The sequence below is a fragment of the Ambystoma mexicanum genome, chromosome 5q (assembly GCF_040938575.1).
Source record: "Ambystoma mexicanum isolate Mex_15411 chromosome 5q, UKY_AmexF1_1, whole genome shotgun sequence".
NCBI classification, from domain to species: domain Eukaryota; kingdom Metazoa; phylum Chordata; class Amphibia; order Caudata; family Ambystomatidae; genus Ambystoma; species Ambystoma mexicanum.
In genome coordinates, this window is record NC_090933.1 from 1295615667 (window position 1) to 1296769099 (window position 1153433).

Sequence of the window (1153433 nt, forward strand, 5' to 3'; positions counted from 1 at the left end):
TTTTTATGAGGCCCCCCCCCCCCCGGGCCCAGAGTAGTGTTTCTGACTTTATTGGGCTTGCTACCTTATCTGATGCAGAGCGTCGAATCTCGGATGCGGGTAGGCCCAAGGCCTCATCCGCGGACGATCGACCTTTGGAGGGAGTTTTGCAAGTGACATCCTTGCCATCTTTCAACGGTTTGGCCCTGTCGTGTGGTGATCTCGAGCGAGATTGCCCAGAGGACCGGGACTCAGTGGACCTGTCCCTGGGTGTCGAACGTTGTCGATCACTCCGAGTATCGACCTGTGTTTATGTGCTTAGTGGTGTGTGTATTTGTAGCGCTACCGCCGCCGAGTGTAGTCGCCACAACATGGCCGCTGGCCTGTCGTACGGGGTCGGGGCCTGCGCTTGAATAGCTGGAGCTAATCCGTTATCCTTGCCATACGAAAGGAAGGCGTATCTGCCATCGCTAAAAGCGCCTTCCACCTCCATGGCCTCGAGCTGTCTGGCGTAGTGGGTCCAGCGTTTCGTGGAGCGGTCCTATAACGTCTTTGGCTTGAAGAGCCTGCACGCTCAACAAGACGTTTCGACGTGGTCTCTTGGAAGACAGAAGTTACAAACTAAGTGTGTCGTCTAAGCACGGGAATTTGCAATTACACTTAAGGCAAAATGTAAAAGGTGTATTTTGCATAATTATAAGTTATGGCAGCTGGGCGAACAAAGTGTACGAAGGGGAGTATATACATCCTAAAATGGCCTCCCCACTCTCTCCATACTGTCTGGGCCGAGGCACGGGGCAGCCTTCCAAGGCCGAAAGGTCCATCGCGGTAGTCTTCAACGGACAGTTTCTCTGTCTTCACCGGCATGGTGTTTCGAGGGTCTGGGAAAGGATAGAAACACTATCGCTAATTGTAAATAGTCAATGGCTTTACACCAAAAGGAACTCCACTATACACGTCCATCTAGAATGGCGGAAATAAAATCTGAGGGATCCAGACGCGTGAGCGATCATGGGTACAGTGGACGTCACACTAGGGATAGTATTACTGGCAGGCCCCGTCAAAGTCCCTTTTCGAGTTTCGAAAAACAACTGTAATACTCCGCAGCTTCCACTAGATGTCGGCCTATGCACAGCATGTGATCTAAGCAGATTCCATAAGCCTCAGAATATATATATACATGATACATTACTCCCCGTAATCGTATTTCTGATGCTTAGATTCACATGACATGCATAGGCCGACATCTAGTGGAAGCTGCAGAGTATTACAGTTGTTGTTTTCGAAAATCAAAAAAGGGACATCGACAGGGCGTGCCAGTACTACTATCCCTAGCGTGACATCCACTATCCACTGTATCCATGGAGCTTAAAGTGTCTAGGTCCCTCAGATTGTTTTGTTTCTGACTTGAGGTAGCACGAAGTATATCGGAAGTACAGGTGTATCCAAGCAGATATGGATCAGAAAAGCTCAAAAGCATCCATGCACCTTCTCCACAGTGCGGAATGGTGGGCGCATGTGAATCTAAGCAGATACAAGCATCAGAAATATGATTACAAGGAGTAATGTATCCCTTCTGAGGCTTGTGGATCTGCTTAGATCACATGCTGTGCATAGATTAGCAAGCAGTGATAGGAGAAGGTGGTGGGTTGTGAGAAGATACATTGGCAAACAGATGTTTTAAAATTGCTTGTCCCACCATGTATCTGCTTTGGAATGGGTGTCAATGCAGTAGTGTCGAGTGAAAGTGTGTATTGAGATCCATGTAGCTGCTTTGCAAATGCTGTCTAAGGGGACATTTGCAATAAAAGCCAGAGTAGCTCCTATGCTCCTTGTGGAGTGAGCTCTGGGCGTGAGAGGCAGTGTCTTGTTTGACAGAGAATAGCACATTTGTATACATCTAATTATCCATCTGGAGATGGCATTCTTGGAAATGCCGTCTCCCTCTCTGCCTGGGGCTACGGAGACAAACTGTTGGTCTGTTTTTCTTAACAGCCTGGTCTTGTTTACATAGTAAAGGACCGCCCTACTTAGATCTAGTGTGTGGAGTTTTACCTCAGCTGAGCTTTTTTGGTTCTGGAAGAAAGCTGGTAACTCAATGGACTGGTTCACATGAAATTTAGAGATGAACTTAGGAGAGAACCTAGAATGTGTAAGAAAAAACAGTTTGTCTTTATGAATGATAAAGAAAGGATCCTGCACTGACAATGCTTGCAATTCGCTAACTCTTCTTATGGAAGTAATAGCCACTAAGAAGGCAATTTTGTATGTCAGGTGTTTAAGACTTGACTTGTGCAAATGCGCGATTGGAGTCTCCATGAGCTTTGAGAGTACAACATTGAGAACCCAGCCTGGCGGTGGGTTAGAAATTGGAGGGTAGAGTATCTTTACTCCCTCAATGCATGCTTTAATGAATGGAATTATCCCCCACGATACCTTACTCTGAGAGGTGGTGTACGCTGAGAAAACCGCCAGGTGGACCTTTATGGAGTTGACTACTAACCCCGAGTCTAACAAGTGGAGCATATAATTAAGAATGTGGGATGGGGTACATTCTATGGGGTTTGTTTAGACTGGCACCAAATTACAAATTTTCTCCACTTGTCGAAATAACAGTGTCTAATGTTTGGCTTTCGTGCCTCCTTGAGGATATACATACACATCTGTGGTAGGTTCAGTTGTCCGAACTCTATGAATTCAGGAGCCACGCTGCCAAGTTCATCGAGTGAGGTTGAGGGTGCACTCTTAATCCCACCTGTTGAGTGAGTAAATTGGTCTGGCAGCAGAGTTTAATGGGATCGCACATCGCCAGTTTGCGCAGATGTGGATCCCATGGTTATCTTGCCCACATAAGAGCAACTAGGATGAGCGTCACTTGTAGCTTGTGAATCTTGTTCAGCACATTGTTCTTAAGAGGAGTACGGGGGGAGGGGAGGGGTTTGGAGCGTAAGCGCGCTTCTCTGACCAGCTCATCCATAGGGCCTTCCCCTTGGAGCATGGTCGGGGGAACCTGGACGTGAAGTTTGGGAATGGTTTGTTTTCACTTGTAGCCAACAAGTCTGGCATGAAACCTCACTGAGAGAAGAGGTGGTGCCACTCGTGTTCCTCTGGTAGGGGATCTCTGCTCAGCGAGTCGGTTAGAGAGTCGAGTTCCCCCGAAAAGTGTTTTGAGGATAGGAATACCTTCCGTTTGAGTTCCCATCTCCAAATATGTTGAGCTAATTGGGACAGATTTGGAGAACGTGTGCCCCCCCCCCCTGTTTGTTGATGTAAAACATTGTCGTAGTGCTGTTGGTGAGGACTTGCACTGACTGGTTCGCTAGGTGTGTCTCGAATGCCTGAAGGGCCTTGAATACCGCCAGTAATTCCAGCAGATTGATGTGGTTCTGTGCCGTGGCCCGAGTCCACAGACCCTGTGCTGTGTGATGAAGGTGATGAGCACCCCAACCCGGCGAGTGACGAGTCTGTCGTAACTATCACCTGTACTTCTGGATCATGGGAGGGTTTCCCCTTTAACATATTTTCCCTTGTCCACCAGAGAAGGTTTTGTACCCGTGTTGGCGAAACGACCACTAGATCATCCCACTGACCACTTGCTTGAGACCACTGTTTTGCCAACCATTCCTGCACGGGGCGCAGGCGTGCGTGCGGTACCGGGTAAATGCAAGATGCCATCATGCCTAGCGAACGCATCGCTTTCCGTACGCTTATCTGGCGGCCGGCTTGATAATGAGGTATTTGCAGTAAAATACTTTGGATTCTTTCCTCCGACGGGAAGACTAACCCTTCCTTTGAGTTTATTACAGCTCCTAGGAACTGTTTGGTTGTGCTTGGCACTAGGCTTGATTTGTTTTCTCGTTTATTGAGAAGCCCAATTGAAAGAGAAGGTTGATCGTTCTGATCGTTTTTTTAATGTTTTGCCTGCAAATTTGGGGAGTCCCCGATGTAATCAGCCAGTTGTCGAGGTAAAGGTACATTGGAATTGTCTCCCTGCGCAGGTGCGCTGCCACCATCACCAGTACCTTTGTGAATACCTTTGGTGTGGATGCTATTCCGAAGGGTAGCACCTTGAATTGGTAGTGCTGGTTGCTATCTTGAACCGCAAGAATTTTCTGTGCGCTGGGAACATTGAAATATGAAAATAAGCATCTTTCATATCCAATGTTGCCATGTAGTCCCCCCGCTTTAGCAGAGGGATTACTTCTTGTAGCGTAGTCATGCAGAACTTTTGTGGCTCGATATAGGTGTTTGCAGGTCGTAGGTCTAATACTGGGCACATTGTTAGATCTTTTTTGGCAAAAGGAAGTAAGTTGAATAAATACCCTTGTTTACCCGGTTCGCCGGACGACTTCAATGGCGTCCTTTTGGAGTAGAGTTGCGATTTCCTCAAGAAGGATGAGTTGTTCTTTCTTCAAGTGTGTTTTGACGTGGGGGTGGTTTACGGGGGTCGCTGGATTAGCGCCACAAAATAACCAGCCGCCACGGTGGAAGACACCCATTTGTCTGAGGTGATTCCCTCCCATGCTTGGGTGAAGCTTGAAATATGCCCTCCAACTGGAGAGGCATGGGAGGGCATCTGAAGCGGGTAGTCACTGTTTTGGAGTTGTGGCACCAGCTCCCCGGCCGCGGTACCAGCACTGTCACCTTTGGTAACCTTGTGAGGCCTGGCCTTGATTGTTACCCCAGGACGATCCCCGATTCTGACTGTAGCCTGAACCCCTCTGTGAATTTTGTCAGCGAAAGCGACGAACATTATTGTGATTACCTCTTTGGCCTGTGGGTTTATTTGTAAGCTGGCCCAAATACTTTAAGGGGTCGTATTCATCCTTAGCGGACTTTAGGGCATCTTCAATGGCCTTTCCGAAAGACGACGTTGGGCACAACAGGCATATTAAGAAGCGTAGCTTGAGTCTCTTGCTTGAAGCCGGTTTGGCATAATTCTACCCGCATTGTCAGCGGCGTCCAGATTACACTTCAGAATGCAGCTAGAAACTGCTCTGTCTTCTACTACTACCAGGGCCAATTGTGTTTTAAGGGGTTCAGGAGCTGATGACAATGAGGACACCTCATCCCACTTATAGCAGCTATAACTCACCAGAAGTGTGGTATTGTTAGCGATTCTCGCCTGAAAGTCAGCCGAAGAGGCTACTTTCCGCCCCATCGTGTATAGTTTCTTACTTTCTTTGTCCTGTGGTGCCTCCGAAGAGGCCAAGGGTGTTCCTGCTCTCTTTCCTGTTGTTACTACAAGAGAGTCTGGTTTGAGCTGACCCTGATATAGAGTGGATCTGTGGGAGCAGGGCAAAAGAGCTTCTCGATACAACTGCCTGGGTCTGGATAGGTGTCTCCAGAGAAGGCTGGATCCTCCGCTGAATAGATTGGAGGATGGGAATGAACTGCGTGACTGCTCTCTTATCCCCTAAAATGTCCTCAACAAAGTCTTTGTCTTGTTGAGTTGCCTGTGTTTTGATCTGAAAGTGATCAGCTGCTTTGATGAGCATGTAATTTTGTAGTGGCTGGTTGTCTATTGGCGTATCTGCCACTGGGGGGTCTTGGGTGACGTGAGAGAGTATGTTATACATATCTTCCTCCTCATCGTCGTCATCACCATAGTCCTGTTCTCCACCCTCCTGAGCTGTACAGGTGTCTTCAGTGTCGGTATCTGGGTCATACAGATCAATTAAGGGTGGGTCCTGCTGGAATGGAATAGTCAGGGTATCGGGACAAGACCTCTCAGGAGGGGGTTGAGAAGAAGGGGCAACTGCAGGGGTTTGAGAACTAGCGGCACCTGTAGTGGGAGGGTGGTATGAAAGCTTTGGAAAGAATCTGGGTTCTTTTTGAAAGAATCTGCCATAAAGGTCCTCAACATTACCATTGGGCCGAGCTTGGTATGGACATAGGGTCTAGGGGAAAAGCCTGACCTTGAGGTTTGACTGGGAACTGAGGGGAGGGCTGTCCTTTGTTTTTAGTGCTGCTGACAAGGATACCTCATCCTGGGGATGTGAATCCCTCACTTTGTGTGGATGGGAATCCCTCTCCCTGGATGTTAAAGGGGGCCATTCCTTATGAAGGGACTTAGAAGAATGTTTCTTGGACTCCTTCTCCTTCAATAGGCTCTTGGGGACGTGTTGCTCAACCAGATGGGCTATTCCCGACTGTTTCGATTTGGAGGAGGCATGTCTAACTTCGGCTGTGGAGTGACCAGACGTCTCGTCTGCAGACGTGCGGGAACAGATTTAGGCACGACGTCTGTGCTGTCTTTCGACAGTCGCGGCCTTCCTGTGGCGATCGGGACATCGAGTGCCCAGAGGACAGGGATTCAGTGGACCTTTCCCTAGACGTTGTGTGAGGGCTCTTGGTTGACGAACGCATTGAGTCACGGCCCTTGGCTGTGTGTTTAGTGGTAGGGGCATTGCGAGCGCCGAAACTTGGGAACCCAACATCTCCATGGCGCTTTCGCCATCCGAAAATGCGGCGTTGCTGCCATCGCTGTAGGTTCCCTCCACGTACATGGTGGCCTCAGCCTGTATGGCGTGGAGGGCCCAGCTCTTAAACGGTCCTTTAATGTCTTAGGTTTAAAGAGCCTGCAGCTCAACAGTTCCCCTCGACGTGATCTCGTGGGAGGCAAAGATTGCACACCAGGTGCTTGTCGACCCAGGGGAATTTTTTGTTGCAACTTGGGCAGAACTTGAAAGGGGTTCTATCCATAATTAAATGAAATGGCAGCTAGGCGAAGATAATGTATGAAAAGGGGTAAATACATTCTCAAATGTCCTCCCCCCTCGCTCCCTACTGTGTGGGTCAAAGCCGAAGCAGCCCTCCGTCCGTCGATGGGAGTTTTACTCGTCGGTCGTTTTCTTCACCGCTATCAGAGATGTTATCCATAGTCGGTGAACAAAAGATATAAAGGATAGGAAGAGTAACTAACTAATGTGATTAGTCAATGGCATTATGCTGAAATCAGAACTCAGCGATTTATAGTCCGTCTACGATGGCGTAAAAAAAAAAATCTAATACTCCGCAGCTTCCACTAGATGTCGGCCCATGCACAGCATATGCATGTGATCTACGCAGATTCCATAAGCCTCAGATATATATATATATATATATATATATATATATATATATATACACACACACTAGTAAGTGCAGGTTTTCATTGACACAGTAGGACCACAATATATCCTAAGCCAACAGCTCCCTCTAGCAGTGACAACAGGCGAAGCAGCCGCATCAAACAAACATACAGGGACAAACATACATCTGGCCTTTTATTATATTGTTAGATAAAATATGAATACATAGTCAGGGCAAAATGTATTCTTTTGCAAGCCACCCCATAACACGTTACCTTTTAATTGGCCAGTTGAATTGAATAATTTTGCCCTGTCGTGGGTTTGCTCCTATGTACCCCACCGCAATTCTCCTAGATGTCCCTACAGGAACATTTCCCCTGGAACGATTCTACCTCACTTTTAACTTGGCACCCACAGCTGCCTCCTTCTGAATGTCTCCACTGTCTTTCTACAATGTAATTTTGGATCAGGTGCGGCAAGCGGTCAGCTGCATCATCACCAACCATTCCAGGGTGCCTTCTAACCTCTCACCATTACCCTACCAAGAAGCACCACTACTCGAATACAAGCAAGTCTGCACTATACTGGATTCTTGAAAGGTCATCAAGATGTTTCCACCGACTGCTCCATGCATCAACACGCTATATGCCAATACCCAATAAGCATAGAACCTAATCCATGCAACAAGGCAACTGAAGACCCCCTCCCAACAGACATGAAATATCAGAATGCCACATTTCACCAATCAACATATGACAGTCCCAGCCAATGCATCCTTGCACTAGGGGGCACACACACGTTACCCTCTGGACACATCAAATGTCTTGTACACAAATAACCTAACAAAAAAACCGGACACAGTAGCTGAGCAGTTCTGAACTGCATGTGTCAATCTTGCATTGCCCCCGCCCCCCACTACCCATATCCAGACTCCCAATCGATCTTTCAGATTCGCAAGAGTATGAAGCGACAGTGCAAATGTTACAGGAGCATTGTACACTACCCATTAACATAACATTATCTTGATGAAAGCCAGGATTGTGTGGTTTGTATTAGATATCCAAGCATCTATTGCATCCAAGATAATCAACCATGTCCGCAATGCCCACTGCCATCTTACAAGCTAGTGAAGATCCTACCTCCGATGACTATGCGGCAGAATAAAGAAATGCTACAAGATCTTATCATAAATTCATTGTTCTTATGGACTATTGTTAGTTCTAATAAAGGTTGTTTTCTATCAATTAAATTTGACCAAAAAGCCACTGGCTCCTCAAAGAATCAAATTAAAAGTATTGTGCCTGAGTCGCCACATTTTGGGAAAAAGGGACTGAATTTAATAACAAATACGTGCTTCGATTTCCTGCAAACAGGATTTCAAAAAAATGCGAGCACCAGCGTCAACATAATGTGTTTGAACGTACTGAAGGAAAGTTTTGACAGGAGCTCCTCGGATTTTTCTAGCATTCATCGACCTCTCCCAAGCTTTTGACAGAGTGGACAGGTCAAAATTGTGGTCGAAACTGAGGACATGGCATTGCCCAGAAAGCATTTTGGAACCTATAATCAGTCTCCACACGAATACCAGCATAAAGGTTCGGCTAAACAATCAAGGTCTCATTTCGAAGTCCATACCGACCTCTCGTGGAGTGAAGCAAGGTTGCCCCTTGGCCCCCGCCCTGTTTATATCCTTCCTCGGAGACTTCAAAGACAGCCAGGAACAGATAAGGTCTTTTCCTCCAAAAATAGGCTCTACAAGGGTTCCCAGACTTCTGTACGCGGACGACCTGATTCTACTTGATCTAACCCAGGTCGGTCTGCAACGTCAACTAAACAATCTCTCAACTTACATCATTGACAATAACCTCGAGATCAATAAATCTAAAACAAAAATAATGATCTTGCAAAAACCAGGGAGCAAAAAGGAAGATCGTTTTCGATGGCACCTCAACGAGACAAAAATCGAAGTGGTCGACTCATTTAAATACCTAGGAGTCCAACTCGATACCACAAAGAATTCCCGGAACATGCAAGCTACTCTTTGGGCCAAGGCAAAGAACCTAGCCGCCCAATTAAGAGCAGTTGATCGAAAATATGGCAAATTTTCACTTCAGCCAGCAATCAGTTTCTACAAGGCAAAAATCATCCCTTCTCTGACGTAAGGCATGGACGCCACACCCTCAATTCCCTCACATCTCTGGTTAAGACTTGAAGGTTTAATTTGGAGGGCAGTTCTAGGACTACCTAATTCTACACCGGTAGCGCCGATCAGACGAGAACTTGGCCTCATATCCCTGAAAGCAGTGGTGGACCACAGTACTCTACAGCTATATAGGAAAGTCATCCATCCAGATAGCCTGAAAATGTATCACATGATAGCTGAAGAAATTGGAAAAGGCAATAACCGCTTTATGAATAATTGGGCCATGGAACAAAAACAAAAACTCCACCTAATTGCCTGTACGGAAGAGGAACTGAAGAACAATCCAACCAGGATTAAAACCAAACTGGATTGTTGGGACTGGATCACCACCATTGATAAAGCGATTTCTAACAAACTTCTAGTCCACCTGCCAATGAATACAAATAAGCTGAAAGAACCAATGGCTACTGTAAAAGATACCCCAGTAAATCTCTTATGAGAACCTTTTTGAAAGCCTGTTTGAACGTGTTACCGACGCAAGAAATTCTAGCGATTAGAACGGGATCAAAGGAAAAAACCTGCAGACTTTGCCAAAACTCTGAACAGACTGAATCGATAAGGCATCTACTGATGTGCTGCCCTGCTTTGCACCAACCCAGAATCGCCTACTTCAGTTCTCTGACAGCCACCTCTTTTGCGGGTAATGAAGACATCTGGTGGAACCGCATTATCAACGGCGAAAAAGACTCGATGGCACACGGCAGCCACAAAACTTCTGGAATTTGCAATTGAAAAGATAAAAATTAGCACGGACGTCGATTCCTCATCTATAGAAACTTGAGACTGTGGTTCATACTACTGTAAAACTATCCGCAATGCAAAGGGGATTCGCTTTGAGCGGAACCAGTTCTTGTAAAAATCTGATTTCTGATTATATACAAGTAATAAAAAAAAAATTAAAAAAAATAACATAGTTACAATACACTATATTCCTCCCAAACATCCAGATCCGCAACAGGAAATGAAAGGCAGCAATCTCAACCTCATGGCTAAGGAACAAGCAACTACCAGATGTAAAAGTAATTGAAAAGCCATCCACATTCAGAAAAGCACTCAAACAGGTTTTACGTCAATGATCAGATGCTAAAATTCACCCAGAAGTAATCAAATCAATCAATTTTGGTGCAAGTAGAGTGGTACCATTATAGAACACCTTCAGACTGATCAATCTTAGCATACTTCTGGAGTTTCAAGAAAGTCTATTTTGCCATTGAATATCACTCTTGTTGAACTACATATCCCGCCTCCCATTTAGTCTTCATTTGCCCCCACCCTATTCCTTTATAGTTGCTGCTCAAGCACACTGAAGTGACTTTTTGTATGCTTGATGCTCCACCCATTATTGGAACAGGTTAAAATTAAATATCACCATTTAATTTGTCATCCAACATATATTTTGACCAATTTCTGTGGTGGTTACTGCATTGTCTCTCCTACTTGTCCCATGAGCTAGTGCATAAAAACCTAAGGTAGACCCTGTCTTGTATTCATTGCCTACTCTGTAAAACTAGTCTTCTTTAGAAAACCAAATTCAGACCTGTATTAACTATTAGAGAGAAGTGCATACAATAGATGGTGGCATACTTAAAATGAATGATTGTTCTGAACTAGCTACAGTCTGTTTTTTAAGTTAACTGTTTGAAAGTACAACATTTCTGAATTCAAGGATTAGAAGGACAGTCTTTGGTGTGTATGCATGGCTGGAATACACACCTTATCATTTTTCTTCAAGTAGTCCACGCAAGACAGCAGAACCTCCTCGGGCTCAGCCTCTCCCATAAAGCACAGGGAATTGTAGATCTGCTCCTGAACGTCTGCATCCCGGTCTGTTGAGGCTTCAATCAGGGTAACTGTAAGTCCTAAAGAAAAGGAAAACAAAGGTTACTGAACATATATACTTTCAGAAGTCACAGTGTACAAACAGGGTAATCCTTAAATGTTGTATTAAGGTGACAGGCATGCCAAGAGGAGTGTGAGGAACTCGTGGTGACAAGTAAGACAGCCACAAGTGATCACAGTTCAAGGGTGTTTATTGAATGATTGCTATATGCAGGTTGGAAAAACACCTAATCTAAACCTATATCTAAGATGGGAGCAAGCGTCGACCATCAAATGAAAAATAAGGCAGTCGTAGTGGCGTTGTGTCCAAATAAAAAAAAAAGGGCCTATACTAAGTAACCTATTGCCAAATTTCACAATGAATACAAAAAGGGGTGTGGGACAGTTCTCAAGAAAAGAAAGAAGTGTACTAAAATAATATGTCACGGTTGCAGTAGCTTAGGTCTCCCTGCCCCACGTTTTGGACATGGGGTAAAATGGGAGCTTGGAGCACAGTACAGTCCCAGGCTTCTCCAGCACGAGACAACAGTTCTAATGGCAGCTCGCAGGACAGACAGTCGAGCTTTCAGCCATCAGGCTCATCGATGGCCAAGTCTTGTTTTCTTGAAAGTCTCTTGCCTTCGAGGACCTGATGTATTCAACTAACAAAACAAATTAAGTTTTTTTCCATGGGCTTTGGGTGACTGCTTTCACCCACGGGATTCCCCTCTTCTGGGCGCAGATCCCGGATAGCTTTGTTTTCTCACTTTTGAGGGCCTCTCAAAGTTAATTTATCAAATGAAAGTTTGTTTCCAATGTTCACTGGGTGATGGGTTCACCCCAGGGTCGCCATTTTATGGGCGCTGACCCTTCTCAATTGCTTACCATACTTTCATGTAGGCTGATGGCTTCACCCCTGGGTCCCCCTCTTCTGGGCGCTGACCCTTCTTTACTTTCAACCTCCCTTCTTTGGGTTCACTACGGCGTCTCCTTTGCTCACAAATCTTTATGTCTTTTCAAACAGTTCTAGTGGACATCCCACCACCGGGTTCACTCTTTGTCAACGCACTGTTTCCTGGGACTTCACTTCTCTTACTTTCTCATATGGCAGGGTTCATTTCCCTTTCTTTCATACTGTTGTAAATCAAAGTCTTTCGATTGTACAAGGATTTTACTAGACTTCCTGTATGACCACTTTGACCTCTTTTGGTGACTCTCCTACGGCCTTCTGGTACTCGTAATTTCGCTCTGATGTGGATCGACCAGTGTCTCTTTAATTAGCACCCACGTGGTGCCGGTTTTCCCTCTGCAGTTGGCCTCCCCTTAACACTTTTTACAGTTCTTTACGTAGTTCATTAAAGTTGGTTCTAACTTGCCACTTTGCGCTCCTCATTCAACAGCCCGGTTCTGATTGATTCTCCCCTCGACTCACCGGCTGTGAAGAACCTGCTGGCAAGGCTGGTACTACGGGCGTGGTCGCTTCCCTCGCTCCTGCTCATCGGCAGAAGCTTGCCCCATGTACCGCTGAAATCTGCTACAAGACACCTGTTCTATTGTTCGTGGTCATAGGCTCTCTTCCACTGGGGTTCTGCAGGTCTGGGACAAAAAGGGCAAGGTTACCTCTCTCCTCGCCAACCTCTCGATTCCTGCTGCCTTCCTCCTTTTTAACTGTCGCGTGGTAGCCATCTCATCATGCTGTCTGCTGTACTCGCCTTGCTCGTACGGTGCTCTCTGACTCCACCATTTATCCCTGTGGGGATGGGAAAGGGCCATCAGGTGTGTGATTCTGATCAATTACCTGACTTTGCATGACCGTTGTATTCGGATATGTCAGGTAAACGGCTCAGGTGTTAGTCTGTTGTCCTTTGTGTTGTGCAAAAGTGTTCGAGTTAGAACGGGGGCGTGGGCAGTAGTTTGGAATGTCCTCCGTGAGAGGATGGGAAAAGGTGTAAAAGGAATGGGGATACTGCATCTCACCCGTCAGTGTCCCACTCCCCGAGCACACCCCATCCAGGTGATCCTCCCTCACTGGTCCACCCCCAGGAACTGGATCCAATAGCGATGACTGTGTCCTGGCCGCATAGATGACGGATGCTCGAGGTTTAGAAAGGGAGACACCTTCAGGTTTCTCACATACCCTTCCCCTGTGCAAGGTGGATACACCTGCTCTTTGGTCAGTACCGGGCAGAAAACAGGGATGAGAGGTGTCCGTCCATGCACTCTCGCATATTCCACTGATTGGGTTTCGTCGGTAGAGGGAAAGTGGTTGTATCACTCTCTGCAATAACCTATGAACTGGGTGTCGGGGATTATTTTGGATTCTGCAGGTTCTAGGTTTTCCCAGTCCCATACAGGCAAGTTTGAGGATATGCAGGTTTCTTGCCAAGATCTCTGCGGTAGAGAATCTCTAAACGAAGGTGGAGGCTCTTGTAAGAGTGTAGAGAAGATAGGAACATTTCGTCCCAGGATAACTTCCTCAGAGAGCCCTGGAATGATAGCTGATGGTATTTAACAGGATTCACCCCTGATTTCAATGCTCGCTGAGATTTTTGGGTATACTTCGTTGTCTCCATGTACACAAGTCACTCGGACCAGAGCCGCGTGATTCAAGTCTTTTGTGGTAACTAAATTGGCCCGTATAGCAGTCTGTTTACTACCGGAGTCGATTAGGGCCCGTACCAGTTTCCCCATTTACCCAAGCCTTTCCATATATAAACTCAGCAGGGGTTTGACATTAACAGATACTAAAGGATTCCAACTCTTCCTCGGCTTCCTCCCACTCTTCTCCCTTCAAACAGCCTACCTCCAAAGGCTCCTCCTTTATGTTCTTGGGACACTGTCTAGCTAGATGTCCAATTTCTCAAACCAGAGGGGATAGTTTGCTTCCTTTTACTTCTTGTCTTCCATTTTCCTCTTTGGGTTTCAAGTCAATTTTCGCAATTTCTATTTTTTCCTCTCTGTACTGCGTCCTTGCTCTTGTATGATGCCCCCTGGTTTGTCTATTCCTTGGGGATCAGGTCGATGAATGGGTTTATGATCTCTTCAACCCTCCCACTGATGGGCTAGGTGAAAATGTTTAGCCGCATCAGAGGGTTTTGCGCCATCTCAAAGGCCATGGCTAGGGTAGGCCAATTTAATTGAAGGATGACTTTTTGCAAAAAAAAGGGGGGCAAGGAGTTGGTAAATTGTTCTAGGGTGATCATATCCGTCAGTTCATCTAGAGTCTTATTACTAGTCCATAGAACCACAGTGTTTATAATTCATTGGCCCATTTCTAAAGGGGTTTCTCCCGGGTTTAACCTGATGGCTCGTAATTTTAGTTGATACAAATTGCAGGTTTGTCCTACTCTTTTCAATGAGCCTTCCTTGATGGATAGGAAGGAGGCTCCTTGTGCAAGATTGAGTAATTGGTAGGAAGTTTGGAGTTCCTCTTTTAATAGAAGTCCCAGATAACATCTTTAAAGCTTCTCTTCCCAACCCAATAAGTCAGCTTAGCGTTTGAAGTTTAGAAAATCAATTCCCAAATCCTCGCCTTCAAGAAGTACGCCCTGGGGTAAATAAGGTATTGCTTGTAACTCAATTAGTTTGGTTAAATTCTCTTGGGAGTCTGTTTTCGGCCTGTATCTGGTGGGCCGCTTGTTGGGAAATAATATTGGTTAGATAGTAATTTCTACCAAAGGTTTTATGGTTTCCCCCGAGGTGTCTGAATCAGAGAAGAAACAACTCTCGATCCCTTCACGCAAGGTCTCAACATCTTCGGAGTCCTCTGATTCTGAATCTGCCAAAGGAGTGGATAAGATACACTAGTTTGTAACCCCAAGGGTCCCACCACTGATGAAAATGGACTACCCTGAAAAAGAAAGGGTTCAAAGGGAGAGAGATTCAAGGCACTGGGTCTATTGAAAGAGAAAACCGGCCGAACTGAGAATTATCCGGTCCCAAGGCTGCAGGTTATAATGAGAGAGAGGAAGGGTCTCTACTAAAAAATAAGAGTCTTTAAACTAGATCATGTTGGCCAGATGGAATATTTAACTGAGAGGTTAACACCCGTTTTAACGTGGACACACGGTCTGATTCTAGGAGATCGACTATCCTATTTTCCCTTTCTGGTGACACCACAATTATTTGCATGGGTTTTCACATTTTGTCAGTTGAATCATATCCCACCACTGACACCATATGTGAGGAACTTATGGTGACAACAAGTAAGACAGACATAAGTGATCACAGTTCAAGAATGTTTATTGAACAATTAATTCTGTGTGCAGGTTGGAAAAACGCCCAATATAAACCTAAATCTTAGATGGGAGCAAGCGTCAACCATCAAATGAAAAATAAGGCAGTCCTAGATGCGTTGTGTCAAAATAAAACGGCCTAATCTAAGAAACCTATTGCCAAACCTCACAACTAATACAAAAAGGGGTGTGAGATAGTTCTCAAAAAAAGAAAGAAGTCTTCTCAAATAATATGTCAGGATGCGGTAGCTTGGGTCTTCCTTCCCCATGTTTCGAGCACAGTGTAAGATGAAAGCTTGGAGCACAGTATAGTTTCAGGCTTCTCAAGCACGAGACAACAGGTCTACTTTTAATTCACAAGCTTTCAGTTATCAGGGTCGTCGATGGCAAAGTCTCGTTTCACTTTAAAATGTCTCTTGCCTTCAAGAACTTGACGTGTTCAAACAAAAACACAAAAGTTTCCATCAACAAATTAAAGCTCTTTTCCAATGTTCGCTGGGTGATGGGCTCACCCATGGTTCCTCCTCTACTGGGCGCTGACCCTTCGATTGTAATCCAAATTATATCACAGTTCCTTTATCAATCAACTTTGGGTGATAGCTTCACACATGGATCTCCCTCAGTCGGGCTCGGACCCCTCTTGCCTTTTTATATTCTTAGGTGATGCTTCACCCCTGGATCGCCGTCGCTCAGGCTCAGACCCCTCTTGACATTTAACGGAATTCAATTCCCTGGGTTTCTCAAGGTTTACTCTCAATGCAGGATTCATTTCCCTTTCTTTCACAATGCTTGTTTATCAAAGTCTTTTGATTGTACAGGGATTTTGCTTGAGCCTCTGTATAACAACTTTGACCTATTTCGCGGGCCTTCCTACAGCCTTCTGGAACTTGTAGTTTCTCTCATATGGTGTTTCACCAGAGTCTCCAGTTAGCACCCATGTGGTGCCGCTTTCCCTCTGCAGCTGGTCTCCCCATCACACTGTTAACAGTTCATTCAAAGTTCATCAGCTTTGGTTCAAAACTTGGCACTTTGCGATTCTCACAGCCCGGTTATCATCGGTTCTCCCTCGACTCACCGGCTGTGATGAACCGTTTGGCTTTTGGCTTCTCTGGAGTCAAGGCCGGTATCACCGGTGCAGGAGCTTCCCTTGCTCCTGCTTATCGGCATAGGCTTGCCCTGTGTACCGTTGACATCTGCTGCAGGACACTTGTGCTATTGTTCCTGGTCTTAGGCTCTCTTCTCTGAAAGTTCTGCGGGTCTGGGACGAAAAGGGCAAGGTCACTTCTCTCCTCCCCAACCTCTCGATTCCTGCTGCCTTTCTCTTCCTTTTAAACTGCCACATGGTAGCCGTGTCGTGCTGCCTGCTGTACTCGCCTTGCTTTTACTGTGCTCTCTGGCTCCACCTTTTATCCTTGTGGGAAAGGGAAAGGGCCGTCGGGTGTGTGTGTGATTCTGATCAATTGCCTGACTTTGCTTGACCCTTTTATTGGGACCTATTCGGTAAACGGCTTGGGCGTTAAGTCAGTTATCCTTTGTGTTGTGCGAAAGTGTTCGAGTTAGAACGGGGGGGGCAGAGGTTTGGACTGTCCTCTGTGAGAGGATGGGTAAAAGGTATAAAAGTAAGAGGGATACTGCTTCTCGCCAGTCGGTGTCCCACTTCCCGAGGACCACCCCATCCAGGTAATCATCCCTCACTAGTCTACCCCCAAGAACTGGACTGAATAGCAATGGCTGTATCCTGGCCACCTGGATGACAGATCCTTGAGGTTTAGACAGGGAGACACCAGGTTTCTCACATACTGAATTCAAATCAGGCCAATCTCGTTTAAACTACTTACTTTGGCACATAAAGCCCTTTATAGCTCCTCTCCCTTTTACATTAAGCAGTGATTCATGGGGCTAGCATCTTCTAGACCACAACGGTCATCTTACAGCTGCTTGGTGTTTACACACTTTTCAAAGCGTATCAGAGCATTCAGCATGTTCAGTGTCGTGCTGACAGCCAAGTTATGGAATCGTCTTCCATCCGATCTCCCAATAATTGACAGTCTCACTATATTTAGTAAAAAACTGAAACTGTAAGGTTTTAAACGGAGTGATGCATTGGCTACAAGATTTCTGACCGACGTTTGGGTAAGGCACTGTAAAACCTATTGGTAGTAGTGCCACTTTCATCATAAATAGAAAAAGGAACACTGTACAGGATTATGAATGGCTGGCTGGGCAACGGATCAGTGACTTACATTGGTCGATGAGATGCAGGGACAGATGCAATAACCAGATGAAAAAAGTTACTTACCTGTAACTACAGTTCTCCGGCATTAGTATCTTTCTTAGATTCAAATGTTGTTGAACATTGCTAATCAGGCTGGGCATCCTTGGTAGCATAAGGCACTTTAGATGAATCTGAAAAATTGGCAGCCAGTCCTTCAACTCCTCCCCCGTTTATGGGTGATCTTGTCAGACAGTGGAAACTCCCATTAAGAGAGCAGTAGTGTACATCATTGCCCTCAGGCAGTGTGCTCTCTGCCTTCCTGCAAGAGGCCTTGCACCCTTCCGATTGCCAGATGCAATTCTGGCATTACAACCATCTGGCTATTTTGGTCATTGAGAAGCGCCTGCACCAATAGTTCGGTAGGTGATGAATAGCTGGGTGAAGCGACAAAGATTCTTGGTGCTTGCCACATTGTACTTTAGGGCCCTTTTGACATCCAGAGTGTACAACAATCTTTCCACTGGCGTCGACGTATTTGGGATAAAGGGCAGTAACATGAAACAAAGGAACTTTAGACATGAATCTATTATCAGTGCACAGGGACACTGTTCTTGAATAACTTGAAGTATGATTCGTGAATTACTAGGGCTTGATTCGCTCCTACTATTCTGGTTGAAGAAATTGCCACCAAGAGGGTCGCTTTCCATGCTAAGAGCTTGGTGTTTGCCTTATGCATGGGTTTAAAGGGATGGCTCATTAACTTGGAAATTACCGTTTTGCATTCAGGATGAAACAACACCTTTAAACAACTGGATTGGACAATCAATGTTTGTTGCCTCCCCTGGGTTGTACGCAGTTTATGAGGTTGTATTTTATGATGGAAAAAGAATTCCCACAGACTTTTTTTGCCAAAAATCTGTCATATCAGTATTTACACTTTTGTACAATGGTGGCACCTTAATAAATTGCATAATCAGGTCACATATTTTATGTAAAGGACAGCCGTCCAATCCTGCAATCTGTGAGACATTACTTTGGACGGTTACTACTTTTTGATCATTTTAAGCATGAAAAGTTCAGCCTAAAATTCCATAACTTTACAAATATGTGGGATTGATCATAAGGTATGCAAGTATAAAAATGTACATTTGGGACATGTATACTTTTCTGGTAATCTGCAATATTTTGTTATTTCTGTTCCCTATGCAGCAATGAAACCTATGACGTCTTAAAAGAAAGGCCATAAAATGACTTCTAAACAGTGAAATATTTAAATTTTCCCAAAGTCCTACTGCACAGATAAAAAGTCTATAAAGTTTATTTCCCGAAATAGTCTTTGGGTCATTTATTTTTCTTTAACTTCAACTGCTGCCAACTGTCATTTCCTTCAGAGCATGGTGGGGGTTTCTCAGCTTAATTGAAGGTTTTATTGCCCCTTCACACGTTAGTGTGCCTAGACTTCTATTGTCCTAGCCTGGAGCACAGACGAACGTCTGACGAGCATGTGACCTTTCTTTGTCCTGGCCCATTCAAAGGTTTTCAAGCTGGCAATTATCCCTTTAGTGTCCTGGAAGTTTATTGTGTGCCTCCCTTCCTGGGGGGGAATTTCCAGGGCTGGCAAACTCAGCCGATGTGTCTTCATCTTTATTTTCTTGTTTTGAGTCTTGAATTTAAAAGAACCTGTGGAATAAAAATAGCCTGTGTGTGTATTATCACCAGCCACAAGCCCCTTCACATTGCTAGGTAAAGGCAGGCTTTCCTCAAATAGTTTACTTTTTAAATAGGCCATTTTTCTTTTCCCAGTCAGCTAAGCAAATTATTTACATGTGTTGAAAACTGCTAGCATTTCTTCCTTTAAATTTGGTTTGGCATCCGTCTTTCCAATATGTTTTACGCAACAGTCTGGTCAAGGCAAAAGTCTCCATAAAATTGTCACGTGAACATACAGCTCCGATTCCTTTTCAAACAGTGATTTTGACGCTTTTTAGCCAAAGTTAAGCGCTTTTCCGTGTTTGATGCAGTACAGCTTTTGTTGGTTTTCAGGTTTTGGCTGGCACAGCCTGTCATTCTGGAATAAAGCTTGGTTTGATGAGGGACAGTGGGGATATGCATGGGCATGGCAGGGCCTTATTAATCACAGTGGTTGGAGGAAGAACAGATGGAAGTAGTATCAGAGCAGCATTTTTAAAGGTGAAAAAGGGTTTCTTTTCAAAGAATATTTTGGTTTTTGCAGCAAAGCAACGCTGCTTTTTCCACTTTCTTCCTTTTGTTTATGTGGGAACCCACTGGCAATCTCCTTTAATGTGCCCCCTGGTGCAGCCATGTTTGTTGTTGCAAAGCGCAGTTTTGAGCCATGGTGCTCACAGGAGCCAGGGCAGCCTTTTTGTGGCTGTTTCTGCGCAATTGCAGCTTAATGATATGGGGCAATGCCATTGAGTGGGGCAATATATCCCACATCTTATTATAGGAGGATGGATGGTGGGACGTATGGCGGAAAGTACGTTAAGTCACTCCGGCGAGTAAAAATTACTCCTACGTCCCCCATCCCCTTTCCTTCATTCTGTATGAGCGATTATAACTGACAACACCCTGTTCTCTTAGGAAAATAGATTCTGCATCACCGCTTGACCAACTGCTGCATCAGCCTTGGCACTGGTATCCAAGCAGCAGTGCTTGCAAAAAGCCAAAGGCGTGCCCCATGTTGCCGCCCTGCTGATCACCAGCCAGGGAACGTGGCGCTAGAATGCATCTGCTGTCACTTTAGCTCTTACTGCATGGGCATGCATGCCCTGCAGCGGATCCTTACGCTGCACCTTGTATGCCTGCTGACATCCATCGAGCTATAGATGCATTGGAGGCCTGCTGCCCCAACCTGGAGCCTCCAAATGTTACAAACAGTGCTAGAGTCTTGCAGATGCCCTTCGTCTGTCTAGGTAGAATTTCAACACCCTCCTGACATCCAGGCAGTGAAGCATTTTTTTCTGTATCTTCCTTGGGGTCTGGGAAGAATGTGGGAGCACAATCTCCTCGTTGATATGGAAGGATGAAACCACCTAGTAGCACAACCTTGTCCTTGTGAACTCTAGTGTATAGCTCTGAGAGGACTAAAGCCTGGATCTCACTTACTCTCCGAGCAGATGTAAGCCCCACCAGAAGGGCTGTCTTTAAGTGACCAACTTAATGTCCATTGTGGCCATGGGTTGAAATGGTTTATGCACTAAGGCGCTTAGAACTACATTCAGGGTCCGAACGGGATGCAGGCACTTGACCTGGGGGTAAGACTGGTCAACCAAGTGAGATGTTTCTTTACTACGGGATTAGCCGAAGACAGGACAAGAGAGTCGGAGTTCCTATAAGCACCAATAGCAGCCAGGTACATTCTGCAGGTATCAACCAGGACGCCGGATCTGGCGAGATAGGCCAAAAAACCTGGTCAAGGGTGCATGTCAGTGGGTTTGTACCGTGTTCCTTTTCCCAAAAGCAGAATCGTGTCCATTTGCTTTTGTACTGCTTGCGTGTAGCCTGGCTCCTGGCATTTTGGATGTTCTCCAGATTGTCGGTGGACAGCCGCATGTGCTATAGCGTCAGCCGCTCAGGAACCAGGCCACTAGGGATAGCCTCTCTGGAGAGGGGTGAAGCACTACACCTCCCTGCTGTCCTAGTAGGGGGCCCTTCCCGAGGGAGAGTAAAATGTCTGGCTGAAGTAACACGAGGATGACAGAGGTCTTTGGAGCTCCTGATCTTGCTCACTTCCTTGTGCACTAGCGGTGTCTGTGGGAATGCATACGCCCACATCCCGTTCCATGGTATCCGGAGCTCGTCTCCAATAGAGTTGCGTCCCCTTCCTCCCGAGGATGCAAACTGCTGGCAGGTACAATTGTGAGCTGTCGCAAACAGGTCTGTCGTTGGGTGACCTCATCTGCTCAAACCCTCCTGGATGATTCTTCCGTTCGGCTGCCATTCTTATTTGTCGGCAGCAAGGCGGCTGAGCGGGTCCGCTTCCAGACTGGACTCACCCAGGAAAGGGAACCACTGAGAGCCACACTCCCTAGCCGATACCCCATTCACTGATGTCCAAGGTCAACCTGCACAGTTCCGGGGATCTGGAGCCCCTCTGCTTGTTGATATAGAGCATACAGGTTGTGTTGTCTGTCTGGATGGACACCGACCTGCCCTTGGTCGGTTGAAAAGACCTGAGCGCCAACTGTATAGCCATACGCTCCAGCCAGTTGATGTGATTCTGTCGGTCTGCCTGGGTCCAGAGACCATGCACAGAGTGTGCTCCCAGGGTGGCACCCCAGCCGTGGAGTGAGGAATCTGTTGTAATGGTGTACTCTATGGGCGGGGCAGATGGACGGAAGGGTCTGCCCACCAGAATATTCTCTTCCTGTTGCTACCATCTGAGGTCATTGTCCAGGTGTTGAGGATTGAAGATAGGGGCCTCCTGATAGACTGATTCCTGATCCCAGGAATCTGTGAAATGCAACTGGAGCCTCCTCATGCGGAGTCTGGTGTAAGGGATTACCAGTAGACATGCTGCCAGCACTCACAGAAGGTGTTGACCGCCTGGCTGTGGTGATCGCTCTGTAAATGGGAGATGCCAACCGGATCGCTGTCACCTTGTCCTCCCCGTGGGGAACATCCTCTGCTGCTTTATGTCCCACAACAGCCCGGAAACACCAGTGTCTGAATAGGGGTGAGCTGAGATGTTTTCTGGTTGTTCAAAAATCTCAGTTTGAATAGGGTAGAGATGAGTCGGTCCGCTAGGTACCAGTCCTGTTCCAGAGAGAAATCCCACACTAGCCAGTCGTCGAGGTAAAGGTAGACATGCCGCCAATGCATTCATGAGCCTCGTGAAGACTCTCGGAGCCGAATTTGGCCCAAAAGGCAGGACTCTGTACTGGAAGTGCAGACCATTGACCCGGAACCTGAGGAAGGCCCGGTGAGGCTGCACAATGGGAACATGGAGATCCGCGTTCTTCGGTCCAGGGAACAAGTCCAGTTTCCCCCACAAAGTGTCTCAACAATAAGCGCTGACGTCACCATCTTGAATTTATGCAAGGGTAGGTAAAGATTCAGGGAAGATAGATGAAACACCACTCGCAGGCCCGCATGGTGGTTCTTCTGGTGGTTCTTCTGGATAGCAAAGAAGCAGGAGTAAAAGCCCTGCCCCTGCTGGGAGGGGGTGGGCCTGCTCTACTGCTTCGCTCTCGACAAGGGAGCAAATCTCCGCTAAAAGTGATAGTGTGCCGATCTTTGGAAGTGGAGGGGAACTCGGTGGGGGAGAAGGAAGAGGTATCCAGAAACCCCAGACCACCACTGAGAGGACCCAGGTCTTCTGTGAACTTCATCCGCCAGGCCTAACTGTGCAGGGCTAGCTGACAGGCTGAGGAAGAGGAGGGGGACTGGTAGAACCCCTCATGAGCTGTTTTGTGGTGCTTTCTCCGGTGTTGACTGGGAGACCTGTCCGCCTGTCTAACTTTGCGGTCCTGGAACCCGCGGAAGCTGGCAAATGAGCTCCCCTTTTCTGAGCAGGGCTGGGACTGAACGAATACTTTAGTGGCCATTTTATAGGCAGAGACTTTGCTGTCTGGGAGCTAGTCTTCTTTTTTGTCAAGCTCCTCATCGGTTGAGGGATGGAAGAGATCCCCTCCCCCAGCCTCCCCCCCCCCCATCAAATGGATTCTGTCCTGGACATCTTGGTTGAACCTAGTGGCCTTCAACCAGGCAGTACGCCTAATGTCTGTTGCCAGACAGATTTCTCCATTAGCCATGTCAATGTCATATCTTGGGCTACGATTTTCGCCTCTTCCAGACCTGCCTTAAATGAGGCTTGCTTGTCCTTAGGGATATATATCGGGCAGAAAAGTCTGTGCTCTCCCTCCACAAGCGTGGGTTAGCCGCGGCGAGGATAGCGTCTGCGTTGGTCTGCCTGAGGTGTAGATCGGCGTTTGAATAGACCTTCTTGCTATATGAATCAAGGGTCTTTTCTTTCTTGTTGAGGACAGCTGTAGTGGCGGTACTGGCCGAGGAAGCCTTGGGATTGGAACACAGACGCAACAGCAATTAATGATGACAGGGGCTGAGGGTGTATAGAGTAGTATGCGGTCCCCCTCAGTTTGCCTCACTCTAGCATCGAGTTTCTTGTTGACAGTTGACAGGTTGTGTGGAGTGGTGCTTGAGCCAGCCCTTTTTGGCCAACGCTTCCACATCCTTTCGTAGGGGGATGCCCGAACGGGCCTCAGCCTTAATGCTCAGAACTCCAGCTTCAGTGAGCTCCTGTTGTGGCTGGGGGATACCCAGGTATGCTGATAAGCCAGCAATTCGGTCATGAAATGCTTTCGCTTACGAGGGCGTATCCTGCTCCTCCTAGTCTGTGTCTTGCTGATCCACTGCCCATGGGGGGGCGGGGTGGGGGAGGCGCCAGTGAGCCACAGGGGGTCCTCTCTGGTGGGGGGTGGGACCGCACCAGAGTTCCTGTAAGCTGTGTGCTGGGCTGCTGCGGCAGTGGAGCCTGGTTGTGACATGTCTTTAATAATGCCCCCGAGGATTGTGCCCATCTGAGGGAAGTGCATGTCTGACATGAACGTGTCAAAGAACCTGTCCTCACAGGCTGGCTGGCAGCTGTTAGGGAGAATTCTCATTTATGGCTAATTTCCCTCACCTAGTGAGTCCCTCAGCAGCTTTGCTGGATTTCTGCGGTTTATTTTTTCCACCTGGTAAGAGTGTGAGCCTTTTTCCCACTCTTACATGTGTTTTGCCATGTGTATTTCTACTGTTTGTGTGATCTTGAGCTCTGGAGCTACACCACTCCATGAGCCCCACTTTTTGTGTGCGTTACACAACACCTTCAGTGCAGTGACACAGGGTTGTCTTTGAGACGTCCCACTGACTCCACTTTTCTGGGGCTGACTACTGTCCCCCAGAAACAGATAAAGTTCCCATTTACTTTATGTAGTCATTTAAACTGCAGAACCAATACACCGCATCTTACATGGAGTATTGGAAAGGGTTAGTTCCTATCCTTTTTGTCTGTGCCTCCCCAAGCTTTATTTTGCTCCCTTAACCCTTTAACTGCCATGGGTATTTCCCCCCCAGTGCCAGGGCATTTTTTGGCGATTTCGGTATGTGGCCATTCAATGGCTTGTAACTTTTTTGTTACATGAGATATCTCAGCCAAATGTGGCTCCTTTTTTCCCCACATGTAGGCGTCGTACCACCACCCAGGAATCCTAGGTTGCTGTACGGGGGTGAGAGAAAATAAGCAAAAAGGGCGAACATTTTGTGTTTTTTCAAAAAATACCAATAAAATGATGTACAAAGAAGTCTGTTTTTTTCCCTTGTAAGAGCTAGGAACAAATGGTTTGCTGTGCTGAATTCCCCAAATTCCTGGCTTTCAAGAACAGGTTGAGTGGAAACTAAAATATATTTTGATGTGGTTATCAACTGTTTTGTGAGAGGTAGGCGATTTTGGCGATTGCATGGACGGAATGGGAGAAAAGGATATGAAAGCCGAATTTGAGGACGGAAAGGCATATATTTCTGAAAAGTAGACAAAATTCCAAGTTTAGGAAGGGGTGATTTGCGTAGGTCAGGCAAACACTAAGTAGGGGAAAATGCCATATATTGGGGGAAAAGCGGGAAAATGACCAAAAAAAAAGGTATGTGTTGGACATGGTTGGCTTGGCAATGGCTTCTATGAATTTTGAGAAAAGCAATGCTCCACTACATTCCCCTGACTCTTGCAGTTAGGAAAGCACACATTTTTTGTAGTGATTTACAAAACAAGCAATACCACAAGCCAAACACTGAGCCATGGTACACAGGAGTTTTAAGCTCACGGCCTGAACAGACGCACTTAGCATGTGTAAATCGGGAAAACCAATGTGGTGAGGAACGGCAAGCATACATTTTTTGAAAGAGCACAGGCAGACCTTTTCAAGGGTAGGTGACTTGTGCAGGTTACAAAAGAGTATGGTGCCTAAAGCAGCGACTAAATGTAGGTCACATTTGGGAAATGACAGGGCTGTGGGACAAAGGGCACCAGCAAATGGGTCAAAACATTATGAAAACCACACAAACACAACACATGGCCTACCATCCCGCGTTCCCACAGGTGTCCCGATGAAAACGGTACCTCACATGTGTGGGTGCACCTACCTGGCCGCCAAGGGGAAAGCCTAAAACACAAGTAACTCCAAGTCTGTTTTCAGACCGGTATTTCAGACGCTTTGCCGACCGGCACAACATACAGATATGGGCCTCGGGTGTCCAAGCCACCAAGGAAAACAGGGAACCCAATGCATTTCCGAAAAGAGGACACCCGTGGGAATCCGCAGAGGTAAGATTTACGCAAATCGCCCTGGAATTTATTACACAGGCACCCCCGCAAAGTCCAAAATGTGGGAGAAAAAAAAACGCCTTTTCCGTACATTTCGCTCGGCTCACCCATCGAAACACGCCCCCAACACCACATGGCCTACAGTCCCGCGTTCCCACAGGTGCCCCGATGAAAACGGTACCTCACATGTGTGGGTGCACCTACCGGGGGCACAAAAGGAAAAGGGTAACCCACTGGGAAACCCCAAGCCTTTCGCCACTGCCCATTTTGTTCATGTGGGCAACCTACAGATTTCGGCCTAGGGTGTCGAAGCCAGCAAGGGAAACAGGGAACCCCATGCATTTCCCAAAAGAGGACACCCGTGGGAATCCACAGATGGCCAAATTGGAGGGGCGGCCCATCTCATGTAGCCCTCCCCAGGGGCAGATAATTGGGGGGGGCTGTCCTGCACTCCTCCCTGGGCTCAGGCGTCCGTTCCTAGGAGGATATATCTGGTCCCAGGGAGGGCTGCATGACATGGCACCCACTCCATTGCGGCTGGGGGGTGGGGGGGGGGAGGGGTCAATGCCCTATCCCATTAGAAAATTCCCAGACCCTTTGGGGGGCCCCACAGCCCTCCCTAAAAAGCGTTCCACCATTTTCCATTTTTTTCTTTGTTTACTTGCCTTGGCGCAGAGGGGCACATTGGTGTTTCAACCTGGCCCCAGGGTGCCCAAACCTTACTGCCCCACCCAATGGGGGGCCTGTCCCACAATTTTTGGGGGGCCAGTCCCACAATTTTTGGAGGGCCTCTCCCCCCTCACCCCAAATGGGTGGCGGGGACACCTCATGCAGGCCTCCCTGGGCCCCCTACAAACGGCTGCGTGAGGTACACACCCCTCCGTTTGGGGTGGGGGGGGAGAGGGCCCCCAGAAATGGTGGGACAGGCCCCCCAGTGGGTGGGGCAGTAAGGTTTGGGCACCCCGGGGCCAGATTGAAACACCAATGTGCCCCTCTGAGCCAAGGCAAGTTTCGCAAAAAAAAGAAAAAAAATGAAAAATGGTACACTATACTTTAGTGTAGGCTGAGGGACGCCCTAAACTGCCAGGTAATTTTCTAATGTAATGGGGGGGTGACCCTCTACACCCCCCCCCGTCCCCCAAAACCAAATACGGGGGGGGCATCTCATTCAGCCCTCCCTGGGGGCAGATAAGAGGGGGCCATCTCATGCAGCCCTCCCTGGGGTCAGATGCCCCTCCCTAAGAGCAGATATCTGCCCCCAGGGAGGGCTACAAAGGGTGCCCCCATTTCCCCTTGGGGTGAGGGGGAGAGGGCCACCCCCCTTTTCTGTAAAATATATACCTGGTGGCTAGTGGCCCCCCACTCCCACCCAAAATTCCTTTTTTTTGTTGTGCTTTTCGTCGTTTATTTTGCCCCCTTCCCTGGGGGCAGATGATCAGCCCAGTAATTGTAGTCCTTTGTGTAATCTCTACAACTGCTCATTTGCTCTTGAGATAAATCTGGCTGCTCAGCCATTGCTACCACTATAACTGTGTAGTACAGGCTTGTACCAAAGGTGAAATTGTACAACCACTTGTAGTCTTAATCTTGTTTAGTGGTCCCTAAGGGTACTGCACAGGATTCTGCCGCAGTAGGGCGAATATGCCCACTGTCAATCCAGCCCCTGTCTGTTAATGGGGATATCATACCCGGACCCCGGGATGTTAGGATAACACGTAGACTAGGTGACGGGTGTCAGTGGTGCCCAGGCTGTCCTAGGAACCGCATTTCTCCTTTGCTGTTCAGTGGGTTAACAGGCCTCCTTGCTCGCCTGCGACGCTTCACACCATTCAAAATATATTCAGTACATCGTTTTTACTTGGCACTAGATCTTCAAAACGGCGGGCAGACAACCATGGGTGCTATTTAACTCCAAAAGAAAAGCAGTCAGTGCATTCCGTGCCTTAGGGCCACCTGTGTGGTACTTTAACAGTGATAATTGTATTCTAATACAAAGAGAAAAAGTGCCGAATTAATAAAGTAAAACGATAGATTATGTTTATTTAGAATGCGATATGTGAGGTGCACAGTATTTCAAGTTAAAACACTGGCTATCAAGTTGCTAACATGATAAAGGTACCAACATTCGATGCAAAAAAAAGAATAAAAGAAACACCAACTTTACAGAGACCAAACAATGGCGCGCACAATCATGGGCACATAACTCTTGAAACATGGCTACCAAGCGAAAGCAAAGCTACATAGTGATTAACAAAGATCTGACTGTGTATTCGAGTCTTATTTAACACAATATCATAATACTTTATTGGCGTGAACTATTCCGTTATAAATTATACCAAAGTGTTGACAGTTTCATAGGTATTGCAACAGTTGTGCACGCGGGTCACTGGTGGTTTTACAAACTGTTTCCTTTACGACCACAAAAAAAGCTACGTGTTCATTTGGAGTCATTTTCATTTCCTTTTTCCTGATCGGTCTGCTCCATGAACATACTTTACTTCCAGGAGAAAGCAGTTGCATTACACAAAAGCACTCTGCGTCACAGACCAGCTGACTGGCCGCACACTACACGAGACCGCATGCAATAGGATTAAATATGGCTTGCAGTCACAGGTTTGCTTTACATCAGAGCTGACTCAGCCCTGCATGATGCTGTGCTCCATACAATGAGTACCATTACATTTTGAAATAACAAAGAGGGGTAGATGCCAAGATGGTGGACCAGCAACACTAATCCAAAATAGAACCAGCATGCCACCACCAGTGACAGTCCAGTTATCTGTTGTCTTCTAAACTCCTCAAGTGCACTGGAAGGGAAAGAGCTCCCCAGTACCCACTCTCCCCCGAAGCATGACCTGAAACTCAAGAAGAGTGCATCAGATCTGACAACGGCCAAAGCATTGATGCAGACCTAGGTACGTGTGTTCAAAGAGAAGAGCTAAAGCACTGTCCCAGAATATGGTGCAGAGGCTCAGCTACACAGCTTATCGGTGGTCTGCCCGGGTGCAATCCGCAGACCTCCGAGCCCCAGCCCCAAAGGGAGGGGGCGATCCCTGCTGCTGCTTCGCGTAGAGACTGCAATCCTGTAAAGGGATTTTTCAGCAGCTGCATAGCATGCAGATCGTAAATGTGAATGCCTGCCTTTGCCCGGACAAGCAAGCAGTTACCGCAGACCCATCTCCAGAATGTGGTGCTTAATGCTATAAGAACGTGATCAAGAATATACAAGGTCAACTACCACACAAGCAGGAGGAGACAAAACAAGGAGTATTTGAAATCTACGAGAGGACCCTATACAGTAAAGAAATTGGGACAGACCCATACAAATCAGAGCAACAAGAAGCAAAATGTCCCCCCTTTATTTTCACCTACTTTATTTTCCTGCTGTGACTGCCTCCGATGTTCAGTGGGTACAGCGATGACACTTTCAAGACCAGCCTGCGTAGCTCTGCATCAGAGAGCTTAAGGGGGAAATCAGACTTCTCTAGAATCATCACCTTTGTCGAGCACATTCACATACTTCGAATCCCAGTAGGCCACTTGGTGCTACGCATGCAGAGCATACTCCCTGGGACTCGCCAAGTTTTCATCATGGAGCCATCCGTTAACCAACATTCCTACCACTACCGTTGCAGATCTGCCTGCCTTCTTTGCACCTCATGTAGCCCTGCTCTGAGGAACATCTCTGCATCGATTTTGCCTTTGGACTTCCTCTGTTTGAGTCTTTGTTCCATCGAACTGGCTCTCATCATACCATCAGATGGTTGCTGCTATTTTGACTCTCATCCTTCGCCCTTCGTGGATTTTTTCCCGCCAAGAAATCCTAAGAGCTTCAACACTCTTTTATAGGTCTCCTGTCTACATCGCCAATTCCCGAGATAGGCTTTCTAGCAGTTACTGTTTGTTTTGGCATGTGTTTCTTCTGTGGGTAATACATTATTTGAGCTTTCCAGAGCTTTAATTTTTGTCAGTCTTCCATATCACAATTACTGTTAAATGCATGTGCTAAATTCATGAGCAGCACTTCGGCACAAATGCTATCTAAATGACTACTACAAATTGTTCTTGGTGCTACAAAACTAACGCACTGGTCCCAACCATACAAGTGGAATGTCCCATCTGTTTGGAGGAAAGGGTGAGAGAGCAATTATGATCAAGTACTCTGCCCTAGAGGAACTCTGGGCTTTACAATAATTGGTTTGGTAGGCAACTGGGTCTTTTTGAAGATTCCCAACTTTAGATTGCTGACTCTAGATTCTCCTTTTCGATACTTGAGCGCACAAAACAGCAAGCAAACAAGGGAAGTGTACGAGTGCCATGTAATTATGGTGCTGTAAACCCAGATGTCTTATGGGCATAGTAGCACTGTTCAAAATAATAAAGCGCCCCTACAGTATTTATATTTATTATTAGAGCGCTTCCGCCTAATCACTGATCAGGACTGTCATTCATTGGCATTTTGTATTCATTCATTTGTACAAAATAGAATTAAGAGGAAGGAGACAGGACAATAGTTTTTAGTCTAGTGAGGTAGACCGGCAGGGTGGAAGAAGAGTGAATGAAAAGAGGGAGGGAGCGCCAATATTTTGGAGTGAGTAGAGCAACACATCGAAGACGGGAATGGGCACAGGGAAACTAGGGTACAGAAAGAAGAAGCAGGGGCTGAGAAGCCAAAGAATGGGGAGGGAAATAGGAGGAAATGAGGAGACAGAAGATGGAGAAAGGTCAGAGATTTGAAAACAATCCTAAAGTTAAAAAGAAGGTGAGACTCAAGAAAGCCAAGACAGCAAGAGGATAGAAGAGGAAATCGAGGCGCGTGTTGGAAAGGAAAGAAGAATGCGAATCTAAAGCTGGTAGACAGAACATTGTGGTGAAACCTGATAAGCAGGAAGACCAAACCACAGGGAAGAGCAGTAGAAAAGACGAGAGAAGATGAAATCAGAAATAAGAGTCATAGTAGCATACAAGCACAAAGGATGATGGATCTTCCAGATATATATTAAATTAAACTGACAGACACAGTAGCATTAACATGGTGAGAAAAGGACAGTGTACAATCAAAGGTTATGCCTAGATTGCAAGCAGAATCAGAAGAGTAATGGAGCAGGAGTAAAAGAGAACAAAGGCTGGAGGAGCGAGATCAGAGGCAGAAGGGAAGAAGAGAATTTAAATCTTAGAGGTATTCAGATGAAGGATGCGAGAATGCATCCACTTCTGGATTGCAGTCAGGCATGAGGACAGAGAAGTGTGGAGAGAGTCTGAGAAATCAGAGAACAAAGGAGAGATCTGAACATCGTCTGAGAACCCCTTATTTTCATACCAATTTGATGGGGTGGGGGAGTGCAGGCAGTGATTTCCACTTGCCCCACCGTTATTAATTATTCATATTACTACCCCAAAAAGGCACAAACAAATGTACTTCCACCCTCTTTGAAGAACCTACATTATAGGGCTCTTCTACATGCACACGACAGGGCCCTTCTATCTAGCATAGGTGAGCTATTAAACAAGGCCACCAGGAGTTAAAGAATAGATGGAAAAACATAGGCTAAAACTAAATAAACCCAAGACCAAGAAAATAGTTTTTGCTAAACAGGGAAACCTTACAAGTGGTTTCTAGATGGTGAAAGAATTGAGGTAGTAGAATGGTATTCATATCTTGGTCTAGTGTTTAAAAGGAATGGTTCAAGGTCCAAAAACAAAGTTTGTCATATAAAGGCAGCCCTCAGATTGAAGGGACTACTCATGTTTTTCTTTATGTTTGGGGTCCAGAGACTTGATAAATGGGGGTTAGGTATTAAGATGAAAGTTTAATCCTTGATTCTTTATGGTTCCGAAATTTGGGGGAACAATAACAAGTCTCTGGAGATTACTGTAAACCTTTATTCAGCGTGAGCCATCAGGTACAAAATACAAACGTCAAAATATATATACGACATTATAAAATGAGAAGATAAAATCTTTAAAACACAATAATCCAACTATTCATTATTAGACGGGGTCAATAATTGCTGTTCAAAGTCAAAGTAAAGTGCAAGTGCATATTTTACAGTGCAAGTCAGTATTTAACACGTCAATCAATTTGCTCCTCTTATACAATGCCTGACGAATGTACATTGTATACATCGAAACAAAAAGTGCATTCAAGTTTTCTGTCGATTAACAGGGTTGCATGGCTTGCCTATTTGTTGAGATTGCGAACAATTTAAACAGTTGTTTCAGATATTTCCCAATAAGATCTCCAAGTCCCTCACATAGGAGCAAGAAATGGAGGGGACTATAGCAACACTGCACATGAGGCAACTTTTGCTTTGCATCTTGTCCCAGTTAGCAATGAGGGACTTTACGTTTCGATTGGGCACATTCCCGTTAATGTATAATGCACAAGCATATGGAGGTGCTATCGTCTTGAGGTAGTCCTCGTGCCTCCACATTGTTTTTCATCTTCGATTTCGGGCCCAAAAGTCAATGTCGAACACATTGTGCTCATTCGGTTTCTCATATGCCTTCAGTAAACCGTCTTTACAGTTAGGTTCGCATCGGACGGGAGTAATGATGGACTATCCCAGTAGGGATTCAATCCAAGTGCAATGTGCCATTTCTTTACATGCAACAACCATGTCATTGAGAACCCCACCCCCCCAAGGCCATCACATGGAGGGGTGCGCCCGAGTATTGTACCAGGCTGCAGCTACTCCTTAGCCAGAAGAATACTGGTCTCATTTCTGCATCTTCATCAATGAGGCCCATATCACATTCCACTCTTAACGCTGCACTGGGAGTGCTTTGGGGCTGCAGTAGGATACTCTTAAAAAACTTGTTATCTACTAATGAAAGGGAGGTATCATTTGGGTAGTACCAGACTTCAGACACAAACAGGGCTGATGCTTTTGCCTGTGTTTGGTAAACTACCAGGGCAGGATTAATAGCTGCTGCCCATGCTCGAAGTAATACCTTTTCAGGGCACCACTAGTTTTGTGCAAGGTTACCTTGGCTTTTAGGAGCAGAGCAGACCAACTAGTGCTAGATGAAAATCGTATGCCAAGGTGGTCGTAGTAGTGCACCCCAAAACAACGCCTCCCACAGAGATATTCAAGGGTCTGATTTGGGCTCAAGATCACTGGCTTTCTCTTACTAGCGTTGATCTCAAGCCCAAGCCGGTCATATTTTCCCTTGAAACAAGGCAGTGCCAGACACAGCCACATAGAGGCTGTTGACAGCAATCTGAGTTGATCAATGATTGTTTAATATAGATACAAAATAGCAGGGGGGCCAAGACACATCCACTTCCAATGGTTTTGTTACAACCTCAGCCAAACTGCAGCAAACCTCTGAAGTGTTATTAGAATAAAAAAGCTGCACGAAGCGCATCCCACAGTGAGCCTCTAGGGGCGCTGTTGAAGGCTGTCTTTAGGTCTAGGAACAATGCATACAGTTTGGTTTATTGATTAATAGGTGCTTCTGTATGACCATGTGCATCCTAAAGCTCTGATCTACAATGCTCAAACCAGCTTGAAATCCCGCTTGTAGATGGCTCAGCAGGGACTCGTCAACCCAGGTTTGTAAATGATTCAATAGGGTCTTAGCGAAGGTCTTTCCTGCTGCATGCAGAGGGGAGATAGGGGACTCTAGAGACGTTCTATCGCCCCATCTGTCTAATTCCCTCTCTTCCCCTAACACACAAGCGTTCTGCAATGAACTGTCCAACCACTTTCATAACATTGCGCTTAAAAGACATCGCACCATCACTGCAAAACTAGCTCTGCTTGCCCCTTCTACCTCCTGCCTCGCTCAAACCCACCCTTCTTGTCAGCCGTCTCTTCGTTTACACCCATTTCCCAAACCTACTGCCACTTAGTCGACCATCAGGCTCCCTGGAGACACTTGCCCTCCCTCCCTTCTAAAAATGATCCTTACCAGCACCTGTGCAGGTAGCGTTGCCCGCTCCCTTTCATCTGGCATATTCCCAGAGGCCTTCAAAACCGCTCTTGTCAATTTGCTACTCGCAAAAACAGCCCTCAACCCACCCTCCCAGTCAAGCTACCAGCCAATCTCCAAAACCCACTTCATTGCTAAACTAATAGACCACGCTGCATCCAAGCAACTTGGCCTCTTAGTTAATAGGCTCCTCGACCCAGCCCAATTGGGTTTCCGACCCCTCTGTGGAATGGAATTCTCCGTGGTCTCTATCTGGTACGACCTGAAAAGAACTGCTGATTTAGAAGGATACACAGCACTCATCCTCCTTGCTCTATCCGTGGCTTTTGACACCACTGACCACACAAAACTCTGAACAGGCAAATATCCCAATTCATCAAGGGTTACGCCCTCAGCTAGATCGCCTCATTCATTTCTAAATCACTCGCAAACCATTCTCCTTCCACCTTTCTCCTCCGCCCCTCACCCAGTCACAAAAGGGGTCCCATAAGGAGCCTCCCTGTGTCCCAAGCCCACTGCCAGGTCTCATCCGCTCTCACAACCTTACCTGCTACAATTATGGAGCCAACACCCAGACCATGTTCAAAATTCCAAAGACTCCAGCCTCCCCCATTCCAGACTCACCTCTTGCCTACCGACCCATGGATGATGACCAGTCACCTTATTCTGAACCCGGGCAAATCAGAAATCCTAATATTCAGCACATTGGCTCTCATTCCACAGCCTATACTATGACCCCCATGCCTGGGGAATCCCACCTGCCGCTTACACTTCCATTAGAAATCATGGACGAAGACCTCTCTCGTTAAACACATCAACTCTGGATCCAGAATTTGCCACCCTAAAGCAAATCTTCCCCCCATCTCTCCTATCCTCGAGTCTCTACTATACTAGTCATCACCATCTCCTGCCTAGATTATGCGTACTTCCTCCATTTTGGTGTCTCAACACGCCAGCTCAAGAAATTCCAACTAATCCAAGACTCAGCAGCCAAACTAGCCCTTGCTCTCTTGCCCAGAGAACATATCACCCCTGCCCTCAGAGTACTACATTGGCTCCCTATCAGCCTACAAACGACCTTCAAAGCCATGTGCATCACACACCAAACCCTCCAGAATACAGGACCAGAGTTCCTACAGGAAAAGATCATCCATAACCAACCCCTCCACAAACCTCAGATCAGGCTCGGCTTTCCTCCTCGTTATTCACCCTTACAGCGCCACTAAAGTTGGCAGCTCAGCCTTCTTTATCCTAGCTCCCACCATCTGGAACGGTCTTCTTCCGCACATCTGCTGCACCGAAGACGATCTTTCCTTCAAATATATTGTCCAAACCTGGCAATTTCTCACTTTATCCTGAAACCTGTACCTAACCTTCCAATTTACCAATCCTAGTTATCGCGGCAGCCCCAACCTCACTGCACCAGGCTGCGGCTGTTATCGTGGCTGCCCAGACCTCATGCACTGTTCAAACACCAATCATGACCTTGGCTCGCTCAAGCATCACTTGCTGAACACAGGCTCTCATCTCATTCTCACACCATGAAATGCCACAAGATTGATTAGTCACTGCACCCGTCATGCACAAGGAAAACAAGCAAATCGCAATCACAGTCATTGGAACAGAATGACAGCACTGATTGTGATGTCTGGCATGGCACTGTCCTGGAGGAATTTGGTGCCATGGCCACGTCTCAAGCCAGAAGGGGCAGTGTTTTTTTTTCTCATGTATTCTTCACGAGTACAATTACGAACATTCCCTGTATTGCACAGAAAGGACTTGAGGGGTGGCTGGGTATCGTGCCTGGATGAACTATAGGGTTGGCCTCTAATGGTAAAGGTAATAAATTGTGATGGTTTAGTTTTACCATGTGCTCCACCTGGAAGAGCTTGAAAGTACAGCCTGTGCTCAACTAGTGGCAATCTGAAGCATAGCCTGCCAATAGCCTTTTTTTGTCGCAGCTGCAAGAATCAACAGAGAAAGAAACTACCTGATCAGGTGCACACACAAGAAAACTCCATCCGACTTTTCCAGGTACGTATAAATGCACCACTCCGATGGACAATGGCGACAGGCACGGCCACCTGCACACATCAGAATACAGCAACAACTACGAGAAATTTGGTCTCGCGGGTCACATAATTGTTCCGCCTACTTACACCAGAATATGCCCCAACACCTCTGACATCAGTATGCAGTTAAGACCTATGACAAATTCGGGTCAGTTGGACACATAGCAAGTCTCTAGCAATCACACGACCTCCTGTACCCTCTCAGCACTCATCCACATGCCTGACCTCATGGGTCGCTTTCTACCAGAGCATGGCCAGCCTTGCTAAGCCATACCATGGCCAAATGCACACACACATTCTAATCCTACTCAGGGATCTCCAACACTCTGGACTTCGGTCCCTGAGGGCATTCCCACCACTAGCGCAGACACTATAATAATGGTAAAACGCGCTCTATAAATGACAACTACAATAAAAGAAATGTTTACAGCAATTACTGGGTCTCTCCCCCTGGAACCACCAGGGGTGTTTTGAAACCCGAGCTAGGGATTCAGATTATAGGATCCATATATAGGCCATCTCAGATTGTCATCTTATTTCCAAAAATTGAAAATGGGCTTTTCAGCAAATCCTAATGCTATCGCCGGGTTTGCAAGAATGGAGTCTTCGGCATGCAGAAAAAAATACCCTTGATATAGAGGAGGCGACAGTTTCCGTCATGATTTGTCAGGGTCTTTTGGGTAAAATACCAACCTAGGCACCATAAGCCAGGTCAAATTAGTAGTTAAAGCATGGGATAAAAAAGGGCAAAAGAGTTGGATATGTTGGATATGCAATTTATCCAGTTTCTATCTTTGATGTAAATATGGGCAGATTTCAAAGTGCATTCACTATAACTCAGGGTCATTTGGAAGGTAAGGCCTCCTGTGAATAGGGGGTTGCTGTTGATAATGCAGACACATCAATTACTTTCTAACAAGCAAAGGAGCTGGACAAATGGCTTGCATAAGTGCTCTTGTGATCTGGGGCATTAAGATTTGCTACATTCTGCTTTGCCCTTTTGACTGGCACGAGAGCAGGTAATGGCTAGAACCATTCTTTGTGAGGAATAGAATTAGATCTTGTGCCGAATCAATGCCTCTATTAACTGTGACGAGCCACTGTTTTTATAATATCTCAAAATATCAAAACAGCTTTTGCAATACAGTTTCAACTAGCATACCATCACATAATGCATATGTTTTGTTTTATCGGATTCATTTTTGTAAATTATACAACCTTTTACACTAGTATATCTTAAAATTTCAAATTGTAGGTTTTATTCGGTCTGTGTAAATATTCTTGTTAATGGAGAAATCCGAATAAACAAAGGAGAGATTGTGGGAGGGGATTGGGAGCCAAACTAGCAAACTGCAAACGTGTGGTTAGCAAGGGAAGAAGAAAAACAATGAAGGATAGAATCAGAGGAGTCCAATTAAGAGAGGAAAGAGTAGGGTGACCATCAGTGTCCAATGGCACAGAGATCGAGTAGGATGGGAACAGAGTAGCGTTTTGAGTGTCTTGCAGTTAGAAGAGTTAGTGACATAGATCAAAGTAGTTTCAGTTGAGTGCTTAGGACAGAAACCAGATTGGTGGAAGGGAAGGAGTGGAGTTAATGAGACACAGGAGAAAGAGTAACACGTTCGAGGAGTTTAGAGAGAAAGGGAAGAAGAGAGATGGGGCTATAATTAGGAAGGGAAAAGTTGATCTAGAGAGGGTTTTTTCAGAATAGAGTAGAATTGCATGCTTAACATAGAAAGGAAAGAAGAGTAGAGAGAAGAGTTAACGATATGGAAGAATAGATGGATAGGCCTTGGGAATAAGACAAGGGATAATCAGGGGAAGCAGCAGAGTGAAGACTGGAGGGAATCATAGCAGTATCTGTGCCACAAACAGGAGTAAAGGAGGACAAGGAAAGGGGGGTAGGGAGATTGATGCGAAAATGGGAGGATACGAGAAGAGGGTAAGAAGGCGTGCAGTTGTGAAATTTTAGAAGAGAAAAAGTGGGACAAATCGAGAGAGGAGAAAGAAGTGGGGTCAGGAGAAGGAGGGTAGAGCAGATGGTCCAATAGGTGGAAGACACATCTGGGTTGAGGAGAGCATTCTTGGATGAGGTCAGAGTAGTGGGATGTTGTCTTGAAGAAGAGCATGGTCTTATGAAGAGTGGAGCGAAGAGAGAAAGGAAGAAGAATGAAATTTCTTCCAGCGCATTCCGCATGCCTTAGAGGGAGCTATGCAAAGAAATAAATTGGGTGATAGCCAAGGTTGAGGACGTTTTTTAAGTAGGAACAAGGGTCTGAAAAGGAAGAAAATAATCCAGCATAGAGGTCAGAGCATAAAAAAAGGATGGTCACAGCGCCCCGTCAGGAGAGTATAAGGCATACATCGTCAAGGGATGTAGCAAGAAAATGGGAGAAGGTAGGAAGGACAGAGGATTGAAGTTCCTTAGCTTGCAACGAGAGAAGAAAGCTTGATTTGAGAGAGTAACAGGAACTAGTGGAGGAGGAGAAGAATGACAGAAAAGCATGATCCGAAGGATGAAAAGGAGGAGCTGAGATAGTAGAGATAGATTCCCAGGAAGAAGATCTAGAGGAGAGCCTGCAGTGTGAAGCACAAGGAGGAGAGGGAAAAAGATCATGGGAGGCAAGTAGAGGTAGTAAAAAGGGCAGGTGGCAAGCATAGAAAGAAAGATGGTGATTGAAATCAGTAAGTGGAATAAAAGGACAATTCTTATAGAGTTAGTGCATAGAAGTAGTAAGCGGAGGAGCTAGGAAAAGGGAGAATGGAAAGGAGGAGAGAACAGAGTAAGCAGTCAAAAAGAGTGGAGAAGCAAGAGTGGAGAGCGAATACAATTGCAGAAGTCAGTAGTAACTCAATGTTGCAAGCCAGGATACAAGATGAAGATGGGAACAGCATGATTCAGGGCCACCATGAGTACAAGATGCAAAGGAAGTCCGGCATGAGAGTAGAGAAAGAGTGACGCACCGTGAATGAATGAAGTCCATAAAAGTCAAATCCAGCATTGGCCACAAGATTGATGGAGAAACCAGAATGTATCAGGACAGACTCCTGCAGAAGGAAGTAGGCTGGAGGAGGTTGGCAGGAGTATCAGTGGAAATAATCCAAGTTTCAGTAATGCAAAGAAATGGAAGATTTGAACGGACAAAGAGGTCAAGGATGGAGTGGGACTTCTTGCACACAGACCGGACATTGAGAAGACATGGAGGTAAATGGAGCATATTAGAAAAAAGGAAGAGGAATGAGAGTTCGGATTGTGAAAGCTGAAATGGACATCAGAAGAGCAAGAGTTTGTGTGTACAGTTAAAAACATGACAAAAGCTAAGAGAAAAAGATACATTCAAAGGTGAGGAGAGCAAAGGGAAAATACTGTAGGCGTATGCAAACAATGCTAATTCATGGGGGTAAAGGCGGTATAGAGAGTAAGAAAAGTGGTATGGCATAGTGGAAGAATTCAGAGGACAAAAGCAGTAGATGACATAAGGGACCAAACAGAGGCAAAACAGGGCAGATGAGGCAAAAGTTCTTGAGAATGAAACCCTTAAGAAGGGCGCCCAGGATGAGGACATGCAGCACAGGTTGAAATAGAAAAAAGGGATGAGGAGGGGCAGGTTCTTAACCTGTAAGGTAGAGGGAGCACCGGAGCAGGTAGTGTTATTTTTTGAGTAATCGTAAACTCAGACAATTTTGGGGAGAAAAGAAGGCTTCACTTTTAAAACCACTCTGTCTTTATGAAAGGCAGTATGAGGAGGCTTGCAGGATAAAGCCTGTAGCTCACTCACCCTTCGGGCTGATGTTATTGCCACCAAGAAGATAGTTTAGTTAGAAGTCTTAATGCACAAGAATGTAGAGGTTCAAAAGGAGCTCCCATCAAGTAGTTTTAACACCAAGTTAAGATCCCATAGTGGGGATTGAAACAGGATTGGAGAGTAAATATTAATTAGTACCTTTAAAAACTGTACTACTAGAAGAATCCTAAAGTAGGAGACTTCCTCTGAAGTGCGCTTAAAAATAGAAAGTGCTGCCAGATATCCCTAGATGGTACCAATCTGGAGCCCCAGATTTGCTAGATGCAATAGAAAGGATAACACCATACGTGTAATACATGAGAAAGGGTCAACATTCTTATCTATACACCAGCTGCAGAACTTATTCCAGCAGCAGCAGTATAAAGATTTGGTTGCTGCCCTTCTTGCTGAAAGCAAAACCTCCATTACGTCGTGCGGGAGGTCCCAATCCTTGTATCTCAGCCTTTCAGAAACCATGCGTGAAGGCTGAGTCCTGATATCCGGATGGAGAACCCGACCCTTTTCTCGCGAGAGAAGGTCCTCTCTGTGTGGAAGACAAATCGGAGGGCAGATGGACATGTCCAGAAGGTTCAGGTACCACGTCCTCCTGGCCCAGTCCGGGGCAATTAGGATCATGGATTTATTGAACCTTCTCAACCTCCTGATTACTTGAGGAATCGCGGGGATTGGAGGAAACGCGTACAGGAGTGAAAATTCCCAGTTCACCACAAACGCGTCTCCTAGAACTCCTCTTGGGGGAAATTCCCTTGAGCAGTACAGTTTGCACTTCCTGTTGGCACTGGTCGCGAACAGATCCACTTGAGGGGTTCCCCAAAGGGTGAAGATCTCTTGAAGGACTTCCTGAGCTAGTTCCCACGCGTGGCAGTCTGCTCTGCCTGCTCAGAGCGTCCGCCGTCATGTTCTCCTCTCCGGCTAGGTGAACTGCCGACAGAGCGATTCCTTCTTGTATTGCCAAGGACCAGAGCTGCATTGCCTCTCTGCACAGTAATAGTAACCCTACACTTACTCACTTGTTGAGGTAGTCCAGGCCACTGTGTTTTCCATCATTATCAGGACATTCTTTCCCCATACAGAGGTTGATATTAGTTTGGACTCAGATGGAGACCAACGAACGCTGATTGTCAAATTGTTGGTATGGGCTCCTTGCCCCGTGAGTGAGGCGTCCGTCACTACTGTCATCTCTGGCCATGGTTGCCAAAAAGGTTCTCATTTCAAGATGTTCTCCCTACAGGCCCACCACTGAAGATCCAGTAAGAGACTGTTTGGGATTTGTAGGAGATCTGACATCCTTCCTGAGAACTGTGACGACTGGGACCGCAGAGCCCATTCGAGAGATCTCATTCTCAGGTGAGCCTCTGGCACCAGAAAAATGCAGGATGCCTTGAGGTCGAGCAACCTCAGAAAATCGAAGGCCGGTAGATGTTGGGCATTCTGGAATCTTGTCGCCATCTGCAGAATGTCTTGAGCCCTCACCTGTGGTGGCAAGGCTTTTCCCAGGGAAGCATCCAGGACTGCTCCGATAAATTGGAGCCTTTGAATTGGTATCAAATGGGACTTCTTGAAGTTGAAAGAGAAGCCCAGCCTGTGAAGGGAGTGACGGGTAGAGCTGAGATGTTCCAAGGCCTGTTCTGGGGAACTGGCCCTGATCAGCCAATCGTCCAGGTAGGGGTAGACGTGAATACCCATCTCCTGAGACTTGCTACCACAACCGCCATTAGCTTGATGAAAACCCTCGGGCCGAGGTCAGCCCAAATGGCAGAACCAGAAACTGATATGGAGAACCGCCAACTGCAAACCTCAGATACCGTCTGTGCTTGTGATGGATTGGCACAAGAAAGTAAGCATCCCAGAGGTCCAATGATACCATCCAATCCTGCAACTAGACGGCCTGAAGGATCTGAGAAAGGGTTACCATCTTGAACTTGTCCTTGTCCTTGTCCTTCCCGAGGAACTTATTCAAGTCTCTTAAGTCCAAAATTGGTCTCAATCCTCCGTCCTTCTTGGGAATTAGAAAATATGGTAAGTACCAACCCTTGTTCCTCTCCGCTACAGGTACCGGTTCTCTATCACCTTTCTCTAGCAGGGTTAAAATCTCCTGCATAAGGATCGGATCTGGAACCTTCAAAGAGTTGTTCCCCGGTGGATGACTGTACGGTTTTTGCATGCAAGGTAGGCAGTAACCTTGGGCCACTGTTTCCAATGCCCAAACATCTGAAGTAATAGCCTGCCATTCGGTCAGATGCTGTGATAACCTGCCTCTTACTGCAGTCTTTTGAACTAAGACCTCAGAGAGGTTTTGGAGCCGACGACGCAGTGGCTAGGGTAAGGCAGCCGCTGCTGTTGTTGCAGTCTTAGTACTTCTTCCCCGTCCACCACGGATAATCGTCTGTCCTCTTTGAGCTTGCTGTTCTCTGTCCCTTCCAAATGTGGAATAATGGCAAAAGGACCTACCCCTCCAGGGCGTACCTGTGGGGCGGTTTTGAATTTGCCACAGACTTGGAAGTATGCAGATTTTCCAAACTCATCAGCTTTTTTTCCAAATAAATGTGTGCCATCAAAGGGCATGTTGAGAAGCCTGGATTTTACGTCTGGGGCAAATCCTGACTTCGCAACCAAGCAAATCTGCGTATCACTGTACTAGCCGCCATAGCTCGGCTGATACTGTCAACAGAGTTGAGACCAGTCTGGAGGGACTCACACATCGAGTCTTTCCCATCCTTGACATTGTCAAGGAAACCGGCTCGCTCCTCCCCCTCTGGGATATGGTCAGCCGCCATAGACATGCACTCCAAAAGGGTGTGTGTGAATCTCGCTAGCATGCACGTAGTATTGGCCGACTTTAAACTTTCTCGGTCATGGCGTCATACCTCTTGTATTCTCCATCTTGAGGTATGGTGGGGTAGGCATTTTGTCTGCCTGTGGAAGTAGCTGCCTGCACTACTAGGCTTTCAGGAGTAGGATGTTTTGAGAGGTAAAAAGGGTCAGAACTGGAGACTCTCTACTTAGCTGTCTGTTTTTTGCTTACAGCTGGAATAACCTCTAGTGCCTCCCAATTAGAGGCCATCCTCCTTTGCAGGGCTTGGTGAAAAGGGACAATAGGATCCTCCTGTGGCCCTCTATCCAATATGTGTGTGAGATCGTCCTGTACAAAAACAGGTGTGGGGCTCGACCATCCCATATATTCCATGACCCTTGACATTAGCCGTCTGTAGGTTACTTACTGTATGTATGTTACTTCCTGTCCCCATGGTCTGCCCTTTCAAATTTAACCTCAGGAGAGGTGTCAATCCCACTAGCCTCATGAAGACACACTTGTAAGTTCTTCATACGAGATTTCTCTGATACGAGTGCCTCAGTTACTGATGGTGTCCCATACTGCAGCCCAAAGGACCTTTCCTCATCAGAAGACTCCTCGGCCTCTTCATAAATTGAAGAGAGACTTGAAGAAGTCCAACAGTGACAGGATTTAAATTGTCGACATTGATGGTTTTCGATAAAAGCATCGATCGTTTCGATGGATTAGTCGATGGTTTCGACGATTGCGTCGATGGAATCGACACCTGTGGCAGACATGTGAGGTGTCTATGGCTTCTCCACTGAAATCGGTGCCAATGACACTTTTCCGTCCTGAAATAATGGTCTGCTTCGACGTCGGTATTTTAGTCTTTGAGGAGACTTCTCGACTCGACAGATGAGATCGCTCTCGAGGAGACTTGGCAGCCAGGTCCAAAAAGACGCATGGCTCTTGTTCTTCTGAGGTCTTTCGACTGGAGCATCGCCTTTAGGTGTTTGAGGGGTGCCAGGCTGCATTCTCGAAGACCCTTAACATTCAGAGTCTAAACTCCTCCCACTGGGCCGGGGGAACCGGATTTGTTGGGGCGAACTAGACGACAAGGATGATGGCAACCTATGATACCTTTCTTTTCCCATGCCTCAAAGTCGACAAGTGGTGAGAACCACTTCGTGAGCGGGAACGTTTGGATCTTTTACGACAAGGAGAAGTTGTCCTCGACTCGTCAGAGGTTTTACGTTTAGATGGGGTAGAAGGGGATTTCGGGGGTTTACCTGGCGTAAGCTTCCCTCTACGTTCTCTCAAAGCTTTGGCCGTCATCGACAGGCACCCCTCACACTCCAAAGACGGATGATTCGGCCCCCAGCACCACAGTCGGATCCTGTGAGGGTCTGTCATCGACATCTTAGCCCCGCAATCATGGCACTTCTTGAAACCGGATCGAGGAGTGGACGATGCCGAAGATGAAGCCATTTCGTATAGAAACTGGAGATAATAGATTTTCGCAAAAATTCCAGTCAGGAGCGAGGCGTTACGCATCCGAAGCTGAAAGCGTGGAGAAACGGAACTGAGGCCAACGGTCGCTGCGCGTGCTACATATACCTGCAGTGACGTCGACATAGAGATGGAGGCCTCCGAGAGAAATAGAGTAGACCTGCATCGGCGCACAGCGCCCCCTGCTGAAAATGTTTTTCCGAGGCAGCAAAGCTGAGATATTGGAAATATCAAAGATAAGGTATACGTGGGAGGACACAATGCATTAGAAATTACAGTTTTGTTCAAGCAGCAAAATGCCAGAACAAGGAAATACTATTTGAAAAGTTTGAATCAGCACTTAAGGTTTTTTTTTTTTTTATTTTGATTCATTTCTAACACGCACCAAGCAGCACTTACATTCGGGCGCAGATGTTCATTATATGTTATAAATTTGGCTGTGGAGGCTTAGGGTCACCATAATTACTTGGATTCATTTAAATAGGAATGTTTTTAATTATTTTCTAAACTTTGTCAGTGTGGTGCATGAACGAATGCTGACCGGCAGTTGATTCCATAGCTTAGGGCCGAACACCGAGAATCTCCTGTCTCCTTTGGAAGTGAATTTTGTCCGAGGGACACATAGCAGGAGTTTGTCTCCTGAACGGAGGTCTCTGGTGGAGTGATACTGGTGAATTCTCATATTCAGGTATATGGGTGCGAGTTTGTGGTAACATTTATAAACCAGACACGCCACCTTGAATTTAATACGGTCCTCTACCATGTTAAATGTTAAATGTATTTGTACCGCGCACCGTCACCAACGGAATTGGTCCCCAGGCGCTCTGGCGGATCTGTAAATGATAATGGGGGTGAGGGGGTTAGTAAGGTGAAGAGGGAGTAGTATAGTGAGAGGAGTGGTGTTCTGTAGGCAGCTTCAACTCGGTATACACCGGATGCTGAGCTTTGGTGCCGGTATTGGATCGGTGTCAGTCCGCGTGTGCTGTTGCTCCGGCTTATGTGTTGTTGCAGTGTTGTGAAGTGCGTGCGGCTTGTGGTGCGAGAGATGGTTGTGTGAGTTTTTGAGTGAGACAAGTATGCAGAGTTTGAGGTTATATTAGTTAGTGGGTTACCTGACCTTTAGCATGCTAACATTCACAGTATTGTCTAAGCGTGGCACTTGTTGGCCTTCACAATCCTATCTAGAAGCGGCGCAGGCCAATGTTCACCATTCTATCTAAGTGTGGACATGCTAATGTTCACAGTTCTACCTAAGTGTGGACATGCTTATACTCACAATTCTATCTAAGTGTGGGCATGCTAATATTCACGATTCTATCTAAGTGTGGACATGCTAATATTTACAGTTCTACCTAAGTGTGGACATGCTAATATTCACAAGTCTATCTAAGTGTGGGCATGCTAATATTCACGATTCTATCTAAGTGTGGACATGCTAATATTCACAGTTCTACCTAAGTGTGGACATGCTAATATTCACAAGTCTATCTAAGTGTGGACATGCTAATATTCACGATTCTATCTAAGTGTGGACATGCTAATATTCACAATTTTATCTAGATGCGACGCAGGCTAGTGTTCACAAATCTATCTAGGTGTGGACATGCTAATATAGGGAGGTGAGATAGAGTGGCAGGGGTTTTCTGGAGTAGAGTGATTGCTCTACTCCCCACCCATGCCACACTCACGGTTTTTGTTGGTGTCTGTTAGCTGCTGGCTTCCTTGGCGTCCCTTGCGGACACCTGCAGACACATCTTGGGGCTGTCCTTTGCCTCGGGGTCCTTCGCCGCAGGGCTGCTGGGCAGAGGGCTGCCCTAGGGTGTCCTTGATGTGGGGTATGTGGACCAATCCAGGCAGTGGAATGTTTTCCGAGATGTGGAAACGTGGTCTCTTTTGCCCAGGTGGGCGGTTAACCTCACTGCCGCATTCTGGATCTTTTGTAGTCTTGACATTTGTTTCTTAGGGATCCCTGTCATGAGACTGTTACAATAGTCAAGATGAGCCTTTACCAAGGCTCCCACCACCACTGGCTGATCTTGGAGTGTTAAGAAAGGAAGTACATTCCTAAGCAGGCGCAGGGCATAATATACCGCTTTTATTTTTGCCCCAACTTGTGCTTCACTAGCCAGGTTTTCTTGCCAGATACAACCAAGATTTTTTTACCTTCCTCGAAAATGGGATGTTTTCACCCAGGATCGGTGGAGTTATGTGGGTTCTTTCCGCTCTATTTTTCTTTTCTGATCTAAACAGGATTACCTCCGTTTTGGCTGCATTAAGCTGTAACTGGTTGCAAGCCATCCATTTTTTGACATCCTGCATACACCGGTTTATCCTTTGAAATGTCTCCGGCAGATTATATGTCTCCACATAGATCTGCGTATCGTCAGCATAAGAGTGGAAACGCAGACCATGTTTCCTCAGGATGTCAAAAAATGGTCGAATGTATAGGTTGAAAATCAGAGGTGACAGCGCTGAGACTTGGGTGACTCCACATCTCAGTTGTATTAGCTCTGAGAGGAATGCTCCCAGGGCTACCTGCTGAGTTCTATCTTGTAGGAAGTAATCGAACCAATCAACCACACTTTTAGCTGCTCTGCCTATACTTCCAATCCGTTGGAGTATAATTTTGTGGTTGATTGTGTCGAATGCTGCCGACAAATCGAGCATCCACAATATTGTGTTGCTTCCTCTGTCCGCAGCTTCTAACAAGTCATCCTGGACTGCCAATAAGGCAGTCTCTGTCTCATGATTAGGGCGAAATCCTGATTGATGTTTGTCCAGGATGCCTTTATTGTCGACGAACTGCTGAAATTGATTACAAACAATTTTTTCAAGGATCTTAGTAGGCCAACATAAATTGGCCACAGGGCGGTAATTTTTTAGTATCATGGGGTCCAATTTGGGCTTTTTCAATAGCGGTTTTACCACTGCTCGCTTAAGTGAGCAAGGAACATAGCCCTCCCATAGGGATTTATTTACAAGATTGTTAAAAAAGGGGTAAGGTTGGTTGCAAGGCGAATGGCAGTACATGCTGGTATAGGAAAAGCCAAGTCCTTAGTAGGTTTTTGTTTAAGTATTAAAGCTTCTTTATCTTCTTTCTCAATAGGTTGGAATTGAAAGTTCTCCTAATTTTCCTCGCTTTCTACCACTTCTCCCTCTTCTACAACTTCTCCCCATCCTTCCTCAGTTATCAATTCAGTGATACTTTCCTGAATATCCATGATTTTAAAAAAAAAAATATCACTGAACTTATTTGCCTGTTCCTTCGAGTCAGCAGTCGGTTACTGCCATACATTCTGGGTTCCTAAACCTTGTCACTACATTAAACAGGGCTTTTGCCTCATTACCTGCAAGCTTAATTTCTTCTTGGAGGAAATGTTTTTTGGCCACAAAAAGGGCATTCTTATAATCTTTTATTCGGGCTTTCGCCTTTACTATATCTTCAGCTAATTTAGAGGATCTCCAGAGTTTATTCGCCTGGCGAACTTGTTTCCGCATAAGGCCGTGTGCAGGAGTGTACCAAGATTTGGATTTTTTTCTTGTCTTAATTCTAAGTGGGGCGTATTTATCACAAATTGCCCTTAATAGATCTTCCCCCTTAGTAGAACATTCTTCACAGGTCAGATTGGTATCCAGGCATGCCAATTGGTCTTCAATTTCCTTCCCTGGGATTTTTTCTAAGTCGGACATCTTCCGGCACCAAACTGACACACAATTATGTACATGACAACTCTGCCGCTCTGCGACAAACAGGTCTTCAAAAACATTTTACATTTTATTTTTAGACTACCAGGGCTTGCACAAAGGAGCAGGTCTATACACAATTGGGTATTTGTAGGAAGATTGCTGGTTAATGGGTTGCTGATGGTACTCTTGTTCAGAGAAGACTTGACTAGCATTTTGGTGCTTGGCTGCCCTTGTAGGTGGAACCAGACTGAAGCAAATAGATATTTCTCCTTTGTGAAGGGTGCAAGGAGCTAAAACGAGTTTGTCTAACCTCTAGCGTGAACAGGGTATTAGACCCATGTTCATTCTCAGCAAAGGGACTCCCACACTCCTCTTCAATGGGATTTACCAGGTTCTGCAAGAAAAAGCTGGTTGGGAGATGCCAATTTTCACTGAATGCTAGGCATGTGGCACAGATCTGATCAATGTGGTGAAACTTTGGCATGCAGTTAAGGTTACTATTCTGGAGTGGAGTAATAGAGGGGGGGGGATACGTGATCTGTACACACAGGAAGCTGATACTGGGAGAAAATGAGAGGCCAGCAAACAAGTTGCCATCTAGGCCAGAATGCCACGTTTTGATGAATCCAATATGAAACATTTACACAGAGGCTAACCCCACTAAAGTATGGATGATGGAAAGAAAACCTCAGAGTGGTGGCGAGTGCCCCAGATGTTAAGCCCCACTAGCAGGTGGTGGCAGAGTTTTAGGAATTAAGTGACAGGTGCTCTCTAGAATGTAAGGGCACACATTAACAACCCCAGGGATTTGTTTTCTCCAACTGGCCTCACTTAAAAAGAATCAAAAATCGACAACTATCTTTCGGATGCTGGTACAGGTGTTGGCCGAGAGACAGGTTGTCCCCAGATGGAGGTTCACTACAGATCTTAGCACAGAAGGTAAGCATAGAAAAATGAGTAAATGTTATGTGGCAGAAAGAAACCGGAGGATGATTCGGGATATGCTTCTAGCAATAACCAACCACCTCGCCGATTGTGCAACCCAGTTTAGTCTGCAATGGTTGATATATATTACATTGAACCAGAAGCAATGGTGCTGGGTTCGCACTTTCTGCTTGGAAGAGAATTCTGCAATATTTCCTGAAATTCAGCTTTTGGGGTAATCTCAGGTTTATATTATGAATTTTAATCTTTTGCTTCTAGGGAATCAATGCATGTCATGTATTTGGCTTGATAAATGTTCACGCAATGAATAATAATGTATAATAAATGCATTTAGTAAGAACATCAAAGCACTTGCGACCATGAAAATCCAGCATGAAGTGCTATAACAAATATAATGGTATTAAACAATCCCAACGAGAGCGATCAGCGCTGTAGATGTTACAAGACAAGGACTTGGCAAAGAATTCAAAAACTCCCTCAAAGTATAGTGCCACAGAGAGAACAAGGAATGTTCGGTGCCAGATGAGGCCCGCCCATCAGGTACGCCAATAGTAATAAACACTTACTTTTCACACTTGAAACTGCCATTTTCTTGAGCTAGTTCGTGAAAATTGGATCCAAGGACAATCCTTTATGCAGGGGCCATCCTTGGGGAACCCAAATTGTAGTGGATATTTTTCTGTTCAAGCTCCAGCATCCACATCAAGGTGAGGAGGCAAGGATTTCAACACAAGCCATCCATCAACTATAGAAAAAGAAAATCTCTGTAGCAATTTTCTGAGTGTTCACATTGGCCAGTACTGAACCAAGCTCTTCTGTGGGAGAGTGGATAAAACCTTGGGAACACCTGGAAATCTTTAGTCCTTTATAGCTTCAGCGAGCCATCATCTCTCTCACACACACAACCTGCAAGAAAAACAGCTACTGTGAATTCAGTGAAGAGAGTACAAACAAAGCAAAGGCATGCTCATGGACCACACCTCCATACAAAAAGAGCATTGGCAAAATAAACATGTGTTGCTTTTTCAAAGGGAAAGTAAGTGATGTTTGTGAAAGTGCACATATTGTTGAACAAGTGGATCTGTGGATGGAATATGACAAAGCGTTTGAATGGTTTGATAGATGCATGGATGTATGAATAGGGGACAAGTGAATGATGTACCAATGTAGGAGCTAGTACATAGAAATTGATGGAATGGCGACATTTGAGAGAGATGGACAAAAGACATCATGGAAGATTATTATAATTTGTTTTTGAAATATTGTTTTGTATATGGAAACCAAGACTAGGCCATTTCTCCCAGGCATCCCAGCCCCATCCTGTCCCTCCATATGGACAATGTGCACTCACTGTGATGGCAACAATCCTGCAGGACGAACAATGACAACGACTGACTAAATACTAGGCAAGTATCCACATCATAGGTGGGGGGGAGAGGTGCATTAGCTGCTGCCCTCTTTCTACTTTTGAAGGGGCCCCTGAGGGACCCTCGGATGTGGAAGCAAGGCAGAATCACCACACACGAATGGATACGCCAGACACGAGGTTCTGTTCCCAAAATCTAGGGTTTATTGCAATACAGAATTAGTCCCAGTTGGCCAAATGATCCCACAACCCGCGACGTGTGTCTAACAGACCTCGGGGGACGCAAGAGAGTGAAAGACGTACATCAGTTACATATATACAAAAGGAGCACCTTCCAATCAGCAATAACATAGTATGACACATTCGATGCCGCCCCCAATTCATTTCCCTTTGAATTAGAGGCGATGATTGACCATTGTGACAAATGGGACTCCTTAGACCACCATATTTAGTAACAGGTTGCAATCTCCAATTTTACAGATACCATTCTTTATTTGCGAGAACACAGCGTTTCTGTTTTCATGGGCAAGCTGCGCGTAGGTGACTGGCACATACCAGGCCTCACTATCGCTTAGTTTCGATTCTCGCTCTAGAGGTCAGCCCGCTCTCCGGGACCTCACTGTGCTCAGAAAGGGGGGCCATGCAGAAGAACATAATTCAACTCTTTAAATGCTAGTTTCATACATTGCTATTCTTTCAGGAGACTCCCTGGCATTCGTGTACCGATTAAAATGCCTTGCTCCCTGCCTTCAAGGATATGTGAGGGAGCAAATCAGGCATTACTGTCTGGCTTTCCAGTGTAATGTTTCAACATGTTTCTTAGCCTTGGGTCATTGAAGCGAAATAATATCTACAGCAAAGCAGTTTTACATGAGGCAAAGTGGCATCGTTAGAGAGAGCAGAGAGAAAACAAAAAGGTGATTCTGGTAATTTTAAAATGGCCTCACTCTAGTTGAACTAATAGCTACGTAATAACTAATGAGTATATATTCAAAACACTGTAAATGAGGCGACTGGTCTTCGCCCAACCAATTAATCATGCATTTCCTTCCGCCCAAGGGGTGTTTAGTATTTCTGGACTGACAAACCCTCCTCTTGGCCATATGCCAAATGCCTCATCCATACATTGCATCCTCCTCTGACCAAGTATTTGGATCAGATTCGGAATCTGATTCAAATTCTGACTCGTATACACTTGTTGTCTCCTCATTATTATCAATGTCGATTGCCATGAATTCTTTAATGGTTTTAGACTGATTACTATTGTGAGTGCTTGATTTAGTAATGTTTTTTCGTTCCATCATTTGTACACATTCTTCACTAATTTCAGTACATCCTATAGGGAGACAATGTATGCAACAACAACATGTCACGAATATTCCTAAGATTGCTACTAGAATTGCAAATAGCTTCCATCCCCAGGATCGTAACACTTCTCAAAACCAGGAGATTATGTTCAATTCCCAGCCTCCTTCAGGCGGGGCGGAGATCCGAACTTAATACATGCAATTTTCTTATCGCCTCAAAAATCGTGGGGGAGGAGTCACTTACAAATACGCAACACGCTGATCCCACAATTTTGCAAACACTGCCGCGATCAACTAAGATTATATCAAGGGCCATTCTTATTTGCAGTGACATCAATCTAATTCCTTTCTCTTCAAGAGTCATATTATATAATATATCAGTGGTTCCATTTATTGTTTCTTCCAATATCCTAGACAGTCGTCTTATGTTATAAGAGTTTATCGCCTGGCCCCAAAATGGTATGAATGATTTTGCTATGTCCCCTACAATCAACTAGTCTTCAATATTATGGCGAGGTCGTGACCTGGTCAATTTGGTTATGTCTGATGTTTTTAAAAGAAACACCCCAGGAAACAGAAATCCCAAATAACACGCGCCTCCCCAGTTCCTAGGTAACCAAGGATATGCTTTTTCTCCACATATGAAATACACAGAATCTCCCACATATATTGGTTCCACTTCTTTATCAAGGAATGCCATGTTCCTGCATCTGGTAAATGTTCCTACCTGGAAAGAACCCCTTTTCTTTAAACAGAATGGGACAGAATGAGGGTTATAATTCACTGTGTATCAAGGGGGTTCCGCATCCTTATTCCCCTGTGGGTTCATGTGGAACGTGATCACAGAAGTTTTATAAGGTACAGACAATCTATCCTGTGGCATTATTGGTGGTGTAATTAATCGTCTTTTATGGAACATGGAGCAACCCACCGGTTTCATAATCACTTCCTCAAATTCATTCATGTTTGTTTTATCTAGTTGACCAGTTTCACTTTCGTTCCATTTCCCATAGTATAAGGCACTTAGAGAAGCATAACATGCAGAAGTTAAGGGCAGGGGCTGTACATACCATCCTATTCCCTGACCACCATGCTGCGGCAGGTGGGCACAAACCCAACAATTATTTTTTTCTTAAAATTGAGTGTGTCATATTCATTATTAACAGCAATGTGTTGTTCCCATATCCTTCCCTATGTTTCTCTTCCATTGGGGACAAGGTATAGGAAATCACATGGACTGGGCTTTCCGTTGTGGAAATGTTCATAATAGGCAAACGTACTCCAAGAGGGTGCGTTTCTTCTAGGTACCATAAAACTGATATGGTCAATATTGGGGCTAGTATGCTCATTATACACATTATTATGGTTAGACTCAACATACAATTCTTTCGACCATGTCCTTTATTCACCTTACTATGTACTGTGTTTAACTCGCCATCAGCATTGGCGCAGGAGGGGGCATTTGCTGGTTCCGACATTCTTCTCTCGTCCTTCTTCTGCTGTGCTTGTCGTGAATATCTTTTGTTCATGTGCTTCTCAGGATGTTGAAAGAGTTCAATCAATGTCTACAGTCTTTCTATGCCAGTTTGGTATCTGTCTGGATTGCTTTTTCATTTGGCAAGGCCTCCGTACATTTTGCACATTGCTCTAGAATTTCAGAGCAGTTGCCTTTGTACCACGTGCGCCCCATTTGTTCGCTTGCGTTCCTGACACATGGATTTAGCACCGAGGAGATGCTTTTGGTGAGCTGTCTGACTTGCACAACTCTTACGCCACCCTCCTCTAGGCCTCCGGTTCCCACTTCATCCAAAAACAGGAAACAGAGGCAAGAAAATCACAAAGAGATGAAAATGTGATCACTCCTTTTTTCTGCTCTGCAGGTTATACCGATTTGCTCCTGGTATGAGGTGATCGACAAATAGTGCGGGTGCACTTCCGGTCTCAAGCTTGGAGTCAGCCTGGGGCACAATGGCAGATGATGGGTGCCCAGGCGACAATCCAGGCTGTTGAGCAACAGAAGATGGTGGGTGCCGAAGAGGTATGCGCTTGATGTCCGCCAGCAGGGGTGCAGCATCTGCTGGACAACATTGAGGCACTCTTTGCCTTTGCCCTTACGCTTTTATAGCAATCTCATCAGGCTTTGTTTCAGTATCAGGCAACTTCTGTGGCAAGAGATTGGCAATGGCATTTTTCGTTTCTGGAACCGCTGCTGTCTCTTTCTGGTCTTTGCCCGATCAGTTGACGTGTCAAATGGCAATGGGACTTTCTTGGCGTGCGTGGCATGAATCCACGCCTTCCGTCCACCCACGCGTATCGCTGTCTGCGTGGTCAGGAGTATTTGGTATGGCCCACACCACCTGGGTAGTAGCGATGTTTTCCGTTCATAGTTTTGATCAGCACCCAGGTTCCTGGCTCCAATGCATGTCCTGGGCCAGTGTACCTCACCGGTAATGCCTCCTGCACCTGCTGATGAATCAAACGCAGTTTTTTTACAAACAAATTACAATAAATGCTGAGTACAGGGTATTCTACCTCTCTCATTCTCTACGGCTGTGGTGCGCACAACACATTCGCCGGTCTCCCCATTATGATTTCATATGGGGAGAGCACAGTTCTGGCCTGCACTGATGTTCACATACACAGTAAAGCTATTGGTAATGCATCTACCCAACTTAATTTGCTGCCTGCACAGATCTTACTGATGTTGGACTTCAAGATTCCGTTGTGGCGTTCAATAAGACCTGCCGACATCGGATGTCTCGAACAATGGAATTGTTTATCGATCTGTAACCCTGCACAAATCTGCAGTATCACTGCACCTACAAAATGTGGACCATTGTCCGACCATATGACACGGAGCAGATTGAAGCGAGAGAAATACTCTTTTAGCATTACTTAAGCCGTGCTCATGGCTGTGCAGTCTTTTAATGGATATGCTTCCACCCATTTGCTGAATGCACATATGATCACCAAAACATACTTTAGATTTTGGCATCTCTCCATCTCTATGAAGTCAAAGTGAATCACTTCGAATGGCATAGAGGGAGGTCCAAAACTTCCTGTTGGAGTCACTGTTCCCTTTTCCACATTGTGCTGTAGGCATGTAATGCAGTTTTGTACCAGCCTCTCAGCATTCTTTTTTATAAGTGGATTTTCCCAGACTCTGGCTAAATGTTGGACTATTTTCTTCGCACAGATGTGTGTGGGACTGTGAGCCATTGTAACCATTGCGTTTACATACGCATTTGGCAGCATCCAATTCCCACTTTTCTTGTCCACCCAACAACCCTCCAAATCCAGTTCTGCAGAGCCCTTGGTCCATCCCTGTATTTCGTCGGTGGCAGCTTCCGCCTGCATCTCTTTAACAGTTGCAATTGCATTCTCTATCATGCAGGGCACTTCCTCCGATTGTACTGTCAACATTTTGTATTCAAATCAGTGGCAGTCTGTTTCGCAATTTTGTCTGCAAATGCGTTTCCTTCTCCCACTTTACATGTCACCTTTTTTATGCGCCTCGCATTTCACTATTGCCAAGTGCTTAGAACACCAAAGTGCAGACAGTAATCGTACAATCAGAGGGCCATGTTGAATTCTAGCCCTATGGGATGTTAAGGAACCTCTCTCAGCCCATAATTGGCCAAAATTATGAACTACGCCAAAGGCGTACTGGCTATCAGTATAGTTATTCACGCTCAAGTTCTCCGAAATTTCACAAGCTCTTGTTAAAGCAATTATCTCTGCTGCTTGGGCAGAGTTATAAGGAATTCTTTTACTCTCCACAACACTTTTTAATGTCGTAACAGCATATGCAGCAGTTGATGTGCCGTCAGGTAGTTTAAAACAGGAGCCGTCACAAAACAGTTCCCCTCCTGGTTCTTTTAGGGGTATATCACTTAAATCAATTCTCCCTTTTGTTTCTTCCTCAGTAACCATTAAGCAATCATGGGGAGGCAATTCAGTCCCACCAATGTTTTCCCCTGGCGTTGGCATTAATTCTGCTGGATTCAAAGCGCTACACCTCATAATTTGGATGTGGGGCGGGAACAATACAATTTCATATCTAGTCAATCTAGCAGAAGTGAGGTGTTGCGTCTGCGTTCTATTGAGTAGAACATCTATGGCATGTGGCACCATTAAAATTAAAGGGTGCCCCAATACCACCCCTTCTGTTTGTTTCACTGACGCAGCAGCCGCTGCAACAGCTCGCAAACATCGTGGTAGTGCGCGTACTACAGGGTCAAGCGCAGAAGAAAAATAACCGCACAGCCTATTTCTTCCACCTTGTTCCTGTGTTAAAACCGACAACGCGCATCCTGCGCATCCTTCATTCTCATGCACAAATAGTCTAAAAACATTTTCATAATTCGGTGTGCCCAAAACTGGAGCAGAACTCAAAATGGTTTTTAGCGAATCAAATGCTTTCTGACACACTTCATTCCACTGCAAAGGCATCACAGCATTCTTTTTTTGTCAATTCCACCATTGGTTTCACCATCAAAGCAATGTTTATAAACCATTGACGGCAATATGAAGCCATACCTATTATCGCTCTCACTCCTTTCTGTGTCGTTTGAATAGGCATACCAGAAATGCTTTCTATCCTCTCTGGTGTTAATCTTCTCCCTTCCTTTGAAAGTAGGTAACCTAAATAAGCCACTTCCTTCTGACAGTACTGGAATTTCTTTAGGCTTGCTTTATGTCCAAGTGTAGCCAGATGAGTCAATAATAGAACAGTACCTTTTTTACATATCTCTTCCGTGTCAGCAGCAATTAGTAAATCGTCAATGTATTGTAACAACACACAGTCTGCTGGTAATTCTAACATGTCTAGCTGTTCTTTCAATGCCCTGTTGTATATGCTCAGACTTTCAGTATAGCCTTGTGGAATGCGTGTAAAGGTGAATGATCGTCCTCCTAGAGTGAAAGCAAATAAATACCCGCTTTCTTTATGTACTGGAATGCTGAAGAAAGCATTCGTCAAATCGATAACACTAAAGTATTCTGCTGAAGCAGGGATCATTGTCAAAATCATAGTGACGTCTGGCACTAACAGGAATTGGGGATCTACTACTTTGTTTAGTGCACGGAGATCAATTATGAAACGGTACGGTACCTCATTACCCCCTTTCTTGTACACCGGAAGAATGGGGCTGTTACATACACTACCTGTAATTTCTTCAATCACTCCCAATTTTACCAAATCTGAAACAATACTTTTCAATCCTTTTTCTCCTTCTGCTGAAATTTTATACTGCGGAATACGCGGTAGCGTTACTCCTTCTTTTAACGCAATTTGTATTGGCTCTATTTTCAAGCCTCCCACATCATTGTCATTCACGGCCCAAATGCAAGTTGGTACCTCACTCAATTCCCGTCAAAGGTTTCGTCACAAATTCAGAAGTCGGCCTAGTCTGGGGAGAAATGGTCAAAAATACCCCATCTGGTGTACAATGGATAACTGCGCTTAGTTTTTTTTAATAGATTTAATCCTAAAAGATTTTCCCCACAATGCTCTGTTAAAAGAAATGGACAATGTTCAGTAAAAGGCCCCATTGTCACTGCTACTGATTTGGGCTCGGGGTTTATTACTGGGGTACCTATGAACCCTACTGAGATATTCTGTCGCCCTGACAGAATTATGTCTGGAACCAAGTGATGATCTATCGAGCACTTTTGTGTCCCCGTGTCTATGAGGAATCTATGCTCTTCATTCCCGATTTTCATCTCTACGTAGGGTCCTTTTTGATTCAAAGGAAATTGACACTGGTTCCGACCCCTGTCCTGGGCTGTCCTATTGGGGTAACAACACATCATCTGAAGTGTAATCACCACTGTTATTATAGTATGCACCTGTCCAAGTATCAAAAATGTTCCCCCCTCTTCCTCTAGTTCCAATTTGTATACCCTGCTGATTTTTACTTTGAGTAGGAGTAATTTGATTCGGAGCCTGACCTTGATTCGGTGCACCATTCCCTTGATTACTTTGGTGTTGTGACATCTGATTTCTGTTGTGACCATTTGTTCCCGGGTGCCCTCTGTGAGGCCTTCTCCGACTATATCCGCCTCTATTTTGCAAATGTGGACATTGTGCCTGCAAGTGTCCTTCCTCTCTGCAATATGCACATTGGTTTAATCCCAAAGGTCCTCCATGCATAGTCAAATTCCCCCTGCTTTGTGCATCTCCCCTTCCCCTGTTGTGTCCTGCTACATGCTGGAGTAACACCCGTGTTTTCAAATTTGTTCTGTCCTTCGCTTCTCTTTCCTTTTCTATTTACCCGGTTCTCATAATATTGGGCCATGTGCAATACTTCTCCTACCGTTTTTGCCTGCCATAACACTTTGATGTCATTATCAAATTTTTAAATCGGGAGTATTAATCCCCTCACATATTTATCCACAAATAACCTTTTTCCTGCTTCCGTACATCCTGCCCACTGAAATCTGTAAATACTTCTTCAAATCTGTTGAAATAATCTGTGGCCAACTCGTCTTTACCTTGAACACACGCAGTCATCTTGTCCCTTTTTCTCTGGGACCAATTCTTTCAATTTCTGTACTATTTGTGCCGATAATGCTAACATATTTGCCTTTGGCTGTGCACCCACCTCTTTATTTTTATCCTCCAGTATAAAATTTGCCCACGTGGCACCATAGACTGTCTCATCATCTACCTTTCTTATTCGTTTCCATATGTCCGCTCTACAACAGGCTAATGCATTTAAATCCAACAATCCTTGCGGTGGTAACTTCCCAATTAACTTTTTCCATTGTCCCGACAAATATTCCCCCATGCATTCCAACAATACCTGTCTTTCATTGTTCCTTCTGAAGTCATATAGTGACGCTAGCGTGGATGCCCCATCATTCTAGTCTACATACCTTTCCGCCTGTTCTTGCAGCTCATGCTTTCTCTCCTTGCTGATCGTGCTGCAAGTCACTCTCATACATTCATTTTGCTCAATTCCACTCATGGGAGGGGCGGTCGGAACAGTGGCACCCTCTTGGTCGGGAGGTGCGGAGGGGGCAGTGAGAGTGGGAGATATCTGTTGGGGCTGTGGTAATTGCGAAACACTCTGGACTGGCTAGCTAGTGGGCAGTGCAGTTACTGATGTAGCGTGTGGCTGTGCTGGGATTGGGAGGGGCTGAGCAATGGGAGGGGGTTGAGCGGCAGCTACTGACTTAGTCTTTTTAGTCTCACTCCTCAGGCCCAGTTTTGTTTCAGTTACAATGTTGTTTATTAATTTGTCTGAGGAGTGTAGCTCCCTTTGTGGATATATTTTTTCTATGTTTAATTCATCGCGCCGCCTTGTATTTCTCAAACTATTACTCCACTCCTCTTTCTCCTCAGCTTTCTCTGTTTTTTGACTTATGCCTGTTTCTCTCTACTTCTAAATCGGAGCATTGCTTCCCTCCTCCAGTACCTAAGGATAGCAAGTGCCCCAGAGCGTGCTCTCTTTCTTATAAAAACCTTTTCCAGGTTATCTATCCGGTCCATCTCAAAACTCCCATTCCTCGGCCACTGAAGGTCTGTCTGCTTTCTGGTTTGCTTATGCCAAGTTTCACAAAACATTATCGCTCCCATACCATACTTTACATACATATCATAAGCCGGCGTTCCCCCCCGGAGGCGCTACCTGGCCAGTTTCTAAAGATTGTTCGCCGCAGCGGGAAAATCTCGCTAAGGTGGACAATACCCCAGACATGTTTTAACCTTACCCTTGGCTAATCAAACTTAATCTGGGTGTTTGATTTGCAAAATCAACTCTCAACCAATATCAGGATTACTTACGAATCGGGGCACAACTCACCCGATTAATCAATTTGTCTTTTCAAGACACAATTCGTCCGTATACTGACGCAACCAAAGACGTCGTGTCTGCGTATCTCGGCTCTGCCTCGTTTCGGGACCCTCGCCCCCTTATTCGCTGGCCAGGGACGTCGATCCGGGATCAGCTGTGTGCAGATCTGCAAAGGAGTCTCTCATCGCTTTCACAGGGGGCGCCCTGAACACCTCGGCTCGATCGCTCCCGTCCTCGCCGTTCTTACTGCCTTCCTTATTTTACAACGTACACGATGGAACAAGTGGGGGAGGGTCCCAATTCGGGCGTCATCTTGAAGGGGCCCCTGAGGGACCCTCGGATGTGGAAACAAGGCAGAATCTCCACACACGAATGGGTACGCCAGGCACGAGGTTCTGTTCCCAAAATCTAGGGTTTATTGCAATACAAAATTAGTCCCAGTTGGCCAAATGGTCCCACGCCCCACGACGTGTGTCTAACAGACCTCGGGGGACGCAAGAGAGTGAGAGACGTACATCAGTTACATATATACAAAAGGAGCACCTTCCAATCAGCAATGACATAGTATGACACATTCGATGCCGCCCCCAATTCATTTCCCTTGAATTAGAGGCGATGACTGACCATGTGACAAATATGACACCTTAGACCACCATATTTAGTAACGGGTTGCAATCTCCAATTTTACAGACACCCTTCTTTACTTGCGAGAACACTGCGTTTCTGTTTTCATGGGCAAGCTGCGAGTAGGAGACTGCCACATACCAGGCCTCACGATCTCTTAGTTTCGTTTCTCGCTCTAGAGGTCAGCCCGCTCTCCGGGGCCTCACTGTGCTCAGCAAGGGGGGCCGTGCAGAAGAACATAATTCAACTCTTTAAATGCTAGTTTCATACATTGCTATTCTTTCAGGAGACTCGCTGGCATTCGTGTACTGATTAAAATGCCTTGCTCCCTGCCTTCAAGGATATGTGAGGGAGGGAATCAGGCATTTCTGCCTGGCTTTCCAGTGTAATGTTTCAACATGTTTCTTAGCCTTGGGTCATTGAAGCGAAATAATATCTACAGCAAAGCAGTTTTACATGAGGCAAAGTGGCAACGTTAGAGAGAGCAGAGAAAACAAAATGGCGATTGACATTTTAAAATGGCCTCACTCTAGTTGAACTAATAGCTACGTAATAACTAATGAGTATATATTCCTAACACTGTAAATGAGGCGATTGGTCTTCGGCCAACCAATTAATCATTTATTTCCTTCCGCCGAAGGGGTGTTTAGTATTTCTGGACTGACACTTTGAATCATAAAAAACAAGGGCACCACCATGCAATTCAAGAAAGCAATGACAAGCGAGCAGTGGCTCCTTTTAAATTGAAATCAATGCAATAACAGACACGGCTTGCAGTTGGGCAACGTTTTTCAAGACCGGAGGCGAGCATTATGCTCCTATTCCTTTCATTCTCAACCAAAAGAAGCTCAAGCAGCATCAATCAGTAAACAAAAACATCCAACGGATAGAACAAACTGCCTAGTTGTTCGATAACAGCAAACTGTTTTTCAATTCCCATCATCCCAGGGGAGCCACAGGAAACCAGAAAGCCTTCCAAAAGCTGCATACTCCTTTGCACCAATGACAGTCTCTCCGGCCCCCATAAACTTTGAAAACCGGAACCACCTCCTCTTTCTATGCTGCCCGAGAAGCACATCAGGCAAATACCCTCCTTTTCCCTTCATTGCAGTAGCAGGAGAAGAGTAGGGCAGTCATACATGGGATACATTACTCACCGTAATCGTATTTCTGGTGCTTTTATCTGGTTAGATTCACATGCTCTGCATAGTCCGACATCTAGTGGAAGTTGCAGAGTATTACAAGATTTGTTTTCGAAACTCCAAAATGGATGTGGACAGGGCGTGTTAGTAACACTATCCCTAGTTTGACGTGTACTGTACCCATGGTCATTCACGCGTCAAGGTCCCTCAGATTGTTTCTGACATGAGGTTGCAATTACGGTGAGTAACGTATCCCTTCTGGAGCTTGTGGATCTGCTTAGATCACATGCTCTGCATAGATTAGCGAGCAGTTTCTGGATAAGGAGGTGGGAGGTGAGAAGGTACAGCGGCACAGAGATGTTTTGTCCCACCTGTGAATCTGCTTTAGAGTGTGTGTCATTGCAACAGTGTGTGAACGTATGGATGGAATTCCATGTAGCAGCCCTGCAAATGGAGTCTAGAGGGACGTTTGCAATGAAAGCTAAGGTAGCTCCTGTACTGCTGGTAGAGTGAGCCATTGAGGTGAAAGGTAAGACTTTCTTGGATAGGGAATAGCAGATTTGTATGCACATGACAATCCATGTGGAGGTGGCGTTCTTGGATATGTGATCGCCTTCTCTTCCAGGTGCTTAGGAAACAGAGTTTGTCTGTTTTAGAGGTTTAGTTTTGTTCATATAGCACAAGACCGCCCTATGTACATCAAGTGTAGGGAGGCTTCTTTCTGCTGAATTAGATGGAGTTTTATAGATTGATTAACATGGAACTTTGAAATGAACTTCGGTGAGAACCTAGGATGTGTTCCGAGGACAACCTTGTCCTCATGTATTATGAAGAAAGGGTCTTGTACGGAGAAAGCCTGTAGCTCGCCGACTCGTCTTACAGAGGTGATAGCTACTGCAGTCTTCCAAGTCCGTTGTTTTAGGCTGGCCTTGTGCATAGGGCTCCACGGGTGGACCCATGAGCTTGGAGAGCACAACATTGAGATCCCAACCTGCGGGAGGGTCAGAAACTGGGAGGCAGGGGGGTAATAGTCTCTTTAGCCCTTCCATGAATACCTTAATGACAGGAATTTTCCACCAGGACACCTTGTTCTGTGGTGGTGTAAGCGGACAGTGCCGCCAGATGCACTTTGATGGAATTAAATACTAGGCCAGAGTCTAGTAGGTAAAGCATGTAGTGTAGAATTTTAGCTGTAGAACATTCTATTGGGTTTAGTGATTATGACGTGCACCATATCAGAAATCTCTTCCACGTATTGAAATAGCAGTGTCCGGTGTTGGGTTTCCGTGCCTCCTTTAGGATATCTATACACCTTTGTGGAAGATTCAAGTGGCCAAATTCTATGCCTTTAGGAGCCAAGCTGCCAAGTTCATAGACTGAGGGCGTGGATGGAGGGATGCTCCCTTGTGTTGTGTTAGCATGTTGTATGGTTACGGGAGCTTCATTGTTTCGCACATCGCCAGTTTGAGCAGATGTGGAAACCAAGGTTATCTCGCCCACATAGAAGCAACCAGGATTAGGGTTACTTGTTGCTGGTGCATCTTGTGCACCATCTTGCTCAGGAGTGGTGTCGGGGGGGGGCGTGGGGGGGTGGGTAAGTAAATTTCACTGACCAGTTCATCCACAGGGCGTTCCCCTTGGACCCTGGTTGGGGAATACTGGACGCGAAGTCTGGGCATTGTTCGTGTAGGCTTGTGGTGAACAAGTCTAATGGGGGGTGACCCCATTGTGGGAATATTCTAGGATATCTGTCGAGTTGCCCCTCGTGTTCTTCTTGTGGAGGGTGTCTGCTTAGAGTGTCTGCCAGAGAATTGACTTCCCCATGAACATATTGAGATGTTAGAAACATGTTCCGCTTGAGTGAACCACTTCCATATTTTTGGGGATAGCTTGGACAGACTTTGAGAGTGTGCCTCCTTGCTTGTTTAGGTAGAACATGGCAGTGGTGCTGTCTGTGCGGTCCTGCACCGTTTGACCAGTAAGATGCTGCTTAAAAGCTTGAAGACCCTTGAGGAATGCCAATAGTTCCAGGAAGTTGACATGTCTTTGGGCTGTGGCACATGTCCACTGGCCGTGGGCTGTGTGGTGGAGGACGTAAGCCCCCATCCCGAGTGAGGAGTCTGTAGTTGGGATCGCTTGTGCTGGTGGAACACAAAAGGGTTTTCCTTTTAGCACGGTGTCTCTGTACCACCAGTTAAGAGCCTGTACAAAGGTTAGTGAAACAACCACTAGATCGTCCCACTGACCGCTTGCCTGAGACCATTGTTTTGCTAACCATTCCTGCATTGGGTGCACAAGCAGGCGTGCGTGTGGAATCAAATGAATGCACAAGGCCATCATCCCCCAGCAAGCGCCTTGCTTTGCGTACAGTTATCTGGCGACCAACCTTGTAGTGAGGTACTTGCAACAGCATGCTTTATACTCTCTCGTTTGAGGGGAAAGCCAGCTCCTCCTTATAGCCCCTAGAATGGTTTTATTTTGCTGGGGTCTAGACTATTTCTTTTCGTTGATGGAGATTGAAAAGAAGGTCTATTGTTCTTTGCTTATGTTATTTGCACATTTGAGGAGTTTCCCCTGCAACTACCCAGTTGTCCAGATAAGGGTATACTGGGATGAACTTTCTACGCAGGTTTGCCGCCACTCCTGAGAGTACCTTTGTGAATACCCTTGGTGCTGAGGCGTTGCCAAAGGGGAGTACTTTGAACTGGTAGTGTACTCCCGCTATCTTGAAACACAGATATTTTCTGTGCGTACGGAGCACTGAAATATGAAAGTATGCATCTTTCATATCAATTGTTGGCATGAAGTCCCCCGTTTTAGGAGTGGGATTACCTCATGGAGTATGATCACGTGAAACCTTTGGGGTTTGACATATTTCTTCGCTGAGTGCTGATCTAATGCTGGGCGCATGGAAAGGTCTTTCTTTGGCACAAGGAAGTACGTTGAATAAATACCCTTGTTTAACTGGTTTGCTTGGACAATCTATGGCGTCCTTCTCCAGCAGTGCCTTTACTTCTTACAAAAGTATGTATTTTTCTTTTCTTCTGTTGACATTTTCCCATTTCTTGGCAGGCAGTAGGGTGGTTTTTGTAGCAACTCGATACACTAGCCGCCTGCCACGGTGGACAACACTCCTTTGTGCAACCTTATCCCCTCCCATGCGGGGCTGAAGTGTGAAATTCGGCCTCCTACTGGAGTGGCATGGAAGGGAACCTGAAGCGGCCCATCATTGTTTGGGGGCCAGGGGGTGTAGAGCCTCTGAGGTGAGGTTCTGCCCCTTTTATTTCCTCTTAGAAAATTGGAAGAGTAACCTTGACCTTGCGTTTGGCAACAAGACGAGGACTAGCCGACCTGAATGTACCCCAAGGAATGTTTAGCACCCCGACCCTGAAACGTTCTAGAGTTTGAGGAGCCCCGTTGAAGCGCTTGTTTATCAACTGGCCAAGGGATTTGAGAGTATCATAGACCTCCTTAGCACTCTTAAGGGCGTCTTCTACGGTTTTCCTGAATAATACATTAGGCTCCACTGGCAATGCTATTGGCAAGACAAGGGTACATGCTTCATGAAAAATTTGGTAAATTCTCGTTCCGACCAATTATCACATTTTACAGGAGTAAGGTTATTCCGATCCTTACATACGGAAGTGAAACACTACTAAATTTTCCTGAAAAAATATGGCCTACATTGGAAGCGAGTTTCTAGCGGAAAATAATGAAGCTGCCTAAATCTTTCCCAATAGCCCGTGTTCGAGCTGAAGTAGCAGTACAATCACTTTCGTGATCGTACTTGATCTTTACCGAAAAACAACATGGAAACAAAAAGTGCCTGCATTAGAAATCTTCAAGTCAAAATCGAATCCTATAAATGCAAGGGCATTGTTAAAATGGAACCAACAAATATTAATAGCATTAAGAAAGGAAGATGTAACAGAAGAAATGCTACAAATGAGGCCCCAACATGCCAAGAAATAATTAATGTATAATGACTGGATAACCACGAATGAACATATAACCCGGTATAAAGAAAATCAGACAAGTAAAACAGAGATTAGAGCCATCAATGAATTGCCATTGTATCTGTTTATATTCCCTGATAAAGAAATAAGAATGTTCTTTGTGAAATTTCGATTGAACATATTACCTACAAGGGAAAGAATAGTAAGAATTAAACAGCAAGTAAATAAAGCCATCTCTTGTCGGCTATGTAAAAACCAGATGGAAACAGAAAGCTTGTATCATCTGATCATGTCCTGTCCTGCTCTCGAGCAAGAGAGAAATGCATGCCGATCCTACTTTGAGATTGCACATAAGACAATGAACGCGGAGGAAAGATGGGCATAGATAATGTTAAGGACTGAGAAACGGATGATTTATATAATTTTTCATTTTTGGAAGAAGATTATGGATAAAATCGAAAATGAGAATTGATCGATATGTATAACTGAAAGATGTTTTGATAAGACAAAATTAAAAGTTTATTGTAAACTGTATCATTTTAATTAAAAAAATAATAATATTAATTAGGCTCCACTGGCAGGTTTAAGAGGGTTGCCAGAGTTTCTAACAAACCCTGAATATCCGAGGCAGGCGTGGCGCTCGATGAGCGTAACCTCTGCTATGATGCGTCCTGCATCAAGGTTATTTTTCAGGATGCAGTTTGATATCTGCTTACCTTCTGTAATAGTCTTTACCAGACAGCTTCGATTTAGCGTTCCAGGTCATCCAGTTTGTGGCAGCCGTAACTAGCCAGAAGCATAGTGTTGTTGGCAATTCTGGTCTGGTATGCCGCAGGAGGCAACCTTTCTCCCGCAAGTAATTTTTCTTTTTGCTTTCCTTGTCTGGCAGGGCTTCTGCCGACGCCAGGGGAGTGCCTGCTCTCTTTCTGGTGGTGGTGACCCCTGACAAACCTGGTTTAAGCTGACCTAATATACAGGGTGCCAGTGGCATCAACCTGTGCTTCCCGAGTGTCGATAATGAAGTGTTGTGCAGCCTTTAGTAGCAGTTCATTATACTGTAGTTGGTTATCAAGGGCGAATCTGCCGCCGGCTGGTCCTGGTGGGCTGGCGAGTGGATTACGTAAATGTCATCATCGTCGTCATAAAATTAGTTTCGACTCTAAAGGTCCCCTTGAGACCATAGTACAAGTCCTGAGAGGGGTCTTGGTAGGTCCAGGCTGGTGTGCCTAGAGCAGAGGGGCTAGCCTGTGGCTTAAGATGAGACTTTTTGGCAGCGGGTTGCTGTGCTGAGGCCCCTGGCTTTGAGGCATCTTTAAAAGGATGACAGTTTTTCTGGGTGTCTTTGCATAAAGTCCACAAAACGACATCCTCCTTAAGGTTCTATTAAACTGTTCATGTGTATAGTCAGAAGAAGGTGGGAAGCCTAACATGATTGGGGTGGCCTGGGAGGGAGTTTGGTCTTTATGGTGCATAGCCCCTGAGAAAGGAGAGGGGGTGGGGGTTTTAATACAGCCTGTGTGCTCTTTGAGGCCAAAGGCGGTCGAAATTTGCAATTTTTTCAACTACCTCGCTTTAAGCAGGGAAACACTGACACGTTTCTTAATTAACTCCTGCATTTTCGGCATTTTCTTAGGGGATGCAGAGACGCCTTTCGCCCCCTATTCTTCTGCACGCGGACAGATGGCCTTTTTGTGTGCAGTGTTCGTACCGACCTTCTGTTTTGGTTTCGGAGGCCTGTCATGGGGCGAAAGCGTACACGATGCCCACAGGACATAGAACCTGAGGCTCTCTCTGTGGACACCACGTGGGCTTCGACGCTTGACGGTACCGTCGAAAGTCGACATTGCGGTGTGCTCTGGCTGCCGGGTGTCTTCTCCATCACAGAGCGGTCGTCCTGCTTCTTGCAGTGAGGGGGCCTGCACATGGGGTTCCGACGACCCCGGCTTCCCTTCAGTGTCACTCATGACCCCGATACTGCCATCGCTGGAGTCTTCCGCCACGCTGATGGAGGCCTGGGCCTGCATGGCGTGAGCGGCCCAGCATTTAGTGCGCCAATCCCTTAAGGCTTTCGGTCAAATAGTTTACAAGATTTGCAAGCTTTTTCAGGGTGATCCCTCTGGAGACAGTAATTGTGTGTCCCTCCACAGGAATTTTCGGTGGCAGGTAGGGCAAGATTTAAAGGGAGTTTTGTCCATTATTTTTTAAAAGGGCAGATAAGCAAGAAAAATGGAAAGGGGAATGAAAGAATATACATTCTCTAAAGAGGTCAGTATGAAGAACCTACCCCCCTCTCTCCCTACTGTAATGGGCGAGGTCCAAAGAGGCCTGTGTAGGCTGCATCTGGTCGATCAGTCAAGTCGTCAAGGGTGATGTTGTTCGTCGAAAGCAGTCGAGTATGTGCTGCAAAGCGAACAATAGGAAAGAAAGAGTCTACAAGTAAACTTTCAAACTAATTAAAAGGAATCAGACTGGAAGAGCACTCCAAATTTGCAACCGACTTTGATGGCGGAAAAAAAAAACCGAGGGACATCAATGCGTGAAGAACCATGGGTACAGTACACGTCACATAGGGATAGTATTACTAACACGCCCTGTCGACATCCGTTTGAGTTTTGAAAACTAATCTTGTAATACTCCCGCGACTTCCACTAAGATGTCGGACTATGCAGAGAATGTGATCTAAGCAGATCCACAAGCTCCAGAAATATAGATTTATTTTCAAGGAAAAAAGTGTACTCACCTTAACTTCACTTCAACTTCACTTCACACAACGAAACGCAACAGACCCCTTGAAGTTCAGCACATTGGGAAACGCTGGACCGCCTTAGATCAGCATGTTCCCATTGATCTTGCCCATATAATGCCATATGCCCCCCATAATGCCGTTTTGAATGTCATTGTAAATTCCCTCGCTTATAATATCTATTTGCTCTTGGGCTTCACAACTGGGAACATGGCGAGTAAAGCCGGTCCTAAATTTCAGAATGCGCCGAATTCCAACGGTTTTGTTGCGTTAAGTTTACTCAACTTAACTGCAGTTCAACTAAAGTTTTTTCCTTGAATTTCAAGGGTTTTGTTATAGTAGCTTTTTTTTATGCCCACTATATAATTTTCAGCACCACGGCTACTGTACATTTTTCGGCACCACTGCCCATGGCCACGGCTAGTGAGCACAGCCTTTGGTCGTGCACATTGTATATTTTTAAACCCTAACTGGCCACTAACCATGGTCTTTGGCCATGGTCCTGTGGCCACGGCCGGGCCACTATATTGTTTTAAATCACTCGCTGCTCAGTAGCTTTGGTCTTCAGCCCCATTAACACTATGACCTTCGGCTATACCTACTCTATTTTATTTATTTTTTAATACGCTTGGACTTTGGCCTTGGTCAGTGGCCTTTGGCCATGCCCACTTTATATTTTAAACACTACCAGGTTTGGGGGGCGCTGTTGCGCTAGGCGAAGATGTCCGCCTGAACAAGAGCTCTGTGCTTGGAGGCGTTACATCAGCGTAATCCTGCGTTGAATCGTTCCCATCCGACAAGGGGACAGCAGGAACCTGCATATAGATTCCCAATTCATCTACCACCTGAAATTGGCATGCTGATCTAGCCCTGTTCCGGCGCTTTGGCTGACCAGAGGCGGACCGGTGTCCCGCGGCAGCCCGATCCAGCCGGCGCTTCCACAGAGCCTTGCGCCGAGACGGGGGATGCGTGGCCCGTGTTGGGGGAGGGGCCTCCTGCCTCATCTCGGATCGTCTGGCGCTGTTTGCGGCCGTAGCTCCACGGCTCAGTGAGGAGGAACGCCTTCCTGCGGAACCGCTGTGTACGCGGATTGAGGGACCATGGCTGGAGCCGGCGGCTCTTCTGGCCGCGGATGGTTGCGTCTCCTGCTGGCCCGGCACTGAGCTGGCCAGACCTTCCGTGTCGCTGGAGGGGGCCGCTGCCGAAGCGGATGCTTCCCCTGCGCACGATACCTGGATTGGCGGTGAGTCCCGGGGGCTGGGAGGGCCTTATATTAACATCGACACCGACGCTCCCTCCGGAGCGGCCCTTCCTCCACCCCCCCCTCCCCCTGGGGATGTTGAACTGCTTGTGGTGACCTGTCCCTTCCAACTCGAGCGGCTCCCGGACTGTAGGTGCTACGACCATCCTGGACACCTGCCTTCAGGAATAACCGGATCTGCTGTGTCCGGACTTTGGCCCGGCCCCGGGGGGCCACTCCAGGTGTCAATCCCGGCCATAAGGGTCGCTACAACACTATCAATACTGGCAGTGCTGGCCATCTCAACATCTGGATTACTTAAGGGGACAATCCATTTGAACATTCAAGATCCTCAAGCAAACTCATCGGGCTCGAATTGTTATATTAGTGAGGGGGCCCACTCCTCGGAACGGACCCCACAATAGGTGGCGCCGAGGGTGGGTTGGAGCTGGCGCTCTGACCTCAGTGCGCCACTCGCCCACAGCGTCCCCAGCCTCTCTGCCTTGTGAATCTGATCCGAGGGACCATCTAGGATACTGTGTGGAGAGATCTGGTCAGTAGAACAGCAATTTGAACTGCATATATTACCCATTCCATTGGCGCACTGCAAGCCACTCGAGGGCACCTCTTTCACGCGCACACCGAGGGTATCGCCCGCTGGCAATCCGGCACATACTGACTGCTCATTGGCCGGTCCATATCCCCCCCCCCCCCCAGGAACCACCGTCTCAATCCCGCTCCGCCCATCTGACACCCTTCTGAGCCTGTTCTTGGCATCTGTGTCTACAAGGCCCTAAAATCACAGCGTCTTTACCCCTTGCTCTGGACTCCTCGGCTCTGCACCCCGTTCCTGGCTACTACTGGACTGGCTGCCCCCCCAGCCTCTCCATCACTGGTTCTTCTGGGCGCCCAGTCTTGGTTAAAATACCACGATCCAACAGGCCAATCAGTCCCGGTAATGCCCTCTGGGGGCTCCTTCGCCCACACTCACGCCCACTACCAGTTTTCCTCTTTTCTCCTTGCACGTCTTATGCACACACGGGCTCCCTCGGCCTGCAGGCCTGCGCTCAACCTCCATCATGACTAAAGGCGCAAGGGGAGGGAAAAATCAGAGCTCCATTAACATATTTGCTAAGACACCGCCCAAACAGGCGGGGGAAGAACCGGAGCCCACACCCACCACCTCGACCCCTCCGGACTCCATGGTCTCACAGCAAATGATGGATTATATCCGCGAGGGGTTCACCGCGTTAAACTCTAAGCTTGACGATAGGAATGGCACCATATCCTCGATCAAAGCGCACTTTGGATCGAGGAAACTGAAGTTTCATTCTTACATGACACCTGCTGATACGGACTCTGATGTTGCATCCCTGGCTTCTTCCTCCTCCATATACTCCAACCCTTGAACCTTTATTAGCCCAGTTCCTGTTGATCTGTTGTATCCATCACACTTATAACTGAAGCTAAAGAATTATGTGGTGACCTACCAATACAGATTGTAAATTGTCTATGTTTGCCCGTGTTGGGCCACCTTCTGTTCTCTTATGTGTCATCAAGCTAAATAAAAGTTTAAAAAAAAACAAAAAAAAAACACTACAGGCCTTCAGCCGCTTAAAACGCTACCAAGCCACTGGCCTTTTACCCAACGTCACTGTATATACTTTTTCAAAATTACTATTCTATAACCTCAGTTACATTGTAATGAACTACAGATACCCTTGGTTATGCCAGAGTTTATTTGCAGTCATACCCGCGGTTATTGGTAATAACGGCAGGAAAAAAGATTTTTTGCCCTTTGCCCTCCAAGGCACTCACCAAGTGCCCCCTTATCTGTGCCTGCTCCCCCCCCCCCCCATTCCCCTCATAGCCTCCTCACCCCCCCCCAGCCCCCGTCCCCCAAACACCTGTTTCTGTGATGCAGTTTCATCTGTGAAATCAGGTAGCCATGGTTATTCCTTCCATACCCAAGGGAAAGCTTTATTCATTTATTGTGCATTTGTAAGGTGCTAATAAAGCAACAAATTGTGTTTCAAAGCGCCCACAGGGGAAAAGAGGGGAGGGAACATAGGAACAAAGCCAAATAATACACACTGATGAACAGGGGAGGGACGAACCTATTAGGCCTTGTGAGCATTCAGAACGTGCAAGTGCAGGGAGAGAGAGAAGGGACAGGGAAGGGGGGGGGGGTAAGTGCTAGGAGTTCCACAGCAGGAAGTGCCTAGGAGTTAGCAACTATAAGTGCCTGGCAGGGATAGCTAGGTACAGCGTGATCCCCGCCAATATTAAGTGCAGGTGTGTGACTATTAGCCAGTGGGTGCCCGAAGGTAGTGCTGAGATGGGGAGGAGGCTGAAAGTGATTGGGCAGTAGGCCAGGACCCAGGAGGACACATAAGATCCCAGGCCACCAATCTCAGTGACGGTTTGGTATTAGCAATGGAGTTAGAGGGGGGAAGGAGGAGGTGAACAGAAAGTCTTGAGGAGCTTCCGAAATGTGAGGAGATCCGGCTCAAGACAGATGGAGGAGGAGGAGGAGGCTGTTCCAGAGGAGCGAGCCAGCCGAGGAGAGAGATGGGCCACCAGCTCGTTGCTTAGAAAAGCGCCTGACAAGCAGAGAGTGGGAGCCGGAAGAGCGTAGAGATCTGGAAGAAAAGTATTTGGCGAGAACAAGTTGTAAATAGATTGGACCTCGGCCCCAGACAGCCTGCTAGATGATGCAGAGTGATTTGAATTTGATCTTTGCAACAATCGGGAGCCAATTGATGGTTTTTAGTGCTGGAGAGATACGGTCCATAAGGCCAAGGATAAGTCTTGCAGCCCTATTCTGGACAAGTTGGAGGGGACGGAGAGAGGAGGAGGGCAGATTACGGGAGAGGCTGTTGCAGTAATCCAGTCTATAGAGTACCAGCAGTCTAGAGAAATTGAGCTTTGGGGGGAAAAGTGAGGCAAGGAAGGATACCTCTCAGGAGGTGAAGTTGAAAATGGGCCTTCTTGGTGGGGTCCAAGATGTGAGTAAGGAAAGAGCGAAAGGAGTCGAAAATGACTCCGGAGAAGGGGGAGAGCCCCTAGAGGGTGGAAAGAGTGAACAGAGGAAAGAGGGAGTGGGCGTCCCAATGTGAAGATTCTTAGTCTTGCTGGCATTGAGGCAGAGATCATTGGAGGCACACCAGGAATGCATAGCAGGTAGACAGTCTGGGGTGGTAGAGGAAGTAGGGAGAGCATCCGAGGTAAGTTCGAAGAGAAGTTGGGTGTCATCTGCATAACACTGGAAGTGAGGGGAGAAAGTGAAGATAAGGTTAGTCAGCTGAGCAAGATAGACATTGAAGAGCCAGGGTGAGAGGTTAGAGCCCTGTGTAACGCCACAGGTGGAGATAGAGGTAGGAGTGGGAGCCCAGGATGACCTGGGAGGGACATCCAGTGAGGGAGGAGGTCAGCCAATCCAGTGCCCGCTCTGAGATCCCAAGGGTATCAGAGCCAATTAATGAGGATGGAGTGGTTGACCACGTCAAATGCAGAGGAAAGATCAGGAGTTTGTGTCAAGAGATGCAAACAGTTCTTCACGAATGTTCAGAATAGCGGTTTCCGTGCCTCTGGATGCTTGGAATCCAGATTGATGGTTGTGTAGGTAGCCAACAAGCTCAGTATGCTGGGCCAGTTGGGGGTAGACCAGCATTTCAAGGAGTTTCCCCAAGAACATGAGAAAACAGCGGGATGTTCCAAGGCAGCCTTGGCATGGCTAGCATCCTTCCTCACAGACCGTGTAGCCAGAATACACTGGGAAGAGAAGTTCTCACCATCTACCCCCATAAGTACAGGTGTACCACAGGGTGCTAGTATTTCCCCTCTGCTCTTTAACCTTTTTATGAAATATCTGTGTGTACTTCTAGAATCCATCAGCGTTCATTTTACTAACTACGCCGTTGATACACAGCTAGTGTTCGAGCTTGAGGGAGAATACCAACTAGATAAGGAAAAGATTACAACCATCTACAATCTGATAGAAACATGTATGGAAGATAATTGGATGTGCTTGAACAGTAAAAAAACAGAGCTTATGATTTTTGGCTCTGGTCAAGCAAGGGGTAAGCTCAGCAAAGAATTCAAAGAGTTTACCATCAAAGACTCATGCATTGCAGATTCCAAGATGGCCGACGGCACAGAGTAGCTGTGCCAACGGCGCTCCCTGGACCCGTCTGTTTGGAAGGTGCCAACCACCCCCTTAACGGAATTGTTTTTGCATCGTTTGGGCCCCCGTGGACCTCGAGGGAGTGGAAGAGCATTGGCAGCGTGCTCGGTGTCTGTGGTGCTGCAGGAAGCAAGAGAGTAACGCCGGGACCGGCGAGCCGAGGAGGAGCTGCGGAGGCAGCCATCGAGGGCCGTGGACGGTGTGCTGTGAGGCCGGCCAGAGCCTGGGGAGAGCCGCGCCGAGGACTGGCCCCTGCGGTGAGCAATATCGCAGGGAATCGATCTGAAGAGGAGCGTCACCGGCTCTGCGCGGCTCGGCCCTGCCTTCCTCGCTGGCGGTTCCCCGAGCGGCCGGGCGGCTGCAGGGCCCGGCGCCCCCCGGAGGGTGCGGTCTGTGAGCGGTGGCAGCTAGGGGAGGACGAAGCCAGCGGTGAGCCCGGTGGGGTGGACCCTTCGACCGGGAGCTGTGTAGCGGGACGGAGGAAGATTGGCTGAAGGTGAGAGCCCGGGGGCGGCGGTGAGAGGAGGCGCACTTACCCGGCTCCCCCTGGAAGGAGCGGACCGGGAGTGGTGGCAGCCAGGGCTAGACGAGGTCGGCGGCGAGCCCGGTGGTGTAAGACTGTGTGGAGGTACAGAGGCAGATAACATGGAGGTGAGCGCCCGGGGTGGCGGTGAGAGGAGGCACTCTTGGGACGTTGATGATTGGGCCCCGCGGGCCCGGGAGAAGACAGACATGGATTGCCCTGCCTGCTAGGCCCCACGGGGGAGCTTGAGACTTGCTTCCATCTGCCCTTCGAAGGCGGGGAGTCGGGGCCGGAGGGCTTCGGCCTCCCCAGAGGGCTGGAAAGGCTCTGGAGGGCCCGCGAATGGCCATTGGGAGCAAGGTCAGCGCAGCGAGGATCCCTCCCTCGAACGAGCGGCACAGAGTGGAGCCGGGGAGGCTTGTGAGGAGGCAAGGGGCCAGTGTTTCGTAGGTCCCCTAGGAATCGGGGGGCGGATTTTGTCTACGTGGGCGGCCTTGGGGCCAACTTTTTGCCCATGGATACTGTCCCAGGAAGAGGTCAGTGAAGTTTGGCTGGACCGGAGCCGCCCACCTGGAGGAGTAGTGACCGGCATGACCACGAAACTCAGGGGTAGAAGGGGAAAGCACTTACAGGCCTCTGGAGATAGCACGGGTACCCTTCAAGCCATGTGGTCGGCACAAAATCCTGAAGAGGGGTCCGAGGCCTCGGGAGGCACACCAAGAGAAGAACCCGTGCCAAGGCGAGCGGAGGACTTGGCAAATATGCCCAGACAGGAGTTCATTGGAGAACTGCACTCCTTGCAAGTGAATCTAGCTAAGACTTTTCAAGAGCAGTTTCAGTTAATGCGCACAGACCTGAACGAAGCTGTAGGGGAGTTAAAGCAGGAGATGCGACAACTGGGGGAGAGGACCGACATCCTGGAGAAAGGTCTCCAAGAAGTGGATAAAGACAATGCAGCAAATAGTGAAGCTATAGAGAGGCTGGATGTCGCCACCGGGAATCTCGAAATCCAAGTGGAAGACCTGGACAACAGGTCTCGTAGGAACAACATACGGGTCAAAATGCTGCCCGAATCTGTGCCTGATACGACCTTGAAAGTGGTGCTCCAGGGCATCTTCGCAGACACACTGGAAACGGGCAGCCCAGAAACGGTGGAGTTGGACCGAGTGCACAGAACTGGACTCGAGGCCAAGGGATGAACTGGCTGCATTTACTCGATATGCTCAGAAGGAAGCGGTTCTCACAGCGGCGAGATTACGAGAGCCAATTATGTTTGAGGGCCAGCAGATCGCCATACAGACGCTAAGATTTTCACCAAGATCCTGGCCAACAGGCTTGACTCCATCCTCCCGGACCGGATTCATCCCGACCAGGCTGGGTTTATCAGGGGCAGACAAACCGCGGACAACATGCGTCGAGTGGCCCATATAATCGAAAAGGTCCAGAAATCACACACTCCCACGGTCCTGGTGGCCTTCGACGAGGAAAAGGCTTTTGACCGGATGGAGTGGCCTTTCCTTTTTTGAGTAATGGAAAAGATGGGCTTTGGGGGGGACTTTTTGTCGATGGTCAAGGCCAACTACCAGGCGCCCTCCATTAGAGTGATGGTGCACGGGATCGCCTCCAGAAAGATATCCTTGCAGAGGGGGACAAAGCAGGGCTGTCCACTTTCCCCAATACTGAATGCAATTTATTTGGAGCCGCTACTTCAGGCCTTCCGGGAGACGGGGGAGATTCAGGGTGTTCCATTCGGAGGCGAGCAGCATAAGGTAGCAGCCTTCACTGATGACATGCTGCTCATGCTCATAGCCCCACGGGAATCATTGCAGGCTAGTGTGGCCCTCTTAGAGACCTTTGGGGCGGCTTCGGGGCTAAAAATTAACGCCAACAAATCGGAGGTCTTGAATTTAACACTTGGAATAGCGGATAGGGAGAATCTGCGAGCGAATACTAGCTTCCTGTGGTGCTCGGGTGGGATTTGTTACCTAGGGGTGAGAATCACAGCAACTTTGGCAGGATGGTTCCCGGCAAATTTCCCCCCGCTTCTTAAAACAATTCAGAGGGATTTCCAGAGGTGGAGGGTTCGGAGGGTGTCATGGTTAGGGCGGATAGCTGCGGTTAAAATGGTTACACTTCCACAGCTTTTATATCTATTCCAGGCGGTTCCGCAGCCAGTGCCGGCAAGCTACTTCAGGGAGCTGGACACCCTGACCAAGGGATTCATTTGGGAAGGGAAAAGACCTAGGGTGGGAGCCAGACTTTTGATGGCACCGAAGGGTGAGCGAGGGCTTGCATTGCCGAATTTCCGGTGGTATTACGAGGCAACACGCTGCAAATCATTAGGGAATGGTTGAAGGGGGAGGAAGGACCGTGGGACAAATTGTGGGTGCGTATGGATAGGGCCGTGGCGCATCAAAACCTAGCAGAAGTACTGTGGCTCCCGAAGCAGCACAGGCCTCACCACCTCTACGAGAGTTCCATCACCAAACTGATGGCTGATGTTTGGGATAGGCTGGTGGGCTCCGAAGGGATTACCACATTCCCGTCTCCCTTCACCCCCATCTTTGGCAATGGGGACTTCTCCCCTGGCATGGAGAGAGGAGCCTTCACGAATTGGCAGGAGGGTGGCTGTCGGAAATTATGCAATATGTTTTCCGGAGGGGAATTGTTATCGTTTTATGATTGTAAGAGGCATTTTGCAGTGCAAGAAGGAGAGAGGTTGAGGTATGCCCAGATCCGCCATTGGGTTCTACATCCGGAGGTCAAGAAGGCGCCCACAAGAGACCCAACGCCCTTTGAAAAATTCCTGCTCACTAATGATGGGGCGAGAGGCCTCATCTCCAACATCTATAAGATTCTGACTGGCTCTAAAGCGGGGATCCAATGGGCTTACATGCGGGAATGGAACCGGGTCTTGGGATGCGAGGTCAGTAGGGCGGACTGGGAAAGGTTGTGGAGAAGAATTCCTAAACTGGTGAAGGCACCCCACCTACAAGAGGCATGGTATAAGATTATGTTTGGGTGGCATTATACCCCCGTCCGGCTTAATAGGTACTACCCTACTGTGTCAGGGATTTGCTGGACGGGCTGTGGGATGGCGGGCTCCGGGGAGCACATATGGTGGAATTGCCCAAAACTTGCATCGTTCTGGGGGGAGGTACGGGAGGCACAGGGGCTGGCCTTTGGGCTGGGAGACGGGAGGGCTCCAGTACAAATTCTTATGGGAATCCGGGAGGAATCGGGGGCAGGTGAACCTAGAGGAAGGGAAAAAGCTTAAGTTATTACGACTCTTGCCGCTATGCTGTTAATAGCCCAGAGATGGAAAGGCCCAGAGGTACCGAAGATTCAAGACTGGTTCCGAAAGTTGTGGGAGATAGTGGCCCTGGAATGGGAGACTTACGCCATGGATAACAAGGCCCAGAGTTTCACGGCAGACTGGGGGGAATTACTGAAGGTTCTTAAAGACGATTTTAGGGTGATGTGGTGCCCACAGCGCTTGAGGTTGTTGGATCTGCAATGACTGTAAAATCTCGCCCGAACAGGCGATGGGTGAAAGGGGTTAGCTTGTTGCCGGAAGGGAGGGGTTGGGGTGGGGGAGGTGGAATGGAATGTTTGCTTGTTATTTTGTGAAAATCAATAAAAAGTTTTCAAAAAAATAAATAAACAAACACAAAAAAAAAGACTCATGCATTAAGGTGGTCTCCAACGTTAAAAAACTTGGGATGATGCTGGAGGCGTCCTTGGGATCAGAATCCCAGGCAAACTATCTCCATAATGCATATTATAGCAGGCTATACGCCCTTTTCTGACAGAAAACAATGCGGCTACAATAGCCAGGGCCATTATACTGGCATGTCTAGACTAAGGTAATTCACTGCTGCTGGGATCTTCCAAAAAATGCATCAGTAAATGCCAGATAATGGAGAACAATGCAGTCCGGATTGTAAAAGGGATTGGAAGAAGCCATGTGACGGAGGCTAGAAGATCCCTCCACTGGCTTAGAGTGGAGGAGAGAATCCTCTTTAAGTCTATGACTCTAGTGCACAGATGTTTGTACGGAGTAGCCCCATCCTACCTTAGAGCCAAATTCACACGATACATCCCCAATAGGGCCCTAAGATCACAAACATCTGGCAAGCTACAGATACCCCAGGCATCCCGAACTACGGGTGCTAGGAAATCCTTTCCGGTTCGAGCAGCTCAGCAGTAACAACCTTCCAGGTACTCTGAGAGGAGAGCCAAATCTTTCAATCTTTAGGAAAAAACTGAAGACTCATCTCTTCAAATAATGTGCCACTCCCAGTTTCCACCCATCGTTCTGCCCAACTCTAATTTGTCTCTGCGCCCTGATGCCTGCGGGCTACCGACGCATTACAAACAAACAAATAAATAAAGGAAGGGAGTGAGAGATGGGACGGTAGTTAGCCGGACAGGAGGGGTCAGCAGAAGATTATTTTCAGAAGGAGGTCAGGAGGGACGGGGGGGGGCGGGGGTCGCACAAGCAAGTGCTTGAGAGAGGAGGTGAAAGACCCAGTAGCAAGAGAGTGATTGCAGAAGTCACAAAGTGCAGGGGGCAAGGGAGCAGATATTACCCGTAATAGTTCTGGAAGAACAGGGGGAGACCCGTTTATAGGAGATTTAAAAAAAAAGGTAGGCGAGGCGCGCACTCCAAGTCCTGGTCAATTAATCTGTTGCCAAAAATTAAATATATCTGGGTTAAATCCCAAAACAAGTTACTCAGTGTTACCAGGGTTAAATCCCTTCAGCTGCAGTACTGTTATCTGTAGTTGTTCTCCTTCTAGCACTTTCATATCTCAAATAATCTTCAGGAAGGCTGTGTTTCATTTGCAGGTGTTACTAATTAGTCTCAAAGGCTTCTGGTAGTTGTAGGACTTGTGCTATTGTAGGGGTGTCGGTTACTGGTCTTCTGAATTGATAAAACTCTCTCACTACAACTACCAGAAGCCTTTGAGACTAATTAGTAACACCTGCAAATGAAACACAGCCTTCCTGAAGATTATTTGAGATATGAAAGCGCTAGAAGGAGAACAACTACAGATAACAGTACTGCAGCTGAAGGGATTTATCCCTGGTAACACTGAGCAACTTGTTTTGGGATTTAACCCAGATATATTTAATTTTTGGCAACAGATTAATTGACCAGGACTTGGGAGTGCGCGCCTCGCCTCCCCTTTCCCTTGTCGTTTTTCTTTACCTAATGTTTATAGGAGACCTTCATAGAGCAGACAAAGCCAAGTGACCTCGTCCGATGCGGTAGGTTTGTGTTGCCAACTGAGCAGTTTGTGTTGCCAACTCTGTACCTAGCCCACCACCGACTCCCAAATTTCACTTAGTGTCATCTTTCCTCTCCCCTCGCCCAACAGCATTTGCTTATTTTTCGCCCTGCAAATGGCATTTTCCTGCCTTTTCTTTTTCCGAGAACCAAGGGTATACCCTCAGATATCTATTGCATTGAGAGAGAAAAAAAGATGGCAGCTTTTCCATTTCAGAAAAGCCTCATGCTGCAATGCATCATGGGGATATAGATAACATTTTTTAGAGACCGGAGCAAAAGGAACGTCAACAGAGCGATAATACTATCCCTAGTGCGACATACCCTGTACCCATGATTCCTCACTCGTCAAGGTCCCTCCGATTATTTGTTTCTGACAAGAGAGTGAAGGTTTAAAGCGTGGAGTATAGGTAGAGACCATGAGGTGTGAAAGATTATGTTTTTTCCCCGCCAAGAACCTTCAACTTCAAGAGGGGAGGAAGGGCGGGCACATATGAATCTAAGCAGATACAGGCATCAGAAATACGATTACAGGGAGTAATGCATCCATTCTGAGGCTTGTGGATCTGCTTAGAATCACATCCTTTGCATAGATTAGCAAGCAGTACTTTTAGAAGGAGGTGGGTTGTTTGAAGGTAGCGTTGCAAAGAGATATTTCAGCACTGCTTGTCCCACCTGTGTTTCACCCTTGGAATGTGTATCCAGACAGTAATGTTGGGCGAAGTGGTGTACTGAACTCCAAGTGGCAGCTTTGCAAATGGCAGCTAGGAGTACATTTGCTATGAAGGCTAGAGTTGCCCCTGTGCCTCAAGTTGAGTGTGCTCTAGGCTTAAATGCCAATGTTCTCTTAGGAAGAGAATAACAGTTGAATGCAGTTGACAATCCATTTAGAAATTGCTACTTTAGAGATGGGGTTCCCCCTCTCTTCCAGCAGCTACAGATACAGAGAAACAATCTGTTTTGATGGCCTTTATCTTTTGAAGGTAGAACACGACAGCTCTGCGTACATCTAGTGTTTGTTGTATTTTTGAAAAACGCTGGAAGCTCTATAATCCGATTCACATGGAATTTTGATAGGATCTTTGCTGAAAATCGAGGATGGGTGCGTAGCACCACCTTGTCTTTGAGTAGAACTATAAAGGGGCCTTGTACTGAGAGCTTGTAATTCACCAACCCTTCTGATCGAGGTAATGGCTATAAGGAAGGCTGTTTTGTAAATTAAGGCTGGCCTTGTACATTGGCTCGAAGGGGGCCCGCATGAGCCTCGCGAGTACGAGATTGGATTAGAAATCGGGGGGGGGGGGGGGGGGGGGGGGGGTTCAGATACTGTTTTTTTAATGCCCTTCATGAAGGCTTTAACTACGGGCACCTTCCATCACAAGTTTTACTTTGAAATGCGGTGTAAGCAGAGAGAGCCGCTAGGTGTACTTGAGGGAGTTAAAGACTAATCCCCGAGTCAAGTAGATATAGAAGGTAGTTGACTATATTGGACGGTGAACAGTCAGTTGGATTGAGAGAGCGTGTCCTGCATCATAACACAAAATGATTCCATTTGTTGAAGTAGCAGTGGCTTGTGTTAGGTTTGCGTGCTTTTCAGAGTATTTCCATGCACCTTTGGTCTAGGTTTAGGTGACCAAATTCTATGACCTTAGGAGCCAAGCTGCTAAGTTCATCTTCTGAGGGTATGGGTGAAGTGTTGTCCCTTGATCCCCGAGCGAGTATGTTGTGCAGACAAGGTAGTTTCACGGGAGGACACAGGGCCATAATTTGAAGGTGGGCGAACCAGGTATGCCATGCCCACATGAGAGCTATTAGGATCAGTGTTACTTGTTCCCGGTATAGCTTGTGGACTATTTTGTTAAGAGGTGTAGGGGGAAAGAGTACGCACATTTCCTTGACCAACTTATCAGAAGTGCATTCTCCTTGGATCCTTTCTGGGGAAACCTAGATGCGCAATCTTGCCATTGTGTGTTCTCCAGGGTTGCGAAGAGGCCAATTTCTGGGAACCCCGAGTTTGCGAGAGGCTCTCTAGCACGTCTGTGTTTAGTTGCCACTCGTGCTCCGAGGGTAGCATTGTGCTCCTGCTTAGCACGTCTGCCAGAGAATGGAGTTCCCCTGGAACATGTTGTGCCACTAGAAACAGGATGTGATGTAGTGCCCACAGCCAGAATTGTTCTAGGCTAGTTTGGACAGCCCTGCAGAGTGTTCCCCCGCCGTTTGTTTATATAAAACATGGCTGCGGTACTGTCTGCGAGGACTAGGACTGTTTTGTGTGCTAGCAGAGTCTCGAAGGCTTGAAGTGCTTTGAGGACCGCTAGTAGTTCCAGAAGGTTGATGTGTTTTCTGGTTAGCGCCTTGAGCAGTGTGGAGAAAGAAGTGAGCTCCCAAACCGGTCATTGATGCGTCTGTTGTAAGAGTGGCCTTGATCGCTGGTGTGTTGAAAGGCTTTCCCTTTAGCAGATTGCTTCTGGTCCACCACTGTAGCAATTGAACCAGAGTTTGCGAAACCACCACAACCTGCTTGCCTGTGCCCATTATTTCGCTAGCCACTCCTGCATTGGACGCATGCGCAGCCTAGCATGTAGCACCAGGTAGATGCATGAAGCCATCATTCCTCACGGGCTCATCGCCTTTCGTACGATCACCTGACGACCGGCTACATACTGAGGTGTTTGAAACCTGTTTTGAACCCTTTCCTCGGAGGGAAAGGCTAGTCCCTCGGTTGTTTTGAATAGTGCCCCCAGAAACTGATTTCTTTGGCTGGGCACTGGACTGGACTTCTTTTCATTTATGGAGAAGTCCAATTGGAACAACAGATTGATTGTTTAATGCATGTTTTGAAGGCACCTGTGGGGAGAGTCCCTGGTAATTAACCAGTCTATGTAAATGTACACTGGAATGGACTCCCTTCACAAGTGGGCGGCTACCACTGCTAGGACACTTGTGAATACCCGGGGGGCTGATGAAATGCCGAATGGTAGCACTTTGAATTAGTAGTTTTCGTCTCCCAATTTGAATCTCAGGTATTTTTTGTGCACTGGCAACATCAAAATATAAAATTTTGCATCATTCATGTTCAATGTTGCCATGTAATCCCCTAGTTTCAGTAGTGGGATGACCTCCTGCAACATTGTCATCCTGAATTTCTGATGTATGGCATATGTGTTTGCAGGACGCAGGTCCAGCACTGGGCGCATTGTTAGATCTTTCTTTGGAACAAAGAAGTACATTGAATAAATACATTGAATTTGTTCCAGGAATGGTGCCAGTTTGATTGCACCCTTTTGGAGTAGTATTTAGATTTATTCCTTCAGGGTGTTGACGTGTTCTGAGGACATTCTTCCTATTCGAGATGGATGGAGGCGAGGAGTTTCTAGGAACTCCACAGAGTACTTGGCCATTGTATCAAGTACACAGCGGTCTGACGTTATTCCCTCCCATTGCTGGGCAAAGAGTGTTATCTGACCACCAACTGTGGACGTATGGGAGGACGTCATCCTTTTATATGGCAAAACCCTTGGTGCTGGTATTGGTAGGACGATTGACCCTGGGGGCTGTAGGAGGCACTAGACGTGCCCGCGCCCGATTGACCTGGTCTGCTGAATCCCTGTGCCTGAAAGTTCTGGCGTGTGTTGAATACTACATTCTGTATAAAGGGTTATTAGATAGTTGACCCAGGGTTTTGATGGTCTCATCTTTAATGCGATGAGAGCCTGCAGGCATCGTGGCGCAGAAAATCGACACAGAAGGAGGAACATTAAACGCAGGAGAAGTTGTCATGATCCCGAAAGAAGGGGAAAAGATGAAATAGCAGTGTCTAAGGATTTCCTGAAGACTCAATTCCAGCTGTCAGAGAAATGCAAAATGAGTTCCAGAGGTTGCCTGCTTTGACCAGGAAAGATGTTCCAAGTCCATTTGTGCACATACGGTTCCGGCAGATAATCTGCCTTTTGTTTGATGACCGCAATGCTCTGGTAGGATGATGTTCTTTCTTTGTGGTTTCCAGCTGGTCATCAACAGCTTTACCAAAGAGGAGTCCCTCTTCGATGATGGGCATGTTGATAAGGGCTGCCTGTGTTTCTGGCTTAAAGCCAGAGTCCCTAAGCAAAGAGTGCCTCTTTAGGATAGTTCCCCCAGCAATGACTCTCCTTGAGGTGTCCGCAGAATCTAAAACATTTTTTGAATGTTTTGAGACACTTGTATTCCCTTGGTGGCCACCTTGAGAAGGTGTGATCGAGCAGGTTCTTGTACGGATTCTAATTGTTTTACAACGTCATACCACTGGATGCTGCTATAGCTGGCATGCAGGGTAGTATTGTTGGCTATTTCCGGTCATGAATGCACCAGAAGTAGTGATACGCTTGCCCAGTGTGTATAGCCTTTTGCACTCCTTGTTGGGAAGTGCCTCAGAGGCGGAGAGTGGAACACCAGCTCCCTTCCTGGTAGTAGTAACCACCAAAGAATCCGGCTTGACATGTCCTCTGATTTAAAGCGGATCGGATGGTGGCGGGTTGATCGCCCTAGTGAGAGAGCGGGTAGACCGGGATCGAGAGACTCTCCCTGGTCGCCTCCGGTTGTATCCCAAAATGGTGAGCTGCTTTTTAAGCAACTCATTATAAAGCAGTTGGTCTGCCATAGGCGAGGTACGACTGCTCTCGCCTGCTGAGGCGTTGGTTGGATCCGTAAAGATAAGATAAGATCCGGGTCATCATGGTCTTGTAGATGGTTGTCACCATCTTGGCTGGGATCATTCTGGTCGACGACCCACATGTTTTGGTCTGCTTGATCGGACTGCAAATTACCGTGGTGAGGCACAGTTGAATTAATATAAATGGTTGCAAGCTTTAAGCAAGTCCTGGGTTCTTCTGTTCACAAGACCATAAAAGGTGGCAGTCTCGGACATGCCATGCCCATGCTATGCCCTATTCAACTGAGTTTGGACAAAATGTAGGCCCACCACTGGAACCAGGGGTTCGGCCCCTCTAGCAAGCTGAGGTATGAAGATGGGTGATGTGCCACAGCCTGCAATAGGATTTGCTGACCCCACAAGGCCCGCCTGTAACCGCTCCAAGCACGTCAGGAGCAGTATACTCATTTTTGAGGCTCAAAGGATGACACAGGAGCTGGCGAGATCACAGGGGAGGAGGCATCCGCCTCTGATGTAGGGACTGTATTGGAGGAGCCCCGTGATCCACTGGCCACACAGTCAGGTGAGCCACAAGAGTGGCGTGAAGATAAGCAGACGCCACCCTTAATAGCGAAAAGGAGAAATGAAAGTTCACCGGTTTGCATGGCGCTTCTGGCAGGACAAGCTCCTAGACATAGTGGGCCCCCTTGCTAGAATCCCTTAATAGAATCAAGACTTTCAACAGAGGGGCGCTGTCGAGCAGCCGGCTGATGCAGACGTGAGCCCTTGCTGCTTTGCCAGGGCCACTAAAATCCTGCAGTAAAGATCCTAATGGCTGCTCAATTTTTGACCAGATATTGACCAATCTGTGGAGAAATGCTAAGTGATAGTCCAATGCAATCCAAAAGAGCTCTCTTTTGGAAAGATTGGAGGCACACTATCAAGAAGTTGTGTAACAAAACTAAATAAAAGCTTCTCTATGATCGAAAAACCAATTGGATCATAACCCAGATCATTACCAGATATCTGAAACACTTCCCAATTCTTATTGGAGGGTCCACTTCCTTCGATTCCGATTAAATCTGCCCCCTACAGGTAAAATCCAACACATCCGTTCAGTTCAAAATATATGGAAAATGCCATAGGTCTTCTTGAGGCTCTATGTAGATCCTTTTTTTAATGAGATGAAATTGTGCCATGAAATGTTCAGATGAGGATTCTCCAGGAACTATTAGGCAATATTATCTATCATAAGGATTTGAAATTGTTAAGTTTGTTTTTAACGTGTAAGGTTTAATATGTTTAACCAATATACTAAAACAAAAAAAATCACGAGACTACATCTTTACTACAGTTAAAGCATAAGGGGTCTCGAGCAATGGACAAAATTATATTTTATGCAGAAGTTACATTTGTGCAATGAGATGTTCCCCAGTCATTGCTCCCGATCACTGGTTAATGCTGGATGTCCAGGAGCTGCTTTTAGCTCCTGCTTATCCAATCTTAATTTTCAGCCCTGGTCTGAGACAAACAATCCTTCAGCCATTGGAATTAGCCAGCATAAAATTAAGATATTTAATGTGGGAACATTGGTAGGCAGTTTTATCACTTGACAGGCGATAACTTCTTCACTTCAGTTCTGAGTTATAGATTAAACAAATAAAAAACGGTTCAACAGTGAGAAAGATGGGTATCCAGCAGTATAATCTATGAACACAGACTTGTGTGATATCTGTGCCAAGCTCTTGATAAAATCACACCCTTGTTGAGAAGCATTCACAGTGCATTTATTTATTTTTTTTTTAAACATTTTTTTTAATTGTGTGCCTTTAGGAAACTAAGTCCTTTCGCACATAAAAACATGAATACATTAAAATATTATAAGGAACAAGTTACTTACCTGTAACTGTTGTTCTCCAGCATGGGTCTGGCATGGATTCACATGCTCATGAATATTCCCCGTCGTCAGGCTGGGAATCCTCGGTAAAGAAAAAATCAGTATCAGTTTCGTTTCTGATATGTCTTTCGTAGTAGTAACCAATCACTGATCTCTGCGTCATACTGACCACAGCCAATGACTGCCCTCTACCTAAGCCCCGCCTCTGGCAGCCATCTTCAGATTTGGTAGCACGTGAAGTGGCAGTATGACCAAGTGAAGAGCCGCAGAGGGGTAGGCGGGAGGATTCGCATGTGAATCAATGCCAGACCCATGCTGGAGAACAACAGTTACAGGTAAGTAACTTGTTCCTTCTCCAGCATGGGGTCTGGCATTGATTCACATGCTCATGAATATTCCCCGTCGTCAGGCTGGGAATCCTCGGTAAAGAAAAAATCAGTATCAGTTTCGTTTCTGATGTGTCTTTCGTAGTAGTAACCAATCACTGATCTCTGCGTCATACTGACCACAGCCAATGACTGCCCTCTACCTAAGCCCCGCCTCTGGCAGCCATCTTCAGATTTGGTAGCACGTGAAGTGGCAGTATGACCAAGTGAAGAGCCGCAGAGGGGTAGGCGGGAGGATTCGCATGTGAATCCATGCCAGACCCATGTTGGAGAACAACAGTTACAGGTAAGTAACTTGTTCCTTCTCCAGCATGGGGTCTGGCATGGATTCACATGCTCATGAATAAAGAATACATAGCAGTACACACATGCACAACCACGGGAGGTGGCAAAGGCTCAACATTAAGCATTACATCAAACTCAACATTAAGCAATTCTTACCTCCTCACCAGGCTCACCTTAGGCGAACACATTGCGCAGCACTGCTTGGCCGACCCTGGACTCCTCCCTGGAATCCCGATCGACGCAGTAGAATTTCGTGAAGGTGTGCGTCAACCTCCACGTAGCAGCCCTGCAGATGTCCAGCAAGGGCACACCAGATAGGAAAGCCGTGGTAGCAGCGATCGCTCTGGTGGAATGGGCTCTCGGACGGCCAGGCAGCGGTCGGTTTGCCAACCGATGACAGTACATGATACAGCCGGAGAGCCATCTGGAAATGGAGGCCTTTGAGAGAGCCTTCCCCTGATTGACAAGTCCAAAGTTCACAAAATGTTGTGACGTATTCCGAAAACACTTCGTGCGGGCCACGTAAAACTTCAGCGCTCTAGCCACATCCAGCGAGTGGAAAGTCCTTTCGGCCGGCGACGAAGGCGACGGGAAGAAAACAGGCAACACCAAGGGTTCGTTGAGGTGGAAGTCCGACGGCACCTTGGGCATGAAGGAGGGGTGCGTCCTGAGCACTACCCTCGTGTCGTGAAAAGTCAAGTACGGGGGCTTGCAGGAAACAGCCTGGATCCCTCCCACTCTTCGTGCGGAGGTGATGGCCACAAGAAAAGCTGTTTTCCACGACAAGAACTTCAACGGAGCCGAGTGCAGAGGCTCGAACGGAGGTCCCATGAGCTTGGTCAGCACCACGTTGAGCTCCCACGCCGGGGCCGCAGCCTTCACCGGCGGGAACGATCTGAAGAGTCCCTTCATGAATTCTTTCACCAGACGATGAGACCACAAAGATGTCCGCCCTGTGGTTCTGGTGTATCGGGAGATCGCAGCAAGATTAATCTTGATGGACGCGTGCGCCAGTCCAGCCTTGGCCAGCGTCAGAAGGTACGGCAGTACCTGGGGAGCCGTAATCTGTAGAGGGTTAATCTTCTGTGCGTGGCACCAGACAGAGAACCTCTTCCATTTGTGTCCATAGCATTTAAGAGTTGAGGACGCCCTGGCCTTTGCAAGAACCTCTCTGCAGTCGGCCGGTATGTCGTATCCTCCAAACTCTAACGCTGCAGGAGCCAGGCCTGCAAGTCCAGCGACTTCGGGTCGTGATGGAGGATGGCGCCTCCTTCCCTGGAGAGAAGATCCGCGTCCGCTGGCAGCTTGATTGACGGGGACGCTGACAAGTCCAGAAGGTCCGGGAACCATATCTGCCTCGGCCACGCAGGTGCGACGAGGATCATCCTGCACCGTCACCTCTTGAGCTGGTTGATGAGCCGGATCAGCAATGGCAATGGAGGGAACGCGTATAGAAACAGCCCCTCCCAGGGGAGCAAGAAAGCATTGTCGCCCATGCTCCTCGGCTGGGGAAACCTGCTGGCGAACCTCCGGCACTTGGAGTTCGTCGCCGTCGATAACAGATCGATCTGGAGAGTGCCCCACCGTCGGAAGAGGCGGTCCACTAGATCCTGTCGTAGTTCCCACTCGTGGCACGAGCGCAGCTCTCTGCTGAGCGAGTCAGCGATGGTGTTTTTTATCCCTGCCAGATGAAACAGCACCAGAAACATCCCTTGGGCGACGGCCCAATGCCACAGATCCTGCGCCTCCTTGGACAGGGCTGGGGATCTGGTACCGCCCTGCTTCCTGATGTAGAACATGGTGGTGGTGTTGTTGTCGGTGAAGATCCTCACCACCTTGCCCTTGAGGGACGGAAGAAAGGACCCGAGGGCCCAAAACACTGCACGGAGCTCCAGGACGTTGATATGGAGGGACTTCTCTGTCGGAAGCCAAAGGCCTCTCGTGTGCAGATTTTCGGTGTGCGCTCCCCACCCTTCCAGGGAGGCATCCGTGGTCACTGTCTCCTGGTGGCCGGGGGTCTGGAAGTCCATGCCCCCCATCAGATGCGTGCGGGTGCCCCACCACCGGATCGCTCGTCGGAAACTCTCGTCGAGTGTGATCCTCTCCTCGAAGCTGCCCGTCGTCTGGATCCTGCGCGCGTCCAGGAATTCCTGCAACGGGTGCATCCGGAGCCTGCACAGGCGGATGAGATAAATGCAAGAAGACATCATTCCGAGGAGGGACTTGATGGACCTCACCCTGGCCGCCTCCGCAACCAGCATCTGCTGCACCTTGCCCAAGATGGCCCTCTGCCTTTCCTCCGGAGAGGCCAGAAGCGACACTGTGTCGAGCTTCGCTCCCAGAAACAGAGCGTCTTGCGCGGGCACCAGGTGGGACTTGGCGTAGTTTATGGAGAATCCCAGGTCCGTGAGTAGTTGGCAGTCCTTGCATGTGTTCCACGGCGAGCTCCTTCGTCTTTGCTCGGATGAGCCAGTCGTCCAGGTAGGGGTAGACGTGGATCCCCTCTCGGCGCAGCTGCGCCGCCACCGGTGCAAGGCACTTGGTGAACACCCTGGGTGCCGACCTCAATCCGAAGGGAAGGGCTCTGAACTGGTAGCGACGCCCTTGGACCACGAACCTGAGAAACTTTCGGTGTCCCTTTAGGATGGGAATATCGAAGTAGGCATCCTCCAAATCCAACGACGACAGGAAATCACCCTCCTCCAGCTGACCCAGGACGTGTTGGAGGGTGACCATCCGAAACTTCTGTGCCTTGATGAATTTGTTCAGTCGTCGTAGGTCCAGGATGGGACGCCATCCTCCAGTCTTCTTCTTCACGAGGAAGTATCTTGAGTAAACTCCGGAGCACCGAAGCCTCTTTGGGACGAGCTCGATGGCGCCCTTCTTGAGCATCGCCTTTACCTCCAAGAGAAGTTGAAGGACGTGATGTTCTTTCCTGGCCGCCGAGAGTCGACGTGCGGGCACCTCTTTAGAAACTCGAGCGCGTGACCCTGAGCTAGGGCGTCCAGCACCCAACGGTCGGTGGAGATGGACTCCCACACGCTGACGAAGCTCGCCAGCTGGCCTCCCACCGGGGTGCTTCGTAGGGGCCCGACCCCACGGCCGGTTCAGTCCTGCTTCGACGAGGCTTTGCTGCCTTGTCCTCCTTGGCGACGACGGCAGGGTCCGCCTGACTTGCCTCGTCCCCTGTAAGCTTCCTGTGACGACGAACGGGCCGCTTGACGGTAGGTGGAAAATCCGCCGCTGGAACCTTTGGAGGCACCCCGTTTGCCTCCGCCGCTCCGAAAGGGCGGCCGCCATTGCTGGAGAACCCCAAGAGCCAGGGCCGTCTCCGTGTCCGCCTTGATGGCTTGAAGGGAATCGTCCACTGTTTTCCCAAACAGGTTGTTTCCGTCGAACGGCATGTCCAAGACTCTGGTCTGCACGTCCTGACGGAAGTCAGTAGCCTTGAGCCATCCACGCCGCCTAAGGCAAACGCCGTTGCCCAACTGGCAAAATCCAGTGTCAGCGATGTCCGTCGCAATCGTAATGGCGTGGTCCGACGCCACCTCTCCTTCCTGCAAGATCTCTAGGGCTTCCGCCCTCTTGTCTGGTAGGAAGTCCAGCAGGGGGGCCAGTTTGTACCACAACTCCCTGTCGTAGCGGGCTACGATAGCCAAGGCGTTGGCCGCCTTAATCGTCGTTGCTGCCGACGAGATGACTCTGCGTCCCATCGTGTCTAATTTCTTTCCCTCGCCGTCCGGCGGGGAGGTTGACGTAGAGGCCGCGCCCCCCCCCGCTTTCTTCCTGGCCGCCGCGGAGACGACCGAGTCCGGGGTCGGCTGTGCCCGAAGGCACAAGGGGGCCCCGTCCGGGACCCGGTACTTCTTCTCGTACCGATCCCTTCTAGCCGGCGTCGTGGATGGGTTCTTGAGGAGGGCGAGGCCCTCATCCCAAATATCGTCTAGTAGAGGTACAGCGAGGACCGTCTTCCTCTTGGTCTCGCGCCGTTGATAAAGGAAACCTTCCTTCTTCTCTTCCGGGCAGAGCTGGAAAAGCTCGGATGCCCTGGCGATCATGGAGTGAAATGATCCAATCTCGTCGGGCGGGGAAGCCCGGGTGGGAGGTGACGACGGGAGATCCTCGTCGTAAACCTCGTCGTCTGTACCCGTCGCGGCCGTGTCAGTCCCCGTATCATCCCCACGTGTCGTGGACGGGGAGAAGGGCTGAACAGGGCGCGATGGCTGAAAAGGAGGTGGAGGGTGAATCCTTCTTCTCTTAGGGGTAGGGCTCCCAGAAGGGCCTGGCTCCGGGTCCCCCGTCGGGAGCGGTTCCTCCGTTGGTGGTAACGGCAGTCTCGTCCTTATCTCCGAGCAGAAGGGCTGTATAGCCAACAAAATGGCCGCCGAGTTGTCTTGCGGCACTGGTTGAGGGAGATCTGACGGGCCATCAGGAGCCCCGTCGGCATCCTCGACGCCCTCGGCGTCTTCCACGTCGGGGTCCCTCCCGACAGGATGGCCTTCTTCCACGCCAGAGCCGTGGCCTAAGACTTCGATCAGCTCCTCCTCAGAGGTTGAGGCCGAGTCCACGACGACCTCCTGCCCCCCCTTTTTCTTCTCCGTCAGAGGTTTCACGGGGGTCCCGTCGATGGGCACGAAAGAGGACTCCCTCCGCGGTGGCAGGGAGATTCTGGGCCCCGGGGTCGCCACCACTGGTGTAGCCTCCACAGGCTGAGCCAGGGCCGCCGCGACTGTCTCGATAGAGGCCTTGGCCGGAAGGATCAAGGCTTTCACCACCTTAGGTGCGCTCACCGCCTTCTCCTTGGGGGGAGGGTCACCACCTCGCTCCCCCTCCGATGGGGCCTTAGGGCACGACCGGGGTCTCTCCAGGAGTTTCGCCGGGTGCTCGGCCTTCCTCTTACCCGAGCCAGAGCGTTGTCTCATGGTTGATGGCGCCGGGGAGGATGCGCCCTGCCTGGCACCCGTAGAGCCCGACCGTTCGGCGCTCCCGGTGCCAGCGGACTCGCGGTGCTGGGCCTTCTGTTGGACCCCCGTCGCCGGGGCGCCCTCAAAGGTCTTAGAAGACCGCTCGGACTTCTTCTTCTCGCCAGACGGGCTCTTTCCTTCCAGCCAGTTGGCGAGACGTTGATGGCGGTCCTTCATGGTCCGCTCCGACATATTGCCGCAAAACGCACAGTCCTTCTCCACGTGCGTCTTGTCCTCATGTAGGCAGTAAAGGCAAAGGGAGTGTTCGTCCTCCTTAAAGACATTCTGAAGCTGGCATCCAGGGCAGACCCTGAACAGCTTTCCGGGCGTCGAGCTTCCCTTCTCCTGGGCCATGTTCGAGATGGGCCTGAGAAACTTCTGGAGTCTTCCAAAAGCGTGGCTCGACGAAATCTTCACCCTTGAGGGGGGTAGACGAATCCGACACGGGTCCCCGTTGATCGGATGAAGAAACGGTGGAGCTTGAGGCTCTTTTGACCGAAAAATAGAGACATTTTTCTGAGAAAAAACGTGAAAAATAGCACTAACGCTCGAGAGCAATAGCACGAGGATCCCAACACTTGAACGTGCGGTAAAAATCTGAAGATGGCTGCCAGAGGCGGGGCTTAGGTAGAGGGCAGTCATTGGCTGTGGTCAGTATGACGCAGAGATCAGTGATTGGTTACTACTACGAAAGACAGATCAGAAACGAAACTGATACTGATTTTTTCTTTACCGAGGATTCCCAGCCCGACGACGGGGAATATTCATGAGCATGTGAATCCATGCCAGACCCCATGCTGGAGAAATACAAGCAATACTTCAGAAAAAAAAAAGTATACATTCCATTTTAAGCATTACATAGTATACTAAAATTCATTTATTCATACATCCATGTGTCCATGAACTGCAGGTAAACAGTCAATTATAGAAAGGGTACATTGCCTTGATTTTAAGCCATATATGGAAAGCGGGCGCTGTAGTAACATACGATTCCCCACAATAAAACATGCTCCAGAACTGGTCCAAGTTAGAATTAGAAAAGTTGGCATAGCCACGAATATAGAGGGCGCTAAGAGCCTGGCAATCCATGAGGACATGTTGCGCTGCTTCCACCTGGGAATTACATAAGCAGCAGTGGTGCTCTTCTCTTTTCATCCCCGTCCATGCCCCAGTGTATGCCAGAACAGGGAGTATATCAAAATCGGAGGTAGAGTATAAATCTGATGAGATTAGGGAGATAAAGTGTAACAAGATATCTACGGGGAGTGTCTCCAAATAGGCCCTGCTGACAATACAATGCGTACCGGCTCATCTTCGCCAATCTGCTGAGGGATACAATGCGGTCATGAATATGGGATTTGCTACTCAGACGCTCAGAAATAAGGGGACATCGCATATATTGGAGCAGGATAGATTACTATCTAGACAGTGCAATCCCAACATGGTCTACAAATCCTTGAATCATGTGCTTTTGGAGCGGAGACTATCATGGTCCAGAGTTAAGTATAGCAAGGAGGAAATAGATCTCCAATTAAATTTGATTTCAACCCAAAGCTTGGATGCTGCCACTTTCCATCGGGACAAGAGCGATTGTAAGCCCAGCTCTAAACGCAGGGCCTGAACTGGAATGGAAGTGAGTAAATTAAGAATGGAACGCAGAATTTTATCCTCAAGTTTGGGAAGCCACAATACTGCCTTCAGAGGGAAGACTTCTAAGGCATATGAAATAGTCGCTATAATCGACACCTTACATGCCATTACCAGCGCTTCAATGGATCTGCCCCCATTATCGATAATAACCCTCATAATAACCAACCACTTGGCCCAGGTTTTAGTAATTATCCCTTCCTCCAAGTGGGCCAAAGATGAAGAAGCCGAAACCAGCCTGGTAAGGTATTTATAGTCATTGACGGGATCAAGGCGAACACTGTCCAGGACCCAAGGAAAGCTCCCTTTCCATTTCGGCCTTTTGCTGCTGATCATAACCTTGGTCTTAGATAGGTTGATATTCAAACCGTTGATTTTAGAATATGGGGGCAGGGGACGAAAGGGAATCAATTCACCATACATTTGACCAGAATGACTTACTTTTTCGCAGCCTGGTTGTGTACCTAATGTATACGTCCAACTGGCAGCCGGCCTGCAGCACATTTCAGGATCTTACAGAGCTCCCCCGACTAAACCCGCAGATTAGTATAAAATTAAGATATTATGTAGGAACATTGGTAGGCAGTTTTATCACTTCACAGGCGATCACTTCAGTTCTGAGTTATAGATTAAACAAAGAAAAAACGGTTCAACAGTGAGAAAGATCGCTATCCAGAAGTATAATCTATGAACACAGACTCATGTGATATCTTTGCTAAGCTCTTGATGAAATCACATCCTTGTTGCAAAGAACTCGCAGTACATTTATTTCAGACTTCTGAGCTCTTGGGATAGGAGGATGATGGAGTAATAGCACTTCAAGTACATGAACTCCACAGATTCTCAAACAGCTATACCTCCATTTGTGAAGGTCCACGGCACATTCAAAGATGTTACTGTTCAAAACAAAACACGTTTAGATTTTACAAAATATACATTAAAATAGTGCAAAAGATCAGTATATTCGGCAAAGAAGAACACGACACGTTGGCAATGAAAAGACCAGACTAGCATGTAAACCCACAATCTAAGGCCAAGAGCATACTGAAGAGTTATTTGTTCCAGACAGAGGCCCTTGTATTTAACCACCGATTAGCACTACAGCAAGGGCTTTTTTTTTTATCAAGAGGCAAAAGATAGGAAATGATTAAGTGGTGGCTCTGGGTATTCTTGGAAATTCTAAAATCGGGCCAAAACTTTCACCACAGACAGGATCTTGGGTAAGCAAGATAAAAGGCAACAAAGCTGATCTAATATCCGTGCAGATCTGTAGTGCTGCACCTTCACAAAAGTGGCAGCAATGTGAAGCTACGTGCTGATGGGAGCAGAGTTATTAGGAAACCAAGAATTCTTGGAGTCGGGGAAACAATGCTTGAGTCTGCGATTCCTGTGGCATCTACTAAAGGAATTCATGAAGCATAAAAGTTCCCCGAAGTAAAGCCAGAGTAAAGATACAGTGCTTCATACGCAGAACACTTAACGTATAAACCTGCAAATATTGCAAGAATCACAGCAAACTAAGAAAGGTTTAAGTTACTTACCTGTAACTATTGTTCTCCCGCATGGGTCTGGCATGGATTCACATGCTCATGAATACTACCCGTTGTCAGGCTAGGAATCCTCTGTAAAAGAAAAAAAAAAAAAGTTTCACTTTAGAACTGTATATTTCCTCTAAACCAATCACTGTCCTCTGGGTCATAGTGCCCCCATCCAATGACAGTCCTCTCCCTAAACCCCGCCTCTGGCAGCCATCTTCAGATTTGGTAAGCACTTAAAGTGGCAATAGGACCAAGAAGGAGCCGGGGAGGGTTCGCATGTGAATCCATGCCAGACCCATGCTGGAGAACAATCGTTACAGGTAAGTAACTTGTTTTTTTCTCCAGCATGGGGTCTGGCATGGATTCACATGGTCATGAACAACGAATACACAATAGTACACATTACACAACCACGGGAGGTGGCAAGGCTCAACAGAAGCAATTGACACTTACCCCTGGAACAGACTCACCACAAGCAAACAGGTGGCGTAGCACTGCTTGGCCGACTCTTGAATCCTCCCTGGAATCCCTGTCGACACAGAAAAACTTTGTGAAGGTGTGCGTGGTCCTCCACATAGCAGCCCTGCGGATGTCTAGCAGGGGCACACCAGACAGGAACACCATTGTTGCAGCGATCACTCTGGTGGAGTGGGCTCTCGGAGGGCCCGGCAACGGTCTGTTCGCAAACCAATGGCAGTGCATGATGCAGCCGGAGAGCCACCCTGAAGTGAAAGCCTTGGACAAGGCCTTCCCATGGTCCACAGGACCAAAGTTCACAAACAATTGAGTTTAGTTTTGTTTATTATTTGTAGAGCGCACCTAACCCCTGAGGTAACTCGGCGCTTGAGCTTAGGTAAAGTTACAGATACATACATATCGGAAAATAGGACAAAAGACTTGTCGACAAGGGTTACAGGTTGGTCGACAGGCCAGCATAAAACAAAAACGTGCAATGATACATAATACCAAGTGCTAAAGTACAATGGTTTCTGGAGAGCAAGATCGCAATTGCCCTGAGGCTCTTAGTGTTGCTTGGCGAAGAGCCATTCTTTCACTTTAGCTCTGAAAGACCAGAAAGAAGGTTCGGCTCTGATGGTTAGAAGTGAGTTCCAGCACTTGGCGGCCAGCACCGGGAAGCTAGATCCACCTGCAGTTTTTAGTTTGTACTTTGGGATGTTAAGGCAGTGTGAGTAGAGGGCTCTAGTAGGTCTGGCAGGTTGGTTCCTAGAGAATTCGTCAGCCAAGTATTTGGGGACTGAGTTTGACAAGCATTTATGTGTGAGAACTAGCGTGCGCCGTCTGATGGCCGAGATGTGGTTGGAGCGGGGCATGTTTAAGGCTGATCGGAGGGCATTATTCTGTAGGACTTGAAGTTTGTTGAGGTTCCATTCGGAAGAACCTTAAAAAAAACAAAGAAAAAAAAAATGTATTACAGTAGTCCAACTTCGATAATATCTGGGCCCTGGCTAGAGAGATGCAGCTGTGGAGGACAGGTATGGTTTGCAGGCATTAATCAGTTTATTGGTTTATGCTGTTATTGAGGCGGTGGCATTCACGGGTTTCTTGAGGGAGAGAGTAGAGTCCAAATAGACGCCTAGGGTTTGACCTCGTTGGCAACTTTGATGTTGTTGCCATCAATATTGAAAGTCTTGTCTTGTATCGTGTTCAAGTTTATTTAGACGTGCTTGGAATCCAATGATCAGAAGCTCCGTCTTATTGTCGTTTAGACCGAGGCTGTGGGCAGCCATCCAGGCCTGGATTTCAAGGTAGATTTCATTTATCAGTTTAGAGTAATTGCCATAGCATACATACAGTGAGCGTAATGAGGACCTGGGTGTCATCTGCATAATTTGTTTAGGCGACACCCATGTTATCAAGACCATCAGAGGAGCTTTGTGAAAATGTTGTAAAGCGTCGGTGAGACGCAAGAGCCCTGTGGTACTCTGCAGCAGATAGGGACTGGAGCAGCAGAAGCTGATGGTGTGAAGACCCTAGTTGTTCGCTTTGAGAGAAAGGATTGGATCCAGTTAGCAGCGTTTGTTGAAAACGCAGCTGCTGACGTCAGGTGTTCGGTATGGATTAGGTGGTCAACGAGATTGAACGCTGCTGAGAACGCAATAACGGAAGGATGGCCAAGTTGGCTTCATCTTTAGCTTCATCCATTTGGATTTTTAAATCCAAGAGGGCAGTTTCGGTCCCGTGTCTGGGTCTGAAACCAGATTGGCATAGACCTAGAAGGTTATTATACTCCAGATGTTTTTGGATTTGAAGGTAGGCCGCTCTATCCAGAATTTTTACGAGGAAGGGGACTGTTGTAATTGGTCTGTAGTTGGTCTGTATGTTAGGGTCTAGGTTTGGTTTACTGAGGAGGGGCATAACCCATGCCTCCTTGGGGTTGTTAGGGACTGAGCTACTGTTTAAAGGAGGAGGTGATCAATGCAGCAATCAAAGGGGCTAAGTCTTTTGCTCCTTCCTGAATAACTGAGGCAGGACAGATTTCTCCCTGGCACCGTGACGGTTTTAGGCCAAGGATATTTTCTACTTCTTTAGGGGTGACTCAAGAGAAGTAGTAGAAAGGGTGACAGGACGGGGGGGGGGGGGGGTGAAGGTCAGTTAAGATATCAGCGCTTGTGCTAGAGGCAAGGCTGATATTTGTAGTCTCCATTTTGGATTGTAGCAGGGATATTTTGTCAGATAAGGCCTTCTGTATATTGGCACACTATGCTGCATCTTTAACACAGGCTTCTGGGGGTGGTGCTGGGGACTCCAGATCCCTTAGTGTAGTGAAGAGCTCCTTCGTGCCTGATTTTGCATTTAGTATTCTGTTGTTGTAGGTCTCTTTTTTAGTGTTGAGGATGGCCATTTTATAGGTAGACGCAATAGATGCAAACACTTCCTTGTTAGGTGTAGAAGGTGATTTTCTCCATGCGGTTTCAGCAGCTCTTTTAGCATGGCAGAGGGTTGTTAGATTGGCAGTAAACCATTTATTTAGACGAGCTGCTGGTTTAGCTTCATCTTAGTTTGACGGGCGATGTTGTTTAAGGCTTGTTCTAGAGTACCGTTGTACAGGTCAATCAGTTTAGAAGGGTCCAAGTCGGTGTTATTAGGTAGGTCCAGGTTGGGGTGGAGTAGGGGTCGTAAGTTCTCCAACGTTATGTTCCGGTTATTCCTAGATAGAGTTTGTGGGGCAATGGATGAACTGGTATTAGGGTGCACGCTATCATGTACGGAGAAGGAGATGCAGTGATGGTCTGACCAGGCGCTAAGCTCATTGAGGATTGTGGTTATGCAGTGAAGATCAGCCAGCCAGTCCAGAGTTCTGCTCTTATTGTGTGTGGGCTCAAAGATGCAGGGTTTGAGGCCCAGCTGAGAGATAGCGTTTTCAATGGACGTAGCGTTGGTGTCATTAGGGTCATGAAAGCCTAGATTGAAGTCTACAAGCAAGATAATTTGAGAGCTCAGTTTGGTATTTTGAGTCAGTAAGTAGGTAATGTCTTCCTCAAAGGAGGAGATAGAGGCTGGGGGCCAGTACATTTAATGAAGAAAAATAGTTTGGGTCGCTGAGAGAGGCAGTTTAGCCGATAGAAGTTCAGCGGAAGGGAAGCAGGCATTGGGGACTGCTCTGAGGCCAAGGTGGGTTTTGGCTATGAAAGCTACTCCCTCCGACCCCCCCTTTGCCAGTCTCTCTGTCCGCTCGGGTGATATTGTAGCCCTCTCTCTGGGAGGGCTAGGGAGAGGGCTGGACCTGCTGCCTGGTGTAGCTAGGTTTCGGGGTTGGCAAGGAAGTCTAAGTGGTTGGTGGAGATGAGGTCAGCCATATCGAGTGCATGAGCTACCAACGATCGTGCATTGATGAGGGCTCCTTTGATGGCTGGGGTGACTGGGTCTGGAGCACCAAGTCGATAGGTTGTAGGTACCAGAGGACTGGAGTTTTTGTTGGGTTCTGTGTCCTCTACCGGTAGGGCGGACGGCTGGGTGGTATTGGGAATGTTCAAAGTAGGCTGACCACAGGGCCTGGTAGTAGGCTTAATCTTCAGGAAGCGAAACCGCAATCTCTCATTTCTAGAGCTTACTGGGCATGGGACTAGTGGTGTGGGTGGGTAAGCGAAATGTTGGACCCATTCCGCAGGGCTAAGGGTGCAAGTGTCATTATTCTGTGGGGCTGAGTTGAAACCCGTGTGAGGTATGAGTGGGTGAATAGGGGGGTAGGAAGTTTGTGGGTGCAATTGTGTAAAACAGGGGTAGGATGGTAGCGATAGTGAGCGTGACTCTACGTAAGGCGGGCATGTGGACAGGAGTAAGGTAGCCTGGTTAGGGTGCAAGGTCGTTTGAAACAGCAGTATAGAATGTACACAGTGAGAAAGATAATGTGACACCAAGGGCTAAGTGTGTCATATGGTGGAGTACAGTTCAGTGGTCAATGTACCATAGGTTGGCTGCAAGCCACCAAGGGATCAAATCAGTGCAGATAACACTAAGTAAATACTGTGCACTTATCTAAGAGAATTACAGAGTTAGCTAATACCACAATGTGCAGATGCAGTGTATCATAGGGGAATGTTGGTATTGAAAAACATAGTAGGCTGATACAGCGTGCTCCGAGAGCTAATACAATGCAAGTAACACAAAAAGAGCGGGTGCAGTGCACTCAGGGAGCTAATACATTGCTAGTATAGCAGGGGGTGCCCTCAGGGAGCCAATACATTGCTAGTAGTACGAAGAGCAGATGCACTGCACTCAGAGAGCTAATACAATGCTAGTACCACGTTATGCAAAATCCGTGCAGTAAGATAGGCACAATGCTGCACAATATGAGGCTTATTATGTCATCTTGGGACACAAGCAACCAGTCACGGTAGAACTGTACAGTATGATAACCGTAGAGGTGGTTTAAACGGTTAGTACAACCTACGCATATAGGCTACCTATGTAGCGGGCATTCATTGAAGTTGACTCCAGACACAGGACGCTGATGTGATAGACTGGGCGTTGACGATGATGGTCGGTGAAGTATAAAGGAAAAAAACAGGCGCAAAAATAAGTCTTCTGAAAACTCTTTGCACGCGTCACATAGTTTTTCAAGGCACGAGCAATGTCCAGCGAATGCAAGGCACTCTCCGCCAGCGACAAAGGTTACGGAAGAAAACCCGGCAACACCAAAGGCTCGGTGAGGTAGAATTGCGACAGAACCTTTGAAATGAAAGAGGGGTGCATATGCAGTACCACCCTTGATTTGTTGAAAGTCAGGTACGGTTGCTTGCAGGAGAGGGCAGGGATCTCACCTGTATGTCTCCGCCAACAAAGAAAGCAGTATTGCACGAAAGAAACTTGAGTGGGGCCTGATGCACAGGCTCGAAGGGAGCCCGCATGAGCCTGGTCAGAACCACGTTGAGTTCCCACGCCAGGGCAGGAGCTTTCACCAGTGGGAAGGATCGGAAAAGGCCTTTGAGAAAGTCCTTGACGAGTCTGTGAGACCAGAGTGAGGATCTCCCGGGGATCTGGAGTAGTAGGAGGTAGCCGCCAGATGTACCTTGATGGATGCGTGAGCCAGCCCAGCCTTTGCCAAGTACAGCAAGATCGGAGGAGCCGTGACCCTCAGAGGGGTAATCTTCTGTGACCGGAACCACGTAGCAAAACATTTTCCCCCTTATGGCCATAGCACTACATAGTAGATGTTAGGCAGAAACCTGTGCAGTTCCCTTGGGGACCACTGCAAAAGATTTAACACTACAGGTGTTGGCAGTAAACCCACTTGGTAGCAGTCTGTACCACCCAGATTTACCTGGTAGCTGTGGCTGAGCAGTCAGACTTCCCTCAAGAAGAGTTAGGCAGTATGCAAAGTATACACAATAGGCACTCAGATACAACAGCACAAGCAAACACTGACCAGAGCTTTGGTATCAAGGTATATAATTATTTATTTAAAAACACACTTATTGAAACACTCCAGCACTATTATTGTAATTCACTCTAAACACAGTTACTATTATTATATATACACTCCTTATTCCTTATCAGACAAGTCTTAGTTAACATCACTTATTTCCAGACAGAGGTGAGTGCTTAACTATAGATGGCACTCCAATAAGTTAACGAAAAAGGGAGGGAAAAAAGGCATAATGTAGGAAAATACACCACACTAATACTTAGGAACTCTTAAGCAAGGCAGGAAAGTCAAAAGTTACTTGTGAGACAAAGTCCATAGGCCGGGACCACTCTTGGAGAGAGCAGGGCACAAATGCACCCAAGATCACACAATGACAACAGGCTTAAAAAGTCTTGCAGGGAGTCCAGAAAGGTTTTAGTTAGGTTCAGAAAAGTTTAGCCAGGGTGTCCCAGGCTAACCCAGGGTCGAAAGCCAGGGGCTAAATCTACCCTGTACAGTCGGTTGCAAGGGAAGCCAGGTGGAACACGGTACCTTATGTGGAAAGGATCCTCCAGCGGGGGCAGTTGTTCCTGGCAGCGGGTGCAAGTCGCGGCGTCGTCCAGAGGAAGAGAAGATCTCGACGTGGAGGAAAGATGAAGGTCGTTGCACTGCCAGGGAAGAAACCAGCCACTGAGTTTTCCGGTTAAAGGTACTACCCTTTGATTCGTGGTAGTGGTAAAACGTGGTATCCCAGTTGCTGGGGGTGCTTGGCACAGGCAAGGCGGCCACGAGATGCTCCAGGAAGCGAAAAAGGAAGCAGACTGGTTATCCCCACCAGTCGAAGGAAGAAGACTCTCTGGGCTGGAGATCTCCTCTGTCGTTGGGAAAAGTGGTGAGACGGTTCAGCAGGGCTCCAACGGTGGTGTCGTCGTAGCAGGTCGGCTCAGCTTCTCCCTCGTTGGATTCTTAGGTCCTGTGGCGACTTCTGAAGTTCCAGTCCCCAAAGCTCTGCTTTTATGCAGAAAACCCCCATTCACTCAGCCTAGCTGTCACTCAAACATGCTAAGCGGTGAGCCGGCCGGCTCACCACTTGGGCCAATCAGGACGGAGTGCGACTTGAGTTGCCTAGGCAACTCAGTCCAGAGTGCCTAAATCCCCCTCCACCCCTCCTAAGTACCCCAGACAGAGTGGCACCACTTGGGAGGGCTTCTGTGGAGAAGCCCGCCAAAATAGTGGAACAAAGGGCTCAAATTGGGTTGGAGTCACAGAAGCGAACACAAACACCATTTTAGAACCGAGTTCTGGCAAAAAAATACCAACCGGAGAATTAATATTAATTAAATAAACCGGCGGCATGTTCGAGGCTATAGGAATTAAATAATTAAAGTTGGTAGCCTCGAACAATGGGAAATCCCATAGGGATACATTCGCGGTCGAATATAAAAAGTAGTATCCACTGCCACCAGCCAAAACTCGATCAGGGGGGGACGGGGACGTGCCCCCTCGACTCACAGACCCCATGGCAATCGAATTGCCCCAGCCAGTACGTCCACAATATGATGGTTTGTACTGGTTCTGTTCAGAATTTGAGACTAGTAAAGTCAATGGTGACTTTACATGCCCTGGGAGACAGTAGTCAGTCCCAGGGTATGGAGTCTATACTTGGGGGTCACTATGACACCCCTGTGTTACTGCACTGAGGGTGCTGTGTAACACACATCACAAAAACACATGAAGCCCTATGGAGTAAAAGACCCCATAGCCCATTAAACACATCTAGAATCAAAGAAACACACTCAAATCATGTCCAAGAGTGAGGGTAAAAGAGTCTCACTCTTGGCAGGAGAAAGAAAAACCCAAAAAATCCAGGAAAGCTGCTGGGGGACTCACTAGGTTAGGAAATTCAGCCTAAACAGAATTCTCTCTAACGCTCGCCCCCCCAGACTAAGGGACAGGAGGATTTAATCCACTCCTGGATGAACCTCATACCTCTAGTCGATGACATACATCCTAGAGAGTCCATCAGCATTTTGATGGTGACACCCTGACCTGTGCTCAATGGTGAAATCAAACCCTTGAAGGCAGATTGACCATCTCAATAGTTTTGGATTTTCCCCTTTCATTTGCATCAACCATCTCAAGGGTTGGTGGTCAGTCTGAATGACAAAAGTAGAACCATACAAGTATGGCCTAAACATCTTCAGTGCCCACACAATAGCAAAGCATTCTCTTTCGATTGTTGCCCACCTTGTCTCAGGATCCTTCAGCTTACGGCTGATGAAGCAAATGGGGTGCCCCCTACCCTTCTCATCCAGTTGGCTAAGGACTGCACCTATACCTAAGCATCAGTCTGTACAATGAAAGTTTGGTGGTAGTCAGGAGCTCTTAGTACAGGTGCTTGGCACAGAGCTTTCTTCAGGTTTTCAAAGGCCTGATTGCACTCATTCCATTTTACCTTTTTAGGGAATTTTGGAGAGGAGATTACATTCAGTGGAGAAGCTATGGTCCCACAGTTCTCTATGAAATTCCTGTAATACCCAGTGAGGCCTAGGAAGGCTCTCACCTGGGTTTGAGTAGTAGGTGTTGTCCAATTCTGCACAGCTTCAATCTTGCTGAGCAGAGGCCTTATTTCTCCACCTCCTACCTCATGCCCAAGGTAGACCACTTTACTCTGTCCAATTTGGCATTTACTTGCCTTTATGGTCAGATGGGTCTGCTCAAGAGCCTGCAAAACATGTCCCAGGTGGTTCACATGTTCCTCCCAGGAGTGGCTGAAGACTGCAATGTCATCCAAGTATGCCATGCAGAAGTCCTCCATCCCAGCTAGAACTTGGTTTTTCAGTCCAAAATGCATAACCTTGAATTGGTATAAACCAACTGGGGTAGAAAATGCAGTTTTCTCCTTGGCATGGTCTGTCAGGGCTATTTGCCAATAGCCTGACGTAAGGTCAAAGGTGCTGAGGTACTTGGCTGCGCCAAGCCTATCCACCAACTCATCTGTCCTTGGCAAAGGGTGGGCATCAGTCTTGGTGACTGCATTAAGAGCTCTATAGTCCACACATAATCCCAACTCTTTGGATCCTGCCTTTGGTACTAACACGACTGGGCTAGACCATGGACTAGTAGAGGGCTCTATTACCCCGAGATCAAGCATCTTCTTGACCTCACCTTTGATGTGGGTTCTGACATGTTCTGACATTCTGTACCCTCTGCTTTTGACTGGCAGACAGTCACCAGTGAGAATATCATGCTGGCCCCAAGGGGTCAAGCCTGGTGAAAGTGAGAACAGGGAGGCAAACTGATTTAACATAGATTTGCACTCCTCTTGTTGCTCAGGTGTCAGATCTGAAGAGAGATTAACTCCTTTAACCTTTTCGTCCAAAGGTAAGCCTCTAAGGAGGTCAGGTAGAGCTTCACTCTCCTCCTCCTCTTCCAATGAAGCTAGAAGCAAGGCTCTTACTTCAGGTCTAGAGACATAGGCTTTGAGGCGGTTGGTGTGGAAGACTCTGGGAGCTTCCCTGGGTTTGCCCAGATCCACCAGATAGTTGACCTCTCCAAGTTTTCCCACAACCTTGAAGGGTCCCATCCATTTGTCTTGCAAGGCCCTCTGCCTTGTTGGGAGCATAACGAGAACTAGCTGGTTTTGAGTGACCTCAACCACGTTAGCCTTCTGATCATGCTAATGCTTGACCAGAGCTTATCCAGCTTTCAAGTAGTCACTTGCTTCTGCCATCATGTGGGACATTCTCCGTCGGAGACCTATCACATAGTCAGTCACTCTGACTGGCTTGGGGGAAGGAGCACTCTCCAACCCCTCCTTGATCCGGGCCAATGGACCTCTGACCGGATGGCCATAAAGAAGCTTAAAGGGAGAATAACCTACTCCCTCCTGAGGGACTTCTCTATAAGCAAAGAGAAGGCATGGCAGTAGAAGGTCCCACTTTCGTTTAAGGGGTTCCTCTAAAGCACCTATCATGCTCTTCATGGTTCTGTTAAACCTTTCTACCAACCCATTTGTCTGAGGGTGGTAGGCTGTTGAGAACTTGAGAACTCTTTTCCATGTTGAGAACTCTTTTCCATGCCATAAAGCCCTGTACCAGAGCAAGGTCATTGCCCTAACCCAGCCCAACAGACCAGTCTCCTATATTAAATAAATAAAGCAGCCGCCACACTATTGTGCCTATATAAAAACAGGAGTGTCCAGAACTTGCTGTACGCATTGTTTTTTTGTTTTCTTCAGTCCCGACCTCCGATATTAATAAGAGGCCAGTAATGTACTTTCAGACCTGCATACACAGAAAGCGCAACACTTCGTGCCACGAACAAAGGGGCCGGTAATAAACTAAAATGTGACCTGCTGCATTCCTACCGCCGTTTAATTTCACTTGTGGAACAGTCACGCTTAAACCAACCTGGAGGGAAGTTTTTTGTGTTCACCTCTGCTGTCCTGTGTGCCTGTTCTTGCATGGGATTGGCTCAGAAAACCAAACCCTCAGTTACAACAGAAAAGAAGCTCCTCTAACAGGAGAGAGACAGCAGGGAGTTATTCCAAACTAAAGATCGGCCCACACCAGCTGGGCTTTGACAAGCTCCTTGCTACTGCCCCAACAACCTGCAGCAGCATTGCCTTCAGGAGCAAGTATCCCAAAGGACTCATAAACCGGCCGACAGTTTTTTGGGGCCCTCTTCCTAGTATTTGACCTGCTCATATGTGTGAACAGTGCAGGTATGTTGTGTTATCTTTTGGTAGACTGCAGCTACCAAAGATAGCTTTTACTGTTATTGACCAGTTGATATGTTATGGATAGCGCATTGAAAGAAAATAGAAGCCTTTGAAATTGTATCTAAATAAGTGTACGAAAAACAAAAAGGATTTTGAGAGCCAATATTAGAAGAAATAGAGATGAAGTTCTATATTTGTACTGTTCTACATTCTTTAGCCCATTGTTTAGTAACGACGCAGTAAGGGTCGCTAAGACACAGAGTGGGAAGAGAGAGGTACTTATGTCCGGGGTAGTAATCTTTTTACATGTAGGAATTGTTCCACTTGCATTGTAAATGTGGTGTAAGAGTTATATAAAGACCAGAACTGTTTATCTGCATTTCTATGTATTGCCCACAATGAGCCTATATTTGCTATTTATACATACACTTGTTAAGGCAATTTGTGCCAAATAACAATAAAATAAAAATATATATATATTTTTATATGAAGTTGAGTGTTTGCTTCTGAAAATTGAGTACTGTATGTTTTCTTGTGTTGTTGAATTTAAATGTACTAATTCCTAATTGAAATACAGAGAAGTAATGTTGTTGTTGTAACTTTCACAGGTGGGGATTCTTGGAGCTGCTCCCCAATTTCACTCCTGGTGGAGGCGCCGACCATTGAACAGGTGGAAGTAAGCTGTATTTCACTTCCTATGTCTCCCCTAAAGCTCAGCCAGAAGTGCATGTGCGCAATAATGTGTGCACCCCTCTCCTATACAGGTTGCTGATTGTAGAACAGACTATTTTGGGGGATAACAGATATAGCAACATTCTCCATCACCAACCAAGGGCAGAAACACCTTAAAAATACCCCTTTATTAAATGGTTTAAACACACATGTTAAATATATAAAACAAAGCAGCAATGCTACTATAACGCACCAATTGTTTCCATTAATTAATATTTTTGTTTCATATTGGCAGCACGGTCAGATTTGGTCTTCACGTTAACTTGCAAAAACTGGTTTGATTTACAAATAAATTATTGATGGTAACTCCTACTCAATTGAGAAGCCTTTTGACGAGACTGAAGAGCAAGTCTTATCATGTATAAATTAGAATGTATTATTTGGGAACATTGATAGGATGTAACTTCTTCCACCCAAGGACAAGTCAAAGCAAACAACTTGAGGGCAACTACAGGTTAACTGATTCCGGAATTGTGAAGAATTCGACCAGCCGCATATTGAGTGGGCACTTGCCTGGACTTTTTTGAAAATGAAAGATGGGAGATCAACCTCGGAAACTGTGTGAGGCCGTTCGGCACACATTTTCCCTGCTCACCGCACACAACGCATACTCACGTGTACTCGGGCGGACACAGCCTATACGTGCCGTCCACTCCTGTCATTCAGCTGGAGGGGGGAATGCGGCACCTTCCTCTGGCCGTGGGCAGCCTAATTAATATATCAAAGGCTCCATGGATCGGTCTTCCTAGTGTCTCAACTGCTGGTGACAGCGCATACTGATAAGAGTTAATTGAGGCAAGCCTGTTAAAGGGGCTTGTTCGCAGAACAGACAACAGGAAGACGGGGCTAACACGTCTTTGATATGCAATGTGTCAACTTTGATATGCAATGTGTCAACTTGAAGCTAGTTCCTACCCCACTGTGTGAAGGACAGTGAATGGCATGTCTGGGTCCACTATTTACCGTAGGCAACCCCTGCATAGTGGACCCCTTTCAGAGGGAGAAGTATGTGATTCAAGGGAGAGAAGAAGTCTGCTTTCGTCACAAACTTCAAGGGAGACCTGCGCTTTGATCAAGAGCCACTGAGGGCTCAGTTAACCAGAGAAACACTGATCTACAACAGACAGTAAGATGGGTGGGACATAGGAGTACATGTTGTCACCTTTCCTGTTGCAAGGCACTATGGTCCTGACCTCACAACAAAATATGGTTTGTGCGGACCCCGGGTTGGTTCCTTAAATGTAGGCCTAGCCTGCACCAATCACTGGGGCCCATTGGGCTTTAAAAGAAGCTGGATCCCTCACTTAGCAGATCATGTGAAGGCTTCACCAGAAGCAGGAAAGAAGAACTCAACATTGGACCATGGCTGAAGGTACAGTCTACCTTACAGCTTCCGCCATTGAAGGAAGGTCAGGATTTTCAAGAGGGAAGGAATATCCCTCCCCTAAACATCGCCCAATGAACAGAGGGATATACCGAAATCAGAGGACCCGCCCAGCAGCAGCAAAACCGCTAACCAGCCAGAACACAACGTGCCCTGCTAGGTTGTGCAAGCAAGCTTCCTAGGTGGGAAATGCCAGAGAGTCTCTGAACAAAGGACAAGGCCAAACACTCATCTTGGGGCCGTCTGCCTTGAAAGGATGCCACGAGCCCTGCAAAGCATCTAGGAGTGCCACACAAGCATCATCCAGCGTCCATCTTTTAAGGACTTTCGAGGCAGTCGAGTCGTCGAACCGCGACCGGCTGCACCACTGACTTGTCACGCTGCAGTCACTAAAGCCGTCTGAAACGCCTCGACCAGCATTACATATCCGCCAACCAGCACACAGACAATTCTTGACCCCGAGCCGCTGTGTAGGCCAGCCTTCAGCCATTTGTCCAGCCTCGCTTGTCGAACCGCCTGCCGCCTGATATCCACAGCTGTCTCCCGTCTTGAACTCTGCGCAGGAGCTGCAAAGCGTCCTGGGACCGACTCAAAGTTGTCGAGCATCAAGAACATCTCATGCACCAGGTACATTGTGGTTCTGTCCTGGTCCTTCGCCGAAGGCCTCTAGTGACATTTACAACCCCTTGCTCCCTTGGTGCTGGAATCAAATAACCTTGAACAGTTGAGACCAATTGCTTTACCGACTACCCTCCTGTCAGTATCCAGAGTGCATCCCTTTCCTTCATGAAACGGTCTGTCCTCTGTGTTCCTTTACAGGGTGAGATGTATTTTGTAGTGTGCTAGAACTGTCAGTTGTAACAATATTAAAGTAGATATTTTTATACAACCTTGACTGGACAGTCCCTTTTATCATTGGGCAATAAATTGCATTTTCGCTGTGTTGGTGTTGCAACTAACCAACGATCCACAACCTTGCGGAGATAAGCCTGCCGTTATGTCCACGTTGTCAAAAATTGGACAAGAGGGTTTATCATTTACTTTTGTTCCAATCTGTTCGGATTCCTTCTGGTGTACTAGAGGTGAGGGGCTGATGGATGGTTTACAAAACGTTATTCATCCCAGGACCACTGGTGCCCCGGAAGTTGATTAGTCACAGGAATAAACGTGTAGTACACAAAAAATAAACAGACACCCAGCTGTTTAAACGTTTGTAGATATACAGTATGCAAAGCAAACAAATGAATGACAGTAGTATCCTTTTAGGAAAGCTCATGATGGCTTTGCCCCTACATACCAGCATTCACCCCTGTAAGAGCACACCTGTGATCGTTTTGACCTAAACATGCCAATATTTACCCCTTTAAGAAGCCCAATACTGCAATGTTTCCTCTATGCAAAATCACGTGCCCTTCACACCATGCACACACACACGCCAGACACTTCGTCCCACTTCCACGCACACACATTTTAAAGTACCTACTGATTTTTAAAATCAGTCCCACGCCTGGTCCCACCTGCTCAGAGTCAGCTCTTCTTCTCGGCCATGCAGCAGCAAGAATAAGGGAAGTTGACTGACCTGCCCTCTTCGAGTCCCTACTCCGAGAAAGGCCCACACAATCTCACAGCCCATAGGATTCAATTGACATGAACCCAGCTTTTCCATAGCCTAATGTAAGACTGCTTTTTCATATCTCATACGGCCTGTACCCATTTAAGCAATCAAAGATGTTCTTCAAACATACAGCACACTTTAACACAGAAGGTTTGTGTGTTACACTTGCTGAACAAATATTCGTAGGGGCTGCAAGAGCACTGATGTCCAGGAAGCAGTGCTTTCCTGTTCTGGCAGATAAGCAGACCACACATGACCGCTAACAGCCTGTTTTAACTGCACACCAGTAGGTATGAGCTTTGACTTCGGACCATTAGGTGTCATCTGAGAGCAGCCGTTTGATCTCACAAGGGGAAGTGGTATATCTGATAAGGATTCAAGAAGAGGAAATTGACAGACACGAACAGAAGTATCGTACAAGTTCACGCGGTTAAGGCGCATAGAGTACCACAGGGAATAAGAAGTAACAAGTGAGAGAAATGTCTCTTCACAACAGATAGCTGAATGCCATGGAGTACAGTGGAGGCATTCACTAAACGGGATCTCACTGTGAGGTGCGAAAACTCACTCTACATCGTTTTACATAGGAGGCCTAACTCAACATACACTAGCCCTAGTCCTCACTGTTCAAAATAGCAGATATGACAACGCACACGTGCAGGGAAACCATGTTACTTGATACATATAAACCCCAAGCACAACAAGGGGAAAGGAGGAAGTCCGGGAGACTTGCCAGTCCATTGAAGCCAGAGGGGGTGGGGAGGAGTGCAGAGCAGAGGAGGAGTGCAGAGAAAATAGCAGCATAGGACCGAGACTACCAGGCCCAGCCAAGCAGAACTTGTCAGGCCAAGAAGGAGCGGGTTCAACACACTCCATTCTAAACGTAACAGGTGGGGGCTTGCTGTGTGCATGGAGACTGATCGCATGTAATATAGTGTAGAATAGTTTAATGAGAGAGACAGGTTACACTTGCAGTTAAACTAAAACCATCACTTGTTCTATTATTTATCCATTCAAACATGCTCTTTGCCCACATGGCAATCTTGTTCATAGGTGTGATGTTATGTTAGATCTGCTTTTGCTTTAGCTTGTGTAGTGAAAATAAGAACCCTCAGGGGGTCATATTAAATGCATTAACATGATAACTCCTGTGTCAAGTGTATAATTTAGAGTAATGCGTAGAGTGGTATCTCCGAGTCCATGAACTTTACAATTCCTGGCTGTATACATTTAATCATGACAAGCACATGAACCTAGGCATGCCTGTCTTTTAACGCTGAGACACAGCCTGGGGTAGGTGTTGACATGAATATCTGATGACCAGGGGTCTGTTTTCGTAGCCTCAAATGAGGTGGAGATAAGCGGTTCAAGTCACGCCTAATCCCAGACAAGCAAGACATAATGGTAGATACTAATTTACCTTTTTTAATCCAGTGGAACAGAGGTTTTCAACATTTGTGGAATGGAAAGTGTTCATTTTAAGATTAAGCACAACAACTTTGCTGCGGACACCTAAAAAGGCGACAGTTGGTAATGATGCTGGATTCAATCACGCTTGGCATGGTCACTTTTCTCTGGAGCGGGTGTCTACCTTTTAAAATGAACGTTTACATCATCAATGCTTTGGCTATAAAGCACACCAAGGCGCTTTTGTGGTAGAGAACGTGCAACCACATGCAATGTGGACAAGGCAGGTCATTTTACCACAATGACAATTAAGCACTTAGTGTTGAAACAATAGGCAATACTTTGCACGGCTGCATAAGCCATGTATCAGGGGTATTCAAGGGGCGAAACAGTGTTGTAAAGTAGAGATGAAAATGCAGTTTTCGCGATTTAGTGTGACTTGTCCAAATTTCTCTTAAATGCAGGGCTGAAAATATTCACTCGTCACTAGCTACTGGCTAGTGATAATTTACTCTCAGCGAGTCAGAAGAACAAATAACTAACGCCTGGTAATGTTCTTTCTACTGGATGTTCCTCCCACAGGTTCCTCATCTTTGATTTACCGATATCCTACTTGCAGCTTCGGAAACTTCCCACGCTAGGCTGTGACATTGATATTAATAGCACGCACTGTGCCTCTGATCTCAGTTCATGTTTTTCCCGCTCTTGTTGCCCAGCCGCCTTGAGGATTCAATAAAGTCCTAGGCATTGAAAGAGGAAGATCTAATACAGCAAAATTCACCTACAGTCAGAGGGGCAGGTTGGGGGGAGGAGGGAGGGGCTGAGGAATCTGTGGGAAAGACATCCTTCAAAAAGAGCATTACCAGGAGTAAGTGATTTGTTCTTCTAATAGATTGTGTCCTCCCAATGATTCCTCATCTTTCATAAACTCTCATAGAAGTTTGTAGATGTTGGGACTAATCAATTTTGTCATTGACTTATGCTGTGAAGAACAGCTTTCCCACATCCAACGTCCTGTCCCGACAAGGAATTTAGGCAGTAATGCTTTGAGACGGTGTGTAATGAAGACAAGGTTTCGGCATTACAAAGATCCTGCACCGCTACACCTCTTAGTAGGGCTGAAGTGGTTGCCACTCCCCAGGTAGAAAGTGCCATTAAATTATCAGGAACATCCTTACCAGCTAGGGAATAACATTTTGTGATGCACAGAATGAACCACCATGACAAAGTCGGTTTGGTCAGAGCCTGCCGTAACTTATGTCCAGTTTAACTAACCAAAAGTTGGTTGTATTGTCTGATGTTAGCTAGTCTGCTTATATAAAAGCTAAACAATATTTTAGGATCTAATCAATGTAACCTCTCCTCATCCTTGGAATGGTGAGGAGGTGGGTACAAATCTGGGAAAACTATTTTCTGTGTCAGGTGAAATTCCAACACCACCTTAGAAAGAAAGGAGGGACTAGCCTTTCTCCTTGGAAAAAATGGTGAAAGGAGGTTTGCACCACGAAGGCTGAAGTTCACTCACCCTGCAGGCAGAAGTGATGGCCACTAGAAACATAGTCCTTAGAGTCAACAACCTAAGCAGGCAGGAATGGAGAGGCTCAAATGCCCCCCCACCCCCATCAATAAATTCAAGACCAAATTAAGATCCCAAGACGGAACTATGAAGGGGACTAGAGGGAAAATATTTGTTAGTCCCTTGAACAAAAATGGAAATTTTAAAGTAAGATTTGCTCTGGCGTGCGCTTGAAAATAGATAGCGCTGCCAGGTAACCTTTAGCAGTAGACACCTGCAGCCCCTGGTGGGCCAGATGTAACAGGAAAGATAGTACCGTATGAGTGCTATAACTGAAAGGATCAACATCCAGTATAACCAACATGCAGAGATGTTCCAAAGCCTGTTCGGGACAACGAGTTCTGATCAGTCAGTCGTCTAGGTAGGGAAAGATGTGGATCCTTCCCATCAGATTCACTGCCACCACCATCAACTTGGTGAAGACCCTCGTAGCAGAGTGGAGCCCAAAAGGAAGTACTGGTAATGGCAAACCTCAGGCACTCCCTATGCGTGGGATGTTGAGTCACATGAAACCAAGCATCCTGAAGATCAAGAGACGCTATCCAATCCTGGAGTTGAAGGGCCTGGAGGATCTAAGAAAGAGTTACTATCTTGGACCTGTCCATCCTGAGGAACTTCAAGTATCTCAGGTCCAAGAATGGTTGCAGTCCTCAGTCTTTCTTGGGAACCCAAAAAAAGGTAGCGTACCAACTGCGGTATAGCTCCGCTACCGGCATCCTTTCCACAGCACCCTTCTCCAGTAGGGGGCGAACCTCCTGCAGAATGAGCAGGTCTGGTTCCCGAAGAGATTGCCACCCGAACAATCTGGAGGTCTTTTCAAAAATGGAAGGCAATATCCTGGGCTACTGTTTGCAGTGCCAAAGCATCCGCGGAGGAAGTGAACGATGCAGAGACTGCTAGGGCGGTTGTACTGCTGCAATCTCGTGCTCCACAAGTGAATCGTCTTGTCCTCTCTAGGCAAACTGGCCCCTGGCCATACAGACTGAAGAGTAAAATCGAAAGGAACAACCTCTCCAACTTTGAGAGGTGGTTGTCTGGCTTTGCTGAGGTTGGCAGACTGCTGCTCCTCAAGATTTAACAACCGCCTTGGATGCTTGCAATTTCTCAAGATTCTAGTCAGCCTTAGTGCCAAAACGATGGGACCCATCAAATGGCATGTTTCACAGCCCAGATTGCACATCTGGGGCTAATCCCGACTAATGCAGCCACGCAAACGTTGTTGCGACTGTGCCCGCTCCCATAGAATGGCCCACACAATCAGATGTGTCCAAACCGGATTGTAATATTCGGGAATCTTTCTCTCATTTTCCCTTCATGGATATTCTGAGCTGTTTGGACTATCACACCCCACATGGTCATGGTGTACTTTGCCAAAGCACAAGAGGCATTAATGGCCTTCAATGGCATACTTCCAGCCAAAAACTCTTACCCAGAACATCAAACTTTTTGTCACCCCGGTCAGGAGGAATTGCAGGATAGGCAGCTGTCTTTGAATTTGGTGTACTAAACTCTGGAGTAGGACGTTAGGGGAGAGGAATTCTGGTTGAATAGACAATGGTCTCTATTTTCTAACCAGATCCTTAGTGACAGCTTGCATGGGGTCTTGTTTCGACGGGTTTTACAGGATTGTGTTCCTCAAAGCTGAGTGGAACAGCAAAAAAGGCTTGTTGGGGGCATAGGGGGTCCTTTGTCCAGGATGTCTGTTAGACCATCCTGCTATATGGCCTTGGCAGAACGATCGCCAACCCAAATTTTCTGTCACTTTATTCATGACAAACCTGGAAGATCCACTAGGGTAGCCAGCTGAGTCTGAAGTGTCAAATTCTACCTCCAGTGAAGAAGAGCATTAGCATCTTTTAAACAGTCAGCCAAGTCTTGTAAACTGAAGACCTCTGAGATACGTTCCTACAGTACATTAGGTGCACCCTATTTTAGCCCAAAGTTAGAATTGCCATCTTCAAAAATTGAGGCCATAGACTTAAAAAGAAGTCCTTTTTAGAGAAAGACTCAAAAGCCTTCTATGGGCTAGTATGACGTTGATGGCCTAGACAATTAATCCTTCAACAGAGTGGAAGAAGGAGGCAGTACCGACTAGGGGTGTCACGGTATTAGATTTATGACGGTACGATAACCTTATTGCCAAATGACGGTATATCATGGTTATCTTATCACAAACAAAACCAGGCACCCAGGGCCAGAATTGGGCTTTTCAACATACTTTCCACTGAAATGCCTTGCTTCCACCAAACACAAACGCACGTGTGGAGAAGGGGACGGGGGGGCCTGCTGCAACTGGCAAAGCAAACTGAATAGCTTTTCTTAAGTGGTCATTTAGGCTTTTTGCTCCCTCACTGGCTACTGGTGAAGATGAACATGTTGCCATCTTGATAGCCTGCATGCCACAGATCAATGGAGGCTGATGGTAGTATACGCTTTTGCGCATACATACACACACGCACTCTCTCTTTACGTTACAGCCTTTAGTTTACTTGCGGGCCAAAAGGTGTTCAGTAATCACGGACATGTTACCCTTTGATATGGCAGCAGGGAATACCGACAGATGAGTGAATTTCGCAGTGTGACTTATTATATGTAAATTCAATGATAGAACCAGGGAAATCCCCCATTGCCATATGTTTAGAGAACATTATCCATTATAAATATATAAACCCCAAAGCCGCCAGCCCAAAGTAAACCCTTTTGCTTCATAGCACTGTATCTATTCTTCCTATTGCTAACATATTGATTTTGTGTCAGGCACGTGTGGCTTATGGAATGGCATTAAAAACTGCTCCAACTAAAACTACTTGGCAGACGGCACATCCAACAGTGCAAGACCAAGACTGCGCAACACTTGCTTACTGCAGCCTTTCCAAATCAGATTGAAAAGCACACTTAACGGTATGAACGGTATAACGGTATAAACAATGTGACGGTTATTATTGTTCAATTAAGTGGTTCACGGTATCTTTAACGGTATACCGTTATACCGTTACATCCCTAGTACCGACGACGCCACTCGAGGATGCTTCTCCGGCATACTACCCAGGTTCTCATGCGTGTGAGAAGTAGTCTTAGACAACTGCCTGTGTGCCTAGTGAGACGCGATGGGGTCGGAAGCTTTCTTTGGTTCTTTTGAATGACCAGATAAGGCCGCCTTCGAGAACAACTCCTCCCAATCTGCTTTGAGGTAGATTTACTTGGAAAGAATAACTTTTTCCTGTCAGGTGAGGAGTCTGACGAAGATGAGTGATGGCGCTGCTTTGATTTTCGTCATGAAGAGTGCCGTGAATTGCTCCTGGACTACTTTTCCGATCTCTGAGGAGATTCGTCCCATCAAACTTTTTTCTTTGGACAAGCTCCTCTTCAAGAGAGTGAATGAGGGATATTTGGACGCAGCCCGACCTACAGCGTTTTGTCTGCCTCTTCAAGGCCTTGCTTTTCATGGATTGGCACGACCGGCAATCGTCGACTGTGATCCATGTGAAGTCACAGGCTTAAGGTCAGGGAACAGCAAGATTTTCTTACTCAAACACATTCTTAAAGGCTTCCTGCAGGATACACTGCCTCACTTCCTGATCTCAAAACCACCAATATCGAGACTCCAATCTTAAGTAATGCCTTCAGTAGGGACTTATTACATCAGTCAATCACTGGGCCCTGCCTCCTGCTTCCACCTCTTGCTACAGACACTCCATGGCAGGACTTCAATAGAATCTGTTCCCTCTTGCATTTTCCATAACCTCAGTAAAGCCACTACTTGCACATTGTGACTTAACTCCTTTTGGAACTTTCACACTAATGTTTAATTCAAATCATCCAATATGAACACCACAGGGCAACTAGTTGGGAGAACAATGAAGGCAAGAGATGAGCCACAATGCCCGCTGTTGATAATTAATGTCCAGGACCCGATAAAACAAAGTGGGCCTTCGAAGTCACCCTGCAAAGCACATATATCTGTGATGTACGAGAGGCTAAGGACCGCCTCTGCCAGAGGGAGAAGTACATCTCTAAGTTACCACCTTATTAGGCCTCCCCCTCCCTGGTGCCATAGTTTATCACCTGCAGTCAGAGCTCAACCACAGGCCTCGGTCTCATCACTGAACCAGGATAAAAAGGACCCAGCTTTTCTGCTCTGTCTCACCCGGGTCTCCAAAAGTCAAATGATGGGTATCAGACTCCTGTGGACTATCACATGGTCCAAAACGGAACTCAAATCGTTCCTTCACTTCAAGCAGAATTCCCCTGTCTTCTGCACTCAAGGGGCAACAGGGTTGCCAGACACAAAGACATGAGCAGGAGCCCAGGAAGATCACGCCATCTTCGGTGGCTCCACCCCCCCTCATGAATACAAATCAAACCCAATAGAAGTTACTTGTGCGATAAGGCAGAAAATCTTTGTTTTGCTAGCCTCGCCAGAGTGTTTGTACACCAGCGAAAATACTTTCTGGTGGTGCTTGACTGTGCCAGTCCTTGGTCAATGAGGAATATTTAAAAATCAGAAAGGTTTCAGAAAAACAGCAGATGTGTTTCGCCTGCTGCTGAGCCGGGTCTCTTGCTTTTAGCGATTTGAATAATTAATCCATTCACTTGCCACATTAACACTAGAGTGTACATGTATTTGAGCACATTTATAGAATAACAAGCAGCCACAGATAGATCCATTGAATTGAACAGGTAGCTCGGCCTCAAGGAATAATGCAAGAAACATCTGAGTGATATGATATGATATGATAGGTTATTTATAACGCGCTTAATACCCAGAGGTTTCTAAGCGCGGACCCGGGGCTTGAACCTGTGTTGCTCCGTGTTGTCTTACTTCCAAGGCAAGCACGTTGCCGCTGAGCTATCCTCCCGAGATGAGTGCAAACTGCCCCAGCCAAACTACTCCTTAGAACCCACTGAATTGCCCACTATGCCAACCATGGAAAGGGCATTTAAGGACATTTCAGCACAACACACCACTTGGGCTCCCAGGTCTAGTAACATGGCTCGGCTGTTACTAGTTCTTAGCTTCAACAGGAAAAGGAATTGTGAGGAGACAGGAATGAGACACGGACACAGAACTCATGTTTTTTCATTGAAGACTTATTAAAAGGAAAAAGGGGTTGGGAAATGCCGCACTGTCCCTAATCTAGGATGTATTTCCTTTCATTACCAAAACTAAGGGTCCGTCCTGTGTCAAGATGTCCAAAGCAAAATGTCCTGTGTCCAAAATCCTACCCTTGCCCTCACATTCTAAAAGTAAGGCCCGGACAGTGCACAAAGGTTTAAGTTCAAAAGAAAGGTGTAATTCCAAAGTAAAAGAAACAAGTCTTTAAGAAAAATCATAAAATAAATGACAAATTCAACTGAATAAAACGTGGATAAGTGAGTAATGCCCCCTGAAGAATTTCCAGGTAAATGTGTTTTAGAGAACAGAGTAGGAATGAAACATGTTGGGTAGAATGGAATGAATGCAAGGAGTGTTGAATGTATGAACGAAGATAAGAAATTAAACCGTCTTAATAACTAAAGTTTTTTTAAATGGAATGAGATTAGTATTTTTTTTTTTAAAGCTGAGAGAAATTCCTATATGCACTACAGATTGTAAATCCACTTAATACTTTGAATGTGGTAAATATATAAATTGTACTCAGGTAAATATTTATTGAAATAATTTTCTACTGAAAATACTGTATGGACAATTTGTTGTAACATGGCTGATATGCATGCTATAGTCTTGTTTATCATCCTTTGATAGAGGGATTTGAAACTAGTCAATTAACTGTAAACCTTGAACGACATATGACCACCCAAACACATTTGAGTAATGCGAGTATCGAAAAGGAGGGATTGTTTGGTGGGGTCATTAGAAATACCCTCTAGTCTCTATCATATGTTTTCAATTCACTCCAACACAACATTTCCCAATGGATAATGTTCACAGTTCCACGGAATGGCTCTCATCCCCAGGTTTCTCTTCACCAATACAACAGATCAACAAGACAATCAAAGTTCTTTATAGCCCAAGAGGTTAACTCCCGCCTCTTAGGGCAATGTCTCCCTTCCCCGGGTTTCTTCAAACAATTCTGAATCCTAAAGGCATTAGTCTTCCTTGGGATTCTTTGTTCGACAAAACAACTTGGATGCCAAACCACTTGGGATGCCAAACCACTTGGGATGCCAAACCACTTGGGATGCAAAACCACTTGGGATGCAAAACCACTTGGGATGCAAAACCACTTGGGAAACTGGACCCAGCCTCGCAGGACACCTGGTACACTGCCCTGCAAGGTTCTTCTCCATATTCAATGCAAATTGACTCACAAGCTTGCCTTTGCCTGGTTCTCATGTGGTTGCTTGACACTTGCAAACTTGACTTTGTTTTTTATAAACCTTTTTTTTGCAACACGTGGAACACAGACAGCACCATAAGCATAGACATTATGCAATTAACATTTCAACTCCTGGAATGGGGGAACCATAAGCAGACGATCATACACAGAATATTCAGATGACAACATTAGCGGAATATAGAATATCAGCATAGTAGCCTACAACCATACATTCCGTGCTAAGTATATTCGTAACTCTGACCAAATGTCTTTCAGGCGGCTAACACTTAAAAGTAAGGTAATATACAGTTCTTCATTTTCATTTTCCCAAATAACATCCTGCAACCATGCCTCCTGCATGGGCGGCTCTTTCCAAGTCCATCTCATTAGTATCACCCTTTTAGCTAAAAGCAAACCAAGGTTCAGGAATCTGCGCCTGACAGTTCCCATCGTGTCTGTATAGCCCAGAATGCAATTGCGAGTATTTAGCGCCAGTTGTTGGCCCAAGACATCTGAAAGAACTGCAACACCGGTGCTGCAGAACCCATGCAGTCCTGCACATGCAATAAAGTGGCAATCGACGTGCAGCATCTGGGGCACTCTGCCACCCTGTTTGTCTGCAATAGCCCTGTTCTGCATGAGGAATAGTACAGTCTATTAGGCACCTTAAAGTGCATCAGGCGATACTTGGAATACAGAGAGACCCCTTTCATTAAATTACATATAGCCTTCGATTGTGGGTCCGTAAAGTCTACCTTTAGATCCGCATCCCAGTTAGTGCGCGCCTTCGTGACTGTACGGGTTTCCATGCACTGAGTCAGCTTATATAGAGTGCAAATGCTCTTCCTACCCGGCGAGGGGAGCAGTATGTATGACAAACATGCATGCGTAGGCGGTTCCTCAGGTAACATCGGCCATTGTGACATGAATGCAGCTTTCATGCTGAGATAGTTAAGATAGTAGCAGTGTTGCCTAAGTGGGGCCTCATATCATCCCATCCAGCAAAGCGGCTCTCACCGTTCAAATCCCCCAGGCAGGGGATGCCAGCTGCACCCAAAGTCCTCTCAGTACGTGCATCTATTGTGGGTGCCAGCACCTGCACTCCCCATTGCAGGAGCCGTTTGTGCTCTGGGGCTTTATAGCCTAACCTTTTATTGAGTTTACCCCAAGCTTCACATGTCACTCCCACCAGGTCCAACGGGTGAGTAGGGTGATATGGGCTACCCGCCAGTAACGACAGCAACGGGGTGGGATGCACCCATGCCCTTTCTAAGCAGACATGTGTGGAGTCCGTCCCAACCGTCACCCTGTGAACAGCATAGTGCACTTGTGCCATGAGATAGTACAACTCCAGGTCATGGGCATTGAGTACCACCACTTCGTAGGGCCGAGCAAGATGGACCCACTTCATGCGCACCTGCCTGCCTGACCAAATAAACACGCTGCTCAGCTGATTAAGTTCCTGGAAGAGCGCGTGGCCCAGCCACAAGGATATGTTGTGGAACATATATAGTAACACAGGCAAAGCTATCATTTTTTATCAAAGACAGCCACCCTGCTAAGAACATAGGGATATTCCCCCACCTCTGCAGCTTAGTTTTCAGGATTGCGAGGTATGCTTCATAATTCAGTGTCCTCGTCTGGGAGGAGGAGCACCCAGATAGCGGATCAATCGCGCACCCCATCGTCATTCCCCCCCCCATGTCGCAGGGCGCCTGTGTGCCATCAGTCAAAGGTTAAGAGTTCAGATTTGTTATTGTTCAAGTGTAACCCGGAGTGCCTCCCAAACTCCTCCACGGTCTCTATTGCCCCTACCAAATTGCCCCTACCAAATTGCCCCCAGGTTTGCAAATATATAGCAAGATATCATCTGCATACAGTGATATTTCTATCTTCACACCCGCCCTGAAGCTTGCTGCCCTGTGCTTAACGTGGCTCTTGTCTGCTAAAGGTTCAATTACGAGTGCAAACAGCAATGGGGAAAGTGGGCAGCCCTGCCTGGTGCCGCCATGCAGCTGCAGCACCTGGGATAGTTGCCCGTTAGTGCGGGTGAAAAGACGCGCAAAGAGTAGTTCGATCCATGTGATAAACCGTGGACTGAAGCCATAATTGGACAGTGTTTGAAAAAAGGAACTGCCACAATACTGTAATGCCTTCTGCATGTCCAGGGAGACTGCCACAGCAGATGAGCCAGGCAGCAGTCGGGCAATAATATTATATAGCCGTCTAATGTTCAGTGCGGTGGAGCGGTTGGGTATGAAACCCAAACTGTCGGGAGGGACCATGCGAGGTATCAGAGGGGACAGTCTGGTCACCAACACTTTGGCAAACATTTTTGCATCTAGATTTATCAGGGACAGCACTCTATACGAACCGCATTCTTCTGCTGGTTTGTCCGGTTGGAGCAGCAGTATTACGATGGCCTCACGCACTGTTTCCGGCAGTTGCCCCTGCAACAATACGTTCTCCCACATCTGCAAGGGGTGAGGAGCCAGCAGGTCTCGGTATTCCCTATAGAATCCAGCCCCCAGCCCATAAGAGCCCGGCGCTTTACCATTTGGAAGGTCTATTATACAAATTTTAATCTCTTCTAACGTTAGTGGTGCTTCAAGGGCTTCGCTAGTCTACCTGGACAGCAGCATGGTTAGTATGCCATTCAAGTATTGTACGGACTCGGCAGCCCCTTTGGCTGGTATAGCGCTGAGTAAAAGTCATAGAAGATGTTATTTATATCTGCACCCGTGTACACCACTGAACCATCCTGCCTTTTAATGTATGGTATGTGTGTATTGCCAAATTCAGACGTTGCCAACCGTGCAAGTGTGCGACCCGGCCTATCCGCCTCACCATACCACCTAGCTAGCATTGGCTTATCCATACATTTCAATTCCATACATGCCAAATCCATGTTCTTCTGTGGGACTGCTCTCATATCATTGCTGCAGAAGCCGAAGCGCTGCCTCCATACTATTCAATGTACTTCATTTGTTCCGAACTCCATACCCATGGGCACCCCTCTCATATATATTTTAAATGCCTGCCACAGTGTCGCTGTGGAAGAAACCAACCCCACATTGTTCTCAAAGAAGGACACCACATGCTTGTGTACATTGAATGAGAAAGTTGCGTCAAGCAGGGCTGCAGGTTTAAATCGCCAAGGGGGCCGACACCCAGCTCACAGCCAGCAGCAATGTCAATTGCACTGGGGCATGGTCAGAGAGAGTGCGCGTCAGAATCATGAAGTGTTCACAGTGTTGAGTAACCTTCCAGATATCGGCCAGTGTCAATGCATGAATGCATATCGTGAACCGAGGAATGGAACGTATATTCTCTGTCCCGAGCATGCAGTGTTCTCCATGCATCCAGGAACCCCTGTGCTTGTGCATTTGTAAGAATAGCTCTAGCTGCCCTGGAGAGTAATCTCGGGGAAGAGCTGGTGCGGTTGAGTGTTGTGTCCAATATGGCATTGAGGTCTCCACCGCAGATAATTTCTGCCAGTGGAAATGTAGCAGAGTTGGGAAACCTCCTCATAGCAGGCCGGCTCGTCCACATTAGGCCAATACACATTAACCAAGAGAACCTCCCTGCTGTGTAGTATGCCCTTCCAAACTAAACTTTGCCCGATATACTCTCCTGCCAGGACTTCTCGTACAGTTCACTCTATAAAACTTGCAAACTTGGCTTCTGTTATTATTACCTTTCGACATATTGAGTTTTAGACCCCTTTCATTCACTTCACTGGCACTCATCCGTCCTTGATAGCAATCACAACCACTAGAACGCATTCTGGGCTTCTTGGTTTCACCGATCCCCATTGCTGCCTTCAGCCTCCTCATCCTGTTTCTATATACATTCGAACGATAGGCAGTTCTTGGCATTTTATTCACAGAATATTGAAAGAGGTCATCAGTAGTTTTTATAGGTGGTTAAAGGGGTCGGCCACAGTATGCCATAAATGTATTAGAAATGGAGGAGCTATCCCTAAAAAAGGATATGCGTTTTATTCGGATGATGCTGGGTCATACCACGAGGGTCGCCTCCCCCATATGGTCCTCCCTTGCATGGTCAGGATCAGGTAAGGGCTGCTGTCCCCTGGCCACATGGGATAGGCTACCTCCGGGAAAGGAGTGATGACCTCATCAGATTCATCACAGAACGGACAATCCGCCTTCTTGTTACTGGCCACAAAACTCTGGAACTCACTTGCAAAGCAACTCCACATGGAGCGGACCAACAGACTTTTAGGAAACAACTCAAGACAGGACTCTTCAATTTATATGAACGCCACTCCATTCACAGCTTGTAAAAGCTGTGAATGGAGTGGGTCCACTGTACATTCCATTTAGAGACCATACTCGACTACCTTTGTCAGAAAAGGTTTCTCCTTTCAACAGTCCTCTGCAGAGGACCCTGCAGAGGTTTGTGTGCCCCAACTACCTCTCCTTCACACTACGTTTCCTCCCCACTAGCCTTCCGCACTGCTATCTGAGTTTTACACAACACACTTTACCAATCAGATTGACCACAAAGTGAACTTTAACCTTTTCTTGCTGCTATCAACACCCACACTATATCCATTATAGCTCTCCAACGATGAGGGCTCCGACACAGCGTCTCCTCTCCTGAACAGCAAATCCCTACCGGCACACACAAGAGGGATGCATCTGTCCTGCACTCATCAAAACAAACTTATGTAGCTCTGGAAAGACAGATTAATGGAATACACAAAATGTCTGAAAAGAAGGGGCATTAAACGACGCTCACCAAATTCTCCAATCACTGCACATTAAAAGAGTATAGCATGGTCCCCTCTGGTTAAAAAATCTAAAGAAACATATGCGTTATCGTGATCAAATATACGTTTCCCAATGGGGTGGACATGGGCAAAGAATTTATTTGGAGAGATCTAGCTTACATTATGCTGTGGCTCCACACTTGAGAAAATATTCAAGATCAGCGGGGAGACTTACTCGGCATCAGCGCAATTTATAAATCAAGGGGAAAATAATAGCGCCACGAACTCAGATGAACAAGGCATGTAAAGCCCAATCCTGAGATGGCTAGGAATAGAATAGGTGGCGAAGTGCAATGAAGTGGCAGTCTGGGAAGTCACTATCGGTGGGAGCAGTCTGTTGCTCACTATTGCTGGAGGAGCTGCGGCAAAAAGAAATCCGTGTTCCTGGGAGTCTGGGCAGTCACTATCAGCGAGAGCAGCGTGTTGTTCACTATTGCTGGAGGAGCTGCAGCAACAGAAAATCCATGTTCCCGCGGAGCGGAACTGAGTGGCAGTCTGGGCAGGAGCCGAGAACTCTGGGGGGTGGGTGGGTGGGTCGGAGGAGGGGAAAGCATAACAGAAAGGAGCCACGGTAAGACTATACGCTGGAGACGTAACTATACAGAGTGCACAGTGCTATAGTGTATTAAGGAAAGGCGCATTTATTTTGTGCTAGTTCACCGAATATCCATCTAGTAGTAAGATGGTAAGGAGAATAAGCACTTTACTCACATTCTTCCTATGGCCTCGAATCAGAGTCAAACCTCCTCTGCCGCAACTACCTCCAGCGTGCAGCAAATCGGGGGCCCATCAACAGTTCTCAAGTCTAGGAAAATGTTAACAGAGATCCCGACAAGCTCAGCACCATGGAAAGCAGGGAAGCTGCTGAGTGCGCAGAAGTCCAGGTCTATAAGCAGCATAAAGAACAGCTCGGACAGAACGATTAGATCTACAGTCTCAGCGCTCTATTATTACTAAAGCTACCCGAACCAAGGAAAATTTTAATGAGAATAAAAAGACTACTACCTGCTCAAGCAACTTAAGAACAGTGAAAATCACAGCTTTTTCCAGCAGAAAGCCTATACGTAATAAGTAAATAGCGAGCCAATGCTCGACTGCTGTGGTAACTGAAGATACTTCTCCTACTCCATCGATGAGCATAGACGACAATTACTTGCTGCCGAATGTATCTATGAACCTGAAACAGAATACAATTAAAATCCCAAATCAGGATTCTAAGGTGAACAGAGGGAGCCCAAACACTTATCTTTCACCAATGCCCGATTTGGAAAGATTATGTTCTTCCTCCTCCGAGGACTCATTTACCAGCGACTTCTCAAATACTACAAACGAAGTTAGACATTCCAGAGAAGGTGTTTTTGTTTTGAACACTTCTAAATGGGCCGCATTGACAGCTACTATGGATGCCATCTTTGCTTCGTGTAATACACGTATGCAAGAAAAAGACATGAAATGTATTCTGGCCCGAGTAGTAAATACTATTCTAATAAACAGTCAGGGGGTGGCTTTGACTCAGCATAAAGTTGAAGAACAGGGGTGCGATGTATCACGGCTATCTGACTACGGTTCACTCTTGTCATTGGCCTCTAGTTCACCCAATGGAAATGACGTTCTTAATGTAGATATAGAAATTAATTTGGGGATGACAAAAAAAAAACTCCCATTGAAAAAATGACAACTAAATGCAAACGCCAAAAAAATAATCGTTGATGCGTACAAGACGGTGGGAGGGAGATCAAGTGAATAAGAACTAAAGACTAAGACTGAATAGCCAGGCCCTGGCTACAAGTAAATGTAATGGGCTAATAAGTGTTGGAAGAAAAATATTGCTACATACAGTCACAAAATAACGAGAGCAAGGGGAAAAGGTCAATATTACACAAGGCACACTTCAATCAGAACTTGGACAAATGGCTCAGACCTCGAGAAAGAGTCAGAAACGCAGAAGGTTAAGAGTAATGGCAAGACCTCCCACCCACTGGTTAATCCAAACAATACTCGGACGCAGATTGAAGTGGCACATACAATGCCAACAGTAACAGCAAGTAAGGTGTAGAAGGAGCGGGATGGAAATCCCCCAAATATGAACAGAGACAGTTCAAAGTGTTATATGTAAAAGAAGACCAGCAAGACCATCTTACAGACAGCTGGTATAGCAGAATCAATCCTAGACCACAGAAGGTGGTTTCTCATTTAAGCAAAATGCTTGGCTCCCTCCAGAGGCTATACTCATAGCTAGGACAAACAACAACCCTTTTCTAAACCTATTGAACTTACTGTAATTGATACATTTGATACCGGCCTTGCGAATAATAATGGCAGGAGACATTTAAAAAAAAAAAAAAAAATGGATCTGCGGAAGTTGGGAAGAAACAGCAATTGGGCAATCGTAACCTTTCTATCACCCATTATTGGCCAATATGTGTCTGCCTATTGTGAACAGTTTTCACAGATGGGATTCGAAATGCATGCGGATATAAAATCTTATATTTCCATTTCCTATTCAGCAGAATGATACGCAATCCTATATGCAAGGAAACGGTTAAGATTGTGTTCAGAGGATACAAGGAAGACACGTGCACAATACAAATAATTGACAAAATACGTCAAAGTCCAGAATCAAAATAGTGTCATGGAACACTAGCGAGTTTCACTCTTATAACTAATTTGGACAGTTGGGGTCTATTGAATTCAGCAGACATTTTTGTTTTGCAGGAAACATAGGTGGTGGGAGGCGTGCTGATAAGACTAATACGCCGCAAATTCAACCTGCAAACAAGGGGAACCAAGGCCACCCGTTTGGCGGCCTGTGTATTGGAACTAGAACTCATGAGGTAGCCCCTTATGATTGCAGAATTAACTCTAATAACAGCGGCAGTGATCAGTAACTTTCTGACTGCTAAATCTTAAACGCTGATTTTGAAGTTAGACGACCCTCCTAAGAGTAGTTTTACCAATAATTTAGGTTGATAGTGCGTTTATTCTGAAAAGCCTGATTTTTTTTAACAAAGTGGAGAATGAACCCATTAAGGGCTGCGTTGGTGCCCTTGCGAAGCCGGACTGATTGCAGTCCAGCATACTGCAGATCTTGCCCACTTCTCCAATGCACAGAGTAAAAACCCTGCAAACATTTTGTAAGAAGAACCCAGGAGAAAATTGGGCGATGATAACCTGAATTGGATCGATACCCCTTTTTATGAACAACAATCGTGGCTTCTTTCCACATGTTTGGGGAATCATTCCATCGTATTACATTACGGTACAACTGCAGTAGGACACTGGCCCATAGGAGGGGTTAAATCACTAATACCATCTGGGCCAGGGGCGGTGGAGGACCTAGCTCTTTTAATAGCCAGGTGAATACCTTCTAGATCAATGGCCAACATCACCCACAGTTCAGGGCCCCAATATTGTAGTCGAACCTACCTCTTGAGGTCCCTCTACGGCATACAACTCAGTAAAAAAACTCCTCCCACACCAGACCAGAAATAGGGTGATGTTACGAGAGTTGCTGAGCCACCCCCTCGGATCAAGCTCAAGAAAGTTAGCTGTCTGAGAAGATGGTAAAGCTCCGAGCATCACTTCAGCGTCTAATTGAAGTTGAAGCAATAGAGCTCGATGTCCCGTTACCCAGTTCCTGTATATAGATTTACATTTTCTAAGTTTGCACTGGACATCGATACCGGCTTTAATAATTGCCCTAATGTTGCTACGTTAACGCTCTCTTCTTGTTTCAGACCTCTATATTAGGTACATGACTAAAGGGACTCGGGGCACTCCCAGTAGAACTTAGAGGCAGGTATCAGCTCAAGTAATTTAGACTGGAGATAATGGGAGTAAAACCACGGGCACATGTCATCAAATAGATCCTGGAATAAATCCTGTTCAACACATGCACTAAACCTAAAAGCATACTTGGGAACCCACCTAACTGCACGATTCCTGGGATTGATCGTTAAGGTATCAGAGAGCAAATCTCGCCCTGGTCCGTCAATGCCCCCAAAGGTAACACTAAGCCGGGCATGGTCATTGGCTGCGTCCGAGTCAACACAAAAACTATGAAACATAGTCAGAGACGCAGAAGATGTGAATACAAAATCAAGAGTGGATCTGAGCCGACCACTCGCCCAGATGTATCTGGTGGTATATCCGCCCCCAGATTACCGTTGAGGGGAACTAAATCAAAGGACTCAATGCAGTCCCGAATCAATTGTCCACAAACTCTAACAGATTGGGTGAAACGTTGGGATGCCCCCACATCATACAATCTCTCGTCTAAACATTCAGAGTCAAAATCACCCACAACAATAAAACACACATTAGGCAGGACAATATAATCAAACACATTGGTAATTGATGCAAGAAATTCTATTAAAATAGCCGTTTGTGGACTAAAATAAACATTTAAAAAGAATGAATATTTGAATTTTGCGCGAGAGAATCAAGCAAGTTATCTTGCAACCCAGGATATCAGAGTGGCCCACTTTTATATTCACATTATTAGTGTTTGGGGAAACACGCCAAGCACAAAGTAAGCCTCCATATGGGCGACCATTTATGCCTTTCATTGCTGGCTCGTATATCACTGTAAACCCATCGAGTAGGGGAACATCTAGCATAAGTGATTCCTGTATGCAGACGAGGTCTGCCTGAGTGCTAAGAGAACACATTATATTACAGAGTGCAAGGATGAACGGAGGATAGCACAGAGGCAACACGCTGGTCTTGGAAGCAAGACCACGCAGAGCAAAAGAGATTTGAATCCCGGATCCGTGCTTAGAAACCAAACTCGGATATGGTATAAGCCGCGTTATAAAATAACAATTACATAAATAAAATGATTGCAAGGATGCTACAATTCAAAAAATAAAGAAGCACGTTTCGTAGATCTTCTCGATCAATTACTAGACTGAAAATGCTAATTTATGAGGAGAAGGTGATAATATTGAAATAATTGCAGGCCAAATATAAAGCCCTTCTAAAGCATAACAGGTTAAATAAAAACTCAGATATTTGAAGGATGGTTGATAAGAGTTAAGAACACTTAAGGTTTTCAGAAATTATAACGTTTGCACATACAATACGATATATTGAAGAAATCTACCATAAAAAAAAATCAAAGTAACAGAACAAACTTATATAGCACAAGATTACGTAGGACCAGGTCATTTTGCCTTTGACTAGGATGGTATCTATCAGATAATAAAAGTGCTCGAGAGCACCTTGATCTGACAATTTACCAAACATTGTGATCAAAAAAGAACCTGTGCTTTGGGCTAGGTTTTTTTGCCTTGCTTTTAAAATCATTAGAAAGAGTGGTAACATTCCTGAAAGTTGGCGATCCTCGGTCCTTATCCCTACCCTAGAGATGATCCGATGAACTATAGGCTGCTGGCATTGATGCATGCCAGCAGCAAAACATTTGCCAAAATACTTCTAAACGATCTCAATAAGTGGTGCAAGGACAGAGGTTTGCTAGACATAAGCCAGATGGGTTTCCGAAATGGATGCAGTTCTGTGCACTGTATTTGGGCCGTCCCGTTATTGCTTGCGGAGACCAAAAAAATGCCTGGTACACTATTGTATGTTTCCTTTGTGGATTATTCTTGTGTGTTCGACCATGTTAACAGAGCCCGATTGTGGGGGAAATTAACTTCCTGGGGCATAGATCGAACACTTTTACCTTCTATGAAGGAATTATATACTGGTACCCAGGTCTCCGTAAGAACATATCAAGTAGGCACATTAACAAAGCCAACTGACACAAATTGGGTTCTGAAACAAGGTTGCATACTCGCTCCTACACTATACAATCTTTATGTGAGTGATTTACGCAACGCATTTCAGAATTGTGATAACTTTCCGCTGAAATTAGCGGGCCTGCCGGTGGCCTTTCTATGCTATGCAGATGACAGTCCTTATGGACCAGACCCCTTTGAGGTTAAAAAGATCCTTGTATTGCCTAGAGAGACATCCAAAAGTGCATGGTCATGATTTTGGGAAGGAAACAACAAAGAAACCTCAAATTCAGCTGGTACCTCGGAGGGTTAAACTTTATGGTGTAACCATTTATGTATATCTAGGTAGTCCTATCCTTGCATCACCTACCAATTTTGCATATAAGGAGTTAGCACAGAAAGATTTTGGACAGGTGGCAGGTCATCAAAAACTGTGTATAAGAGTTGTGGGGAAAGCATCGAGGCCATGCGTGAAACATACGTGAAAAGCATGGTGCCTGCAATAACGTACGCCCTGGAAACTATCAGAACAACATGTATACTGGCTGGGCCAACTAGAGGGGGGAAGACTATTACGATCGATGTTAGGAGTGCCTCGGACAGTCCCGGTTGAGGCTTTACGCCTCGAGCTGGGGCCGATTTCGCTGAAAATATATGTTGGAAGATCGCCAGATATCTCCTATGTATAAAAACTGTTGATAAAGTGGATGAGAGCCACACTTTGAGGAACATCTTGGTAGATCATACAAAATGGTTAAACAAATCTAGGGATGCCAGGTTAAATCAAGCACACACCGAATTAAGTGCTACTGCTCTTCAGCATTTTAAAACATTGGTTATGCCGCTGCTAGAGGTGGGGGACTTGGAGTATTTCAAGACACAAATTAAAACAAAGTGTAAAGCATTGATCAATGGAGTATTAAACAGAGATACAGAGAATATGCAAAGCTGGGATTATTATTGAATGCCCTGCAGAGTTATCTTATGAAGTGGACTTGTGTGAAATTGTGCAGATTTATAACATATCTGTGTTTAAACATACTCCCGGATTAATAACATATTGGTGCATGGGAAGGGATTCCCCGAGAAAATCTTAAGTGCAGGTTATGTCTCGATCAGATAGAAACAGTGAGACATGTTCTTACTGATTGCGAAATTCTCATGTCTTAGTACAAGAAAAGATACTGTAGATTAACCAAAATTAATCCCGGAGATGCCCATTCTCTTCATTTGTAAATGATTTTCATGGGAAACTCTTTGGTAGTTTCTGCCGTGGTACATCAGATATGGAAACACTTTTTGGGAAAATGATAAGGGATGATCAAAACAGAACAGTTTTTCTGTGTAGGAAGATGTGGTTTTAATGGATAAGGCATGAGCTGAGGCTGTGGTATGCTTTTTGGTTTTGGCGCATTTTTTTTATAAGATGATTGGTGTTATTGTATTTTAACCAATGTTTAGATAGGAAATGTATGTGAAATATTTTAAAACTATGTGCAAAAGGCATAAAATGTAGCACTACATTAAAAGAAAATAATAATTAGGTGGCATTTGAAAGCTGAAAAACAATCCAGGTGGAACTTGTACATATTTTAAGTAAATCCAGAAATAAACCCAGACCTGCAAGAAATGGAACAATCCACTCACTCCTTTAGGTTAAAAAGCATTAGCTCACATGAACAGATGCAAAAAAAAAAAAAAAAAAAAAAAAAAAAAATAATAATAATAAAATACAAAATGCTCAACAATGGAGGTGGCACACATTTAATTTTTTTTTTTTAATTTATTTTTTTGTTTGCATGGTCTGGCTCTGGGAACAGAAATAGTGCCCTGTTCTAGCAACAAAGGTCTGGTATGTAACGAGACTAAAACAATACACAAGCAAATGAAAGTCTGTTGACAGGAACCACTTAAATGCCGAGAGGTATGAATTAACTGTATTTCAGAACTATAATATCTAGCCTTCGTTTAGGCTATGGTTGCAGTATTTCACTGAATAATATTTGCTGATATTGGAAAGCCTTTAGCAAAGACAATTTAATTTATGAACTAGATCTTGATGGTTAAAGTGAACGTCGATTTGACAAACGATAAAAGTGCATTGCTCTCATTTGGCAATTTATCACAGTTTGGACAACACATACCACACTCAGAGCTGTGTAGTTCCCTGAAAGCAAAGTCTGCTTGGATTTCATCATTTAGTTGGTAAATGGCAGCTTTCGTATCAATTAGTAGCTCTCATACAATTACCAAGACTCCCATTACAGGATTCATACAATTCCACTTTCATCCTCCTTATACCCACACTGTTCTAGAGCATCTTAAGAGTAACCATATAGTATTCCCCCCTCACCATACATCTTTTGTAAAATAGTCCTCCGATTCCCTCAAAGCATACTTTATTTTTCGAAAACTGATTAGCAGAGTGTCCTAATTAAAATTGTCTTGAGAAGCAAACATATTTGATTAGCAATTTTGTACTGATATTTTTAACGTCACCAGATGTTATTTGTACCCAAGACATAAAAAATGAGCAACAATAAAGCAATTTCGTGTACCGCTGAAGTAAGACATTAATGAGATGAGGGTCTGTAAAATGTAAATGTCAGCTGCATGAATGGATACAAATAAATAAAAGGTTCTGTGCAAATGAGTGCAATCGGTGTGGCACACGGCATTGGCAGATATAGTGTATGTTTGACCCATCCATATGCAGTGTAAGAAGTTCAGAGGTTTCGTAAATCCAAACGTTCGCAAAGTCGTAGCCTGGAGTTGTGGCAAGTAGAGTAATTGTAAACTTCATGTGGGCAGGGAAGATGGCCCTTGCCAGTCATTGATATCACCCGTTTTCAATATACATTTAGAAATAAACTTTGGGGGGGGGCAGGGCCTCTAAAGATCCTCAAGCCCAAGCCAGGTACGCTCAAGGGCAGCATTCTAGTCCTGCACACCCATGAAAGCACTATTTAATCGCTATCAGTCAGAGTTCCATCTGGGATGCTGATACTTTGTGTTTAAGGGAACCAGGCTTTGCGCAATTATGCTTCCCTTAAATAGAAAAATGACACATATGTCTGCAACTGGAAATAACTATTTTTAGGACCTGGATGTGAGCCTGGAGCAGCAGGGGTGTGGAGGTGTGGCATACCAGTGGAGACTCGTCCTGGGGCACCACCTCGAAGGACAGGGTAAAGGCGGATTGGGCTGGCATTAAAAATGGGCCGCTATTTGCAGATTCCGCTTGTGTTCTCGGCCTCTCCTGCAGGTGGAAATATATAATGCAATCATAATCGTAGAGCAAAGCAAGCTCTGAAGGCGAACTACAGTGCATGGTATTGCAGTAGATCTGTAGCTGTACAGACTGAATTGAACTATTGATCACTACTTTGCATAAACATTTAGTATGCTTTGTATCGTTATTATTTAAGAGGAAAGACTAAGCAGAGCGGATGGCGTAGCAGGCAGAGAACCGGGCATACTAGTTCGCATATTGTAGTTTGCGGTCATATCACTTTCAGGGTAGCTGGTATAAAGCAACAGGGTGATAACATAGAATGTCAAGAGTTTGGGATCAGCTCATGGGTTGATCACCAGTTGCAAAACTGTATGCACCAAGCAGGCCACAGAACTAGGTTTTCCATGTTAAGCATTTGGCCGTGTGATCATGTACATTTTCAAAAGCGTTCACTCGTCAATATGATGCACCACAAAATGAAATATTGTTGACAGTGTGATATTTACATGCACAAACCTAAACTTTACTGAAAGCAGAGACAACTGCAATGTTTTACAATAGCAATAATTAATTACGCATTATGTTTCCGCTTACATTTCTAGCAATGGAACACATACTGGTCTTTGCCAAAGAGGATACAGTTAATATGCTCAATAAAACTTATCTCGATTACTTCTGGGTTGCCACCTTTGAAGAGTGGATGAGATCATTTATGCTGCAATGGTCTCACCGTTAGCCCCGTTTAACTGGCAGTGGGCAGAGAAAAGTGGGTGGAGAGAGCCCCAAGAGAAATGCAGGGTGAGCTCTGCCTTCATTGAACTAAGTCATTTAAAAAGCTAACTGTGCTACACACATGTCAATTTAATTAGCAAACCTACAGAATTGCATAGCAAATTGCTATGCGACACTGCTTATTTTATGCCTTGGTCCCCTGTAGCTTTTCCTATTTATATAGATTGTATTTATATACAGGCAAAACACTGCTCTTTTGATCACAAATGAATGTACAATAGTTAAGACATTAGATCTAATGGGAAGCAGGGAGCTTCTTACAAGGGGGCGAGTTCAAGTGACATTCTGACCAGGGTGTGGAGGGTAGCAAATGGAACAGTCACGGGGGACAATATGGATGAATTTACATACATTAAGGACATTAGACATGGTTCATTGCAGGTAGGCGGCACAGCCAGCTGTGTTAGGGATGTGAATATGAAGGGCGAAGTGCTCGAGTGAAGGCAGAAAAAGTGAGGGACAGAGTCAGGTTAGAGGCAAAGGAAAAATGTTAGCTAGAAGGCAGATGAGAGGTAGGGTAAAAGGGTAACTCAGGGGGAGACCACCAGAGGATGCGGACCAGTATGGCCCCGTTGTGAGGGAGCTCCAAACACTTTTATAGCTTGGGAAAATAATATCACGGGACCAAGAAACAGCGTAGGTGCCCCCACCAGATGCAGCATTAAACCCCAATGTCAGAATGGGGGCAAACGGGTTTGGTTCCGCCAGGAACAAGTGCGCGGGACATTATCCAAACCAGGGCCTTATTACTGCCTTGGTTCTTAATGGCTGTCAAGATTTCCCCGACAGTGAATGTGATGATATCCTTCGTGATGCCAAATAATCAAGTTAGGCCCAAAGCAAAGGGGCCCGGCAATAGCCAGATCACCAGAGGCATTACTTTATAAAGGAACAATAATGAGTTACCCAATCCTCAGAGACCCCAGAGGACGGACCACCAAGCTTGTATTTATAAAAAGGGTCCATTATTAACAATGCCCCAAAAATGTTTAGCATCATTATTAAAATCGAGGAATCGACCCAAGCCTCCCAAGACTCTGCCTCTATTTCAATGTTTCTAAAAGCAATAGACTTCTTATAAGATGTTCGGTCCTTGATGATATCAAGCCTTGAAGATAATGGGTTCTTCAGAGTTCAACAGATAACACTTTAATTTGGCACACTCAACATTAAAGCACCAGGGGTGTGGTCTGCTCTTACTACTGTCCATACTCCATGTGAAGAAGGCCAAAAGATTAGCCAGTAATAATGAAAATTCAAACTATGTGTCACTAAATTGACAGCTAAAAAGCGTTCAAGAGCCTACCAATAGCTTCTAACGATATTCCTCTGCAGGCTCTCACAATCGGCTGATTGCCATTTTAGCCGTGGCTTCAAGGCACTGGGGCAGTCATCAGTCAGTCCAAAGGGAAAGATTTAGCCTGGGGCCTGCACATGAGTTGAATAGGAAAATGATTGCTGCACAAAACTTCCGACACCTCCAACACAGTCCCAGAATGTCACTGGGACACCTACAATGTTAGAGCGATCCAGCTTAGAAGCGAAAGTAAAGTTTCCTGCAGCATCCTCAAGGAAACGGACCATTGACAGCACACAGCGCCAGACGTTTCCAAGACAATCCCCAACCTACTGATTCTGTCCTCTCTCATGATCGGTGTCAAAACCCCACTCAGCGCCCCCGCTCTCCACTCCAGGGAGAGGGAGTGAGGAGTGGAGGAACCCAGGAGCCATGGACACCAGCCCCCTCCCCTCCCCACCCCCCCCGGCTGTGACCGACCCGCAACTGCTCCAGAGCGACCCATGGAGTCCAGCAGCAGGCAACCCACCAACACAGCAGATACAACGCAAGCTAGCACCAAGCTAGCACTATACTGGCTTAATCCCCCCCCCGGCACCCCTGCCGAGTTCCCCCACGCCCGCACAGCCTACCTCCCCCGAGAGGCTTGTTACACACCAGCTCCCCCAGGGCAGTGCACATCATCCACACAAAAGGCGCAGAACCTCGGTCGCCCTCCCCTAACAGAGCGAGGTGAGAAGAGACACACGACCACAAGTGTACTGCCTCATTCGCCAAGGGAGCGATCTCTGAACCACACTGGCTGGAAAGCTGTGCACACCTTACCTAACACCTAATTCGGAGCCCCTAAGCTCCCACAGGAAACTCAAGCCTGCAGGCTAAACTGGAGGCAGCCATCACATACTTCTAGCCAACCCACAAAAGACATCAGCTCCACCACCGTCCCCCGCCCAGTCTACACTTCGCTCCGACGCTAGAACACTGCAGGCGTACTGCCATCTATCCACGAACTCCACTTTCCATGCGGGGCCTCCACCAGCCAAGTAAAGCCAATGGAGAAAACTGACAGATCTCAGAGGAAACTAACCTTTGAGACCGAAACAGTGCCAAAAACCCCCAGGCTCCAGGAAGACCCGGAACCCCAAATGGCCGACTCACACCTAATGGATGAGACAACCGTCGCCACCGACATCAAAGGACTTCCGTTAGACCTGAAAGCAGGCATAGGGAACCTAAATAACAAAATGGATGGACTCTCCTCCAAAGTGGATCTCCTACAGCACCGAATGGATACCCACACTGAGCGCCTGAACGATGGCGCAGTGACCCTGGCGGCAAAAGTCACCCAACTTTAAACCCAATGAAAGCAACCAATGGCAAATGTGAGGAGTTGGATGGCCGGTCTAGAAGAAACAACATTAGGATCGTCGGGGTGAAGGAACACCAACCGCAATCCAAAATGGAGGACTTCATTGAGACGCTCTGCACCACCCTGTTCGGGCGGGAAGCACTCCCACATGTTTGTGGTAGAGAGAGCCCACATAATTGCATCCTCCAAACCCGCTCCGGGCCGATAATTGCAAAATTACAACTATAAAGACCGCAATACCATCCTCAGGCTGGCCAGAGAACAAGGCGAATTACACCACGACAGAGACCAAATACACACTTTTCCTGACTTCTCCCCGACGGTCCAGTCGCAAAGGAGATCCTTTACCTCCATCAAACAAAGGCTTAAAGACAATCAAATATCCTATTCTATGCTCTTTCCAGCTCGGCTGAGATTCCAACACGGTGGTAAAGTCCACTTCTTCCAAACACCGGAAGAAGCAAACGCATTCCTGGACCGAGCAGGCGGCCCCGGGCCGAACCCCAACCAAGCACGGGCGCAGAGGGAAAGATCCCACAGAAACCCATCATAACAAACTCAAGGTCAAAAGGTACAAGAATCAAGCACAAATCGCAGCAATTATACCGAAATAAAAACCAGCAGTGTTGCACTCCGAGGCCGTGCAGCCTGCGAAGCCCCTAGTGCCCCTTGCACAGCAAAAGGCACCTCAATTGTTCATTGTTGATGGGTGGGAATCCAAGTAACGGACAGGCACTGTTGCGGTTCGTACCCTGTTCAAGTGAACAAACGGAAGAGTTGGGGGTTGTCCCTGTAAGGAAGGAAGTTGAAGAAGGGAAATGGGTTCGCACATCTGGACCTCCCGAACCGACCCCCCCGGACCACCGGACAGTACCATGCCCTCTCTCTCGAACACCATGGGAACCTCCGCTACCCAGCAGTAGAAGCCGTCAACGGCACCCGGCGACCCCTCAGCTCAGATGTAACACCACCAACTTAAACCAGCGAGCCAAATAAGTCGCCACATGGAACATTAGGGGAGGAAACCTCCCCTCAAAAACAAGATCGATCCTCCAATACCTGAAAAGACATGACATTGATATAGCCATGATCCAAGAGACACATCTACTGCCTGAAAAAGAACATCAATGGGCCCGACAATGGGGCTGTCAGATACTTTTCCTCATTTTCGTCATATGCCAGAGATGTGGCGATCCTGATTAGCCGTAGGACAGGCTTCCGACTGATAAACACTGAGAAAGACACTGAAGGCAGATCACTTTTGGTAAGAGGGATCGTAGCAGGCAAAGAGATCATATTAGTCAATTCCTACGGACCCAATATCGACGGAGCACTTTTACAGGGTACTTACACACCGCTCTGCACAAACCACCACGTCGATCGTCTGGGGGAGGCGATCTAAACACTGCACTAGACCCATCGAAAGACAAGACACAGACAACGATATCGACCATGTCCAAAGCCAGCCTCCAGATTTAAGAAATATGCAGAGCCTACGACCTCGTGGACGCGTGGAGACACAGCAACTGGGAACAACGCGACTACACGTTCCACTCAGCAGTTCATAACACCAGCTCCAGAATTGACTACCTGTTCATCTCGGCTAGGGGTCCGCTCCAGTGGGGGGCCTGTCAAATCCTTCCCAAAACCTTCTCCGATCACTCCCCGGTAACCCTTGTCTGCAACCCGATCAATCACTAAATCTCGCCTGCTACACTGGCGCTTCAAACCAGGGGCCCTGCAAGACCAAGTGTTCGCTTCAGAACTACGGGACGAAATCTCTTCATTCCTAGAGACAAATATGGGCACAGTGGAATCGATGGGCACGATTTGGGAAGCGCTGAAGTGCTTCATAAGAGGCGTTTTCCTGGCAAAGGAGAACGGCATCCTTAAGTTGATCCGACAGGAACTGGCCTCCAGCGAGGAACGGTTAAAACACCTTGAACTCACAATCTCCACCACGAACGACCCTCGTTCCCAAGCAGATCTTAAAGAGGAGCTGAAAACGTTGAGATCTACAGCAGAGCGGGAATTAAAATTCCTAAGCCGAAACAGCCAAGTCCGTCAATATGGCGAGGGCCAAAAGCCTGGGGCCCTCCTTGCAAGACTACTCAACGCCGACAAGAAGCTGACGACAGTCGAAAGGATACGAGCCAGACAAGGCACGTTAGTACATACAGACGAAGAAATAGTCGAAGAATTCAAAACCTTTTACCAAAACCTGTATTCTTCAAAACACAACTAAAAAAGATACCTCGATGACACTGAGCTCTACTGGGTAGAGAGAGAACTGCGTGAACCCCTAAATGAACCCATCACTTTAGATGAGATAGTAGAAGCCATCAAAACCCTTCCAAATACCAAAGCCCCTGGTCCCGACGGCCTGATTCTATAAAGCCTATGCCAACACCCTTGCCCCCCTCCTAGCTGAGGTGTACAGGAAAGCACGAGACAAGGGATCCCTCCCACAGTCCTCCCGAGAAGCCAACATAATTCTATTACACAAGGCTGGCAAACCCCCAGAAGAATGCGCATCTTATAGGCCCATATCACTTCTAAACCTTGATAACAAGATATTAGCAAAAATACTCACGAATAGGTTGCTCCCGCTGATGCCGGCCCTCGTGCTTGCGGATCAGGCAGGTTTCGTGCCCTGCCGCAGTACGACATTTGGTATCAGGAGGCTATTTGGAATTATCAAAGCCCTCGACCCCTCTCATCAGGCTGTCGCTGTACTGCTCAATGCCGAAAAGGCATCGATTCGGTGGAATGGCCCTTCCTGTTCGCAGTGCTCACCCAGATGGGTCTAGGTGCACATTTCATTAAACTAGTCTCCCTGCTATATAAAACCCCCCAAGCAAACATATTGGTAGGTTCAGCGAGATCTTCCGCAATCCAATTACAACAAGGCACCAGGCAGGGTTGCCCACTGTTGGCGCTAATATTCGCGTTGATAATGGAACCCCTGGTGTCGAACCTTCGTGCCCAGCAACTCCACAGAGGACTCAACATCGGCCGATTATATCCCTCTATGCGGACGACGTAGCACTATTCATTCGGGACCCCAGTGAAAACCTAAACTCTGTTATGAGAGAAGTAATCAGATTTGGAGCACTATCCGGGTTAAAAATTAAAACACTAAATCTGTCATATTCCCACTCACCCCAGCGACCAGAGCTTTCACCAATGATTACCAGTTCGCATGGGAGACCTCGCAAGTGCAATACCTAGGGATACTGATGTCACTAAGCTATCACAACGTATGCCGAGACAACTACGAAGCAGTATTAAAAACACTGCAAGAGAAAGTGAACCGCTGAAAGTCTCTTCCGCTGACCCTATGGGGAAGAGCCTCACTAGTCAAAATGGTGATCCTGCCGAAACTATTATACCTTTTGGTTAACATCCCCATTCTGATCCCACAATCCTTAAAGAAAGCAAAAAGCATGGTCCTCGAGCTACTCTGGGCAGGTAAGCCAGCCAGAGTCGCTCACTCAACACTGACACTCCCAGTATCCAGCGGGGGTCTAGCCGTTCCCGACCTAGAGAGATATTTTTCGGCAGCCCAAGCGCAGTTCCTCAGCCACTGTTACGCAACTCACTGGATCAGACTACACGTGCTGATTGAGCGTGCCCTGGCAACCCCCAACCTGCTGAGGGCTGTTATCATTAGTCAGCTCCCAGTACCCGCTAACACTTTGAATGTGGTCCTTGCGACCTATAGGATCTGGAGGAAGCTTGCACAAAAATGCAAAGTCCAAGTGAGATACTCACCCCTCCTCCCGATAAAATTCATACCCGGGATCCCTCTGACCTCGGAAAAGGTATTTCACCAATGGGTGGAGAAGCTACAGATAAACACTCTGGGTGATCTGTTCAGTGAAGGAACCTTTATTACACCTCAACAAGCAACAGAAAGAGGAGGTGACACAACCCTAGACAAGTTCCTATACTTTAGAACCTGTTACACTCTACAAGCACTATTCCCCTCCTTTCCACAGCAATCCCCCAACTTGGAAACTATTGCATAATGTGATCCAGGCACAAGGAGAAGGCAGACTAGTTTCGTCCATTGACAAATCCATCCTAACAGACACAGTACCTGCCAACACACGCACAAAAACAAGATGGGAGAACTCCGTCCAATTCACAATCCCGGATGAAGATTTGACTTTTATCCTGCGTCAAACACAAAATAATTGCACTCAATTCACGCCTCAAGCTAATCCATTTCAATTTTCTGCACCAGACGTACTTTACCCCCGCTAAAAAGAACAGACAACAACCAGATATACCCGCAAAGTGTGAACGATGCGGTCGCCTTGCGGCTGATTTCATACACTTAGCATGAAACTGCCCTAAACTGACAATTCTGGACCCAGGTCCTTCAAATAACATCAGCAATCGTAGGAGAGGAAACACAGCCGATCCCGACAGTAGCATTACTCGGGATGACAAAGCAGCTCTCACCAGCAGGGAGGAAACTAGCAGGGATATTGTTAACTCTAGCGCGCAGAAGAGTAGCCATGTCATGGGGCCGAGGACCAGCGCCGATGGTTACAATTTGGCGAAAAGACATTCTCTACTGCCAGGACATAGAAACAGACTTCATCAAGACACTGCCCCCAACACGCACGCCCCCCGCGATATCTGGGGCCTACTTGTGACATACCTGATGAACGAGGCTAACGAAAACACATCCTCGACAGAAAGGCACAGGACCCAAGACACTGGGACTTAACTAACCCAATAATGAAAGCCAACGCACTCACTGAGGCATGAGGTGGAAGAAACCACGCACCAACAACCTAAAGGACCGAGAGAGAGAAAGCTCTGGGGGGAGGGCGGGTGTGGGTTTGCAGGAGTTGCATGGGGAACACGCCCCAATGTGGGTGTTTTGTAACTGTTGAAAATAAAAAATTAAGTTCTTTAAAAATAAAAAAAAAAATAGGCCTTGATACATTAGCTGGCCTCTGTGCCACAAGAGAGGTATCTACGCTGACACGTCATGCAGGCCTTTTCTTCCTTGTCAGCCTTTGAGGGGTGACGCATCAGCCCCGACAATGCAGTAGTCCCTGTCAGTTTACAAGTCACAACCTGTTCAGGACTCGCTTTTGCTGCATTCAGAGCTTCAAGAATGTTGGGTGTAGTTGCCGTAAAGTCAGACTGGGATTTTGCCAGCATGTTGATCACCCCTAGTCCAATCTCCCTCATCATTTTCACACCGGTCATAAGTTACCTACATACCTCCCTTAGTTCAATGAAGGCTGTAACCAGACTATGAAAATGTTGGGCAAAAAAAAGAAATATGTTCGGCACTTGATCCCAGCAAGGGCTCGACAGCCAGCACCTCATCAGAAACCTCAAAGATCATTCGCGTAAGAGATGTAGCCCGCCGGACAGCTTGTGGGTGCTCCGACAAGGGGCAACATTCATCCCTTATAATTGATGGAATATGCAGAAGTCTACTAAACTGGCTGCTATCAGGATATTCATTATGGCCAATACGACCAGCCGAGCACCCTGGCCCGGCATAGTTCACTCTGGTAGAGCGGTGGTCCCCTTCACCTCCAGAGACCACCAAACTGGGCGAGCCCAGGCCAACAACAAAGTCAGAATGGACAGATTGGGCAATGTCCCATCTCACCTATGGCACTTCATCCCCAGGAACAGATGGACCTGAAAGACAATTCTCAGCATAATAGCGATCTATAGAGCGCTCTAAAGCCTCTAGAGAGGCTCTGGATGAAAGTTCAAGAATTGTGTTATGGGGGAACAATGGGGCCTTTGTCCAACATGGGCTTTGGCACAAGGGAGTCCAGAAAGTCACCCCCAGGCCTGGAGAGGAGGTTCTGATAACAGTCACGAGCATGTGGGTCCGCGACTATACACAAAGCATCAGACTCTGAAATTGAAGCATGGAGAGCTTGAGGGACTATGCCCTGCCTTATTGGAGGCCAAGATATCCATATCTACAGATGCCACCTCAAAACCTCTTCCGTAACTCAGGGTTAGAATGTTCCTAATATGCAACAATTATTCAATAGTATATCCACGAATCAAGGCTCTGATGGTGTCGTGGCCTGTTCCCAAGAGAGTCAGGGAGAGGCCGACCAGGGCAGAAAAATAAAGTTCTTCTGGTCGTCGTCTCAAATGTTTCATTCATATAATTGTGGGAATTGGGGGTGGATTGTGACATCACATTATTGCAATCGAGAGCGGTGTGGGAAGGTTCATGGACCAAATGATGAATCGCAACATATGGAGTTCTATATGGGTCCAAAGCGTGAGGACCAATCATTTCTGTGTGGGGGAGATTTTTTCTATGTCACACAATCGCAAATGCTAATTTTACTTTCTATTAAAGTTTCCATTTTGAGGGCGTTTCTTTGACAGCGCCTTTTCATGCAGTTCTGTTTCACGTTTTGTTTGAATTTGCTGTCCCACCTACATCTGGGGCCCCGAATAAAATGTACTTCTTGCACCGGTATACACTCCTTTTTGACCACTTTTAAAAAATGTTGGCGATTCTACGAGGTGACCCTCAACATATCTTTGGAGGCCCCAGCGAGATATCTTTGCCGTTCGACCAAGGCGTGAAGAATTCCAGCCGTACTCCCAGAGGAGTGCGGGGCAGCATCCGTTGGCCAGTATGAAGAGCTCAAGAGAACCACTTCCCAAAAGTCTGCCTGGTCTGGTGCCGCCTTCACTCAGACCGAAAGTGCAGGCCTTTAAAAGGGAGACTTCGAGGTCGAAAGAAATGGGGAATCTCCTAAAAGGATACGTGAGTGTACCCGTGCATGAAAGCGGCAGGGGCGGGAGGGACTCTTATGATGTATAGTACGCATCCTTGTTAGAAGTGAAGAGGGCGACTGACCGTGCTATTAGATATTAAGTCTGCCGTTCCGATAGGGAGCGGGTAGACAGTGGCACATCTGCGCTAGAGCAGAGGGTTGCAAAGTAAGAGGAAAAGCTTGTTAGAGTTGCGGGTAGTGCAGGAAATTGGTATAGTTTTTATTTAGGTATATGTGCACAAGTATTCGTTAGTAGCAGCAGTCCCTTTTTCAGTGTTGCAAAAAGTGATCGTAGTGTTTGTTCTATGTGGCTGTGGACTGGGCGGAAGAGGCAGAGCCAAATTTACGTGCAAGTAGAGCAATGCCACGTATTGCGAGCTGCTGATACAGTTGAGCAAACTGATACAGTTCAGGAAGGAGAAGAGTAACAACCATTTTTAACATACTAATAAAGGGCTTCATTGTTAAGGTGGTCAGCCTGCGGAGGCCACTTCTATACTAATACTATTTAACAAGACAGGCCTCTGGAGAAGGCCATTGTGTGTAAGCGTTGAGTGCAAGGTGTGAAAGTGCGGGGCCTGTGGAGAAGGCCAGAGTGGATGAAAATAGGGCGATTGAGCAAAGTGATTAAATTGCGTGAGTGGACTGTGAAGAAAGAGCGACATTTTCAAAAATTTTAAATAAAAGTTTAAATTTGTAAGGGGAAGGAAGAAGAATATTTTAATAAGAAAAGAATAAGGCAAAGGCAATGACATCCTACTGGATGGATGCCCCGTTTAACCATGTGTAGGAAGTTGGCCAAATACCGGGATAAAATATCAAAATACCATTTTGAGTGGGTACACGACACAGTGGGCAAGTGTTCTAAAGGGTGGCCCGGAGAGGGAACGATCGATAAAGATATTCTAGAAAGTATGTACTAAAAAGAGACCAAACATTTTGGGGCTTTAAAAATTATAGGAAGAGAAAGAGAAAGAAACAGAGAAAGGTAAGGAGGAGGAGCAGGGAAGTGCACCACAGCCCTATACAATATACGCATTATTAATACCAGCTGCAGTGTACAGAAATCCTAAACGGGAGTGTGAAGACAAGGAAGAAACACATAAAAAGCAACCCAGGGGCAGTACAAGCGTTATCAGTAAGGCCGAAAAAAGAAAAGAAATATTGAAATGACAAAAAAAAATTAAAAAAAAAAAAAAAAAAAAAAAAAGACTGCACAGAATCAAATTGACAGTGTGTTCAAGGAGGCAGAAAAAGCTATGGAAAGGGAAATAGAGGAGAAAGGAACACGAGAAGGGAACAAATGAAGAGGGGTGGACAGCTGGACGCATTAAATTTAAAATAGGCAAGTGGGGATGGTATCAGAACCATAGTGAAACTGACATGGCAGACGAAGGGCACCCCGTATCGGACTGATAAAACAGCTCTAACAGCGATCAGGGCGAGGACGAAAAACAGACACCCACCCTTTGAAAGATGAGGGACGGGAAAGGAGAAGGGATGAAAGAGAATAAGAGGAAAAGGGAAGAATCATTGGGTGACTGGAGAAACAAGCTTTGCAACAAGAAAACCAGAATAGCAGTAGCAAAGAGACCACAATGCGGTAATAAACAGAGTGTGCACACAAATGCCACTTTTACAGAAAGCAAGGGGCGAGGTTCATTACATACTGTGGCAGATAATGGACAGGGATAATCTAGTTTACCTTTGGCGATGCGAGCAAGTAGATTTATGTTTTTGAGAAAGAGATAGCAGGAATACCATAGGAAATATAAAAAGTCGGTTGGCAGTATTGGTCGGAGAGAGAAGTGACAGAATATGACAACAGGCCGGATACTCCGGGGTGAGGTTAAGCTCCAATATACACAATGGAGCGCCCATTAACAATTATCAAACACATGTTTGGAAGGCTCTGTGGGAGCTCTATCCAAACACATCAGACATGGGTTCTATACTAGCTCGCAAAATGAAGTCCGATGAGGACCCCGCAGAATGTATACGGTCCATACAGGAAATGTGGATGCAGGAAAATAAACAATCATGGGAAGAAAAATTACCTTTGTGTACCATATCCTAGCGAGGAGGCTAGTGGGCATTAGGGCAAAGAGATGGCCTGAGATACAGGCGACAATTGTGATGAGGAGGCAGTGGATAATGCTACTAAGGCAGAAAACAAAATCGGTTCGGAAAAAACTTGCAAAAATACACATGGAGGTAGCAGCATTCACAGGGCCAGTAGTGGTTGCTCAGGCACAGCAAAAGGGACACCCAGTGGCTGCGATGCCACCAGGAGGCTACACAAGTGCCACCCAACCAGCAGTGGGGGGGGGAACAGTACAGATGGAACAGCAACCAGGATTCATAAACATGCAGCAGCCCAGGGTTATGCAGGCAGGTGGGGAGGTGCATACATGGGACAGTATCAGACGGGGAGAGGATACTACACATGAGGAAGGGGAATGACTCCCCGTTTCAGAGTACAATGTTACACATGTGGAAATTTTGGACATGTTGTACGAACATGCCCACTAGTTGCACATAGAGGGCAAAAATAGCAGACATACATGAAGCAGACAACTCAACAGGCGCAGATCATACCGCAACAACGGGAGACACATATGCTGCAGACTACATAGCTAGTTGAGGTAATACCACAGCAGCAGCAAGTGCAGATACAGCCGGCACACAAACAGGGCATTACTACCCAAAGACAAGTGCAGGGACAAAATGGCAAAATGGCAGGAACTCAAGGTAGAGCGAGTGTACTTCAGGCACCAGCACAGACGCAGATACCCGAAGGGGTCACAATATTAGGGCAGAATACTATACCCCAATATACTGGAGTGACGATGGTGGGTCAAACCCATTTGCGTCATCCGCAAACACTTTTTCCCCAATAGGGATGCCCACGGGGAGTGCAAGGGTGTCCTGTTCTAGCAGTAACTGAAGAACCAGAGTAGGAACCAGAGGTAGCAGTTCAGATAGGACAGAGGGGATTTTCCTTTCTTATAGATACTGGGGAAACCAGATGATGCATCAAGGAAAAAGGATTTCCATTATCTAACAAAGGTTTGGACACACAAGGCGTTGGATGATTTTGAAAGTTCCTCTGACAAAAGATTTACCCTCAACAATAGGGACACATCATGTAGTAGCACCTTTGCTGTATTTAAGAGACACTCCCATCAATATTCTGGTGAGGGACTTAGCAAATTGAACACCATGATTTCATTTTCAAAAAAGGGGATGAGTGCTCCACACCGGGAACATACCCAGCCAGGGTGGCAGTACTGATACAGGCATACCACGCACGCAGCGCAATAAGAGGGATACCCACAGGTGTTTGTATATGGAGTACACGTGTTGCTTGGATGGTTGCCAGGGATTGACGGGGGAAGATGTTCCGGCTGTCTAACGAGTTTTTGTTCAGGCCTCAGTGTCTCTCCACAGTTAGCGCAGGCGCACACACACTCTACAGTACTTGGAGGAAGTAGTACGAAAAGACATGATTATACTGGTTGCTACTGATGAGAACAACATGGAATGGCGATCAATATTATGTATTGATCTTACACTGACATTGACGGGAGTAAGTGACAGAGTTGTTTGCAATAAAGGAGAACGAAGGCGATGTAGTGTTCGAACTGAGCCTACCCTGCCCAGTTCCTATAACAGAAAGAGCAGTTCCCCGAATGATCCAGATAGCAAAACAGAAAGCCCAATATTTACAGGAAGATTTGGAAAAGTGCCCAAGAGCTTGTGGACGACAAGAGCTTGTGGACGACAAGAGCCCATGATGTAGGAATACTTAAAGGGAGAGGGGCAGTACACATTTAAGTTAAAAGAAGGAGCACTATTGCCATGAGTAAAGCAATACCCCCATCACAAGAGGCAGATGAGGGTATAAATGAGACACTTCGTGCCCTATGGCAGCAAGGCATAATACAGTTCATCACCTTGCAACACTGTTTTCTTCCCAGTATTTACGCCCCCTGAAAGACATTGAGACAGAATATCCATTTGTTCCAAACCCTGCTACAATTCTTTCGAAGAGTTCCCGCAGAGGCCCTCTTTTTCCACAGTGGTGGACTTAAAGAATGCGTTTTTCTCCATTGCACTACACCCAGACTCCAGGTATCTCACCGCCTTTACCTATCGCGGGACGCAGTTCGACCATACTAGAATGCCTCAGGGGTACTGCGAAGGGCCTAGCATTTTCAACAGAGTGATACAAATGGGCCCGAGCAGCTTACAGGTTGCAAGCACAGTGATACAATAAGTTGATGATTTGTTAGTGTGCAGCACAACAGAAGAAGAGTGTAGGAAGGACTCAGTGAAACTACTGACACTGCTAGCAGACAAAGCTGGACAGGGAGCGATTGCAATACTGTCCAAAAAATAAAAACGTGTACACTTGGATCAGATTGTGTTAGCAGACGGGAGAAAAACCAACACCAGAATGAGTAGAGGCCATACACAAGACTCCACGACCAAAAACAGTGAAAGAAATGCAGCAATTTTTGGGCTTGTGCTACTATTTCAGAGCTTGGCTTTTTGATTACTCTACATACACCAGGCCATTGTTGCAAGCACTAAAAGAAGCACAGATAAAGAAAACACACATAAAATGGACAGCCGAAATGAACGAGAATTTTGATGAGCTGAAAAATTAACTAGCACATGCACCAGTGTTAGCAACTCCCAATCACACGGAAGAATGTCACCCGTTTTCACATTAAGATGAAAAGGTAATGACAGGAGTACTGACACAGAAAAATGGTCATGGACACAAGGCAATAGCATATTACAGCGGGTCACTGGATGCAGCCATGCAGTGGCACTTACCTTGTGAGCAGGTACTTGCAGCTGCTGCATTTGCTATTGAAACGTATTCCACAATAACCATGGGGTGTCCAGTAGTTCTGTACGTGGAACATGCATTATTTGCAATACTGGAGAAAACAAAATCAACACCGACTACCCAGAGGTCTTCAGGGGATGAGGCAATACTAAACAACCGAGCAATAGAGGTGGTGAGGTGCAGAACAATAAACACAGCAGAGTTTATTGCAGAAAATGTAGGAGATTAAGCGTATGACTGTAGCATGCATCGACAGGAGTGAAAGCAAACCCCTAGTTAAGGAAAAAGTGATCGCAGGGGGCGGAGGGCATGACCTTCATTGACAGTGCTTTCCAGTATTGGTCAAACCAAGGGACTAAGGTAGCACTCAAGGTGTGCAGTAGTAGGGTATGCAAGGGAAGTACAAAAAGGTGAGGAGTTAATAGTGCACTCACAAACATGATTGCCAAGTCATTACGATCCACAAGCAGCAGAATTAGTGGCTCTAATTGAAGCACTAAACATGTCGGAGGACCAAGTAGTGAACATCTTCTCGGACTCAGCTTATGTTACCTCTACAGTACACTCAGGACTAGCAAGATGGGAAAGGAGAGGGTTCAAAAGAAGTGATGGTACACCCGCTCAACATGCAGTATTGTTGAGAGAACTATTGGAAACGTGTACCACTCCCATGGAATTAGCATTGATAAAGTGCAAAGCCCTTACAACAGGGCAAGATTTTAGCTCACTAGGAAACGAAAGAGCAGACAGAGCAGCAAAAGAAGCAGCATATCTGCCAGAGGGATCACATGTGCTGTACCCGGACTAGGAAGAATAAATACCCTGAATAGCAGTACTGAAAGTGAGAAAGAAAAAAAATGCAATGCCAGAAAGTTTAAATTCAATAGCAATAATGCAGATAATTGAGTTGCACAGAGAAGCATCAGATGCTGAAAAAGATCTGTGGAAAAGGAGAGGCTGCTCTCTGTCTCCGATTGATCTGGTTTGGCGACATGATAGCACAGGAACGGTTGTCATGCCAAGGAAGTTGTTACAATTGGCGTTGGAACAGCTTCACTATCTTTCCCACGTATCGAAAGAGCATGTAGCTGCAGGGATAAGTGAAGACTGGTTTGTGCCAATCTTTTAATGGTGTGTCCATTCTCACGTTGGTGCGAAGCAGGACCCTGTGTCCACAATGATGCCCGCTCTGCGCCCAAATTCTTGGTGAGGAAGGCGTTCCAGAGGTGGGGGGGATTCCAGATGAAATTTGCTCCGATAATGGGCAAAACTTTGCTAACGAATTAATAAAGGAAATAACTCTCCTGGGGATAAAATAAATTATGCACGGTTTACCATCATCAAGTCATTAGTTTGGTAGTAAAGATGAATGGAGTGCTGAAAATTTGACTGGCTGAGCTTATGCAAATGCTTGAAAAATCATGAGTGCACTTCTTGCTTTATTCGCTTTAAGAAACACGCCGGATTCCAAGATGGGTGCGTCTCTGTGAGGACCGCGACTCCTGAGCTCCTGACCTGCGTATCTTCTGCAAAACCTTAAGCGGCACCAGCCCTCCCCGGCACCCGCAGCTTGCATAGAAAGCTACCGGAGCAGAGCAGGACTTCTAGGTCAGCACGGATCGGCACCCCGAAAAGGTGCGCCAGAGATCAGCTACCCAGCACAGGCACGTCGCGGCCCTCGGAAAAACATCCCCTGGGCCGAGCGGCGGGAGAAGGCATCGAGACCGGCGTGGGAGCCCTTGGAAGTCCTGCGCCCAACCCCCCCAGACGGCAGAGGTCGGAGCCCCAAGGGGGTCACTGGCAGCGGACCCCGCCGGGTAGGTGAATAGGGGCGGCAGGGAGAGCGATTCCAGCATTTGCAGCAGTGCGGCCTCCCAGCGACTTTCGGAGGGGCAGAGGTACAGAGGAAGACACTGCGGGTGGGTTGAGGGAGGCGCCCGCGCTTCGGCTCGGCCTTCCCCGCCCGAACTTGGAGGCTACCCTGACGTGGTGGGGACCCTCCGGTCCGGGGGGAACCGGCACCTCTAGCCCGGATCAACGGCGGGGCGCGAAGTGCGCCATCAAGTAGGAAGAGAGCGCAGGATGGTAAGAGCGCTCGGCTCCCACGTGGAATGGGCCCCTGGGGTGTTGCAACAAGCCATCCGGGCTAAGGTGGGACGCTGCAGCCCAACCCAGCTCCTATACCCTCAGGGGGGCCCAAGGGGCATCCCTTAACTCTGCGCACCTACAGAAGGATCAGGATCCCAAGTTTTGGCAGCATTAGGAGGCCCACCAACATAGCGCAGGTACGAGCAGCACCCCTCCGGGGCCTTACATAAGATCTTGTCAAGTCCCCCCAGGTGAACTCCTGGACAGGCCTCACGTTACCGTGTACCCCACATCAGATCTCAGCCACCGGGGCACGGCGGCCCTCGGAAGGGCGGGAAGCTCAGCTGTCCCAGCTGTGGGGGCCACACTGCGCAGGGACAGCACCAGTGTGACAGCAAACCGGTACACCTACCAGAGACTACAGATCCAGAAATGGCGCGGGGCCCTGCAGTGGGACTGCAGCCTAGTAGGCCGATGAGCACTGCACCAACGCCTCCTATCCTCTGGAGGACCCCCGCAGCGGCAAGACACCCCTCATGTCTCACCTACGGTCTCGCCGGCAGACATGTCGCTCCCCCAAAAGACAGCCACCAGCATAACCAACAGAGCCAGCTGAAAATGTCGAGGAACAGAGTGAAGGACACACCAGCCTCCTTGAAAAGCTCCAAAAAGGGGATGGAAGGCCCTCTCACAAAGATCTGGGCAAAAGAACCTGAGGCAACAGAGGGCCAAGAGATGGGAGACTGGCCCTACGAACAAGCCGCACCCTCCTGCCAGGAGTAGCAAGATAGACCAGTGTCCCAGGTCATGTTCATACAATTCATGGGTGAATTGGTTGATAAGATTACAGCTGTGGGGCAGAAGCAGATGGACAATGTAACGCTCACCTGATTCCCGCAGAGGCGCCGGTCTTGACTGGGTGAATGCCGTATCTTCAAAGGTGATGTGTAACACACGGTTGGCTCTTTGGGCTGGACCTCTGTGCACTGTATGTCTGACTCGAAGAGTAAGATGTCTGCAGATAGAAAATATGGGATTAATGAACTGGGGTTATTGGGTGCCTCTCTCCTCTTCCCTTTCTCTTCTCCTGTAGAACCCCAAAGGTTAACGCCCTCACCTTAGGTAAGTGAACGCCGAGCTCTCCATCTGCCTCGGGGCAGGGTGCCGTAACCAGTTTCTTCACTGGATAAGGGTGCAGGCCTCTTGACCTCAGAGGACTGCTGTCCGTCGTTAACTGCACGAACGGTAAATTCTGGGCACTTCAAATGTCTTAAAAGTCTTTTGTAATGATATCTCTTGTTTTGCAGGGTTCCGGCGATGGCGGATGGCGGGCTGATGAGAGTTGAGGATCGAACCCGCGTGAGGAATAGAAGCGCCTGGAAGCACGTAAGTAAGCGCTTGTAGCCTGCTTCACGATGCGCACTAACTGTCCCTTTTATCTTGCAGGTACAAGTTCGGAGCTTTAGAGAAGCTGAAGGGTGCTGGAATACCCACTCGATTCGGCGTGGGAAGGAGTAATGGCACGTGAGTAATAAAGTTGCCCAATGTCTTTAAACGCACCTTCTTTTCTCTTTCAGATGCGGGATGCAGCGCCGAAGGCCTCCGGAGCGTGCAAAGAGCTGGTAAGCTTTTGTCTTTCAGATGCCGGAATGCAGTGCGAAGACCTCCAGAGCCTGCGAAGAGTAGGTAAGCCTTTGTCTTTCAGATGCCGGAATGCAGCGCGAGGCGTTGGTGACAGCCGATGGACCAGGTAAGAGATGCGCTGCCACTGAAGACCGTAGTGCTAACCTGTTCTTTCTTTGTCTTTACAGGTGCTGCTGAAGACTGGATTCCAGGATGGTAAGCCTTTGTTCCCCTTAGGCCCAGGATCAGAAGCAGAAGACACGATGAGCGTTCTGCTGCAGAGAATGCAGAATAACACAAAGCAAGATTCATCCATCGGGTGTGGTTTAAATAGCCTCCTGTAGTGCTTAAGTGTCTCCTTCCACAGCCACGCCTAGGTAAGAAAAGAGTTCCTGCTTTCCAGAAGAGTTCCAGTGTTCTGAACCTAGGGAGTGGCTCCTGCCCCACCCAACAGGAAAAGTAGTCCCAAACAGAAGAGGATCAGGGGTTCAACTGGCAGGTAAGTAAGCAGCATGGTCTGCTGCAGGTAAGTCCACCCAAGCATTATGAGCCCGGCGCTTCCAGCGCTGGGACTGGGCATCTTTATGAGCCTGGTGCCACTGGCGCCAGGGCAGGGTCCAAAAGGTCCCAATTGGGACTGGCTGGCATTCGGAACCGGGGTTATGGGTCTGCTTCCAAGGGAGTCGGGCAAGTCCTGATCTTTTGGAAGCAGAGATCATGACAGACAAGCTGTGAGAAGATCTGGCAGAAGGATTAAGAGAAATTAAAAGGGACATCAACAAAATTGAAGAGAGTTGACACGAATGAGCGGGCCATCCAAGAGCAGACAGAGGATGCAAGGAAAGTCGACAATCTTCTGAAACACTGGCTGCTGCTACACAAAATCACGAGTTACTGGCTGAAGATCTGGAAAACAGGTCAAGAGTCAAATCCCTGCCGGAGGACATACCAGATCAGGAACAAACACAAACACTCAAATCAATATTTGCAGACCTCCTTGACTGAGTCTGAACCTGAGATGCAATTTGACAGAATCCACAGGGTGTGCCCACGCAGACCGGAACCAGGTTCGAGGCCGGGGATGTCTTGGTGGCATTCCACAACTTTGCCATAAAAGAAAAAGTTCTGGAAAAGGCTAGGAAGGCCGCACACATCACCTACAATGGCCATTTTCTCATACCAAGACCTGGCGCAGATAACTCTGAAGGAGGCGAATGGGTCCTGTACGGTCTTATTTGAGATCACAACAAATTCGCTATAGATGGTCCCACCCGTTCGGCCTGGCCTTCGCCTGGCAGAGCACTCATCACAAGATTACAACTTGCGACCAAGGGCTGGCCCTGCTGGGCCTGGAGGAGCAGCCCACAAAGGCTCTCGCAGGTGCGGAATCTCACCCCAACGCGCACAAACCATGTGAATGGTCTACGGTCAGGCACAAGCGAGCGAGGAAGGGGAAACAGGGTATTGCACCCAGGAAAAACTCCAACAAAGCGGAGGCTGAACCTGAAGCACTGAGGAGCTCCCGAGTCCTTATGCCGAGCCCAAGGAGGGCGCATGTCAACAAAGATGAGTGTTATGTTTCAGGTTGTTAATTAGATATTGTTATGAGGGGGAGGGCTGGGGGCTTGGAATGGGATTGGGTGACCCTGTGTGGGGCGGTTCTGGGCTAGATATAGAGTCCGGCTCTCGTCATCACACTACAAGGGGGGCCTCAGGGGCCTCGGGCCAGCCGGGCTCGCCTGGAAGGGGGGAGGGGAAGAGGGAAGATCCAAGATCTAAGTCAGTTGGACACCCAGTAGGGTGCATGATGCGACTCCCCAGGGTAGGGAACGAAGGGGGATCGGCTCTCACCGGGTCTAAAAGTAAAATTACTGACTCCTCCCATGACTAGCACGGACATATTGAAGCTATTATCATTAAATGTCAACGGGCTCAATTTGCAGGTCAAAAGGAAGAAGGTAGAGAGGTTTCTGAGGAAACAACCGCATATAGTAACTTTACAGGAGAGCCACGTTCATACTAGAGACACGCAGAGGATAAGATTCCGGGGCTACTCGAGATCTATTCAGGCCACACAAGCATGCAAAAAATGGGGGGGGGGGGGGGTTTGATTGCTCTGAAAGATGGTCTGGACTTGGCAATCACGGGGACGTAGAAAGACAACCAGGGGAGATATTTAGCGGTGACCCTTGCGGGAAGGGCAGACCCCTACACGGTAGCGACCCTCTATGCTCCAAACCAGGCTCAGGACCCGTTCATTCAAAACACCCTCACCCGTCTGGGGAGGGCCCACATTCTGCTAACGGGAGAATTTAACCTGGCATGGGACCCCTCGAAAGATAGGAGCTCGACCTCATGGGGTACCCAAGGGAGACCCTCAGGAGACCTCTTAAAGAAAATTCAAGATTTGGCCTTATTCGATGCGTGGCAGGAACTCCACGGGAACACAGAGGGCTACACCTTTTACTCACATGCACACAGGACACATTCACGTATCGACTACATATGGCTGTCAAAGCCCCTGGTTGGGAGGGCAACGGACATGGCAATAGGGGCAATTACCCTAGCTGATCACGCTCCACTTACCCTATCGCTAGCTAGAATCCTGGGCCTATGGAAGTGGAGATATCCGGTCTCGCTTTTCAAAGACCCTATCCTTGTCAGGGAGTTAGAGGTAGAGATAGCCGAGTTCGCTAAAGACAACAACTGCGACGACTCAGCGCCGCAACTATGGTGGGTTGCCCTCAAGGCAATGATTAGAGGGAGAATCATAGCTATCAAGGCCAGAAGAGAACGAGAGATGAGACTGGAGGAGCAACAACTGGAAGCCAAACTCAAAGGAATTATGGCTCAGATGGGCTACAAACAGTCAACAGTCATTAAAAGAGACTACAGGGCAGTGAGAGGGCAGTTGAATCTCATACGAACAAGAGCGGCAGAGCGTAATCTCCTCCGGCTACGCCAAAGATATTATATTAAAGCCAATAAATCCGACCGTCTTCTGGCCAGAATGCTAAGGAATGAGATGGGGGACAAAACCATCCTAAAAATCAAGGGGTAGGGAGGTCATTTATGCACCAACAATACAGACATAGAAAGCGAATTTTGCAAATTTTACACTGATCTTTACAGCTCCAACAATCCGGCTCTCCCTGATCAGGAGGCCTATCTAGACATGACCGACCTCCAACAGATCTCGTCGGGAGATAGGGAGTTCTTGGAGGGCGAGATAACCTCCGATGAAGTTGGAAGGGTAATCAACAACCAATCTCCCAACAAACCCCCAGGCCCAGACGGGTTTGTATCCGAGTTTTACAAAGTACACAAAGAAGTCTTAATTCCCTTCCTTACTAAATTGTTTAACTGTATAGGCACCACCAAGGTCCTTCCCAAAACAGCGGACGAAGCAAAAGTGATACTAATACATAAGAAGGGTAAAGATCTGACTGAGTGTGGGTTCTATTGCCCTATAGCCTTAATAAATGTTGATGCCAAAATATATACCAAAGTACTAGTCAATCGGCTCGACACAATCCTCCCCAAATTAATTCACCCCGACCAGTCGGGATTCATTAGAGGCAGGCAAACATCTGATAACGTAAAAAGATTGACCCATCTTATTGAAAAGACCCAGAAAAGGAAAATACCAGCCCTTCTGCTAGCAATCGATGCAGAGAAGGCATTTGATCGGGTCGAGTGGGGGGGGATTCCTTTTCGCCACTATGGTCAAGATGGGCTTTGGACCCAACTATATCGATCGGGTCAGGGCTAATTACCAAAACCCAATCATCTGACTAGCAATTAATTAATGGCCGAATCTCAGCCCTGATTCCGGTAGGAAGGGGCACAAAACAGGGCTGTCCAATGTCCCCCCTTCTTTATGCTCTACACCTGGAACCATTTCTGGCAGCTGTAAGGGAAGCCGAGGATATAGAGGGAATACCATTCGGAGGCCACGTCCACAAGGTGGCCACCTTTGCGGGCGATATGATTCTGTCATTGACTCAGCCCGTCACCTCTTTGCGTGCAGTGGGTAGGGAGCTAGACCGGTTTGGCCAAGTGGCGGGGCTAAACATTAACACGCACAAATCCGAAGTCCTCTCCCTCTGACCGTCAGACAGTACCAATATAGATGGGTTGACAAATCTTTAAAGTACCTGGGAATACACCTAACAAAAACAGTGGAGGCCCTACACAAGGCAAACTATCCTCCTCTCTTACAGAGGCTCAAAACCAAAATGATCGATTGGGGCCCCTAGCGATTTCTTGGCTGGGACGCATCAACGCCTTAAAGATGGCGATCTTTGCTTTACTACATTACGGCCCTCCCTGCACCCGTCCCAGCGTTCTTCTTCAGAGCCATCCAGAAAATAACCAACTGTTTTGTTTGGAACCAGAAGCACCCGAGAGTAGCGGCAAAGCTAATGAAAGCACTGTCAGCCCAGGGAGGCATGGAGGAGCCGGACTTCAGGGTATATTATCTGGCGACTCAAATCCGAGTCATCAGGGATTGGCAAAGGGACGATAGGGGGAAAGTCTGGAGGGCGATGGACAGAGCGGTGGTGGGAGGGAACCTAGAGGGGATGCTGTGGTTACTGAGGCCGGACAGAACTAACCAAATGTACTGCAGCATAATAACCGCGACAACGGGAGATGCATGGGACCAAGCTGTAAAAAGGGCGCACATCACCTCCTACCCCCCTACCCCTGCCACTACACGCCCCTGCTCGGCAACCCGCAGTTCACCCCCAGCTTATACTCAAGCTTCAGCTTTTAATCCCTGGCACCAAGGGGGTTGCCGGATGGTACGAGACATGTTCATTGGTGACAAGGTCAAACAATTTGAGCAATGTAAGAAGGACTTTGGTATAGGGGAGAGGCAGCAGTTTTCCTATCTCCAGATGAGGCACTGGCTTTCCCATCCATTAGTTAAGAATGCAGGGTCCAGTCCTCTCACCCCTTTCGAAAAGTACCTAGACACAGACTCGGGGGGTGGGGGGGATTGGGGAGGGGTCAGAAGTCAGAAGGGGGTACTGGCTTCCATTTATAAAACATATCAAGCAGGGAGAAGTCCTGTCGAGCAGAAACTATATGAAGAAATGGGAAGAAGACACAGGGACGGAGATAGGGGAACCAGATTGGGAAAGGTTGTGGGCACAGATCCCCACACTTACTAGATCTATCCAAATTAGAGAGATGTGACTGAAACTGATGTTCCAGTGGCACCTAACCCCCGTCAGGCTATAAACTATTCCCCAATACTTTGCGGCTATGTTGGAGGGAGTGGGCTTATATCTGGTGGGAATGTCCAAAAATTGACCTGTTCTGGGAAAAAGTACAGTGGGCGATTACCCAAGTCCTGGGGGTCGGGGAAGGGGTGGAACAGAGGCCTGGACTTAGTAGGTCTAAATGGGGTCCTGGAAACCTTCACAACAAGGGCAGACCGTAAGCTATACATGCTGATGACGACGTCGGCAGCACTGGTCTTGGCTCGAAAATGGAAATCGAAAGAACCCCCACAAGAACATGAATGGATAGCAAAAATGTGGTCATTAGTAGCCTCGGAATGGCTCACTCCTCTATCCAAGGCGAACATTTGCGGTTCATTTCCGATTGGTCCAACTTACTGTCATACTTAAAACCGGGAGCTCGCCGAGCCTGGTACCCCAAGGCCATGGAACTCCTTGGAATAATTCATCCGCAAGAAGAGTCTGATTTGTGAAGGCCTGACACAGTGGGGCCTACTGGGCGGTTGGCCCCGGGGAGTAGGTCAACGATCACATATAGGAGTTACGCCCGGACTACAAACCACGGACACAAGCAAGGGGTGCTCTTGGATCTGGGGAGGGAGGGAGGGAGGGAGGCTTTGTGTTCATGTAATCTTGTTACAATTGCTAATAAAAATGTATTTGAAAAAAAAAAAAAAAGAAACGCCGCCGGGAGGAGATCATCATTTGACTCATCAGATTGTTACAGGGCGGAGAATGCATGCACCAATTCCACTGTTGCGTACAATTTCTAATGAATTCTGCCTTTCTAGGAGGGGAATTTGATCTGTACCTCAAAGAACATAACAAGTTCCTTAAATACACATTGCAGAAAAGGCCTAAAAAGTGAAGCAAACTGACAATTTCCAAAGCAGAATCTCTTTTTCCGGGAGACCATGTCCTCGTGAAGAAACACATGAAATGAAAAGAGGAGCGTTTCACTGGGCCACATACCGTCGTATACTTGACACCAGCTGCAGTGAAACTACAGGGACGCCGTGGATGTGTCTATATAACAAACATTTGCAGAGACAAAAGTACTGTCTCGCAAATCACAACAAGATGGGGAGTATAACCGAGTTCTCTTCTTTTTTCTAACTGCATTGAGATTTTTTTCAGAAACCTTCAAAAGAGGGAGCAGAAGAGGGTTGTACTGTTAAAAAAGAAACCAAAGAAACCAAAGAAAAAGACATTTCCAGGTTTTTGGAGTGCTAGGTTAATATGTTTTAGTATAGCTTTGTGGCTTTTATTTTATATGATTTTCAAAGAAAAAAGTGAAACCGTTGAATGCAAAAAGAAACATGAGCAGTGTGATGAATGGGGATCCACCATGACGCTGAGGAAGAGCATAATTCATTAACAGGCAATGTCTGGTATGATGAAATGATGCGTGTGGGACGTGAGAGAGTAAATGGCACATGCTACGTGTGCTCTCATTCCACACGTGGTAGGGATGTCCAAGGTTCTTTTGCAACAGGCTTTGTCCCATGAGGAGGCAGGATGCCTAATGTACCTGTCTCTTTGCAGAACTCGAAGTTTATTCCAGTGGAACAAAGTAGCTGTTCACTGAGTGAATGAAGGAGAAAACGTTTATGAGGATAACTATGTGAAATTAACACCAATGCTCCAAAATCAGGATACAAAGCGATAAAGTATAAAGAGAGAATTACAAATAGAAGATCATAAAAGAATACAAAACTAAAAGGCGGCCAGAGTGTCCCCTGGTGTAATGGGAGACTGCTGATGCGGATAGAGGGAGCAGTGTGGTATGGGGATGAGGGGGGAATAATGCAATGTCGTGCTGAAGGACTGATGGGTTTTGAGCAAAATGTGGTAGCCAGGGTAAATAGAAACTGGCGAGTTATTTGGGGAAAGTATGTTCATGCCTTAACTTGGTTACATGAAAAACATTAACCAGTTGACATAAGGAACTTCACACAATTCCCTTTGCGTTTCAGGTCAAATGGGTCGATTTTCCAGCGAGCTAATTCGAGATGAGCCAAGGTTTTGCAGAACGCTGCACGAGTGCGGCGAACATCAGCACTGATGGATCTGTGGTGGCCCTGTGGGTCCAGAGCATATGTCCAGCTTCCACCTGACAGGAGTGGAGGGTGCACCCTTGTCACTTTGCACAGCCCTGCACCTGTGGTGCCTCGAAATAGCACTGCCATGAAGATCGCACTGCAGGGGAATATGGCACATCAAGGTGAGCAAAGAAAAATAGTGGAGAAGAAAAAGGGAAAGCAACTACTTCACCAGGAAATGCTTCGACAACCTGGCCGCTATCCAGGATGAGTACCGGCTGTTCTCTTCTGCAGCACCATTTCTTCACCTCATCGCTACTTCCGGGAGTGCAGGCTGCAGCCTAACAGCAACTGTACGGCACCTTTTAATAAGGCACTTACAAAAAATGCCAACACTTACCGCCCTTCTTAGCCAGTGCCAGTTGCAATGTGACACAATTAGAGGATCCCTGTGTGCTAGCACTAGGGGATTCAAATTCCTGAGAAAATTACAGTTTTCGGCGCTAAAGTCTAGCAGTACAAAAATTGGGAAATGGGGTTACCATGCAAATCACTAGCGTAATACCCATGAAGCACCTTGCAGCCTTACCGCCACACAAAAAAAAAAAAAAAAACATTTTTCCTCCTTTATTAATGCGGGTCACCAACCACAAAGCAATCCACCAGTCCTTGCGCGGTCTGCCTGCACCTCGTCTCAGTGCACCATAGCAGCACAGACTGGAGCTAAAGGGAAGCGAAGAGGAAAGCATCTCAACGCATGTCAAGCTGCACATCGTAGGAAACATGACTCAATGAGGCCGCTCCCTACACATCAAAAGTGAACCAGCTCCCTCCTACCCAGATATATGCCCATGTAACTCTTCGGGATACCAAACCGTGCTGGTATAGGTTTATATTTTGCTTTGCTTAGATTGTTGCGATTTGGACTTTAATACACGTGTGCTCTTAAAAATGTTCTATATTTTTAATATACACTAGTGTGAACATCTAATGTTTGCGGATCTCTCTTGATGTTAAACAGTACAACATACCAAACACTCAATCTAAGGCTCAGGGTGTCTGCTCAGCCTCGTTATCAAGTGAGTATGTGGACCTATAAAGAGAAAATCCTTTGCAGATCTTACCAAGATTGGCTTTCCAGAATCATACGCCAGTATTGGTTCTGAAAAACCTCATACCCTCAACAGAGGCAATAGTAGCGCAAGGTCTCCTCACATAGAAAGGTAAAGAACAGAAAACCACAACGTACCGGACACAAAATGTGTGTCATTTCATCATATTGTCACTTTATTTTCAAATCATCATTATAATAATGATGCTGGATGACCTTGTAGCTCCCATTATGTTAATACTTTTATACTGCACCAAAACCTCACCAGTAATAGTATCTGGCGCCCATGTAGTAGATTCAGAAAGAAGCTGTATATTTCGTGACACACAGGCATGAACAGATCCTGAAGGCAGGCGAGGATGCCAGGACCAGGTAATATGGCTGTTCCTCTGCCAACTACAACATCTCGTGCTCTTCTAAATCTCCAATTGAGTCTATGTCCTTAAAACAGGAATAATGTGACCATTTATGAAATTCCAGTCATGATGACTTGACAACTATTGATATGTACGTGCCACGTCACTGAGAACCGTGGCGGTAAAAATAAATAAATAAATTTAAAAAATAGTCAGAACTGCCAGGCAGTCCCCGTGCCGACCCTTACACATACCTGATGGGTCTTTTTGTTCCACCGGGCCTTACATCAGCGCTGCGGGCCCCTCTCCCTCACCAGGAGATATTAAACACTGGCGACGAGGGCGCGAAACAGCCTGCGCTTAGCACTTCATTATCCATTAATACCGGTTTCCTGCAGAATACATCTCCACACACATACTCTGCAGGAGCAGCAGGAACTCACACCAGCACCCCCAGAAGGCACCAAAACAAGGAAAGTGGGGACAGCTACACAGCATCCATAACAGGGGGCAGCCGTTTTCCAGGTGAAAGGGACCACCCCAACCTGCACTATGGGACAGTTGCGCCAGGATAGACATGGCAGAAGGTACACCCGCACCCAGGCCAGGCACCCCATCTCGAATGTCAGCGTTGCTCACCACACCTTCAACGGTACAAGGATAGAGCAGCACTACTGCAGCAAACTAGGCCCTTTTGACCCATGTACAGACCCCTCATCAGTGAGGCCCACGTGGACCATGTGGCTACAAATGTTTGAGATGGCTATGGCCTGCAAAGACGTCATAACACCAAAAAAGATTAAGTCTCACCTACTGTTGAATGTAGGGGACGATGGGTTGCACATCTTCAACTTCCTAGCCACACGGGATGGTACAGGCGTGTACAAGTCGGCGAAACAAGCTATTCAAGCTACACATCAACACAACAGCCCAAAGCAGTGTGGCACAGGAGGATGCCCTTCCACATGCGAGACCTGGTTGCCAAGCAGCTGCACAAGCTCGAGAAAGCAGACGGGAGAGACAGTAGCAGGTCCAAGACCGTGGGTCTCCCCAATGGTCATCACAAGGAAACCGAAACAACCAGGGAAGGTACGCATTTCTATCGACAGGAGTCTACCAAACGCTAGCGTAATCAGGGAAGGACACATTACCCCGACCCTGGATGAGATTGTGACAGGCCGGACGGGATCCCGATTCTTCTCCAAACTAAACCTGAATGGCGGGTATCACCAGTTGAAATTGCACAGAGGCTCACAGCACATTACTACTTTCTCAACACACCTTGGCCTAAGACGGTACAAAAGACTGAACTTTTGGGATATCATACGCAGCAGAAGTATTCCGGCAGATGATCCAATCTGTCATCCAGTGCATCCCAGGGGTCCTCAACATCAGCAATGGCATCCTGGTACATGCCAATAGCAGAGAAAAACACCTGTGCCGATGATGCAGTCCTCGACAGACTAGAGAACGCTGGGCTCACTATCCATAAGGAGAAATGGGAATTCCTGTAGAAAAAGTTAACTTTCTTCAGCTAAGTTTTCAATAGCAAAGAAGGGGGCGGGGAGGGGGTAGGGGGAGTCGGCTGACCCCCTCAAAGTCGCAGACATCAAAGCAGCGATACTGCCACTATGCCCACAGGGATATGCAGCTTCCTAGGTATGGCCACGTATTGTGGCAGGTTCATACCCAGCTTAGTCACCATCTCGGAACCCCTGAGGGAGCTGACCAAATCCAACACCAAATGCGACTGGAACACTTGCTGCCAAGAGGCGTTCGAGCAGATCAAAGAATCACTGTCGGCGGATACGACCATGGCCTACTTCGATGCCACGCTACAAAACAGAGCACTAGGTAGACGCAAGCCCCATCAGGTTGGGAGCGATCCCGGTACAACCATCTCCAACCGCCCCCCCCTCCCCGACGCCTCCAGAGCAACGATACTCGCACAGAGAAAGAAGCCATCGCTGTTCTATGGGTTTGCCGACATTTTCACCACTACGGTCAGAAGTTCAAGGCCTACACCGATCATAAACCCCCCCCCCCCCCTCCCAGCAATACCGATATTCACAGGCTCGGCCCCACATCCTCCAGCAAGGATCGAAAAAGGTCTACTGCACCCTCAGGCAGTACAAATAAATTTAACTTACTGTATCAAGTAGGGGCAGACAACCCCACGTATTTTCTGTCCAGACACCCGAGAGCGGCGACGGCAGTGGTAGTCCGGGAGTCTAAGGAGACAAAAGAACACATCTACCAGATTGTGATTACCATGAAACCCAGACCAGTCAGTCAGCATTGCAGACATCCTGGAGGCAATGAACGCCGACCAGTGCTGCGACATAGTAAAAAATGCAATACTTGCAGGCGAGTGGAAGTCCTTCCTCTGCAACATCCACAATCACACGGTGGCCGCCAGAGACTTCCTGACAGGGGCGTTCACGATCTGCCATGAGCTGTCCATCACACCACCGAAGCCTGAACCAATCCGATCCGCCCGAGGGGCACGCCATGCTGGGAGGGTATTAGTGTTGATTTCTGCGCAGTACAGTCACCATGGACAATTACTCACGCAACCCTGAGGTAGAGATCATGCAGACAACAGTGGTGGAAGCAATGATTATAGCCCTGGAGAAGATATTCGCCACATGGGCTGCCAAAGTACATTAAGAGCGACAACGGGCCCCCCTTTCAGGGTTAGAAGCTGATCACCACATCACCTCAAGATGGCCACAAGCTAACGGTGACGCTGAACGATTTATGAAGACAATAAACAAGGTACTGCGCATAGCGAAGGTCCAGAATAGCCCATGGAAGGTAGATCTATACTGGTTCCTCCGAAACTAGCGGTTGACACCACAAACCTCCACTGACACGCCCCCCAGCAGATTCGATGTATGGGACCGTCCTGAACTCAAGAATACCTCTCCACCCAAGCAAACGGGTGAACAACGTGGACCAGAGGTGTACACACACACCAGAAGAGTGGCCGCCAACGAGCACATGAGCGTTAGACGCCGAGCTAGAGAAACTCGGTACAAGGTGGTGGATCAAGTGTTTGTTTTGCACAACGCCTCAAAGTCGAAGCTAGCGACCCAATATGACCCCAGCCCATGTTGGGAGATCCAGAGGAAAGGGACAATGATAATGGCCAGTCGAGGCCACGAGACAATTGCAAGGAACGCATCCTGGTTCAAACGAGTCCCTGACACCATGTGGAAGGAAGGCCAAGACCAGTCACTGGAGGAGTCGGGCCTGGCCCTGATCCCGTGGTCCAAGCAGAGAAGGACGAGGCAACGGCCAGCCCCATCGCTGACAACAAGGAGGGCACAGTCAACGGACCACTCCAGCTACACAGCCGGTACAACCTGAGGGCTGCCCCAAGGCCCCCGGGTAAGCTGGAAGACTATGTATGTGAATAAGGAGTGAAGGTATAATACTATGCTCAATGAGCAAGTAGTGACTGTTGATATATGTGTTTTGCTTTGGGGAAAGAGGAATGTTATGTATGCGCTATGTCCCCCTCAAGACGTGGCTGTGATAAAGAGCCTGGGGGCAGAACTTCCCGGCAGTCCCCGCACCGAACCTTACACACGCCCGATGTGTCTTCTTGCTCACGCAAGCCCTTACATCAGCGCTGCAGAGCCCCTCTATATGAAACACAACTTTCAGCAGTCCGATGGTCTGAATACTTCTGTTTCACATAGACATTACCCTTTGTAGTAACTGTTCAACAATGGTATACAAAACAAAAATACTTTTCACAAACAGCACATAAAAGCTTGTATCCACTAGCAAAGCTCAACCTATTGGCTTTGTGAATGCACCCCTGCTTGCTTGTAGGTGGTGGATCCATGTGTTCACCCTCTTGGGTTGCTCCATTGTGCAACTCCTGACTTCTCATTTCACTGTCCCTCGTTCCAGTGCCTCCCCTGGTCTAAAAGGATGACTTTAGAGACCATCCTGGGGTCATCTGATGATCAGCGAACTACACTAGAAGTCATTCCCACATCATCATGGTGGCTGATGATTTGGGGACGAGCTTAGGATGACTTAATGAATATGTCAACATCATCCCCATTTTAGAACACTCTTTGTTCCTGATGCTTTTAGGATGACCTACTGATCACTTCAAGAGATTGCACGTTTGTCCCTGATGATATGGGGAGGATTCTTGGATGACCTACCGATTACTTCAAGAGCATTGCCATGAAACAGGTTTGTTCTTGATGATTTGGGGATGACTTAATGATTACTTCAGAACAGTAAGTTTGTAGGATGATATGCAGACCAATACAGATTGTAATTTTGCGTTTGCTTAGTTGCACTTATGCTGAATGATTCCCCCACCATGGCAAGGGTAAAGCTTGAGACTATGTTGGGCCAAAGTGGAAGCCAGATGCCTAAACATAGCATGCACCCGTGAGAATCCTTTGCCATCCCAGTCAAAAGCAGGCACCCATCACCCTCACAAGCCCCAATGTGGCATGGATAAAGCCTGAGACTATGTTGGGCCAAAGTGGAAGAAAGAGGCCTAAACATAGCATGCACCCACTGGGTGAGAATCCTTTGCCATCCCAGTCAAAAGCAGGAACCCAGCACCCTCACAATCAATACATTTCCATGTTGACTTTTTCGGTACACGTTGGTGTAGTCCCACTGTGTGAGACCACACAACACTTATCTGCTTGGTATTAGGTAAGCCCACCTTTTGGTATAGGTCTGAACTACACAGGTTGGCAGTGTGACTGAGCAGCCAGGCCTATCTCAAGAGCGATAACTGTGAGCTGTACAAATGAAATCTGTAAATACAAGTAGCCAAGTACTCAAGGTTTCATTTATAAATAGTTGTTTATTTAATTAACATCAATTTTTAAATAAACGTGCAATTCATGTAACAATGTAAATATACTTTAAAATTACTTTTCAGAATCAGAGCAAGTTAGTGGATAATCTTTGGATATGCTTTATACACAATTGCTACACCCTGGGGTGACTTCAATCACAAGGACAGTAATGGCATTTATGTATCACACTAGGTTGTAGAAAGGGAAGGTTTAAAGGAAGGAAAAAGGTTAAACAGGTTCTCAGTATATGTGAGGACAACTAAATCTTCCAATGAAATCTAGACAAGCCTTTCCCAGCAGTAACAGTCTAAAACAGGTTACTATCTATGAGGGACAAACCATATCAAAGTCAGTGGGTTAGAAGAGTCTGCAGGGAGCCAGAACAGCCAAAATCAATTTGAGACAGTCTTTGGAGCGGAGGTACTTCTTAGGATCAAAAGGCTTGCACAAAGTTAGAGAGTCTGTTAGAAAATCACTTGTCGGGTCACAAGCTGTGAAAACAAGAGTTGGAATCAACTCTAAAAGTAATCCACTGCAATTCCCAACTGAGAAAAGCAAGGCTACAAGACAGTGAGGTAAGTACCCTAAGTCTAAACAGTACCTCTGGTTTGAAGAAGAGTGGTCCAGCTGGCTTCTGTCCTGCTACAGCGTTACAGACCCTGTGTTCCTGAGCCTTAGTTGTGGGGACAAGAGGGAGAACATCTGTAGGGCTCCTGCGGTGGTACTTCGGAGGTCATTGGCAGCTAAGGGCTCTTTTCGGTTTCAGTGCTTAGTAAACAGCACGGTTGCTGATCTCTGGTACCGGTTGGGCTTCCTTCACTCCTTGTGTCTGGTGAGGGGACCCTAGCTCTGGGTCGTCCTGCTTCTGGAGGGTCCTTAGGAGACTCCTGGAGCTTCTAGCAGGATTTCAGACATTTCACTCGACTACGGATTCCTCGACCCACAGCACTTGCAGCAATGAAAAAGTACAGCCAGACAGGGAAGATGGTCCAGTGGAGTTCGTCTCTGGGTTAGTTGGTCCCACTAACCCAAGGGGAGAAGTCGTCCATTCCGAAGCTTCTCTGTTTGAAAAGGGAGTTTCAGCACAGCAGCAGGGCTTCACCAGGCAACTCAAAAAGGTCCAGGAGGATGCAGCAAGCTTCGTTCACGGTTTCTTCGTCGGGTGTTTCTCCCAGTGGTCGACTCTGCCTCTAGTCCCAAAACCCTCGCTTTTTAAGCAGGTTTCTCCCATTCATGCACAGCCTAGGCTGTCAATGACACATCAGGGTCGCTGTCCTGAAAGTACAGCCAGCCAGCCATTCAGGACTGGTTGCATTCAGGCATTCCTAGAGACAAAGAACAGGGGAGTTTCGGGACCCTCCCTCACATCCTGTCCTTCCAGACACACTGGAAACAGAGGCGGGCCTCAGGGCTGAAGTGCACCAAAGGCAAGACAAACAAAGGGCTCCAATCTGTTTGACGCACAGAGTAAAACCCAAGAAAGACCTCACAAACAGAAAATTGCAAAAAAAGAAGATCGGGCTGTTTTTATAAAATGGTCACCCCTGGGTGCTATACTGCAGCTGGGGGTTCAGCCTGCTGTAGAAAAGCACAACGGTAGGAAAAATGAAACCACTGCCACTAGCCATTTAAAAGTAGGGAGGGCAACATACAAATGTTACATGAGAATGTAGGATAAGGAGCTACTAGGTAACCCCCCAGCACTCCACTTAAAATGGTGTGTGCTGGACCTACAAAGAGAAAAGGTAAGTAAAGTCAATTTCACTTTACTATTCTTGGGATCAGTAGTTTACACAAGAAAAGGTATTTTAAACCTTATGAGAAATCTGAAGGATTTCTCAGTGACACTGCACTGAAGGTGCTGTGTGTCACCATACAAAAAGTAGATGCATATGGAGTTTGTCAGACTCCAAAAACAGTGAAAACACATAATCCAAAAGGTCAAAACACATGAGGCAGTGGGAAAAGGGTCTCACTGACTCCAGGGTTAAAATTAAAAAGTCCAACAGTCCAGCAAAAGAGCTAGGGGTCTCTAAGGTTGAAGGGAATCAGCACAGAAATGAGAATTCTCCCCAACATCACTGCACCAATATATGGCAGCATTCACATGCACTCCTTCACACATTATTCAGGTTTGCTTTGCGCAAAATCCAATAATCAACAACCATAACGAAAAGTACCTCCATGATAAAAAAAAACAAAAGAAAAGGATCCAAAAATAAAAGCAGCAATAAACAAACAGAACCACAAAGTCCCATCAACCGAGGTCTCAACTACCCACAACCTACCAAATACAAGCAACAAGTAAACCACACACAGCAAAGACTAAACCCAAAAGACCATGAAAAACACCAATCGAAAGAGGACGCCCACTAAGGAACACAACCCACGCATCATGCCTCGCCACAAGAAAGACAAAGAAGTCAGAAAAGACAAAAGAAATAATAAGAAATCCCAAACCACTCGGGAAGGCACGGACCAGCATGATCCCACAACCCCAAAAAACTCGGCAAACATCTGAGATGGCCCATGGAGACATACAAATAACAGAGCAAAGACAGACTACAATGCTCGCTACCTGTCCCCATACGACAACGTGGTAAACAAAAACAGCACAGCAACAACGAACCGACAGCCAACAAGCTTCATGAATACAGATCCAACCAGGACACAAACGGATGACAACTAATAAACAATCACAACCCGGTCTCCACCATGGACAATACCCCTACCAGAACAACAAACAAATTGGAAACCATCACACTCACTCTACACCCCCTATAGCACCAAGGCTGGAACAGCAGAGGGGTAGCTACCCTATTTACCACCCGGAAACGAACCAACCCCACAATAAACCTTATCGGTCTACTCGACATAGAGACTGACCAACAAAGAACCACCCCACCCAAAAGACTCAACCGGGAAAAACCCACCTGGAACGGAAACCCAACCAACACCACACCGGTCAGAACAAACAATACTAACAACAACACAAAAGGTAAATCCAGCAAACTACACTGCAGCCTCCTCAACATTAGATCCATGGCAAACCACTCAACAGAAATCAATGACCTCCTAAGCGAAGGAGACACAGACGTGCTCTTCCTTACTGAAACCTGGCTATCAGATAACTATAAAGCCATCGCGAACAAAGCAATACACGACAATTATAAATTAATACACGCCAACAGAGAAAACCGAAGAGGAGGTGGAATCGCAACTATACACAAAAAACACGCCTGAGCATCTCGAATCATCACAACCAACGCGGAAGACTATGAATCCCTCCAAATCAAGATAGAGCTCAACGACCAATCCAACATAGTATTCCTACTGATCTACAAACCATCTTCTTACAACCAAACTAACGGACGAGACCGCCATGCTATCAACCCACCACAACAACCTAGGCGAAAGAGATCCCACCGATACAAACATAGATACAACAGAAGACACACTCAACAATTGGATCACCAAAGCAATTAACCAATAAGCACCAGCTAAAACATTCAAAGCAACACTAAAAGAACTGGCAGCAAAATGGTTCACAGAACTGAAAAAACATCCCAAAAAAAAAAAAAAACTGCAAAATGGAGAGAACAATACACCAGACAAGACTAAATAAAATACCAAAGACAACTCAAACTGTACAAAGCGACAGTCCTCAAAGCACAAAAAATGTTTTACAAAGAATTATAAATACTACGCTATAGAATCGGCAAACAATTCACAGAAAGAACTCCATCACCCCTACACACTTTGTGACAGACACTTACACCAGAGTAGGGTCTGTGTAGCAGCTGTAAAGCGGTTACTTTCTCTGCAAGCATTAGCCGGCGAAGGTATATATGTTTAGTTTATTCATTTGTATTGCGCACCAGACCCGAGGGTATGAGGGCGCAGAGGCAACAAGCTTATTCACAGCTTGGTTACAGGTTATTATGCATTACAGTAAATATATTGGGCAATGGAAGGCACAAATTTTTCAGATGTACAGATAAGGCAGAAAAAAAGTTTACAAATTTACAGAGAAGGCACAAAAGTTTACAAATGAACATAATTCACATGGTGTACTGCAGTGGGCTGGATAGTATTAGTGGTCATTGTTCTTTATCCAATGGATTTAGTTGCGTCTGAAATGTGTGTAGGTTTGGGGTGTCCTTAGGGAGGGTGGTAGGGAGTTCCAGTGTTGGGCTGCTTTCACCTGGAAGCTGTTGCCACCCATTCTGGTGCGTTTGAACCTGGGGAATGTTAGCAGGTTTGCGTTGGACGTTCTGGTAGGTCTATTAGAGGTGTATTTGCTTATTCTATCAACTAGGTAGCTGGGGGCAGCGTTGTTGAGGCATTTGTGTGTTAGTGAGGCTACTTTGAGCAAGATTGTATCCGTGGTGTTGAGCCAGTTATGGGTTCTCCTAATGTTAGAGATGTGTTCTCTCTTAGGGATGCTGAGCGTTGCTCTGAGGGCGTTGTTTTGTAGTGTCTGTATTTTGTTGGTGACCTGCTTGCTAGCTCCTACATAGAGGGCATTACAGTAGTCATGTTTTGATAATACAAGGGCTCTGGCTAGCATAATGCAGCTCTGGGTGGATAAGAAGGGTTTGGCTGCTCTTATAAGCTTACACGTGTAGGCCGTGGAGGATGCCATAGAGCTAACCTGATTCTGGAAGGAAAGTGAGTAGTCGATGTATATTCCTAAAGTTTTCACTTCTTTGGCTACCTTGATCGGGTTACCGTCTATAAAGAAGCTGGTGTAGTTGTGGTCCGATTTGGTTAGGTTAGAGGTGGAGCCAAGGATGAGGAGTTCAGTCTTGTCATCATTCAGGCATAGACTGTGAGAAGCCATCCATGCCTGGATGATGAGGTACACCTTGTTAACCAAGGCCAAATCATGGTTGTAATCTCCCGTCAACGGGAGGAGGATCTGTGTATCATCGGCGTAATTAGTGTAGGTGATACCAAGACCATCTAGATCATCAAACAAGGGCTTCGTGAAAACGTTGTACAGTGTAGGGGAGAGGCATGAACCTTAGGGGACTCCACATGTGATGGAGATGGGGTCGGCGGCGGCAGAGGTGGAGAAGACACGCATGGATCTGTTGCTGAGGAAAGACTCAATCCAGCCGATGGCTTCTTGGGAGAAGTGGGCAGCTGAATCCAAGTGGTTGCATAAGATTTTATGATCAACTAGATCGAATGCCGCGGAGAGGTCCAGGAGAAGTAATAGAGCAGTTTTCCCCTTGTCTCAAAGGGTGTCAATTTGAACCTTCAGGTCGATGAGGGCCGTTTCTGTCCCGTGTTGGGCTCTGAAGCCAGCTTGCCGAATACCTAGGAGATGGTTTATTTCAAGGTATTTTTGGATTTGTTGGTAGGCTGTCTTGTCTAATATCTTGAGCAGGAATGGGACGGTGGTAATAGGTCTGTAGTTAGTGGGAATGGAGGGGTCAAGAGAGGGCTTCTTAAGAAGGGGGGAGGACCCAGGACTCTTTAAGGTTGCTGGGAACGGTACCTGAGGAGAAGGAGGCGTTAATGAGTCTGGTGATGAATGGCGAGAGGTCTCTTGCCGCATTGTTGATGATTTGTGGGGGGCAAAGGTCGCCCAGACAGTTAGATGCTTTTAGGCTGAGAATGATTTTTTCCACTTCAAGAGTGGAAACCTTGGAAAAGCTGAAGCGCGTGCGGTTGGGTCGTGGGTGTTAAGGAGTGGGGGCGCGGGGCGGTATTAGTTGGTTTAGCTAAGGATTCTTTCTTATTTTTAATTTTAGTTTGTAGGCCTGTGACTTTATTGTTTAGGGCATTTTGGACACTAGTGCACCATTGTTTGTCCTTCACAAGTGTCACGAGTGAGCACCAGTGTTTCCAGTTCTTTAATGATCGTAAACAGCTCTTTGGTGCTGGAATTGGATTGTGCAATTCTCTGGTTGTAGGACTCTTGTTTGGCAGCAACGATTTCTTTTTTGTAGTTGGATGTTAGTTTATTAAGCGTTATCTTGTTATGGTCTGTGGGAGACTGTCTACAGGCTTGTTCCATTTTGCGTTTTCTAATCTAAGAGCTTTAAGGTGGCTGGAGAACCATTGGTCGAGATGCTTTTTTGGTTTACCTTTTCTTAGTTTTAGTGGTGCCATGGAGTCCAAGGCTGTGCACATGGTTTTGTTGTAGCTTTCTACAAGGCCGTGGGGGTAAGAGGTAGCAGGGAGTTGGTTGAGCCTTGGGAGGATGTGTAGGATCAATTTTTCCACTGTGATATTTTTCTTACTTCTCGTGGGGATGGCTGAGGCTAGCACATTATTGGTGATGGGGATCGAAGCTTCAAGGGTAAAGGAGAGGAGGTGGTGGTCCAACCATGGTTGAGGGGAGTTATTAGTGATGGAGGCCGCGCAGTTATAGTCTGCTACCCAGTCAAGGGTTCTCCCTTTGTTATGGGTGGGGCCAGATACTTTTTGGGTAAAGCCAAGTTCAGACAGAGTATTGTTAATGAGTGTGGCCTGATGATCTTTGGGGTCTTTAAAGCCAAGGTTGAAGTCCCCTAGGAGGAGGCACTGGGAGGAGTTTTTTAGGTTATTGGTTAGGATGGTGCTGAGGTCTTCCTCGAAGGATCCTAAGGGTCCAGGAGGACTGTAGAGTAAGTGAATGGATATCGTTTGGGAATTGGCCGTGGGCAGCTTAACAGTGAGCGATTCACATGAAGGGAGGTGGGTAGAGGAGTCAAGTCTAATGTTAATTTGAGTTTTGATAATTACAGCCAGGCCGCCGCCTCTAGATTCTGTTCTATCCGCACGGAGGATGATATACTTGTCAGGGATGGCTAGTGAGAGGGTTGGACCTGCGGCTGCGTGGAGCCAGGACTCAGTTATGGCTAAAAAATCTAAATCTTCTGCTAGATCTGTAGCATGGGCTATTATAGAGCGTGCGTTAATGAGGGCATATATATATAGTAACTTACACCAGAGCACGGTCTGTGTAGTAGCTGCACAGCAGTTACTCCCTCTGCGAGCATTATCCAGAACAGGTATTTTTATATATAGTAATTTACACCAGAGTAGCCGCACAGCAGTTACTGCCTCTGCTAGCATTATCCAGAACAGGTATTTATAGCAACTTACACCAGAGCAGGGTCTGTGTAGTAGCTGCACAGCAGTTACTGCCTCTGCGAGCATTATCCAGAACAGGTATTTATAGCAACTTACACCAGAGCAGGGTCTTTGTAGTAGCTGCACAGCAGTTACTGCCTCTGCGAGCATTATCCAGAACAGGTATTTATAGCAACTTACACCAGAGCAGGGTCTGTGTAGTAGCTGCACAGCAGTTACTGCCTCTGCGAGCATTATCCAGAACAGGTATTTATAGTAACTTACACCAGAGTAGGGTCTGTGTAGTAGCTGCACAGCAGTTACTGCCTCTGCGAGCATTATCCAGAACAGGTATATATATATATATATATATATATATATATATAGTAACTTACACCAGAGCAGGGTCTGTGTAGTAGCTGCACAGCAGTTACTGCCTCTGCGAGCATTATCCAGAACAGGTGTATATATATATATATATATAGTAACTTACACCAGAGCAGGGTCTGTGTAGTAGCTGCACAGCAGTTACTGCCTCTGCGAGCATTATCCAGAACAGGTATTTATAGTAACTTACACCAGAGTAGGGTCTGTGTAGTAGCTGCACAGCAGTTACTGCCTCTGCGAGCATTATCCAGAACAGGTATATATATATATAGTAACTTACACCAGAGCAGGGTCTGTGTAGTAGCTGCACAGCAGTTACTGCCTCTGCGAGCATTATCCAGAACAGGTGTATATATATAGTAACTTACACCAGAGCAGGGTCTGTGTAGTAGCTGCACAGCAGTTACTGCCTCTGCGAGCATTATCCAGAACAGGTGTATATATATAGTAACTTACACCAGAGCAGGGTCTGTGTAGTAGCTGCACAGCAGTTGCTTGCAGAGCCTGAACCCTACCGTAAATGAGCTTCGAGCAGCTACTGTGTCTAGAATGCCAACAGGCTGCCCCGTGTAATTTCAAAACCAGATGTTTAGAAAATCACGTACTTCCAATATTTAATTTCAACAACAAATGAATAAGTACAATACAAGGAATTACAGCTTCAACGTGCGTTCCTAGAGGTTGCAAAAGGGCTCCTAATAACAATATAACAACAAAGGGGTGAGAACGTCTAAGTTGATGGATGCTAAAAGAAACGCATATAAAATTCACTACAAGAGCTGGATCGCATGCACTCACCTGATGCTGCCTGGAATCTGCGTATGCGCGTTTCCTAAAGGGAAGTTTTCTAGTTCCCATTCGAGAAACGGACCCTAGCAACGTTCACCTGCTCAGCATCACGTGGGCTGCTCTGCATCACGTGGGCTGCTCTCACGTGGGCTACTCTGCATCACGTGGGTTTAAGCAGTCACATCATCTATTTTACAGGAGAGGGAAGGCAAGGCGGTGTTCTGTAATATTCGTATCCCATAAGGATCCGGTATCCGCTGGTCTTCGGCTCATTGCTGATTTGCTGCATTAAGCCTGAGCAGTGGCCCCTCTTCCGAGCTGTCACAGACATAAGCAGCAGAGCACTACGCCAGCGGCCTCCATTGCTGTAATAGAAAAAACACGGTTCATTCTGAGAGAAAACTTTGCATTAAAACGCGAGGCTGTCTTTGAGGAAGCCGCTGATGTAAAGCGTTCTCTCAGAATAATAAACAGTGATTAATCTATAATCACAACGGAACGAAGCTCGGCATTGCATAAACTTTAACTTGTCATTAAGATACGAGGCTTCGACTGAAGCCATTAATGACTCCTTACAGTTCATGAAATGTCGAGCTGCGCTTTGTGGTAGTAACAAGACAGTTAGATCTTATAAAAAGCCTCCCTATATTGTCCTGTCAGTGGAGTATCCAACATTGCAAGATGTGGTGGGGGGGCAATTCCAGGTTGTCTTATTCGTGCCCACAAACCGCCCACCCCTGCCCCAAGCTATTTTTTTGGTAACATTACTAGTGGCATCTCGCATTTTAACACAACAAAAAAAAAAACAGCAGAATCATTACAGATGCAGGGAACTCATCTATTAGAGCTCTGTCCAGGCGCTCTGGGGCAAAATACATTGCACATCTCCTTATTTTCATATGGATTGCACCAACAGACATTACTTCACAGAAAGCACATGCAAGGAGCATCATCAGTCTTTGATACTTGGAGGCGCCAGGCAACTGACTTTAGAATAAGTTGTCATAAGTAAACCAAGTGGCAAATAATTTTGTGGTGCTAAATACCTAAATTGCACTGTTATATATGGAGCAAGTCAGGCTTTAAAAAAAAATAACAGCATGATATATTAAAGCTTTGAAGTGAATCACTTACAGAGCTGCAGATAAGACACAGTCTGATTACATGATCTGCCCAGGATCACACACTTTGGTTAAATTGTGAAACCGGGAAGTGGACAATTTAAGCAACTGAGCACATCTTCCCAGTTTTAGTTCATATAGATATTTATTAAGGTTTCCCTTTGCATTTCATGTGCTTAAATACTAATTTATTGATATCAATGCCTTGGAAACAAAGCACATTACATAACACACTTCCCTTTCATTATTAACTTTACACTATACATCACTATAGAAATATGTTGAGCAATAAGAGGATGGATTTGGTTTTATTGTCCCCATCCAGCATGCAAAGTCACAATAGCATCATGCAGATTAATCTGAGCCTAACAAATCCCCCTTGGGTAAAGCAATAGTCATTATTTCATAAAGCCTGCAGCATTATGCAACCTTCTCACACCTGATCACACCCTGCCATGCACATTCCTAAAGGGACAAAAGTCCCTGCTAATAGTACCCCCTCCCTCTCAGCAGTGCCTAATGGCTCACATTGAAATGCTCTGTTGACACAGAGCAACTTGAGAGCCTCTCTGCTGCTGCCCTGAGCTCCTTGGGACATTGTCCTGCCAGAGGTTTCGGAAAGGGTAAGGTGTCCTGCTGCCAGGACAATTACTTTGCTGAGCAGGAATTACTGAGCACACATTGTCCTGGCAGCGGGACACCTTTCTCTTTGGGCACCCTCATTGAGGTGCCGCACGGGAGTGGTGGCCCACTGACGAAAGTCCCGGTCAGGCTCTAAAAAGAGCCTGTGGGGTGGCAACATGCCCCCCCCCCCGGCTCGGTACGCCACTGTTAATTGATCAGTCAGCTGAACTGCATTGAGTTAAATGAAACTTAGTTGGTTATATGTTTATTTGTAGCTTAAAAAATCACAGCTGTCAACACTTGGTGGGTTATATGATTATTAGTAGCTTAATAAATCACAGCTGCCAACAGTGATGGAAATGGGTACGCAAACTACGCTTGGAAATTGAAGAAATACTCCGGAATACTACCTCCTTAGGGAAATTGACCGGATAAATGGGTTCACTGTAGAGGGTGTGGTGTAGCGGTGCAGTCATCATGGCAGGCAAGTAAAACACATACAAATAATATTTCATTTTACAGGGTTCACATGAAACGCAGATAAATCACACAATAAATGAGACTGACAATATATATATATATTACACATCTCATAGCATAGTGGGAGTATTTGTAGTGTTTCCATTTTAAGAACATGTATTGCCCCTCTAAGGATGTGTCATGACAGCCTCATACCTGACTGGAAGAAGGAGCATCTGCATGCACATGCAATACCCCGGTGGTAGACTAAATGTAATGGCACTCTGTCTCTGTGTCTCATTGTGTAGGGCCTACAGGCCTACCCCTTGTGATCACAGGCCTGCGGCACTGCTAGTTCAAGCAGTGCGTTGTTAAATGTTACCTCTCTAAATCAAGGGGATACCAAATATTACAAGACTATATTAGCTGTAATATTTGGTATCCCCTTCAAAAAAAGGAGGAGATGGCTTCCAGAAGCTGTCACAGTGTAGGCTTATGATGTACTCCCCTCCCCAATGCAAGGCATAGTTCAAGCAGTGCGTTGTTAAATGTTACCCCTCAAAATCAAGGGGATACCAAATATTACAACACTATATTAGCTGTAATATTTGGTATCCCCTTCAAAAAAAGGATGAGATGGCTTCCAGAAGCTGTCACAGTGAAGGCTTATGATGTACCCACCCCCCCCAGTGGAAGGGATAGTTCAAGGAGTGCGTTGTTAAATGTTACCCCTCAAAATCAAGGGGATACCAAACATTACAACACTATATTAGCTGTAATATTTGGTATCCCTTTCAAAAAAAGGATGGGATGGCTTGTAGAAGCTGTCACAGTGAACACTTATGATGTACTCCCCTCCCCAATGCAAGGGATAGTTCAAGCAGTGCGTTGTTAAATGTTACCCCTCAAAACCAAGGGGATACCACATATTACAACAGTATATTAGCTGTAATATTTGGTATCCCCTTCAAAAAAAGGATGGGATGGCTTGTAGAAGCTGTCACAGTGAACGCTCATGATGTACTCCCCTCCCCAATGCAAGGGATAGTTCAAGCAGTGCGTTGTTAAATGTTACCCCTCAAAATCAAGGGGATACCAAATATTACAACACTATATTAGCAGTAATATTTGGCATCCCCTTCAGAAAAAGGATGGGATGGCTTCCAGAAGCTGTCACAGTGAACGCTTATGATGTACCCACCTCCCCCAATGCAAGGGATAGTTCAAGCAGTGCGTTGTTAAGTGTTACCCCTCAAAATCAAGGGGACACAAAATATTACAACACTATATTAGCTGTAATATTTGGTATCCCCTTCAAAAAAAAGGATGGGATCGCTTCCAGAAGCTGTCACAGTGTAGGCTTATGATGTACTCCCCTCCCCAATGCAAGGGATAGTTCAAGCAGTGCGTTGTTAAATGTTACCCCTCAAAATCAAGGGGACACCAAATATTACAACACTATATTAGCTGTAATATTTGGTATCCCCTTCAAAAAAAGGATGAGATGGCTTCCAGAAGCTGTCACAGTGAAGGCTTATGATGTACCCACCTCCCCAATGCAAGGGATAGTTCAAGCAGTGCGTTGTTAAGTGTTACCCCTCAAAATCAAGGGGATACCAAATATTACAACACTATATTAGCTGTAATATTTGGTATCCCCTTCAAAAAAAGGATGAGCTGCCTTCCAGAAGTCATTGGACCTCATTCCGAGTTAGGAGGTAACCATGGAGTAAATAGCTCCATGGTTGCCTCCCAACTCGCTGGAAATGCGGCATGGTGTATGGAGTAATTACCGGTCCCATTCCAAGGTTGGAGGGACTGGTAATTCCCCATTCACCTTTTCCCTTCCCCATTCCCATTTCTGCCCCATAGGGCTCAATGGGAATTGGGAAGGAGGTAATTACGGCACTGTAAATTACAGTACCGTAATTACCTCCGAGGTACCTTTGCGGGTCCCATAATTTACTCCTGCTAAAAGCAGGAGGTAAAGAGGGACCCGCAAAGGGAACTCGGAATACGGAGGTAAGGGATTACCGGCATCGGTGCCCATACCGGCACCGGTAATCCCTTACCTCCAATCTCGGAATGACCCCCATTGCCTTCATTTGGCAGTGCTTCCATCTCCTGTTGTGGGTGGTCAGGTGGTGCTCTCTCTGGTCGTGGGCGACTCCTGTCGATGTCTTGCCTCTGATTTGGCCTCCAGTCACCCTCTAAGTTTCTTTCCGCCCAGCTCCACGCTTCTCTGGGATCCGTGAAATGCACTGTCGTACCGTTGTGGTATATTTTCAGTTGTGCTGGGAACAGAAGTCAGTATTTTAGGTTAAGCGCTTGAAGGCGTTTCTTGAGTGGGTCGAAGGACTGCCTTGCTTTCTGACCCTCCCTGGTGAAGTCTGGGAAAAAGGAGATTCTGGAGCCATTAAATGTTATGGAGCCCTTAGTTCTGGCCATCTGCAGTATTGCATCCCGATCCATATAGTTCAAGAGCTTTGCAATTACCGTGCGCGGACGAACTCCGGGTATTTGTCTGCCCGTTGGTAAGCAGTGAGCACGTTCAACTGAGAAGAATTTTGATAGGGTCTTGGGAGCGAATAGATCCGCAAGCCATTGCTCTAAGAATATCTCCATGCTCTGGCCTTCGGACTTTTCGGGCAATCCAAGGATCCAGATGTTGTTCGGTCTTGCTCTGCCCTCACCCTCTTCCACTCGTTCTTCCAGTGCCTTGAGGCGTGCCAACGCTCCGGTCATTTGGTGATTTACAGTCCTCAGGCTGTCCTCTGTTTCTGATATGCGGCCCTCTGTTTCCCCGGTACGAGCCGTGAGTTTTTGCAGGTCATGGCGCAATAGCGTACTTATACCATCCATCTTTTTTTCCATGGAGGTCCTTGAGTTGGGATATATTGTCATTCTTCGGTCCCAGTGCATCACCAGAGTTGCCCTGCTCCTGCGGGGGAACTTGGGTAGCGATTGTGTGCTGCTCCATTTTGCTCTGCATTGTCGCGTTCTTTGCCCTGTCTTTCCCCATGGTGGTCAAGCCTGTGTTGATTTGCAGTTGCTCCCTTACCTCTCAGCCGATGTTTGTGCAGCTGTTTAGGTCAGTGGGGTGCTCGCTTCGGGCGCAACGATTAGGCAAGGCACTATCCAGTTGTTGCTGTTGGTACAGGATCTCGTGGATGCTGGTCAAGTGGTTCACCAGAGATACTTGTTCCACCTTCGCAGGTGCACTGTCCAGCGTTTATTACCAAATGGTGCTGTCCGTGACCACCTGGCTGCGGTACTCCGAAGACGGCAGAGCCACAAGCCTTGGCTTCTATCTTGCTAGGGAGGTGCCGTTGTAATCTCGAACACCTCTTCCCTCCTTTTGGTTTCTCTTACGGTTTATATGCACTGTCCACTTTGTGGTTTCTTCCCAGAAGTCCGCTGCGTTATCACCTATGCCCTCTTCCTCCTTTGTTTTGTTGGACTGAGGACTGGCTCAGTCGGCACCCTATCTTTCGGGAAGGAGGTGTTTCTATTAGTCTCAGTTCAAATGTGTGTCTTAGACTCGTACAGTGCAGGATTAGGGGCCCTGTTGCCGCTTCGCGCCACGGACAAGCAGGCCAGTACTCCAGTTGCCTCGTTTCAGTTGTCCTCAGTAGTAGTCTTTGATCGGGCCGGTGATATCAGAATGCTGTTTTGCTCTCTCAAATCCCTGCAACTTCTGAAGTGCATGCTGCCAGTCTGGTTGGCGCACCGGTTCTGTACAAGCTCGCCTCCGAGCAGGTGGTCGCCTTTGATAATGGTCGGGGCTCACAAGCGATTTCAAGTGTGTAAACCACGTTTATTGCTGCGTGTTATGGCGACTAGGCGATGTATTCACAGGATATTAGCCTTATTGGGTTCACCTTGGACACTCAGCGCTCAGCCACATCACTACTTTATTGGGAGCTCGGAGCATTGTAGATTCAGTGTGCAGTTCTCATTCCCCTTATAACAGCCATGCCCTCAGCATAGGCAGCTTACCTTCCGTTCTCGGTTGCTTTGTGGAACGTGTGTTGCAATCCATGTGTCGCGTTCCACTTTCAGGGTCCCACTGTGAGCGGTTGGGGTCTAGGGATAATTCTGCTGCGTATCATTGTTGGTAGGCAGTTTAGCTTCTTCGCACCATCTCTGGGTAGGAGACGTGTTTGATTTGGTTGCCCCGCTCACTCCTTGTCGCAGGCGCTGCTCGCTTCGCTGTCGGCCTGGCTCTCCTGCAACCGGAGCGCCTTCAGGCAGCCTTCCTCGGTTCGGCTGCTAGCTCGGGTCGCGTCGTTCCAAGGGGCCCACAGAAGCTTCTGGCAGCCTCAGATGGGACCGCCCCATCGACCGCCAGGGCAGCCGGTAGGAGCTGAGCCTCGCTGGCACTTGGAAATCCCATCGGGGGGGACCCATAGCGCGGCTCACCTCGTTGCTGCAGTGATCAGGATCGTAACGTCGGCTGGTCCTCTCTGTCGTCCTCAAGCAGGGTTGCTCCACCTTGTATCGGAGCAGAGGATGCCAGTGTCCGCCTGCTTTCATGGGCGCGCTTGCCGCCTACTCGCAGTGTTGTTTGGGGTCAGGATCAGTGTTTAGTCTTCCTGATTTAGGCATCAGCGCTGTGATGGTAGTTGCTGTTGCGGGGCGCTTGGTTCAGTGTAACCTTTAAAGTAATGCGCACCTTCCTCTTAGCTCGCAGTCCCGGCGGCCATCTTGTCTGGCATATGAGGTCAGCCTCTTCTGGATTAGTGTAGTGACCCGTTGCAGAAGGGATCCGCCGCTTTTGGAAGCTATTTTTGTGAGTTTAACAACATGAATTGTCAGGATAAAGGCAGGATCTAGCTGGCGGCCTGGGAGCAACAAGGAATCGCGTCCTCATTGCCCACTTGCTGGCCACACACCCCTCCAACCTTGGTGATTATTGAAGGTAAGGTTACCCAGTATATCGGGTGCTTTGTGTCCGTTTACCGTGCGCAGGCCCCATTCGATGAGCCATAAACACATTTGGAGACCCTTTGCACACACCCGTCCATATTTCATTGTGGGCAAGGGGATGTTCAGTGGTCAGTCCTCCAGCGGATCTAACATATCCCTTGGCAGACCTACACCCATTTTGAGGTTAAAATCTCCTCCCCATATACATTGCTCATTACGATTCCTCCTGTTTAGAAATAACTCATCAATAAACGCCTTGACTTTGGCTAAGCTGTCTGCCTCAGCCTTATGGGGGCTGTTATAGAGGTTCAAATGATTAACGGGTCCCCCCTAGAGGTTAAAATACAGAGCACCTGTAGGTAGTCCATGTTAGTCTCCACTACCCTAAACCTACAGGTTAGGGACGCTTTAATCAAAATGGCCAGACCCCCATAACATCTTACTCTAGCATTTTTTTCGCTGAGTTCCCCTACGATGTGTAGCCATCTAACAGTGTGGTCTCCAAGGCCCAGGTCTCTTGCAGGAGAATGACATTGTAGGTTGTTTTTTCATTTTTTATTTTTTTATTTATTTTTATTGGTTTTATGAAACAACAGAGAACCTACGGAGCAAACATGAAAGGGACTCGTGTCCCTATAAACCTTATACAAAAAATAATAGATAATTCCCTGGCGTATACACCCTCCCTCCCTCCTCCCCCTCCACGCCCTTTCAAGGCACAGTCTCTGATCGCTGCTTTCACTTATACTGTTCAATCCGTTGTCGGCAGTTCCGACCGGGCACTAGATCGTCAGCAACGGGTCGATTCCTCTGAATTAAAGTCTGTGTTTTCCAAGTTAACTATTCGGTGGGGCCGAGTCACTGTTCTCTGGGAATTTCAACCTGTGCTTTCCATGTTAGTAAAAGCATTAAAGAACCCGAGCCATTCAGTTTCTAACAGAACGCTGGATCCCTGTATAGCTTCTGTGATCTTTTCCATAAGATAAATATCCCTGGCCAGATCTTCAGAGGAGGTTAAGGCATCATACCGATTAGCTAGCTCAACCCCAATAGTATGCGCCCCTCCCATCTGTGGGGTCAATCTTTCTAAATTAGGGTTGGACCTCCAACCCAAGGGTAATCTGTGGCCAAGAGGTGGATACAAAGGCCCCTGTGCGTGAGGTAACTCGGTGCTTCCCTCCTCCTAACAAATTTGCTCAAGCGGTTCCCTGAATCAGCCACCCTCCCTGTACAACCGTAAAACAAATCCCGAGAGACCAGCCTACTATGGAGACTGTAGCTGTTTGGTTTTAGGCCTCTGGATAAATTAGAGTTGACCAAATAACAAACCATTGTTGCATCCGAGAAGGAACCACTATGCAGTCCCCCTTCATACATTTGGGTTTTTGGCCTACCCTTCCTACCCTTCTTGCCATTAATATAAGGCTTGGGTCAATGCTCGGTCCAATCAGGTTGGTGTTGATCCAATGGGTCGTTTTATTCATTAGTGAAATAGTTGATTCAAATCCACACTTAGGGAGCCCCGGTACACCAATGATAATTCCCATAAGAGGGGCTGCTGCAGCCAGTACATTCACAATGCTCTTCTCCAGCCCTCCTATATCCATGTTAGCCCCAGTGTCCCCTATGAAAGTCCTAAAGCTTAAGTCGGACCTCCCAGTACCCGTAAAATTTGAATGAACAGTTACTGAGCTTAACTGTGTGGTTACTGCCTTATCCTTTGCCAGCATCACCAGCCCGCCAACCTCAGTGACCGGGCCAGGACGCTCACCAGTCAACCCCTCCTCCCCCCTGATAGTATTTTACCATTTGGCTTTGCCCCAACCCCCTCCGTACTTATTTCTGCCACTCTTTTTGTTAGAACTCTGATTGAGTCATCCACGATAGCCAGTGTGTTCATTACCCCAGACTTAAACATCTGCAATGACTCTAGGATGGTCTAAAGGGGCTTGAGCTTTACATCTAGAAGTGATTCCAGCCAGAGCTTATCCTCCTCCCCCCTGGAGGAGGAATTTAGATCCTGACTCAGTTCCCTCTCCGGGCTCCCACCCATATGGCTTTTCACCAATTGATCCGTTACTACACCCCCTCACTGTTAAGACACATAGGCCCTCATTCCGAGTTAGGACTACACCATGGAGTAAATAGCTCCATGGTTGGCAACCATGGAGCTATTTACTCCATGGAATACCGGCATGGTGAATTGAGTAATTTCCGGTCCATTCCAAGGTTGGATGGACCGGTAATCCCCCATTCACCATAGCCCTTCCCCATCCCCATTTCTGCCCCTATAGGGCTCAATGGGAATGGGGAAGGAGGTCATTACGGCACCGTAAGTTACGGTGCCGTAATTTACTCCAAGGTCACTTTGCGGGTCCCGTAATTTACTCCTGCTAAAAGCAGGAGGTAAAGAGGGACCCGCAAAGGGAACTCAGAATACGGAGGTAAGGGATTACCGCCATTGGTGCCCTTACAGGCGCCGGTAATCCCTTACCTCCAACCTCGGAATGACCCCCATAATGATGGGTCCACACAGCGCAAAGTTATAATTAACTCTTTATTGAGTTAGTAACAGCAACGACCCCCAGCCAGGGGAAATCTTCTCAACTGACCTAATGGAATGTGGAGTCCCCCAGATGCTGAGACTCCACATTCCAGGAGGAGATGTCAGTGAACATATTATGACAACAGTAACCAAGTTATGAATGAGATGTATTACACACACAAGCCCATCAATAAATAGACATTTAAATATAATAACTTCTAATATGATAAACTGTAACCTCTAACACTCACCATCCGGTCGCCCATCCCTAGTGTCACCCCTCCCCTTCCACTTTCTTATCGGCCTCCATACCAGGGTGCAGAGGATCCTGAGGCATACACACCCCAAGCAACTGCTCATGTAGAGCCATTGCCTGAACCACTGTGCCCCCTAATGCCCCCATCCCCTCAATACAACTATTTTTTTCAGTGGTGCTACCTTTGGGATTCCCTCCTGAACCTGAAATAGCATCCCATGTGGCTTTTCCAGTAACAGTAATGCGATTCACTATTTTGCTGGCCATGTCTTCCAAATACGAATCAAGGGAGCGTTGCAAAAGATGGGGCTTAACCTTGGCAAGCTCCTGGGCCGTTTTAATTTGCTTCTTTTTTTCCCTTTCTGTCAGCCCCCCCCGGTCTCCGATCATCCCTTGCTTTTCTTTTCACCATGGTGGAAATGCACCTAAGAACAGTAAAATTGAGCCATTATAAAATTGGTTAAAAAGAGTAAACATACCGCTAAAACGTCAATGTCTAAATGGTGACTATACAGTGGGATGTTCCGGCATGCGCCAGTGCATAAGAAACAAATGGTAATGGGTTGTTGGCCACAGAGGACCACAACCGTCCGCGGGACAAATACAGCCACCCGCCACCCTGGATTGATAGCTTAGTAAGGACTGTTCGACTCCAAAGGCAGCCACAACACCCACAGTTACAGAAGGCCACCGGCAGCCAGTCCTCATGAAAAACCTCCGGAGACCCAGAGAGGGGGGACAGGGAACGCCCGATGGCTCAAAGAGCAGCCTTAGTCTGTCTGTCTCCCCCTAACCCCACTCTCATAAACCTAAAACCTGAAACAGTCAGAGGCATTGGATAGCGATAGATTTCGGCAGCAAATCAATACTCAACCAGTAGCACGGCTCTTGGGAGGGATTCTAGCTTGGCACACTCCTCCTTATCCAATTACCGGAATAAGTAAATAGCCACTTAGTTGGCTGGATGTAGAGTAGCAGGCAAAAGTGGAGGGGAGTGCAAATATATTCACGTACAGTTTTTCAACAGTCCAGCTTTCATTTTCCCGCTTTCGGGTTACAGGTTTTCCACACTCCACTATCATGCGGAAGTACCAAAGTGCAGATGGGTGAGGAAACCCGGGTTACCAATGGAGGTCGGCCAATGACTTACTTGCAGACCTTGGTGACTGGAGTAACCCCCTGCATGCCACTCCACCACGAACCACCAATAACCACTTGTGCCTCCACTTCACCTCAGTGCAGCATTCCGCGCTCGTGTTAGGGTTAAATGCTCCTCCTCCTCCACCTCACATGAGCATAGACAGCAAAAACAGCAGTAAATGTGCTAATCATCTTCATACCTAGTTTATAAAGGCTGGAGATTTCAACACCATTTTCAGTACCTCCCTGGGTAGATCCAGCAGAGTTGCTAGAGCTCTTTCATTGTCTGCACAGGAAATTCACAAGGGCATGTATGATTTTGAGCTCTTAGACCTGTGGAGGACACTCCATCCAAGTGATGGGGAATATTCATATTACTCTTCAGTCCATGAAATGCAGTCACGGATTGAATGTATCTTAATCGGGACGGGACTGTTACATAGGTCTCAGGAGTGTATTCTGCACCTTAGGACTCTATCAGAACACCCCCGCTTATTGTGGACATTTCTTCTTGAGGAGAATGTGATTGAGCAACTTCTCTGGCATTTTAAATTGCATGCACTGTCGGATGTAGCATTTAAGAGTGACATCAAGGTGGTTATTAACACCTTTTTTTAAAACTAATATCGGCTTGGTCCCCCTGAATATCTACTCTCTGGGACACAGTCAAGGTTTATCTTCATGCTGCATAGGCATAGAGAATGGAGTCCATAAGGCCAAAAGGAGGAGTTTGAACGAGGTAGAGATCAGACAACTTGAGATTGAAATGGATCAGGTCCAGCAATAACATCCTGCTTCCATGTATAAAAGTTCAACTGGACCAATTCCGCTCACTGGCAGATCAGGAGGTGAAATTAATTTCTGCCCAGATACAGACCCGAAATATGGAGAGGACGGAAGACCTGCCGCTTACTAGCCTTACTGTTGTGTTCTGAAAGAGCCATCACCTCTTTTGTTTTGCTGTAGTCACCACGAGTGGGACGGTTATGCCCAGACGTGGGTCCCGTGACTGGTGGGCCGAGAGACCCAAGCGACTCCTCACTGATGAGGCCTAACAAGACCAAAACATGTTTGTGTATGCTTGTGGTCTCATGCAGAAGGGATGTGAACTAGTAGTTCAGGCTAGACTGCCCCTTTTGGGGTGGGACCAAGCCTGATTTGCATATGGTTTTTCCCCTTTTGTAATGGCTTGGCAGGCAAAGAACAATGGCCTGGAGGGTTGCCCAGAGCAATGCCAGTAGTTAAGATTAATTCTAAACCTTCCAGCCATCACCTCTTTTGTTTTGCATCCTGAACGGGGGCCGACCAACATAGCGACCATATTGAACGATGAAGGGACACTTATGTCAGATCTGAGTGACAGTGTATATGTTTCATACTTCTAGCAAGACACTGTATGCTAGGAAGAATACACAATTCCCTATGGAACTCAAAGCAAACCTATGCGATATACCAATGCACAAGTTAAATCATAGCACCCTATACTCTTAAATGCCCCAATCACGGAAAAGGATATAATGAATGCCATTGCAGCGCTAGCCACCTCAAAGGTCCTGGTATCGGATGGTCTAACGGCTGTATTTTTTAACAAATTTAGTCCTAAAGTGTCCATGCACTTGTTGAAAGTCTGGCAAGAAGCTTTCCAGCAAGGCTCCCTCCCTCCTTCTTCAGTGAAGCCACGATTACGCTAATCCTGAAGCCCAGGAAAGACCCCACTAATTGTGCCTCCTATAGACCCATAGCACTATGTGTGGTGGGACATATCTAGTTGGCAGATATGAACTCTTGTCAGGAAGTTCTGTGGATGAGGGGGCAGATAGAAAAAGGGGGAGGATGGTGTAAGGAACTCATGGTGGCAACAGTAAAGACAGACACAAGTGATCGCAGTTTAAGGATGTTTATTAAAGTGTATGCAGGTTGGAAAAGCGCCTAATCTAAACCTAAATCTAAGACAGGAGCAAGCGCCGACCATCAAATGGAAATAAGGTAGTCCTAGGGGCATTGTGTCAAATGAAAAAGGGCCTATACTAAGAAACCTATTGCCAAGCCTTCCAACTAATAGAAAAGGGTGTGGGATAGTTTTCAAAAAAAGAAAGAAGTGTTCACAAATAATATGTCATGATATGGTAGCCTGGGTCTTCCTTCCCCACGTTTTAAGCACAGGGTAAGGTGGGATCTTGGAGCACAGCACAGTCTCGAGCTCTCCCAGCATGAGACAACAGTTCTGTTTTAGCTTATCAGGAGCCTCGATGGCCAAGTCTCTTTTATCTTCAAAAAGTCTCTTGCCTTCTAGGGTGAGTAAAATAACAGGTTAGTTTTACCCTACTGATGATGTGTTGTTGCAATAGTAATCCTGCTCAGTACGAGAGGAACCGCAGGTTCAGACATTTGGTGTATGTGCTTGGCTGAGGAGCCAATGGGGCGAAGCTACCATCTGTGGGATTATGACTGAACGCCTCTAAATCAGAAACCCCCTAAACCGTAACGATACCGCAGCGCTGTGGAGCCTCGGTTGGCCTAGAATAGCCGACCTCTGGACCGGTGCGTAGAGCCGCTCGCATCAGGACTCGAGTGTGGCCAGAAGGGGGCCACCTCTCTCGCCCGTAGTGCACCGCATGTTCGTGGGGAACCTGGTGCTAAATCATTCATAGATGACCTGATTCTGAGTCAGGGTTTCGTAAGTAGCTGAGCAGCTACCTCGCTGCGATCTATTGAAAGTCATCCTCTGAGCCAAGCTTTTGTCGCAAAATGGCCCTCTCCACGAGGGTCTCCATCCCGTCGCGCCGCGGGGTGCACGGGACACTCCCACCCGCCCTAGGGGCACACCCGCGAGGGGTGTGCGGGCTGGGCAGGGAGCGCTCTCTTCTTACCTTTCCCGGTCAGCTCGGCCGACCAGATGTCCTCGGCCCCGGGCCGGCGTCGGATTGGCGGAGGAAGAGGGGCTGCAGGCCACCCCCAGGGTACGAGGAGGGGGGCTTGCCACCTTCCCTAAGCCCTGTGCCCCCAGACGGTGGGGTGGGGTCGGTGGAGGCGCGGCCGGCTGGCCGCCGGGCCAAATGCCCCGGGCAGTAGGACCAGATGGCCCGAGTGGCGGCCGACAGACCAGATGGCCCGAGTGGCGGCCGGCCCGGCTGGCTCCTGCACTTGTCCCCTCCGGTCGGGTTCCTTAAGACCCCCCACTGCGTGGGGGCTTAATAGTCAGCGTGGAGGTGCCACCCTGCAGCCCCCGGGGCGGCTGTTGCGCTGCTCCCGGTCTCAGTTCCATGGCATTTGTGGGCCGCTCCCGGTCAAGTCCAAAATGGGGTGGCGCATGTGTCGAGCTGGCACCCTGAGTGGGGCCCCCTTCCCTCCACGGGGCTATAGCCGCTCGTAGCATCCGGCCTTGGGTTCCATGGCGTTCGTGTTGCGTGTGTCAAGGGGCGCTCGTAGTGGCCGGACCCGAGTTCCACAGCGTTTGCGGGTCAGTCCCGGAGGGCAAGGCTCTAATGTGGAGGGAGAAGCTCTAAGGGGGGGCCGGGCCAGAGCGCCAGGGTGACCGGGGCTACTTCCACCCTCACCCCCACCCCCTGTCTGGAAGGTCCCCGGGCCCAGCACTGGTCGCGGGGAGCCCCAGCGGGGTCCCCATCGCTCGGCACAGGGAAAATCTCTAAAGGGGCCACGCCGAAGCCCCAGGGCGGCTGGAGGGGCTGGCCCCTGGCCTTACGTGCTTGCATCGCGAGTGGGTTAACCGTCCCCAAGCCCGGCGGCGGTGTCGGGGAGCCCCGTCCCTCCCCGGCGGGAGAAGCTCTAATGTGGCGAGGGAAGCTCTAAGGTGGCCCACCGGGACGGTCATCTCTGTGGTCTCATCGCCTGGTGAAGGAGTTCATGAAAGGACTGTTCCGGTCGGTCCCGCCGGTGAAGGCCCCGGCCCCGGCGTGGGAGCTCAAAGTGGTGCTGACCAGGCTCATGGGACCGCCATTCAAGCCTCTGCATTCGGCACTGTTGAAGTTCTTGTCGTGGAAGACAGCGTTTCTTGTGGCCATCACCTCTGCATGATGATTGGGAGAGATGCAGACCCTCTCCTGTAAACCTCCATACCTGACATTCCACGAGACAAGTGTAGTGCTTAGGACGCACCCCTCCTTCATGCCCAAGGTGCCGTCGGACTTCCATCTCAACGAGCCTTCGGTGTTACCTGTTTTCTTCCCGTCGCCTTCGTCGCCGGCTGAGAGGACTTTGCACTCGCTGGATGTGGCTAGAGCGCTGAAGTTCTACGTGGACCGCACGAAGAGTCTTCGGAAGACATTACAGCTGTTTGTGATCTTTGGACCTGTAAATTAAGAGAAGGCCCTCTCGAAGGCTTTCATGTCCAGATGGCTCTCTGGCTGCATCATGCACTGTCACCGGTTGGCAAACCAACCGTTGCCCGGATGTCCGAGAGCCCATTTAACCAGAGCGATCGCTGCTACCACGGCGTTCCTGTCTGGTGTGCCCCTGCTGGACATCTGCAGGGCTGGTAAGTGGAAGTCGACGCACACCTTCACGAGATTTTACTGCATCGACCGGGATTCTAGGGAGGAGTCCAGAGTCGGCCAGGCAGTGCTGCGCAACCTGTTCGCCTGAAGGTGCGCCTGGTGAGGAGGTAAGAGATGCTTAATGTTGAGTTGTTGAAATGCTTAATGTTGTGCCTTGCCACCTCCCCTGTTTGTGCACGTGTGTACTGGTATGTATTCTTGTATTCATGAGCATATGAATCCATGCCAGACCCCATGCTGGAGAAGGAACAAGTTACTTACCTCTAACTGTTGTTCTCCAGCATGGGTCTGGCATGGATTCACATGCGAACCCTCCCTCGAACCTCTCTGCGGCTCTTCTCTTGGTCCTACTGCCACTTTACGTGCTACCAAATTTGAAGATGGCTGCCAGAGGAGGGGCTTAGGTAGAGGGTTGGGGGCAGTATGACACAGAGACCTGTGATTGGTTACTAGTAGAAAGACAGTTCAGAAACGAAACTGAAACTGATTTTTTTCTTTACCGAGGATTCCCAGCCTGACGACGGGGGAATATTCATGAGCATGTGAATCCATGCCAGACCCATGCTGTAGAACAACAGTTACAGGTAAGTAACTTGTTCCTTACTTCCCTTGCTTTCTTATAGTTCTTAGGTCAAAGGCGTTCGACTGTACAGGGATTTTGCTTGACCTCCTGTGTGACCACTTTGAGCTATCTCGACGACTCTCCAATGGCCTTCTGGTATCTGTAGTTTCACTCAGACGAGGATCAATCAGAGTCGACCAGAGTTTCTCGAAGCAGCATCCACGTGGTGCTGGTCCCCTTCTGTACATGGTCTCCCCTTTACAATTTTCCTTTGAACTTCTTTTACTTTGCCACTTTGCAACTTTCATTCCCACCAGCCCGGTTCTTATCAGTGTTCCCTACGACTTACTGGCTGTGATGAACGGCTTGGTTTTCTTTGCAACTGGAGTCAAGGCCGGTACCATGGTAGCAGGAGTCTCCCTCGAACCAGTTTACCAGCGTCAATACGCTCGGTGTACCTTTGACATCTGCTGCAGGACACTTGGGCTATTGTCCTCGGTTTTACGATTCCTTTTGCAGAGGTTTTGCTGGGTTTTGTCAAGAAGGGCATGGTCGCGTCTCGCCTCGTCTCCCTCTCGATGATTGTCGCCTTTCTCCTCCTCTTGAACTGCCTGGTCTCGATAGCTGTCTCATTGTGCGGTCTGCCTCGCTCGTACTGTGCTTTCTGTGCTCTCTTGCTCCCCTTTTTATCCCTCTGGGGAAGGGAAAGGGCTGTCAGGTGTGTGTGATTCTGATAAATTGCTTGACTTTTGCCGGACCCTGTATTGGGACAAGTCAGATAAACGGCTCTGGTGTTAGTCCATTGTCTTTCATGTTGTGTGAAAGTGTTCGTGTCGGAAAAGGGGGGGCAGTGTTTTTGAATGTCCTACGGAAGAGGATGGGGAAAAGGTGTTGAAGGAAGGGGGATACCACATCTCACCCGTCAGTGTCCCACTCCCACTCCCCGAGGACACCCCATCTAGGTGATCCTCCCTCACTAGTCCACCCACAGGAACTGGATCCAATAGCAATGGCCATGTCCTGGCCACCTGGCCGACAGATCTCCAGGATTTAGCCAGGGTGACACCTTCAGGTTTCTCACAGCAGGTAAACAGGCATAGGGTGCAAGCTTTAATCGGCCACTGAGTGACTACTGTATGTTTTTTATGTTGAAGGGAAAGTGTGAAAGGGAATTGTATCTGGGCAATCACAAACAATGGAGGCTCTGCCAAAACTAGGGTGAGTTGGCAGTTAGTTGACAAGTTGTCCCACTGAGCTTGATCATAACCCTGGGGAGTGGCTTACTCTGAGGGTTTGACAGCTGAGAACTAGGTCTGCCTCCCATCACAGTCTTCAGCTACAACCCAAACAGACTCAGTTTTGGGACACTGAGAATGCTAGGATCCCTCGCTGATTGTTTCAATGTGTCCCTCTTCAGCACACGAGTGAAGCGGCTACATCCCCCAACCACTCACAAAAATACTAGAGCAGCGTCTTCTGATTCTAGAATAGGTCTTTGAAGTACAGGCAAGTCCCAGTTGGGTCCAGAACCTTGCTACGTCCCACCTCATCAAGCTCTACCCCATGAGGCTGATGGGCGGCTGTAAGCCCGGTCTGCCGCAGGGCGTCTCTCTGTATATGGTGTGTGATAGGGCACCGCTGCCACACCAGCTCAGGGAAGCCTTCCAGAAGCTACCCTGTACTGGTGTAGCAGCAACGTCCTATTTAAATGAAAAGTTCCAAGCTGCTGTGTAGGAGCAGAGAGCTTATCACTTAAATAGTGTGCCACTGCCACACCAGCATGGGCAGTATTTCAAAGGCTGTCCCATTCTGGTGTAGCAGCAGTGCCCTATTTAAATGAAAAAAGTCCCGCTCCCGTGCTGGAGAACCCAGAAGAAGAGAAATTTGTTTTTATGAGGAGCAAATCGTAATATATTTTTCATTTTTTTAAGGGGTGGGGTGCAGGGGCCACAGCTCTTGCATTCTTTAGAATGGTAGGTATGTGCAGTGCATGTATCGGACAAATCAGAGCAGGCATATTAACCCTTTGTGCAATCCAATTGGGAATGGGAAATTCGGACCCGTAGGATACAAGTATATCTCTGCAACAGAGACATTAACACCCCTGGCTATATTACAGGGACTCAAACTTACTTTTATCTCTTATTTGATTCATTTTTTATTTGACTTTTTATTTTAGTAGAATTATTTCAGTACTGATTACATTTGAATTTTTATGTTTTGGCTCCATGGGGTGGTGGTTTAGTTCCCCTCTGCATGTGAGTCAAAATGAATGCCCTAAATGATGACTAGGAGTTTAGGTGTCAGGTTCAGTCCTTACCTCTTTGCTTCTTGACTCCTTTATTGGGAAGAGGTAAGGCCTGTCCTTTCAGGTAGCCACCATGCAACCCGATTACAGGATATCAGGTAAGCACTACGGCTACCCCGAGAGCTAAGTCCCAGGGGTAAAAAACCTTGAGGGGGAAAAAAAACAAGGTGCTGAGAAGACGTTCCAGGTAAGTTTGTTATTCCGGGAATTTGTCTTTACAGGAACCAGGAACACATAGAAAACACGAGGTCGCAAGGCAAACTAGCGTTCCGCAATACAAAACAATTGCAATGAGAGAAGCCTTCTGAATTACCTCTATTTATTTCCGGGTATCAGATGTTGCCGAGTACATGAACGAGATGATGTCACCGCGTGGCAAGTGCATCTGGGTGCCATCTTGGATCGGGGCGCAATTTGAAAGCGTTTCCAAAATGAAACCTGATCAGATAAGCACCAAGTAGGCGAAAGCATGACATAAGAGTTGGCAGAGACAGATATAGAATCTGGCTTTTGTTTGGCTGAACTGTCTTTTGTCTTGGTTATCTGCAGTTTAAAGGTTTTGCATTTTGCATTATTCAAATTACCAAACGTTTTTTAGGATCAGACAGCAGGCGACCATTGCCAAACACAGTTGGACATTGCTGACTTTCGCCAGCGTCCAAACCAACCACGGTTGCCTATCCCCAAGTCAATCATTGCCAACCATGGCCCATCATCCCCAATCATAGCTAACCATTGCCAAGCATCACCAATCATGGACAGCGATTGTGGACCATGGCCGACTATAGCCATCTGTTGAGCCAGTAAGATTGTTCTGTGGGTTGAGTACCCACCACAGAGATCTGAGGATCACCTCTAGACGGCACCTTTTATACTTTCACGGTCTATCAAAGACCTTGAAATTATATGAGGTTAATAGTCAAGGTGTACTATTGAAGTGGCAAGAGTACATTTAGTTTATGGAGGGTGTTTTGTCAAAGATTGTGTGAGAGAGACAGGTAGAGAGAGATAAAGACAAACACTTACCATTCCAGGACCCAATATGGCATCTTGAAAATCATCATGGAAGGGATAAACACATGTTACAAATATAATCCCCACCTGTGGAACACAAACAATCACTAGGGCACTCTTGAATGGCTTTAATATGCATGCCAATTAATCTGTTTTTACATGCTGCCTGCGCCTGCTGTATGCATCTCCTTCTTAACAAATGTATGATATACACAGCCTATAAGATAGCTAGACTGGTAATATTGCTGTGGAGAGGATTAATACACTTGCTACCGTGATCTCCATATGAGCAGGAGTAGGTAACATTTTTATTTTATTTATTTCAAATATTTTCAAGGTGAAACATATTCTAATGAGGCCTCACAGCGTTGACAACATTGGCAGCTTCCACGGCCGCAAGGTTGATGATATAGGAACAGTTCCAATTTCTAAGAGTATCATCTGGTATGGCAGACTTTGCTAAACCAGGGGATTACACCAAGAACTGCACTAGAAGCAGCGAGCATGCTTTAACAAGCTTGTGACAGTGGGCTTTGAAAGGGAAGGCTGTATTAATCCTACTCACTGACAAGTAATCTGGCACGGCTTCTGTATTGATCTGCACAAAAGAGGAACACATCAGTACAGTACTCCACTCATGCATATATTCTGAACTAATGATGTGAGACCAAAGGACATGCAGGAGAGAAGAGGTGGCACTTTGCAGCAGCACAACCTCTCACTTATCTCCTGACTCAGGGTCTGAGCCCAGGCCATTGTAAAAGGGAGGCAACATAATGCGTGCCTGCTGCACCTATGCAGCAAAGCAGTATCCCACTTGTGTTCGGAATTGAGGGCTTCTTACCTGCAGATGCTGTAAGGGGTGAGAAGCACAACATGTATGCCTACTGTGTTGATGTTTCTGCACAGCATACTGTGTTGCCCGCATCGCTCTGACCCATGCCACAAGGGCACGCCGCTCGTGGTCGAGGAGGCATGGGAGGGTGTCTCAGGGCGCTGCACAGAAAAGCACAGAGTGGCAGGCAGAGAGGTTGCTCCCATGGGGCTCTCCTGCTTGTGGAGCGAACTACACTATGCACACCAGCCAGGTGTGATAGCAGCATAGGTACTTTATGAAGAATAATACTGTATCTTGTTAACAATAACAAGACTATGGGCCTCATTACGGGTCTGGCGGTAACCCTGCCGGTAAAACCGGCGGGTTGCCGCCAGACCCGACAAAAATTACCAGTACCTGATTTCCCGGTAACACCAAGGTATTACAACCCCGGTGCCCGGGAAATCAAGCGCCGGTAATTCTGTTCGTCCCCATTCCCATTGAGTCCAATAAGACTCAATGGGAATGGGGACCACGGAAGCAACGTCACCGTTAATAACGGTTTTGTTGCTTCCATGAAACTCTGCGGGCAGGAGGCACCTGCCCGCAGAGTCGTACTGTGCTGGGCCGGCACAGTCGTAAATCAACTTTATGTGTAGAAATGCTCATTTCTACACATATCTCTCAGGCATATTACCTCCATGTTCCTCTTCCTTGTCCCAGTACCTACTTTTAAGGTATCAGCCTCTTTGACAGAAACCCAGGTCTGCATTCAGCCACTTGATTTATAAGCACTCTGTGTTCATTTCATTGAAGTCCTGTTAAGCACAATCATTGGCAAAGCCAACAGTTTTGGCTTGTGTATAATATTAGGAACTTGCCGGGCACTGCTCAGAGGCCAAGATATTGCCACCATTTTGCACCTGCAACTACCAATGGGCAGTTAATACCAATATGACTGTGCCTGACAAGTGCCTTTGCCAGGCCTACAAAAAAGCCCAAACTGTTCGCATTTCTAATGCTTGTTGTATCAGTGTGCTCCGTCTTGTCGATGTTCCTGTTGCTGTCTGTCACAGACACACCTTGTACCCACTGACTTTCCTTATGTATTGCTGTTTGTGGTTGTTTTTATTAGTGCCTCTTTTATTGGAAAATTTTATTTGAAAGGTTACATTTCTGTGGCGGTATATGATGAGGATGTATCACTTTGTTGAAATTACTGTTCACGCTCTTTCTTGAATATAAAAAGTGTAGAACCTAATGGAGGAAGTCTTATGTGGTGTGCTAAAGCCCTTCAATCAGGAGGATGGGTGAAATGCACAAGTGTGGTTCATGAACTCATAGATGTGGCACCAGGGACTGTAAAGCTTCATATCTTGATCGGCTGGAGAATACCTGGACACAGTGGCGTACCAAGCGAGGGCTAGGGGGGCTGCCACCCCACAGGCTCTTTTGAGAGCCTGACCGGGACTTTCGTCAGTGGGCCACCTCTCCTGTTCGGCACCTCAATGAGGGTGCCCAACGGGAAAGGTGTCCCGCTGCCAGGACAATGTGTGCTCAGTAATTCCTGCTCAGCAAAGTAATTGTCCTGGAAGCAGGACACCTTACCCTTTCCGAAATCTCTGCCAGGACAATGTCCCAAGGAGCTCAGGGCAGCAGCAGAGAGGCTCTCAAGTGGCACTGATGGGAGGGAGGGCGCACTATCAGCAGGGTCTTTTGTCCCTTTAGAAATGTGCATGGGAGGGAGTGATCAGGTGTGAGACGGTTGCATAATGCTGCAGGCTTTATGAAATAATGAATATGCATACATGCCAACCCTCCCGATTTAGGCGGGAGACTCCCGATTTTTTTGTGAAAAATACTTAAATTTTTCACGTTCTCCCGCCTAAAAGAATTACTTCCCCAATGCATTCCTATGGGAAAATTGTTGTCTCCCGATTTCTCTGTAGAAATCTCCCTCCCAGGTACATCAGAATGTTGGCATGCATGAATATGGCTTTACCCAAGGGGTATTTGTTAGGCTCACATTAATCTGCATGATGCTATTGTGACTTTACATGCAGGATGGGGACAATAAAACCAAATCCATCCTCTTATTGCTCAACATATTTCTATATATGTATAGTTAAAGTTAATAATGAAAGGGTAGTTTCTTATGTAATGTGCTTTGCTTCCAAGGCATTGCTATAAATAAAGTATTATTTAAGCACATGAAATGCAAAGGGAAACATTCATAAATATCTATATAAACTAAAACTGTGAAGATGTGCTCAGTTGTTTAAATTGTCCACATCCCGGTTTCACCATTTAACCAGTGTGTGATCCTGGGCAGATCATGTAATCAGACTGTGTCTTATCTGCAGCTCTGTAAGTGATTCACTTCAAAGCTTTAATATATCATGCTGTTATTTTTTTTTAAAGCCTGACTTGCTCCATATATAACAGTGCAATTTAGGTATTTAGCACCACAAAATTATTTGCCACTTGGTTTACTTATGACAACTTATTCTAAAGTCAGTTGCCTGGCGCCTCCAAGTATCAAAGACTGATGATGCTCCTTGCATGTGCTTTCTGTGAAGTAATGTCTGTTGGTGCAATCCATATGAAAATAAGGAGATGTGCATGTATTTTGCCCCAGAGCGCCTGGACAGAGCTCTAATAGATGAGTTCCCTGCATCTGTAATGATTCTGCTGTTTTTTTTTTTTGTTGTGTTAAAATGCGAGATGCCACTAGTAATGTTACCAAAAAAATAGCTTGGGGCAGGGGTGGGCGGTTTGTGGGCACGAATGAGACAACCTGGAATTGCCCCCCACCACATCTTGCAATGTTGGATACTCCACTGACAGGACAATATAGGGAGGCTTTTTATAAGATCTAACTGTCTTGTTACTACCACAAAGCGCAGCTCGACATTTCATGAACTGTAAGGAGTCATTAATGGCTTCAGTCGAAGCCTCGTATCTTAATGACAAGTTAAAGTTTATGCAATGCCGAGCTTCGTTCCGTTGTGATTATAGATTAATCACTGTTTATTATTCTGAGAGAACGCTTTACATCAGCGGCTTCCTCAAAGACAGCCTCGCGTTTTAATGCAAAGTTTTCTCTCAGAATGAACCGTGTTTTATCTATTACAGCAATGGAGGCCGCTGGCGCAGTGCTCTGCTGCTTATGTCTGTGACAGCTCGGAAGAGGGGCCACTGCTCAGGCTTAATGCAGCAAATCAGCAATGAGCCGAAGACCAGCGGATACCGGATCCGTATGGGATACGAATATTACAGAACACCGCCATCTACCGCTATCCAGTGGTGGAAATGAGAAAAATTTTGGGGGCGGGGGTCCCCACAAGGGCCACGGTGAGGGCGGAGGTTGACCTCCGATCAAAGGAAATGTCCAAAATAATAGTTTTAAACGTCGCAATTTATTTCATGCTGCTGCTTTTCCAAACTATATATCAATTCCACATCCATGGCACGGGTTACTTCACTATGTTAATAATAGTTTTGACCAGTGTTGCTGAGTAAATATTCTTTAAAATGCACAATTTGCATCCCATTTTATAATAATAAACAAAACTCTTCACCTCCCACCCATGCCCCTCCTTGGGTACTATTCAAACAGGGTTAGATAAGCAATGCGTTGCCATTTACAACTATGGGCCACTTTTTCATTGGTGCCCGAGACAATTTTATGGCCCAGTCCAACCTGCACATGTACATGGGAGCAAACCGTACCAGCCATCTGTGCACCTAAACTACCAACAGCAATGTTAGTCTACACTGTGATCTTAACTCATGCAGAGCAGTATTTTAAGCAGGCTGTGAAAGAATCGTTAAGAGCAATTACTCTAGCTAATGGTGAAAGAGCAGATAGTCTGTGGGGAAACCATGATTTAATTGTGTGAACAATTTTTTTACAAAAAGAAGCAATTCAAGTTCTCCAGTGCATTTGCTTAGTTATGAAGTTCATTAGCTATGTAGTCGCGTCTTTACTCTCTCATCAGCTTAGACGAACAAGTGAATATTTCTTTATCGGTCAGATCCTTTTTGTCACTTATGCAACCAGGCCAATCATTTTGAAGAAACCCACCACTGCGATGAGCAAGTTCGTCTTTTCACCGCTTATTAAGCGGGCCCACCATTCCTGTTCATCATAAACTTATACGTTATTAAGCAGCTGGCCTAGCCATGTGGATCTTTCTTTTGAGGGGCCTGTACAGGATAGGAGATGCCTTCTTGTCTCGATTTGATTATCTTGGGTGCAGAAGCGGCATTTGTTTGAGTCCACCTGTCGCCTGATCGCTAAGATCTCGTTTGTGCTGATTAAGTTCAGGTGAATTCTCATGAAACTTGCTCTTAGAGCTTTGTTTGGGATTTTCACGCGGTATGGTATAATCTTGTTTACTTTTTTTGGATTATATGGCAGATCCTTTGTCAGGCTGCATTCAGAGTCTCTATCCAATCCAATTCATTTCTAGGATCTTTTTATTCACTTTCCCTGGATTGGCGAGGAGGTCCTCTTCTGAAATTCCGTTTTTTTTTCAGTTTTTTTTCCACTAAGCTCCTGTTCTTTGATCTCCATTTTGTGAGCATTTGGTTTTCATCGTTCAACATTGCTCTGTTGATTATCTCCAGAATTGATTTCGCAGCCAGTTGAATGATCTTCCTGTATAGCATCAGACTGCTTCTTTCGCCGCTTTCAGGGAGGACAAACTCAGTTCAAGTCGAATCAACACCATAGGAGTCGACTGTGGCAATGACAGCACTGGGCGCCAAAAGAGTCCCTCAAGCTTAATCCATATGGAGTCTGGAAGTGATGGCATCGCTTCAGCTCTAAAAACTATACTTAGGATCACCTTTGATCTAAAGAATTTCAGGATTGGCATTAATGAGAAACGTCCAAACTTTCTGTTCATGATTTTTGTTTGGACTATTAAAGTTCTCATCTTTGCTCGTAGATGGTCTTGCATTGGTGTTTCAGCTCTACTGTTGTTCAGTATTATCCCCAAGTATTTGAAAGTGGTGATGTTTCCAGCCTCTTAACCCCCGTAAACAGTTTGAGACTGTGGTGTGTTTTTCTTTTTACCTTCTTTTTTTTGTTTCGTTGAGTTCCAAGTTGTTGTCTCTCAGGTAGACCTTCAAGTTATCCATATGTCTTTGTAACCCGACAGGGGTTTGGTCAAGCAGTATTATGTCGTCCACATAGAGGATTCTTGGGATTTTTGTATTTCCCAATGACGGCGGGAAGGCTCAAATTAATTCCTGGGAGTCCCTATAGTCAGCGATGTAAGAGTTGCATAAAGCTGGCGCTAGAGGGCATCCTTGCTTCACCCCACGCGCTGTTACGATCTCTGATAACATGCCAGCTTGTTTAGCGTTACTCTCATTGAGGTCTGTGAGTACATGCCTGGATAGGCTGTAAAATTGAGCTTAGGCACCTTCGATGGATCCGTTTTTGCCACAAGATTTCTCTATTCACCCTGTCGAAAGCTTGCACCAAGTCCACGAAGATTAGACCTAATCGTGTTTTGGCTTGAAGTGCTTTTGCCTTCAGAACACTTATTAGAAGAATGTTTGCTGAAGTTCCCCGTCCACGCACGAAGCCCGCCTCTTTACTCTTGGAAGCCCTCCACAGCTGAGGAAGCAAACATTTTGCCAATGGTATCCAGTAGAGCGATTGGGCGATATTGCCTTGGATCATTCTTGTCTCCTTTTTTTTTTTAAAGATTGGCACTAAGATGGCATTTTTCCATGTTGAGGGAATTGCACTGCAGTCTACGCAGTGCTGGAATATCTCGCTTATCAGGGATGCCCAGGCTTCCGGGTGCTGTTTCAGGTTATAATGAATTAACCCATCTGGGCCCAGTGCTCAATAATTTTCTGATCTCGTCTTGTCACTGGCGATGTTCCAGCGCACTTTAACAGATGGCGTGTCAAGGGGGCATTTGTTTCTCAATGATTTATATAATTCCTTGTGTGAAATCCAAGCTTGTTCAGCCACTTTGTTATCAAGTGTTGCTTCATTTGCGCCTGGCTCAATCAGGGTCCAGAAGACTCTGGAGGTTTTGCCACTCAGAATGCGCAGCATTGCTTCCGAGTCTGCTTGGTATAAATGTACACTTTGCTGCCGTATCCAGGCTTTGTAGTTTTTTTTTCTCCTCTTTTGCTTTAGTTATTAATAATGGATTTTTTGTTTTTTTCACCAAGCGTTTGCTTTCTTACCTTTGCCTTACCATTCGCCTTTTAGGTACTAACAGTTTGTTGTACAGGTGGAGCTTTGGTTTTAAGGTATCAGAGCTCTGCAGTTTGTTAACTTTGTGTACTTTGAGGAAGGGCTGATAGGCAAGAACTTCTATGCCTCTTTTTCCCCACTGTTCCTTTGCGATAGTCGTATGTCAAGGAGACAATTTCTTTGTGTCTAAGGCCTGTATTCCCCTTACAAAGTTCCAGGTTATTAACCATGCTTTCCCTCTTCAGGTGTGTGACTTTCCAGTGGGTTGCTAGGTTATGGTCGCTGTTTAAGGTTCTCACGACTTCAAAGTCTTCAATTTGCTCCAGCAATTTTCTTGAGACAGATGTGTGATCTATCATGAGACCCACTCCTTTTCCTTCCCATGTCGGTACAGATGGGTTTTGGTTGTTTTTTATTTTGTGGACGTTATGCTGATCGTATGCATCCATTAGCAGATTCCATTTTCTGCCCCTAAGATATAAAAGCACTCTCGAAAGAAGGTGTGCCTCCTTTGCCCCCTCTGTTACGCACACTGTATTTAAGTCACCCGAAATTATTGTGTGAACGATTTTTGTGGGTGGCGTTGGCTTCTTCAAGGGTGTCTTCTATGGCGTGTAAGTATTTGTCGGCATCAGTTCTGGCCGGGTTCCAGTAAGTGTTGATTAGGAGAATCTTTTAAAATTTAGTTGGATCTTCTTGGGGCTCTTGTCTATTCCGCTAAACTAAGACTGCTTGAATTAGTTCTGTAGCTTGAAGGGTAGAATCTAGCGTTAACCCGCTTCCTGTTCTTATGGCGGTTAGGAGCCTGGAAATAGGCCTACCAACCTCCCCCTTAATTGCTGGTGAGAGTTCCAGGTCATATCCATCGAGGTAAGGCTTTGTAGTTAACCATGTCTCTTGGAGACAGACAATATCAGTCGCCCAGGTTAACATCCGAGATCGTAGTTAAATGTCTGAAACCTCGGGTATTCCATGAGCACATTGAGTTTTTCCTTGGTGCAACTCTTCTGACTTCCCCTAGGTCAAGCCCCGAAACCTCCCTGCATTTCAATGTTGGTGATTAGAAGAATGTATAGTTTTTCTGGACTCTTGATGTACAAATGCCCTGCTTTGGGGGCAGTTGTTGCTCATTTTCCTCTCTACGCCTGTGCTAGTGGTTTCTCGGAATCTCAAGCTCTTTGTTTGCCACTTTTTTGTCTTTTTTTCTCCCGAAGGCAGGGCCTTGTGGGAATCACTTTTTAGCTTTTTCAGAGCCTTGTTGGCGAAGATTCATTAAGGGTCCGTTCATATGATGGACGGCGTTCACAATTTCGAAGATACCCCGTCCGACTGTGGTTAGGCGTCCTTATGTAGGTTCTTGTGCATCTATAGTCTATGTCCTTCAATTTTGTATTACTTGGGCTTTCTTGGTGAGCTTTTCTGCCCATGTATCTTTCTCTCTCTTGATTCATATCAAACTTTTGTCTCTTTGGTTCGTGAATCTCCTTAATTTCATAACCCATCCTTTTGAAGTCCCCTATAGAGTTTCTGAAGAGGCTCCTTATGTTAGTTGCTTCATTATGGAGATAGGAGCACTCTTTATTATCTTCCTCCCTTGGTTCAACAATCAGGATGTCCCCTGAGTGCAGTCTTTTCAGGCTTGCAGTTTGTTCGCAAAGTTGTATAACCTTCCTTCGGTTGAGTACTACATTATTTGTTCTGTTGGAGATCCATTCAAGTCTAAAGACACTGTTTTTACATTTTTTTATTTGAGGGCCGGCTTTGGTTTTCACACCGTCCTGAGCCACTACCCCGTAACCTGTTCCCTTTGTGCTTTCTTTATTCCCTCTAAATACCATCACATTCTTTGCTATTCCTAGCCCATTTTGTCCAAAGATCCCGTAGGATACCTTAGGCCCTACGTTTGAATCCCGCAATGGTTTACGCAAAGGATTTTGCCGGGGTAATGGCTCAAAAGGCCCTAGATCTCTTGCAATGGCCCCATTCTCCCTTGGTTTCTTTTGTGCAGGTTCCATCTCTTGTGACTTCAGATCTGGGATAATGCTTTCCGATACGTAAGCTGCTCTACCCTTGGCTTGGGTTATGATATGATATGATATTTTATTTGTATCGCGCTCGTACACAAATGTTTCAGACCGCGACTAGGCAAGGGAGGGGAACAAGGGAGAACACAGCACAACATAAAAACGATCGTACTAGGCCCAGTGACATTGAGAACGCGCAAGTGCATGGAAAAGGGAAAAGGGAAAAAGTGCATGGAAGGGGGAGAGTGGAAAGTGCAGAAGCCGAGGAGTGCAGATAAATAAAATAAATAGAAAATTGAGGCAAACTGTGGTAGTGCAGCCAGCAAGTGGCAAGTGCTGTGTTTAAGGCAGCAGACTGGGTAAGCCTGAATAAGGGCAGAAAAGAAGAAAAATGGGGGGGCTGTATGGGTACAGATACAGTCCCCAGTGCAAGGGGTGGCCAGGAGGCAGTGCAGGAAGGTGCCAGGGTGAGCAGGTACCTGGACCCAGGGGACAGAGGGTGGCCAGGTGCACAGTGCCAAGAGAGCAGATCAGCAGGGGAGAAGGGGAGCGAAGGCAGAAGCAAAGAGGAAGGTTTTGAGGTGTTTCCGGAACCGGAGATGGTTCTCCTCAGGTTTTAGAGTGGCAGGGAGGCTGTTCGAGAGGGAGGACCCAGCCGAAGATAGAGATCTACCCCTAGTTCGTTTCTTTGAAAGACGACTGATCCTGAGGGAGTTAGAGGTAGAGGAGCGAAGAGCTCGAGAGGGGAGGTATTTGCGGAGGGATAGCTGAAGGTATTTTGGACCCAGGCCCCAGAAAGCCTTGTGGACAATGCAGAGGGTTTTGAATTTAATCCTTGCATCCACTGGGAGCCAATGGAGAGATTTCAAAGCTGGAGAGATACGATCCCAGGGCTTGAGGCCAAGGACAAGTCTTGCAGTCCTGTTCTGGATAAGTTGTAGAGGGCGGAGAGTAGAGGCAGGTAGATTTAGAAAGAGGCTGTTACAATAGTCCAAGCTAGAGAGAACCAGAGCTTGGGATGCCATGAGCTTCTGGGGGAAGGAGAGGAAAGGCAGAATACCTCTGAGGAGGTGCAGTCGGAAGTTTGACTTTTTAGAGACATCAGAGATATGGACCGAGAAGGAAAGTGTGGAGTCAAAGATGACGCCAAGGTTCTTAGCCTCGCAGGTAGGGGTAGGAGGAGGGCCAAGGGAGTGAGGGAAAATGATGGAGATGGTGTGCCGATGAGGAGGATCTCCGTCTTGCTGGCATTCAGACAAAGATCATTGGCGGCACACCAATTTTGAATGGCAGTTAGGCAGTCAGAGATGAGAGAGGGAGAGGAGGTGGCCGAGGGCAGCTGGAAAATTAGTTGAGTGTCATCAGCGTAGCACTGGAAATTTGAGCAGAAAATGGCAATGCAGTGAGCGAGAGTTGCCAGGTATTGGTTGAAAAGCCAGGGTGAGAGGTTAGACCCCTGGGGAACCCCACAGGTGGAGAGGAAGATAGATGATAGGAAAGAACCCAGTTGGACCTGGGAGGGTCGATCAGAGAGGAAAGAGGTCAGCCAGGCCAGAGCCTGATCAGTGATACCCAGATTATCACGGAGACGGTTGAGCAGGATGGTGTGGTTGACCATGTCGAAGGCAGAAGAGAGACCAAGAAGGATGAGGACAGAGGGAATGTTAGAATCAAGGTTGGAGAGCAGATCTTCACGGATATTGAGGCCGCTCTGAAGCCAGACTGGTGGTCATGGAGACAACCAACAGAATCTGAATGAAGGCTAAGCTGAGAGATGGCCAGCTTTTCCAGGAGTTTGCCCAGAAAGGGGGTGATGGAAATTGGGCGATAGTTTGCCGGACAGGAAGGATCAGCTGTGGGTTTCTTGAGAAGAGGATGCAATGGGTTAGTGCCAGTACTTCCTTTTGGGTGCCGGCTGATGTGGCCACTTCGGAACTCTGTTCAGAGGAATCTCGTACTGGTGTTTGTGTTGAACTTGTTGCTGTAACTAGTTCTGAGTGTCTGGTGTTCTCCTGATTTTTGGCTTCCATATAACCCTCCACATGGATTTGTTTTGAATGCATGGATGACATTATTGCTGAGTTGTCTTAAAGGGCTTCATTCATAGCCTCGTATAGTTTACAAAAAGGGGCTAGCGCAATTGTGACCGTTGACATAATGGACATCAAGTCGACTTTGTTGGAAGGGGTATCTCGTGAAACTGGAGTTGAAATTTCACTGAGCCGTCTCCTCGGGGGAGTCATCTCCAAGGTCAACCCATGCTTAAGGGTTAATTCAAGTAATTTTTTTTTTCTTCTTTTTTTTTTTAATGTGGATCTAGCTTTTTGTGATTCTTTATTTTTCAGCCACGTGTGGAGATGCCATACTGTTTTGAGTCCCCTCATTTATCGGTGTCATTCCAAGCTCTTGCCTTGGAAGGCTACTTTCGTTAGACGATGCAGGTATTGTCTGGTTGACTTTTCTCTAAGCCAACCTCGGTCCGCTGGTCCGGATTTTTAGGCCTTAGGCAGGTGGCCATTTATTTTGACGATGGGGGATCCGTTGTTGCGGCCGTTTCGTTTGTCATCTCTGGAATACGATTCTGTAGAATGTCCTTACTTAATTGGCCATCGGACCGTCCTTTTTCTTGCCTGATATAATGCCATTTTATCAATGTTGGAGTTTTGGGCAGGTCCTCCCCGGCCCTTAGCGCTTGTTTTCTGTTGTTGCAACGGGCCTGTATGGGAAGCTTGTCTGCTGAGCTTACTTGTAATGTAGCCCAGGCACTGACACCTGCTGATGTGACAGGCTTCCGACCCTGCCAGCATTTCAGCGTCTGTCAGTTCAACAGGAAGCCTCTCCCCCATTGATTTTTGTTGCAAAAAGATGTTTCAGTGTGCTAGATAGCACTGATTTTTGCTGTAGAGAGAGAGAAGACGAGGTTTTGTTTTTAACGCTTTTGGGCGCAAACACATGTTTACTCGGGGTCTATGAGTCTTTTCTTCTGATTTGTAGCCCGCTGTAAGAATTTGCCTCCTCCCCCACCCTAGCTGTTTTTTTTATTTTCAGAACTTTGGCCGGGCTGAGCTTTATCCCTCAGGGGACCGTCTCCTCTCAGCAAGCGTCTTCGGTTGGGAGGGTTAAGGTAGTGGCTTGCGTAGATCTTACATTTTATGGCTTTTTGCCTTCTTAGGCGTTCGCAAGATCTCCAAGCCTACTTCCCGGGATTGTGTGGTCCTTTGTCTTCAGATGTTAATTGGGCTAATGAGTTTCCTTCTTCCACGGTATCCGCACAATACCACCATGCATTATTCCTTGTCAGCGTATCTGGAGGAGTTGTTAAATCCTCTCTGACCACAATATCGTGGACTTCGATATTTACTTTGATGTTTGTTTTCTTAACCGCAAGCGAGCAGCAGGTAGGAGGGGCTGGGAGAGAGCTACCTCCTGACCTTAGAGCGTCGGCGAGTTGCTTTCTTTGTATTCATGTGGGCACGCTGCCTGCGTTGCCTCAGCAGTCTGTTTTTGTTTGTTTATCGCCTCCCCCCTCCATTGTGTCACACACTAGGTTCTCCCGGGAGACGCAGCTCTTACCTTCAATCTTCTCGCTGCCCCCCTTCCTGATAGGAGTTGCCATTTGCTGCTTGAAGTTGGTGGGGCACGATTCTTCCTCCATAATTCTATGGCGCCCGCTGCGCAGACTTCTGTTTTCGTCCATTGCCGTCTCAGCGTCCACGACACTGTTTAATGCGCTTCCTCTGGATGAATGGAGCATGTAGAAAGACTGCAAACCAAAGGGAACATCTGACTGCAACAGACTGCGCCTCACTCAACATCCACACTACGCCATAAGCAACATTTTCTTTTACTTGAACCACACCCGGCACAGCTCCTGGAGCTCACCTCTGAAAGCAGTTGGGTGGCTACATCGTGTGGGATAGTTTAAATGATAATGGAGGTATTTATTCATGCAATGTTTGTCGGATACAAGTATCAGCCACGTGTGGAGGTGCCATACCAAGTATCCGACAAACATTGCATAAACCGGGTCGTGGCTGAGGACTTTAACTTCCTCAGGTGACCCCGTGCACCCTGCACAGGGTCAGCAGAGGAAGTTACAGTTTGCTTTTCCTGCAGCTGTGACCTGTATCAAAGTCCTGCTGTGTACATATAGGGGGGGCGGAGCCATCGGAGTGCTCATGGCAAAGGAGCTGTTCCGCCCCCTACTCTGTGCCGCCTCCTTTAAGTAACCCAGCGCAGAGCATGGGTTTGGGGTTTGTGGCGGCTGACTCTGGCCGGATCCAGCTACACACCTGGTACGGAATCTCGGATCCGGCGAGAGCTGGCCCAATGACCAGCGCTGCCGTTATCTGCGCAACACGGCTTTCACTGTTAAAACAGCAATGGGCATACTACGACGGCATGCAGTTCCCTTGGCATGATTTCTGTAACTTTACTGCCTTTACGAGGTGAGGGGTTCTGAACATTGCAGGGAGATGTGCCTGACTTTACCGCTCAGTGCTGCCAGGCAGTGCATTGACCCAGCCCCCACCCCCAACCCCCCAAATATTTCTTTCTCTCTGTATAGGACCGACTTCCTTGATTTACCTGCGTTGTCTCACTGACTAGGTGCCTGCCCGTTGCTTTGCTAGTTTACAGTGAAAATGCAAACGCATATCTAGTCTTGCAAGAAAGATAACAATGAGTATTTAGCCCTAGGAAAATAGCCATACTGTAGGCAGAGGTCTTCTATCTGTGGGGCGTGTGATCCAGGACAGCGAGAAAAGAGAAAATACCTGCTCAGTCAGTGCAATGTGATGGGTGGGTCGAGGGAATAAAAGCAGCCTGGACGTGCGCTTTCCTGCATTTGGATCGCGTGTCCGTGCTGCGTTGTTGCTTCCTGCTGGTGCCGCCAGCGTCTTATTGCCTGGTATGGGATGCCGCTTCTCAGCTCACACCGCCGCACCACAGTTGGAGGGAGTGCCGGGAAGCAAACGTTTCAGGCCTTTGTCAGTCCCTCTGCTTCCCTCTCTCCCTTTGGATCCACGAAGACTAACGCGTGGGGAAAGGTGAGCAGGGGGGCCAGATCACTGCAATGCTAGTTCCCCCTGCACCCCTCTCCCTCTATGCCCCCACCTTGCTTGGCCATGGGGGAAGAGGCAAGCAGCGACGGAAGCACGCATTTCCAGTGTTGTATGATATCCAGCTCCCCCATAGCAGATTGCTGGGCTCTGTCCCTGCATACCCTCCTATTTCCTGTACATGTTGCTGTCTGTAAGCTGGGGCTCTCTATGGTTGATATGTACGTTTAAGAAACTGAAACGGGTGCTTGTCTTTTAAAGGACACACACAAAATGACTGCAGCATTCTAGGTACAAGAGCTCTGCAGTTAAGAACCTATTGCCTCTCCGGAACACCCACCTCTAATTTGCAAACAGATGCAACTAGTTAAAGCCACAATGCGTGGAAGTCTTTGAGGAAGTTAACCAAGCACCAATCACTCATGAATCTGGACACATCAGGCAGGAACATCCATAGCAAGCCCACTATAAATTAATGGTTTTGGGTACATACCTGGTTCACAAATACTTGGGGCATACTAAATTTACTTTTTTTATGTCTTCTTTTAGACAACTCTAATCATGGCACTCTTTTTGATTCTGACAATTCTCTGCATTTGAATGGCTGGGGAATTTGAGCCTTTACAATTCCTGGTGAAGTTAATTGTAAATTGCTGATAGAGGGTATCGATGAAAGTAGAAGAGAAATACGTGAAGAAAAGGATTTCAAGGCAATCATGCTTTTGTAGTTAGGTAAGCAATTTTTTTATTTTTTTTGGTTCATCTATTTGATGTTTGGGGGAGGAGGGTAAATCTGACGTCCCTATGCGGAGTCGTTCCCTTTTTTCACACATACAGATGAATGCTGCACAATGCCCACCACATTTACAGCATCTCTTTCCTCTAGAGTAACTCTCTAAAGTATAGAGTGCTATGGGTTGAATGTCCTCGGGGTCCAGGTCAGATTATGTGTGCAGCTAAGACAGAGAATGGATTGGTATTGGCGAATCGCACTCTACTTCCTTAAAGTGAGGTATGCAGTCTTTTAGAATGAAAGTAAAACAATATCGGGTCATCTGTAAGTGAATTGTTTCGATCTTAGCCATCTTCAAGGCCTTGAAATTGAACACTTGGTATGGTGACCAGGTTTGGAAGTTGATTGTGAAAATATCTTGAAACAATTTTCTGATGGTACTTGATGATAAAGGGTTGAGCTGGAGAGACCTGTCAATGGCTGGCGCGTTGTGCTAAATGTTTTTAGTGGTGCTTGCACATCCTGGATTGAATCCCCAAATCGAAATTCCTAAACTATATTTAGATGTTTCTTTTTATACCTAAGATGCAATCCTGAAAGTTTAGTCCACAGGTTGGGGAACCAATCGAGGATGTCCAAGGTAGAGCACGATTTGCAAATACCAATCCGTTTTCTGTCCTATTCATTCAAGGTCTTTATAAGTAGACCATGCGGAATTGGTGACGCTGCTCGCCGCTATTTATAAATTATAGTGGTCACAGCACACTCTCAAGGGTATGTACCCATACACACTTTTATGTGTGCAACTACACTGAGTTGTGGTAGCTGCATGGTGAGGGAGGGAAAGCGCCAAGGAGAGCAAGAATAAGCAAAACCCCAAGTTGGCGGATAGGATCGCGCTTAAGGGGAGTCACCCCAGTGTACAGCTCAGGCAAAATGTTTGTTGTATTGGTAGTCACATTATGAAGTTTCATCTTGCCTTTTTCATACCCGCAGCCAAGAAACAGTATTAAGACAAAGGAAACATTTGATGAAATAACGAAAAGCTATAATTGAGGCTTTAAAAAGAAAGGAAGAGGAGAAAAAGCAGCTACTGGTGGAATCTGGAAAAAGAAGATGCAGTGAAAGAAAGAGAATTATATTGTAAAAGCTGATGGCTGAAAACGGACTATTCCAAAATGTATTCATGGCTGTTCACAAAAGCTGGAAAACCGAAGTCTTTTGGCAGGGATGGCTAGTGTTCTTCATTCCTCCTACATTCCTTCCTCAGAACCTGCCTCTTACTTCACCTGGACAATTGATAGACACAGCATTAAATCTGCAAATGTCTGTGTAATGTTGCAGTTCCTGGCGATGTAGCTGTGCAACAACTGCAAAATATTGGACTATAAAGTAACCCGTCAGTTGTCTGCTACAAATGTTTTGTTGGACAGATATAATTTGACAAGCTGAACTCTATCACCACCTCTCCTTAACAGTGTGTTTTTGTTACAGTATGACAGTCATGCCTGTTTGGTCAATGAAGTGACACCTACATGTTACCACACACCTGTGCAATCTTTCAGATTACGGTTTTTAAAAAAAACAATGGAATTGTAACATCCCCACAACTGAGTTTGGTTGCTATGTCAGCCCCTGCTACCAATCTACAATGTAATTGTAGCGCACATGCTGCTCTGTGAAACTGAAGATGCAAGTGCTCTTGTGTGTAGAACTATTCTAGTTGGTCTGGTGAATTTGTAGGTTGGTGCCAACTTGTAAATGGTACATGTTTTTGTGCTATTGGATTTCTGTTGGGGGGAGGGAGGGGTGTCAGCTAATGTTTTCTTGGGTGTGGTGAACTAATTGCTAGCTGCTCATAGTGATATTGGGTGAAGTGATCGGCAATCTCGTCATGCAGGTAGACCTTTAACAGATTCTATTTAGGTCACTGAAAGTGTTTATTGTAGTGCAGTGATTTGTAATTGTGGGAGTTTATTGGGTGTGATGCCATGTTAGCTAGAGGTGAGATATGAAATGAGGGAGTTTATGTTGGTTCGTGACATTGTGGGGTGGATTTGTAGTTTTGTATACTAAATCAGCAAACCTTAGTTAATGACATTTGAGTGCTCTAGCAAAGAAGGCAAGTAACGGCTGCAAATTCCATGTTTTCCAGTACACTATTCACAAGTCTAACCCTATAGTAATACCACCCATTTTACACACAAGGAATCAAAACCCTTTTCCTAAATCATTTGAAAGAAATATCCTCCTGAAATTGTCTGCAATAATCGTTCACAATTTCAAACCCATCCTTGAAGTTGTCATGAAGTCATCCTGGAGTAATACAAGATCATCACTGGAAGTAATCAGAACTCCTCTTGGAGTAGTTTCTGTGATATTTCGGCATATACACATACTTCAGGATGGTTTCGGATGATCTCCCTGAACTAGCCATGGATGACTCTAGGATGGAGTCACCTGATGACTCAAGAATGATTCCAGGAAGTTCTTCCTTTTTGACTTGGGTCGCCTTAACTGCTCAAGTCACCTTCCCTAATATTCCTATCCACTATCTCTAAGGCATCGAATCAGAGATACTCCCGCCCTGACCCCCCCTCCACCACCTGTACTCTTGCTCTCAATTCTCTCTTCCTTGCATTACCTGTTTTCCCATATTCCCTTCCTCTGCTCAGCACAGATAAATTACCACCCTTTCCCGTTTAACAAGATAATGCAATTTTTAACCCAAAATGTTTTATGAATTGACAAACAACAATTCACATTTGTCCTTCTGCAAAGCCCATACCTGGACTGGTCATCAAATGTGAGCATCTCTGACCTTGCATTGCCTGCCCCCACCCGCTGTTGCCCCTGTGACCCCTTCCATCACTTGCTCATTCCTCCCCTGTACCCCTCCTCATACCTTTACACTGAGCAGGTGGGTCACGCGCTCCTCTAACCACCCGCGCCGCCTCCCTTCAAACTTGCAAAAACAATAACTCGCGAGCCGGTACCTCCGCCTCACGTGACGCCCGCAGCATGACAGCTCTAGCCATAGAGAACGGACTCACTGCAGACTGTCAAAGGGTGCAAATGCGACATGTCATGGTACGCACGCTCCTTGCTGGCGGCCATGTTCAAGTGTAGGCGCTGCCCATTGAATGGAAAGACATTTCTGCAGCACCGAATACATCACAACGTGGTGCTTTGAACATTCTGGAATCTTTTTTAGCCTCCGATATAATTAATTCATTGAAAACCTCATGACTATTCTTTATGCACCGCTCATGTTTATGACGCAGTACGTACAAGACATCAAAGTTTACCACGCCTCTCTCATCTATGATATATGCGTACATATATACACACAACCCTCTTTCTTACGCACTGGTACGCTCACGTCTAAGCTGTCAGCCCTGGTAGCTGCGCACCACAGAGTTCTAATAAATAACTCTTAACTAGAATGTTGCGTACCCACACACTGTGTCACTTAAATGACAGCCCAACCGCACGAGACAATGCTGCGCAAGCTCACTAGATTTTGGGCGGGAAGGAGGCGGTCCTAGAAAAACAAGTGACAATGCAGTGAAGGAAGTTACTAGCATGATGCTAACACAAGGTTACAGTTTGATAGATAAGACTGCCTATACACGTTGCAAAATGTGCAGGTAGTTGACGGGTTGAAAGTAATGTGTGCATCTAGATGTGTTGTCTATAAGGAAGGGGAAAGTAGAAAACTTGTTCAATGTTATCTTGTCCTGCTGGCCATCTGTGCTAGAATGTTGATACAAGTTGTGGTGCTGCCCCTTTAAGGGCACACGCACGCGGCGGAGTGACGTTGCACCCCCGCTGCGTGCATTATAAATAAACGGGGTGTTCCCAGCTGCGGCAGTGTGACCGGGGAGCCCGAACCAAGAACAGCTGTGTGACCGTGTGTCTGTAGGCGGGAGGGGGCTCACGGTACTCGGGGGGGGGGGGGGCGGAGAGACACAACAGTGGCGATGAACGCATGGGATGATCTACAGAGGCACGGCGGTGAGGAAAGTGAAGTTACTTTATTTGTTTTTATGAATTTCACTATTCTAATGCCGCAGAGAGGGCAAAGACAACGCAGTTTGGCTGTCATCTTGGATTGCATACTTGGGATGGTCACAGCTCTTTGATAGAGTGCCTGTGCGCCATCCAGGCTTAATTTTTGGAAATTCCATCAGCAGACAGCTGATACTGCACAGGATGTGCATTTCAAGTCATTTTCTGGATATTTTGACACCGAGTAAGAGGTGAGGAGCTTGGGGAGGCTTGCAGTTCTTTGTCTGTCTTCCCCTGGGCCCTATTCTGCTCAATTTCTGGAGCCACTAGAGTGGCCAGTAGTCCCTTGGCAGTGCCATCTGCCCACTCTGCACATTGCTGAAGGAGCCAAGTAGGAGCTTGCCAACCCCAGCGTTGGAGTTGCTAATCTGCTTTTTGATACTTTTCTGCCATTTAAACTTGCACTGAATTAAAGGTAATACGGCTTGGAAAATCTGCTTCTGCACCTTTAAGGGAGCCAAGAGCCCGCTCTGTCCGCTCGCCTCGCCTGCTCCAGTCATTAAAAACAGATTGTGAAGCAAAGCGTAGCGAAGTAGGAGGCAAGTAGGAGTTTGCCGGAGTTCGCCAGGAGGAGCGCGGGCAAGAATGTCAAAGCGGGGGAATTCCCCCAAATTAAAGCCTTCTGGCCACAATGCTGTCGCACTCTGACAAGGACGCTGGGCCACACAGTGTCACTGAATCCAGCAACATTGCTATTAGGGGTCCCAGATGAGACCACTGTGAACAAGTGGGAGGAAATGTTTCTATCCACAGCATTGGGATTGATAAAGCGGGATATTGCACAGAAATGGGGAGCTCCTGAATGCCCGACCCTGGCCCAATGGTCCGCTGAAATGGACATGTGTGCCGCGAAGGAACACAGAATGTATACAGCACAGGGATGTCTGACAAAAGCTACAAAAATATGGGGAAAATGGGAGGACGGTACAGATTGAGTCTCCTTTAAATGATGCGGGAAGACGGGTGGGATTTTGCCGGGAGTGCAGTAATGTACCACAGAGCTATATGGATGTGAGCAACGTGACATGACAAGTGAGCTTCAATGGGGCCAATTGGTTTAGTGGGGCGGTAGGGAATGTTGTTTGTATGTTGTATGGTTGTACCAAGAAAACAATAACATGTTTTATTAAAAAAAGAGAATGTCAAAGCGGATGAGTCCCGCGGGAACAAGAACACGACTCCAGATAAGGAGGGGTGTGAATGTTCTCAAAGGGGTGGAAGATGGAAGTTTGGACCCCAGCCGGGTTGGGGGGTGACTCTGGTAAGCCCTTCAGAGGATTTTGACTGGATGGAACCGGCCATTTGTGCAGGGGATAGGAGAGATCCATCAATACAACTTCTGAATGGGTACAGAATCAAAGGAGGCCCCAAACCCCAGATGAGAATGTACCTGATACTAACATTGGTGGAAATGTTATGCAAGTGCAGGATACGGACAGTCGCAGTACCACAAATCCGGAAGAAAGTGGAAGTTTACTGCAAATCCTAGAGTCATTGAAGGAGGAGATCAATAAAATAGAGGCCCGGTAAAGGCTAAAGGCAAGCTCAAATACTAGAGCGGGCATAAGTATAAATAAAAGTCCTGATTCAAGACCTCTAGTAATGGGGCAAAATGCTGAGTTGGCCGCACACTTAATAAAAGAACTGTCTACACTTACCCTAAATATTGCACAACAAAAACGTAAGAGTCTGTCCTGTATAACTGAGCAAGTGCGCTTGCTCGATGAGTCATTAAGACAAGCAGATGTAAATGCTGATCTGCAAGCAGCAACAAGTACCCATCAAATTTTGTGTGGGGGGGGGGACATAAAACATTCATTTGATTATAAATCCGTGGCACAACAAACGGGAAATGAAGAAAAGGGGAAAGGCTCACTCCTTGAAAAAGCCTTGGAGCGGCTAGCCCTAAGGTCGCTGGATATGTATAAGGAGAAGGCAGCCTTGGTAGCAAGTCCTTCTAATCAGAGTATGAAGAATAACCAGGCGGAGGATTCTGTTTTTGAGGGAAATATTACTCAAAGCTTGTCAATGTCCTCCCCGGGGCTCTCTCAACAATGTACAGCCTATGCGAATAAAATGAGAGGGAATAGACAATCCCCCTTGAGAACAGAGGATTGGGCCCAGTTACAGCAACTGATGATGGCTTCCCTAACAACATCACTGCTGCCATTTACCAAATTATATGAGGCAATAACAACTAGCCTCCAGGATCAGTCCACCATCATTGTGGGAATATCTAATAAACTGATGGGGATGGAAATGCTTGCAAACAAGCTGGTAGTTAGAATGGATAAAGAGGCGGAAGTCTTGGTTAACTGGCAGAATCACCTCTACGATTTAGCCAGAAGAGAAACAATGGAGAAAACAACTATGATGGAGGCGTTTTTGTTGGATGGTGAATGGATGAGAGCCCAGATCAAGGCCCTACAAAGTTGATGTTTCTGTAAAAGCCCAAAAGAGTTCTGGCCTCAAAGAGCTTACTCCTGTTGTTCAGGAAAAACAGAATGTGACAACAATTCCTAAAGAAGGAAATATCTTCTCAATGTTCAAGTCTTCTGGATCAGTGGAATTGAGACCAATGTCAACAAGTACTTCTAAGAAATGTCGCAAAAACACAAAGAAATCTAAGAATATGCCTCCTGCAATAAAACGGAAATCAAATGGCTCAAGAGCCTTTTTGAGAAATCTTCGCTCTCCGCTTCCAAGTGAAAATAGACCAGAACCAAAAAGAGCTCGGAAGAAGCTGACCCTTGGAGGGGAAATCGAGAGCATAAGCATACGAAACCTTGTGAAGTAGAATTGGAGGAGGAAATCTTAGAGATATCGGAAGTGGACCTAATGGAAGAAATAGACAGAGTTGAAGAAGATGAGAGGTGGAAAGAGGTCAGTAACTCTGAGTGGGCAACTTGAGGCAATGATAAAACCCCTCCAGAAAGAGGTTAAACAAGTAAATGATAAACAGCATGCCACCCCGCTAAAACATGAGCAGAGACAATGTGTAACATTGGAGGATAAGAGAAAGAGGCTGCTAGCCAGTGAAACAACAAAAGTGAAGGAGAAGGAGGGAGCTAGCAGCTTGAAGTCAGTAAGAAACATTCCTCAAGAGCTAAAAACACCAGGAACAACGGGAGAGAAGAAAAAGAATGGCAATACAGATAACCTAGACAAAGAAAAAAATAAGGAAATGAAGAAGGGCTTGCATGGAACGAGTTATAAAATGTATCTGGAGAAAATACTTGGAGGTCCAAATCCACCAGTGTTTAATCGACGAAATTCCTTGCGACTGTTGAACTGCATTGTACCGGCTCATCAGATCTCAACAAAAGAGATTAGTATTGTGGAATTTGTTGCAGATACAAGGACAGACTGGGTCATATTGCATCTTACTACGAAACTGAAGAAAGATCTATTCCTATCCACGAAAGATAAATTCCTACAATTAGGATTTGAGATAAGTGATTATCAAGAACAGATAAAAGCCAATTGGAGAGAAGCGACGATGGAGAGAGAGTTAGTAAAGAAGTATGCAATTGAAAATATCCAAAAGAAAATGTCTCCATGGGAAGAGAGAGCACCGGCACCTGCAAAAGAAAATTTGAAATCTCTAAAATTCACAATTGCTAATCAGGGAAAAAGGGGAGATGCTCCAAAAACACGAAAGGATGAAAAGCTGGTGGAGGAAGAATCATGGGATTGGGTAGCGGGTGAGCTATGTGATGGTCAGAAAGAATAGATTCAAGCCAGGGAGGTAAAAGAGCTGTTAAGGATAGCTTCCTGGAACACAAGGGGATTTAGTTTCCTTTTTTTAGAAAAAATTCCAGACTTGGAATGATTTGATGTGTTGTGTTTCCAGGAGACTTGGTTAAGGGAAATGCCCATAGGGAAATGCCCCTATGTGATGGTTTTGCAGCCTTTTTAAACCCTGCACTAAAGGGGATAAGGGGGCACCCGTATGCAGGGTTATTAACCCTTGTGAAATTAGATTTGGGTTGGAACGTTAGTAAAGTGGAATGTCCAAATCCATATGGACAAATAATGTGGCTGGAACAAATGAGGCGGAGCCAGTTAACTCCACTCCTCATGATTAATGTCTACCGGCGAGATAATATGAATAAGGATGTTAAGCTAATGGAGTCAATCGGAAAAGTGATGGATGAAGCAATGGGAAAAAGAGAGGATATAAAAATAATCATTTGTGGTCATCTGAATATTAAATTACTATGTAAGAAGGAATATCCATTGAAAGAGAGTGAATGGAACACAAGGGAAATAGAATGGATGAATAGTGTAGGTGCAAGGGACATGTTTATGCTTAATGGTCAAACACGGGGCGACATGCCAGCAAAGTTTACGTGAAAGCGGGGGATGCAGGAATCTTGTATTGACTATTGCTTCATCTATGAGAATACAAGAGAGAAGGTGGAGGACTTCTCTATACTATCGCAGAGATTTAGCGATCATGACTTGCTAGCCATTTCCATAAATGATGAAACAAAGGGAGAAGTGAGGAAAAAAATGGGTGATGTGGAAATGGAGGCTAGTGGTAATCGCCTTTGGTTAAATCAGGGGGAGGTGTCACAAATTGCTGGCCGCTATATACACCTGGTTAGAGAGAAACCCCTGTGTGTTGAGTATAGAGGAATCTTTCAAGATTATGGTAAAGCAAGGGGGGGGGTTAAAGCCCAAGAAGCACAAACACATAGATATGATCTGGCTGTGGTGAAAAAGAGACAATTGCTCTGAAAGTCTATCAGGCAGCTAAAGAAAGAAGATGATAGAACAAAAAGAGAGGAGGGTATTAGATTAGTTAGGCAACAGTATAGACATTGGTGTAGCAGTACATGGGCAGTCAGGGGGCAGAACGATGCAGAATGCATGCTAAAAGTGGGCTGTGCAAAAAGTAAAACAAATTTGTGAGGGCTATTTAATAACAAGTGCTCCTTTAGACCTAATAAGATTGCAAGCATGGTATCGGAGTTGGGCTGGGTTTCGCATTATAAAATCTTGTTTGCTGACCCCGGATGGCCTGTAGTTAAGCTGGAAGAGCAACCACTCCGATCTTGGACATTTGAGTTCGATGAATCGGATGTGGAGATGATGATTAATAAACTTAGCTCCTCTCGAGCAGTGGGGCCAGATGGCTTATCCAATCAGGACATTTTCAAAAACGGAAGCCAATGGAGTACATTTTTGGTAATTTTATTCTCCCAAATTATGGCCAATAAAAAGATTCCATCTTCCTGGAGAGAGGCAAACATAGTGCCCATTTTTAAAAAAGGGCATAGGGCGATGCCGAAAAATGATCACCCTTTTAGACTCCCTAGGAAAACTATTTGCAAGCGTCTTGCTAAGAGAGCTGAGATCATGGGCTGAGAAAGTGGTATCCTTGACCTGAGACAGACGGGATTTGTCAAAGGGGTGAGTACCACACTGAATCTCTTTATCATCAATATACTGAAAGAGAAGGCCATGGAATCTGGAACGTGTCTGTATTTAGGTTGCATTGATCTCGAACAAGCGTTCGACTGAGTTATTAGGGCTAAGCTTTGGGCCAAATTGAGACTGTGGAACTGCCCTAAAGATTTGATAGAGGCCATAGGGGCTCTCTACACAAATACTTCAGTCAGAATCCGACTCTCAGGAAAAGGTCATCTATCACAAAGAATCCCCACACACCAAGGCCTTAAACAATGGTTGTGCACTGGCCCCCTTGCTTTTCTGCTTGTATATCACAGACTTGGTGATTCGCAAAAGGAAGTGAATGCTTTCCCACCGAGAATCGATGGTGTGGCAGTGCATTGGATTTTATTTGCAGATGATTTGGTCTTCTTAGATTTAACATCAGTGGGACTCCACTGATTTAGTTCCTATTTGAGGGAGAACGGTATGAGGATCAATGTCGCGAAATCCAAGGTACTGCCTCTGAAATCGGTCTATAAAAAGGAATTGGAGAGATTCAATTGGAGAGTGGATGCAGAACCACTTGAAGTGGTTGAGACCATGATTTATCTGGGGATTGTCATTAATAGACATGTAAATGACCAGGGACAACACACTCACTTAAAATCGAGACTAGCTACTTTAATCAACCAAGGGAAGGTATTTCATAGGAAGTTTGGGAGATATACGCTGCTCCCCGTTCTTGCCTTCTACAAATGATAAATTGCACAGGTACTAACATATGGAGCAGAGGCTATTTTACACCTGCCCTGGGAAATATGGGAGAAACTGGAAGGCCTATTTTGGCAGACAATATTAAGACTTCCCAATATGGTACCAATGGGTATCATTAGGCAAGAATTGAAGCTACAGTCTGTTGAATCATTAGTCTTATGGAAGACAATTGCATTATAGAGGAAGTGTGTATATGAAACATCTTTAGCCCCGTTTGCGATTTTTGACCAAAATAAGGAAGTGGGAGATACATATGTAGCCCAGTGGAAAGCAAAGATGGAATGGATTCTAGAGCAAAAAGGTATTAAAGTGAGTGATCTAGTGGCTAATCCATCCAAGGTTAAAAGGAAACCACAAGAACTGGATTGGATGAGCAGGCTGGATAAATGTTAACAAGTAAAGTTGAATTGCCCGAGAACCTCGGAAAAAAAGGGTTAAACTCACTTTCTAGCTACTTAAAAAAGTTTCCGTCAGATCATTATCATGATTTACTACTGAGATGCAGGTTGAATATTCTAGCAACTGGTGAAGTATAATGGTCAAGGAAAATGGCAGGTATTAAAAATGCGGAATGTAGCTTCTGTAGGCAGAAGGACTCTTTAGAGACACTATGCCACTGGATAACTGCCTGCGATTCCTTAAAAGAAATTAAAAATGTGTACTTAGCGGACAGTTGTTGGGAGGAAACAACCTTGAGCCTGCCTGATTGGTTGGCATGGATATTCATGGGAGAAAAGACCAGTTTGGTGACCATGGTATTGAAAATGATTGAAATTGTTTTAAAAATGAAGAGTGAACTGAATGGAAGGGAATAATGGTAATAATTATGGTTTCCCGCGCCTCCTTTTTTGAAATGTAACCATTGATGTAGGAAATAGATTAGGTTAAGTTTGATGTAATAATGTTAAAGATTTATGTGATTATGGCCACTGTGTGGTTTTTATCATTTTTTTTAAACCAATAAAACATTTAAATAAAAATATAAAATACAAATTGCTGAAGGTGGTGCATGCCTGGTGCCAAATTTCTCATCATTTTGGACGTTTCTGAGGTGCATGGCAGGGTGCACAGGCCTACCATGTGTGTAGTGCTATTAGAAGTCATCTGAAGATCACCGTCTTACGCTTCGTCTGAGGACATGGTGGTGAGTTGCAGCCCCAACCACACATAGTGGGGTGCCTGTGCACTTGCCATCATGAATCAGGACCAGGTAGCACCTCCAGCCACCCAGGCTCTGCCACAACAACCAGGGCCTCAGGCACCAGCGCACCAGCCAGTGATTGGAATTAAGCCGCCAGGGGCTCTACAACCAATGCCTGAGTTTGATATCTCAGGCGCCTCATCCAGTCTGGGACCTCGTTGGAAGATGTGGATCGATCGACTGGACATGTACTTCAGGGCCACGATGGAGACCAATGATGACAGCAAGGTGGCAACGCTTCGGCATTCTTCTGTCCCTGCAGTGCATGAGGTCTTCCAGTCCTTGAAACCCCCGAACAACTCCTATGATGCAACGAGGCTGCTCTGCAGGAATATTTCCTACCACTTGCTAACGTGGACTATGAACGCTTTGTCATGGGCTCTGTTTGCCAAAAAGATGATGAGACTCTTGACACTTTCTACAGCAGGCTGCGCTGGCTGGACCTGCGGTGTGCATGGGACAATCCTGACGCGATGATCTTCAACCATCTAATCCAGGGGTGCGCATCAGGCAAGCTACGCAGGCAAGTGCTGCGTGAACCTGCAGTCGCTTTACCTCGCATCTTGGAACTGGGTCGCTGTCAGGAAATATCGGAGGTGAGAGCGTCCAGAATGGAGGCGGGGGTGCGCTCAGGGAGATCGGAGCAAGTGTGCGCAGTTGGCCGTGGCCAGGGTGAAAGAGGAGCCAGATGCCCAGGGGGGAATAAGTGGGTTCGGGGCACCAGGACAATGGACTCTTGTATGAAGTGTGGATACGATCTTCCACACCCTGCTGAGTGCCCTGCGATGGGAAAATCATGTGGCCGCTGTGGTGCATCGGACCACTATGCCTGGATGCGCAGGGACCCTCTGCCGGTCGTGGTCCCAAGGGGGCCTGTCAGAGCAGGATTCTTCCGGAAACAACGCCCTCCCAACGTGGCCCAAGTAGATCAAGGGGAAGACAGTGCGCCTCTGGAGGACGAAGATGAGGAGGAGAATGTATTCTTCGTATCCAGTGTGGGCATTCTGCGCTCCAAAAACAGGAGACAGCAGAGGTGCCTGGTGAGGGTGAACAAGTCATTGGTTCTGGTGCTGGTTGACACAGGGGCTTCAGTGAACGTAATGGCCCGAGAACACTACGATGCCATGGAATGTCCGCCGAGGCTGGTCACCCCCAAGGGACGCATATTCACGTTTGGTGGAGTGAAGCGTCAATCAGAGCCTGTTTCTATGTGACAACGGTCAGCAGCAACACCCTGCTAAGCTGTGCGGCGGCGGAGACGTTTGGCATTGTCAGCTTTGTCTACTCTGTTTAAGTGGAGGATGTACAGGAGCTGCTGGCGAAATACTGTCATCTGTTTGAGTGCATTGGGAGCATGGCAGGTGACCCGATACTGCTTCCAAATAAAGCCATCAACCGGGAGTGCCATTTGACACCCACCATAGATGACATAATCGCTGAGTTGCAAGGGGCCCAGTTCTTCTCAAAGCTGGACATGAAGGCTGGTTACCATCAGGTGGTATTACACCCGAAGTCACGGTAGATTACCACGTTCACCACTCATCGTGGACTCTAATGCTACAAGCGCCTGAGCTTCGGGGTATCATCGGCGGCAAACGTCTTCCATAACATTATCCGGGGTGCCCTGGCTGATCTAGCCGGAGTATTGAACATCAGTGATGATATCCTGGTGTTTGCTTGATCAGAGGCAGAACATCTTCGTCGGCTTGCTAAGACGTTTGAGTCTATGGGTCTAACATTACACCGGGACAAGTGTGAGTTCCTGAGGACTGAAATTGAGTTCTTTGGCTTTGTCTTAAAAGAAGAGGGTGTGTCACCTGACCCTAGGAAGGTGAAGGACATTGTTGAGGCTCGACCTCCAGAGAACGTCTCAGAAGTTCGTAGTTTCTGGGGATGGTCACATATTGTGGCCGGTGCCTCAGGAACCTGGCATCCCGATCTGAGCCGCTGCGAGCCCTGACAAAGAAAGACGTCACCTGGCAGTGGGGGCCGTTGGAGCAAGCTGCATTTGAGGACATTAAGGGGGCCCTGACAGCGGAGGACACAATGGCTTTCTTTGATCTGTCGCTACAAACGGAGATTGTGGTGGATGTCAGCCCATTCGGACTGGGGACTGTGCTCACTCAGGTCGATGCAAACACGGAGATCCGCCCTGTCGCGTATGCCAGCAAAGCCCTGTCTGAGATGGAGCAGCGGTACTCCCAGATCGAGCGGCAGGCACTGGCTGTCCTGTGGGGCTGTCGCCATTTCCAGCTGTATGTGCTGGGGAGGCCGGTAACGGTGGTTACTTATCATAAGCCACTGTTACCCATACTGGCTGTGTCGTCCTCCAAGCCACCAGCAAGGATCGAGCGATGGATGTTTGCCTTGTTGGAGTATGGAGTATCCCTAGTGTACCGGCCTGGCAACAGCAATGCAGCCGACTATCTCTCAATGCATCCGAGGGGGGAGGAGGCGGATGAGCACGTCTGTCTGGTTGTGGAGACGGCCACACCTAGCTTGGTGCCGATTGTGGAACTGGAACAAGCGGCTGCGGAGGATGAGTGCTTTGGCATCCTCAAGGCAGCCCTCCAGCAGGGCTCATGGAGGTCCATGTTGGACACGCTGGCGCTAAGGACTCTGGAGACTAAGGCGACGCTGGAACTACTATGGAGAGTCTGGAATGAGCTGGCATTCTCTGAGGCTGTGCTATTGCTCCGCGGTGACCGAATCGTGGTCCCCCCATGAAGATCTTGCAGGTGATTGAACTGGCACACCAAGGTCATCAGGGCACTGCCAAAACGAAGGCCCGGCTGCACCAAAAGGTGTGGTTCCCGGACCTGGAAAGGCAGGTGGAAGAGTTTGTAGCGGCCTGTGTGTGGTGCCAGGCGGTGTCACCGGCGCAGAGCAAACCCATCATAGAAACCATGCAGCGGGGCACCAAGCCCTGGGAAGTGGTCCATGTGGACTTTGGTCCACCGGACGGGAAATGCATTTTCTGGTGGTCGTAGACGAGTGGTCCAGATATCCGGTAGTGGAGTTTGTGGAATCAGTGTAATTTGAGAATGTTGCTGTCGCAGGTGAGAAGATCTTTGCGACCCATGGGCTGCCTCAGGTGCTGTGCTCGGACAATGGGGCGCTGTTCCAGGTTGAAAGCTTTGCCAACATGATGGAGGAGTATGGGGTCCACCATCGGAAAGTCACGCCGCTGTGACCCAGGGCGAATGGCGAGGTGGAACGCCTGATGAGGACTTTGAATAAGGTCTTCTGAATTTCTCAGGGCCAGGGTCAAAGTCTGCAAAAGGCCCTCTACAAGTTCCTAAGGGAATATCGGGCTACCCCACATACATCCACAGAGGTGGCGCCGGCTGAGGCAATGTTCAGGCGTTGCCCGAGAGGCTTGTTACCGGAAATGGGCGAGCGTGTGCCCGCGGTCATCAACGATGAGCAGGTGGAAAATGAGAGGAAAGCAAGGACTGAGCACGAGAACATCCGAAGAGGACTTCGCCCCCAGCAGTTCATCCCAGGTGATGAGGTGTTGGTCAGGAACCGGCATCCACACGGGAAGCTGTCACTGACCTACGAACCGAGTCCCTTGGATGTGGTGGCAGTGCAAGGATCGACGGTGACGGCGTCTGATGGGGCTGCCTCCTCTGCAACACACAACACCAGTTTCTTTAAAAGACTGGGAGAAGCCCAGCCGGAGGCAGTGCAGAGAAGGGACATGACGGAGGTACCGGACGAGGGCGATGGCCTGGTCCACCCGCCAAGCTCCCCGGTTCAAGGGAGTTCAGGTGAGGAGGGCCTGTTCCGGGAAGCAGGCAGGAGGTATCCCCAGAGGGTCGCGAGGGGGAAGCCTGCCCACCTAAGTGACTATATTTTGGACGCCTGAACTGGTGGAAATACCCTGTGGACTGCATGCAAAATGCAGGAACGGGGTGGATGTGATTGAAGGGGTCCGCCATTTTGTGTGTGCAGTGTGTTCTGATAGTTTGTAAGTAGCAATCCCTTCTTGTTGTTTGTTATGAAAAAGGAGGAGTGTGGTGCTGCCCCTTTAAAGGCACATGCAAGCAGTGCAGTGACGTTGTACTCCGCTGTGTGCATTATAAATAGACAGGGTGTTCCCGGCCACGGCAGAGCGACCAGGGAGCCCGAACCAAGAACAGCTGCGTGGCCGTGTGTCTGTAGGCGGAAGGGGGCTCACGGCACTCCAGGGGGGAACGGGAGAGACACAACACAAGTGTATCACTGCTCAATAGAGGCGTAGCCAGGATTGTCTAACAAGTAGGGCCTCCATGGAGCTAATGTAATTTAGGCCCACCATAAGGGGAGTTTCCATAAGGGCCCACACACTCGAATGCACAGAAACCGAGAATTCTTTTTGAAATAATTTGTTAAAATGTTTGATTTTGCAGTACACTTTCTGTGACAAATTAGTGAAAAAGCCCAACAGTTTCAATAGATTTTGTAAAGACAAAAAAAAATGTATTAAAATTAAATGACAAGTCACCAGCAATGCCCACTATATGCCAGTACCATGCCGGCATAAACAATATGTGCATGCTGATTGAGCCCCCATATGTCCATGCTGGTGCATTGATATATGCCAGTATCCCTATATCCCTAAATAAGAACATACTCATGTTTGCATTGCCCATAATGCCAGTATAAAATTAAAAAAAAACATGCCTCAGTAAGAAAACATGTCCTTGCTGGCACCACACATCCCCCCCCTCTCCCATATAAGAACATTCATGTCAAGATTCGGATCCCAGGTGAACTTATACTTGTGTCCCCAAGTACCGGCCACAGAGATCTAATATGGATTCTCTAACTAGTCATTGGAATTATAGGTGGAACAGGAAACTGCAGCGCCAGGCCCTCAGTAGCTGAAAGGAAAGCAACAGGCGTTAGGACCCACTCTGCAGTCCTGATACCTTATAAGCAAAACTACTAGAGATATATAGTGAAATGCAGTTCCAGTGTTGATGCCGATTCCGCCCAGGACTAGGGGTGTACCAAATAGTTAATTTACTATTCGGCCGAATAACGAATAGTTGGTCCAGCTAGCCGAATAGTTGTTTTTTAGGTAAACATGTTGCCTATAGGGCAATAGGTTAATGCCCGAACCAAAAACGCAAAATGCTAGTGTGGACCAGTTTTGTGGTCAAAGTGGCCCACTTTTTTGTTCAGTGTTGCTGAATAAATATTCTTTACAGTGCACAATTTGCATTACACTTTATCAAAAAACTCCCACTTGGGTACTATTCAAATAGTGAGTCGGAAAAGGAATGAGTTGCCATTCACAACTGTAGGCCCAGTTTAACCCTGGCCCTCACCGTGTTGTAGAGGGGTGACGGGCACTTTATCATATTTTGAGGCCGCCCTTGAGCGAAGCCCCTCAGCGGCCTTGTGTGGCCCCCACATCATAAAATAAATGTCGGGCGAATGGCTTTGCAGTTTGCACCGATGGCCGACTGAAACACGGGGGGGTCAATCAGTGTATGGCGAGGCAACGGGGGTGCCGAACACCTCAGCTCCCTCACCATGCACTGGAAGCGGTGGAGGGCACTTTGAAAACATTGTGGCCGCCGGTGGGAGCAAAGTCCCCGGCAGCCTCGTGAGTCTGGGGGCCGTTCCCGGACAGTGGAGCACCCCCTTTATCATAAAATAAATATCGGGCTACCGGCCTTGCACCAGTGGCCCGACTGAAACACAGGGGGGCATCTATGTATGGCGATGCCACGGGGGTGTCGAACACCCCAGCGGCCTCACTGTGTGTTGGAGGGGATGGGGTGCACTTTGCACATTTTTATGGCCGCCGGAGAAGCAAATTCTCCCACGGCCTTGTGAGTCTGGGGGCCGCTCGTGGAAAATGCAGTGGCCCTCTTTATCTTAAAATAAATGTCGGGCCACCAGACTTGCACCAGTGGCCCGACTGAAACACGGGTAAGGGAAGGACACTCTATGTATGGTGAGGTCGCAGGAGTGCAGAACATCCCAGTGGCCTCACTGTGTGTTGGAGGGGTGGGTGGGGGGGACTGTCGCTGTTGAGCAGTAGTTGGCTTTGCTGCTACTGCGTCTGCTGGTCTGTTGACATAGGAAGCGAGGGAAGGGAAGAACTGTTCCCTTCCCTCACTTCCGATTTCAACATGCAGGGATGATTCCTTTGTGGTCAGGCTGCAGCAACACTTTCTATGATTGGCTGTCATCTCCTAAACAGAGAGAAGACAGCTAATCATAGGAAGTGGACTTCAGCTTCAAGTCACTATGGCAGAAACTATTCTACCGAAGCGGAAGAGCTGTTTTTCAACCGAACTTTGGCCGAATAGTGACTCAAAGCCAAGGTTCGGTACACTCCTACCCAGGACTAAAGAAATTTGCAGTTTCCAGAAAGTCAGTGTTCCAAAAGAGAGAACAAATTCGGCCAAACAATTCCAGTTGTCAAATCCAGAAAACAAAAACCAAGTCCAAAGTCTCAGAAATCCAGAGAGGTGTTCCAAAACGCCAAAACACAGGGACAATTCAAAACACAATCCATGAGGGACATGCTAGAGATCAAAAAGCCAAAAGTTCAATCCAGGTATACAAAAGCACAAAAAAACGAATTGCTGCTAGCAGGAACGCAAAGAAGCACTGGTGTCACCTTGCAGAGTCTTTAAATACTGTTAGCTCCCGGGTTCATGTTGTCACATGACTTGTTTAGGTCACGTGAGAGCTCAGCTGAAGTGTTTTTTTCCGCAGCATGCGTCCTTGAGGCACCATGGCAACCTCCATCTGCGTTGCGGAAAGCGTTGTGCGGGCAAGACCAAAGACGTAAACAGAGCGGTGGTGAGTGTATAACAAATCATCTCATTGTTTTTGACATTAACACCAGTAATAAATACCAAGCCTCAGTTACAAAACATTGCCTTGTGGGCTGCAGAAAAAATGCACCAATGTAAGAATGCTCATAATGTAGCCTTTGCCTTTAACGTGAGTACAAATTCAATGCCATAGTATGAAATATCCAGGCAGCTAGCCCCATCGTAGTACCCTCCACCTCACCAAACCTCTCTTCCATGTATTAACACTCATCCAGATGGCTTTACTTTGTCCAAAAATGCCAGTAAAATATACCATGCCCTTAACAAAAATGCATTGGCAATGCCAACAGTTTGGGCTTTTGTGTAGGCATGGGAAAGGCACTTGCCAGGCATAGCCATAGTGGTATAACTACCCATTGTTGGTAGCAGGTGCAAAATGGGGCAAATACCAAGGCATCTAATAGCAGTGCCTGGCAAAAGCTTAAAACGTATGCAAAAGCCAAACATTTTGGCTTTTACAATGCTTGTTGTAAACAGGACGTCAGTGGCTTTGCCAATGCTTGTTTTTAATAGGACTTCAGGGAAGGACACACAGAGTGCTTATAAATTCGAGTGGCTGAAGGCAGGCCTGGTAAGACAACAGTAGCATGTTTACAACTCCAATTAAGGCATTAACTCTCAAAAGACTTGTTAATAAGTAAATGACCACACTTCACTGCAATCCTTGTCTTTAGTGAGGATTTATTTAGTTAGTTCATCCAAGAGAAAGGCCCCCAGCTGTGGGCTGTCCTCCTGCTCTCAATCCTCTCTCTGCTGCTCGAATCTGGAACCCTTGCTTAATCATAACAACAAAGATTCTTTGGTAACTAGGTTACATGGCAGCAGCTGAAATGATGTAAGTATAAACACAATGATGGAAGTCTAAACACCTCCTAACACCTCCCTTCCTTTTACCAATATATAAGTGTTTGCCTAAAGTAGATAAACAATTTCATTGAAAATCAAACAGTTAATTATTTACATAGTATCAGATACAACGCTATGTGGAGGAATAAGTAAAATGCAGTAAATACCATGCAGTGCAGTTACAAGGTGTTGTTTACCTTTTTGCAAATTGCTATCCTCTCCTTGTTCCAGACCCCACCCCCTTTAACAAGAACCGAAGATCCCAAATCTTTAACAACTTGTTTGGGCTGGGAAAATATAGATGCGCCTTTGCGCACCTTGGTGGGAAGTTTGATCTTGATCCAATCACCTTCCTCAAGACTGAATTCTCTACAAGCATTTTTCCTGTCATATTGCTCCTTGGATCTTACCCCTGATTCAAATATCTTCTCTCTCACTCCCTCCAGATCTATTCCTACAAATTTTGACCTTCCCATCCAGCCTGGACACATGTGTGAGTTAGGTTTCCTCCCTCTTAATAATTCAAATGGAGATACACCCGTAACACTGTGCGGTGCTAGTCTATATTGGAATGTTCTCTCCATTATGGTCCTGACCCAGTCACCTCCTGTGGCTACCGCAATTCTAATGGCATCCATGAGTGTACGGTTGAAGCGTTCTACGCACCCATTGGTCTGGGGATGATATAATGAGGTAGTTACTTGTTCTATGCCATGGTTACTCAAAAACTCTCTAAATTCCTTGGAAACCAATTGGGTGCGATTATCTGATAAACACTTCCTGGGGAATCCCTCTCTCCAAAATAATTGCTCCAAACATTTAATGATGATACTGCTGGATATATCTCTTAGTGTAAATATTTCAGGCCACTTGGATAATAAATCTATGACAACCAATACATAGGTGTCTCTCCCACCACTGATATTGAAAGGACCTAGTAAGTCTAAAGCAACCTCATCCCAGGGAACCGTGGATGGCTTCCTAACAGTCATGGGTACTTTCTGAATTCTGAGACCCTTATTACCTTCAATGCAATCGCAGCAATTGTTGACCACTTCTTCAGTGTCTTTGTCAAGATTGGGCCACCAAAATTCTGCTCTAACTAAGCCTTTGGTTCTAGGCAGTCCCAAATGCCCAACATGAGCTAGCTCAATTATTAATTTTCTCATTTTGATAGGTACAACCATCTGATGTCCCCTATGTAAATATCCTTTATCAATCCAGAGTTCTTCCTTAACTTTGGCAAACCCACCTAAATCACCAAGATAATTTCTTATTCTGTTCTGCGTCACCAATGTTAAAACTCTCTGGTACAATTCATCCTCAGAACATGCATTGTCCCACTCCTCTTTCTTTACTGACTCATGAACTTGAAATATTTCAACACCTTTCTCACGAGTCAGAGAAAACTCCTCAGACACAATTTCTCTCACTACTGATCTAGATAGGGCATCAGCAACTACGTTGGTTTCACCCCTAACGTGAAGCATGTCATATTGCAGGCCTTGTAGGGACGTCACCCACTTCATGATGCGTCTGGAGACTCCCTCCAGACCACCTTTGGTAAATATTCCTATAAGGGGTTTATGGTCAGTACATACTGTGAATTCTCTGCCCCACAGATATCTCTTGAATTTTTCCACTCCCCAGACACAAGCCAATGCTTCCTTTTCTACCACTGAGTATCTGTTCTCAGGTCCTTTGAGAGATCTAGATGCAAATGCTATGGTGTGTAATCCCTCCTGATCTTCCTGCATTAGGACTGCCCCAATACCATAGTCACTAGCATCCACAAATAGTAATGAATGTCTACTTTCTTCAAACATTTTCAAAATGGGTGCATTAACTATGGCATCTTTAATCTTACCAAACTCTTCCTCACATGATTCATTCCACTTGAACGTAACACCTTTACGAGTCAACATCCTCATATTCCTTGACAATTTTGACAACCCTCTAACGAACTTGCCATAAAATTCAACCAAACCTAGAAAAGACAGTATGTCTGCTTTGGATTTTGGTGCTTCCATCTTGCGAATGGCTTCTATGGCCTTTTCTTTGGGTTTGATCCCTTCACCTGTAATTTCATGACCTAGATATTCAACTTTGTCAGTTTTAAATATGCATTTCTCTAACGATACTGTAAGGCCAGCCTCTTTGAATATGTTCAACACCCTCTCTAACCTTTTATCATGTTCTGCTTCATTTTTCCCACATACTAGCACATCATTCTGGTAGCACATGACACCTCTCTCTCCTCCCAGTAATCTGTACATGACGTTCTGAAATACACTAGCTGCTGAAATCAATCCAAATGGCATTCTTATACATCTGAAAAGGCCAATAGGGGTAATGAACGCTGTGAGATCTCTAGAATCAGGGTGTAATTCTACTTGGTGATATGCAGATTTGAGGTCAATAAGAGAAAATACTTTGGAACCAGACACACCTGCCAATAAATCATCTATTCTGGGTAAAGGAAATTTGTCAGCCACTACATTTTTATTCAGGTGTCTAAGGTCTATGCATATCCGCAGAGATCCATTGCCCTTTCTCACTATTACAATAGGACTAACCCACTCTGAGGAATCAATTCTCTCTATCACTCCTTCACTTTCCATTTTTTTCAATTCACTCTCTACATCTTTTCTCAGGGCCAAGGGAATGGTCCGCAATTTGGCAACTTTGGGAATAGCATCTCTTTTCAAATGAATTTTTTGCACAAATCCCTTCAAGCACCCTAACTTAGTGACACTCATTTGCCCTCTGGCCCCTTCCATAACAGTGCTCAAGACCGATTTTCCACCAGATTTTTCACCTTCCACAGTCAACACCTGTTCTGGGTGGCTTGCTTCAAGTCTTATCTTGAGCTCTGCCTGATCACTCCAGGACAACAGCTCTCCACCTCTGTTGGCCACATGGACAGTCCCTATCGCCTTCCTGTCTTTGAATTGGAGCTCGGCTTTAAAGCACCCTAAAATTTCTATGGGCACATCTCCATAAGCATTTGCTCTGACAACATTCTCCCACAATGTACAACATCCAAATTTCTCCTTCCACACTTGCACACTTATCAAAGTATAATCTGCTCCACTGTCCATGAGCATTGATACTGGCACCCCTCCAACTAACACAGTTGCATATGGTTTCTTTTTCCTGACCTTCCCATCAATGGCATTGACAGAAAAAATAACTTCCCTACCAGCATCATCAATTGATATAAATTCTTGATCTGCATTGACTTCATGTATTTGACCTGAGGCAGTATAAAAATTCCTACAGCATCTAGCCATGTGTCCCCTGACCCCACATTCATTACATACAATGTGTGTTGCATAACATTCTTTGTCAGATGCTTTGTGAGATAGACTCCCACATCTGAAACACCTCCTAGTTGATGTACCTCTAGGATAACCAGAGTCCCTGCCACCCCTGAATGTAACATTCTCACTGGGCGACCCTCTGGTAGATGATCCTTGTCCCCATGCTCTGGTAGAGAGACCTTGGCGACCCTCAGGTCTCCTACCCATTTGCCAAGGGCGGCGCGAAGTTGCCGCACCTCTCTGCATCACTCTCGAAACCTTGTGTATGGCAGCTTCATTGTCATCTGTTTTGGGCTTATCTTGAGATGTATTATCCAACTGAAGCATTTGTATACATTTGTCTGTGTGTTCTATCATTTTCGCTATCTCAATTGCTCTATCAAGAGAGGGATTTCTTTCCTTCCATAACTCCTTCCTGATGTTATCGTTAGAACACTTAATCATGAGTTGATCCCTGACATGCTCATCTCGACAATGGTCAAATCTACATTTGATGGCTAAACCTCTGAGAGCAGTTACAAATTCCTCAATACTCTCTCCAGTTTTCTGAGCTCTCGTCGCAAATTTGTACCTTTCAAGAATTATATTCTCTTCAACACAGTAGTGTTTGTCTAATTTTGCTAATGTTTTCTCATATGGCCCCCCCATCAGGAATGTCTGGAGGTTCTGCTAGTTTTTTGACCACTTCCTGCCCTGCGGCGCCTAAACAGTGAAATAGGAGCGCCTCTTTGCGCTCATTGGAGAAGTTGGGTCCAAATGCTGCCAGTGCATATTTTTGAAATCCCTCCTTCCAGTCTATCCAACGCACTCTAGGCTCACCTGGTGTAGGAAGGAAGAAAACTGGGGCTGGGACATTTGCCATGCTGTGAATTAAAGAATGTCACCCCCAGACAACAAACCCTGCACAGCCACAATGTCACTCAACTGTACTTAATTTTACAAGGTGTGCACCCACCAGGTAGATTCCGGTGTGATCCACAGTTCCAGGTCCGGCGTCCAACTGCACAACCAGTTGCTGTGTGTCAAAGTACTCGACAGTCTCGTTTGTTCGAAACGTATTATTGACACGACGTAAAAATGGCCACCACGTTTTCACGTCCCTTAGTCTACTTGCGTGCTGACGTGACCCCAGGCTGCATCATTCCAAGAATTCCTCGCTCGCTTGGTCGACTATTCGTTCACCTGACAGCTGGGTTCCATTCAAAGATAAACAACTGCAAGCCGCAGCCGTGTGTGTAACGGCAAGACAGTGAGTAATTAAGGCAATGGCAATCCAAATAGTGAGTGACCTCAGGTGGGACCTCTGCTGGTGTTGTCAGCGCAGTCTCTCGTAGTTGCAAATCACAAACCACAAATCAACCTCCTCAGTATTTGTGCTCTGCTCCAGGATTCCTTCGTGGTTCACTTCACTCCCAGGCACTGACTTTTTCCTCAAAATTCGTACTCCGCTCCAGGATAATGGCCGTGTTTCTCGCCGGCTATTACACATGTAGTGTGCCGCTCCGTCCGGTTGCATCCAAACTGTAATCAATATTGCTGCTGCTGGGGGCCTTTTCTCCTTGGCCCAATCCTCGTCGCCAATGTTAATAAGTAAATGACCACACTTCACTGCAATCCTTGTCTTTAGTGAGGATTTATTTAGTTAGTTCATCCAAGAGAAAGGCCCCCAGCTGTGGGCTGTCCTCCTGCTCTCAATCCTCTCTCTGCTGCTCGAATCTGGAACCCTTGCTTAATCATAACAACAAAGATTCTTTGGTAACTAGGTTACATGGCAGCAGCTGAAATGATGTAAGTATAAACACAATGATGTAAGTCTAAACACCTCCTAACAAGACTGCTTTGAACTAACACTGGCACTGGTAAGACAACAGTAGCATGTTTACAACTCCAATTAAGGCATTAACTCTCAAAAGACTGCTTTGAACTAACACTGGCACTAGTAAGACAACAGTAGCATGTTTAAAACTCCAATTAAGGCATTAACTCTCAAAAGACTGCTTTGAACTAACACTGGCAAGCATTTTAAATGCAAAGCCTGATGGTAAGGTTTGATTAAAGCAAACTCAAAGAGATCCCACTAGGAGGTGTTTTGGGCAGGCAGAGAGGCAGAAATGGGTGGGAATGGCTATAGGGATTAGCATGGTCATGGGCAGGTAATGGGTGGGCACATAGCCAAACAACACCTACAGACTCTGTATCCCTCCTCATATGTCATTCCTCCCTATATGTATTCCGATGCAAAAGTGTCGGCTAATAGGTCAAACAAAAAATGTTAATGTTCCAATGCACCCTCTTCCCCACCCTAGTATACACAAGCACACACACGCACATTCATACACATTCAACCACCAGTCAAGCATCCATACAGCTTCTGTGTCATTCAAACAAGCACCCAGAACATTCACACTGCATTCTCACTCACACTTGCACCCATGCAGACCATTCACACTGCAATCATTCATATGCTCAAAATTTACAGACACTCTGGACAATTTAGATAAGCGTGTCAACAAGATCGACGATAGACTACTTAACTTGGAAACTAATCAAACCTCTCTTGACACAGTAGAACTTCAAATCGACATGAGGCTCTGAGAAAGTTTGGCGGTCACTGAAAACTCTTTTAATTTAATTGCCTTTAAGGAAACTTTGTACCTCTCCTTCTAAAGCCAAGGTGCCTCCTGGCGTATGTGCGCTTAATAAATATATGTAACATAACATAACAGAACTTGAAAGGAGGAAATCTGAGATGACACTCAGAATTGATGATTTCAAAAATCGGGAGAGGAGAAACAACCCTTGTTTTTTCAGGATCCAGGAGAAGGAAGCAGAAACGGAAAGAGACCATAAGAGGAGCATTCATGAGGTGCTCAAGCTCCTGTTTGGTAGCAATGGTACTGCTGAGCCCACAATTGACAGGGCTCACGGTGCTTGTGGAGGAGGTGGGCCGCAGGCGCCAGAAGTCTGTACTGGCCTGCTTCCACTACTATGAAGAAAGGTGAGGAACGAGGGTCTGGTCTCTCTTGAATCCTCTAAGATAACTATTTTCCAGGACCTTTCTGCTTTCACCCTGGCAAGGAGAAGAATGTGTGCTCCCCTCACTTAATGGCTCAATGAGAAGGGAGTCAGTTATCGTTGGGGGTTTCCTTTATCTATTTCTTTTGAATATGAGGGTCATACATTTAAGCTGATCACTGAGGATGATATCCAGAGGGTCAAGGGTCAGTTTATGGTCTCCCCTGATGTGCAAGCCCATCATGAGGAGGATTCTCATAGTGATGGATCTCAAAAGGGGAAGTGGGCAGACGAAGTCGAGTTTATTGTTTTAAAATGTTTTTGGGGTTCTCAGGGCTGGTAATGTAATGTAATCTCATTTATAAAGTGTGAATTAAGGCCCAAAAAACATCATATGAAAGGGTCCACTCTAAAACCAAAGGAAGCGAGACAAAACTAAAAAAGATATGTCTTTAAGGCTTTCCGAAAGACTAAATGGTCATTCATGCTTCAAAGGTAGCCTGGTAGCAACTTCCACATACCAGGTGCGAGAGTAGAGAAGGCTCGACCTCCGGCACATGCTCTTCGAAATCGACAAACTCTCAGAAATGTTTGCTATTCTGAGCAGAAGAGCTTAGGAGCAAGCCCAGCTGCAGCATTCTCAAGAAGCTGCAGTCTTTGGACCAAGAAGATTGGCTGGCCACGATATACCTTATTACAATAGTCGATGGACCCAAGAATCAAAGCAGCTACCACCTCTACATTTACCCTGCCTGTACTATTTATATACCGGCCCCCTGGGGTCAACACTTTGTTCTGCTCTGACTTTTCGGCACTAGCCCTTGAATTACAGACTGAACACCCCAACTTAATGATCATGGGAGATTTCAATTTTCCTAACAACCCAGCCCTTAGTGGTCATGGGGAAAAATGTCTCCATCTAATGATTGATCTTTGCCTCCACCAGTGAGTGACCAAACCTAACCACTTACAGGGTAATACTCTTCATCTAGTCTTTGCTCTGGAGCAATTTATTACTCTGTCCTCCCCTAACCCTATTATCTGGTCTGAGCATTATTTGGTTCCTTTCTTCATTCCTCTGCCTGCTCCGATTGCTGCGCAATCTAAGCCAGCCATTCTGAAACAAAGCTGGCACAGGGTTTTAGGCTCGTCCATATTGACTGCCTTGGCCATTCACTGTGGTCAGCCCATATCATGCTACCTGTCTACTTTGGTATCTGCCTTCTCCACCACTGCTGACCAATTGGCTCCTCTTAGGATGTGCAAGCAAAAAGCACGCCTGTCAGAGCCATGGTATACTGATCAGCTACGAGCTGAAAGGCTTTTGTGCAGACAGGCTGAGAGAAAGTGGAATGCTGACTACTCATCGGAAACTAAATCTATATTCCACCAACAACTCACTGCCTACAATAAATCAGTGGTAGATGCCAAGAAGGCGTTTTTTGCCCTCAAGGTTGAAGGAGACCTTTATCAACCTAGGGCCCTTTTCCAGCTTGTTCAGTCCCTTTCTTCTCCTGCGATGACTAGCACGCAAGTAACTCCTTCTCAAGCTGTATGTGACTCCTTGTCATCCTTCTTTGTGTCTAAGATCGCCGCCATTCGTGATAATATTAATAACAATGTAGCGTGCCCTCCAGTCGCTAAAACATCAACTGAGCCCTCTCGCGAAGATAGGACATGGTTCTCATTCCCCACTTTCCTTGAATTGGATATTCTTGCTTCCATTCTTGGGTTGAAATCTACATCTCCCACTGACTCTATTCCGCTGGCGCTGCTGAAGGAAAACTCCAGGGCTGTTATCTCTCAGGTTACTGCAGCCGTAAATGCCTCCTTTAGGGAGGATGTGATCCCATCCACACTTAAACACGCCCTTGTGATCCCTTTGCTAAAAAAACCCTCACTTGATCCAGAGGTGTTAGCGTACTATCGGCCTATTTCTTTACTCCCGTTCCTTATGAAATTGTTTCCTCTCTGCTTTCCACTTTCCTGGAATCTACATCTTATTTTGATTTATTTCAGTCTGGGTTCCGGCCTGTTAGGGGAACTGAATCAGTCCTGAACTCGGTGCTCGACGACCTGGCCCGCTTGGTGGACCATGGGGGTGTCGGCACAGTTGTTCTTTTAGATCTGTCAACTGCGTTCAGCACCATCAACCATCCTACCCTGATCTCCCGGCTCTCTACTGCCGGGCTGTCTGGCAGAGTCCTGGACTGGTGCATCTCCTTTCTGGCCGACCGCTCACAATCAGTTTCACTCCCTCCTTTTCGCTCCAGTCCAGTCTTGTTATCCTGCGGTGTTGCGCAGGGGTCTGCCCTCTCCCCGATCCTATTCAACTTGTATATTAGGCATCTTCTGGCTCTCTTTCACTCCCATGGTGGCTGCTACTATTCCTACGCCGACAACACCCAAATTCTGGTCCATCTTGACCTTAATCATGCCAATACGGCCAGTCGGTTTAGGTTGTGTCTTCAGGAGGTCGGGGAATGGATGTCATCTAATTGGCTCAAATGAAATGGTAGCAAGACGGAGGTATTGGTGGTCGGTACCACCTCGCCTCTTTTTTATTGGACCAATGATTGCAGGCCGGCCTCCCTTGGCCCTCTCCCGGTCCCTGTGGCATCCGTAAAGAACGTGGGGGTTGCTATTTCATCCTCTCTTGTGATGGATACCCAGGTAGCGGCAGTATTTAAGAGAAGACATTTTAAGCTGCGCATACTCCGGAAAGTCCTCCCTTTTGTGCCGGGAAAATGTTGTGCTCCGGTGGTAGCAGCACTCGTTTTGAGTGGCCTAGACTACTGCAACTCACTGTATCTTGCCCAGCCCTGCTATGTGAATCATCAGTTACAGTTACTGCAGAACGCTGCTGTCAGAGCTATCCTTCGGCCCCCTATTGGAGCCCACATTACCCCTCTGCTGAGGCTGCTCCACTGGCTTCCGGTGGGCAAGAGGATATTGTTCAAATCCTTGCAAATGGTACATCAGGCTTTTAACAGCCTTGGGCCAGAATATATTCAAGATAAGTTCCCCCATTACGTACCAACACAGTGGGCCTCATTACACGGAAGGCGGTAATGGTTAACGGCCACCGTTAATGGTAACGGTGACCGTTAACCATTACCGCCTTACTACGAGGTCCCTTAGCGGGTTGGTGCTTTAACGCCTGCTTTTTGCAGGTGTTAAAAACCAACCCGCTAAGGGACCTCGGAGCTAATTACGGCACCGCAAAATTGCGGTGCCGTAATTTGCGCCTTCCCCATTCCCATAGAGCCCTATGGGGCAGAAATGGGAATGGGGAAGGGCAATGGCGGAAGGGGGATTTACCGCCCCACCAACCTTGGAATGGGGCGGTAAATCCCCTTTCCGCCAAGGCGGTGCCGGTATTTTACCGGCATGAGCCATGGCGCTAATAGCGCCATGGCTCACCGCCTTCCGTGTAATGAGGCCCAGTGTCTCCGCTCTCACTCTGCTTTTCTGGTCAAGGTCCCCCGGTTTAGACTGACCCATACTGGTAGCCGTGCGTCTTCGGTGGCTGCCGCCAAGGCCTGGAATGCTATTACCCTGGCATTGCGGATGATAGTTGATCACCTCACGTTTCGGCGTATGCTCAAAACATCTGTGTTCTAATTTGTCATATGGTAGCTCTGTATTCATCCTAGCGCCAGGGTGCCTTCGGGTGTTTTCGCACTCTATAAATACGTCTAACATAACACCTTTGCTCGGGAACTCAGGCAAAAGGAATGGCAGCATCTTCCTCATGATCTTCAGCTTCATGAAACCAGAATTGCATACTGAAACAATTTGTAACTCCCGGGAACCAGAAGACTGAATTTTGATACCAAGACATGTGACAGAATTTCTGGGAACTGGGTACGGGCCGAGAATCAGGTAAAAAATAATTGGTCCAAGTTGCCTGCGATTCAGCGGCACCTGTCACCATGATCTCAGTCTTTTCCCTGTTCAATTTCAGCCAGTTCCTGGCCATCCTTTCCTCCACTGCTGCAAGGCAGTTCCTCAGTTGAGAAGGGGGTCACTTTTGTGTGAGTCCAGACAAAAAAGCTTCTGCGTGTCATCGGAATAGGTATAAAACCGTACCCTGTGCTCCTGAATTAAATCTGCCAAAGGATGTTAGTACAGATTAAAAAGCATTGGGGACAAAGATGACCCCTGAGGGACCCCACACACTAAGGAACTTGGAAAAGATTGAAAAGGATACAATGACACTGCGTGTGTTGTGTAAAAGAAAAGATGAAAACCAGGCAAGAGGTGCACCAGAAAATTCTGCACTCTCCAGGCCCTTCGACAAAATACCATGATCAATAGTGTCAAAGGCTGCAGAGAGGTCAAGAAGAATTAAGACTCTGACCTCCCCACGGTCTTGGAGACGTGCCAGATCATCCAAGATCAAAATCATAACTGACTCCTTACCCCTCATGGGGCGACAGCCAGATTGAAAAGGATGTAAAAGGGCTCTGGATTCTAAAAAGCATGACAGTTGAGGAGTAACAATAGTCCAATAGTCACATGCATGTGGTAGGACTGAAATTGACCGATAGTAAGATACCAAAGCTGGATCAAGCTGGGGCTTTTTCAAAAAGGGAGAGACAAGTGCATGTTTCAATGCTTCAGGGACAAAACCCAAAGTAAAAGAAGTCTACAATGCTGCAGTAAAGAGTGGAATGACCTCTGCCGGCAAAGACTGAAGCATCCGGAGAGGCCGACTTCAATTTCTGAAGGGCCCCACTAACCATATCATCCGTTACGGGCTCAAACTGATCCATCCCCAGGATGTAAACTTCATTTTTGGGGCTGCGCACGAGACATAGGTTCAGAGCCATCTGACCCCTTACTAGCAATACATTTACGAATTGTCTGAATCTTTTCATCAAAGAAGGAGCTAATAAGATCACACTAACATGACAGGTGTATTTGTAAAGCAAACATTCACCCCCGAAGGGGCATCTTGGTGCTAATAACAGATGTTTATTGTTACCCAACTTAATGGTACTCATTTTATCGACCTCAGAAGGATGAAGGGCTGAGTGGACCTGCCGGGATTTGAACCTGTGACCATAAGGTCAAGGTCAGACACAGGCCTCTGTAATGTATGCATTAGTCCACGGAGCCACAAACCCGTGCTTGTAAACACTGTGCTTGTAAACGCGGAGGATCAATAGAGGGAGTTACAGAAGAGAGCACTTTCAATACTTTAAAGAGTTCTCGTGCTGAGCAGCAGGCTCATATAATCCACTCATCAAAATGCAGAGAATTGGTAATCCGAATAGCTTCCTAATACCGACAAACCGACTGCTTATAAATAAACTTGGAAGCAGAATCATATTACCGTCTCCAATTACGCTCCAATTGGTGACATACTTGCTTCATAGCCCTCAACTCAACATTAAACCACGGAGCAGAAGGCTTAGCCCGGGTTTTGCAGCCTTGATCGGTGCAAAAATATTGGCTGCCTCTGCCATAGCATTCAGCAGGGCATTACAGGGATCCTGCTTCTCTTTGTCAATCCAATCTCTGGTGCCTCTTAGAAGGTATTTAGCAGCAGCATCAGGGTACCTTCCCCCAGTGCTGCTGTTGGCAAAGAGTGTTAGGCAAGCAGCCTATAGGGGCGAGAAAGGAGATGGTATAGGTGAGAACAAAATGATCGGACCAAAGAACAGGGAATGGATTAGATACTGCTACAAGGTAGAAAATAAAATCAAACACATTTCCCTTTCGGTGCGTTGGCATACTCAGGTTTTTTGCATATGTGTCAGCAGAATTATTAGGCTTAACATTAAAGTCAGAAGGGAGGGGTGTGTGGATAAGGGGGCCTACGTAGGGTGGGAGAATAATTATGCTACAGTTGGGCAGGGGTGGGGGAGTGATGTTAACTGGGTGGGGCTGGGTGCAAAGGGGTAGGGGGCAGAGTGGAAAGTTGGTGGCTTAGAGGGGGACGGGTGGTGGTGGTGGGTCACTGGTATGGGGAAGTTGTTTCAGGGGAGTTGTTGGACCTGGGAAGTAGTTTTTCTTGGGGGTACGTTACTTTGTGGTCATGAATTTAGGGATATATGGCGATGGCAGGTGTGATTCAGGGTGGAGGGCGGACTGCCTGAGGGTTTGTACATTGAATGTGAGGGGGTTAAGCTCACCCACTAAACGATTACTGGTCTCCAGAGAATTCCAGAAGGTGGGAATGGATGTCTTTTTCCTGCAGGAGATAAGGTTCTCACAGGGGAAGCAAAGGAATGTCCCATGTGGTCTTATCGGACAGGTATATTGGGCTTCTGGTGACGCCAAGAAGAGCAGGGTGGGAATCCATCTCAATAAGAGATTGAGAGGATGGAAGATGTGACGATGTGGAAATGTGATGATGGTAGGGTGCTGCTGGTCTCAAGACTTGTTAAGTGAGTACGGCTCACATTTGCGACGATGTATGCCCCCAACCAAGGGCAATTGAGATTTCTGGGGGCAACCCCTGCGAGGGTGATGAGAGAATGCAGAGCGCATCTGATATGGGAGTAGACCTCAACATGTGGGCTGACCCAAAGCTTGATAGATCGGTTACAGGAGAGGTTGGGAGCGGCGTACCCACGTTGGGACCTAAACCCGCATTGATTAAGTTTGTATTTCATAAGCGTTGTGGGGCAGCACGCTGGGGAGTAAGATTCTTCCGAGTAGTTGGTTCGATCATGACATGGTGTAGCTGGACTTATCAGTGCTAGGGTTGAGTGCTCGTCATTCTTTGTGGAGAGGTAATGAATCATTTTTTTTTTAAACTTTATTTATTTATTTTAACATAAAACAGTCATGAACTTTATGAACCACTAGTAAAAACCGCCCCCTCACCCCACCTCTCTCCCACATCCCCCTTACCCCTTACCCTCTACCCGGCTCGTCCACCCCCTCTACGCTAGTTCATATCTCATTATCTCGTCTAAGAAATAGCATCTTCAGACATAGAATGTTGCATTCCCCACTGTCCCAGTACAGTCCCAACGGTAAGGGCACCCACCCATCAACCCTCCACCATGCCATTTAGTCACTCGCCACTGAGGTCTGCTCCGATCACGCCTCGTTTGCCATGTATTGTCTGAAAGATCCCCAATAGTCCAATGGTCGACTAGTAAGAGGTAGCGTCGAGGCATATCTGTTTTACTTAAATGCACACATTCTCATGTTCTCAAGTCAGTTTGTAAAAGTTGGGGGAGTGTTCCTACCCCAGGTCCTAGCCACAACATACCGAGCCACCCCGACTGCCAAGCCCAACAATCTCTTATCAGCTTGTGACTCCCCTTCAATTAATGCCAGAAGCCATAGCTAGCGCCGGGGAATAGTTCTGTTCCGCAGAGAGCCTTTTTTTCACAGTCCTTTCGATCTCGATCCAGTAGGATCGTATGCTAGGGCATGCCCATGCCATATAATAGAAATCCGCTGCCACTTCTCTGCATCTTTTGCATGCTATGCACCCTTCAGGATAAAATCTGCTAAGTTTCTGTGGGGTACAGTCAGCCTGGTGCAAGAATCTATAATGAACCAACCTATGCCTAGCGTTTAGCGAAATTGTTCTAGTTTGCATACACACCAGCCTCCACTGCTTCTCACTCAGCTCCATTCCGAATGAGGACTCCCAGGACATCTTAAACCCCTGCCTCATTGTTCCATTGTCGCTCCTGATCAACTTGTATGTGGTAGAAACAATCTTCTTGTCTATCAGGGGTTTAACAACATGTTGTTGCACTACGTGTGGGATAGGAGCCCTCGGAAAGTCTGACCATTTCGTCTTCATCAACCCTATAAGCCTATAGTACTGAAGCAGAGTCACTGCATTATGCTCCCCTTGAGCCTGTAATTCATCCCACATTTTGAAACGCCCATCTACCACCAAATTTCCCAGTTTCCATACCCCCAGCTTCTAAAAATGGTCCTTGAATGACTTCTCAGATGTGAGCGGGACACCAGTAACATCATATATTGGAAAGTTGGGATGATAATCCGGAGAGGATTTAAGCAATTGTGCAAGACGTACCCAAGCCCGGCATGTCACTGAGACCGGGTGGACTTCCTCCCTTGGAGTTTGGCCTCTGTTCCCCCATAGCATGCCCATTAGGTTACCCAGAAAAGACACTGCTGCGGCTACCTTTACGTGTGGTACATGAGATTGTGGATCGCCCCACCCCGCCACGCACTGTAACTGAGCCACCAACGTATATAGTTGCAAGTCCGGATATTCCAGGCCACCATATTCATATGCCGCTGTCATAGTTTCATAGGCTATACAGGGTTGTCTACCTGCCCACAACAATCTAATCATCATTTTCTTGACACGGGACCAGAAACTACCTGGGGGCCATAGCAGCACATTATTAAAAACATACAGCATCTTAGGCAGAATGACCATCTTGGCTAAGGCCACCCGGGCTGCCTGGGAAATTGGTAGGCGGATCCATGATTCCACCTTCAGCTCCATAGCCTCCAGGGTTTTTTTGTAGAGTGTCTCCACCTGAGTGGACACCATAATACCCAGGTACCGAAGGCCTTGTGGACACCATCGAAACTCCCCCTCAACCTCCGCTCGCTGTACCCCCGGAGTCAGAGGAAGTATCTCCGATTTGTTCCAATTGATTCTATGAGTCCGGATAATTCCCCGAATCTTACCACCTCTTGTGTCAGTGGGCCTAAATTCCTGTTGGGATGTTTAACATATAACAGAATATCATCAGCGTATAATGAAATAAAAGTGCGCAAATTATTCACCCAAATGCCTTTCTGGATGTGCATTTCCCGGATGTGACATGCCAGTGGCTCCATGGCCAGGGAAAGTAGGATGGTGAAGAAGGGACATCCCTGACGAGTGCCCCGTGTGGGATAAATAGCGTCGGAAACCACCCCGTTTGTGTATACCATAGCTCTGGGAGTTGTATATAGCAATTCTATCCAGTTAATATATGTAAGACCTAGGCTAGAACGGCGGAGCATCTCAAACAGGAAGGACCATTCCACTGAATCAAAGGCCTTTTCTGCGTCAAGGGCCTCTACTGCTATTGGAACTTCGAGGTTTACATTATGCATTAGGTGGAACAGGTGCCTCAAATAAATCTGTGTGGATCGACCCGGAATGAAGCCAGCCTGGTCTGGCAATAACAAGGCAGGCATAGGGGCGTGGCTAAAGAGCCATGTGAAGAGACGTTCTCCCGGAGGAGCTCCCGTTCATCCAACATTGATCCGTAAAATAAGTGTACTTGCTGGCACCAGTGGTGGACGGAAACATAGGATCATGGTCATGAACATATGAAGCCCGATTGGAGGTGGCCGGGCGCCCGCAGAACGAGGCAGAACAGCAGTTCGGGACATAATTGTGATCGTGGAGGTCGCAGACGCCCAGATCCAAGATGGTGGATGCCTGAATAACAAAGAAGCTTGTCGGGCGGGTTTGTCACCGGCCTGTAACATTACGGAATGGAGCACAGAGGCTACCGAATGGAGGGTTTACTGAGGGGAGCCCAACATAGGAGACGGACCGGTCATCTTTAATGCTGCAGCGGAATGCCCAGTGGGTAACAGGATAGAGAAGCACATTGCCCAAGACGCGACCCGCCTCACCTTCCAAACAAAAACGAACACGAGCATGAACGAGCCGCAGTAATAAGAAGCACGCATATGTATATTGCCACCATTCCGGTCGCAACTGTTGCAGCCGAAGTTCGAGTGCCGGTGCAGCTGATACATTGTGGCTCCAGAACAACATACATCGAACGCGGAGTACAGCGCGGCTGTAGAACATCAGCAGGCATTAGAGTCACAGTCCGGGCGAGGAGCGGCACATGGCAACAGACAATGGCGTGAACCCATAAAGGGGTCAGGACAGACATCTGTGAAGTATTCGTGGTCGGAACAGCCTGAGATGCCCTGCCGCAAAATGGCGGATAGGAGGGAGAACAAAGGAGCGCAGTGACCAGATTCACCCTCAGTAAACAGCGTGTTAAGACGAGGCACGCAAGACACACGGTTCCTACAAGACTGCAGTACAAGTCAACATGGCTCAAAGAGAAAACACGCTGGGAGCGACACCGCAAACCTTTCTGTGCTGAAACAGAAACTTAAACGCAACGGTGCTGCCAGTGCCTTCTGTGAAAAAGAAAGGAACATTGCATTTGTCACATAACGTTCAGCAGCGATACACTGTATCTGCAGGATCATAACACTGGCAAACGTCCTCAGTACCTCAGAGCGGCCGGCGGAGAAGGAACTAATGGAGCCAATTTTTGAGGAAACCAAACTGGGCAGCTAACCACATGCCCGTTAACGTGCGTGGTGCAGGTAAACAGAATTATTACTCCCATGGATAGGGGCCCTGATGAGGAGGAGCTCCACAACTGGATCTCACTGTGCACAATCGTGGGGGGGGTGTCGAAATGGATGGTGATTCCCATCAGTAGTGCCTGAACTTACAACTGCCCAGCTGTTCAGTTGAGGAGAAGGTGGTTGACCGTAACACGAAGTTGGGTGCGCACGTGGATGAGCACCTTGGTGGCACACACATGAGAGGAACGGGCAGATACATGACAGACGTCAGTACCCCCGTGTGGACATATAATACGAAGCAACTCGGGGGCTCTGATCCTCGAGTTGAAAGCAGGAGGAAGCAATCATCGCAGCGTGGCACCTTCGGGCACAATCATAAGCGCGCCTAATGATACGAATGTGTTGGCCATTGTGAGTGTCCCGGTGTTGCCCAAGCAGCAGAGAAGGGACAACAAGGGCCAGTCTGAAATAGCCTGAGGAAACCCTCCTGGGTGTGAATAACTGTACGCACTGAATGACGGTGACTTGGACGCTCTGCACAGAACCCTGATGATATTCTGTGCGGCAGCGGAGTACCTCCGAGCGCAATCACATTTGCGCTAAATAACACAAAGGTGCGGCCAGATAATAGGGCAGGAGGGGGTGAATGGACTTGTTGATCGCTGCTGATTTACTAGGGCATGCCACGGAGGAGGCTGGCAGAGCTTTTGAGGTTCTGAGGCCCCCATGCTTGGGTAAGGCCTTGGACATTGGAACGGGGTGTGCGCCCCTCTCCCCTTACTTGTGGAGCATAAGAGGTGGGCGGACCCACAACATACGGCTGCTGCGTCATGTCTAATAAGCCCCCAAGACAAAAAGTGAAGCAACCTACGCTGGACGAATTTGCCAGAACACTGCCGGGCCCGGAAAGTGCCAGGAGCAAAGGCAAAGACAAGCCCCCCGCAGGTGGCATGGCCGCCGCGGGTACAAATCAAGAGGTTCTGGCTGCAATTGCGGACTTGAAAGCAGACTTGAAAGCGGCCTGGGAGGCCAAGCTTGAAATAGTTGTGGCTGAATTGAAAACAGCGTTGGACCTTAAGGTCGGTGAAGTGCAGGAGGAGGTGAATCTACTCCGACAATATGTAAGGTCCCTCTCGGAGCACACAGAGAGCCTGGAGAAAGAAGGGAGTTCGAACTCAGCGGACTACGCCTCACTCAAGTCGGAACTGCATGCTCTGGTGCAAAGAGTGGGCAACCTGGTGAGTAGAACGGAGGAAGCGGAGGGACGCGCCCAAAGGAACAAGATCCGCATTGTGGGTATACCGGAGGGAACAGAGGGCCACAACCCCACAGAGTTTGTCAAAAACATGCTGCTACAGGAGATAACCGGAGGAGTTCTGTCTCAAGGATTTGCTCTGGAACGAGCACACAGGGCTCTGACGAGGAGGCCGCCGCCAGGCAATCCGCCCAGGCCAGTCATCGCCAAGATCCTTAACTATCGGGACCGCGAAAGGATTCTGGAACACTTTCGCAAAGGTGGAACAATCAAGCGAGGGGAGGCAAACATAACAGCCTACCCGGACTATACCCTGATGGTGCAGCAGAGCCGAATGAACTTCGGGGCTGTTAAGAGGAGAGTGAGGGAGGCGGGCCAGAAATACATGCTACTTTACCCGGCGAAATTGAAGGTTTTTCATAAAAACAGAACTTTATTTTTTGACACTCCGGAGGAGGCCATGGGATGGCTTGATACGCAGGGTTGCCCCCAGGAGCCTGACATCCAGACGGAAGAAGGAGGCGGACGAGATAAGTAAAGAGTAATGGGAGCACAGGGAGATGGTGCGGCTTAAGACTATGGGACTTGATTATAGTCATTGATGTGGCCTGTTCGTAGACGGGACCAGAGTAGGATAATGTATTGTGTGCACTGTGACTGTGGGTTTATTAAGGAGCCTTGCGGGGCTAGTCCTCACACCCCCATTTAGTATTAATAGTTAAGTAGCCATTAGGGCGACTTCACCCTACTGAGCTCTGAGCGTACCAGACATGGCTAGATGTGGGGGTGCCTGAGATCCAGGGATGGAGCTGGGCAACAGTTGGGGAGGGAGTTGTTGGGGAAGGGATGGGCAGAGGGAGGGGAAGGAGGTGGGGAGTTCGATGTGTATATAGTTTTGGGGAGTTTGAGTTTAAACACGAGCCTACAGGGAATAGCCCTAGAATTGTATCTATATTGCGCAGGCGGATGGGGTTGGCTGAGAGGGAGGGAGATGGGTACTGACGAGCCATGGGGGATCTTAGAATAGTGACGTGGAATGTCAGGGGACTCAATAGTTATCTAAAAAGGAATAAGGTCATGCTGTATTTGAAAAGACAAAAGATAGATATTGCATTGTCACAAGAGACGCATTTGACACGGGAAAAACTGGAGCTGGTGAGGAGAAAATGGAAAGGCATTGTAGTGGGGTCTTCGTACTCGGCCTATGCTAGGGGTGTACTGGTCTGGGTGGCGCCGCACGTCCCGTTCCAACTGACACAGGAAACGGTGGAAACTGAGGGGAGTTTGGTCATAGTGAGAGGGTTGGTAGAGAATAAAGAGATGTGCATTGTAAACACGTACGCCCCTAATCAAAACACGGCGGAGTACTTCCGGACTATGTGCACCAACCTGAGCTTGTGCGTGGGTGGCGCGGTGATCTGGGGAGGGGATTTCAATCATGTGTTAAACCCCGAAGTAGACAGGTCGGATGACAAGATGGTCAGGCCTGCCCCAGCAGCTAGGGCATTGCAGTCGTTGCTAGACGACTTCGGATTGGTAGATGTGTGGAGAACAAAGCATCCTAATGAGAGGCAATATTCACATTACTCGGCCCCACAACAGCTGCACACTAGACTTGATTATGTTTTTGCCACACCAGGTGTAATGATAGAGATCGTTCACATAGAATATAAAGTGAGGGTCCTGTCGGATCACTCGCCCCTGGTTCTGGGGTGGCAATACTGTCGCCCTAGGGCACGGATTCCGACGTGGCGCCTCCGATATAAGAGATGAGATCATTAGCTATTTTGAGGTGAACACAGGCAGTGTTGACTCGGCAGGGACACTGTGGGAGGCCTTCAAGGTGGTGATGCGGGGTGTTGCCATCGCTAAATCGAAAGGCCTGCAGGATGGGGTCCTGGCTGATTTACAAAGGGTGGAAGAGGAATTAGAAAGAGAACTAAAAAGTGAAAGCATAGACACCGAGCTGGTACTTCAACTACAGCAACAGTGCACGGAATACTGGGAAAGGCTCTGCAACCTTAATTACAAAAAGTATGTTGAGAGACAACATGCGGGTGGAGATAAAACGGGCTGTCTCTTGGCGTGGCTATACAAGAGCGAAACCCCTAGGCCCCCGATTAGGACAATAACCAGAGAAGATGGGGAGGTGGCAGACACCCAAGAGGGAGTCAACAGGGAATTTGCAGATTATTATAGAGAAATATATGAGGATAGAGGAGGAGGCAGCCGGGATGAGATGCTGAGAAGAATTAGATGCACCAATTACTTTGGAGGAGTTGGAGGAGGTTGTTAGGCAGCTACCTACTAGTAAGACCCCGGGAGCAGATGGATTACCTAGTGAATTTTATAAAGCATATAGGGCGGAAGTGCTCCCCCCAATGTTGGAAATGCTCAATGAGGCGTTTGAAGTGGGACGGTTGCCGGAGTCGCTCAGAGAAGCGATCATAATACCGCTCCCTAAACCTAATAAACCTGGGCATAGCTGCGGATCGTATAGGCCGTTGTCGATGCTGAACCAGGACAGCAAGATATTAACGGCCGTCCTGGCGAATAGACTGCGGAAATTAATTAGCAAATTAATACACCCGGACCAAACGGGCCATGTCCCGGACAGGAATATTACTCACAACCACAGGCGACTCCATCGGGTGATCGAATGGGGCTGTGACAATGAAGGAGAAATGGCAATTTTGTCTTTAGACGCAGTAAAAGCTTTCGACTTGTTTAGATGTCGTGGCTGCTGGCGGCCTTGGGAGAGTATGGGATGGGGCCGAGGTACATCAGGTGGGCGGAGATGCTGTATAGTGCGCCGCTAGCCAGGGTGCGAACAGGAACAGTGATATCCGGGAGATGGCAACTTAGCAGAGGCACTAGACAATGGTGCCCCTGGTCCCCGATGTTGTACATTCTGGCGCTGGAGCCCCTGGCACTATACCTGAGGCAGCAATACGATGCGATAGGTATTGAGGCTGGGGGGGAACGGCACCTGATATCTCTATATGCAGATGATTTGTTATTATACTTGAGATACCCGGAAGAAAATCTTCAGTATATTCTGGAGGTGATGGAAAGGTATGCGAAGTTGTCCGGTATAGCGGTGAATCCCCAAAAATCTAGCATTTTCCCGCTGGGCAGTTACAGGAGAATCCCTGTAGAAAGGTTGCCAGTGTTGCAGGTGCCGTGGACTGTGGGCTCCTTCCGCTACCTTGGAATAGATGTGTACCATACGGCGGAGGAGGAACACAGGCGTAATACCGAGATGGCCGTTGGGAAAATCCGCAAATGTATGAGGTTTTGGGAGAAATTGCCCCTAGCGATGATGGGGCGGGGAGCGATGCTTAAGATGGTGGTTCTACCTAGGCTCCTACATTATTTTAGTAATGTTCCACATATGATTCCCAAGAGGTTTTTTGTTCAACTAAATGGTATGTGTAGAGACTTTCTGTGGCATGGTACCCGGAATAGAGTAGCGCTCTGGAAGTTGCAGAATTTTCACGAAAAAGGGGGTGTCAAGCTACCTAATTTTGAGGCCTATTATATAGCGAGTCAATTACAGTTTGTGGCCAAATGGCTCTCCGATGAAGTGACCCCTGAATTTAGATTGTTTGGGCAGGACTGTGCCCCGTTTTACCTGAAAGAAATTATTTGGTTGCTTGAGTCAGAAATAAAGGAGTGCCCAGGGATGATGAGGCTTGGGTGGAAAATGTGGCGACGAGCATGTATAATGATGGGGGACCCGCTCCCGTGTTCCCCGCAGGTACCTCTGGTTGCTTTGGCGGGAGGAGATGAGCAACTGAGGGTGATTATCAGAACCTATTGGGAGTCGGTTGGGCTAGTAACGTTGGGAGATATATGGCAGGATGGGACCATCAGGGAGTTTGAAGGACTTGGAGAGGAGGAAGGACTACATGGGGGCCAGTATGTTACGTATCACAGGTTGGTGCAGAAGATTCGGATAACGTGGCCTGAGACAATGTTGGCGGAGGAACCGGACGCCATTATGGGGATGATATATGACACAGCTGAAGGGGGGGATGAGATCTCTAGATTGTATGAGATGGTAATGGCTAAAGTTGGAAAGGAATTGACACATTTGAGATTGGATTGGGAAACAGAGATGGGAGCCCAAATTGGGGATGGGATGTGGGAGCGGGCCCTGGGATACCATAAGAAAGTATCTAGGAATGCCACATTGCAGCAAATACAGCTGTATGTAACGCATAGAGCGTATATGACCCCGCTGAGGATATCTAAATTCAGGAATGTTGGGAGACAGGCGTGCCCTAAGTGCGATGAGGAGAATGCTGATATGTCACACATGTTTTGGTCATGCCCAGTGATCGAGTGTTTCTGGAGAGAAGTCGCACAAAAGCTAGCAGAGAAAGGGGTCAGGCTCGCCGTAGACACGGCTTGGGTCTGCCTGTTGGGAGGGTTTCGTAGGCCACGAAAACTGAAGCATGTTGGGAAACTGAAAGTCTTGGCGTACGTGCTTGCAAAGCGAAGGATAGCAATGGGATGGAAAAAGTGTCATAAGCCACGGGTGAAGGTGTGGTGGAAAGACTTACAGAAATGGGCGGAGGCTGAAACGGTGGTGTGGCAGGAGGCAAGTAGCACGTCTTGGGAGGAAGAAGTGGGTACCCTGATGGCATGTAAAGCATTGATATCTGGACTATTTGGAACAATGTTAGATCCAGAGGAATCTGATGAAAATGACGCCCTGCCGTGTGTAGCAGATACTGAGTGTGAAGGACAAACAGGTTCGTGAAGGGGGGTGGGAACAGGGGGGCAGTGAACCAAGACTAATTGATGTTAATGTAATGATTGTGGATTGCACTGCGTGTTTGGTTTGTATTGTTGGTTGTATTGAAAAACTAATAAAATTCTTATTTAAAAAAAAAAAAAACAAGGCAGGCATATGTGGCTGCAACTGGTCGGACAGGATTTTTGCTAAGATTTTATCATCAGTGTTGATTAAAGATAATGGTCTATAGGACGCAAGTTGTCATGGATCTTTACCTGGCTTGGGGAGCACAGTCACCAACGCTGATCTAGTAGACTCTGGAAGTACACCCCTAGCCCTAGCCTCTTCGTACATCTGCAGTAATTGGGGAACTAGAATTGATGCATACTCTTTGTAAAATTGAATTGTTATCCCATCCATGCCCGGAGCCTTACCATTGGGAAGAGCTATCCTTCGGCCCCCTAATAGAGCCCACATTACCCCTCTGCTGAGGCTGCTCCACTGGCTTCCGGTGGGCAAGAGGATATTGTTCAAACCCTTGTACATGGTACACCAGGCTTTTAACGGCCTTGGGCCAGAATATATTCAAGATAAGTTCCCCCATTACGTACCAACACAGTGTCTCCGCTCTCACTCTGCTTTTCTGGTCAAAGTCCCCTGGTTTAGACTGACCCATACAGGCAGCCGTGCCTCTTCGGTGGCTGCCGTCAAGGCCTGGAATGCTATCACCCTGGCATTGCGGATGATAGTTGATCACCTCACCTTTCGGCGTATGCTCAAAACATCTGTGTTCTAATTTGTCATATAGTAGCTCTGTATTCATCCTAGCGCCAGGGTGACTTCAGTGTTTTTTGCACTCTATAAATACGTCTAACATAACATAACATAACATAACATAACATAACATAACACCTTTGCTCGGGAACTCAGGCGAAAGGAATGGCAGCATCTTCCTCATGATCTTCAGCTTCATGAAACCAGAATTGCATACTGAAACAATTTGTAACTCCCGGGAGCCAGAAGACTGGATTTTGATACCAAGACTGTCAGGTTGCCCACATCGTTGTGTGGGCGGACCCCCTTTGGGTCCCACAGGACATGACGTCCCGGACGTGACGTCAGGGGAAGGGGAGGGACGAGGGAGGTTCGGCAATTCCGCCGATGCATTTTGAATAAAGGAGGTTGCATCACACCCCGGCTCACGCGTATCATTCCTGCGCAAGCAGGGCCTTCTCCGAGGGGACGCTTCGGGAAGAAGCAGCACCTCAACACTGGCGACGAGCGGGCACGGACTCCCGGTGGCACCGTGCCGAGGTCTGCGGTCGAGCAGTTCAGCGCGTCGGCGCGCCTCGGGCACGACGGCCGACTCTACACGGCCCCGCCTCCCGCATGACAAAGGCCTGGATTCGGCACACGGACGCCCCAGAATTTCGGGAGCACTGACTACGGGCGGCCCCGCCTCCCACGTGACAAAGCCCACGGGCGCCCCAGAATCACGAGAGCACCGACCACGGGCAGCCCCGCCTCCCGCGTGACAAAAGCACAAACTCATCGTACGGCGTTCGCGTGAAGCCGCGCAGGCGCGCCCAAGGGCGGCAAGAAACAGGAGAGTGGCGCCAGACGAAACCTTCCTCTCGCGCCAATCACGACCTCCCTCCCGCGTGCGGCGTGTGGCTGCGCAGGCCAAGACATAAGGCCACACCGCAAGGAAGCGGTGAGGTGGGGAAGATAAAGTCACCACACACAGCAGAAGGGCTGCTGCAGCTGACCAAGCACAGCCCCAGGTGCCACAGCATATCGACACACGTGCCCTCCACGGCAACGCAGTCATGTCGGACACGGCGACCACGCCGGCATCCTCCTCGGGAGGGGTAGGATCGGCGCCTGGAAATGCTGACACAGCACAGAACAACAGCCAGCATGCACACCAGGAGGGAGCAGCCCAAGTCATGCACATGCCCAACCCATTCGAAATCAGAGATACCTCTAATCTGGGGCCCAGATGGAACATATGGCTACGGGACTTCAAGTTCTACACAGGTGCCATAGGATTGACGGATGACACGAGGCTGAAAAACACACTGTTCATGGCAGTGGGACCAGCGGTAAGAGACATTGCGGGGGAGCTGCTGAATGTAGAAACAGTCACATACGAAGAGCTACACGCCAAGCTGTCCGAATACTTTGCACCACATACAAACGTGGATTATGAGCGCCACATGTTCCACACAACAAGACAGGAAAAAGGGGAATCAATAGACAATTTTGTGATGCGCCTCCGCATCAAACTGAAACATTGCGAATTCCACAGATACTCCAATGAAGAGGCGCTCAGGTCCCAAGTAATAGCCGGATCCCTCTCACAGCCTTTTCGTAAGCAGCTCCTACAGAAACAACGATCGCTAGATGAAATCCTGGCGCTGGCCCGCATGGAAGCAGCGGTGGACTCGCAATTGGACAGCCTAGGAAAAGTGTCCATACAACAACACAGCGACAACACCGAGTCGATCAATAAACTATATACCCACCCGAATCAAGGCAACAAACATCCCGATGCCACATGTTTTAAATGTGGTTATGAATACCCACACACAGGGACATGCCCGGCTGCAGGGCAAAAGTGCGCCGCATGTGGGGGAATGGACCACTACAGGGCCATGTGTAAGAACGCCCCAACCCACACAACGCCCAAACATCGCTACCAAGAACGGCGCCGGCCCACCCCACAGAGCCCGCCCAGACCGGCAGTGGACAGCGAAAGACGGCGCGCCAGGAAAGAAGACAGCGACCGCAGAAGCCGTTACACACGCGAAGACAAACGCTCGTCAGAAGACACGAGACGATCACACAGGCGGCGTTTTGTAAGATACGTTGAGACCAGATCCCCCACCAGTACTGACACTCCCTCGTCAGAAGAGGATCAGAGGAGGAAAGGGTACGTGTGGGCCCTACAGGACAACACGGCGGCCACCCAACACAGCCCCACGTTGACACTTCAAGTGAATGACACCCCACTGAAGTTTCTCGTGGATACCGGAGCAACGGTTAACATTATTAGTGAAAGCGCATATCAGTCCTTGACCACACAGCCGAAGATCAGAAAGGCCACGGTAGACATATACCCCTATGGCTCCACGACACCCCTGCCATGCAAAGGCATGATGACAGCCAGATGCACACATAAAGGGCACTCCACAAAGATCCCGCTGTACATCCTCGACACAGAAGCTAACAGCGGATGTATACTGAGCTTCCGGACAGCAGTAGACATGGGACTAGTACACATCCTGTACCAGCTGATGGCCCACAAGTACTTTACAAAACCGGACTCAATCAAACAATCATTCCCAAAACTCTTCACCGGCCTAGGCAAGCTGCGAAACCGGAAGGTACACCTCCACATTAACCCTCAGGTCAAACCAGTGGCCCAACACTATCGAGGCATTCCGTTTAATATCCAGAGACAGGTGGAAGAGGAGTTGGACAAACTCATCAAAATGAAGGTTATAGAACCTGTATCGGGCCCGACGCCATGGGTATCGCCCATCGTCCCCGTCCCCAAGAAGTCACCAGAAGGATCCATACGTTTATGCGTAGATATGCGCAGAGCCAACACAGCCATCAAAAGGGAAAGGCATCAAGCGCCCAGGATCACAGACATGATTCACCTTCTTCATGGGGCGAGAGTCTTCTCCAAGTTAGACCTCACAAAAGGATACCACCAAATCGAAATCGCACCGGAATCCCGCTACATCACCACATTCGTCACTCATCTCGGCCTGTTTCAATACAAAAGACTCAGTTTCGGCATATCCTCGGCCGCCGAGATCTTTCAGGAGGAGATTCACAAGGTCATCAGACACGTCCCCAACTGCCTGAACTATTCGGACGACGTCCTAGTCTACGGCAAATCACAAGAAGAACATGACCTAGCACTACACAGGGTATGCCAAGCCCTGGACGACGCTGGGCTAACCTTAAACAAATCCAAGTGCGAGTTCTCTAAAGGATCTCTGAGGTTTTTCAGGCACATCTTCTCGGATAAAGGCATGAGAACCGACCCGGAAAAAGTAGAGGCCCTTAACTCAGCCACGCCCCCCGTGAACACCACCGACCTCAGGTCGTTTCTAGGACTGGCCAGCTATTGCTCCCGATACCTGAAAGACTACGCAACAGTCAGTAATCCCCTGCGCCTACTCACCCGGAAGGACACGCCATTCACATGGTCGAAGGAGTGTCAAGCAGCGTTCGAAGCGATAAGGAAGGCCATCGCACAGGCAGAAGACATAGCATACTTTGACGCCAGCCGCGACACCAAACTAATAGTGGATGCCAGCCCGGTGGGACTCGGCGCCATATTGACCCAGAAAGATCCCAGGGAGCCACACACGTGGTGGCATACGCCAGCCGGAGCCTGACGGCCACGGAACAGGCCTACTCACAGGCCGAAAAAGAGAGCCTCGCGGTCGTCTGGGCTTGTGAATACTTTCATCTCTTCCTGTTTGGCAAGGAGTTCACCATCATCATGGACCACCAGGCACTACTTACCATATATGGCAGCCCGAAGGCCAGGATGCCACCGAGAATTGCCAGATGGGGCCTACGCTTACAGGACTACAGGTTCCAAATACAGCACCGGCCAGGGAAAGAAGAAAACCCAGCGGATTACCTCTCCCGGCATCCCATGTCCACGACGGCGTCCCAACCGTCCATAGCGGACGCATCCATAAATTACATCATACATCACCTGCAACCACTCCCAGTAGGGTGGCTGGAACTATTGATACAGTCAGAGGCAGACCCAGCGCTGCGAATCGCCCGACAATGCCTACAGATGGACAAGACGACCCTCATGAAACATCAAGCCAGAGGTGAATCGGACACTACGAGGGAAGACATCAAGTGGCTGGACCAAGTCCGGGAAGAGCTGACCGTGGTAGAGGACAACATCATACTAAAGGGTTGCAAGGTCATCATACCGAGAACGCTCCGGGAGAGGATAATACACCTAGCGCATGAAGGACACAGAGGCGTAGTCGCCACAAAGCGCCTCCTCCGCCAGAAAATCTGGTTCCCTCAACTTGATCGCTTGGTGGAAACCATCGTGGGAAGTTGCCACGTGTGTGCGCAAGTGGCACCCCGCCACACCCAAACCCATTACAATCCTCACCGTTGCCAAACAAAGTGTGGGAAGAGCTAGCAGTAGACCTATTCGGACCACTGAACAACGGGACACATGTGGTCGTGCTTATGGACGAACATTCAAGATACCCGGACGCTCAAATAGTAGAGAGCAGTGCCACATCATGCGTCATTCCAGCTCTTGACAGGATGCTCTCTGCCTATGGCATCCCCAAGATCATAAAGTCCGACAACGGTCCCACATTTATAAGTCAAGACTTTCAGCAATTCGCAAAGTACATGGGGTTTCAACATCGACGCATAACCCCCCGATGGCCACAGGCCAACGGTATGGTCGAGAGGTTCATGGCCAACATAAAGAGGACCCTCCAAATAGCCCATGTGCAAAACAAGCCATTCGAACAGGCCCTCAATCAGTTACTACGAGAAACAGGCACACGCCTCACAGCACGACGGGAGTGTGCCCCGCAGACCTGATGTTCTGAAGACCGATCACCACGCGACTACCTGAAGACCCGAGACCACAGGATCTGACACCGCTAGAACAAGAAGCGCAAGCAAATGACACCGCGAGGAAAGCAAAGACGAAAGAGATCACAGACAGGAAAAGAAGAGCTTGGGAGAACATAATGCAACCAGGAGACGAAGTATGGCTCAGGCAACCCAAGAACCGGAAAGAAGAAGCCACCTTTGCACCCACGCCCCTGGTCGTGACACACAAGAAGGGCTCCATGGTCACAGCACAAAGGGATGACCGCTCAACGGTAACCAGGAACAGCTCGCATTTCAAACGAGTCAGACTGACTCCAGCAGGTCAATGGACCTGGGACAGAGATAGCGATGAGGACAGACCACGCGAAGAAGCGTACCAAGGAGACGGGGAAGAGTCAGAAGGCGAGGCGCCACTCCCCACACTCGCCAGGGACGGACCGACCCTGATCAAGACAACACGACCGCAGAGGAGTCGCATGAAGCCGACGTGACTCATCGAGGAGATAGGGTAAGAAGGGAGCCCCTCAACTCACATGTTAAAAAAGGGGGAGATGTCAGGTTGCCCACATCGTTGTGTGGGCGGACCCCCGTTGGGTCCCACAGGACATGACGTCCCGGACGTGACGTCAGGGGAAGGGGAGGGACGAGGGAGGTTCGGCAATTCCACTGATGCATTTTGAATAAAGGAGGTTGCATCACACCCCGGCTCCCGCGTATCATTCCTGCGCAAGCAGGGCCTTCTCCGAGGGGACGCTTCGGGATGAAGCGGCACCTCAACAAAGACATTTGACAGAATTACTGGGAACTGGGTACGGGCCGAGAATCAGGTAAAAAATTATTGGTCCAAGTTGCCTGAGATTCAGCGGCGCCTGTCACCATGATCTCAGTCTTTTCCCTGTTCAATTTCAGCCAGTTCCTGGCCATCCTTTCCTCCACTGCTGCACGGCAGTTCCTCAATTGAGAAGGGGGTCACTTTTGTGTGAGTCCAGACAAAAAAGCTCCTGTGTGTCATCGGAATAGGTATAAAACCGTACCCTGTGCTCCTGAATTAAATCTGCCAAAGGACGTAAGTACAGATTAAAAAGCATTGGGGACAAAGATGACCCCTGAGGGACCCCACACACCAAGGAACTTGGAAAAGATTGAAAAGGATACAATGACACTGAGTGTGTTCTAAAAAACAAAAGATGAAAACCAGGCAAGAGGTGCACCAGAAAAGTCTGCACTCTCCAGGCCCTTCGACAAAATACCATGATCAATAGTGTCAAAGTCTGAAGAGAGGTCAAGAAGAATTAAGACTCTGACCTCCCCACGGTCTTGGAGACGTGCCAGATCATCCAAGATCAAAATCATAACTGACTCCTTACCCCTCATGGGGCGACAGCCAGATTGAAAAGGATGTAAAAGGGCTCTGGATTCTAAAAAGCGTGTCAGTTGAAGAGTAACAATAGTCCAATAGTCACATGCACGTGGTAGGACTGAAATTGGCCGATAGTAAGATACCAAAGCTGGATCATGCTGGGGCTTTTTCAAAAAGGGAGAGACAAGTGAATGTTTCAAGGCTTCCAGGACAAAACCCAAAGTAAAAGAGATCCAGCTCTCGAGCAGCGTTTCCAGCGAGGCTTCAGAGGAGCTGCACGACGTGAACAGTCCTGCGTTTGTGTCCACTGATATAAATGCTTTGGAAGCGCAGAGCGCAGCGCGGAGTTCGGTGGCGAGTTCCAAGTCTGCCCCAGTCACTACAGTGTTTTTTTTTTCTACAGAGGAGCTGCACGACGTGAACAGTCCTGCATTTGTGTCCACTGATATAAAAGCTTTGGAAGCACGGAGCGCGGTGCGGAGTTCGGTGGCGAGTTCCCAGTCTGCCCCAGTCACTAGAGTGTTTTTTTTTTCTACAGAGGAGCTGCACAACGTGAACAGTCCTGCGTTTGTGTCCACTGATATAAACGCTTTGGAAACGCGGAGCGCGGCGCTGAGTTCGGTGGCGAGTTCCCAGTCTGCCCCAGTCACTACAGAGTTCTTTTTTTCTACAGAGGAGCTGCACGACGTGAACAGTCCTGCGTTTGTGTCCACTGATATAAACGCTTTGGAAGCGCAGAGCGCGGCGCAGAGTTCGGTGGCGAGTTCCTAGTCTGCCCCAGTCCGCTGAAGTCCGCTGCAGGCCGCCATTGCAGACTCAAAAAAACTGGGTCCACAAAGCCGGCACAAAACACTGCAACAACGCCGCATGTTGAACCCCTGGACGGCAGCTAATAAAGCTGATGCGTCGAACAGTAAGATAAGCAAACAGATTGTTGCCTTGCCGGTGAACAAAGCTCCCGAGCCCATGGGTGCTGCGGTCACTGGCACACATGGTGAAAACGGCAAAAATGTTGTTGTTGTTGAAGTTAGCCTGGAATTCACACCACGGGCGCTCCCTGATACACTTCCCGATATGCTGCCCAAAAAACATAAAGGCGACGAAAATGACGTTGAGTATGAAGCCTTAGAGCAAGACTTGTCTGCCCCAACAGTGCTACCTGAAGCCGCCTTGTTGTCTCTAAATAATTTGGAACCAATCGCTAATCCGATGCCTGAAATGAGGAAAGCGACAATCAGTCCTGATACTCCTGGCCTCTTCTATTCACCTTTTGAAATTACCGTCGCTGATCTAATGTTGGTATCAACATCCGAATCTATATCAAATGATTCTGATAAAACCAATTTACAATGCGCACAAAGCTCACGGCCCAACACACTGGATATTCCTATCCAAGGCACACAGCCTGCAAGTGCCTCTGCAGCTGTAAATAACTTCATTGATATGACATTATCTGAAGGCCAGAGAGATGAAGCTGATGTATGTGAGATGGAAAACAATTCTGAGGACATCCCTACTTTAGCTGATAAAGGGTCGCAAACGGCTAAAGAGGGGCACAAACTGATGGACGCACAGGCAATAAAAGATGTTGGGTTGGCGCCTAGTGGGAAAAAGGTGCTACATTATCATGCAGTGCTCAACAAGTGTATTCAAGAGCCTTTTGTGAGATGACCACTAAAATTGGTAGACTTGCCCATCAACGACACAAATGAAGTTGAACACCCCGCGCCTCATCAAATCAAGGACACTCTGCCAAAATCTAAACCAGCCAAAAAAACGGAGGCTGTGGCTGCAACGACAGGCACGGGACCTTTATTGCAGGACAAAACAAAATTGTTTTGTCAGACCAACTTACATCAGCCTCCCAAACCAACAGCTATGACGGAAAGCCGGCATTCCCCGGAACGGCTCACTGTCCCAGAATCATCAGCTCTATATGCAGAGGCATTGGCTGAAAAAAACAACAAACATAAAACCCCTGATTCGTTAAAAAGACCGCTGCGTCAGGCCACCATGGGGCGCACAGGCAATGGCTGCCTGATTTCCGCGCTCTGCCACCGGCCGGGTCTGAATCGGGATTGAGCCCCCCCATAGACCCCTCCGAGGCGAAAGAACGGGTGGTAGAGCGGGGTGAACCCCTAGTGCCCCCGCGGAGCGAAACAGCGAGGTCGAGGGACCCAGGGAAAGCGGAGATCCAGGGCCGCGGATCCAAGGCCGCGGGACCAGCAGCGGAGGTGCGTCAGAGGGCCCGGGCGGCGCGTAGCCGAGAGTAGGAGCCGAGGACCACCGCACTGGAGACAGGCAAGGGAGAGCCGACCTCCGACGCCGCGGCGACCGCCCATCCCCGGCGGCGCCAACACAGAGTGAGAACCGGTGGGACCCACCCGGGGGTGAGGACCGCCGACAGAGAAGGCGGGCACCGCGTGGGAGACGCGCCTGACCCGGGGAGTGGAGTAGGAGAGGAGCATAGGCCCGAACAGGCCACGAAGAGGTGAGAGTCCCGGGGCGGACTCAGGGACCCCAGGTGGGGGTGGCGGACTGTCTACGGGGCGGTCAGCAGCCTCCCCACACCCCCACCCACACAGTCAGCGGGGGGAAGCGCTCACACGGCCAACATCGCGAGCGGGCCGCACCCCACCCGCGGTAAGGAAGACACAAGGGGCAAGGAAGGCCCGGAAGACGCCGGGTGTGAGGCCCCCGCCGGGGAACGGCGGGGCGAGTGCCCACCCTGAGAGGTCCCCCAGGCACGGCAGGAGCAGGCGGGAGGAGAAAGAAGTGGCGGATCCCCTCGGCCCCCCAGCCCCGCCACCGGAGAGGGCTCTGGTCCCAAGCAGCACGACATAAGGGCAATCAAGCCTCCCCCCAAGGAAGACACAGAGGGCACAGAAGGCCCGGCGGTCACCGGGTGTGAGGCCCCCGCCCGAGACAGGCGGGGCGTGTGCCCGCCCTTCCACGAGCTCAGGTGATCCCGCGAGGTGACCCTCCAGGAGCCCCCCCAGCCCAAGTACAACCAACGGAGCGTCCAGGGGGAGACTGAATGGACTGGCAAAAGAGTCTACAGAAATACCGCTACCGAGACCCAAGCACACACGGAAGAGACCCGGCCTGTGCCCGGGAGATGGCCCACTCAGAGGCCACTACCCACGCAACGGAGGCAATGGAGAGGGGCTTTGCATCCATATTGCAAGAAATTAGAGACATGCGCTCCGACATAGCCCAGAAACTGGAGAAGATGGACCGACGGGTTGACAAAGTGGAGGACAGACTCCTGCAGGTTGAATCCAACCAATCCTCCTCAACAACCCTGGAGATAGAGACTAACATGAGGTTAGCAGCTCTGGAGAAGAAGGAAGAGGAGAGGTCCAGACAAATGGATGATTTCGAGAATAGGGAACGAAGAAACAACCTCAGGTTTTTTGGAGTTCCGGAGGCAGAGTGGGAAACAGAGAGTGAGCTTACCAGAATGGTGCGGAGCATAATAGCCCTCCTCTTCGACGAGGAGATGACCGCTGAGCTCACATTTGACCGAGTACACAGGGCGGGAGGACGAGCAGGGGGCCCTCGCTCGATCCTGGTCCGGTTCCACTACTACCTAGAGAAAACACGGGTACTGGAAGCAGCCAGGAAGACTCAAGAGATAACGTACAATAATTCGCAGGTCTCCATTTTTCAAGACCTCTCTGCATACACTCTTTCCAAACGCAGGATGTGCCGCCCCCTCACACAGCTGCTGAAGGACAAGGGAGTACGATATAGATGGGGCTTTCCCTTCTCCCTGACTTTCGAATATCAGGGCCAACGGACGACGCTGATCACTGAGGAGGACATTAAAGGAGCCATCCAGGACTATGTGGTGGACCCGCCCCCCCGAAGGGAGCCATCAGGACCGGCGACGGGCGGAGCGGGCGGCCCGGGCCCGGCGAGCGAAAGGAGAAAGAAATCTGGGGCACGGAAATTTAGAAAAATGAACACACCCTCTCCAGCGAAAGAAGCAGAGCGAAATGACTCGGAGGGATGATTACCAAGGGGGTCCCAACCAGCACTGGCGTGAAAGACCGGTCCCCCGGAACGTCCGGAGTTAGAAGACTAACCACAAGGCAGTAACACGGGGACCGCCGAAAGGCAAGAACGATCCCAGAATCATGCTGAACAGCAAGTACAAAAGGGGGCAATTACGGGAAAGAAATTGGGGGGGGGGCTCACACGAAAGAGATTCCGTAAGGATTGCCTGGCCGAAAGGGGCAGGCTGGTGGTCCGGCCAAAAAGCCAGTAATGGCGGAACTATCTGGCTGGACGCCGGGGGAGGGGGTGGGGGTTTATGACCAAGTTGGGGTTTGTTTGTTGGGGATAGGGTTAGAGGGGCTGTTGGGGGTTCATTTCAATAGTGTCCAACCGGTGAATCAAGGGGAGCGAAAAGGGAGAACCGATGCGAAATTGTTGACCAGTATGGCAGGAAACATTGACTATGGCTGACAGCCATCCGGCCCTGGGAGTGGGCACCCTGAACGTGAGGGGACTGAACACCCCCACAAAAAGATCTCTGATTTGTAGAGAGTTTAAGCGGGCGAAACTAGACCTACTGTTTGTCCAAGAGACACACTGGGCTAGGGGGAAGGAGCCCAGGCTGCAGGGGGGTGGAATTGAGGAGGTTTATCACGCTTCCCACAGATCTAAAAAAAGGGGGGTGGCCATATTAATAGGAAGGAGCGTAGGGTTTGAGAAGGAGGCGATCTTGAAAGATCCCGAAGGCCGTTACCTGCTGATACGGGGCACCCTACAGGGGGCCTCCATCACCCTTGCGGTGGTGTACGGCCCGAACAAAAACCAGGCCCAATTCTGGGAGGAAACCAGGGACAAGCTCAGGCTATTCACGAAAGGCCCACTAGTGGTGGGAGGTGACTTTAACATGGTCCTGGATCCCACCTTGGATAGGAAGCGGATGGGCCCCCTCGACCCCAGGCCCGTAGAAGAGGCCATGGCACAGAGCTTCCGGAGAGTAAATGAGGACCTGGGCCTGATAGATACTATCCCGACCCCGAGGACAGGGATCCCCTCCTTCACTTACCACTCTGCTATACATAATTCATTCTCCAGGATAGATTACATCCTAACAGACGACAGTCTTTGCCCGTTTGTATCAGGCTTCAGGATAGACCCAGTCCCCTGGTCGGACCACGACATGGTCCGCATCAGCATCACAATAGGCTGGAATAGGGAAAGCAAAGGGCGCTGGAAATGTAATGACGCCCTGTTAAAGGATGAGGTCATTGCTCAGGAGGTCTTGGACTCCATAACGGAGTTCTTTGAGCTTAATGACAACGGAGAGGTGATCACGCACACGCTCTGGGACGCCTTCAAGGCAACCCTAAGAGGAGTCCTCATAAAGATAGGTGCCCTAAAGAAGAGGGAGAGATTGGCCCAGGAGAAAGCCCTGCGAGAAAAGATAGCCAGGCTCCAGCCAGAGGGATCCCCGACCCAACCCCTAGACCGCGACCGGGTGGCAGCACTGGCGGACTATAGGCTCCAGCTTAAAAACCTCCTCCTACACAAAACGGAGAGGAGTCTTCAAATGGTTAAGCAAAAATATTATGAGAAAGGGGACAAGGCGGACAGGATCCTAGCCTGGAAGTTAAGGGAGGTACAGAAAAGCAGGAGGGTAAAGGAAGTGAGGGACACCCGGGGACTCTTGGGATGTGACTCTCCCCACATAGGAGAGGCTTTCCGGCAATACTATAGAACCCTCTATTCATCCGAATACGAAGGGGACGACACCCAGATAGAAAACTTCCTGGACTCCATACGGATCCCGTCCCTCTCCGGGGAAATATCTGAGGGGTTGGAGGGCCCGATAACCGAGGATGAGGTGGACAAGGTGATTAGTGGGATGAAGGTGGGCACTACCCCGGGGGAAGACGGCTTTTCCGTCCTCTTCTACAAGAGATTTCGCTCCACTCTGGCCCCTTACCTTGCAAGGGTCTTCAATGCGGTGCTGGAGGGTGACATCCTCCCAGAATCTATGATGGGAGCTAGCTATTATAGCAGTCTTACCCAAAGAGGGAAGGGACCCAGCGGATTGCTCTTCCTATCGCCCCATATCACTATTAAACATTGACGTCAAGATCTTGGCCAAGGTGGTGGGGAGGAGAATGGAAGGTATCATGCCGAAACTAGTACATGGGGACCAGGTGGGCTTCATTAGAGGAAGGCAGGGGTCCGATAACATCCGCAAAACAATAGACCTCCTTCACTTCGCCCAATCATCGGACTTGGACGCCTGCGTCCTTTCCCTGGACTCCGAGAAGGCCTTTGATAGGGTGGAGTGGCGCTACATGGAGCTCCTCCTCCGGAGGATGGGTTTTGGTACTTACATTATGCTTTGGATATCCGCCCTCTATCGGGCCCCAACAGCAAGGGTACAGGTGAATGGGACATTGTCTGAATCATTCTCCCTCTCCCGCGGGACAAGGCAGGGATGCCCACTCTCTCCCCTGATATACGTCCTTACGATGGAGGCGTTGGCAATAGCGGTCAGAGCCAGCCCAGATATTAGAGGTATCAAAAGGGGTGAGGTAGAATTTAAGCTCTCCCTATTTGCGGACGATGTCCTGGCCTACCTGGTGGACCCGGTTTCCTCACTCCCCCCCTTCCTGGCCCTGGTCTCTGCGTTTGGTCGCTTTTCAGGCCTAAAAATTAACACGGGGAAATCCGTCATGCTACCAATGAGGACAACAGACCCAGTGCTAGACCCCTTGGTTAGGTTTCACGGGATTAAGGTGGGTAAGGTTGCCATAAAATATCTGGGGGTACTTCTCACCAGGGATCTAGCGAATTTAGGAGCAGCTAATTACAACCCCATGATTGCGGTGATCACTTCAGATTTAAGGAGATGGGGGAAGATGATTCTCTCTTGGTACGGCCGAATGACCGCAATCAAAATGAACGTACTCCCTCGGCTCCTGTACCTCTTCACTGCACTCCCGACTAGGGTCCCAGCACAGAGCTTCAGAGACTTGCAGAACGGGGTACGAGACTTTGTATGGCAAGGGAAAACCCCAAGAACCGGAAGGGCAACGCTGACCCTGCCAAGGGAGGAGGGGGGATTTGGGCTACTGGATTTCCACCTATACTTCTGCGCGGCCCAACTGCGCGTCCTCCTGGAGCACATGAAGGAAGGGCTGGGAACGTACTGGTCCTACCTGGAAGACATGGACGCTCACCCCCTAAAGGTCAGAGACCTCCTATGGGCCCCACGCAAAACGATCCCGAAACACTTAAAATCACACCCGACCCTGGGAGTCCTCTGGGACATCTGGAAAGAGGGCCCCAACACCGCTCATCTTACCACATGGCCCTCTCCAATGTCCTCTCTATGGGGTCACCCTATCAACTTAGGAGGGCAGGGGTTCAGGAACTCTCAGACTTGGTCAGATAGGGGCCTGGAGTGGGCAGGGCAGATGTTCAGAGAAGGCGAATTTCTGCCTTATGAGGACTTGAAAGCTGCCCTCGGACGGGGATCACTCTCAATCTTCGAGTACCTCCGCCTGAAGGGCATCCTTTGCGCCAAAGCATGGGGCCCAAACCTGAGTAGGCAGTTGACCCCTTTTGAGAAGCTGCTAGACTCTGCGACGTCTAGGAAGGGGGCAGTGTCCAGTGTGTATAAACTACTGAATACCTACAACCTCAAAGGAAGAAGGGGCTTCCGCCGGTTCTGGGACGACCTGGCGGGCGAGGAGATCTCCGAGGACGCCTGGGCCAAAATATTCAAGATAGCATTCCATGGAAACCTATTAACCTCGGACATGGAGCATAACTTTAAGGTAATACAGGGGTGGCACAGAGACCCGGTAAAACTGTCCAAAATGTTCTCCGGGGTGTCCCCGAGGTGTCCGAGAGGTTGCGGTCAGACAGGATCTAGAAGCCACATGTGGTGGCACTGCCCGAAAGTACAGTCCTACTGGGAGTCGGTGAGGGGTTGGATAAAGGAAGTAACGGAGGATAGTCTGCCGCTAAACCCTTTAACGATGTTGCTGGGCCTCCCCCCGGAGGACACAGAGCTCCACCGATACCCAAGGATGTGGGAAACCATGCTGAGAGCAGGCAGGGTAGCCCTGGCCCAAAAATGGAAGAGTCCCGAACCCCCATCCAAGGAGGACTGGCTGAAAAAAGTAAAAAACATGTTCTTGATGGACAAATTAACCGCCATGGTGAATAATGATTCCAGCTCATTCCTTACAGACTGGTACGGGGTGCAGCAGTCCTGGGGATGGGATGTACACTGAACTTAAGGGAAGGTGCTTCTCCAGAAAGGAACGGGTCTAGTCCAGCAAGACAGAAAAATACGGACTGGGTCCCCGCGTCCGGGGTTACGGAGGTGTTAAGCCAACCAGAGAAGCGGTCACAATTCGCATCGACCTCGAGGCTCATGAGACGGAGCCACACAGAGAGTCTCCCAAAGACAAACAACCGGAATGGATACAGGGGGGGAGGGGTTCGGGGGGGGCTACTAAGGGAGGGGGGAGGGGTCATTCAGTTCTTTCTTTGTTGTTTGTTACATAAAAAATGCAAATAAAAACTAAAGTTTAAAAAAAAAAAAAAAAAAAAAAAGACCGCTGCGTGTTAACTTGCCTATCGGTCTCTCAGAATTTGCGAAGAACAAGACAAGCACTCCGATGGCGATTGCAAGGAAGCAACACAATGCAAAAAGACCACCGTCAGCTCAGAGCAATGGGCTTCTATCCGAATCCCAAATGCCAAACGAGGAGCTCTCAAATCATTCAAGTATTGGGGCAGAAAATATCTCTCATGCACCCGCAAACAATGTGTTGGCAGCATCATCTTTAGCCATGATTCCATTTGTGAAACTGTATGAAGCCCTAAGAGACACAATTCATGACCAAGGAGCAATGTTATCAAACTTGAACCTAAAATTGGAGCAAATCGAAAATTTCAATTGCTTCCTTAAAAACAAAATACAAGCTGAAGCTGAAGCTGAAGCTGACCTAACTATACAGTGGCAGCAAAGGCTATGTGACCTAACGGCTCGACACCACTGCCAAAATGACAACCTAACTGAAGGCCTCTTGGAAGCTATCAAATGGATGCGAAAAAAGCATGGCCCTGAGGCTGCTGTTTGTACTGGAAAATGTACTAAACATACCAACATAGAAGGATCCAATACGGCGCATGCGGCTGCAGACTCCCAGGCCAATACAAATCAAATCAGCAAGGATTCCTTGTCCAATGGTCGCTCTGTTGAGCTTCAGCAAATCTCAACCATATCTAAACCTGCGGACGGGTCTGGCTGTCCCAAAAGTTTACCTGCTGAGAATATTAAAAATGCAAAGGGATTACAACTACCTCCTAACACCGGTACGGCCAATGACGAGGGAAGTGAAGGAGTCAGAGGAATCGAATGTGTGGTGCCCATCCAAGAGCCATTGTTTCTGCCGGACAAACATTTCTCGTAATTTGGTATTTTTACTGGCACAGCAAGACCTATAATACCAATAGCAAATTCTAAAAATCTGATTGCTATTAAAGAAATTGTAGGCACCGCTGAAGTACGAAAAACAGCAAAGATGGGCAAAAGGCCTGGTAACACAAAGGTAAAGAAATTTATAAGAAATTTATCATCACCACCAAAGCCCAGCCTATTTCAAAGAGACACTGGAGTCAAAACTAAAAGGCACGATTTGGCTATAAAAAAAACCTCTCAAGTCTATAATGACAGCAGAAAGCAAAAACCAGCTCAAAAACGAAGAAGAATTATATCTGACTCTGAAACAAATGGATCCTCTTCCGCACCCTCTTCAATTGATCTGTGTGATCTATCCACATACCCGATAGATGATGATCAAGAGGTGTCCATTGCTTCTAGCTCACATCAACATGCAACAAGGAGGGAAAGCGGTCTGAACTCGAAGGAAACTAAGACGGCTTGTGCGAAAACTATGTCTGAGCTTTTATCCAGAAAGCAGGACACTGCAGTTAATGAACCTGATGAACGCGCAAATGACCAAAGGTTAAATCCGAAATTCACGGCAAATCAACGCAAACAGCGTGTTCACTTTAAAACAAGAGTTCATGCCAACAAAGTCACCAAAAGTCCATTGCAATACTGCAAACTACGATTACAAAATATTCAAAGCGATGAATCGGAAGTCAATTTAAATCGAACAAACATAATGAAACTGTTCAAATGTATCCCATTGTTGCGCACAATCGAATCAGATGACATAAAGATTGTAGAATACGCAACTGAAAAGTATTCAGACCAAGTGCTTCTACACATTGATTCGGCAGGAGTTCGAAACACTGTATTAAGAGCTAGCGAAGATCTTCTATTCTTCGGATTTGAGATTTCTGTTGAACCCGACAAGGATTGCTTCTCACGAGAAGAAAAAGGAACAAAGACTTCCCAACATAACCTGAAGCGCGTTGAAATCTATGAGGCTTGCGCAGAACACAAGTCAAGATCGACCTCTGTCAAACTCACTATCAGCCAAAAAAGGAAACCTAAACAAGCATTGCACGTTTTAGCCTTGACTAACAGATCACAATAGTCCATGTACGATCTTATCTTGGAACACACGTGGATATAAACACCTATTTAATGACTTTAACATCTCTCTGGAAAATGTGTTTATAATCTGTTTACAAGAAACATGGCTTTGCAATGCTCCAACGTGCAATGGGTTTACCTCCTTGCTCAATCCAGCTGTAGGAAATGTTAAAGGGCGTCCAAGCTCTGGTCTACTTACGATGGTGAGAATAACTCAATCATGGTCGGCCCCAGTTTCGATCAATCCAAATCCGTTTGTGCAAGGCACAATTATTCACACGATGGAAAAACGTACTCAGTCCAGGAAGCATCTATTAATAGTCAATGGATATTGGAACCCCGCAAAAATCAGCACAAATGATTTTGTAAATGCAATCTTACAGATAATTGATGAATCTATGCTAGCTTATAACAACCTGTATGTGATCTGCTGCGGAGATTTAAACTGCACCTAGTTCCAGTACGATCAAAATTTGCAGGCCTATAAACTCTTGTCAAAAGATCGTTTAGATGCAAGAGGCACGCAATGGCAAAACGCCATGAGTACACGGGACCTCTTAATGTTAAATGGCTCTGCAAAAGAGGATGTTCCTGCAAAAGCAACTTGGCATCGTGAAACATCCCATAGCATTCTCGATTATATATGGGTCTCCAGAAACATCGAATCAAAATCCATAGATCTACAAATCCAACAAATGAAACATAGTGATCATTGTATTTTGAAATTTGGTTGTATGATGGATGTGACCACATCCGAATCCACCTACAAATTGCCTATAGAAGTGAATGCCGGCGGGAATCGTCTTCGAGTAAACGGAAACCAAATACACAACCTTGGCACTAAGGTTGTGAATATTCCAGCTGGACAGGGAATTGACTATATTCCGCTGTTGACTGATTACATCATTGATGCAAATTCTTCCATGTGTTATGGACAATTACATAAACATCTATACAGCAAAGTCTTGCATGAAGAAAATAAGAAAAAGCGGAGAGATCTGAGAGTAATAAGAAAGGTATGCTGAGGAAAGATGTGCAAGAAGCGGTTAAAGCTAGACGTGCGCTATATCGAAATTGGGCAAAATCTCACTCCATTATCGTTGATCAAGACCGGGCGGAATTAATGCTAAACCTACTTGATACTAAGAACACACGAGAAATTTGGCAGATCCTGAACAAGGACTGTTCAAAACATACACCTACACCAACAAACACAATCTCAGGAGATGCTTGGTTATTGCATTTTTCAACGGTTTTTAAGAAACCGTCATTCGAGACAACGAATATAAGAAATGTGGAGGAAACCCAATGGGCCGTCAAAATGTCACTGGATGAGATTGTGAGAGCAATAACAGCACTAAAAAAACTCACGCGCCGCCGGACCTGATTTGATCTCAAATGTGGCGCTTAAAAAACATCCTCATGATTGGGCTTGCTTAATTGAAAAGTTGTACTCAAATATTGCAGCGTCAAGGAAACTACCCGAATCATGGACCACTGCAATAATGGTTCCAATCCACAAGAAGGGCAACCAAAACGATCCTAACAACTATCGTCCAATTGCCCTCCTTGATATGATTGGAAACATTTTCGGATCGAAACTACGCAAACAACTTGCGAAATGGGCTGAGGACTCCCAGATTATAGACATCCGCCAAACTGGATTCAAGAAAGGTGTCGGGGTAGATGTTCATCTGCTAATGCTTACCATCTTGAAATTGGAAACGCTGAAGGCAAATGGCTAAATTCATCTTGCCTTTGTAGATATGAAACAGGCTTTTGACAGTGTAAATTGCGGTTTACTTTGGGCAAAATTGGCAAAATGGCAATGTCCGGCAAAACTCCTTGAACCAATTATAGCACTTCATACTCAAACCTCTATGAAAGTAAGACTAAATATTGGTGGGGATCTATCAGATACGATTGCAACGCAAAAGGGAGTCAAACAAGGGTGCCCTCTTGCTGCTGAGCTCTTCAAGCTCTTCCTGGCCAACCTGCCAAACCACCTTGCACAAGTCCATTGTTTTCCACCAATGGTTAATCGGATCCCAATCAGATGCATTATATATGCAGATGATCTTGTATTGTTGGACAGAACTCAAATAGGACTATAGCGATTACTTGCATCCCTGCACGAATACATGGTTAGCAATGAGCTAACGATTAATACAGCAAAAACAAAAATTATGTCAATTGGGAATGTAAAAAATAAGAAAGACAAATCGTTTAGGTGGACGGTTGCTGGAGAATTTATCGCCTCTGTAGACTCCATCAGATATTTGGGAATCCAATTTAACAACTCGGTTTGCGAATACCATTGGGTGAAAGAATTGAAAAATAAAATGCAGATGCTTGCCTTGCAAGGAGCAAAAATCAATAGAAGATACGGAAAGTTTTCATTGGAACCTGTCCTCAAATTTTACCAACAAAAGGTTATGCCAATCATAAGCTTTGGTGCTGAGGCGGGGTGGAATGTCAATGACCAAATCTGGCATTCGTTGGAAGGGCGATTCTGGCGATATGTGTTGAGACTGCCACAATCGACATCTATGACGGTACTGTGACATGAACTGTCAATAAACTCGCTACATACAAGAGTAATATGGAACTCTATTGCGGCAATGCGAAAGATGTCTCTAGAGTTTCCGTCGCCAGCATATCAAATATTTGGAAACAAGTACGATCCAAACAGAAAAAACCTACTCAGTCTTTGGTTCCACCGATTAAGGTCATTCTTGAAGGCAGCTGATATTAATAATCAAGAGCTACTAAATCGCCCGCAACATGCCAAGAAGAGATTTGAAAATTGGGCATGGATCATAAATCAAGAATCTCGAAACAAGATGGACTCAATTAAATTCTTGGGAAATGACTACAAAAAACTAAATATATACCCACGATATTTGATCCAATGTCCTTCTCGTCACCATCGAGATCAATTTCTGAGGCTCAGGACAAACAACTTGAAAACAAAGGAAATGCTCTGGAAAAGAAAGGACAAGTCAATAAAAGATAATCTCTGTCGGTTTTGTGGAATGGCTATTGAAACTTCAAAACACTTGCTAATTGAGTGTGAACAGACTGTAATCCAACGATCACTACATATTGGAAAATTTGCTCCATTAGATGACAATATGAATGGGTGGTGGGCCAGATGCATCTCAGGGAAAAATATAAAACTTGTATATGCAACTGTAAACTATATGGACATGATCTTAAAAGTAGATGTCTAATCAACTTCTAATTTGTGCTCGATTGAAAGATTGCGACAGGTTTTTTCTTTCTCCTTGTTTCTTTTCTGTATTGTCATCTTGTATATTTTGGATGTTATCATTATTATTAGAGGGGTGGCTCGGTATGTTGTGGTTAGGACCTGGGGTAGGAACACTCCCCCAACTTTTACAACCTGACTTGAGAACATGAGAATGTATGAATTTAAGGAAAACAGATATGCCTCGACGCTACCTCTTACTAGTCGACCATTGGACTATTGGGGATCTTTCAGACAATACATGGCAAACGAGGTGTGATCAGAGCAGACCTCAGTGGCGAGTGACTAAATGGCATGATGGAGGGTTGATGGGTGGGTGCCCTTACCGTTGGGACTGTACTGGGACAGTGGGGAATGCAAAATTCTATGCCTGAAGATGCTATTTCTTAGACGAGATAATGAGATATGAACTAGCGTAGAGGGGGTGGACGAGCCGGGTAGAGGGTAAGGGGTAAGGAGGATGTGGGAGAGAGGTGGGGTGGGGGGTGGTTTTTACTAGGGGTTCATAAAGTTCATTACTGTTTTATGTTAAAATAAATAAATAAAGTTTCCACAAAAAAATGATTCATTACATCTCCACAAAGAATGGCGAGCACTCAACCCTAGCCCTGATAAGTCCAGCTACACCATGTCATGATCGGACCAATTACTCTGAAGAATCTTACTCCCCAGCGTGCTGCCCCACAACTCTTGTGAAATACAAACTAAATCAATGAGGGTATAGGTCCCATGGGGTGGAGAGTAAAATGTAAAACATCTGTCCTGGGGATGAAACAGGCGCCACACATCATGCAGATTGGGAGAATACAGACAGTCCTGCAGTTCTTCACACCCCAACGGGGGTACGCCGCTCCCAACCTCTCCTGTAACCCATCTATCAAGCTTTGGGTCAGCCCACATGTTGAGGTCTACTCCCACTATCAGATGCGCTCTGCATTCTCTCAACACCCTCGCGAGCGTTGCCCTCAGAAATCTCAATTGCCCTTGGTTGGGGGCATACATTGTCGCAAATGTGAGCCGTACTCCCTTAACAAGTCTTGAGACCAGCAGCACCCTACCATCATCACATTTCCACATCGTCACATCTTCCATCCTCTCAATCTCTTCTGAAGATGGATTCCCACCCTGCTCTTCTTGGCGTCACCAGAAGCCCAATATACCTGTCCGATAAGACCACATGGGATATTCCTTTCCTTCCCCTGTGAGAACCTTATCTCCTGCAGGAAAAAGACATCCATTCCCACCCTCTGGAATTCTCTGGAGACCAGTAATCGTTTAGTGGGCGAGCTTAACCCCCTCAGATTCAATGTACAAACCCTCAGACAGTCCGCCCTCCACCCTGAATCACACCTGCCATCGCCATATATCCCTAAATTCATGACCACAAAGTAACGTACCCCCAAGAAAAACAACTTCCCAGGTCCAACAACTCCCCTGAAACAACTTCCCCATACCAGTGACCCACCACCACCACCCGTCCCCCTCTAAGCCACCAACCTTCCACTCTACCCCCTACCCCTTTGCACCTAGCCCCGCCCAGTTATCATCCCTCCCCCACCCCTGCCCAACTGTAGCATAATTATTCTCCCACCCTACGTAGGCCCCCTTATCCACACACCCCTCCCTTCTGACTTTAATGTTAAGCCTAATAATTCTGCTGACACATATGCAAAAAACCTGAGTATGCCAACGCACCGAAAGGGAAATGTGTTTGATTTTATTTTCTCTTCTAAGAAAGACCTTGTAGCAGTATCTAATCCATTCCCTGTTCTTTGGTCCGATCATTTTGTTCTTACCTATACCATCTCCTTTCTCGCCCCTATAGGCTGCTTGCCTAACACTCTTTGCCAACAGCAGCACTGGGGGAAGGTACCCTGATGCTGCTGCTAAATACCTTCTAAGATGCACCAGAGATTGGATTGACAAAGAGAAGCAGGATCCCTGTAATGCCCTGCTGAATGCTATAGCAGAGGCAGCCAATATTTTTGCACCGATCAAGGCTGCAAAACCCGGGCTAAGCCTTCTGCTCTGTGGTTTAATGTTGAGTTGAGGGCTATGAAGCAAGTATGTCACCATTTGGAGCGTAATTGGAGACGGGAATATGATTCTGCTTCCAAGCTTATTTATAAGCAGTCGGTTTGTCGGTATTAGGAAGCTATTCGGATTACCAATTCTCAGCATTTTGATGAGTGGATTATATGAGCCTGCTGCTCAGCACGAGAACTCTTTAAAGTATTGAAAGTGCTCTCTTCTGTAACTCCCTCTATTGATCCTCTGCGTTTACAAGCACAGTGTTTACAAGCACGGGTTTGTGGCTCAGTGGACTAATGCATACATTACAGAGGCCTGTGTCTGACCTTGACCTTATGGCCACAGATTCAAATTCCGGCAGGTCCACTTAGCCCTTCATCCTTCTGAGGTCAATAAAATGAGTACCATTAAGTTGGGTAACAATAAACATCTGTTATTAGCACCAAGATGCCCCTTCTAATCACAACAATCTAATCATCATTTTCTTGACACGGGACCAGAAACTACCTGGGGGCCATAGCAGCACATTATTAAAAACATACAGCATCTTAGGCAGAATGACCATCTTGGCTAAGGCCACCCGGGCTGCCTGGGAAATTGGTAGGCGGATCCATGATTCCACCTTCAGCTTCATGGCCTCCAGGGTTTTTTTGTAGAGTGTCTCCACCTGAGTGGACACCATAATACCCAGGTACCGAAGGCCTTGTGGACACCATCGAAAATCCCCCTCAACCTCCGCTCGCTGTGCCCCCGGAGTCAGAGGAAGTATCTCTGATTTGTTTCAATTGATTCTATGAGTCCGGATGATTCCCCGAATCCTACCACCTCTTGTGTCAGTGGGCCTAAATTCCTGTTGGGATGTTTAACATATAACAGAATATCATCAGCGTATAATGAAATAAAAGTGCGCAAATTATTCACCAAAATGCCTTTCTGGATGTGCATTTCCCAGATGTGGCATGCCAGTGCCTCCATGGCCAGGGCAAATAGGATGGGGGAGAAGGGACATCCCTGACGAGTGCCCAGTGGGATAAATAGCCTCCGATACACTGTTTGTGTATACCATAGCTCTGGGAGTTGTATATAGCAATTTTATCCAATTAATATATGTAAGACCTAGGCCAGAACGGCGGAGCACCTCAAACAGGAAGGACCATTCCACTGAATCAAAGGCCTTTTCTGCGTCAAGGGCCTCTACTGCTTTTGGAACTTCGAGGTTTACATTATGCATTAGGTGGAACAGGTGCCTCAAATAATTCTGTGTGGATCGACCCAGAATGAAGCCAGCCTGGTCTGGCAATATTAAGGCAGGCATATGTGGCTGCAACCAGTCGGACAGGATTTTTGCTAAGATTTTATTATCAGTGTTGATTAAAGATAATGGTCTATAGGACGCAAGTTGTCGTGGCTCTTTACCTGTCTTGGGGAGCACCATCACCAACGCTGATCTAGTAGACTCTGGAAGTACACCTCTAGCCCTAGCCTCTTCGTACAGCTGCAGTAATTGGGGAACTAGAATCGATGCATACTCTTTGTAAAATTGAATTGTTATCCCATCCATGCCCAGAGCCTTACCGTTGGGAAGAGCCCTGATAGCTTTATGGACTTCCTCTTCAGTGATCGGGGCGTTTAACGCCTCTCCCTGATCCCTCTCCAACCATCCCATAATGAATCATTTTGTAAGGACCAGCTATAGAATTTGAGGGAGCCATTAAGGAATACTTCCTTCTTAACGATATGGGTGAGGTGGATTTGTGCACCGACTACAATGTTGCTAAGGCGACGTGGAAGGGGCCTGGAAGAAAAGGGAGAGAACCTTGCTGGAAAATCGGTTGCACACAGAAATTGGCGTCCTTGAAAGGGAAATACAGGATTAGGATGTAGGAGTGGGTGGAACGGATAGAGGAGGTGAGGGGCAAAAGAAAGGAGCTGAGGTTGTTGGACGAGTGTAAGATTGTTCAAAAACTTCTGTTTTTGCGGCAAAAGTATTAGGAGAAGGGGAATAAAGCGTATGCGCTACTGGCGGCCCGCCTTTGTGGACAGTGGGCTGAAAGATGGGTAACAGTGGTACAGGGAATGGAGGGTCGAGTCAAAACGACTTTTGAGGGGATTGTAGATAGATCTGTTTCCTTTTATCATGGGCTGTATAGGGGGGAGGATCAGGTGGACTCCGGAGGTCTACCTGAATGGGGTCCATCTTCCGGTGATGAAGCCCGATGACACAGCGGGTGTGGACGCTCCTATAACGGGGGAGGAGATTTTGACTGCTATTCACAGATTGCAGTTGGGAAAGACCCCAAGGGAGGGTGGTTATACGCCAGGATTCTTTAAATCGTTTTCTGGGGTGCTGGTACCTTACTTTACAAGGTTGTTTAACAATATCTTGTTGTCAGGGCAGGACCCTCGTTCTTTTGTACGGGCTCTCATCTCAGTGATACCTAAGGAAGGTAAGGATCCCCTTGTGTGTGGGTCTTACCGACACATCTCGATACTTAATGTGGATTAAAAAAAATATTTACCTGAGTGCTTGCCTCCAGGTTGGACGTACACATGCCTTGGCTGGTCCACTCGGATCAGGTGGGATTTATAAGGGGGTGCCAGGGAGCAGATACGATGCAGAAATCCCTGCATCTGACTGGGAGAAGGGGTAGGGGGGAAATCCCACGTTCCTCTCAATCGATCCCGAGAAGGCTTTCGAAAGAGTTGAATGACCCTTTCTTGAAGCAGTGTTACGCAAGTATGGATTGGGGAATAGGTTGATGAAAGGGATTATGGCTTTGTATTATACTCCAAAAGCATGTGTGGCGGTGAATGGGCATTTTTCCAGCTGGTTTGACTTGGGCCGGGGCACAAAACAAGGTTGTCTCCTTTCGCCTTTTCTATTTGCACTCTCTTTTGAATCTTTGTCCCAAAGGTAGAGGAAAGATCCGCGGGTGGAGGGTATTAATGAGGGCCAGGTGGAATACAAATTGGGATTATATGTGGACGACATCCTGCTACATCTTCCAAACCCATTGGTGCCGGTCCCGGCGGCAGTTGATTTGATTTGCAATTTTTTGTAATTGGTGATTTATAACGCGCTTAATACCCAGAGGTTACTAAGCGCGTCCCGGAGATTGAACCTGTGTTGCTCCACGTCGCCTTGCTTACAAGGTGAACGCGTTGCCCCTGAGCTATCCTCCTGAGACTAAATTGTACAGTATTGGGTATACTCAGGATTTAAAATTAATATGGGAAAATCTATTTTGTTTCCTTTTAAACAGGGGGGGGATCAGGATATACAGAGCTGAATCAGTTGGGATTGGAGGTGAGAGAGGACAAGCTCCTCTACCTGGGGGTAAGGGTCACTCAGGATATACAGGGGTTGTATGAGACTAACTAGCCTCCCTTGTTGCAGAGACTGTTTGAAGGCATGGTGAAATGGGATAGACTTACCATATCATGGATGGGACATCTTAATGCCATAAAGATAAACTTCCTCCCCCGACTGTTGTATCTTTTCCAGATGCTGCCCATCGGGGTGCCCGATTGCATGTTTAGAGACGTAAAAGGCTGTCTTCTGAAGTTTTTATGGCAAGTGAGAAAAGCGTGGGTGGTCTATGATGTTTTGGTGTTACCGAAATAGAAAGGGAGTGTGGCTTTTCCTGACCTGCGCTTGTTTTATAAGGCGGCTCAGCTTCGGGTTGTGGTACCACATTTGAGGGACCAGGTGGAGCGTCAATGGGTTGGGTTGGATAATATCTATCTTCGACCAGCAACAGTGGGGGAATGGATGTGCGCACCGAGGGACCGGCTCCCGTAGAGGATAAAGGAGCATCCTATATTGGGAGTCATGTGGAATATCTGGCATAAGGGACCCAAGATGCCCAGGGTTATTGCTTGGCCCTCCCTGTTGAGCCATTTATGGGCTCCTGGGGGGAGGGAGCATATTCCGAATTTGGAGAGGTTCCAGAGTTGGTTCGATGCAGGCTTGACGAGGGCGAGACAGTTGTGGATGAATGGGCAATGTCTCGGAATTGGAAGAGGCCCTCGGCATTGGACGTTTTTTTTTTTCGTACCTGCAATTGAAGAGGGTGATTATGGCAGAGGTCTGGAAGGTGCGGGTGCAGTGGGATCTCACTACGATGGAGAAAGTTCTCGACTCTCGACGGAGATCAAGGGCTTGATCTCACTGTTGTATGGTACCCTGGTAGAGGCAGGTAAGGGTAGTATGGATAGACTTCGGGGTAGGTGGGAAAGAGATCTGGGCTTGGAGTTGGATGGGGCTCTGTGGCACAAACTGTGTTGTAGGGGATTTAAGGTGTTGATTGCCTGCCAGTAAACAACTACATAGGTGGCAGTATGATCCGAGGCATCTTTCTAAAATGTTTGCTGGAGTGAGTCCACTTTGTCGGCACGATTGTGATGTACAGGCCAATTATTAGCTTTTGTGGTGAGGTGTGCGAGGGTGGAGGTCTTTTGGGATGAAGTGCTTGGATGGATAAAGGAGATGGATTAGGTGTCTAGGGAATGTACACTGTTACTGGTGCTGTTTGTCTTGGAGGAAATTGAGGGGGGCTATCAGGGGCTGACACACATGGCACACTGCTTACTGTTTGCGGCTAGGGCTGTGCTGGTGAAATGTGGTCCCTCCGCTTGGTCTTGGTCCATGTTGGGATTGCACTATAGTAGTGCAATCGAGCCAGGACCGAGCGCAGACCTCTACTCCCTCCCCCGGCATGATGCACGCTGTCCAGGGTTATCCGCTCACCCTCTTTGTAGCCCAAGACCATTCTCATAATTTCTTGCATCTTCTACTCCAGGCCTGAGGGGGATTCTCCTTCTTAGTCTCGCAGCCCAAAAAAACAGAGGTTGTTCCGCCTCTCCCAGTTTTCGATGTTGTCCATCTTGAGACGCAGCTCTACCTCCCTTCTTTCTACCTCCAAGAAGCGGGTCTCTGTTTGCGCTTCCAGGATCCTCCTTCGATGCTTGGTTGGCCTCCACCCCCTCTACTCTCTCCTCCAGGGCAACCATCTTTGCAGAGAGATCTGCCACCTTTGCCCCTATATCCATCCGCATTCCTCTTATCTCTTGCAGGATGGCCTGGATATCACTTTTAATCGTACCGATCTCCAACGAGCAGGAGTGAAGTGTACCCTCTCCCTTGACCTTGGCCATCTCATCACCGTCATGATAGAGGTACTTTTCTAGGGTGCCTCTCCAACTCATCCGGTTGCACCCTCCCCAGTCTGCCCAAGGCCCAGAGTCTCACTCAGGCGCTCCCCTTCTTCGCCCTCTCGAGTCTTCAATGTCTCCCCACTGTGAAGTGGGCCACCAGGCCACTAAATCCTCTTCCTGTCTGATTGCCACTTTGTTGGGGCTCTCAGAACCCATCCTTATCTCCAGGCTCCTTTCCAAGTCCGACCTGCTCCCTGCCCCCTCTGCTATAAAGGGATATTCCACTGCATCACTGCTGTCGGGGCTTCCTTGCTGCCTCCCACCACCTTACTCAGGCGTCACTCTCCATTCACCACAGAGCCACTTCCTCCCACCTGCTTCCAGGTGGGTCTCTGTCCCGCGCCACCGTCTCTCAGCCTGCTCCAGGGACTGCCTGTCCAGCAGTCCTCACAAGGCCCTCCTTGTTGCCTATAGCGCATGGACAGGGCGTGTGCATTGGCAATTGCCGACTCCAGATGGGGGGATCACTTATGGACCACTCAACTGGGAGGGTACAGAGACTCTGGCGACTGGAGTTCTCTCCTCTGAACTGCGGGCCAGCACCCACAGTGTCTTAGCCCTTTGGCGGCAGCCATTATTGCAGGAGCCAGATTGTCCACAACTACTCACAACCTTCGGGTCCATTGGCCGCCAGCCGGCTGTCCTTCCTGCTGCCTGCCTCACGGCTGCCACTCAAACAGCCTCTCTGGCCTGCCTGTCCCTTTCGCTGCATGGTCCTGACTGCTCTCCTTGCCTCCAGTCCTCTGCACCCGGGGTCTGTGGTTCCTTCAGAAGGTCCTCCGCCTGGTGTACTGCAGCGGCTCGGCCCATACGGAATCTGCCGTGCCACGGACCCCTCTTTCACCCAGAGGCGGAGCACCCCGTTCACCCCATGGCTCTGGCTCCTGGTCTCTGTCTGCTCCCGTTGCTTCTCCGTCTGAGCCCGCCGCTGAACCAGCCTCACCGACCTCCCCAGTCCTCTTCCAAACTAGTGGCTATTCCTCCATCTGGGGTGGCTCTATGGATGCTGATGTCTGGCCGTCCCAGTCACACAAACTCATGGCTCCCGCCAACGGCCGACTCCTTTCCCACCCAGCTGCTACCAGCCGCTGCAGTGCTGTTCTCGATCATGGGCTGCACAGCACTCTCGTTCACTGGGATTTCTCAAGTCCTCCTGGACACCACCAGTGCCCCAGCAACTCTGGCTACATTTACATTTTGTACTCACCCACCTGGGCATGGTAAAACTAATTAGAGAGGTGAGGCTGAGGCAGCATTAGACTTAGAAATCAGCAGCGTGAATTAAGGAGAAAGTGAACGGGTTTTAAAACGAGGAACTATTATCTCATGGAGTTCCTTTTATTGTGAGCGTGTTGTACGGAGGGCGGATACCATACATTCCAACCATCCCGATTTAGGCGGGAGACTCCTGATTTTTCAGTGAAAAATATTGCTATTTTTCACGTTCTTCCGGCTTAAATAATTCCAGCCCTAATTCATTCCTATAGGAAACTTTCTGTCTCCCGAATTCGCTGACAAAATCTCCCTCCCAGGTGCCTCGGAATGTTGGCATGTATGGCGAACGCTTTGCGCAGTAACACACTTCCCTGTCAATGCATTGAGTGTCCTCGGCTTCCCTTGAGCATGGCCGTGAGACTCTTTCATGCGCCAGTATCCCCATGGCTGACCAAAGCGTTTGAACACTGCCTGAGGAGAAAGCGATGGAGCGCAGCTCCCAGTGAAGACAGGTCAGTGGGAGGGAGAGCACATGCAACGAAAAAAGGGAAACTTGATAAGTATTGATATAAGGGCACCAAGGCTTTACCAACGTGACTGCCATTAGCAGTGTCACATTAAATGGGATTAATTGCGCACTACAAATGTTAAAATGAACTGAGTAATAAAGCAGTAGCATGATCCCCGCTCGAGCTCTTCGCTCCTCTACCTCTAACTCCCTCAAGGTCAGTCGTTTTTCAAAGAAACGAGCTGGGGGTAGATCTCTGTCTTCGGCTGGGGCCTCCCTCTGGAACAGCCTCCCTGCAACTCTGAAACTTGAGGAGAACCATCTCTGGTTCCGGAAGCTCCTCAAGACCTTCCTCTTTGCTTCTGCTTCGCTCCCCCTCTCCCCTGTTGAACTGCTCTCTTGGCACCGTGCACCTGGCCACCTTTTGTCCTCTGGGCCCAGGTACCTGCTCACCCTGCCACCCTCCTGCACTGCCTCCTGGCCACCCCTTCCACTGGGGACTGTATCTGTACCCATACAGTTCCCCACACCCCCATTTTCTTTTTTTCTGCACCTATCAGACTTACCCATTCTGCTGCCTTAAACACAGCACTTGCTGGCTGCACTACCGCTGTTTATTGCCTCTATTATATATTTATTTGTATTCATTATTATTTATATGTTCTCCTCTGCTCCGCACTTTCCACTCTCCCCCTTCCATGCACTTTTCCCCTTTCCCTTTCGTTCTCATTGTCACTGGGCCTAGTAAGATTGTTGTTTTTGTTCTCCTGTTACCCACCCTTGCCTTGTCACGCTCTGAAACACTTGTGTACGAGCGCGATATAAATAAATTATCATATCATAGTAGAAAATACAATGCAATTAAAGCAAAGTCATTAAAACCAAGCATGTGTTACATATTATACATAGCTGCTATGAGAAACCAGTATTACAACTGCGAAGTACTTATCTGCTGTAAGGAGCAGCAAAGTAGAAGGAAGAGCGACTGACTGCAGGGGTTTTAATAGACGTGGACCTGTGCTGATTGGCTGTTCTGAGGGTCGTGACCCTGGCTCTCTGGGGAGCTCCATTTATGTTCTCATTAAAAAATGGTTAAAAACGTTTTTAAAGTGTCTTTTTTCTTTGCTGTTGGACGGGTAAAGATTAATGCTTAATATGAAGCCTCTGGTCTTGACATAAAAGTATCTCGCCTCCCTCTGCATCCCCCTAATATAAACTGCACAGCTGGGATTTGGGCGAAGGTTCAACACGATAGGCCTTGTGTTTCTTCCAAACATATAGCTATCTACCTTTGTATTAGTTTACACCTTGAGACCTAATATGGAGTCAGGGTTCCATTAAGGCATGATTACCATGTGTTGGCCCAACATCATCGCAGTTCTACTCTCAGCAGTGATTTTGCAGGGCTCTAGAACCTTCCATGGAGCTTCCATGGACACCAGAGTCTCCCGCTTGTTGCCATGGAGATCACTACATATCAAACAGTGGAAGTGTAATCTCTGGAAAGGCTCGGTGGCTATGCCTTGAGGGAGCCCCGGGGGTAAGGTTCGGGGACCCGTCGTGCGATGGAAGAGCAGCGCAAACATGCCTAGTCCCTCCCCAGTGCACGCCCCCCATGTTTCCAGCGATTGAGGAGCACGTGTTTTGTGGCGGTCTTGGTACTGGGGGGGGGCTCTCTTCTACTCGTTGTGGATTGTTCCCCCTCTCGAGGTGCGCTTGCCCCCTGCTGCTGCATGGCTGTTGATTGAGCCCTGGCTTTCCGTGCCATGAGGAGCAGCAGTAAGAAGAATGAGGAGCAGAGTTTGAACGAGCCAATCCGGGAATGCAGAAGCAATGGCTACCTACTCTCCGCCAGGAAACTCGGCTCAGGGGCCTTCTCCAAAGTCTATCTGGGCTATGCCACCCACGAGAAGCTTTTGCAGAACTACAAGCTGGCTTCTGATCTACGGAGCAAGCACCATTCTAAGGTGAGAGAAAGGGGAACGTCGGTTGTGTCCCACGTTTGGCGGCTCAGACATGTTTTGGGTGTAAGAGAGAGAGGGTGGCAATTCTAGGAACCAACCCAATTGTGCTGTGACTGAGAATACCCATCAGAGGACTCTGTAAATGGGCTGCAGAGCGTGTTTTTTGAAGGAATAATTGTTACAGGTGTCAACCCAGTTGTAAATACACCACTATAACAAGCATTGACCACACCAGCAGTATTAGCATTTGTGTAGGCATGGCATGGGAATGCCAGGCACTGACATAATTTTATAACCACTCTTTAGGATGGCAAAGCTGGAAAATGGTGTGAGTACTTCGGCATATGGTAGTGGGGCCTGGCAAATGCCTATCTGATACCTACACACAAGCCAAAACCGTTATCATTGCCATTGTTTACTGCTTACAAATCACATGGCTGAAGGCACACTTTGATAAGACATTTGTAATAAATCAGTAGCCCATTTACAACTAAATTAAGTCATTCATCTACAGAAGACTAATTACAAATAGCACTAGTAGGCTCTACACAGCACAAAATGTAATTTTCCTGATTCAGAAAGCTAGCTCAAAGAGATCTCAGAAGGATGTTTCAATGAATTGCATTCTCCGGCAGATTCTTTATCTGATAGGTATCCCCTCCAGTGACAGCTGCTCGGAAACGTTTTCGACAAGAGGCGTAGCGCGTCTCAGCATCGCCCGTCAACTTCATCATGTCTTGCCCGCGCCACTCCTGGACTCCGGATATGACATCGGTAGTACATATATCACGTAACTACGCCCCCACACATCAGTTCCTTTGTTCCGCTCGTGCAGCGTGCTGTTCGTAAAGCGGTTCTTCTGTGACTGAAAGGTTATTTCTCTTTGATGCCGATATGTCAGGCTCCAAACCCTCAGGCTGTAAATGCTGCAAGGAATGTGGCTCGAAGATGTCCATCACAGACCCGACCACTATTTGCCTGTGTTGCCTTGGGGTGGACCACAACGTTGAGCAGTGCGGGTCTTGAACCCGAAGACAATCAGGGAACGACCAACAAAGTTAGTCCTCAGGCGTCCTCCTTCGAAGTCTCTGGCACGATCGGCTGCCATGTCGTCGGGCCCCTATTCCAAAGACCCCATGCCTGAAAAGAGCACAGACATCGCAAAAAGGCAAAGAAGCACTCTCACTTACGAACTGAGTCGCACCATTCGTCCTCCCGCAAAAAGCAGAAAAGGTGTTGATGCAGACATGACTCCGATTCGTCGGAGGAACGGGGTAATTTTTTTTCTGAGTATGGGTGCCCCAAAAGAGGAGTGGGAGGTATTTCAAACCCAAATGCTCTAGCTATTCGAGAAGGCAGCAGCATGTACGACTCCGGCCTCGATGCCGGAGGTGGTCCAGGCACCAGTTGCGCTATGAGGTTCCGGTGCCAATGTAGCCCCATCAGGTTACACAACGTTGATGTTTACGAAGGCAATCACGGCATCCATGACCCTGGAGGTGTCAGCGTCGAGGTGCCCAGTCGGAGCCGTTCCATCAACGTTGGTGATGGACCGGTTGTTCGTTCCGGAATCGAGGATTATGAGGTCGATATTCGACAAAGTGGTCAACCGAGTTCCCTTTGGAATGGAAACGAAGGGTGACGGGGGAACCAATTTCTTCTCAGACCAGGTTGACCAATTGGCCTTGGCCGTAGGGCTGAACGAGGCAAGTGGGCTTGATACCTCACCTAACCTCGACCTGCAGCAGGCACCCCCCTATGGACAACCCAATATAGGAATACAGTGTAGAGGGTCGATTTGGGCCCTGGGCCTTGGAACCTCAGCCAAGCCACTCCATTCTTACAACCTCGCTGACATCTTGGATAAGAGCTGTGGCAGCATCCATGTTCCACAGCAGCCATTGACACTGAGTTGACTAAGAAATATTAACCAGCCAGGGGAGACCTTCCCTTCCTATCAGCTCATCCCACCCCAGAGGCTTTGGTACTCCAAGCCGCCACAGGGAGCTTATGACCAGCTATTTTCACCTCCAACTTACTGAAGTGTTAACGGACACACGTTGGGGTTTATGAAATATACGTTATTTTATATATATATTAAGTAACTGAGTAATAAATATTAAGGGGATATGAATTTTGGCCCTCTGTGTCCTCTGACCTCTCTCCAATCGTACCTCTCACTCAACTTGCTTGCTCCGTTCCATTCTGGAATCTCCTTCCAGCATTCTACACAATATTACACATCCCCCTTCCTTCACACGAACATCTCTTCCAGTTTACTCATGACTCAGCATAGTCATCCAGGTATCTTGGTCTTCGGTAGCTTCTTCCAAACCTCGATGTTGTCATGACATATCTGTATCTTTTCACAAGGAAAGTCCACTCCTAACTTCTCTATTCATCTTCCCAACTTTCCTTCCACTGCTTCCTTCACCATGTCTTGTCAGAATCATCACTCTTTCTTTGTTCCACACTCTACCATCCTTTGTTCTCACAGCATGTTTGAACACTTCCACAACTTCAATTGGTTTGGACCGCTGACTCCCATCCTCCCTCAGCACAACCAGTAATTTGATCCTGACCCAACATCCTACAAGCGGAACCTTGGCTTTCTTTAAATGCCTGTTATCTTCCCGTGACTTGTTACTTAGTTGCTTCTTCCTCATGTTGCCCTTCACAGCACCAAGTTTCACTTCCATACCAGTCACATCACCCATCCAACCAGGAAACAATTTGGTGTTGGTCTTCCTCCCCCTGCTAAGTTAAAAAGGGGACACTCCGGTTGTGCTATGTGGCGTGAACCTATGGGCCACGATCGTCCTCCTCACAACCTCCTTCCAATCTCTCCCATTGGACAACGGCCACCTAGTGGCTTCCTTAATCATTCTATTGTACCTCTCCACAATACCATTCATTTGGGGATGATATATGGAACTGGTTTTGTGAACAATTTATCTTTCATTAAGGTACTCTTCCATTTCCCGTAACCTGAATTGTGAACCATTATCGGTCAATAATTCTTCTGGGTAACCCTCATAACCACACAACTCTTCCAGAAAATTAATCACGCTTTTGGTCATTACATGCAGGGTCATTGTCAGCTCTGCCCATCTAGTCAATACATCGATAATCACAATGCAATAGGTCTGGCATCCCCCACTCCATACAGGCCCTAGTACATCAATAGCTATCTTATTCTATGGTCTCTCAGGTATACATGTAAGACCCATACAATACGTCTCACTCACGCACACTTTATCACAGTTGATAGAAAGGATACAGTTCCTGATGCTTTTTTAAATTTGCGTGTCACATGCCGGCTACCAATAGGTGGTATTCCTTATTCTGTGTTTGGTCTTTACAATTCCTTGGTGACTTTCATGTCCAAGATGTATCTCTCTCCCTGATTCCCTCAGGTGGCACTAATGTATCTCCTCTCATAAGACAGCCATTTTGAACACATAGTTCATCCCTCATGCCCCAGAATCCTTCCATCCCTGCTTCTTGCATTCTTTCTCTGTTTAATGCGCCTTCTTCTACAGTCTTGACAATGAGCATCATTCTAGTATCTTTCGTCATCTCTTCACACCACTCTTGCTTAGATATAGAAGAATCATATATTTCACAAATCGCTTCCTGCTCTTCATCATCATCCCTGGTGTCCACATTGTCATCCTTGATAGACAATCTGCTGCATAGTGTCTCCCTCCCGGAATGTCTGTTACTGTAAAGTCAAATTCGTGTAGCCTGGATATCCATCTTCTTATCCTACCAGATACTTTGTCTAGACGCTTGCCAAAATACCCCCACCAGCGGTTTGTGATCTGTATGTAGTTCAAATCTGACACCAGACAAAACATCTGAACTTGTCTGCAGCCCACCTGATGGCCAGATCTTCCTTTTCAATAGTCATATATGCCTTTTCTGCTCCTTTAAGTAAGCGAGATGCAAATGCTATTATATACACTTTTCCTTCATGGATTTATGTCGAAACCGCTCCTAGTCCCACATTACTTGCATCTGTTGTGATCACTGTGCGTCTCCCTCCCTCATGATTCAGTAAGGCTGGTGCTGTTGACAATGCTTCCTTAATGCTTCCTTAATATATTGGAATTCATTCTCACATTCATCATGCCATGCAAATTTCTTGTTCATCTTTATCATACGCCTTAGTGCAACAGTGTGATCAGGAAATCCTCGGATGAACTTCGAGTAGTATTTGTCCATACCTAAAAATGTTGACCTGTTCCTTTCAGTTTGGCGTGTTCATGCGTTTTATTGCACCAGCCAGATCCTTCTTCGGTGCAATTGCTTCCTTAGAGATTACATGTCGCAGTTATTCCATTTCTTTCTTATTAATTTTTGATTTCTCTTTACTGAGACTAATTCCTACATCGTACAGTTTCTTGAACACTAATATGTTCTTTTTAATTTTTGGCATATACTAGGATATCGTCCTGAAAGAAGATGACACCTTCCTCTTCACCAAAAATGCAATACATGATCTTCTGAAACACAGAAGCCGCTGATATTTGTCCAAACGGTATCCTACGAAATTGGAATAGGCCCTCTGCGATGAATGCAGTCAAATGCCTCAATTCCTTGTGCAGCTTTACTTGCTGGTAAGCAGCTCTAAGATCAAGTGTCGAAAATATGTTTGCAGAGCCTATTGTTGAAATCAACTCTTGTATATTAGGTCGGGGATGTCTTTCAGGAATTACACATTGATTGAGTTCTCTTAAATCAATACACACTCTGACCTTTCCTAAACTATTCCTTACCACGACTAAAGGGGACACCCATTCAGATGCATCGATGCTTTCAATAATTCCATGTTCTTCCAACTTTTTTGGTTCCAGTTTTATCTAATTTATCATGGATATCGGAACACCACGTAGTTTCTGTGCCACTGGTTTGCAACCTTGTTTAAGTAGTATGCAATGCATGAATCCTTTCACAGAGCCAATTTAATCTTTAAATATTTCTGTTTGTATATTTTCTTTGTTCATTTCTGGACTCTCAATTAGGAAAACTGATTCCACCGCATTCGGATCTAGTCGTACCTTTAACAACTTATGATGTGTCCAGCTGAGAAGAGGAAAATCCCCCTTTCTTTGAGACATAAATTCACCCTTTAGCCTGTCTGTCTTTGAACCCCAAGGTTGCTATGAAACATCCGATCAAGTACATTTTTGCGCCACCATAAGCCCTCGGGTTGATGTCCACTTCGTGCAAATATTTTGGTACAGATTTCCTCCATATCACCTCAGGAATTAGTGTCTATTTGGCTCCCGAGTCTACCATCATACCTATCAGGCTTACCCTTAACCATGATAGTGGTTTTTGGACTATCAAGGTCAGCATCCTCTCCTCCTACTGCTGACACACATTCTTAACCTTCGTCACTATCTTTATTTCCAATCCAATTAGTGGCAGAGTTTTTATTCCTGCAGCATCTAGCCAGGTGTCCTCTCCCGTTATAGTTTCTCCAAATTAGTCTTAGAGCAGGGCAGTTCGGACTATTGGCCCAATGGGAAGGACTATCACACCTGTAGCATGTACTTGATGTGGTCCGTCCCCTTCCTTGTTGTCTGCTTCAATTGCGGCAAAATTTTGTGTTATGACCTCTGTCTCTATTAATTGCTTCTCTGGTATCTCTGTTCTCACTGCTATACCTGTTCTCATTGTTGAATCTGGGATCTCTATTGTCGCTGCCACCTTTCCTTCTCATGCTTTGATTACTTACGCTTGCAATCACTTCTCCACTGGGTGGCTGCAGTGTATTAACAGTGTTTGTTTTAACTGCAATTTCTTTCACCATGCTTTACAATGTCTTCACACACTTCTCAGTGTGTTCAACCTCCTTAGCCATTCTAAGCACTATATCTAGACGCTGATCATCTTCGGTGCACAATTTTTCTCACACTTCACTACTGTTATGTTCTAGCAGAAATTGATCTCTAAACCTTTCTTCCAGTTGTTGATTGAATTTGCACACCCTGGTCAACTTCCTAAGAGCCACAATTTATTGTTCAACACTTTCTCCCTCCTCCTATATTTGTTTCCCAAACTTATATCGTTCCAGAATAGTGCTTAGTTTTTTCTCGTAATGTTTGTTCATCTTTTGTATGGACTTCTCATAATCATTCATATCCCCACATTCATTGGCCATCAATTCAGGTAAGTCCTCAAATTTCTCCTGACCATCTTGGCCTAAACAATGCAGAAATAAAGACTTTTTCCTTTCTATGCTGTAATTTGTGCCACACACTATGTGGGCATAGTGTTCAAATGTTTTAAGCCATCTTTTCTATGGTAGTAACGGCTCTCCCACCCCAGGTAAAAACATTGCAGGTGGAGGGACACTGTGTATAGACATTTCTCCTGCACCCCTTAGGGTAGCCGTTCTGATGTGTTTAATAGTGCAGTAGCACACTTTAGGTGCATGGTTATACTATTGCTTTGTTTATTTTGGGCTTATTGGCGTTTGCATGTGGATAAATGTTCACAAGAATGTCTCTCTTTGTTTTCTTCTTTTTTTTTAAACAAAGTAACAACCAAAATAACTGGGACGATGGAGAGGCTCTGTTGGAGCCTGTTGACTGTGCTTGCTATTAAAGGTGCCTGGCCCCTCAAAATGGCTACCTGTTGCATGAGGGCAGTTTGCATTGTTGGGTCCTTTCTTCTAGTGTTTTCCTAAATGCTAAAGCAGCCCCTTTGGTTTTCTAAAATGTGGCATAGCCCTCGGTCGCTTTGCTGCGTGGACCGCATTTGCCTAACTTTGTGCTTTAGCCCTAGTCGCTCTTACCTTACATGTCCACCGCTGCCTGCAGGGATATTGCACTTCTGCTGGTTGCACAGCGTGAGTTCCTGGTGAGTTCCTCGTCGCCACTTGAGGTGTTGACGGACACACGTTGTGGTTTATGAAATATACTTTATTTTTTATGTATATTAAATAACTGAGTAATACATACTAAGGGGATATGAATGTCGTCTCGCTGCGTCCTCCGACCTCTCTCCAACTGTCCCTCTCGTTCTGCTTGCTTCCTCCATTCCATTCCGGAATCTCTTTCCAGCATTCTACACGATACTATACTTACCAATGGACAGAGCGTCTAAAAAGACAGATGCTTAGGCCAAGAAAGTTTTAGCATCAGGGAGCATTACGCTAAAGGCTGTTAATAGCAGTTGTGCATATGCTAAAGACTCGCATATACTTTGGAGGACAATAGCTGAGCCAGCAGATCATCTCCCAACACGGGAGGTGTGGGACAGTTTCTTGGACATGGTAAATGATGGGAAGGAGGTGGCTTGCCAGGCCCTTCTGGGTTTTGATACCGTTGACTGTGTGGGTCATGCCATGGTAATATCCACTGTACTTAGGAGGTTGGCATACCTCCACAGCTCTGGATACTCACCAAACTTGCAGGCCAAACTATTGGACATGGCGTTTGATGGCAAGCACCTTTTTGGGCCAAAGCCCGATGAATCTTTGGAGAGTCAAAACCTGCTGCAAAGTCATTGGAACTTGTGGTACAGCAGCCCGCCAAGCAATCCTTTGCTTTCTCTTCCAGAGTCAGGAGTTATAGGTGATATGTTCCCTTCAGGAGGAAAGCCAGGCAGCTTCATCAGCAGGGGCAGTGGCACCCGATAAACGGCTTTGAGTTCTCCCCACATTTTTCTCTGGTTGGAGGGAGGGTCTCTGAGCACTGGGACAGGTGGAAAGAGATAACCTCTGATGCCTGGGCCTTGCAGCGTGTCATATGGGGATATTGCCTGCCCTTCGTGAAAAGACCACCGGATAGACCACCACCCCTTTCCAGTCACTGCAACAAGAGCTCCTGGAAGAGCCCTGCTTTTGAAGGTGGCAGTAGAAGAGAGAGGGTCTGGCTGGTATTCTCGTTATTTTCTGGAACCCAAGAAAGGGGAGGTACTCCGTCCCATCCTGGACCTCAGGGCCTTTACTAAGTTTCTGAGGAAGGACAAGTTCAGGATGGTGACGTTGAAGGAAATTCTACAGGCTCTAGAACTCCCAGACTGGTTGGTGTCACTGGACCTTCAGGACGCATATTTCCATGTGCTGATCCATCAAAAGCATAGACGATCCCTGCGATTTGTCATTTCGGGACACGCACTACCAGTTCAGAGTGCCCCTTTTTGGCCTAAACTCCATACCCAGGGTCTTCACTGAGCTGATGTCAGTGGTGGCGGCTCACCTCAGGTGATACAGCGTCAATGAGTTACTTTCCCTGGATGACTGGTTTATCCGAGGATGGCCTCCAGAGCAGCTACCGATGCAGCTCGAGGACACCTGCTCCCTGCTTATTTTTTTATTGTATATGGTTAAATTACCTTTACAAAATCCTTCACATTAAAACAGAAAGATACAATGACACATTTCTAAAATAAGCTCTAGAAAATACACATAAAGCAAAAAAACCTAAAAAAAATGTTTACACAATTAATTAATCATTAAAACTAGAAACAAAAGAAAACACTTGCATCAACAAACTAAAATTTGCCCCTTAACTCATCTGTGAAAAACAAAGACCAGGGTGATAGAAGCTCAAAATCTTCACCAGAAAGTCTTGGATCCACCTACTATGATTTATGAAGAGGACACGGAAAGTATCCATGATATGCGTGCTACTTTACACCAGGGTCCAGTAATACGGGAATAGATAAACTACTTTCCTTTAATTTCATAGACTTGAAAAAAGAAGCTACAGCCAAAGTTGTAGAGGCGTTTCTTCCACTTATGCAGCGATGCCAAATAAGACTCATCAGCCTTTTGGTAAGCAGGAAACCTTTTTGCAAGGAAACACAGCCTTTTGTCCGTTAGTACACTACAGAATGAAAACAGGTGTCTCTAGTCGTTCCTATATGACCTTCCTGATAACAAAATCTGCACGTTAGGTCACCCACAGAAATCATACGACACTGTGAGAGAATTTCTTAAATTAGGAGTAAGTTCCATCTTAGTTGCAAAAAGATTTTCCTATGATGCTTATCTGGAAATGTTATGAGATATGAGGCAATCTCGCCCCTCTTTTTATGTTCGTGGGCGAGATGAGCCATTGATGAGTAGGTCGCTGATTTCTCATGTGTCGCAATCCAAATGCATTCCTACAACTGATTCTCTACATTACAGGGGTTAACATGAGGGTGTCTGCGTTTAAATTAATTCTATGTAGAATTCTCTCAGAGATGGTTTTAATTTCAGTGACAATGTTTCACTGTTTCCCAATAGTGTGCAAGTTCATAGTTTCTTGTAGATTGAGGTAGAGTGAGTCACGAATGGGCAAAGGTAATCTCCTAAACAGAGACAACAAGTTCCATTCCCCTCCAGCATGAATAGAAATGATAGAAATGAGACCCAATTCATACCTTATTGCTGCGAGAGGGACACAGGTCGGGACCCCTAAAATTAATCGCCAAAGCTTAGCTTCCCACACAACCAAATTATTTCACTGCCATAACATAGAACAGTTCCTGACCGTAAATTAATTTATGCACCACCTTGCCCACAACAAATTTCAGTACTGGCAAAACAGAAAAGGTACAGAATTTTCGATTTATCGTAAGGGCTTGTGATGTCAACATGGTCGCCTTATGATTTAACACATTCCTACCATTGGAGAAGCCTGGCGTGGCCAAAATCATATAGCCAAGGCATATTATGCGCCAGGCTGATGAGATGACAGTATCTTTCCAAGACCACATTTGTTGATGCTTTTTCAGGCTTCTGTAAATTGCCAAAAAGTGAGTTTTCTTTAGATTGATCTTTAGGCCATTGTCTGAAGCAAATGCCAAAAAGGCCTCAAGGAGTCTATTTGATACGCGATATATCAAATAAAAGAAAATCATCCACGTATGTAAGCCAGGAAATATGCTGGGGACCCACTTTAGGTAGAATTAAAGCGTCCGGTATTAAGAAATCACTTGCATCAGACACAAAGAGATCGAACAGACATGCTGCCACGATACAGCCATGTCTAAGAACGGACCGCCTAGGAATACACAGAGACATGGCACCATCTCTATTCAGTCTTACCCTTACAGGGGAGTTCTCATGGAGGCCTACAATGTAGGCCACTCGGATTCCCCCAATTTTTCAGCTTGGCCCATAATCTGCCATGATCAAAAGCAGAAGATATGTCAATTAAGGCAATGTAGGTACAGGCATCAGGTGTTGAGTGTGCCTGAGAACTAGGCCATTGAGAGATGCTGAATGAGCCTTGTGTAAACCGGTCTGAAATGTTGATAGTCTGGACGTGTCACCAGCCCGTTTCTCCAGGTGCTGAAGTAAAATAGGTAAATTACTATCAGCTTGAAGTAGAGAAATCAGTTTATAATTTGAAGGTTCTGATCTTAGACCTTTTTTAAAAATGGGGACAATGAAGGCAATTTGCAATGTGGAAGGGAATATCTTAGTCGAGATGATGCTTTTAAATAAAATGGTTAGACGATTCGCCCCAGAATGGTGTTGGACAGGCCGTTAGGACCAGCGGCTCTTGAAGATTTACATGCAGTTATTAAATCAAAAACATTATTTACACTAATTATTATTGGGGATTCTGTTACCATTATGTTATTTCAATTTACAGTGACATCTAGTGATTTTACAGGACGCAGATTATAGAGATTCTGGAAGAACGTTGCCCACGTGGATTCGTCAACGGCATTTAACTGAGCAGTGCACAGGCACAAGGTTTGTCCATTAATCAAAGACCAAAACATGCCCACATCTTTCCTCGCGAAGGTTCGAAGGACCATTTCAGCATTCTGCTGAAGCCAACACACTCAACGCTGTTTACAATACATTTTATAGTTTGACTTTACTGATTTGCACATGGCAGATTTTAATTCATTAGGGATGGATTCACACTTTATTGACCTTAGGTCAGACCTCATCCTAGCTTTATTCACAGCCAATTGCTCATCATAAGCATGTTGATTATTCTTTCGCATTGGAGCTCCATGTAGGGATAGAATAATGTGAAACACCAGAAATGAAAGTGTTAATGGACCCTTCATATTTCCCTACATTAAGCATATCAAGCTTCCAATTAAGGGTGGAACATGCCATTACTTCACGGAGCTGAAAAACTAGCCTATCGACATTCAGGGAGATTCGACGGATAGCATTGCCGCCCGGACAAACTCTTAAATCACTGGGACCTTTGGGGTCATTGTGGAAAAGAGCAAAGGGAAGGTTTAGCATGGCTCTCAGAATACAGTGATCGCTCCAATTAGTTGGAGTAATGTAGAAATTAGAGCACAGCTCAAGCATGAGAGAGCCTGTACAGATATAGTCGATAATTGTTTGGCGCGAACACGAAACCAAGTATAAACCCTGTAGGCAGTATTACTGACATGCTCATGAAGAGAATGCAAGTTTAAAGATGCAAAAGTAGAACTCCAAACAAGGTTGTTTTTGGAGTATTGATCGGAAAAACAGTTGCCAGGTTTATAATTGACTAAGTCACGAGCTAGCAGCACAAAATGGGTGCGATGTCTAGCTTTCCACTTACAGAACAAGTTGACAATAGTCAGCAAGAATTCATCTATCTCACCCACCCCTCTATGCCAATAGATGTTGATCAGTTGAAAAGCTCCTGAGAAGGAAATTCAAGCTCAACGGCCAGAAGGTTTGTCGCGAGGAGACCAATAAACCAGCTCTTAGTGCAATGGCTAAGCCACCATACAGTCTGCCCTTACCACTGCATTTTGCTGCCTGAAAAAAAAGATGGTATCCATCTAGGGCAGGACTAGTGGTAAGCCAAGTCTCTTGGATCATTAAACAATGGGCACTTTTCAATTAATCTAAAACAGCGAGATTGGTGCATAGGTGACTATGCCCCCTGGAGTTCCATGATAGTAATTTCAAATCTCTTATTACAACACAGTTTTTTACAATATCGTGTTTATTATCGGTAACGCCAGGCCCCTTGCTTGGTGGGACCCTGGATTGTAAATGGTCTGTCCTCACGGGAAGCAAACTGTTTGTTTTCGGCATACTGCCGTTTAAGATGATTGACAAAGGGTTTCCTTTTTTTTTTTAAACTTCTTTTTTATTATTATTGCGTTAGCTACGAACAAGCAAATAAAGATCAACAATGACAAGAACATAAACACGCTGCACAGCCTCGCCCAGCGCAGCACCGCTCCTTAGCAGCTGCCGATTGCCCTCGGGGGGTGGTGGGTCCCGATCGAGGGCCTCAGGATGCGGGAGAGGCCGTCGGCACGTCTACTCGCTGTCGGCGGCCATCTTGAATCCCAAGGGTTTCCTTTAAAAGTTGGAATATTATAATCATTGACATCTTCCTCACATTTTACCACTGCTAACCCCAAGTTTTACAATAGGTCTTTTTCTGCTAAGACCAGGTCGAGCACCAATTTGGATTGAAGATAAAGGGCGACTCGAGACATCATTTCTTTCAGGAAAGGCAAACCTCTCAATGTCAGCTGAAGAAATGGCATTCAATGTAGATATTTCAGCAGGAATTTGTAAAATCTTCATACGACTGAGGCAAATAGGGATTGGAGGACCCAGGAGACTGGACATTAATATGATGTTATTAGTCTCCAAAGAATGACAATTAGGATTAATGGGAGCCCTGCGAGCTTCGTCATTGACGGGTTGAAAATGAGAGTCGAGATTGAAGACCTCTGCTCTACTATGAGGTGTTGGATTGGGAACAGCTGAACACTCACTTTCCCCATACATCCAGTTCTTACAATTCTGAGCAGCCCTATGACAATCACATGTATGACCAGGAATTGGGTTTAGAGAAGGATACTTTCCACCCTGTATAGACTTAACTCTGTCATTAGCTGCCTTGGTATGTCTCTCTGAGGGAATGTGTAGTGTACCAAACAAAACACCAAGATTGGTATGATTACCGTAGGCTACAGTGGAGTTTACTGGGCTTACCACTGGCAGACATGGGAGGGAATGGGTCGGGGGATGAGAACCCAACTCAGAATTATGATCAGATGTACTAGACACGTTTTTGCCCAAACAATTTACATTCACATTAGTCTGAATGCCAGGACCTGGAGCGCATTGGAGAGCGCTCCCAGTAAGAGCAAAGCCTAACAAAGCATTGCCAACACTGACCTGTCCTGTTGTTAAGTCCTTTGAATGTTGATCGGCCAAACTCTGATTTGAAGCCGAACACAACAGACTCAGGGCAGGAGCTGCAACATAGCTACAATTAATAATGGAAGCATTCGGCGAAGAAATTTTGTGCAAAGTATGGTCTCTTGCAGATGGCAAAATGGAGATCCATCACTCCAACACCTGGCCGTTTAGTGATGGAGAAGCAGCAACAAAGGGGGAGTTAGTGCATTCGGTTTGAGACATCGTCTGCATGCAAGCATCAGTTCCAGAAGTTTTAGACAAGCCAGGTATAGGATGAGAAGATAATAGTCCACCACTGTCACCTTTTGCCTCTAAGAGTGCATTTTTGAGGTAGAGAAGATCTCCATGCACATCAAAAGACAAGTTTGATTGTACTCCAAGAGTGGATTGTGAGTTAATTATAGTAGTCCGCCCTTATTTAACATATGTTATTGGGAGTACAGGGCTGAAGGTCAGAGCCTGATTTTTCAAGCACTGGGGTTAAAATTGGTGCTGTAATTTTAGAATGATTCTTATTGCCATTCAATGAGTCATGTATGGACAAATTGTGTAACCAATTAGGAGAGGAGTTATTTTGTCTCTTAACCAGTTTCTGATTCTTAGATTTTTTCTTTTTACATCCTCGTCCGGATGGACACTCGGTCAATGCACTTTGTTGACTGTGGGATCTGGCAGTTGTGGTGGTGATAACAAGGGGTTAATTCCGAGAGACAACACACCTTGGTACAATTGAAGCATCAGGTGCAGCACAAGTATCTCTAGTAGGAGTGAAAGAAGCAATTGTGACAACCAAAGTGCGATCCAGTTGGAGATCGATATTTGCTGGCTTATCAACCTGGATGTTACAGGAGGCTAAATGGCCAACACGTGCTTCTAGATTTTCACCCTTGGTATAAATTGATGCAAGCATAGAGGAGTGGACCTTTACCTCATTCTAGATGTTGTACAGTTTAACAAAGAACTAATGACCATATTGAGTGCAGACAGACTAGCAGGAGACCGCTTTATGCAATCGTCAGCCTCTCTAAGTGTGTGTTGAATTTCTCCCTCACTGGGTTGGGTGGAATAATCAGGAGAAGAGATTGAACAGGCTCTACGCTTTTCTTGGGATATGAAATCAGTGAGTTCTGTGGGGTAACCAATACATGAGGCATCGCAAGTTTGCTGAGTTACATTCTCAAAATTTTCACAAGCCATCGGCTGAATTATGCAGTCTGAATATTCAATGATACTTAGATCATTCAAATAATTAATTTGAGTTCGATCAATTATGGCAATTTTCCTAGTCGGTACTAAGGTTTTAATTTCAGTGCTATTCCCAGTTAATTTCAGGAAGTAGTCCAGAATGCATTGGCCTGCGATTGGAGACCTAGGAGCAGTAGTGGTTGCGCGGGCAGCTGAGGAGAGGCTTGGACCGCACTTATTGCGACCCTTTTGCATAGGTTTTTCAGAACAGACTTTTGCAGGTGTAATAACTGAAGCAAGTGGATTAAATACCCCAAAATTGTGATTCAGTTCTGCAACTAAATCAGCTTCATTATTACCACCCAATGCAATGTTTTGCGCCCGTGGGCTTCCAATTGCGCCGTTCGTTATTTGAATCGCGCATGTGTTGATTTCTTTCATGATGCTCTTAGGTTCAGATATTAAGGGCACAGGGAGTTGACTACGTAGCCCGGTGTGAAGAGACATTGTTGTAGAAGACGGCAATGTAAGCTTTCAAAATCACAGAATATCAAATGGCTATATAAGACGTTGGCACACTGAAAAAAGAAACGGATGGGGTTAAGGCAGAGCCCTATATCTCCTTGCAGGACACCAAGCTTGGCTAAAGATTGGCTCAAAGGGAGTAACTTGACCCCCAACAGTCACTGGCAAGGCTATGACACTGTAGGAGATAGGCAATCACGGGACACACTGCTCAACATGCTCAAAAAATTGGTTTCACAGGTTCTGTGAAATCTGTATGGTTCAAAGGGTCCAGGCACCAAGCACACACAGACCCTGCAGTCACCTATACAGTAGTGAACATTTTTGATAACACCAAGCACGTCTCAAAGAGAATAGCACACCCCCTGCAGGCACCAGCAAGGTTATAATACTTAGGAGATCAAACAATCACATAGCACAGTGCATCAGGCACCACCAAATTGGTTTCACAGGTTCAATGAAATCTGTATGGTTCAAAGGGTCGATATCGCAAACACAGAAAGACCCCACAGTCACCTATACAGACAAACTTCAGGTAAAGGAGAAAAGGCACCGCGCATAGTCAGCTTACCAAGAGCAGCCCAGCTCAAAGGGAGATCTGAACCCCCAACAGTCGCTGGCAAGGAAGCAGTAACTCAGCAAACAAATGAATTGGTCGCAAATGTTCAGCAGTTCTCTGTCGCCGTGACACACTCCTGAAAACTGTGACTATAGTGTGCAGTTAAATGAAAAATTGAGAAGTCGAAGATCCCGTGACTTTGTGAATCACATCAAGTCTCTGTTCACGGCTCAAAGAGAGGTATGAACTCTCGGCAGTAACCAGAGTTTGAAAGAAAGCACAATATTAAAGTCAAGTGGTCAAGGCTGCTCCGGTATCATGGGAGAATTCTGAGTTCTAGTAGATAATATGGGCTGTCTCAAGCGGGCGCGTAATAGATAGTTCCGGGACCTTTTAGCTGAGATAGATTAGCCTCTCGGCATGCGAGGTTCCAATGAACACAGGAAGCTTTGCGAATGAGCTGAAACACTGGAAACCGTGCTTGGCAAAATCCTCGTACACGCTCAAAGGTACAGCTAAAGTTTCCTAGCGAGCACAATACCGTAGTGCAGGTATTACATTACACCAGGCAGAGCAAATAGGATTACAGTGTACCTGAAACAGTTGGAAATGACAACGTCGATCGTGCAATGTTCCACACGATACAAGTCGTTAGTGATGTAAGTGTTCAGGTTTCACAATTTCCACAGTGAACACAGTAAATACTCCTGCAGCACTCCCTGCTTATCAGTCCGGGCATCTCCCTGAGTGTTCAGAAGTCCTATGTCACACCAACTCAGAAACTCCAATTTATAGGAGCAGTCCTGGACACTGAGGCGTTGAAGGCTTTTCTCCCATAGGAAAGATTCACCAGTGTCAGACATATGGTCACACTGTTTCAAAACCATGACAGCCTGCCAGAGGCTCCCTTCCTCCACATCCAAGGCCTCATGACCGCCTGCATTTTTCTGATGCCAGAGGCTAGGCTGCAGATGCAGTCCCTTTAGTTGCTTTTGAGGGGTCAGTGGTCCCAGTACTTCGACAACATGAAGGACATTCAAGGTGTCAAAGTCGATTGCTGACGACCTCTCATGGTCGGCCAACAGGGAGAGCATGATAGCGGGGGAACCCTTTTGGCCACCGTGGCACCACTCACAGGTGGTCATGGATGCGTCCCTGAAGGGCTGGGGTGCTCACTGCGGGAATCCGCAAGTGAATAGCCTTTGGTCTCCATTGAAGCACCATTGGCACATCAACAGGCTGAACCTTCGAGCATTGAGGCTAGCCCTGATGCCTTTTGTGCCATCTCTCAGGGGGAAGCATGTCCTAATTCTGACAGACAACACAGTGGCCATGCATTTCCTCAACAAGCAAGGGGGAGTGAAGTCTATGCCCCTATGCAGGGAGACCACGTAGCTATGGTCTGGCTGCTGGAGAACAGGATCTCAGACTCTGCAGCTAATCTGGAAGGAGCGGAGAACAGGTTGACAGATGAGCAGGCATCGCATGGTCTCCTACAAGTGGGAAGTGTGCCCAGAAGTTACTTGCGGATCTCTTCACCCTGTAGAGAACACCGACGGTGGATCTGTTTGCCACGAGAGCCAATGCAAAGTGCAAGCAGTTTTCCTCGAGAGAATTCCCTGCTTGGGGGTCACTGGGAGACTCATTCTTGGTGGAGTGTATCTTCTACCTCCACTACGCATTTCCTCCAATACCTGTCATCCCGTGGGTTCTCAGGAGATTGCGGAGATTCCAGGCAACCATGATCTTGATTACTCCAGACTGGATGAGGAGAACGTGGCATTCAGATCTTCTGGAAATTGCCATCTGTCCACTTTGCCGGCTTCCTCGGAGGCTAGACCTCCTATCCCAGTGAGAGGACGGGTACTCCACTCGAACCCGCAATCTCTCAATCTGCATACATGGCTCTTGAGAGGATGAGAAATGATGATTGGGACAGCACTGAAGAGGTACTTGAGGTGTTGCTGGCTGCACACAGGCCTTCCACTAGGTCCTGTTGCTTGTGCAGGTGGAGAATATTGGAGGCATTGTGTAGGGATTGCGAGGTGGACCCGATCTCATGCCCCACTAACACAGTGATAGGATTCCTGCTTTCTCTTCTGGCCTTCAGATAGGCACAGGCAAAAGTTATTTGGAGGCTTTATCAGTGTTTACTGGGTCAAGGCTCCTTTACGATTCTGTTGATGGCCCAATTTTTGAATGGCCTTGTAAATAGGTTTCCAACACTGTTTGTAGTTCCGACTTGGGACATGTATTTGTTGCTTACCTTTTTGATGGCGGCTCCGTTTGAGCCCATGTATTGTTCTTCTATAAGGTTGCTTACCCTTAAAACTGTCTTCCTGGTGGCCATCACGGTGGTGGGGCATGTAGGCGAGCTACAGGCACTCTGTTTCCAAGCGTTTTTGTGTTTCTTTAGAGAGAAGGTCTTGCTTAAAGTCTGCCCTAAATTTCTGCCTAAGGTGGTGTTCGATTTACATATTTCACATAGCATTGGGTTGCCATTATTCTATTCACCGCCTCACCCTTCCAAGGAAGAGTAAAGGCTACACAGGCTTGACCCCAAGAGGGCGCTGAGCTATTATGTGGCCAGGACCGCTGATTCAGGTGTGATGATCAGCTATTCATTGCCTTCTCTTAGTCGAGGAATGGTCTGGCAGTGTCTAAATAGTCAATTTCATGTTGGATGGTCCTCTGCATCTCTGAATGCTATGAGAATGCAGGGAAGGAACTGCCATCAGCCATAAGGGCGCATTCCACTCGGGGCGTAGCAACATCCTCTGCACTGCAAAGGGGCATGTCAGTGAAAGAGATCTACCAGGCTGCGACATCATCATCACCCCGTACATTCACAAAGCACTACAGCCAGGACGTTGCTCGTGGGGCAGACTTCCAATTTGTTGCAAATCCTTCTGATATATACTTTCATCCTGCCTCCGAATGCTGTACTGTTTTGGGAGTCTATCAGATGAGGAATCTTCAGGAGAATGCAATCTATTAAATGAGAAATTACTTTTTGATAATATTCTTTCTATGAATTCGTCTCCCGCAGATTCCTCATCACCCTCCCAGCCCAAAGTTTTCTGTTCTCCGCTCCTACTTTACACTTCTCTTGTGGGACGACAGCATATGGTTGTAATGTTTTAAAAATAATGCATAAGGTTCTGCTGCTCACGATTGAGTACTATTGGTCTGTTGCCCAACAGCCTTTTTTTGAGAGTTCCTCTCAAATAAAAATCAGTTTTTTGGCCTGTTATGGCTGAATACCTTTGGATTATTCTCCGGGGCCACTGAGCATGGGGGACAAAGTTGGGGAACTGAGGTGTGGGGTCAAGGTGATGTTATATATGTACTACCAACGTCACGTACAGAGTCAAGGATGGTGCGGTCGAGACATGATGGAGTCGACGGTTGATGCTGAGACTAATTATGTCTCCTGTCGAAAAAGCTTCAGAGCATCAGATGCTGGACGAGATATCTATCAGATGAGGAATCTGCGAGAGAAAAATCCATAGAAATAACACTAGCAGTGGGTGGGAGGGCCAATAGGGAAGGCAATTGGTGGGTAAATAATTCCAAAACCACAAGCTGTGTGTTTCTCCTCAAATATCAGCTCCCTTCTATATTGTTCGCCAATGCAATAGTGTAAGTCAGGTGATGCTAAAATGCCACCTAATAGCCAAGGGCATTTAGATCCAAGTCCCAGATGTATGTAAAGCAATATGGGAAAGGGCCTTTACATCTATGTGCCTGATGTAAATACAGCATTATAGAAAGGGCCCCTTAGATTCAGTGCTAGATATAATTAAAACCTGGTAGACAGCGACCTTTAGATATAGGTGTCAGCTGTAAAGACAGCACTGTAGAAAGGAGCCTTTGTACCTAGGTGCCAGATGTAAATATAGTCCTGAAGAAAAGGACCTTTAGATGCAGCTGCAGGATGTGACTAAAACTCTGTACAAAGATGCCATAAGTTCTAGGTGTTGAATGTAAATTTAGGACTGCCGAAAGGGCACTGTGGTAATGATTTCTATGTTGGTTCATGTCCGCATGCCACCCGGGTTGACACATCTGTGCAGTTCCTCATGACGCAGCCTCCTGCTGTGTCCTTTGAAAGCGGGAATGGCTGTGCAGCGAGAGCAGAGGAGGGTGCATGTGTTTCAGTCCGGCGGGCTAACGGCATGGCGGATGGGCCCCTATGAGTCTAACTTGTAACTTACCTTGGAATAAACCAGCTCTGGGTCCTTTTTATCACAATTTGGTGATGACAGGAGCAGCGCTTGAGATCCTTACAAACTCAGGTTGGGCACACCACAGATGCCACTGTAGCAACAACCAGCCCTCCCATAGAATTGCCCTCAGGATCCGATGAGCGGGCTCTCGAAGAAGATCAGAAGCAGTTCTACGCTAGAGAGCTGTTTTTAAACTGCTTAGCTAAAGCTGTTTTTGGCCACAATGGAAATTACACCCAGTGAATCGAACTCAATGGCTGTGAGTATGTATAAAAATATATATTGATTTGTATACATTTTTCCATAAACATCAACAATATAACTGATCATGTTCCCTTTCACCTGCCCCCCCCTGTCCTCCCTTCTTCCCCACCAACCCTTCCCCCCATGGATCCAGTTTATCATATACTTCAGTTTCTCCTTTCAACCTTCTTCTCATTTCACAAAATCCCCAGCATTGTTAGCCTCTGTGGGCATAGTGGTTCCCTAAAGTCATCCTGAAGGAAAGCGAGTACTAGTCCCCAGTCTGATCGAAACATTGCTTTATCCCCCTGAATGGAGTAGGTTACCCACGCTAAGGTCACAACGTTTCATATTTTTGATATCCAGTCTTGCTCTACTGGAGGCCCTTTTTGCTCCATCTCTATGCCACCACCAGTAATGCTGCTGCCAAATTCAGAACTGTCTATGCCTTACTTTGCTGCTTGGCCATTGAGTTATTTTCTGTATCCCACATCCCTAGTATACATTCCTCCAGCTCCCTCTTGACCTACTTGCCATAAGTCTTTTTCATCCTAGAATTCCCCGAACCCCAAAACGGTGTGATCTCTGGACAGCTTTACCATATATGGGCCCAGTCCCCTCTGCCATTGCATCCTCTCCAACACTGCACAGGTATCGCCGGGCAAACCCTGTGTGATCTTTCAGTTGTATAGTGCAATTGCACCATTACTATATACCACATTTCTCTTATTTGTAGTGCCCTTGTCAGTTTAGGGATATTTCTCCATAGCCTGTTCCAACTATCTTGTGGTATTGTATACCCCACTGTTGCGTCCCACTTCATGTACCCCTATTTGCTTTGCAGAACATTTTCGGTAAAGATTTTGTGTAGGGATGAAAATAGGCTTTTTTCTCGTGTGTGCTATGATATACAATTCGAACAGGGTTAACGGTCTACTGGCTGTTGCCTTCTTTATCAGATATGATATCCAATGTCTCAACTGGCGATACCCGAGCCTCTCTCCTTTGCCCACTCGAAATGCCTCTTTGAATTGTTCAAAGGATGTTACCTCCTGACCATGCATCATGTCCCTCATCTTACGACATCCTATCGCTTTCCATTGTAAGTAGGCCCCATATTCCCTCCCGGGCCCAAACTGGGTTGTGGAATAGTGGTGTGAATAGCGAACGGAACAAGGTAATCCCAAACAATTTGACTAAGGCATTCCACCTGTCTTCTACCAGCGCTATTATTTTACTCACATGCATATTCCGGAGTCTATCTGACCTTTTTAACCAGTTGACCTCATCTAATGGTGTCCCCACTACCACTCTATCCATTCTGTACCATATCTTCCTAGAGTTCCCTGTCAACCACTCTCTTATCACCCTCAATTGTGCTGCAGCGTAGTAAGTGGAGATGTTCGGAAGTGCAATGCCTCCCTTGTTCTTTGACGCCATTAGTGTACCTAGTGCTACTCTCAGCATTTTGTTTTTCCACAAAAAGGCAGAGATCGTTTTATGTAGTGTTTTGAAACATGTTTGTGGCAATGCAATTGGGAAGGCCTGAAAGAAATATAGGACTCTTGGCAAGATCATCATTGTATTGGTGTTTTCCATAGCCAGCCTTGAAATGAACATTGGGCCTCATTTGTGTAGTTGTGTGTGACAAATCCATGGATGTCCCTTCCTATAAGGCCAGGGTGGTGAGGCTGCTACCGGATTGTCTCCCTGGGGGTGGTAGTCAGCAGGGGGATCTCATGGGAGGGCAAAACCCCTTTTTGACCATTGACAACCATATCGGGAGAATATGGCATCCACGCCAGTCACCTGACCCTACACCCCATGCCTACAACAACCCCACCTCTTCTTCACTTCGTCTCCAACTGTACCATCATATACCATGTATTTTTGTAGCCCAACAAAATAAGAGAGTACTGAGATGAGGAAGATCTCTAGGGAGTTGCAACATCATAACTCACTCGGTAATGGGACGAGGAGGAGGTGCGGAGCAGTACTGAATACTTACCAGAACCACTTCTCATTCTAGAAAGCTGATTGGAAGAAGTCGTGTTAAAAGCAAAGAAGGGGAAGACTACCAGGGGGCGCAGACGTTATGGCTGCCTGAGCCAACGTCTCCCTCTCCAGGCAATGGAATATGGCGATTCATCCCATCTAAATGCATTCCCATAAATGTCTGACAACACGTTTCCAAGGCTAAATATCTGGGGCACGAAACGGCGAAAAACAAAACAGAATCGCGATTGATTTCACGGAAAACGAGGCAAGGAAAGTCCTGCGTGCTACCGCGGAACGGCGATACCAAGATGGCATGTGCTGAAGGCTGGCTACAAGTATCCTAGAGTGGCCACGACAAGAGCCGTGCCACTTGTATCGGAGCCTAGAGAGACGTGCTGAGTGTGCACACCGACCGGTAAGCAGAGTGCTTATTATCACGGGCTGGATTTCACGCTGTAAGGCCCCCCCGCCCACACAAGCGAGGTGCGCTACACATAAGAGGACTCTTCCTTACTAAATAAAGTATGGGCACCAGCACAGAGGCACCAACTTGCCCCCGGAGCCACGTACAAGCACGGCTGCATGCCGATCCACCTAGACCACCTGGGAATGTGGAGAGAGGTGCATGACACTGAGAGCCATGGGGAGGCAGCGCAGAAGAGCGTGAATGTAGCGGCTGCACTGAGAGTCCCACAAAATGAGGGAGAACTTCAGAAAACGCAAAATAGAGTATCATCTGATCAGGTGGCACGCTTCTGGAAGTGCCTCAACATCAGAGCGCTGCAGCCCTACTTCTTCTCAGAAAGCAGTAAAACTCAGTGAGTCACACAACGCCTGTTTCCAATAAATAGAAGGCACTTGTGAAGGGAAAACAGCCCTCCCAAGCATACAAGGCCCCCTGCAAGATACACTGCTACTACAACTGCACTAGAGGGGCATAGGGGTGCACTGGCGTAAAAGATAACACAAGAGGCCACAGTGAAAATGACAAACACTTTGGAGGTGGACAACAAAAAGAAAACGCAAAAGGAAGCAGAAGCTGCGTATCTGCCTAATAAAAAAGTAAACACCCCCAACATTGGAGGAGGCAGCTGGCTTTGCGCTTGGTCAATTGAACAACCACGTGGGGTGCCCTGGGTGATGCCGATCACCGAACCTCTCGCTGCCGGAGCACGGGACCCAATCACACTCTCAAGGTTGAGGACATTTAGCCGCTTCCCAAGAGATATGGAGCAGGACGAGGTGTCACCAAGTGCCACCAAGGCAGACATCTGCCTCCTGCTTTTGGGAAATTCGTTCAATAAAGTCCAGCCTCACAGAAACAGTCTCCGACCTGCAGGCAAGGATGGTGAAAATCGAAGAAAGGATCGAGGCTTTGGAAAACAACCAGTTGATGGAAGACCTGGCAGTGATGAACTTCAAAGCCAGGTTCCAGGACCTACAACAAAAAGAGAGAGATATAGAACTAAAGCTTGATGACCTGGAAAACCGGGAGCGGTGGACGTATATATGCATTATTGGCCTCAGCGAAAAGCAAGGAGAAATCCTGACCGGCTCAGAGAGTAGAGTGAAGGCTCTGGTGGTATCTCTCTTCGACACAGCTGATGCCCCCATCTTAGAATTTGATAGAATCCACAGGGACAGCGGACCCCCGAATGGCCCAAGATCCGTTCTTGTCAAGTGTCATTACTATCGGCAAAGACAGGACATACTCCAAAAAGCAAGAGAGAGAGAACCCATAGAGTTCGAGGGAACAAGTATGACATTTTCCAAGACCCCTCTGCAACCATGCTGAACAGACGAAGAAGCTGCCGCCCACTGACTACTTGGCTACAAGAGCACGAAATTCATTATCGCTGGGGTTTTGCCTTCTCGCTAAGTTTTGAACACGATGGAGGGGGCTATTGCGTTACTTCAGAGGAGTTTTGGAGGGCTTGCAGGCGGGCACGTTAGGAACTGGCGGAGATAAATCCAGAAAACCTGGGGCTCCGGTGCATAAAGCTCTACCCTTGTGGCCAAGAAGAGGCAGAGCCCCAGGAACTATGGCCCATGCGCAGACTACAATGGTGAATAGAAGTGTAACCTTTGAATGGTCTCAAGAGTTTGGGTGTCGTTAAAGCAAAGTCATGTTGCGGTATGGTTCTGCCATCATTTTTTTGTTGTTTTTTTGTTTTTTTCATATATGGTTAAAGTTACGTATGTTAGCCTGGAGAGGGGTTCCTGTAGTGTGACCCTTCTTTCTTAAGGGCGTCTCAGTTTTCGAGAAACGCAGAGGATGGCATTTTATAAGGGAAAAGAGGGAGGGAGATGCATCAGACGAGAAAGGGAGCGCATTTGAACGTCACTAAACTTTCTAGAACACGACCTCACGCTTCATTTAGCCTGCAACACCCCATGCATAAGTCAATCGCTTACATTAAGACAATCCGCCTCAGTGGGGTCACCATGCGACATCTAACACACCAACATGGCATTACCTGACAGCATAACATTCGGGTCCCTCAATGTCAAAGGCCTCAACTCCCTGTGAAAGCGCTTTATGCTAGCAAGAGAATTTAAACTTTCTAAGCTATACGTGTTATTTGGGCAGGAAACAAAATGTGCCCAAGGAACAGAATTTAAGATTGCAAGCACGGAAATATGGGGCACACTATGGGCTTCTGGAGGCCACACGAGGGGGTGGGGGTGTGAATCATATACAGGAAATCAGTGGGCCTTCAAATAGCGCAAACGCACCGGGATGATGAGTGGAGGTTCCTAGTCTTGAAAGGGAAAATAAGATCACGTACAGTCACACTCTGTTCCGTTTATGCCCCCAATCAGAGCCAAACACATTTTAGCGAGTCCCTCTTTGTCTTCCTAGATGGTTGGAAAGAGGGCACTTTGATATGTGGTGGGGATTTTAATATTATAGCGAACCCAAGCCTTGACTGGGATTCCATGAGACAGGGCGCACACCTACTGAGTAGCTCCTCGGGGGAACGATTTATAAGCCAACTGCGAGAAAGCCACTTTATCGACAGCTGGTGCACGATACACTCAAAAGAGAGAGCATTTACTTTTTACCCCCACCTCACTTATTCGTGGATTGATTATTCGTTAATTGGAGCAGAGAACGAGGGTACAATTTTAAGTGCGTCTATTGAGATAGTGGCCTGGACCGATCACAAACTATGTAGCTTGGAATTAGATGTAGGACCACACAGAGCGGAGATGGACATGTAACAATACCCTCTACAAAGACTCACTATTCAAAGAAACCCCCACAGAAGCGATAAAAGACTACTTTGCTACGATTGACAATGGTGAACTGTCATTAAACACAGTGTGGGAGGTGGTGAAAGCCACAATTCAAGGTGTCCTGATTGCAGAGGAGGCATACAGAAACAGGATCAGGTTGAAAAGGTAATGAGAGTTGAAATCCGAGATAAAGCTTAAGGAACTAGATCTCCGAGCGCATCCTGAAAACGGGGAGGAAATCTTAGCACAGATTGGGGAGCTCTGAAAGGAACTGAGGGACGTTTGGCAAGGCAAAGCGCTGCCACAATTGCGATATTTAAAACAGACATTTTATGAATAAGGCGGGAAGGCCCATACTATGTTAGCCAACCATTTGCGGAAACAAAGAGCAGATAGGGCATTGTCTAAAATTAAGAATGTAATGGGGCTAGATCTATCGAGCCCCCGGGCAATCGCGGATCGCTTCTCGAGATTCTATACATCTCTATACACAGCTGAGGGGGAGGGAACTGAGACCAAAATTGAGCAGTATCTGTCAAAATTCCCCCCGTGTGTCGATATCACAAATACACCTGGACATGCTTAATGCCTCAATTACGACCAAAGAAATTCAAATGGTCATCTCTAAGATGAAAGCTGGCTCAGCGCCCGGGCAAGATGGGTACACACCAACCTTCTATAAAGCCAACTCTAATTCACTGACCCCTTTCTTAGTGAAACTTTTTAACTCAATCCTAGAAAAGAGTCAGGCCCCGCCATTGTTCACTGAATCTAGAATAGTAGTTATACCCAAGGAATGTAAAGACACCACAGAATGCGCATCATACCGCTCCATTTTGATTATAAATGTGGATGCAAAGATCTACGTGAGCATTTTGGCCAACCGTTTGGCCCAAATCTTGCCTCAGTTGGTTCACACCGACCAGGTCGGTTATGCAAGGGGTAGACAAGGCGCGGGCAATGTCTGCAAAACCCTTGATCTTATTGCCACTATTGATTAGTGAAGACTGCCCCATTTTAATGTCGAACGACACAGAGAAGGCATTCGTCAGGGTCGAATGGCCCTTCCTGCGTGCGGTCATGAGGTGGGCGGGACTGGATAACCTATGATTATCAGGTGATTCGGCACTATACCGCAAAGCCTCTGCCAAAGTCCTGGTCAACTGAGTGGCCTCTGAGCTTTTTTAGCCTGACACGAGGCACACGACAGGGCTGCCTCTTGTCTCCCCTTTTGTATTACACAGGAAACTTATTCACAGGAATGAAAGAGGGGGGGGGAGAGAGTATAAGCTGGCACTATTTGCAGATGACATCTTAGCCTATATCTCCCTGCCATTGGCAACAGTGCCTGCCCTGTTTGCATCCTTGAGGGAATATGGTGCGCTGTCAGGATTTAGTGCGAACCTAAATAAAACAGTAGCACTAAGGCTGCAACCGAACATGATCCTCCCAGCTCAACTTATAGCAGAATGGGGCTTTCAATTTCACAGAGAGAGAATAAGATACTTGGGTGTGGAGAGCACGAAAAATCAGGCCAACTTATTTGATGCAAACTATAGACCTCTCTGCAGCGTCATCAAAACAGATTTAGAGAGCTGGTCCAAATAAGCGCTTCCCTGGGCTGTACGGTATACATCTATTAAGATGAACATACTCCCCAGATTTTTGTTTCTCTGCCAATCTCTCCCAATAGCTATCCCTGCAGCCTTTCACACAGAGGTCGAGCAGTCCCTTTTGGCTTATCTATGGCCAGATCTGAAACCCTGGGTCTCTTATGCAACCTTGATTCTGCCAAAGGAGAGAGGAGGCATGGGATACCCTGATCTTTATGAATACTATAGGGCCTCCCAATTCCGCATCCTTGCAGACCACCTTTGGGAAAATCCAGAGAATCAATGGGTAGTCTTGGAAAACGATTTATCCACGCCTGTCACCCTAGGCGAATGTCCGTGGGTCCCATATCGATCCATGCCACACAGAATTCGAGAACACCCAGTCTTATCAGTATTGTGGTCTCTTTGTCGTCCCACCCACACTATGAAGGGTATAACATCCTGGCCATCCCCTCTTGGTTGCATTTGGGCTCCCTATATTCGAGAATATTTAATCGATGTAAATCGCTTTCAGTTCCAATACGAGGAAGGTTTGGTAAGAGCGGGGCAGATGTTAAAGTAGGGTGCCTATATCTGAAAGCCAGAGTTAGAGGGTGCACAACATGGCACCACGCTAGCACCATTACTCTACTTCATTACTCAGTCGAGGAGTGTACTGTGAGACCCGCGCTGGGGAGACTCTTTACGAAGGCCCCTTATGGCATTTGAGCGCATCCTGAATGAGCGTAGGGGCTCCAAGGGGGTTGATTGCTCAACTATTTAGCTCACTGCTCAGTAGGGGCCATCTTGCACGACCCACCTCTGAGATTAAATGGGATGAGGAGTTAGAACTACAAAATCAACCAGATGCACGGGCCATCATATACAGGGTGGTGTGGAGCACCTCTATATCTATGCAATGCAAAATGCTCAATGGGAGGCTATTAATGAGATGGCATCTCACTCCACAGTGGCTGTCGAAAATGTTTCCACGCACCGTGCCAGAATCAACATGATTTTTCCATCGCGGAAAAGTCAGCGACGGAAAAGTTTGCATGGGAAATGTACGCACCACAAAATGTTCGTACATTTCCCATGCAAATATACATTGCAAAACCCTACAAACCTACACCCCCACCCACACCAACAACACACCCACACCCCCAACACACCCCCACCCACCCCCCCAAAATACCCCCACGCACACCCTACTTACGTTTCCAAACGCGCTGTGTCCCTGCGGCACCAGTTCCCGATCACTTCTGGGGCCTTTTTTAAAATGTTCCTTGGGTGTGCTGCGGGGGTGTCCCCCGCAACCCCTGCTAACTATACTATACAGTGTAGTGAGCGGGGTGTTGCAGGGTGACACCTCCGCACCGCCCGCAGTCCCTGTTTTTTTATTGTTATTGTGTCGGGTGTGCTGCGGGTTTGTCCCCCGCAAACCCCGCTCACCATACTGTATAGTATGGTGAGCGGGGTGTTGCAGGGTGACCCCTCCGCACCGCCCGCAGTCTTTATTTTTTTTACCTACTTATAATGCATACCACCAAAGGTTTGAACATTTGCTGTTCGAACCTTTGGTGGTATGCATTTTCAGACTTTTTGACAGGTCGGACGTTTGCATACAGTAATTTCTTCCTATTCCCCGTGCCATACTGTTGGAGAGGGTGCAGTGAAATAAGAGACTATTGGCGTCAGTGGTGGGGATGTGCGAGGGTACAAAAGTTTTGGAAGGAGGTCTTGGGGTGGATTCAGGCGATAGAAGGTATTTCTAGGGAGCTGTCCCCATTGCTTGTCTTATTTGGAATTGAAACTGATGGGTAAGAGACAAACACAATCCTATCTCATATGCCTAGAAATGTGTTACTAGCGGCCAGAGTGTGCTTAACAGTTAAATGCAAATGCAGCACTTTGCTGACAAAAGGGGAATGGCTCATGAAAGCACACTCTATATACCAGATGGAAAGTATTACAGCAACCTTGCTGGAATCCCATTCTCACATAGATATGATTTGGCTTTGCTTTCTGGAGTATTACACAGCGCACAGGAATCCAATGAGGGGGACTGGACTGAGTTGAAGGGATAGGCCTTCACTACAGCGCACATGTAGCTGATGATGCCTTTGGATTGCAACCCAGCTGGGGTGGTTGGAAAAAACGAAAGGTAAAAGAGACTCAAATGCATAGGAACAAATGCCTAGTGCGATGTAAAGGTCAATAAGATGAACAGTGATGCTTAGGATGTTTCTCTGATGTGTGGAGGGAGGGGCGGAGGGGAAAAAGGGAGGTAAATATGTATGTTATCGTCATTATTGAACACCACCTATCTGGAGACAATCTGGTCAGTACTGTCTTGCGAATGACATACTCCGGAGTGAGCTCCAACTGGACTTTGTAGATCCTAGCTGGAAAGATACGAGAAATGTAATGGTAGTGTGTTCACTTGTCACCTGGACATTACTCTTGACTTAATTACTACTATCTCAGTGAAATTAACATGAGAATGGTGTCCCTGTTAAACTTGTTGTAAAACCAATAAAATGCGTTAAAAAAAAAGTAAAGAAGGACTTGACGAAGTCTCAAGCTTGCCCTGGAGGAACCGCGAGATGGAGAATGTTCAGGGAAGAAGAAAGGCAGATCGGTGAGGCAATCAAGGAGAAGGTTACAGCCAACGAGGTCTGCCAACCAGGGTCAGGGATCCACCACAGCTTGGGAGTGCATCCAGACTGTTCTTCTTCGACGCAGTGCTTGGTGGGAGGAAGCCAGGTCTGCCAACCAGGGTCAGGGACCCACCACAGCTTGTAAATACATCCAAACGCCTTTTAATGTTGCTACGGTTCCGGGTGAAAAGAAACCAGGGCTGCCAATCAGGGTCGGGGTCCCAGGGACAGAAAAGAAGCCTGAGAAGGACCAACAAGGGAACAGAGTTTTCCCCAACAATTGTTGAACTTTACAAGAAGTCTGAACAAGGCCGGAAAAAGGGAGATATTCCCCGATACTTCAAGGTCTGAAGATTCCAGAACTGTCTTTTGTCCAGGGTAAGGGTGCTACTCCCCTTGGGCTGCAAAGACCATGTCTCATTAATTTTAGAGTGTGAGTGACGGATTCTGACATTGGACATTGGGACACTAGTTCAGTTGAGGCAGGGAATCCCCTCTTAGAGTTATGGTGAGATAGGGTTTTCCTTTCCTTTTTGCACTTGAATAAACATTTCTAATATCACCATGACCCCTCCTTGTCACAGTCTTAGTTCTGCACCCTTGTCGTGCCTTGATTGAATCTAGGAGTGGGCGAAAGTTTGCCCCATACAGAGACTCCAGAGAATCTGTTATGGTTACTCTCGGTAAGGTTATCCCTCATTTTTCCCATATGAAGGAGGAGCTTTGCCTTGTCCGAGCCAGCTGTTCACCTTCGATGGATAGGTTTGGTATTTCTGATTTGCTGATATTTATTTTAAGACCTGTAGCTGCAACAAATTCCCCGATTTCTTGGATCACAATGGGTAACAAGAGATCTGGCTCTATTATTGTAAGGAGCATATCATCCACAAAAGCCATAATTTTGTGCTCCTCCCCCTCTGAATCGAATACCCTGATATGATCTGATGCCCTTATCCAATTTAAACATGGCTCAAGGTCAATTGCAAATTACAGTAGGCAGGCCTCCAGATAAGGTGCGTACTAGGCGTTTTTACGCATGAAAATCTTGTAAATACGACAGCTTTATTATTTTCCTGTGTACATTTACACACAAGTTGTGAGCAGAAGGCAGTGAAAAGGTCAGGTTACTTGACAGAAGCCAGAACGCTTTCAACATTTAAATATATACAGGAGAGATCAAATTGCCAAACATTAGAGAAATAAGGAAAGGTGTATTCTGTCACAATGCAGAAGGCTGCCGCATCGCAATGATTTCCATATGTCGGCTGGATGTCACATACATTTTACTCTCTTGCAAAGGAGAAAAGTCATTTTTACTCTCTTGAAATCACATTTACGCTCAAAGTTTAAAAATAGGGAGTAAAATACTCCCACCTCAAAATCTTATCTGGAGCACTGACAGTAGGGAAAGCGGACACCCCTGTTTGGTACCCCCTTCTTATGGCTATGCTTTGGAAGAGCTGCCTGTGATGCTGGAAATGCATCTGAGGGGCAGGGCCTCTGAATCCTTGTCCTTTTTCTGTTTTTACCGTGTGTTCTGTTATGTTTTCTGCCCCGGAGTCCATGTGGGACTCCTGGCAGTGCAGCTCTCTCTTTTGGTTTGGTGAACAGACCCATGGGATACCCTTATGGCACCCATGGGTAGGGGTACAACCCTGTGCCCCTAGTGTATGTTTTTGGGCACCTGTGGGTGGCCCCAGAGCAGGGTATGGGCTGGTTGCAGCTCCGTGCTGAAATTGACAGGTGCTCCGGGTGTCCTCCATTTTGGGATACCCAGGCCCTGCCATTGGGATCTGTTGATTCCTGATAGGAAACAAGATGGCCCCTGTGGCCTCTTGCTTTCTATTGCCTGTTATCTTGTTTTCCCAAAGTCCTGGGAAGCCCTGTCTCTGTCCCTTCCCCCTGACTGGCTGTTGGGTGGAAGTTCCATGTATGGTATTGTTGTGAAGGCCCAGCTAGACTGACTGGAGCCTTCCAGTGACTGTATGTTGTGGGTACCTCCTGTGGGTGGGACCTGGGTGAATGGAGTGTGTGAACAATATACACTTCTTGTTGTGGTTGTCTGGTTTCTGGCATGAGAGACAAAGACTGAGACAACCCTGCCCGAAACTGGCCTGAATACAGTGTGTAGTGTTGAATGGCTGGGTACTTGTCCCAATCCACATTTCTTGTTGTGAGTGTCTGGAAGGGAGCAGTGTGGCCTGAATGCACTATGTGCCTGATTGGCTGACTGACTGCATGAATGCCCTGCAGTATGATTGGCTGCTGAGTGTGTGCCAGCAGCGTGGATGAGAGAGAGGATAGTATATCTGGGGACCTCTCACCACTGGAAAAGTGTTCAGAAGGGACCTTTGGTTGAGAAGCGACCATTGTGCTCCTAAAGCAGCCAGGGAGCTGAGTCTCCACTCTACGAGTAACTGGAACTGCTGATCCTCGACGTCCAGCTGGAAGAAGAAGACTTGCTGTGGCATTTGCTTCGACCGATCTGAAGGCTGACGAGATCGTCGAGGGCTGACCCGAGAGAGGACCTGGTAAGGCGCCCTCTTCCCGTGCTCCGAGGGACCATCGAGCACCGCTCCATCTTCGCCGAAGCGCCCTGGAAGACAGACCCTCGAAAGGCTGTCGACCCGAGACGGGACCGCTGAGGAGATCGAAGTGAAGCACCCGGACATCGACGCCGTCGAAGTCCATTGCCGTCGACCAGGGTTCGCAGGTTTGTGTAACCGCTGGAGGCCCGTCGAAGTTGTGTTGCCCAGCCGTGGGAACCACTTGACGCCGTGCTGCCGACGACCGGAGCCGTCCGCTCCTTTGCCTAAGAACATTCAATCGAAGGACTCTCTCGACCGCATCGTCGACCGCTTATCCTGCCGGAGAAAGTCGAGGCCGACCAACACGCCGAGGAGAAACCTGCCGGTGGGTTTCCCGCCACCCGACGACCTCAAAGACTCGGACGACTCGACGCCCTTGCTGGGCTCCCGTCTCTACAATCTTTGCGGTCCAGAACTATTGTCATCGAGGTGCCCCGCACACCTCCGCCTTGCAGGACGCCGACGCCCCGACGCCGACGAGCACCGCTCGGCCGAAGCTGCCGCCTCTTCGACATCGTTCTACCTCGTTTGTCGACGGACGTTCGACGCCCCGTGCCTCCCGCTTGAAAGGGAAGGCATTCAAGAAGGGCCGTCGATTCCCTGTCGCCGAACAGCGAGTTCCTCGACGTTTGTCGACGCCTCTTCGAGGAGCTCGACTCCACCAGGTACATTGGGGGGGTAAAAACATTATAGGAGAGAATAAGACTTGCAGAGCAATATATGGACTGGGCTTGTACTATATCTTTCTTTACAGGTTGCCCAGGTGGGGGGATCTCCACACAGAACTGTGCCCAGTGGTAGGGGCCAGTATTCTGCCTATTGCTCAACCATCTTATTTTCTATCCTCTCTCTATTGCTGGTTTCACTCTATTGGTCTGTGTGACATTGTACAGCATCGTTCATGCACTTCAATGAGATCTAGGGTGGTACCACTTTAGGATTGTAAATATTTGTCATTGTAGATTTTGCCGGAGTACAAAGTGAGTTATCATGATGAATGTACATAACCTTAACTATTGATTATATAAAGACTGTGTTCTAACCAATACAGAGTGTGGATATTCCTTTGTGGGGGCTTGGGGATACACTGTACTTAAGAACCAGCCTGCATCACCTCCTGGGAAGCTAGGCCTTGATTGCTCGACCATTGCTACCGAATAGAGAATCTTGGCTGGGGTCTCCTGTGCCTCTCCTCCACCATATAGGGAGCGGAAGTACAGACACCACCCACCGGTCGTTGAGGCCCGTCTCTCACACTGGTGGCAAGCGGTGGGATGCTTATGGTTTTAAGAATCAGTGTATAACCGTGCCACTTACAAAGGATATTTGCCCTTTATTGAATTAAGGTTTAGTTGTGTACAAGGTAACTGCATTACAAACAATGGAGTCTATTGCGAATGGCAAATTAACTCGGATGAGCTTGGAGGCTCTCCAGAGTGCTTGTGAAGCTAGGGAGTTAGACTTTGTGGATAAGTCTAGGGCTGAGCTGATAGCTGCCCTGGTGGACTACCAGACTGATAGTGAAACTCTTGATGAGGGGGGGAATGCAACCAATGAGGACTCTACCCCTGGGGTTTCTGCTGAATCTGTTTCTGGGAATGCCGCCATTCCTGCTGCCTCTGTTCCAAACTCCAGCAATTCCTTAGAGCTTGAGTTATTAAGGATGAAATTGGCCTTTGAATACCGCAAGTTGGAAATAGATGCTGAGCTTAAGAAAGAGGAGTTGGCTCAACAAGTTGCACTCAAAAATAAGGACCTTGAACTCAAGAGCCAGGACACTGAATGTCAAAGGATCCAGCTAGAGAAAGCTAGAGTGGAGACTTCAGCTAGAACCAGTGAGAGTGTCAGGTCCCCAGCCACCAAGTTTATGAAAGATTTGGTTGGTGTATTTGTGGAGGGTTCGGATATCCTCCAATGGATTGAAGCGTTTGAAATGGCTTGTGAGATTCATGATGTGGATAAAAGAGATTGGGCGAAGTGTTTGTTAAGCAGAGTGCCTCAAACTGGGTATGACTGTATTCTGAAGCTGAGTGTGGAAGAAAGGGGTCAGAAAGGACTCCAGTGGGAAGGACAAGGATAAAGAGAAGGGGGCCTCTCAGAAAGCTGAGGAGTCCCCCAAGCAGTCACAGTCGGGTAAACCAAAACCTTCCTCTCCTAAGACCCAAAAATCTAGTGGGGATAAGTCATCTGGGGGTGGGAATAAGAGTAGTGGTCCACCTGCTGCAAAGCAGGCTCCCAGTGGTTCCAGTACCGTAACCCGCACTCCTGGCGCTTGTTGGGACTGTGGGGCTCTGGATCACAAAAGGGGTGACCCCAAGTGTAAAGGTAAGGCACTTGGAGTACAGGCTGTCAGCCTGACCTACCCTTACCCCGTGTCTGAGGTGGAGGCCACTGTCCTCCCCTCCTCTGCCGGGATCACATTTGGTGCTCCGGTGGAGATTTCCTTAGTGTCCCTTGGGGCCTGGGACCAGTATGCAGAAGTACTGGCGACTATCCCACAGAACACCCGTAGGTTTTTGAGAAGTGTCCTCTTGAATGGCCAGCCTTCTACTGGTTTGAGAGACACTGGGGCAAGCATGACAGTGGTGGACAGGACCCTGCTCAGGCCAGAGGACTATGAAGGTGCTCCTCTGCAAACCACCAGGTTAGCTGGTGGGCCTCCCAAATTATCACCTGTAGCCTTAGTCACACTCATGATTGGAGACAAGACAGCAAAGCTTCCGGTCCTGGTTCAGGACAATGTCCCTGCTAACATTTTGTTAGGAAATGATCTAGTAGAGTTGGGGTTGATCTCGGATGGTCTTCCCATGACTGCTGCTGCAGTCACTAGGTCACAGGTGACACCGGGTCTGGCTGTGGGTCAGATACCCGAGCCGAAGGCGAGGCCTAAGGCAAGAAGAAGGAAGACCAAGAAGGCCACCCCTGTGGAGGGAGCACCTTCTCTTCCTGCTGTTCCGACAGCACCCATTGGGATCCATGCTCCGGACGGGCTGGGTCCAGTGGAAAACCCAAACTCAACTCCTGTGGGAGAAGAGACAGAAGACTCTCCTGTGGGAGAGGTTCTCAACCCGGAGGATCATCCTGACCTTCAATGCTTGTTAGCTGAAGGGGGACCCTCCCGGGCAGACTTCTGTAAGGGACAGAGAGAGTGCCACTCTCTCGAAGGACTGAGGAAACAGGCCCTGGCCCAGGCACAAGGAGAGGTGCCTAGGAATTTCCGGATTTATTGGGAGGGTGAGCTCCTTGTTAGTGAGCCCACTAAGCCTGAACCTGGTGCCCACAAGAGGTTGGTGGTACCCCAGGTTTACGGGCCCTTCCTACTGCAGTTGGCGCATGAGGTGCCCTTGGCTGGTCATCTTGGGACCAAGAAGACTAAGCAGAGGCTCTCTGCCCATTTCTACTGGCCACGGATGGGAGTAGAGGTGGAGTCCCACTGCAGGACCTGCCCAACTTGTCAGTTGTCTGGCAAGACTGGAGGCAGTGTCATTGCCCCACTACAGCTGTTGCCAGTGGTTGGCACACCATCCGAGAGGGTGGGCATCGACATCGTCGGTCCCCTTGACCCTCCCTCATGTCTCTTGCTAGCTTCCGGGCAAGAAGAGGATGAGAGTGAGCCCCTTCCTGATTTGCTGCATAGCAACCCTCAGGATGGCTCAGTGGAGGGAGTACATCTCTCTCCAGATTTGACAACAGAGCAACAGAGGGCCTGTAAGGCTTTGCTCCGACAGTACGCCTCTCTGTTTTCACTGAAGCCAGGCCTTACACCGTGGTGTAAGCACGAAATTGACACTGGTGACAGTGTACCTGTCAAAAGCAGGTGCTACCGTATGTCAGATACCGTCAAGAACCACATCCAGGCTGAGGTCGCCAAGATGTTGGATCTGGGTGTTATTGAGCCCTCAACCAGTCCCTGGTTCAGTCCAGTGGTCCTTGTCCCCAAGGCAAGTTCCCAGGCGGGTACCAAGGAATGGAGGTTCTGTGTGGACTACCGAGGAGTCAATGCCGTCACCAAAACTGACGCGCACCCATTGCCCAGGGCTGATGAGCTCGTGGACACCATAGGTGCTGCCAAGTTTGTGAGCACCTTTGACCTTACCTCAGGCTATTGGCAAATAGCTCTGACGGACCATGCCAAGGAAAAGACGGCCTTCTCAACACCTGAGGGACTCTACCAGTTTAGGGTCATGCCTTTTGGGTTGAAGAATGCCCCTGCCACCTTCCAGAGATTGGTCAATCATGCGCTCAGTGGGCTGGAAGCCTTTTGTGTGGCTTACTTAGACGACATTGCCGTCTACAGTTCCACCTGGGGAGAGCATTTGACACATCTGGATAAGGTGTTGCAGGCCTTGAAAAGGGCTAACCTCACTATCAAGGCTACCAAGTGCCAGATAGCTCAGGGGAAAGTTACCTATCTTGGTCATGAGGTAGGAGGGGGTCAAATCCAACCTCTCTCCAGTAAAGTACAGGATGTACAGAACTGGGAGACTCCCACTACTCAAACCCAGGTGAGGGCCTTTTTGGGTCTCACTGGGTACTATCGCAATTTCATGGCAGACTATGGGACCATAGCTGCATCTCTGACAGCTCTAACGTCACCCAAGCAGCCTAGGAAGGTTAATTGGACCGAAGACTCTCAGAGGGCCTTTGATGGCTTGAAAGAAAGTCTGTGTAGGGCACCTGTGTTGAGTGCGCCTGACTACAGCCGACCCTTTATCGTCCAGACGGATGCCTGCGACACCGGAATTGGAGCTGTCTTGTCCCAGTTAGATGACAAAGGGAGAGAACACCCTATCATATTCATCAGTAGACAACTCAAGGGTAGAGAACTTAGGTGGGCTACTGTTGAAAAGGAGTGTTTTAGTATAGTTTGGGGCCTTAGGCGTTTTAGGCCCTACCTTACGGGGTCTACCTTCAAGGTCCAAACAGATCATAAGCCCCTGAAGTGGCTTATGCAGATGAAGGGTGAGAACCCGAAATTGCTCAGGTGGTCCATTAGCCTGCAAGGGCTAGACTTCACCATAGAGCACAGACCAGGGAAGAGTCACGATAATGCAGATGGCCTTTCCAGAAGGTATGTTGACCGTCTGGATGAGGGTGTCTATCCCGTGGGAGATTAGACACCCTCCACCTCAGTCTGGGGGGGCGACTGTGATGCTGGAAATGCATCTGAGGGACAGGGCCTCTGAATCCTTGTCCTTTTTCTGTTTTTACTGTGTGTTCTGTTATGTTTTCTGCCCCGGAGTCCATGTGGGACTCCTGGCAGTGCAGCTCTCTCTTTTGGTTTGGTGAACAGACCCATGGGATACCCTTATGGCACCCATGGGTAGGGGTACAACCCTGTGCCCCTAGTGTATGTTTTTGGGCACCTGTGGGTGGCCCCAGAGCAGGGTATGGGCTGGTGGCAGCTCCGTGCTGAAATTGACAGGTGCTCCGGGTGTCCTCCATTTTGGGATACCCAGGCCCTGCCATTGGGATCTGTTGATTCCTGATAGGAAACAAGATGGCCCCTGTGGCCTCTTGCTTTCTATTGCCTGTTATCTTGTTTTCCCAAAGTCCTGGGAAGCCCTGTCTCTGTCCCTTCCCCCTGACTGGCTGTTGGGTGGAAGTTCCATGTATGGTATTGTTGTGAAGGCCCAGCTAGACTGACTGGAGCCTTCCAGTGACTGTATGTTGTGGGTACCTCCTGTGGGTGGGACCTGGGTGAATGGAGTGTGTGACCAATATACACTTCTTGTTGTGGTTGTCTGGTTTCTGGCATGAGAGACAAAGACTGAGACAACCCTGCCCGAAACTGGCCTGAATACAGTGTGTAGTGTTGAATGACTGGGTACTTGTCCCAATCCACATTTCTTGTTGTGAGTGTCTGGAAGGGAGGAGTGTGGCCTGAATGCACTATGTGCCTGATTGGCTGACTGACTGCATGAATGCCCTGCAGTATGATTGGCTGCTGAGTGTGTGCCAGCAGCGTGGATGAGAGAGAGGATAGTATATCTGGGGACCTCTCACCACTGGAAAAGTGTTCAGAAGGGACCTTTGGTTGAGAAGCGACCATTGTGCTCCTAAAGCAGCCAGGGAGCTGAGTCTCCACTCTACGAGTAACTGGAACTGCTGATCCTCGACGTCCAGCTGGAAGAAGAAGACTTGCTGTGGCATTTGCTTCGACCGATCTGAAGGCTGACGAGATCGTCGAGGGCTGACCCGAGAGAGGACCTGGTAAGGCGCCCTCTTCCCGTGCTCCGAGGGACCATCGAGCGCCGCTCCATCTTCGCCGAAGCGCCCTGGAAGACAGACCCTCGAAAGGCTGTCGACCCGAGACGGGACCGCTGAGGAGATCGAAGTGAAGCACCCGGACATCGACGCCGTCGAAGTCCATTGCCGTCGACCAGGGTTCGCAGGTTTGTGTAACCGCTGGAGGCCCGTCGAAGTTGTGTTGCCCAGCCGTGGGAACCACTTGACGCCGTGCCGACGACCGGAGCCGTCCGCTCCTTTGCCTAAGAACATTCAATCGAAGGACTCTCTCGACCGCATCGTCGACCGCTTATCCTGCCGGAGAAAGTCGAGGCCGACCAACGCGCCGAGGAGAAACCTGCCGGTGGGTTTCCCGCCACCCGACGACCTCAAAGACTCGGACGACTCGACGCCCTTGCTGGGCTCCCGTCTCTACAATCTTTGCGGTCCAGAACTATTGTCATCGAGGTGCCCCGCACACCTCCGCCTTGCAGGACGCCGACGCCCCGACGCCGACGAGCACCGCTCGGACGAAGCTGCCGCCTCTTCGACATCGTTCTACCTCGTTTGTCGACGGACGTTCGACGCCCCGTGCCTCCCGCTTGAAAGGGAAGGCATTCAAGAAGGGCCGTTGATTCCCCGTCGCCGAACAGCGAGTTCCTCGACGTTTGTCGACGCCTCTTCGAGGAGCTCGACTCCACCAGGTACATTGGGGGGGGGTAAAAACATTATAGGAGAGAATAAGACTTGCAGAGCAATATATGGACTGGGCTTGTACTATATCTTTCTTTACAGGTTGCCCAGGTGGGGGGATCTCCACACAGAACTGTGCCCAGTGGTAGGGGCCAGTATTCTGCCTATTGCTCAACCATCTTATTTTCTCTCCTCTCTCTATTGCTCGTTTCACTCTATTGGTCTGTGTGACATTGTACAGTATCGTTCATGCACTTCAATGAGATCTAGGGTGGTACCACTTTAGGATTGTAAATATTTGTCATTGTAGATTTTGCCGGAGTACAAAGTGAGTTATCATGATGAATGTACATAACCTTAACTATTGATTATATAAAGACTGTGTTCTAACCAATACAGAGTGTGGATATTCCTTTGTGGGGGCTTGGGGATACACTGTACTTAAGAACCAGCCTGCATCACCTCCTGAGAAGCTAGGCCTTGATTGCTCGACCATTGCTACCGAATAGAGAATCTTGGCTGGGGTCTCCTGTGCCTCTCCTCCACCATATAGGGAGCGGAAGTACAGACACCCCCCACCGGTCGTTGAGGCCCGTCTCTCACACTGCCCATTTATTATGAATCTTATTGTTGGTGAGATGTAGTTGGCTTGCACCATCTGTAAGTACTGTGTGCCAAATCCCATTTGCTCCATTGTTTGAAATAAAAATGACCACTCCACCCGGTGGAACATCTTCTCAGCGTCGAGAGAGAGCAGGAGGGCTGGAAGACCTTTCTTAGCTACTTTCTTCACCAGGTGACACACCCGTCATGTGTTATCAAAGGTTTGCCTATTTGTTGTATAAACCCTGATTTGTCTGGGTCTAGCAAGTTAGGAAGGATCATGTCAAAGCTGTCTGCCAATATTTTCGTGTATAACATGGGTTGGTAGGATCCATATTGGGTCGGGTCTTTGTTCGGTTTTGGCAAAAGGACCACTTTGGCTCCCTCCATTGTTGGCCTTATTGCACCCGTAGACCTGAAAGAATTGTGTAGTTTTGCCAGTTTGGGAGCCAAGGACGCCCTGAAAATCTTATAGAAGATTGCCAGGAATCCACCCAGAACTTTATTTAGGGGTAATTTCTTAATTGCTTTTATTACTTCCTCTTGCGCTATATCCGCCTCTAGTAGCTCTCTCTCCATAGGAGAGATCTGTTGAAGTGAGATCGATTGTATATAGGACATTTGTTCTGTCGGATTCGACACATCTGAAGTATATAGGGCTGAGTAAAAATGTGTGACGTGTTCACCAATTGCCGTGGTTGCCGGTACCTCTTTTGCCTGCAGATTTTTTATCTTCACTATTGTTTGCGCCATCTGTTTTCTCTAGGCTGTCTTGTTAGGATGCGATCAGCTTTATTTACTTTTATGTAATATCTGCCGCATATTTAATAGCGCTTTTTCTGCCCTTCTTGTTCGCAGTAATTCTAGCAGGCCTCAAACACTTCTGTATTCTGTCTGAATGGTTTTACTCAAGTCTCTTTACATTGTACTCATGAACCCATTTTACTTATCTTCAAGGTCTCTTTCCATTTGTTTCGGTTGTTTGTCTCTCATCGCCTTCATCAATATCAAATCTCCCCTTAATACCACTTTGAAGGCGTCCCATAGGGAGCTCTGGATATATCTGGCATTGAATGGTCTTCAAAGACCCCCTAATCTTATCCCCTAGTGTTACTATAAGGACCTTATATTTAAGGAGCTCCATTGGGAATACCCAATTCTCCGCCCCACTCCGATCCATCGGATGGCGCAATGTTATTAGTAAAGGGGTGTGGTCTGATACATTTATTGTACCCAACCCGTCCACCCTTCGTATCAGCGTTGTGGAGACAGAAATGTAGTCAATGCGGTTGAATGATCTATGCACATGTGAATAGAAGGTATAACCCCTTGATACACCATGTAGTGGTCTCCATGGGCCTCATTACCGATCTTGCGGTCCCGAAATAAGGGTGCCGGTAGCAACGTACTGGCACCCTTTCCAGACCGCCACCCTTTCCGGACAGCCAGACTACAAGATTTCCTGCAGAGGCCAGATCTCCCAGCAGGTTTGACTTTGCCGGGAGTACCGGCACCTGCAGGTATGGTTTTTACACTGGTTCTTCCGCCTCCCCATTCCCATGGAGTCCTATGGAACTCCATGGGAATAGGAGCTTACCAATTCCGTCTCCTGACTTCCCAGTCTGCCTCCGGTCGTAATATCCCAGTGGCACCGGGATGTCAGGTGGCAGGAATGGTGTTACGAGGTTGGCAGCAACCCACCAGCTGGACCAACAGGCTACACCGACCTCATAATGAGGCCCCATGGGTCTGTAACAGTAGACTGGAAAACCCCAGTTCTTTGCAGAACAGACAGATCAGGAAGTTCCACATCCAATGACGTAGTAGTCAGTCAAGATAAATGACAAAGGCCTGTTTTGTCAATAATATAGATAGACAATAAAAGGGGGTTGGTCCCAACAGGAAAATATGTGTAGCATACCAGTGGAATGAGTCACTGTAGACTGTCTCAGTGAATAGCTGCGGAGGTGGGGACACACTATACACAGTGTATATGGCTTGCACCTAGTGTGGTGTCCTTGGGTTGACTCTCAAAAAAGGAGAGCTAGCCCCCTGTGTTAATGAATAACATGTGGTATTCTGTACTCGTGTTAGCTCTCGAACATGAAGGAGCTAAGACACACTGCACTGAATACTTGGCATTTGTGTACATTTCACATATTTATTATTTTTGACAAACAATCAATTAATAATGGCAAATTCTAAATATACAAATTGTTTACAAAAAACAAATATAAAGACCTGAAGCCAGAGTCAGGAAGTTTAGAAGTGAAAGAAAGGAAATCAGAAAATTCAAGACAGTATAAGCTAATATTCAGAACAAATTATTAGCAAAAGAGCAATTTGTACAGCATAGTCTGTACAATTGGTTCAACAACATATTCTGACCAGGACCTTGTCTATAAACAGCAAAACAGCATGAAGTCTCTCGTTGAGTCTGTACAAGTTTTCAACGTGTGAAAATGAGAGAATGTCCTATTGGCTAAAAAATACTACAATAAGGAATCATTGTTAGTAATCAAAACAGTTTAGGATGCCGTTTTTAGTAGGTCTCAGTGTCTGTTGAGTCAACTCGGGGTCTACGTATGGCACTGGTGGTATTCCAGGACAGGTCACAACTCTTGCGTAACTGGATGATGACGCAAGGGTTTTTTTACGTTTCAGTGGTATGATGAAATAGCCGCCTTCCTCAGGACCAATAAAGTGCATAAGATCGAACTGACCCCTGAGGAGAAAGTGAAAAGAAAGAGGGAAGGTTTTTAGAATGTTGGGCTGGCAAAAAAAGATTGAGCGTAACTTGCAAGCATGAGCTCTACACGTAGGCTCCAAAGAGCCAAACATCTGAAAAAAATGAAAAGTACAGAAAAAGTACCAAGAAATAGTAGAATTAATGCCTGGTACACCGAGCTAAGCAGAAAGCATGCGTGTGCGAGGGATAAAAATGTGAATTGAAACTATTTTTTTTTAAAAACAAGAACTGAGCAGGGAGTGCATAAGCGAGTGCTATTCGCAATGTGGTAACCATGGATGTATTGTGCGGCTCAGAGGAGGCAGATGTGAGAGCAGTCTCTCACGTGGAGGATGAGAGTTCATACAGGCCCACATAGGTTGCGGTATAGAGGCATGCAGATAGGTAAAGAACACAAGTGGCAAGAAGTAATACAGCATGGGGTGACTCACAAGTGCAATCAGGTAGAGTGCGTGCGGTGTCACTGCAGGCAAGGATTCTGCTCTGTTGGGAAGGCACAGTGGAGGAGAAGACTCCAATAGAGCTAGAGGCAGCGGCTACTGCACATGTAAAGAGTGGGCTTGTGCGGCAAGCCAGGAACGACATGGAGTGTATATGAATATATGACTCAAGAACACATAGCATGTAGGTATGTATGCAAGTCTGGTTAGATTGGGGTCACAGAATACTGGGACTGGTGATAAAACAAAGCCTACCTTCTACTTGGAGCCAGGCAGGGAACGTGGAGAGAAGGGATCTCAGAAGTTACAGCGTGGCGTGGCAATGTAGTGAAACGGACAGAAAACCAACATCCGCGCGTCCGCTGGACGGGGTGTAAAGACGGTCCGTCTTTCACAAGTCTTCATCTACTAGTAATCAGCTTGTTCAGAAAAGCTTGACCTGAAGAGTGAAAGGCAACAGGGGGCATGGGTGAGCCGGGAAGCTGTATATTCTAGAGTAATGCTGCAGATTGCTGTATAGAGGCATGCAGATAGGTAAGAACACAAGTGGCAAGAAGTAATACAGCACGGGGTGGCTCACAAGTGCGATCGGGTGGAGAGAAGGGATCTCAGAAGTTATAGCGTGGCGTGGCAATGTAGTGAAGCGGACAGAAAACGAACATCAGCAATCTATGTGGGCCTGTATCAACTCTCATTCTCCCCGTGAGATGCTGCTCTCACCTCTGCCTCCTCTGAGCCGCACAATACACCCATGGGTACCACATTGCGAATAGCACTCGCTCATGCACTCTCTGCCCAGTTCTGTTTTTTTTTTCAACAAAACATTTTATTAGGTGTTTACAGGAGGACATACAAACACATCAACTTCACATAAGAGTGCTTCATCACAAGGTATCAATATTACAGGGGTTCAAGTACAGTTCTTCTAGGAACACCCACTACCCCGTCAAGCTCACTTGCTGCGATTGTGAGAGATTATGTGCGGCTCTGTGTTCCTTACTGTGTTAAGGCCTATGTAAGCCAGCGCGTCATGGGAGGGTGGAGGGTCAGACCTGCGTACTTCCCCGCGTATTCCATAAGGGTGCCCAGGTGTTCTGAAACCTTTAAATATTTCCTAGATGCATGGCAGTGATTTTCTCCAACACCACAATGTCCCAACATTTTGTCCACCAACTAGGTAATGACGAGCCTTCAGGATGCTTCCAAAGGCGGGCAATGGCAAGTTTTGCTGCAGTGAGAAGGTGAGTGATTAATTTAGCAAAATGTCCTGTTAATGGAAATGCCTCCTCCTTGGTGTCACCTAGTAAAACTATACCCGGGTCCCAGGGGATTTCCAGTCCGGTGATCAGTTTAATATCCTCCAACCCTACCCGCCAGAATGCTTTAGTTTTTGGGCAGGCCCATAGCAGATGAAACAGAGTACCAGTGTCTGCACATCCCCTCCAGCATCCGGGGGGTTTAACAGGGTTGTTTTTGTTTAGTAATTCAGGAGTCACATAGAACTGGTAGCATACTTTGTATCCCCATTCTCTGTTTGTAATACATTTGCTACTGCTATGTAATCTTTCCCATATTCTGCCCCAATATTCTATTTCTAGTGTGCGCCCCAGGTCTTTTTCCCAGCTGAGCATATATCTCTCCTTCCTAGAAGGATCGGTTTTGTCCAGCAATCGATATAGTGCAGAGATTTTGCCCCTGGGAGCAGACGTAGTCAAGGTTCTTTTCAGTGCTGTTAGTTGCCTCCTTTTTCTTTAATCTCTCTTTGTGATATCCAGTGTCTCAATTGAGCGTAGTGGTAACGCTCAGATTCTGGGACATTGAATTTTGTTTTACATTCTATGAACGTGAGAGGAATACCATTATATAGAAAGTCACCTATTCTCTTCAGGCCGCCCACCTTCCAAGCCGGGAAGCTATTGGGGGGGATACCCGGGGTGAAGTCTGGGTTACTCCAAATCGGACCAGTCATAACCCTACAACTCCACTTGTGCGCTGCTCGTCTCCAGTTCAGTACAGTATCTTTCGTGGCTGAGAGGGGCCCCGAGTCAGCCAGAGTCCGAGTGGAAGCTATGTGTGGGAGGGAGGAAAGAGGACCCGGGCACCATGCATCCTCAATTTGTTTCCAGCAAGGTTGTTTGTTAGGCTAAGTTTGTATGCAGTACCCTCTGGGACCACTACCCACAACTAGGATTACAGGTGTAAGCAAAACCAACCTTTGGTATAAGTCTGTTCCACACAGTTTTTCGTAGCGAGCTGAGCAGCCAGGCTTATCTCAAGAGGGAATGTGAGTTTGCAAGGGTGTTACACAAAGGTCTACAATAGCAAGTATTCAGATAGACACCTGTACTCAAGGTTTCTTGGTAAAACAATTTTTAATTTATTAAACAGTCATTTAGAAAGCATTCACTAAAGGAGGCGACCAATGTCACACAAAAATTATACTACAATACTGATTACTAAGCAGTTGAGCTCCCTTGAAGTCGGAGCAAAATAGCATTGAAGTAGGAGCAAAAAGGCATAAGTTGATCAAATGAATATTACAGTTACTTTAAAACAGTGCAAATAGTTTGAGTTCACCAGAGGAGTTGTTTCAATGCAATAGATAGGCCAAAGTCATTGGACTAGTGTCTTGTATAAGTAAAAACGGTTCTGGTATTTAAAACGGAAAAGTCTTTGCCACGGTTCTTAGAAGTAGTTCACGGAAGAAAGGTTTGTATGTTGGGTCACAATCTGACTAGGCCTGCAAGTTGCCAAAGTTCCACAAACCTTCGCGGTGAGAGGTAAGTTCTCTTGGTCGGGTTTTCACAGTACCTTATATTGAAGAAAAAGATGCAGCTGAAGACTTCTGTTCCTGGCAGTTCCTGCAGATCTCGCTGTTCCTGAGCCTCAGTTGTGGGGACAAGAGGGAGGAAGTTGGGGGACTCCTGCACTGCACGGTGACGGATCACAAAGCTGGCAAATTGTCAAATCTTCGATTATGGTTGCAGTTCTTCAAGCACACAAGCTGGTGTCCTTCTCACTGGTTAATCCTAATCAGCTTCGAGAATGATATCCAGGTGGCTTACGAGTTGTTGGTCCCACCAACTCAAAGGAAGAAGTCATCCTTGAAGGGGCTTCTCTGTCGAGGTGAATGTTGTAGTGTATCTCCTTTGGAGAGGAGATCTCTCTAGTGGGGAGAGAATACATTATGATGTGATGGAATGTTGATGCAGGTTTCTTGCTTGGTTCTAAATTGGACAGTTGGAGGAGAGAGCTGAAGGGAAGGGAGCCCATGAGATGTGGGGTCTTCTTTTCTGATTTATTAACCTAAATAAATCCACATATCTAACTTACCTGTGTCCGCCTCATCTTCATAACAATGGCGACGAGGATGGGATGTGAGGCCATGGAATACAGGTGAAGAGAAGACCCCAGCTGAGACAAGCCGCTCCAGAGAGCCCAGTTTCGAGAGAGACGCCTGTGAACTGGGCCCCACTCCTGCTGCCTGCAGTACTCTTCAGGTCCTTCCTGCGTGTGCCGGCGCGGTGCGAAGAGGCCAACTCCCTTTGAACCGTGTGCGGCCTCTGAGGTGGAACGCTGCCCAAACGACTGCTGTTTCAGAGGAGTCACCTCGCAGTTCGTAGCTGCCTGCTCGGGCTTGTGGGACCGGCTGACGCGATCCGCTGTTGTGATCTCAGCTGCGCAGATCGGCTCGCCACGCGAACTTTTCAGCTTAGCAGGCGCTGTCGATGAGGAGTGGTTGCCGGCGTCCGAAGAACTTCTGGGAGGGCCGCTCCGCTTTCCCGTAGCGTTGAGCGGCCACTGTGCGGAGGTCTGCGTGTCGGCTGCTCCACTTCCCTTGTAGCGTTGAGTGGCCGCCGCGCGCATGCCTGTGTGTGTACGCACCTCCCCAACACACTGAAAAGTAAGTGCCTAAACCTTGCAAATTACCCTGGCGCAGCGTTCACAGTGTTGCCTGCTCAGACGGCTGAGGGAAGGTGTGGGGAGCGGACTCTGAACAGAGTACCGTATTTCCCCTAACGCAGGGACATGTGAGAGAGAATTACCGTCGACCACATAATAGAGGGGCATTCCCGGTTTTGTGAGGAGCCTGATAAAGAGTCATTTGTTGTATCAAAGCAACAATGAAGAGTTAGAAAAAAAAAGTGCAAGATTAGTGACTATTGAGGAAGATGAGCGGGACGTTGCTCTCAGGCAGGTAGACATCAGCCATAGACAAGATAACAAGATATTGTGCAGTGGGGTTGTGGAGCATCAGCTCTGACTGTGTGGACAAGTGAACTCACAGAGAAATATCATAGTAGACAACTGAGGTGGCAATTCAACTGTGCAAAAGTAGTTCCCAGAAGAGGGAGGACATAAAAGCACACACTAAGTGACATTGTACAGTCAGTTGAGATGGCAGCTTTGCCGGGAATATCGGGACCCCCCGTTTTTATGCCTGCCCCAGGCGCAGCAAGAATTATGTGGCCCCAATGGCGCAAGGGTTTTCTGCACTACATGAAAGCAGCTGGCGGGACAGCTTATTCCAGCGAGAGGAAGTTGGCGTTGTTGTTGCATTTTTTGGGTTTCGAGGGTCAAAGAATTTTTGAAACTCTACCACAACTTGTGAGTGACGGAAGCGGGGATGACATTTTAACCCAAAAAGGAGCACAATTATGGAAAGGTACAATTTCCGGATGCGCACACAAGCTCAAAATTAATCTGTCGAAGATTATGTGACTGCATTGCGACATCTGGCTCTTACATGCAAATTTCAAGGAAGTTTCGACGAACATATTCGTGATCAATTCATGACACATTGTCGATCCAACAGGATACGAGAGGAGTTGTGGCTAAAGGATGAGCCAAGTTTAGACGAGGTATTGGACTTGGCGAAACGTGTGGAGCATTCCCTGGCATGTGATGCCAAACTTTCCAAAACTGAAGGAGAGGAGCCCAAAGAAAATAAACTAGAGGTGTTATCCGTGGCCGAGGGAAAGAACAAAAGGAAAGGAAGAAACATACAGTCAAGGAAGAACAATCCGGAAGAAAGGAAGGGTCAAGATTATATGCAGAGATGTGAGAAGAAAGAGGATAGGAAGGACGAAAGGTTGTGTTATCGGTGTGCCAGTGCAACACACTTTGCATCCTCTGTGGTGTGCCCAGGGCGGAAAAGTACGTGCTCAAAATGCAAAAGGAGAGGACATTTTGCATCGTGCTGCAAAAACTACCAATTTGGTCAGACAGGCCAACGGAGAGTCTTGTATGTAAATGAAGAAGAAGATGGAAGATCATCAGAAGACGAAGTTGTGGTGCCATTACAAAATGTTATCGTGACTAAAGTAAATGTTGTTGCAAATGGTGGGGATCTTGAGGATTGTGAAAGACCTTATGCTGTGGTAACGGTGAATGGGCGTAAGGTGTCAATGATGGCTGACTCTGGGTCGAAAATAACTTTAATATCCAGGGATGCCTTTGAGTGCGAGATGAAAGGGGTAGTATCTGAGTTATCAGAGCCTGACATAAGTCCAGGAGGATACAACCAAGATCGTATTGATTTACTGGGTTATGTATGGAGGAGATTCGAATTCAAGGGACGCAGTTGTGATGGCAAAGTGTATGTCACCAAGAAGGAGATCAAATGCTTTGTGCGTATCCAGTGAAATAACTGCCAATTTCTCCCCCTTTCTGTTCGCGGATTCTATTAGGTCAATTGTGCACCTAATGTTATCATGGGTACTTCTGCCAGGGATGAAGCCTGTCTGATCTGGACCTATTAATTTTTGGAGAACCCCGCTCAACCTACAGGCCAAAATCTTGGAGAAACATTTTCCATCATCGTTCATCAATGTAATCGGCCTGTAGGAAGAACAAAGCTCCAGGTCTTTGCCTGGTTTAGGTGTGAGTATGGTTAGTGATTCTGCCAACGTCCGCGGTCCTGCCTTCCACCTCAGTTTGCCCAAAGTAGAGCTCTTACCCAAGACCTCCTCAGTCCCCTTTTGGAATTCCCTCGTTATGGCTGCCAGCAATTCTTGGAGATCTGATTTTGTCATGGACTGTGTTGCCTTTCGCAGCCTGATGCCCCCGATAGGTTAGACAAACAAGGCTCAACTTGTTCACCTTTTCTGATGGGTTGGTTCATAAGCGTGGCAATGTCAGGCTACTTGGAGTTATTTCCACTCCCACTCTTCGCCATGATAACTCCAAGATGCTCTATGATAGGTGAACACTCTGCTAGCCTCCCTTGCATGTTGTTTATCTGAGGCTCATGGCAGCTAGTTGGGGTTGTAGTAGGGGTGCCTGAGTTTCTTTGTGGACCCTTAATGGTTTCGAGCTCCACACCCTCTGTCACTTTTCGTAAGATCCCTTGCTTGACGGGGCTGCAACGCCACTCAGGTCCCAACCGACTGACCCTCAGCCAAACCGGGATGCAGGGGCCTGCAGGTTAGGATCATCGTCTGATCCCGCCTACGGTAATTGCGGTGTATCTGTCCCCCAGCAGTGTTCACTGCGCACCCAGAGGCATGCTCTAGTATAGGTTGAGATATGAGTAGCCGGAGCAACGCTCTGTTATTCAAGGGGGTGTTTATGCAGCTGCTCCCCCAGCAGCCCCTGAGGCTGTTAGACTAGTAGTGTTCACCGTAGTGTGGGACAGAGCGCCTTAATTTTGTTAGAGGGGGCTCCAGGCCAGCAGCTCACTATATTGTAGGGGAACAACATTTTTAATAGAGCCTTACAGAGCGCTTTGTGTTACTCACAGTTTCCGCAACATTGTGTTAGGCGAATTCTTGGATGGTCGGGGGTCTCCACTGCGGCACAGGATGGCATTCTGCCGCAATGTTTGCAGTCATTTGAGGAGGGAGGGAAGGGAGACCCCCCTCACCCAGCGATCCTCCAGAGGGACCCCGGGTAAAAAGTTAGGGGCCCATCCACTTGCACTTCAGTGCCCCTCCTCGTGAAGTGCTTCACCGAGATGCGTCTCGGTCTGCACCCGAAATTCGCTGTTTGCCTCTGTGATCAGGGCAGGAGCCGCTATGCGGCTGCCAGGAGACCGACTGCATCACAGGCATTTCAAAGGCCACCAGGTCCAGATTCTGAGGTGAGTCGACTGAACTCCAGACCAGGTAGTTGCCAGGCAAGAGGCAGAAGAATCCCACAATCCTTGCATCCGTTACCATGGGGGCAAATCCTCTTGTGCCACAGCTGGGAGAAGGTACACCGCTGTGCCTTCAGGGATCGTCCACTTTGATCTCCGACTGGCTTCCATGGTAAAGGGCATTGCTGCGTCGCAGGATGGTAGCCCGGAGTGGAGCGGTATGTGCCCAGTTCGCCAAGGGTTAACTATCCCGATTCAGCCATCGGAGCCCCCGGGGATGATGTATACGTTCTGAGGAAGGCAATGCAGCCGCAGGCTACTATTTGCTGCCAGTTGGAAGCAGAATAAACACCTGGCCCGTTTCGGTTAGATCGGCTCCTCCCCCATTCGACTGCTTGTGGTCGCAGAACTCCAGGACGCTACACGGTGTCAGGAAAGGAAGAAGGCGATGGATATGGCAGGGGAAATGTGCACAAAATACACAGTAAACAACCTTGAATATAACAACGTGCATTCAATACCCAAGACTCGTGTATACCACTATATGAAAAGGAATGTAGGGTAAGCACTTAGAACCTCCTTATGACTGAAAGGAAAGTCGGCAAACTCCTTACCCACTATGCTATTACAGATACTGACAGCGCTAAGCCCACGTAGAGGGCAAGCAGGGACAGAATCTGTAAGCTGACACTCTAGACGGTACTGAATAAAGAATTTGGAAACAGTACTCACAAGGACCGGAATGACCACATGAATGCCAGTACTCACGAAGACCGGAAAGACCACTTGGATGTCCGTATTCACGAGGACCGGAAAGACCACTCAAAAGTCAGTACTAACCCACAACCCTGTAAATCAAACAAGAACCCAGAAGGCAGTAAAGGCAAAGAGTGAGGATGACTAAATACCTAAGCCCAAGTCAAGAGGCAAGAAGGAATGGTACAGCGTGGAAAACAAAAGATAATTACACAGGAGCTAGTTACAACAGCTTCCCACACCTAATAATAAAATAGGAAATAAATGTAAAAGTGTAAAGGAAAACATGGCATGGATCCCAATAGAAGGCAAGGATCAGGAGCAGTGAAAACGATATCAAAAGGGAAACTTTCCCACCCATCCAAGGTGAAAAGGCAGGAAACTAAACCTGTAAAGGAAAGATTAATGCAACAAGTCTTTCAGTAGCAAAGGACAATTTCTAGGAAACAGTGAACACAGGCAATTGGGCTACAGCAAAAGGAAAGCTCAGAGAAAGGCTGCCTGCAGACAGAGAAAGGGAGAAAGGGATTTCCAAAAGGCAGAAATCAATTAGGCATACAAATACGAATTCCAGGACAAGGAACAAGAAACACTAACTAGAAACTGGGCACAAAAACTAGGAACCAGGAACAAGGGACCAGTCAAGACAGGAACGCTGCAACAATGACCAGCGCTGGACTGAAGCAAACTGAGGCTTTTAAAGCTGCTTAACGAGCACACCCCTCGGGCGTGTCGCCTGCTGCACCTGCAGCCACAGGTGTTGCCTATCCTCCACCCAGCCTTGTCCTGCAAGGGAGGAGGTGAGGCAGTGAGCCAGGCATTCTGGGAAGCATAGTCATTTGATTAAAGTAGCAGTAGCATGCTGGCTGCCAAAAACCTGGAATGGATCCGGAAGGGAAGTAATTTGGGAAATAAGGTTTTAGCGCTCCCAATTCATCAGGACACTGTAGCATAAGGTTCGGAGGAAATGTCCAGTAGGGAAGAAACCCCAAAACATGCCCCCAAGTGGCGGGAACGGGAGCGAAGGGAGCGAGCCGTGACACTATACCCCCTCCCACGGCCGACTCCAGGCGGCCGTTACTCGCACAAAACATCTTCTTTCCATGACAGGAGCGCTTTGTCTTCAGAAGTGGCACTGACGGAAACGATGACCCACGGGCAGAAGCAGAAGGACTGGAATGAATAGAATCAGGCCGCAGTCTATAAGAGCCATAGGTGGGTTTTCGGTGAGGAAGAGACTCATGGGTCGAAGAAAGGCATGAAGGACTTGCAGGACCCGAAGGAGAGTTGGAAGGTCCAGGAAGCTTAGTCACTGGAAGAGGATATGCATACATCCTTGAGGAGAGAGGCAGGCTGGTGCTACATGCCTTAGACAACGGTAGAAGTTCTGTTAGCCTCACTGCCGAGAGTGGACACACAGGAGGTGAGGAAACAGCAGGTTTCAGGAAATGTTTATGTTCGGAAGAGGAAGGTGGCGGCTGAGGTAGAGGTTCGGATACTCTGTCATCCATCTGGGTAAAGGTTTGTGGTTGAAAGTGACAAAGATTCGCCTGCATAAGTTCCATGCCTTGGAGATCTGGAGATCCAATGGGTTGTACGAGGCTGGCACTCCCATTGACAGTCATGTAGCCAGTCAAGTAGCCACCTTGTTGCACGTGGGATACAACCGCAGGAACGTTTGGCATACTGATAGGAGTGTTAGACACAGTACTCGGAACATCAGGCATACTAGCAGCGGGAGCAAAAACAGGCACATCTTGAACTGCAGCAGACATTCCCCTCCTTTGGCTACTAGCACCCAACTGGCGCTGCAGCTGGAGGGCCGTGCCCGTCCCTTCCCTCAGGCTCATGTGGGATCCGGCAACAAAAGGGTTGTCAATCGGTTGATCCAAACCGGACTCCAAACGCGGACCGTCCAGCCCGCTATCCTGGTCGGCTACTCGTTTGGTGACTGGGCCGTGGTGGATGGCATCCGTTTCTCTCTCGTAATACTCCAGGCAAGTCCAGCGGCCTCGCATGTAAGGCCCTCCCGAGTCGTGAGCCGGCTTGATGTTTCTGAAGAGAGAGCTGGCAGAAGTCTCAGGCTCAGATGTTGCATATTCGGGAGGCGCTGATGCTACAGTCAAGTAGTTGGGAGAATTGTTTTGTGTACAAGGCAGACATTCTGGTGATCCCCCTGAAGCATAAGAAGGGCAAGATGGACGTTCATCAGTAAATGGTTGGGATTCAGGAGGAATCTCTGGAGCAGAGGAATATGCAGTAGGATCTGACAGTGTAGACAGGTACATCTCCGATATTGGCAGCGAGGCTGAGCAGGATACAGGTCTCTCATGAACTGAAGCCAAACTAGCAGTAGGCTCTGGGACCGAAGACATGCACTTAGAATGTACTACCGGAGGCTCCATGGCTGAAGGATAATCTGCTGGATGAGTCACTGTAGCCGAAGACAAACATGCCAGAGGAAATTCTGAGGCTGAGGGCATGCAAGCTGGAGCCGTCTTGTTAGCTGAAGACAAACTTGTCAAGGTCTTTGGCTCTGACTGCGTACATGGTGAAGGCTCTTGGGTGTCTGGCAGACATAGCACTCTTTTATTGATCGAAGATACGTGTGCCAACGATGACTGCAGAGCTGTGGACAGGATTATTGAAGAGTCAATGGTAGTAGGAGGACAGTCTGAAGTCCCAGAAGTCGACAGACATACTTGTGGTTCAGGAATGGAAAGCCCCTTTAAGGCAGTTGACCCCTTGGCACCAGTAACCAAAGTCTGAGCTGCACCCCTGCCGTCCCTCTCCTTAGTGGATGACACAGAGTCTCTTCCTTTGTAGAAGTCAAAATCAACCAGAGGAATCACCATAGTAAAGTCTCTGTTAATCAGGATTTCGTCAATTGACCATTCCTGTGTCTTAGCTTCTGAAAGTGGCTGATTAACAATCAACAATTCAGGGATCGCCTGCCGGGTTTTTGGTTCAGTAATCTGTGGAATGAGTCCATCAAAACATGAATTCTGCACTGTCTTTGACTGCTCGTAGTGACCGAAATTGGCAGAAGGAAGAGCGAACACAGAGGTAGCATCGTTTTCCACATCAGCTTGAATGTCTACTTCAGTCTCAGCAGCTAGATCAAGGGCAGAACCTAAGCCTACAGTTGTGACTGATTCTGTGTATGCCACCATTGTGGATTGTGTTTGGAAATCAGAAGCATGTATGTGTTCAAGCTCAGAGTTATGACAAACTGCTACACAGGAAGCTTCAGGTAAAGGAGTGGCTTGTGAATCTTCAGTTAACAGCAATTCCTGACAAACGGTAGGACAGTTGTCAGAACCTGTGCCCTGAATAAGCGCTGTGCTTGAAAAAAGACTTTCACTCCCAATAGATCTTACATATTGACAAGTATCATGATTTACAAAAGTCTCCGCACTCAGGGACTGAACAGTATTCACTTCATCAACGGATAAAGTTGGAGGTGTATTCAGAAAAGACTGTAACATCTTATTCTCCTCTTTTAAGGAAATGTATTCTTGTTTTAACGCCTCAAATTCTGCTTTTAGCATGTCCCGCATTAACTGTACATCCCTATCAGTAGGCACAGGGGAAGGCATGGTGGCATCAGGGCTGGATCCTGCCCTAGCCATCTGGAAGTGCATTCATTGTATATTGTCATCTACTGCTTGCAGGTCTTGTGATCTATACTCTCTCTTACCGACGTGGTCTGTGTTTCTTTTAAGCAGACTATTGGCATCAGACCCCTTGGCATTAGTGACCACAGTAAGAACCTGTGCAGAGGAGTAAGCTGTAGACTGAGGGCAGAAAACAGAAGATATGCAAGGAACCCCTCCATTCTTCATGCTTGAATCATGAAACTGTTCAATCTGAGGTAAAGCACAACCGGAGTCATGGGGTTCAATAACAGAGGTACTTGTGTGTATAAATTCTAGCAGTGTGTTGTTTTCCACTGCTAAGGCTTGTGCGGACATAGACTCTGGATCAGAATTAAAGACAGAGCTAGGATCAGGCAATGTACGATGGGCCACCCAGTGGGAAAAATACTTTGCACGTAAATACCCATTCGTGTCAAGGAGTTCATTTAAGTCAGGAGCAGAGATTCGATTTTCACGGGTAATTGTAAGGGAAGCTTTCTGTATAAACTTGTTAGAGGCCTTGCTGCCTTTCCTTCGTAATCTGGCCATGTTCAAACGGGAACAACGGCTGGTCATTCTGTCAGGAAAGGAAGAAGGCGATGGATATGGCAGGGGAAATGTGCACAAAATACACAGTAAACAACCTTGAATATAACAACGTGCATTCAATACCCAAGACTCGTGTATACCACTATATGAAAAGGAATGTAGGGTAAGCACTTAGAACCTCCTTATGACTGAAAGGAAAGTCGGCAAACTCCTTACCCACTATGCTATTACAGATACTGACAGCGCTAAGCCCACGTAGAGGGCAAGCAGGGACAGAATCTGTAAGCTGACACTCTAGACGGTACTGAATAAAGAATTTGGAAACAGTACTCACAAGGACCGGAATGACCACATGAATGCCAGTACTCACGAAGACCGGAAAGACCACTTGGATGTCCGTATTCACGAGGACCGGAAAGACCACTCAAAAGTCAGTACTAACCCACAACCCTGTAAATCAAACAAGAACCCAGAAGGCAGTAAAGGCAAAGAGTGAGGATGACTAAATACCTAAGCCCAAGTCAAGAGGCAAGAAGGAATGGTACAGCGTGGAAAACAAAAGATAATTACACAGGAGCTAGTTACAACAGCTTCCCACACCTAATAATAAAATAGGAAATAAATGTAAAAGTGTAAAGGAAAACATGGCATGGATCCCAATAGAAGGCAAGGATCAGGAGCAGTGAAAACGATATCAAAAGGGAAACTTTCCCACCCATCCAAGGTGAAAAGGCAGGAAACTAAACCTGTAAAGGAAAGATTAATGCAACAAGTCTTTCAGTACCAAAGGACAATTTCTAGGAAACAGTGAACACAGGCAATTGGGCTACAGCAAAAGGAAAGCTCAGAGAAAGGCTGCCTGCAGACAGAGAAAGGGAGAAAGGGATTTCCAAAAGGCAGAAATCAATTAGGCACACAAATACGAATTCCAGGACAAGGAACAAGAAACACTAACTAGAAACTGGGCACAAAAACTAGGAACCAGGAACAAGGGACCAGTCAAGACAGGAACGCTGCAACAATGACCAGCGCTGGACTGAAGCAAACTGAGGCTTTTAAAGCTGCTTAACGAGCACACCCCTCAGGCGTGTCGCCTGCTGCACCTGCAGCCACAGGTGTTGCCTATCCTCCACCCAGCCTTGTCCTGCAAGGGAGGAGGTGAGGCAGTGAGCCAGGCATTCTGGGAAGCATAGTCATTTGATTAAAGTAGCAGTAGCATGCTGGCTGCCAAAAACCTGGAATGGATCCGGAAGGGAAGTAATTTGGGAAATAAGGTTTTAGCGCTCCCAATTCATCAGGACACTGTAGCATAAGGTTCGGAGGAAATGTCCAGTAGGGAAGAAACCCCAAAACATGCCCCCAAGTGGCGGGAACGGGAGCGAAGGGAGCGAGCCGTGACACACGGCTCCCGGCCACCATTTTCATGCTCCAGGTCCGAACGGACTTGGGGCTTGCGACGATGGTTCGTTGTGGGACAACGGGGGTACCCCGAGGCTCTCTTTTCTGTCAATGGGTGCTATGTCCCTTCATTACTCCTTATGTACATTCTTGGAGTCGTGCGACAAGTTTTACTGGTTGAAATGCCGTTGGTGGCTGAGATTAGGCAGGAGCGCTTACAGAGCCATGCTACCAGCGACAGCGCCAAGCAACACCCCCCATGTTTAAAAAAAAAAACTTTTTAATTCACATTTCTATCCCTCGCACACACATGCTTTCCACATGCATGCCTAGCCCATTAAACCAGGCATTAATTCTGCTATTTCTTGGCATTATTTTTTGCTCTACTTTTCATTCTTTTCATATGTTTAGCTCTTTGAGCCTATGTGTAAAGCTTGCGCTTGCAAGCTACACTCATTTTTTTTGTGCGAGCCCAACATTAGATAGAAGGTTCTATTCTAAAAAGCTTCCCTCTTTCTTTTCACTTTCTCCTCAGGTGACAGTTCGATCTTACGCAGTTTATTGGTCCTGAGGAAGGCAGCCATTTCATCATACCGCCGAAACGTAAAAAAACTCTTGCATCATCATCCAGTTACGCAAGAGTTGTGCCCTGTCCTGGAATACCACCAGCGCCATACGTAGACCCCGAGTTGACTCAACAGACACTGAGACCTACTAAAAACTGCATCCTAAACTGTTTTGATTACTAACAATGATTCCTTATTGTACTATTTTTTAGCCAATAGGACAGACTCTCATTTTCACACGTTGAAAACTTGTAGAGACTCAATGAGAGACTTCATGCTGTTTATAGACAAGGTCCTGGTCAGAATATGTTGTTGAACCAATTGTGCAGACTATGCTGTACAAATTGCTCTTTTGCTAATAATTTGTACTGAATATTAGCTTATACTGTCTTGAATTTTCTGATTTCCTTTCTTTCACTTCTAAACTTCCTGACTCTGGCTTCAGGTCTTTTTTATTTGTTTTTTGTAAACAATTTGTACATTTAGAATTTGCCATTTTTAATTGATTGTTTGTCAAGAAGAATAAATATGTGAAATGTACACAAATGCCAAGTATTCAGTGCAGTTTGTCTTAGCTCCTTCATGTTTGAGAGCTAACACAAGGACAGAATACCACGTGTTATTCATTAACACAGGGTGCTAGCTCCCCTTTTTTTCAACACAAAGACACCACACTAGGTGCAAGCCATATACACTGTGTATAGGGTGTCCCCACCTCAGCAGCCATTCATTGAGACAGTCTACAGTGACTCATTCCACTGGTATGCTACACAGATTTTCCTGTTGGGACCAACCCCCCTTTTTTGTCCAGGTTTATACCCCAGTCCAAGACAGAGTAGAGGCCTACCTTCCAGTTTAGCAATAATACAGATAAAACAGGGACAGCCATAAACACCAAGGTCTCCACGCTCTCGTCTTTCTCAAGCATGGCAACAGTTTAAAAACAGAGAAAAAAATAGGTTTTGAAGTATTGGAAAAGTGACACTAAGCCAACAATTGATGGCTGGCTACAAGATATGACTATTCTGTCAAGCAGAGAGAAAACAAGCTATAAACGGGTGAAAATAATAGATAAATACCTTGAAATTTGGAATACTTTTAATGATTTATATGTGTGATGTCTTTCAGGTTCTCTATTATTCCCCTCACCCCTTCCGTCCCTTGTTTACTTATTTATTGTAACCTTTTTTTTCTCACTTTCCTCTTTTACACTGTTCTTTGTTCCTGCTTTTCTCTTGCCCCTTGTTTCTGTCTACTGTGTCCCCTTTTAATTTTCTGAACACAGTGACTTTTTTGTAAATGCTGTTAAATAATCTGGGCGTTATTTTTTCTTACATGATTCCTGTTCTGCTTAATAATTGTTTTATTGTACCGTTATTTTCTCTTATATTGTTCATGTTAAAATTTCAATAAAGAATGTACAAAAAAAAACAGAAAATACGGCACAGCTGACGTTTCATTACATTACAATCATTACAATCTTGATTATAAAAACCTACGGGGTTTGGGATTGGCTAGGGGAATTGTTTACACATGCAATGTATAAGGGTTAGTGTTTTCATTCGATCTAGATATCTGATGGCCCCATCTTAGACCACTCCTAAAAAGATACAGTTAAAAAAGACATCCTCATAATAACAAACTATTGGCTACTGCCACAGTTACAAGACAGCATTGTTTCGGAGCGTTGAGTTGTTGTTATTGCCTTTACCAACCTTGACTACTTGGCTGGTCATCAGCACATGAGCAAGAATAGTGGTAGCGCAGCGGCAACAAGGTGCTGCTTCTCCCAATTAAATAAGATACTATCTCTGATTTCCTAGGCCACAAGCCAGAACTTTAGCTTTGAACTTGGCCCAGCCCGGTATCATTCTTCTGAGAACATGAAGGGAGTGAAGGTCTGAGCCTATCAGTGCCTGGAGTTGATGAATAGTTACTGTTCTCCAACTATCAGTCACTTGTGAGGAGACCACGTTTTTAATTATTCTGCTTGAATTTTTCTAGGATTTTAGCCCATTTTAATGCAGGTGGCCTTTTCCTTCCTGGCCACTGGAAACTTATTCAAGCTATTTGTCTTGCAATATTAAGCCTTAATGAATGAGCACCTGCCTTTCAAGGGCTGCGTGTTGCTTTACTTAATCTAAGAGAAATGTGTTTTACGCTTGGGAATTATTATCTTCTGTTATCCTCAGATCTATTCCAAACCTCCCTTTTCCACAGTAATGTTGGCAGGAGTTGTGCAGCTATTGTGTGGTGTGCTTGGAACTGTATATTCAGCTAATCCAGTTAGTCGATGCTCCCTGCAGCTCTGAGGTGTCTTTAATGCTTTCCATTCACTCGAACGTGGCTGCGCCGTCCATTTGATCCGAAATGGCTACTTGTTACTGTTGCATTTCTATATCAAGCAAGCTTTGTGTGTATCTCATTTGCCTTGCGTTTCAGCGTATATATTGATTATGATATGTTTTCTAGTGTCTATTGGTACAGGTAACATTCTTTTTTTGTGCAAATATATTTTTATTGATGTTTACCAGAGTGCAACAGAAGCAATTCACAGAGTATTTATGAAAAACATTTACATCAACAAAAATTCACTCTGTATATTCATTGTTTCAACAACTCTGTGCATCCCCTTAAGTGTCCTCCCACAAACCCCCCAACACCTCCATATGCACACTTTATAGAGGGAAAAACTGTGGAAGAAAAAGAAAACTGTGAAAAACGATCATAAGATGTCTAATATCCAAAGGAAAGGCTGGAGGTCAAAAAGGACCATAGCGGACAGTCACCCCCCCCCGCTCAAGTGGCAGGGCGCACACAGGGTATTCCCACCAGACCCAGCCAGCGATCCGTTGTTTACCATGGTATGGCTATTAGTTCTGGCACACAGTATGTTCAAGTAATAGTGCTGGACTTTTCAAGCACTGTATAAAATCCAAGGAAGGGAAGACACTCCATAGCCACCTTAGCATGTGATTCAAGTAAAAGTGATGTTAGACTCTCCATATGATAGAGCTCATAAGCCTTACAAGCCCATTCATATTTTGTCGGCATAAAAGTCCTACTTCTAGTGAATCATAAGGCATGCTCTCGCCACCAACAACAGGTTCCGTGGCATATGGAACAATAGCACATGGCCGTCCCCCAGATCCTCAAGAGCAAACAAAACTAAAAAGGTTGACGGCTCTCGCTCAATCCCATCTATTGCCTTGATCCAGACCAACACCTCTTTCCAGTAGCCTGGGGACAGTCCCACCACATGTGCCAATAAGTAGCAGTTCTACCACAGTTCCTCCAGCATAGCAGACTTGGGCATGTGTCCGATGTAGCTTCTATGCCCAAGTCCCTAGACCATGTTTTTTGTGTATTAGGTGTTTGCAAGTGACCCTGGGTAACAAGTGCAGAGTATACCGTTGAGATAAGGCCCAGAGTGGATGTATGCAAAATCAAGACCTGCTTAAACTGTGTTAAGGGGCGTTTCAAATGATCTGCCCAATGTTTATCAGAGAGCGATCCTTTCAATTGGAAATAAGCCATGTGGGGGGATAGGGCCGACATCCAAAGCCTCTTCTAGCTCTGATTCTTGCAGAAAAAGGCCTTCTTGCTACCGCTGCCCCACTCTAATTAATCCTGCCTCATATATGCTTGAAATTGTAGAGGCTCTGCAATCGTATCTCTAATGGGAGGGGCCCACAAGCAGCTAAGAGGGGAAGGCCAGGTTGTGATACCCTGCATATCCCAAGCCTCGCTCCACAGATGCCATTGGGTTCTCAGGACCGGGTGTATCTGAATTTTGCGAATCATTGTACTTTTAGGGTTCCAGAGCCTTTCGCCTAAAGTTACAGGAGAAAATATATCATTTTCTAGGCTCACCCACTGTTTCCCTTTAGTTTCTCTGTGATCCACCAACACCCGAAATTGGGCCGCGTGGTATTATTTGTATAGATCTGGGTATCCCACCCCCACTTTATCTGTTGGTAATACTAGCGTGGTAATACTAGTTCTTGATAACATCAACACTTTTTTCACCAATTACGCTGATGACACTCACCTAATGATCAAATTGAGTGGTGACTATCAGAAAGATAGTAAGCAATTATCCATGGTCTACAACACTGTAGAACAATGGATGGACACAAACTGGATGTTTCTAGATGGCAAAAATAACGAGCTTATTTTTCTTGATCTTTGGATCACTCTCAGCCAGAATGAAGCTAGACACATCCTACAACTCATTTACGATAAAGGACACCCTAATACAAGTCCTGGGTAAGGTCAAAACCCTTGGTATGATGCTGGAAGCATCCCTCGGGTCTGAAGCACAAGCCCAATATATAAAAAAAACGTGTTCATACCACCTCAGACTGCTAAAAGCCATAATACCATACCTATCAGAAGACAACTGTGCTACCATTGCAAGAGCTATTATATTGTCACGCCTTGACTACGGCAATGCACTTATCTTAGGTTCCAACAAACAACATTTACACAGCTACCAAGTCATCCAAAATAATGCTGTAAGAATTTATAAAAAAAAAAAAACAGAACCCAACACATCAGTGAAACCCGAAAATACCTCCACTGGTTAAAAATTGAAGATAGGGTCCAATTCAAGGCTTTGACACTCGTGCACAGATGCATCTTTGGAAAGGCTCCGGCATGCCTAAAATCTAAACTATGCCTACATGTTCCCAACAGAAACCTGAGATCGGCCAATCAAGGTATGATCGCAGTGGCCATCCACAAGCGCAAAAATTGAGCAGGAAAATCCTTCCCCGTCATAGCCGCCGGCTTATGGAACAACCTCCCTGTTCACATACGGATGGAAACTAATTACTTGCACTTCTGCAAATTATTGAAAACCCACATTTTCAACTAAAAGTATCTTAGTTCTCCCCCGCTCTCAGCTGTCGTCTCTTGACTTGTGCCATTTATGTTCCCATGTTGTCTTGCTCTGTACATGTCTCTGCGCCCGAAGCTTAAGAGCTACTGGTGCATTGCAAATCAATAAATAAAATAAAATATGCTATGTGCGGTCTCTTGTTAGCCCATAGAAATGTCAAGAATGCCTTCCTTACCTCTGTAAAAAAAAGAGGGAGGTAACACTATTGGGAGGACTGGAAAGAAAAATAAGATCCTTGGTAAAAGTTTCATTTTAATGGTGGTTAAGCATGCCGTCCAGAAAAACAAAAGCTTTCTGTATTCTACCCCACAGTGGAGAAGAATTGGCCCCATATAAGTCCTCAAAGTTGTTGGGGGAGAGGTGGTCTTTCCACCCCCTTACCATTCCTGCATGGACAGATCGCGCTTATGGTAGAGGGGGGGAGACGTGCCCCCTAGCTCCTACGCATAGTCTGTATTTATCACCTTCTAATTACTAACAAAAGGAAAAGACGTAACAAGCCTTATTGAAGCTCAGAGACTCTATCTTGTGACACACTAGACGCCATCTTTACTAGGCCCGAAAGTGATTTCTAGAAACCTGTCTCTCCACTGCCCAGCGCCTCGTACAAACCGTCGAGGCCACCCCCGCCTCCTGCCAGCTCCGCACAAGTCCTGTTCCCACGGAAGTGCAGCCATTCATTGATGCAACAGTTAGTATCACCCAGGGGAAGATGAGCTCACTGCACTGTGTGAGACTAGCACAGGCCCCAGCCTAAGAACCCCTCCATCTCCACTAATCTGCCTGTGCCCGCTCGATCCCCGCCCCCCGCCCCCACCAAGCTATTGTCCACCAGGAACATGCCCCTCTGCTGTTTGATCTAGTTACACATCTGACCCCTCGTAGTGACCAGAGGAGGACACCCACCATAGCCCTAATTTCATGCACCAATATATCCTGCACAGAAACACATGTCCATCCGTATCATGAGGCAAAGGTTTATGGGTGCCCAGATGCAGAGGGGAGAATGTCTATATAACTTGTCAGTGAACTCTGAAAGCATCCCCATTCATGCCAAACTTTTATTATGATTGCCATTTGTCTCATGCCCTCAGATCCTGTTAGTGTAGATTATACAGCTAGCAATGTAGCGCTATACCAACATGACCTTCACCCCACGGAGATGAGCCCAGCTGACCCACATGCTGTAGGATCGACACCCAAGCAACAGCCAATCCAGCATGGTCATCTCTTATGGATGTATAATGTATCATTGTGTCTCACCAATTGCATTGCAGAGTTGTGTACCTATAGTATGGCGTCACTAGTGACGCAGTCTAACCTTATAATGTGCTGCCCGTGTAATGTTTGGCAGAGTGCTCTCTGGGCAGCAGAGTTCTCTGCATGCACAACTTATCTTACATAAACTTTGTTCCACTTGCAATCCATCTCCTGGTCTCATTCCCTAGCGGGGTATGTACATGATTTGGGTTTTTGGATATTGTGTTGGGGAGTGGGTGCCTTCAAAGTTCTGAGTAAGAACCACCCACAAGTATTTAATCCCCTCTGTCCTTAACTGAATGCTGTGATGTTTCAGGCATGTAGTCAACTGGGAGGAACGCTCTTGTCAGGAGGAGAGCCATCGTTTCTGAAAGGTTAACCTTAAAACCAGAACGTTGGCCGTAATCAGCGATCTGTCCAACAAGGTCCGGTATGGACTGTGTTGGGCTCCCAATATACGCAAGAATGTCATCTGCAAATAGGGCTATTTTTTGTTCTCCGCCCCTAGTCATACAGCTGCAAATCTGGTTGTTTCTATCGAATTGCTTTCACTAGGGGCTCCAGGGTAAGGGCAAAAATCAGCGGGGATGGAGGGCAACCTTGTCTCGTGTTGTTACTCAGATACATTTCCTCCGAAGCTACAGTCCTGCACAACACAGGTTTCGAATCCAGATCCTGCGCCTAGAAACCACTTGCTGGTATTAAGCGTGTTATAAATGAACAATAAAGTAAAAATAAAAATAAGGGATGTTTCATTTTGCGAGAGTGACCATGAGCATCCATCCCAGTGCCACCCAGCCGCTCGTATCTCATGCCCCTTCACTGCTACCTATAAACCTTCCCCTCCCAGTTACCCCTTGTGTGCTTCATCCCCTCCTGTCCCCCACATTCCCATCCCAATACATTTGAGTAGGGGAAGACCACCCAACCTGAGTGGAGATACCCTGAAAAAAAACATGGCCATCACAAATGGACCCCTGACACGCTACATCACATTACACACAAAAAGACGGCAAGCAGCAGGCTCCTGTACCTACTGAGGCAAACTCAACTTATGATATAAAAAGCAATAGGTATCGTAGGCCGGGTCGGCTGACAGTGGGTCATTATACATAAAGAAGGACCCAGAAGGTTCTCTACCGTCACATTGAAAAAAATTAAAGCCCATGGATCCGGTTCACTCCTCACCAAGTATTGAATTTACAAAATGTCCTTGAGTTTTTGGAACGTCCTCTGTGCGGACTTGGCTGCAATGGGGCCTTGGATTTATCTGGGGCCTGACCATTGCCCCTGATCTCAGCGTTACGGTCCTCCGCCAACAGCTGGGGGAGTGCTCCATTGACTTCATCCTTAGAGTCAATTCTGTAATCCTTGCCTCTGTGGGAAAATGAAAGTGAAAAAGGGAACCCCCAGCGGTAGCGAATACCCTGCTCCTGAAGCCAGTGTGTCAGGGGTCGAAAGTCCTTTCATTTCTGGAAGGTCATTGCTGAAAGATCTTGATAGATTTGAATGCGTGATCCTTCAAACAGAATTTCTCCCTTCCCCCTGGCGATCTGGATAGTGTCCATTTTGTGCTTAAAATAATGACACTTGACAAGCATAGAGCGCGGACCATTTTGGGGGTCCGCTCCCCAATTAATTCTATCAAAACTAACCTCGGGAATTGGAGTGTCTGTGAACAAGCTCCCAATGAGGGCCTTAACCTGGCGCTCTAGGGCAGCAGCTGTTTCCCCTTCTGATCCTTTCATGCCCATTATACGAATGTTGGACCTGCATTCCCAGCTCTTGAGATCATCCACCTTCCGGTCTAAGTCAAACTTCTCTCTGTTCAAGGTCCAGCAGACGGGCATCCACTCTCATCTCCATCAGATTAGCGGACAGGTGATGATTCTAAAGCGACTTAGTTTTGTCCTCGACTTTGTCCATCCATCCTTTGAGCTCTGATACTCTGACTGTTATGCAAAACTTCACCATTCAAATCTCCACAAGTAGCATTCTGATGTCCGCTTTAGTAGAGGGTTCGTGGTCATCCCCCGTGGGAGACAGCATGACTTCCGATGTTGTGGAGGCCGCCATGCCGGGGGTCACTGAAAGTTCTACATTGTGGAGGCTGTGACCATTTGGAGCATTTGCTGTAGTATCTCCCAAAGCCGTCAGGTCGCACCTTGCATCACTCTATGTATGGCCCAAGGTGTACTCCTCGAGAGGGGCCACACCCACCCCCCTCCCTTCCCAATGCGGGCCTACTAAAGTCAGGTAGGACCTCTGCTAAACATATTGTCTGCTGTGGGGGTATCCTCAGCCTGTCGTGGCCAGCCCCTGATGCAGAAAGGCCCCCCCTCTGCTCTGTGACCACACGTGGCTAGGTACTCCGTAGCAGTCCTAGCAGGACAGAAATTCAGATAATGAAGCCACAAGGCCCTCCCTTCCCAGTTACCACATACACTTCCGCTCTCAAATAGATCACAGAGCCGTTACCCAGGGAGAGAGAGAGTCGCTGTGGCCTGGACCTTGCAAAATACAGAGCCGACCCTGGGGAAGAGTCGGGTTGGGCCTGGTTACACTGTAAGTCCTGTGTTGGGACGTGCCTCACCTACCTTGGGGTACCGCACATCTGGCCGTGGTCTGCTGGGCCCCGGTGTGCTTATTTTTCTAACTGTTTTTGTGTTCTTATGGTTAAATAAACCTTACAACACATATAGAAAAGAGATAAAAACATACATATACATAGATGAAAACTCATTACATAAGCAGTACATATTTATACAAAAAACTATTACAATAACATAAAATCTCATATTTATGTGATTATCTAAAACATACCATTAAAACTCAGTATTACATCACTCAACTTGCTACCACTTTTAGAGGCAAAACATCTACTAGATATTACATTAATTTTGATGTATCATCATTTCCTTTTCTGATAATCATAATGTAAATGATGACACCACAGTAAGAGGTTTTTGTAGTAGCTCCTGTATTTTTATCCACATGTGGTATACAGCAAAATGTAATGGAATTGACCTTCCAGAAAATATAAAAGACAGTTTGGTAAAGAGTAAAATTCACAATTTCGTATTTTTGAACTAGATAGCCTTTCCTATAAATATCCAACAACCTCGAGCAACTAGTGAGTAAGTGTCTGGGGGTTTAAACCTCTTGGTTACAGAGTCTACAATATCTTTGGTGGTACAGGATCCCCGACCAAGCCCCAATACAGGATAAGGTAGGAAGTACATTAATATCAAGGACATTATGAACCTTCTCACCTTGTTATCATATAACTTAATGAGATAAGTGCAAGGCGTATCCACAGGCAGACACTGCATAATATATGAGACACATTTTTTAATATTTACCCAAAAAGGAGATATTAGCGTTACGGTCCCAAATTGCAGCTAGATTTATACATTTATTTTCCTTAACCCCAGTTGGGTCATCCTAGAGAGTTATGAACCAAATCTCCTCAAGAAATTGGTTAACCTCCAAAACCCCTTTTCCTTTAGAGGATTATTACCCATGGGTCCTGTGAGTAATCCACCAAAATCCACAAATAGAGACTCCCTATCTTCCTTCTTAGCCAACATTCAGAGATAGAAGATGCTCATTCTTATATTTAATTGAGTGCCTAGTGATAGTAAACCAAATTCACAATGGGCCTCATTATGAGTCCGGCGGTAACCGAGGCGGTAAAACCGCGGTATTCCCCTAATTGGAGTATTTCAAGGCAACCCCAGAGCTCTTCTCCATAACCTACCTTCTAGCTTTTTTACCCACATTCTTTATTTGTAAGAATCTCGAGTCCATAATCTATACAGGGTACAATACAGGTTTTATATAATTTAACTAATGCTTCAATTGAATATCCCATCTCATGTCTGATCATATTAAATATTGCTACAAATCTTTTTCCACTTTCTGCCGAACATAATTTACCAATGACCTTATACTTATAGCGCTAGAGATATACAGCCCCAAGTATATATATGAGTCCAACTACTTCAATTGTTTCATTGTCCATAATCCATCTGAATGTTCTTTGTCCTCTTTTGTTTGGACCAATGATCATAATTTAGTTTTTTTATAATTAATACTCAAGTTGTCATACTAAAGTTCCAACACAGCCTATGTATACTACGCTGTAGTCCATTTGGGGTGCAGTCAATCAGGAGGGTATCATCCGCATAAGCAAGGCAATTAATCATTTCTTTACCAAATTTAGGTGGAAAATTGCATGTATCCCTCATATACTGTCCCATATCCACAACATAAAGATTATATAGTGTCGGAGCTAATGGACAGCCTTGCTGAAGTCAGGATTTTTTTAACTGTATCCGATATGAGTGCCCTCCTGATTTAACGGCACTTGAGTCACTATTTCCGTATAAAGTTCTTGGATAAAATATAACACTACTGGGTTCAAATTCCAATCACAGAGTTTAGACCATAGTATCTCTCTATCCGCAGTATCAAATGTGCTCTTGTGATCTGTTATACAAATATAGAGGTTGCCATGTTTTTTCTTTATACTTTGACGCATGAGATATGTCCGTGTCCGGAGGTTATACTGGGTTCCCATCGCTTGTCTAAATCCAGTTTGGAACTTGGGAAATAAATATGATTTTTTTATCCTTGTTTTTAGTTCGACTAATAGAATTTGGGAAAATATTTTTTAGCATGCATCTATCATTGCCCCTCTAAAGCACTCCCTTGTGCACCCTCTTCTTAAGGAGCCCTCTGCGACCCCTCTTTCCCGGCTAACTATCTCCATCACTCCCTTCCTGGGCAAGCTCCTGGAGAAACTGGCCATCTCCCAGCTTAATCTCCACACTGAATCTGTTGGTTGCCTCTATGACCATCAGTCTGGCTTCAGAGCCGCCAGAAGCATGGAAACTGCTCTCCTGAACATCCGTGAAGACCTGCTCTCCAACATCGACTCCAACACCCCTTGTGTCCTCATCTTGCTTGATCTCTCTTCTGCCTTTGACACTGTCAACCATGCCATCCTGCTCAACCGCCTCCGTGATAACCTGGGTATCACCGGTCAGGCTCTGGCATGGCTGACTTCCTTCCTCTCCGATCAACCCTCCCAGGTCCAACTTGTCCTTCCTCTCTGATATCTTTTTCTCTACCTGCGGTATCCCCCAGGCTGTTCAACCAATACTTGGCACTCCTTGCCCACCGCATCGCCGCTCTCTGCCCCAATTTTCAGTGCTATGCGGATGATATCCAGTTCATTTTCAGGCTACCCTCGGCCTCCTCCTCTCCTTCTCTCATCTGTGACTGTCTGTCTGCTATCCAGGTGTGGTGTGCAGCCAATGACCTCTGCCTTAATGCCAGTAAGACTGAGATTCTACTCATCGGCACACCCACTCCCTTCTTCCCTGCAGCTCTCTGGCCTGCCTCTCTTGGCCCTCTTCCTGCTCCCACCTGCAAGGCAAAACACCTCGGGGTCATCTTCGACTCCACACTCTCCTTCTGTCCTCACATCTCTGACTTCTCTAAGAAGTCCCACTACCATCTGCACCTCCTCAGAGGTATTCTTCCTTTCCTCACCTTCCCCCAGAAGCTCACTGTCTCCAGAGCCCTGGTTCTCTCTATGCTGGACTATTGTAACAGCCTCTATCTAAATCTGCCTGCCTCTACTCTCCGCCCTCTGCAACTTATCCAGAACAGGACTGCAAGACTTGTCCTTGGCCTCAAGCCTAGGGATCGTATCTCTCCAGGACTGAAATCTCTGCACTGGCTCCCAGTGGCTGCGAGGATTAAATTCAAAACCCTCTGCATTGTCCACAAGGCCTTCTGGGGGCTGGGGTCGAAATACCTTCAACTCTCTCTTCCTAAATATCTTCCTTCCCGAGCTCTTCGCTCAACCGCCTCCAACTCCCACAGGGTCAGCCGCTTCTCCAAGCAACAAGTTGGTGGTAGATCTCTCTCTTCGGCAGGGGCCTCCATCTGGAACAGCCTTCCTGCCTCCCTGAAACTTGAGGAGAACCATCTCCGAGTTCTGGAAGCACCTCAAAAACTTCCTCTTTGCTTCTGCTTTCTCTCTTCTTCTCCCCGGCTGATTCCTGGCTGAATCTGCACTGGTTACATGGCCTCCCTCTCTGCTCACAGGCCGGCCCTGCCAGTTGCTCACCTGCACTGCCTCCCTGGCAACCCCGCACTTGGAGACTGTTTCTTTATCCCTACAGTCCCCCTACCTGCACTTATGCCTGCACTTACCTTGCACTTGCCACTAGCTGGCCGTTTATTTATTCTTATCCTTCTATCCCATGTACTGCACTTCCCCTCTCCTTGTACCCTCGCACTTTTCCATTTCCCCCTTCCCATGCACTTGCGCGATCTGAATGACACCTGGCCTAGTAGGATCGTTATCTGTCTTCCCCTGTCCCCCCTCCCTTGCCTCGTCACGCCTTGAAACACTTGTGTATAGGCGCATTATAAATGCCATATCATATCATATCATTGCCAGAAGTCAATAGTTTTCAGAGTTCTCTCTAACACCCTTTTTGAAAACAGGTATCAAGATAGACGCCTTTCAACTAAGAGGTATGAAACCTGTGTTCATAATAATTTCAAAAAGATGTTTTAAGATTGTACCCCAATATTCAGGTCTATATTTATAGATTCAATTGGGTATTCCATTGTGACATGGTGCCTTAGAAGCCTTCAATTTCACAATTACAGTGGAATGAAGTAGAGGGGCACACTAAGTTCTGAAGATCCCTAATGTAGTTGGTTCAAGTGTTACTAAATGTTTATTTGTTTTCAATAATATTCAGGTGCACCAAATGCTAATCCTGTGCTACAGGATCAATGTCTACAGAAAGTGAAAATGAGTCTCACCTTAACCAATGTGACTGAAGCTCTGTCCACACTTTTGAGCATCAAATCAATGCAAAATATGCCTCTCTGTGTTTTTCTTCTGTTCAATTTTATAAAATAATTTCTTACATAGACTTCTTCAAAACATTGGGCCTCATTACGAGTCCGGCGGTAACCGCGGCGGTAAACCTGCCTGGTTACCACCGGACTCGTATTACCATTCCCCCTCCGTGACTCCCGGAATTACAAGGGCATTACAGCCCCGGTGTCCCGGGAGTCACGGAGGCGGAATGGTGTTAATCCCCATTCCCATTGAGTTCCATAGGACTCAATGGGAATGGGGAAGTGGAAACACCGGCACCATCTCGTGATGGTGCTGGTGTTTCCACGTCTGCCTGCAGGCGGGAGGTGTTCAACCCGCCAGGTCAGACCAGGCGGGAAGATCACCTTCCGCCTGCAGGGGTCGGGATCGGGCGGTCCGGAATTAACAGTGGCGGCGGGTTTACCGCCACTGTTAATTCCGGACCACAGGACCCGTAATGAGGCCCATTGTTATTATTATATACAATACAATGAAATTCAGATGATCAAGCAACCTTTATCATGTATATTCAATCTATTTCATTTTAGTATTAATTGCAACATTGTAGAAATAATACATTTCTCTTGCGATAATTTTACAATAGAATTTTGAAATTCAAACAATTTCTTTCCCAAGTGAGAACATATCTGTTCAAATGTCCATTTGTGTGAGATCAATATAGATATACATATGAATAAATGATTTTCCGGGTATATCTCCATGTCTCCTGCACGAAGCGTTTCGGGCTTATTCGCCCTTCAGCAGGTGTGGACAGATTCATACGTTTATGTGAATTCAAAAAATAAATAAAAAATATCTATTTTACTCTTTTCGTTACCTTTGCTTCTTGTTATGATTAATACTTTTCAAGGGTTCAAACTCTAACCTGTTCTCCTGTAAGTTGGAGTAATATCTCCTGACTGTAACTGAATCTATTCCAGTTTTCTTGTATTATCAGTTTTTATCTGTTTTTTTGACGGTCGGCAATCCGATCTGAAAACAAGTCACAGTTGCTCACATGAGTATTGTAATGCTGGAAGGGCTAGAAATTGGATCAGTCGTTAGGTCTTAGCGCTGTGTCCCACTTCTAAGACCTGATTTTTACTCGTGCTCATATATTTTCATTTTTATTTTTCATGGTCTTTGCGCTCACCTCTGTGAAAAGGTTGATTGAGATTGCACTCTATGATATCTACAGTCCGTCTGGTTCTAACATGAGAAAGATGGCGATTAGGATTCCCATGGTCTGGTCTCTAATACTTCCTAACAGAATCCTACGCATAGTAAACCCCTTTCAGTTCTGTGTTGTTATTCCCTGATGTTTCTTTCATAATGAGTAGAAATGTTGCCTAATTGTTCATTGCGTTAAGTCGTTCTATCTCATATTTCTCTTCCTTACCTCGTATCAGCTCTTCGCTTTCTTCAACTTGTGCGTTCCGCACGTTTTCTCGCTGTCATCCAGTAACCGTTGCTGTGGTTATCTGATTGTTTATCAACTTGCTCGGATGTGGGTGCCGAACTTGTAAAAGAACTTCCTTGTGGAAGCTCGAGGAGCGCCATCTTTGAATGGAGCTAGTTTACCGCTAACAACAAATAGAGCTATTACTTTAGACTTTACAGCTGAAGAAGCTACCAAACTGTTGGGTATAATCAAAGACACCAACCTCGACCTGAGTTCTTCAGACAAAACAGAAGAATTGATAAATCAGTAAGAACGTCTGATACGACGTGAAATCAGTCAAAAGTTGCATGCTACCACACTGGCACAGTATTACAAGGCACAGCGAATCCCGCGAGTCTTAAGAATAGAATTAGAACCAACTCTATGAAAAGAGAACCCGGACTTGGTAAAAAGATGGAGGTACATACAAACAAATGTTCATTAGATCTAATACTACTCACAATTGAAGAGTTTTCAAAAACGTTATCCAGTTTAGACACAGAACTTGAAACACTGAAGACACTGAAGACAAAATTACTTAAATCCGTCACAAAAGAAGAGTTAACATTGATACTAGAAAACACAAACAATAAACTGGACAATTACAAAAAGGAAATAGAAGCCAAGAAAATATGAAAGTTCAGAAGGGACACCCTGGATTATAAACCCAACATAGTTTATTCCTGGAAGGAATACTACCATCAGAAAGATTGATTAAAGAACGGAAAAACCCCTTGCAACAAAAAGACACCAACCAAAGGAAGTGCATCATCAGAGGCATCCAGTGTGGAATCTGAAACTCCAGAAACTGTACAAGAAACAACTACTCAGGTAGATGATCAAATAGCATCATCGTCCCGACTCTCAAACGGCTTCTGAAAATATTTCTTCTTTTTAAGACCGCACAAAACGAGAAGAAGGGTGAAGTAAAAACCCATCAAGGAAAGTAAACTTCACTGAGAAGAAAAACTAGTAATTAACATCTCAAACCACAAACTTACTAATTGAAGAAAGCACCTTACAGAAAGGGATTTAATTTGTTCCACATTACAGTAGCTCACTTCTCAAAGAGAAAATGAATTTCTTCAAGTTAACTCGCAAAATGAGATTAAAAATATTCTTTGATACATGTGAATGGGGCAACGTCAGAGAGGAAAATAAACACCTAGAAATGAAACCCAAAAGTACTTTCTTAGCACCTATTCATAATCCATTACTGGAAGTTTTCCAGAAACAGGTACTTAAAGATTTTGAGAAACTCAATTTAAAAAAAAAGAACTAAATCGAATTTCACCATGAGAGAACAACAGGTAATAGACAAATTATGGAAGAACCCGAATTTTGTCATAAAACCGGCAGACAAGGGAGGCGCCCTAGTTCTGATGAATGCTACACAATACAAAATGGAGATTGAGAGACAATTGTCAGATGAGAACACCTACTTGGAAATCTATGAGCACCCAACAGAAAAAGTATGAGAGATCATCAAGACGGTACTGGAAGAAGCAGAATCAGATGAATTGATCAGTCACCACATTAAACACTTTCTTACCAATCTATAGCCATTCATTCCAATAATATATATATTACCCAAGGTACACAAGAACCTGATGAATCCACCAGGCAGACCTATCTTTGTAGCTAACAACAGTCTGCTAGAACCACTAGCCCAATAAATAGATCGAGCAATACAACCACTAATTCATAACTTCAAAACATACATAAAAGAAACAAATGATTTTTTGAACAAACTTAAGAACATGGAAATTGATGAAGAGAACGACTTTTTATTCACCATGGATGTGGTGAGCTTGTACACAAACATCACCCACAAAGGGGGACTTGAAGCCATGGAGTGGCTATTATTATCCTCTATATCTAATTGCAAAGTGGATGAGGTATGTATCCTGAAATTACTGAAAATCGTACTACAGAATAACTTTTTCATGTTTGAAGATAGATATTTCATTCAGATACCTGGTACTTCTATGGGGGCAGCAATGGCCCCAAGTTATGCTAATACATATATGGCATACCTGGAGGAGAAAAACATTTTTTGTGACACAAAATGGACCAAACATCTCACATTTTTAGTCAGATTCATCGACAATCTGTTTGGAATCTGGAATAGTTCCCAAGAAGATCTATCAGAATTATTTCAGCACCTGAACAGAATGGCACCCAGGATACAACTGACATCTAAACCCAGCACAGAATCAATTGAATTTCTGGGCGTAAAAGTATACAAGAAGCATGGCAAATTGGAAACCACAGCATTCACCAAAAGCACAGATAGAAACAGCCTACTCCATGTGAGTTGTTTCCATCCCAGGAAGATAAGCGAGATTATACCGTTTAGCCAATTTTTACGCTATAGACGGATCACTTCAGAACAAGAGGAATACATCCAGAAAACTGGAGAACTGAAAAAGAAATTTGAGAAGGAGGATATCAACAAGCCAATATTAATGCAGGAGTGGAAAAAACAGGGAACATAAGGAGATTTGACACATTGATACCTAAAACTCATGAACAAGAAGAGAAATCACCACCAGGGGGCGCAGAAGCTCGGCTGCCTGACCCGGCGTCTCCATACCTCAGGCTGATTCAAACCCTAATAAATCAGTACTTACAGCAATTTTTCTTAACCTCACTCTCCGTTCCTGCATTTCTATCCTTGGGGCACCTCCGGACCAAGTTTCTCCACTAATCGGACCTCCCTTCCAGCTCTGGGACTCTGGTCTCTTCCTCTGCGGTGAGGCCTCTTCCTGCTCTCATCCCGCGTGGGCGTGCAAGGCCTTCGTTTGCTGCTCCGGATTTGCTTCACCCGCTCTCTCTTCTGTCAGCGGGACCTTTCTTAACACCGGTCCCTACAGCATCTGCGGAGATACTGCAGCCTTCCTGTTCCAGCTTCCACCTCACACGCCTTGCGGAGCTTGGCCGCCATGCCCGCTTCCCCGTCCTCTGTGAGCCCCTCGACTCCACCGGGTCCTCCCCTGCCGTCACCGGACACTCCTCTTCCCTCCCTCGACTTGAAGGGATTGCTGGACCGCCACCTACTGCCTTTGACATCTTCTCCCACTCCCTCTCATATTGTTGGGTCGCCACCACAACTGGGACCTTGCTGCCGGCACCGGACACTCCTCTTCCCGGCCTCGACTTGAAGGGAGCGCTGGACCTCCACTTCCTGCCTTTGACTTCTTGTCCCACTCACTCTCATATTGGCGGGCAGCCACCTCAACTTGGGCCTTCCTTTCAACACCGGCCCTCTGCATTTGTGTGGCGTTTCGGCAGTGCCTACTCCAGGCCAGCTACTCTGCGTCTGAGGGGCGCTTCGGCCATGCCTACTCTGCTCCTGCTACACACGTCTCGCGGACACTGGCTGCTGTGCCTTCAAGGGAGCGCTGGACCTCCGCCTGCAGCTCCTGACTTCTTCACCCGCTCTCATACGCCTCAGCCTCAGGATAGCTCCACTTCTACCCGTGCCTTCCTCTAAGCTCTGACCCTCTAAGTTTGTAAGGCACTTCGGCCGTGCCTTCTCCAGCTCCTGTTTCTCAGCCTCGTGAATACGGGCTGCTGTGTCTGCTGCTCCTCCACCGCTGCTGGCCTCTCGCCTCCGTAGGGCCCTCCCCCAACGGCACCGGTCTCCTTGCCACCTGCCTCATGAATGCATCGCTGCTGGCTCCTCTGATCATTAATCTCCTGATGTGTTGCTGTTAGCCTCAAACCCCTGCCTCCTCTGGGGCTCCTTTGATTTACGGTCCATCTGCTTCCACCTGGTCCCTTCCCGTCTGCTTACCCTTGCCTCCACCAGGGCTCTTACTCCCCACGGACCTCCTGCTACCACCTGGGCCCTTCTGTTCAGTGGTCCGTCTGCTATCACCTGGGCCATTCCTGTCTGCTGGCCCCCTGCTACCTCCATGGTTCTTCATCTACCACGGACTGCCTGCTACCACCTGGGACTTTCTGAACTGTGGACCACATGCTACCACCTGAGCCCATTTTGTTCTGTGGTCCGCCTGCCACCACTTGGGCCCTTCCTGTCTGCTGGATTCCCTGCCACCTCCAGGATTCTTCATTTCCCATAGGCTGCCTGCTACCACCTGGGCCTTTCTGAACTGCGGTCCGTTTGCTTCCATCTGAGCCCCTCCTGACTGCTGGCCCCTATCACCACCAGGACTCTTATTTTCCCATGGTCCCCCTGCTTCCACCTGAGCCCTCTGATCTGAGGTTCTACAGCCCTCCTGGGCTCTGGCCTACTCTAGGCCCAGGCTGCTTTATTCGGGGCCCTTCTGGACTGCGGACCCCCCCTGCCACAATCTGGTCCACCTGGTCTGCTCCTAGAGCTATCCCTCTTCCCATTGATGCCCTCCTCCTCCCTTTCTCTCTATCTCTTCTTCAATACACCCTCCCCTTTCCCTTTACTCTCTCTTCATCACAGCACTCTCTTTTCCCCTTTGTAATGCGCATTTCCAGACTCCTCTCTCCTCGTCCTCATTACTCTTCCCCCTCGGCCCCCCTTGTTACCCCACTCCTCCCTCTCCTACCTTCCTTTCCCCTTTTCCTCATGTCCATTCCCTTGCTCAACCCCCTACCCCATTCATCCCACCCCCTTCCAACCCTCCCTCATCGTCCTAATTTTGTCTACCCCCTTATTGTCCAACCCTCCAGTCTCATCAACATTGCTCTCTGGAACGCTAGATCCCTCTGCAATAAGACTGCAGCCATCTTGGACATGTTCTTCCGACTTAACCTTAATTTCCTCTGTTTAACTGAAACCTGGATCCCCCTTCACAACTCTACTGTCCACGCCTCTATCACCACCTCTTCCTCCTCTTCTCTCATATCTCTCGTTCTTCTGGTCGTGGCGGTAGCATTGGCCTCCTCTTCCACCCTAAATACCTTTCTTCGACCTCCTCACTGCCTCTTCCCACCTTCCCATCCTTCGAATACCTATACAAATCATTTACTTCCCCTCACCCTATCTCCTTTCTAATTATCTACTGACCTCCTGGTCCCCTCTCCTCCTTCTACTATGACCTCAACCACCTCCTCTCTCTTATCTCTCCCTCCCCCTTACCCCTAACTGTACTTGGCGACTTTAACCTTCACCTCCCTACTCCCCCTCAACCTTCCTATCTTCTTTCCATCCTTGACTCCTACCTCCTCTCTCCTCTCCCTTCTTCTCCTACTCACTTTTCTGGCTCCACTCTTGATCTTATCTTTAATTCAACCTACTCCTCCTCCTCCATCTCTACCTTACCCAACTATCTCTCTGACCATGCTTTACTCTCCTCCCTTAATCCCCCTCTCCCTCCTTCCGCTCCTGTACCCTCCCCCACTTCCTTCTCTCGATGTGACCTCTGCAACTTTAGTCCTTGTCTCTTTTTCAACACTTGCTCTTCCTCTCCCCCCCCCTCTGACTTCTCTTCTCTCTTGGACAATGATGCTCTATCCTTTCTGTTCTCTATCTCTTCCACTCTCGATCAACTTTATCCTCTCTCTTCCTTCCGACCCACTCGCAAACCCTCTCAACCCTGGCTTTCCCCTCACCTTCTCTCCATGCTTCGCCTCCTCCATCGCTTCGAGCGACGCTGCCTCAAATTTCCCTCTCTATCTAATCAAACCTCCTATTTATCTTACCACTCTCTTTATGACTCCTGCCTTAGCTCTGCTAAACGTTCCTACTATTCTAACCTTCTCCACTTCCAAGCCTATCATCCCTGCTGTATCTTTCAAACCCTCTCTCGTCTTCTCTCCCTGCCCACTCCTGACCCCTCAGCTACATCTTCCCTCTCTCCTTCTGACTTCGCTGATTTCTTCTCCTCCAAAATTCTCTCTCTTCGCCAAAACATTAACTAATCTCCTTCCTATTCCACCGTCTGCCTTCCCCCACTATCCTTCAGCTTGCATGTCTGCCTTCTCGCCTGTCTCCCCTTCTGACGTGTCCCTCCTCCTGTCTCAATCCCATCCTACTGCGGCCCCTTCCGATCCTCTCCCCACCCTTCATATCCCAAAGATTTACTCTCTTCTCATTCCTTACTTAACCTTCTTCTTTAACATCTGTCTCTCCTCTGCTACTTTCCCTCCGCTTTCAAGCATGCTACTATCATAACTTTTCTGAAGAAGCCTTCTGCCAATCCTCTTCTTGCTTCAAACTTCCGTCTAATCTCGCTTCTCCCATTCTTCTCTAAATTACTTGAACGCCTACTCTACTCCCAGTTCTCAGCTTTTGTCACTAACCTTTCCCTCCTTCCCCCCTCTCAATCTGGCTCCCGACCTAAACACTCCCCCAAAATTACTCTCATTTATGTTCTCAACTCCCTCCTCACTGTTTGCTACTCTAAGCAATCCTCTGTCCTCATCCTCCTTGACCTCTCTGCTGCCTTTGACACCGTCGATCACCCCTTACTTCCCAACACTCTTTCCTCCTTTGGTTTCAAAAGCTCTGTTCTCAACTGGCTCTCCTCCTACCTCTCCTCCCACTCTTTTGCTGTCTCTTGGGGCGGTCGTACCTCCTCTACTCTCCCCTTGGACTACGGTGTACCCGAAGGCTGTGTTCTTGGCCCTTTTCTATACTCTCTTTACACCTCTCTTCTTGCCCCCATCATCTCTTCCTTCTGTATTTCTCACCCTTTTTATGCTGATGACACCCAGCTCTTCCTTTCCTTCTCTTCCTTCACTCCTGATATCCACCTTAATTTCTCTTCCGGTTTTACTGCCATTAAAAACTGGATGTCATCCCACTTTCTTTCTCTCAACACTGATAAGACTGAGTCTTATTCTTTCCCTCCAACATTCTTCCCCCTCCCTCTCCTCCTCGGTTTATTCACTTTCCCGCCTCTAATCTTCCCATCTCTGCCCATGCCCGCAATCTAGGCATTCACTTTGACTCTTCCCTCTCCTTTTCCCACCATATTTCTCTTACCTCTCTCGCTTGTTGCTACCACCTTTTCAACATTCTGCTCCTCTCTCACCTTCCACGCCACTAAACCTTTAATCTCCTCCCTTATCTTCTCTCGCCTCTTCTATTGTTCTTCTATCCTTTTGGACTCTCATCTCGCCCCCCTCAAATCCCTCTACCACTTTGTTAGACCAGAAACGACCCTATAGTATGTATAGTATGTTGCCAGAAACCAATCGCATCATGTGACAAACATCGCGGACAGAGAATCGTCATTGTAACCAGAGGGCGTCCATTTTGTGCTATGTCGGCCATTTGCTTTTTTACTTTCTGTCAAAACGCTTTGCAAATGTATTCTATGCTTCGAACTCGCGCACAGTGCGAGGCCACGGCTTGAACGCTGCAACACTAACACAGACAGAAATGTCAAACTGTGCAGAAATACATTGTTTTTCTCTCTCACTAAGTTTGTTTGTTTGTTTGTTTTATTTGATAATGCGCTCCAAGCCCTTGGTCAGCTGGGCGCAACGATACAAGTAGACTTGAAGCTTAGTTACAGTGCATTACAAAACAGAGGTAACTTACAACAAATGATACAAATGATACAGTACATATAGGATCATAATGGGAAGCATTAGAAGAATACAGTCTTAACATATGTATGACATGATCAGCTAGATAAGGGTGAATATCGTTACATATCGTTGTTGTGCAGCCATTTGAGAGCGTTACATCTAAATCTAGTGTAGGGTAATGGGGCGTCTGAGGTCAGGTGGGAGTATGTTCCATGATTGTGCAGCTCTAACAGGGAAGCTAGATCCACCCACCGTGGTAAGTTTGAATCTCGGGACTTCAAGTAAGAAGGTGTTGGCAGATCTTGTCAGTCGGTTTGAGGGTCTCCAGTTGATTCTTTCAGCTAGGTAGGGGGGTGCTTGATTGTTTAGGCATTTGGATGTGAGAGAAATAGTTTTAAGGAGGATTCTGTCCTTTATCTTTAGCCAGTGGGCCTCAGTCTGGTATTTGGAGATATGCTCTCTACGTGGGATATTCAAAGCTGCTCTTAGGGCATTATTTTGTAATCTCTGGAGTTTGTCAATGACCGACTTATTTGCACCTGAGTATAAGGCGTTGCAATAGTCCAGTCTGGACATGATAAGGGCATTGGCCAAGGTGAGGCAGCTGGCACTGGACATGAATGGTCTGGCAGCACGGATGAGTTTACACGTGTAAGTGGTTGTAGAGGTGAGGGAGTTCACTTGCATTTTGAGGGTGGGAGCTGGTCGAGGTAAAAACCTAGAGCTTTAACTTCTCGCATAACCTTAATAGTATTATTGTCAATGTTAAATGAGGCATAGTCCGGGGTGAGTTTAGTTAGGTTATGGTCTGATCCGAGGAGCAGGATTTCAGTTTTATCGTCGTTCAGGCAGAGGCCATGGATGGCCATATATGCCTGAATGAGGATGTATATTTTATTCACCAAGGCCAGGTCCACTTCATAGTTGCCCGAAAGGGGTATGAGGATCTGGGTGTCATCTGCATAATTTGTGTAGGTGACACCCACTCTATCCAACTTGTCGAATAATGGCTTGGTGAAAATGTTGTACATAGTGGGTGAGACACAGGAGCCCTGTGGGACTCCACATGTAATTTGGATGGGATCAGCACAGGTAGAGGTGGAAAAGACTCTCATGGTCCGGTTGGCTAGAAACGATTGGACCCATGCTATAGCTTCCCCTGTGAAATTGGCAGAGAGCTTGAGGTGGTTGCATAAAACTGCATGATCAACCAAATCAAAAGCTGCTGACAAGTCCAGTAGGAGTAGCAGCGCTGTTTTCCCACTATCCTTGAATTCCTCAATTTTAGTTTTAAGATCTATCAAGGCTGTTTCAGTGCCATGGAGAGGGCGGAAGCCCGATTGTCGTGAGCCTAGTAGATGGTTAGCTTCTAAGTAATTTTGAATTTGGAGATAGGCTACTCTATGGATGATTTTTAGTAGGAAAGTAGTCCTTGAAGTCGAACAGAAGCCGCATCTAATCAGCAGACCAGGTGCCGGGTTGTCTTGCAAACGCTGTAGTAAAAAGCAGTTAAAACATGAATTATATTCTTTTAGCGGTGCTCCCTCGCGGAGAGTGGTATTTTCTGCTTCAGAACAGTCTGACCCTTAGCTCGTGAACAAGACACACAGATAGTGTAATAAGGAATGTTTTCCCTGCTGAGAACACAATATCTTTGCTGAGCTAGAAGCTCCATGTTCCCCATAACAGAAAGCTGTCTCTGCTGCCTTTGCTAGAATAACTATGTTTAGACCGAATGAAGACTTGTCACAACGTGTCATAATTGTCATAATTGTTAATCACTGAACCCTAGCCAGTACGACATGTTGTGGGCAGATCGAATTGTTTCGTAAAGATGATTGTCTAATGTATATATATTGCTGCTTGAGCGTTGCTCGCTCTCTCGCATCTCACGAGGTCTGGGAACATACGTCTTGAGGCGTTGAGACCCAGTCGGCCGACTGAGAATACTTTGAAATAACCCAGACTTGTTTGGAAAACGAACCTTATATCTGAGGTGTCACTTGGATATATGGTTATTGTGCCTTAGTTTCCATTTGTTGTCCTTATTGTCTAGCAAAGAAGTGAACAGGGACCCTTTCACTAATTCTCCATCGTATATGTTAAAGTTGAAAAAGGCAAAAACGAGTCGAGGACGAAGCCGTCGAGCCGGGTTCGGAAGGTGTTCGGGGCGCCCCTGTAGAAGTGATGAGAGACTCCTCCGCAGATCTGAACACAGCCGATCCCTGATCGACGAGCAACGCCCAGAGAGCATCAAGGTGAGGGTCCTGGAACGAGTCAGATTGAGCCAGACACGCAGTCATGACGATTCTTGGTTGCATTTGTATACGGGCGAATTGCGTCCTGAGTGACGAAGTCCTGATAGTGGTTGAGAGTTGCTCTTGCAAGATGAAACGCCCAGGGTAAGAAAAGGATAAGAATTAACAATTCCTGGGAAATTGTCTTCCTGTTTAGTGAGTTTTTTTCACTGTGGTAGACAATCTTTGGAAACTGGCCAGGTCGCGCCACCCAAAGGGTTGCCGGCACATGAAATGTACATAAAATACGGTATAGGGGCAATAGTGTTTAATGCAATTTGGCATAGGCAGACCAGACGTGTATCAGACCTTCAATGGCCTAATAATGGAAGCTTTGAATTAGCACGTATAGAACACCTAGAATCAGTATTGCTACGCAAGAAGGCCCGACCAGCATCATTCGACGTAGTAAGAGACTGGAGGAAGGAAGCTAATCTCCGATTGAGAAGTAGGGAGAAACACGCGCACAGACATAAAACAAATGAAGAGAAAGCGTTAGAGCATGACCAACATCAGCAGACAGAAGCCATTAGGAACATGGACAGGGCCTTCCAATTAGATGTACAGAAAATATATCATCAGCAAGATTTGCATACATCAGATGAACTAATAAATAAAATATTGAATGAGCGAAGAAATGAACATCAAAGTACTGACCCAGTTGCACCTCCTCCTTATGTACCTCTCATTCCCGTTAATCCATCCGCACCTGCAGTAAGCAGTTCCTCTCCCCCTGTGCCTGTGACATCATTTCCTCCACCGCCGCCAGAGCATGAGTTAGCCGCGTTAGCGGGCAGTCCTACAGAGATGGGGCCTGTGCAAGGAAGCATTAGACTGACTCGTACTACAATTAGCAAAGGAAGGAAAGAAGAACTGAAAGAGTGGGCCGAAACGTATATGAATGATGACAATGAAGTGGCTGTGCAGAGTTCCATATCTGATCATAGAGGCCTTGGTGAAACCCAGGTATTGTTAGAATGCATGGGGAACTATCTTATGCAAATATGGAGTGATTTGACCAATAAAGTGGTACCGCAATGGTTGCGTGATTTGATTGTTCTTTCGAATTTGCGAGATAATGCGACGAAAGTACGAGATCACGTAAGCCGAATATTTGTGTTTAAGCAAGAACTTGATCAATTGCATAAAGAGCTATTGAAAAAAGATAAACCGCATATGTCGTATGTCCAGCAACGGTTTTTGCCACCGTTGAAACCTATTAGTGAAGAGATGCGAATTTGTACGCGAGATGCGCTTAGATGGATTACGGATGCCGCCATTTCCCCAATTGAAGTGCACAATACATTTAGTCAGTATACACCAGAAATGCAGAGAAAGGTATTACAGGTTATGGTAGAGTACCTACAAGATGAATGTATGAAGAATAAGATATGTTGTCCCGCTGATTTAATGACCATTTATAATAGAGCATTTTCGCCTGAAACTGGAACAGCTGTTTTTTTCCTTGATTTATCTTTGTTGCTTAATAGACGAACGAATGGAGAATCGCCTAGTTTGCAATTACCCATGAGGGAGGTACCTCCCACATTTGTCCCAAAAGTAGAGGTTGCTGCCGATGGAGAAGCTCCAGCACGAACGATAAAAGCACATTACATTGCACAGTTTGTACATGTCCCTTTTTCTAGGCAAGAGGTAAATACTATAAAGCAGACGATCCTTGATATTAGGAAGAACCCATCAGGATTCTATAAGGAAATTGAATCTGTTTTGAATTCATCTGTTTTTACATTGAGTGACATTGATTTATTGTTCCCCTAATTCTTCCTGTAGACATATGGAAACAGGTTAGAAATATAAATGACGTGCCGATATTAGGTGATACATGGGAGAATTTGACTAGAATTGATAGTGAGAGAAAGGCTGGAGAAAAGCCACCACAGGTAATGTTGGCTTGACCATTGCGAATAGTAGAGAAATTGAAAACTCTGGTACCCGAAAAGAGAATAGTTTGGGATAAATTGACTGCTTGTTTGCAATGCACAGAGGAAGGAGAGACAGATTATTTTAATCGATTTGAAGAAATATTTGCAGACTTTAGTGGTCAAGATCTAAGTATTGAACCTGGGAAGAGATTGTTTGTTGATAGATTTGTGCAAGGGTTATTGCCGAAAATTCAAAGTTTAATAATGACATCTGAAAGTGCATGGCAAGCAAAAACACAAAGTGAAGTACTACATATGGCCCATTATTATGAGAACAGAGTACATTCGGAAAAGGATAAGGAACTAAGGGAAAAGGGGAATTTGAAGACAAGAGTATTGTTACAGCAAGTAGCGAACAATAATGGAGGCGGTGGGAACACACCGTCCAGAGTCCAATTTGCATTAACGTCCAATATACAGGGTGGTCCAATAGGCATTAATCAATGTGCCTATTGTAGACAAGAAGGCCATTGGCAGGCACAGTGCCCACATATACAGAATAGAAATGGGACTTTACCGAGAAGACAGAATAGAAGTCGTCCGGGAATACAAGGACAGAATAGAAACCACAGAGTGCCACAATTTCAGAATAACCAGCGTAATCAGAATCAGAACCAGAATCAGAACCAGAGCCAGCAACAAAACAATACAAATGCTGGGAATGTTTTTGACAATCAGATCAATGCATATTACTCTGGCGACTTTACATCTGACGATGTATTGTTTTACTAGGACAGCCCAAGACAGGGGTTGGAACCAGTATCTATTCCTGTAGACCAGAAAGAGCCCTACGTAGAAATGAATGTTGGGAATAGGGAACACATTTATTTAGTGGACACAGGTTCACAAAAATGTTCGATTGACCATCAGCGGGTTCCAGATATACCACTGTCAGGGCATAAGAATATCTCAGTAGGCTTCTCAGGTACACCAGTAATTAGTCCAGTGTCACAACCAATACAACACTAGGTCCATTCACAGAGTCTTGGCCATTTCTTGTGATGAAAAATTGCGGCGAACATTTGTTGGGATTAAATTTGTTGAAAAAATTGAATGCAGTAATTTTTGTTCTCCGGGTGGAGTGTATTTGACAATCTCGCCACAAAAGACTACTGTATCGCAATTTGTATCTAAGCCACTACCGACTGAATTGAGTAAAGTACCGGCTTGTATATGGGCAGTAAACAACAATGATGTGGGTTGTTTGAAAGTAGAGCCAGTAAAGATTGTTTTGAAAGAAGGAATTACATTGCCGCGTATTCCGCAATATAAAATTTCAGCTGAGGGAGAAAAAGCATTGAAATGCATTGTATCAGATTTGATTAAAAGAAACGTAATTGAAAAAACTTCTGCTAGTACTTGCAATAGTCAGATTCTTCTTGTTTACAAAAAAGGAGGTAACAAGATACCTTACCGTTTTATAATTGATTTACGCATAGTAAATAAAGTGGTTGATCCGCAATTTCCATTAGTCCCGGATGGGACTACAATTTTGACTATGATTCCAGCTTCTGCTTCATATTTTAGTGTCATTGACCTGAAGAATGCCTTTTTTAGTATCCCAGTGCACCCCGATAGCAGATATTTATTTGCTTTTACTTTAGGAGGACGTTCATTTACATTCACACGAATTCCGCAGGGCTACACTGAAAGTCTGAGTATTTACAGTAGAGCATTAAAGGAACAATTAGACATGCTAGACATGCTTGAACTACCGACAGGCTGCATATTATTACAATACATCGATGATTTGTTGATAGCAGCAGACACAGAAGAAATATGTAAAGAAAGTACTGTTGCATTATTAACACATTTAGCAGCACATGGACAAAAAGCATCACTTAAGAAGTTCCAGTATTGTCGAAAAGAAGTGGCCTACTTGCGCTTCCTCCTTTCGAAGGAGGGAAGGAGATTGACACCAGAAAGAATAGAAAGCAACTCTGATATGCCTATTCCGAATACGCAGAAAGAAGTCAGGGCTTTAATTGGCATGACTTTATATTGTAGGCAGTGGATCACACATTTTTCTATGATTGTGAAACCAATAGTGGCATTGACAAGGAAAGATGTTACCTTACCTTTGCCATGGAACATGGAATGTCAAGAAGCATTTCACCTGCTTAAAGCTGCATTATGTTCGGCTCCAGTTTTGGGCACGCCAAATTATGAAAAGAGTTTTAAGTTATTTGTGCATGAAAATAATGGATGTGCTTTGGCTGTTTTGACTCAGGAACAAGGAGGGAGAAATAGACCATGTGGTTACTTCTCTTCCACGTTGGATCCTGTTGCATGTGCTTTGCCGTGCTACTTGCGAGCTGTTACTGCAGCTGCTGCGTCAGTAAAACAAACGGAGGGGATGGTTTTAGGTCACGCTTTAACCATCATGGTACCCCATTCAGTGGACGTTCTTTTAAATAGAACGCAGACGCAACACCTTACATCAGCCAGATTAACAATGTATGAAATAGTTCTATTTGCACCGCATATCCAAATAAGAAGGGGATGTGCTTTAAATCCGGCCGAGTTAATGCCCCCTCCAAATGAAAAAGGGGGTGAAAAACAATTCCCCCATGATTGCTTAATGGTTACTGAACAAGAGACAAAAGGAATAATTGACCTAACTGACAACCCACAGAAAGAGCCAGATGGAAAACTGTCTTGTGACGGTTTTGTTTTAAATTACCAGATGGCACATCAACTGCTGCTTATGCCATCACTACACTGAAAAGTATTGTAGAAAGCAAAAGAATCCCATATAACTCAGCACAAGCTGCAGAAATAATAGCTTTAACAAGAGCATATGAAATCTCTGCAAACCTCAATGTAAACATATACACTGACAGTCAGTATGCCTTTGGGGTAGTACACAATTTTGGTCAATTATGGGCTGAAAGGGGTTTCCTGACATCATACGGAACCAAAATCCAACATGGCACTTTGATAGTGAAACTGTTGTCAGCACTTGCGCTTCCCAAGCGATTAGCGATAATGAAATGTGAAGCACATAAAAAAGTAACATGTAACGTGATTTACACACAAAAATGTATGTCGAAAGATTAGAAGATGTACCTTGCATGATAGAAAATGGAATTGTAACAATTAAAGAAATGCTATCAGAAGCTACTGTAGATGAAATAAAAAACTGGTCTGAGGGCCCAGCAGAATTAGACTCTGAAGGTTGTTGGGTGGACAAAAAAAATAATAGATTCATGTTACTAAATGCCTATGTGCTGGCACTGGTCACTATGGCCCACAGTCCAACACACATATGTGCTAAAAATGATACAACACTTGGATTTGTATGGCAGAATCCACACATTAGAAAAACTGCTGAAAGATTGGTTCAGAACTGCATGACTTGTTTTCAACATAACATTGGAAAGGTAACAGTGACACCAGTAGGCAGTTTTGGCCCGCCGGCTATGCCATTTGAAGTCATCCATTTTGATTTCATAGAAATGGAAAGGTGCCAAAACTATAAGTATGTTCTCGTAGTGGTCTGCACTTTTATCAAATGGGTAGAGGCCTATCCCCTGAAAGATTGTACAGCTATGTCCACATCTAAAGCCATGCTAAAGGATACTTTCCCCGTTTCGGCCTGCCCCATGTCATATGGTCAGATAACGGCCCGCACTTTATTGCGGCCGTGATAGTGATAGTGATAGTATAGCCTGTACGACATGTTGTGGGCGGATCGAATTGCCTTCGTAAAGATGATTGTCTAATGTATATATATTGCTGCTTGCGCGTTGCTCGCTCTCTCGCATCTCACGAGGTCTGGGAACACACGTCGTGAGGCGTTGAGACCCAGTCGGCCGACTGAGAATACTTTGAAATAAACCAGACCTGTTTGGAAAATGAACCTCGTGTCTGACGTGTCACTTGGATATATGGTTATTGTGCCTTAGTTTCCATATGTGGTCTTTATGGCCTAGCCCTCTGCCATCCGAACCCTCTGTCTCCTTGCTCCTCACGCTTTCTTACCTTGCTTGGCTTCCCTTTCACTCCCAACTTAAATTTAATTTCCTCTGCCTTGTCTTCAAATCTCTTCACAATATTGCTCCCCCTTATCTCTCCTCTCTCCTTTCATTCTACACCCCTTCCCACTCCCTTGGATCTGCCGATATCTTCCTACTCACTGTTCCCCCTCCCCCATGTGCCTCTTCTCGTTTCCGCTCCTTTCAGCTCCTGGCCCCCTTGCACTGGAACTCCCTACCTCTCTCTATCCGCTCCATCCCCAACTTTTCCTCCTTTCGTTTCTCCTTAAAATCTCTTCTTCTCCACTCCCCTCCCTGATACTCTCATCCCCTCTCCCCCCTTTTTATCCTCCTCTTCTTACCTCTCTCTCCCTGGTTCGTTTCCTCTTAAGTCCCCTCTCCTCTTCTCTCACCTTCAGCTTATTCCACTTCCTGTTCACCACTTCCTTCCCCTCTCCATCTCCTCTTGCCTAATTTATTTCACTGGCAAATTGTTCTAATTGCTGTGTTACTGGTTTGACTCATATTTTGTAATGGCTTGTATTCTCAGGCTTTTGAATATAATGCTTAGCTTTCTCAGACAAGCTCTGAAACATGACTGATACTTTATCCTTAATTACATCTTTTGGGCAGAATAAATCAAAGAAGCTTGTATATCGCTTGATATTGTTCACAGACCATTGTGTTCTATTACCGGACAGGTTAACCCAAACACCTCCAACTATCTTTGCTTTCCGATGTGTTTCCGAACATAGAGTACATTTGTTTACCACATCATCACTTGCTGATGTGGGTATAATTTGCAGTTTTCCCATTTATTGACACATTGTAAAAGAAACCAAAATCTAATCAATCCAAGAACGACTGTTCCTAGCACACCAAGTATATGGATGGCCATCAAACTCCCATTTATCCAAATACAATTGGAATAAACCGTTTGTGTTTATAAATATATCCCAAGGGTCCTCTCCACTTAACCACTCCTCCCCATCTGATATATATGTCACATCATTGTGATGAATCACTTTTTCAAAACTCTCAGCAGTAAACTTTTGGGAGAATCTTGCATAATTAACCCCTTAACTACTGAGGGATTTCGCTCCCCGTGCAGAGACTTTTTTTGGAGATTTCTTATGTCGCATTCAATCCCTTGTGACTTTTTTTTTACTAGATATATTGTGGCCAAGCCTGGCCCCTTTTCTTCCCACAAATCCTACTTTGCTGTAGGGGGCGGGGCAATGAGAGAAAATAACAAAAAAGAGAGCACCTTTTGTGTTTTTTCAGAAAATGCCAATACAATGATATACAAAGAAGCCTGTGTTGTTTTACTTGTAAGAGCTAGGAACAAATGATTTGCTGTTCTGAATTCACCATTTTCCACGCTATGAAGAACAGGTTGAGTGGAAATGAAATAAACCTATTTTTATAAGGTCACCATCAGTTTGGTGAGAGATAAGCAATTTTTCCCTTTTTTTCCAATAGGACATGCGTGGGCGTAATGGAAGAGGAGGGTAGGAAAGCTGAATGGAAAGACAGAAAGGCATACATTTCTGAAAAGTAGACAACATTCCAAGTTTAGGAAGGGGTCAATTGCGCAAGTCAGGTGTGATGCTAGAAATGCATTGGAGGGACAGGGCCTCCATGTCCTTGTCCTGTACTCGCTTATCATGTGTGCTCTGGGTTATTTTCTACACAGGAGTCCATTTTGGGACCCCTGGCAGTGCAGCTCTTTCTCTTCTTGGTCATGGTGAACAGAGACCCTTGGGATACCCTTATGGCACCCATGGCTGGGGGTACAACCCTGTACCCTAGTCTCAGGTTTGACAGGTTGATCAAGTACAGTGTCTACACAACTAGCCCCACTAGCCCACTCCTCACCTGATGAATCTGTTGGAGACGCAGTAGATTCGTCTGTAGAACTTTCCTTCTTCTTTTCTCTCCAGGTGGTTCTTGTGGACTTGGTTTCGATCTTGTTCTTGGATTTGAAGATAGAAGGACGGGCTCGCCTAGAGTCCACTTTGCCAAAGAGGCTATGTGCCCGGCAGCGGGAACTCCAGGGAGCCCACCCCAAACCAGGGAAAAACCGGATGAAAAAACCCTGGTAGATCTTGATATGGATGGTAGTTGATGCAGTCCGTAGAGAAATCCAGTAAGAGTGAAGGCAAGAGTAGTATTGCCTACAAGTACCAGAATGCACTGGTTGTTGTCGTAGTAGGCGATTACCTGTTGTCCGGGTAGAGGTCCAGCTGGCGTGCGGATAACACGCGGATATAGTGGGACACAAGGAAAGGACTGTGTGTTGGGAACACACCGCTCCAACGGTAGACACCACTCACAGAAAACAATGAACGCTGGGGAACCGCCCAGCACGGGAGAGAGTACAGCAGTAGAAGGAAGGGCTGAGAGAGATGCAAACAGGTTACGGCGACAGACGCCGCATAAGCGGAGAGGAAAGTAGTCCAGAACGGAAGGAGGCAAGGAGCCGTTCGAGTGGGAAGCAACGCACTAACAAACGACCAACAAGGTAGGCAGAAACCGGGAAGGGAACACAAGAGGGAGCGTAATGTTACGCTCACCTGGTTCCCACAGGGGCGTCGATCGGACCCGGACAGCTGCGGTCTCCACCAGCGTGATGCGTAGTGAAGAGATGACAGTCTGGGCTGGCCCGCCTAATCTTGTCTGCTGGACTCGTAGAAGTATTCTCCTGCAAGTGGAGAAAGGAATTTAGCCACCCGTGGACTTTAGTGATGGCCCCCCCAACTGTTCTCGTTCTCCCCACTAATCACCTCCGATATCCCCTCTTGGTAACCTCACCTTATGTTTTTAAATGATGAACTCTCCATCCTGCATGGCATGCAGGGGCGCGTAGATACCAGTTACTTCACTGGTTTGAAGGTACTGGAGGAGTTCCGGAGGAATATTGACTCCAGTGTCTATAAAGTTCAAAGAGTTCAATATGTCCGATGTTCACTCTTGTTCCACTCCCACGTTAGGTTGCAGCTGGGTCCAAAAGAATATTGCCTGGAGGCAGCTGATGGCGTTCAGGTAAGAGTCTGTATTATCAAACACTGTCCGGTAAAAGTTGCATGAGTTTAACTTGCTGTTTTCTCTCCCTTTATAGGTACGGCATAGAAAGATGCAGCGAATTAAAGGATAATACCACCTGTGGTAAAGCAGGTAAACCTATGGTGGCAAAGAGATTGTCTTTGTCGGTTTTCTCGGCTCACCTTGTTATTCCTTTTGTTTTCCCAACAGGTGCTGGGTTTCAACGAAGAAAATGATGGAGGCAGCGCCGAGTTGAAAGATGCGGTGGACTGGTGAGTATAACGCGGCGCTGCTGTTGGCGAAGCGACGCGTGCTGAAATAATGTCCTTTCCAGGCTCGGAGATGTGCTGGGTCCGGATTCAGGTAAGGAATCAAATAATGTCCGTAATCTAACCTCTTCTTATTTCTTTGCCTTTTTTCTAGGAACTCCGGATTCGAGGCGGGTGTGGCAGAAGACTGGATGCTGACTTGCAGACACGGTGAGCGTTACGCTGCTAGATGCAGAATAACACAAAGCATGAGCTGCAGTTCGGGCGTGGTTTAAATAGCCTGCAAAGTAGTCCCAGGTAAGAAGTTCCCCAGAACCACACCTGAGTAAAAAATAGTCCCTGTAATAAAATAGTCCCATCCAGGCCTCACGTTGGCTTGGACTCATTTGCAGCATGGTCTGCATAAGGTAAGTAAAGTCTATGAGCCTGGCGCCTATGGCGCCAGGACTGATTTCTATGATGAGCCTGGCGCCTAAGGCGCCAGGACTGACTCCAAACCGCCCCCAGCCGGGGCTGTTTGGGTTTTAATGAGTATCTGGATGCCTGCTCCCAGGGATGATGGACTTGATCCGGATGCCCAGGGGTAGGCATCATGACACGTAAGCAAACTTACTCGCGGGAACAAAGTAAGTAAGTTGCAACGCACAGGTGCTTCTCATCTGCTGGTCTTTAAGGCGGCTAATGCTGGAAGACTAGAACGTGCTGTGCGTTGCATGGAATAATTCAGTCCTTCTTCCATATCGACCATCTCCTCCATACTTTCCATGGGCGATATGTGACAGTATGACACCTTCTCAGTAGACATCCTCCTGGTTTTCTCGGGTGCATTCGATGGAACTTCTGAATGAGACGAGGTGCTGATATATGTCTAATAGGTTCCCAAGAGCTCTCAGACATTGGGTACACCTTCCATAGTACCAGATACTGCAAGGTCCCATTCTTGTACCTGGAATCAAGGAGTCTGGAGACTTTGTATTCCTTGGTGCTTTCTTTCTGCTGGAATCCGATTGTCTTTTTTATTTTTATTTTGTGTAAGTCTTCTTTGTATTCTTTCAGTAATGAGGTGTGAAATACCGGATGAATTCTTTGTAGTTTGGTTGGCAGAGCCAAGCGAAAGGCTACCGGATTGATTTTAGCCGTGATCTGGAAGGTTCCAATGTAACGGGGAGAGAACTTGCCTCGGCGTATCCACCTGGGTAGGTATTTGGTTGACAACCATACTTTGGTACCAATTTCCCATTCAGGGCTGGGTTGTCTCTTGAGATCCGCCCACCTTTTGCTCTTATGAAGTGCCATCTCAAGATTGGCTTGTGTCTTCCTGTGAAGATCTTGCAGAGTATTCATGAGCAGATCAATGGAGGGTACATTAGAAGAATTCTGACCAAACAGAGGTATGTGTCGGGGATGGAATCCATAGGTGCATGAGAAGGAACTCATGCCTGTAGAGGAATGTCTGGTGTTGTTGTATGAAAATTCTGCCATGGGCAGAAGCTGATACCAATCACTCTGTTCTTGATTACAAAAACACCTGATGTACTGTTCTAAAGTGGCATTGAGACGTTCGGTTAGTCCATTGCTTTCCGGATGAAACCCAGATGAAAGGGATCTTTTTATTCCTAGAGATTTGCATAGAACAGTCCAGAATTTTGATGTGAATTGTGAGCCGCGATCTGATACTATGGTCTGGGGTAGCCCGTGTAATCTGACCACGTCTCTCAAAAACACCTCTACAGTAATGCCTGCTGTGGGTAACGCTTTTAAGGGTGAGAAATGAGCCAATTTGCTGAATGAATCAACCCTGACCATGATGGCTGAGTACCCGTTAGAAACAGGTAAGTCTACAATGAAATCAGTGGAGATGTGTTGCCACGGACCTTCTGGAGACGTTTCCTGTTGTAGAAGACCCATGGGTTTGCAATATGCGTACTTATTCTGTACACATACAGGACATAAGACGACATAGTTCCTGACATCTTTTGCCATCGTGGGCCACCAGAATTGTCTAGAAACCAATTCTAAAGTGGCATTTTGTCTCTTGTGTCCTGCTAATGGTACGTCATGACTCAAGGCCATTGCTTGTTCTTGTAAGTCGGTCGTAGGCAGAAACAACAAACCTTTTTTGAATAACAGTTCTCCCCTTTGAGTCATACCCTTGTTTAGAGGGTCCTTTTCCTTGCTCTGGGCGGATTGTACTTGTTGCAGAAAAGTGTTAAGGGTATTAACAAACCGCTTCCCTGCTAAAAGGATCTCCTGACCCTGATAACCTCCAAAGTCTCCTTGACTGCGTGAGAGAGCATCAGCAAGAGGGTTGTCCTTTCCTGGTAAGTATGTCAGAACAAAGTCAAACTGAGAGAAAGAATAGGCCCATCTGGCATGTCTGGAATTCCGACATTCCATCTTCTGGAGTACCTTCAGATTTTGGTGGTCAGTATGAACCTGAAAAGGATGAATGGTTCCTTGTAATAGGATTTTTCGCATGCTTGCCTAATAGCCAGGAGTTCTCTTTCCAAGACAGAGTAATTTCGTTCACTTGGGCTAAGCGTACGAGAGTAGTAGGCGATGGGGTGTTCCAATCCATCCTCCTTCCTTTGTAGAAATGCTGCCCCAATTGCACCGCCTGAAGCATCGGTTTCCACAATGAAAGGTAAGGACTGGTCTGGTTGTCTCAATATGGGAGCAGTCACAAAAGCTGTCTTAAGTCTTTGGAAAGCTTGTTCTGTCGTTTGATCCCAAATAAATTTAACACCCTTCTTTAAGAGATTAGTAATGGGAAAGATGATTTCTGAAAAGTTGAGTATACATTTACGGTAAAAGTTGGCAAGACCTTAAAATCTCTGTATGTCCTTTACTGATGTGGGTACCGGCAATTGAGTTATTGCTTGTGTTTTGGAGGGGTCCATTTGCACACTGTCTGCTGAGAGTATAAACCCTAAGTAAGGTACGGTTGTAGCTTCAAAGACACACTTCTCAGGTTTTGCCAACAGACTGTTCATTCTCAACCTGTGTAGTAACTCCTGAACATGTTGGCGGTGTTCTTCCAGAGTGTTGGAAAAAACGAGTATATCATCCAAATATACTACAACCGAAGAATATAGGACATCTGCAAATATTTTGTCCATAAACCGTTGGAACTGGGAGGGTGCGTTCACTAAACCAAAGGGCATGACTCTGTACTCGTAATGTCCAAGAGGTGTTCTAAAAGCTGTCTTCCACTCATCTCCTTCACGGATTCTCAGAAGATGATACGCTCCCCTAAGATCTAATTTGGTGAAAATTCGGGCTCCTTGGACAGCCTCTATAATGTCTTTCATCAATGGCATGGGATACCGGTCTTTTATGGTTAGACTGTTAAGTCCTCGGTAATCGATAAATGAGGCTTCATTACGAGTTGCCCAGTAATAGCGGGTCCATTTCCGGCATGCCGGAATGAGCGTGTCCGTGCACGTATGTACCCACTAACAGCGGGTGATTACGAGTGCGCGAGCATGCGCGTTCCCCCATGCCGGTAGTGGCAATACTGCCATGCCGGTAAAGTGCCACCAACCCCCTTATACCGGGATCGCGCTGCACGGCCATAGCGTTACCGCTTCATACCAACACCTGAATGCCGGCACGGTGATACCGGCACGGTATCACCGTGTGCGTAAAAACCGGATCCGGAAATTACGTCATCGCGCAGGAACGGGAAATGGACCGCCGGCCATCTTTAAAAAAACAGTACATTGCCATCCTCCATAACCACCGCTACACCCGTGTTGTTGAGTGCCACAACTCAATCAGGATGTCGAAGGCCACCAGAAAAAGCACCCAAAGGAAGAGGAAGCAGCGTTTTTGTGATGCTAAACTGACAATGCTGGCAAACACCCTCGAACAGCATGCTGATATCATCAGAACAGACACAGACTTTAATCATGCGGCCCAAACCCGAAAAAAAGAGGTGTGGCAGGAGGTTGCTACGAGGGTATCGGCAGTGGGGAGCACCACAAGGAGCGTACGGGATTGCCGAAAGCGCTGGGACGACCTCCGCCTCTGGGTCCGAAAGATCCTGTCGGAGAACCGGAGGGCCGCAATGGCGACAGGCGGTGGCACACACTCCCCTGTAAAGCTCACCGCATAGGAGGAGACCGCAAGTGGATTCATTGACCCGGAATCCATAGAGGGGATAGGAGACCAGGAGTTTGGCGCAGAAACTACAACAGAGGAAGGTGAGTGAACCATCACATCCACGCAAAACAAAACATGATGTGACAAGTGATGTTGAAGTCAAATTAGGCACGCCAATGCATGTCCCAAGGCGACATCAACAAATCAGTAGAATAATGAGTGCCACCCCCTGCACCACACGCATGATGAGTGAAAATTCCAAACCCAACAGAGGTGCAACATGACCCAACCATGCCCATGCCCCCCCCAGACACAACAACAATGCAATGCCACCAGCCATGCAATGATTGCCAACATGTCCCCTCAGTACACCAAATGCCACACAACAGAAATTAAATTGTACCTGTATGTATGAAAATATCACACCGCAAAACATCACAGCTGCCATTTGGCAACATCACTGATGACCTGCATCTCTTCTATCTCCCATGCACCAACGAGGAAGGTGGAACAGAGGACAGGGGTGCGAGCACATCCAGTGCATGCAAGGGGACCAGGGCCACTGCCACCCCCTCGTCCAAGAAATTGCCTGCAGCCACACCCAGTGTGCCACGCAAGGCATCAACCCTGCAGGGGGCACCTGCTGCAACAGTGGTAGCTGCTCCGCCGGCCACCACGGACGTCGTGTCCAAAGAGTTGGCTGAAGAGGCAGGGGTAATGTCCGGAATGCCCAGCCCAACGCCCATTGCCAGCACCCTCCCACCTGCAGAGACTGAGAGCCAGGATGACCCATGTCTGCATGACTCCGACCTTGGAGAATCGGACATTGGCATCTTCGAGGAGGACACTGCCCAGGACGAGGACCCCATGCAGGTGCCTTCCACCACCCCGCCAGCCACCACCCTGCCTTCCACCACCCCGCCAGCCACCACCCTGCCTTCCACCACCCTGCCTTCCACCACCCCACCAGCCACCACCCTGCCTTCCACCACCCCGCCAGCCGCCACCCTGCCTTCCACCACCCCGCCAGCCACCACCCTGCCTTCCACCACCCCGCCAGCCACCAGTACACCTGCGGCTGAAACCCCCTTCGAGGTCCGTCTGGCAAGGGTAGAGGCCCGCCAAGAAGAAATGCTCCAGATAATGCAACAACAGGTCGTCGCTGGTGATGAGGTCATGAAGGCCATAGCCACGGCCATTGCTGCCAATACAGCTGCCGTAGAGGCGTCCACGTGTGCATTCCGGGAGTGCATGGGATCACTGACCCAGGCCCGTCTTGCAAACATCACGCAAGTGCAGCAGCCACACCATGGCCCAGCCAGGGGACTGATAATAGACACCTCAACCACGTCATCCCCTTCCACCTCGGTGCAATCAAGCCCTGTGCGCTTAACGCGCAGGAGTGCACGCCGCTCGGCCATGGCACCCCCAGACCCAAAAGTCCCAAAGAAATGACATTATGGGAAATGACAATATGTGAGGAACTACAATGGTGAAGGCAAAACTGTTTGTTGCACACATGGGGACATTTGGGATCTGTGGGGTGGGTGAGGGAGTTTGTTGTCCTATTCACTGGGGTATGTGGGGTGGGTGAGGGAGTATGTTGGCCTATTCACTGGGGTATGTGGGGTGGGTGAGGGAGTATGTTGGCCTATTCACTGGGGTATGTGGGGTGGGTGAGGGAGTTTGTTGGGGGGTTCTGGGAGGGGGGAGTGGACACAGTTCTGCTGTTACAAATAATACACAAGTTGTGTTGAGAAAAATCCATGGCTGAACATGGTTATTTTTCGTGTTCATCCATTTAATGTGTTACGGTGTTCAGTGCCCAACCACCAACATTCCCTTTGTGCATGTTCACATTGGCCCAGTGTCTGACTGACAAGTCATTCATCGTCCCTGTGTTTCAAAAGTATTCATCAATTAGTGCTTGGCGTACAGCATGGCCGTCCCGTGCATCACATACTGGCAGGGGGGCTCCTTCGCCTCCGTCTCCATTCCCTTTCATCCTCACCCGGCCCATGCATGTCAATGTCAGGTGGCAGTGGTACATTCCTTCGGACGCACATGTTGTGCAGCATGACACAGGCCATGGTGATCTTTGCCACCTTCTCAGGCCTATATAGCAGTGCCCCACCAGACCTGCTTAGGCAGCGGAACCGCGCCATCAACAGGCCAAAGGTCTGCTCAATCACAACACGGGTACGAGTGTGCACACGATTGTACTCCTCTTCATATGTGTTCTGTGGGTTCCGCACAGGGGTAAGTAGCCACGGCCTCAAGGGATATCCTCCATCACCTGCAAGCAGATACAAATAGGTGTGTGTCACTCTGAACTGCCACCTTCAGGGAGCACGGTCATGGCAGCAGCTATTTGGTGTGGGCATGCACATGTCCCTGTACGTGTACCAAATAGTCACCTATATGGAATGTATACTGTAAAGAGGTGTGGAACACTGGATGGGGTTGAATAGATGATGCAGGGTGTAATCATGCATGCTGAGGCAGATGTGCTGTGGCAGTGCGACAATGTTTAGCCTCCAATTCATGCAGTATACTCTTTGCTATGCATGGTCACACTGGCCGCATTGGCACAGTTGCCATCCTATTCAGTCATGCATTGCTTGCCATCACCATGGTGCCCTGGTTGTGCCTCTTACTTGTTGTCATCCATTTGCATCATTTGTGATATGTGCCCCAGTGATGTGTCATTTTCAGTTTGGCTGTGTCAGGTGAGGAGTGTTTAGCTCTGCATTCATTCTCCACTCACTGGCTATTGCCAACCAGGTGTACTATTAACCCCCCTTTCCCACCCTAGTGGAGTATCCCCCCCCTTTCCCACCCAGGTGCAGTAGCCCCCCCCTTCTGCATCCGCACACATGAGTACCCCACAGCATGGCCATGGGCCTGTTGTGCAACTCACCGAGCAGCCAGGCACATGGTCCAGCATGTCGCTCCATGTGACGGGGTAGCGTGGATTTGCACAGTACCATGGCATCATGTGTGGATCCAGGAAATCGGGCACTGCATTGGGTGATGATCTTGCTGGAGTCACATACTATTTGCACATTGATGGAGTGGTATTGCTTGCGATTGCGGTACACCGCCTCTATGGCATGGGGGACTACCAATTCCACATGGGTGCAGTCGATGGCACCAACACAATTGGGCATGCCTGCCAGTGCATGGATGGAAGCCTACTTTGGTTTCGGCTATCTCCTGGGGAGTCCGTGGTAGGGATATGTGGGTGCTTGCGTGCTTCAGGAGGGCATCCAGCACTTGGTTCAGCATGCGTGAGAATAGTGGTTGTGAAATGCCATGCAGCTGGCCCACTGTGTGTTGGTAGGTGCCTGTGGCCAGGAAGTGTAGCACAGACACCACCTTTAGTAGTGGGCGGATGGCAGTGCGTATTTGTATGTGGCTGGTAATGTCGTTCTGTATCATGTCCACTATGGTGGTGATGGTGTCACGGTCCAACCGGTACAGTGTGTGGATCTGCTCGGGGTTAGGTTGAATGGGCTGGGTCTGGTGCGAGGGATTGGTGGCTGCCTACGAGGCGCTGGTGGCTGCGCTGGTGGTAATTGCTGGCCCTGTCTCACCCTCCTTCTCCTCCTGCGTCTCCTCTGTGCTGCCTGTTCTTGCTGCTGTAGTTGTTGTTGTTGTTGTTGCTGTTGTTGCTGTAGTTGTAGCAGTATAGGCATGTCCTCCTGCGCCATGATTGCAAATGCTAGTGGTAGCATTTTGGTGTAGGAAGGGGTGTGGTGTGTAGGTGTGCTCCTTTTGTACTGGGCCACTCTACATTGCCTACACCTGTGGGGGGGGTTGTGGTGTGTGGGAGTGCTCAGTTCATACTGGCACAGCCTCCATTGACTCCACCTGTGGCAGCTGCCTTGTATCTTGGTTGCTGTTTGCGGGTGGTCCGCGATGCCTGTTTTGCCGGCATCATGCAGCCCGTTATTACTGGGTTCGCGATATGCCAATATTTGCATGTTTGCGTGGGTTGTAATTGGCACCTATTACCGGCATGCCAGTATTTGCTGCCTGAAGAGGCGCGTGTACGCGCCTATGTCGCTATTTGCAGCACAGTATATGACGGTGCCGTTAATACCGGGTTTGTGGGTCAGAATTCTACGGAACGTTAAATGATGCCGGTATTTACATACCGCCATCATTTTTCCCTTACCGGCATACCTCGTAATGAGGCCCATGGTCTTAATTCTGTCGTCCCTTTCTTTGAAATAAAGAAAAGGGATGCCCCTGCGGATGAGGTGGATTCACAGATTAGTTTGTTCTTTAGATTTGTGGCTAAGTATTCCTTGAGGGCCTCCTTTTCAGGTAGTGACAAAGGGAACATTCTTCCAAACGGTACTTCTGCATCTGGAACCAGTTCGATCTTGCAATCCTCTTTTCGATGAGTTGGAAGATTCCGTGGTTGAGTGTCTAAAAACACATCAGTATATTCTTGGTATTGGTCATGTATCAAGCTGACACTGTTTATGGATCTGTGTACCATTGTTTGTACTTTCGGCTTTGCAGGTTCTGGAATCAAACAATGTTGACAGCAGTAATGGGATAGAAATTCAACCGAGTTCCGACTCCAGTCTATGCTTGGGTTGTGTCTTCGAAGCCATGATATGCCCAAGATAATAGGAAAATGTGCTGGTCTTATCAAATCAAAGGATAGATATTCATGGTGATTGGACATCTGAACCCTTAATTCCTGTGTCTCTTGACTGATGGGTCCGGAGGTTAATGGGGTACCATCAACCCCTTCAACTGGGATAGGTCGTATCTTGGAGCGCCTTGGTATCTGATGCTCCAGGGCCCACTTATCGTCTACAAAGTTACCAGCTGCCCCACAATCCAACATGGCTAGACATTCAACAGGATTTCCAATGTTCCAGTCAATAAGAATCTTGATCACCATTAGACTGTTGCTGTCAATTACAGAGGGTTGAGCCAATGCACAGGGATTCATTGTACTTTCCCCTTCCTTTTCCCTGTTCAAGGTCGGGGTCTTTCGTTTCCCTGTCTTCTGGGAGGTACTTCGGGACAGTCCCGTAACAAATGAGTATTGGAGCCACAGTACATGCATAGCCCGATATCTTTGCGTCTCTTTCGTTCGCATGCAGTAAGCGGTCCTCTTGCTGTTCCTATCTGCATAGGTTCTTCAGTTGGTGTCTTTTCAGGTGTTGGGGTAGGCTAGGTAGGGCATAAAAAGAACGGGGTCTCTTTTTCTCTGCTCTTCTTTCGGTTATACGGTAGTCTATCTGCAAAACCAAGGCCACTAGTTCCTGGAAAGACGCAGGCCTGGCCACTCTTGCCAATTCGTCTTTTAAGTCTTCATGCAGACCGCGACAGAAAATGGCCTGTTGAGCCATCTCCGGCCATCCGGCTTCGGTTGGTACTTTCTAAAAGTTGGTTCCTTGACGAATGTCCAGTAGATTCTCAAAAGTTGAATAGAAGACTTCGGGTCTTTCGAATCTTGTTTTCAAATGTGTTACAAAGGTGCCATAGTTGTTTAAGGCTGGATCTGAAGCGGTCACCAAGGGAGTTACCCAGGACAGGGCGTTACCTACCATATTGGAAATCAGAAATCCCACATTAGCCCTGTCCAGCTCATATGTTTTAGGGCGAAAGGTAAAATGTATTGTACAAGCATCGAGGAATTCCTTCACCTTTTTTGGTTTGCCATCAAATTTTCCACAGGGTAGGGAAATGGGAGGCAAGTCTCCCTTGGTGTCTTCTCTCTGTTGAACTTGCTGTCTCAAAGCGGCGTTATCGCTCTGAGGTTTTGCATTTCCACAGTTAGATCCTGTATGGCATTGGCCATTTCCTGATATTGCTCGAGGCTAGCCATTTTCTTCTGGCGTTGCAATCTCTCAGGTTTGACAGGTTGATCAAGTACAGTGTCTACACAACTAGCCCCACTAGCCCAGTCCTCACCTGATGAATCTGTTGGAGACACAGTAGATTTGTCTGTAGAACTTTCCTTCTTCTTTTCTCTCCAGGTGGTTCTTGTGAACTTGGTTTTGATCTTGTTCTTGGATTTGAAGATAGAAGGACGGGCTCGCCTAGAGTCCACTTTGCCAAAGAGGCTATGTGCCCGGCAGCGGGGACTCCACGGAGCCCACCTCAAACCAGGGAAAAACCGGATGAAAAAACCCTAGTAGATCTTGATATGGATGGTAGTTGATGCAGTCCGTAGAGAAATCCAGTAAGAGTGAAGGCAAGAGTAGTATTGCCTACAAGTACCAGAATGCACTGGTTGTTGTCGTAGTAGGTGATTGCCTGTTGTCCGGGTAGAGGTCCAGCTGGCGTGCGGATAACACGCAGATATAGTGGTACACAAGGAAAGGACTGTGTGTCGCGAACACACCGCTCCAACGGTAGACACCTTTCACATAAAACAATGAACGCTGGGGGACCGCCCAGCGCGGGAGAGAATACAGCAGTAGAAGGAAGGGCTGAGAGAGATGCAAACAGGTTACGGCGACAGACGCCGCACAAGCGGAGAGGAAAGTAGTCCAGAACAGAAGGAGGCAAGGAGCCGTTCGAGTGGGAAGCAACCCACTAACAAACGACCAACAAGGTAGGCAGAAACCGGGAAGGGAACACAAGAGGGAGCGTAAGCAAACTTACTCGCGGGAATAAAGTAAGGAAGTTGCAACGCACAGGTGCTTCTCATCTGCTGGTCTTTAAGGCGGCTAATAGTGGAAGACTAGAACGCGCTGTGCGTTGCATGGAATAATTCAGTCCTTCTTCCATATCGACCATCTCCTCCATACTTTCCATGGGCGATATGTGACACCTAGTGTATGTTTTTTGGCACCTGTGTGTTGCCCAAAGAGCAGAATATGGGCTGATGGCCACATCCATGCTGAATGTGACAGCTCTGAGGATCCTCCATTTTGGGATACCTAAGCCCTGCCATAGGAATTAGTGTATTCCTGATGGAAGGCAAGATGGTCCCTGGGGCCTCTTGGTTTCTATTGCCTGTTACCTTGTTTTCCCAAAGTCCTAGGAAGTCCTGACTCTGTCCCTTCCCCTGACTGGTTGTTGGGTGGAAAAACCATGTGTGGTATTGTGGGGAAGTCCAGGCCAGACTGTCTGGAGCCTTCCCAGTGACTGTGTGTTGTGGGTACACCGTTGGGGTGGGACCTAGGTGAACAGAGTGTGTGACCAATATGCATTCTATGTTATGGGTGTCTGGTTTCTGTGTGGGTGACACAATGAATGAGACAGCCCTGCTTGAAACTGACATGAATGCAGTGTGGTGTGCTGAAAGACTGGGTGATTTCCTTGTTATGAGTGTCTGGGTGGAAGTGAATAGCCTGAATGCCTGTGAGCCTAATTGGCTGCCTGCCTGCATGAATGCCCTTGGGTGTGATTGGCTGACTGAGACTGGCTCAGCCAGAGTGAATGAGGGACAGATGTGTATATGTGTGGACCTCTCACTTACCAATTTGTTCAGAAGCTGAAGTCGAAACTTGAAGCTCATCCTTGAAGCCCAGCTGGAAGAAGAGAAATTGCAGCTGCATTTCCTTTGACGAAATCTAAAATCTGTCGAATCTGTCGAGGACTGACCTGAGAGAGGACCGGAGTAGGAGAGCTCTCCCCAAGCTACGAGGGACCACCGTGCAAAACCTGCTGCTCTTCATCAAGGTACCCTGGAAGCCAGTTCCGAAAGGCTGTCGACCGTAGAAGTGGTCCGCCGAGAATCCAGAAGAGAAGTGCCGGGAGATCGAGGCCATTGAAGTCCATTGCCGTCGACCGGGATTCGGAAGATTTCCATGACCGCTGGAAGCCAGTTGAGTTGTGTCACCCAGAAGCGGGGACACCTTGACGCTGTGCTGCTTGACGACCGGAGCCGCAAAAGCTCCACCTTTCCCTAAGAACATTTGAACAAGGGCTCCCTTGCCATCACCGTTGACCACTTTGTCCTGCCGGAGAAAGTCGAGGTCTCCGGCTACAGAGGAAAGTCCGCTGGTAGGTTTCCCGCCACCCGAAGACAACAAAGATGTCCAGAGGACACTGACGGAGGGAAGATCCGAGGACCAGCCTGTGGTCGAGTCCCGATTGCTGGAGCTTTCCCGAGGTACGTGCTGCGGCTGCAGCACCGACAGGCCAGAGGACCGCTGATCAACTTTCCAACACCAGACGCCCGCTGCCGGTCCTCCATCCATGACCGAGTCTTCTTTGCAGCACCGAACAGTTTGCATCGAGGTGGATTGCACGCCTCATCTTCCCAGGACTTCTATGAACGGTCATCGAAGAGCACCGCGAAGGTCAAAGCTGCTGTCTTGACGCCTGTTAGGAAAGATTTCCATTTATGTGTAATTTTTCTCTCCAGTTGTGTACCCTCCAACTTTTTGCTGCTGTTTTAACACCATAGTCTTACTTTGCCAGTGAAGTATAGCCTTCAGCTGCACTCCACTGGGCTTTCGCTCCCTTTGTAATAGGGAAACTGCCTTAACTTTAAAGACAGTGGGCCTCATTACGACCCTGGCGGAGTGGGTTTACGCCAGCGGTATTCGCGGCGGACCCGTCCGCCCTACTACGAGTTCCCGTAGCGCCATGGAGCGTTTTCCGCCTGGTTTTTCCGGGCGGAGAAATCCATGGCGCTACGGGACCTTGTTGTTAATTACGCCACCGTATTTTACGGTGGCGTAATTAACGCCTTCCCCACTCCCATTATACCCTATGGGGCAAAAATGGGAATGGGGAAGGGTAAAATGGGAATGGGGATTTACCGCCCCGCCAAGGTCGGAATGGGGCGGTAAATCCGCCAACCCCCATGGCGCTATCGGCAGCTTTCCGCCGTGCTCCATGGTGCATTTTGCGCCACGATTTCCGCCAGGGTCGTAATGAGGGCCAGTAGTCAGTACAGGGAGACTTTGTTTCCCTTAGTCCTTTCCAATGTTGCAACTTTTCTGCAACATGTTACAAGTGCACAGTGTACCTTACATTAGAGACCGCTTGTGTCTTCCTTTCATTTCCAAAGACCCTAGACTCCCTCAAAGGATTATTTAGTAGAAGTGCAGATGTGCCTTGAACAGGGCTGGTGGCAGCTTATCTTTTCGCACATTTTTAACCCTTTCGTGCCATGCATACTGCGTTTATCGCGGTTGGCACAGGAATGCGGCCTGACTCCAAAATGGCCATGCCACAAGGTTCTTTGTCCTGTCCTTTGGCCATCTTGCCCCTTTGCCTTCCCCACATCGAGCCGATCCGAGTCAGTCCTTATTTGGGCATGCATTTTCCCACGAAACTCCAAGCTTTTGCGGTCTTCTGCATGAGTGGTGTGTGTGCTTCCAGGATGTGGGCTGAACTGTCTAGTTCCAATACACATCCTGGGAGCCAGAGAGACTGGTTTGCTGTTAATGACTGGGACCACCGAGGCCTGTGATTGGTCCACATCTGGTTTGCCTGTATGTGAACAGATCCATTGGGTCCTCTTCGTTTTGGCACAAAGGAGATGCTGCGTAAGAGAAGGCCCCATAAACCCACACCAGGTCGATCTCTTGAGTTCTCATGGAACCTAGGGTAGGATCCAAGTATCCTGAAACTAAGAAGCCTAGTCGAGGAACCGCTGGTATCCCGCTGGAAGGTTTGGCACCCTGAGCCCGCTGTTGTCCTGCTGGACCCCTCTGATCGAACTAGAAGGTCTGCAAAGACGCTTTGACTCATTGGAATAGTGGGACCAAATATTCTCGGCACCTTCATCAAACCCTGCAAGTAAGCCTTCTCGGAAGTGTCCCTGGGCCAACCAGTGGGCTGACCAGCTTGCGCAGGACCTTTGGTCTGACACCGCCGCTGTTTCGAGGAGACTCTTGAAACTTGGTACATCGCAAGCTCTGTGTGTCAAGGCACTCTCACACTGAATTTCGTACACTTGGCATTCCCAGGTCTGTAATAAAGAGAGAGCGCCCGAACGGGAGTACACACAGTTACCGTGTCGCCCAGTCGTGGTGAAAAACTTCACAGGTGCCTTGCTGCTATGCCCCCCTGTGCCCTGAAGCCTGCTGCAGTGAAACTGGCCTGATCCATCCACCAAGAGCGGAGAAATCGCCACTGTCCCGTCAGGGAATCCTCCCTGTAACTTTGCAGCTGAAAGCCGCAGCGCCGCACAACTGCAGCATTTGAACCTGCAACAGAAGAGGACTCAACTGCCGAAGTTTGTTCCAGAGTGCGTCGGGGGCCGATGAGTACCTGCAAACCTTACCGGTGGCAACTAGCGCATCCATCCACTTTTATGCACGAGTGTCCCCTGAAGGCCACTCACCTTTCTACAAGTAGCCTGTGCTACCGCCCCATTCCCAACTCCTGGAAACTGTTCTGCCCTCTTAGAGTGACCCTCCACGAATAGTGGGAACTTATTTTTCATTGTGACACCCACCTTCCTGAGCTGATACCGCCCCTGCAAGAGACCATGTTTTCGACCCTTCTGCACTAATGCGTGCACCAGCATTTAAAAGTACATTGAACGCTAGGCTCCTCTCTTCGTAGGGACTGGAATGCCTCTCAGTTAGGGTTAATTTAATGAAGAATTGACTAAAAACTATTTGCACTGCTTCTTTCCTTCGCTTTTAGGTTGTGGACCCATTCTGTGATTTTTACCCTTTAGGCCATTTGGTATTGTATATATGTTTTATAGTAGTGTTGTATTGGTTTCATGTATTAGTATTGAATAATTGTTTTGTGTTGAAGTTCAAAGGTCTTGAATAAATGTACATGTATTTTTAATATATATATACCTGACTGGGAGTGATTTGTAGTTTCCTTTACTCTGTGTGCTCATTGAGATCTTTCAGTCGATTTGCAGTGATTTGCCTGCGGCTGAAAGTACTGCGGGGGAAATGTTTGCATGAGAAGGTTCTAACTACCAAAAGTTTGCACCTTTCTCATGCGAACACACATACAAACTCCACTTACCTTGTCTTCACGCTGGGTTCCTGCAGCGCCAGTTCCCTTTCACTTCCGTGATCGGGAACCGGCGCTGCAGGGTCCTTTTCTTTTCTTTTTTTTTTAAACAGAAGGCTGCAGGGGTGTCCCCCGCAGCCAGCCCTGCTCACTATACCATAAAGTATATTGAGCGGGGCGATGCAGCCCCCGTTTTTTTTTTTTAATGGGAGGCTGCAGGGGTGTCCCCCGGAGTCCCCGCTCACTATATAAGTATAGTGAGCGGGGCAATGTGGGGGACCCCCGTGCAGCCCTCATTTTTTTTTTTTACAATGCGACCACTAAAGGTTCAAACATTTGGTGTTCGAACCTTTGGTGGTAGCATTTTTAGAATTTTTGGTCGTTGAGACCATTCTTTTCTGTGAAAATCGTCCTAAACCGTCCCCTGCAACCCCCGCTCACTATACCATGAAGTGTAGTGAGCGGGGCGATGCTGGGGACACCCCTTCAGCCCCCGTTTTTTTGATTTTTTTATTTTGTAAATGTTTTTTTATTTTGTATTTTTTTTAAGCGGAAGGCTGCGGGGGTGTTCCCCACAACCCCCGCTCACTATACAATGAATTATAGTGAGCGGGGCGATGCGGGGACACCCCCGCAGCCCCCGTTCTTTTTTTACAATGCTACTACCAAAGGTTCGAACATTTGGTGTTCGAACCTTTGGTGGTAGCATTTTTAGAACTTTTGGTCAATGCGACCATTTATTTTCAGTAAAATTGGCCTAGACCCTTTCAGTCACCCTCCCCCTCCTGAGACCTAGTCTTGACCACTGCCAATGCTACCTTGATTGATCTGGCTTGTCCAGAAGGTTACCTTGTTCCAAGAAACTAGGCTGGCCTTCTGAACCTCTGCCCACCAGGTCAGAGTTCAGAAATCCATTTTAACAACGCCAGTGTTCCGCTTTTCTTCGAGGATCCAGACGCCCTCTGGCTCCCACTTTAAAGAGAGTCTACCCTCGAGGGATCTGCCAACAAACAGTCAAAGAAACTCTTCCATCTCAGGTACATTGGGGTGGTTGAACGTTTTGGCCAGGAAGCAAGACTTATTTAATATTAATGGACTGGGTTTGTTAATACTTTAATTACGAATATTTGCCACTGACTGTACCTATTGATTGTAACATTATATGCGAGCCAGCGCTTCCACCACTTCACTGTAACCGGAAGCGGCAGTAATGATATACTTCTTGTATGTATATGTATATACTTGACACACCCTGTAACCAAGCTTTAAGTTATTGTGTCCTACTGTGCCCAGCTATCTAAGGGTTTGGCGCGCAATACCAAATAAATAAACAAGCAAACAAACAAGCAAACAAGCTGCCCAGGTGGGAGGGGGGGATCCTCACTCAGAATTGTGTCTCTATAGCTAAAGAAAGAATTCTGCCATTATTTAACTTAACTTGCCTTCCTTCTTTATGATCTATGTTGATACACCTTTCTGCATGATTTGTATGATACATAATAAATGTCAGCACTTGATGTATTTTAAAGGAATCTATAGCTAAGTGTGATACCACATAGAAACTGTATATATTTGTCATATTAGAATTACCAGAGTACAAAGTGTGTTATTTTTTTTTATTTTTTTTATTATTGTTGTTTTTGATGATACATCTTTACAACATCCAATTTATCTTCAAACATAAAATTCAAGTCTCAGAATACATAGGAGACGTGTTTCTTCGATATATGACATAATTATTCTTAGAATATAAAATATTTCAACCAGCATAATAAAACTCAATTTAAAAATCAAAATGCAAACACATCAGGTCCAAACAGTATCAGGAAAAACTATCAATATACTTGGGCTCACTTAGGTAATAAGTTTACAAATTTCACATCTTTTTCTATTCTTTATTACAATTCTCAACCATATCTAGTTTTTTTTCAATAATTTGTAGGAGTTTAACTAGTGCAAGTATAAGTGAAATCCTGTTTCCCCACATGCATTCTACCCATAGCGTTTCTCGGGTAATTCCCATAATACCAAATAGGAATTTGCCCAAATATTTTTGTCTATCTGCCTCAAAAGAAGTATAGTATAATACTAGATGTTTCAGGATTCATTTACATCGATCACACAAAATCTACAATTCAAGTTATGCTGCTCGTTTTTGTTATGTTTCCAAAATTTCATACGGTCTTTTTTTAACAGTAGATTAAACTTAAATCGCATGTACGTTACTCTTATCAGATTACTAGGTACCTGCCTAATATATAGTAATATTGGTTTTTGGTTATGCCTAAATTTAGAGTATTCTTCATACATTTTATATTGTCCAATTAAATCAGATGTATTCGCCCAATCATAAATATATAGTTTTTTTTTTACTATTTGAGGCAAGGTAGCTAGGTCTGTTGTGCTTTGCGCAATCAAATCCAATACCTGTTGTATCTCCTTGTAAAACTTCTGTAGAGAATCAGGTTTGCCCCTCTTAATCATAACTGCTAAATCTTCATATAGTGAGTTTTCCATTGGTTGGAGAACTTTAGCAAAGTTTGCCAACCTGCGCCATCTCATTTTTGATGCCAAAGATGTAAGCCCCAGTTCATGAATTATTATGGGATTTGGCATCGAAAGGGGCAGATGTAAAACCTTTTTCCAAATCATTCCCTGTAAGGAATTTAGAATATGCCCCATCGCTAGTGTGCATAAATCTAATCCATATAGTATGATTGCCTCTACTTTAAGCAGGTAAAACTCTATTAGTGGGATAAGAGAAAATCTACAGAGCTTCCGATGGATGATCTTCATTTGTGCTATAAGTGGCAATGCTTTAATTGATATTGCTTTATGCCATTTTTTCAGTGAGTCAGAATTCGTTAAATTATATCCCAAATAAATCAACCCTAGTGAGCGAGGAATCATGTTTCCATTGATTAACCATTTAAATGATGTTGTTTTCCTTTTGTTAGAGAAAATCATTATATTCGATTTTCCAGGGTTGACTGTCAAGTTGTGTTTTTCACAGTAGCCATAGAACAGATGTATTTTATTTTGTAGTCCAAATGGCGTGCGATCTATAAGGATGATATCATCGGCAAAAGCCAGCCAATTTATGCTTAGATGTCCTAGTTTTGCGGCAAAGGTATTCGAGTGTTCCCACAACTTGTCTATATCTGCTAAATACAAATTAAACAGAGTAGCCGCGAGGTTACACCCTTGTTTCACCCCAATAAATGTATTTATTGGGTCAGTTAGCCGGCCCGTACCATCAATTCTTACGCTATAGCTGGTGTTAGTGTGGAGCATGGCTATCATTGTTATTATATGCACTGGGATCTGCCAATTGTGCATCTTTGCCCAAAGTATTTCTCTAATCACGCAGTCAAACGCTGAGGACAGGTCCACCAATGCCATGTATATTGGACCATTGAGATCTCCTCTTGAGCTCTTTAATAAGTGTGCAAGAATAATTGCATTCAATTGTGTTCCCATACATTTTCTAAAGCCTGTTTGAAAGTGTGAGAGGATGCGTAAAGACAATATGGATGCATTCAGTTCTCTAAGGAGTAAACTGGCGAATATTTTTGCAGGAGTATCTATCAAGGCAATTGGTCTAAAGTTTTTTGGATCAGCTGTACCTCCTTTTTTATGTAGGGGAATAATTAGAGCAGATGTCCAAGAATCTGGTTGTTTTTTTGTTTTAAAGATAGTATCAAAGCTGCGCATTAAGTGAGCTGCCCAAAATTTTGGGTCATCTTTCAACAAGCATGGAGGAATTCCATCCGGGCCGGCTGCTTTTGAAAACGTTAGACTCATAATCACTCACTCAATTGTTTCGACGTCCCATGGACAACTGTCGGGTAATAATGATACCTCTACAACGTACTTAAGTGACCTGAACTTATCTGGTAATACATATTTACTACTGTAAAATTCAATCCATAGGTCACCACTCACTGTAGAGCATTTCTCTGCCTGGCTTCTTTCCATAGGATCTCTTAGTATAGCCCAGATTTCACGTGTTTTCCTACCTATCATGAGATTAATCATATTTTGATTTTTTCTCAGATAGGCATTGAATTTAATAATTCCTATGTCCTGTTTATATTTAGTCATGATTAATTTTTTCCTATACATTACTTGGTCAAAATGGATGGTGTAGTCCCTTGCCAGATTTCTAATTTCAGCATTTTTCTCTCTTTTTCTTTTCATTATGTCCAAGTTATAACCTCCAACTGAGACTGTAGATGTGTCTTGCTTGTTTCCAGTGACTATCTGACTAAGATGGTAGTGAATCATATTCTCATTCATGCGATCTAATGATCTACATTCTACCGTTGACAACTGGTTGGGATTATATTTTAATATGTCACGACTGACTAAACTGTTCAATGACCTACAGGTTTTCAAGTTCCACCTTATTGATAGCATCTGTCTGTCAGATTCAGGTAATACCAATGGTTTATACATAGTATAAATACCAAATTTACAACTCATAGTACATGTCAAAATCGAGTGGTCACTCAGGGCAGACCTTTCTATTGTACAGGGCGAAGCCATCGTGGCTAGGGTTTTTGAGGTGACAATGTAATCAATGGAGGAGTTATATATTCCCCTACTCCAGGTCACTTTTGACCCATAACTTACAAAAGGAATAACTTGCATGTCCCATTCTTTAAAAAAGTCTGACCACAGCTGGCCCCTCTCACACGACAAATTTATATACTGAATATTTTGACCTTCATTTTCCAAATTATTTTGTAGGAGAGTGGAATTGAAATCCCCACCCACAATAATTTCGATGTTGGGCATTTCGTCCACCACCTCCAACAATAAAGCATTCAGTCTTTCAAGAATACCATCAATGTATGCTCCATTTGAGTTCCAGTATAAGCCTATTATCAACAATGGAGCATTCTGATTACTCCTTGACATTACAATAACTGCTAGCATCTCCTCGGAGGAATATATCTGCCTTATTTCCACATTATATACCAAGGAGACATAAATGGCAAGGCCGCCCTTTGGACGACCAAGTTGGCCCTTTTGAGCATGACTGAAAAAGCTTGTAAAACCCTCCATAGGAATATCTGTAGTGGCCATGGTTTCTTGTAGGATAATGATTGCTGGGCGATTCTCGCAATCTAGCATCCGAAACCACGACTTTAAGTTTTTAAAGCCACAACAATTCCATGATTTTACTAAAAAGGAATTGTTTTATGATTTATCATCTCCTGGGGTCTCTTTAAGGATTGATTTCATCAAAGGTTCAAGCCATGCTAAACTTTTTATGATTTGTTCCACAGACTCTGCTTGTGAATTTACCTTTGCCTGCAACATTGTAAGTTGATTGTCATTATATTCACTTTTTATATTTTGCTCGCTTTCTATTTCTTGAAATTCGAGGAACTCAATTGCATCATCCATCGAATGGAAGTCAAATAACTTATAACCCAGAAACTCCAAGTCCCCATAATGGGCCCGAATCAGTGAGGCAATTAGAGGTGATTTAAATTTACATATCATCCGATAATTACATGAGGATGGTAATTTTATCCAATCGATATCATTTGATACCAAGTTACGAAAGGCCGGGATTTGGCAAAAAATCTTCATTACTGCACCTCGATTTAAACTAGGATTGTCAAGCACTGCTTTATCAGCCCTCCATCCTAACACAGATTTCATTTCCAAGGGAATACCTTTTGGGTAGACTACCTTTCCCAGCTTTTCTATCTCATTGTTTTTTTCCTTTTCCTTTTCTGATAGTGCTGGGAGGGGTGGCTCTTGCGCCCCTTTCATGAGATAAACATCTTTCTCCAGGGTTGGCAAGGAGTTGCCATCGTCGTTATTGTCTTGAACGCACCTCTCTATATTCTTTGTACTGGAAGCCTCCTTCTCTACTATGCCCTTTGATTCTTTGGACACCTGGACAGTCATTGTGGTAAGTTTTTTATCAATTTTATCAAAGAAGGTTTGTAGTTGTGTTTGAATTAGCAGAGGGGAGTGATCCTGCAACCCACCCATATTAGATATCTTTAAGCCAGGACTTACATGATGTGGCATTACAGGTGCCTGGATCAAAGGGGGTAATATGGCATCTGCTTCGACAGCCTGTGAGTTTTTCTCTTCCAAATATAGCAGTTTTTCTTTGCCCAATTCCTTTATCTCAATGCCCATATCATCTAATTGCCTTTGGCCAAGACATAAAACAGAGGAATTAGGACTGCATGATTTTATATTTTTAGTTTTTTTTGAGTTTTTTTTGTTTGTTTTCCTATCGGCACTAGTGGCATAGTAGATACACCCTTTCTTTTCTGAGCTCTTGCAAATGCTTTTTTTGCTTTCCTAGACATAAAAAATGTGGATTGTTGTAAATCACCTTTTTCAACGTCACTGATAGACTTATCCACGGTTGATACTTGATTCACTATGTCAAGGTCAATCAAGTCTGTCAGAGCCGTGGGAGTATCAGATCGTTCCGGCAGTTCTTCTGCTGTTGTCAGTGGAATTCCACCTTCATTACTCATTAACTCTGATGGTATTAGTTTTGCTGCTACTATGATATTTTCCAGGACTAGTATGCGATCATGTTGAAGTTTTGCAATTTCAAGGTACTCAGGAGCAAGAGATAAGGTTTGACTGACACCCAATGGTTTCTGCAGATTTTCACCGTTCACCGTTAAGTCTATATTCACATCTGTTTGAGAGGATTGGTCTTGCTGAGTGAGATGGTTCTTCTCAGCTTCCTTGTGCCCCCGCTGTTTTATAATCAGCAATTGCGATGCCCAGAAGTTGTTACACTTTTCTTGGGATGTCTTGACCCCTTCGATTCTACATAGTGTGTTCATAATTTCTGCATTAGATGTACTTAACGCATGGATTGCGCCATGAGTGTACTCGTGGCCTTTATCAAGGAGGTTCAGAATTCTCGTTAAGACCGGAAAATTCTGGAGCTCTTGATCATTTAAATCCACAAGAGTATCCTCAAGTGGAAAAAATGGAAGAGAAGGGTTTGGACGATGTAATGGATTATTTCTTCCCTTTTGCTGATTGGTGTCCCCACCCAAAACCGGAGAATGGACATAGCTGATGTCCTCATGGTTGTTTCCAGACTCATAAGTAGGTGAACTAGCCTTCGGTGTTGTATTTTTTTTTAGTATCTTCTCATCCTTTTTTAAATTCTCTTTTAACTCTTTCAGGTTTACTTCTATTGCAGCATGAAAATGAACCTGATCCCTAAAGCCATGAGAACTTGCCGCGGGTGTAGACGGCCCATTAGACAGTCTCATTCGGCTGTGTAATTCTGCCAGTACTGCAGGGGCTACGATGCCGGCAGAAAAGACACGTCTGCAACCGCACCCAAAAGCGAGTTGTCATTAATGGGTATGTTGCAAATCAGGTTCTTTGGGTGTGTGGAAACATCAACCGCCTCAGGGCAGGAGAACTTTGAAGAAACCGGTATTACTAATGATTCATCTGTCATCACTGAACCTCTATACGCTATAGGAACACCCAGGTGAATCCCAACTTCTGATTTCACGTACCCAGGTTGTGTCATATCTGCATTAGTATTTCCTATATTGCGTCCTTTTTTTTTAATTTGATTCACAGAGTCTTCATAGTACTTGTCCTCTGAGACATTTCCCTCATTTGAGGCGGCTGTTGAATTATTTAAACACCGTTTCCCACTACGTACATTTTTTACCATGGTTGACTATTTCTCCAAGTAGTGCCACACAATTAGTTATACTTTACGGGAATTCTCGTGCACTCCTACACCAGGAGTGTAACCACACAAGACTACAGAGAGAACAGTCAAAAACAGAAGGTAAACAAAAAAAAAGAAAGAAAAAATAAATAAATAAATAAAATAACTTTCCCCTAATTCTGTCTTTCTTGCAATCTAAACTTTGCAATGTGGTGATTACCCCAACTAGATGTAAAAAAAGAGGCGAATTTTTACCTACAGATATTCACACTCCCACACCTCCACGCATCCAAACAGCCCAACAGCCACTTGTAAAGCCCACTTCGAATGCGCGCGCGCGAATGCGCGCGCGCTCCCTAGATATTGAAAGTGAGGCTTGGCTGGGCGGAGCAGGCCACGGGCGGGAGGCGGGGACAAAGTATCCTTGATGACTGTAGGGAGAAAAGAAAGGAGAGGGGGAGGACTCGGGTAAGTAATGTTACTGTGTACAACCACAGTGTGCCGCGGCGAAGCCGCGGTTCATTCAAGTAAGAGACAAGGAGCAGATAGAGTCAAGTTCCTTAGTTACTTGTTAGAGAGGATCGTAACTGTAACCACGTTACGGCACGCCTGTGATTCCTCTTGCAGACGGCTCAGTCCACGCAGGATTTTCCTTCGAAGTCCTCAGCAGTCAAAAAGTCAGCAGCCCAACGACAGCCCAACAGCCACTTGTAAAGCCCACTTCGAATGCGCGTTATTGAAGTGTGTTATTGAATTGTGTATATATTTCTGAACCTTATTTTAATATAAAGAACCGTGTTAGCACATAACATAGTGTGTGGGCATTCCTTTGTGAGGGCTTGGGGACTCATTGTACTTAACAACCAGTCTGCATCACCTCCTGAGAGTTTACGGCTTGGTTGCTCATCCATAGCTATCATATAGAGAACCTTGTTTGGGCTGCACCGTGCCTCTACCGTGCCATATAGAGGGCAGAAGTACAGATACCCCTCTCCAATTTTTACATCAGGTAACAACTATGTAGGTATAATTCACATAGTTTGGGGAAAAATTGGAAAAATGACAGAAGAAAAGGTATACTGGACAAGTTTGGACCTGTAAGGTAATGGCTTCTGTGAATATTGAGAAAAGCAATGCACCGCTACATTCCCCTGACTCTCCTAGTTAGGAAATCACACATTTTTCGTAATATTTCACAAAACAAGCAATACCACAAGTCAAAAACGGAGCCCTGGTACACAGGATTTGTATGCTGACAGCCTAAAAAGACGTACTTAGCATGTGAAAATAAGCTAAACAAATGTGGTGAGGAATGGCAAGCATACATTTTTTGGAAGAACGCAGGCAGACATTTTGCAGGTTAGGTGACTTTTGCAGGTTACAAAAGCTTACAGTGCCTAAAGCAGCAACTAAATGTAGGTTGCATTTGGGGAATGAAAGGGTTGTGTAACAAAGTGCAGTAGCAAATATATGAACACGTTATGAAAACAAAGAGAAAACAACAAATGCCTTCCCACATTCCCACAGGTGTCCCGACGAAAATGGTACCTCACATGTGTGGGTACACCTACCAGGGCACAAAGGGAGAAGGCTAAACCACTGGTACAAATGCCAGAGGGAAGACTGGATTTGGCTTTGTGGACAACCCACAGATTTGTGCTTGAGTTGTTGCAGGTCTGACTTGTGCAAATTGCCCTAGAATCGCCCTAGAATGTATTACCCACAAGGCCTGGCAAAGTCCATAATTTAAGGAAAAAAACACAATTTTCAGACATTTGCCACCAGTAAACCACCGAAACACGCCACCAACAACACATGTCCTACCTTGCCACATTTCCACAGGTGTCATGACGAAAATGGTACCTCGTGTGTGAGTGTACCTGCCTGGACGCAATGGGAAAAGGCTAAACCACTGGTATTCCAAAGGGTTTCGGGAGAGAAAATATTTTGAATTTTGGTCTCGTGGACAACCTACAGATTTGGGTCTGGGGTGTCGCAGTCACCAAAAGAAACAGGGAACCCCATGCATTTCTGAAAAGAAGACACCTGTGGGAATCCACACAGGTCTGACTTGCGCAAATCGCCCTCAAATGTATTACCCACAAGGCCTGGCAAAGTCCAAAAGTTAGGGAAAACCCCCCACCATTTTCACATAGGAGACAGGTGCCCATCATCACCTCCGACCATCCTGGAATTCTGGCTGGCCTACGTTATAGCTTTTCCCTCCGGGAAAGGACGGCGACCCTACCGGGGCTCCCTGGAACCGCTGTTGGACTTGGGGACGGTCAACCCACATGGGAGACAGCCGCCCAAGGCCAGTGACATCACCCTCGAACATCCCGGAGCGCTGACTTGGCTGCGTTACAGAATTTCCCTTGGGGAAAGGAAGGCGACCCTGCTGGGGCTCCCTGGAACAGCCGCTGCACTTGGGGATGGGCGCCCAATTTGGGAGACAGCCGCCCAAAGCCAGAGACATTACCGCCCACCATCCTGGCGCTCTGGATGGCCTGCTTTACAGCTTCTCCCCCCAGGAAAGTTCGGGGACCCTGCCGGGGCTCACTGGGACTGCCGCTGGACTTGTGAACGGTCGCCCAACATGGGAGACAGGTGCCCAATGCCAGGGGCAGCAGCCCTGATCGTCCTGCAGCTCTGGCTAGGCTGTGTTACAGATTTTCCATCCGGGAAGGGATGGGGAACTTGCCGGGGCTCCCTGTGACCACTGCTGAACCTGGGGACGGTCGACCAACAAGTGAGACAGGTGCTCAAGCCTGGAGGCAGCACCGCTGGCTGTCCCGGAGCTCTGGCTGGCCTGCGTTATAGCGTTTCCTTCCAGGAAGGGATGAGCACCCTGCCAGGGCTCACTGGGACTGCTGCTGGACTTGGGGATGGTCACCCAACATGGGAGACAGGTTCCCAAGGCCAGGGGCATCAGCCCTGACCGTGCTGGAGCTTTTGCTGGGCTGCGTTACTGCTGGTAGCCATTTAACTTAGGGACGGTCCATCAACAAGGGAGACAGGTGCCCAAGGCCGGTGGCAGCAGCCCTGCCCTTCCTAGAGCTCTGGCGAGGCTGCGTAACAACGTTTCCCTCCGGGAAGGTATGGGGACCTTGCTGGGGCTCCCTGTGACCGCCACTGCACTTGGGAATGGTCGACCAACAAAGGAGACAGGGGTTCAAGCAGGGAGGCAGCACTCCCGGCTGCCCTGAAGCTCTTGCTGACCTGCGTTCCAGCTTTTCCCTCCAGGCAGGAATTGGGACCCCGCCGGGGCTCCCTGGGACCGGTGCTGAACTTGGGGATGGTCACCCAACATGGGAGAAAGGTGCCAGCGGCCGGGCACATCACCTCCGACCATCCAGGAGTTCTGGCTGGCCTCTGTTACAGGTTTTCCCTCCAGGGAGGGATGGGGACCCTCTCGGGACTCCCTGGGACTGCCGCTGAACTTGTGGACGGTCGATCAACAAGGGAGACAGGTGCCCAAGCCGGGAGGCAGCACCGCCATCTGCCTCAGAGCTCTGGCTGGCTTACGTTACAGCATTTCCCTCTGGGAAGGGATGAACATCCTGCCGGAGCTCACTGGGACCGCCGCTGAACTTGGGGATGGTCGACCAACAAGGGAGACAGGCGCACAAGGCTGGGGGCAGCAGGCCTGACAGTCCTGGAGCTCTGGGTATGCTGCGTTACAGCTTTCCCCTCCAGGAAGGGATGGGGTCCCTGGCTGGGTTCCCTGGGACAGGTGTTGAACTTGGGGATGGTCGCCCAACATGGGAGACAGGTGCCAAAGGCCGGAGGCAGCACTGCCGGCCATCCCGGAGCTCTGGCTGGGCTGCGTTACAGCTTTTCCTTTGGGGAAATGACGGGGACCCTGCTGGGGCTCCCTGAGACTGCCGCTGGACTTCAGGATGGTCGCCTAACATGGGAGACAGGTGCCCAAAGTCAGGGGCAGAAGGACCAATCGTCCTGGAGCACTGGCTGGCCTGCTTTACAGGTTTTCCCTCCAGGGAGGGATGGGGACCCTGTCAGGGCTTCCTGGGACCACCGCTGAACTTGTGGACAGTCGACCAACAAGGGAGACATGTGCCCAAGCTCGTAGGCTGCACCGTCCGCCGTCTTGGAACTTTGGCTGGCCTGCGTTACAGCTTTTCTCTCCATGGAGGCGTTGGCACACTGCTAGGGTTCCCTGGGACAGCTACTGAACTTGGGGACAGTCGACGAACAAGGGAGACAGGGGCCCAAGCCGGGAGGCAGTACTGGCTGGCCTACGTTACAGCTTTTCCCTCCAGGGAGGGATGGGGACTGTCCCGGGGCTTCCTGGTACCGGCGCTGAACTTGGGGATGGTAGGCCAACATGGGAGACAGGTGCCCAAGCTCGGAGGCAGCACCACTGGTCGTCTTGGATCTTTGGCTGGCCTGCGTTACAGCATTTCCATACGGGAAGGGATGAGCACTCTGATGGGGCTCACTGGGACTGTCGCTGGACTTGGGGACGGTCAACCAACATGGGAGACAGGTGCCCAAGGCCAGGGGCAGCAGCCCTGACCGTCCCTGAGTTCTGGCTGGCCTGCGTTACAGGTTTTCCCTCCAGGGAGGGATGGGGAACCTGTCGGGGCTCCCTGGGACCGCTGCTGAATTTGTGGATGGTCCAACAAGGGAGACAGGCACCCAAGCCCTGAGGCAGCTTCGCCGGCCGTCCTGGAGCTCTGGCTGGCCGTCGTTACAGCATTTCCTTCCGGGAAGGGATGAGCACCCTGCCTGGGCACACTGGGACTGCCGCTGGATTTTGGGACATTCGCCCAACATGGGAGACAGGTGGCCAAGGCCAGGGGAAGCAGCCTTGACCGTCCTGGAGCTCTGGCTGGGCTACGTTACAGCTTTTCTCTCCGGGGAGGCATTGGGACACTGCCAGGGCTCCCTGGGACCGCCACTGAACTTGGGGACAGTCTACCAACAAGGGAGACAGGCAGCCCCGACCATCCTGGAGCTCTGGCTAGGCTTTATTACAGCTTTCTCCCTCCTGGAAGGGATGTGGAGCCTGCCTGGGTTCCCTGGGACCAGCGCTGAACTTGTGGATGGTCGCCCAACATGGGGACAGGTGCCAAGGGCTGGAGGCCCGACCGTCCTGGAGCTTTGGCTGGGCTGCGTTACAGCTTTTCTCTCTGGGGAAGCATTGGCACACTGCCAGGGCTCCCTGGCACTGCTGCTGACCTTGGAGACAGTCGACCAACGAGGGAGACAGGTGCCCAAGACGGGAGGCAGCAACCCTGCCCGTCCCAGAGCTCTGGCTGGACTGTGTTACAGATTTCCCCTCCAGGGAGGGGTGGGGACCCTCCAGGGGCTCGCTGGGACCGATTCTGAACTTCGGGATGGTTGCCAACATGGGAGACCGGCACCAAGGGCCTGGCACATCACCCCCGACCATCCAGGAGTTCTGGCTGGCCTCTGTTACAGGTTTTCCCTCCAGGGAAGGTTGGGGACCCTGCCGGGGCTCCCTGGGACTGCCTCTGAACTTGGGGACAGTCAGCCAACAAGGGAGACAGGCGCACAAGGCTGGGGGCAGCAGGCCTGACCGTCCTGGAGCTCTGGCTACGCTGCATTACAGCTTTCCCCTCCAGGAAGGGATGGGGTCCCTGGCTGGGTTCCCTGGGACAGGTGTTGAACTTGTGGATCGTCGCCCAACATGGGAGACAGGTGCCAAAGGCCGGAGGCAGCACTGCCGGCCATCCCGGAGCTCTGGCTAGGCTGCGTTACAGCTTTTCCTTTGGGGAAATGACGGGGACCCTGCTGGGGCTCCCTGAGACTGCCGCTGGACTTCAGGATGGTCGCCTAACATGGGAGACAGGTGCCCAAAGTCAGGGGCAGAAGGGCCAATCGTCCTGGAGCACTGGCTGGCCTGCTTTACAGGTTTTCCCTCCAGGGAGGGATGGGGACCCTGTCAGGGCTTCCTGGGACCACCGCTGAACTTGTGGACAGTCGACCAACAAGGGAGACATGTGCCCAAGCTCGGAGGCTGCACCGTCCGCCGTCTTGGAACTTTGGCTGGCCTGCGTTACAGCTTTTCTCTCCATGGAGGCGTTGGCACACTGCTAGGGTTCCCTGGGACAGCTACTGAACTTGGGGACAGTCGACGAACAAGGGAGACAGGGGCCCAAGCCGGGAGGCAGTACTGGCTGGCCTGCGTTACAGCTTTTCCCTCCAGGGAGGGATGGGGACTGTCCCGGGGCTTCCTGGTACCGGCGCTGAACTTGGGGATGGTAGGCCAACATGGGAGACAGGTGCCCAAGCTCGGAGGCAGCACCACTGGTCGTCTTGGAACTTTGGCTGGCCTGCGTTACAGCATTTCCATACGGCAAGGGATGAGCAACCTGCTGGGGCTCACTGGGACTGTCGCTGGACTTGGGGACGATCAACCAACATGGGAGACAGGTGCCCAAGGCCAGGGGCAGCAGCCCTGACCGTCCCTGAGTTCTGGCTGGCCTGCGTTACAGGTTTTCCCTCCAGGGAGGGATGGGGAACCTGTCGGGGCTCCCTGGGACCGCTGCTGAATTTGTGGATGGTCCAACAAGGGAGACAGGCACCCAAGCCCTGAGGCAGCTTTGCCGGCTGTCCTGGAGCTCTGGCTGGCCGTCGTTACAGCATTTCCTTCCGGGAAGGGATGAGCACCCTGCCTGGGCACACTGGGACTGCCGCTGGATTTTGGGACAGTCGCCCAACATGGGAGACAGGTGGCCAAGGCCAGGGGAAGCAGCCTTGACCGTCCTGGAGCTCTGGCTGGGCTACGTTACAGCTTTTCTCTCCGGGGAGGCATTGGGACACTGCCAGGGCTCCCTGGGACCGCCACTGAACTTGGGGACAGTCTACCAACAAGGGAGACAGGCAGCCCCGACCATCCTGGAGCTCTGGCTAGGCTGTATTACAGCTTTCTCCCTCCTGGAAGGGATGTGGAGCCTGCCTGGGTTCCCTGGGACCAGCGCTGAACTTGTGGATGGTCGCCCAACATGGGGACAGGTGCCAAAGGCTGGAGGCCCGACCGTCCTGGAGCTTTGGCTGGGCTGCGTTACAGCTTTTCTCTCTGGGGAGGCATTGGCACACTGCCAGGGCTCCCTGGCACTGCTGCTGACCTTGGAGACAGTCGACCAACGAGGGAGGCAGGTGCCCAAGACGGGAGGCAGCACCCCTGCCCGTCCCAGAGCTCTGGCTGGACTGTGTTACAGATTTCCCCTCCAGGGAGGGGTGGGGACCCTCCAGGGGCTCGCTGGGACCGATTCTGAACTTCGGGATGTTGCCAACATGGGAGACCGGCACCAAGGGCCGGGCACATCACCCCCGACCATCCAGGAGTTCTGGCTGGCCTCTGTTACAGGTTTTCCCTCCAGGGAAGGTTGGGGACCCTGCCAGGGCTCCCTGTGACTGCCTCTGAACTTGGGAACAGTCAGCCAACAAGGGAGACAGGCACCCAAGCCCAGAGGCAGCACCGCCGGCCATCCTGGACCTTTGGCTGGGCTGCGTTACAGCTTTTCTCTCCGTTGAGGCATTGGCACACTGCCAGGGCTCCCTGGGACTGCCTCTGAACTTGGGGACGGGCAACCAATAAGGGAGACAGGTGCTGAAGCAGGGAGGCAGCACCCCCGGTGCTCTGGCTGGCCTGCGTTACAGCTTTTCCCTCTGGGGAGCGATGGGGACCCTCCCGGGACTCCCTGGGACCAGCAGTGAACTTGAGGATTTTTGCCCAACATGGGAGACAGGTGCCAAAGGCCCTGTCTCACATCACCACTGAACATCCAGGAATTCTGGCTGGCCTCGGTTACAGGTATTCCTTCCAGTGAGCGATGGGGACCCTGTCAGGGCTCTCTGGGACCGCCACTGAAGTTGTGGATGGTCGACCAACAAGGGAGACAGGCGCCCAAGCCCACAGGCAGCACTGCCAGCCGCCCGGAGCTCTGGCTGGCCTGCGTTACAGCATTTCCTTCTGAGAAGAGATGAGCACCCTGCCGGGGCTTACTGGGACTGCTGCTGGACTTTGGGATGGTTGTCCAACATGGGAGACAGGTGCCCAAGGCAAGGGGCAGCAGCCCTGACCGTCCTGGAGCCCTGGCAGGCAGCGTTACAGCTTTTCTCTGCAGGGAGGCATTGGCACACTTCCAGGGCTCCCTGGGGCCGCCACTAAACTTGGGGATGGTAGTCCAACATGGGACACAGGTGCCCAAGGCCATGGGCAGCAGTGCTGACTGTCCTGGCACTCTGGCTGGGATGCGTAGCAGTTTTTCTCTCTGGAGAGGCACTGGCACATTGCCAGGGCTCACTGGGACCGCTGCTGAACTTGGGGACAGTCGACGAACAAGGGAGACAGGTTCCTCAAGCCGGCAGGCAGCACCCCCAGCCGTCCCAGAGCTCTGGCTGGCCTGCATTACAGCTTTTCTCTCCAGGGAGGGATGGGGACCTACCCAGGGCTCACTGGGACCAGCGCTGAACTTCGGGATGGCTGCCAAACATGGGAGGCATGCGCCAAAGGCCGGACACATCACCCCACCCATCCAGGAGTTCTGTCTGGCCTCCGTTACAGGTTTTCCCTCCTTCGGTCCAGAGAGGCATGGGGACCCTATGGGGGCTCCCTGGGACCGCTGCTGAACTTGTGGCCGGTCAGCCATCAAGGGAGACGGGCGCCCAAGTCCAGAGGCAGCACCGTCAGCCGTCCCGAAGCTCTGGCTGGCCTGCGTTACAGCATTTCCCTCCGGGAAGGGATGAGCACCCTGCCAGGGCTCACTGGGACTGCCGCTGGACTTGTGGCCAGTCGACCAACAAGGGATACAGGTGCCCAAGACCAGGGCAGCAGCCTCAACCGTCCTGGAGATCTGGCTGGGCTGCGTTACAGCTTTTCTCTCTGGGGAGGCATTGGCACACTGCCTGGGCTCCCTGGGACCACTGCTGAACTTGGGGACAGTCGACCAACAAGGTAGACAGGTGCCCAAGCCGTGGGGCAGCCTCCCCGGCCGTCCCGGAGCTGTGGCTGACCTGCGTTACAGCTTTACCCTCTAAGGAGGGATGGGGACCCTCCCTGGGCTCCCTGGGACCGACGCTGAACTTGGGGATGGTCGCCCAACATGGGAAACAGGCGCCAAAGGCTGTGCACATCACCCACGACCATCCAGGAGTTCTGGCTGGCCTCTGTCACAGGTTTTCCCTCCAGGGAGGGATGGGGACCCTGCCAGGGCTCCCTGGGACCGCCGCTGGACTTGGGGATGGTCGCCCAACATGGGAGACAGGTGCCTAAGGCCAGAGGCAGCAGCCCTCACCGTCCAGTATATCTGGCTGGGCTGCGTTACAGCATTTCTCTCCGGGGAGGCATTGGCACACTGCCATGGCTCCCTGGGGCCGCCGCTTAACTTGGGGACAGTCGACCATCAAGGTAGACAGGCGTCCAAGGCCGAGGGTAGCACCGCTGGCTGTCCCGGAGCTCTGGCTGGCCTGCGTTACAGCATATCTCTCTGGGAAGGGATGGGGACCCTGCCGGGGTTCCCTGGCACAGGCCCTGAACTTGGGGATGGTCTCCCAACATGGGGGACAGGCACCAAAGTCCGGAGGCAGCACCGCCGGCTGTCCCGGAGCTCTGGCTGGCCTGCGTTACAGCATATCCCTCCGGGAAGGGATGAGCACTCTGCTGGGAAGTTGGGAAAGTTGCTGTATGTTATGTTTCGCCTGTACGAAGAACTTCGGTGAAGTTACTTTGTTTCGGTTGCCATTCTGTGTAGACGCAGGACGCCTATGGAGTCTATGGTGGAAGACCTGTTCTAAAGTACATAAATGTGAATGGCTAGTAACATAAATATAATTACCTGGAATGTCAGGGGCTTGAATAATTATGTGAAAAGAAATAGGGTATATTCCTACCTGAAGAGATGTAAAACCAATATTGCTTTGCTGCAGGAGACACACTTAACAGTGGATTAACATGCTTTGCTGTCCGGTAGATGGAGTGGGTGGGTGTTTGGGTCCCCGTACTCTGCATACGCCAGAGGGGTCCTGATCTGGAGAGCGCCCACAGTAGTTTTTCAGGTCACACAGGTCAAGACTGACAACGAAGGCAGAATGGTGTTGGTACAAGGGCTCCTGAAACACCTAGACACATGTTTGATCAACACATACGCCCCCAACCATAACACCGAAGGGTTCTTCCAAACGCTATATCCAAGGCTTAGCCCCTAGAGGAACAGCAACATTATATGGGGGGTGATTTTAGTTGTATTCTAAACCCAGCATTGGATAGATCTGACACCACACTTTGCAGACCTACCCCACCTGCCAGATGTTCTCATTTGGCCTGATAGACATCTGGAGGAAACTGCACCCAGACATCAAGTACTTTTCCTATTTCTCTGCTCCACATGCAGTCCATATCAGGATAGATTACTTCTTCATTGGTCAGGAGATTGCTGATAGATTTATGCCGAGTACAGAGGCAGGGTACCGTCAGACCATGCGCCTCTCTGACTGCAATGGCAGTATGTTCCCCCTAGACACCCAATTCCCACGTGGAGACTTAGAAGCAAATCCTTACATGACATCCCCTTCCCCAACCACCTTAAAAATTGCATTGCTGAGTACATCGAACATAACTCGGGCAGTGTCCCCAGTGCAGGAACCCTATGGGAAGCCCTTAAAGTCATTATCAGGGGCACCGCCATGGCCAAATCCAGCATTGTTCAGGCTATGGTAGGCAGAGAGCTAACCTCCCTGGAGGGCCAGTTACAGAGGTTTGAACAGTCCCACAAGGGCCAGAATGGTGAGGGCTCAGGGGCAGCGACGTTAAGGGAGAAGTGCATAGCATGTTGGGAAAGACTGGGCATACATAATTACTCCAAGTACATCGAAAGACAACATAAGGAGGGGGACAAGCCGGTTAGGTTGCTAGCCTGGTTATATAAAAGAGAAGCAAACCAGAGTCGCATCCACTCGATAGAGGTGCAGAATGGCGACTTATGTCATACCCAAGTGGCAATTAACGCGCCCTTCAAAGAATTGTACAGCACCCTTTACCAGGAGGGGTCCAAGGTATCACATGCACATATACGGGAAGTGTTAGATGAGATAAACCGCCCTTGCTTGAGTCAAGAAGCGATTGACAGTTTAGAAGCACCCATCACACTGGAAGAAATACGATGCACGATTAGATCATTGCCTACGGGTAAAAGCCCAGGTTCGGAGGGCTTGCCCGGCGAGTTCTATAAAGAATACGTAGATGATCTGGCCCATCAGCTCCTGAACGCATTCACTGACCCCCTACGAGGAGGGAGTCATTCCTCACAGCCTTAGGGAATCGATTACTATTCCCCTCCTTAAACCTTGTAAATCACCAACGAAGTGCAGCTCATACAGGCCCCTATCCATGCTTAGTCAGGATAGTAAGATCTTGACGGCTACACTGGCGAACCGGCTGAAAAAGGTGATCCACACGATCATCCATCCCGATCAGACTGGCTATTTGCCAGGTATATGTATGACCTGGAACCTGCAGAGGCTACACCACGTCATAGATAGCACTGCATCCTGGGAGACCCCCTGCACAATAGCGACGCTTGACGCTGTTCAGGCGTTTGATTCAGTGAGGTCAGAATGGCTCTACGCAACATTGCAAAGGTTTGACTTTGGGCACACGTACATAAGATGGGTACGAATGATTTATATTCAACCAGTCGCAAGAGTTAAGACTGGTAGACACATTCCGGACTCATGGAAATTTAAAAAAGGTACCAGGCAGGGGTGTCCGCTGTACCCACTGTTTTACATCCTTGCCATGGAACCGATAGCTCAGTATTTGAGGACAGAATACCTTGCAGAGGGTATCGTTTTTTTTTAAATACATTTTTATTGATTTTACAACATACAAAACATAACCATCACACCCAACATTTCCGGTTACTTGTTACATAGCATTCATTTACGTGTTATTTGTTACTGTCATCCGCCCTCACTCCCCTTTAACTCGACCTTCCTCCTCAGTTCCACAGATTTCTATTCTCAGGGGGCTAGTCCGCTTCACTGTTCCCGGACGTGTCGCATTCGCTGGATTCGACAAGGGAGGATCCCAACAGTGTGGCAACCATTTGTCTCCGTGCCATAAGTGGTCCCACTTCTTCCGCCCCCCTTACTAGCTTCTTCATACCATGCTATGGTATCGGCATCTGCCCATTTCAGGAGATCATTCCACCATACCTCTAATCTGGGTGTGTGAGCTGCTTTCCATCCCATGGCTATTGTCCTTTTGGCCAGAATGTAAGCCATGTCCTTGAGTTTACAAACATGTTTTAAGTTCCGTGGTCTGGTAAATCCCCCCATCATGCACGCTCATACAGATTCCACAACTAGCTTAATCCCCTTCTCAGATAGTCGTAGCTTGACTTCTCCCCAAAATGTTCCCACCTCTGGGCAAGCCCAGAACATATGGATCATCCCGGCATCCACCTCCCCGCTCTTGGAGCATTTTTGTACACCTGTGCTCCCAAACCTGGCAATCCTTTGGGGGGTCATGTATGCCCTGTGGGTGACATATAGTTGCATCTGCTGCAGCCTAGCATTCCTGGACACCTTTTTATGATATCTCTGGGCTCTTTCCCACTGTCCATCTTGCATGGGTTCTCCCGCTTCCTCTTCCCACTCTCTTCTCAATTGGAGCAACTCCTTACTCACTCTGGACATTACTAGTTCGTAGATCCGAAATATTTTGTGCCCTCCCTCCTAAATATCATACATCGTCTCTATAGCAGCATCAGGTTGTTCTGCTAGTGCTGCCTCGGAACATGTCTCCTTTACCCCTTTAATTATTCTAGTGTACGTAATGTATTGCCCACTCTGTACCCCAGTATCCTCCACTAACGTTGGAAAGTCCAGTGCCTTCCACTCTTGCCATATATCTCCTAGGGTCGCCAGGTCTACCGGTTTCCAGTATTTGCAGATCCCTTTCCTTAGTTGCTCATCCACCCCTCATAGCGCCACGAGTGGCGCCTGCGGGGAGCTTGGGGCTGGGTTTCCCACCGCCCGGTACGCTTTGCGCCATGTCTTCCAACCTAGTACCGGCAATCCTGAACGTCCCTGCAGCTCTGATTTGGGTAGCCATATCAGTTCTTTTAAGAAATAGGGATCGCATTCACCCCTCAGTAATCTAGATTCTGCTGTCTCGTCTTCCGACAGCCACCTAGTGACATATTGTAGCAGCCCTGCCAAGTGGTATATATAAAAGTTCAGCAGATTAATGCCCCCTCTGTCATACGTATTCTGCAATTTCCATAGGGCTACCCTATTTCTGGAGTTGTGCCATAGGAAACCCCTACATAGGCTATGGAGTTTAGTGAAGAAGCGTTTGGGCAACATGCATGGGATGTTTGCGAATAAGTGTAGTAGCCTAGGCAGGACCATCATCTTGAGCAAGGCCGCCCTCTCCACCATGGCTAGGGGGAGCTTTGCCCAGAACTCCATACTGCTTCTGATACCTTCCACCGCCCTCTCTGTGTTATATTTATGCTTGTCTGCGATCAAGTGGTATATATTAATTCCCAGGTATCTGAATGTTCTGGTCTGCCTGGGTATCTGCATGATAGGTAAATTCTGCTGTGGGACTCCTGTGTACCTCCCCAGGGGGAACATGCATGACTTTTTGGGGTTCACTGCTATGCCCGAGAGAGTCGCGTAGTGCTCCATCACCTCCAGGACATATTGCAAGTTTTCCTCTGGGAAACGCAGGTATAGCAGCATATCATACGCATACAATAATATCAGGTGCAGTCCCCCTATAGTGTGTACTCCTATTTTTCGTACTGCTGTCTTAGACAGATCGCTAGTGGTTCTAGTGCCAGGATATACAGCATTGGGGACCATGGGAATCCCTGTCTCGTGCCTATGCTGAGCTGCCATTTATCCGAAATTATCGCCCCCATTTTAACCCTGGCTATTGGGGAGCTGTACACCATTTTCACCCATCTCAGGTACCCTCGTCCCATCCCATACTCTTTCAGGGCCGCTAGCATCCATGGCCACCTTACTGAGTCGAAGGCTTTCACTGCATCATCGAGACTATTGCTATTTCGCTCGGGTCACCCTTTGCCTGTTCTATGATATGCTGTAGCCTTCTGTGGTTGTCGGTTATACTTCTGCCTGGGACGTAACCAGTTTGATCGGGGTGTATGAGTTTGTTTATTACTCTTTTCATTCAGTTCGCTAACACTGTCGTTAGAATTTTGGTATCCTGGTTTAACATGGATAGGGGTCTGTACGGCCCACAATCCGTGCTTGGCTTATCAGGTTTGAGGAGCGGAATGATTACCGCCTCCCTTAGGGATTCCGGCAGTCTCCCCTTCTCAAAAGCCTCGTTTAGCATTGCCAATAGTGGGGGGAGCACTTCCTGTCTATACGTTTTATAACATTCACTGGGGAGTCCGTCTGTCCCGGGGGCTTTGCCCGTAGGCAGGTGTAATACCATTGTCTCTAATTCCTCTAAAGTGATGGGGGCATCCAGATTCTCCCTTTCTTCCTCACTCAATTTTGGTAAACCTATGTCTTCTAGCGTCTCTTGGGTCTCCTGCTCTGCAGTCTCCCCTGCGTCTTCATAGAGGCGTTTGTAAAATCTATAGAATCACTTGTTCACTCCCTCCTGGGTGTTCCAGACTTGACCTTCTTCTCCCTGATAGCTGGTCTTTGTGTCTCGTTCTTGTATAGCCATGCGAGCAGCCTCCCCGGTTTGTTCCCCCCCTGCATGTTGCCTTTCAATATATTTTTTATAGTTCAAATTACAAAGCCTCTCCCAGAGCCCACCACATGCCTGTTGTAGTTGGCACACCTGCTCGGCGTCCTCCTGTGAGGTACTCCCTCTTTTCGTGATCCCTTCTAGTTTCTTTTCTGTCTCCTGTAGCTCTCGCTCTATGCACCCTTGGAGCCCTCTAAATTTAGATATGGCCACCCCCCTAACTACCACCTTAAAGGCCTCCCATAGGGTTCCCTCAGACACCACACTCCCTGTGTTGTTGTCAAAATACCCGATTATCCCCTCCCTTAAGTCCTCTCGGAATGCAATATCCTTCAGTGCTTCGGCCCTAAGCCTCCACGTTTGGATTCTGGTTCTGGGGGGCTTGTGTCGTCATGTCAGGACCAGAGGGGAATGGTCCGATAGTATTCGCGCCTTATATTCTGAGCCCGTCATTTCCCCAACAAGTTCCGGAGTGGCGAACAAATAGTCCAGTCTCGTGTACAGGTTGTGTGGGGCGGCATAGTGTGAGTAGTGCCTATCGTTCGGGTGTTGCTGCCTCCATATGTCTTCTAGGCCAAAGTCTCTCAGCAGGGCCTGTAATGTTTTCGCTGCAGGGTGGGTTTTTCTAATTTAGTGTCTGACCTGTCCATTTTGGGGTGCAGTGTACAAATGAAGTCCCCTCCCCATATGACCGCGCCTCCTATGTGGGGGCTGATTTTACAATATAGTGTCTTGAAGTAGGCCACTGTGTCTTGGTTGGGGGCATATGTATTTATGATGCACAGTTCTCTGTTCTCTAGCAGCCCCCGCATCACTACCATCCTCCCGTCTGGTTCCACCGTGGGCTGAAGCAGTTAGAAGGGCACGTGTGGTGCCACCCAAGTGATTACCCCTCTGGCGTAGGCTGAATATGCCGCACCTATGATGGTCCCTCTCCACTTTTTCTTAATCACCTCTTGTTTCTCTCTGGTGAGGTGGGTTTCTTGCAACAGGGCTATGTCTACTTTTTGCCTTTTCAGATACATCATTACTTTATTCCTCTTCAGGTAGCTGACATTCCAGGTTACTATTCTAAGATCTCCCATTGTCATCCATATCTTATCCCTTCTTCCTCCCTCCTTGTCCTCCTCTTCCAATTAGCTTGGCCTGAGTGTAAGCTCGTTCCCTGTTCATTTTCAACATAAACTCCCCAACTAACCCCCCACCCCCAGGTCTCCCCAACTAAATTCACTGCACACAAGCCCATTCCCTCCCCAACCCCCTCCCTTCCCTTCTCTTTCCTAACTGTAACCCAGCTCCATCCCTGGATCTCAGGCTATCCCGCATTTGGTTCTTTCCTTGGTTATACCGATCTCAAGAAACCAGCAGGGGGTTACCGGTCTAACGGCAGCCTAACTAAGCTAATTATGGGGGTGTGAGAGCGAGCCCCTCGGGTCTCCTGCAATTTGCGCTATTTCGCCCTACCTGGGCTCTCATATATATGCAATCCATCTCATATCTATCACAGCTGGCTTCGCCCTATCTTACATCCCAGTCCCAGTGTCTGGTTCAGCGGCACCTCGTAGACTGCCGTTGCTATTTTACTTATCTGCTCCGTCTTCTTTCTGGTTGTCTGATTCCGACGGGAAGTTCTGGGCATCCAACCACTCTGTCGTTTCCTCGGGAGTGTCGAAGAACAGGGCTCTATTATTGTGGTACACCTTCAGTTTCGCCGGGTACATCAACATGTATTTGTAGCCCGCCTCTCGCAGTCTTTTCTTCACTGACCCATAGTTCATTCGTCGTCTCTGCACCAAGAGTGTGTAGTCCGGGTATGCTGTAATGTTCGCCGATGCCCTTTGTATCGTGCCTCCTTTCCAGAAATATTCAAGGATCTTTTCACTATTTACATAGTTCAGGATTTTGGCGATTATTGGTCTTGGGGGAGCACCTGGTGGTGGCCTCCTAGTTAAGGCTCTGTGTGCTCTTTCCACTGCAAAGCCTTGGGTGAGCGCCACTCCATCTATTTCTTGCAGCAGCATCGTCTCGACATAGTCCGTCGGGTTTGATCCCTCTGCCCCTTCCGGTAATCCCACGATGCGTATGTTATTTCTCTGAGAACGGCCCTCCTCTTCTTCCGCTCTATTTTCCAGGTTGCGCACCCATTGTCTCAGGATGTGGATCTCCGATGTGTGGGACGTACATGCTGCTGTGTTTGGGGTCACTTCTTTTTCAAGTTCGCCTGTGCGTTCCGCTACCGTTCTTACATCTTGCCTAAGTAGATTCACTTCCTACTGGACTGCTCCAACTTTGATTTCCAGTGCTGCTTTCAGTTCCACCATGGCGGACTCCAGTTTGGTTTCCCACGTTAGTTTCAGATCGGCAATCGCTTCCAGGATCTGCTGGTCATTTCATGCCTTGGTAGCGTCTATGGAGGGGGTCTTCTCTTTACTCCTAGCCCCTTCCGTCGGCTGAGGGGTCCTAGCAAATTCCTCCAGCGTGGGTTGTTGCGCTTTGGTCTTGGTCTGTTTGTTAGCCATCTCACTGTTGTCTTACGACGCAAATTAGGCTGTCGAGGGTGTGGCTTCCGGTTTTACGAGGCAGTTTTGTGGTCAGCCGAGGTTCCAGCGGAGGGCTGCGGTTTGGCTCCTGTGTGCTATTTGTATTGACTTTCAAGTGGGTTGTGCTCTCCCACGTCCCTGGTTGCTGTTGGTGCATCGGCCCTTGTTAGGCCTTATCGCTGCCACCCCACTTGAGATTCAGTGTTCTTGTGCCGGCTCTGTGTCGGGGTCAGCGGTTCTTGTTTGCAGTCGCAGTGTTTCGCTCTAGGCGGGCGCCTTGGCCTTGTCCCACTTCTTTAAGGCCCTGTTGGACCTCACTGTCGCTGCTGTGTTTATCCGGGTGGCAGCTGTTTTTGCCTCCCGGTTGTGTGCTGTGCCGTGGTTTGCCCCTCCGGTGCACTCCCACGGGGCACCAGTATTGCACCTCTGCTTTGCCCAAGCCTATTACAATTATACTGCAATGCGGGGCAGTCTTGCGTTGTCTGGCTCTCGGCCTGATTGCCATCACATTAGTTTATTATGTTGCTGTGTGCCCCCTGCCACACTGTGTCCTCTGGGTGCCTGCCGTTATGATTCTGCGCCCTTCCTGCTCACGTTTCCGATTAGATTGCGGTCCGTCCGCAGCGTCAATATGCGCTCCGATGTGCTGGGCAGGTTGGGCCCCGCCCACGTCCTTTGTTCTCAGCGGCGCTCTTCTAGGGCTTCGTGCCCACTTGTTTATAGTGTTGGAATGTTCAATTGCACAAATTCGTGTGTCCCTGTTGCGGCCTGCGTCTTCCGTGCCTCAGTTCGTGGCTAGGGTAGCATAGTTTCAATAATGCAGCACCATGTTCGGCAGCCATCAGCGCGGGGTGGCTCCATCTGCACCGCTTCAGGTTGATTGCTTGCTATGGCCAGGTGCGCTCATAAATTGGTGGGACCGCTGTAATGGGCGGCCGCACCGTATGTTCTTGGTCTGTGTCACACTGGAAGCCGGGGCTTCCCTGGGTTGTTTGCTTGCTGTGGACAGGTGCGCTCGTAAGTTGGTGAGCAGCCGCACTGTATGTTCTTAATCTGTGTCACGCTGGGAGCCAGGGCTTCTCCAGTAGTGCTGGCTGCTGCAGTGTCCGTACACCCCACGTGGCGCGCGGTGTAAGCGCACCGCAGCGGGCTCTGTGCGGCTCCCGCCGCTGGATATCAAGTCCGCCCTCCACTCCGTTCCTCCTGCGGGGCGTTTGTGGTCGATCCCGCTAGCCCACCGGGGTCACTAGGGCTGGTTGGTGTTCTGGTTCTCCGCTCCTTCAACGTCGGGGTGGCACACACCGTGATCCCTGGCGTCCTCCCTCTCCGGGGGCCAGCAATATATGCTCCTCGCGAACAGCCGGGCTTCCCTTCAGCTGTCGGCGAAGCACTTTTTCTCATTAGTGCGTCCTCCTCTGTGACAGGCGGACACAGGCAGCTGTTAGTGCCTTCTCCTGAGCTGGCTCCTCTTCGATCGGTGGCCAGGGTCCGCCTTCATTTAGGCTGCGGTGCGGTGCTTTGTTTGCTTCTCCTACGGCTTCCAGCCTTCTCACGGAGCGTTCCTTTGTTCCCCGGCGGCCGCCATTTTCTTTTCCTCCCTCACCAAATGTTCAGATCTTCTTTGGCCCGCAGTTCACTGCCCGTGCTCCTATCCTCCCCAGGATACCAACTGCTGTGTGCCCGACACTGTTATGTTCCTGTGGGTATCAGTTTCCTTGTCACAACTGCCTCCGGGCATGTATATTTTCACGGATTAGAAACGAATCGGCAGGAGCTCCTCGGGACCTCGTCTTGCTACGTGACCATGTAGCCACGCCCCCCAGCGGGCATAGTTATAGATGGCGTAAGCCACCTAATATCAATGTACGCTGATGACACCTTATTATAAATTTAAAACCCAGAGGACAACTTACAGCTGTTCATGGAAGCTCTGGCGCTGTTTGAGGTATTATCGGGGATAACAATCAGCATAGATAAGTCTTTCCTGTTCCCGTTAGCAAGCTTATCCAAAAAGGGGTGGAACTTGTTCCCGGTTTTGTCACTGCAGTGGACGGTGGACACGTTTAGACCTGGGAGTCAATATATACTTTGACCCAGAGTCAGAACATGTCAACAACACCCTGGCAGGTATCAAGAACTCTGAGGTTCTGGAATAAACTGCCCCTATCAGTAATGGGTAGAGCGGCTCTTCTGAAAATGGTCTTCTTGCCTAGGATTTTGCATTATTTTGTAAACGTCCCATGTTACATTCCCAAGGCCTTCCTCAAGACGTTAGACTCTGTATGCAGTGGATTTATGTGGCAACACGGTAGGTACAGGATAGCGCTGTACTCCCTACGCATGAGGAAGGCGGAATCAGGGTCCCACACTTTGAGTTGTATTACTTAGCGGGACAGCTGCAATTCGTGGTGGACTGGTTGGTGGATGACCCCAGACACACAGATGCTCCGGCGTACAGAATCACACTTCTACTTAAGGGAGTTGCTATGGACTAAGAGGCCTTGTGCTCACCATAGGTCACCAATAGTGTCTTTAGGGGTGCAAGTGTGGGACAGGGTAATCAAACAGATAGGATTTACAGACCTGATCTAAGCACAGATTCCCTTGATATCAGTACTATCGACCTCTACACAAGAGCGATTGGGGATTTGGAGCACAGTGGTATTGCCACATGGGGGATCTAATACAGGACACGTCTTTCATGCCCTTTAGTGAGTTAGTTGAACACACCGGTCTGCACCGCGGCCAATATTTAATACACTGCATTATTAAGAGGGAGATCATAGACCGCTGGTCCACATTTGGTGAGTTAATGGAAAAGCACTCAATAGTAGACATCCTATACGACATCACAGAGGGAGGACACACCATATCCAGGATGTATGACTTATTGCTAACGGGAGGACCCCCCCACAATATTAGTAGTGAGATGCAAGTGAGAGGAAGACCTTGGGATCCCTTTCACAGACACACATTGGAAGGAAATTCTGGGATACCACAAGAGAGTGTCCCGGAACGCTAGATTACAGCTGATTCAGCTGTTTGTGATGCATAGGGCATACATGACCCCCTTGAGAATTTCACGCTTCCCTAGTGCGGGAGTACAACGCTGCCCAAGGTGCAATACTGAGGAGGCGGGTATGCTACACATGTTCTGAGCATGCCCCACAATGCAGAAATATTGGGAAGAGGTAGCAGCCAGAATGTTCCGGGAAGGGTTGATATTGGATGTACTTTCCCCCAGAGCATGTCTGCTGGGTCGTTTCTCATGTCCCAAACGTGCGAAGCACATTTATAAGATGAAAGATCTGGTGTATATACTAGCCAAACGCAGAATTGCAATGGCATGGAAAGCCCCGAGGGGTCCTAATATAGAGGATTAGTGGCAAGATTTGAAGAAATGGGCACAGGCTGAGACAGAGGCTTGGAGTGGGCGGGGCAATTTGACCTATCGGCCGCAGGTGAAGAGGTGGCGGCGTGGATGCCCCCCCCCCACTTGAGATCCAGTGTTCTTGTGCCGGCTCTGTGTCGGGGTCAGCGGTTCTTGTTTGCAGCCGCGGTGTTTCGCTCTAGGCGGGCGCCTTGGCCTTGTCCCACTTCTTTAAGGCCCTGTTGGACCTCACTGTCGCTGCTGTGTTTATCCGGGTGGTAGCTGTTTTTGCCTCCCGGTTGTGTGCTGTGCCGTGGTTTGCCCCTCCGGTGCACTCCCACGGGGCACCAGTATTGCACCTCTGCTTTGCCCAAGCCTATTACAATTATACTGCAATGCGGGGCAGTCTTGCGTTGTCTGGCTCTCGGCCTGATTGCCAGCACATTAGTTTATTATGTTGCTGTGAGCCAACCCGCCACACTGTGTCCTCTGGGTGCCTGCCGTTATGATTCTGCGCCCTTCCTGCTCACGTTTCCGATTAGATTGTCAGGGCCGTGTTGGGGGTACTGCGCTTGGGCACTGACTGCTGTCTTGTTCAGGGCAAATCAACCGGCTGCCCCGCGGTTGTTGCAGGGTACACTGTCCCCGCTGTTGCTCTTCTTACACTCCCGGTGCGGACCGCTGGCGTCCCCGCAGGCGCCCCACACCAGTTGTGCCTCAGGGCCCCACCGCCAGTCCCGGTCCGTCCGCAGCATCAATATGCGCTCCGATGTGCCGGGCAGCTGCGCCCCCCCCCACGTCCTTTGTTCTCAGCGGCGCTCCTCCTAGGGCTTCGTGCCCACTTGTTTATAGTGTTGGAATGTTCAATTGCACAAATTTGTGTGTCCATGTTGCGGCCTGCGTCTTCCGTGCCTCAGTTCGTGGCTAGGGTAGCATAGTTTCAATAATGCAGCACCATGTTCGGCAGCCATCAGCGCGGGGTGGCTCCATCTGCACCCCTTCAGGTTGATTGCTTGCTATGGCCAGGTGCGCTCATAAATTGGTGGGACCGCTGTAATGGGCGGCTGCACCGTATGTTCTTGGTCTGTCTCACACTGGAAGCCGGGGCTTCTCCAGTAGTGCTGGCTGCTGCAGTGTCCGTACGCCCCGCGCGGCACACGGTGTAAGCACACCGCAGCGGGCTCTGTGCGGCTCCCGCCGCTGGATATCGCGTCCGCCCTCCACTCCGTTCCTCCTGCGGGGCGTTTGTTGTCGATCCTGCTAGCCCGCCGGGGTCACTAGGGCCGGTTGGTGTTCTGGTTCTCCGCTCCTTCAACGTCGGGGTGGCACACGCCGTGATCCCTGGCGTCCTTCCTCTCCGGGGCCAGCAATATATGCTCTTCGCGAACAGCCGGGCTTCCCTACGGCTGTCGGCGAAGCACTTTTTCTCATTAGTGCGTCCTCCTCTGTGACAGGCGGACACAGGCAGCCGTTAGTGCCTTCTCCTGAGCTGGCTCCTCTTCGATTGGTGGCCAGGGTCTGCCTTCATTTGGGCTGCAGCGCGGTGCTTTGTTTGCTTCTCCTACGGCTTCCAGCCTTCTCACGGAGCGTTCCTTTGTTCCCCGGCGGCCGCCATTTTCTTTTCCTCCCTCACCAAATGTTCAGATCTTCTTTGGCCCGCAGTTCACTGACCGTGCTCTTATCCTCCCCAGGATACCAACTGCTGTGTGCCCGACACTTTTATGTTCCTGTGGGTACCAGTTTCCTTGTCACAACTGCCTCCGGGCATGTATATATTCACGGATTAGAAACGGATCGGCAGGAGCTCCTCGGGACCTCGTCTTGCTACGTGACCATGTAGCCACGCCCCCCAGCGGGCATAGTTATAGATGGCGTAAGCCACCTAATATCAATGTACGCTGATGACACATTATTATATATTTAAAACCCAGAGGACAACTTACAGCTGTTCATGGAAGCTCTGGCGCTGTTTGAGGTATTATCGGGGATAACAATCAGCATAAATAAGTGTTTCCTGTTCCCGTTAGCAAGTTTATCCAAAAAGGGGTGGAACTCGCTCCCGGTTTTGTCACTGCAGTGGACGGTGGACACGTTTAGACCTGGGAGTCGATATATACTGTGACCCAGAGTCAGAACATGTCAACAACACCCTGGCAGGTATCAAGAACTCTATGAGGTTCTGGAATAAACTGCCCCTATCAGTAATGGGTAGAGCGGCTCTTCTGAAAATGGTCTTCTTGCCTAGGCTTTTGCATTATTTTGTAAACGTCCCATGTTACATTCCCAAGGCCTTCTTCAAGACGTTAGACTCTGTATGCAGTGGATTTATGTGGCAACATGGTAGGTACAGGATAGCGCTGTACTCCCTACGCATGAGGAAGGCGGAATCAGGGTCCCACACTTTGAGTTGTATTACTTAGCGGGACAGCTGCAATTCGTGGTGGACTGGTTGGTGGATGACCCCAGACACACAGATGCTCCGGCGTACCGAATCACACTTCTACTTAAGGGAGTTGCTATGGACTAAGAGGCCTTGTGCTCACCATAGGTCACCAATAGTGTCTTTAGGGGTGCAAGTGTTGGACTGGGTAATCAAACAGATAGGACTTACAGACCTGATCTAAGCACAGATTCCCTTGATATCAGTACTATCGACCTCTACACAAGAGCGATCAGGGATTTGGAGCACAGTGGTATTGCCACAATAGGGGATCTACTACAGGACACGTCTTTCATGCCCTTTAGTGAGTTAGTTGAACACACCGGTCTGCACCGCGGCCAATATTTAATACACTGCATTATTAAGAGGGAGATCATAGACCGTTGGTTCACATTTGGTGAGTTAATGGAAAAGTACTCAATAGTAGACATCCTATACGACATCTCAGAGGGAGGACACACCGTATCCAGGATGTATGACTTATTGCTAACGGGAGGACCCCCCCACAATATTAGTAGTGAGATGCAAGTGAGAGGAAGACCTTGGGATCCCTTTCTCAGACACACATTGGAAGGAAATTCTGGGATATCACAAGAGAGTGTCCAGGAACGCTAGATTACAGCTGATTCAGCTGTTTGTGATGCATAGGGCATACATGACCCCCTTGAGAATTTCACGCTTCCCTTGTGCGGGAGTGCAACGCTGCCCAAGGTGCAATACTGAGGAGGCGGGTATGCTACACATGTTCTGGGCATGCCCCACAATGCAGAAATATTGGGAAGAGGTAGCAGCCAGAATGTTCCGGGGAGGGTTGATATTGGATGTACTTTCCCCCAGAGCATGTCTACTGGTTCGTTTCTCATGTCCCAAACGTGCGAAGCACATTTATAAGATGAAAGATCTGGCGTATATACTAGCCAAACGCAGAATTGCAATGGCATGGAAAGCCCCGAGGGGTCCTAATATAGAGGATTAGTGGCAAGATTTGAAGAAATGGGCACAGGCTGAGACAGAGGCTTGGAGTGGGCGGGGCACTTTGACCTATCGGCCGCAGGTGAAGAAGTGGTGGCATGGATGGCCCTGCTGCAAAGTCTTTTTGCTCTGGTAGCCACAGCAGCACCCCAGGAGGATATACCCCCATAAACACTATGGATATGATGGATACTGTTGGCAACCTGCGCTCAATGAAACGTTAATACAAGTTACAGGCTAGTACGCGGGGTGATTTGGGGGGGTCAGGGAGGGAGGGGTGGGTCAGTTTGGGTAAAGGGTTTTAAGATGGCTTGCTTGTTTACTGTGGACAATCTACAAGACTGTTTCATTGAATGTATATCTTGTGTGTAAGTTAAAATCAATTAGAGCTCGTTTAAAAAAGAAAAGAAAATGCTCTTAGAAGGGGCTAGGTGATTTTCCACCTTAAATCTATTGAATGCCTACCATCAAATTCAACTTCATAAAGAATCGAAACACCTCATGTCATTTACTTCCCCTTTTGGAGCTTATCGATTCAAATGCATGCCGTTAGACTTGGCATCAGCGAATGCAGTTGTTCAAAGAATTATGGGGAAGCAATTTCGAGGGAACCCCAATGTCAATTGTTTCCAAGGCGACCAAGCCCAACATGTTCGGTGTATGAAATAGGTCCTCAACTCCTTAAAGGATGCAGGGCTCACGGGGCGAGGAGAGGAAGATGCCATATGGTCTCTTGGGACCGGCATATTGGGGGTTGGGGACGGCATGAAAAGGGGGAGTGGGTATTTTGATACACAAGAGACTGAAATTGGAAGTAGAGAAAGTCTGGAGGTGTGATGCAGGGAGGACTCTGCTAGTGACTGGTCTCAAGAAGGGGACCCGGATAACCTTCATGACACTATATGCCCCCAATCAGGGCCAACTGCTTTTTCTCCATGTTGGCGAGGGTCTTGAATGAAGGGGCAGGACACTTGGTGGTGGGTGCAGATCTCAATATGTGGGCAAACATGCAGCTAGATAGAAGGGCAATGGGGCATAGTGGGACCGGAACCCCCTCGTCGGCCGGAGATGGGCTGCAGGGGTGTTTGGATTCACATGGATTGTGTGAGGTTGCACGTCTTTCAACCCCAGCAAAGGGGGTTCACTTTTTACTCTGCGCCCAATGGGTCCTATACTCACATAGACTACCTTAGTATTCCGAGGGAACTTCTGGTGCCGGCTTTGGGAGCAGAGATCCATCTGGTCTTGTGGTCAGATCATGACATGGTATCATTGGACTTGTCCTGGGCTGATCTTGCCCCCCCGCAACTCAGTTTGGAAGTGTAACAAGTCTTTGTGGAGGGACCCCGTTTTTTGTGTGAAGTTGGAGGGGACGATACAGGGGTACTTTGCTTTGAATGACACAGGGGAGATGGACCAGGGTACGGTCTGGGATGCGGACATGGTGACATGAAGGGGCATGCTGGTCAGGGAGGGAGCACGTAGGAAGAGAGAGAGGACCTTGCTGGAAAACAAGCTGCGGAAGGAGATAGGGACATTGGAGAGGCAGGTACAGGAGACGGAAGTGGGGGTAAGGGAACTGATAATGGACGCCAGGGGCAAGAGGGAGGAGCTCAGGCTGTTGGAAGATGGCAAGACAATCCGAAAGCTTCCATTTCTGAAGCAAAAATACTATGAAAAAAGGAATACGGCTGACACTTTGCTGACAGCGCGATTACGCAGACAGCAGGCTGACAGATGGATATCGGGGGTGGGGGGCCCCGGGAACGTTCTTGGACCATCAACGAAAGGGGTGGTTGAGACCTTTGCAGACTTTTACGAAGACCTATATAAGGGGGAGGACCGACCAGAAGGGGAAGGGATGTGAGCCTACCAGGGAGGTCTGTCGTTACCAAGGCTGTCCCCTGAAGAGGCTGAGGGTATGGACACCCCCATTACAAGTGAGGAGATCTCGCTGGCAATCCATCATATGCAATTGGGAAAGGTGCCCAGGGGAGGATGGGTACACAGTGTCTTTTTATAAGACGTTTGCTACTGTCTTGAACCCCCACCTGGACAAACTATTTAATGTTATTTTGGAAACTGATAAAGTGCGGAAAACCTTTGTGCAGGCCCTTTTCTCCGTGATACATAAAGAGAGTCGGAACCCACAGGCCTGTGGTTCATACCGTCCAATTTCTCTCCTCCATGTCGATGCATAAATATTTGCTTGGGTCCTGGCATCAAGACTAGACCCACATATACCTCGGCTGGTGTACTTAGACCAAGTGGGATGTAGGACAAGGAGAACCCCACGCTTCTATCTGTTGATGCAGAAAAAGCCTTTGACAGAGATGATTGGAATTTCATGAAGGCAACTCTGACTAACTTTGGATTTGGTCCCAGGTTTCTGCAAGGATTCCTGGCTCGGTACTCGGACCCGGTAGCTAGTGTCTCCGCTAATGGTAAGTTTTCACGAGGGTTTGAGTTGGGTCGAGGCACGAGACAGGGTTGCCTCCTCTTGCCGACTATGTTTGCTCTCTCCCTGGAACCGCTGGCTCAGACTCTATGGGATAAACCCCGGGTGGAAGGTATGTTGTCTGTGGGAGGGACAGAATATAAACTGCGCATGTTCGCCAGTGACATTCTCCTACATCTTAGGAATCCTATGGCTGCGGTCCCGGCAGTGGTTGTGATTGTCCAGTGATACGGGGCCCTCTCAGGTTTTAAAATAAATACCAGGAAATCCATTTTGTTTCTGTTGCACCAGATGGGGGTGGAGGATAGTCAGAATCTGGCCAGTCTGGGAATGAGGGTTTGAAAAGGAGCAGCTGCAATACCTGGGTAGAAAGGTGACAAAGGACATAGGGGACTTATACAAACGGAACTTCTCCCTCTTTTGGTGAAGCTATTTAATGATCTGGAGAAATGGGGCAAATTGCCAATGTCATGGCTGGGGCGGCTGAATTCTATTAAGATGAACTTTCTCCCTATAATCCTGTATCTATTTCAGATGCTTCCTATTCATGTCCGAGACACCATGTTTCGCAAGGTTAAGACACGACTCCTGAGGTTCCTATAGCAGGGGAAAAAGGCAAGGGTGTCGTACAAGGTCCAGGTGCTCCCAAAGGAAAGGGGTGGTGTGGGCTTCCCTGATATCTACCTGTACTATAAGGAGAAGCAACTTAGAGTCCTGGTCCCGCATCTACAGGAAATAGGGCACTGTCAGTTGGTGGGCCTTGTCAACGTCCTTCTGAGACCGGCGACGGTTGAGGAATAGGTATGGGTGCAGAGGGACCGACTCCCAAAGAGGGTGAGGGTACACCCCATCTTGGGGGTTATTTGGAATATATGGTGGAAGGGCCCAGATATGAAGGGTGTCACGACTTGCCCATCTCTGCTAAATCACTTGTGGGCCTCGCGGGTGAGGGAACAGATCCCGAATTCAGAGAGATTTCAGACCTGGCTTGAGGCGGGGCTGACACGGGTGGGCCAGCTGTGGAGGGAGGGTCAGTTCATCTCATTAGTGGATTATGAGAAGGAACTGGGAATAGGAGAATTATCTGTGTTCTCATACTTGCAGTTGAAAGGGGTACTTACGGTCAAACAATGGAGGGGAATGGTGGAAAGAAGGTTAACCCCTTGGAAAAGGTCCTGGACTCGAGTTTGGAAATGAAAGGTCTAATTTCCTCCTTGTACGGCAGCCTGGTGGAAGTAGATAGGGGAACGACTGAGGCTCCGGACCAGGTGGTAGAGGGACTTAAGTCTGGAACTAGATGACGTGCTATGGCATAGAATGTGCAGTAGGACCTTCAGGGTTTCAATAGCATGCCAGTATAAGCTTCATGCGATTAAACTGCTGCATAGATGGTAGTATGACTCGGTCCGTCTTTCGAGGATGTTCCCGGATTTGAGCCCCCTTTGCTGGCATGGATGCGGGGAGCAGGCCGACCACTGGCATATGTGGTGGGGTTGTGACAGGGTCCAAGTTTACTGAGATGAGGTTCTCGGGTGGATCAAGGAGTTGGATGGAACTCAGAGAAAAGTCACCATTACTGGTGCTGTTAGGCCTGGAAGGTAGCAAAGGGGAATATATAAATCTCCAGCATTTGCTTCATTCTCTGTTGTGAGCGGGAAGAGCATGCTTAGCGATGCACTGGAAGAGACTATTTCTCCCATGCAGGAAGGAATGGATAAACGTGGGTAGGAACATTTATGTGATGGAAAGGATCACACCTGCGATACACGAGAAAGGAGGGAATCTCGAGTCGGAGTGGGCTGATTTTCGAGGCAAGTAACCAAATACTAGGGGACTGGGGGCCTGGAAAGGCACTGGGGATAATGTGGTGAATATGGGAGGAGGATGGCAGCATACAGTGTGCAAAGGCGAAGACGATTTACGGTAAAGGAGTTTGGAAGAAAATCTGGTACTAATGTGCCCTCGACGAGACGGACCTTAATATTCCCTGCTTGGCTGGGTGAGATGATGAGTTAATATGTTCAGAGGCAGGGGGGATGATATGGGAGGCCATTGCCAAGTTGTTCTTTAAGGCTTGTCTTATGTTCTTTCATTTGGTCATATGGTGTACTGTTTTTGTTCTTGAAAATGTCAACAAAGTTTAATTAAAGAAAAAGGATGCAGGGCTCACTCTCAAAAGGGAAAAGTGCCTCTTTAAAGTATTAGGAGTGACGTACCTTGGGCACGTAATTAATGACAAAGGCATTTGACGCAAACCAGATTTAGTAACAGCCGTAAATGATCCACCAACACTTCAAGACAAAGACAGGCTAGAGCTTTTTTAGGGTTGGCTGAATTTTATATGAATTTCTCTTCAAACGTCACCCCCCCGACAGAACTTCAAACAAACACGCGGAGGCTTTCAATGACATCAAACAACAAATTGCTTAGGCTCCCTGGGCATGTACAATCCACTAGAACCTACATGCCAATAACATAGGCTTAGGTGCTAATCGCCCCTGTTTGAACCCAGCTCGACACCACCACCCACCTAGAACAACATGGCTGCTGCTCCCAAACCGCTGAACTGCATACTCGAACCAGTACACCATTGCACAATGCCAAGCGCATCGTTGCCCTTACTCTAACCTGAAGCACCTCATTGCACCCGCCATCTTTGAACTGCCTCTTCAAAGTAGCTTTGATCCGTTCAAATCGAACCGCGAATAGTCATCAGCCGCTTAATTACCGAACCAACGCTGTTGGCCCTCTCGAGCCGCACTTCTTCCAACTGCAACAAACTTGAGGTTGACCCCAGCTCAATGCCTGGTCCACCTCTGGAACAAGGCCGCTGATCCAGTCGTACCCAAATTGAACTGCTGGAAGAGCACCCAAAAGCCTGGTTCATTGCTGTTGAACTGCCAAGTAACCTAAGAAGATACTACTGACTCTTAACTGCCCCCTTTGTGACGAATGGGTCCTAGAGACTGGTTAAGTCACTAAATCCCTTATCTTCAGGAAACATATCCTTTTACAAGAACATGGTTTTCACTTACATTACACCCCTGATTCATTACCCAGAGTTCTGCATTGTGCTATCTTTGCTTATTCTCTGCTCTTTTCTCAGGGGTGGGATTTGTGTAGTGCCTGTCTATTTTGTTTTTTGACGATTGTGTGTTTTATTAACATATATGTATATTTTATTGAATCAAATGAGGAGTGTTCGCAATGTGTGATGTGGGAGTGTGGTGCTGTATCCCAGTGACATCCCAGAGCATTGCTAACATCTAAGAAAAATAAATTGAGGGGAGCAAATCCTTTGACCAGTTTTCTACAAGATTGCTGGTGTGACATCTCTAAACGTGTGAATGCGGATTCCTACTTGCACATGGAGGCCACCATTTGGTTCAATCCGGCCTTGAAAAGTCAAGGGAAAGTTTTCTTCTGGCCAGAATAGTTCTTGGCGGGAATAAACTATTTCCGTGATCTGATAGACAGAGGAAATTGGATCCCGTACACCCAGCTGAGTCGAACTCACAATATGGCTGATTGTTCATTTGCTGAGTACAGGAAACTGAAGGCTGTTGTTACTGCTTGCCTTGGTGGGCCTGATTTTCTGAATCAAAATATTGCCTGGTCTACACTACAGTCATGTGGGAGCGCTACTCATCCGGCTGCTACGATGTACGGATACTTAAAATCATTCCGGAAAGCAGATTCAAGTCTGCCAGTAATCTGGGCGGATGAGTTAGGAGAAGAAATTGATTGTATCTGTTGGCAGCGCTGCTGTGAGAATACCCAGTTGGTGAGTCTGGATTGGGGTCTTAGAGCATCACAAACAAAACCGCTCTTTAGATCCTACTGGACACCTGTTAGGTTATTTAAGAGGCAACTCATGGACAATGAACTCTGTTGGAAGTGCAAGGGTGCAAGAGGATCCCTCAGTAATCTGATCTGGTTTTGCCCTAAAACGAAGAAATTCTGGGAGTGTGTATGTGAGAGGTTGGGGCTGGTTTTGCGCTGTACGATCCCCCTCTCAGCCACCTCATTGATTCTAGGGGACATATCAGTGATAGATGACATCTCTTTTGGGCAGATGACTTGGCTACCTCGTGCCAGTATGGTTGCTAAGAGGATCATATTGAGATCATGGAAGTCAAACAACTCCTTTAACATCAATGAATGGGTGGACAAGCTTTTAACTATTTCAACCTATGAGAAAGCCATGTACAAGAAAGCGGGTGATATTGAGAAATTCTGGGACATTTGGAACAGGTTCCTTGAGGTTTACGGTTAAATTCAAAACCCTTATACAGGATGAAGTGTCTCTGAATCTGATTAATATACTAACTTACTAACTAAAAAGTTTCTTATATAGCGCAATCACTCACCCGAAAGTCTTAGGGCGCTTACATAACATGACAGACATATAACATAAATTGAAGGGAGGGAAGAGAAGTAGCCGCGATGGCGACTAACATGTCCTGAGAGGTAACCAGTGATCTTAAGGGATCCAATGGAGATTAAACATCAAAAAGAAAGGTTTTAAGACATTTTTTGAATTGTTGCAGTGTGGTGGACTGTTTGAGATGAAGAGGGATTATGTTCCAGTTCTTGAGGCCCCAGGACCCAAAGCTTGCTTCACCCACTTTCTTCAAAAGGGTACGTGGTTGTGCCAATAGCAAAAGACTGTTTGAGCGTAGCATACGTTTAGGAGTCGCTGTCTGTAGCCTGGTCTTTAGGTAATCCGGGGCTTTACCTGAGAGACATTTAAAAACTATAACTAGTCCTTTGAATTTAAGCCGCTGCTCAATAGAGAGCCAATGTAACTTTTTTCGATGCTCTGAAATGTGAGTTTGGCGACTTAGGCCACGTACAGCTCGAACAGCTCCGTTCTGTATAGTTTGGAGACTCCTAATGTTTCTTTTTGAGGTGCCTATCAAGAGGCTGTTGCAGTAGTCTAGCTTGGTATTAACTATGGCTGCTGCAATGGATGCTCTATTAACTTCGGACAGATATGGTCTTATTTGCAATAAGAGATGTGTAAAAAAGCTGCAAGATGACTTGATGTAGGATACGTGCTTCTGAAATGTAAGATAGGTATCAAAGTATACTCCCAGCCTTTTTACAGAATCTGATACATGAATGTTGTTACCGCCAATTACGAAGGCTGTATAGTCTGGGTCCATGTTTTTATGCCTAAAAGGTGTACTGATGACCAGCAACTCTGTTTTTTTATCATTGATTGCAAGAGAGTTAAGAGCCATCCATTTTTGAATGGTATCATAAATTTCATTTACAGAAGCCAAATCATCCTTGTAGACCTTGTTTAGTCGTCGGCGTAGTTAGCAAATTGTATGCCCATTGATTTCAGCAAATCACATAGGCATTTGATGTAGATATTAAAAAGTAATGGGGATAAGCAGGATCCCTGAGGGACATCACATATCAGAGGAATTGTTTGGGATTTAAAAGATCCCTTCACGACACACGCATTCCTAGGACCCAGAAAAGATTTTAGCCATCGTACCGCTTCAGGAGAGTATAGGCCGGTTTTTTGGAGTCTTTCAGCTAGTAATTCATGGTCGACCAAGTCGAACGCAGAGGAGAGATCCAGCAGAAGCAGTAAAGCAGAATTACCCTCCTCTAGTATCTCTGTTATATTGGCCTTAAGGTCTAATAGCGCCGTCTCTGTTCCATGGTTGGCTCTAAAACCAGACTGTTCCCTTGCAAGAATGTTATTATTTTCGACAACTTTCTCCAGCTGGATATAGGCTATTTTATCCAATATTTTAAGTATAAAGGGAACATTTGTGATGGGACGATAGTTCTCAGGTAGCAGAGGATCAAGATTGTCCTTTTTAAGTAAGGGGGTGATCCATGCCTCCTTTATGCTAACAGGAACAACAGCTTCCTGAAAAGAGCGGTTGACAAGTTCTGTTATCCATGGGGTAAGAGAGTTGGCAAATTCCTTAAAAAGTGGGGTGGGAAAGATATCTCCTTTATATGATGTAGGTTTTAGGCCCTCAATAATCACTAGGACCTCTGATTCTGTCATGCTAGTAAAGGAAAAAGGTGTTATATCGTGATGCAGAAGTTCTGGCAGAGATGGTAGTGATGATTCAGTTAAATACTGAGACTCAATTTTATCCCTAATATGTCCTTGATGGAGTTCAGTTTTATGAGTAAAGCTATCAAGTATGTTTTGACACCATTCATTGTTTATAGTGATCCTATATTCGGTGTTGGGATTTTTGAATTTGTTAAGGACTGTAAAGAGTTCTTTAGATTTTATTGCAGCTTTTTCAATTCTGTCATTAAGAGACAGTTGTTTGGCCTCAAGCACAAGACGTTTGTATTCTCTCGCTGCGACTTGATAGGTCAGTAGGGCGGAGGGGATGGGTGGTTGCGCCACTGGCGTTCACATTTCCGTTTGTTTTTCCTAGCAGTGATTATATCGGGGGTGAGTTGAAGTTTGAAGCCTTGCTTCTTCTTCCTTTTTTCCTGTCGGAGGGGGGCAAGAATATCAAACGCCTTGTTAGTTGCGTTTCTAAAGGCAGTAGTAAAATCTTCCAAAGATAAGTTACCTCCCAGGGGGGTAACATGGGCTGTATGGTAGATTTAAATGTCTCAGCTGTCATATTTTTTATATTACGTGATTCACTTATACTACTAGTTTTTTTCGGGATAGGATAAAATTTTAATGCTAGTGCAAAATGTACCAGGAGGTGGTCGGACCAAGGGCACGGATCTATATTAGTTACACTAGGTGTGATACTCCTAGTAAGTATCCAATCAAGAGTGTTTCCAGCTTTGTGGGTTGGTTTATCCACTGACTGTACAAATCCTACGGAGGAGAGTGTCTGAAGAAGAGATTGGACTTCTTGAAGGTTATTTGCCCATAGGTTGAAATCTCCTAAAATAACAGCCGCAGTATTAGTTTTACATATACTTCCTATGAGAGCTAGCAATTGTTCCTCAAAAAGAGGGGTTTCTCTTGGGGGTCTGTAGATAATTATTAGGCTTAAAGAGTGAGTTGTATCTGTGTTAAGTTTGAGTTGAATAGCTTTGCATGATTCAATATTATTGCTATATTATTTATTTTCAAAGTTTGATGATTGTTATTTTCTGATTTTGGATTTGTTGGTTACATTGGCTGATAAAATTGTTCTATGGTTCTCTTTCCTTTCTCGATTTCAGGCTTCCTTTCTTCCTTCTATTCTGTTTTACTTTCTTCTTGAATTCTTTCAGTTATAGATTTAATTATTGCGTACAATGTTAATTATATGCCAGGATCATTTAGGTTTGTATTTTTATGACTATTAATGATATTTGTCACGTTTGTATAATTTGTCTTGAAAATAAAACATGTAATTGCAACAAAAAAAACATGTATGTATTTTTCATAGAACCTTGATTGAACATTCTCTTTATTTTGGACTCATATGCTTTGCTGTTTAGGTCGCTACTCAATCACATTTACACCTCTCTTGAGAGTATAGCCTTCCCTTGGCCCACGTTACCACAAAAGGTGAAGGAGGTATATCTCTTAACTGTGCCAGTTTTACCTTTTATGATTGTGTTGGCTCTTGGTTTATAGCAGTGTGAGGTCTGAGTGGGCATTTTAGCCTCTACTCATCCTTGTACTTCTGCTGGGTAGAATCTAATTAGTCACAACCCATTTAAAAAAATGTCTTTGGGGAATTCTGTTCACAATTCATACAGACCACAAACCCCTCATCTTCGCTTTATCAGTTTGAATCCCCTCAGAATTAAAAGGTGGGCCTTAGCACTGCAAGAATTAAATTTAAAAATGAGTTACCCCCCATGATTAAAACATTTAGATGCAGACTGCTATCTTGTTTTCCCTTAATGATAACGATCCCGTAGAAGATTCATGGGCAGCAGTATCCCAAGTAACTATTGGATCCACCATTGACAGGTGTACACGGCGAAAGGACGATGAAGAAGATGAAGAATTCCAGATGGTTCACAAACACATTACCACTGGTTAGTTTACTCAGCAAGGGGAGGTTAGTGTGCAATTCCACCAAATACACCTAGAATTGTGGGTTGAATGAGATATAATATTCAGAGGAGAGAAGGTGATACATCTGAAGGGAACGCATCCCCAAATTAAACAAACTGCTCACCAAGGGCACCTTGGGAGAAGTTTAACCATGCAATGTGTACAGAAGTTGTACTCGTGGCTGAAGATGGATGCCGAAATAGAGGAAGCAATGTAATGGTGTTTACTCTGTGCTGAAAGTGATAAAACGGATATACACAGAGTAGTTCCCCTTCAACTATTTCAAATTCCCACAGTCCCTTGCACTTCATATTGTTGGACCCATTGTGGGCATGCCCCTTGATAGCAAATTCATTTTCACCCTAATGGATTATCACTCCGAATGGCTATGTTTGTCTGGTCCCAACTTGTTACAAAAAAAGGCAGAGGGAACCCATCTACACTTCTCACAGATAATGGATTGCAAATCAGATCAGCGGGATTCAAGGAGTTGATGGAGACAACAGGGGTGAAGCAAGAAACCACTCTGGTGTACTGTCCTAGACAAATCAGAATGATAGTGAGGTTCAATAGGGTCATCAAGGGGACCCTTCAGTTAGTTCACATATCAGACCTGAAGGCAGGAGATCTTATGAGGGACATGATCTGGACTTAGCGCCCACACCACATTCAAGCACGGGGGTGCAGCCACGTATTGTCTTGAGAGGTAGGAAACCAGTATATGAGTTCGCCCCTGAGTGGTTGCGTATAATGAGGCCTGTGAGTGGAGATTGCAGAAGAGTAGGGAATGGCCAAACCAGGTGTAAACGCTGGTTTGAAAAAATGAGGAACATCTGTAGAGAAAAACGTAAAATAGGAGCTCTTTGTCAGGATCAGAAACATCAGGTTAAACAGGGGTGGTAGTCATCGCCTTTTCCCAAAGAGAAAAGTGTGTAAGGTAATGGGGACTGTAGTACTCCTTGAAGATGGCAGAAAATTGAGTCAAAGCCAGTTAGTGAGGTGTCACGGGAGAGAATGTGCTGTTAATCCTGCAAGGTGTAATGAGCATGAGAAGGATGTTGAATGTATTCCAATTACTAACCCAAACCGTGTCAGACAAGGGGTGAATGGTATAATTATTCCTAATTTGGGAGGTGGTAACCAATGGTGAGTGCAATATTGATAGTATTTCTAGTGCTAACTCGACAAAGTCCATTGGACAAAGCGAGTAACAACAGAGGGGCAGAAACTCTAGCCAACACAAGATGGAGATCCTCAATGTTTGTGCAGTGTTGGGTGGTTTGATTAAAAGGGACAGTGGGTGGGGTGAAATCTGTGCTGGTCCAAGTCCTTGCACTGCCCGGGTTGACGTACTTGTGCAGTTCTTCGCACTCGCTGGACAGACGCCTCCTGTGTCCTTTGACAGTTGTACGGTGAGAGCAGAGGAGGGTGCCAGTGTTTCAGCCTGGTGAACTAACTGTAAGGCGGATGGGCCCTTACGAGTCCAACTTGTAACTTACCGTGCAATAAACCTTGTCCACACTTCAACTGGCTTTGGGTCCACTTTATTACAGGCACTTTAGATCCAATTGCTGATGTAAATGCATTACCAAAGTAAGAGATTTTCGATCCAGGTGTTCGATATAAATATGCAACTGTATAATGGTGCCTTTGGATCCAGGTATTGAATGTAAATATTGCACTGTAGAAAGGGATCTTTGGATTCAGATGTGGGATATAAATATGAAACTGCAGAAAGAGCCCTTTAGAACCAGGTACCTGCTGTAAATATAGCACTTTAGACAGCAGCCTTTAGATCTGGGGCAGTTTCGATGTGTGGTTGCAGAGATCATAATGGTAAGGTCACCAGAAACATATCACACAGATAATGACTGCATATATTTCTGTTTTGTTTCAACTTTCTCAGTTTCTGCTCTGTCTTCTCTAATTCACACTCTCCCTGTGTCTTCCAAGCTCCAGGTATCTACCTGGTTTCCGTATGTATACTTAACACCTTATAGCTGGCTGGCTCCCTGCGTCTGATTGGCTCCCTGTAAGTGCCTCTGATTCTGTCTGTCTCTCTAAACCTGCTCCGGTCTCTTCTCTCTTTTGTCTGGTGTCTTCCCTTTGGTTCATAAGCATGCTACTAATATGCATATTCTTATGAACTCCTCTCTTGTACTGTCTGTTTATGTTTAATTTCTGCCATATCTCTTCTGGAATTTCTTTCTAAAATTCTGGAACATGTAGTTTATTCACAACTTTTCTTGCCTCTAAATTTCTTCTTCCCGTTGTTTCCATCGGGTTTCTGACCTTTTCACTGCAATGCAACTGCTCTTCTTCATGTTACAGAATCTCTCTTCTTTTCTCTTCTGGTCAATAATTCATCCCTACTTGTTAGAATCTACATGCTACTTTCGCCATGGTGGATCACTCTATATCTGTATGTGCACTTTCTTCTTTAGGGCTCCCTGGTACTGTATTTCACTGGTTTCTGTACCTATCTTTCTGGCTAGACTTACTTTTTATCTTGGGCAGGTTAATTTCTCAACTATGGTGTTCCTAAAGGTACTGTTCCTTTAATCTTTTTGCTTCATACTACATCTCTTTTTGATATAATTTCTTCTATGCTGATGATTCCCAAATCTTCTCCTCTTTTTCTGGGTCTCTTCGTTCTACCCTTTCATCCTTTTTCGCTGATATCCAATCATGAATGCTTACTCTCTCTTCATCTCAGTCCTTCTCCTTCAGTTGTTCCTGCTTTTTCTCCTTCTCCCTCTCTTTCTCCACCCTCTGTCTGTGTTATTTCCTCCCAATTAGCTAATCCTTATCAACGTCATCTCGTAATCTTGGAGTCATCTTTGAACTTTCTCTTTCTTGTTTACTTCATTTCTCCCATATTGCACATACAGGCCACTTCTAAATTCACAATATTTATCAAATACAACCCTTTCCACACCAGCAAGCATCTGATCACCTCCTTATTTTCTCACAACTTGATTACTGTTCTGCTCTTGTTGCTTTTCTGTTATAGGCTCTGTTCCCACTCTGCTCTATCTTCAACCCTTCTAATTGTCTTCTTTTTCATTTATCACCACTGTTTTTAACAGCTTCTTCATTCATCCATTTGTTGGTTTTTGTTTTGCTCTCTTCTGCCTTTTCATTTCGTTTGAATAGTTTTTAAATATGTTTACGGTCGAGCTCCTTCTTAACTTTCGTCCTTGATTACTTTATACTCTCCTCCACGTTGTCTTAGCTAAGCGTTCTCAGTTTGTTTTATCTGTTCATCATCGCCCTTTTGCGCAATTTGGTTTCAGTTCTTTCGCTTTACTCGCACCTAAACATTTGAATTCTTTGCCTCTCCACGTCTATGCTTCCCCTTCTCTGGCCATCTTTCCCACTTATGGAGCAGCCTCGTCTGCTTCTTCTTAATCTTTATTGATCTTGTAATATACCTTCATTGTAAACTAAGAAATATGATTTGTATCGTGTTTGATATGTACAGCTCTGTGCTGATTGCCCTATATGAATTCAATGAACTAAACTAAACTTTGCCTTTCTGTGTACCTGCCTGGTTACAATAGCACATCCCCTAATCTACTTCTATGATTGTATCTGCCTGACCACTGTTTGAGTGCCTCTTTCCTTCTCTCTGTATCTGCCTGTGTCTATATCCTGATGTCACACTGCATCTGTTTGTGGCTGCTTGGCTTCATGCATCGGCTTGTAACCACCTGGTTTATTTCTTATTGCATCGCCCGGCATTGTTGTTTTTTCACAGGTAGCAATAAAGATGGTAGCAACCAGTCAGGCTCCACCGGAATATCACAAGAAGTTTCTTCCAAGAGAAATCTTCTCGCTCAACGCAACATACAAACACGTGAATGTGGTGAGTCTGCTCATACATTAAAGAGGGGAGGCCAGGGGACGTGGGCTGTAGAATATAGAGCACCTGCAAGCTAAGTGAATTTTAATGTTGTAAAATGGGACCAGTTCTAGACGGGCCACAAGCATGTATCCCACGCCTGCACACACATGCAATGTTGGAGCGGATGAACAGGGCAAGGGCCGGCACTCTGACTCAGTCACTGTTTAGTGTGTTTGTGTGTCCAGTCATAGCCCATATTGCAATGTGTGTCTGGGTTGATACAATATACAAAAGACAGGAACACTAATAATGTGTTTTAGCTGTGTGTTCACTGACCTACGTTGGAGCCGATGTCTGCACAAGGGGCTGCAGAGTCAGGCAATGACAGCCTGCCAAGATCGATGCATGAGGGACCCTTAAACTTGCACACACCTTTCCAACCTCAGTTGCCTCCATCCTTGTTGGCATCATGCTGAGAAATAAATTGAGGATGGCCGGGCTAGAATTTGCACTCGCTGATCGCCATTGGCAAGTGATAATTAACTCTTGTTGAATATGAAATGGTGTGCTGTGTATGTGTACAATTGAAGTGGCGAGTAACCTTTTATGTCCAGCTACCAGCTTACAAGTTGCCATTTTTACCTTTGCCTGTGGCCTTGCACCAGTCATGTGCAACACAAGCTGGTCTTAACACTGCTCAACAACAGAGTGAACGATTGCAGTTCTGCTGCCTTGATGCTCATCGCCCACTTCAATTCACAGGTGAGCGGGGATTGCAAGCACCTTGTGCCTGACCAAGCAAACACAGGTTAAGTCAGTCAAGTAGTTTCAAGAGCTGATCATGCAGTGCAAGCCGGTCGAACTAGCTATGTTGGTTAATCTTGAGGGAAGTTGTCCTATCTCTAACCAGCATGCTGGATGTGGAGAGGTTCCACCAGCTCTCTCAGGCTGGTTCCACTCATATTGAACCACTCATATGGAAAAGCCTGTAGTCATAACAGAGAGGATCATGGAATGTAAAACCTGATGAAAGAAAAATAACTGATTAGTTACTGACGTGAGGATCTATCATAAAATGACACATGTCCGCGGGTATAAGCAAATACAGCAAGGTATTCTAAGCAGTGGATAGTACCCAAGTCAAGTGATAAATCATGGTTGAGACTGCACCATCTTTGCAATGTCCGCGCCATCGGACATACCTGACATTCTTGATGGAGAAGTATACCTAATTTCTCTGATAGAAAGAGGATCAAAGCAGATAACAGTTCACGGTACAAAGTCAGGATTAAAGGGCTAGTGGTAATGGTATTATATGACACTGGCACATCCATCTGGAATAGTGATAGGACAATTTATCAAGCCAAGGCCCTGACCACAACTCATCATGTCAGCAGGAATGAGAACTTATGTGCATGCAATCCGTTCCTATTAAGAGCGCAATTGAATTTATTTACTTTTAATTATTGTTTGCTTGTTAGGCACCTATACATCAAGTAAAATACTGTTTGAAAGCGCCCACAGGGCGAGGGGAGGGAACAATTGAATGAAATACATTACAAAACACAATAATTAATAGGAGCAGTGGAGGGAAAAGGAAGAGAGGATGAATCTACTATGCCATGTGAGTATTCAGAACGTGCAAGTGCTGCAAGGAAGACGGCAGAGGGCATAAGTGCTGGGGAGTCTGAGCTCATGGGTCAGTCAAGACGAAGCGCTTGGGTTGTTGGGTGCTACACAGCCTGGGGCCACGTTAGGAGTAAGTGTGAACTTACAGGGCGGAGAGTGTGCCAAGGCAAGTGCTGAGGGTAGACAGGAGCTGGGCCAATTGGGTGTGGGAGGTCAGGGGCCAAGAGGATGCATAAGGGCCCCGGACACCAATCACAGCAAGTGTGGGATTAGCAGAGGACAGAGGAAGGGAAGGTGGTCTGATACCGCACTGGTCACCTGGCTACCCTCTGATTTTAGGCTCAGGCCCCTGCCCACCCAGTTGCAAACCAGCACTGCCTCCCGGCAACCCTTGCACTTGGGTCTGTATCTGTAACCCTACAGCCCCCCTACCTGCACCTTTGGACACCTGCTGTCTGTATTTACTCTTGCACCTGCCACCTGCTCGACGCACTTCTTGTTACTGTTTTGATCCCATGTACAGCACTGCCCCGTCCCCATTCCCCTGGCACTTTTCCCATCCCCCCTCCCCTGCACTTGTGCGATCACGATGTCACTTGGCCTAGTAAGATTGTTGTCTCTGTCCTCTCTCTGTTCCCGCGCCTTGAAGCATTTGTGTATAGGCGCGTTATAAATGCCATATATCATATCATAAAGAGGAAAGTCTTGAGGAGCTTCCGGAATTTAAGAATATCCTGCTCAAGGCTCAGAGTCAGGGGGAAGCTGTTCCATAGAAGGGAGCCAGCTGAGGAAAGCGATCGACCACCTGCCCTCTGTTTAGCAAAACGCTTTACACAAAGGGTTGGTGCCAGAGGAACATAGTGGTCTAGAAGGAGAGTATTTAGTAAGATAAAGTTGAAGATAGTGTGGTCCCCGGGCCCAGACAGCCTTGTGGATGATGTAGAGGGATTCGAATTTAATGATGAGGCTCCCCATCAAGGCCATATTTGGGAGCGATACATCACCCCCTATGGTAGTGTTTTGACATATTTAAATAAAATCTGGCCGGTGGGTGTGCACTCGTAAATTTGAAAAAAGTTAATAATATTAATTTTGTAATCCACTGTGTTGGATTGCCATACTGACCATAGATATGTGAAACTGGTCTGAGAAGGAAAGGTGGGAAAATGGTGAAGACTAAAGATAAAAGAGGAGGGAAGTGAAAGGAAGGGGATGGGTAAGGAGTAGTGGCAAAGGGGTGCATGGATGCATGGAGTGCAACACCCTCATAATGGAAAAAAACGAAAATGTTGCCAAAATAGAAATAGAAAATGTTATTTCATTTTCAGGGCATTGAAAAAATGGATGCACTTCTGATATACAACCAATCCCGGCTGTTATCAATAGGGTCTGTATGGGCCTGAAGATTCTTTAGTTCTGTGCAAAGATCATCTTGTCCAGTAAAATGAGCTGTTTCCCAATTCACTCTACTCCCACCTGTTAGCCTAACTATTGAAGCCCAAGAAAGTGGTGCAGATTATTCCTAGGGGAGCCCAGCAACCACCTAAAAGGGGCCCAGTCTCCACTCGACCATAGGACTCCTCAAAGGCTTGCTGGCGGGATACAGTGACTGTTTCGACAGCAAGCTCAGGGCTATATCCTCAGTAGAGACCCTGCGTACTGAAAGGCACCCTAACCTTGAAATGCCAACACAGTCACCCACTTATCTCTACTATAGAACTGACATGGCCATTCAGACTGAAGGTTCCTTCAGTGCTCTTAATTAGGCACACTGGAGCTTACATCATTGGCTGAGAGAATCCCTCTCTGCACCTCAGTAATGTGAGGAGGCCTTTCTGTAGAATAAAGCGCTGTGCAAGCAACAAGCTTATAACCGTATATGGTATAGTCATGTAACAAACACAGCCACTGCACAGGAGCCTGAGCCATGCAGTGACTTTCTGAGTGCCAGGTTTGCAACATAATTGAATGGATTGGCTGGAATAAATGGATAAAGAAAAGCTTGCTGAAATGTGAGGCTTTTTTTAGCAAAAAAAAAGGTAATCGGATTGTTTCTTTTTTATGTAGAAAGTTGTCCTTTGTTAACCACATCCTGCTTGCTGCCTGTCGAGCTCACTACCAAGGCCAGTGCCACATCAGGAGGCCTTCTATGCTGCCTCGTGGCACTTTAATGATGGCTGCCACGTTTTCCTATCTGTGATTGGCTCCCCACTTCCACCAGCATCTGCCTCCTTGCCTGCCATTGGCCACCTGCAATACTTGACATATGGTGGACCGGCATGCTCTTAGCCGGTCCACCCCTCCAAAGGCCCACTTTCTAAGGCCCTGTCTGCTCCCTGTCCGTTGCCTGGTCGGGTCTGTGGGCTCTCTCCTGCCCCCACCCCCAGCGTGCATAGGGAGACTGTGGTAAACTCCATGTCCACCAGAAACACGGTAAGCAATCAACCACCCGCAACTTCTCTGAAAGTTAGTTCCTTTAACTAACCCCATCGATCCTTTACTTAACACTGGACTGTCCGACCTCTCACTTTCACCTTTCCGGACTCCGACTATGCACGCTTTGCCCAGTAACTGAGTGTATTTCACCTGCCCTGCTAGAAAAAAATTGTATTTAGTCTTGCCCTGTGCTGCATGCATTTCACCTGCCCTGTTTAAAAATCGAATTTAGCATAGCCCAGTAACTGAATGTATTTCACCTGCCCTGCAAAAACATTATATTTAGCTTTGGCCCTGCACTGCATGTATTTCACCTGCCCTACTAAAAATTGTATTTAGGTTTGACCCTGTGCTACATGCATTTCACCTGCCCTGCTGAATATCAAATTTAGTTGTGCCTTTTGGTTACTTGTGTTGTTCACAAGCTGGTGCTCTTCCCTCTGTCTCCCCCCTCCTTTGTTCCACCCACTGCTCCCCACCCCCTACCACCAATGCATCAGTTGCTTTCAGCCTGGTACGTGTCTCTCCCCTCCTCTACTTCAGCCAACCATGTTGATATCTATCTCTCCTATCCTCTCCAACTGCTTCACTTTCTCCTATCCTTCTCCTATCACTAAAACTGGTCGGAAGAAACTTAAGAAGGACATACTGTGCTCCAACCCAGGACTTCCTAATGCAGACACCTATGTCACGGCTTCCGCCAGAGAGACTATCACTGAAATCCTCCTCTTCGTTAACGCACCTGATCTATGGACTCTCTACATGGTTGGCTTGCTCTCTCCTATCGCCTCTTCTCCCATTAATGGTGGCACTCGCTGGGAGGTTCTCCTTGACCTCTTCGCCATTTCAAGAGTCATCATTAATGTTTATCTCAATGGAACCATCACGGTTCAGGGTCCTCAACCCAACCTTCTTCTCTTCGACAGGCTCATCCCCACCTCTCTAACTTCACCTGTGCCTCTGGCCAGGCTCGCTTGCCTTTCTGTGCCTTCCTCCTCCTCTGTACAGGTTCCACTGCCCTGCCTTACTGTCCCCACAGCCCTCTTGCCACCCTCTGGGGGGACCCTGTGACCTCCCCTAGGATGACCCTCAAACATGGCAGGCTGCTGCACATTGCCACTCTCAACACCCTCTCTGCCATCAAACCCTCGTCTGACATTCACAACCTCCTCTAACTCTTGGATCTTGATGTGCTCGCCATCACTGAGACCTGCTTCAAGGATAGTTTCGTCACAAGCTTTGACACACTCCTCCCTGAAGGCTACAAAATCCTCTCTGCACCCAGGCCTATGAAGACTGGTGGGGGAGTGGCGCTTATCTTCACACAATGGATACCTGTGTCCATCATCCATACTCAAGCCTACTCCTCCTTCGAGTGACTAGTCTGCAGACTCTCACTATCTCTAAAATCTTCTCTCATTATGGCCACCCTCTATCGGCCACCAGGTCAGATCACTCTTTCCCTTTCTAAATGGGCTGACCTGGCTTCCTCCTTACTCCTCTCCTCTTCTCAACTCATCCTGTTGGGTGATCTTAACATTCATCTGGACTCTCCTGACTCCTCAGGTCCTTTCTGCAACCTCTACGACTCTCTTGCTGTTTCTATCCTTCCGTCTGGCCCTGCACACACCGCGGGCCACACCTTGGATGCCCTCATCTCTACTGACATCCCTCTCTCTATCCCTCTCACTACCTCCCTCTCCTGGACTAACCACTCTCTTCTCTCAACACACTTGAAGCTCTCCTCTCTTCTTGCAGCAATACATCTGGCATAGCCACTTGGCTTCAAAGTCACCAGACCCATGAAAAAAGTGACAGTGACTGCGTTTGCCTCCTCCTACTTTCCTCCCCCCACTCCTTTGGCTGACTCGCACCCTAACACAGCCCTCGCTAACCTCAATCTCTCTATCTCCAACACTCTTGACATTCTTGCCCCTGTCATGAGGGTCCGGCTGAAGCCTTCCAAAAAGTGCAACTCTTGGTACGACTCCGACCTGGCTGCCCTTAAACGCAAGTGTAGGGCAGCTGAGCAGAAATTAAATGCGTCGTGTGAACCATCGGACAAACTGGCCTGTCGCCATTATCGACTCCGCATCCGCACCAAGAAAAGAGTCTTTATTTAAGCCTGCATCTCCGCGGCATCAAACAACACGGCCAAACTTGTCAAAGTCTGCAAGGAACTGGCCAATCCTGCAGCAGCCTCTTCCTCTGTCACACCCACCCAGGGCCTTTGCTCGGCCTTGGCTGCACACTTCACCTCGAAACCCAAGACATCCTTTCCTCCCTATCTTCCACACCACAGCATACACCAACACCGCAGCCTTCCTTGGCTCCTCTCCTCTTAACCTCTCTTCTCTTTCAACCATCACACCGGATGAGGTCACCAGACAAGTCAGATCTATAAAGGCTTCATCCAAACAGGTGGAGCCCTGCCCCTCCAAAACCATTAAAGACAATATCGACTCCTTCTCCCCAGCCTTGGCTGATCTATGCATTCTCTCCTTTTCCACTGGAGCCCTGAAGCACTCCCTTGTGCACCCTCTGCTTAAAAAACCCTCTGCCGACCCCTCCATTCCGGCAAACTACCGCCCTATCTCCATCACTCCTTACCTGGGCAAACACCTGGAGAAACTCTCAGCTGACCATCCACACTGAATCCATTGGTTCCTTTCACAACCATCAGTCTGGCTTTAGAGCATCCAGAGGCAAGGCAACTGCTCTTCTGAACACCCGTAAAGACCTGCTCTCAAATCTTGACACTTAACACCCCCCTCTATCCTCATTCTCCTTGACCTCTCCTTTGCCTTCGACACGGTTAACCACGACATACTGATCGCACATCTCTGTGACACCTTGGGAATCACAGATCAGGCTCTGGCATGGTTAACCTCCTTCCTCTCCGACCGCCCATCCCAGGTGGAACTCAGAGCCTTTCACTCGACTGTCGCTATCTCAACATGGGGCGTTCCCCAGGGATCTAACCTATCCCCCTGGTTCTTCAACATCTATATGGCTGCCCTGGCACGTGTGATTGCCACTTTCACCTCTAACTTCCAGTGTTATGCGGACAACACGCAACACTATCTTTCAGGCTACCTTCAGCCGCCTCCTCCTCGCTCATACCTGACTGTCCGCTATTCAGCCTTGGTGTGCTGCAAACGACCCCTGCCTCAACACCACTAAGACTGAGATTGTTTGCATTGGGACCCCTGCTCCCGCTTTCCCACTTTTGCTCTGGCCGGCCTCCCTTGGCCCTGCACCCGCACCCTCCTGCGGAGCAAGAAACCTTGGGGTCATCTTTGACTCCACTCTCTCCTTCTCCTCCCATACTGCAGACATCTGTAAAAAGTCTAACTATCAGCTTCACCTCCTCACTTTCCCCCAGAGACTCACTGTCTCCAGAGCCCTGGTTCTCTCCAGGTTGGACTATTGCAACAGCCTCTTCCTCAACCTCCCTTCTTCTACCCTGCACCCTCTGCAACTCATCCAGAACAGAACTGCAAGGCTTATCCTTGGCCTCAAGCCCAGGGACTGCATCTTTCCGGCGCTGGAATCCCTTCACTTGCTCCCCTTGGCTGCAAGGATAAAATTCAAGAAGCTGTGCATTGTCTCCAAGGCTTTCTGGGGCCTGAGACCTACCTACCTGCAACACTGCCTACCTAAATACTATCCCTCACGAGACCTGCGCTCATCTACCTCCAACCTTCTGCGAGTGAGCCGGTTCTCCAATCAGAGATTTGGAGGGAGATCCTTATCCTCAGCAGGTGCCTCCCTCTGGAATAAACTCCCTGCCGCCCTCCGTCTTGAGCCGGACGGATCTCCTTAAATTCCGAAAACTCCTCAAGACTTTCCTCTTCTCCTCCTTCTCTCTCCCTCTACCCTGCTAACCCAGTTCTGTTTTTTCCCTCCCTCCCTCCTCTTCCTTACAGCATGCTGACTGGCCGCCGGGTGTACCTCAGAGTCTCACTGGTCCCTGGCACCCCCGCCAGTCCTCTCTCGCACTTGCCTCAGGGCCCTACTCCCTACCCTCACTCAATGCACTTGAGAAATTAAACCTAGAGAGAGGCTCTCTCTGCACTTACCCCAGTCTCAACCGACCGGGTGCACTTGATCCTTCCCCTCCCTGTGACCCTCTGTGCACTTGTTCGATCTGTACGCACTGCGCTTGAATATAGTCTGTCTGTCTCCCCTATCTTCACCCCTTAATTACACTGTTAAATGTACAGAATCACTGTCATGCCTATTTGTTGTCTCCCAAACTGTTAAATGTAAGTTCATGCACTTACTCTGCCTGTGCAGACTATTATCGTCTCAGAATGTCAAGGGTTCTGAGCGACTGTTTATTTTCTCCCCATGTTCCCACCCTCCTTGAGCGCTTTGAAACACTTACCTGTGTATAGGCGCTATACAAATAAACAATACCATACCATACCATACCATACCAATGTAGAATATGTCCACAAACTCAGCCTAACGTCTTTGGTTTGTTTTCCAATTACATTCATATTACAGAGTCTATTCTGGACAAGCGGGCACATCTGGCCTCCTGACTGGACAGTCCCCAATTACTATTCCAGAGTGTGCCCCATGGAAAAATGGAGAAGGTCATCTGTAGTCAAAAGCCACCATGAGGTGGGGCATGGCGTGCTAGCAGTGGAATGAGACATGAGGTTTACATGTCTCTGCTGCCCATCCTCTGTTTCTCTGCAAATAATCTCTACTTTTTCTGCACAATCATTTCCTCTGTAAGCTGAAGGTGCCAAAATCCAGCAGCCCCCCCAAATGGGGAGACAATGGAGCCCTGATTGAATGAGTTTTCACTACTCCGATCCTCAATGCGACTTCTAAGACATCTGCCGCTGCATCGCAAGCATGATGCCGTGGATAACGAGCTGGGCCTGTGCTACAATGATCCCAGTGGTCCGAGTGCAAAAGGGGATCTGTGGCTCCCCTTATATCAGAAGGACCTGGAGCTGGAGGCTTGCTCAAAGACAGGTAAGTGGAAGTGCTGTGCAGTCTGTGGAGCTTGAGAGAGGAGTTGTGTAGTGGCTCATTGATGGCCACAGTTGCCCCTGCTTTTTACTCCCTTATTACAAAGGTCAGCCATGAAGGTGAGATACAGAAGAAAGAAGGAAAAGTTGGCTCAACAGACCCCTTCAGTGCTCTGCATATTATAGCGTTAATTTCTTTTGTTGAATTTACTAAACTCCTAGCGAAAATAGAATTGGATAAAAAAACACACCTTCGGTTTCTTTAGAAATCTGGAAAATACAAAAGTAAATAAGTCAGTGCCTCTTCAGATTTCTGTTCCAAACTGCCTAACCTCCCTCCTCTAACTCCCTTAGTGTCAGGGTCCTGGGAAGGCTTTGGTCAAGAACCAGTCTGGAGACAAAGAATTATAGGTGCCTTAGATTGCAGGAGCCTGTGATGGATGGATGAAACCATTCACTACATTTTCTTCCAAATAGGTTTTTAAATGCTAATTTTCCTTTTCAGTAAGTGCATATATTCGGCTGCAAGGAATAGGGGCTGCAATTTCCAGATCTATTTTGCAATCAAAAGGTCTGCGAGGCAGCGATTCTCCTGCTTCCATCTCATCAAACACACTCCAGAATTCCTCATAACAAATTTGCAACTGACCTTTCACTGCACCAATACTAATCCCAGGAGACCCTCCTTCCTCTAACCAAAGAGCCTCACTACCATTGCCCTCTTCCCTTGTTAACTGCTCATGTCGGGACTCCCCACCAAAACAGTACAAGGTACAGTAATTTGAGTCAAAGGTTATCACCTGCTTTTCTCAATCTACCAAGGGATTGTGAAGAGTAAGCCTGGGCATTCCAAAAATCAAAAGCAGCTGTGGTGCATCTATCAATTCCCACACTAACTCCTCACTGTGACCTCCCTTAATTTCCATCCACACGGGAACCGTCTCATGAGTGATTGGTCCTGAAGAGAGTTGTGAGCCGTCAACCGCACGCCCCTGTTCTGGATTGGATTTTAAAACCACAGGAATTGCTAATGATTGTTAAACGAAGCGTTGCGTGGCCGCTGAATACCTGATTTTCCTGGTGATTGATGTGAAGAGGCATCGAGTCTGTCGACAAATGCTGAAGCGATGAACTAGCAACGCGGGATACCAACTCAACACCCTCCTGGTTGACTGAAACAGGTTTTGGCTGGACTGGCTCCCAACGCCATGAGAAGGCTATTCTCTGATTTGCGTGGTGTCAGGTCAGTGCAAGCACTGGCAGAGACTGCCTCAAGATAGTCCAACAGTCAAGGGCATAACAAGGATCCTTGAAGGTGCAGAGAACTGGTTCCAAGAGGCAGGATGACAAGCTTCCACTATGGTACAATGAACTGGTTCCAGAAGGCAGGGTACCAAACAGAGACACAAGGCAGGGCAATGACAAGAGGCAGGTAACCAGGACAGAGGCCAGAGAGGGAGTCTGATAAGGGACCCCAGAAAGAAACTGAGTGTAGCGGAGCCAAGACAGAGAACGGAAGGCAATGGCCCTAACCCAGAACCCATGGCAAGGGGGTCCTATCCAGGGGCCCAGGGGAGAAATAGGGACCAACCCCACCAAAGCACAGGACCGAACTGAAGGCAAGAAAGGGAAAACCAAGGCAAAAACGAACAGCAAGGACTAAGTTCGGAGCCGGAACGCGATCTGGGATCTGACCGCATTGAGATGCAGTGTGTTGCTGAAGGCGGAACTGTCAAGGAGTTCCCCCCTTCTCACCTGGGTCCGTTCTTTGCTGGAGTCCTTGGTCGATGCCTTCTTGCGGACGGACCTGGTCTTGAATAAGGCTGCCCGAGTCTCTTCCGACTCCAGAGTGCGTTCAAGTTCCGGGATGCAGGGGTCCAGGAGGTAAGAAGAAAGGGAAGGGCTAGGAATGGGTTTAGAAGTGACAGAAACCGGGAAACAATACAGCGCGCTACGGAGCACATGTCTGATCGCTACCTCGCAATAGCATTGAGACGCGCGGAGCCGCGGAGGGCGTGGTCTATTAATAGAATACGCTACGTCCAGCGCGTGGAGCGAGAAAGGGGTTTCACGCTGGACGGCCATGTTGGGAGTATTAGGGAGTGCAAGCCCCATTGTGACAAGGACCAGGAAGCCCAGAAGGGGCGCGTTCTGCAGTTCATGACAGCATGCCTCCTCCGAAGACCCTTTCCTCCAGGTTTGCCCGGGTGTATGAGGTGAAATCTTCTGAGCAGCCGAGGGGCCTTGATATTAGAAAGTGGCTCCCAGGTTCTTTTACTAGGAGGATATCCTTTCCATTCAACCAGGTATTGAAGCTGACCCCGTTTATACCTGGAATCGCAAATTCGGGATACTTCATATTCCAGTTGGTTGTCGACCAGCAGAGGAGGAGGTCTGCAGGATTTCCGGGAGGATGGAATGTAGGGTTTTAATAAGGATGTGTGAAAAACTGGATGAATTTTCTTCCATGAGTCTGGTAGTTTGATCCAGTATGAGACGGGATTTATAATTTCCTTGATGGGAAATGGACCATAGTACCGGGAGGCCAATTTGTTTTACCGTAGATGTCGGGGTAGTAATTTTGAGGACAACCAGACTTGGTCACCAATTTCATAAGAAGGGCCTGGTCTTCTTTTAGAATCTGCATATCTCTTGGTCTGTGTTCTGGCCTTCTCTAAGTATTCCTTGGCCTCCTGGTGTACGTTGATGAGGGTTTCGATCCAGGAGTCGACAGTAGGTACCGGTGTAGAATGAGGGAGAAAAGAGGGTAAAACCGATGGATGGAACCCTTGACTGCAATAAAACGGACTGGTCTTAAGTGCTGAATGATCGAATTCAGCCATGGGTATCAGGAGCGACCAGTCATTCTGAACCTTGGTGGCGAAACATCGAAGATACTGCTCCAGGGTCTGATTGGCACGTTCTGTGGCCCCGTTGGTTTGGGGGTGATACCCTGAAGAGAGGGCGTGTTGAATTCCCAAAATGCGACAGAGATGTTTCCAGAATTGTTAGACGTATTGAGGTCCTTGATCAGATATGATCTGGGAAGGGAGTCCATGCAGACAGAATATGTGTTCCAGAAAGATTCCTGCTAGTTCGGAGGAGGATGGTAGTTTACGCAGGGGTGTAAAATGAGCCATATGTGTGAACAAGTCAATGGAAACCATGATGGTAGTGTACCCTCGGGAAGGTGGTAGTTCCACAATGAAGTCTGTAGTGATGAATTCCCATGGCCTTGTTGGCAGTGTAGATTGCAGTAGAAGACCCGCCGGTCTCTTGTTATCATGTTTATTTTGACTACAAATAGCACAAGCTTGGACGTACCGCTGTAAGTCAATGTTCATCCTAGGCCACCAGAACTGTCTTTGTATGAGGCAGAGGGTATTGGTGATGCCACGATGTCCGGAGTGAAGGGTATCATGACAGAGGTTTATTATTCTCTGTTGTAATTTCTGTGTAGGAATGACCAGTGCATTGTCCTTGAATACATATCCTTCCTTAACTTTTAGATTCCATTGGTTCTTCCTTGAAATATCCTTCCACAGATCAGAGGATTGGGTTTGCGCTCGGATTTCTTCCAGGAGGTTGACTGCTTGAGCTACAAAGATCGTGGGGGAAACATCTTAGGATAGGCCCTATCGTCAGTGGTTACATAGTCAGTACGTCGAGACAAGGCGTCAGCAATCACGTTTTGTGATCCGGGAACATGAGTGATGTGGAACTGGTACTGGGCAAAGAAGTAGGCCCAATGCGCCTGACGACTGTTCCTACACTCCAATGACTGTAGAATTTGAAGATTCTGATGGTCCGTACGGACCTGGACTGGATGTCTAGCTCCCAGAAGTAGATTTTGCCACTCAGTGAAGGCTTGGCGGATGGCTAACAGTTCCTTTTCCAGGACGGAGTAGTGTGTTTCACTAGGAGTCAGGGTTCGTGAAAGGTAAGCAATGGAGTGTTCCAGCTTATCTTCTAATTCCTGCTTCAACACTGCTCCTATGGCGTAATTAGAGGCATCCGTTTCCACTAGAAATGGTTGATTTATGTTGGGTTGGGCTAAGATAGGAGCTTGTGTAAACTCTGCCTTCAAACGTTGGAATGCCGTATCTTGCGGTGTAGACCAGATGAAAGGGGTGTCCTTCTTCAAGAGAGCAACGATCGGTTGGACAATCTCGGAAAAGGTGGATATGAACTTTCGGTAGAAATTGGCAAGCCCCAGGAAGGATTGAACTTGTTTCACGGACGTGGGAGCAGGCCATGCCAGAATGGCCTTTACCTTTGAAGGGTCCATACCAATTCCTTCTGGACTGAGGATAAATCCTAGGTAGTGAACAGAGGTAACGTGAAACAAGCATTTTTCGGGTTTGGCTAAGAGTTTGTGTTCACGGAGCCATTGTAATACTGCTTTTACGTGCTCTTCATGCTTTAGAGGGTCCTTGGAAAAGATTAATATGTCATCCAGATATACAATGACGAAGAGGAATAACATGTCAGAGAACACCCTATCCATAAAACGTTGGAAGACTGTGGGGGCATTAGCTAGTCCAAAGGGCATGACTAGATATTCATAATGGTCAAAGGGTGTTCTAAAGGCGGTTTTCCAATCGTCCCCTTCCCGGACACAGATCAAATGATAGGCACCCCGGAGATCCAACTTTGTGAATATTACCGCACCTTTCACGGCTTCCAGGATATCCCAAATCAAGGGTAGTGGGTACCGGTCTTTGAGGGTGCATTGATATGAGCCACGATAATCAAGGCAGGGTCTGAGTTCCTTGGTATCCTTCTTGGGAACAAAGAATAACGAAGCACCAGCTGGAGATTTTGAAGGTTTTATGGTGCAATTTTCATGGTTGGTATCCAGGTATTCTCTGAGGGCCTTTTTCTCGGGTTCAGAAAGGATGAACATCCTGCCGAAGGGAATCACTGCTGAGGGATCTGTATCTATTGCGCAGTCTTCAGGTCTGTGTGGGGGTAAGGCCTGGACTATGGCAGTCGAAAACACATCAGCGTATCCTTGAGAGGCCTCAGGGACTTGTATGATATTGGAAACAATGAGTGGTGTTTGTTGGTCTCTAGGCGGTTCCTTAGCGGAAGTTAAAGAGGGTTCCAGGAATAGACAGTGAGACATACAAAACTCTGAGCCTAGGAATAGTGATCCTGCTGTCCAGTTGATATACGGATTGTGTTTCTGTAACCAGGGCATACCCAATACCATGGGGTAATGAGCTGACTTAATGATGTCGAACCTAATCAGCTCTTGGTGATGGTTTATTGAGAGCTGGATCTCCTTGGTCTGCAGGCTTATGGGCCCTGAAGTGAGGGGTCTTCCGTCGATGGCTTCCACTGGCTGCATGGTGCTTCGTGTCTCGTACGGAATCTGGTGACTAAGAACCCAATCTTGATCAATGAATATTCCCATAGCTCTGCAGTCTACCAAGGCCAGAATGGAATAGGTCTTACTCTTGGAGGGTGATAGGAAGGCCTGTAGTATCACCAATTTGTTTTGTCCAGGAGAGTTCAAGCATGGAATTGATGTGGAGCAAACATCTCTCTCCCGAAGCTCTGCTCCATCTAGGATCGGGAGCTGGCGTTTCCCGAACGCCGAGGGGGGGCTAGAGGACATTCCCTAACCAAATGTTTATCCATGGCGCAATACATGCACAACCCCGTATGAATCCTTCTCATCCTTTCTTGCAGAGATCTGGGTCCACGGAAGGCTCCTATCTGCATGGGTTCTGGTTCAGTGACTGAGCCTGGGTTTCTGTCCGTTTTGGTGGTGCTCTCAAAGGACACCTTGGGAGGATTTCCTCTGGATTTCTTCTTTTCTGCCTTCCTTTCCTGGATACGGAAGTCTATTTGCATGGCAAGGTCCATTAGTGCCTGGAATGAGTTTGGTCGAGCCACTCTGGCCAACTCATCCTTAATCTCATCATTCAGTCCTCTCCTGAACAGGGTGAAACTCGCCTCAGAGGACCAATCAGCTTCCTTGGCCAGTTGTTTGAATCGGGTTACATACGTGAGCATATCCTGGGAACCCTGCTGAAAGTCTAACAGACGTTCCTGGGCACTATAGACCTGCTCTGGGCGATCAGACATGTTTTTAAGGGCCTGTATGAACCCGTCATAGTCATCTAGGAGGGCATTGCCGGAGTTAACGAGGGGCGGAGCCCAGGTTAAGGCATTCCCGGAAAGGTGAGAAATTATGAAACCCACCGTAGCCCTGGGAGTCGAGAAATAATAGGGCTTAAAAGTAAAGTGGACCAAACATGAATCCAGGAATCCACGAAGGGTTTTTGCCGACCCATCCTATTTGTCAACAATGCCGCCCAGCAAGACACTTTCTTTTGTGGCAGAATCCCAGGATAGGACTAATTGTTTGAGAGCAGCGTTTTCCGCTTTTAGATTCTGTACCTTGGTTGATAGTTCTTGCATGCGACACATCAGGTCCTGAACGGCAGCTTCCATGTCAATATCGAGTTCGGTCGGGTGGCGTCTCGAACAGTCAAGGAGTTCCCGCCTTCTCACCTGGGTCCGTTCTTTGCTGGAGTCCTTGGTCGATGCCTTCATGCGAACGGACCTGTTCTTAAATAAGGCTGCCGGAGTCTCTTTGTTTGTTTGTTTATTTATTTCTATTGCGCACCAGACCCAGGGGTATTCGGGTGCGAGGGCAAAAAGAGGGTTGCTCAACTTAGGTTGCAGGATACAAATTAAACATTGGGGTACAGCTGCGGTTACAGTGCTGTAGCTATGTATTGTCAAAGAATCACAGAAGTATATACAGTAAGTTTACAAGAATGCAGGTATTATTACAGAGTCACAGAAGTATATACAATAAGTTTACAAGAATGCAGGCATGGCATAAGTAGGCAGAGCAAATATACAGAATACATATGAGATCCCAGATGTCAGAAGGGTGAGGTTAGACATCATGATCTTTTAGCCATTGAATCAGGTTGGATCTGAATTGCCGGTAGGGGAGATCTTCCCTTGGAGCAGGGTGAAGGGAGTTCCAATATTGTGCTGCTTTAACAGCGAAGCTACTCCCGCCAGATTTGGTGAGTTTGAATCTGGGTACTAGCAAAAGGTTGGAGTTAGATTTTCTAAGGGGGCGAGAGGCTGTTTGTCTCTTCCGTTCAAGAGTCAAGTTGTCTCTTCCGAGTGCGTTCAAGTTCCGGGATACAGGGATCCAGGAATCCGGGAAACGAGGAAGGTGCGCAACTAGCACACGAGTCCAGGAGGTAAGAAGAAAGGGAAGGGCTAGGAATGGGTGTTTAGAAGTGACAGAAACAGGGAAACAATACCGCGAGCTAAGGAGAACACGTCTGGTCGCTACTTCGCAATAGCATTGAGACGCGCGGAGCCGCGGAAGGCGTGGTCTATTAATAGAATACGCTATGTCCAGCGCGTGGAGCGAGAAAGGGGTTTTACGCTGGACGGCCATGTTTAGAGTATTAGGGAGTGCAAGCCCCGTTGTGACAAGGACCAGGAAGCCCAAAAGGGGCGCGTTCTGCAGTTCATGACAGGAACCCGGATAAGGGTCCGGGTCCAAAACGAGGCTTTGCCCACAAGCCCTCATTGCCAAGTGGAATGTGCAGGCACGGGCGGTCTGGCACGGACGTCCGCAAATGCGCGATCATTGCTGCACCCAAGGACCCGGTGTCCCGGACCGAGGGAGCTTCTAAGAAGTGCCACCGGGGTAAAGCCTCCATATCGGGGTCTGTGGGACCCGGCGACCCTGCCTCCCAAACCCAGTGAGTGGCGTAACAATTATTTGGCCAAACCCCAATCCATAAAAGTCCCTGTGGCCCCCGAATCCAACATAACTGGGTGCCTACCCTTAATCTTTCCACCCAGGTACAAGGATACAAGGATACGTTCAAGGTGATGTGAGGGACAGCAGATTGTATTGTGTTAGCCACCATCTGGGAGTAGGGGACAGGCATGGGCATCCTCTGTCAAATTTTTGGACAAGTGCTCTGTTTTGCCACAATACATGCAAAGTTCTTCTCTTACTCTTTTCTCTTGCTCCTCCTTAGACAAGGGACCTCTTGGTTTAGATGGGATTTCCTTAATCTCAATCGAGGATCTAAACTCCCGACTCCCTAGTGCCCCCTTAGGTCTTTTTACCCTGAAATTCTGACCTCAGAAGAAGCTGCTTATTGGACTTGCTGCTTGGAAGACTGCTTTATCCTAGAGTTCTTTGATTTAAAAATAAGCAAACTGTCAATGTCCCCTTTGAAGAGGTTTTCAATTTCCGTATCCTAGATTTGAAACTCAAACTAACCTATCTACTATTTCTCTTATCTACTTATTCCAAGACTATGCTACCAAGGTAAGCTAAATTCTCTTTTCCTATCTATTTTAAAACCGTTACGCAATCCTGTAGTTTTCCTTTTCCATCAAGGTGCAAGTGGGCAAATATCTAGTCAATTATCCGTGCCTTCATGGTTTTGTGTCTTGATAACTTGCAGCTCCCAAATCTGTACTGCCAGTCTTAGTATGAGAGCTCACCCGTGCTTGAGCAGAACTACAATGCAACCCCTTCAGACTATGGGCCTCATTACACGGACGGCGGTAAGGGTTAACGGTCACCGTTAATGGCAACGGTGACCGTTAACCCTTACCGCCGTACTACAAGGTCCCTTTGCGGGTTGGAGGAATTAACGCCTGCTTCTTGCAGGCGTTAAGTACCAACCCGCTAAGGGACCTCGGAGCTAATTACGGCACCGCAAAAATGCGTGCCGTAATTAGCGCCTTCCCCATTCCCATAGAGCCCTATGGGGCAGAAATGGGAATGGGGAAGGGCAATGGCGGAAGGGGGATTTACCGCCCCTCCAACCTTGGAATGGGGCGGTAAATCCCCTTTCCGCCAAGGCGGTGCCGGTAATTTACCGGCATGGTCCAGGGTGCTAATAGCACCCTGGATTACCGCCTTCCATGTAATGAGGCCCTATGTGTGAGATAAGCATGAGGGTTTTCCTCTTTTTTTAAACTTTTTTTTTGTTGGCAGAGGTTTACAACAAACACATACATCAAAGCGGGCGATACATTCAATATACACAAGGAACGTAGTACAACAACTGCAAGAGCAATATAGTAGCAAGTGGAGGAATAATACATTATGATGCACCACAACATTTAGGGACTTCACTGTGGGACCAGGGACGAGCCACTCTCAGATGTGCTCTCCTCTTGGCTTTTAAGGTAGCTGTTGAATGCAGCCCATATGTTCTTGGGGCGAGAGTGAGTAGGAAGCATAGTAAGGTACTCTTCTTCTGTCCGGTCCTGGCGTCTGCGTCTGCGGAAGATGCTGAGCCACACAGATCTCTCAAGAACGTTTGATCAACAACTGCCTTAAACCCAGTTGAAGAACTAATACTCCCAAGGGAAAAGGGGAAGTGGAGAAAATAACAAACGACAGACGCCTACTCCTGGTGGACTGCAATCTGTAGAAGGAGACATTAATGTTTATTAATTAAAACATACATTTAATTTACTCAATCTCTAATTATCAAATAATTCAATATCTAAACCCATCTTTCCAATCTCCGTAATAAACTTGGAGATTATTTAACTTCTTTTTCACAAAGACTCATTGAGATTATTATCTTGCATAGTCAATGTTCAGTTTCAGAAAGTCTATGTGAATTTAAGAATACATTTTGGTTCCTTAGCAATATTGCTCAAAATAATGAGTTCAATAATATGAAACCTTCTTTAGGTAAGCAGGAGTTCACTTTAGAGTGTTCATTCATTCAAATGCATTTCATCCTTTCTCAAGCACATTGTATTCCTGTTCAGAAGTTGCTTCAAATTTTAGTTAACAAATGCACAATTAAGAGTTCAGATGCAATTTAAATCTTTGACATGAGCAAGAAGAATGAATTCAGATCCTGCTTAACCTTTGAAGCACATGTGCAATGCTAATGAAATCCGATGCTTTTACTTTTGACATGCACGCTGTAAATGAGTTCAGATGCTGTTATAACCTTTGACACACATGCGCAATACTAATGAAATCAACTGCTTTTGCTTTTGACATGCGCACAGTAAATGAGTTCAAGTGCTGCTTTATCCTTTAAAACACATGCGCAATGCTAATGAAATCAACTGTTTTTGCTTTGGACATGCGCACTGTAAATGAGTTCAGGTGCTACTTTATCCTTTAAAACACATGCGCAATGCTAATGAAATCAGCTGCTTCTGCTTTTGACATGCGCACAGTAAAATTAGTTCAGGTGTTGACTTATCCTTTAAAACACATGCGCAATGCTAATGAAATCAAATGTCTTTACATTCCACATGCGCACAGTGAATGAGTTCAGGTGCTACCTTACCTCATGGCGCGCATGCGCAGAGATCGAAAAAATGATGAATTTACAATTTTTACGAACTGGGGTAAATAACATCAAAACCTTATATTAAGGTTTTCCTTAAACAATCTTCACTCACGAGTTTGTTCTGAAACTGGCAGACTTGAATTCAGTTCAGATACGAGACGCGGCAAATTAAACACGGACACTTCTCCTTCGCGCATGCGTGAAACGAAAATGAATGCTCTGTAGCGCTGATCAAAAAGAACTGCGCAGTTAAGATTTCAAACACTTCTTCCTTCAGTACAACATCGGAACTTCAATCAGTGTCATTTAAACTGAGTCATAAAAAGCCAAGCATATTCTTGAAGGAAAATGAAACTAATCTAATTACCCAAACTAAATAAATACCTAACATGAATAGAATGATTAAAATAAAGCAGCTTTTCTCCAGCTTGAGAAAAAGCGACGCTCCCACCAACTTATCAGCTGAGCTTGTCCCACGTTGATCAGCTTCACAGGAAACAATATTTATCTCAGTAAACTTCACCAGAATCTCATCAAAAGACCTTGAAGCAGGAACTTAATCAAAACAGGACCTTCCCTATTGAAGGTGAACAATGAAAGGCAGTTTAGAATTGTATGGGAGGTCAGAGGTTCATGAAACTTCCAATCAGGAATCGGCACTACTGCCACCATGTTGGTTTGGGGAGTTAGCACTCTGATGAACTGAAGTTAAGATCAACAACCCAAAATTAGATTAAAACAATAAATTATTAAAATCTATAATCTAATTTCATTTACAAAGTACACCTACCTAACCTGGGACCTGACATCTTCACAGTTTCGGGACCATGTAAGCATGTTTAGCCACTTCTGAAATGTCGGGGGGGAGGGACTCTTCCAGCTTTGGAGTACACATTTCTTGGCCACCATACAGCTTATATTTAGGAATTAAGCCATGCGTCTAGTGTCGTCGGTTTTCCATACCCCAAACAAGATAACCATTGGGTCAAGATTGATTGCAGTACCTGTGATATCAGCAAGTGTTCCCAGGATTCTCTCCCAGAATTCTCCTAGTTTATGGCATGACCAAAACATATGTAGATGGTCCGCGTTCTCCGCCCTGCAGCGGGAACAGGAATGTGTGGTGGTGTGGGCAAACTTAGAGATCTTGAGAGGGGTTTAATACTCTGTTGAGTACTTTATACTGCATGGCTCAGTAGCGGAAATTGAGGGAAACTTTATTGGTGTGCGAGCACATCTTTTCCCATAATTGGTCAGAGACCACAAGGCCCACTTCATCTGCCTATTCACCACGTGCCCTGGAAGTCTGGGCTGGGGCGCCCACGAATAGCATTTTATATAACGAGGAGACAACACCCCGGGCGCCGCTCGAGTTGGCAATGTATGCAATCTCTGGGGTGTCAGGGGGCTCGTTAGGGAAAGCGGGCCATGTGGCACGGAATGCAGCACAGAGGCTATAATACTGCAGGATCTCCAGCGCAGACCCAGAGTGGCCCGGCTTCCATGTCTGTGGGTCTATAAATCTTCCATCGGGATAGAAGTCAGTTAGTGCCTGGTAGCCTAGAGTTCCCCAGTGCCGAGCCAGGGCTGTTTCGTGTGTAGTTTCCAGCCCGGGGAACCCCCATACGGGGAGCCGTTTATAATAGGGGAAGGATTTCACTGTTACTTTCAGCAGTCGATCCCAGGCACGCAAGGTAGTTCCGACTGGGCCAATGGGTGAGTCGGGTACATAATGCTGATGTAATATGAGGGTCATTATATTAACTCTGGTTGCCGCCAGGATTTCCAGCTTGACATGTGGGCGAGATGGGGAGCACAGATACCTGTGAGTGGCGTATTGGGCCTGTGCTGCCATCCAATATAATGTTAGGTCAGGGGCAGTAAATCCCCCCCTCTCATATGGAAGGGTCATATCTGACCATTTCTTGCGCACCGCACCAGAGTGCCATAGGAACTGTGCACATGATTTGTTTAGTCTCATGAAGTATTTCCCCCCGGGCCAGATGGGTATGTTACTAAAGGTGTAGAGCAACTTGGGAAGCAAGACCATCTTAATGAGGGAGAGCTTTCCCGCGAATGACAGTGGGAGAGAGCGCCACTGTGCCATTTTCGACTCGGCTAGCTGTGCAACGGCCAGGTAGTTGTCTGCCAGCAGGGTGGTCTTGGATAGGGACATCTGGACTCTCAAATACCTGATCCCACCAGGGGACCAGCGGAGTGGGTATTCAGTGACTGTTTGTTGGGTAGAGGTAGTGAGCGGAAAGACCTCGGACTTGGAGTAGTTGATTGTGAATCCCGGGAAGGTACCTATGCGTGTGATGTCACCTAATACGGGATCAAGATGGGTGGCGGGGTCCCTATTGTATAATAATACATCATCTGTGTAAAGGGACATAATCTCAGGGGTGTCTTTCAATCGTATTCCCCTATGGGAGTGACGTGATCTGATGTGGTCCGCTATTGGCTCTATCGCTAGCGCAGAGAGGATCGGGGAGAATGGGCAACCCTGTCGGGTGCTTCTGAAGAGTGTGAACAGAGTGGATGTCAGGGAATTGACCCGGACCCTAGCCACTGGAGAGGTGTATAGTAATTTAATATATCCAATCATATTGGGGCCGATGCCCATTGTCTCCAACACCAGCCACATATACTTCTATGAGACCATATCGAATGCTTTTTGGGCGTCGAGAGTAACCGCAACAGCATTTGAGTCCTGGTCGATTCGAGCCATCACATTGAACAACCGCCGGATGTTGTGGGAATTGGATCTCCCTGGTACAAAGCCCGCTTAATCTTCATGGACCAGGTACGTCATAATCGGGAGGAAACGGTTTGCTATCGCCTTAGCAAATATCTTGGTGTCTATGTTCATAAGGGAGAGGGGCCTGTATGAGCCGCATTAATCGCCAGGTTTGTCAGGCTTAAGCAACACTGTTATAACGACTTCACGCAAGGAGGGAGGAAGGACAGACACACGGAGCAACTCGTCCCAGAACTACAGTAGTTTGGGAGCTAGTATGGCGATCTGCTCCTGATAGAATTCGGCTGTGAGCCCGTCAGGACCAGGCGCTTTACCCTTAGGAAGATCTGAGATGGCTCTGACTATCTCATCCAGTAGGATCGGAGAATCCAGCTGGTCCCTGGTGACGAGGAGATACATTTTTTTTTTTAATTTCTTTATTGGTTTTGAACAATATAACAACCCATAAACATTATCATTTGTAGCATTTTACCACTCATCAACAAGATTACGCATTCTCACCCTCTCCTCCCTAACCCAAGACCATGGCCGACTTAGACCGTTCATATCAACCGGATTGATGGCTATGACAGTCCGAGCCATCTGGGGTATCGTCCATAGTGTTAGGGTGAAGCAATGGCACTGTCAACGCTATCCCGCGGTGCAGTTCTTCACTGGAGTCCAGCCTCTGTTCGTGGATTGCAGTTTCCCATGCACCGGTCTCAGCCACTATCCACTTCGTAAGGTCCCCCCACCACTGCGCCTCGATCGGGGCTCTCGGTCTCTTCCAACCCATGGCTATGCGTCTTTTCGCAGTAATATAAATCAAGTCTTTAAGTTTGTTTAGAGGCTTATTTTGTGGTTACGTTTGCATCTGCCCAAGATGCAGGCAGCCGGGTTATGCACTTCGAGTTCGACGTCTGCAGTTGCCACTCTTCCCTGTACCTGTGTCCAAAAGTTGCGTATCTCAGGGCAGCCCCAGAAAATATGAGTCATTCCCGCCCCGGGCTCATTGCATTTGGGGCATATCTGGATCTCCGCCGCCTTAAACTTTAATATGGCGTCAGGTGTTAAATAAGCCCTGTTGGTGATGTATAATTGGATTAGTTGTAAACGGGCGTTCCTGGAGACCTTTTTGTGGTAATGGGTCATTTTCTCCCATTCCTCACCCTCGAAGTCCCGGCCTAGTTCTATTTCCCACTTTTCTTTACTTTTGAGCCTGTTCCTAGTCGTGCCTTGCATTAGGGCTTCGTAGAGTCGCGAGGTTTCGTGGCCTCCTTCGGCGGTGTTCAACAATGTTTCTATGACCTCATTTTCTGATGCTATGGTGGTGGCCGCTGGCCATCTGCTCTTCATGGCCTGTATTACTGCCCTATGGAGCAAGAATTGTCCAGTAGGTAGCCCCGTGGTCTCAGCGAGGTTGGCGAAAGATATGATTTCTTGGTCCTGAACCAGGTCTCCCAGGGTAGCTACACCACAGGGTTCCCACTGAGCACGCGTTTCTAGCAGGCCCCACGGATGATTGGCCATAATTGCTGCAATGGGGATATGTGGGGAATAGGGATCGGCGGACCCCACTGTTTTGCAAGCTCTTTTCCAGAGCTGAATTCCGAGTTTGGCCAAGTATGGGTAGCGCAGCAGGGTTCCATTCCCGACCCGGAGTAGATCCCTGAGAAGCAAGGTGGGCAATGCTGGTTGGAGGAGTCTGGTGTCCGTGGTGATCTCGTCAGCCATCCACCGCATCACGTGCCTTAGTAGGCTTGCGAGGTAGTACAGTTCGAAGTTGGGAACGTTCATTCCGCCCTTTTCATAGGGTCTTTGGAGTGTCTCTAGCGCCACCCTGTGCCTGCCACCCTGCCAGAGGAACCGCCTGCATAGTTTATTGATATCTCTGAAAAAAGAGGGGGGGGGTGTTGAAGGGGACATTCGTGAAATTATGTAATAATCGGGGGAGTGCAACCATTTTGAGGAGACCCGCCCTCCCAGCCATCGAGAGCGGGAGCTTACCCCAGAAGTCCATGGACTTTTCCAGGGTGTCTTTTGCTTTTACCGTGTTGAGGATATGTTCCGTGTACGGATTCCGGTGTATGGTGATTCCCATGTATCTAAAGGAAGTCGCTTGCCATTTTAGGTCTAATGCTGGTAGGAATCTAGGGTCCTCCCTATACAATGCTGCAAGTGGGTAGAGGCAGGACTTATCCTTGTTGATTTGGATTCCCGTGTATTTATAGAATCCGTCTACGATCTCTAGAATGTAGGGCAGGAGGTGTTCGGGGTTGTGTAGGTATAATAAGGTATCGTCCGCATACATGGAGACGAGATGGGTCACCCCATCGATCACAATGCCCCCATCTCCATATTCATGTCTGAGGTATGCGGCTACGGGTTCAGTGGCAATGATATATAACATTGGGGAGAGCGGGCATCCCTGACGGGTGCCTCTGTGAAGGGACCATTTGTCAGAGAAAGTCTTGTTTGTTCATACTCTAGCGGTTGGGTTGGTGTAAACTAGCTGGGTCCATTTCAAGAAGGCCGGTCCTATCCCCATTTTAGCCATGGTGGCATACAGCCACTCCCAACGCACTGAATCGAAGGCCTTGGTGGCGTCCAATGACGCGACCGCATATTTCTGAGGCCTCTGTTCCGTGCTATAAATGACATGGTGTAACCTGTGCAGGTTCTCAGTTATGGAGCGCCCGGGCACATATCCCGTTTGGTCCTGGTGGATCAGGTGAGGGATCACCCTTCTCAGTCTATTCGCTAGCAGCGAGGTTAGAATCTTGCTATCAACGTTTAACATGGAGAGAGGCCTGTAGGAGCCGCAGTCCGTTCCGTCCTTACCGGGTTTCAGGAGGGGAATAATTACAGCTTCCCTCATGGAGTCTGGGAGGGCACCACGCTCGAAAGCTTTGTTAAACACCTGCGCCAGCAATGGGGCCAGGGTCTCCTCGTACGACTTATAAAACTCCCCGGGGAGGCCATCAGTGCCAGGGGATTTTCCAGATGGAAGAAATCTAATGATTGCCTTAACCTCTTCAGGGGTGATAGGCTCGTCTAGGGTCTCAGACATTTATGAGTCCAGCCTGGGAAGGTCGATGCTGTCTAGGACATCTTCGATGCCAGTGTTGATTATGGGCGGGGTCTCGGAGTACAGTTTCCGATAAAAATCCGAGAACACAGAGTCGATTTCAATTTGGGTGTGCACGGAGGAGCCGTCTGGCTTGAGTATTTGGCAAATGGGTGTCCTGGGGATTTCCCTTTTGTATAGCCAGGCTAGGAGTTTACCAGGTTTATCACCTAGGGCATGGGTTCTCTCAGTGTGTTTGGTGTAGCTTAGCCCACCCAGGGATTCCCAATGCATCAAACAGGTTTGTTTTAGGTCGGACATTTTCTGTAGGTGTTCAGGGGATGGGTCTATCCTGCCTTCCAATTCTCCCAGCTCCCTCTCAGAGTGTTCAAGAGAGGATGTAATAGACCTTTGAGCTCCGCCTATGGCTGCAATCATCTCACCCCTCATGACCACCTTGTATGCCTCCCATGCAGTGCCAATGTAGTTAACGCTATTCAGATTCCTTTCCCAATAATCCTCAGATCTGTCTGCTATGTGTTCCCGGAAGGCCGTGTCATGGAGGGCTTCAGCCCTGAGTCTCCAGGTGGGGATAGGGGGTCTGGGCGGGAATACTTCCCAGGTGGCCAGCAGTGGGGAGTGATCGGCAGCACCCTTGGCAGGTACTGAGCATCGCCAAACATTGCTTGTTGCTCTTGGCTAATGAAAAGATAGTCTAGCCTAGTGTGGACAGCGTGCAGTGGGGAGTAAAAGGAGAATTCACGCTGGTCTGGATGTTGTTCTCTCCACAAGTCTCGGAGTTGTAGGTGCTGTAACAGCATGGATAGTATTTTGGAGGAGAAGGGCAGGTATGTTTATCATCCGACCTGTCTTTCGGTGGGTCTAGGGTGCAGTTGTGGTTGCCTCCCCATATAACGGTGTTATCTCCGTAAGGGCTGAGTCGTGAGTATAGAGAATGAAAGAAGGGTGTTGCGTCATGGTTAGGTGCGTAAGTGCTGAGTAAGCATATCTTCCTGCCTTCGATTGTGCCGCACGCTAGTGCCATCCTGCCTTCATCATCTGTTTTAGAGCTTACTAATCTGAAGGGGACAGAAGGGTCTATCCAAATCAGGACTTCTCTGGCATAAGAGGAGTAGGAAGATCCTATCAGAGTTCCTCGCCATGTCTTGGCCAATAGCTTCAATTTGTCCGCAGTTAGGTGCATTTCCTAGAGCAGGACTATCTTGGCTTTGCATCTTTTGATGTAGGCGAGGATGCTGCGTTGCTTAACAAAGCTATTCATGCCTCTGACATTCCAAGTTATGATTTTTATCGAGTTAGCCATGGGAGTCAGAGGATGCAGTGTCTGTTTCTGGTTTGCCAAGAGGTTCCGCAAATGACGGGCGTGTGCGAAGAGTCCCCTCGTGGTCTAGGTGGTTGTAGGATGTGGGTCCGGACTGTGGTGCCTTCGTCCCTTGTCTTTTGTGCCGATAACTGCGAACTCTTCCAGTGTAGGGACAGTGTTTCATCTGTGCTGTCTACAATGGTCGTTGGTGGTCTTGGTGTTTCCCCGTTCAGGCACTTAACTTCTGTGCCAACTCCCGTTCCCCCCCCCATAACTTTGAACTCCCCAAACATAAAACCGGTCGAGCGAGGTCCACCTCGCTACGACAGTTCCGTTTCCGCTCCTTTAGACCGATCACCAGTCGCCTGGTGCCCTACGGGCGGGTATCTATGTACCCTAAAAAAGAAAGAGCTTCAGGGGGTAGAAGAGTGTTCGCTTCGGGCGTCTCACTGTGTGGAATCTATCCAGCTGCGGTATGTGTAGCTGTTACTTCGTAGGGCCCCTGAGGGTCAATTGGTCAAGGTGTAGCCGTGGGGGGGTGAGGGTCAGCGTGGGTGACGCTTCTTCACTTCGATATCAGGGATCTGTTCGCTGTCCATCCAGTCCCGAGCTTCCGTCGGGGTGTCGAAGAGGTAGGTTTTATTGTTGCGTATCACCTTCAATCTGGAGGGGTACAAGAGCATGTAGCGCAGCCCGGCAGACCTCAATCTGGCTTTGGTGTGTATAAATTGTGCCCTCTTCAATTGGACCTGGTAAGTGTAATTCGGGTAGATGGATATTTTGGCTGAGTCTCTGCAGATTTGGCCACCTGATCGCGAGAAGGCCAGGATTGTCTCTCGGTCCCTGTAATTGAGTACCTTTGCTATCAATGGTCTGGGTGGGGTCCCAGGGGGAGGTTTCTTGGTGAGGGATCGGTGGGCTCTTTCTATCGTGAAACCCTGGGAGAGTTTCTCTGCACCTATTTCCTGTAGTAGGAGGGTTTCAATATAGTTTGTGGGGTCCGATCCCTCAATGCCCTGCGGCAAGCCAAAAAGGCGGATGTTATTCTGGCGTGCACGCCCTTCTGCCTCCTGGGCCCTGTCTTCAAGGTTTTTCACTCTTTGCTGAAGTGCATCCACATCTTTGAGGAGCACAGTTTTAGCTTCTGTGTTTTCGCGAACTTGGGCTTCCAGTGTGTCAGTTCTGTTGGCCAAGGAACGGACGTCCTGGCGTAGGAGGCCCAGGTCTATGGCCACTGCGTCTATTTTGTGTTCCATGGTCGTTCGGAATAGTTTAATGGCTTGGAGGATCTGAGTGTTGCTTGGTTCAGTTGCTGCTCCTGAGGGGTCGGGCAGCTCTTCAGTGGTTGTCGCGTACATGGTTCCAGACGCTATAGGCCCCCCCGCCGTGAAGGTGTCAATGGTGGTCTGGCGTTGCTTAGCCCTTGCCCCCTTAGTGGACATGTCAACTGGTCCGCTGGCGCTTCTCTGTCCCTGGCGCGGGTTTGGAGTGGCCAGTGTGTGGTGGGGCTGTGAGGCCGTAGATTTCCCAGTGCCAATGATAATGGTAGAGCTATTTGGCCAGCCAGGTCAGGCTGGGAGCCTAGGGAGAAGGTGGCAGAATAGGCTCGTGGTAAGCTGTGGTATCAGTCCAGATGAAAAGCTCATATGCAGGGGCCCAGCTGTGTCGTCTGGAAGTGTCCCCGGGGGGGGGCGCCTCACAGGGCCCCCGGGATGACAGGCGATGGTGAGTAGCGCTTATCACTAAGTTTATGCTCTATTCCTGCTGGGCGCCCCGTGTGGAGGGCCGCTATGCGCGCGCTGGGCGCGGAGGGGGAGGGTGGCTTGCGTGGACCAGCGGTATCTGCCGGTGCACTGCAGATGGACTTGTCCCCCCCCCCCGCTCACCTCGTGGGTACTGCGACGCCTGGGCTCTCGAGTTCAAGTCGCAGAAGAGGCTCCAAGGGTTGCTTTCGTGTCAGACTGGGCATCGCGTCCCGGGTGCTCCTCCCTGCACACTCTGCTGGTTGAGTGCTTTGCTGGTCCCAACTCCGGTCGGGGCTGGGCCCCCCTGTGTAGCGCGGATGTCCTCTCCGCACCGGTGGCTCGAGCGCAGCGGTTCGGATGCAGTCCTAGATTTCGGGCTGCTGCATCGATCGACAAGACGGAGCCGCCATTTTGGCTCTGATCCGCGGGATCGTATCGTACGGCTTGCAAGGCGAAGCAGGTCTCTCGGGGCCATGGGGATCGGCCCGCAGGTGCAGGAAAGTATCAGCTCTCGGTGAAGAGGTTTGCGGGCCCCCGGGGTCTATAAAATGAAGGTCAATGCAGCTTATGATATTCGCATCAGTCAGAGCGCACGGAGCGAACGTCTTCTTCACATGGCGGTTAGCCACGCCCCCCCGACGAGGAGATACATGTTGTGGGGATCTGATCGAGGAGATCTTTCATATGTTGTTCACCATATTCGGGGGGTAGGGAATATAGGTTTGTGTAGAACTTGGTGAAGATATCCAATATCTGCTGGTCCGACCATCGTGGGAGGCCTTGTCCGTCCTTGACGGTAGCAATCTGGGTCTGGCCCCATTCCCCCCTTGTTAGATTTGCTAGTGTTTTACCGGGTCTATCGCCCTCCCCATATTTTCGTGCAGCCTGTGGGCGGCTAAAGTATTGGACTTCTCTCGTGGCGTGTGTGTTAAATGTCTGGAGTTCCTCGCTAATTAGAGCGAGTTTTACAGGGTCGGCCGCTGTCGAGCAGTCCTGTTCCAACTCACGCAGTCTGGATTCAGAGCGACTGAGGTCAGCCCTTATCGTTTTCAGCACTCCCGCTTCCCTAGATATGGACATTCCTCTAATATATGCTTTAAAGGCATCCCACCAGACACCTACGAAAGTAGCCTGAGGGGTATTACACTCAAAAAAGGACTCAATATCCGCCAATATGTCAGCCATGAACACTATGTCCCTGAGGGCAGCGGACTTGAAACGCCATGTGCTAAAAGTCGGGACGGGTGTTCCCAGTCCTACTGATAGGGTAATTGGAGCATGGTCAGACACCAAGAACAGATCGATTCTGGAGGAGCTATCGTGGACAGAGGAGTAATAAGAATATTCACGTAGTTGAGGATGCAGTACCCTTCAAGCGTCTCGGATGTTAAGTGTTGCGCAGTGTATATGTAATCTGCGTACCGCACCTGGCAAAGACCTGGGTGCGGTACCTGCCCTATCCAAACTAGCGTCTAGTATCAAGTTCATGTCACCTCCCCAGATGATCTGAATTCCCACATAGCCCAGCAGTATAGAGGCCACAGTGTCCACAAAATCAGGGGTATCTACATTGGGTCTGTACGTGTTTACTAGAAGGTACTCTCTGTTTACTATTGTACAGTGTAATACGACATATCTACCTTCGGGATCTATGTAGCTCTTGTGTACTGTGTGGAGTAGGATGTGTAGTACTTGTTAGGTCCCCATGATGGTGCCATGCTCATTGCCAGGCAACCCTTAGAGTGCGTTTCTTGCAGAAGCAGTATCTTACTACCGTGTCTATGGGCATACGCCATGATTTTGCAGGCCTTGGTGTGGTTACTCAGTCCTGGATATTCCAGGACATTATGGTAGTGGGCATTTCACTTGACTAGGGCAAATCCCTGCTCGTTTGTCGTAACATGTGTTTGCAGTTTGTGTTGTTACTCTTGATACGCTCTAATATAACGTGATATGCTGGTCCGCCTCTGCCATTTCCAATATCACTTCCCAAAACAATACCTCCCTCGCCACACTTCTATAGCCGGCGGCATCCATACCCTCCCTCTTCACACCGTCACTAACAAACCCCCAGGAACAGGTGTCAGTGGGCCAATCCCAACATGGACCGACCGCACTCCTAGCCCAACGGGGGCTCATAACAAACAAGGCTTCCAATGTAGTTATTGCAACTGCAGTGTGGTGCGCTGTTTCCGTGTTGCCAACCAAAAAACCAAACAACAGTACTGAAGTACCACAGAGGTACGTGAGTTCGGCTGTGAAGGACATTAGGACACGGTTGTCCCCTCCCAAGGGCATGTGGGCCAGTAGACAGGATTGATGCAGCTGTAGTCCTGAACCAGCAACTTCGACCAGCCAGCCTAAGAAACACAGGATGTATAGGAGTATAACCTAGTATCACCTTGTGACTGGTATGGCTGTCACTAGGAGACTCCACTGTTGACCTATGTGGCATGGTGAGTCCAGTGTCGGAGCGCTACATGCGCCCGTGGGGAAAAGCAAATATACCAGATGCTGAGGGATTCTAGATGCCAGGTCATTAGGGAGATCAGGAGCAGTTGAGGTGCGAGTCAGTCATTGTCCATATCCATGTGGTCCGCAGCAGGGTTGTTGAGCGGTATCTGTGCCTCTATGAACTTCACCGCTTCATCGGGAACCGTGAAGAAGTAAAGTTTCTGCCTGATGGTGAACTTCAGCTGTGCCGGGAACAGTATTGCGTAGGGGATGTTCCGCTCTCGCTGCATCTTCTTGATCCTGAGCAACTGGCGCTTTTCCTGCAGTACCCCCACTGAAAAGTCAGGGAAGATCCTGATTGTTTGAGAGCCAAAGTGCAGTTCCCCCTTCTCACGTGATAGACGGAGGATCAGGCCCCTATCTCTATAGTTGAGAATTTTGGCAATAACAGGCCTGGGGAAATCTCCAGGTGCGGGCGTAGTGATAGGGCACAGTGAGCACGCTCTAGCGTGAAGAAGGGGGACAGAGCGGGGTTGTCAAGCAGCTCTTTTATCAGATCTTCAACCGCCAGTTCCATGCGACCCTTCAGAGCATTCTCAGGAACACCAATTATGCGTATGTTGTTCCTGCGCGATCTTGATTCCAGGTCGTCGCATTTAACCTTAAAAAGTTTCATATCCCGGCTAAGGGCACCAACTGTGTCTTAAAGGGTGTGTAGGCTATCCTCATTGGCACTAATTTGTGATTCTGCTACCGTGATCCTGGTGCCTGCATGATCTATTTGGGATTTGAGTGATGCGACTTTGGCATTTATATTGTCTAATTTCTTGTGAAAGGAGGTGAAATTCTTGGTCATAGATTCCATCATTGCTGCAAGGTCAGGTGCCGGGGCAGTTGGGGGCGAGGCCGGTTCTTCTTGATTGGATGATGTATGGCCCTGTCCTGATCTAGGCGTCGCCTTAGTAAACTTATCCATGGCTCCCGTTTTATTGGCGCCCCGGGATCTGTTAGACATGTCAATGAGATTGAGTGTGTGATATCGGCAGATGGTTGGTGTCCAGGTGTTGCGGCTGACCAGGCGGGGGCTCAGGAGTATCCTGCAGCAGTAGCAGAGGTAGAGAGCGTACCACAGTGAAAGCTCAGGGATACCATAACAGGCACGTGAGGTTGGTGCGCTGATTGTGTATCTCCCAGCTAGAACGATGGATGTTTCGGTATGGTAATGCAGTCTGGGCTGTAGATCATGCTTCGAGCGATGATGGCGTGGATAGAGGAGGTCAAGGGAGGTGTATGAGTAACTTCGACCCCTCTGTCGGCCTTGCAGTGTGTTCCGTGGCAGGTAATGCAGCTATGGAAAGGCAGTAGACAAGGGCGTGAGGTATGGCCCTCGGAAAAGTGAGTTATAGGCAGTCCCGCTGAGGTTTAGGGCCTGCAATAGTCAGGGATCTCAGGGCGTAGTGCGCGGGCACAGACCGCCACACATTCGCCAGGGTCCAGCCACTGTGATGAGGAGGCAGCCCCCTTGAGTTCGGCGGGCAATGGGATGCCTAGGGCCTGGTGGTGGGAGTTGTATGGAGAGGTGTCAGAACTACTGGGGGACGCCCGGGGGCGGAGACAGGGAGAGAACAGGCACCAGCTCAAGTCCGGGCCCCCATTACCCACCTCTCAGCCTCCGGGGCGGCTGTGCCCGTGCCTCGCGCGAAGTCCGGCAGGAGGCCAATGCAGGGGCAGATACGGCAGTCACTCTGCACAGGGGGCCGCAGGAGGAGCAGGGGAGCAATCCGGCAGCGGCTCCTTATGCGTCCTGATGTCGTTGGGTGATGTTTGCCTCCAGGCTTGGGCCCCCCCCCCGGTGCCGCTCCCAAGGCCGTGGAGGGACCACACAGGCTGCAATGCGGGAAGGTGGATTTCAGGGGTGGGTTTCCTGCAGTGGTGCCCCTCCAGGGGCCGTTGCATGTTGCAGCAATATCGGAAGGCCTGGGGCCCACCGCGCGGTGCATCGGCTCATCGGGTCCACCCAAGCCCCTCTGTGGGTGGACGCCAGGCCGCACCGGGGGCCACGGGAGGAGCGGGAGAGCAGACCGGAGCGGCTCCTCCCACGCCCGGACCCTGTAGGGTACAGGCGAGCGGACACACAGGACGGTGAGTGTCAGGGGTGGGTTCCACGGAGGTCGCAGGTGCAGAGGATGAAGCGCGGCTACATCTCACTGCGGCACAATGAATATCTGCCTGCTGGGGTAGCCCAGGTGCAGTAGCGGGCGGCCGCACTGCAAGGCCACGCGGCTCCAGCCGCCAACAGGGCCGCACACGGAGCCAAGTTACAGGCTGTCGTAGCGTGGGTTCCTGGCACCGGTTCTCGCCCAGATTAGAGGTGGGCATGCAGCAGGGTGTCAGCTATCTGCTGTGGAAGTGATGGCCGGGAAATTACAGTATGCTCGTCGATAATTCCGGATGGATATTGGCAGTTCACGGAGTTCCAGAGCTAGGCAGCCATTGCTTAGGCTGCTCCCGACCCTGCAGGACATGGAGAGTGCTGTGACAAGGTTCGCACATGTGCAAAACTCCCTTAAGAAATCATCAAGTTTATTCCCAGCGGAGCCACGGACTGTCTATATTTACCGTCTCTAGTCCTTGCACTGTGCAGCCTAGTGGCCTTAAATCACACTATGCTCCACCATCAGTACCAGAGCGTTGCCCACAATGATCTACCCATAAGTGATTACCGACAGCTGAAGTTGCTGCATTTCTTGTTTGTATTTTCACCTAAACTCCATTTTACACATTCTCCCTTTGTTCCTTGTTATATTCAGTTTGCTTTTATACAGTGTGCCACTTTGGCTCTGTCTCCTAGTGGCCCAGCACCCCCAGGGCTGCAGCCTTAGAACCTTGCTATGTCGATATTCTTAAATATACTCACTAAGTATCTTGAGATGGCTCATGCAGTCCTTGCTTTGTGTGACCTAAAAATTACATCTGGTTCTAAGCAATCTCCCAGAGGAGTTTTCTGGTAATAAACATACATTGCACAAAACAATTACTTAAAATAATACAGCTGTCCTCCATTGGCTAACTCAATAAGGCCAACTGATTTGCGTGGTGTCAGGACAGTGCAAGCACTGGCAGAGAAGGCCTCAAGATAGTCCAACAGTATTGATCAAGGGCATAACAAGGATCCTTGAAGGTGCAGAGAACTGGTTCTGGTACAAGGCCCAGGGAAGGTCAGGGGGCAGGGGGTCCTGCATCAAGACGCTGCAAATTCGGGGGGTGAAGGACTCCGGTGGCGGGTAAGCTGTGGGGAGCTCCGGAGGGAGTAATGGGAGAGAGAAGACTGGCATAACAGGGTAAGGAAGTGGAGGAGGGGGTTCAGAAGGGGCCAGACCTCGTAGGCCCAGGCGGGGACGGGGCAAGGGGGGGTGATCTTGGAACGTGGAGGGAAGAGGTAGGGGAGATATCCCAGATATAAACGTGGGTCGGGACCACAGGGGAGTCCCAGTGGACGTCTTTGGAATACAGATTCAGATCTGGGGAGGGGCGGGGGCAGGCAGGGAAAGAGGGGTTGGGGGAATTCATTAGTTGGAGGGTGAGAATGGGGGGGACAGGCAGGGGAAAGGGGGGAGACCTGGTGACGGCTGGAACATTAAGGTATTCAACGTCCTTGCACATAATGTCCGGGGTATGAATACCTCGCTCAAGCTGAAGAAAATAGAAGCATTCATCAGGCGGGTAAAATCGGATATCATTCTATTTGAGGAAACACACATAAGGAGGGGGGACAAACACAAAGTCTGGTTGAACAATTTCTCGCGGATATATCAAGCCAATGCCCAAGGGCAGAATGCAGGTGTTCTGATTGGGCTCAGAACCTCCTGCAACATGCAGGTGGATCGCTCTCAGGCGGGCCCGGCGTGTAGGTATGCCTTTGTGCGGGGTCAGTGGCGGCAAAGGGCAATAACGTTAGCATCAGTATATGCACCCAACACGGGGCAGGACGGGTTTCTACGTAGGCTGGTGAATAAACTAGGGAGGTTCGCAGTGGGAGTGGTACTATTAACAGGGGATTTCAACCGAGCATGAAATCCAAGTATGGACAGGGGCAAAGGGTGGTGGGACCGTCACGCGCTCCTCGGGACGCACTAAACAATATGACCTTATTAGATGTCTGGCGGACGGTGAAGGGGAACGAGAGGGGATACACATGCTGCTCACATGTACATCAGTCACTTTCTAGAATAGACTATATATGGGTAACAGCAAGGATGATGGGGGGGATGCGGGAAGTGAGTATTGGGCAGATCCTGCCATCAGATCACGCCCCGATTGTAGTGACGATCAAGGATAGGGAAGGGAGCAGGTCGATGTGGGGATGGAGGTTTTGAGGGGAGTTACTGAGTGATGACCAGTACTGCGAGGCTATAGTGGATAAAGTGGAGGAATACTTTGCCATTAGTGACATGTGAGAGGTCACTCAGGAGGGGTTGTGGGATGCTTTCAAAGCTGTTATGAGAGGGGAGCTAATAGCACTTAGGACGCAGAAGGAAAAGCAGTGGAGGGAGGTTGAGGAAAAACTGGAAGCCCAGATGCAGGAGAGCATGGAAGGCTTGGTGGCAAAACGAACAAGGGCCCTACAGCGAACGCTGACACACATCCGTGGCCAACTGGAACTTATGCGGACACGGAGGGCAGAGTGGGTATTGCTAAAATCCATGCAGAGATATTATATAAGCGCCAACAAGAAAGACAAGCTCCTAGCAAGGCAGCTGAAGGTGGATGAGGCGGCACAGCCGGAACTGAAGATCGCACAACTGGAGGGCAGGGTGGTGACAGAGACAAAGGATATAATAAAGGTATTTGCAGACTATTATGAGACTGTAACGCTCACCTTATTCTCGCAGAGGCGCCGGTCTTGACTGGGCGACTACCGTATCTTCAAAGGTGATGTGTAGCACCCGGTTGGCTCTTTGGGCTGGACCTCTGTGCACTGTATGCCTGACGTGTAGAGTAAGATGTCTGCAGATAGAAAATATGGGGTTAATGAACTGGGGTTATTGGGGTGTCCCTATCTCTTTCCTCTTCTCCTCTCCTGTAGACCCCCAAAGGTTAACGCTCTCACCTTAGGTAAGAATGCCGAGCTCTCCATCTGCCTCGGGGCAGGGTGCTGTAACCAGTTTCTTCACTGGATAGGTAGCGCAGGCCTCTTGACTTCAGAGGACTGCTGTCCGTCGTTTACTGCACGAACGGTAAGTTTCGAGTCATTCAAATGTCTTTAAAGTCTTTAGTAATGATGTCTCTTGTTTTGCAGGGTTCCGGCGATGGCGGATGACGGGCTGAAGTGAGTTGAAGATGGAGCCCGTGTGATGAATAGAAGCGCCTGGAAGCACGTAAGTAAGCGCTTGTTGCCTGCTTCACTATGCGCTCTAACTGTCTTTTTATTTTGCAGGTACGAGTTCGGAGCGGCTGCAGGGTGCCGGAATACCCACTGGATTAGATGTGGAAAGGAGTAATGGCACGTGAGTGTTAAAGTTCCCCAATGTCTTTAAACGCACCTTGTTTTGTCTTTCAGATGCGGGATGCAGCGCCGAAGGCCTCCGGAGCGTGCGAAGAGTTGGTAAACTTTTGTCTTTCAGATGCCGGAATGCAGTGTGAAGACCTCCGGAGCGCACGAAGAGTAGGTAAGCCTTTGCCTTTCAGATGCCGGAATGCTAACCTGTTCTTTCTTGTCTTTATAGGTGTTGCTGAAGACTGGATTCAGGATGGTAAGCCTTTGCCTTTCAGATGCCGGAATGCTAACCTGTTCTTTCTTGTCTTTATAGGTGTTGCTGAAGACTGTATTCAGGATGGTAAGCCTTTTTCCTTAGGCCCAGGACCGGATGCAGAAGACACGATGAGCGTTCTGCTGCAGAGGTTGCAGAATAACGCAAAGCAAGATTCATCCACCGGGTGTGGTTTAAATAGCCTCCTGTAGTGCTTAGGTGTCTCCTTCCACAGCCACGCCTAAGTAAGAAAAGAGTTCCTGGTAAGAAAAGAGTTCCTGCCTTCCAGAAGAGTTCCAGTGTTCTGAATCTAGGGAGTGGCTCCAGCCCCACCCAACAGGAAAAGTAGTTCCAAACAGAAGAGGATCAGAGGCTCAACTGGCAGGCAAGTAAGCAGCATGGTCTGCTGAAGGTAAGTCCACCCAAGCATTATGAGCCCGGCTCTTCCAGCGCTGGGACTGGGCATATTTATGAGCCTGGTGCCACTGGCGCCAGGACTGGGTCCAAAAGGTCCCAATTGGGACTGGTTGGCACTCGGAACCTGGGTTATGGATCTGCTTCCAAGGGAGTTGGGAAAACCCTGACCTTTTGGAAGCAGAGATCATGACAGTACCCCCCCTCAAGGCCCCTCCCAAACCGGGCTTCTCCGGGGGTTTCGGCTTGTCAGGAAATGTTCGGTGAAATCTTTTGATTAGGCGAGGAGCGTGGACATATTCAGCAGGTTCCCAGGATCTCTCTTGGGGGCCGTAGCCTTTCCAGTCAATTAGGTAGAATAGTTTAGATTTGGAGATCTTGGAGTCCAGAATGCTTTTGACTTCAAACTCGAGTTCTCCATCCACTAGGATAGGTTTTGGAGATTTGGTTAGTCGGGTTTGAGGTTGCAAGGGTTTTAATAGGGAGACGTGGAAGACGGGATGTATCTTCATGTGCAGGGGCAAGTCCAACTTGACCGCTACTGGGTTTACTATGGTAGTGATGGAATAGGGACCAAGGTATCTTGGGTTGAATGTGCGTGGCCCTTTTAGAGATAGATATTTGGTGGATAACCAGACTTGATCCCCTACTTGATAGTGAGGGGCTTCCTTCCGATGTTGATCTGCTCCTTTCTTGTATTGTTCTTTAGCCCTTTGAAGGTGAGAAACAGCTTCCTTAAAGGCTTGGGTGATTGTAGAATGCAGGTAGTCTACTGCTGGTGTTTCAAGATCTTGGAGGGGATCCAACTCCGAGGTTCGAGGGTGACTGCCGTACAAAAGAAAAAACGGGGTTTTCCCAGTTCCCGAATGGACAGAGTTATTGTAGGCATACTCGGCTATCCAAAGGATATCTTTCCAAGTTTTTTCAGTTTGTTGCAGCATGCAGCGTAAATACTGTTCCAGAGTTTGATTGGTCCTCTCGGTTTGTCCGTCGGTCTGAGGGTGGTGACTGGTCGATAGTCTCACATCAATTTGAGCCGACCGACAGCAACTTCGCCAAAAATGAGAAATAAATTGACTACCTCGATCCGAAATTAGAACCGAAGGAAAACCGTGCAGTCGGACGATGTTTTCGAGAAATTCTCGGGCCAGAGTTGCTGCTGTTGGCAAGCCTTTGAGCGGAATGAAATGCGCCATCTTGGAGAATAAGTCCACGATTACTAGAATCGTATTGTATCCGGAGCATGGAGGTAGATCGGTGATGAAGTCCATAGAAAGCGTATGCCAAGGGCGAGGTGGGATGTCAATAGGGCGTAAGAGGCCTGCTGGTCTTTCCTTTTGACTCTTGTTTTGGACGCATACTCCACAGGACATTATAAAGTCTCTGATATCTTTTTTCCAAGACGGCCACCAGAAGTAGCGCTTGATCTTTTCTGAGGTCTTGGCTATACCGGGATGACCTTCCATTAAAGAGTCGTGATAACAAGAGATTACTTTTTTCTGTAAATCTGTGCTGGGTAGGTATAATCGTTCTTGGAAATACAATAAGTTGTCCTTTACTGCAAAGTCCTTTCCCTGCAGATGCCAATTCTGTATGTCTGCTGGAGTTACAAGTTGCCTGGCTTTATCCTTAACTTCCTCTATGGATTCTGTGGCGATTACACCCAGAATTCTTTGTTCGGGAATGATTGGTACAGGTTTAGGGTTGACCAAGTGTTCTTCCACTCCCATCCGAGAAAGGGCATCGGCTTTACCGTTCTTTGTACCAGGTCGATAGGTAATTATGAAGTCAAACTCGGCAAAGAATAATGCCCAACGGAGTTGTCTAGAGGATTGGGCTTTTGCGGTCTTCAAATATTGCAGGTTTCGGTGATCCGTAATCACAGTAACGGTGTGTCGGGCCCCCAGCAGATAATGCCGACAAGCCTTAAAGGCAGACTTGATAGCCAGAAGTTCCTTGTCAGTAATCGTGTAATTGATTTCAGGAGGCGAGAATTTGCGGGACCAAAATGCCACGGGATGCAACTGATTGGTTACCGGGTCCTTTTGTGATAGAACTGCCCCCATGGCAAGGCTTGAAGCATCAGTTTCCACGATGTAGGGGAGTTCGGGGCGAGGGTGTTTTAAGATTGGTGCAGAGATAAATTTAGTCTTCAAATCCTGGAAAGCTTGTTCCGCCTCGGTAGACCATTCAAAACGTTTGTTTTTCTTTAACAAGGCAGTGATGGGCTGGACTATTCGAGAGAATTCGGGGATAAACCTGCGGTTAAAGTTAGCGAAGCCTAACATGCTTTGCACACCTTTTACGGAGGATGGTGATGGCCATTTGAGAACTGCATCGACCTTCTTTGAATCCATACGCACTCCGCCAGGTGATAATATGAATCCCAAGAATTCAACTTCAGTCACGTTGAAAACACATTTTTCCAACTTAGCGAAAAGTTTGTGTTGACGCAATCTTTCGAGGACCATTTTCACGTGTTTCCGATGTTCAGATTCCGATGAAGAATAAACGAGGATGTCGTCAATGTAAACAACAACACATACATCTATGAGCTCTCTGAGGACATCGTTCATAAAATATTGAAAGGCGGCCGGGGCATTGCAAAGTCCGAAGGGCATGACCTGATATTCAAATAGCCCATACTTGGTGCGGAAGGCCGTCTTCCATTCATCGCCCTCTTTTACTCGTACCAAGTGGTAAGCTCCTCTAAGATCCAGCTTTGTATATATGCATGCTTTTCTGACTTGGTCCAGGAGTTCAGGGATCAAAGGTAACGGATATCTATTCTTAACGGTGATCTGGTTCAGGGAGCGATAATCGATACAAGTTCTAAGGTCTCCTTCCTTTTTTGGAACGAAGAACAAAGCTGAAGAAGCAGGGGACTTGGAAGGACGAATAAACCCATTTGCCAGGTATTGATCCAGGTATTGTCGAAGGTGAAGGTTCTCAGGCTCGGTGAGGGCATAAATTCTACTACAAGGAGGAGTAGATCCAGGTATCAGGTCTATCTGGCAGTCATAAAACCTATGAGGAGGTAGAGAGTTAGCCTGATCCTTCCGGAAAACATCTTGGTATTCTAGGTATTCGGGAGGTAACTGGGGAGTCTCTGAAGAAATTGCGGCCAGTGCAACACCAGGTGGAGGGTGACAAGTAGAGACACATTCTGGAAACTGGACCGTTCTTGCTCGCCAATCGATCAGAGGATTGTGTTTCTCTAACCAAGGTATTCCTAGAATAATCTGAAACTGAGGGGCCTTGATCACATCGAACACGATCTTCTCATGGTGTCCATCTTGACTTACTAGCGTCACCTCTTGAGTGGTATGCGTTACTGGCCCGGAGGCTATCTCCGTACCATCCACCGTAGTAATGACGTCCTTTACAGCCTTGGGACAAAGAGTTAGATTCATCCTCAAAACCATTTCATGATCCACATAATTGCCGATGGCACCGCTGTCGACGTAAGCTTCAATTGCATGTAATCGATCCGGATTATCAGGGCTAATGACGACCATAGGTATCACGAAATGCGAGGTCACGGAACTGGTTTTCACGCTCGGCAAGAGGACCTCTATTCTTGTCGGGCGAGGTCGTTTCCCTGCTCAGAGTTTGTAACTTTGGTAACTGCAGCTCCTACTGCCTTCTTGGCAGGTTTCACCGGACAGTCACGAAGAAAGTGCCCTGGGTTTCCGCAATATAGGCATAATTGCAACTGTTTCCTCCTTTCCCGCTCCCTTTGTGTTAGAGGACCTTTCAGACCCCCTATTTGCATGGGTTCCCCGGAGTCTACTCCTTTGGAAGGAGTTGGCGGTTTGGAAAATACTCGAGCATCAAACTTGGAACGATCGGCCTTCCTGTTCTGCAGCCTGTGATCTATTTGAACGACCAAGTCTATATAATCCGAACAGTCTTGTGGGGGATTCACTACTTGGGCTAAAACGTCTTTGAGCTCTCCACGTAGACCTCTATAAAACAGCGTAATCCTTTTGTCCTCAGGCCATTGAGTTTCCACTATTAGTCTATTGAAAGATGCAATATAAGCCAAAAGGTCTTGATTACCCTGTCGCAACGAAAGAAGCTCATTGTCCAAGGCCTGCCCCTGTGAATGTCTTGCGAACAGTTTTTCCATACTAAGCTGAAAGGCTTGAAAATCATGGAAAACCGGATCATCTTGATTAACTAGAGGGATCGACCAGTCTGCCGCATTGCCACTAAGGTACGAAAGTACAAAAGCTACTTTTGCTTGATCAGTTGGAAAGGCTGCTGGCCGGCATAAGAAGTGCAACCGGCACTGATTGATAAATACTGCAAACCTCTTTGGGTCACCAGAAAATCGTTCGGGCGGAGCCAGAGGTACATTCCCGGTTAGGTTGATCTGCACTGGATTCATAGAGGATGTTGAAGGAAGATTTGCCCCTGATGCAGGTAACGGGGTCTGTCCGGCTTGTGACTGTAGCACTTGTCTAGCAAGATTGTCTGTTCTCTCCTTGGAAATAATTAGTTCCCTTCTTAGAGCATTCGTTTCCTGACGAGCTGCATGCACTTCTGCCCTTAGTTCCCCAAGTAACCGGGCTAGGGGGTCAGTATCCGAGGTTTCCATAGCGCCTGGGCGAGAGTTTTGCGGTAGGCTTTGCGTTCTGTAACGCTCACCTGATTCTTGCAGAGGCGCCAGTCTTGACTGGGCGACTACCGTATCTTCAAAGGTGATGTGTAGCACCCGGTTGGCTCTTTGGGCTGGACCTCTGTGCACTGTATGCCTGACGTGTAGAGTAAGATGTCTGCAGATAGAAAATATGGGGTTAATGAACTGGGGTTATTGGGGTGTCCCTATCTCTTTCCTCTTCTCCTCTCCTGTAGACCCCCAAAGGTTAACGCTCTCACCTTAGGTAAGAATGCCGAGCTCTCCATCTGCCTCGGGGCAGAGTGCTGTAACCAGTTTCTTCACTGGATAGGTAGCGCAGGCCTCTTGACTTCAGAGGACTGCTGTCCGTCGTTTACTGCACGAACGGTAAGTTTCGAGTCATTCAAATGTCTTTAAAGTCTTTAGTAATGATGTCTCTTGTTTTGCAGGGTTCCGGCGATGGCGGATGACGGGCTGAAGTGAGTTGAAGATGGAGCCCGTGTGATGAATAGAAGCGCCTGGAAGCACGTAAGTAAGCGCTTGTTGCCTGCTTCACTATGCGCTCTAACTGTCTTTTTATTTTGCAGGTACGAGTTCGGAGCGGCTGCAGGGTGCCGGAATACCCACTGGATTAGATGTGGAAAGGAGTAATGGCACGTGAGTGTTAAAGTTCCCCAATGTCTTTAAACGCACCTTGTTTTGTCTTTCAGATGCGGGATGCAGCGCCGAAGGCCTCCGGAGCGTGCAAAGAGTTGGTAAACTTTTGTCTTTCAGATGCCGGAATGCAGTGTGAAGACCTCCGGAGCGCACGAAGAGTAGGTAAGCCTTTGCCTTTCAGATGCCGGAATGCTAACCTGTTCTTTCTTGTCTTTATAGGTGTTGCTGAAGACTGGATTCAGGATGGTAAGCCTTTGCCTTTCAGATGCCGGAATGCTAACCTGTTCTTTCTTGTCTTTATAGGTGTTGCTGAAGACTGGATTCAGGATGGTAAGCCTTTTTCCTTAGGCCCAGGACCGGATGCAGAAGACACGATGAGCGTTCTGCTGCAGAGGTTGCAGAATAACGCAAAGCAAGATTCATCCACCGGGTGTGGTTTAAATAGCCTCCTGTAGTGCTTAGGTGTCTCCTTCCACAGCCACGCCTAAGTAAGAAAAGAGTTCCTGGTAAGAAAAGAGTTCCTGCCTTCCAGAAGAGTTCCAGTGTTCTGAATCTAGGGAGTGGCTCCAGCCCCACCCAACAGGAAAAGTAGTTCCAAACAGAAGAGGATCAGAGGCTCAACTGGCAGGCAAGTAAGCAGCATGGTCTGCTGAAGGTAAGTCCACCCAAGCATTATGAGCCCGGCGCTTCCAGCGCTGGGACTGGGCATATTTATGAGCCTGGTGCCACTGGCGCCAGGACTGGGTCCAAAAGGTCCCAATTGGGACTGGTTGGCACTCGGAACCTGGGTTATGGATCTGCTTCCAAGGGAGTTGGGAAAACCCTGACCTTTTGGAAGCAGAGATCATGACAGAGACCCTCTACACGACAGGCAATCCAGACCAGAGGTCCGCAGAGGATTACTTAGCGGCGCGTCCACTCCCACAGGTCTCTGCCCAGGAAAGGGAATTACCAGACAGCGAGATAAGGGAAGAAGAGGTAGAGGCGAGCAGCGCCTCCACTCCCACAGGTCTGCACCCAGGAAAGGGAATTTCTAGACAGCGACATAAGGGAAGAAGAGGTAGAGGCGGCTATCAAATTGCTACCATTAAACAAAGCGCCTGGGCCAGTAGGGTATCCAGTAATATTTTACAACAGCAGGAAATGAGTGCCAAGACTTACCAAACTATTTAACGCAATGATAAAAGAGGGGACAGTCACACAGACAATGCAGAGGCCAAGGTAGTGGTGTTTAGGAAGCCAAATAAATATGGGATACAGTGTGGGTTGTATAGACCGATAGCGCTAATGAACATGGACGCAAAGATTTACACTGGAATACTGGCAACAAGATTGTCTCAACTGCTGCTGACATTGGTGGATCCAGACCAGTCTGGGTTCATCCGGGGGAGGCAAACGTGGGATAACACGAGGCGTATCATGCATCTAATAGAGAAGGTCACGATCAGCCAGGTCCCATCAATACTGATATCGCTAGACGCTGAAAAGGCATTAGATCGGGTGGAGTGTTAGGCAGAATCCTGTGCAGTGCCCTTCGGGACCACTATACATAATTAAGACTACAGGTGGCAATACAAGTTTTACCTTTGGTACAAGCCTTTACTACTATGTTAAAGTGGTAGCAGTAGTGGAGCAGCCAGGCTTATCTCAAGAGTATATGAGCGGTAAACAAGATTAAACAAAGGGACCACAATTACTGTGGCTCAAGCAAACACTGACTCAAGGATTCAGGTAGAAAAATATAAGTACATTTATTTTTAAACCATTTGTTATAAACACAACACTTCTATTAAATTCAAAACCACACGTAAAATACACTACAACTAACCAATTCACTTTGTACGGTATAACTCAAGGTAAGTACCCAGTGTTTGAACGGACCGGAGTTATGAAACAAGTAACGTTACCGTGAATACAATTGCAATCTCTTTTTGACAGTTCGGTCTACTAGATAAACGCGTATCCGCGGCAAGAAATGCTACCGGGACAAAAACACACTTAGCACCTGAGATACCCAGAGGGAGTTGGGGGAAAAAATCACAGGCAATATTTTAGTTAGGCAGACAGAATCGAAGAACACTCATAGACAGGAATTCAAGAGTGAAAGGGCCGGAGCCAGCGTCAAGTGGAACCGGGTTCCTGATGTCGAGGATCACACAGTCAGACAGTTCACGATTCAACGTAGCCAAGAGTACTTTGATATTGTCAATGTTCGGAAGCAAAAGTTATAAGAAGGACAAGCCTTAAGGAAGAGAAATAGGGATTCACCCAAATTCCTCAAGTAGGACACAGTACCTTGTTCTAATTGAAGAAGCTGCCGCCACGGCAGTTGTTCCTGGTAGTTCCCAGCAGACCCACGTTTCCCGGACTTCAGCAAGAAGGAGGACGATGAGGGGGTCTACACCACACAGGCATGAGGCCGGCGGCAGCGACAACGAATAAAAGGTGCGCTCCTTAAAAACAGGTGAGGCTCTTCAGGTGGCTATCCGGACCACTACAGCAGTGTGCAGCGATTTCGACCATGAAGGAAATCCTCTGGCTGTAGAAGATGAGCTGGTTATCCCCACCAGGCTCAAGGGAAGAAGACTCCGGACTGGATCTTCTCTTAATCGTTGAAGGGTAGATAGCTCAGGACTGCACCAGGACTTCACTGAGACGGGATAGTTGCAGCAGTCGACCTCTCCTCCGCTTCTCTTTGGTTCCTTGTAGTTCCAGTGGCGACTCTCTGACTTCCAGCCCAAGAGACCTGCCTTTTAATGCGAAAATCCCCCATTCACACAGCCTGGATTTCAATCACTCAGCAGGGGGGTTGTCCAGCCCGGACAACCACCTCAGCCAATCATGGAAAAGTGTGACTTGGGTTTCCTAGGATACCGTGTGCAGGGGGTGACTACGCCCCTCCCTCACATTCAGCCCACCTAGACAACCAGGCGCCTATAGGAGGGCTTCTTGGCAGAAGCCTGCCAAAAGACAGTGTACAAAGGAGGCAAACCTGGTTTGCTGCGCAAAGTAAAACACAAGAAGGAGGTTAACAAAAAGAAATGGCAAATAAACCGCAGCAGAGCCAAAAGAAAAAGTATTTGGTGAAGCGGGCTTAAGTTCGAGGCTAATACAATAGCCTACAATATTACCACGTTCATATAAGATAAATGTGGTAGAAAAGTTAGGGTAGATACCACTGCCACCAGCCAATTCTAAATGTTAAAAGAGCAAAACAATGCTCTCGGAGGTACAGATAAAAAGGGCTAAGGATTAACCCCTTCCAGTACTCCATGTAAGATGGTGTGTACTGGATCTGTGGTTAAATGGACTAAGTAAAGTTAATCGCAATTTAACCCTTTTCTGGGGGACAGTAGTCAGCCTCAGAAATGGAGTCTGTGGGAAGTCTGAACAACAACCCTGTGTCACTGCACTGAAGGTGCTGTGTGACACACAAAAGAAGGGGGCCACTGAAGTGGTGTACTCCAGGGACCACAATCATAAAAACAGGTAAAAGACACATAGCAAAACATGGGTAAGAGTGGGGAAAAGCTCACACTCTTACAAGTGGAAGAAAAATAACTCCAGAAATCCAGCAAAGCTGCTGAGGTACTCACTAGGTAAGGGAAATTAGCCATGAAATGAGAATTCTCCCTAACATGGAGCTACCTTATATGTTGAACGTTTTAGAGCGGATGGGGTTGGAGGATAGATTCATACAAATGATAAGAGCAAACTATAAACACCCGGTAATGCGGGTATCGATCAATGGCCAGCTATCCTGGCCCATACAGATCACAAGGGGAACGAAGCAAGGCTGCCTGCTATTCCCGCTGCTACACACAGTATACATGGAACCCCTACTCAGTGCTTTAAGTGGGCCGGGGCCTGCCGGGGCTTGGCCCCGGCAGCCTCCAGAAAATGGGGCTGAGTCAGGGCCCTAACGGGGCCCCCGGTCCCACACAAAATTGGCGGGACGCATTATCCAGCTGCAGCCGTGACGGGAGATGCGCCCGCCATTATGTCAGGCAAGCAGACAGAAGTGCCAGCCAGCCACAGCGACGCTGAGGCTGGCTGGCACTTCTGTCAGTCAGTGTAACTTCCTCTGATGACCCCTCATCAGGGTCATCAGAGGAAGTTACTGTCACTTTGTTTGCCCTCCCCAGGTCACTGACCCTTGCAGGCTCCGTGATCTAATATGCAGATCAGATCACAGAGCCCGCGGGTTCGCAGAGGGTGAAAGACGCCTCGGGCTCTGTGATCTATCTGCTCTGAGCAGAGATCACTGAGCCCGAGGCGTCTATCTCCGTCGACAAAGCTTTATAAAAGATGCCTTGAATTGTGTACGTTTCAAGCCATCTTTTATAAACGTAGAAATATTTCTATGTTTATAAAAGACGGCTTGAAACGTACACAATTCAAGGCATCTTTTATAAAGCTTTGTCGACGGACAAAGCCATCTTGGGTTTTGTCCGTCATCAACGCTTTATAAAAGAGGCCTTGAATTGTTTACGTGTCAAGCCATCTTTTAGAAACATAGAAACATGTTACAAATGTCTATGTTTTATAAAAGGTGGCTTGAAAAGTATGCAAACCATAGTAAGGTAAGCACACACGTGAGCGTAACTTACTATGGTTTATGCACTTTTCAAGCCACCTTTTATAAACATAGAAATATGTAACATTGCTACGTTTATAAAAGATGGCTTGAAAAGTACACAAACCGTAGTAGTACGCATATAAACATATAAATGCTCACATACATTTATATATTTGTTTGCACACCTTATTATGATTTGTGCACTTTTAGGCCATGCCCACAATGAAAGCCACGCCCTCAAACGAGGGCCCCCCCCTCAATTTCTTACCCCACTTAAAGCACTGCCCCTACTCGTGAAATTACGATTGAACCCGGAAGTGCAGGGGATACCATTTGGAGGAGAGGTACATAAAGTAGTAGCATTTGCAGACAACATGATGGTGGAACTGACAGAGCTAGAAATATCCATAGGGGCGCTGGTGGCAGAGCTGGGGAAGATGGAACAACCGGCGGGTTTAAGATTAACATGCAGAAATCAGAGATATTAGGTCTAGCACTATCGTCGGAGCAGCGCGCAGCTCTAAAACAATGCTCTCCCTTTGCTATGGCTAAGAGTGGCGTGCGGTACCTGGGGGTGACCTTGGCGGAAACCTTGACACAGGTCTATGAGAAAAACTACCCTGCGTTATTATGATTAGTGGACAAAGATTTGAAGAGGTGGACCCCGTTAAGGTTATCATGGCTGGGTCTCATTGCGACCGTGAAAATTGTCACTTTGCCAAGAGTCCTATACTGTTTTCAAGCACTACCGATAGCAGTTCCTAAGGCTTTCTTTGTGGCATTAAAAAAAGTGATGTCGAGATTTGTCTGGCAGAATAGACGCCTGAGAACAGCACTACGCACCCTAATGGCCCCCAAGGATGGGGGCGATTAGGCCTCCCAAATTTTGCTAAATATTACAAGGCGGCACAATTGAGGGTGGTGTGAGGGAGTGGTTTTCGGGGGATGAAGTGAAGCCATGGGTGCAGATTGACAGGTCAGTAGTGGAGAAACTCCTGGGTGAAATTCTCTGGCCGCGCAAGCAGGATAGAGCCCAATTCATCCAAAAAAGCCAAATAGTTTCAGTGATATGTGACATATGTGATAGACTGTTAGAGCGGGGAGCCCTCTCGATGAGACGTCGCCCTTCACACCACTCTTTGGCAATCCGCAGTTTACCCCGGGGAGGAGCAGGGGGCGTATCGGGTGTGGCGGACGGTAAACCGCAGGAAATTGGGGGATATGATGCTGAAAGGGACATACGCTTGTTTGAAGAATGTAAATAGCATATAGGACTGAATCAACAAGATAGGATGGTATACTATCAGATGAGGCATTGGATTATGGGACCAGGGATCCGACAAGCAGTGGGCAGGGAATTGACCAATTTCGAAAAAAAGTACATTACCACACACTCAGGTAGCAAACAACTAGTGTCCACCCTGTATAAACCTCTGCTGGAAGAGGAACCGCTAGAAAAATTGAGATATAGGACACAGTGGGCAAGTACTCTAGCCGGGGACATACCAATAGAGACATGGAGGAACTTGTGGAGTAACATACCCAAGCTGACTAGAGCAATACAGGTCAGTGAACCGTGATATAAAGTGATGATGCAATGGCATTACACCCCGGCAAAATTGCATACAATGTATGAGAATAGTACGCAGAGGTTGCTCAGCCAGCGGTGACTGGAAAGACTGGAAACACATATGGTTGAATAGCCCAGTGTTACAGGGATGCTGGATGGACGTCAAGTCTCAGTTAGGCCGAATGGTTCATTATGGGGCGGTTCCAAATGACAGAGAATGGATGTGTGGGCTCATTGATCCCGGGGGTTCGGGGACCACCAGATAAAAGCCACAAGAAAGCCTTCATGATGATGGTGATTGCAGCATGGCAGGCCATAGCCAAACATTGGAAGCAAAAAAAGTCACTATCAGCGATGGACTGGCTACAGAGGGTATGGGCACTAATAGCGATGGAATGGGCTACCTACCGACTACAAGGGGAAGGGAGAAAGTTCTGCCAGGATTGGGAGATGGTGCTTGAATATCTACAAGGAGATTATGTGAAATAAACTTGACCATACAACCTGAAAATATTGAACATAATATAATCAGCAAACAAAACGAGGTAAGGAGGATGAAACGAGACAGGAAATGGAGGGAAAGCCGTTACTGGGGGGGGGTGGCGGTAAGGAGGGAGGGAGGGTTGGGGACAGTTGTTGAGTCAAAAGATGTATGATGCAATACCTATGACTAAAGGTTTAATAAAAATAACATTTAAAAAAAACGTATATTATTAAAAACTCTAAAGCAGCTCATGTGCTGGCAGCACTGGATGAATACATTCTATTTCTTTTTTTTCCAAGCTTTATTCATCATTTTTCACTTTTTATTTTTGAAAATGAAATTATTATTGGTTTTGTAGAGCCAGAAATTACAGGAAGACCAGAACGTGATTACCACAATAACATGCTTCAAAAAATAGACCTTTCATCTACTATTAATCCCCCACCCATGCTCACTCCCCCCAACACATTCCCATCTTTCGTTTTACCCGTAGGGTTTCCAGCTCACAATAACAGCTTCCGCAAAGAGAGGTCCCATCAACAGTACAACCACAACAAGGCGCTCAATCTATAGATTCGATTGCTTGAGCTGGGACCGGGTGCGACCTCCAAGACTGGCTTCCCCTTCAACTCACACTCCCAAATCTAGTACAAAATTGCAGCCATTGCCCCATCCATCCCAGAGCTTCCCCCATGGATTGCTGCTGTAATCTTTTCCATGAGATAAATATCCCTTGCATTGTCTCTTCCAAGGCCTTGCCAAGTATGCCCTGGCTGCCAGCAGCAAAAAGTGTGTCGTATGAGGCAAGGTGTACCATTGTCCTTCTTGGTTGTCCAAACCAAACAGTATCAACATTGGTTCGAACACACGTTACCTCTCATCCACCTCCTTGATCCATCCCAAGATCTCAGCCCAGAACTCTGGAACCTTTGGACCTCTCCACCACATGTGCCAATAGTCCGCCCTGTCCCTGCATCCATGCCAACACAACGGGCTCACAGAAGGGAACATTCTCGAGATCTGCAGCGGGTCATATTGCCACTGGTGCAACAACTTCAGACTGTGTAGTTTATACTGGCAGGCCACCGATGTCTTAAACGCCCTCCTACACATAAGCCTCCAGCGATGTTTGTCCAACTCCAGACCCATGTCCCTTTCTCACTTTTGCCTGAGTCCCTCGACCGATCCCCTAGAAGTCTCCACAAGCGCCCTATAGAGTAACGTGATGAACCCCTTCATGCCTGTGTGTGTCGATAACCCTCTCGACCGGTGTGAGGTCACTTTGGATCAATTCCCTTAATTTCTCTGCCATGAAGACCCCTTTCAGTCTGGGATAGAGGAAGACGGGCAGCTTTCCGTTATCCAAACCAGTCTCCAGCTCCTGGATCCCTATGAAGCGCCCCTTCACCCGCAGTTGACCGACTCTGGCTTGCCCTGCTTCAAAGCACTTTTGGTATCTCTCCGGCTCGGATATCTCATCCCTCACAGGAGGAGCCCAAATGTGACTCATCGGTGAAGGCCACGTGGTGAATCCCTGCATTCCAGCTCCCTTTCTCCACACCTCCCAATAAAACCTGAGGATCGTGTGTTCCCTAATTCTCCTTGGGATCCAGAGCCACTCCCCCACCATTGCCAGACTCAAGTGATAATTTTCTAGATAAACCCACTGTTTGTCAGGGTCCTCCCGCAGGTGTGGCCCCATTGCTCTCAAGTGGGGGGGGATTTGTAGTACAACATCAGGTCCAGCAGCCCCACCCCTCCCCGATCCTTGGGCAGTATCATTTCCCACCTTCGGCTTCTGTTTTTGCCATAGAAAACGTAGCATCTGGGCCTAAGCCTCCTGCAAGAGGTTCTCCGGCGCCCGTATGGGTAAAATCTGGAACAAATACAACACTTTTGGAAGAAAATTCATTTTCAGGGCATTCAGGCTCCCCATCCATGAAATTTGCCCTTTGCCCCATTACACCATTTAGCTAAACAATTTGTTAAACAGTGGCGGATAATTGGCCCCGCTCAGGTGCCCCCCGGCCTAACTATGGTGACTCCCAGGTACGGTATGCTTTCCAGCTGAATCTCCATCCTCAGGGGCTGGAGTGCCTCTACATCCCTCTGTCCATCCCCTGCAAAAGGAAATATGACTGACTTTCCCTTGTTGATTTTGAACACAGAGAAGCACCCGTACTCCTCTATTAAAGACATTGCCACCGGAGTTGAACTCTGTGGGTTCACCAGGTGCAGCAAGACGTCATCTGCATAGAGCCCCATCTAGAATTCCCTATCCCCCACCATGATGCCCTCCACCAGAGGGCGCCCGCCACAACCGCTCAGCGAGCGGTTCCATTGACAGTGCAAATAGAAGTTGTGAAAGCGGGCATCCTTGCCTCGTACCCCTCCTCAGGTTGATAACCCGCGAGTCTCCCATTGGCCACTACCCGTGCCAACAGGGAGGATTACAATGCCTGTATCCTCTTCAAAATCTGTTAACCAAACCCATACTTGTGCAGTACTCCATAGAGAAAACCACAGTCTACCCTGTTGAATGCCTTTTCAGCGGCGCGGGCAACCAGCGCTGGGTTACCCCGCTCTTCTTGCCGTGACCACCATCAAACGAAGCATTTTATGTAATGTATAGGCCCCCTGTCGGCCCCACCCGATGCAGGAGATGTAAAGGAACTCTCCCCCTCAGCTCTCTCTGACCTCCACAGGCTTTTCCCTCGAAATAGCTCTCAAAGCGATTGGGTGGAATGCTCTGCAAGCTCTACTCAGGCGGCATTCGGCAGAGCTCAGTGTTTACACAGCCATCTTGGGCCGCACCCATTTGTGCTCTCTCAGTATTTCACTTTTAATCACAAATAAAAGCATATGGCTGGTTCAACAATCAAACAACAAATCAACTACTTCATCAGTGAGTAATTGAAATACAACTGAAACAAAGTGCCACCAGTATCAATGCAGACAGTACATTGCTATGTCATCCTAACAGTTTGTAGTGCCGAAAAACGTGCGGTTTGTGTGTACAGTGTTCCTTAGAACACAGGTATTGCATGATGGGTAGCCAAGCTGCATGAATTTTCTGGTATGAGTCAGTAAGGATTGCAGTGATCATTTCCATTGCGACTAATGTCCAGACTCTGACGCACCACTATGCAACTATCGGGCCTTCCAACTGTTTCCAAGACATGGCCACGGTTAGTCTGGCCGCTCTCAAGAGTTGTGTCACCCCCCATGCCAATGTACTGTGCAGTGTGTATCCCACCTTCTCGGCTGAGTCCCCCAGAACTACTACTCTAGTGTCCTAAGGAAGGTTAATTCCTGTGAGTTCTCTGATGTGCGAGAAAATCTCCTTACAGTATAATTGAGATCGGGGCAAGACCACCACAAATTACTGAGTGTTCCTTTCTCCCCACATCTCCTCCAGCATCTGTCCGAGTACCCAGGATTGATCTCATGTAGGCGACTGGGGGACATGTACCATCTACACAGAATTCTGTTCCTACATTCCTTCAAAGCTGTACACCGCGATGCTTTGTGAGCCCTTTCCCATATATGTGACCATGATTCTGTCTGAATATCTATTCCCAACTCGTCTGCCTCTTTGCCATATAGGGTACAGTCTCTGCATCATTCACTTGGCCGAGCAACCTATAAAATGTAGTTGTGCGCTTTGAGATAAGGCCCTCTACCAGAGTTAACTCTATCCCCTTGGGGTAGCTCATTCCCTTACTTTTCACTTCCACATGTGTGACCCAATGACGGATTTGACCAATCCTAAACTGTTCTTCTTCATCCACCAGAAACCTGGTTTTCGTCACTTCAAGGTCAAAGGGGTGGAATCCACATACGTGTGGGCTAGGCAGAGTTTCCCCACCATTTCCCACTTTGCAACGGGTCGGCTTGTCAACCCTGGGCTGAAGCGAGGGTTCTCCAGTATCAGCGATTGGGGGGCTATTCCCACTGGGATTCCCAGTTTTCGCATTCCCTGGTCCCAATACCATAAGGATGCCTTGGTTATGCTTAACAATTTCCCTCTGCTCCCCCGGGACCTGGGTATGAGGAACGGGGTATTGGCCAATGGGAACCTCGTAGCCTCTTGTTCCAGCTCCACCCACTTCTTGCTGTTTCCCTCCCTCCAGTCGCATATAGAGCCAATCTGTGCTGCCAGAAGATATCTTCTGAGTGAGGGTATCCCCAGGCTTCCCTGCCAAGGTGACCGCAGCAGCACCTTTTTCGCTACCATGGGCCTCTTCCCTCCCCAAATAAACTTAAAGATCTTCCCCTGCAGTTGGGAGAGAGTTTTTGCCGGAATCCTGACCAGAATAGCATGAAACATATATAACAGTTTAGGAATAAGTGTCATCTTAACTGATGGTACCCTCACTAGCCAAGAAATGTGCAGGTCCTCCTCACAGTCCCTGAATAAGCTAGGGAAGTTTACTTTATAGAGCCCCTTTGGTCGGGATGTCAGGTAAGTATTGAGGTATTTTATTTTGTCAGTCACCCAACTAAGACGTAGCGATGGGAGGATATTTTGTAAACCCTCATCTGGTCCCCCAGTATTCATACCCACTGATTTTCTATAGTTGATTGAGAACCCTGAGAGAGACCCGAAGTGATCAGTTACCTCTAATGCCCAGGGAACTGAATGAGACGGATCTGTCAAGTAGTCAAGTATGAAACGGATGTCGTTGGCGTATAATCCAACTTTGTGTTGACAAGCCCCTACTTGGGTTCCCTGTATGCCCTGATCTTCCCGTATTAGGTGAGCTAAGGGTTCCATGGCTAGGGAAAATAGTAGTGGGGCAAGGGGCATCCCTGTCTCGTTCCCTCTTAATATGAATCAGGTTTGTATGAATCTTGTTGACTCTCACTCGCAGCAGTTGGGGGTACAAAGCTAGCAAAAACCCATTTGCAATATTGTGGTCTGAAACCAAAGTCCCCTAGCATCTCCTGTAAGTAGGTCTTAGCCATACTATCGAAAGCTTTATTTGTGTCTAGGGACAAGACCACTGCCTTCTCTTTAGTATGCCCCCCCACTTCTATTAAGTTCAACGCCTGTCTAATATTATCTAAATGTAGATCTGCCCTGTATAAACCCAGTCTGATCTTCATCTTCATCAATCAGCTAAGGTTGAATATCTGCTAGCCTATTTGCCAGTATTTTCATAAAAATCTTCATTGCTGTTGAGCAATGCTATAGGCCTATATGAAGGGCATTCGGTCGGGTCTTTACTGGTTTCAAAATAAGGGTGGTCCTGGATCCCCCCATCGTACCTGAGACCTTTCCACTTTTCCCAAACAAGTTAAATATCTTCATCAGGTGGGGTACCAGACTAGCCCGAAAGCTTTTATAAAAGGCGTTGGGGAACCGATTCGGCTCTGGGGCCTTGTTAGGTTTCTAATAACCGTATCTATCTCGAAGGCTGTGATTGGTTTGTCTAACTTGGCCTTCTCCTCTTCTGAGATTCTGGGTAACCGCAGGGTGTCAAGAAAGGACCTAATTGCACCTTTGTTAGCCCCATCCTCCCTCAGGAATTCTGTAAAGGATGACTCAATTATTTGGGCCTTAGCTTGTTCCTCCCAGCACTGGTTCCCCTCCCCGTTCCGCAGGGTTTCGAGCCTGTGGCGTGTTTGTGTGAATTTCAACTTTGCTACTAATATGTTATTCACTTTATTCCCCTTGGTGTAGTATTATTGTTTGACATGTAAAAGGGATTTCGCCGCTGCACCCGCTTGAAGCGCTTCTAACTTAGCCCTTGTCGCCCTAAGAGCCCTAAGTGCTCCTCCGTTTGTGTTACTTTTCCCTCTCTCGCAGTTCCACCTCTAGCGCGTGTCTCACATGGGCCTTCGCTTGTTTCAAGGCTGGGGTTTTCCCTATGCACTCCCTCTGGAATACTACTTATCCTGCATCCCAAATCAGACCCAGATCTATTTCCCCCCTATCGTTCTCTCTAAAATAATTCTCGATTATCTCACCCATTTTGCGTTTTAGCGCTGGGTCTCGCAATACTGCACTGTTTAGTTGCCATGGGGCCCACTCCATAGGCGGTGCAGCAATTCCCTGTAAGGTGAGTGTCACTGGAGCGTGATCTGTGAATTACATGGTTTCTATCTGTATTGCTGAGGTAAAGCTCACCAGAGTTGTTGCTATCAAAATCATGTTCTCGAGAAGGACCTATGTACCGATGAGTATAATGTGTAGTCCCACTCTCGCCATGATAGAACCACCAATCCTTTATCATATCCACTTCCCTCAACATGCTTGTTAGTGCCCTAACATTTCTGAGATCCGTTTGAGAGGCTGGATATGTCTTGTCCCATTGTGGATTGACCAAACAGTTGAAGTCCCCCGCCCTATGATCAGTGCCTCCTCTCTAACCCCCAAGATTACGGGTACCAGGTCTCAGTAGAATTGATCTTGATTATCGTTCGGGCCGTATAGCCCCACTATCGGTATCAGGTATCCGTCCAATGAGCCCTGCAAGACTAAGTATCTTTCTGCTGGATCCCTCCCTTTCTAATCAGTATTGCAACCCCCTCCTCTTGACCGCAGCACTACTGAAATACCTCTGTGGGAACTCCCTGCTCTTAAGTCTCTTCTCGTCTTGAGGTAATAAGTAAGTCTCTTGGAGGATCGCCACATCCCATCCCAACATCTCCAGTCTTCCTAGGATTGTCTTGCGTTTCATGGGCGAGTTAAGGCCCCTAACGTTCCATGTACCCATCCACAGTATCAGTGTCTCCTGAACTAAGTCAGCCATACTGAGTCCATTCCGAAGGCCCTGCTATTGGGCGGTAAGTCTAGTCCTTTGGCTCCCCTCCCCAGTACCGTTTCTGTTTGAATTCTGGTATGCATCTTACAAATCATTTTAATCCAAACAACAAACCACTCAACAACCTACAATTCTCTCGCAGTGTATACAACCTGGGCAAACGTATGTTCTCCAATCGAGACATTTTCCAACCACTCCGGGACCCACTGCTACCTCCCATACCTCCTTACCCCTACCCAAAGTCCACCCAGACAACCACATTTAGTACCTTTCCGCGACTATTCTACCCCCTGCCAGAACCTTACATTTAATCCATTCCCCTTTCGGGCTTCTTTCCTGGTTCTGTGTTAGGCACCTATTTGACCCGCTCCCTCATCCCTCTTACTATGGTCGCAACGCTGTCAAGTTCAGGTTACAGCGTTGATGTGGGCTTCCTGTTTATTCTCCCTGGCTTTGCTCTTACTCGTAGGCCCACGTAGCCAGGGTTGTTTCCTCCCCTGCTGCTGCGACACATCCATGTGATCTTCTGGATTTTCTCCCTCCTGTTCTCTGTCTCCTCCCATCAGGCTTGCTGCATCCTCTTCCTTGGTTACTACATACTTCTCGCCTTTCACCTCGAATAGTAACTTGCATGGGACCTTGCATATCACCTGTGGGGGATACCCCTGTTGCGCAACCAGGACGTTACCACGCTCAGTTTCTTGCGTCTGATAAGTGTGGTTTGGGAGAAGTCCTGGAACAACTGTAAGTCTGCTCCCCGAAAGTGCACCACCTTCTGCATCCGGGCCTCCCTCATCGGCCGTTCCTTCTGTCCGAAGAAGTGGACTGTGGTAAGGATGTCCGCACAGAGCGTTTTTGATCTGGAATGCGTGTATACTATGTGTGTCCCGTCTCATATCAGGTTCTCGCCTTCCAACAACTCCAGTATGGTGCGTAGCAGGGCTTCCACATATGCGGGCAGTTCTCTATCTTATACTTGTTTAGGGATGCTTCATATACTGATATTATGTCTCGATCGATTTTCAGCATCCTCCTGCTTGACTGCCACCACTTCAAGTCGTTGCTCTAGGGCCTCCATCTTCTCCGAGAGCACAGCTTGCTCATGGGCTTGTTCCGTTGCTAAGGTTTCCAGTTCAATTGTTCTAGACTCCACTCCGGTCGTGCGAGATTGTAAGTCCTCTACTGTTCCTGCCAGCTTGTCGATCTGCCCCAGTATCTCTTGGATGAGGTCCCGCTTCACCTCCACCAGCATTGCCTGAATATCCTCCTTTGTGACTGGCGTTCCAGAAGGTCCCTCTTTCCCCGACCCCTGTGAGGCCGGTGCATGAACCTGCGCACTGATATTTTGTGGCTTCTTGACTGCTCCTTCCTTGCCTGAAAGCATTTGTTTTATGTTATCCGAGGCTGATGCTCTAGGCTTCTCTCCACCTGACGCCATGTTCTCCACCTGATGATTGGACCAGAGTCTCCCCTTCAGGTGGTCCGTGCAGCAACACTACTGAGCCAACTTCATTGCCGCTTGACTGGCTGCTGTCTAGTCTGGGCTTCCTATGTGCCCCTGAAAGGCTCCCTCATGCCCCACGTCGCGAAAAGATTTGGCCAAGGGAGACTGGTCTGTGGAGTAGCAGGCAACACTTTGGCCCTCATTACGGGTCCGGCTGTAACCGTGCTGGTAAAACCGGAAGGTAGCTGCCGGACCTGTAATGATTTACTGGCTCCTGACTTGCCGGAAACACTGGGGCATTACAACCCTGGCGTTCCGTGAAGTCAGGCGCCAGTAATTGTAAATCCCCATTCCCATTGAGTCCCATAGTACTCAATGGGAATGGGGACCCCACAAGCACTAGCACTGTTAATAACGCTGCCGGTGCTTCCGTGAAACTCTGTGGGCGGATGCCGTTCCGCCCGCCAAGTCTGACCCTGGCGGGCTGGACGACACCCGCCCACAGATTCGTACTACACCGGGTCGGTAACAACGGTGCTGGCAGGCTTACCAGCACCGTTATTACCGGACCGGCATGGTCATAATGAGCCCCTCTGTCTCTGGTCCCAGGTAACTTGTCTCTTGCCTGTCCTCCCCTGTGGGCAGTTCCAGCTGAGCCTCTCTACTAGCTTACAGCTAGGAAAGCACCCTCTATGCAGCATCTTGGCTCTTGGGGGGGAAAGGCAGATCTAGAAGCCCCTCTGCAGGTGGTCAGTAGCCCCTTGTCTCAAGGGCCCGGGTGACTCCACCCCAACTCACTTTTGATCGCTTGCCCTGCTGCCTCCACTCCGAGCACCACACTCTACTTGCTCCAGCAGACTTCTTCACCTCCCTCTCCCACTCTTGCTTGTAGCGGGGAGGAGAAGGAACGCTGGCATCCTCCTGGGTGTTATTCAGAGGCCGTGCGGGGCTCCCAGTTCTAGTGCAGAGGACCCCCAGGTCTCCCGACCCCAGCAGGCTCTACAGTGCTGCAGGGTCAGCCCCCTGTATCATGCAGGGGCTCTACAGCACTCGTCTTGGGGTCGCCACCACGGTACAGACAAGGAGAGGGAGCATGCTCTCCCTGCTCCCCATATCCAACCGGGCTCACTTGTCAAAGTCCGCCGCTGAAGTTATCGCTGCACATGCCCCTGTCACTGTGCGCTCCCGTCCCTCCGCAGCGGTCAGAATCTGGTCTCTCGCCTCCCCCAGGGGTCACTCCGGACTTCACCAACACTCTGCTGCACTTCCCAGATGGGGGGTCTGATTGAGTCAGCCAGCTCCACCCCACCGCTTTACATCCACTTCGCCATCGCAGCAGGCTCCGTGGTTTCCACCATCTTGACCACGAGTCTCATGGAAGCCGTTAGGGATGCCTCATCTGCATGGATTTAGGGAGTTTTCACTCGGTGTGGGTGGGTCTCAGGGCTCCCGGGCAGGTCACCAGCCGTTCCCCCTCCTCATATCTCACAGCGGCTACATCTGCACCACTCGCCACTTGGCCAAGACATCCTATTTCTAATAAAAAAATTGAACCGGTCCCGTGCTGCCGACCCAGGTGGGATCTGTAATTTGGTTATGCTGGAAAACCCAGAGTTATGGGCCGATATTCTAAAAACTCTTTTTGATCGAGTAATAATTACGGGTCAGTTACTATTATCTTGGACCTTATCTTGTCCCAGTACATAAGCAGAGTAGGAGAGACAACCCTAGTAATTATCGCCTTCTGTCCTTGTTGGATGGCCCTGGGAAGATTTTTGCAGGTTGAATCCTAAGGCAAATCGAGAAACAGATTTCTAAAGAGAAGTGATCAAGTTTCAAGTGTGAATTCTAAATAGGGCTTTCATGTCTACATACTATCTTCCTTCCCAGGGACTGCATCTCTGCAGCCCTGAAATCTCACTACTGGCTCCTGGTGGGTGCAAGGATCAAGTTCAAGACCCTCTGCTTTCTGGAGCCGGGGCCTGCACTGCATTCAACACTCTCTTCCTAAATGCCTTCCTTCTCGAGTCTTTTGCTCTGCTGCCTCCAACTCTCTGAGGGTCAGACGCTTCTCAGGCAGAGAATAGAGTACAGATAATTTTCCTCTGCAGGTGCCTCCCTCAGGAACGACCTCCCTGCCCATCTCACACCTGAGCTGGACCACCTGGGAAGCAGCTCAAGACTTTCCTTTTCTCCACTTCTTTCTCGCTCCCTACGCTGCTGACCTATCTGCCTGCTGCACTGTCTGGTTGCTTGGAACCCCCAGAGTCTCATTGGGTACCAGGCTCCTATATGACGAGTCTCCCCTGCACTGCCTTCGGTCCTGTCGGGCAGTAGGGGCTGTAACTATAACCTCTACAGTCTCCTGCCTCCTTGCATTTACCTAAAGCCACATTGCCCTGGATGCAATTGCTGCCCTGATCGCACTTTCCCCTTCCCCCTCCCTTGCACTCCTCCCGTCCCCTTCCCCTGTTCCTTGCGCTACCGCACTTGTACGATCTGAATGATATAAGGCTTAGTAAGATCGTTTGTCTTGTCTTCCCTCCGTACCCTCCCTTGTCTTGTCATGCCTAGAAACACATGTGTACAGGCAGGTTATAAATGACTTATCATATCATATAATTATGAATTCCCTAATCCATCAATCAGTAAAGAAAGTGGCTGCACCCCTTTATATATTATATAGCGATTTTGCAAGTCCCTTTAACAGTTTTAATCGTGCAAAACTGGAAAAGATGGGTATGCCGAATTATCTTCTTAATGCATGTCATTTATTACATCAGCGGACAAAGACGTGGGTGAGGTTGAACAGTGCCGGGGACATGACCTCCTTGGTAGATATAGAGAGGGGAGTCTAAACAGGGCTGTGTCTTGTCCTGGGTCCTATTCAACCTTTAGCTGGTGGATCACGATGAACAACTAATTAGTAGGGACAAATGTGTTCCCAAGCTGCGCAGCGAGAGAATATCCTACTGGGCGTATACAGATGATTTGGCTATCGTTGATGCCACGCATGTTGACTTGAAGAAAAGCGCTATGAAAATGATGAAATATGCAAAAGAAAATGACTTAAAGATTAATTTTGATAAGTGAAGGATAAGTCAGGATGTTCTGGCCGTTGGCATGCCTTCCCCATGTTTCAGCACGGGGCAAGGCGGTTTACTCAAGCCAAGTACACATCCTGGCTTTCTTGACATGAGAATACAGTTCCCATTCCAGCATTCAGGCCTTCTGTGCTCAAGTCTCTTTTCCATCAAAATCTCTTGATTCGGAGGGCCTGATGTACAAAACAAAATAGAAAGTTATTTTCTTCGTATAATTGTATGATTTGGGGTGTCTCTCCCTGGATCCCCTCAGCCGGGCTCAGATCCCTTTATTTTAAGATTCCAAGAATATGCCTTCTCAGGTGACTCATTGTTCATCCCGGATCCCCCTCAGCCGGGGCTCAGACCCTTTCTTCACATTTAATTAGTCTCCCTCAGCCGGGCTCGGACCAATTGCAGTTCACTTTATACTTATCGAAGACTTTTGAATGTGCACAGGGTTTAGCTTGACTCGTCACAGGACACTGCGATACAAAGTTCCTTTCTTTCAATGCAGTTGCCAATCAGTTGGATACCTAACAGAGATCTTCGAATGAGCACCAACGTGTCCTGGCCACCTGGATGACTGACAACACAAACTGTTTCCAAACAGGAATGACTAGTAAGTCCATGTGTACTTAATGCACATAGCAGTAACTGCTAGTTACACAATTTGCCAGATTCCAGAGATGTGCCGGTGCTTCAGTGACAAGTCAGATGCCTCTCCACCATATCCAGATTTCATTGCATTCCATGATTCCATTTCTCCATTGCACACCACGAGGAGTGCATATTCCAAGATGGCCGCCCAGGGGTATGATGTCCCAGTACCCACCATACACTAACCCACCCTTTTGATGCCAGGCTCGGATTGGCCACTAGTACCTTCATTTACACCAATCCGGCACCAGCAGGCGTAAGCCGGCCCACCTCACCAAGGCCCAGGAAACAAGTCTGCTTCCTGTCCTTAGCCTGTCACTAGCCTTTCATGCCATCCGCCAGAAATGCTGTTCATCTTGACGCTGATTCTGTATTAAGGTAACAAGATCCGCGACAGCTGCCGGCCACGTTTAGATCACGTTACCTTTGAAACTGGAAGCCTGCCGACTCGCCTAAGTTGTGACGCACACCTTGTGCAATCACTACTGTTGAACTCCCACATACTCACCGCCAAGCCTTCTGCAAGAGCTATCCCTGCCGTAAACAATAAGCTGAAATCTAACTACAACCTACCTCATTGCCACCAAATTATTAACTTCTACTCTCTTCGCCTACTATCCTCGACCATTATTAATTGCGCCCACTGGTCATCTAGAATTGCCTCCAGTACCTATGGCGTGTGTAATGTCTCATGCTTCCATTAAGCAACTCGCTTTTGACTCTAACATAATACCGCCCCTTGCCTTCCTGTGATTCTCCATTGACTTTGCGTTTTGCCCTAGATAAGATTGTATTGTGAAGCTGTGTACACAGAGTCTTGGTATAAGTTTTATTATCTATACAGTACGTACTATTCGCCTGATTGTAACCACCCGCCAAGAACGTGTGTGCTACACTTTGCCATGCCCAGGTAACATAGTCGATCAAAATCACTAACCGTTTCTCCTTAATTCACCCGACTGCCTCTTTATTCCACTGTGCACCCTTATACTATGTACTGATTGCACTGATTGCGCGCACTCTGCCAAGTGTATTTCTGTGCCCATTTCAAGCCTACTACTAAATGCTCTCATATTGTACTGTGCCTACTGTACTCACCTATATCTATTATGCCAGACAACATATGCACTATACAATGTCTTCTTTGCTAATTTGATTGCACCACTTACTCCAGTTCAATTGCTAGTCCCGCCATTATTATTTTTTTATTTTTTATTTTTATTAAACATATAGCGTAAATAAATACAAGCTTTTGTTTTATGAAAATAAAAAAAAGGTTGTTTTTTTATGTCTCAATTACAAGGCCAAACGATCTCCATGGGATTTCCTTTTGTTTCTGGATCAGTTCATTCCAAGGAATTCTAATTTTTTTAAATTTATCTGGTCTTTTTCCTCTTTGGTTTGGCCTCGACTTTGACATAATCCGTAGGTTATGCTTCTTCCACCATCGTGACTTCCTTTTCCGTTCATAGGCGCGGTGCTTGTTTGTTTTCCAGTTTGGTCAACATTGATTGTAGGAATATACCAAGTGCTCACGTAATCTTTTGACGCCATTATTGAATATTTGTTTCCATGTATCTTGTATAATGAATGTGCTGAATACTGTGCATCTACATACCTGCACCTACGCATTGAATGCATGCCCCTCACACGTATGCCCAGTACACGGTTCATGACTATATCCTGCATATGGACTCCTAAATTCCATAGACTGCATTGGTCCTATTTGTATAATATTTGTGACTTGAAATACGTGCCTGTACTCAGGTTCCCACCTGACTGTATTTGATAGTATATTTAAACTACCTCTGGGTCTAGGACACCTGTCTTTGCTCACGGCACACCCTTTACCATTCTCTTTTATACCTTGCCTCTTCGTTAAACATGCTGGGACAAAGCATTACCTATCTCAATATGGTGGCCACAATACCCCTTGCTACCAGTACCTCAGACTATTCCAACGAGACCCTTCTAGCTAAGGCTGAAACAGTCCCGCACAGCCTGCAAAATATGGCCTTAAATAACCCTAGCCCTGCCCCTCTTAAATATCTCCATGTTATGGGTCCAGGAGACTATGCTACTCTCCCATGTACCACGACCAATAGAAATCTTAAACTCCATGCTAGACTCTCCAAACTGCACGAACCGCTTACAAGATCTCTACGACCAACAAATAAGAAAACAAAAGGTCACCTTAGTATGAACCTTAATATTACCAACCGGCTTATTTCCTCATCTGATCACTGTGCTACTGCACCTCAGACAATGACATCAAATCTCAAGCCTATGGTCCCCAATAACCCTACTCCTCTCCAGATCTCAGCCAAAACAGAGGATCACTCCCTCTTGGACTTCCTCGCTATAACAGAGTCCTGGCTACATAATGCCGCAGGACCCTCGCTTATGCTAGCTATCCAAGACGGATACACTATCTCCAGACAAGATAGAGATGGAACCCGAGGTGGAGGAATAGCCATCATATCTAGAGAGAGTCTATTAATCTAGAGAGAGTCTATTATTGAGACTAGTCCCCCACCAAACTCTGCAATCATGTGAAATCATCTCTGCTAAACTCCCTCTAAACAACTCCCAATCACTTACTATGCACCTAATCTACAGACCTCCTGGTCCCCTCGGGACATTTGAGGAGGACTTGCATAGCATACTTGCCAGCAACCTCAAACCTACCTCCCAACTACTGTTGCTAGGTGACTTTAATTTAGGATTTAATGATCCAGCAGACAAGTATGCCCTGGAAATAGCCAATACCCTTAATGCACTTGGCCTGTCACAAAAAGTTAACAAGCCAACTCATGTTAACGGTAGAACCTTAGACTGGGTAGCCGATTACAATTGTACAAGTACTATTACCTCTATAACACCACAACTATGGACTGACCACTCACTTGTGTCCGTCACATTATCAACTACCAGACCTCAACATATGGCCTTATAAAAGGCGCCACCTTGTCTAACTAGAAATAAAAAGAACATCACAGCGGACAATGTGATTCCTGCTATTCTCCCTACCCTAAATTAATTGTCTGATAACCTTGACCCGAGCACCCTGGTGCATGAATATAACAAAATCATGCTTACCACATTGGATAAAATTGCCCCACTCAAACTACGAACAAGCAAAGCCAAAGCCCACCTCAACAAGTGGTTCACTCCACAATTAAAGGACCTACGTCTACTGAAAAGAAAGTGTGAAACTACCTGGAGACTTTGCCCCTCCAGTGAGAATTAAAATAAGCTAACTACTACCTCGGCGCACTATAAAAATGAAGACTGCCTGGCAAAACGGAACTCTTATAATGAACGCATTGCCAAATCTAATTCAAGTATGAAAGAATTATTTACCATACTAAAAGAACTAGAGTCCCCGATCCCTATACCTGACATCTGTAACAAAAATAAGATCTGGTGCTCAGATATTCAACAGGCACTAGCTAATAAAATAAACACTCTCCAAAATAAAATAAAACTAAAGAAAGACTATCTGAACTTACTACAGCCTGCTATCTCCCTCCCACCTAGCGATATACCTACTGCTCAGACTAATAGATTCCGCTTCACCAAAACATCTGTTTTAGAGGTAGAAAAAATAATGTTATCCCTCTAATTGCAAAGGAGATATCTGCCCTGCACAGATTATACAAGATGCTGCCAGAGACCTCTCCATTTATCTCTAAACTGATCAATGCTTCATTCTCCTCCGGCACCATCCCGGCCAACTTAAAACAATCCTGGGTTCTCCCACTCCTAAATAAGCAAACTTTAGATCCACTTATTGCCACCAACTACCGCCCCATCACAATGGTACCATTTCTACTTAAAATACTTGACAAAAGTCGCATATACTCAGATTAAAAAATACCTTGAGTTGCACAAGCTCTTAGGGGGTCAGACAATCTGGCTTCCGCCCTTTATATGGGACAGAAACTGCCCTGATTGATTTGAAAACACAGATTGATGAGCTGAGAGATAAAGGGAAGAGAGCATTGCTCCTACTACTTGATCTCTCAGCTGCATTTGACCTGGTGGATCATAAGGTCCTTTGCAGGCACCTGGACTCAGCAACCCACATTTCCACAGCGGCTATCAAATGGATAGAATCATTCCTGAGTGATAGAACCATGAGAGTGTTCTCCCCATCGGCAGCAGCGGAACCCACCCCGATCCTGTGCGGTGTACCTCAGGGCTCATGCGTTTCTCCTACTCTATACAATATATTCACCAAACCTTTGTTCGATGATCTGGACCTTCTGGGTATCACCTACAATAACTATACAGATGATACACAGATTCTCCTCCCGCTTTCTAGGGATCATGCTTAGGACCTGGCGCTGGTGAATAGGGTCTATCTCATCATCCAGGCATGGATGGCCACCCACGGTCTATGCCTGAATGATGATAAAACAGAGTTGATAATTCTAGGTACTCCCTGTAACATTAATAAACTAGGTCATGAATACTCGTAATTTACCATTGATGGAAATATCATTAGTTAGAGTATCTAAGGAGGTAAAAACCCTTGGCTTTTACCTTGACTCAACTATGTCCTTCGATAAACAAGTGAAATCTCTGGCCTCTACCACAGCATACATGTGCAAACTTATCAGAGCAGGTAAGCCATTTCTTTCAAATGACAGCATTATCCTGGCTAGAGCATTAATTCTCTCTAGGTTAGACTACTGTAATGCTCTTTACAGTGGTGCTAACAAAGCCATTATCCAGAGATTATAGGCATGAACAAAACAGTACACATGGCCTCGACTAGACGTCAACACAAGTGGCTTTCTACCCATAATAAAATACAGCTAAAAATTGCCTCCTTGACACATAAAGCTTTAAACAATGCTGCCCCTAGTTACTTAACAGACAAACTGATGAGAAGAACATCCAGTAGGCCAACAACAGTTAGTAATACGAATTACCTTGTGATACCGAGATTTAGACTTACCAAGATTGGTGGTAACAGTTTTCCTGTGAAGGTTGCCAAACTCTGGAACTCCCTGCCCCACGAGCTGAGAGTAGACCAACCTTAGCCACACTTTAGAAAGAGATATATCACTTATCGCAACTTGTCTGAAGGCTAGTTAGATTGTCACAATTGCCTACACCATGCTGACGTTGCCCATCATTGTACATTTTAGTTGGAACTGAACTGTGTATAATTGAATTGTATATTATCTGAACATTTATACCTATATTTTGCCTTGTAAGTAATTTTATCTGTACATTTATGTTGTTATATTGTGAACTACTTTGAAACTTTGTAAGCCTTGCACCTTCTTATTGCTGCACCCTGTTACCTCTGGGTTTGGTGCGTATTAGAAATAAAATAAACAAACAAACAAACAAACATTCAAAGACAAAAATAAAATTGCTTGTGGAATTTAACTGTCTGACTTGTGTGGTGAACTTGGGTGACTATATCAGCATTAGACCTGTATATACACATACACGCAAGGCAAATAACTCTCATGGTACATTAGTTAAGTACAAATACAAAATAAGGATATTTGATGACCCAAATATTATACATTATGTATTGAAAGACAAAGTATTGATTGATGTTCTGGTTTGGTTTACATCATTGGTTCTTACGCAGTAAACACAGAGGAAATCTAGATGGTATGGAGGGCCCAAGCCATCCCTTTATAGGCTTGATCAGGGTACCCCATGGATTCATGACATCCACTCACTACTCACTGTCTGTTCTCCATGAGTCTACATGGGTATTACAACTGCAATGAGAATATTGAATTGTCTCCTCTCTCAGATACAACTCTACGAATCTTTCAGGAATGACCGTCGCAGTTATCTGATACTTGAACTCGCCTCGCAGGGGGATCTACTTGAATACATCAACGTTGCCTCTAACCGCCGGATATACCCTGGGCTGGAGGAGGCGGATGCACGCAGGCTCTTCCGGCAGATCGTCTGTGCGGTAGCCCACTGCCACAACAACGGCATTGTGCACAGGTGAGGTGTGTAGAGATGGAGCTAGAGGGAAGGTTCTGAAGCATTTACTTGCACATGTAAGAGTCAGAATGTTTTGAGTTTGGTGTCAATGCAGTTCAATAAAATGCAAAACCAAACAATACAAGTTACTATATTGGCATATTAGTACAGCCATAATGGCAAAGCAAATATAAGGGGAACATGTGTACATTGTTTTTCAGCTGTGACAAACTCACATTTTAGGAGCAGTCTCGCGAGGATAAGGGGATTGTGCGGGCCAGGGATTCCCACAAGCACCATGAAGAGCAATCTGGAAAAAAATACACGGTTGATCTTGCAGGGTCCTTCCAGGCCTGCCCAATCTCCTCTACCAGAGAGTGTTCCAGGTAGACGGTGATAAGAACACAGACAGATCTGTTCATCATGGCAGAGAATTACAGATAAGGCAACAAATGCTGTCCTGAACATTTCCCCATGTGGGATAGCTCATTCCCCTGTTTGGATATAGGAGGTGAGTAGTCTGTACTCTCTGCTGTTTCTCCTGGAGCAGGGCAGGTGAAATCGAAGTTGGTGTAGACAGATTGTATATCACTGATGTAGCGGTAGGAAAGCACCCCCAAATATAATTTCACAGCAGGGCAGCGTTGGGTCCCAAAGACATCCATTACACTCTCATACAAACTGGAGGTGCTCACCCATCCAATTAAGAACAATCCCCCAGGCCTGCAGTCGAGTGCAGAGTTGTACAGCGTTTTAACCACTTCTGGCCTGAAATTCTCATTCTCCATCTGGGAAGCTAATAAGGCGGCTAGTTGGAACCAGGGGAAAACAATTGAATGGCACCTGGGAATACTAAAAGTAATAGAGAAAACACATGCGAGAAGGAGGGTAACTGGGGCAAAACCAATCCCACAAGTCCAAGGAAGCAAGGAATGTTCCAACCGATCTTAAGGGTTATCTATTGCCCATTTAAAGTAGCTCACAACCCTATACATCGGAGCAGGGACATGCAGGGATTGCCATAGTCAGGAAGGTGGTTCAGAGAGGCGAAGTTGCATGTGGAGTACCAGAGAAGAGGAAAAACCAGGGCCGCTGATGGGCTGCCACTGAACTTCTGGGGAAAACTATCATGCAATGAGTGATGAGAATCATCAGCCTGCTGAGGGCGGTATCTCAGATATCTCAGACCCTGACAAATGCAAGAGAATGAGGGAAACAATTTGTTACAATCCTACTCTGGGCTATATATCAACCTCTGGCAGGAGTCAGGGACCAGATGAGAAAACCAGGACGGCGACCTCTGGCTGGTTTATTATAATAACCTCAGCCTGGAAACAGCCTTGGCAAGGGTTAATAAATAAGCTAACTGTAAACCAGGAAAGGAAAGTAAGAAATACTTTCTGGTAGGCAGTTATTCTTATTATTTTATTATTATTATTATTATTATTATTATTATTATTATTATTATTATTATTATTATTATGGTCTTTTTTAAGCACAGACCTAGCTTCGAGAAGCAACAGAGCACTTTACAGAGGTTTACACCATTACAGATACATAACATAATGGAGTGCTTTACAGAGGTATACACCATTACAGGGAGAGCTGATACCAAGCTGTCTGAGTTTTCTTAGCTATGTGTGTCTTGAAGGAGAGGTGTTTGTCGATATGGAACCTGAGGGCCTTGGCGCAGGAGGTGAGCTCGGGTGTGAAGCCCTCAGAGTTCATGGTTGATAGCCAGGTCTGTAAGTCCGGGTGTTTGGTGTTGTTGGTGAGGAGTAGGCATTCGGTCTTGGATGGGTTGAGCTTCACGTATGCACTGGAAATCCAAGACTGGATCAGCGAGAGGCAGATTTTGAGCCTATGGATGTCCTTGATAGAGTCTATCTTGAGGTATAGCTGTGTGTCATCGGCGTATTGGTGGATGTGGAAGTTATGTGTGGCTAGGAGTGCTCCCAGATAGAAGATTACTGGGGAGTGGATGGAACACAGCGGGACTCCAGAGGTGACGGTAGCATTGGTGAACTAGAGTAGTGACGAACCACCACCTAGGTTCACATTCAAGCGAGCTAAAAACCTACAAGACCAATTAGTCCACTCGAAATTTGTTAAACCCGCACCACAACTTGGTCTCTGGGACCTCAGGACTACTAATGGTCACGATCCACGTGGTAATTGTACCGCATGCAAGTTTACCAAAAAGACCAAGCAATTTTGCTTTCGATGGCCAGACATGGACCCTTCTGAACCTCACAAATTGCCAAACGAAATAGGTGATCTATTGCATACAATGTCCCTGCGGTTTGAGTTACGTGGGACAAACAATCAGGCCTGTGCACATAAGAATTTGTGAGCACAGGTCTAGGATATATTGCAAAAACCGAAGTGCACCACTAGTAAACCACTATGTAGAGTTCCAACATTCAGCAGATGGTATGACATGGTGGGTCCTTGAAGTAGTCAAGAGAATCCTCTCATGTTTTGGGCAGTTTACTACAAAAGGGAGCACATTGGATACATAGGGCCTCATTATGAGTGTGCCCGTCACGGTAGCAATGGTGCTGGTAAGCTACCGGCACCATTGTTACCGGACCGGCACACTCCGAGTTCTGCAGGCGGGTGCCCTCCTGGCCGCCAGGTCTGACCTGTCGGGCAGAACGGCACCCACCCGCAGACTTTGACAGATGCACCGGTACTGTTGCACACACAGTGCCGGTGCATCCGTCCTCCCCATTCGAATGGATTGTGTCCTCCCACGTAGTCCTCATCTTAGATATATCCTTACCTTTAGGTTTCGCCTGAGAATATTTCCTCTCTCCAGCCGAGGGCCCTCCAATCGAGGCGGCGACGTCGATGTCCCTCGGCGGCCTCCATCGAGCACTGACGTCATCCGTTTTATAAAGGCCTCGAGCGCGCCCGTTGGCTTCAGTTCTGTTTTTCCGCTAGCTTCGCTTCAGATCGAGATAAAACGGCGCTTCAGTCACAGCGAATTATGTCGTCTTCTTCTAACCCGTCTACTCCGAAAACGGGTTTTAAGAAATGCCTAAGGTGTGGAAGAAAAATGTCGCTGACCGACCCTCATCGTAACTGCCTCTGGTGCCTCGGGTCCGAAAATCGGATCGACGACTGCAGTTCTTGTCAATATATGACCCATAAGGCCTTGAAAGTAAGACGAGGTAAACTGGCGGTGGGGGAGGAATCCTCCAAGTTTTCTTCAAGAGGGAAGAAAGACTCGGCTGAGTCTTCCGCGAAATGCCATAAAAAATCGAGGAGTAGATCAAGGAAGTCCTCTTCTTCTTCGTCCAAAAAAGCGAAGAAAAGACGACACTGATCTCCCTCTTCTTCTTCTTCTTCCTCGACTACATTGGAGGAAGTTATTACTTGTCCAACAAAACATGACTCCCCTAAAAAGTGGGAAGCATTTAGAGCATAAATGATGAACATTTTTGAGAATGCAGCCCAGACCCCCTCAAAAATGTCTGTTGAAGCTTGTGTCTCTACACACAAAAAAAGTGACAGGGGAAGGTCTAAAACTAGGAAATCCGACAAGAAATTGTGGAGGGTGTCTTCTAGGGACTCTTCCCAAACACCTAAAAAGAAAAGCCTTCCAGTGCATAAACAGGAGGCAGAGCTTAAGAAAAAGACATTAGATGTTGATACATCATCGAAGTCCTCGACAAAAACATCTTCGAAGCCTCCATCGAAGGCTGTCGAGTATAAGGGGTCGACAACCCAACCGAAAAAGGTTACGTCGAGTACTTTATCGATGACCTTGAAGACTCCTTCGACGGTGTCGATTGTTTCGAAGGCTCCTTCGACGACGTTGATTGCCTCGAAGATTCCTTCGACAGCATTCGTAGCGCCTTCGAAAACATCGAAGAATGTCTCGATAACATTGAAGGCAACGGCCACGACTTCGACGCCATCGACGCTTCTGTCGACGTCGACACCAATTACAGGGTTGAAACCTATTCCTGAGAAAGTATTTCACCCAGAAAGCAGACATGATTTTTCAAAACTATGTCATCTATATATGGAGAAATGTCTTCAGGAAATGAGGAGGATGAAGAAGAAGATGAACCTGAAGTTTCATCAGCAGGGGTAAAATATGGTGCAAGGGAGGTCCCTGAGGAATTAATTGATCCTCAATCAAAAATGCAAGACCTGTATGAATGTGTACAGTCTGCAAGTGGACTAGATAATCCCCTGAATACAAATTTGAAAAACCAGATCCAGCAGAACATGCTGATTTGGGCTATAGAAAACTTATGAACAAAGTAACAGAGTTTATGGGATGGGGTAGGAACTCATCTGTATACCAAGATGATGATATGACAGATATTTTGACTGGAGGTCCTCAACCAGATCCCATATTTCCCTTTCATATTGCCCTGCAAAGGAGAGTAAATGCAGCTTGGGAAAAACCTAAATCCATTCCAGCAGTGAATAAAACATATGTGGCAAAATACAGACCTTGTAACTCTGATCCAGAGTATTTGAGTAAGCATCCATCTCCTGAGAGTCTGGTGGTTCAGGCAGCCACATCAACAAAAAATGCTGCATACCCTACAATTCCCTCTAATAGGGATGACAAAAAGATTGATGCATGGTCAAAAAGGTTTTTACGTCAGGGAGCATGGCTCTAAAATCCACAAATGTATCTTGCACTCTGGGTAGATTCACTTATACTCTGTGGGACTGCATGTCAGCGGCAGCTCAACACATCCCGGAAGGAGAGCAACGTGATGGTTTCCTGTCCATAATTAAGGATGGCAAGGAGGCTTCGGGAGAATGTCTTCAAGCAGGTTTGGACACTGCTGACAGTATCAGCAGGTCCATGGCGTCTAGTGCAGTGCTACGCAGATTTGCGTGGCTAAGGAAGTCAGGTTTCGCACCAGATGTTCAATCCAGACTTCTTAACATGCCATTTGACAGCTCGAGGTTGTTTGGCAGCAAGGCGGATGAAAGTTTGGAGAAGCTGCAGACCTCCAAGGCAGCGGCAAAGTCACTCAGTGCCGCTATAAGACAACCTCAGCAACGCCCCTACACAGGCTCATCTTCCTGGAGGGGTTGTCCCTTTCGTTTTTACTCATCATTTGGGAGAGGAAGGGGACAGGCCAGTCAAAGAGGGCAAAGGTAACGTCCTCGGGGTGAGGAAGAGGTGCTAGATCTGCCCCAGCAGCGGCATCTGTCCCTTCAGCCGCTGCTGGAGCTGCCGCAAAACCACTCTGAGGTTTTGACTCACAAGACCCCAGTGGGAGGCAGGATCTCACAGCATCTGAAAGAATGGCGGGGCATTACTTCAGATGCTTGGGCGCTGGAAACAGTATCCCAAGGTTACTGCCTTCCCTTTCTAAAGAAACCTCAGAATCACCCACCGGAATACAACTCTACCAAAAATCCAGACCCGCTCCTGTTGCAGGAAGTTTTTACCCTGCTACAGAAAGGTGCAATAGAACGTGTCCCTGTAGCGGAAAGGAACAAGGGTTGGTATTCCCCATATTTCCTCATTCCAAAGAAGGACGGAGGACTGAGACCCATCTTGGACTTGAGAAACTTGAACAAGTTCCTCAGGAAGGACAAGTTCAAGATGGTCACTCTTTCTCAGATCCTTCTGGCTCTCCACATTCAAGACTGGTTGGTATCATTGGACCTTCAGGATGCTTACTTTCATGTGCCAATCCATCTCAAGCACAGAAAGTACCTGAGGTTCGCGATTGGCAATTCTCACTATCAGTTTCGAGTTCTGCCATTCGGGTTGAACTCCGCCCCAAGAGTTTTCACCAAGTTGTTAGCAGTAGTGGCAGCGAGTCTCAGAAGAGGGGGGATTCATATCTACCCCTATTTGGACAACTGGATGATCAGGGCACGTTCCCCAGAACAAGCCCGGGGCCATCTATCCAAGACTTGCCACTTCCTTCACAAACTAGGGTTTTCTTTGAATTTAAAAAAGTCAAACATGATACTATCACAGAAACTCCAGTTCATAGGAGCAGTCTTGGATACTTGTTCGGGCAAAGCCTCGCCTCTCGAAGAGAGAGCTCACCACATTCTGCAGATGGTAACAAAATTCCAGAATGCCCAGTACCTACTGGCCTTCGACTTTCTCAGGTTGCTCGGTCTCATGGCATCCTGCATTTTTCTGGTGCCAGAGGCCAGATTGAGAATGAGGTCTCTTCAATGGGCTCTCAGGACTCAATGGTCCCAGCTCTCAGGGGAAATGTCAGATCTTTTACAAGTTCCAACCAGGGTGGCACTGGATCTACAATGGTGGGCTTGCAGACAGCACATCCTCAGAGGGGAATCTTTTTGGCAACCATGGCCAGAGATAACAGTAGTGACAGACGCCTCCCTTACTGGATGGGGAGCTCACCCCAACGAGTTGACGATCAGCGGTCGTTGGTCTCCATCGGAGTCCAAACTACATATCAACCTATTGGAGCTGAGGGCAATCAGACTAGCACTGAAGGTCTTCCTGCCAGCTGTACGGGGAAAGAATGTCCGGATAATGACGTACAACACATGTACTACCTCAACAAGAGAGGAGGTGTAGGGTCACTACCACTGTGCAGAGAGGCAATGCAGCTCTGGTTCTGGGCAATACAAGAAGGGATCTCTCTATCTGCCATTCACCTAGCAGGAGAGCAAAACATAGCGGTGGATGCTCTGAGCAGGCAGAGCACAGTCTCCCACGAGTGGGAGTTAGCTCAGGAAGTCCTTCTGGAGATCTTCACCCTTTGGGGAACCCCTCAAGTGGATCTGTTCGTGACCAGTGTCAACAGGAAATGCAAACTGTTTTGCTCAAGGGAATTTCCCCCGAGAGGAGCTCTAAGAGGTGCATTCGTAGTGGACTGGGAGTTTCCACTGCTATACGCGTTTCCTCCAGTCCCTGTGATCCCTCAAGTAACCAGGAGGTTGAGGAAGTTCGGGAAAACCATGATCCTAATTGCCCCAGATTGGGCCAGGAGAACGTGGTACCCGGACCTTCTCGACATGTCCATCTGCCCTCCAATACGTCTTCCAAAAAGAGAGGATCTTCTCTCGCAAGAGGGAGGTCACGTTCTCCATCCAGAGGTCAACATACTCAACCTTCATGCATGGCTTCTGAGAGGTTGAGATACAATTTGGACCTTCCATATGATGTTATGGAGATCTTGCTTTCGGCCAGAAGGCCAGCAACAAAATCTTTGTACCGGGGTCATTGGAATAAGTTCAGTAACTGGTGCAGGGAGAAGAATGTGGATGCCTTTGAATGTGATATTCCAATGGTATTATCTTTTCTGTTACATTTAGCTAATCTGGGGCTCCAGGTTAGGACGATAAAAGGATACGTAGCAGCGCTATCTATCTTCAAGCGCTCGTCAGAAGAAAAATCTTATTTTAAGATACCTTTAATAATACAATTTCTAAAAGGTCTAAACAATGTTTTTCCACCAATACCTTTTCAATTTCTTGTGTGGGATTTAAATTTGGTACGACATTTCTGACATTTGCACCCTTTGAGCCTTTACATTCTTGCACGTTAAGGCTTCTTACTCTAAAAACGATACTTCTAATTGCATTGACATCAGCCCGCAGAGTAAGTGAGTTGCAGGCACTTTCGAGTGGTCCTCCTCACACCATCTTTCATAAAGATAAAGTTGTCCTTCGAGTCAAGCCCTCTTTTCTGCCAAAAATAGTTTCAGACTTTCACCTGTCACAGAAAATAATTCTACCTACGTTCTATCCTCCTCCTCACACAAGTAAGGAAGAGGAAGACTACATAGGCTAGATACTAGAAGGGCTCTTAGCTTTTATATCTCAAGATTGTCAAAAATACGTCAGTGTGAACAACTGTTTGTGGGATACACTGGTCGTAAATTAGGACTACCTGTAACTAAACACACATTATGAAGATGCATAATCCTAGCCATAACAGAGTGTTATAGGCTAGCTGGAGAAGATCACCCTGAGGGTTTAAGAGCTCATTCAACTAGGGGCATGGCAACTGCAACAGCACTTAAAAGGGGTGTCCCTGTACAAGATATTTGTACAGCAGCCACATGGTCATCCATGCATACTTTCATAAAACATTATGTTTTGGACTCTCAAGGAGGTCTGTTTGCCAAATCTGTGCTACATTCAGTACATGACTAAAAAGATATCTGTACTCCCGCCTCCGACTCTATCTAAGATGAGGAATACGTGGGAGGACACAATCCATTCGAAGAACAAGTTACTTACCTACTGTAACGTTATTTTGATTGGATGTTTCTCCCACGTATTCCTCATCGACCCTCCCAACCTACCCCACAGTACAGTTTACGTGGTTTACACTCTGATTTCTTTTGAGGCTGGGGTCAAAAGAGGCACGCTTTTAACAATGGTCATGGACTCTGATATACGGAAAAAAACAGAACTGAAGCTAAAGGGCGCGCTCAAGGCCTTTATACAATGGATGACGTCGGTGCTCGACGAGGGACATCGATGTCACTGCCTCGAGTGGAGCGCCCTCTGCTGGAGAGTGGAAACATTTTCCGAGGCGAAACCTAAAGGTAAGGATATATCTAAAATGAGGAATACGTGGGAGGAACATCCAATCGAAAGAACGTTACAGTTGGTAAGCAACTTGTTCTTCCCATTGAGTCCTATGGGACTCGAATGGGAAATGGGGAGTTTCTTTTTCCGCCTGAAAAAAAACATGACTCCGGCGGTAGCCTGCTCTTTTTACCGGCACGGCTACCGCCAGAATCATAATGAGGCCCATAGACTTGATGCCTACCACAGGGGCCTGTATGATTGACTATCTATCCTGCCTCCCATTTTGATTTTTATTCACCTATCTTCATATAAACTATGATGGGTTGATAGCACTACTCATACATCATCCAGATGATCACTATAACTGTGGTATCAAAGAGTGTAGGAACAACTATATCAATCCACACTTCTATGGTATAGCGACTCTGCATCCATGCATGCACCAGTCTCAACTCGCTCAGGGCATATGCACTGTGGTTCTACAACTTTGAACCTCTCTGAAGTGTACAATATAATAGTTATGCTCCACAGACATACTGCTCCAACCCTGCAGCATCACGCACTGCCCATGCACAGCGACTGGCACGAGCAGAATTCTCATCTGGCATGCATTAATGCCACAGTTGTGCTGCATTAACTTATGTACATTCTTTGATCACAACTTAAGCTCTGTGGACACATTATGTAGTCCACATGGGAGTGCCTACACGCAAATAGGAATATTATCCAAACAGACCACACACGTGTGTTTAAGAAAAACAAAATCTGCTTCACATATATTTTTTTTTTGTCTTAGGGCGATACTAATCAACTTTGTATGCGCACCACTACGCTTTCTTTTATTTATTGGTATCTTTTGAAAATGCCTGCCTAGCTTGATCACAATATGCGCACTAGTAAAAGGAATGGTTCGGTCAAAAATTTCCCATATGCCCTTACGCGGTACTAGCAGCTAGAAGCAACATATCAACCTTTACGCTGGCCTAGTGCCTACTTGATGGAACAGCCTTGCGGTTCAACATGCGACAAAAGTGCTTCTTTGAACGAAAACCAACACCAAAACCTAAACGCACACGAAAACAGACATCAGGGAGCTGCCATTTTGTGATAATCCTATCATTTCCCCCATCGCCCTGGCTGACCTGCTTTTGCGGCACTAAATCATATCCCCCGCCCCTGAGCCTGACATTATCAAAACATTCATATTCCCCGCCTCTCTCCGTGACGTTCCTGTGCTGCGTAGGCAAACGCGCCCAGTCGTCTTCTACGCGACTTCACACAGAACCCGGAAACCAACGCAGATCAGCTCACAACACAGCGCGCCACAATTCGGAATATGAAACTGTACTTTAAAATCAAACAGCAACACGGTAAATTTGGTAAAGTACATTTATTTGACATTAAATGTTTATAAAATATTCAGCAATTGCCATATGAACTCCGAAAGTCATTTATTTTCTTTTATCTCTATCCGCAAATCCGTAAAATGTTATCGTGAGTCAAGCGCTGTTCCTTTATGGTATACATGGTGTTGGTTTTCGTTCAAAGAAGCACCTTTGTCGCATGTTGAACCGCAAGGCTGTTCCATCAAGTAGGCACTAGGCCAGCGTAAAGGTTGATATGTTGCTTCTAGCTGCTAGTACCGCGTAAGGGCATATGGGCCCTTGGCGATCGTCCCATAAGATCATCATAATTGTGCAGTTGTTTACATTAAGCTGCAGCTGGCGGTTGAAGAAACCATCTGCCAGGGTCTGAAACTGGTGGCAGTGGCAAAAGGAAAGTATATACCTGTCTTGAAAACGCAAAATTTATAATTAGTCTCACCAGCCGATCTTTAATAATATTATTCATTTTATTTATTACGGCCGAGCTGAAACTATTTGCTTTCAAGGATAGTGCAATGGAGTATGTTCGGCTCTAAAATCAATGCAAAAACTAACGAAATAAATCGAGGTTAGTACACAATGAGAAACGACTTTTTGTCTACATGCGTGTGGAATGTGGACCTGCATGCCCATGTGCCCGCTACAAGGACGATCCCACAAACGTTTTCAAAGCTCTTCATTCATTCATTTATTCATGCAACCATTCATTAATTCTTCATTATGGTATAAAAGCGTCTAAAGAGTTACTTACATGATATTTGCAATTTCAATTGTGTCTCTGCGTAATGCAGTCAGTAAATCCCACTGTGCTCTTGACAACGATTTTTCGTATACTGAACTAACATGAAACTCGGACTAGTTTAAGAATTTTCTGCCTTATCGTCTCTTACGTTATTGCACCCCTCACCCCCCTTCAAATGAAGTTCTTTCGGCATGGTCCCTGTCTCTCAAGGTCAAAAAACAATAGAACCTTATACTGCCAGTGCGAGTTGTGGGCCTCTTCAGGGCGCGAGCTGAAAATCAAAGCCGCTGCCCTTCACTAGAAATGAGCATACATTCTTTCTTTGCAACATCCCGTAGTAAAGCTATCTGTGAGAACTTGAAGTTTCAAATCCATCTATGTAGTGCGCCTCAATGTGCAAATGCAAACTGGCTTCTCTCCCATCTGCAACGGCTCGCTTGGCGCGTTCTAAGGCCCCCAATTATGTCCTCGTTGTCTGCGAGCTTTGAAGCCCCAAAGAACCATAACTATTGAGACTTTTAATTTATGGGGGAAGGTCAGGGAAAGTATAAAGTACCCGAGGAGTTTAGTTGAAAGTGAGATTTATTGTTTCTTTGTTTTATTATTTGCAATACGCAAGCCTCCCCTCGGTTAACAGTGCCCAGCATTTATAAGAGATTGCGAAAATTAGTTACATCAACAAAAATATATACATACACATATAGACAAGGTCAGCAATATGAGGTGAATAGAGAGAGAATTCAAAGATGACACCCAGGTAGTTCGGCACCCAGGATGGTGAAGGTAGGGGTTAGGGTTAGCGTACTTTGTATGCACACTGTACAATAACATTTATTTACAAAAAGACAATCGTATTACAATTATTTAAACCGGGATTTGTACTTCACAACCAGCTCTCCTTTGGGTGGACATGGCACAGTGGCAATGTTGGGTGGCAATGTATCAGTGCTCTGCACAGAAACGTTCAAAATTCCATATCTGTGCTTCTCTAATACAGCAACAAAAAGGCTTTTGACAAAGTCGAACTCCATTTCCTCATAGACTGGTTTGATCACCCATTGCTTACTTCTTTTTGAAAAGGCCTTAGTGTAGCGAGGCATCCTTACATTACCATTAGTCCTAGATTGTTCACGGCCGAGATTCTCGTTATGGGCCAGGACGGCAAGTAGAGTCCTATGTCTCATGCCCTGTATGCTGAAATGCAAGCGCTTTGGCCTGTACTTTAGGCACATATTGTGGAACACCTCCAAACCTCCTGTGTGACAGAATTCTGTCAGTCCCCTCAAATCTCTTGATAGAGTTTTATTGAAAACAATCTTCTCAATGGCTTTGTGTGTCGGTGAAGATGGATTCAACCACTTCTTCTTCCGTGCCTCCACTGGGGACAAAGGGCCATGTTCACATTGGTGGAAATGTAGGTTTTCTGACCAGCGGTGCACGTTGGTACAGTGGTGCATCAGTGACCGCCATTTTTCAAGTAGTATTTCCACTGACCCTTCACAAGTTTTGGAGCTCCACCAAAGATGGTTGCTGATAGACTGTGACCACTCTAAAATACTTTCCAAACCTTTTTTTTTCCCTGCAGCCGAGAATTTCTTATTGATTGATTTAGCAAGATGCCATACGTCAAATTGATGTTTAATATGTGGGAACTGCTCTCTCATTGTCTTGGCAATTGAAACGTGTCTGTCCGTGGCTATGAGGTCGATGTGCATTCCCCTCGATTGCAGATATTCCACTGATTTTATAAAACCAAGTTTCTCCATGGCCACTGAAGATGTACATCGTGTTACCTGCACGACCACCGAACTCACAATTTTCTTACTATCCATGTCCTGAAAGTGGTAGGTGCAGTACTTGGCAGAAAATCCAGGGCTGTCGCACTGTCCATCGCCGGCTAGCCTGAATCGTTTGCCTTCGAATGTACTTGCTAGAGACAATTGTTCAATTTTCCAAGCATCACTAATGGCCGGAAACAGATAATCATGTTGGTATTTGTAGTACAGCGTTTTTGAAATGACATGGAGTCCCACAAACTGAAAGAAAGACTTTAACTTTCTAAAACTGGAGCCACTAAAAAGTGATGCAGTTGCACACAGTAGATTGCCTGCTGGCAGTTTCCCCAGCATCGGTTGTGCAGACCATGAGAACATATGATGTAATCTACAGGCGGCATGTATTGTGACGTTACTGCCTTGTTTTTGACGAGTCACATGAATCAATGGCTTCCCACATACTTTCCCTCTGACGGAATGCCCACATTTCAGCATACTTATAATATCCATCAAACAACTGTCGAATACTATGTATTTGGCCTCTTTCATTAGAATGTCATCCGGCGTCAAAGTTGTTTCGGCCTGTGACGTTGAGGACATTTCACCACATTTGAAAGAAATATCGCTGCTATCAAGATCTGATGCGTCAGTGAATGCTGCTGCTGGTTCATTCTCTGTCATTTCAACATCTGCTACTTCAACATTGATGGGAGAACACAACAATGTCGACAGCTTTTTTGGTGGCAATGTTTTGGCGGGTGTAGATTGTGTAAATTGATCTGCGACTACTTCAGAGCTATCTTCAATACATCCAGTATCATGTTGTTGCAGTGGTGCGGTCGTACTTTAGCAATGATCCAATACAACTTTGCTGGATTCTCCGGACACATTCATTTCATTTTCTGTACATTGGACATGAGCATCCCGAGTCTCAACACGCCGCGTCAGAATTAATAGTTCCTCCATAGCCTCCATAGTGTAAATGTTCTGGCAAGCAACATCTCTCATTCACTTCACTGTCTGTGTATGTATAGTTCGTAGACCCACGGGTAACTAGAGGACAGATTGGAAAAGGGATGTTCAGTTTAAACACAAGATAAAGTATAGTACAATTGACTATAAAAAACATAAAATAGTCCCCAGCACAACATTTTTTCTAAAGTTATGAACTGTTTGTAACTAACCTTATTTTTGTTTCTTTTCTTTGCAACTTTTTTGACTCGACCTTCAACATCTGCACGTTGTTGCTCCGATACGTATCCGCATGTCTCCCCTTCCTCATGCGCTGCAACGACTATATTTTCTGTATCCGCATAGACAGCACGGAATGAGGCTCCATCGACTGCCTGAAACATAGTATTTTCATTACTGTGTATCAAAATATTGTTAGCATAAAACACACGTGAGGACGAACACACATGTACATCTCAATAGCCAAACACGATTTAAACATTGTGTGGAACAATCAAACGACAAGTATTCGAGCTCTGATGACCTAGTTCGATGGAGCTGTCAGTATCCATACCTCTGGCTCTGCATGGACTGCCACGAATGATTGTATTGAAGAGGAGGCATCAGCAACTCCCTGAAACACAGTACTTGTGTTAGTATGGTTTTCAATATTGTAAACATAACACACACTTGGGGTCGACGGCACAGGTACATATAAAGAGATAACCACAAATGTTTCATTGTCTAAAAGAATCAAGGATTATTTAAAAATGATCAGATTTAATCAACTTATTTCTCCAATTTCTTTACATCTGCATCATCTAAATGGGATCTTGTGATTGTAGTGGAAGCTCCATAGTCTCCCTGAAACACAGTACTTGCGTTAATAGGGAAGAAAGTATAGCAAATGGAATCACGTTATATGATCACGCTCGATGGAGCTGTCAGTATCCATACCTCATGCTGCTGAAGAATATCTAGGGCTGTTGTCAATGTGGTGCGCACTTCCAAAAGCTGTTGCGCCGATTCGTATCCGCATGGTCCCGCTTCCACCGGAATTACTTGAATGTCAGGCTCTGCATCAAGTGCGTGGGTTGACGATTCAACAACTGCCTGAAACATAGTATTTGCATTAGTAAGGAGAACAATATTGAAAACACAACACACGCTTGGGGTCGACCGCACAGGTACATATCAACGGCTAACCACAAATGAAACATGGTGTAGAACAATCAAATGACAAGTGTTCCAGTCCTGATGATCACAGTCGATTGAGCTGTCAGTATCCATACCTCGTGCTGCTGAAGAACATCTAGGGCTGTTGTCAATGTGGTGGACGCTTCAGCATCTCCCTGAAAGACAGTACTTGCATTAGTATGGATAACACTAATTATAACTGAAAACAAACACCAGGGGATGACAACTAAGGTGTATATCAATTGGAAAGCACTAACCAAACAATTGGTAAAATAATCACACGATACATACAAACTATTACTTGACATGCATAAAACAAGTCTGTAGCGGAATAGCCAAGTATGATTATCTGTTACGCGCTAGAAGTGGTTGATAACTGCGAGCACGTGACGGAATTAGAATGTTCTTGCTTCAGATTGAAGGGATAGTCAAGAAGTTGTAAAGGTAAATTATTGTTTGATAATGAAATGCCAATATTTAAAATTGCCATGTAAGGAGACAGAATACTTGAGTAATGCGCAATATAGCACAGTTCCCTGTGCCCATATATAGATTTTGTTTGTGGGTTATGAAATCTAAAAATAATATATTGATAAATGTCATTATTCAAAAAGCTATACACTCATATTAATGTTGAGAGTATTACAAATTGGAAACAACACCTAAAATATCAATGAATCCATTCGGCTACCTACACACTACCGCAAGGCCTAAAGCTAAAAACGGACACTTGACTCACCAGTGGCGGATTGTGGACGAATAGAGTGGGAATAGCGTTTGCGAGCAATTTTCGTGTCGATCGCCATTTATTCTTCTTTGTTACCCAAGATGTGATGTACATGTTCGAGGGAAAGTGCCGGCTGCAGATGCGGTATCGATCACCCCTCTTGTCCTCAAAGACTTGTTGGACTCTACTTTACAGCTCATCCAGTGGATATCCGCAATGTCTGACCCATTCTCTTATTCGATCAACAGTTTTCGGGAATACATGCATTGTTGTGCCTTCAGATTTAGCATGGGTCTTCGAAGGGCAACCGCTAATCGAACAGGCAGTAATTGTTGAAAATTCTGAAAAGTAAATATCAAAATTATTATAAAACCTTGATGAATAAAAATGTCATAAAAAAGTAAATGAACCATACCATGCTCAATGCAAGGTTTGTTTTGGTTGCCTGAAGTATACCAGTTCATCATGTGCGGCTTAGTATTTGCATAAGTTACAGACATTTTTTAAATTATGTGACTAAACTCTGAACATGTGACTCGTCCCTTGGATGTTCTGTCTTGCACGAAAAGGAACCATGCTTACATTAAAGACTGGACCCCCGAAGGATGCAATTCGATGACAATTGACACAGATGAAAATAAATAGATCTATTGATAGCATGACAATTGAAACTCAAGTCAATAGCAATGAGACCAATGACCATAGCTCTATTGGGTACTGTAATAGCAAATAGATTGAAATGTACAAATGACCGAAATATGACTTGGATACATGGCCTTACCTTGACCAACAAACAGTTGGATTCAGCAGGCCGAGCAGTATGTTGCAGGAGAACAGGTAGATGGCCACAGGTAGCACACTGACGAGTTTGCTCGAAGCAGTCACAGATAGCACGGCGACAAGCAGATTAGTATAGATCTCAGTGCTTCTCAGGTAGAAGGTTCAGGAGTTGACTTGCAAAGCACAAAGATGTTCTCATGAGACATATCAAGTGGTTTATAAAGTATTAGAAACAGGGGTGTGTTTGTGAATGTATGACGTGTGTAGGTCGTGGTATTATGTTTATTGCAGGGGGGCGGCCTGCCTCAGGGGAGGCCTGTCTGTAGACACGGGATCTGAGGAGGCCATGTGAGCGATGGCCCCTGGGCATGGGATACCTTTTTTTTTTTTTTTTAATTCTCTTTATTGAATTTTTCAACAACTTTAACAATCCCCATAACTCCTCCCTCCCTCCTTTCCCCCCTCCCCCCGGTGCTGTTCCAAAGTCTCTGTAGCTCCCTGTCACCACAAAGTATCTAGTCAGGGTTATTCCAGGTCCAGAAGTCTTAAACGTTGCGGGCACCACGCAATCCTGAAATCGTCTCTGAGAAAGGAAAGGACCTCACCCCACTTGCCCGCAAAGTTTTGTATTGTGTTGTTCATTGCATAGGAGGCCCATTCCATCGCTACTATCCCCCAGACTTTACGCAGCCAGTCTTCAAACATTGGTATGTTCGAGCTCTTCCATCTCTGGGCTATGATTGTCATTGCTGCCAGAGTGAGCATCACCCTCGCTCTTTCCCTGCCCCTCGAACCCGCCGTCCCTTCTGCTGGCCTCAAGCCTAATAGTGAACATTCCGGGGGTATGCCTCCCTCTGCCCCAAACACTTGTTCCATCGCCTGCTTGATGTCTCCCCAGAACAGGACTATATTTGGGCATCGCCACCAGATATGTTCCGCAGTGCCCTCCTGGCCCCATCCCCTCCAGCAAGTTCCCGACGAGTTCGGGTAGATCCTACGCAGCCGAGCTGGGGTATAGTGCCAACCATATAATATCTTATGCCAGGCCTCCCGGGTTTGTGAGGCTCTCGCTAGTTTGGGGACCTTCCTCCATAGATTTTCCCACTCTGTCTTCTCTATTTCCCTGCCCAGAATTTTTTCCCACCTTCCCATGTATGCCCATCGCGGCCTCGGGGTAGCCTCATGCAAGATCTTATATAGCTGCGAGATAAGGCCTTTCGAGCCGTTGTTGGTCATCAGGAATTTCTCAAAAGGGGTCGGTGATATAGTGGCCGCCTCCTTATTTAGGGGGTATAGAAGCCAGTGTCGCAGCTGTGAGTATCTCAGCCGTTCACCTTCCCCCAGTGCGAAGTCCCTTTTACAATCTACAAAAGAACTGATCTCCCCTCCTATAAACATGTCCCGCATCCAACTGCATCCTCCCTCCCGCCAGTTCTAGAATGCCCCTCTTTCCAACCCCGGGGTAAAGTTTTTATTATTGAATATGGGGGTGAAGGGGGACGGGTAGGTTGTAATTTCCTTCCGTTGGATTAGTCTGTCCCAATTATCTGCAACTAGTTTGGTGATCAAGCTAAGGTACATATGGCCCGGACGGTGCTGTCTGGGTAGCCACAGCACCTCCCCCAGTTCGTGTCGCGTGACCGCTCTGTCCATCTGGACCCAGTGTTTTCCTTCCCCCTCCCGCAGCCATTCCCTAATCACCCTTAGTTGGGCAGCTTCGTAGTATTGACGGAAGTTGGGAAGAGCTAGTCCCCCCCCCCCATTTCTCGGGGCCATAAGTTGCATCCTGCTCACCCTTGCCCTTTTTCCCTCCCATATAAACTCGTTTGTTGTCACCTGGAGCTCCTTGAAGAAGCTGGCCGGGACTGCTTGAGGGATAGCTTGGAAGAGGTAGAGCAACCTCGGCAGGGTAACCATTTTAAGTGCCTCTAGCTTCCCCAACCAGGAGATCCGCAAGTTCCGCCACTTAAGGAGGTCTTTCTTAATTCTTTGCAGTAGTGGGGGGTAGTTTGCTGTATACCATCCACATAGAGCCGGAGTGATTCTGACCCTCAGGTACGTAATTCCCCCAGGTCGCCAGGCAAAGGGCATCGTCCTCCTTAACTCCTCCCTCTCTTCCCTCGCCAATGTCAGGTCCATCAATTCGGACTTGTGCATGTTAATGCGTAGTCCGGATGCTTCCCCAAAGTCTTCTAGTAGTAGCCTGGATTGCATACTCGACTCTATGGGATTAGTCAGGGCAAGCAACATGTCGTCCGCGAAGGCCGCCACCTTGTGCTGCATGCCCCCCAAACGGTATTCCCTGTATTCCTTCAGATTCCCGAATTGCCTGCAGGAGGGGCTCCAAGTAAACTGCATATAGCAGAGGTGATAGGGGGCATCCCTGTTTTGTACCTCTTTGGAGTTGGAATGATCTAGTTAAGGCCCCATTAACCACCACCCTCGCTCGCGGGCCCTCATAGTTCGCCTTGACCCTCTGTAAATAAGCACCTCCTAACCCCATTTTTTCCATGGTTTTGAAAAGTAAGGACCACTCCACCCGGTCGAATGCTTTTTCAGCGTCTAAGGACAGAAGTGCTGCCGGTGTACGAGTCTTTTCCGCCTTTTCCACCAGCTGGGCCACCCTTCTAATATTATCCGCTGTCTGCCTCCCCTTCACGAATCCCCCCTGATCCTGATGGATCAAATCCGGGAGGAGCCCCTCGAGCCTATTCGCCAGGATCTTAGTGTAGATTTTTGCGTCTACGTTAATGAGCGCTATTGGCTTATAGGAGGATCTTCAAGGGGGTCCTTGCCCTCCTTCAGAATCAGAGAGATCTTAGATTCTTTCATGGACGGGGTGATTTGCCCACTACCTAAAAAAGAGTTGAAAAGGTAGGTCAAGTGTGGAACCAGCACTCCCGCAAAGGTCTTATAAAAGGACGCAGTGTACCCATCAGGGCCAGGGGCCTTACCTGCGGGCAGCTTCCGAATAACCCCCCTCACATCCTCCTCCGTTATCTTTTGTTGTAGACCAATTTGGGCGTCCCCCTCAATTTTGCGCAGGTTAACCCTTTCCAGGAATTTCTCTTGGGCTTGGCCGCAGGGGTGCTGTGAAGCATACAAGGTCTTGTAAAATTCAGCCATGGCCTCTTGAATATCTTCTATTCGAGTAACCCTTTGCCCCCTATCTGAGTTTAGAGCCGTGATTGTGTTTCTAGAGGCTGCTCCCCGAAGGAGGCGAGCCAGCAGGGCGTCCGCCTTATTCCCTCTTGCATAAAATTTTTGCCTCACAAAAAGCAAGGCCCCCTCTGCTTTTTTGGTCCGAAGGATCCCCAATTGTCCTACTGCCCTCCTGTAGTCCTTCTGGTTAATCCTGCTGGGGTTCGCCGCTACCCTGCCTCTCGCTTCCTCAACTTCCGCTTCTAGCCGGGACTCCAAGGCCTGTAGCTGTTTCTGTCTCTGTGCCTTAACTGCTATAATTTCCCTCCTCAATGTGGCCTTAAATGCGTCCCATCTTATGTCTTCACACGTGTCCCCTTTCTTGTTGTTATCGAAGAACTCTCTCATCTTGCCCTCTATCTCCTCTCTTACCACGGGGTCCCTCAGCAGGTGTTCCGGGTATTTCCAACCCCACATCCCCCTCCTCCTCTTTCCCAGTTCCAGCTGCATCGACAACATTTTATGATCTGCTATTCCCATGGGCCCAACTTCTATCTCTTTGACCTTACCCACCAGATTGGCCGAGATCCAGATGTAGTCAATTCTGGACTGGGTCCCATGAACTTCAGAAAGGAATGTGTAGCCTTCCTCGTCCCCCTTCAATTCCCTCCAAACATCCCTCAACCCTACGCTCTCCACTTTGTCCCGGAGTTCCGCCGAGGCTACCGCCCCTCCCCCACAGCTTTTAGTCCCTCCAGACCTGTCTTTAACCTTGTTCCAAGCTATATTCAGGTCCCCCATTATGATTATCTGGCCTCTTGCCCAGTCACCTATTTTCCCCATGAGATCGCAGAGGAAGGAGTCCTGCCCTGTGTTGGGCGCATAAATCACCCCTATTGTAAACATCTCTTCCGAAATTGTGCCTTTTACCCCAACAAACCTACCCTCCTTGTCCCTTAGGGTGTCCTCCAAGCGGAAGTTCACTGTGCCCCTGATGGCCAGCGCCACCCCCCCCGATTTCGTGGGACCAGACGCCTGAAACACCTGATGAAACTCTCTCAACCTTAAGCGACTCTGGTCCTTGCGAAGCAGATGTAATCCCAGAAGGTCTGGTTTTCCCCGCTTCGTAAATTGCTCCAGCTTTTTCCTTTTCAGTGGGGTATTTAGGCCCCTAACATTATGCGTTACCCACTTGAATTGTAATTAGACACTTGTCCCGGCCATTCAAGAACCCCCAACAGCTCCCCACTCCCACTCATTTTCCCCATGTCTGTTACCCGGGTGCGTGGATCACTTCTAGTTCTCCCCTCGTGCAGCACCTGAGGATCCCTCCCCCCCTTCTTCCCCTCTCCCTCGCCCCCCTCCCAACCCCTAATGACCTTAAAACTTGGTCCACCCGCCTCCCCCCCCTAGGCTTCCTCGCCCTTGGTGATCCCATGATGTTTGCTCTTAGCACCCTCATCCCTCCTTGTAATCAAAACAGCCTTTGTGTCCACCACCCCCTGAGATTATTCAAGTACCCGATTAGTTCTCCTCTGGTCCAGCTCACTCCATCGCCGCTGGCTCCGCATCAGCTCCCTTCCTGGGGGGCATCCGCCGCACAGGCCTTCTCCTTTTCCCCTCTCCGACCGGGATACCTTTTGAAGTGTACATGCTGTTTGGCACATTGGCCGTTTGCGCCCGTGACAGCCCCCCATGCCAGCGCTCATCCCCGGGTGCAAACCGCCTTTGATAGAGGGGGTGGGATGGATGGGCCTGGGGCGTGCAGGCAAGTGTGTGGGAGCGAGGGGCCATCAGGCCCTTCTCATCCTTTACTTCTCAGTAGAAACTCGTACCAAGTGCCTCCAGTAGTGGGTTCGCCCCTTGCCCTTATGTGATGTTAACTTTGGATGACATTTGTGTAGATGGGAACACTGAGCAGGACACGGGGCATCCATTTTTGTACCCCCTTTCCACTCCACCTTGGTGACCAGGCCTCACTGTGCAGAGCACATGGCCCCCACCCTCGTTCCCACTCTGACTGGAAAACTCCAGAGGTATTTGCAACAGCTAATAAATGTAAGACATCACTCTTCCTCTGAGATCACGGTCCTGCATGTGAACCAGCCTGAACTAAGCACATAGCTTGTTCATCTCCACAAACGTGTCATTGCCCACGCACCCTCGCCAGTGGAAACTTACTGCCATTCAGACCCTGTGTCCCTGCAAGGTATTCTCTTCATGTGCCAGACCACTGACCACGCCATGATGCCCACCTAGCAGATCCCCAACTAACATTAGACCCCTACTGCAGTATATCGTTGCCTATCAATAACAAATGCCACATACCGGAGATTCTTGTGAGCACAGACCCACACTTCAAACAGTGTATTATAGTGGTCAAGACCCTTGACCTAAGGCCTGTATAATCCAATGTTAATTGATAGTATAGATATATGTGTGACTTTTATAGAGACATAACCGACTGAAAGACTTTGAACAAGTGTTATTTAGTGCATGCATTATTGATAATATATTATGTTAGCTTAGATAGTGACCACCCCGCTTCACAGCGACCTGAACTTCACCCATTCCGAGCACAGATGTCTGACGTCCATCCTTGGATGGGGACACACTTGATTCATTTAAAAAATCGAAACAACCGTTGTTAAAATATATGTGGTGTTTTATTTTGTATCTTATTTTGATGACACAAAAATACAAAACTTTACACATTGTACAGTTCAGGTTGCAGCACAGCGAGAGAAAATCCCCTGTACTGACCGCTGTCACTCGGGAACGTTTCTCTTATGGCACGAACGGCACAGGCGGGTATCACTCTTCGAACGCGGTGTCCAAGCCTCCCGTGAAGCCACCATGTAAAGAAACGCTAGGCCACCAGCCTGTACCACCTGTGAAAAGGAATGAAACAAACTGTTTTTAAATGACCAAGATAAGTTTAATAAACGTTTGTTGTCAATGACAATTCTTGTAACTAATGGCATTCTGCTTGGACAAATGCTATCTAGACACTGCACACTATTGAACGACTTTCGTGCGTTACAATGATATGTATATGTAATTTTGGATATAGTAGAAGACCATGAAATAGGAGTGGCATGACAAGCAGAGTATACTTACTCGTTACTCGGATTACGAGGACGAACAGTTGCGCGAAGTTCGTGCATAAGCACCATCATTATTCTCAACACGGACCGTGTGAGGCAGGCTGCCCTGAAGTCTGGCAGCTCGGTGATGCATTGCGGTCGTGGCTCGCCTTCCGAAATGTAGGCCACGCATCCCGAGTTTTCACAGCAGCATCAGTTCTCGTCCTCGGTTGGCATTAGCTTGCACCGATTGCATGTGCACCAGGTGGACACACCGTCCATGCGACTAGGTCCAGGCTCTTCAGCTGTTGAATCGTCCTCCCAACTGCCGTCCGAAGACCCATCGTTTTCGCGTGTCTCCCTTTCCAGTAGTTCCTCCTCGGTATACTCGGGCTCGTACATGTAGGGCATTATTGTAGCCACTGTGTGTTAAACAAACTAAAATAATTGATAGCGTTGGTACTGGTATGTGTTCACACAGGCTACAAGCGGTGAATGTAGCTGACCAGAGCACAGAAACGAGTCACAGAATACTCAAAGTAACACAGAGAGAGGAATGGAATCGAATATCTGCTGCTGTGTGTTGTGAAACGGTCTGTTTATACTTATTGAGGAAAGAGGCGTCCTGCCATTTCCATGGCGACGCGTCATTAGCTGAAGCGCAGCGAATGTTGACACGAGACGTGCTTTGACGTTGTGAAATGGGCGGTACGCGTCTGCTGATGACAGGCTCAGGGGTCGGGGGATATAATTTAGTGCCGCAAAAGCAGGTCAGCCAGGGCGATGGGGGAAATGATAGGATTATCACAAAATGGCAGCTCCCTAATGCCTGTTTTCGCGTGCGTTTAATGGACGAAAAGTCGGGTAATGTCCAAAGGAAATTTTTCTAAAATCGAGCGACTTAGGCTTAAAAACACATGGCCGACCCGTAGGGTCAATAAAAAATTTTGACCGAACCATTCCTTTAACCAATCACAGGCGGACACACGGCTTGCATAAACTGAAAGCAAGTAACCATGACAACTTTATAACAAGACGGCACACAGCCACTCATGGCTACGTGCCTTTGCAGCACTAGAACTCGCGTCAGGCTGCCATGACAACGTGAGCTCTTTCACTCAGAATGGACACGCGTTCAAACGCCAGCATTTGTGAAGCAAGGAAGCCCCCGACATGATTTGAGATACATATGGCGGCATTTCTAGTCGTATACAGAAGCATTTATTTGAACAAATCTCCATAGGACCAGTGAACTTGCACATGTGGACACTGCATACGATCAAGAAAAAGTTGACACGCTGACATAGTCATACCGCCAGAATTGTTCCACAAGGTATGTGCCTATGCGTGCAGGCTTTGGTTTTTTTAAACGTTTTATTTTTATGCCACCTAGTGTATTTGATGGTGGTACGACGGACGGAGCAACGGAGACTCTCTACCAGATAAGCTATCCAGCTTGTAGCAGGCACCTTTAAACAGGAGGCTCTTGGACCACCATACTTTGCTTCCAGCATCCATTTCACCCAACCTGTGTCTGCCTTGATAAAGACTACGGTCGAAACGCGTGTCGGCTCTTTGTTTCACCCACATGGCTACCATTGCCAGAATTTGTCACGTGTTACTGAGTGCATATTAAACATGTACAGAAACAACCTTTGACTGATGTGTCTACATTCCTCAACCACGCACGCATAACTAGTGCCTAGATAACCTCTCAGGAAGTGGACATCCACAAACTGCCAGCGCCAATTACCAACAAGACTTGTAAAACTCCCCCCCAGTATGTCAATGTTGGATTATCTCTGAATTTGTTCATAGCATGTGTCCACGGTGTTAATATGCAATGATCGTCTCCATTGCCTGGATTATGAAAGATTTTGAATTGTGCTAACGTATCTTTCATAGACATTTTGCGATAGAGTGTTATCATGTTCCAAGCTATGCGTGCATTTATGGATATTAAGCTTAATTCATAGCGAATGCACGCCGTAGGAGTCCCCTTGGGTAATCATAATACCTTCATCCAAAAGATATTTTCTAGAGTGGCCCATAATTCATAAGAACATCGTAGAGCACACTCAGCTCCATATGTTAGAGCTGGTACAACTTTTTTTTATTTTTTTAAAAATGTTTTTGTTATTTATATAAACCAAACAACATACAAAACCAAAACTCAACAGGGAAACAAAAAAGGGAAAAGGTATCAACAGTAAAATAATGTATGTAATTTCCATCAAACACTGCTGTGTTAAAGCCAGCTTATCCCTGCTTCCCTTGACCCTCCCCCCAACTTGAGCCTACTCTCCCATTCCCTCCGCTGTGGTGTCTTCCCGAGGTTCACTTCCTTCTATATCGCTAGAGGAATCTTGTTCATGCGGCCAATCCTGGGTAGTCCCATGCAGTGTGGCTATTAGGTGTCTCCATGTCATCAAAGATCCCGCTTCCTCCTCCCCCTCTATTGGTCACCTCATACCACACCGCTGTTTCCGCCTCTGCCCATTTCAGGAGGTCCCGCCACCACACCGCTATTCTGGGTCTGTGGCTCACCTTCCATCCCATGGCAATTCTACGCTTGGCCAGTATATAGGCCAGTTTCTTGAGTTTGCTTATATGTCTCATGTTGCGTGGTCTTGTGAAACCCCCACCATCCATTCCCACACTGATTCCACATCTAGCTGGATTCCTTCCTCGGCTAGTCGTTGGGTAATTTTGCCCCATAATTTCCCAATCTCTGGGCATGTCCAGAACATGTGCACCATCCCAGCATTTACCTCTCCGCATTTGGGGCAAGATTGTGTTCCTGTGTTTTTGAATCTAGCGACCCTTTGGGGGGTCATATATATGGGTTACGTATAGTTGGATCTGCTGCAACCTTGCGTTCCTGGACACTTTTTTGTGGTATTTTTGGGCCCTCTCCCACATCCCGTCATGCATGGGTGCTCCTACTTCCTCCTCCCAGTCCCGCCTCAGTTGCAGCACCTCCTTCCCCACCTTGGACATCAGGAGTTCATAGATTCGGGAGACCTCATGCCCTCCCTCTGAGATATCATATATTGTTTCAACAGTTGCATCTGGCTGGTAATCCAGTGCCAACTCTGGCCACGTTTTTCTCACCTGCCGGACCACCCTGGTGTAGGTAATCTATTGACTGGGGTGTACTCCGGTTCTCTCTACCAACTCGTCAAATTCTATGGTCTTTCCCTCCTGCCATAGGTCTCCTACTGTTGCAACACCCACCGCTTCCCAGTGTTTCCTGATCGTCTCCCGCAGCTATTCGTCCACTCCCTCCAGCGCCACTAGCAGCACCTGAGGGGAGCTCAGAGTCGGGTTCTCCAAGGCCCACCTGGCCTTGCGCCATGTCCTCCATCCCAGCTCCAACAACCTTGCTCGCCCTCTCAGTTCTATCTTGGGCAACCATATCATTTCTTTCAGGAAAAACGGGGAACATTCGGACTGTAGCAAATTGGACCCAGCCGTGGGGTCCTCCTTTAACCATCTATCCATGTGCTGCAATTGGCTAGCCAGGTAGTACATCTCGAAATTGGGTAATTTGATACCCCCCCTGTCATGTTTTTGGTATTGTGCCATATGAAGCCTCTGCATAAGCTTTGCAGTTTACTGAAGAATCGCTTGGGTATCATATAGTGGATATTAACAAAGAAGTGTAATAGCCTGGTCAGTGCCACCCTTTTCAACAGTGCTACCCTCCCTACCATGGCCAGGGGGAGCTTTGCCCAGAATCTCATGCTCTTATCCAAGTTTGCTACTGCCTTTTCTGTGTTGTGTATGTGTTTGTCTTCCACCTTGTGGTATATATTTACCCCCAAGTATCGAAAGGTGCTAGTCTCCCAGGGTATCTGTAACACTGGTAGGTCTAGGTCCTCTCTCCGAGTCCTGCTATATCTGCCAAGGGGGAACAAACTGGATTTCAGGAGATTGACCGCAATCCCAGAGAGTGTCGCTAATCGCTCCATCACCTCCAAGATATATTGCACATTTTCCTCTGCGTATCTTAGATATAGCAGTATATCGTCGGCATACAACGATATGAGGTGTGGTCCGCCCTTTGTACGGATTCCCACAGTTTCATATTGCTATCTCAGATATATCGCTAGGGGTTCCAATGCCAGGATGTACAGCATTGGGGACCATGGGCAGCCCTGTCTGGTGCCCCTGCTGAGCTGCCATCTATCCGAGATGATCGCACCTGTCTTGACTCTGGCTAACGGGGAGCTATGCAACAATTTAGCCCATCGTAAGTACCCCAGCCCTATGCCATATTCTTTCAAGGCGGCTAGCAACCAAGGCCATCTGACCGAGTCAGAGGCCTTCACCGCATCTAGCGAGGCTATAGCCACTTCCTGCGTGTTGCCTTCTACTTGTTCTATAACGTGGTGGAGCCTCCTTAAGTTGTCAGCTATGCTTCTGTGTGGTATGTAACCGGTTTGGTCTGGATGTATAAGTTTGCCTATGACTTGTCGCAATCTGGTTGCCAGTACCGCTGTAAGAATCTTACTATCCTGATTCAACATGGAAAGCGGTCTGTAGGATCCGCAGTCTGTGCTTGGTTTGTTAGGCTTGAGGAGTGGGATTATAATAGCCGCTCTGAGGCATTCTGGCAATCTCCCCACTTCCAGCGCCTCATTTAGCATATCTAGCATTGGGTGGAGTACTTCCGCGCTATACATTTTATAGAATTCGCTAGGCAGTCCATCCATCCCTGGGCCCCTACTGGTGGGCAGCTGCTTAACCACTGCTTCTAGCCCCTCTAGCGTAATCGGTGCATCCAAATTCTCTCTTTCCTCTGTACTTATTTTGGGCAAGCCTATATCCTCCAATATTTCTGTGATCTCGCTCCTCCCCCCTTTTCCTGTGTCTTGGTACAGATGTTGATAGAACTTAAAAAACCCTTCATTCACTCCCACTTGGCTATCTAGCGTTTGACCATCCTCCCCTTTTATCGCTCTAATAGCCGATCTGGGCATTTCCTTTTTATACAGCCATGCCAGCAGCCTCCCCGGCTTATCTCCAGCCGCGTGTTGTCTCTCCGTATATTTCTTAGAATTTAGATTACATAATCTCTCCCAGAGTCCCCTACATTCCTGCTGCAGTTTACTTATGGCTTCAGCGCCCCTTGAGAGTTGTCCCCCTCCTTCATGGCCGTCTGGAGTTTCTCCTCTGCTTTCCATAAGTCCCAAATTATGTCCCCCTGGAGTCCTTTAGATTTCGATATTGCTGACCCCCGCACCACCACCTTAAAAGCCTCCCACAGGATGCCCGCTGTTCGTACACTACCAGTGTTTTTCTCAAAGTATTCGACAATATCCTCCCTAAGATCCTCCCTGAATACCATATCTTTCAATGCCTCGACTCTGAGCCGTCAGGTGAGGATCCTTGGTCTGGGAGGCAGGTACTGCCATTTTACTATCAATGGCGAGTGGTGTGAGAGGACCCTCGCTTTGTATTCTGCCTGCACCATTTCCTCCGTAACCTCTGAGGAGGGCAATCACGTAATCCAGCCGGGTATATAGGTTTTGTGGGGCCGCATAATGCGAGTAACTGCCCCTCCTAGATACGGGCAACTTTACTGTATAAGGTCTTAAAGTATGCCACATTATCCTGGTTGGGTGCATATGTGTTAATGATGCTCACCTCCTTATTTTCGATCAGCCCTCTTATCGCTACCATCCTCCCATCTGTGCCCTCTGTGGACTGTATTAGCTGGAAGGCTACATGTGGCGCAATCCAGGTGGCCATGCCCCTTGCATATGTCGAGTAGGTTGCCCCAATGGTGGTTCCCTTCCATTTTCCCCGTACCATTTCCTGCTTGTCCATTGTGAGGTAGGTTTCCTGATGTAGGGCAATGTCTATTTTCTTTCTCTTCAGGTACATCATTACTTTATTCCTTTTTAAATAATTGTGAAGTCCCCTGACATTCCAGGGTACTATTTTAAGGTCACCCATTCTCAGCAGTATCCTGTTCCACCTCTAACCTCCGTTGTCATCCGTATCACGCGCAGGAGCACGTGGGTGTATGCTCGTTCCCTTTCAACTCACACAACAAACTCCCTAACTTCAGCCCCACCCCCCTCCCTTCCCTGCCCCAAATGGTGCCCATAGGCTCGTTCCCTAACTGTAGTTGTGCTAACACACCCCCTGATTCCCCTCCCACCCTCAGCCCAACCCGGCCTAGACTCGAACTCCCCAGCCCCCTCTGCCCTCCCCCCTTCCTTTCCCATCCCCAACTGATGCCCAGCTCCATCCCTGGATCTCAGGCTACCCCGCATCTAGCCCTTTATTGGCCTCAGCCCATACTCGGGACGCAGCAGGGGGATATCACTCTAATGGTAGTTCCACTAAACTACCTACTAGGGGTAAAGTCGTGCTTCCTTCTTATCTCCTGCATTAGTGCTCATGATATACCGCATATGCTTGACACATGTTTGACGCTGCTCGTATGTATATTCTAGTACAAAAAGTCACAATGAAGAGTTTGATAAATGGTCCATAATGTACTTAGCTCACATGCCTAGTATACCCCTTCTAGTCTACACCGCTACTACAACTGCATCTGTGCCAAGGTTAATGATTACATGCTGTACTTATCTCTCGCTATACATATCCAACAATATGGCTTGGAAGGGACAAGGATGGATCACTTCTCTGTCTCTCTCTCCTTCCGGTTTTCCGCCCCCAATGGGCAGTTATTCGCGTCTAGCCATGCATATACTTCCTCCGGGGAGTCAAAAAAGAGAGCCTTGTTCTTGTGTAGCACCTCCATCTTTGCTGGATACAATAGCATGTATCTAAAGCCTGCGTCCCGTAATCCCCTCTTGGTCGCCACGTAGTTCAAGCGTTGCCTTTGTACCTGGAGTGTGTAGTCAGGGTATGCGGTGAGGGTTGCGGAGGCCCTGCTTATCGTTCCTCCTTTCTGGAAATGTTCCAGAACCTTTTCCCTGTCTTTGTAATTCAGGATTTTGGCAACGATTGGCCACGGGGGGGGGGCCCCGGTGGTGGTCTCCTGTTCAAGGCTCGATGCGCTCTCTCCACCGCGAACCCCTGGCTGAGTTCCCCTCCTGTTATTTCTTGCAATGGCATACTTTCAACGTAATCCGTCGGGTCCGCACCCTCTTCGCCTTCCGGGAGCCCTAGAATGCGTACATTGTTTCTGCGCGCACGCCCTTCCGCTTCTTCAGCTCTGTGTTCTAGATTGCGAACTTGTTGCGACAGCGAGTGAATCTCCTTCGTGTGGGTCGTGCAGGAGCTTGTGTTAGCACCCACCTCCTTCTCTAGACTCCCCGTGCATTCCGCCAGCGCCCGGACATCTTGTTGCAAGAGGTTCACATCCATGCTTATTGCATCGATTTTAGATTTGAGCGAGGTCTTCAGTTCCGAGATGGCTGTATCAATCTTGAGCCCCCAAGAAACCTTTAGTTCGTCTATGGCAGCCAGCATTTGTTGGTCATTGCGGCCGGTGGCTCCTGCTTCCTGTGCGGACAGCCCCTTCGACTTGGTCCCTTCCATAGTTGGCGATGCTTTTAGGAGGGACTGTTTTCCCTTGGCTTTGAGCTGCTTAGATGACATTCTGCTGTGCGTGAGGGGGATTATCTGGTACTATCATATGGGGTGAATGCACCTCATTTAACAGAGGTTAGTTAGATCAGTGCAGGGAGCGTCTGCGTATTTTATCCTTGAGAGGTAATGTCCTCCTATGCCTTTTAGTCTCCCTTCTGTGCAGCCGAGCCCCGGGGGGACCCCAGGTCGCAGTCCAGGTGTGCCCAGGTGCCCTCACTTCTGTGTTGCCGCCTTAGGTTATGGCTCTGTATGTCTCCTCTCAGCGTTGTTTTCCCCCTTCTGTGTGTTTTACATCAATTGCTGGCTCCACTGGACTGTGTGCTAGCTATGCTGCGCATGGTACAACTTTCTGTTTGTAAAAAGGAACTAATGGTTTTAAAGAAAACTTAACATATGTTTTGTTTAATATGGTTGCTTGTACTGCTAGCTGTCGACACTTACTTTTAGCATTTTCAATCCAAGGGCCGTAATTTACTGATGAGCTGATCTTCATGCCCAAGTATCTAGTGGATGTTGCAATCTTGAGGGTTTCTTTCTCCAAGTACCATAGACATTTTGTGGAGGAACGTGTTTAAGTTTTCCTTAGATCTTGTGGAGACCAAGTTTCTGACTTATTCGTATTGATGCATAAGCTGTTTTTGTTGACATATGCCTCAAGGACATGCAGCTTCCACTGGAGCCCTATTGATGTTCCATCAAGCAGAATTAAGTCGTCTGCATAAAGAAGCCAACTTATATGGGATCCATGAATCTTTGGTGGGAACGACAAAACAATATCAATAGTTACACCAATATCAGACAAAAACTAATTAAAGATGGTTGAGGCCAGGAGGCATCCTTGTTTTACACCACAAAGCGTTCTTATGGCAGATGATAACGTTCCCGCACAATTTAACCTGATCCTCACATCAGTATTGGAATGTAACTCTATGATGGCCATTAGCAAACTTAACAGGCATTTCCATTTGTGCATTTTGGTCCACAAAGTCTCTCGATCGATACTATCAAAAGCGTGTGAAAAGTCTATGAAGGCCAGAAAGGCCTTTCCCCCAGTTCTTATGGCTTCCATTTTCATAAGGTTGAGTATAAGCAAATTCAAGCCATAGCCCACCACTTTGACGAAGCCTGATTGTCTAAGATCCGCGTGCTGGGTTTTTGAGATCCACTCATGAAGTTGTTGCTGCAAATGAGTTGCGTAAAAATGTGCCCATCACGTCTTATAGAACTATCATCCGATAGTCTTTTGGATTGGCTCTTTTGCCTTTTTTGACTATCGGCACAATCACCGCACTTTTCCAAGACTGTGGGGTTGCACAACTCATGCTGATTTTTGTGAATAGTGTGGTACAGAATTCAGCCCATCTTTCAGGGTTCCTTTTAAATGTATAATTGGTCAGTCCATCAGGACCAGGAGCCCTTGAGCAACTCACCTTCTTGATGATATTCAAGGTGTCATCTTTTTCAAATTTGAGGTCCCATTGATCTATTTTAGGAAGCACAGGTTCTTTAGTATCCCCTTTCTTTCGATATAGTTGATTGTAGTGGAGCACCCAATCAGTTTCTGACACCATGTTGGTCTGGATTGCTGTCTGTGACCCACTTTCTTTGTTGATCATTCTCCAAAATTCACAAGAGTTTTTATCTTTTAACTTGGCCTTCATTGTCTTAGCATCAGGTTGTAAAATCACAGCTTTGTGTGATTTAATACAGTTCTTATATTTTTGTTTGATATTACTTTTTTTGGCATAGTATGTTGTTATATCTGTCCTCGCGAGTTGCCTGATTTCTGTTTGCATTTGTCTTTTTCTCCTTAGGACCTCTATATGAAAAGAATGTTTTGATTTGAAAGTTGCAGTTTGTAGGCCTTGGTTTTTCTCAACAATTTGTGACAAGAGGTGTTTGTTTGTTTGTTTATTTTATTGTCGATATTCAAGTTTATTATTTTCCTCAGAATAAGGTTTGGCAATTAGATTCACATCGTCATCATTCAAACGAAGTCTGACTCTGTTAGATTCCACTATTACCTTCTAGTTCCATTTCAAAGTTTGCTTCTTTCCAGGTGCAACAATGAGAATCTTAACCATATTGTGGTCACTTTGTGTTTTGTGGATCACCTGTAAGGAAATTACAGATTCATGCACATTGTCAGACACAAAGAAGTAGTCTGTTTTTGGCAATTTCTACTTCATGTTGGATTAGCAGGGATGTCGCCTGTTATGTTTCCATTTAACATAGACATGTTTCTCGATTCCATCTCTAAACACCATGACTCCGCTACTTGCGCAATTGCAGACTTATCATTATTATTAAGCTGTCCAGGATTTATACAATTAATATTTAGGTCTCCACACAAGATAATTCTTGGTGAGTTGTCACCTTTGTTAATCTCATCTATTAATGAGGAGACCTGATCTATAAAGGCTGTAGTCCCTGCGGCTAAGTGTTGCCAGTATAGATTAATGATGTATATAAAACCGGATCCTAACTTCAGTTTTCCTACAAAGTCAACAGCTGCTAGTTGAATATATGAAGATATCGATCATGAATTAATAATTCTATAACCAGAGCTTTTTCCTAAGAGGGTTAAGAGACCAGTCATTGGCCTCCCCATTGACTGCTTTTAATTGCGCACTTTTATTATTTATGTTTTTCTGATTTTGGGGTTCCTTTTCGAGTACTCTCTTCGACAGCATGAAATTAGCATTGAGTCTGCGACTTGCTCATTAATTCAAAACTGTATGATCCTCAGATCTTTTTATCATGAAGGAGTTGTTTGCACTCGATAATTCTATTACCTCTTTGTTTATCGTATTCTTTGTCTTAGCATTCGCAAGTCTTTCCAATTTTTCTCCTAACGTGGTGAATATTGGACTCATCTCGCTATATTTCTGTTTCTACTGAAGCAACAAATGGTACCAAAGTGCAAATTCTCCCTGAGCATACGTCCTCTATGAACTTTACTTGTCCCAAGTTTACTTCATTTGGAGGCACATTTTTTTGACTTAGTTCCAGTTCAGCCATCTGAATTTGTTTATCATCTAACGTCTCATCGTTTTCTTATGTCGACAGATTTGTTAGATCAATTGAAACTTCATTGATAGTTGATATTGGACCTACCTTGCCTACCGATTCATTAGTTTGATCTCTTGGTTGGCTCTTTTTCAGTTTCTCTGCTGTAAAATTACTTTTGTCACAGTTCGCTGTGACATTTACAATTTTAATATTGCGTAAGAATTTCCTAGAGTTAGTGCAAGATCAAATTTTCCCTTTGCTTTGATTTTTGAATTTTTTAACTTCAGCTAGTTTAGTTGCCGTTCCCATTGCCTTCGAGTCATTTTGCTTGCTCTTAGCATTAAAAATGGCAAATGTGCCTACAGTGTCTCCTTTGGTAGGTTCACAGGCAATCAGTACAGAATCTGGTAAGGAGGCCAATCCTCCAATGTCCGCTGAAGTAGTTGGTTTCTGATGATTTGTGTTGGCAAGATTGTCTCTTTGTAGGGTGCTTTTCACGGCGCTGGTGAATGAAGAGACCACCCTCACTTCATTCACAAAATTTATGGCATCCCCATGTTTATTCAGGACTGGATCCGCTTGCACTTCAGCAGCAGTACTGTGAATCAGACAGTTGATTGTTTTCTTTGCTAGTTTCCTTTTGGAGCACTAGAGATATTTCAGGCTGCACGTGGTTGGAGTGAGGCTCAAAGTTACTCAAGCCACGATCTCCATCCTCTGTATTAATAGGAATGTAGGTTTCCATCATATCTGGAAGTCTTCTGGTGTAACCTTCTGTGTAAATTCCATTGCTTCTTCCGACCTGCTTCATTTGGCACATTTCAATATTAGCACATAAGCAAACGTCTTTCCCAGATTTGCACATGTTCCATGATGTAGATGAGTTAGGTTTCAGCAAAGCTAATGCTTCTTTGGCAACATCTGCAAGCAACTTTTTATCTAGGCTATTATTACGCTTTTGCTCTGCTAACACATTTAGTGAATGATCAATTCTTTTATTCATGTCAAGGTGTGTTTGTATGCATTGTTTTCACATTCCATGAATTCATTAGTGCAACCAGCGTAGTCAAATCCTTGACTTTATCGTTCAGTTGTTCATAGAGTTTTACAAATGGGGAGATGTCAATTGACATTGAAGACATCAGTGTTGGTTGCAGATCTTGTATGACTTTTTTTGCAGTTTTGTCCCATTCAGTTTCCGAGATGTCCCTTCTCGCATTTACTCTAGAGTGTACACGTCTTATTTTTGGGTATTCACGGTTCATTAGGGACCAATCTGATGATGAGACATCGGAGAATGAAGTATTACTTCTTGAAGTCACGTTATGCTAATGACGCCCTGTAAAGTCTGTATCATCCAGGGCCAGTTCCTGCCCCAGTGGATGCACTGATTCTATAGAGTCTTCTTGTTTTCTCTTGTTTTTCTTAATTTTCTGTTGAGAGTATGTTAGGTGAGGGGCTTTCCTCAATCCTTCTCTGTTTTCAAGCCCCACTTTGCCACCTGTTCATGGATAGTCCTTCGGACATTGTGGTCATATTAGCCTTTTTTTGCCATTCAAACTTCTTATTGTCCAATGACTCATCTCTGTTTCTGAGGCTTCTCACATTATTTATTTGTGTAAGATCATGCAAGAGTTTGTTATCTACCTCAGTTGAGTTTCTCCTTTCTCCTTTTTTCGTTTGTCTCAGCAAGTGTGTGGGTCTTGACATTGTTGGATAGTATCAGGGATTTATAATGTGTTAGCATGATCTCATAAGATTGTGAGCAGCAGGTATTTTCCCTTTGTTCGTGGGGTGAAAACACATAATTCTCACGTTCAATTCTTGTCACAACAGCCTCCTCTTCAATTATTTTCTCCACCATTTCATTCGTGTACATACACACCTGCACACAGTTCATCCAATTTTCGGTCTTGTAGTCTGTGGGCAGTGATTGCTCTCCCATATGCAAGGGTACAGTCATGTTAGCCCCCAGATGTATAAGGGACATAAAAGCAGGCTTGTAATGCTCCATTGATGCAAGTTTGGGGACTAGACTTGCTACAGTTAATTGACGTGTTGGTTCATAGTGTGCATAGTCTGATAATGCACATAGCACGTTTTCCTCGCACGAGTCGCAGATCAGCACCTGATTTGCACGCCAAGCAAGCACGCGTAATTGTGGAATCGTAGCAAGTTTATAAAGCAGTTCATTACGCGCATTGGGTGCTGCTGGTTGCCAATTCATCATATAAGTACTGCCGCAGCTGTGTAAGACGGCCACGTTATCATCATCAGAATTACACCTCTTTGGCGTGCACCAACAGGCGTCATGACCATTACAAACACCATTGGAGCTATTGTGTTCTAATTCCGTGTTTCCAGACACATGCGCGATAGATTTTTTGTTCAGCTCTAAGCAAGTTCTAGGTGGAACACAAGAGAATACTCTAGAAGCTCGACACCGCAAGCTGGAAGTATGACTTACATGCCTTGTCGATTGGCGAGCCTGCTCCACCTGTTCCACCTGCTCGGCTTGCGAAAGCCCACGTCATAGCTGAGATCTGGTTTGCGGCTGATGGTTAGACGCCTTAACCTTTTCTCGCACACACGCAGAGGACATCTTTTCCATGACACTGCTCCACAAGCCCCAAGAGCTCAAAGACTCAAAGGACTCTGCTAGACTCCGCGACCTCTCCGCGGTGAGTCTAGAGTTTTAGCAGAGCACACTGGTCACTGGTCACACCTCCAGCAGTAAAAAGGGTAAAGGTATTGCACACTCCACGCTCCTCGTACTCAAAAGACTCTCCCTTTTCCTATCTCCTCCCCTCCTCCCCTTACTTTCTTCTATGCACTTACTCTATCAGAATTGTCCCTGGACCTAGTATGATAGCAACCTTGTCTGTCTCCTCCCGCCTCCTCTTACTTGTCCTCCCCCCCCCAGCACTATCTGAAATGTCGTCAGGCATAGTACGATAGTCACTTGTTTTGTTCCCCCCCTCCCTTTCTACACCCCTCTCCCTCACCTTTTGTTTTCTCCGGCACTACCAGAAATGTCGTCAGGCCTAGCACGGTATTCGCCTGTCTGTTTCCATTTCCTTCCCATTCTCCCCCTCCCTTCCTTATCTATGTCTTAGCTCTTGCATGAAATGTCGTCAGGCCGAGTATGATAGTTAATTTCACATGCTTACTTTTCATGGCCTGTAAGAATGTCATTGTATTTTCCCTCCCTTGCCTTGAAGCACTTTGAAACACATTGTGTATAGGCGCTATATAAATATACTGTCATATCATACTTAGGTGCTCATTAAAACAATAAATAAAGTCTTCTGCCTGACCCAACCACTAAAGAAAACACAACTTAAAGTAAGCAGTATAACCTGCTTCTATAGTTCATGTAATCTTGACATCTTCTCGGTTTGTGAGATATTTCTTCTTGGCTTTACTAATGATTGTCTTCTTCCAAAAAAGAGTTCACAACAAAACAATAGGTTTTTCCAAACACCCGCAAAGTCTCAAGTTCCAGAAAATATTAAACTCCAGAGGGTTGCTCTGAGTTTCTTTCCTCGCCAGCTCATTCACTGTTGTGAGGGGAGGAGTCATTCCTCCTTCGTGTGCTTGGCTCAGCATTGAGGCTTGGGCTCCCCGCCCACCACGTGCTCTGCGTGGTTGAGCCTCCAGCCATGAGCATGCATTCTCTTTCCTGGTCTTGCTGGGGTATTCCAGCTTGTTGCCTCTTCGAGGGCCTCTGTCTCCTTCACCAATGCTGCTCTCCGTAGCAGCTGATTCCGCAGAGAAACGTAGCCACAGTTCCGCCTGACGTGCCTACGTCATAGGCTTGCCTCAGCAGATCTCTTCTCCTCCATTCAAGGCAGACTGCCTTTTTATCTGTAGCCCGTGACCAAAGGAGGCGTGTTGGACTGGATCAGCTGTCATGTCCTCTTGATAACCATCATTGCCTTCAGCCAAACGTCAGTACCTGTCATCAAGATTGATTTGAGTCCCATGATTAGAGGAAATGTCTTCTAATTGAATTCACATGTATGCAGATATTGTTTCCTTTATAGGGAGTTCCACACAGGAATGGGATTCCTTGTTCCCTGGGGAGGGGGGGGTCGCTCCCAGTGAGTGCCCGCTTTCCCAAACCCCTTTGGAGGGTCTTGCTTAGTGGGCGCCCCTGCCTAGCCTCAAAGGGGGTGGCTCCACCTAGCGGAGAATGGATGAATACCTCAACATTCTCTATCTGACAAATTAGAACCTGAATGAGGGTTCTATAACTGCCTTTCATCCAGCTGTCTTCTGAACATGTCCAAGTTGTGTAGTTTTCTTCTGTTTTGGGTCATAGTTGCTATATTCCATGCACCAGGTTCAGAGTTTAAATTTGGGAGTCAGCGTGGAAGACTGTGAGCAGTATGTTTGGTGCAGCACAGTGTTTATTAGGGCTGCTCACCCTTATTCAGAGTACATTTCACTGTCAAATTCGAAGGAGATTAAAGCATATTGGTGGGGCATGTAACTGCTCGAATGAATCCAAGGGGGGATTACTCATCAAGGTTCTGGTGGACTTTTTGTCTAAATAACCCCCACTCTGCTACCCTGCAACTTGGAGTGTACCTCATAAAAGTGGTATCAGGGTCTCCACACTCCTTCAAGGGATTTGGGAGCAGCATCTCTGTGTGTTTCAAGAGACTCACGTCCCTAGGGTACACGATCCTCAAGAGAACAATGACTAGCGTTACAGCACATAAGTGACATGTGAATGGCGGAAGTGGGTTTCTCCCCTTCACGATAATGTCTTCATGAGCACTAGCAGGTTTTCTACAGGGCTCATGGTAGTGTTTTGTCCAAGAGCATCTTACATGTAGCTGGGTGCCCTTAAACTACTGAACAATAGTATCAGACTGTTCAGCAGTAGCATGATGTTCAACCCTGGAGTGGGGAGCATTATCTGAGGGAGTTTTCCTTTATCCTTCAAAACTCTTTTTTTTTGGACAACTTTATTTAACCATTTATCAAAAGAAATACATATCATTCCAAAACAACAATTATGATAACAGGAAAACTACAAATAAAATGAAAAAAAGCATTATACAAGTCGATACAAATAGTACAGAATAAATAAGAAAAATCAATCAACTATCTCTACTAATCGTAACAAACATAATTTGAAATGATAACCAGCCAAATATCCTTCAAAACTCTTAATGACCAGTGAGACACGACTTTGGCATATCAAAGTATTCGTAGCTAGCTAGGGACAGTTAGAAATAATGTTTAGGATATCATTCCAGAATTTAAGAAAAATTACCACGTGCCTCTCAGGAGCCAGCATCTTATCACTAGCTTCTGTTCAGTACAACCTTGTGCCCCCGGGTAATAAACATAGGCGTTCCAGACATGCAGCTCCGGTTAGGCCGGCAGCAAGGAAAATATGAAGGGAATAGGGGAGAGCAGACAGAAAACTCATCAGTGTACTTTCCTTTACATTTTGCTGTCAAATCTCAGGAGTGTCTGATTTTATTATTTCATCCCTTTGCTGTTTCCCTCTTGGTTTGCTAGGAGTACAGCAGTAAATTGAGGGGTTTCTGAGGCCAACAGCTTTTGTGGAACTCCAATCGTTGGGACTAGGCATGATGAAAGGCCCACATTGAAAATTGTTGCTGGATCTGTCATGTAAACCAAGACCACCATGAGAGAGTCCGAAGAGAAAGGGAATGTTAAAAGAGGCTAAAGAGGAATTAGCAGCCTCCCATAGGTAAAATCAAGTTCTCAGGCAGAAAGTAGAGGATCTATGTTTGACTGTAAATGATTTAAAGGCATACGGGTCCTCCAGAGTTTGATTTGTCATCTGTGGCGAAATCTGCAGAGTCCTCACAAAGACCCTACCTAAAGCCTCCTCCAAGGTCCTGATCCTGACCCTGTGGGTGGTCTGAGCTGGGAGGATCTCCTGGGAGGAGAAGGGTCCCAGGGTAACGGTAGGACTCGGTTGGGAGAGGTCAGTGTTTGTCTTCCTCAGAGGAAGAAACGTCAGTGATGCCAGAATCTGTAATGGAGGTTTTCTTTCCCAAAGCTAATTATCATGAGGGTGGGGAAAACTGTCATAATCAATAGTTTATTTTGAGTAAGACCCCCCTCACAAAGTCACTCACATTTATGGTGGTGAAAGCTTCTGTGATCAAGAGGGGAATATTAAAGACAAATCTCAAAACATGAACATCTTAGATTCTGAAAACTATAACCCCAGTTAATCGGAAACATTCATTAAGTCCTTATAAAACTCCTTTAGAAGAGGTAATTAAGGATAGAAAGGAAGGAAAGGGGGAAAGGCGTAAGAAACCCCCTTGATCCATCGTTGTAGAAAGGCGTCTGTTGCCGCGGCTGCTGGATATGGTTTCCAGCTGTAGAATTCCGGGAGCTGAGTGCTGAGGCGAGAAGCAAATAGGTCCCAGGAGAAAGGCCCCATGTTTGCTGAAGGCGCATAAAGATCTCTCTGGCGAGTCTCTAGTCACTGTAGTTTACAAAGTGGCAAGAGTGCCAGTCTGACACCTCGTTTCTTAGCTCTGGAAGGTATTCCGCTGTTACGGATATCTGGTGTATCAGACAGAAATGTCAAAATTCCTTGGCTAGTTCTGCCAGAGGTTTCGATCTAGTGCCACCCAGAGGATTGATGTATCTCACGGCAGAGATGTTATCCATCTTGAGTAATATACAACAACTCACTCTGCCTCTGGCGAAGGACTGCACTGCGAAGGAGCCTGCTAGAAGCTCCAGGCAGTTTATGTGCATTTCTAGCTCCTGGGGGGACCAAGATCCCCCCGTGTCCACAGAGCCGCATCTTGCTCCCCAACCTGAACGGCTTGCATCCGATTCTATCACTATGTCGGGAGTCGAACCGAAGATCGCTCTGCCGTTTTAGATTTCCATGTGTGTGAGCCACCAGTTGAGCTCTGTTCTTGCTTCGGGCGAGAGGGCTATACGCTGTGAATAAGAAAGGTTGTGTCTCAGATGCTGACCTTTCAGTCTCTGTAATTCTTGGTAATGTAGCGGGCTGGGGAGTATTGCCTGCATGGATGACAGGAGACCTATTACTCTCGCTAATTCCCAGAGGGAGATTACATTTTTCTGTAGGAGTCTGCGAATCTCTTGGCGAGTAGAGTGCATCTTGGGAGTTGGCAGACAGAGCTGCGAGTTCTGAGAGTCCACTTTGAACTCCAGAAATTCCAGGCTCCTCGAGGGCGTGAGGATCAGTTTTTCCCAGTTGATGAGAAAACCTTGGTCGTGAAATGGGTCTATGGCAAGCTCTGCTTGATGCCTTGTCAGATCCTCGGTCTGTGCCATGAGAATGATGTCGCTGAGGTATGTTATAAGCCTCACACCTTTCTCCCTGGGATGTGCTACCACCGGCCTTAGGAGTTTGGTGAAGGCCCAAGGTGCAGAGGAAAGCTCGAAAAGCAAAATCGTGCATTCCCAGTCCTGATCCTTCCATGTGAACCTCAGGTAACTCACATGCGCAAGGTGGATGGGTATCGCTAGATATGCGTCCTTTAGGTCTAGGCGAATGAGCCAACCGCCCAGTCTCAGAATATCCCTGAGCATGTGAATTCCCTCCATTTTGAAATGGCGGTAAACAATAAAATTGTTCAAGGCTCTGAGATTCATAACAGGGCAAACTTTTCACTTCCTGCGCACCAGGACTATTGGGCTGAAGAATCGGCCACGGTCTGAGCATGGAAATATGGCGTCCTTTAGGTGTAGACTGCAGACTTCGCTGTCTAATGTTAGGGCGTCTGCGTGCGACATTACAATCTGTGCCGGGTGGTGCGCCTGAAAGGGCTGGGAAAATAATTCTAAGCGAAACCCCCTTGCAGGGTCTCTGACCCAGGCATCGCCTGTTAAGGAGCTTGCGCGAACAGAGCTATCCTGCCTCCTATGGGCGCTTGCGCTGCATTGTTTACACTGACCTGGATCCTTTTGTGCTGTGTATTTTATTGCCCTTCTCCAGCTGCGCCCCTTCCTCTTCCTCTGGATAGGAAAAAGGTGTCCTCTCTGTCTTGCCAGTAGGTATGTGGATCTCTTGATTGATGGGACCTTCTGTCAAGGGAGTAACGGCCGGAGGAGCGGCCCCTGCCTCGTCTGGCCCAAGAAAAAACTTTTGTAGAGAAAACTCTTTTAATTGAGGCTTGTGGTTTGTTTAAAGCGGTGAATGTGCCGACAATTTTTGACATTTCACTGACGAAGGGATCGCCGAATAAAAGCCACTGTGCGGTTGGACCTGATTCAGTGGTGGCAAGCTCTCCAAGTTTAGGGTCTATTTTCATAAGGATACCCTTCCTGCGCTTGGTTGAAATAGCACAGTTGCCATTACCGAGCTAGAAGAGGGCTCATTGAGACCACCCCGATAGAGTGGTTGGGTCAATTGGTTTCCCTGTTTCTAGGGCTTTCTCAGCAAGCCCATGATTTTTGCTAAAGGACCTGTAATGTCTAATACTTTGTCCTGGTAAGACCTCCAAGCTCTGTCGATGCCTTTCTTGGGGTCCTTGCTGTTTTTGCCTAGGAAGGTAATCATTTTTGCATCCAGCTCAGGAGTTACTGCTACCTTCCCTGGAATTTCGGGATGGGGACATTTCCGCTTTTAGCTTGGCCCGAACCTCTTTATCCTGGGGCTGGCGAAGCCTGTCTGTGATGTACTCCATAGCCCTGGATGATGGAGCCCAGTTTGATGATCTGGGGTGAATTATATCTTCAGGAACAAACATTTCTTCAAGAGCAGATTGCTCACCAGGCTGCTGTTTGGGAATGGGGGCTGCTGCATTCCCAGAAATGGTGGGTCTTGACCCTGATTCCTGTTCCTCCTCATCCTCTGTGGATTGGGGAGTTTGATCATCATTGTGATCATCATCATTATGATTCTCATCATCATCCGTGCCCTGTTGATACTCCTCTGGGCTTGAGGGTCTAGCACCCGCTTTATCCTCCTCCCGGTGAGAGAGTCTTGGTTCATAAGGGGTCTCCTTACTGTTCAAAAAGTCTTTCTTGAGCCTTGAGAAGACATCTGTGATGGCGGTGGTGGCTAAGGTCGAGACTGATTCTGACTTGCTTGGGGGATCAAAGAGTCTTCTTTCCTTTTTCGAGCTGGTGTACTTCCCCCTTCAGGAGCGCTCTTCCTCTTCTGAGCTCTCTCTTTCACCTGCGGGGATGCTCCCTTTAGGTGTGCCTCCATATTGTCCAGACGTAGTTGGATAGGCATGTCTGCCACTGCTTTTTTAATGGTAGTCTCCACTGAGGAGACAAGCACTCTTTTAAAGCTGTCTGCCAAAGCCACATCCTGCGCTTCATATTCCTCCTCCTCCTCCTCCACTGACCATTCCTGATCAGTTTGGGGGGTGTACTGTGCCACCATATATATTCTTATTTAGTTGATATATAACCCTTTCTTTTTTTTGTCAGTATAGTTGTCTGCCAGTAAGGCTATGCAAGGTGATAAAATAAGCGGTCTCTTTTTTTTTAATGGAAATATTCAATACATTTGAAGAGAAATCCTTTCTTACAGTGTCTCCGCCGCTTGCTGAACGTTAGATTTGTTTGAAATCAAAGGAAATGCATCAGCGAGCGCCGGAGGCAAGGAAAGGACCAAGCAGGATGTGCTCCCTCTGCTCGTATTGCAGCCGCAGAGGACGGCCTCAGCTGAGGTAAGGCACGTATGCACGGCCTTCTATCCCCAACATGAATGTGAGAGACTGGTGTGGGGAGGAAGGCTGCGAGCAATGGGGAAGTAACAATCACGCGGAAGCGTGAAACAGGAGCCGGGAACTCTGCAGTACACTGCGAGACCTCCGGCACCTGCTGGTGCCGACGGAATGAAAGTACAAAATAGCTGCCACACTCACGTGTAAAATGCGAGCCCTCTTACACCAGCTGGTGCCGGTAGGAATAACAGGACAACAGCTGATGTCGGAAAAGGACGTGGGACCACAGCGGCAAGCAGCAAACACTGAGAAAAAATAATATTATCACAAAATGCAGTGGAATGACTGCTACAAGGAAATTGACAGAACTGAAGTGCTAATGCTCCGGACAGCATTCAGAACAAACAACAATATGCAGTGAAACTCCAAGATGAAAAATTCCACTTACCTCTTGCTGTGAACAGCAAAGAAAGAGCAAGCGGTCCCGGGATAGCGCCTATTTGGAGGGTCTGCCTGTACCTCATTGGTTGTCGCAGTCACATGCTGCAGTGGCTAGTTATGGACTTTGGCTAAGCGTTATGGGAAACATAGTTTTTTAGAGACATTTATGGGTGTGTTTGTTTAGTATGTTGCAAAGTATTGGTTTATATGGGATTTCTGCACCCATTCAAGTTAACAATGTTACTATACCGCAGGTGTAAAAATCTTGCTGCTGAGCTTCTATATTGATTTAAAATAAAAGAAAGGGAAGCCTACGGTGTTGACATAGAATTCCTAATTACCTAGTTCAAAGTAAGCCTGAAAAAGTCTGGCTCTTCAGAAGTCCAAAAGCGAGCTTCACAAGCTCCACGATACAGTAGTATCTGAGGTTTGAAGGACGCCAAGCCTTTGGATTGGTCTCCTCATATCTGGTTATGCACGTGATGACGTAGGCCGTGAAAAGACGTAACGGTACGTCCGTGGTGGCTATCTTGGAGGAGGACAATCAGTGATTTTAACGATCCCTCGTCCCACAGCGTGGACACAGAGTACGATATGTTCTGGTGAGATACCACCATGTCCAAAGGGGTTGCCAGAAGCGCCCTGGAAGTAAATGACTAGTGCGATCTCCACACAGTAAGTTGTTCCTAACAGTACACCCCTATCCAAGCCCCCTCTTAGTACCCACTGGGCTAGGCGCCCCCCTTACAGGGGGAATTCTGTAGCAATCCAGAAGAGTTAACCTCATAGCCACTGGAGTAATCACTTTTTCAATAGGAAAAAGTCCAATTAACTTTGGTTTCCACTTATTGCCACATTAAGGAATTGGATATGTTTAGTGGATAGCCAAAACTGATCATGTATGTGATACAGAGGGGCTTTACATCTCTTTGCATCTGCATATCTCTTGGCCAGTTTGTGTACATTTCTAATGTGCATTGATGCTTTTAAGAAACCCTGATTGAATAATCTTAGTCTTTCTGCAGTTGCAGGGATGCTGGTGTCCAATTTCTTGGATTATCCCCCCAGCAACGCTCTCCACCCATCCATCCCTATACTGACGTATTCGCTCAACTGTGTCTTGATGAATGTCCTTCTCTCAGAGCCCATTCCACTTCAATCCATGATCTCACAATGCACCTGAATCTAGATATTTTCGCTGTCACAGAATTGTGGCTTTAACCACTGTGTCACAACCCAGACAAACAATAAAGGAAGAACACTGGACTGGTTGGCAGACCTCAACTGCTCTACCACCATCCTTCAAAATACTCCCAACGCATGGTCTGACCATTACTTCATCTCCTTCACCATCCAAGGGAATACACCGACCATTCCAACTCCCCACATTGCCCCGCAAGTCCTTAACAGGAACAACCGATACGTAACGCTCCAAAGCCTAGGTCCTCTGATCCAGAACATCCTAGACCCAGCCAACTTCAAGGACTTGGACTCAAACGAGCTAGTTAACCTATACAGTAACACGCTGCAGGCTGCTGTGAACAGCATAGCCCCCATTAAATTAGCCAAAGCCAAACCAATTGGACACCTTAACAAATGGTTTACGCCCAAACTAAAAATCATCCAGAACGCCAAAAGAGTGGCAGAATCCATTTGGAGAAAATCGTCTAACCCTACTAACAAGGCGCTATTCACCGCAGCCGCTGCATCCTACAAATCTGCTATCCTCAAGGGTAAAAAGGAAACCTATGACAACCGTATTCTCAATGCCGAATCCAAGACTAAAGAGTTCTTCAGTATTCTCCGAGAACTTGAGTCCCCAGCACTACCATCAGAAACCTGTGTGAGAGACGCAGTCTGGTGTGCTAATATGCAGAAAGCACTTGCAGACAAAAATGCTATGGTTCAATCCAAAATTGAGCAAAAAAAGAACAGCCTGGCCAAGAACGCCAATCCTACCTCCCTTCCACCTATCAGCACCCCAGATTGCCCACCCTTTTCCTTCTCACCGGTCTCGGCCAACAAAGTGGAAAAGATAATTAAAAGCCTCAAACCATCAAGATGCCCGGGTGATCTTTACCCAGCGGCAATCATTCAAGAAGGTGCCAACGGTTTGGCCCCATTTATCTCGGCATTAATCAACTCTTCCTTCGAGACCAGCACAGTACCAAACAAACTTAAGGAGACTTGGGTCATGCCCCTTCTAAAAAAAACAACCTTGAACCCAATATTCCCACTAACTATAGGCCCATCACCACCGTTCCCTATATCCTTAAGATTCTAGTCAGAGTGGCCTACCTCCAAATCCAGAAACATCTGGAGGATCACAACTTACTGGGCCTTAGACAATCAGGCTTTAGGCCAAGACATGGAACGGATACAGCCCTCTTGGACCTTAAAATCCAAATGGATGAGGCTAAGGACAATGGTAAGCTTGCCATGCTCCTACTGTTAGACTTATCAGCGGCATTCGATCTTGTCGACCATCAGATCCTTACTGATCACCTGTCTACAGCAGTTGCCTTTTCCAGCAACGCCTCTACCTGGATACAATCATTCCTGTCCAATCACACCACTAGGGTCTTTGCTCCCTCTGCCTCAGCGGACCCAATTTCCATCCACTGCAGTGTACCACAAGGCTTGTGCGTCTCACCAAAGCTCTACAACATTTTCACCAAGCTCCTTTTTGACAGTCTTGATAACTTGGGTGTTTCATACACAAATTACGCCGACGACACCCAGGTTCTCATCACATTCTCAGGGTGCTATGAAGATGATTGTAAAAGGATTAACGAGATTTACTTGGAAATCCAGAGATCACTGCCTCTGCCTCCACAACGAAAAAACTGAGCTCTTGATCGTCAGTTCCCAAACCCGCCTGAACAAACTAGACCCCCGCTATGCTTCAATCAACATCGATGAAAACCCAATCAAAGTGGCTAAAGAAATCCAAACCTTGGGGGTATACTTAGACTCCACACTCTCCCTCAAGCAGCAAGTGAACTCCACTGCGTCCTCCATGGACTACACTAACAAACTAATTAACGCTTGCAAGTCATTCCTCTCGCCTAGTAGCTGCATTACCGTAGCCATGGCACTAGTGTTATCCAAGATTGACTACTGTAACACCCCTTAGGCACCTCCGAAAGGAACCTCAACAAACTTCAGGTCCTTCAAAATAATGCCTTAAGAGCAGAATTAGGTATACTGAGATCTACGCACATCACTAGTTACAGGTACAGGCAGGACACCCACTGGCTACCAGTACAGGATAGAATTGCCCTTCGCACGCTAGACATCACCCACAAGTGCCTCTCAAATACCGCCCCCAAATACCTGGCAGATAAAATCAACAATTGTCAACCAACTAGACCAACTAGAGCCATCTACTTACACTGCCAGACCGTTCCTATATTTCTTCTAAAAAGAGCAGGGGGAGCGAGCTTCCCGGTGCTAGCTGCCAAACAGTGGAATGCCCTACCCCTTAGCCTCAGATTGGAACCTTCATTCTGGACCTTCAGAGCCAAAGTAAAGAGTTGGTTCTTCCGTAAGAAACAGGAGTGATCAGCTACCTCACCTTGTGTGCCCTTATGCCTGCTGTCACAATAGCTGCTTGGTATTGTAACTGACTCCCTCATCTTCGACCCCCATATAACCATGGGCGACCTGCACTTATTTCTGCTGTTGTTTCCTTTTCCCTTGCTGTCTAAACTGTCTGTAACTCTTTTATAAGCTTTAAGCGCCCAGTTACCTGAGGGTTCGGTGCGCGGTACAAATAAAGAAACAAAACGAAACAAAACCTCTGGTCCCATCCTCTCTTTGGCCATTCCCGCAAACTTTACCATCCTAAGAGCGGATAGATTCTCGGCACCTCGAGGTGGGGTTGCCATTATTACCAAATCATCCCTGCATCTCAGACAGATCGACACGCCAACCATTTCCGGATACAATATGCTCCTCACTAAACTCACGATCAATCCTAAGACAACCATCAACCTTCTGCTACTATACCGCCAACCTAACTCTAACACCAGACCAGAGATTGACCTACCGCTGCTTCTTACCCCTCTCATTCAGCCAACCACCAAACTCATCATACTAGGAGACGTCAACCTAGGCTTCAGTGACCCTTCCGACACCAAAGCCACCGCCATAGCTAAATCACTTGCGGATATGAATCTCCAAGAACATGTTGCAGCCCAACCCACAACAAAGGGCGACCAATTTGCACATTGACCTCTCAGCCATCAACCCAGTTTCCTGGTCTGACCACTCACTGATAGAATTCAGCATTTCCCTCCTACACCAGACGCCTAAACCCACCTCTCCCACCTTACCCACACTGATGCGTAACACCCACAAACTTGCTGCATCCACCCCAGGTTCCATGCTGCAGTCACTTCGCGATGCTGCAGATACCACTTGCAACGATCCCAAACTCCTCGCTGAGCTCTATATGCAGAGCCTTCAAACTGCTATAGATCAGCATGCCCCACTCAAGCCCAAAATTCTTAAACCCCACCCACCAACCAATACATGGTTCCCGGATGAGCTCACCTCTGGCTGAAGACAAAAAAGAGCTCTTGATCAACTTTGGAGAAAACATCCCACCCTATCTAACCTTACCATCTAACCTTACCAACCTCTCCAGTATCTACACGCACACCCTCATCACTGCCAAAGCGAGCTCCTACAATGCACGCATCACCAACGCCATCGCCAACGCCAGCTCAAATACAAAAGAACTCTTTGCAATCCTCAAAGACCTTGAGCACCCAGTCCTCTCTAACTCTATGTCATGCTCAGATAATGAGTAGTGCTCAACATTACAATCAGCCCTCTGATAAAATAGACATAAAAAATAAATAGTTCCAAAGCTTCTAATTAATTGTTTTGGAATCTAATTTTCCTTATTCAAGTGCGTGTATCCCAAATAACGGATATCACTATCTAATTTTCCCATTGAAGGTCTGAATGTAAACATAGATTGCATCAAAAAATAAGTACATTTCAATACATGGAGATGTATCATAAGAAGAAAAAAGGGAAATAAAAAACAGTATACAATAAGCCCAACAAAGTAGTTATTTTGAAAATGCAAATAAACAAGTGTTCCAAAAACCAAACTAAATTAGAGATTATTGAAAAAATACATACAGACAGATCAAAACAAACATGAGTTTACATTTTTTAAGAGCTAGGTGTACAACTTTTTCTAGCCATTTAACTGTTTAACTTTTTCTCTTAGCAGGTCTGCCTACGTATACGAAGACATCATGATTGTTATTGCTGTTAAGTTTGAAAGGGTATCTAAATTTGGTATGCAAATACCCAAAGTACATTTCGGCAAGCAAGCCACCTGCTGGGCTTTAAATATCAGGAGCCTTCCTCAGGGTGAGTTTATACCACAAAAACCCAATGTATTTGGTGGGTAATCAAAAAGGTTGGACTGGCCGGTAGTGACCCTTAGAGGGTGCGAGGCGTGTGGAGCTGTGGTTCAAGCTTGTGCGGTCAGTGGTCAATTTTTCAACCTGATTCATGTGGGAATGGACGTTTCCATCTTGCTATCAAATGCTTCAATTTAACTTGCTAGGGTTTATTGCAGCCGGAATAGTTTTATCCACAGAATGTTTTTTCCTGTCCCCTTACGGCAGATCAGGTGGATCAACGTTCTGAATGTTCTGGGCAGGAATAATTCTTATTTCTTTTAACACGGTTGTCAAGAGTGCAAGCATCAGCTATCCATGGTCTCCTCTTCATTTTACTAATGCCGTCCGTGTCTTTTCCATAGCGTGCACAGCGTTGAACATTAGTAAAACGGAAAGTAAAACCTCCCCACCTGACTACCCCCTTCTCGCAAGTATCCCACATTGAGGGCATCAAAACTATCCAAGCCCTCAAGCCTTTCAATTGCAAGGCCGACTTCTGCCCTGCCCGAATGATTAAACTCTGCGTCATTACTCTCTCCCACTTCATCACTAATTTCATCAATGCCTGCTTCACCACAAGCTCAGCCCTGCCTGTTTTAAGGCCACCTGGCTCACACCCATCCTCAAGAAACCCTTGCTCGACCCCACCGTCCCTACCAATTTCCACTCCCTCACCTATGTGCCTTTCCTTCTCAAGATCCTGGCCCGCGGGTCTACCACCAAGTTCAGCACTACCTTGAACTCCACAACCTGCTACTTGACCTCAAAATCCAATTAGACACTATCCGAGACTCAAACATCTTAGACTTGCTTCTACTGCTTGAACTCTCTGCAGCGTTCGACCTGGTGGATCCTCATTTGCTCCACAATCACGTAGGTGCTAATTTCCATTTCTCACTGGCACCTGCTATAAAATAATTGTGGGAAGCTTGAGGGGCGAGTGACCTACCTCGCTAAGCAATCCCTCTAAACAGGTTTGAGAATCTTTAACTAACACAAACAGTGCTTGCGAGAGGAAATTGGTTTCAGGGTGGGTACTGAACTCTATCAAGTGGGTCTTGCTCTTCACAAGCGATGCACTGACTAAGAGTTTTCAAATTAACTCGTTAAGTAGTCAAGTTATAATCACAAAAATATAAATTTTATTTGAATGCACATGAAAAATAAAAAATTTCATTTAGTTGTGAAATTTACGCTGGTACGTGGAAAAGACAGTTGCATACAACAAATGATTGTGTTGCGTAACATGCGCAAATTAAAGTGACAAGTGCTGTGCAAAATTGATTCTCAAGTTAAAACTCACATCAGGCATTCAAACCAAAATTCTACTCACTCTCTCATTCTTATTAGCACATACTCATTCATCCCAACATGTTTCTTTCCTCAATACTTTGGGAAATTCTTCAGGGGTACACTGTCTTGTGACTACGAAACAACATACAATTTAGTGTATCGCGACCAACATGGTCTAAGAATGCAAAGAAATAACTGATTATTAGTCGTGATGCATTCTTCAGTTCTGGTCCTAAAATGAGGACCTCAGTTTTTTTTTAAACAATTTTTATTATGTTTATTAACAACACTCCAAACACTACAAACATTGAGGACATTCGCATATGAGTTTCACATCTTTATGTTCACATGTTGTGCATCACAGTCCTCCCCCCTCCCGCCCCCTTAACTCGAGCCCCTGCTTCGATGCCACCAGCTTGCATATCTCCGGGCTTGTCTTCCTCGTTAGTCACCCTCCTACGTCTTCACTAAGATCGGCCAGGGAGGGTCCCACCATCGTTGCCACCAGTTGTCCCCATGCTATCAGGGGTCCCGCTTCCTCCTCCCCGCCCCTACCGGTTGCTTCATACCAGGCTACTGTTTCTGCATCTGCCCACTTTAGAAGGTCAGCCCACCACGTCTCTATTCTGGGTCGTTGGGCTGCCTTTCAGCCCATTGCGATTCTCTGTTTGGCTAGGATGTAGGCCAGGTCTTTCATTTTACTGATGTGCTTCAGGTTGCGTGGTCTGGCAAAGCTCCCCAGCATGCCCAAGCTGACGCTACCTCCAGTGTGATCCCTTTATCAGCCAGGCGTAGCTTAACCTCTGTCCAGAACCTACCCACCTCAGGGCAAGCCCAAAACATGTGTGTCATCCCAGCTTCCACCTCCCCACACCTTGGGCATTTCTGTGTCACTGAACTTCCAAACCTGGCTATTTTGTTAGGGGTCATAAATGCCCTGTGAGTAACATATAACTGAATCTGCTGTAGCCTCGCGTTTCGGGACACCTTCTTGTGGTACCTCTGAGCCCTATCCGATTGTCCATACTGCATAGGTTCTCCCACCTCCTCCTCCCAGTCCCACCTCAGTTGGAGCGGCTCCTTGCCCACCCTAGACATCAGTAGTTCGTATATGCGGGATATTTCGTTCCCACCCTCCGAGATATCGTACATCATCTCCATGACCTCATCGGGTTGCTCGGCTAGCACTGCCTCGGGCCACCTTTCACGCACCCATTTGGTAATTCTAGTATAGGTGATATATTGGCTTTTGTGCACCCCACTATCCTCCATTAATCTCTGGAAGTCTAGTGCTGCCCCCTCCTGCCATACATCTCAGAGGGTCGCAAGGCCCATCGGTTCCCAGTATATGCGAATCCCTCTTATCATTTGCAAGTCCTCCCCACATAGCGCCCCTAGCGGCACCTGCAGGGAGCATGGGGTCGGGTTTCCCACTATCTGCCATGCTTTGCTCCATATTTCCCATCCCAGTGACAATAATCCTGCCCTTCCTTGCAGCTTGGATTTAGGCAACCACACCACTTGTCTTAGAAAAAGGGGGCAGTGTCCTTTCTACAGTAATCTGGCTTCGGTTGTCTCTTCTTCGGACAGCCACCTAGCCACATACTGAAGCTGTCCCGCCAGAAAATTCGGTAGGTTTATGCCCCCCTGTCACATGAGTTTTGTAACTTCCAAAGGGCCACCCTATTCCTGGAGTTATGCCATAAGAAGCCCCTGCCTAAACTGTGCAGTTTCGCAAAAAAACGTTTGGGGGTATATACGGGATGTTCGTAAAAGTGTAGCAATCTCGGCAGGACCGCCATCTTGATCAAAGCCGCCCTACCCACCATGGCAAGGGGTAGCCTGGACCAAAGCCCCATGCTATTCTTTATGCCTTCCACTGTCCTTTCCGTGTTGTATCTGTGTTCCTCCTCGGCCGTGTGATATATGTCAATTCCTAAGTATCGGAATGTCCTGGTCTGCCTGGCTATCGGCAAGACCGGTAGGTTCCTATGCGGGGCCCACCTGTATCCCTCCAAAGGGAACAATGATGACCTCACTTGACCGGGAAATCGTGTGCTCCCCTGAAACACATTGAACATTGGTGTAAATACCCCATATGTTCAGCACATCACGAGGTTATGCAAAAGAGCTGGCGCACTCTAATTTGTTTATTTTTTATTCGTCATCATTGTGACTTTTTACACAAAAAAAGAAAGAATCTTTTGAAACAATTAACAATTTAAAAAAGGAGTAGACGAACAGTACGCCTTTTATCACAAATACAACATCTAAAATATATACAAATTCACATCAACATAGTTAGTCAGAAGTGGATTGCAAAACAGAATGAGAACCACACAGGCGCCCAGTTTTACACACAAACAGAAAATTAAAAGACCACATTTTGTCTAATCCTTAGTACTAATCAGTTGTAATTCTTTCATAATAAGACTACTTCAGAAGTAAGACATGTCTTGTTACCTTGTACCAATCTTTGCCAGAACATTTCCGTATTCAAGATTCTTATATCATGCACAAATCTTTGTAATCTTTTCACTCTGACAATCCATGCTGCTGCATTCTAATTGCACAGGTTGTTACATTTATTAAGAAAACAGGAACAAAGACAGAAACAGCAATTTCTCTTGTGTACTTGGAAACCAGTCCCAACTGTACTCTCATTAGACACAACTGGTCTGACAATCTATAGCAGCTAGATCATGGGATAATGGATAGATAGATCTTTAAACAGCTAATTTGTAAAGGCCCGGTTAATTGGTCTCATCTTAACGCTCTCAGCGTAACAATTTGCACAGCGTGGCTAGTGCATCATTAATACGGGCGATCACCCTTATTCCTATTGTGCGACAGGCTTAACAATTATGGAAGTGTGGGTAGCCGCTCCATCGCTTAAGCTCAAAACAAGATAAGCTGCAAGCTTTGTAAGTCTATTAAAATGTTTGCGGCCTCACCAATCTAAGTGGGTGTGCCGCCATTGAAAACGTGGCAGGGCAGAAATTCGCTCGAGCCTTCCTGTTGTGAATGCTGCTTCAGCTTTGCTGGAGTTATTACCGGCGTATTCCAATTAATAAACGCTGCTCGTTCCCTGTTGAGCAAACAATCTATGTGTTAAAGCCAAAAGTCAGGATATCTAACCTCATTACAGCTGCTACAGTGATTTCTATGAAATGGACAGCCCGAACGCACTGGTTTACCTAGAGTTCAGGTAGTTGCCTGCTTAGTTGCTGTACTCTGAGTGCCAGCGGGGCTGGGAGGCGTTGTGTCGGGGACATGGAGATATGCCACGTTTGTTTTTCCTTCCCTTTGACAAGCAGTGATGTATGCCTTACTAGGCAGAGAGTGCCATCAGTTCTGTAAAACATTTGAGGGTACTGTTTAGTTAGGTATAGGAACCACGTGGGCGAGCGAAGTTCCTAGGAAATGCAATTTTGCTAAACACTCGGTGCTTCCGATTAAGAGATACGTGTTTTCGGTCCTCTATCCCACTACATTTGGAAAAGGCTTGCAGAGGTTTGCAGGTGTTAGTCCTTTATCTATTGTTTATAGAGGGCGTACCCTGTCACATTGTCAGTGCGCATTTGCCTTGGATAAGGTCCTCTTTTTAGCTCTAATGGAAACGTGTCTGTAATATAGACCGTAAGTCTATTGCAATCATGATGCAGATGGCTGCGGGTAACCTACACCGGTTTCTATGCTCTGATTGGCTGGAACAGTCCATCCGTGGCACTGAAAGGAGTCAAAAAGTGATCATCACATGCTACTAAGTAATGAATTGTAGTTCTCCTTTAGGAGCGCCTGGGTTGCATCTCATGGAGGCATCTGGAATGGTAAATAAGGAAGTGCAATGGTGCCAATGTATCAATTTGGCAAATTATTGCCTAATGTTTGTCTATGTAGTTGACACAGGTCTCTTGACAGTCACTCTCCAGAGTCGGTTCTTCAATGGATCTCACACAGTGAAATTAGGTCGTTATTACACCATCAAGTCCAATTTTTCGTTAATGCCTTTCTCGACACTGTTTGTTAGAAATTTTGGTTGTTGTTCTTTCCTAAGGAGCGTCCTTTTATCACAGTTAGAATCCATCCTTGTTTTCAATTTATTGCAAAATCGACCATCTCATTTGGTCCGGTTGGTGTACCTGTTCGATCCAGTGTCCCACTAGGGGGGCATTCGGCATACGATTTTTTAAGCAGATTTTGTGTTCACTGATTCTTAATTTGATCTTCCTTTCTGTTTTCCCAATATAGATTTTATTACCGGGGCACCAGATGCCGTATATCACCATTGATGAATTGCAGTTTGTACTTTTTTTCTGTTTCTAAGGTGTAACTAAACCAACGTCAATTTGGGTACTTTTTGTGGTAGAGGAGCAACACGTACACTTGCCACATGGGTAGTGGCCCGTAAATTCTGGCACGCCCCATTGTTTAGACAATGGTTTTTGTTTTGTTGGAATTGAGCTGATGTCATTTCTTGTTATGTACTGCTTCAGGTTTTTGCTTCTTTTAAAAGCTTCTATCGGTCTGGACAGTGGTTTCATGCCATTTTCTAAGATGTTCCAATATTTTTGTAAGTATCTTTTTAATAGCATTAGATAGATGGATGTATGTGTTCACAAATACAGGTTTTTCTTCTTTGTTTTCATTCTGCCTGGTCTTAGTATTCTAAAAGGGCATCTCTTGTTATTTTTGGCCCTTTTTAGTGCTTGAGTGGTTAGCTTGGGGAGATATCCTCGCTGTTGTAGTCGTTCATTCAACTCCTTGGCTTCTTTTGAGAAGCCATCCTTGTTGGTACTGTTTCTCTTAAGGCGTATGAATTGCCCTAGTGGGAGATTATCCATCACGTGGCAGAGGTGGAAGCTATTGTAATGCAGCACAGAGTTTCTGTCAGTCGGTTTATGAAAGGCTTTCACAAAGAGGATTTTCTTGTCTTTTTCTACCGCAATGGTGATGTCCAAGAAGTTAAGTTCTACTGCGCTTGTGTTGGACGTAAATTTAAGAAATTGGTCTTGTGTTGATCCATTTACAAAATAGTTCTAATCCTGCATTGTTCCCGTTCCATATTACAAAGATATTGTCAATGTATCTTCTCCAGGCGCGTATGTTTTTGGCGTACGGGTTATGAATGCTATGGATTTTGTTTAGCTTGAATGCTTCCATGTAAAGGTTTGCAACCCTGGGAGCCTATGTCGGTCCCATCGCTGTGCTGTGTATTTGTTTGAAGAAGTTCCCATTGAAATGGAAGGAGCTTTCCATGAGGGTCATCTCTAAACACTAGAGTACAAAGGACACTGGAGTCGTTGTCGTTGTGTGATCTTGAAGTAATTTTTCTTCCAGCATTTCGATGGAAACCCTTTATGGGATGCTGGTATAAAGGGCCACCACATCCAGCCCAAGTAGGATTTCAGAGTCTGGTTAAAAAACCATCCCTTCGACTTATTTGATAATTTGCATTGTATCTTGTATGTATGATTGCATATTCTGTACCTGGGGTTGCAAAAAGGTATCAGCGAAGCGAGACAAGGGTTCTAGTACTGAATTCATCCCAGAAACAATCGGTCTTCCCAGTGGATCTACCATTGATTTGTGGACCTTTGTGATTTGTCTCTGATAAGGAAATCTGCCTCTTTGAGGGAGACCCAACCTCTTTGTTTTGCTTTCTCAATTTGGAGTAATATTATTTCTTGTAGTTTGGTCGTGGGGTCATCAATGAGAGGTTTGTAACAGTTGCGATATAATAATAGTTTGTTATATTCTCTTATGTAAGCTTCCCTATCTTGTAGTACGATTGCACCTCCATTGTCTGCTTTACGGATTACAATAGTTCTGTTTGACAGCAAAGTGTTCATTGCTGTTTTTTCAAGGTTGCTGATGGTGTTAAAAAAATTCTTGCCTCCTGATAATTTCTCTAAACGTGCCACATCACAAAGCAGCTGCAGCATGGATTAAATAATTTCTTAGTGAACGCATCTACAGAGTATCCATTGGGGGGACGCCGCTGCTGACCATATCTCTGTCCCCATAGGAGTGCCCCCTCCTGTCTCTCCCAATACAATGCAACACCTACACCAAACCCATATTTGACCTCCTCTACTTCCTCGGTATAAGCTATACCAATTTCGTGGATGATGCCCAAATTCTAATCCCCATCTCTGGAAACTGTCAGGATGATACCGTAAATAGGGTATACAGCACTGTAAATCCTGGATGGCCAATCACAACTTGTGCCTCAATGACAACAAGTCTGAGATCCTAATTGTAGACATCTCTCATTGCCTCAAAGGTCTAGCCCATGCCTTCTGTTCCTTCCATATCGATGGCGCCACCATTCAGGTTTCAAAATATGTATAAGCACTTGGTATCCACCTAGATGAGGAACTCTCCATGAACAATCACATCAACCTTTCCTCCACTGCCTACAGTACCAAGCCCATCTCCTTGAGCAGACAATTACTATCCACCGAAAACTGCCTCACGCTCTCCCGCGCCATCATCGTCAGCAAACTTGATTACTGCTATGCCCTCTTCATGGGTACCTCCACAAAAAACATTGAAAAACTGCAACTCCTGCAAAACAAAGCCCCTCGAGCAGCCTTGGGTATCAAGCGCTCGTACCACATCTCGGCTACCAGACGTAATGTACACTGGCTCCCCATCAAAGCCCACATTGAATTTAAGATCTTATCCTTCACACACTTATGCAAAAACAAAGAGGCCCCACTCCACCTCAGTGACCTTTGTAGTCCTGAAACATCATGCACGCCACTTACGATCCTCTACCAGTCTGACTCTCGATACCCCACGATTCAACCGCAAAAGAGGGGAAGGCACCAGCTTCCATGTCACTGCTCCCTCGCTATGGAACGCCCTTCCCTCCAACATCAGAAATGAACACTCTCACTCAGCCTTCAGAAAATGTGTCAAAACCTGGCTCTTCAACAAATACAATGAACACCAGCTCTCTCTGACTTTGCTGTTTACCTACCATGTCTGACCATATGCACTATGGTCACTTGTACACACGCTGTGATACCCGAGGGTCTGGTCGTTACATAAATGTAATAAATACATAAATAAATATAGCTTTCGTTTTGAATTTAGCTGGATATTTGGTAAGCCTCTGTCTTTTTGCAAATGTAGCTTTGCATTAGAATATAGCTTTTGTACTGAATTTAGCTGGATATTTGAGTTAGCCAATGCTTTTCAATTTAGTGAGACATTTGAGTTAGCCACTGTTTTAAATGTATCTGTGCATTGTTTGTTGTTTGTTTTATTATTTGTAATGCGCACCAGACCCGAGGGTATCAGGGAGCAGGAGGCAGCAAGAAAGTTTTAAGCTTTGGTTACAGTGCTGTACAGTAGTAAAACATATAAATGCAGTTTAACATACAGAAACCACAGAGGGCAAAAGCCTCACAGAAGCAGGCAGGCGAATGGTCAAATTATACAGTGGGACAATATATACAGTAGAATACAATGGGACAGTATATACAAGCGAAAAGTGGACGTGTGTAGGTCAGGTAGTTAGCGGTCGTTCTCCTTGATACAGTGAATGATGTTGTGCCTAAAATGTGAATAGGTCTGGTCTATACTTAAGGCCGGTGGGAGAGAGTTCCACAACTGGGCTGCTTTCACCGGGAAGCTGCTGCCTCCAGTTTTGGAGAGTTTAAATCTCGGCACATTAAGGAGATTCAAGTTGGCCGTTCTAGTGGGGCGGTTGGAGGAGTGTCTCTTGAATTTGTCTATGAGGTAACGTGGGGCAGCATTATTGAGGCACTTGTGATTGAGTGATGCAACTTTGAGAGAAATGTTGTCCTGTGTCGTAAGCCAATTGTTTGCTCTCCTTGTGTCAGAGATGTGCTCTTTCCTCGAGAAGTTTAGTGCTGCTCTGAGAGCATTATTTTGTACGTTCTGAATTTTGTTGGTAATATATTTATTAGTGCCTAGATATAGGGTGTTGCAATAATCTAATTTTGATAGGATTAGGGCTCTAGCTAGAGTGGTGCAACTGTTGGTGGATAGGAAAGGCTTGGCTGCTCTAATTAGTCTACATGTGTAGGCTGTAGAGTAGGCCATAGAGTTCACCTGTGTGCTAAAGGACAGGGTGGCATCTAAGTAAAAACCTAAGGTTTTAACTTCTTTAGCTACTTTGATAGTGTTACCATCTATAAGAAAGCTTGTGTAGTTATGACTAAGTTTGCTGATGTTAGAGGGATTGCCGAGGACCATAAGCTCAGTCTTGTCATTATTCAGCCATAGTCCGTGAGAAGCCATCCATGCCTGGATGATGAGGTATACCTTGTTCACCAAGGCCAAACCCTTGTCATAATCTCCCGTCAGCGGTATGAGGATCTGGTGTTAGGGAGAATTCTCAGTTTATGGCTAATTTCCGTTACCTATAGAGTCCCCCAGCAGCTTTGCTGGATTTGATGGGTTTGTTTCTTTTTACCTGCTAAGAGTGAAACTCTTTTTCCCACTCTTAGGCACTTTTGCTATGTGTGTTCTAGGCTATTTTTGTGTTTAATGCCTATGGGATCTTTCTCAACCCCATAGGAACCATCTTTATTCACATGTGTTACACAGCACCCTCCGTGCAGTGACAAAGGGGTGTCGTAGTGACCCCCAAACATAGACTGCATACCCTGGGACTGATTACTGTCTCCCAGGGCATGTAAAGTTCCCATTGACTTTACTAGTCAAATCCTATGAACTAAACCAGTACAACCGATCTTACTATGGAAGTACTGGAAAGGGTTCATAGCTTTTCCCCTATGTTCATTTTCGAGGGGGTACCCTAAAGTCCCTCTCTCAAAAGTTTCTGGCGGGTGGCAGTGATTACTACCATAAATATTCGACCGCAAATATTTCTCTATGGGATTTTCCCATTGTTCGAGGCTGCCACATTTTCTGACAGCCTTTAACATACCGCCGGTGCATTTTAATATTAACTTTGCTCCGGTAAGTTTTATTTGCCAGAACTTTAATATAACTTCTTTCTCGTGTCTTTCTCTAAACTCCTAACCCAAGTCGGTGATCCTTTGTTCGTCCGTTTGGCGGGCTTTTACCGAGAAGCCCTCCTTTCGGCGCCACTTAGTCTGGGGTGGGTCCATTGTGTGGGAGGGGGAGTAGGACCCCTGGACTGGGTTGTCTACGCAACCCATATCGCACTCTATGCTGATAGGCTGGTGGGTCTCCCTGCCAAGATGACCACTCCACTGTGTGAGTGACAGCTAGGCTGTATGAATGGGGATCTTTTAGCATAAAAGCAGGGTCCTGGGATCTGGAAGAGCAAGACGTTGCCACTGGAACTAAGAAGCCGAAGAGGAGAGAAGCCAAATACATCTGCAACGACTGAACCACCGTTGAAGCCCTGCTGCAGCGGCTCACAACTTTTCTCCACACGACGAGAGAAGATCTTCACCTGCAAGAGCCTTCTTCCCTTGAGCTGGTGGGGCCAACCAGTTTGCCAATCGCCATCCCGGACCTGCCTTGGTCGAATCTCCTGTACCCTGTACTCGGAGGCCGGATAGCCAGGCACCAGTCCACCCGGACCGCGATTTAAAGGAGCGTACCTTTTATTTGTCGGGCAGCACCGCGGCTGGTTTCATCCCTGGGTAGTGCAGTAACTCGAACCTTCCTCCACGACGAGAGCATCTCTTTCTCTGCTGGATCACCCGAACTGCGGGAACTACCAGGAACAAACGCCACCGTAGGAGCCACTTCTTCATTTAAGGTACATTGTTCCGCCAGGCAGCCCTTTCTTTGCGGTAGTGCTAAAGGTGTTTTAAATCCTTTACCTACCTGTTGGGTTGGCCGCCCCCTCTCTCTTGACATTGTCTTTTCAAACTTTTGCAACCACCATTTCAAATATCGTTAACCAAAGACTTGACTGCAGCTACGAGAACATTTTGCTCCTGGGCCCTTGCCCTGTACCACTAACTCTGGCACAGGCCTACTGACTCTGGTCACATTTCTTAGACCTGCCTTCTCGAGATTGATTCTCCATTCGAACTGTGTGGTGCATCCCTTTCTTATAACTACTCTTTCTTCCCACTGCATAATCATTGTGACATGCCATTCTGCTCAGTTTTCATTCTAAGTATTGCTTATCTTGATGCACTGTCTTGCTGAACTGGTTCACAACTAATGGGAAGTGTTGCTAGGGTGTATAAGAACCTATTTCTGAATAACTTGTGCTTTCCCTCCCTTGTGAGGAATTGTTAGAAGATCCCTTGTGTGTAGTTTTCACTGGATCATTTTGCTCAGTTTTCACTCTGGTTCACAGGTCTATAATTCATATAGGAAGTGTATATATTTTTCTTTAACGTAATTTAACTTGCTTGATATGTGTGATGCATGTGTTTGATTAGAAGTGTATAAAATAAATATATATCTACTTTTTAACTACAAAGCTTTGGTCAGTGTTTCCTTGTTCCATAGTCTAATAGGCCTAATGTGTAAACCCTGAATACTGCTCATCTCCCTCTTGAGATACGTCTGACTGCTCAGCCACAGCTACCAACTACATCTTTGTGGTAGAGACTGATACCAAAGGGGATTTATTGCTCTCACCTGTAGTCCTAATCTGGTGTAGTGCTCCCTAAGGGAACTGCACTCGATTCTGCCTAACACTGGTGTACAAGCGTGAGGATAAAAGTATTGGATTTACTTTTTAGAGTTCTGCTAGTGCTTTGGTTCAAATAACCACAAGGCTAAATATCACAACAAGCTTGTTTTAAACAAATTATGGAAAGTTACAGCCAGGAGACCCTCCTTACTAATACTGCTGATTATTTAAGGGATCTGTGTAGACAGAAAGGTCTTCCTGTCAAAGGCAAGAAACAAGAAATGATTGATAGCCTGTGAGAGACGCAAAGTCTGGATAGTGGTGCTATAGGGCCCACTACTCCAGCAAATGTAGCAAACAGTAATGAGGATAATGTTGAAGATGTTATTTCTGAGACAGATGAGGAAGAAGAGGATACCAATGTTACCCCCTCTGGTCCTCTGCCTGCTAAAAGGCCTCAGCCTGCGGCTACTGGACCCTTACCAGGTCCCACATTAAGTCCTGAATTTATCTCACTAGAAAAAATTAGACTTGAACTTGAATTCAAAAGAATTAGTGCCCAAACTGAACAGAGACATCATGAAATAAGGCTCAAAGAAATGGAGCTCAACCATGAGCTTGAGATGAAGAAATAGTCTTTGGAAAATGCTTCTCTCCCCGAATCTTCTAGATCTTCCAGTCCAAAAAGACCTCGGATGCCTAAAGAGATTGTGGGTATGTATGAACCTAAGTTGGATGTATTAGATTGGCTGGCTATGTTTGAATATAATCATGGGCTCCAGGATATCACAGGCAATCAGTTGATCCCCTGGTTATTCCCTAGGCTCCCCCCTGTTGCATCTGATGTGGTAATGGAGTTGGGGGAGGTGGATAGGATGGATTATGAATGTGTAAAGCTAGCTTTGATAGCCTGATTTGGGAAGTCTCCTTCCCAGTACCTTAAGAGGTTTAGGACCCTCAAAAAGCATGATAGTACCCCTTGGGCTACTTTGGTGAATGAGTGTTTGAAGAACTTAGAGGGATGGATTAAGGGTTATAGAGTTAACACTTATGAAGGAATGAGAAATCTTGTCATAATGGAGTCTATCTATGATGCCTGCTCTCCTGAGCTCAGACAGCACTTGGCTGATTCAAAAGAATTAGATTCTAAGAAGCTAGCTGAGGCTGCTGACTTGTGGGTTGCCAACAGGGCCACTCACGAGGATTCAGGGGTAACTCAGAAAAAGGATGAGGGGAAGCAGCCAAAGAAGGACAACAAAGAGAATTCAAATAATTCCAATTCCAAAGAGGGCCCCAAACAAAGTTCTAAGGGTAAGCCACAAGGGAAACCAAATCAGGCTAGTGTACCTTCTGGTCCCAGACCAGAAGGAGGTCAGAACAAGCCACCATTAATAAAAACATTTGGGAAATGTTATGTTTGTGGCTCTACTTACTGATCATGTGAAAGGGGATCCCAGGTGTAAGGGTAAACCTTCAGGGGTCCAAACTGTCTCCTTAGCCTTCGCTCCAGAGGAGGAAGTACATATGGCCAGTGGAAACTTTCAACTACTAGCTGATGATCCCATTGGAGTCTCAGCTAGTGCATCTTTAGTATCTCTATGGTTGTGGGAACAACAGAATTTAGATGTATATAATTCTAACCCTCCTAATACTAAAGAGTATTATAAAGGCAGTGTCCTAGTCAATGGTCAGGAGAACCCTGCCATTAGAGACACTGGGGCCAGCATAACTGTGGTGGACAAATCTTTTTTCAAGGTGGAAGATGGTGCTAAGGCACCCAAACGCCTCACCAAGTTAGCTGGAGGGCCTGTGCAGATGCTTCCCCAATTACCAGCTCTCATCCAGTGCAATGAAATGACTGTCAGGATACCTGTGAGTGTACAATCTGAAGTACCAGGAAAGGTGCTGTTGGGCAATGATCTGAATGACCTGGGAGTAGTGTCAAGTACTCCCAGACTTCCTAGTAAGAGATAGCAGGAGCTTACCAGACCTGTAAGGGAGAGGACCTTGAGGGGCTCTCCTCAGGAGATGATAGAAAAATAAATCACTTCTACTCCACTGGAGTTACTAACTGCTATTTCAAAGCAACCAGAAGCAAAGAGGAAACCCAAGGCTTCAAAGAAGAAACCAGCAGGAGGCACTCCAGTGCTACCAACCAGGAAATCTCCTAGGTTGTCAAAAATCACACCTGTGATTCCTCCTCCAGATGTGGCTGAGAGTGAGGTACACCCCTGTGTGGTTGAACTAGAGCCTGAAGATTCAGATCTAGTAGGAGGCCAGGAACTCCTTGGAGATCTTGACCCTGTGGACCACCCTGAGCTGCAGTCTTTACTGGCAGAAAGTGGACCCCAAAGGGCAGACTTCAGTAAGTGACAAAGAGAATGTCCAATTCTGGAAGGTCTTCGCCACCAGACAGCTGCTCAGCTTGAAGGGCAAGAGCCTCGGAAGTACAGGTTACACTGGGAAGATGGCCTCCTCTATAGTGAACCAACAGAGTCACTCCCTAGGGACTACAAAAGACTTGTAGTACCCCAAGCAAACCGACTCCAATTCTTGCAACTAGCCCATGAGATACCTTTGGCTGGTCACTTGAGCTTCAAGAAGACAAAGGAAAGGCTCTCTCTCTACTTTTATTGGCCTAAAATGGGGGCTGAGGTAGATAAGTATTGCAAGAGTTGCCACACTTGCCAAACCTCTGGTAAAAGTGGCTCCAAGAACGTGGCACCTCTAGTGCCTCTCCCTGTGGTGGGAGTACCATTTGAGAGGGTAGGAATCAACATTGTTGGCCCACTCGATCCTCCAACTTCTTCAGGCAACAGGTTTATACTTGTTGTAGTAGACCATGCTACTAGGTTCCCTGAAGCAATTCCTATGAGGCTGTAGCTAAGGCCCTCCTTGGTATTTTTACCAGGGTTGGGTATCCTAAGTAGGTAATACCCGACAGGGGGTCAAATTTTATGTCCCACTACATGAAGGCCATGTGGAAAAACTGTGGAGTTACCTAAAAGTTCTCAACAGCATACCACCCTTAGACAAATGGATTGGTAGAAAGGTTTAACAGAATCCTGAAGAGCATGATAGGAGCTTTAGAAGACCCTCTTAGGAAAAAGTGGGATCTTCTACTGCCATGCCTTCTCTTTGCATATAGGGAAGTCCCTCAGGAGGGAGTGGGTTACAGACCCTTTGAACTTCTCTATGGCCATCCGGTCAGAGGTCCATTGGCCCTGATCAAGGAGGGGTTGGAGAGTGCTCCTTCCCCCACGCCAGTCAGAGTCACTGACTATGTGATAGGACTTCGGAGGAGAATGTCACACACGATGGCTGAGGCAAGTGATAACTTGAAAGCAGGTCAGGCTCTAGTCAAACATTGGCATGACCAGAAGGCCAATATGGTTGAGTTCGCTCAAGACCAGCTAGTTCTTGTTATGGTCTCAACAAGGCAGAGGGCCTTACAGGACAAATGGATGGGACCCTTCAAGGTTGTGGGGAAACTTGGAGAGGTGAACTATCTGGTGGACTTACGCAATCCTAAGGAGGCTCCTAGAGTCTTTCACATCAACCGTCTAAAAGCTTATGTCTCGAGACCAGAACTGGGAGCTGTGCTTCTAGCTTCAGCTCAGGAGGAGGAGAGTGAACCTCTACCTGACCTCCTCAGAGGAAAACCTTTGGATGAGAAAATAGAAGGAGTTAATCTCTCTTCTAATCTGACACCTGAGCAACAGGAGGAGTGAAAAGCTTTGTTGAATCAATTTGCCTCCCTGTTCTCTCTAGCACCAGGCTTGACCCCTTGGGGCCAGCATGATATTCAAACTGGTGACTGTTTACCTGTCAAAAGAAGGGGCTACAGGATGTCAGAAAATGTAAGAACCCACATCAAAGGAGAGCTTAACAAGATGCTTGATCTCGGGGTAATAGAGCCCTCTATTAGTCTATGGTCTAGCCCAGTTGTGTTAGTACCAAAGGCAGGATCCAAGGAGTTGAGATACTGTGTGGACTATAGAGCTCTAAATGCAGTCACTAAGACTGATGCCCATCCTTTGCCAAGGACAGATGAGCTGGTGGATAGACTTGGTTCAGCCAAGTTCCTCAGCACATTTGATCTCACGTCAGGCTATAGGCAAATAGCCCTGACTGACCATGCCAAGGAGAAAACTGCATTTCCACCCCAGTTGGCTTATACCAATTTAAGGTTATGCCTTTGGATTAAAGAATGCACCTGCTACATTCCAAAGGATGGTTAATCAGGTTCTGAATGGGATGGAGGACTTCTGCATGGCATACTTGGATGACATTGCAGTGTTCAGCCCTACTTGGAAAGAACATGTTGACCACCTAGGATATGTTTTGTAGGCTCAGGAACAGGCCCACCTGACCATAAAGGCAAGCAAATGTCAAATTGGTCAGAGTAAAGTTGTCTACCTTGGGCATGAGGTAGGAGGTGGTGAAATAAGGCCTTTGCTCAGCAAGATTGAAGCTGTGCAAAATTGGATAACCCCTTCTACTCAAACCCAGGTGAGAGCCTTCCTAGGCCTCACTGGGTATTACAGGAATTTCATTGAGAACGATGGCTCCATAGCTTCTCCACTGAATGTAATCTCTTCTCCAAAGTTCCCTAAAAAGATCAAATGGAATGAGGAGTGCAATCAGGCCTTTGAAAGCCTGAAGAAAGCCCTTTGTCAAGCTCCAGTTCTCAGAGCTCCTGACTACCACCAACCCTTCATTGTACAAACAGATGCTTCCAATATAGGTATAGTTGCAGTACTCAGTCAACTGGATGAGAAAGGTAGGGAACACCCCATTTGCTTCATCAGTAGGAAACTGAAGGAACCTGAAACAAGGTGGGCAACTATTGACAGAGAATGTTTTGCCATTGTGTGGGTTTTGAAGAAGTTTAGACCATACTTGTATGGATCTACTTTCATCATTCAAACAGACCACCAACCCTTGAGATGGTTAATGCAAATGAAAGGGGAAAACCCCAAACTGCTAAAGTGGTCGATCTGCCTTCAAGGGTTTGATTTTGCCATTGAGCACAGGTCAGGATGTCACCACCAAAATGCTGATGGTCTCTCTAGGATGTTTATAACTGACTAGAGGTAAGAGACTCATCCAGGAGTGGATTAGATCCTCCTGTACCTTAGTCTGGGTGGGGTGAGTGTTAAGGAGAATTCTCAGTTTATGGCTAATTTCCCTTACCTTTAGAGTCCCTCAGCAGCTTTGCTGGATTTGAAGGGTTTGTTTCTTTTTACCTGCTAAGAGTGAGACTCTTTTTCCCACTCTTAGGCACTTTTGCTATGTGTGTTCTAGGCTATTTTTGTGTTTAATGCCTATGGGATCTTTCTCAACCCCATAGGAACCATTTTTATTCACATGTGTTCCACAGCACCCTCCGTGCAGTGACACAGGGGTGTTGTAGCGACCCCCATACATAGACACCATACCCTGGGACTGACTACTGTCTCCCAGGGCATGTAAAGTCCCCATTGACTTTACTAGTCAAATCCTATGAACTAAACCAGTACAACCCATCTTACTATGGAAGTACTGGAAGGGGTTCATAGCTTTTCCCCTATGTTCATTTTCGAGGGGGTACCCTAAAGTCCCTCTCTCAAAAGTTTCTGGCTGGTGGCAGTGGTTACTACCATAAATATTCGACCGCAAATATTTCTCTATGGGATTTTCTCATTGTTCGAGGCTACCACATTTTCTGACAGCCTCTAACATACCGCCGGTGCATTTTAATATTATCTTTAATCCGGTAGGTTTTATTTGCCACAACTTTAATATAACTTGTGGTGATCCTTTGTTCGTCCGTTTGGTGGGCTTTTACTGAGAAGCCCTCCTTTTGGCGCCACTGAGTCTGGGGTGGGTCCGTTGTGTGGCAGGGGGAGTAGGACCCCTGGACAGGGTTGCCTCCGCAACCCATGTTGCACTCTATCCTGATAGGCTGGAGGGTCTCCCGCCAAGATGACCACTCCACTGTGTGAGTGACAGCTAGGCTTTATGAATGGGGATCTTTTTGCATAGAAGCAGGGTCCTGGGGACTGGAAGAGCAAGACGTCGCCACTGGAACTAAGAAGCCGAAGAGGAGAGAAGCTAAAGACATCTGCAACGACTGAACCACCGGTGAAGCCCTGCTGCAGCGTCTCACCACTTTTTTCCACACGACGAGAGAAGATCTTCACCTGCAAGAGCTTTCTTCCCTTGAGCTGGTGGGGCCAACCAGTTTGCCAGTTGCCTTCTCGGACCTGCCCTGGTTGAATCTCCTGTACCCTGTACTAGGAGGCCGGATAGCCAGGCACCAGTCCACCCGGACCACGATTTAAAGGAGCATACCTTTTATTCGTCGGGCAGTACCGTGGCTGGTTTCATCCCTGGGTAGTGCAGTAACTCGAACCTTCCTCCACCACGAGAGCATCTCTTCCTCTGCTGGATCACCCGAACTGCAGGAACTACCAGGAACAACCGCCACCGCAGGAGACACTTCTTCATTTAAGGTACATTGTTCATTTAAAGTACATTGTTCCGCCAGGCTGCCCTTTCTTCGCGGTAGTGCTAAAGGTGTTTTAAATCCAGAACCTTTACCCACCTGTTGGGTTGGCTGCCCCCTCTCTCTTGACATGGGGCCTCATTACGAGTGCTGCGGTAACCACGGCGGTAAAACCGTCCTATAGGACTCAATGGGAATGGGGTTCATGGAAACACTGCAGCATCTCGTGATGCTGCCGGTGTTTCCTCGTCTGCCTGAAGGCGGGAGGTGTTCAACCCGCCAGGTCAGACCTGGCAGGAAGATCACCTCCCACCTGCAGGACTCGGGATCGGGCGGTCCGGAATTAACAGTGGCAGCGGGTTTACCCCCACTGTTAATTCCGGACCGCCCGACCCGTAATGAGGCCCATTATCTTTTCAAACTTTTGCAACCACCATTTCAAATATCATTAACCAAAGACTTAACTGCAGCTACGAGAACATTTTGCTCCTGGGCCCTTGCACTGTACCACTAACTCTGGCACAGGCCTACTGACTCTGGTCACATTTGTTAGACCTGCCTTCGCGAGATTGATTCTCCATTCGAACTGTGTGGTGCATCCCTTTCTTATAACTACTCTTTCTTCCCACTGCATAATCATTGTGAAATGGCATTTTGCTCAGTTTTCATTCTAAGTATTTCTTATCTTGATGCACTGTCTTGCTGATCTGATTCACAACTAATGGGAAGTGTTGCTAGGGTGTATAAGAACCTATTTCTGAATAACTTGTGCTTTCCCTCCCTTGTGAGGAATTGTTAGAAGATCCCTTGTGTGTAGTTTTCGGCGGGTCCTTTTGCTCAGTTTTCACTCTGGTTCACTTGGTCTACAATTCATATATGGAGTGTGTATATTTTTCCTTAACGTAATTTAACTTGCCTGATACTTGTGATACATGTGTTCGATTAGAAGTATATAAAATAAATATATATCTACTTTTTAACTACAAAGCTTTGGTCAGTGTTTCCTTGTTCCATAGTCTAATAGGCCTAATGTGTAAACCCTGAATACTGCTCATCTCCCTCTTGAGATAAGTCTGACTGCTCAGCCACAGCTACCAACTAAATCTTTGTGGTACAGACTGATACCAAAGGGGATTTATTGCTCTCACCTGTCGTCCTAATCTGGTGTAGTGCTCCCTAAGGGAACTGCACTGGATTCTGCCTAACATCTGGGTATCATCGGCATAATTGGTGTAGGTAATACCAAGACCATCGAGATCATCGAAAAGGGGCTTCGTGACTATGTTGTACAAGGTAGGTGAGACGCAGGATCCTTGGGGCACCCTGCAGGTTATAGGGATGGGATCTGCTGATGTGGCCTGTGAAAATACACGCATGGTCCTATTGTTAAGAGAGGATTGTATCCATCCTATGGCTTCTTGCGAGAAGTGTGCAGCAGACTCCAGATGTTTACAGAGGATATTGCGGTTAACTAAATCAAAATCTGCTGATAGGTCGAGGAGTAGTAGCAGGGCGGTTTTGCCATTGTCTCTAAGAATGTCAATTTGGGGCTTGAGGTCTAACAGCGCTGTCTCAGTCCCGTGTTTGGGTCTGAAGCCGGACTGACTAACTCCCAGGAGGTGATGCTGTTCTAAGTATTGCTGGATTTGGAGGTAGGCTATCTTGCCAAGGATCTTGAGAAGGAAGGGAACTGTGGTGATGGGTCTATAATTGGTGGGTATGGAAGGATCCAGTGATTGTTTTTTAGGGAATGGGAGGACCCAAGACTCCTTGAGGTTGCCAGGGACAGTAGTGAATGAGGCATTAATGAGTTTAGAGATAAATGGTGTGATGTCTCTGGCCGCGTCTTTAATAATTTGGGATGGGCGTATGTTGCTTGACAGTTCGATGGTTTGAGGGTGAGAATAACTTTTTCCTCCTCTGAGATCGATACTTTAGCGAAGTTGAATGAAACGATGAGTAGGTTAAGGAGTAGTTTGTTGTGAGGGAATCGATGGGGGAGTGCTGTCTAATGGGGTGGAGAGGCGGAGGGTTTCTTTTTTGTTGTTGATCTTAACCTGGAGGGATGCTACTTTATTGCATAGGGCTTTCTGGATACCAGTGCACCAGCTTTTATCCTTCGTACTGGGGTGTCCTATTTCAGCCCCAGGTGTCTGGGGCTGAAATAGGAGTTTCCAGTTCTTTGAGGACTGTAAACAATTCTTTTATGCTGGAGTTCGCTTGGGAGATTCTCTGATTTTACGAGTCTTGTTTAGCAAGTAGGATTTCTTTCTTGTAGAGGGATGTTATCTTAATGAGGTTAGCCTTATTATCATCTGAGGGTGAGTGTCTCCATAGTTGTTCACTTTTTCTTTTTTCAAGTCTGAGAGATTTAAGATACGGGGAGAACCAGGAGTTAAGATGCCTTTTGGGTTTACTCTTTCATTGGAATATAGCTTCTGTTTGGAATTTAGATGGTTATTTGAACTAGCTACTGCTTGCTAATCTAGCGAGACATTTAAGTCAGCCACTATTTTATAAATGTAGCTGTGCATTAGAATATAGTTTTTGTTTTGAATGTAGCTTATTTAGTAATGGTGCCAATGCTTCAGTGATTCATCTGACGGAAGGGGCCTGAACTACCGGCAGGTCAGGCCGTGGGTATTTCACAGCCCCTACCAACAGACTCGGAGTGAGCCGGAACGTTACTAGCACCTTATTTCAGGACCAGCTCATCTATAATGAGGGCCAATATGGTGCTGGAAGGGGTGTTCTGCCATCTAGGAAGAGTTGTCTCAACCCTGGTGGGATATCCGTGCAATTCTCATTTGTGAATAAAATAGTCACATCATACATCTATCTGTAAACGGTAGATGATAGTCCAAGGTAAACAGTTCTATTGTTACATAGAAAGAGTCATAGGAACATTCAGTGCTGGTAATCATTCCTTGCAGTTAATTATAATTAACTTGTGAAGACTTTTTGAAAGTAATTCCACAACCACTTCCGGTAACAGATCTTCGTAACTGTCTAACTAGCGGCAGACACACCTGTCACTGATGCATCACTTATAGTGTACAGATATCATGGTATCAAACGTCCAATGGAAAAGGTTGCATGTGTAACATTTCTTCTTCAAATGATCGAGGCCCTTGTTTTTTATTTTAGCAGAGCCAACATTTTGAGAAGGTGCACCAGGATCATCCACAATGTGAGTTTGTGACACAACTCACATTGCTCCTAAGCACACATAATTATGTGCAGCCTACACAAAAAAAGCAGGGATCGCTCAAAACAGTAATCCAACCCCCGGGCTATATGAGGGGGAGTATGTGAGGGGGAGATCCCTCCTCACTGCACGGGGGCTGGATTACCTTCATTTTCACGTTACGCACGCCGACATGAAAGTGAAAGCATTTTCACTGCGGCAGCTATTTTTGGCTGCCGCGGTGAAAACACAAGGTGAGTGTCCACCTTGCTCTGCCTTAATCTCCGGTTGTATTTCAAGCCGGAGATCAAGGCAGTTGGCGTTGCAAAGGGGAGATTGTCCCCTTTCCAATGATACCTTGTGTGACAGCATTGCCGGTCACGGAACTGGCGCAGAGCGCTTGATCCGTGGCCAGCAATGCCCACTAGACGCCCAGGGATCTGTTTTAGAAGCGGGGGGAGGTGGGGGCTGCTTACAGTAAGCGTCCTCTCCCCCCGGCCCCCAAAGCATGGGGGCACATATGGATAACCCTGAGGGCAGATGGCTGATCATCTGCCCCCAGGGAAGGGGGCAAATTGAAATGAACAAAAAAGCCAGCAATGCCCACTAGACACCAGGGGTTTTGGCACACAAAAGGGTGGTGGCCCTCCCCTCCCACACCAAGTGGAAAGGGGGGCCATCCCTTCTAGCTCTCCCTGGGGACAGATTTCTGCCCCAAGGCAGGAGTACATAAGGTGGCCCCCCCATCCAATTGGACGGTGGGTGAGGGCCACCAGGAAAGTGTGGACAGGCCCCCCAAAGGATGGGGCCTGCAGTTTAGGGTCCCCCTGGGGCAGATGGGTGCCTATCTACCCATAGGTAATGGGCCTTAGGAAGAAAAAAATAAGGGCAACAAATTGATGGTGTAGGGGGAGTGCCCTCCCCCACTAGACCACCAGGGATATGTTTTTATGGAAAGGGGGGTGTCCCTTCCCCCCTCCAAAAATGGACTGGGGGCCATGGTATTCACCCCTCCCTGGGGGCAGTTGTCTGCTCCTAGGAAGGGGCATCTGACCCCAGGTAGGGCTGCATGAGCTGCCCCTCTCTTATCCGCCCCCGGGAGGGATGATTGAGATGGCCCCCCTTTCATTTGGTGTGGGGGGGGGGAGAGGGCTTCCCCCTTTTACTTTGGAAAATTCCCCGGAGGTTTAGGGTTGCTTAGCCCCCTTAGAGTGTAGTGTACCATTTTCAATTTTTTTCCTTTGTTTACCAAACTTCCCGTGGCACAGATGGCCACATTAGTGTGCCAAGCTGCCCCCAGGGGGCCCAAACCGTACTGCCCCACCCACTGGGGGGTCGATTTGCGCAAGTCAGACCTCTGTGGATTCCCACGGGTGTCCTCTTTTCGGATATGCATGGGGTTCCCTGTTTTCCTTGGTGGCTTGGACACCCTAGGCCCATATCTGTATTGTGTGCGCTTCTGACAAAATCCTGAAGTTCAGCTGTCAGACAAGACTTGGGGTTAGCCGTGTTTTAGGCTTTTCCTTTGGTGCCCAGGTAGGTGCACCCGCACATGTGAGGTACCGTTTTCATCGGGACACGTTGTGGGAACACGGGAAGGTAGGCCATGTGTTGTTAAGGCGTGTTTTGGTGGGTGAGTCGAGTGAAATGTGTGGAAATTGGGGTTTGTTTCACCACATTTCGGACTTTGCCAGGGTTTCTGGGTAATACATTCTGGCCCTATTTGCGCAAGTCAGACCTCTGCAGATTCCCACGGGTGTCCTCTTTTCGGAAATGCCTGGGGTTCCCTGTTTTCCTTGGTGGCTTGGACACCCTAGGCCCATATCTCTATGATGTGCGCTTCTGACAAAATCCTGAAATTCGGCTGTCGGAACAGACTTGGGATTAGCCGTGTTTTAGGCTTTCCCCTTGGTGCCCAGGTAGGTGCACCCACACATGTGAGATACCGTTTTCATCGGGACATATGTGGGAACGCGGGAAGGTAGGCCATGTGTTGTTGGCGGCGTGTTACAGTGGGTGAGCCGAGTGAAATGTGCAGAAATTGGGGTTTTGTTTGCCACATTTCGGACTTCGCCGGGATTTCTGGGTAATAAATGATGGGCCGATTTGCGCAAGTCAGACCTCTGTGGATTCCCACGGGTGTCCTCTTTTCGGAAATGCATGGGGTTCACTGTTTTCCTTGGTACTTGGACACCCTAGGCCCATATCTGTATGGTGTGCACTTCTGACAAAATCTAGAAATTCAGCTGTCAGAAAAGACTTGGGGTAAGCCGTGTTTTAGGCTTTCCCCCTGGCGCCCAGGTAGGTGCACCCACACATGTGAGGTACCATTTTCATCGGGACACGTGTGAGAACATGGGAAGGTAGGCCATGTGTTGTTGGCGGCGTGTTTCGGTGCGTGAGTCGAGTGAAATGTGCGGAAATTGGGGTTTGTTTCGCCACATTTCAGACTTTGCCAGGGTTTCTGGGTGATACATTCTGGCCCTATTTGCGCAAGTCAGACCTCTGCAGATTCCCACGAGTGTCCTCTTTTCGGAAATGCATGGGGTTCCCTGTTTTCCTTGATGGCTTGGACACCCTATGCCCATATATGTATGGTGTGCGCTTCTGACAAAATCCTGAAATTCAGCTGTCGGAAAAGACTTGGGGTTAGCCGTGTTTTAGGCTTTCCCCTTGGTGCCCAGGTAGATGCACCCACACATGTGAGGTACCGTTTTCATCGGGACACGTGTGGGAACGTGGGAAGGTAGGCCATGTGTTGTTGGCGGCATGGTTCGGTGGGTGAGCCGAGTGAAATGTGCAGAAATTGTGTTTTTTTCACCACATTTCAGACTTTGCCAGGGTTTATGGGTATAAATTCTGGGCCGATTTGCCCAAGTGAGATCTCTGCGGATTCCCACGAGTGTCCTCTTTTCGGAAATGTATGGGGTTCTCTGTGTTTCTTGGTGGCTTGGACACCCTAGGCCCATATCTGCATGGTATGCCCTTCTGAAAAAATCCTGAAATTCAGCTGTCGGAAAAGACTTGAGGTTAGCCGCGTTTTAGGCCTTCCCCTTGGCGCCCAGGTAGGTGCACCCACACATGTGAGGTACCGTTTTCATTGCGACACCTGTGGGAACGTAGGAAGGTATGATATTTGTTGTGTTTGCGTGGTTTTCATAACATTTTGACCCATTTGCTGGTGCCCTTTGTCACACAACTTTTTAATTTCGCAAATGTGCCCTACATTTAGTCGCTGCCTTAGGCACCATACACTTTTGTAACCTGCACAAGTCACCTACCCATGAAAAGGTCTGCCTGTGCTCTTTCAAAACATGTATGCTTGCTGTTCCTCACCACATTGGTTTTCATGATTTACACATGCTAAGTACGTCTGTTCAGGCCGTAAGCATAAAACTCCTGTGTACCATGGCTCAGTTTTTGGCTTGTGGTATTGCTTGTTTTGTGAAACACTACAAAGAAATTGTGATTTCCTAACTGCAAGAGTCGGGGGAATGTAATGGAGCATTGTTTTTCTCATAATTCATAGAAGCGATTGCCGTACCAAGCCAACTATATCCACCACATACCTTTTTTTCTGTCATTTTCCCGCTTTTTCCCCAAACTATGGAATTTTCCCCTACCTAGTTGTTACCTGACCTGTGCAAATCACCCCTTCCTAAACTTGGAATTTTGTCTACTTTTCAGAAATGTATGCCTTTCTTTCCTCTATTTCGGCTTTCCTACCTTTTCTTCCATTCCATCCACGCATGCCCAATTGGCAAAAATGGCCAAAATCGCCTACCTCTCACAAAACGGTTGATAACCACATCAAAATAATTTTTTGCTGTTTCCACTCAACCTGTTCTTGGAAGCCAGGAAATTGGGGAATTCAGCACAGCAAACTTCCTAGCTCTTACAAGGAAAAAGAACACAGGCTCCTTTGTACATCATTTTATTGTCATTTTTTGAAAAACCCAAAATGTTCCCCCTTTTTGGTTATTTTCTCTCACCGCCCTACAGCAACCTAGGATTCCTGGGTGGCGTTATGGCCGCCTACATGTGGGGAAAAAAGGGGCAAGATTTGGCCAAGAAATCTCATGTAACAAAAACGTTACAAGGCATTGAATGGCAGCATACCGAAATCACCAAAAAAGGACTTGGCACTGGGGGGGAAATCCCCTGGCACTTAAAGGGATAAACAATCACGAAACAACCACATCACTTCTGTGCCAAAGTTGCTACACTGGCTGCTATTCAAAACACAAATCATATTCAAAACAATGTGCATAACACACCGAGCAATCCACGGCCAAGGAGCAGAATTCCTGCAAATGAAAATCACAATTTACCAGCCTGTCAGAACACTCAGATCCAGCAACGACATCCGCCTGGAAACAAAATCATACACAAGGAAAACACTTGGTGGAACAGTATTCTCTTCCCTACTTGAAAAACTTGGAACTCCTTCCCGAGAGAAAACAGAAACACGAAAGACCATCTAAAATTCGGAAAACTCCTAAAAACCTGACTGTTCAACTCAGAACCGAGCAATAAATGAATGAACAACAGCCACACCCCTCAGAATGAGCTCACAAATCACAAGAGAGAGGACTAAAGCATACCACGACAAGTGCATGGAGCAGGACAGACTTCTGAGTGGGAGGGAGACCCAGGTCTCCATAGAATGCCATAACTGAGTTTAAAGAGGGAGATGGGAGGGCCCTGGGTTCAACCACAGACATAGGAGATAATAGTCTAATGAGAGAGAGTGACGAGCGAACATCAAAGCACGGGGACCAGGTAGACTAAGAGCATAGGGAAAATGTCCAACCAGCCCCATCCCGATGCATCCCAGAAGGGGCTGAGGACAGAGGTGGCAGGTGCTCACCAGTATAGGCCAAAGGACAAAACGGGTGCAAAACCAGGGGGTCTGGGGTCTGGGGGGAAGAGGAGGCACTGCCTCTAGATAGCCCTGCAGAACAACCCACAAACCTACACAGAATAAAGGGGGAGACCCTCCGTCCCCCTAGAGCACCACAATATGCGACACTAGCTGAGACGTGTATCACAGGCGGCCATAGCATAGGAGGTACGATGGAAGGCCACCACTAACCAAACCCCACTAAAATTCTCATCCCTCTGCTCACATGTCTCAAATTCTAAAACATAATACAACCATACCACAAACACTTCACAACACTGCAAAAATGAAACAAACCACACATAGCCTCGCACAACAGCACACGACAGCTACCGACCAGAGAAAATCACACCCACGCTCAGCAAACGGTGTAAACCGAACTGAAGCTGCCAACAGCACACCACAGCTCTACTGAGCCTTTTCCCGCTAAATCCTACTAACTTAATAGCCTCTTGCTTTTCAGATGTGCCAGAGAGCCAGGGGACCACTCCGGTGGTGATAGTGCGTTGCATACATATCCTTTAACATAACATAACATCTCTAATGGTCTCCTCCTAACACGTTGATTTACGATCTAGCATGATTGGCTGCATTTTATCCTGTACTTCCCGTTGTAATCCCCAAAAGAATAGCCAATCCGATTTGCCCAAGATACCTTTAGAGCAGAGCATCTCGAATTTCAATAGAACCTTGATATACATCTTTCAATGTCACATCATTAACATTAAATGGGTTGGTGTACATCCTTCTTTCCTTCCGGGTGCACCTTGTAACCAAAGTTTGAACTACAGGTCGGGTAATGGTTGATTAATTCACACCCCCAGTTGTGTAGTGTTTCTCGCCATGCTCTAAGAGTGCTCCCTATGGTTTGGTGTGATTTTAGATGTCTCAGTATCAGGTTCCTTGGAAGATGTAGAATTTGGGGAAAACACCATGGGTGTACCTATTGCGCCTCAGACATTTTCCATTCGGGAGTATCTGAGGGCTCAGTAGCAGCTGGTGAATTTTTTAATTGGTGGGGTGTAAATATTTCTCACAAATATGCATGAGCGACCGAACATAGCGAGGAAGCACAAACTAAACAAGGGGGTATTGGAGTGGTGCTGCCCCAAATTTTTTTTTTAATAATGTGTTAAAATGGTGCATTATGCAACACATTTCATGTGAAAAATTGGGTAAAAAGCCAGATAGTTTGCAATCGGTTTTGTATGGTAACACAACATGAAAAAATACAATAGATGCAAGTCACCAACAGTTCACAGGAGTAGTTCCCAACACATTTTCATGATGCCTTTCCCCACAGTATATGCCAGTACAAAATAATTTCCACACTGGCTCTACCCATACATTTCCATGCTGACTGCACCTGTACATGCCAGGATTCCCATACAAGAGAATACTCATGTTTGCTTTGTGCATAATGCCAGTAATGATACTATAAACTATGTCCAAGCTGGCTGTGCCAATATATACCAGGATGTGCTCTTAAGAGCATACTCCTGTTGGGTTTGCCATTAAAAACGGCATGCCACAATAAGAAAACATGTCAGACTCCTAATAACACTTATGTTTGCGTAGATGCCTAGTAAAATGTCCATGCCACAGTAAAAAATGTCTAGATTGACTGCACCAAAATGCCATTCTAGACACGTAATAACACTTAACATGCTTGCTTTATCAAAAATGCCCAGTATCAAATGTCATGCAACAGTAAGAAATTGCTGGACTGGCTACCACAAAATGACAGCCAAGCCACATAATAGCACTAATCATGATGCTTTCTTTATCATATGTGATAAAGCAAGCACCATGATTAGGTTATTAGTGTTTTTCTAAGCATCTGTCACAGATGCCTAGTAATAAATGTCATGCCACAGTAAGACATGGCTAGACTGGTAACGTGATAAGGACGGGTTTATGAATACAAGAATAAAAGTCATGTTGGTCATGTTGGTGCTAGTTACATGGGACAGGTGTAATTATGTGTAATAGAATTAACCGATGGAGGTGGTGGTTTATGTCACGTGGGGAGGCTGAACGGAATTGTACAGGTCTTAAATGGTTTTGTTAAATCATGCCTTCCAAGGTTGCAGCGTGCTTTGTTAGGAAGCTCATGGTCAATCAAACTGACTAAATGTATTGTTTGGAAAGATTTTCTTTGTTCACTTTTCCCTCCATAGATTGAACACCCTTGCTCTTTCTTGTTTTGAACCCCGTACTGACATTTTGGAGGTAATTAAAGCCTTCTGTTTACTCCCCTTGCCTGTTTTAATCATTCTTATGGTGAAACGGACTAGTCCCTAAGACTAAAAGTACTGAGAGACTATGGGGCTCATTACAAGTGTGCCGGTCTGGAAAAAATGCTGGTAATTCTGGTTTTGGCATTTGTTCCAGACCAGCACACTTCAAGTTTGCCACTGGGGCCACGGATCTCCTGAGAGGCCTGACTTTTCGGGAGGTCAGGCCGCTACCAGCAAAGAAATACTGCAATTATCGTAATTGCAGCAATCCCATCAGGACTCCATGGGAGTGTGAAATTACAGACACTCCGCTGCCCTTAACATCCCGGTAATTCAGGGATATCGGGCAGCAGAGACGATAAGCGGGATACCGGAAAACTGAGAATGAGCCCCTATGTCTCTCTCTTTATGAATTCTTGTATTTTTACAATTGCACACATCACCTTACAGTGCAGTTCAGTTAGGATACTTTGTATCCTCATAACTTTTTGATTTAATGGCTTTTCTGTTACTTTTAAAATGTGCATAGGAGAAGATGGTGGCAGCTGTGATCATTTTCTTTTGGAAATATTTTATTGATTTTCAATATTCTTCACATATACCGCCCTTGTGTCCAGTAAACCATATTAAAACAACAATCTTTGACATGTAGACTTTTCCTCCTCCTCCACCCCAACCATCCCCGATACATGATCAATTTTACATCAAGCCACATGTCGGCCGATGGTGGTTCTTCCATATCTGAAAATTGATCATTTGGCCTGGTAACCTTATCCAGTATTTATAACTCTCTCCTTTTGTATTCTCTTCCTTTTTATACAGTTCACAATATTTGATCCCTCTCTGAGATCTGCTTTTAGATATGTATTCTGATCCAGCCTTATCTTTGGGGTTTAATCTTCTCGACTTACTGTTCTCTTTTAATATACTTTCTTGGCCCTCACTGATACGAATAGGAGCATTCCAATGATGATCCTCATTTGCTTCTTCAGTTTTTTTCTTTTTTTAATTTCTGCTTTATTACATTTTTCAAAAACAAAAGAGCACATTTCACATCACGTAAACAGGAGTTTCTGATAACAATGATAAACAATATTCCAACATAATCGTAACAACCTCTATCTTTCTACTAACCCCACCTCCACAAAGTCACCACCCACCCCCTCCCACTCTAATAACTACATTGGTATGGCTCTCACCTGTTCATTCTGCCTTGTCTACTTTTTGGAGGGTACATTGAAGTCTGAGACCCGCTTCACCCAGGTTACAGCATCGATACATATCATGTAAAACCTCTGGTACTCTGGACGTTGTGTCAGTCTCCTCTATGTCAAATCGGAATAGGGTGTCCTCAAGCCTGTGGAATATATTTGCCCCTAAAATTCTGGGCTGTTTTGATCCATTCTTTCTTACTGTTCCAGTGTGCAGCCAGACATGCCCTTCCCTCAAGGAGTAAGCCATGGACCATTTTCCATAAACGTATGTATTCTCCCCCGAATTCTTGTAAGCCAAACAAAACCAGCATTGGTGTTTTCCCCCCCGTAATCCCTTCCACGTCCCTAATCCAGCTCTGGACCTCGTACCAATGGGATTGCACCACTTCACATCCCCACCACATATGCCAATAATCAGCACTCAACCCACAATCATGCCAACACTTGGGACTCACACCCTGGTACATTCTGGATAGCCTAAATGGGTCATATTTCGATCTATGCAACAGTTTTATGGCATGTGTTTGTACTTGCAGGAGATCGACGTCTGGAAGGCACCCAGACACTGTATCTGCACGTTTGAAGGTCCAGCTCCATCCCCCGGTCTACCTCCCACCTCTGCCTCAGCCTATCGGAAGAGCTTCTTCTTGTCTCAATTAGGGCCCTGTATAAAACTCCACTAAGACCTCTGGTGTCTGACACAGTATCCAAGATTTTCTCAAAGGGTGTGAGCTCCCTCTGAATATTTTCACTCCATATCTCATTTGTTAGATCCCCTTTCAACTGTAAGTACGTGAAGACTGAGAGTGAACCTATTCCCAGGGCCTCTTCTACCTCAGTTATTGTGATGAACCTGCCATCTCTCCACATTTGCCTGACTCTTTCTAGTCCTGACTCAAACCAGGTTCGGAACCTTTCTGGATTCGGGATAGCGTCCCTCACACACGGCGCCCTAAAATGAGCCATTGGTGAAGGCCATTATGTGACACCCTCATCCCTGCTCCCTATCGCCAGATAGTCCAGATGGTTCCCAAATTGGGATGTTCACATATCCGTCGCGATAACTGAGCTCTCAGGACCAACACCAATTCTCCCACAGTAGCCGGTCGTAGGAGATGATTGTCTAGTCCTACCCATTAACTTTCTGTGTAATCTAAGGTGAGGAATCAGAGTCCTAAGCTGAGCAGCCTTATAGTACAAGTGAACGTCCGGCAATCTCCCCCTCCGCCACTGTCTTTGGGAAGACTCAAGACCTCACCGGAAACCCTTGGTCTTCATCCCCTGCCACAAAAATCGCAAAAGCGTCCCCTTAGTTACTTTGAAGTAGGGGTCAGGAATCTGAATAGGCAGCATCTGGAACAAGTAAAGTATCTTAGGAAGTACCACCATTTTTAACATGTTCAAACGCCCCAACCAAGAAATCGTCCGCTTGTCCAATTTCTCTATGTCTTTCTCCAATACCTTCATCAGAGGGAGAAGTTTGCATCATAGTATCCCTTGAGTTCCTTTGTGATGTTAATACCCAAGTAACATAATGTTCCCACGTTAACCTTTATGCCTAGGGGTCAAGAAACGCACCAAATCCCATGCCTGTTCCTGTCCAATGGGAAGAGTACCGATTTGCCCACTTTCATTTTGAACCCTGCCATGTGCCCATATTGCTCAATCAAACTACCCGCAGCTAGGACGGAGGACAATGGATTTACCACATGCAGGAGCATGTCATCCGTGTACAGTCCAATTTTATATGTTGTCCTTCTCACTAAAGATCCTTCTACTTTATGGTCCTCTCTCAACCTATGGGCCAGCAGTTTCATAGAAAGCACAAAGAGAGCCGGGGAGAGCCTGGTCCCTCTGCCCAAGTTGAACCAACAAGAGTATCCCCCGTTTACAGCCAAACGTGCCCTCGGGGTGGAATAAATCACCAACCCAAATTTATTAAGGACTGTTTCTAAGAAGGCCCAATCAACCCTATCAAAGGCCTTCTCGACATCAACGGAAAGGAGAGTGGGATCACCCGGTACACCCTGAGCCTCGTTTATCAGGTGCAGTGTCTTCCTCATAGTGTCTGCTCCCTGACGCCCTCTGACAAATCCCACCTGGTCAGAGTGAACCAGTCTCGGTAAGTGTCCCTTCAGTCTGGCAGCCAGGACCCTAGCATATATCTTAGCGTATATATTTAGGAGAGAAATTGGGCAGTATGAGCCACAAGTCCTAGGGTCCCTGCCCTCCTTTGGAATTACCGTAATGAGGGCCTGGAGGATTAAATCTGGAGCCCTACTGGATACCATAATGTCATTGAATAGCACTGTGAGGAAGGGGAGCAGGACCGGCATAAAGGACTTGTAGAATCCCGAGGTGAAACCATCTTCCCCAGGTGCTTTCCACAGCCGGAGGCGCGCTATAGCATTCTTAATTTGTTCTCCGTTAATTGGAGCATCTAAGGCCCCTGATTCCTCCTCAGATAGCAGTGGGAGGCAAGACTCTCCTAGGTAATTCTCAATCGCTTCAGTATGGATGTTCCCCTCACCTATATAACACCTCATAAAACGAGGCAAATACCTCCTGCACCCCTTCTGCTGTGACCTCTGCAGTCCTCTCCCCCCCCTCTATCTCTGAGACCCATCTCTCTGTCCGTTGTCCCCTTAACCTTGCAGCAAGAAGGGCGTCCGCCTTATCACACTTTTCATCAAATTTCTGCTTCAGGAACTGTACGTTGCTTCTTTAGATGGAATATTGGCCGTCTCTTTATGCCAACTACTTTGATTTCTATCAGCTTGGCATTCGTCACAATCATCAACTTTTTTTATATCAGTTCAGTATTAAAAAAGAAAACTGGTTTCCAGCAACAGGCAATTCCAGAGCGCTCAGGGGTCACAGTGCAATAGTGAACTCACCGGGTTTTGCGTGCGCATCTGTTTGCACTGCTGCTTCCAGCTCGTCTGCATCAGTTCTCCTATGCGGTCCGGCTACCTCTCCTGCACAGCTTCCTTTGTCCTGTGCTGGCTGCTTCCGGAGCCCTCGCGGCTTCCCCAGCGATCCGGTGCTCAACTGCCACTGCTAACTTCTTCACAGTGGGGAGAGTTACAACTAGGGGCGCTTTCCATTGCGCGACATCTGCATCAGCCCTCACGTCCTCCCCAGCGCTCAGCTGAGCGTTTTACAGTGGGGAAAGTTAGACAAAGGTACACTTTCAGCTGCACGACCTCTGCAGCTGAAATCTCCAGCCCATACGACCCGCTCAGGACCGGCATCAATTTCTCTCGCAACTCTGGCCTGACATCGTGCAGCGATTTCTTCCACTGCTGCTTCTTTGAGGCTTCAAAACTCCTCCAAACACTACTACCACTGTCCTGCAGCTGCTTCAGCTGCCTCGCCTTCCTCCAGCTTGGTCTCATGGCCTGCACATGAGGGGGTCTTTTATGCCTCTCAGCCACCCTCAGGTGTGGGTCAGCAACCTTAATGATCAGCTTTGCACAACCTTGTGCCCCTGCAGCCCTCTTTGTCATCCCAGTACTCTGGGAATTTTGGGACTTGAAGTCCACAACATAAAGGTTAGTTTCATCAACAGCTTCTATTTTACAATAGGCATTTCGGAGACTGGGGTCTTGGGGGAAATTACCTAAGGGGGTCTTCCATTCCTCCTGACCTGTTTCCCCTCCCGTGTGATCCTCCCAGCTATTACCGCCCCCAGGGTCAGGATCAGAATGCGTCTGCCTTTCCCTGGCCACATGAGAGGGGTTCCAGGCCAGGTTTCCTGGGTGAATCACCTCTGATTAATCACATTCGCCACAAGCAGCCGGTATAAGCAGATGATCTGCCTCCTGCTCCATGATACAAGACATAGCAGTGCCCTGTCTCCTGTCTTTCACCTTGCATGCACAGCGCACATTATGATTCTTTGATCCTTGTTATAGAGGATGAAGTGGCTCAGTAACCAACAAAGCCTGCATGAATGTACCAACTGGCATGAAATATCAGCGATATACCTTTATCATTATACAGTAGCCTATAGATGGTTGACCTGCAACAATTGGATTTTATTTCAAACTTTAAACAATGGATAGTAATGTACACTAAGTTGAAGTTAATTATAGGAACTATGCATGTATCATATACATTTATTTGTGCCTATATGAATCTTAACAATCTTTTGTTTTATATCTAGTTGTATGTTTTATTACCTTTGTAGTGAAGGCTCAAATTTAGGAGATTTAAACTGGAATGGAAACCTCTTCTCTTCCATGCAGGGACCTAAAGTGTGAAAACATCCTGCTGGATGACAATGGATTTGTGAAGCTGACAGGTGAGAAATGGCATGTCTACCTTGAGTCTATCATCTATTTTTCTCATTTGCTTTACGTTAGAGCCCCCTCCCCTGGCTCTACCACACTGCTCCCCCCTCAACACAAAGCAACACGGTGCCCTCTGCCTCACAGATACGCAATGTGAAGCCAGTCCACCTTCAATGAAATGCTGCGATGTTAAGTTACATCTAGTGTGTAACTTAACATTGCACTGCATACTCCTGACAGTGAGCTTCAAAGTGCAATATTTATTTATTAGACAATTTATTCTAAATTTCTACACATGCCGCTGTTCCTCTACCTCTGAGCCCGGATGCAGGAGCTTGAAAAGGAGGGAAATCAAGATAATGGACAGGTTTCAGAAACGTGATCCTGCAGGAGAGCAGGACTGGAAGCAAAGATTGCTCCTTGAAGGTCCAGGAGTGGCACATCCAGGTAGCAGGGAACTGGGAGTGGTGAGTTCTCTGATCTCCTGAGGCTTTGGTGCCAAAGCCTTGGTGTGCAATAATGAATAGCCTTGCAGATGCTGCCGTGCGTAGGCAGTGCTGAGGCCAGTTTTAGAAATCACACCCATTGTACGAGACAGTAGAACTGATGATAGATCAGGAGTCTACAGTCAATCTAGGCCATTTGTCTTTGGGCCATCATGAACCAGAAAGAGGGTCACACCAGTATTACGGTTAAGTCTATGTAGCCAAAATAATGTGGACCACAAACCGCGAGACGCACATTTTGGTGACAGACTTTGGGTAGCACTGTGGGCACATTTGTAGATCCATTTCTAGTTAGTGGTGAATTTTTAAGCACACTGCACAACTAATAATGGTCATAAAAGGAATTTAAAATCAGTAGTACAGTTGTTTCAGAGGTTCATCCTTTCCCCTCCACAGAATTTTTACACGGTTTTAAAAAGCGAAGCCTTCTGGGCCACATATATTAGTGACATCTTGAAAGGATCCACAGGTCAGACCATTTTATGTGTAACCCCTGGCACCAAATGGGGCCTTTAAAAGAGGGTTAAGGAGAAAAAGTAAATATATATATATATATATATATATATATATATATATATATATGAAGAAACACAAGACACAAAAGGGTTTTAAAGGACACTTTTATTTATGTTGAAATGTGTATGCTTAAGTGGTTTAGATGTTAACCTAACCTGATTCATGCTAGCATATACTACGGCACTCACACTGAGCTGTACACCGTGTTAGCTACTTCTAGCTCGCCTTTGCCTCATATATTATATATCAACATAATATAATTTGACATTTGGAATACTATATATTCATTGCCTAAATATAACATGTACAAATCATGTATGCCTATATTTAACATGTATGCTTTAGTATCACTTGCATTGCTGTTAGGCCCCATCTGGGTCCCCTTCCAGTACCCTTTAACCTCACTCCTAACATCTACATTCCACTCTTGACCAACTATGAATAAGTCCGACTACCCACCGCCAGGGATCAGGCCTACTCCCTTCCTACCATCACTTAAACGTAACCATCTGGACGCCTCAATTAGACCTACTAAATTTCTTCCAAAGCTATGGCCAGATTCCAAGACCCCTAACAGAGCTCCTCTGATTACCGTCAACCCACTATTGCCAAATAACCATTGCACCAACGGCCAATCCCTCCAGCCCACACCCATTAGACTTCCATGCCTCACTACAGTCAGAAACTACAGGCTCCGCTCTAGATTCGTAACAGACAACATACATGTGTACAATGTCTCACTTAAGAAATTACTAACGACCACTCTCAAGAACCCCCCTGCATATAGTAAAGACCCTACTTAAACCGGGAACAACCACAGTAAGACCCCAAAACAGGCTATACTGAGTGTCACTCCCATCAATGCCACGACCAAAACCATTAAGGGAGCATTAATAAATGCAAGATCCATGGTAGCCCATGCGACTGACATTGCTGACTTAATCACAGCCGAAAACTTCGACTTCTTGGCCATAAGCGAATCCTGGCTGCATGCGGCAACAGGACCTTCACTCTCACTTGCCGTAACAGTTGACAGGCCTGACTCCGGAGGAGGGGGCATTGCCATCATATCTAAGACGAACCTAGACCGAAGATTAGTCACAGCACACTCATTCTCTTCCTGTGAACTACTCACAGCCAAATTACCAATGTCAAATACAAGCACCATAACAATCCGCCTAATCTATAGACCTCCAGGGCCCCTCGGATCATTTGATGACATGTCGACTCTGCTGTCAGACAACACTAAAACATCTTTGCAAATAATATTACTAGGAGATTTCAAATTTGGATATAACCACCCCAATGATCACCAAGCATTAACAATAGCCAACGCTCTTATGGAACAAGGCTTTAACCAAAAACGTACCTGTTAGGAAAGATTTAATTTTATATGTAATTGTCCCTCCAGTTGTACACCCCCAAACTTTTTGCTGCTGTTTAAACACCTTAGTCTGACTTTGCCAGGGGAGCACAGCCTTCTAGTGCACTCCTCTGGGCTTTCGCTCACTTTTTATGGGCAAACTGACATGCCCTTAAAACAGTCAGTACTGGGAGATTTTGTTTCCCTTAGTCATTTTCCAATGTTGCAACTTTTCTACAACATGTAACAAGTGCACAATGTACCTTACAGTGCACTTGGGTTTCATAGTCAATTACAAAGACCCTAGATACTCTCGTAGGACTTTCTTGGAGAGTGCAGATGTGTCCTGGATAGGGCTGGTGGCAGCTTATCTTTTCATAAAATGTTAACACTTTCCTGCCATTTAAACCTCGTTAACTGCGTTTGCCACAAATAGGTGGCCTGGCTCCAAAATGGCTATACCCCATAGTCCCTATTTAGTCATGCAGTTTCCGCGAAACGCCAAGCTTTCGCGGGCTTCTGCATGCCTTGTGTGTGTGCCTCCAGGATGTGGGCTGGGGTGTCTGTCCCCAATACACATCCTGGGTGCCAGAGAGTCTGGAGTGCTGTGAATGCCTGGGACCACTGTGGTCCATGATTGGTCCACGTATGGAGTGTGTGTTTGTAAGCCGATCTCCCATTGGGTCCTCTCTGTTTTGGTGTGAAGGCAACTTTGGATAAGAGGAGGCTGAAAACACCCATACCATATCGATCTCTGGAGTTCTCACTGAACGAAGGATAGGATCCAAGTATCCTGAAACTAAAAAGCCGAGTCGACGAACCGCTGGTGAACCGCTGGAATGTTTGGCACCCTGAGCCCGCTGTTGTCCCGTGGGACCCCTCTGCAGCTGGTCGTCCTAGAAGGTCTGCTAAGACGCTTCGCCCCATTAGAATAGTGGGACCAACTATTCTCGGCACCTTCAACAAAACCTGCAAGTAAGCCTTCTCGGAAGTGTCTCTGGGCCAACCAGTGGGCTGACCAGCTTACGCAGGACCTTTTCTCTGTCCCCGCCGTCGTTTTGAGAGGCCCTCGAAACTTGGTATACTGCTAGCTCTGTGTCCCCGGCACCCTCACATCGAATTTTGAACACTTGGCATTCCCAGGTCTGAAGAGTGCACCAGGACCGGAGTAAACGCGGTTACCGTGTTGCTCGTTTTTGTTTAAAACTTTATTTTTGGTATTTTCAGCAGGTTAGACCCCCAACAAAAGGGGAAAACAAGAAAACACAAACAGTAAACATGGAGGAAACATGTGCCACATTGTCCGCATACTCCCCCCCCACATCCCCAAATAAGCGATTGTGTAGGCACTGATCATCATCGGCAGGCTCCTCGGCCCTCATAGGCTGGGCTGTGTGCTATTATGATTCCGTTGAGGTACAGGTGACGTCTCCCTTGAGGAGATGCTGTTCTCGATGTTCATCAGGTAGATGAGGTAGGGACCCCAAATGTCAGGGGGACCGGCATGTAAGGGTAGAGTTCTGATGAAGTTCGATTCTGTGTCCTGGCAGTAGAAGATGTCTTTTAGCCATTGTTGAACAGTCGGTGCAGATCCCTTCCCCCACGACATTGCAATCCTCCTGCGCACCATTAGCAGTAACAGTCCACCCAGCTTGGGGGTTGATGGTGGGATGTGTTTGGTGAAGCCGAGGAGTGTGACCTTTGGGTCGGGCTCTAAGGGAGAGCTTACAATTGCTGCTTTCTTTTCTAATACCGACTCCCAGAATTGATATATGGTTGGGCAGGACCGACCATGCGAGGTGGACGAAGTCTGCCACTGGGCCACCGCACCGGCCGCAGGTCGGGGGGGTCGAATGGCGGTAGGAGTGTATTCTCGCGGGAGTGTGGTATGCCTGATGTATGAATTTTGTGTGGATCTGTTTATATCTAGTGTTTAGCGATACCTTCTGGGTTTGTGCAAGAATATATCCCAATTCCTCGTCTGGTATTGACGTCCGGAGGGATTTTCCGATCTAGTTTTGGGTGTTGACAGGATCAGGGACGTGTCTGTCAGCAGTGTTTTATATATCATCGATACCAATCTCCCCTCCCCTTGTGACTGGATCACCCCGTGGAGTAACTGCCAAGTTGGGGGTTGTTGCAGGAAAGAGGGTAGTATAACTTGCAGAGAGTGTCTGAGACGGAAGTAGACAAATGTGTCGAGGGCGGTGGAAGCCCCTCGGGTTTTAGCCTGTTGGGGTGTGAGGAAGACCCCTCGGTGAATAGGTCGCCCATGGTTTTTAATTTTAGCTTGTCGGTCCAGTTTAGATAGACTTTCTCAGGGGAATCCCGGGAATTAATCTTATCAGGAGGAGCAGGGGAAACCTGGTCTGGATCTCGCACCTCTGCGCTATTCTTTTCCAAATTGCAACGGTAGAGAGCACTGTATTTGGAGTGGTGTGGGAAGTGTGGATTTGGACAAAAATAACAGCCGTGAGCAGGTTGGGCGACGCGAGAGTGCGCTCAAGTTGGACATGGGGACAAACAAAATGTGTGGCGTACCAGTGGTCCAAGAATTGGGCTTGTGCCGCCCAATAATAACGTTCTAGATCTGGAAGCGCCATGCCTCCCTTCGTCACAGGCTGAATCAGTGACTTGTAGGCTATTCTAGCTGGTTTACCCGCCCATATTAGTTCTAAGACCAGGCTCCTCAGGTTCCACAGAATTCTCTGGGGCACCAGGAGGGGAGATTTGCAAAAAGATACCGGAGTTTGGGGAGTAGTACCATTTTGACTAGTGATACCCGCACCCAGAGTGTGAGGGGTAGTGTCTTCCATCTGTTAATTTTCCCTCAGAGGGATTCAGTTACTTTCCCATAATTATCTTGGAAGAGGTTTATGTGATCTCTGGCCATTTGGATGCCCAGGTATCTTACATTTGTGTATTCCCATTTGAAGCCATAGTCGTCTGGGAACTCCTGCGTTTCAGGGGTTAGTGGGAATATGATTGACTTACTGTGATTAATTCTTAGACCGGAGAAGTTACCGAATTTGATGATATCTCGTATTATCGGGTTTAGGTTCTCGACCGGGTCGCGAATGTAAAGGGCAATGTCATCGGCGTATAGGGATATTATTAATTTGTGTTGGCCAAAGGATAGGCCCCTGTGTATGTGTTTTGCTCGGAGGTCGGAGGCGAGGGGCTTCATCACAAGTGCAAACAATACAGCGGATAGGGGGCATCCCTGCCTGGTCCCCGGCTGGAAGTCGATCTCAGACGATCTAGTTTTACCCAGAATCAAATGTGACCGGGGCTGGTTGTATAGGAGGGCTGTCAACCTGAGAAAGAGTTTGCTGAGGCCCATACGTTCAAGGACCTTAAAAAGGAAAGGCCATTCGATAGAATCAAAGGCCTTTTCTGTGTCTAAAAGGGCTGCTACCGCCTGCTGCGTGGGGTCTAGTGCTTCCATGACACTAAACATACGTCTGATGCCAAATGTAGTATTGCGGCCTGGAACAAATCCAGCCTGGTCTGCGAGCACCAGCGCGGGCATCAGGGGAATGAGCCTGGTGGCAAGGATTTTGGCTAGTATCTTATTGTCCAGATTGATTAATGAGATTGGTCTATATGAGCTGCATTCCTCTGGGGGTTTGTTGGTTTTATGCAGAAGGATCAAGTTAGCTTTGGGAAGGGTCGGGGGCAAGGAACCAGACTCGAGAGCCTGCTCAAAGACTTGCAACAGTAGTGGGGCAAGGATGGGGCGAATGCTTTATAAAACTCTTCGATTAATCTATCAGGACCAGGGGCTTTGGTATTCAGGAGTCCTTTAATTGCCTGAAGGATTTCTTCTAACGTGATGGGTTGATTTAGTGGTTCCCTTAGAGTAGAGTTTACCCAGTATAGTTCTATTTCATCTAGATAGCTCATTCGTTCCTCTTGACTGGCGGTGAAATTGGACCTGTATAAAGTCTGGTAGAAAGCGCGGAAGGTTTCTGCTATTTCTTTGTCGGTGTGTGCTAGTGTACCTTGTGGATCTCGTATCTGTTCGCTCATTGTGGGTTTCCGGTCCGCAGCTATCAGCCTTGTGAGTAGGGCGCCCGATTTTTGCCCTTCTCCGTACTGACGAATGAGGTGTCCTTGCGAAAGGAATTTCAGTTCACGGTCTGCTGTGGCTCTGAATTTCTCCAGTTCCTATTTCAGTGAGGCTAGATCATGCGGATCGGATGACATGATAAGTAGGTGTTCTAGCTCCTTTAGACGGATCTCGCATGAGGAGAGTTCGCGTCTGATAAGTTTCAAAATTCCCTGTTCTTTGGTTAAGCAGATCCCCCTGACATAGCACTTCAGGGATTCCCATAACGTTCCGGCTGACGATACGGAGCCCTGGTTGAGTGCGAAGACCTGGTCCTGTAGTGAGCCCGGCTTAAATCTCCAGTGTCGTCTCCCCTCTGATGGGTCCGGTGGGGAGCATTCGATCGTGACTGCTGAGTGGTCTGACATTGATCTGGGCAGAATTTGGCACTGTTTCCACTGGACTCGGCTGTGTGCGGAGACCAGTATGTAGTCAAGGCGGGAGCTGGTTTGGTGAACCCAGGAGTGGAACGTGTAGTCTCGAGACTCTTCGTGTTGGCGTCTCCATATGTCCACCAGATCATATGCTTTGCAGATTTCGAGGATTTGGAGGGCTGCTTTAGATGGAGTAACCGACGAGGGGTGAGACCTATCTAGCCGTTGGTCAAGTGTGGTATTCATGTCGCCTCCCAATATAATTGTTGCAGACCTCGCATCTCCCTGGTGTGTCATTACCCAGTTGAAGTTGTTGGGTCCAGCGCCATGGTTCACCGCCATCCGTGTAATGAGGCCCTTAGTCTTGACCGCCTACCATAGCTACCTTGATTGGTCTGGCTTGTCCAGAGGTTACCCTGTTCCATGAAACTAGGCTGGCCTTCTGAACATCTGCCCACCAGGTGTAACGCTCACCTTGTATCCACAGGGACCCCACCCGACTGGACTGGAGCGCTTCTGGGTTGGATTCACCTCCCCCGGGGACCCGCGCTGCCGTGGGTCTATTCTGGAAGACAGGAGTTCAGTTTTAGCCACAATCACCTTCTCTCAGGGGCCGCCTCCCAAGTGTTCCCCTTTCGACCCCCTTAGAGCCTTCCTCACCTTGTATTTCGATAAGGTGCACTCTCCGTCCTGCTGTTCTATGCAGGGGCGCGTCGTGGCTGGGCACCTTTCGCCCAAGTTACTTCACTGGCGTGGGCCCGGGAGTCCAGGCTGGCTGCGACTCCACTCTTGAGGTTAGTCTTTAGTTCTAAAAGAATGTGTTTCCGCAATAGTTGTTGCCCTGTTAACTTTCTCCTTCTCTCGTAGATGCAGAAGGGATGATGAAGACGTCAAGCTGATGGAGAGGGCTGTGCTCGAGAAGGTAAGAGAATCCGTGAAGCGCGGGGCTATGAGCGTCCTTTGAATAAGGCTAACCTGTGCTATTCTTCCTTGCAGGTCGCCGAGAAGTTCCTGGAAGAAATGCGGCCAGATAGAAGCGTAGTATGGAAGATGTCCGGACCGTAGTTGAATTCCAGGAGAGCTTCGGTAGGTAAGCGGAGTTTGAAGGCGATGGAATCGGAAGACGAACGCTTACTAATTGTCCTCTTCTCGTCTCTCCTCTCTAGGATGTTGCTTGCGGAAGAAGACGTGCTCCAGGGAAGATTCCGGAGCGATTGAGAAGCTGGATGGTGAACAGGTAAGGAGGAATAATGGTGTTCTTCTTCTTCTCCCTGTAGGTGCAGACCAAGGATGCTGCGAGCAGGGTCTTGGTGAACGTCACGTTGCGAGTGCAGAACAACGCGAAGCGCGTGCCTCAGCTCGTGTTAGGGAGAATTCTCATTCAATGGCTAATTTCCCTTACCTAGTGAGTCCCCCAGCAGCTTTGCTGGATCTCTGGAGTTTATTTTTCCACTTGGTAAGAGTGTACCCCTTTCTTTCCACTCTTATCTGTGTTTTCCATGTGTATTTCATCTGTTTTTGTGATTGTGGACTCTGGAGTAGCCCCCTTCTTTTGTGTGTTACACAGCACCTTCAGTGCAGTGACACAGGGTTGTCTTTTAGACTTCCCACCGACTCCATTTCTGAGGCTGACTACTGTCCCCCAGAAAAGGGTAAAGTTGCCATTAACTTTACTTAGTCAAATTACCACAGATCCAGTACACCCCATCTTACATGGAGTACTGGAAAGGGTTAATTGTTAGCCCTTGTTATCTGTACCTCCTAGAGCATTGTTTCGCTCTTTTAACATTTAGACTTTGCTGGTGGCAGTGGTATCTACCCTAACTTTTCTACCGCGATTATACTATATAAACGTGGTATTGTTTTAGGCTATTATATTAGTCTCAAACTTAAACCCGCTTGACCAAATGCTTTTTCTTTTGGCTCCAGTCGGGTTTATTTGCCATTTCTTTTTGTTAAAGTCCTTCTTGTGTTTTACTTTGTGCGGCAAACCAGTTTTGCCTCCTTTGTTCACTACCTTTTGGCGGGCTTCTGCCCAGACGCCCTCCTCTAGGCGCCTGGGTGTCTAGGTGGGCTGAATGTGAGGGAAGGGTGTAGTCACCCCCTGCACAGGGTATCCTAGGAAACTCAAGTCGCACTTTGCCATGATTGGCTGAGGTGGTTGTCCGGGCCGGACAACCCCCCTGCTGCGTGATTGACAGCCAGGCTGTGTGAATGGGGGATTTTCGCATAAAAGGCAGGTATCTTAGGCTATAAATCAGAGTCGCCACTGGAACTACAAGGAACTGAAGAGAAGCGGAGAAGAAGTTGACTGCTGCAACTATCCCATCCCGGGATGCTGCAGTCCTGAGCTATCTACCCTTCGACGACCAGAGAAGATCCAGTCCGGAGTCTTCTTCCCTTGAGCTTGGTGGGGATAACCAGCTCATCTTCTACAGCCAGAGGATCCTCTTCATGGTCGAAATCGATGCACACTACTGTAGTGGTCCGGATGGCCATCTGAAGAGCCTCTCCTGTTTTTAAGGAGTGCACCTTTTATTCACCGTCGCTGCTGCCGGCTTCAGCTCTGTGTGGTGCAGACCCCTCCAGACGTCCTCCTTCGGATCGAAGCTCCAGGAAACCGAGGGTGTACAGGAAACTACCAGGAACAACTGCTGTGGCACTAGCTCTTCCTTGAATAAGGTACTGTGTTCTGCTCGAGGAATTTGGGTGAATCCCCTTTTCTTCATCTCCAAGGCTTGCCCTTGTCTTCCCTCCTTCTTATAACTTTTGCTTCCTCTGTTGACAATATCTAAGTACTCCTGGCTCCACCGAATCGTGAACTATCTGACTGTGTGATCCTCAACAACAGGAGCCTGGTTCCACTTGACACTGGCTCCGGCCTATTGACTTTTGAATTTCGGTCTACGAGTGTTCTCTGATTCTGTCTGCCTTGACAAAAGTATTGCCTATGATTTTTGCCCCCAACTCTCTCTGGGTATCTCAGGTGCTAAGTGTGTTTTTGCCCCGGTAACATTTCTTGCCGCGGATACACGTTTCTTTAGTAAGACCGAACCGTCATTACTGTCAAAAAGTGATTGCAAGTGTATTCCCGGTAACGTCTTTTGTTCCATAACACCGGTCCGCTAAAACACAGGGTACTTACCTTGAAGTATTCTGTACAAAGTGAATTGGTTAGTTGTAGTATATTTTACGTGTCGTTTTCGAATTAATAGCAGTGTCGTGTTTATAACAAATGGTTTAAAAATAAATGTACTTATATTTTTCTACCTGAAACCTTGAGTCAGTGTTTGCTTGAGTCACAGTAATTGTGGTCCCTTTGTGTAATCTCTGCTACTGCTCATATACTCTTAGATAAGCCTGGCTGCTCTGCTACTGCTACCACTTTAACATAGTAGTACAGGCTTGTACTAAATGTAAAACTTGTATTGCCACCTGTAGTCTTAATTGTGTGTAGTGGTCCCTAAGGGCACTGCACAGGATTCTGCCTAACAGCTTGGGCGTGGCTTAAATAGCCAGCAGTTATCCCAGGTGCCTCCAGGGCGGACCACGCCCTAGATGCTAGACTGCATGATGCAGTTCCACGCCGAACCTTGTGGGGGCAGCCATGTTGGTCCATTCCCCAATGGAAACTCCACCTGCCATATGAGCCTGGTACCAGAGGTGCCAGGACTGTCTCCAAGACAGCCGAGGGGGGCATGATTGGGCTATTGGGGCCTTGCAGGAACACTGTGGCGAGGGCCAGAGACCCCATGTTCCCAGGCCAGGGGCTATGGTCGTGACAGCACTCCCCCCTAAGGCCCCTCTCAAGGTGGTTCTTCTGTCTGGTCCCGGCTTGGTGGGGTACTCTTGGTGAAAGCGCTGTATCAGACGTGGGGCATGAATGTAGTCACTGGGCTCCCATGTTCTGTCCTACAGACCATATACTTTCCAGTCCACTAGATAGTCGAGCTTCGTTCTAACGTACTTTGAATCTAGGATGTCTTTTACTTCAAATTCTGGCTCTCCATAAATTATCACAGGCCCTGGTAGGGTAGTTACTCGGGTTCCAGGCTGAACTGGTTTCAGAAGGGATACATGAAACACCGGATGTATCCGCATGTGGGTTGGCAAAGTCAGCTTTACAGAGGCTGGGTTTATGATGGATTCGATGGGGAACGGCCCTAAAAACCGTGGGCGCAATGTCCGGGTTCCCTTAAGAGGCGCATGTTTAGATGCTAGCCACACCATGTCCCCTATTTGGTAGTCAGGGGCTTTTTCGCGATGCTGGTCCGCGTATTTCTTCTGGTGAACCTTGGCTTGGTACAAATGTTCTATGGCACTCGTGAAGGCCTGCAAAATGGTTGCGTGTAGGTTCTTGAAGGCTGGCATTTCCAGAGTCGTCGGAATCTCCAGTTCTGACGTGCGTGGGTGTCTGCCATACACAGTAAAGAATCTGCCCGGTACTGCTGTGTAGTGAATTGTTATAGGCATACTCAGCGATCCACAATAAATCCTTCCAATTCCCTTCCACTTGGTGAAGCATGCAGCGCAAGTATTGTTCGAGCGTCTGGTTCGTCCTCTCAGTTTGACCCTCCGTTTGGGGGTGATGGCTAGTGAAAATCGGATGTCTATTTGGGCCATCGAGCAACACTTCCTCCAGAATTTAGACACAAATTGGGTACCTCGATCCGAAATCAAGACTGATGGGAACCCGTGCAGTCGTACCACGTGTTCAAGGAAGGTTTTAGCGATACCGGATGCTTTTGGTAGACCTTTGAACGGGAAGAAATGGTCCATCTTGGAGAATAGGTCTACGATCACTAGGATGGTGTTATAACCTTGACAGGAGGGTAGGTCGGTAATTAAGTCAAGTGATAACGTGTGCCACGGAGCCAGCGGAATGTCCAATAGTTGCAGGAGCCCAGCAGGTCTCTGCTTTGACAATTTATTTTGAGCACAGATACCACAGGAAGTGATGAATTGAATAACATCTTTGCGCCACGTTGGCCACCAGTAACTTCGTTTCACCTTGGCCACGGTTTTGGCAATTCCCGGGTGGCCTTCCATGAGGGAGTCATGCTACTCCGAGATGACCTGTTCTTGAAGTTCTTTTATAGGCACAAATAGCTGATTCCTGTAGTAAGGCAATTGGTCCTTAACGCTATAGCGTTCTCCTTTTGAACCCCATTCTCGTAGTTGCTCCTGAGTTAATACTTGTCAGACTTCATACAGCAACTCATCTTGAGTCATGGTGGTTGTAATGCCTAGGAGTCTGTCTCCCGGAATGATGGCCACGGGGTCAGGAAGTGTATACACCAGCTCATCGGCGCCCATGCGTGAAAGGGCATCAGCTTTGCCATTTTTGACTTTCACACCTGGTCAGAAAGTCCTGATCATGAATCCTATAAGGCCTAGAGCTTTACAGGACAAATGGTCAGGCCCTTACACAGTGTGGGAGTCGCTGGGTGAGGTCAACTATTTAGCGGACCTTGGAAGGGCTGGACAGGCTCCAAAAGTGTTCCATGTGAATAGACTGAAGGCTTTCATCCCAAGAGTTGAAATCGCTGCACTGCTACTGGCTTCAGATGTTGAGGAAGAGGAGTCAGAACCTCTCCCTGACCTATTCCAAGGCAGTCCTTCAGACAGCTCCATTGAGGGTGTCCACGTGGCCTTTCACCTGACTTCTGATCAGCAAACAGAGGTGAAAGGTTTGCTTAGGCAGTTTTCCCCCTTGTTCTCACAGTCCCCTGGTTTGACACCTTGGTGCAAACATGACATTGACACAGGAGACAGTGTGCCTACCAAATGTAGGGGATACAGAATGTCAGACAAAGTAAGATCTTACATTATACAAAATGTTGGATCTTGGGGTGATTGAACCCTCTAGCAGTCCTTGGTCCAGCCCAGTGGTATTGGTTCCAAAAGCAGGTACTTCTGAGTTGAGGTTCTGCGTGGATTACAGGGCTCTGAATGCTGTCACCAAGACAGATGCACACCCCTTGCCTAGAACAGATGAGCTGGTGGATACTTTGGGTGCCTACAAATACCTCAGCACATTTGACCTCACTGCAGGCTATTGGCAAATAGCTCTTGCAGAACATTCCATGGAGAAGACAGCTTTCTCAACCACAGAGGGTGTTTACCAGTTCAGGGTAATGCCTTTTGGGTTCAAGAATGCCCCTGCCACTTTCCAGAGGCTTGCTAATCATGTGTTGAATGGGTTGGATGAATTCTGTCTTGCATATCTGGATGATATAGCAGTTTTCAGTGCCACCTGGGAAGACCATGTGAAACACCTCAGGATTGTGTTACAGGCCCTTCAGAAGGTCCACTTGACCATAAAAGACCAGTAAGTGCCAGATTGGACAATGATCAGTGGTCTACCTTGGACATGAAGTAGGTGGAGGGAGGATACAACCTCTACCCAGTAAAGTACAAGCAGTACAAGACTGGCCTACCCCCACTACTCAGACCAAAGTGAGAGCCTTTTTAGAACTCACTGGGTACTATAGATATTTATTTTTTAATTATTTTTGTTATTTTATTTTTATCCAGTTCATTACAAACTTTTAAAAATATACTTTCTTAATTCTTCTTATCAGTATTTAGCTACAAGGTCCTGAAGGGCCATTGTCAGTCTTATGTCATAAACATGTTTTCCATCATTAGCATGGGCAAAGGTTTCTGGCTACGTCATGTTCCATTAGTCTCTTTTCTAGCGCCTCCAGAAAAAACACCAACGCATATAATAGTTTGTGGTCGGTTCCCTCAGACATCACCTTCCACCAATCTTTGCCGCTCAAACAGGATCTTTCAGACAGCACTTTCCCCAACAGTGTAGATCTTAGAGCGGTTAATTTGGTGCAGTATAGTACGAGATGTTTCAGATTCTCGTTTGCACTTTCGCAAAATCTGCACAGAAAGTCCACAGCTGGGGTTCCATGTCTCAAGTTCTCAATATCCTTTGTTTTAAATAGGTTAATGCGAAATTTCATAAAAAACCTTTTCTTAATGGCACAAGGAAAAATTGCAAAGTATTTCGGCAACGTGTTGTACGCTCTTGCTTCAGGGGCCGACAAATACATGCATGGGTGGGCTTTTCTTGTTTTGCATGTTTCACACCATTCTTGTTCCCACAATTCATTTTTAACTTTGTTTGGGTTCTGTATCAAGGTTTCTTTGTCTATGTTTAGTTGTGCCAGTAACTTAACACAGAAGTTCTTTCATTCTTCCTGGATAGAGTCGGAGGTTAATGTTGTTCCATGTGATTTCAAGATCTTGAATTGCGGCAGGTCGTCTGCTCTAATTATCTTTCTGTAGAGTACCAAGGTATTCCAGATCACTCTGGCATTGATTGATATCAAGCCTAGTTCATAACGTGTGCAAGCGTTTGGAGTACCTTTTGGAAGTTGCAAAATTCTGTTCCAGTATGTGTTTTCGCACCAGGACCATGTTTCATATGCACACCCCAGCATGGCTTTGGCTCCGAAAATCAGTGATGGTATGACCTTGGCTCGATAGTATTCCAGAGCTGGTTTTATTGAGAATTTGCTGTATTTTTTATTTATGATCGCCCCTTGGGCTGCCAGGAGTTTGCATTTTCTTTCAATCCTTTGAACCATTGGCTCATCATTTATATGAGAGCTGATTATGGCGCCCAAATATGGTACCTGGCTGGCACAATTGATTATTTTGCCACCAATGGACCATTTGAATTTCTTCTTTTTGGAGGATTTTGATGCAATTAGATTTTGAAGGACAAGGATCTCAGTTTTTGCTGCGTTTATGACCAAACTGTTCTTTACTGTGTTTGCTTCCAAGGCTGTCAGTTTGCGCTGTAGTCCGATCGGTGTGGCATCTATCAGTACAATGTCGTCAGCATATAGTATATAACTTAGTTGGGTTCCGTTTATCTCCGGGGGAAATGCTCTTACTTCCCCTATTTCTTTGCCTGCATCGGCAATGTAAAAATTGAATAGGGTTGCTCGCATTGGGCAGCCCTGCTTAACACCCCTAGATGTTTTTATTGCCGAGGACAACGAACCCTTGTGATCCAGCCTGATTTTTATTTCCGTTTCTGAGTACAGCTCTTGTATTGCTTTAAGGAGACTCAGTGGGCATTTCGGTCTGACATTTTTGTCCAGAGTAGTTTGCGGTTAACACTGTCGAAGGCATGTGCCAGATCGACAAAGGCCAGATATATCCTTTTTTTTTCTTTATTGCCTCCATATTCAACAGGTTTATCAGGAACAGGTTGAGGGAACATCTAACTCCCTTTATGAAGCCCTTTTGCCAAATGTCCTTCACCTCTAATTCATGGATCCATGTTGTTAAATGGTTCAGTATCTGTGTTGCAAAGATTTTAGCAACAACATCTAGGAGGGCTATGGGTCTAAAGTTTTTCGGGTCAGATCTAAGGCCTTTTTTTAAAAATGGGCACAATCACAGTGCTTTTCCAGGATTTTGGCACCCTCCCTTCTCCTATGATGTTACAGAAGAGGTTGTGACAGAACTCTGCCCATTCCTCAGGGTTCTGCTTGAGCATCCAGTTTGTCAAGCCATCAGGGCCTGGTGCTCTCCAAGAGCTTATTCTTTTGATGTTTATCAAGATATCGTCTTAACAGATCTCAAAGTTCCAAGGACTATGATACTCAGTACACAAATACGTTACTTGTCCTTGTTTCTTAAAGAGCTCCGAGTAATGCACAACCCATTGACTTTCAGTGACCGCAGATGCCTGTAGAGCTCCCTGGGAGGCAACCACATTATTTATGATGGCCCAAAAGGATCTAGTGTTCTTGTGGGTTAGGGTCTTCAGCATCTCCTCGGCATCTCTTTGAAGGATTATCATTGTTTGAGGATAATTCTGGTCCTTGTTCTTCTTGATCTCTCTTAGAGATCTTCTTAGCTCTCGTTCTCTGGTCACAATTTGATGATCATAGACATGATTGTGACTGAAGCTTTTTTTGCGTAATTCGGCGTGATGTTCAGTATATTTCTCCAGTAGTCTAGGGTATTCTATTTGGTCTCAAGGCTTGGTGATACCCCTTGGCTTGAGCATTTTTGATATCAATGTTATATTTTCACCGTCGATGCACACTTTGTTTCTTCCCGGCATCACATTTCATATATTTCATGGCAGACTATGGCACCATAGCTGCCCCTCTGACTGCTCTCACCACTCCAAAGAAACCCAAGAAGGTAACTTGGTCTGGAGAGTTGTGAGAAGGCCTTCAATGGCTAAAAATACTCCTTGTTCCAGGCCCCTGTCTCAGGGCCCCTGATTACCAAAGACCTTTTATCGTGCAGACAGATGCCTCTGACACTGGGATAGGAGCTGTACTATCACAAGTAGATGAGAAGGGTAAGGAACACCCTATTGGCTTCATTAGTCGCCAGCTTAAGGACAGAGAGCTCAGATGGTCCACAGTAGAGAAAGAATGTGTCTCTGTTGTGTGGGCCCTAAGGAAGCTGAGGCCCTACCTCTATGGGACCCACTTCACTGTGCAAACTGACCATAAGCCCTTAAAGTGGCTAATGAACATGAAGGGAGAGAATCCAAAGTTGCTCATGGGGTCCATAAGTCTGCAAGGCTTTGACTTCTCTATTGAGCATAGTCGAGGTGTCCAACATAGCAATGCTGATGGGTTGTCCAGAATGTTTAACCTACCTGAACATGAGACTCATCCAGGGGTGGATTAAGTCCCCCTGTCCTTAGTCTGGGAGGGGCGACTGTTAGGAAAGATTTCATTTTATATGTAATTTTCCCTCCAGTTGTACACCCCCAAACTTTTTGCTGCTGTTTAAACACCTTAGTCTGACTTGCCAGGGGAGCACATATAAACTATAGGTTTATAGTCATATAATCGAATGTCAAAATGTCGAAAGTCATAATCTCGAAAAAGAAATGTCGAAAACAAAAAAGTCGAATTTCTTTTTATTACGTTTTTTATTCGAAATGGGGGGTTCTCCCCCCCAACCCCCCTTTTTAAATTTTTTTTTGTTTTACCTATTTTTTTTATTCCCGGACCCCAAAAAAAATATATATATAAAAAAATAAAATATTCGACTTTTTTTTTCTCGACATTGTTTTCGAGATTATGACTTCGACATTATTGTTTTCGATATTTTGACTGCACACCTTCTGCTACACTCCTCTGGGCTTTCGCTCACTTTTTATGGGGAAACTGACATGCCCTTAAGACAGTCTGTACTGGGAGACTTTGTTTCCCTTAGTCCTTTTCCAATGTTGCAACTTTTCTGCAACATGTAACAAGTGCACAGTGTACCTAACAGTACAGTGCACTTGGGTCTCATAGTCAATTACAAAGACCCTAGATACTCTTGTAGGACTTTTTTCTTTTTGAGATGTGCAGATGTGTCATGGACAGGGCTGCTGGCAGCTTATCTTTTCATATAATGTTAACCCTTTCCTTCCATTTAAACTGCGTTAACCGCGTTTGGCACAAATAGGTGGCCTGGCTCCAAAATGGCCATGCCACAAGGTTCTTTGTCCTGTCCTTTGGCCATCTTGCCCTTTTGCCTTCCCTAGGTCGATCCGACCCGGCTCAGTCCTTATTTGGTCATGCAGTTTCCTGCGAAACAACAAGCTTTCGCGGGCTTCTGCATGCCCTGTGTGTGTGCCTCCAGGATGTGGGCTGGGGTGTCTGTCCCCAATACACATCCTGGGTGCCAGAGAGTCTGGAGTGCTGTGAATACCTGGGACCACTGTGGTCCGTGATTGGTCCACGTGTTAGGGAGAATTCTCTGTTTAGGCTGAATTTCCTAACCTAGTGAGTCCCCCAGAAGCTTTGCTGGATTTCTGGAGTTTGTTTTTTTCTCCTGCCAAGAGTGAGACTCTTTTTCTCCCACTCTTGGACATGATTTATGGTGTTCCTTTGACTGTTAATGTGTTTTATGGGCAATGGGGTCCTTTACTCCATAGGGTCTCATGTGTTTTTACTATGTGTGTTACACAGCACCCTCCATGCAGTAACACAGGGGTGTCATAGTGACACCCCACCATAGACTCCATACCCTGGGACTGACTACTGTCTCCCAGGGCATGTAAAGTCACCATTTGGCTTTACTAGTCCCAAATTATGAACAGAAACCAGTACAAACCATCATATTGTGGACGTACTGGTCAGGGCAATTTGATTGCCCTGGGGTCTGTTAGTCGAGGGGGCACGTCTCCGTCCCCCCTGATCGAGTTTTGGCTGGTGGCAGTGGATACTACTTTTTATATTCGACCGCAAATATATCCCTATGGGATTTTCCCATTGTTCGAGGCTACCAACTTTAATTATTTAATTCTCATAGCCTCGAACATACCGCCTGTTTATTTATTTAAAATTAATTCGCCGGTTGGTATTTTTTGCCAGGACTCAATTCTAAAATGGCGTTTGTGTTCTCTTCTGTGACTCCAACCCAAGTCGAGCCCTTTGTTTCACTTTTTGGCGGGCTTCTCCACAGAAGCCTCCAAAAGTGGTGCCACTCTGTCTGGGTACCACAGGGGGTGTGGGAGGGGGTTTAGGCACCCTGGACCGAGTTACCTTGGTAACTCAAGTCACACTCTTGTGTGATTGGCCCAAGTGGTGAGCCGGCCAGCTCACCACTTAGCATGTTGGATTGACAGCTAGGCTGAGTGAATGGGGGTGTGCTACATAAAAGCAGGGCTTTGGGGACTGGAACTTCAGAAGTCACCACAGGACCTGAGAATCCGACGAGGGAGAAGCTGAGCCGACCTGCCACGACGACACCACCGGTGGAGCCCTGCGGAACCGACTCACCACTTCCCGACGACAGAGAAGATCTCCCGGCTGGAGAGGCTTCTTCCCCTGACTGATGGGCACAACCAGTTTACCTTCTTCTCTTCGCATCCCAGGCCGTCTTGTGGTCGAATTACCCGTGCCAAGCACCCCGGCAACCGGATAGCCACTTACCACTGGACCGCGAATAAAAGGACCGCTCCTTTTACCTGAGAACTCTGCAGCTGGTTTCTTCCCTGGCAGTGCAACGGACTCCTGTCTTCCTCCCCGACGAGATCCTCTCTTCCCCCGGACGAAGCACCGACTTGCATCCGCTGCCAGGAACAACTGCCCCCGCTGGTGTATTCTCACCACTTTAAGGTACCGTGTCCGCCAGGCCTCCCTTTCTAAAGATTGCTACAAGGTAATAATAACCCCTTAACCTTCTGGACTGGGCTGGCCGCCTTGACCTTCTAACTGGTCCCTTTCTTTGGTCCAACTCTTTTTGAACCGTTTCAAGACTTTTGTGCACTGCAACCGTGTGACCTTGGACACATTTCGTTTTGATCCCCTTAAAGTGGATCCGGCCTACTGAACTCTAAACTCACGGTTTTACTTTGCCTTCCTCTCTTGTTGTGTTCTTGTAAAAGTGTTGTGATCTGTTTCAATTAATTCTCTGCTTTTCTCTCCCTTTTAAAACGAATTATCAGAGTGCCATCTGCGTTAAGCGCTCACCGCTGTCTGAAAATAAGTGGGGCTTTACTTAAGACTTGTCTAATATTCTTCTAAGGGAGTGTATATCTTTTAGTGACCGTGTTTTTGAATTGCTTACTATTAGTGCCTGTGTGTTTTTCTAGATGTGGTTTTAAATAAATAATGATATCTCTTTTACACCAAGCCCTGGTCAGCGTTTACTTGTTCTACTGTGTTCTTTTGACCTATTGTGAATACTCTGTATACTGCCTAACTCTTCTTGAGGGAAGTCTGACTGCTCAGCCACAGCTACCAAGTGAATCTATGTGGTACAGACTGCTACCAAGTGGGTTTACTGCCAAACACCTGTAGTCTTAAATCTTTTGCAGTGGTCCCAGAGGGAACTGCACAGGTTTCTGCCTAACACCACGTATGGAGTTTGTGTTTGTGAGCAGATCTCCCATTGGACCCTCTCCTTTCCGCTGCTAGTGCGAACTAGCGACCTATTACCGAACCTTGGAATCACCTCTGCCTTCTAGTGGAGGCCCTCCTCGAATATTGGCAATCTATTCTTCATTGCCTCACCCACCTTATTGAGCTGCTAGAGACCCTTGAAGAGACCCCATTTTGCCCATTGGAACAACCGCATGCGCCTACACTACATGCACTATTGAGCATAAGGCTCCTCTCTTCTTAGGGTTTGGACTGCCTCTTAGTTAGGTGTGTGTTTGATGTTGAAGGGGACTAAGGACTATCTGCCCTGCCTATTTTCCTTCCCCTCTAGGTTGTGAATATACTTTGTGACTCTTAAGCCTTTAGACCCTGATGGTCTTGTATATAACGTGTATTGATTGTGTTGTGTTGGTTTAGTAAGATTGCTCTGATTCTTTTACTGTGTGTTGAGTTACAAAGGCCCTGTAATAAATGTGTTTACATTTTTGATATATACACCTGTCTGGGAGTAATTTGTAAGTGTCCTTGGTCTGTGTGCTCATTGAGGTCTTTCAGTCACCCTCACCCCTCCTGAGACTTGGTGTTGACCGCCTACCAGAGCTACCTTGATTGGTCTGGCTTGTCCAGAGGTTACCCTGTTCCAAGAAACTAGGCTGGCCTTCTGAACATCTGCCCACCAGGTCAGAGTTCAGAAATCCGTCTTAACAGTACCCAACCTACCCATGACAAAGGGAGGGAGGACCTTAGACTGGGTAGCTGAGCTAAATTGCGATATAGCAATTACCTCTATCACACCGCAATTATGGACAGACCACTACCTGCTCTTGATTACGCTTTTAGCTAATATTCAAAAAAATCAAATCTTCCCCCATAGCGCCACCCTGCCCCACGAGAAATAAACATCATGCCACATGTGATCCCTACCCTAAATTCCTTAGAGAACATCAGAGATCCAAATTTGCTAGTGGACATCTACAACTCTACAATGACTAAAGCCTTAGACATCATCGCCCTCGTTAAAATGCGTCAAGGAAAACCAATAGCTCGCCAAAACTCATGGTTCACCCCTGAATTCAAAACTCTATGCACTGAAAAGTGAAAACTAGAAACCTTAAGGAGGCACATCCCTTCTCCAGAGAACAAAACTAACCTGGTGAACTTTTCGTCTAAATATAAAGGTGAGATACTTTGAACTAAACAAGAGATGTACAATAATAGAATCAACCAAGCTAGCTCTAGTACTAAAGAGCTCTTCATCATCCACAAAGAAATGGAAACCCCTAACTCTCCTAAAAGATAAACTTTGGTGCACGAATATTCAGAATGTTCTCACTAATAAAATCGCTACACTGCAAACCAAAACTGCTGACAAACGTTGGAATCTCCCTAATACAGTTACGTCAGACCCCAGCCAAAAGTCATCTACCAAACCATCCGAAGGTTTCAAATTTTCTAAAATCTCCGTCCCGGAGGTACAAAAAATTATTGCCTCCCCGAAGCCATCAAGGTGCTAAGGCGATAGTTGCCCACCCCAAATTATCAAAGACGCCGCCAGAGACTTGGCGCCATTCATAGCCAAATTAATGAACGCCTCATTCACTTCAGGTATTGTACCTACTAACCTAAAGGCATCCCTACTATTCCCACTAATTACAGGCCTATCACCACGGTCCTTTTCTTATTGAAGATCTTAGACAGGGTCGCCTATGTGCAAATACAGGACTACCTAGAGGCTAACGAGCTCCTAGGGATTCGGCAATCTGGCTTTAGACTGTCAACATGACACTGAAACGGCACTGATTGACTTAAAAAGCCAGATGGACGAACTCAAAGATAAAGGGAGAATCGCACTACTATTACTGTTGGATCTATCGGCCGCGTTTGACTTGGTTGACCACAGAGTACTTTGCAATCACCTTGCTACAGCAGCTCACTTCTCCCAGAACGCAATTATATGGATTGAATCCTTCCTAAAGAATAGAACTATGAGAGTTTTTTCATCATCTGCAGCTGCTGACCCAATTCCCATTATTTGTGGAGTAACCCAAGGTTCTTGCGTGTATCCCACTATGTATAATATATTCACAAAGCCTCTATTTGACAAGTTGGATCTTCTGAGTGTCACCTACACGAATTATGCAGATGTCACCCAGATCCTCCTACCCTTAACGGGTAACTAAAATACTGATGTGCGGCTAGTGAATAACATTTATCTAATCATTCAGGCATGGATGGCTACCCATGGCCTCTGCCTGAATGATGATAAAACTGAGCTCCTGCTCCTAGGCTCATCTACTAACCTAAACAAACTAAACACAGACTATACCTCCTTTAACATAGATGGGAACAATATTCCAGTGGCAAAAGAGGTCAAAACACTTGGTTTCTACCTAGATTCCACAGTAAATTTAAACAAACAAGTCAACGCTACTGCCTCAGCCACAGCCTACACTGGCAAACTAATAAGGGCCTGTAAATCATTGCTTTCCACCGAAAGTTGTCTTACACTAGCTAGAGCTATGATCTTGTCCAAATTGGCCTACTGTAACGGACTCTATCTAGGCGCTAGTAATTATTTTCTCAATAAACTACAAATCATGCTAAATAATGCTCTTAGGACTGCGCTAAGCAACCCAAGGAGAGAACACATCTCAGAAATCAGAAGACAACACAGCTGGCTATCCATCAAGGATAAGATACAGCTGAAAACTATGTCTCTTACATTTAAATCCTTGAATAAGGCCGCCCCACCCGACCTAACTGAGAAATGTACCATCAGATCGTCTTCAGGGATCACCAGTTCCACCAATACCTCCAGTCTGGTAGTACCGAGGTACAAACTAAAAGAGTCAGGGGGGAGTAGCTTCCCAGTCATGGCTGCCAAGCTATGGAATACACTCCCACCTGCCCTCAAGACGACCCAATCCTTCACTAGCTTCAGGAGAAAATCTATCACTTGGCTAACAACGAACGACCTACCAAGATAACAGGAGTCCAACATGCCTAAGGGTCCCCTAAGACTCTAACTCTGCATCAGCATCCATCTCCTAACCATGTAATCATTCTGTAATTGATGTCTTCCTTATATGTAACTCCTATTACTTGTAACTCACCTATTACTAAGTGTATGCTACTATATTCTGTATTCTACATTGTGTGACCTGTTTAAATGTAACCTTGATCTATAAGTGCCCAGATACCACCGGGTTAGGTGCGCTATAGAAATAAATAAAACAAACAAACAACCAAACAAACAAACAAGACATTTAAAGGAGGAGTAGGATTGAGTGGGTATGATGAAAGCAGGGGCCCATTCAGGAAAGACAAGGGCCACTCCGCCTCCGGACCGGTTTGGCCTGGGCTTGTAGAGGATCTTATAACCCTCAGGAAGGAGAGTGTCAAAAGCAGTGACAGAGCTTGCATTGAACCATGTCTCGCCGAAAGCAAGGACTTCAAGGTCAAACTCTTCAAGGAGGTGACAGATGTCAGAGGAGTGTTTGACAGCAGAGCAAGAACTGAGGGTAGCTAGGTGAAGCTGGTTGCCACCTTTAAAGGTCTTCTGAGGCGGGGTACAAGGGTGAGGTACACACATCGGTGGGGTGAAAGAAGCCAGAGGGGTGCCAGCCGAAGGAATGGCAAGAGAAGGGAGGAAGTTGATGTGAGACAGAAGACGGCTGTCAAGAAGGAGGAGGTTGGGCTGAGAGTCCTGGGCCATGATAGTGCCATTCTGGTAGACATTAATGATGCACCTAGATGATAGGAAGTGTGCCAAGAGAACGTCTCATCTGATTCCACCATTAATGGGAGAGGAATAGAATGGGGAGTCCATAGGTCAGGAGAGGGGACAGTAAAGAGGAATGTCAGTAATAGTCTGCCTGGAATCAGGATTAACTTAGATGTCAGCAATGGGCAATCCTGGGTTGGAGACCAGGAGTGCTTTCTTAAATGTTTTCCTTCCAGACTTCGAGAGAGGGGTAGGAAAGGCAACAGTGTAGCAATTAGAATAGATAGGAGAGATAGAGAGCACCATAGTTACGGGGGTTGTAGAGCAGATAAAGGGACAGCGCAATGCACGAGGAACTCACCAGGCATCCTAGCAGCAAGTCAGGTGAAGAGGTGAAGCAACAAATGAACCAGTAAATCAAGAGTAATGAGGAATAGGGCCTAGGTTACAAAAGGCAACAGAGAGCAAGAACAGTTTACAAATGTGGAGGCACAGCCAATAAGGAGAGCATCCAGAAATGATAGTGAAGGTAAGATAAAAAGGCCTTTCAATTGACACGGCAGTGTTTTACAGATAGAACTCTGATTGATATTCACACTAAGTAGAAAAGCCTAGCATGTTAGCACAGCCCAAGGAGTTACAGCAACGGGATTAGATTCATCAAGATGCAGCATTTGAAAAGAGCCAGCAGATCTAAAACACATCTAGATTCGAATTTCAGGAAATACAGTAAAAATGCAGCATTTAAATAAAGCCAGCAGATCTAAAACACATCTAGATTCGAATTTCAAGAGATACCGTCAAAATGTAGCAATTAAATAGAGCCAGCAGATTCATAAAACAATCCCACATTCAGAAGATGCAGGACATCTTAAATTGGCATTCAGAATAAGGTTAAAAAAAGCCTCAAAGTTAAAAAGCTGGGAGTGATCAGTAAACGACACACAGGTGTGACTTGCTTCAGAGCACGCTAGTATGCAAACGATCGAACGCAGGCCCATAGTGGAACACGCAGGGTAAGAAGAATATAAAGTCAGGTAGCTGCTTTTCTTGTTAGAGAGAAAGGTTTATGGTGCAGTGCAGATAGGTAGCAGAACAGTTTAAACACCTCATACATTGTGCAGGGTGAGGATAGAGGAGACTTGCAACATGCTGTAACTCTTTCGGTGAGGTTGTAGGTGAGGAAGGAGGCAACGTGAGTGTTTCGGCATCCGTGAGGAGGAGGGAATAAGGGGCTCACAGAATGGCAAGGACAGAAGGCAAGATGGAGCGCTTTGCCGATTACAGGGCACAAGGCCCGACTATGCAAACAGGGGCGGGGGGTGCAAGCATGTGCAGGGATAAAGGACACAGCAGAGGGAGGGATACGCACAGACACAACAGCCTCGGAATTGAAATCAGTGAATTGCAAGCAGGGATGGGGACAGGAATAGAGCGCCCAGCATATGTGCTTACCTTCCGGCCAACGAACGGGGTGAGCAGGCATGCAACAGTAGATGTCAGAATCCAGATGGAGGGGGAGAGACTCCAGGACTCTGCGGCCACGGCCGGACAGGCCAGACAGGGCTGAGTTGAAGGCCTTAAAAGTTGGCCTTGAAGAGGGGGCTGGCTTTGCCTGCCTGCTCCCTCAATTGGTGTAATGTTGGAAAGCTAGGCCAATCACGTGCAAGATGAGGTGGGCTCCAGGGCACAGAGGGAAAACAGTCTGCAAAGGGCAAGGGCAGTCGCCATCTTAATGTAACACACACATGCACCATCAGCCCCACTGGGCTTACCTTCTGATGTGAGGGGAGTGAATCTCCTCCTTGTAAAATGTACGAGCTGCGTAGTAAAGCGATATATCTTCCGCTCAGAAGAAAGCAGAAGATGCTAGCTCTTATTTCCAAATCCCGGATGTGGCACCAGTTATAGTGGAGGCCCTGGAGGGTGCAGCCATTGCAAACCCATTGACAACAGAAGCCAGGTTGGATAATTGTATGGTTGCAACTACTGGGCCCATCTATGATTCAGCTGTAAGGATGGATGATGTGATCGAAGTTGGCTCAACAAGCAAATTCTAATGGGTCACAGATCCGTTATGGGGAATACTCTAAAATTACCACCTTTTTTCAGAAAATTGGACCTCGGCAGTAACTGAATCCTTGCTAATTAATCCATCAACTTCTTTGCAGACAGAGCCTCAGGGTAACCTTGATATTTCGGATGGAGAAATTCTCAGCATCTGTCACGAAGACCTGGCAGATTTACGGAATCCAAATGCTCCTTTACCTTGCAACCAGACTGACTTGACCAATCTCCAATGTTGTTTCACGGATCCATTCAGTATAGCTGATTCTTGCTACCTGCAACTCTGCCACTCTTTTTGCTGCAAATTATTGATGGCTCTCAGCTGCATTCTCCCCGTGCCTCTGCAACAATCACAGCTTTAAACTTCCCCCTGAACTCATTAGTCAGACTTGACAAAAATATAAATGACAACTTGAAAGTACACAAAGCAGCACTGGCTACATTGAACTCTAAAGTGATGTTCTTAGAAGGATATATTTTCTCACAAATTAATGGTTGCATTGCACCTTCCTTTAGACCTATGTCACCTAATCCTAATCCCTACACAACCAATTACTTGTTCAAGCCAGAGTTAGAATACAAGAGATAATCAAAGCCATTTTTGGAATGAGAGATGCTGCGATCCTTGGCCTGGAGAGTGGTACTGACACAAATGACAATTTAAATGATTCTCTTTTTTACTAAAGAAGGAAAAGAAATGGGCATGATAAAGAGCAGAAAAACAAATCAAAGAATTTGAAATCATCCCCTACAAATAACTGCGAATCAAGGAATTCTTTTTTTGTAACATACAGCTCCCATTAGTAGCTGATGAAGGAGCTCCTGACCTAAAGACAAGATATACTAAACATAAAAAGAATAAGGCCAAGAGCCGAAATCCACATTACCTAATCCAACAGGATCAAATGAAGCTCGGCAAGGGGAGTCAAATGGTGAGAACAATGGGCAATGTGAGCCTATTTAGGATGTGGAATTTGATCTGTTATATAATATATCGACCTATTACCATGATGAAAGTGTGGTATAAATTGTTGAGGACCATTAATTGCGTAGGCAAACAGAAATCCTGTTTCCTCTGCAATAGCTTGTAACTCTGAATTTTTAACGCTGGAACAGAAGAGGAACTATTTATCATCTACCTCCTGTGGCAAGTTGGAAAAGTTCCATAAAGGACTGCTTAAGACCAAACTTGTCCAGCTTTCCTTTGCTTGCCTTGCTCTAGATAGGGTTTTAGTATCAACTGTGGTGACAAGGAATAAAGAGACTGACCAAATGGTGCCATGATGATTGCTAAACACTTTTATTGAAAAGAAAGATAAAACTGTCTGTCATTAACTCTAATGGGATGTCCCTACCTGAACTAAAGAAACTCGGGTGCTCATCAGGAAGTCTGTGAAAGTCCAAATCAAAGGGCACCATCCCAGTCTAAAAGCTCCTACGTAATCCCTGTCACTACAATCAACAATATTAGTACCCAGCGAGGGACAATCAGATTGTATCAAACGATTTGATTAGCCCTCACCGGTTTGCAGCAAGACTCACCTTCTGTGGGCCCAAGCTCTGCATCCATGGACTTCCTTTCTTTCTTTGCCAGGTCATCATGGTTAGGGAGATGGAACTACATTTAGTCCCTTCTCCCCGTTCCATGGCAGCCATTTTGTTTGTTTATGTTGTTTCCCCTATCTTTTTAATGGCTGCATTGGAAATGGAGAACCGACTACGTGTAGTCCCTTCTCCCCGATTCCTACCAGCCATTGTTTTCCTTTCTTTTCTCGAGTTCAGAAACGGTTGTTACACTGTGTCATAACTCAAGAAAAGTGGCTATTAGCAGCCCGGTAAAACGTACAGTGGTACTTATAGCAATAGAACCCTTGGAGGGGGGAGCATTATTGATCGGGTAATGCACCCGTGGCTACGTTATAACCGGTAATGCCTCCCTCCTCGTGTTCTATGGATTTAATAAAGTTCTGGTTCTGCACGTGACCGAGGAGAATGACTCCCTTCTCCTAGACGTAAAGTGTCCCAAAGGTGCCAAGTTTTCTTAAAGTAAAGGTCAAAGGCGTAGCCAGGGTAGGGCTTGAGGGGGCAAGGCCCACCCAAAATCTGTAAATGCCCGCTTAGCAATGCTGTGTGGGCATTTACAGATGTTAATGTCACTGCAGTGGACCCAACTACTTTAGCTGCAGGCCCTACATGTTAGACAACTCTGGCTACTCCTCTGGTAAAAGTTCCATTAAAGTTCTGGGATATTTGTAACCCACAAACAAAACAAAAACAGTTCTACATGATCCTTGTGGGGCTATTAGCAGCCCGGTAAAACGTACAGTGGTACTTATAGCAAATAGAACCCTTGGAGGGGGGAGCATTATTGATCGGGTAATGCACCCGTGGCTATGTTATAACCGGTAATGCCTCCCTCCTCGTGTTCTATGGATTTAATAAAGTTCTGGTTCTGCACGTGACCGAGGAGAATGACTCCCTTCTCCTAGACGCAAAGTGTCCCAAAGGTGCCAAGTTTTCTTAAAGTAAAGGTCAAAGGCGTAGCCAGGGTAGGGCTTGAGGGGGCAAGGCTCACCCAAAATCTGTAAATGCCCGCTTAGCAATGCTGTGTGGGCATTTACAGATGTTAATGTCACTGCAGTGGACCCAACTACTTTAGCTGCAGGCCCTACATGTTAGACAATTCTGGCTACTCCTCTGGTAAAAGTTCCATTAAAGTTCTGGGATATTTGTAACCCACAAACAAAACAAAAACAGTTCTACATGATCCTTGTGGGGCTAGGAGAATGATTTCCTTCTCCTAGCTGGTTCTCCAATTTTCAGCAAAATTTGTATTTCCTTTACAGAGGTTTCCACACATTCTACTTTCTTTATACTCTGTATTCTGCCCACTGGGCTGAAGAAGAGGCTGCTCTTGGACTGCCAGCGCTCTTCTTCTGAGGAAATGCTTCTTGCAGACTTTAAAAGACAAAGACCCTGTATCTCTGGAAAGATGTAAATCCCGTTAGGTTTCGAATGGGGACAGACTATTGACGGGATGTGGCGTTGACAGTTAAACCTCAGAAAGACAACCTCTTACATTGTCTTGGGCGTGTCCCAAAAAATACACTTTTTCAATAGCACAGGCGATCTTCGAAGACCTGGTATCTTCCATGTGCGACTGCTAACTGTTCTCACCGCTGATGTTCCAGGAGACCCTTCAATCCAGGAGTTGCTCTAGTTGACGAGGACTTCAAAAGGATTGGATTTTGTATCCCTTGGGTTGTAGTCTTCTGGTTGTTACCCTCGTCTTAAAGTTACTCTCCCTTTCTTGTATATAAGTTTAAGGAAGATTATTGCTGTAGGATTTAGCCCTTGTGGGCCTTTGTTCAGTTTCTCACTGCTTCTGGTATTAGCCTTCTCACCGTTCTTCTGGCTCCCTCCCGGACTCTAAATGATCCCCAGTTTTCAACTATTTGGGGAACACGATTCTCCGGTTCTGCCTGGAACCGTCCCTTGATGTTCGATTTATTGTGTCATCTTCCAATATGGGCCTGATTGTCTTTGCAACTCTTCTCTATTGTTGGTACTAGATATGGACTTGCTTGTCCATTTGTTACAAGTCACATAAGCCCCATAGTGCTGGACGCTTCTCATCCACTCGCCTACACGGCTTTGCGTTTGCTAAGGGTTTGCAGTCTAGGCACAGTTGTTGGACCCAACGGACCACCCACTACAGGTCACGCCACCATCCCTCCATCTTCCAGCTTCTACTTTCCCAGCACCCTGCCGACTGGCCAGATGGTTTTCGGGTGTCCCACAGTCAATCTGCTCTGTTTATTTCCTCTTATTTACTGTGGGCTCACTCCCATACCACCCTACTTCACACTGTCAGAACACCAGGGCGTGGAACTGATTCTTCCTTGGCTCAGTCTCCTCTCACCCTCTGTTTTCCGTCTTCGGCTTTTACCGCTACTGCTCTTGACGTCTTGCCAACATGCAAGATACCTTCTCCAGCTTCTCCAGACTCTGCTACTACTGATGCCATCCTGCGGGCCTGCAAGACGTTATTGACGGTTCCCTTGAACCACCCCTCTAGCTTCAGCTTCTACTTCTCGACTTTTCTCTTTCTTCTTCATCGTTTCTCGCTGTTTGCTTTGTATATCCAAGTCATTTCTGACGCGGCATCAGCTAAATTGTCAACACCCGATTGAATAGTCCTTGTGCTTCCCGGTAACGTTCTTGGATTTTTCTTTATTCCAGTTCTTGTTGTCGGGAGAATATCCAAACTAGTACAGTAGAACATAGTTTCTGAATTAACTATATTTTAGAAGGCTTCAGTGACGTGGTTCTGATATAATGTTGGAATGTGACCAAGGGTTTTCCCCTGAGTTACGTCCTTGTCCCCATTAGGTCCTCCAACATTTTACCACCCCTATGTAGACTCTTGGTTAGCGGCCTCACTTGGTTAGCGTCTGGCGAAGTGAGATTGAATAATGCGGCGAGCCCCTCTGCCGTCACCCCAACTTGACATCAGAGAGCAGATACGAGCTGTGCAAAGTCTGGTGCTCCCTGTGGGCATTCCTTCTATGCAATTGGGAGTTTGAGCTTTCTGGAGGATGGGCTGCTAACCCGCAAGATGGTGCCTGCCGGCGTGGCCCTAACGAGACAGCGAGATGTGCGGGTCCAGAGTGGTGATGTGTGGGCCCAGAGCAGTGATGCAAGGCAGATGATGTCTGGGTCTGCCTCGTGCTAGCGTTTGGTCTGCCGGGACCTCTGAGGTGTGTTGAGTCCCGGCAGCGGTACGTGTGGCCATGGAGGGCAGTGATGCTGAGTGGTCAGCCATACAGGCGAGGGGGCGGCTAGAGGTTCCTTGCCACTGTGGGTGGCTACAGGTTTGGAGCACAGAGCGGAGGCCGCCTGCCGGGACCTCCGCTCTGCAATTGACAGCGCGGCGGACCCTGCTGTGTCGCAGGCGTTCTACCTGATGCAATACCCAGGCCGAAGAAGAGTTCAAGAATGTGTGCGCTGGGCTTGGGCTGTGTGTCACAGATCAGCGCGCTGCGGCCCCCAAGAGGTGACTAAAATACTCAGCTACCAGACTCTGGCTTTGGGGGGAGTGCGGCTGGCCCTGTTGCCAGGAATGTATGTGCACCCGGCACCTGCAAGGGAATAGCCTGCTCTGGAGCCCACCATTACAGACCCAGTAACGTGCTGACATTGATGCGGTTATGTGGAACCCTTCCTGGACCATCTTAAATCTGAGGTTGCCCTAACTGCCCTAACTGCATTAGGAGGCATTTTGCGAAGTGATAAGGGGGCAACAAGCACAGATCCTGCCTGCCTACTACTCTGCACCCATAGGAAGCATAACAAGAAGTGACAGATGGCGTCTCATGGGGTGCCATTCTGGGCTGCGACAAGGAGGATGGAGTACAGTACGTGGGGCTCTTGAGTGGTCCCCTCCTAGATTCCGACTCCTGCCTGCAAGATGGCTAGAACTCACAAACGGGGAAAGCAAGGAGACATCCCACAATGCTGCAGCCAGCCGACAAGAATAGATGCAGTGAGGTGGTGACAGCTCAGGTCCACGGTGCGGATCCGCTTCTGGCCCTTCACACACAGATGTCCACCAAGATGGACTTACAAGAATTACTGGCGGAAATTTCAAAAGGGAATTCACAAAAATACAGAGGAACTCTCTCACAAGATGTTGGCACTAGATAAAAGAGTTCTCGGAGACAGAACAGCGTCTCTCTGAGGTGGAGTATACGCTGTGTGAGCAGTCGTACGAGGTGGGGGGATGCGCCAACAGAATAGAGGCTTTGGAGCCACGCTGTGATGCCCTATAAGATAAATAGGAAGATGAATCGCTCCTGCAGGAACAACATCTATCTCTTCAGCTGTGCAGGATGATGAACTTCCAGACTTAGTGGTGGGCCCTTTTGCTTCCTTTTGGACTTTCCTGATAATTCAGCCATTAAATTGGACAGACTCATCAGACGAGGGCCTGGACTTCCTCTGCCCTATTCAGACCTCCGGACGTGTTATTCCAAGTGCACTTTTTCAAGTTGAAGGAACGCATAATGACTGCAGCTAGGTCTTTTCCGGCCGTCACCTTCCGTAATATGTCCCTTTCCTTGTACCAGGACTTAGCATCCACCACTCTGGTGAAACAGAGAGTGCTGAGGCCATTGATTGAATGGCTGCGGAGTAAGGAGGTGAACTATAGATGAGGGTTTCTTACAGCACTCCATTTCTTGTTTGTTTGTTTGTTTGTTTGTTTGTTTGTTTGTTTATTTATTTAGTATGGCGCACAAAACCCAGAGGTAACAGGGCGCAGACAGAGAACATGAAGGTAAGATTACATAAAAACTTGGTTACAGGATAAGGCATACATGAATAAGAGGTTTAACATTACATTGTGTAGACTGTACATATATACATATAGAAAATAAATTGCTTACATATTTACAAATTTGATGCTGTGCATAGAGGCGTCAGGTTTGATTGAGGGCATAGGCATGTGGGAGGGCTTAGTCATGGGGATCATTGGACCGTAACCAGGTGAGGGTGTTTCTCCTGAAGCAGTAGTAGGATTGGTCTGTCCTAATGTTGAGTGTGAGGGCATTCCAGTGTTGGGCTGCCAAGACAGGGAAACTACTGCCACCGGTTTTCTTTTGTCTGAATTTGGGTACCTGCAGGCAGTGGGAGTTAATCGATCTGGTGGGGCGGGTGGAGGTTTTTTTTAGCTATTCTGGCTGCGAGATAGGGGGGGGCTGCATTGTTTAAACATTTGAAAGTGAGTGATGCTGTTTTGAGAGAGATGTGGTCGGAGATTTTGAGCCATTTGCTTTCTCTCCTTTTGTTGGAGATGTGTTCCTTGGATGGTAGGTTAAGGGCTGTTCTGAGTGCGTTGTTTTGTAATGTCTGTAGTTTGTTGATTATGCATTTGTTGGCTCCTAGGTACATGGCATTACAATAGTTGAGTCTGAATAGTATTAGGGCATTGGCGATGATGATGCAGCTAGCTTGGGTGAGGAAGGCTCTGCTTGCCCTGATTAGCTTGCATGTGTAGGCGGTAGAGGATGCTAGTGAGTTGATTTGTTTTTTTAGTGACATGGTTGTATCTAGGTGAAAGCCTAACGTTTTCACTGTTTTGGCCACTGTGATGGTGTTGCCATCAATGTTGAAGGCCTTATATTTGGGGCTGAGTTTTTTTATATTGGTGTTGGATCAGAGGAGTAGGATTTCGGTTTTCTCATCATTCAGGCATAAGCCGTGTGTGGCCATCCATGCCTGAATGATGAGATATATTTTGTTTACCAGGGCCGTATCTGAGTCGAAGTTGCCCGAAAGGGGTATGAGGATCTGGGTGTCATCTGCATAATTTGTGTAAGAGACACCCAGTCTGTCCAACTTGTCAAATAGGGGCTTGGTAAAGATGTTGTAGGGCAGCTGAGGCCAGGTGTTCGCACAGGACTGCGTGATCCACCAGGTCGAACGCTGCCGACAGGTCGAGGAGGAGTAGCATAGCGGTGTTCCCTTTGTCGTTAATCTCGTTGATCTGGGTTTTAAGATCGATTAGGGCTGTCTCAGTACCGTGCTGTGGTCTGAAGCCCGATTGATGAGCGCCTAGTAGTTTGTGAGTTTCAAGATATTGCTGAATTTGCAGGTATGCTACTCTGTCTGTTATCTTTAACAGGAACTGCACCGTGGTGATGGCCCTGTAATTGGTGGGAATAGCAGGGTCTAGGGTTTGCTTCTTGAGGAGAGGCAGGACCCAAGATTCTTTGAGGTTACTTGGTATGGTGATGGAGGAGAAGGATGAGTTGATCAGTTTGGTTATAAAAGGGGCTAGGTCCCTGGCCGCATCCTTGATTATTTGGGGAGGGCAGTTGTCGCCTTTGCAGTTTGATAGTTTAATTGAGGCTATAACTCTTTCTGTTTCTGGGATAGATATTTTGGTGAACCTGAAGGGATTCGGGCCTAGTGGGTTGGTTGCTTTAGTTTGGTTGCTGGGAGGTGCTTCGTTAGTGGTGAGGGAGTCTTTTTTTGTGCAATTTTGGTTTGGAGAGTTTTGATTTTATTAGTTAGGGCATTTTGGACGCTGGTGCACCATACTTTGTCCTTGATTATGTTGTCGGGTGGGGGTATGGGGGATTCTAATTCCCTTAGTATAGCAAATAGTTCCCTGGTGTTGGAGCTAGATTTTTCGATTCTTTCATTGAAGAGATTCTTTTTAGTGAGTAGGATTTCTTTTTTGTATTTGGTCGCAAAGAGTTTAAGTAGTGATTTGTTCTCTTCTATGGGGGAGTTGCGCCATTGCGTTTCTAGTTTCCTTTTGTGCAGTCTAAGTTCTTTCAGATGGGGGGTGAACCAGGCGTTCAGGTGGGCTTGCTGTTTGCTCTTTTGCAGTTTAAGAGGGGCAATGATGTCTAGTCCTTTCTTTATGGCATTGTTGTAGTTTTCTACTGGCCTTGGGCCAAAATACCTTCAACTCTCTCTTCCTAAATATCTTACTTCTCGAGCTCTTCGCTCATCCGCCTCCAACTCCCTCAGGGTCAGCCGCTTCCCCAAACAACGAGTTGGGGGCAGATCTCTTTCCACTGCAGGGGCCTCCCTCTGGAACAGCCTTCCTGCCTCCCTGAAACTTGAGGAGAACCACCTCCGGTTCCGGAAGCACCTCAAAACCTTCCTCTTTGGCTCCGCTTTCTCTCCCCCTCTCCCCTGCTAATACTACTGAAACTGCTCTGAATCTGCAACTGGGCCATTCACCGTTCTCGGCCCAGCCACTCTCCCCTGCACTGCCTCCACGGCAACCCCTGCACTACGGGACTGTGTCTGTATCCATACAGCCCCCCTTCCCAGCACTTGTCTGCACTTACCTCGCACTTGCCACCAGCTGGCCCTTGTTATTTATCCTGTATGCTGTATGCTAATAACTCTGTACTGCACTTTCCCCTCTCCCTTTCCCCATGCACTTTTCCCTTCCCCTCTACCCTTGCACTTGCGCGATCTGAATGACACCTGGCCTAGTAAGATCGTTGTCTGTCTCCCCTTGTTCCCCCCCCTGCCTCGTCGCGCCTTGAAACACTTGTGTATAGGCGCGTTACAAATGCCTTATCATATCATATCATATCATATCACATTCTGGATTTAGGTTGTCGGGAAGAGCATTGTATCAAGGGAGGTGGTGGATTGTTTGAACGCTGAAGGGGAGTGTCGTTTGAGGGATGGGGAGGCAGCAGGTGGGTTGGCTGAGGTGTAGGGGCTGAGTTCGGGCCCCAGTCAGGAGGTGTCACAGAAATGGATGAAGGTGGGCAGGGGGAGGAAGGTGAAGGGTCTGGTTCGAAAAACCTGAGAAGAGTTGAAACGAGCATGGCTGGGGATTAAGGTTGTTGTTGGTTTTGGGAGTGAGTTCTCTTGGCTCATGATAAAGGTTGAGAGACAATATGGGTCCAAAAGGAGGGGTTTCCGAGGCAGTGGGGGTACAGATTGAGGGTGTTTTGAGGTACCTTCCAAGTCAGGGTGATAGATTTAAATTTCTGGTTGAGAAATGTTTACTGGTTGGATGGAGGAAGTGGGGTAGAGGTATGGGGGTTAAGTTGCAAATGTTTACTGTGGGGTTGGTATTGGGCACGCACTATACATGGGTGGGTAAATCGGCACGGAATGGTGGGGCAGGGGTCTGCTGGTGTCAGAAAGCACCAAAGTATTAACTGAAAAGGATACGGTACTTAAAAGGATACAGGTGGTAGGGTCTTCCGGATCCCTGTTCACTCGTTTTGATAGTTGTGAAGTCAAGTTAAGACCTTCCAAATGATACAACTCTCTGACTGGTAAAACAGGCAGAGCGATGGATCACTGGAAAGGGCGTGGGTAAGGTATAAGAAGTCAGCCTAGAACAAAATAAAGTATCATGAATAACTGTCCCAACCTGGGTATGATGGAATAGGAAATGTTATGGATGCACACACTGACCTTGAGTCTAGGGCAGATGAATCCAGCAGAGTCTCTTGCGGAATCCAAGGTAGAACAAACGACAAGGAAGGGAAGGTTAGTAAGGGAGACTTATCCCGAACGGAACGAGGCTCACGCTAGATACCGGGTTGATGCACCACAGGATAGCGTCCAAAGTACTGTTCACTGTCACCTTCCACTTATCCTTGAAAGTTTCCTTCCCACGTAGTGTAAAGTATAGAAGTGAATCAATCCCCCTGTTAATAACACAGGTGCAGGAGTTGGAAATAGCGCTCCTTTTAGGGTATAAACAAAGTACACGCGGTTCTGGACAGCCGCGACGAAAAGAGCGTGTGCGTGTGGATTCACACGCGATTAGGATTCAGGCAGTCCAGGCCAGCAGCGCTTGAAGATAGCATATGCGTGTGGATTTACACGCGAGCAGGATTCACGCAGTCCAGGCCAGTCGTACTTGAAGATAGCGTGCGCGTGTGGAATTACACGCGAGCAGGATTCACGCAGTCCAGGCCAGCAGCGCTTGAAGATAGCGTGCGCGTGTGGATTTACACGCGAGCAGGATTCACGCAGTCCAGGCCAGCAGCGCTTGAAGATAGCGTGCGCGTGTGGATTTACACGCGAGCAGGATTCACGCAGTCCAGGCCAGCAGCGCTTGAAGATAGCGTGCGCGTGTGGATTTACACGCGAACAGGATTCACGCAGCCCAGGCCAGCCGCGTTTGAAGATAGCGTGCGCGTGCGGAATTACACGCGAACAGGATTCACGCAGCCCAGGCCAGCCGCGTTTGAAGATAGCGTGCGCGTGTGGATTTACACGCGAACAGGATTCACGCAGCCCAGGCCGGCCGCGTTTTGAAGACAACGTGTGGATTTACACGCAACCAAACAGCTCCAGGAATCAGCGTGTGGCGGAAAACACGCTATAGATGGCCAAAAGGTAGCTGTAGTAATCAGCAAGGATGCAGACCGGAGGTTCACCTACACAACGCCAAATGATTCGATCAGAAGCAGCGAGTGAAGTTTCCACGCTGCTTAAATACGCAATGCCGTAGTTCACGTGACAAAGCAGAATACACGTGAGTTAGCGACGTGAAAAGTGCAAACGTCGTTTTCCCGGCAACGTGTCGAACAACCGCCATTTGGAATAGAACGGTCTAGCTGTTCTACGAGCGTAGGAGGTAGGACCACGTCCAGCATGCATGACAGTGCCATCCCCCAAAGGGGCAACCTCTCCCCTTCTCGTGTGAAAACGCTTCAATAAAGCAGGAGCATGAATATTAGAAAGAGGTTCCCAGGATCTATCTTCGGGACCATAGCCCTTCCAGTCCACCAGATAAAACGGCCTACCAGAACGTAGTCTCATATCCAGTATGTCCTGTACCTCGTATTCATCCGAACCCCGCACAGAAATAGCAACAGGCCGCACAGGCAATCTAGTAGCTTCAGAACATGGTTTAATGAGTGACACGTGGAATACGGGATGCACTCACCATCGTTGTGGTAAAGCCAGACGGACAGCAGCCGGATTAATTACTTGGAGCACTATATACGGACCAATGTATTTAGGCAATAATTTCTTTTTGCCCGGAATTCTCAAGTGCTTAGAGGACAGCCATACTTTCATACCAGCCTTGTAGACGGGTGCGGGTATTCTATGAGCATCGGCATAGAACTTGTCGCGTCTTTTAGCCTGCTCCAATTGCTGCTTCACCTTCCTCTGTAATTTCTTCAGATCACGAAAGGTATGGCCTGCGGCAGGAGTATCCAAAGACAAGCTGGAATCCAAAGGTATTGATCGAGGGTGCTGTCCATAAAGCGCATAGAACGGTGAAGTGCCTATGGCACTATGATAGGAGTTGTTATAGGCGAATTCAGCTGCCGGCAGGACCGTGAGCCAATCCGATTGGTACTGCAGACACAGACACCGCAGATATTGTTCCATAGTGCAGTTGACTCTTTCGGTCTGTCCATCAGTTTGAGGGTGATAAGCACTGGACATCCTATCATCAATCAGTAATGCAGAGGTTAGTGCTCTCCAAAAGCGTGACGCAAACTGTGAGCCCCTGTCTGTAATGATTACTGACGGTAGACCAAAGAAACGAAATATATGGTGGATGAATAGGTCAGCCAGAACAGCAGCAGTTGGTAAACCATTACAGGGAACAAAAAGAGCCAATTTAGTGAAATAATCCACTACAACCCATATGGTATCGAACTCCAGGTTTGGTGGGAGTTCTACCACAAAGTCCATAGATATCATGTCCCATGGTTTGTTAGGGACAGGTAGGGACTGGAGTAAACCCACTGGTTTACCAGGAGTGCTTTTACATTGGATGCATACAGAACAAGTAGATACATGATCTATGACATCTTTTGACATGGACGGCCACCAGCACCATCTTTTGAGTAGTTCTAGTGTCTTCTTCCGTCCAGGATGGGCTGCGATCAAGGAATCATGATTCCACTTGAGGGCTTTATTCTGCGTTGAAGACGTCGGTAGGTAGAGCACTCCTTGTGTGAATGGTAAACCGTTATGTACGTCCAGATTCATATCCTGGATAACTTGTGGATGACTTTTCACCCACTCTTGTACTTCGGTTTTTAAGGATGGTTGAACAGAACAACTACATATTACATGATCTGCCAACAACTGATTCTGTACTTGTGCTTCTTCCTTCGCCTCTTCACTCATACGGGACAATGCGTCCGACTTAACGTGTTCTCGGGCAGGACGATATGTGACCTGGAAATTGTATGGGGCAAAAAAGACATGCCATCTGGCCTGTCGGGCCGTAAGGCATTTCATGGATTTAAATGCTTGAAGATTTCTATGGTCAGAGTACACTAACACCTGATGTTTGGCCCCAAGAAGATGGTGACGCCATTCTCGGAAGGCATCCTTGATAGCCAGCAGTTCCCGCTCAGTGACGGTGTAGTTCCGTTCATATGGGGTAAGTTTGCGAGAGAAGAAAGCCACTGGGTGCTCCTCCTTGGTTTCTGTGCAAACTTGTGAGAGTACCGCTCCAGTAGCGACACTGGATGCATCCGCTTCAACGATAAACTGGCGATCTGGATCTGGATGTTGAAGCACGGGTGCAGTGGTAAATGCCTCTTTCAACTTTTCGAATGATGTTTGGGCATTTGGGTTCCAACAGAAAGGAACTTTAGAACTAGTTAAGGCCGTCAAAGGGGCTACTGTTTTGGAGAAGGAATGAATAAATCTGCGATAAAAATTCGCAAAGCCTAAGAAAGATTGTAATGACTTGACATTGTGCGGAACCGGCCAATTCAATATGGCCTTCACCTTGGAACGGCTCATTCGAGCACCTAGATTGGTAATGTCATAGCCCAGGAATTCCACTTCCTGTGAATGAAAGACGCATTTCTCGGCTTTCACATAAAGATGGTTCTCCCTGAGTCTTTGTAGGACTGTAGAAACGTGTTTGACGTGTTCCGAAAAAGATGATGAATAGATCAGGATGTCATCCAGATAAATCACCACAAACTGGTCCATTATGTCCCTGAATATATCATTCATGAAGAATTGAAAAGTGGCGGGAGCGTTGCACAGACCAAAAGGCATCACTAAATACTCGTAAAGACCATACCGCGTCTTGAAAGCGGTCTTCCATTCGTCGCCTTCACGAATGCGAACTAAATTGTATGCTCCTCGCAAGTCCAATTTGGTGAAGTAACTGGAGGTACCTAATTGATCCAATAGAACGTTTATCAGTGGTAAAGGATATTGGTTTTTTATGGTAATGTCGTTAAGTGCCCTGTAGTCAATACAAGGCCTTAGATCACCCTCTTTCTTCGGAACAAAGAATAGAGGAGACGCAGCAGGTGATTGTGATGGCCGTATGAAACCCATCGCTAAAGCTTTGTCAATGTATTCTTTCAACACAACGTCTTCTTTTGGGGTCAGTGAATATAAACGACCTGTAGGGATTTTGGCACCAGGAATTAGTTCAATAGGACAGTCGTACTGTCGATGGGGAGGCAATTGTTCTGCCTGGCCCTTGTCAAAGACATCAGCATACTCAGCGTATTCGCATGGTATGGTAGCGTCGCTTTGATGTACCACGCTGATAGTTGAAGCTCCCACCAGAGAGGCCAATATGTGTTGCTTGATTGACACCTCTTGACTGGTGAAGCAATGTTCATTGCAATGATTCGAAGGATACTGGAGCAATCCCGAAACCCAGTCAACGGCGGGATTATGAAGGGTTAACCATGCAAGACCAAGTATGATCTCGTACTGCGGAGCAGCTATGACATCGAAGATGATTTCTTCCGAATGGTTATTCGATAATGTCATCTGAACAGATACCGTCTCCTGGGTTACCATACCCGAAGTCAAAACAGATCCGTCCACGGTATTAACCGTTTCAGGTTTGTTTTTGTTTACAAGGGGTATGGAACAGTTCTTGGCATATGTGATGTCTATGTAATTGTTGGTGGCTCCGGAATCAACCATGGCCTTGGAAACCAATTCTCGTTCCCCACAACGTAACGTCACCTCAACAATTACGGGTGCGTGTTTAGGAATGGTACTGGAGTCCGATGAAACACTCGACATAGGGACTCCTGCTATTGTCGAGTTTTGGCGTTTCCCGAACGCTTGATGGGTTTTTTAGGACATGTCGCCAATAAATGCTCGGATGAACCGCAATACATACATAAATGGTTCTTTCTTCGGTTCTCTCGTTCTGCATTGGACAAACGGCCTCTCACGACGCCAATCTGCATGGGTTCGGGGTCGTTCGAGAGGACTGCCGGTGTCTCTGAACGCCCCGAGGCTTGCATGAAGGGCTTTTTCTCTCCTTTCCGAGCATTCCTTCGGGCATCGATTTGTAAAACTAAATCGAGCAGCTCTGTGAATCCCGTAGGAACCACCGGAACTGTAGATAAGGCATCTTTCAGTTCTTCTGAAAGACCCTTGTAGAAAACAGCCGTTTTCTTGCCGTCAGGCCATTGAGTTTCGGCCGTTAGTTGATTGAACCGGGCAATGTAAGGCAAAAGAGGTTGATTGCCTTGTTGTAGATTAAGCAACTCCAGATCCATGGCTTGAGTAGCATAACGCATGTCAAAAACTTTACTCATAGCAGCCAAGAGATCGTCACAGTCGTACAACAAAGGGCTATTTGTTTCCAACAAAGGGTTAGCCCAAGCAGCAGCTGTGCCCCCTAAATGGGAAAGCACGAATGCTGCTTTTGTGGTTAGGTCAGGAAAAGATGTAGGACGGCAAAGAAAATGGAGTCGGCACTGGTTAACAAAGGTTCTATAGGTTTTGGGATCACCAGTGAACCGTTCCGGAGGGGCCAAGGGAAACTGAGTGGGCATAACCACATTAATAGTTTCCTGTGGGGGTGTCATGGTCCCAGATCCAGATGCAGTGGCCATTGGAACCTGTGCTCCTTGAGGAGTACCGTGCATGGCGTCTTGCATAACGTCCATACGGTGCCGTAACATGTCCTGTGCCGTAACCATTTCATTTCTCAAATCGCTGATCAACTGAGTCAAAACAGCTAAAGGATCCGTACCCTCCATGGCTTCTGATTCTGTCAGAAAGCACCAAAGTATTAACTGAAAAGGATACGGTACTTAAAAGGATACAGGTGGTAGGGTCTTCCGGATCCCTGTTCACTCGTTTTGATAGTTGTGAAGTCAAGTTAAGACCTTCCAAATGATACAACTCTCTGACTGGTAAAACAGGCAGAGCGATGGATCACTGGAAAGGGCGTGGGTAAGGTATAAGAAGTAAGCCTAGAACAAAATAAAGTATCATGAATAACTGTCCCAACCTGGGTATGATGGAATAGGAAATGTTATGGATGCACACACTGACCTTGAGTCTAGGGCAGATGAATCCAGCAGAGTCTCTTGCGGAATCCAAGGTAGAACAAACGACAAGGAAGGGAAGGTTAGTAAGGGAGACTTATCCCGAACGGAACGAGGCTCACGCTAGATACCGGGTTGATGCACCACAGGATAGCGTCCAAAGTACTGTTCACTGTCACCTTCCACTTATCCTTGAAAGTTTCCTTCCCACGTAGTGTAAAGTATAGAAGTGAATCAATCCCCCTGTTAATAACACAGGTGCAGGAGTTGGAAATAGCGCTCCTTTTAGGGTATAAACAAAGTACACGCGGTTCTGGACAGCCGCGACGAAAAGAGCATGTGCGTGTGGATTCACACGCGATTAGGATTCAGGCAGTCCAGGCCAGCAGCGCTTGAAGACAACATATGCGTGTGGAGTTACACGCGAGCAGGATCCACGCAGTCCAGGCCAGCAGCGCTTGAAGATAGCATACGCGTGTGGATTTACACGCGAGCAGGATTCACGCAGTCCAGGCCAGTCGTACTTGAAGATAGCGTGCGCGTGTGGAATTACACGCGAGCAGGATTCACGCAGTCCAGGCCAGCAGCGCTTGAAGATAGCGTGCGCTTGTGGATTTACACGCGAGCAGGATTCACGCAGTCCAGGCCAGCAGCGCTTGAAGATAGCGTGCGCGTGTGGATTTACACACGAGCAGGATTCACGCAGTCCAGGCCAGCAGCGCTTGAAGATAGCGTGCGCGTGTGGATTTACACGCGAGCAGGATTCACGCAGTCCAGGCCAGCAGTACTTGAAGATAGCGTGCGCGTGTGGATTTACACGCGAAGAGGATTCACGCAGCCCAGGCCAGCCGCGTTTGAAGATAGCGTGCGCGTGCGGAATTACACGCGAACAGGATTCACGCAGCCCAGGCCAGCCGCGTTTGAAGATAGCGTGCGCGTGTGGATTTACACGCGAACAGGATTCACGCAGCCCAGGCCGGCCGCGTTTTGAAGACAACGTGTGGATTTACACGCAACCAAACAGCTCCAGGAATCAGCGTGTGGCGGAAAACACGCTATAAAAGGCCAAAAGGTAGCTGTAGTAATCAGCAAGGATGCAGACCGGAGGTTCAGCTACACAACGCCAAATGATTCGATCAGAAGCAGCGAGTGAAGTTTCCACGCTGCTTAAATACGCAATGCCGTAGTTCACGTGACAAAGCAGAATACACGTGAGTTAGCGACGTGAAAAGTGCAAACGTCGTTTTCCCGGCAACGTGTCGAACAACCGCCATTTGGAATAGAACGGTCTAGCTGTTCTACGAGCGTAGGAGGTAGGACCACGTCCAGCATGCATGACAGCTGGTCCTGGGTGAGTCATGACTAGTGATTAAATGGATCTGGAGGGGGAGGATTATGTCCAGATGGCCATCATGGAATGTGAAGGGGTTTAACTCCCTAGTAAAAAGAGATTTGGTTCTCAGGAAATTATGTGAAATGTCCCTGTCCATAGTATTTCTCCAGGAAACTCATGATTGTGCAGGACGAGAAGCGGCTGCGTACAAAATGTATTCCCTAGACAGTTTACTTCAGGGGGCGTAGCAATATTACTGGGTGAGCTGATCCCTCTGTCCAGGGTGAAGGTTTCATGGAATCTCCAGGAGAGATATGTGTGAATCAAGGGTCTGAGTTTTAGGTATAGGTACTGGATAGGCAGGGGGACATCATAGGATATGTTAACCTCACACTACAATACAGTACACTATACAATCTCCTTGCAGATCCTCACCCATACATGCACACGTGCCCCCAAGAAACAATGCAGTGGTTAACAAGGCATATTGGTATGCACCAGTACATTTAACAGGAAAGAAACACTAAGCTCTGGGTATGGCTGCTGGAGTGTCCCTTGTTGACACCCCGCCTGCGTGCTCTCTGGACTGGACAGAAGGAGCAGTTCAAATGCTGTAATGAGAGCCAGTATTAGTTCACATGAAATACAGCTGCACGTGGCTTACAGCGTGCGTGTCCCAAGCTGAGGAGGGGGTCATGGGATTCTGAGTTAGTGGCACGTGAGTGATAGGTACATGTGCCTGGACGTGATCTCGAGCACAAGCCCCGTACATGCGCATCTCACCAACGTGCCCCAGGGTTGTTTGATTCTTGTAGTCTTTGGCCCTGAGGTTGCTGGGAAATGTAGTTTTATAGGTAGTTGTCCTGCAATAAGGGCAGAGAAGCCACTGATAAGGCCTGATAGTTTTGTAATGCTTTTGTCTCTGGTTTGTTTGTCTTTTTTGTTGCTGTGGGCCTCTTGAGCCCTCTCTCCCGGCTACACTCACTCCATGCACACCCTGTACACTCACTCCATGCACACCCTGGCCCCCAGTCCTGACAAAAGGACCCCCAAGAGATCCCACAATGTTCCCCTATCGAGAGAAATGTGCTACCAGAACACATAGTGACCAAAGTTGCCTCCACCCTTTACCAGGCCATATCCTCCTTTGCATCACATGAACTCACTCAACCCAAGGCAAGATGGGAAAGGGAAGTGGGTATCTTTGAACTGAAAGACTGGGTGGAGGTGTTGATGTTTCTCAGGGAGGTTGCAATTTCATCTAGACTCTGTCTAGCGCAACTAAAGATACTTCATAGAGTGTACTATCCACGCATCTGACTCTTTAGTTGGTGTCGAACAGATAACCCAAGTTGATGGCGATACGCTGGAGAGGAAGGCAACTTTTTTCATATCCTGTGGGAATGCTTGCAGATCTGTCGTTTTTGGGGTGCATGCCTAGATTGATTGTCAGCAATTGTTGGAGCAGAAATACCATGAAACCCGAAGTTGTTACTGTTTGGTTTCCGGGTGGCATCCTCTTATGGCTGTTTTGAAAAACTGTTTTGTCTACGGCAATCTCAGTATCATTGAATGCAATTGTTACGCACCCGCTAGGCTCTCGGCCCCACAGAGAGAGTTCAAGGGCTTGGCGGCTCTATCTATGGAGCCTGCTCCACCTTACAGATGAGAAGTCCCGTTGGTCTCAGGTCTAGCAACAAGGATTCCAGCACTCTGGGGTATCCCGTGCAACGGGACGTTTATCGTCCATCTCCACGTGGTTCCCTCATCTAGCACAGTGCGTGATTCCAAGCCTCACTGGTTGGCTAGGCAACCAGCTATCACCGGTCTCGTTCTCATCCCCAGGGATAAAAGCCAGGAAGCCACAACGCTTGCTGTGTCTCAACTCGCGTGTTGCCTCGCTCCTGAGCTCTGCTCCTCCTTCTTTTCTCCGTTCACCTTCTCTGCGTGATTCTGCCTTGAATCCTTGCTTGTGCTTCCTCTGAGCGCTTTCTCTTTGCTCCCCTTCTGCCTTGTGCTCTCCCCTGGCTGTTCTGCCCTTGCCTTTGCTTATGTGGCCCTTGATCTATGCCCGTATCCTCTCCTGGCTTTTCTAATCTTCAGAGACTCATCTGTTATTTACCAACAGCACTGTCTTGTACCACGCTACTCTGGGGTATCCTTCCTTGATGCAGGGAGAACTGCCCTAGTCTATGCCTCAGAGGTTTTACTTATCAGACGGCAGACATAGGGTGGTGTTCCCATGTCACTAACACGTCCCTCTTGCCGTGGCGCTTCCAGTCAAGAGGACCACAAGATCAGGTATGCGCCAGCGCTCGATACTCCTTGACAGATTGAGATGTCTACCATCTGATCCACTAGACATGGATGCTATCCAAGAATTTAGGGATGAAGTAAGAGCACTGCACCAACAAATAGCCTCACTTATACAAGAAAGTCAGACCCAGTGGACACCGTAATCCAGAATACTGTAGCACCAATTGCAGAAAGCACCATGGCCCATTCAGTACCAGTGAACTATGATGACAATCCCCGTTCTCTCACCGAATTCTGTAATCACTGCAGAGTACAGTTCTTGTTTCACCCCATGCCACACCCCTGGAGTATCTCGCAACTCCTTCCTGACCACAGAAGCCAAATGTAGTTGACTCATCCCACATTGGTTGGCACGGGCTCCTGATTTGTACTAACAGGTAACCTTGAGGCAGCCAATGGGGAGAAGAGGGTTAGGGAGAAGTTGTGGATAGGGAAGGGGGTGCTTAGGGTAACCGGAGAGAGGGTTAGGGTTCGTGAAATGGATGGGTACAGGGGTTTGAAAGGGAAAAGCATGAATAACATGAAACATAAGCAATGATAGTAACCCTCTTGACAGTTGGGTCTCTTGGAGGGAGGTCTGCCTGACCTCCCTCCTACTCAGCAGAACATAATCCTTCGAAGGGATTGTGTCCTCCGACGTATTCCTTATCTATGATATTTGTATCTCCAGCTTGCTGGCCTCGGAATTTTATTTTTTTTTCCCAGTAGAGGGCGCTGTGCGTCGACGTCCGTCGAGTAGGTGTTCCTGGACAGCCACCGTATCGACGCCGACGTCATCATGCCTATAAATGGCCACGCGCAGCGTCCGTTGCTCAGTTCCGTGTTTCCGCGCTTCGTGTGCCTCGGAATACCGTTGCTCAGTTCGTCAGTCGAAATATATTCATATTTCCTCGAGAAAACCGACTCGTACTCGATGGCTTCCTCCTCCGACCTGACGACTACTCGGTCCGGTTTCAAAAAATGCAGAGACTGTGGGAAGAAAATGTCGTTGACGGATCCTCACAGGATCTGTTTGTGGTGTCTGGGAATCGAACACCAGTGTTCGGAGTGTGAGGAATGCCTATCCATGACGGCGAAAGCCTTGAAGGAGCGTAAGGGGAAGCTCGAGAGAGGTAAGTCAGTTTTAACTTCCTCAAAAGTTTCCGCGGTAGAGTCGAGACATTCGTCTCCTCACCGTCGAAAGCATTCTCGGTCTAGGTCTCGAAGTGGCTCCCACCACTCGTCGAGGTCTAGACACTCGAAAAAGAGATGTAGAAGATCTCCTTTGTCGTCGTCTTCTAGTTCCCCTGAAAGAGTAAATTGCCCCACAAAACACAACTCTCAGGCTGAGTGGGAGGAATTCAGAAAAAAGATGCTAAGCGTCTTCGAGAAAGCGGCCTCGACCCCCTCGAAGTGAGCTGAGGGTGATACCCCGGGTGAAAAGCCCAAAAAATCTAAACGCCGCAAGTCGAAACACCCGGCGAAAGAGTCGACCCGAAAGCGCCATGAGCCATCGGGAAGTAAAGCATCTTCGACGCCATCGTTGAAAGCCCCTTCGAAGCATAGATCGGCGCCATCAACGCCATTATCGAAGGGTTCTTCGACGCATCCGTCGATCGAGTCGACGCCGGCGTCGACGCCGACATCGACGCCGATAAAAGAAAAACCCATGGCTACTCCACAGCCAACGGTTACACCGAGAGCCTCCGACACGACGTCGAGAACGTCATTGACATCCTCGAGCAGGATTCCGATCCTCTCGAGTTCTTCAAGGCCTCTTCCAGTTTTCTCGACGCCTTTGTCGGCGCCATTGAGGATTTTTACATCGGTGTCGACGACATCGACCTTTTCAAGGCCACTGATGATGGCTCCCTCTGCTTTAGAGATGGGTTTTATAACATTTCACAGGCCAGAGCATCCCCCCTTAACTTCAATTTATGAAGAAAGGGAAGATTCTGATCAAGAAAGACCTTTTGGGCTGCAGAGGACCACATCACCTGAACCAGAGACTTTTGCCTCTGAGGAAAGAAGGTTGAAAGACCTTCAGGATGCATTATAGGAAGCAAGTGGCCTAGACACTTCCCCAGAAGTGGAATTTGTCAAACCAGACCCAGGGGAACATGCTGAAACCCCTTATAGAACCCTAATGTCAAGAATTATGGATTTCATGGGTTGGTCTGCGCCTTCACCTGTTTTTCAACAGGATGACCTCACAGATATTCTGGATAAAGGTCCACAGGAGGATCCTGTGGTTCCCTTTCATTCTGCTTTACAAAGAAAGATTTTAACTAACTGGGAAACTCCTGAAGTTGTCCCTGCGGTTAACAAGAAGTTGTCAGCGAAATATAGGGTATCTACTGCTGACCCTGAATACCTATCTAAGCACCCTACTCCAGAGAGTCTTGTGGTCCAGGCTGCAACTTCATCAGGCAGTACTTCTGCTTACCCCACTGCTCCTCAGTGCAGGGATGACAAACAATATGATGCCATGGCTAAGAAAGTCTTCTCGGCCTGTAGCATGGCTTTAAAATCTATTAATGCGACTTGTACGCTCGCTAGGTTCAGCCACACTCTTTGGGAGTGTGCTTCATCAGCGGCTGACTGCCTCCAGGAAGGAGAAGAAAGGGACGCATTTTTAAATATCATCACAGATGGTAAAGATGCAGTGTGTGAGTCCCTTCAAACTGGCATTGATTCTGCTGACAGTATCAGCAGGGCCATGGCGGCAAGTACCACAATCCGCAGGCATGCGTGGTTGAGAAAGTCCGGCTTTGCTTCTCACGTACAGGCCAGACTTTTAAATATGCCCTTTGACGGCTCTTCCCTGTTTGGTAAAAAGGCAGATGACAGTTTGGAAAAACTGCAAACATCTAAAGCAGCAGCCAAGTCACTAGGAGCTGCAATCCGCCAAACTAATTTTCGTCCCTCAGGATCCTCTTGGAGAGGAAGGTCCTTTCGCTATTATTCCTCATATGGAAGAGGCAGAGGATGGTCGGCTCAAAGAGGCCAAGGAAAATTTACCCTTGGTGGACGGGGTAAAGGAAAGAAAGCCGCATCAGCAGGAGCAGGAGCCGCTTTACCTTCGGCAACTGCATCAGCCGCTCCCAAACCACTCTAAGGTCTCCCATCACAAGACACCTGTGGGGGGCAGGTTAATTCACCATCTGACGGAATGGCAGGCTATTATGTCAGATGCTTGGGCATTGGAGACAGTTGCCCAAGGTTACTGCCTGCCTTTTCTACGCATCCCTCAGAGCCATCCACCTCTGAGGGATGCGTAGAAAAGGGAACAGCTCTCTGAAAGTGCCGGATCCGCTCCTCTTGCAGGAATTGTAGACCTGCTAGAGAAAGGTGCCATAGAACTGGTACCTGTAGCGGACAGGAACAAGGGCTGGTACTCCCTCTACTTTCTCATACCAAAGAAAGACAGAGGACTGAGACCCATCCTGGACTTACGAGAATTGAACAAGTTCCTCAGGAAGGACAAGTTCAAGATGGTACTCTCTCTCAGATCCTTCAGGCCCTCCAGCTTCAGGACTGGTTGGTATCTCTGGACCTTTAGGATGCTTATTTCCATGTCCCAATCCATCCCAAGCACAGGAAGTACCTGAGGTTCGCAATTGGCAACTCTCATTATCAATTTCGAGTTCTGCCATTTGGGCTGACCTCCGCCCCGAGGGTCTTCACCAAGCTAATGTCGGTTGTGGCTGCAAGTCTAAGGAGGGAAGGGATTCACGTCTGCCCCTACCTGGACGATTGGTTGATCAGAGCAGTTTCTTCGGAACAAGCTCGGATCCAACTAGATTATGTCTGCCACTTCCTTCACAAGCTGGGCTTCTCCCTCAATTTAAAGAAGTCACAGATGATACCATCACAGAGACTCCAGTTCATTGGAGCAGTCCTGGACACGTCCATAGGAAAAGCCTTGCCACCAGAGGTGAGGGCTCAAGATATTCTGCAGATGGTCACCAGGTTTCAAAACGCCCAATGTCTCCCAGCCTACGACTTTTTGAGGTTGCTAGGCCTCATGGCATCCTGCATATCCCTTGTGCCAGAGGCTCGCCTGGGAATGAGATCCCTTCAGTGGGTACTGAGGACTCAGTGGTCACAATTCTCAGGGAGGATGACAGATCTCCTCCGGATTCCGGACAAGGTAGCCCACGACCTTCAATAGTGGGCCTCTCCAGAGAACATCTTGAAAGGAGAACTGTTTTGGCAACCATGGCCGGAGATAACAGTAGTCACAGACGCCTCACTCACGGGGTGGGGAGCCCACGCCAATGACTTGACCATCTGCGGTCGTTGGTCTCCATCGGAGTCCAGACTACACATCAACCTGTTGGAGCTGAGAGCCATCAGACTGGGACTGAAGGCTTTTCTGCCGTCTGTACGGGGGAGAAACGTCCTGATAATGACGGACAATACAGTGGCCATGCACTACCTCAACAAAAGAGGAGGCGTAGGGTCACTGCCACTGTGCAGAGAGGCGATGCAGCTCTGGTTTTGGGCAATTCAGGAAGGAATCTCTCTATCGGCAATTCACCTAGCCGGAGAGAAGAACTTGACAGCGGACGCTCTGAGCAGGCAGAACACAGTCTCCCACGAGTGGGAGATAGCTCAGGAAGTCCTTCAAGAGATCTTCGCCCTTTGGGGAACCCCTCAAGTGGATCTGTTCGCCACCAGTATCAACAGGAAGTGCGACAGATTTTGCTCAAGGGAATTTCCCCCGAGAGGAGCTCTAGGAGACGCGTTCGTAGTGGACTGGGAGTTCCCACTTCTGTACGCGTTTCCTCCGGTCCCTGTCATTCCTCATATGATCAGGAGGTTGAGAAGGTTTCGGAAGACCATGATCCTAATTGCCCCGGATTGGGCCAGGAGAACGTGGTACCCGGACCTTCTGGACATGTCCATCCATCCTCCAATTCGTTTACCGTACAGAGAGGATCTTCTCTCGCAGAACGGAGGTCAGGTTTTCCATCCAGCCATCAAGACCCTCAACCTTCACGCTTGGTATCTGAAAGCTTGAGGTACAAGGATTGGGACCTTCCAGAAGACGTCATGGAGGTGTTGCTTTCGGCCAGAAGGCCAGCAACTAAAACTCTATACCGCTGCTGTTGGAATAAATTTTGCAGCTGGTGCACAGAAAAGAATATCGAACCCTTTTCATGTGGTACACCTGCGGTGTTATCCTTCTTACTTTATTTGGCAAATTCAGGCCTTCAAGTTGCCACTATTAAGGGCTATCTCGCAGCGCTATCGATCTTTAAGCGCACTGCAGAGGAGCCATCGTATTTCAAAATTCCATTGGTAATACAATACCTGAAAGGTCTAACTAATGTTTACCCTCCAAGACCATTCCAAGTTCCCTTATGGGACTTAAATCTAGTTTTAAACTTCCTAAAGGGTGCTCCTTTTGAACCACCCCACTCTTGTTCATTGAAGTTTCTCACCCTCAAAACTGTTTTATTGGTAGCATTAACATCTGCTAGAAGGGTTAGCGAGATACAAGCCCTATCTTGTAAACCTCCTCATACAATTTTTCACAAGGACAAAGTCGTTCTACAGGTGAAGCCTAACTTCCTCCCAAAGGTAGTTTCTGAATTTCACATTACTCAGAAGATTACTTTACCTTCATTCTATCCTTCTCCCCATCCGGGGAAAGAGGAAGAGAGACTATACAGGCTGGACCCTAAGCGAGCCTTGAGTTTTTATATCAGTAGACTTGCTAAAATTAGACAAGCAGACCAACTCTTTGTAGGTTACGCAGGACATAAATTGGGATTACCAATAACCAAACAAACCATTTCCAGATGGATTATTTTAGCCATTCTGGAATGCTACAAACTGGCAGGGAAAGAGCCCCCTCAAAATCTAAGGGCTCATTGGACCAGGGGTATCGCAGCCTCCTCAGCTCTTCAAAGAGGCGTACCAATTAGAGACATATGTGCGGCTGCCACATGGTCGTCCGCACATACCTTTACCAAATTTTATAGCCTGGATTCCTCCTCTAGTCAAGAGACTAGATTTGGCAAAGCTGTGTTACACTCTGTTCATTCTTAAAGAGTAATATGGCATCTCTTACTCCCGCCTCCAATCACATAGCACTGCTATGGGAGTCTATCATAGATAAGGAATACGTCGGAGGACACAATCCCTTCGGAGAACAAGTTACTCCTTACCTGGTAACGTTCTTTCGATGGGATGTTCCTCCGACGTATTCCTTATTGCCCCTCCCATCCATCCCCGCAGTAACATTTCCCTTGTGGTTGCAGCTTACGCTCCTTCAAGGGTAGTAACCATTCATGCAATAACTACCTTACTCTACAAAACGGAACTGAGCAACGGACGCTGCGCGTGGCCATTTATAGGCATGATGACGTCGGTGTCGATACGGTGGGTGTCGAGGAACACCTACTCGACGGACGTCGACGCACAGCGCCCTCTACTAGGAAAAAAAAATACATTTCCGAGGCCAGCAAGCTGGAGATACAAATATCATAGATAAGGAATACGTCGGAGGAGCATCCCATCGAAAGAACGTTACCAGGTAAGGAGTAACTTGTTCTTCTTGATTAGGAATATGTTCTTATAGTACCAATACCTTCAAACATTCATTCCCTAATAAGAAAGACTAACATAAGCACATAGCATCCATGAGACTCCCGAACAAGCATTAGCACATGCCATGAGACAAGAAACAGCAAATCATGACATTAGTCGTTAACATAGACTCACAGGATACCCCCTTCCTTCCCTGAACTTCTTAATGCTGTCCACCAGAGATAGCTTCCACAGTTCATATACACAGACTAGGTACGTGGTCTCCATGCCTTTCCATGAGAAGACGTGACCAAGCAGCAACAAACAAATATAGCGTGCCCTGAAAAATCAAAGTTGACACCCAGAGCGTTCCTGGAAAAATGTTCAATGCATCCCACACAGCTTTCACTGATTAGCGTTCATTGTATAGAAGCACTGTTCCTCACACACACAACGCTACAGCACTGTGGTTACCTTTCCCATTCCCCTCCCCCTCCCTTGTCAGGCAAGCCCAGTATGCACTTAACTGAGGCCTGGGGGGGCCGAATGGCACTGCCCCAGGCAGTAGAGCTCCTACGTTGAGCGGGGCGAGCCCGCAGTCTCCGTGATGCCTGCCGTGCCTCCACGAGGTAGAGGGAGAGAGCAGCGACTCCTCCTCCACACCTTCTGCTTTGCCGTTCACCCCTCTTCACCGCCTGTGCCCGTGTCCTCCAGCACGCTGTCCTTCTCTTTCGCCAAAATCACCAACAAACAGCACGGGCCTGGGAGGAGTTTATATAGAACAAGACCGCATGCGTGCACTCCAAACCCCATGTCATCATGGGAAACTGAAGTCTTCTGGGTCCCGCGGCCCGAAAGTGTGCCAAGACCCACTTTCTCCCCTCCCCCTCCATCGCACTTCCTGTCTGCGCACTTGCACGACCTTGAATGCACTAGGCCTAGCAAGATCACTTGTCCTGTCCGCCCTCTGTCTCCCCCTCTCTAGCTTGAGTGTGCCTTAAACACTTGTGCATAGAGGAATTAGTGATGACCCACCACCAATTAATCTGAAATGTCGCCAGGCCTAGTACGGTAGTTTATTGTTCTGTATGTCCTTCTCCCTCTCCTTCCCCCTTCTCTCCTGACTCTTTGTCATGCACTTGCACTATCTGACAAGTCGCTAAGCATAGTTCGGTAGTTATGATTGTATGCTCCGCCCCCCCCTCTCTCATTCCCTCCTGCCATGCACTTGCACTAGTAGAAATGCCTCAGGCCTAGTATGCTAGTTATTTTTTGTTAGATCATTCAGAAACTTGAAGGCCTAAGAATGACGACTGTATTCCCTTGTTTCCTTCCCACCTTGAAGTGCTTTGAAGCACTTCACTTGTGTATAAGCGCTTTACAAATAAATAGTTACAATTATGGTACCCCCTCCTCCAGGCCCCTTCCCAGGACCCAGCTTATCTGGATGAGCATGATAAAAATGTCTTACCATGCACTGCCTCTGAAGGCTCCCAAGAGTCGTCTTCTGGACCACAGCCCACCCAAGAAATCAAATACCAGAGTTTCTTGTAACGCCACTTGGAGTCCAAAATATATTGCACCTCAAACTCCACCTGACCATCCCGCAACACCCCAGGATATTTCCGTGTAACCACACCAGGAGCTGCGGTTTTAACCAAAGAAACATGAAAAACAGGATGTATCCTCATATGAGAGGGAAGGCACAAGCTAACCGCAGTTTCAGAAATACATTTCACAATTGTATAGGGACCAATAAACCGAGGCAAGAATGTACGAGATCCAAACAGCTTGATAGGTGGAGTGGACAACCACACACGATCCCCCACCTCATATCTGGGACTCTCCAGTCTCTTGCGATCGGCTTTGCTCTTATAGGCCACCTTTGCTCTGTCTAGATTTTGGTGTGCCCTCTCTCTTATGCCCAGAAACTCCTTAGTATGTTCCATTACCACAGGAATCTTATCATAAACTGGAAGCTCCTCCGGCAGCATCTTACAATCTTGTCCCTACAAGCAGAAATGTGGAGACATAGATAAGGAATCATGCTTGGCATTGTTGTTACAGAATTCTAACAGCCGGGGGCGCTGTTGAGCAGCCTAGAAAATGGCTGCCTAGTCGTGGAGCTCTGTGCCCAACAGTATCCTATCAGATACCATTGGCGGCGTAACACCGTATCCTGTGCTGGAAGTTACAGCGGTGTGTAGCGCTGCTCTTGAGCTACACCCACGTCTAATCCCGAAGGAATTTGGACACCGGGGACCCTGTTTACGGCCCTCTCCTCAGGGCCGGGGAGGCCATGCCGGGCCTTCCTCGTGTGGCGCTGTACCTGGGATCCCGGGCCCTGATGCTTCCTTTGCCTTGCCTGCGGCGTTACTGGCGGTGTATCCGCCCCCTCCTCTCTTGGTCCCCGGACAGCTGTTGACTGCCTTGCCACGTCCCCCTGTGTGACGGAGGACTGCCGGCACGATCTACCAGGAGGCGCGGCGGGAGGACCTTCGTTGGTGCGACCCGCGGCCTCCTCCCCGGCGGCGCTTCGGATCACGCCCGGCGCTGCGGGCGACTGGCCGTAGTGCCCTGAATCGCGCCTTGTCTGTGGGGCCTATCGACCGCTGCAGTGCCTTCCCTTCACTCTAGCCGGATCACTGGAATGTGAGGTAAGGAGCTGGGGGACTGCCCAAGTACACCTGCGAACGCTGCATTGCTAGGTTCCACGGTCCCAACCTCCCACACTAGCCAGCCTTAAGCAGCATTGAGCCCTGCCTCCCTGGCTCACCATGCACTAGGGATAGCGCGGCAGAAGACGACCAACGATAACGCGGCTGGAGGAGAACCTCGTCCCCCCTCCAGCGCAGGCCCGCTTAGCGCCTACACAGTGGCCTCCTTTGATACAGGATCAGTCTCAGCTGCGGGACCTCACCCTAACCATAGGGAATCAACATACCTACCTGCCTCACCTCACGGGCCCCTGTCAACCCGAATCCCGCGCCTGGGGCCCAATCTGCATCCCTCCTGTGCTCCTTCTGTTGGGCCTTCCTTGTTCTGTGTTCACGCCTGCTACTCCCCGGATGGCTGATACAGCGCCCTGCTCCTAACTCCGAAGCGCCCGTCTGGACCCCTCGCTTAGTCACAAACAGGAGGACCTAGCTTGAGGTGCGCTACTGCACGGGGCCGTCCAGACTGCGGCCTCCACCCACGCCCTCTGACTCTGCTGCCCGCGGGGCCTGCCTGACCCACCCTGTAACCGCGCAAGAGGCAACCCATTTCGCTTAATATCACCTACTTTGGGATGCCCAGCAAATCCTGTGGGACACCCAAGGCTGAGATTAAGGACAAATTCACCAAACCAACACCCAGGGTGGAACAGAATACCACCTCCTCTAATGCCGCCGACAATGATGAAGTCGATGGCCAAAAACTTTGCCTCCTTCCATGAGAAGTTGGACGATATAAATGCTAATGTGGCCTCGCTCAGGTCGAAACTAGACCAACATGGCACCAGGATCACCGAGACCGAAACCAGAATCGGGGCAACTGAAGACAGCGTACTTACACACCAAAACACAGTGTCAGCGTTGGTCCGCGACATGAAGAGTGTCAAGCCCAAATGCAACGATCTTGAATTGAGGTCCCAAAGGAATAATATTCGCATTGTGGGGGTTCCGGAGTCCGCACTGAAGGGCCGTATGGAACTGCCGGTTGAATCCCTCAGAAAAGGATCTACTGGGTGACCCTCCACTCTCACCTTTCTTCACTATCGAGCGAGCGCACCGCTCTCTCGCTCCCCGCCCTAAGCCGGGTGATTTCCCAAGGCCGATAATAGTAAAAATCCTCAGTTATCGGGATAGAGACCACATTTTGAGACTGGCACGGGAGAAAGGCGAACTCAGAATGGACTTGGAAGTCATCACAATCTTCCAGGACTTCTCTGTGGGGTCCAGGCGGAGTGCAGACAATTTAATGGGGTGAAGAAAATCCTCCGCGACAGAAACATCGATTATGCAATCCTGTTCCCGGCACACCTGAAATTCTCCTTCCGTAATAAACTGTACTTCTTCACGGTTCCTGACGAAGCAGTCAAATTCATTGAAGCACAAATTCCATTGGAGGCGCCTCCTAATGATGTGATGAACAATGACTGAGGTCGCTATACTCCCAACGCACTGGCGATGACTGCACCTCTCTTTTGAAGACACTATCCTACAATAATTTTTCACTGTAACACAATACTTTGAAATATTGTCGCTTCCTATTAGGCGCCTACGCGCCACTCTACTTGCTTAATTGGGTACACGGCAGTGGCGGCCCCCACTGCAATTGCAATTTCAATGTTGTGGTTTTGTTCTTGGTTCAGCCCCAGTTGGGCAAACGGACTGAAGCGGCTGGTCTGGTCGTGGCGCCCTGGCAGTTATGCTAAGGGTCGTGCACACCGCGCGTTGCCAAGTTGGGGACGGCACGCAGATGGGCGCTCTAGGGGTGGGTATCATCACACTGCTAGTTCACAGCGGGCGGTGAGGATGGGGGGTGGTGAAGTTTGGGGATGTTGCGTTAAAACTGGCAGGAGGGAGAGGTCCGGTCTGCTTCCATGGCGGGCCACAACACATATGATGGTAATCAGAAACAGATCCTTGACTGCAGTCAGAGATGGTTCCTTTGTCTGGGATGTTCCATAAAGTGTCGCCATGGCTATTAAAATGTTAACATGGAATGTACGGGGTTTAACTAACTTCACGAAGTCCCGTAGGATTACTGCATATGCACAGAGACATGGGATTAAGATACTCCTATTGCAGGAAACTCATGCACGGAAACACCTATCATCTAACCTGGCCCAGACCTGGGGCCCCAACAGATTCTATACTCAATACTCCACTCAGTCCAGGGGAGTCTTGACTCTTATCCACAAATCTGTCAAATTCACGCTCCACACAGCCCACATCGACACAGACGGCAGGTATGTGATCCTTCACTGCACTTTGGACAATGAGGACTGCTTGATAGCCAACTCATATGGTCCCAACACTGATTCCCCCGAATTCATAGATGCAATAGCGGATATCCTGACAAGATATGTAGAAGTTCCTATTATATGGGGGGGAGATATGAATCTTATACTCGACAATGTCCTGGATAGAACAACCACCTCACGCAGGGTCACATCCCGTGCCGCCAGACAACTTCTAACACACATGAATACCCTAAACCTACACGATGTATGGAGAACGTTCCACCCCCAGGAAAGAGACTACACCTTCCACTCAACGGTACACAATAGCTCCTCAAGAATTGATATGTTTCTATTGTCGGGATGCCGGGTGGGTAAGGTGACGAGTGTTGAGATTCTAGCATGTACACTCTCAGATCACTCTCCTGTATTGCTACAGATGCAGCTGGGTAGGACCATCTCTGCACGACCCCCTTGGCGCTTTAAATCTAACGCGCTATCTGATATTGTCTTTAAAGCTGAGATTCTGTCTGATATAAACGCCTTTTTTGAAAATAACAATGCACAAGACACCACCGAGGGGACCCGTTGGGAGGCATTTAAGGTATATATCAGGGGGATGTGCATCTCAAGGGAGGCAGGGGTCCTCAAGTCCATCAGGCAAGCCCTAAATAATTCTGAAGCGAAGCTTAAAGCATTGGAACAGGAGCATGCTTCTGCACCAGCCCCGGCGACCCTTGCAAAAATTAGAACGGAACTGGAGGTATTTGAATCTCATGCCCTCAGCGAGGTGCGGTACTATGCTCGTCCTGTAGCCGCCCGAAGATATGGTGAGGGGGACAGACCCGAGAGGACCCTGGCTAAACTAGTACGGTCGGAGAGGGGCAGAACGAGAATAGATAACAAGGCTCACAACACTGGTCCGACCAATCTATCATTGATATCTTTGCTAGCTTTTATGCCACTCTATATGGCCCTCAGCCGGAGCACACTGCCCAAGACCTGGACGATCTATTAGAAAACATCCCCATGACCCTCATCTCCCAAGGCACTAAGGAACAACTAGATGCCCCAATCACCCTAGATGAGATAGTCCAGGTAATCTCTGACCTTCCCAAAAACAAGGCCCCCGGTCCAGACGGGCTCACATCTGAGTTTTACCAGGAGCATGTTGCTATTCTGGCTCCCATACTCTACGGGGTCTGGGCTGAATCACTACGGTCATCCACCCTCCCTCCCTCCTTGAGAGAAGCCCTGATCACCGTCCTCCCCAAACCAGACAAGCCCCCGGATGAATGCGGTTCCTACAGGCCCTTATTGCTTATTAACACTGACATGAAGATATTTGCCAAAATAATTACGAATAGGTTCCTTCCATTCATGCCCCACCTAGTCCATGCAGACCAAAACGGATTTGTTCCCGGCCGCTCCACGGCGCTTAATATCCGCCATATATTCAATGTGATGGCCAGAATAGACCCGGAAGCGGACGCAGTAGCAGTCACACTGGACGCACAGAAGGCGTTTGACATGGTCTCCTGGCAGTACCTGTGGGGCGTGTTGGAGAAAATGAATGTTGGACCTAATTTGATCGCCTACATAAAACTCCTGTATACAGGACCTATGGCCAGGGTGTTGGTCAATTCCAATGTCTCCTCTCCCTTTGCGTTACATAGAGGAACCCGCCAGGGATGTCCGCTCTCCCCTAACCTTTTTGCGCTCGCCATCGAGCCTATGGCAGACCATGTTCGAAATAAGCACACCCGTAAGGGCATTCGTCTACAGGATGCACCAGAAATCATCTCACTATATGCTGATGATGTGTTTGTATATGTCAGAAACCCTTCCACATATCTAGATCCAATCATCCGAGACATACCAAAAATTGGCACGTACTCTGGCTTTACCATCAACTATTCTGAGTCAGAAATATTCCCTCTCACCGGGGCGACCCAACAGCCATCATGTGAATTCCCCCCGTGCTGGACCCCAGGTGGTATCAGATACCTCGGCGTGCAAGTATCACTAACCAAAAGCTCTCTATTGGTGGAGAATTATGAGGCCACGGCACAGCTTACTGAGTCCAAAATGCTCAAATGGCGCAATCTTCCGCTGTCCCTTGCCGGCAGGCTATCCCTCATAAAAATGATCGTGGTTCCCAAACTCCTCTACATTTTCGCTAACGGCCTGGTGTGGCCCGGGAAGCACTATTTCAAGAGGCTCCACTCGGCGTGTGCCCAATTTCTATGGCATTCTGGGGCCGTACGCAAAAAATGGCAACATATGACCTTACCCTACGAAAAAGGTGGTTTTGCAGCCCCTAACCTTACACTGTACTGGATTGCGGCACAGGCCCGGCATGCCACACACTGGTAGGCACACATCAACCCGCCCCCACATGTCAAATTGAAGAAACTGGCTGGCGAAGGGAATAATATCATGACCCTAGTGTTACACCATACATACCAGACGGATTCCCAGGCGGATCCCGTCGCCACCACTATTAGAGCGTGGAATATCATTCTCAACTCAAAACAGGACCATCGCCCGTACTACAAATGGCTTCCCATATGGCAATTCCCTGGGCTCTCTCCCACACACGATCAGCACTTCATCTGACATTGGGGAAACCTGGGCTACCGTGCACTCACCGACCTATATCCGGACGGTAAATGTATTACTCCCCTAACGTGGCGGCCTGAACATTCCAACTCACCGCTGGAGCTACTACAATACTTTAGGCTAAGGGCGGCAGTCTGTAAAATGTGGCCCACCTACCCAAATGAGCCCCCGGACTCCCCCGAGCTCCAGTACATCTCAAACTCCGCAGGAAGTAGGGGAATTATATCCTCCCTGTACAAAATGCAGCTGGGGAAACTAGAGGACGTATCCCCCAAGCCACGGGAAGCCTGGGCCGGGGAGCTAGGGAGGGAAATTACCGATGAAATGTGGAACAAAATGTGCGCACATACGCGCAAGCTCTCTCTGAGTGCTAGATTTCGCTGCATACAATACAAACTCCTCAACAGACTGTATTACACACCGCTCAAAATTGCAAAATGTTCTCACACCCTGACCCACACATGCCCAAAATGTACGTCTGAAGAAGCTGACCATATACATATGTTTTGGTCCTGCACCGCGCTAGGCACGTTTTGGCGGGATGTGACGAAGGCGCTCTCAGAGATAGTTGGATCCGCGGTGGACCTTGACCCATTGGCCTTGTTGTTTGGGGTCTGGGCTGGGGAAGGAGAAAAAAAAATGTCAAAATTCTTAAATGTGAGCACTATCGTTGCCAAAAGATGTATATTGCAATGCTGGAAGCGCCAATCTCCCCCCGAGTCTAAAGATGTGGTTGAAGGCCCTTACTTGGGTACAAACATGTGAAGAAGAGTATATTGGCTCATTACCCACTCCATCTTGCCCCAAGAATGTGTGGACTGAATTCTGTAGCTACCTAAACAGCAGAGATGAGGTGGACTGGCACTCCACCCCCCTGCCGGAGCTGCCCGACTCTCCATGGGAACTGAACACTTCATGATCTCCCCATGCCATGGTCCCCCCCCCATTCTGTGCTACTTGCAATTGATCTCGTTGTAATGCCTGAATGCCAATAGTGATTACTGTCTCTCTCTGTGTAATATATACTGTACCTGTCCTAACCTTCTGCCAATAAATAAAAGTTTTTAAAAAAATAATAATAATTCTACCAGCCACAAGGGCCGGACCAAAGATGACATGCCATTTGCCAGAAAACACCTCAAATATTGCTCCATCATCTCATTAATCCCCTCGGTCTGACAATCAGTCTGAGCATGGTAACTGGAAACGCTCCCACTCAATAATCATGCTGTTGTTGCTCTCACCCTCCAAAATATGCTTTGTTTTACAAAGTATTTTCTGCTCCTGAGGATATACCGCTGCAAATACTGAGGTCCTTTGATTGTGAGATCCGGTTATGTCTGGACCAGCCAATTTCTCATGGACAGGTTTATTCCCTTAGTGCTCACGAACAAGAGGAATTACGGAAATACATTCAAGATTGCCTCAAAAAAGGATACATGCAACAATATTGGTCACCTGCGAGGCACCCCTGTTTTTCGTCCCAAAGAAGAAGTTACATTGAGACCCTGTGGGGACTATTGTTTGCTCAACAATATAACAGTTAAGGACAGATATCCCATGCTCCTTATTCAGGTTATTCTGGATTCGCTACATGAAGCCCATGTATTCGCCAAGATCGATCTACACAGGGCCTACCATTTGGTGCGTATCAAGGCAGGGGACGAGTGAAAGATCGCGTTCAATTAATCTCGAGCATTATGAACATAAGGTTATGCTTTTTGGTCTATGCAATGCCCCAGCTATCTTCCAACATTTCATGGATTCAATCTTTTCCGACTAGTTGGGAGTGAACATGTGGATTTATCTGGATCACATCTTGATTTTTTTCATCTTTATTGGAAGAATATGGGACCCATGTTTCTGAGGTCCTCAAATGACTACTGGATAACCATCTATATGCCAAAGAAGAGAATTGTTAGTTGCACAGAGAGAAGATCGAGTTTCGGAGTTACGTCATTAGCCCGGAAGGGATTCATATGGATCCAAAGAAAATTAAGGCTTTTCAGAAATGGTCCTGCCCTCGTGACGTAAAGGCAGTCCAACAATTTTGGGAGTTTTCTAACTTTTATCATTGTTTCATTCCCAACTTTGCCTGATGTACCTGTGAAATCACTCGTCTTCTGTGCAAAGGCCAGATCTTCCTGTGGACTGATCAAGCCGAAAAGGCTTTTGTCGACATAAAAAAGAGCTCCTGAAAGCACCAATATTGCAGCACCCTAATGAAGATCATCCCTTCACTGTTGAAGCTGATGCTTCTGCTTTTGCAATCGGTTCTGTGTTATTGCAGCACAACACTACAACTGGCCATAAACACCCTGTTGCTTACTTTTCCAGACAACTCACCTCCAGTGAGCGGAATTAAGCTGTTATTGAAAAAGAACTGTTAGCCATTAAGGACAGTTTCCTGGAATGGAGGCATCATTGTATAAGTTTGTACGGACCACAGAAATGTACAGTATCTCCGTACGCTGTCATGTACCAACAATCGCCAAGCACAATCTGCCTTGTTTTTTTCGCAATTCGTTTTCAAGAGAACTTTTATACCAGGATCTCAAAATGTCAAGTCTGACGCCTTATCATGTTCCATGGATGGAGGCTCTGCTTGTTCTACTGCACCCTCTCTGCTGTTACCCTCCAAACACTTTCTATTAGCAGCACAGTCATTCCTCGAGTCAGTCAAGGAGGTACAAGCCACGGACCCCTATATAACCACTCTCCAAAGGACCACACAATTCTGTACCCATGAGGGACTATGATTTTATGCTGACAAGCTCTATCTTCCTACGACAAGAAGTGATCCTAAAAGGTTTTCATGATTCTCGCTCAGCGGCCCTTAGGGCTCATCCCTCCACTCTTGATTTGGTATCCAAGCATTTATGGTGGCCTAACCTGAAATCTAGTGTGGCCTTCTATGCTCCTACTTTCCCTACATGTAACAAGCCTGCGGGTCTTCTTCATTCCTTGGAGGTACCTCTGTAACCTTGGCATACCATAGCTATGAACTTTATTGTTGATCTTCCGACCTTTAGAGGTTATACCTACATTATGGTAGTAGTAGACTGCTTCATTAAGCTGGCCCATTTTATCCCGCTGCCTTTCATATACCTGCAGCCTTACTTCACAATATTTAGTGACTCCAAGGTCTTCCGGAGAAGATCATCACAGATCGTAGTCAGCAGTTTGTGTCCCATTTCTGGACAGCCATTTGCCAGGTTCTTGGGGTATACAAGCCTCTCAGCTCTGGGTACCATCTGCAAATTAACGGGCAGACTAAACAAACTAACCAAACTCTAATGACGCATCTACGATGTTTCACTGGAGCCACCCATAACGATTGGGCCTGACCACTTGGACACTGCAGAAGTAGCATATAACAACACTAAATACTCAGCCATCCGGTGTGGCCCGTACTATTGCACTTTTGGTCAACATCCCAAGATATTACCTATGCCTTCTGTTACCACCACTTCCATTCACACTGGTCAAATTACTGCATAATGCTCACAAGACTGCTACAGGCATGATGAATAAGGCTAAACTTCTCCACGAACATAATGCCAATAAACAGAGAACTACAGCACCTACTTACCAGATGGGTGACAACGTATGGCTCAACACCAAGGATCTCCCCTTGCATACCTGTCCTCTGAGGTTTGCCCCTCGCTTTATGGGACCTTTTAGCATTGTGAAGAAGATTTCATTGGTGGCTTTTCATCTTCTATTACCAACCACCTTGCGAAATCATCCCGTCTTCCATGTGTTCCTGCTGAAACCTTACCAACCCAATACTTTCCATCGTTACAATCCTCTTCAAAAGGTCCCATTCTGGTTGACGGGGAACCTGAATATGAAGTGGAAGTGATATGTGATGCATGTCTCAGTTGTGGCCGTCTGCAATACCACATTCACTGGAAAGGCTAAACGCCCAGATGACCGCACATAAAAACCAGTGACTCAGGTGTTTGCTCCTCGCCTCCTTTGCCAGTTTTACTGTTGTAATCTTTGGAAACCTGGAGCACTTCCTGTCCTGGGTTCCAGACTCCTCAGACAGAGCTCAAGGGCTTGGCGGCTCTGACCCCACTGGCGTCTGCCCCGCCTTCCTGGTTCTTTTATCACTGTTCCTGCTTACCTGCAGATGAGAAGTTCTGTTGCTCCAATGTCTACCGACGAGGATTCCTGCACGCCAGGGATCCTGTGCCGTGGGACATTGAACGTCCATGTCAAAGATTTGGTTTCCTTGTCTAGCATGGTGCATGATTCCAAGCTTCGGTGTCAGGTTGCTAGGCAACCAGCTATCAACAGCCTTGCTCTCATCCCCAGGGATGAAAGCCAGGAAGCCACAACGTTTGCTGCGTCTCAACTCTCTTGTTGCCACGCTCCTGAGCTCCGCTCCTTCTTCTGTTCTACTTTCTCCTTCTCTGGGTGATTCTGCCTTTAATTCTTGCTTGTACTTCCTCTTAGCTTTCTTCACTTTTCTTCTGCATTATGCTCCCCCTGGCTGTTCTACCTTTGCCTTTCCTTCTGTGGCCCTTGGCCTAGGCCTTTTTGCTCTTCTGGGTTTGTACAGTGGTACCCCGGTGCAGTGCCCAGCACTGTCCTTGTATCACGTTAATCCGGGGTATGTCTCCCTGGTACAGGAAGAACTGCCCTAGTCTCTGCCTCAAGGTTTTATCTATCGGACAGCAGGAATAGGGTGGTGTTCCAGCATCACTAACACATCCCTCCTGCCCTGATTCTCGCTGTGGCACTTCCAGTACAGTGGGTCACCCAGACCTCAGAGGAGAGGACATTATCTCGCGCCACCACAGTCCTCCCCTCACGGGATCCAAAAACACAGAACACCATCTGTCATCACAGCCTCTGAATGGCCAGACAACCCCACGGGAGACCAGAGTGAACCGGGTGACCTTTTCAGGGTGTTTTCGGATGCAGACACACATGAAGAGCCAGAGCTGGGTAAATTGACATAAGATGCACCTGACACAGATCCAGGCGTTTGGGAATCAGTCGTCATTGGAAAGCAGAAGCGCGACTCCCCAGGGGGAGCCTCCCCTCCGGACGATATTGTCTTGGTTCCTTCTATTATCGCGAAGTCGGCAGAGATTTTCAAGATGCAAGCAGTTTCAGACGAAAAGGCACCAGTCCTCGTAGTTTTGGGACAAGACCCTGGACAGTAAACACAATCCCTATATTAGATACACTTTGGGAAGCATGGGAAAAGATTCTGGCCACCCCCCTCTCCACACCAGCACTACTGGCAAGGCCAGAGAAAAAATATAAGGTTCCCAATTCAGCACTGGTCAGGGGAGACTACGCAAGCCGAGCGCTTCAATTCAGGATAGAGATGCAGACTAACCAACCCTACTAACAATTTGCCTTTCTGGATACACCTCTCAAACTTCAAACCAAACACAACCAAAACATACAGCACAACAAACCGCACAAACTTCACTACATCGCAACAACAAAACAAAAACACACATAGCCTTGCACAACAGTACACGACGACTACCGGCCGCAAACACCCCAGGCCCAGCCAACGGACCCACCGGGTTGAGGCTGCCAACAGCACATCACTGCTCCCTTGCACTTTTCCTGCTTCCTCCCACTAACTCAACCTCCCCTCCTCTTTCAGAGCCACCAGAGCGCCAGGGGACCACTCCGGTGGTGATATTGCGCGGTACAAATGTCCTTTAACATTAACAGTCAAGAGGACCACATCATCAGGTACGTGTCAGTGCTCAATACTCCATGACAGTAATATTGCCAAGCAGTGGGATGCCCAAGAATGTCCCAAATATAGCCAGCGGGTGGCAGATGTGGACGTCTGTATGTCCCTGGAAAAAAAGAGTATATACGGCACGGGGGAGCCCCATCAAGGCACTGATAATTTGGGGGGAAATGGGAGGAGGGTGTTTAAAAGTCCAACTGAGTGTCATATCTCTGAAATGTAAATATATATAATCTTTGGGGTGGGATAGCAGGGGTATATCTGTTCTGTAAGCTATTGATCAATCAAGTTCACAGTTGGTTTTATTTTCATCTTAAATGTGGCCTGGAAAGCTCTTAAGAGTTGGCCACAAGGAGGGATCCTGGTAGGTTTTAGGAATAGTCTGCAGGTCAATAAAGCTACTTAGTCAGATCCTAAAACTTATATCTAGACAGTTTAATTAGAATGGGATGTGGCCTAATACCCATGACAGAATTTTTCTTCACTAATTACCATATATTAGAATCCTCTAGGTATGTCTCAAGCATCTCTAGTTGAAGCTATTGTTGAGGTGCTTGATAATTGGCAGTCGACACGTAATTCTAATAGCATTTTCATTGCTGCAGCCCTCAACTGCTACTGTCAGGATCCAGATGAGGACCCTCTGAAGTTTGCTTTTAGTGCTGCAGAGGTTGCTCTTAGTTGTGGTGGGGACTGAATGTCCCTGATGTGCACATGGGGACTTTGAAATAGATTTGATGGGAACATCAAAGGAGGCACCCCAGCTCACTTTACATGGTCTTGCGGTAGCTCTGTGTCCATTTTAGGTTACATATTTGCATCTTTGGCTATCTTTCAAGAATTTGAAGTGTTTGAAGTTCTTAATATGGCAAAAAGCGATCACCTTACTCAAAACTCTCTGTGCATAGGAACTAGAGATTAATTCTTGACCTAATAGGCTCAAGTGAAATGTGCGAACTACTTTGGTTTTGAACTCAAATTTGGAAAGCTCATTTGGGGATACCTCCAATGCAGGGCTGGATTGTATTTGTACACTAGATAAATATGTGGGACTATTAGTAGAACTCTATGAACACTCCCAGTTGCATCCAAGAACTATGTTTTGTTGAAAGCATGTCTTCCACCAGGAAATTCAGAGAATAAAAGAGCGCTTCATTCTAAATTGAGAGCGCTCGTTCCTAGTAATACCCATTACCTGAAACAGAGACAAGCTAATTGGAAATGATTATTTAAGAACTGTTCATGCATTCATAAAAGCCATTTGATCCAAAAGGATTCCGAAAATATGATTAGATACATTTTTGGAAATTAATTAACCAAGAATCTAGTATACAAGCGAAAATCCAATTAAATCCCATTACTGAAACAGATTTGGTTAAACATTTCCAGGCCATATACTCAATGGAAAATTTACCAATCCATGCAGTGAAACGGTTTGAGGATCGCTTTGGGTTTTGGACTTTGCAATCAACAGTATATATGAGTTGATTTTTAAAAGCAAAAGGTCCTGTGCTCTAGACCTGGATGGGCTAGCCAATATAACCTTAAAAGGTAATCCAGCCCTTTGGGCCCTTATTTTAACATCTTTGTTCAAACATATTTTGAATAACTGAACTACCCTGCCTCCTGGAAAACGTCCTTCATTGTCCCTATTTACAAAAAGGGTGATAGTTCTCTACGCCGTAATTATCGTCCGATTGCACTACTTGATGTGCCTAGTAAAACCGTTGCACATCTGTCAAGTTGGTCTTAAAACAACTTGACAGATGGGCAATTGAGTCAGGGAGATATGGTAGACATCAATCAGGTTTTATGTGAGGTTTGGGTACCTTGCTAAATGGATTTATTTTTGCATCTCCTTGAAGCCAGGACAGTTAGCAAAACTCAGCCTGTTTATATAGCATTTGTTGATTTTGCCATTGCATTTGATTGTGTTAATCGGTCATTGCTACAGTGTAAGTTGCAGAAATGGTGTGTATTTATACCTGGCAGATATTTTAAAGTTTTTGCATTCTTATACAATGATTCAAGTCAGATTGTTCAGTGAAGGATTTATGTCCTCTCCTATCCCTAATGGCAGGGATCTAAGACAGGCTGCGTTTTGGCCTAAAGCATATTCAATGTATTCATTTCAGACATAGGGGAGGCCCTGACAAACACTTGTTCTTTTCCTTCTAAACTTGGGACATCCTCTGTGGGTTGGTTGGCCCATGCGGACGACTTAGTGATCCTGGATGATACTCATATTGGGCTTCAACAGCAACTTATTGCCCTTGAAAAATATGTTGGGGCTAATGATTTGGTCCTTAATCCAACACAACTAACGTATGAATTATGTGTCCATCCATAAGTAAGATTAACTTTTTATGGAGACTTGATTAATCTGCCCTGGGGGCTGTTTCCTCTATAGTATATTTGGAATTCTATATAGATGGGACTGGTACAAAGAACATTTTGAATATAAATCTGAGACAGAAGACAGTTATGTTGGCAACGCAAGCAAAAAGGCTTTGGTTGTTTCTCTGTACTGCCGATTCTAAAGTTTTATAAATCTAAGGAAGTTTCGGCAATAACGTATGGTGCGGATTTGTTAGTCTCTTGCAAAAAAGTTGGTTGGAAGAATCTAGAAGGCTTGTTTTGGAGAAATGTATTAAAGTTACCGAAAGTTAACCCTCCTTTTTTGGTATCAGGTAATATTGTCCCCATTTATAATGTTGCTATACATATAGTCGTTGGGAAGCAGCATAGGTGACATTATATATGGGGACAATATATGGGGTAAATGGGAGCCGGGTTGTGGGGGTGTCCCCTGCTCCCTTTAAAAAATGTGTGGGTTGCAGGGGTGTCCCCCACAGGTTCCATATGATAATGTTGCCGCATAAAAACGCTGCCATTCTTGCATGGCGACATTTCTGCAGGGACATTATCACATGGAACCCCTTTTGTAGCTGCTTGGCCACTTTTCCCGCCACAGTTGGTTTAATAGCACCAATATGTCCTTGGGTGAATGTGTGCTTTATAATTTAATTTCACATAACATATATGGAATGCAAAGTGAGAGGTTGTCCTTAAAAGGACTAATTGCCTTTGGACTGAAAAAAGAACTTCAAAACTGAATACATTTTGGCTGCCACTCTAGAGAGGGATCATCTGTGTAAAGTTAAGTATTAGTTACAAATATAAGTAGTGGTTTGAACAGGTGAAGAGATATGTTGGGTCATGGTACTATTGCCTGGAGTAGCATCACGCAGTTAATAGCACCGCTGAGAGTTTTAGCATAGTCTGGATGTTTGCGCAATGAAAAGTATGTTGTACACATGTATTTGATTCATTAAGAATTGTCTGAAGTGCAGATCATCTGCATTCTCCTATCTTTCAATGCCTAGGCAGATTCAGGTGTAATGGGAGAGGGAAGAAGATTTCAACTAAATATCTAATACTGGAGAATAATACATCACCAGCTCCGAAATGTAAAGAGACTGAAAGTCTTCCATGCAGGCTCTTTTGAAACTGTGCATGTTTCTGAATTGAAAGTAATCAGTTCATGTCCAGGGAAAGCCATATACATACACACACACACCAAATCCTGGTTTAACGAAAGTCACATACACATGTCTATAGAGAACTGCACCCACATAGGAAACATAGTGTACATGTGGCTACAGAACAAGAAATATAGTTTGCATAGGACAGTATTTGCCAATGCAAATTTACACGAGCCAATGCAAACAAGTTGTCTTTTGCATGTAAGTGGATTAGCACATAGCCCTAAATGTCTGGCCTATATGTCGAGTGGCCTCTACATACCTAAAACATTTACTACCTTCCACCTGCACTGGGGAGTTAGTGCATAGATATATTTAAATGTAAGTGATGTCAATTTCTCCAGCACCATACTTGTCTCGATGCTGGAGAAAATCAATTGCTTCAGTCCCTCTCTGTATGTTCTTTTCCCTGAATTGTGGGGTGGGATTGTTTTAATGGGGGTGTCAGATTGGCGTGTCACTTATATGTTAGCCACTAGCCAAAATTATATAAAATACACTACACTATGGCAATAACCAGCGCAACAAAAAGGTCATGTTTACTTAAATGTATTTTAATGTACATTGGAGCGAAACTTACCATAGCAATGTTTCCAGTACTTTGTTCCACCAACAGGTAATCCCTTCTACCAACTTGTGATTGAGCTAGTTGGCATAGATAAAGTCATTTTTAAACTTATGTAACTGATGATTGATCCAAATGCACTTTTCTTTGAAAATGTGGGAGGTGGGATGAACCGACCGTAAGAGTTCTATTATGCTAATCTCAATGATGACCATGCTGTTTTTTTTCTTCATGAAATAAAATAAAACATTACCAAACAAAATACACTACAGTATGCCATGACTAACTTGCTCTGTATGATAGCATGATGTCTGGTGGTTCACCAGTCTGCATGTAAGAAAGCATATTTGAGGTATTCTTGGTTATTCAGTCATTGATTTTCTTACCTTTGCGCGATGGAGTTGAAAATAAAAACTAAAGAAAAAAACAAGGTTATTGCTGCTAGGGTTATTTAACAAAATATTTGTAGAGTTAACAACCAAGAAAGGCTTCTCATCAGCTTCAAACAAGGGCATGCTAGAGTAAGGCACATCCGGTTCTCCGAGGTTGGAGGGGGGTAATTGAGAGGGTAGTGTTAGTTTCTTCACCTCCTTTGCGGATTCTATTCATGTGGGGAAGTAGTATTAAAGAAACATGAACAAATGTCCAGCCAGAGGTCAATTGGGCTTTCTTGCTCTAGTTCCCATTTCACACTGCTCAGTTTTTTCCTAACGAATTATCAAGCCAATAGTCAATAAAGACGAGAGAAGTATCTCACAAGTATCCAAGTTTGGCCTCTGTCTGAGTCTGATCCAACGCCACCGACGAACACTGATCTTTGTCTTCAGGCTGCATGTTTTCGGTGGTTAGTTCTGGTTGCTCTCGGCACTGCTTTTGGTGGTGCTCCGGCACCTGACACAATCATAGAGCTTCTTCCAACTGTGCAGGCAGGTGTCAAAAATCCTTAGCACCAAAAACTGCTTGTAGGTCTTCGAAGCCAGAGGTAGGTGTTAGCCGAAACTCTGTTCTACACCCCACTGTCGGGGATTTATCCAAGGGTTCACCCTCACCTGGGAGGGTCTAATATGGACTACCTGCCCCTCGGTGATGAGCCAACAACTCTTTCACCACTCACCACTAATGACTGCTCTGAATCAGCCTGGACTGCAGGAACCTGCCTGTTCACTAGGTAAAAGGGAGTTGATTGATCTTCACCCTCCTCCTCAGGTTTGATTTAAGTATCTTCCTCTTTAGCTGGTACTTAGTTTCTCCAGCTGCCTCGTAGAGTTTGACTATGACCAGCACTGTCAACCTTCCCTTTAGTGGCTCCCTTCACAGACTGTAACCCCTTTTAACCAAACAGCTTCCTGTTAGATAATACACGTTCTTCGTCAGCACAACCTCCTATTCGCAGCTTCCTATTTCCTACTCTAGCCACCTGTCTTCGCAATATTCCTCTAGCTTGCCACTCTCTTCCATTTACGCCTCTCCAGCTCCTACTCAAACACCAAACACCTCAGATGTGGAGACTATCCAGGGCTGCATTTCTGCCTTGATTTACCCTCCCCCAAGCAGGAGTCTAGGAAAAGTTTCTGCACCGTGGTGGTGCAAGCTGGCTTTCTTTTGGTTTGGCTCATATGCTTAAAGTCAAGTGGTCTGTGAGAGTCTGCGCGTAAAGTTATTTTAAGCCCAGCCGCCATTTTGAATTTGTAACTATGGCTATGTGAGAGCTGCTTCTGGAAGTTGTGGTGAGTTTGCCTGTTTCTTTTCAACAGCCTCTGGTTTGTCAGTGTTTACAAGATGAGGCAGAGGTTGTAAGTTCCAGGGTAGCCTTTCTGCTCTGGAAAACATCCTTCTGTTGCAGGAGAAATTGCTCTGTGTTGCTCCTGCAGCATTTGTTGCAATGGTCAGACAATGAGAGATACAGAATGTATCTGTGGGTGGTCGGTCATTTTTTCGAAAAAATAATGTCGAATGACAATTTTTTCGAGAAAAAATAATGTAAAAAAAATGTCGAATTCCGTTTTTTTAAATTATATTTTTTTTTGGGGTTCGGGATAAAAAAAATGGGTAAAACAAAAACAAAATTAAAAAAGGGGGGTTAGGGGGGAACCCCCCCATTTAAAAAAAAAAATGCATTCAAAAAAAATTCGACATTTTTTTTCTCCACATTTTCTTTTCGAAAAAATGACTTTCGACATTATTGCTTTCTACATTATGACTATAAACCGTATCTGTGCGAGTCCCGCGGACCGTGCTGAAAGTGGCTTTGTTCATTGTTTGCGTTGAAACAGTATTGGCATTTTATGAATGCTTTATTTGCATGTTTTCTACAGTGCCACTGCAGAGGAAATGAAAACCCCCATTTAGATAAATTAATGTATCATAATTACCGTCAGGAATCCTACCAAAAACTTGACATGAGTGCTGAGGATAACCTTGAATCTTTACAATGAGACTATTTACATAATTGGCAGTAGTTTGGTAGTAAATCCACAGAATTACCATCCAATTTGAATACAGTTATACCACACGCTCCCCTGGACATACCACAAGAGTACAAATGTTGGTAAGGTGGTGTAATTACCCATTTGTGTAGTCAATAGGACTCCAAGGGGATTTATTCTGAATTACCGACATTGGTAATTTCTCAGTGGAAGTTCCAATGATTTTTGCCCGTAAAGTGGAGGATGTACCTCCAGCTTTGTATTGGTAGTAACATCACCCACTTTACAGCTGAATCCTGTATCACGGCAGTATGGTAACCAGGCTATAAAGTGATGGTAAGCATAATTAATGTCAATGCAGTGACGTTTTTACTGCACCGCTATACTCGTAATGAGGACCAATGTCTCCTCATTTCTGAGCCTTGCATTTTGATCCCAGTTGACCGATTTTGGGTGTCTGGAAGGGATCACCTCTCTGGCACTGTCAGTTACTGAAGCCCTTCCTATAGATATCAGTGCAGTCCCTAGGTAAACTCATGTAACAAGTTCCTAGCTTACCCAGGGAATACAGCAAGGGTGGCATGGGGAACCCCAGCTACCTCCTCCAGGCCCAGCATCCACCTGCTTGGGATGGCACCCTATATCTATGACAACCCCACAACCCATTCCCAGAGTCAAAAAAGTGGCCCATGTCACACTTCAAATGTAGATGGTTGCCATTGATGGGCATCCCCACCTCCTACAGTATACATTACTGTACAACACTAAGCCATAACCTCTTTGGGGGAAGCACCTTTCCACTGGTGTGGTAGAAGATGGTAGACCTCATGATGGAAATCCCAAGAGTGGTGAGCCATACCTGGATTTCGGCAATGGAATACCCAGCACTGAAAAGCTTCCTTAGCTCGGCACTCATCTTCTGGGTAAATGTGCTTAGGCATTTCAGGGACAGCGGGTACACCAGGAACAGCAGGTGGCATAGCTCACAAGTTGCAAGACCATCTCCATAATGTGGTCCGTTAAGTGGTCCTTTAGGTGAGGAAGAACGTCAGTCGGGGGGGTACACACGCCACGTAAAAGGCTGCAGTTTAATTGTTTATATGAGTAACCAAATCCAAAATGTGTCGTGCCGTGGGCCAAAACCTTGTACATGGGCAGCACAGTTGCTGTCAGTGCCACACCATGGAGAAAGTGGAGAAGTGCATTTGATTTCTCTTTAGGCAGTAAAAATACATGAATCAAATAGAGGGAACTCAACAGGACAGGTGCCGTCAACAGGCAAAAGGGGTTTTGCACATATGCTGATAAAACAGATCCTAATGCAGATACTGAATCCCAGAGACTGTATGTATTAAATTAAGGAACCTGACCAGCAAGGGCACTCATCTAAATAGGCCCTTACACACTTAGTTATCCATCCTTATACTTTGAGACTAGTTACTCCTCTAATTTTAGTTGATACCCCTTCCCTGTATGTGGATACCCTACCCAACCCTCTGCCCTTTGCTAATAAAAGGGTTGAACATGCTTACTTGTCTCATGTGTTCTGTTAGTCCCTTCGTTAAGACCCCCATAGATGAACGTGGCGGGTTCGTACAGTTGTGACCTCATTTCAATCAGGCCATAGCAATCACAGGTAAGACCAGCCATGTTGTGGTTCTGCTCGGTCATTGTGATACTCACAATTATGATCCTTCTCTTCACACTGTGGATACAAATCAGGGATTCAATGTGTGAGTGCATTGAAAGGCTAGGAACCCAGAAATACTGGGTGATATCCTCCGAGTACACTTGCGCACAGTGTACATCTGCAGTGGATGCAATGCAGGACTGTCATTCTTCCTTAATCATACTGATTGTGTCAGGTTCCTGCCGGCACGGGCAAACCAGTTTGTTTATAAATTAAGCCGTTCTCTGGTGATTGGAATGGCGGTGTGTGGTGGCATGAAACCCTTATGAGAACTTTGTTGTGAGGTTCCCGCATTTGTTTATATGCTCCTGGGAGCCAGAATGTGTGGATGTGAGGAAAAAGCCTGCAATGACAGCATCAATGTGAATGTTTATAATCTGTTGGCTCTTTATGTTTCAGACTTTGGCTTTGCCAGCCAGTACTCCATGCGGCAATCCCTGATGAATACCTTCTGTGGCTCTGTTGCCTACACAGCCCCGGAGATCCTCATGACCAAGAAGTACAACGGGGTGCTGGCTGACCTCTGGAGTCTGTAAGTACACGCTCTTGCAGAATCATTGTCACCAACTGGAGGCCTTGGGTACAGCGCAACCCGAAGCTTCTCATATAGTCACTGTCAGTGGACAAGCATGGCAGTGCCAATACATCTGACGTTATAAATATAGAGGGTACTGCTCTTTTATGTTTACAATGCCAGATACATGTTTCACCCACTTACCACTAAGCAAAAAAGCGTGTTCTTAGTCACAAACTTTACTGGAATTGGCCTGGATTTCCTTGGGTTGGGAATCTGGGGAACAATATCTCTACAGATTCCCCAATCCCGGGAAAGTCACACAAGTCTGACGTGACAGTGATCGGCTGTGCTCAATGCTTGGATACTAAGCCTCCAAGCTTATAGTGTTGTCTTTGTTTGTTATTGCATTTGGGCAAGATTAACGTTAGATTGCCGTAAGCTATTGATTCTGGCATGTCCCTTGCGCAGTGGAAATGATGGGTCATTAGAAAGAGCCGGGGTGCATAACGCTGCGTGCTGTGGGGGAACAATGGCCACAAGCATGGTTATCGTATGATGGATTTTCTTTCACTCTGTTTCTTTCAGTCTTAATAGTAGAGTTGTAAAATACAGATTTCTTTTTAGCCTTTTATATATTAGGGTTGGTTGTCCAACTCCAGGCCTCAAGAGCCCGAATCCTGACAGGTTTTCAGGATATCCTTCATTAATATGGATGAGAAAAAATCTGCATACGTTTAGAGTCATTATTTGCAAATTTATCTCATGAATATGAATCTGGAGTATCCTGAAAGTCTGACATGTTTCCAGCCCTCGATGACTGGAGTTGGACAACCCTGCTTTATATGCTAGCAAGCACAAGATTCAGTCAGTAGAGGGAACAAGCTACAATCCCAGAAGAGCTGACACAGCCTTTTCAATCTTTCAAGGTTTAGAAAATGAGAACCATTAAGTTGTTTCATTGTAATGCCTGCAGCTCTCTAAAGTTTACATACTGGCAGGTTGCCCTTAATTAAATAGAAACTAGTCATGTGTATTGCACATGGGAGATTTTTCTTTGTCAGTGGCATGGAATGCCGACATTGAGGTGCTGCAGCGGAGCCTTTCATCACACACAGAGCAGGTACTGCGGTAAGCAGCAGCTGAGTGATCTGCTATACTCAGTCCAGACACTGCACTGCAGTGCCAGCAGCTGTGCTAGCTTCTCAACCACACGTGCTGAATCCCGGTGGCTAGAACGTGGAGGGTTACCCTAATGGGCAGTTCAGAATGACTGGCCCTGTGCCTCACTTCCTCTGCTCGTTATCCATCTGTGAGCCGGTGGGGCAGGGGGTGGACAAGTGGAGAATGGTGCCACTCTTCTTGCAAGCCTCTAGCTAGCAATACCTGGAGCTGCAGGTTGTTTACTTGCATTCACCTGCACCCTTGTGTTTTGGTTCTATTGATTTCACTGAAAACAATAAGTGCGCTTTACAATCAAGGAGCACAAGAGCTTGGAGGAAAAGAGGCCATTTCAGTTCAGGATAAAGGCTCAGTGGACTGGGGAGGACAAGTGGCTCCATATTACACCATGCTCGACCTCTCCATGCAGGGTATGCATGTAGGGGGTTTCCACAGCTGCCAGAAAAGAAGTAAAAACCTAAATGGGTCCAAATGGTGAATGTTAAAGTGCATTGTCCATACATGGGGATTGCAAGGTAGCATGACATAAGGGAAATTAACCTATACCATCAATTTCTTAAGATTGAAAAAGACAAATTGGAAGATTTAAAACAAAAAACACATTCTTTCAGAAGTGGGCTGTGGGAGATGAGAAGTGAGGTAAGGAAGGTGCAAGAAATGTGCTGAAAATCAGGCAGCACATTCTGAGAGGAGCAGAGGGGGTGGTTGGGGTTAATGGAGAAAGAGTGTTCGCAGGCGTTACTGGCTGGCTTATGGGGGAGGAAGTCCGATTCTGAGTTTCTGCTATCTGGGCCCTGCCCTTCAAAGTGACTTCGCAGAGACCTTGTCTGCAGTAAACTCTGCCCAAAGCTGCAAACGCTGGCGATAGAAAATGATGATGGGTTTGAGCAACCATGGCACAATAAAGATCACCCCTGCTAACTGTGCAGGGAGTATTCATTCTATGAAAGACTAGGAGGCGAGCATTATGCTTCAACTTACTACTCTTCAGCAGTTTCAACAAACTATATCAAAAAATCAACAACAAAGAAATGTCCCACATGACTTTCACTTTTAAACTACAAATCCCATAGTCTCTGTAGTCCTTCACACTCCAGCTCAGCTATGACCACTTCCTGTCCCTGAACTCCTCCTCTCTTTTACGTGCTCTGAATGTTCTTTAACCATAACTTTTCTTGTCCCGCCAACCGAGCGAAGACTTCCTGAACTCCAACAGATTAACACTTCAATGGCTGTATTCTTGCCTTCTTCTCGCTAGCCGACTCAATCAATTGTTCTTCTGCTCTTCCCCTAGGGAAACATAAATATAATATCAGGGTGGAGTCTAGCTTGTCATCATATCATTACACAACCACATACAATATGATTAACAAATAGCTGTGGGTGGGAACTAATGCTCGCCTCCTAGTCTTTAATAGAATTAATACTCCCTGCGCAGTTAGCAAGGGTAATCTTTATTCTATGACAAGACTGGAGGCAAGCGTTATGCTTGTTCAAAGCTGTCCCAAAACTGTACTCGCCATACTTTCAGCTGGTTTAAAATAAAATTCTGTGAAGGTACGATCATTCTCCCAGTCTGCTGCTGATATTATATCCTGTAATGGAACTCCTGTCCTATATGCTCTGGACGCCATGGCCCCTCTCACTGAATGAGCACCATACTTCTGTAAATCAATACCTGCTGCTATCATTACTTCTCTGACCCATCTTGCTATGGTAGCTGTCTTTATCGCATGGAAAGGCTTCCTACGCACTATTAGTAACTGCCTCGTACTTATTGCTCTATTCTCTGCTGTCCTGGTTTCATATTCTTTGATGCAGCTTGCTACGCACCATTTGATATTATCTGGAAAATACGGATAATGCACTACGGAGGTGCTTGATTTAGTCCTTTGTACTACTACAAAGGTCACTCCTTCTGGACCAAATGTCCTTATACTAACTTCTAATGCATTAATATCCAACACTCTCTTACAGGATATGAGACATAACAGCATCGCTAGCTTGCCCGACAACTGCTTGAGAGATAAATATCTATTAACCGGCCAGCTTTCTAATAATCTCAGCACTACCGTCACGTCCCATAAGACTGTGTATCTAGGTGCTGGCGGAGCTTTAACCTTAGCTCCTCTGATGAGCCTACACACTGCCGGGTGTTCTCCTGCTGGCACTCCTTCAATTGGTACGTGTCCCGCAGAGATCGCTGATCTATACACTCCTATAGTGCGAAATGCTTTCGCATCTTGGAGGAGCTGCGCTAGGAAGTTTAGTATCACTACTACAGGTGCAGAGATGGGATGAACACCTCTCCCTCTACACCAACTAGTCCACTTGGCCCAAGCCGCGTCGTAGCTCCTCCTAGTCGATGGAGCCCAGGATTCGGCAATGAGTTCTGCAGCCTGCATCGAAATGCCTGGCAGTTCCCATCGTTTCCTGATATCCTGCACGCGATGAGCGGGAGTGTCCCTCTCACTCTCAGAGGATGACACTGCCCAGGTGGGTCCGTGAGCAGTCGCTCTCCCTCTGGGAGGACCCTCGGCTGATCTATCAAGCGTTCCATCAGTATCGGGAACCATACTTGAGCTTTCCACAAAGGCGCTACTAGTACTAGCTCCAAACTCTCCCTCCGACACTTCGCTAGCACTCTGCTCAGCATCATGAAAGGAGGAAACGCGTAATGCGGGCTGCCTGCCCAATCCTGCAGGAATGTGTCTGTACCTTTTGCGTCTGGATCTAGCTTCCAGCTGAAATAGCTGGGAGTCTGTGCGTTGAGGCGAGACGCAAACAGATCTGTGTGTAACGGGCCCCACTTCTGATCCAGTATCTGAAATACTGCTGGGTCTAGCCTTCAATCGCTGGAGTCCGTGAGGTAACGGGGAGTTCCAATCTGCTACTACATTCAGTGCCCCGGGCAGATACTCCGCTGTCACTGACGTCCCTGTCTGCAGGCAGTAGGGCCAAAAATCTTTCGCTAGCTCGGCTAGCATCCTGGACTTCGTCCCCCCTAAGTGGTTTATGTAATGTACTGCCGAAATGTTGTCCATCTTTAGCAGGACGCACAACTTCACCTTGTCTCTCGTGAATATCTTTATTGCAAAGGAGCCTGCCAGAAGTTCTGGGCAGTTTATGTGTAAACTCAACTCCTCTCCACTCCATTTTCCCCCTGTCTGCAACTCTCCGCACCAAGCTCCCCATCCTAGACGACTGGCGTCTGACTCTATTATGAGGTCCCGCCGGTCTCCGAATATGGCACGCCCATTCCAGGCGTCCATATTCTGCAACCACCATTCCAGATCTGTGATAGACTCCTGATCCAGTGGTATCGATTGATGATATCTCAACCCTTGTTGTAGGTGTCTTATCTTCAACCTTTGTAAAGCTCGATAGTGTAGGGGATCTGGAAAAATGGCTTGTATGGAGGCTGCCAGGAGGCCTACTATTCTCGCTAAGACTCTCAGAGAAATCACTTTCTTCCTCAAGCATGCTCTGATCTCTCTCTTGATATCTCGTATCTTCCTTGCTTGTAGTTCCAGGGTGGCTTTCCTCGTATCTAGAATGAATCAGAGGAAGTCCAGCCTCTGCGCTGGTTTGGTATCTGACTTCTCCATGTTTACTAGGAATCCCAGTGACTGCAACAGGTCTAGTACACACTGTGTCTGATACTCCAACGCTCCACGATCTTCTGCCAGAAGCAACAGATCGTCTAGATATATTATCAACCTTATTCCTTTCTCTTGGATAGCCGCGGCTACTGGTTTCATCATTTTCGTGAAAGCCCAAGGCGCTGACGCAAGCCCAAATGGCATCGTCCTGAATTGCCAGAGCTGTCTCTTCCAGTGAAAAGCTAGGAACCTTCTGAAATGCTGCTGTACTGGAATCGTAAGGTAGGCATCCTTTAGATCTAATCTGGTCAGCCAGTCTCCCTCTCTCAGAGAGTCTCTGAGCTGATGGATCCCTTCCATCTTGAAATGATGGTAAACTATCCATCCGTTCAACTCCTTTAAATTTATTACTGGGTGTACCTTCTCCTTCCTGTGAACGAGAAACATGTTGCTTATGAAGCTCGGGCACTGGGGCACCTTTCTATGGCTCTTTTCTTCGCTAATGGTTCTAATTCGGTATTCAGGGCTACTTGCTCCGCTCTCGCTAGTCGTGGGCGCTGGGGTACTCTGGTATGCACTGGGGACTGTTTAAACTCTAACTGCAGACCTCTGACGGTTTGCAAGATCCAGGCATTGCTGGAAAGCGCGCGCCAGTTTTTCCAGAACATACTTGTACTCCCTCCCACTGGAGGGTAAGTTACAGCTCTAATCTGGACTAAACCCCTGGCCTCATCCGAAGCCTCGTCCTCAGGGGGCCTCTGGTATTGCGACCTCTGGCTGGAAAGAACGTGTCTTGTTGCCTGTTCTCCCAGTACTGGGCTCTGTGATTAGGGGGTCTTCTGCCTCCTTGTTGGCAACCGGCCGAGCGACCCCTGTAACGACCGGTCCAGGCAAAAACGCTTTGTGGGAAGATCTTACGTATGGATGCTTGCGCCTTCTCCAATGATGTGTATGTGCCTACAAAGCGGCCCATCTCCTTCCCGAAAGTTTCACCAAACAAGAGTCTCTGGGCTGACTCCCCAGCCTCGTAGGATGCCAGGTCACTGAGCTTCGAGTCTACCTTCATTAATAGCCCTCTTCTTCTCTCGGAAGCTATAGCGCAATTCGCGTTCCCTAGAAGGCAAACCGCTCTTTGAGCCCATCCTGCTAGGGCTTCCGGGTCCACTTCTTCACCTGTGTCCCTCGCCCTTTCTGCTAAGTCCATGATCTTAGCGAGTGGACCAGCCAAGTCCAGTATCTTTTCCTGGCAACTATCCCTTTATGGGGTTCCTTACTGGTCTTTGAGACAAAGGTAAGCATCTTGGGGTCCAATTCGGGAGCCTCTGCCACTTTCCCTGGCAGGTCTGGATGGGGCATTCCGCCTGGAGGCGCTGTCTCACCTCCTTATCTAGTGCTTTTCTCAGTCTTGCTGTCATATATTGAGCCACTCTTGGAGATGGCTGTCAGTCGGAAGATCTCGGATTCCTAATACTCTCCGGATCGAACATATCGTCCTGCTCCTCTTCGATGTTCTTCTCCTTGCGGGTCCTTTTACCCCCGCTGGGCTTTGCCAATTCCTCCACGACTGGCTCCTCCGGCTCTTGAGGGGGTAGGCCCCCTTCCTCTGGCTCTTCTTCCGAGCCTGGGTCTTCATCTCCTTCATTCTCTTCCCCAGGAGAGGGGGTTGTGAGGTCCGGCACTGCCTGACGCTGCAAATATGCTTTCTTAAGCTTCACAAAGGCATTGTCGACCTCCGGGGCCTTGTTATCCGCCCCTTCCCTAGGGCCGTGGGGGTCTGCAGAGGATTTTCTCTTGCGGGCCTGGTTACTCCTCTTAGACCCTGCTCCAGAGGGTTCAATGGGCAAGCTGTGTGTCCTTTTGGTGCTTTCTTTAGGCTGGTGGAGCATCGCTTCCAGCGTATCCAGCCTTTCTTGCAGAGGTTTCACCCCTTGAGCCACTGCATCTACTAGGGAATTACCCAGCAACTCCTTAAAACTGGCAGCTAAATCTAGAGGCTGCTCCTCCTCACTCCATTCGAACTCCGACATGTTAAGGGGTGCTGTGTACCTTAGTACCTGTAGGAAGGTGTCTTCGCTGCCCACAGGTATGGATCTGTATACTCTCACTTATATTCCCCCTTTTTTTTCTATATATATATATTTTGTTTTGTTTTTTTATTTTTTTTATCTGTGGCTGCACCGGACTTCTTAATTTTGATTGCCTGTGATGGCTTATAGTCTCTGTCCACTTGTTGCGAGGCTGCCGCCTCGAGCGTGTGCTTACTCGCACTTTCTTTCTTGAACGAGCAGTTTACTCCCTTCTTCAGCTTCCGTCACGCGAGCGTGTGATTCACACTGCTCTCCCCAACGTATGGCGGAAGATCTGGAACTCTATGGATCCTGTTAACTTATAAACGTTAACTGATAATCGTTCGCTCGTACTGCTAGAGTCTCCGGGTGCTGCGAGCCGCGTCGCCTAATGAGTGCGCGTGCACCTGGACAGCTCCGCCTCTGCGAGGGAGGGGGTCGGAGTACAGCCAGTCAGCTCCTTTCCCGTGCTGACCATGTAGGGTGCTTGGCTCCTCCCCCGCAAGGGTGGGTGGGGGCCTGTGCCGATGCAAGCTTGCTCTGCTCGAACTGAGTTATTGTATTATGGAAAGAGCTCCGCGGCTCCGCAGGGACCCCTGAAGTGCCGGAAATGCAGCACGGGGCCTCAGAACCTGCCGACGGAGCTTTCGGTTACTGGTGAACGACCGTGGCTAATTACGGCGGCTTTGCTCTGAAGTCCGAAATGCTCCTGGTACGGACTACGCGCCATACAACTCACACGCTCAATCCTCCGCGACGCCCGAGGCTGAGCTGCGCTCATACCAACAGTCCCAATAACTGTCTAATTCATAAATAAAAAGCATAAGGCTCTATGTCCACTATATATAATCTCAATCTAAGCAATGCTACCTAAATAAAAACTTCACCTTAACTTACTACAATGCTAAAGCAAATACCCATTAGCTGGGAGGTAAAGAAATGTCACTTATCTGCTTGAAGAGCAGTAAAGGAAGAGGAGGAGCTCAGGGACAGGAAGTGGTCATAGCTGAGCTGGAATGTGAAGGACTACAGATACTATGGGATTTGTAGTTTAAAAGTGAAAGTCATGTGCGACATTTCTTTGTTGTTGATTTTTTGATATAGTTTGTTGAAACTGCTGAAGAGTAGTAATAAAGAAGTTGAAGCATAATGCTTGCCTCCAGTCTAGTCGTAGAATTGTGAAATAGTCGGTCCCTGCGACAAAGTGCAGAGTAACTGGCAGTAAAGCAGCACGTGTTTCCAGGCAGGCAGTATCTGACCTGTTACACTTGTGAATGTGAGGCAGTAGAGTTCTGTCAAAGAGACACTTCTCCTTGGCGGCACCGGCGGGGATGTCAGAGCTCCTCCTGCTGCTGCAGGAGCATAATGGCAGGTGTCTTGTCCTGCATCCATGAGTACGCTAAACAGTGAGCTTGCCATGTGAGTGTGCTGGAACATTGGTCCCTCCTGTTAGCCTTTTAGGATCAGTACAACGTTTCCCTCTGTCTCCAGGGCGTTCACAACGAGGACTTCTTAGCATGGGTCTAGGTGCCTCGAACCAGAGATATGACATTTAAGGGCAAGGCGTGCTTTTTATCAGGCCAAATCCGGATCCAAGTGCCCTACACATTTCCTCTCTTGCCACACGTGGGAGGTCTATAGCCATGTGTTGTGTTCTGTGGGGCTAAGATCGCTCTGTGACAAAGAGAATTGCTGAAACATATGTCATTCTTCTTCATTGTATCATTGTATGTTTATTTGCATTTGCCTTTCATACTGCCACACACAATCCCTCTGGGACAGGGCATGGGCACTGCCAATATATATCCGAAAGTCCCCAATACAGGGATTCCGCACTGTCACACAGGAGCAGAGACTGCATTAATGGTAGACAGAACTCTACAGTGCTGCACTGTTTCCACAAGCAGAAAGAGAGTCTCCCTCATTCAAGGAACCAGCCCTGGCTACATGTTCCATATTAGTGTGTAATACGCTTGATGTCTGGTTTACCCAACATCTGGTGGGGCGAGGAATGTCATATGTTCATATGTGTTTAGTAAACAAGCTAGTTTCATGTCACTTCCCACATCTGACCCAACTGCAATTCTTCCACTACCCCGTTGGTCACTAACTCACTCACTCCTGGTCTTCCTCTTCCCGGTATTCGGATCTAAAGATATTATTCAGGCCATCTGTAAATTAAAGTCAGCCTCTCCTTTAGATCCCATTCCACTTTCAGTGGTGAACACTTGTATTGTTGAATTTGCTCCTCTGTTGACTAGGGAAATTAACCATTCGCTAAATACTGACTTCATCCCTCCAGTTTTGAAGCATGCTTTAGTCCTTCCCCTCTTCAAAAAGCCCCCTCTAAATGTTTTGCTCCCTTGTTAACGAGTCCCTGGTCACTCCTCTGCTCTCCTCTTTTTTGGAAGCATCCTCTTTCTTCAACTCTATTTAGTCTTCATTTCATCCCGGACGAGACACAGAGACTGTATTGGTCTCAGTTATGGATGACTCGAATATGCTCACTAATCAGGGTGGTGTCAGCGCCCGGATTTTGCTACACCTATCTGCGGCATTCGACTCCATCGAGCACTCTATTTTAATTGAAAGACTGATGACTGCATGTATTTCCGGCCCTGTGCAGGCTTGATTTCGTTCTTTTCTGGCAGACCACTCTCAGTCCCTTTCTCTCACCCTCTTTCGTCCCCCCCCCACCTCGGTCACATGTGGGGTCTCCCAGGGCTCGGCTCTATCACCCATTCTCTTTAACATCTATATGCAGCTACTGGCTTGTTTTCCTCATCAAATCCTTTGGCCTCGGCTGTTTCATCTGTGCGGATGATACTCAGATTGTGGTTCCCCTCAACCTAGCCCTTTCTGAGGAGTCTATCAACACCAGGAACTGCTTGGCCGCCATTGGCGATTGGATGAGTCGAAACTGGCTCAAACTGAACGGTGATAAGACCGAGGTGCAGGTCCTTCTTGTGGGTGCCCCTTCATTGACCTTGGCTTGGGCTCCTGAGCTGTGGCCCTCTTTGCTTGGTCCATTTCCTAAACCAGTCAATATTGTCAGGGACAATACCAAGCCCAATTTAGTCTACATGCCTGCGTATATCCCTTGTAGTTCCAAAAACCTAGCATATTGATCAGTTAATCCCAACGGTCAACATGCTAGGGGCCTCATCACAAGTCTAGCGGTAAAACTTAAAAGTTGTCGTAAGGGAATTAACGCCGCCAATGCCGCTTTGCCGGATCATGAGCCAGCACAAATACCGCTGACTGTAAAATCATCCAGCGCTATTACAGCCAGTGCCATTTTTCAGCACATACTGGAACAGTGGTATAGTTAAAGATGACCAATTGCTTTTCTTGCTTGAGTGCCTAGATGAACAGATCGCAAAGTGGTTAGATGTTAACCCACAGGGAGTGATCTTACTTGCAGGTGACTTGAATGCAGACTGTAATATATCTAAAAATGAACTGCAAGAGGTTTTGGCTAAATTCAGAATCGGGCCAAAGGTGGACTCCGATAAAAAAAACTAGTGGTGGATTGTGGATTGACTTTGGGTCAAGCTGGGGATTGAAACCTTTGTTTAATTCAACTGCCGCTTGGAAGGAAAGCCAGAGGGGCCAGTTACATCATCGACTATATTTTTATGAACCAGCATGTTATTGATCTTTGTGGAAATATGGTGGTTACAAATTACGCCTTTAGTGATCATGCCATGCTGAGTTTAGAGCTACCTTGGGTGAAACAGAGTGTACATGTGGTATACTTTCCTATGCAAATTGAAGTTAGGAATAACTGTTCCCGTGTAAAATGGACTCCACACAAACTCGATCAGTTCAATACAGTTTTGGTTCATGATTTTACTGCTTTGACCTATGAAATGAAAGCCTCTGTGTATTCGGTTTCATCTTTTAAAGATTATGTAGACAAAGCACTACTTCGAAGTAAGTCTCCCTCCTCATATAATGGTGAATGTTTGAGTAACAGACACGCATATGATCATGAATTAAAAGAAACAAAGGTAAAACTCAGAAAGGACATTCGCCTGATTCGAAGAGGGCATGAGAGCATAGATGCAATCAAGTCCCAGGTAAAACATAGGAGACAAATATACAAGAATTGGATAATTGCTCATAGAGTCCTAATGTCTCAAAAGACGGGGAAGCCATGATCAATGCAATGACCGGGTGCAACTCACGTTTATATTGGTATATCATTAATAGAACCCATGACACTCAGCCTTATACCCAATTAAATCCAATAGGTGCCAGTATATGGACAGACTACTTTGAAAAGATGTATAGGAAATCCGATGTGAAGTGGGTAGCTCACTATGGTAAAGAAGTAATCTGGTTATTAGATACATCACCTGAAAATATTGGTAAATTGATAAGGAAAGCAAAATCTACCTACACCCCAGGCCCCAACAATTTGTCCTTTGCCAACCTAAAAAGTAACATCGTCCTATGGTCCAAAATCCTACACATACTGTTCACGGATATTTGTGAAAAAAAGTTGTTACCAGACTCATGGAAAATGTCAAACGTGTTGCTTATCTATAAAAAAAGGCAATCGTCTTAGTCCTTATAACTACAGACCAATTACTCTCTTAAACATAGAATCAAAAATCTTCGCAGCTTTGATCCTGGAGAGACTGACAGCGTGGATAGACACAAATTCAATCTTAGATTGCAGACAGATTGGCTTTAGAAGTGGGGTGGGGACCGATGCCGGTGGTCTTCTAGTATCCCAAGTTTTGAGCCTTAACAAATTAAATTCATTGGAGAATCTGTATATTGCCTCTATGGATCTCACAATGGCATTTGACCTGGTTGACAGGCCCACCTTGTGGAAAACCTTAGCATCACTAGGGATAGAGAGTGGGTTATTGGACATGATCATCCACCTATACTCTGAAACAGCCATGAAGGTGAGGCTGAACAACAGGGGTCTTCTGTCCAATCTAATACCAACCCAAAATGGCCTGAAACAAGGCTGTAGATTAGCAGCAACCTTTTTTAATGTATATGTCTGTCAGGCGGGTAAGGTCCTGAATAATGGTGGTCTAATTGCCCCGAAGATCAGTGGGTAGAATATGCCGATGACTTTCTTTTTATAGATGGCTCGAAGATCGGCTTGCAGAGACTGATCAAAGCCTTTGAGGCAATTATAGTCGAAAGGAAATTGACAATCCAGGAAAAACTACAATCTTCCACATGGGCGGCAAAAGAATGAGACCTGCTGTGCTAACATGGGGTTCTTGTGGAGAGCGAATCAAGAATCAAACAATTTTGGGATTCTTGGGTTACTCCTTTTCAAGTCAACAATCGCAAATGGTACCGAAAAACAATCTCCTCATGAAAGCTAAAGAATCGATGAACCAAATTAGGGCTATCGAAAGGAAGTAAGGGAAGTTTACCTACGCCACTTGTATCCAATTTTATTGCTTAAAAGTGATTCCTAGACTTACATACGGATCATAATTTCTATCCAAAGAGATGGGTGTTTACTTAAGACAATTAGAATCGATGATATGGCGAAAACACCTTTACTTCCTTCCGAAATGCATACCACTAGAATTGATCCGGTATGAACTGGGTCTTCAATCAATTACCAGCATAATGTATGAAATAAATTAGCCCTACGGCGAAAATGTTTAGTTGCAAAGGAGGACTCTCTTTATTATTATCTAAACATTGAGCTAAAAGACACTTTTATGTATTCCCTGAAACAGATCTGTGTGCAAACTCTTACCAATCTGGGTCTCTCTCTTAAAACTTTAATTAGTCATCCGGGGAAGGTGAAAGAAATATTTAAAGCATTCGATTGGCTTGAGAATAATGCTGTTATATTAAATTCAGATCTATACAGACAAGCAATATCATTTTGGAAATGGTTTCCTAGACCAGAAGGGTATCTTGTGAAATATCCCTCGAGATCTTTCAGGAATAAGACTTGCGCTTCAGGTTCAATGTTTTAAATACTAACCAGGTTCTTTATATACGGGGTATGGTGGCCGTTTCTGGCAAATTCTGTAGATTTTGCAAGCAAACTGATATGGAAGAAACTTTAATGCACTTGCTTTTGGTGTGCCCCAAACTTTTGCAACACAGAATTGAATATTTTGCCAACTTTGTTAGAGATATATCGTTCGTAGATAGAGACAAATTGTGGGGTGAAATGTTAAATGGGAACTTGGTTTCTTTAAAAGTTTGAGTGAATGATTATCTGCAAAAGATATGTTCAGTAACTTGAATAATATCCAGACTGTGTTGTCAGTATCACCGCGCAATATGAGATTTTTAAAGTTCTGATGTATTGTAGTTGGTTTTGATGTGCTATGTTTTATTACATTTGATCTATGTTATTGTATAATGATTAATTTTATGTTTTATCAAATGTTTTAGTAAATGAATTTTGTAAAGGTTTATAAAAACCAAAACAATGAAACAAACAAAAAAAAAGTAAGGGTATACGTGTTTGCTGTCGTCTCGGCCCTGTTCTGCGCCATGGCATGCACAACCCTGCGAGTAGCCCCCTGGATACTGTCCCTGATGGCCTGCAGGTGTGGTGGGTGGGTGCGGCCAATCTTTTCCATCTCCTGCTGTCTGCGCTCCATGTCCTGGAGCCTCTGCAACAGCATGCTGCGTGTAGAAGTGCACTGTGGGGGTGAGGGGATCTGCACTGGCACAGGGTTGGATGCACACAGGCCAAAGACCAACAGGTCATGGGTCACACATCCATTGTTACAAGCATGATGCTGGCCCCACATACATCGTCCCATGTCCAACCATGGCCATTTGCCCATATGTGTGGGGTCACACTCTGTACCATAGCAATTGTGCCTTGCATGCCACACATATGGTGAACCTTACCTGACAACATTTCCTATGTCCCCTACAGGCACTCACACATAGCCAGAGCTATCGGAGGAGGAGGATGAGCATGCAGGTCCATCAGGGAGTGCCGATACCAAGCCCTGAGGTCTGCCACCACCAGCCCGCAAGGGCCCACACAGGCCACAACACCGTACCTGGGCAGGCCCAAGGCAATGCCTGCACCACACGCCACCAGTAGCAGTGCACTCACACCGGCAGCCAGAGGCCCGGACAGTGAGGCCACGCCTGCTGCCAGGGTGACTGATGAGCTACAGGGGGACACCAGCCTGGTAACATCACCTGCTGAAGGGCCACACTCCCCTGCGAGCTCTACACACTACCCGTATCAGCACTCCCCCGAGGGCTCTCCACTCCGCCAGCATGCACGGTCACCAGAGCCGGACGTGGATACTTCCACATTGGGTGGGGCAGCTTATATCTGGCATGTGTAGGTGCCTTTCCCGTCTTACTACGTGTGAGAGAAAAAATAAAATAGCAGACAACACCCCTTGTCAGGGAAAGAGGCACTGAGACCCGGCTGCAAGAGTTCAAAGGATGGTTTATTTCTCCAGCTAGGAAATAACCCAAAAAACACTAACACATTTACATCAGTGCCAACATTTATATTAGTTAAAGTAACTCTAACAGAAAATACTAAATGGACCCGATTGGCCAGACGGTGTGGTGCTCTAGGTGTGGGTAGCATCTCTTCCTCCTGGTTGGCTGAGTAGCTGACGGACGTCAAACATCTTGGGCTCCATGCAGGTCAGGTCCGGTCACTGTGGTCACTACCTAAGCTAGTATTGTTTCATACTAAATGACAAATTATTTAAAACATTTTATGCTACTTGTCACATTTCTACATGAGTTACACACAATGATTATTGTCAGTACAATTGGGTAATTCGTGGCTTTAATTGAAGGCCTTGACCTTTATTGTGCATGTAAAAGAATCAGGCTATGTTTCGCATCTCTTTCTAGGTTTCAAATTCATCAGTGCAAGTAAAAGCATATATAAGAATAAAAATGCTTAAGGTTAGTAGTGGGTGTGTTGGGTGGGTTTCGCAGCACAGGCGAGGGTCTGGCACTTGAAAGAAATACCTTACAGGGGGTGCAGGGTCAGGATGGCAATAAATTGTTTACGAGGACGAATCGAGCAGAAAGTGCTTAGCTCATCTTGGTTCACATGCCGGTTCTCAGGCGAACAGTGATCTCAGAGGAAGAAAACTGTAGCATATTAATTGTTGCAACTTTCTCCAGCTTCAGTGTGAGAATGGAAGCGCAGAGCTTTCCTTCGCAGGGGAGTGCAAGGGTGGGGGCCAGCCAGCTGCCTGTGCGCTTTGTGTGTGTGTCTCTGTCCTTGGCTGCTGCGGTGGAAAGGGGAGCTGAGCATTGCTGTACTATTGCAGTGAGGCCTGTCTATTCAAGATGGAGTCGAAAAGGGGCACAAAAGATGGATGCCCCGTGTCGTGCTCAGTAGTCCCATCTATGCAGTAGTTAACCGTAGTTAACTTTACATAAGGGCAAGGGGCAATTCCACTACCGGAGGCACGTGGTCCAAGCTTTGTACTGAGGAGCGTGCAACGCGAGGGGGCCTGAGGACCCCTCGCTCCCATACATTCCCCCCTTTCGTTACATCTAAAGTAACAAACGACTTTATCTCGTTCTTTCCGTTATCCCTTCGGTAGCGCTCAGCTTCAGCCACAGCCTCATCCCAGGCAGGTGTACCCTTTATTGGCATCCATGCTTTACACACACTTCTTAAACTGTTACCTCTTCTTGCATATTCTTCTGGGGTGACCATTAAGTATATCCCACCATCCCCATCTAAATCTATCCATACCTCGTTATACCACAGCAAGTTTTTTGGTTCTCTAATGGTAGTGTAATGTAGATTATCGACCACGTCCCCATACTGTCTATAGATGGCAGTCATCCTATACTGTGGTGTGGTGTATTCTCCGGTTTGTACTTGGGCATCTATCATGGTAGCCACCGTTGTCTGTCGGCCCACTGTTACCATCATCATTGCTGAATTAGGCATATTATTTTCACAGCATCTTAGTCCCAGTTGGCACACACAGAATATTAGGAGAAGAAAGACTATGATGGGAATGAGTATCTTTGCTGCAATGTTCACCCATGATGGTATCCAGCTGAACAGATTATCGAACCACGTGTTGTTGTCTACTCCACCTTCTGCTCTCATTCTTTCTCCTAAATTATGCACTGCTGTTATCACATGTGACAGTGTCCCGTTATCAGCATCGGAAGTTGGTACGAACGTGCAACACGCCACCCCAATTTTTTTGCAAACACCACCGTCCATCGTTGTGATAAGATCTAAGACATATATGTTTTGCATCGTCATCAGGCGCAGTGCACAGAGCTCTATTTTTATGATGTTGAATCCTTCTTCAGTGTCGTTGGCCAGCTGGATGAGCTCCCAGCGTGTTATCTGCAGCCATTTCGCGTTTGCCCTTGCTTGAACGCCTGGTGCTAGGAACGATGCAAAGAATGTTTCTGCAGATGAGAAAAGCTTATACTGTTGTGGGATTTTAGCAAGGAGTTCTGATGATTTGGCCGAAATATAATTGGATCTTTTGCTGCATGATAACTTGGTTTTCAAAGTTTCATCTGACAATAGTTCGTATGCTGGGGGCTCTGTGATTGTCTCATCGGGCGCTGTCGATGGTTCAGCCGATTTCCCTGCTGCCGATGTGTCAGTCGATTGGCCTGCTGTCGATGTGTCAGCCGAAGGCCTTGCTGTAAACTGGACGTGGCTCTCTGGTATCACCATTAGTGCTGAGTGAAGTGTGGCTAGGGCACAAGTATCCCTCCAAGATGCTGGGAGATGCAGGTAAGCTTGTTTGCCACAGATCCAGTATATGTCCATTAATGCAGCAGTGCCTTTTTTCATGACTGGCATTATTAAAGTCTTATTGCACTGCCGCACAGTTCCCATGTTCACCTTCCCTTCTCCATGGAAGCAAAGTTTGTGCGGAATTTCCTTTTGAATCTTTATGGGTCTCTCCAGGGGTGTGACCCATGTCAGCTTGGTGATATGTTGTGTCCAGATGGGGATGCACGTTTCTTTTGCCCATTCGTATGTTTCATCTGGCAGCCCTCGAAGCCTCTCAGCTTTGCATTCGATCGTTTCATCATGCCACTTGTCATCTGCATATCTTGTGCCTTTTATAACGAAAAATGGTTCCTGGAGGCAGATTACTCCTTGTCGTCTGCTGGTGCAAGTTTGTTCGTTTTCCAATTTTTCCATAGTGACTGTGTGTGCTTGAAATGTCTTTTTTATTCTACACAGCATCAAATCAATCAAACATTGGGCCTCAGACCAGGGTACTTCCTGTGGGATTAACATTTTTGGGGTTCCAGTTGCGTGAGGAATAAGTGAGCACACGTAACAACTTTCGTTACTTGCTTGCTTTGCTGCGGTGCTCATATCTGAATACCATTTGTTTGATTGGTCAGGGTGTCAGGGGTCCTCTATTTCATCTAACCCCAGGTTATGATAAATATCGTATCTGTTTTTTCCCACCCCCCTTTTTCTCCTCCTTCTGTTTTTTAATTGGGTACTAACTCGTGAATATTGCAGCGGGAATATTCTAGACCATGCTTCGTCTATGTTGTTCATGGTGACGTGTGTATTCAGTAGTGGTTTCTGGTGCAGTGTGTGTACGCATGCTTGTATTTCTGGAATTAGTTAACCAATAGTAATCATCATTTACATTCCATCCAAGCTCTATTTCCTTGGCTCCAGTATTATTCAACAATGAAATAGCAGTTTTGTTTACGTGCATTTGTTCAAGGGGCAAAATTATATTTTTATCATTCAATTCAATGTTATAAGTGTCTTTCAAAATAGTCGTTGCTTCAGTCCATATTAGTTTAGACCCTGGTTTTGTCATATCAATTCCGCTTCCCCCTTTGTTCATTTCAGTTGCCACATATAAAACAACATTATACCAAATAAGATACAACATCATTATTGCAAATAGTATGGCAGCATATTTTATAACACATTCCGGCGTGTGCATTCTTCTTCCCGTCACGATTTCGTGCGGGTTTAAATGGTGATCCTTGCATGGTTGGTTTCTGAGTTGGAACAGTGCTAGGGGCAGACAATTTTTTTCAACGTGCTGCATAATTTCGATAAGTTCCTTTTGAGCAGCCCGTTGATCCTCTCCACAACTCCATTGGCCATTGGATGATAAATCGAACATAGTTTGTGTTTCACCCCCAGAAGGGAGGTCACTTCTTTGAAGAGGTCATTTACAAAGTGCCTGCCGTTGTCTGAACGGATCACGTCACAGATTCCCCACCGTGAGAATACTTCTCGCACAAGGAACTTGGCAGCACATTTTGCGCCAGGATGGGAACAGGGGCCCGCTTCCACCCACCGTGAAAAGGGGCATACCACCACAATCAAGTATCTTGCCCCGTTACATCTTTCTCCCATATCCGCGTAATCGATATGTAGTTCTCTAAATGGACCTGTAGGCAAAGTGCCACGCAGAGTTCGCAATGTCATTCCTGAATTGTAAGTTTGGCATGTAGTACATTCAATCACAAATTTAGTCAAGTATTCGTGTAGATTAGGAACAAACCAATCCTCTTGAATATCTGAGGCAATGTGTTGTTTTGCAACGTGAGCTGGAAAATGCAGTTGTTGGAATGCTACTTCTAATAATTCTACGGGCATCACTACCTTGCCTGTCGTTTCCTGTCTCCAAATGAGATCTGTGGCTGATTGCTTACACCCTCGTTTGCCCCACAACTCCTGCTCTTCCGGTGGGGCCCTTCTCTGGAGTTCTATCAATTGTGCTACGGCCATGTTATTGTACGCATCTGCTGGTTGTTCTGCTGTGGTTGTTTTTACAATGTACTCTGATGTTGGTGTCTTATTGAAGTACGAGGCTTCTTTAGCTGCTGCGTCGGCTGTCGCGTTCCCCAATGAGACGGCGTCTGTGTTATGGGTATGGGCTTGGCATTTAACCACCGCTACTACCGATGGTTTTGCTAAAGCTTCTATTAGTTCATTTAGCAACGTGGCATGTTGTACAGGGGACCCGTCTGCTCTTCTGAACCCTCTCCTTCGCCAACGTGATAGCCCTGAGTGAACTGTGGTGGTAACATAAACTGAATCTGAATATATGGTCACGGCACAATCTTTGGCTGTGTGTAACGTGCTGATTAGCGCAGTCAGTTCGGCTGCTTGTGCAGAGTAGTGTGAGGGGAGGCGTTTTTGAACAATCACTTCATATGTGTCTTCTTCCATGCGCACTACCGCCATCCCCACATGTTTCTCTCCTGTCTCTGAATTTATGGATGCTGACCCGTCTATGAAATACATTTCTCCTTCTGTAAGGGCGTTTTTGCTTGCTTTGGGAATGTCATCGCCCTCTCCCTCGTATGTGCTACAATCGTGTTCCTGTAAATCCTCAGTTGTGCATGGCTCTGTAATGAATGTAGCTGGGTTCACTGTCTTGCATCTGACCACATGTACATTTGGACTTGATGTTATTATTTCATAAGCAGAGGCTCTCTGTGTTGTGAGGGTAGATTTTGATCTTTCTAAGATAGCAAATAACGAGTGTTCCGCATATAGCGTCACTGAACATCCCATTACGATCGTGGCACTTTTCTCAATGGCAAAGGACGCTGCAGTACGCTAATGGTTTGTGGCCTAGCGATGTCTTTTGTGTCAATACTACTGTTCCATTGCTGTGTGAAAACAGGAAAAATTCCCTTTCATAATCTGGATTTGCAAGGACTGGGGCGTCTGAAATAAGGTCTTTTAGTCGAGAGAATTGAGCAATTGTCTCCTGTGTCCATTTTATTGGGGCTTTGTTCTTTTGTGCTTCTTTTAGTGCTTGTAGCATTGGCCGTGTGTATGCTGCGTAATCGAGGATCCACGCTCGGCAATAGTTACATATGCCAAGAAATTTCTGCATGTCCTTCACTGCTTTTGGTATGATAATGTGTGGAATGGCTGCTGCTCTGTCTGGTAATATTCTTTTTCCATCTTTAGATATTTGCTGGCCAAGATACACAACATCAGCAAGGCATTATTGTAACTTTCCTTTGTCCACCTTGTATCCTTTGGCAGCCAATACGTTAAGCAGTGTTATCGAGTCTTCTCTACACTCTTCTTCTGTTTTACTGCAGACGAGTAAATCGTCTACGTACTGTATAATGGTGCTCCCTACATCTATGTTGCCAATGTCTTCTCGTAGTACTCTGTTAAAAATGCTTGGGCTCTCGCAATACCCCTGTGGGAGTCTGCGATGTTCATATCTGCTGTTTCCTAATGTAAAAACTGTAAGGTATTGCGACTCTGGTGCGAGTGGCACAGAGAAAAAGGCATTTTTCAGATCAATGACAGTGAAGCAAGTTGCCTCTTTTCGTATACTCCACAATATTGATGACGGGTTAGGCAGTAAAGGGAACTCTTTTTGGATGACATCATTGAGTGGGTGGAGATCCTGGACCATTCTCCATGCCCCTCCTTTTGCTTTCTTAATCGGAAAAATCGCTGTGTTGTATGGGGAAGTTGATGGCAGTAAGATACCTTGGCTTAGGAGTGCATTCACTGTTTCTCTAATACCTTCCTCTGCTTCTTTTGATATTGGGTATTGTTTCACTCTGGGTGGGAGGGCACCTGGTTTCAGTTTTATTTTTATGGGAGTTACCTCGTGCAACAATCCTACATCGTGTGGTCCTGTAGTCCAAATTTCAGGTGCTACCCTTGCCATGTCTTCTTCAAATATTGTCGGTGGGGCCTTTATGTTAGCCATGAGTGGGTTGTGTATTTCTCTGTATTGAATCATAATGTCACATGGTATGCTTATTTCCATTATTATTTCTCCATCCCCTTCGTAATCAGTAAACAATTCTTCATCAGTAATATCTTTTAGCATTATGTTTGGCTCTATACATAGCACACTTCTCCACTCGCGTCCTTGCGTGTCCAGGCCTATGACCACAATGAGTTTGTTGGAAACTTGAACTGCCTCAATGTCTATAGACATAATTGTGCCTGGCACTACATCTGTTGGTGTGATTGGGCGGAATATGAAGTCGGATGGTATTCTCCACTCTTTTTGTGTTATTTCAAGCACTACTCGGGCTAATACCTGTATTCCATAGACAAACATGTCCATGTCAATGGGAATCCCTCTTACTGCAACTTCCTTTGTAATCGTGCTTATTATCAAGAGTGTCCGTACGGGGCATACCCCTGGCGTCGAGCACACTATTCCTCTTTCAGTGAAGGCTATGGTCATGTTTAAGTTACTGAGTAGGTCTCGTCCCATTAAATTGATTGGCGCATCTTCGTAATACAATAAGGGTGCACGCACTGTTTTTCTCCCCACTGTTACATCAAGATCTTTTGTATAAGGAACGTTTAAAATAGCCCCAGAGAACCCCTGCATCTCCAAATTTCTTCCCGAGAGCTGAAACCGCCCTTCTGTGAGGCATGATTTTTCTGCTCCAGAGTCTACCATAAAGATAAACTGCTTGTTTCCTATCTCTGCCGCCACTAGTGGTTCCTCATTTGCACTCTGTGTGGTGGATAGGACTGGACACGCAAGTGCTCCCCGTGGGCTGTCCTAGTCTTGGTATCTTTGCTGACCTGGCATTGAAAAAAGGTTATCACCCACGACCGTTACGCCGCAAAATGGTGCAGGGGCACCGTTTGCGGCCGCTGCAAAAGGGTTATTGTTTATGTTCCCTACTGGGTTTTGTCTCGCCATGGGCTGTAGTGCGTTGTGCTGTTGTGGCTGCTGCTGCTGTTGCTGCTGTTGTGGGGCTTGTTGTCTCTGTTGCATTTGGGGGTCATGGCAGTATTGATCCTGTTGTTCACCCCTCCCCATTGGAGCTCCATAAGGGCTACCTGGGTGTGGGCAACCCCACCCCTGTTCATTGTTCATGGGCTGTTGTTGCTGCTGTTGAAAATACCCTGATGGTCGCATTCTACAATCTCGTGAATGATGTCCCCATCTTCCACAATTCCAACACGACCCCTGTTGTCCTCCCCTTGGTCTTTGCCCACCATATCCTCTGTTTCCCATTCCTCCGTATCCTCCACTTTACCCGCGGTGCCCACCTCTTCCTTGGGCCGGCCTGTTCTGCCACTGCGATCCTTGGCATGGCTGTTCCTCTCCGTTCCACTGTCCCTGATCTTCTCCAACCCACTGCGCTGCTATCCCAACGGGGCTTCCTCCCGTGTTTTCCTCTCCTTCGTTTCCTCTGTCTGCTGTAGCACTGGCAGTAATGGCGGCAGCCTTCACTAATTTCGTCCGTACCAATTTTGCTTCGTCAGCCAGCCTCTTTTGCGTGACTTCCTTTTCCTTCTCTTTGATCCTCCTCCAGTGGTGTACAATTATGCTCTGATATTCAGGCCACCCTTTGGCTTCGATCCCAGCTATTTTGTCCAAGGCCTTCTGCACCTCTTTCGGCAACCCCTTTTTAATGATAAAATAGAATAAAGCTGTTGATTGATTCCATGCCGTACCAGTTTCACTTCTCCATAAATCTTGCACTCGCAAAATGAATTGCGCATTATCCTCGTTCTCCTCCATTGTACACTGCATCACTGCATGTAAATCTGGAACGTCTGGAAAGGCACGCCGCAATTCATCCCACACTTCTGCTTGAACATTGTTAAATGGTGATCCATCGTGTCGGTCACAGCTCATCGTTACTCCCAGGAACCCTGCCCTTTCCCAGATTGTGTCTGCTTGGTCCCCGATTGCTGAAACTAATAGACTTTTTACATCACCTATGGCTAACGGCACGCCTGCCGTGTTCTTCTCAAATACATGTATCCACTTACCTGCCCCTCCCGTCAGCGGGGGAAGGAGTTTTAACAGGTTGGTTTTGTCCATTTGGGCCCACGGAATGTAGTTTGGCCTACCTGCTCCTTTATGTATCAGTGGCATTTGTAGTTTTTGTTTCTTTCCCCTTCTGCTTGTCTTCCCTTTTTTCGTTTTACTTACCAATATGTTTCCTATCCTCCCTGTTGGTTGTCTTAATCTACCTTGCCATAATGGTGGCGATAGTGTGTCTGGGTAACGGCGGTTTGGCAGTGGGGAACCCTCCGCGACAGCTGCCTCTTCGTATTCATCTAAATCGTCCCATATTTCTTCTATTTCTGACTCTAGCTCGTTATTATCCTCCCACTTTTCCTTGGGTTCACTTCCTTGTCTTTCACCGTGCTCTCCACTTTGTTGACTCTCTGGTGTATCTGGGCATATAATTCTCACTGGCTTGTTATTCAATTGGAACAGGAACTGTCCTGACTGCCACTCTTGTTCTTGCCTCTGCTGCAATGACGTCCCTTGTGATACTATAGACTGCCCTGATACCGAGGCTGCTGGGGTTACATTGCTTGCTGCCCCTATCGGGGGTGTGAGATCTGCCAGTGACAGCGGGGGTACCTCCCCTCCCCCTGGCAGCATTTCCCCTTTGTCACATAAAGCTCTTAACCGTGTTATTTCCATTTGTGTGTGTGCTAGCTGACGGTTCAAATCACCTGTAAAACGTGCTATGTCCACAGGAGGCGCACTCGTGGGGCCATACAGGCCTCCTTTGTCATATGGTGGAGGTTCGGGGGCTGTTGCCCTGCTCTGGGCAGTGGCGGTAGGTGGTATATACAGGGGTTCACTAAACCCTACCGCTTGCCTAGTCATTAAGGGATAGATTTTTGTTACTTCATTTTCGGTTGTAGTTGTTGAGCATTCCCCTTTTGGTGTCCCGCCTACTTCTTCAGGGTTTTTCTGCTTTTCTGTCATTCGGCTTGTACCTACCTCTGCCGTGAGGGGAAACTTCCTCAAACATTCGCCATAAATCTAACACTTCTCTCCGGTTCTGTAACTGTTTCCCTTTGTATCACGCTAGCAAATGTGTTGATACTAGGTCCAACACTCTTTTGTCAAATGATCCTCCTTCTGGCCAAATTGGTGTAACCCTGTCTCCCTTTATCTCAGTGATCCACTGATCGTGATACTTCTGTATCCTGTCGCTATAAAGTGGAAGGTGCTGGCAAATATGTGCCAGTGGTGTTACTCCCCCATGGCAATGTTTCTTTTCCTTTATTGTGTATTTCAGTACCTTTTGAATCTCTTCCCACCTCTAACTTGGTATATCAGTTACAATATGTAGAAATAATACGTTCTTTATCAATGCTCACAATTACCATATGTCACATTAGCTTTCTGAGAGGTGTTACCTGATCACTCCTCACAGTTTATTTCTTCTGCTTTACCTTATCTCAATCACAAATTACTTGTATTAAAATACTTTAGCGTGTTCAACAGGACATATACAAAAAAGCAGACCAACAAACATATAATCATGCAACATACACATGCACTGCCTGTGCGCGTTTGTTCTTTCCCTATTCCTGTTACTGTCCCGGTTTTTTCTTCTTCCCTATACTACCTACTATTTCGCATTCACTCCCCACCTCTTTCACCTCTATTATGCCTCAAAATTTCTTACTTTCACGGAAAAAGAATATTCTAAAAACTACTCCGAGCCTACACAAGACCCCTATTATTTTTCTCTTTATCTCTATTCTGCACTTGGTCGGGACAAATGCTATGCGGCGCCGCCGTCTACCCGCTTTGGGCTAGGATACCACTTCTCTTCTTCTTCTCACTTCTTACAACACCTAATGGCCATATAAAGGATAGATCAGAAAAGCCTCACCGTCACTCACGCAGACCCTATTCTTGGCTACCTTCCCTTTGTTGCTAATTCCCTTCTTCCCGTATTTCCCCTTACCTTCCTTTGGGGTCTTTGCAACTCGGACTCCACATGTTCAGTCAGGTACTCCGAGGGTCGCCGCTCACGGCTGGACCTCGCTCAGGTCCGTCCCCCAACCAAGCCGTGGCCTGCCTTGGTGAGCAGCTTTTTCGATCGGGTATTCGTCAACCGGGAACCCTTGACCCTTTCTTCTTGGTGTGCACAGTCTGGTCAACCGCGTAGGCGATGGTTCTGCTGGGGGGCGCGCTGGATCTCGCTGCCGGGCGGCGCAGGCCCCAAGGCACCTCTCTAAATCACGTCGCGGGGGTCACCAAAAATGTAGGTGCCTTTCCCCGTCTTACTACGTGTGAGAGAAAAAATAAAATAGCAGACAACACCCCTAATCTGGGAAAGAGGCACTGAGACCCAGCTGCAAGAGTTCAAAGGATGGTTTATTTCTCCAGCTAGGAAATACCCCAAAAAACTCTAACACATTTACATCAGTGCCAACATTTATATTAGTTAAAGTAACTCTAACAAAAAATACTAAATGGACCCGATTGGCCAGACGGTGTGGTGCTCTAGGTGTGGGTAGCATCTCTTCCTCCTGGTTGGCTGAGTAGCTGACGGACGTCAAACATCTTGCGCTCCATGCAGGTCAGGGTCCGGTCACTGTGGTCACTACCTAAGCTAGTATTGTTTCATACTAAATGACAAATTATTTAACACATTTTATGCTACTTGTCACATTTCTACATGAGTTACACACAATGATTATTGTCAGTACAATTGGGTCATTCGTGGCTTTAATTGAAGGCCTTGACCTTTATTGTGCATGTAAAAGAATCAGGCTATGTTTCGCATCTCTTTCTAGGTTTCAAATTCATCAGTGCAAGTAAAAGCATATATAATAATAAAAATGCTTAAGGTTAGTAGTGGGTGTGTTGGGTGGGTTTCGCAGCACAGGCGAGGGTCTGGCACTTGAAAGAAATACCTTACAGGGGGTGCAGGGTCCGGATGGCAATAAATTGTTCTAATGGGGGTGGGTGGCTTGCACGTTTATGAGGACGAATCGAGCAGAAAGTGCTTAGCTCATCTTGGTTCACATGCCGGTTCTCAGGCGAACAGTGATCTCAGAGGAAGAAAACTGTAGCATATTCATTGTTGCAACTTTCTCCAGTTTCAGCGTGAGAATGGAAGCGCAGAGCTTTCCTTCACAGGGGAGTGCAAGGGTGGGGGCCAGCCAGCTGCCTGCGCGCCTTGTGTGTGTGTGTCTCTGTCCTTGGCTGCTGCGGTGGAAAGGGGAGTTTAGCATTGCTGTACTATCGCAGTGAGGCCTGTCTATTCAAGATGGAGTCGAAAAGGGGCACAAAAGATGGATGCCCCGTGTCCTGCTCAGTAGTCCCATCTATGCAGTAGTTAACCGTAGTTAACTTTACATAAGGGCAAGGGGCAATTCCACTACCCGAGGCACGTGGTCCAAGCTTTGTACTGAGGAGCGTATGACGCGAGGGGGCCTGAGGACCCTTCGCTCCCATACACATGCAGGCTTGTGTTCCTTCATAGCCCTACATCCCCTACCCGGGTTGCACTCGCGAGGGGGAGGTGGCTTTGCCCATGGCACTGTCATGGCTCTATGGGGCACTGCTGTGCAACCAGCAGTGCTGCACTGTGGTGCACAGTGATTGGCAGGCTGGGCACATGTCGGCGTATGGGACATCTACTTCCCTGTGACTTGTCTGCCATGCTGACATGGGGCAGGCCTATTGGGGCCGCAACATGCTGGTGTGACTGTTGCACAGTGTTGTGGTTGCTCACGCACCTCATTCTCGCTGGCACAGGGTGCACCAGTAGGGGTGTGGTGCGCATGGAATTAGTTTGGTTAACTTGCCTGACCTTCCTGCTGCTGTGAGGCTTAGTGGTGCCCTTGTTGACCTGCCCCATGTATGATGTGGAGGGTGTATGATGTGCCACCCTGTCACTCTGCCCTGTTGGCTTGCCCAGCTTCTGGGTCTGCTGACTTGTGTCCCTGTTCGCTTGGGCCTCTTATGTTGGGATGCCATGTGTGCATGCATTGGGGGGGGGGGGAATTCTCACCTCCTGCCTCCTGGCTGCTGGCACCAGCCTCCGAACTGCCGACTCTCTCGATCCCTTCAAGATCCACCATCATGCTACATTTCTCCTCCCAGGCGGGGAAGATCAGTGGCTCGACAGTGCCTCCTCCTGTCGTCAGCAGTCCCCATACCCTGACCCAGATGCCTGTCCTGCACTGCCTAGTGGTTTTGCATTGGCGACTGCTATAGAGTTCATAACAGTGTGAGATTACCTCATCTGTGAGGACAGTAATCGCACCCTCTGTGAATTTAGGGTTTAAGAGGGGATTTTCGGCCACCTTGCCTCTTATCCCCTCCTGTGACATATTTGCTGCTTACCAGGAACGGATGGCCTCAGGAGGTGGAGATATTTAATGGACTCTGTTTTTAAAAATGGCCGCCGCGATGCTTCCCTTTCCGCCGGTGATGCAATTTCCACCAGCACTATTAGTGCTGGTGCTAATAGCACCAGGATTGGCGGCGGTAGCGCTACTAGCGCCGCTTTCTCTGCAGTAGTTTTTTTTTCGGCACATTTACTGCTGGGTGCTAATAGTGTTACTGCCGGGGGCGCATTCATGCCATGTTTTGATGCAGTGCTAATTCGGCTGCACGACCCAGCGGTAACGCTATTGCCACCCCTGCGGTGATTGCGCTAGATTTCCGTTAGACTTGTGATGAAGCCCCTAGGTATCTTATATTCTCCTTTAACAATAAAGCATTTATCTACTGAAGAATTTTGCAGATTAATTTTTTTAATGTATTTTTATTGAATTTCCAATTATAACACAACATCAACATTATTAACATGTCCCAACAGCCTGCCACCCCTCCCCTCCATCCCTCCGTCGGAGAGCCTCTTCCTCTTTTTCAATCCAGACAATCGCTTCATGCCGTAAATAGGTCCAAAATCTGTATTTTATGTGGGCACCACTGGGCCAAAAAGTCTGTTTGTAAGTATGCCAGCACTGATCCACACTCCTGCAAATAAGAACATTGTCAATAGGATTTATTGATTATTTTCATCTGGGCCCTTAAAGGTTTTGCAAATAACAAGGGGGGTCCTGGGAGACCCTCTGCCAGACATTAGTCCTGGTTACGAAAGCCTTACCCAGAGTCTTTAGCTCACTATCTTTCACAGAGGAGAAATATCCAAAACATATCAGTCTTTGTCCTGCCCTGGGGCAGTCCAGCACCGAAATGCTAGGCAATTCTCTGTGGTTTTACCTTCGGTATAATTGTGGTCTCAAATATTTTTGCTTTCTTCTTTTTATGCACCAGAAAGCCTAGATATTTTAATGGTGCAACATGTTCCATTTTTTTAAAATCAACTCTCAAGGAACATTTTGCGCACCTTACATTGATTGGAAACACCAACACTTTAGATTTTCTGCATTTATTTTCAAGTTATTTTGAAGTGCATAAGAATGGCAAGTATCCAATTGCGTCTGGAGCCCAATCGGTTTTGCATCAAGCAACACAATACCATCTGCATAAGACTTCAAGCAAGACATGGGTTACCACATTTTATGGGTAAGCAGTGGCATTCTTCCAACACCTCACCCAGATCAGACAAGTAGAGGTTAAAGAGAGTATGCGCTAGGACCCTTCCCTGACGTAGGCCTAGTGTAGTATTTATCTCGCTTAAAAGATGGCCCAGCTAGCTCAATCTTACCATGCTTTTTGTGTCGGTGTGCAACATTATTAGCATTCTCAGGAAGTCTGGGCGATTCCCCACCTCTGCAGTTTATGCCACAGTAGGAACCACACCACAGTGTCAAAGGCAGCACTCAGATCTAAAGATGCCAGGAATACCAGTGAATTCTCCTTCTGTGAATCTCTTACATGGAATAATGACACAACAAGTCTATTAAATTATGCTCTCAGCTCTCGCCTAAAACCTGATTGTTCTTTTCTTATCCTACTTACCAATCCATCAGGTTTCTTAAGACTAAGGAGGCCAACATTTTGCTTGAGACGTCCAGTAGTGCAATAGGGTGATAATTGTGTGGGTCCCTTCGATCACCGCATTTTAAAAATGTAATGTTTTTTATTATATCACAGTAAACTGTCCATACATAACATTCAAAGATCCATAAAGCATAATAAGCATAATAAGTATAGAACATATCACATAAGGAGGCCACCAGGGGGCGCAGGCAAAGATGGCTGCCGGACTCTGAAGCTCCGTCCCCAGCCCTGAAGTGATTGTAGTGATATTGTGCTCAACGTTCTCGCTTGCGCCCATGGAACCCTGATTTGGGTGTGGGAACACGTTGTGGTTCAAAGATGCAGTGAACCTTGCCTCGTTTTGCTCTGAGGACCTCAGACAATGGCCCGGTCTCTCTGGTGCTCGTCCGGGCCTGCTGTGCCTCGCACTGACAGCGGAGTGTCGGGAGACCTCGGATCCAGGAAGGGGTGCCGTTGTGGAGTGACTGCTCGCTCCCCATCTGAAAGCGGCGAGAGCAGACTTCCGTGAGGCTCTTGGAGGGCCCCCTCCCGCCCCCAGCAGAGGTGGAACTCCGGTGAGGCCGACATGGGAGCGCGCCTCGCCGGAATCTTAATGTGGCAAGAAGGGCCTGTGGTGGCGGCCCAAACAACAAGCGGACATCAGGTGAGGGGGTGAGGAGTGTCCAGGATCCCTGTGGGACTCGCAGGCAGCGCCACCCACCCAACACACAGCAGGACATCCAAAGGGCTACTGCCCAGTGAGGCACGCTGTGCTACGTGACCTACAAATGGGCAGAAAAGAAAGACAGAGGCACTGTGAGGGACTTGTGAGGCGCCTGCTGATGTCTGACTACGGCCTGTATTTCACGGAGACCACTTACACGCTACAAGTGCAGACCCCATAGAGGACGTGGCCACGTGGGCCTGGCATAACCCCCACACCCAGTTCAGGACATGTGAGATAGGGTGCTTATAACAGACACAGGCCCGGCACAGGAGATCTCGAGGCACAAGGAAGGACCAGAACTTCCCTCCCTGGAAGCACCCCAGGCACAAGCAGTAAATGGGAGACTGAGGGGCTCCCAGGGGGTCAGAGGGAGACCGCATCACAACCTGGACATCTTGGGGCCCCAGCTCTGTCCCTTCCCCGCCGTGTGGGGGGCAGCTGGTGGCACAGACCACCATACCTAGACACTGAGGAGTTGGGTCAAATGCTGCCCTTGCACTGGGACCTACCGGAGGACGCCCCCTCCCACGCTGTAACACTCTCCCGGCCTCATCTGTCCCTGCCCGCCTGGATTTGGGACCCAGAGCCGAAGGACACAGAGGTGGATTGGTGACACCATATCCTGGACCCCGGACTTTAGGGTAAGAGAGTGACTAGACAATATATGAGCTGGAGGGTGACCCTGGCTCAGTTCCACTTTTGCGCCGAAGACAACACGATGGAAGCAGGAAGCTCACACCCAGCGTCTGCAGAGCTGTCCTCCATTAAGTCAGATATACAAATCATTCTGGAGGAGATTAGGGGGATGAGAAGGGACATGTGGGCAAGAATTGCCGACCTGTTTGCCAAGGTGACCACGTTGGAAGACAGAATGGAGGTATTTGAGGTGAACCAAACATCCACAGGGCTACTGGAAAGGCAGATGGAGGCCTGCTTCATGGAAATGGAACGCTGGGAGGAGGAGCTGCGTCTTAAGGTGGATGACATTGAAACCCGCGAGAGGTGAAATAACCTCAGGATCTTTGGACTGGTCGAGGAGGAGGGGAGATCCCAGAGGGCTTCGAGGGCAAGGTGCAAGATATATTCAGGTTGACTCTTGGCACGGAGGATGGTGATAAACTCATGATAGATAGAGTTCACAGAGCGGGCAGAGGTGCAAGGGGGCCACGGACAGTCCTAGCACGAATGCACTATTATGGAGACAAAATGAGGGTCCTTGAGAGAGCGAAGCGAATCAGGGAAATAAACTATGGAGACTCCACAGTGACAATCTTTCAGGACCTCTCCAAATGGCTGCAGGAAAAGGATGGGGGTACCCATTTTCACTGGTGTTTGAATGGGAGAGGAAGAGGCACCACCTGGTGGCAGAAGAGATCCAAAGTATTACAGAATAACTGATTGGCACCCGAGGAGCCCTTTCCTTCTTGTCTTCTTGCTTTATTGGGGGAAAGGGAATCGACCGGCGGAGTTGACGTTGCTGTTTCTGTTTATTTTGTTTACGTCCTTTTACGATGTCAAATACGGGTGCTGCCCCATGTGGTAAGGGCACATGGCTAGCGGGGTAACAGGTTACCATGGAGGAAGGGAGGTGGGCAATAGGATGTACACCAAGGAGATTGAGTGTTCTTTCCCCTTGGCCCGTTGCTAGTTTAAGGTCTTAAGAGCGAGAGAGTTGCTACATAGGGTATTCAGGGTAGGAGAGGAGCCCCTGCTGGTCCGTCGACCATCTCTGGCAAGTTTGGGAGGTGAGGGAGGATGCCTCAATTTAGGAGCTGGCTGGGAGGGATGGGGAGAGAAGGGTTGTGGGGGGAGGAAAATCAGGGTGGGAATGAGGAGAGGCGACACATGCTACGCTATACATACGTTGAGAAGCCTGCGTGCCTAGTTGGACATGGGAGATACAGACGAGAGAAGGGTGAGGAAGGGGTATGGCTGAGGAATGAATCGGTACCCTGAATAAGCGGTCCCACACCGGTAATATGTTTCGTAAACAGAAATTAATTAATGGTCCTCTTCCTGCAGGAAACACATTACCAGAGGGTGCGGATTCATCGATCAAAGGAAGGGAGATTGCTGGGAATTTCTGGGCCTCTCATAAAACCTCCAAGAAGGAAGGGGTGGGGATATTACTGGGAAAGTCATTTGCTCTGGAGCGGTTGGAGATCAGGAGAGGCTTTGCAGGGAGGTTTCTGGCTATCAAGGGTACCCGGGAAGCTGCACGAGTTACGCTAGCTAACCTCTACGGCCCTAATGTTGGATAACTGGGGTTCCTACGGCAGGAGTTCAGAGTAATGGACGAATGGGCATAGGGGGCGCTGATCCTGGGGGGGATTTTAGCTTGATATTGGACCCCCAGCTGGACTGGTGACCAGCAAAATTTCCGGGACTGAGGGAGCCCATGAGAGACAGTCTCACATTCAGGGACCTCCTGGAGGATCACTTCTGGGTGCATGTATGGCGCAAGGCTTGGTCGGCAGCGGGGGGCTACACCTTCTTTTCACCCACTCACCAGTCATACACGAGGATCGATTTTTTTTTATTGGTCCCCAGGGAACAGGAGGAGGAGGTGGGTGTCCCAAAGGTGGAAACTATCACATGGTCAGACCACGAACTAGTGACGGTGGTCTGGCGGCTACCAGATCCACAGCGGATTTACAGGTGGAGATGCAATGATACATTGTTGAGGGACCAGGTATTTCGAGACTAACGACACTGGGGAGACAACCATGGCAATGGTATGGCAGGCATCCAAGGCCACGTTCTGGGGTTTACTCATAGCAGAAGGAGCCTGCAAGAAGCAGGAAAGGGCGTTAATTGAGAATCGGATCCGTGAGGAGTTGAAGGCAATGCGTCTGCAGCTGAACCAGAGAGGGGTGGACAGAGGGTCCTTACTTAGCGATATGAGAGACAAAAGGCAGGAATTACATACAGTCCTAATTGGGGAGGTTGTCAAGAAGATGAGGTACACTCACCAGAGATGCTATGAGATGGGAGACACGGTGGGGACCCTCTTGGCTCGTAGGGTTAGGGGCTGTAGAGTGGAAAGGAAGGTTGCTGGTATCCGGGATGGTGGAGGATGGATTTCCAGGGGAGGAAAGGTTGTAGCGAACTGCTTCGCAAGCTACTATAAGGACTTGTATACCAGGCCAGCGGATGAATCGGTGGAAGATATTCAGTACTACCTGGCTAAGTGCGACCTGCCCAAACTTACGGGTTCTGGAAAGAGAGGCCTTGGAGAGGGAGATAACTGGTGAGGAGGTCCTGGAAGCTATTAAAGGGCTGAGGGTTGGGAAGGCCCCAGGAGAGGATGGCTTCACGGCAGATTTTTATAAGCAGCACCAATCTCTGCAGGCAAAACCCCTGGCCAAATTGTACAACTGTATTGCGGGAGGGAATACGATACCCCTGACCTTCCTACAGGCTTGGATAGCTGTTATACCGAAAGAAGGGAAGGACCTGGTTGAATGCGCCTCGTACAGGTCTATATCTCTCCTCAACGTAGACGCTAAGATCTTCACCAGAGTTATGGGGACGCCTCTGGATTCATGTCTCCTCCGATTAATTTGCCCGGACTAGGTGGGCTTTGTGCTGAATAGGCAAGGAGCGGACAGCATGCGTAAGACTCTCCATGTTATGAGCTCCCGGACGACGCAGGAAAAGGGGGTGCTCTTGTTGTCCCTTGATGCCGAGAAGGCATTCGACTGGGTGAGCTGGGCCTTCATGGGGGAGGTCTTTGTGTCTCTGGGAATTGGTCCAAGATGGATGGGGTGGCTAGTGGCAACGGGGTACATGCCAGGAGTTGCCCTCTGTCCCCACTGATTTATGCATTAGTAATGGAGCCATGAGCGGTCTCGATCAGGGGCAACAGGGAGATCAGAGGGGTAGAGGCGAGCGGGATATGTTGTAAACTGAGCCTTTTTGCAGATGATGCATTACTTTATGTCTCTGATCCGTCAGACTCAGTTCCCTATGTCATGAAGAGTCTGGAGGAGTATGGGAAGGTGTCTGGTTTTAAGGTCAACCTGGGCAAATCAGTGGCGTTCACCATCGGGAACCTGTCAGAGACGGAAAGGAACTATGTAGCCGGGATCCCATCTAGGGTGCAGACAGAGATGTTTCGGTACCTAGGGGTTCCGCTGACACGTGGCCTGGGGGACCTTTTTTCTGTGAACTTTATCCCCCTGTGGGCTGCAGTGAAGCGAGACCTGGAAAGGTGGGGGGGCTTGGGACTGTCCTGGATAGCAAGGCTTAATGTGATCAAGATGGTGATTCTCCCCACATTTTTATTTCTTTTCCAGATGCTCCCGGTAACTGTTCCCATGTCGTTCTTGCTTGGGGTAAAGAGTGTCCTGATGCGGTTCTTCTGGGTAGGGAGGAAACACAGAATAGCCTATGATACACTATCCCGACCCAAAGAGGAGGTGGGAGTGGGATACCCAGACTTGGCAGTCTACTACAAAGCAACTCAAATGCAAGTTTTGGTGGACCACATCGCCCCGGACCCAGGGAAACAGTGGGTGGCAATAGACAACAAAGTGTTGGCTCGGGTCACGTTGAGTGAGTGGTTGTGGGTCCTTAGATCACGCATTCCGAACAGAGTCCTACGCCACCCAGTCCTGGAGGTTCTGTGGTCGGTCTGGAAGGAGAGAGGGGGAACAGATGGCTTACATCTTGGGTGTCACCCTTGAGCTGTGTCTGGGCGCCTCCACTCCCCACATCTGGGACGGATAGAGGAACGACTGGCATTTCAGCTATGGTATGAGGCGGGATTCAGTAGGGTGGGTCAACTATGAGTGGGTGATACTTTCATATCTCTGGGTGATTTGGAGGAGGCCCTGGGTCTGCGTGGACTATCGCTTTTCCGCTTTCTGAAACTAAAAGGGGCCTTGTCAGAGGAGAGGAGAGGTGGGGGCTGAATCTCAGAAGAGAACGGATTTTGAGAAATTCTTGATAACACAGCAGGGGTCAAAAGGGCGGATAGCGCGATTGTACAAACTAATATTGTTGGCAGCTCAGAGAGAACCCCCGTCCTCGAGAACCAAGTGGGGGCGAGACTTAGGTGAGGATATTGGGGATGAGTTGTGGCTTCGAATGTGTAGGCGGGCCCATCAGTCCACCATGTCTCTTCAGTATATACATCAGGCCCTTAAACTCCTGCATAGGTGGCATTACTCTCCGATGATGATAGCACGGATGAGAGATGGTTATGACCCACGCTGCTGGAAATGCCGCCAGGAGAGGGGCGACTACATACATACATATGTGGTGGGGCTGCCCTAGGGTGAGGGTCTACTGGGAGGAGGTCCTCTCTTGGATTAAGGGGGTTGACGGGATCCTAAGGGACCTCTCCCCATGGCTCGTCCTCTTTGGGGTAAAAGTTGGTGAAGTTGGTGAAGATGGTGAAGAGGAGCAGGGTCACATGTTTCACATCATGCTTGTGGCTGCGAGGTGCTGCCTGGCCCAACTGTGGAAAACTCTGCGCATGCCTGTTGAGAATGAGTGGGTGACTAAGATCCGTGCCATTTATGACATGGAGTACCTCACCAATCTTTTGGCGGAGTCTAGGGTTAATATATGTCCCAAAATATGCAAAGCCTGTGCTGGCGGCACCAGCTTCCCAACTATGCCCGCCACCTATAGGAACGCCCTCGCTCCTCACATCAGGCTAATTTACTCTCGTGCGGTCCTTCGCAAGGCCATCGAAACCAGCCTTTTTGTATGAATCAGCACGTATTTCCTGTATCTTACTCTGTATTTGCAACTAAGTAACCTGGTACGTATCTAATTCTGTATGTATAACCATGTACCCTGCACTAAGACTACTTATGATGGGAGACATTCCTGTAACCCCGAATGAAGCCGTCTTATGTTCCTCGTATAGCGCCTCGATGCCTGTGGGCTGCAGTGCTTTCATAAATCCAAATAAATAAATAAAGATCGAGGTAGACTGGCGCCCCTTTTTTGAGAAATACGGGCGGCCGGCCAGAGGGGCTGAGTAACAGAAGGAGGGTTGGAAATGGAAGGGGGAGATTGTATAGTGGGGAGACTATGCCGGTTGAGGGTCAATCTCAGTGGTTGACTGAAATAGGGATATTTGACCCTTGTGTTCAGGTGTGCTTTGGGACAAAACCCAGCCTCAGGATGAGAGTATCACTGAACTGTCCAAATTCAGGAGTGAACTTTCGATTGGAAATGCATTGCATGGGGGGGGGATTGCTTAGAGGGGGTGTTATGGAATATTTCAATGATGTTTGGTGTCGTATGACTAAAATGCTAATAAAATTGATTTTCAAAAAAGAACATATCACATAAAAGAAATTTGAAGAAAGAATGAGAACACCCACATACCAAACCAGCACACCCCCTAAAGAATTCCGCCCCCAACCAGTCCCAGAACCTACAGTACACACATAGACAAACAGAACACAATGTTGGCACATCACCAAGTTTCTGAATGCTTTACAGGCAGCATTTCAAACAAGGTGTTATACATTGAGAGCAGGCCAAATCCGTCATACAATCCTACACATCACACATGGCTAAAGCGTCAGAGTCGGAACTGTCATGTGTGACCTAAATGGCCTGAGACATCCAAAATTCGCTCCATCCAGAGCTCTAGCTATAGCAGGAGTACCACCATTTCATGGCAATGCCAACCACAGGGATGATACAACAATATAATTGACAAATGTGACTAGACGTATGTATGGGTCAACTAGATCCCAACATTTATCAGCTAGAGGGGTGTGGGAGATCCATTTATAGCAGCTACGCTCAAAGGCACAGATCTTGGACAACAAGACTGACCATAATTTCACTGTGGGGGGCATCTACCTTCCAATTGAGAACAATGAGCTCATGGGCTGCGAACATCATGATATGCATGAGTTTATGCGTTAGTAGATTCTCATGCCATTCCTCCTCATCAGCACCAAATAACATGGTTCTAGGCGAAGGTTCTAATCCGGAACCACATATACGCGATATGTGCCTGTGTATTGTGTCCCAGAATGAGACAATACGTGGCGATGTCCAGAGTATGTGTCCCGTAGTGCCCATACCCCCACAGTGTCTCCAACATGATGGTGAGGGGACCAGACCAAGCCTATGCTGTGTAATCGCGTAGATGTATAATACACACATTGAATTATCTTGGATTGAATTTTTCTATTATTAAGATTAAATGACACAACTTGAATTCTCGCAAAAGAATAGAAATACACCCACTATCAAGTGTAATACAAAGGTCATCAGACCATGTTGACGCCAGGGCAGTGTTTCTAGCTAGGTTATTTGGAATACACACGCTATGGTATGTGCAGAGTCATGGGAATTGTGAAAGTTCTCAGCCAAATTCCGCCTGAAAAGTTGATGGTTTACTGACACAAAATTTTCGTCATAGAGTGGGTATTAATTACTGCTAGTAGTGCCATGTAGTGAAGTCAGTCTGCATCCGCGAGACCCAATATAGATTTGGCAGCAATAAAGGCTAGAGTTTTCGACTCCCAATACACATCCATGACTCTTATATGTTGCCAATCCATTTCCTGATTTTGATGAAATCTACCATTTAACCCATATGAGAGTATGGCTCTAATACTAATTCATGGTGGGGCAATGCGTATGTTGCTCCCTGCCATAACGGGCATTTTATGCCATTGAGAGAGCGAGGGGCCAATAATGGGATGTGCCTTGAGATGATTTGGAAGTTTCGATGGAGGAATGGCTAGGATGTCATGTGGTGAGAATGGATGAAGTAAGGATTTGGTCACCCTTCTTGAACACAGGTATAATGTATATGCGGTGCCATGACTGAGGGATTCTATTTTCATTGACTATGGGCCTCATCACGAGTTGGACGTTAGGCCTGAAACCCGGTGTAAAGGTATTAGAGCCATCAATACCGCTCTGCCGGATCAGGACCCTGCGCAATTAACACCGAACCCAGAAGGTACCAGCGCTATTACAGCCAGCGCACTTACAGCTGGCACTAATAGCACCGACAGCACTCAGGGCTATTACAGCCAGATCACAACTCGGTATTAGCGCTGAAAACCGTCGCTAATACAGCCGAGAAGCACCTCCAGCCTACAGCTGAAGGTAATTGAACCCAGGTGCCATAAATAAAGCCGCAGGTGCACACAGTGCAAACCACAGGCCGCCATAAGACATAACCAGGCCCAAAACACTGCTGCCAACACCATGCAATCATTACTTGCTGGAAGCTGGGACAGGTAGCTGCTCATGCTGCGCGTGGAGTTCGAGATGCAGGCCAACCAGGCCAGGGCACAGAGAGTACCGGGGACACAGGGTGGAATGAAGAGGAGGACGAATAGGAGGAGAATGGCACCAGCAAGGCGAGCACACATCCCCAGGACCAGGCCCTCACCCTGGGCACTCAGCGACGCCCAGTTGGTTAATGAGTACCGTCTTAACAGGGAGACAATCATGGAACTGCTGACCACAATCCAGGACGTCATTGGGAGCAGGATCAGGATCCGCAAAGCGGTACCCCCACTGCTGAAGCTGTTGGCAGTCCTGCAGTTCCTGGGGACCGGCATCTTCCAGCACTCTGTCGGCATGATGCGTGGGATGGCACAGCCCACATTCAGCGCAGTCCTGGGCCAGGTGCTTAATGCCCTCCTGCGCCATGTCAACCGACACATTGCACTGGCCACCACCCAGGCGCAGGTCAATGACATGAAGGCACGGTTTTATGCCACTGCACAACTGCCAAATGTGATAGCAGCCATTGACTGCATTGGTGACGCCACAGGCCCTTGAGGCCACACACAGGAATGGAAGCACTACCACCCCTGCAACATGCAGGTGACATGTGGCCCTGACCTCATCATCACCCACTGCTGTGCCCACTACCCAGGCTCGACACACGACTCCATGGTCCTACGCAACAGCACACTGCCAGGATACATGGAGAGGCATGGAGGACAACAGACCTGGATAGTGGGTGAGTACAAACGCAGCCACATATGCACAGTGAGGCACAAGAACAGAAAGGGCAGGAGATAGCCACAACTAAAGGAAGCACTGCATGTCAAGAGGATGCACTGGCAGTGCCCAGGCAGCACCTGCACCTACGAAGGTGGGCATCCAAGGGTGCATGCACATGTTGTAAACACCTGGCCACACACATGCTGATGGACACACACCACTGCCATCATAATGACACATCAAACCACATGAACCACAATGCATCTTGAATGTGGCATACCCAGATCCACACTAGATCCTCCTGGAGCGCGTTTCAAGGTCGTCCCATTTGGTTTTCACGACTTTCATGTCTTTTGCCAGGATTGCCACGGTGTTTTGGAGGCTTTGCATGGTGTCTTCCGTCGCACCAATCCTTGTCTCGGCCTCTGTGAAAAGCACGGCTTCCTTAGCAAGCTGTGACCTCATGGATGCAATGTTGGCCGTTATGTCATCAACTTTCTCATCTCCTTGGCAATGGCTTTCATCATGTGAGTAAGGTCCGGAGGTGGATTTATGTTTGATTGCATTTGTTCCAGATGAGAGCTAGTTGAGGGCTTGGGTTTTCACAGGGAGCAACTTTGGCGAATGTGTCCATGGTCCCAGTCTTCTTCCTACTGTCTGTGCCTCTTGTCATGGTGGGTGGGCGGGTTGGCAAGCGCGGAGGTGGCACCCGGATCTCATGCAGGGAGCCCCCATTGCCTGTCACCTCTCCTTAGGTTTGAATCAATGCCCACAAATGAGTGCAGAGTCCCTTGAGGGTAGTAACTTGCTCGGCCCATTATGCACCGGGCCCTGGGGAGTCCGGGGTCCAGCTAGGGAACCTGGGATTGGCAGGTCGCTTCGGTAGTTGGGCAGGTACACCGGCGTAGTTGCTGGGTTAGCTGCACCCCTTCAGTCACTCTGCAAACCTCACAGAGATCTGGGTAGGCCGGTGGGTTTGGCGGAGCGTCGCTGGGCTGTGGATCAGGTGCCGGCCAGTGACCTTTGCCAATCCTTGTGTATGCAGGTCCTTGGGGCTAATATTTCACTCAGTTTCCGCAGGCTGTCAGTGTAGTGGCACCAGGCGGATCCTAGGGTAATGCTTGCTCCTCCACCGGCCCCTCAGAGTCTCAGTTGGTGCGCTCAGTTTCTCACAGGGCATGGGGATGGCCGGGGAGGGCCGTTGAACAGTCCGCTGTAGTGCTGGCGCCCGGATCCCAAAATGGCATTGGTGAGAGGGTGATATAGGGAGCTGCAGGCGGAGTCCCCAGGCCTTGGGGCTGGCCACTCACTGCAGCGGCATGTGGTTGGATTTGCCTTCTCTGGCCTGGCCGGGGCTCTGGGTGTTGGGCACCGCCGTGTCACAGCTGTGGGCTCCCCTCCGCTGCGCACTGTCCCCGGGTGCGGACAGTGCGTGTCCTCAGGAGCGAGGCAGAAGTTGCGTCAGGCCGCAGTCCCTCGATGTTTCGCCGCATTAGGGGTTCATCAGCTCCTCCCACACCGGAGCCGCAGGAACTTACATGGACGCAGCAGGTTGCCTGGTCCACGGTTTCTCCTGTCACTGGTGCAGATTGTTCCCCACAGTGACGGGTGCTGATGCCCCAAGTTAGAGTGCACAGCATTCAGTAGTGCTGCCACCTCGTTCAGTTTTTATTCGGGCCATTAGCGGTGCTCCCACACTAAGCAACCATCTTGCTGGCTGCTCAGCAGCGCCCCCCCAAAATAGTAATTCAGCACTAGGCTATGTTTTCGTGGACAATGCTTTATTCGAGGCTTGTGCCGAATTCACTGTTGTACAGAATAACTGGAGTAACCACAGTATGGTAGTTGCGAAATTTGATATAAACTATACATGTGTTGGTCACAGCCCCTTAAACGATCTCACTGTAAACAATGGTGGGAACAGACTGATAACGGGTAATGTGACTAGATTCAACCAAGATCTGTCACGTATGAGGTCAGCTACCTCTTACGAGATGAAAAGGGACTGCTTTGGAGTGCAGCATTATGCAGAATCCTTAGCCAAACCTTAGCCAAATGCCTGGATAAAATATCTACCTATGGGCCCAAACAGAGGAAGGATACACCACCCATATTCACAAATATAATGAGCACTAAGTTCAGATGAGACGGGAATTGAGAAAAGGAATAAGACACACAGGGAATAGTTCAGCCGACCAAGTTGAGAAAAATGGTAAAGTGCGAGCCCTGAAACAAAAATATGAAAATGTTTGTAAATATCGCAGAGCAATCCTTTTACAGGGTGATGCTGAGCATATGCTCAGAAATGTGATGGAAAACAATACTCGCTCTTTCTGGGCCACTTAAAACGCCCTGTACCAATCCCAGACACAGGGTCAGCTGAACGCAGTATCGGAGAGTGTTTGGGTCAAACACTTAGAATCCTTGTACTCTTTGAATTCTGTGCATTTGGGGGATTTAGAGTACGAACAGACACAAAGAGTATTATCTGGAAATGGACCCCGGCTCAATTAGTACACTGATTAAGAAGGCAAAGGCCTCGGGGGCTTCTGGGACCAAGTGGTATCACGAACGACCTTCTAAAGAGAGACCTAAATACATGGTCAGTTGTGTTTTCCTTTTTGTGTTTGAGTATAATGGAAAGCGTCATGGAGGTCAGCCTATGTATTACCTATCTACAAAAATGGAGACAAACGTGACCTGAGAAACTATAGGCCCATCTATCTCCCTGTTGGATGTAGAGAGTAAAATCTTTGCAGATTACGGCACCTAGGGAATGGGCTGCCTCAACAGGGAGATTGGATAGATTTCAGACGGCTTCCATCGTCGACACTCAACAGATATCAGTGGGGTTGTTATTAGAAAGTTCCAGGGCCACGCAAAAATTCAGTGTGTTTATATCCTCAATTGATTTATCAGTGGCTTTTGATCGAGTTGGTCGACCAAGACTCTGGGCAAAGCTGACAAAATGGGGCTTGCCCCAGGGCTTGTTAAGATTGATCCTTAACCTGCATGATAATTCAGGTATATATGTTTGCTTGGATCAAAAAGGAAACCTTTCCTGCAGAATACCCACCAAGACAGGATTGCGACAGGGATGTATGTTGGCTCCATGCCTCTATAACCTATATGTGTCAGACATAGGAGAAGTCCTAAATCCAGATGCCTTGATTCCACCTAAGTTGGGGGCGACAGAAATGACTTCACTAAAGTCTCCATACTAGAGGTTGAAAAAATTATACTTTCGCTCAAACCCTCCAACTGCCGAGGAGATAAATGTCCTGCCCAAATCATAAAAGACGCTGCGAGAGACCTATCACCTTTTATCTCTAAGCTCATTAACGCGTCATTCCCCTCAGGTACCATGTCATGTAACCTCAAGGAATCTTGGGTCCTCCCACTCCTGAAGAAACAAACACTGGACCCTGCTATACCTCCGAACTATAGGCCAATCACAACGGTGCCATTCCTCCTAAAGATACTAGATAGGGTGGCGTACCTACAGATTCAGAATTTCTTGGAGCAGAACTAACTCCTCTGCACCCGGCAATCAGGTATCAGACCACAGCATGGGACCGAAACAGCACTCATTGACCTTAAGGCCCAAGTTGACGAGCTGAGAGATCAGGGAAAATGTGCCCTACTACTTCTTCTGGATCTGACAGCAGCGTTTGATTTGGTGGACCATAATGTTCTCTGCAACCACCTAGAGTCAGCAGCGCATTTCTTGCAACAAGCTATAGCTTGGATTCAATCTTTTTTAAATGAAAGATCTATGAGAGTATTCTCCATATCAGAAGCAGCTGATCCCATTCCTATCATGTGTGGTGTTCCACAGGGGTCTTGCGTCTCCCCTACCATGTATAACATATTTACCAAGCCCCTCTTTGACGATCTGGACTGTCTCGGTGTCCCCTAAACTAACTATGCAGATGACACCCAGATTCTCATCCCATTTACAGGGGATTACAATAAGGATTTGGCCTTGGTGAATAGGATATACCTCATCATCCAGGTATGGATGGCACTCCCTGGTCTATGCTTGAATGATGACAAAATGGAACTCATCAACCTGGGGACCACACCCAACATTAACAAACTTGGCCATTACTATACCTCCTTTGATATAGATGGCAACACGATTAAGGTTGCTAAGGAGGTGAAAACCTTAGGTTTTTACCTTGATTCCAGCCTTACTTTGACAAACCAAGTGAATGGAATGGCATCATCTACGGCTTACACATGTAAACTAATTAGATCTGCTAAACCCTTCCTCTCAACAAGCAGCTGTACCACACTGGCAAGAGCACTTGTGTTGTCTAAGTTGGACTACTGCAACGCCCTATATATTGGATCCAACAAACACATCACCAAGAAAATTCAAATACTCCAAAACAACGCCCTGAGAACAGCGTTATGAATGACCAAAAGAGATCATATATCAATAGCAAGGAGACAATCTAACTGGCTCTCTACTATCGATAAAATCAGACTCAAAACTGCCTCACTAACATTCAAGTGCCTTAATAACGCAGCACCTCGTTACTTGACAAAGAGGTTCAATAGAAGACTTAAGCTCCGACCTACCAGAGCGGCCTACACTAACTGTCTTGATAGTCCCCTCCTTCAAACAGATGACAATCGGCAGCAATAGCTTCCCGGTCAAAGTTGCCCAACTCTGGAACTCCCTCCCACCCATCCTTAGGGCGGACCAAACTTACCCACACTTCAGACGAAATATCATTAACTGGCTTAAAACCAATTATCTTTAATCCCTGACTAGCCACTTCCGTTCAACCTCCTCTCTCCCCAATGGAACAACATAGCTTAAATGTTCTACTTACAGCTACAACAGCACACATCTGTAACTTATCCCTTGCATTTCCCCTGTCCCTGTACTTGGTATACTACAATCTACACCACATGCTTGTTGTGACCGATATTGTAATTAACATGGTACCTTTGTATTGTATCTCATCCTTGTATATCTGTGAAATATTATCCTTGTATATCTGTGTAATATCTTTGTAATCCTGTAAACTATGTTATATTTTGGATCGTACCTTGTAACTATGTAAACTGAAAACGTCCTTGTCCTCGCATCCTGATACCCTTGGGTCAGGCGCGTGTTACAAATAAATAAACAAACAAACAAACGCGGCTGTCCTATGCTGACGATTTCCTTCTTTTTCATTGCTCCAAAATTGGAATGAGGAGGCTGTTGGGTGCCTTTTCTAATTATGCAAAAATCAATGTTCTTATTATAAACTCTGCTAAAACTAAAATCTTGGAGCTCTCAAAAGGAAGGAAAGGGGGCCGGGAAATTGGAAGTTTGAAGATCAGTGCGTGTGTGTTGCAACAAGTCTAAAATTTTGGGGTTTTTATTTTTCTGCAAAAGCCCAAATGAAAGACACACAAGTACTACTCGGTACGAAAGTGAAGATGTTGACCAGCCAACTAATACAGGTAGACAAAAGATCTGGAAGATTTTCAATCAAAGCAGGGATCCAATGCTGCGAAGGGAAGGTTGCACCAAAGCTATAATACGAACTACAATTATGGACAGAAAAGTTACAAACCTGTCTAGACCAAACAGAGGGGAAGATTTGAGAAGGGTATTGAGGGTCCCCAATTTTGCTCTGGTTGCCGAAATTCGATACGAGCTGGGTCTCTTACCTCTAAAGGTCCGGGCACAATGGCAGAGCCTGTCACTATACCAGAAAATTATATCCTCCAACTCTGATAATTTGTAAATGGTCCTTCATCTCACCTTATTAGCAGAAATGAACTCCCGATTTAATTTCATTTGTCGGTAAATTGAAAGCTAACTGTGAATTCCTGCTAAATGAACTGGGACATGACAGCGGTTCTCTTATGTTGAACCCAGAGAAAGTCAAGAATGCCTTGCACAAATGAGACTGGGGGAACACCACTCATGGGCAATGTTCCCTCTAAGCTTTACGCATGTGCGCTTGACCAGCTTCCTTCTAGGTGCCGCTCAGAAGATTTTTAGCAGCGCACACAGACAATTCTGACCTATTCAAAAATATTTAATAAGGCACAAGCCACAGCAATTACCTGAAATGTTCTTTCTCTTAAAATAAGCAACTAGTCTTGATATTCTGCTCATTTGCATTACACTAATATGCACCTAAAATCCCTAACAGCAAAATACAACACAAGAGGTTAAAAATTAATATGAAGAACTGGCTCCATGAACAGAAGAATCTAACCAAGATATGCCTGAACACATTAACCAAAACATTTCCCTCCCCACCCATGACTCCTAAACCTGACTCTACCACACTTTTACCTTATGACTCTAACTTCTGCCCCAGATTACATTAAGATACTACCGGACAACCATGACTCTTCCTCTCTTGGCTCTGCGAAAGGTTAGCAGACGTGTAACTACATCCACTTGTTTTATGTTTGTTGTAACATGAATAACGTTCAAGCGCCAGAATTTCTGTTACTCATTTGTAACTCATTGTGCCTTACCAAAAGCATCACCCACACTATATAATTGAACTACCAGCTCAAATATCGGATACTGACTGTAAATAAGCACGCTACTTGGATGTGTAACCAAATCCCATACTTTCTCTTCTTTGTACATATGTCACGCAAGTGCTTTGAAGCGGCCCCATTGTAAGTTAACGCATTATAAAAAAGATTTAGAAAAGACAAATGTGATGCTCAGCGTCTCCTACTTTAGCATTACTAACATCATGTTTATTTATTTAAATTTATAGAGCGTGCAAACAGCCCTTCGGCATCGCCCTATAAGTAGAGAGCATCATTGCAATATCATTTACTTAGTCTCCATGGGATAATGGGTATGGACTATGCCTGGGATTACTCGTCCATAGTATCAGGGCACCGGATATTCAGAAAGGAGAATACTTTTCACACAATCTGCATCGTTCCCAAGTGTTCAGAGTTCCTTTGGGTATAGACCTTCACACATTATATGGTAACAAGCTTCTATACAAAAAGAGTTTCACTGAGCACTTGTGTAATCCTACACAATGATATAAGGGTGGGGTATGTTGCAAACAATCTTATATGCACTGCAAAAGAATTGTGTACATGCAGAGTCATGACATTCTTAAAATGCACATCATATGTTGAGGCATTTAAATATGACTGCTTGCAAAGTATTGTGGGTCTGCAAATATCCCAGTGAGTGTTTACTACTACAATCCCTCACTTTTTACCGTGCTCTATCAACTAGTATTGGAGGCAAGCAAAGGGGCCGGGGAAGGGTATGGGTGGAAGCATCTCTCCTTGTGGGTGATGAACAAAGCACCACCTTTCAAAGACCAAGTCAGATGTTTTGGCAGTACGCTCAAGGCAATGTGTTGCGTGTTTGCTAAAGGATAGGGAATTCTAGTACCCATCTAGACAACAGCACCTTCGTTTTCTTTCTATGCCCAACTGCTGAGGGCTTTTCAATATAACCATGTGTTCTGTGTGTGCAGTCTCTAGCATCTCCCTGCATCTTATTTAATTGATCACAAAGAATTACAGAAGAGGGATCCATAGTTACAAGAGAAGGCACTCAATCAGTTGTATCTCTGATGAATTGATGCAATTAACTTAAAAGGCATATATGTGTGATTTTCTTCAACAGGGCTCCATGATAAACCTCAGTTATGCTCTTGTTTGATTTTATCTAGGCTGTGGTGCGGAAGGGTGGGCAAAAGTATACACTTTATTATGTGTTCTGTCATTTCACTCCCTATGTCAGTAATACAAGCAGGGCTCTAATCGGATTTTGCTCCCTACTTGGAGTCAAATGATATTTCAGGGAGTAAAAAAGTAATTCGCTTTGCCAATAAGGATACTTTCTGCTTATTAAAATATGTTCTTTCCCCATAAAATTCCTTTTGAGATCAGGCATTAATATTATTAGAGTTCCTTCCTTCCTATACTACTGCTCTACTGGTCACAAATTAACAAGGGAGTCCTGGGAGTCCCTCTGCTAGACATTAGTCCTGGTTAGGAGAGACTTACCCAGAGTCTTTAGCTCACTATCTTTCACAGAGAAGAAATATCCCAAACATATCAGTCTTTGTCCTGCCCTGGGGCAGTCCAGCACCGAAATGCTAGGCAATTCTCCTCTGAACAAGAGTGCCAACAGAAACCCCAGACACGTGTTTCGGTCTGGTTGGACCTCATCAGTAGGGAGGATCTGTGCCTCTCTAAGAATAGTGAGCAAGGGGTCCACGTCTGGATTCCCCTAGTAATTTAGGGTGAGACCCAAAGTTATTTAAATATGCAAATTAACAAGGGGGTCCTGGGAGTCCCTCTGCCAGACATTAGTCTTGGTTACGAGAGACTTACCCAGAGTCTTTAGCTCACTATCTTTCACAGAGAAGAAATATCCCAAACATATCAATCTTTGTCCTGCCCTGGAGCAGTCCAGCACCAAAATGCTAGGCAATTCTCCTCTGAACAAGAGTGCGAACAGAAACCCCAGACACGTGTTTCGGTCTGGTTGGACCTCATCAGTAGGGTGGATCTGTGCCTCTATAAGAATAGTGAGCAAGGGGTCCACGTCTGGATTCCCCTAGTAACTTAGGGTGAGACCCAAAGTTACTTAAATATGCAAATTAACAAGGGGTCCTGGGAGTCCCTCTGCCAGACATTAGTCCTGGTTAGGAGAGACTTACCCAGAGTCTTTAGCTCACTATCTTTCACAGAGAAGAAATATCCCAAAAATATCAGTCTTTGTCCTGCCCTGGTGCAGTCCAGCAACGAAATGCTAGGCAATTCTCCTCTGAACAAGAGTGCCAACAGAAACCCCAGACACGTGTTTCGGTCTGGTTGGACTTTTTTCTTTTCTCATCTAAAGCCCACTACTATTGTAAAGTGCCTAGAAGGTGGATTGATGCATTTTCTGTTGTTCTTCTTGTACGGGGTTTCTGTTTGAAGCCCCTGTCGCACCTCAGGCACAGGAATCCCAGTAGAAAGTAGACAGCCGCAGAGGAAAGCTGTGGGGGGCATGGGCTGTGCCCAGACTCCGCCCACAGTCCACAGGGAGTGGGCTTGCTCTCTGTTATGGCAAGGCTGGGGCTCGTGACTCACTCTTTCCATGGCGTGCTGTGGGCCCTCGGGCCGTGTGGCTTTGCTGTAGTTTGCTTGCATTTGTCACGTGGTTCCAGTGTCTGGGGCCCTGCATGTTTGCTTAGCAGGCTGTGGCGCCACTTGCACCACTGAATGGAATGCTCTCGAATACCATAGGACTGGAAACACTAGTTTGTAACAAAGCCTTCCAACCCTCCCCATTTAGGCGGGAAACTCCCGATTTGCAATTGAAAAATATTGCTATTTTTCATGTTCTCCCACCTAATAATAATTTTAGCCCCAATGCATTCCTATGGGGAAATGTGTGCCTCCCGCTTTCTTTGACAGCATCTCCCTCCCAGGTGCTGCGGTATGTTGGCGTAGCTGCAAAGCGATTGTGAAGGATAAGGGGAGAGCCAGCAATAGCCTGCTAAAATTACCTCGCACTTTAATAAGCATGGACAGAGCAACGAGATCTATTTTATTCCCAGGTGCCACCAAATATTGCCAAAACATTGGTATTGTAAAAGAGAAAGGAGAAAGGGGGTTCGGAAGCAGTGTATGGCGTTGACATGGCAACTGACCAACGCTTGACGATGACATTTCTAAAGCACTAGCTGGGCCTTGTTTTTTCATGTGCTTACGCCATTCAATGTGCTTTACTATTATCCATCTTAATTACTCATTTTCGTCCTTCAGTGGACAGGCTGAGGTGCCCAATTGGAACATTTGACCTGCAAGTCACAGTCTGATCTCCGCAGCAGGCGCTCAGTCGACGGAGCAGTGTCGGCAGCTCATTCAGGCTCTATTGAAGTCTGCAGCCCTGAAAGATAACTGCCCTACTTACAGAAAAGCTGATTTCTCAGATCCAGGCAAGGAAATGCAGATTTAAATCTGTTGGGAGGGGTAGGAATGATATTATTTTCTGGCAGGAGATGATATTATACATTTTATGGGTCATTTGTACAGCGCCGATGCAAAACGAGCCACTTCAAGGCGCATACTAAATTAGTGCATTCACTGTAAAATGTTGCTCATTTGTGAGCGTCCTACAGTATATTTTCTATTGCTCATCATCGGCACCCTCTATCAATGGCTTCCTCCGTTGCTCTATTCCTCTTCTCATTCTATTGCACACAGGCACCCCTTCTTTAAAACTTGCCACTCTCCTCCTTGCAACCTGGTGCCTAAAAATGCAAAATGCAAAGAACAATAGGAAACGCCAAAACGACTGGCATTGCCAATGCTTGTTTTTTCTGGTGGAATTCATATTGCCGCCTCGCGTGGAGTCCCTGCAGGTCATGGGACTGATCACATGTCCCCCAGACTGCAACTTCCTGGCGCCTGCCTCTTCATCTCGAGTGTTTTCTCCTTGGACTGCATTACCATGAGGGTCCTCTCAGGCCTGATGAAGTGACCACCAGCCTACCATACCGTCAGTGTTCTGAAGTGGAGCCACCACAAACTGAATATACAGCACAGAGTCGGCCCCGCTCATCTGCCAGCCCTGGTGCCTCGTGTAGAGGCCCTGCCCCGGTGGTGGCACTTAAACTGCTCTGTGGTACGCATCCTCGTCTCCAAAAACGTGGAAAGGGGTGCTTTTTTGAAGTGTAAACACAGAGGTCTGCTTCCTTGAAACCCTAACGAAAGGGTGGTTTTTGTGCATACTGCAGGTTGGCACTAACCAGGGCTTTGCAGTACCATGATGGTAAAAGCCGCAGCTGGTCAGATCTGCAGAGAGTTAGAACTAGAGGGCTGGGGGGCGCTGTTGCGCTCGACGAAGATGGCCGCCTGCTGATTAGCTCCGTGCCGCGAGGCGCTCCTTCAATCGAAATCCTCCCGTTTGCCTCGGCGCTTCAACACGTAATTGACAGAGGGGGAAGCTGGTGTGTCTGGGATCCTGCTGGCCTCGTCCCGTCTTCCTAACTTCTTTTGCTGCGGAGCTGTTGGCCCCTACGGGAGCGCCGGGAGCGGGTGCTTCCTCCGATCCCCCACAGGGCTCCAGGGGATCGCGGCCGTGTTCCGCGGCTTGCGGCCTTCCTTGGGGGGAGGGGCGTCCTTCCCGCCCTACGCGACCGCTCTCTACAGCCTTCGGGAGGAGCGGCTGACCGGATCCGAGAGCGTCTCGCTCCGCTGCCCCATCCTAGGCGGCGTGCTGATTTGAATCGTGCCCCCAGTCCGAGGATCCGAGCGGTGAGTGGGGCCCCTGATCCCTGCGGCACGCACCGCATTGGTTGGCGGCCTTGGGCGGTGTGGAGTCACGCCTGAGGCAGAGTTGAATCCCTCGCATGGTTTTGGGCGCGGCGCCTTGGCCCTGTGACAATAAGCACTTTCCGCCTGCATCCTGATACTCTGTGGGGGGGGGCCGGTTCCTCCGGAACCATCTCCCGGCGAATCCTATCTTCGGCCGCGCCGCTCCCTGGGCCTGTGGAGGCGGCTCGAGACATCGGCCCCCCTCCCACTTGCCTTGTGCTGCGCACTTTACTGTACCGAGGGGTGCCCTGACCCCCGGTTCTGCTGTATGGAGGCACCACCGATTTGGTCCATACCCGCCTTATTGCTCTACTAGAGGACTAACCACCTGGCTGTTCCATCTCATCCTCGGCCGCGCCGCTCCCGGGACCCATAGGAGCGGCGCGAGGCAGCGGCTCCTCCCCGCTTACCTAATGCTGCTCATGTTCTGTACCGTTGAATGCTTTGACCCCTGAGTCCACTGTACGGAGGCACCACCGATTTGGACCATACCCGTCTTACTGCTTACTAGAGTGCTGACCACCTGGCTATCCCATCTCATCGCAATAGCTACGAGAGGCTCCTCTTGGTTCTCTTACTGGTTACTGTCTCCTTGGCCCTTGCCTCCTCGGGTTCTCGGGGGAGTACGTGTGGTTCACTGGCCGCCACATACATCGGCTGCCCTGGCGGCCCAACATAGATCGGTCTCCCCCATCTGAATTTGAAACACCGCATCTCGTGTTGCCAGCTGACTGTGGCCTCACACATACCTGGCGCTCTCTCTTGGCGTCCCTCTCGTCCCCCTGTCCTCCGTTCCACCGGACTTGTCTTCACCTTTTACTGACACCATGTCAACAAGGATGGGAAAGAAGCAATCCTCTATCAACATGTTTGCGAAGCCTCCGGGAGGATCTGGCGCGGAGACACCTGCACAGGAACCATCCACTGCACAAGAACCGGAACCATCCGAATCTCAGAAAATGATGGAATACATTCGCGAGGGGTTCACTGCGATCCATAGTAAACTAGACGACATGAATGGTACGATATCCTCCATTAAGGCACACATGGAGAGGACTGATGGTCGCGTAACTGAGATTGAGTCACGTGTGAGCACCGCTGAGGACGGTCTGGGCTCCCTTCGGGCAGAGGTTTCCACACTATCCGCACGCGTAGCAGAGGTGGAGAAGAAAAATGAGGATCTTGAGTCTCGCTCAAGACGCAACAACCTCCGCATAATCGGGGTACCAGAGGATGGCATACAAGAACCCATGGAGGACTACGTGGAGAGCTTGCTACTTCGACTTCTTGATTCCCCAAAATTCTCCTCACAATTTGCAATCGAGAGAGCCCACCGTGCACTTACGGCGAAGCCTAGGCCTGGCGCTCCTCCTCGCCCGATTATAGCCAGGGTCCTTAATTACCGCGACCGTGATGCCCTGCTCAGGGCGGCGAGAGTCAAGGGAGACCTTTTGTTGGGCGCGGCCAGAATCCATCTATACCCGGACTTCTCGATGGCGGTCCAGCGTGAGCGTAAATCCTTCCTGGCGGTGAAGAGACGATTGCGCGAGCTTCAGGTTAAATACGCTATGCTATACCCCGCCAAACTCCGGATCGAGCACGCGACCGGAGGAGGCCTCAAAGTTTATAGATGAACATTTTCCCGGCTGAACTATACTCACAACGATCTCCTCCATTGCTTATGCCTTGCTCCATTGGTCCACACGCTGTACTTTTGTTCTACCACAACATGCTCTCACTGCGTGGTCGCCACCATTGAGCCCTAACCCAGGTCTCGGTTGGTCTCACGGCGTCCCGTCATTCTAGTTGCGGCACTGCGTGGACTCCTGGGCCGGAGGGTTGCTGCACATCTCGTCCTGTTGGCGTTATGACTGTGAATGTTTATGTCTCTGTTTTTTCTCTAAGCGATGCATTTGTTGGTGTTGGGTTGTGATGCAGTGGGAACTGGCTGCTGATCTGAGGACGTTACTGACCTCTCCGTCAGTGCGTCCCAGCTATCCACCACAATACACCCTTTGCCCGCTCGATTATCCTGAAACACTGTGGTAATCCCTAGTTCCTGATATCCGGTCTGTACACATACACCATCCCACTCTAGCTGTTCGGATGGTTGCTCCATATTATTTCGCTACATTGGTCATTATTGATGGTCGTGCCTTCTCCCCCCCCTCCGCGGGTTCATCCCCGTATGTGACTTGCTTTCATTGCCAGGCATTAAGTTTATCCTCATATTGCCTCAAGGTTCGGAGCATCGCCGCCAGGCCGACGTACAGGCCCCCCAGGCGTTGATGCCAGTGTTTTTGACTTTGTTGGTTGTATATGGGTTGTTCATCTCTCTGATTGGGGGAAGGATGTGGGAGGGGGTGGGGGGTAGGGGAGTTAACGTTAAAAAAGGCTTGGTAACTGCAGAGAAGGTAGAGTTCAGGGAACCTGGGTCTCTAGACCATTGCAGATCTGACGGCAATGGGGCCCGCTTATGGGGGGCACTGTTCCATCCACCGGTGTATTTCTATGTCTGCTTTGAGTGTGTCGAGTGAGGAAACCCTTACATTCCTGAGCTGGAACGTGCGGGGGCTGGGGAACTTCAAGAAAATGAGATTGCTACAACTCCAAGCTGAACGGCATGGGACTAAGATCCTGTTTCTTCAGGAGACACATGCGGTAACTGATCACTGTGAGAAGTTTGCTAAAACATGGGGACCACAGAGATACTATACTTCCTATTCCACACAAAGCCGCGGGGTTATGACCCTTATTCACAAGAGTATTAGATTCATCCCCATTGCCACGACAATAGACCCTCTGGGCAGATATGTCTTACTTCATGGCATCCTACAGAATAGGGAAGTGGTCCTACTGAATATCTACGGTCCCAACATCGATGATCCTGAATTTTTCACACATCTCACGTCCCTCCTAGATGGCTTCCCGCTGGTACCTATTCTCTGGGGAGGCGATTTTAACACAATATTCGATTTGGATCTCGATAGATCTGGTTCTCGTCCCCGTCACCTCACTAGGGCCGCATATTCTACACTATCTTCACTCCCTCGCCTGGCCCTGTTTGACGCATGGAGGCTTCTTTACCCCGACTCCCGCGCCTTTTCCTTCTATTCCTCGGTACATGATTCCTTCTCCCGGATTGATAGATGGCTAGTGTCTGACATACTCATAAGGTGCATCTCAAGCTTGTCGATTCTCCCCAGGACTCTCTCCGATCATTCACCAGTAACTATTACCCTATCCTGGGGCTCAGATCACGATCGTTCTAGACAATGGAGGATGAAACCACTCTCCCTCCTTGACCCGGTCTTCAGTTCGGAGCTGGAGTCGGCGATTGTGGAGTTCTTTGAGACCAATACCGGCTCCGTCTCATCACAAGCCACCCTCTGGGAAACTTTTAAAGCCTACATCAGAGGCATCGCCCTCTCTAAAGAAAATGGCATCCTTAGAACCATCCGAAGAGAGATTGCTGAGAGCGAGGCCACACTATCCGTGCTGGAGGCCCAATATGCATCAAATCATACTCCTGATACCCTTGCGTTGATCGGCACGGAGCTGGACTCCTTCCGCGCTCTTGCGGACCGAGAGCAGAGGTTTCTCGACAACCCTGGGCTGGCGAGGACGTATGGTGAGGGTGAGCGCCCATCTCGTCTTCTGGCTAGGCTTCTCCGCCGTGAGTTTGGCGCTCCTCCCATTCCTGGCGTTGAGAGACCTGATGGATCCCTTGCCACTTCCCCCGGTGATATCAATTCGGAATTCCTCTCCTTCTATCAATCCCTTTATGCCAATGCGGATAATGCCACTATAGCAGAAATAGACGTCTTTCTGGATAAGCTCCCCCTGTCGGTTCTTTCCTCCGATACCATCGGTGCCCTTGAGAGTCCATTCACTTCCTTGGAACTCTCGGAGGCCATAGACTCCCTCTCATCTGGCAAATCCCCGGGATCGGACGGTATACCGGTTGAGTTCTATAAGCGCTTCAAGTCTCTTCTGCTTCCTCGCCTGGTCGCGCTTTGGGAAGAATCGTTGGAGGTGGGCCAGCTCCCTCCTACGCTCCGCAAAGCCACCATAACTGTCCTGTTAAAACCTGGTAAATCCCCACGCAATACGGTTCTTACCGTCCACTCTCGCTAATCAATTGCGACGTCAAAATTTATGCTAAGCTACTTGCTTTACGTCTGGCCCCATTCATGCAACATATCATTCATCCAGACCAGGCGGGGTTTATTCCGGGACGCTCTACCTCCCTGAATCTTAGGCGCCTCTTCAATATTATAAGCAGGGTGAGCCCTGACGTTCACGCTGTGGCCGCCACGCTTGATATGAAAAAAGCTTTTGATTCCGTCTCTTGGAGGTATCTTTGGCGGGTACTTAATAAATGTAAATTCGGCCCCACATTTATCTCCTGGGTCAAGCTGCTATATTCAAACCCCGTGGCCAGAGTCCGTACCGGGGACCGGTGCTCTTCCCTCTTCCAAATAGCTAGAGGTACTAGACAAGGTTGTCCCTTCTCTCCATTAATCTTCGCTGTAGCGCTGGAGCCGTTCGCGGATATGCTTCGCCAATCTCATTCCCATAGAGGTTTGCGCACTGCCGGGGTTTCAGACATAGTTTCCCTATATGCTGACGATGCTCTCCTCTTTATTCGCTCTCCTGAAATCAATCTTGCCCCAATACTGGAGGATGTTGTCCTTTTTGGCCGCATGTCTGGCCTGACGGTAAACTGCGCTAAATCAACTCTTTTCCCGCTCACCCCCATCACTCTCCCCCCTCCCGATACTCTTGGATTCACTTGGGCCCAAGCTGAGTTTACCTACTTAGGCATAGTGGTGTCGCGACATATCGATTTGGTTTTCGAGAAGAACTATCGAGTATACCTCACAAACCTAATGCAAAAAATTCAGGGTTGGGACAAACTCCCGATTTCATTGGCAGGTAGGGTGGGAATACTAAAGATGGTGGTACTCCCCCAGCTACTGTATAGATTTGTTAATATCCCGCAATGGCCGGGAGCTGAGTTCTTTCGGACATTGACACGCACCCTCAATACTTTTCTCTGGCACTCTGGTGCAGTCCGCCTCAAGTTTGAGACCCTTGCTTCTCCCATGGAAATGGGTGGCTTCGGTGCACCTGACTTTCTCAAGTACTGGCTGGCAGCCCAACTTCAACACATCGCACACTGGTTCAACATATCTGACCCCCCTCCCCATGTCAGACTAGAGAAGTTATCGGTTGGTGACCGCGATATCAGATCCCTGGTGATCGCACCTATGCCAATAGAATCGGGCTCATTAGACCCGTTGAGGTGCACATCCCTGGCCTTATCCAAAACATGGCAATTACTGGGCACCACCCATCCCTTCCATGGTAACTTCCCGATCTGGAACTTTCTCCCGGGAATCCCACAGGTCCCCCCATCGGTTGTTCGCACATGGGCTGAGGCAGGATTCGAATTGCTCCGAGACATATTTGTAGATGGTAATTTCATAGAATGGCCTGACCTTCCGCCGTCCCTCAGACAGCGTCCCTCAGTGTGGCTTCAATACTCATCCCTCCGTAGAGTCCTCAAACATAAGTACCCATGCTTCCCAGCGTTACCGCCGGATGAGCCGGCGATCACTGAACTGACCTCTCCTTTCCCTATGAGGGGGAAAACTTCCAGACTATATACCCTGGTACAATCCAGATCGCCCCCTTCATTTTCTAAATTAAAGCTCGCCTGGGAGGCTGATCTCGGAGTGGAAATGACCGAAGACCGTTGGTCCCAAATGTGCTCACGTATCCAGAGGGTCTCCTTCAACTCCCGATTCAAGCTAATTCAATTTAAACTACTCCACAGATACCATTACACCCCAATCAGACTACACCGTATTTCTAATAGTCTCTCCCCTAGATGCCCTAGATGCGGCCACGATGGAGCTGACTACTTCCACATGATCTGGTTATGTCCCCGCCTTACCCAATTTTGGGACGCTGTTTGCTCTACCATCTCGTCTATTCTTGACCACCCTATTTCCCCTACCCCAATGAAATGCTTATTCCATGACTTTCCAGACCTGCACCGAGATTCTAGGAGACTGGCCGGCCTCTGCATGCTTCTGGCTGTGCGGGCAATACTACTTTGTTGGCTCAGGCCTACCACCCCGACTCACGCACAGTGGCTCAGAGCAGTCACTTGGGCCTCCGATACGGAGGAATCATGGGCGGTACAACAGCCCGCCTGCTCTAGACCCAGAAACATCTGGCTCAAGTTCCGATTATTTATGTCCCCCCCTGACACCGACTCAGGTCCTACATCCCCAGCAGCCTCTTCTCGTCAATCCCCTGCAGCCCCTTGAATGGCCCTCCACCGGGTCTTGCATTGTCCTGCTACTCTCCATTGCCCGCGGGGCGCGCCCCGCCACTTGTTGTGTGATTCTGTGATGTTTTAATTTCTTGATTTTATATGCTCTGTTGTTGCTCACCTGTATCTGTGCTACCAAGCTGAATAAAAATAAAAGTTTAAAAAAAAAAAAAGAACTAGAGGGCTGAAGTCCAGTGGCACCTGATACAAGTGTGGCATTGGCACCTGAAGCTGAAAGAGTGGCCCTACAGCTTCGGGATTGTTGCTGGAACCAAGAAGGTGTGAGTGAAGCTGGGGAAGGGAGCTGGGTGCCTGTAAAGCAGGTTGAGAAAATAACCTGTAATGCTGAAGACTGCGGAAGCTGAGAGGAAGTCAGTCTTGGGGCAATGGCAGGTTATATTTGTGGCAGTAAGACAGACGCAAGAGGCAAAGAGGCTGCCCTTTCCTTGGAGCATAGAAAGGAAGAGTGCCTTGCCAACCTATAGAGGTCAAAGTGTCGCGTCGTTATATGCCTAACAATTCTAAAATATAAAACTGAAGCGGAAGTACCCGAACTGTGGTGGTGTATAATACTCTCAGTGGAGGTCACATTTAAGTGGTTTGGAGTAGTGGTATACTGTGGGACAAAAGTGACTGTACTCATAGTGCCAATAGTAGAAGGGGGGTTGTTAAGAAGGAAACAGCAACCCAGAGAGAAGCATCCTGACAATTACACCAAATGTACTGCCGAGGTCCTAACCAATTGTAAAGTTGTAGAAGAAGAAGTTCTATATCTATTTTTTTGAACTGTGGTAAATAATCTTGAAAATAAGAGATATCCAGGATTGCCATTGGTGCTATTTTCTTGGCGGAAATTGGAAAGGGGCTTTTTCAACGGAAAATTGAGAATTGTTACCAGTGGATTTTTGTTTGATGAACTTTTGTTTTACATTGGAACTGACAAGAACTGGTTCATGACTTTTCTTTTCCTTTGAACATTTGGGAAGTTGACTTTAAAACCCTGGGGAAGGGATTCTCCCAGGACAGGTGAAGGTCTTCCAGATATTGTTCAATTCTTGTTTGCCATCTTATGTTATTTTATTATATTCTTTGAATGTTTTGTTGTTTAGTGTGAGGGCCCGTTTACCTATGTTAAGAGTTGTTCCCTTAGCCTTTAGAATAGGTAGGGAATTCCCTGATAGAGTAGGGCAAGCAAGGCTTTATTTGCAAACCTTTTCTTTAATAAAATGTCTACATTTTTAATTAGAGGCAGTTGTCTGCCTCGCATTACTGACACCTCACAATAGGCATGGGCCTATGGTAAAGAGACACAGAGGCGGGTGGTCAGAAGAAGGCAGCAGCCGTCCCATTTCCTTGGGCAAGGCCCAAATGTAGGTCTTGGTTGTTTTGTGTTTTCTTTTGAGTATTAGGGAGAGAAGTAGGTTAGAATAGGATTTCCGGAAAGCAGACTTTGTTTGTTTTTAGCCATCTTGATGTTCTCACTTGTATAGGGTAGCGCTTAGTATCACAGAGTTAGGGAATTATAAGGTCTTTTGAATCAGAAGAGAAAATACATGTCTTGAAAATCATGCCTCCTTGTCCGTCTCCTCATTCTGGCCTGCCACAGAGTCAAACGGCAATGGCGAGTTGTTCGTCCCCAGAGGTCCCATATTTTATAAATGCCTGTCTTGATCCATTTAACTTTGTATTCCAGTTCTGTACGGCCGGGGTCCCCCGCGGAGCGTCTTCCCTGTGGATTATAAAGATCTCACCCATTTCCACCACTGTATTTTTTAATTCGGAAGCCACCTGGGTTATGGAAGATAGAGAGAACTGCCTGGATGGGCATTCATGTATAGACAAAATATTCAGTCATTCTTTGGGCAGGTCTGTAAATCTTCAATTATGACCCAACCAGGCCAACTCCCTACATTCTCTGAAAGTTGCTTATTTATACACTTTAGGAGAGAGCACACCATGGTCATTTTTTATGTTAGGATACAAAAAATACATTGTCTGTCTTTGTTAGGAGAATACATTTGGATATTTCTCCTTTACTCTTACCACCCCACAGAAACTTCTAAAATACATCTTCTATTGATCTAAGCATTTTGGGGTGCAGGTCTAGTGGCACTATGCTAGAAATATATAGCACTCTGGGTAACAGGGACATTTTAATGCTATTAACTTTGCCCCAGAAGGATACCTTCATTTGAGTCCATCCCTTACAGTCCGCTCTGAATTTAGCTATAACTAAATTAATACTGTTCAGTAGCACAGCCTTGGTGTTGCAAGTAACCCTAATGCTGAGATAGGTGTAGCACTCTTCTACCGATATTTGATTTAGATTCTTAAAAGGACCTCTATGACAGGATAAACAGACTGGGAAAACCTCTGACCGTTTCTATTAACTTTAAACTACAAAATCTCGCCAAAACCTCTTGTGATGCTGGAAATGCCTTTTGGAGAGCCAGGGCCTCCAGTCCTTGTCCTACAACTTCTCTGTGTGTTATCCTTATATATTCTGCCACTGAGGTCCAGCCTGAACCTCTGGCAGTGCAGTTCTTCATTTTATATTTTGGTCAACAACACCCTTGTGGCACCCATGGGGGGTGGGGTACACCCTTATACCCCTTATGTGTGTTTTTGGGCACCTGTGTGTTGCCCACAGAGCAGGGGCATGGGCTGGTGTCAGTTACATGCTGACTTGGCAGTGGCTCTGAGTATCCTCCATTTTTGGGATACCCAGGCCCTGCCATAGGAATCAATAGATTCCTACACAAAGGCAAGATGGCCACTGTGGCCTCTTGGTTTCTATTGCCTTTTACTTTGTTTCCCAAAGTCCTGGGAAGCCCTGACTCTGTCCCTTCCTCCTGAGTGGCTGTTGGGTAGAAACACCATATATGTCTCTGTTGTTTCCTTTCCCCTTGACTGGCTGTTGGGTGGAAATACCATATATGGTTCTGGGGCTGCCTCCTGTCAGACTGACAGGAGCCTTCCCAGGTGTTGTGTGCATACCCTAGGGGTGGGACCTGTGTGAATGGAGTTGGGAGTTAACTCACATTCTCTGTTGTGGGTATCTGGTTTCTGTGTGTGTGTGTGTGTGTGTGTGTGTGTGTGTGTGCGTGTGACACAGGGGATGAGACAGCCCTAACTGAAACTGACACAAATGTAGTGTAGTATGCTGAAAGACTGGGTACTTGCCCCAATCCACAATCTTTCTTATGGGTGTCTGCGTGGAGTGAATGCCTGTGAGCCTGATTGGTCGCCTGCCTGCATTAATGCCCTTCTGTGTGATTGGCTGACTGAGCCTGGCTCAGCCAGAGTGAATGAGGGACAGATGTGTATATCTGGGGACCTCTCACTTATCAATTTGTCCAGAAGCTGAAGTAGGAAGAAGCTGTTCCTTGAAACCCAGCTGGAAGAGAAGTCTGCTGCTGCATTTCTTCAATGTGATCCGAAAGCTGTCGTGTCTCCCAAGGACTGATCCAGAGAGGACCTGCAAAGGAGACCTCTCCCCGAGCTACGAGGGACCATCGCGCAAAGCTGCTGCTCTTCATCAAAGTATCCTGGAAGCCAGTCCTGTGTGCCTGCCATCCGGAGAAGAGATCTTCGAAGTCCAGAATAGGAGTTCCGGACATCTCGAGCCAGAGAAGTCCATTGGTGTCACCCAGGGTCCGCAGGTGTGTTTTGTGACCTCTGGAAGCCATTTCAGTCTACCAGCCAGAAGAGGGGATACACTGGCATAGTGCTGCTGGACACTCAGAGCTGCGAAAGTTCCAAGATGCCTAAGAACATTTAAAATGACATCCTTGCCATCACCACTAACCACTTTTTCCCGCCAGAGAGAGCCCAGAGTCATTGGGTGCAGTGGAAGGTCTGTCGTAGGATTTCCCACCACTAAAAGCTAACAAAGACGTCCCGAGGGTCCAGACTTGGTGAGAGTCCGGTGTCCACTCCAGTGGTCGAGTCAAGATCGTCAGAAGCCGTCCAGAGGTCCGTGCTGTGGCTGCAGCACCGAAGAACCGAAAGTTGGAAAACCGCAATATTCCGAAACCCGACACCAAAAGTGACCTCTGCACGCGTCGCCGCCAGAAGTCATCGAAGGGTCCCAGGGGTCTCACTTTCATCTGCCAAGTCTTTAAGGAGCCCACAACAAGTTTCATTGTCACAGGACTTCCACAGTCAAAGAAATTGCCGCCCAAAGGAGGGCTCTGTGAAGAGTAAGACTGCTGTACTTCAAAACAACTTTGGTTCCTTTCTTTCTTGGACTCAGCATCCCAGTGGCTCCTTCTTCCAAACGGCGTCCATCCTCAGAGGGAATCATCGAGTAAAGCCAAGAAACTCTGCCACTTCGCCTGCCAAGGAACCAAAGGTACTCTGACGACGAAGCGCATCTTCTAGCCTCAGGAGTCGTCCAGGGGTCCCAGATATGTCTTGGATCCCGTACTCCTATGGCCTCTCGGGTACTTTGGTAGAGCCTTTTAAAAGAAAGCCCAAGGTTATTGAACATTATTGAACAAGGCTGTAAAAGACAACATGAATTACTCCCTAACATTTCCATTACAGGTTGCCCAGGTGGGGGGGAAACTCACTCACAATTATCTATAGTATTCTGCCACTGTTCATAACGAACCTGTCTTTCTTCCCTATTCTATGCTGTTACACCTCACTTACGAATCCAACTGCAGTTAGTGCACCTATTACTGGATTTACGTATTGTGTGGTACCACATAGAGTGTATATATTTGCCATTTTTTGAGTATTCCAAGTACAAAGTGTTATTATTTAAATATATATCTATTCCTGAATCTTATTTTATATAATGCAGCTGTGTTATCACCTAACATAGTGTGTGGACATTCCTTTGTGGGGGCTTTGGGGAAACACTGTACTTAAAAACCTGCCTACATCATCTCCTGAAAGCTTAAGCCTGGCTGCTCGTCAATTGCTACCAAATAGAGAAACTTGCTGGGGTGCTTTGTGCTTTTACCCTATCATATAGAGGGCAGAAGTACAGATACCCCCCTCCAGTCTTTACACCTCTTAATAAGTTGAACAAAGCGGCGGAGGAGCTTCTCGGTCATGATCCAATAAACACCAGTTCATCCACATACAGAAGAACCATGGACATGTATTCTTTGCATTTTAAACCAACATTGTCATCACGCGCCCTTATCGCTTCTGTGAGGGATTCCATGGCCAAATGAAATAGGTAAGGCAATAGTGAGGACATCCTTGATGCATGCCTTTCTGTCATATTAATTCCCTTGAGAGTAGCCCGTTAGAAGTCACCTGAGCACAGGGTTCAGCATTTAGATACTTCTGAAAAGGAAAGAGCCACACCCCAATTATACAAGTGGATAGCTTAAATAATTCCACCCCATCCGGTCAAAAGCCTTCTCAGCATCTTTGCTTTTACTTACTACTTAATTATTAATATACCTCTTCAATTACCTAAATATAACAATAGGTTAGCTGTTTTCGGCACTAACCTTAAAACCTCTGTTACCCTGTGATTCATTCTCAGCTACCTTTCTCATTAAACTGTGCACTTTGGAATGCTAGCTCCATAGTCAGAATATTAGACTGAGTGTTTTAGCAATAAATCTGGATTGGTACTTGGTCTACGTTTCACAGAAACGTATATACGTCAATGTGACACTTCTAATTATCCTGCTTTGACCATCTATCCATTCTTATGTATCCATACTCTGCATAATGACCGCAGAGTTGGGATTCTATACAATCCTACTTGGTCCAAAGCTTACTTTTCAATGGAATTATCTTGTGTTCTTTCTTGAATATCAATGTGTGTGCTGTTGAATTCTGTTAGGGGTTGTAGTTATCTATCGTCATCCTATGAATTATTTTTGAGGCGCTTCATCTGTTGTTATCCTTGGTCACACTGTCCCATGTCTGTGCTTTCTACTTTGTATGCGCTCCCTCTCGTTTGCTCTCTTCCAACTCATATTAAAACGCAGCCCACTTGATCTCACTTTGGCTGCAAATTACATTATCAATCTGACTTCCATCTCTAACATGTGCATCCCTCCTGTAGACCAATATTTAATCTACTCTACTCTACTTTTTCTCAGCCCTCTTTTTTAGTTTTGGCTATTAGGTGGCGCTGAAAGTGCTACCTTAAAAGCCAAAACTATTGTCAGTAACATAAGAGCTTCAAATATGAGCTTTGAATGAATGGAGATGGCATTTGAGGAGGGATACAATGTTGTAATCCCTCCCATTACCTGCCCCTAGGCAATGTATTAAGGAATTAAAGAACAACTACCGAAAGAAAGAAAAAATATGGCTAATACTTAAAGATACGTTCTCCTACAAGAATGGCAAAGAGGCACTGGCAAACTATAAACGGGGATTTATCTCAGCCGAGCCTCTGGTACTTCGTGAGCAGATCAACTCCTCTAAGAACAGGTCGAAGGACCTATTTGCTTTGATTAGGAGCCTGACGTTACCGGCATGCATATTGTCTGGGCTCCCGCCCTCTCTTGCTCTGGCAAATGAATTTAATGAGTTTTTAATGAAAAAATAAACCTTATACGCAGGCAACTGGATTCTCAATCTAACACAGCTGTGGTCTTTAATCAATTCCATCAATTCCAAGATTCTCAGAGAAGGGTTATTCCTCAAGTCTCCTCTTTTTCCTTTTCCCCGGTTAACTCCAAGGTGATTGAAGACCTAATCTCACAACTTAAACCCACAAACCATGACTATGACCCAATCCCAGCATATCTGGCAGTAGCACATACCTCTTATTTTAGCGGCTTTATGACAGAATTTGTGAATGCTTCTCTAGCACAGGGAGTTGTGCCCCAAGATCTGAAGAAAGCTGTTCTCACACCCTTGTTATAAAAATCTACTTTGAATCATCAAGACCTGGGAAATTGCCACCCAATTGCAGGCCTACCCTGGACTGCTAAGGTCCTGGAAAGGATTGTCACCACACAGCTACAGAGATATTTAGAGGAACATTCCATTCAGTCTGGCTTCAGGCCCGGTTACGGGACCGAGACAGCACTACTAGCTGTGTGGGACAATATCTTGAGGGCAGCTGATAAAGGGGATCTGAGTATGTTAATTATGTTGGTTCTGTTGGCAGCCTTTGACACAGTCGACTTTGAGCTACTATTGACTAGAATTCTCGAAGTCGACCAGGTGTCAGAGGCTGCCTTGAAATGGTTCTCCTCCTTCCTGAAAAACCAGACCCAAGTAGTCAAGCTGGGAGGTTACTATTCTGAAGCTCTACGAGTATTATGTGGAGTTCCACAGGGATCCTCACTCTCACCAATACTGTTTAATATCTACCTCAGGACAGTGATGGATATCTTCTCCAGGTTTCATCTGAAATACCACTCATATGCAGATGACACGCAAATATATGTCAGACTAAAATCAGCACCAGAAGCAACAGAGCATGTCTTGGCCTGTGCTGAAGCCATAAAAGACTGGATGGTAGAAGGTAGGCTCCAGTTAAACCCTACTAAAACCGAGGTTATAGTATTTGGACCAAAGTACCTTCTTGACAAATACCATGCCTCTAACCACTGTTATCTTTGGTTCTGCCACATCCTTCTCCTACAAAATCAAGAACTTAGGCTGCATCTGTCCAATAACGCCCATGTCTCGGAAGTAATCAAATCTGTTTACTTCCAGATTAGCCTCCTGAAACCTATTCTTCCCCTGGTTTCAGAAACAGACCGTGCTACGATTAGAGGCACTATGGTAAACTCAAGATTGGACTATTGCGGCACACTGCTGCTTGGATCTCCGGATTGTCAACTGCAAAGGCTCCAGGTAGCTCAGAATGCAGCCGTTGGATTAGTGTACACTCTCCCAAAAAGAGTTTCCATTTCCAAGTACAGTAGAAAACTGCACTGGCTTCCAGTACGTCAAAGAATCGAATTTGGATTATTATGCCTGATCTTTAGGTGCGTTCAGAGAACTGCACCGAAGTATTTGATATCAAAAATTAAGATCTATCTACTCTACGTTCCTCTGATTGATTGATTGATTGATATTTTATTTCTATCACGCTCATACACAAGTGTTTCAGAGCGAGACAAGGCAAGGGAAGGGGAACAGGGGAGAACGAAAACAACGATCTTACTAGGCCCAGTGACATTGAGGATGCGCAAGTGCATGGTAGAGGGGGAGGGAGAGAAGTGCATGGAAGGGTGAACAAAAGGAGAGTGCGGAGCAAGGAGGAAAAAAACCCCATAAATTATAATAAATAAATAAATAAAAAGGCAACAAATAGTGGGAGTGCAGCCAGCAAGTTGCAAGTGCTGGGTTTAAGGCAGCAAGCTGGGTAGGTCTGATAAGTGCAGGAAGAAAAAAAAGGGGGGGCTGTATGGGTACAAATACAGACCCCAGTGTAAGGTGTGGCCCGGAGGCAGTGCGTGAGGGTGGCAAGAGGAGCAGGTACCTGGGCCCGGAGGAAAGAGGGTGGCCAGGTGCATGGTGCCAAGGGAGAGTAGAATCAGCAGGGGAGAGGGGGGCGAAGGAAGAAGCAAAGAGGAAGATCTTGAGGGGCTTCCGGAACCGTAGATGGTTCTCCTCAAGTTTTAGAGTGGCAGGGAAGCTGTTCCAGCGGGAGGCCCCAGCCGAAGACACAGATCTACCCCAGCTCGTTTCTTTGAGAAACGACTGACCCTGAGGGAGTTAGAGGTAGAGGAGCGGAGTGCTCGAGATGGGAGGTATTTGCGGAGGGATAGCTGAAGGTATTTTGGCCCCAGGCCCCAGAAAGCCTTGTGGACAATGCAGAGGGTTTTGAATTTAATCCTTGCATCCACTTGGAGCCAATGGAGAGATTTCAGAGCTGGAGAGATATGATCCCAAGGCTTGAGGCCAAGGATAAGTCTTGCAGTCCTGTTCTGGATAAGTTGCAAAGGGCGGAGAGTAGCGGTAGGTAGATTAAGAAAGAGGCTGTTGCAATAGTCCAACCTAGAGAGAACCAGAGCTTGGGAGACAGTGAGCTTTTGGGGGAATGAGAGAAAAGGAAGAGTACTTCTGAGTAGGAAGTTTGACTTTTTTGATACATCAGCGATGTGGGCAGAAAAGGAGAGTGTGGAATCAAAGGTGACACCAAAGTTCTTGGCCTCACAGGTGGGGATAGGAGGATGGCCAAGGGAGGCCGGCCAGAGAGTGAGGAGAAAGGAAGGTGATGGTGTGCCGATGAGGAGGATCTCAGTCTTGCTGGCATTCAGACAAATATTGTTGGCGGCACACCAATCTTGAATGGCAGTTAGGCAATCTGTGATGAGAGAGGTGAAGGAGGTGGCCGAGGGTAGCCTGAAAATGAGTGTCGTCCGCGTAGCACTGGAGGTTTGAGCAGAAAATGGCAATACAGCGGGCGAGAGTAGCTAGGCGTTGGTTGAAAAGCCACAGCGAGAGGTTACACCCCTGGGGAACACCACAGGTGGAGAGGAAGATAGATGATAGGAAGGACCCAAGTTTGACCTGGGAGGGTCGATCAGAGAGGAAAGAGGTCAGCCAGGCCAGAGCCTGATCGGTGATGGCCAGGTTATCACGGAGACGGTTGAGCAGGATGGTATGGTTGACCGTGTCGAAGGCAGAGGAGAGATCGAGTAGGATGAGGACAGAGGGAATGCTAGAGTAAAGGTTGGAAAGCAGATCTTTACGGATGTTCAGGAGAGCAGTTTCTGTACTTCTGCCCGATCTGAAGCCGACTGATGGTCATAGAGACAGCCAACAGAATCAGAATGAAGGATTAGCTGAGAGATGGCTAGCTTTTCAAGGAGTTTGCCCAAGAAGGCAAAACCTTCTGGTAAAAATCTTCTGGTGGTCCCCTCCTCTGAATTCCTCTCTCGAGGAGACCAATGCTTTACCATCAGGGGCCCCAAACTCTGGAACGTTCTTCCAGCAGAATTGCGGAATATGTCATTATCATCCTTTTTCGAAAACAATTAAAAACATACCTGTTTCAGTGATCAATTGGGTTCTGTGACTGTGCCTCGATAAGAGCAAAGGATCTTAACACCTGCGCCTAGATGCAGTTTACTGTTTGGTTCCAAAAGGATGTGCGCACTATAAATCCCTAATCTAATATAATGTAATTCCTATGGCTAATCCCACTAATTTCTGCCCATCTCGGGACTCTTTGATTTTGAGTGAGCTCTATCTACCATGGAGGCAGCCATCTTGTTTTTTCTACAGAGCCGACATTTTGAAATGTAGTTGTTTACAGTTTTATGTTGGTATATTACATACAATTTAGATGTTACGTTTTGATAACAGTACTTTATAAAATTGCACACAATAAGCAATCCATTAGACACATTTTAATAAAAAGTAAATATTTATCAAAATTATGTTTATAATTGCAAAGATTGTGTGTATTGAACGTTCGAAACGTGTTAAATTGTTCAAACCAATTCTACCTTCTTGTTTTGCTAAGTCTCTGATTCATTTGTGTAATTTTACAAGGCTGCAGCACACGTTTCAATTTTCCAGTGCTTTTTTTAAAAACAGCAATGCAAGCCAAGGTCTCTGCCTAGAGTAGCTTGCTTTGCACTGTCACAGTCACTTCCACCCAGGGCCTGAGGTCGACTGGGAGCAGGCCTTGGCCCCCACCCACCCTACTTTCACTCTCTCTGCCCCCACCCATCTTACCCCTACTTTCTCTATCCCCTCCCACCCTACCCCCACTCTCTCTATCCCCACTCTCTCTACCCCCACTCTCTCTACCCCCACCCACCCTACCCCCACTCCCTCTATCCCCAGACACCCACCCTACCTACCCCCACTCACTCTATCCCCAGACACCCACCCTACCTCCACTGTCTCTACCCCCACTTTCTCTACCCCACCCACCCACCCTAACCCCACTTTCTCTACCCCCGCCCACCCTACCACCACCCTAGCCCCACTCTCTCTACCCCCACCCACCCACCCTACCCCCACTCCCTCTACAAACACCCACCCACCAACTCCCCAACTCTCTCTACAAATCCCACTCTCTCTACCCCCACCCACCCTACCCCCACTCTCTCTACCCCAACCCACCCTACCCCCACTCTCTCTACCCCACCCACCCTACCCCTACTATCTCTACCATAACCCACCCACTGTACCCCCACTCTCTCTACCCACACCCACTTACCCTATCCACACTCTCTCTACCGACACCCACCAACCCTATGCCCACGCTCTCTAACCCCACCTGCCCATCCAACCTCCACTCTCTCTACCACCGCCCACCAACCCTACCTCCACTCACCCACACTATGCCCACTCTCTCTACCGATATCCACCCACCCTACCCCCACTATCTCTACCCCCACCCACTCTACCCCCACTCTCTCTACCCCCACCCACTCTACCCCCACTCACCCTCCCTACTCCCACTCTCTAGCCCCATCCACCCTACCCCCACTCTTTCTACCCCCACTCTCCCACCCTACCCCCACGCTTGCTAGCCCCACCTACCCTACCCCTCACTCTCTCTACCCCAACCACCCATCCTACCCCCACTTACCCATCCTACCCCCACTCTCTCTACCCCCACCCACCCTACCCCCACTCTCTATAACCACACCCACCAACCCTACCCCCACTCTCTCTACTCCTACCTCCCAACCCTAGCCCCTTCTCTCTCTATGCTCACCCACCCTACCCCCACTATCTCTACCCTGAGCTTCCCACCCGACCCCCACTCTTTCTACCCCCACCCACCCTACCACCACTCTCTCGACCCACACCCACGCACCCTACCCCCACACACTCTACCCCACCCACCATACCACCACTCGCTCTACCCACACACTCTACCCCACCAACCCACCCTACCCCCACTCTCTCTACCCCCTACTCCCATCTACCGACCCGACTCCCACTCTTTACCCCCAGACACCCACCCTACCCGCACTCCCCCTAGCCCCACTCTCTAACCCCACCTACCCACCATGCACCAGCTCTCTCTCTCCCTGCACCCCCCCAACCCCCACTCTCTCTACCCTCACTCACTCTACCCACACACCCCCACCATACCCCTACTCTCTCAGCCCCACCAACCCTACCCCCACTCTCTCTATGGCCAAACACCCTTCCTACCCCACTCTCTTTAACCAACACCCACCCTCCTTAATCCCAATCTCTCTACCCCCACCCACCCTACTCCCACTCTCATTGCCCCCACCGACCCTACTCCCACTCTCTCTATCCCCACTCACGACCACCACTCTCTCTACATCCACCCTGTCTACATCCACCCACCCTACACCCATTCTCTCTACCCCCACAAACTCACTCTACCCCCACTCTCTCTACCCCCACAAACCCACGATCATTCTCTCTACCCACCCAATCCCCACAAGCCAACAAATCATTATAAAATCCTACATATCATTATTTTTTAAAACAATATTTATAAAACGCACCAAACCCATAGGCATCAGGGCATCAGCCTTGGCCGATTTCTGCAATCACTGTTTCGCCACTGGATCTTTCTCCTTTCTCCTCAAGCAGTCCCTTGTGCACCTCTTCCTAAAAAAGCCTTCTGCCGATCCTGCATGTCCAGCACACTTTCCCCCGATTTCTATCTCTCCTTTCCTGGGCAAACTCCTGGAAAAGCTGGCCATCTCCCAGCTTAAACTCCACACTGAATCTGTTGGCTGCCTCCATGAACATCAGTCTGGCTTCAGGGCAGCCAGAGGCATGGAAACTGCTCTCCCGAACACCGGCGAAGATCTGCTCTCTAACCTCGACTCCAGCTCTCGCTCTGTCCTCATCCTCCTTGACCTTTCCTCTACTTTCGACATGTTCAATCATGCCACCCTTATCATCCGACTCTGTGTGAACCTGGGCATCACAGATCAGGCCCTGGCGTGGCTGACCTCCTTCCTCCTTGACCGTCCCTCGCAGGTCCAACTTGGGTCCTTTCTCTCCACCATCTCCCTCTCCACATGTGGTGTTCCCCAGGGCTCTATCCTCTCACCATGGCTCTTCAATGTCCATCTGACCCCTTTGGCCCACCTGATCTCCACCTTCTCTTCTAACTTTCAGTGTTATGCAGATGACACTCAGCTCTCTTTCAGGCTTCCGTCAGCCTCCTCTCCTGTTACGCTCACCTGGCTCCCACAGGGGCGTCGGTCGGACCCGGACAGCTGCGGTCTCCACCCACGTGATGCGTAGTGCAGCGATGACTGACTGGATCTGCCCTCCTAATCTTGTCTGCTTTACCCGTAGAAATATTCTCCTTATATTCTTGAAAGATGAGCTCTCCTTCCTGCGTGGATTTGCAGGGGTGCGTCGATTCCAGTCACTTTACTGGTTTAAAGGCTCGGGAGAGTTCCGGAGAGTATTGACTCTGAGGTTCCTGGTGAGGACCAGTAAGTATTAAGTTCATAGAGTTCAATATGTCCGATGTTCACTCTTGTTCCCCCCTTCCTTTCTTGTCTTGCAGCTGGCTCGTGAAAAGATGCTCTTGTGGCAGCTGGTGGCGCTCAGGTAAGAGTCTGTATTAACCGGCGCTGTCCAGTAAATGTTGCACGAGGAAAACGTGTTGTTTTGTCTCTCTTTACAGATGCCGCACGTGAAAATATGGAGAGTCACAAAAGGATGCCTCCGGTGGTAAATCAGGTAAGTCTATGGTGGTAAGAATTATATTTGTTGGTTCCCTCGGCTTACCTTGTGGTTTTCTTTTGTCTCCTAGGTGCCGAAGTTCAGCGAAGAAATGATGGAGGCAGCGCTGACCCGAAGGATGCTGTGAAGACTGGTGAGTATGGCGCGGCGCTGCAGCTGGAGGTGCGGCGCGTGCAGAAATGATGTTCTTTACAGGTCCGGAGACAAGATGGATACAGAATCAGGTGTGGAATAGAAATAGGTTCGTTTTCTAACCTTGTCCCGTTCTTTCCTCTTTGTTTTAGGAGCTCCGGATTCGAGGCGGGCGTGGCAGATGACTGGATGCAGGCTGCAGGCACAGTGAGTGTTACGCTGCTGGATGCAGAATAACGCAAAGCGTGTGTTGCTGGTCGGGTGTGGTTTAAATAGCTTCAAAAGTAGTCCCAAGTAAGAAGTCCCTAGAACCACACCCGAGTAAAAAATAGTCCCTGTAGAAAAATAGTCCCTTTCAGGCTTCATGTTGGATTGGAGTCATTTGCAGCATGGTCTGCCTGAGGTAAGTAATGACTATGAGCCTGGCGCAATTCCTACTATGAGCCTGGCGCCTAAGGTGCCAGGACTGAACCCAGATAGCCCCTAGCCGGGGCTGCTGAGGTTTTACTAAATGTCTAGATGCCTGCTCCCGGGGCTGATGGGCTTGGTCCGGATGCCTGGGGGTAGGCATCATGACATCTCCTCCCTCGCTCATTCCTGTCTGCATATCCGCGATTCAGGATTGGTGCGTCTCCAACGATCTCTGTCTTAATGCCAGTAAAACCTTGGTGTCATCATCAACTCCACTCTCTCCTTCTCTCCTCATATCAAAGACCTTGGCAAAAAGGCCCACTTCCACCTGCACCTCATCAGAGGTATTCCATCTTTTCTCACTTTCCCCCAGAAGCTCACTGTCTCCACAGCCCTGGTTCTCTATAGGCTAGACTACTTCAACAGCCTCTTTCTCAAACCGCCTACTCTTCGCCCCCTACAACTAATCCAGAACAGGACTGCAAGATTTAACCTTGGCCTCAAGCCCGGGGACTGTATCTCTCCAGCCCTGAATTCTTTCCACTGGCTCCCGTGGCTGCAAGGATCAAGTTGAAGACCCTTTGCATCGTCCACAAGGCTTTCTGGGACCGGGGCCTGCACTACATCCAACTCTCTTCCGAAATACCTTCATTCTAGAGCCCTTCACTCAGCTACCTCCAACTCTCTCAGGGTCAGATGCTTCTCCAGGCAGAGAGTCGAGGGTAGATCTCTCTCGTCTGCAGGTGCCTCCCTCTGGAACGACCTCCCTGCTCTTCTCAGACTTGAGCCGGACCACCCGAATTTCCATAAGCAGCTCAAGACCCTCCTTTTCTCCTCTGCCTTCTCTCTCTCGTCCCTTGCTAACTGACCTGTCTGCTACCTTGACTGGTTGCTTGGTTCCCTCAGAATCTCACTGGTTACCAGGCTCCTCCACAACCAGTCTTCCTTTGCACTGCCTGCAGGCCTACGGCGCACTTAGGGGCTGTAACTGTAACCCCTACAGCACCCCTGCCTCCTTGTACTTACCCAGAGCCGTGTTGCCCTGGCTGCACTTACTCAGAGCTATGCTGCCCTGATCGCACTTGCCCTATCCTCTCCCTTGCACTTTCCCCTCTCCTTCCCCCTGCACTTCTTGTTGTCGCACTTGCCCAATCCAAATAACACAAGGCCTAGTAGGATTGTTTGTCTTGTCTTCTCTGTGTCTTCCCTCTCTTGTCTTGTGGCACCTAGAAACACTTGTGTACAGGCGCATTATAAATGCCACATCATATCACATCATATAGTTGCGAGCAAAGCAGTTCATCACAGAATAATACTAAGGTGTGAAAAGTCTTAGAGAAGATGTTCCGAAGTTGGGGCGTCCTGAGTGAACAGAAGAGTCTTAAGATTCTTAAAGTGTTTTCGGAAAACCCAATATGATAGTTCAGATCTCAGTTCATGTGGAAGGGCGTTCCAGTTTTCCGTGGCAATAACTGGGAAGCTCGAGCCCCAAGAGCTTTTCAGTCTGTATCTCGTGGTCACCAGACGGTTGGTAAAGAATTACTCTGTGGGCCTTGTTCATTTAGCCGTCAGATGTTTTTGCGAGAGGTATCTGGGTGCAGTGTTGGCTATGCATTTGTGCGTGATGGCCAATGTTTTGAACATAATCCGCTGTCGTATAGGGAGCCAATGTGCATTTTTCCTGGCCAATGTGATGTTCTCACACCTGGGGATGTTCAAGGCAGCCCTGAGAGCATTATTCTGAATGATCCGCAGTTTACTGAGGTTTCGGTCGGATGTGCCTGCAAAAAGGTTGTTGTAGTTGTCCAGTCTCTACCCTATGAGCGCCCAAGCAATTGCGAGGCAGCTATCAGCAGACAAAAACGGCCTGCAGGCCTAAATAAGCTTCATAGTGTATTCCGCAGAAGAAGCAATGGTGTTGACATGCCTGTTTAGTGACAAGGTAGCGTCTAGGTAAACGCCTAGCATTTTAACCGCGCTGGATACTTGTATTGTTATTCCATCAATGGTAAAGGATTTGCATTTGGTGTCAAGTTTGTTTACGGTGATTTGTGAGCCTGCCAGGAGGATATCCATCTTTTCATCATTAAGGCATAACATGTTAGGAGCCAGCCAGGCTTGGATTGTGTGGTAATTAGAGTTCAGTGCATTGGAGTGGGCAGTGTAGTTAACCCTACGGGGTAGGAGTATTTGCGTGTCTTCTGCATAATTTGTATAGGAGATACCCTGGTTATGTAGGATGTCGAATAGTGGTTTGTTGAAGATGTTGTATAGGGTGGGTGAGACACATGAACCTTAGGGGACGCTGCAGGAGATGGGGGTTGGCAGGGCTGAAGCTGTGTTAGAGAAACCTCTGAAGGGTTTGTTAGATAGGAAGGAGGAGATCCAGGCGCTGGTCTGTTCTGAATTGTGAGCTGCTGATGAGAGGTGCTGACATAGAAGTTGGTGATCCACAAGGTCGAAGGCTGCTGACAAATCCAACAGGCATAGCAGGGATACCTTGCCAGAGTCTTTGTCTTAGTCCATTTGTTTTCTTCGGTCTGACAGGCTGATTGCGTTCCATGACTGGCCTAAAGCCTGATTGTCGTAAGACCCAGGAGGCTGTTAGTTTCAAGGAACGACTGGATTTGGACATAAACTGCTCTGTTCAGTATTTTAAGGAGAAACAGGACGGTGGTGATAGGGCGATAGTTGGTCGGGATATCTGGGTCTAGAGTGTTTTTGTTTAGCAAGGGGAGTGCCCAGGCATAGTAGGTTAGTTGGGACTAGGCATGAGGCGAAAGAGGCATTAATCAGAGAGGTGGTGAAGGGTGCAAGTGCTGCAGCACAGTCCTTGATCATGGCTGCCGGACAGATGTCTCCTTGGCAACTTCAAGGTTTGAGACCTTTGATGATTTGTAGGGTTTCAATTTCCGTGACTTGATTGATGTTAAATGCCTGGGAGGCTGATGGAGAAAAGGCTGCTCTATCGGTGATGGTTGAGGCTAGGGAATTTTATTTATTAAGATCTTTTTCTGTAAGGAGGTTAGTTCATCAGGCAAGGCATTCTGGATATTGACACACCAGGTGCTGACTTTATTGCAGCTGGATGTAGGAGACGTGGGTGTTTCTAATTCGCGTAGAATTGCAAAATGCTCCTGTGAACTGGAGCTAGCATTAGATATTCTTATGTTGCAAGTAGATTTTTGTCTAGGAGGAGAGCGTTTTTATATGCCTTTGCAGTAATTGTGAAATGGTCTTTGTTAGTTTCCGACAGGAAGTTCCTCCAAGCGGTCTCCGCCTCACGTTATTTTAATCGTAGGGCTTTGAGGTCAGGGGTGAACCATGAGTCACGGTGTGATAGGAGTTTGGCATTCCGCTAAGTGAGTAGGGACACTGTTTTACTGGCATTAGCAATGGTCAAGTTGTAGATTTCAACCAAGGTGGCCAAGTCATCTAACAGGGAGCAGGGGAGATAATCTCATCTAGCACCGGGAGGATGCTAGTTGCAGTTATGTTCCTAGAGTTCCGAATTAAAGTAGGGAGCTTGAGTTCGACTGTAGTAGATGTTTATAAATGCTTATCATATTATATCAATCACGTTGTGGTCTGACCAAGGACAGGTTGCATTAGACGTAATAGTGATGTTGCAGTTCGAGTCCGCTAACCAGTCAAGTATATGTCCATTAGTATGCGTAGGGCTGAAGATACTGAATATACATTGAGTGAAGCCTAATATTGTTAAAGCGTTGGCTAAGGATTCCGTATTGCAGTTATTTTAGTCATTAAAACCTAGGTTTAAATCCCCCAAGAGAATGGTTCTAGATGAGGGTTTTATTCCTTTTCATTATACACCCCATCTAAAACAATTACAAATAACCATTTTCCCCTAACTCAACATGAATTGCTTTTAAAAGCGCACAATTGCAAGAGTCAATGAGGAGTTTGGTCCATCAAACAATTCCAAAACCAATCTGAGGACGCGTTTTCCGGCTGGGTCACAAACCGACGAAGATGTTGAATCCTATGCGCAGAAAGGGCAGTACACAATGTTACCAAGTGTCTCAATGACTGCCGAGTCTTTTTACCACAACATCTACAATTCCATTCCTCCGGAGGCCTACCGCTAATTCTGCCCCATCTATCAAGAATCCCCAGCAGGTTGAAACAAAAGCGCATAAACACTGTTCAGTATTCGGGGTCACAAAATTTCATAACATATTCCGGCAGGGTTTGAAATAGACTGTACTGGTTTGCCAGCTCAGAATTCAATTTGTATTTACACAATAGGTCTTGGTCACCACTCCTTTGGTCCAACTTTATTTTCTGGTAGACCTTACGGGGGTTCTCCACAAAGCTGCTTGTTGAAATTCCCACTTTAGCCAAAATTACATCACAAGCCTGACAGAAATCCTGTAAGGGGCCAAAGACCCCTATATCTTGGGCCCTCTTTAGGTCCTCAAACAAAGATTCCATTGGGGGGACCAAGATTTTACTGTATATCCTCAACTTGGCAATCTGTACCACTCGCTGCCTGGATAACAGACCTAATTTATGTCTACTCAATCCAAACGGAGTAGCAATTGGTAGTTTTAACAGTTTCTTCTAGAAGGTACTTTCTAGATATTCTACCGACCCCAAGACCAGATTCATGATCTACAGCCCATATACAAAAATGGTAAAACCATACCCTTATAATAATTGATTAACGTGCTAAGGGTATAGCTGCAATATTTTTTTTATATTTTCTTACATTGGGTGAGTGATTGGGCCTTTTTTTTACTTAGTTTAGCTTGTAATGTACTAAACGTAACCCTATTTGCGAACATAAAAGCCAGATATTTAATTTCGTTAACAACATTCACTGAGTTTCTCATTTCCGAGAAACCATGGCCCACCTGCTTTAATTTTCGATTAGAAAAATCTAGAATCGCCGTTTTACTGGCGTTGATGATTAAGTTGTTCTGCCGCAAATAGTGTCAAGAGTATTTATTGCTCTCTGTAGAACCAAGGGCGTCCTGTCAAATAACAGGACATCATCTGCAAAGAGCAGTATATGAATTTTAAAATGGCCCAGTCTCTGTGGTTAACTTTCACAAGTCTCGAGGCTCTCAAGAATATCGGATAAATATAAATTAATGAGAACTCCTTATCTTTTTAATATATATTCTCAGCTACATTGCTGATTCTGCTTAGCTATTGGTGACGCAGAATCTACTTACTAGCAATCTCTCATTTCTTCTCCTTTGTATCTTTTTACTACTCTCAATAAACTCTTGGCTTTTTCTCTTGATCTTATTGTTCTTCTTCTCGAATATGAAGACTTTGCCTCTATTCTTGACCTCTGAAATTGAAGATATTAGGGATTACTTTTTTCCAAATGATACCGCTTTAGCACCCACCTCTACATTTGTGACATGTGATCATTTTTCACATATTGTATCTACATTTCTGAATCAGAGGTTGCCTCCTTGATTGCGGGCATTAAATCTACCGCAGCTGCTTTTGACCATAGTCCTGCTCTATTGACTAAATCATTTTCTGTTCTCTTTTAACTTCTCTTGTTATACTGTGCAGGTCTTACTTTCACTCTGTGTTGGGAATCAAAGGCAAATGAAGACTGCCTGAATTCAAAGTGAGAGGTGCCAGAATAGGGCCTTTTCCCGCTTCACTTGTATTGCGCTTCTTCAATTGCTATGAATCAGGTGCACCTGTGGGATGCAGGTAGAAATCTGCACACAGGAGAGACAGCACTCAACACATGGTTTGATAGTTTGATATTTTTATAGTTTATTTATATATCGCCTATACACAATGTGTTTCAAAGCGCATCAAGGCAAGGGAGGGAACAAGGGAAAATACAACGATATTCTTACGGGCCATGAACAGTAAGGATGTGAAATTAACTATCGTACTCGGCCTGACGACATTTCAGATAGTGCAAGTGCTAAGACATAGATAAGGAAGGGAGGTAGAGGGGGAGAGTTGGAAGGAAATGTAAACAGACAGGCGACTACCGTACTAGGCCTGACAACATTTCTGGTAGAGCCGGAGGAAAACAAAAGGTGAGGGAGAGGGGTGCAGAAAGGGAGGGGAGGAAAAAAACAAGCGACTATCGTACTAGGCCTGACAACGTTTCAGATAGTGCTGAAGGGAGGGGGGAACAGTAAGGGGATGGGTGAGCGACGGACAAGGTTGCTATCATACTAGATCCAGGAACCTTGAGCATTGTGCCACAAAATAAACCATCTTAAGAACAATAGTGGGACGTGAGTATATTTCACCCCAAACTGTAAATTGACAGCAGGAAAATCTGAAACTCTCCAAGGTAAAAACACTCTCTGTATTCATCATGGAGAAATGTGCCTTCCGCACTGGAACTGTATATCCTCAAATAACAGGGTCTAAATGTGTAAAAATCATAATTCTGCTAACCAGAGAACATGCCTCTGTTACAGAAATACACTTTAAAGTGGCAAACATCTATGTTTCTTTATATTGGCGTACACTTTGTCATTACAAGGGAAGTGAATAGGCCTTTTAGGCATACAGAAACATATGATCCTATTAGTTGACTCAGGGCAATAATTGATAGTGTCCCAGTGAAATCTTTGATGAACTCATTGCTTCACTTGAATACAGGTTCCCATGGGAGGGAGGTTAGGACTTTCAGGGTGGAACGATTTATTGTGTGATTTAACCATTTAGAACCCATGAAATTCCCAGGCCAAACGGCCTTGTGAACAGGCCTTCCGAGTTAATGAGCAGCACACACCGTTGAAGTCCGTTTAAGAACAAGATCTTCTTACAAATACACACTAAAATACCAACTGAAATTAAATTCATGGTTTTTGCAGAGACTAAGATCTGAAGTGACCAGAGGTTAAGGACTCTGGCTAGACTTCAAAGAATACATTATTGGGGGGCATCCGAGATTACAAGCATGATGGCCGTAGGGTGACAGAGCTCCGGTGCAGGCAAGCTTCTTTATGCCGCTGTACCCTGCCCAGCCTGCCGGAAAATCCACATAACGTCGGATTGGTGGAGTATGTGAGTGGAAGACCACCATGTGACATGACTTCCCGACAGCCGCTGTGTTTGCCGAGATTGCAGGTGAGAGGACCCCGGCGGCCTGTGCCCATGCTGCGCTCTCCGGCGCTGGTACTGCTGAGGCCCGTACTACAGGGACCCCGCTGATCGTGACAGCTCTATGCGGTTCCTACACCTGGCCCATGTGACAACATCTGGGGACGGGCCGTACCCCATGTGTGGCGGCTGAAATGACGCGTCTGAATGAGCAGTAGCCCGCTGCCCGACTGAGAGGTTCTTGGCGGAGGAGGAGCCGAATGCCGGTTCAGCAGCTGGAGCGGAAGTGGTTGCTGTGGGCGGGAGCCGGAGCGTTGGGGTTTGCGCACCCGTGTTGGATCGCAGAGATACGTACAAGCAATCTGCCCCTGTTCATGGAGCCGGCGGGTCTATGTATTCATAATGGTGCCTGCTAATCGTCGCTCCCTAGACCCTGCAAATTGTCACACTGCCTGAGGCTCTGCTGCTGTGCGAGCGCATACAATAGCTGATGGTATCCTGAGCTGCTGCCAATGACATGGAGATGAGACGCAATGCCGGCGGGTGAGAGCAACTATTTTGTGTTGGTGATCTGAGCTGGCAGCGCCGAGGCCCACTTGTGGACACACAGCACAATACACGTTAATACCATTGCCTGCATCCTTGGTCACTGGAGGCTGTTGGCCTCATGCCTGTCACCAACTTTCCCATTGGGCTTGGTGCCAATATGCTGCCTGCGCATGAGCAGCTGGCAGTGACGCCTGACTTCCAGCTTTTGGTACGAGTGTCCCACTCTAGTTGGATGATGTTTAAAAGTGCACTTATGGCATTGTTTTGCACGTGATCACTCAGGATACTTGCTGTGGGAGATAAAAGACAGGAGCCCCCAGCGCCCGTACACTTGCACACTCTAATCACAGCAAATGGTGCAGATACGGACCTACTGCATTGCTTATGAATGGCGGGGCACAGTTAAAACAGGACACAACTGAGGGACATCCACACAGCTACCCATCCCTCACGCTTAAGTGATTGTCCGAATTAGGGGGGTCGCCTTCTCCACCTGCCTGTACAATCCTATGACCCATGTCCTAACCACTAGGCTGCTCTGGTGAAAAGCTCTGCTGGGTTGGAGCCTTCTTTTTCCCGTCTGCTACGTAGGTGTCATATTCTTTTTCCCATCTTCTACGTAGGTGTCAAATGCTCCTTGGGGGGTCTCTGTGGGCTGCCGTCTCTCCAGCCCTTGGTGGGTCCTCCTCTACTCTACGTCTATCTAGCATGTCACGGCCCGCTTCGGTCTTAATCGCTGATGACGTCGCAGGTACAGTTGCGGTTGGTACACCACTCCTCCGCTCATCCCGGAAACAGTCTAGGATGGAGATCCAAGCATAGCTACAAGCCATCTTGGCAGAGATGAAGGTCATTGGGCAGCGGACTCAGGACGAACAGTACGGTCCAGGACATCAAACGTGATCTGCAAGACATCCACACTAGGCTGAATGCACAAGCGGACTGCACCACAGACAACGAGCAGCGCATCAGCTCGCTTGAGGATAATCATACTATGGCTGCCACTGACCTCGACGGCCTCATTAAAGAAGTGCAATGCCTGGGTGCTAAATTGGAGGACCGGGAAAACAGGTCCTTCCGGAACAATCTACGTTTGGTCGGCCTTTCAGAACACGCAGGGGGGTCAGACCTGGAATCCTTTGTCTACTCCTTTTTTCAAGAGAAGTTCCATATCCAGGACCTGAGGCTATACATAAATGAAAGGGTGCACAGGGCTCCGATCCCATGGCACACGGCTGCCGAGCGTCCTCGTGTTATTAAAATGCGTCTGCTCAATTTCCAGCATAAGCTAGCCATATTGAAAGCGTACTGGGCCGCTGGGATGGGGCGCGTGGAGGGCGCATCATTCCGGCTGTTTAACGACTATTTGAATATGACAGTCTTCCTGCACCTACATCCATTCTACACCATTTGCACCCCCCAAAATGTCAAGCGCAACCACATATTAGTGAAACAATGGTCTAGTGACCTCAAGATCACTCTTGATTCGGGGGATCTGTGTGACTTTTTCGATGCCATCCCTGCGATCTCTTTTAATGTTAAGAACAGGGAGATACAATATAAAATGATTAAGAGACTGTATTACACGCCCAGCAAACTCTATAAGATGGGTCTTATACGCACACCCACATGCTGGCGGTACTGTGGGGGTTGGGCACCATGGGGTATATTTTGTGGTCCTGCCTGCCGATCAGTTCGCATTGGCGAACAGTGCATAGTCAGATTGCACGCACGCACAGTGGTGGGCTTGAAATGGCCCCCGAACCTATTCTATTCGGGGCTAGGTGGGAGGAATGGCATGAAGACCCCATGGTCTGCAAATGTACACATGTCATACTCTTTTCGGCCTGCAAGCTCTTCATCCTTAATCTGCCTGGGCCCCCTGTTAGCCAAGCTATGCTCACTGGAGCAAACACCTATCGGGATTTACACAGGCCGATCAGTTCTGGGAAATCACTGACCCCTATGCATAACTTTTGGGGTACGCTGGTGGATCTGAGTGGGAGGGTTACCACTATCGCTTTAGCTTTGCCTCTTTCTCACCCCCCTAAATGCCTGCCCACCTCTGTATATACCCCCACCCTGTTTGGGCGCCTCAACGATAAGCCTGGTCTCACCTTGTGTGGTACTAGATCCTTAAGACCCAGCCATTGAATCGTAATCATGACTCAATCGGTCGCAGTCGAGTAGCCTCACTGGAGGCTACACTCCCCCCCCTTTCTCCACTGTGGGATTGGGCGTGAGCGTTTTCTCTGCTGACCTGATGACTTCATCCACCAGAAGCCCTTGCAGCAGATTTTTATCACCTGCACCTGCGGTGAGCTGCAAGTCCACACAGCCTCCCTGATGACGTGTATTGGCACAGAAACCGGTCGGAGGAGTACACCAGTGGCCTGGAATGTTATGCAGAGAATGAATTGGAGTGCGCACCTTTCCTTGTTTTTCCATATATGTATATATATTTCTGAGGCTTGTGGAATCTGCTTAGATCACATGCTGTGCATAGGCCGACATCTAGTGGAAGCTGCGGAGTATTACAGTTTGTTTTTCGAAACTCAAAAATGGGCGTCGACACAGGGCGTGCCGGTAATACTATCCCTAGTGTGACGTCCACTGTACCCAAGATCCCTCACGCGTCTAGGATCCTCAGATTGTTTTTTTCCGCCATACTGGTCGGAAGCATTTTGCGGAGTCCCCTGGCCTTAGCCATACTTGTGCTAAAAATTTAAAAATAATAATCTATTGACATCCTTCCCCACCCCAACGTCGAACTTCGACACTCGACGTCGGCTGGAGAAGAAATTGACCGTCGGCTGCTGCACGACGGATTTGGGCCTCAGAAGGCCGCTGTCCTCGGCCTGGGCCTTGGAAGGCCTCTGGCCTCGGCCCTGCAAGTAGGGAGAGTGGGGGGTGGTACATACTCTACACTCTTGGTATATTAGGTACACCTTATACATTTCCTACACTTAACAGCCTGCTGCCTCAAGGTGCGTATGGAGGGTACCCCTTTTTAATTCTGCCCCAAGTGCAATCGCAAATACCCTTGGGTCGACAGGCACACCACGTGCAATCTCTGCTTGCCGAGGGACCACCCCGAAGCGAACTGCAGAGCGTGTAGTAGGTTTAAACCTAAGACACTTAAGGACCGTTCGACGAAGCGTTGGACCCACCACGCCAGGCAGGCGGCCATGGCAGTGGAGGGCGCCTTCAGCAACGGCAGCGACGCCGCACTTTCGGACGGCGAGGGCATTACGGCGTCGAAAGACAGCCGAGCGCAGGTCCCCGACCTCGGAAGGTCGTCCGGCAGGGCGGCTATGGGGAAGACCCCCGGCGACACAAGCGCTTCACATACTACACACACTAAACACACTAAGTCCAACCGAGACTCGACGATGTCGAGTTCTCGGAAAGAGGCACAAACAGAACGGTCCGATTCGGTGTCCTCTGGGCGCTCTCGATCAAGATCGCCGCATGACTCCAGGCAATCATCCACTCTTGCCAAGAGTGCCTCGCTCCCTAGGCTAACAGAAGTTCGATCGTCGGAAGACGAAGACGACTTCCACCCCCAGGCCGCGCTCCAGGAGTCGGAGCCCGCAGTTAAAACCAGCAAGGCCCCACGCTCGAAGGACAGGGACACCACCCCCGATCCTCGACGCCAGGCGTCGAAAAACTCCGGAGCCACTAAAGGACAGGGAAAACATTTTTCCACTCACGGGGAGGGGGGAAAACAGCAGAAGAAACAACCTTTGCACTCTTCCACACCTGTGAAACACACCACTCCCCCTAAACAGACGGACAAAACCAGGTCTGCGGATATGTCTAAAACCAGCAAAGCTACTCAAGATAAATCCCATAGACTTGCTGAGAGAGTCATTCCTAGTTCCAAAAAATGGTCCAGTGAAGATATAGATAGGGTCATGTCAAGAATGTCTTCTTTGGCAGATTTTTATGATAAAAATCCAGAACATTTCCTCTCGTATGATCCACAGGGGGCAACACCCTCAGGCTCTACTGATCCTATCCCCCCGAGTAAAAAGCCCCGGTTTGAAACTCCGATGAGGTCAGAACCCTTCGAGGTACAACCATACGCAAGACCATACTCACTGTATCAAGAAGAGGCTTCCTTTTGGTATGATAGAAGAGCAAACCGGGACGGGCTACTATGGGGATGATGAGGACCAGGAAGAGGAAGAGGAGGACCCGGAAACATACAGAGTAGATTCCCTGGTAGAGAACGAAGCCCCGGTTACCGACTCACCGGTCGATCACCAACCCCTCCTAAACGAGGTTCTCGCACGCGCAGCAGAACATTTCCACTTGACACCCACGGTGTCCAGGAGGAAAGGGACTTTGCAGAAGAGTTAGTGGGAGAAAGGAGGCCTGTTGCCCAGACCATCCCTATCCTTAAGTCCATTCAGCGGAGAATAGATCCGTCCCTGGTGAACCCGAACCTCACCAGAGCAGTCAATCCCAGGGTTGAAAAACTTTTCAGGGTGGCCCAGTCTGACCCTCTCTATATAAGAGGACATCTGAAGCCAGACTCCCTAGTGGTCACCAACACTCGTAAGAGGGCTGGAACACCCTTGTCATCGTCCAAAGCTCCTCCCGACAAGGAGAGCAAAAAACTATACGGTTTCGGCAGGAAAGTAGCCTCAACGTCCGCCTATCAAGCAAGGATTGCAAACTCCACCACCCTGTTGGCCAGCTACAACTGCCATCAGTGGGAAGAAGTCGCGGCACTCATAGCCTCTGCTCCTGAACCTTTAAAGGGCCAGTTAGCTCGGATTTCCGCAGAGGGTAGAGCCGTGTCTGGTTGCATTTTGAAAGCAACCTTCGACGCCGCGGACAACGCAGGCAGATTGATAGCGGAAGGCACTGTTATCAAAAGACATGCGTGGTTACGGCAGTCTGGTTTTAAGGCAGAAACCCAGGCATCATTGTTGGACAAACCGGTGGAAACCGATCTGTTGTTTGGTAAGGCGGTCGAAGACGCACTGAAGAATGCCAAGGACGAATACGAAACACTGAAGTCCCTTGGCCAGTTAACCAATAAACCCCCTAACCAGAGAGGGAATAGTAATTTTCGTCGCCCACGCGGCCAAAATTCCCAGAGAGGATCTACCTATTCCCAAGGGCAGGGTACACAGTGGAACAACAACCAACAGTCTACCCAGGGTTACGGCAGGGGTAATAGGAGAGGTCGTGGTAAAGGCAGAGGCAGCCCCAACAAGGGAGGCGGCACGCCTCTACCAAAGCAGTGACGCTCAGTTCAGGGTCCCTTCTCACGCAACCCCAATAGGGGGACACATTTCCAACTTCACCCAGGCTTGGGAAGGGATCACATCAGACAGATGGGTGCTGTCAACAGTATCCACAGGATATTGTATAGAACTACTGCAGCGTCCCCGGAACCATCCTCCACGACAAAGAGTACACTCTTTAGAACATCAGAAGATTCTCCTCGAGGAGATCGCCATTCTGCTAGAAAAGGACGCGATAGAACTCGTCCCGGGACACCAGGTAAACAAGGGTATTTATTCAACTTACTTCCTTGTGCCAAAGAAAGATTTGACAATGCGCCCAGTATTGGACTTACGGCCTGCCAACAAGTATGTCAAGCCCCAAAAATTTTGTATGACCACGCTACAAGAGGTAATCCCCCTCCTAAAAAAGGGGGATTACATGGCAACCTTGGATATGAAAGATGCTTATTTTCATATTTCCATGTTCCCAGCGCACAGAAAGTATTTGCGCTTCAAGGTGGACAGCCGACACTACCAATTCAAGGTACTGCCCTTCGGGATAGCTTCATCACCAAGGGTATTCACCAAGGTACTGGCGGTGGCGGCTGCACACCTACGCAGGGAGGCAATCCCAGTGTACCCTTATCTGGACGACTGGCTCATAACGGGGGAAACCCCAGGAATTTGCAGGACAAACATTCAAAGGACTATCAACCTCCTTCACGAGTTAGGCTTCTCAATCAACGAGAAAAAGTCAAGCCTAGTGCCAAGCACCTCAAAACAATTCCTAGGAGCAATCCTAGATACCCAAGAGGGGTTGACCTTTCCTTCAGAAGAAAGAATTCGGAATATACTACTGCAAATTCCGCATTATCAGTCCGGTCAACAAATAACGGTATGCAAAGCAATGCGTTTACTGGGCATGATGGCGTCATGTATTTACCTGGTCCCCCATGCGCGCCTGCGCATGCGTCCCATGCAGGAATGGTTGGCGAAACAGTGGTCTCAGGCAAGTGGTCAGTGGGACGATCTAGTGGTCGTTTCACCAACACTGGTACAAAGCCTTCACTGGTGGACAAGAGAGAATCTCGCACAGGGGAAACCCTTTTACGATCCCAAGGTACAGGCAAAAGTCACTACAGACACATGCCTGACGGAGTGGGGAGCTCACCATCTCCACCACACAGCTCAGGGTCTCTGGTCTAAATCAGTGGCCAAGAACCACATCAACCTGCTAGAGCTTCTGGCAGTATTCAGAGCGCTTCAGGCGTTCGAGCCCCACCTACTAAACCTGTCAGTGCAAATCCGGACGGACAGCACAACAGCCATGTTCTACCTGAACAAGCAAGGAGGGACTTGCTCGCCAAATCTCTCCAAGCTTGCCCAGAAAATCTGGATATGGGCACTCAGACGGAACATCTTCCTGTCATCACAACATTTTCCCGGGGAGCTCAATTCCCTAGCGGATGCTCTGAGCAGAGACTCCCTCCCAGAGGAACACGAATGGGTTCTACACAGAGAGGTCGTAGAAAATATCTTCTCTCAGTGGGGTTTCCCCACTATAGACTTATTCGCCACAGGCGAAAACAGACAATGCCCAGGATTTGCATCCAGGTTCCCCCAACCAGACTCCCAGGGGAACGCCCTGTGGATGAACTGGTCAGGGATGTTTGCGTACGCTTTTCCACCAACTCCTCTCATCAGGAAAGTGGTGAACAAGATGAACAGAGAGTCGATGACGCTCGTCCTAGTTGCTCCCATGTGGGCAAGACAACCGTGGTTTCCACACCTACGCAGGATGGCGGTGTGCGAGCCCATCAAACTTCCAACCTGGTACAACCTACTGTCCCAGCACCAAGGTCAAACAGTGCACCAGCAACCCAACTCAATGAACCTGGCAGCATGGCTCCTGAGGTCATAGAGTTTGGACATCTCAATTTGCCACAGAGGTGTATGGACATCCTAAAGGAATCTAGGAAACCAAACACAAGGCACTGTTACTTTGACAAGTGGAAGAGGTTCGTTATCTGGTGCCAGAGTAGATCAATCAACCCGGTTGATTGCACTGCTTCCACTATTGTTACATACATGCTCCACCTGCTGGATGCAGGATTGGTTTTTAACTCACTGAAGGTACACCTGGCAGCCCTGTCGGCTTACACCACTTCCCATAGCAAAGTTTTGTGGTGGAAAGTACCAGTAGTTAAAGCCTTCATGGAAGGAGTAAAGAGACTTCACCCTCCTATTTCAAACCCACCACCAGGGTGGGACCTTAATGTGGTGCTAGCCAAGCTCATGGGCCCCCCTTTCGAACCCATGCATAAAAGCAGTCTCAATCACCTGACTTATAAAACGGCCTTCTTAGTAGCTATTACTTCTATAAGAAGGGTCAGTGAAATTCAGGCTCTATCAGTGCAGGATGCCTTCTTTACTGTCCATAAAGACAAACTGGTTTTACGCACACACGCTAGGTTCTCACCTAAGTTTATATCTAAATTCCATGTAAACCAGTCCATCGAGCTTCCGGCTTTCTTCCAAGACCCACAAAGCTCGGCTGAGGTGAAACTACACACCCTAGATGTGCGTAGGGCGGTCCTCTACTATGTAAATAAAACCAGACCGCTAAGAAAAACAGATCAACTGTTTGTCTCCGTAGCCACAGGCAGAGAGGGGGATCGCGTCTCTAAAGGTGCCATCTCGAAGTGGATTATTAACTGTATCCAGCTGTGTTACTCACTCTCTGAAAGAACTCTGCCTTTCACGCCAGGAGCCCACTCTACCAGAGGCATTGGGGCCACTCTGGCTTTCATTGCAAATGTACCCCTTGACACCATTTGCAAAGCAGCTACTTGGAGCTCTATTCACACTTTTACTCAGCATTACTGCATTGACACCCATTCCCAGGCAGATACACAAGTGGGACAAGCGGTTCTAAGACACTTATTTGCTCATGACCCTTCTCACATCCCACCTCCTTCTTCAGGTACTGCTCGCTAATCTATGCACAGCATGTGATCTAAGCAGATTCCACAAGCCTCAGAAGGGATACATTACTCACCGTAATCGTATTTCTGATGCTTGTATCTGCTTAGATTCACATGCGACCCACCCTTCCTCCCCTCTGAGAGAAGGCGCATGATTGCTTGTAGTCTTACCTTTCTGTCTATCTGCTTGGATTATCTGTACTCACGCTACTCCTCATGCTACCTCATGTCAGAAGAAATACAATCTGAGGATCCTAGACGCGTGAGGGATCTTGGGTACAGTGGACGTCACACTAGGGATAGTATTACTGGCACGCCCTGTGTCGACGCCCATTTTTGAGTTTTCGAAAAACAAACTGTAATACTCCACAGCTTCCACTAGATGTCGGCCTATGCACAGCATGTGAATCTAAGCAGATACAAGCATCAGAAATACGATTACGGTGAGTAATGTATCCCATATATATATATATATCTATATATCTATATATATATATATATATATATCTCTGACTATGTAAATGGATGTTTTTGTATGAGAAATAGTGAGATTCTTCCGGGGAGGTTATTTTAGTTTTAGTGTCGACAAGCTGCCTGTGTCTGTGTAATAGTGTGGTGACTTCTCCTACATAACGTTTGCTAACCATGTTTAATTCATTTTATTAACTTAATTTAACTTTTGATCGAACCATCTGTTTCTTACCCAGAATTGGGATGTGGGACAATATATTAGGGGGCATTAGATCAGGGGTGCCCGCTTAGTGTAGAAGTCTCAGACTCTGATGGGGTTACACTGGTTACTGTACCCTTATCACTAGCCCAATCCTCACCTGAGGTTTCTGAGTTGAATTCCGATGGCTCGTCGGAAGAGGCCTCCACAGTCCGTTCTCTCCATGCCCTGGTAGTCTTCTTCTTCTTCTTCACTGTCTTGCCCTTCTTCTTGAAGAGATAGGGACGGACTCCCCCGGAGGCCACTTTGCCTGTAAGGCAATCTGCCCGGCAGAGGGGACCAAAAAAGAAAACCCTTGGCTAAACAACCCTGGGAAGATCTTGTAGAGGTGACTGTAGTTGGTGTAGTGCAGGTCTTTAGGTAATTCTTCTTGAGTATCACTTCCATAAAATGGACCACAGGTTCCAGCATGCAACAGGGTACTATAAGCTCCAGTCATAAATGGTCAGGGTAGAATCCAGAGGGAAACGTAGCTCTCAGAAGAGTATACACTGTTTGCAAAGGTTGGCGTGAAAGACACAGCCGCGAGCGACGCAGAAGTACCGAGTAAGAGCCAACGTAGATGAAACAGCGGTAACAAGAAGGGGAAAGCAGACACTCTGAATGAAGCAGGCAACGTAGGAATAGCTGTGTGCGCCTTAGAACAACACCAAGGACAGGAGCAAGCCGCACCAAGCACGGAGAGGAGGAGCAAGGCAACAACACCGAGAGGAAGAGGAGGACTTCAGCGGGAAACAGGAGCAGGAAACAAGGGAAAGTAAACATACCAGGGGCGTGGCTAGCCAGCCATGGGATAGGCTGGTTCTCACTGGAGCTCCTGCTGATCCTACAGTAATCCTAAGAAGCGCACACGAAAAATGAAAGCGGATAGACTATGAACGGACCCACAGCTGTGGGAATACCTGGAGCACACAGCACACGACTCGGATGCTGGAACTGAGGGGGGGGGAAAGAAGTCGGTCTGAGAAGAAAAACTGAGGAGACTCGCAGACGCCCTGACAAAATGGGCGTCACGCGAGAACAAAGAAGATGAGACCCAGGAGACGCGCAGGACTGGAAACATCCCCAATACAGAGGTGCATAGCCAAGAACACACAGGGTACAAAGTACCTCTCTGGCGGATGCAAAAGAAATACCATAATTTATGGATATGACCGAATGTATAAGATGCCGTGGCCATTGTCAAGAAGCCAGTAATACGTGCTGCTGGGGAACACCAAACAGCCTGGTGAAAGGTCTGTAACGGGATCCACGCATGGAATCTGCAGTGTGTGCCCAATAACCCCACTACGGGCTAATCAAGAAATAATAGCAGGTGGCCTCAAGCATGGGCGGAACGAGTGTATGCTCGAGACATAAAATGAAGTATGACCCCAGAGATAACATGCAATAACCGGAGCCCACGGACAGAGTGCCAGGTGACGGGAGCCTCAAGAATCTGCAAGACAGAGGAGCCAGGTACAAGCACGATAAGGGCGGCTCGCCAGATATAAGCGAGGCCACAAAAGAGGGGACACAGTCCGGTGGACTAAAGCAATAACAGAAACATCAGCCCAAACTGAGTACGTGAAACCCGAGCAGACAGGAAACAGCAGCCAAGGAACTGAGGGGTCAGAGCACCGGGGGTTGCAGAGTGTACTGGAAGGTGGAAGGCAAAACAGGGATCCTGGTTGAAGAGCCAGAGAAACGGACTGCAACTGAGGCAACCTAATAGACCAGGAAGCCTAGAATGGCCTCCAAAGTGCCCAAATCTAAAGGCAAACAAGCAACGATGGAGGACTTCACCAAACCACCACAGTCCACGGAGGGGGCCAGGAAAAAGGACAAGAACCCACCACCAGACAACACACCAGAGCGCAATAATCAGCAGATTCTAGACGCAATCGCGGACCTGAAATCAGCGTGGGAAACTAAACTGGAAACAGCGATGGCTGAACTCAAAATATCATTGGACCTTGGTGCAGGAAGATGTAAACATACTGAGACAGGACGTGAGGAAAATGGCGGAACGCACAGGTGAACTGGAGAAGGCATCAAACTCAAGCACAGCAGCCTGTACATCGCATGCCTCGGAGATCCATATACTGCGACAGCAAGTAGACAACCTGGAAAGCAGAGCAGAGGAAGCTGAAGGGCGGGCCCGAAGGAACAATATACGCATTATAGGACTACAGGAAGGCGCAGAAGGCCCAAACCCCACAGACTATATAGAGACCATGCTTTTGCAAGAAATAGAGGGAGGGGCACTAACCCAAGGTTTTGTGGTCGAGAGAGCGCATAGGGCTCTCACGAGGAAACCACCACCAGGTGCCCCTCCAAGACCGATAATTGCAAACATTTTGAACTATCGGGACAGAGAGAAGATCCTGGAATTCTTCCGAAAGGGTGGAACAATACAAAGGGCAGCCACATCCATCACGGCGTACCCAGACTATACGCTCCAGGTGCAGAGGAAACGACTGAACTACGGGACTGTGAAGAAGAGATTGCGAGATGCGGGCTACAGGTGTAACGCTCACCTGATTCCCGCAGAGCCGCCGGTCTTGACTGGGTGAATGCCGTATCTTCAAAGGTGATGTGTAACACACGGTTGGCTCTTTGGGCTGGACCTCTGTGCACTGTATGTCTGACTTGAAGAGTAGATGTCTTAGGTAAGTGAACGCCGAGCTCTCCATCTGCCTCGGGGCAGGGTGCCGTAACCAGTTTCTTCACTGGATAAGGGTGCAGGCCTCTTGACCTCAGAGGACTGCTGTCCGTCGTTAACTGCACGAACGGTAAGTTCTGGGCACTTCAAATGTCTTAAAAGTCTTTTGTAATGATATCTCTTGTTTTGCAGGGTTCCGGCGATGGCGGATGGCGGGCTGATTTATTTATTTATTTATTTTATTTTATTTATTTGTTACACGCCCAGACCCTCAGGTGTCACGGCGAGGATATAAGATGCCTTAGGAATTAGTCATATTCATACATTACATTAGTTGCTTTACATGATATAGGTTACAAACATATTCACAAAAATATACAGTGGCCTAGGTATTCACAGCAGTATCCGGTGGGAGGGGACCTATCTTTGGGTGCTAATATTGGTTGAATAACCAGGTTTTTAGCTGTTTCTTAAAGGTCGTGAAGGAGGATGCTTTTTTGATGGTGGTGGGTAGGGTGTTCCAGTGTTTGGGGGCTAGAGTGGTGAAGCTGCTGCCCCCTGCTCTTGCGGTTTTGAATCGGGGGGGGTCCAGGAGGAGTTTGTCATTGGATCTCAGTAGTCTAATATTAGTTTTAGGATGCAGAATGTTGTTGAGGTAGATGGGTCCTTTTTTTGTGATGCATTTGTGGGTGATGCATAATGTTTTGAAAATGATGCGGGCTTTGATGGGGAGCCAGTGGGCATCTTTCCTGGTCTTGGATATATGGTCTGATTTTTTTATACCTAGCGCTGCCCTCAGGACTTTGTTTTGCAGAAGTTGCATTTTGGCTAGGTTGGTGTTGGATGTGCCCAGTAGTAATACATTACAGTAGTCCAATTTCGATAAGACCAGTGCTCTGGCCAGGGTGAGGCAGTTAACTGGAGTCAGAAATTGGCGGCTGAGTGCAATTAATTTGGAAGTGTAGGCCGTGGAGGAGGAAAGTACATTGATCTGTTTAGTCATGGTCAGGCTAGCATCGAAGTACACTCCCAGTGTTTTTACTTGTTTTGATACTGGAATATTGGTGCCGTCGATGTTGATGGTTGAATATTCTGGCTGGAGGGTTGCTAATTTGGCTGGAGCTCCTACGATGAGGACTTCCGTCTTCTCATCGTTAAGACATAGGCTGTTTAATGCCATCCAGTTTTGTATGATGACGTAAATTTTATTGATGGTTGAAGTGTCCTGGTCATAGTTGCCTGTAAGGGGTATAAGGATCTGAGTGTCATCCGCAAAATTTGTGTATATGACACCCATATCGTCGAGTGCTGAGAACAGGAGCTTGGTATATGCGTTATACAGCGTGGGGGAAAGGCAAGAGCCTTGGGGCACTCCTATGGGGACTGGGATGGGGTTGGCTGCTTCTTTGCCTATGGACACTCTGGAGGTGCGGTCAGTTAAGAATGATTTCACCCAAGCAGTGGCTGCCCCAGAGAAATTAAATTCACGGGCGAGTGAATTACAGAGTTTGTCATGGTCCACCAAGTCGAACGCAGCTGAGAGGTCCAACAGCAGGAGAATGCAGAGTTTCCCTGAATCTCTAATGGCATCCATCTGGATTTTGAGGTCCAAGAGAGCTGTTTCAGTACTATGGTTGGGCCTGAAGCCTGATTGTCTGGTACCGAGGAGCTGGTTAGATTCTAAATGGGCTTGAATTTGGTGGTAGGCTAGTTTGTCGATGATTTTGAGTAAGAATGGGACCGTGGTTATGGGGCGATTGTTGGTTGGAATGGTGGGGTCTAGATTTGGTTTTTTTAGAAGTGGTGTAACCCAGGCTTCTTTAATGCAAGTCGGAACTGTATTGGAGTTGAATGAGGCATTGACAAATTTAGTGATGAGGGGGGTCAGGGTGGGTGCACAGGCTTTGACTAGTTTGGCTGGGACAGTATCACCTTTGCAGTTGGATGCTTTTAGTTTGGAGATAGTCTCGAGTACGAGATTGTGGGTGACTGGTGTGAATTGGAAGGGGGGGTTGGAGTTGTCACTGGAAAGGGTACAGGGATTAGAGGAGGGGGGGGGGGTTTGTAGCTAGGAGTAATTTTTTGGAGTTGATTTTGTTTTGTAACATAGTGATTTTGGAAGCAAGAGCATCTTGTATAGTGGTACACCATTCTTTGCTTGTGTTAATGGGAGTGTCGGTCGGAAGTGGGTTTTCAAGTTCTCTGAGGATAGAGAAGAGCTCTTTGGAATCAGATGCTGCATTGCTAATGCGAGCATTGTAGGCGTTAGCTTTATGTGAGATGATAGCTGATTTGTAGAGGGTATTTGCGTCTTTGAATGCTTTAGCTGAGTCTGGGGAGGGATGTTTATTATGGGCATGCTCAAGAGAGCGTTTTTTCCTTCTAAGGGCGATTAGTTCCTCGTTGAACCAGAAGTTGGATTTTTTATTGAGGCGCCTTAGTTTGGAGGTTACCGGTGCTATGGTGTTAATCGCTGTGGAAAGGCATGTGTGGTAGTACTCAGCGATAGTAGTTGGGTCATTGCTGAGGATAGATTGGGTATCTAGCAATTTATTCAAAGTGGGATCGAAGTTCTCAGCTGTGAGCTTTTGAGAGTTGAGGATCAAACCCGCGTGAGGAATAGAAGCGCCTGGAAGCACGTAAGTAAGCGCTTGTAGCCTGCTTCACGATGCTCACTAACTGTCCCTTTTATCTTGCAGGTACAAGTTCGGAGCTTTAGAGAAGCTGAAGGGTGCTGGAATACCCACTGGATTCGGCGTGGGAAGGAGTAATGGCACGTGAGTAATAAAGTTGCCCAATGTCTTTAAACGCACCTTCTTTTGTCTTTCAGGTGCGGGATGCAGCGCCGAAGGCCTCCGGAGCGTGCAAAGAGCTGGTAAGCTTTTGTCTTTCAGATGCCGGAATGCAGTGCGAAGACCTCCGGAGCATGCGAAGAGTAGGTAAGCCTTTGTCTTTCAGATGCCGGAATGCAGCGCGAGGCGTTGGTGACAGCCGATGGACCAGGTAAGAGATGCGCTGCCACTGAAGACAGTAGTGCTAACCTGTTCTTTCTTTGTCTTTACAGGTGCTGCTGAAGACTGGATTCCAGGATGATAAGCCTTTGTTCCCTTAGGCCCAGGATCAGAAGCAGAAGACACGATGAGCGTTCTGCTGCAGAGAATGCAGAATAACACAAAGCAAGATTCATCCATCGGGTGTGGTTTAAATAGCCTCCTGTAGTGCTTAGGTGTCTCCTTCCACAGCCACGCCTAGGTAAGAAAAGAGTTCCTGCTTTCCAGAAGAGTTCCAGTGTTCTGAACCTAGGGAGTGGCTCCTGCCCCACCCAACAGGAAAAGTAGTCCCAAACAGAAGAGGATCAGGGGTTCAACTGGCAGGTAAGTAAGCAGCATGGTCTGCTGCAGGTAAGTCCACCCAAGCATTATGAGCCCGGCGCTTCCAGCGCTGGGACTGGGCATCTTTATGAGCCTGGTGCCACTGGCGCCAGGACAGGGTCCAAAAGGTCCCAATTGGGACTGGCTGGCACTCGGAACCGGGGTTATGGGTCTGCTTCCAAGGGAGTCGGGCAAGTCCTGATCTTTTGGAAGCAGAGATCATGACAACAAGTACATGCTGATATACCCGGCAAGGCTGAATGAAAATGCTCCACAAGAATATGACCCTCTTCTTCGGCACCCCAGAAGAGGCGACAGAATGGTTGGATGGTCAGAGATGCCCGGACAGAGCAGACACGCAGAAGGAGGATGGAACAGAGAAGTGAAGTAATGCTCTGGATGAAGCGGTGCTGTATGATCTGAGATAATGGGACTTGATTATAGGATAGGGCACACGAAAGTAGGAATTATCTGGGTCTAAACAACAAGCAGATTAGAGCACGAAATATATAAGATAAAATTACAGGAATACAGTGAAACCGCTTACATACCCCAATAGTTTCGTTTAGAGAGGTAACTGGTAGTGTGGTAACCACCCCGCTGAGTCCCTAGTACCGGCAAGCCGACACAGGACTAAATGCGGGATCGCCTGAGATCCAGGGATGGAGCTGGGCAACAGTTGGGGACAGGGAGGGATAAAGGAGGGGGGGAGTTGAGGGGTTTGTTGTGTGTTTTGTTAAAGGACGAGCTTACGGATATGTGCGCATGGGACAAAGGGAGGGGTCAGGTACAGCTGAAGAATCGGGGACCTTAGGATATTGACCTGGAATGTTAGGGGGCTTAACAGCTATCTGAAAAGAAACAAAATCATGATGTACATGAGAAGGCAAAAGATAAATGTTGCCTTGATACAAGAAACACAGCTCACAAGAGAGAAACAAGAAGTAGTGCAGAGGAAATGAAAGGGGACAACCATAGGCGCAACCTACTGCACCTCATGTCCCGTTCCAGCTCCTACAGACCACAGTGGACACAGATGGGAGGATGGTGGCAATACGGGGGTTGATTGAAAATAGGGAGGTATGCATCATAAATACATACGCCCCGAATCAAGACACAGTGACCTATTTTAGAACTCTATACAAGAAAATGTGCCCGTATCTGGGGTGCGCGGTTATATGGGGAGGAGACTTCAATTGTACACTGGAACCAGGGCTGGATAGATCAGATGTGAAAAGGGGCAAGCCCAACCCTGCCGCCATGACCCTAAAGGCTTTGCTGAGAGACTTCCAGCTGGTAGATGCCACAAAACCTGCACAGGCGCTTAGACTACATGTTTACCTCACAGGAGCTAACAAGGGAAATAACACAATCAGAGTACAAAGCGAGAGTCCTTTCAGACCACTCGCCACTGGCTTTGGTATGGCAATATGCACCTCTAAGGGCCAGGATCCCCACATGGCGATTTAGAGCTGAAGCACTGAAAGATATAGTGTTCAGAGAGGACCTGAGAGATGAGATTATAGAATACTGGGAGTGTTGCATCGGCTTGTACTCTATGGGAGGTGTTTAAGGTGGTGATGAGAGGAGCGGCTATAGCTAAATCCAAAGGGCTCCAAGGTAGCATACTACAGGAACGGCAGAGGACAGAGGTGAAGCTAGAAGAGGTACTCGGTGGGGGAGGTAACTTGCAGGAGGATACTGATGTCATAAGCCAACTACAGCAGGAGTCTGCAGGGCACTGGGAGAGATTGTGTAATCTAAACTATAAGAAATACATAGAGAGACAACACGCTGGGGGAGACAAACCTGGAAGATTGCTAGCGTGGTTATATAAAAATGAGACCCCTAGACCAGTGATTAGAGCAGTGAGGGGGGGTGAGGGACAGATACTGGACACCCAAGAGGGTGTGAACGGGGAGTACCTTGAATTCTATAAGCGTCTATACAAAGACAACAGCATGGGCGAGGGAAGCGAGATTGAGGAAACACTAGAGGACATAGGCCTGCCGAAGCTAAGCGCAGAGGAGTGGGAGGACCTAGATGCTCCAATTACTCTGGAAGAAATAGAAACAGTGGTTGAGCAGCTGCCCACCTGTAAGACCCCTGGATCAGATGGGCTCCCCAGCGAATTCTATAAAATGTATAAGAAAGAAGTACTCCCCCCACTGTTGGCAATGCTAAATGAAGCCTTTGAGACGGGTATATTGCCAGAATCCCTCAGAGAGGCGATCATTATCCCGCTCCCCAAACCCAATAAACTGAGCATGGACTGTGGGTCGTATAGACCATTCTACTGACGGCCGTATTGACAAATAGAAGGACACGGGTTATAAGCAAATTAATACACCCTGACCAGACAGGATACATCCCATGTAGAAGCATATCTGACAACCTGAGGCGACTCCACCAGGTCATAGAGCATACAGAAGGGGACACGAGTGAGATAGCGATTATATCACTAGATGCAGTGAAGGCCTTCGACTCTCTCAAATGGCCCTGGCTAATGGCAGCCCTGAGGGAATATGGAATGGGACCTGGGTACCTTAAATGGGCAAAATTGCTATACAGCGCACCACTGACTAGAGTCAAGACAGGTGCGATTATCTCAGAAAGATGGCAGCTTAGCAGTGGCACTAGGCAGGGTTGCCCTTGGTCCCCGATGTTGTATATCCTAGTCTTAGAAACCCTGGCATTATACTTGAGACAACATTATGAAGAAGTAGGGATCCACACCTAATGTCATTATATGCAGATGACATGCTACTATACTTGAAGTACCCTGAAGAAAATCTCCAATACATCCTGGAAGCAATGGAGCGGTACGCTTCGCTATCCGGCATTGCAGTCAACCCTAAGAAATCAAGCTTTTTCCCCTTGGGGAGGTATGTGGGGTACAGCGAGAACAACTGCCGGTCCTAAAGATACCTTGGGTGACGCGCACCTTCAGATACCTGGGCATAGATATATATCACACGGTTCAGATGGAATATAAACACAATACCATAAAAGCGATAGGGAACATTGAAAATAGTAGGAAGTTCTGGACCAAGCTCCCGCTAGCCATGATGGGGAGAGGGGCACTGCTAAAAATGGTTGTATTGCCCAGGTAGCTACACTTTTTTGGGAGCATACCATATATGATACCAAAACGCTTCTTTGTTAAATTACAGAGCATATGCAGGGGCTTCATTTGGCATGGAACTAGGAACAGGATTGCCCTGTGGAAATTACAAAACGCATATGATAAAAGGGGTATTAATCTACCTAACTTTGAGATGTATTATCTTGCTAGCCAATTGCAATACGTGGCCAAATGGCAGACGGAAGACACAACGTCGGAGTCTAGGCTATTGAGATTAGAATGCGCCCCGTATTTTCTGAGAGAATGGATCTGGCTGTCCAAACCTGAACTCAAAGAGCGCCCAGGGATGCTGGAACTGGGATGGAAATTGTGGCTCAAAGCCTGCCAGGTCATGGGGAACCCAACCCCATGCTCGCCGCAAGTACCATTAGTGGCACTGACCGGTGGGAGTGTGCAATTAAGGAATACGATTTGCAAGTACTGGGAGCCTGTGGGGGTCGCAACAGTGGGAGACATATGGCAGGAGGGAGAAGCAAAGGAATTTGGGGAGCTGGTGGCGGAAACAGGGCTACATGTAAGGAAGTATATCACTCATGCTAGACTGATAAAGAAGATGGGGGGGACATGATCCGAAATCACGCTGGCAGACCTACCTAGCGAGGCCATAGAAACGATGTATGACGTAGCAGAGGAGGGGAATGAGGTGTCTCGGATCTATGAGCTGCTGATGTCCAGAGTGGGGAAAGAAGTGACCCAATTAAGACAAGACTGGGAGGGGGAAGCAGGTGAACTCATGAGTGATGGGGCATTGGAGCGGGCCCAGGGGCATCATAAAAAAGTGTCCAGAAATGCAAGGTTACAGCAAATACAACTATATATAACCCACAGGGCATACATGACTCCCCAGAGAATAGCTTGGTTTAAGAACGCTGGAAGGCAGACATGCCCCAAATGCGAGGAAGAAGACGCAGGGATGATACACATGTTTTGGGCATGTCCTGAAATATGGAAGATTTAGGGAGAAATAGCCCACCGACTGCATGAGAAAAAGATCAAGCTAAACATGGAATCGGTATGAGCATGCTTAATAGGGGGGTTCCCTAGACCGCGTCAATTGAAACATGTGAACAAACTTAAGGACTTGGCATACATACTCGCCAAGCGCAGGGTAGCCATGGGATGGAAAGCATGCAATAGACCAAGGGTGGAGGTTTGGTGGAATGATTTACAGAAATGGACTGAGGCTGAAACGGCAGTATGGAACGAGACAGTAAATAGGGGAGGCGAGGAGGAAACAAGCACCCTGACGGCCTGGAAACATTTAGTGGCCACACTGTTTGGGTCTATCCAAGAATGTTTAAGTGATCAAGACATCTCTGAAAATGCAGGTGGGGAGGTTCTCCCGGAGGAGAGGACAATAGAGCGCGAAATAGAGTAAGCTCGGTTTGGGGGGATAGTAAGGGGTATAAAGCAGTTAACTAAATGATGTGAAAATTATGCTAACGTATACAGATAAGTTTTACTGAATCTGTTGAAATGTTGTATGTTTGTTGTAAAAACCAATAATTTTTTTTTATTTAAAGTAAATGTACCAAAACACGAAACAGGAGCACTGTTTCGACACACAAAGCGTTTGAATGCACAAAAGTTGCAAGGCACCGGCTGCCTCAACTGGAGGTCAATTATAGCCTGCCGGTGTCCATAGTGAAAGACTTTTCTGGATGAACGTGTAGAACGATTAGACCTTCCTCCATTTCGCCCACATTCTAGTATTTCTTCCATCTGTCCCACACTCTCCATGGGCGAATCGTGACAAGAAGCCATACAATTACCAAAATATAGCTTACAAGCCACTCTGTTTTTAGTGTAACTTTAAGCAATCTATGGTGATTCCTCTGATTAAAAATGCTTTGTTAGACTCCCCTTACACCTCTAATTATCATTGTACATCTCTGCTTCTCTATCTCTAGAAGATTCTTGAAAGACTAGTTCTGTCATCCCATCTCAGTTGATGTACTCTTTGGTCTCCCTTTCATTCATGGCTTATACAAGTTCCTTCCATTGAAACTGCCCTTATTAGGTTTCTGATTTCATGCTGCACAATTGCAGGGTTCCAAATTGCTACTATTATAAAATAGAGCCTGGTCAGCTTGACACCAACAGCTTTTAGGAGCTATTTAGTAACCTGCTTCGAATCTCGAAGTTTCTGTTAAGCTAGACAACAACAGCTTCTAGGAGCTAAATTGCTACTACTTCTAGCCTAGAAGAGCCGGGTTAGCTTGACACCAACAGCTTCCAGGAGCTAAATACCTCTTACTTCTAGCCTAGAAGAGCCTTTTCAGCTTGATACCAACAGCTTCCAGGAGCTACTTAGCTCCTGCTTTGAGCCTAGAAGAGCCTGTTTTGCTTGATACTAAAATCTACCAGAAGCTACCTTTGACTCCTCGGACCAACTGGGGCCATAAAAAGCATAACTATGTGACGTTAAGACTGCATGTAAGGAATGTTAGTAAAGTTGCATGAGGATAAAGGGAGAGACCATTTAAAGAACAATGAGTCATGTATAGTGGACAAATGGTTATAGTACGCATCTGCTGTGGAAGTTAGCTTAGTGATTTGCTTTGGTATGTTATATGTCACTTGTATAGTGTCTACAAGTGCTTTGTGTTTGAACGCACTTCGGATGACCATAGTCAGAGATGTAAGAGGTGATGAATAGATTTCTAAAATGCGTGTGTGTGTTTTTAGCCAGCAAAAAGATGGGTTGGGAGTGGGACCTCAACATCCACCTGGATGCTTCTAATCCCGCCTCTGGGCTTTTCCGCAACCTCTGCGACACGCTCTCTCTCTCTATTCTGCCCTCTGGTCCGGCACACTCTGGACGTTCTCATCTGCTCATACATCCCCCTCTCTAACCCTCTCACCACTCCTCTCTCTTGGGCTGACCACTTTCTACTCTCCTCCCACCTGCAACTCTCTATCCCTCAGGCAAAGCCCACCCCACCAGCACTGCCACCTAACTTTGCGGTCATTCGGCCCATGAAGCGTGTGTCAGTGGATGCCTTTGCCTCTACTTTCTCTACTACTCCTACTACTGCTGCTGACTCACAATCCTGCGGATGACTCACACTCGGACACAGTCCTCTCTAATCTGCATCTTTCCATCTCCAACACTCTGGACATCCTTGCCTCTGTCATGAGAATTCGGCTGAAGCCTAACTCCAAGTGCAAGTCTTGTTATGACTCTGACCTCCCGGTCCTGAAAGGCAAGTGCAGGGTGGCTGAGAGGAAGTGAAGGGCTTCGGGCGCATTCTCTCACAAACTGGCCTGCCGCGTGCTCCAAAGGCAATACAGACTCTCTGTCCTGTCCAAGAAGAGGGTCCACATTCAAGCCTGTGTCTTTGCGGCCTCTAGCAACACAGCCAAACTCATTAAAATCTGCTAGGAACTTGCCAATCCTGCTGCAGTCTCTACCCGTCCTGTTCCATCCCAGGCCCTCACAGCTGTGGCCTCTCACTTCACCACTAAAACTCAGAACATCCTGTTCACTATCTCCTTTTCCTCTTCCTCCCCCTCTTCCTCTCTCGACCCCCCTTTTGTCAACTCTCCCTCTCTTCCTCCTTTATACTCTTTCTCTCTGACAACACCTGACAAGGTTTCTAGATAAGTCTGATCTATGAAAGTGTCACCCAAACAGGTTCTCCCCTGCTCCTCCAGAACCATAAAGGACCATATTGACACCCTCGCACCATCCTTGGCCGATTTCTGTAATTACTCTTTCTCCACTGGCCGTCTGCCGAACCTACCTTTCTGGCAAACTATCGCCCGATCTCTAGCACCCCTTTCCTGGGTGTACTCCTGGAAAAGCTGCCCATCTGCCAGAATACTCTCCTCACTGAATCTGGTGGTTGTCTCCATGACCATCAGTCTGGCTTCAGAGCTGCCGGAGACACAGAAACTGCTCTCCTGAACACCCGTGAAGATCTGCTCTCTAACCTTGATTCCAGCATTCCTTCTGTCCTCATCCTCCTTGATCTTTCCTCTGCTTTTGACACGGTCAACCACGCCATCCTGATCAATCGACTGCGTGAGAACCTGGGCATCACGGATCAGGCCCTGGAGTGGTTGACCTCTTTCCCCTTGGACTGCTCCTCCCAGGTCCAACTTGGTTCCCTTCTCTCTGCCACCTCTCTCTGCAACTGTGGCGTTCCCCAGGGCTCTATCCTCTCATCCTGGTTTTTCATCCTCTACTTGGTCCCGTTGGCCCACCTGATCTCTAACTTTCAGTGTTATGCAGATGACACTGCGCTTTACTTCAGGTTTCCCTCAGCCTCTTCACCTCTCTCGCTCATTCCTGACTGTCTATCCGCGATTCAGGATTGGTGCGCCTCCAATGATCTCTACCTTAATGCCAGTAAGACTGAGGTCCTTCTCATTGGGACCCCTTCTCCCACTTTCGCTCTACCACTCTGGCCGCTATCCTTGGGCCCTCTTCCTTTGCCTTCCTGTAAGGCTAAAACCCTTGGTGTCATCTTCGACTCCACTCTCTCTTTCTCTCCTCACATCTCGGACGTCGCCAAGAAGTCCTACTACCAGCTGCACCTCCTCAGAGGTACGCTCCCCTTTCTCACCATCCCCCAGAACCTCACTGTCTCCAGAGCCCTGGTTCTTTCTAGGCTGGACTACTGCAACAGCCTCTTTCTTAATCTGCCTTCCTCTACTCTCTACCCTCTACAACTAATCCATAACAGGACTGCAAGACTTATCCTTGGCCTCAAGCCCAGGGACCATATCTCTCCAGCCCTGAAATCTCTCCACTGGCTCCCAGTGGCTGCAAGGATCAAGTTGAAGACCTTTGCATTGTCCAAAAGGCTTTCTGGGCCGGGGCAAGCACTACATCCAATACTCTCTTCCAAAATACCTTCCTTCTCAAGCCCTTCGCTCAGCTATCTCGAACTCTCTAAGGGTCTGAGGCTACTCCTGGCAGGGAGTGCGGGGTAGATCTCTCTCCTCTACAGTTGCCTCCCTCTGGAATGGCCTCCCTGCCCCTCTTAAACTTCAGCTGGACCATGTGAAGTTCCGGAAGCAGCTCAGAACTTTACTCTTCTCCTCTGCTTTCTCTTTCTCCCTCCCCTGCCGAACTACCTGACCTACCTGTCTGCTGTACCGACTGGTTGATCGGCTACCCTCAGAGTCTCCCTGGGTACCAAGCTCTTTCCTGATCAGTCACCCCTGCACTGCGTCCAGGCCTACTATGCACTTAGGGTCTGTAACTATAACCTCTACAGTCCCTTTTCCCCTTGCACTTCTCGTTCTCACACTTGCATGATCTGATTGACACAAGGCCTAGTAAGATTGTTTGTCTTGTCCTCCCTCTGTCTTCCCACCCTTGTCTTGTTGTGCCTAGAAACACTTGTGTACAGGCACGTTATAAAGACTTATCAGTTAATATCATATCATAGTTATCAGGTGAGAGAATGGATGACATGACAGATTGTCAGGGGAGTGGGAAAGTCAAAAGGGCCAGATTATGTGACCGGCAGGTCCGAATTTTGTGTGGTTCTCTGCTGTATTCTATTGGAGAAGGTGATGCATGTTTTGGGTGTGTGTAATCGAGTAGTGTTTATTGAGAGGTATGCAGGTGAGTGGGCAGTGCCCATGTGGAATAGGTTATGTTTCGTTGTGGTGCCGTGCTCGACGTTCCATTGAAGAGAGACTGACACCTGGTTGGAAAAGATCCTGTGGAGCTTATCATAAAGGCTTGACTGGTGTGTATACAATAGGGGTGAATCTGAAGGCAACCTGGGGGAGAGAAGGGAGGATACTCAGATGGGTGTTGCAGGAGGCAGGGGTTTTGGCTAGAAGGATGGGTAGGGCGTGTCCTCACATTGGTGCAAGATTAGGTGGAGGTGACATGTAAGGGTGAGGTCTGACTGGGGCACTGGGGGCTTTTCTGGTGTGCAGGTTGGTGCCTTTTATCTTGGAGCTGAGCAACATAGCAGGAGCAGGCGCAGTGTAGCTGTATTGCTATTCGCAACGGGAACCTGTAACCATTATGGGATGAAAAATGCAAACCTAACCCAGAAGCACTGTGGGAAGAAAACGCAATGAGGTAGAACAACACAGCAGCGAGATTGAGAAATGCAAACCCAACACAGAAGCACTGTGGGAAGAAAACGCAATGAGGCAGAACAACAACATCACAGCGAGATTGAGAAATGCAAACCCAACACAGAAGCACTGTGGGAAGAAAATGCAATGTGGCTGAACAATACAACAGCTAGATTGAAAAATGCACACTACAAAAATGTGTAGTACTAGCTCCTTGTTACCAAGCGGTAACTCCTGCTTAGTGGGTGATGCTGAATACCCAGGAGCTGCTTTTAGCTCCTGCTCAGCAAATTCTTATTTTGAACCCTCTGCCTGTCATCATAAATGTTCTTCTTTTCTTTTTTTGCTTGATCTTTGTGCACCTTCGATTCTATTGATCACCCCACTTTCTTTCTTTCTCTCTCCTCTCTTGGTATTTTTGGAGCTGTGCTATTTTGGTTTGCAAACTACCCACACAATCACTATTTCCGGGTTTCTTGCACAGCTAGACTTTCTTTTCATGATGAACCTTCTGTCCCAGCAGCTTTATGTGATATTGTCATCCTGTCCTCTTTTCTTCCTTTTAGGATGACCCTGGAAAAGGCCATCAATGTAGTGACACTAGGTGGAGGTTAAATAGGAGGATGTTTTCTTTTTCAGGGAAGTTGAACACATATCAACCCCCTAACATTGTTTCAGAGAAACATCAGGCCAAAAAAGCAACCAGGATTTGTGCATAGCCTCCCTCTCCCTGTCGATCGTAAACCTTACCCTCCCCCTATCTTCATAAGCTGTTGCCAATCATTTCCTATTATTTCCCTTCAGTCATACCACTCTAGAACTTGGACGAGGAAGAGGCGACTAGGTATTGTACACACTAACATGCAGGTACAGCACTCTGGTACTGAGACGAGGAAGAAGCCTAGAAACTATTGTGAGGGTCAGGCATGTCCAGAGAACACCAGTAATTGTGGTCAGGCAGTTGGATTGTAGGCTCACAAATACAATCTGATAATAGGTCACAAGTGCATAAAAGGTGGAGACGCCAGTAAGGAAGGGAAAACCAGCAGGCGACATGCTGGGATGGGAGAGACGAGCCTGAGAGGGGAGAATTCCTCCTCAGAAGGGGACTGCCGAGGAGGGTTCTGCCTGGAGGCCAGGACGCCGGCTATTGGCAAGGAGGGACTGCAAATCCCAGGCCCGAGTGGGCTGTCAGAGGGTCAAAGCTGCCAGAATCCCCTCTGCCTGGTGCCCACAGCTGGAGCTGTGGGGCACGGAGGACTCCTGAGTGCTGCAGGCCACTGGTAGCGCCCGCGAGTGAAGAGCAGAGCTAGCAGCAACCCACAGCGAGATTTGCAGAAGGCGAGCGCTGCTCGTACAGCTACAGAGAAGTGTGCGCAGAGCCGAGAACAAAGAATGGAGGAGCCACTGAGGACCGATGAGTGAATTAGAGGGACTACTCGTACCGGGGCACTCCTGGGGCTACCAAAGGTATAGGGGAGGATTGGTCCAAAAGACCCCCTTGCCTACATCCCCTCCCCCGGTGAGGGCCATGGCTCATCAGACGTCCCCTCCTTACCACCAGGGCCCAGGTGGTGGATGGCTCACCTGCTGAAGACATTGCCCAAACATATTGAATTTAGCTAGGCCTCAGGAACCATTTTGTCTAATAAAGATGGTGTGAGCTCGGCGCACTGCAGCGCGGCCCCCACCTTTGGAGAGTTTCAATTATCCCTGTTGCCGCAGCTCCCTGGCAGATCCGCTGTGAGCCCGTTCCCACAAACAAGACGGACATGAGCTAGTGTAAGATACCAACACTGTAACATTTCACCTTCCGCAGTGTATCACTGCTCCCAACATGACCCGGCCAGCAGAGCCTGGGTGGAAAAAGAACTGTAAAATGGCCCTCGGATAAAAGCAAAAGTTCCCAAATACTAATGCCAAAACTACCTGCGATGGGCGCATTTTCTCCACAAACCTCTTTGATTAGAAAACCTGTAAGATGAATGCATCTTCACATGGCATTAGCAACGAAGCACCCATACCACTGCAGTTATGTACAAATAGTAGAAGCGTCCCGGGGGGTTATTTGTTATGTGTATCATTGAAAAGTTTACACCCCACGGTCCCGCGCCATAACCGAACTAATGCTGCTAGAGTGCAAAGGAAGACAAATGCAACCATACTGAGGGCTCATGTGAAGGACGCGCGAGAATGCACCCTTCATGTGTGTATGTCCAAGCCCTTTATGTGCCACTACCGTCACGTACGGTGGCGAGTCGTTTTCTATGTGCTCCACCAACCTCACTACTACCTCACTTACTGCAAATGTATATGCAAATAACAAAATGTTGTAGTTGTTAAAACATAGTGTACAAATAATGTGCTCGGATTGGTTATATTTGAGAGGCATTTAGCAAAGTTAAAATGTAAGCTTTGGAATGATTCAATGAGTATTGTATAGTATTCGAATGTTTATGATGCTTTCACCTAAAATCGGCAACACACGAGGAAGATACCTTTGTGAATATGTGCAAGGCCATTCCCCCTCCCTCCCTGCGAAGCCTGCCAGACGAGAGAGCAGAGGCCCGCGCCGCGCTGCTCCACCTCCCCCAACTAGGCTGGAGCCGCTTCAAAGATTTGTAGTTCCCTCTGCAGCACCCAAGGCCACGGCCCGCCACCTGCATTATTTACAGCCCAGCAGTAAACCTCCACCTGAATACACAAATCCAGAGGCGCCCTCTCTTAAACCCCACAACCCACCGGATCACCTTAGGTTAATGGCCCCAGTAAAATTAGGACACCCAATATTATGGCAACATTACAGCAACACATTCATAACGACTTCTAACAAGACAGGAGGACATGTACCGTCTGTCCCATGCCCTGAGACCCAGCCCCACGACCTATGGTACCCGGTCAACAGGACACTGGTAACCATGTACTGATGAATCGCCATCAAACCCCCCCCCCCCCAAGGTGCATTCCTCCTGTGTTGCATTAACCTGTTGCATAACCTATTGGGAGATTTACTAAAGAGGATAATATTGCAAATGACTGAATGACTGCGGTATGCATGGCCTAGGGCAAAGAAGTCAGGAAAAGACATTCATCTCTGACACTGGCCACAATGGCACAACAACACCGCCCAGATGGACCCAGCTGACCCGCCAGGCCCAGCCCAACCCACGAGGCTGACCAGTGACGTCCTCCAGCCAAGACCAACCACATCACAGCAGCACCTCTAGCTAGTCGTCGCCACCCAATCCCATTGAACTTGTGCCCCCTATAGTGTGTAGGTTTTTGATGACGTTTTTTGTAAATATATACGCCTGTCTTTGCTATTGTCAGACAGAGCGCTCTCGGAGTTTGCAGAGTTCTTTGCATGCCCTATTCTGATTGATAAACTCCCATTTAAGCTCACCCGCACTTTGTCTTGGCCTTATTCCCATTCTGGGAGAGTCCATCATTGTCTCTCATTTCGGGGAGGATCGTGCTGGTTGGGGACGCTTGCGTTCAAAGGGCATATGGTGTTGCCAGATGAACGGAAATATGTGTGCAAGCTGGGAACCGAATGTAAGGGGCATTTGAACACTACGAGCAAACGCTGAACTTTAAGTAAAGGAATTTTGAATATAAGGAAAGTATCATTGAATACCGAACTAAAGTAAAGCTTTGCAAGCATTAATGAATACCAAACTAAAGGAAAGCTTTAATAAGCCTATGAAAGTAATGAAAGCATGCGTGAACACTTAAAACAAAGAATTAAACGTTATGAATAAAGTGAAAAGCAAGTGATGAGCACTTATGAAGATTGTGAATGTAAGGTGGTGGAAGAGAGAGAGCACCACAGAGTGGATTGTGTAGAAGAACACACATGTCAAAGCCAATAGACTGTCAAGGAGAAGCCAAAGTGAATTTGAACCAAAGCCCAGGTGCAGTGAGAAAGACACCTCTGTGGGCATGAGAACCTAGGGTTATCGTTTGTGTGACCTGTAATGGGTGGACCGTGTGGTCTGACAACTGTACCTAGACCCTGTCAGGAAAAGCCAATGAAAGTAAAGATAAAGAATCTCCACTTGTGAATTAGATTGCTGAAGTGAATGTGGAAGATAGCAATCTGTACAAACTTAGTGAAGAGTCTGAAGGATTGTTAAATCGACCTGGAACAGTTCTTGAGAATTAAGAGACTTGAACTGATTATGCGTTGGCAAGCTGGAAGAGCTGACGTCTTGGGACAGGGTAACCCGAGACATTGTGAACTGTGTTGTCGCCTTCGGGAAGGGAACCCTGAGGCCATTTTGGAATTGTGTTGTCGTCTTGGGAAAGTGAACCCTAAGACCTATGCCTCCAGATAAGGGTCGTACTGGGCCTTTTTACACATGAAAATCGTGTAAATACGACAGCTTTATTATTTTCCTACATACATTTACACACAAGTTTAGAGCAGAGGGCAGTGCAAAGGTCAGGTTACTTGACAGAAACCAAAACGCTTCTTTTGATTTGTATCTACATGGATGTAATTGCAAGCCATGGAGAAAAGCCTCTGAAACTGAATGTATTTCTCTGAAGACTTTCAAAAAAAGACACTGCACACTGACAAAAGGAATGGTTTCTTTCCATTCAGCTTCTGCTGTGTTGTAGTGTGTAGATGCGCATGATGCAAACAGAAGCACTGTGCATATGTATTTTCCTAGAATTGTAGGGTTGTATATAATTAATAAGATGGAAAACTAAGATGCAATTGAGAATTAATCTTTTGTAAAAAAGTATGCTTTTTTTCCCAGTGAAAACAAACCAGTATTGCACAATTGTATTTTTCAGAGTCTCTGTGATGTATACATAATCCTGCAGAGGTAGATCATGTTTACACTTACAATTTAATTTACTCTCTAATTATAAAAACATTGTGTACAATTATGAGAATGCACGGTCTAGTTTACATCCATTCAAACTTGCAGTCAATAGGGTACATTACTATAAATGGTCAGTGGCAGCAGAGTCTTTGCTCAAGGTTGAGTCATTACACCAATGACAGGTGTTATAGCTGCTCAGATCTTCAAGACTACAATTAAAACATCCAAAAACCTGACTCTCCAGGAAGTGCAAGCGCTGTTCAAAAACAAACAAATGAAGGTTACATTTGAAATTGAAATAGAAACTCAGCAAAACCTGTTGCCGTGATAATCCAGATAGGTATTTAACTTTATATAGTGCTTCATACATGGTTCCCCCAAAATATAGGAACTGTGATTATTATACATCAGTCGATACTCAGTTTACCGACCTATGAAAGATGTTAGCCAATAAGATAGCTCAGCCGGTTGAGTGCTTGCTGTTGCGATCTGTGTGTAATCTGTCGGTTGCACGTTTGAATCCCGGCAAGGCCAACGCAGGTTTGGTGATAATTGTGATAAATATGTTCTATGTACAGCGCTTTGCCAAAAGCACTATATAAATAACAATTTGACCATGAGATTAGGTTTATAATTTAGCATGGAGTCCTTGCCTCTCTGCACTTTTGTATCATAACATTGACATACCATTGCCAATGTTATTGCCATTGCCAATGCCATTGGTAAATTGTGCTACATACTGTTTCATTGGTTTGTCTCATGTTTGTAATTATGCTTCTATTTTATTATCCTTTGTATTCTTTTTGTTATAATATAAAGCGCTTTGGCGTAAAGCGCTATATATACTTAATAAATACAAATCCAAATACATTAGGTAGTAATAGCTCCAGGAAATTAGGACTTTCTTTAAACATCAAAAGACAATTCTGCTATCGAAACTCAGAACACATATGAAAATGAATGTTTGCTTTACTATGTAATTGGCTAGGGTTTTGTGTTTTTAACATTTAAATATAAAGAGGAGAGATCAAATGGCCAGACCTTAATGGAATAATGAAAGGTGTATTCTGTCACAATGCAGAAAGCCGCTGCATGGTAATGATTTCCATACTCTTTTTGAACACGTCGGCTGGATGTCACATACATTTTACTCTCTTGCAAAGGAGAAAAGTCATTTTTTTCTCTTGATATTACTCTCAAAGTTTAAAAATAGGGAGTAAAATACTGCCACCTCAAAATCCCATCTGGAGCACTACTAAGATCCATTGTTGAACTGCGTTGTTTTTCCGTGCGGAAGGGAACACCGAGAACTTTTTGGAACTGCTTTAAACTTGGGGAAGGGGAGCTGGAAAGTAAGCATAGAACTGGAAGAAGTTCAGAACTTAATTTTGAACACTATTTCTTTTGTTGCTGACATCCCTACACATTGTTTAGCTTTAGTCGTGAGGGCAAGCCTAGGTTTTGGACACAGACAGACATTTAAGTTGAAATTCCTGACTCTGACTATCCTCAGTTTATTTAGGGAGAGAAATCCCACCTTAGCATCGGGCAAGTTAGGCCATACACATTGCTGACATTTAAGTTAGTAAAAGTATTTTGTTTGAACCTGGAATCTGCTGTCTGTGTCTTGCTTCTTGATGCCTTCTCACATCCCCCCTTTAAACCCTCACCAGTCGGCAGTGATATTTTCCTGCCTCTTCCTTTGCTTTCATTCTGTCTTTGATATTGTTTCCTACGACTGAGCTTCCTTTATCAGAAGCGGCTCACAATATTGGGTTTACTTTTGATGCCATTCTCTCTCTTCAGAAACAGATTCTTGCTGCAGAAGTTGAACATTTCTCTGCTACTGAACTGCTCATTGAAACTCTGGTACTCTCTCACCTGCTGTTCTCTTAATGTTGATCTACCTAAATTAGTTTGTGTCTCGCAATTACTCCTCATCTATTGCCCCTCATATAGCATGTCTCCTTTTGTTAGCTCTTCACAAAAGATTTGAATTTCATCTACTGTACATTGGGTTTTAATGTGGACATGCTCTAGCTCACTCGTATCTCTCTCTGCTCCACTCACTTTACTGTAAAAACATTTGCCCCACAGCACTCCTGTAAAGTCTGTTGTATGATTTTTATTAGAAAAAATAATAAGTTGTTAAAATGGTTAAAGATGGATATTTTTGTACCATGTTGTACATACTGTGACCCCTTTTACTCAGTTTCGTGTGCCCAATTTTCCAAGCATGTAAACAATGGTGCAAATCCTGGGGCAACAACCGTGCCACTGTTTCTTTTTTAAATTCCCTGCAGTGCTCATACAAATCAGCCCTACTAATTACTATTGCACTCACCATCTAGTAATAAGTGACATGTCATTGGAGGCACCAAAAGGACGTGCTTTTGGCACCAAAATGTTCAAATGTACTGAGCGTTCTGTATTTTTTGCACTGGTGCATGTGCAGAGCACTGCCCTCTGCTGGTGCACCCCATTCGTTATATCTGGCCCCTGGTGAGAACATCCAGTTTGGCTGTAGGACACCAGACACTGTAAAACTCTAAAAACTGATGGTGTCAGGTGGACCTCCCCAGTTCTATGTTTAGGGTATGGAGTTACCACCATTAAGCTTTCATTGGCGCACCCAGTGTCCACACTAAAATGTCGGAACATATACTCTTCATAACTTGTTAAAGCTAAATCGATGTGTTGATGCTGGTCTGCAACATCCATTTTAAGACCTCCTGAGCTTTCCTCTACACACCTGCTTCTCACTCCTCAGTCACCCTCCTGGCTCATCACTCTCCATTCCTATTCCTAAGGTTTCACACCTAAGTGAGGAGGAGTAAGGCGTTAGGAGTAAGAATGCAGACTGATGGGTGAGGAGGACGACTGAGGGCCGTGAGGAGGAGTCATGAGTTTGTCCTAAAGTGAGCGCAGTAAACCTGGGCAGAGTTTATGTGAGCAGCCCAACCATAATATAAAAAATACTTTTCTCAAAGAGTCTTAGCGACAGTGTGGGCCTTCTGGTCCTTTGTGCCATTGGCCTCGGCGGAGAGATCAGTTACTATAGGAATTTTTTGTATCTCTCGATGTTAGGTAAGATTTTCATTGTAATGATAAATCTTCCTGACCAGGGTCAACCCCAGAACGTTTTGCTTTACTGGTGGATTATTTTTCATTATACCTCAATGAGTGGGAACCTTTCTACACACTCTGTTACTCTTTTTATGGGTGTCATTTCATAGACTCTCCATAGTGGCTTTTTAATGTTATTCGCTTTGACAACTTTTGGCACATACAGCCTATTGTTGGGTTGCCCTTTGGGCTCCCCTTTTAACTTTCTCTGGCTAACCTTGTGAAAACTACAGTTCCTAAGGGTAGAAAGGATCTTTCGATCCCTTTTACATTTTATTAGGTGAAACCAGCATACCTTACCTTATGTGGAGTGCTGGGGAGATACAATGTTTCCACTTATCACAATAAAGCTGAAACAATTCTGTTACACGTACAAGCTTACCTTGAAATGGCTGGTGGCAATGATACCTTTTACTAATTCAGTGCACCTTTACCGCGGGCTGTTTGACAAGCTGCGGTAAAGTCACCCAAGGGTGTTCATTTTACCAAAATGGGCCCTGTCGTCTTTTTTTTGCCATTTTAGTGTTTCTTTTCCTTCCTTCTTCCTTCTCCTGACATCCAGGATGGGAAATTCCTTTGTGTGATTTTTATCTTCGCCGGGAGTCCCATGGACTCCACAGCCCTTTGTCTTCCTCCTTGCATGAATGGGGACAAATCCCAGTGGGGGTCTGACTGTCCTGATTGGACAACCAGAACTTTCCCTTGTTGTAAAATGCAGAGAGAGAATGCAGAAGTTGTGCTGTAGTTCCTGTTAAATACTCCGAACCTGGAAGCTGAAGACAAGTCGACCACTGGGACCAAAACCGAAGAGGATGATGAAGGAAAAGCAGCTGAGAAGATTTCCAACTTCTCTCTACTGAATTTTGGAAAACTAGTCTGTATGAAAGGCGTCAAAGCTGCTTTCCCAAGTTATATTACTACGCAATAGATTGTGTACATTTTCCTTGTTACCACTTCGGCGATATTATCTTGCCAAATTTGAACCTACAATTCTCTATGGTCTCGATATTTCACTCCAGTAATTGGGCAATTTGCTCAACTGTATTCATTGAACAATGAAACATCCACATATTCAAAAGAGAAAAAAAAAATGAAAACCTATAACATCGCCCTATAGACAAACCAAACTCAGACATTACTTATTCAGAAAAACTGCTCTAACACTCGACCATCCAGCTTGTGGCAAAGGCAATTGATACATACCAGGTCCATTGGATAAGTACTTTTGTGACGTTGTGCGTATTTTACTAGATGGGCAAGAGACTGCTAGGTGGTGCATTTAGAACAATCAATACCACACATCTCGGCTTCCCTAGCCATTTGAGCCCTCTGAAATGTGCTCCACATCCATTTTATTGTCTTCTGGATCAAAAGATCCGCTAGTACAAATCAGTTAATAATACGTTTTTTATTTATATAGTACTTTCACCAAAGTGCTGTACAAAGAGCATTTGTATATACTATTATTATCACCCAATCCAAGTTGGTTCTCATTTAACAACCTCGGATGAAGCTGTTTTGAGTTAGCCTGGCTGGGATTTGAACACTCGCAGATCTCAGCCGCAGCCCTTAACCCACTGAGTTACATTACCAGCTTATAAGTAAAAGACTGTCAGAAATATTTCTTTTCTCATACAGGGCTCCCACCTTTACAGTACCTCAAAGGTAATGGAGCACCAGGGCTATTACAGCAGAAACCTGCATGGTTCGTGTTTACTCCTTTTAGCCTCCATTGTATCTGCTATGATAGGATACTACAGTTAAGCTCCCAGCTGATTCACACAACATAGTCTCAGCAATTCAGAGGATGTAAGGCTGGAAAAGATGTATTAAGTAAAACATAGGAAACAAACATTGTCTACTGGAAAACTATCACGGTCACAGTTAGTATGACCCCCAATGCTCCCTCTTCAGGGAGTACCTTGGGTCATCAATGGCTCATCCCAGGAGAAAAGAACCAAGTTCATTATTACATTGAGGTGGATGAGTAGGAGGATTCACATCAGGGTCCCACAGGGTCTGTTTTGTACATTAACTTAGAGTCACTCATTTCATAAAGTTCCTTGTTGAAAGTTGGTGTTTGGAATTTGTACATCATAGTCTTAGTTTTAGAAGGAGCTCCATAATTAATATTTTAAGACACAAAGGGCCTCATCACAAGTTGTGCAGTATCCCAACGGTAAATCCACCGAGATATTGAGCAATGCAGTTAGCGTTATCGGCGCTATTAGGACTGAATCACAAGTTGCGGTACCGCAGTAAATCCCCATTTATTTTGGCCCAAAGTATTGATTTCAAATAATTATTATTTGCGTGTACAGCTAATAAAACGAAAAGTGTATTTATTATTTTTGGTTTGAGGGAAACAGAACTAAACCTGAAGAATATGGCACTCCAGGGTATATTGACTGACCAGAATTTAGTGTCATCAACCAGACTCTTGGCACTGGAGAGAAGGACTTGAATTGTCCGATATCTGAACAAACTTGAGTTGAATTTTATGAGCAGACATATTCTTTGCCTCATAAGTTTGGTGTAAGCGGGGGTGACGATCTGGGTTATGTAGAGGAGGGTACCTGTCCGTGGGGTGGGGAGGACATTGTGTGGGCCATCAGTAAACTTAAACCGTCCCGTGCCCCTGGTCCTGATGGCATACCACCCTTTGTTTTGAAAGAATGCCCGCAGACCTGGGCAGCTATACTAAAACCACTGTTTGATTAGATTTTTCTGACTCATCTTATTCCAGACTCGTGGACCCAATCGATCATCCTACCCATTTTGAAGAAAGGGAATGCCTTAAATCCTAATAACTACAGGCCGATCGCCTTGATTGATGCGATAAGCAAAGTTTTTGCAATCCTTCTTTTGAGGGATCAAGCGCAGTAGTAAATATGAACAACTTATTAAGTCAATTCCAGGTTCGATTTAGGCCTGATTTGGGTACCCCACTTAATGCAACGATTCTGGCCCATGTTAGACATCAAGTGCACCATACCCAGGTAGGGAACGTATTTCTGGCATCCCTTGATTTTACCAGTGCCTTTGATGGAGTCATCAGATCTAGGCTATGGCAGAAACATCTGGAAATGAATGTGCCTAGAAAACTGGTTCAACCCCTTGCCCTTCTCCATACCAATACGTCAATCCGCATATGCTTGATTAAGGAAGGATCCTTGTCTAGAGATATGAGAACATATGTAGGGGTGAAACAGGGTTGCACCCTAGCACTGATTCTTTTCAACATGTATGTGTGTGACGTAGCTACCATCTGGTAAGGTCCTTCCATCGGACCAACAAGGCTAGGTAACATCAAGTTGGATTGGATGGCCTTCGCTGATGATTTTATTGTATTTGATAGAACCCCTAGAGTTTGAGATGCAAATTGAATATATTTTATGACTACGCTTTGGCCAATAACCTACTTCCTAATGCCACCAAATCCAAAGTACTGGTCTTCTCTAGGGGGCAATACACCTAAAACCAGAGAATGGGTTATGGGAGAGGTAAAAGTAGAGCAAGTCATAGAGTTAACCTACCTGGGATACAAGCTTTCTAACAAGGTCTCTACTGAATTTTGGAAAAGGCGTCAAAGCTGCTTTCCCAAGTTATATTTCTACGCAATAGATTGTGTACATTTTCCTTGTTACCACTTTGACGATATTATCTTGCCAAATTTGAACCTACAATTCTTGCTCAACTGTATTCATTGAACAATGAAACATCCACATATTCAAAAGAGAAAAGAAAAAAAAAAAACGAAAACCTATAACATCGCCCTATAGACAAACCAAACTCAGACATTACTTATTCCATTATTAATATCCAATTCATTTGATTTGATAGAACATTTTTAAAATTGTTCAAACACAGAATATTATTCAAGGAAAGCTCTAGAAGGAGGTATTGGGTTTGTCTATGGCAGTGCCTAATTCTGTCATTAGACATGAACTTTGCCTAACTTCCTTGAAGGCTCGGCTTAGGTGGAGACAACTATCCACCTTTAGAAAAATACTTGCTCTCCTAAGAATTCTCGATATGAGGCATTGCATGTAGCAATGGAGGTTGAGACCGTTACTTCTCTTAAACAGTTTAGAAATAGGATGATTGGGGTATTTGTCTCTATGGGGCTCTCTGTGCTTGATTCGGTACGGGGGCCTGGTGGGGTTAAGACTCGTCTTTTTTCGAGCAGACTGGGTCGAAACTTTGGAGGGTGTATCATACTATGCTACGTATGTGGAATACTCGAGGTTTGCACACTCTAAATTAAGTTTACCCCTTTACCTTCAACGTTTTCCGTCTGAGACAATCTGCACAACATATATGGGTTTTAGACTCAACCAGTTCCATACTGTCGAGAGAATAAAGCATTGGCAAGAGCCTGGTATGTATCCAGGGTACAACTTGGATTGTAGATTCTGTAGTGGCAATGAAGCATATGAAACCTTGAAGCACCTTGTGACGGTATGTCCGTATTTTGAAAATAAGCAGATGCTATGCTTTAAAGAGCTAGGTGGCTCCACGGATGTGTTCAGGAACATGTTCTGGTGTCGACTCATGTGGGGTACTAATGTACCTCTTATTCTGTATTTGAACAATTTTAAAAATGTTCTATCAAATGAATTGGATATTAATGGAATAAGTAATGTCTGAGTTTGGTTTGTCTATAGGGCGATTTTATAGGTTTTAGTTTTCTTTTTCTTCTGTTCTCTTTTGAATATGTGGATGTTTCAATGTTCAATGTTTTAATTTTTCTTTTATGATAAGTGATCTTTGTTCTTTAATTTATTTACTATGTTGTGTAAGGTTTCCTGCAAACCAAAAATGCAACAATAAAAAATAAAAATAGAAATACCAAATCTACTCCACATATTCCTTATATCTGGGCCAAGACCTCCTTCCAGAACACCTAGATTTATTTATTTTTATTTATTGAGTATTTATAAGGCGCACTGCACATAAAAAAGTGTTTCTAGGCGCCGATCAGGGGACATGTCCACCATATGTGGAAAAAGTGCCTGGTGCAGCTGTACACCACCAACACCTAGCGGAGAGCACAGGGCTCATCAGGGCTCTGGGTGAGCTACCAGTGACACATCAGCTTAAAACTGTTCTATTTAAGTTGAACTGATTTAGAGGATTTACCGGCCCTTGTCCATATATTTTATCAAGCCAGGTCATCTATAAGCCTACCTGTATCCTCTTCCCATTTGCTGTTGAAGTTCAATATCTTATATAAGGAGGAGACCTTGCTAGCTGGAGGATCCCCTATAAAGAGATCCTCAAACTCGGACTATTCGTGTTTCACCTGAGCAGCCACTTTCGGCCCCAGTGTCTGAGCTGTAAATACCCATGTCTATGAGCTTCCTCTACCATATAGGCTCGTTTGCATTGCTCAAAGGTGAGAGGGCGTGGATCCACAAACCAACTGGCCTAATCTTAGTTAGCTTCACTCTGTCCAACGAGTGAATCAACCAGTATTCTGCCCCAGGGGAATTCTCTGTTCTCCCATATATGTGCGAGGGGAAGGTAATTATGGTATACCTACGGGCGTCACAGTAGTCAAGCTTCATTCTAGTTGTTGGGATCCCATGTTCCGCTTATTTCCTCGTCTCAGGAGCGCACCAGCACCATTGATGCAGAGGGGCCCCAAGGGTGTCTTGCTCAATGCCTATCCAGTGTTTAGGGCATTGCAAGGCTGCATGGCTGTATAATAGTGGAGTAAGTTGAGCCGTGTATAAATAGCTTTCAAGGTCTGGAACCACAATTCTGCCTTTGTCTTTTTCTGCCATAAGTGTCCACCTAGCGACCCTGGGGAATATTTTTGCCCAGATAAATCAAAAAATGTGAGATTGTAGATCCTTAAGCATCAGCCTCAGAATCCAAACCAGCAGTGCTTGGAACATATAAAACAACCGCAGGAGCAGGGTCATCTTGACCGCAGTCATTTTCCCCATCCAAGATATTTCGGAGCTGCCCCACCGGGTCAGTTCCTGTTTAACTGAGGCGAAGAGTGGCAGAATATTAGCCACGTATAGGTCCGCATATTGTACAGTTCAATGGACGCTCACGTATTTTAGGGCGCACGAAGCCCATGACAATGGGAAAGCGGCCTTCAGTCGGACAGCCGTTTCAGATGTATCCAAGACATTAATAATGGTAGACTTTGTGTAATTCATTTTAAACCCGGAAATCCTGCAGAATTTCTCTAACAATTAGACTATGTGGGGCAGTGAGGACCGGGAGTCCTGCATTTAGAAAAGGAGCTCATCGGCGTATATTCCCATTTTATGCTCATATCCAGCTATATCTTGTCCACGTATGTCTCTGGAGGAACGGATCAAGCGCGCAGTGGCTCCATGGGCAAGGTGAACAATAGCAGGGACAGTGGACATCCCTGATGGTTGCCCTTCCGCAGGCTCACTGGATCTGATAACATACCATTCACTTTGATCCGAGTAGACGGACAAACAAAATTAACCAACTCTTGCTTGAGAAAGATGGGGCCGAATCCAGTCCCTTCTAGTACTTTTTTAACGTATTTCTTTTGGAATTTAAGTAAAACAACATTAAATCACCCCTCAAACCCCCAGCAAAAGCAGTGATCTCGATTCTTTCCACATCTGTGGTAGTCTATGGGATTACATTCAGTTACATAATGTCCAATATTCTCAAATTGTGTGGGTACCCCTGGCGTACAAAGGTCCCCCTTAAGGAAGTCCAAAACCATTGCCCAGTCTTGTTGAAACTCAGATTATATGTCATCCATTCCTTTGCCATACAGCCCCACAGTTTAAATAACCAGTCCCTTGTTGTTGGGGTCCCTTTTTGTTTCCAACATTTTGCTATAACCAACCATGCCGCTATTATCATTAACATGAAGGCTTTGCTATGCGCCGTAGATGGTAGGAGGAACCCTAGATCGAACAGGCCACACATCCATTCCCTTGGTGTCAAAACTGTATCGAGGGCTACCATTGTCTTTATCTGGGCTGTGACCTCCTCCCAGAATTCCACCATGGCTAGACACTCCCACCAGATATGTCTCCAATCCCCTCTCATACCACATCCCCTCCAGAGGTAGCCGGATATATTGTGTGCAACTTCTCTGGGGTATAGTGCCACTGAAAAATTATTTTATACCAAGCCTCTCTAATCTGGATGGATCTCGTCGGTTTAGGAATATTTGCCCACAAATGTTCACAATATTCTCTTGGAATATCGATCCCCAGTTTTTTTCCCCATATTTGCATATATCCCCATGTTTGGCCTGACTCCTTTTCCATCAAAATCGAATATAGCTTTGACATCAGTTGTCTGTTTCCTGTGTGTGTGGTGATGAATTTTTAAAAGCTGGGAGTTACCTTCCCCCCTGAGTTGGCTATCCAATGTTTCATTTGATAATATTCCATTCTATCCTTTTCAGAGAGTCCCACTGTGGTGCTGGAAATGCATTGGAGGGACAGGGTCTCCATATCCTTGTCCTTTATTGCTTTATCATGTATGTTCTGTCTTGTTTTCCGCGCAGGAGTTCATTTGGGACTCCTGGCAGTGCAGCTCTTCCTCTTTTTGGTCATGGTGATCAGACCCTTGGGATAGACTTATGGCACCCATGGGTGGGAGTACGACCCTGTACTACTAGTGTATGTTTTTGGGCACCTGTGTGTGGCCCCCAGAGCAGGGTATGGGCTGGTGGAGCTGGTGGAGCTCCATGCTGAATTTGACAGGTGCTCTGAGTATCCTCCATTTTGGGGATACACAGGCCCTGCCATTGGAATCAGTTGATTCCTGCTAGGAAACAAGGTGGCCCCTTTCTATTGCCTGTTACCTTGTATTCCCGAAGTCCCGGGAAGCCCTGACTCTGTCCCTTGCCCCCGACTGGCTGTTGGGTGGAAGTTCCATATATGGTAGTGTGGGGAAGGCCAGTCCAGTCTGGCTGGCGCCTTCCCAATGACTGTATGTTGTGGGTACGCACGTGGGGTGGGACCTGGTTGAATGGCGTGTGCGACGAATACGCATTTCATGTTATGGGTGTCTAGTATCTGGTGACTGAGACAGCCCTGCCCGAAACTGGTATGAATGCAGTGTGGAGTGCTGAATGGCAGAGTGCTTGTCCGAATCCACATTCTGTGCTGTGAGTGTCTGGATGGAGAAGAATGGCCTGAATGCACTGTGAGCCTGATTGGCTGCCTGACTGCATGAATGCCCTTCTGAATGATTGGTTGCCTGAGTGTGACCCAGCAGAGTGAATGGGAGATCAACAGTATATCTGGGGGCCTCTCACTGATGGAAATCGTTCAGAAGCTGAAGTTGATACTTGATGCTTAACCTTGAAACCCACTGGAAGAAGAAGGATTGCTGCTGCTGTCCTTCGCTAATCTGAAAGCTCCCATCGCCGACCGGAGCCGCAGTGCTCCTTTGCCTAAGAACATTGAAACTGTAACGCTCACCTGATATCCCCGGGGGCGTCTGGAAGGCTCTGGGATCAGTATCCTCGGATACGTAGTTGCTCAGCGCGGAATAACGAATCTGCAATCACAGAAGGGAGGATCTGTGATAACTGTCTCTAGCGGGTGAACCTCCCACCTCCCTCTGACCGACCCCTCTCCCACTGAGCCTTTCTCACCTTAATTGTTTGTAGGGTGAACTATCCGCCCTGCATCTGATGCAGGGGCGCTTGGCGTTTGTTGGTGATCTGCCTGAGTTTCTTCACTGGTGCAGTGCGCCTTTCTCCGGGTCCTGGTAGGCAGGCAGGTTGGTTAATTGTAAGTCTTAGTTCTGTTTTATGGTGGAATTCCCTTAATGTCTTTATCGTCTTTTCAGGTGCGAAGTCTTGATGCTGTTGTGCTGAATGAAGAGGCACGTTTTAAGGTAAGGAAAAGCGCAGAGTTCCTTATTGTCTTTTGAAGCTAACATGTGTTCTCTTCTTCTTCTCCTCACAGGCTGCTGCGGTGCTCGAGTGGATGAGAGCACGATGAAAGCTGACCACAGGGATACGTCGAGGTAAGTTAAGCGCTTTGCAGGCGTTAAATATTGAAGGCGAGCCTGAATATCTCTCCTTTCTCTTGCAGGGTGTTGCCGTGGACTTCCGGATGGAAGCACTGCGTAGCATGATGGAATTCAGGTAAGAATGATGGCATTCGATGTTTTGGAAGCGCACGCATTCTAATATTGTTTTTCCCTTTCTTGCTTTGCAGGTTGCGATGTTCGAACGGGAGCTGTGGCCGCGGGATGCTGTGATTCCTCAAGCTAGTACTCACAGGTGATGTTTCTTCTTCTCTCGGTTTCCACAGGATGCAGCCCGGTTGAGATGCTGAGCGAAGGATGGTATATTCTCAGGTAAGACAAGTAATCTTGTTCTTGTTCTTGCAGGTTTACAGGATGCTGAAGACCACGCTGCTAGTTGCAGAATAACGCGAAGCGTGTTCTGCAGCCTGGGTGTGGTTTATATAGCCCATGTAAAATAGTACCAGGTAAAGTAGTTCCAGGCCCCAGCCACACCCAAGACACTAGACCGCATGGTTTGGTTCATAAGAACTGAGCCATGCGGTTGCTTCCATGTTGGATTTAAAGGCCCATGTACATAAATGAAAGCAAGTCTGAACATTAACTCTTTGGGGCAACAAACTCTCGTCGTCGAGGTGCACCGCACGCCTCAGCCTGCAGTATGTTTTCGACCGATTGTCAACGAGAACCGCAAGAACCGAAGTTGCTGCCACAACAACAGTGTTCATCCTTCTCTTCACCGACTCTCGATGACCGTGGCTCCTGCCTTAAAGGGAGTCCACTTAAGAAAGGCCCGTCAACGACTCATCGCGAAACCAGGTACTTTGGGGTCGTGGTGCCTTGTAGAAGGACTCAAGGCTATATTGAGCATAATTGGACTGTGCTTGTCAAATGCGTTTTATTTACAGGTTGCCCAGGTAGGGGGATCCTCACAAAGAAAAGTCTCTAGGTAACGACAGTCAGTATTGTGCCATTGCTCGATTTTATTTGCATTCTTTCTGTTGTCTATCGTTGATTCATCTTACAATCTGATTCGTATGCTATTTGGGGCTGTTAGATGTGGTGCATTTTAAAGGAATCAATAGTTAAGAGTGGTACCAGATAGACCTGTATATATTTGCCATTTTAGAATTATCGGAGCACAAAGTGTGTTATTGTATGTGTACATAATCAAAGCCTTGTTTATATAAAGACTGTGTTTTCACTAACATAGCGTGTGGACATGCCTTTGTGGGTGCTTGGGGACTACACTGTACTTAAGAACCAGCCTGCATCACCTTCTGAGAGCTAAGCCTTGATTGCTCTTCCATTGCTACAAACAATAGAGAATCTTGGCTGGGGTGCTCTGTGCTTAGACTCTGCCATATAGAGAGCAGGAGTACAGATAACCCCCCTCCAGTCTTTACACCCATATACTGTTTACATTCCATAAAAGTGCTAATGGCTGTCCCATGCATCATATCCCACAACTTTGTACACCCCACCTTCCGCCATTGCCTAAACCCTCCCTGAATGGACCCTGGTTGGAATTGAGGGTTCTCCAATAACGGGGTGAATGGGGACAGGCACGTATATAAGTATCCCTTTTCAAGACGGCGATCCCATATATCACACACCACTGCCAGAACCTGACTAATCCGTGTATTTTGGGGTCTATCTTGTCTATGTAGCCAGAGAACCCTGTCTGGGGGGCATCCTGCCCCCCTTCTAGTACTTTTGTCAGATATGTCCAATCTACGCGGTCAAACACTTTTTCCGCGTCAATAGAGAGTAGGGCCATTTCCTGCTTATGCCTGTGTGCCCATGCCATAAAGTCAATAGTGCAACGGATGTTATCAAATGTCTGTTGTCTCGGGACAAACCCTGTTTGGTCACCATCCACCACACCGGGTAGCACTGTAGCAGGCGCGCGCCAAGTATTTTGAGTAGTTGCGTGGATTATAGTTCAGAAGTGCGATTGGCCTACAAGAAGAGCATAGGGTGAGGTCCTTGCCAGGTTCGCCTATTAATGTAAGTGTCGACTACCCCACAAAGCTGTCTTCTGAGAGTTAATGACTTAATCAGAGCTGTAAATCCGCTACTGGTGTAACAAGCATTGGAAATGCCAACATTTTGGACTTTTGTGTAGGTATGGGATAAGCAATTGCCAGGCACTGCCTTACTTGTATTAACTCGCCGTTGATGGTAGCAGTTGCAAAATGGTGCGAGTACCTAGGCACCTAATAGCAGTGTCTGGCAAATGCCTAACACTTAAACATATGCAAAAACGGTTGGCTGTGCCAATGCTTGTTTTTAACAGGACTTCAGAAAAGGCCGCGAATAGTGTTTATAAATCAAGTGGCTGAAGGCATTCCTCATTTTCTTAATAATTCCGGTTTAGACAAGTTACATCAGTTCTACAATTTCATGTCCCACCAAGAGATCAACCGCGTGTTGTGTCCACATCAATTCTACTTTGAGTACTCCATCTACTAACTAATTTGGATCTGCCATGACCTGGCGGGTGAGGCCCCGGAGGTGGGATGGAATGTAAATTGAGAGATGCATTTTGAGGGGGATGTCAGCAGGCTGTAATTGCTTTGTTTAGTTATCCCCTCCTAAATTTGCAGCAGTCAATGAGTACCTAGCAGATTCTTTAATTCTAAGAAGGCACTGGCGATCATTATTGCAGACTCTCTCACATAGTCATAGATAAATTGATTCTAACAGCAATCCCACAAATGTCTTAGAAGGCATGGCCTAAATCTCAAAAGCACACAGACAGACAAGCACTGCTGGGTTAAACCAACATCCGTGTGTCAACACTCAAGTCAGGCTCGCACAAACGCCATCCTTCCCTTAGGAGTCTTGGCACCCGTACTCGTATGTTTTCGGGAACCGCGACTCCCACGAGGTACAAGGGTTAGGGTCTGTTGGTTTGGATAGGTTGGGGGGTTTAGGAAAACCGGGTAGAGGTTATAGATGGGTAGGGGGCTCTCCAGTAAGCTCCTCGACTCCGCAGTTGCCTCTGTGCACCGTGATTCTCAATGGTCCACAATGCACCACAGATCATATATACACATGTACAGCAAGCCTATGGTGTTCCTGCACACCTTAGCACTCCCCTACTGTGACTGAGCACGCATTCCTTCATGCATGGCTTCCTCCTAAACAACAGCACATACTACTCCCTTTCTCCTAACCCAGTCAGTTTGTGGTTTATCATAAAACATGCAGTTAGACATAAGCAGACATCATTATTTTCAGCTGTGAGTTGTCAACACCACACGGCTACTCAGCTTGGCTTCTGTATACCTTTCGTCCATGCTGCACTTATGCAGCGTTCTATGACAGCGGCCGGACAAATTCGCAACTGCTCTGCAAAACAAAACGATGAGTAAGTAACATGTTACTCTGCTGGATAGCATTCTAACCCAGGACTTTGAAGTCAGATGTGGACTCAGAGCTGTGGTGACATAGAATGACAAGTCTGACCAGGACTTTATAATATTGGCTGTAAACTTTTATTTTCCATAAAATAACAATCCTATCTATTGCTAACTAAAAGGTGGTTTCCCTACTTCAACCAAACTAAAGCCTGGGTCTGTCAGGAAGTCTGTGAAGTCCAAATAAAGGGTATAAGGCCTGGTCCAAACTTCTAAACTATCTCTACCACTGAAACACAAAAGTCCAAAAGCAACGAAACCATATCCCAGGAGAATGCCTCCCTTCTCGTGATGTTGTTTAGGAGGAAACCATGCATAAAGGAATGCTCTGTCACAGTAGGGGAAGTGCTAAACTGCGCAGGAACAGGAACACCAGAGGCTTGCTGTATTAGTTCCAAGTACTAAACTCAGAGCGAGCGCCTGTCTCTGTTCTTATTTTCAGCGTGGCAGTACTTACCTGGCTCGTAGCGGGGCCCGGAAGGACTGGGTTGGGGCATGGCCCCTCTTGTGCCTCCCCACTGGAGCCCCGCTGCGGTGCAATCGTTCTCGTGGCAGTCTAGCACAAGCATGCATGCCTGTGCTGGTCTGAGGATCCTCCCTGCCGTTGTGATGAAGCGACGTGCTTCCTTTGCTTTGATGTGTGTTTGATTGTCCATGTTGTCCCCCAAAATAGCTTTCTTTCACTCCATGGCTGTCCCAGCCTGCCTGCACTGCTCCTGTGCCATCCCTGAAAGCTCAACACAGAAGTTAGTTTTTTAATGATTAGTTCCTTTTTCTCAGTGGTGCTAGCTTACACATTCTCTCCATTTAGCAATCTTTGGATTGCCCATCAGGTCACAAGTCTATGCAAGAGTTAATATTCTGTTTTGCTTACCTTTGATTGGTTTTACTTTTAAATCATTGCTGTGTTCTTCGCGTTTGGTCTTGCATAAATAGTTTATGGTTTTGTTAAACCTTCAGCAATTTGCTTGTTTTACCATAGGAATATGATTTTGAATGAGGGAAAGTTGTTTCATAGAAAGAAATGTGGATGATGTAACTAATTCCTACAATATTAAGCCCCTCATACACAGCATGAGTGCTTCCCAGTGGCCAGCAAGTCTGGTAAAAAAAAACCTGGACCGTTTGCCCTCCTGCGTTGCTCCATGGGTCGGCCATCCTATTCAAATAGAAGCCAACTAGAGCTAGTTTATATTCAGAGCAACTATAATTTGTCATTTTTCTTCCTATTGCTGCTCTTCTTCAAATGGATCATATTTTGTTTTCTTACGCAGCGGAGTGATCCTATTTGCGATGGTGACCGGAAAACTCCCCTTTAAGGAGCGCCAACCCTACAAAATGCTACACCTGATCAAGCAAGGACTGCTCTTCAATGGCCCAGTATCACCTGGTAATGGCATAGGCTTCTCTACACAAACTGTTCAAAATCTGTTTAATGTACAGTGTTCAACCCCATATTGAATTATCTGCAACAACTCAATGTTATGCAAATGCTTGTTTGACCTCTATGCACCACAACACCCCAAAAGAAATGTACTGGTCTTTTACATTACTAAATGTAGATTCTTGGTGTGTTTCTCTTGCCTGGAAATGGGCTCCTTCAGTTCTCTGGCAATTCACCAAATATTGAATGGCCAAAGAATGGGGTAAGTCTGATGTGGTGGTTACATTGTGAAATACGATATAGAGAAATACATTGGAAAACTGAGCAAAGGTTTAATACCAAATGCAAATTCTATCAAACATTAGCACCCTGAACTAGGTGACAGCTAATTAGCCAATCACGCTGCTCTGAACACAGGCTGTGTTCACCGGTACAAGCTATAGTTTGGAGCCATCTCAGAGCGGCGTTTAGTCATACCACGGCGGCTGCCATTCACCCCTTATGTCTTCAGCGCCTCCATCAGCACAGGCAAGTGCAAAACACGGGTGCTGCAGCAATTTGTATACTAGTGTGGGAGAAAATTGGGATGTGAACAGTTTTACTGAATTCTTTGATTGCAGCCGTTACCTGATCCTAACCCTAGTGGTGGTAACATGAGGGAGGACACATGGGAGGAGACGGCTATCAGGGGTAAGTGGTGACTCCGCTAGCAGAGATGTTAATGTTAAAGGATATTTGTACCACGCACTATCACCACCGGAGTGGTCCCCTGGCGCTCTGGCGGTTCTGAAAAAAAGGAGGGGTGGGGGACTTAGTGGGGATGAGCTGGAGAAGTGCAAGAGAGCAGTGATGTGCTGTTGGCAGCCTCAGCCCGGATTTCCGTTGGCTGGGCTTGGGGTGTTGTACTGTCGGAGGGCATTGTGTGCTTTTGTGTGGGTCTATGCATGCTTTGTTTTGTTGTTGCAGTGCGGTGAAGTTTGTGCGGATTGCTGTGTTGTAAGTTTGTGGTTGTGTTTGGTTAGAATTTGAGAGGTGTATGCAGAGGGTGAAGTTGTTAGTGGGTTGGTTAGTTGGTATTCAAGGCTTGAAGTGAGGCGCAAATTCCGTATTTCTAATCAGGTGGGGTGTTAGGCGTCTCTGTGTCTACGTCCAGCTCGGTGGCTGTACGACACTCACAGCCCTTTCCAGTATGGTATCCGTTCATATGTATAACCTTGCCCAGGTTGGGCAACCGGCTGCCTACGTGGCCCCTGTTTGTATGCGGGCAGGCCGGCTTTAGTGCGTCTCTTGCAGTCTAGCCCAGAAAGCATTCCTACTCTGGTAGGAGGATGGGCATTAGTAGGCCCGGGTTTACTCCCTCCATGTGTTAAGGCCTGCTCGGCATTCATCATCTTATTCGGTTGCTCATTCAAGTTACTGCTTATACGCCCTTCGGTATGTCGAAATGCTAATGCTTGCACTTATGTCCTGGGGCGGAGCCTGCCTGCATTCACCACTCTCTTTGGTCCATGCCCCAGCCAATATCTATAGCTTAATTAGTGTGGCAAGTTCTAATGTTCACCCAACTTTATAGAGGTATGATCTATTGTATATTTATCGAGCGGGTGAAGGTTGTTCACTGGGAGTTGGCTAGGGACGCTGGATTCTGTCCTTATGGGTGTCGCCTCTCTTGTTGTATTAAGAGTTTCTTTATTCTGTTCTAGATGTTGTCATTGTCGTCCTAGATTAGTTCGCTGGGAGTTGGCTATGGACGTTGAATTCTGTCCTTATGGGTGTTGTTTGTGTCCTATTAGACATAGGGCCTCATTACGAGAATGGAGGTAATGAAAAAAGGAAGGCGGAATGGTAATACCGGCATCGTTAACGGGTCCGGGGCATTACGACCCAACATCCCGCCAAAACCGCCACCGCCCATACCGCGCCCCTTCATACCGGCATACGCGCGTACACGCGCCCCTTCGTGGAGTAAATACCGGGATGCCGGTAATAGGATGACATCACAACTCACGCGGGCATGCAATTACTGGCAACGCGAAGGTGGTAATTAGGGTCTGCACGATGGCGGCCATACAGGCATTGCGGACCACCCGTACACAGCAATCTGCAATCAAGGCAACTGCCACAGGTGCACACAATCACCACAGGTGGAGTCAATGGAGCCTGTATAAAAGGAGTACACCCACACACCACACCCCTTCCTACACCAAAATGATACCACTAGCTGTTGCAATCATGTGGCTGGAGGACATGCCTATGCTGCTACAACTACAGCAACTACAACAACAACTACAGCCACAGCAACAGGCAGCACAGAGGAGACGCAGGAGGAGAAGGTGTCTGAGACAGGGCCAACAATTACCACCAGTGCAGCCAGTAGTACCTCGTAGGCAGCCACCAATCCCTCGCATCAGACCCAGTCCATTCAATCTAACCCCTGAGCAGATCCACACCATGTACCGGTTGGACGGGACACCATCACCACCATAGTGGACATGATACACAACGACATCGTCAGCCTCATAGAAATACGCACTGCCATCCCCCCCGCTACTAAAGGTGGTGTCTGTGCTCCATTTCCTGGCCACAGGCACCTACCAGCACACAGTGGGCCAGCTGCATGGCATTTCACAACAACTATTTTCACGCATTCTGACCCAAGTGCTGGATGCCCTCCTGAAGCACGCTAGCACCCACATATCCCTACCACGGACTGCCCAGGAGATAGCCGACACCAAAGTAGGCTTCCATGCACTGGCAGGCATGCCCAATTGTGTTGGTGCCCTCGACTGCACCCATGTAGAATTGGTAGTCCCCCATGCCGTAGAGGCGGTGTACCGCAATCGCAAGCAATACCACTCCATCAATGTGCAGATGGTATGTGACTCCAGCAAGATCATCACACATTGCTGTGCCTGATATCCCGGATCGACACATGATGCCATGTTGCTGCGTAACTCCACGCTACCCCGTCACATGGAGCGACATGCTGGACGACGTGCCTGGCTGCTTGGTGAGTTGCCTGACTGGCTGATGGCAGTGCATCAGAGTTGTGATGTGTTGGGATGCATACTCCACCAGGGAGGGAATGGGGGGGATGAATACTCCACCTGGGTGGGAATGGGGGGGATGCATACTCCACCAGGGTGGGAATGGGGGGTGGGGGGATGCATACACCACCTGGGTGGGAATGGGGTGGGATGCATACTCCACCTGGGTGGGAATGTGGGGGGGATGCATACACCACCTGGGTGAGAATGGGCGGTGAGTGGAGAATTCACGCAGTGCTAAACACTCCTGACCTGAACCTCCCAACCCGAACATGACACATCACTGGCACACATTGGACCAATGCCGTATATAAATGACAACATGTAAGAAGCACAACCTGGCCACCATGGGTATGTGAAGCAATGCATGACTAAACATGATTGCAACTGTGCCAATGTGGCTAGTGTGACCATGCACAGTGTATTATACACAGCAAAAGTATGAGGCAAAACATAGTCCTGCAACCACAGTACATCCGCATCAGCATGCAAGAATTCACCCTGCATCATCTATACAACGCCATCCAGACTACCACACCATATTGCAGTATAGAATGCATCTAAATAGTACTTGTGCATACGTACAGGGACATGAGCATGTCGACAGCAAATAGCTGCGGCCATGGCTGTGAATCCTGAAGGTGGCAGCTCAGAGTGACTCACATAGACCTATTTGTATTCGCTTGCAGGTGATGGAGGATATCCCTTGAAGCCGTGGCTACTTACCCCTGTGCGGAACCCGCAGAACAGCCATGAAGAGGAGTACAATCGGGTTCATACCCGTGTTGTGATTGAGCAGACCTTTGGCCTGTTGAAGGCGCGGTTCCGCTGCCTAAGCAGGTCTGGTGGAGCACTCCTTCATAGGCCTGAGAAGGTGGCAAAGATCACCATGGCCTGTGTCATGCTGCACAACATGTGCGTCCGTAGAAATGTACCACTGCCACCTGACTTTGACATGCATGCACCGTGTGAGGATGATGAGGATAAATACGGAGGAGAAGCAGCACCCCTGCCAGTACGTGATGCACAAGATGGCCGTGCAGTACGCCAATCACTGATTGACGAATACTTCTGACCCACAGGGACGTCGATAGATATGTGTCAGTGGCACATTGTACACTGGGTCCATGTGGACATGCACACAGGGAATGTGGGGAGTTGGGCACTGTGCACTGTCATGAATTAAATGGATACACACGAAATGTACAATGTCCAGGCATTGAATGATTTTTCACACAATAGGTGTATTGATATCAACTACAGAAATGTGCTACCCCTCCACAACACCAAAACTCCCCATACCCCTCAATGAAATCACTATACCCCCCAATCAACTCCCAAAACCCCAAATGAACTCCCAAAACCCCCAATGAACTCCCAAACCCCCCCAATGAAATCCCCCTAATACACCCATACACCACCGACACCATCTGACCCACTCCCATTGTTGTCCCACACTATTTCCTTGATTTCTTGTTGTCCGGGGGCAGCATTTCTGAGTGCCTCGCACTCCGTCTTGTTGGACGCACAGGGCTGGAGGGTGCAGAGGAAGCGGGTGCAGAGGAAGCGGGTGTGGAGGATGGGGTGTGGTGGATGGGGTGGAAGCTGTGGTGATTTGCACGGCTGGTGCGGGTTGTGGCTGCTGCATGTGCAGCAGGATAGAGGTGAGGACCTGCGTGATGGCCCCCAGACTGTCTCGCATCATCAATGCAGAGGCATTGACAGCGGCTGTGTTCGCAGCTATGGCCTGGGCAATCTCACGCCTCGTGTTCTCCCCATCCGCAACATATTGTCGGAGAAGGTCCAACATAGAGTCCTGTCTAGCCTCCACCCTCGCTAGCCGTGCCTCAAGGTTGGTGGTGGGAGCAGCAGTGGTTGAGGGTGCTGCCACCGGGCCTGCATTGGCAGTGCTGTCCTCGGGGAGGGTGCTGAGGTCCGAATTGTGTAGTAAAGGATCTGCACTGCTGCTGGTGGGTGAGGGCTGAGTGTGGGGTTGGGGGGTGGACACGGGGCTTGGGGAGTGTGGACATGACACATGGGTTAGTCCATCCTCGTCCACATACTCCTCCACTGCAGTTTCTATGTCACTCAGTGGGGCAGTGGCTGCTGCCTCGCCCACCGAACTTGTTGCTGCCGAAATTGTGCCACTGGCCTCGCCTTCCACTGGTGTTGCCAGCTCTGTGTTAACGGTGTCAGGCGTTGATGTGGGGCCCTCATGTGCGGCCATGGCCTGGGCACTCGCCCTGGGTTTCGGTGTGGATTGCGAGGCTGCCCAGGAGGTGGTCTTGCCCGTGGGAGTAGTCTTGTGCCGGGACGTGGATGCCCTTGTGGCTGTTTCCTCACTGGTATCCTCTCCATCGGTGCCTGTGGGGGGTAGAAGAGATGCAGGGCATCAGTGATGGTGTTACATGCAAGATGCATTATATGGTGTTGTGGAGAATTTCATTTAACATGCATTCATATCTTACAGGCGTTACACACAGGGTAGTATGAAGGGGGCATTTTGGCATTTGCTGTGACGTCTCAAAGCAGGGATGCTGCATGGCAGGTGGCATGCTGTTGTATTGGGGTTTGTGTGATGTATTACATGGGCACGGTCCGTGTGTGTTGGCTGTGTGTTGGCAATGGGATTGGCACTCAACATGCAATTCAGTGGGGCAGGGTTTGGGCCTTCATCTGGACAAGGATATGTTTATGTGTGTGTTGGGACATGCATTGCCTTGCCTAGACTCTCTTCAACATCACTTGTGCTACGTCATGGTTTCCCCTACTGGGATCTGCAGACTCACCTCCATCTCCAGATGTTGCGGCACCCGTCTGCATCTCCCCGAAGCCCTCGATGGTTTCCATGTAATAATGTCGCCACAAAAATATCGCCATGCAAAAATATCGCCGAAAAATGGTCGTTTTTTGTGGCGACATTATTGCATGGAACATGCGGGGGACACCCCGGCAACCCCCACATTTGTTTTTTTTTGTTTGCCCCTGTCACCACATACATGGTCACCCAAATAATATCGCCACGACATTTTCCCAGCGATATTATTTACGGCGACCATATATGTGGCGATATTAATACCTGATACCCCTCGATGGACTCCATCTGTATGCAGGTACTGCACGTCACCTCCCAGCATGAACGTTTGGTGGGTGAGTGGGGACCCCCGCCTGTGGCCATGGCCTCCCTCCTATTGCTGGCCAGGAAGTTCCGTACCCTGAGGCGGAGGTCATCCCACCTCTTTTTACAGGCTTTCACTGTCCGTGGGGTGGTGCCGACTGCCGAGACCTTGCGGGCTACCACCTCCCAGATCTCCTTTTTTCACTGCTGCACCTCCCTTTTCAGGCTCTGCTGGTTGATCTCCTCTGCATGGGCGGGAAAGGGTGTCTGCCAGCATGTTCAGTTTGTCGTCCGAAAAACGCTTTTTGCGCAGGGGAGTGGGGGGGTTGATTTCCTGGTAGCCTTAGGCATGTTGAAGGGATTGGCACTGGTCTTTCCTGAACACAACTGGTGGTTTGGGAGGATTGCAATGGATTGTGTTTTTAAAGATGGCCGCCGGCGCATTTCCCATTCCGACGCAATGACGTTACTGCCGGGTCCGGTATTACGAGCCCGGTATTAGCATGATGTTATTACTGGGTAGATATTAAGGGGTGCCTCCTAGGCGGAGGCGGTATCAGCGGGTACCGTGATGGCGCTATCGGGGTGTTGGAGGGCCTTTAGCGCCATGGCGGTATGGCCATTGCGGGCATGGGGGTTCGCGCATGCTCGCGCACTCGTAATCACCCGCTATTAGCAGCGTCACACGGGCACGGACCCGCTAGTTCCTCCATGTCGGTAATGACCCCGTTTTACTGCGCTTCTCGTAATGAGGCCCATAGTGTCGTCTCTCTTTTTGTAGTAGGAGTTTCTTTATTTGGTTTTAGATGTTGTCATTGTCGTCCTATATTTGTCATCCTTTCCATTGTGTTTCTTGTTCAGTGGTTTTGGTTTTTTAGTTTGCATCTGTGATGGATGCCAGGTTTTTATTAATTTCCTGAATTGTAAGTGGTCTGTGATGTTTCTTATTTCTTTCGGGATGTTGTTCCAGGTTTTTGCGGCTAAGTGGGAGAATGAGGTGCCCCCAAGTTGTTTCTTAAGGTATGGTTTTTCTTCCAGACGGATTTCGTTGCTTGATCTGAGGAGTCTTGTTGGCTTGTAGATTGTTCGTTTCTTGTGCAGGAATTCAGCTCCTTGTCCGCTGATTGCCCTGTTAGTTATGCACATTGTTTTGAAGGTGATGCAATGTTTGACTGGGAGCCAGTGCAGTGTTTTAGGGCTGGAGTGATGTGGTCCCTTCTGGATAGTTTGAGGAGGAGTCTGGCTGCTGCGTTTTGGATCCGTTGTAGTTTCCTCAGGAGGTATTCTGGTATTCCGAGATAGAGGCTGTTTTCATAGTCCATTCTTGACATGATTAGGGTGACGATTGTGATTGTTTTGTGGGTGAAGGGGAGGAAAGGTAAGATTATTCTTGCTGTGTGAAGGAGGAAGAAGCATTTCTTGATTATTGCATTGATTTGTGGTTCTAATGTTAGGGTGTTGTCCATCAGGACTCCCAGATTTTGTACTACCATAGATGGAGTTGGTGTGGTTCCCATTTCTGTTGGCCATGGAATATAGGTGGTGTTGTCTTGATTTTTGGATATAATCATGATTTCTGTCTTTCCTGGGTTGATTTTCAAGAGGAGGAAATTCCCTGATACCCAAATACCTAATGGCACACTCAAAGAACAGACTATGAAAAATCTGCTAAACAACATAAAGTTGGTATATTGGGGGTTCACGGTGTAAATATCACAACCTCTAATTGTAATGATTCCGCCTTATGTAAACGTTCCAAACCCAAGGGAAAATCACAAACTCCTTTTACAACCTTCCATAAAATTGACGTCTCTCAGTTCACAAATCAGTTAAAGTTAACTAAAGATAAAAAGACCAAAAACATTATGGACTTCAGAACCCATAATGCTTGTGGTACTGGGTAGAGGAAGAGGGACTCAGAGCTGATGAAGATTAAAAGTGTCATGAAACATAATGAGCAGTCTAGTTGTAACAAAATGCAACTGAGCGGGACATTTAAATTCAGGTCTTAGTCACAGGTAAAGGGAGGAGACGTTGATGAAATGATAGAAGTGGCAGCAGAATTAGATGTGGGTGATAGAAGAAGCAGCAGCTGAGGCCCGACGCAAGAGAAGCAGCACGGCCGTGCAGAGAAGGTGCTGCTGCAAGCCGCACTAGGGAATGTTGTACCGTGTAGGAGAAGAGCTCCCAACATGCTGTACACTGATCCAGGCGAGAAGCATGTCCGTAGACCTTACAGAGCTGTCAAAGCTTCCCTGGAGGAGTGCGCTTACTGCGGAATTTATACGGGAGCTGGAAGCAGTGCAGGCAGACCTGAAGCAAACCTCTGCAGTACTCTCGAGTGAACCGGAGACACAAAGCAAGACCAGTCAGTTGTCTTGAATTGCCATGTGACCCCGGGGCGTTGCGAGTCAGACCTTTAAATGGTACTAATGATTTTGAATACCGAAAAATGGAAATAATACAAAGGCAACCAGGGCGCAATAATCCTAATACGGGATACCAATTAGGGTATATTTGTAATACGCAGTGCCAGAAGCCAAGACGTAACAGAAGAGTGAAACACAGGCAGCCAGGGTGCAATACTCCTGATAAGGAATACCAATCGGGATATTTGTAACCCACATTCCCAGAATCCAAGAGGCAACAGTAGAATGAAACAAAGGGCCTGATTACCTGTTTGGCGGTCCGGAAATAAGGGTGCCGGTTGCAAGGTACTGGCACCATTTCTGGACCGCCAAACTACGGCTGAGTTTTCACCGAAGCACCGGCACTGTTAACAACTTCAGTGTACCAATTCCCGTGGAGTTCAGGGATCAGGATTTAGCATTCAGCCGCCGCTTATGATATCCCGGTAGCACCGGGATGTCAGGCAGGGGAAACAGTGTTATGGGGTTGGTGGTAGCCCACCGTCTACCAGTGGGTTTTAACACTGACCTCGTTATGACGCCCATAGGCAGCAAGGGGGCAATACTCCTGATAAGGGTTGGTTATATTTCATTATTTCAATTTTTGTATGTCGCCTAACTAAAAGACCAATTTCTTTTTGCCAATTTTAGGTGGTCTACAAAAATGGAAATAATGACATTTCTCTCCCATCCACCGAAGCCACACCCCTACCCCCAACACTCTCTTCCCGTTTTTGGTCCAAATCGGGGGTTTCACCCCAGATCCTCCTCCCTCAGCCCCCACCCCCATCCCCTCCCAAGCCCCCCGAAACTGACACAAAAACACACACACATATACATGTACACCCAACACATACACAAACACACACACACAAACTTACCCGATCTCCGTCGAGGCCGCTTCTGGGTTCTGGCGTGCCTGTCAGCCCTTTGCGCACTTGGGCTGACAGGTCGATTTAGAAAGACCGCTCGGTGCGGTCACAGAGCGGTCTTTCTAAATTGTTTACTTTTCTTCGATTTAAAAAAAAAAGGTCTATTGACTTGATACCATAAGGGATACCAATTGGGGGATATTTATAACCCGCAGTGCCAGCAGCCAAGAAGCTGCTTAAGAGTAATACAAAGGCTGCAGGAACACAATTCTCCTTATATTAGACCTTTATGGTGAGAAACCTATAACCTGCATTGCCAACAGCCAAAATGCTATAGAAGAATAACCCAAAGACAACAAGGGCACCACTTCCCTTTTATGGAATACCAATTTGGGGAGCTCTGTAACCCACCTTGTCAAGAGACTATAAAGAGAGCCAGTTATTGTTCAAACCTCCTCACATAGGATACTGGTGTGGAGAATCGTGAAACAAGCATTACCATTGAACACAATTGTAGTACTAGGAGCTTTTATCCTGGCAGGCAAGTATACCAGGAAAGGGACCAATAGTAGTTAGACCTAGCAGGTGAGTCTAGCAGGAAAGAAGAAGATGATTTAAAAGCATTTGTGGTTGTGGTAATAAGAGGTGTTAGAAAGAACTTGTTTATTTAATTTCCTTTGGCGAACTGGTGAATTACTAAATGTAAATGCTGCGCTATCCTGACAAAGGTGTTTTCTTTGAAGAGGAAGTATGATGTGCTAATGATGAATTGGCCTTTTGAAGGAAGAAGTGTGCTTTGATTTATGAACTTGTGTTATGAGGAAGAAATCTTTACTTTGTCAAGCAGAAGGCTGTGGAAAATAATAGTTGTTTTTGATTTGCATCCAAGCATTTGTAAAGGAGACATTTTATTTGCCAAGTGGAAGGATACAGTGAATGGAAAAGACTTGTGTGCTACCTTGAACAGAACTTTGTTATTTCAAAGAACTTTATTGAATCCAAACCTTACTCAAGGTATTGCTGAATTGATACAGGGGAAGGGAGTCCAAACTTGGTCACAAGGAATACTTTCTAAAACCTTTGAATTTGAATTGTTATGTTGTATTGTGGAACTATATCCAGAAACAACAGGGAGAGCTTATAAAGCTAAGCACGGTACAACCGTGTTTGTCCTTTTAACCGTTAACGGGATCACATGGGGTAACACAAAAACAACGGTTTTATAGGAAAAAATAGTATTCGAGGTGCATCGAATGTATGCCAAACAAATAAATGAGTTGAAGTGCTCACACTCAATTACATGAAAAGGAGGGCCACCTGGCTCGGCGTACCTAGCCCTAAGGAAGAACACCCTGACCCTAACGGGGTGCCTCTCCCTGGGTTACGCGTGATGTATCGCCTACTAAAAAGATATAGAGGAGAGTACTGTCCCTCAACCTTCTATACTGGTGGCGGTGTCTGAGAACAGACACAAGTAGTCCAACAGGGACATCTAAAAAGTGGTAGACTTCAGCAGGTTGGGCAGCCAGCAACAAAACTGTATATTAGATTTTGGGGCTGCTAAAATGTGTGGATACAACCTACCAAACAGGTCAACTGCTTATATTCCATCCAGAATGTAGGAAGGTACCAGCTCGATACAGCACACAGATCTTCCGGAGCCCAGCAGTTACAGCTTAATAGGCACATTTTCACCCAATTGTGCGGGTTTTTTTGATCCTTCCTACCGGCATGATGCTTTAAACGAACCAGTGTCATCCCTCGCCTCCTAAACAGACCTTATGTTTAGAGATTTCGGCGAAGAGGAGACACCAGCATCCCCTTGTTCAGCATTTACCTGAACATTTGGCAATTTTGCTTGCATTTCAAGTCTCGGTCCTGAAGAAGATGGTTTGAATCTCCCATGCCATCGAAACCGGTCGACCTTTCTTGGTCATGAGGGCTCTCATGACCTACCCGTGATCTCTTCCACACCAACTTTAGAGACTGCACTCTTAAATAAATTGCTTACTGTAGCACACTCACCTTAACAGAGCGAGCTGCACCACCCTTTTTACAGGAGCCATTTTTTTAGCCCTACAGCCCTACGGCTGGGTTTGTTTTTATTGCACCCTCCAGTGGTGTCTCCAGCAGCACTGCTTCAAACTCCAACCACAATGTCCTACGGGAATCATTAAAGTTATACATTCAGGATGAAATATAAGCAGTTGACCTGTTTGGTAGGTTGTATCCACACATTTTAGCAGCCCCAAAATCTAATCTAAGCAGTTGACCTGTTTGGTAGGTTGTATCCACACATTTTAGCAGCCCCAAAATCTAATATACAGTTTTGTTGCATGCTGCCCAACCTGCTGAAGTCTACCACTTTTTAGATGTCCCTGTTGGACTACTTGTGTCTGTTCTCAGACACCGCCACCAGTATAGAAGGTTGAGGGACAGTACTCTCCTCTATATCTTTTTAGTAGGCGATACATCACGCGTAACCCAGGGAGAGGCACCCCGTTAGGGTCAGGGTGTTCTTCCTTAGGGCTAGGTACGCCGAGCCAGGTGGCCCTCCTTTTCATGTAATTGAGTGTGAGCACTTCAACTCATTTATTTGTTTGGCATACATTCGATGCACCTCGAATACTATTTTTTCCTATAAAACCGTTGTTTTTGTGTTACCCCGTATTGTGGAACTAAACATTGCCAAACATTCCTTGTATAATTTTGGTGTATGCATTAGTGTTAGGGTCAGATACTTTTTGGACACCAGGTCATTTTGCTTTAGTTTTAATTTGCCAGGCAGGGACATTTTGGATGAGAGCAAAGTACTTGACATGTCTAGCACTTTCCTTGATACTTGAAACCCTGTATGCACAACTCGGTTGCAAGCCCAGCTTGGTATTTGCACTCTCCTTTATCCTAGCATGGCAGTTGTAATAGGCATTCTTTCCTCCTAGTATGGCCCTCATTACAAGGTTGCTGATTATGCCGCCAGTAGTACCGGCGGCCTGCCGGCAACAACAGCTTACCGTTTCCACCGCCTGATATCCTGGTAATATCGGAATATTACAGGCGGCCGCGGAACGATAAGTTACCATTCCCATGGAGAGCCATAGGACTCCATGGGAATGGGAACACAGAAGCACTGTCACCGTTGTTAACCGCCATTGCTTCAGTGAATTTACTGCCGGTAGGGGCCTTAACTACCGGCAGGTCAGGCTTGTTGGTGGTTCACAGCCTCTACGGCAAACACGGAGTGAGCCGGTTCCGAAAAAGTGCTGGTAATGTTGTTAACCGCACCTTATTTCTGGACCGGCTTACCTGTAATGAGGGCCAATGTGTCTTGTTTTCAACCCTTTCTTAACCCTGTCTCTGGTAAGCGGAATATTGCACTATATTGTGGGTCAGATAACAGGGGATATAGGCTGTGAATCAGTGGTCATCTGAATTTGACCAACAACTGCGGGTGTCACTGAAATTTCTGTAACAGCGGAGGAGCAGATATCGGGTGTGCCCATCCAAAGCCTCTGAATAGGCGTTACAGAACCTTCAGCTATGAGACGAACCAACCCCCGCCAGCCATTGGACACTATACTGCCATGGAGCAGACAGAGTTAGGTACGCACCTGGTTCCACAATAAGCCACCCCTTGTCTCACACCTTGCGAGAATGGGTTCAGGTTAGTCTAGACAAGCGCCACTTCCTCCTAAAGGAGTACAGCTCACTTCATGTTTACACATTACTCGCCCAAAGCCTGTATGTTTCTGGATAAATGGCACGATTATACACAGAAGGGGTCATCTAAGCGCTTTCCACAGGAAGGCACATTTGACTTAGACAAAATTACAAAGCTGCGCAAGGCATTAGAGAAGAAAAATGCACGAATACACCAACAGCAGTGGGTAACCTATCTAGAGTGGTACACCGAAGCTACCAAAAGAAAGTCCGAATTGAAGACCCCAGCCCTGAAAGATACCCAAGAGAAGCTTCAGGAGCAAGTTAAAACAATAAAGACTGGGTACTCCAACCTACAGGTCCCTTCCCATAAAATCGGGTACAACCGCCTACACCCTTACATCCAAGGGCCACCCCAGCCGAGAAAATCCCTTTAGGATATTCTGGACTCTTACAATCCAGCCATATTAAACCCTGCACCAGGTTCTCATCCAGGCAGTCCCAGGTCTACAGCTAGTCTGGATTCCACCCAACCACCGTCCTATCACCAGTCCACCCTGCTAGGCCCCATGACTGGCCAGCACTCAGCTGCACTGTGAGCATACATTTCAGAGCTCTTTGAGTCACCATCTACCACCAACACCAACTCCCAGACCTTTGAATGGTTCCCAGGTTCCCCTGCAACTACCAGCACGTACATTTCGGCTTACGCAACTCCCTGGAGGAGTAGATACCTTGGTCACAGTACCTGCACCATCGAGTGCCACTGGCCTGTATAATATTGTTCAGAAATTCCCTAAAATACGAGAAGACCTCGTCAAGTTCCAAGAGGTCGTTGTAGACTGCTACTGTCTGACGTGTGCCAATCTAAACCAATTATTGCGAGCAGCTCTGCCTACTGATATCTTTACTCTGCTAAAAGTGTGCTCCAACTGGCCAGCTGAAGAGCTCCCTACTTGTGGGCTAAAGGCATTCCCTGATAGACTGGTACAAGCTATTTTTGAAATCTGTCCCTGGAAGACGGATTGGTCAAAGAATCAACACTTGTAAACCGGCGAAGGGTGAATGTTCTGCAGAATATCTTGAGTGCCTGAAACAATGTTTTTGAAGATCAATATTCTGGAATCATTGATGCAGCTGTAATAGCTCCCCAGGCTGAGGTTGCCTAATTTGTTATGGAGTTACAGCCGAAGGCATTGGACAGTATAAAATCAGTCCTAATAGGCTGGGAGGGAAACAACTTATCTGAGCATTTTCAGGAGAAGATCGAAAAGACAGAAATAAATTACTGAAGCCAAGCTTATGTCATTACAGTTAGAGCAATTACAACCTTCTCATGAAAGGGGAGGGTTCTGCTCTATGCCTGAGGGACAGGGAAGGGTGAAAGGTGCTCCTCAGCCACATGAATAGGGCTAGGGTAATGAGAAATATCACACAAATGCTTACAGCAACCAGTGCAATAATTGTAAAGAGTTTAGGCACAGGAAAGCTGAATGTCCGAATCGGCCTCAAAATGACAGTCAAGACGGTCAGCCAACTACGCCAATCAGGTTGGCTGTTCCTCCGCCATCCTCCACAGAATGAACATTAGGATTGCCAAGGGGCTCCTGAACTTGTTGCACCACTCATACTGCGTAATCCTGCTGCTCCCTATGTTGATTGTTCTATTGCTGGTCAAGTGGTATCATGTTGGTTGATACGGGAGCATCACGCTCAACAATAAAGGTTTCTGAATTTCCTCATGTGGTGCACTCTGATGAAATTGTCAATGTTGTTGGGATTGGAGCTATGCTGATACTGCACCCTGTGTCTCCCCTTTAATGGTCACATTGGGTCCTATTTAAGGTAACCATGCTTTCCTGTTGAGCCCCTGTTAATTTGTTAAGGTTAGATTTGTTGCTAGCTGAATTGCTCAATTTACTGTTCCCTTGCCGCCATATTACTTGACATCCCTACCCACACAGAACACAAGGTTTTGTCGGAATCGAAATTAAGATTGGATAAGCAGAAGCTAAAATTACCTCCTAGCCGTAACCAGCATTAACTAGTGACCAGAGCTACCACTGGGGAACAAGGAGCTAGTACATAGCGTTCCTCAAATAAATTCAGCAAAAGATGCAAACATATAATTTTGTCCATTATTATGACCCCTTCTCTTTTAAATGTGGTGTAGATGTGTCATTATGTTTGTTTACAGATTGCCCCAAACACAGAGTTAAATTCACAAATGCGTGTTTGTTCTGCATCAGTTGGTCTGGGGAGCCAACAGTAGCTCCTGGTAGCGGTTGGTGTCAAGCTAACCAGGCTTTGCTAGGCTACCAGCAGAAGCTAAATAGCTCACAGCTCCCCTAAATTTTGAACCCTATTCTGGCTGTGCTTTAGAAGATTCCCCTATTCAACCGTGGTGACTGAGCCAGCGCTTCCTTGCTGCAGCAGGAAGTTTTGGACCGAGTTCTGGCTAAATTGTGGTCTACCTATACAAGTGAAGCCAGTTATATGCTCAATGCTGAGCCAGTTAAGATCACCCTGAAATCAGCCAAACCTCTGCCTTGTATGCCTCAGTATCCCATATCTACACAGGCAGAAGATGGTATCCACCCTGTAATAGAGTCCCTGCGTGAACAGGGTATTAATGTACCTACACAAAGCCCCTGTAACATTCCGATTTTGCCTACCAAGAAACCCGGTAAAGAGGTCTGCCATTTTATACAAGACTTGAGGGCAGTTAACGCTACTGTCCTGCCAGTCTGTCCTGTGGTTCCCAATCCAGCCACCAACTTTAACTTTAGATTTTTATCCTGTTTTTTTCTCTATCCCGATCGACCCTGACAGTCAGTACCTGTTTGCGTTTAAATATAAATCTGCGCAGTACATGTTCACACGTATTCCAATGGGGAACGTAGAGAGCCGCACCTTGTTTTCCCAAATCCTGAGGAAGATCTTGACTCATTAGTGTTCCCAAGAGGATCCACACTAGTGCAGTGTGTAGATGACCTGCTCCTAGCCTCCCCTCCTTGAAAGCCTGCGAGCAAGACTCCCTTACTCTGTTGACAGAACTGGCTGAAAAGGGTCACAATGCATTGAAATACAAGTTATAGCTTTTCTTACAACATGCACGATATTCGGGTCATGAGATTTCTGCTGCAGAAAGACACCTGTCCCAGGATCGTATTGTGACGATCAGGAAAGTTCCAAAGCCTCAGAATAGGAAGTAAACAAGAGGTTTCCTCATGATGGTCAGTTACTGCCGAAAGTGGGTTGCAGGGCTTGCCACCATAGTAAGCCCCTTCAGACCCTCATGCATGATTCGACCCCAGAACCCCTGCCATGGTCCCAGGATGCCTTTGGCACCATAAAGCAAGCGCTCGCAACAGCCTCAGCTTTGGGTCTGCCTGATTATGGGAAGCCATTTGTGTTGTACTGCGATGAGTGCAAGGGTTTCCCACAGGTCGTGTTAACTCAGTTGCATGGTGGTAAACATCAGCCTGTGTCATACCACAGTGTAGCTCTAAACCCAGTAGCAGTCGGACTCCCGTCTTGCATGCGGGCTGTTGCTGCTGCTGTCCTGTTCAAAGAAAAGACTGATTAATTGGTACAAGGTCACCATGTCACAGTTTCTGTACCCCACTCTGTTTTGACCGTGCTGCTTAAGGGAAAGACAAAACATGTGTCTAATTCCTGCTTCACCAAGTATGAGAAACTGCTTATATCTGCTGCCAATGTTATGTTGAATCGCTGTCCTGTCTTGAACCATGCCTCTCTGTTACCGACTTTGCAGTATGGGACACCGCATGATTTCCTTATCATTGTCGAAATGCTTCTGTCACCCCGAAGTGATTTGTTAGATGTCCCACTGCAGAACCCTGACCCGAATCTCTTAGTGGACGGCTCTTGCCTGAGTAGCTAGGGTACAGGAAACCTTGTCTCTGGTTACTCTGCATCTGCACCCTATGCCGTCCTCGAGTCTTATCAGTTGCCTACTGCTAAATCCGCCCAGGTCGTAGAACTCGCCGCCCTCACACAAGCATGTACCCTGGTATGGGAAAGATCAGGCACAGTTTACACTGACTCCACGTATGCTCACAGTGTTGTGCATGATATCGCTGTCCAATGGAAGCAGCATGGGTACCCCTATACTTATTAGAAAGAATGTGCCAGCCCTATTTTTTATTAGTATTGTCATAGTATATAGTTGAAAAAACCACTTTTACAAATTTGACATTTCATAATCAATTACATACAGATTATCACATTACATCATGTTTTATCAAATAAAATATCCAAATTGTGTCGAAATAAAAGGAACGTTTTTGATGATTTTCTTTTTGATCATCACATTTGGATAGTTTAAACGTTAAAATAGTTTAAATAAAAATTATTTTAAAATTATTTATAATACGGAATCACTATATACCAGATATAGCATCTCATTATTTTAAATTGCATCGGCTAAGGGTGACTCAACAATTCATATGTCGATTGCAAAATACATTCAATAAAAATAATACATAAAAACCAATTTAGGACTAGTATCCAATATGTTGATTAAATCACATACAATGATTAATAAACCGATACGGGCATTTCTTAAGACTTTGACAAATCTATACCCCTGTACTCAGTAAACTCAATTTACAAATGAGAATTGATGTATATCCAAAACCAATACAACGCCAGAATTTGCGAAATGTTATCACCCCACATAACAAATCAAGATAGAATTTAGATTTGATTGACACATTTGCTCCAAGAAGCTGTAATCTGTGTGTGTCAAAGTATAGATATACTAATATCCAGTGTTTTAGAGTTTCAGTTTCGGCAGGCAATGGACAGAACCCGCCAATGGAGGTCAATACTCATACTTTCATTACTGCCCCAGTGCTTTGATCTTTCTCGCGAAGGGAAGTGATTGAACCGAAAGTGCATATATAGTGCTCTTAATTTACTGTAAGGAAAGCATTTGATGAATCTATTAATTGTTTTCTTCTTTCTAGGATAACAGGCATATTCTTTATGCAATTAATATGTACTCAAACAGTTTATAGTTTTAATCCAATCATACGTATACAATTATTTTTAATGTTCTCTGTGCGATTGATTAGCTCATCCTGAAGTGGACCTTGCATCAGCAGACTGAATGTATTCATTGATTTACCTGGTTTATCTTTAATCATCAAATGCATGTCTTCTTAGAGGCAAGTTTTAGGGGGGAGTATTTTAAGAGTCGTCTCCAATCAAATCTGGATGACAGTGATACCAGGCCTAAATCATGTATTATTAGTGCGTTGGGCAGAGACTTGGCAAAACTCAGAACTCCTTTCCATAATCGACGATGTAGCAAGTTTAAAAATTCAATTCATGTAAGTCTATCAGATGGGCTCGATCTTCATTGTATAGTATTCAATGATAGGAAGTAGTGAACACTTGCAAAGTTTTGAGAATAGACATTTCATTTGAGATAGTAAAGGTCAGAGTTTTGTTTCCAAGGAATCTTTCCACATCTGCTTCGAAGCAGAATTACAGAGTTTATAACCCAAGTAACGGAAGATAGGAACCTTTTCAATTGTTTCCAAACCTAGGATCCATTTAAATGTTTTATGCTTCTTTGGTCCAGTGTAGACTATGATTTTTGATTTGCTAGCATTAGCTTTAAGGTTGTTCTTTAAACAATATTGCGTAAATATTTCCAATTTTATTTGCAAGCCCATAGGGGTTTTGTCAAAGAAGATTAAATCATCTGTGAAAGCGAGCCAGTGAATTCTCAATCTGCCCAGTCTCACCAATGAGTTTTTCTCGTGTTTCCACATATCGTCCAAATCAGTTAAATATAGATTGAATAGCATAGAGGCTAAACAACATCCCTGTTTGACTCAAGTAGCAGTCTGAATAGCCCTAGTTAGTGACCCCTCTTGAGTTAGTTGAATTCTGTATGTGGTTTCATGGTATAAGGAAGCTATCAGTTGTACTAATCTAGTCGGAATTCCCATCCTCAATAATTTGTTCCACAGGACTTGACGAATGAAACAATCAAATGTGGATGTCATGTCAAGGGATGCTATATAAATGGGGCCCATATGATTGTGTTTTACAGTTTCCAAAAGATGTGCCAATTTGAAGCATTTAATGGAGTACCCATCCTTTTTCAGAAACCAACTTGGAAGTGAGATAGAGAATTTGATAGTAGCAAGACTTATTCGAGCTCCCTCAAAATCAGATATGCAAATACGTTAGATGATGTGTCTGTCAAGGCTATAGGTCTCTAATTTGCCGGATAAGACAAATCTCCTTTTTTGTAGATGGGAATCACAAGAGATTGGGACAAGTTTTCGTTATCGATTTTGTGCTCAAGATCAAATCAAATTTTATTTTCAGAATTGAGGCCCATAGATTAGGATCTTTTTTGATCACGTATGATGGAATGCCATCTGGGCCTGGTGCTCTCGAGGAGTTAAGTTTGCTTATTGCCTATAGAATATCGTCATCATTCTGAGGACAAAAGCCATGAATGCTTAAGTATTCACAGGGGTTAGTTACGCTCTCAAATTGATCTGGTAGCTTGTATTTCTTTCCGAAGAATTGTACCCAAACTACTTCAGAGATGTGCGATTCTGGATCATCCTGTCTTTTACCAATGGTCTGATTCATGGTTGACCAAAATGCTCTAGAGTTTTTATTACACAGATTTATTATCATTATCTGGTTGTCCTTTGTGTGGGTGTTTATCCTAACTGATTTTAGGAGATTTTTGTGGGTTTGAATAATCCATCGATTCCCCTCTCTGTATTGGTTGACAGTAAGGCCCTGTTTAAGAAGAGCTTTGATTTTTCTGTTCTTGTCATTTTTGAAGCGAGCAACTTCAAGGTAATAGGCATGCTTTTTTAGTTTAACAGGTCTTGATTTATTTATGTCAATAGTTATTTTCAGGGAGGGGGCGCATGCACGAGCCGGGCATGAGGGACTAGAAGAGCCAGCTCTCGGCGGCCTCGACCAATAGGCTGAACAAATAGCACCCTGGTCACTAGTATCCACGAAAGACCTCAACGATTGTGTGGCGGAACCAGCAACACACTGCATCCTTCAAGCCCGACAGAAATCGGACCCTGAAAAGGGTAGAATCGGGTGGGCAACTGCCAACGGTGCAATAACCGCCATTTTTTGGGCAAGACCGAGGCGGCAGACAACCCATCCGCCTACGACCCGCTGGCGCCTGTGGAACCCGGGGGGCGGGCCCGCAGACCAGCTGCGTTCCTCCAACTGTCGGCGGAGCTGCATCGAGAGGGGAGGAACGGACCTCCCGACTCGACTGAAGGCCTCTGCAACGATCACGCCGAACAGATACTGGCGACGGGGGCGGGAACGGCTCACTGGCTGCCAAGCATCACCCGGGGCCAGGGCCCTCAGCCAGGACAGCGGGGCACAGGCTAGCCAAGGGCCCCCCTGCCTGGGTCCCCCGGGCATCTGAAGTGCAATCTCAGAGGGCCAGCGCGCATGGTAACAGTGCCGCTCACGGCCAGCGGGACCGCTTGGAGTCCCGCCTCCCTGGACCCGCCTCCCCGGCCTAAGCGGCTTCCTTCACCACAGGCTCAGCGCACGAAGCGCCAACAACCATCTGCTATTCGCTCCTAGACACTGGAGAGACGCACCACCAGCCCCCCCCCACTCCAACAAGATCCCTCATCACTCCACAGCCTTGAGGAACAGAGGTAAGGCCAGACTGTAAGCTGGAAGCATACCCCCCTCCCTCTGCTGTGCCTTCACTTTGACCCCAGGAGACCAATCTCTCCCCCAGACCAGCTACAGCACAAGTGGCTCCATCGTGGGTCTTCTGCCGACCGTCTGCACCTCTGAAGAGCGAGAAATGACCTCTGTCTCCCTTGCCCCCTGTCTCTTACACTCTCCACCCAAGGGGAACACAGTCTACGACCGCGGCTATCACCCTCGAATAGACACAACGGCGGACACCCCCCACTGTGTGTGCAACGTCTAACCAGGCGCAACAGGCGAACCAAGAGCAAGGGATCTACCCTTAAGAGACTAGAGGGAACCCCATTGACACTCTGCCATCCAGAGCAAAGGTCGAAGGCGCAGAGGGTGGACGCAGGAAAAAGAAAACCCCCAACTCCAACACCAACCCTCGTCAAGACGCTTATACGACCTACCTTGACCCCACACCTCACTGAGCTCGTCGACCGGCGCTATGGGCAAGGATAAGACCAGAAGACAAACCCTACAAAGTAAAATGGACCTCTTCACAGTAGGGGCCCCTCCCCGTCTTGGGACACAAACCCTGGAGGAGGAAGAACCCAGAGAAGACACTCAAGACCCTCCTGTCTCACTGACCGACCTAATGAGAGCGATTGGTGATTCGAGAACGTCTCTGGAACTCAAAATTGGAGGGCTAGCCACAGAAGTGTCCCTCCTTCACCAAGACCTACGCAACCTATCGTCCAGAGTCGGCGAAGCTGAACAAAGAATATCTAACACAGAGGACACTGTCCGCCAACTGGAACAGCAACTAGCCATTATCTCCAAAAAAGTTAACCAACTCGAATACCGAGGACAGCGAAGGAAGGGCGCGACGCAACAATCTCAGGATTCTTGGGATCCCAGAAAAAGAAGGCCCCAGTGCCGAACTGTTCTTGGAAGATTTGCTGGCACATGTGTTCGCCCCCAAAAAAACTGTCTGAGTTCTTTTCCATTGAACGAGCACATAGAGTGCCCACCGGGCGACCCAACCCTGGAGCCCCGCCAAGAACAATAATTGCACCCCTTTTAAATTTTTGAGATCGAGACGCTATCCTCCAGATGGCACGGGCCTCGGGCCCAATCGCATACAACGGATACCGAGTAGGGTTCTACCCGGACTAAACAAAGGAGGTCCAAAAGGCCCGCCAGTCTTTCGACTCAGTAAAGAAGAAACTCCAATCTCTGTCAATCAAGTTGTCATGATCTCTGCTTCCAAAAGGCCAGGACTTACCCAACTCCCTTGGAAGCAGACCCATAACCCAGGTTCCGAGTGCCAGCCAGTCCCACTTGGGACCTTTTGGACCCTGCCCTGGCGCCAGTGGCGCCAGGCTCATAAATATGCCCAGTCCCAGCGCTGCAAGCGCCGGGCTCATAATGCTTGGGTGGACTTACCTGCAGCAGACCATGCTGCTTACTTACCTGCCAGTTGAACCCCTGATCCTCTTCTGTTTGGGACTACTTTTCCTGTTGGGTGGGGCAGGAGCCACTCCCTAGGTTCAGAACACTGGAACTCTTCTGGAAAGCAGGAACTCTTTTCTTACCTAGGCGTGGCTGTGGAAGGAGACATCTAAGCACTACAGGAGGCTATTTAAACCACACCCGATGGATGAATCTTGCTTTGCGTTATTCTGTATCCTCTGCAGCAGAACGCTCATCGTGTCTTCTGCATCTGATCCTGGGCCTAAAGGAATAAGGCTTACCATCCTGGATCCAGTCTTCAGCAACATCTATAAAGACGAGAAAGAACAGGTTAGCACTACGGTCTTCAGTGACAGCGCAGCTCTTACCTGGTCCATCGGCTGTCATCAACGCCTCGCGCAGCATTCCTGCATCTGAAAGACAAAGGCTTACCTACTCTTCACGCGCTCCGGAGGTCATCACACTGCATTCCGGAATCTGAAAGACAAAAGCTTACCAACTCTTCGCACGCTCCGGAGGCCTTCGGCGCTGCATCCCGCATCTGTAAGACAAAAGAATGTGCGTTTAAAGACATTGTGTAACGTTAAATACTCACGTGCCATTACTCCATCCACGCCGAACTCAGTGGGCATTCCGGCATCCTTCAGCAGCTCCGAACTGGTACCTGCAAAATAAAAGGACAGTTAGTGCGCATCGTGAAGCAAGCAACAAGCGCTTACTTACGCGCTTCCAGGCGCTTCTATTCCGCATACGGGTCCATCCTCAACTCAATTCAGCCAGTCAACCGCCATCGCCGGAACCCTGCAAAATAAGAGACAGCATTACAAAAGACTTTTAAAGACATTTGAAATACTCGGAACTCACCGTTCGTGAAGTAAACGACGGACAGCAGTCCGCTGAAGTCAAGAGGCCTGCGCTACCTATCCAGTGAAGAAACTGGTTACAGCACCCTACCCCGAGGCAGATGGAGAGCTCGGCGTTCACTTACCTAAGGTGAGAGCGTTAACCTTTGGGGTTCTACAGGAGAGGAGAAAAGGAAAGAGATAGGGACACCCCAATAACCCCAGTTCATTAATCCCATATTTTCTATCTGCAGACATCTTACTCTTCGAGTCAGGCATACAGTGCACAGAGGTCCAGCCCAAAGAGCCAACCGGGTGCTACACATCACTTTTGAAGATACAGTAGTCGCCCAGTCAAGACCGGCGCCTCTGCGAGAATCAGGTGAGCGTTACACAAGTATGCCGTCTTCTTCCCGGCAATTCTCAAAGTTCATTACGAGGGCACCACCCACCTGTTCTACAACCCCAAAGAGGCATGGGAATAGCTCGAAATGCAAATCCTCAATGGTCCTGGGGCCCGACACTCGCCTCCTAGACCGCCTGGACAGAAACCCAGGCCCAGACAGCTCTCACCCCCATTAACCCTGGTGGGTCCGGAAGCCGAAATGCCACAGCATCCCGTCGAAAGCACAACTGAGAACGGATGAAGCCTATACACCATAGGGACCAACCTGCGACGCAGCACTATGGGAACTCTAACTTCGCGGCCGCCGCCCTCTAGGCGGTGAAATCACTACCCCAGTCCGGGTCATCCCGAAGAAGTTTTACAGTTTAAAAGTTCAATGTTTGGGCGACAGGTGCTTCCAGTTGGTGGGGGGAAGTACAGGGTGGGGGGAGTTCCACGGGTGTTGGCAATCGGAATCACAGAACAAGAAGGCAAGATATTCAGTCCTCACAAAAGACCCACCTGCTGGGACCGAGATACCCGCATTACCCAGACACAAGCTACACAGTCACATAGTAGCCTCCGGGCGACTCCCTGCAAGGGATACATCTGGGTACCCCAGGTCTACACTACGCCCCCATTAGCAGCGATGGACCCAGGCGTGGGAAACACCAGGCAAAGCTCGAGAGAGCACTACATACGGCCCAAGAGACTAACAAGGCATCAGATCCTTTTTGATGCCTCACAACGAGACCCACGCCTTTATGGCAAACACCGACAAGCTGTCCTTATTGACCTGGAATGTCAATGGCCTGAGTTCCAACGTGAAACGCAGACTGGTGCTCCAGTACCTCAACCGATACTCACCAGACATAGCCTTCCGCATGGAAACACATCTGATCGGAACCGGTAACGGCTTCTTTAGAAGATCCAAGAGTGCCCCTACAGGTCAGGAAAGTACGGACCGACTCCCGGGGCCGATTTGTGGTGCTGCTTGGTGACATTAGGTGTGAAAGATGGGGGCTTGTTGCGATCTTCGCTCCCCCCACACTTACGAAGGAACTCCTTGGCGAACTGCAGAACATACTGCTGGAGGAAGACGCAGACTTATGGGCTCTAGTGGGGGGACTTTAAAGAAGTTATGGAAGTCATGGCTGACAGGTCCCATTGAAGGGCTGGAACTCGACTCGCCCCTACAGCTCTGTACACTTTTGCCGAGACATTAGGATTGTCGGACACTTGGCGATCACTGCACGACAATGAGGCCGGATTCTCGTTTTTCTCCAGCGAGCACAAAACACTTTTGAGAATCGACTATGCCTTCATTCCCCTTTACATATCCCACAGACTTGTATCCGCTGTGTTCCTGGTAAGAGGTATTTCGGACCACTCCCGGTTCCTTATAACTATGAAAAATGCGTTCCATCGCCCAGACATCACCTGGCGCCTGAATACATACCACTTGCAGCTTCCCGAAATTGCTGAAGAGCTAGAGAAAAAGACTACGGAATACTTTGAAATAAACGAAGGCTCAGTGGAATGCCCGACGTCGATATGGGAAGCATATAAAACTGTCCCCCGAGGAGAGGCTATCTCCGCGGTATCGGCCTACCGCAAACGACACGCCCAAAAGATCGAGGAGGCCGAAAAACGAGTATCGGAGTGTGAAGAACAACTCCTTGCGCATGGTACCCAAAGCTCAAAGGAAGCCCTGATAACAGCGCAGGAAGCCCTCAGTAACATAGCCCTGGATAACGCACAGGCTGCCCACTGGCTAGTCCGGAGCCAAATTTACGAGAAAGGAGACAAGGCAAATAAGACCCTTGCCTGGTTGGAGAGACTGGAACAAACTAAAGGGTACGTGCGAGCCATCAGATCCCCTGAGGGAGAGCTGCTAACTGCAGACTCTGACATATTAGAAACATTCGCCGCCTACTACGAGAAACTCTACAGCCCACCAGCTGGGACCCCCATACCCGCGCCCTCTAACTTTCTCGACCGAATTGAGGTCCCGAAACTCTCGCCACAACAAACAGACCTCCTAGACACCGAAATCACCGAAAACGAAATCTAAGAGGCGCTTGCACAACTCCAACCTGGAAAGACCCCGGGTCCCAATGGTTTGCCAACAGAGACCTGGAAATGCCTCGGCAGCACGCTAATGGGATAATGGGACACATGCACCGCATGTTCCTCCGAAGTAAAGAACAAGGTGCACTCCCTCCGGACCTCAGAAGGGCAAGCATAGTGGTCATACATAAAACTGGAAAGCCCCTGGAAGAATGTGCTTCCTACCGTCCCATCTCGCTGATTAATGGAGAGCCCAAATCCTTGCCCGGGCACTGGCTAACAGACTGCTCAAGGTGATAGAGACACTTGTCCACCCAGATCAATGCAAATTCATGCCCAACAAATCTACTCGCATGAATTTACGCAGAATCCAACTTGCCCTAGACAGGGCCTCGGAGATACCGGGTCCTCTGGCTCTCCTGGCGGTTGACTTTGAGAAAGCATTTGACTCTGTGGGGTGGGAGGCCCTGTGGGAAATCATGGCCCGAATGAACTTTGGGCAAAGCTTTATCTCCTGGGTTAGGCTCCTATATGCATCTCCAGAGGCTACCGTGAGGGTGAACGGCAAGACCTCTAGACCATTCCTCTGGGCCGAGGAACCAGACAGGGATGCCACCTCTCCCCGCTCCTATTCTTGCTCGCTATCGAGCCACTAGCAATCGAACTCAGATCGAATAAAATATGGTCCTGATTTGCCTGGCCAGGGGCAGGGGAAGATCGGCTCTCGTTATATGCAGACAATCTCCTTATATATCTTAGTAATCCGGTCACCTCATGTCCGATTGTATCCCACATCCTCAAGGAATATCAAACCTTTGCTGGTCTGAAGGTGAACAAGCTCAAAACTATTTACTTCCCGATCCAAGGCGGCGAAGCTGCGATTCCCGAGACTTGCCCCTACCACGTCTGTATCAGGGAGTTTAAGTACCCGGGCATACGCATTGGTCCGACCCTAGACAGATTCCTCCAACTCAACCTACAACCCGTACTAGATAGGTTTAGCAAGGATGTCTCCCACTGGCAAACGCTCCCCCTATCATTACTGGGCAGGGTAGCTCTGTTTAAAATGATGACACTCCCAAGACTCCTATACATTCTGCAAAATGCTCCGTTTCCCATCCCCCATGAAACCTTTGCACTCATAGACAGGAACCTACGCACGCTGCTTTGGGGAGGGAAACATCCCAGAATCGCCCTCACTACACTCCAACACTCTGTGTGGGAGGGAGGCATTGGACTACCATGCGTACGCACGTACAACTTAGCAACACAGATAGGGGTGGTAAATGAATGGCTATATGCTGAGCCCACACTACCACACATCCACAATCAAACAGAGGCTATGCTCCCAGCGCCACCCATGCAGGTCCTACACGCCACCAACAACCAATTCCCGAAAATAACAAGAATGTCACGCCATATCCGCCACGCCTGGAAGGACACACATAAACGCATCAGCTGGAGGGCAAAACTAACACTAGCCCAACCCATATGGCACAACGCACACCTCCCAGAAATAAGGAGAATGGGCTGTTTTGGGGAGCATGAGGGATCACCACACTGGCACACGTGATCCAAGAGGGACGCCTGCTAGGCTTTGATACTCTGCAAGACAAATTTGGTCTGGCACCTATGGACCGGTTCCGACATGCACAGCTCTCTCACGCCATACACACCCAGTTTCCAGACATAACCACCATACCTCCTTGCTCCCCCATAGAGACCAACATTGTCCCGCAACTTATCCCTTCCAAAGTCACCTCCACGCTCTACCAGGCCCTTAACTCCTTCGGAGCCAAAGAACTTGATAAACTGAAATAAAGGTGGGAAAGAGATTTGGGCGATCTGGAACCAGAGGACTGGATAGACACACTAATGTCCCCCCGAGAGATAGGTATCGAAGCTAAACTTAGATTGATACAACTCAGAATACTCCACCGCTCGTACTACTCTCGCACAGCCCTGATCAGATGGCGAGGGACCGGAGATGAGACATGTGTCCGATGCAAACGGGAGACGGGCACCTTCTTTCACATAATCTGGGACTGCCAAGTGCTACAAGCCTTCTGGGGCGAGTACATCGATACAATCTGCACTGTACTAGGAACGCCTATCCCAAAAGACCCCAAAATGACACTCTTGGGTCGACCTTACTAAGCATGAAAAATCCTTCCTGGGGGTGACACTGGGTGCTGGGAAAAGACTCATCGCCGCAAACTGGGGCTCAGCGGACCCAATAAGCGTGAACCGTTGGATCAACGAACTAAGTATGTGTACGTGCGCATCTTTGGAGCGCCGTATCTATAATGCGAGGGGCTGCCCCCGAAAATCTGAAAAGATATGGGGGAAATGGCTGGACGTTTACTGAGGCACATCCCCTCCCTACCCTCCTCTTCCCCCTCCACTCCCCCACCCCCTCCTCCTCACCCCTCTCCTAACCCAAAGTTATGAGATGTAACTAGAACTGCCACCTATTACCTGTTCTGCGGATATATCATTGATATCCATATGACTTTGTCGCCTTCTACTGACAATACTGCCGCGTTTTTCTGATGAATGCCTATGCTTATGTTGTTTTGCTGTTAAAATCCAAATAAACAGTGTTATAAAAAAAAAAAGTTATTTTCAGGCAATGAAGCATCATTTTGGATAATACATTTTCCATCTGATTTTGATAAAGATTTTGATTAGTTACGATCTGAGAGGAGAGAATTTCCATTTTTAATCGCTTGGAGAATAACATTGCTAGTTTATTATTATATTTAACAGAAATACCAGGACGGTCTGTTTCAATAAACGCTAAAGAGGGATTTATTTCAAATGTTAGTGTTTTAGTCAAAAATACCATTTAAAGAGCATATGATTACCAACTCCAGGGTCCACAATAGTCACAGGGCCGCAACTGGATCTGATGTTAGAGGATACATAGAAATAGTCTATGGTGGAGTAGGAGCAACCTCGATGCCAAGTATAATTCGGAAAGGGATCAGTATTGTTTAAATCTAGAGTAAGAGTACCATTTAATTCCCCTTTGTGAGGATTTAGTAGCAAAGTCTTCAGGTAAATAGCCATTATTTATTTTAAGACCCTCTAAGCAATTAGAGTTGACATCACCACCCATAATTATTTCATAATTGAGTAAACGAGCAGTTCCTCATATATTATAAACGATTATATGAGGACGTAGGAGGAGACATGGGTCAAGAAATACTGGAAATAATAGAAGATATAGGGCTGCCCACCTTGGATGACTTAGAACGCGCAGATCTGGAAGCCCCTATCACCTCAGATGAACTGGAGGCGGTGATCCAACACCTGCCCACATGTAAAGCGCCCGGGTCGGATGGGTTACCCAGCGAATTCTATAAAGAATATAAGCAGGAGCTACTCCAGCCACTGCTTGCCATGTTCAACGAGGCCTACAAGCAGGGGGAACTGCCTGAGTCCCTCCGAGAGGCGGTGATCATCCCGCTCCTGAAACAGGGCAAGCCGCATGGGGAGTGCGGTTCTTATAGGCCCTTATCCATGCTTAATCAAGATAGCAAAATACTCACGGCAGTGCTTGCCAACAGACTCAAGCGAGTAATTGGCAAGTTGATACATCCAGACCAAACAGGCTATGTCCCCGGCAGAAACATCACAGACAACCACAGGAGGCTACATCATATTATTGATCAAACTGAGAAAGACCCGGGCGAGTTGGCCATCGTGTCGCGGGATGCGGTCAAAGCCTTTGATTCGGTGAGGTGGTCATGGTTGATGGCGACCCTGAAAGGGTACGGGATGGGACCGGGATACATTAGATGGGTCAAGATGTTATATAGCTCCCCGATTGCAAGGGTCAAAACAGGAGCTGTAATTTCAGACAAATGGCAACTTAGTAGGGGGACCAGAGAGGGATGCTATATATACTTACATTGGAGCCGCTGGCAATTTGCCTTCGGCAGCAATATGGAGAGGTGGGGATTCATACGACAAGAGGCACACACCTGATATCATTGTACGCAGATGACATGCTCCTCTATCTGCGCTATCCGGAGGAGAACCTGCAATATGTGCTGGAGGTGATGGATCGCTATGCCACCCTCTCGGGCATATCGGTAAATCCCGGGAAGTCTAGTGTGTTCCCCTTGGGGAGGTATAAGAATATCCCACTGGAAAATTGGCCCATTCTCCAGATACCCTGGCACACCGAGACGTTCAGATATCTGGGCATAAACATATACCACAAGATAGAGATAGAGCACAAACACAATACGGAGAAAGCAATTGAAGGTATTAAAAATAGCATGGTGTTTTGGTCCAGACTACCCCTTGCCATGATGGGAAGAGCAGCACTGCTCAAAATGGTGGTTTTGCCCAGACTCTTGCACTTTTTCCTGAATGTCCCGTACCTGATCCCCAGAAGCTTTTTGTTAGACTTCATGGCCTGTGCAGGGGCTTCATATGGCACAACTCTAGGAATAGGGTGGCCCTGTGGAAACTACAGAACTCGTGTAATAAGGGGGCATAAACCTGCCGAATTTTGAACTATATTACTTGGTGGGACAGCTATTATATGTGGCTCGGTGGTTGTCCGCAGAGGATTCTGCGGAAGCTAGGCTCTTGCGGGGAGACTCCGCCCCTTACTTCCTAAAGGAGACAGTGTGGCTGCATAAAACAAAAGTGGCGAATATCGGGAGACTCTTGGTGTTGGGCTGGGAGGTCTGGCGCAGGGCATGGAAGATGGTGGGTGACCCAGACCTGCTCTCTCAGCAGGTCCCGCTGGTGGTGCTATGTGGGGAAGACTCCCAACTGTTCAAAGGGGTCCGCAGATACTGGGAACCGGTGGGCCTAGCCACCCTTGGAGACGTATGGCAGGAGGGGGAGGCTACAGGAGGAGACAGGTGTGCATAGGGGCCAATATATCACTTACACCAGGATCATGAAACGGGTGAGGGGGAGGTGGCCTGAAACGGTGCTTGCGGAAGAACCTGATGCCACCCTAGAAATGATGTATGATGTCTCAGAGGGTGGGCATGAAAGATCTCGGATATATGAGCTCTTGAGTGCAAAGGCGGGGAAGGAGCTGCTCCAACTGAGACTTGACTGGGAGGAGGAGGTGGGTGAACCCATGACAGAGGGACAGTGGGATAGAGCCCAAAGGTACCATAAGATGGTGTCCCGGAACGTGAGACTCCAGCAGATCCAGCTATATGTCACCCACAGAGCTTACTTGTCCCCCGGAAGAATAGCTAGGTTTGGTGGCTCGGCTATACAGAAATGCCCCAGGTGTGTGGAGGAGGAGGGTGGGCTGTTGCATATGTTCGGGGCTTGCCCGGAGTTGAAGAGATTCTGGGTAGAGATAAAGACGAGAATGGCCAGTTGGGGGGTGGTGCTTGATGTGGGGTCGGCTTGGGCATGTATGCCTGGGAGTTTCCCTAGGCCACAAAATCTAAAACATATTAGCAAGATGAAAGACCTGGCCTATATCTTGGCCAAGCGCAGAATAGCAATGTATTGGAAAGCGGCCCATCGGCCTAGAGTGGAGATGTGGTGGGCAGACCTCTTGAAGTGGGCAGAAGCAGAAACTGCGGTCTGTTATGAAGCGGTCGCTAGGGGGGGTGAGGAAGAAGCAGGCCCCCTGATAGCCTGGAGACAACTGGTGACCTCGATTGCAAACTCCCACCAGGTCAATCATGAATCGGAAGACGGGGATGAGTTGACGATAATTGAGATACCTGAAGATGCTCAAGTAGATGGCACGGACACGACGGCTCGAGTTTTTGGGGAGGGAGGGGGAGAGAGAATAACATTGAATAATGTGATGCTTTATTACTGATCATGAACGTCCTAAATGGTTGTAATGTTTGGTGTTTGTGTAAAATAATAAAAATAAAATTGTTTAAAACAAATATATAATTATTTCATAGCTGGAATGATCAAATGACCCATTGTTCCAAAATATCATCTTTGTTGAAATTCTAGTAATGTGTATTTCAACGGGTTCCAATAGATATTAAGTAATAATATAGATGCTTTGGCATTTTCCATTAGTTTGATTTTAATGGCTAACAATCCATCAGAAGAATGAATTAGTTTGTTTTTACTTTGAAGGTTCCTATTTATCGCTGGGGAGTGGACATTCATTTGATTTATTTTTGTTATTATCCTCACAGTCTATAGTCTCAGATATAACAGAACTATTAAAATTGGAATCAGTATCACCTCTAACTATCTTTTTGTCGAGTTTATCCGGTTCATTATTGCATGCATTACTGCTCCCACCTGCTCTGGCCACTGTTAAATGAAAGGGACACAATCCCTCTCAGTCCTTCACTGCCAAAGGACACACGCTAGCAGATAGTTCCGCTAATTTGAAGGCCTTAAATGGGCTCCTGGTTCCTAATGATACCCTTGCTTGTGTTGCAGTCCAACAGTCACTGATTTCCTCCCTTTACAGCCTGGCCATACCAAGCTCTCAAAGCAGAACAGGTGGACTGCAGAAATTCCCGTTGGCGTTCCGTAGATGGCCACCTGGTGGCACCCAGGGTACTCCACCCCTACATGGCCTGAGAGGACCATGGCATTGCTCATACAGGTGAAAATGCCACGATTAATAGAGTGTTGCCCCTGGTGTTGCATGAATAGCAAAGGAATATTGTGAAAGATGCGCCAAATGTTCAAGCATAATGTTGGGTGAGCGGTCAGAGCAAAGCTATCTGCATATCCAGTACTGGAGGGTCCCTTCTTAAACGTGCAGACAGATTTGATGCAGCTCCCCACTTGCATGACTTTCTCATACTGCCTGTTGGTGTGTTTTCTGGGTGGGTTGAAGCCTACCCCTGCAGGAGGGCGGATGAGGTCACGGTTGCAAAGAAATTGCTTGCTGAAGTCATACCCAGATTTGGACTTCTCCTTGTTGTAGACAGTGATCTGGTTACCCATTCTACTGGCCAGATTGTTAAAGAAGTGTGCAAGGCACTAGGAATCTCACAGCAGTTTCCCTGCCCGTAACACCCCAGTCGAGTGGATTTGTAGAATGCTAAAACAGCGACCTCAATTTGAGGCTTCACAAAGTGTGTCAGGAAAAAGGTCTAAAATGGATGCAAGCACTGCCCCTAGCTATGTGCAATAACCCCCAGTGCACGTTTGTCCTGTCTGCCCACAAGATCCTTACAGGGTGTCCCATGAGAGTAGGAACCGCACCCCCTGCATCCCCACTCCCTCTGAGTCTGTACCTAGAAGATGAAAATATACTTACGTGTCGCACATTGGTCATCACTGTTCACTCTCTTCATGCCCAGGTGTGAAGAAGTGATAGGGGACTGTAACTCACCAGGGAGGAGCCTCTTGGATCATCAAACATCAGAGATGTTCAGACAGGAAAAAAGGGAATGGATGAGAGGGAAAAGGCAGCACAGAGCACTATGACGATAGAGAGGAAAGGGCACTGAAAGGAAGAGTGCCGAGGGGGATGATTGATGTGGATGGTGGGGAATCACAGAGGAAGGAGGGGCTAACAGGTCCTTTTTTTATGCAGGAAGTGGATAATACCTCACATTGCAACACTGCCATATACCCTGTCAAAAAAGTGACGGTGAGCAATAGGAGAATGATCCAGGATCTCAGGCCAGTTAATGATGTAGTACAGAAAGAATTTCCTCTAGTTCGAACCCTGCCACCATTTTGTGCAGTATACCCAAAGAAGCAATGCACTTCACAGTGATCGATTTAAAGAACGCCTTCTTTTCAATATCCTTGCATCCTTGCACAGTATCTCACAGCATTCACACATGGCGGAAAGCGCTAACAGTACACTTGTTTGCCCCAAGCATATTCAACACAATATTACACAAAGGCTACTAGATTTGCAGTGACAGTGAGCAAAACTGTTGTAAAGATTCCATCACCCTGCTACAACTCCTGGCCCGCAAGGGGTACCAGGTTGACAAGGCCAAACTCCAATACTGCCAGCTTGAGGCGCTTAACTTAGTACAGCTCATCTCAGGAGACGGAAAAAAAATAATACCTGACAGAGCAGCAACTGTGCATGCCGCGCCCAAACCTGTTACAGTAAAAGACATGTAGAAATCCTGGGGTTATGTAAATACTGCAGGGTGTGGATTCTGGACTATGCAGCATGCACGAGACCGCTCTTACAGGGTCTCAAGGAAGCACAAAAAGGCAACCATAAACTAGAATGGGCAGCAGACATGGTACAAAATTGTAATGATTTGAAAGAAGTGATCCCCACAGCCTCAGTTCTCGCCAGCCCAGATCAAACACAAGAATTCTTTATATTTTCACATGAAAACGGCACACTTATGACCGCTGTGCTAACAGAGTAGAGCCCAATGGGCCACAAGTCATTGGCCTATTACAGCAGTACACTGGACTCAGTTATGCAAGGGCAGTTCGCATGCGATCAAGCTCTTTCTGCAGCTGCCTTCGCCATTGAGAAAAGCTCCACAATTGTGATGGGATGCTCAGTTACACTGTACGTGGAGCATTCAGTATTTGCGATCTTGGAAATATCAAAGTCCACCCTGACCACCCAGAGAGCATTGGCATACAGGATTATTATCTCCAAAGTCCAAGTCCAAAGATTCAGTACAATGCAAAACAGTAAATCCTACCACGTTCCTGATGGAAGTGTGCACTGACGAAGACTTGCAGCAACAAGACTGTGCCACATATGAAGGCGAAGAGGATGACATCCACAAAGTGAGAGACTGTCCACTAGATGAGGTGGAGGTACTCTTTGTTGATGGGTCAGCAAGAATTGACCAGGACACAGGGCAAAGACATACAGTTGCAGCATTAGTTCACCTCGAAGGAGGGGAATATGAAACATTAGTAATGAAGCGGTTACCCATGCACTATTCGGCACAAGCAGCGGAGCTTCAAGCAGCTGAGTTTGTAGCACTCATTGAGGCGCTATGTGCATCACAAGGATGCCATGTGACCATTTATTCAGACTCGGCATACGTCACTGCAAGAGTGCATGCTGGGTTGTCACGTTGGAAAAGGAGAGGGTTCCGCAGAGCAGCCGGTTCCCCAGTACAACACGCTGCACTTTTAAACACACTAATTTCCGCACTGTCACAACCTTCCATAGTAGCGGCCGTCAAGTGCGCCGCACACACTGGTAACACTGACAAAATAACCTTAGGAAACGTTGCAGCCAAAATGGCACCCTACATTCCTGTCCCAGTAATTTTGGAATACGTCACAGCCACACCATCACCTGATCGACAACCAACATCATACACAGCGCTGCCCATCGCACAATTGATTGAACTACAGGGTAGAGCACCAAACATGAAAAATAAGTATGGTCCAAAAGAGGGTGTAAACAGTCCCCCACGGACCTACTCTGGAGACAAGAATGCACTGGCAATGCACTGGCAAGGCAGTGTTGCCTGTAGAGCTCTTGGCAATAGCATTCAACCAGTTACACCACCCATTTCACAGCATATTGTGGCAGACATGCAGGAAGATTGGTTTATACCAAACCTTCAGGAGCACTTCACGAATATGATTATACACTACACCACCTGTCAAAACTTTCAGCACTGGCATGATGCTCCGGAAAATACGAGGCACAATGCCCCGCTCTATTGGACCGTTCCGTGAGTTACACATACAGATTATGCAGATATGGGAGAAAAATGCAACAGTTCACAAGACCTAATAGTTGTAGTGTGCTCTTTTTCACGATGGGTTGAAGCTGGACCTTGTGCACATCCGGATGCCAAATGCATGTCAAGATCACCAGCATAGCCTGTAGACCATCCCCCCTCCACTCCTCTATTAAGCACACTCATCAGGGGAAGAAGGAAGACTGGACCCTGTTATTTCGTGTTTGACGCTCTCACCACCTTTGCCATTGCCATCTGCCTAAGGAACTAGCTGGGACCTCCAATATTGCCAGCCCTTGTGGCCACCTCGCAGCTCCCAACATGGCCGCCAGTGAGCCCACAGACAATCTGCTGAAAACGCGGGCCAGTTGCAGGGGTGTGGTTGCTATATAAACCACACTCATATTTTCTTCCCCGCTTTGCATTTCACTGTGATCCGCAGCGCAACGCTTACTGCAGATTCCCCACTCCTCCCAGTTGGCATCCAGCATCAGCTCCGTTACCTGCGACCTGCAGAAAAGGGGAAAGAAACAGGAGTTTTCCGCTGGTTCTCTGCTTCTTCCCACAGGCATCCTGCAACATCTGTGGTATTCTGCGGCCTGCAGAATAGAAGGGAACAGTGAGTTGGTAACCACAGCAGGAACAAAGGCTTTGGAACACTTCTAGGACACTCCTGCTTACCGCACTCACAACCTCCGATGCTCCAGACCCTTGCAAAGGTACAGTGCAGCAAAGGAGAACACGGCCAAAACCACAGAGACTGTAAGCAAGCAGAGTGAAAAGGCATTAACGTGCAAGGCGCAATTAAAAGTTAACTACTGCAAAACCACAGAGACTGTTAGCGAGCAGAGTACAAACCAACCACAGCAAAACCACAGAGACTTTTAAGCAGGCAGAGTACAAATGCAACCACAGAGACTTTTAAGCAAGCCAAGAACAGGGACATTAGGTTAGCAACCACATCCTTGAGCCACAGCGGGTCTGGGCAGCCCCAGTGAAGTAACTGGCACAGATGTTGCCAGGAACCACCCTCACATGCACAGTGCAACAGGTGAACCCAGTCTTCCTGGAGAGGGGGTGATAGCAGGGTTAAATCACAACAGAAACACTGACCCATATCGTTTCTGCCCTAGGTTCTTCATATTCGGTACCACTCCAAACATTGCAACATCCAACAACACATCCCACTCCTTTGACCTCACACTTGCGTGGAGATTATTTGGTTCTACACGGGTGTGGGGCGGCGAGTAGGCCACTGATTTGCCGAAATTGATGGTAACGCCTGATACTCTCCCAAATTTATGAACCTCAGCGAGTGCTGGCTCCAATGAGGCGGAGATGTCTGTTAAAGATAACAGTACGTCGTCAGCGTAAAGTGCAATCTTATGTTGGGAGGGGCCTACCTGGAGACCCTTGATCTGACTGTTTAGACGGATTAGTTGGGCAAGGGGTTCCATGGCTAGGGCACAAAGTAGGGGGGAAAGTGGGCATTCCTGTCTAGTTCCATATGTCAAAGGAATCGGGTCGGATAGGAGGCCACTGACTCTAAGGAGGGTCTTTGGGGCTTGATAGTTAGCTAATACAAGCTTTTGATAGGCAGAACCAAAGTGGAAGGACTCGAGAGTGAGTCGCAGGAATGCCCAATCCACCTTGTCAAATGCCTTGGTCGCATCTGGAGTGAGTAAGGCGAGCTTCTGCGAATCTTGTTTCACAACGTCTATAAGGTTCAGGGCTCTGCGAATATTAACCCCAGTCGACCTGTTAATTATAAACCTGGTCTGATCTGGGTCGATAATATCAGGGAGGACGCCTGCCAAACGATTTGCCAGGATTTTCAAGTATGTATTGGCGTAGAGGTTTAGTAGTGATATAGGTCTATACGAATTATTATCTCTGGGGTCTTTCCCTGGCTTAAGAATGAGGACCGTGATTGATTCTTGCATAGTAGGGGTGATCGTTCCCGAGGTAGCAAAGGAATTAAATAGGGTTGTCAGGGGCGCTACAAGTTGAGGGCGAACATTTTTGTAGAAACGAGTTGTGTATCCGTCTGGGCCTGGGGCTCTGGGTTTTAATAGCTGCATCGAATGTTTATTTTGAAATGTTTTAACATTCAGCTCCTGCATTTTGCATTCATGGTTACTAATGGTATTATTAACCTCCAGAGAGTGCCAACATTGTCGGGTAATTGCCCTGCTGCCTGGGTTATGGAACAGTGGCTTTGCTCTGCCCTTTACTTGGGCAGCAACAGTGTCGGCCCATCCTGTTGTACAATAACACTGCAAAAAAGGAAATTATATGCTATGAAGGTACTTTACAACATCTGACACAAACATTGCCTGTAAAACACAATATCATGTCAAATATGTGTTCTTCAAGAACGTTACGCGTGTCCTAGATAAATGGGGATCTGTAGTGAAATATTTGCTCCTTATCCACGAGTTCTGTAGTACTCGTAAAAACAGGTGATCAGACATGTGTTTACTGATCCACCTTACTATGGGGTAGGAAGTGGGGAAAATGCCTGCAAGTGCATCTCAATATTACATCCAACATAAAGGCGATAATGGTGCTGGTAGAAATACCTTTGGCAATAATGCCGCCATTCCCCAATAAAGTTCAATGGTACTTCGAAATGGAGGAAAATTGTAATCACATAATTGGCTGGACGTGCCACTATGACCTCTGGTGTTAACGGTAAATCCATTTGGAGGGTATAAGCAATGCTTATATCACCAAACTCATAATGAGGCTGGTTGTGTTCAAATTCCTCCACTGACTATACAAAGCATACAGCTACATTTCCTAAATTAGTACATTGGACCTTAAAACCTTACTATTAAAGTTATGATGGAGACTAAGTAGCATCCAAAACTGTTAGAGCCAATGCCGTGTGGTTCTGTGGTACAGAAATGCACATTTCAATTAATCCACAACATTTGATCATTTATCACATGGTAAAGAAATATATGGATGTTCAAAATTGACACCCTATCTACAAGGACTGAACACATTTCACGGCAAGTAAAATATTGGGTTCCTGAATGTCCTATTGGGAAGCCCTATAATTCTCCCAAGATCCCAACGACCAGGCCAGCCTAGGAGGGAGAGTTCCACATGCTTATTTTATATAAATATATTTCTCAATTATACATTCTTCATTTCTTCTTTCAGAATTGTTTTTGTATGCCTTTTGAATTACCTTCTTTAGCACAATTACTTGTGGATTTATTCTTTTTCGTAATTCCTGTTTCCTCTTCAGCTTCTGTCCCTTTCTTTGAGTAGTTTTTTGGGGGGCTCTTGGCTGGTTGTCCTTTTTTTCTTTAGTTTCCTTTTTGGGAAATGTGGTCCGACAAAACCCATAGATTTCCTTCAGTGTTTCAAAATTCACTCCTAAATCAATGAAAGGAGAATATTTTTATCTCAAAAAGATCTTTTTCTAGCAAATGTTTTCCTGATAGGCAACATTAGAAAGTTATTGCCACATTTTTAGAGGATGGAGCTAGCTCCAGAGGCTCACAGGAACTCTGCCTAGTTGCCAGGTCTTGACATCATAATTCAGTATTTCTTCCAACTGAAAGTTCCCTACTGTCCGTCTGTCCCTCAATACTACCTTTACTAAGGGTCAGACTTCTCCAGGTCCTAGAAAGGCACCAGTGTTCAGTTACATGGGAGAACTCCTGGCAGCTTGTCTATGTCACATTTAAGAGCCCCATTTCTGTTTCATAGTCGACAGCTTGCAGTTCCAAAATACTACTGCATATGTGCCTCTCTAATAGTAGCAGTAGGACAAATATTTACTAAGGGTGGCAATTGCTATAACATTCAATGTGACAGAGCCTGTTTTGCTATCATCCTTTCTGTTCCTTCTTCTTCAGGCCCGGAGAAAGACAAACAAGAAGGTGTCAGCATTTTATCGTCCCCACAAAAGAATCATGATCGACTCATAAGCACAGCCTGACCCTAGCAGCTTATATTGGAAGTACAGGTTCAGATTCACAGCCTGAACATAGTGCCTTCAGGCCTAGAATCCAGGGTCTTCAATAATTGATGCTGGGGGGTATGCTCCCAGGATGCCAGGCTCATGGCCATTCAGGACATACTTCCTCCATCTCACGGCTACCAGCAAAGTTCTGGCCAAAAGTCTCATTTACCAACATGAGGGAAAAATATCCTGGTTTACAGTGCCACACGCTTCGTCCTCAGTTCACTCCTGCACCAGACAAGAAAGAAAACAAGACTATTTTCATAAATTCCTAAGCACGCCAAAATAGAATTGCACTCCTCCAGACCATAGATGAATGTCAACTTGCATTTACTACTCCAAAAATAAATCCAGACAGGAGTTAAAATGCAAAGTGTTGAAAAATGGTCATGTGTATTGCAAATGGCAATACACAGGCAAATAACTACCAGGGGCTGTGCAAAATGCAATATGTGACCAGTTTCTCATAATCATAAAACCATGGCTCAGTATTTCATGGCTCAAACATTATTTCAAAACCACTTTTGTTTCTATTGAGGTAACAATACCAGAGGTCCATCTTCACCACCAGGGGCCAAAAAGCATAGGACAGCCAAGCCATCTCCCTGATAGAAATAGAAGGGGCCAGCAAAGCCAGGACCAAGAAACAACCATTCTTCTTCCCTGTGCCCAAACTCTAGAACAGGGGGTTCCTACTAGGGATCCCGAGAACACTATTCATACCATGTTTTCACACTAACCAATGACTATATAAAATTGACCCTTTACCCTCACTCTATTTAAATGTATTTTTTGTCAATATGCTAAAAAGCTGGAGTGGACTTGGCTCTTGAGGACTGGACGTGGAGCCTGTTGCTCTAATAAGATATCCCATTGCATCTGACGTGGTCCCATTCCCTACTCCAATTGAGGACATTGAAAACCTTCCAGTTTCGTCAATACCTGCTTGCTCCAGATTGAGCTTCCATAGACTATGCATGTGGTCATCCCCACCTTCCCTTGACAATGTTACTGTTTTGAATAATTGCTTACTCAATGCTCTGTACCATGTATCCAAACAGTATCTTTGTGCCTAAGTACCAAAGTATCAAATGTATGTGCTACACTATGTACTGCACTCTGTTTCTCCGTGGGGCTAGGCTAGGCCTGCATTCTGTGGAACCTGTATATATTATGATCTCTTCTCGGTCTTGTATCCCCTTCTCGCAGACTGCAAGGATCTGATTCGGAGTCTCCTCCAGTGGAAGCCCGGTGCCCGCCTCGGCCTACAGCAGGTGGCCACACATTGCTGGATGCTTCCTGCCACGACCTACGGCCATCAAAAGAGACTGCTGTCTGTGGGGGTCCAAACTGACCAGAGCACCTCTCAGGAGCAGCAGCAAAAAAAAGGTTACATTGTTGTTCTCTGCTGAAAGCGCAATAAAATAACCATCAAGTACATTCCAACCAATATGAACAACAAAGAAAAGTGAAAATTAAAAAAGTGGCAGCATGTCCCTTGAATGAAAAACCCACAACCCTAACAATATCTAGGCACCACTTAACCGTGATTGCAGGTCAACAGCTTGTTATTTTAGGGGGCACTTCTGACTATATAGGAGGGATGGGGCTGCGTAACCTTGTAAACTTTCCAAACCAGCAACTTCAGGTGAACCAGTGATAGTCTACGCACTCTCCCCATTTCTGTGGGAAGTCAGACTACTTTATTCTACTCCTTCAGCAAGGCTTTGCTATGTTTAACAAGTCCCCGACACCATGGTGGTCCTGGATAGTCTCTGTACCAAAGTGCTCACTGCACATAGGCTCCAACATTGCCACAAGTTCACCAGTCATCTTAACAGCCCAATTGCCCCTTTTTGTTGAGTTCTTTTGTACCACTGTCTGTCAGAGAAAGGTCCTAAGAAGCTGTGCTTTGATTTTACCCTTGTGTGTTTGGTTTGTTCCTGAAAGCATTTAGTTCTTTAGACATGCCAGAAATGGGATCCTTAATTGGGTGGTTTTACTTTTACTGTTTTTCTCTTTTGGTGTTTTGGATGGTGAGGCTTTTTCCACATTGACTGCAAACAATTCTTCAACAACAAATATCAAAATATGTTTCAGTTGCACAAACACACATTCATCATCACAGATTTTCATGCTCTTTGGTGGAATACTTGGCCTCCGTCTCATGAGGCAAATGTCGAAGAGTTGTCAACAAGGTGGGACTAGGAGACCAGACAAAGGTCCATTAAAAGAAGCCATGAATGTTAATGGATTTCATTCCTTCCTTAGAGAGATGCTAGCCACACTCTTGCTTTGTCTGAAGAAGGGTGAGGGTTGAGGATTCCTCTAGCCCCTGCACCCTACCCAGTTCAACCTGAGCGCCAGAATGTGGCCACATGTTTCATGCCAACACCGTTGGGTTGCTGGAGCGGAAGGGTAGCCAGGGATTGCACCGCCACTTGGACTGCTTGTCTCCAGTCTGGGTTTTCTTTCCGTCTGTCTTCACATTACTGCCTCATAACCTTTGTGATATCAGTGCGTCCCAGTTACATTTTGGGTTTGCAAAAAGCAAATGCAATGATCCTCTAAACCCTGTCCCTTCTCCAGAGCCTAACCTTTCAAGTAATTCCCCATGTTGGTGTCCTATAGACGTCAATTGGAGAAAAGTGATATTACTGCATGTGGTCGTGGGTTTGTGTGGAGGCAAGTTCCTCTACACAAAGTCAGATGTATTTTACTTAATTACAGTACTGAAACGCTAAATTAAGTGGTGGAGTGAAAGTACCACCAATTTTTATTGCACTGCAACCTCTTAATGAGACCCTAAAGACGCAACAGCCTGTACTTTACATATGCCATTGGAAAGAGTCTCTGAAACCATTCCCAGAGCGAGCGGGCATCTTGTACTCTGTTAGGTGATGGGCAAGGTCTTTCTTCCCTTACATGAGGTTTTCGAATGGATTGTGTCCGCCCACGTATTCCTCATCTTATGATATTATATCTAGGCAGCTTTGCAGCTTCAGCAAAGATATTTCTCTGCAGAGGGTGCTGTATGTGATGCCGTTGCGTTGATGTACCTCGAGGGCCTCCGTCGAGCGTCAACGTCATCGTCAGTATAAATAGCGCATGCAGCGCCCGTTGGCATCCGTTCCGTTTTTCCGAAAGCTTTTGCTTCGAGTGTTTAACGGCGCGCTTCAGTTTTCTTCATGGAAAATGTCTTCATCTTCGACTCCTTCGACCCCTAAGTTTGGTTTAAAAAATGCTACGACTGCGGGTCGAAGATGTCTGTTACGGATCCTCACCACGTCTGCCTGTGGTGTCTAGGTTCCGGGCACCTTACCGATGACTGCGGGTCCTGTCAGGCCATGACGGTGAAAGCTCTCAGAGAACGCAGAAATAAACTGGCGGTGGGGAGGGTGGCTTCAAAGTCTTTTTCGAAGAAAGAAAAAAAGTCTGGCGAGTCTAGAGACTCCTCCTGGCATAAGAAATCAAAGAAGTCCCAATCAAGGGGTCGATCGAGGCAGTCTTTGTCTCCTTCAAAGAAGGCGAAGAAGAGACGCCATAGGTCTCCCTCTTCATCATCCGATTCCTCTACTGAGGTAATCAGATGCCCGACAAAATCAGATTCCCCAAGAAAATGGGATGCTTTTAGATCTGAAATGATGCAGATTTTCGGGAATGCGGCCACAACCCCCTCGAAAGAATCGCGCAAGAGCCATGCCCTGGTCGCTCCTTCGGACTACTTCAAAGCCAAGCATGAAGCCGGCGATACATTGAGAGAGTGCTCAACCCGACAGGAAGTCGTCGAAAGTATCGACTCATGAACCAAGTCCTTCTTCGATACCATTGAAGAAACACAAATCGTTGAAGAACTCGACGACTTTGTCAACTCCACTGGAGCCAAACATATGGACGCTGAAGTCGAAGGCGATACCGAGTAAACCAGTGCCATTTTCGAAGCCATTTTAGATACCGTCGACGGCCACTTCGACTTTGTCGAAGCCTTTGCCCATTCAGGGTAAGGTTTACAAACCTGTTCAGAAAAAAATCTTTTTAAAGTCCATGTCCTCAATATATAAGGAAGCACAGCCCTCTGAAGAGGATTCCCCTCCTTTTGGGTTACAATTTGGCCCCTCGACCCCTGCCCCGCCTCTGTCCTGAAACAAATGTTCTCCTCTACCTGTGCAGGAGAACATGCAAGAGCCTTACTAAATGACTACCTCACCTCTGGCATCTTCCCTGCAGCTTTCGGGATAGCGCATGTCAAGCCACTTCTAAAAATGACATCCCTTGACCCCCTTGACTCCAAAAATGACAGGCCGATCTCAACACCAGATTTCCCGCGAAACTCATTGACCAGACAGCATACTCCCAGCTCAACTCCTTTGCAGAATCAAACTGTCTCCTTGACCCCACACAATCAGGCTTTAGACCACGACATGGAACAGAAAGATCTGGGATGATCTCAAGGTCACTGCAGACTCTGAAGGCTGCGCGGCACTGATTCTCCTGGATCTCTCTGCAGCCTTTGACACGGTTAACCACTCAATCCTCCTTGACCGCCTTCACTCCCTAGGAATCTGTGGAACTGCTCTCAAATGTATTGCCTCCTTCCTCAGTACACGGAAAAAAATAACCCTCCTCTCCCCTTTTGTCTCAACTGCTCGCTCGGTGAACACTGGAGTACCCCAAGGCGCATGCCTATCTGCTCTCCTGCTCAACCTCTATACGACCACTCTACCAGGAATCATCCGCATGCACAACATCTCCTGTTAAAACTACGCCGACGATACCCAAATTATCCTAAGAATTCCCAAGTCATGCACCAACCCCAATCCCAACCTTGAAGCTTGTCTATGCGATATTGACCGATGGATGACAATAAACCACCTCCTTTTGAACCCTAATAAAATTGAAATCATGGTGTGCTGCAATACTGCCCTTCTTTCACATCCGTTCCCATGGCCCCCGTCGCTTGGCCCACCTCCCCAAGCCCTCCCACATAGTCAAAAACCTAGGCTGCACTGTGGACTTAGGCCTAACCCTCTCCCGTCAGATCAACAACATGTCAAAATGCTGTCACTACCACCTCAAGCTTCTCAGACGCATTTTTCCCTACCTCTCCTACCCGAACAGACTTGCTTCAGTTATGTCTATTGTGATGTCGATACTGGACTATGCCAACTCCCTATACCGAGGAGCCCCGGCATATCAACTCAACAAACTCCAAAGAGCCCAAAACGCTGCCGCAAAACTTCTCCTCGCCCTCAGTCAAAGAAACCACATCTCACCAGCACACCGAACTCTCCACTGGCTCCCAGTTGGACGAAGGGTCCCCTTCAAGACCCTATGCATCACTCACCGAGCAGTGCACAAGACCGGCCCAATGTACCTACAAGAAAAGATAAAAACCTACCTCCTATCTCGCACCCTAAAATCAAGCACTCTGTCAAGATCAGAGGTTCCGCCTTCTCAACCTTGGCCCCAACTCTGCGGAACTCACTCCCCCCCACATAATCGACACACCCAAGACCATATGACCTTCTGCAAAGCTCTAAAAACGTGGCTCTTTCCGTAATGCCAACTATGACCATCTTAGGCGACTGAGTCCTTGCAATACGATGACAATGCTCAATGAGATCCCGAGCAATGACACCACTGAATACGCTTATTAAGTCATTATTAAACAAACACACACTTGAAATCCGGAATAGCAAACTCCTTAGATCATAACTCCACCCAAACACTCACCTCCCATATCACTATGCTTACTCTTTACTGTACACCAACACACAATTAGAGTGCAGCTACACCCCTTGATCAATTTCGGCCTAAGTGCTCACATACAAACATTACTCCATGAACACCTCATCACTCTAATAAAACGCAGCTACATCCCATGACAAACCGGCCTAGCTGCATACATAAGCGTCCTACACAGGCCTAACACAGCCAGAACCCAGTATTGGTGTCCACCCGCCAGACTGCACACATTCAGCTGATATCAATACGACCACACCTAATGCTAGGATGCAGCTACCATCATGCAATTGCATCTGCTGCACACATAACTGGTGCACCCAAGCACTCTATGACACTGTACTCTCTGAACTGACGTGGACTACGGTCCCAAGGGCGTTCAACCTACCAGTGCTTTGAGGTCATACCAATGATATATAGAGTGCTATATAAATGCCAAATAACATAACATAACATAACTCAGAATGCGTCTGAAGAGCTCATTAATCAAGAGTCCCAAATGAGAGACCTTTATGATTCTCTCCAGTCGGCTGGTGGTCTTGACACCTCGCCAGAACTGGAATTTGGCAGGCCTGACCCTTCTGAACATGCGGATTCCACCTATAGAAATCTCATGAATAGGGTCACAGAATATATGGATTGGAGCCAAGCTTCCCCTACGTATGAACAGGAAGATATGACAGACATCCTAGACCAAGGACCCAATTATGTCCTTCCACAAAGCCCTTCAGAGGAAGGTGAATGCAAATTGGGAAGCCCTGGAATCTGGAACTGCAGTTAACATAAACTGTGCTAGGAAGTACAGACCTTCAAGCAGCGATCCAAAATACCTGACCAAGCACCACACACCTGAGAGCTTGGTAGTTCAGGCTGCCACATCAACCAGGCAATCGGCCTACCCCTCTACCCCCCCAAATATAGATGACAAAAAGGTAGATGCCTGGGCACATAAGGTTTTCACATCAGGCAGCATGGCCTTGAAATCTACAAATGTCACTTGTACTCTCTCAAGATTCTCTTATATCCTTTGGGACTGTATTGCCATGGCGGCTGATCACATCCCGGAAGGCGAAAAAAGAGACAGCTTCCTGGCTATAGTTATGGATGGTAAGGAGGCAATGGGAGAATGTCTCCAGTCAGGATTGGTTACTGCTGACAGCATCAGCAGATCCATTGCTGCTAGCACTGTATTACGCAGATTTGCGTGGTTGAGGAAGTTGGGGTTTAGACCGGATGTGCAGGCCAGACTGCTCAACATGCCCTTTAACGGCTCAAAGTTGTTAGACAGCAAGGTGGATGAGAGTCTGGAGAAGCTGCAGATCTCGAAGGCAGAAGCTAAATCCCTTAGCGCCTGCATTCGACAACCTCAACAACCCTATTCAGGCTCATCTTCCTGGAGGGGGTAGTTCTTTTTGTTTATATTTCTCCATTGGTAGAGGAAGAGGACAGGCCGGACAAAGGGGACAAAGAAGATTCCCTCGTGGTGGAGAAGGAAGGAGTGCTAAATCAGACCCAGCAGCGGCAACTTTACCCTCAGCCGCTACTGCAGCTGCCTCTAAGCCACTCTGAGGCCTTGACCCACAAGACCTCGGTGGGAGGAAGAATTTCTCAGCATCTGAAAAAATGGCGGGGCATTACTTCAGATGCTTGGGCACTGGAAACGGTTGCCCAAGGTTACTGCCTTCCTTTTCAAAAGAGGCCTCAAGATCATCCACTGGGATCCAACTCAGTCGAAATTCCAGATCCGCTCCTTGCGCAGGAAATTTAAACCCTGCTAGAGAAAGGTCCAATAGAACATGTACCTGTGGCTGAGAGGAACAAGGGCTGGTATTCCCCTACTTTCTCATTCCCAAGAAGGACGGAGGACTGAGACCCATCTTGGACTTAAGAAACTTGAACAAGTTCCTCAAATTAAAGATGCTTACCCTTTCTCAGATCCTTCAGGCTCTCCAACTCCAAGACTGGTTGGTTTCATTGCACCTTCAGGATGCTTACTTTCATGTGCCAATCCATCGCAAGCACAGAAAGTACCTGAGGTTATCGGTTGGCGGTTCTCATTATCAGTCTTAAGTTTTTTTTTTTTAAATACTTTATTTTTGGGTTTTACACACACAAATATACACATTTGCACCAACCGGGTGCAGTCATAACAGTTCAACTTACGAACTTCACTGCTCTAATTCCCCCCACCCTTGACGCTCAACTTAACAGTTATTCATTGTTTACTTGTCCCCAATGGTTTAAACTATCACATGCGGCTCTGCTGGTCAATGCCCGTTTTCTCTCATTGTTTATATAGCTGAAGACTGTGAATCGGAGGTCTCAACTCTGTTTAGCAAGTATGTTATGTATGGACCCCAGATATCTGGAGGCCGTGCGTGCAGTGGTAATGTCCTTATGAATTCAGTGTCCATTCTTGACAATACAAAATATCTTTTTTCCAGGCTACGAGTGTAGGAACTGGGTCACGGCCCCATGACATAGCAATATTCCTGCGCGCTAGCACCATGAGAAGGGCTGCTAGTTTCCTTGATGCGGGTTGCAGGTATTTGGTCAGTCCTAAGAGAGCCACTAACTGGAGTGGGAATATCTCCTCTCCTACTATGTCAGCTGTTGTTTGTAGAACGGTAGTCCAGAATTGATATATCTCGGGGCAGTCCCAGGCGAGGTGGAAGAAGTCTGCATTTGCAGCGTTACATCTTTCGCATTGTGCTGACATTTCTGGATGGTGTCTATGTTTTTTGGCTGGCGTGTAGTAGGTCTGGTGCATGAAATTAAAATGGATTTGCTTAAGGCGAGTGTTTATAGTGACTTTTTGAGTTTGGCGAAGGATGTAAGCCCAATCCTCTTCAGGTATTGTGGCTTGGATTGCTGTTTCCAACTTTAACTTCACTCAGGGATCAATTTTTACTGTGTCTGTTAGTAGGGACTTATATAACAACGATACTAGTCTCCCCTCGCCTTTCGCCTGAATTACATTATGTAGTAAATCCCATGTCGCTGGCTGTTTGGGGAACGATGGGAATAAGGCTTGTAGGAGGTAACGCAGCCTAAAGTATATGAACGTGTCTAATGAAGTGGTACCTCCCCTCTCTTTAGCCATCTGCGGGGTTATGAAGGTGCCTTCAGGGAAGAGGTCTCCCAAAGATTGGATGTTGACTTTGTCTAGCCATACCAGAAATACTTTTTCAGCTGTTAGGGGATTCCTGGAATAAATTTGATTGGTAGTAGGAGGGAGAACCTAATGTTTACCCCGTATTTCCGTGCAATCTTCTTCCAGATTGCATACGTGGATAGGACGGTATTTAATGTATTGTGTGGTACCGGAATGTGGCTGATGATGACGGCTCTCAGCAGGTTAGGGGATGCGAGGGCCCGTTCCACCTGTACGTGCGGGCGGATGAAGTGTATTGTATACCAGTGGCTTAGAAATTGTGCCTGGGCTGCCCAATAATATTTCTCTATATCTGCAAGTGCAAGGCCGCCCCCCGATGTTGGTAGTGTTAGTGTTGTGTAAGCGACCCGTGCTGGCTTTCCCGCCCATAGTAGTTCCAGGATGAGGCTTTTGCCTTTTTGGAAAAAGGATCTTGGGAGAAGTAACGGAATGTTTGTGAATAAGTAAAGGAGTTTGGGGAGAATAACCATTTTGGTCAGTGAGGTTCTGCCCCAGAGGGTTAGTGGGAGTGACTTCCATCTGTGAACCCGTTCCTGCAGGGCACCTAGTGTTGCCTCATAGTTATCTTTATAGATGTCGTTGTGACTAAGGGACATGTAGATTCCCAGGTACTCAACCTTTGCACTTTCCCACTTAAAGCCATGAACGTCTGCGTACTTAGTGGTGCTCGGGGTCAGTGGGAATATTACTGATTTCTAATGGTTGGTTTTAAGGCCAGAGATATGACTGAACTTGATCACTTCCCGCATTATTGGGTTGAGGTTAGTTTGGGGGTCGTTAACAAATAATGACATTGTCAGCATATAGGGAGACCACTAGTTTATGGGGACCCAGCGTGAGACCTCTGTGCAGTTGGTAGGATCTTAGTCTTGAGGCTAGGGTTTCCATCACTAGTGCAAAAATGAGGGCTGATAGGGGGCAACCCTGTCTGGTCCCGCGTTCTAATTTGATGCTAGAGGATCTCATGTTCCCCACTGTGACATAGGATCGTGGGTCATTTTAAAGCAGCGAGACCTAGGGCCAATCAACTGAGTCGAATGCCTTTTCGGCGTCAAGTAACACAGCAATTGCCTGCAGTGTTGGATAGAGTGCTTCTATGACGCCGAATAGCCTTCTGATGCCGTATGTTGTACTGCGCCCTGGGATAAAACCAGCTTGATCGCCAAGCACCAGTGCTGGCATGAGAGGGAGTAGGCGTGATGCTAGAATTTTGGCCAAAATCTTGGTGTCCAGGGAGATCGGTCTGTGGGATGCACATTCCTCAGGGGGTTTACCTTCTTTGTGTAGTACTATCACATTGGCTTCGCGTAGTGTGGGTGGGAGAGTCCCTAGTTCTATGGATTCTTCGTAAACTTGAAGTAATAGGGGGGCTATGGTGGACGCGTAGGCTTTGTAGAATTCTCCTGTAAGCCCATCGGGACCTGGTGCTTTGGTGTTTGGGAGAAGTTTGATTGCTTCTAGAATTTCTTCTTGTGTTATGGGTGCGTTTAGGGGTTCGCGTAGCTCGTTGACTACCCATTACAATTCGGTGTCGTTGAGGAAGTTTTGCAGTGTCTCAGGGTTCGTGCTACCCTTGGAGCTATATAAGTCTTGGTAGAAATCACGGAACACGTTAACTATTTCCTCTTCTGTATAGACTAGGGTTCTGTGTGTATTTCTGATACTTTCCATGTGGGTAGGTTTCTTGTCAATAGTTAATAGATGGGCCAATAACGCTCCCGGTTTCTGCCCCTCACCGTATTGACGGATCTGATGCCTACGTCCTAGGAATTTCAGCTCTCGCTCAGCCGTTTCTTTAAACTTTAGCAGTTCTTCTTTTAGGTCAGCCTGGGTCTGTGGTTCATTAGAGGTAGTGTACTTGAGTTCGAGCTCTTTCAGGCGTTGTTCACTATTGGCCAGTTCGCGACGTATTCGTTTTAAAATGCCATTTTCTTTTGCCATGCACACTCCACGAATGTAGCCTTTTAGTGTTTCCCATATGGTGCTGGCAGAACCGACGGAGTTCTGATTTACCTCTAAGAATGTTGTGATTTCCTGTTGCAGCTCAGCAGCAAACACAGAGTCTGCTAGTGAACCTGGCTTGAATCTCCAGTTGAGACCTGGTGCTGTAGTGCCGGATAGCATGAACTCTAGTGTTACCATCGAGTGGGCCGAGAAGGATCGTGGGAGGATTTGACCCAGTCCCCAGCTGAATGAGCTGTGAGTTGATGCCAGGATGTAGTCTATGCGGGAACTGGTGTTGTGGACGGCTGAGTGGAACGTATATTCTCTCGCGTCTCGGTTGGAGTGTCTCCACGTGTCGATCAGATCAAAGGTATGGCAAATCTCCTTGACCTGAAGGCTCGCTTTGGATGGCTTGCCAGTCGTGTTATGTGATTTGTCGATTCTTGGGTCCATAGGTGTGTTGAGGTCCGCTCCCCAGATAATCGTCACTGAGTTGACCCTTCCCAGCTGTGTCATGACCCAGTTGAAGTTGTTTGCCCCATCTGTATTGGGAGCGTATGAGTTCACTAGGATTATTTCTTTCCCCGCCAGGATTCCTCTCACCAGAAGGGCCCTTCCCTCTGTATCTCTCTTTGATTCGATCAAGCTGAAATTGGCTCTCTTGTCGATTAGGATTGCTACTCCTCTTGCATAGGATGAGTATGATGTGAAGTACCTATGGCACCCCCAGGACCTGGCCCAGTGTTGTTCCGATGTTGGTAGGAGGTGTGTCTCTTGTAGCATGGCCACGCTGATTTTGTGTCTCCTGAGGTATTGGAGTATTTTCCTGGTTTTTGTTGGTTGGTTGCCACCCCGAATGTTCCAGGTGGCAATTTTAAAAAGTGTTACCGGGGGATGGGTGGATGGTTGATGATGGGCGTGTCGTGGTCAGCAGGCTTTGATAGGAGCGTGGGCATGTGTGCGAGTCTGTTGGATCTTAATGTCATCCGGCTGGGATTCTGTAACGTTGGTATGATGGTGTGTAAGTGAGCAGTTGATGGCGTCTTCTTGTTGCTTTGGTCCCTCCCTTGCGTGGGCAACCCCCAACTGGCCCCCGGTGAACCTTCCCTTATAAACAAAACAGTCAACATTGCTGCGCTCAGGATGCTAGTGGCCTTCCAAGAGGTGAGCAGGCTCCCTTGAGTTATAGACTATTTACTTCTGTGGTAATTGTTTTCAAGTGATGGTGGTGGCTCGTGGGGGTCTCTCCTCCTCCGATCTCTGCTTTGTGGTCTCGCGTTGTTGAGGGCGGGTCTGCAGCCGGCTCGGTCTAGATAATCGCTGGCTTCCTCAGGTGTATTGAAGAATTGGGCTTTGCCCTTGTGCTGGATGCGGGGTTTCGCAGGGAAGAGCATCGAGTACATTATTTGATTGTCCTGTAGTCAGCGTTTTACGGCTGTGTATGACTGTCAAGACCTGTTGGTCGTGTAGCCGATGAAACCTCCGTCCCCAAGTACCACTCGAGCAAACAGGAAATTACTGCCCGAGCGGTCCTTGAGGCCACAGGTGGTGAATTTCGTCAGCCGGAACCAGGAATGCCGGAAGATGCCCCCTATGACCACTGTAAGGCAAACACGAAGTTAGGTCATAAACACAGAACCCGAGACTTGTATATGAATATGTAAGAAGTCTACAATAGGGCTTACCCTTAGGAGCTGGTCGGGACCCAATGTTGGTGTAAGGATGTTATCGGGGGCAGCCGGCAAGGGTGACGACAAGATGACAGCTTGGTAATGCACTTAGTAGGATGAAATCACCACCTGACGTAGAAGCCAGAAGCTGTGAGTCAATCAGTTGAAAGGAACGTGATCCAAGAACAAAGTTCATAACAAAAGGGCAATCCAATAGCAGTCCGGGGACAAAAAACATGGTCGAGTCCAGGAAAAAAGGAGTAAGTTCCAGGCAAAGGTACCGTGAAGGAAAAAGCCAAATCAGAGTCCAAGAATCAATCCGAGGTCAGTGGTTGTCATGATCTCTGCTTCCAAAAGGCCAGGACTTACCCAACTCCCTTGGAAGCAGACCCATAACCCAGGTTCCGAGTGCCAGCCAGTCCCAATTGGGACCTTTTGGACCCTGTCCTGGCGCCAGTGGCGCCAGGCTCATAAATATGCCCAGCGCTGCAAGCGCCGGGCTCATAATGCTTGGGTGGACTTACCTGCAGCAGACCATGCTGCTTACTTACCTGCCAGTTGAACCCCTGATCCTCTTCTGTTTGGGACTACTTTTCCTGTTGGGTGGGGCAGGAGCCACTCCCTAGGTTCAGAACACTGGAACTCTTCTGGAAAGCAGGAACTCTTTTCTTACCTAGGCGTGGCTGTGGAAGGAGACACCTAAGCACTACAGGAGGCTATTTAAACCACACCCGATGGATGAATCTTGCTTTGCGTTATTCTGCATCCTCTGCAGCAGAACGCTCATCGTGTCTTCTGCATCTGATCCTGGGCCTAAAGGAAAAAGGCTTACCATCCTGAATCCAGTCTTCAGCAACATCTATAAAGACAAGAAAGAACAGGTTAGCACTACGGTCTTCAGTGACAGCGCATCTCTTACCTGGTCCATCGGCTGTCATCAACGCCTCGCGCAGCATTCCTGCATCTGAAAGACAAAGACTTACCTACTCTTCACGCGCTCCGGAGGTCATCGCACTGCATTCCGGCATCTGAAAGACAAAAGCTTACCAACTCTTCGCACGCTCCGGAGGCCTTCGGCGCTGCATCCCGCATCTGTAAGACAAAAGAAGGTGCGTTTAAAGACATTGGGTAACGTTAAATACTCACGTGCCATTACTCCATCCACGCCGAACTCAGTGGGCATTTCGGCATCCTTCAGCAGCTCCGAACTGGTACCTGCAAAATAAAAGGACAGTTAGTGCGCATCGTGAAGCAAGCAACAAGCGCTTACTTACGCGCTTCCAGGCGCTTCTATTCCGCATACGGGTCCATCCTCAACTCACTTCAGCCAGTTAACCGCCATCGCCGGAACCCTGCAAAATAAGAGACAGCATTACAAAAGACTTTTAAAGACATTTGAAATATTCGGAACTCACCGTTCGTGAAGTAAACGACGGACAGCAGTCCTCTGAAGTCAAGAGGCCTGCGCTACCTATCCAGTGAAGAAACTGGTTACAACACCCTGCCCCGAGGCAGATGGAGAGCTCGGCGTTCACTTACCTAAGGTGAGAGCGTTAACCTTTGGGGTTCTACAGGAGAGGAGAAAAGGAAAGAGATAGGGACACCCCAATAACCCCAGTTCATTAATCCCATATTTTCTATCTGCAGACATCTTACTCTTCGAGTCAGGCATACAGTGCACAGAGGTCCAGCCCAAAGAGCCAACCGGGTGGTGCACATCACTTTTGAAGATACGGTAGTCGCCCAGTCAAGACCGGCGCCTCTGCGAGAATCAGGTGAGCGTTACAGAACGCAAAGCCTACCGCAAAACTCTCGCCCAAGCGCTATGGAAACCTCGGATACCGACCACCTAGTCAGGTTACTTGGGGAACTAAGGGCAGAAGTGCATGCAGCTCGTCAGGAAACAAATGCTCTAAGAAGGGAACTAATTATTTCCAAGGAGCAAACAGACGATCTTGCTAGACAATTGCTATAGTCACAAGCCGGACAGACCCCGTTACCCGCATCAGGGGCAAATCTTCCTTCAATATCCCCTATGAATCCAGTGCAGATCAACCTACCTGGGAATGTACCTCTGGCTCCGCCCGAACGATTTTCTGGTGACCCAAAGAGGTTTGCAGTATTTATCAATCAGTGCCGGTTGCATTTTTTATGCCGGCCAGCAGCCTTTCCAACTGATCAAGCTAAAGTAGCTTTTGTGCTTTCGTACCTTAGAGGCAATGCGGCAGACTGGTCGATCCCTCTAGTTAATCAAGATGATCCGGTTCTCCATGATTTTCAAGCCTTTCAGCTTAGTATGGAAAAACTGTTCGCAAGACATTCACAGGGGCAGGCCTTGGACAATGAGCTTCTTTCGTTGCGACAGGGTAATCAAGACCTTTTGGCTTATATTGCATCTTTCAACAGACTAATAGTGGAAACTCAATGGCCTGAGGACAAAAGGATTACGCTGTTTTATAGAGGTCTACGTGGAGAGCTCAAAGACGTTTTAGCCCAAGTAGTGAATCCCCCACAAGACTGTTCGGATTATATAGACTTAGTCGTTCAAATAGATCACAGACTGCAGAACAGGAAGGCCGATCGTTCCAAGTTTGATGCTCGAGTATTTTCCAAACCACCAACTCCTTCCAAAGGAGTAGACTCCGGGAACCCATGCAAATAGGGGGCCTGAAAGGACCACTAACACAAAAGGAGCGGGAAAGGAGAAAACAGTTGCAATTATGCCTCTATTGCGGAAACTCAGGGCACTTTCTTCGAGACTGTCCGGTGAAACCAGCCAAGAAGGCGGTAGGAGCTGCAGTTACCAAGGTCACAAACTCTGAGCAGGGAAACGACCTCGCCCGACAAGAATAGAGGTCCTCTTGCCGAGCGTTAAAACCAGTTCCGTGACCTCGCATTTCGTGATACCTATGGTCCTCATTAGCCCTGATCATCCAGATCGATTACATGCGATTGAAGCTTACGTCGACAGCGGTGCCATCGGCAATTATGTGGATCAGGAAATGGTTTTGAGGATGAATCTAACTCTTTGTCCCAAGGCTGTAAAGGACGTCATTACTACAGTGGATGGTACGGAGATAGCCTCCGGACCAGTAACGCATACCACTCAAGAAGTGACGCTAGTAAGTCAAGATGGACACCATGAGAAGATCGTGTTCGATGTGATCAAGGCCCCTCAGTTCCAGATTATTCTAGGGATACCTTGGTTAGAGAAACACAATCCTCGGATCGATTGGCGAGCAAGAACGGTTCAGTTCCCAGAATGTGTCTCTACTTGTCACCCTCCACCTGGTGTTGCTCTAGCAGCAATTTCTTCGGAGACTCCCCAGTTACCTCCCGAATACCTAGAATTCCAAGATGTTTTCCGGAAGGATCAGGCTAACTCTCTACCTCCTCATAGGTCCTATGACTGCCAGATAGACCTGATACCTGGATCTACTCCTCCGTGTAGCAGAATTTATGCCCTCACCGAGCCTGAGAACCTTCACCTCCGACAATACCTGGATCAATACCTAGCAAATGGGTTTATTCGTCCTTCTAAGTCCCCTGCTTCTTCAGCTTTGTTCTTCGTTCCAAAAAAAGAAGGGGACCTTAGAACTTGTATAGATTACCGCTCCCTGAACCAGATCACCGTTAAGAATAGATATCCGTTACCTTTAATCCCTGAACCCCTGGACCAAGTCAGAAGAGCATGCATATATACAAAGCTGGATCTTAGAGGAGCCTACCACTTGGTACGAGTAAAAGAGGGCGATGAATGGAAGACGGCCTTCCGCACCAAGTATGGGCTATTTGAATATCAGGTCATGCCCTTCGGGCTTTGCAATGCCCCGGCCGCCTTTCAATATTTTATGAACGATGTCCTCAGAGAACCCATAGATGTATGTGCTGTCGTTTACATTGACGACATCCTCGTTTATTCTTCATCGGAATCTGAACATCGGAAACACGTGAAAATGGTCCTCGAGAGGTTGCGTCAACACAGACTTTTCGCTAAGTTGGAAAAATGTGTTTTCAACGTGACTGAAGTTGAATTCTTGGGATTCATATTATCACCTAGCGGAGTACGTATGGATTCAAGGAAGGTCGATGCAATTCTCAAATGGCCATCACCATCCTCCGTAAAAGGGGTTCAAAGCATGTTAGGCTTCGCCAACTTTTACCGCAGGTTTATCCCCGAATTCTCTCGAATAGTCCAGCCCATCACCGCCTTGTTAAAGAAAAACAAACGTTTTGAATGGTCTACCGAGGCGGAACAAGCTTTCCAGAATTTGAAGACAAAATTTATCTCTGCACCAATTCTAAAACATCCTCGCCCCGAACTCCCCTACATCGTTGAAACTGATGCTTCGAGCCTTGCCATGGGGGCAGTTCTATCACAGAAGGACCCAGTAACCAATCAGTTACATCCCGTGGCATTCTGGTCTCGCAAATTCTCGCCTCCTGAGATCAATTACACTATTACTGATAAGGAACTTCTGGCTATCAAGTCTGCCTTTAAGGCTTGGCGGCATTATCTTCAGGGGGCCCGACACACCGTTACTGTGATTACGGATCACCGAAACCTGCAATATTTGAAAACCGCAAAAGCCCAATCCTCTAGACAACTCCGTTGGGCACTATTCTTTGCTGAGTTTGACTTCATAATTACCTATCGACCTGGTACAAAAAACGGTAAAGCTGATGCCCTTTCTCGGATGGGAGTGGAGGAACATTTGACCAACCCTAAACCTGTACCTATCATTCCCGAACAAAGAATTCTGGGTGTAATAACCACACAATCCATAGAGGAAATTAAGGATAAAACCAGGCAACTTATAACTCCAGCAGAAATACAGAATTGGCATCTGCAGGGAAAGGACTTTGCAGTAAAGGACAATTTATTGTATTTCCAAGAACGATTATACCTGCCCAGCAGAGATTTACAGAAAAAGGTGATCTCTTGTTATCACAAGTCTCTAATGGAAGGACATCCCGGTATGGCCAAAACCTCAGAAAAGATCAAACGCTACTTCTGGTGGCCGTCTTGGAAAAAAGATATCAGAGACTTTATAATGTCCTGTGGAGTATGCGCCCAAAACAAGAGTCAAAAGGAAAGACCAGCCGGCCTCTTACGCCCTATTGACATCCCACCTCGCCCTTGGCATACGCTTTCTATGGACTTCATCACCGACCTACCTCCATGCTCCGGATACAATACGATCCTGGTAATCGTGGACTTATTCTCCAAGATGGCGCATTTCATTCCACTCAAAGGCTTGCCAACAGCAACAACTCTGGCCCGAGAATTTCTCGAAAACATTGTCCGACTGCACGGTTTTCCTTCAGTGCTAATTTCGGATCGAGGTAGTCAATTTATTTCTCATTTTTGGCGAAGTTGTTGTCGGTCGGCTCAAATTGATGTGAGATTATCGACCAGTCACCACCCTCAAACCGACGGACAAACCGAGAGGACCAATCAAACTCTGGAACAGTATTTACGCTGCATGCTGCAACAAACTGAAAAAACTTGGAAAGATATCCTTTGGATAGCCGAATATGCCTACAACAACTCTGTCCACTCAGGAACTGGGAAAACCCCGTTTTTTCTTTTATACGGCTGTCACCCTCGAACCTCAGAGTTGGATCCACCCCAAGATCTTGGAACACCAGCAGTAGACTACCTGCACTCTACAATCACCCAAGCTTTTAAGGAAGCCGTTTCTCACCTTCAAAGGGCTAAGGAACAATACAAGAAAGGAGCAGATCAACACCGGAAGGAAGCCCCCCAATATCAAGTAGGAGATCAAGTATGGTTATCCACCAAATATCTACCTCTAAAAGGACCACGCACATTCAACCCAAGATACCTTGGTCCCTATTCCATCACTACCATAGTAAACCCAGTAGCGGTCAAGTTGGACTTGCCCCCTCACATGAAGATACATCCGGTCTTCCACGTCTCTTTTTTAAAACCCGTGCAACCTCAAACCCGACTAACTAAATCCCCAAAACCTATCCTAGTTGATGGAGAACTCGAGTTTGAAGTCAAAAGCATCCTGGACTCCTAGATCTCCAAATCTAAGCTATTTTTCCTAATTGACTGGAAAGGCTACGGCCCTCAAGAAAGATCCTGGGAACCTGCAGAATATGTCCACGCTCCTCGTCTAATCAAAAGATTTCATCAAACATTTCCTGACAAGCCAAAACCCCCGGGGAAGCCCGGTTTGGGAGGGGCCTTGAGGGGGGGTACTGTCATGATCTCTGCTTCCAAAAGGCCAGGACTTACCCAACTCCCTTGGAAGCAGACCCATAACCCAGGTTCCGAGTGCCAGCCAGTCCCAATTGGGACCTTTTGGACCCTGTCCTGGCGCCAGTGGTGCCAGGCTCATAAATATGCCCAGTCCCAGCGCTGCAAGCGCCGGGCTCATAATGCTTGGGTGGACTTACCTGCAGCAGACCATGCTGCTTACTTACCTGCCAGTTGAACCCCTGATCCTCTTCTGTTTGGGACTACTTTTCCTGTTGGGTGGGGCAGGAGCCACTCCCTAGGTTCAGAACACTGGAACTCTTCTGGAAAGCAGGAACTCTTTTCTTACCTAGGCGTGGCTGTGGAAGGAGACACCAAAGCACTACAGGAGGCTATTTAAACCACACCCGATGGATGAATCTTGCTTTGCGTTATTCTGCATCCTCTGCAGCAGAACGCTCATCGTGTCTTCTGCATCTGATCCTGGGCCTAAAGGAAAAAGGCTTACCATCCTGAATCCAGTCTTCAGCAACATCTATAAAGACAAGAAAGAACAGGTTAGCACTACGGTCTTCAGTGACAGCGCATCTCTTACCTGGTCCATCGGCTGTCATCAGCGCCTCGCGCAGCATTCCTGCATCTGAAAGACAAAGGCTTACCTACTCTTCACGCGCTCTGGAGGTCATCGCACTGCATTCCGGCGCTTCTATTCCGCATACGGGTCCATCCTCAACTCACTTCAGCCAGTCAACCGCCATCGCCGGAACCCTGCAAAATAAGAGACAGCATTACAAAAGACTTTTAAAGACATTTGAAATATTCGGAACTCACCGTTCGTGAAGTAAACGACGGACAGCAGTCCTCTGAAGTCAAGAGGCCTGCGCTACCTATCCAGTGAAGAAACTGGTTATAGCACCCTGCCCCGAGGCAGATGGAGAGCTCGGCGTTCACTTACCTAAGGTGAGAGCGTTAACCTTTGGGGTTCTACAGGAGAGGAGAAAAGGAAAGAGATAGGGACACCCCAATAACCCCAGTTCATTAATCCCATATTTTCTATCTGCAGACATCTTACTCTTCGAGTCAGGCATACAGTGCACAGAGGTCCAGCCCAAAGAGCCAACCGGGTGGTGCACATCACTTTTGAAGATACGGTAGTCGCCCAGTCAAGACCGGCGCCTCTGCGAGAATCAGGTGAGCGTTACAGTGGTAGTCTGTAATCCGTAATCCGTAATGCGCCCAACAGGATCAGCTGTGAAGCGCTGGAGGGCAGTCAGCGCGTCACTTTTGAATGCTGACTAATGATCACGTGACTCTCATCATTCGTCACGTGATCGAACGTGCTGAAGGAGGAGCTTCCAGGTGCCGGCAACGGAGACGTTGTAGAATGTCCGTGGCGCGTCTCCATGGCAACTGCCAACGCCGGAATGGAAACCAACGCCGGGATGGGAAATGAGGCAAAAATCGGCATCGCTGACCTTGTCCCACCCTTTGCCGGCAGGCCTGCAGGGGAGAGTATGTCCTGGCATGTATTTTGGTGGTGATAGTGGGGGCTGGATTCTGGGATGTGTCCACGGAACGCGTGGATGAAGATGGGGGCGTGACAGAGCCCCACCTCAAAGGCCCAAGACCCAGTGGGCTGGAAGGGTGTTCCCTATGGAACCGAGCCACCAACAACGGGGCATGGACATCAGAAGATGGAACCCAGGACCTCTCCTCAGGACCATATCCCAACCAGTCCACCAAGTATTGTAACCTCCCTCTAACAACCCGGGACCCCAGAATAGCGCTAACCTCATAATCCTCTTGGGAAACCATAGGGACAGGACCAGTAGCGGGAGCAATGCGTGTAGCATCAGGACAAGGCTTGAGGAGAGATGTGTGAAAAACGGGGTGTAATTTCCATGAAGCGGGGACGTTGAGTCGATAGACCACCGGGTTCAGGACCTTGGAGACCCTATACGGGCCGACAAAACGGGGCAGTAGTTTACGACAACCCAGTATATGGAGGTGTCGTGTAGACAACCATACCGGTCACCTTGCTTATATGACGGGGCATCTTTCCTTTTTTTGTTAGCGGCGGTACTCATAGACACCTGGGCCTCCCGGAGATGGACAAGGGTTTGGGAATGGATGGATGCGAGATCTCTGGCACAATCATTTGCCGCAGGGGTACTGGTACACAAAACAGGGGCACTGGCAAGATCCGAATCAGAAAAGGGTAGAGTATGTGGATGTTGGCCATAGAGTGAGAAAAAAGGGGAAAAACCAGTGGACGAGTGCAAGGCGTTGTTATATGCAAATTCCGCAAAATGAAGAGAATCAAGCCAGGTATTCTGGAATTACAAAGTTAGACACCTTAAGTACTGTTCCAAGGCCTGGTTTACTCTCAGTTTAGCCGTCGCTTTCTGGATGGTAAGCTGAAGAGAAGCGGGCATCTATACCTAGTAGTTTGGTAAGAGCCAACCAGAAACGTGACGTGAACTGAGACCCCCTATCTGACACAATGAGACTCGGCAAACCGAACAGACAGAAAACAGATTCAAAGAACATTCGAGCCAATGAGGGAGCAGTAGGAATGCCTTTGCATGGTAAAAAAACGGGCCATTTGTGTGTACGAGTCTACTACCACCCAAATCGTGTCGTAGCCTTGTATACGTGGTAGATCGGTTATCAGGTCCATGGACACCGTATGCCATGGTTTCGGGGGTATAGGCAATGGCTGTAGCAGTCCCAGCGGACGACCTTTCCGAGTCTTGCATTGTGCGCATGTAGAGCAGGTGTTAACATATGTCTCCACATCTCGCCGCATCGATGGCCACCAGCACCAGCGTTTTAACAACTCCAGAGTACGTCGCTGACCTGGGATGCCATTGATAGGGGCATTGTGGGACCACTCTAAAACCTGGTTGCGAGAGTCCCTGGTGGGGAGGAACAGTTTTCCTTGAACAAAAGGCAACCCATCCTGCATAACAGTATCCCAATCATCCAATACCTGGGGATGTTGTATAACCCATTGGCGTAGGCGGAGACGGAGTACAGGTACAAACAACATGGCCTTTACCCAGGAGAGTTTCGGGATATGATGGGAGAGGAACCCCCCCAGGCGAACGGGACAGGGCATCCGCTTTACCATGGGACAACCCCGGTCTGTGTTTGACAAGGAAGTCGTATGCGGCAAAAAAAAGGTGCCACCGAACTTGCCTACTATTGGCGCATTTCAGTGACGCTAGGTCCTGTAAGTTTTTATGGTCTGTGTAGACGATGGTCTGATGTTTTGCCCCTAGAAGATGGTGTCTCCAGACCAAGAAAGCGTCTCTGATGGCCAGGAGCTCCTTTTCAGTGACCGTATAGTGAGTTTCAGTCGGTGTGAATTTCCTGGAATGGTAGGCCACCGGGTGTAGTGCTCCGGTGGTAGGACAAGGCTGAGACAGGACGGCCCCTAAGGCAAAGGAAGAAGCATCTGCCTCTACAATATACAGGAGTTCTGGATCAGGATGCTGCAGGACTGGGGCCGTGGTGAACGAGGTTTTAAGGGAGTCGAAGGCTGCTTGATGTGCAGCGGTCCATATAAATGATACTACAGGACTGGTCAATGCGGTTAATGGTGCCACAATGGAGGAAAAATTTGCGATGAACCTCCGGTAAAAATTTGCGAACCCTACAAAGGGTTGTAATTGTTTCAATGTAACAGGTACCGGCCAATCTGTGATAGCCTGGCCTTTGGATCGGTTCATTGTTAGCCCCCCGGGTGAAATATGGAAACCCAGGAATTCAACTTCAGCTGTGTGAAACAGACATTTCTCAGGTTTAGCGTATAGCGAGTTCTTCCTGAGTCTTGTGAGTACTTCTCTGACGTGAAGGACGTGTTCGGCCAATGTTTGGGAGAATATCAGTATGTCGTCCAGATATGCCACGACATAAACATCCAGAATATCACTAAATATATCATTTACCAACCGCTGGAAAATGGCAGGGGCATTACAGAGGCCAAAAGGCATCACCATGTACTCATACAATCCTTGGCGAGAGCAGAAGGCAGTCTTCCACTCATCACCAGGGCGCATGCGGACTAAATTGTATGCCCCACGGAGATCCAGCTTGGTATAGATGGAAGCATTGGTCAACTTGTCTAACAGGGTAGAGATGAGTGGGATGGGGTAACGGTTCTTTATGGTGATCGCATTCAGGCGTCTGTAATCTACACAGGGGCGGAGATCTCCCTCTTTTTTCGGGACAAAGAAAATAGGACTGGCCACGGGTGAAGAAGAAGGCCTGATATGACCTAAGTGTAAGGCGTGGCGAATGTATTCTTTAAGGGACGTTTCTTCAGATGGTGATAGTGAATATATGCGTCCTTTGGGAAGCGATGCCCCATCAATCAGATCAATATTTCAATCATACGGTCGGTGAGGGGGCAGTATCTCGGCAGATGTTTTATCAAAAACTGAATGGAAATCATGGTATTCTGGGGGTACTCCTGACAAAGTGGCTCCCACCGTATGGGTTGTTTCGGGTGGGTCGTTATCCCCTACAGGGACTAAATGTAGGCCCCCAAGTGCCCTCGCAGGGTTGTTGAAGTCTTCTTCCAGTAAACAAAAATGTTGGCAAATGTCCGATTCAAAAGAAACCTGACCCGTACCCCAGTCGATGAGTGGGGTATGCCTTTTTAACCAGGGAAGGCCTAGGATTATCCCGAACTGTGGTGTGGATATCAGATCAAAGGACAGTTGTTCTTTATGGTTACCCTAAATAATCACGTCCATCTGGGCGGTCTGTTGTTTGATCGGACCAGAAATGAGAGAGGACCCGTCCACAGTTTGGACTGGCTCGGGATGTGTCTTGGTCACTAGTGGAAGGTTCAATGCTTTGGCCAGAGATATATCAATAAAGCAACCAGTAGCCCCTGAATCAATAACTATATGTACTGTGTGTGAACACTCCCTATCAGGATGAAGCACTGCCTGAACAACCACTGGTCTTACTGGGCCGAAGGTAGGAACCCTGGGGTTGTGAATCGAGCTCGTCTTGTCCCCCATACTCAAGGAAGAGCTTTCTGAAACCCCGAAGACTTGTTCTTCGGGCGTCGTGGGCACTCTTTGACGAAATGACCACTGAGTCCACAATAGAAGCATGCGTTGTCGGTTCTCCGATGCTCTCTTTCGGTCTGAGTGATGGGACTTCGTAGACCTCCTATTTGCATGGGTTCACTTGCGCCATCTGGCGGAGAGGGCAAGGGTTTACCTGAAAAACCAGATTCCGCTCGACGTTTCGGTCTTCCGAGCGTCTACCTGGAGAGTTAGGTCTACTAGTTCGGGATATGCGTCAGGAAGAGAAGGGATGACAGAAATAGCGTCCTTCATAGTGTCACACAGACCTTTGTAAAATACCACAGCTTTCTTGTTTTCGGGCCATGAAGTCTCAGCTGACAATTGGTTGAAGCGTGTGATGTATTCTATTAAGGTTTGTCTACCTTGGGATAGTTCTAGGAGCTCTAGATCCCAGGACTGGGCTTTGTACCTGGTATCGAATACTTTGGCCAACTCGCTCACCAGGAGATCAAAATCGTAAAGGGCTGGGTGGTTGTTCTAAAGAAAAGGATTAGCCCAGGTAGCTGCATCCCCGGTCAAGTGGGATAGCAAAAAGGCAGCTTTTGTGGTGGAATCATGGAACACCAGTGGTCGGCAAAGAAAGTGAAGTTTACACTGATTAATAAAGGTGCGATATTTTCTGGGATCTCCCTGGAACTTCTCAGGGGGTGCCAATGGAAACTGGGTAGGTAACACCACGGGAGTAGGTGGTGTAGGGGGTACAGAGGAACCCGGAGTTGGTGTTGCCTGATCACCAAATTCAGCATCAGCCGGTAACGGGTTGCGGGTACTTTGGATGTTATCTAAGCGATGATGTATCGCGGTTGTGGCAGCCGCCACTTCGGTTCTAAGGGATGCAACAGCTTGCATTAGAGCAGCCACAGGGTCCCCGGCAGCGGGTTCCATCGTCTGGACGAGCAAAAAAATGGCTTCACAGTCTGTCAAGACTTGATGGTCGTGTAGCCGATGAAACCTCCGTCCCCAAGTACCACTCGAGCAAACAAGAAATTACTGCCCGAGCGGTCCTTGAGGCCACAGGTGGTGAATTTCGTCAGCCGGAACCAGGAATGCCGGAAGATGCCCCCTATGACCACTGTAAGGCAAACACGAAGTTAGGTCATAAACACAGAACCCTAGACTTGTATATGAATATGTAAGAAGTCTACAATAGGGCTTACCCTTAGGAGCTGGTCAGGACCCAATGTTGGTGTAAGGATGTTATCGGGGGCAGCCGGCAAGGGTGACGACAAGATGACAGCTTGGTAATGCACTTAGTAGGATGAAATCACCACCTGACGTAGAAGCCAGAAGCTGTGAGTCAATCAGTTGAAAGGTACGTGATCCAAGAACAAAGTTCATAACAAAAGGCCAATCCAATAGCAGTCCGGGGACAAAAAACGTGGTCGAGTCCAGGAAAAAAGGAGTAAGTTCCAGCCAAAGGTACCATGAAGGAAGAAGCCAAATCAATCAATCCGAGGTCAGTGGTAGTCTGTAATCCGTAATCTGTAATGCGCCCAACAGGATCAGCTGTGAAGCGCTGGAGGGCAGTCAGCGCGTCGCTTTTGAATGCTGACTAATGATCACGTGACTTTCATCATCCGTCACGTGATCGAACGTGCTGAAGGAGGAGCTCCCAGGTGCCGGCAACAGAGACGTTGTAGAATGCCCGTGGCGCGTCTCCATGGCAACTGCCAACGCCGGAATGGAAACCAACGCCGGGATGGGAAATGAGGCAAAAATCGGCGTCGCTGACCTTGTCCCACCCTTTGCCGGCAGGCATGCAGGGGAGAGTATGTCCGGGCATGTATTTTGGTGGTGATAGTGGGGGCTGGATTCTGGGATGTGTCCACGGAACGCTTGGATGAAGATGGGGGCGTGACAATGACCTTCTTTGCGCCTGGACAGCTTGGGAGAAATCGGAAAAGAACTGGATGTTATCTCCCTCGTATTGGAGGTCTCCTTTTTCTCTGGCCGCTCGGAGTATCGCGTCACGGTCTTTGTAGTTTAACAGCTTTGCTATGATCGGGCGTGGGTTCGTTCCCGGAATTGGTCTCGTGCTGTGGACTCTGTGCGCTCTTTCGATAACAAATAGCTGGGAGAGGGTCTCAGCTCCAAAAAGTTCCATGCAGATCTTTTCCACGTGTTCTTCCATTCAAACCGAAGCTGTTGCTCTCTGACCCCAACAATTCAAATGTTATTTCTACGAGAGCGACCCTCCAAGTCTTCATTTTAGGCGCTCACTGCTTTAATTTGGGACTCCAACAAGGATACCCTGGAGGTCAGGGACGTTGCACCGTCGTCCAGGTCTGATATACGCTGTTCAACCGCATCTAATCTGTCTGCATGCTTGTCCAGACGATGTTGGAGCTGATCGACCTTTGAGGACAGTGTGTCCAGTTTAATGCCTAGGCCCCCGATTCCAGCTTTCAGGTCTAGTAGGATTTCTCTGATATCGAAGTTCTGCGCCTCCTCTTCCATCTGTGAGGTTTCTTGTGTGGGTGACTGCGATCTGCTGTTGGGGTTAGTCGCTTTGGTGGAAGAACTGGCTTCGAAGTTTAGTTTCCTTTGGGATTTGTCAGTTTTCCCCATGTTCAACACTGGGGTAGTTACTATTTGCACTCAGGCCTCGACCAGCTGCAGGACTGAGGGTAGTCCCTTGGTGTGTACTCCAGCATATGGCGATTTATTCCAGCGTTGTAAGCAAGTTGTAGGGGCTGGCTGCTAGACCTTGTGTGTTCTGGTTTGTTTGTATCCAGGTTGGATCCAGGGATTGCACAGTACCCCTGTTGCTGGATGGTGCAGAGTTGAGGCACTTAGGTCAGTCGTACTCGGAGCTGTCCGTTTTCAAAGTGTGGCCGTTCAGGTGTTTGGAACGTGTTGCCCGACTATAGCAGTGGGTTTTGTCTGTATGGACTTGGTCTGGTTTCAGTGAGTTGTGGGTCGTGCCTCCTGGGTTGTGGCCAGTTCCACTTTCTGTTTATGCAGGGCTTAGTGTGCCTGAAAGCATGGTTTTCTGCTCTTGCACAGTTTGCTATCCTGTATCTTTGGTTAATGGGCAGGGCGTTGGTTTTGCCTGTTCGTGGTTGAGGCCTGGCTGCAGGGGCCACCTCTGTGCTGTGTCTGAGGGATGGGCTGGTTACGAGGTTGTTTCACTGTTTGTCTCTACCGGGGAGGAGGGGCGCCGACTGTGTGGTTTATAAGCGCGAGCGGCCGTGTGGGTAAAATAGGATTTGATGGAAGAGGGGCTCCACCGTCGCTGTATGATTGTTTGTTGTGGTAGTAATGGTGTTTGGCTTTACAGGGGACTCGCGCACGCCGCCTCTGCCCGGGGGAGGTGGGCCGCGGCGGTCACGGTGCAAAGCGTCCTCACAGTCACCCGCAAGTGTTAATGGCCTGCCAGCAGATCAGGGTACCCATAAGGTTGGCCGCCACGGGCATCAACTAGTTGGTGGTTTGAGCTGTCGTCTGGTGAGCCCCACGCTCCCCTGAGTGCGGATCAGGCAGGAGTGGGAGGAGGGCACGCTCCGCTGCCTCCGTGTGATTCAGATGGTGTTGTTTGTGGTGGTGTTATGCCTTGCAAGGGGCTCACGTATGGTGTATCGGCCCCCTGAGGGGGTTCACACTGGCCCACCGATCCTGCTGTGATGGGCACCAGCTGGATGGCACTGCGCTTGGTCGCACTGGGAGTCGCATTTCGCTCTGGAGCGCTCCTACCTTGATTTCTCCCAGGGTCCGCCCGGGCACCGCAGCGCTGTCTCTCCGCTCCCCAGTTGGCCGACGGGCGGGGCCCGGCGCAGGCCGATGACGGGCTCACGCCACTCCCAGAGCTCGAGCCGTGTCCGTTTCCCGGCCCTCGATGCGTTGTTCTTGTCCCAGCCCACGCCGGCTCCTCCTGTGATAGTTGTCGGCAGTGTTGACACCTTGGCCCTGCCGGCGGGAGCTCCAGTGCACCGGGGGGCAGGCAGGCCTCTGTTGGCTGCGCCGTCAGGGCCTGGATTTTCAATCGTTAGCTACGATTTTAGGCTCTATGTGCGCAGTAGTGTCTCCCGCATATTTCAGGCAGCCAGGGGCAGTCAAATGGTGTGCCACAGAGTGGGATGTTTCAGAATTAATTGGGAGCTGCACAGAGCTCTTTAGGGAGCCGCCATCTTGGTCGGCCCTCTAGCGCCCTCTTATCAGTTTTGAGTTCTGCCATTCGAGCTGACCTCCGTCCTGAGGGTTTTCACCAAGTTGATGGCGGTAGTCGCAGCAAGTCTCAGGGCAGGGGGGATTCACATCTACCCCTACTTGGACGATTGGCTGATTAGGGCTCGTTCACCCGAACAAGCCCAGGAACACCTCAGTATCAACTGCCACTCCCTTCACAGACTGGGCTTCTCACTCAATTACAAGAAGTCCCATATGATACCATTCCAAAGACTCCAATTCATCGGAGCAGTCCTGGATACTTCCTCAGGGAAAGCATCGCCTCCCGAGGTGAGAGCTCAACCCATTCAGCAGATGGTAACAAAAATCCAAAATGCCCAGCATCTTCCGGCCTTCGATTTTCTGAGGTTGCTCGGTCTCATGGCATACTGCATTTTCTGGTGCCAGAGGCCTGATTGAGAATGAGATCTCTTCAATGGGCTCTTAGGACTCAGTGGTCCCAATTCTCAGGGAATATGTCAGACCAACTGCAAGTTCCGAGCAGAGTTGCTCAGGACCTTCTATGGTGGGCTTGCAAAGACAACATTCTCAAGGGAGAATCTTTTTGGCAACCATGGCCGGAGATAACGGTAGTGACGGACCCTCACTCACGAGGTTCAGAGCCCACACCAACGAACTGACAATCAGCAGTCGTTGGTCTCCATCGGAGTCCAAACTACATATCAACCTGTTGGATCTGAGGGCAATCAGGCTAGCACTGAAGGCCTTTGTGCCATCTGTATGGGGAAAGAAAGTCCTGATAATGATGGACAACTGTAACTAAGCTCTTGCAAGTAACAACGCCTCAATGCCCCTGGGCTGTTTGCGCGCTATATAAATATAAATAAATAAATAAATAAACACAGTGGCCATGTACCACCTCAACAGGAGAGGAGGTCTAGGGTCACTTCCACTGTGCAGAGAGGTAATGGAGCTCTGTTTCTGGGCAACACAAGAAGGAATCTCTATCGGCCGTTCATCTAGCCGGAGAGCAGAACAGGGCGGCAGATGCTCTGAGCAGGCAGAGCACAGTCTCCCACGAGTGGGAACTAGTTCAGGAAGTCCTTCAAGAGATCTTCACCCTTTGGGGAACCCCTCTAGTGGATCTGTTTGCGACTGGTACCAACCGGAAGTGCGAACTGTATTGCTTCAGGGAATTTCCCCGAAGAGGAGCTTTATGGGATGCGTTCGTAGTGGACTGGAAATTTCCACTCCTGTACGCGTTTCCTCCAGTCCCGTCATTCCTCGCGTGATCAGGAGGTTGAGAAAGTTCAGAAAATCCATGATCCTAATTGCTCCAGATTGGGCCAGGAGGACGTGGTACCCAGACGTTCTGGACATGTCCATTTGCCCTCCAATACATCTTCCACAAAGAGAGGATTTTCTCTCGCAAGAATAAGGTTGGGTTCTCCCTCCAGTGGTCAAGACACTCAGCCTTCACGAATGGTTTCTGAGAGGCTGAGATAAAAGGATTGGGACCTCCCGGATGATGTAATGGAGATTTTGCTTTCAGCCACAAGGCCAGCAACCAAATCCTTGTATCGGTGTCATTGGAATACATTCAGTAACTGGTGCAGGGATAAGAATGTGGATCCATTCCAATGTGGCACTCCTATGGTGCTATCGTTCCTGTTACATTTAGCCAATCTGGGGCCCCTAGATTGGAACAATAAAAGGATACCAAGCAGCGCTTTCCATTTTTAAGTGCTCCTCTAAAGAGGTCTCCTATTTCAAAATCCCCTTGATTGTACAATTTCTGAAGGGACCTACTAATGTGTACCCTCCAGTCCTATTTCATGTACCTGTTTGGGACTTAAACCTTGTATTAAAATTCCTGTCATTTATCCCATTCGAACCTTTACATTTGTGTCCTTTAAGGCTCCTAACATTGAAAACAGATCTAAGTATCGCAATAAAATCAGCTCGTAGGGTAAGTAAGTTGCAGGCTCTTTCTTGCAAGCCTCCTCATACTACTTTCTATAAAGATAAAGACATCCTCAGTGTAAAACCATCATTCCTACCGAAGGTAGTCTCTGACTTCCATCTGTCGTAGAAGATAAAGCTACCAACTTTCAATCCTCATCCTCATTCAGGCAAAGAGCAAGAGAGACTACATAGGCTAGACCCGAAAAGGGCTCTAAGCTTGTACATTTCAAGAATGGCAACATTTTGCCAGGATGATCAACTTTTTGTTGAGTACACTGGCCCCAAATTGGGCCTGGCAGTAACCAAACAAACTATATCCAGGTGGATCATACTGTCCATTGGAGAATGTTATAGACTTGCGGGAAAGGATCCGCCCAAAGGGCTAAGAGCCCATTCCACAAGGGGCATGGCAACTTCTGTGGCTCTCCAAAGGGGTGTCCCAATAAATGACATCTGTTCAGCGGCCACTTGGCCGTCCATTCACACATTTGTCAAACATTACTGTTTGGATTCTTGCTCCACTCAAGGAGGAATTTTTGCTAAGGCCATACTCTATTCGGTCCATGACTAAATTGATTGGTACTCACACCTCCAAATTGTCACTGCTTTGGGAGTCTATCCTAAGATAAGGAATACGTGGGAGGACACAATCCATTCGAAGAACAAGTTACTTACCACTGGCAACGTTCTTTCGATTGGCTGTTCCGCTCACGTATTCCTCATCGCCCCTCCCAGCCTACCCCGCCATTACACTCTGTGCTTTCTGAGAGCTTGTGGTCTTGGGTACGCCTGGTTAATTCCTCGAAAAAGGGTAACAGAAAAACAGAACTGAAGGCAACGGGCGCTGCATGCGCTATTTATACTGACAATGACGCTCGACAGAGGCCCTCGAAGGACATCAATGCGACGGCATCGCATACAGCGCCCTCTGGCGAGAATTCTTTTCTGAAGCAGCAAAGCTGGCGAGATATAATATCATAAGATGAGGAAAACGTGCGAAGAACATCCAATCATAAGAACGTTACCAGGAGTAAGTAACTTGTTCATCTCTGATCCTCTTACTGGAGTTCTTTGGTAGCCTGTTTCTGTAAAGTTTGCTAATAGAACGGCTAACCGGGAGCATACATTTCCGAGGCCCAGTTTGGAGTTGTTGACTACCCACTTGATCAAAAAAAAGAGGGACCTGGTTCTTTCTACAGTCAATCCTTAGTTAAAGTCTTTAATCTAAGAGGCTGCATTATTTGAACAAAGAGGTCTACTTATTTGGTTGCTTGGAGTTGTGGATGGCCAAAGTGCGGGCTGTGATGGCCTTTTACTTCTAGCTTTGTATAAATGTATGCATGTGCACCTACAGGAGGCATCTGTCTTTTTCTACTGCATCATCAGGTCGTTTTGCTTTCTGTGACTTCCAATGTGGTCCCCAGTTGGACATCGGGGCTTGTATAAGTAACTACGATCAGAGTTCTGTGTAGTTAGGGTCAATGTATTAGAAAACCTGTTGGCAGTAGACCATTCTTAGTAGCATATTCAGTGTTACAGATACCGCCCAAAGATACCTTGGTGGTTGCATGATGAAGGTTCTGCAAGGCAGTACAGCTTCTTAACCTTGGCATAAACTTTATTTCTATTTAACTCCCTTGGCCCCCTTCCTGCCCCTACCTGCAAGGCTAAAAACCTCGGGGTCATCTTCGACTCCACACTCTCCTTCTCTCCTCATATATCTGATGTCTCTAAGAAATCACACTACCAGCTGCACCTCCTCAGAGGTATTCTTCCCTTCCTCTCCTTCCCCCAGAAGCTCACTGTCTCCCGAGCCCTGGTTCTCTCAAGGCTGGACTACTGTAACAGCCTCTATCTTAATCTCCCTGCCTCCACTCTCCGCCCTCTGCAACTTATCCAGAACAGAACTGCGAGACTTGTCCTTGGCCTCAAGCCCAGGGACCGTATCTCTCCAGGACTGAAATCTCTTCACTGGCTCCCAGTGGCTGCGAGGATTAAGTTCAAAACCCTCTGCATTGTCCACAAGGCCTTCTGGGGCCTGGGGCCTAAATACCTTCAACTCTCTCTTCCTAAATATCTTCCTTCACGAGCCCTTCGCTCATCCATCTCTAACTCCCTCATGGTCAGCCGCTTCTCGAAGCAACGTGCTGGGGGTAGATCTCTCTCCGCAGCAGGGGCCTCCCTCTGGAACAGCCTGCCTGCCTCCCTGAAACTTGAGGAGAACCATCTCCGGTTCCGGAAGCACCTCAAAACCTTCCTCTTCGCTTCTGCCTTCTCTCTCCCTCTCCCCTGCTAAACCTGCTTAACTCCCCACTAAATTCTACACTTAACCTGCATCTGGGCCACTCTCAGCGACCTCGGTCCAGGGCCCAGCCACTCTCCACTTGCACTGCCCCCCTGGCTCCCCCTGCACTGTGGGACTGTCACTGTATCCCTACAGCCCCCTACCCAGCACTTGCTCTGCACTTACCTCGCACTTGCCACCAGCTGGCCCTTTTTATTTATTATCATTTATTATTTTATTACGCCACTTACCTTGTACTGCACTTTTCCCCCCACCTCCTCCCCCTGCACTTTCTCCTTTTCCCCTTACCTCTGCACTTGCACGATCTGAATGACACCTGGCCTAGTAGGATCGTTTGTCCGTCTTCCCCTTGTTTCCCTCCCTCCCTGCCTCGTCGCGCCTTGAAACACTTGTGTATAGGCGCGTTACAAATACCATATCATATCATATCATATCATAACCATGCTATGATGCTTTGTGGTGTTTTTAAATATTAATTTTCAGTCTGTCAATATATTTTATATATCCATCTTTGGCTGAAATGCAATGCCTGGCTAAGCCTCTCTACGGGTATGTACCAGGAAAGGCTAGAAGTTGTCTTCATAGATGGAAAGGCGAGTGGGCCCATGCAGTGTGCTGACAGAGATTCCCTTCACAGATGGAAAGGCGAGTGGGTCCATGCAGTGTGTTGGCAGAGATTCCCTTCACAGATGGAAAGGTGAGTGGACCCATTCAGCGTGCTGGCAGAGATTCCCTTCACAGATGGAAAGGCGAGTGGCCCCATGCATTGTGCTGACAGAGATTCCCTTCATAGATGGAAAGGCGAGTGGGTCCATGCAGCGTGCTGGCAGAGATTCCCTTCACAGATGGAAAGGTGAGTGGACCCATGCAGTGTGCTGGCAGGGATTCCCTTCACAGATGGAAAGGCGAGTGGGCCCATGCAGTGTGCTGACAGAGATTCCCTTCACAGATGGAAAGGCGAGTGGGCCCATGCAGTCTGCTGGCAGAGATTCCCTTCACAGATGGAAAGGCGAGTGGGCCCTTGCAGTGTGCTGGCAGAGATTCCCTTCACGGATGGAAAGGCGAGTGGGCCCATGCAGCGTGCTGGCAGAGATTCCCTTCACGAATGGAAAGGCGAGTGGACCCATGCAGCGTGCTGGCAGAGATTCCCTTCACAGATGGAAAGGCGAGTGGGCCCATGCAGTGTGCTGACAGAGATTGCCTTCACAGATGGAAAGGCGAGTGGACCCATGCAGTGTGCTGGCAGAGATTCCCTTCACATGTGGAAAGGCGAGTGGGCCCATGCAGTGTGCTGGCAGAGATTCCCTTCACAGATGGAAAGGTGAGTGGGCCCATGCAGTGTGCTGGCAGAGATTCCCTTCACAGATGGAAAGGCGAGTGGGCCCATGCAGTGTGCTGGCAGAGATTCCCTTCACAGATGGAAAGGCAAGTGGGCCCATGCAGTGTGCTGGCAGAGATTTCCTTCACAGGTGGAATGGCGAGTGTACTCATGCAATGTGCTGGCAGAGATTCCCTTCACGGATGGAAAGACGTGTGGGCCCATGCAGTGTGCTGACAGAGATTCCCTTCACAGATGTAAAGGTCGAGCGGGTCCATGCAGTGTGCTGGCAGAGATTCCCTTCACAGATGGAAAGGTGAGTGGACCCATGCAGTGTGCTGGCAGAGATTCCCTTCACAGATGGAAAGGCGAGTGGACCCGTGCAGTGTGCTGGCAGAGATTCCCTTCACAGATGGAAAGGCGAGTGGACCCATTCAGTGTGCTGGCAGGGATTCCCTTCACAGATGGAAAGGCGAGTGGGCCCATGCAGTGTGCTGGCAGGGATTCCCTTCACATATGTAAAGGCGAGTGGGCCCATGCAGTGTGCTGGCAGAGATTCCCTTCACATATGGAAAGGCGAGTGGGTCCATGCAGTGTGCTGGCAGAGATTCCCTTCACAGATGGAAAGGCGAGTGGGTCCATGCAGTGTGCTGGCAGAGATTCCCTTCACAGATGGAAAGGCGAGTGGACCCATGCAGTGTGCTGGCAGAGATTCCCTTCACAGATGGAAAGGCGAGTGGACCCATACAGTGTACTGGCAGATATTCCCTTCACAGATGGAAAGGCGAGTGGGCCCATGCAGTGTGCTTGCAGATATTCCCTTCACAGATGGAAAGGCGAGTGGGCCCATGCAGTGTGCTGGCAGAGATTCCCTTCACAGATGGAAAGGCGAGTGGGCCCATGCAGTGTGCTTGCAGATATTCCCTTCACAGATGGAAAGGCGAGTGGGCCCATGCAGTGTGCTGGCAGAGATTCCCTTCACAGATGGAAAGGCGAGTGGGCCCATGCAGTGTGCTGGCAGTGGTTCCCTTCACAGATGGAAAGGCGAGTGGACCCATGCAGTGTGCTGGCAGAGGTTCCCTTCACAGATGGAAAAGTGAGTGGGCCCGCAAGGTGAGTGGACCCATGCAGTGTGCTGGCAGAGGTTCCCTTCACAGATGGAAAGGTGAGTAGGCCCATGCAGTGTGCTGGCAGAGATTCCCTTCACAGATGGAAAGGCGAGTGGGACCGTGCAGTGTGCTGGCAGAGATTTCCTTCACAGATGGAAAGGCGAGCGGGCCCGTGCAGTGTGCTGGCAGTGGTTCCCTTCACAGATGGAAAGGCGAGTGGACCCATGCAGTGTGCTGGCAGAGGTTCCCTTCACAGATGGAAAAGTGAGTGGGCCCATGCAGTGTGCTGGCAGAGGTTCCCTTCACAGATGGAAAGGTGAGAGGACCCATGCAGTGTGCTGGCAGAGGTTCCCTTCACAGATGGAAAGGTGAGTAGGCCCATGCAGTGTGCTGGCAGAAATTCCCTTCACAGATGGAAAGGCGAGTGGGCCCATGCAGTGTGCTGACAGAGATTCCCTTCACAGATAGAAAGGCGAGTGGGTCCATGCAGTGTGCTGGCAGAGATTTCCTTCACAGATGGAAAGGCGAGCGGGCCCGTGCAGTGTGCTGACAGAGATTCCCTTCACAGATGGCAAGGCGAGCGGGCCCGTGCAGTGTGCTGGCAGAGATTCCCTTCACAGATGGAAAGGCGAGCGGGCCCGTGCAGTGTGCTGGCAGAGATTCCCTTCACAGATGGAAAGGCGAGCGGGTCCATGCAGTGTGCTGGCAGAGATTCCCTTCACAGATGGAAAGGCGAGCGGGTCCATGCAGTGTGCTGACAGGGATTCCCTTCACAGATGGAAAGGGGGACGGGCCCGTGCAGTGTGCTGACAGAGATTCCCTTCACAGATGGAAAGGCGAGCGGGTCCGTGCAGTGTGCTGACAAAGATTCCCTTCACAGATGGAAAGGCGAGCGGGCCCGTGCAGTGTGCTGACAGAGATTCCCTTCACAGATGGAAAGGCGAGCGGGTCCGTGCAGTGTGCTGACAGAGATTCCCTTCACAGATGGAAAGGCGAGCGGGCCCGTGCAGTGTGCTGACAGAGATTCCCTTCACAGATGGAAATGCGAGTGGGCCCGTGCAGTGTGCTGACAGAGATTCCCTTCACAGATGGAAAGGCGAGCGGGCCCGTGCAGTGTGCTGGCAGAGATTCCCTTCACAGATGGAAAGGCGAGCGGGCCCGTGCAGTGTGCTGGCAGAGATTCCCTTCACAGATGGAAAGGCGAGTGGACCCAGGTGAGTGGACCTATGCAGTGTGCTGGCAGAGGTTCCCTTCACAGATGGTAAGGTGAGTGGGCCCATGCAGTGTGCTGGCAGAGATTCCCTTCACAGATGGAAAGGTGAGTGGACCCATGCAGTGTGCTGGCAGAGGTTCCCTTCACAGATGGAAAGGCGAGTAGGCCCATGCAGTGTGCTGGCAGAGATTCCCTTCACAGATGGAAAGGCGAGTGGGTCCATGCAGTGTGCTGGCAGAGATTTCCTTCACAGATGGATCGGCGAGCGGGCCCGTGCAGTGTGCTGACAGAGATTCCCTTCACAGATGGCAAGGCGAGCGGGCCCGTGCAGTGTGCTGGCAGAGATTCCCTTCACAGATGGAAAGGCGAGCGGGCCCGTGCAGCGTGCTGGCAGAGATTCCCTTCACAGATGGAAAGGCGAGCGGGTCCATGCAGTGTGCTGGCAGAGATTCCCTTCACAGATGGAAAGGCGAGTAGGCCCATGCAGTGTGCTGGCAGAGATTCCCTTCACAGATGGAAAGGCGAGTGGGTCCGTGCAGTGTGCTGGCAGAGATTTCCTTCACAGATGGAAAGGCGAGCGGGCCCGTGCAGTGTGCTGACAGAGATTCCCTTCACAGATGGCAAGGCGAGCGGGCCCGTGCAGTGTGCTGGCAGAGATTCCCTTCACAGATGGAAAGGCGAGCGGGCCCGTGCAGTGTGCTGGCAGAGATTCCCTTCACAGATGGAAAGGCGAGCGGGTCCATGCAGTGTGCTGGCAGAGATTCCCTTCACAGATGGAAAGGCGAGCGGGTCCATGCAGTGTGCTGACAGAGATTCCCTTCACAGATGGAAAGGGGGACGGGCCCGTGCAGTGTGCTGACAGAGATTCCCTTCACAGATGGAAAGGCGAGCGGGTCCGTGCAGTGTGCTGACAGAGATTCCCTTCACAGATGGAAAGGCGAGCGGGCCCGTGCAGTGTGCTGACAGAGATTCCCTTCACAGATGGAAAGGCGAGTGAGCCCGTGCAGTGTGCTGACAGAGATTCCCTTCACAGATGGAAAGGCGAGCGGGCCCGTGCAGTGTGCTGGCAGAGATTCCCTTCACAGATGGAAAGGCGAGCGGGCCGGTGCAGTGTGCTGGCAGAGATTCCCTTCACAGATGGAAAGGCGAGTGGACCCAGGTGAGTGGACCTATGCAGTGTGCTGGCAGAGGTTCCCTTCACAGATGGTAAGGTGAGTGGGCCCATGCAGTGTGCTGGCAGAGATTCCCTTCACAAATGGAAAGGTGAGTGGACCCATGCAGTGTGCTGGCAGAGGTTCCCTTCACAGATGGAAAGGCGAGTGGACCCATGCAGTGTGCTGGCAGAGGTTCCCTTCACAGATGGAAAGGCGAGTAGGCCCATGCAGTGTGCTGGCAGAGATTCCCTTCACAGATGGAAAGGCGAGTGGGCCCATGCAGTGTGCTGGCAGAGATTCCCTTCACAGATGGAAAGGTGAGTGGACCCATGCAGTGTGCTGGCAGAGATTCCCTTCACAGATGGAAAGGCGCGTGGGCCCATGCAGTGTGCTGGCAGAGATTCCTTTCACGGGAAAGCCACCTAAAACAAAACGCTCAGGGCCTCCTTGTTGGCCTCATTATGCGTTTGCCAGTAAATAGGTGCTAAATCAGCCGAGTTTCTGCCAAACTTGTTTATCATTACCACCGCTAGGTTCCATGGCACAGAATTACGAGTGGTATTATGGTGGTTCACATCTTAATTTTTGGCATCCATAGGACTCTATGGGACGTTTTGATGGAGTTTCCGCAAGGGGTCAATTCTCCACTAGTTCTCGGAGTTGCAGTAAAACTGGCAGTCATTCTGTTAGATCCATATATTTAATGTGACTTTTTTACCACACCACTAATCTTGAGTTAGGGTAATAATGTAAATGCAGCAAGTGGGAAGGGTCTGCACGATTAAGAGTCATTCAGATGTTAATGTTAATGTTAAAGGACATTTATACTGCGCACTATCACCACCGAAGTGGTCCCCTGGTGCTCTGGAGGCTCTGAAAAGGGAAGGGAGGGGCGGTTAGTGGGAAGGAGCTGGAAAAGTGCAAGAGAACAGTGATGTGCTGTTGGCGGCCTCAGCCCAGTGGGTCCGTTGGCTGGGCCTGGGGTGTTTTGCGGCCGGTAGTCGTTGTGTACTGTTGTGCGGGTCTATGTGTGTTTTTGTTTTGTTGTTGCCATGTAGTGAAGTTTGTGCGGTTTGCTGTGCTGTAGGTTTGTGGTTGTGTTTGGTTTGGAGTTTGAGAGATGTATGCAAAGGGGTAAATTGTTAGTGCAGTTGATTAGTTGGCATCTTCATCCCGACTTGAGGCGATGGGTTTCTGTATTCTCCCCAGATGGGTTTTGGTAGCACCCCTATGCACCTGTCATGATCGGAGTCCATCCAGCCTTCAAGGTCCCTTTTACATCTACCCCCCTCCTCCCCCTGCCTGCCTTGCAGCGCTACCTATCTTCCCTTCCCACTCATACAGCCATTGCACCTGCCTATGCCTACGTATCCTGACAATTCCAACCACTGTGGTACCTGGTGGGTACTAAGAGACGAGTGCGTATGTTGGGTGGGATTAGGTAGGGTTTGTTGATTCCATCTCTGTGGGTGTCACCTGTGTTACACTCTACCCAGTGAGACTCGTCTGGGTGCCGTGGGAGCTTCCCAGTGGGTTCTGGGAGCTGTCCATGTCTGGTTTAGTCTAGTCATCCTTTTTTCTTTCTGTTTCCGTTTTCAGTTTGAGTCTGTGGTGTTGAATAGCCAGGTTTTTAGTAATTTCCAAAATGTTAGGTGATCTTTGGTGTTTCTTACTTCTTTTGTGATGTTGTTCCAGGTTTTTGCAGCTAGGTGGTAGAAGGAAGTGCCTCCAAATTTTTTCTTGAGGTATGGTTTTGGTTCCAGGCTGATTTTGTTGCATGACCTGAGGAATATAGTAGGCTTGTAGATTGTTATTTTCTTTTGTAGGAATTCTGCTCCTTGTCCGCTGATTGCTCTGTGCGTAATGCACATTGTTTTGAAGGTGATGCAATGTTTTATTGGGAGCCAGTGTAGTGTTTTTAGGTTAGGAGTGATGTGTTCTCTTCTTGATAGTTTGAGGAGTAGTCTTGCAGCTGTATTTTGGATGCATTGTAGTTTCTTCAGGAGGTATTCTGGTATTCCGAGGTAGGTGCTGTTTGCATAGTCGACTTTTGACATGATGAGGGCGACGATAGTGAGCGTTTTGTGCGTGAAGGAGAGGAAAGGTAGGATTCTTCTTGCCGTGTGGAGGAGGACAAAACATTTCTTGACAGTTGCAGTAGATGGTGATGGTGCGGTTCCCATTTCCGTTGGCCTTGGGATGGCGGTTTCGTTTTCTTGGTCTTTGGATATGATCATGATTTCCCAGGTACCTGGGTTGATTTTCAGGTTGTTGGCAGTCATCCAGTTGAAGACTTCTTTTAGACATTCGATTAGGGTTGCGTGATCGGCTTGGGTGTCTTTGATTTTGTAGATGATTTGAGTATCGTCAGTGTAGTTGTAGCATGTGATGTTGTATTTTTTGAAGATTCTGATAACCGATGTCTGGTAGATGTTGAAGTACAGTGGTGATAGTGAGGATCCGTGTGGCACTCCGCAGTCGTTAACTCTTGGAGTAGATTTGAAGGTTTCGGTTCTGTCCACTAGGCATGATTTAGTCCAGAGTAGTGCTGTGTCAGTTATGCCTATGTCTTCTAGTCTTTTGGTTAGGGTGTCATGACTAACCTGTGTCGAAGGCTGCGGAGAGGTCGAGTAGGATAAGGGCTGAGGTTAGGTTTGAGTCTGCGTTAGTTTTTAGGTCGTCCCAGATGAATAGTAATGCTGTTTCCGTTCCTCTTGCAGGTCTGAAACCGACTTGAGCTTGCTCTAGCAGGTGATGTTTTTCTATGTGTTATTGGGTTAATTTATACACGTAGGTTTCCAGGAGTTTTGCCGGGTAGGGTATGTTGGAGATAGGCCTGTAGTTGGAGAGGTCTTCTACGTTGCCACTTGTGTTTTTCAGAAGTGGTTTGATATAGGCTGATTTGAAGATCCTCGGTACATTTCCTGTTGCTAGTGATTGGCTCAAAAGGTTTCTATAGTATTCTGCTGCTGTTCCTTGAGCGAGGATTGATTTGTAGATGTCCGTGGGACAGGGATCCATGGGTGATCCAGCTTTCTTGCTGTGTTTTACCAGCATTTCGAATGCCTCTGTTGATATTTCAGGAAAGTTTTTGAGTTTGTGCTAAGGTTCTAAGATAAGATCGCTCGGTGGTGTGTTGTGGTAGATTGGTAGGTTCTGTATGGTTTGTTGGATGTCATTGATTTTATTTTTGAAGTGGTCTGCCAGGTCGTTGCACAGTTTCACTGAGGGGGGTTGGGGTGTTGTCACAGCCTGGTGGGTTTCTCATCTCTTTGATTATGTAAAACATTTCTTTTTGAGTGTTGGTGGCATTGGTGATTCTGTCATCATAATGCTTTCTTTTCGCCTTTTGAATTTCTTTCTTGTATGCACGGATTTGTCTCTGGTACATTGTTTTTTTGTCTGGGTTGTATTCTTTCCTCCATTCCAGTTCCATCTTTTTGTTTTCCTTTTTCATGGTGCTTAATAGTGGAGTGAACTGTATGGAGATCATTCAGTGATTCTCCATTTTGCAGGCCCATTGAATGCCATAAGCTAAGTGCACTATTCCTCCATGCGGTAATACTTTATGGGTAATGCTTTATGGATAATAATGCAATGGTAATGCTTTTAAAAGCAGGTCGTTTCAAAGAGGTTTGGCAGAGGGATGAAACATGCAGTATTTGGATATAATGCATATTTTACCATTACTCTTAATGAGGCCCTCAGACATCAGAGCCAGGTTCAGCGTGGTTTGAGCAATGTGCAGTGTTCTAATTCTGGAGTGCTGTTCAACTCGCGAGGCATGCGCGTAGGAATACACAAATGTGTCTCTGAGCTTGTGTGCCGCTCTTCCGAATGTTTCCGACCAGCCCAGCCTTTGCCAGCAGGTACATAGAGCTCCCAGGAACCTTGAGCAAGGGTATCCTAGGTGCTGCTGAGAAGACAGTAGGAGAGCATTCTACAGACAATAAAGCCAAGAAAGAAATGTGGGGACACTGAAACACTAAATACTGCAAGCTGTGGTAAGTCAGACTCAGGAGGTGGACAAGGGGTCATATTTTCAACTTTTACGACCTGTCCTATCCCTTCCATGCACTTTTTCCCTTTTCTCATTCCCATGCACTTGCACGTTCTCAATGTCACTGGGCCTAGTAAGATCGTTGTTGTTGTTGTGTGTTGTTCTCCCCTGTTACCCTCCCTTGCCTAGTGGCGCTCTGAAATACTTGTGTACGAGCGCGATACAAATAAAATATCATATCATATCATACTTGTAGAATGATTCTTTGTTCTAGCTATGGAAAATAATGAAGTGGTGCTTGTTACAACAGAAACAAAAACAGTCCTCCGTCCAAACCCTAATCAATGGTCTGTTAACATAAATGTGAGCCAGAAAGGTATACAAGGGTCATTCGCCTACTCTTGCAATGGTGGTTGGTCTCAATGCATGATAATTCCAAATTACATAAAATTGCATAAAAGATAAATTTACATCTTGTTACATTCCGTATTAGACCAAAGGTCACTATTAAAATGTACATATTAAATTGATAAAAAGAATTTCATGATAGCAAATCAGAATTTCTTATTAGTATAATTTAGTAACATTTATACTATAAAGAGAAAGAGCAGTCACAAAGCTTATTTTTCTTTAACTGCTATCAGCCCAGCAGCACCAAATAACTTTACCATGGCGATCATCAGGGAAGTATCATAGCCTCTTGCAGCCCTATCCCAAAATTCTTTAGATGAGATCCCATGATACTTCATGCACAAATGAACGAACAATAGGATCCTTGTAACCTGCAATGCCGAACACTTCATCACAATGTGCTCTCTGTTTTGTATGGTATCCTTCTCTTGACACAGAGAGCAACTCTTGTTGTCCAGTGTATTACTGGATCGAATTTCAGCAATTGTTCCCGTCAGAATGATATTTAATCTGAACCAAAGAAATTGTGTCAGAACCACTCCGTGGTCATTGTGGAAGCGATGGCGCCTCCTATGCAGCACTGCTCCATTATAGCGCAGACCGCTTTTGTTTTGCCGGTCTAGTGTTTCACCAAAGATAGCGTCCGACGCTGATCACGCTATGTCCCCATTCATCAGAACACTGAGCCGTGGAGCCGGCTTTGTGTCTCAAAACAGGTCATTTGTTTTTTTCCCTGTTGGACGTTCCCTATGTAATTGCTTCCTTAAATGGATATCAACCTGGAGATCCCAGAAGGGAGAATCATTAGATGGAACCAAAAAAGTTCTATATAATGATAGAACTTTCCACAGATACCAGACTCGCAATGATGCCAAACCCAGCTCAAATCTCACTGCTGTGATAGGAACACAAGTGGGAAGACCAAGGTCCCTCGTCCAAAGAATTGAATCAAAAGCGTCCCATTCCACCATTCACCTCTTGTCCATACAATATCGAGGGTATGATCTTTAGTGTAGAATATTGAATTAGAGGGAGAATAGTAAAGCAGCAGTACCTAGTCAGGATCCACTTGAGTTGAACCGCATGTAGGATTAATCTGATTTTTTAGCCGAGTCAATAGCAGCTGCTTATAGGGATGTGAGTCAATATTGAATCCCAAATATTTAATTTCAATAGAGGGAACAATTATAGTGGTTTCAAGTCTCCAGGTAAAAGCATACGGCTTTCTACTATTCTTGTATAATCTGATAAAGTTTGTTTTCCTATCATTTCTGATTAAATCATTAGAACAAGCATAAGTTACTGTGGCATCAATCAGACGCTGTAGAGCTATATGCGTTTTGTCAATGAGAACCACATCATCTGCATAAGACAGCCAGCTTGTCACAAGCCGACCAAGTCTAATAGGGGCAAAAGCCACTGGTTCCAAATGAGTATCCAGATCAGAAAGGTAGAGGTTGGCCAGAGGAGGCCAGCACGCAACCCTGACGAAGACCTGGATGAGTCTCCAGGGTATCCGCCAGGCTCCCCTGCCCATTCAATCTCAACTGTTTTGAAGTACTCTCAGCTATCTTCATAAGAATAGAGAGTAACTATTCAGGGATAGACAAGTTCTTCAATTTTTCCCACTGTTCTATTAACAGTATCGAACGCTTGTGAGAAATCAATTGCGGCCATGTATACTGGCTTTCCTTCAGCACTAGAAGCTATCTCCTGAAGGCAGCTTAAGATGATGCCATTCGTTAGGGTATTCATAGCCTTACGAAATCCTGTTTTCTGTTTTACTCAGTATTTTGGCTGAGGTTAGCCATTTCTCCAGATGTTGAAGGATGATGGCTATGAAAATTCTACTGTCAGGGTAACTAACCGGATCTGCTCTATCACTTTTTTTTTCTTAGATTGGAATGACAACTGCTCGATTCCAGGATAGGGGAAAGGATTTTGTCTCCAATATATTCGTAACAAGTACTTGGAGCACAGCCGACCATAGCTTCAAGTCAGACTTCAATATCTTATTACTCAAGAGCCGCAGAAATAGCTGCTTTCCTAACCACTGACTCAATCTCCCGAGGATTGATTTGTAACAGTCAGTGGCTGTCCGATAGTTTTATGGGCGGAAACATGGACGATAATCCTGTATAATCTCTTAATATGGCTAGCCCAGAGATCCTCACTTACAGGGTTAGTTTGTAAATTACTCTGGGTATCATGTTTCTCATTTACCATAGACAAATAGTTCTTGGTGTTATTGGTCGTGATTATTTTTAAAATCAACTTTCTCTCCTTTTGCTTACGCATATGTTTGCGCGCTCTTAGCAGGTTCTTCTATATTTGCTTAGCGCGCTTAATTTCTTGTGAATACAATCAATCTGATAAAATAGCATGTTGCAGAATTCTTAAGGTTTTCCTGAGACCGCTCTTTTTCAATTGAATTTCCCTATCATAAGCGTTCCTATATTTACCCTTTACTTTAGTGCGTGCATTCGTATCTTGTTCACATTTCTGCTTAAAATGGAAAAAGTTCAATGGAGTAAGCATTACATGCTTTTCTTCAATTGTAAAATCATCCATTGTTATTTTAACCGTATTCGCAAAGTGTGGTAATTAACAATCTTTTTCATAATTCAATGACCTCTAATAGGCACTGTCAGGACAGTCTGAAAACCTTGAAGAGCGTGAGTTCATATCAAATAATGCTAACAAATTACTATGACAGCTTTATGCTTCTTCAATGACATTAAAAGTTAGGCATGAGCAAAAAGGGGTCTTGAGAGAACCAAATAGTCAATATAGGAAAATGTGTTACTTTTCCAAGTGGGTATACTTGGCACATCCCCAGAAATATGACCATTAGCGATTAGCAGATCCCATGCCTTAAATAGGCCAAGCCATTTCCTCCCATTACTAGCAGTTTTACCTCCACCTTTTTTTATCGCCTGGCCATCCTATCCAATTGACTTTGTAACATTGAGAGTTTATATCGCCTGCAAGTATCATGTTAACCCCACCCATATCAACCATAATCTGTTCAAAGATGTCAGAGACTTGCATAAGGAAATTATCAAGTTCGCTCTTCATAGGGTTCCAATATATATTGAGAAGAAATAAAGGATTAAATTAATTTCTCCCTCTCAATGTAACCTTCACCACTAGCAAACCGTAGATCACATTTGATATGACCTCAACTGACTCAACTACAGAGTTTTTCATTAGGATTAACAAGCCCCCTCCTGACTTGGAAGAGCAATCTGTTGGGCAAAAAATAACCGTTGATGTGGAGTTCCTTCATCAGCCATGTCTCTTGTAACATGCCAATTTTCAAAACATAGTTGTTTAGCCTTCTTATTTTCCTTAAAGCTGTTATGGCCTCCACACCAAAATACCCAATTGTTATTGTCAATGGATGGGCCACCTGCCAGTTCCCCTCTTTCCAAGGCTTTTAGAATTATTTGATAGGGACCCAGGAAACCATCTCCTGTCATTAACGTCATAATTTCTCTTCCGCACTATTGTATCCATCAGGTGTACCGTGCGTTCAGGGTTTGACATATTCTTGCAAGTAATCTTTAAAAGTACGCCTGTTCTCCGTGCTCATCTCCCGTGATTTTTATTATTGTATATAATGAGTTTTCCAATATTGGGACCATGTCATAGCCCATAGCTCTTAGTTGCTGGACTTCGGCTGTCAGCATTCTGGCAATTATCTTTGACTGTACTGTTAATTGCACCAGATCACTTTGGGCGTCATTGATAAAGAAAACCCGCTCTAGATCCTTGGTGGACAGTAAACAAAGACACAGGATTTCATGAAAAAGACAGAAGCCATTTCTTCTGTTTAGAATCACCTCTTCACATCATCTCTGAATCCCAGTTCCAGAAGAAATTTGCATGGCGAGTTCAGTTGTAGTAAGACTTCGTACGTTTTGTCCATGGTAGGCATAGGTATGCTCTGTTTAACAATTGAAGAATATAGTGTTTTAGAATTAGTTATTTTGTATCTCAAATTCCGATCTATCCCGCTGAGAGAGTTAGAAGATACATAGCCTAATTGTCCCGTAATCATCATAGGGCTTAGGTTTGACCCCGAAATTGCTGGCTGTTTGTTATTCAAACAGATATGTGTTTGCGGGATTGTTTGCACCTCTTTCATAGTGGCGACAGCTACGGATGAGCTTAGGTTAATCAGGCCTTTTATTACTCTTAGGGCCCCTTTTTCCAGAATATCCGTGCCATTGTTTGCTGCGCCACATACCTCTTCCGTTGTGTTACAGGATGAATATTCAATCTGTAAGAGCTACTGCCAGTGAGAGGGCCAATACCGCCATCTATACCACTACGTTCAACTTGCGTACTTATGTCTCTTGAGGTCAAAGCCCCACCCCTCTTCTGATCTACTACATAACAAGCACTCAATATGAGAGGACAGCTGCTAGTTCGAGAACCAATGTCATGATCTGAACCACCTTGTTCGACCTGCGTGTCTAAATTTATTAGCACCAAAGTCATTGGTTCATGTTGGGTGGGCACCTTGACATGTATTTTCTAGGTTTGCCCATATTAGCCAAGCATCTAAGTCGCCAACAGGCCTTTATGCTAAAGTGCACAGCGCAATGAAAACACATTCATATTTAGTGTAACGCAGGCCTTCTTGCTATAATGCACAGTGCGATATAAACACTTGGAATACAGGCCTTCTGCACAGTGCGAGGTAGACACCTGAAATATACGCCTTCTGCCTTCTTGCTATAACGCACAGTGCAAGGTAAACACTTGTAATACAGGACTTTGAGCTATGATGCACAGTGTGAGGTAAATACATTTATATTCAGTGAAATGCACAGCACGATGGAAACATTTAAATGCAGGCCGCGAGATTTGCTTTTCCATGTTTAGATGAAATACATTAGAGTTTTGGCTGTGCGCCAGCGACCTTGAATCTGGATACATTGTACTCTGCTTACATAAGCAACCCCATCAATTGCAATTTAGGATCTCTCCGCGAAGAGAGCCAATGTTCACACAAAACATAGATAAGTGACAAACACTGCAAACTACAAAAAGCAGGCCTTCTGTAGTTCTATTATAAGGACAAAGCCATGCCGTTTGCCATGCTTTGCATCTCGAAAGTGCTGTGAGCAAAATTATAATTACTGGCAAAATCCCTAAATGCCATTCAAGGACAGAGGATTGACCTTGACTGGTCAAGCGCTCTGGGACATACAGCTAAAAATAGAATCTTTGGCAACATTCCTAGTTGCCACTGAAGGACAGAAACCATGTCTTTTGCCATGCTGCACACATAGATAATACAGTCAGCTGAAAATCTATTATTGGCAAAATTCCTAGCTGTCACTGAAGGAAAAGAAACAGCAGGTGTGGAAAGGCATGAAAATAGGGACTTTCCAGAGGGTGTATAAGGGAGTCAGTTCAGCCCCTGCCCACTGTTGTTCAGGCGACAGAGCTGGCAGGAGGAGGCAGACACAGATGGCTGGACAGAGATGAAGAGCAGAAAAGACTTCCCCTGATGGGAGGGGCGATTCATCTCCTAAATCTTTTTCTGGAATTCTGAAGCCTTAAACTGGGTTCTGGCTATTTTGATTTATTTTGAGCAGAACTCTACTTTCTTTTGAGCTGTTTGAGGAATGATTTTTACTTTTCCTCAAGGCACCTTATTCAGCTCACAGCCTAAGAGCCGACACCTTATCCTGGATTGGCAATATGCTGGTACCAGTAAGTCCAATGGACATTTAATTAAGTTGTGTTTCTTTTCTCTGAGCATCCAGTTTTTCCAGCTCTCCCCAGCTCCCTACCTTATGTGGAGGCTTTCTTTATCCTGCATTTGATATTATTATTAGTGATAATAATAATACATTTAGCATTAATATTGCGCTACAAACCCTCAGGTATCTGAGCGCTGCTTATTATTACCCACGGTGTGGTGCTCATTTATTGACCTCGGAAGGATGAAAGGCTGAGTTTGGCCCTGCCAGGATTTGAACCTGCGTCAGCAGGCTTTGCACAGATGTCAAAGCAAGCGCTCTACTCGCTGTGCTATCAGACCGGCTAACACATATCACATTGAGAAAGGTATTGAGGTATTGATTATGCCTAGTGTTGTTATTAGTGCTATCGGACCGGATATCACATTGAGAAAGGTATTGCGGTATTGATTATAGAGATTGCCTAGCATGATCTGTGAGGTTGCCTATCACGACCTGGTGAGGCAGGTAGTTGGTTTTTAAGGTGACTTTGATTTCCTAGAGAAGGTTGATCAGTCTTAGTCTTGATTGATTTGAGGTAGAGGCAAATCAAATGACAATGGTTCAGCTTTTCCATTTATCGTTTATTGCATCTTAAGTGTCTTGTGTATATTGAGGATAATAATGATGATGTTTCTTTATTACATGTTTCTCATAATTAAAAAGATTTATATTTGTACATGAGAGTGTAAGACATATTAATTGAGTGTTCATTACTGAGTGATATCAGATGATATAGAACATGATTATGAAGTGTGGGGCATCTGTTTGAACTAAGGTGTAATGATGTGTTATACAAGGTACATGTCTTTTAATATGCACCAAGGGTTCATGGATGGTGTGATTAGTGGACTATCGAAATACATTTATGTGACATTGCTAAACCTCTCCTGTGTTGGCTATTGAGAGCAGCGCCTACTGCAGGGGTTGTTGCCTTCTTTCGTCTCTGTTGCACAGTGACAGATACATGCTTTTCCCTACCCCTAAAACAGCCCCTGCTGGGGTGGTCATTGACACTACCTGGGGGTGGAGGCAAGGCACTGGAGTTAGAGGTGAGGCAAATCTTGTCAACCTCACCGCCAAACGTGGTTGTTGTGGCTGCTGACTCAGAATTTTTATTAACATTAGTATGGATTTTTGTAGTCGTTTTAGATTGTATCAGTGAGGCGGGAAAGATATAGTTCTCAAGAACTTTTTACCACTTTGCTTCGTCATAGTGGCTCCCATTCTTCGTTTTACACTTTGCCTTTGCCGGGAGTTTTTCAGTGCTTCTTAGTTCCTGAGATAGTGATGTTCTTATACTGATGATGTTTACGCAGCTTCCTCATTATTTGGAACAGACTACATAGTAGAAGCAGGGAGGGCATCTCTAGAATCGGCCAATGATTCTACATTTTGGGTATCTTCAGAGTCCTTTTTGTAACTGTTTTTCATGACAGAAGCAGGGGCTTTTTTGGTTGTGATAATGTTTCAATGCCCTCCAGTTTCAGCTTAATTTTACTCAGCTGAATAGTGTGTGCCACCATTTCGAACTTGATATTATCATACAGTTCTCAGAAGGAACTGAGAACCAAATTGAGGGATGAAATCAATGAAGATGTTAATTACACCGTTTCCCCAAATTACCTAGGCGTATGGTGTAAAGTTTGATTCACTACTGATGATTCTGGAGCATCTGACAAAGCTCCTAGGGAGTTAATAGACTCATGATGTTCTGTCAAAAAGTGTATGGCTCTAGCAGTGACAACTCCATCCTCTCACATAGGATCAAATAGCTCCATCCCTTTGGTGCAGTTCGAAGCAGCTTCCATTGATTCAATTTGTTTTTTTGTTTTTTTTAAACTTCTTTTTATTAGTGGTCACAACAGATACAACATCGCCATTTCCACATCATATTCAGTACATCATACAAGGGTACATCTCGTAATCACAATGGTGTAATATAGGTTACATGGAGGTTTCATCATCGGAAAGCATTTCACACAGATACACTCTGAAAGGGCCCCAAATGTCTTTCGGTCAACTTGTACTGGGATGGGTCAAGACATATTGCTCCTCACATTCGTTAACCTACGTCAGTTCACGAAGAAAGGTGTTCATGTTTGGCAGTGTGGGGCTTTTCCAAGCTTGTAGGATACATTTTTTTGCCACTGCACATGTGACATTGAATAACCTTCTAATTTTTTCGAGCACTTGCCGATGTCCCCAAATAAATATTTTTGAGGAGTCAACTGAGAGGGTACCTGTGTAATTTCTGCCAGCATTCCAGCCACCATTCCCCAAAACCCCACCAGAGCTGGGCACTCCCAATACATATGAAAGGGCCCCGCCTGCGGCGAGCCACATTTGGGGCAGTCACCAGAACAATCTGTTGCAAATTTAGCTACCTTAGCCGGTGTATAATGTAATCTATTCAGGATTTTAAACTGAATCAGGCGCAGGCCAGCATTAAGTGACACCTTGTTTGTAAGCGCACAGTATCTGGGCCATGTCTCCTCAGTTATAGGCGTTTGCAAGTCTGATTCCCATTTATCTTTGGCCCGGTTTGTCGTAGGAGTGTGGGTCTGTACCGATACATACAGTTTGGAAATCCTTAGCCCCCCTTTTGTTTTTTTTAGTTTTTAAAAATTATTTTTATTCAGTTTGTTACAAACTTTTAAAAAGAGGAATAGAAAAAAAAAAGCGACAAGACATAAGACTAACAGACAAGGATCGCTTCATGCAAGATTTCCGACTCTTTGGTTGAGTAGAGTCAAGTTCGATTAGCAGTTCTTAGATGGATTTTGGGTTCTCTAGCACAATGCCAACTACACCCCAAGGTCGGGATGTACTAGCTTGGTCAGTTGTGAAAGAATGTCCAGGGCACACAGTCTCCTTCTGAAAGTTTCCCAATCTCGTTTTCAGCAAGTTGATGAGGGGGAAGGTTATTTTGTTGTTTGCACCTTCAAATATGGCGGCCCACCATTGTTCACCATCCCAAGTAGATTTTTTTTCAATTTTGGCTCCAAACAGATTTAGTCTCCTGTCTCGAGGGGCAGGGCAATAAAGCACTAGATGTTTTAAATTTTCGTCTGTCTTATGACATAGTCTACACTTTATGTCATTGACACCACATGTTTTCCTTTGTTTTAGTATTTCTTTTGTTTCAAGTTGGTTCAATTTGAATCTCAGGAAGAAGTCCCTTAGGGATCTGTCCGGAAATTTGATCAGATACTTAGACAAGGTGATATAAGCTTTTGCTTCGGGTGGTACCAGCTTCATGCACTTGTGCATATTTCTTTGATGTAATGTGTGTATCCAGTCCCATTGCCAGAGTTTTCTTTTCACCTTGTCAGGATTCCACCAGAGCGTGTCATTTGAAGTTTCGAGAATTTCGATTAGATCGTTGCAGCTTTTCACCCAAGTTCCTTGTATCGATTGCTCACTTTTCTCGAAGGTTTTGTTCAAAATCTGGAATTGTGGAATGTTGTCCATTCTGTACACTTTCCTGTATAGTGACAACGAGTTCCACAGGACCTTTGCAGTTATGGATGTTAAGCCCAACTCAAACCTAATGCAAGCCAACGGGGTTCCATTCGGTAGATGTAATATTCCTTTCCAGAAGATGTATTCACACGAGTCATGTGAGTCAGTTTGTACGAACATCCAAACAAGGTCTCAGCTCCATCGATTATTGACGGCACCACCTTGCTTTTATTGAATTCCAGTACCGGTTTAATACTGAATTTTCCATATTTGTTGTTGATCCTTACGCCCTGGTTAGTAAAGTTTTTACATTTAGAGTGGATTTCTTTTGTCATGGGATCATCATTTCTGTGTGGACTTATCATCACACCAAGATATCTAGCTTGGTTTACTTTCCTAAGGTTATCGTTGCCAATTTTCCATTGAAACTTCTCATTAGTTTTTTTCCGGCCACATAAGTTCTTTAGTTCCAAGATCTCTGTCTTCGCAATGTTAATTTCGAGACCATTTTCGCTGGTGTATTCTCTTAGAGCTTGCAGTTTTTGCTGTAGGCCGATTCTGAGATCTAAGAGAACAATATCGTCGGCATATAGGATCCAGTTTATTGGGGTCCCGTTCAATCTGGGTGGAAACAATATGATTTTATTCAGGGCTTGTCCCACATCAGAGGTGAAAAAGTTGAACAAGATTGCACCCAAAGGGCATCCCTGTTTGATGCCACGTTCTGTGGTTATTGGTTTAGACAGGGTGCCAACACGATCAAGCCTGATTTTTATGTTGGTATCCAGATATAGTTCTCTAATCGCCCGAATAAGACCCTCGTGACAGTTTTTCTCTTTTAGCTTTTTTCCGTAGCATAGCCTGGTTTACTGCATCAAAAGCGTGTGCTAAGTCCACAAAGGCTAGATATATGTTTTTTGTTTTTGATGGCCTCCATTTTTAGTATGTTAATTATGATTAGGTTTAGGTTACAGCCAACGCCCCTTACAAAGCCGGTTTGTCTAATATCATAGTTTCCAGATGTCTTAATCCATGCTGTCAGTTGGATTTGTAGCTGTGTGGCAAAGATGTTTCCGATTACATCCAATAAGGCGATCAGTCTATAGTTCCTTGGATCACTACGAATTCCTTTTTTGAAAATTGGAACTATGACCGCACATTTCCAGGATGCTGGAATTCTCCTTTCTCTTAGGATGAACTCAAATAAGGTGCCACACATATCGGCCCACTCCTCAGGATTTTGTTTTAAGCCATAATTTGTTAGGCCGTCAGGGCCAGGAGCCCTTGAGGAGTTTAGCCTTTTGATCTTCCAAATGATGTCATCTCTGGTTATTTTGATGTTCCATGGTCTGTCTTCGTCGAAAGTTATTTGTTCGCAGATGTTCTGATGTTTAAAGAGAGTGGTATAGTGTTCGATCCATTGTTCTTCATTCACCATTACACTTGTTAAGGCAAATTGCCGAGCTTCAGTATTGTTTATAATGACCCATGGTTTTGTTCCTCATGCTAGCTTGCATGAGCTCTGCATCATTTTGGGACATAATTGCCTTATGTGATTGTATCCGGTTTTTATAGTTTCTTTTTAGTTTTTTGATTTCCTCTTTAATCGTAATACTTTTCCTAGCTTTTAGAGCTTGTATGTTACTACGTAACTGTCGCTTCTTGGATACAATTTCATGATCGTAACTGTGTTGGTCTGAATTGACATTTTTTGTTAGATGTTCTCACTTCTTTGTATTGATCCAGAAGGGGAATATAATTCATGTCACGACTTTCTTCAATTACATCTTTGATGGTAATTATTTTTTCTGCATTTAGTCTTAATCTGCTGCGGCCAGGTTCAACTTCCACGTCATGGTTGTACTGGTCGCTATTCTCTTTTTGAGCGAAATTACTCATCACGAAGGTCACTAAGTTATTATCGCTCTGAGTCATGTTGATTATTTTCAATGACAATATTTTATCCGCTGTACAATTAGAGGGAAAGACATAATCAAGGATGGATTGTTGTTTCTCACGTTTCCATGTAGGCTGAGCAGGCGTGTCACCGGGAGTGTTACCGTTTAACATTCTCATTTGTCTCATTCTCATTTCTTGTAACCAGTGATCAGACAGCAGCTCGAGTTTGTTATTTCGAGCTCCTTTTGTCGCTTCTTTGTTGTTGTGTATGTTTGTATGCATGTTCAGGAAGTCCAAGTTCTCCAGCATGGGTCTGGCATGGATTCACATGCTCATGAATATTCCCCGTCGTCAGGCCAGAAATCCTCGTATAGAAAAAATCAGTATCAGTTTCGTTTCTGATCTGTCTTTCTTAGTAGTAACCAATCACTGGTCTCTGGGTCATACTGTCCCCAGCCAATGACTGCCTTCTCCCTAAGCCCCGCCTCGGGCAGCCATCCTCAGATTTGGTAGCACGTAAAGTGGCAGTATGACCAAGTGAAGAGCCGCAGAGGGGTAGGCGGGAGGGTTCGCATGTGAATCCATGCCAGACCCATGCCAGACCCATGCTGGAGAACAACAGTCACAGGTAAGTAACTTGTTCCTTCTCCAGCATGGGGTCTGGCATGGATTCACAGGCTCATGAATATAAGAATACATAGCAGTATACACATGCACAACCACGGGAGGTGGCAACAGGCTCAACATTAAGCAATACAAAAAACTCAACATTAAGCATCTCTTACCTCCTCACCAGGCTCACCTTAAGCGAACAGGTTGCGCAGAACTGCGTGGCCGACCCTGGACTCCTCCCTGGAGTCCCGATCGACGCAGTAGAATCTCGTGAAGGTGTACGTAGCAGCCTGCAGATGTCGACCACGGGCACACCAGACAGGAACGCCGTGGTAGCAGCGATCGCTCTGGTCGAATGGGCTCTCGGACGGCCGGGCAGCGGTCGGTTTGCCAACCGGTGACAGTGCATGATGCAGCCGGAGAGCCACCTGGAAATGGAAGCCTTTGAGAGAGCCTTCCCTTGATTCACAGGTCCAAAGTTTACAAACAACTGTAATGTCTTCCGAAAACTCTTTGTGCAGTCCACGTAGAACTTCAGCGCTCTAGCTACGTCCAGCGAGTGCAGAGTCCTCTCAGCCAGCGATGAAGGCGACGGGAAGAAAACTGGCAACACCAAGGGTTTGTTGAGGTGGAAGTCCGACGGCACCTTGGGCATGAAGGAGGGGTGCGTCCTCAGCACCACCCTCGTGTCGTGAAAAGTCAAGTATGGTGGCTTGCAAGATAGTGCCTGGATCTCTCCCACTCGTCGTGCAGAGGTGATGGCCAGGAGAAATGCTGTCTTCCACGACAGAAACTTCAACAGCGCCAAATGCATAGGCTTAAATGGGGCCCCCATGAGCCTAGTCAGCACCACGTTGAGCTCCCACGCCGGGGCAGGGGCCTTCACCGGCGGGAACGATCGGAACAATCCTTTCATAAATTCCTTCACCAGCCGATGAGACCACAAGGACGCCCGTCCTGTAGTTCTGGTGTATCGTGAGATGGCGGCCAGATGTATCTTGATGGAAGCGTGAGCTAGTCCAGCCTTGGCCAATGACAGTAGGTACGGCAATACTTGAGGGGCCGTAATCCGCAGAGGGTTAATCTTCTGTGCACGGCACCAGACAGAGAACCTCTTCCATTTATGTCCGTAGCACTTGAGAGTTGAGGACGCCCTGGCCTTTGCAAGAACCTCTCTGCAGTCGGCCGGGATGTCGTACCCTCCAAACTCTAGTGCTGCAGGAGCCAGGCCTGCAAGTTCAGCGACTCTAGGTTGTGATGAAGAATGGCGCCTCCTTCTCTGGAGAGAAGATCTGCGTCCGTCGGCAGCTTGACTGGTGTGTACGCTGACAAGTCCAGAAGGTCCGGGAACCAGATCTGTCTCGGCCATGCCGGTGCGACAAGGATCATCCTGCACCGGGACCTCTAGAGCTGGTGGATGAGTTTGCGGTGCATCATTTGTTGACACAATTTCGTCTATAATTTTTCACATAGTTCGTCTATGAAAGCCCACGTCCCGGTGGCTTTATGCTGCCAATAGATATTTACTATTAGTAGCGGTTGGGATGGATTTGTCTGATGGCGCTGTCTATCACTGTTACTTGAATGTAGGATGATTTATTGGTTGATTTTATTATTCAGAGTCCAGATTGTTTTTTAACTAAAGTTAGTAACCCAGACATAGGGTGACCTTTTTTAGGTTTTAATGCTGGATTCATGGCTATTTTGTAGTCGACGCTAATTGGTGTTATAGATAGCCATGTCTCCTGTAAACATAAGACATCTAGATCCGTTAGGACATTTAGTTGATTGTGAAAGAGATGAAAATGGCCTCTTGTGTTCCATGAGCCTATTCTTGTTAGTTCATCCCTGTCAAACCTTAAGCATTAGCTGTTTTTGTTTGCATTTAATGCACCGGCTATCCAGCTCCAGTTATCTTCTGCCTGATTTATCGTCCTCAGTGGAGTTTCTTTTGTAGTATTGCTCTCAATATTGTCACACGGAATTGTGATTTTTATGGATCTTCTTGGGACGAGAGATGGTTCAGCTGTTGGTTCATTGTCTTTAATAGACTTCGCTGCTTCAAGATTCTCGGCGACGCATAGTGTTAAGCGCTCGTTTTTTTGTGGGCGCGCTTTAGAGTCTCTTTCTGTACAACCTCTATTATCAGTAAAGCATCCATCCGGCGTGTGGAGATCTGTCTTGTCCACGGTTTCCACGGTCCATTCGATAACTTTAAAGCCTAATTCAATGAGGGCGTATTCACCTTCAAGTATTAAGTCTTTGATGACTTCATCATGAATGTGCAGTAGGACTCGATCCGTTTGAGATTCGGTTAGAAACTCTACTGTTTTTATGTCTTTAGAGAAGATGTTTTTCAATCGTTTAATGTGATGGAAAAAACCTAGCACGTTAGCTCTGTTTAAGATTAATCTGTCATAAGAGTCGTATGTTCACTCCAACAGTATACTATAATTTGAAGGTAGGTTTTTTTTGTATCTTTTCTCTGGAATTTTTTATATGTGCTGCAGCTCGCGTCTCTTCATTCCGACTCCTGTCAGGTCTTTTCTGCAGATACCTATAGGTGTTGGATTGATTTTGCAACAGTGTTTTCACAATTTTTTCGGGTTCAAAATCCACTCTCTTTATCTCGGTTTTTGTTGTTTCCTCGTCGATTGATGTGGATTGCACCATCATTGCTTTTTTTTGTAGGGCTTTTCTTTTTTCTTCCAAGGTACAGAATTTGAAATGCATTGGAGGCTTTAACACAGGTGTTGGCGGTTGAGGCATTTCTTTAGGTTTCGGAGAAGCCTCAATTTCCACCAATCTTTGTGATTGTTTTTTTGTTGGTCTTGTTGGCATATGAATGGAGGGATGTCCACTTTTCTCAGTAGATGGACCAGGATAGGACACTTGATGTTCAATTTCTGGGTTCAGCCGTTCGTCATAATCAGCGTATTCCTCGTCACTTATTTCATAAATTGATAAATCGAGCAGCTCTTCACCGCTTTCTTCGTCATTTTCTTGAATTTTGCTTACCACTTGGCTCCTATCAATTTTGGTGGTGATTGCTGGTTCAATGGAGTCCACAGAAGGTAAGTCGCTTGTTGTTCCTGCTGAGTGCACAGCTAGATTTAGCGATTTCAAGTTCCTTAGAAATTTTAGAGAACCATTCCCATTTTGTCTTTTTGAGCATGGGACATTTTTTTTTTCTTTTTACACTTCCCATGTTTTTGTGACACATCTTGTTGAGGTGTCTGTAATACTTGATTTTTCTTTTCAAATATGGGATAGGATGGTCGGATCTTTTCGAGTTCTGTTCCACCACTCGTAGCTTCTGAATTCGTGATGATCTCGGTAGAAGTTCTAGCTGATTTCTCGCCATTCGTGTTCTCGTGGTTGCTGGTGGCATCCAAGCTGTCTGCAAGAGCATGGTCAGTTTGGTTATTGTCTGTTATTACTTTTTTCCTTGTTAGTCCCGTCATCGTCCTCAATCACAAACGATTCTGTGGCAGCAATTTGCGTTAAAGTCCCGGAATTATTACACTGTACACGTTCCAATCTGATCGTTCTTGATCCAGTCCCTTGCAGTTGGGAGGAACATGCTGTTTCGTCAACCAAGGTCTTTGGAAGTGGATTCCACTCAGTGGCCACGTTGGACTGTTGTGTAGCATCTCTTTCATTTTTACATGTACTGGGGCGTTTTCGTCCAACTCTCTCACTGATAGAATGATTGTCAGTAGGCTGAGATCCTATTGCTATAGCAATATTCTCCAATTGAGTCTTTTTAAGAATCGAGAGGGCTTCTCTTGCTACCTCTGCTAACAATGTGTTGTCCTCAGCTGAGCATCGCAATTGATCCTTTAATAAGTCGTTAGCTTTCTCCAGAGCTTGGAGATCTCGAGCTCAGAGATCGTACTAGTGCTGTTACTGCACGCGAGAGGTATATTAGATTCTACATGTTTTACCTAATCTAAATTGTTTAATTTTACGTTAGCAGAAAGCTGTCTTAGAAAGACATTTTTAGAATTGAATTTTAACCACATAACGTTTAATACTTTTTTAACCTTTTTCGAGTTGCTGTTATTTTTGCATTAGAATTGGTTGAACTAGTCGAGTTACATTGTTGTTAAAAGGCGTGTGTTAGTTCCTCCGAGATTCTCGGCACACACGAGTAAAGAGAGGCACGGAACTCCAAATCCCATCTGGATTGTAGTTTCCGCGCTCTCCACTTATTTCGTCCTCCGGCACGAACGCGCCTGCGCGAACGAAACTGCAAGTCTGTGTGGGTAAAAACGCCCGACTACGCCGGTATTCCCTCAGAGATCGTACTAGTGCTGTTACTGCATGCGGGGGGTATATTAGATTCTACTTGTTTTACCTAATCTAAATTGCTTAATTTTACGTTAGCAGAAAGCTGCCTTCGAAAGACATTTTTAGAATTGAATTTTAACCACATAACGTTTAATACTTTTTTAACCTTTTTCGAGTTGCTGTTATTTTTGCATTAGAATTGGTTGAACTAGTCGAGTTACATTGTTGTTAAAGGGCGTGTGTTAGTTCCTCCGAGATTCTCGGCACACACGAGTAAAGAGAGGCACGGAACTACAAATCCCATCTGGATTGTAGTTTCCGCGCTCTCCACTTATTTCGTCCTCCGGCGCGAACGCGCCTGTGCGAACGAAACTGCAAGTCTGTGCGGGTCCGTGCAGAGACGTGCTGACGTGCTTCCCGCTCGGACTCCCGACTCCCTCGGTACCCAGTGACACCATAGAAAATGCAAAGTAAGACTTCTAGCTTCTCACAAAAACATGTACCATGCATTCATAATGATGCTTTGTCTAACCTCACGTCCAACAGTCGCCCTGTTGCACCCTCCCCACTTACCATAACTCTACTGAATACACGCTCTGCAGTGAAACATGTATTGGATATACATGATTATATTCAGGAACACAACTTAGATGTCATGTGTCTCACTGAGACATGGCTCACTGACTCACATGGGCCCACTATAGAACAGATCACACCACCAGGCTACGTCTTTCTTGGAAAACACCAAGAAGGGACTGTAGGAGGAGGAGTTGCCATTTTATGTAAAAAGTCACTAGGTTTTTATGAGGCAAATATCGAATGCACTGGGAGTGATATTATTCACATCAAGATGACTTCTAATCCGAATTTCACCCTTAATCTAGTTCTTCTCTATAGGCCCCCTGAAGCTGCCGACAGTTTCAATGAAGACATTGTTAATATTATAACACCTATGATGACCACCAATACGGGTCTGGTCATTTTAGGAGATTTCAACCGTTGGAAAGGGGACAAAAGGGACAAAAAAGCACTGGCCTTAGAAAAAATGCTTAATAATCATCAAGTCATAATTCAAAATGTGGAACCTACACATAATAAAGGCCACATATTGGACTGGATTGGTACCAACAACATACAGATTGGAGACATTGTGACTAGACCATGCATTTGGTCTGATCACTCTTTTATCTCATGTACTTTGAGGCTTCCCGCTCTAGCACATAGAAAACATGTACCTACATATAAAGTCAAAGCCCGAAATTTTAAAAACATCACTCAGCCTATTTTGGCTAAGTGTATGCAAACCCTGATTACTAAAACAACTGACTCCGATGATCCGGAGACACTTATAAATAACTACAATCAGGAGATCACCGAAATGCTTGACAAATCCGCACCAATGAAAGATAAATTGGTTAGAGATTTACCAAATCGCCACAAATGGTTCTCCTCTTCCTTAGCAGAACTCAGAGCGAGTAAAAGACAGGCTGAGCATACCTGGCATAAAGATAGATCCACTATTAACTTGTCAGATTGGAAACAAAAGGAGAAACAGTACAAAGTAGAAATTATTGAGGCTAAGAAAACCTTCTATAACAACCAAATCAGCTCAGCTGGAGATGAGACGAAGGAACTTTTCCGCCTTTTTAGATCCTGGGAGAAACCAACTGCTTGTTGCCTCCCTATAAAACCGACTAATGATGACTGTGAACGGGTACAGAAGGCTTTTGCAGCTAAACTATTAAAAGCCCAAGACAAAATTAAATTAGAAGCAATAGCAGCCCTGTCCTCTGCACAAATACATATCCCAATAACCGCTGAGACACACCATACTTGCATACAATCGCCCCAAACTCAGTCAGGTTCTATATCAAGCAGGGATACTCAACCAGGTCCTGTTTCAGGTTTCTTCTTCTGAGAATCCACTGCTGTTGATATTTTGAATATCCTTAAGTCTATGCACCCCACTAACTGTCCGGGTGAATTACTTCCATCTAAATTCATCTTGGAACATAAGGAACTTTTCGCACCTTTTCTCTGCAGATTTGCAAACGCTTCCTTCCGAACAGGTGTGATTCCCCAATCAATAAAGAACGTAGCAGTCTCACCACTGCTAAAAAAAGCAGGTCTCGATCCCACTGATGCGGCAAACCTTAGGCCGATCACCAACACCCTGTTTTTCTTAAAACTTATTGATAAGATAGCAACCATCCAGCTACAGGCCCATGGCCAGACGGCTGGCATCTTGCATGCTAAGCAGTCAGGTTTCAGAAGCCATCATGGCACAGAAAGTGCGCTTCTGGACCTGCAGACATATATGCTCTCTAGACTAGAAGATAGCAAGTCGGGGCTGCTGATGCTGTTAGACTTATCGGCAGCTTTTTACTTGCTAGATCACAAAATCCTACTCGACAGAATGCAGACTGTTGGAGGCCTCTCCGATAATGCCATAACTTGGCTGAGGGCATTCCTGGAAGGTTGTCGGTCACAGGTGCATTGGGGAGACAGTTCCTCTGGGTCACAAACTATAACATGTGGTGTGCCCCAGGGGGCATGTCTTTCCCCACTGTTGTTCAACATCTACATCTTTCCTCTCTGTTACGAATTAGATCTTTTCCATACCTTTTTCTGTAACTATGCAGATGACTTCCAGCTGGTCCTCAACATTACTGGTGATTACGACATAGATCAATGTACAGTAAACGCGGTTTATCAACTGATCAAACAGTGGATGTCCACCAACTGGTTATGTCTGAACGCTACAAAGACAGAGCTCATGATCTTTGGCCCACGCCAGGCACAAATCAAGCTGGGACAGGAGTACACTGGTTTTACGATAGATGGTAGCTTCATCAACACTGTGCAGAAAGTAAAAACCTTGGGCACATACATGGACAGCAGTGTAGACTGCGAAGCACATGTTGCAGCCATTACTGTTAGCACTAATTACTACCTCAAAGTGCTTAGGCAAGTTGCGCCACTAGTTTTGGTCGAAAACCGTATCAAGCTCGTGAGAGCTGTTATCTTGCCTCGTATTGATTACTGCAATGCACTCTTAGGTGGTGCAGGTAAAGCAGAAATCCAGGAGTTACAAAAAATTCAAAATAAAGCTATTCGCATCATTTTTCAAATGAAGCGTTCAGAACCCACTACTGTAGCCAGAAAAAAATTGCATTGGCTTCCTGTAGAACGCAGAATTCAATTTAAATTGATAACTATGTGCCACAAATGCATCTTTGGCAGTGCTCCTGCTTACCTCAAGGACGTCATTGGCATTTACCAGCCCAAGAGAAACCTCAGGTCAGCTGAAGGCTATCTTTTGGTACAGCACCGAGTGAAATGCTCCCGAGGCTCTGGAAGGGCCTTTCACACCCAGGGAGCTAAGGCATGGAATGCATTGCCCATATCCCTGCGCAAGACAACAGATCTTCTTGCTTTTCGAAAACAATTGAAAACGCATCTCTTTTATTAGAGTAATCTCCTGCGGTAGTCTCTGTTCACTGTACTATGCTCTCTCGGCGCCTGGATGCCTACGGGCTTTGGCGCGGTATAAGCACAATAACAATAACAATTGTGCGTCTGCATTTTCATTTCTCGCATTTCAAATTCGATGTTAACAGTTTTTGAATTGATTAAGGCTATTTATGTGTTTTGATCACGATAATTATCGTTGAATTGTTCAGGGCCGTTGCTAGTGTTATGGACAATGATATTTTTGGTATCATTTCTGAACTAATCATCTCCGCTAAGGAGCTTGTTGAGCAAGGTATATGTTTTGGTAGGTTAGATTGATATGGTTTTGCATTAGTTAGTCTTCTTACTTTAGGAAATTCTCTTTCAGCAATTGAGGAATCAGTGGAATTGTCCTCAGAAGAGGAGGAGGCGTCTTGTTCACTTCCACTTTTGTACATCTTGGTGCTCAGAGCACTTTTTGTTGGCGCTTCTCTATTAAGATTAGTTAAATCAGTTGTCTGCACTCTTTTCTGTGAAGACATTATGTCTCTTTGTGCGCTCAGGTCTAGTTGACAGCGTTTTGTTGCTCCACATGTAGAACCAATTTGTTCTTTTATAATTTGATTTGTTATATTGATGTCATATATGTTGTTTGAGCCACTGAAGTTGTTATGATGAGGATACTTGTCTGTCATTGCTGGGTTGGGAGTGTCAAGTGATTCTCCGTTTTGTACTTTTTCATTCAAAAATCTTAGGTCTCTCAGTAATTGATCAACAACTGCCAATGAATTTCTTTGTGAATCCATTGGCCTAGAGATCTGCGCAAGCACAGGCTTATTCAGCTCACTTGTAAGTATGTCACTGTTTGTGTTTGCGCCATTCCATATGGCACTGTGTATGTTGTCATCTAGGAGTAATTTATTTTGGTCCCTTTTGAGAGTTAGTGTTGGGTCGGTTTGGTTTACATGAGTTTTTCAGAGGGATTCCGCTGTCTTCTGCTACCTGAATTTCAAAAATCACAGAATGTGAGCAGTCGCATTTTGATGCTGTTATTTTGTCCTGCTCAACATCACGACAGGAACAGCAAAATCCGAAATGCTCTTTCGAGCTGTCCTTTTTAGCAGATACTGGCTCATGGCCAAGATCATCGAAGCAGGAGCCCTTCTGTATTCCTAGAGTGGCTACCGCTCCATGTGCAGAAGTCAACTTGTTCGGTGTCGACAAGGACACCCGAGGGGTGGGTCGAGAAGCTCGCTCTGCCCACCATGGGTTCACTGAACGCTGGAGCCGCAGGAGCAGCGGGGGAGCAGAGGCGGCAGTGAGTCCGGGGGGCTCCCCGACAATGCTGACACCCCCCGGCGAGTCCAGGAGGCGCCCGAAGGGACCCCCGGCTGCCTCCTCTGCCTCCACCGAGCCACCAGCAAGCCCCTCCATCCCAGCGGAAAAGCCGCAACCGCACGTCCCCAATCCCTCCTCCAGCCGCGCGGCGCCGGGTATCGAGTCCGTCAACAGAGCCTCCAGGCCCCGCGTGGGCCCAGCAGAAGTCCCCAATCCCGCCTCCAGCCCGCGGCGCCGGACATCGAGTCTGACAACGGAGCCTCCACGCCCCGCGTGGGCCCAGCAGAAGTCTCCACCAGCCCAGGACCACCCGTGACAACGGCCACGCAGGTCAGTGTTAGGGATGGTGCTGTGATTGCCTTTCTGTTTGACTAAGTCCTCTTGTCTCACTGCATCGTGTGGGTGGGTGTTTGGAATTGGTGTAGCGTTGAAATTAATAGACTGAGGTCCCAAGCATTGGCTGCGTTGGTCAGCTGTTGAGTTACAACGTCGATGTTGCAGCCGAGTCTGTGGTTGCATTGTCAATGCCGGGATCGATGCAGTTCTTTGCATAGTTTTCCTTACCGAGTTTTGTGACATATCACGTTGTTGGGATAACATAGATGATGGTAAAGGGGGAGGGGGAGCAACCGAGTTATTGTTCAAGGGATCCATTTGGCTTACCCTGTAGACGGTAGACTGATAGACTGATTTTGCTCACCCCACGAACACCACAAACATTCTGCTGCACTCCGCTACGCTTCGCGTTTGTAGTGAGTACTTAAGCAGAGAGCTCCTCCTTCCACAACAGCAATGGAAAAAACACTGTAGCTGCAGCTCCTCTAGACACCACAAACACTCTGCTCCGCCCCCCTTTTGTTGTAACCAGTTGTAGGCATGGATGTGGGGGGGTTAATCAGGGAAGAGCAGCCACCACTCCTGAAACGCAGATCTCATCCGATAGTATTGCAGTGTTTTGAGTGGCCCTCCACCCATCGCTCTTGTAAAGTCTTCCAGAGTCGCAAACTTCCCATTTATGAACATGTCCCCCACCTTCATCTCTCCATTGGGGTCCCAGGTTTCCTGCATACCTGCATCGAATGTCGGGGGGATGTTCGGTAAATGCCATAGGGGAACCTCTGGCTTATAGGGTGTCTCTAGTTTCAGTCTCTTAAATACCGCACCCCAGACACGAACCATGCAACTAACCGGGTCGTATTCGCATGTGTCCTTATGTCGTGTGTTAAAAATAATCGACTGTATGTCCGTGGGGGATGTGATGTGCGTTTCTATCCATGTATGGGGCGATCTATTAGCTTCATCATACCAATATTTCGCAAATTGTGCGTGAGCAATCAAATAGTAGAGCTCAAAGTCTGGGGCGGCAATGCCTCTGGTGCAGTACGGCTCTGTCATTTTTTCCCACCCTATTCTGGCTGTTTTCCCATTCCAAAGAAATGTCACTACCATTGATCGTAGTTTGGCAAAGAAATCCTTACCAGGCCATATGGGAACATTTACAAAGAAGTATAGTAGCTTAGGGAGACCCATCATTTTAAGAATTGCGATCCTGCTGTGGAGAGAGATGGGGAGGTGTCTCCACACCTGTAATTTGGTGTTGAGCGATTGTAATACATTGTCATGATTGTCAATATAAAGGGTATGTCTGCTCCTGGAAACCAGAACTCCTAGGTATCTGATATGCTGCTCTGACCACTTAAATCCACAGGTCACAGCTGGGCTTTTATAGTAGAGGGGGTGAGCGGGAATATTTCCGACTTAGCATTATTTATGGTATACCCAGAGTATTCAGCAAATTCGTTTATATCTGCCATTATGGGTGCAATGTTTTTTTCGGGCTCCCAAATATATAATAGTGTGTCATCTACATATAATGAAATTAGTTGGGTGGAGCCTTTCATTTTTATTCCCTTATCCCCGTGTCTCAATCTGACGGCCGCTGCCATGGGTTCTATGGTTAAAGCAAATAATATGGGTGAGAACGGGCAGCCCTGTCTGGGTCCCCTGCCCAGTTGGAACAGTTCGGAAATGGTCCTATTAGTGCACACTCTGGCCCCAGGAACGTTATACAGCAATCGAACATATCTGATGAAGTTAGGGCCTACTCCAAATGTTTCCAGTACCGAGAGGAGGTAGACCCATGAAACTGAATCAAATGCCTTTTCGGCATCAAGGGACACTGCGACTGCGCTTCTATCCGGATCTATCTGTGCCATTATACCAAACAACCTGTGCAGTTTTAAGGCAGTAGACCTTTGGGGGATAAATCCGCTTTGGTCTGGGTGGACCAAAGTAGATACAATGGGTAACATCCGATTCGCCAACACCTTCGCGAATATCTTAGCGTCGGCATTGATGAGCGAAAGGGGTCTGTAAGATGACATATCGTATGGCGGACGTCGGTGCTTGGGCAATACAGTGTAGGGCAGTATGTTTTTCTCTAGGGCTTCCTCCCAAGTTTTCAGCATTATAGGAACTAGCTCCGCACGGAACTCCTTATAGAATTCGGCACCTAGCCCATCTGAACCCGGTGCCTTACCTGATGAAAACTCTTTAATTGCTTCAGTAATTTCCTACACAGTGACAGGTTGGTCAAGCACCATTTTATTTTCAATCGGGAGCTTCGGGAGGTCGAGTGTCGCCAAATAGGTCTTTATTTCAGTGTAGGTCTTTCTATCTCTGTTTGCATAGAGTGCCTGGTAGAATTTAACAAATTCACCATTTATGCCTTCCTCACTCGTGACCACCTCATTTTGTGCCGTTTGGATACTAGTAATTGGGTTCAGTTGCCTTTCATGTTTTATCAAGTTGGCCAGTGTTCTCCCAGCCTTGTTCCCTTCCCCATATCTGCGTGTCCTAGCAAGGGCCGCTCTATATATCGTATCTCTCTGACAGCCAGATTATCAAAGTCCCTAAGGAGTTTGTGTATTTCAGCGAGAGTGTCCCTGTCATGTGTGCGACTGTAGGTTTCTTCTAAATTGTTTAATTCATTCTCCACCTCCTCAGGCTCCCGCCTCACGCATTTCAAGAGACCAGTGGACTTCGATATCAGGACTCCCGTGACCCACACCTTGAAGGTTTCCCAAATTGTAGAGACCAGATCAACCGTCCCCATATTATCAGTGAAAAAGTCGGCTGGCTATCTCAACATGCAAATACTCAACCACATTTGGATGACTAAGTATCCCACTGGGCATTCTCCATCTCCTTACCGATCTGGGGGGGGGGGGGGGGGGGATTCGCAACCTAAGTTCCAGCAACACAGGGGAGTGATCAGATAGCATACGGGGCAGGATTTCACAGCTCTTCAATGCCTCCGACATATTTGACGACAGAAACCAATAAACTATACGTGACTCACTGTCATGCACAGAGGAGTAGTATGTGTATCGCCTAATATCAGGGTGCAGTGCAAGCCATGCATCTATCAGTGACAGTTGTGAAAGAAGTTGACCCAGTGTTAGTACCGTTTTGGTGGGCGCCCTCACTATAGTAGCGGATCTATCTAGTGTGGGGTCAAGAGCCACGTTGAAGTCTCCTCCCCATATTATGATGGACGTGTCCAGCGTGTTGAGGGCCTCATATACTTAAGTAGAAGTCTGGATTGTCAATATTCGGGCCATACGTATTGACCAATGTTACTTGTTTGCCTGCTATTTCCCCCCATACCAAAACATATCTTCCCAGTGGATCCATCTTGTGTCCCTTGGTCTGAAACCCCAGGGAGGGGTGTATGATTGTGATCACTCCCCTGGACTGGGAGGAATGATCTGTGTAATATCGTAGCTTGCCCCATTTGGGCAAAATGGTCACGTTAACAGATCCTGGTGCATGTGTTTCTTGTAACATCAGAATCTGGGGGCCATGCCTGGTGACATAGTTCCCAACCTTCCTGGCCTTCATCGGGTTGTTTAACCCCCGATCATTCCAGGATAGTAAATTTATCTTTAACCCATCACCGGAGCTTCATATGTGTGTATTGTGGCGAGCCATTGTCTCCGAAAGTTCTTGTACCTACATGACGAGAGTAGCACCAGTATCCGTGAGACCACATTCTATTAAACCTTGAACACATACTTCCCCAACCTTCCCTCCAGAACTCCAGCTCAAAGAAACTTTTAACCACCAACTGTCTTTCCAACGTGAGCCGTAATAATTCGGCTTCAGAGTGTCCACCTCCCTCCCACATTCCCCCCACCCACCCACATCATCTACTCCCACCCGATGATGTTCCCTCACAAACTTGTGGAGTTCTCCAGGAATAGCCATGTTGCGTCACATGGCCATCAGATCTGGGCCCTCCGCCCTATTCTAGAGTAGCATGTGGGGCCGCTCTCTTAGAACAAATCAGCACGTCAGCTAATATAAAGGATATAGAATGCTTTGTACGCCTGCGGCCATATCGTGTCTCTAGTCTGCAGGTCGGGATCCGTTGTTCCGTTCAGGTCTGCGCTCTATGGGAGGCAAAGGTATGGAGGTCTCCACATAGGCCATGGCCTCGTCCGGGGTTTCAAAGAAATTTGCTCTTCCTGCGTGTTGTATTCTCATTTTGGCTGGAAAGATCAGGGCATACTGAATTTGGCGTGCTCTCAGGATTTTCTTGACTGGTTCATATGACCTTCTGCTTGCCTGTACCCCGGCCGCAAAGTCCAGATATATGTGTATGGGGCTCTCCTTGTGCAGTGTGCCATGTTCCCTTGCCAGCCGCAGGATTGCATCCCTGTCCCTATAATTGAGAAAATTGGTAATGATCGTGCATGGTGGTGCTCCAGGCTTAGGTGGTGGTGCCAGCGTGCGATGCGCTCTTTCCATCAGGAAGTGCTCCGAAAAGGATTCCGATCCGAACAGGGACTTGAGCAGGACCTCAACTTGTTTCTCCATTTGCCCCTTTCCGAATGATTCAGAAACACCTACTATTCGCACATTGTTCCTTCTCGATCGTGATTCGAGATCCTCGCATTTATTCTGTAGTCTGGACATATTTTCCTTCAGCTGGGTAATGTCCCGGCTGTGGTGTGCAATGGTATCTTCACTGGAGCCGATTCTATTTTCTGCTTCGGTAATCCGTGCACTTTCCATGTCCACTCTGGCTTTCAGCGACCCAATAGTGGCCACAAAATCATCCAGCTTGACATTGACTGCAAGGAATCAATTTTGCATTATAGTTGTTAGCCGGTCCTCACGGTCAGTGGTTTTAGCCTGTCGTCGCATTAGAGTTGGTGTGTATCTCTGCGGTGGTAGTCTGGGTCTGGCTGATTGTGTTCGTATATGTGTCTATGGGTCCTTTCTTCTTAGTGCCTGAGGTTTTCGTGGTTTTCCCGGATTTCATCGGTTCACCCATTAATATGCTGCAGTTTCAGGTAGCGTAGGGCTTGTGAGGTGCGGGTTGTGTCCAGCTGTGTGGTTCACTCACCCCTGCGTATGATTCCACCACTCCCTATGGTTTGTTGAGGTCCTTTTGATATAGGGTTAGCAGGAGCTTAAAAGTTCTGTTTTTAGTTAACACAACTGCTTGGGTGATGTTATTCGGAGTTCTAGGTCCGCAAGTGGATTGTGTCCACCCATGTATAGTATTGTTGTAGTATAGAACTTTTGATCACTCAGCTGTTCCAGCTCTCATCCGGGTCACCTACGCCCTCTATGGTGGTCGCTGCACTCCGGGCAGTTTCCGTTTTAGCTTAGGCGGTTGTGTACCACAGCCTTATGGTCCTTCGCAGCGCGATCAATGTTGGCCTTTGCGTGTCTCCACAGTGGGCTGGTGCGTTAGAGGGTTATTTTCTCTGGTTCAAGCCACCGCCCGCTGCCGTAGCTCTGTAGTTGGCACGGCCCGGGGTTAAATGCTGTGTTCTGGTTTTGTTGATGATCAGGCTCAGTCTCTCTTATGCCGCGCCACCTCACTACTGCATGCCAGTCCCACTGCACCGCAGCGGTGAATTGCCGGGTCTATGGTGTGCGTGGCCCGTTTGAGCTCTCTTTGTGCATGCAATCACTATGCCTGCGTGATCTGCGCTTGTGTGGATTACGTGCGCACAGCGTATCTATGCTTTTACAGAGTGCAGTCCATTAACATCTCGAGGAGCCCCCGCTCTGCCAACTACCCAGTGGTGTCCGTGTAGGTTAATGTTCGCATACATATATCCCAAGTTGCCCTTTCTGACCGTTTGCTTGGTGTTTAGTCCGTACTAAATGTACTCACTCAGTGGGACAAGGCTCCTCGTTTGTGCCCTCCTACGAGTATTGCTCTTCGCCGTTCCGCAGGGCCCCAGAGTTTCTGCAGTGTTACGGGGCACTCCGGCACCGAGTCGTCCCGGCACCTGTTGCAGCAAGCAGTTCGGATCAATGTGGGGGCCGGTCTGGTCGGTGCCACGTGCCGTGGGTTATTATTCGGCCCGGTCTTTTATGGGACCTACGGCGTTGGTTTTCCTGCGGACTCCCTCCTGGCTTCTTGTTGTTGCGTGATGTTCTGCTCCATAGTGTTGGGCAATGTAAGGATTCCGGCTCTTTCCATGGAATGGCCCATGTTCCGGAGCGCTTCGTTGCTCCAAGCTCCGCCTACCTGCGGCCCTTAAATCTGTAGCGTACCCATCCTCGCAGAGATTTCTCGCGGTTCTCAAGGACGGTCCGTGTTTTCGCCCTGTGACGGGGAATTTTTCATGCGGTCCTATCCAAGGAGTTCTTGGTCGTAGCTCGCCAGGATTTCTGTTCGCGCTGTTTATTTAACTCAGCTTGAGCTCCGTAGGCGGCTACTTCAGGATGTATTTAGGTCAGGATATTCGGTCGGGCGGGAGCTCCAGAATCAGACAGCCATTTCTCCAGTGCACAACAGCGCCCCCCTTCAATTTGTTTTTTTACTTTGAGACAAAGCTGTAATAGATCCTACTTTTACTGCACGTATTCTCTGTGGAGTAACTGAGATAGGGAGGAGTGATAGAGACACAGAGATCAATGCTGGGATCAATGGCTGAATAGCGCAGGTCGAGCCAGGCGCATCAACTGCATTAATGTCTGTTATGTTTTCGGAGGCAGTCAAAGCAGAATTTAGCTGCATAGATTTAGTAGGGGCAGAGCCCGGTGGTTCAAGAATGGTCTCCAGTTCTTGAAGAAAAACTTCATGGTATCTAATGTGGGGGGATACCAATGTGTCCATGACTGCATTATTGTCAGTGTTAGATGGTTTATCGTGCTTGTTAGAAACATGCAAGTGACATTCTTCAGTTACAGTCTTGTTATGCAAATTATACATTATTTTAACTGTTTGCGATTAACAACAAGATTATGCCAGCACAGGGAACTCACTCTTAGTCACAAGTTGACGTCAACTGCGGTCTCAAACCGCCCCCTCACTCGCCTCAATCCCGCCGAGACTGCAGTGACTGCTAAAACATGGCTAGCTCTCGGCTAGTAGGCGTGCGCTACGCGCTATACTGCATATTTTGAGTCCTTCCCAGCAGGCAGGCAGGTAGCACGTCGAACACAATCCTCTAGGTAAAAGTAAGCGAGCTCTGCAGCACCGCTCCAACAGCAAGCTGCTGTGACTGCTAACACTTCCACCATTCGTGCAAGGTGAGTGTGCTTTGCCCCAGCTGCACCTAAATCCGGCCCAAATCCTGCATTTAAATATTGTAATCGGGCTCCAGGCCCTGTGTAGAAGGCATCCGCATCTGGTAGAATCCCCGCTCCCATTTCCGCATTTCCCCGTGTTTGGCCTACCTCCCGCCCCCCAAACACCCACACCGCCCCTGATTGGCTGATCCGGTCTGTCTTGCAGACCTAGTCGACGGCACCAGCCCGCACTTGCGTCTTCCACCATCCGTGCGAGGTGAGTGTGCTTTGCCCCAGCTGCACCTAAATCCGGCCCAAATCCTGCATTTTAAATATTGTAATCGGGCTCCAGGCCCTGTGTAGTAGACATCCGCCTCTGGCAGAATCCCCGCTCCCATTTCTGCATTTCCCCGTGTTTGGCCTACCTCCCGCCCCCCAAAATGACCCACACTGCCCCTGATTGGCTGATCCGGTCTGCCTTGCAGACCTAGTCGACGGCACCAGCCTGCACTCGCGTCTTCCATCATCCGTGCGAGGTGAGTGTGCTTTGCCCCAGCTGCACCTAAATCCGGCTCAAATCCTGCATTTTAAATATTGTAATCGGGCTCCAGGCCCTGTGTAGAAGGCATCCGCCTCTGGTAGAATCCCCGCTCCCATTTCCGCATTTCCCCGTGTTTGGGCTACCTCCCGCCCCCCAACCCACCCACACTGCCCCAGATTGGCTTATCCGGTCTGCTTTACAGACCTAGTCGACGGCACCAGCCCGCACTCGCGTTTTCCACCATCCGTGCAAGGTGAGTGTGGTTTGCCCCAGCTGCACCTAAATCCGGCCCAAATCCTGCCTTTTAAATATTGTAATCGCCCGCTCCCCGGCTCCATTTGCACAGAAGCTCGGTGAGTAAGCAGACCCCTCCAGGAGCACCAGCTTTCTCTCTTTTTTGATATTAATTTAAGGTCCCCGAGGCCTCTCTGCGCCCCCTGCAGCCCGTGTCCACCCGCTCGCTCTCCCTGCTTTCCCCCTTCCCTCCCGTCTCCCGACCCGCCCAGGCCCGCTCTGATTGGTCCCCCGACACTTCATCACTGGTCCTCCCAGGGCAGCCCTCTGCCGGGCAGCCCCCTATGGCTAAGGGCCCCAAGGCCAAGGGCGGCTCCAACAGAGGCGGCTCCAGGAGGTGTCAGCAGGTGTCCACAGGGGGAAGCCAGTGGCCAGCTGTCAACCAGCAACTACAAGGACCTGTAAGGTAGGAGTGGCCTGGGTCAGGATTAGAGCAGCTACTCTACCCCAGACTCCGAGCCACTTACCAAACCCAAAGTGTTTTTCATTGCTTTGTATGAGGTTTGGATTGCACTGATAGGCCTCTCTCCCACTATACAGGTCTCTCAAATTTAGCAGGGGTTCTGTCTCCTGACTGCATTGTATGAGGTTTGGACTCCACTGGTGGGCCTTCTCCCACTATACAGATCTCTCAAATTTAGCAGGGGTTCTGCCTCCTGACTGCATTGTATGAGGTTTGGACTGCACTGGTGGGCCTCTCTCCCACTATACAGGTCTCTCAAATTTAGCAGGGGTTCTGTCTCCTGACTGCATTGTATGTGGTTTGGACTGCACTGGTGGGCCTCTCTCCCACTATACAGGTCTCTCAAATTTAGCAGGGGCTCTGTCTCCTGATTGCATTGCATGATGTTTAGGTTGCACTGATAGGCCTCTCTCCCACTATACAGGTCTCTCAAATTTAGCAGGGGTTCTATCTCCTAATTGCATCATATGATGTTTAGGTTGCACTGATAGGCCTCTCTCCCACTATACAGGTCTCTCAAATTTAGCAGGGGCTCTGTCTCCAAACTGCCTCATATGATGTTTAGATTGCACTGATAGGCCTGTCTCCCACTGTGCGGGCCTCTCATATTTAGCAGGGGTTCTATCTCTTAATTGCATTGCATGATGCTTAGGTTACACTGATAGGCCTCTCTCCCACTATACAGGTCTGTCAAATTTAGCAGGGGTTCTGTCTCCTGATTACATTGTATGATGTTTAGACTGCACTGATAGGCCTCTCTCCCACTGCGCGGGTCTCTCAAAGTTTAACAGGGGCTCCGTCTCCAAACCTCACTGTTTGGTGTCTAGATTACACTGGTGGACGTCTCTCCCCACTTTGCAGGTCTCTCAAACTTAGCAGGGGCCCTGTCTCCGAACAGCACTGTGTGATGTTTAGATTGCACTGACAGGACTCTCGCCCACTATACAGATCTCTCAAATAATCTGACTGCGCTTAGTTCAGTACCCTACCAATCCCGGAAACCCTCCACTACATAACCCAACTAAATCCCGTACCAGCGGACCGTTAACACCGTAACCCCCCCCACCTCCACCGACAGTGCACCCTTAGGAAACATACCCTACCCACCTACAGGAAACACTGAACCAGAGAACACCCCAGCGTATTCAGAGAAGGAAAACCGAGGTCACTGCGACCGCACAGCACAGCATAGAGGACCAACTACCACACCACACCAGCACCTAGACTGAAAAATGGCCCATACCAGAAAAGGACGCCGAGAAAGAGAACAAGATCGTGCAACAAGAGACGCGAACACACAACACCGACAGAACCCACAATAAACAGCCCCACTGGAACAAAACACGCCTACAACAGTCACAACCGGAGCAAAATCCACAAGAGAAAAATCCTTATACCTCACACCTTACCTCGCAACAACCACGGTACACCGACACCCCAACACGGAAACCTCTAAACATGCAAAGAATTTCCTGATACACGCGGAAAAAAGACGGGGACACTCAACAAGAGAGTGGGTGGGCTCCGACCCCATTATCCCTTACATTACAAGAACAGAGGGTCAACATCGATTTCCACTACATCCCGCACAACACGGCGAAGTACCAACAACCAGCAACACCACCAGCCACCCAACAATCAGACCCAGTGAAGAAACCACCGCTGATCGTCATCCGAGAAGCATCACAGCAGAAACACCAAGACTAATCAGCCCTGTTATCAACTTACTAGACCGCTTCAATAAAGAAGCAGCTGTCGCCGTTCTTCATCCTACCAACTTCAATGCGGAAACACCACGAGCAGACAAATTCAAACTCGAGCAACAAATAACCTCAAAACAAAATCTCACCCAGAGAATCCACTGTAATCTAATAAACGCAAGGTCAATGTCCAAACACTCAACGGAAATATACGACCTCCTGTCAGAAGGAGGCATAGACATCCTATTTGTAACCGAAACATGGCTAGAGGACAACTACAAGATCACTCTCAACAACTGCCTGCCTGAAGACTTCAAATGCACCAAACAGAAAATCCAAAAGAGTGGGGGGACTAGCGATCATCCACAAGGAACAACTGGCCATCAAAATGGAAGATCCACTAAACATCGATAAATGCAAATTTTTAATACTACGACTTTCAGTAAAACCCAAAACCCACCTGAAGTTCATACTGATATACAGACCCCCAACCTACGATGCGACTTTCGTAGACGCTTTCACAGAAGCAATCACCACCTTAGCCATCAAGTACAATCATCTGATCATCCTCAGAGATTTCAACATCTGGTTCGACGAAGAAACCACAACCACACAAAAATCCTTAACCGCCCAACTAGCAGCCATGAACCTACAACAACTAGTCAAAGGAGCAACCCACTCAGCAGGGCACACACTTGACGCAATCTTCGCCAACAAGGACCTCATCATGACAGCACCCCCAATTCAAATTCTTTGGAGCGACCACCTCATTATTCCGTTCATAATCACAACGGTCGCTCCGACAAAAAAGCAACAAGAAAAACAACCCATCATGATGAAAAGAAATTGGAGAATCATAAAAAACTCCAACCTAACCAAGCTCCTAGAACTCAGCAAACCGCAAGCATCAACCGTGGAAGAAGCAGACCTAGACAAAAAAGTTGCCATAGTTCATACCTGGATCGCAACAACCCTTGACGACATCGCCAAAGAAAAGCCCTTCACCCCGACACGCAAGAAAACTACAGCAAAATGGTTCACCCCACTACTCAAAACCATGAAAAGGAAAAACCGAAAACTAGAATCTGAATGGAGGAACAACAACACCACTGCAAACAAATTGAAATTCCTACAACAGATCCGCGCATATAAAAAGAAAATACAAAAAGTGAAGACGAAACACTACGACAACTGAATCTTCAGAGCACCAAACGCTCAAAAAGAACTATTCAAAATCATAAACGAAATAGAAAACCCACCGGCCTGCAACAACACGCCAACACCATCGATGAAACTTTGCGAGGACCTCGGAGACCACTTCAAAAACAAAATAACCTCCATCCAACGCACCATACAAAACAGACCAAGTGTACACAGCTCAAACCCCACTGACACAGACGAGGAACACGCAAACAAACTACGAAACTTCCCAGAAATATCAGTTGAGGCTTTCGTCAAACTGGTAAACCAAAGCAACAAATCAGGCTCTGCTGAAGACCCTTGCCCCCCGGACATATAGAAAACAATTCTCAAACAAGGAACCCCCATGGAATACCACAGAAACCTCCTCAACCTCTCAATCTCAACAGGTAAAGTACCGCAGGCCTTCAAATCGGCTTACATCAAGCCGCTACTCAAAGACACAACAGGAAACGTAGAGGACTTATCTAACTACAGACCCATCTCCAACATACCCTACATAGCCAAACTACTAGAAACGTATGTCTACCAAATAACCCAAGAATTCATAGAAGAGCATTGCCTACTAGACCAGGCACAAGTTGGCTTCAGACCTATGAGAGGAACAGAATCGGCTCTCCTCTCAATATGGGACGACCTAAAAACAAACGCAGACTCAGACAACAGCACCGCCCTGATCCTCCTTGATCTGTCTGCAGCCTTCGACACTGTCAACCACGCCATCCTCATAAAGAGATTAGAAGGACTAGGGATAACAGGCACTGCCCTACTATGGATCAAATCCTTCCTAACAAACAGAACAGAAACAATATGGATGAAACCTTGTAAATCCAAACCCAGAGTCTCCACGTGCGGAGTACCACAAGGATCATCCTTCTCCCCGCTTCTATTCAACATCTACATGTACCTATTAATCAAACTCATCAAAAAACACGGCCTCACATGCTACAACTACGCCGACAATACTCAAATAATCTTCAACATACAAGACACCCGAGAAGAAAACACCACACTAGAGAATTGCCTTTGTGACATATTCAACTGGATGAAACTCAACCATCTCAAAATCAACCCGGACAAAACAGAGATAATGATTGTCTCAAAAAAGGGAGGAGACATCAACTACATCCCCTGGCCAAGAGAGCTCGGCACCACACCCGAACCATCATCAACTGTAAAAAACCTAGGGGTCCTGATGGATAACAACCTCACTCTGGAGCCACAAGTAAACTCGGTAATCAAGAAATGTTTCTTCCTCCTGCGAGCAGCAAAAAGGATCCTACCGTTCCTGTCATTCGCCAACAAAACACTTACCATCATCGCTCTGATCATGTCCAGAGTGGGCTATGCCAATAGCCTATACCTGGGCATGCACGAACGACCTCTAAAAAAACTGCAACGCACACAAAATGCAGCAGCCAGACTCCTCCTCAAGCTACCCAGAAGAGAACATATCACACCGGCGCTAAAAATACTACGCTGGCTACCACTGAAACAACGAATAAAGTTCAAGGCCATGTGCATCACGCACAGAGCAATACACAAACAAGGCGCAGAATTCCTAAGCAACAAACTACGCCTACACCAACCGACAAGAACACTAAGATCAAGCACCGACATACGCCTGGAACCAAAACCCTACAACAGAAAAAAACTCGGAGGATCGTCTTTCTCTCACCAGGCACCCAAAACATGGAATGACCTACCCAAGAATATACGGAATACAACAAACCACCTAGCATTCAGGAAACTCCTCAAATCATGGCTCTTCAAAGCGTAACCACGACGGAGACGCACTAGAATGCCCAGACATTAAAACAATGACGAAATATCTCCAACCTCGACCACTCTCAAATTGGACAAACACTCAAACCAAATAACCAACCCGTCGACAGAGCATAAGACATCATGGAAAATAGCCAATAAGGAAGGCTGCAGAGACTGACCAAATACCTAGACCCAGACAAAGGCCCCAAGTGACTCCCCCACTCATACGTACCGGACGAACACATCCAGACCGGTAGACGCATCTAGATAGATGTTGGCCTGCGTCGCATCTGGATAGGATCGTTTGAAGGAAACCATGCCCGCGCCCAGGAAAACGTGAATGCTAGCATGTGCCACGCCTAGAATTGTGAACACCGGCCTGCGTGGCGCTCGGATGGAGTTGTGAATGCTAGCATGCCCAGACCTGGACGGGTCTCTAGACACTAGCCTGCGCAGCATCTGGATGGGGGTGTGAGGGTTGGCAAGACCACACCTGGATGAAGTCCTAAACATTGGCCAGCGCTGCGTCTGGATGGGAGTGTGGGGGCCGGCGGGTGTCACACTTGGACAGAGTCATGAATGTTAGCATGGTAAAGGTCAGGTAACCCACTAACCAATATAAGTTCAAACTCTGAATACTTATCTCTCTCAAAAAACTCACACAACCATCTCTCGCACAACAAGCCGCACGCACTTCACAACAATGCAACAACACATAAGCCGGAACAACAGCACACGTGGACTGACTCCGATCCGATACCCGCACCAAAGCTCAGCACCCGGTGTATACCGAGCTGAAGCTGCCAACAGAACACCACTCCTCTCACTATCCTACTCCCTTCTTCACCTTACTAACCCATCCCACCTTTACCGTTTACAGATCCACCTGGGGACCAATTCCGTTGGTGACGGTGCGCGGTACAAATACATTTAACATTTAATATTTAACACTTGGCTAGCCCTTTGCATAGGAGGTGGATCTTTTGACAGAGTAGTGAGGAGGTTGATGAGAGCAGGCATCCCCGTTTGGAGAGGAGACTGGGTTTGATCCCAATGGCTGCAGGGAGAGGTGTACCTACCCAGCCTGAGAATGAGAGAGAACAGGTGATCCCAGTAGCCAGTAAAATCAGGGAGGTTCCTGCAGACCAGGTCAGTTGAGGGCAGACCCTACAGGTGGGAGGAGGAATGAGATGCTGAAAACCCACCAAAGGGCACACAGGCTACGTCAGTGGTAGAAAGGAGGGATTGTCATGGGGCCAAACCCTAGAACAGTCAGGTGGTCAGCAGATGAGGACCCACTCACCCTCGTAAAACTGTAGGAGAACAGACTTGTTGTGGAAAAAATCAACTCCTGTCTTAGACTGCTGTAGGAAAACCTAAGACTTTGCCCAACCCATGACATTTTGGCCTCAGGGCTGCTACAATGGTCTCTGCAAAAGTGGGTTTGGGAACCCCTTAAACGCTCAACTCGGACAGAAATACCAGAGTAATCCACTGGGCATTGGAGAGGATCCCAAGCAAGCCCAAGCCAAGAACTTTGTAAGAGACAGATTTTGGGTGCACGATTCGTTATTGACGAGTTACCTTTTGTTTTGGTTATGACCCTTTTTTTTAACATGCATCCTCTTGTCAGCTTCTTTATGATTCCTCCTCATATGGTCTGTGACACAATCCTGTTTCATCAAAACTACATCCAAATATTGTGAGAAAACCAATGCTCTTTCTGACCATGCTGAGGGAAATCCTATTCGGAAATGTGATCTGTTATATCAGAATCTATTCTTCTAAATATGTTTGACTGTTTAATATGTACACGTGCACAACATACTAAATAAACAATTGTTCAGTGTGGAATACACTATGAAACATAAATAGATGCCATTATGGATGGGTTCAGAGATTAACTTGTGCAAGATTGTCTTTTTAGCAAAACATCTCCTATCCATGGGACATTGCATTCAACACGTTTCCAATCAATGGACATTGTATTATACACTATTATACACTATGCCAATTGCTGCTCTTGGGATGAGTTTTTGCTGTGAATGATGACCATATTTCATCAAGGCATACATTAATGTGCTGTTTGATTGGAATCTGCCAGAACTGCAGACATGGAGTTGATTGTTGACTTATTAATTGAAAGCATGACGTTGACACCAGTCGCCCCCATGCCACAATAAAGCTGTAATTGGGATGGTGAATTTTAATAGTGACAGATAAAGTTGTGTGGGTGTGTAGCCCACCTGTAACCATGTTAGCGCTACTACTCTCAGAAGCTCTTTAGCTTCAAGAACTTTAGTAATGTCTTAAGGAATTGAGCTGAGTGCATGACGGACAGCATAACATTTAACAGAGGGCAATAGTGTGGCAGTCACTCATCCTGCTTCCGCTGCTCCTTATAGGACAACCTCACTGAATCCAGCATGTTGTCATGAAGGACTTAGTTGATTAGTATTTGCAGCTATACTCACCTTTGCTGAAGAACACATGTTTGGGTCCTGCAGTTGACTCAGGAAAGCAAAGTCAAAATGTAAACAGTTACTATCGTAGGCCTGAGATGTGTCCCCCTGTTCTTCCAGAAGCTGTCTGTACTGTGGGTTGTTTTGGCAATTTATTCAACATGTTGTGCTCTTACTTTCAGATGAGAAGATCCCCAACATTGTGCCATCACCAAAATCAGGTAGTCCAAAAAGTGAGAGCTCATCAACTTCAGAGAACTCCAAACGAGCCTCATTGCTATCACTGTCCCCTCGGCATGACACAGGAAGAATGACAGACTTGATGTCGAAAACCTCGGGTCCTACCAAGCAATGCCAAGTTCAGCTTCCATCACAAAGCCAACAAGAAGACGTGAAAGGCAAGACCCGCAGGTTCTTCCTATACCATTCTGGCACCGGCTCATCACTGAAACCTCTCCGTAATCTACCCAACCTGCGGGCACAGGGCTCTCCACCACACCTGTCCAGCTCACACTCGGCCATTAAAATGCCAAAGGACAAAATAACGACAGGGCCTGTGGTGAACAGTGAGCAGAGCGAGCAGCTCATCTCGCTCTTCCCCATTGCTGCCATCGGCAGGGGCCTGGCACCACCACGGAGAACAGACAGAGACCGCACCAGGCTGACATCATGGGCACCTAGGCCTAACACCTAGAGGACATCCCTTGTCATTGTAAGCACTGGTCAGAATTGCATCGGACCAGCAAGTCAAGGAAACAAATAAAGCCACCTGCTGCTCCACTAAGCTCCTTTTGTTTATGTCATGTTATTGCTTTGGGACATGCTGCATCGTCCCATGCCTTGTGTTCTTCCCCCGTACAACTTACTAGATTAAATGTTTTTTGTAGGCCCACCTGTGTTTGACCTGCAGCACTATATGAGACCACATATCATTGAATTACTGCTGCATTATCACATAGAGGTAATTGTACAGATTGTAAAATGGGTTATAAAAAAAGAATTATAATTACTGCTAATGTATTAGCTAAGTAAACCATTAAGGCGGTGTCTTTTGTATTGCCATGCTAACGCAATAACGGCAGTTGTACCCATCCAAAACCCTGGTGCCTCCCATTGATGGTCACTTGTTTGTCTCATGGTGTTTCTGCTATGTTAGTAGAATCTTGTGCAGAAACCAATCTTAGGTCATACGTCATTCACTAGATCGCAATGGTAACCTATTTCCCCCAGAAAGACTGGGATCAGGATGACCAGCATGGGAAGGTTTTAGGGTTTGAAATTACAAAAGCAATTCAAGTGTGTGAAGGTCCGTGTATATGATATCATACTATCAAGGTAGATTTGATATTACAGGAGATGTGAATGTGCAGCTTGTAATGCAACGTATGGGGTAACATATTTCAAACATATTACATTGGTGAGCATAGAGAAGCAGGAAGTTGGCAGTGTGAACATTCTGTCTGCACATACAATGGTGTGCGGTTGCAGAGCAGTTAATCTGCAATATAAGGAGAACATCTGGAGAACGTACAGAGCAGGTGTTCCATAGATTAAAGAAAGGTTGCCGCTTAATCACAAATCGTGGAATAGTCAAAAAAGTATATTTGGCTGCATGGATGGAGGTGGATACTGCGACATCAAATAAAGCACACAGTGAGGATTGTACCAATCAGCTCATACAGAGAGTAGCCGTGACGCAAATTAGATAGTACACTGACATCACATTCTTGATGTCTGGTATAGACAAGGATTTGATAGGAAACCGGAAGTAACGTTTTGGAAAAGGTTTTGCAATGCATGTGTTGATATGGTTTTAGAATTTTGTCCGGAGGTAAGGCCAATTAGATAGGCATTTGTAAATTTAACGTTCGCATTGAGTAGACCTCCATTTTGTGTCTTTCTATACAATTTAGTATTGTGGGCAGCACAGACCTTTAGTTTGTTGGAGATTTGAATATCATTTTCAGATGCCATGCCCATACTAGATCATTTTGTTTGGTGTGTTGACGACCCAGGTTGTGTGCTTCGAGTAGGGATTGGTCAGCCCCTGTCTCATGACTAACCCTTGTCAACAGCATGAACATCCCACAGAGGCCACAGACTGAGCTTGACATTGAGGTTTGGTTACTTTTTTTCCCCAGAATAGAGAGATCTGCAATATTGTGGTTAGACAATTAACGGGAGAGGCTGTGGGGTGGCTATCCATCTCCCACCCTAATAATCTTGTGGTTGATGATGCATCAACCTCAGTACTTTAGTAATCCTGTAGCAGAGTCTGGAATTGTTCAGGCAGAAATGTATGTGTTCATGCAGCTAAAAGCTCACCTATGGCATCTACCCAAAACTGAGAAAGTTAGGAATCAGTATTTGTATCTGTGATACAGCACTCCTAGTATTTGTTTAACCAATAAATGTGTGATTTTCTCCTACACCTAGGTGTGAGTCTGTTTTATTGGGTGGGAGGCACTATTTAACCCTGTGGCTGATTATGGAAAGGAACCCTCACACCACACTGTGTTTATTAGCATCCAAACACAGTTTATGCTCTATAGAGAGAAATCTCACGTTCTGTGTCTGGATCATTTGTGCAGCATGTGACTAGCATCTGCACAGCCTTGCATACAGGTTATTCTCCATTGTGGGACTAGTTAGTTCCAAAATAATCTGTTACTAGTACAAGATAGAGTGGTGGGCCAATAAGCAATCCTAGTTGAACAATACTTTGGACAACAATGCACCTGCGACCCAGGCCTCGCTACGCCTCCCATTTACAAAGATCTCCCTGTTGTGTCCCACTCCACATTGTGACGAAGCAAATGTGCTCTGGAGTTTGAGACTAGGCACAATTGCCTACTGTGAAGGCATCAAGGAGTAGACACAGACAACATATTCAAATTTGGTTTCAAAAGTTTTATTTAACTTAAAATGTAGGATGGAATGAGACCCAAAGTGCCCTATGCTAAGGTGGGAGTTCCCTACCTAAAGAAAACGAAGAATAGTCTCTTTCAGGATGTCCAAATCATATGTCTTGTCTGTGTCCGAAACCTACACTTGTCCTTGCTACTAACTGTATACACAGTGTAGGGATGTCTGCATCAATAAGCATAGTGTTCAAATGAAAGTTCAGAGCTTCTTCCAGCTCCTGCCTTCGGATCAGCTTCCCCTTGCCCAAGTTCAAAGTAGTTCACAAAATCTTGGAGTTCGGTTCCCCAAGAGTTCAAGTCTTCCAGCTTTCAAAATAACATAGTTCTCTGGGACACTTTCCAGCTCCTTTAAAGGGGTAGTTCAATCAAAAATGTTATTCTTTTAAAAGATGGGCCATAATAAAAAATATACATAAAAAATATTTTACAAAAATGTCCCTATGTAAATTTTTCCGCAAATTAGCATTAAAGTGTGTACTGTAGGGGCATCCATTTTGTGAAATGAATGAGCTTCCCTCTGCTTTCGCAGCAATAATCAAGCAAAAGCCCCCTACTGCAAGCTTTTGCCTATTACAGACCGGAGAATAGCCTGCCAGCGTTGTATTGATAATGCTTAAAAAGAAAGTAAATACAATTATGAATATTTCATCGCCCACCGATGCGGGTGGTGGAATGTTAGTAATTGCTGATACTCTCATTTTAAGTTTCCAGGGCATCCCCAGCGGAATATTAGTAATTGCTGTGACTTTCGTTGGAAACGTAAAAGAAAGTTACAGCAATTATCAATACAACGCTGGCAGGCTGTAGCCTGCCAGCATTCTCTGCTCTCTGGCAGCAATAAGCAAACGCTCCCAGTAGGGGGCTTTTGCTTGATTATTCCTGCAAGAGCAGAGTTAAAATAAGCACAGGAGACTCACTCATTTCCCAAAATGGATGCTTCCTAGTGCTTTAAATGTATGACTTTGAGCCTCATTTACCGAAAACTTTACATAGGGACCTATAATAAAATGTTTGAGTGAACTACCCCTTTAAGATCGATCTCTTGTACTAGTTCGCTTGGACAGTTCTGTTTCTTAACTTCAATTTCCCATTTCAGACTGTTGCAAAACAGAAACTTCTTTAAACATATTTCATTGGCTTCTTCCATGTAGGGCATTCGGTCTAAGCGCAGTTGTCGGACCACACGGTCCACCCGTTACAGGTCACACAACCGATACCCCTTTTTACTGTTCCCATCAACAGTTGGCCACTGTTTCCTCCAGACAGTGATGTTTTGTTGATTTCCCAGTGTCACACTCTTCAGAAACTGTACCATGATTTGCTTAGCCAATATGCACTTTGTTATACTTTTCTGTAGTCCTCTGGCTCTTGCCACCACAGGTTTCCTCTTAGCCTGCAATTCCTGAGCCCCTCTTAACGTTGGGTCACATCTTAAGTTCTCCTTTTCATACCCTTCTTGATATTTTCTTGACCTTGTCAATACTTGTTTCATGGGCCCCTTTTAGCTTTCGGCCAATACTTGGTTTCTCACTTCATACTTGGTTTCAGCACTTACCCTTGGGCTCCCTTTCCCAGACTATCTCAACTTAGTCCTCCTGCCCACTGCACTCCCCCCCACCTTTCCCCTGGCACTTGCTGCTTCAGCCCAACCAGCACTTGGCCACCCCAACCCCTCCCTGGGGACACCCCACTTGTGCACTTCTCCCTCTACCCCTTCCCCTTGTACTTATTACCTCGCTCATGCACTTGCACGGTAGGATTGTCACAAGACCAATATAACCGTTTTCTTTGTTGTTGTATTCTTTGATTTTCCATGTTCCGCCCGTTCCCTTTGTCTTGTGGCACCTGGAAACACCCGAGTATAGGCGCCATACAAATATCCAATAAATAAAAAATAAATACCCTTCTTGGTATTCTCTTGACCTTTTCAATACTTGTTTCATGGGCCCCTCTTAATTTTGGGCCAATACTTGGTTTCTAACTTTCATACCCTTCTTGGTATTCTCTTGACTTTGTCCACACTTGTTTCATACAATAAATTCCTTGATTTCTGTCTCATGTAATACTTTGCTTTCACTCCATCTATGAGTATTCAATTTGTTGTGTACTCTGTGCGGCATTCAAAAGCGCTTTCAATCAGTTTCAGTTCACTCAATATCTTCCCAGCTTCCCAAGACTCTGCCTCTCCCTCGCTGCCTCTGCAGAGAGCACCGCTCGCTCTCCTAGCTTCTTGCAGAGCCGGCTGGGGTCAATAGGAGTTCCACAGCTTCCACAAAGAAGACCCGCTCCGGAAGATAAAAGGACTGCCAGTCTCTCGCACAGCCGACCCCGGCCCTGGCATCTCTTTCTCCTGCACGCCAACGCTCCCGGCATCTGGGTCTCCGGCTTCCATTCCTCCAGCCCGTTCCCCCTTCCCCAATGCGGCAGGCATTTTTATATCCACAGGGTGTGTTAAGTGACCCCAGGTGTGTGTTATTGAGTTCCATTACCTGACTATGGAGAACTCCATAAGGTGGACATGCCTGGTTGTTCCACTGGTATGCCTCCACAGCTCTCTTCTTAATCTCAGTACCAGAGTGGTATTTGGAACGGTCTGATTTAATAAAAGGAGCATTTATAAATCTGTTTCTTCTCTGATATGTGTGTGTATCAGTAAAATGAGAATGTGTCCTCCTAGTTGGTCTCGTCCTCGTCCCAGTACTAAGATGTTGTTTCTGGGGCACAGTTTGGAAGGTGGATAGAGGGCGCATTGTGAAAAGAGAAAGGGGGATACCATGTCTCACCTAAGAACGCCCTCTCACTGCTCCCTCCACTCAGGTGATCCTCCCTCGCATATCCACTCCCAGAGTCGGGATCCAAAAGCAATGGCCATTCCCAGGCCACCTGAGAGGAAGATCCTTGGGGGGGGAGTGAGGACGCCCTCAGGTTCCTCACAATACTCTTTGCTTCACTCACAAGGATCCCTGGGTTAAATGTTGCTCAGTAATATCCAAACGAAGCAGATATTTAAAATGAATCAATCAAAAATGATCACATAAAATAAGTGCAGAATGGATACAGAATTACTGGGATGAAAAGTGCGGTGCATTTTTAGTCCAACTAAAGACCGTCAGAGCTCTTGAAGATACAAAATATTAGAGGAACCCTTGTGCTAATCAGCAGCTCCATGATGCAGAACAAGTGCATTATGGTGACAAATCTGATATCAAGACCACCATTTTGTGGGTGTGTGTGTGTGGAACTGTTTACATTAGGGTGCGATTTGTTTTTCACTTTCGTGTTGTATTATAATGTGGCAAAATGATATAATCGCTAGACTGAAAATATTCAACTATCCCATGCCTTACAACGGTTATCTCTGGCAGCTGACTCGTGCAGGCGAGGTAAAACGTGCACACAATGATTAAATGGAGGTTGAAAGCTGTAGTTCACCTAACCACCAATGAATGACCTCAATGTGGATAACATGCAGCCCAAGGTACGCAGTGAAATTGGGAAAGAGCCACTCCACTCACCTGCAGTACCGGTAGGGGGTGAGGGCACTGAATGAAGCGGAGCACCAGTAACTAGACAGAATACAACCTCTCTCTTTATACTCTGGTTCCTCTCCTGAGCTGTGTTCAATGTCAGAGCCCATGCATTCACTTTAGGGTGCATGCACGCCTGCCCAGTCTCTTCCTGAGCTGTGCTGAATGTCTTGAGCTTCCTATTACATCCAGTGTGCAAGTATGTCTGCCTAGCTTCCTTTGCAGAGAAACTGTGTCTTTGTGTATGCACACACCCAAGCACCAGCTGATTCATTAATCAAATGAAGGAGACAATGGGCCTCGTTACGAGTGTGGTGGTCCGGAAACAAGGGTGCCGGTAAGCTATCTTTCCGGACTGCCACACTACAAGTCTGCCTGCCGGGGTCGCCGCACCCGGCAGTTCTGACCCTGCTGGGTGCAATGGCGCCAGTAGGCAGAGTTGACATGGAAGCACTGGCACTGTTAGCAACGGTGCTGGTGTTTCCGAATCCCCTCTCTTGTGTAGTCCGATAATGGGGACTACCGAATCCCCTGCCTGACTTCCTGCTCCGCCGGGATTTGTAATGTCCCAGTGGCACCGAGAAGTCAGGAGGCAGATTCAGTGTTTTGAGGTCAGCAGCAACCTGTCGGTAGCACCAGCGGGTTACCGCCGACCTCGTAATGAGGCCCAATGTACTCACTGCTGTTTATTTTCTCCTTACAATACAGGTGATGATTGAGGAAAACTTAATATTTTAGCACAACCTACTCGTGCCCTGCTTACATTATTTCCCACATTGTGAGGGTTACACAGAGAAAGAAAATTACATTTCCATAATGGAATTGTGGGTAGTGTGAACATGGTCTTATTCTATGGTCTAGTGGGGTGGTCAAGGGGGTCAGGGAGGCGCTAGTGGATGTTTCCGGGCTTGGTATGGGGAGGATCCCTTGTCAGCCTAACATAGCCATGTAAAAGTGGTACTAGCGCTTTAAGGGCCTGATCAGAAGCTACAGAGCATTTTGTCCCCTGCCCAAACCAGATTAAAAAAGGTGTAGGCCTGGACCTCATAAAAACTATCATCACAACGCTGAAACCTCTTACTGCGGCTCCCACTGTTTAAGTGTTTCTGCTAGAGCTTGTAAAAAATCCAGGATGGTGGACGGGCTTCCGCTACAGCTTGTAGAAAATCCAGGATGGTGGACGGGCTTCTTAAAGCAGCTGTCTCCCCACCACGTGCTACAGCTAAGCGGGGAATGCAATTACAGTCCAAACAATCACATAGACACAATACTAAGAATACACAAGTATAGGCCTTAAAGCCCAGATTGGCCCCAGGGGAGGATCCACTCATGCACACAAGGAGTATTTCGAGAAGGTTGTGACAGTAGTTTGAAGCAGGTTAACGATTCAGTAAAGTGGTTGAACAAGAGCGGGGAAGAAGTGGAGGAAGTTGGAGACGTAGGTGGGGGGTAGAGAAGAGACCTCAGGAGGTGATTGTAGAAAAATACAGGAGATGATTGGAGGGAAACATTAGTAGGTGGGTAGAGAAAGAAATCAGGTGGTGGTTGGAGGAAGACATCAGGGGCTGGGTGGAGGAAGGCACCCTGAGGTGGCAGGATAGAGACGCCAGGAGTAAGAGGTAGAGAGCAAGGAGAGAATCTCTAAGGCCACCAGGGTAATAGCTAGCGAGAATCTGCAAAACCACACAAATATCCAACAAGCAACCCAAGCAGCAAAGGTAGAGTCAGGTTTATCTTCGTACAGCTGTGCAGAAATAGAGAAGGAAACTGGCAGAGTATCCCTTTTGCAAAAATGTGGCACCCAAGTACAGAAACCTCTTATAGGGTTTTGCACAATGGGGTGTATATAGGAAATCAGTATGGTACATTCAGTCAGTTACATTAGCAATGAAATTCATAACAGAGCATCTGCTGGCCTTGAGGTGCCTAGCTTTACAGCACCATGTTAGGCCTGTACAATTCCATTCTGCCTAACCACGTGACCGAATTGCCAACTGCAGCTGATCTTTCCATCATATGTAATAGAAGCTGCAATGATGACCAGCACCAACGTGACCCTACTATCGGATCCCAGGAAAGGAAAACCCAGCTTTCATCACATCTCACTGGGCGTGCCACTGCCCTGGGCAGAGGTTATCATCTTAGCCACATAGCCTTAGGGGAATTTAACTGTGCGATAGAGAATCATAATCATTTAGAGGTTTCACCATATCATCTCCCCAGCTACGGCTTCTACCATGGCCTTGATCGAAGAAAGGGCCAATTCAGAGCAATTACAGCAATTGGTATCCATTGTGGTATCTATTTCAAGACACACCACCACAGTTTCCTTTCTACTTTGTCCCATGGAAAATTAAAATCTTTACATTCTGATCCACAAGTTAGAGCAGGGAGGACTTTTGCCTTATAAAACTTCATAACAGTAAATGTACTTCCATCTTGAACTCTGCAGGCAATAAACATTGTGTCTGTAATCAACACAAAGTCCACATCACTTTGTAGGTCCTCTCTGAGGTGCACGCAACTGTCATTCACAATAAACCTTCTATTTCCATTCAGCATCAAGCCTTTAGCTACTCCTTCCCAGCCAACTCGACCATTGATAGCCAGCACACTACTAGGTTTCACCTTGTCAACACATTGGAGCTGCAAACGTTCTTTTAGCCACCACATACAGTTGTTCCTCATTCCGATCCACACATCATATCTTATTTTAGGAACAATTACGACATAGCTTTGGGGTTCTTTCGGGACTTAGATCTCCCACACATCTGAGTTGAACACCCAGTCCCATTTGCAGCATGCCCAGATGCCAGGTGTTGCTCAACACATTTGGGATTGTATCCCTCAAATTGGTCTATAAGCGCTAAAGTAATATTTCACCATCTCTTTTTTTGTTCACTTTATTTTATTTGTGTTTGTAAAGAGAACAAGACATTTCAAGAAAACAATAGAAACAAGTGTAACCCACAATAATGTCAACAATCTAGGTCACCCCTACCTAAACCCCCCCCTTTCCTACTCCTATCCTACCCCCCTCACTCCACCCACCTCCCTCAACCCCCCCTTCTGAGCTCAAACACATTTGGTGGTGCAGTTCTCCCTCATCAATGTCTCGAAGGATATAATCCCAATTATGTCAGTCTGGTTCTATGTCATTTCATCGCAGGATGTTTTTTTGCTGAGTTTTTTACTGAAGATTTTTCAACGAAAAAATCTAATTTTTTATTTTTGGGGGTTTTCACCCCAAACCCCCATCCACTTTTATTGTTTCTATGATCCCGAACACCCACACCCCAAATATTTATTATTCCAACCCCCCTAAAAAATGAGATGAGTTTTTTTTCGTTAAAAAATTAATTGTAAAAACCCTGCGAAAAAACATCCCGCGATGAAAGGACGTTATACCATCAGTCTCACACCCTTGCCGGCTCCCTCCAGTGCCTCTCTCTTTATCCTTACGATTCAAGTTCCGTTAATTTTTTTTTTTATTCGACCTCTGTTGTTTCCTTTATCCAATCCCCATTCAAGCAATAAAGAGCACCACTCTGTTTGAAACTCGTCCATCCTATCGTTCACTGCCGCTGTCAGCCTTTCCATTATCATCATATTGTGCACTTTCCCTTACCAAATTTCTTTCGAGGGGAGCGTTTCATTTTTCCAACCCTGGGTTATGGCCAGTCTCCCTGCCCTCAACATTGCCTCCCACATCTTAGGGAGTCTGTAGTCTTCCCTGTCTTTTTGAGGGACCCCTAGTAGAGATTGTAGCGATCCAGGTCTAACCTAATTCCCGTGATCTCTTCCATCCAACTCAGCACCTCTTTCCAAAACACTTGCACCTTGGGGCACCACCACCACATGTGGGTCAAAGACCCCCGACTCCCACACCCCCTTGGGCCCATGGGGGAGGCACCTGCAAACATCCTGGACAATCTCAGGGGATCTCTATGCCAGCCCATTAACATTTTGAAGTTGTGTTCTATCGTGGAGGTGAACAATTCACCCTGGAAAGCAATTTTGTAAATATGTGCCTAATCTTCCCCAGATATCTCCTCCCCCACTTAATCTACCCATTACCTCTGGAATGTCTGTCTCCCATGCAGACACATCTCATTCATGGCGTTGTACAACTTAGACAATATACCCATGTTGTGGATGTGTCAATGACGTGTTCCACTGCGGTTAACTCTCTTGCCACCAATCAACCCCACTTTGGGTCCGTCAATGTACCCTTAATGCAGAGATATTTGAAAACTGAGATTGAGTCCCTTCCCAGTACCTCCCGAACTGTCGCAAACTCCAGGAAGATTCCCTCTCTGAACAGCTATCCCACCCGTTCTAGGCCCACATCTAACCACCTCTGTGATTGCACCAGTACTTGGTGTCCCAAGTCAAATGGAGAACATGGGGGAGGGCCACGTTGTATACCCTTTCGTGTGTTTGTATTCACACTATACTGTCCAAACAAAAACCAGCATAGGGTGGGATCTTAGTATTTATGGGATTTACTTGTTTGCAGACCAAAAGTAGTCCCACACCTTCAATGGGTGTGCCGCTAGGTCCTCCAAGTAGGTCCAATAAGTCCTCAGGTCGTTCCTCATGTGTTCAAGCAGTACCCTGAGTTGGGCCGCCTTGTAATATAGAAGGATGTCCGGGAACCCAAGCCCCCCCTTATCCCTTGGAAGAGTCAGGGTTGCCATTTTTACCCTTGGGGTCTTATTTTTCCAAATGTATCTACGGAGCTCTCCTGTAACTTCTAAGAAGAACTTCTCTGGAAGCTGCCTCGGGTTGGCTGTGAAGAGGTATAGCTGTCTGGGGAGCACGTTCAGTTTCAATGAGGTCATCCTACCGTACCAGGTTAATATTAGTCGGTCCCATCTCTTAAGGGCAGACGTCAGTTGGGTCTGGAAGGGGCCATAGTTCACCTTGACCATCTCCTCCAGGTCCCTTGTGATTTGAATTCCCAGGTACTGTATGCTCTTCTGGCCTACCCTAATACCTTGGTATCTCCTTTTTGAGTCGAGAAGGGGGCTCTGCTCTAATATTGGCATTATTCCTGACTTCCATATGTTAATTTTAAGCCCTAAGAGGCGGCCGTATTCTGCGATCTGGGTAATGAGTGCTGGGAGGGAAACTTGAATGTTAGTGAGATAAGCCAGTATATCATCTGCAAAGAGCAAGAGTTTGCACTCAATCCCCCCCCCCAAAACAATGCCCTTGATTTGGTAATTTGCCCGAATCGCTATTGCCAGGGGTTCCATGGCTAAGGGTGTACAGCAGTGGGGATAGGGGGCATCCCTGTCTTGTACCTCTGGTTAGTTCAAAGGTGTCTGAGCCCCCCGTTAACCTGGACGCTTGCCCTGGGCCTATTGTAAAGTTCTGCCACCCATCTCAGGAAATTCGTTCCCAGCACCATCTTCTTCAGGACTTTCATCATGAAGGGTCATTCGACCCTGTCAAAGGCCTTCTCTGAGTCTAACGAGACTAAGCAGGCATCTTGCCCCTTCGATTGTGGCCCATGGATCAGGTTCATGGTCTTCCGGATGTTATCCCATCCTTGCCTTCCCCTAATGAAGACCTCCTGGTCTCCATGTAAAAGAAGCGGTAACCCCACCTTCAATCTCGTTCCCAGGATTTTCGCCAAAATCTTTACATCCCCATTGAATGGGGAGATAGGGCGGTAGGAGGAGCATTTGGTGGGATCCTTTCCCTCTTTAGGGATTGCTACGATCGTTGATATCAACATCGTAGAGGGCAGGGCCTCCCCTCTCAGGCATGCATTAAACACCTTAACCAGACACAGGGCTATCCAGGGCCCTAATCATTTGTAAAATGTCATCGAGAAGCCATCCTCCACAGGCGCTGACCCGGACTTCATCCCCTTGATGGCCCACAGGTGCTCCTCCACCGTAATAGGGTTCTCTAAGCTCACTACCATTTCCTTGGGTAGCACCGGGAGGGGCAACCCCCCCAAAACCTTGTCTATCTGTTCCTCTCCCCCATCCATTCAGAGGTATAGGGGGTGCTATAGTATGTTGCAAATTCGCTCCCGATGCTTTTAGTGTCATAGACAGATCTTCCCTCTTCTGTCTGAATAGCCCCTATGGTTCTACGCTTTTTCTCCTCCCTCATTCTCCAGGCAAAGATCTTATTCACCCTGTCCCCTTTCTCATGATATTTCTGTTTCACAAATATGAGTTTTCCTTCCGTGTCATGGGTCAGGATGTCCCTTAATTGTGTTTTCTAACATCAGAGTTCCTTTGCATCTGCGGGTGATATATACCTTCCGTTGGTGCCCCCTGACTGTATCTGCTCTATTTTCTGACTGAGCTCTCTCTCCTTCTCTCCCCTTTCTTTTTTTTTCCTAGAGCCTATACTGATCAAGATCCCCCGGATCGTCGCCTTGAAGCCTTCCCAGAATGATTGATTCCCCACCTTTCCAGTATCATTGAAGAGGAAGTACTCCTTGATTCCCGTAAGTAATTCCTGTTGCACCTCCCTATCCTTTATTAGGGAATCACTGCATCTCCAGCTCCCCCCGGGGCCCGCTTGGCCTCCCCATTTCCACTACAGCTCTCACCTTATGGTACACCATATGTGGTCAGACCACGGGATTGGGGCGACGTAGGATTCTAAAATCTGTGCCTTCAAGATCGAGTCCACCGGGACCAGGTCTATATGCGAGAAGGAGTCATGTACCGCAGAGTACAAAATATACAGCCTATCCCCCTCCAGCAATGGCTGGAGAGAGTCGCACAAGCCCAGCACATCATTTGCCTTTTTAAAGCGTCCCGAATCACCCGTATTAGTCCTGGGAATCTGTCGCTCCACATCCTCTTACAGTCTTTTATAGGGTCCATCACCATATAAAAATCTCCCCCGACCACAAGTTGCCCCTCCACAAATTCAATTATTTTGTCCCTGACCTTCTCCCAGAATTCACATTGTCCCACATTTGGAGCATACACAGAGTCCAAGGTAATCTTGGTACCATTTAGCTGAACTTTCACAAACACATACCTCCCATTTGGGTTGGCTAGGACCGATTCTACCAGAAAGCCCAGTCTGGATGATAGCAAAATAGCCACCCCACACCTCTTCTTGACATCAGAGGCCGTAATCCGCTCCCCCACCTCCCAGGAGCATAGTATAGAATATGATATGGCATTTGTAACGCGCCTATACACAAGTGTTTCAAGGCGCGACGAGGCAGGGAGGGGGGAACAAGGGGAAGACAGACAACGATCCTACTAGGCCAGGTATCATTCAGACCGCACAAGTGCAGGGGTAGGTGAAGGGAAAAGTGCAAAGGGAAGGGGAGGGGGAAGTGCAGTACAAGTAAGTAGAATAAAAATAAATAAATAAATAGGGCCAGCTGGTGGCAAGTGCAAGGTAAGTGCAGACAAGTGCTGGGAAGGGGGGGCTGTAGGGATACAGAGACAGTCCCGCAGTGCAGGGGATGCCAGGGAGGCAGTGCAAGTGGAGAGTGGCTGGGCCCAGGACCGAGGTCGGTGAGAGTGGCCCAGTTGCAGATTCAGTGAAATTTCAGTGTAGAATTTAGCAGGGGAGAGGGACAGAGAAGGCAGAAGCCAAGAGGAAGGTTTTGAGGTGCTTCCGGAACCGGAGATGGTTCTCCTCAAGTTTCAGGGAGGCAGGAAGGCTGTTCCAGAGGGAGGCCCCTGCCGCGGAGAGAGATCTACCCCCAGCTCGTTGCTTTGAGAAGCGGCTGACCCTGAGGGAGTTGGAGACGGATGAGCGAAGGGCTCGGGAAGGAAGATATTTAGGAAGAGAGAGTTGAAGGTATTTTGGCCCCAGGCCCCAGAAGGCCTTGTGGATAATGCAGAGGGTTTTGAACTTAATCCTCGCAGCCACTGGGAGCCAGTGTAGAGATTTCAGTCCTGGAGAGATACGGTCCCCGGGCTTGAGTTCAAGGACAAGTCTCGCAGTTCTGTTCTGGATGAGTTGCAGAGGGCGGAGAGTGGAGGCAGGCAGATTAAGATAGAGGCTGTTACAGTAGTCCAGCTTCGAGAGAACCAGGGCTTGGGAGACAGTGAGCTTCTGGGAGAAGGAGAGGAAGGGAGGAGTACCTCTGAGGAGGTGCAGCTGGTAGTGTGACTTCTTAGAGACATCAGATATGTGAGGAGAGAAGGAGAGTGTAGAGTCGAAGATAACCCCGAGATTTTTAGCCTTGCAGGTAGGAGCAGGAAGAGGGCCAAGAGAGGCCGGCCAGAGAGCTGCAGGGAAGGAGGGAGTGGGTGTGCCAATGAGTAGAATCTCAGTCTTACTGGCATTAAGGCAGAGGTCATTGGCGGCACACCATTCTTGGATAGCAGACAGTCAGAGATGAGGGAAGGAGAGGAGGAGGCCGAGGGTAGCCTGAAAATGAGCTGGGTATCGTCCGCATAGCACTGAAAGTTGGGGCAGAGGGCAAGGAGTGACAGATACTGGTTGAAAAGCCAGGGAGAGAGATTAGATCCCTGGGGAACACCACAGGTGGAGAAGAAGACGTCAGAGAGGAAGGACCCAAGTTGGACCTGGGAGGGTCGATTGGAAAGGAAAGAAGTCAGCCACGCCAGAGCCTGACCAGTGATACCCAGGTTATCACGGAGACGGTTGAGCAGGATGGCATGGTTGACAGTATCAAAGGCAGAAGAGAGATCGTGCAAAATGAGAACACAAGGAGTGTTAGAGTCAAGGTTGGAGAGCAAGTCTTCACGGATGAGCAGTTTCCATGCCTCTGGCAGCTACTGGCACTACTCTACTGCCAGTGAGTTTCCTGGAAGCACATCCAGTCCAGTCGGGCCCTCTTGAACTCAGAGTACCAGTGACCTTTTATTCAGCGAATTAAGGCCCCGAACGTTGAGGGAGCCAATGATTATTTCACCCAGGCCAGACATCGCCTCTTTTCCGAGGCTTTGCATTGCCACCCCCTCCTCCGAGACTGCTCCGTAGTTGAGCCCCTGCTAACTTGGCCCCTGCTTTGTGCCAACCTTTGAGAACGAACACCCCTTGAATGATACCAACAACTGCTCCTCCTAACCCCGCCCCACCACCCCGTCCTGATTCATCTTCTCAGACAGGATTAAATCACAAGAGGTCCTCCTAAACCGCAGACCAGCTTAACTAAGCTCTATTTCTCAAGCCCCCTTGTTTTGTCCCCTATTTCATCCCATAACAACAACAAACCAAACTGACCTCCCACCCCTGCCAAACAAACAAAAAACCTTAATCCACTGACCATGTTTCCCCAGATCATGTCGGACCCACTGGGGGGGGCTGAGTTTCTCAGTTCTCCTTGAACGCATCTGGTTTCCAGACCCTAACCCCGCACCACCTCAACCTCACCCCCATATACCTATTCTGTATTGATCATATATTTTGGTAACGCTGACACCTACCCCCACCGCGGTTGAAATTGTAAGACTCTGAGGGATGCAAATCAAAGACCCGCCCCTGTAATAAGACATCCCACAGTGAAGGCGCTCCCTCTCCACACTGATCTACACACATATCCTAGACATGCATTAAATAATGATCATCATTATACCTTTTAAGTATATATAAGAAGCCTACAAATTGAACACGTGTGTTTATACTATCTCACTTTGGGTCACTAGCGAGAAGGGTGTGGGGGTCTTGTCCCTTAGGTAGCCTGCAGGGGTCGGGATTGATAGCTGACTGGTCTAGCACATCAGAGCGAGAAAGGGGGTGGAGTGACACATGTTAGTTTAGGACAGAATATACTGTGACTGGGGTCTTGTTTTATTAGGAGGCACTCTAGGGTGATCAGCAAGGAAGAGTCACACTTATGGTACATCAAAAGAATAGCTTTGGAGGGGCACATGGTTGAACAAGCAGTAATTTTCCAGCAGCGGGGGTGAGATGTGCAGGAGCACATTTGTTGAGATGGATGAACAACTACAAGTCATGGTTTGGCCCTATCACACACAAAGGGACTTGGGAGGCTTGGGAGGCACAGGAGGAAAAAGGTCGGGTCTGTCGGTGCTCGCTGTGCGCAGCGCTGCTGAGGGGGAGGGGAACTTTGCAATGCCAGAATGCGGCCTAGTCCAAAGTTGGAGTCAAGGGTACACAAAAGTGCGTCTAGCAATAGCACCACCTCTGCTTATGTCAGGGCCTTTCTTCGCCATGGCTACAGAACGACGAAGGAGGCGTCCCCCATGAGTTCAAGAGCAAGGTGTCACTTTCGCATAGAATTTTGGGTGGGCTGGGGGCTCAACCGACCCACTCCTTCCTTAAATTAGCAACAACCCCCAACAAATGGCCCCATGAAAATATAGGTCAGAGTGCAGCTATTTCTCACCAACAACCCCCCTGGATGCGCTGTTTGACTTACAGTCAGTAGTTCTTGCGTGCCGATTATCTTATCGAGCCTAGGTCTCATTCCTTTTGTTGGACGCGTAGTTATGCAGCTATTTGAGCAAGTGTTTGGTAAGGCAACTGCAGAACCCCAAAGTTGTTTTCATGCTGTTATCCATCTGACTTTTCCACAATCAGTGAAGGTCCCACAATAGCTCGATGAAACTGGGAAGTGTGAAAGCACAGCGTTACATTGTATGGCATTCTCAAAAAGGCACTTGTTTAAAAAAAAAATTGACAAAGAGGATAGATTTCAAAAGACAAATTGGACGCTTTATTTGGACACTTTATATAAACATTGTTGAACAAAGAAATTGATGGTAATCATTTGAACCAGGAAGTGAACTGTTCCACGAGCTCTGCTTTAGGTGGACAGGGCACGTTTGCAATGTTTTGTGGCAATGTATGTGTCCTCGGAACATAATTGTGCGTGATTCCGTAAGTATGTTTGTCCAAGACAGTCATAATAAGATATTTCACAAAATCGAATTCCATTTCCTGGTATATTGGCTTGACCACCCATTTTTTGCTTCTTTTTGTAAAGGCCATTGTGTAACGAAGCATCCCAAAGTTTCCCGCAGTCCTATATTACATCCCGTCAATGCCGAAATGAAATCTCTTGGGCCTGTACTTTAGGCACATATTGTGGAACACCTCCAAATCTCCCGTGTGACAGAATTCTGTGAGTCCCTTCAGATCTCTTGATAGAATGTTATCAAACGTGATCTTCTCAAGAGCTTTGTGTGGAGGTGAAGATGGAATCAACCACTTCTTCTTGCGTTCCTGCTCCGGCGACAAAGGTCCATGTGCACATTAATGGAAATGTTGGTTTTCTGCCCAAGAGTGAACATTGCAACAGTGGTGCATTAGTGACCGCCATTTTTCTAGTAGAATTTCCACAGACCCACCACAAGTTTTGGAGCTCCACCAAAGATGGTTGCTGAAAGACTGGGACCACTGTAAAATATTTTCAGAACCTTTTTTTTGCCTGCAGCAGAGATTTTTTTTATTGATTGATTTGGCAACGTGCCATACATCAAATTGATTGCGAATATTTGGAAATTGCTCTCTCATGGTCTTGGCTATTGAAACATGTCTGTCTGTGGCTATGATGTCAATTTGCATTCCCCTCGATTAGAGATCTTCCAGGGATTTGATGAAACTTATGTTTCTCCATGGCCACTGAGGAATTACATTCGGACACCTGAACGACCACCAAATTCACAATGTTTTTAGTTTCCATGTCCTGAGAGTGGTATGTGCAGTACTTTGCAGAAAATCTGGGGCTGTCACACTGTCCATCTCCAGCTAGCCTGAACCGTTTGTCACAGAATGTCCTTGCAATTGACATTTGTTCAATTTTCCATGCTTCACTAATAGAATAAATAGTCACATTGATATTTGTAGCGCTGCGTTTTAGAAAGGAACTGGAGTCCCACAAATTGACAGAAACTGGACAACTTATTAAAAGTAGAGCCACTGAAAAGTAAAGCTGCTGCACACAGTAGATTTCCAGCTGCCACTTTCCCCAGCATCGGTTGAGCGGACCATGAACATTTTGCATGGAGCAGATCACAGGTGGCTTGTATTTTCAAGTTAGTGGCTTGTGATACATGAGCGACATTCAACTATGGCTTCCTGCATACTTCCCCCCTCACTGGATGGACACATTTCAGCATCAGTATTATCTCCATCAGGCAGCTGTCGAATACAATGTATTTGGGCTCCTGTATTAGACTATCGTCCTGCATGAATGTGGTTTGTGACTCAACTGTGGTGGAAATATCGGCCGAACAGGACGCACTGTAGTAGAGATCCTTGGCAAGTTCCTCGGTCAATTGTGTTGAGGCTTCAGTCTCTGGTAATTCAGCTAGCGTTATTTAAACACAAATCGGAGAAAACATCAATGTCGATTGTTTGTTGAGTGGCCCTTTTTTTTTGTTGGTGCGATTGTGTCAAGTGGTCTGCGAGTAATTCAAAAGCATCAACATTATACTCAGTTTTGTCTTCATCTTGTGGAGTTCTCGCATTGTAGAAATGGTCCAACAACACTTTGCTGGCTTCTCCGGTCACATAACAATTCATTATCTGGCCATTGGGCATAAGCATCTCGAGTCTGCTTATTCAGTTGAACACGCTGCGCCTCAAATAATAGTTGCTCCATGGTGAAATCAGTTTGGCAAGCAGCATCTCTGGCTTCAGTAGCCGTCTGTGTCATCAAATTTCGTTTACTTCTGCGCCTCTAGGAGATGGGTTGTGAAAACATGTTCAATGTAAAACCAACATACAGTATATAGCACTTTAGGTTTAAAATAAACCATGTTATGATGTTTACCTGCCCAAAACACTTTTTGTAAATCACACTTGTTTGCTAGTTACCCTTGCTTTCTTGATTTTCTTTGAAACCGTGTTCTTCACTGCAACGACTGCACCAGCAAGTTGTTCCACCAACTTGGCTCCATGTGCCTTCTTTTCTATTTCCCGATCTTGTATACATGCCTAGAATAGAATATTGATTTTTTTAAAAAGTCAATCGTATTTGAAATCAAATTATTTCCTTGCAGACACGGCTTACATAGATACCCTCATACACTGTATTTCATTTAGTCAAAATATACATTTCGAATTGCACCTGATTGATGGATAGTGTACTCGATCAGAGATCACTGTGCGAAACCCACTGATTGTAATGTTGCACTCAAGCGTTTTGCAAAAGATGCTCGTTTATAATAATGTCACTGTCTAAAAGTATTAGATGTACGATATACTTTCTTTCATTCAAGGGAACTGTCAGTACGCATACCTCAGGCTCTGGATCAGCTTGAAAAGATGATGCAATTGTAGTCGAAGTACCAGCATCATCCTGTAATACAGTACTTGTTTTAATATGGATGAAAAAAGTGAAATTGAACACACACAATGGGATGCAGACAATGGTACATTATGTATACAAATGACAGGATACATAAACTTTATCATATTATCTCAAATTCCATGCATAAAACATTTCCGGGACTGAATAGCTAAATAATACTACCTGGTACGCGCTCAAAGTTGTTGTTGACTCCGGGAAAGACATGGATGCAGATTCCTGCTCCTTCATATTCAGTGCATTGTCATGGAGTTGTAAAGGGAAAATAAGATTTGATTTAGAAATGCTAACCTAAAAAACTGACATGTAAAGCAACCGATTATGAAAAGATTATGCTCATTTCCAAGGGCACTATAGCATAGTTATCTGTGCCCATAAATCGTTTTCTGTGATGCTCCTAAAACCAAGGACAGATGTATAGCAAAATGGGGTTTAGTTATAAAGCAATACAATCTTGTAAATATGAAAAGTATTATAAGGGACATTTACACCTAAAACACCAATCCGTCCATTTAGTTACCTGTTCAGTACCCCAAAGCCTACAGCTAAATCAGGAACCGTGACTCACTGCGTGCATGAATAGAGTCGGAATTGCATTTGGAAGCAATTTAGGAGACGTTCTGAGTCGATGCTTCTTTGTGTACTGCGATTGGTTGTACATATTCGTGGCAAAGTGCAGGCTGCAGATGCGGAATCGATCACCCCTCAAGTCCCTCAAGCCATCATGGGCTCTACTTTCAAGCTCTTCCGGCGCAAATCCACAATATCTGACCCATTCTAGTAATTAGATCCATATTCCTCGGGAATACATGCATTATAGTGGCTTTAGGTTTGTAATGGGTCTTAGAACGGCAACCGTAAACCGTACATGCAGGCATTGTTGGAAATTCTGTAAAAAAAAAAAAAGGTCCACATCATTAGAAATGTCTTACTTTGCATAAAAGCGTGAGAAAGATGGAATTATATCATACATTTTTCTATGCAATCTATTTTTTGGTCACCGAAGCAAAACCTGTGTAGCGTACCCAGCTGTATTATAGCATAACTTTTATAGACAATTCATTGATGTGACGCAAATTGTAACATGTTACTCGTCCCTTGAATGTACTATCATGCATCAAAAGGAAACATGCTTATAGACACTGTCCGCGAAGGATGCAATTTGATCCCAATTGACACTGATAACAATTGCTATATATCAATAACATAACAAATTAAACTCAAGTCAATGGTAATAGCAATGAGATGAATGAACATTACACTACTGGGTACGTTTGTTCGAAAAATAGATAGAAATTTAAAGATCATGGAGATATGATTAGGTGACTTGCCCTTACCAAGACCAACAAACAGAGTCAGCAAGCAGAGTAGTTAGTAGCAGGAGAACAGGGAGATGTTCACAGGTAGCACGATGAGGAGCTGACTCGTAGTGGTCACAGAAGTTCTCAAGTAGCACGTTCACTAGTTGACTTGCAGTGCTCAAAGACGTTCTCATGATAAATATCAAGTGGTTTATAAAGAATTACAAAAGTGGGTGTGTATGTGAATGAATGACGTGTATATGGTGTGGTCTTATGTGGATAGCAGGGGTGCGGCCTGCTTCAAGGGGAGCCTGCCTGGAGACACAGGGTCAGGCTAGGCCATGTGTACAATGGCCCCTGCGCTTAAGATACCTTTCAAGTGTACATGGTGTTTGGCACCTTGGCCGTTCCCACCCCTGCCAGCCCCCTTTGGCAGCATACACCCATTGGTGCAAACTGCCTTTGATAATGGAGGGGGGGATGAATGGGCATGAGGTGTGCAGACATGGTCCAGAACAGCGCTGAAGAGAGACACACTTATGTGGATTGCAGTGGCGCGGCCTGCTTCAGGGGAGCCCGCCTGGAGACACAGGGTCTGAGGAGGGCATGTGAACAATGGCCCCTGGGTGTAAAATACCTTTGAAGTGTACAAGGTGTTTGGCACCTTGGCCGTTCCCACGCCTGCCAGCAACCATTGGGAGGGCATGGCCACAGGTGCCAACAGTCATTGATTCTGGAGGGGTGGATGGAGGGGCCTGAGGCATGCAGGAACAATCCGGAACACTGCTGAATGGAGACACACCTATGTGGATGGCAGGGGCACAGCCTGCTTCAGGGGAGCCTGCCTGGAGACACTGGATCTGAGGAGGGCGTGTGAACAATGACCCCTGCGCTTAAGATACCTTTGAAGTGTACATGGTGTTTGGCACCTTGGCCGTTCCCACCCCTGCCAGCCCCCATTGGTAGGTCATGGCGAAGGTGCTAACAGTCATCGGTTCTGGAGGGGTGGATGGAGGGGCCTGAGGCATGCAGGAAAGGGCCAGAACACTGCTGAATGGAGACACACTTATGTGGATTGCAGGGACGTGGCCTGCTTCAGGGGGGCCTGCCTGGAGACACTGGGTCTGGCTAGGCCATGTGTACAATGGCTCCTGCGCGTAAGATACCTTCGAAGTGTACATGGTGTTTGGCACCTTGGCCGTTCCCACCCCTGCCAGCCCCGATTGGAAGGGCATGGCCACAGGTGCTAACAGTCATTGATTCAGAAGGGTTGGATGGAGGGGCCTGAGGCATGCAGGAAAGGGCCAGAACACTGCTGAATGGAGACACACTTATGTGGATTGCAGGGACGTGGCCTGCTTCAGGGGTGCCTGCCTGGAGACACTGGGTCTGGCTAGGCCATGTGTACAATGGCTCCTGCGCGTAAGATACCTTCGAAGTGTACATGGTGTTTGGCACCTTGGCCGTTCCCACCCCTGCCAGCCCCGATTGGAAGGGCATGGCCACAGGTGCTAACAGTCATTGATTCAGAAGGGTTGGATGGAGGGGCCTGAGGCATGCAGGAAAGGGCCAGAACACTGCTGAATGGAGACACACTTATGTGGATTGCAGGGACGTGGCCTGCTTCAGGGGTGCCTGCCTGGAGACACTGGGTCTGGCTAGGCCATGTGTACAATGGCCCCTGCGCATAAGATACCTTCGAAGTGTACATGGTGTTTGGCACCTTGGCCGTTCCCACCCCTGCCAGCCCCGATTGGAAGGGCATGGCCACAGGTGCTAACAGTCATTGATTCAGAAGGGTTGGATGGAGGGGCCTGAGGCATGCAGGAAAGGGCCAGAACACTGCTGAATGGAGACACACTTGATTGCTGAAAAAGTGAAACAACCATTCATAAAAGTTCAGTGGTATTTTATTTTGTTGCTGATTTTGATGGCACAAATGTACTACACATTATAAAAACTTCGGGTTGCAGCAGTGTGGGAAAATCCCCTGTACTGACCGCTGTCACTGGGCAAAGTTTCTCTAATGGCACCAACGACACAGGTGGGTATTACTCGTCGAACGCGGTGTCCAAGCCTCCCATGAAGCCACCATGTAAATGAACAATAGGCCACCAGCATGTACCACCTTTGCAAGAGAAAGATACAAACTGTTTTTAAATGAACAAAATAAGTGTATTAAACCTTAGTTGAAAGTGTATCCCTTGGCATCGTTGCCAGTACAAATGTTACTTGGACACTTCACAATATTGAACGACTATGCATTCCATTACATTTGGGACACAAAGAAATATTGCTTCATGGTTGGATATGGAATAAACATAAGAAGACCACTAAGATTTCCCCAAATTGCGAGTGATGTATAGAATTGCAAGACTACATTCATTTGGCAGTGATAGATCAAAGTTATGACAATATAGGAGACAACCATGAAATGTTAGTGGCCCAAGTGACATCACAACTAGACTACACTTACTCGTAACTTGGATTGCGAGGGCGAACTGTTGCTCGAAGTTTGTGCATAAGCACCATCATAATCCTCAACATGGACCATGTGAGGCAGGCTGCCCTGAAGTAGGACAAGCATCCAGAGTTTTCTCGGCAGCAGCAGTTCTCCTGCTCGGTTGGCATTAGTGCGCACCGATTGCAGGTACACCAGGTGGAAACCTGCGACTAGGCTCAGGCTCTTGATCTGTTGAATCGTCCGTCCAACTGTCGTCCGAAGCCCCATCGTTTCTGCATCTTTCTCTTTCGAGTAATTCTGCCTTGTAATACTCCGGCTCGTACTGGTAGGGCTGTATTGTTGCCATTATGGGGCAAAATAAAAATGGATAGTAATGGTACTAGTATCTGTTCGCACGGGCTATGAGCAATGAAGGTAGCTGACCAGAGCACAGAAACGAGGCACAGAATACTCAAAAAAAGACAGTGAAACGATTGGAAAAGCAAATCTGATGTCTGATGAGAAGCGGTCTGTTTATACTTATTGAAGAAAGAGAAGTCCTGCCATTTCCATGGAGACACGTCATTAGCTGAAGTGCAGAGAATGTTGACATGAGACGTGCATTGGCGTTGTGAAATGGCCTGTACACATCTGGAGCGGGGGATACGATTTAGTGCCACAGGGCAGTTCTCCTTAGGGCAATGCGGCAACAGATAAGATTAGCACAAGATGGCCGCGCCCTGCTGCCTGATTTTGCATGTGTCAAAAAAGAGGAAAGCTACGGTAAGGTGCATAGAAAATGTTGGTACCATCGATCAACGTATGCTTAAAAACACATGCCCAAACCCTCGGGACAATAATATTTTTTAGCGCACTATTCCTTTAATGCTTAGTCGAATATATTAGATTCAATTCTGAGTCAGCCTTTCAATTCAGTTTTGAGTCCGCCTGACACGTGTTTCGAGCAACTGTTCTTCTGCTGAGGCTGTGTTATTGCATAGCATGTTATATCCAAAACATTATGTATATACGCAAAACACACCAGTACAAAACAAACCAAGTGGCACCAAGGTTGCATGCCAATCAATTAATATGTTCTAATAATCGGTTATACAGTTGGTAAACACATTACAATGCGATAATAATTCATTGCGAAATATATCCAAACACAAAGGAATTACAAATGCACTTCTTATGTCTGAAAAACATATATACATGCTGGTCAGCTAAAGTATAGTTCAAGTGTCTATACTGTAATCTTAATTAAAGTAACATGCACAGATCACCAATATGTCAGGCCATGCCACTACCGTCGAGCAAAAGTGACAATTGCGACATCTTAAAACATAAAAAATGTGAAAGAAAAATTATTACCTATATATCTTCGCAATTGCGGTAAGGCAGATGTCTATAAACGATGTTGGCCGTGCCAAAATCAAGTTCCAATCATATTCCACAACTTCGTTGGACCGATCATCAGAGTGAAGAGCCAGGGAAAAGCAAAAAATAAGAAAAGAAAAAAAGATGCCCAGGTAAGGTAATTGTATCACACAAGTACTTCCCACATGCTAACTTGTGTGGTCCCCCAACGGGAGCACTTCTTGGACTCAATCCTACCTGAACAGAAGCCTTTTGGCAATGAGCAACGCTGTCCAGAGCCGCTTCACTCCGTTCCAAAGGATACATCAACTATTCAAAAGGCATTGCCCATCACTTCTAAGCCAGGTGAATATGCCCGACTGACCGCCATCTTGGTGGGATCTTAACTCCCTCATTCATTATACAGATACCATTGTACATCCTCAATACATAAAACCTGATAAACTGAAAACATGACCAATACCAATCGGTAACTGAGCATATTTGTATACCTGGTAGTCATTTTATACCCTGTGCCGTTCCATCTGATATAATTGACTGCTCAGTAACTACGCGCTGCTCGTCATCCAAACATGCCGTTGTCATGGCAATGTGACACTGTTGTCCTTGCTAATTACCATACTTACTAATACTCACATATTGTTATTAACATTCATTAGATTCTTAGCAATTGCATAGATAATTGATGTAACGATTACTTAAATTCCTGATCGATCCGTAAACTTCACGCTGCTCCTCGTCAGAACATGCCGTTGTCATAGCCATATAACGTTGTTGTCCTTGCTAGTTCCATACTTGCTAGTACTCACAAACGTAATTTTATACCCTGTGCCGTTCCCTCTAATATTATAATCCACCGCTCAGTAGTAACTTCACGCTGCTCCTCGTCCGAACATGCCATTGTCATGGCAATGTGACGCTGTTGTCCTTGCTAATTCCATACTTGCTAGTCCTCACAAATTATTAACACTTATTAAATTCTTGGCAATCACATGTAACGTTCCCTTCCCAGATTGATCAGTAAACTTTGCGCTGCTCCTCATCCGAACATGCCATTTTCATAGCAATGTAAAACTGTTGCCCTTGCTAGTCCCATACTTGCTGGTACTCACATAAACCGTATTTATCCTATTGTATCATGTCACCTGGGCTTACCTCTGAAACAATTAGCCACGCAACAGATTCGGTGAGACACATTCAACTCTGCATTCCTAAAACTGCAAATAATGTATTGCCATCCATTAATTGTTGCATTATTGGATTGATTACGAATACATTCATATCATTTTAGATACAAGAGACACTGAAAAATACTGCATGATAGTGTGTACCAAAAAACACAGATAGTCCAAATATTACAAAGGATCTAAGTAACCCAACATTGATTCCCTTTAAGTTGATCATTGAGATCTCACTCTTATTTACTTATAAAGGGATTGATCTCTACTCAATTAAAGCTTTAAGGAGAAAATCTGCATTTAGTGGTATTTTACAAAACTTGAAATGCCAATCATAAAAATACAGACAATTTGTGATCAGTATTTAAATCAGTAAATACTGTTCTATATTGGCAAATTAAAGGTGCTTCTAACTGTATAATTTTTAGTTCTATATTTCCCCCTCTTGGTGGTAATGTTACCATAGCCATTCCTACAAAGCATATCTCCTTCTTATTGTCCATTTGATGGATATTTTGCCAATGTGTGGCTAACGGAAATGTTGCTTCTTGATTAGCAATGGTGGATAAATGTTCACGGATCCTAATCTTCAAGGGCCTGATAGAGCTCCCAATATAGTAAGAACCACAGACACAATTAATACAATACACCACATATTTCGAATTATAATTGATAAATGAATCAGCATAATAGTTGCCCATTGTTCCAAAATGCATAATTCTGGTTTCCATAGCATGAGGGCACATAGAACAACCCCCACATGTGTAGAACCCTTTACTCTGTAATCAATTTAACCAGGGGTATTGCTAGCTCTGGAAAGGATCTGGGGCTAGGCTAATGTTGGGACTGTCGGGACATGGGGCTAGCTAGACTTTTGGTTGTATCTCCTGAGCTTCTATCCGGGGCTACAACCAAAAGACCAAGGGTTATAGCACCCTCAGCGCCTCCTAGCAACGCCTCTGGATGTAACCAAGTTTCGCTACTCTTGGGATTATACATAAAAGAGGGACACAGTATGTTCTTGTGTGTACGTGCTTTCCTGCATATGATACTCGGATTTGGACCCAACCACTTGAGTAATGCTTTGTTCAAGTGGAGTAAGTGCCAGTGTCTCTTGACCACAGTGTACATCGTCTGGCTGTCCGCATTATATCTAGTAATAATTCTCAATGTATTAGATTGATTAGTGGAGGTATGTACCTTTGTAGTTAACAAATCAACTATCCATGCGGTTCACTTCTTTCGGAGCCTTATCCAGTAATCCTTGCTGATAGCATCTAGCCAAAAATCTTTTACTAATCAATTCACATGCTGACATAAAATCATCTCTACTGGTGCAATTTCTTCTTGCAAAAATGAATTCACCTTTTGGTATATTCAAAATCACTGGCCTTGTATGACGAACAAGTTACCATATCTGGTAACGTTATTTCGATGGGAGGTTCCTCCGACGTATTCCACATCTAGGACAGGTAATGTCCACAGCTGTGCTGCTTCGGAAAATTTTCGGCAGAGGGCATCCTGCGTCGATGGCGTCGAGCCGCCATCCCTCGAGGGCCTCCGTCGAGGGTCGACATCACCAGATGTTATATATAGGACGCATGACGCCCATAGCCTCAGTTGTAATTTTTTCCCAGAACGTGAGGCACCAATCTCCTGCCAGTATGACTGCAGATAGCCTTGCGGAAACGTAAGCTGCAATCGCATAGGAAATTCTCCAGAGGGGCAGGTTGGGAGGGCGATGTGGAATTCGTCGGAGAAACATCCCATCGAAAGGACGTTACCAGATATGGTAAGTAACTTGTTCTTCAAGGGGATTGTGTCCTCCGACATATTCCACATCTATGACAGACTCCCAAAGCAGTACCAAACTATGGAGGTGGTAAAAGAATTTACAAATTTAGAATACCCAATAAAATGGCGGAATAAAGAAACGCTTTACCAAAGGCCAAATCCTGCCCGTGGATTGAATCCAGGTCATAATGTTTGACAAAGGTATGTAAAGAAGCCCATGCGGCTGCTTCACAAATATTCCGAATAGGAACACCCCGCTGAAGGGCAGTGGAGGTAGCAACGGCCCTACTAGAGTGAGTACGTAATCCTACCGGAGGGTCCTTACCCGGCAGAAAAGAAGGCCGCACCCGAAGGACAACCCTGTCCTTATGGAAAACAGTAAAGGGTGCCTTGGCTGAAAGTGCCTGCAACTCACTCACTCTGCGAGCAGAAGTAACCTCAACTAAAAACACCGTCTTGAAAGACAACAGTCTCAAAGGACAAGAGTGCAAGGGCTCAAACGGAGCACCCATCAGAAACCTCAAAACCAAATTCAAATCCCAAACCGGCACCTGGAAAGCGGACCGCAGAAACACATTAGTCAGCCCTTTTAGAAACTGCGAAATCAAAAGGGATCTTAAAGTAAGAACACTCTTCAGACGAGCGCTTGAATATGGACAGGACCACCAGGTAACCCTTAATGGTACCCACTTGAAGGCCCTTGTGGGCTAAAGAAAGCAGAAAAGACAAAACCATAAGAATGGAACATTGGAAAGGATCAACATTCTGTCTCCTGCACCAGTCGCAGAACTTGCGCCAACGGCAACGGTACAGGGACTTTGTTGCTGGCCGCCTGGCTCTAAGCAACACCTCCATCACATCATCCGGGAGGTCCCAATCCTTGTATCTCAACCTTTCAGATACTAAGTGTGAAAGTTGAGAGTCCTGACCTCTGGATGGAGAACCTGACCCCCCCTCCCTCGAGAGCAGATCCTCTCGGTAAGGAAGACGTTGTGGAGGGCAGATGGACATTTCTAGAAGGTCCGGGTACCACGCTCTCCTGGCCCAATCCAGAGCCACAAGGATCACGTGGGTCCCGAACCTCTGCAACCTCCGCAACACTTGAGGAATGACCGGGACTGGAGGAAACGCGTACAGCAGCGGGAATGACCAATCCACCACGAACACGTCTCCTAAGGCTCCTCTCAGAGGAAATTCCCTTGAGCAGAATCTCTCGCACTTCCGGTTGACACTGGTGGTGAAGTGATCCACTTGTGGGGTTCCCCAAAGGGCGAAGATCTCCAGAAGGACTTCCTGAGCCAACTCCCACTCGTGAGAGACTGCGCTCTGCCTTCTCAGTTTTCGCGGCCGCGGCCGTGTTTTCGTCTCCGGCCCGATGAACTGCCGAGATCGAAAGACCTTGTTCGATGGCCCACAACCAGAGTTGCATTGCCTCCCTGCACAACGGGAGTGACCCTGCCCCCTCTTTTTTGTTGAGGTAATGCAAGGCCACTGTGTTGTCCGTCATGACCAAAACACTTTTCCCCTGTACAGTTGGCAGAAAAGCCTTCAGGGCAAGCCTGATGGCTCTCAGATATAACAGGTTGATGTGGAGTCTGGACTCCAACGGAGACCAACGACCGCTGACGGTCAGCTCGTTTGTATGCGCACCCCATCCTGTGAGGGAAGCATCCGTCACAATCGTCACCTCCGGCCATGGTTGCCAAAACGGTTCCCCCTTCAGCAGGTTCCTCCCGTCGGCCCACCACAGAAGATACTGTGCGACCGAGATCGGAATCTGAACGGGATCCGACATCTTGCCCGAGAACTGGGACCACTGCAGTTTGAGAGCCCATTGCAGAGATCTCATCCACAGTCTGGGCTCCGGCACCAGAAAGATGCAGGATGCCATGAGGCCCAGCAACCTTAGGAAGTCGAAAGCCGGGAGACACTGGGCACTTTGAAACTTGTCCACCATCTGCACAATGTGATGAACCCTGACCTGGGGAGGCAAACACTTCCAAAGGGACGTGTCTAGCACAGCACCGATGTCCTGGGGCTGTTGGGAAGGTGTCAAATGCGACTTCTTGAAATTCAGGGAGAAGCCAAGCCTGTGGAGGGTGCGGCAGGTGAGACCGAGATGATCCAACCCTTGCTCGGGAGAGCGCTCTTGGATCAGCCAGTTGTCCAGGTAGGGGTAGATGTGAATCCCCCCTCACCTGAGGTACGCTGCCACAACCACCATGAGCTTGGTGTAGACCCTCGTGCGGAGGTCAAACCGAATGGCAGGACCCAAAACTGAAAGTGAGAGTCACCAGCCGCAAACCTCAGGTACTTCCTGTGCTTGGGATGAATCGGCACATGAAAGTACACGTCCTTGAGGTCGAGAGACACCAAACAATCCTGAAGTTGAAGGGCCTGGAGGACCGGAGAAAGAGTAACCATCTTGAACTTGTCCTTCCTGAGAAGTTTGTTCAACCAACGCAAGTCCATGATGGGTCTCAACCCTCCGTCTTTCTTGGCAATCAAAAAATATGGGGAATACCATCCCTTGTTCCTCTCCGCCACAGGCACCAGTTCTATGGCACCTTTCACCAGCAGGGATAGTATTTCCTGCGCAAGGAGCGGATCTGGACGCTTCAAAGAGAGCTTCCCCAGTGGATTGTCGTGAGGCCGCTGAAGGAAGGGAAGGCAGTAGCCGTGGGCTATGGTATCCAGAACCCACGCATCTGAAGTAATGGCACGCCATTCTCCGAGATGCTGTGCTAGCCTGCCCCCAACCGGCGAACCATGGGACATGGCCTCAGGACTGAGATGTAGCGGCTGCGGCAGTGCCTGAAGGCAAAGAGGCAACTGCCCGAGCGGCTTTGGCACCACAAGTTCCCCGACCACCACGGGTACTTTTTTGCTGCCCCCTTTGACCGGCAGCCCCTCTCGATCTACCAAAAGAGGACTAATACCAATAGGAACCTCCCCTCCCCATTGCTGTCCCCTAGGACGAAAAGGCGGAGGTTGTCACACTGCAGCGCTCAAAGACTTTGCTGCCGCTTTGGAGGTCTGCAACCTCTCAAGGCTCTCATCAGCCTTGCTGCCAAACAAATGAACGCCGTCAAAGGGCATGTTCAGAAGACCGGATTGCACATCCGGGGCCAACCCCGACTTCTGCAACCACGCAAATCTGCGTATCACGGTGCTCGCAGCCATGGACCGGCTGACACTGTCTGCCGTGTCCAAACCCGACTGAAGGGATTCACACATAGCATCCTTGCCGTCTTGCACGAGGGCCAGAAAACCATCCCTTTCCTCCCCCATCGGGAATATGCTCAGCCGCCAAAGACGCACAGTTCCACAGAGTGTGTGTAAACTTTGCCAAGGCACAAGTGGAGTTGACCGATTTCAACGCCATACTCCCTGCAAAAAATGTCTTCCTTGCCCAACCATCAAAGCACTTGTCGTCCCTATCAGGAGGGATGGTAGGGTACGCAGCCTGCTTCGAGGTGGCTGTAGCCGCCTGCACCACCAAACCACCAAACTCTCCGGAGTAGGGTGCGCTGATAAGTAGCAGGGGTCACTACTGGATGGGCAGTATTTTTTCGGAAAAGACTTGTTAACTGCCGGCAGACTTTCCGGAGCAGTCCAAGTCGCTGCCACCCTCCTTTGCAAAGCCATGTGAAACGGCAATACCGGGTCAGTGGACGGACCCTGACCCAGGATATCTGTCAAGTCATCCTGATCAAATGCCACAGGTGGGGGGGGGGGAGACCACCCCAAGTACTCCGTCACCCTTGACATGAGACGCCGATAGGAAGATTCAGCATGCGCCCCAGGCTCAGGCCGGCCAAACTCCACCTCCGGAAAGGTGTCGAGGCCACTGGTGTCATGCAATGACTGATGGAGATCCTCCATCTGACTGTGCCTAGACAAAAGGTCATCAGGGACTTCAGGATGCACAGGCAAGCCCAACTCCTGATCAGACAGTTCATCAACCTCTGAAATTTCCTGCAAAGGTTGGAAAAAAGCCAATCTAGGAGGAGGAACAGAATAGGGCTCAAAAACAGGCAGCACAGACTTACTGCTAGCCTTCCTCGGAGGTTCCACAGCCCTCAGGGGCACCTCTGGCAAATCCTCCACAAACGGCGTCGAGGGCGCTGAGGGAATCGTCGTCGACCGAGGCGCCGACGACTTCTTCGAAGGCTTCACAGGTTTCGACGGTCCTGATGGCGTCGAGGACCGGGACCTGGCACGGCTATAGCGATCGCCCTTGTCCGATCGGGACCTCGGCGGCTCCCGATGATAGCGCCGACCGCCCGAGCCCAAAGCCGTGCGAGTGGTGGACCGAGCCCGTTCCCTGCCGGCTTCTTTCGAAGGCGCGGACAGACTGTGCCTTGCGACTGAAAAATCACTAACATCTGTTGGCAGAATGAATCCCATTCAGCCGGCGACGAAGACTTGGTGGGACAAGTCAACAGTCTGGCGGAGTCAGGACGGGGAAGGCGACCGGTGCTGGCGCTTCCTAGAATGTCTCGACGAGGCAGAGGAATGGCGGGAACCACTCCTAGACCAAGACCCCCTGGATTGTCACCGACGCGGAGAGTCGGCCCTCGAGTCATCGCTCGAAAGCCCAGCGGACTTCGATTTACGGGGTTTGGACACCCTACCTACCTTTAATTTCCCCTTACGCTCCTGCAAGGCCTTACATGTCAGGGACTGGCAGTCCTTGCAGTCGTCGGTGGCGTGGCTTTTGCTGAGGCACCAGAGGCAGATGTTGTGCAGGTCTGTGATGGACATTTCGAACCGCAGTCCCGACATTTTTTAAAGCCCGACCTCGGGGTAGTAGAGGAAGATGAAGACATTGTTTGAAGAGAAGAATCGAGCGTGCCGAGATTCCGAAGCAAACACGTTTGTGGAAAAAACAGAACTGACGCTACGGGTGTCGTGCGTCCTATATAGAACATCCGGTGACTTCGACCCTCGACGGAGGGCGGCTTGACGCCATCGATGCAGGACTCCCTCTGCCGAAAATTTTCCAAAGCAGCACAGCTGTGGACATTACCTTTCATAGATGTGGAATATGTCGGAGGACACAATCCCCTCGAAACCTGCCCGCAGGGAGTACTGCATTGACTGATGTACTCTTTCTAAAAGTCCTGGTCTCAAAGCCCTTGGATGTTAGAGACATTTTTAAATCTAAAAAGTCAATGCAGGTATCACTAAATGCATGTGTGAACTGTACTCCCCAATCATTAGTGTTTAAAAAATGAACAAAGTTCATCAAACATTCTACTGTACCAGACCACACCATGATCACATCATCTATAAATTGTTTCCACAAATGTACATATGGTAGAAACTCCAAATTCACAAACACACATTTTTGCTCAAAGTGATGCATACATAAATTTGCCAAAGGTGCGCAAAGCTAGTTCCAATTGCTATCACAATCAATTGTTTATAATAAACATTATTGAAGAGAAAAACATTCTCCAGGGTGAAAAGCAATAATTCTTTGAGCATTTCTATACGTACATACAAGAAAGCCGAGTCTTTCCAAAATATGTAATTGACACTTTCAATGATGATCTGTTGACGTGTAAAGGGCTTTCACATCTAGTGTAACCAATAAGAGATCGGGACGAACAGGTAACTTTTAGCACTATTAGCGCCATGGCTGCCTCCAAAATCGGTCCGGGTCCGGTCTGGTGGAGGGGGGACTTACCGGGACATTCCGCCCTAGGCGGACCCGGTAAGTCCCCATTCCAAAAGCCATTCCCATTTGAGCCCGCATAGGGCTCAATGGGAATGGGGAAGGCGCTAATAACTGTACCGCAAATTGCGGTACCGTTATTAGCTCCAAGGTCCCTTAACGGGTCCCGTCCAGAACGGCTGGTCAGACCAGCCATTCCTGGTGGGACCCGCTAAGTGACCTCGGAATTGGGCGGTAAGGGATTACCGGCACCGGTCTCCCTTATTGCCCAACTTGGAATGAGGCCCTAAGTCTGAAATTCTTATATTGCAAAACCTCACCGGGAACAAAACATTATTAAAAAAAGATATGAACAAGTTAAAGATAGTGGCAGCCAAAGGATAACCCTGCTTATGCCTTTATGTGTGTTTATTTTAGCAGACAGCGTACCAGACATGTCAAGCCGAATCCTGATGGAAGTTTCCGTGTGCAGTTCACGGATTGCACTAACGAGACTCGATGGGCAGTTCCATTTGGCTAGTTTTTCCCACAGCAACTCTCTATGCTATCAAATGCTTGCGAGAGATCTATCATCGCTAGGTACAGCTTGGTGTTGAGTCTGAGGGTCTCCATCTTCAAGATGTTCAATATAAGTAGATTTAAACCGCAGCCCACCCCCTTTACAAAGCCTGCTTGCCTGGGGAATATGTGGTTAGAGTCTTTGGCCCATTTCAAAAGTTTTCGTTGGAGCAGTGTAGCAAATACTTTCCCCAGAACATCGAGAAGCGCCATGGGTCTGTAGTTTTTCGGGTTCGTGCGGTCCCCTTTTTAAATATTGGCACCACAACTGCACTCTTCCAAGAACTAGGGGTTGCACGAGCCAAGACAATCCGCTTGAATAAAGTGACGCAGAAGTCTGCCCATAGATCCGGATTGCGCTTAAGCGTATAGTTTGTTAAGCCGTCAGGCCCCGGGGCTCTGGATTCATGTACACTTTTGATTATCAAGAGGATGTCTGTTCTCTTCAACTCCAGGTCCCACTCTGTTGTAATTGGCGGGGCGCAATTTGTCAGTGGAACTTCTTTGGTAAACAAGGCTGAGTAATGCTCTACCCATGCATCTTCAGTCACTGCAATGGCCTGGATGGCATTTTGAGGCGCTAGATTACCATTGATCAATTTTCAAAATTGAGCCGATTTCTTTCCCTCCATTTTGAGAAACATTCTCGGCGTCATTTTGCAACATTATTGCTGCATGAGACTTGAGCCAATTCATATAATTTTGTTTGAGTTTCCTTATTTTTTGTTTTGTGTTTTCGTTCATGGGCCCCTTAAGCTTCCTTATTTCTTGTCTCATGAGTCTTTTCCGTTGCAAAACAGACATCGAATTTATGTTTTCGTCTTAGTTCGCAGTGACGTAAGTTGTGTTTATGTTCTGCGAAGTTCAACAACAGGCGTTGATATTCAAGACCTTTTGTGTCTCTCATGAAGTTGGCAGTTATCACCTCCACTTCACAGTATCCAGGAGATTTAAGCAGATCCTACTAGACCCAGTGCCGACGGCATGAGGCCAGCAAACACTTGCATGTTTGTTCGAGTTTTCAAGAGTAAGCTGTACCATTTCGTAGTCACTATGTGACATTTCAAGTATATCTAGGTGAAGAACTCTCCTATGAATGTTTTCGCTGACGAATATATAGTCTAAAATTGAGGTTTGCTTTAACCTTCTCCAAGTGGACTTAGCTGGAATATCTCCCACCGTGTTTCTATTCAGCATGTGCATTCCTCGAGCTTTAGGCGCTAGATGTCTTTTCTCATTTAGACATATGAGATTTAAGTCACCACATAGGATCAAGTCGGGCGGCTGAGACTTTTCAAGTAGTCCGTCAATCCTTGTTGATACTAAATCTGTAAACTCATTAGCTTCTTTTGCTTGATGGTTCCAGTAGACGTTAATAATGCATAATTTATCAGTCTTGCAATTCACTATATTGTGGTTAGCTGAATATAAGGCGATACATTGGCTGATTCAATTATCCTAAACCCCAAGGCCTTTCTGACAGCCGTCAGTAAACCAGCCATAGGTCTTCCCTTAGGTTGGCATATCGCTGGCTTGAAGGCGATTTCAAATCCTTCAAGTACCAGTGTTTCGCTTAACCATGTCTCTTGTAGGCAAATAAGAGACAAGTTTTTTTCCCAAGGGGTATTGAACAGGTGGCGGAACCCTCGGGTGTTCCATGATGCCAATGTGATGATGCTTCTTGGCTCCACATCCTGGCGTTAGATGTTTGATACTTTATTTAAGGTGGGGCTGCAAGCCAGGACCAGTCGGACACACTGTGTGTGGGATTAACAGCAGGCGAGCCATTAGTCATTGGTAGGCTATGGGTTCCCCTAATTGTAATCCTTATTGGTTTATCCTCATGAGGCAACGCCACACAATCCTCAGTCAAGTGAAGACCCATTATTGGAGCCTTTGTTATTGGGGCTGTTGGCCTCGATTCTTGCTTTTGCTGTTGTTCGCAATTTGTCTCTGGCTCAATTATCGAGTTGTTCTCTTCTTTTGTGGTCGGCAGCCACGCACTAGGGTCAACCCTTAATATGTCGAACCCTAATGACATCAGCACAGGACCAGCGTCTAGTAGAGCATCGGCAATCAGTTTTGACTGCAGATGTAAAATGACAGCATTGTTTTTTTTTCATTGAAAAATTTGACAATTGTAAGGTCCTCGGAGGCGATTGCTCTCAGACTTGGTATCAAGTGACATAGCCAAATTACATTATGCTGATTTAAGATTAGATCGTCAGAGGATACAATACGTTCCATTAGGAGGCGATGTAAACCTTGCTGGGGATTGCTCCTTGAAGATCCCATCTTTTTCTCTCCAGATCGAACATTTCTTTTGGCAGGGCCTTGTCTGTTCAGGTGCTCTTTAAGATTACGGGACCAGGCAGGCACATGGCTTTCAGGGTTATTGACCCTAGAGGGGCTTTTTAGCGAAGGCATCGCGGGTACACTCGGCTCAGCCAGTAAAACCTTGGTGCCCTGTTTGGATACTAGTTTACTGGGACCTTGTGCGTCACGGGAGATGTTAAATTTTACTTCCAACAATTTACGTTTATCTGCCAAGGTTAAGAATTTAGGGCAGTGGTCCACGTTTCCAGTAGTACGGGCACACTGAGGTTCGATCAATTGGCAAACTCTCATCTGACTTTTTTTGTCATTAACTTACTTGGGTCCTACCGAAGTTTGACACACTGCAGGGGTGATAGGTTTCATGACAATGTCCGGGACCGAGGTGACAGTCGGTTGTTGGTTATTCAGTGGCGTGATCGGTGGCGAGACTTGACTCAGCATTGTCTCTGTAGGTGTGTCAGGCACCGCTACAGCTAACACTGTAGGCAAAGGCAGCTTACCGGAAGGGGCCGTCTTCGCTGTATCGGAACAGACCATCTTCGCTGTATTAGATTCAGAGGGATTCACCGGGGAAACCTCAGCAGCCACTGACGCCAATGCCACTGAACCAGGCACTAGCGACGTAGATGCGTCAGTGGCGTTACAGGGTATCTCCACATCCTCGTAGGTCGATACATTCAGCAGCGAGTCAGAGACATCGCTAATGCACATGTGGGAGTCTTCTAAGTCTATCGGTAACTCCTTGGAGACTTTCGCCGACTGCTTACTTTCAGTTGGTTTACTTTTTGATAGCAGGCCGGTTACTGTGACATTCACAGTTTTCAAGTTGCGTAGAAATTTTCATGAGTTTGTGACAGCTCTCTTCGCTTTCCATGCTGGTAAGTTTTTCGTTTTCTTACTAGGGCCACTTACAGCGTGTTCAATACTTTTGTTAGTTTTAAGTGCTTCAGACGCGTTCTTAAAGATGTCATATATCACAGCCGGAGGCTCGGCAGTATCCAACAACACTCTAGGTGGAACTGCGGGCCCCATCTCCTGGCAAGACATGCTTGTAGATGTTGACGGTATTTGAGGGTTTAGTAAAGCTGGATTCGACGCATTTTGAGCCTCTATTACAGCTTTCGCAAAACCACTTTTTGCTGTGAAGTCAAGGTCCATTTCCGGGATAGTAACAATCAGACTGGACTCAACGCTGCCGATTGAAACAACCGACCCAGCCTGTATAAGTGGAGCTGCTGCTGGAAGCTGTGGGCCAAGTGTGCATTCCGTGGGATCCAAGTTTTTTTTTGCTAATGGCAACGGTCCCACAAGTTGCGAGATGTTGGAAGAATTGTTGTGATCTGAACTGGAACTATGCCGAAGAGTGTCTGAAACTGAGGCCGGGCTACACTTCTGACACTTAGAGACAGTTGATGGGCCGTTCAGTGTGGTGTCTTTTTGGAATATGTTCAGAGCTTCTTTGGCAACCTCAGCCAACAGTTTTTTTTATCAATGTTGGCGTTCTTTACATTGTCCAACAAAGCTGTAAAGGTGTCATCAGTCTTCTTATTTAGCTCTTGCAGTACCGCCTTACAGCAAAGAGACTCTTGATCGATTTTACACATATTTGTTGTCAATATGTGTATAGCCGAAGCCATTTCTTTCAAGTTTTCATTGAGGTGCTCGTACATTTTAAGGAACAGTGCAATGGACATACACATGGATGACATAATTAGCGCCTGCAAGTCTTGAAAAGATTGAGCAATTCTTGGTGCATCATGCTCAGACTCACCACAGCGCGCACTTCTTTTTTTGCGAGAAATCTGTCGTCTGATCTTAGGAAAAGGTTGTTCCATGAGAGAGGAATCAGAGGACACCCGCTGTAACTCTTCCTCGTTTGCTGACACAGATATGTCACTCTCGCTTTGTTCACATTGCAGCGCTTCCATTGAGTTAGTTGCATTTAGTTGATCATTCTGGTGCAGGCTTTTTGCTTTTTTGTTTTGGGAGCATCTAAGACTAGGTGAAATGCTTTCATCCATTCTTCGGCGTTTGACAAGACAGCAGGGCACTGTACAGTTTCTGTGGTATAATAGTAGGCGAGGACGCCTTTTCAACGGGAAACACTCTGGGCAGTGGATCTACAATCAGTAGACTGTCTATCGTTGATCCTATATCGCCTTTCCGTGTTCTTTGTTTGTTAATGCGAGTGAGGTCAGCCAGCAGTTTGTTCACAACCTCAAGTGAGCTTCTGCGGGCCAAATCAACTACACCAGCGTTAACCCGGGGGGGTTCGAGATCCCTTGGCAGTGGCGTCCAGGGGGGCGACCGCTAGATTTGTTTGCTGATCTAGCTCAAGGTCGTCAGTGCATTTAAAGACTACATCATCATCTTCACAGATGGAGCCGCAAGCGGAGGCGCAGTGAAAGTCTGAGTGTGGCTTCACCTACAGATCCCATTGTAGATATTGCACTGAAGAATCGCCCATGAGGGAAGTCTCCGCCGGGAGATGATCTTAAAACAGTATTTTTAGACATTCAGGTAACGCCATTACAACCAGTCGCTGAGGGAGAAGAGCCCGGGTGACAGGGCACGATACACATTTGGCTCGTACCAGTCAATATAGCAGAGAAAGTTTCAGCGACGGATACAGTACATTCCGTGGCGCCTTGCCTGGAATCTGTCAGTGGCGTTACGTTACTGTTACTGACAACGGCCACAACGTTGCTCGCAGGATTCCCACTCCCCCCTGAAAAGGCCAATCCAGTCAGTGCACTGCCCATGAGCACGACCTTACTTACGGTCGAAGTGGGCAGGGAGAAACAGACGGGTGTGAGGTGATTTGGAGAGGCGTTTCCAGAACTATTGCCATCATTGTTGCCAGGAGGACCCCCCATATCAGCCTTCCTACAACTAGATGCAACTCTTGGTATTAGGTCACAAACGGTCATGTCTCTTACTTGGGACTCATCCGAGAGTTCAGCGATGTCTATGGGAGGTGCCGGCTCAATAGTAAGAACACAGTCCAGGCCGGTGGAGCAATCGTGGACAGGAGGGGATACACACACCGTAGACGCTGGTGGCAATGGCGCCCCTGCCTCCAGACGCCGTTGGGCACGAGTTTTGGCGGCATGAACAATTTTCATTGCCGCATAGACGTGAGCGTCCTCAAACTTTCTTGGACTCCTTCGACTCAACACCGACTCCGCGCCCGCTCCGCGGAGGAATCGAGTCTTTCTGTGTACGCAGGCACGCAGGTACGCCCACAGGATAGAGACAGTGTAGACAGACTGCAGGGCTCCACACCAGTAACTCCTTCGACTCAACACCGACTCCGCGCCCGTTTTAAAAAGAAATCAATGAGTGCATGTGATCGACCTAGTATGATATGGCTTTTTCCTCTTTTTTAAAAGTTTTTTTTATAAAATACAATTTTTTTTTTTTAAATGTTGATTGCTAATGTTTCCATGTGATCTGTACATGTTACTTTAATTAAGATTACAGGATAGACACTTGAACTATACGTTGGCTGACTAGCATGTATATATATATATATTTTTCAGACATAAGATGTGCAATTCTACACCATGGTACTATGGGATGGCTTAAATTGATAGGTTCCGATGTTTTTTTGCTTTTGGCTCTTAGAGATGAAATTGGGATTATCCTTCTGTATTAGCAGTTAGTGTTAATGCATGAGACCCTGACTTTTTCTAAGTGCCCTTTTGTAGATACGTGGTTGAATACAAGAGCGCATAAGGTACATCAGTCTTTTTGGATGGGTAGATTTGATGTGACACATCTCATGAGAACCGCCATTAATAGTATGCAATAAATTACACAAGTAACTTTTTATTCTCTTTTTCTCTTTCTTTGTGTTTATTTTGTTTTATCTTTCATTTCTTTTTGCATGGTCTTTTCATTAGATGTTTGGTTTATGAACAACTAATTGTAATTCCTTTGTGTTTGGATATATTTCGCAATTAGTTATTATTATCACCACATTGTAATGTGTTTACCAACTGTGTAACCGATTATTGGAACTTGTTAATTGATTGGCATGCAACCTTGGTGCCACTTGGTTTGTTTTGTCCTGATGTGTTTTGTGTATATACATAATGTTTTGTATATAACATGCTATGCAATAACACAGCCTCAGAAGAAGAGCAGTTGCTCGAAACACGTGTCAGGCGGACTTAGAACTGAATTGAAAGGCTGACTCAGAACTGAATTGAATATATGTGACTAAGCATTAAACAAGATTTTGGACATATGCGCAGTGTAAATGTATAATTGTTTGTATAGGTTGGCAGGCTGGGCCCCCCAAAAATTCCAAACGGACAGTATGTATTGCACGCCGTCACTGCACCCTACTCCCAGTATAGTCCCTGGGCTCCCCCATCAGCTCCCATCACATTCGCTTGGGTCCCTCATCCCACGCCTACCCATTCCCTGGGCTCTCCCCACCCCAACACACACCCTGGGCACTCCCCACTCTGCTGCCACCACTATCGCATGGTTCCCATCCATCCTGCTCCCACCACAGTCCCTGGGCTCCCCCCATCCCGTTCCCAACACAGTCCGAGGGGCAGTGGCGGCTGATGAATTTTTTAAGCAGAGGGGCATTACCATTTCCCCTAAAAATGCCATAGCGACCGAACACAGTGAGGGAGCCCGAACCAATCAAGGGAGGTTCAGGGGGTTTCCCCCTGTGAATTTATTTTTAAAATAATGGGTTAAAATGTTGCATTGTAGAGCAAAATGGGTGAATAGCCCAACCCAAAAAAATGGTAAATAGCCAAACAGTTTACAATTGGTGCTGAGGTACCTGGGGGGCAGGCATGACATTTTTTACTGGACATCTATGATAGATCTCCAGTAAAAAGATACCATCCCTGTCCCCTGGGCCCCACTGGGCCTAACACAATCAACATGATTATGCGTGTATGCAAGGCGCTGGGGTGCCAAGGGGGAAAGCATGGTATTTTTGGCTGGACATCTATGATAGAAATCCAGTAAAAAAATACCATCCCTGTCCACTGAGCACCACAGCGCCTCAGAAGTAGAGCTAATTTTGGTAGGTGGGTAGGGGGATTGTGCAACAAAGGCATTTCTTTTAGAATGCCTTTGTTGTACAACCCTCATTCCCCCCCCCCTCTATCCACTACTTGCCATATAAAATTAAAATGAACATAAACATACCTTCTGCATTGGCCTGCGTGTGGGTGCTGAAACGCCCTGCTCCAGGCTGCTCTGTCCGTATGTGCGAGGAGGCGCAGGAGCTCCCCATCACACATACAGACAATCAGCATTTCCAATGAGCTAAGCAATGCTGGTGAAGCAAAACGCACCAGCCTTGCATGGCAGTGTGAGCATGTGCGGCTGGGGAACTGAACTGTCAAAGGGAAATAGTGTTTCCCTTTGCCAGTTCAGCCAGCCCAGGCGCACTCCCTCAGCTGGAAAAAGCAGCTGAGGGAGTGCTCATTGTTTCACTGGGCTGACTCCTTAGCTCCTCCATAATGGATGACGGGACCACTGGGTGTGCACCCCCTCGCCATTATGGATGAGTCGCCAGGCTCGGACTGGCCTATAGTGCCATAGGGCAATGCCTGCACCAAAAATGCAAAATGCTAGTGTGGGCCAGTCAAAATGGGCCACCTTTTTGGCCAATGTTGGCAAGTTTGATGAGTTACTTCACTATGTAATTAGTAATTTTGACCATTGTTGCTGAATAAATATTCTATAAATATAACAATTTACTTACATAACACAAAGCACCCCCTTGGGTACTATTCAAACAGTCTGTGACTAAAGGAATGAATATCCATTTACAACTGCGGGCCACTTTTTCATTGGTGCCCGAGACAGATTCATGCTTCAGCCTGACCATGTGCGCCGGCCCTGCCCATTTCTTCCCATTATTTTTTTCTTTTTAAATATTTCATGCTGGGCTGTCATGTCTCGCCAGGGAGACAGCCATGGCCCCCTGCGGGGGCGTGCCCCTCAGTTTGAATACCGCTGGTATAAGTGCTTGGGTTTCCAGCCTTCTCTGCTCCCGTGTTCTTCCTATTATTACAGCAGTGTTACCCAGCAGCTATACAACACACATACAGATTATTTAAATTATTTTGGAAAACAAGAGAATGGCACAAGCAGCAGAATAAATTTTAACTAGAGAGGATGATATTAAAGCGCTTTTTGCACCTCAGGGCTCCACGCTTAATCCTTTCAAAAGACTCAATTCAGAAAAAGAAGATCTAAGATTTAAGTTTATCAAGTTAGAACGACTCAGTATTAAAGAGATTAACAAGTTTTGGGAAATGACCACACTTAAACCTTATTTAGATGAACATAAAATTCTGCGTGGCTTACGAATCCTAATATTACCCGATTTTGAAGACCCCCTGGACAGTGATTAGGCCACACAATGGGAGGCTAATCTTACTACAAGTTCCAATAATATGATTATGCTGCTTGTAGAACATGCAGAAAGAGCACACACTCGGATTGAGACCCACATTGATCTATTAATAAAGGAAATGTAATCGTTTGAGGCTCCTAGTGCCAAAGAAAAGAACTTCAAAACCATGTACACTATACTTAGGCAACATCAAGATGAAGTCAAATTACGAAAGTCAAGAACATTTTCTCGAGATGATAGAGATTATCGGGACAACAGAGTTTACACTTATCAACCTAAATATGATGAGGTATCAAGATCACAAAGTTGCAGTGTGGTATCTTCCCCCACGTGTTCAGACATAGAGAGTGATTCAGACAGACAGACAACAGGTATTACCAATATTGAGTCTAGTGAGGCTAATACGTTAAATATCCTGGACGCAGCAGGGACTACACGTTTTTTTTAGAACAGATCAGACGGTTCAAAAAGGGAAACTGATGGGCATGAAACAAGTAAGGTTTCAGATCTCCGTCGCTTCAAATATCTCAACTAGAGGCACAAACCAAGGGGCACCATGCAAGGCCAACATGGTCGGCGGAAACGCCCCACCTTTGCCTCGCAGAGTTACGAGAGCGTCACATCAGCAACAACTTTAGACACAGAACAGTTAGATCTGGTCTGCAATTTAAGTACATATTAACTCTCTCCAGAAGAGCATGCAGTTCTCAACAAGGGACTGTCATTTGCCCCTTCGGGGTTCAATAATTTTGTATAGATACAAATAGACCTGTTCAAATTCATCCGTAAATTAAAAATACATTTCTTTTCTCTACCCAGTTGCCTAACTACACAGCCAAACCTACTGTACCGCCACCATCAGAAATGTCATTACAATGTTAACCACGCCTGTATTGACGTCTTTAGAAGATAGAAGTCAGGAGCATGAAATCAGTGTGCTAGATATGCTTAGAGATTTGAATATCGAGCAAAAGTATTTAAACATTAAAGAACTTACAAAAAAAATCAAGATTTACTTCTGTATTTCCTAGTGACAACATTATTGATACATTTTATCAAGCAGTGATCAAGGATATTCATGGCGGCTTGGCTGATAAGGCAAAATTGCAAAAAATATTTGAATCTGAATGCTTTAGAAACATTAGCAATCAAAAAACTAGAATCTAATAACGAACTAATAATCAAGGAAGCGGACAAAGGAGGCAACGTGGTTGTTATGAATAAACAAGACTTTATTCAAATTGGACTTACTCATTTGAATACAGCAGGATGTTATCAAACTTTGCCTGCTAATCCTCTTAATGATCTCAAGGCATCAGTGTTGACAATGATACAACATTGGCATTCCAAAGGGATTTTGACAGGCATCGAAAGACAATTTTTATTGGTAGATGGACCAACCATGCCCACCATCTATTTTCTCCCTAAGATCCATAAGGGATTTGGATGTGTTCCAGAAGGGAGACCAATAGTTAGCGGGAGAGGAGGTATTTTAGAACCATTATCTATCTATATCAATGAATGTTTGCTACCCACAATTTTGCAGACACATTGCAGGGCTAAAAACCTCCGAGTCATCTTCGACTCCACACTCTCCTTCTCTCCTCACATCTCTAAGAAGTCACACTACCAGCTGCACCTCCTCAGAGGTATTCTTCCTTTCCTCTCCTTCCCCAGAAGCTCACTGTCTCCAGAGCTCTGGTTGTCTCTAGGCAGACTACTGCAACAGCCTATTTCTAAATCTGCCTGCTTCTACTCTACGCCCTTTGCAACTCATCCAGAACAGGACTGCGAGACTTGTCCTGGGCCTCAACCCCAGGGATCGTATCTGTCCAGGACTGAAATCTCTGCACTGGCTCCCAGTGGCTGCGAGGATTAAGTTCAAAACCCTCTGCATTGTCCACAAGGCCTTCTGGGCCTGGGGCCTCAATACCTTCAACTCTCTTCCTAAATATCTTCCTTCTTAAGCTCTTCGCTCATCCGCCTCCAACTCCATCAGGGTCATCACTTCTCAAAGCAACGGGTTGGTGGTAGATCTCTTTCTTCAGCTGGGGCCTCCCTCTGGAACAGCCTCCCTGAAACTTGAGAACCACCTCCGGTTCCGGAAGCACCTAAAACCCTTCCTCTTTGCTTCTGCTTTCTCTCCTCCTCTCCCCTGCTGAATTCCTGGCTGAAACTGTACTGGTTACCTGGCCACCCTCTGATCTTGGGCCCAGGTCTCCTCACCCGCCAGTTACACACCTGCAATGCCTTCATGGCAACCCTGCACTTGGGGACTGTTTTTCTGTACCCCTACAGTTCCACTCCAGCACTTGACACCGAAAGTCTGCACTTACCCTTGCACTTGCCACCAGCTGGCCTATTTCTATTGGTTATTTATTCTATTACTCCCTGTACTGCACTGTCCCCACCCCACCTCCCACTCTGCACTTTTCCTCTTCCCCCTTCCCTTGCGCGATCTGAATGACACCTGGCCTAGTAGGATTGCTGTCTCTGTCTTCCCTCGGTTCCCCCTCCCTTTGCCGCGTCGCGCCTTCAAACACTTGTGTATAGGCGGGTTATAAATGCAATATCATATCATCATACCCATGTATGTCAGAGATACAATGCATATTCTACAGATTTTTCTCAAGTTACCTATTTGTCCCGATCTCTAACACTATATGTGAAAGCCCTTTACACATCTATAGATCATCACAGAGCAATTGAAAGTGTCAATTACATATTTCGGAAAAACTTTGCTTCCTTTTATGTACATATAGAAATGCTGAAAGAATGATTGCTTTTCACCCTGGAGAATAATGTTTTTCTCTTCAATAATGTTTAGTATAAACCATTGATTGGGATAGCAATGGGGGCTAGCTTTGCACAGCTTTGGCAAATTTATTTATGCATCACTTTGAGCAAAAATGTGTGTTTGTGAATTTGGAGTTTCTACCATATGTACATTTGTGGAAACGATTTATAGATGATGTGTTCATGGCGTGGTCTGGTACACTAGAATGTTTGATGAACTTTGTTCATTTTTTAAATGCTAATGATTGGGGAGTACAGCTCAAACATACATTTAGTGATGCCTGCATTGACTTTTTAGATTCAAAAATGTCTCTAATATCCAAGGGTTTTGGGACCAGGACTTAAGAGTACATCAGTCAATGCAGTACTCCATGCGGGCAGTTGTCAGAAAAGGCCAGCGATTTTATATATACCAAAAGGTGAATTCATTTGCGTAAGAAGAAATTGCACCAGTAGAACAAGTTACTTACCAACTGGTAACGTTCTTTCAACTGGATGTACCTCCAACGTATTCCTCATCTTTGACACGTAATGTCCAGCTTCGGCTGCTTTCGAAAACTTTTTCAGCAGAGGGCAGTAATACGCACGGCGCCCGTTGGCCTCAGCTCTGTTTTTCCCCTCTCTTTGTTTATCAGAAGTGCCCATAAGCACAGGCAGGACGGTACTCAGCCTTGTTGGAACGAATGCTGTAATAGCTTTGGAAATTCAAAAGAGGGGTAGGTTGGGAGGGCGATGAGGAATACATTGGAGGAACGTCCAGTCGAAAGAACGTTCCCAGTTGGTAAGTAACTTGTTCTTCGAATGGATTGAGTCTTCTAACGTATTCCTCATCTTTGGCAGACTCCCAAAGCAGTATCCTTCATAGGAGGAGGGTGTAGAATTTAAACATGCAGAATTTTCAAAGGGCAGAATAAAGGACTGCCTTGCCAAAAGCGACATTTCACCCTATTTCACCTCCAGAAACCTGCCTGAAAGACAAATCCTGGTGCACCAACATCCAGAACGCCCTCAACAATAAAATTCTAAGACTCCAAACTAAAATTGAAGACAAACGGCAACAACTCTTCAACAATAAGGTCACCAACCTTAGCATACCCACACCTAACACTAGCGCAGGCTTCTCGTTTAAGAAAGTCACCATCCCGGAAGTTCAAAAAATCATCACCTCCCTAAAACTCTCTAACTGTAAAGGAGACAGCTGCGCGGCACAGATCATAAAAGATGCAGCCAGAGAGCTCTCCCCCTTCATTACCAAACTCATCAACCTATCCTTCACCAATAACTCTATCCCCAGCAACTTAAAACAATCATGGGTTCTCCCACTCCTGAAAAAACAATCCCTCAACCCGGCCATACCCACCAACTACAGGCCGATCACCACAGTCCCCTTCCTACTGAAAATCCTGGACAGAGTTGCCTACATCCAAATTCAGGAATACCTGGAATCCAACCAACTGCTAGGAATACGTCAATCTGGCTTCAGACCTCAACACGGAACTGAAACCGCCCTTGTTGATCTCAAAAGCCAGATTGATGAAATTAAAGACAAAGGCAATGCCGCAATCCTACTCCTACTAGACCTCTCAGCGGCCTTTGACCTGGTCAGCCACGAAGTCCTCTGTAATCACCTTGCCACCGCAGCCTACTTCTCCTCCCCTGCCATCACATGGATACAATCCTTCCTGGCTAACAGAACCATGCGAGTCTTTTCCACTACAGCTGCAGCAGACCCCATCCCCATCACATGCGGGGTCCCACAAGGATCCTGTGTATCCCCCACTTTGTACAACATATTTACCAAGCCTCTATTTGACCAACTGGACTGTCTGGGTGTCACCTACACAAACTACGCAGATGACACCCAGATACTCGTCACCATCTCTGGTTACCAAGAAGACACCACCCGGATCAACAAAATATTCTCCATCATTCAGGCATGGATGGCCTCCCATGGCCTCCGCCTGAATGATGAGAAGACAGAGCTCCTAATCGTCGGCTCCCCCAACACTCTAACTAAACTCGACCCTAGCTATAACAACATCACCATCGATAGCCATGCCATCCCCATAGCCAAAAGCGTAACAACCCTTGGTTTCTATCTAGATGCCAACACCAACCTTAGCAAACACACCAATATGACCGCCTCAGCCGCTGCCTATACCGGCAAGCTCATTAGGGCCAGCAGACCTTTCCTATCACCCAACAGCTGCCTCACCCTTGCCAGGGCCCTAATACAATCCAAACTCGATTACTGTAACAGCCTGTACCTTGGTGCTAATCAATCCGTACTCAACAAGCTGCAGGTAATACAAAACAACGCCTTGCGCGCAGCCCTCAACATTCCCAGACAAGAGCATATCTCTGCTACTAGGAAAGCCTGCAAATGGATATCCATATGCCAACAAAATTGATCTAAAAACCATCTGCCTCACGTACAAATCCCTCAATCACCTAGCACCACCATATCTAGCTAATAAATTCACCCTGAAACCTGCCAACAGATCCACCAGATCCTCCAACACTCTTTGCTTATCAGTGCCCAGGTTCCACCTAAAAAGAGCTGGAGGGGTAAGCTTCACAGTGCTTGCCCCCCAACTCTGGAACTCCCTACCGCTCAACATCAAAACTGTCGAATCCTTCCAGATCTTTAGGAAGCAGGTCATCAGCTAGCTTCTAAACAAAGAATAACGCCATTAACACCAGACCCGTGCGGTAACTGGCTTAGTCACTGTATTTATATTGAAAACTGTATATTGTACGTACTGCATTTGCTCTTGTTTACTGATCACTGTATATTTATGTATATATTATAAACTTGTACGAAGTATGCAACACTAAGATACTTCTTAACGCTGTAACCAAATTCTTAAGCGCCCTTCTACCACTGGGTTTGGAGCGCCATACAAATAAAATAAACAAACAAATAAACAAACAGAGACATCCTGAGCATGGGAAGTATCCAGAGAGTAATGGTTGGTAAACGTGTGCACGGATGACCACGTTGCAGCATCACAGATGTTCTTAATCGAGACACCTCTCTGCAGGGCAGATGAAGTGGCCATGCCTCTGGTGGAATGAGCATGTAAACACTCGGGAGGGTCCTTTCCTCCCAGTCTATAGCATTTTAAAATAGCTAAGATGATCCACCTAAACAAGTTCTGTTTGGAAACAGTCAGACCTAGCCTGTGTCCTGTATACCCTACAAAGAGCTGGTTGTCCAATCTCAATTTGGACATCCCGGAAATATAGAAGCTTAACGCTCTCCTAGGATCCAACCGATCTACCCTTTCCTCCTCCTTAACAGGATGCAGAGGAGGATAGAACGCCGATAGCACAATTTTCTGCCATAGGTGAAACTCCAAAACAACCATAGGCAAAAAGGAGGGCTTTACCGTCAACACAACCCTGTCCTTGTGGAAGATAGTAAAGGGTGGCTTGGAAGAAAGCACTTGCAAATCGCTCACTCTTCTCGCAGATGTAAGAGCAACTAACAGGATTGTCTTTAAGGTTAACAACCTCAAAGGACATGCGTGCAATGGTTCAAAAGGAGCACCCATCAGGAATTTTAAAACCAGGCTGAGGTCCCATTCCAGAACCTGAAATGTAGAAGGTGGGAACACTTTTGTAAGTCCCTTAAGAAATTGAGAGACCAGAGGGATCTTAAAATAGGAACACTCCTCTGAAGAGTGCTTAGAGATGACAGCGCTGGCAGGTACCCCTTGATGGTACCAACCTGTAGACCTTTATGAGCCAAAGAAAGCAGAAAGGATAGAACATCCAGTGTTATACACTGTAAAGGATCAACATTCCGGTCTCTGCACCAGTCACAAAACGTATTCCAACAGCAACGGTATAGGGACTTCATTGCTGGTGTTCTAGCCGAAAGCAACACCTCCATCACTTCATCCGGAAGGTCACAATCCCTGTACCTCAACCTTTCACAAACCAAGCGTGAAGGTTGAGGGTGTTGACTTCTGGATGTCACGCATTCGAAGTGCCATCCAAAGTGGCTGTTGGGCTGTGCGTGTTGCTGTTCCCTGCTTTTGCTGCCCTGCTTACTGTCTCAACTCACCGTCTGTGAGGAGAAGTGACCTCCCTGTCTCCTTTGCCGCATCACTGCCTAAGACTTTGCACAGCCTAGGTGTACCAAGATTCAACTCTTCCTGTGACTCCGCCCACAAGCCTGCTCTTCTATTCACATCACTTCCTATATTTAGTAAGGTGCGCATGCATCTGAAGTGCCATCCAAAGTGGCTGTGGGGCTGTGCGTGTTGCTGGTCCCTGCTTTTGCTGCCTTGCTGACTGACAACTCGCCGTCTGTGAGGAGAAGCAACCTCATTGATTGACATCATTAGTCAAAGAGACGGTTTCAATTCATGAGATCCAACCAAGTTTAAATAAAGTGGGAGTTTCTGTCTCCCAGATTACCCATGGGAAGGTGCCATTGGATAGCCCCTCTGCTCTTACCGACCTTATTGATTTATATGGAGATTCTATTGAGCTGAAGGGGATCCAAGAGACGCCTGTCCTAAATAGTTGCCCAGAAGAGGCTTCTATAATAGCCCTAACGCGTAAACAAAAAAGAGCCATGGCTAGAGCAGAAAAACGTAAAGTAATCGATAAAAGAATGAAGGGAAAATCTGAAAAAAAACTAAACAACCAAACACTAGACAAAACAGATAAACATTATACACACATGAAAGATATATGTAATCTATCTGGTGGAGACACAATTATCGATTTGAATCAATTGAATGGAGAATCAAAAGCACTGCTTAATCTCTCTGAGCCAAATCAACAGGCTCATCCAATGAAAAAGCCTTCACTTGATTCAAAAGATCCACAAGGTACTAGGGGTATGACAGGACCAAACACACAGAACACGGTAAAGGTGACAAAAAAAGCAAGTATTAAACCTAACAAAGGGGCGGCTCCACTTACCGAAGAAAAAAAAATTGAGACACTAGCATCTGCCTTGGTGCTCGCAATTCCTACTCAAAAACGATCAGTACCATCAAATTTTTACCCTATGTTGGGTACTACGAAAACCGAGAAAGTAATCATCGGTACAGCCTGCGACCAGCGTGTAAAAGCCCAAAACAGTGAGGAGGTGTCTGGGGGCATGCCCTCTCATGGTATTTCAAGCCTCCCACTCCCTTCCAACCCTCCACGATACCCTTCCTCGATTCCCCATGAAGTCTCACCTTAGGGTCTGGATGGATGAGTTCTCCATTATGGTTCTGATGCAGGGGCGCGTTGAAACCCAGTTACTTCACTGGATTGAGGTTTGATGGGAGTTCAAATAAGCTTCACTATTCAGGTCAGGCGCTGTAAGAGTTCTGTAGCAAGTTCAAAAGTTCAAGCTTAATAATAATGTTCATTGTCTTATTGCAGCAATCGCTAACGCTTATGTCTTTTTCCCCTTAGGGGCCGGGGTTCGGAATGCCAGAGATATGGCGCCGACCCGAAGTGAAACGTGCAGTTCCAGTAAATGACAGGTAAGTTCTGGATGAGCGTTCGGGTAATGTCTTTGCATTCGCTCATTCAATGTCTTTGTCTTTTTTCCCCCATAGGGGCCGGGGTCCGGAATGCCAGGAAGCGGCAGGACCCGAAATGAAATGGGAATGACCCAACAGGTAAGTCTTAGAAGGAAACTGAGCTTTTCCTATTCCCTTCCTTCTCTCACCTTGTGTTCTTGTCTTTTTCTCTCTAGGCTCTGGGAAGTGGCTGCGGATCCGTATGATCGCTGCTGAAGATGGAGGTGCCCAGGAAAGGTGAGTGAAATGCAGCGCTGCAGCGATCGAAGCGAAATGCTTTTAAAATGAGGTCTTCCATTTCAGGATTGTCAGAGTGATGTCTCTGTGATGCAGCTTTAGCAGGTAAGGTCTTCTTTCTCTCCAATTCTCTCTTAGCAGGTGACCCAGGATGCTGACAGGCGTGGCTGAAGTCCAGATGCAGGAGCTGACACGGTGAGCGTCCAGCTGCGAGGAGCAGAACAACGCGAAGCGTGAGTTGCTGATCGGGCGTGGTTTAAATAGCTTTGGAAGAAGTTCCAGGTATGTATCCTTCCACCGATCAGGTATGTATCCTTCCCCGACCACACCCAGGGGAAAGTAGTCCCACAGGTAAAGTAGTTCCATTCAGGCCTCAAGAGGGCCTGGATGTAGCAGCATGGTCTGCATCAGGTAAGTGCACATTAAAACACTTGAACACTTGTCTAGCTTTATGGGGTCCAACATGAGCCTGGCGCCTAAGGCGCCAGGACTGTGTCCAAAGGGCCCCCGCTTGGGCCCGCTGGCACTTCCCTGGGGGGAATGATGCCTGCCTCTGGGGTTGCTGGGTCGGACCTGGCTCCTTAGAGGTAGGCATCATGACAGCTCAGGAATGTTTGTTATCAGTGAGTAGGCGGCAGTATCAGGCCTTCTCAGGGAAAGAGGATTTGTTTACAACACACGGCAGAGCCACGGTTGCAAAGACAGAATATTCTAGGAGAAGCTGAAATCAATTAACCCCTAGTGAGAAAGCTTTACCAGGTCTGCACTCTGCTGGCTAGTGTCTATAGTGCTTCAAAGATTGGCTATCTAAGCGCTATATAGGTGCCATAATGCTCCAAACACTCAAATACAGGTCTCTATAAGCTACCAAACTGGGGCCTCAACGCTGCCTTTCTATGCACAATGCATAATGTAACCTTCCATCCCCCCTAGGCCTGCACATTCCTTGTAGCTCACTAATGCGTAATGTAGGCGCCAACACATTACTTTCAGTATTTAGCACATACTTTGAATAAGCTATTAGTTTTAGCTGTTAATGCAGCCATCTAAGGCCCTAATATGCAAATATGGCACTTTGTATCTCATGACATTCCACCCCTTTTCAAAGTGTGGGCGACAAGGCTGGCTAATATCCATCAACTTTGTATGTAGTGCAGTGATAAATGAGGAAGTTAAACACCTTGGTGCTTTGTAAGAGGTTCAAGCAAACAATCTTCTAGCTGTTAGTCAGCGTGGCATGCAAGGTTAATAACAACCCTACCTAAACAAAAAGAAAATGTATGCAATGTGAGTAGTGACATTTATCCTAGCCAAAACCTGGCCTACACAAATTATCATATAACTAATCATTAGTTAACAAGCAACATGCGTTTTAAAACAGCAAGGCAATCCGGTGTTTTCTAATCTAAAATGCGCTATTGCATTTATGTATGGTCTCCAACTCTAAACCTGGCATCCTTCCACTCTAAGGGCCTGCCCACCCCCCTGTTCCCAGGGCATCCAAACGTGACTATGGGCTGTGTGATTAGACACCCCCCCATGTTAGTGGAACCCAACCAAAAACCATCTAATTTCATGAGCAAGATTACCACATGGTTAACACATGGGCACCAGGTTTCTAACAAAAAAACTAATTTGCATCAAAACTCAATATTGCACTAGCAATCAAACGAACAAATCAACTGAATGACTCAAAATGTCTACAATAAAATGTAACTCCTTGCATCAGTGTGCTGGAGACAGCCGTCCCCATAAAAATATGAAACTGGTTGGTTTAACAAAAACCGTGTCATAAAATGTGTATCAAGTCAGCCATTGTTTAATTTACCCGCCGTAAGGCTGTAAAAATATCCTTGTGTTCCAAACACTACCATCTCTAATTAGAGCTCACACACTTGGCAGCATTTCTTCAAAGCAAAAACCTTAACAAACGCACAGATAACTTTTGTGCGCACTCATTTTATCTCAAAATATATTACGCTCCTGCTCGCTCCAACAATTCATAAATCATACTCCTGGCTACATGCCACAAAGTAATTTTCTAAAAAACAAACAACTCTGGTTAAAGCAATTGAGCTGGAAGAGCAGAACATTTTGTTTTTCACAAATTCATCTCAAAATGCATTTAAAAAACAATTGTTCAACATATTGGTATTCAAGGGCTGTTTCACACAGCTGTTTGTGTCACATTATGTATAGTCCACTACCCTTTCCGGTGACTTTCTCCACAGTCCTCTAGACAAGAAAGGGAAAACATATCGACCAGGTTATTAAAACCATCAACTGAATCATTTGAGAATGTGCCGCATCAAGTGTCTGATAATATGCCAAGTCCACACCGTGACAGTTCTGTAAAAGTTATTACTCTGTTGGGCACTTTTCGCAGGTTGTAGAACACACGTCAGTTGCATTGAGTGCGGTGCAGGAAGTGTTCAGTGTTTACATGGCACCCCGTAGTTACCCGTTTTCTCTGAGAATGCATCTGCTTGACTGATCTGAAGCACCCGAAAATTGCACACGTTTAACCCCAATCATGACACGCTACTTTCTTGTTTTTTTTTGCCTAGGCAAAACACAAACACAAATGTTAGGATTTCATAAAAGTACAATATCATTGTTATCCACCCCTTTCCTTAATACTTCCTCCGCCTTCAGAAGTCTCATCAAGTGCCTACACACTTTATCATTGCTACCACAATTATTTGTCACCCTTCTGCGTGTTACTGCAGGCTTATTTGCCTTCAAACATACGGGGTGTAACGGCCTAATCACAAACTCATTTGTGCAATGTGATTATAGTTGGTCAATGGTACCTCAAATTGATCTGTGATTTCTGCAAAAGCAATACAATAAGTACCCAGATCACACTTCTCAATGGATTAATGCTTTTCTGTGTCATCAAAGCGATCACGAATGTCAGGCGCCAAGCGCAACTTGCTTCCAGTGTCTCATGATCTTGATTTAGGTTGCCCTGCTGGCATCACTCCATTTTCAAAGGTAAAGTCTTTTAGTCCAATACTGCCTGCAGTTGCTTGCACAAGCAGCCTCGTTTATTTTTTATTTTTTTTCAGTTCTCCATACAGCTAGTGTCTTTAAAGCGTCTGGTTTTCCACTTGTCAGTTTCCCAAAGGGTGTCTGCTGATTTCCTGGGCCACCCCTTGAGAGCGATAGTCTGAGTCAGTTTCTTTATTTTCTTCAACAAGTCATTCATTCTTGCACTAAGCCGTGAGGCTTCTGGATCATGGCTAATGTGCAGTGTTCATGTTATACTCCAAAGCCCAGTTCTGCATGTTGTCTCTTGCAAAACGGCTACCTTTGTCAGTTTTGATTCCATCTGGAACGCATAAGTCTCATCAGTTACTCCAGCCCTGGCAATGTAGCTTGCATTTTGCTGGCTGTGTTTTTTCACTTCTCAAAGCGCCTAGAGGTTTCTTCTCCAGTGCACAGCGCTTTACTTCACTTCACATGGGGCACTGGGATGCAGCTTGCATGGCAATGTCTCTTGAAATGGGCAGCTGTCTTTTCTTAGCCCATTCACAGGTGCACAGTTTGCCCAAATGTTCAAATGCGTGATGCGCCCAGCCTGCTAGTTGCTTGCAGCATTTCTTTTTCTTCCAGTGTGGTTACTGGGCGAATTCTTTGCCATCTGATCAGCTCCATTATTGCATGCCAATGTCAGAAAGCATGCGTGCATGCTTGATTAAACCAAAAACAATAAAAATAAAATAAAAAAAGAACCTGACCCCCCTCTCGCGAGAGAATATTCTCCCTTTGCAGAAGACGTATTGGAGGACAGATAGACAAATCGAGAAGGTCTGGGTACCACGTTTTCCTGCCCAATCCGGGGCAATGAGGATAATGCGTTTCCAGAACCTCTGCATCCTCCCGATTACTTGAGGCATGACGGGGACTGGAGGAAACGCGTACAGTAGAAGTAATTCCCAATCCACCACGAACGCGTCTCCTAGAGCTCCTCTCAGAGGAAATTCCCTTGAGCAGTACAGCTCGCACTTCCGGTTGACGCTGGTCGCGAACAGCTACACTTGAGGGGTTCCCCAAAGGGTGAAGATCTCTTGAAGGACTTCCTGAGCTAGTTCCCACTAGTGGGAGACTGTGCTCTGCGTGCTCAGAGCGTCCACTGCCGTGTTCTCCTCCCTGGCCAGGTGAACCGCCGACAGGGAGATTCCTTCTATAGCCCAGTACCAAAGCTGCATTGCCTCTCTGCACAGTGGTAGTGACCCTACACATCCCCTCTTGTTGAGGTAGTGCCTGGCCACTGTATTGTCCATCATTATCAGGACATTCTTTCCCCGCACATAGGGCAGAAAGGCCTTCAGCAATAGTCCGATTGCCCTCAGCTACAAACGATTGATGTGTAGTTTGTACTCCGATGGAGACCAACGACCGCTGACAGTCAAATCGGAGTGAGCACCCCACCCCGTGAGTGAGGCGTCCGTCACTACAGTGATCTCCGGCCATGGTTGCCAAAAGTGTTTGCCCTTCAGAACATTGTCCTCGCAGGCACATCACAGCAGATCCTGGGAGACTCTGACCGGAATTTGTAGGCGGTCCGACATCCGTCCCGAGAACTGGGACCATTGTGACAAGAGAGCCCATTGGAGGGATCTCATCCGTAAACGAGCCTCTGGCACCAGGAAAATGCAGGATGCCATGGGGCCGAGCAACCTCAAGAACTTGAAGTCCGGAAGATGACAGGCTTTTTGGAATTTTTTCACCATCTTGAGAATGTCGTGAGCCCTCACCTTGGGTGGCGAGCACTCTCCCAAGGAAGTGTCTAGAACAGCCCCGATGTACTGGAGTTGTTGGGAAGGCGGCATATGGGACTTCTTGAAATTGAGGGAGAAGCCCAGTCTGTGAAGAGAGTGCCAGGTAACGTTCACATTATCTAAGACTTGTTCAGAAGGACGCGCCCTGATCAGCCAATCGTCCAGGTAGGGGTAGACTTGAATCCCCCCTCTAATGAGATGTAAAAGGTTGTAATTTGGATTGCAAAGTGGAACAAAGTTCTCCCTCTATTTTGGCATTAGGGCAGAAAAAGTTGCTGAGGTATTTGGCCTCTAAAGTGTGAATGGTGATTTAAACATTGCGATTCAGCCCCAGTGTGCTAGCGAGTGGGGGGTCTGACATTTAAACTGGCGAAGGTTCGCCCTTTTGAAACTGATGCTTTTAAGGGTTGGCATTCACGAATACATAGTGGGAATGAGTCGAGTTGTTGGGAGAAAGCGTAACAGCTCTGTTGAGTCTAAAGAGGTTTTGTTTTTGGCAACTGTAAATCCTATGTGTTGGTGGAGCATTCTGTTTAATGGGACACACTAAATTGGCTTTATTGCATTTAGCTGTGCCGTGCTTCCAATGGGTGAGAGACTCACTAAAGAAAGTGAGTGAATGGCATTTGAATTTCGATTTTGTGCATTGATTTGGAATTGCAGAATCAGTTTGCAATGGTTTGGGGGGAAAGACAATTTATATTTTCGAAATTGCACCAAGAGTATTTGAATGTTCCCCCTCTATGCCATGGATTTGCTGTTAATAAATGTTGATATTAAGTGATATATGTGTTGGACATTATAGTGACATGTTGGCTGTAATACATGGTGATAAGGTTGTTGATAAATTAACAGCCCACAAGCAGAACAGAGTGTGGGTTATTCATGACATTTTTAAGCGCAATGATTTGTTTTGGTCTGGCAATGGTACAACCGATTGAAAATTCGGTGCGTGATAAGGTAGCACAAAGATTCAGTGGGTTGAGGATTCTTTTGAAAGATCACACACTGCATTGGAGTGAGCTTGTAAAGCCGAACTACAAGGTTACGAGGAAAAAATATGCTTTTGAATGGGACATTGATCAGCAGCCTGCCTTTCTACAGGCTGAAAGACGCTTTGCAGAATTACGCTAAGTTGAATCTAATGACAAAAAGTGCCTCTTTTGCAAATGAAAGTTTGTGTCCCGAGCTTGTGGCTTGAAGACAAATTGCACAGACATTCCTGTCATGGGCTGGGTGTGTGAAATGGCTATGGGAGGAAGGCAGAAAAGCACAGAATGCCGCGCATTGTCCAGTGAAGTGGTGTTTTCAACAGCGCACATATGGGAGTTTTTCTGTATTGCTGGAGCATGAGCTGAGAGCAGTAATTCTGGATGAATTGTCTGAAAAGAGTGCCTCCATTTAAAGTCATACCAGTTTATGAGTTATGAGCATAAGAACGAAGAAACGGGCTTGACTTGCACACAGCGCTGCCATGCACAGGAAAGATAAACAATGGCCGGCAGTTGCATTCCATTCCCGTCGAAGAAACACTGTCAGTGTGAGCAAAGAAGGAGGTGGGGGTGCAAGCCAGAATGCTGAAACTGAAAGCGGTATCTTCCGTGATTGAGAAGGGGAAAAAAAGAGCACCATTTTCATAGCATAGCAAGTGATCCCAAACCAACCAGGAGGGGTTCCGGAGAGGGTCCCTTTAAAATAAATATTTTTAAATAATTAAAATGGTGCATACAGCCCACTTTCTGTGAAAATACGGTTTTATAGGGTAAGTCTTGAAAAAATCCATTACATGCCACGTCACCAACCATGTACAGTACAAGAGCCCTTTTCAAAAAGACCGAAAAGAGTGGTCTTTCTAAATCGAACTGTCGGCCCCTGCGATACACACGAGTGCACGCAGGGGCCGATGGACACGCCAGGACCCGGAAGCAGCCAGGAGGGAGAACGGGTAAGCGGGTAAGTGGCTATGTGTGTGTTTTGGTGGGGGGTGTTGGGAGGGGAGTGAGACGGCGGGACCTAAATCCAACAAGATGGGTGGGAGGTGTGGAGTAAAAAAAATGTAATTATTTTAATTTTTTTAGGCTGCCTAAAATCGGCTGAAAAAAAAAAAATCAGCCTTTTGGTTAGGTGACCTACACAAATCGAATGACATAGAACCATATTTTCATGATACCTTTGCCCACTATATGCCAATTTTCTGCCAAAGTAAAACAATATTTTCATGCTGTATGTGTCCATACATGTCAATGCTGGCTGAACCAATATGTGCCAAGTCATATGCGCTTTACCCATAATGGTACTATAAGAAAACATGCCCATGCTGGTGCTACCAATATATACCAGTATACCCATGTAAGAACATACCCTTTAATGCCAGTAAAAAATGCCATATCACAGTAAGGAAAGTGCAGGCTGGCTGTGCTAATGTAGGCCAGTATGGCCATGTAAGAACAATAATCATGTTGGCTTTGCCTTTAAAGAGTGTTAAAAATGCCATGATGTCCAAACTATTTGCACCAAAGTAGGCCTGTATGGCCATGTAAGAACACTCATGTTGAATGTGCCCTGAATGCCAGTATAAAATGCAATGCCACAATAAGACAACATGTATTTGCGTGCTGCACAAATTCCCCCCGGCCCCCAATTCAAGATCACTCATAATTTGCCATCAACCCTGAGATTTCCTCCAGAGAATGATCATGTTTCAGGAAGAGGGTCAGGAGATGCCCTTCACCCTCCTCTTGTCGATTCTTGAATCAGGCAGAGAGGAGGGCCAGCATTTTGACCCCACCCGTTTCCAGAGACAGACAGGGGTGGGGGGGTCAAAAGGCCCACAATATCCTTCATGCGAGGGATTTAACAGCCCACCTGCAGGATTTCATAGTCCATGACATCACTGATGATCTCCCTAATGCGTTCAGAGGGTTTGGGGTTGTTTGTACGACAGATATTGTTCCCGGCAAACTGTTCGAAATTACATTATCCGTCCAAGAAACAACCCCAATCTCTGCCAACATTCACCCAAAATGCCCCCTCCCACTTCGCCACATACTCAGCTCCAGGTCCACAGCAACCCTGCAGCGTTAGATCTGTCCCTCTAACGTGGATTGGACCCGACACAGCAGGATGCCCTTTTCTTATATTTTTTTCATTTTTTTTCAGTCCCCTGCCTCCCATGCCGAGGAAGCAGGGGACAACCCAGCAACCCCCAAAGCCAAACATACTGAACATGGGGAGCGGGGGACACCCCAGCAACCCCCACTTCACATGTTCTGTATGTTTTATAATCAATTGAATGGTACTGACCGAATTCAGCCAAATGTACCATTTGATCGATTATAAATCGGTCAGTTAGGCTAATACTGTTCAGAGAGCTCTACATGAGTAAAGGCATGAGTGTTTTATTTGCCCACCTTACTCATAAGTGCTGTGTAGGGCATAAGGGATACATACCAGTCCTTGTATTTGCAAACAATTAAAAGGCTTTTTTTGCAAACACATTTGTAGTATTATGGAGCGAGTTAAAAATCACTCACTCCATGATGTAAATACTTTTTTTTGCTGGGTTACCTTTACTTTAGAGACGTAGAGGGTAGCAAAAATTAAGATGTGGCACCAGCTTAGTGTCCCTTAAGTGTAGGTCTCCCCTGCCATTGAATCAAGGTTTGGGAGCTGAGCGACTGTGCAGCTGAGACTAGAACTTCTGCCTCAGGTGCATGCGTTGTATTGCGGTTCAAGCACTTCAGTGATATTTTCTCCTTCTTACTCCTCTATTTTATTCTCTGCTGCCTGCTCTGGGTTCATTGACATGATGAGACTTCTTGGGGCAAGAATTCTGACCTCTCTGTCCAAATCTCATTCCCTTTTTAGGTTTGCTCTTCATTTTCCATAATTCAGCCCTCATTTTGTCATTCGTATACTTCAAACCCCTCATTCATGACTCCCCAACTCTCCTTGCACTTTCCTCGATTCTTGTTCTCAGAAAATAAGAAACACTGGGTGTTATTATCCTTGAATGCAATGGACTTATTGAAGTTGATGAATGCTATGGATTAAGGAAAATTATTATGCAAAAATAGGGACTGGAGAAAGCAGTATATAAAATGGTTTAAGGTTCCCCCCTTACTAGGCAGATTGACAATGTGAGGGCAGCGACAATAACATCAAGAAACGCCAGAGTTTACATTTGCATTTAAGTTTCACTAACCCCTTATTGTGTAAATCAAATTGTCAGCGTGCAGCAGCTGCACTTTGGCTCCAAAGAGAAACTTCTCTACTGGGTAATAAAATATTTTTTTTAAAATGTGCGTTGATGTTTTTGTTGACATAATGTGTGATGACCATCCTTGATAACAACTCCATCCTTTACTGTGAGTTACACACATCCTTACTAATAGTCTGCCAATGGGTCTGTTTGCTGATCTGTTCTTGAATCAGCTTTTCAAGGGTTTCATCCCGGGTGTTGGTGGTCTCAGAAGGAAGAGCGGTTAAAAAAGGCACAAGGCCCCCCTCAAACTCAATTTTGTTCCTGGGGGAAAGTACGAGCATGGCCAGAACAGCGGCTGCACAGGCTCTCCTGCCCAGTGGGCTCACTTGGCTTTCAGAATGGGCCACATCCTACTTCCTTTCAATATCCGGAATCAAAGCATCACAGGTGACATCTAGAAACCAATAATACTTTTATTACTCTAAACCCCTGACACATATATCATCTTGTAAGCAATCCAATGGTGTTGGTCCTCCATTGGCAATTTTCAGAGTTGTTTTTTGAAGCATGCTGGATAATATGATCAGGTCGGAAATGCGGCAAGACGTAACCAAAATCTGCTATGTTTTCAGAAAGAGTAGCAGGCTTTGTTCCATCTAATCAATTGCCCACTGACTAGGCTGCATCACATTTTCAGAAGTTAAGGCAATTTGTGAGCCCATTCCACCATAAAAGTTATCTGTAATTGGCCATTCATTCATAAGAGAGATCACACTTGCGCATGACATAAGGTGTCCACCCCTCCACTCCCTAAACGAGTCACACTACGGAGGTAGTCCTGGAGAAGATCTCTTGATGATCACTAGCTTAAGGAACCCAAGACAGACATGTAAAAGCCTTGGACTTGTTTCAGTTTGTATGCCCACATTCCTTTGAAGCGGTTACGGCTCGAGCCCGGCTTTGGAGTCTGGTTTAGGAAGCAATCCCTCCTCTTCCGCAGATGGACTCTGGTTTCCTTGCGATTTCTCGTCCATAATCAGCCTGTCCTCATCAATGTCCAGGCACCGCAGTTTCTCTTCCACCTCGTTGGGAATCTGCACCTCGTTCAGATTCTCCATTCCAGGCTCTGGCTCGTCACCAATCAGCACCTGGTTCAAAGAGGAGAAAAGATTATTCGACAACTTGGTGTCATAGTTTATCATTGCCAAAGTAGCACAAACGAGAATCAGAGTTGTTATAGAGTGAAGGGGCACGTTCTATGATGCTAATGAACAATGTGAACATTCACCGATTATTCTCACGGGCCCATCCAATGAGTCAGACACAAACCTAGCACAAGTAACAAAGGAAATTGTTAGGACTGTAAAGCTGGCCCTTAAAGAGCGACATTAGACTTGAAATGGAAGATGGTATGAATCCTCCAACCTAGACCAGTCTTCTTTCACAGGAAACAAGGTACGACTGAGCTTGTATACAAGAGTGGACTGGCCCATGAGGCAACATACGAAGACTTTCGGGAAAGCCTGGGAACTAGCCCTTTCTCTGGGTGATATGAAGAAAACAGTTGGAAGGAGAAAGCATGCTTCCTGCAGTTGAAAGGGTTGGGTGGTGCATGGAGAATTAACAGTATGGCATTAGTAATATCCTATGTAGATTACACAGTAGTTCCACTGACATGCCTAGAATAATTGCAATTGAGGAGCGCAGACAGGGACACAGTGGCTTAAGTAAGTAGTGACTCGTTGATGCAAGTTGATTAATTTGTCAGAGTAAGGTTACAGAAGCGCAGGCAAGTGGTTTGCGCCGATATATACCAAATGAGCAGATGTTTGGGAACAACTCTTACAGGAGGGGGATAAACACTTGTAGGTATCAATTCATGAGGATCTCCCTTTTTACAATACTATGCAAACTTCAGCATGGCCACATTAGCGTATTACACAGGGGGCATGTGTACTGGTGCAGTGTTTGGGAAAAAAGGGTGCTCAGAGCAATAAGATTGGAGAGCATCTGTCATAAGAAGGGCTTCCATGTCAATCAGGATTTGTTGTCCTACTGTTGTCTTCCCATGTGGTTATCATCTACTAGAGAGCCAGGTCCCTGCTTTCCAAACAGATCCCACTTGGAAGCGGCTCTGCTGAGGCACATCCAGCACGAAGATGACTGGGGTTGAGGAAACAGAGGGTATAGTGAGAAACCAAAGGGTGTCTCCCCTACTAGTCCCCGGGGATCTCTCTCTCTCTCGGGTGGCCAGGGCACGGCCATCGCCTTTGGAACCAGACCCTGGGGGTGGACCAGTGCGGGAGGATCACCTGGGTGAGGGGTCTTTGGGGAGTGGGGGTGAGGCGACCAATGGTGCGACGTGGTATTCCCCCCGTTCCCGTACACACGACTTAAGCAGAATTGCATGCAGTACCCTCTGGGAACACCACACACAATTAGGACAACAGGTGACAATTGGGACTACAGGTGTAAGCCAAAACCAACCTTTGGTATAACTGTACCACACACTTTGTGGTAGCGAGCTGAGCAGCCAGGCTTATCTCAAGAGGGAATGTGAGCAGTAGTTGAAGTTACACAGAAGTATCACAATCATAGTAGTTCAAGTAGACACTTACACTCAACGTTTCTTGGTAAAAAATACTTATACATTTATTTACACAATCATTTAGAAAACATTCACTAGTAGAAATCAACTTAATATGAAACACCAATGCACTACAGTAACAAGTCCTAAGTTGCAGGTACAGTTTGCGCTCCCCTGAAAAAAGAGCCAAATGATACTTCAATTACTTTCAATGGGAATAGAAAGACATAAGTTTGTACAATGGATTAGAAAACACTTCTGTTAGGCAAAGCAAAGGATTAGTGTACCAGCGGGTCAGTTCAATTCAATAGGCCAGGCCAAAGTCAATAGTCTAGGGTTCTTTGATAGAACTGATCAGTTCTGGTAACACATGGAGAAGTCTTTGTAAAAGTTCTCAGAAGTAGTTTAGACGAAAAAGAAAGATATGCTGGGTCACAAGCTGATTAGGCCTGCAAGTTGGGACATTTTCACGAACCTTCACCGCAAGAGTTAGGATCTCTCTACCGGATGGCACTGTACCTAAAATTGACCAAAAGATGTAGCTGAAGACGTTGGTTCCTGGCAGTTCCTGCAGATCTTGCTGTTCCTGAGCGTCAGTCGTGGGGACAAGAGGGAGGACATCGGGGGACTCCTGCACTGCACGGGATCATCGTCGGAGCAAACAAAATGGAGTCACTTCAGTTCAAGTAGCCGTTGCTTCAAGACACAAACTGGTTTCCCTCTCCCTGGCTAAACCTTAACCAGCATTGAGAATGGTATCCAGGTGTCTTCTGAGCTGATTGGTCCCACCAACTCAAAGGAAGAAGCCGTCCTTGAAGGAGCTTCTCTGTCGAATGTAGTTCTGGCAATTCGGATTTGCAGCAGGGCTTCACCGGGCAAACCAACGGTCCAGTGGTTGCAGCAGCCGTCCTCTCACAGCTCGTCTTCGGTTCTTTTGTTCCAGTGGTCGACTGCCTTTCAGTCCTGGAGACTAACCTTTTAAACAGTTTTCTCCCATTCATTCCAGCCTAGCTGCCACTCACCCAGCAGGGTGGCTGTCCTTGCCGGACAGTCAGCCAGCCAATCACGCCAGAATGTATTTGGGTCTCCTAGGAGACTAAGCACAGGGAGTTTTGGGCACCTCCCTCACTTCCTGCCCATCCCAGACACTCAGACGCCAAGGGTGGACTTCAGTCCTGAAGCCCGCCAAAGGCTCACGAACAAAGGGACCAAACCTGGTTTGGCGCACAGAGTTAAACACCAGAAATACCTTTCCACAAAGAAACGGCGAAAAAAGATGACCAGAGTCTGTTTTTACAGAGGGGTCTTGGATGCCATATTGAAAAACATGGCGGCCCTGATTGTTAGCTACCAGTGTTCGCGGTCGGGAAAAATCATGGTAGTTATAAAACCACTGCCACCAGCCATTTCAATAGGAAAGGGTAGCATTTGAATGCTACAAGAGTGTTTAGACACAGGGGATACAAGGTAACCCCTCCAGCACTCCATTGTAAGATGGTGTGTGCTGGGTCTATGAATTTAGAAAAGATTAGTGAAGTCAATTTCACTTTACATTCTCTGGGAAACAGTAGTTTTATCCCAGAGAAGGTATTTAAACCTTTGGGAAGTATAAAAAGACATCCCTGTGTCACTGCACTAGTGTGCTGTGTAACACACATGAAAAGATGCCTATGGAGTTATCTTAAAACTCCAAAAGTCAAGGAACACAAATGTAAAACACAAATCAAAATACAGGAAAGAGTGGGAAAAAAAGGCTTGCACTCTTTTCAGGTAAATAAAATCAAGTCCTCAAAATCCAGCAAAGTTGCTGGGGGTTTCTAAGGTGAAGGGAATTAGCACATTTATGAGAATTCTCCCTAACAATGACCCATCCTATTTTATAGGTTTCTGCAATGTCTCAACTCCCCCGTCCCCTTTTTTCACAAACACTGAGCTGAGTGACAGGCGACAGAGTAAAAAGGGGGTGACCCTTACATATCTCATTGGATATGTGCCGCTAATCGGGTCAGGCAAAGTCAGGCACTGGACTTTAAGTGCATACAAATGATACCAATTAGCTCTCCCCACAAGGATAAAAGGCAGAACATGGAGACATACACTGAGCAAGGTAGAACACGAGCAAGAGCAGAACCTCCGGGGCGAAGGAAAACCTACTGGAGGAGAGCGACGGACAGGGGGACGAGAGCAAAAGGTTGAGGACCCCAAGAGCTCCCTGCAGGAGGTCATTGCCTCCAAAAGACTGTGAAAGACACGTGGAGAAGGCTGTATCCCAGATAAGAAGACTGCATTGTGTTTCAAGGATGCCAGCGACCCTCCCAGGTGAACGGCAGAGTTGGGGAGCTGAGGCCAAGCCTGTGGTATTAACTTTGATTTGTGAATTCGAACTACAAAGACAAGAAAGGAATGCACACAGCCGGCGAGTTGGCGAGCGACATGAAAGGCCGGTGTGTGTTAATCAAAGATTGAATTTGCAACAGTGTATCGCACAATTGAAGGCTGCACGTGTGTATGAGACGCGAAGGAAGGCAGAGCTCTGGTGAACTTTGAATTACAGATAGCTGTGAAAACAGTGATACCGAGTAGCGGAGTGGTCCGGCGAAAGGAAGTAGCCCATTCGAAAGTCTCAGTGAAAGCTGAAATGTGTTTTTTTATGAAGCAATAAAGTGAATGAACTATAAGAAGTGAAGTGAGCAAAATTTACCCTGGGAGAAGGGGGAAAGTAAAAGGTGAATGTTGAACATTTGTGCTTATGACATCGAACTACCCAGACCAAGACACTGGGGTACATAACACGAGAGTGTGAATTGAAGGGAAAGTCGAAGTGGTCCTGCAGAGGTCTATTGTAAAAGCCACTCACATTCAAAAGTCTTTGACATCAGGAGAAGGTCCGAGCCCGACCGAGGGAGACCGGAAGTGTGATAACACTGCTCCCACCTAATTATCCGGAGCTATATCAAGAACCACTTCCACTCGCCCCACCAGAGCTCAGTACACCAACCAGCTACACATACTGCGCATCAAGAGAGCCACAGCTGGAGGTCTAGGCTTCTCATATATTGCACCAAAACTTTGGAACACACTCCCTGACACCCTTAGAGCAGAAACCTCCATCTCAGTCTTCCGCAACAACCTCAAGAGCATTTTCCTCAACACGTAATGCGACTTCCTACCTTATTCCTGTCATTTATATTGTAATATAAACACAAATGTAATATAACTATATTGTAAATTGTATATATATTGTATCACTGCTCAAACTGATCATTATGTAACATACGCATGATTCATAACTCTGTAACTAAGCATTGTACTGTAACAAGTGCCACAATGTCCTTGGGCTGTTGTGCGCTATATAAATACGAATAAAACAAAAACAAACAAATAAGGTAGGGGAAGGGAACCCCTAAAGGATTTCTATTATTCTTGGGGAAGGGAACCCCTGCAAGTGTTGTGTTTGAAAGGTCCGAGCCCGACTGACGGAGACCTACGTGAACTTTTTGCTTTGAAAGGTCCGAGCCCGATTGAGGAAGACCAGTGTGAACATTTTGTTGAACTGTGTTTTGAAAGCTGGAAAGAGAGACTTTAACATGGAAGGTCAGGCGGGCCTCGATCCACGTTTGTGAACTGCCTTTGTTTTGAGAACCTGAGCCAGAATGTTGTCATCCTGCCCACGGGGACCGCCTTACTCCGTGTTGTCCAATGTGGGGAGGAGAGCTTACTCAGCCACATTTATTCTTTATAGTCTAACACTGATTTTCCTTTGCATATATATCCTCTTTTACACACTTTTTTGTATACAAGATAGAGCAGGCATTAGGTTTTGTTAGTGTGGCCATTTTGATTTGATGGATTCAACTAGGACTGTTTTATTTATTATTTGATGGTCGAGACTACCCCCATTCTAGCTGTAGGGTATAGCAGGAGTATTTCCAAACCCTGAAAATGAAATAAGGATTTTACAAATTATACCTTTTGTGTCAGTCAGTGTAATACTTGTGATACCATGCCTCCCTTACAGTACCTCTCCAGTTTCAAGCACAGCACATAGTCATGTCAGGCTGGCAGTTGCCAGTAAATCACAAGTCATGGGGCCATGTTAAGCTGACAGTAAAGCACAGCTCACAGGCTATGTTAAGCTGGCAGTAAAGCACAGCTAGTGGGCATGTTAAGCTGGCCGCTGATTTTCAAAACCTACTTTAACACTTTAGGATGGCGGCACCATCCGAAGCATAGTGTTGGTACCCTTAGGGATGACTGGCTCATTTTTCAGCATAAATAAAATAAAATAGCAAGTTAATAATAATTATATTTTGCAGGAAGTGTATCTTATCCTAGTGGAAAGTTTTGTCTCTTCTTGTGGAGTGGCCTGAGAGCTCCTGTGTATGAAGTGGACATGTACGTGGACTGGGATGCTTGGCCTTGACAGGTTTGAATCCGAGTAATCCTGTACACAGAGAAAGTTCTAAACATGCTATCAAATGCGGGTCTGGTGTGGATGGAGTCATTCCTTTCAGACTACTCCAGTGGTAATATTGACCACAGTGAGAAGATATATTCTGAATTTGATTTAACAAGGGAGAGAGGTTGGACAGAGAGATAAATTGTTGAACTTCTGGGGTCAGGTTACAGGGTTACAGACACTTTGCACAAGCGCAAAGTTGTAATGTAAAAACATTGGGGTCATATTCAAAAACTTTGCACTGTTACAATTGCCATTTTACATGGTATAAGCACTAGGGATAAAATTGCCCTAGTACAAAAAATACACTTTCAATGCATTTTTGAAAGGGCAAAGTTTACCCTAGTGCCAATACCATTCCGCATTAGGACTAGGGTAATCTTTGCCCCGTTACAAAAATGCTTTGAATGTGCATATTCTTTCCACTAGGGACATTTCTGCCCTAGTGCTTACATCATGAAAAAGCATTGGCAATCCCAACAGTTCTGGCTTTTGTGTAAGCATGGGAAAGACACTTGCCAGGCACAGCCGTAAAGGTATTAACTACCCCTTGTTGGTAGCAGGTGCAAAATGGTGGCGTGCCCCCAATGAGAACTACTCTCTCATCATACAGTTTTTAACTTTGTTTTGTTCTACATCTTAAACACACTTTGTCTATATATTAGTTAAGATGAATCATTCACTAATTTAGTTTATTTAGATGTTCCTCCTATAGGGAGACCTTTTCTATCCCCCAGAAGGAGTCTTTTCCACTCAACAGCCGAAACATCACTGAACGCAGCACTGTGTGTGTCTAGCAGTCCCCACCAAGAGCTTTTTGATTCACCCCCTGACGTAAACCTATGGTTAGGTCACAGTCTGTCTGGCATCTCTGACCTTGCAGAGGTCTAGAGAAAGCAGTTTGACATTGAGCATTCTCCCAATAAGCAAAAGTATGAGTACACTTTTTGTATCTGATGATTTATGTTGCATTACAATGGTACCTAGATATGTGAAATTTGAACATGTATGGTAACCTTTTTGTATATATGCTGTTGCACTGATTTATGTGTTGTTTGTTTTATGACAAATGAATAATGACAAAAGAAGAAGTCAAACAGAAAAATTACAAAAAACGGTTGAAAAAGTAGATTCACAAGCTAAATAATAAATGCTCTGTGACCTTGATCGACTACAGTGTGACTATCTGCAAGTAGACGGAGACATCCTTGTCAAGATCGATGTAAAATGATGCGGGTATGGTATGAGCTCTCCTCCCCACAATAGAACTCACAGTGTAAGGTGGTCCCTGTAGGCTGAATGACACACTCTGCCTCGGTTTCCAACACAATAAACCATTCGAAAAACATGGATCAAGACCCACTTGGCCTTCCACGTTAACGTCTCCTTTCCTGAATTCCAAAATAATGTTTCAAGCAAAAATTTCAAAGGTCCCCCCTCTGCCGGGCTCAGACTTCGGACGATAAAGTTCAACACAAACTTGCAAGGGGGGCTCCCTTCCCCAAGCTTATTTCACCTGGGGTCTCCCTCTGTAGGGTTTGCACCACTTTCAAATGTCAGACTTTCGAATGTGCGTGGCTAACTTTTCAGACCACTGCAGGACCACTTCGACTCAAGGTTTACAGTTCAACTTTTACGTTCCCGTTCTCTAGGAGTTAAACTTCTTTATTTCACGTTTGCTGTTCATTCGCTTTATTGCTTCAAACAATATACCTTTCACAGAGACTTTTGAGTGGGTTACTTCCTTTCACCAGACCACTCTGTTACTTAGCATCGCTGATTACGCAGCTGCCTTTTACTTCGTTCATCCACAGGTCTGCCTTTCCTCGCATCTCATCCACATGCATGCATCCTTCACTTGCGATATAATGTTGCTACTTCAAACTTTAACACACACCGGTCTCTCAGGTCGCTTGCCAAACTTAGAGGCTGTGTGTCTCTTTCTTGGTTTTGCGATATCCAATTCACAAGTCAAGGTTAGTACCACAGGCTTGGCCTTGCCTCCCCAACTCTGCCGTTCACCCAGGCGGGTTGCAGGCATCCTTGAAACACAATGCAGTCTTCACTTGTGGGATTTGGCCTACTTCACGTGTTATCTGCGGCCTGTCAGAGACAATGACCTCAGGTAGGAAACTCTTGGAGTTTCCGAGTCGCTGCTCTCACCCCCTTGGTGTGTCGCTCTGCTACAGTAGGTTTGCCTTCGTCCCAGAAGTTCTGCTTGTACTCGTGTTCGACCTTGCTCAGAGAGCGCCTTTGGGTTCTGCCTTTTATTCGTGTGAGGACAGCCAATTGGTATCAGGTACATGACTTTGCCTGACCTGATTAGCGGGATATGTCCAGTACGATGTGTGAAAGTTAATGTTGTTACTCTCAGTCCAGTGTTTGTGTAAAAAGGGGATGGGGGGAGGGGAGTTGGGACCTCAGTGAATCCTAAAAAATAGGATGGGCTGGGTAAACAAAATGGGGGGTTTGGAGGGAACACTGCGTCTCACCATCGGCTGAGTCACCCCCACTCCCCGAAGACCCCTCACCCAGGTGATCCTCCCGCACTTGTCCAGCCCCAGGGTCTGGATTCAAAGGCGATGACTGTGCCCTGGCCACCAGAGAGAAAGAGAGAGAGATCCCCAGGGACTAGCGGGTGAGACACCCTCTGGTTTCTCACAGACCCCATTGATACAGGCGGATATCCCTGATCCAGAAAGTTATCAGAGGTGGTTTGAGGCAGGGTTGTCTAGAGTTGGACAATTGTGGGTTGATGGGAGATTCATTACTATACAGGAGTTAGGGACCGCCTTAGGTTGGGATGTTATCTGTATTTACAGCTGAAGAGAGTTTGGTGGATAAATGGAAATTGTCTATTATAAAGGGATATCACACAGGCAGAGAAGATACTAGACTCTCACAGTGACATGAAGGGGCTCATTTCTATTCTATACACATCATTGGTAGATGCAAGTATGGGGAATACTGATAGGTTGCGTGCCAAATGGGAAAGGGTCTTAGGAAGGGAAGTTGATGAATGTTTGTGGCAGAGAATGTGTAGCAGAGCGTTTAAGACCTCCGTAGCCTGTTGGTATAAACTACATGGTGTCAAACTACTACATCAGTGGCAATATGACCCGGATCGACTTTCCATGATGTTCCCAACAATAGGTCCATATTGCTGGTATGACTGTGGGAGACCTGCAAATTATTGCCACATGTGGTGGGAATGTACAAAGGTGCAGATCTACTGATCCGAGGTGCTAGGGTGGATAAAGGAGGTGGAAGAGGTGGAACGTAGTGTGATGAATCTGATGAGGTCATCACTCCTTTCCCAGAGGTAGCCTCCTCTCATGTGGCCAGGGACGGCATATGCTACCTGATCCTTGCTCTAGGGGCGGCTATTTGAGCGAGGACCACACGAGGGGAGGTGATCCTCATGGGAGGAGGTTGGCGTCATCGGATGAGACATGGTATTCCCCTTTAGAGATGCCCCATCCATTCCTCATGCTCTAATGGCATATTGTGGTAGCCCCCCCCAAAGCCCACAAGACTTGCTGATGACTTCCACCCATATCCTGTAATGACAAAGACTGACTACCCATCTCATATGTATGAGTCCTTTAAAGATACTGGGACGAGGAGGAGGAATGGAGTTATGAAGATCACTACAGCCCACAAGCCCACCTCGCGCTCCAGTTTTTGGAAGGAGTGGCGCCGTGGCGGGAGCTTTAAATCTCCAACAGCTGACGAAATTGAGAGTGAAGCTGACAGGAGTAGGCGGCTCCCGTTGGATAAAGAGATAACTCAAACCCAGCTACTTGCAAGGCGCGCAGAGGTGAAAGGAGCAGACAGAGCTATGCGAAGTGGGAGGACGCTGGAGCGACCGCACATAACCGGTGAGCCCAGCTGGGAAAGGTGGGACGCTGGGGGCGCTACAGGGCAGTACCGCGCACTGTGAGAAAGGGCTGCAGAGATGGTAAATGTGACTAAGAAAGTGTTGCTGACTAGCTGGATATCAGAAGAGTGGCAAACGCTGAAGCCTGCAATTAAATATAAGTCTAAGACCCACAATTTTGAATGAAGTGAACTGTGTGAGAAAGTCCTAGCAGGGTAGTATACGAGGCAAAGTCAATTGTATGAAAAGGATGGTAAGGAAAACCCATAACCTTGGGATTGTGAACCAAATGAACTATGTGAGAAAGTCCTGGCAGGGGAGTATACCAGGAAATGTCAATTGTGTGAAAGGAATCCTGAGGAAGAATCCATACCCTTGGGATTGTAAATCAAGTGAACTGTGTAACACAATTCTGGCAGGGGAGTATACCAGGCAAAGCCAATTGTGTGAAACAAACCTTAAAGAAGACCCATACCATTGGCATTCTGAATTGAATGAACTGTATAAAAAAAGTCCCGACGGAATTATACTAGGCAAAGTCAACTGCGTGAAACAAATCTTAAGGAAGACCCATACCCTGGGATTATACATGTAAATGGCAAATATCAGGAAAAGGAAGTTATCTTCTTGAGTTATAAAGAATTTGATTACATTTTGGAACTTTTGGTTTTGCTGGAAAGAAACCTGGGGAAGGGAGACCATTCCCAGGACTTGTGAACACCATCTAAGTGGAAGCCTTTTTGTTGGAAACTTTTATTTTGTTGAACTTGAGCACTTTTCAAGCCAAAGACCTTACCCTTAGCACCTTAGAGTTATTATCCGAGGGCCAGAACTAGTTTTTGAACACAGGACATTTTGCTTTAGACATCTTCAGATCGGACAGACCCTTAGTTTTCGTTGAGGTAGTGAAATACCTCTTTGGTTGAGGTAGGAAAATACCTCTTAGAGCAGGGACAGCAAAGCATTTTCAAGCCCTTTTATTATTTGAATAAACCTCAATAACTGAAATACCTAGGGGTGAAGTGGCATGCTCGGCGACTCTATTGCGCTCCCTGAACTACGACACCTGATATATCAGATACAATTAACCTAGTAATTAATTGAAGTGCAGCATGCTATCAAAACCACAGGAAAAAAATAAAACATTCAGGTTAAACACAGCTAAGGCTTAATGTGGTCATGTAATTGTGCTTGAATTATCTTTGTGAGTTATGCGCTTGATTTAATAAGGTGCTCAGTGCACTCTCCAAGAGTGAGTGATTGCCCAGGATCACATACTTTTGGTAAGCCAGGATTAGAACTCATGTTACTTGGTTGCAAAGTCCACAACATGCCTGCTAGTCCATTAAAGGCATTGCAAAACTCGGCATACACCTTGAGCTTTATGAGGCCAAGGGCTCATAATACGGGGGCTCCAATAGGACCACATTTTCTATTTTCCACATGTGTGAATATACTCCATGGGGTAAATGTCCGGTATTTATCCCAGCCAATATTTTCTATATACCCCTTGAGGTAAATCTTGCAAGTGATTCCAACCTGTAAATAGGTCGCATTTTAAAAATTGCAAGTTGTGGAGGGCTTTCCTTATGATAAGGTCAGGGAACTCAGAAGTAACTTTGTATTTCTTTCTGCATCGCTGAGTAATTTATTTCTACCACAATATCTTTATTTATTTTATTGTGCATTGTAAGGCGCTTATACATCAAGCAAATTGTGTTTCAAAGCGCCCACAGGGCAACAGGGACGGAACATGGGAGTGAAAGGCAAATATAATAGCAATGAAGAGAAAGAAAGAAGCGATCCAACTAGGCCTTGTGAGCATTCACAACGTGCACGTGCAGAGAGAGAGGAGGGATGAGGGAGGGGGCGAGTGCTAGGGGTTCCACAGAGGAAAGTGCTAGGGAGTACGTTTGCAAGCAGCTGTTAAGTGCCTGGCAGAGATCACTTGGTAAGAGTGGTCAACTGCCAATACAATAAGTGCAGGCCTGTGAGACAGCCCAAGCCAGTGGGCAACCAAAGGCAATATGCAGGGCAGTCCCCAATTCCCCCACCCCTCCTTTAATACTGGACCTCATTCGACTCTCAGCGGCAATAAACGTCCTTGAGCAGTTATATAGAAATATGTGAACACGTACGTCGGAACTATATCAACAAATATGCAACCTGTAATTTGTGGCCAACTAATATTTTAAGCAGTTAGACATGAATCTGTTTCATCGTTAGCTGACCACCTATTTTAAAATGTATGTCTATTTGCAAGTGCTTATTTATGTAAACCTGCAGCAATGCACTAAATGCACAAGGTGGCATATAAGTGTTTTCTAATTAGTTAATGACTGAACCTCAGGGAGCTAATGTACATGAAAATGATCTGAGAAAGCAAGAGTATTGATATATGATATGATATGGCATTTATAACGCGCCTATAAATAAGTGTTTCACAGCGCAACCAGGCAAGGGAGGGGGAACAGAGGGAAGACAGAGACAACGATCTGACAAGGCCAGGTGACATTGAGATCGCGCAAGTGCAGTGGAGGGGGAAGGGAAACGTGTAGGGGGGAAGGGAAGGGGAGGGGGCAGTGCAGTACATAGGATAAAGTAAAATAAAGACAATAAATAAGAAGTGCGGCCAGCTGGTGGCAAGTGCAAGGGTTAGTGCAGACATCAAGTGCTGGTAGGGGGCTGTAGGGATACAGAACACAGTCCCCGAGTGCAAGGGTTGCCAGATGGGGCAGTGCAGGTGTGCAACTGGCGGGAATGGGACCTGGGCTCGAGATCAGATGGTAGCCAGGAAACCAGTGTAGTTTAACTTTCAGCCAGGAGATCAGCAGGGGAGAGGATGAGAGAAAGCAGAAGCAGAGAGGAAGGTCTTGAGGCGCTTCCGGAACCAGAGATGGTTCTCAAGTTTCAGAGAGGCAGAGAGGCTGTTCCAGAAGGAGGCCCCAGGAGAAGAAAGAGATCTACCACTAACTAGTTTCTTGGAAAGCAACTGACCCAGAGGGAATTGGAGGTGGATGATCGAAGAGCTTGAGAAGGAAGATATTTAGGAAGAGAGAGTTAAAGGTATGGAGGCCCTAGTCCCCAGAAGGCCCTGTGGACAATGCAGAGGGTTTTGAACTTAATCCTCGTCGCCACTGGGAGCCAGTGCAGAGATTCCAGTCCTGGACAGATGCAATCCCTGGGCTTGAGGCCAAGGACATGTCTCGCAGTCCTGTTTTGGATGAGTTGCAGAGGGCGGAGAGTAGAGGCAGGCAGATTTAGAAAGAGGCTGTTGCAGTAGTCCAGCCTAGACAGAACAAGAGCTCTGGAGACAGTTAACTTCTGGGGGAAGGAGAGGAAAGGAAAGGAAGAATACCTCTGAGGAGGTGCAGCTTGTAGTGTGACTTCTTAGAGACGTCAGAGATGTGAGGAGAGAAGGAGAGTGTGGAGTCAAAGATGATCCAGAGGTTTTTAGCCTCAAAGGTGGGAGCAGGAAAAGGGCCAAGAGAGGCCGGTCAGAGAGTGACAAGAAAGGAGGGTGCAGGTGTGCTGAAGAGGAGAATCTCAGTCTTACTGGCATTAAAGCAGAGATCATTGGTGGCACACCACTCCTGGATAGTAGACAGACAGTCAGAGACGAGAGAAGGAGAGAAGAGGTGTCAGAATGGAGCATGAAAATGAGTAAAGTTGGGGCATAGAGTTGCAATCCAGTGGACAAGAAGTGCCAGGTATTGGTTGAACAGCCAGGGAGAGAGGTGAGACCCCTGGGGAACACCACAGGTAGAGATAGAGGAGAGGAAGGACCCAAGTTGGACCTGGGAGGGTCAATTGAAGAGGAAAGAAGTCAGCCAAGCCAGGGCCTGATCCGTGATACCCAGGTTATCACGGAGACGGTTGAGCAGGATGGCATAGTTGACAGTGTAAAAGGCAGAAAAGAGATCAAGTAATATGAGGATGCAGGGGGTGTTGAAATTAAGGTTGGATAGCAGGTCTTCACAGATGTTCAGGAGAGCAGTTTCCATGTTCCGTGCTTCTGGCAGCTCTGAATCCAGACTGATGGTCATGGAGACAACCAACAGATTCAGTGTGAAGATTAAGCTGGGAGATGGTCAGCTTTTTCAGAAGTTTGCCCAGGAAACGAGTAATGGAGATTGGGCGATTGTTAGCCAGGCAGGAAGGGTCGGCAGAGGGTTTCTTAAAATGAGGGTGCAGAAGGGAGTGCTTCAGGGGGGAAGGGAAGACTCCAGAGGCAAAGGAGTGGTTGCAGAGGTCAGCCAATTCACTATCAAGTGTCAGTTGCTGCTCATTGTGGCAGCTTAAAATGTGATGCCAGTACTTCTCTCGCAGGTCCCTTTAACTTGTGCTTGGAGAACTGCAAACCTCCTAGCTAGCTGGTGTGCCATCCTCGTTCCTGGTTTGTTAAGAGTTGCAACATTCTTTATCATGCTGCTGAGAAAATCAATTTTATTGCAGAAGTCTATAAAAAACAAGCTTTACATTGCCAACAGTTTTAGGTTTGAGTAGGCATGATATAGGCACTTGCCATGCACTGCCATAATGGTACTTTATAGCCATAAGGAGGTACCAGCTGTAAACTGATGTCAGTACCTGGGCATATGCTAGCAGTGCCTGGCAGGTGTCTACCTCATACCTACACACAAGCCAAAAATGATGTTTTTTCCAATGCTGGTTTTTAAACAGGACGTCGGTGCAAGCAACAGATGCAAGGATACAAATTCTGTTATAAATCACTGGCTGAAGGCTCTCTTGTTTAAGACATGTGTATTACAGCAGTAATATATTTACATCTCCAATTAAGCCATTTGCATCCCCTCTCGCTCCTCCATATGCCAAGGCCATCTTTTCAGCTTATAGGTGGTGTGTGAGCACCGCCAACAGCCCAAACGAATAAGTGGGTGGCAAATTAACAGAAGGACTGTACAATACCTCGAAGTGACACGAACGAACAGCAACATAAAACCAGTCTCTTTTAGGATATAGGTGTGTACTAAACCAAAGCGGTTCATTCACTTGATTGGCAGTAGAACATGGTTCTATTCTACTACGGTGTAATAATCGACTTGTAGTGTTAGTTTCCTTTCATAGGAGCATAAGTACTAGAATGCAAAGTGCTGTAAACTTCATAAACAAAGCTAGCTCAAAGCCCTACGCCTAAAAAGCAGCAACTTGAGATTTCTAAAAACTGGCTACTACCTAAAAGATCTAAAGACACTCCAAAGAAGATTGAAGGGGAGGCCCTGTTTTTAATCATTTTTAATACCGAGGATGCACCTTCCTATATTACCCCGATGAGATTAAATTTGCATTTCAACAGCAGCCAAAGAAAAGGTCATCATACAAATGAAATATACCTCTTTGAACTGTTCACTTATTTCGTTTGTTTTCTTGAATTCAGGTAAATATTGAGAAGCCGGTTGTGAGCAGTGTGGGGTTTGCCTTTGTCATGCATATGTGCAGATGACAAATGCAGCACAAAACAAACAGGTACAGGATAATAACAAGCAAGTGCAACCCAGAACAAGCCTGCGTTGGGGTGCTCAGCTCCAGAGGCTTTCACTCCAGCCTTTGGTCCTAGGGGGACTCGTCTCCTCTTTAAAATAAAAAAAACGTGCCCTCAATTTTCCAGCAGAGATGGCATGTAAATGTCAAAGGCTGCGCCATAGCAAGCCCCGGTAACATAACACTCCACTGTTTGAAGTGACAGTTTAACATTCATCTGCATGTTGCTGCCGAGCACCCCAAGCCCCATATGTTATATAAACACCCTCTGTCTCCTCAAGATGCTAGTGCCAATTAGCAGATTTGCAAGGTGTGCTACATAGCTTTACTTAAACATAAACCGTTATGCCGTATTACACTACATTTTTAATGTGCTGCCAGTTTCCTGCATGGTATATAGCGGCGCCTGGCAAAAGCTTGAAATGTAAGCACAAGCCAAAATTGTTGGCTTTGCCAATGCTGGTTTTAAACAGTACTTCAGTGAAGGACATGCATAGTGCTTATAAATCGAGTGGCTGAAGGCAGGCCATTTTTATTACACTGGCAGGCATTTTGAAATGGTACGGCTTGATTAAAGCAAGCGCAAAGAGTTCCCATGAGGAGGTATTTTTTGAGGTCAGAGGCAGGAATGGTTGGGAATGTCCAGAGGGATTAGCACAGCCATGGGAGGGCAATGGGTGGACACGTAACCAAACACCACCAACAGACTGTGTCCCTCCTCATACGTCATTCCGGGAAGGACCTCTTTTGGTTCCCAGCCCCCCTGTTCCTCCCTACCTGTACTCCAATGCAATAGTTTCGGTTTATAGGTGTTGCAAGCAACACCAAATAGCCTAAACTAGAAATGACACTTGCCACAGTGCAAATGTTTTTGAATATGGCCCTAATGTTTTTTGCACTGGGGCAAATTTTACCCTAGTGCTAATACAGTGCAACTTTTCACTCGCACTGGTGCAACATTTCTGTAAATTTGGCCCCCGATTTTCCCTAGCACAGGACAAGAGAACAGCTTCCATTTCACCTTTTTATGATTGGACATATAGGAATGAAAGGAAACCAATGAGCAGCAGCACCTGGATCAGCTTCTCGCATGCAGCAAGCACATCCAGCTCCTTCTCCCATTTGTGGAATTCACGCATGATCAGGTACGTCCCCTTCTCCTTCACTATGTGTCTTCCTTGCTTTGTAGATGTTAGCTGCAGAGAAGAACAACCAAGCATCATTTCCAGGGATCAGAGCAAGTAAGTTTTTAAAGATATGACATTGGCAACCTGAAGATCTCGTACAGGGAAGAGGCTAGCTAATTACAAAAGTGGGAGAGGCCAGAATTGAAATGTGTCCTCTCCTTCATAATCCCTCCTCATCAAACACGACATCAGTACACTAGGCATGTTTTGCTGTTGCTGCATCAGGTGGCCCATGCCAGGGAGCAGCTACACCAGACAGTCGACCACCACGAAGGAATGGAAGGATGTTTGACGCCTGCACACTCTTGAAACATCCATTGCAATTCGATTATCTGCGGATAATAGAGGGCAGGATCGTCCTAGATGCACTCCTGAAAGGATGCCATCAAACCTATGTATAGAACGTGGTTACTTTCAGCTCTGCTCGAGAAACTAGATCCTATCACCAGCTATCATTACATGTCAGACTCAGGGTCTCTCAAATGAAGCTCTTGAATAGATGAGCAGCGGGATAGATACTACACCTCAGAGCCTGTGAAAAGGATGCAACCTGGAATAGGCTGCCCTGCATTAAGGAAACCTTCAGATCCTTCCAACTATCAAATGCCATACTAACCTACCTTGCTCAAACTCATTTGGATCCCACCTATTACAACATTCAAGTGTCAAGGTTGAGCTTGCCTAGGGGCAGTTTGTTCTGCAGTGGGCACGCCCTGTGTGTTAGCACTCACTCACTACTGCTTGGGAACAGTCCACTGTTGAAGGGTTCTAAAAAGGCATCATTTCTTTACTTGCCATATGATTTGTATATTTATATATCCTACTTTAGTGTTCTTACGTTGCACTTCTGAGATATACATTTTAAATGTCTGTGGGGATTGGTATTTGTGGTGTACCCCCCCTGCTGTGAGCAGTGTGTGAATTGTTGAAACAATACCTCCTAAAGGCCGGTGCAATGACCACAGGAGAAAAAAATATTTACTTCTACCCTTCATGATATATGTGTGGGTAAGCCCCTATGGAGGTTGTGATGTCTTTAGGGATTTGGCTAGTTTCCTCCCCAATGTGTTCAGCTTAGAGGAGCCCTGTGAGCAGGATGGTTCCATGCTCCATTCATACCAAGACACATTGCATGCAGCGAATTATCCTATGCCACCAACTCTCCTATACTGGCTACTATGGATGTCTGTTTGCCCCTGGAGGTGGGCCACAACTAATGTTCACAAGTGTTTCAAAACCGTGGCAACTTCAACAGCCTTTTGCTTCTCTGGGTTTACCAGTGGGAGTGACCCCTGCTTGTAGAGGGACTACTGTATGAGTTGAAGTGAGCTCAGTATTAGGACCAAGGACAGAAATCCATCTTTTCAAGAATAGAATCTATATAATTGCAGAAAATGCTTGGAACAGGCATCTACTGATCAAATGTGCCATTTACAACAATATATTAACATTGGAAGAGTGGATACAAGCCAATCGACCCGGACTCAGGTGTTCACAGTGCCCCATTATGAAGCAATTTCCATGGTGTTTCCATTCCTTATGTGAGTGTGCTGAGCTTGGCACCGCTTTCTGGATAGCCCATCGCCCACTTAGCCCATCGCCTACTCAGACAGTAAGAGGTAGAACGGATGCACTTTGTGAAGGCAGTGGATCACATACCAGCATGACTGCTTCTATGAGCATCTTTCGGATATCCGGGTCTTTCTCCCGCTTCTTGTCTTCTGGCAGGTACTGCAGATCTGGAGGAAGCTCTGAAACCAACACAAAGAGCTTAAGCGGTGAGGAGGTACTACGCAAACAAAATATCCCAGAACAAGAACTGGACAGTATCATGCCGGCTTAATCCATTTTATTTCTTACAAAAATACATTTATTTGAAAATACAACTCAATGGGAGTTTTTTCAAAAACTGCAAACTCATTGAAATATATATATGAGCAAACATTGAGAAACCAGAGGTTTTCTCACTCAATAGTCCCCAGAGATCTGTCAACCAGGTGGGCAGGACATGGCCATCGCTTTTGATTCAGTTCCTGGGGGTGGACCAGTGCGGGAGGATCACCTGGGTGAGGGGTCTTCAGGGAGTGCGAGTGGGACACCGGATGGCGAGATGCGGTATCCCCTTGCCTGTGACACCTTTACCCCATCCTACCAGGTAGGATATGTAGGAACTCTTTCCTCCTCCCCCTCTTTTCCTACACAAACACATTCACACGGACAGCCCGCTCTGGGAGAAAACAGACTAACACCCGAGCAGTATACCTGACGTGTCCCAATACAATGGTCAGGCATGGTCAGGCAATTACTGACCGACACTCACACCTGACTTCCATTAAGCTTCCCCATGCGGATAAAAGGCGGAGCATGAAAGCACATTGAGCGAGGCAAAGCACATGAGGAAACAGCAATTTCGAGATGGTAGATGAATGAGGGACCGAAGATGGCGAACTACAAGGTGTTTGCAAGTAGGGAAATTCCCTTGACCTTTCTGGAAAGAAACCGCTATGTTCAAGAGATCCCGACATTGGACAACTTAACGCTTGGAGACAAGTCTGAAGAATCCTGCATTGTGCGTCGGAGGAACCCGCGCTCTTCCTACATGACTAATCGAGTCGGGGAGAAGCAGCAGCCGCTCTGGTACCGTCCTTGGCTCCAAGAACAAAGTAGCGACAGAGAAATCAACACAGCCGCTGAGTTTGGGAGACCGATACAAGACTGGTCACCGTTGAAGCCAAGGTTGCAAACAGCAATATTATATACTGATCGCTGGAACAAACATTGTTAAAACGCGTGTGACGAAAGACGCGAGCAAAAAGTTGAACTGCTGATGAATGTAGGAACTTTGAAAGGATACGATATTGTTGACAGAGTGGTCGGGCACCGCGTGTGTGCTCAATCGAAGGTCTCTGTAAGGTATCCAGCCAGCTGAGAGGTGGCAGAAATGAAAGTAAAGAATTTTAAAGAGAAAGATTTTGTGAATCTAAGTGGTCCTGCGGCTGGTGAAGCAAAATCCTGCACACAATCGAAAGCTTACATTTTTTATATAGAAAAGAAAAAATTGGAAAATAACATAAAATGGTCCGAGCACGATCAATTAAGAACATTGTTAAAGTGGGTCTGAGCCCGGCGGAGGGGGACCCAGGGTGAACAGTAAATCACCTGAGAAATTGTGCATTTGAAAATCCTGAGAGAAGTGGGTCTGAGCCAGACGGAGGGGGACCCGGGGTGAACAGTATATGAACCGAGAAATTGTGCATGTGAAATCCTGAGAAGAAAGGAACTTTGGTGTTTGTCGCATCAGGCCCTCCCACATAAGAGACTTTGAATGGCAAAGAGTCTTTGGCACCGAGAGCCCTGATGCTGAGTTTTTTAACTGCATCCTCGTTCCAGAGAAGCCAGAGTGTGTGCTAAGCTCGAGTGTGCCGCCTTGTCCCGTGCTGAAAACGTGGGTAAGTGGAGCCAGCGGCTCAATTATCCTGACATCATTTCTTGAAAACTTTTCTTTTGCATAACATTGTTTTCCACGCGATTTGTATTTAGAAGTAAGGATTGGCAATAGGTTTATTAGTACAGACCCTTTAATTCTGACAAAACGCCACTAGGACTGTGTTATAATTATTTGATGGTCATGGCTTGTTCCCATCTTTACATTTATGATTAGATAGGCGTTTTACCAACCCATTTGAAAGTTCAATAAACACTCTTGAACTGTGATCACTTGTGTCCGTCTTACTGTTTGATACCATGCCTTCCTTACAGAACCTTTTGAGTGCTGTGACAAGGCCATTAATCTGGGGAATAGGGTGGCTCACCACAAAGCAGTCAAGAGCCAGTCCTGGCTCTAAGGGGTAGGGCAACTTGGGGGAGGAGGGGTGGACCCAACCCTAACTCCTTTCCCCTGGTGCCAGTTTATATATTGGCAGCACATATTTGTCTTACACCATGCCCCTACCTCAAGATACTCGCAAGTCTTTTTCTCTTCTTTGCAGAGAAGAGGAAGTGATGAAGAATGTAACAGAGCAACAACCCATGAGAACCAATGTTAATCATTGTCTACCATCAGCAGGGGGTCTGTGACTAAATGGTCAGCCAGAAGCCCTCCAGTCTCCCGAATTACATTAACGGCAGAGAAGGAGCCGAAGCCAGGAATGAGCACTGCTACATAGTCAGCAGGAAGTGGCCCACAAAGCCTTGTATCTCTGCCAGGGAGTGGCAGTGCATCTCAACAGTCACAGGCACCCATTATAGACCCCCAGAGACACTTTGGAGGGATTCACTCTCTCATCACACAGGACTTACCCGTGGGGCCACAGGAACAAAGCCCCATAACACAAACTTGAACATTGATCCTTCTGTGCCACCACTGAAATTCGGTGGCTCCATGTGGAGGAAGTGGGTGGGGCTTAGACCCACATTTGTCACATTTGCTGTCATTTCCATGTCCAGGAAGGGGAAGACAGGGCCAGATTGGCCAGGGACAGAGACCCAATCCTAGGAAGGGGAGGAGAATGAAAGAGCCCCACAGGAAGCAGGAAGTGTGGGTTGTTCGGGTGAGGTCAGAGAAGATGGGGTTGCTGGACCAAGAGACCAGCAAGAGGAAGGAAGGAGCAGCAGTTTGGAGGCCTTTATTGGAAAAAGGTGTGTTATTGGCTTAGTGGGTAGAAGTGAACTGTAGTACGAGTGTGCATGTTTGTGTGGCATGTGAATAGAAGTGGTTATAGGTCAAAGTTTCGACTCAAAAGGGACAAATGACAAAAGGGCCGAGTCAATTTCCCCCCACCCCCTAAACCCTTTTTTTTGGTGTAAAAACACCTTTTTTAACCTATACCAAAGCAATAAAAAAAATATACATAAAAAAAATTTGATCCTTTTGTCATTCGAGCCTTTTGAGTCGAAACTTTGACCGGACACCAACAGAAGTTAGTTTAAGGAGTGAATGTGAATTTAATGTTACTGGATGGAAGGAGGGTGTTTGTGTAGCAGGATGGGAGGAGGGGAGTAGTGGGAGGAGAGTGGCAGTAGTCAGAGGAAAGTAGTGGGAGGTGAGTATTTGTAGTAGTAAGAGGAGAATAGTAGTAGCAGTGGGAGAAGAGTGGTGGTAGTATTGTAAAGAGAGCAGTGGAAGTAATGTGGGAAGAGTAGTAGTAGTGTGGGATGAGTAGTTGTGTGGGAAGAGAAATAGGGGAGGAGTAATGGTATTAGTACAGTGGGAGGAAGGAGAAGAGTTACCATCAAAGGGTGGAAACAGGAAGAAGGTGGAATGAAACATTTGAGGGACAGAAGGTTGATGGGGAGGAATGGAGAAGAGGGGGCAGTTAGAGTAGAAGGGCAAGGCAACGGTGGTCGTGAGTGGAAACAGGAAACTCGTACAGAGCAATTGCAAGGCACAAGCCTGCTCCCCATTAGATCATGAACCCATGGCGAGAGTAGGGAACCAGCACTTGTACATCATAGGTCAAAGCAAGATATTATACAGTAGGGGTTACCGATCCGTAGCACTAACCAGGGATACGATAGCCTGTGTTAGGGCGGAAATCTCACAAGAGACGACAGAGAGAGGGACGGCCCTAGAGCCACTCCCCAAAAACAGTACCTTGAAGTACCAGTCCATAATTTAATTGAAACACCTGCAAAAATCCAGACTGTAAACTGCTGAGAAAATCAAAGAAAATAATTAAAACCATTGAAACTTTTCGAGGATCACCCCGAGACAGTGCATGTTGGCCCCAGAGCTGTATGGTGATGATCCCTAGTCACCCTACCTTGGTCCCCAGCACATGGCAGTGAACAATCACAATGGCACAGCACATGCCAGTCTTGAGGGAAGAACTCAATTTCCCTAAATAAAGGAACATATTTCAATAGGATGGTAAGGGATGGACCAGGCTTTAAGTAGGGCCCAATAAGGAGATTTGATCGGCAATTTTAGGGACGAGAATAAAGCTTTTCCCCTGGGAAACTAAATATGTATTGTCCGCTACAGTTAGTGTTTAGGAGTAGAAAACAGTCAAGAACATTAGGTGAAGGGAGAGAACCAGCACAAAGAAAGCCAGAGCAGGTAGGTTCTAGTTGGCCCTAGTCAGGCCCAGATGGTGGGAAAAACAATGAGAGGGGGATTATGAAGGTTATTATGAGATCAGAGAGGTGGGGCAGTAAAACATAGTAGGAAGCCTATGCCCAGCCAAACCCCATGGGCCCCTCTCTTGCTCTCCTTGCTGAATACATGCACTTACCAGGCTGCTCAAGAGACTGAAAACCATAAGGTGTTGTGGTGTATGGGACCCAGAAAAGCCAGCATCAACTTCATACCCAGAAGAAGGGGTGCAGTTAAACTGGGAAGTCCTCAGTACCTGCACCTTGGCAAAGGTTCATTAGAAAAGGGGAGGGTCTATGAGGGGAATAGGACTCGATCCCATTTAAGGAGTAGCATTCTGACATTTGTTTGCAAGGATCCCACTTTCATTTGAGTTTCTCCATTCTTGTACTAAATACTCTAATGAAAATTGGTGAACTGCAATATGGTTTTGGCGTCCTTCTTGGTCCCAGATAGAACCCCGTGACTCTATGTATATTACATTTACACTTACTTTATTGCATTTTTAGCATTTGCCAGCATTGGATCTTTCACGGATTCAAATGCTTTTTTTAAAAAAATCTTTATTTAATACAGTGTCAGATGTACAACCTCAAAACACATAGTTAGGCGAGAGCATTGCGACACTGTTTTGCATCAGCATAAATTGTTCAAATAAGATTATGGAAGACCAGTACAAAGTAATCATTATTATATCTCGCAGCACATTTTACTGATCCACATTCGTTTTCTGCACGTATTTGCGGAATGGTTCCCATATGTCCTTAGGCCAACAGTTGGGTACAGTCGATAAAACATAATCTTCCTCCCTTTTGTTGGAATAGGTCAATTCTCTAATCCATTCATTGACATCTGGGGAAACTCTGGATTTCCAATATTTCTATATACATTTCTTGGCAATCAAGCAACTGTTACGCTCACCTGGCTCCCACAGGGGCGTCGGTCGGACCCGGAATGCTGTGGCCTCCACCCACGTGATGCGTAGTGCAGCGATGACTGACTGGATCTGCCCTCCAATTCTTGTCTGCTTGACCCGTAGAATTATTCTCCTACAAGTGGAGAAATGGATTTAGCCACTTGTGGATTTAAGTGATAGCACCCCCACTGTCCTCCCCTCTAATCACCTCTGAAGTGCCCTCTCAGCAATCTCACCTTATATTCTTGAAGGAGGAGCCCTCCCATCCTGTGAAGTGCGCAGGGGCGCGTTGAAGACCAGTTACTTCACTGGCCTGAAGATATTGGAAGAGTTGTAGACGAATCCTGACTCCAAAAGGTCCTGCCGAAGAGCCGTAAGTATATACTTCGTAAGAGTTCAAAATGTCTGGAATTCACTCCTGTCCAATTCCTCTTTTATCTTGCAGCTTTGACCCAATAAGAAGATTGACAGCTGAAAAGCCCTCTGGTAAAAGTCTGTTACCCAACACTGTCCGGTAAATAATGCCAAGGGTTAAACTTGCTGCTTTCTCCTTTTCTCACAGGTGCGGCATAAGAAGATGTGGCGTGGTGATGAATAATACCTCTGGCGGTAAAATCAGGTAAGCATATGGCGGCTAAAAAGATTGCCTCTGTCTGTTCTCTCTGCTCACCTTGTGGTTTCTTGTCCCCCTTAGGTGCCGGAATTCGGCGATGTAAAGATGGAGACAGCGCCGGACCGAAAAGATGCTGCGTGGAACGGTGAGTATGGCGCGGCGCTGTTGCTGGCAATGCGACACGTTTAAAACAAAGTCTTTCCTCAGGTTTGAAGATGCAATGAATCCGGGATCAGGTAAGAAATCAGGTAATACTCTTGTTCTAACCTTTGCTTCTTTCCTTCTTTCTAGGTGCTCCAGGTTCGAGGCGGGCGTGGCAGAAGGCTGGATGCTGCTGCTGGCACGGTGAACGTTACGCTGCTGGATGTAGAATAACGCGAAGCGTGTGCTGCTCTTCGGGCATGGTTTAAATAGCCTCCAAAGTAGTCCCAGGTAGGTATTCCTCCCCGACCACACCCGAGTAACAAAATAGTCCCTACGGTAAAGTAGTCCCTTCCAGGCCTCACATGGGCTTGGATCTTCTTGCAGCATGGTCTGCATCAGGTAAGTGTGCACTTATGAGCCTGGCGCCAGTACGGATGTCCAATATGAGCCTGGCGCCATTGGCGCCAGGACTGAACCCAGACAGCCCCTAGCAGGGGTTGCTGGGATTTCTCAAGGTAACATGAAGCCTGCTCCCGGGGCTGATGGACGTGGTCTGGATGCCCGGGGGTATGGATCATGACAGCAACCTAAATTAAACAGTCTACAGGATTTTCACAGGTACCTTCCCAATGTTCCCCAACAGGTATTTAGGGGGCGAGAGTGCAGGGGGGATTGTAGTAATATCCTATATGGTGTTAGCCACAGATCGCCAGAACTGGGCAATCTGTGGCCAGACCACACCGGAATGTCACAGCTCGGGGGGCTTCACATAAAAGCCAATACAGCATGTACTGCCCAGAGCAACATCTTTCTTTAATCTGCAGTCCAAGTAAAATAAAAACGCATGCCTTCTTCCCTGCCTCCCTTCCTCCCGGTGTCCCTCCTACCTGCCCGCCTCTCAACACGCCCACCCCCCCTGATTGGCTCCCCTTACCTTATCTCTGACCCACCCTGGGCAGCCTCTGCCCAGCAGCCCTGCGGCTAAGGGCTCCCAGGCAAAGGGCAGCTCCTACTTGGCAGCTCCGTTAGTGTCTCCAGGTGTTCGCATGGGACGCCAGCAGCCAGTCACCTTCCTTCCCACTGCCCTGCCAACCCCCCTCCGACCTGCAGGTGGTTCACTCCCTGCTTTTTTTTAGCGTGACTGTACTGTTAAGTACTATGAAATTGCATTGTTAAAACTAGGCCTTTCCTCCCCCATTAAGGAATCTCAAACTTAGGTGTGTCTCACCTGTCTTAACAATAATGTGCTTTTTGTGAGCTCCTTAATCCTGTGTGTCGTCGTCTTGTCCTATTGCCCAACTTGCTTGCCTCTCAATGTCTTGTCTGCCTACTCTTCGTCCTCGCTAGTGTCTCCCCCTCTCCCTTTCACCTCTCTCCTCTCACACCCACCCTATGGTGCTCTCTCCTATCTTTTCTAACTGCTTCTCTATTGCCTATCCTGCTCTCCTCACGAAATCTGGTAGGGAGAAGTTTAAAAAGGACATCCTGGTCTCCAACCCAGGCCCCCCTATCACTGACACCTACACCAGTGCCTGTTCCAAGGAAACTCTCACCGACATCCTCTTTGTCGTGCCTTCGCCAGACCTATGGACCGTTCATATGGTCTCTGTGCGCTCTTCTTTCGCCTCTTCTCCCATTAACGGTGGCACCCGCTTTGGACGCCTTCGTGGCCTCCTTCCTCTCCTCTAAGGTCATCATTAATGTTTACACTAATGGGACCGTCTTGGTCCAAGGCCCTCAGGCCAACCGGCACCTTTTTGATAGTTGATTTCCCGAGCCTCATCAACTTCCTTTCTTCTCCTGCTGTCCCCCCTCCCCTTTCCTTGGCTACCTTGCCTTCCCCCTCCCTCTCTGCCTCCTTCAACACCTCCACAGGGCATACATCTGATCTGTACCCCTCCCCGGAAGTCCTTCCAGGAGGGCAACCTTCTCCACATTGCCACTCTTAACTCTTGCTGCGCTGTCAAACATTCCTCTGATATCCGCCGCCTTCTTGAAGGCATGAGACATGGTTCACGGCCAGCTCTGTCACCAGCTTTGACACGCTCCTACCTGAAGGCTACAAGATCCTCTCTGCGCCCAGGTCCAACCGCTCTGGTGGGGGTGTAGTCCTGATCTTGCCTGAGTGGATTCCTGCCCCTGTCACTCCTACGCAGGCCTACTCCTCTTTTGAATGGCTCGTTTGCAGGCTCTCTCGCTCCCCTAGCCATTCCCTTACTGTGGCTACTATATATCGGCCACCTTGTCAGGTTGTTCCTTCCTCTGCGAGTGGGCGGACCTCTCCTCCTCACTCCTGGCCTCGACCACTCAACTCCTCCTTCTTGGAGACTTCAACATCCACCTGGATGCCTCCTGTCCCCCCTCTGGACTCTTTTGCGACCTCTGTGACTCTCTCTCACTCACCATTCTCCCCTCTGGCCCGACTCATTCTGCAGGACACACTCTCGATGTTCTGATCTCCTCAGATCTTCCCCTCTGTCCCTTTCTCCACTCCTCTGTCCTGGAGTGATCACTTTCTCCTATCCTCCCACCTCACCCTCCCTACCCCTCAGGCCAAGCCACCTCCATCACTGCCACCCACCCTCTCGGTCATCCGATCCATGAAGCGCGTGTCAGTTGAGGCTTTCACCGCCACCTTCTCACCTCCTCATCCCCCTTTGGCTGACTCAACCTGAAACAGCCCTCTACACGCTCCACTCTTCAATATCTGATACTCTTGATATCCTTGCCCCCGTCATGAGAATCCGCCTGAAGCCCAAATCCAAGTGTAACTCCTGGTACGACTCAGACCTCGTCACCCAAGTTCAGGGTGGCCGAGAGGAAATGGCGTGCTTCAAGTTCATCCTCTGACAAAATGGCCTGCCGCCTGCTGCAAAGGCAATACCGGCTCTCCGTCCTCACCAAGAAGAGAGCTCATATCCAAGCCTGCATCTCTGCGGCATCTAACAACTCGGCTGACCTCTTTAAAATCTGCAAGGAACTGGGTAATCCTGCCGCAGTCTCTACCTCTCCTGTCCCTTCCCAGGCCCTCTGCACGGCACTGGCTTCTCACTTCATTTAAAAAACTCAGGACATCTTGTCCTCACTCTCCTCCTATCGCCTCCCTCCCTCTATTCCCTGCTCTTCCTCTGGCCCTCCTGCAGCCAACCCCTCCCCCCTCCTTCTCCGCCTTTCCCCTTGTTCGGGAGAATTCTCATAAATGGCTGATTTCCCTTACCCAATGAGTCCCTCAGCAGCTTTGCTGGATTTCTAGGGTTTATTTTTTTCACCCGGTAAGAATGTGAGCCTTTTTCCCACTCTTACATGTGTTTTGCTGTGTGTATTTTCACTTTTTGTGTGATCTTGGGCACTGGGGCCTCACCTACTCCATGTGCAGTACTTTGTGTGTGTGTTACATAGCACCTTCAGTGCAGTGACACAGGGTTGTCTTTGAGACTTCCCACTGACTCAATTTTTCTGGGGCTGACTACTGTCCCCCAGAAACAGGTAAAGTTGCCATTAACTTTATATAGTCACTTTAAACCACAGACCCAGTACACCCCATTCTACATGGAGTATTGGAAAGCGTTAACTCTTATCCCTTTTTGTCTGCACCTCTTGGAACCTTGTTTCGCTCCCTTAACATTAAGACTTGGCTGGTGGCAGTGGTTAACTACCCTAACTTTTCTACTGCGATTATATTATATAAACGTGGTATTGTATATTAGCCTCGAACATAAACCCGCTTGACCAAATACATTTTATTTTGGCTCCGGCTGGGTATATTCGCCATTTCTTTTTGTTAAAGTCTTTCTCGTGTTTTTCTCTGCGTGCCAAACCAGGGATGACTCCTTTGTTTGTTGTCTTTTCGCAGGCTTCGGCACAGAAGCCCTCCTTAAGGCACCTGATAAGTCTAGGTAGGCAGGATGTGAGGGAGGGATCTTCGGACCCCTGCCATGGGTTCCCTTGGTAACCCAAGACGCACTCTTGTCTGATTGGCTAAGAAGACTGGCCTTGTCAGGCCAGCCATCCTGCTGTGTGATTGACAGCCAGGCTGTATGAATGGGGGAAAACTGCATAAAAAGCAGGTCTCTGGGACTGGAAAGACAGTCACCACTAGAACGAAAGAACCAATGAGGAACTGGAAGAAGAGGACCCCTACCACGACTGAACCTCCCGGTGAAGCCCTGCTGCAGGTCTGAATCGCCAGAATCCGACGACAAAGAAGATCCTCCAGGAAACTTCTTCCCTTGAGCTGGTGGGACCAACCAGTTTGCCCAAACTACTAGCCAGGACCCCTCCTCTGGTCGAATTCGCTGTACAGAGCTACAGTGGGCTGGATAGCCAGGAAGGTCGGACCCTGCTTGGGTTTTAAGGAGCGCACCTTTTATTTGTTGTTTTGCTCTGCTGCTGGTTTCTTACCTGGGTGGCGCAGGACCCTCCAGTCTTCCTACTTCATGTCAGTCCGACAGTCGCTTCAGGAACCGTGAGCCTGCAGGAATCACCAGGAACGTCCGCCTCAGCTACAGCTCCCTCCCCATTTTAAGGTACTGTGTAAATCCGGTTGTCCGTTTCGGTCAGCTGCGGTGAAAGTGTTTGAAATCTTTCTCCAATCCGAGGGCTTGTCCTTCTCTTCTCTTTGAACTAACTTTTATACCAACCAACCTTGTCCGGAATCTGTGCCACAAACTTTACCGTGAATTACCTTGAACTGTGTGATCTTGAGCAAAAAACTTTAGTCTCTCTTGTTCAATTGCCCCGAGAACTTACCTGTTGGTTTTGCCTAATTTCTAATAACTTTGTCTTTCCTTCCCTTTTAAATTGCTGGAGTGCCATTTTGCTCCCACTTCAATTTGTGAGCTTAACTTGTCTGGAATTTAAGGGAAGTGGTGCAGTGTATTAATGATTGTGATTTTTAACTTGCTTAGAATGGTGAAATGTTATACAACTGTTGAGTGCATAAATATATATTCTTTTACTTAGAAATCTTGAGTCAGTGTTTGCCTGAATCATAGTAATTGCTGTCCTGTGTGTAACTATTTGTACTGCTCACTTACTCTTGAGATAAGTCTGGCTGGTCCGCTACTGCTACCACTATAACTGTGTAGTACAGGCTTGTACCAAAGGTGAAATTGTACTGTCACTTGTAGTCTTAATTGTGTGTAGTGTTCCCAAAGGGTACTGCATATAATTCTGCCTAACACCCCTTTTCTCTGCAGACAAGGTTTCTAGACAAGTCTGATCTATGAAAGTCTCGTCGAAACAGGTTCACCCCTATTCCTCCAAAACTATCAAGGACCACATCGACTTCCTGGCTCCTGCCCTGGCTGATTTCTGCAATCACTCCTTCGCCACTGGAGTCTTCTCATCCCCCCTGAAGCACTCCCTTGTGCACCCTTTTCTTAAGAAACCCTCTGCCGACCCCTCCTGCCCGGCTAACTATTCGCCAATCTCCATCACTCCCTTCCTGGGCAAGCTCCTGGAGAAACTGGCCATCTCCCAGCTTAATCTCCACACTGAATCTGTTGGTTGTCTTCATGATCATCAGTCTGGCTTCAGAGCTGCCAGAAGCACGGAAACTGCTTTCCTGAACATCCGTGAAGACCTGCTCTCCAACCTTGACTCTCACATCCTGTGTGTTCTCATCTTGCTTGATCTCTCTTCTTCCTTTGACACGGTCAACCATGCCATCCTGCTCAACCGCCTCCGTGATAATATGGGTATCACTGGTCAGGCTCTGGCGTGGCTGACTTCTTTCCTCTCCGACCAACCCTCCCAGGTCCAACTTGGGTCCTTCCTCTCCTATATCTTTTTCTCTACCTGTGGAGTCCCCCAGGGATCTAACCTCTCTCCCTGGCTGTTCAACCAATACCTGGCACTCCTTGGCTACCGCATCGCCGCTCTCTGCCCCAACTTTCAGTGCCATGCAGATGATACCCAGCTCATTTTCAGGCTACCCTCGGCCTCCTCCTCTCCTTCCCTCATCTCTTGACTGTGTCTGCCATCCAGGAGTGGTGTGCCGCTATTGACCTCTGCCTTAATGCCACTAAAACTGCGATTCTACTCATCGGCACACCCACTTTCTCCTTCCCTGCAGCTCTCTGGCTAGCCTCTCTTGGCCCTCTTCCTGCTCCCAACGGCAAGGCTAAAAACCTCGGGGTCATCTTCGACTCCACACTCTCCTTCTCTCCTCACATCCCTGCCGTCTCTAAGAAGTCACACTACCAGCTGCACCTCCTCAGAGGTATTCTTCCTTTCCTCTCCTTCCCCCAGAAGCTCACTGTCTCTAGTGCCCTGGTTCTCTCTAGGCTGGACTATTGTAACAGCCTCTATCTAAATCTGCCTGCCTCTACTCTCTGCCCTCTGCAACTTATACAGAACAGGACTGAGACTTGGCCTTGGCCTCAAGCCCAGGGATCATATCTCTCCAGGACTGAAATCTCTGCACTGGCTCCCAGTGGCTGCGAGAATTAAGTTCAAAACACTCTGCATTGTCCACAGGCCCTTCTGGGGCCTGGGGCCGCAATACCTTCAACCCTCTCTTCCTAAAAATCTTCCTAAATCTCTTCCTTCTCGAGCTCTTCGCTCATCTGCCTTCAACTCCCTCAGGGTCTGTCATTTCTCCAAGCAACAAGTTGGTGGTAGATCTCTCTCTTCGGCAGGGGCCTCCCTATGGATCAGCCTTCCTGCCTCCCTGAAACTTGAGGAGAATCATCTTCAGTTCCGGAAGCACCTCAAAACCTTCCTCTTTGCTTCTGCTTTCTCTCCCCCTCTCCCCTGAATTCCTGACAGAAACTGCACTGGTTACCTGGCCACCCTTTCTGATATCGGGCCCAGGCCCCGCCAGTTGCCTTCCGGCACTGCCTCCCGGGCAACCCCTGCACCTGGGGACTGTTTTCTGTATTCCTACAGTCCCCCTACCAGCACTTATGTCTGCACTTACCTTGCACTTGCCACCAGCTGGCCGTTTTTATTTATTTTATTTATTCTACTATCCCATGTACTGCACTTTTCCCTCTTCCTTCCCCCACGCACTTTCCCTTTCCCCCTTCCCATGCACTTGCGCAATCTGAATGACACCTGGCCTAGTAGGATCGTTGTCTGTCTTCCCTTTGTTCCCCCTCCCTTGCCTCGTCATGCCTTGAAACACTTGTGTATAGGTGCGTTATAAATGCCATATCATATGTAGGGAGTCAGCAGCCGCTTCACCGGATTTTATGCATTCACCGTTAGCCAGTGGTGCAAATTTCACTACACGCGCCTACGTATAATGCAGTTGATTGAGTATCTTAAATTGTATTAGCCTGAATCGGACATTTAGGGAGACTTCTTTTGTCATGCGGCACCAGCGTACCCATTGCTCATCATGTATTGTTATGCCCAAATCTCTTTCCCATTTCTCTTTGGCTTTATTGATGTGTGCTTGATTGGCCTGACATGCTTTGTATAGTCTGGACACTAGTCGCTTAGGGTTCTTACTGGTCACTAACATTTCTAGTGGTTCGCAGCAAGATGGTTCTTGGGGGAACGAGGGCCAGCGTCTACGAAACACTGTTCTCATTCTAAAATATTGGAGTATTCTAATTGGGTTATTGCCCAATTTGGCCGCAAAGTCTTTGAGTGTGACAAACGTCCCGTCGGGGAAGAGGTCATGTAGCGTCAACTCCTCTCCGGCGTCCCACACACAATTTGGATATCGCTGTCTTATGTCGGGGGAAGTCTGAGGCATTTCCATAGGGGAACCGATCTGCAGTATGGTGATGTCACCCCAACTCTCTTAAATAGTCTCAACCAACCATTGGGCCTTGTTATAAGTTTGTTGATCCGGTAACAACGGTACCGGTAAGCTTGCCGGTACCGTTACCGGACCGGCAAACTACAAGTTCTGCTTCCCCATTCCCATTGAGCCCTCTTGGGCTCAAATGGGAATGTTGCGCATTTTATTCTGGAGCCGTGAATGGGCAAATACCGGGTCCGGTGGGGCCGTAATGACCCGCTAAGTGACCATTTGCGGGCGCTGAAATAAAAAAAAAAGATACCAGCGGCAGCTGTGCCCGTTTTACCGGCACGGCTACCGCCGGTCTCATAATGAGGCCCATTTACTGTTGTACGGACCGTGTCAAATGAACACGAGTCAGTAGGATGATCTGCAAGGATAATCAATTTGAAGTTAAAGGTCAAGGCGCTATATCAATCCAGGGTTAAGTGTAATGGGGTGTAATAAGAAGCTTACCAATAGCCAGCATACTGCGGCTTTGAGACAACATAGTAAAGTTCAAAGTCAGGGGCCAACAGGCCACCCTGTTCCAATGGCTCGGTCAAGCCCTCCCATTTCATACGCAGAACCCCTGTTCCCCATGTGTATTTGATTACTAGGGAGCGAAGTTTATCAAATAAGGTACGTCCCGGCCATATAGGAATATTGCAAAAATGATATAGCAATTTGGGAACTACGATCATTTTAAGTATAGAGAGCCTGCCATACCGTGATATAGGAATCCTTGCCCATAGTTGCAGTTTTTTCGCCAGTATGTCTCACTATGCCTCGTGGTTATCTGCGAGTAGTGAACAATGTGATCGGGAGACCAATATGCCAAGGTATTTAAGTTTGTGTTGGACCCATCTGAATCCCATTAAGTCTGTCTGAATGTGTGTGGCATTGGTCAATGAGAACAACTCTGACTTTGCCTTGTTGATTCGGTATCCGGAATGTGTTGAGAAATTGCGGATCTCTTCCAACAATGGAGCCAAGTTTACTGTCGGGTTACGGATATATAACAGTCGTTGGCATAGAGGGATATCATTTGTGGTGGGCCCCCGATATCTAGGCCTCTGTGACTATGTTTGTGTCGTATTATACATGAAAGGGGCTCAATCGTCAATGCAAAGAGTAGAGGGGATATTGGGCAACCCTGCCTCGAACCGCGGCCCGTGTGGAAGGCGGGAGAGAATGTGACACTGGTGCGAACTTTGGCAGTTGGGTTAGCGTACAGTAGTCGTATAAATTGTATAAAGAGGTCCCCCAATCGCATCTGTTGAAGTACTGCAAAAAGAAACTGCCAAGAGACAGAATAGAAGGCCTTCTCCGCAGCGAGCGAGGCGGCCACGGCCTTGGCACTCGGGTCTATTTGGGACATGAGGCAGAACTGTCTACGAATATTAAACGCTGTAGAACGTCCAGGGATAACCAGCCATAGATTCACATGCTGTTTGAATATTCCCCATTGCCAGGCTGGGAATCTTCAGTATAGTAAAGCAGTTTATGTTTACATTTTAAAACTGCTGGGGGTGGTGTTACAGCGTGTCGTCTAAGGTGGGCGCCGAGTAGTGGAGATCTGAGGCAGGCAACAGTGGTGCTACGACAGGGGCCATAGCGGTGCCCAGCGAGTGGAACAGCGTGAGGCGTGTGCCTTTTGCCGGTCCAGGTGACGCATGGACACAGCCCCGGGGGTGTGCTAAAGTGATGGCCCGGTACCAGCGGAGAAAGAAGAAACTCTGAAAGAAGCAGAGAGCGGAGCCAGAGCTGCCGTGACCCGCATGGTAAGAAAGGGGTCGGCGGGGGCGGAGTAGCCGCCTCGACTGATAGTGCTTGAGCAAAGCAAAGGCTGGGCTCGGTGGGGTGGCTGCACTCACATCACAGATCAGCATGTGCTGCGCAACGGTGTGCTCCAGCAGTGTCTGGGAACATACCTGGTGGTGGGGCATACGGGAGGAAAGAGTAAGATACCGGCCCAGCAGAGTTGATATTACAATGCCATTACAGCAGCAAGGAGGGTCCCGCCAGTCACAATAGGGAGTAATAAGCACTCCAAAATGGAGGCTTTCACTGGCACACCCCACCATGAGTCAGTGAGAAGCCGGATGCTTGGGAGGGGGAGCAGACATTAGATGCCTCAAAAGTTCTGGAGTTGCTGGTGGCACTGAAAGACAGCGTAGACTTCATGTGTCAAAAGCTGGACTTTTTATCCACGAAAGTTGACACCATGATGGCCCAAATGGAAAAATGGTCTGGCAGGGTCACGAAAGCAGAAACCTGAATAAGTGAGGTGGAAGATACTATGGTTAAACAGAGGAAAGACTTGGATGGGGCCCTCATGGGGATCAGAAGACTGGTGGCCAAGTGCAAGGACCTTGAGGGGATATCTAGAAACAATATCTGCTTAACCGGCTCCCCGAGACCACCAACATCAGGGGCAGCATGGAGTCCTTCGTCGAGCAACTGCAGTCGATAATCCTGTATAATCCCCCAAAATTGCAACACTTTCTGATAGCGATGACACACAGCTCCCTAATAGGAGGCCCTCTCCCGTGGCCCCATCCCGTCCAATCATCACCAGAGTCCTGAATTACCTAGCCCGGGACACACTTCTGGCAGCCGCCAGGGAAAAGAGAATCCTTCAATACGGCTCTGCCAGTCTAGCAATATTCCCAGACTTTATCCTGACTGTTGAGGCGGCCAGGAAGAAGTTACAAAAAGCGAAGGACATCCTACGGAGGGCAGGCCTGTCATATTCCATATATTACCCTATCAAGCTGAGAGAGAATGCAGAAGATAAGGTTCACTATTTCACAGGTCACACAGCGGAGGTGGACGTTGCAGAAAGGAAATTCAAGGGCTTGAAGAACGTTAATACAGCGGCCGCTGTGGAAGCAGGATAGCTAGACGATATCAGTTGAACCCCGGCCACAAACAAAACATGTAAAGTAAATCTTCATGCAGGGTCTTGAAAGGTTTGCTGCAAGTGTGAGAGGATGACTGCAGTCCTGCCTTGCGGTCTTCCACGTATGGAAGGCAGCCTAGCAGCCCCTAGGGGCGTGTAACGCAATATGTTGGCATTATTTATCCGAACTGGGAAGAGGATACGCTGGTTAGGTTCTGAGACCAGCGCAGGTGGGGGGACTTGGGCCCATGCCCCCTGTATAAGACGTCATGGCTGGGGGAATCCGCCGGGTTTACAAGAGGACAATGGGGAGTTGTGGGATTATGCGTTTTGGCAACAGTGAACACCATCAATATTGGTATCAATGTTAATACACACAAGGCAAGGGCAGAGAGATTCCAGTTCCTAAAAGACAATTAACACAAAGGCAATGGTGCTAATGTGTTGGAATATCCGGGAAGTGAGAGGAAGTCCCGCCCAGTTGCGTAGTATGCTATAAAGCACAGTGTACATATCCTTATGATGCAGGAGATTCAGCTGTATGCAGGCAGTAGGAGTAGGAGTAGGATGGCTCTGTTATGGAGTGAGCACATGGAGTACTTCTCATTTACGTCAGGCTCTAGGGGGGTGGCAATGATCATACACAGGGCACTGGGTTTCAAACTTTGACAAACTGGACGCACTTGGGATCGCATACACCAACTACGCGGACGATACCCAAGTACTCCTCCCGCTCACAGGACTATACCATCAGGACGCAGCCACCCTCCAGAACACATACGCCACCATCCAAGCATGGATGGCCACTAACAGCCTATGTCTCAACGGAGACAAGACTGAAATTCTCATCCGGGCGCAAAAATCCACTCTCACTAACCTCGACCCACTTTACACCAATTTCTGCATAGACAATTGTGTCATCCCAGTTCTACCTTCTGTAAAAACACTAAGAGTCCATATCAACGCCTCTCTTTCTATGGACAAACAAGTCAACTCCATTGTTTCAGCCTCCGCCTTGAGCACCAAGCTCATTAATGCCATCAAACCTTTCCTAACCAAAGATAATTGCCTTTCTATTGCCAGAGCCACCACTGGAGCCAAACTAGATTATTATAATGCGCTATTGGCTGGCACCTCCAACTCCAATCTCAATAAACTCCAAACCACACAGAATAATGCTCTAAGAGCAGCCCAAAATATACCTAAAAGGGACCACATCGCGCGAACCAGAAAGGCAGCACACTGGCTTCCTGTCAAAGAGCGCATTACATTCAAAATACTTATCACCGCACACAAATGTATCAACCTGTCCGCACCATCATACCGGTATGATACGCTAACCAAGTATCTCTCCACCAGAACAACTAGACAATGCAACTCCAACCAACTTAAGGTCCCACGCATCAATCGAGCTAGAGCAGGTGGAATAAGTTTCCTCTACATTGCCCCTAAGCTATGGAACGCACTACCTAGCACACTTAGAGCAGAAACCTCTCTCTCTGCCTTCCGAAAAAAGCTGAAAACCACCTTGTTTAACTAATTCCCTCTCCTCATGTTGTTTACGCTCTTCTCCTCCTCTCCTCTCTCCTCTTCCTCTCCTGTAGCTACTTCTCTTCTCTTGCAACTAAGAAATTATTTCAATGTATGTACAACTAGTCATCTGCATATCTTCTGTTTTCTTCTCTTGCAACTAAGTAATGACTTCAATGTATGTAAAACAAGTCATTTTCATTTCTGTAACAAGCGCCACGATGCCCATTGGGCTGCCTGTGCGCTAAACAAATGCGAATAAATAAATAAATAAATAAATAAACTGCACACGTCTGAGACTGAAGGGCGTATGCGGTTTGTTGATGGGCAAAATAGCAGGAAAGAGGATAGTACTCTTACATACTTATGCCCCAAATATAGATAATACCGTTTTTTAAGACGCTGCCAGAAGGCTGCATCAATATAGCGGATACCCGATCATATGGGGGTCTGGCATGGTTTCAATTTTACCATGGTTCTTAAGCTTGGCCGATTGTCCATTAAATATAGAGCCAAACCTGGCTAGACATAGCACAAATGCATGCGTTTACTGATGTATTGCGCCACTTCCATCCCCTGAAGCAAGAATACACATTATTCTGCAGTCCACAATGCACACTCACGAATCGACTACATCAATAATACTATGCAACGGTGTCCAGTCATAATTTCGAAAACAATTTCGAAAGTAAAAAAAGTCGAATCAAAAATGTCGAAAAAAAAATGTCGAATTGTTTTGTTTTTTTTCGATATTTTTTTTTTGGCTCTAGTTTCTGTGAAAAAAATAGGTAAAAATAAAAAAAAGGGGGGTTGGGGGGGACTTTTTGACTTTGAATATTTTGTATTCGAAATTATGTCTATGAACCCTATGCAACAGCTGGGGGTGGTTGAGTCATGCAAGATTCTGCCCAGAATGTTTTCCAATCACTCCCTGGAGGCGTTGACTCTCAACATCACTGACCGCCCAGTCAATAAGCGCCCATGGAGGTTTAAGAGTGAAGACTTGCTAGAGGAGGACTTTGAGCAAGGTATCAGGCAGGATATGAAATTCTTTTTTTAACAAAATCTAGCTTCGTTTGAGTGTTTCTCTGATGTATGGGAGACATTTAAATGCTTTATCAGGGGATTGTGCATCTCAAAGGAAGCCAAGGCCAAAAAAGGATTAGGAGGGAGCTGGAAGATACGATTAGAAAACTAGAAGTGGCATATGCGGAGCATCACAATGGAGGGGTGCTTGTAGAGATAGGTGAACACCTGGGGGCTTGTCGGGAACTAGGCAATAGAGGAATCCAACAGGCCAGAAGCTACGGGGACAGTGATAAGCCTGGCCGCCTGCTGGCAAACCCGATACGGCATGAAAAAGGGCAGCATACAATCAACACTGTGCTCAATCAAGCCAGGGTAAGATGTTTAAATGAGGGAGACCTCCATACCACATTCCAAGGCTATTGGCAGTCTCTATACACAACCAGAACGCAACCTAATGCTAACAATGTAGCACCCATTTTTAATAATAAAGTTTCCTTGCAGCAACTAATCTATGAGCAGGCAGTGCGCCTGAACGCTGAACTCCCTTCAGAAGAGATTACTGAGGAAATCAAATCCCTCCCCAATGGGAAGGCTACTCGAATGGACGGCCTCAGTACTGAATTCTATAAATCCTTAGTAGAAATAGTGTCCCCATATTTGAAGGAGCTATATGATGACTCCCTGGAGTCAATGTAGTCCCGTAGACCAAAAGGATTGCGCTCATAACGCTTCTCTTGAAACCGCACAACTCTCATTACTGAACACCAAGAACAAGATCGTAAACTGCTTCAATTCATGGGCAAGTTGGTTAGCCCAGACAAATCCAGATGCATCCCTGGCAGGGCTATACAAAATAATCTGATGAATTTGGTGGTGTCATCACCACTTTCCCGGCGGTATCCTTTTGTCATGTGACCAGGGGACGGCAGCCGCTACCTGATCCTGACCCTGGGGGCAGCTATATGAGGGAGGATCGTGAGACTTCCGGGTGAGTGGCAGGGCACCATTGGAAAAGGCATGGTATTCCACTTCCTCTCTTGGGGATTCCCTACCCATACCTGATGCCTTAATGGCATATTGTTACACCTACCCTCTATCCCCTAGGGGAAATACTGAAGGCCTTCCAACAAGATCTGACTTGCACTCCACAACTCATGACAATGAGCCTCATCACAAGTTGGGCGGAGCAGTAAAAATGTGGCGGTAACGCTATTACCATGTGGATTCAGCTACAGCTCTGAGCTGGGGGTAAATATGCAGACTTTCCACCTATTTTTGGCACAATTACTGCTGCGCTATTAGCGCAGCATAAATGGGGACTTACTGCTGTACCACAACTCGGGATCCGGCGCTAACAGCACCGGACCGAGTTGCGGTAACGCTATTTGCGTCAGGCAGAATTCCCGGTGGATTTACCACCCACTCGTGATGAGGCCCATTATCTCCTCCGACTTGCCACACAAGTTAAATAAAACTAAATTGCACCTAAAGACTTCTAAAAACACTCACCCAGACTTTCCATATAAAACATCAAGAAAGGACTTCCATTTCCATAACTGCAATAATACTGGGACAAGGAAGATGAGTCGAGCGGTGAAGGGTGGAAAAGACGCAGAACACAATTAGCGCTCTAGTTGTTGGGAGCGTGTACCGATAGCTGGGAGATTTAAACCACAGCAGCTATCTGTCGAGAGTTGCTGGAGAGAGCAAGCTGTTTCTCTCAGTGAGGACCGGGAGACCGGGGGGCCACGAAGAGTGCTGCAGAGCCGTCCAGCTCAAAGAGGGATAAAACGGAAAGCTGTCCATGAGAGAAGTATGCTGCAAGAGTGCCAGAAGCCTGCTCAGGACTCCTGGGTGACCGCAGCTGTGCAGCGGCAGAGTTTGCCCACCCGGTGCCCAACACAAAGCAGATGGGTCCAGCAATCAAGAGCCGCGGAATACAGAGAAGCTGAGGAACGAAGGCAGCGAGGAGAGATGCCAAACAACAATCACTGGCTTACCGTGAAGGGAACGGAGCATGCCAGGAAGAACCCGTGCATATTGGCATATATGCTAGGGGAGAATAATTATAAAGAAAGCAAAAAAGGCAATTGAAAGAGAAGGAACTTGTGAACATTTTTCTGAAAGGAAAAGCAAACAAAAAGTAAGACACGTTCACAAATGTTTATGTGCATCAGGTAACCTGATAAAATAAAGAACCAAGTTGTTTTGTGTATTAGTTGTATTGTGAAGGAAGAGAAACTCAAGGAACTGATATCTTTGAATATACAACAGAAGGAAGAGAAATCCAGAGGAAGGCAATCACCCTCTGGAACTAGGAACTCTACAATTCTGGAACTTTTGTGTTGGAGTTATGCATTTATCCTTTTGAACATTTATCAATCACTCAAGGCCAAAGACATTACTACCCTTTACACCTTAGAGCTTATTTTATTAGCATGGACAAAAGGGACATTTTTGTTTCTGACATCGACAGATCCGTAGGTCTGATTTTAGGCAGGGAAACACCTCTAGTACAGGGACAGAGAGCCAATTCCCCACCCCCTTTTTATTTCAATAATAGTCTTTGACCAAAAACCATAGGTCGCTGTGTCCGTGTCTCATTCCTGGTTCCTCACAATAACCTTCATAGACGTTTTACTCTGTTCATTGGGGCAGACCCTGATACCCCCATTGCCATGCTGGATTCCGAAAAGTAATTCGACATGAGTGTCCTTTCTTATTTCAGGTGTTGCACTAGACTGGGCTTGGAGCAGGTTTCATAAGTATGGTCAAACCCTATACTCTTCGCCTAAGGCAATGGTAAGTACTAATAATAAGAAATCTGCCCCCTTTTTACTCCAAAGGTGGAGCCGAAAGGGATTTCCGCTTTCACCCCTCCTGTTCGCACTGAACAGGAGGGGCGCTCCTGTGCCTCTGGCGTGCTGGCTGCGGACATACCACTCAAATAGGGAGATGACATGATTTGCTAAGTCATTTATAACGCGCCTGTACACAAGTGTTTCTAGGCGCGACAAGACAAGGTAGGTAGACAGATGGAGGACGAAACAACAATCTAAGCTTAAGAGACCTCAAGCAATATCCCCAGAATTAACTCCCCACCCCCCACCCTCTCCCACCCCCAGCTCAAAATCTACCAAGCCCAACCGGATGTTGGGGATAAATACAATCAAAACATTGGGACCAAGTAATACGTCTTGACTGACGAGGTGGGCTCAACAAATAAAGAAAGCACAAGTGGTGGAGACCATTTTTTTATTTTTATTGTAACATTAGTTTTGAAAAAGAAAAATAAAGTTTTTGTCACAACTAACATATTTCTTCCTTAGCATCGAGCTAACGGCCAAACATAAACCATGAAATTATGGAATTATAACTATATGAAGTCCGACATAATTTTATCCATGAAATTTATAACTCCACAAGTCAATTGCTGATTTACGCCGGAAATAAAGTAGCTCCACCACTCCTCCATATTGTCATTTTTGGGCACGTATTTTCCAATATGTAGCACGTGTAGGGCAGAGTTTGCTGTGCAGCCAATCACCAAATGTTTCACGGATTCAACAGCGTCCTTGCAAAAACGACAGATTATCTGTTATTTTGCAATCCCGCTTCAGAATCAAGATCTCTTTAGTTATATAAAAATTCAATCGCAATCTGATGAATTGATCACAATGATAACGTGAAAGAAATTTGGACAGATATTTCGGGAGCTCACCGATTTCATGTGAAGATAGTCCAAAGTCACAAGCTGGGCCTTACAGGAGGAAACCATTCAGGTCTCGGTGCATCACACTCTTCGTGTAGGAGAACCACGGACCAGTCCAGCAAGAAGGACTCCACTTTGTCATGAGACATCGCTCCTAATTTCTCATATGTGAAGAGCCCACAGTTCAGCACGCCACTCTTTTTTAGATGGAACAGATGATCTTTTCCCTTTCTGGGCTAGGGCTAGTCTCCTGGCCCTCAACACAGCCTCAATCACCTTAGGAACACAATCTTAATAGGCCTTGTGTCATTCAGATCGTGCAAGTGCGAGGGGGAGAAGAAGGGAAAGCACCATCGGGGCAGCATTGCTCCGAGTAAGTTTCAGCCGGGAGAGCCGGCTCTGGGTAAGTGCAAGGAGTTGGGGGACTGTAGGGGTACAGATACAACCCCCAAGTGTACGGTTGGCCCGAAGGCAGTGCAGGTGCTAACTGGTCGTGAAGGAGCCTGGTGCCGAATGGATTCTGAGGGTAGCCAGGCATCCAGTCAGCGCAGCAGACAGGTGGGTCAGCAAAGGAGAGCAAGAGAGAAAGCAGAAGAGAAAAAGGAAGTTCATGAGCTGCTTCTAGAACCTGAGGTGGTCCTGCTCGAGTTTGAGAGGGGCTGGAAGGCCATTTGAGAGGGGGCCCTGCAGAGGAGAGAGATCTACCTCCCATTCTCTGCCTGGAGAAACGTCTTACCATCAGAGAGTTGGAGGTAGCTGAGCGAAGGGCTTGAGAAGGAAGGTGTTTAGGAAGAGAAAGTTGGATGTAGTGCGGGCCCCGGCCCCAGAAAGTCTTGTGGGCAATGCAGAGGGCCTTGACCTTGATCCTTGCAGCCACTTGGAGACAGTGGAGATATTTCAGGGCTGGAGATACGATCCATGGGCTTGAGGTCAAGGACAAGCCTTGCAGTCCTGTTCTGGATTAGTTGCAGAGAGTAGAGGAAGGCAGATTGAGAAGACAGCAGTTGCAGTAATCCAGCCTAGAGAGAACCAGGGTTCTGGAGATAGTGAGCTTTTGGGGGAAGTGAGAAAAGGAAGAATACCTCTGAGGAGTTGCAGCTGATAGCGGGACTTCTGTAAGGACATATTTCTCTTTACTGCACCTTTCCCTCCAGCTTTATGGAACCCCCAAACTGTTTGCATTTATTTTTTATTCTGTCCTGCTCTTTTTGCAGTGCAGTGAAGCCTTAAACTTCACTACACTGGCTTTTGCACATATGTTATGGGGAAACTGACATTTCCTTCAGTTTGTCAGTACTGGAAAACCTTGTTTCCCTTAGTTGTGTTACTACATTTGGTTACTTTGTACCATCTGTCGTAACTTTTATCATTGTAAAAAGCAGCTTACATTGCAGTACAATGGGGTACACTTTTTGTTTTGCCCATGACTAACAGTCAGAGGATTTTTGGTTACTCTAGGTGTGCTAAAAGGATAAGCTGGTGGCAGCAGTTAATTTTTTCCCACTTTTGGGGGCTTTTCGTTTTAGCTTTACCACGTTTACTGCGTTTGGCTACTAACTGTGGCTACAGGTCAAATGAGACCTTTTGCTTGTCCTTTTGCCATCTTGTTCTTTAGCCTTCTTCCTGGCCTGTGAGGCCTAGAAAATCCTTATAAGGACTTCCAGTGCCCGGGAAAGCAGAGGCTATTGGCAGGCTACTGGAGGGCTGTGCGTGTTTGCTGGCAGGATGTGGGTCGGGACTGTCTGGTTCCAATCCGCAAATTAGTGTCAGTGTGTCGGAGTGGTATGCATGAGTGTTCCAGCCAGTGATCCTGATTGGACTACTGCTGGGGTATGTGTGTGTATGGGCTAGTCCGGTCATTGGCTACTGGCAGTTACCTGGCTTTTAGGATAAGAAGAGGACCCCTGTACCCATTATTCAGAGATCCTGGAGAAACCTGAAGGAGCCAAGCCCTATCCAGCTGCGAGACCTGCGAAGAAACCGGAGACACGCCTGAAACAGGCCTGGCGACCAACTTCTGCCGCTGTCCTGGAGGAGCCCTGTCTTGCTGAAGATCTTTAGCAGTCCTGCGAAGGAGCTGCAACCCTGGGAGTGGAGGGAACATCCATTCCTGACGTCTGCTCGGTATCCTGCAAAGGAGAGCCTTCGTAAGTGCCCCAGGACCATCCTATGGCTGACCAGCTACGATTTTGGGCTACCGTGCTGCCGGCGTCACGTTCCGAGTTTCGACCTGGAACTTGGGAGATCCTCAGCTTGCCCTACGAGACTGACCTCAGCGAAATTCCGGCATCCTAGCATCAAGGGGACAAGAGATAGGAGGGAAGGTCTGACTGCAGCAGTTCCGTCCCTTTGCGTTGCCGTGCTGCGGTGGCCACCGTCCGAAATCCCGTGCCTGACCCCAGTCCAGACAGGGGTCCTTCATCGAGTTGTGCTGCATTCTTCATTCGAGAGTCCTTGCAACAGTGAAAGACACCAACTGGAGAGAAGCTAGAACCCGCAACCCCTGTGAATTGAGGACTGCGACTTTCTGCGGGGAAAACAACCTCAGACCCTCTTCCTTTGTCCTGCCAGGTCTGGGGAAGAATCGGAGTACGGGGGTAAGTTACAGTGATTCTTACCTACCCATAAGTCTATGGGTTTATAATAAACTATATTATAACAAATATTGGCTTTGCCATTGCTTGCTTGCACAAGACCTCTGAAAGTTGGGGCTACTTCTGTTAGCTAGTTTAACTTGTGCTCCGACGATTAGAACCCATCACTGGAGCCCAGAGACCGTATCTGCATTTTTTCCTGCTTCAAAGATTCTGTGGAACCTTTACCTGACCTATTGGGCAAAAGGCCCCAGACAACCTAGGGCTAGACAATTTAAGTTAGGGATCGTTCTCTGTGGACCTTGAGTGCATCATACTAATCTTACCTTTTCTTTGCAGGATTTAGTATTAAATATTATGCCCTTTAATAAGTGAATGAATACATTTATCTATTTTTACTAGTGTTGTGCGATAGCTCTAGTTGCGAGTAGTCATTTTTCTATAGTGTGTTTTGGCCAATAAATGATCATTGTATTTTTATACATCCTTTCTAAGTGTAATCTTTGACTCCCATTGTGCGACCTCCTTGTGGACCCTTTACAAGCTCACCACCTCCGAAGAACTTAGCGTAGACCGCCTGCCATTGCTATCTGAACTGATTTGGCTACAGCTCCTCACAGTTGTCCCTGTCACAATATAGGTTGGCCTTCTGTACATTTGTCCACCAGGCCAGAGTATAGAAAATCAGTCCTAAGAAATTTGTGTACAGCAGTGGGATGACCCTCTCCACATAACATCTGGGTGTTTTGTGAAAAGGATCAGTATTGGATACCACAGTGTAGAGCACTGGTGGTGTATCCAGATAATACTTAAAACAGAACAATATATTTTTGATTGCCTTGTAGTAACAGTCACCTACTGTAATAGATAGCATGGAAGCAATCACTTTCACCACTTTAAGTTCCTCCCAAGTGGATCAATTGAAAAGGTTATGTGCTGACAGGGGCTTGACAGTTTCTGGCACTAAAGCAGAGTTAATTGTGAAAATTCTGGATTTTGAAAGGAATAAGGTTGAGCTTACCCTAGCAAATGTTCCTGACAGTGAAGCTGGGGCTGGACCCAGCACCAGTAGTGGAATTTCTGCCATTGAAGTGGTTGATGAGGACGGGGGACGAGGGGGGTTTCGGAGTGCATGCCCTGGAGTTCTGCCTGTAACCACCTCAGATGCCAAGGCATTTTTTTTTATTTGACTAAGGAGAAACTTAGGCTTAAAGAAAAATTGCTTGAGTTTAATGTGGCCAAATTAGAATTTGACAAAGTGGAAAGACAGAGAGACAGGGGTCACCAGCTGGAGCTTGCCAAGATACACGCTTCACAAGGTTCTTCCAGATCTGGAGATGGTTTTGGGTTCTCTTCACATCCTAGGTTTCCTAAAGATCTCTTGAGTATGCATGAAGAGAAAAATGATATAATGGATTGGCTTGTAAGCTTTGAGTATGCATGTGAGGTACAAGAAGTGAGTGATACTGATGGGAGTGCATGGTTGATCAGCAGACTGCCCCATTCTGGCTGCAGTGCCATTATGGAAATGCCAAAGGCTGATAGACTAGACTTTGTAAAACTGAAGCAATCTCTGACCCACAAGTTGGGATGACTCCTGTCCAATATTTGAGGAGGTTTAGAGAGTGTAAAAGAAAATAATGTATGACATATGCGACTTCTGTTGCAGATTCCTTGAAAAACCTGTGTGGCTGGGTAGAGGGCTATCAAGTAACCACCTTTGAGGTTCGATCAATTTGGTCATGCTTGAACATATTTTTGTCTCTTGTTCTCCAGATCTTAAGCAGCATTTGGCGGACTCAAAGGAGTTAAATCCAAAGAGGCTAGCAATTGTTGCTGACTTGTGGGTGTCACAGAGTGTCCCATAAGGACACGCCTGCTTCATGTAAGCAGGAGGAAGGAAAGAAGCAGAAAGAGAAAGAGGGGGAGGGGGTACTGATAAATGTATGTCCAAGAAGGCCCACAAAATGTTTATGAAAGTGAAATCATCCGAGTCAAGTCAGGGTAGTGGGTCTAACCCTTCCAAGCATGTAAGTGGTTGGTTTATCTAAGCCTCCCTATGTGTCAAGTTCCGGTGGGACGTGTTACACTTGTGGAGCAAGTGACCACAGGAAGGGGGACCCCCAAATGTAAGGGTAAGACCTTGGGGATCCACTCTGCCATTCTGGCCTTCTCTCAGTATGAGGATGAAGAGATGGCATAGGTAGCCTTCCCTTTAGACTGCATCCCCTCAGAGGAAGAATCTGAAGTTAGTCTAGATTCCTTGGAAACTAGTAGTGCTGGAGCATTGGCTCCCATCCCAGTTCTGTTGCATAGTTATACTTCTTCTGAGGATAGTGTTCGGGTGGTAGGTGCAAGTACCTCTACTGCTAGAACACTATGTAGCTTCCTGGATGGTAAATCCACAGGTTCTTGCCACAGTTCCTGTGGGGGATACTCAGTTGGCTGGTAGGCCAGCTCTCAATGGTCCAGTAGCACCTGTCATTTATTTATTCATTTACCACATTTGTTATACGCCCAGACCCAGAGGTATCACGGCGTAGTTACAGACAAGGGTAAATACAATCTTAATATTAGAGAGATACGCTTAAGCAAGGATAAACATTATGAATAATACTTATGAGTTTTGAATAGTATCCTGGCTTTGATGGGGAGCCAATGGTTGTCTCTCCTGGTTTTAGAGATGTGATCAGATTTCTTTATGCCTAATGCCGCTCGGAGGGCTTTGTTCTGCATAAATTGGAGTTTGGGTATGTTAGTTTTGGAGGTACCAAGGAAGAAGATATTGCAGTAATCATTCAAGCTGTGAATAGAGAAATGGTTAGGGCATCTGTCAATATGAGGGGAGTGGTTCCTAGAAGAGTGCTGGATGAACCGAGTCTTCAAGAGTTAGGTCCTGATAGACCCTCACCAGACCCTTCAAGCATTAGGTTCTCAGAATCAGGCTGTCTTAGCCAAGCCTAAGAGAATGTCTAGGCATAAGGGGAAACCCATGGCCAGGGGGGTCAGAAACAGAGGCAGAGGGAAGGAGATATTTTCCCTTGCCTTACCTACAACATATGTTGAGGTAGTTGGAAGAGTCCCTATTCCAAGTTTGAAAGAAGGACCCAGAGAAAACCTTGAATCTTATGGGCCTCCTCAGCTGCCTAGTATACAGGTAGAGGAGAGTTCCAGGAGAGAGAGGAGTATGGGCCAACAGAAAGGAAAACCATCATGGTTAGGCTTATGGCGAAAAGCCTGCTTCCAATGGGAAGATTCTCCTCCAGTGAAGCAAAGGATTCAAAAGGAAGGCGGGTTACTGCAAAGTAAGCCCACCAGAGAAAGCCTTGAGAGGTTGGAGGTTACTCAAGTTTTGAGGCCCTTCCTCCTACAGTTGGTGTGTGATATTCCGCTGGTGATGCATCCTAGTGTCAGGATATCACCAGTGTGGTCTAACACACATTTGTGCTGGCCCATGATGGGGGTCCCAGAAGAAAACCACTGTAGGAATCTCACTCTGTCGCCAGGTTAACAGGGGTGAGACAGGAATTCAATTGCTCCCGATTTCAGTTTTAAGAGTAAACTCAATGCCACCAGAGACAGGACTAATTTGATTAGCCCTTTGACTCTGGAGACCTCAGGCAATAGGTTACATTGCTGATCACAATCCCATATGCCCTTGTGCCACCCCACAGGGAATGACTGCCAAGCCAGTCATTGACACCCTACTACATGGCAGTCCCAGAAGTAGCTCCTCTGCTGTGCCGAGTAGCGGTCAGACCCAGTGGAGGGATTGCAAAGTGACCTGTCAAGTGTCAATGAGCGGTCTTCCACAGGAGGGGAGAGAGAGAGAGAGAGAGAGAGAGAGAGAGACAGAGAGACAGAGAGACAGAGAGACAGAGAGACAGAGAGACAGAGAGACAGAGAGAGAGAGAGAGAGAGAGAGAGACAGAGAGACAGAGAGACAGAGAGACAGAGAGACAGAGAGACAGAGAGACAGAGAGACAGAGAGAGAGAGAGAGAGAGAGAGAGAGCTGTCAGTTCTCCCCTAAGTTTGATTGGAGCCTTAAGTGAGCCCCAGAGAAGGATCGTTCAAGAGAACAACAATGGACATTGCTATCTGTGATGTTCACACCTACTTCAAATAAAGGAATTAACTAAAGCCTGTGTGAGTTCTAGTAAATCATTGAACTCATTGGAGCGAGTGCCGCTGCTTGCAGGCAGTAGAGGTTCGGCCGCGTGGTAAGGCAGGCAACTGTCAGGCTGACTTATGCCTTTATTGTGCCTATAGCTGAGCATGTCACTGTCAAACTTAATCTGTACATCCCAGAACACTTGTCAGTGGTCTGGGCCTTGCCATGTTTCACAACTATTCCAAAGGCTTTGGTGGACCTGGACAGGTTGCCATGCAGTTTCCTAGGAATGCTGTGGAGGATTTTTTTCTTGAGAAAATGAATTTGAGCCCTGCTTATGGCAATAGAGTGGGAGCCAGCGAAATCTGTGCGTCTCCCTCCCCTGTGCCAAAGCAGCACTTCTAATGGCTTCAGTGAGGGTGACCTAGTGTCTTCTCACCTGACCCCACATCTGCAGGGTGATCTGGAGATTTTGCTGAGGCAACCTCCCCCTTGTTGTCACTGACACCCCCTATCACAGATTGGTGTAAACCAGACTGTATTCTGGGAGTGAGTGAACCCACCACGTCTGGGGATTGTGGTGACTCAGAACAAAGAAGAGGTTCTGTCAGTTGGTGTGAGATCCACCCTATGTTGGAACAAAGAGTGCTTGTCAGGTCAAAAAGAAATGGTAAACACAAGGAACCATAAAAAGAAGGATTGCGAAGGTGATGGTGTTCAAGGTAATCGTTCAAGAGAACAACAATGGACATTGCTATCTGTGATGTTTACACCTACTTCAAATAAAGGAATTAACTAAAGCCTGTGTGAGTTCTAGTAAATAATTGAATTCATTGGAGCGAGTGCCGCTGATTGCACGCAGTAGAGGTTCTCCCCTGCCTGTTTCTTTTTTGTTTTTATAATTAAACGCGGGCCGGCCGCGTGGTAAGGCAGGTAACTGTGTCAGGCTGACTTATGCCTTTATTGTGCCTTTAGCTGAGCACGTCACTACCAAGCTGGACATTCTTTCTGCAAATATATATATCAAAATATTCCAATCTTCTCCCTGCAGAGTATTTCTGTATAGTCATATGAATGCCATTGAAGCTGGTATAGGCACACAAAGCACCGCGAAAATCCTGCTCTGCGTTAACATTATCATACGAGAAGGGGCGTCTTCTGGTCCCCGATATGCAGCAATACATCTGAGCGGTCAGGCTCAATACGCAATTTGCTTGTTCGGGGACCACAGCGACATTCTGCACACTCACACAGTTAGAGAACTGTGCCACCCTTCTCCACCAGGTGCACTCGCAAAGGGATCAGTTAATGCCACCAGGAGAGTGTTTAAGTCATGATGAGTCACCCGCAGAGCATGGCATAATGTCGCTGAGGCAGCTGGGGCAGATTTACCGTACTTACCACTACTCCCACTTTATAACACGGCAGGTTTGCCTATCACATTTGAGAGACAAATGCACTCGCACTTTGATAGACTGGCACTATCAACTATCAACTATGGGCGACCTCTTTAAGGAAGGGGAATTTCTAACCAGTTTTGTACGATTGGACCGAGAAAAAAGGTCCGACCGTACAAAACGACTGAAAAATGCTACCACCAAAGGTTCGAACACCAAAAGTTCGGACCTTTGGTGGTAGCATTGCAGGTAAGTAAAAAAAATAAAATAAAGACTGCAGGGGTGACCTCCGCAACACCCCGCTCACTATACTGTGTGGCATAGTGAGCGAGGTGTTTTGCGGGGGACACCCCTGCAGCACACCCGCAAAAAGAAAAAAAACGGGGGCTGCAGGGGTTTCCCCCGCAACACCCGGCTCACTATACTATAAAGTGTTCGCATGAGAAAAGTGCAAACTTTTGGTAGTTTGCACCTTTCTCCTGCGAACATTCCAGCCGTGGCAAAATCAGCCGCGATCAGATCACAGATCAGATCAGAACAACTCTGCGCGAGAGGTACAGTAAATAGCATAACTATCTTCCTGTACTATAGGTTATAATAAGCACTAATGAAAAGGTTTCCATGATTACCCTGGGAACGCAAGATCTCAAACTGCCAATGCGATTGCCTCTCAGGACGTCGAAACTCATGCAGTGGCTAATATAACAGGATTCAGAGGTCCAGGGGTTCACTTGAGTCGCCGGCTAGAAGGAGGTGGGACGCTGTGCTGGAACATCCTTTCACCGACTCAGAATGGAAATGGGCACGTGTGAGGGGTCAGAAATGTGCGGCGGATAACTTGGTAAAGGTTTTTCACAAGAAGCCATTTTATTAACCCAAAAGGGTTTGATAAATGCCTCACTATCTCTACCCATATGAGGATTTTCCCTGCCTATCAAAATATACTAAAGGAAAACACTATATAAAAGGAATCTGTCCCTCACACTTCTAAATACAAACTCAAAGGAAATATGGAAATTCAAATGTAACAGAAATAAAAGTTCACCTAAGACTTAATAGCTGTATATCCTTGTAATCTGCTTTGGCTACCCTTCCACAGATCGATTCAAAACAGTATTTTAACTCAAAAGTTCAAAATAAGCAAGTTTTGATCACAAAGTTCTCCTTGCTCCAAAAGACTTTCACTTGGAATTCAATCAACAGTTCAGTTAGATGACAAACCTTTTCTCTCCGTTTATAACAAAAGTTCAACACAGCATCTTCTTCTTAGGAAATTGAGCACTTTCACAATCCTTCTGTACATGATTCCACAACACACTCCACTCATAGCAAAGAGTCTAACACAACTTCTTCCTTTTAAGAAACAAAACACTTGTATACTGCTTCTGCATCAACAGCAAAGCTTTGTGTAAAGAAGGCATGGCATCAACAGTAAGACAGACACAAGTGAACACAGTTCAAGGGTGTTTATTGAACTTCAAAAAGGGTATAATAAACGCCTATCTAAACCAAAATCTACAGATGGGAGCAAGCTACGATCATCAAATAATAATAACGCAGTCCTATTGATGTCTTGTCAAAATAAAAGGGCCTATACTAAAACACCTATTGGCAATCCTTACCTCTAAATACAAATAGCGTGGGGAATAATGTTATGAAAAAGGAAGAAGTGTTCAAAGTGATATGTCAGGTTTTCAGGCCGTTGGCCTCCCTTGCCCACGTTTTCAGCACGGGACAAGGCGGTTCACTCGAGCGTAGCAGAGTATCTGGCTTCTTTAGCACAAGGTTATAGTTCACTCATCAGCATCAGGGCCTTCGGAGCTCAAGTCTCCTTGCTTCACTCAAAGGGCCTGATGCAATCAAACAACAAGTTATTTTCCCCTCTAGATTTTCACAAATATTCACATCGGGTGAGTCACTATCCACCGCGGATCCTCCTCAGCCGGGCTCAGATCCTTTTAGCATAAAGTTCTGCACAGGCTTCCCTCTGCCGGGCTCAAGCCTGTCTTTCACCTTTTACTTTATCTCACAATGTTCGTGGGTTCTTCTTTTTTGGGTGACTCACAGTTCACCCCTGGATCCCCTTCTGCAGGGCTCAAATCCCTTCGACAAAATTTGTCAATTTAACATTGTTTATCGAAGACTTTCAAATGAGCACAGAATTTGGCTTGACCCGAAGTCTTCGATTTCACAATTCTCTTTCTTTTAATGCACACTTTTAGTTAGATAACAGACTTTCAAATGAGCAACCACGTGATGCTGTACCACTCTGTCTATGGTATCAGTTCTTAGCTTCAAAGTTAATTCACTCATCTGCTGTCTTCATAATCTTCTTCATACAATGTTGCTGCTTGCATCCTTGGTTTCCACACAGACCGGTCTGGTATCAGTCTCTCCCAATCGCTGGCGTGGCTGACTTCACTGGTGCTGCTTTGTTGTAGGAGCAAGGACAGTACCACAGCAGCAAACGCTCCTCCCAGCCTTGACTATAGACCGGGAGAGCCTCGGGTACCTTCAACATACAATGCAGAATTATTCAGCTTTAATTCCAGGTCTTAAGTTTCCAGTTCTCGAAGGCTCATGAAATATGCAGTCTTTCAGTGAAAAGGTCCAGGGTACTTCCCTCCTTGCAATCCTGTTCGGTCTTGTATTAAACTGCCATCCTGGAACTGCTGCTTTCTTGTGTGCTTTGCCTTGCTCAGAGTGTGCTTTCGTGTTTCGCCTTTTATCCGTGTGGGGAAGTGCGATGGAAGTCAGGTGTGTGTAAGGAACAAGTTACTTACCTTTAACTGTTGTTCTCCAGCATGGATTCACATGCTCATGAATATTCTCTGTTGTCAGGCTGGGAATCCTCAGTAAAGAAAAAATCTGTTTCACTTCTGAACTGTCTTTCTCCTAACAACCAATCACTGGTCTCTGGGTAATACTGCCCCCAGCCAATGACAGCCCTCTACCCAAGCCCATCCTCTGGCAGCCATCTTCAGATTTGGTAGCACGTAAAGTGGCAGTAGGACCAAGAGAAGAGCCACAGAGGGGTAGGCGGGCGGGTTTGCGTGTGAATCCATGCCAGACCCATGCTGGAGAACAACAGTTACCGGTAAGTAACTTGTTCCTTCTCCAGCATGGGGTCTGGCATGGATTCACATGCTCATGAATATAAGAATACATAGTAGTACACACATGCACAACCACTGGAGGTGGCAAGACTCAACATTAAGCATTTCAACATCTCAACATTAAGCATCTCTTACCTCATCATCAGGCTCACCTTCAAGCGAACAGGTTGCGCAGCACTGCTTGGCCAACTCTGGACTCCTCCCTGGAATCCCGGTCGACGCAATAGAATTTCTTGAAGGTGTACGCCGACCTCCACGTAGCAGCCCTGCAGATGTCCAACAGGGGCACACCAGACAGGAACACTGTAGTTGCAGCGATCGCTCTGGTCGAATGAGCTCTCGGATGGCCAGGCAACGGTCGGTTTGCCAACTGGTGACAATGGGTGATGCAGCCGGAGAGCCACCTGGAAATGGAAGCCTTGGAGAGGGCCTTCCCTTGGTTCACAGGGCCAAGGTTCACAAACAGCTGTGATGTCGTTCGAAAACACTTTGTGCGGTCCACGTAGAACTTCACTGCTCTAACAAAATCCAGTGAGTGCAAAGTCCTCTCAGCCGGTGACGGGAAGAAAACAGGTAACACCAAGGGCTCGTTGAGATGGAAGTCCGACGGCACCTTGGGCATGAAGGAGCGGTGCGTCCGCAGCACCACCCTAGTCTCGTGGAATGTCAAGTACGGTGGTTTACAAGATAGGCCCTGAACCTCTCCCACTCATCATGCGGAGGTGTCGGCCACAAGAAACGCTGTTTTCCACGATAAAAACGTCAGCGGCGCCGAAGGCATAGGCTCGAACGGGGGACCCATGAGCCTAGTCAGCACCACATTGAGCTCACACGCCGGGGTCGAAGCCTTCATCGGCAGGAACAAACGGAAAAGTCCTTTTATGAATTCCTTGACCAAGCGATGTGACCATAACGACAACCACGGAGTTCTGGTGTAGCGGGAGATAGCTGTCAGAAGAACCTTGATGGAAGCATGGGCCAACTCTACCTTGGCCAGCGGCAGTAAATACAGCAGCACCTGCAGGGCCATAATCCTTAGAGGATCGAGTTTCTGTGCGCAGCACCAGATGGGGAACCTCTTCCACTTATGCCCGTAGCATTTCAGTGTAGACGAAGCCCTGGCCTTAGCAAGCACTTCCTTGCAGTCTGCCAGGAGATCGTATCCACCAAACTCTAACGCTGCAGGACCAAAACACGGCCCGTAGCTCCAGAACGTTGATGTGCAACGACTTCTCCTCCGTTAGCCACAGGCCTCTTGCGTAGAGACGACCGGTGTGTGCACCCCGTCCCTCCAGGGATGCGTCCGTCGTGACCGTCTCCTGGTGCGGTGGAGGTCTGGAAATCCGCACCCGCCGACAGATGCGCTCGGACACCCCACCACCGAATCGCTCGACGGAAACTCTCGAGGGTGATCTTGTCCTCAAAGCTTTTCGATACCTGGATCCATAAGGCGAGGAACTCCTGCAGCAGTCGCATCTGCAGCCTGCACAGGCGCTTGAGATAAATGCACAACGACATCATGCCGAGGAGGGACTTGATGGACCTTACCCATGCGATCTTCAGGGTCAACAGCCGTTGTACCTTGCCCAGTATGGCTGCTATTCTCTCCTCCGACGGGGACGCCAGACACAACACTGTGTTGAGCCGGGACCCCAGAAACAGCGCATCCTGCGATGGCACCAAGCAGGACTTCACAAAGTTCATCGAGAACCCCAGTTGCATGAGTAGCCGGACGGTCCCCACTGTGTGTTCGACGGCGGTCTCCCTCAACTTCGCTCGGATGAGCCACCCATCCAGGTAGGGGTAGACGTGGATCCCTTGCAGACGTAACTGCGCCGCCACTGGCACCAGACACTTGGTAAAAACCCTTGGTGCCAACTTCAATCCGAAGGGAAGGGCCTTGAATTGGTAATGCTGCCCTTGGACCACGAAGCGCAGAAACATGTAGTGTCTCTTGTGGATTGGGATGTGGAAATAGACGTCCTCCAGGTCCAGCGACGACAGGAAATCCCCTTCTTCCAGTTGTCCCAGCACGTGCTGAAGGGTGACCATCCGAAACTTCTGGGACCTGATGTCATTGTTGAGGCGGCGGAGGTCTAGTATGGTCTCCAACCGCCAGTCTACTTTCTGACGAGGAAGTACCTGGAGTACACTCCAGAGCCCCGGAGCCTTTTTTCGGACGAGTTCTATTGCACCCTTCTTCAGAAGTTGGGGGATGTGGTTTTCCTTCCTGGCCACTGGTCGTTGAAATTCCATGGTGTGCCCGTGGGCCAGGGCATCCAGCACCCAACGGTCGGTGGAGATGGACTTCCATACACTGATAAAGTTCGCCAGCTGGCCTCCGACCGGGGTGCGCGGGTGGGGGCCCGACATCATGGCCGGTTCAATCCTGCTTCGCCGTGGGGGCGCCACCTTGGGGACCTTGGCGACGACGGCGACCTCTTCCGGACTTGCTGCAGCCCCTGTAAGCTTCCTGAGCTGACGAGCGGGACGGTTGATGGTAGGATGACGAGCCGCCACCAAAACCTTTGAAGTATCCCTGGGCCTTTTCATCCAGAGGCCCGAAAGGACAGCCGTCGCTGCCGGAGCGTGCCCAACGCCCATGCCGTCTCGGTATCCGCCTTGATGGCCTGAAGCGACTCATCCACTGCCTTGCCGAATAAGTTGTCCCCGTCCAAAGGCATGTCCGACACCCTTAACTGTACATCCTGGCGGAAGCTAGTGGCCTTCAACCAACCCGCCGATGGAGGCAAACGCTGTTGCCCATCTGACGGAACCCTGTGTCGGCGAGGTCCATGGCCACCGTGATGGTATGGTCCGATGCCACCTCGCCTTCTTGCAGGATCTCCAGCGCCTCTGCTCTCTTGTCGTCGGGAAGGAACTCCAGGAGACGAGCGATCTTGAACCAGGGCTCCCTGTCATAATGGGCCATGATGGCTAAGGCATTGGCCGCCTTGATCGTCGTGACTGGTGAAGCCCTGCTGCAGTCCTGAGCTATCTACCCTTCAACGACCAGAGAAGATCCAGTCCGGAGTCTTCTTCCCTTGAGCCTGGTGGGGTCAACCAGCTCATCTTCCACAGCCAGAGGATCCTCTTCGTGGTCAAAATCGCTGCACACTGCTGTAGTGGACCGGATAGCCATCTGAAGAGCCTCTATTTTTAAAGGAGCGCACCTTTTATTCACCGTCGATGCTGCTGGCTCCATCCCTGCGTAGTGAAGACCCCTCCAGACGTCGTCCTTCTTGTCACCACGACCAAAGCACCAGGAACCGTGGGTCTGCAGGAAACTACCAGGAACAACTGCCGTGGCACCAACTTCTTCCTTGAATAAGGTACTGTGTTCTGCTTCGAGGAGCTAGGGTTAATCCCTTTGCTCTTCATCCAAGGCTTCCCTCCTTCTTATAACTTTTGCTTCCTCTGTTGACAATATCCAAGTACTCCTGGCAACGTTGAATCTTGAACTGTCCAACTGTGTGATCCTTGACAACAGGAACCCGGTTCCACGTGACACTGGCCCTGGCCTATTGACTCTTGTATTTCTGTCAACAAGCGTTCTCTGATTCGGTCTGCCTTGACAAAAGTATTGCCTATGATTTATGCCCCCAACTCTCTCTGGTTAACTCAGGTGCTAAGTGTGTTTTTGCCCCGGTAACATTTCTTGCAGCAGATACGCGTATCTTTAGTAAGACCGAACTGTCATTACTGTCAAAAAGTGACGCAAGTGTATTCCCGGTAACGTCTTTTGTTTCACAACAACGGTCCGTTAAAACATAGGGTACCTACCTGGAGTTATACTGTACCAAGTGAATTGGTTGTGTGAAGTGTATTTTACGTGTGGTTTTGAATTTATAGAAGTGTTGTGTTTCATAACAGATGGTTTAAAATAGATGTACTTCTATTTTTTACCTGAAACCTTGAGTCCGTGTTTGCTTGAGTCACAGTAATTGTGGTCCCTTTGTGTAATCTCCGCTACTGCTCATATACTCTTGAGATAAGCCTGGCTGCTCTGCTACTGCTACCACTTTAACATGGTAGTACAGGCTTGTACCAAAGGTGAACTTGTATTATCACTTGTGGTCTTAATTGTGTGTAGTGGTCCCTAAGGGCACTGCACAGGATTCTGCCTAACAGGGAGGTAACATTGATACCCTTACTCACAGATTTGAAAAACAGTTAAGGTTATGGGATTGGAACGAACATTTTAACCACCTTGAAACTCTGAAGAGCTATTCGTTCGTCCCTGACGTATTATATACTTTCAGGAATGTCCAACCTTATTTAAGGTCATGTCCTTCCAGTGGATTAAGGAGGTTCATACTGCTCCTGCGTATCATTCGCCTGCCCATTATGAGTGTATTAGGCCCCTCCCCCTTTCAATAAGATAGGAAGATCGTTTCTGTCAATTATGCCATATTAAGTCAAATGCTGAGACAGCTAAACACGTTATGACAGAATGCCCCAGGATGGGGGCAGACCACGTGAAACTCCTGGGCAAGTACACTCACAATCTAGAATCCATTCAAGATGAAGCCTTCTGGAAGCGATGTATCAACTCCTTAAACGGTGGCCTCATTTGTTTAGAGTATGGAAGATTGTGGAGGAGCGATTATGCCAGATGTTGGATGTAGTGAGGGATGGCTGATAAGCCCTGAATGGGGTGATGTGGTCCCTGGACATGTGTGAAAGTAACTAAACATTTAAAACATAAAACAATGTACTAATGAAGTCTAGCACATGTATCATCATTGTTATCCTATGCCATTGTGTATGTCGTATTTCTTACTCCACTCAGCACAATATGTTGAATTCTGAATTTTAATGCTGCGTGACAGGTAAACTACACGGTCACTTATGCTCATCTGACTGCACTTTCGTCGTTGTTGACGACACTACTTTCACCTCTACGCTGTGTATGCCTTTTGTGCTGCTGTGCTTATCGCATGCCGTCTATTGGCCAAAGGAGTGACTGCTCTCCATTGTGATTGTATTATTGAGAGAAGCACAAGTTGTTAGGGAGAATTCTCAGAAATGTGCCCATTCCCTCTACCTTAGAGACCCCCAGCAACTTTGCTGGATTTTGAGGACTTGATGTTTTTTTTTTCACTTTATTTTTATTGAAAGTTTTCAACAAGAGAAACAGGTTCCCCCAAAGACATTAAATCAAGAAAAATAACAGATTCCACCTGACAGCTACTCCCCCTCCCCCCCAAACTTCAGGTTGTCTAGGCCTCCAAGAAACACTGGTGCAAGAAGCTAAGAGCAAGGACGAACCACCAAGCGCATCAGTATAGTAGGCCAAGCTGGTGACTGGGGTCCCCGTACATATTAAAGCTCATGTTCCTTGGTAGCAGCATCAGTTGTCCCTCCCCTGTGACAACACATAGAACCACAAAGCAACTCATAATTTCAAGGCTTCACAGTCTGTACTAAGAATAACCACAGTCCATTCCTGCAAAAAAGAGGACATAGTATCGTTGGCAATAGCAGAGAGTTTCTCATACTCAAAAATGGCAATTAGCTTAGTGAACCATTCTGTCTTAGAGGGCGCTGTGGGACTCTTCCACTTCTGAGCAAGAGCCAGTCTTTCCGCCCTCAACTTGGCCCTCCATTACCTTCGAGAAGGAACCCACCTCTTTATCAGGTAAGGGAGTGCCCAGAAGGACCTCAAGCGGATGTAAGGAAGGACAAGTCCCCAATATATCTTTTATCCAATTAAGGACCTCCGCCCAGTAAAGGCAAACAACCGGGCACTCCCACCACATGTGAAACCAGGTGCCTTTATTGGAACACATTCTGGGGCACCATGGAGACACTTCCACAAACATCTTAGAAAGGGCCACCGGAGGACAATGCCAGGAGTGCAAAATCTTAAAATTATGCTCCATCGCCGTCGTATATAGCCCTCCAGGAGACACTGCCCTAAACACAGACTGCCACGTTTTATCGTCTAAGGACAAGCCCAACCGCTCCTCCCAGATATGCTTGAAAGATTGCCTTCCTGTTAAATCAGAAGAAATAAGCACATTATAAATCTTAGAGAGGGATCCCTTCCTAGATTTGGCTTCTGCGAAAACCCTCTCAAACGGGGTTAATGGGACCGACAGGTTGGCAACCCAGCGCGTCTGGGTAAGGATTCCCTTCAGCCTCAGACACTCAAAAATCGTAGGTGGCTTGTCCTCAAACCCCTCCAACAGCTGGTCATACTCCAAGAACGACCCATCCCTGAACAACTGGGCAGCCCTCTCCAACCCCTGGTCGGACCAGGACTGCGTTTCTCGGAACCCCTTCCTGCCCAGATAAATCGGAGGACCCCACAAGGACGACAAGGGAGAAGGCCTGGATGAGAGAGGCCTATTGTCCCTAGAGGGCTTCCAGACCGACCACAGAACGGCAAGAACAGGATGGGACTTGACTGTCCCTGGAATCGAATTCGGGGAGCCCACATGAGGTCCCTGACTTTTCCTGGATGAACCTGAACATCTTCCACATACGTCCAGTATGTTCGCAGATCGTCACTCAAGTGCTCCAACATAACCCGTAATTGAGCTGCATTGAAATACCCTCTAAAGTCCGGCAAACCAAAACCTCCAAAGGACTTAGGGAGAGTCAGGGTAGTCAATCCCACTCTGGGTCTCCTCCCATTCCATATGAAACGAAGGACACGGGATTGCAAAGAGGCAAAGAAGGAATCCGGCACTATACAAGGAAGAGACAAAAAATGATATAGGAGTCGCGGGAGAATATTCATCTTAATCACCACCACCCGACCAAACCAAGAAAGGGTCAAGGGGGCCCACCTTAAAAGATCACTCTGGATTTTGGCTTGGAGGGGAGGGAAGTTGAGCTCAAACACCCTACCTAGATCCCTAGGGATGGTAACGCCCAAGTATCTGATGGAATCCCGTTCCACTCGCACCCCATACACTTCCTTCCTCCCCTCTAGTTCCAGACCCCCCCACCCCCATAGGCATTATACAGGACTTAGACAAGTTTACCTTTAGCCCAGAGAAGGACCCGAACCGGCGGATCAGACCCAACAGCCGCGGTAGAGCCACACAGAGGTTTGTCAGATACACTAAAATATCATCCGCAAACAAAGATAATTTAAATTCATGGTCCCCACATCGTACCCCCCCCCCCCCCCCCCCCCGAGAGTCCTTCGTCAGCCCTAATTGCGAAGGCAAAAGGCTCCATTGCCAGCATGTATAACAGAGGAGAGAGGGGACATCCCTGCCGCGTACCCAGAGAAAGCGAGAATCTCAGTGACATGCAACCATTAACCAACACCCTAGCTGAGGGACCATTGTATAACGGGGCGATCCACTTGCAAAAATTGTCCCCAAAGCCCATTTTCCGCAACACCCTCCCCATGTATAGCCACTCAACTCGATCAAAGGCCTTTTCGGAGTCCACAGACAAGAGATAGGCCTCCTTATCTAGCCTCAACGACTCATACATTAGCCCCAAGGTTTTCCTCACATTATCCGACCCCTGTCGGCCAGGAGCGAATCCAACCTGGTCGCCGTGAACCAGGGAAGGGAGATATCTGGACAGCCTATTCACCAAGAGTTTAGCCAGAATCTTGACATCTACGTTAAGCAGTGAGATGGGCCTATAGGAATGACATTGCTCGGAGTCCTTCCCATCCTTCAGCAACACTACAATGAGAGCAGACATCAGAGGGGGGGCAGGGAACCAGAGTCCAAGGCAGCGTTAAATATCTTAGCCAGAAAAGGGGCTACCGCGGAACAGAGCGTCTTATAAAACCGGACCGTGAGATTGGGAGTTCCAACATGTCAACACCCTCTGCGGAAAGGCGAGGGATGTGCAGCGACTCCAAGAATAGATCTACACCGGACCCGTCCCCAGAATATTCTGACGCGTAAAGACCCTCATAATAATGCCCAAACTGCGCTGCTATCATATCATCCTGCAAGACTCCTTCCCGCACCTGTCCCCCTAATCCGATTAACCCTCCTGCTGTTTCGTAGCTCCCTCAGGCGCCACGCCAAAATCCAGTCCGCCTTTTCCCCCCGCTCCATATACCGCTGTTTCAATAATGCCAGTTTTCTCTCCGTTTGTCCCACTAGCAAGGCAGACAATTTAGCTTTAAGACTCTGAAGCTCCTCCCATTTTCCCGGCGCCGTCCGAGATCTTAACTTTCCTCCCGGCTGAATGCTAGCAATTCGCTTCCTCAGCTTCAATTCCTCCCTACCCCGCTCCCGCTTTCTTCTCGCGCCCATCTCTATGAGCACGCCCCTTATGGTGGCCTTAAATGCACCCCACACTCCCTGGACATTGAACTCCCCTATGTCGTTAAGAAGGAAATATTCCCTAATTGAACCTAGTAAAGACTCTTTAAGCTCCTTATCTAGCAACAGGCTATCATTGCATATCCACCTCACCCTAGCCGCAATGTGGAATCCACCAAAAGGAGATCTATCCTCGAGAACGCTTTGTGTACCACAGAATAAAAAGTTAAGAGGGGGTCACAGTTCTCCTCTACGGATGTGCGTCTACCAAACCCAACATTTCATTGGTCCGCCGAAATGAGTCTGCCAACTTCCTCTGAACCCGCTGGTCAGGGCAGGGGGAGAGGGATTTTCTATCCTTAGCCGGACAGAGAACCATGTTGAAATCCCCCCCCCCCCCCCCCCAACTATCAGTGCACCCTCCGCAGAGCCCCGAATTTTCTCCCCTACTTTTTCCCAAAAGAGATCCTGCGCCTCATTCGGGGCATAAATCCCTACCAGGGTAAACAACCTGCCCTTCACTGACCCCTTAACCATTATGCAGCGCCCCTCCGGATCGGACTGATGGGCCTTTGGAACAAAGAAAGCCTTGGGGGAAATCAACACAGCGACACCCCTCTTCTTGGCCCCATACGGAGAGTGGAACAATGACTGAATAGCTTTAGATCGCAACAATGGTTCCTTCCCCTTAACCCAGTGGGTTTCTTGGACAAACAAAAAATGCAGCTTAAGCCTAGAGAATTCCCTCACCACTGGGGACCGTTTCGTAGGGGAATTCAACCCCCGCACATTCAGGGACCCCAACATCAACCTCTGCAAAGAGTCACCCATTTGATTGGCCATATGATGTTTTCCCTCCCACAAGAGGACCACTCTTAAATGTCCACACTCCCTGCTCACTCGCACCTGAGAGACCAAAAAGGGACCCCTAGTACCCCTACCCCACAGAAACCCGGGCAACCCTGGACACACCCCCCCAAACCAAAAGAACAATTTGCAAACCTCCCCTTGCCACCCTACTGCCACCCGAGAACCACAATACCCTCTCACCCCCACCCCTGAGCTGCGGCATCTCACCGCCGCACCACCAGGCCACCAGAAATCGCCCCCACAACATGAAAGCAATTAACATTGTGAGCCCCGCCCTATCATAACCATTAATAACTCCCAAACACCCCCACCTGATGTCACCTCCCTCCCACCCCAAACACCTCAGCAAAAGCTAGAAACAAAGCAATGAACAAACAGTCCAAGGAGCAGTCAGGCCCAAGGAGAGACCACCCAAATGGCCCCTCAGAACTCCCTCCAAGAACCAGCCCAAAAGGTTACAGCGATAAATTCAGGGCGTAGGCTGCTCCGGGGACGGGGGCGCCACTTTCCTGAATTTCCTGTACCCCTGCACACGCGGCCGACCCGCAAAACCTGACGGGCCAGGGCGATCTCCCAACAGCTCCCGTGAGACTCGCTGAATGTCCGCCTCTGAGGAAAGAGAATACTTATAGCCGTCCAGCTCAAAGGCAAGAGAGAATGGATGGCCCCATCTGTAACGGACCCCCTTAGACTGCAACCATCTCGTCAGTGGGCCACAAAGGTGCCGTCGAGCCACGGTGAGCGCCGAGAGATCCTGACAAATCTTAATTTGAGCTCCTTTCCAGTCGATAAGACCCTTCTTACGTGCCAAGTCCAGGATCTTGGCTTTTTCAACATAGTAATGGAATTTCACAAGGACCGTACGAGGCTCCCCCGCACGTCCCCCGGCCCTGTGGGCCCTGTCGATTGTGGGCTCACTGGTATGCTCGCCATCAAAAAGAGTACTCACAATCGCCTTGACCCCTTTCACAATGCCCACTTGAGACTCCCCCTCCAGTTCCAGCATACCAAAAAACCTCAAGTTGGAGCGACGTTCCCCATTTTCTAGGTCGTCCAGCTTGAGTAAATCTTTGCCTGTCTGTGGTGGTTATGAATATAATACACTTTACTGAGAATGTGTTTACCCAATTGCTAACATACAGAACTTAACAGTACACAAGTTCTCCCCCATCTCTAACATCCTTACTTTCCATTTCGTCTTCTGAGAACTCCTCAGGACCAGCCAATGGCAGCAGCAGGAAAGGAAGCAGATCAACTGAGTCACTGAGCAGCCATTCATGATAGGCTAGGGAGAGAGATGAGTACCAGTATTAATATCTGCTCAGTCTGATGGTGTTTGGAAGAACAACAAAATGCATTTCACATCATTTGTACCTACTGAGGCCAAAAGACTGTGCTTACAGAAGTGTCATACTGAGGAAGATAAGGCAGAAAACAGCACCGAAATAGACTGCTACATTGAGGCAGGTTAACACGACACGTCTCCCCAGCTTCAACAGTCTCTTTCTCTCATCTAAAACTACCAACCATCCTACAGCATTTCATAACACACACTCTATCTCCATAATTTCCTATGCCACGAATCGCTGCATCCCTGCAATTTCTCACACCCTACAAGTTGCCAAAATAAACACAAAAACACAACCTCTGCCCAACCTCAACCCCAATTCTCACAATTACCTTCCTCACACCATGTATTCCTACCATATCTTACCCCTTATCAGAGAAGATATACACTTGATCTCTTCAGACTCTTGTGCAAACCTTGGACTTCGGGGACTGGTATATTTCAATTCCCGCTTGGTTGGACGGCGAGTCTGGCTCAAGACTTCGGCTGACGGCCAAGCTCCTATCATCACCGAGTGATTTGGCATATGCTCAACATTCTCATGTCTGCTGCCTCTGCTGATCCTTTCTTCGTGCCTGTTGCTCTTCACCGCACCTCAGTTTCTCTCTTGCTTTTACTCCTTTCACCTCCACTTCTCCCTTCACCTCTGCTTCTCTACTTCCCATCGCTGCTCATGTTTGACCTCCGCTCTTGCCGTTCTCTTTGCCGCTCCTCTCTGTCAACTCCACTTCTCTCCTCCCCTCACAGCTTTTGTTTTCGTTTCCGCTCCCCCTTCTCTTCATCATTCCTTTCTTCTCCTCTGCTCGTGTTTTCTACCATTCACTTCTCTGTTTCTCCTCTCACCAACAATTCCCATGTTCCCTTCTCTGCTCTTCTCCGCGTGTCACCTCTATTGCTCGCCTACTCTTTTGGTCACCTCCATTCTCCTCTTCCCCTTTCCGCTCCTGTTTTCGTCTCATTACTCCACTTTTACCTCTCTTGCACTTCTGCACAACCTTGTTCAAACTCCTCCTCTACAACTCCTCCTCTACAATTCTATCTCCCACATCACCTCCCCTTTCCTGTGTGCCTTGATTTCCCATCAGCGTGGGCCAGTGAACATGAAATACTTTGGAGGGCCTGAGGTACGTACATAATCGCCTATGGATTGGGGATCCGTTAATGGGACTACAAACTTCCCAGCTGCTGCTAATGGGCTGGCTATACGCCTAGTGGCTCCACCACCAGAGGTTACTTCAGCCGCATACAGAATGCTGGCTTCAAACAACGGACTGCCGTGGCCCTTACTACATCACAGGACAGACTTTTCTCTGACCTATAAAATAGGTTTGAGCTTTGTTTTTCCCCCCACCTGTGAAGTTTAGCAAGGAGAGCTCGCGGACAGACTTACATCTCTGAGCAAACAAACTATATCCCTAGGCTGAATTTATTCCACAAGTGCTGACAATAGCGACTCAGCAGACAGCTTGTGTTTTCCCTCCAACTCTGTTTAATTGTCTGCATTGTGAAACATCCTTACCCTGGTCATTGTGTCTATTGACAGTATTCAGTGGCACTGATATGAGACTAGCATTGGGCTGGTGAGCCTGGGGGATCCTCTGTTTAGCCTTCCTGGGCCTGCAGCACAGAGAGTATGGCAGCCCACAGGGTCACCTCAACTCCATCCCCGGCATGGGAGTTCAGCAGACCCCTTACTTGCTATTCACATGACACCATGCTACTTCCCTTTACTCTCATCCACTATCAACCCCTTCCATACAACACTTGCTGTGTAGCAGAGGGATCAAGCGTAATCTTTAGATCCCTCTGAGGTGTCGCACCTAGAGGACACTCTTTTCTATACAAACACACCTTTCAAATATTCCTCCATCAAATGTCAAAAGCTCACCACACGTTTTTAGGGTTACTTTCATGACATCACCCCGACCGCATACCTGAAGGATCCCCTCTGAAAGAATGGCCTACTTCCAAAGCAAGTAAATTGTGACCCTCACTTTACTTTCGGCCACGCGTCTTTTCCATACCATCTGTACTCTATACAATACATTCCAAACTGTACTACTCACCCAATACTTCATCCCCAATTCTTCTCAGATTTAATTCACTTTACTCCAACACATGCTTAAAAAATGACCACGCATATTACATACTGTCCACAGTTTGATAATTGCAGGATAAGACATGGATGTGGCAACATGACTGAAACGTCCACAATATTAAAACAAGGTGGGGGGGGGTTCTGGGAAACTCTCTACCAGCACCAACACAGCCCATTGACTTGTTCTTGGGTGGATGGCCCCTGGGAGAGTCTCAACCAAGTCTTTAGCTCACTGTTCTTTTCACAGAGAACACATTTCCCCGCATATCAGTCTTTGTCCTGCCCAGGGGCAGTCCAGCACCGAAATGCTAGGCAATTCTCCTCTGAACAAGAGTGCCACAGCAACCCCATACACGTGTTTCAGCCTTGTTGGGCATCATCAATATGGGGTTTTCCACAATATTAACACCCATAACCCTTCTCTGCCGAGTTACAATTACTTCTCAAAACTGATCTTAGTGCTATCAAAAGTAGGTTTGAAGGTCAAGCCTGTGATGGACCTGAAAAGACTGAACCAATACATTTGTTGTTGGCCTTTCAGGGAGAAGTTTCTACAGAAGATAACCCAAAGGTAAGCCTGGATGTCTTCTTGACAACACTAGATGTAAAAGATGTCAACTTTCCTTCTACTGTGACAAGGTCACCTATCTGTCACCAGTAGAGAAAAGATGAAGAAATCCTGAGGGCAAGGGGGAGCCACTGACTTGTGGATGCCCCTGGAGGTGTAAGGAGGATTCCCCAAAGTTTGTCAGTTTCTCTTTCCTTGGATGATCAAGGCGCACAGCTATTACCAAGCGTAATAAGAAGATAGCATGTCAGATGGGTGCTAAACATGACTATGCATGGGAAAAGTATGACTGCTTAATTAGGCCCAGAGACCATCCCTATGGCACTGGAAAGGAAACCTTGAAAAAAGAGACCCCGGGATCATTGTTTTACACATTCATAATCAGCAGGTACCCATTCACTTCCAGTGGCATACAGTAATTGTATGACAGATAACAAAATCAAATAAAGTGAATTATTGTGTTCAGTGCAAAGGGACTGTCAGCAGGAAGAGGGCTGCTATGATAACGCTGCCAATATAACATAAAGGGCTTTTGTAAACTCAGAAAGCCGAAGCATGGTGTGATTGATACTATAAAAAGATGCAACCACAGGGTAAACAACAGGGGAAGAGGTGGGACCATTAAGCCAGGGCCAATTGTTCGGACAGTTTTTATGAAGTCCATCTAAGGGCTTTGTAAAATCATACAACTGAGACAGTACAAAACTCCACTCCTAGTATAAGGCTGTAGCACCTGAGTATTTGGTAGTGTAGACAGAGCAGCCAGGTTTATCTTAGGGGGGAAGAGAAGGCTGTTGCTTGGTACAAAGAAATTGTAGCATACATATGGTCCAAAGAAACACTGAAACACTATGTATTGTTAAAATAAAGGGGTTATATAAATACAAGTAGGCCAAGAGGAATCTCGGGAAAATAAGCACTTTCACATTATATATAAAAACCATTATAAAAACACAACACAATGCTTTAAAGTACACAGTCCAAAGCATAGTCCCTTTTCAGAAAATATAAGGGGAGACCGTTGCAGAATAGAAGGGAATTATTGAACCACTGGAAACTGTTTGAGGACACAGAGGATCGAAAGGGAGAAGGGGCGACACACGACAGTAGTAAAGAGACAGGTTCATGAGAAAATGGGAAGAACGTGGAGGGGAGAAAAGGAATATATCCGCTAGCAACTCGCCCAGTGGAAGGGTACACTAATCCGACATATGTATCAACAGGCCAGATAGTAGCAGCACCAGCCACAGCCCTGCCTCCACATTATGTCTTACCTCCAGAGGTTGCTGCCCACACCGGGGAGAGCATACGAGATCTAGAAATAGCACTGGCATCAACACGGACAAAGTTGGCTAGACTAAGGGCAGACACACCCGTACCACCCATGATAGCACCGGTGCAACCAGTGGGGGATGAATGGAAGTCGGGAGAATAGACAAGGCATCCAAAAGAACCGTTCACGTAGAGCATGACAGAGAGCCAGACAGCTTGGGCTATGAGAATGTAAGGTCACTGAGAGGAGATGATGAAGACTGGAGTGAATTTGATAAGACCGAGGAGGAAGGGGATGCAGAGCAAGCGCCAGAGCGCACACGAGGCTAGAAAGTTTGTGGGACGGAAGATTGAGGGAGAGATTTGGCAGCATAGCGTTAGCAAGAAAAAAGGGAAGTGCAACTAAAGGGGGGGGGGAGCAAGATGAAATGCAAATGTCACTGATACACAAGGGAGCAGGGAGGCCGCACTACGTACCATGGGCACAAATGGACAAGAATAACCTCCTTACAGCACTTCCACCACTCACGCGTGGGCGGGGAAATGGATAAATGCTTTTGAGAAGAACACAGTGGGGGTGCTTTTAGCAATATGGGACATTACAAGCTTGTTAGTAGCCACAGTTGAGAACCAAGCCGAAAGTGTCTGGGTGAAAGCGGGGTACCCCAGGGTACCCAGGAGTAACACTGAGCAATGATGCCCATGATGGAGCCTCATTCAACAAGGTAAGGGCCCGGTTATGAGATGTGCTGTGGCGGACATTCAATCTATCATGCAGTGTACTATAGGGGATGACGAAGACGCTGCTCAGTTTATTCTCAGGGTCCAAGAGATATGGAGGGCAGAAACGGGCAACGCTTGGGACCAATCAACCCCCTTTTTCTATTTTATAGTGACACAGGGCCTACCCAAAGAAGTGCAGAAGGCACTGGATAAGATATATACAGGCAAAAGCGTGGCCCGGAATTCAAAGCATTATAGTACAATAAAAGAAGCGGCAGGCTGAGGAAGCGAAACTGGTCCAAAATAAGTTAGTCAGTCAAAGTAGCTGTGGTGGCAACAGGGCCAGCGCCGTCAGAGGAGGGAAGGTACGCCCCTAACGCGGCAAATGCAAGACAGTGGGGCGGCAACCTGCAATTCTCAGGGCCACAGTGGCAAGGAGGGCGAGGTGGGTTTGGAGGGTCAAGGGGAGGTGGGTTTGGAGGTCTGCGGCCAACGGGAGAGGGAACATGGCAGTGCTGGACATACGGGAGGTGGGGGCACTTCACCAGCGAATGTCAGAGTAGGCAGGGTGTAGGATACAACTACAATCAGCAGAATCATGGCCCTCCACCCCAAGGGAATCCCGAGGGGCCACCTCCCAGAATTACCTTAATACCCTATGAGATCCACCAAGATTGCACAAAGCTACGCCCGCAAATTCCTGGCCCCTTCCCACCGCAACACCCGCAGCAGGCAGTACAGCATTATCAACCCCGCCCTAAAATGTAACAAGCGGAGAACAGGAACACCTTCGGCAGCGTACCTAATGGAACATTGGCCCTGTTTCAAGGCACTACAGTAATAGATGGAAACCCTTTTTTGTTCCCAGGGACAGATACATATTCCGACTAGGGCAGCCCACTGGGAGTGCTTGCGTGTCCAGTCCTGTCAATGACCCTAAATCCAGAAGAGAAACCGTTGGTGGTGGCAGAGATAGGGAACAAACAATTCATCTTTATGGTGGACTAAAGGGCCCCCCTCTTATACTCCGAGAGCTCTCCTGTCAACTTGCTTGGTGGGGATCTGCTAAGTAGACTGAACATGACAATCTCATTCACCGACAGCAGACTTCCGGGTGATGCGTACACACGTTATTCAATAACACGTGACGCCTCCGGCAGCCATCACATGACCCATAACCTATTTCACAACAGGTGTTGCATACGGGCACTGCGTATCCAGTTTAGGAGTGCGGGAGAGCTAGGACGAAGCCGGCGCATGAAAAGCAGCCAGGTAAGCCCGAGAATCTAGATGCCGCACCTATAAGTGCAGGGCGCGTTTGGCCCGCAGCTTTGCGACACGCACCAAACGCTTCGGGGAATGGGTTAGAGCAACCCCATAGTCCTGAGTGTTTGATAACACTAAGACCCTATGTGTCGAAACATCTCGGCACTAATAGAAAGTAAAGGCAGTCTTGTCCTCTCTCCCCTCTTCCACTAGGATCAGGATTCACTACCTGCCTCTGAGGGACATCAATTGTTTGAACCTAGATGAGACAACAAGGTCAATCCACTCTCAATATTCAGGTTAGTAACATCACCGGGTCTCAATTGACATGATATGAACTTCAGAATTTTGGCTACCTTTGATCATTACAAACATGATGCATAGATTACCAATAAAAATTGCATGCTAAAACATGCACAAAAGGTTCTCTTGATAGTCTTTGTTTAAGTGGATCAGAGGCAAATATGTAGAACATCACAGCAATGATTATGATAAGAGGTAAGAATCATACTACGCTGTGCGTAGTATATTTAGAATATGAATAGCACTAACAGAACTGTTCATTCATAAGCCATTAACTGGCAGTGAATAACCAACGGTGACATGTATATATTTTTCTTTTTTACACAGGGTCACCCGTCTGCCCCAGCCCCAAGACACACAAAGGAGGTGGTAAAGTAAAACTCCTGCCTTTTCAAAATTCAACATTTGGTATGTAATGACTAGATCTACCTTCTTGTTGAAATAGCAAAAGACTGTCCTGAAGAAAGTGGCCACACAAGTTGCCGCTGAAACTGGTAGACAGTAATTGCTACAATTTATAGATACCAATTTAACTTTCTGTATATGAGCAATTTTGTACTTCACTCCACTAGACACAGTAATAATAAGACCTAGGAAAACGCTTAGTGGAGTGTGTATTGTCTTTATGTTGGTCTGTAACACATTTTTCGAGTTTTTGTAATTTGCGTTTGTCTCTCTCTTTAAAACCTCGGTGCATGTCGTTTACACACAATCCCTGGGTCATTAAAGTCATGTATAACCCAGTGGATGTTTGTATACTTAACCACTAAAGCACCAATCTTTTGTCTGGCTATTTGTCTCTTCCAATACAGACACATAGTGGAAGAGAGTGGTTGACGGGCATGTTAAACAAGGCTGACAGGGTAATTCATAGAATTTCGCACAAAAGTGGTGCACGCGGCTGACGCACAGTGTGCGCGTGCGAATGTCTGCGCCAGCCGCGTGCGCTAAAATAGATTTCTGCGCACAGCGTATTCATGGATTTTAGCCTCCAAAACCAGCCGTGGCGCAGAGTGGCGCAGCGACCCTGCAGCAGCGCCAGTTACGCCCCCAAGAATGCCCTTGCGCAAGGGAAAGCCATCAAAATTCCCAATTCAGCGCAAAGGGCTGCGCTAACCCTGGACCAGTTTACAGGGCTGCCAAACAGCAAAGCCAAGCGGGGAACGTGTATAACTGGGGTGCGCGTGAAGTCTGACACGCCATTTCAGCAGGGTACGTTTATAACTGGGGTTTGCGTGAAGTGTTACACGCGAAAGGGCCCTGTGCGAGCGGGGTACGTGTATTACAGGGTTTGCGGGAAGTCTCACACGCGATTTCAGCAGGGTATGTGTATTATGGGGTTCACGTGAAGTCTCACACGCGAAAGGGCCCTGTGCGAGCGGGGTACGTGTATTATGGGGTTCGCGGGAAGTCTCACGCCATCTCAGAAGGATACATGTATAACTGGGGTTCGCAGGAAGTTTTACACGCGAAAGGGCCCTGTGCGAGTGGGGTACGTGTATTCCTGGGGTTCGTGGGAAGATTGACACGCGAAAGGGCAACGCTCGTGTGCGACACGTCACAGATGCACGTACGCGCAAAGGGCCTTTGGTCCAATGAAATCGCGTACGTGTGCTGACCCGCTTACGCGCTAAGGGCCTTTCCTCGAATTACACGTTGACGTGCACATTTTTTCACGTGCCAAATGACTCTGTATCAAGCTGGCCACGCATACACACACGGAAGACCACGCTCCTGCCCTGAAGGCCATTTTCCTGCCCCCCAGAGCCCCGAGCACGCTCCCACCTGCCATCTGCTGCTGCCTGACTGTCTGCTGCCCACGTGCCCTGGTATTTGGTGCCTGCACATCAGCCATCTGCAGGGGTCCAGTTGCTGTGTCCACCCCTGCTGGACCAGAAGACTCCCGACTGGGATACCATCGCTCCACAGCCCAGCCCCAGGACCCAGTTGCCCACCCACTCCTGCCTCTGGGGTTGCCATGTCGGGCACATCTCCATCTGGCACCACTGGCAACCCCCAGCCAGAGAGGCAGAGGGCCACCAGCTTCACTGCCACCGAAGTTGGTGTCCTGGTGGAGCATGTCCTGGGGCATTATGATGCCCTCTTCGGAACATTACGCGCCAACAAGGAAGGACGGGAGAGGATCTGGGACGACGTAGTAGTTGCCATCAACGCAGAGGGGGTGGCAACCCACAACATCAAGCACGTCAAGACGCGCTGGGACGACTTCAGGTCCAGGACCCTCCACAAGGCCTGGCGCCTCGCGGAGGGGGCCGGGGACGCATGAGTAACATCCAGATGAGGGTCCTGGAACGCGTAGGCCCAGCGCTCCACGCCCAGATCCTTCGGAGGCAGACCCGTCAGGAGTTGAGCGTTAAGTGGCCAAGCATTGATGTGTGTGACAGGGCATGTTGCAGTGTGCTGCTAGTCTGATGCTTGCCTGTATGTGTGACATAGGCCATGTATGGATGTGTGTGTGCAGGGACATCATGGTCATGCATGTGAGACCAGTTATGTGTGAACCACATGGTTGGTGCATGTGTTTTAATGCAACATGGGGAGCTCTATGCGGAATGCACACATGAAAGCATGGCTGTCTCTGTTCCTGGACATGAAGGGGGGGTGAGGAATGGCTGCTGATGTCATGTACTTGTATGGTGCACGTGTGTGTGTGTGTGACTTTGAAACGCCATGGCTGCATGTGACTTTGAAGGCAACATCTTGGGTTATAGGGGCCCTTCTACATGGATGTTGATGTTGATTGCAAGCGCCGGGACTGTTTCTGCATGTGTGTTGTGTGCATTGACCCATGAGTTGTGGAATGACAGGATGGAAGTGACATTTGACAGTGCCACTCATGTGTTATTGCTTCCTGTCTAGGGTATTTTGTACTGTACCCTGATGCTTGTGTTCTATGTCTCCCTCTACGCAGCGTCAAGTGAAGAAGAGGGCGGAGACGGCGCTGTGGAGCCAAGCGGCGGGGATGCCTCCACTGGGCGGCGACGCAAGGCCTAGCCACCCTCCCAGGAATTACCATCATCCGGGACCGAGGGGGCTGGTGCTGCGTCTGCCACAACAGCTGTGGCGGGAGGGCCGGGTGAGCCCCCACAGGGGTCTCCAGGTTGGTGGTCTCCACAGAGGAGGAGCCCGCTACTGAGCCGCACATTGGGCCTGGTGGGGATAGTACCACTGGTGCAAGTGGTGCAGTCCTGGGCCAGGGGCAGGAGGCAGCACAGGTCACCACGGAGGGGCCTGTGCATGTCGCTGTCCCTGACCCTGTGAATGCACCACCATGCACCAGCAGGGAGGCCCCGTCCCAGGCCCGTCCGCAGGTAGGGGAGAGTGTCATGTCATCTGCCTCTCCACTACCTGCGGATGAGGGGGTCCCACGAACGTATGGTCTCCGACCTGGTTGGTGGGTCCCTACATGTGTTGCGCACTCTGGCGGACCTCTCCTCCTCTGTGGAGACTATGTGCCAGTCGTTCTCCACACCGTCTTCCGGCCCAGATTCCACCAGGGCCCCCTGTGGACCTGGCCCGACAAACACAGCCAGCTTGGTGGAGCTCACATCCCTGCCACAGTCGGGAGTCATTGGCCCAGCAGGGGTGGACACCACAACTGGAGACCAGCTGATGGAGGGTGTGCAGGCACCATCAGACACGGCACATGGACAGCAGCAGCAGGAGCAGGCTCTAGGTGGGAGCAATGATGGCTCAGGGCCTTCAACATCAGAAGGGCAGGCATCAGCCAGAGGGCAGGAGGACCCAGGACTGGAAGGGTCTTCCGTGTGGCAGCGGTTAGGCCATGCTATAGATGCGGAGCGGCAGCGGGCAGAAGAGGCACGGCTCACGATGGTCAGGGCGGAGAACTCCATGCGGAGGGCCCTGAGGCGGGCCGAGTGCCTCGAGGCAATTCGCAAGGAGTTGGAGGAGAACATGTCGTCGTCCCTGCGAACCCTCGGGCCATGGAAGAGGACCGCCTCCAGGACATTGAGCAGGAGTTCGATGATGCCCTGGCCCGGGACATCCAAAAGTGAGCCGTCGGACTAGCCCGCTGCCCTTGTAAATAGTTTTTAGAGTTAGGTTTCCTTTATGTTTTCCTTTTATTTGTGGCCAATGGACAATGCCACCCAAATTTGTATATAGTCATATTTGTGGGTAGGTAGGTAGGTTTCATTTGTTTGGTTGGGATCATGGACCCTTTAATCCTTGGACAATGGATTGTAAATAGTTTGACAATGGATTGATTTTTCTCTTTTTTTTGGTTATGAACATGAAGCAATGGATTTCTTTATTTTTTTTACATTTCCTTTGGATTTGCGTTGTTGGAGGCTGACTTTGGACTGTTTTTCGTTCAAATTCATATGGATTGGTTGTCATTTTCATTCAATCATCATTTTCACATGCTTTTCATTTCAGGTTTCATATTTTGGTATGCTTTCATTTCATTTTGGATTTCATGTACATAATACATTTTCATTTTTTAGTTCCATGTGTGGGATTCGCTCATTGGCTTGATGCATGTGAAAATGTGGGTTTACACAAGCAATGCCAACCAGTGTATGTGTGTGACGGACATGTGTTGATGTACATAGTTTTGCCTTTTGGTTTGTGTCATGAGATCAGCATTTCGGGGGTGGGGGTGCAAGGGGACATGAGTGGGGGCCTACTGGCAGGTGCCCTGCACTGCTGGGGGGGTGAGGGTGCAAGGGGACAGGAGTGGGGGGCCTGCTGGCAGATGCCCTGCACTGCTGGGGGGTGAGGGTGCAAGGGGACATGAGTGGGGGCCTGCTGGCAGGTGCCCTGCACTGCGGGGGGGGGGTCAGGAGGTCACGCGTTGTTAATCAGTAGTGCAAGGTGACATGTGGCTTGGCTGGGGGGCATTCCATGGTGGATGGGCAGCATGCGGGACATGACCAGGAGTGCAGGGTAGTCCCTTGTGGTGTGGGCTGCCTGCAGGGTCCGTGGAGGGTGTAGAGGGAACACCTGGGAGGACCCACACAGCCAAATCACGTATAGGACTCCCCTGCACCCCCGAAATACACGTACCCTGCTGAAATTGTGTGCGAGACTTCACTCGAACCCCAGGAATATTGGCCCTGTGCGAGCGGGGTACGTGTATTACGGGGTTCGCGGGAAGTTTTACGCGCAATTGGCCTGGGTACGTGTATTTCAGGGGTGCGCAGGAAGTTTTACACGCGATTGGCCTGGGTACGTGTATTTCAGGGGTGCGCAGGAAGTTTTACACGCGATTGGCCTGGGTACGTGTATTTCAGGGGTGCACGTGAAGTTTTACACGCGATTTGGCTGGGTACGTGTATTTCAGGGGTGCGCAGGAAGTTTTACACATGAATTGGCAGTGTGGGTCCTCCCAGGTGTCCCCTCTACTCCCTCCACGGCCCCTGCAGGCAGCCCACACCACAGGGGACTACCCTGCACCCCTGGTCATGTCCCGCAGGCAGCCCATCCACCATGGGCATGCCCCCCAGCCAAGCCACATGCCACGTTGCAATATGATCACCAACACATGTCCCCCAGCCCCCTACCCCCCTCATCATTGACAGGCACCCACTCATGTCCCACACATGTCCCCTTGCACCCCTAACCATGAGGGGCACCTGCCAGCAGGCCCCGACACATGTTCCCCAGCCAACACGTCATCACAATCCCGATCCCTGGCTCTTATGGCCACCCAAATCCCACGCCACCCCAGTCCAAACACCCAACCAAGCTTAACACCCAACCAAGCTTAACACCCAACCAAGCTTAACACCCAACCAAGCTTAACACCCAACCAAGCTTAACACCCAACCAAGCTTAACACCCAACCAAGCTTAACACCCAACCAAGCTTAACACCCAACCAAGCTTAACACCCAACCAAGCTTAACACCCAACCAAGCTTAACACCCAACCAAGCTTAACACCCAACCAAGCTTAACACCCAACCAAGCTTAACACCCAACCAAGCTTAACACCCAACCAAGCTTAACACCCAACCAAGCTTAACACCCAACCAAGCTTAACACCCAACCAAGCTTAACACCCAACCAAGCTTAACACCCAACCAAGCTTAACACCCAACCAAGCTTAACACCCAACCAAGCTTAACACCCAACCAAGCTTAACACCCAACCAAGCTTAACACCCAACCAAGCTTAACACCCAACCAAGCTTAACACCCAACCAAGCTTAACACCCAACCAAGCTTAACACCCAACCAAGCTTAACACCCAACCAAGCTTAACACCCAACCAAGCTTAACACCCAACCAAGCTTAACACCCAACCAAGCTTAACACCCAACCAAGCTTAACACCCAACCAAGCTTAACACCCAACCAAGCTTAACACCCAACCAAGCTTAACACCCAACCAAGCTTAACACCCAACCAAGCTTAACACCCAACCAAGCTTAACACCCAACCAAGCTTAACACCCAACCAAGCTTAACACCCAACCAAGCTTAACACCCAACCAAGCTTAACACCCAACCAAGCTTAACACCCAACCAAGCTTAACACCCAACCAAGCTTAACACCCAACCAAGCTTAACACCCAACCAAGCTTAACACCCAACCAAGCTTAACACCCAACCAAGCTTAACACCCAACCAAGCTTAACACCCAACCAAGCTTAACACCCAACCAAGCTTAACACCCAACCAAGCTTAACACCCAACCAAGCTTAACACCCAACCAAGCTTAACACCCAACCAAGCTTAACACCCAACCAAGCTTAACACCCAACCAAGCTTAACACCCAACCAAGCTTAACACCCAACCAAGCTTAACACCCAACCAAGCTTAACACCCAACCAAGCTTAACACCCAACCAAGCTTAACACCCAACCAAGCTTAACACCCAACCAAGCTTAACACCCAACCAAGCTTAACACCCAACCAAGCTTAACACCCAACCAAGCTTAACACCCAACCAAGCTTAACACCCAACCAAGCTTAACACCCAACCAAGCTTAACACCCAACCAAGCTTAACACCCAACCAAGCTTAACACCCAACCAAGCTTAACACCCAACCAAGCTTAACACCCAACCAAGCTTAACACCCAACCAAGCTTAACACCCAACCAAGCTTAACACCCAACCAAGCTTTACACCCACTCCAAATTGACATCCCCATTACATGATAGATCACAAATAAGCAGTCTGCGCATGAGTACAAGTCTGTCAGACCCACACAATGGCAACACATGACTGAGAAAACCCACATTATGACAAGCATGAAACCAATGAGAGAAGACCACACATTGAAGTAAGAAACAAAAATGTATCCAAGTCAAAATGAAGGGAATGAAATCAAAACACACAATAATGCCAATAATAATCTAAATGCAGCATGTCCCAAAAAATGATAAATAAATAAAATGAGAATCCAAATTAATCAAAATGAAAATGTGTCCAAAGTCACCGTCCAACAAAGCAAATCCAAAAGGGAAAGAAAAGCGTAATATCCATTGCTCCATGGTGAAAAAAAAAAGAAAAGATGGAGAAAAATCCACTGTAAATCTATGTACAAATAGCAAATCCAGGGTCCATGAGCCCAACGACATAAAGGAAACCTACAATGAAACCTACCTAATTACTAACTATATACAAAAATGTGGGGCATAGTCCATGCGCCCCATGAAATGAAACTCAACACTAATTAACTATATACAATGGTGGCGGGCAAGTCCAACGGCTCACTTGTTGATGTCATGGGCCAGGGCATCACCGAACTCATGTTCAATGTCTTGGAGACGGGCCTGTTCTCTGGCCCCGAGGTCTCGCAGGGATGACGCCATGTCCAACTCCAACTCCCTACAAATTCCCTCGAGGCACTCAGCCCGCCTCAGCGCCCTGCGCATGGAGTTCTCCGCCCTGACCATTGTGAGCCGTGCCTACTCCGCCCGCCGCCGCTCCGCACCTATCCGCTGGCCCAACCGCTGCCACACGGGAGACACTCCCATTCCAGGGTCCTCCTGCCCTCTGGCCGATGCCTGCCCCTCTGATGTAAATGGTCCCGAGCCATGATGCCTCCCACGTTGAGCCTGCCGCTGCCTCCGACGCAACTGCCTCTGCTAGCATGACGGCACCCAGGCTGATGGAATCCACCGACGCCGTCGAGCACGTGCCCTGCCCTATGATGTCGGCACATATCCTCCATCTGCTGGGCTCCAGTTGCTGGGGTGTCCACCCCTGCTGGACCTCTGACTCCCGACTGTGGCAGGGATGGGATCCCCACCGAGCTGGCTGCGTTGGTCAGGGCAAGTCCACAGGGGGCCCTGGTGGCATCTGGGCCGGACGACGGCATGGAGAACGACTGGCGCATAGTCTCCACAGAGGAGGAGAGGGCCGCCAGAGTGGCCGACACATGTACAAAACCCCGACCATGGACACTCCCAACTGGGCCACGTTGGCACGCTGCTCTTCGTGATGACGGGTGTGCTCCCCGCAGGTAGAGGAGTGTCAGATGACATGGACATCCCCCCCTACCTGCGGACGGGCCTGGTATGGGGCATCCCTGCTGGTGCATGGTGGTGCAGTCACAGTGTCATGGACAGTGACATGCACAGGCCCCTCCATGGCGACCTGTGCTGCCACCTGCCCCTGCCCCTGGACTGCACCACTTGCACCAGTGGTACCACCCCCACCAGGCCCCATGTGCGGCTCAGTAGCAGCCTCCTCCTCCTCTGTGGAAACCACCAACCTGGATGGCTCCACACCGTCTTCCGCCGTTGCAAGCCCCTGTGGGGGCTCACCCACCCCTTCCGCTGCAGCGGTAGTGGCAGACGCAGCACCAGTCCCCTCACTCCCGGACGATGGTAATTTCTGGGAGGGTGACTGGGCCTTGCGTCGCCGGCCGGTGGGGGCATCCCCGCCGCTTTGCTCCACAGCGCCGTCTCCGCCCTCTTCATCACTTGCCGCTGTGTAGAGGGAGACATAGAACACAAGCATCAGGGTACTGTACAATGGTCCCCTAGACAGGAAGAAATAGCAGATGAGTGGCAATGTCAAACATCACTTCCATCATGTCCCTCCACAACACATGGGTCAGTGCAAGCAAAACACATGCAGTAACAGGCATGGCGCATGCTATGAACATTAGCATACATGTCCAAGGGACTCTTGAAACATACAATGCTGGTTTGAAACTCACATGCATCATGGGTCATGCCTATCACATGCACACACTTCACCGTAGTTTCATCCATCTGGCCTCGTACACCCCAGACACAGTGGATACAAGGATGAGTAGGCTGCATCAGTGAATCTGAACATTGTCACAGACATGTGTCATGCATCCATGGCATTTACAAGTCACAGACACGCAAGTCAGACCCACAGACATGGACACCATACATGTCCATGACAGCAGCACCCATCTCTCACACCCCATCCATGTCCAATAACAGAGACGGGCATGCATTAATGCGTGCATTCCGCATGCTGCTCCGCATGTTGCATTGTAACACATGCACCAACCATGTAGTTCACACATTACTGGTCTCACATGCATGACCATGATGTCCCTGCACACACACATACGGACATGGCCTATGTCACACATACAGGCAAGCATCAGACAACCAGCACCCTGCAACATGCCCTGTCTCACACAGCAATGCTTGGCCACTTACCACTCAACTCCAGACGGGTCTGCCTCAGAAGGTTCTGGGCGTGGAGCGCTGGGCCTACGCGTTCCAGGACCCTCATCTGGATGGTACTCATGCTGCCCAGCCCCCCTCCACGAGGCGCCGGGCCTTTATGAGGGTCCTGGACCTCAAGTCCTCCCAGCGCTTCTTGACTTGCTTGATGTTGCGGGTTGCCACCCCCTCCGCGTTGATGGCAACCACAAAGTCGTCCCAGATCCTATCCCGTTCTTCCTTGTTGGCGCGTGATGTTCCGAAGAGGGCATCAATGCCCCAGGACATGCTCCACCAGGACACCAACTTCCTTCTGACTGAAGCTGGTGGCCCTCTGCCCCTCTGGCTGGGGGTCGCCAGTGGTCTCAGATGGTGTTTGCCCCGACATGGCGACCCCTGAGGCAGGCGTGGGTGGGCAACTGTGTCCTGGGGCTGGGCTGTGGAGCAATGGTATCCCAGTCGGGAGTCTTCTGTTCCAGCAGGGGTGGACACAGCAACTGGACCCCTGCAGATGGCTGATGTGCAGGCACCAAATAGCAGGGCAGCAGGCAGTCAGGCAGCAGCAGATGGCAGGTGGGAGTGTGCTCGGGGCTCTGGGGGGCAGGAAAATGGCCTTCAGGGCAGGAGCGTGGTCTTCCGTGTGTTTTCGCGTGGCCAGCTTGATACGGAGTGATTTGGCACGTGAAAATCTTGCACGTCAGCGTGTAATTCGAGGAAAGGGCCTTAGCGCGCAAGTGCGTCAGCACACTCACGCAATTCCATTGGACCAAAAGACCCTTAGCGCATAGGCCCGTAAGTTACATTACGCGCGCAAGCTTTTCCCTCATAGCACGGGATAACAGAGCACACGTGGAAAAACTGCACGTCCGAGTGTCATCGCATGTAATTGGATGAAAGTACACGCGTACACGCGTCTCTGATGAGTACGTGTGGGCCGGTTTAAAAGCTGCGTGTAAGACGCCATTTCCTTGTACGTGTTTTTCGTGGAGAGCGAGTGGGTGAAATCTGTACTTCTTGTCGGTTCATACGCGATTACTTCACAGCGTTTCTAGTTCGTACTCCCCGTTAACTCTGACGGCTCTTTTCTGATTTTTTGTTGGGCCCGTTTCCTCAAACAGAGTTCACTTCTCCTTTTGTCCTGTCTCCTCAGACAGCGTACAATTCTTCTTTTGGCGGGGGTGTTGCCAACGCGCGCACACGCGTGTATTTTTCATGTTCTTTTTCCAGGCAGACGGTGAGTTCCGCACGTACTTAGCAACTGTACTTGCCCAGTGTGTCGCGTTCCCCTTCAGAGGTCATTGTAGGCTGCGTGTATTACGCGTACGCTTATTTTTGTGTTTCTGGGTGCCACAGCGTAGTGCGGGTTCATTTTTTCACGCACGTGGTCTACGAGGGGTTGCGTGCACGTTTATTTTTGATTTTGGGCTGCCTGTGCGTTGCGTGACCCGTCATCTTCCCCCAGGGGTCACAGACAGCCTTGTTAGAGCACTAGGGTACGAATTACATCTGGTATCCTACCCCTTTGACCCCCAATTGCCCAGGACAATAGTTTACTGCAACTCCCATACGCACAACAACATCAGTGCCATGGCTGGGAGGCGACCAAGCGGTAAGGGAGGCAAAGGTGGCCGATCCTCAAAAGGTTGGCGTGGTGGGCGCGGTAGGGGACGTGGCCGGGATTTGCAGGGTGCCCCTATGCCCCCATGTGTGGAGGAACAATCAAGGACACCCATGTCCCCCCCCTCCATGGTTGAGGGAAACGTGGCTGACAACATCCAAGCTCAGCCCCTGTTGGACGAGCCCATTGTGGCACCTGACCTGGCACAGGATGACTCCCTGGCTGACTTCCAGGTCAGCAAGTCTAGGCCACGTGTGCTGGTGCAAGTTGTCACCAATCCACGTGGATCTGGGGCAGCTATGTCATCTGCTGCCCCAAGTATGCAGGCTGGGGAGGCTGCAGGGGCAGCTGCAGCTCCATCCGCCCCAGCTCTGACTCTCCCAGCCAGGACAGTGTCAGTCCCAGTCCATAAAACGGACGTTCCCCCTGCCAACATTACGCTGCAACCAATGACTGCATCAAGACCTATGGTCATTGTGCATTCCCACACTCCTACTACCCAGTCCACCGGTGATTCTGCCCCTACTGACCAGAGCGGCGTATGCCACTCTGGCTCTGCTCCACCTTTAAAGAAGAGGAAGAAGGGTGCTCTGGCACGACAGGCTGAGACCCTAGACACGGCTACACACTCCGGTACCTCAAGGAAGCCTTGCTTCAATGATCCGGAACTTGATGCACTTGAGCGCTATGTGTCGGCACATAGCCACGAAATGTTGGTGACTGGCGGTGGACAAGAACAAGCTGGCCTCAAATCATGCCGCTACTCTGGTGACTGGCGGTGGGTCTCCACAAGAGGGCAACAAACTCACTGAACATGAGTCTGTTGCTGGAGCCTTCATCGCAGAGGAACAGATCCAAGGTGTGGGAGGACTACCTGATTATGAAGCATTGTCCGGTGAGTGCCCATGCATGTGTGTGTAATGCATGTGTATGTTGTTTGTATCATGGGTTCTGATTGAGTGCCAGGTGAGGGTGCGAGTGCTTGAGTGGTATGGGTCACCCATGTGCTTCATCCAAAACATTCAGCGGCCTTGGATTTGGGTGTGACAGTATCCCTTCTGCCCAAATTAGTAATTTGGCTCAACATTACGGCAGTTGCCCTTGAAGTGGCATCTTGCAACAACATTGTTTGTATTTTTCAGTGTTCGTTCAGGCTGATTGTTTCAATTCTCCCACTTTTGCTACGCATTCCTCAGCCCTATTGTCACATATGTGACATGCTTCTGTCATTGATGAACCCCACATTGGAACACATGTGTTACCTTGTTAGATGAATGATTTGACCATTCAGGCTAATTGAGTATTGGCCTGATCACAGGAATTTTTGGGGCCTGTTTGAATGTGGAACATGATAGTTGTTTCCTGTCATGTTGAAGTGACAAACCATTGATGTGTACATCGGCCTGCAATCACTGTATTTTTGTACACTGGATGTGTTGCAGTGTGTGGCACATGCCTATTTTGTCACACTATGTATCATTTTCCATCTCATCATGTCCATCTCACGTGGATGGCTGACAGTATTCATTCACTGACATATGGATGTACTTGTGGAATGTACTATGGCTATGGTACATGCTATCTGTGAGATGGCATGTGTCATGTATGTGTATTGGACATGCCACTCATAGCTCAATGTTAGATGGCAGTGCTACCCAGCATGCAGCAAATGTGTTGCTCTTCCATGTAGGTGTCATCAGTGTCTGCCTTTTGGGTCCCCTTCAAACTCAGTGACAGTGCATGCATGGGAGGGTTATAGTCATGTGGGACATGTGTAAACCATGTACTGGATATGTAGCTCGTCAGGCCTATTTGTGTGCTATGGTGCTAATGCCCGTTTCCATTTTTTGTCTTTCATGTTTTTGCAGGGGATGACGCACTTGATGCTGTTAAGGAGATGGTGCAGACCCAGGAGGAATCTCAGGCACGACCGGGCACCAGTGGGGGACGTGGTGTGGTGGCGGGTAAGAACCCAATCTTGCTGCAGAACATTCTGTCGATGAGGTGCACCCAGAGGCACCCCCCAGACCTCTATTCAGGTGCTGACTCGGATGATGAGACCTATGTGGCATCGCAGGTAAGTGTTTTTGGTAGGGATTCTGTTCTGTCCAACCCACCTGTACCAGGGGTAGAACCCTCTATGGGGATGTCAGTGTTGGCAAGTCCACCTTTGGCGGTTACGGATGCAGGGTCACACTCCACAACATCTGATCCTGTTCCTGGGCCAGCAGATCAGAGGGGAATGCAGTCCTGCAGCCTCAGGCAGTGCCGGCACAGCAAGGCGCAGATCACCTTGCCCCAAACAGGTGTGGTGCCGGCCGACGCGGTGGCCGTACGCCACCAGGCAATACCGCTTGGGAACAATCCATTTATGGTATGGCAACCCAACAGGCAGCATCAGTTGAGATGATGGCTCAAGTAATGGAGAGGGTGGCCACTTCCATTGTCCCCCCTGAAAGGCAGATGGAGCTACTACAGCAGGCAACAGACCCCATTTGCCAATCACACAGGGAGGACATGTTGGCATCCAACAGGGACAGACTGGCGGCACTGGAGACTCTACGCCAATCGATATCAATAGAATCCCAGGGCCACAGGGAAGCCCTGAGGGTAGAACTCCATCACCTCAGGGAGACTCTTGTTGACCTTGAGGCTTCCACTAACTTTTAGGACAGAACAGCAGCTGGAGCGGCTCACACGTTCGCTCTCAGCTGAGATGCAGGCAACTCGGGAGGAGATCCGTGCATCACGTCAGGTGCTGCATGGGGATCTCCGCACTATAATCCTCCAAAACGAGACCTTCCACACCCGCATGCTTGCTGCCATGGACGACCATACCAGGGCCTTCTGTGGAGAAGCCCGCCAAAAAGTGGAAAAAAGGGCTTGACTTGGGTTAGAGTTTCAGAGGCAAACACAAACGCCATTTTAAAACCGAGTCCTGGCAAAAAGACCCAACCGGGGAATAAATATTAAATAAATAACCCGGCGGTATCTTTAACATTGCACCAAAAAGTGGTGCGTTTAAAATGAATGGGAAAATCCCATAGGAAATATTCCGGGGGAATATTTTGCATGGTATCCACTGCCACCAGCCAGAAACTCGACAAGGGGGGACTGGACAGTGCCCCCTTGGAAAACAGACCCAGGGGCAATCGAATTACCCCTACCAGTACTTCCACAATATGATGGTTTGTACTGGTTCTGTTCACAATTTAAGACTAGTAAAGCCAATGGTGACGTCACATGCCCTGGGAGATAGTAGTCAGTCCCAGGGTATGGAGTCTATGTTTGTGGGTCACTATGAGACCCCTGTGTTACTGCACTGAGGGTGCTGTGCAACACACTTACCAAAAACACATGAAGCCCTATGGAGTAAAAGACCCCATAGAGCATAAAACACATTACAAAGTCAAAGGACATCCTCAGATCATGCCTAAGAGTGGGAGAAAAATAGTCTCACTCTTAGCAGGAGAAAAATGAAACCCCAAAAATCCAGCAAAGCTGCTGGGGGACTCACTAGGTTTGGGAAATTAGCCTTAACAGAGAATTCTCCCTAACAGGAGGGAAAGTCGGGGAAGTCGCACCAGAGAGGGACGGCCCTAGCCCCCAAAAGCCCAATTACAGAGAACACCCAAACTCAGCATCCAGTCTGGCTAATGAAGGTTAATAAACACCATTGGACCTGCAAGCCGAGTCAGTATGGTTATCTGTGGCGGGCCACCCCTTCACATCGCAGATTTTAGCACGCAAGGCTAGGCAGCATTGTAACCAACTATGCTAGGAAGCAGTATGCATGAGCAGAGTTGTAACCTCTTGGGAAAGCAGGAATAGGAGTCCTTGGAAGCATCAATGGGTAGTACTTTATTCGCCAATTCTAGGAAGCAAGGCTAGGCAGTATTGTAACCAACTATCCTAGGAAGCAGAAGTGAGCAGTGGTGTAACCTCTTGGGATAGCATGATCAGATGTTCTTTTAAGGGTCCCTAGTCATTTCATCGAATGCCAAACCGTCGAATGCCATACCATAGAATAAAATGCATGGGTGAGAAAAAAGAATCGAAAGCATTTTTTACATTTTTATTTAATTGGGGGGCTGTGGAGGTTTCCTCCAACCCCCCTTTTTTAACCTTTAAAACCCATTAAAATTAAACTAAACCCTTTACCATTTAAAAAAATGGATTCTTTTTTTTTATCCGATGCATTTTGTTTCTATGGTATGGCATTCAACGGTTTGGAATTCGATGCTATGACCAGATACCCTTTTAAGCATACATGGGTAGTACGTTATTCGCCAATTCTAGAAAGCAAGGCTAGGCAGTATTGTAACCAACTATGCTAGGAAGCAGGGGTGGGCAGCACTATAAACACCTGTTCCGAGAAGCAGGAAAAAATGGCACTACTATTTTCATTCCAACAAATACTTACAATATTCAAAGCAGCAGTTCCGGAGTGTTGCGATCACGCCTCCTCTCCGGACAGTGGAGTCTTCACAATGGGTGTAGGGCAGGAGGCGCTGTACCACACACCTATGTGCACATATGGAACCAGAAGAGACATGGAAACCGATTAGACATGGAAAAGAATTAAAGTCACATGGCCCCTCCTTCTCCAACTATGCTCTTAGTGCCTAATGCACAAAGCTTTTGTGCTCTCAAAAATGGTCAGTTTGTGCATTCCATTCTCAAGCAAAACATACTTTGCAGGTTCATGCACTTCACCTTTCATCTTCCCATGTCAAAATTCCCTGCCAAGGACATGTGCCTGGGGAGCTTTTGCGCAAGCAAACTGCACTCTGGTCGAATCGGATTCTTTGTGAATCATCATGTGCATGCAATTTGCATGTTACAACAAAACACACAGGTGTTCCTGTTGGAAGATGTTGGAAAATGTACTAATACAATTATTTAAAATCTAGTATTACACTTTCATTTGTGCGACATCAAAACAACAATAAATATTGCCATTTGCATGAACGCATGAAAGCACAGCATAAACCGTGGCTAATGCACTTTGTCAATTGGACCCTTAGTACCTATTAACTTTAAAGCCTAAATCAGGCCTCAAATGTGCTCTTGCCACTAACCACTGGTTCGTGATAGTTAACATTTGGCGAGTAAGAAATGTTGTGTTCTGCATATGTGAGAACTGAGGGGATTGAGTGGCTTTTTATGCACAGTTGGCAGCTTGCAACCTGAAATGTTTACACCCGACCATAAATTGATCTGTCAATCACTACTGTGAAGGAGTTCAAAACTTGCCCTTCTGAAAACGAGTACTCTCCTTTTAAGTAGAGCCCTCAAAATGTAGCAGAAAAGACCTCTCCGTCAGAAAGAAACTGCACCATCATCTTTTCTTAATGATTTGATCCATTTGCGCTAGGTGAGTCTACTTTAAAATCTATTTTAAAATTGAAACTCAGCAGTGACACTCGACCGGTGCTCACCTATACACATCTGCAAGCCGCGGCACAGAGTTGTGAATCTCAGCAGAGCCAACTCAGCCCATTATCTTTCTACTACATTTATCTTTTACCAGTGTAGGCGGGTAGCCATTTTGTTTTCATGCCACTGCACCAATTATTTGTTTGACTGGCTTTGACACATGAGCTACCCCCTAAAGAAAGATTTTGGTAAGTTAAAAGCAGGTAGCAGGAAAATGTTACACAAACCTAACACACTTTGTCATTGCCAACCTTGAGGCAAAAAAAGGAGAAATTACCTTACCGTAATGTTCTTTCTATGGATTCTTCTCCCGCGGAGTCTCCAGTGCCGCCAGTCTGTCCCTGTTGGATACCACAAACTTCATATTAAAATAGAGAGAACAAACAGGCTAATGAGCCCTTTAAAAAGAAAGTAATTATAGACCTCCAAAGGAGGAACAATTGAAAAAGAACACTACAAATAGCGTTAGAAATATATTTGTTTTAAAACTGTGGCAGGAAGACAGAAAACGGACACAGAGGACTCTGAGGGGAGATGAGGAATCTGCGGGAGAAGAAAACATAGAAAGAACATTACGGTAAGGTAACTTCTCCATCAATGGATTGCTTTTCTCCTGCAGATTCCTCATCTGATAAGACTCCCAAAGCAGTAACGGAGGAGGTGGGCAGAAAGTTATATCAAAATTCTTTGCAGCACTGCTCTGCCAAAACTCGCATCAGAAGTACGAGCCACATTTAGGCTATAGTGCGTTGCAAAGGTATGCAAAGATGATCATATCGCCGTGCGACAAATCTCCCGGACAGGGATCCCCCTCTGCAATACAGTGGGCGCAGAGACCCCCCCCCCCCCTTGTGGAATGGGCGTTGATGCCTGCTGGTAATTCCCTCCCAGCGGCCTGGTAACATTCATCTATGCAGAGAATTATCCAACGGGATAAAGTCTGCTTTGTTATGGCCAGGCCCTTACAGGCTAAGGAAAAAGCCACGAAGAGCTGCTCAGCTCTCCTGAAATCAGCTGTCCTGGCACTAGAGTAACCCAATGCCCTCTTAGGGTCTAGACGATGTAACTGTTCCTCCTGCTTAGAAGGATGATGAGGAGGAGGATGATAGAAGAATGGAAGGTCCATGGACTGTGACAAGTGAAATTCTGATACAACCTTGGGGAGGAAGCCAGGCCTTACCCCGAGTGAAACTTTCTCCCGGAAAAAGCAGAGGAAGGGTGGTTTACACCATAAGTCCTGCAGTTCACTCAACCGCTTAGCGGATGTAATAGCCACCAAGATGGCCGTTTTCAACTAGAGAAGCCGTAAAGGACAAGAGTGCCTAGGCTCAAAAGGAGCCACCATCAGAAATGTAAGAACTAGATTAATATCCCAATCTGGGACAACAAAGGGATTTGGCGGAAACTTATTTACAAGACCTTTCAGGAATTGTGCCATTACTGGGATAGTAAAAAACAAACATTGTTCTGGGGATTTCTTGAACACAGACAAGGCTGTCAAATATCCTTTGACTGTTGTGACCTGAAGGCCTTTAGAGGCCACTGGTGACAAAAGGAACTCTATCACTGTAGTGGTGGAGTAAGAGATAGATCCAGTTTCAGGGGGTATTACAGCGTGTGAGGATCACCAGGACGGAGGGTCCTCGGGCAGTCAGTGGAAGCAGGACACCGACGGGTGAGACACGGTACCGCCGTTCATATAATACCTTTTCCCGATCCAACCACATAGGATACTCTGAAGTTCTAGCCCCCCAGCCCCCTTTTCCAACACAAACACTTTCCTACACAGACAATGGACCAACACCCGGCCCGTTTAGCTGACATGTCCCAACACAAGGGTCAGGCAGAGTCAGGGAATTAACCATCTATGCACACCCGACGGCTCTTTTCCTTCCCGGCAGGGTTAAAAGGCGGTGCACGAAAGCACACTTTGAGCAAGGCCGAACGCACGAGGAAGCAGCCATACCGACCCCTAGTTCAAGTGGAGGAGGAGGCAGAAAGATTTAAAAGGGCGACCAGAAGGGAATTGCCCTTCACCTTTTCAAACCAGACCTGCAAAGCTGTCATGATACCTGCCCCCGGAGCACCAGGACCGGCCCAGCACCCCCGGAAGCAGGCATCATGCCCTCGGGAGGAGTCTCAGCAGCCCCAAGTAGGGGCCCTGTGGACTCAGTCCTGGCGCCTTTGGCGCCAGGCTCATATTGGACAACAGTCCTGGCGCCGAAGGCGCCAGGCTCATAAAAGATGACTTTGTGTTTAAAGGTGCTTGGTGTAAACTTACCTGATGCAGACCATGCTGCAACAGCCGGGCCATCTTGAGGCCAGAACTACTTTTCCTGTGGGACTCTTTTACCACCGGGTGTGGTCAGGGAAGGATACATACCCGATTGGAGGAAGGACACATTCCAGGAACTTCTTCCAAGGCTATTTAAACCACACCCGATCAGCCACACGTGCTTCGCGTTGTTCTGCATCTAGCAGCTGGACGCTCACCGTGTCTGCTCCTGCAACTTGACTTCTTCCACGCCTGCCAGCATCCTGATCACCTGCAGAGGAATAGAACAAGAGAACAGAAGAAGGAAAAGACCTTACCTGTTAAATCTGCAACCTGGAGACATTTCGCCAACGATCCTGAAAAGGAAGACATTTATTTTAAAAACTCATCGCATTGACTGCTGCAGCGCTGCATTTACTCACCTTTACAGGGCGCCTCCATCAGCAGCGACCATCCGGATCCACAGTCGCTCCCCAGCACCTAGGGAGAAAAAGACAAGAACAAAGGTGAGAGAAAGAAGGGAGAAGGGAAGCTAAGACTCCATGTTAAGACTTACCTGTTGGGTCATTCCCTTTTCATTTCGGGTCCGCGCCGCATCCAGGCAGTTCCAGACCCCGGCCCCTAAGGGGAAAAAGACATCAGCGTTAATGGGCAAATGAAAAGACATTATCAAAACGCTCATTAAAGACTTACCTGATTTCCACAAGGATTTCACCTTTCATCTCGGGTCGGTGCCTGTTCCCCGGCATTCCGTACCCCGGCCCCTATGGGGAAAAAGACATTAGCGTTAGAACATTAACGCATGGACACAAGGGGAACCATTAATCAAAAAACTTACCTGGAAGCCAAGCAAGTTTGCTTCTCACCAATCCGAAAATCCAGTGAAGCAACTGGATATCTACGCGCCCCTGCATCAGAGGCAGGATGGAGAGCTCGCCCTTCCAGACCCTAAGGTGAGCTGTTGCGCTGAATCACAGAGGGGTGTCAAGGAGAGTGAGAGGGGAAAGAGGGAGACCGATTACTTACCCCGCACACCCTTAATCCCCTATTTTCGCCTACAGAAGGGTACTTCAGCGAGCCAGGCAAGCAAGAGTTGGGGGGCCTGGTCCAGTCCATCTTCCGAGTCCTGCGCACCACCCTGGAAGAGGCCACCGCAGCGCAAACCAGGCCGGCGCCTCCGTGGGAGTCAGGTGAGCGTTACAAAAGCCTCCTTGAAAGCAAACGTAAGACCAGGAGTCGTAGCTGGCGAGTGGCGTATCGGAGGTCTGCGATACATGGAACCCTCCCGAACTGACTGCCAGGGCAGGGAGAGACTAATCTCATCGTGGCACCGCCCTTGACTCCAGCGACAAAGGGAAAGGCCAATGAGTACAACCCAGCCGGTGAGTCAGAAGGAAGTTATAGCGAACCGGGTTGTGTTGAGCCCAAAGTTGCGGTGGCAACATTGTATATACAGATGGAAGATAATAGACAGAGGTCTTTTGTGGAAGAAGTTGGAACCAGACAGTGTTCCGGCACCACGTGGGTGCTCATTCAAAGGACTATATGGTATTCCACTGATAAACTGAGAACATATTATTTGCTAACAAAACTACAAAGCCCCGGGGGCCTTAAGGGAGTCTGTGTGCAGTATCAAAGTGGTCATACGAGGGTCAAGTAAAATCCCTCGTACAGTCGAAAGTCTTTGACACATGGTGAACACCAAGTGAGTATGGTAAACTGTGGCAAGTGTGAACCAACAGAGGGATGCCAAGAGAAAGCTAGGGGAAGGGAACCCCACTTTCTGATGAGAATGAGCAACCTCATGAACTGTGTGGCTATGTGAACCCGATGGAGGGATGCCAAGAGGAAAACTAAGGAGAGTGAATCCTGCATATTGATAAAGCAAAGTCAACATAGCGTCGACAAGCGTGAACCCGGCTGAGGGATGTCCAAAGTGAATAGTTGTTTAAAAAGACATTGAGACTCTGGAATGTTACATTGTGAATGAAAGGCTGTAGTAAACCCGACGGAAGGAAGACCACATTGTACGAGGGATCAGAGCCCGGCAGAGGGGGATACTAAGGCAAAGAGTAATCAGCCCATGAAGATGTATTGAAGGAACTTTTTGTTTTTGTGGATTGTTACACATCAGGTCCTCTGAGGCAAGAGACTTTGGGTGAAAGAGGCTAGAAGGCTCTGATAATTTTGGAAACAAACTTTAACCTCATGCTGGCGAGGCCCAGGAGTTTGCTGTGCTCAAAGGTCCTGCCTTGTCCCGTGCTTAAAACGTGGGGAAAGGAGACCCCCGCCTATAATATCCTGACTTATCATTTGTGAACTTCATCCCACACTTTTTTTTTTTTTTACTATAGGCCCTTTTATTTGACAAGACGCAACTAGGATTGCCTTATTATTTGATGGTCGTAGCTTGCTCCCATCTTAGATTTAGGTCTAAAATAGGCATTTAACTCACCCATTATACAGTTTAATAAACACCCTTGTGTCTGTCTATTCGTGATACCATGCCTTCCTAACACAGCTCAGAGCTTCCGCCAAATTGTTCTCTGTGTCCGCCAGATGACCTGCCGAGACCGAGATCCTGTCCTCCAGCAACCCGAACCAAAGCATAATCACCTCTGTACAGAGGTGCCGGGAGTGCACACCACCTTGCTTGTTGTCCCCAGCCAAAAGACTGTTGCGGTCCGCCTACCAGGACAGGTCGCTGACCACTGATGTGGACACTGAGGAGATCCGAGAGAGTGCCGAGGCACTGAGACCACTGATCCCTCAGTAACCATTGCAGGGATCTCATGCGCAACCTGACCTCTGGCACTAGAAAAATGAAGGAAGCCACAAGGCCTAGAAGGTGGAGGAAGGAAACCGCTGGTAGAGTGGCATGGTTCCGGAACAATTCTACCAAAAGGTAACCCCTTTGCACTCTTAGAGGACAATGCTCCTCATATACTTTTGTTCGTAATTTATAACCGTCAATAAACAATTTGGCTCTATGATAATTTTTTAATTTTTAAACATAATGTTCAAAAACCAAACAAAACTCAACATCTGACGCAAACCTTTAGTTGTGCATTTGTAAAAGAAACATAATTTATTGTGTAATAAATTAATTTTAATCTAACAATTTTCAACCGTACATGTAGGTGTTCAATAGATTCATAAAGGTAAACCTCCTACAACCCATTCCAGGTAAGTTCAAAACCAAACTCCCAAGGTTGATAGTTCAAATTCAGATTGACAATTCTCTTATCTTTGCTAACCCTACTTGAACCTAATTTTCACACTCAAAAATATAGCAGACGCATTTTGGATTCTTCATCAGGGCGTGTGTTCCAATTTCTATTCAACAATGTAACATCATTTTTCATCTGTATACCTCATATGTTAGCAGTAGGTCACAGTGACGCTCCAACACAGTGTGTGATCAGCCGCGAGTGTAGCATAACTTCAGCTGGAAATTCCTGATTCTCCTCGTGTATACCTGGATACTGATCGAGTGATTCCTGCGTGTGGTGTGTGCCAAACAAGTCCCTCCCGAGGAGAGAGTAGTCAGCTTGACACAGATGGTGGAAGGCCTTCCCCACCCGGGTATCTAGGACTGCTCTGATGAACTGAAGCTGTTGGACTGGTGTCATGTGGGACTTCTTTAAATTTAGGGAGAAACCCAGCCTGTGCAGCAGCGAGCAGGTGTCCTGCAGATGGGAACAGGCCTGTACTACATACTTCCCTCGGATCAGCCAGTCATCCAGAGATGGAAATATGTGGACTCCGGATCTCCTGAGGTGAGCGGAAACTACTGCCATGAGTTTGGTGAAGACCCTTTGGTGGAGGTAAGACCAAAGGGAAGCACCTTGAACTGCATATTTCCTATGGTGAACCTTAGGAACTTCCTGTGCTTTCGATTTCGATCGATTGGCACATGGAAATAGGCATCCTGTAGGTCTATGGACACCAGCCAGTCCTGAAGTTCGAGAGCGTGGAGAATCTCTCCCAACGTCACCATCCTGCATTTGTCCTTCCTCGAGAACTTGTAATTTTACAAAGAGCTTGTGTTGTAGTTTCTGGAGGAATTCTCTTACATGGGTTATGTGCTCTTGGACCGACCTTGAGTATATAAGAATTTTGTCCAAGTACACTATGGTGCAGACGTCGAGTAATTCACATAAAACGTCGTTCATAACATTTTGGAAGGCTGCTGGGGTGTTACATAAGCCAAAACATAAGCCAAAGGGCATGAATTGATATTCGTATAATCCGTATTTTGTGCAGAAGGCAGTCTTCTTTGATTCTCACTAAGTGGTAGGCTCCTCTTAGGGCTAATTTAGTAAAAATCTTGGCACCCTTAACTTGATCCATCCGTACTGGGATAAGTGGAGGGAGTACCGGTTCTTGACGGTGATCTGGTTTAGGGCACGGTAGTCTATGTAGGTACAAAGGTCCCCTTCCTTCTTCGGCACGGAAAATAAAGGAGACGCCATGGGGGACTAGAGGGCCGAATGAACCCATTGGCCAGGTAATTATCTAAATAGGTCTTCAAATGAATATTTTCTTGTTCAGTTAGGGTGTAGATTCTGCTGCATGGGTTTTTGAAACAGGGATCAAATCAATTTGGCAATCATATTATCGATGAGGTGGCAGCACGTTAGCCTGTTCTTCGAATAACTCTTGAAAGTCTTGATATTCCAGAGGAAGGGTCCCTATCACCCCTAAGGTGGGTGTGTTGCAAGAAATCTCTGGTAACTCTTTCTTCAGGGTTCCGCCTTGAACATAGCAGGAAATCCTGCATTCCTCTGTGAAAACAATGATCCTGGCTCGCCATCAATCTGTGGGTTGTGTTTTTCTAGCCATGCAATTCCTAAAATCACCTTAATCTGTGGAGCACAAATCAGGTCAAAAGATATCTTTTCCCGATGTCCTTCCTGGCAAAGCAAGTTGCAAACTTCAGTAAACTTCGTCACTGGTCCGGATATGAATTGTGTTCCATCTACCGCAGTGATATTTTCTAACACAGCCTTTGAATGCATACTAATACCCATCTTGTCTGGTAGTTCGTAATCCATATAGTTTCCAATCTCACCACTGTCCACATATGCTTCCAGAGCATACACCTTGGACGGTTGAGGGTCGCTACTTAGGATGACCGGAACGACGAAATGAGAGATCTGAATTTCCTTCTTTTGGCTCGACAAGTCAACCTCTATACTTGTCGGGCGTTGGAGTTTGCCTGCTGTTCATCTTCTGTGACTTTTCTATTCCCTTTGTCTACTGCTCCCACTAGCTTCCATGGTGGTTTCACTGGACAGTTTCGCAATTGATAACCCGCTGAGCAACAATAGAGACATACATTCTGCTGTCTTTTTCGGTCTCGTTCTTCTTTAGAGATGGGACCTCAAACTCACCCTAACTGCGTGGGCTTAGGGTGACGTTCAATCACTGAACGAGTTCCAGAGTCTCTATAATGAACATAAAATTATTTAACCTCTGATCTAGCCCGATCAGAGTGTCGATTCTGTAATCAGTGATCCAACTGGATGGTTAGGTCCATGAATTCGGCACAACCCGTAGGTGGATTCACGACTTGCGCCAAAATATCCTTAAGTTCTCCTCTCAGCCCTCGATGAAAGAGTGTGGTTCTCTTCTCCTCAGACCAATTCGTTTCAGCTACTAATCGATTGAAAGAGGCTATATAAGCCAACAATTCCTGGTTACCTAGGCGTAATGAAAGCTACTCGTAGTCTAAGGCCTGACCCTGAGCAGGATGAGCAAAACGTTTTTTTAATTCCTGCCGAAAACCAGGATAGTTCCTCAGTAATGGATCATCTCTGTTCACTAAGGGTATGGACCAATCTGCAGCATGTCCTCCCAAATAAGATAACACAAATGCCACCTTGGCCTGAATGGAAGTAAAGACCCCAGGTCTACATAGAAAGTGTAAATTGCATTGGTTAACAAATACTGCAAAATGCTGTGGACCTCCTGTAAATCTCTCTGGGGCTGCTAGGGGAATATTTCTGGGTAAGACTACTTGTAGTGGAGGGCTAGAAGCAGGAATTCGACCCTGTGAAGCCCCACCAGGAAGTGGTGCCTGCCCTGCTTGGGACTGTAGCAACTGGCGACCCAATTCCTCAGTGCGCTGTTTACCACCAACTCTCTCTTAAGAGAGTTGGTTTCAGACCTGGCTGCATGAACCTTGGCTCTATGCTCTGCCAGAAGCTGGAATAAATTATCTATTCCCGAGTCGTCCATTACGCTCAGGTGGAGTTGTTTAAGTACGGTTTGCGTTCTGTAACGCTTACCTTAGGTCTCCGCGGGAGTGTAATGCCTTTTCAGCGGAGGACCTGTTGTCTGGGCACTGAGTCTGTGGAAACAACAATTATAACAAAACCACTATTGTAATCCCCATTCACAAACTGAAACTGTGATACAGTGTACCTTGAAATAACCCTCCCTTCTCACATTTGCTTTTGTTTTGTGGAGCTCTCCATCCTGTATTCTACAGGGGCGTGTTGGGTAGGTGACTTTTAATCTGAGGGGGCCGTGGTTTCGAAAGATTATTAACTGAACAAAACTTCTTCTAAGGTATCTTGGGCAAGTCTTTTGGTGAAAATAATAATTATATACAGTTCATCAGATACTGAATGGTTCCTACGTTGGAAAGATCTCTCATGCTAGAATTTCCTTTCATTTTTGCAGGTTCGTGGTTCCCTAAGAAGGTCTGATGCTATGGTATGGCTGCAGCTATACTCGTTTTGAGGAAACAATAATTTAAGGTAAGCACATATGTAACTTCCTCTTTCTTTCCTTTTTAAAAGTTCATTCATTCATTAAATACCTTTGTTTTGCAGGTCTTCAGAGAAACTGTTGAAGAAAATACCTTCGGACGATGCAGAGACTGCTGAGGAAAACTTTAGGAAGAATACACTGCGACCGCGGACGAAAGCTGCTGAGAGAAGAAACGCTGCGGCTGCGACAGCTTCTGACGAATATAACAGCGGACTGAGGAAAATACTTGGAAAAAACTTTGGTTCGGTAAGTCTTTACAATTCTACTGCTATTCTGTTTATTTTGCTGTGGAAACTAATATCTTTGACTGGTTTTCTTCTATTGACAGGTTATGTCAGGAGATCGCAGGAAGCGTTACCTGCTGTCAGCGGAGAAGACCAAAGCAAGAGCTTCGGCAGAGGCGGGGCTTAAGTAGCTCCCTCTGCAACAGGTGTATAATGCACTGCAAGCTATCTATGGATTTAGCAGCGGTCACGTTGAGGGTAGGGAAGGCAATGTAAGTGTAATGAGTTTATGGGTACAATGCTAAGAGTGAGGTAAATGTTTTTGAATGGGATCTGTATTCATTTGCTGGGATCATGACACATGGTATTGAAAAATTCATACCGGGGTTGTGGAGTAAATACTTTCACGACAACCGTCAACGTCAAGGGTTTGCCTTTCGGGGCCGGCATGGTGGATGTCGATGTCCATCCTGGGACGCAAAGGGGTAATATGGCTTCCATTGTATTTCTTTCGACGTCGAAAGATTTATCAGCTCTGATATTGTCGGTACTGGGGCACTAAAGGGGTGGGGTTCACTGAGCACCGCTCTTGGCTCTGAAGCATGCTGTGTGGGGGTGGGAGCTGCGCCAACTGCAGCCTGCTGCTTGAACATTGAGAGCATTGAGGATTTGAAATCCTCCCACTCCTGACAGGTGGTAGGCCCAGCCGATGGCTTACCTTTATCCGTTGACGCCTCGGAATCCCGACGATGGCAGTGATGCCTTTTCTTTTTTTAGGACAAGGACGAGTGACTCCTCGAGTGGGACCATTTCTTCTCCTGCCGGTGTTTCTCGGGGGTATGCCCCTCAGTTTTGGCCTCCGAAGATCGAACCGTCGACAGCGCCAGAGATTTTGAGGGCGGTCGACCCAGAGCGAGTTTTGCAGCTCGATCCCAAAGAGATTTAGGTCGCATTTTGGCACACAACGGACACCCGTCAGTTCCATGACCCGTGCCGAAGCACAAGAGACAACTCATATGGGTCGGTGATGGACATCTTGGTACCACAAATCGGAAAAACTGTTTGAAACCAGACACCCAAGCGCCTCATCTTGCGTCGAGGATTTAGCGAAAAAAAACATTTTCTGATGAAAACGTTGAAAGAGTCGAAGCTCTGTGTTCCCAGGCAGTATGGTAGCGCGCAAAAAAAAAATGGAACTGAGGTTGGGGCATAGTGACGTGGTACTTGTATGACGCCTGACGTCACATCCAGAGCAGACGACCAGACGCTGAGCAAGACGGATCGATGGTCGACGGCTGGGTCGAGGTCCACTACGCCCCCTGTCCAAAATGTTCCAAAGCAGCAAAGCTGGAAGGAATATCTATCAGATGAGGAATCTGCGGGAGAAAATAATTCCACTGAAACAACAATCCCAGTCATGTAAGGAAGTAGTAGGCCCCTGAATCAAGTGCACTTGACCACAATCTCACATTGTGTACCCAAAAGCAAACAAGAGGACAGTAACATGGTGTGACAGGATACAGTCTATATGACAGGGGCCACCAAATTGAAGGGCACATGGGAATGAAAGATTAATTTTTGAATAATTATATTAATTGGTTAGCAGGCATAAAATATGAAGTTGCTAGCCAGGTGTAAAAAGTAACTTGCCCACTCAGTTCGCCACATACACAAAACACACAATTTTTACTCGCCAAGAGTCAATTATCACTAGTCAATTGCTTGTGGTGAGTGGAATTTTTGAAGCCTGGTTGAGGCATAAGAAAAGATGCCACTCTATAATACAAGACAATCAGCCTCATTACGAGTTTGGTGGTAAATCAGCTGAGATACCACCCTCCGGTATTAGCGTCACCATCACTTGGCCCCCCGGAATTACGTCCGGATTACAAGTGGGGGTAGGTGGTGTTAGTCCCCATTAATTGGAGTCTATAGGTCTCCATGAGTAGATCAGCGGTATTACTGTTGGTGGTAATTCCACCGATTTCGACATTGTTGGGCAGAAAGGCTGAACAATTATACCTCCAAACCTGTAGTTCGGCGGGGTGGTAATGCAACGGTAATGCAGTGGTACCTTTGTTAACCACTGCATTACCACCATTTGTGACCACATCGCCAAACTCATAATGAGGCCTAATATATGTGAAGTGTGTTCAGCCTGTCAGAGTCTAATCCAACTTACAGTGTGATGTAATTAAATTGGTTTTAGCTCACAATTTCTCCAGGTTATTTTCAAGTGACTTTAGAGCATTTCTTCCACCCAGAATGAAGGTTCAAGTCTGTCATATTAGACTCATGGGCACAGTCAAACCTTTTCCTTAGTGCCTCAAGGGCCCTGCCCACATAGTTGAGCTATCCTCTCCAGAACAAGGATTAAAAGCAGGAAGATACCCATGTCTGTCCAGTGGAAGATTTGATTAAATTTGACGGATGACCAGAGTCTCCAAATGAGCTTACAAGCAGACAATTTGCCCCTTCAATTAATACGATAAAAATTGTATTCTGGCAGCTGGGAGGTTCGGGTAGCAAGCTAAAGTCTATGGTTCGGGAATGCATTTATTCAAAATGCCCATTTTGACAAAGTCCCCTTTCTTACCTGTGAGGTGCTAACAGGTGACAAGGACCACTCTGAGCTAGTGAATGCTAGGGTCGGGGATCCCCCGACACACCAAATGGATACCCGCACTAAGGCAGGGGGCAGTCACAAGAGCACCTGCAACCCCTCTAACCCCCTAAAATCACATGATATTCAACGAGGAATGGGGGAGGGGTCAGAATCCCTTACCGATTCTCTTATCCTAGCCATTCAGCTCCTTAGTCAGACCCCAACACTCAGCTTAGGAAATAAAGCCTTTGAGGAAACAGAGTTGCAACATTCCACAGCTACCGGTGAGCAGGGAAATACATTTCTTTCTTCAGCACTGATGCTGTGAGAAACATTTCTGATTATGAGTCAAACTCGCGCAGTCTGCGGAAGTTGTACTCAAACAATGGGGAATTGACATGTTGCCCGGAAACGTATGAAAATACATAAACCCTATTCTCCTCATACTGCTAGCGTTGCAGGGAATTGTAATTGTAATGCAATTGTTCATTTATAAAGCCAGTCTATAAAAGTCAGTCAGCTTCATCTGTGTAGTGAGCCGCATGCACCCAAAATGCAGCTGCACATGGCGGCTCACAGAGCATTGTGGAACCTGATCCACACTACCCGGTGGCCCACGTGGCACATGTCAATATGTATGGTACGATGTACGAAGGCACATCGATTCTGCACTCCCGGAAGAAAAAGGAACACGGTCCGGAAAAGCGGTACTTCTCAACAAGCTCTGGTGGTTGTGTGGCGTACCGTGGAGTCCCGTTCTTCCTGAATCTGGCTTATGGACTTTCCTGCTTCGTTTGACATGGACTCCCTTTTGGGATTAGCCTCCTGTGTTTGGTGTACGGACCCAGTTGTGTTGTGACCCTGGTATTGGATACTGGATTGTTTGGCCTTAGCCCTTGGATTTGTTTGCTCAGCTTGGAATTCTTTGGTACAGGAACTGTCTGCTTTGAACTTGATCTGTCATGAATTGCCCTTGTTGGATTTGTTGTACGGTAGATCTCTTGGCATTGAAACTGCTTCTGGATCTTGCACTGTCCTGGTTCTTCCCTCCAGGAATGTTGATTTGTGTGCTTCTTCGTGGAATGCTTTGAGGGTTCAATTTCAAGAATTCTGTTTGATTCCCTCTGCCCGCTTCTGCTACAGATCATGTGTTTACCAGAACCAGGTACTCCTACTGGGTTCACTATGCTAGTGGGTTGCATGGTCGCCAGTCAGCTACGTATGTAGCAACCTATTTTTTATTTACTTTCAGTCTGTGGGGAATTGCCCAGGTCTCCTCTGTATCTTGCATTCAATTCCGTGACCCCTTTGTTGGTACTATCCGGGCGGTTGCGACATTGGAGGGAAGATTTATCATCACCTGCTTGGGTTCCAAGCTGCGAGTTGTTTCAGTCTGACAGTGTAGGGAGACTGAGGAGCTGGAGGAGGGTGTTTAGAGGAGGTCTGAAACATGAAGAGGATTAAGGAGGTTTTGGAGACAAAGGGGGAAGAAGAGAGAGAAGGAAGTGATATATGATATGGCATTTATAACGTGCCTGTACACAAAGAACGTGCCTGTACACAAGTGTTTCTAGGCGCTACAAGACAAGGGAGGGAAGCCATAGGGAGGACAAGACCAACGATCCTACTAGGCCTTGTGTAATTCAGATTGTGCAAGTGCGACAACAAGAAGTGCAGAGGGACGACGGAGAGGGGGACGTGCAAGGGAGAGGAGAGCAGGAAGCGCAATGAGGGCAAGGCACGTAGTAAGTGCAGCCAGGGCAACGCGGCTCTGGGTAAGTGCAAGGAGGCAGGGAGACTGTAGGGGTTACAGATACAGCCCCTTAGTGCGCTGTAGGCCATAGCAGTGCAAAGGAGACTAGCCATGGAGGATCCAGTGAGATTCTGAGGGGACCAGGCAACCAGTCAGTGCAGCAGACGGGTAAGTTAGCAAGGGAGCAAGAGAGAGCAGGAAGAGGAGAAAAGGGGGGTCTTGAGCTACTTGCGGAACTTCAGGTGGCCCGGCTCAAGTCTGAGAGGGGTGGGGGGGGCGTTCCAGAAGGAGGCACTAGCGGAGGAGAGAGAGAGAGATCTACTCCCCACACCAGACTCCAGCGCTCCAATTGCTGGTAAGATTATCTGGCAACAGCGAAGAGCTCTAAGAAATAAATAATAATTACTTCAAAAACTGCAATTTGGAAGCACAAACAAGTCAAAAGCACACTAGTGACTAACCTGACAATGTTATGCGATTGGAGTCACAAGGATCTGTCTCATTGGTGCGAGCAGAAGAGAAATGTGTTAACCTGTTGAGCTAACTCCATATTTTCTTCTAATAGTGGCCTCTCTTCCTAGTGCAAACTAAAAAGATGTAGAGTAAGGACAAATTCTGCAAAACAAGAAGTCACCAAATCACTAGAGGGAAGTCACAACATAACTATGGAAACATTTTGATCGTTGAAATGGAAGACAGCATTTATGCAATGGCTGTGCATTCATCAACCAGAAGAAAAAAGAAATGCAGAGATGCTTCAGAAAAACTGCATAAGGGTGATATTACAAATCGGATAACGAAAAAAAAGGAGCACCTTCAATTGTCTCTCCACCGCAGAGGTGGGACAGTATTGGCAAATAATTGGAAATTGGCAATTAAGTTATGCTATCAAAGAACGTACATAAACCACTTAAATGTGCACAGACCTGCCTGGCAGATGACAGCAAAATAATAGCCACAAACGTTTTAGAAAACTTGATAGGTGGACAAGGAGTCTGAACAAAATGTTCTGGCAGTAACATCAACTTGAAACAAAGGGGTTAGGGATGGAAAAGGAGGGCAAGAAGCAAAGTCCTTCCATTGAAAAAAGGTTTAAAGAACTTTTCCCTGTTGGAAAGATAATTCCTTGGAACAGGCAATAAGTACTTTCAGTTTTGCAAGAAATACTTGCACTAAGAATGTTAACACCAGAAGACATTTTGCAAGTACAATTCCCTAATCATGAATTCTTGCCTACAGTAATTTTACTTTTGAAACTTTCTGATGAACGTAAGACAATTTGTGCGACGGCTGAGGATTACACAGTATGGGGATCCATGTAATAGCTTTACATTATGTTAAATCTCATACAGGGAGTATTCCGAAAGCAACATGGGGCGGGCGGCCTGTAAAGGCCTGAGAGTAAATCAATTAGACTGCACAATTCTCTAAGAATTGAATCATAAGTTGCCAAATGGAAGAAGAGCAGTTAAAAGAAATACGACTATCTTAACTGAAAAAATACAACAGCAAAATTGGGCTTTGCTCTCATCGGTCCTGAATCCAACGACCCTAATGAACCTCCAAGGGAGATTTGCATGCGTTCATGGAACTCCAGGGGTTATATACGTTTCATGATAAAGGCAGGCACAAACGAAAGGATAAATAACTGACATTTTTTTGCTTCAAGAAATATATTTGTTGGAGGTCCCCCCCGCTTGGCTTTATTACGCATTTATAGCTGGCAAGGAAAATCCTGTAGTGCCGGCCAAGGCAGTACTACTATCAGCAATAAAGAATAACATTGAGTCAGAAGAATGGGGTCAGAATCTGTAACGTACAAGGTTCAGGCAACAGTGATAGGAATTGCAAGAGAGGACACATTTTATCCTGATTGTTTTTATTTCATTCTTATTTGGCGAAATATTCAATCATGAAAGAAGTGCCAGGAATGATGGCAAAGGAAAAATGGAATACAAATAACTCTGCAGGAAACATCATTCTGAGGGGCAACCTAAATTCATGTTGCCCCGATTTATGCGATGACAGTAATGATAAGAATAACAGTGACAATCCAAGTATCCCATATGCTATTGTTGGATCCAATGCGACTGACTTAAGTGGCCAATTGTGGCCAGAAATTCTTTGCAACAGGGGCCTAATTATGTTAAATAGGAGAGTCAGGGAACAAAATATGCACTCGCGGGCTACCAATTGGTTACTGATAATTGGCTCTTGGTGCTGTGTGTATATATAGAATTGAGGTGATGAGTTACTTTTTATGTCGGTCTTGCAACTTGACACTTTTATCCATGGCAGAGTAATTGGTGATACTTCGGCAATCAGCCAATTTTCATTATTTGACTATATTTTTTCTCTGCAGGGCGATCCGCTAAATTCGACAAGCGCTTCGATACTACCATGCAAGCCTAAGAAGGCAAAGAAAAAAGGCGCGGCACAAAAAGAGGATATCTAAAAGTATTGGCACCCTGACCAGATAGCTGGTGGGAGACGATAGGCTCAAACCCACTGCCACCGAGGGAATAACTGCAATACGGGAGGACTGTGCAAATATGCAAGACCTTATATCTGAAGACAGTCGCCCCATATATATAAATACCTAGACTGCCTGATGTTGAAACTTTGCGTGAGGAGGGGTTGAATCCCTCCATTATTACAAATGGGTTTTTGCCATCCAATGTTGCCAAGAAAGCATTTAACAGGGCAGACCTGCTAAGACTGTTGCAATCTGTGCCTTCATTGAGGGTGCTGAATTCAAAGGATTTTGACTTTGTTGAACCCAGAAAATGTGTAGGGGGCGTCTTCGCAATAATCCACTGTAGCACAGTGGAAATTGCACAGCTTATCCGTGCAAATGTGACAGCCATATAAATTAGGGATGCGAGTTAGACAGCAATAAACATGTGTCGGACTCAGTAATACTGAATGTAAAAATTGCAAGAAGTACAGTACGACAGAAAATAAAGTCTGCAAAAGGAATGTAGCACCCGGAACCCCAGAAACAAATGAAGCCACACAGGGATGGGAATGGCTAAAGAAGTTCTTAACAAAACAACCAGGAGGATTTAAATGAAATCTTAATATTGCAAGTTGGAATACGAGGAGTTTTTGCCATTTTGTGGACTATAACATCTCGCTACTGCGGTTGACTAAGTGCAATGTTTTTATGCTGCAGGAAACCTGGCTTTGTTCGGCCATTCATATTACAGGATATCACATCTACCAAGAAATGGCGAAAAAAGGCCCCTCTGTTCGCCCATACGTGGGACTCTGAAGTGTGAAGTAAGCCAGAAACTGGAATCCCTTAGAATTACATGTGCAGGGGCTAACAACAATGTACTGGTAATAGAACTGAGACTTGGAGGGGCGGGGGGGCTCCAGAGGCTAGGAATATGCTGATAGTTAACGCATATATCCCACCAGACACTACAAACTTGGACCCAATATGGGAACATTTAGATGAGATCTATGCCAATTGGGCGGGAGTAAGAAACAATAAGTCATTCTTTTGGTGGCGATCTCATTGCACAGGTTGTTGTTGTTGAAACTTGTGCCCCCTTTAAATAGGTCTGTGAAAAAATTGTTATGTTGCAGAAAAAAGGAAATCACAAAGGGAAGGAATGTCTACAATAATTAAAGACTGGGATATGACGATGGTGAATGGTGCAACATGGGGGAATTTCAGGGGCAATTTACATGGGGTATGGGCAGAAGGAAAGCCTGCTTAGACTATTTGCTTGGGAATAATTCCTGCCCAGAGAGGGTCACATCAAACACTTTCAGGGACCATGCCATACTGGAGCTGTAAATGCTAGGGACAGCATATAAGATTGAGTCACTGGGCTGTAGTAATATTGAAGTCAATCACGGGGAAACCGAATTAGCTGGAGCTCACGAAACACCCGAAAACCAGGTACACTCCTCTCACAGACCATTACACATGAATTGGCGCATTTGGCATCTCTAAATGTGAACGAAATAGAGAAATGGTTGGGTACTATCGCAATAACGGCAGGTACTAAACGAAACCTGCTTGTTGGAGACAGCAAACAGCGTAAACCTTTTGACATTGCAACTTGAGATGACAAGCGCTGGATGAGAAGAAAGCAGAGGGTGTTAAAAGCAGAAGAACATTCCTAAGAGGACATTGCGCAGGAGTTCAAGCTAATAAATTCTGGGTACAAACTATGGTTAAAAGGCTGGAGATTCTCCATCAAGAACAGACAATGGCAAAACATGATATGCACACATAGAAAATGTCAACACAGGAAAATATGGCAATACTTACCTTAGCCAAAGTGCATAGAACAAAAGGAAATGTTCGTTTCCATTAAAGAAAATTGTTGGCTGGGGGGGTGGGGGGGGATTTGTGTCTCCAACCGCCATGTAGAAAAGCTGCGTCTCAGACAGCTCCGTATAATACGCCTAATGATCCGCCGCCAACTCTAGCTATAAATTGTCAAAACGATCGAAAATCGACTCAACTGATTACGAACGCCTGGGGTACTCGTAGCCGAAGTCTGGAGCGGCTTTGTCCCCCCGCTGGGCCACCGCGGCATGGAAGAGGAGAGACGCTGTGACCTGAAAATGGCGGCTACATCGACATCCATCACTCTGCTGATGCCGGCGTCCTGAGCAGAGACGCCGCCAGACACGTGGCACCCAGCTACGGCTAGAGGAGGCGGGTGCCGAGGGATCCGGACCGTCAAAGTTGCCAGCGCGGACGGAGACCGGGCCCTGTGCCCTGGTGCCCCGAGCCGGAGGAGGAAGGAGAGCCTGGAGTGGCCGCGGACGGCGAGTGGCAGGCGGGGTGCTAAGCCGGCGTTGCCCAAGCTGGGTGAAAGAGAGGGGCTCGGAGCCAACCCGGGACACCTCTACGGCTCAACGTGACTTACCCAGCAGCCCGGATCGAGGACCCCAGGAAGCCTCTCAGTGTGACCGAGGAACCAAGGGATGGGAGGCACCACAAACCTCTGTGTCCGTTCCCCACCGCAGGACAATCAAGTGACGCCGTCCCCACAGACCCCAGGACGAAGCGAAGTGCACGCCCCGTGCCGGGGGCCGTGCCTGCAACGGGCTGTGCGCAGTAGCTCTAAGGAACCAGTAGCAGACTACCGCAGCCTCTGAAGCTGGCCCCGAAATGCTCACCACATCCGTGCGCCGAGCTACGGTGGGGCCCGGACCTTGATCTAGGGCGTGAGGAGGCCCGTGGAGTGGCCAGAGAAAGGCGGTAAGGAGGCGGGGGAAGGGGTCGCTATTCCCCCAGCATTCCAAACACAGTGCCCTGATCCCTCAGACCCCCGGCCCGGACTGCCTCATGCCTGGTGACGGCGTGCCCGGCGTGGAGCAACATACTGCTGCAGTCCTAGGCCAGGACACTAGCAGCCGGCAAGCCATCTCAGTGTACGGTCGTCCCCTGACCCGAGCTAAGACCGGCCCCGGGGCGGCCGGCGGTCTAGGCGAGTGTGGCCGGCGGCAGAGGGCAGGGCGAACACTGCAGCCTCCCTTGTAACTAAACAGGCGGTATCCCCCTGGGGGCCCGGTCTACGGATGATTTCTGGCCGCTGTCCCTTCCCGCGCCTCGCCCATAACGGTGCATTGGGACACCTTGCAGCCGGGATGCAAACTATAAACTGAACAAGACAGCAGCTGGGCCAGAACCCCGAATCAGTGTGCCACCCCCCCAAGCCTGGTGCACAAGCGGCCTAATCTCAGAGCATCCCCTTAAACCAAGCCCGTAGGAGCCCGCCCCACAATGCCTTTGCGCCACAAGGGCTCACCCACCCCAAACACCCCTTGGATCCTTCCAACCCGCCCTTGGCCGCCTTAGAAGAGAGCGGGCAACGCAACCAGGCTGTACCGGCTTGAGGCCACCCCAACACTGCACACCTACGGGGCAGGCTGCTCCAACCATCACCTAAAGCCCACAAAGGACCCAGCAGGCTGTCCTGCCCCCGAAGCTATGTCTGTTATAGGCGCTCGAGGCAAACACAGACAAACCACCATGGAGACCTTTGCAGCCTCAGCAGCACTCAGACAAGACGCCAGCCCCACCAGCGGTGAGACACCAAATACAGAAGCACCCGAACCAGCAAATTCGCAACTTCTGGAGGCCATCATGACACTCCAGAAAACCATGTTAACCAATGTAAAACAAAATAGACGCTGTGGCTATTGACTTGAACCTGCTGCGGCAAGATGTGCGTTCCATTGCCAGTAGAACGGACGCTCTCGAGACCCAAGTGCGAGAAAACTCTGAATCTAAAACACAGCTTCTGAAAGAAGTAGACGTCCTAGTACAGAAGGTGAAGAACCTCGAGGATAGAGCCGACGAGGCCGAAGGGAGGGCCCGTAGAAATAACATCAGAATTATCGGCCTGCCCGAGGGAATCGAAGGCAATGACCCCACGAACTATGTCGAAGATCTCCTTATACATGAAATCGGAGCAGTGAAGCTATCACAAGGCTTCACCATCGAGAGAGCCCACCGATCCCTCGCCAGACGGCCGCCCGTGGGAAATCCACCCAGACCTATCATAGCTAAAGTGCTTAATTATAAGGACAGAGAAACAATCCTAGCCTTCTCAAGGCTGGGCGATTTCATACAAAGAGACTCCGCAAAGGTCGCCATCTATCCCGACTACACCCTACAGGTCCAAAGAAGCAGGGCCCTATTCAACCACACCAAAGCCAGACTGAAAAATGCAGGTCTGCGCTACATGCTTCTATACCCGGCCAGATTGAAGGTCCTGCACAACAATAAAGCCCATTTATTTGACACCCCAGCTGAAGTATGCAAATGGATGGACAGGGTGCAGGTCCCCAACCTGGAACCGAAACAGCGCAAGCCATAACCATCGGCGCCCTAGGTGCCCACTCGCACCACCCCCAGGCAGCACTAACCAGAAACTCGCCACTACACTATGTAAAGCGGCAACCCAGATGCAACCGGAGCCACAGACTCAGAATACCTCACAGTTGCACCACCAGAAGTTGAAGCTACACCTGCCCCAGGACTAGTTTGGGTAGTTTACCCGCCCATAGGGCACCAAGAGACCTAGGTCCATGGAGCAGAAATGGGAAAGTCAGAACGGGGGATACCCCGCTAGAGTTACGTTTCAAGTTAAGTTGAAGGTTATTGTTTATTGGGATAGGGACGATCAAGACCGTGAAAAGCACCACACACCATTAGATCAAGCGAGAGACGCCAGAGGAGCTAGCTTGCCATGTCCACTCGCCGCATTGCAGACTGACAGACCAGGGGCTAGTACCACCACGTAGCCCACCCAGGAACTTCTACCCACGCCACATTCATGGATAATAAGGTCAAGGTCATGTCTGGGAATGTCAGAGGCTTGAACAGCTTTATCAAGCACACAGAGTCCACACCTTTCTTCAACGCCACAAAATAGGAATCGCCCTACTACAGGAGACCCACCTGAACGCACAAAAACTAGCCGCGATGGCTAAGGTCTTGAGAGGAACCCCGATAGGCACCACATACTCTAACTATGCTAGGGGAGTGCTAATATGGATAGCCCCCTCCATTCCCATCAAGGTGATTCACACCAATATTGACAACGAAGGTAGAATGGTCCTGATATGATGTACTATTGAAGGAAGAGAACTCTGCCTAGTTAATACATACGCCCCCAACTACGACGCCACAGTCTTCTTTCGCTCGTTGTACACCCGGCTGAGCCCGTGCAGGAATGGCACGTTAATATGGGGGGGGCGGCAAGGGAGACCACAATTGTACGCTAGATCCATGTTTGGATAGATCGGACAGCAAACACTCCCGGCCCTCCCCACCCGCAAAAATACTAAAAGCCCTCACACAACAATATGCTTTGCGAGACCTCTGGAGGGCGCAGCACCCCGAAGGTAGAGCTTACTCCTTTTACTCACCACCACACGCAGTACACACCAGAATTGATAGCATACTAGTGAGCGAGGAACACTTAGACACATTTGAGGACACACAATACTTGGCTAGAGTGCTATCGGACCATTCCCCCTTGATAACCACATGGTCTATAATGGCACTCAGAACCCCCCATTCCCACATGGCGACTCAGAAGCGAAGCGTTATTAGACAAGGCATTTTGCGAGCAAATAAGACAATATACAACTAAGTACTGGCAGATAAATATAGATAGTGTCCAGCACATCAGCAGTGCATGGGAGGCATATAAAGTAGTGATTAGAGGGGAAATGATAGCCGCCACTGGGGGAGCCCAAAAATCCATCACCTCACTGCTGACGCGTGCGGAGGATGAGCTGAAACACTTAGAAACTATTGCCTCTTCGGACCCTGCCCACATACGCAGAACGGTCGAACTAAAGCAGGCCTGCTTGCAACAATGGAAGGCACTCGGGGAAACTTAGTTACACCAAACACATTGAAAGAAGTCATGCCCTAGAAGATAAACCAGGGAAGCTGCTGGCGTGGCATTATAAACAAGAAGCCCCTAGACAACCCATCTGCCAAATCTGCGATGCAGACGGCCTAGACATACACCCACAAGCAGGTATAAACCACACGTTCGCGAAGTACTATCAGACCCTCTACACAGATTCCTCTCCGCCCACTGACACAGAGGTAGAGGACGTGTTAGACATCATTAGGCTACCACACCTAGAGGAACAAACAGCAGAGTCCCTAGAAGGCCCCATCACCCCTGAGGAGGTTGCAGCCGTCATTAGATCGCTACCCTCTGGGAAAGCACCGTGACCAGATGGACTCCCAGGAGAGTTCTACAAGACCTACGAGGACGCACTAGCTCTGTTATTGTTGCAAGTGTTTAATGAGGCATACGAATCAGGACCTCCAGATACCATGAGGGAAGCAATCATCATCCCACTGTTAAAACCCAACAAGGATAGCACAGAATGCGGCTCATATCCTTACTAAATGCGGATAACAAGATTCTGACGGCAATATTGGCTATGAGGCTGCGTAGGGCCATCCCGATCCTAATCCACCAAGACCAAACTGGGTATGTGCCTGGTAGAACCATTGTACGTAAAATGTCCCCAATTTTGAACTTTACTATTTGGCTGGACAATTGAAACATGTGATCCAATGGATGGCTGACGACACCTCAACAGACACCCGCCTTCTGCAGCCAGGGATCACCCAATTGCTACTAAGGGATCTGCTGTGGGCCGCGCCAAGCAAAAAACACCAATATCCACACCAGATTCTACTCGGAACCCAGATTTGGAAAATAGCCTGCAAAGCTACTATACTAATAGACCCCTACTCCCTACAGATCCTGATCGTGGCAATCATGGCAAACAGACCAGGGAGTCACAAAATAATAAGAGACATATGGGAACCATGTGGCGTCGCCACCCTAGGGGACCTGGTAGATTAACTTTCGCTGAGCTGCAAGAGGCCTCTGGAATACACACTGGACAGTTCCTACTGCACAACGCTGTAGCAAAAAAGACTAGCAGCCCGCTGGCCATCAATGGAAAACCTAGACACCAGCCACGAGAGGATCGAGAACCTGCTGGGAGCAGCGGAGGGGGGCCACGAGACCTCCAGAATTTACTAAACACTGCTTGACGGTGCTACCCAGCACAGCCTCAAGTGCAAGGCGAAGTGGGAAACGGAACTTGGTCTACAGTTCGAAGACGCAGAGTGGGAAACTATTACACGATACCACAAAAAAGTATCTAGAAACGCCAGGTTTCAACTTATACAATTCTATATTATGAACAGAGCATACCTCACCCCAGACATCTCTAGATTCAGCGGAGCCAATACCACGGGATTCCCAAAATGTAACGAACCCTAGAAAGGCATGACCCATATGTTCTGGGGGTGTCCTGCAATACAAACCTTCTGGACACAAATCAAAGCCAAAGTGGCTGAGGCCGACATCACCCTGAAGTGCACACGCCTAAAGCATGCATCCTGGGAAGATACCCCAGGAACAAAAAGAATAAGCCGCTGAACAGGCTCAAGGACCTAATGTACATTCTTGCAAAAAGACGCATCGCATCTTTGGTGGAAGCGCCCTCAGGCCCCGAGCTTATCAACGTGGTGGGAAGACCTCCGAATGTGGACGAAGGCCGAAACAGGTGCATGGGAGACTGCCGAATGCCAACAAAGACTGGACACTTCTAATGACCTACTCCAATGGGTGGCGCTCACAGAGACGCTATTCAGTCCCAAGGCGGTAGACTCCTCGAGCGAAGACATGAACAATCCAGAATAACTATAAGTGCATGGTCCTTGTGGTGCAGATTGTAAGGGTCTTGATAGTTGGGAGGGTGGGCGGGGGTGAGAAGGGAAGGGAGTGAGTTATACGGTTGTTGTATGAGGCCGGGCTAAGGCCCCGTTTGTTGAATTGTTGATGGAAAATAATAAACAAATTAAAAAATATATATATATATATATTGTTGGCTAGGTTACCTGAAAACTAGACAGAATAAACGTACACCGAGTAAGAAATATGCCACAAGCTATTGGCCACGGTTGGCCACCGAACAAGATATTGAATCTAACATTTTAAAAATGTAAGAGTTATAGAGCACCTGGCCCGAATGGGCTGTCAAATGCAGTCCTTAGGTATGACCCTAGGGGATGGGTGAGGGTACTGGAGATCCTATTTGATAGAACCCTGGTGGTTCCAACTTCTTGGCAGCAATCGACCTTACCTACCGGTCTATAAGAAGGGCGACCGGTTGCAGCCTGAGAACTATCAGCTACTATCACCGTTGGATGTAACTTCACCCAGATGGGCTTCCGCCGAAGTGGTAGTATGGTACATATTTAGAGACCCTAATGAAAGCAGCCTCAACCTGAGGAAAACCTGTGCTTTATACCACTTATATAGATTTCCGGGCCTTTTTTGACAGTGTTGGCATCACTTGGATGTCTGCCTTGGTTACTAAGTATCCTCCATGATTTGCAATTTAACACTGGTGGGCATGTGAAGCTTGATTAGGAGGGTACAAGGTCGGCCTGGGTGGAGTTCAACAGGGGGGTCAAGCAAGGTTGTGCGCTCGCTCCCCTGTTGTTCAATATCTATTTGGCTGAACTACCATCAAGATTAAGTAAGATCGCCAGCTGCAGTCCTAGAACAGGCAGAGAAGATATCCCAAGGATGCATTACGCTGACGATCTTGTGCTATTTAGCCACACATTTTGTGGCATGAAGAGCATGTTTGAGGAACTTGTTAAATTAGCAGCCGAGTATGACCTGGTGATTAACATGGAAAAAACTAAAATGATGATGGTATCAGCTAAGAAAATAAACTGCCCTGTGCTGGTGACGGGATTGGGTACTTTAGTATACGTAGAAAAATATACTTATCTAGGACTTGAAATATGAGTGCATAGTGGGCATAGTGGAGGGGGGGGGGGAGAAAAGGAGAGCGTGCCAACTGACACATGTGATAGCCAAGTTCGCTAGCCAAACTGCAGGGTTCTCTATAGAGGCCATAGCCGCACTATACAAACAATAGTCGATCTTAGAGCCAATGATGGTCCGGGCAATGCTGAGGCTGTTGTTTTTAGTGAGGCAGAGTCTGGCTGCATTGAGGATTTTAGTGGCGTGAGCTGCCGAGGAGGCAATGGCGCTTACTTGTCTGGACAAGGTGAGTGAGGCGTCAAGGTAGACTCCTGTTGTCTTTACTGTAGTAGAGACAGGAATCACACACTGGTCGATCTGGAAGGATGTGTATTGAATGTTAAGTGACTTGCAGGCATTGAGTGTGCCTAAAATTAAGATTTCTGTCTTGTCGCTGTTGAAGCAAAGATGATTAGCTGCCATCCATGCCTGAATTGTGGTGGAGTAAATGTTGTTCAGGGTAATGGAATCATCTGTGTAATTGCCTGAGAGTGGGATCAGGATTTGCGTGTCGGCAGCATAGTTGGTGTAAGCTATGCCGAGTGTCAGGGACTCAGGTAGGCAGAGACAAGGACAGGCTAGGCGTAGGGGTGTTGTGGGTACTGTTTTGGGCACTGGAGGGGAGAGACAAACAAAGATGCAACCATACAAAAGGCTGCTTTGCCCCATGTGCAGGAGAAAGGGACTAAAGACTGCGTTTCCCAGCAGCCGGCGCCAAAGGACTACAATCTCCAGCATGCCCAGGGACGTTTTGGGCCAATCAGGAACCAGGAAGGGCGCGGCCGCCCCATCGCGCATGCGCAGAGCCCCGAGCACGGGGCTTGCGCTTGAGACTCCATGCCGACAAGACGTGTGGACCGGAGCTCCAGCAAAACTACACGCGAGGGGCCCAGCCCCACCCGAGCAGCAGCCCGGCCCCTCGCCCACACGAGATAAGTACTCCTCTTGCTCAGGGCCCAAAGGGATCGAGGGGGAAGTGCAGGGGGCGATTGCTTGCCACCCCAGAGCCCCTACACAGCTACGAAAAGCTAAGTGTTTAGAACTTCGGCGCTCAATGTGCCGGCGGCATTCTTTTGGGATACATTGACCTGTGCACGGGCGTGTAGTCATTTGGGGTGTTTCCGCCTCTTGGAGACCATAGCAGATCCGTGAGGCGAAAACACAGCACCGGAGACACCTGCCACAGTTTTAGGGCACAAATCGATCACGAGGGTCTGCAGGAAGATTGCTTGTGCATTTGAACATGTTTGCAGGGATCTGCAAGGAGATCGCTTGCGTAGCATAGTGCAATAGCACTATACAGGTCTTGAGGGGGGCATTAGAGAGTGTGTCTGTGTGAGTGAGTCTGCATGAGGTGAATGCAGACAATAACAGAGGGCATGTTCTAATGCTTGTTAATTTCTTTTAGCTTGGACCTTTTGAAAACAACCCTTCAGACGTGCCAAGGACGTGACTGCTCTTCATGGACAGGACACAGAAGACCAGAGCTAAATTGCATGCTAACTCCTGTACTGTTCCGATGACTTAGGGTTAGGCAGAGTTAATCTGTTCTTATGTGCAAATTGGTGCTTATGTACAAGTAGCTAGTAAGGGCTGAGAACACCAGAACAAAAGTGAGCAGCAACCAAACTTTCCCTGTAGAACTCCCCATTCCCACCCATAACCTCTACCTCACCCTCAATCCGGTTTACCTAATTCCCCCTACCTACCCAATCATCGAGACCCTAACCCTCCTTCCCTGCTCTGGTCCAGGAAACCCGTGTAAGCTCCGACTTGCGGGCTCCACGACCAAAGTGGGGGTGGTTGGTACTGCGTCGCTCCTGCGCCTTGGATTCTGGACTTCGTGACACCGAGGGAGTCTAGGATGTTAAAGTGTGGCCGGGTAACGATATTATATAGGGTGGGGGAGATGCAGGGCCCTTGGGGAACACCGCAGTTGATGGGGGAGGGGGAGACGTTGGCAGTGTCTGAGAAGACTCATGACTCTGCCTTCCAGAAAGGATGCAATCCAGGGAGAGGCAGGTGAGGAGAAATTAGCGTGGGTGGTAAGGTGTTGGCAGAGGATTTGATGGTTGACCAGGTCGAATGCAGCAGATCGGTCTAGGAGAAGGAGCAAGGCACAGTTTCGTTCATCCCTGATCTCATCAAGCTGATTTTTCAGATCGAGAGGGCACATTCTGTTCCTGTCCTGGGCAGAAGCTGGATTGGCGAATCCCTAGGATTTTGTTGTCCTCCAAAAATTGCTGAACCTGCAAGTAGGATGCACGGTCTAGGATTTTTAGTAGAAAGGGGACAGTTGTACTTGGCCTATAGTTGGATGGAATGGATGGGTCTAAAGAGGTTTTTTTTCAGAAAGTGGAGGACCCAAGCTTCTTTAAAGATGGCTGACACCGTGCTTTTGGAGAAGGATACATTTATGAAGGCTGTGATGACTGGTGCTAGCACGTCAGCACAGCTTTTGACGAGGGATGCAGGGCAAATATCGCCTTTGCATTTCAAGGGTTTCAGGCTTTGGTTTAGCTTTAAGACTGAACTTTCTGTGAGATCTCTGAAGGTGAATTGTTGGTGGAGAGGAATGCAGCTGATGTTTGTGGCTGTCGGGTCATTATTGAATTTGACTTGTTGTGAGAGTATTTTTAGGACCAGGGTGTCGATTTTACCTAAGGGCGCTGCTTGAATGTCAGAGCACCACGTAGCGTCTTTGGAGAGGGTGGTGGGGTAGGAGTTTGTGTTGGAGCCGGAGGGTGGGGGGGGGGGTCAGAGAGAGAGAGAGCGAGAGAGAGCGAGCGAGCTGAAACATCACTTTGGAGAGGAATGAAGAAGATATCGTTTGAGAGAAGAAGGCAGGAGAAAACATCTTGCAAAAGGAGGGAGATTTTGTTTTGGTAAAACCAGAGGAAGAAAGTTTTTTGATGTGGAAGGAAGAGAGAGATATCTACCTAGGCTGGATATAGAGCAAAAGGAAGAGGACCAGGTCTTTCCAGGTGACATTATAGAGTCGAGAGGAGGTGCAAGACAGAGACAATATACCAGGGAGGAGAACATGGGGATAGTCATGATGGAGAAGGAATACTGAGGGAAAATGTGAGGGGAAGGGAAGAATTGAGCCACACTTCTTTGCCAAACCCCACCAAAGTGCACCAGATCAATCTACAAGCACTGCCCTAATTGGTGTCCAGCCTGGCAGGAAGCTCGTGTCAATTGTCCATGATTAGACCCTGAAGAAAAGACCTAGAAGGAAGCTGGAAACACCTCTGTCTGCCCAAGAACTGTGGGGTCGCAGTCCAGGAAAGAGTGTTTGTTGAGGAGCGTTTTGGAGGAAAAGACAACCCCTTTTAAACAGCCACTTGGAGGGTAAAAAACAACTTTTGGCAAGGCGGTTTGCGGTTTTGGTAATTGTAAAAAACATCAGATTTGGACGGTGTTGAACTGTGAGACATTCAGCACCCCAGTGGTGTGCCCCTTTGGAGTAAAAAGGGGGAAATACCATGTTGTCCTCCTTGGGAGGAACCACACCGGCCTATTTCCTTGTTAAATTGTGTTCCTTGGAGCTACCGTCCCGACACATTATTTCTTTGAGCTTGCTACCATTCCGACAGATTGTCTTTTGGGCATTTGTTAAATAAATGCCATCAAAACGTACTTTGGGACTCGGTTATAGGGAATGTGACAGTTGAATCCGTTCCTGTCACAATGCATAGAGAGAAGTCTTAGCAATCGACCAAATGTGTTCCAGCCTCTAGAAACTCAAATTTGCTAAACCCTTTTTCCCCCAGTGGCGTTGGGGTTACCTTGCCTGGGGTCATAACAGCCATGTAAAAATATCTTGCAGGATATGGCAGTCCTACAGCTAATGTATGTGACAACCTTTGGAAACTAATGCACAGCAAATGTCCTCCTGTTTTGGTGTTCCCAAAATCCTGGTTCAAGTTTCAAAGGGAAAAGGCATGTTCTTGCTTAACATGACAAACCCCTGCCAAGTGATCAAAGGATGGTGTAGTAGGCCAGGGGATTCCCACCACATCTCCCCGGTCACAGAATCACATAGCAGGTGGCAACCCAGGCCCCCCAGACTCTGGCATGGGCAGGGGACATTTTCACACCTTTCAGTCACAGTGTCTTAGCCACTCAGTCATCCTCTCCCAGTCACAGTTCTCTGGTCAGTCTCCAGGTCACAATGTCATGTCTCAGCATCCCATTCACAGTATCTGAGTCTCAGTCAGTCTCTCAGTCACAAAGTCTCAGTCTAACAGTCTCTCTGTCCGACAATAACACAGTGACAGTGTAACAGTTGCAAAGTTACAATCTCTCAGTCACAGTCTCTTTTGAAAATGACTAAACTCGGGTTTATAAAGTAAATAATTATTATTATGTTATTTATTGAGCGTGGACCTAGCTTTGAGAAGCAACTGAGCGCTTTACAGAGGTATACAATACATATATACAACAGAGCGCTTTACTATGGAATAAAACAGTACAGATGCATAACGGAGAACTTTTCAGAGATAACAACAGAACAGATATACAGCGGGGGTAGGATACAGAGGGGAAAAGAGAAGGGGGGAACAGCTGTGCAGGGTGGCGGGGAGTAGAGGGGTAGATGGCGTCTAGCGAGTCAGGTGGCGTGGGGGGCAATGTGATGGACTGGATGTTAAGGAGGAGAGACTCCTTGAAGAGATGGGTCTTGAGTTCTAACTATATCACTGTCCAAGCAGAAGGATTGTGCTTTAGAAATCTGAAATGAAATAGCAGTACAGTCTTTCAGTCACTCAGTGTGTTTCATTTAAAACCAGTCTCATTCATAGCCCATCAGTTAGTCTTTCAGTCACATCTGCAGTTTCTCAGTCACAGTCATATCATCATTCATTCATAGCATCAGACACAATCTGTCATAGTATCACAGTCAACCACAGCCTCAGTCTCTTAGTCTGACATTCTGAGTCTCTCCATTGCCTGTCCCTCAGACCCGGCCAAAGTCCCTCAGTCACAGCCATAACCTCACAATCACACCCAAATCGTTTCAGAGTCTCTTATCCACAGTCTCTCATTCTGAGTCTGTCAGCTGCAGTCTCTCTGTCAGCGCTCTCTTAGTCACCAGTAGCTGTCCCTCCGACCATAGTATCTTAGTCTCAATCATAGCCCCTAGAGGTTCCTCATTCCCCCTCTTCTGTTTGAAAGCCCTGCATCTGTGGGGCTTGAAGATGTGCCTTCAAAATGTACTGATGATGACTTGCCAGATGGTACAGTAAACCAAATCATTTCATGGGCCTCCATACCAGTCTATGTAACCTGCAGGCATTGTGCCTCAGCTGCGTTTTAATACTTTAAATTTAATCTTCCAGCTTAGGGTAGCAACTTTCGTAATAATAGTCATGTGATGAGCCGGCCCTTCAATTTGCATGCAGTATGAGTTGGACTGGTTCTTTTATGGGGCTTAAACAAATTCATGCCTGTAAATGTAAAAAGCAATAAATACTCCAAGTTCTAAAACTGTCTTTCCCAATGCTTATTTTCCTTAATAGCAAATTCAACATGTAGCGTAATTTCGCTTTAGAAATGGGATGTTTGCTTGTGACCATAGGATTCGAGTAAATGAATGCTTAGCTAGCACTGGGACTTGTATAGATGTACAGGCTTAGAAACCAAAAGGTTATCACACAGTGAACATCCATATGGACACAGCAAGGAAGGAGGCGTCTTCAGCTGAACAGGTTTGAGAAGTGACTAGAGCATCCGTCATAAATTAAATCCTCTACAGCAATGGTTAGAGGAAGCGCGAAATGAGTTTCAAAAAGGTGTTGTGCACATTTCAGCATGAGGGTCCTTAATGTATAGTCTGTTGCAACTGCTACTATTAATTAACAGTTATCTTAATTACTCAAATTCTTCTTTCCGTATCGCAGTCCTAACATTTGTGAGCCAAGTACACCTCATGAAGGTCGTCCTATGAATCTCAGGAACCCCAAGGATAGAAAAACTTAGGATGTCGAGAGGAAATCTGAAGTAATGTTGCCTTACTAGCTGCCACTTCATTGATAACAAATCAAATTGGTAAAGCAGGTGAAATTAGCAATGAGGAAATTCACTAGGACACATAACCCAGTTAATTGTTTTAGGGCTGACCTAGCCCCTCCCAGTCCCAGCACGAAGACTTTCTTAGTAGAAGCCGAAAAAGAGAATTAAACACAATAACCATATGGCGAGCATATTAAGCATTCATTATTCTCATGTCTTCCTACCAAAATCATGTCTCCATGGTCACTTTGCAACACAATTTACAAATGTACACAAATTTAACTTGCCAATTTCAACTCAATAATAGGATTTTTTGACCAGGATGCTAGTGAACATGCCCTAAGTAAGGTATTGTACAGTAACGTTAACTAAACCCGTCAATGACATTATCCGATTTGTGAAGGCATGGCAAGAACCCGTCCAGTGACATTCCAATTTTTGTATCAATGGCAGCATTCTGGAAGACATTTTTTCCTCAGTTATTTTACTTCATTTTTTCACTGCTGACACTAGTTACGTGCACTGCACCGTAACAACGCATGTCAATGCCTTAAACTCTTTGCTGCTGCATACACACAGATTAAAGGCTAGACAAATCATTAGGAAATCCTGTTCACTCATTGGATGTTCTGGGTAGCACATTCCCAGAGTAAGCACCCGACCATGCCAAATATCCACAGAACTCATTTACATCAGCAACTGAGGTCATGTTGTGAATACCATGATTAATAACCTCCTTCAATCACCTTGCTCTCGGTGCGTGACCAACTGAAATTACAGTTGGAATACAGAAGAGCCCTGCAATTCAATGTTTTATTATTTTTATTATCACTACTATCATGGAAAAGAAATGAATGCATCCTGAAACATTACCTTATCTCTGCATAGTGCAATCTGGATATTGGAACAGCCTTCATGTGGGGTTCATCATTTGCAAACAATGTAACAGAAGGATGGGGATCACCACATGTCATACATTTTAACATCCATGACATGTCCTGCAGTAGTGTGTGCCTTTGTCTGTGGAGTGCTACCTTACCTCTGCCGGTCGAGGATAAACTCCCGTGTTTCCCGGAGCTGCGTCAGGTTGGAAAGCAAGGGGCCAAGGTGGTGCAGAGAGGCCTTGTGGTTATACCCCTTGGTGCAGAAGACCTCTACCACCTTGGCTAGTCCCACTCCTTCCTCCTGCATGGCCTGGAATACTCTGCGACATGTATGCTCCTCCCTCGACAGGTTGGACAGCAGCGTGCAGATCTGGTCCGCAAAGTCGAACTCTGGGTCCAGCAGTCGCTTAAGCATCACAGGCAGAAGTTTTACCCCCTTGATCAAGGACTCGTGAGTTTCAGGGTCAGCTGACAAGTTAATGAGGGAATAATAACTGTCCTTTACAATCGCCACTGAGGGGTCAGAGGTTAAAGTTAAAAGCACCTGGAGAAGATCTGGCTGGGCAGTGAGGTAACGCCGTCCCTCTGTATTCCCAGTCAATCCCAGGACATATTCCGTTGCCTGCCCTTTCAAATCTGGCCGGGTGTTTAGGTCGAGAAAGATCAGCAGCTCCTTTGCTTGCTTTTCATCCATGACGAATTGCTGGAAGGGACGTCAGTGAATGCTGCCTTTAGGGAAAGAATTAACAGCAATAACAGAAAGACATGTTTAGTCAGGGTTAAAGTAGCTCGGTTTTGATGAAATTCAAAGTTAGGAAGGTCCAATTATGGGGTATGTATATATCAGAAGCAGCCAGAACATCAAACATGTACCTACAAATCTGTGTACAAAGCATTTCCGAACAGAAAGCGAGGGTAAGAATACAAAGAGAAAGATGCATATTAATGAGCAAATGCTCACCACTGAATGGTAAAGCCAGCCATAAAGATAAGGTGTGTATCAGGTCTTTTTACACACCTAAATCTTGTTAAAATGACAGGTTTCCTTAATTCATCCATATCAGTTACCCAGATTTTTCTTGGCATCGCCCTCATGAATCATGAAGTCTCCTGCTGACAGCCAACTGGGAAGGGCCATGCTCTTGTTAACACTCTGCTCTGTTGATCATTCTACATTGAAATACCTTTTGGGCTGGTAAACTTTTGCCTAGTGCTCTTGATTGTGTGTCGGACTTAGAAGTGAATTGATGTTTTGTTTTCACTTTGGTAGAATTCTGCATCACAAATATGCTTTGCACATGCTTGAAGACACTTGGAAATATTATAATTGGTATTCTTACTGTCCCCAATTTAGAAGACTGGAGCATAGAGGCAGCTCAACTGCAGCAGAATAATTTGTCCACGTTTGCAAAGTTGATGCCGGCTCGGGTTTAGCAATGACCTGTATGGGCATTTCATACTGTGTTTTCTCTTTGTTTCAGAAGCTCACCAGGCATTCAATGGCTTGAGGTTTTTGATGTGCTCAGGTTTTATGAGAGCCTCCGAGCAAGCGTTTGTTTGTTTGTTTATTCATTTAGAATGCGCACTAGACCCAAGGGTATCAGGGCGCAGAAAGGATACAAGGAGATACAAAGCTTAGGTTACAGGAATAAATTACACATGACAAGCAGAACAATAGTACTTATACAAGAAAGCAAGTAAGCAACAATAAATGCAGAGGGCCTAATGATCGGTAGATTTGATCCATTTAATGTAGTTAAGTCTGAAGTTCAGAAATGATTGATCTTTTCTGAGTAAAGGTGGCATGGCATTCCAGGATGGGGCAGCTTTGACTGGAAAGCTACTGCCTTCAATAGCTTAAATCTAGGGATGGTGAGGCAGTTGGTGTTGGCTGGTCTGAGGTCGGGTGGAGGTTCTTCTATGCAATCTCTCCATGAGATAGCTAGGAGCGATGTTATTCAGAGCTTTATGGGTGAGTGAAGCCATTTGTAGCTGGATTTCGTCATGGGTCGAGAGCTAGTTATTTTGACGCCTGATCTCAGATATGTGTGAACTTCTGGTCACACCGAGAGCCGCTCTAAGAGCATTCTTTTGGAGAATTTGGATTCTCTGGATAATCGATTTATTGAATCCAATGTAAAGGGCGTTGCAATAATCTAACCTGGAGAGGATGAGGGCTCTGGCCAGCATAATGCAACTATAATCTGAGAGAGGGTTTGCCAGTTCTAATAAGCTTACAGGTATAATCAGTGGCAGAGGCCATAGCATTCATTGTTTGGTGAAGGAGAGAGTAGTCCTGACCTAATTTTTTGAGGTTAGTGGGGGTGCCCAGGATGATGAGCTCTGTTTTATCGTCATTCAGGCATAGACCGTGGGTCGCCATTCATGCCTGGATGATGAGGTAAACTCTATTCACCACAGCCAAATCCTTAACGTAATCCCCTGAAAATGGGAGGAGAATCTGGGTATCATCTGCGTAATTAGTGTAGGTGACACCAAGATGGTCCAGATCATCGAAAAGGGGCTTGGTGAATGTTGTATAGAGTGGGAGAGATGCAAGAACCCTGGTGCACCCCACAGGTGATGGGAATGGGGTCTGCTGCTGCTGAAGGGGAGAAGACCCTCATGGTCCTGTTGCTTAAAAACGTATCGATCCAGACTATGGCCTCCTTGGAGAAGTGTGCGGCTGAGTCTAGATGGCTGCATAAAACCTTGTGGTCCACAAGGTCAAATGCAGCCGAGAGGTCGAGGAGGAGAAGGAGGGCTGATTTCACCTTGTCCCTTAGCTCATCTACCTGAGCCTTCAGGTTGACGAGGGCAGTCTCCGTGCCGTGTTGGGGATGGAAGCCCGACTGCTGGGCTCCTAAGAGGTCGTGAAGTTCCAGGTATTTCTGGATTTGAAGGTAGGCAACCTTGTCTAGATTTTTTAAGAGAAAGGGTACTGTCGTAATGGGACAGTAATTAGTTGGTATGAGTGGGTCCAGGGTTTGTTTTTTTTAGCAATGGGAGCACCCATGAATGTTTTAGGTAAGTAGGAATGGTGCCAGATGCGAAGGAGGCATTGATCCGTTTGGAGATAAAAAGGAGCAAGTTCCCTCGCTGCATCCTTTATAAGCTGGGCTGGACAAAGGTCGCCCTGGCAATTGGACGGCTTGAGCGAGAGAATAACTTTCTCAACCTCAATAGTGGAGGTTTTAGTGAAGTTGAAACAGATGGAAGGGGTGTCAGGGGTCACATTTTTGGTGACAATTTCGGATGGCGTATTTTTAGATAGTTTAGCTATTTTGTTTTGGAGGGTAGTTACTTTGTTAGACAATGCCTGTTGGATGTCTGAACACCAGGTTTCGTCTTTGGTACAGGTGTCAGGAGCTGGGTTGGGTGGCTCCAATTCTTTAAGGATTATGAATAATTCCTTCATACTGGAATTAGCATGAGAAATGCGGTCGTTATAGGACTCTCGTTTAGCCAGGCAAATTTCCTTTTTGTACTGGGAGATTGTAGTCAGTTTGATTCTGTTTGCTTCTGAGGGAAGTGATCTCCAGGAGGTTTCGCAGTTCCTTTTTAAGTGATGTATGTTTTTTAGCTGTGGGGTGAACCATTTGTTCAAATGGGTTTTTGGCTTGCTTGGTCTAAGTTTAATCGGGGCAATGTCATCAAGAGATGAAAGCATTATTTTGTTGTACTCGTCAAAAGTTGTCCGCAAGAGAGTTAAGGGTAGGTAGAATAGCGGGAATAAGTTTATCTGCCGAATATTCTTTTTATTCCAGTTTGAGCTAGGTGGGACAGTAGGAATAACTGAGGAGAGCGGTCTGGTTGCTGTGAGAGCGAAAGACAGGAGGGAGTGGTCCGTCCAGGCTTGGGGATAGGTAGAAATAATGCTGGCCGTACAGTTGAAGTCGGCCACCCAATCTAAGGTTCTCCCTTTGTTGTGAGTAGGCATGCTACTTTTTTGGGTCAGGCCAAGTTCAGACAAAATGATGGAAGTAGAAGTAGCATGTTTATCCAGTGGGCCATTGAAGGCAGTTGTGTTTGGCAGTTGTGATTCTGAAAGGCTTTTGGTGTTAAATACAAAGATGTGCTCTGTTTAGTTTTAAAAGATTGCTTGTGTTTGCGAGCACATGAGTGAAAGGGCCTAGTCAATATTGGCAGTAGTCGCAGCGGGGAGAGAGAGCAAGGAATGGCTGCACATGTGGTCTGAACCTTACCGTAAATCTCCCCCCTCAAGCAAAGTTTAATGCACACGGTTAGGAGGTGTGGAAATCTACTAGTACTTCTTAGATGAAACTTTATACTTATAGTGAAACAGCAACACCTCCCAGCAGAACCAGCCGATAGTTTTGAAAAGGACAGGAGCAACACTTCTCAGCAGTGCTGTATATATGTTTAGTGTGAATGACAGTACAAATACTTCCCAGTTGTGCTATTTAGGCACAATACACCAATTTCTTTTTAATGTATTTTTCGGGACAATCTTTATTGGCATTTACAATTACATAACAGAAATTCCAAGGATAAGGTTGCTAACTTCAGGTGATATTAACCTTGTGGAATTTGTGCACAAGCACTGCCACGACATTGAAAAAAATGTACTTACGTTTGCAAATCATCAATAACGCAATTCTGCCGGAAACATGAAAGCTTCCTCTCTCTGGGTTTTGAAGTAGCGGACGAGGGGGCCACTTATTTCTGGATGTCCGACCTGCTATGATTGGTTGGCCTGTAAGAAGGGGGAGGGCAAGAATTCAATGAAAGTGGATCCTTATGAGCCTTTTACTCACATACTGCAGGGTCAAGTTGGAAGAGACAGGGGGGAGTGGGGCCTTGGGGTGAGGATTGGGTAGAGGTGGGGAAGGGATTGATTTGGGGATTCTGAAATTTGCATATCAAACTGCTGTCATGGAACTCAAGAGGATTTGTAAGTATTGTGAAAGCAGGATCTGTTTGCCTCTTGTGATATTTGCCTTCAGGAAACCCTGCTGATGGATATGCCGATAATAGTGGGTTTTGATGCAGTGTTCATTGAAACGAAGCGTGGCCTAAAGGGACGGCCATTTGGGGGTATTTTAATGGCTTGTAGACGAAACCAGAGGCTCGCTGTGAGTAAAATAGAGTCTGGCAGAGAGGATATGCTGGTGACGGTTTTTGAATGGGTATGCCAGGATACTGACCAGCAGCAAGTGTTTGCCAATACGTGTTTATCTCAATTCAGAGACTTCTAAATTGGAGGAAGCCGTGTCTGCGATCTCTTTCCTGCTGTTGGGGAAATACCAGAGGAAGGTGCTTCAGTGATTCAGTGGCGAGACAGGAGCTTGAGGCATGGGATTTACTGCCATTGAACGGGAATTGTGACGACGATGTGTCCCTGTTTTACTTGGCATAGCAGACCCTGGTACTCTACTTCAGATTACCTCTTTGTCTCGGATTATATCTTTCAGAGGGGAGGACATTTTGGCAATCAAGAGCACTGAGTTGAGCGATCACTCAATGTTTCACTGTGTGCTTCCTCTCCCCCGGGTGAAACCTGTTAAGGGCAGGAATTTGGATGTTGATGTCAACTCCTCTGCGGGCAAGCAAAAGGGAGACCTGTTTTCCTGGCTTTCCTTGATTTAAGTAAAGCCTTTGATCACATGAATAGAGCTGTTCTCTGGAAGAGCTTACATGATAAAGGTTGCCCACTGCCCTTAATTAGCATTCTGGAGGCTATGCATTTGAAGACCAGTATCTGAGTCAGTTTGGACTCACATGGGACTTTTACCGACTGGATAGAAATTAATCAGGGGCTGCATCAGGTATGCGTGCTGGCTCCGTTTCTGTTCTGTTTTTATATCAAAGAGATGGTCAAATGCTGGACTTTGTTGAGGACAACCCCCCCCCAAACCCAAGTTTGGGGGAGGAACAATTGCAGCATTTGAAGTATGCTGATGATGTTATCTGTGACTTGACCCCTATCGGCCTGTAGAGAGCTTTGTACTCGGTTAATGAATTCTTGCTCAATTTGGACCTCTCAATTAAATGGCACTAAATCAAAAATGTTGGTGCTAAAGAAAGAGGTAAAATTGAATAAATGTGGGTAGTCGATCGATGGCGTTGCTCTGGAGGTTGTAAACAAATATCTGGGCTCTTTTGTTTATGACAGGAAAGGCAGAAAGGGTCCGGATGGTGACTTAAACACTACATTTCTGGCAGCCGCAAGTCAGCTGATCCGATTTAGGATTTAGTAGATTTTCTGTGATGCCTTTGATTAAGCTATTCAGACAACAAATCGTGCCAAAGAACTGGAGGGGGGTAGGGGGATACAGGAGGAAGATTCGGCTGAGTTATTACATATGAAGGACAAGTATTTCTTTAACATGTTTTGATGAATAATTTTTTAGTGAAAATGTAAGTCAACTACTTCTGTGAACCTTTATGAAAAAAGATTTGATTGGAGAAAAAAAAATTATATAGAAAAAGGCAGCAAGCTAAAATGTGTCCAGGATCACACACTTGAATTAAGTGGTGAAGTCAGGATTTCTGATCAATCTGTAACTTAAGCATTTGACCGTGTATCTTCTGAGGTGTATATGATAGGACAGCTTAACAAATATATAAATCGGAATAGAAATATGTTGCGCTAAAACAGTATAAGCGTACCTTTCTCCCTCTGCCGCCGCTCTTAAGAGAGGAATACACATTTCAGATTGCCAAGTAATGCAAGCTTAAAAATTACCTTTATGTTTTGCAAACATGCTCTCACTTGAAGCCCCATAACAAACACATTTTAACTATCTCTCATTACAATGATGTGCTGACATAATGGAAATGAGAGACAGTAAAATGTTTGTCTTGAAAAAAGGCACCCTTGGATATTTATCTGGAGCTTTATTTTGAGTTGTGGATGCAAAATAGGTAATGCCCCCTCATTTCATATCACTGATCATTACAAAGAGGTGTTACGTTTTTAATAAAAGGCCCTGTGAGCTTAGCCCTGGTCTAAAAGGATGACTTTGGAGACCATCATGGGGTCATCTGATGATCATCAAACTACACTCGAAGTCATTCCCACATCATCAGACGTCATCACGCGGTTAAAGTCATCAGCAAATATCTCAGAATGGTGGGTGATGATTTGAGGATGAGCTTATGATGACTTAATGAATATGCTAACATCATCCCCATTTTAGAAAACTCTTTGTTCCTGATGCTTTTAGGATGACCTACAGATCACTTCAAGAGATTGCACGTTTGTCCCTGATGATTCTGGGATGACCTGCTGATTACTTAAAGAATATTGCCATGAAACAGGTTTGTTCTTGATGATTTGGGGATGACTTACTGATTTCTGAAGTAATCAGTAAGTTTGTAGGATGATATGCAGACCAATACAGATTGTCAGTCTGCTTTTGCTTAGTTGCACCTATGCTGAATGATCCCCCACCATGGCAAGGGTACAGCTTGAGACTATGTTGGGCCAAAGTGGAAGCCGGAGGCCTAAACATAGCATGCACCTGCGAGAATCCTTTGCCATCCCAGTCAAAAGCAGGCACCAATCACCCTCACAAGCCCCAATGTGGCATGGATAAAGCCTGAGACTATGTTGGGCCAAAGTGGAAGAAAGAGGCATAAACATAGCATGCACCCACTGGGTGAGAATCCTTTGCCATCCCAGTCAAAAGCAGGAACCCAGCACCCTCACAATCAATACATTTCCATGCTGACTTGTTAGGTATGAATTGGTGTAGTCCCACTGTGTGAGACTACACAACACTTATCTGCTTGGTATTAGGTAAGCCCACCTTTTGGTATAGGTCTGAACTACACAGGTTGGCAGTGTGACTGAGCAGCCAGGCCTATCTCAAGAGGGATAACTGAGCTGTAGAGCTGTACAAAAAAAATCTGTAAATACAAGTAACCAAGTAACACTTAAACAACTATTTATAACTGAAACCTTGAGTGTATTTATCAATTTTTAAATAAGCGTTCTTTAGAAAGGCAATTCATGTAACAATGTAAATATACTTTAAAATTACTTTTCAGAATCAGAGCAAGTTAGTGGATAATCTTTGGATATGCTTCATACACAATTGCTACACCCTGGGGTGACTTCAATCACAAGGACAGTAATGGCATTTATGTATCACACTAGGTTGCAGAAAGGAAAGGTTTAAGGAAGGAAAAAGATTAAACAGGTTATATACACGTCGATATATCAAAACACGGAAAGCATTTCAATCACTTCTGGGAAAGCACAAGGTTATGAGTTTGTTGCTGGCGAGTGATTGTACAAAGTTGCCAGTGGCGCTTCCACCAGCTCTTCTCTCCTCCACTGCTATTGTTTGTGGGGGGACCCACAAAACACGCAAACCTTCCGCGGAGCGGAACGCGGCATAGGACGCCGAGTAGAGCAGTCCCCGCTGTGCTGTTTGCCTTTCCAGTCTCTCCTCCATTGTTATTGTTTGTGGGAGGACCCACAAAACACTCAAACCTTCCGCGGAGCGGGAGGCGGAGTAGGACGCTGAGTAGAGCAGTCCTGCAGTCAGCAGGTGGCCAAGGTGGCCAGGGCGCCATGGACGAGGCGCAGCCTTTGAGCCCTGTATCCCCTATCTCTCCTGACAGTGAGCCGAAACGCTGCCTACGGAGCAGCGTTATACCTCCAACACATCCTAAGAAAACAGCTTTAGCTTCTCCGGTGAAGAGAGGCAAGAACAAGAACAACGTACCTGCTGGAGGAGCGTCTTTGGCTCGTCTAAGGAATACGAGCTCCCCACACACTCCACTCCCATCGTTGCACCCTTCTATTTTCAACCCGGAAGTATCCTCGTCTGCGAGGAGCTCGAAAAACACATGCATCCCGGCAACTTTTTCCCCAGGAAGGATTTGGCCACATCCAAATGTCTACGGCAGCTGGAGACTGTCCCGGTTCAACCGGGGAGCCAGCCAAACATCTAGGGAACTTACCGCAAGTTGGTGAACTCTCGTGCACGCTATCCGTCTCTGCAGCAGCCGCGTTCATTGCAGCGGCTGCGTCTGTGTCTGGGTGTAGCCAGGGCCGGAGTCCCGCTTCGGCGAGAGGGATTACCGCCAAGGCCGTCAGAGGATGACCGGGGAGGGGGGCCCTTTCTCTGGCCCAGCTTGACACCACAAGCTGCACAGACACAGTCGGGTCGCCAATGCTCAAACCCACTGCAAATGGAAACATAAATGACATCAACAGCCGACACAATCCTGGCCAAAGTTCTGACGGTTCAGAACGACCCGGCCCAACAATAATCCAGGCAACGGCTATGATACACGCTGAACCTACCTGTTGGCGGCCTGCCACCCTTGTACGGAAACACCAGCGCAGGGGGGGGGGTCCATGGCCTCCTATCAACGACTTACCACAGGACAGTGCTGGCCCTACATTGACCACCCCGCCTCCTCAAGCTACCCTAAAGAACGCTGTCATCACAGAATCTGGTGACCCTTCAAGTCCGGCTCAAGAGACCTTCCCACAAAATGGACACAATTCCTCCCTTCCATGGCCAAGGAAAATAACTTATAATAAAAACAAAACCGGAAAAATAAAAAAGGGGGAAAGGCCAACTATTAAGAGCCGACACTGACAGTAAAACCAAAGGAAAAAAACTCTATACCAGTAGACGGCAGAAAACACAATCAAAATTCAGGCAAGAAAAATGACACAAGCCCTCTCAAACCCATCAATTTCGAGTGCTCTCTTCAACCTCTTTAAAAAACAACAATGTAAACGTAAACTAAACGTTGAGTCTGAACTCTCAGACGCAGACATTTTGGAGGTCCAGGAAAAAACATTCCCAGCCCCAAAGCTAAGAAAAAACAGACAATTCAAACATTACGCCTCCTATCCAACCATCCAACACAACGCCATGCGTCTTGCCAGCAAGTTTCACGCCAGGTCCTGAACAAATACCCAAGCTCATGCAACCAGAAACTCAAGATCAGTTGATCGAGCCAAAAATGTCAACATCGTCTTCTGATACCACAAATGTTGAAGCTATCGAAGAAGCAACAAAGTCTCTCGGAGAGCAAATCAGCAAACCAATGGCCACACAATACAACAAATCGTGGAACAGCAACGTCAAGAGATCATTGCAGGGCATTTAATGAGCCCCCAACCGTGTGCAAACATCCATTTACAAAGACAACCAAGGCAGCAAATCATTGACACTCCATCCAGCCAATGTGAGCTCAAACTCAAGCAGCAACGAACAGCCCTTGACACCAACAAGATCAAAGGCAGTTCAACAGAAGGCACCCCCAGTGGAAACTTCATCTGTCTTTCCCGATTTAGCAATGGACCTAAGAGATGCTCCAGTGAAAAACAGACGATATAGGGACCTTTCAGGTGATCCCCATTAAGGGTCGCCCAAAAAGAAGCCCGACATGACAACAAACATGTCAGCTATCATCAAAGCTCTGACACCCTTCTGTAAATTATATGAAGCTATTAACAATGCCACAAAAGACAACACATCGATCCTAGCAACAATCCAGTCTAAACTCATCTTTATGGAGGGGTACATAACAGCAGCAGAAGCAAAACAGGGCATCGTCCAGGCCAATTGGGAAGCAAAGCTGGGTGGCTTAGAACTAAAACAAAGCGACGCCATCCAAACTATTCAAGTCCAAACAATGAAATCAGAGAAGGCTTCCAAGACTGATGAAACTATTACCCGAGGCAGCGTGGCTCCAATCTTTAACAAAATAGTCACCAACAGGGCAAGGTCATTACAACATCCACTAGCCCCACGAAAAAGAATGCAGGGTCTAGTCACGTAAAGAAATAAAACCTAGTCTTACAGTTGGCAGGCGCAAAGCAAACAGCCACCGCTAAAGTAAAGCCTGCAGGTCCAAACAAACAGGATGACAAGGAGGAATCAATATTGCCCAAAACAAAAAAAACTGCAAGTAAACAAACCAGAAGAGGCACCAGTGTTTATTGACCTCAGAAAATCACCCCGATCACTGGCTGAATTTCAGGCATCAAGTAGCCTGATGGACTTATCGCAACATTTACAGTCAGATGAATCTTCTACCAGCTCCCAGGCTCAGAGTAGCCCGAAGACAACCATGGCCGTCAGCAACGACACTCACACAGAGACTCAGGTGTCCCCAGCTGTGAAAAAAAAAAACTCAGCTGCTTGTCGGGGTCACCCACCAGAAAGTGAGAGAAAATTATCAAGAAAATAAACACGCCCAGAGGACATCGATCCATGAAGAAGAATCGCCATGTATAGGCAGTCCCTCCACTTACGACTAAGTGCCATACAAAAGGCCGCGGCATAACCTGCCATATGAAAAACTAACGGACAAACAGCAAACAGACCACTCTATTAGCACTGAAAAAAAACCCTAGGGGGACACGAGTCTTCAAACTGGAACAGGTATCAAGCAGATCTGCCTACATGATACTAAACGGAAAAACGGTGCTGAAAACTCTGAACAAAATCGAGTCTTTGAGATCACTAAAAACGAGACTAAATAAGACTTGAGCCCTACCATAGGGATTAAAAAGCTAAGTCATTTCTCCACATAAAATCTCGGCGCCTGCAAGTAATCCCTGTGGAAGCCTACAACGATCTTAAGCAAGCTGGCTTTTTATTAACGGAACTTGGAAACCCTCAGACCGAATCACGAAAAGGACGTCAAGAAGAAGGGTCGGCCCATAAAACCCATTACATCTCCAAAACCCAAGACCTCTACAATAATAGACATGGCAGAAAGGATTTCGTCCCATCACCCAAGACCTTACATGGTTCATTCAGAAAGGCGCTTCTCTTTCAACAGCAACGACACTCGGGTGAAGGCTTCATCAAGGCTTGTCACACAAGGATCTGACAAAACAGATCATCATTCCAGTTCACTAGATGATGTATCATCAATAGGAAAGTCAAATGGTCACATCTCCCGAACCAGGGCAGATAGCAACCACAATTGGTGTCGAACTGGTCTTCGGCCCCACTACCACCAGACCAAGAGGAAATTGTGACAAATACTCTGTCAATGGCCTCATGGAACACTCGAGGCCACACGCACCTTACCAACCCAAGCAACCAGGACCTGTGGGGGGCAGGGGGTGGGGCACAATATCTAATGCCTCCAGGAAACCTGGCTAACAGAGAAACCCACCCTGGATGGATATGTGATCAAACTTTCTGCGGCCAGAAGGGGCATATTCAGACACCTGTCCTCAGGCCTCCTTCTCGCAACACGGCTTGGCTCTGGTATAAGGGTTTCTAAAAAACTAATAGAGTCATATGGGATGCTTGCGGTCCTAACCACATGGACGGACCAAGACACAAGGACTAGAACATCGCGTACGTCCCAATTAGGCATCATAAATCTCTATTGGAATCCCCAGAAAACTTCAACTACAATCTTCTGCAACCAAGTAGCAGAAGCCATTGATAATATACGAGTGGATCAGAACAACTCATATAATCACATGTGGAGATCTGAATGCAAAATGTGATCCGGGAAACACTGATCTGCCTAAATCTAATAATAAATTCATAAATTCGACGGAAGAAAGAGGAACCGCATGGATGTCCTTGATGAACTCACAGAACTTCCACAACGTGGCATGGCTGAAACCCTGGGAAAAGATCATCCCAACGTGGGAGCGCAAAAACTCCAAGGCAACTATTGACTATCTTTTTGTATCACATAGCCTACTGTAATTTATTGAATCTTTTGAAGTAACCCGGACCACAGAAAGTGATCATAACCTGCTCTCTATGACGTGGACGTCGGCACATCCAGAGGGCAAACTATTTCTTCCCTCATTGTAGTCAAACAACCAGCAAACCAGACTTCGCCTGACCGCTGCCAACATCAGGCCCATCACACACAAATACGAAAGAAACATCATAAACAAACCGAAAGAAATAGAACAACCAGACTACCTCCCTTTTCTATTAAAATACAAGGTGGAACCAAAGCGAAGCAAAGCAACAGGTAGAAAGCATAATCATAAGTATGATCGAACTCTGGTGGAAAGAAGAAAGCGCCTGAGGCAAGCGAAAAGAAAAGCAAAAATCGAGAATTCTGAACCCTCTTGGCTAAAATGGCAACTTGAAGTAAACAGCTACAAATCATGGTTACACAACCATAGATGTTCAATGTATCAAAATGACGCAGAGATCATGTTGAGAACACTGAGTACCAAAAAATCTAGTGACTTTTGGGCACTCATCAAGAATACAGGCAAGACGCAAGAAAACCAATTGGCCAACTCGGTCACTGAAGAAAACTGGATTTACTTTTTTGAAAAGTTATTCACAGCCCCCCTGGCTCAGACTCCACCACCAACTCACAAGAGCAGCAGCCCGTGGATCAACTTAGCCGCAGCGGACATCAGGGACGTTATTAAACGTCTAAAATCCTCCAGAGCCCCAGGTCCAGATGGTCTTTCCAACATTGACCTCAAGCAAAACCTGGACGAATGGACAATATAATTCCAGCACTGCAGTTCATCAAAAGCAATCCCGTTTCTTGGTCCCATTCAGTAATAGTCCCACTGTTCAAACGTGGCAACAGAGAAGAGCCAATGAACTATCGGCCAATAGCATTATTGGACATCATTGGAAAAATCTTTGCAACACTACTACTCAGGCCTTTCCAATCCTGGGTAAAATCATCGCCAGCAAATGATCCATTCCAGATGGGCTTCTTAAAAAACGGTGGAACATCTGTAAACATCCTGATGTTGAATCTAATAAAATCTAAAGTCAAGCAGGGGGCCCCAACAGTGTTTCTGGCCTTAATAGACCTTTCACAGGCCTTTGACAGAGTGGACAGGCGTACTATTTGGTCTAAACTGAAAAACTGGAAGTGCCTGAGCGAAATATTAGACCCAATTATGGCACTTCATACCGCAACCAAACTTTGGGTGCGAATGAACAACCAAGGCCTGTTGTCAAAAGAGATTCCATCAGAGCGCGCGGTTAAACAGGGCTGTCCATTAGCCCCGGCCCTCTTCATCAGCTTCTTGGGCGACTTCAAGGATACAGAACCATCAATTCGAGCTTTCCCTCCAAAAATAGGAAACACCAACGTGTCCAGTTTACTTTACGCTGATGATCTAATCTTGTTAGACCAGACTGAAGTTGGCTTACAGCGACAACTCACAAACCTGGTGCAGTACATGGGTACAAACAACCTAGAAATTAACAAACTAAAAACCAAAATCATGATCCTCGAAAAAGGCCATTCGAACAGTAGACGCAACAGAGGATGGTATCTGGAAAACACCAAGATCGAAGTGGTCACCCATTTCAAATACCTGGGTGTAACAATCGATAGCTCAGCGCATGAGTCAACAATGCAGAAGTCTTTGTGGGGAAAAACTAGGAACCTTGCGGCTCAGATGACAGCAATTAACAAACAATATGGGAAATTCTCATTGGCTCAGGTTATCCAATTCTACAAAGACAAAGTCGTTCCAGCCATAACTTATGGGATGGGAGCAACACTTACCATGCCAGACACAATCTGGTCTAAATTGGAAGGGCTACTGTGGAGATCAGTCCTTGGTCTTCCAAACTCAGTCTCAATCGCAAGCATCAGGCGTGACCTGAGTCTGTTGTCCTTACTATCAACAATTGAACAGAGTGCAATGCAACTCTTTAGAAAAACTCTTCTTCCGGACACACTCTCAATCTACAAGATCATTGCAACAGAGCTTACCATCGGGCACACCAATATTCTAAACACCTGGGCCAAGAAACAGCAAGCAAAATTAGAAGAATTGGCATGCACCGAAGATGACCTTGTAAGGAACCCCCAGAGAATAAAATATAAAATGGAACTACAGGACTGGATCAACACAGTTGATAAAGCCCAGGCGAACAAATAAAGCATCTGCCGCCCAGCATCAACAAGCTCAAAGTTCCATTGCCATACTGTATCAAATTCCCAGACAAAGGCCTCATGAAGATCTTTTTAAGAGAATGCTTGAATCTACTTCCTACGCGCGAAATTCTCTCCATCAGACTTCAGTCTGGGTCTAAGGAATGCAGATTATGTGCTACACCAGACGAGTCTGAAAATCTAAGACACTTGCTGATGCACTGCCCAGCACTGAATCTGGAAAGGGCAGCCTACTTGTCACCCCTTGGGATGGACTCCTCGATCTTGGAAGATGATGTCTGGTGGAACAGATTACTGTCCGGAGAAAACCTCAAATGGACTAATACTGCAGCAAAACTATTTGACAACACTTTTTTAAAAAATCAATTCTCACGCTGAATATGTGATCTGACGATCGTCAAGCGCATGCAACTCTCAGTCTATAGAGAATCACAACGAATAGTTCTTCCTTGTAAAAATCACGATGTGATTATAAACAAGTAATTAAAAGAAAATTGTAAAAAAAAATAACAGGTTCTCAGTATATGTGAGGACAACTAAAATCTTCCAATGAAATCTAGACAAGCCTTTCCCAGCAGTAACAGTCTAAAACAAGTTACTACCTATGAGGGACAAACCATATCAAAGTCAGTGGGCTAGAAGAGTCTGCAGGGAGCTAGAACAGCCAAAATCAATTTGAGACAGTCTTTGGAACAGAGGTACTTCTTAGAATCAAAAGGCTTTCACAAAGTTAGAGAGTTTGTTAGAAAATCACTTGTAGGGTGACAAGCTGTGAAAACAGAGATGGAATCAACTCTAAAAGTAAGCCACTGCAATTCCCAACTGAGAAAAGCAAGGCTACAAGACAGTGAGGTAAGTACCCGAAGTCTAAACAGTACCTCTGGTTTGAAGAAGAGTGGTCCAGCTGGCTTCTGTCCTGCTACAGCGTTACAGACCCTGTGTTCCTGAACCTCAGTTGTGGGGACAAGAGGGAGGACATCTGTAGGGCTCCTGCGGAGGTCATTGGCAGCTACGGGCTCTTTCCGGTTTCAGCGCTTAGTAAACAGCACTGTTGCTGATCTCTGGTACTGGTTGGGCTTCCTTGATATGATATGATAAGGCATTTGTAACACGCCTATACACAAGTGTTTCAAGGCGCGACGAGGCAGGGAGGGGGGGGGGAACAAGGGGGAAGGACAGACAACGATCCTACTAGTCTAGGTGTCATTCAGATCGCGCGAGTGCAGGGGTAGGGGGGAAGGGAAAAAGTGCAAGGGGAAAGGGAGGGGGAGGAGTGCTGAACAGGGTAAGTAGAATAAAAAATAAATAAATAAATAGGGCCAGCTGGTGGAAAGTGCAAGGTAAGTGCAGACAAGTGCTGGGAGGGGGGGCTGTAGGGATGCAGAGACAGTCCCGCAGTGCAGGGGTTGCCAGGGAGGCAGTGCAAGTGTAGAGTGGCTGGGCCCAGGACCGAGGTCGGTGAGAGTGGCCCAGGTGCAGGTTCAGTGCAGTTTCAATGAAGAATTTAGCAGGGGAGAGGGAGATAGGGAGAGTCCTTCACTCCTTGGGTCTGGTGAGGGGACTCTAGCTCTGGTCGTCCTGCTTCTGGAGGGTCCTTAGGAGACTCCTGGAGCTTCTAACCGGATTTCAGACGTTTCACTTAACTACGGATTACTCGACCCATGGCACTTGCAGCAATGAAGAAGCACAGCCAGACAGGGAAGATGGTCCAGTGGAGTTCGTCTCTGGGTTAGTTGGTCCCACTTACACAGGGGGAGAAGCCGTCCATTCCGAAGATTCTCTGTCTAAAAAGATAGTTTCAGCACAGCAGCAGGGCTTCACCAGGCAACTCAAAGGTCCAGGAGGATGCAGCAAGCTTCGTTCACGGTTTCTTCGTCGGGTGTTTCTCCCAGTGGTACACTCTGCCTCTAGTCCCAAAACCCTCGCTCTTTAAGCAGATTTCTCCCATTCATGCACATCCTAGGCTGTCAATGACACATCAGGGTCGCTGTCCTGAAAGGACAGCCAGCCAGCCATTCAGGACTGGTTGCATTTAGGCATTCCTAGAGACAAAAGGACAGGGGAGTTTCGGGACCCTCACTCACATCCTGTCCTTCCAGACAATGGAAACAGAGGCGGGACTCAGGGCTGAAGTGCGCCAAAGGCAAGACAAACAAAGGGCTCCAATCTGTTCGACGAGTAAAACCCAAGAAAGACCTCACAAACAGAAAATTGCAAAAAAAGAAGACTGGGGCTGTTTTTATAAAATGGTCAGCCCTGGGTGCTATACTGCAGCTGAGAGTTCAGCCTGCAGTAGAAAAGCACAATGGTAGGAAGAATTAAACCACTGCCACTAGCCATTTAAAAGTAGGGAGGGCAACATACAAATGTTACATGAAAATGTAGGATAAGGAGCTACTAGGTAACCCCCAAGCACTCCACTTAAGATGGTGTGTGCTGGACCCACAAGCGAAAAGGTAAGTAAAGTCAATTTCACTTTACTATTCTTGGGAACAGTAGTTTACACAAGAAAAAGGTATTTTAAACCTTATGAGAAATCTAAAGGATTTCTCAGTGACACTGCACTGAAGGTGCTGTGTGTCCCCATACAAAAAGTAGATGCATATAGAGTTTGTCAGACTCCCAAAACAGTGAACACATAATCCAAACGTCATAACAAATGAGGCAGTGGGAAAAGGGTCTCACACACTCCAGGATCAAAATTAAAAAGTCTTACAGTCCAGCAAACGAGCTGGGGGTCTCTAAGGTTGAAGGGAATTAGCACACAAATGAGAATTTTCCCCAACATCACTGCACCAATATATGGCAGCATTCACATGCACTCCTTCACACATTATTCATGTTTGCTTTGCGCAAAATCCAATCATCAACAACCATAACGAAAAGTACCTCCAGGATAAAAAAAAAACAAAAGAAAAGGATCCAAACAAGAAAGAAGCAATAAACAAACGGCTGCCAGATCCGACGTGCTCTGCTTCCCTCTGCTTTCCTATTCGTGTGGATTGTGCTTTTCTCAACTGTGGCTTTAAGGAAAATAAGGCCTACTCTCTTTAAAAACATCCCGTGAGCGCGGAGCGCGTGCGGAGTATCGAGCAGAGTATCAGTCTGCATCAGTCCGCAGTAGGAGGCGGGGAGCCTCCGCTCGTCATTCAGTGCATCTAGTCCAGCCGTCATCGGAAATCAAGGTAGGCGGCAACAACAATACTAACTGCACTCTGTTGAACTGTGTACTTGACATTTGAATCTATCCCAGATAAAGCTACCGCTGTCCCCCTGTCCTACTACACGTAGAACATGGAGGAAGACCCCGACCAATGCTGTCTAAGAAGTCATGCCAAAAATAAACCCACGACGCTGATAACATCCTCTCAGTGTGAATATTCCTACCTCTATATCAATGGTAGGGAGTCCACATGATCTTGCTGTTTAGCCGGGTCTCCAGTTCCCCCCTCACCAGCGTTTCATTGACGTCGCTGCTCGCAGCCGCAGCAGCAGTTCTCTGCCTTTGCTGCGGGCGGCCGCGCTGCCGCTAGCACTGATCATCTTGCCGGGATCGGAGGGAGGACCCCTGGGAACAGCAGAACAAGCGTGGCCCGATCCGCCTGCCAGCGCAATCCGCCCCATTACCGCTTCGGCGAGCGGCCCGAACTGCGAGTGGACCGGAGGGTCACTTGCTGTGGGTCTGAGGGTGAGGCTTAAGCCCATTGCTGGAACACCCGAACCAAAGGGTTCTTTCTACACCTAACTCTGACTCTGATTCTGGCCAACAATCCAATGCATCGGATATCAGCAATCCCAAATCGAACTTCCTGATAAATAAGATAAGAAAACAGTATAAAAAAAAAAAAAGTCAAATCTAAATCCAAACCTCCCTCAGTGCAAGGAAGCAGCGACAAAGATATGACACAAAAAAAAAAGAAGATGTAAACAACTTAAAAGAAAGTAGAATGAGTAAAAGCATGGCCTCAAGATCAAGATAGCAAAAAGCGGGCTATTGGAAAGTCCACACTACCAACCCCTCTGCTTTCACACACAAGGGAAGCAGAAACTTGCGAATGAAACTTGCGAATGACTCCGGACCCTTGGATGCGGAAATTCTTGAAGCCCTGGAAGAGACCCCCCCCCACTGTCTCAATGCAGAAAAACTATCAACACAAGAGGCCCACCCTGGTGTGGCTTTGAGAGAAGCCTCTTGCCCCCCAGACAGCTGTGGTAACATCTTTGATGCACCGGCTACCACCCAACCTGAACTGCGGAGACCAGACATCACAAAACGGATCCTACCACCAGACCTCCAGGTAGGAAAAGTCACGCAACCAGAACTGAGGATCCTGGACAACACCATTCAAAAGCCACCAACAGACTCCCAGATGCAGCAACATGGAATGATGGACATACTCGACCTACTCCAGCCAAAAGTCTATCCTTCTCAAAGACGAATGAGCCCACAACCCTGGACAAAAGCCCATCTGCCAATTTTAAACCCTGTGCCAAGTTCGCTCAATAGACCTGCGGCCCCAAGGTCGCGACAACACAGGTCCGTGGAATTCTTCACCATGATCAAGTATTCCACTAGAGGCCACCATTTCCTCAGTCAGGCGTCGGCACTTAGTCGCGAACTCTCATCCGACAGAGTGCAGAGATACACCTTTGAAAAATGGAAGGCCCAGTGAACTCCCTCCAGCTGCGCAGAAAGAATCATCGACCAACAGGAGAGAAATGACCACGATCATGTCAGCCATCACAATTGCAATGGCCCCCTTCTGCAAACTACATGAAACTATAGGTGATGCCTCTAGAGACAACACAGCAACCCTGGCAATTATACAGTCGAAATTAACCTTCTTGGAAAGTTTCATAACTGCCATGGATTTGAAATATGACATCTCGCAAAGAAAAAGGGACACATTTGACGTTGACTCTGAAATTGCTATGGTTCCCAAAGGACAAAAAGATATTTCAGCTCATCCAACGGAACAAAAATCAACACAGACGCCTTTGACTACAAGGAATGAGGAAACTGCTCCGATATTTCTGAATAAATCCAAATCATCAACAACTATCACTAAAAAACAACTCAAGCTAACCTCAATGCCCATTCAGACCACTGAATATCGTCAAGGGCCGGGACAAGGCAAAAAGGCTCTAATATTGGCAGAGAAGGACCAAACAGAAACACTGGCCCAAGTGCATACACAATCAGGAGCTGACTTGAACACTCTGGAGACTCACCCGATCAAAACTTCCACCAATTCTGAGCCAGCAAAAACGAGAACAGTGTCAGCGATTGACCTAACTCACTCTCCCAGATCAGCAACTGAATTTTTGGACTCCAGTATCCTAACCAACGTGTCCCAGCACCTCGAACAGAAGCCAGTTGTCAATACTCAATCTCTGCATGTAGGAGAAAGTGGTCCAAACGAAAGTCAGAAGATCATCAACTCTACCAAGAAGATATCAGCTCAGCGTCCTTCTCCATCCCAATCATCGTATGCCTCTTCTTTGAAGCGTTCAACCCGTGACAAATTTTCCGTAATAGCCTCAAGAACATTACCAGACGTACAGCCAGCAGCGTCTGTAAATCACCGAATCCATGAAACCCCGATTACCCACCGCCGATCTCCCTACAGACCAACAAACAAAACAGAGGCTGATGTTAATAGGGTCATATCCACTCGCCTATTTAAACTAGAGCAGGCCTCCAGGAAAGAGAAATATATGGTTCTCAATCGCAGTACAGTGTTGAAAATAACAGCTTCTATGACTGGACTAAAAAAAGCTGAAAACGGAAGACTTCAAGTTAATCGAGCCTTACCACAAAGAAAACAAGGCCAAAGCCTATTTGCACATTAAGTCATCTGCAATTCAAGATCTGAGTCGGGAGGCTGGAAAAGATTTAAAATTAGCTGGCTTTCTCCTATCTGAAATAAAAACTGAAGGCTCGTCACAAAATAAAGGAAAACAAGAAGTCCATTTTAAAAACAAGAGGAAACAAGAAACCAGCCCAGCAGACCATTATATCTCCCGAAGAGCAGAACTGAAGGCACATTTTGGGGCGCAACCAGATAAGAATAAAGATCTCTGTGTACCAGACTGCCATACCTCTCGTAGAACAGACCTGAAGGCCGACCCGGGCGTGCCTACAGAGAAACACTTCTGCAAACACTCGGCCGACTCATTGGAGGTTTTTGCTTCTCGGGATTACCAAGAAAGAACTGGATATAGCCCTGACCAATCCACATTTGACAGGCACCATGGCTATCGAAGAAGACTAAGTCTTAGTGATCATTCTCCACAACGAAAAAGATCAGAAAGCTACAGAAATCGTAGGAAGGAGTCCCCCAAGAACAGAATCTCGGACGCATCTTCAGACGTAAAGAAGGATTCAACCTCAGGAGGTCCGTGGAAGTGGCTAAAAGGAGCCCTAAATCCAAAACGCAGCAGATAGCAACCATCTAACAAAGCCAATGATTCTTACCATTACAAGGCCCCGACATCAGCATCTTGGAATACCAGAGGCCACGCCCATTTAACTGACCCGACGAGCACGGATCTTGGCCGATTTGACATTCTCCGTTTACAAGAGACTTTGCTTCTGGAAAAACCGTCTATGGACGGCTTTGAAATTGAGACCTCCCCGGCGGTCAAAGGATTGCTGGCCCAGCCATCAGCAGGTCTACTCATTGCTGTTCGGACAGGTCAGAACTTGAAAATTGTTCAGATCCTATGGGGTCCTGGCGATCCTTATTCAATGGAATCACTTCTCAGAAATCACCAGGCTTGGGAAATTGATACCCCTCGCAGTGATCATTACGTATTGGAATCCCCAAAGAACTTCAATTACTGATTTATGTCAAACCATGGCCGCAACTATTGACGCTATTGTAGTCGATCTGAACACCTCATTCATAATAATATGCGGGGATCTGAATTCTAGGTGCATTCACCTGAATGACTGCTCCGTTCCATCCATCCCCCTGCTGCAAACTGAAGTCAGAGGACGAGCCTGGTTGAACCTGATGTCATCAAGAAATTTACATAATGCTGCCTGGATTAAGGACTGGGGCGTACAAACGCCCACCTGGGAAAGGAGAACATCTGCGGCTACTCTTGATTACATCTTTAAATCCAATGACATGTGCCCAGAAATCGACCGCTTTCTGGTGATCAAAACAAAGGCGAGCGATCATAACCTGCTATCCATGGCGTGGTCCTCCACCTCTCAGGAAACTAAACTCTATCCAGCAATAGTGGAATCCAATCCCCAACAAAACCGGCTGCATTTGAATGCAGCCAGTGTAAGACCAATGACACAGCAATATACCACAGCAGGGGATCCTTCGATGACATCCGAGACGTTATCAAGACCAAACTATATGCTTATCCTGATCAAGTACAAGACCAAACAGAAAGAGGAAAAGCTTTCATCAATCATTTTCAATCATTCCTACGATAAACAAATAGCTGACAAAAAAAAGGCACTGAGAAAATGAAAACATACAGCCAAAACTGAAAACACCGAATTGGTGTGGGAAGTGTGGACAAAAGAATATAAAATCTATAAATCTTGGATTAGACTATGAAGGGCAGCATTATACCAAAATGACGCCGAAACAATGTTGAGAACCCTCTCAACCAAAAATTCAGCAGATTTCTGGGCTCATATTAATATTTCTCGAGGCAATATGACAAATTCAGTAACGGAATCTGCTTGGGTTAAATGCTTTACAGATCTCTTTGCCAGTCCTTCAACTAATGGGATCCCCTGTATGACATCTAATCAGGCTCCCTGGGTGGATCTCTCCCCAAAAGTAGATATAAGTGCGGCTATCCAAAAGCTTAAAACATCTAGAGCTACGGGCCCAGATGGTCTCCCCAATTCTGATCTAAAGACCTACATAACTGAATGGACAGACTTCATTAGCCTCCTGTTCAAACACTGCAGAGCAAGTAGACAGATCCCAGCGTCATGGACGAAAGGAACTGTAATTCCGATTTTTAAGAAAGGTAGTAGGGAATATCCAGCAAACTACCGCCCAATAGCTCTTCTGGATATTATGGGCAAACTCTTTGCTACCCTCCTCCTACAACATTTCCGACGCTGGGCGAAATCGGCCCCTTGCACAGACAATTTATTTTCAACTGGGCTTTAAAAAGGACAGGCAGTACTGCAGTGAATATTTTTATACTCAGCACCCTAAAGGCAAAAATAAAACAGGGAGCGCCTACAGTCTACGCCGCCTTTATCGATCTCTCGCAGGCGTTCGATAAAGTCGACAGAATGCTCCTATGGTAAAACAGTGGAGATGCCCTCAAGAAATCTTAAATCCTATAATAGCGCTCCATACCGGGACCTCCCTAGCTGTCCGTCTGAATAGGTAAGGCACCCTCTCTAAAGAAATTCAAGCAGAAAGAGGAGTCAAACAAGGCTGCCCCCTGGCTCCAGCACTGTTTGTGGCTTTCCTGGGAGACTTCAAAGATTCGGAAACAACTGTCCGATAATTTCCCCCTTAGATAGGCAACACTGAGGTGTCTTGTATTCTTTATGCAGATGACATGATACTTCTGGACCAGACGCCCGTGAGCCTCCAACGTCAGCTGGATAATTTGGCAAAATACATGGCGTCTAACAACCTCTGTATAAACAACACCAAGACCAAAGGCCGATTGACCGAAAGTTTGGCGAATTCTCGCTCATTCCAGCTATTAACTTCTACAAAGGCAAAATGGTACCTACACTAACCTATGGTATGGATGCCACTATTGCCATGCCAAATTCGATCTGGCAGAAACTGGAGGGTTACCATCTGGAAAACGGTCCTGGGTCTACCGAACTCTATCCCAATTGCTGCAGTGATAAGAGAGTTGGGACTCCTGTCGCTCGGAGTGCCCGTCAGTGTCTCCTCATTGTCCATCGATAGAAAGACTCTGATACAAGATGGCTTGCCAATCTTCAACACTATCGACAATGAACTTGTGACAACTAAATGTAAGGCGATTCAGAAGTGGATTGCTCAGCAAAAATATAAATTGGAAGAACTAGCATGCACAACAGAGGATCTGATTACCAACCCTCAAAGAGTGATCCAAAAGCTGAAGCACCAAGACTGGATAATCACAGGCGAGCAAAAAGTGGCGATCAAGTTTTTGAAACATCTTCCACCAACATATAACATAACATTTCCTGACAAAAAGCTCAGATGCTTCTTTCTAAGAACAAGACTCAATCTGCTGCATACCAGGGAGATCTTGGAGCTAAGAAGCCAAGCTACCATAACAACTTGTAGACTGTGCAAAGCACCGGACTACAAAGAATCTGTTCGACATCTCCTGTTAAATTGTTCTACCCTAAACACGGAACGCACAGCATTCTTGGCACCCCCTGTGGGTAAACTCTGTGCTGGTAGAAGAAGACACATGGTGGTGTCGCCTTATTTCGAGGGATGGGCAGTTGCTGCATCCAAATGAATGGAAATAGCCTTTATAAAAATAAACACCAACAATTCCGAACGCCAACTATTGGCTAATTAACCATGGCAAAGAATAATTAATCTGTGGCTGTCTTTCCTTCATACAGAGGGGACTACCTGTGATATGTCCTCTGTGGAACTCTCTGCATCTGGCATCTTTTGGACTTCCATCCTCTTTTTTTTCTTTTCTTCGAACACTGCTCAACGTTGTTTGTCGCAGGGTCCAGTATTGCTCTCCGAACCTTGGATTGCATTTTCAGCCAGACTAAACAGACAAATAATGACTTGGCCATTCTTGACACATGCCGGAATAGAGTATCCGCAAATTCGAATTTCAATTTTGTCCACCCTTGTAAAAATCAGTTCTTTATTTGATTATACATAAGTAAATAAAAAAAATAAAAAATAAATAAACAAACGGAACCACAAAGTCCCATCAACCGAGGTCTCAACTACCCACAACCTACCAAATACAAGGAACAAGAAACCACAAACAGCAAAGACTAAACCCAAAAGACCATGAAAAACACCAATGGAAAGAGGACGCCCACTAAGGAACGCAACCCACGCATCATGCCTCGTCACAAGAAAGACAAAGAAGTCAGAAAAGACAACAGAAATAATAAGAAATCCCAAACCACTCGCGAAGGCACGGGCCAGCATGATCCCACAACCCCAAAAAAACTCGACAAACATCTGAGATAGCCCAAGGAGACATACAAATAACAGAGCAAAGAGAGACTACAATGCTCGTTACCTGTCCACATACGACAACGTGGTAAACAAAAACAGCACAGCAACAACGAACCGACAGCCAACAAGCTTCACGAATACAGACCCAACCAGGACACAAATGGATGACAACTAATAAACCATCACAACCCGGTCTCCACCATGGACAATACCCCAACCAGAACAAACAAATTGGAAACCATCACACTCACTCTACACCCCCTATATCACCAAGGCTGGAACAACAGAGGGGTAGCTACCCTATTTACCACCCGGAAACGAACCAACCCCACAGTAAACCTTATCGCTCTACTCGACAAAGAGACTGACCAACAAAGAACCACCCTACCCAAAAGACTCAACCGGCAAAAACCCACCTGGAACAGAAACCCAACCAACAACACAACAAATACTAACAACAACACAAAAGGTAAATCTAGCAAACTACACTGCAGCCTCCTCAAAATTAGATCCATGGCAAACCACTCAACAGAAATCTATGACCTCCTAAGCGAAGGAGGCACAGACGTGCTCTTCCTTACTGAAACCTGGCTATCAGATAACTATAAAGCCATCGCGAATGAAGCAATACACGACAATTATAAATTAATACACGCCAACAGAGAAAATCGAAGAGGAGGTAGAATCGCAATTATACACAAAAAACACACCAGAGCATCTCGAATCATCACAACCAATGTGGAAGACTATGAATCCCTCCAAATCAAAATAGAACTCAACGACCAATCCAACATAGTATTCCCACTGATCTACAAACCATATTCTTACAACCCCCACTTTGCAACAAAACTAGCGGACAAGGCCACCATGCTATCAAGCCACCATGACAACCTAGGTGAAAAAGATCCCACCGATACAAACATAGATACAACAGAAGACACACTCAACAATTGGATCACCAAGGCCATTAACCAATTAGCACCAGCTAAAACATTCAAAGCAACACCAAAAAAACTGGCAGCAAAATGGTTCACAGAAGAACTGAAAAAACGCCCCAAAAAAACAACTGCAAAAAGGAAACAAAATGGAGAGAACAATACACCAGCCAAGACCAAATAAAATACCAAAGACAACTCAAACTGTACAAAGGAACAGTACTCAAAGCAAAAAAAGAAAATTAAAAAAAAAAAAAACTACGCCACAGAATCGGCAAACAATTCACAGAAAGAACACCATCACCCTTACACACTTTGTGACAGACACACCAGAGCAGGGTGTGTGTACCAGCTGCACAGCAGTTACTGCGTCTGCGGGCATTAGTCTGTGCAGGTATTATTATATATGTAGTCACTTACACCAGAGCAGGGTCTGTGTAGCAGCTGTACAGCAGTTACTGTCTCTGCAAGCATTAGCCGGTGCGTGTATATATATATATATATCAAAATGTATAGACACTTACACCAGAGCAGGGTCTGTGTAGCAGCTGCAAAGCGTTACTGTCTCTGCACGCATTAGCCGGCGCAGGTATATATATATAGTCACACCAGAGCAGGGTCCGTGTAGCAGCTGCAAAGCGTTACTGTCTCTGCACGCATTAGCCGGTATATATATATATATATATATAAATATAAAATCACTTACACCAGAGCAGGGTCTGTGTAGTAGCTGCACAGCAGTTACTGCCTCTGTGAGCATTATCCAGAATGGGTATATATATATATATATATATATATAGTAGCTTACACCAGAGCACGGTCTTTGTAGTAGCTGCACAGCAGTTACTGCCTCTGCGAGCATTATCCAGAACAGGTATTTATATATATATAAATATAGTAACTTACACCAGAGCAGGGTCAGTGTAGTTGCCGGCATTATCCAGAACGGGTATTTATATATATAAATATAGTAATTTACACCAGAGCAGGGTCTGTGTAGTAGCTGCCCAGCAGTTACTGCCTCTGCAAGCATTATCCAGAACGGGTATTTATATATATAAATATAGTAACTTACACCAGAGCAGGGTCTGTGTAATTGCGGGCATTATCCAGAACGGGTATTTATATATATAAATATAGTAACTTACACCAGAGCAGGGTCTGTGTAATTGCCGGCATTATCCAGAACGGGTATTTATATATATAAATATAGTAATTTACACCAGAGCAGGGTCTGTGTAGTAGCTGCACAGCAGTTACTGCCTCTGCGAGCATTATCCAGAACAGATTTACTATATATATATATATATATATATATATATATATATATATATATATATATATAGCAACTTACACCAGAGCAGGGTCTGTGTAGTTGCTGCACAGCAGTTACTGCCTCTGCGAGCATTATCCAGAACAGGTATTTATAGCAACTTACACCAGAGCAGGGTCTGTGTAGTAGCTGCACAGCAGTTACTGCCTCTGCGAGCATTATCCAGAACAGGTATTTATAGCAACTTACACCAGAGCAGGGTCTGTGTAGTTGCTGCACAGCAGTTACTGCCTCTGCAAGCATTATCCAGAACAGGTATTTATAGCAACTTACACCAGAGCAGGGTCTGTGTAGTAGCTGCACACCAGTTACTGCCTCTGCGAGCATTATCCAGAACAGGTGTGTATATATATATATATATATATATATATATATATATTAACTGCCTCTGCGAGCATTAACCAGAACAGGTGTATATATATATATATATATATATATATATATAGTAACTGCCTCTGCGAGCATTGCAGAGCCTGAACCCTACCGTAAATGAGCTTCGAGCAGCTACTGTGTCTAGAATGCCAACAACAGGCTGCCCCGTGTAATTTCAAAACAAGATGTTTAGAAAATCACGTACTTACAATATTTAATTTCAACAACAAGTGAATAAGTACAATACAAGGAATTACAGCTTCAACGTGCGTTCCTAGAGGTTGCAAAAGGGCTCCTAGTAACAATATAACAACAAAGGGGTGAGAACGTCTAAGTTGATGGATGCTAAAAGAAACGCATATAAAATTCACTGCAAGTGCTCGATCGCATGCACTCACCTGATGCTGCCTGGAATCTGGACATGCGCGTTTCCTAAAAGGTAGTTTTCTAGTTCCCATTCGAGAAACGGACCCTAGCAACGCTCGCCTCCACTTCATCACGTGGGCTGCTCTGCATCACGTGGGCTGCGCTGTATCACGTGGGCTGCTCTGCATCACGTGGGTTTAAGCGTTCACTTCATCATCTGTTTTGCACGAGACGGAGGGCAACACTGCGTATAGTTGGTTATTTGGGTTCTGCTAAGTCTTAAAGTTATCTCTTGTTGATTGTTACTTTAATGCAGAGCGGCAATTTTGGGAAGGGGCATTTCTGTGTATTTTGGTGGTTTGTAATGTGCATTGTTACTTAAGTACAGGCGGATTCAGTTTTGTTTTTTTCGTTATTTGAGTGTTTTTTTGAGGATATGTAATGTGCATCAAAGGGGTGAGGCAATTTTGGGGAGGGGTATTTCTGTCTATTTTGGGGTTTGTAATGTGCATCGGTTGAGATTTACTTAAAGTACAGGTGGATTCAGTTGGTTTTGGGCTTTTCTCGTGCAGATGTGCAATTTGCCCGTGGGAGATGTGTTTTATGGCGTGGGGCTGGGCACAGTGCGTTCCTCCCGTCCCCATGGGACTTCCACTGTACCAGTTAACAGTACAGGGAACGGCTAGGTATCCTCCCCGCTGCAGGGGGAGGGTGATGAGGGGGCTGGAGGATTTGTTATGTGCAGCAGGTGGGGGATATGTGTCTTATGCAGACAGACACATATGGGTACGAATTACCAGCATAACAGTTCAGTTTCTCCTGCATGGGGGGGGCATTTGGAATTCCCCGGGGAGGGGATTGTGCATTTACCCCTTTGCAATGTGTGCAAAAGAAGGCTAAACGGAGGCCTTGTATGGCTTTCATTATCAATCACACATTTAAAGTCCCTATGAGAACTGCTAGCATTGTGTTTGTTTTAAAGTTTGCCGATAGTTTCTGAAATGCCTTAAGGCATAACGACTAGTTACGTCGTCGTGATGTTTTCACGTGGGAGGTTGTTTACGTGCTTAGTAAGAGGATTACGGAGGAAGGAGCGCTCCACGCCGTACACGGGCAGGTATTTATTTATAAGCCGTTTATTCATCTCAGCAAAGCGCCTGGTATATTTGATATCTTGGACAAAGCTGGACGACCTAGATGACATCTGCGACATTATCAGAAAACTGAACAAATCTCGAACCCCTGGCCCTGATGGAATCACCAATTTCGACCTAAAATCACATGGGCTGAATTTAGAAGCATTGTGTTCACACGATGCGTGACTGCACAATCTATTCCGCCAACATGGCTGTCCGCAATAGTGGTCCCGATTTACAAAAAAGGTGACAAGACCCCACAAACTATCGACCTATTGCCTTACTGGACCCTATAGGGAAAGTCTTCGGCTCTCTTCTCTTGAAATAATTCCAATCTTGGGCCTCACGTGCCCCATGTAATGACAACTTCCAAGCTGGTTTCAAAAAAACACTAGGAACCACAATCAACATCTTTCTCTTAACCATCTTAAAAAACAAAGTAAAAGACGGGCACCCAAAAGTGTATACGGCCTTCATAGACTTCTCTAAAGCCTTTGATAGAGATGACCGCGCCTACAATTATTCTGCAAAGAGAACAATCTAGAAATCAACATCGAAAAAACTAAAGGTGATGGAGCGCACAGCCAAAACCCAGGACAAGTCCAACTGGTTCCTAGAAAAAAACAAAATTGAAAGAGTAAAGAACTTCAAATATCTGGGCATAATACTGGATAATTCAGCAAAGGACATGGCTATGCAAGAATCTCTGTTTGACAAAGTTCGAAGCCTAGCAACAAAAGGCAAAACAATAGATAGAAAATTTGGCAAATTTTCCACCATTCCACTACTGAACTTCTACAAACAAAAAGACGGTCCCCACTATAACATATGGAACAGAAGCTATGCCATGCTTACCTAAGACTCTCTGGCCTAAACTAGAAGCTTACTTCTGGAGGACGACTCTCGGCCTACCTGATTCAATCCCTATCACACTGATACGCCGAGAACTCAGTCTGTTCTCCCTTCAAGTCACGGTGGACCGCAACACACTGATGCTCTACAGAAAATGTATTCTACCTAATTGCTCCTTCCTCCACGAACTGGTGCTCAAAGAAATTCTAGGGGGAAGCTGCACAATGCTAAACCAATGGAAAGAAGAAAATCAAGCCATACTGAAATCCATCGAATGCACAGAAGATGATCTGATCAATAACCCCACAAGAATAACCAAATAAATGAAAGAAATAGAGTGGATCCACACCCTAGATGCAGCAACCGAATACAAACTCGTCTCTCACTTGCCCCAGGTATGGAAGAAACGAGATGACCTTCAGAACTATATCAAAACATTTCCAAGCAGAGCGGCACGCAACCTCATAATGAGAGCAAGACTAAACCTTTTAGACACCAACGAAATTCGCCATATAAGAAACCAATCTCTGACTAACATCTGCAGATTCTGTGGCAAAGAGAAAGAGACTATTTGCCATCTTTTACTGTCTTGCCCAAGCTTGACGGACACTCGACACCCCTACATGAAATACATCTGCCAACATTCAGCAGTAACTGATGAAGAAACATGGTGGAAAAGGATGATTAGTGGTGATCGCACATCTTGGCAACTAGCAACATTCAAGATCTTTCACACCCTAATCGAAAAACTTGCCTCAAAACAACATGAAAATGAAGACTTTCTTACCTACTGGGACAACCTTCTTCTCCTCTATACCACTCAAAATAGCCAGAAATGTAAGATTTAAATCAAAGAGACTAAACATGACTAAAAAAAATAAAGAGCAAAGATGTTGTAAAAATCAAATTCTTTGATTAAATATTCAACAATAAAAAAATCAAAAAATTGAGATTTTTATTTACATCGAGCTCATACAAAGGTGTTTCACAACGGGAAAGGAGGGGGACGGGGGAGAACAAAACACTGATGGGTTTGTTTTTCCTATTTTGATTTTAGTTGCACCGACAGCGGATCTTTGTGTGTCTTCTTGGCTTGTATCCCCATCCTCGGCTCCACCCACCCCCAAACAGAAGTGTTTTATGGCCGTGCGGCCGCACACGCCGAGGGAATTTCATGGCAGATTCGGCTGCCGCCATCTACCACCTTATCCAGTGGTGGAAATGAGAACAATTTGGGGGGGGGGGCGGTGGAGGTTAAGGGGGCGGAGCTGGCAGTTCACCTCCGATCAAAGGAAATGTCCAAAATAATAGTTTTAAACAGCGCAATTTCTTTAATGCTGCTTCTTTTCCAAACTATATATCACTTCCACTTCCATGGCACTGGTGATGTTACTTCACTATGTTAATAATAGTTTTGACCAGTGTTGCTGAGTAAATATTCTTTAACATGCACAATTTGCATGCCATTTTATAAACACCCCCTCCCCTTGGGTACTATTTTAAACAGAGTTAGAAAAGGAATTAATTGCCATTTACAACTATGGGCCACTCTTTTATTGGTGCACGAGACAATTTTATGGCCCAGTCCGACCCGCACATGTACACGGGAGCAAACCGTACCAGCCATCTGTGCACCTAAACTACCAACAGCAATGTTAGTCTACACTGTGATCTTAGCTCATGCAGAGCAGTATTTTAAGCAGACTGTGAAAGAATCGTTAAGAGCAATTACTCTAGCTAATGGTGAAAGAGCAGATAGTCTGTGGGGAAACCATGTTTTATTTTATTATTTGATTTAATTGTGTGAAAAATCTTTTTTCAAAAAGAAGCAATTCAAGTTCTCCAAGCATTGCTTTGTTATGAAGTTCATTAGCTATGTAGTCGCGTCTTTACTCTCTCATCAGCTTAGATGAACAAGTGAACATTTCTTTATCGGTCAGATCCTTTTTGTCACTTATGCGACCAGGCCAATCATTTTGAAGAAACCCACCACTGCGATGACCCAGTTCGTTTTTTCACCGCTTATTAAGCGGGCCCACCATTCCTGTTCATCATAAACATACACGTTTTTAAGCAGGTGGCCTAGCCATGTGGATCTTTCTTTTGAGAGGCCTGTACAGGATAGGAGATGCCTTCTTGTCTCGATTTGATTATCTTGTGTACTTTGAGGAAGGGCTAATAGGCAAGAACTTCTATGCCTCTTTTTCCCCACTGTTCCTTTGTTTGGCGATAGTCAGATGTCAAGGAGACCATTTCTTTTAGTCTAAGGCGTGTATTCCCCTTACAAGGTTCCAGGTTATTAAACATGCTTTCCCTGTTCGGGTGTGTGATTTTCCAGTGGGTTGCTGGGTTATGGTCGCTGTTTAAGGTTCTCGCGACGTCAGTCTTCAATTTGCTCCAGCAATTTACTTGAGACACATGCGTGATCTATCCTGAGACCCACTCCTTTTCCTTCCCATGTCGGTACTGATGGTATTTGGTTGTTTTTTATTTTGTGGAGGTTATCCAGATCGTATGCATCCATTAGCAAATTCAATTTTCTGCCCTTAAGATATAAATGCACTCTCGAATGAAGGAGTGCCTCCTTTGCCCCCTCTGTTATGCACAATGCTTTTAAGTCACTCGAAATTATTGTGTGATCGAATTTTGTGGGTGGCGTTGGCTTCTTCAAGGGTGTTTTCTATGGCATGTGTATTTATCGGCATCAGTTCTGGCCGGGTTCCAGTAAGTGTTGATTAGGAGAATCTTTTCAAATTTAGTTGATCTTCTTGGGGCTCTTGTCTATTCCACAAAACTAAGACTGCTTGAATTAGTCCTGTAGCTTGTGTTAACCCGCTTCCTGCTCTTACAGCGGTTAGGAGCCTGGAAATGGGCCTACCAACCTCCCCCTTAATTGCTGGTGAGAGTTCCAGGTCATATCCATCGAGGTAAGGCTTTGTAGTTAACCATGTCTCTTGGAGACAGACCATATCAGTTGCCCAGGTTAACATCCAAGGCCGTAGTTAGATGTCCGAAACCTTGGGTATTCCATGAGCACGTTGAGGTTTTCCTTGGTGCAACTCTTCTTCTGACTTCCCCTAGGTCAAGCCCTGAAACCTCCCTGCATTTCGATGTTGGTGGCTAGAAGAATGTATAGTTTTTCTGGACTCTTGATGTCCAAATGCTCTGTTTTGGGGGCAGTTGTTGCTCATTTTCCTCTCTACGCCTCTGCTAGTGGTTTCTCGGAATCTCATGCTCTTTGTTTGCCACTTTCTTGTCTTTGTTTCTCCCGAAGGTAGGGCCTCGTGGGAATCACTTTTTAGCTTTTTCGGAGAGTCTGCTGTCTCGCCTTGTTAGGATAAAGATTTTGGATGAAGATTCATTAAGGGTCCGTTCATATGATGGACGGCATTCCCAATTTCGAAGATACCCCCTCCGACTGTGGTTAGGCATCCTTATGTAGGTTCTTGTGCATCTCTAGTCTATGTCCTTCAATTTTGTATTACTTGTGCTTTCTTGGTGAGCTTTTCTGCCCATGTATCTTTCTCTCTTGATTCATATCAAACTTTAGTCTCTTTGGTTCGTGAATCTCCTTAATTTCATAACGCATCCTTTTGAAGTCCCCTATAGAGTTTCTGAAGAGGCTCCTTAAGTTAGTTGCTTCAATATGGAGATAGGAGCACTCTTTATTATCTTCCTCCCTTGGTTCAACAATCGGGATGTCCCCTGAGTGCAGTCTTTTCAGGCTTGCAGTTTGTTCGCAAAGTTGTAGAACCTTACTTCGGTTGAGTACTAAATTATTTGTTCTGTTGGAGATCCATTCAAGTCTAACACAACGTCCTGAGCCACTACCCCGTAACCTGTTTCCTTTGTGCTTTCTTTATTCCCTATAAATACCATTACAACCTTTGCTATTCCTAGCCCATTTTGTCCAAAGATCCTATAGGATGCCTTAGGCCCTACGTTTGCACCCCGCAATGGTTTTCGCAAAGGCTTTTGCCGGGGTAATGGCTCAAAAGGCCCTAGATCTCTTGCAATGGCCCCGTTCTCCCTTGGTTTCTTTGTGCAGGTTCCATCTCTTGTGACTTCAGATCTGGGATAATATCTTCCGATACGTAAGCTGCTCTACCCTTGACTTGGGTTAGTGCCAGTGCTTCCTTTTGGGTGCCGGCTGATGTGGCCACTCGGAACTCTGTTCAGAGGAATCTTGTACTGGTGTTTGAGTTGAACTTGTTGCTGTAACTAGTTCTGAGTGTCTGGTGTTCTCCTGATTTTTGGCTTCAATATAACCCTCCTGATGGGTTAGTTTTGAATGCATGGATGACATTATTGCTGAGTTGTCTTTTAAGGGCTTCATCCATAGCCTCGTATAGTTTACAAAAAGGGCTTGCGCAATTGTGACAGTTGACATAATGGACATTAAGTCGACTTTTTTGGAAGGGGTATCTCGTGAATCTGGAGTTGCAATTTTGCTGAGCCGTCTCCTTGGGGGAGTCCTCTCCAAGGTCGACCCATGCTGAAGGTTTAATTCAAGTTATTTTTTGTATTTTTTTATTTATTTTTTATGGGGATCTAGCTTTCTGTGATGATTCTTTTTCAGCCACGTGTGGAGATGCCATCCTGTTTTGAGTTCCTTCATTTATCGGTGTCATTCCAAGCTCTTGCCTTGGAAGGCTACTTTCGTTAGACGATGCAGGTATTGTCTGGTTGACTTTTCTCTAAGCCAACCTCGGTTCACTGGTCCGGATTTTTAGGCCTTGGGCAGGCAGCCGTATCGACGATGGGGGATACGTTGTTGCAGCAGTTTCGTTTGTCATCTCTGGAATACGATTCTGTAGAATGTCCTCACTTAATTGGCCATCGGACCGTCCTTTTTCTTGCCTGATATGCCATTTTATCAATGTTGGCGTTTTGGGCAGGTCCTCCCCGGCCCTTAGCGCTTGTTTTCTGTTGTTGCAACGGGCCTGTAGGGGAAGCTTGTCTGGTGAGCTTACTTGTAATGTGGCCCAGGCACTGACACCTGCTGACGTGACAGGCTTTCGACCCTGCCAGCATTTCGGCCGTCTGTCAGTTCAACAGGCAGCCGCTCCTTCATTGATTTTTGTTGCAATGTGCTAGATAGCACTGATTTTTGCTGTAGAGAGAGAAGACGAGGTTTCGTTAATGCTTTTGGGCGCAAACACGTGTGTACTCGGGGTCTCTGAGTCTTTTCTTCTGATTTGTAGCCTGCTGTAACAATTTGCCCCCACCCTGGCTGTTTTTTTTGTTTTCTTTTTGTTTTCAGCACTTTGGCCGGGCTGGGCTTTATCCCTCAGGGGCCCGGCTCCTCTCGGCAAGCATCTTCGGTAGGGAGGGTTGAGGTAGTGGCTTGCATAGATCTTACATTTTTGGGCTTTTTGCCGCCTTAGGCGTTCGTGAGATCTCCAGGCCTACTTCCCGGGATTGTGTGGTCCTTTGTCTTCAGATGTTAATTGGGCTAATGAGTTTCCTACTTCCACGTTGTCCGCACAATTTTGCTTGCTTGCTTGGGGGTTTGCTTTGCCGTTTTTTCCATATTACCTTTCGCAGGTTATACCTAGATTTCTCTGATTTAGCTTTAGTCATTTTGTTAAACCGCACCAAAGTACACTAGCCCCAAAAAAAACGCTGTATGTTACAGCGATGGCGTATACAGAGTTTACCAAGTGTATGTTCGCACCCGGTGCACGTTACAGCCCACATTGAAAGTGAAACCACTGGTAGGGATCAAAGAGGAATATCACCCTCCGCAGTCTCCCTTCGCAGTTTCAGCCGCTACAGGCGTTACAGTTACGTTCCCTACCGCTCTTCTGATGCGCTTTATATGCGTCCTGGTGGGGATATGATCTCAAACCCACCGCGGCTCACAAGTGACCACAAAGGACCACTTGTCCTCCCACTTCTCTGCGCGCGCTCCGCGCTAGAAATGATGTTATGTAGTGTTGGTCGCTGTTCGCTTCTGCAAGGCTCCGCCTCCACTTGTGTCTCCAGTGAAAAAATACTCGCAGGCACCACAAAGGACCACTTGTCCTCCCACTTCTCCGCGCTAGAAATGATGTTATGTAGTGTTGGTCGCTGTTCGCTTCTGCAAGGCTCCGCCTCCAAATTCAGTCTCCAGTGAAAAAATACTCGCAGGCACCACAAAGAACCAATTGTCCTCCCACTTGTCCGCACAATACCCCCATGCATTATTCCTTGTCAGCGTATCTGGAGGAGTTGTTAAATCCTCTCTGACCACAAGATCGTGGACTTCGATATTTACTTTCATGTTCGTTTTCTTAACCGCAAGCGAGCAGCACGTAGGAGGGGCTGGGGGAGAGCTGCCTACTGACCTTAGAGCGTTGGCCGTGGGCTTACCTTGGGGGTGACAGTGTTTATAGCAATGGAAACAATATCTCCAGCTTCAGAAAGTCTTCGAGTTGCTTTCTTTGTATTCATGTGGGCACGCTGGCTGCGTTGCCTCAGCTGTCTGTTTTTTGTTTATCGCCCCCCGGTGACCCTCCAGTTTGTCACACACTAGGTTCTCCCGGGAGATGCCGCTCTTACCTTCAATCTTCTCGCTGCCCCCCTTCCTGATAGGAGTTGCTGCTTGAAGTTGGCGGGGCACGATTCTTCCTCCATAATCCTATGGCGCCCGCTGCGCAGACTTCTGTTTTCGTCCAGTGGCGCCCGACAGCCGCGGACTGCAACAGACTGCGTCCGTCTCAGTGTCCACAACACTGTTTAATGCGCTTCCTCTGGATGAATGGAGTAGAAAGACTGCAAACCAAAGGGTAAGATTTCTGTAATTTTACTGCCTTTATGAGGTGAGGGGTTCTGAACATTGCAGGGAGATGTGCCTGACTTTACAGCTCAGTGCTGCCAGGCAGTGCATTTACACCCCACCCCACCCCCCAAATATTTCTTTCTCTCTGTATAGGACAGACTTTTTACCTGCGCTGTCTCACTGACTAGCTGCCTGCCCGTTGCTTTGCTAGTATACAGTGAAAATGTAAACGCCTATGTAGTCTTGCGAGCAAGATAACAATGAGTATTTAGCCCTAAAAAAATAGCCATACTGTCTATATGTGGGGCGTGTGATCCAGGACAGTGAGAAAAGAGAAAATACATGCTCAGTCAGTGCAATGTGATGGGGGCTTGGGAAATAAAAGCAGCCTGGACGTGCGCTTTCCTGCATTTAGATCGCGTGTCCACGCTGCGTGGTTGCTTCCTGCTGGTGCCGCCAGCGTCTTATTGCCTGGTAAGGGATGCCGCTTCTCAGCTCAGACCGCCGCACCACAGTTGGAGGGAGTGCCGGCAAGCAAGCGTTTCAGGCCTTTGTCGGTCCCTCTGCTTCCCTCTCTCCATTTGGACCCACGAAGACTAACGCGTGGGGAAAGGTGAGCAGGGGGGCCGGATCACTGCAATGCTGGTTCCCCCTGCACTCCTCTCCTTCTGTGCCCCCACCTTGCTTGGCCATGGGAGAAGAGGCGAGCAGCGACGTAAGCGTGCATTTCCAGTGTTGTGTGATATCCAGCTCCCACACAGCAGATTGCTGGGCTCTACAGCAATCTGCTGTGGGGGAGCCAGATATCGTACAATACCGGTCCCCCTACTTTGGCTGTCCCTCTGCCTCGTCAACCCTCTGGTCCATGGGACGGCGCTGGCCGGGTCCGAGATCCGGCATCAGATGTCTGGCCAGATCTCGGGACCCGGCCTACTTCAGCCATGACCAGGCTTTACCAAGCCCCCACCTTTGCAGAGGGAAGCTGGGGGCTCGATGACCTAATCTAAACAGTGCTCTTTTCCCCAGCCGTCACTCGTGCATTTCCTTGCTCTGTTTGCTCATCCCGTTTGTTTTTTTTCTGTCCTGAAAGGGACACCACGGAAACTGATGGGTCATGAACATCACTGTGGTGGGGAGGGGGTGGTCAATGTTTAAAGCAGGCATTCTACATGCTTGACACATTATTGTTTAAATGTGTGTTTCACACATTCAAAGGGAAAAAAGTAATTTCCAAACTCAAACGCTTCTGAAACTTGCATTCACTAGTTTTCTTTGGGATGTGTTCTTTTTTTTTTCTTGAGCACCACACCAATACCACTTGTGTGCACCTTGTTTGTGTATTATCACAGGTTATATTTATAAAAGTTGTTATGTTTACAAATAAATGCTTTCGTTGTGCTGGCAGCAGTTATTAGGAAATTAAACTGGGTTCATGGGTGCCAAACGGAGGCAGAAATACCCCAACCCATCCCTTGGCCACATTTTATAGCACTTCCTTTTTTATAAGTAATTGCAAAAAGTAATTCGATTAACAAGTTTTGCATATTTTTTATTGTTTTGGTTAAATTCAACCTTAAACACAGTCTCCGCAATGGTCTGTCAAACTGCTGAGCTACCCCGGGCGCCATCTACTATAGAGCACGTCTATGCATCCCTTGATGTATTAAAATCACTGCATTACCAACAGTGCTTCGGGTGCACCGCTGCCATAGAAGTGATTTAAAGTGGAATTCCTGTATATCATCCGGCTGTGGGTGCCAGGCCTTCGCCTGCATGTGGCACCATATGTTGCGGAGAAGCCAGGGGCCCTCGTGTCTGGCATGGCAGCTCCGGCAGTCTGCTGCTACGTCAGCGCTGTCACCTAACTGCAGTATAAGCTACATGGCTATGTCGTATTCTATGTAAGGTATGTAGATGAATGATTAGAATGCCAGCAGGCTGGACTTCTCAACTGTTAAGGGTAAAATATAACAAGCTGATGCTCTTTCTCTCGCTCGCTCTATTATTTTTTTGTCTCTGTGACTGAGTACGAGTGACGTTTTCAGGTATGTGTTCCGACTGCTGTCTCTGCCAGCTGGAGTGGACTGGCCTATAGCGAACTTTGGAGATTTCCAGGTTGGACCCTGCACTCTAGGTCCCTTTTGTGTGCGGGGGAGGATGTGTGCCAACTGGCATAATGTAGTGCGCAAATATTGGTATTGTCAATCTGGTACATCTATCATTTTTTCTTATTGTACTTTTTCAATTGCAAGAACACAAATTGGCTCAATCATCCCATCTTGGACAGAAAAGTCCCCAGCAGCAATGGCAACATGAAAAATCCTGACATCTGTATTAGGACTTGCCGACGGTAAGAATGTCTTTTTTAAAAACTACTGCAATTTGCTGTGGGTGATGGTGGGGTAATTTTAGAGGTGTAGAAGGAGTCAGAATCAGGGATTTCAAACGTATTTTTGAGGCTGTTCGTTATGTTCAGTTTGGGGGCGGTACTGAAATGTGGTACTGCAAGTTCACGTTTCATGTGGGAGTTGCATTTACAATGCACTGTGTACTATCTCCTGGTTTCCCAGCGTTACGTCCTGCTTACTAGTTGATGCCTAACACCCAAAAGCTGGTTGTTAGGCAGAATCATATGCAGTACCCTTTGGGAACACCACACACAAGACTACGTGTAAGTACAATTTCACCTTTAGTACAAGCCTGTACTACACATTAAAGTGGTAGCGATGGCTGAGCAGCCAGACTTATCTCAAGAGTAAAGTAAGCAGTAGCAGAAGTTACACGAAGGACAGCAATTACTATGGTTCAAACCAACACTGATTCAAGGTTTTTGAGTAAAATAATATACATTGATTTACACCATAAAACAGTTCACTGTTATAAAGCAGCAGAAAATCACAATCTTAATACACTACAACACCCAATCAATTCTGGACAAGTTAAGCTAAAAAATGAAGTGTGAGCAAAATGGCACTCCAGCAATTTAAAAGGGGAGGAAAGACAAGGTTATTCAAAATCAATCACACCAACAAGTGATAGGCAGTTCAATCTAGAAAAGGCTTACTACAACTGGGGTTCAAGTCAATAGGCCTGGGCCAATGTTAATGGTTCAGAGTCTCAGAGTCTTTGCAGAATATCACACAGTTCAGAGTAGTTTGCGGTTAAGTCTTTGCCAAGAGTCCAAAATGAAGTTGGCCGGAGGAAAAATTATTCAAAAGAGTAGAGAAGGAATGATTTCAAACACGTCGGAATGAACGAACGACCGGATTTGAACAGTACCTTAAATGAAGAATGCTGTAGCTGAGGCGGTTGTTTCTGGCACTTCCTGCAGGCTCACGGTTCCTGAAGCGACTGTCATGGTGACGAGGAAGACTGGAGGGTCCTGCACTGCCCAGGGAAGAAGCCAGCAGCAGAGCAAAGCGTCAAATAAAAGGTGCTCTCCTTAAAACCCAAACAGGTTCCGTGCGTCCTGGCTATCCGGTTCACTGCAGCGACGCACAGCAAATTCGACCAGGAGAGGGAGGCTGGCGTTTGGTGTTTGGCAAGCTGGTTGGTCCCACCAAGCTCCAGGGAAGAAGATTCCTTGCAGATCTTCTCTGTCGTCAGAGTTTCGGCCGATTCGGACCTGCAGCAGGGCTTCACCGGGATGTCCAGTAGTTGCAGCAGTCATCTTCCTTCAGCTCCTCGTTGGTTCTCTCGTTCCAGTTGCGACTCTGTCTTCCAAGTCCTGTAGATCTGCTTTTAAGTAGTTTTCCCCCATTCACACAGCCTGCCTGTCAATCACACAGCAGGGTGGCTGTCCTGGGAGGACAGTCACCTAGCCAATCAAGCAAGAGTGCGACTTGGGTCTCCAAGGAGACCCTGTGCAGGGGGCCTCAAACCCCTCGCTCACATCCTGTCCACCCAGACGCTCGGGCGCCTAAGGAGGGCTTCTGTGCAGAAGCCCGCCGAAGGACAACAAACAAAGGAACCAAACCTGGTTTGGCGCGCAGAGGAAAACACGAGAAAGACCTTTACAAAAAGAAATAGCGAATAAACCCGACTGGAACCAAAAAAAAATCAATAGGGTTCAGCGGGTTTGAGTTTGGGGCTACCACCATAGCATCTAACTGTACAGAGGCTATTTTCATAGCTCGCGGTAGAATAAAAATGTTTGCTACCACTGCCAACAGCCAGATTTTAGAGAACGGCGAACTAAATATTGTTCCATGAGAAACAGACATAAAGGGATAACTATTCTTCCAGTACTCTATTGGAAGATAGGTTGTATTGGGTCTGTAAATTTAAGAAGACAAGTAAAGTCAATGGTAACTTTACATGTTCTGGGAGACAGTAGTCAGTCCCAGAAAATAAGTGGGAAGTCTAAAAAGACAACCCTGTGTCACTGCACTAAAAGTGCTGTGTGACACGCAGTAAAATGATGATGCCTATGGAGTAGGTGAGGTGAGATGGAGTAGAAATCTAGCAAAGCTGCTGAGGCACTCATCAGGTAAGGAAATTAGCCATTCTGGAGAATTCTCCCTGACATTAACCCCTGCTCATTTTGGAGTCGCAGGTAGACATGTATCCTTGACTGTTTTCATTGCAGCAACATTGCTCCAAGCGTCGGTATGTCAACCTAACCACCTGTGTCCCAGCAAGAAAAATCCAGCACTTGACCCAGTCATGCAGGCAAGTAAGGATTTCTTTTCCCTGTGTAACATTGGTTGAGTAGAAGTGCTGAAGGTTTATATTGGCCCTGTGCATCCAGGTATGGTTTTCGCCGCCAATCTGTGGCCTAGTCCAGTGTTGGGCAGAATTGCATGCAGTACCCTCTGGGACCACCACATAAAATTAGGACTACAGGTGTAAGCAAAACCAACCTTTGGTATAAGTCTGTACTACAGTTTTTGGTAGCAGGACTGAGCAGTCGGGCTTATCTCAAGAGGGAATGTGAGCTGGAAGGGCTGTTACACAGAGGTCTACAATCACAGGTATTCAAATAGACACTCAGCGTTTCTTGGTAAAACACTTATTAATTTATTACACAATCCTTTATAAAGCATTAACTAAAAGGAGGGAAGTTATATAACACATATATACTACAGTACTGATTACTTAAGCAGTTGCGCTCCACTGAAGTAAGGGCAAAATAGCAGTAAAGTAGCAGTAAAAAGGCATATGTTAATCCAACATATATCACAGTGATTCTGAAACCAGGCAAATAGTTCACCAGAGGAGTCAATTCAATGCAATAGGCTAGGCCAAAGTCAATGGGCTAATGTCTTGTATAGGATAAAACGGTTCTGGTTATTAAACGGTAAAGTCTTCGCCAAAGTTCTCAGAAGTAGTTTGTGGAAGAAAGTATGCTGCGTCACAAGATGATCGGGCCTGAAAGTTGCCACCGTTATATGCACTTTTGCAGTGAGAGGTAAGTTCTCTCGAGTTTTCACAGTACCTTCCAATGAAGAAAGATGCAGCTGAAGACTTCTGTTCCTGACATTTCCTGCAGATCTTGCTGTTCCTGAGCCTCAGTCATGGGCACAAGAGGGAGGATGTCTGGGGACTCCTGCACTTCACGGCGACTGGTCACAAAGCTGGCAGACTTGGCAAATCTTCAGTTCCAGTAGCTTTCCTTCAAGCACACAAGCTGGTGTCCTTCTCCCTGGTTAATCCTGACCAGCTCCGAGAATGGTATCCAGGTGGCTTATGAGTTGATTAGTCCTACCAACTCAAAGGAAGAAGTCGTCCTTGAAGGGGTTTTTTCTCTGTCAAGCTGAACTTTTGGACCTGCATCAGGGCTTCACCAGGCAAACCAACGGTCCAGGAGTTGCAGCAGCCGTCCTCTTCTAGCTCGTCTTTGGTTCTTTCGTTCCAGTGGTCAACTCTGCCTTCCAAGCCGAGAGACTCTCCTTTTATTCAGTTCTCTCCTGTTCATTCCAGCCTAGCTGTCACTCACCCAGCAGGTTGGCTGTCCTTGCCAGACAGTCAGCCAGCCAATCACGCCAGAGTGCATTTGGGTCTCCTAGGAGACTAAGCACAGGGAGTTTCGGGCACCTCCCTCACTTCCTGCCCACCCCAGACACTCAGGCGCCAGAGGCAGTCTTCAGTCCTGAAGCCTGCCAAAGGCGTAGGAACAAAGGGACCAAAACTGGTTTGGCGAGCAGAGACAAATTCTAGAAGAACCTGTCCAAAAAGAAGACCGGGACCTGTTTAAACAAAGGAGGCTCAGACGCCATCTTGAAAAACATGGCTCCCGCGATTTTTAGCTGCCGGTCGTGGATGGGAAAAATCATGGTAGTTCGTTGTGAAACCACTGCCACCAGTCATTTCGATAGGAAAGGGTAGCATTTGACTGCTACATGAGTTTCTAGACACAGGATTACTAGGTAACACCTCCAGCCCTCTATTGGAAGGCAGTGTGTGCTGGGTCTAGGAATTTAAAGACTAGCAAAGTCAATTTAACTTTACTTTCTCTGGGGAACGGTAGTTTATCCCAGAAAAGATATTTAGACCTTGGGACATCCTGAAAGGCTTCCTTCCCTGTGTCACTGCACTAAGGGTGCTGTGACACAAAAATGAAAAGATGCTTATGGAGTTGTTTAGGCTCCATAATCAATGAACACAAGAATGAAACGCACATCAAAATACATGAGAGAGTGAGAAGAAAGGCTCACACACTCCCCAGGTAAAAAAATCCAGCAAAGTGGGTTAAAAGCAAAAGTGTTGGTAGTAGCTTCACATATATTGTGGACACACTGCGTGATCCCCGGGAAGCTTTGCCTGTGCACAATATGGGGAATGGACTCTCAGAGGTGCTGACTTCTGTTGTAAAGATTGTGCGTTCTGCACAAGAGCCTGTCTGTTTGCCACATTATGTGCAGAAATGGGAGCAGAAGATGCTTTGTTTCATACGGAGGTCAGGTTGCTCTCCAGGAGGGAAAGGTTTTAAATTGTGTTTAGGAACTCAGGAACAAAGTGAGACGCTTACTCCTGGGTTTAGACCAGACAAAAGAGCCTCTCTGTGATTCACACTGGCTTGTACTGTTAGCTTACTATGGCGACCTCTTTGAAAAGCTACATTTTCTAAACCACTCCCTGCAAGGCACAGAAAAGAAACCACATCAATGGCTATGAATACAAAAATGTCAGCATTCAAGAAGGAGCTTTTGAGGAGGAGGAGGGTTAATGTCTGCATTCCGAATGAGTTTCCATTATTAGCAGATGCTCTTGAGGAGGCGGAGTATGATCTTTTCATGTGTTGCTGAACTAATGGGAAATCATCTCAGAACCACTCTCAAAAGTACTTTGCAGAGGACAATAGTAGCATCAATGACTGCGTGGTTCAGCCTTTCCTAGCAGACGTAGGGGGCCGCCCACCTCCCAATACACCTCCAGGAGGAACTAATGGAACTTCAAAGTGGCTGCCTACTGGAGAGCCAATACAAAAAATTGTCCTTGGGTGGATTTTGGCAAAATGCAGTTTCCTACTCTATCCAAATGCACAGTCAATGTACTGTTAAACTGTTACCTTTCAGCACCTCGTACCTTTGCAAGATTGGATTTTCAACACTTGCAGCACTAAATATCGGTCAAAGCTGGAAGAAAACCTGTGGTTGTCTATTGCATAAATGTAACCCAATAGTGATGGCTGGCTGCTGAAAGGCAGGCCCACCCTTCACAATAGTTCTCCAGTATGCCGCTGTCCAACTTGCAAGTGACTGCATTGATAGTAATGAAGTTGTTGTACTTGAGTATGTCCTACGTTACAGTATGCAATAAATATCCAACTACTTTTAGTCAAAGTCCCCTGTAGCAAAAAATTCTGAATGCTGCATTTACAAATATTTGCCCTCTAATTCGTTATTGCAAGCAATGATTTTGAAAGAATGTTTGGCACCCACACCTCCATTTGGCACCATTCTATACCAGATAAACATTTTGGAGTCCATGTGTATAGAGGGGCCCAAGCCAGGTACCTTTTTCTTATGGAGGGCTCTGGGGTCAAAAAAGTTTAGACCACTGCCTGTAGAGCCTGAAGAGTGACTATCTTGTTATCCTTATTAGCCTATGAACATAAAACTCGAGGAACGCTGGCCCCATATTTAAAACAAGCCCCCTCTCTGCAGTTAAGGTCAACTATTTTACGGCTGTGATTCAATCTCTTTCCAACTAGAGATGTTCTGGTTAGAAGAAAGTTGTTGCCGGTTAATAAAAACTGTTGTTCCTTTTGTGAGACTGAGGGAGTTAAAGAAACACTCTGGCATGTTGTTTCTGCTTGTCCAGCACTAACTGAACTAAGAACAAAATTCTTTGAACCTCATCTATCCTATCTTGGTAAACTAACCCCTGAAACTTGTTGGTCGTTACTTTTGTCTACCAATTCAATGAGCCTTCGTATTGCCACCCATAATTTTTTGGAGGCTATTATGTCAAAACTCAAAGGTGTGTCGACCATGATTTAGCGCTATAAATATGACAACTGCATGTAAGCATTGGGCAAGTAAATCTGTTAAGGGCCTACTAGCAATTGATAAAAGAATTTTATGTTAAATGATGATGAGACCTACATTATATACAAATGTCAAAATGATTCTGTGAAAATTTACGGTATGTTTTATGTCTCTAATCAAAGAACATATTGATTTAGTCAAGTGCCTCATTGGTTTAGGCCCTTTTGAAGGATTTTCCTTTTTGAATTGCTTTTCAAAGCTTTTTATTTTTGAATTGCTTTTAAATTGTTTCAAATTATTTTAAAATGATTGCACTTAAGTCCGAATTGTTCTAGATATTATATGGTTTTATTTATTTGGACTAATTACTGTATCACATTATTAACTAAATGCTGTTGTTTTTTAATGCTAACATTGAATTTTGTATGTAATTGTAAATTAATTTGTTTAAATATTGAAAAATGTGTCATTCAACTATATTCACTATCTTGTTATCAAGAATGTTATTTTTATTTTTTATTTTTTAAAAGGCCAAAAACCTAATTGCTATCTTGCTGACACTGCTATATGTTAACATACATTTTGATTGCTAGTTTGGATGAGCACTTATCCTCCCTGGTCCCTAGGGGACAGTGCACATGTGGGCTTAAACGGCAGAAGCTTAATGTTTTAAACCTTTGCAACATCCCTGGTTGCTTTAAAGTGCTCCATTATCCACGTGCTTGCTGTGCACTTGTGTGCGACGTTGCTATGTGTCTGTTACGGTGCATATACAACTCGTACACATGACCGCACCTTCAGTGGGTATGAGCAAAATCATTGCAGTGCTTTACTGTGAAGGAAAGAGTTGAACGGACACAGCGATATTCAAGATTTGACTCTGTCGTCTGCTTAAGAACATTGCAGTGCCCCATAGCCCCTGTGAGAATGTGTCTATTGCAGTGGTCTGCCAACAGTCGATCGCGAGCTACGAGTAGCTCGCCAGAGCCTCTGAAGTAGTTTACGCTCGAGTTTCAGGAAAAAAAGAATGATGCCAGGAAGTGCTCTGACCAATCAGTGGTCCTGAGAGCTGTGGTCCTATTGGCCACAGTGGTTTCTTTGTGCTACTCAGTTTGCCCGGGCTTTTTTCTTGACAAAGCACCATGGCGCTTTGCATCATTTTTGGATATGTTTGGGAGGTGGCTGAGGCTGGGGCTTAGATTGCAGGAGTGAGCTGACAGTGGCATTCCAGGAAAACGTGTCTTGCTGAGGTAAGTTGGGTCGGGTGGTTCGGTGGAAGTTAATCATTTATTTTGTCTTTTTCTGCCGAGCCACTGCAGCCTCTGTGCGCACAGCTGTTGCGTGTTGCTGTCAGCTGTGCTGCTTAATGTCTCCGCTTCACCCTGTGGGCCCATTTGCAATCATGTGAGCTACTTTTAGGTGACAGGGCTCTGGCGAGTAAGCCCCCTCGGGACTTCCTTGCCAGAGCCCTGCCGTTTCTAATAGTAACTCATGTGACTGGAAGTCAACCCAGGGTGAAGCAGAGACATTCAGCATGATAGCTGCGTGCCTCCGGTTCGACCCTGCGTTCATTTTTAGTCATGCAAGCTATTTTTAGAAGGCAGGGCTCTGGCGGGCAAGCCCCCTCGTGACTTCCTCGTCAGAGCCCTGCCGTTACTAATAGTAGCTGCAGCCTTGTTGGTCCCAGGATCTTCTTTTGGTGGATCACCCTCTGAAGAGAATCTCACGTTTGGTGTGCAGTAGGCCACTGTAACGTGAATGAGATGTGCAGGACACTATTCCACTCGGCAATGGAAATGGGGAAAAATGTAAAGGGGGAATCCCACAAGGGCCAGTGTGGGGGCGGAGTTGGCATTTGAACTCCACTCAAAGGAAATGTTCAAAATACAAGTTTTAAAATGGAGCAACTTCTTTCATGCTGCTTCTTTCCAAACTCCACGCTGCATCAGTTCTACTTTAAATCACTTTCCTGGCTGGGGTGCACCCAAAATACAGTTGGTAATACAGCGATTTTTGAGTACATTAAGGGATCCGTAGACACACTCTACAGTCGAAGGTTACCAGGGTAGCTCAGCAGGTTGGGAGACTGTTGCCGAGACGTTAAATATTAAATTGCTTGTTAATCGTATGACTTTTGCAATTCCTATAAAACGTGTTTGGCCAGGGCATGGTTTGGGCTGGTCTCTGGCTTATATTCAGAGCAGAGGTTGGGGGTATTTCTGCCCCTGTAGTGAATATTAAAGGTTGACACCCATGAACCCACAGTTTAATTTCATAATAACTGCTGTCAGCACAACAGAAGCGTTTATATGTGATTAAGCAGTTTGTCAAGCACATAACATCTTTATAAATGAATTGGCATAGATGCATGCCACAAAGTTAATATTTTTCAGAATTGCGAATGTGCTAAAATGTCATTGGTTTTTATTTTTTGACTAAGCAGAATTTTGTGTGCTCAATTATTTTTAAAACCATAATAACACATTGAAATCCCCCTCAGATTACATTGCACGTACAGTCCCAAAAGAAACGTATAAACGAAACGACACTTGTTGAAATCATGGATCCAGAAGTAGGCGGAACATCCAACAAAAGGCAGAAGACTTATAATTTTCATCAAGAGTGGGAGACCGATTTCTTTTTCGCAAGCGTAAAAGGGAAGTTTGTGTTTAATTTGCAGTGGGAAAGAGTAATGTCGAGAGGCTCTTTGGGACAATGCATACAAATTATGAAAAGAACTTTCATAAAGGAGGCCTTCTTCGATCCCAAAAAGTAGCTGAACTAAAAGCTGCCGTGCAGATACAACAATCATTTTTTACCCAACCAGCAAAGAAAGCAAATGCTGCAACAGAGACATCCTTCGAAGTTGCATATTATTTGGCAAAACACAAATGCACTTTTACAGCTCTCGTGTTTAAAAACTGCCCTGAAATTATGTCTGCCATTTCAGATGTGCAGTTAGGTGCAAACACAATGGCAAGGAGGGTGCCTGCTCTATCAGCCAATGTGATGGGGCAGTTAGAAAAAGATTTGAGCATATGCAATTTTTTTTCCATTCAGTGTGATGAATCAGTTGATGCAAGTGATACTGCTCAGCTGGCAGTGTTTGCACGAATGGTGTTTAAAGACTTCACCAACAAAGAGGAATTCTTGACCTTGTTGCCTCTGAAATCCACAACCAGAGGTGTTGATATCTACAATGAGGTCAAGAATTATTTTGTCAAAACAAAAATTCCATTGAACAAGTTGGTGGCAATAACAACTGATGGTGCACCAGCAATGACTGGGCGTCATTCTGTTTTTGTTGCGTGCTGTAAAGCAGACCCTGATTTCCCTCCATTATTACACTACCACTGCATCATCCACCAGCAGGCAATTTGTGCCAAAGTGATGGGGTTTGATCACGTAATGGCCCCTGCTGTGCGAATTATGAATTCGATTTGTGCAAAGGCCAAATCTGCCACACATGGTGATCTGTTACTACAAACGGAAATCTGATGGTTTAGCAGGGGGGGAAATACTACATCGCTTTCTTTCACTTTTGCCAGAAATCAAAAACTTCATGAGGTCAAGAAATGAAGACATCGGCCAATTATGCAGCATTTCTTGGCTACTTGATTTGGCATTTCTGGCAGATGTCACTGAGAAATGAAATACCCTGAACTGTGAACTACAAGGAAAGGGTAAAACCATGCTGACGTAAGTGCAGTAAAGACATTTAAGTCCACACTTAACCTTTTCAGTGAACAAGTGGAGGCAAGGAAAATGCATCATTTCCCTTCTGTAATGCAAATACTGACAGAGCATACAGCTAGTCCTGAACTCCTGAACATAGACAAATACAGCAGTCTCCTGAGCAGGCCTAAGGAAGAGTTCAGCGACCAGTTCAGGGATTTCGAAAGGATTGAACCGTGTGTGATGTTCATCGCAAACCCCTTCATGGAAGTCAATGTTTGAACTTACAGAACAAATGAGTGAGCTGTTTTACTCTGAACAGTTTTGCTATGGAACTGGAGATTGTCAGCCTGCAAGGGGACATTCAGTTGAAAAGCAGACCATCTCACATCAATTTCTGGAGCCTTGTTGATTACAAGGAGTACAGTAACATTTGCACAGCAGCATTAAAAGTGACTTCTCTGTTTGGTTCCACCTATCTCTGAATCTGCATTTTCAGATATCAAATCGAAATTTCGAACACGCCTGACCGATGAGCATCTGAGTGACTCCATTTGAGTTGCTGTATCAAGTTATACACCAGACTACAGAGCACTGGTGGATGGCATGCAGTGTCAACCTTCACACTGAATGTCCCAATCATTTTCCTACATTGTGAAATTCTTTTTATGAGAACTTCTAATAAATAATAAGTGGCGGCGAGTGGCAGTCCTGCAGTATCCTTTACTCAGCAGTGTCTGTCTTCCCTATCCTTTCTTTGGAGGCGGAGCACTTCCTGACTAACTACAAGATCCACCACAGTCCGCGCATGCAGAGTGGCGGCGAGTGGCAGTCCTGCAGTCATGGCGGTCGAGGCTGCGAGGACTGCCACCTCCATAAACTCCCCTCAGAGTGAAGAAAGGCATTGGATCTGCAGCTCGCGCACCCAACTGGATCCAGAAGGAAATTTGTCTACAGAATGCACACAGGAAAGAACACTTTCTGCAGTCTGCAGCCCAACTAGAAATGGAAGCCAACCTACTAAAAAAGCATCAAACCAACCCGGAAGAATCTTGATGTTGTGCAGTTTTTTGAACCTACATCGTCAAAATCTGTTCACAAACTCAAGAATCAATATTTGTCGCCGCAGTCGGCTTCGGGAGACAGCTACAATGAAGAACTACGCGCCGCATGCACGGCAAACCCTGTGAACACTGTCCCAATGGCCCGCTCACCTGTTAATCTTGGAGGCGATAGCGGGTTTGTGTTGCCTCGAGGAGAGGATCCAGGTTTGCTGTCAGGAGTGGTGGCGTCTCCAGAAGTCGAGGTCCGTCCCACCCCCAGCCTAGGAGCTGGCGCTGGCACAGGCAAGGTAAGCCTGGAGCCCGAGGAAGAAGCTGTGGGGGAGGAGTCAGGAGAGGCCGTACCCTGCACCCGCGTCGCAGTTCAAGCCCTCGTGCACTGTGATGCGGATGTTGACGAAAGAAACTCCGCCCAGCAGCAGCGGGGGCTCCAAACAACTGCACTGAAAGTCATCTTCGAGCAATCAACCTTGGAATGCCCCTCGGACCCTTCCAACTGTGACGGACAAGGCAGATGAGCCGAGTATAACAAAAGTTCCGGTTAAATCGAACCTAAGGAAACGTCCAAGACACTCGCCTGTAGCCCAAAAATCAAGGAAAAACACTCAAACTGAAAAGAAAGATTGTAAAAAGAGAGGACTGCTCCTTCATAAAGGCACAGTTATCCAGAAAAATCGCAATGGAATCACTTCTTTCCCCACTAAGTCGGGAAAGGCCTAGACCCAAACTATTACGCAAAACCTGCTCAAAAGTTTCTTTAACAGCAGAAACTCCCAGCGACTAACACGTACAGTTGAGCTTGCAGACATGGAAATCTTGGAAGCACTCCAAGAATGCCAGCCCATGTTGAAACCTAGAAAGTATGATCACCAGATGGCTACCTCGCAAATGCTGACGGCACTTTTCCCTACTAATTCAACCCAGCATTCCGAAGAAGCTGCTTCCCCAAAAACTACTAATCCATTTGACGTCCTGGCTAACCTGGAACCACAGTTTGCGGGGGGCGACGAGCTGGCCCCTCTAAAGGCCTCTCATGAAACAGTAGAGGTTTCGGCACAGCTCCACTCAAGACCAGCTGATGTCCAAGAAACTGGCGAATACAACAAAAACCCGAATGGTAATGCTCTAGAATCTTTATCTCTAGCGCTCGGAGTTCAAAATACAGCTTCACCCAGCTCACCAAATAATCCTTTTGATAAGAAAAAACAGTCTAAGTCACAATCCTCTTCACAGAAACTAAACAACTCGGAAATACACAACAAGACTGGAGCCTCACCTGTGGTGGAGGACATCCAACCCACGACACCACACGGCGCAACGGCGCAGCTTCGCCGGAAGGAGAGGATAGCAGTGGTGGCAGACATGGCTTTGGTAGAGCCAACGCGCTACCTGTTCTATTCCTGCCTGGCGGGCCACATAGAAGATTTTCCTTGGACCTCCCTCCGACGAAACGCCATCAAAGACCACCAAGTGAGCCGCCAATCTTACTTCACTCACCAAATAAGCAGTGTCCAAGGTCAACATCTTACAAAAGAGCCTCCTGAGAAAAAACCCTGACATCTTTTCAATCATGTCTGCCATCTCAATAGGCCTCACACTGTTTACAAAACTTTATGAATCTCTGCATGACACCCTAAAAGTTCATACTACAATTCAGGCAATGATGTATACCAAACTGATTTATTTAGAGGGTTACGTTATGGCCCAGGAAGAACGGTTAAAAAGTTCCAAAGAACAAAACCAACACTTCGCTTCAACCCAGAACCCAACTAGTGGTACAAATCCATCGACCACTGGCCTGACGAAAAACATAACCACTAAAGACGTGGCTGAGCAAACATCTCCAGTCATTGACCTGACCATTTCTACAGCTTCAAGATACACTCAAACCCAAATTGATTTGCACCAGCCAAAAACGGTCCCAACCAACTATGACAATAGAGGAAAAAAGGAAGTCTTACTGATTGTCGACGACACAAACCATCCGGAAGCGGGAAACACCACCATGGCTCAAAACAATGACCAATCATTCCTGATTTTCAAAAAAAACAAAGCAGGAAAGGAAACAAGTACAACTTGCGAAAAACCAACACCAAACTTTATAAATCCATTGTCATCTATGACACATTCAAAATTAAATTCGAGCAATGACCAGTCTGAGATCCCAAGGTTCAGCTAAAGCGCAAATCGTGCGTCAACCAAAGTGGTGTTTCAAAATCACCAAAAACGACTGAGGAGTTCATGGATCACATCAGCCAACACCTAGACGAGAATCCTCAGCAAGGCCGTACAAGGGAGTTACCTTTGACCTCAGAGAGTAAAGTCACTTTTGTGGCGCCATCACAAAGCTCATCCAGCAGAATAGCAGATGATAACTCTGACCAAAACTCTGCTTTCCTTACGCTGGAAGAGTGTTGGAACAAAATAAATCAAAAAACAAGTAAAAGACAAATGGAAAAAATCCACCTTCCTTCGTATAAATCCGGCCAATATCCCCTTCCTGAGTATTGAGAAAATCCAGAACAAGATCCTCTTCGGACAGAAAAATTAACAGATACCACTTTTCCACAAAAGAAAGACAGACACAAGTGAAAGACAGACATAAGTCCAAAACTGTCACTGGTTTTCGCAAACCAGCAAGCTCGGAGCATCACTACCGGTCCAAAACAGAAAAATACCATACTACCTCCAACTTTAAACCAGAGTGGCGATGGGTGTTCAAACTAGAACAAATCCAAGGAAACCACCACGACGACGTGATTCTCAATAGAAGCTCCGTGCTAATTTTGTTCAACCACGTCTCAAAGCTGAGAAAAATTAAAACTGAAGATCTAAAGATCGTCGACCCAAGTCACAAGAAAGGGAAGGCCCAAACCTATCTTTACATCGCATCTGAATCGGTCAAAGACCTGTTAAGAAAAGAAGCAAAAGAATTCCTGAGACTTGGGTACGACCTCACCGACTATAAAGAAAACAGAACGATCACGTAGCAAAACCCAAACGCGAAGGGACAAAGAAAGGCCAAAAACCCAGTTATCAACCAGTAAAGCTAGTAACCAAAAGAAATGTTTCAGCGTTCCGGAGAGGCTGTCTTTAAAAACTGCCCAGCGTCGGGAAAAGCCTATTCCCACCCCCGGTAAAAACAAGCACGAACTAAGAAGCTCACATTCGAAAGGAAGAAGTCAAATCCACTCAAAAACATGACGGAAACGGCAAAAGAACCGAATAAAATATAGAACAGACCCCCTCTACCAACAATTCCTCTCAGGCTCTGGGAAAAACGATTATACAAACCGTCCAAAATGTGCAATTGGAGCACGTCTCAAATGTGACAAAGCTGACTACTTCTGGTCTATGGGCCTGGCTGCCTAAAACCCTCACATCAAGGAAGTCCAAATAGCAGTCCAAGCACCAAGATCAAATTTTCGGAGAGCTACAGTCAACCGACCCCGACAAGCAGATGTTAAGCCTCTGTTCCTGGAATACCAGGGCCTTCAGCACTTGACCATCTCTGGCAAATTAAATCTTGGCGACTTCGACATATTATGCCTACAAGAAACCTGGCTTACGAAAACACCTACTTTGGACGGGTATGAACTCACCTTTGCCCCGGCCCTGAAAAGAATCAAGGGCTGTCCATCTTCTGGCCTCTTGATGGCAAATCGTATCGGACATGGCCTAAAAATGGACAAAGTTCTAAGTGCAAACCAACACCTCTTAGCAGCCTTGTTAAAATGGTCTCACAAAAGTGTCTTCGACAGGAACGTGCAGTGCACGCCCATAGCTATTCTCAATACATACTTGAATCCTGCAAAAACGAAGCGTCGGCCTTTCTCAGGGAAATCGAAATGGTAATCTATGAGATTTTGATGGTACATCTAGCGCCATATATACTAATCTGCGGAGACCTAAATGCCACATGCGCATCACAAAAACTCAAAAGAAACTTCACTCCATCTGACCACAGAGGTGCTCAGTGGCTTGATCTAATGAACTCCATAAAACTACAAAGTTTGGACACGATTTTCCCCAACCAGTCCCGACCACCGACGTGGACAAATGGGTTGACTAATTAAACAATCAACCACATTTTCATCTCAGGATCGTTCCTGGACCTGATCTTGTCTTTCGAGGGGATTCAAACCAAGGCCAGCGACCACAATCCCCTAATTACATCCTGGAAAAGTATAAACGAGCCTGTTGAAACTCTGGCCTACCAGCTCGAACCAAATGCACAGGGAAACGGACTACGTCTCTCAGCGAAAGACATCAGAGACCTCTGCAGTAAATACAAAATGACCAAATCCAGAGATCAGAACTACGTGACTGACTATGGTCCCCTGTTAACAGCATATAAAAAGCCCTGCTTAAAAACTTGCTTGTCCTGTAACTCCACAAAGCACTCCTATGATTTGCTGTTAGTTGAAAAACGACGAGAATATCGAAAAGCCATAAGAAACATAGCCAAGTTAGACGCTGATCAAGCATCAATGGCCAAGAAAGAAGCAAAAATCGCGTATCGCTCTTGGTTAAGATCTCACCGGGAAACTATACTAACAGGATTCCGAAGCTATAGTGAGAGCCATCTGCACAAAAAACTCGAGAGAATTCTGTTCACTACTAAATTCTATGACATCTATTAGGAGTGACAATATCCAGAATGTGATTGGAGAATCCATTTGGGAAAACCACATAAAGGAAACTTTCAAATTACCCTTGGGCCAGAAAACTCTATGCACTGCGAGTCGTGAGACCTCCTGGGCGAAACTTGATGATCGGGAAGAAATCTACGATTTAATAAATAAACTTAAAAACTCAAGAGCACCGGGTCCTGAGGGCATTACAAAATAGATTTAAAAGCCCACCCTGAAGCCTGGTCAATCTTCATCAGTCAATCTTACGATGCTCAGAATCTAAATCAATACCAGCTTCTTGGACTACAGCCTCCATAATTCCAATATATAAGAAAGGCGACACCAAAAATCCTTCTAATTACTCCCCAATCGCTTTGCTCGATCCAATAGGAAAGCTATTCGGCTCCCTCGTCTTGAAAAGATTCCAAGCCTGGAATCTAACCAGCTCCTCGGCACCAGACAATCAGGCTTCAGGCCTAACCACAGCACTGAAACAGCCCTCTTGGACCTCAAAATCCAGATGGATGCCATCAGAGATTCTGGGAAACTCTGCATTCTCCTGCTGCTGGACCACTCTGCTGCGTTTGACCTGGTGGACCATGACAAACTATGCAACTTACTTGCCTTGAGTTTAACTTCTCTAGCGAAGCCACTGCTTGGGTAAAATCTTTCTTAACCGACCGCACTTCGAGAGTGTCCATAGGCAAAGAAGCAGCCAACCCCATTCCAGTCCCCATAGGAGTACCCCAAGGCTCTTTCCTCTCCCCTGCGTTGTACAACGCATACACCAAACTTTTGGTCTTAGCACTAGACGATATGGGTGTCATATACACAAATTTTGCGGATGACGCCCAGATCCTTATACCTCTCACAGGTAACTATGAGCAGGACACTGTAACAATCAATAAAATGTACGCCATCATACAAAACTGGATGGCATTAAATAGCCTGGGTCTTAACGATGAGAAGACAGAAGTCCTCATCGTAGGATCTCCAGCTAAAATAGCAACCCTTCACCCAGAATACTCAACCATCAATATTGATGGTACCAATATCCCCGTGCTGAAGCAAGTCAAAACGCTGGGTGTGTACATTGACGCCAGCCTGACCATGACCAAACGGATCAAAGCGCTCTCCTCTTCCACGGCTTACACCTCCAAACTAATTGCTCTCAGCCGACAATTTCTCACCCCAGCAAACTGCCTCACCTTAGCCAGAGCCCTGGTCCTATTGAAATTGGATTATTGCAATGTACTACTAGGCACATCCAACACCATTTTAGCCAAAATTGAACTACTGCAAAACAAAGTCCTGAGGGCAGCTCTAGGCATAAAAAATCAGACCATGTCTCTAAGACTAGAAAAGACGCCCGCTGGCTCCCCATCAAAGCCTGAATTATCTTCAAAACATTATGTATCACATACAAATGCCTGACCAAAAAGGACCTATCTATCTCAACAATACTCTACACCCCAAAGTTGACAGGAGATCACTAAGATCTAACGACAAACTCCTCCTGACCCTCCCTCGCTTCAAAACCACAAGAGCGGGGGGAAGCAGCTTCACCACCCTAGCCCCCAAACACTGGAACACCCTACCCACTAATATAAAAAAAAGAGCCCTCCTTCACGGTTTATAAGAAACTGCTAAAAACCTGGTTATTCAACCAATATTAGTATCTAAAGATAAGTCTCCTTACCACTACATACTATTGTGAATATTTGTAAATTGTATTTTAGCACCAACTGTCCATTAATAATGTAATGATGTTTGTATTAATCTCTAAGCTGTCTTATAACCTCACCGTGACACCTGAGGGTCTGGGCGTGTAACACACAAATAAATAACGATGCCCCGTGTAACGACCCATTCCAATCAGGATTTAAGCAATATATGGGAACCTCGGCTAACATCCTCATAATAAGTGCCTTGAAAAGCAAAATGATTGAAGGGGGTCCCAGGCTATAAATGGCCTTCATAGATTTCTCTCAAGCATTCGATAGGGTCGACAGGCCCCTCTCATGGAGCAAACTGAAAAGTTGGTCCTTTCCTCAAGAAATCCTTGATCCTATCAGAGCACTTCACACCGACACCACTGTGCGAGTCAGACTAAACTGCAAAGGGTCCCTATCATCAACTATTGCAATCCAAAGGGGAGTCAAACAGGGGTGCCCGCTGGCCCCCTCACTTTTCCTAGCCTATCTTGGAGACTTCCAAACAGCAGAAACCTCTGTCAGATCATTTCCACCGAATTTGGGCCAAAAGGAAATCAGCAGGTTATTCTATGCTGACAATCTTATTCTAATTGATCAGACGCCTATAGGATTACAGCACCAACTCGATAATCTCTTGACATATGTAACCACCAATAACTTGGAAGTAAACAAAGACAAAACCAAAATAGTAATTTTAGAAAGATCAACAAAGAAATCAGAAAAGACAAAATGGTTCTTCCAATCGGCCGAGATTGAGAAAGTAAAAAGCTTCAAATACCTGGGTATTATATTGGACAATTCCAAAAAAAGAACTAGCTATGCAAGAACACCTAAGAACAAAAATCAGTAAATTGGCAACGCAAGGAAAAGCAATCGACCAAAAACTTGGTCGCTTCTCAACAATACCAGCTATTGACTTCTACAAAATGAAAGTAGTCCCTTCAATAACTTATGGTTCAGAGGCAATGTTACTACTTCCGAGAGAAATTTGGCCGAAACTAGAAGCATACTACTGGAGAACAGTCCCCGGCTTTCCTTCCTCAATCCCTGTAGCGTCAATTCGAATAGAATTGAGTCTCCTATCTGTACAAGGGACACTAAACTGTAATTCGCTGAGATTAAACAGAAAAATGTTGCTTCCCACAAGCCCACTGCTGTACAGAGTAATAAAATCGGAACTGGCAGTCGAAACAAGACCTTACAATCCTGGAGGCTTTACATTTCTATGCTTCTGAAAGCTATTGAGATCGATGAGGCTGAACTGGTCCAAAATCCGACAAAGGTCCTGAAAAAAATCAAGGAACTAGATTGGATCTCGACCCTGGCAAAAGCCATGGAAAACAATAATGCTCCACCTGCCTTCAAACATAAAGAAATTGAATGATCTTCAGGGATACATCAAACAATTCCCCAACATGTAAGCCAGAAATTGTCTTCTAAGAGCGAGACTCAATCTTCTACCAACTAACGGAATCAAAGCCATCAGAGGTCTTTCGAATACAGCCCATTGTCGACTCTGTGAAAACACAAATGAAAGACGACTCTGTGAAAACACAAATGAAAGAGTCAGTTTGCCATCTCCTACTAGGTTGCCCAGGAATGAAATCAATCAGGTGAGCATACATGCAACATTTCTAGTCCGACCTCACTTTGGACAGTGAATCTTGCTGGTGGTCAAGAATGATCAGTGGGGACAAACCAACGTGGCTCATGGCTACATCAAAAATTCTCCAACAAGTAATGTCCACGTTGGATACCCTGAACTAATTTGCATGTTTTCAGAAATATGAAGAGTGAAGTAATTGACTCCTTTATTCACTCGGGCGCCAGGAAACTCACTGTTAATTTCGATACTTCTATTGAGTTTAGCAGTGCGAAAAGGCCGCAAAAAAGGGCTGTAAAAGCCAGCTAAACCCAAAAATGTATTTGTATTCAACTCATCTTAAAGAACAAGCGTGCAACTGTAAAAAAGATCTTGAAAAGTTTTGTAAAAATCAATTTTTTTTGATTCACACAAATAAAAAAAGATAGCAATAAAGAGATTTTTGAACTTCTTAACATAATCGTGAAGGGATATGTTATTCCTTATATTTATAAAGGGAAAAATACAGCTAAAAAAAGTACAAGTTCCAATGTTTATGAACAACCTCAACCCCTGATATAGCCTGCAAGTAGCTCTTGCTGTTGGCCCCCTACTGAAAGTAGCTCACACCAACAAAGGTTGAGACCCCTGGTCTATTGTATATAGAGGGCACAATGCTTGTAATTTTCAATAAGTTGCCCAGACAGCTGCATGCCAGTGCACAGACACCCGCTGGCATATATTTCCCTTGTGTGGGGACTGTTGATGTGTGGCTTGTGGGAACCGTGTGTGACTTTCTCAGCATTTTTGATATTGCTTAATTCTGAAGCAGTATGCCAAGTGGCAAAGTTTTGTTTGGCTAGCATGAAAGCTGGCTATGTTTTGAAGTGTGTGGCAGACTGTTTGAGCCGCTGTGTGGTACGGGGTGTGCTGCACACACTGCCAGGTGGAGTTTCAGGCTGGGGATGGTTGTAATGCCCTGATGAATTAGTTCTTCGATTCCTCCTTCTGGTGGCACAGGGTGCTTTGGGCTTAGATTTGTTGTTGTGATTCTACGCACAGAGAATGGTTGCAAATATTGGCCATCCAAACTCTCATGAAGAAGGGAGAGAAAAGACTCCTCTAACCAACAGTGGACAGATGCCCCCCCATCTATTTATTTCTCTTAACAATGCTTGCAACCGGATCATTGCTTTCACTTAAGCCATTGAACACCAGCCAACAAAAAAAAGTGGCATGTCCAGCAACTGAATTTGCATTAAAGGAGAGTCTCAACGCCCCCCACCCCCTTTCAAGCTCGGGAATATTGTTGAGATTTGTGTAATGTGAAGTGTACAGGGCAGGTACTCTGTGAAGTTCAAGGTCAAAGCACCCCTAAAGAGGTTCTGTAAAGCTACCCCCCATAAAAAGCGAACTGTCCGGCATTCAAAGACTCATTTTATATTGTAATGCTTTGAATATTTTTTCACTGCTGGAAGTTACGGATGCTATACCCATGAGGCAGAGCTTTTTTTATTTTAAAGAACACACCGATGGCTTGTTTACCCCCGTTTTCCATTGCCTTTTTGGTTCACAGTAGGGCTAGTTGTGCCAGCCTTTATGTGCAGGGGACGGTGTTCTAATAACCCCCCCGCCCCACCGTGACTCCTGCTCTACTCAATCTACGTTTTGTTTGTGCAACACTTTGGGGATTGGGGAAATCGCTACATGATTTAATATATACAAATGTAAGTTTCAGGGACTCAGGATTACTGCATGTTCTAGTTATACTTATGTCACGTTCTCTATATAGGTTGATGAGGTTCCCGGAGGAATTTTATTGCCCCTTCAATGCAGTTTTTCTTTCCAATTACTTGACCTCCAGCAGTTAATTGAAGATGGTTTGCCTGTAAACCTTATTGAATGCTTGCTAGGGATAGTGATCCATGTCATTAATTTTGAAAATATATTTTTTGATCATTGTTTATTATGATCTGGGGTGAATTCTTTTTATGTTTTTTTTTCTTCTTCTCTAATGATGGGACCAGTTCATTCTCATTAGGTGATGTTGAGCTATTTTCATGCTTGTCTGGATTTTTAAGCAGCCTTGTGTATCAGAGGACTGGTGTGGTAGCGGGAGTTTTCTGACCTGGGCATGAAAGAGTGCTGTTAATTGCTTTGCTATTTGAAAGCGGGAGGTCGCTTTATTCCCTTAAGGCAGTGGTCTTCAAGCCTTGCTATGCTGACCCCACCACCCCCCCTTGAGTAAAATAATTTCTGCCCCCCCCTCAGGGGCCGGGGGGGTTTAGGTGGGAGGAGAAATCTGACTCTTCTGGAGGATAGTGCCTGGCTCATATTAGCAAAGGCCTTCCTGCTAAGGTGTAATATTGACTTTTTGTTCCCCCAGTAAAGATCACTTTGGTAATGGGTTCTGTCCCTGCATACCCTCCTATTTCCTGTACATGTTGCTGTCTGCAAGCTGGGGCTCTCTATGGTTGATATGTACGTTTAAGAAACTGAAACGGGTGCTTGTCTTTTAAAGGACACACACAAAATGACTGCAGCATTCTAGGTACAAGAGCTCTGCAGTTAAGAACCTATTGCCTCTCTGGAACACCCACCTCTAATTTGCAAACAGATGCAACTAGTTAAAGCCACAATGGGTGGAAGTCTTGGAGGAAGTTAACCAAGCACCAATCACTCATGAATCTGGACACATCAGGCAGGATCATCCATAGCAAGCCCACTATAAATTAATGGTTTTGGGTACATACCTGGTTCACAAATACTTGGCGCATACTAAATTTACTTTTTTTATTTCTTCTTTTAGACAACTCTAATCATGGCACCCTTTTTGATTCTGACAATTCTCTGCATTTGAATGGCTGGGGAATTTTTATCCTTTACAATTCCTGGTGAAGTTAATTGTAAATTGCTGATAGAGGGTATCGATGAAAGTAGAAGAGAAATATGTGAAGAAAAGGATTTCAAGGCAATCATGCTTTTGTAGTTAGGTAAGCAATTTTTTATTTTTTTTGGTTCATCTATTTGATGTTTGGGGGAGGAGGGTACATCTGACGTCCCTATGCGGAGTCGTTCCCTTTTTTCTCACATACAGATGAATGCTGCACAATGCCCACCTCATTTACAGCATCTCTTTGCTCTAGAAGAACTCTCTAAAGTATAGAGTGCTATGGGTTGAATGCCCTTGGGGACCGTAGTCCAGGTCAGAGTATGTGTGCAGCTAGGACAGAGAATGGATTGGTATTGGCAAATTGCACTCTACCTCCTTAAAGTTAGGTATGCAGTCTTTTAGAATGAAAGTAAAACAATATCTGGTCATCTGTAGGGGAATTTATTCCCATAAAGTCAGCCGACACGTGTTTCGACCTTAGCCGTCTTCACGGCCTTGAAATTGAACACTTGGTATGGTGACCAGGTTTGGAAGTTGATTGTGAAAATATCTTGAAACAATTTTCTGATGGTACTTGATGATAAAGGGTTGAGTCCCTAGAGACCTGTCGATGGCTGGCGCGTAGTGCTAAAAGTCTTTAGTGGTTTTTGGACATCCTGGATTGTTTCCCCAAATAGAAATTACTACACTATCTTTAGATTTTTTTTAATTTTTTTTTTTTACCTTAGATGCAATCCTGAACGTTTAGTCCACAGATTGGGGAACCAATCTAGGATGTCCAAGGTAGAGCACAATTCGCAAATAGCTATCCGTTTTCTGTCCTATTCATTCAAGGTCTTTATAAGTATACCATGCGGAATTGGTGATGCAGCTTGCCGCTATTTATAAATTATAGTGGTCACAGCACTCTCTCAAGGGTATGTACCCATGCACACTTTTATGTGTGCAGCTACACTGAGTTATGGGTAGCTGCATGGGGAGGGAGGGAAAGCGCCAAGGAGAGCAAGAATAAGCAAAACTCCAAGGGGGTGGATAGGATTGCGCTTAAGGGAAGTCACTCCATTGTACAGCTCAGGCAAAATGTTTGTTGTATTGGTAGTTACATTATGAAGTTTCAACTTGCCTTTTTCATACCAGCAGCCAAGAAACAGTATTAAGACACAGGAAACATTTGATGAACTAACGAAAATCTATAATTGAGGCTTTAAAAAGAAAGGTAGAGGAGAAAAAGCAGCTACTGGTGGAATCTGGAAAAAGAAGATGCAGTGAAAGAAAGAGAATTATATTGTAAAAGCTGATGGCTGAAAACAGTCTATTCCAAAATGTATTCATGGCTGTTCACAAAAGCTGGAAAACCAAAGTCTTTTGGCAGGGATGGGCTAGTGTTCCCTCAGAACCTGCCTCTTACTTCACCTGGACAATTGATAGAAACAGCATTAAATCTGCAAATGTATGTGTAATGTTGCAGTTCCTGGCGATGTAGCTGTGCAACAACTGCAAAATATTGGACTATAAAGTAACCAGTCAATTGTCTGCTACAAATGTTTTGTCGGACAGATCTAATTTGACAAGCTGAACTCTATCACCACGTCTCCTTAACAGTGTGTTCTTGTTACAGTATGACAGTCATGCCTGTTTGGACAATGAAGTGACACCTACATGTTACCACACACCTGCGCAATCTTTCAGATTATTTTTTTTTAAAAAAACAATGGAATTGGAACATCCCCACAACTGAGTTTGGTTGTTATGTCAGCCCCTGCTACTAATCAACAATGTAATTGTAGTGCACATGCTGCTCTGTGAACTGAAGATGCAAGTGTTCTTGTGTGTAGAACTATTATAGTTGATCTGGTGAATTTGTAGGTTGGTGCCAATTTGGAAATATTACATGTTTTTGTGCTACTGGATTTCTGTTGGGGGAGGGGGGGTCAGCTAATGTTTTCTTGGGTGTGGTGAATGGTCGAACTAATTGCTAGCTGCTCATAGTGATATTGGGTGAAGTGATCAGAAATCTTGTCATGCAGGTAGACCTTTAACCGATTCTGTTTAGGTCACTAAAAGTGTTTATTTTAGTGCAGTGATTTGTAATTGTGGGAGCTTATTGGGTGTGATGCCATGTTAGTTAGAGGTGAGATATGAAATGAGGGAGTTTAGAGGTTGGTTCGTGACATTGTGGTGTGTTTTTGTAGTTTTGTTTCTGATGCTTGTTAATCTGTTTAGAATCACATGCTGTGCATATGGTCCGAAATCCAGTGGTAACTGCAGAGTATTGCATCTTGTCTTTCGGGGACCGAAAGGGGACGTCGGCATAGGCGTGTCTGAAACACTATCCCTATCGTGATGTGTGTAGTACCCAAAATCCTTCACGCGCCGAGGTCCCTCAGATTGTTTTTTTCCGCCCAGATAACTGCTCGCCCTATAGCGGAGCTCTTCATAAGACATTGTTTATCTTACCGAATTGTCAGTTTAATCCCCGTTAAGTCACCGCCCATCAAGAACATCTTCGACAAAGACTACGGGGGAATCGTCTATGGCTGTGGGTTCCTAAGATCCGGCGTTCGGACTTCCACGTGGTCGGGCCTTCTGGCCGGCCTACACAGTAGGGAGAGTGGGCTCGGGGTTTGCCATACTGTTATGATGTCTTTACTCTTTTCCACTACTTTCCTTTTTGGTCTGGTCACCCTTCCCTTCTGCTATGTAAAGGACTCCATTTAGATTTTGCCCTGTGTCTAGGGTCAGCTATCTGTGGAAAGACAAGTACACGTCGTGTAACGCTTGTCTCCCCCTAGAGCACGTCAAAAAGCGGTGTTTGGCATGTAAACTCCTTAAACCTAAAACCCTTAAGGAGTGCTGATTGAAGCGGTGGGCCGCATGCGGAATGTCACGCGTGGAGCTTCCCTCCCCTGCTGCGACACCAGCCGAAAGTGACGGGGGTACATCGGATGACCAACCGTCCAACGCGGATCTTATAGACCTTGAGGCGGACTATTCTAGAGCCACCACGCCCGTCCCCGACCCTTCCAGGCTCGACTCTGGTCTTGCTACAGGGACCACACCCGGTGACAGGGCCGAACAATCGCACCGCACAAAGCACACAACCCAGATGCCCTCCTCGACGAATTTGTCGAAGAAGGCGAAAGCGCCAACGGGTCCGCCGGAATCGGTCTGATCCGAAGCCTTCCCCACATCCGCAGCAGCGCATGATGACTGGCAATAACAAATATAAGAAGGGCGCTACTCCCCAAACTACACGCGCCGAAGTTTCAGAACAAGAAACTTCGACGGATTCCAAGGTTTCCAAGGCCCTAACAGGCCCGAAAACTACGAGTAGGCCTCTACCCGAGAAGCCATCCGCTGGCCCTTCTGGAGCCGGGGAAGCCATTTTCACTGCCAACACATCATCGGAGGTGTTGTCTCCCGAAGATTCGGTGACTATCCGTAAGAACATCAATAGGATTGCTACTGCGGTGGGCCTAGTACTGGTTCCGCCCACAGTTATGGGCCAATCCGCCGAAAAGTTTTCCACGGATTTGGAAGACGATCCCGAAGACTCTTACGAAGAAAGCCAGGTACCTCTCTCAAGCACCCTGAGGAGATCCTCTCAACGCCTTAGGGGGGAGAACACGGTTCCTACTCAGCTAGGTCCATTTGGGTCATCCAAGTGGACCACGGAGCAATATGAGGGGTGTATGGATTGGCTGGAGCAGTTTTTCAGGGCTTCTGATCAACCTCCGCCGAAAAAGCTTGGGTAGACCCTAACCCTCAAACACAAGATGTCCAACGCCTAGATGTCCAACACCAAGTTGACTATCAAGAAGATGTCCAGATGGACACGTATAGAGACATCTCTACAGAAGAAGAAGAGTCTTCTTTTCTGGACAACTATGGGGAAGATCAAGGAGCAACGGACAACTGGGAGGACACCCAGCAGGACGATCACAACTCTGATATCGTCTGCCTCGACTCTACCCCATCCACCCCGATTCGACAAGCTTCCCCGGTGGATGATCAAATGGCTTTCAACAACATGTTGAAAAAAGCAGCAGAATTCTTTAAAATTGCCACGCTTGAAGCCTTGCCCAAACAAGATTTTGCGGAGGACATTATTATTGAAAAGCCTCCGGCAAGCCAGTCTATCCCTCTCTTGAGCTCTGTAAAGAGACGGCTGACCCCTTCCTTACTCACACCCGCTCAGACTAGGGCTGTGAACCCAAGGGTCGAAAAACTTTTCCGACTCTCCCCCACCGACCTGCTTTATATCAAAGGACACGCAATCCCAGAGGGTGACCAACACTCGCAAGAGAGCAGGGGTTCCCCTTGCCACGGGAGAATCACCCCCGGACAAGGAGTCCAAAAGGTTGTATGCCTTAGGCAAACGGGTTACGTCGGCGGCGGCCTATACTGTCCGGATTGCCAATAACACAACGTTACTGGCAAGCTACGTTGACGCCCAATGGAACCTACTCCAGGAAGGCCTTCAAGAGGTTCCGGAACTAACCAGAGCCAAGCTTCTCGCCATTGTCTCGGAAGGAAAACTTGCCAATCAGAATGTGGTAAAGAATACCCTGGACACCGCAGAGACAGCAGGCAGGTCTTTCGCACATGGTACTCTCCTAAAAAGGCACGCGTGGCTGCGCACGTCGGGCTTCAGGCCTGACACCCAGGCATCCATTATCAACAAACCCATCGAAAAGGCCAACCTCTTTGGGAAGGCGGTAGACGATGTGTTGGAGACAGCCAAGAAGGAGCATGAGACTATTAAGTCGCTGCACCAAATTTCCCAGAAACCCTCTTCACAGAGGGGTAGTAATTCCCAGCGGTCCTTTCGAGGACAAGCCTGCGCCGCTCAAAACAATTTCGGCACGGGCAACTTCAACTCAAATCAACCTGCTGCAAGCCCCACTTACTAACCCCAGAAGGGTCAGAAGCGCGGAAAGTATAGAGTCAGAGGCTCCAATTCCAGAGGAGCCTCAACTTCGGGTCAGAAATGACCACCAAGTCCAGGGGATAACTTCAGACCAGTGGGTTTTAAAGATGGTCGCCCACAGTTACTTCGTGGAATTCGCCTGACCTCCACAGTTCAGACCGCCGAAACATCGACGCCTTTCACCAGAACATCTGCAGATCCTGATCCAAGAGGTGGAAGCGCTGCTGGGAAAGGACGCCATAGAAGCCATCCCGATTCTTCAGGTAAACAAGGGTATCTATTCAGTGTACTTCCTTCTGCCCAAAAAGGATCTCACCATGCGTCCTGTTCTAGACCTGCACCCAGCTAACAAGTTCATAAAGCCCCAGAAGTTTTGCTTGGTAACACTGCAAGAGGTGATCCCATTGCTAAAACAGGGGGACTTCATGACAACATTGGATATGAAAGATGCATACTTTCATATTTCAATGCTGCCAGCGCACAGAAAATTCCTAAGGTTCGTGATTCAGGACAAACACTACCAGTTCAAGGTACTCACCTTAGGCATAGCCTCGGTGCCAAGGGTGTTTACCAAGGTCCTGGCAGTGGCAGCGGCACACCTGCGCAGACTTTCAGTTCCAGTTTACCCTTACCTCGACGATTGGCTCATCACGGGGGACTCGTTTGACGTTTGTTTTTTTCGAACACCCAAAAAACAGTAGACCTACTGTTCAGCCTGGGATTTTCTATCAACGAAAAGAAATCCAGCTTAGTCCCCAGCCAAGTAAAACAGTTCCTTGGGGCTCTAATTCGTACGGAAGACGGTCTAGTCTTCCCTTCCAGCGAGAGAGTTCAGAACATGCTCTCTCAGGTTCCTCAGTATGTAGCCAGTCGAGAGGTGACAGTACGCAAAGCTATGCGTTTGCTAGGGATGATGGCGTCATGCATATACTTGGTTCCCCACACGCGGCTGCGCATGCGTCCCATGCAAGAGTGGCTCAACAGCCAGTGGTGTCAGGCCAGCGGACAATGGTAAGATCTGTTAGTTGTCTCGCCAGCCCTCGTTCTCTCTCTGGAGTGGTGGTCGAGGGAGAACCTCTTGAAGGGGAAAACCTTCACCACCCCTGCAGTGGAAGCCACTCTCACGACAGACACATCTCTCACGGGTGGGGGGCTCACCTGCTTCAACAGACAGCGCACGGAGTGTGGTCCCCTCAGGTAGCGTCCAACCATATAAACCTATGCTACTAGCAGTGTTCAAAGCATTGAAAGCCTTTCAGGAACAACTGCAAGGGAAGGCACTGCTGGTCCTAACCGACAGCACAGCAATGTATTACCTGAACAAACAGGGGGCACTCACTCTCCAGGGCTATCCAAGCTGTCCCAAAACATCTGGATATGGGCTCTCAAACACAAGATGTTCCTGATATCCCAACATGTTCCAGGGGAACTCAATCTTCTGGCAGACGTACTCGGCAGAGATTTTCCTCTGCCAGAAGAGTACGAATGACGACTGCACGAAGACATTGTATCCAACGTCTTTGCAGAATGGGGGTTTCCAGAGATCAACCTGTTCGCTACTCAGGAGAACGCCCAATGCCAAGATTACGCCTCCAGGTACCCTCAGAACCGATCCAAGGGGAACGGTCTCTGGATAACTTGGTTGGGGAAATTTGTCTACACTTTTCCCCCCCGACTCCCCTTCTGAACAAGATAGTACACAAGATGCACCAGGAATCAGTCACCATGATTCTGGTGGTTCCCATGTGGGCCCGCCAACCTTGGTTCGCGCACCTGATGGAAATGTCCCTCTCCCCACCAGACGAGCTTCCCTGCCCATACAACATGTCTCAGGACAGGGGGGAGACTCTGCACCCATGCCCACAAACTCTGACCTTAGCAGCCTGGCTCCTGAGGTCATAGAGTTTGGACATCTGCAACTCCCTCAAAGATGCATGGACATACTGAGGGAAGCAAGAAAGCCTAACGCACGTTATTACTATGCCAGCAAATGGAAACGTTTTGTCATCTGGTGCAGTTCCAAAGGCGTCAATCCCACTGATTGCTCGCCTTCACACATTGTGTTATATCTAACACATCTGTTGGACTCTGGGTTAGTCTTCAATTCCTTAAAGGTTCACCTAGCGGCGTTGTCCGCCTACACCACGCCACAGCAGAAGGTGTGGTGGAAAATACCTCTGATTAAAGCCTTTATGGAAGGGGTTAAAAGTATTTATCCCCCCATCACTCACCCAGCCCCTGGGTGGGATCTAAATGTGGTTTTAACTAGGCTCATGGGACCCCCTTTCGAGCCTATGCATAAAGCTAGTCTGAAAGACCTGACTTACAATACAGCCTTTCTAGTAGCTATCACTTCTATCAGAAGAGTTAGCGAACTACAGGCCCTCTCGGTTTTGGACCCCTTTGTTACAGTCCACAAAGATAAGGTAGTTCTGCGCACACATCCCAGATTTGCGCCGAAATTTATTTCAAAGTTCCATTTGAACCAGTCAATCAAACTACCCACGTTCTTCCAGAGACCTACTAACATGGCCGAAAGAAGCCTTCGCACACTAGATGTGCGCAGGCCAGTCATGTTCTACATGGATAGAACTAAACCACTGAGGAAAACTAAACAATTCTTTGTTTCAATGGCAGCTGGTAGAGAAGGGGACCCTGTCTCTAAATCAGCAATATCAAGGTGGATTGTCAAATGCATCACACTATGTTACACTCTTGCAAAGAGAGAACTGCCCTTCAAGCCTAGAGCACACTCTACTCGAGGCACTGGGGCATCCATAGCATTCATTGCAAATGTTCCCCTAGAGTCCATTTGCAAAGCGGCAACATGGAGTTCTGTACACACCTTTACAAAACACTATTGCCTAGACACTCATTCTAGGTCTGATTCTCAGGTGGGACAAGCAGTACTAAGACATCTTTTTTCTACTGTTCCTTCTCACAACCCAGCTTGTGATTCTAAGCAGATTAACAAGCATAAGAAGACATGCATGATTTACTGTAAAAGCATTTCTGATGATTGTATCTGCTTGGATTCACATGCACCCTCCCTGCTCGGGGTGGAAGGAACATAGACTTCTTACTACTTTCTCTCTTCATGTACTCACTCACTATAGCCTTGGTCTCCCTCATGGCAGAAAAGATACAATCGGAGGGACCTCGGCGCGTGAGGGATTTTGGGTACTACACACGTCACGATAGGGATAGTGTTTCAGACCCTTCTATGCCGACGTCCCCTTTCGGTCCCCGAAAGACAAGATGCAATACTCTGCGGTTACTACTGGATGTCGGACCATATGCACAGCATGTGAATCTAAGCAGATACAATCAGCAGAAATGCTTTTACGGTACGTAATGCATGTCATACTAAATCGGCAAACCTTAGTTAATGACATTTGAGTGCTCTAGCAAAGAAGGCAAGTAACGTCTGCAAATTCCATGTTTTCCAGTACACTATTCATAGGTCTAACCCTATAGTAATACCACCCATTTTACACACAAGGAATCAAAACCCTTTTCCTAAATCGTTTGAAAGCAACATCCTCCTGAAATTGTCTGCAAAAATCGTTCACAATTTCAAACCCATCCTGAAGTTGTCATGAGGTCATCCTGGAGTAATACAAGATAATCACAAAGTAATCAGAACTCCTCTTGGAGTAGTTTCTGTGATAACTCTAGAGTCGTCTCATTTGAATATTTCAGCCTATACACATACTTCAGGATGGTTTCGGATGATCTCCCTGAACTAGCCATGGATGACTCTAGGATGGAGTCACCTGATGACTCAAGAATGATTCCAGGAAGATCTTCCTTTTTGACTTGGGTAGCTTTGTGTGTCTCTTACAGGAATCCTGTGAGCTCTGCTGAGGGAAGACGGCAGCAGCATTGTATTGCAGCCCCTAAAAAACGGTTGTTTGTGCGCTTCCCCAGAAACTCAAGAGAAGAGCATGTAAACCGTGAGGCTCCCGGACAATTCCAGACGTTAGGGAGGTTTGCAGCTCACAAACGAGCTCCATTTCATACATTAAATCGGTTTCACTTTTGCTTAAAACATTTCTTTGAAGTCTTTGTTTTCTTCTTTGCTGCTGAATGAATAGAGAAGATTAATGCCAAATACTCGACCCTGTGCATTTAATAGAATTGAAATCCGCACTCAAGATATTGAATGGGATCTTTAAACCTCGGGATATTACTCTTCCAATACTACATTTAATAATCAACTAAAAAAACAGAATACATCACACGCTTATTCTACAAAGGAGAGCTACAACTTCAAGAATGTTTTGCAACCCCTCCTGAATCATACACCCAAGAGCTCAAAAAATGCAAAGGCTTGAATATTCAATGCATTTCGTTAAATAAAAAACGCCTCCAAAACACACTGCACGGACACTGGTCACTAAATGCCTATAAGTCCAAGCAGGCTCTATATCCTGCAAAGGAGGACTGCAGAAACCGGAAACACGCCTAAGACGAGATGGCAGCAGGTCTGTGCAGTTCCAGTACATTCTCCCTACCCTGCGCCTGGACCGTGCCGGGCACCCCTGCCTGAAAACGTGCGCCCATGCTTTCACACTCACCTACTTACAGGGTAGTGTCGACTCTAGTGCCTGTCCCATGCTCTGTGAAGTCACTGCCCCGAGCCGGCGACATAAACGAGGTCTTCAGAGGCCCGGCTATCGCGTTCCACAGCGACCGCCATCTTGGAATGGTCATATCGGTCCTTGGATATATGAGACTGCAGATACTATATATGATTAATGTAAACGCGCCCTACAATAATTATGACATAATGGCCTAAAACGTGTTTGTTATTATATTCGAGACAGAGTGGGTATGTAAAATATTTAACAAATATTCAAGATAATACATTTGTTTCAGTTACCTACCAAAAAGATGATTTTAAAAACATTGGGAAATGTGGCTACTTGTGCACTCTTGCGTATGTGCTCTTTGCAACCAGGCATACATAGTGCCTTTTGTAAAATGGGGAAGACAATGTTAGCTCGAGTTTTGAGGGAAGGGAGGTGGTGCGGGTACTACCTTGAGGTGGAGGTGCAGTTACAGGCGGATGTGCACATGAACATTGGCCACATGAGCTCTTCAGGAATAATTTTCTCTCGAATTCAAGTAGATGAAATTGTGCCAAAGGGCGTTTTTGTGTGCATCATTCCATTGTCAAAACAGAATGTGTTATAAATAAAGGAAGTCTCACGCACAGACCAGCTGCAGAGCCTCTGATGTAGTTCCAGGGTATATTAATGTTAAAGGTATTTGTACCAGCACTGTCCCCACTGGAGTGGTACCCAGGTGTTCTGCTGGATCTGAAAAGGAGGGTGTGAAAAAAGGGTTTGATGGGGGGTTAGTAGGGTGTATTATGAATAGGAAAGTGAGAGTTGTGATGTCCTGTTGGCAGCTTCAGTTAGGTTTGCACTGTTCGCTGAGCTGAAGTGCTGTTTTCGAGTCAGTGCGATTTTCCATGTGCTATTGTGCCGGATTATGTGTTGTTAGTCTGTTGTTGCAGTGTGGTGAAGTACATGCGGATCAGGGCTCAAGTCGAGGGTACACGCGGGTAGACGGAGTCCACCCACTTTTTTCAGAGGGTGGACTCAGCCCCCCCCCAGCTAAAATTAGAAACATAGAATGTCCTCCTTGAATTAAAGCCAACTACAGGATTGAACCACAGTCATCAGGTTTGCAGGCCGGACAATTCACCACTGCACTATATAACCTGATGAAAAATAGCAAATAACTAAATGTGAAATGTCCCATTTCAGTACTGCAAGTTCGAGGGAAAACTTTTGAATTGGTTCTTGGAGTTCAAAACATGCACACCTTTTAACGTTTTCAAAAACACCATTAGAAGAAAATATCCTCTCTTGGTTTTGTGTGTGTGTTGATTTTATGAAAGGCAAATGCCATTCGTCCTGTGCAATTTGGGTGGTTAGGCAAAGCCAATTCAATGAAATGTGCGTTTTTCAGATTGATAAGCTAATTTCTGGCGATGTCGCATCCCATTGCGTTTGTTGATGAGTCCCCCCACGTTTATATTTAGGACTTGACCCCTCGTGCGGATTGCTGTGCAGAGAGGTGGTTGTATGAGTTTCTGTATGGGAGGAGTATGCAGAAGAAGGTTGAGGTTTTAGAGTTGGGTTAGCAGGTTTTCCTTACCTCTTTGTCGTTGCGTTTCTGTGCTCAAACATCTTTGATTATCCTGTGTGTTTGGTATTGTAGTTTGTCCGCCTAGTTGGCAGGCATGTGGAGGAGTGGCAGTATTCCTAGTGCTCTGTCTACCTGGCTGATGCAGGCGTGTTCCCCGCCCTTGGATGGCGATGTTTGGATTAGAGGCTCTTATCCTCTTGCGATGCGATAGCTGGATGCCCTACATGGGTGGTTGTCCAATTAGTGGGTTAGGTTCTGGTGTTCCTCTATCTCTGGATGGCCTGTCTAAGCAGGGCTCTGGTGGGGTACTATGAATTGGAAAAGGACAGCGCAGTTGGGAGGAGGGTGACAGGTTCCTAGTTAACTTGGGCAGTGACCTGGCTGTCGTTACTTGCTTTCAGTGGTTGATGGGTGTTCCTGGGTGAAGGGGGTTCTAGGAATCGCAGATGCCAGGCAATGGGGGAACACACTTGGATTTGAGATTCCTAGATAGTGGGAGAAAATGCCTCAGTTTCACAAAATGGCAGTCAATTGAGAGAAACACACTTAGAACTGAGATTCCTAGATAGTGGGATAAAGGCCTAGGTTTCACAAAATGGCAGTCAATTGTGAGAAGCACACCTAGAACTGAGATTCCTACATAGTAGGAGAAAAGGCCTGGGTGTCACCATACAATGGACGCTTCAATGTGCGCTTGAAAGTTGGGTGCACACTGGACTCCTCAGACTGTGTCCTGGGTTTGTATGTTTAGTGAGTGAAGTACTTATGACATTGTTTATTTCATATTATTGGAACAGGAGGGGGGCGTCCTACCACAAAGAATTGTAATACTTTGCATAAACATTTTCTGCAAAGATTTTGACATTTGACATGCTTAGTATCAATGGAGCTGTGTATTTTGGCTCAATTGAAAAGGGAGCAAAGAACACATGTAGAGTGAATGTTTAGCTTATTTATTAAGCCAAAGTCAAGTAAGTGCGTGTTTGATGCTGCATAATATTTTTTAAAAAAGTTTTTTGGCAACGTCTGCCTATTATTTGGCCGACATATTAGCAAAGCAAGGAATGGAAAAGGAGCAGAACGCAAACCAATTCAAACTACTCATAGATGAACATTCACATGACAATGCACATACAAAAAAGCAAGAAAATACATCGGCAGTAAATGCTTACGGGGTTGACCTCTATGTACATTACATTCAAATGCTTTCATTGTTTTTTGTAGAGAACAATCCCCACATGATCTCATAACAATACTGGGTGAAGTATAAAAAGCGGGCTCAAATTAGTCTTAACTAGTACATCCTTCTTGTTACTTCCGAGGTGTACTAGGTCTTGGGAGTAACCTAGTCTTTGGTCTACGTCTAGATGTAGATCAGGTGATGGTGTGGGACCGGGATGGCATGCCCCTGCGTTGAAGTGTCCCGTGACGTTTCAGCAAAAAAAGCCTTCTTCATGGGCCTGGACAGGGTCTCCCTGAATGGAGAAATAAAGTGAGGGCTCTATTAGTGTTGTGTTCACCTTGGTGTTGTGCCAGGTGGCTACAATACTGGCATGTAATAAAAACAAGTTTAAAAACCCGAGGGCTAGAAAGTGTAGAAAACATACACTATCTGGTGGCTTGTGAAGGCCAGTCACTGACCTGGACAGAGAGAGGTAGGGTGCGTCTTGCAGAGGTAGAGAGGCTTGGGACCCGGCATCGAGTTGCTATAAGACGTGGCTAATGTTGACACACTGGGCTTGAAGAGAATAGAAAAACAGGTGGGGACCCGTAAGTAGGCTGTGATGTAGCAAACCCAAAAGTGTACGATGAAACATCAGAGAATGTATAGTGCCGAACTCGGCGCGAGAGGCATACCTGATCTGCTGTGTGGGCTCGCATTGAAGATCTGGGCTAGATGGGCAACAGGATGCAAATGCCTGGTGGTTAGGTTCTGAATGGGCCCTGTGTCAGCCGCCACGCTGCGCTCAGTGGGAAGTGCTGACTGCAAAATGGTGTCAGATCGTGGAACTGCATACGGGAAAAGGGCAGAGGAAAGCAATTGTGATGGGCCATATGGTGACTTTCACAGAGTTAGTGGCAGAGCTCCCAGTCCTGGGTGCCAGGGTGGTGACAGGTACAATGGGGGGGGCATAGATGTAGGGCCGCGCTTACCTGTAGGTAATGTGGGAGGCGTGTTATCAGCTCTCCTACATGGCGGCTGCTGCTACTGTGCGGTTCGTGCAGCATCTGAAAAGGAGCTGTGTGGATGTCAGGACCTAGACGCATGTGCGGGAGATTAGTGCTGCCATGGAGTGCATCTCACGGTTGTCATGGCGACGTATCAGCGTAGGCTGTGGCCGAACGGAGCGACCGTGTTTATGAATGCACTGCCCCCAGATGTAAAGGGAGACGGGGGGTTGGGGGGCTCATTAAAGCTATATAGCGTGGGAAAGACTTCTGCACGTCTTGAGTGGAAGTATTCCACCTTGTTGCGGCGCGGGCACGAAGCTGTGATGAGCTGCTGGCTGAAGTAGAAGGGTATGAGGCGCTGCCTCCTCATGTTGAATACGTACAGTGTGTGCTGAAAAAACACTAGCATACCACTGTGTTTGCGTACTGATATTTATGTTACTAATGAGAGGGTATTGGATGTACTGGGTAAGTTTCCACAAATCAAAGCAGTAAAGTACATTAACGATCCGAATCAGTCCCACGTGATGTTACTTTGGGGCATGGTGGAACCAAGAGCTCCCAGTCAGTAACACTGTTTGAAACAGACTGTGACACCAGGATATGGTGGACAGATGTGAATACAGCTGTCGGTATTGGTATGAACGGTGAATCACTAGCAGACTCATTGGTTAGTGGACTGGTGCCATAGTCTTAAGTGTGACGCATGCTAATCTTCACAAATCTGTTAATCTTCACAGTTCTGTCTAGATGTGATGCAAGCTAATCTTCACAGTTCTGTCTAGATGTGATGCAAGCTAATCTTCACAAATGTGTCTCGATGTGACGCAAGCTAATCTTCACAAATGTGTCTCGATGTGACACAATCTAATCTTCACAGTTCTGTCTAAATGTTACGCAAGCTAATCTTCTCAGTTCTGTCTAGCTGTGACGGAAGCTAATCTTAAAAAATGTCTCGATGTGACGCAAGCTAATCTTCACAATTCTGTCTAGATGTGATGCAAGCTAATCTTCACAGTTCTGTCTAGATGTGAGCTCATCTTCACAAATCTGTCTTGATTTGACACAAGGTAATCTTCACAATTCTGTCTAGATGTGACGCAAGCTAATCTTCACAATTCTGTCTTGATGTGACGCAAGCCAATCTTCACAGTTCTGTCTAGATGTGATAAAAGCTAATATTCACAGTTCTTTCTCGGTGACGCAAGCTGATATTCACGGTAGATGCAGTAATACTTGAACTGATGGTTTTTAAGGTAAACCAGGCTAAATATGAGATATATGCATAGATATATGGTTGCAGAGGCCTGGAGATAGGGGAAGGGGGAGAAAAGCAGAAAAAACGGAAAAAAGCAGTGAAAAGGGTGCCAGAGGCCTGGAGATAGGGGCAAGGGGGAGAAAAGCAGAAAAAACGGAAAAAAGCAGTGAAAAGGGTGCCAGAGGCCTGGAGATGGCGGTGGGGGAGCTGAAAAAACAGAAGAAAGCAGTGAAAATGGTGGCAGGAGCCTGGAGATGGGGGGGGGGTGCAGAACAAATTGAAGAAAGCAGCGAAAATGGTGGCTGCAGCCTGGAGATGGGGGAGGGGTGGGGAGAAAAAGCAGAAAAAAAGAAGAAAGCAACAAAAATGGTGGCCGAGGCCTGGAGATGGAGGGGGGGGGAGACGAAATGAGGAGGGGGAGAGGGAGCAGAGAAAACAGAAGAAAGCAGCGACAACTGGGGCAGAGGCCTGGAGATGGGGGGGGCAGAAAAAATTGAAGAAAGCAGCAAAAATGGTGGCAGAGGTCTGGAGATTGGGGGCAGGAGCAGAATAAAATGGAGGAAAGCAGCAAAAATTGTGGCAGAGGCATGGAGATGGGGGGAGTGGATACATGATTACCAGTCTATGCCCTTCATTCCTGGACGTGACAGTGAACGAGAAGGGCCCAAAGTGTCTAAAGTTGTGAATATTTAGTCCGTGGCTTGCCTTAGACTGCATCACAGAGGGGTCACCAGGTGGATTCTCACAGCTCCTGTCCAGTCTGCGGATTCAGGTAGGCTTTCGTAAATTGACAGTTGGATATGTTGTTCATATATTGATTGGTTATTACCCCAGGCATAACAGATAGCAACGCCTACAGAACCAACCACTGTCGGATACGAATATCCACTGATATGGATCAGCAGATCCAACAGTTAATTGCAGTCATGCAGTCATTGACTACAGAAGTTCAGCATTTAAAACAAGAGAATGCTGCCCTACGGCAGATGGGGCATTCACCCCACTGCTCGGAGCTTCCTCCGGGGCCATTGCCAGGGGGTCAATTCGACAGAAACCCCCCTAAGGTTAAGGAATTTTTAGAATCCTGTACTATTCAGTTCGCATTTAAGGGTGCCTATTTTTTTACCGACAAGGACCGGGTTGGCTACATGATCTCACAGATGGTAGGACCAGCCCTGGCATGGGCAACACTGCTTGTAACCACCAATAACCTCATACTAGACTCACACGCAGCATTTTGTAACAGCATCCGAAGTATGTTTGGGAGGCAGGAGCATCTATTGGATATCAGACAAGGGAACCAAGATATCCTCACCTATATAACCAGATTTAAGCAAATGGACAGTGAAACCACGTGGGCTGATGACGCATTAACCACCATTTTCAGGAGAGGTGTGTCTGAGGAATTGAAGGACGAAGTATCTCAGGTGCCACGTCCTCATTCCCTGACAGAGCTCATTGTGATCGTGATTATCGCATGAAAGAGCGGATGATGGAGAGAAGAAAAGGCAGGATATCCAGACCCCAGTCAGAACCACCAAGGCAACAGGCAAGTAGCTGTGGCACCACTTGTTCCACTGAAGAGCCAATGCAATTAGGGGCCTGTGATGAAGTCGTAATTCCAAAAGGCTGAACTAAGCATAAAGGGACATAAATGTCAGGAATGAATGCCTTAATGTTAGCTTATGGGGAAGGTTTATGCTTAGGAAACAGGAAGGAGTTTCTTAGGTTCTTTTCCTTAAAATGGGCTTCTGTGTGTATTCGTTGCTAGGTGACAGCGGAGGAGGGGGATTCAGAGAATGTCTGTTATGAATGGGCGTATTAGCTGAAGACGGACGAGCTCAGAAGAAGTGCGGTTAGAAGTTGTTGCGCACTGAAAGCTGTTATGAGTTAAAGAACTGTTTGCGAGTTCGCTAGTGCTCTTTATTGTTCCACGACGCTCGACTGGGGATCAGGCGAAGCCAGCGCCATTTTGAACGGGTTGTAGACTTATCGTAACGCCGGAGAAGGCGGAGTTGAAGCAGAGGGGCGCTGGCTTAAGCACGACGCCGGAGAAGACGGACTTGAGTTGGAGGGGGTGTGACTCACCCGCTCCGTCGAGGTAGGCAGACGATCGCGAGTGAGTAACGCCCCACAGGGAAGTAATACCCGCGACCAGAGAAGAGGGCTGGCTGGTTACGTTTGAACCAATCGTGTGTGTGACACGCCCAGAAAGAAAGCATCTAGTCCGGAGCGACACGGCCTCTGTTCACATATTAATAAAACAGAGACTGCCGCAAGTGGCTTGTACAGCCAAGGGATAAACACTGTGAAGTGCGCGTGCGAGTGTTCTGTAACAGGCCGTATCCGCACACACAGCGGCCTCAATGGGCTGAGTTTGGAAATCACATAAGAGGAGAAGTACGTGCGGAGACTGTGAGAGGAAACGTACATCATTTAGTATGAGGACATGGAAAAGGGTGTTCTTAAAGGAACAGTGGCATGTGACTTTTTATGTATAGCGCAACACTGATGTTTGAAGAACCAAGAGGCAGAAGACAATTTCTTAAAGAGACAGTAATTAAGATATCTGAAAGGAAGTTGCAAAGAAAGAGGAATATATAAGAGTAGATGAACTTTCTATAGCTTGAAGAAAGAAAAGAGATAACAGAGTTAAAAGAGCGAACACAAGACACCACCGATCACTTACCTTAAGCTGCAGAAGGTCTTGCGTAAGAGCCGAGGGTCTCTTCAGCTGCAAGTATCCTTTATTGCTGGAAGAGAGAAAAGAATTCTAAATTAATGAAGTGAATTCTGTTGAGAAATTGACATTGTTTCCATGTATCACTTTTATCACCAAAACAAACGGTTACAGGGTCGCAACTAGGGGTCCTTTAACACCTGAAGAGCACACTAGGAGTAGGACCCTAGGTCTTTGTATGTATTGTGGGGCCAACACCCACACCGTAAGAGAATGTCCCATAGCCCCTCCTCATAGACAGGGAAACGACAGCGCATAACCGTAAGGGGAACTACGGTTCAGGATCACCCACTAATCACGGTTTCCTCACCAATGTCTCATTCGTATCAGTGCTCTAATCTTTCGAACACTAGTATGTTGGTATTACATGTATCATTGTCCATTGGGGATCGTGTTCTTAAAGATATCCCGGCACTGGTGGAAAGTGGAGCAGCAGGGAATTTTATTGATGATCAATGGGCCACCAGACATGGTATTCCCCGGTCCACAAAACTAATGTCAATTCCGAGAGAGTGTAGACGGAAGTCTCCTGATATCTGGTCCCATTAAGGACCAGACCGGCCCTTTGGTAATGATGATTTCCTCACACACTGAAACCCTAACTCTCGACATCATCAGGGCTGCACACCATCCAGTCATACTGGGTTTACTGTGGTTAAGACGGCATAACCCGTTTATCAATTGGACGGCGGGATCTTTCTTTTTGGGGTCTGAATTCTGTCTGCAACACTGCATTGGGGTTCCTTTAAAGACTCCCAGTCCTGTTATCAACCCTCATCTGGTCCCATCTACAGTAACCACTCTTAACAAGATTGCCGGCTTACCAGAGCCTTACCATCAGTTCCAGAGGGTCTGCTCCACTGCAGAATACACAGAACTACCTCCTCATCGACGGGATGAATGTGTCATAGAACTGATTCCTGACCAGCTCTTACCATTCGGGGGAATGTACATCCTCTCTGCCAAGGAGAAGGAGGTTCTCCGAGAGTACTTACAGACCAACATTAA

At 47.0% G+C, this 1153433-nt stretch overlaps 3 protein-coding genes across 6 annotated transcripts in view; 1 reads left to right on the forward strand and 2 right to left on the reverse strand.

Moving 5' to 3' along the window:
- Nucleotides 1-172287, reverse strand: part of MROH1 (maestro heat like repeat family member 1) — a 2813132-nt gene extending 2640845 nt beyond the window's left edge. For both annotated transcript variants that reach the window (XM_069621886.1, XM_069621885.1), the window contains exons 1-3: nt 172194-172287; nt 49164-49503; nt 10969-11114 (exon numbers count right to left, since the gene is read on the reverse strand). In XM_069621886.1, coding sequence (XP_069477987.1) covers nt 10969-11114; nt 49164-49185 — 168 coding nt within the window. In that variant the 5' untranslated portion in view covers nt 49186-49503; nt 172194-172287. The remainder of the gene's footprint in view (nt 1-10968; nt 11115-49163; nt 49504-172193) is intronic.
- Nucleotides 172288-279555: 107268 nt separating this feature from the next.
- Nucleotides 279556-896011, forward strand: LOC138498711 (testis-specific serine/threonine-protein kinase 5-like). The gene is made up of 8 exons (XM_069622355.1): nt 279556-280053; nt 431241-431348; nt 497877-498079; nt 580632-580687; nt 654110-654242; nt 777692-777807; nt 818183-818362; nt 895412-896011. Exons 1-8 carry the CDS (start codon nt 279853-279855, stop codon nt 895921-895923), a joined length of 1509 nt encoding a protein of 502 aa, XP_069478456.1. The 5' UTR covers nt 279556-279852; the 3' UTR covers nt 895924-896011.
- Nucleotides 896012-956017: 60006 nt separating this feature from the next.
- On the reverse strand, nt 956018-1102561 carry HGH1 (HGH1 homolog). 3 transcript variants are annotated; one of them, XM_069621887.1, is made up of 8 exons: nt 1102453-1102525; nt 1078975-1079097; nt 1074536-1075109; nt 1041463-1041563; nt 1019385-1019483; nt 974839-974930; nt 973066-973188; nt 956018-956712 (listed from the first exon to the last, which is right to left on the reverse strand). In XM_069621887.1, the coding sequence occupies exons 3-8, from the start codon at nt 1075072-1075074 to the stop codon at nt 956506-956508; spliced, it is 1161 nt and encodes a 386-aa protein (XP_069477988.1). In that variant the 5' UTR covers nt 1075075-1075109; nt 1078975-1079097; nt 1102453-1102525; the 3' UTR covers nt 956018-956505. The 3 variants fall into 3 exon arrangements, with proteins under 3 accessions (XP_069477988.1, XP_069477989.1, XP_069477990.1); XM_069621888.1 differs by lacking the exon at nt 1078975-1079097 and having other exon boundaries at nt 1102453-1102561; XM_069621889.1 differs by lacking the exon at nt 1102453-1102525 and having other exon boundaries at nt 1074536-1075105; nt 1078975-1079100.
- Nucleotides 1102562-1153433: the final 50872 nt, after the last annotated feature.

Bases quoted from the DNA above. Each gene is read 5' to 3' on its own strand.
- LOC138498711 (XM_069622355.1), top strand. From the start codon at position 279,853: ATGAGGAGCAGCAGTAAGAAGAATGAGGAGCAGAGTTTGAACGAGCCA. The intron at 431,349-497,876 runs GTGAGTCTGCTC...CTCCTCTCTCAG, and splicing joins CATACAAACACGTGAATGTG to ATACAACTCTACGAATCTTT. The intron at 580,688-654,109 runs GTGAGAAATGGC...TTTATGTTTCAG, and splicing joins TGGATTTGTGAAGCTGACAG to ACTTTGGCTTTGCCAGCCAG.
- HGH1 (XM_069621888.1), bottom strand. From the start codon at position 1,075,074: ATGGATGAAAAGCAAGCAAAGGAGCTGCTGATCTTTCTCGACCTAAAC. The intron at 973,189-974,838 runs GTATGTGATCCA...TCTTCTCTGCAG, and splicing joins TCATAGAAGCAGTCATGCTG to CTAACATCTACAAAGCAAGG. The intron at 956,713-973,065 runs GTGCTGCTGCTC...TCTTTGAACCAG, and splicing joins CATGCGAGAAGCTGATCCAG to GTGCTGATTGGTGACGAGCC.